Raw genomic sequence first — 1138633 nt, forward strand, 5'->3', positions numbered from 1 at the left:
GTGTGACTGTGTTGGAGCATCTGTCAGTGTGCATATTCATAAGAGTGTGTGGCCATTTCAAGTGGACTCAATCATCTAATGAAACCTTGCATTTGCCTCTTTATCCTGTCTTTACTTTGCTCGTTCTAACATCTAATCGTCCTTCCAAGCACGGAACACTGTGAAATCATTATTCTTCTCTTGTTTTTTGCAGTGTCATTGCCTTTTAAGACCCACTCGACGTCTCAAAACAACAAAGCATGTCGATGTACAGTATTTACGCAAAGAATGTGTCCAGCAGTCTAAACACTTTTCTCATCATGTTTTCATTAACACAAGCTGCTTGTCAGTGAAAATACAAATGTTTTTGGTGTTTGGTCTTATTAAAACCTTTTCAGCCCAGAAATTATATTCATCATTAATTTGTTTGCTGCCTCCACTCAGTGTAAAAGTCATATAACAGGTTTTGTGTTTGGATTAGATTGAACTTGAATGCCAATGAATGCAGAGGTGACACTGCGCATACCTGGGTCTAAACTGTGTATACAAGTGCCTCATTATTTGGTGAATTGTTTGAAGCTTATGAGAAAGTATATTTTTAAATGATATATAATCAAAGTTTTAAAAAAAAAACATTACTTTTTTTCAATCTTTGAAGTCTAAAAATTTCTCCAGGTGCATAAGGAAAACATCTGTGAAAAGCTAAAAACATTAATAACCCATTATATCTACACAATGAAGGCAAATCAGCCATGTTTGTGATTCAGGGTGTTTCCTGGTGAGGCATCGATAACATAGAGGGTCCAAACAATCAATCTGCTCATTTTTAGGGCTGTAAAGCGCACTTTCATGACTCACTTTCCTCAATGACGTGCTTTTCTTAGGAAAATTTGATTTTGGAAGCAGTCCGTGGACGGAGCGAGTCATTAAGCTCAATTGTTTCCATAAGTTCCACAACAACACCACATTATGTTGATCGGCGTCACTTTAAAACACTAACAGCACACATAATTGCGTATTTGTTGTTTTATAACAGATCTGTGACACAATGACACATTTACAAGTCCACAACACTCTGCTGCACAAGTGTTTGATTTTCTGATGAAATATTATAACTCAAACATGTTTGGGTAATACCCAAGCTTCTTTAAATACACCAATAAATAACAGTCTTAAAACAGCTCCTGCCAAACGTTGACAAAAACCAAGATGGCCTTGTAATTGTTACTTTGATGGATTACCAATTTCTTGCAAGCATTATGTCTGCAATTTGATTTTTACTGCATACTGAAATGAACCAAAACAACATTTGTTTGGGCTTTGTGAAATCAATCCAAAAATGTGGGTCTGCCTTTGGAAAATGCTCAGTTAACTAACAAGGACCAAACAATTTTAGTAAGCAAATTGCAGGGAATTGGAATGGCAGATAATGGAGGGGGTTAAATGGAGTTGAACACAAAGCGCGGGGTCAGATGAGGTTTGATGATGGCAACCCAAACAGGACTCCATCGTCCCACCTTGTGTTCGCTGTAATCATAGGAAAGGACAAAATAAAAAAAGAGAAGGGGCTTCGGTCGAGCCAAAACTAAAACAGAAGGTGAAGAGGGTCAGACACACCAAACAAGGTAAGCAATGAACTCAGAGTAAAACCCCCTGATCTTTGTTTCATTCATCAGTAATGAAAAAAGACAAGATGTACAACAACTAATGCAACAGTAGACAAAGGTTTATTTTGTAGCTTTCCATTTCAAGTTGGGTGAAATGAATAATCTAACTAACATTTTAGGATATTTTGGGTTTTAGTGTAGAATTTTGTGCTAGAAATGACTCTTGGCAACATTGACAGTGGGCTGTGATTGGAGGGAAGTTTGGAGAGGACAGGCGGTGGATGTCTTTGGACATGAAACTTTAACCTCAGCTGAAGGTCACACTCAGCATCTACTACACCTACAAGAAGATTCATTGAGGTGGTTGTGAAATTCAGTATAGATTCAGTGTTTCAGTCAAATTCTAATTGCCAAGAAGAGAATGTGCAATTAGACAATTTAATAATTCTCCGGCATTTAATAAAAATCTATTTATGAAATCACCCTGAATGTGGTAATGACCCAATTAGGCCATTATAAAAAAAATAATAATAACTGACAATTTTTTCCAAAAGAAAAAGTGTTTGCTCAGTACGTGCGTTTGTGCGTGAAGTTGTTCTGCTTTGGGACAAAATTACTCAGCCTCTGGAGTGAATGAGGTCTGTGGATTAAGGGGTTTCATGTATTTGTCCGGTAGTGGACGGGAAGAGCAAGTGGAGGGGACGAAGAGGAGGAGAAGGAGGAGGAGGAGAGTGATTCTCCAGATGAGATCTAATATGTGAGACGCTGCATCCTAAAGAGACGTTTTCTCATGGGTCCACACCATGAATACAAATTCCCCTCGCCGCCCGCCCTGCGTTGAAAGGACAGACGCACCTTGCTTCAACCGGCAGTGGAGACGTACTGTTTTTCTTTTTTTCACCTTAACATTTACTTCCATCCAATCACAGAACTCAACGGAGGTGACTTCATGGCAGCTGCTATGAGTCATCCATTCATACCTTTTTCTTGTAACTGTGTGCTCTTATCCACTGTCATGGCGCCTTGTGTCGGCCGAAACTTAAAATGGTGCCAACAAAAAGCAGCAGGTGAGTTTGTTAATGGAGGAATACTGGTAAAATAATCAGTGATCTTTTGTGTGCTGACCTTAGGGTTATATGGAAAAAAACGTTTTTTTTTGTGTGTGTAAAAGTGTGTGTGCAATATTGTTTGTCTGGGTGTGTTTGGTTTTAAGCACAATCATATGTGTGTGAAAATGTCCTATGCCTGTTTGTACTCATGCTTGCATGCTTCTCTGTGTGAGTGAATGAGCGAGCTTGGATGCATGCGTATATGCGCGCGAGTGTGTGTGTGTGTGTGTGCGTGTGTGTGTACGTGTGATAGAGACAGATATAGCGAGAAAGAGAGAGAAGGTGATAAGAGCAGTACAATAAATTGGGGCCGGTCTTAGTGACTATCTGTGAGGACCTTACTGGCTACGCAAGTCAATTACAGTTAAACTGAGCTTACCAGCTGGGTACTTAGTAAAGTATAGAAAATAAACAAGTGTATATGCGCGCAAGTGTATGTGTGTGTGTGTGTGTGTGTGTGTGTGTGTGTGTTAAAGAGAGGGAGGAGAAGGGGAGGAGATTTAAAAAAAGGGAGGGACAGAGGGGAGTCCAACAGAGAGAGGCATAGTAAGGCGGTTTAAGAACTAGAGGGAGTTGTTGCCGGTGATACAGTGCAGACAGACACAACTAACTTTCCTCCTCTTGCTTCCATATGCACAGCGCTAACACTAGTGTGTGTGTTTTAAACAACCCGTCCAGGCAACAGAGAAAGGGAGCTGCCCACTTGCAGAGGTCAGACAGGCAGAGAGGGGAGGGGGCGTGGGGAGCCGGTGGATGTTTTTAAGAGTTTGCTTATCTGACACTGACAACAGGATGAGAAGCTGAGCGAGCGAGCAGAGAGTGGGGAAAAACATGGAGAGAGCAGCATTACCCACAGCCTGTTTACGTAGAAGACATAGAAGAGACAGACACTGGTTACCTTGAAAGAGGTATAAAGGAAAGGGCCAAGAGGTATATAGCCCACCTTGTCCAATCTGTCCAAAGGAGCGGGAGCGAGAGCCGAGGGATCGTAACACTGGAGCTCAAGGATAAACCATGGACTCTGCACACATCCCACTACACCTGGACGTGAGTACGACATCCATTTCACACACGCACACCCACACAAACACACATCTGTCAAGCCACAGGCCACAGGAACTGTGCTGCTGAAACCATTAGTCACTCTGGGGATCAACACACACAGACACACACATGCACATGCATAATATATAAATATATACATACAGTGTCGCTCAATCAAAATCTTGTCTGGTGAGCAACTTGTCCAAGAATAATGTGCCCATTATGAGTTCAAAGAGCATAATTTCACTCACCACGGCTGCAACATACAAAGTATGAATTGGCCCTCAGTGTTAGTGCTTTAATGTGAAAAGCAGAGGTGTGTTTTTGTTCTGTATTTCACTGAGACGTAACTGTCAGACCCCGAGTGGAGCCCCTGAGCTCTCAGCAGTCACCGGTTGGACATGTCAGTGTTTCCATTGACGCTTATGCAGTGTATGTTGCGCCTCAGCCGGGCCTCCTGGTAACCACAATGCACCTGCGACACTGAGACCTCCGGGCATTCCCAGGTCCGGGACAAAAAAAGCGGAGATATTGAGGAAATAAAAAAGCAAGGGAATGAATGTTGTAAATACACGGCGACCGGTTGATGCTCGGTTCAAGCTCACTCATATGAGTCTCTGCAGGTGGTTCCTGGTCAGCCAGGTACGATGAAGAAGCAGGGAAACACGGGGTCTTCTCCACCACGAAATGTCCACTTAACCAAACGTGTGTGTTTTTCGTGTGTGTGTGTGTGTGTGTGTGTGTCTAATTCTATTTCCAACCGTACTCACATATTTAGAACCCAGCTTCACCACAGTTCTACATCTTGGCATGAGTTTCTGCTTACGTGTTAGTGCTCACTCTTGCCTGGTAGTTGGCATGTGTTAAACCCTGTATATACTGTGTGTTTGACGTCTGTGTCAGTGGCCAGCTAATTGGTCCAGCTGGGATGAATTAAAGAGCATTCAATAAAGTCCAATAAAACTACACAGCAGCCTATACCTGGAATATTGTTCTAATGATTTCATCGGTTTCGTCTAAGAAAGAGAGCAGAATCACAATTGTACAACTGTTTTGGACATTTTTCACCCTGCCTCCCGTTATATATTAACTAAAAGTTAAACATATGGAGTATAGTGCAGTCATAACCTCAAAGTAAATTATACAGACTATGACGTGCATGCTTAGTTCATATATATATATTGATGTGGCACAGTTCCAAGTGGAAAATAAGCAGCAGTTAATACAGATGTATCCTCAGAGGTGTGCACACTGTACACGTTACATCACATTTGGTCTCATGAGGCTGTCCAACCCAGTGTTTGAGTTTACTGGAGAGAGAGGATTAAACCTGTGGCATAAACGCTGCAAGTATTATGTTCTAAGAGAATGAGAAGACAGCAGAGAAAAATGAGAGCTATAAGAGAAAGGGGTGGGGGGGGGGGGGGTCAAGGAGAATGAGAGGAGGAATTTGGGAAAAGAAACACGGGAAGAACAACAGGAAGGGAAAGTTGAGGGACCAAGCGTAACATGAAGACAGCGGCGGTGGATAAATCAGCCGGCTGCGGTGACACTCCGGCCCCGTGGCCCGGCAACAGCCCGCCGCACTCTTCCGCAAAAACACCATTCATTTAAAACCGAGGGAAAGAAAGAGCAACATTGATAGGAGAGGAAGAAAAGGGGAGAGGGAGACGGGGAGAAATTGAATGGGAAGGTGCTGCAGAGATTAAAAAAAGAAAAAAACAAGATATTTTGAACAAGGAAGAACAAGAGAAATATGGCAGAGAGGCAAATTGATGGATGATCAATCAAAAGAGAGGAAGAGGGAGGCAGAAAAGAGAAAAACAGCGAAGCAGAGTATGACAGCATGAAGCACAAAGGACAAAGTTCAAGGAATGCAAAAAGGAAGAAGGAAGGGGAAAGGGAGCAGGGTTTGAAATGAACAGATAAAAGGAGAGGCACTGAGTTAGAAACGTGCCAAAAGCAAGAGATAGAAACGGACATCAGAGACCAGGGGTTTTAATCACAGAGTTCAGAAATCCACGGGGCGGGCTGGCAATGATCTCTCATCTGCTGTGCACCAGGGTCACGCCACCGTCTGCTCGGGAGGTCGGGTCTAATCTTCCTGAGCTGCATGTATGCACACGCGGAGGGGGGGGGGGGGGGGGGGGAGGGGGCGATGCTCAAACACCGCAGCTGAGGCCCTAAACCTTCATCTGCCCTTATCACGGACCCATTAGTCATACACCTTGCCTCCTGGATCCCCAAAGAACATTCGATTGGTCCAAACTCCTTCCAGAGAGAAGAAGAATGGGAAGTGTTTTTCGCACTACCTGGACTCACATAAAAAGGCTCAGAGAGCATGGATGTATGTCAACGTGATGTAGGGCAAGCTGGTTTCCGCTCGCAGACCTCGCTTCTGGGCCTAGCGCAAGTCACGACACACCCTGTTGTGCGACGACTGAACCTTTGAACCTCGGAGTCACCCGGGATGGTTTTGCACTTTGTGAGGAAAGTACAGGAGAGAGACTGTGTTGTTGTCCTTAATCTGCTTTACAAGCCTTCAAAGAATATGGGAGAGGCGCTCCAGCATAGTGTCTAATCTGTAATTGTCCTCTGCTTCGTTGCCTCAGGTGAAACGGCCCTGGGTGGGGCCGTGAGAGTTTATTGGATAGCCAGCAACAATCCCACGCTTGGAGGTGGCTTACTTTCCCAGGCCTGGCCTTTGAACCCCGTACCGCCTGAGCAACACGCAATGCACAAAAAACGTACACACCTTCACACCTCTGAACTCCTTTCAACCCCTTTTCATGGCAGTGTGGTAAGATTAGCAGCCATTACAGTGTCATTATCTGCTCGCTCGGCCATAAACGGCTCTGTTATCTCGCTGTTGAGGGCTTAATCAATTCTATGTCCCTCAGAGACACGAGGTATGGTGATAGAGACCAAAAATATGTGAAAGCTCGGACAAGGAAAGAAATAACTACAGGCTTAGAGTTCTTCTTTGAGTAAGTGAAAGACTGGTGTACTTTTATTTGAAAGAGGATTATTTGTAGTAGGTTCCTGGTTCACTTCTCTTCTACTTCAATTATGTCGAAATCATGTTCAGTTGTAGTTGTGTCTTTCCAGTGACTCCTTTGCTCAGCCCGACCTCTTCAGGTCAAGACGGCCGTTAACTTGCTGGTTTCTAATTACTGGCTCGGTTATTATTAACACCCTGCACTGCAGATGTGCAGGGTGTTAGCCAGGTCGTTGTGGTAATTACACGATTCCCTGTCTGTGGTCCTGTTCCCGCACTATCAAAGAGGGAGAGAAAAGTTGATCACTTCAGTTGAGTCAGCTAAACGAGGCTTTACTCTCTCAACACAGTCAAGTTTAATTTAAAGGAGATCCCTTGTGCGCTCTGTGGTGTTTCGGTTAGACATTTGCATCAGTTATCAAGAATAGCAAGTGATCGATGCACAATGTGGGAGGACGGGGGCATTCATAACACAAACACATCCGTTCTAAGCGCAAAGACCCTTCTGCATATGTGCAAATAATACTCTACTCTCCTTGAAAGAATAATCCAAACTGCTATTCTGTAGTTGACAGGGTATTATAAAGGTAAATAAAGGTTCACAAATGTTTGATATACAAAGCTTGTATATTTAAACATTTGTTGATTTCTTTTGATTACTTCAAAATTGTGACTTTCCAAAAGTTCCTTAGACTCACAACAATCTTTTCTTTCCCTTCAACAATAAACATCATTGTGCATCGCCGGCAATTACAACAGCATAAGGCAATAAGTACTTGAATGTAATGTTTTTTTTTAGCAAAAAGCCTTTTAGGCACCAACTACAACTGCATATGAATTGATACATATTTTGTGAGGGTTTGGTTAAACTTTGTTTACATGCTGTCAACATACGTACAATTTAAGGTATGTTTTAGAGATAAAGCCAGAATTAGAAAAATCAGCATCTCTTCCATTTCGTTTTTAGGCCCCTCCCACCAGACAAGCATGCAATTCAATCGATTTATTACAATATTTACAATTTATTTACAATTATTTATAATAGGTCATTATTTTAAAACTTCTTCATGATCGCTTTATACAGTAACCTGTACCTACTTTTGGTTCATTTCAAACCTCCTCTTTCATCAATAACCAACCACAAGGCATTTGTTTGTATACATCGTCCGAATTGTGATTGGGATCTCGATGTGTTTGTAGCCGCAATTGACCATGAGCTGTGCTGTCCTGTTATGGTAGTATACGTGATTCTAGCTATCTACGCCATCGACAGAGATGGAGGGAGGACGTTGCGAATAGTACAGCAGTGCTGAGGTCACTGCTCAGAAAAAAGGATAAACTATTACAGTTAAATCAGTCTCTCTTTTCTATACGTTCCTTCTCCTTTGTTGCATCGCTCTGCCGTGTCGGCAGTTATTGCCAATGGAGGAAGGGCAACCTTTCCTGCAACTTTACCCCAGAGCAGTCAGCCATTGAATGAGGCTCCCACCAAAGACACCGTGCGTGCGCATCTGTGTTTGAAGAATAGTCCGTAGGAGCCCCCTGTCCATGTGATTAGCCAAAGTCTCCAAACGCAGACTAAATGTTCTAAAGCTCCAAAGAAACAGAGTAGGAGTGCCAAAGTCTAGTTTTCTCTCGGGCTACTTGAATTAAAATGTGCTCAAAGGTTCATATGGATTTTTTCCCCCCCGGTTACACCAAAACAAACCGCATTGCCCAGCTTTAAATCTTCTTCACTCATGCAGACATCATTATAGAACGCGACAGACTGAATATTCCTTGGTTCATTGAAAATGAAAGGAGAAGAAAATATCTGTCATTACTCCTGCACTGGGATCTCTTCTACACACAGCAAGAATGAATTACAGAGGCTGTTTGATTACTCATCCTTAGGTGTTCAATGAAATATATGGCCCACAGGGGCATTAAGCACACCATAAATTAATAGAGAAAAAAAAGTGGCACTGTTTCTACAGCCAGGAGTATGAAGCAAACAACTTCATATGGATATGTGGACAGTAAAGTCCTTGAACATATGCCACATGGAGGCTTAAGACTGATGAAAAACTAGTGTGTCCAGGAAGGGGAAGACGTAAGCATGATATACAGAGACCTGGAGTATCTCAGGGGACCTCTTTTGCAAATACAAGGACCTAAATTCAAAAAGGATGAAAAACACTGCATAACCAGCCTTAATAGGTTTTCCTATTGATAGTAAGATTGCATCTCTTTTGACTTTTATTATTTACTTCTTCTCTTTTGTTCCCCATTTCTCCTCACCATCCTGCCCCCCTGCAGATCCACCATGTTCCCTGCTAACCTTCTGCTCCTCATGGTCCTGCTCCTACCTCAAGCCTCGTCTGGTCGCCAGGGTGGAGACACCAGCAAGACCGACCATGGCAGGGTGTCCTCCATGCCTTCCTCCTTGTCGCCCCCACCAGCTGGTTCCCTCCTCCTGGAGCCCAGTCTGGCACAGACCATCCAGAACCTCCTCTTGAGCCGTCTGGGCCTACAGTCGCAGCCCGACCCTCGGCCTGGGGTGCCGGTGCCCGGGTACCTCCTTAATCTTTACCACTTCCACCAGCAGCAGTACCATCTAGTGGAGGATCCCTCGTTTAGCTTCCCGAGCCAGCACATTGAGCAGGCCAACACCGTACGCAGCTTTCACCACAGTGGTAAGCTCACCGGTACATCCTGATGCTGTGGAACTATTTGACTGCAAATGAATAATCTTGTTGTTGTGACTCACCATCCTCACGCATCGGTGCACTCTTGGATAAGATGGGTTGTTTACAATCCGGAGGGTTTCTTTAAAAAAACATGTGTGTGAGTATACTTAGAAACACGGTGGGGAAGTTTGTTCTAGACCTGGCAAATATTTGCCGACCTATTGCTCTGCCACTCAACTCAAATTTTTGTTGAATAATTTGTTTCACATGGGGATAATAAACTAGATTTTGACACACTGTCCTTGCAGCAGGATACTAATCACACAGTGCAAGTAGGTGTAGGAAAGGTTGACTGAATACATAAGGGCCTCAAATAAAAGTTATTGAAAAGATTTCTATTCTGTTGTTAATTCCCATAAACTAAATTAATTTTCAAAACAATGCCTCTACTGATAGATTCCATCAATATTTTTATGATATCTTATGACATCATTTTCTCTCTCCCTCTTTCTCTTAGAGCCCCTTGGAGGCAGTCCTGTAGCAGTGGATCATAAGAGGGTGCATATCTCCTTCAATGTATCCTCCATCCCTCAGGACGAGAGGGTGCTCTCCGCTGAGCTTCGGCTTCTCCGCAGTGACAGAGCTTCACTAGGTCCCGGGGTCCACAGACTTAACCTATACCTCACTGAGCACCACGAGGACCCCGAACCCACCCTGCTGGAGACGAGGTTACTCACCACCGGCCTCCACGGCCATAAAGGAAGCGGTTTCTGGGAGGCTTTTAGCTTAAATGCAGAGTTCCTCCATAAGGCCCTTAGTGGGACTGGCAGTCTGGGCTTCCTCCTAGAGCTCGGAGTTGAAAACAGCACCACATTGATCCCTAAACAAAACCTCTTCCCTGCCACAGCTGACGAGGAGGCAGAAAAACACAAACAGGCCCACCTGAGAGTATGCAGGTCTGTGGGTCAGGACGAGCATAGCTGGGCCCAGGAGAGACCCCTCTTGGTGACTTACAGCCATGACGGCCGCGGAGAGCCCTTGGTCAAACACGGCAGGAGGAACCCCAACGGAGGCCAGAGGATGAGAGGGAGAAAGGGGACAAAAGACAGGACCAGGGGCAGCAGCAATAGCCGCAGTAGAGACCCGGCCTCGGGCAGGGCCAGAAAAACGGGGTACACGGTGCAGGGCTGGGGGAGTGTTCAACGAGGGGACAGCTGGAGCGACGCTGGAAGGGTGAAAAGAAACGGCGGCCGCGCTGCAAAACTGAAGCGCCTTTCTCGCAACAGGTGTCGCCGCCATCCTCTGTACGTAGACTTCAACGACGTGGGGTGGCACAAGTGGATCATCGCACCAAGCGGCTACGACGCCTTCTTCTGCCTGGGAGAGTGTCGCTTTCCTCTGGCCGACCACATGAACTCCTCCAGCCACGCCATGGTGCAAACCCTGGTGAACTCTGTGAACGGAGCCGTGCCCCGGGCCTGCTGCGTCCCCACCTCCCTTAGCCCCATCGCCCTGCTCTACCTGGACCCTCAAGACCGAGTGGTGCTGAAGAACTACCAGGACATGGTGGTGGAAGGCTGCGGCTGCCGGTAGTGAACTGGAGAACTCGGCCAGAGGAAGCCGGACGTGCATGGGGGGACACCGAGGGAATCGGGGAGAGACAGAAGCGATGAAAAGGCAGATGGTGGGAAGAAGAAACGACCAGCTAGACACGGGACAAATTGAACAGCGTAAGAAGGGTGAGGGGAGAGGAGGGAGATAAGGGATTGGATGTAGCAGCTAAACGTGAATTACGAGGAGCAAGAAACATAGTTAGAGATGAAAAGAGAAAGAAATTAAAGATGCAAAGATATAAACAGCCATAAAACAACCAAATCAAACGATCAGACAATAAGGCAGAGGAAGCTGAAATACAGTCAACACAGATTTACTGCCAGGAATGACTTTTCACGTTTTACCATTTTGCATTGATACAGCTGTTTGCACCATCAACCAACAGGCTACTTGTCCCCCACAAGAAGCCAGCGCTTTAATATCAGATGGTGTCCATTCCACATCCCAGTGTTTGCCACTCATCTCATGCAACCGTCTGACAGGCACGTGCACATGTGTTTAGTGGTGGACACACATTTTAAGCTCTGGAGCAGAATCTCATCACTTCCTCATTGACTTCCTGATGATCTGACGATCAACAGCATTAGCAATATGATGATGCCACTAGTAAGGCATCTAAACTTTGTGTGACAGTGATGTTTCGGCAGTATTTGAAGCAGGAAGTAGGGAGCATCTGTAATACGAAAGTTCATATAATGACAAACTGTTCCTCTACAAGTGCCCCTACATCACAAGATATTTAAAACCACAACAATAATGCTGGGGAACTATCATGCTATTGTTTGAATGTACTTCTATCACGATTATTTAAAAAAAGAAATTATGTACATTTATTTTGCAGACATGAAGAAAATCCAAGTGATGGTTGCCTTGTTGTTTTACATAGTTCCACTGAATGGTGATTCTAACTTAAAAGACACATTATGTATTTAAGTAGCAGCAATACTGGTGTATTAAATGGTGTATTTAATCATGAAAATATTTAAGATACCTGCACTCAGCAGAGCATACAGCAAACAAAATAAGAAAGCCTGCCGTCCACATTGGGTTATTTATGGTAGCTTTACATCCGTATAAAAATGTTCAGTGTATTGAATCAACAGTCTGTGTTACTATAATTTCTCACACATGATAGCAGACATAAGTGGTGTTGCCTTTAAAAGTTCAACTAACAAGTAAATTGAAAGCTCTGTGTATAAGTGTGTAACAACAGACCTCTTTGCTAGTCGTGTCTGCATTTGTCAAGAAAAGAAAGCAGGACAGCATCATTAAAACTGGGACTTTAGTGCCTTTCAAACATGGGCTTTAAAAGTGTTCTCTGCTGAGCTTAGTAAATGTTTTTTCCGTGTTGAATTTTTCTCTCTAATGTTAAGCAACAGCTTGTAAAGTGTTTGACAATATACCTCTAATAAACAAAGCAAACCGCACAACTGTTACGTGACTTTTCTTTCAACATCCGACAAGCAGGTACAGTAAGTGGGTAACTGCTTCAGACCTGATATACTCTTCTTTAATTTACTTTTCCCATGTTATTGCCGCCCAGGAAAATATTTTCCTCCTCGCCCGGGACGTACTGCAATAAATGAAAGTTTCATACTGAACACAAAACTGTATTATAAAGATGTCAAATATGGTTTATTCTAACCTTGTGATGTTATCTTCCATTTCCTATGGTTGATACGACGATGTGGCAGCAGATCAACACGTCCTCTTCAAGGCTCACCATCACGTAGGTGGTAACACCAGCACTGCAGTGTTGTGCGTCACGTTTTACTACGTGCTTTGGGCACGGAGGCCTGCATTTTTCGCTGAAATTTTGCGTTCGACTTTTACCAATTGTCGGGAGTGCACTTGTGTGTGTGTGTGTGTGTGTGTGTGTGTGTGCATGTGAGAGGGTGAGCGTGTGTCAAGGCAGGAAAGAAAGATGAAGATGTGTTATCCGATACCATGTTCACAGTGTGTGCCTCTGCTCTTGTAGATAACTCTTAGTGCCAGTATATTTCATCTCATGGGCTGTAACACATCACGGTTCACTTAATGGTTGACTGATAACCTCTGGCCTTTTCCTCCATGACCCCCAACTCATTCTACCTTCCTGACTCATCCGTCTCTCTCACCCTTCAGCTTCTCCTTTGCAAATCACAGGTTCTTTAACTGCGTTTTTATCTCAGCCTATTTGTCATTCGTCTGCCCATCTTGACACACTTTTTGCCTACAAACCTTTTACCTCTTTAACCTATGGACTCATTCTTCTCACAGCTGCTAGATCAGAAACAGGTGCTTAGCAGTCCATTTGTCCCTCGTGACGGATCTCAGTGCGTCCAGATAAGTCCTGACCTGTTAGTTCTATGTCCTCATTGCAAAATAAATAAATGATATGGGAAATGTCCCTTTAAAGCATGTTACATTACAGTATGTAGCATTTGGGGAAATCCATTGGCAGGAATTGAATATAATATTATTATGTTGTCTTTCAAGCTGAACTTTGAGGAGGTTTTAGACATCTAGACTATTTTCTATCAGATGGAATGGTGGAGTCTTAAAAACAATTATTATTAGAATTATTATATACCAGCACCAACAGCTTTACCGACTGATACAAGGGGATAGCCTTCAGACTGCTGCAGGCTGGACATATTTCCTTCATTAGAACTGGCACGACAGTCTTCTCACACTGACAGAGGCAGGCTTGTGTGTCCCTGGTGTCCCCTGTAGACTCAGCTTGCTCCACAGAAACTTCCACCTCCCTGTTCGAGTGCTGGGTCAACGGCTCAGCCCACCCAGTGACAATATATGAAATTTAAGGATACCCGCCTAAAGAATGTCTTGGATAACTGATTTTTATATTTCAATATGATGATTAAATAAACTATAAATTGGACGATTGTGAGAACACAAATGCACACAGCACTGTTTTTCTGAAAACTTTCTCGAAACTTTTTTTCTATGTAAAAAGGAGAACAGCTATTTGGGAAGAAGGTGTGGGTTCCCAAAGACGCAGAGCTGCAAACTGTTTTTTAAACAGTGATGATAAATAAAAGCCAAGATGACAGTGATATACCAGCAGCAGAAGTACCGAGGCATCACGTATACTGCCGGGTTCACAGAACCTTAATGACTGCAAAATGTTCACTTTTGGACATCAGAAACGGTTTTAAATCATGCTAACCCCTTAAGTACACTAAATTGCAGTTTGATACATATAGTGTGTCACACAATAAAATGGTAGTGTCCCAAATCACTGCAGCAGATGTGGATGTATCTACCAGTTGTATGCTACTGCTGCAGCTGCTGAGTTGGTGCTTTCAGTCTAGAAAACAGATAGCGAGGGTTTGGGGTTTAGCCTCCGTGCTTCAAAGAAAGACTCTTGCTGGACCTCCGGGTCGCGGAGTGAAGCAGGTGCAGGGCGTTGAAACGCCGGGAAGGCCCGACAGGAAGCTGTCCCGTCACGAGGCAGAACCCTGACCCCTGCAGTTTGTCTCTCCATGTGCGCATCTCTTATTTTTTTCTCCCACACATATTTGATTGTGTGCTTGATATGACAGAAATAGCTGTTGTCCTAAATTCATTGGTATACTATGTATACCAAAAGATACCAGAGTACACACCAAATGAAGTTTCATTCTCTTTCTCCTCCTTTTCCGTCTGTCCATCTCCTCCTTTTATGTTTCTATTTATTTAGTTATTTAGCAGGGACCATAAACACAAATCAACAGTTAGCCAGAGAGGCTAATGATTTAGACAGCATAGAATAACTCAACTTCTGATCAAAATGTATAGACAAACAGACAAAAAAAAGAAAAGTGTACGTCATTAGACATCTCTGTCTTCCCTTAGAGCTCATTATGCAGATGCGTTCCATGCTTGATTGGGAATTGTATATTTAATATCCCTACTTTCTCTGGCCACTTATGGTTTGCTAGTGACACTTGAGGCATACTCACACTAAATTTGTAAAGAATTTGTCACTCGGTCTTTCATGTTTTACTGATATAGACAAATGTTGCATGTTGCATAATTGATAGCCAAAACTATCAATTTGACAAAAATTGTAATTAACTTTACTAAAATGATTTATTGAAGCCAGACGATCCCCCTTGACATGTCACCATCATAATCTGTGTCCTCATTGCCTTCCTTCGCTCAAATCAAAAGGCCCAGACTAGCAGGTTAAAAGCAGTGTAGACAGGTCCATCCCCGATTGTTAGCTGCTGATGAGCCAACGTACATACAGCAAACAGAGAGAAAAGTACTGAATTACTGAAACACGGCCTATGGAGAAAAAGAGAGAAAAATATAAGGAGCAATCAAGTGATGAAAGAATAGAGAGAAGACAGGGAGAAAGACAGGAGTTGGTGGCCAGTTGTTTGTTTACTATGAGGACTTTGCTCTTCTCCAGATGTTTCGCAGCACACAGAGGAAAAGGGAGAGAGAGGAGGGTGTGGGGACGAAGGAGAGAGACAGCAACAGAAGGACGTGAGTGAGGTTGGCAGTTTGGACTCATCGCGGAGTATTTACGACTTGCACATTCAAAGTGCTACGAGGTCGCTTACCAGGAGTCATGGTAAGAATGCCGTGTCACAGGAAAACAGAGGAAACAAACACCAGGCCCAGCGATGAGTAACCACATTCTCCTAAATCACCTTGAGACGTAAAAAACACAAAGGGAAAGGTCAATACATAGAGTGAAAATCACACAATATGTTTACCTACAAGTCAATAACTCATGTGATCATGCAGAAAGAAACGTGCTATATTTCTTCCACATGTTCCTCTAATCACTGGCTATGTTTCCAGATATTGGGACTTTTTTGTAGGAATGAAGGGACTTAAAGCTCAAGATTTTAGTTTGCTGTTCAATTTTGCAAAGTGATATGAACAAGCTCATCTCTAAGTGCAAGGGGAGCTTTCAGTGTATCATGATGTAGACGCTGTCTGCTGCAGAGTCCATCTATATCTACCGGCTAATAGAGGGAGGAAGGCAGAACAATTATGCAAGAGAGTGACAAGAGACGGAAATTACTTAAAACTCAAAAACGGGGCCTTAAATGTATTCACTTTAATAATGTGAGAGGCCAATGTAATCCCCCTTCTTCCTGCATCAAAGCCACATAATACAGCGGGGACACTGGCTGAGCTTAAATAACAGTCTTTGGACCACTACGATGTTAGAGCTTAAAAAAAAGTCCATTGAGCTTCATCACCATGGGGGATTTTTCTAAAAAAAGAAAAGACCCCCCCTGTTCATCTCGTCTCATAGGTATCTTTGTACAAGGATGTTTTCACTATTCTTTTCTTTTCCAATCCAGATTCCTTTATTGAAATTGCACATGTATCTAAGTCTAAAAACAGGGCTCATAACAGGCGCAAGAATAACTACAGGGCCCATCACCGAGCAGCAGCGGTACACGGTGCTCCTGAGAAGCATCAACACAGGCCGCAGTCTTTCCAACCTTCCAAAAAAGTAACAGGAGGGAAAGAAAAAAAAAAAACTTAAGACGAGGAGAGGGGAAAGAAAGAGAGAGAGAGAGAGAGGAGAAGGCCTGGCGTAAAGATTAGATTAGCACTTTAAAACATCTGTGAACCCGTCCGGCTACGCTTCCCCACAGATTTGGGCCTGATCTCACATTTTCTTTCCTCCACTTTGCCTCCCCTGCTTTCCACCTCTACTTCCTCTTTCCTCCACCCTCATCCCCCTTTTGTGGTTTAATCTGTTCTGTTTGATCTGTCATTGGCGTTGTACTTATAAGGCTAAGGACTGGTGTAGTTATATATTTTTTTTACTGTTATTAGCAATTATTGACTGCCATGCCGGATTTGTTCATGCCACTGTGCAGATCTAACAGCTCCTGTAAAAAGAATAATTCTGACCAGAGAAAAAAACAGCCATTGGACTCCACACACACACACACACACACACACACACACACACACACAGACTTAGACAACCACAGCATCAACACTCCCTTCTTCCCAGGGTTTGTTTATGGAGGACACCACAATGTGTGTTATAAACACCCTCTTCTACCGTCCATCTTGCCACGTTGAGGTGAGAGACAACATGCCTCCTAATTCTGTTCATATCACTGTTGTGCATCCATTGGAGGAAGAAAGCACTGTCCTGGTTCAGAGGAAAAGCGTTTCCTCTGCTCCTTTCCCCTTTAGCTATGGATTTCTTTCCAGCAGCGTTGAGCTGTAACTCCAAAGGGAGGAAGGGTGGGAACAGTATTAGACAAAGCGATGGAAAGACTGATATATACTAATCTCCTCTGGTGGGCTGGTAAAGACTCAATTATTCTTTCCTAAAATCAAGAGATGAGGCAAAACTCTTGAGGGACCACAGGAATGCCAATAAAAAACAAAACGTGTACGGAAAACTGTGTATACTGAATTGAACTTCTCTTGCACCATGAAAGCTCTCTTAAATGTAAACTCTGTTCAGTGAATTCCAGCCCACTAAAAGCTTAATGTATTCATGTAAAGCTTCATTGGCTGTAACACAATAAATGCATATTAACTTATACTTACTTATACGAATATATGATCTGTAGACTCTTAATTCAAATTTAAGACACATACTGTACATTTAAAGTTTGTAAAAGTAAATAGTAATACACATTGAAGAGGTGTGTATAGGCTGGTTTTAATGATTATTACAAGGCCCTGGTTTTTGTTGCTTTTCCAAAACACAAAACACAAGTAAAATGGATGGATTCAAATGTGTATTTGTTGGAACATCTTTAATCATTAGCAGACTTTAGATAGTTTAGTTTATCAGTACTAGAAACGCGTTACTGTCGCCACCTCAGCCAACATGACCCCAGAAAGCAGTGCATGCAGCCAACAGACTGATCTCAGGATTCTTCTGATCGCCCTTGGCATACGTGCACAAAAATGTTCCTAACTGAACTACAAAAACAACGTTTCTCTCATTTTTCCATTGTAAATAAATTGATCATCAAAAAGAAGCAGCAAGAAACAGTTATACGCCAGAAGATTATACCCACAAAAGGTTATGTACAAATTTTCTTTACCTAGGACTATTATATTTCAAGATGACAGTCTAAAGTTGACTGAAAATTATGGACATATTGTTAAATGTCACAATCAAATCACAGATTGTATTGGCCCAAAGTCCATGTGAGTGGGAGTAATGGAAACATAATGCTTGTTTTATTGGCGCAAATGGTCCACATCTGTAGCTTTACACTTTTGATGCAACATAATTCCTTTATTTGGCAAATTATTTGATAGACGCCTGACAGAGTGCCACAGATCGCACTTTGAAAACAACCAATCTGCCAAAAAAATGTTAAATGTGAGAGAACTGTGCTTAAACAGGAAGCTTGATAGACATAGCGATCACAACCAAATAGGGGGCAGCTTAGTGAATAATCAGTTGTCAGCCTGTTGTGAAACTCCTCTCGTTTTTTGAGCTGATGTATTATTTCCCCTCTCTACTTTTCTCTGGCTGCACTCAAATACAACCTTACTTTAATTCAAAATCCAGACAAGTTCACCATCAACCAGATGTCCATCTGAAATCAGCTCCAACAAAACAGATCACATGGTCCTGCAGATTCAGGTCTGTGTCTGCATCCGTGTGTTACAGCGTTTGTGTGTGTGTGTGTGTGTGTGTGTGTGTGTGAGTGTGTGAGTGTTTGTTCGTTGTGTGTTTTGAGTGTGTTTGAGTGTGTCGGGATGCTATGTACCATTTGCCAGAAATTTGACAACAGCCAGTAGGAAGGAAGAGAAGTGAGGCCAGTAAGAGGCTGTGGATCATTTCCATCCTAGACCCTTACGAGACATCAACAAAGTCTGACGTAATAGCAATGAGCACCAAAGCAGGTGTTGATGTTATACTTGTTTTGAAGATGCCTCGCAGAAATTGTTGCAAACTCCCTGGTAGTCTAGTCTGAAATAGACATTCGTATTGGGGTTTGGTCACAGCATGGAAACACCAAAGAACATCACGCACACAAGATTATAATTCATTTATTCAGGAAGAAGCTCAGGAACTGAAAGCTCAGGAGGGTGTTAATGGTATTAAACCCTAAACGATGGTAATCGCAGCACGAGAGAATGTGATTAAATCTATTCGAGCACAGCATTCAAAAATAAGAAAGAATATTGAGAGGTAATGAAATGTGAGAGCATTAATTTGTCAGTGTGTACCTATAAAATGCCGATGTTTATTTCAGGATCCATAAAAATCTGTTTGTTGAGTTGATAAAATGTTAATAAAAGATGATTAGATATTTGAAGCGGTGCCTTACTGCCTCCAGGGTTGTTTTACTATTGTTACTGGTGTTTACAGGTGTCTGATCTGACTTGTGTTGTATACACTCTGATGTGCACTTCTTAAACATATACTGTTTAGTTAGACTTGATTTGTCAAATTCATGACATAATGACATGAGGTAATTCTTTGATTCTTCCTGAGCATTTCAGATTGAGTTTACACCAATAGTGAACTTCTCAGAGATAAGCTTCAACACTTTACTCAGTCCATTGGTCATTCTCTTCAACCCTCTGTCCCCTTAGTCCCCTTCCTGTCTTGTTTTGGCCAAGGCCACAGCACAATAACATAAATCACAGATCTGTTATAGCCAGTATGAGAAAAACAAGCCTGAAGCTCTGAGCATATGCTCTTGCCTCTAAAACACACAGACATACACAGACATGCATGCAAAAAAATGACAAGCCCTGAGCTGTCATCACAGGAGCCAGAATGCTGCAACAGATTATTTTTATACACATTGACATGCAGGGAGGGACAGTGCAGAGGCATTGTGTGGTCCAGATGGGAGAGGGAAGAAAGGATGAAATTTTGGAACAGTAGGAAAAGGCAGATGGAGTAATGTGAGTAAGAGAGGGAACATGCAGAAATGAGCAACCAGGCCGTTATAAAATAATACAGAGGCAATCACAAAAGCTGCTTCATGATCTCTGCGTATCGGAGTAGATGAGTAGCAGAGGTAATGCTAGACCACTCGGGAGTGATTGCTGACCTATAAACTGGTCTAAAAGGTCTTTTGAATAAACAGTGTAGACTTACTGTTCTGTTAGCAGCTGTGCTAACAGCTATAACCTTCACAGGTTCGCGCAACATTCCACTAATTGAATATTTGGGCTGAGAGCAGGAAGCAATTCCACTTCCGCCTTGTTGAAGGTTTAGGCCCTATCCTCCTCTCTTTGCCTTACCCTGATATTCTTACTCTAAACCTAACAATCGCACTACATATGCATGAACCTGACCAATGTAACCAACGAAGGCAACGAGTAAAAGCCATTTAGTGGCAACCTAGGGAGAGGCTTGCCTTTGCCATAGTAGGATTTGTTACTTAGGGTACAGTAATGTATGAGTGGGGCAATCTGAGGGTACCATTGCATCACTGCCATTAGCATAATTAGCCTTTTCCCCTTTTCAGGAAATCTCCCCGCTAGCGTGTTAGCTCGATAGTTACACCCACTAGTATAACAAGTATGTAACCAAGCTTCTAATAGAAGATAAATTACATAAAGAAACATGAAAGTATTGCCAATGTTGTTTCACTTATTGGTAAAACTGACTGAGTGGCCTAATCAGCTGCAAAAACATTCATGGTGTCGCCCCGTCCATCCTCTTGGGCCTCCCTTTGAATCAGAGCACCGGAGGGACTCTGGACATTTTCACCTGACAGTTGGTTCCCCTGAACTTTCTTCATGTCAATTTGAAGAAGAAAAAAAAAGTACATATTGTCAAGTCTGATATAAAATGCTCGGATTCAAGTTCATGTTTTTATGTTTGATTTTTTTTATAAGCCGTGGCTTACTGATTGACATCCTGGAAATGGTTTCTGTCAAAGGAATCAGAGGTATTCTGAGAAACGTCCAGCTGTGAAATAGAGTAATATGTTGAGTTTATTAGCGGGCAGGGATGTGCAGCCTGTGTCGTAAAGAAGGTGATATTGTGTGGGAAAGGACTGGCGACAACAATTTTTGTTATAGAATGGAGGAACCAGTGATAAAAATGGACAGTAAACTGAATGGCAGAAGTCCCTTGCTCTGTATTTCCCTTTTTTCCAACTCGGTCAGCAGGGGAATGGCACAACGAGGAGGAGGAGGAGGAGAAGGAGGAACAGGTTCCAGGACTGCCACTTCCTACATGGTGGTTCTCACGGAAGCAGCAGGGGTGGGAACAGGAAACTCCCCAAAACACATCACAGACAGGCGGAAATGAATATTTAGAGAAATGAAGTGTGTGAATTCCTTTGTGTGTGTGTGTGCGTCCGGGTGGCTTGGTGTGTGTGTGTGTGTGTGTGTGTGATGAAGTACCAAGGGTATAAGGAGGAGCAAGAAAGGACAGGAAGGGCATTGCATTTATTTTTTTAAAGACTTATACAGTAGAGCCAAAACAAGTTATGACTGAAAAGAACCAGAGAAAAACAGATGGAGGAATTAAAAGTGAAGAGGAAGGGGAGTTTTGCACAGGTGGGATAGACGGATGAGTGGCTGGGTGGATGATGGAAAATATCTTTGTCCTTCGTTGTTACTTCAGATGACGTGGCAACGATTTGCTTTGCCTTTCTTCTTCTGGTCTATCCCCACACACTGGAGTTCAGTTAGCAGATTAAATCCTTCGGCAATCTTATACCTCCCGAGGCCCACCCTCTGTTTTCATAATGTTTTTTTTATTGGGAAACCGGTAACATGTGGTGTGGACATATGGTAGCCATCACAGCTGGCTTAGAATCTGAGGAGGATGAAGGATGCGTAGGATGATGCAAAAGCTGAGGAAGGTGGAGAGGAGAAGAGAGGAAAGAGGATGGTGCAAAAGAGGGAGGGCCGGAAAGGATAAAGAATTCACTATTTCCAGAAATAGTAAGCACAGGAAGGAGTAGTTTTGGGAACAGACATAACCCAACGTTAGTACTCTGCCTTAGCAGGATGACCAAGCTAAGCAGAACGATTCACGGTCCCTCCCCTCTAGGTCAGCCATAGTAAACAAGACTAACTTTGAAATATCCTTGTTAGCCTCATTTGACGCAGACTCCTGAAACCTTGTATTAGCTCCAGCTGAAGACATTATTGATACCTACAACCAACAAAAAATGTCTGGGTTTGTCTGTGCCTCTTAAACCAAGTATGTAGCTTAAAGGTAGCCAAAACCAGCAAGGTCATTAGTCAACTTAACAATCTCTCCAAAAGCTTTCAGGCCCTCATGTGTATTTAACTGAAGTTTTCACTGATTTACGGTTGAGATATTATTGACATAATCCAAAATGACTTCACTTTAGCATTCACTGAACACAGACTGATGGAGTCTGGTGCCTTCCTGCTTCATCCGAAGCTCCCAAAATGTGTCAATCTGAAAGGACAAATGTTGGAGTGGCATCAATGTACTAGATACCTAAATGTTCCTTTAAATGCTGTTTAAGAGCAAAGTTCAAATCAATGTTAAAGATGCAGTGTGAGATTCTCCTCAGAATAACACTTTGAGGCATAATCTCTCAATGTCCTCCTTTATGTAATGGGACTCCATGAGTCCAGGCTGCTGCAAAATCAGTCATTGAAAAACAATCATAGGGCTTGCCGGCATTTTCTTACGGAGGCGACAGACTTTGAGCACCTAAGCATCCTGGGACCTCAAGACACCCGACTGCATTGTGGGTGTCCATAAGGGTTCATAATTAAAGTGGATGCACTCAGAGAATGACTCCCTCTCCGATTATTGTCTGAAAACCTCAAATTTATTTTGTCTTTATTGACTGCAGATTACACGAGGGGACAGACGTATTTCACACCTTTTTTTCTGCTGCCAATGAGGCGTTATGAGGCTAATGCCGCCGTCATGAAAATGTGTGAATTTGGAATAAGTGCTCTATGATGAATATGCTATTATCTGTTGAAAGAAGTGTTATTTCCAGGGTCAGGGTTTGCCCTTTGTAAATTGGCAGAAATTCAGATATGAACATCACTCTTTCCATAAGAAAGCATGTCTGTAATCATACGGAAGAAGTAATTGATCCTCTCCTTTGTTTCTTGTTTTAGATCCATCGCTTTCCCAAGATTGTGCGCAATCTCCTTTAGTCCATCGCTGACATCTCCATAAAAGTGAGTAAAGGGGAAAAACTAGAAGTAAAAGTAACAGCAATCAGCCTAAAAGCTACATGTTTAGATGTATTACTGCTCAGAGAAGAGAGAAAGCACGAGGCTGCCTTCACAGTTTACCTGTACACCTGTCTACTTGAAAGACTTTTGAAAAAGATGTACCTGTAAATTCAGAAGTCAATTTGATAAGAAATAGCATATCAGGAAGAGATAAGGTGTTACTTTTAGTGGATTTGCGGACCTGAAAGAATTTGTGTCTGGTTTTGCCTTCAATCTGTAAATTTGATCATATGTTCGGATCATTTTGTGACTTCCTCCACTCCCCTTTTCGTCTCCTCTTCTTACTCGGCAGCAGACTGCAAACTTCAGTGTTAGTAGCTACTGTTGCTAATAAATACAGACTGCCTTCAGCCTTTATCTAAACTCTCAGGAGAATGGCCCAAAAAAAGTCTGGCTTGCTTCAATGATGACAACTCACGATGATGAAAAACTACAATTCATGCACTGATCTATTCTCTACTGAATGCAAATAAATTGTGTTAGGAACCAATTCATTGTATGCACTGGCTTTATACTTTACATACTTGAAAGTCAGGCTACAGGAACATGCATCATGGGAACTGCTCGGTGACAGCTTGGGAGTCCTGTCTTGTCCTCCTTGTGTCGGGAGGATGTTGAGAGGTTGAGCCGAATCACATCTAATCTGTCCAAGGACAACCTGCAGGGAAGGTCCCGTCTTAATTTGTCTTCCTGCTGCTCTCCACTTGGCTCTTTGCCATGTTTTAAAGTAAATCTCAACAGTCAAAATGTCTCTCTGTATCTCTCCACCATATCTCACCGTTGATGCATGGGGGGGGGCAAACAAAAGCTTCAAAGTGTGAAGCTGGTTGGTTGCCTCAAAGGTTGGCAATGAGTATATTGAAAATAACAGAGCTACAGTCATTGCTGTGATGCAACAAAAAAAAGAAAGCGACAAAACATTTTGAAAAAATGCCGAGGCCTCTTCATTTTTTAAGATGGTTTTTATCTGCAGTCGGAGATTGCTCTATTACCATGGCAACGGATGTATTGAAATACAAATTTACATTCTCAAAAAAGCCATCTGCAGCAAATGGATTATGGAAATATAAACAGTATTAAACTGGCAGCAAACTAGAAGCCTATTTTGAATTGGGTTAAAAAGCCATTAAATGGACCATGGTGACAAACTTATTATTTAAAATATTGTTTACAAAGTGAGGAATTAACGCTGATGATTAGTTTAAGCTGTGTTAATGCTCAATAATTACACAAACCAATACTGGTTTTAAAACACGGGCTATCAGGTTAAGGTTACTAATCATACGTTTTTTTTTCTGATTCTGATGAAACGCCTGAATACACAGTGGAGATGAGTCATCATCACTCTGACTATAAAGCAAACTCAAACTCAATGAGACAGACCCAGTCGGGGACCCAATCATGAAGTGTGGTTTTATAAATGCTCCTTTATTAAGAATATGTAACATATAATAAATAATAAAGATGACCTTCAACAAACAAGAAGTTCAATCTGAGGTCTGTGCTGCCATCTGCTGTTGGCGTTTTTTATTAAGCACATTATGAGTTGAGATTCATTCAAATAGGGATAGATGACATGCACTGTTATCTGTTAGATGTTTAAACAACTTTTTTGAGCAGCATGAGTTTCTGAAAGGACTTTTTGGATGAATTAATACAAATTTGATTCAAGGTGTTTACACAGTGGAGCATATAGAGTTCAGGAGTCATTAAACACATGTGTGGAAAATTCACTTTTACTTTTATTTGTCTCGCACTGTGCATGCGTTGTTTTAAAAACAGAAAACGTTTAGCTGTGTTCACTTTAGGACATAAATAGAACAGAGTGAAAGGCTCTGGGGTTTTGAGACATATTTAGAATGAAATTTAATCGGTTTGTTCAATCATTGTTTTTTTAAGCTCTTTTTTGTTTCTTAATGGCAGCCATTGGCATTCAAACCGAATGAATTTGTCAATTTCCTAAGATGTTCTTTCTACTCCAACAATAAAGTTAATTCCCAATGCAAAAGCCGAACCCTTCACCTCATCTGATCCAAGTAGATTGTCCTACTTGTCTCACACCATACCTTCTTCCAGCTATTTCTTCATTCCTAAGCCTTTTCTCAGCGCTAACACTGTTCCTTTTATAACTCCTTCAATGGCCTTCAGGACGGCCTTATTCCCTTTGAAAAGAAATCTGATTCTTCCAGATTCATTAGCATTTAGCAGAGGAGTCAGGTGTCAGCAATCAACCAATTACTGACTGACTCATATAAAAGCAGCATTGCTTTCTTCCAGTGTATAGCTTCTGTCCTAACGTGAAGGAAGTGCACAATACTGGTGAGTGGTGGTTAAAGTTGAGGATTTTTTTTACAGCAAAAGGAATGAGTTTATGAGTACTTAGTGCATTTCAAGACTATGTTTGTGCTAATGTTTAAATGTTAACCCAAATTCTGTACACTGTAATTCAAATTTCAGCAGCTGTTTTGGTAGTCTTTGCTATTTTGAGTCCAAATATATATTCATTTCCACCCAATTTAGACTAAAGATGTCTGGCCGTGGAAAGAAAGCTACACCCAAACCAAAAAGTGTTGTGTCCCGGTCCGTCAGAGCAGGCATCACTTTCCCAGTGGGCCGCATCCACAGGCTACTGAAGAAAGGCAACTATGCTGAGCGGATTGGAAATGGCGCAGCAGTATACTTTGGAGCCGTACTGGAGTATCTCTGCGCAGAAATCCTGGAGCTTTCCGGAAATGCATGTCGTGACAACAAGAAGCACCGCATCTCTCCTCGCCACATCTTGTTGGCAGTGAAAAATGACGAAGAGCTCAACAGACTGCTCGCAGGGGTCACCATCTCTGACGGTGGCGTCATCCCCAACATCCAGGCAGTTCTTCTCCCAAAGAAAACCAAGTCGACCAGGGATGATAGCTCGGCAAAAGATGTTCAGTCTCAAGAGTTTTGATTGTGAAATGTAGATGTTTTTTTAAAAGTTTGTAATAAAAGTTTTCTAATTTAAAAAGGTGACTATTTTGTAGCGCTAAATTCTTTACAGAAACCATTCATTTAAACGGCAGGTTTCTCTGAATGCTTGGCAAGTGCTTTAATTCTGACTTGTAGTTCAGAAAATATCACTTTTTTTTAGATCTTTAGGGACCCATTGTCTTATAGGTAACACTTGGACTAATGTCTTAACTAGCAAATTGCACAATACAGTTGACCTTTGAGATTTTAGTTCACGTTTGGCTCCCAGGATTTGAGCTGAAATGTCAACTGTCTCATTAAATCACCATTTCAAAACCGCTCACATTAAAGAAGGGCAGGCAATTTGTTTTTATTCACTCTCAAATGGAAGCTTTTACAAAACTGACCTGTGACTCCCTTGGTTGTGTAATGTATTGCCCCCATGACCTATTTTATCTGGAACAGATTCCAAAACAGTTCTGCGGACTTGGCCCTCCTAAATATTTGCTTTTTTTAAAAACAAAATTGAACTTTATTAGACTTTGAAAAACTCTTCGCTAAAGTCAGAATTCACTTCATGGTTGTGCCCAAGAAAATGTAAAACCATGTGTCAGAAGGTTGAATAAATCGAGGGCAAAAATGCGACAAACTTGTTGCTAAACGCAACATTCATTAACATCAAACTGAAAAATACACTTAATTTGTGGAAGATTAAAAAACAGTACATAGCAATCAATATAATCTATGTTTTGGAGTAAAATAAAAAAATAAGCGAACTTTATAACTATACTTTTGACATTTGCTCTAAATCTATCGTTTTAGCAACAGTTTGTAACACTGCGTCTGTTGAACGCACCCTCGTGGCTAACGACGTGCTGACGTAAGACGTGTGAACAACAAACAGTTGGTGGACTTCAACAAGCTAGCGAATGGTAACCGCTAGACAAAACAGGTTCAACGTACTTCTCCCGGATAGAGAAACACCTACTAAACCTGTGCGGTCGGAAAATCTTTACGATCTCGCAACAAAAAGAAGCATTTGTACCGACAGGTGTAGCTCCGCCACGGTTCCCCAACGCAAACGTTAGCCATTGAAACATGCTCATTGCGAGGAGTGTGACGCCTGTTTTTTTTCTGGCCGCCGCAGGTCGACGGTTGTGATGCAAGCCGAGCAACACGACAGAGGGTGAGACTACAGCCGGAAAATAATTCTATTTACAGGGAAGAATGGACTTGGTCGGGGGGAAACAGACGGGCTCACGCAGAGAAGCTGGCACGCGACCATACACGGGCCCGAACGTCATTGTTGGGAAACAACTTTAGCAAGCTAGCTAACATTAGCTCGCTCAAAATTCATGCAAATTAATTGGTTTGGTGTCAGGGCAGCAAGTTCACTCCGATGGCGTTATGGAGGCACCCTGAGTGACTTGTTCATTCCACTCTGACTGTTTTCTTTAATCTTGCTGGCGATGTGTTGACGACAGTTAGCTTCTCTTCGGTTCCCTCTTGGAGCAAGGACACGGTTGGCAGAAATTGTTACGCGTTGTTTGCCTTCCTGGGTCATGGTAGTGTAGCAAAGTTGCCAGGTTTGGTATACAGATAATTACTGGAACAGTATCCATTTCACACAGACTTTAGTGTGAAATTGCAATTTAATTAGCAGTTGTTGTTTTTTAACAATGCCCCAAATCATTTAAATCCCCCCTAGAACAACAAGCAAGTTAAAATATAGATATAATTCTCAGATTGGACTTGAATAAAATTTCTTTCACGTTCGTATTGACAGGCTTATCCATTTCTGTTGTTTCCTAATATCTAGGCGGTCTGGCACAGTTACGATCTGTGAGTTTCACTGGAAATGAAAACATGAATTTTGAAGAGCAGTGTCTAGATTTGTGCAATGTCAAGACAAAAAGTAATGTGGCTGATGATCACAACACAACCAACAACACAGAAGGGGTCACCCCCCGCATCTCTGAACTGATGACGGACAGTAACACAGAAAAACAAAACATTGTTCCCACAGAGGCCTCCGAGACGCACTTCATGCCTCAGCTCACTGACAACCTTCAAGCAGCTGAGGAGGACAACCACCAGGCACAAGACCCACTGGAAATTGACGAGGTCAATGGAAATAGAAAGAGCACTGCTCTAGACACTGCTGCAGTAGTGAATCCCACTGACTTTACTTTTTCTAATGATGAACAGCGCAAGGCTGATATTGGGGGGTTGCAAATGAAGGAAGATAAAGACACTGATCCTGCAACATTGGTTGTGGAAGAAGGGGATGATGGTGGTGACATGGACATTGGTGTGGATCTCAGTCTCGATGAGAGCGGAGTGTTGGAGGCCGAATCGACAAATGACAGATTATTAACGGACAATGCTGCTGATTCGGAGTCCACGGCTCAGGATGTCCCTGCTGGCGGCACGGTAGAGAGCCCGTCAGATGCCATCCAGACGAGCGGCTCGGAAGCCTCTGCCACAGACCAAGCTGGACTGTACCCATCTGTGGAGGAGGGGAACGATAAACACAAACCAAGTGGCAAACGGGTGACGTTTCCCTCAGATGAGGATATTATCTCTGGAGCAGTGGAGCCCAAAGACCCCTGGAGACATGGTAATACTGTGTTTTTTATTCTACCCGCCTGTTTGTATGACTTTCTTTTTATTTTCCACTGTATAAACATGTAATTTGAACATGGTTCTCAGAGATTCATTCTCAACCTCCATATCTAATTTGAGATTTGAATATGTGTGACCTCTCCATATTCTGTGTGTAGTTGGTAGAAATGAGATGTATGTTGACACATGAGAGGTGTCTTGATGTGCAGTCTTTTTAGGAAGGTTCTTTGGTCAAACTAGAGAACTTTGTTGCAGAACCTTTTTTGACACAAGTTACTTAAACGAGTTCAATAACTGCATAGCTTAGTCAGGCTGTATTTCTCCGGCAGCCAGCGTACAGATATACAGGCCTTAGTGGATCCCAGCACTCCTTGAGGTGTGCCACTTTCTTCTGTCGGATCCTGTTTGTTCAGTGAGAACATGTTAAAGGGAAGCATATGCTGGATATGACGCTGCCTTTTTGTGTTGACGTAAGGAACTCAACCTTAAAAAGTACAGGCGTTTTTTGTCTTTTTTACAATGCTGTGTTCAAGTTCAAACTTTTTGACTCCTAACTTTAACGACATGAAGTAGATAATGGCTTTGTGTTTTATTCTATTTGTATTTTTTTCCATCTAGTCATCAGCAGAAATATACTGCTTTTATATACAGTTGTTTTGTGTTTAGTTCTTATTTTCTGCAACAGCTGGCGAGTCATGAACAATCTACCTATGACTCGCACGTCGCTTTATCTGGTTAGGAAGTGGGCATCATCATCATCATCATCGTGCTGCGTTCACACCAAAAGCGAAGCAAATTATTCCCCTGAGTAGATTGCATGCAAAGTTGATGCGAAGTTGCAGATTAAGCAAATCTTAAAGGACAGCGCAAAACATGCAAAGAAGCGAATAATTCCCATTCAGTGTTGAGATGCTCAGCCCTTCATCGTCCTGCTGCCAAAGCATGAATATACTTTATGAAACTGCCACTCACCGGAGATGAATAGACAGGCGCTCAGCAGCTTAGATTGAACGCCTGTAAGTTACTTGGTGTCCAACCGGGAGATCTTGTCACCGGTCCGAGCCAACAGGTCATCATAACTACCTACTGGTTAGCCTGAAGTACCCACAAACACAAACACAACGACGTTTGCGGTTCCAACGTTTGTGTAATTTCCACAACAAGAGCAGAACTAGTGGTTATTTACATGGTGAATAGCGGAAATAATAACAGTCTTTACGGAGACAAGCCACAGAAATATGTCACGCCGCGCCCCCCCTTGAATAAAGGCGAATTAACTACAACCAGTCGGACAAGTTGACTTGCAGCATTAAAGGCACCTGCAGTCATAGTGTGACAACTGGTGTTTGCTCACAGTGCTGTGGCAGCAATCAAGATAGTTACTCAGTTGATGGCAATCAGAGAGGAAGCCCAATCTGTTTATATTGACTAAGTAATATACTTCCAACCTTATAGTGTATTCATGAGCTGTGGGGTTTTGAGGGTAAGCCGGTGACCGTAGTGTTTGTTTTTTTCTGTTGTGCATAAAGCCAAAAATGTAGGCCGGGCCAAGACGTGGGTCAGTGATTCAAGATCACTCCCTGCCAGATGGGGGAAGGAGAGTAGGAATAAGCAAAACTGCCCCATGTTCAAATCAATGTGACTCGTTTTATTAATACCCCTGCAATTGAAAAGACGTTGCATGTTACCCTTGATTTATATTCTTCCAACTCAAAATAACGTACTTTGTTTCATCCATAAACCTCACTGCTAGTCACACAATGCGGTCGCTTTTTTGTGTGACATAACAGGGCGCCATGCCAGGTAGTCAAACAAACAGTCAAGTATGTAGATGATCGATCTCTGACTCTGATTATTTATCCTGGGACATTAGCATGTAGTTTATTTAAGTTTCAGAGTTCAAACTGATAGCGCCGTTGATATTTCAAGGCGGTAAAGTTAATTAAACACTGAGAATATGCAGTCTATGATAGCAGCATTTTACAATTATAAAAAGATATAACTATTCACCGCAACAATTTTGAGGTGAATAGTAGAAGAACGGCATCCTTGTCACCGGGAATATTCAATATTTTGAGGAAAATGAGTTGGTGCTGACTGAATTTCCTACAAGAAGCTGACGGCACATACAAGTTTAAGTCAGGTCACCTGCTTATGCAAATTTTACATCAACATTACATTTTTGCAACTGAGGAAGCCAGACAATTACTGTATTACGCAATTAATCGACTGCTGCGCCAGCAGGTCAAAGGCAAACTCCCCAAAGCTTTTAGATTCACCTGCATTCCCTTTGCTTTGTCCTACTTCAGCTATCTTTAGGACATGCTCACACGTGGGACAGGCTTTTTGAATGCAAAGTCCAGGGAATCCAATCCATTCCAACCTCCACTTCAAGGCCCCTCATTCCTCGTTGTGAGCACTGTCCCACAGTAGCTCAGTGATCCATCGTGATCTTTTTATCTGCAGATCTAGTTTGGTTCTCCGGGTCCATGTCTTCTTTCATTTGTCAGAAACATAACAAAGAAGTAAGTCTGAGCTCAGAGCCTGGAGCTCTACAACGAACACTAAAAGATGTTGATATCTGGTTAAATAGCTCTCACAAAATGGGTCTCTGAACTGAAAGCTGCTGTTCAAAATAAACACCTGAGGTTCAAGAGGGACCATTGTCAGGGCAACCAAAGGAGTCAGATGTGGTGTCATATTTCCATTTATTCCCTTAACGCTCCCTTTTTTCAGAATTAATGTTGGAGTTTCTTATCCAGCATACTATGTGCTAAGCGAGATGTTTCACTCAAAACACTATTCACATTATACAACAGTTTAACCTCAACGCCATATACACCTGAGTTAGGTAATGTCTTTTCTAGAACTCTTTTTTAAAAGTTTTTATTTCTCTCTCCCTGTTGAGACTTGAGGGACGCCTGTTCCTTCCCTCCAGGCCTGTGTAAACACGTGACCATATCCTGAGATTCCTGAACTTCCCAACATGATGCTTTCCTTCCCCTGCTCCCTTCGCTTCTTCCCAACTGTTTCTCTGGACAGGTCAATCGTACTATTCGCAGCTCAAGATGATATTTGTGACGCATGCTGTTACAACAGCACTGCATCACGCTAGAATGATGCATTTATCATGCAGAGAAAATCTGTTTGTTAAGTTCATATGTGAGGTTGTTGTAGTTTTTTTTTTTACAGTACACGGAGAGCATGGTAGAGTACTATGAAGTTGTTGTAGTACACCTTTGCGTACCAATATGTTAAAGCCTACTTCCTGCAGTGCAGACAATCCCTTCACATTAAAAGCGAATGTCCTGCAGGCCCCCCAACGAGAAGCTGCCTACGTGCAGCGCTGTCTCATGTCATCAGACCCACTTGGCACCAGGTTATTGGGGCCTCCGACCCGTGAGATGTTATGTGTTGTGGCTGTGGACCAAGTAACCTGGTGATAAGCAAAGCTTTCAGTATTCAGAATGGACAACGCCTCACAAAAGCCAGAAGTTCGATCATTTTACACCAAAGGCACATCAGAACTGGATTTACTCGGCCAAAGCTAGAAAAATATGTGATGGACTTGTCTGTAGTTTGAGATGACAGTAGTGGAGATGACACACCTTTGAGCTTTAAATCTGCCAAATTAACACTTTTAAATATTAGTTGCGAAGATGGATGGATACCTGATCTGTTGAATGTCAAATCCACATTTTCCATTAAAAAAAATTGGAAAGAAAACAATGTTTGTGGTGCAAACCATGCACAGGAACATAAAACAGTCAAGAATAACAAAGCTGATGATAGTTTATAAAATTGAATGAAAGTGGCGAAACATTTCAGACCCATATGGATGACCGGTGAGTGTATGCAACTATTGTCTTGCCTTAAAAAAATGTTGCCCTTTTTTTTACCATCACGGCCGTTGAACTTTCTGTTCTCAAACAGAAATTTGTACTCTTATCACTCCTGAGGAAGCAGGAAGGGAAAAATATTTCATACACATTCCACAAAAAGCCCCTTGATTTAATAATAGAAGAAACCACTCCAGTTTGCTCCTGTCACTCTCCATCCGGACTCTCTTTCCGTCACAGGCCCTTAAAATGGCTATTCTGTTTTTTTTAACAATCAATCTAGTTGAGAGCAAGGATGTTAAGTTTGGGGGAGCTATAGTAATTCCTTTTAGATTCTGCATCAGTCTAACCGGAGAGCTGTCTGTTAATTATTGATCTGCCTGCAGCTACTTGGAATCAATTCCAGAATTTTTGCATAATTACACTCCTGCAAAGTCTGGATGTTTTCTTGAGCCGATGCTGATGCAGTTGGTTGAACCCGTTCCACCCGAGGAGTGCCCTAAAGCAGTGGTCCCCAACCTTTTTTGCCTCCCGGGGGGGGTAAATCATGCGCTCTTTGTCCACTGGTGGGCGAAACTGCCGTTGCCAGCAAGGCGTGGACAGTTGTAAGCATGAAGGAAAAAATACAACAACAAAAACATCCCTCTTGAACTATGTCAGGAGGGACGACCACATATAATTAGGAAACTTTCAAAACATTTTTCAAAAAAATAAAGTCAAATGACAAATGCATTATTTCTGTGTTACCAAAAGGCCCACGGACCTGTACCATTAACGCTCTACCCGTTTTGGCTTCTGACTGGCCTAGGCCAGTCATTCATTTGGGGTTTGGTCGTATCCAATAGGATTATAAGATTTCAAAAAGTGGTTGGAAGGGGCATATTGGCCAACCACAGCTCACGTTAGACAAAGAATCCAGAATGTCAGTCGTGAGGCCTGTAAAAAGCCTGTCCCAGAGTAGTAATCCTCACTCAACATTAAATCTTCCAGGATGACTGTCCACACACTGGGCTATCGCCTAATTACAGAGTAATTACATTTTTTTTATCATGGTTGTGCCATTTTTGGTGCAAAGGCCAAAAAAACGCCTCAGTGCACTGAGGCAGGAAGAAGTTAAGTCTCCCGGTCGATGTGTTTTAAGCAGAAGGACGCTGGTAGAACGCAAACCTTTCTCCCACTCTGTGTTTACCCTTTGCTGACGTCTCGTCTTCATTGGTCATTCTGCCTGGGTAGAGGCACAAACGCTGCCTCTCCGCTCCACCGCTGACCGACCAGGGAGCCAACTATCATGTGCAAATGACGCCACGGCCACCGTCCGCAGCACAGTGGTGTGAAATGGCAGGCAGTGGGACTGGAGATCGGCAGGGGGGGACTATTTTAGCACTTGCATGTTAAGTAGGAGTGGGCAGTTTGGTGTTTCACCCAGAACATACTGCCATATATATTTATATTGAAGTTCACCGCCACGCTTGGTATACATTGTGGTCTGGTAACAGGTGAGGTTTTTATTTTTTATTTCCCCTCACCTACGTCAATGGCAGTTGGCTAAATAACAGTCTCAGAGTTGTGGGAGATGATCATAAACTCAAATCAACACCTCTAAAACTGTTTTCAGCTAAATATGACCATTGTTACCTTCATAAAGGTAGAATTTGTCGAAGGAGCGCTGTTAGGTTGCAAACGTTTTTAGCTCGCTATACTGTCGACTGAGGGATTTTTGTTGATTTCCTAAAATTCTGTTTTCCTCTCCAGAGCTCAAACAGGCAGTCTGTGTTTTCAGATTTCATCCACGGTACAGACCATGTTCAAAAAGCAAGCAAACATTTTTGGATGCATGAAACACACACTTTTCATCCGATCAAGTGTGAATGCAGACATAGTTGAAGGACTACGTTATTTGAATTTTCTCTTTGAGATGAAGTGAGCTGATAATGAATGTCAAACTGATGAATGAGCGACTGAGCCACATTAAAATGGTTTCAGCCAACAGGACAACCAATCATGTCCCAAGTTGCCTTTAGCTGAAACACAGTGGATTATTGGACACCTGGACTCCACTTGTTGCCGAGCGCCCTGCATCCAACCCTTTACATTTTGCAGCACTTGAATTTTTTGACTGAATGCTGGGAATAATTTCATCTCAAACCATCTAGCCTGTCCACACGGGTTCCTCTGGCATAACCTTTCACTGCAGATCTTTATTCTACTAAATCTTGTCTAAAATGATCACTTTGAGGTAACCTCCCATCGACCATCATTTCAGTATCGACCTGTGCACTCTCAGGAGGCTAATCCCTCCAGAGGATTGGCTCTCCGTTGTTGCAGACTAGTATTAGCTGCTACGTAACAATTTGTAGAAGAATGAACTGGGTCAGTCAACCGGCTGACTAGCTTTTCCGACCACAGTTTTCTCTGCTAGGTTGTTGTTATGTAACTGCCTTGTTCTGCTGTCGTCCATGCAGCTGCCACTGCGTGCACATGCACTAGTTCCACTGAGGCTGGTACAGTCTTCACCACGTTCCTGGTCAGTTTTTCTTAAGCCGTCCATACAGATTGTGCAGGATCATTCGTAACTGGTGAAACCAGACTGTGCCGACGAGGGTGAACGGAAGACATTGTGCATGTTGTACGTTTTCAATGAAAATGATTTTTGTGTCAAGTCTCATGGTCCTCGGGCAGTGTCTATGTTTTGTCTTCCTCTGCACTCATCCAAACAGTGGTTTCCTCCTTTTTGGAGTGAGGGGAGAACGGTAAATACTTGAAGACTGTGTGTGTTGCTGCTGTGTTTGTCGACTCAACAAAGAATAGGAGTGAGTGGTGAAGGTACAAAGATAGCAGGGCTAAGGAAGATAAACAGACTGTGACATTTAGATATGCGGTCAGACCACTCAAATGCCTTCTTAATTATAGGTGCTATATAGTTTACTGGGACCGTTTCACACTCAATCAAATGGGACTACAACAAATCAGAGAGGGACTGCAACTTTGTAACCATCTCCTTTCCAATACTGTTGAACATAATAATCACATGTTTTAACAAGCCCTAAAGGTTTGGCTTCTACATCAAATGCTTTAAAAGAAAACCATTAGAGCTGTGGTGTCCCAGGGCACTCTAGGATCCACCCAGGTCTCAGCAAAACATGGGACAACACAGCTCATTTTTAGTGTTGGTGTTCTTTTGACGTCAGTAATTATTAATGCAGTGTTTCCCTCACCATTACATTGTGGAGGGGGGGGGGGGGGGGGGGCACCAGCTCCTCCACTCTGCATGTGTTCTGACCTACTGTATTTCAACTGCATTTAGTAATCGCATGTCTTTTTAATGAGTTGCCAAAAGGCTTGTTTGGCAGCGTTAATTGAAAGTCTGAAATAAATGATACAGTGATGCGTTTGATTGATAGATGGTAAACATAAACAGTGATTAAGTGTCATTATTGAAAGTAAATTAAAACGACTCATGATATGTATGGCTGACCTCAATGCTTTGTGTTTTCGAATGTTGACATGCTAATTGATATTGAGTTTGTTATGGAAGTGCACTTCAGGGGCTTACCACAACACACTGAGTTATACCAAAGGGATTTCCAGATATCCTGTCATGGAATATCTACATCCGTTTGCATTGCAGTCAGAATCTCTGCTCCATTTAAGGCTAAATGTGCATCTGCAAGATGGCGATCAAAAGCTCATCACGCAGAGCTGCATTGACCTCGGTTGATCTGAGTCAGCGAGCAGGGATCCTGCTCTTTTTCTTTTGCGCTCCAGCTCAGTGATGGAAGAAGTGGGGCATGCTGCTTCTTTGGGTTATTTAGCAGATTCACTGTGTCAAAGCAGAGTTCCCTTCCATTGTTTGTTCCCCCCTCCCCTCCAGAGGAAGTTCTTTACCATAACAATTTTTAATTTCTTTATCTTATTAGTAGACTTATTTAATGGGCTGTTTTGGTTAGATGGGTGCCCATGTAAATTGTAACCGTGCAGGAAGTCAAATTACAACCCTATGCATTTTCCCATAACATGTGCAGTCCCCACTGCCCATACAACCACACTGCAGCAGTCTTAAGAACTACAAGCTATACCACATTACATTATTATAATACGAATTCTCAGTTACAATGCTTAAACAACAATGCTAGTACGTTATGAGTGTTAACAATAGACATACTGTAGTGTCAGTGCAACACCGCAACCAGACTGCGTGGACTTCATGCGTCTATGAAAATAGAACATTTTTAAGTATGCCTTGCCTGTGGTATGTGATTTTTTTTTTTCTTTCTGTTTCCTCTCTGCCTGACTGCATCGTTGTAGCCTATCGAACAAAAGTGTTAACATGCACACATGCGCCTGGCTTATTGTAGTTGTATGAATGTATTTATGCGTGTGGGAGCTTGAACCGTTTTTGACCACCATGGAAATGTTTTGTTTTTTTAATGCTGAAGTGCTGCAAGTGCGGATGAAGTAGATTATCTGAGCGGGACTGTAGGCAAGTTACTAAGAGCTGGCTGATCTGATTTATTGAACCCAGCATTCCCATTTGTAAAGTATGCACGCTTGCATTGTAGTCACCCATGGGTATTGCAACAATCTCATCTCCAGGTCATAAATATTTATGACCATCTGTTAATTTGACTAATAATACCTTTAAAAAAAAAAAATATTGTCATAAAGGGTCCTTTTAGTATTGCCCAACCCTAATCCAACTTAAACTCTCTTCTTCCTCTTAAGCTGGTTTTCAAAGATGTTGTTCTTAGCGGTCCATTCCCCTCCCATCTCCCCATTATGCAGGCCTCCTCTCTGCCACTCCCTTCTTCTTGCATGTACCAGCAGCACTAAAGGGAGGGCAATAAAACCGAGAAAAGGCAAGCAGAAATTCAGCTGTAGCTCAGCTCTTAATGCTCTTGCCGGTTAAAGCTTAAATCTTTTGTGTAACGCTGAGTATTTGACTCCTTTCTGCTGCTGTTTTTCCTATTTTGGTGTTCAACCTGAACTTCCTTACAACACTTTTTTTGTTTTTTACCACAGCAGTGAAAGATTAAGTCAATCTCCATTTTTGGTTCTCTCTTCCCTTCTGTTCTGTTTCTTAAATTAAAGAGTTATGTGTGATATTGTGTTGTAAACAGGGGAAACTTCCCTCAGGAAGTGTTTACACACACTTGCTCCATATCGACCCTGCACAATAACACTTTTCCAAGGACATAGTGTTCACTTGAACGGACACGCTGTGCAAATTTACAAGTGTGCCCTCCAACACATTGGCAGCAGAGGCATTTAGGTCATATCCGCAATTATGTGTCACTCTCTTTTTTTAAAGTTTTGATTAATTTGGTTGCACATAATTCGATTTTAATGACTAGTTTCAAGATATGATGAGAACATCAGTTTACCATGAAACCTCTCACCTGAATCCAAACCTATGAATCAATCCTCCCCACAGTCTGGTCATGTGACACAAAACTGGTTTCTCGATTTATATATTCAAATAAGCACAGAGTAACTGCACTCTGCTTTAATGTCTGGGGACATTTGTTATTTATTTCTTACAAATGCAATTCGGCAGGTTAAATCTCGATCCTTCTACTTACGGCTTCCTTCTTTGTTAGTTTCTCAAGCATTAAGCTCCGACTGCACACTCCTTAGAAAACATTGGGAATCTTCAACCCTTACAAGTAATCCAAAATGTTGACCCGAAAGGAAGGCGCTTGGTCTATATGTGAAAATATCCTCTACATCTCTGATTCATTCCCTCATTTACCTCTTCCCCATTTTGAATTTAATATGCCCCCTATAACCAATTGACCAATCAATTAATTTGACATACGGCATGGCTTGACAGAATTGCATGCTGGTTCTTTTCCCTTTTTGCCGTCTCTCTTAACGTGCTTTGATATACTCCTCAAAACTCTGTCACCAAGTATGAAACGTTTCACCTGCTAACTCTTAATGACGTTAATACGTTGTTTTGTAGTGATTGGCAGTTCTACTTTTGCTAACCAAACGCACGAGTCGATGTCAGACTGGAGATGAAAACCGTGTCGATAGTTTGCATTAATTGATCTTTGGAAACCTGCAGCATGTTATTAACATGCTTATTTAAGTGTCTACCAGCTGCTGCTCAAACGTAAAGTGGCTGTTTGGTTCTGGTTTCAAAACAAGGAAAGGAAGTGTTGTGGCTGTTCTTATCATATTCGTGTGGCACTGACTCGCCCTTTTTAATTTGCTCTCTCTCACGCACGCACGCACAGAATCGCCTTCGACTCACTGCAGCATCGTCTCTGGTAGTATTTCTGGCATTGGTCCGACGTTGGGACATTTCGTTGAGACGGTGAATAACAGGGTTGGTCAGACAGAGGGCTGCTCGTGTCGGGTTTTTTTTGAGCTGGCCTCTTCGTCCCATGAGCAGGTTATTCCTTCTGAACTGCACTTGTGTAAATATAGAGACGCACTTATTCAACCAGTCAAGTCTGTTCTGGCACCAGCTGACACAGATGATGAATGTGAGTTAAACTAATGAGGAACACTACGGGAGATAAAAAGGAAAAGGAGGTGGAGGCGGCTGAGCGGACAAATTGTCACCTTGGCGAGTGAACTCAAAATGCTGACTGCAACGCAAAGTCTGACTCACGCACATTAGCGCTGTGTACAGTACTGTTACAGTGGAAGCATAGCAACAGCTGTTTTTATCTCATAATTCATTGCTTTATCTGTCCGTATAGGGTGTGAAGTATGTAGGATGCTTCACTGTTTGTCAGTCAAACTAAATGTCCAGATCTCTCATTTGGGCGGCGCGGCAGAAAGGTCGCTGGGTTCAAAACCACCCGGCAACCTTTCTGTGTGGACTCTGCATGTTCTGCCTGGGTTCTCTCTGGGGAATAGGTTAATTGGTCAATGGATGTGAGCCTTCATGTCAGCCCTGTGATTAATCCATGGTGTCTCTCGCCAGAGGACCGGCACCATGGCAGCTCCAGCTGAAGGCTAAAAGCGTAATCATTGTGACAAGCGTGTCACGTTATTTCTTTTTTACTCAGAAAAAACTATTTTGTGTGTGTGAGCCGAACTCATTTCCTTAAAAACAAACCTCCTGACTCCCTTAATCTTCTGTTTTGCAGCCCAGAATGTGACGATGGAGGAGATCCTCTCTTCCTACAAACAAGCGTGTCAGAAACTCAACTGTAAACTCATACCCAAAGTGCTCAAACAGATACAGGTGAGGTTCTTTTACTTTCTGATGTGCCTGGTTTTGTTTTTTGTTGTTTGTGTAATGTTGAGAAAACGATAAAAATAAAAAAACAGGTGATGTCCAACACAGACAGTCATATTCTCTCTAAAGAACAAACTGGGACTTAATTAATAATAATCTTCATTTGGGTAAGAGTACTTGAACTTCTGTTGTATTTGCCTTTGCTTCAGCTAGGTGTTGCTAATGAAAAGATTATGGTTCTTTTTTGTTTTGCATCATCACCTTTAGGGCAGCACACTGCTCCCACTGAGGGGATGGGTTAAATGCAGAATAATTTCCCCATGGGGATTGTTAAAGGATACTTTCTTCTTCTTCTTCTAAACACAAATTCCATTGCAGAGTTTTAACACCTCTGTGTGCTGTAACATCAAGCAAATTGACTTACTGTAGTTTGTTGTAACAAAATTGCTGTCCTCATTCAAGAGCCATTAGAGGCCGTAACAAGCTGTTAAACTACTGGAGCTATTTACAGTATTATAGAAGCGTATCCAGTTGTGAGATTGAACCAAATTTAGTTTTAAGGATTGCATCCTTAACCATGTATTGTACAGATGAAAACACAAATGTCTATAGCATCCCTGGTTGAATAATGGTCTGGAGTCTTAAACTGATGGTCCATGAATCTTTGAGCAAAGAGGAAAATAAGACGAGCTTTATTGAACACTTTTAGCATCTTTCATTAATAACACAAAACAGAAAACCCCTAAAACAATATTTTACAAAGAATGTACTTGAACAGGTAACGTTACTAACCTTGTGCCCATATGGACCTGGTGCTAAACTGTAACTTTTTTCCGTGTTTTTATACATTTTCTCGTCTTTTTGTTTTCATCTCGGTTCAAATTGCGCACTTCTGTTTTTCTGCATTTCAAATAAAAGCACAATTAGAAATGCATCGACTGCCATACCAAAATGTATAAGATAAAAAACATTAAAAAGTAACAATCTCCACAGTCTTCGAGGTCCTTTACGATGTCTGTTCATAGGGTCATTGAAGACACGGCATGATGCACAGTGGTATGACTGGTGCTACTGTTGTAGGGTGGGACTCGTCCTATTCCAGTAAGGGTGGTTGTTACTCCCTACAGGCAGACCAGTATTTCATGTCTCTTTTTTTTTTTTTTTGCCTTGTCTTGCTGGCCAGCCAGCACGGTCATGTGTCTCCTAATCCCTCCGCATAAGCACAAATCCAGTGGGGGAAGCCTCAGGGCTGTTTGTTTTTATATAGGCTATTTCTGCCGACCTTGTGCGTTTTGTATGTGAAATGGTGCATATGCTTTTGCAATTGCTCAAATGTTTTGAATGTGGGGATCTATTTCACTGAATGTGAGACGCAGATGCATTATTTTTGCATTTGATGTCTTTGTTCTTGTGGTTGTGCAGGTGGGTTCTTTATACAAATGCTCGGTAACTCTATGAGGCACATACCTGGTAGAGTGGCAGTTAAATCCAAATGGTAGAGCGCCAGCATTTGCCCAACACTGCAGAGGGATAGGTGCTGTCTCGAGCAAAGCCCTTCTTGGGAGTATCATAACAACCCTGACCTCTTGCCCACTTCTACCAAAGCGCAGGCTGCAAAGGCTGATTGAGAGATGAGCATTCCAGGCCTGGTGAGGTCCCCCCCCCACATGTTTCTAGCAACAAAAGTGACTGAGCCCAATACGGCAGCAAGTGTGAGCTAGCATGGACATCCTGAGCCCAACTTTCCTTGACATCAGGGCAAACCCCTTCGATCCCTGAGGCTGCTGTAGGCTTTGAAAGTAGCCTGCTGCAGAAAAGCCGGGAGGGCAAGAGGAGGGAGTGATGGAGGGTGGGAGGGAGGAAGGGAGTTGTCCTCCACAGTGTTCTAAACCTTAGCAAGCAGGTCATCTGTGACCAGACATTGAGGTTGAGGGCACCTGGCTTCTGGCCTCGGAGCCTCTGCAGCAGAGGTCACTAACTGTCCGGACCCAGAAGCCGTCCCATCCGGACCTGAAGCTAAAACAGACGGTTGTTGAGGTAAAATAGACCTTAAAGCAGCACTTTTGAGCGGGCTTTCTTTGATTGAAAAGTTTCTGCCACTACCAGAGCCCTAAATGGCCTTGTCACTCTGGGAATACTATGTGATCATGGATAACTCCATGTATGCAAACAAACTACACATATGTGCCTATGGCTTTTTGGATTGCATCCAGGCACCAAACGGAGTCCTCTACTAAGACAAAAGGAGTCAGTATTAACCTTTAAAGCAGTGACACATTAGCTATTTGTTCTGTTTTCATAGTGCTGCACACACTCATAAAACCTGGAAACTGGGGCCTCTTCACTGAAGCATTGCACATTTGTATCTGCAGGTGTGTTTCCATTTGTGACTGATGACGTTGAATTAAAGGGAGCCCCAGATGGAAACACACATGTGAGTCAAGTGACTTGGCAAAGAAATCCCCACACGCTCAGTCAGCTGAGAGAAAAAACTTGGGTCAACATCTCAGCTACTTGTGGAAATGCACATCACTGTGCTAAGCCTCCGCTGTGAGCTTCATTGTGTCCTACAGTCTGGGTACATTTCCACTGGGACAGACCTGGGGGCAGCTGTAACTCAGCTCGGAGTGTAGTAGGTTCTCCTTTAGCCACAAGGTTGGTGGTCCGATCCCAGGCTTCTACCCACTTGTCAAAGTGTCCAGGCCGAGACACTAACCAAGAGTCTCCCCAGGTGCTTCAAAGCAGCCCACTGCTCTTAAATGCTACGGGTCCGTTTAACGCCAAGTTCAAACTATATTAAGTGTTTTTTTAGGGCTGATTTGGCCCACCTTCTCCTTCCCTCCATCATAGTCTGCTTTTTTTGTTGTGGTTCTTTTGCTCATGTCTGGCTTCTCTCATTTCCTCCCCACCACTGTCATTTCTCAGTCCACTACCGCCCCCTCTCATTTTTGCTTAGTCATCCTTGCAGTAACCAGCCACTCAGACCAAATGGCTGACTAGTGAGAGGGAGGCTTGCAAGAGGAGATCCACCTTTTTGCATACCCACCCCCCTTCACTCTAAATGCTTGCTTACTTTATTAAGTCCAACAGCACTTTACTCTCGGGGCTCCATGCAGGTTATGCACATTTCTGGCAAGTTGTTTGTGTGTCTTTGATTCATAAGGGTCACTATTTAGAAGCTGCCTGTTGAATGCTGGCTCTGCAGGAGCTCCCATCCGAGTCTTACGACCAGGACAACTTGTTAGCCTTGTGTCACATTTCTGCTGCAGCAATTCCTTCAGGGTGCTCTCATGGTTCAGTATATCTCTCAAAAGGCAGTCTTTTTTGTCACCATGAATCTATGTAAAGTGAATGATGTAATATTTTGTTGCAGCACCGACACCCACTTCTATAATGACATCATAGTACATACATCTCATAGGGATGCGATTCAAAGGTCACACAGACTGCATCCCATTTCAGTCATGACCAAATATGCAAACGTACTCCTAAAGCATGTCAAACGTAGACTGTACAGAGGCAGTTCAATGTGTTGCATGTAAAGCAGGGCTTCATTTTTTTGGAAGCAGGTGTATTTGTATTCTGACGTAGTTAGATAAGAGGTTCAATGCCACGCTGATGTCAGTTCAGAAAATATTAAGCTCAAGCCGGCTCTTGGCTCCGCACAAAACAAACCAAAGACCTAAAGGACCATGGCTTTTGACCAATATTATTTGACATGTTCATATGTAAGTTCTAAAGGTACCAGTCTTTGTCCTAAGATAAGCTACATAACTACCTTCATGTATAAGGAGCAGACTTGAGCATGGCATGAATCTTGTCATCACGGTCTTTGCAAGAAATGATCCTGGTCATTGGGTCCTCTAGGGGATGCTTTTTCTTTGACCAAGCGTTTTATAACATCCAGCCCAGGCATTTTGACTTGGCTAAAATTAAATATGACGGTGTTCTCATGCTTTTCTACCTGTATGCCTAAAATCCACAGAATTTAAACCTAGTGTGGTTTTGTACACTAGGTTGGTTTTGTAAATTAGGGCATTAAATCGATGTTGTCCACCCACAGCACGCACGCACACAGACGGATCCACCAACCTTCTTGTAGAGGCACGTTATGCGTCATGCACTATTTTGGGTTCTAGCCGCTCTGGCAGGGAGTTATTTACTCATATAAAGTCATTCTCGCTGACAGCTGCCCAATATAGCAGTAAAGAAAGATGTATTGCTATTAAATTGCTCATGTGTTCTTAGTTATGTTTACACAATAAACACCATATTTTTAAATGAAGAACATCATCTAGAAATGTTAATCAAACCGCATTTAATCGATTGTACTGAACATGAATAATTGACAGATTGATTATCTTTATAATTACCACACTTTTATTTATATTGCAGTGTTAATTGCCAGGTATATTATGACCATACAGCTTTCAGATGTGCCATTTGTCACATAATGTAATCTGGTGTTCAGTTATGCAGGAGGCACGAACCCCCCGTACAGCTAAATGCACATTATTATGTTCAGACTCACTGATAGGTGATTAGCTGCTGGCAGTGTGGCAAGAGGGCAGAGGGGATTGAGTTCGTGCTGAATGGGCCGGGCAGCCAACGAGGGAGAGGGATTTGCTGGTACATAGTTTAGTGTTTGTGTGGGTTGACGGGTGTTTTACCAGCGTAAGAGGATAAATATCTATCCACCTTTTGATCTTTGATTCTTTCACTCTAAGACTGTGGTTTGGGGTAAAATGTCCCTCTTGTATGCCCTTTTCATACTTATACAATTAATTGATCTACAGAATGTTGATTACGTTATCCTCCTGAATCCGGATTTCTTTTTACAAATAATAATGTAATGGTCACAGAAACTTGTTTGTTGTGAGTATCCACAATGGAACAATGCATTAGAAAAATCTGCACTAGGAATGGCAGATCTCTTCTTCTTATCGCCAGTAGTCGTGTATTGAATGTCCTCTTGTGTGATTTATGTTTCAACCTGTGAAAAGCGAAGTTTCCTGCAATGGAGTAATGCTCAACTCTTACTGACACTGTTTTTTTTGTGTCTAGGAACTGAAAGACCTGACTCAGCGAAATGAATGCTTAGATCTGAAAGGTAAGCAGCAAAACATCAGTATACCATAAATCCAGCTGGTGGGAATAAACACATACCAAAACTTGTTCATATTGGGAGATTTATTTTTTTTACAAATGCTATCGATGTATGTCTTCAGGTGAGAAGCTGGACTACAAAGCATGTGAGTCTCTGGAAGAGATTTTGAAGAGGGTCCAGTTTAAAGTGATAGACCTGGAGCAAACCAACCTGGATGAAGATGTAAGAAGATCCTGCCTTTTTTTTTTAAATCTGCCTCATTCCCATCCTGTATTCCTCTCAGTGTAGCTAAAGTTCTTCCATCCAACATCCATAATTCATGCTTGTCACTCTTTCGTTCACTGTTGCTCTCGGCCCGCGGTCACTCTCTGGTCCCGTTTTTCACTCTGACTGCACTGACAGGATGTGGCGTGTTTGCTATGGCTTTTTTGATTACTCCAGATGTCCACTTGTGTAAATACCGTTAGGAACGTTTGGGCTGTAGACACGCACAGACAGAGGCAGTGTGGATCGACCGCTTCCTTTCACACAGAGCTCCATAAACGCTGTGTGACAGAGACACAAGCTCTGCTTTTAGCCAGATTCACTTGAGATAAGATGGACTTTTATAACAGATCTGTGTTTTTAAAGAAAATACGCACAAAGCTCAGGCACACGGCACCAGCGCGTCGCGTAATTAAAAGCGATGCAGAGTGACGGACAGACTTGATTCCGGAAATGCGAACGCCGTCGTTGAATGAGTCACCAAAGAGCCGCATCTCGGTCTGAGACAAGTGCTTCGCCTTGGGCTCAGATGAAATGGAAAGGGTTGAAAGGAGAGAAAGGAAGTCGAGGACAGAACTGAAGTGCGTGGGATAGAAAACAAATGGAATGGAATGGTGAGGTGAGGTGAGAGGCATGGAGCGAGAGACGCACAGTAGTATTGGTTGATTTGGCAGAGCTCCAGTAGTGCCGTCTTGAAAGGAACGACATGGGAAGATGAAAGGAGAAGAAACCGTGTTGGAGAGATGTCTTTGGAAGCGTGGGGGAGTAGACACGGGATGCCTTTTTATTGGGCTGGATGTGACTCACCTTCCCCCACTCTGAGGATAAACACACTGGTGTGTATATACTCTATGATGTCTGAGTATTCGCTCGCTCGCTCGCTCACTCACTCACAAATGGGAAAATATCAGAAGCTATGCAGCTAATGTTATTTCCCATCAGCCTCAGTGAAGGATGAACTTTAGCGTTCACTCTTTCATTGTAATCTGCTTGTCAGATCCTGTAATAGGGTGCATAAATGAGCAAATTCATTTGGCTGTTGGTTCTAGTATCATTAGTTTACTTTTAACTGTTACTGAGTAAAAGACAAATATAAGCTCATTTTATTCTGAAAACATGGCAATAACTTTCTGTCATATACACTTTTAAATTTTCAGATGAAAGATGAACCCCGCAGCTCTACTAAAATGAGGTTAAAAAAATCTGATCACATGAGTGCACTTTGGCTGTATCACCTGACATTCCCCTTTAGTCCTTCATCTGCTTCTTTACCAAACAGGGTTTTGCTCCGTTTTACACTGTTTGGCCTTTTTCCCATTAACTCCTCAACACAGGTGAAAATGAAACGACTTGTTTGAAAAATTCCCAACTTTTGATGGTTTCATGTGTTTCAGGTGTACATACAGACATACACACACACACACACACACACATAGGGTTGTAAAGTACATCTTGAGGTTTGGAATGTTTGTGGGGAAAAATGGGCATCTTTCCGATTTGCGTGTGTTTCGGCGAACAATCCATCTGTTGATTATAAAAATAATGAACACAATAATTCATTTATAGTGAAAATCTAAAGAAAAATGGATTGAGCAGTCAATCAACAGAAAATAAATTGGCAACCATAATTAATTGACTTATTAAGTCATGCTACATGCTGCTGTTCCCAGTTTCTTAAATGTTCGTATTTGAAACTTTTCAACAGCAAACTGAATAGCTTTTGGATTTCACAATGTTGATCTGACCAAGAAGAAAATAATGATAACCTAATTTATGACATGTTAAAGATATATGATAAATGAAGAAAAGAACCTGCTTAATCCAAAGTTGTATTAATCATCTCTAAAAGATTGTTTGGTATTCTGTCTAAAAGTCAGGAGCGGTTTCCCTGCTCGTTCTCTCGTGGTCACTACTTCCATGTCCACTTTATTGCTTTACTTTATTTGGAACTGTACACCTTAACTGTGGTTGGTGTGTTTTTACCCCCACCTGAGGCCCCTTTGAACACCTCAGCAGGTTCGCCTATTCTGAGGACTTGTCACCGTGGCAACTACAGCTGCTGCAGCTGGTATCATGGAACATCTCTTTCAGCGTTTTGACCGTGTGACCGACTGAGATGATTTCAAAACTTACGGATTGAAATCTGAACTGCTGTAACTGTTATGTTTCTCCTATTCTCAGGGTGCATCAGCTCTGTTTGACATGATTGAGTACTATGAGTCAGCCACGCATCTCAACATCTCCTTCAACAAGCACATTGGCACACGGGGATGGCAAGCAGCAGCTCACATGATGAGAAAGGTGAGAGATCAATGCCCACCTACAGTGGCAAACATTGTCCGCACAGACAACGGACCGGGTGGGAACGGACTTAATTTATTCACAGATCAACAAAACACAGAGGGGTGAGATGTGTTTTTTTTTGTTTATTTGATATACTTGGATTAGTTTGACTGTTCAACAGTGCAGCAGTAGTTTATTTAACAATAGTATTAGACTATGAAGGAGAATGCAGGGAGAAGTCTGACACACTGAATGCATGATGGCGGTTTAAGGGGGAGATTTTTCGTTCCTCGGCCAATAAAAGGAGTGATTGTAAAAAACAAAGGGGGAGTCATGGACTACATTGGTCTGGTTGTTTCTTTTCTTCAGCGAGAAAGCTCTTCAGCCTTAACACCAAACTCAGTGCAACATTTTGCATTTTCTTTTCCTGAATCAAAATACTCCTTTTCTGCAATAGTAGCTTTGTGCGCAGGGGAGAATATTTTTCTTATCTGGACAAACCTGTGCGTTGTCTCTGCTCTTTCAGCCTTAAGGAGCCAGCCTTTCCTCTCTTGCCCTTCTTAATTTCTGCCCTTTACGGTGCTCTTTGACGTCAGTTATCCTTAACCGTGAAGAATACAAATGGGCCGGCCGGCAGACCTATTAATAGAGTCCTATCCTGTGTCAAGCTTTAGGTTTGAGATGATACATGCCAAACATATCCTACACAAAATGTAGTAGATGTCAGGATACTAGATTGTGTGGTATTTCCGTTTTAGTTGAAGTTCATTGTGTGGCCATTTACCCGAGTAAGCACACTAATCCCTTTGCCAAACCGCAAATTACTTTTCACTCTTTGTTATTAATCGTTTGGCCGATTTATTCATTTTCAAGATTTGGTCCATTTCTTTCCTACATAGACGGAAAATCAACAAATACGGAATGACAATTACTAATTGAAGCAATAATTGTTTCTAAAACTATTGCCGTGAGCAAAGTTTATTTATCATCCGATCATTTTTTTGTAAAAATCCTTCCCTCGTATTGAAACACCTTGTGTCTGATGGCCTATGAAGAGCAGACTAAGAACACCCGCTTGTACAGTGCTGTAAGATCTATGCAAACTATGACAAGTGTGTCCTTGAATCCCTGTGGATAAATGATAAATGAAAACCAGTATTAAAGAGCCCTTTTCTAGGAAGCATTGTGCGTACACATCATCTTTGTCATTCACATCGGCTCTTTTGAGGGTGATGTTTTATGAATGGGATCTGATAAAGCTCTCATCTGGTGTTCATCGGTTTACGACCCCACCTATTCACAGCTAACGAGAGGTTGGAGGATTAGGAATAAAGATCAAAGGAGGTGTTTATATGTCTGTTAGCCAGATGTTGCAGGTTGCAAATTTGCTTCCTTACTGACATGGCACCAAGATTGCTTTAATCACATTAATAAGGACATTATGTCATAAAAACCAAACTAATTGTGCCTGTTGGTGTGTTTCAGACGAGCTCTCTGCAGTATCTGGATGCACGTAACACTCCTCTGCTGGACCACTCGGCTCCCTTTGTAGCTCGAGCTCTCAGGATCAGCGGCAGCCTGGCGGTCCTCCACCTAGAGAACGCCAGTCTGTCCGGCAGACCGCTCATGTTACTTGGTAAGATGGGCCCACGTGGTTTCTCTTTTCAGTCTGCCTTCATTGTCTTGACAATGTGAGAATTTAATCCTCGGAACATTTTTTTTTTTCTCTCCTCTTTTCTTTGTAATGCATTTTTCTGCACAGCTACGGCTCTGAAGATGAACATGAACCTGCGGGAGTTGTACCTGGCGGACAACAAGCTCAATGGCCTGCAGGACTCGGCCCAACTTGGCAACTTGCTGAAGTTCAACTACAACATTCAGATCCTGGACCTGCGCAACAACCACATCCTGGACTCTGGTACACAGCAGGGATAGAGCACTGCAGAACAATTGTTTTATAGTCTAGGTTAAACTGTAGTGTAAAATAAATTTGTTTATTGTGCACGTCAGTTAATTGATCCCAGTGGGGAAATTAGGTCATTGTGGTGAACATAGAAAATAACACAATAAATTAATTAAATGCAATACATTTGTTTTCTACAAAATGAATATTTCTCCACATGAGCAAGTGTTTGTACTAAAATAATTGTGGCTCGCTGTGCAAAGCAGCTTCATCTCATATTTTAAAAATGTGACTTTGATTATTAAACAGCTGCTGGACAGATGTGTTGAGTTCATAGAGAGACTGCACTGATGGGTTTTATTATCTGTTCAATATGATAGTTGTTTTAAACGCAACCACAGTCATATGTATGATATTAGGTTTAATTTCAATTCCGAATAGGATTACTGTTCAGGCTGAAGAAGCAGACAAAAGTATTACATTTTGCCATCTTGATTTCTTTTGCAGTAAAGCGTAATTCATTTAGGTTTTACACCATTTAAATGTCCCCGTTTAGGGGTCTGCATAACAGACCATCAACAACTGTCTAATGAGCTAAAAATATCTTCCATTGCTATCCACTAATGCACACAGTATATTTTACTACTACGCTCAGCAAGAACATAAGATGTGATGTTGTCATCAATGTGCTCTTGTTTAGTATAGCTGAGGCCCATTAAATGTGTCTTAGGTCATCCTAATATTTTGTTTTCCTGATGTTTAAAGTAAAAGATTCCTTTTGCTTGGACAGATACGGCACAGTTATTGCTGGTAATGCATCTGGTCGCCTAAATTAGTGCTTTTTATTCAAATTGTCATGGTGTTTAGTTAAAATTGCTTCATATTAGATACAGACGTGCGAACTCAGTCTGTCTGTTTGTCATCGCAGGTCTGGCCTACGTGTGCGAAGGACTAAAAGAGCAGAGGAAAGGCCTCGTCACGTTGGTCCTGTGGAACAACCAGCTCACTCACAACGGCATGGGCTACCTTGCTGCTGCACTGGTACTGACACACACACACACACACACACATTGAGACAATAAATCTAATCACTCACAGAGCCTTGAAACCTCTGTGTTTAACAGGGTAGGCAAGGATAATTCAATTTTCTCCTCATTACTATTAAAGAAGTGATCAAATGCAGCTCTGCTTTCATACCTCCTCTCCTCATATCTGTTCATGTTCGTCAGCCCCAACTAAGCTCACTTGTACTGACAATATTTGCTCATGCAGCCTTTAAACCTCCTTAGGATCTTGTTTAAGGCATCAAATAAATAGTTATATATATTTGCTTTTCACATAAAAACTGACTTGACATTTGTGCAGTCGGGTCTCCCTTAGGATGTGAGCTCTAGACATTTCCGAGAGTCATTGGTGTTACCATTTTGTTTATCTTGTTATCTAGTTTGATTTCGCAGCAGTCATAGATAATCCACTCAAAGTCATTGGTTGAATGTCTGTTGTTGAGTGATAGCGTAATTCTCTTGTCACTCATCCTTAGAACTGCAAACTGTAAACAATATAGAACTAAGTCCTCCGCTTAGTGAGATACACAGTTTTGTTTTTACTGCTTTCTCATTTTAATACGACAATAATTGTTCCAAGCATTGAAAAAATACCATTAAGAGTTTGACTATAATACAGCATGTGCACCATGTTTCTTGTTCACATTATTCACCTATTTATTGATACTGTCCTATAAATGCAATTATTATTACGTAGTGTTTATTGAAAATTGAATGTTCCTCATGAGCGGAATGTCAAAGTGTAGCTGTTTAAGCATTTTTTCCCTTTCTGAGCAGTAAAATGTTTGTAAAAAAAAGTCTGAAAGTGCTGGAAGTAACATAACTATTGATCACATCAGGTAGAGTTATAAAGGTGCAAGTTCAAAGATTTAGAGCATTTAATTGGCTCTCATGCCATAGATAGCACTTCCAACAGGGCAAACACACTTCCTTGGCGTCCGGAAGACGGGGCAGGCGACTTATGTCCAAAAAACCGTATACAAGTGAATTTTGCTTTGGAATCACCATATGAGACCATTGCAGAGCAGCGGCTGTGAGCTAACCAGCGGGGCACGCTCACATGCACAAACATGCACTAAAAGCACACGCAACTGACCCGGCTAGATAAACAAAGCATGGCGAAGCTTGAATAACTACACGTACAGAAGGAGAGTGTTTATTCTCTGGTTAGATAGACATTACTCCACTAAAACTTTACATAGCAAATTGTTGTTTTCTGCTAATGATACTAATGTTCAGGATGATAAATAAAGCTCCCTTAAAGATCTTCTTAAACAAAACAGACAGATTTGTTTATTGAATGTCTCAGTTTTATGACACGGGAGTCCTGTTATTTTAGAAACACATGATGGGTGTGATTTTGGATTATGAGTACTGCAATTTTTTCCCAAGAAATGCGTCTGATGGTTAAGCTTGTGGGATGATGCAGGGCAGCCAAAAATGGTATAAAAGCATCATTTATACGGATAAAGAATATCACATGACAATCTAATTCATAACCCCGGAAAGAGAGACACAGGGTACTTGGTCTTCACATTGCTGCTGAAGTTGGGCATGTAACAGTAATAGCAGTATAAAGGGACGAGGCCTATACACTGACATTATTTATGTCAACATTTATAGAAAAATCAAGAGGTTTCTTACACAGTAAAAATAGGAGCAGTAAATACCACTGACTGGGAGCTTAAAGCAACCCGTTACTGGAAGGCTGAGGAAGAGCAGTCTAAAGTGATCGGTAGTCGGGCGAACCGTTCAGCGGAGGGGGGGGGGGGTAGTTTGTTTGCTGGTGCACCTGCGCACGTTTCTGGGTGGAGCTGCGTTGGGAGAAAGCAAATCATTGCTAAAGGAACTGTTGTACACATCTATGTCTCTGTCCCCTCAGCCATGCACCCAGAGCCTGGAGACTCTGAACCTCGGCCATAACTCTGTGGGGAATGAAGGGGTCCACAAGCTGAAGGACGGACTGATTACCAACCGCTCCGTGCTCCGACTGGGCCTCGCTTCCACCAAACTGTCCTGCGAAGGTGGGAATTAATGCCCGTCACTTATCCCGGCGGGATTCTTGCTGTCTTGCTTTTCTTGCTATTTAAAAACGTTTTGTTTGTTTTTTTGTTTGATTTTATCTGCTGTAGGAGCTGTGGCTGTGGCCGAATTTATTGCTGAGAGCCCCAGGCTGCTACGCCTAGACCTTCGAGAGAATGAGATCAAGACGGGTGGGCTGATGGCCCTGTCACTCGCCCTAAAAGTCAACACCTCTCTGCTGCGCCTCGACCTGGACCGGGAGCCCAAGAAGGAAACTGTGAGCATGGATCCAAGGCTTGGGAAGGGGTTAGAGGAAGCAACGGGGGGCATAATGCATGCGTTACTGTGCGCTTTACATTAGGTCTCTATTTCCCTTAATTCCACTGAATGAAGAAAGTATAGATTTTTTTTCACAGCCAGTACAAAAATAGGCAGTTGACATCTTAAAGTATGGATTCATTCACTGCCCCCACTTGACATTAGTGTCTGCAAAACAGATTAGTCGTTTAACTAGATCCACAATACACCAACCTGCTGCAAATACTAATAATAGAGCAGCAGATAGTTGGAATACATTCCTGAAATGACTTTGCTTAGAACTACCAGGCATAGCTTTAAGCTATATTTATTCACACTTTTACTTGGTTTTTTAAACTATTTATCTAAGTACTGTATTTTTCTGGAGCAACAGACTGGGTGAGACGGTCAGGAAGTATTGAGATAAGGACAAAAGCGACAATAATGTTTATGTTGGGTTTGTTCACAATTACTGTAAATGGAATAATAGTAGCCTTAATTGCCAGCTTGGAGAATGGAGAATCCAGTTTGCAGGTAGAACAGTCGCGGACGTCACTTTATGGCTTCCACTAACCCATGTAATGTAAAGTAGTCTTAATTGTGGGTGTCATAGACACCTAGGAAGTATGCACTCAAGCTCTGTGTCCGTCATGCTACTAGGTCCAACCGCTGAGCGTTGTAACAAATGCCTTCCTGAACCCAAAGGCCTGGGATTTCTTTTTATTTATTCATATGTTCTGTTGGTGTTCTGCTCCATGTTTGAGATGTATTTTCATGTTTTTTAAGGTGAAGAGTTTCATTGAGACCCAGCGTGCCTTGCTGGCTGAGATCCAGAATGGCTGCAAGAGAAACTTCATACTGGCCAAAGAAAAGGAGGAAACAGAGCAGCAGATGAGGCAGTCGGCATCCATGGCCGAAATAGCCACAGAGGATGGCACCAGAGAAGAAGAAGAAGAGGAGGAGGGGGAACCAATATCAAAAGAGGGCGGGGACAAAGAGGTGACGGAGCGAGAACAAAAAGGTGGAACAACAGGGAATGAAGAAGAGTCCAGCAGCCAGTCACGAGAGAGCACTGAGACGAGCCTTCCTCAAATGATCCTGGACTCCGACTCAGACACTGAGGATGAGGATGAGGAGGTGGTAACTAAGTCAGCTTCCTCGTCGAACCCCTCAACCCGGTTCAACCAGACTAATCCTCAAACCAACAAAGGGGTGGCCCCGCCCCTCCTCAGTGCCTCGTGTATGCCCTCACCCCTCTCGGCCTCTCCCACGGGTGGACCGTGTGCCATTTCCTGCATCACTGTCTCAGAATCTGCCGTTGCTCCGGGCACGCCGCCATCTCCTGGTCGATGTATATCTGTTTCTAGTCCTGGGAGGGGTCACAAGATCTTCATGGTAACCCGGGTCGAGAGCCCACCTGAGCAGCAGCAGCAGCAGCAACAGATCCAGGCAGGTGTACATGCTGCTCCCAGCCGTGGTGAAGAGGCCTCAAAGAAGCCTGTAGACGGGAACACGCCCCCGACCCAGCAGACACCGCCCTCGTCCAAAGCAGCTACACAAACACAACTGACTCTAGGAGACGTGAAAGCGAGCTCACCTGCTCCGCTAATAGACTGTAAACTCCCAGAGCAGAGTCCTGTAGCCCACGTAGAGTCTGCACTAAATATGACGCGAGGGCCACAGTCAGCCAGTCAACCCACAGAGGATGTGATCGCTAGCACTTTAGATCCAGAAGGGACCGATACAAGTCAACAAGCACCAGCCATGCCTTCAAAGTCCTCGTCGGTGCAGGCTGCAGCATTTCAGCTCACTGAGGAGGTAATAGAGAGCATTAAACGCCCTGAGCTTCAGCCCACCCGGGTAGAAATAAAGCAGAGAGAAGAGGAGGAGGAAGAAGATGACAGACAGGTGAGCACAGAAGGAGGGTGTAAACTATTGGATGAACCGAGTCCAACCCAGACTAGTATCCCTGTGGTACAAACCCAGCAGCAGGTTTTTCCATCTGCTCTGGAAAACCTACAGGATGAGCCAACTTTTGCATCGGAGGCTCGTTCACAGAACCAAATGGAGGAAGAGAAAGAGGAGCCACTTCTACAGAGAGACCACGAAGGACCGGTCGACTTGTCGGTAGATGAAATATCCGGTTTACCAGAGAAAGGGTCCACCCAGTCAGGCCAAGAGGAGCAGCAAGCCGAGGCAGACGAGACTGTCCTCTCTGCCCAGGCTGATGAACAGGAGCCGTCTGTCCCTCAAGGTGCAGCCCAGGAGTTAAATCCTCATGCAGAGGAAGCCTCAAAGAGTCCAGAACCCGCCACGACAGAGTCCGTGTCCCCAGGCAAAGACGAGGCTTCACCTGATGAGAGCTCTGCAGACGAGGACGAGTGCTTTGCCGATGCTCAGGAGGAGGAGGAGGAGGAGGAGGAGGAGGACAACGACGACGACGAAGAGGAGGAGATAGTTGGTTCAGCTCTACCCAACGGCCTGAAGCCCGAGTTCTCCCTTCATCTTCTGGACCCTGAGAGCCCAAAGCCCGGCAGCTGTGTGATGGAGCACGGTGAGTGGCTGTGATCACTGATCCCGGCAGCTCGTTAATCTCCAGTCCTGTTTGGTAATGTGTGCCATGTGTTTCTTTTGTGTAGTGAGTGTCCGCTGTGGACATGACCTGGAGGAGCTGCTCCTAGAAGCCAGTTTGGAGGCGGGTAGAGAGATGCCATGAGGGTGTGAGGTAAACATTTATCCATACGCATGTGCAATCCATCCCAATTAATCACTAGTTCACACGGCCTCATCACACTAATACTGTAAAGCTGTTGCTGCAAGTAGGTCTGAATAAAGAATGTAATCAAATATAACTTAACTTGAACAGCACAAATCTCCTCTTTCCTACTATAATGAGTTAGTATTTCCTTAAAGAACACCTCATTTGTGTCTGATCAGTATTGGTTTTCTGCTGACGACGATTAAACTTCAGTGATTCTCTTTTGACCTTTTCAATGGTTCTAAAAGGAAATACTACTAAGTGTCCTGCAGCCAGCAGAGACGAGGTTTATGGCCGACGGTTGTTTTGCATATATTTGTGCTGCCTGAGTAGCGTTTTAATGACAAAATGTGCTGCATAGAAAGTGCTTTAATGGCTTAATAGCTTTAGAAGTCATGGGTGATTATGACTGCCAATGTTGAGCTGGGTATTTGCGAAAAAGTGTTCTCTGCTGCATTAGGTAATTTTATTAATTAATTTATCACCTTTTCCTTCAACAGGGACGGTGAGGACAAGAGAAAACAGCACAGTCTGTCTGGCTCTACTACGTGACTGGTTGCCCTACAATGTTTATGTTTTTTCTTCGACTTTACCAGCAACACAACCTTTCCTCAAAGGACAGAAGACCTGGTGTGACGGTTTAAGCTCTCTGAAAATTTAAGCAAATTATGGAAAGACGATAGGACAGAATCAACTCCTAGAGCGTTGCTGTGACAAATAAGGAGCCCTCCACACCCACATTACATTGACCACTGAAACACATGCATACATTAATGCACATTATGAGGAAGAGAAATGAAATCCCCATGTTATCACTACATTTTGTTAATCGGACATCATTACACAGGAGCAGCCGCGAGTGAGAAAAAAGAGAGCGCAGGATGAAACACTAACCAAAGACAGAACACAGACCTTTTCCTCTTGCTCTCGTGTAGATTTCCACTGTAGTTGGGGAAATATCCTGCAATATACGTTTTTTTTTTTCTTTGTTTTTTCTTCTCTTTATAAAGTACACACACAGACCTAACAGGGATGACAAGAAACGCAGGCTTGATGACAGTCACAAGACAACGTAACTGTGATGGACCCTGCTGAGCAGGCCTGCTGGCTTTAAACATTAGTTCTGGAGGTGGAATTAGGCCAATGTCAAAGGCTTTTATATCTGAGGAAGCTGAAGATGATCACATGTCTGTTAAAATGTCAATGTGTGTTGTGTCTGTCCCCACTCCCGACCATTTCTCGCCCCAGGGGCGGTAAAACAGAAGCTCTTATGGGACCTCTGCCAAAGTGACCTCCCACTTTGTGTGTTTCCTCATCCTCTGCTCACTTTGGCCCCTCAGGAAATCAGTGTCTCCCGCCACTCGATCTCCTCAGATCAGATGTGGTAGAGCCGTCTCTACACCTGCCTTTTTAAACGCTTTTGGAAAGTGGCAATCGGTTATTTGGCTCCGAGCTGAAAAATTACAGAAGTTCTGCATATGTCGGAAAGCAAGATGTCCGCTGAGTTCATTTACATATTTCTTTCTTCTCAATTCTCTGAAACGTTCAAGCACTATTAATGCTTTGTTCGACCAGTCATTCTTGTGTTTAACTCTTCCAAGAAAAGCAGCTTAGTGTTTGCCGTCATCTCTCCACTCCCTCTTCCTGTCTTCTACTAGTACTTTATAGCATCACTGCTGCAGCTCATCATTCATGTTGCCTTCAAAACTCACCACTTTGGATTCGGTCATTTTTCTGTTGGGCTGCTTTAAGAAATTAGTTATTTTCTATTTATTTCATAGCCTCATGAGCTTCTAGTTTTCCCATTTTCTTCTTCACCTACATCCTCATTTTACTTTTCTTTTCCATTTTGGGGGTTGCTTTTTAAAGATTAACCCCACTTTGATGTATATTTCAAATTCAAACTAGAGCAAATATTATTTTTTTTTGGGGTGGGGCAGTGTAATCTTTGTTGGAAGGAAAGGTGACTATGACTGGAAGGTTGACTATGCTAGCAGTTGGGGTGCAGTAACAAAAGCAAACAGCAGTAGAAATTTGAGTTGATTAGAACCCTGCTGTGTGGCGCTTTGGCCATGAGGGGGCGCTGGGGGGGGCCGCCATGTTTTCCCACAACGACACAGAAGTCAAGGACGCCACACGGCAGGAGACGATGTCGGCACTCACATCCAACTCCTGTCTTGAATGTTCCAAAGCAAGAACTTAAACAAGCAAATTTACATGACTTGTCAACTTCATGTATGTTTGTAGAAAGATGCTTTGAATCATTCCCTGAAACAGGTGGATCGGTGGTTTGTTTTTCTTATGAGGAGCACCGTTCAACCTCCCTGCTCCGCTCCACCCGACAGATCCTCCCACTGTTTGTTATGCTTTGAATTTTAGAAAATTTTAAATGATAATTTGTTAACTTAATTGAAAACTGCTGGTAATCACAAGGATATGTATGGGCGAAATTTGTTCCTCTCAAATAAATGCATGTAATGACTAAATGATATGACTGGATGTTTTAATGTCTGTACTCTGCCAATGGGAAAATGTGAGCATTGATCAAGTTTGATCAAGATACAGCTGGTCCCCTCTGCTCGATGTTTTGTGGAGTCAATATATCACTTCACTCAAAACAGTTGTAGATATTTGATGCACTGTTCAAACCCGGTTTTATTTTTCACTTTCTATTGGTTTCTATCAGTGCCAAAAGTACAGATCATCGCATCTTTTTTGATTCAGTCCACAGACTGCTGCTGTCTGTAGTGTCATTTTAGTATATTATTATTTTCATTATTATTAGTGTCAAGTTGGATGTTTAAGTTTTGCGGTCACAATTGCGACTGTCAAATACATTTTCCCGGTTTCCTATCCGGTCCCATGTTTCATTATTCATGTACCTGTTGAATGTTATATCTGATGAAAAATCATTCCTGTAAAACACAGAAATATTTTTGATGACTCCAGTGATGCGACAGACCGGCCCATCGAATAGAACCGCACAAGTTGTTCGCATTTAAAACAACAAAACCTTAGTTCCAAAGCGAGGAACTAACACACACACACACACACACACACACGTCGCCACAGCAGTTTAAGACTTCCCGACTCACCACTGCGTTACCTTGTCAGTGGAGAATCTTTTTTACATTGTGAATCCAGCAGCCACATTTCAAGCCTCCCTTTGATTCTGCTACTAAATCAAAATCTGCTTATCCAGAAAACCCTCTAATATTTTGTGTCATGCAATAATTTGGAGTCTACATGTCTTTTAAGCCTTTTAAAAAATTATATTCCGTCAAAAACAATAAGCTCTCACTCCCTGATGTCTCCTGGAGTGAGGGTGTGTAGTGATGGCGGGACTTTGAGCTCTGCTCTGTGTGTGAAGAATTCCACACGGCACTAATCCACTCCCACCCAGCACTGCTTTGATAATGACAGAAAGTCAAGACTTCATTGCTTACCCAGAAAATAAAGGTCTCTTTATAGCTTGAATATTGGAAGTGTGTACAGAGGAAAGGCTACTTTGAGCATCTATAAGAATGTTGTGCAATCATACAGTCATTGTCCAACTCTCTCAGAACACCTTTAGTGTCCGCTTCATATCACCATGACTTGAGTCAATAAAGGTCTGGCTTCTTGAACCTCCATAGTGAGCAGTTTCATTGCGTCTGTTTGGTATACCTGTAATATTCTGGTTAAAATAAAACGGTTGGCCTCTTGTTCCTGTTGTGGACTAATGGTTTGGCCAGAGAAACTCCTCTCAGGCTCTGTGTCTGTCCACGTCGCTGTGAAGCATGTGACCGAGCACCTCCGGGAGAACGGCAGTTCAATCCAGGGCCAGGTCCATTTGCTCAGTCCGTGGGTAACAACAAGCTGAACTTGATTAGGTAATCATGTTTTCATGTTCTCAGCAGGGAGTCCAAACTGCACAACCACTTCATACGCTGATGGTTTTCCATCCTTTCGTATTCTCCCCGTACACCTGGAGAAATAATTAAATCACTGCAGCTTCAGAGAAAAAAGCAGCAGGCAGTGCTTCGTAACTAAAAGCGGGTTTTGTGGGGGCCAAAGGTTTGTTCAAGCTGCGATCTCGCTCTCCGTTAGGGGAGGGTGCAAGTGATCAAATGCTACCTCGCCGGGCCTTTTCCGTCCCTCGGGAATGTGCTGATGCAACGGTAGGGACTTATCCGGGGTGTCAGCCCCTATCTGGCCTGTTGGTTTGCACTCCACTGGACTGCAACCGACCCCTGGCCACAAGAGAAATGTCACGAAATATCAATCAACCTGAACGTTTCCATCTCTGAACACAGATGTGCATGACTTTCCACAAATCGATACAAGCTTGTGGCATATGATTCCCCTTTTAGCAGTTTTCAAGTGAGACAATAATTTACCAAGAAAACAGTTCAATGTTATTTTATGTAGGGTGAATTCAGGTATATTGGGACATCAGGTCATTTTGGACAGCCTAAGAACTGCCAACAGCTGGACTGCCTGTTCCCCCTAACCCTAAACATCAAAGTGGCCTTCTTTTTAAACATAACCTTATGATGTGGTTATATAATCCTAAGAACACAATGGGGATTAGCTCCGCTGGATCGGCTCTGAGGGTGTGTGGAGGCTGGGTGGGCTCTGGGACCGTCCACGGGAGGAATTCTCTCCCACCAAAGGTCCCAGGAGGGAATGCTAACAGGGATGACCGAGGAGAGGACGAGACCAGCCACCCATCCCCTCCTCCTCAGCCCACATGACTGGGATTAGGGCGGAGGAGAGGAGGAGTGTGGTGGGACGGGGAGCGAGAGATGGGGAGCACCGTGAATGACTTTTTGGGGATCTCGGAGAACAGATCACATCCAAGAACTTGACTTGTCTTTGATTGATGACTGAGGGTCAGCCACTTTTCTCTGGTAATTCATCGCATCGTCGTGTTACATTTTGATTTTCTAGTTATGCTTCAGCATATTGGTTGTTTTGCGTTAAATGTACATGTTTATTAATGACTTAGTAAATGGTGCATGGAATAATATGATATTTTGTTCAAGTGAAAGAAAAACCGTAGTGTGGAAGTTTTCTTTTACAAATGAAAGTCCAGTATAAGTTTTTATGATTTATAATTACAGATGCATTTGTGTGTTATCTTTTATCTGGTTGCGGTCGGATCAATTTGAACTAACCTTTACATTTCATTACCTGTAACAATAATTCATAACTTGTTTTGTTGATTACATTTTGCGTTATTCATTCATTCATTCATTATAAATTCATGTTGCTTTTTTAAATGAGGAACTATTAGACATGACGGAAGGTGAAGTGGCTGAAACTGTACATGAGTGAACATCTTAGTACCTATGTGTGATTCATTTTGAATCAATATTAAAAGCAGTGATGGAAAGTAGCAATGTTTCTAGAAATAGAAAGAAACAACACTGAAGCAAAAGTGTGTGTGTGTGATTGTGTGTGTGTGTGTGTGTGTGTGAGTAATTGAAGTATTCCAGTGTGCGCTTTATACTCTCAGTTGCAGGTATGAGGTTGCTACACTGGTGCATGCTGGGAGTGACCATCCTGCTGCTGGTTTGCGAGGTGGTCATCAGCAGGCTGTGCAACTCCCTCATCACCTTAGTAGATGGTTTCCACACGCTCTTCATCCTCCTGCACTTGGCTCTTCCTCATCCTCAAACTTCAAGCATAAAAAACACGCTGCTCCCGTCTTTGGATTCCTCCGCCTCTCCACATGCTTCGTCCTCCTCAGCAACACCACCCCCCCTCCCACCTGCTGAGTCATCCATTGAATCTCCACCTGTGGACCAGGGATTGTCCTTCAGCAGCAGCAGAATTCAGCCTGTGGGGGCTTTCATTTCTGCTCTCTTCCTGACCTCTCTGTGTCTCTCATACTTCCTGGAAATCATCAGTTTTTCCCTGGAGCCGCACCCAGTGCAGCGCCCCCTGCTGCCTGTGTTGGTCGGCGCTGTCAGTCTGCTCCATAAATTGCTGGTTCTCTTGTTGAACTGGGATTGGCTGCAGAATGACGCCAGCAGGAGGCCCAACAGCGACGCTCACCTTGAAGGGAACCACAAAGGTACCATCACCTAAAACGTTTAAGTAATGCAACAAATGACCTTAAAATGTGGAACTTGTGGCGGATCACAAAGCATGAGGCTTGTTAAAAAAAGACTCCTGCAGATCACTGCTCTCATGTCATGTGAAAGTACTTGAAATGGGATAACGTAGTAATCTTTTACTACAGAAGAATGTGCCTGTCCAGGCGATGCTACAGACACATTTCACTTGCAAGTAGCTGCCAAGTGTATTCAGCTGAAAGGACATCAAACGGTGTCCACGCTTACTTTTCATTCCTCTGTTTGACTCGCGCAGTCTCGGCTCCAGAGGAAACCAGAGGCCGGGATGAGCGTGGCCGTGTCCAATCTGCTGTGGACGACTCGCTCCAAATTGGGGCGCTTGTCCTCAGCAATCCGGGAACCTTCGGCGTCCCGGACCCGCGCGCAGCAGCTCATCAGGGCCGCAGGGACTGCGAGGCGGCCAGTGGCGCAGTCGATTTGCAGGTTGGCGAATGTGAAAATCGTTCAGAAGACCCCGTGGAGACTTCCAAAGACAACACCTGCATGGGACATCTTGGTGAGACAGTTTTCTTACTTTGGCGACATGAGAAAATAACACATGAATACAGCCGGATATTTAGGTATTTGCCTACTCTTATGTGTAAGCCGGCTTTTTGCAGGTGAACAGGCCATTTTCAAATAAAAACAATTGTCTTTGTTTCATCTATCAATGTTAAATCCAAATGGTTTCAAACTATAAAAAGTTGAAAGTTTGATTTACTGTTTCCCCCCCTCTTTCAGACAGTCAAAATGCATCTAATGCCACAGTCTTCAACTCATCCCATCACACTGTACCAAGCCGCCGGGGGACAGTCATTGTCCCGTCCTTTGTCCTCGTCGTGCAGGCACTTTGTCCCGCTCTGCTGGCTCTGGTCAACAGCCTGGTGATGCTGCTAATCAGCCCACAGGTCCTACACAGCTCGGCAGGCTGTGGCCTGCTGGTTTACCTGGATCCTCTTCTGTCGCTGCTCGCTGTGATTTTGCTGATTGCCACCGCGGCACCACAGGTCCGTGTTTATGTAACAGCTTTTGGTTTAACGATTGTTTCTAAGCATTCGGGTGAAGCTCTTATGAAAACCAGATTAAGACCCAACTCGTCTAATAAGGCTGTGTCCGAACCGGCACTGACTGTCGTAGGTCTCTCCAGGTGCACAGGTATGGACTTCTGCTGCTACAGGCCACACCGCCACACATTTGCACATCCGACCTTGGGCGAAGGATCACGAGTGTCCCCGGGGTGCAGGCCGTGCACAACCTTCACATCTGGCAGTTGACTGAATCGTTCTTTGTGGCCTCTGTCCACGTGCACTGCCATGCTGGGTTTCCAGTGCACAGGTGAAGTGGAAGAGTGTTTGGACTTTGGTACCGAGGGGGCTCTAACAAACCACGGCCAATGAGGAATCATCACTTCTGATTGGCTGTAGAGTATAGATTCGCTTTGTTTAACAGTGTAACTGGACACCTTTGTGTTTGCCATTCAATAGTAATGGGCCTGTATTAAACTGTTAGATGGCAACAGTGAGGCTTAACAATGAATAAACACTCAAAGAGAAGATTATCACGAGCAAGTATTGGTTTTAACAGGTTTGATATAGTTTTATTAAAGTTTGGAACGAGACAGTCCACATGTCCATTACAGAATCCATAACCTCGTATCCTGCCCCACTTCACAGATGTGGTTCACACTTATCGTATTCTCTTTCTTTATTTTAGATTACAGGGGTTGTTACAAGGTGGTTATCATATATATATATATTTGTTCAGATTGAAAACTCTATATTTCATTAATGCAGAATCATGTGCCACATGTCCAGGTGTGCTGACCTGATGTCAGGGGTCACCAGGGTGATGCAGAGCGTTGGAGTGAGCTGCTGCACCGTCCAACCAGAGTTTGCCTCCTGCTCGGGGACCTCTGCAGGCAGTGAGGGGGACGCCTCCCCCGTCATCCACAGAGAGGACCCCTCCCTGCCGCCTCCTCTGACCTGCAGCCTCGCCTGTGGAAAGGCCTGTGCTGGGTTTATGTGTTGTTCTACGGTGGAGGAGGAGACCAGCCTGATGGCACCACCAGCTGGGGAGACAAAGGAAGAGCCTCAGACGCTGGTCATCGAGAACACCTTCCTCTGACTGAAGTAATTGTACTGGAGGGAAATGAATTCATGTAAAGGTAGAAGTAAAGCATGAACAGATGTGATAGTGTAGTCTCTGCCATACCACTGATGTTATGCCTGTTAGTTTAATGACATCACGATGGTGCTGCGATCTCAAGTATGGCGTTTCTTTTGTGACGCTTTCATTTGTAGCTTGAATTCTGTATGTATAAACATTAACATTGAACAGTGTCTCGTTTTATTATAATAGAACTTATACCATAGAATTCATCACTGCATCACCACAAAAAAGCAAGTAGAAAATGCATTGGAATGCATGAAGCTGAAATTAGATTCAGAAAGTTGTTTGAAGCGAAAGAAGCGAAAAAAAGCTGAAATTAATTCTAAACATTGCTGAAAGAATAGAAATAGGAGAAGCTGAAATGAATTAAAAAATTGCTGAAACTACAGAAATGAGAAAAGCCGATATGAATTTGAAATGATAAAAGCTGAGAAATAAAAAATGTATTTTCGTAGTAATATAAGTAGTAGTACTAGTTATAGTTGTAATTGTGGTACTCGTGGTAGTAGCAGTAGAAGTAAGTACCAGTTGTACTAGTATTTGAAAGGGTTTGTATTTTAACAAAAGTGCTTCATTCTGTGCTTTATGGTTGAGGTACAGATAATCATTGAGGCTTTCATTTTTAAATAATGGAATTGGGTGAGGGGGGGGTTGGGAGACAGAATGTTTATCATTCAAACTAAATAGACTTGTAAAGCGCTTTCCTAGTCTTCTGACTCAAAGCGCTTTAACACTACATTACATCATTGAACCATTCATACACTAATGAAAGGACCTACCATACACAGTGACACCAGCCAATCAGTAACTAACATTTACACACTGTAGTCACAGCTAGAGGAGCAATGCTGGGGTTAAGTGTCTTTCCCAAGGACACATTGACATGCAGGTTAGCCGGGCCTGGGATCAATCCACCAACCCTGTGATTGGAGGACAGCCGCACCCCCCACTCACCCACAATAACTGACCCACAGTCAGAGGGTGAGTTGTTAAGACAACTAAGAAGTTATTAATTGATAGGCCTCATCAAAGATTACAGTTTACCTCCATGGGGGTTGTTTTGAAATGATGGAATTGGGGATAAGCAGAAAGTACAGTTGTTACAGTGGCCATTGCTCACGTCATCTATACACCTATTTCCAGAATTTGATTTCTGTATGTGTTTAATCCTCCATTTCCTACTTCCCTACCTATGATGACACCATTTGGCTCCACCTTTTTTCTTTACAGACAGCCAATCACAATGCGACTACTTTGAATTTCACAACACAGACAGAATACATGTTCCGTTTTGTGCATATTTTGATAATAATCCCGCTTCGGGACATCCATTACGTGGTGGGACTTTATTAACCATCGCTCTGCAATTACAAGTCAACTAACGATAATTCGCGTCACACCCTAAGTCAGACTACCCGCGCCGCTACCTTGTATAAATACTGTTCCTCGGCCTTGCTTAAATTGCCCGGATGAGCCTCGGTGGTCCGGGGTGCAGGCTTCAAACCTGTAGCTGCTTAGCGGCAGAGTGGTTCAATTCCACCTTTCGGGCGTCGAAAGGCGGATGATATTAGAATATCAGCGTTATGTGGACGATCGGATTCACCACAGAAGTTAGCGATGAATAAGTATCGGTTTATCCGCCATTACTCGTTGTGTTTTAGAGTATAATTTACCACTTATTGTTGAAATCAGTCAGAAATCACTATTTATTAGCAATTTAAGTATTGAATTAATATACCATTATCACATGCGTTTTCCCATATTTAACGTTACTTATATTTTATTTACAAAAATGTTGTCCCCAGCTTCATATCAGTCACGAAACTGAAACAAAAGATCAACGGTTTCCTGTTGAGAACTATGTATGTATATGAAAAGGTTAGATTTAGTATATGTGGAGACTGATGGCTGTGGAAGCAGAATCCACGCAGAATCTACATCTGCTTCTAAAAACCAAACAACGTTGATTGACAGTATGTGTAAACCAATCACCTGTGAGTAATCCTGTCCTCTGTCCAATCACGTTCCTGCCAGGGTTGGTTGACCGATCAATGCGGAAATGTGTCTGCGCAGCGGGTCGTGTGCGTGATGTCCTTGCGTGCTGGAATTTGGGCTAACCTCGACTGAAAACTCAGAATTGTCTTTGTGGTGGTCACTGTTGTATAATAAACCTGGTAAGACAGACTTTAGAAAGTCATATTAGCATTTTTATGTTTTAATGTGTGGTTGTTAGCGTCCTGCTAGCTAACATCAGAGACGTTATGGAAGTTGTGAGATCTGTCCATTGATATGTATTAATAATCAGATCGTCTAATTGCTTTAGTTTAAACCGGTCTTTACGTTTGAGGCCAGGTAATTATTTAGTAGGATTAGTTTGTCCTTAACATGACATGTAAAGCTGCAATTAGCAAGCAGGTTGATGTCAAAAACGAGTCTTAAAACAATGTGATTTGTGTCTTAAACATGTGCCATTATCAGATTATCATCGTTAAACTGTCAAGAAACACAGGTTCGTTTCTGGTAAGGGTTTATTTCTCGGTGTGATCGAGAAAATACATTTTCAGTAAATAAAACTATAAACATTAAACCTCTTAAATCTGTGGATACATATCTAAATGGTAAAATTAAATAAGTTCATTTCCAAATCTCAAATTTCTACTCAGTAACTGTTTAATCTGTCTTTCAGATTTGACTCGAAGAGACGATCCGATATGCCTTTGCATAAATACCCGTCCAAAATCTGGGACGTCCTGAAACTGAAGCAGGGCATCTACGCTCGCCTCCCCAAACACTACCTCAAATCCCTCGAACAGAAAGAGCCAACGCCCGTCCACTGGAGGCCTTTGGGAGTCCAGTATCGTGCCAACCCCAAAACCGGGCTGAGGGAACGGGTCCAGGATGTCCCGATACCCATCTTCTACCCTCCACCCGCGCAGGACGGCCTGTGGGGGGGAGAAGGCTGGATATCAGGCTTCAGATACGCCAATAACGACAAAGTAAGTGTACGATGTTGTTGACTGGACACAGTCATAGATATCCTTAAAATCACATCATCATTATAATCATTATTATGATTGTCCTTATAATACTGTATCAAGGGACTAAGTGAATATATATATATGTAGGTTAAAGAAAAAACAAAATAAACATAGCATTTTAATCGTTATTAAAATAAATAACTGAACTAACTAAACCTGAAAGGACATTCAGACGTTTCCCAACATGTTCTACACCTACATTTCTCCACTATTTCACTCCAATATTTTTGTTGACAGATGAAGTTGTAAACCTCACAGCTCTGAATCTCTCTTCAGATGTCGAATCGTCTGAGGAAGACCTGGAAACCGCAGCTGTTCAAGAGAGAGCTGTACAGCGAGATCCTCGACCACACGTTCACCATCACAGTCACGGCGCGCACTCTGAACCTCATCGATGCTGCCTTCGGGTTTGACTTCTACATTCTCCAGGTAAGCGAGCGCCTCCGGTGTGTAGCAACATTACATTTTCCCAATGTCTTTCTATGTGACCGTGATGTTCCAACTCCTGTCAGACACCAAAGGAAGACCTGAACTCCAAGTTGGGGATGGACCTCAAGAGGGCCATGTTGATCCGCCTGGCACGCAGGAACACGGAGCTTTACCCCTCTGACCCCGTGAAACAAGAGAAGGTCTACAACAAATACAAGGTAGGCGGGGCGAGTCCACCGAGTGATCCTAAATGTGTTGGGAATGGAGTGATTCAAATTGACCTTGTTGTGTTTACACTGAATTGTGATTCAAAAAGTAAATTGCCTTTTTCTTTTTCGGGTTCCCTCGGTCTGAACAGCACTTGGAGATCCCAGAGGAGGAGGCGGAGTGGTTGGGCTTGAGTCTGGAGGAGGCCGTGGAGAAACAGAGGCAGCTGGAGCACAAGGTAACAAAGTCCTCGGGCACAACTGCTGACGACAACGAGCGGCGTTGATTTGTTTCGTTGAAGCCGTGCGCGGTCTATGATTAGTGTGTCCTGACTCTTGTTCGTTCTCCCTCTTTTGTCTCAGGAGCCGCAGCCTCTGTTTGAGGCCTGCGTGGAGGAGCTGTTGGAGGGGCTGCATGTCCAGAAACTCTCTGAGCCGCACCTCGTAGAGAACAAGTGACGAAGTGAACCGTCTGAGCGGGACAGAGGCAGCTTTTCAGACTGAAATACTAAGTAGGTGGAGCTTTCAATCTTCTCCAGATGGTGGTGGGAGTCGGACACAGCTTGTGAAACCTTTGCACCCGAGCGAAGCATCCCGCAGTTTCAGCTTGCGTCTCCATCCGAAAGCGACACAAAGGTGGAAAAGACACAAATGACGAGGTCATGTTGGAGCAACGCTTATCTATTTTCCTCTACACAAGACATTTTAGGAGTGGGGAGAAAAGGCCTCCGTTAGTTTGAATACTCCTTGACCAACAGTGATATCAGGTCATTTTAACGGATATCCAAAAAATAAAAGATGACGATTTTCTTCTTAAACCTTGTTTCTGTCTATCTGTTATCTCCAATAATTATTAAACAAGTTCATTATTTCATTCACTGCATGCATTAAGGAGAGACGACTCCTGTTTTATAACTTCAGTTACAGAAATGTAAGTTTTGGGTGATATGCTTATTTTGCTTGATTGAATAATCCATAACAACGTTATTTGTTTTTAGAAGTAATAATACGGCTATGGTGATAGGATGCTAAATGCGGCCAAACATAACCCAGCCTGTTGGGAAAATAACCTGATTGTTAGATATGAGTGTTATCGATCCTCTTAATAGTGATGGAGAACAACTTTCTACATTTTTTAAAATATCACACTTTTTTTCTAGGTTATTGCATTTTTTTTAAATGGTATTTGTTCTTTACAGATAAAAAGAGAATGTACACACACAAAACCCATGCAGACCAAACTAACACATGTTTAAACTGTTTAAAAGGACCACAAATTAAGACCGTTTAAGAAGCAATAGTAAGCAAATAGTATAATATTCCTCTTAATGTAACTGAATGAAACCATTGTAGCGTATAATGAACACGTACTAACACCAATGCCAACAATATATCTGTACTTTCAATTAATATTTCAAATGCGGAACTTTAATTTTGGTATTGGTACCTTGCATTATAGCACATTTTATAGTTCATTTAGTTTTTTTAAGGACAAGTTGATTTTTATTTCCCAACCTTTTAAGTATGTATTTTAAATCCAAGACAACCGATGACTGTGTTCACCCAGTGGATGGAGCCAAAAAGCTGTAAATGAGTCAAATCTCCATTTAATAGTGATATGGTTGCCTGTTTGAATCATGGAGCTTACTTTGTTTACATTTAAATAAAGTTAAAATAAAAACTACAGAAAGAAAACGGGGCCATACATTTACTTTTCTGAAAATACTGTGTCTTCTCAGTATTCTTCTTTTTAAAGACCGTATGAAGTGCTGCAAAACCAACAAGTGTTGTAATAAACCACACGTCTGCCCATGAATAGACACTATTACAGCTAAGATCCTCATATGGTGACAGACAAGATAATCAGCCACTTCTCACCTGGTTTCACATCCCATCTTCCGGTCGGTTTGTGGCAGTTGTAGTGGAATTGTGTAGTGGTTGCCGCGTGCTATTTTGGTGACATGGGGAGTCCCTACTGGTTTGGGGACTCCCGTGGGTGTAGTAACTTGCCAACAGGTGGAAAATAATTCTACCTGTGCCATGTATAGAGAAAGTTTCTCTCCGTACTTTGACACAAGCGTAGTCTGGAATTACCCCGTTCATGTAGTGCACATGAAAACAAGCTGCATCTTAAACCAGGTGCCACTTTTGGAGATTTTGGAGAGCAAACAGATGTTCGAGGACATCAGGCAGCTTCATCTTCACTCCTTTGAGCTGAATATTACTTTAGTTACAGATGTTAAACCATTTTTAATGAATTTGAATTGTGTGTGTAAATATTTATCATTTTAGCTGCCTCCTTACCAATCCCCTTTTAGTCAAATATGGATTTTTAAATATTGTATTTGGTTCTGTACAGAGTGAACTACTCCACTTTAGTCATTCGATACGTTGTGATTTGAGTTGAATCGAAAATATAACTTCTTCAGTTGAAGAACAGCTGAATACTTAGTTATTAGTCACATTAAATCGTGATATCTATGTGATTTCTATCCGTGAGTGGGTAGACTGTTCCCCCACAGAGCAGCAACAGCTCCTCTTTGAATCTCTTCATCTGAGTGATGTAACTGAAAGTTAAGCTTCCATATTTCAGCTTAAAAAAAGACTCAAGCACCCTGATAAAATCATTGTTTCTGTGTGTGATTGTTCTCACGTCACATGAGTCATCCTGTCTACCCAGATTTCCCCCGAGTCTCCACAAACCACCAGACACCTCAGCACATCAGACAGGAAGGGCTAATCAGTTAACTGCAGTTTTACGCCGCTGATAACAGAGTTTGAGGATATTCATGGTTCTTATTTGTATTTGTAAATCATAAATGATCAATAGACTTATTGGGGATTTATGACATACCTTATCGTGTTTTCCGGCCTCTCATTTTGAAGTCAGTTCCTTCACACTCTTACCGTAAGGCCTTGTGCGTACGCACACTGTGGAATAACTGCTGGCTTATTTCAAAGAGACGGTTGGCTTGACCGCCATCTTGCTTCGAACGCCCATTTTAATCTCAAATGCACACCTATGAAGGTGTGTGACTTCCTCTTGTGTCTGTCCACTGGAAGTCTGACAGAAACACTAATATGTTGCAAGAAACTCAAAACCACCTCTGTTGTAGTTCCCACAATAGGACTCCCTCGTGCCACTCTTGAACACAATCTGAAAATAATACAAGCCACAGTAAAATTGAGAGATTTGATTAAAATAAACCTGGAAGTGAATGCTGAAGTATTCCAATACTTCCTGACGCAATTAAGGACTTTCTTTATTTATTTGAATCCTTATCAAACCATCAGTTTTTGTATGACGACGTGTCACGGCTGATAGCGTAGACATGACCAGACAGGTCACGGCAGGTTGAGGTGGTGCCACGTTACAGGAAATAATAGCTCAGAAGCCTTGGAAACCAGCCCCGTGTGGAGTTTCCCAGCAGCGGGAAGCCGTCTAATGTTGGGGTCAAAAGGGACGGAGCCAGAAAAGGTGGTGCACCTGCTGCTCCCAAATTTCCAACAATTATTGGTTTTGCTACCTTTTCTATGAATTTCAATAATATTATATACGTAAACAGAACAGGTTTTGCCTACACTGCTAATACTCCTGCTGCCTTCAAAGCCTCCTTTGAAATTACAATCAATCTAAATGGTTTGAGTAATTGAGTTTAACATTCCTTGCACCTACATATGAAAAGAAAGCCAGATCAGACTTAATAAATGTACAAAAAGTTAGTATATTAAAATGTACTATGACATGAAAAGTCAAAGCATAATGAGAAATATAAAAATAAAAGTCAAAAGAAAGCGATAATATAGCATGTAATAAAAAGTAGTGAAAGCAGTGTGTCCTGACATGTCTAATTGTATATTATGGGCATAAGAATCAGTCTATGTAGGGAGTCAGTTATGAAAAATGATAATATGGAATTTAAGAGGGAAGAAAATGAAAGTATATTATTTAAAAAAAGGTCAATACTTTACAAATTAGTAGTAACGCAATTTTCAATAATCGCAAGTCATAAGAGGTTGAAAAAGCCATTCAAAAGTAATGGTAAAGCATGTGTCTAAATATATTAAGTCAAAAGATGTGAAAGGAAATAAATTTGAAAATATGGTAGGTCAAAATGATATGGTAAAAATAAACAAATAAAAAGGCAGTATATCATGGAAAAAAAGTTAAATGTTATGTTGAAAGTAGGGCCGGGACTTTAGCGCGTTAATTACGATTAATTAATTACAATGTGAATTAAGATTAATTACACAAAAAATAACACATTAAACATTTTTTACGCATTTTTACACTTATTTTTTACGCATTTTTGCACCGCGGAACGTTTCTCACTGGATGAGTTTCGGAGGACCGATTATACTGGAGCACCAACTAGCGTCCATGACTTCAGACAACAACAAACCACAGTGAACATGAACGAAGAAGCTGACGAGACCGTGTCGGGTGGCCCCGTGAATGGGAAATCTTATTATAATAAACACACGGATGGAAGCGTCGATAAGAGCGTGGTTGTGTGCAAGCTACACAACAAGGAATTCACATCGAGCCTCAAGTATCACCTCAACGCAAAACAATTAGCAGCTAGCGTGGACGTACAAGGACCCACACCCAACCCACCCTGCACCAGATGACTGGTTTAAGGACCAGGTAACTAAGTCCACGTCTGAAAAAATAACCAATGTTCTGAATGTACTTGAAAGTATTGGTCTACTTAAAAAAACATAGTTTACAGAAGGTCTACTTACCTATAGGCTACCTGAATATCTGAAGTACTATTTTTCTAAATATGCTATTGCTACACTTGTCTGCTGGAATTGGTTGAACAAAAATAAAAATCCATGTGAAAAAAATTACTTCTCACTGTTCTCAGGTCAAATATTTATGCAATTAAAATGCAATTAATTTTGATTAATTAATTACAAAGCCTCTAATTAACTAGATTAATATTTTTAATCGAGTCCCGGCCCTAGTTGAAAGATTCAGTCAAAATAACTAATCACATTATTGCACATCCTTTCCAACAATGAGATGAAGTCAATATGATATAGGATTGTATAGCATAAATGTAACAAATATTGTATATTTTTTAAAGTCATAAAACACAATATAATATATAGTATCACTGCTTTATAAATTAAATAGGCTGTAGTCATACTATCCATCCCAAATGTCATAAAAATAAGTGACAATATCATTTATCATAGATCATATCAAAAAGATCATTTTTGCCAGATAAAAGCTGTTTAAGTAAAAGTTAGTCGTGTCAAAAACAGTCATAGTATGCCACAAAAAACATGGAGGCCAGGTTGAAAAAGGTACTATTTTATTAACATTGTATGGATTACAGTACTGGAAATAACACAAAAAACTGCACACAGACCTACACTTACATTTCAACAATTTTGAAATGAGGGCAGATAATCATGGTGTTAAATCCCTGATCTACGTCTATAATTCCAAAAGTTGTATTACGAGTTGAATGTGAGCATGAAACGTCATGGGGTGAAGTTGAGCCGCTCGGACTACAAAGCGTCCGATAGAACAATAAAACACGGACACGGTCTCTTCCATCAAACTTCTTCTTGGGCAAACCAGTCATTCAACTTTGTCTTGTGACACTGCTGATATTTACAGCAAAGACGTGAAAAGCAAATACGCATCAACCTGTTGCCAAGCTTCTTTGTTTTTAAAAATGCTCCAGCAGGTTAGAAACGTGAGTCATCAGGTCACATGCCTAAATTATTTTTATCCTATTGTCACCATTGTTGTCTTTTGCTTCAGAGGAAGTAACGACAAGACAAAAACCCCACAGATTGACATTTTATTATTTTTTCTGAATCACTGACACGGGTTGGACTTGTGACGAGCGGAAATTGGAACGTTCAGCACGTGAGTGGAACCGCACAAAAAAAGGCAGAAACAGGAAATTTAAGAGGACTGGTTCCTATTGCATTCAAGCAGATTAATTACTAAAGCAAGCCAGCTGGTGCGACTGCCGCAATGACACAGTGATTAAGTATGAACATGGAGGGCAGGTCTGAAACCACTGTAGACTTTTTGTGTTAAAATACCACTCTGAGGAAATGACGTTGTTTCCCCAAAACAACCCTGTGAACTGTGTTTTAATCTCATCAGCACATTTAAGTCTTACTTTACCAATGATTTACTACAATACAGTGCAATGAATGGGGGGGGGGGGGCTATTTAAATGTCACTGGCAGCACACGTGCAGGAATGTGAACCTGCTCCTGCTCTGCTGGAGCTGAACTAAAGCCTTGACCCGCAAGGTTTGCAGACAAACACGGATTCAGCAGGAGGGCAAACACATTTCACAGAGAAATCAGCCGTAATTTGACACAAGACAAAATGACCTCGTTTGTGTCTAAATCCAAGGGGACATCGAACTCGCTCCCAGAAAGCAGTAAGCGTTTTTTGTCACTGACTTTTTTACACGATTAGCTTCCCGGGGCTCACGGCTCGTCTTCGGTCTTCACCTGCAGGGCTCCGGAGGGGCTGTCCCGGCCCTCTGGCTGCGGATTCTGGATCTCGTTGACGAGCATGTTGAACTGCAAGTCGTTGTAATGGGAAAAGTCCTGTGTGTAGGTGCCAAAGTTCTGGTTGAAGTTCCCATCCATGTTGGCGAACACGGCGTTGGCCTCGGGCCCCTGCTCGAAGCTGGGGGGCATGGTCGAGGTCAGGCCGGGGTTGGAGATCATGTCCCATAATGCGGGCATTTCCAGCAGCTGATTCAGGATGGCCGTTGCATCGCTGTCATTGTTTGAGTCCTGGGGCTCGCTGTAACCCATTTCCCCCAAAGCGGAGGCCCCGGGCTGGGCGGCACAGAGCCTCTCGTTAGGAGACATCATGGCTGGATGAAGGTGGAAGGGCAGCTCTGCTGCAGGTGCGCTCTCTGCTGCAGGGAGAGGACACGGGTCGTGTTACAGGGAAGAGAAACGGGCGGCAAGCAATATGAGAAAAGGTCGGTTATTTGGTGAGAGACCTTTGTACTCGATTTGTGACGTTTAATTGACAGCCTCTCTTTCAGTATTCAGGCTTGGATGGTGGCGCGAGAACAAGTGTGTTCAAGTTACTACGATTTTATGTCAAATGAAAGCTCCAACAGCAAGTCATAAGTCCGACAAAACTAAGTTTCACTTATCTAGTTAATTCTTAACTACTTCATGGCAAGTCAAAATGTTTGCTGTGAAAAAGCCGATACGGCCACATTTTAGCGAACTACATCAACACACCGTTAAGAACAAAAGAATGCATTCGAACCTCACCTGTCACACACGGTTTCTCACTGAAGCTGATGTCCGACTTTATCTTTCTCTTCCGGTTCACCTCGTATGGATCTGAAAGGAGTTAAAAATCGACCCGCTGTTAACGTTTCTGGCTCTAAAGATGATCTGCTGCATTTGTTTGTGCGCTGCAGTCCATTCATCGATGACTCGACGGAGCAGACCACTCAGCCTCCACCGACCTGGATTGTGTGGCAGGTACGTGAAGGTAACGGACTCGCTCTCCATCTGGTCCGAGAGGCGACGCAGCACCACGCTGACTTCAACCTCCTCCGTGATGTCCTGGTCCTGATAGGGTGGAGTCTTAAACACAATGGCGATTTGCCGGTGCACATCTGTCTGGGCAAACTCCCCGCTCGCCTTCCATGACCCTCGCCTGAAGATGATCTCTATGTCATCTGTTGACGAGGAGGAGGAGGAGGAGAGTCAAGTTGTAAATCCAGAGCAGGAATCCCCCTCCAACCAGAATAGTGATAACTCTGGTTACATGATTACATAACATTTGTAGTTCTTGTGACAGTGAAAAGTCAAGGATTTCTCTTTTGGTTTACTTATTTTACTTGGAACGGTTACTCACACTAAACATCAGGAAATCAGGTTAGTGTCATGTGTGTTTTTTTGTCTGTATAGTAGTTCCAAATTAAATATGAAAATGATTACAGTTGATGAAGTACAGTGTGCTTGTTTAATTATTTCTATATTCTCAATTGAATATACCGTATACACTATCAAATTCTTTATTAACCATTACAATGATATCAAATTGCATGTACCCTGATAGAGGGCTTGCTATTTATATCTTCTTTTATCCTTACTCTACTAAGTGCTGTGTCCACGGTTAGAATAAAACTACTGCATGACATAAATAATGCTTCTGGCTAATGTCGGTTTGGAGATATGAAAGACGGCAATTCCAGCCACAGGCATCAACTCTTAGTTTAGTAATAGTTACAATGTGACTTATGTATCTGTTTGAAGTGTAACTTACGGATGTCCAACCCCTGCAAAATACACTGTGCTTGTAAAGATTTACAAAACTGTGCCGTGCCTCATGAATTGAAACTGAAACGGCAGAATATACTTTAGTATTTGGGTGACACTACAGAACTGTCCCTTACCTTTCTGCACTTTGTCACACAACATGTAGATCTCGGTCTTGCCGGTGCAGGAACCTCGGTACTGGTTAAAACGGCCGATCTTCAGCTGTGATGTGGTCGTGGCCTCTGTGAAAAGACAAAAAAGTCCATCAATACGTGAAAATCCGCAAAATAAATGTACATATTGTTGGTGCAGTCTAAAAAAGGGGCTGTTTCTTACTCTTGTCATAGATGGGGTTGGACACCACTGGGCTGAGACAGTCTTTTCTGCCGTCTTCCCAGTCAAACTCACACTGAAAACACAGTCGCACGGCGTTCATGTCCATGTCTTCGATGCCCTTTGAGTGACCAGCTGAGGGACGAAAAGACACAAAAGACTGTTTCCAGGAGTCACAACGAAATTAAACAGCAAGGAAAAGCGGTTTTCAAATGTAAACATGAAATGTGTATAGATGACAGCATTAACAACCTTCTGATGAGCTGTGTGTGTGTGTGTGTGTGTGTGTGTGTGTTGGAATTCATCTTACTTTGAAAGGGGTCGATATTTAGGTTTCTTCTCTTCTCAAGTGAAGCATCCAGCTCTTTCCTCCTCACACACTGGATACCAAGGTTGACAAAGCTGCAAGTCCAGAAGAAAAAAAAAATGTATTTTCTCAGGATGACATTTAAGGAGATTTTAAAAATAAAAAGGGAGAGAAAAATTGAAAGAAGGGATGAGCACCTATGACGTCGGCTGCTGTGAGGATTGAGAGTGACTACGCATATTCCTGAACCGTTTACGCAGTCTTTACCCACCAGGCAGTGGGGGTGAGGCCGATGTGGGGGGTCTTTGGTTACCAAGGAAACAGTGACTGTAACCTTCTTTAAGTGGTCAATGGGACCTTGAATCTGAAAGAGAGAAGTAGGGAGGAAAGAAAACATGAAACAAACGTTGAGTTAACAGATCCGACCACAAAAGACATTTACAGTTACACAGGAAGTGTTTCAACAGAGTGATATCATCAATTCAAATATACAGAAAAAAAAGGTGAACTTACAAATTGATAAAGATTGAGGATAAATTGTTGAATTCAACAATTACATGTTTAACAGACAGAGTCTGGGGAAGAAATAGAAGCTCCAAATAAATAAAAGGTCCCAACAAAATATGAACCAAGGATTAGTTATGACAACATGTCCCTTACTCAAAATAATTGTTAAATGATCAAATGCTCACACGCCTGCAGTCTTGTACTCGTGTGCGATGGTCTTTGTATAAAAGGGGAAGGCGAACGCGTAGAAGTGTTTGTTAGTACGCTGGCACGGGTAAAACCGCCCATTTTGGTCTACACTTGAGCTGGGATTTGCAGGTACTTTCTAATTGACTCCAACAACACACATCCTTCCAGAGCGCCTCATTTGCAAGGCGGGGGCCGGAGGGGGTTGAGGAGGTCGGTGGTGGAGGGGTGTTAAGTGTGCTCACACGAAGAAAAAAAATTGACTGTGGTCAAAAAAAGACTCTCCAACTGTCACTGAAAGCCAGTAAACCCCCTTTAAAAGAACGAAGTGCACTGCGCGTACCTCTATCGTGGGCTGACTCTTGTTGGTTTCAGAGCTGGACGCCCCCAGAATGCTGCCGGCCGAGCGTCCCTCACATTCATAGCGAAACCTCATGCCTCTCTCCTTGGGCTCCTCCAACACCACCAGCCTGGGCTTGTTCAGCAGCCGCTCCAGCATCTCCGTTTCGCCGCCGCGGCTCTGAGAGGAAACGCCACGGGAGCTCTTGGAGGCCAGCGAACACGCGGCGCCTCGACCGCGCCGCGGGAAAGCGGGGGGAGCGCCGGCTCCACGGGAAGAGTGAGCCATCTCTTTGGAAGTGCTTGACTGCGGCGGGAAGGTGCGTGTCGGCTACGGACAAACAGTAACAGAAGCTTATTAACAACATTATTTACTTTATCCCACCAGGTAACACACAATAAAGTCAGAAACCCGACCAAATAACTGAATAAACAGGTAAAGCAATATAAATGTTCAAAATGAAATGGAGCATCTTCGTCCTCACATTCGAGAAACATCTTGTGATCTGAGATATTCTGGTTAATTAGCCATAGTGGCTTTAAAACATCACCAGCTTCAAATTCAAAACGTTCCCACACATACATACGGACTCATTTGTGGAAGTAGCACCTTCTATTGTCTGGAGCCGAGCATCTAAACAGTAGTGTGACTGTGCGATCATATTTCACACCTAGTTACTTTTCAGATAAAAACATGTATGCTGAGGTTCCTGTGGCTTGTTACGCCTAAAATAATCTGCTATCTATCCCCTTGATCACCTAATGACCCTATTGGCTTCCTCTAGGCATCAAAAACCACATTAACTTGCAGTCAGAGAAACAAACAAACAGTCAAAGGAGCGTTTTCAGAGCACACAGCAGAGGACACTGTACATGACGCACTCTGCGTGACGGCTTCAGTGAAACTAAGCAGCGATGCAGGTTTTGTCCTTCGTGCATGTGCTTCTCATCAGTGCATAGCGTCAACAATGTGCTAATTTGGGTCTTTTGATCTCTTATTAGCACAAAATCAAGCTTTTCCGCTCCCAGTGAGGCCAGCTATATATCCCTCACAGTGCTGCTATTATCTCATTTTTCTTAATCTACAGTGCTCCCTATATTAGGTCTCTTGTTGGCTTAAAAGTAATGTAAACTGAAGAAAGATTACCTCAAAGAAAAGACATTCAGTTATAAGTCTGTCTGAAGCATCAATGTCAGAAAAGATGAACAACCAAACTCGCAGAGAACAAAGAAGTGTAGTTGACCTTTTTCACTTCAGAGAACGCGTTAAACCGTTGCTGCGGCGATCTGGGTGATGCCTTTGCATGAGATCATGTTTCACAATATCCTGTTGAGCCACAGATGTCCACTTAGGAGGAGCGCGTTAGCCGAGGAAAACCTGTTAGCATTCAAACACGAGAGCTAAACAAAAGCCTGGCAGACCGAACCAGCAAACAGGAAGTAGGAAGCCAGCTCAGCTTAAAGAAGAATTGACCAATTGGAGAAGCGCAGGGCGAAGAATGCGACCTTTCACTCCTTGGTGGGTTTGTCTGGTAAACAGCAGGGAAGGCAAACTGAAAGTAGGTGTCATATTACAGTTAATCCTCCTCCTCCTCCTCCTCCTTCATCTCAGCTGCCTTCCCACAGAAAAGCATGGCGACGGGGTACTTCGGCAACCATCACCATCTTTTCTTTTTTTTTTAAACTATCTGTACACACGTTGTATCTCACATGCAGGTCACTTGTGGACTCAGTGTTTCAGCTGCTTTCTTGTGATCTACATCACGACCCGTCTGTGCAGGACAGAACGTCACTGCAGTCTTATCAGATTACACCACTTTTGATCCGTAAACCACGTGCTATATTGTAAGAGCCCGACCTGCTTGCCTGACTAAGTACTGCAAGGTACAACAGCCATCACCTCTTTTTACGTCCTCACAGAGAAGCACGGCTGAAGCTTTGTGTACTTAAGTTTGTTGTGGAAAAGCTTTCAACAGCAATATGGAGGCACAATAGACAAAATATAGGTGTCACGCTGTGTGTAATCTTTTGTCTCTGACTGCATAGAACAATATTTGTCGAGGGCTATGACAAATATTATATATTTAAGTAATTCATTTTCCGATATTTGTTTTGATTAAACGTTGAATTCATAATAGGTCTGAAATGTTTAAATGGTTGTCACAAGTTCAGCTCGCAGTAACTTGTTTAACTGGATGCTTTGTCATACAACCAAACAATGACAAATAAAGCAGCAAATCCATTTCAGAGACTAAAACAGCATGGAGATACAATGATGTCATACACATAATGATAATTGTTTACAATGCAATAATTAGCAAAGTTGTTGACTTAATTTTCTGACAACTAACTAATAGAAAAAAGACCCTTGTTTTTTTGATGTTGCCTAATTTTGATAGAGAATCTGGGAAAATCCTCAAACAATTGCGTAATGAGTCTATACACATAATATGCAAAACTTTATATTTAATTATCATTAATAATTAAATAAAAGGATCATGGGTACAGTCAAACTCCGAGAGGCTTTAGCAGCCACGCTCACCTGACATGCAGTTCCTCGGGACAGCAGCACGGGCTGAGATGGGCTCTGCTGTCGCATCCTGTGGTCCTGACAGAGGAGGTCAGTGGGGGGGGCAGGAGGTCCGGGGAGGGATACACCCGACCACTCTGTGATGATTTCATCAATGAGATCTGTAAAAATACATACAGTGTGTATCAGTGAAATAATGTTAGTGCAAACAAAAGGGAGCACTGATCTATTAATTGTATGTCAGTTTAGTTGCACAGACTTCATATTTCTGTAGTTGCAGGCCTGACTCATCTTGACAGAAATTATAAAACGGTGTTATCAGGCGGTACAGGGGGCCAGAGATGGTTTGTGCCTGCTGGTATCGCACTACTGAATAAATCACTGTGACAATGCTGCCCCTTATGCTATCATATGTGTTTATAAGACATACTACATAGTAGTAGAGATAGTACTGAATATTGACAATTACGTGAGAAGTGAATTCATCATTGGATCACCAAATCGTAAATACATCTGCCAGATCAAATTAAACATGAGCTCGTAGATCCTTTAACTAACCAGAGGCTCTGTAAGAAACACAAAAAAACAAGGAAGCAGAAATACTGATACTGGTTTTATTAAACTCGACACGAGGTCATCTCAGGTTGCACTTAACAATATTGCCTCACAACCCACCCCCCCCAACCACACACACACACACACTACCTAATCTCTACTGAGCAACAATATAAAAAGCAAGGACCGAGACTCACCAAAGTCAGAAGGCCCTCGCGGCTCTGCGGGACAAACACAACAAGTGTTAATAGTTGAACAACAACATGTCCCCAGTGGAGCGGTAGCAGCGGGACCCAGAGCGGGACCCAGAGAGCTCCGATCCCGGGTAATGGGTGTTGGCTGCTCTGACAAATCACATGCCTGCCGATGACGTAATCACCGCCAAACACACACACACAATCACCCCCCCCCCCCCCCAAAAAAAACAAATAAACACAAGACATTGAAACCTACCAGGGCCCCCGTTGAAGATGTCCATGTCGTTCATCGTCGTGAATGGTCCTTAAAGACCTCAGTGTCCTTGAATCCTTTTTGAACCGGATGATGTCCTTCTGTGTTGGGACGTGTCTCTCTTCTGAACAAAGCTCCGGTGGCGGGACGGAACACCAGTCGGGCTATGAACCCGGCACACGGCTCGGTACCGACTGGTAGGTGCCGTCTGGCGGATGTGACTCCATGTGGCGGAGGACTTCTAAAACGTCGTTTGCTTCACTTTTTGGTTTCGTAGCAGCCTCGCTCTGATTGGCTGAATCGGGGTATTGGAAATCCCCCCTACGTCATCTCCTAGAGAAATCCCCCCCACTCCCCTCCTCCTCCTCCTCCATGGGGAGGACAGGCACCTCTAGCAGGTAGGACTGGGAGGAGAGAATAGTGTATTTCTTTCTTCAATAAGTGTTTGGATAAGCAAATTTAAAAATGAGCCCTTCGGCATTAAATGTAGCGAACGCCTGCTCTTCCTTTACCGAGAAAATTACATTATTTCTTCATCCTGGTTTTGCATCGTGCCACTATAACGCCCCACAATGTGAAAGCCAATTTGTCAAATGGGCCAATAAGCTCGCTACACGACGATGACGGACTGCCCTTAAAGACAGCGACCTGTTCGGTTCCTGTGAAGTTGAGCGACTCAACAGTGACACTTGCTGGAAACACTGCTTATAGGAAATGGAAAGTGACCGTTGCAGCGTTTACAGGAAGTAGGGACCAAGCAAAATTAATACAATAAAAAAATCCCAATCTAAGAGATCAGCACCATGATAAGGAGGAAAAAAAATAAACTAAAGAAGCCACCCCATAATAGTTTTAGATCATTGTGAAAGCTCTTTGTGAACGAAGAGAGATGTGAAAGATCACAAACGACTCTCATATCCCAAACTAGGAAGTGGTATGTTAGAAATAATCCTCATCCACATTAGGGCATCAGATGGTTCTTGAAAATGCCAAACCAGCCTGACAACTAAACTGCCATTAGTGTGAGACTAATCATTTTGATTGCGTTAAAGAGGTTTGATTTGTGCTAGTTGCACCATTTTTTCCACTTTGTTGTATAACACACACACATATTGCTTGTATCTAGTATTTAATCCCAGCATGCTGCACATAGCTTGCTCAGCATAAAACCCTACTCCATAATCTGCATCCTGCTTAAGCAAAGAAATTACCTGCAACATCAATTTTAAATATTTAAGTTTCAGGTACAAGTAGTGTTTCTTGTACAAACTTGAACTTGTAAAAAAAGAATTTAAATCACACTTATGTTTTACTATAAACACGAGTGAATCAAAATTTAATATGTACGAACAAGGAAACCTATTTGTTTCAGAATTTACAGCACTCAGAATTAAAACAAGAGACTGGAGTAGTTCCACCTGACTCCACTGCGCCTGCCAAGGTGATCAATTTTGGAGCTTGAACGTGAATCAATTAGAAAATTAGACATTGGATGAGGGGATGAAATTACAATTAGACTCTTGAATTAGCTAAAGCTACACGGATTTGACAACATTAACATGACAAGCTGAAATTCTGTGCAGTTTGACGACAAAAAAAATGCTTCAGTGACTGAAAAATAAAAATCAAGTCATTGACAATATTAATATATTTATATTAATACCAACAAGGCTGTTATTTTTTACGTTCAAGTTAAGAACATTAAGCATTTGTTTAAAGTTGAGGGTAGTAGTCACTGTCTGGTGGGTAGCGTCCTGTAGGGTTGTCCATCTCGTCTCCAGTGCCCACGTCTGCTCTATTTTAACCTCCTCCGTGGCTCACAACCTTTCCAGTTTTCCTCCAGCACTACTCAGCGGGTTCCAGGCAATCCGAAACACGATGCTCACATGGAATGAAAAGAAAACTTCACAGGGAATCTACACAAAGAAAATTAAAAAAAGCTACACTTAGCCTCTTTTTTTACTCTGTATATAAAAAAAAGTTGTAAAACTGAAACCAGTTGTCCTCCCAACCTCTACTCCAAGACATTGTTACCCAAGAAATCATACAGATACAGTACATCACGTTTTGTTTTACTTCACTTGAACTTCAAAACGAGAGGGCCAGGAACAAAAATAAGAATTTACCAAGTCTACACTGAATATCATTCTCTGTGGATCCAAACAGAAATCCCAGTGAACAGCTGAACTGCACTTTTTTTTTTTTTTTTAGTTGTGGCGTCCATGACAGCTTGACGACTTCCCCCCTCCCTGCCTAATTTCCACATGTCCTCTTCGCCCCACAAGTGAGGGCTGGGGAGGCAGATGAGCGTCGTCTCGCTTAATCATTCTTCTTCTCCCCCTCTGGTTTGTCTGTGATGGCGGCGGCGGTGGAGGCCAGAGCAGGGTCAGCCGTTTCCGTGACGTCCGGGACGCGCTCCACTCCGCTGGTGCCAAACTCATTGAACCTGTTGGGATCAACCCGATAGATCCAGCGCTGGTAAAGGTAGACAAAAAACACCACGTCTGTAGGAAGAGAAAAAGGTTAGCCCAGTGGAATTAAAATGCAATATTCCCTTATAACCAGTTGTCATCAAGCACAAACCTATTTAGTCAAAGTGACTAAAGCTTGATTATCATGAACAAAATCCAGTGGCGGCCTTGTATTCATTACCTGGGCCTTCTGTTCATACTAACTTTCTTAGACAAATCACGGCACACGTTATTGCTGCGCTGTAGGTTGATGCAGACGGACTTCGGAGGCTAAGTAGTTACCACTGGCACGTCAAAGAATACACCCACCATGTCAAATTAAAGACCTGGTTGGTTGAAGACTGACAATTATCCATATTGTCCCCATACACAATAAGGTCCAAAGCTACCAAAACAGTGATTCTCAAGTGGTGGGCCGTGGGTCTGGAAATACACAATTAATTTAAAGCCGAGGTTGCTAACTAGCGAACTGGACACAGAAGTTAGCTTTTTCAAATAAGCTAAATGGCTTCAAATGATTATTCAATGTCCTCTAATCCTTCAAATTAATTTCATTGAAACTGCAACATGTAGATGAGGGAAGACGTACCATCTCTGAGGCATCCTATCCTGTACATCATTGGCATCTTGATGACAAAGGCAAACAGGTCATCAATAAAGGTGTTGAGAGCCTTGTAGGTGAGCATCCTCCATGGGAGGTGAGCCACAGACTTCATTTTGTAGTTGATGAATAGCTGTGGCGTCATTGTAATGAAACCTGAAAAAGAAAAAGCACATGAGATGGAAGCCACCAGTTAGGAAATACACGCAACCGAAGCAGTAAACTGGACAAGCAATAGGACCAAGTAGTCTATTTATACACAGCACATTAGTGGAGGCAGTTGGGAATTGGATATGCAACCATGATGCAAACATGAAAACATCAGCTGAATGAAGATCAGAGACAAGGGACCATTAGAATAATCAGCTGTATCTCCAGCCTTAGAAAATAGATTAACAGAAAATAGGAACATAACCAATAGTTAATTTAATAAACATTAAGAAAATATTAAATTAGTTGGGCATAAGACTGAGTTGAATTTTAGCAGTTCACTGTGCAGATAAGTTGTAATCTTAACAAAGACATGTGAAAAAGTGTGTTGCTTCATCTAAAAAGGATTCCCCGATGACAAAAATCTATTATTTTTTATCCAACATTTATTTTCTTAGTCCTGGATGTTAGTTTAATATTTTTAAGATATATTACAGTAAATGAAAAATAATGATAGCTATCAGCAATAAAGTCTTGTCAACTGGTATTTAGGGAGTTTGAAAGGCCTAAAAGTACCCTGAATATTTTAATTGATAAAGACACTGTATACTAAAGTGTTCCTATCATCTTCTAATTTACGTTAGCTACAATGCACCTGCGTAAACCATCAAGTTTATTGGTTTCATTTTCCTTTTATAGTTAAGCTGTAATATTATTTTGTTGTACCATTAGAATACATCAAGTATGTGCAATTAACCAATCAATAACTTTTAACTCCTGTCAATCATATATATTGTTCTAAAACAGAAAATGACACCAAAGACAAATGACACCAAAGACAAAACGATAATAGTTAAGTATAGAATTGCTTCAGACATACTTACCAAAGGTTAACAAGAAGCCATAGAGCATGCTGAGGACCCATGAGTACCAGCCTTTGTGCTCTACATACAATAGACTGTAGATGGCGTAGCAGCCAAACAGAGGGTAGAGCAACCACGACAGGTACCTGAAGGCCATCTGTGTCAGGAGACAAGGGGGTTTTATGAGAAACAAAATAGTTAGAAATGTACCAATTCAGTTATTGCATTTATCCCAACTGAGACATATTTCATAAGGGCTTGCCCCTGTCAAAACACCTTGTCCACTACAGCTAAGAGCTCCAGGAAGGGTAAGAAGCTCACATAAGTGAGAACGATTTTTTTTAAATAGTCTACACGTGGCTGGTGTTAAGAGTTCTGTAGTTTGAGTATTGGTTTCACTCACATCGTCGTAGATCTTGGTTGAAGACTGCACGTATGTGGACTTGTCTTTGAACACCAATCGGGGAAACACCCCCGCAATTTTGTTCTCTCTGTCCAACTAGAGAAAGAAAAACATAGTGGTAACCGGTGTTGGAAAATATACAGGTGCAATAGGTCAGCATTCAGATTTAAAAAAATAAGGGAAAGTGCAAAAAAAAACTCCTCAAATGCAATTGTCGGGCTTCAAGGTCTTTGCAAAGTAATTCTAGTCGATTCTACTAATTTTCATTCAAACCAATTAAACATTCACATTCCCTTCTTGTGCTGCTTACCTTGACGTCCATGACCTTGGTGATTTTCCACAGGTCAATGAGAAGGCCGATGAAAACGCTGACCTGAACAACGAAGTTAGTTTCGTTGTCCAGGATGTACAGAAGCACGACCAGAGACTGAAAGACTCCAAATATGATGGAACGCACAGAGAGGCCTTCGAGAGACTGTCTGCTGTTCCAGAACTGGATATCTGAGGAGGAGATGATGGCAAGTTAAAGGTGGAGTGCAGACAAACGTTGTGCAAGCTATATTTTGTTGTTGTCATGTTACTGTGTCCGTACCATTCTTGAAGGCAAGAAACTCAAAAATGCTGTGCACAATAGAGACAACAATGGTGAGTCCCAGCAGGTACGGGTTGGTTTCCAAAAGGGCCACCTATGAAAAGAGCGTTGTTAATAGTCAATGGCAGATCAAAAAATCTCATCTCTTTGTTTTTAATCAGAAAACAGATGCATTATATTTTTCTGCATTTATAGCTACAAAGTAGTTTTAATATAGTAAAACTGTCCAGGCATTTAGCACTGGAACCAAAAATAAGTCATTTTATTCAATTGTGTAGCAGTACAATTACAAGTAAATGTTCACACCGGAGCTGAAGATTGCGGCTTTTATGCGTCCATATGGACTTGGTTATCCTAATTAGCTAGGTGTCCTCTGTGTGTGTGTGTGTGTGTTGCCTAAGCCCCGCCTTCGACAAAGAAAGCTGACAAGAGAACAGAGGCAGCGCAATGTTGGTGACAATAATTTATATTTTAAGTGAATATATCGCATTTGATCACGCTCATTTACATACATTGTGCGATAAATAAATATATTGATTATTGGCATTATCGACAGGCCTAGACGGACACAACTACCTGTTGGTTGGAACGTCAGACCCAGAAGCAAATACAAAAACCACAACATTGTTGTCATCACATGTATTGCAACTCCTTGTTTCTGCTCTCTGCCTCCACGACGTCTTACCTTGACGGAGTCTTGGTCGTCATCGGACTGCTCATACGTGTCATCGGGCAGGAAGTTCCACGGGGAGCGTGCATTCTGGGCAGCGTACAGCTGCCAACGCCACAAGGACAGCGGACAGTAGGCGAGGCGCAGCGGGAGCGTGGTCAGGGTGTCGTTGATGGGAAAGTGGTCCTTCTGAAGGTTCCAGTAGTCATTGAAGTACACGATGGGATAGTAGTCGCCACTTACCGCATCAAACTTGACATCTAGGAATAGAAGAACGGAGAGGTCCAAGACGGTGTCACGGAAAAAGAACACAACTCTTTGATTAGCTGCTGAGGTTGTGACCTGGCGGAGTGAGAGGAACTTACGCTGGTCAAGAGGAGGTGGAACAGAGCCCTTAACCCAGGCGGTGTGGTCGTCTACCATGTTGATGGTGAGGTTGGGGTGCCAATGAGAGATGATCTCCACCGGGCCATGGCTCTCTGCTCGCTGGAAGGAAACATTTGATGTGACATGTCAGTAATGAGCTACAGCACCATCTACAAAGAACAGAGCGTCTTCTATTGAGTATGGGACCAATAGAAAATATATTCCATCTAGACACGCCATTTATTCCCCTTCACAATTAGAATTCATTTAATTTTCAAAACGACATATTTGGTGGAATTTCTTGTTTACTTGATCAGCCCATATGAGAGATGCCGATAGTCATATATACATGCAAAGCTACTATCAGTCATATATTAGCGTGGTCAATTAATTATACTAGCTGCTCACTGTACAAAAGCATTCAGTAGAACAAAAATATCAACCTTGATCACTTCGGGATCTGCTTCAGTCTCGCCTGTTAGCAGATTCTTGGTCTTCATAAACTTCCGTCGCTTGAATTTATTCAGCACTGAAGAGGTAAACAAGTAAAGGTTGACACTTCAAATATGAAATGATCACATATTTTGCCATTGTTAAAACTGCTGTTAAAATTGTAAAATTGGTGTGTTCTTCATATGTGCTTACTGCGTGTTGAATGAACGGTTGCCAGTCTGCGATACTGCCCCTTGCGTTTTGGGTCTGGGTGGAATCCACTTTTAGTGAAGTACACATGCATGTAAAGGGAACCATTCTGCTTCACACTCTGCAAGTAAACGCCAAACAAGAACAATTAGAGTAGCAGAGAAAAACGTTGTCTTTAAAAATCCCTTAGGTTCATTGCAGTCTTTCCCGCGCTTCACAAATGCCACAACCTTAACGAACACCTGTTCCCTCTGTAGATTAGTCTACAGTGTGTCGTCTCTCTTCCACAGCATCACTCATCACTCACATTCCACCTTCCCTTAATTCTCACCTCTGGGATGTCTAGCTCCTTGTAGGTCTCGTAACATCCATCCCCATTCTCCCCAATTGTCCAATCTCCATAGACCAAGTCCCTGTGGAACCAGAACAGGGCTTCTGTGTTGTTGAAGTCGGCAAACACTTCGTCTTGGGACAGATACACGTACAGATCCTGCAGGCAGAGTAAGGAAGGTGTTGATGATATTAGAGCCACGGGAGAGCAAGTAAGCAAGCCTGCATGAAAGATACAGCACTGGTTTTCTTTCAATACTTTAGAGATTAGAGTAACCCTAACCCTACAATAAAGGAATAAAAATTAACAAGTTCAATAAAATAGAAAACACTACTGTCTGTGTAGCTAAAGACATTGGATGTATGTAATACCATCAGGGTGTCTTTGGGGAACAGGTTCCTGCTCGGTACTCTAGGGGCCCCGGCTGGGGTGTTGGGGTCTGGAGTTGAGGGCCCTCGACGAAACCAGCTACTGATTGCCCAGATTACGAAGATTCTGGAAAAACAAGTTAACAGAGTGGGGCCAGATACTTTTGTTTAAGATCAGAAGTGCAAAAACATATTTTTGTTCTTCACTAGCTGCTTGTTGGTCGTTAAAGTAACTGCTTGCATAAGACAGGAAACTCAACCATAGGGTCTTATTTGATCAAGATGCCAAAAAGCATAAAGACATTTCTGACAATGTTTTTTTAACAGTTTCGAAATCAACTTCAACTGGCTACTTGTGAAACAATCCTGTTGTCTCTCCAGTCCAGTCTTGAAACAAGTTGCTAAACAATGACCAGCGCATGAAAAAGGAAGTTGAGACTTAACCATCGTCAGGCAGATGGACGAGATTGGCATTGTGAAGTACTAACCTGAAGAGGACTCCTTTAATGACCTGCCATGCATTCGGTGCTGGTTGAGGCGGCGGTTGCTGCTGAGGATCCACTGCGTTTTCGGTTGTCTGCACAGTCTGGTCATCTGTTGTTGCAGCAGTCCCATTGCTGCTCACCTACAACCAGACATAAAAACGGTCAGTGTAGCCAAAGAAGACCATTTACTGAAAACCCATTGTTGGAATATGATTCGAGTAAAATCTAAAAGGTGAGTGATTAATCTTCAATATTGGTTATAAAATGGAAGAATATAGTACATTAATTATTAAGGATGTAGATAATGACAACAATACAATTCATCCACACATGACAGATTTAATAATTGGCCAGATAAAAATATCGGGCCAAACACTCCAGTTTATTAAACTGGATTTGCAGTTTTTTCTTGTTAATACCAAATTAAATTGAGGAATAATGGTTTAGGGTTCTGCTAAACTATTTGAATAAATAACCTTGGTTTGGGAAACGATTTTATAAAACAATAATCTGACATTTAAATGTTTTTCTCAACATTCAACTGAATTAAACGTATTAACTGATAACAAAAAAATGTAATAAGCACAAAAATAATTACTAAATGCAATAGGAAGATACGCGTGGGTTCCATATTTTATTTTTAAGAAACCATTAATTGCTAAAATATCAACCTTCTAGAACCCTTGCATCATCCAAATATCAGCCTACATGTTAGCAAAATGAATCTGTCAAAAGTGTCTTTAGTTTGCTTCAGCGTGTCCACGTCCGCCCCAGGCACATTCTATTCAGGAGAAACTCAAGCGTATAACAAGTCATGAGACTCAGTCACTATCTAAATATCTAATCTCCCCCATTGTTACCTATACAACGGGAACCAGAGGTTGACCTCTAGAAACAAACAACACTTGGGGGTGAAAAATGTTTTCCGCTCAGCAGGTTATTGAGGTGCCAAGAGGCCAAAGAAATTACGAAAATGAACAGCGGAAATGTGGAGGTTTGTGATAAGCCACTGGCACAGCACCATCACAAACTCAATGTCAAGGCCATGAATTAGATCACTTCATCCTAAATGCCATGTCCTGTTGTGTTGAAATAGAAGAAATGCTATTATCTTGCATGCATCTCTGTCTCCTGGAAGGATTAACGCAATAACCATAACACAGGCGGATCGAAACAAGGTTAGCGGTTTCAGCTCAAGATAATAATTTACTATTTATATACCCACTGAACCAGGATTAACAATTAACCACCTATTCAGAGTAAATGCTTCACACTGGATTGTGTGTGTCCGACAGGAAAGGGGCTAAGGGTCAAGATAAATCAGTCTTTTACAAAAGTGGAGACTGCTCCGGTAATATGTAGCACACAGGATGACAGTATCTCCCACAGAGGGTGGTAATCCATATTCAATAAAGGCCAATGAATGGTTATAATTGTCTATTGATTTGTAAATGAATAAAAAAAAGGCTTTCCAGCTGTGCTAAAATTACTTATTTTCAATCATTAAATACAAAATATATTTTAAAACTGCTGACTACTTAAGCGTTGTGCTGGGACCAGTACAGTTACACTAATAACAAAAAGAAAGATATAAATAAAAACAATAAAAAGCTGAGCTGGCCATTAGCAGCTCAGAAATTACTCTCAACAAATTAGCAGTAGTGGACCTCAAGTGATACACAACTGATTGATCTAAAACCAATTATTGATACCCTACATTCCACCTCTTGGATTTGAGTTAGAGTTTAACTTCCAATGTTCTGAGGGATAAATCCCTGGTGAGGTGCACAGAATTCCAACATTCCTTAGAAGCATGTAATCCTAGAAAATAAAAGGTTTTAAGAGAAGTATAGTTACCTTAAAAAAACATAAGGTGTGGACTGGGGTTATAAAAAAATGGAACTAAAAACAAAGTTTAACCTAAATTTGGAAATGTAGAATACAAGTAGAAATAAAAAAAAAAAGAATACTAACGTCAGTCCTTCTTGGTACCACACATTTACTACAGAGTCACGTGCTGCTTATTTGACCTTGTCGATAGTGGTTAGATGTTTTGTGTTCGTTTGTTATAGGGTAAACTAATGAGTTATCTCCGAGAATGATGAATCACGTTGACCAGAAGCAGCTTGTGGAATTTGTCACTCCGGAGATAATTGCTAGTTGTCCCGACTGCTATTAACAAATATTATGTTAACGTTATTATTTTAAGAATTCAGTAGAGAATGTAAATGGGTTAGCCAATTTTGACGTTGATAAACCCCTGACTCATCTCATTTGACAATTTTACCCAGATATCCTTCCGCATTCACCTTTAGGCGAACAAAATGTAACGTTACGTCAATCCCTCAACGTCTCCCCGTTATGGCCGTTACTAATTAAATATCGATGACATGGATTGACAGCGAGTACAAATGTGTGCGAGCTGATCGAGACCGGCCTGGTTAGCAGAGCTGCGTTGTTCAGGTGCGGGCCTTGTAAGAGCCAACTGACACACTGCAGCAGTTAGCTGGCTCCCACCGACACGCAATGAGTTCACTCGTTAGGAAGTCACTTTAATGTCATTTAGCGTCTCCAACTGAGTTTTCATCTCGAACGCCTCTCTCAGCCCGACAGATACGCTGGATTCTCGGTACACTGCTGAAAGCGGAACGGGGGCCGTTTAAAACCCAAACCGGCACTGACAACGTCACCTAGGCTCGGAAACACGTTTAAACGTTAACGGGCCCACACTCAACGAGACAACTGATACAAACGCCCCCAACTTTCCACCGGACTTGGAGCGCATATAAGACAATTAGAGTGTCATTCATTTTTACCTCGCCGTTGCCAGCGCTAGCTTTAGTAGCTTCGCTCTCCTGCTCCGCCATCTTTCCTCGTCTCTATCGCGCACACAGCCACACCGCTGCCTGGGAAAACTGTGCTGCGTCTCGCGAGACGACAGTTTGAAGCGTCATTGAAGTGACGTACATTTTCCAGGGAGCAATTGAATAAATGTAAGGCTGATGAATATTGTAAGATGTTTTTTTGAGACTCACAGCAGGGCTGATGTAACGGCATGAAGCAGCTTAGTCGTGCATCTTTCAAAAGATTCAAAATTCGTCCAAACTTAGTAAAATATAAGCTTCCTTAAAAAATAAACTGCTGCTCTATGCTGGTGTCCAGGGGAAAATACTGCATTTTAAACACCAACCAGTATTAAACCTCAGCCAACCAACTAAAACCTTAAAGGCTGCATATGTTTTTCATCAGTAAAAATGTTCGAACTCTCGATGGCCATTCTTCATGAGTTGTTTTAACTTTTGATATTCAAAGTATACGTTGAGGGTCATACTGTGAACATTGTAGTCACCATAGGACCCTGTCCTGTTGTGTTATATGCAGCATCCAATGTGATTAATTTTCCAAAATATCAAGTAATATAACAAAATAATTAGATAATGTTTTTTTGTTCAAGGTTTTTAGTTAACCTCGGTGTGAAAATCTGTAAAAGACATATATATAAGACATAACACAATAATACGCTCCAGTACTGGCAAATCATTTTATTAATATGCATTACCTTTTGGCACCTTTGAGAAGAAAAAAATGTCTTTAAAAAAAGTAATTGCATTGCATTGAAAGCCACAAGAAAAATTCATCTATTTCTCTACTGTGAACTTCAAATGATAAAAATCCATGTTGCAGGTTGCAATAGTGTCACAATATTGGATCAGTAACATGAAACAAAGCATAATCAAGATATATTCATTCAAAGGAGTGTTGTGGTGATTTTAACAGAGAGATCCTTTGTGGTGTTTGCTTGTTTAGAATATTTCTTTGACAGTCAACCTGTTATTTAATCAAAATATACAAATTATACATTGCGAAAACATTTTAGAAACAATCGTAAACAGGTGTGCTTAAGCTACATGACAATTACTCAAGCCAACCGCTGGGAACAACAAATACTATAAGATGAATGAATGATGAATGGACACAAACAGAAAGAACTATAGGACAGAAAAAATCATGAAGGAACTTAAAATAGCTCACTTGTTTCAAACAAACATCTTGTGTAATTTTAATTGATGGGTTCATTGTCTTCAAAGGACTTCTGGGAATTTGGCATTCAACTTAACAACATTTTAGAAAATGTACCAGCAGTATTTTACAGGTGATTTTCAATTTACTGCACAATGCTATAATGAGGACATTGACTGGATTTTCTCAATCACATTTAAATGTAATAATTACATGACTGAGTCCTAATTATTTCAAATAGACAAAACAATCCTGGTGGTTTAATATCAGCAGGATACATTCAACTGCAAACAATTTAATTTTTAACAAGAATTCAGCCAGAGAATTACAAATTACTTCCACTTGGAAACATAGAAATTGGGTTTCACACAGTACAAGCAAAAAGAAAATAAAAAGTAGAAATATCCATTGTTGCCTACTTTCATGTTCCAATTGCTGGCTTGAACCGATATATATAGCTCCAAACAGCTTTGTTGCACTGTGGACTAGAGGCAATTCTTGGTGGATATATTTCTTTTACTTTTTCTTCTACTGTCTGTCAAACATTAGCTAAATATGGTGGTATAAGTCTAAGCATTAAGCACTGACTTTGATCAGAAGATTTTTGTCCAGCTTCACCCAAATGTAAAATTTTAGGTGAGATCATGTTTGTCTGGAATACAAGGTATTTTGTTTTCATTTTTAAAAGGTAATTTAGGTTTTTTTTTTTTATTGACAGTTAATTCAGCAAATTAGTCTTTAAAAAATCCTTAAACTGTATCAACACTAGTTTTATTCAATAATCTTTGAACAAACTGATACAAACTAGGGAGAAATTGATTGTTAATTGTTATCTAAACTGTCGATATTGACTTTACGATTACATATACAACTGACACAGTGAGAATGTATGGAAGCAATAACTATCAAGTAAACTAAATGAAACAGAAGTATATTATAAGACAAACCACATAAAACCGTTAGTATGAAGGCTTACATGCAACTAAACACCTCCATTATCAAACCTCGTTATTGTAAATATCCTAAACTATTATTGTTGTGTTCATCACACGGAGATGTGAAACCGGACATTCACATCCACCAGGTGTCCTCAGCGTTAACGAAAGGCAACCAAAACCAAAAGAACTCTCTGATCATTAGATTATATCATTGAGAGTAGAACTAAACAATTTAAATTACAATGACAATCCCTGGTTGGTGATGAAGCTGAAATTTCTGGGGGGAAAGGAAGAAAGAAAATCCCATTTTGTCACACAACAGTGCTACATTTCATCTAAATCGTAAGTCTCCTCAGGGAAGTCTCCCACAGTCACACTCAAGGGCTTTACAAATCCACCATATTTGTTCTCGCATTCAAAGTATCTCTTCCCGGCAACACTGTGGAAACAATTAAATAAAACATGGGGTCAAATACAAAAGACTAACATTGTGCATTGTTATAAATCAACAAAAATGTTTCCGGCTTTACCTTCCATCGTGCTTTCCCAGTGGCTCATCGTACTTCACACCAACCCAGTAGCCTGGCTTAAAATCTGTGGTACCTGCAAAAGACGGGACAACAAAAACAGATGGTAGATGATTTTTTTTTCACTCAGCAAAGTGAACTAACCAATCCAATTGCTCTCAATCTAGGTTTTGGAGATTGTAAGACATGGTGGCTAATCACTCAAGCATAATTGTTTCAAAATTAAATATTGAGGATGCTTTTATTCTCATCGGAGGACACTACCATTCCTCCCCCTAGTTTTCCTCAAATCTGGGACTTTGGTGTATGAGTGGTTAAGAATAATTAGGCAGTCCCGATGGGATAGTGGTACCTTGCATGGTAGCCTCGGCCATCACTGTATGAATAGGTGTAAAGGGGTGTCTAGAGCAAAAGTGTTTTGACTCGGCATAAAACTAGGAAGGCACCATAGAAGAACAGCTCCATTTCAATTTCATGAATCACAAATAGCTACAAAGGCAGCTCTTTTCAATAGAAAATCCTCAGTCGAGCAGGACTTAAACCTAAACCAGTCTTAAAGTAAGCAAACCAGCTTAGGTTTGTCCACACTTACCAACATACATGACTGTGCCAAGCTTCGTGGGTTGCTCAGGGACCTGCACCTTACACCTGCTACCAACAGAGAGAGCATCAGCAGCAGCCTTCTCTTCATCCCTCCGGGCAGCATTCTCAGCTCTCTTCTTGGCCTTTTCTTCCTCGTTGAACTGACCAACACCATGTTTCTTCATGAATGACCTTGCTGAATCTGAAGTAAAGAAAGTTAGATTTTAGAAAAACACAGCAAATTACAGACTGGTTGCTGCAGAGTGTACATCAAATAGGATCGGAATATATATTTATTAATTAATGGTTAACATATCATTTTTATTTTTAAATTTGAAAGAAACTTATGCATTGTATAATGGAGGTATTGTCTCTTTTTGGTCCAACAATCAATTATCATTAGTGATTGCTTTGCATTATAAATTATTGTCTGGATCCATTAATCTGCAAAAACAAAAGTATGCTTTGAAAATTATGAATTGAACACAAGCTGGACTGTGTCAGGCCATACCTGTTCTCTTCTCATAGGCTTCATCTGGGAGTTCAAACTTCTCCACCTTGGAAACATCAGTGAACTCGCTAATTTGACCACTTTTGTCAATAACCTGTGATTCAGGATCAGAAAAAAACAGCTTCTTTTAAAAAAGTCCACTCCAGTAGTTCTGCATGTTTTAGCCAATAACTGCAAATCGCCTAAGCTTCAAAGAAGTAGGTAATAGTTATCTTTTTATCTCCGTCAACCCAGGATAAAACATTTAAGTATTACTAATCATAACTACTTATTTTTGAATTACTGAGTTATTCATCTGTTTGCATAATTTACTCCAACATTTGGACAATGAAAGGTTTCCAGGCACATGTCTCAGGGAAACATGAATTTCTACTAACTACATAGTATTTTAACTGAAGAGATGTTTTTCTTTGCTGCAGGAAGGCTTTGGTTTGGATCCAAAGACTGATTTGAAAACATGTTTCTTTTCATATACCTCAATTTTAAAAAGAGCCTTGAGAACCGAGGAGATACATACATGTATTTTGCAGTTATCATCCACAGGATAGGAACCCAACAAAGCTTCATTGTCGTCCATCTTCTGCAGGAATATGTCAGAGACACTGAACAACTCCAGCTCCATGCTGGAGGGAGATGCTCCCACAATCATCTCCAATTTCCCCTATTTACAATACAACCAAAATGAGTACATTAGAATAGAGCCAATGCATCTTTTGAGCAGTATACTGTTTGATCCACTGAGCCGCACCTTTAGTTCTGCTATAGTGATCCCTCTATTGAACCTGCGCATCGACTCAAAGGATGAGATGGTGTTCGTTAAGCGCACATTCACCGTGGGGTTGGAAACTATTGTTATTTCGCCTTCCATGATGCTGGCTGTATGAGCAAGTTCTGAAAACAATAGGCACAATGTGACATATTAGCCAATAGCAGTGAAACTGACAGTTTAACAGAAATGTAACGCTTGTAACTAGGTAATAGTGTCATCCTACTTCATGGTTGCGAATATGCTTTACACAGTGACTTGAGTTTGAACGGGGAATTTAATTTATTGCAATTTCATAAAAAGAGCTATGAATACCCATATAAAGACCACTAACGTTAGCTAACGTTAACTTTCAAGTAACGTTACATATTTGACGTTAGCCGTTTCCCATTTAAACACTTATTTTCACTAAGAAAAGTACTACCCGTTAATTAAGTTTAGCTAGCTAGCTGGTTGGTTTAGATAAACGTTAGCTAGCTACAGGCTGCGTCACTGTTAGTTAGCTGTATGGGTGGCTAACAACAGCTGAGTCACCTTAGTAACAGTAAACACTATCGGCTGGACGGCAACGCTGCCACACTAACTCGCAAAAGAACGTTACACGTAATTACTATTCGATCGAAGGGGATTACCGGAGAGAATACGCACCCTTCTACTCGGACGAGTCGCAGCAAGATGTTCAGAAACCTCGCTGGACAGCTACGGAAAGCACGTGACCACAACGGGGACCAACGACTCGCGCGTTGTTTTCTAATATAAGCCCCGCCCCTCTGACACACTGTCTGCGGTTATGCCCCAGCATTTGATGAACAGCATATGATCCAATGGACAATTTTCAGATAAGCGTAACATAAAAGAAAGACATTATATTTCGCATATTCTTACTATCTACATTACGGTCTGAGATACGTTCATTCACGTGAAGCAATACCGGGAGTTAACGTTTGTCCCACATTTCTGTGGGTCGTATGACAGGAAACCGTGACCCATTTTGAATTGTTTGCTTCTCCAAGCTTAGCTTCGTCATTGTAATACATTGCAGCATAACACCATTGCGTTAAAAAATAATGAGATGGTTCAAGCCCAGGTGGCATCAACTGCATGCTGCATGTTTTAATATTTGTTACGCCAAGCGCTGGAACGTTCATCCCCGCCCACATACAGGAAAAGCACCAATTACATTAGATACGGATCAAATCAACCAATAGCATTACGGATGCAGAAGTAAAGGTCTCTGTTTCCGCCTACTCATCGGTAGATGGACACGATTGAAAACCAATCATCGGACAAAAGAGAATATTACAATTGAATCGACCGCACGGGGGCGCTGTTCACTAGTTAAAAGTATGATGACCAAAGCCTGAATAAAGTTTATTTTCATGTGAACTATTGCTTCACTTGTTACATTACACCGTAATGTGTATTAGGCTGACAAGGTTGTGACCTAATAAGCAGCGTGGCTCAAATATGACTTGCACAACCACGCCATGTTGAGGTCATTACCATCCTGGCTTCGGTGTAGTCAATCTGCTCTAAGTGCTCATTTCACACATGTCATTGATGCATAGAATACAGTATATCACGTGTAATGTATATACTGAATCATATTACCACAATGTCAATGGTGATTCATCAGTTTGCATCCATTTGTGAATGCTTTGATTATATGTTCCGAATGTGTAATTTTGTCCTGGTTCAGTTTGATTTTTGATATTTAGGAAACAATGTACTTGCCTGGAAACACGCCCTTTCTTTATTCATGGTTATATTTCAGTGGACCAAAGTATTCAATGAACAGAGATAATAGACAAGGGCATGTGGGCAGAAAAGAGAAGATGAATGAAATCTGAGAGCTGCAACCAAACACTTTACTGGGATGAGCAGAGGGGAGCCCAGCCCAGCCAAGCCCACAGTCCCATGGTGAACATTTACATTCCTATTGTTACTCTTGAAGACAAACCTGTCTTGTGCATGACTTGTGCACACAGTTGGGAATTACTGTCAGGTTAAGGGTGTCTTGCATATAAAGCTTTTTGTTTGTATCATAATGATATGTAATCAAATTTAGGTAAAACATGCATTTTCTGAATTTACCTACAATCAATTTATCTGACAAAGAGAGAATCAGAGCTTCAGTTTCAAATATTCAGTGGCGTAAGGAATTTACGCATTGAGGGCAGCGAAATGGATGTTTCAGGATGCTCTTTTCTTAATAAGCATGTTTAAATGTTTATTAGTGACATTATTGAATTATGTTATCTATGTTGTTACTGTGCTGCAGAGACAGGGTTTAAACAGTCTAAACAATAAGCACATCACAAATGTGTTAGTTTAGACTTGTGTGTTTTGACAGTATTTACCTTTGGAATCCTCAAGCACTTCAAACCCTGTGATCCAGCTGGAAACTTAGGAGCACATGATCAAACGTAAATGTGGCGATTCCAACGTGCCTGCATAGCCACATTTACATTTTTCATTCAGCTGACGCGTTTATCCAAAAGGAATAACAATAAGAGCATTCAAGCTCATTCCACCATTTGAAGCCAATAAGATGTAATACACTGTCTTCATATAATGGTATGTATTCATTATACTGTTTAATGTGAAGATCCCGAACACTCTACATTATTTCAGGTACGTCAGGTTAATACTACTAGAAATGTAGTAGTAGATGCAGTAATAACTGTAGTAATGTTATTACCGTCATGGACACAACACACACGTGAGCAGCGTCAATGTGAAGTAAAAAAAAAGACGTTTGTAAGTGCTGGAGCTGGAAAATAATATTCATTGTTACAGAGATCCAGGGTGATGTAAATAACCCTCTGTCATTACGGTTGAGCCACGTACTTTTGAAACAAAGAAGCTACATTACGGGTTACAAAAGGGGCGTGGCCGCGGGTAGCCTGCAGGCACGTTCGAGGTTTGGTCGACTGGCGGAGAATGGGAGAGAGGGAGGGAGGGAGGGAGGGGGAGAGAGAAGGAACTGCGGGAGGAAAAAAAAAAAGTTAAAGTAAAAATGGCTTCCTTGTCTTTGGAGTCTACAGAACAATCCGAGAACAGTCCAGAAGAGCCATCGGCAACGGAGTCCAAAGAAGAGGAGGATCCGGTGCAAATTTCGGAACAATTACTCCAAAGTTTCCAAAAGTCGGCTTTGAGTTTTTCCACCGACCAAGTATCATGCCTCTGCGAGGCCCTTTTGCAGGCGGGCAATGTGGATCGCCTGTGGAGATTTCTATCCACCATACCTCCTCCGTCCGAGCTGCTACGTGGCAACGAGACCCTGCTGAAGGCCCAGGCACTGGTGGCCTTCCACCGGGACGAATTCAAGGAGCTGTACGCCATCCTGGAGAGCCACGACTTTCACCCGTCTAACCATGGGTTCCTGCAGGACCTGTACCTGAGAGCCCGCTACAAGGAGGCGGAGCGGTCCCGCGGCCGCAGCCTGGGCGCAGTGGACAAGTACCGGCTCAGGAAGAAGTTCCCCTTGCCCAAAACCATCTGGGACGGAGAGGAGACGGTGTACTGCTTCAAGGAGAAATCTCGGAACGCCTTGAAAGATTGCTACAAGAGCAACAGGTACCCGACTCCGGACGAGAAGAAGAACCTGGCCAAAGTCACCGGACTGTCCCTCACGCAGGTCAGCAACTGGTTCAAGAACCGCAGGCAGAGGGACAGGACCCCGTCCGGGACCAACAGCAAAAGGCAAGACCAACAACACATTTGTTGCATGCGTCTACTCGCTGCAGATCAAGTTTGGGGTGGACGGGGGGGGGGTCAAAAAGTTGCATCCAGCGGACGTCGGTTCGTGGATTATTTGAGGGCGGCTCGCGACTTTGTATCGTGTTTTATGGCGTTGTTTAAAACCGAAACCACCAGAGCGAACCTTCCCGGTAAACAAAGAGACACAGGCAATGCACAGTGCCGCGTGGAACGCGCGCGCGTGTGTATGTGTGCACGTGAAGCTCCGGAGAAAGAAACTAACGTAGCCACTAAACGTAGCATTGCATGACGGAAGAAGGTGGACAGGCGAGCTGTCCCGTTGACAGCGAAAAGCTCTGAGAGGAGCATGTTGCTTTGTTATGAAATGTGAGATCCAGGCGCCGCACCATGGCTCAAGTTTCCCTAAAAAAAAAAACCTGCACCGCTGGCGAGGAGCCTGCAGGGTGAGCAAGGTTAGAGAGCACGTTTCAACCAGGGCCGGGTCTAGGCAGGGGCAAGAGGGGGCCGGCCCCCCTCAAATAAATGTTGTGCCCCCTCAAACTAAATCTACTAAGCACAATGCCCCCTCATACATGCCTGTCTAGACCCGGCCCTGGTTTCAACCAGAGAAGTGAGGTCATTACTTCGCCATGTCGGTGGGAGGAGATGAGAGAGATACTGCAGGCTTATCTTATCAGAGGGGTTGTGGTGGTCTGGCAAGACTAACAATCGGTATGCCTTACAAAAAAAAACATCTGTCCGGGGACAGGAGATAGAAATGAGCCTCTCTGGATGACTCCGGCTCACATACTGTTGGTTGTTCCTGCAGAATAAACAAATGGTGCAGGCTGCTTCACATTGTAACACATTTTCCATGTAGACGCCTTCAAAGAGTTTCTTGGAATCTGGTCTCTGGTTTCCATCAACTGTTTGTTGTCCATCGTACTGTCTGCCGTCAAAGCACCTACCGCCAAGTCAAAATCCACGTATGTCTGACATATTAGGGCAATACACAATTCCTAATGTCTGCAAGGAGGAGTTTTACCGATCCACTTAAAATATGGCCAGGTTCGTACACAAGATGTGAACGATGATTAGGAAATAAAAGTAATTAAATGGTTGGTACCGATTTACATCAATTAACCACAGAAACATTTCTTCTATAACACACAGGCTGGCACACGTCAACACTTTATCATTAATTAGAATCTAACCGTCTGCAAATATATATTGTGTATTTTTTCGGAAGATGTTGCGTTTAAATTAGAACATGACAGAGGTCTTGCAAACGTTATTAACGTCACATCCCTCCGAATAGCCTGAAAGTATCAGAGTCATTTCATCTTTCAGGGGAAAAGTCCAAAATATTGAATTGCAAATGAGTTTGACACCCCCGACCTAACGTCATAAAATTAGCGACAGCTTGCGTAAAGGTGTTCTCGTTGAGCACACCAACGCACGCCAAACCCTCTAAAGGCTTTATTATTTATCACCCACACCCACATTTCCCTTTTGCCTAACCCTTGTTCCCCCCCCTTTTTCCAGTGAGTCCGACGGGAACCACAGCACGGAGGACGAGGCGAGCCTCATGGACGACACCCCGGATAAACCAGAGGAGGCCGCCGGCTCCACGGCTTCCATCATCTCCCTCTCTGCCCTCCCCTGCAGCGCGGGGGGCCAGCTCATCCTCAACGGCTCCGGCGGCTTCCTCACCGCGCCTCCGTCGTTACTCCTCAACGGAAATTCCCTGCTCTCCGGTACCGGCGCCGGGGTCATTATCAATGGGCTGAGCTTGGCCGACTGCCAGACAGTCACGCTGAGCCCCGTTGCGGCCAACTCTCCGTTGATACTGAACGGGGCTCAGGTAAGAACCAAGCCTGGTATCGCTGGGCAGCAGCAAGCACTTTCTATGGCACCGCAGGAGCTTCCGGGCGTGGAGGCCAAGTCGAGCGCCCTTCCGCCGGCCTCGAACCCCCCGTCCGTCATCTCGCCTCCCCAGCCGACCGGAACAGGCGGCAATGCGGCGGATTACATCAGTGTCCCCGGATCAGAGGGCCGGACGGTATCTCCGTCTTCATCTCTGTCCCCTTCCTCGCCGACTCTGTCCTCCCCAACCGCGCTCTCCTCGCTCGTCTTAACACAAAACGCCCAGTGCCAGGGGTCGCTCGCCCTCCCGGCCTCCATGTCACCTGCGGGCGTGTTACTCTCCGGTGCTTCTGCGCCGCTCTCCGGTCCATGCGGGGAGTACGTTGTATTCGCCACTGCTGGCTCTCACTTAAACCCTTCGAGCTCGGTCGTCCCCTCCAGTAACTCCACCCCTCAGGTCTTCTCCCTGCCCCAGGTTGTGCCTTCCATCCAGGGCGTGCCAGTCTCCCAGCTGGTCCAGCACTCCTCCGGGGCCCAGGTATCCCAATGTCCTCAGTTGGTCCCGCTGTCCCCCCTCGCCTCGTCTGCGCCCCAGTTCCAAAGCCAGACGGCGAACACAAGCACTAGACTGGTGCAACAGCTGCAGAATTCCTCAACAACTTTGCCTGAAGGTGCTACGACTATTTTCTCGATCTCGCAGCTCAACAACCACCAGCTCCTGCAGCGAACGGCGCACCAGCCGGGGGACCAAGGCACAAACTCCACACCCAGTAAAATCCAGGTCCCACAGGTCGTTTCCATCTCATCCCCGACACAAGTGGTCTCCGTGCCCCAGAACAAAGGCAACACACCGGCGCAGTTGGTCCCGCTGTCCATGCCTCAGCTGGTGCCCGTCTCCTCCATCCAAACTTCGTCCAGCATGTCTTTCCCGCAAGTGGTGCCAGCCAGTCCTTCGCTCTCCATGTCCTCTGCTGGAGTGCCCTTACAGGTCCTGACCTCGTCCCCCGCAGGGGTCTCACAGGCTCCTCTCCGAATTAACCAGTTGAGACCCATTCAGAGTGTGGGTCCCCAAACCATTGGGGCCCCTGGCATGCAGCTCCTCAACTCTGGGATCATTCAGCTGCCGTCTGCTCCTCCAGGTACACAGAGTTCATTTGATAATTCAGTTTGAATGTAGCAAGCAGAGCTGAAAGGATTAGTCCACCGAAATGGTTTTCGATAATTGATTCAGTATCTTGATACACTTTCACCACAATTGGCGGGGGATCATTTACAATATTAAACTTAGTATTGTTGGTACAGATGAAAACAACTAAGATGACACAAATTTGAGTTCTGGGATATTAATGTTTTTTGATTGATCCTCAGACTCCGATGCAGAATCACTGGATATAAGTCATTGCTAAATCACTTGTTAAAGAACTACTGGGACTAACAATAGTCTTTAGTAATTGGGTGATTTATCGATAAATAAACATTTGGCCAATAAAACGATTGAAGCAAACAAAAATGTGCTTGAAAGTATGTTTGGCCAATGTTACTTGTTTGCTCAAATACCTACGCATGTATTCAGCCAAACCTAAACAGTCTAATGCAATGATTACTGTCAGAATAGTCTCCAAAACTTTCTCTACCAATGGAATACTGTGTCAAGTGTACAGCAGGCATATTTATGCATAACATTATTATAACAACCGTATTCTATTGTTATAGTCTATTATCTAAACATATGTAATAATGTAGTATAATGTAAGTACTGGTCTCCAAAAGAAAGTATTGCCACCACGCTACATCTCATCTCATGTCTCACGTTACAATGGTCTTGATTTCCATCTCTGCTTTGTCATTTGTCTCCACCGTAGGTAACCTCCTCCTGGGTGGGAGCCCCTACCTGAGCGTCCAGCAAGGCAAGCTGATTCTCACCATCCCAGCAGGCATCCAGCTCGCCGGTTTGAAGCCGGTCTTCGAGGCTCCGCCCGTCTCCACCAACGGACTGAGTCACCTCCTCACCTCCTCCGCCCCGCCCGTGGTCTCGAGCCCCTCGGGGCCGAGCGCCGGCGGCCTCGCGTCCTCCCCCCTGAACTTGATCAACACGTCTCCGGCGTACTGCGCTCCGGAGACGGGGATCCCCGCCGTCCCCTCCCCTCTCTCGCTGGACCATTCGATCGCCCCTATGACCCCGAACGCGCTGACTCCAGAGAGCCTGCTCACCCTCAGCCCCGTGTACAGTGGGGGGACACCCGGCACCCAGCCGGCCTGGAGTCCCGTTCCCCTCTCCGCTTCGGCGAGTCTAACTCTGTTCGATGCCCGCGCCAAGGGGGACCTAACTGTGGACCCGGCTTTGTTAGGCCTCCCCGGAGGCGAGGCGCTGCTTCTGGGGAGCCCCTCGCCGGAGCGGGACGCGGACGCCGGCTCGGCACTCGGCAATCCGGAGGAGCTGGACGGCGACTCCAAGATTCTCACTCAGCTCCAGTCCGTCCCCGTGGACGATGCGCTCGGGTTGTAGTCCTCTAACCCTGGCCGTCGTCCCCAGAAAAAAACAGTGACGCGACGCTGTAGGTCGCAGACTGTGCCGCCTGACAGATGATAGCCCTCCATGTCCAACCTCAAGGAGGCAAGTTAGTTATTCACACTCTGCAGCTCTATTTCACGTGGACGGGTTGTATGACAGCTTCTCATGCGTTTCAGAGTTGTTGTTTTTCTTTTTTGTTTTACTAAAAATCTGTACGTGCCTTACATTATCAGATGCAGAAAGAAGAACTAACACAGATCAGATCGCCTGGCCCAGTTACAAGTCGTGGTGTTATAAAAAAGAAAGGAAAAGACTGTCCTATGCAAGGCGTCAGCGCTTCTTCAGACCAAGTTCAGCTGTACTTGGGAAAGATGACTTGTGTGGTTTTTTTTGCTGGCCTTAAAAGACGCTCTATGTGGATCGACCGGAGTAATTGAACACCAGACGGTCTGGCAAAGGCATTGGATCTAGAAATAGTTGAATGTCTGTTCAGAGCGCAGAGATTCAGGACGTCATCTACCAGGAAACACTCCAGGAATGTAATGAAGATTATGCTCTTCACAAACAGAATCGTAGCTTGGTCGTTAGGGTTTTTATGGGAAACCATAAGTACCTCATAGCGTCAGGGGCGATGCAGCAGTATTTTGTTACTACAGGTTACTAAAGTCTGGGCTGAAAAAGGATTCAATCGGTGGACTTTCTGCAGTTTAAGTGAGAATGCTGCTCTCCGTTAGTAAAAGTGTAACACAGGGAATAAAAGGGTCTATACTCTATGCAATGCATGTTTAGTTCTTTAAAGGACTCTTTGTGACACAATGGCTTAGTTGATAAGCCAGAACTCTTGGGAGATGAGAAAAAGCTTTTTAAATACTGAACTTTTAAATGAAGCATGACACCAAAGCATTTGCTGTGATCCCACTTTGTGATATTTGTTGTCAAATGCATCTAAAATCTTTAATTTGTTATTATCGATAAGTGCCTTATTTTGAAGTTTAGAGGTTTGATGTTTTTGATATGAAATGTTTTGACCTTGTACACCGTTTATCACATGTGCTATACAACCAAATTTTAGGATTCAAGTTGTGGCCTATTTTTAATTTGCTTGTCTTGTTTGATCGCCAGTGAAATATAATGTGACACTTTTGGTTGCATAGATATACCCCAATATCCTTTATTTGTATATTTTGCACCTTTCATTCAAGGAATGTTTAAGGCGCTGCTGTATTGTTATTACAGTGGTTGGATTCATATTCTCTTCCAAAAGCGCTTTTATATGTTTTTCCTAATTGGACTATTAATCATCGGGAATTAAACCCTAAAAATGCTCATCATGGTTTAGCTGTCCACTGTCATAACACACAGGTAGCGGTCAGACCGTCCAATTATGGTACACCAAAATACACTTCAGTGTCGCATCCAGTTACAATAATGGCCTTTGTGTTGTTTTCTTTTTGTTGTTTGTCTTTTTGTGCATTTAGTCTATTTAAAGCATGTATCAATCAGTAAGAAAGCGAGTCCTTGTGAGAAGATGCAGATAGGAAATGATATTCATTTTGACTTGGAAAATCACATCGTGGTGCAAACTGAGGTTCTAAAATCTTAGCAGCATGTATTCAAGTCATTTTGATGGCAATCCATTAGGTCACCCCCCCCCCCAATAATACATTTTCAGGCTATTTGCTCCTAATGGCCTTTGAGTAGATTGTTGAGTGGCTTCGACAAATCAATTTGAATATAAATTAAATTTATATGAATAGTTAATACTATAGTTAGGGGTAAAGGGAAATGTTTCCTATATGTAAAATATGGTAACCTGCATTTGTTCATGAGCCATTTCTACTATTCCAAAGTATTTTGACAATAAAGCCTCAATGGGCATATGAGCATTTGTATCTGTATATGACTCCACATTTGACCAAAGATAATGTATTTCGATTGACTTTTTGATATTTGTGAAAGGAACGTTAGTGTCCGTCAGATTCTTGTTTTTTCTCGTTTTTGTATCCAAATGCATTCTATTTTTTATATTTCATAATAATGCAATAAACTACATTTACAGAAAAGGTTTGGCTTTTGTTATGACTGTTTGGAAACGGACAATTATTGTTTGCACTAAAACTATTTGTCCGAGGGTTATGCTTCTAATTTGACAAGAAAATTCTATTCAAATGTGTTCTGCATTGCAAAACCATCATAGTCTCTCTGGGTGAATGGCAGTGCAATAGAAATCCCAAATGTTTGTGAGGGCGTGCATGCGTATGTTTGTACAAGAGAAGGAGGGGTGTACGCTGTGTTGTTGTAACCCTGATGCTCTCGGGTTACCTGTGATTCAATTCTGCTGGTGCATGATGATAAACGCACATGCACTGGTTTACCCACAGACAAGCCGCCATGCTCCACGCAGGCTTCAGCTCGCTCCTGTACAGACTTGAGAGGGGCCGTTAGAGGATATCTTCATACGGGCTTGAACTCACATCTCAGGACTTTGAGTGCGGCCATCCTGCGTCCACAAGCGATGATCTTCACCCCGGAGCAAGTGGCCTGTGTGTGCGAGGTCCTCCTGCAGAGCGGTTGCATGGATCGCCTCGCGGGCTTCCTCCGCACTCTGCCTCCTCTTCCTTCCCTCTTCTCCTCCTCCTCCTCCTCCTCTCCTTGCCCTGGGGAGCAGGAGAGTGTGCTCAAGGCTAAAGCCGCAGTGGCCTTTCACCAGGGTCACTTCACTGGCCTCTACACACTGCTGGAGGGCTTCCCCTTCTCTCCGCGCAGCCACCCGCTCCTGCAGCAGCTGTGGCTCAGGGCCCACTACGTGGAGGCCGAGGGGCAGAGGGGCCGACCGCTGGGAGCTGTGGGGAAGTATCGTGTGAGAAGGAAGTTTCCTCTGCCACACACCATCTGGGACGGAGAGGAGACCAGCTACTGTTTCAAGGTATTTACGTATCTATGTGTATATCCTTTTGATACTTGAATTATATTTTGCTGATGAAAATGCCTGTCAACAATATTTTAGAATACATATATATATAATACTATTTTAGCACCTTATCTGATCTGAAGTTGGTGAAAGTGAAGGTGGAAACGGACTAAATGGTCTTTGGCCGCCGTTTGACTTCAAAATATAAATCACAATCCATCATGAATAAAGTTGAATGGCAAAAGCTACTTCAAATAGTACATACTTAGGGGTACTGTATTTGATTTGTTTCATTATTCATTATTTATTTAATAATCCAACAGGAAAAATCACGGAATATGCTCCGCAAGTGGTACCGCCTTAATGCTTATCCCTCCACCCGGGAGAAGGGGGAGCTAGCGGGGGCCACGGGCCTGACGACCACGCAGGTCAGCAACTGGTTCAAGAACCGCAGACAGAGGGACCGAACCTCAGAGGTTAACGGGTCAGTAAAGGGGCAGCAGGTCTCTCTGGGGATTGGTCCAATTTTAGTAGTTGTCCAGTGAGAAAATCAAGATGTAGTAAACTAATGTGTGTCCTTAAATGGAGAGAAAAAGAACAAACATAGTTCAGTTTTCCTACATGCTAGAAAACCTTCTGCACACTGGTGCGCTCTTTATTTTTCTGCCGGCCGTCAGTCAGCCGAGGTCTGCCACTATCCTGTGTCTTGAAGCTTTATATTTGACTGAATTTGAATGAATTAATCAATTCAAATTCAAATAACCTAAAGAGTAACACGTGGAGAAAGATAATTTTCTCTTGTCTGGTGATCCAATTGAGATACTAATATTAAATATTTCTAAACAAAAACAAACAACTTTTAATAAACTAAACTGTTTTGAGAATGATAAATGCAAAGCACGGACATTAGTGCTCTATTAAAGATATTTTTTTTCTTTTCAATGCTGTCTTCCAGTTTGGAGAAAGTACAAATAATGTTTTTTCTTATGCAACATGAACATCAGATCCTAACCAGAGAAATCTGTAAATCATGCAACTACGTCCCAAAGTACAGCACCCTCTTGTGGTTCGATTAATACATGAAGGATTAAGCCTTGCAATTTTCGGATGCTCATCTCTTCTTCTTTCAGTTTCCGAGTACCCAGCTCTGGAGGAGCCTCGGCAGAAGTCCATCCTTTCTCTGACCACGACTTTTCACCTCCAGGAAGCCCACGTCGGCTGCACCACCGCCCTCTACCTCCACCCCTTTCTCACCCACCACCTCCTGTACTTTACATGTGTAGAGGCCTCAATTGAGCATGCCTTTTAAATGTTTCATTTGTAACTGCAATCTACTTTTTGATTAGTTTAACATTAAAAAAACGGCTTTAGTTCTTCAATGTTAAGAATGTACATTATTCTGGTTAGTAAAACACTTTGCAAGTAACATTTTGGGTTTTTTTGTCAAAATTGCATGACATTTTCAACAGAAACTCAAATCTTTATTGCAAACTTTTGAGTAAACCTTTTATATGGTGCAAATTAAGATTTGTTGGGTTTCTACTCTAATAGCATCCCTGCACTGACACAAAATATATATAGGACAGTGTTTACAGCAGAGAGACTTTCACTCATCTTCAAGAAGACATTAGTGCATTTCAAGGGTATCAATTTTTCACTGGAATGAACGATAAAATTAATAAAAATATTTTTCTCTGGTTCCATCATACAACTATTCACATTTTAATTCAGACTCTATCCATACACATCCCAACCTCAGACATTTAGACCGAAGTCTCCAACTCGTGCGTAAAAAGATACCAGTCTGGTCGGCCCAGCAGGGCGCAAGTCTTTGGTAAAGTTTTAGTTGGTATCCCAATACACTGATCACACAACAGTTTGGTTCATTTCTCCACTCGTGCATTTGGGTCAGATTTCCGCTGGTCATTTAGCAATTATTCCTAATTTACAAATCAAGTACGGGTTAAAAAGAAGTGACCACTGTTCACGCAATATTTGTCAGTGGTTCGTCTTCAGAAGCCAAGATATTCTGCCAGAAAGACTGCCATGATCTTGGTCAGGTTGACCACGGTGGGACGGTGCACGTTCTCCTCCGTGTCGTCCAGCGTGTGCCAGAACTGTGGGAAGGGAGTGGCGATGACATGTAGCACAGGGACACCTATAGGAGACGGGGGAGGCAGGAAATGGAGGAGCTAATGACAATGACTGGCAGCACATGTTAAATACTTACATCATGCAGTATGTAACAAGTGTTTATATCACACACCTTTGTGAAGGAAGGGGATATGGTCGTCCTGCACGGGGCCGAGGTACACATCCTTCCGGAAATACGTCTGCTCTGATGGGTGAGACGTCAAGAGACCCTGTCGATGAAGCCTCTTTTCTGAGAGCGAGAGGGGGGGGGGGGGGGGGGGGACAAAGGTAGAATTAGGGCACACAAACCGAGATGGGATTTTAAATATTCATGAAAACAGACAGTGCCGGCTCACGACTTACCGGCAGCGATCAGACGGTCGAACCAGCGTGCCGTGTTATCAAAGTGATTCGCAATGAGTGGATTGGGACTGCCGAGCAGGTCTAGCAGCACAAAAAGGTCCTAGAGAGAAAGTGTAAAGTCTTTCGTACAGCCGTTACATGACAGGGGAGGGGAGACGACGTTTGGGATCCCAACTGGATTTGTGCCGTTAAGTTTAAATCAGATTCAATTGTTAGATTTAGTAGGACGGTCAATTTATACATAAATGGCACACATGTTGTCTATAAGGTTTAAAATGGGATGTGCTTAGGCATTCTGCTAACTTCCTCCTGCTCACACATCATTTAGAGTTTCTCTGATTCCTGATCCGAGGACGACCATGAAGGACGAGTACGAGGGTTTCCTCACCACAGCATGAAGCATGGTGGCGTGCGTGGCGCCGGCAGGGTGAGGCGTGTTGGCCATGCGCTCAGCCAGGTGACGGGAGCCGTACAGCGAGTCTGTGTCCGTCCACTCTTCAAACGCCTCCTCCCCGTCAAAAAACACCAGCTGAAGAGACACTGGCAGCTTCTGAGGAGAGAAGGGGGAGGAAAAAAAATTGAAATGCACTTTAGAAAAAAAAGCAGCGTCGAAGGCCTGTTTCTTTCTTTCTGCAGCGATGTCGCAGTGTGTATTCCAACAGGAACGACATAAATCAAAACCTCGGCAGGCTATTTACAGATGACTGCTGCAAAGAAAACAAGGAGCTGGAGTCAGCGATTATTTTCCTATTCTGTAGCCACAGAGAACAAATGAGTCAGAAGAAGAACAAGAGCGGCCACCCTTGTGAGCATCTCCGGTTCTCTTTGTATAAGGAAAGATCACAGGAAGTAGGAGACGGATCCGTCAAACGGTCTCATAGGTGCAACCACTGCACCAACCGTCAGGACACCAGCACACACAAGTAACAAACGAGCACTGAGCACAGACCTGCTGCTTGAATGAGAGAAGCTGGGCATTCAGAGCGGTGACGAGCTCCAGCATCATCGCACACGGCACTGCCGAGTCACTGGCCCCCAGAAACACCTTCCCTGGGGCCCGGGGGTCCGGAGGCAGGGCCTTGGAGTCGTAGTGGCAGGCCAGGAGCAGCCGCCGCGGGGCCAAAGGATCCAGTGTGGCGATGATGTTGGTGAAGGTGACCTGGCCACGAGGGGTCGAGGACCGGAAGGAGTCCAAGTCCACGGCCCAGCCGGCGGACAGCGCGGACAGAGCGGACGCGATGTGCTGAAGCAGAGCAGGGACGGAGGGTTAAAGACAAGCGAGGAAAATGTTTTTAAAAGAGGAGGAGGAAACGGAGTACGCGCACACCTGCTGAACAGCCGAGCTACCCGGTGTCCCTGGGAGCCGCTCTATCAGGATGGGCCTCAGGTAGGTCTCCCACAGGCGGGTAGCGTCCACCTGAGAGGCCAGGCGGCGGACTTGTGCCGGGGAGCACTTGCTGGGTTTGTGGGACAACTGGATGGGCCCGAGATGAAAATAAATCATGAATAAGAAAACGTTAGGACGTTGCAAGCAAGAAGAAGAAATTTGATTTTAAAAAATGACACAGCAAACTAAACAAATGGCAAAGAGAAGGGATAGTAACTATCAGAGCTCTCTTTAGATTAGATTTGTGGGTCCAAGTCCTATATAATAATATTATTCAATAGCTAAATGTGATGTGGAAACTTGAAACTTCCCCTTCTATAATAATAATAATAAAACATTTTATTTTTAGTGCCCTTTCGGCGGATCTCAAAGGGCTAAAAAGGGCTACAACTTTTTTGACATGAACAATATTTCCCTATTTATAGATTTTTGCAAATGTTATGTAGGAGGACTTTTCTGGGGGGGAAGAACATCAGACACGAACACAACATGAAAATAAATGAATGAAAACATTTGGAATCATTTGTTATTTGGTAAATACTTAAACGATGAATTGATTAATGAATTAATCGTCTACTAATTTGACCAGTAGTATTAAGTATTGCATTTAAACAAAGTGGAACTGGACAGAAGTCCACACAACAGCCCACGAACAGAAGTCATTTCACTAATTTATACCAGCTGCCACGACGATAGAGTTTGGTTTAGAGCCGTTGGCGTCATCCCTCTCACCCGGTCTTTAACGAGGTCTGCGGTGGGCACGCGGCTCACGTGTCCCTCGGGGACGTCGTTTGACAGGTAGACTCCGAGCACCACCGCGAACACCAGAACCCCGACGAGGCCGAGCAGCAGCACGCGGGCCCGGGGCATCCGCAGCCGGTCACATCCGGGGGGAGAGCCGCCGCCGCCGCCGCCGCTCTGCTGCAGCGTCTTGTACTTGCGACCGGAGCGGGACATGACGGGCGCAGAGACACACGGGACCCGGAGGACCACGACGTCCTAACAGCCGCGTGTCCGAACCGAGCGGTGGAGCCCGCGGGCGGGGGAGACACACAGGAAGCGCCTTGTTACACGTGTCGATGGTGCTGTCTCGATAACGATACATCCCTTTACGTGTGGTTGTGTTCCGTGGTCCCGATGTTCAACGTGACTCCAGCTGACCAGTTATTTGAAGGCATTGTGGGTTTTGTAGCTAGTCGTTTTTAAAAAGAATTAAGCACAATTTGGAATAATTTACACGTAAAATGAATAATCTTGCCCTGACGAGCAGCAACTATTCGCGGTTATGTTTAAATCATGTTCATCCAAACGCACCTACTAGCGAGGAAAACCACATTAAAGAGATACTGCAGCGTGGGGGAGCTTGTTGGAGCTTTTCTGTTGCAGTAGTCCATTTCTAATTTAACATTACAAAACGATTGTTTTCTCATCACGGGTCACCTCGGATAGCCTGAGGTCTAACGCTTCTTCTATGTTTATCTTGTGGTTGAAGAACCGGTTTGTGGCGCGCTATCGCCCCCACGGATCACGTGAAGATACTACAGTCAAAGTCACACATTTGAGTACTGCCATTCAAATTTGATATTTCTTAATTTTGTGACTAGTATTAGTTTTATGAAAGAAAAAAACAGGTTTTCCTCACATGTCTCACAAATCTACAAAATGTTGTTTTATCATCATCTTGTAAAATATTTTTCCTTATTCTGTCAAGCTTGTTGTCATTGTCTACAGCTGTTCTTTCTCTCTTCTATTTCAGGATTCAAATTCTTTGTATGTACCATTCTGCTTTGATAATGAATCTTTCTGTTCTCTGGCTTCTTCTTCTTATTATTATTATTCTTATTATTCTTATGATTTTTGATTGGCGGTTGGCAACCAACTTTTGGAGCATTACCGCCACCATCTGGACTGGAGTGTGGTTCAGGAGGTCATCCTTCACTTTCCTAAATCCTTACAAATAACCCAGTTATCTTCAAAAAGGAAAAGAAAAAATTAAACCAAATTTCCCCAGATTCTTTTTTTCAGTATCTCATATAAATTTAATGTCATCTGTTTTTCACCAAGTTGTGAAATCAATCTTTGTCTGGCTTGATGATATTTGGGACTGCTAGGTTGCAGGACTTTTTGATTTGATGCATTGGCGTCCAAGGTGTGTCTTGAAAATGCATTCCAGTAAATAAGAGAGAACATAGTGTGAATACATTCCAGAGGAATGCTAATTGGTGAGCTCCGAATCAGGTCAGGACAACTCTGGGTATGTCTCAATTCCCTAGGCTGCACCCGTAAGGACACATTCTTCGACCACATACGTCACTTGAGCTGCAACTCGGCTACAACTTTGATGTCCCATTACGTGAGCTCCTCCGAAGGCGGTCGAGGGACGCAGCCCTCCAGGAGCCGATTTGGAGGACACATCCGATCTATCCATTGCGGCCTAGAATATCCCATCATGCAGTGCGGGCTGCCGATGTGAGAACAAACTGCTCTTAGTTGCAACTCAACTCTCTCCGGCTGCCCTGCCCCCGACATAGAGCCCCCTCATAGATGCAATATTGGCAATATTACTTTTAGCTGAAAGTACATACATGGCTTAACTGATTTAATTTGACATTAAAATAACTTGAAAATGTTCTTCTCTCAGCCTGACATATATCATAATAAATCAAAACTTCCTAATTTAAATGAAATAAGATTACCTTCTCTATCTGTATCTGTACGTTTTAGGTTTTAATGATTTTACTGTCAAGCGCAGCAGGTTGCTAGGCAACAGGAGAAGCGGAGGTAATGCTGATGTAATGCAGGTCCCCACGTTGGTCAGACCCATTTCAGAGACATTTCAGTTTAGCCCATGCGGTTGTTGGAGGACCCAGGCCAGCCCTACCACAAAGGCTGGATCGTACCAGGGTGCAGCCTCGGCAATTGAGACACACCTAAAGAACTTTTCTGTCCCGCCAGATTTGGAAAACCAGCGGAAGCTGACATCAATGTTGTGATTGGCCCGCAAACACAAAGTCCCGCCTTTTCTAACTGGCGATTGGTCAAAACACCCCGAAGCCGCCAACGACGGGGACGTCCTGCGTACAAATACGTCGTTAGCGGGAGTTGTTGTCATTATTCGCGCTCTCTCTGAGGCCTCACTGAGCTCGCGTCTATCCGCAAAGTTTAACATCCAGTTTTTAGCCCGCTGGTCATCCGCTGTTTCTTCTCCGGACACGAGGAACGTCACACAGCGCCAGGATGCATGTGCTCAAGCGAGGTGAGCAGTTTTCTCTCGTTTATCCGGCCCCAGTTAGCTTCGGTGCTATCACCGTGAATAACGCGGATGGATCCGTCACTGCCCGGCCACAGCGACTTCTCTGCTGCCAATATCCGGCTGATTATTGCATCTAACCCCAAATGTACGCACCGTCATTTGGTTTGTTAGCTAACGTCAAGTAATCGCCCTCAGTTAACTTCTCTAATGTTGGTTAGGCTAGTTAACGTTAGTTAACAAAACAGGGTGCAGCCGAGCTGTCAACATTTGTTTCAGTCACACAACGCGGAGACGTCCGGTTATCAAACATGTTGTTGAAGTGTCAGATTGATTACCAGCCGGCTACTCGGATCATTCTCTATTTCTTTAAACCATACGATGCCATTCGTCCTCGGATATTTGTTTTCCTCAAGCCTTTGTCACGGTTGGCGCCAAAATGTAAAGTTAAGAGGCCTCCGTGAATGTGGACCCGAGTCTCTGCTTGCAGGAAATGTTCGTTAAACAAAAGCAGACCAAATGTTCACCGAGAAATCCAAATGAGCTGTTTTTAGACCACAATGCTCCATATTAGAAGCTGTAATGTAACTTCTGTACGTTACTAAAGTACAGTTTCGTTCTTTTAATTTACATTTTATGTTAACTTTTGTGGCGAAGCTGTGTTGATCCCCTTAATACTTTATTTGTTAAAAGACAATTTACTGGTCACTGCTATTAAGATTAACTATTTTTTTTAAAGTTTTATTTTTTGTGAAACGAGTTGACTTTCTTTAACTGATTAAACATACAAATGTACATTAGCAGCCCAAGACCTGACTGCATTTATATCGTTAAGAAGGCAGCAAAAGCAAAGCTTTAATCTTTACAGTTAATTTGCCATAATTTCAACCTTGTGATTTGGGTTAACAGAATTATTCTTTCTTTTTTTTTTTAGATGGGCGCCAAGAGCGTGTCATGTTTGATAAAATCACGTCTCGCATCCAGAAGCTGTGCTACGGACTTAACGCTGACTTTGTGGATCCGGCCCAGATCACAATGAAGGTGATCCAGGGTTTGTACAGCGGCGTCACGACGGTGGAGCTCGACACGCTCGCTGCAGAGATCGCCGCCACCCTCACGACCAAACACCCCGACTACGCCATCCTGGCGGCGCGGATCGCCGTCTCCAACCTGCACAAGGAGACTAAGAAGGTGTTCAGCGACGTGATGGAGGACCTGTACAACTACATCAACCCCCTGAACAGACGCCACTCTCCCATGATCTCCGAGAAGACGCTCAAGATCGTTCTCGAAAACAAAGACCGCCTCAACTCGGCCATCATTTTCGACAGAGACTTCTCCTACAACTTCTTCGGCTTCAAGACCCTGGAGCGCTCCTACCTGTTGAAGATCAACGGCAAGGTGGCCGAGCGGCCGCAGCACATGCTCATGCGCGTGTCCGTCGGGATCCACGAGGAGGACATCGACGCAGCCATCGAGACGTACAACCTGCTGTCCGAGAGGTGGTTCACCCACGCCTCCCCCACCCTCTTCAACGCGGGCACCAACAGGCCACAGCTGTCCAGCTGCTTCCTGCTCGCCATGAAAGACGACAGCATCGAGGGCATCTACGACACCCTGAAGCAGTGCGCCCTCATCTCCAAATCAGCCGGGGGCATCGGCGTGGCCGTCAGCTCCATCCGGTCGACGGGCAGCTACATCGCCGGCACCAACGGCAACTCCAACGGGCTCGTCCCCATGCTGAGGGTGTACAACAACACGGCGCGTTACGTGGACCAAGGCGGCAACAAGAGGCCCGGGGCTTTCGCCATGTACCTGGAGCCCTGGCACTTTGACGTGTTCGACTTCCTGGAGCTGAAGAAGAACACGGGAAAGGAGGAGCAGCGAGCCAGGGACCTCTTCTACGCCATGTGGATCCCCGACCTGTTCATGAAGAGAGTGGAGAGCAACCAGGACTGGTCCCTCATGTGTCCCGACGAGTGCCCCGGGCTGGACGAGTGCTGGGGGGAGGAGTTTGAAAAGCTCTACACCTCCTACGAGAAGGAGGGGAGGGCCAAGCGCGTGGTGAAGGCTCAGCAGCTGTGGCACGCCATCATCGAGTCCCAGACCGAAACCGGCACGCCGTACATGCTGTACAAAGACGCCTGCAACAGGAAGAGCAACCACCAGAATCTGGGCACCATCAAGTCCAGCAACCTCTGCACGGAAATCGTCGAATACACCAGCCACGACGAGGTGGCGGTGTGTAACCTGGCCTCGGTCGCGCTCAACATGTACGTCACCTCCGAGCAGACCTTTGACTTTAAGAAACTCGCCGCCGTGACCAAAGTAGTAGTCAAAAACTTGAACAAGATCATTGAGATCAACTTCTACCCGGTGCCCGAGGCCGAGAAGTCCAACAAGCGCCACCGGCCGATAGGCATCGGCGTGCAGGGCTTGGCCGACGCCTTCATCCTCATGCGCTACCCCTTCGAAAGCCCCGAAGCTCAGCTGCTGAACACGCAGATCTTCGAGACCCTCTACTACGCCGCCCTGGAGGCGAGCTGCGAGCTGGCCGCCGAGCTCGGCCCCTACGAGACGTACGAGGGCTGCCCGGTCAGCCGCGGCATCCTGCAGTACGACATGTGGGAGAAGAAGCCCACCGACCTGTGGGACTGGAAGCTGCTGAAGGAGAAGATCGCCAAGCACGGCGTGAGGAACAGCCTGCTGCTGGCGCCGATGCCCACGGCCTCCACCGCCCAGATCCTGGGCAACAACGAGTCCATCGAGCCCTACACCAGCAACATCTACACCCGCAGGGTCCTCTCCGGGGAGTTCCAGATCGTCAACCCCCATCTGCTCAAAGACCTGACGGAGAGGGGTCTGTGGAGCGAGGAGATGAAGAACCAGCTGATCGGTCACAACGGGTCCGTCCAGGTAACCCGGAGCGCTTCGAGGCGTTGGATGTTTTTGCTCTAATGCAGATGGTCAAATTATTTTGGAGATGAGGGCGTTTTTTTTAATTTTCTCATGACGCTTTATGTTTCAACAGGAAATCGATGGGATTCCAGATGATCTGAAGCAGCTTTACAAAACAGTTTGGGAAATCTCCCAGAAGACCATTCTCAAGATGGCGGCTGACCGCGGCGCCTTCATTGACCAGAGCCAGTCGCTGAACATCCACATCGCAGAGCCCAACTACGGCAAACTAACCAGCATGCACTTCTACGGCTGGAAACAGGTGAGGTGAAACGTGGAGATGAAGGAGGTTGTTTGCTTTGAGGCCAACATTATGTGAGACTCCTCTTCCTCTCGCCACAGGGTCTGAAGACGGGGATGTACTACCTGAGGACGAAGCCCGCCGCCAACCCCATCCAGTTCACCTTGAACAAGGAGAAGCTGAAGGAGGAGTCCGGCAAGGCCGCGGAGGAGATCAAGGAGCTCAACATTGCGGCCATGGTGTGTTCTCTGGAGAACCGGGACGACTGTCTCATGTGCGGCTCGTAGGCTTCGCTCACCGTGATTAAACTGAAGCAGTGTTACGATGCAGTTAAGACAAGACGTCTCAACTAAGCTAACCACTGGTCAGGATGTTCTGCTTATTTCAAGTCTTTTTGTACATAAATAAAATAACTTTAATAAAACTTTTTATGGTTTGTGGTGGATGGTTTTATATTCTGTTATTCAAATGTAGCATTAATAGGAGAAGCTAAATGCTTCTTTTTAGACAGCATTGGATCCTGTAAGACATGTGGATCGGTGACAATCCAGGCAAAATAAATTAATTTGAGGTCAATCTCACTAAAACGTTGAAGCAATTGAAAATAAAACCAGGTTTAATGTTTTAATATATTTTATAAAATAATGAAACATAATTTACACTTAAATGTACAAGTTATTACAACCCAAACACCGCTGCCCTGTGCAGGAAGCACGACGCCAGAAAATGAATCCTACACATCAGAAATAAAACTGCATACAAATAAAAACACAGTACTCACATCTCAACAGTGGGAATGTTAAAAAATAAATTATCCAATTATTTAACATCTAAAAAAAAAAAACTAATTATACAATATTACCTTTATCCATGTTGCGATATTGATTTGTTCAACTGTGTATGCTATAAATAGCTTAATTATACAGTACAAAAAAACAACTCACCCATTTTTACACAAGCAAACTACTAAAATCACAGCCACACCTGCAAAGCTGCGTGAATGAAGGACTTCCTTCCTGGGAGGAGTGTCATAAGAATAAAAAATGCCCAAACCGGAAATAAGACTTCTTTTCTTTAGGAGCATCTGAGTGAGGGATTTGTAGAAGGAGCATTTATGAGCGTTACTGGCATTAATGTGACAGCTGGCTGAGGACATGGCAGTTTTCTGTGCAGCTCGCAGTCAAAATACAACTTGTTCCCTCTTGTGTAAAAGAAAAGGACTTCTGACAGTAGCAGTGGGCAAGAAGGAAGCACCTTTCCCCTGCATATCATTTTATATAAAGATATAGTCGACTTCAAGGAACCTCAATAATTAGAAACATCAATATTGCCATTAAAAGGTCAGATTTACCTAAAATGTCCAAATATAGCCATAAATATTAAAGGGAGACATTTGACTTACATCGTCTGAGGGCTTAGTGTCGCTTAACAGCATCCTGAGAGAGTTCTAATTTCTAATTCAACAGTTCCAGTCAGACCAGGGAAGGAGAAACCTCACGAGAGAAGCTCATCATTCAGTACGATTTTATCAGCAATAAGTCAAACTGACCCATGGAAAAATGTTCAGAACCAACGTCCGAAAGAAACGCTTGTTATTTCTGTATGAAAAATAGATATAGTAAGACAATATCATTAAGCAAGCTAGCAGTATAAATAGTGTTTGGTGTTCGGTTGTCAAAGAACACAAAATCCTCTCTCACGCACACAGACGGACCGGATCGGTTATGAAGGAGCTTCACACGATACACCTGCATTTTGATTAGTATGCAAATAGACGTTGAATAGTTTGACATTTTGAACAGCTATCAAGTATTTGATCAAATGTGATAAATAGTTTGAAATCGCCGCAGGTTACGACTCTCAGAACAATAGTGTGAAAAGCAATAAATGTGTAGAGTATGTGAGTCAAACAAGGAATAACTTGTTCATTTAGTGAGCTTAAGAGGTGCTGCTAGACGCGCGTTCCTGTGTTTCCAGTCTTCATGCTGAGCTAATAACAGTTTTTTCGTTTTACCCTATATTTAACAGAAAATCCGTCAAACTACTGGATTACCTACGTCTTTTAAATGCTCTTTTTTCTGTGATAAAGACTCAACGTTAAAAACAATGGTCCGGTACATTTAGATCTGAGATGATACGGCCCCGCAGAAAAAAGGTGAGCAATGAACCACATCTGATGAGGTGATACTAATAACATCTCTGAGCTGCATGACATCATTCACACTGGGTTTTTTCACATCTAAAGGGCCACAGGTTCATCCATGTAAACGGAGGACAGAAGAAGACGGAGCCCCGCAGGTGTTCGTTTTACAGTAAACTGGTTTGTTCATCACTCAAACACATCCCATCTCACACACTCACATCACAGCGTAGTAAAAGGCCTTTTGCCTTGAGCACAAACTGTGTTGTGCGGTAATGTTTCCGAGTACCATCAGCTATACAAACACACACGCGCACGCACACACGCGCACGCACACACACACACACACACACACACACACACCTCTTTAGTACGACAATATCAGCACAATATAGGTCAAATCGATACATGAGAATTGTACCACACAGGCATCTATCTACAGTACCATGTCTGTAGAGCTTCCATTACTTCTAGTGCATTCTGGGAGATGCAGTCTGTAATGAGTCTTTTTTTGGCTGATTCGCTTCAGGAACAGTATTAGGCCTCTCCAGGTGATGTAGCGTTCTGTCAAACAGTTTCCTCTCCTACTCGCTCCTCTGGCATAGTAGCATATGTATGTATATCTATGTATATAGATAACAAGGGATATCGTATATCTATATATAGACACAAGTATCTAAGACTTTTTGACTTCAGTCTATAAAAATAAACAGATGCAGAGATGAGAGAGGGAGGGTCTCTGTTCTGTGGGGAGACTTTCAGGGAGCAATGCATTTTTAAAATCAATCGTCTTATTTTTTTGCTCTCTCCACAGTTTAAGGCGGTCCTGCGGAAGCTGAGTGAGGTGACATCATTGTGACCTCTGCCACCGCTGCACGTGCAAGGAATCATGGGTACTCTCTTCTTCTGCAGGTGTCACTCCCTCCTGGAGTCAGCTTTGTGCGTCACTCTCCTTTTTGTCGTTTGTGATGATGCCGCTGAACTTGCGCAGCTGCTCGCTGGCTGTGAGGCTCTCCTCCTGCAGGCGCTGGTTGTTCTCTCTCAGGTTGGCCATCTCTGCCAGCAGAATGACTTTATCCTTCTTCTCCTGGTAGTAGAGAGGAGAGAGGAGAGAAATTTTTTTTCAGACACGTGTCCTCAAACAACTGTCATACACTGTTTACCGTGAGAGGAATCGTTTGGGGGGGAAATGCTTGCGTTTATCCACTAAATAAAAATGGAACAGCTAGGAGGCTGGTAGCATAGCTTAGCATAGAGACTATAAAACTGCCTGCGAGCAGCAATGGTGTCAAAATAAGGAAGTTCTTACTTTATCCAGATCGTTGTTCAGCCGTTTCAACATCACTTCCAGGTGGAGAAGCCGACCGGACAAGTCGCTGGGCACCTCGTCGCTGTTAACACACACGGCACTATTAAGGATTTATTGTATGTATATGATTTCTTCTATTTGCTCAAAGGGCATTACACAGTATGCAATATGTATATTATACATAGGAACAGACAGAAGCAGGGGACCAGCTGGGACAACAATCATCATCACTTGAAAACAAATGTCTTTGCATTGAGAATGTGAACAATGTAGAGTGCAGTAGAGTGAAGGATAGTAACAGCATACAAGTTTCATTCATTCATTTCAAATTTGGACAGTCGAGTGCATCACCACCAGATGGCAGCAGTGAGAAGGACTCCTGTTCCTAGAGTTCTCTGCACAACTTGACAAAGAGAGCGAGGTCGACCTACCCGCTGAAGGTCGGTGTGGTCCGCGGCGTCTGAGGAGTCTGAAACTGCACCGGACTGACGACTGGTCTCACGTCCGGACCTCCGGCCGGTGGCTCGGTCAGCGAGAAGAGGGAAACTGCTCGTTGTGCTGCAACAGAGACACGCAATCGCACCTTAAAACAGCTGCATGAATGAGTCCCTCAACATCAATGACACAATGGCACCGGGGCGCGGGGTCACGGATCGAGTGTTGGCTCGAGTCTAGTGTGTGGTGGCAGGGGGACACAAGAGAGACCCAGGAAAGAATGATTGTCTGGGAGGCAGAGCAGCCGGTCGCGTGCGGAATAGTGACCAACGCAGAGATCTCCTTCTCTCCGGGGACAGAAGGGAGGCGAGACCCAATGGAAGCGGTAAGCCTTGAAATATCAAACTACAGCTCTCACATCCACCAGGTATGTAAGATTGGAGCGGTCATATTTTGGGGGAAACTTATTTGGCATTAAACACGGACAAATCTGATATTTATCGGAGGCTGTTAAATAATTTTCAACTTTTCAACTTTCAATTATTTTGCAGAAATTTCTGCCACAGTGTCGTTCACATCCATGTTTGTTCATAAGTCCTCACTTCATCACATAGCTTGAACATTCTGCCTTGAGAGCACTTCAAGGAAGTGGATGTTTGTTCCATTTAAATGTGAAGAAATTCCCCCGTGGCTTTCCTAAGATGTTGTTTGTGCGATGGACTGACAGCCCACGTTCTATGCCAGGAAGGAAGCAGAACAATACAACATTTATAATCTCACACTGAGTGGAACCAACCTAATCCTGAGGTGTCTCCATCCTCACCTTCATAGGCTTTAGCGGCGCTGACCAGGCTGGACCACTCCAGGCCACTGGCTGTGTCGGGAAGAGGCATGAGCCCGGGATCGAGCCTCCTCAGCGGAGGGACTTTGTCTCTCACCTCTGTGAGGGACAGCTCTGAGGCGGACAAAGGCCCTGAGGGACAAGAGAGCAGCACAGCTGCAGTGAGCAAACAAACAATGAAAGATTAAACCCACTACAAGGTTGAAGGAGAGCGCTTTCGCCGCTGAATGGCCGGCTAATTGGACTCGGCTAACACAGCAAGCTCAGTCCCCCGGCGTCAAAGCGGGCGCTTAAACTCACCCTTCTTGCTCTGGTTTTGGTTGGAGGAGACGGCGTGTCTGCGCGTGGGCAGCGTGCAGGTGAACAGGACGTCGGTGGCCGCCGTCGGGTTCTCCGAGTTGGCGAAGCTGGCGTCCCTGCGCCCGCTGCACAGTGACTCGTCGGAGAAGGTGCGCTGCAAGGTCCGTCTGGGAGACTGCCGGGAGATAAGTGAGCGGAGGTCAGAGAACTCAGGGCGCGCGTGTGAAGGCTCATCAAAGCGAGACAGTCGACTGAGATCGCGGTGTCCGGGTCGCTCACCGGATCCCTTTGGGGAGTCTCTCCCGGGTTGTCCATGATGATCAGTTTCTTCAGGTCGTCTTCGATGGTGCTTTTGTAAGTGCGCCTCGGAGAGCGCAGGTCCCTCAGTGAAGCTCGCAGTCGAGGTTGCCCAAACACGTTCTTTGAGTTTGCATCCACCTGCCTGGAGACACCAAGCGAGAGACATGAGCATCGAAAGCACCAACTTATATTATTATATTAATTCTCAGGTAGAAATAAGATGGAGGCAATTTTAGACACACTTGTTAGGTGTGCTTGGTTAACTCATATTTAATGTTATGTTTCAGGAACAGTTGCTGCTGAGTGGTGCGGATTACAAACTAAATAGGATCATAAACACGTGAAAACGAGCCAGACTTCCGTCACCAACTCACTTCTTGCTCTTGTTGCTGTCGGAGCTGGAGCTCGTAGTGTTGGAAGGTGACGGACTGCTGTCGTCGTTCTGCCAGGCGCTTGGTCTGCTCTTCCCATAGAAGGCCTTGGGAGCCGAGCTTGACAGAGGGGCGGAGCTCAAATAGGCTGAGGTGGGCGTTGTCGTGGCCGCTCGGACGGCCCGCGCTCTCTCAGCTGTTGGTGTCTTGTAGCCCTGCGGTGTGTAGGCCCTGAGAGGACAAACACACACACAATAATTGCCATCTGCTGGGAAGGAGCTTTAGCATTTTGACCCTTTAAAGTTACAATGTCAAAGATCTCGGTTCTGTTTCTCTCTCAATAAGCGGTGAATGGAGCAGTGTTTCTCGACTTCAAGAGATCCAACTAGTGTGTACAGGTAGAGATTAAAGTCTTCGTCAGTTTGACTTTTAGGAATGGTTCAACATTTTGGGGAACAAGTAATAATAAACAGCCCATAGGTATGTCAATTAGTAAGCTTTAGCTATTTTGTTACATTTGGACTGAGCCAAGTGACCTGTTTTCTCCTGTTTCAATCCCCAAAACGCCAGACTTTTCCTTTAAGAAACAAGAGACAATAATCTTGCATTTAAATTACAGTTAAGGACATGCAAAACTATGGCAAACATGAGCAAGAAATGACCAAATATGTTGGTTTTGCTCACAGGGAGTGAATTGAGTTTGTTTTTCAGCTCCATATAAAAGTTGTCTTGCCACATTTAAATATTCATGAATATCAATGCATAATTTATTGTTCTAGAGTACGTCTTACTCTCTTCCCCCTCATTGATCAGTCATTGAAGATAAGAGTATATATCTACAGCTCAGATCACAGACACTATGCAACTGTCTGCTGATACCACTCCATTCACAGCAAAGGGTTAAACAGCAGATGAGTTATGAACTCAAAAACACCAACCCGTACTCCCCTGCCTGGAAAACAAATCATATACCTTACAACTATATGTCCATTTGTCCACAAACCCAGATGAAACATCTGTGTCCGAAAACCGTCTGATGTACTTTTAGGTTGATTTCATGTTGATGGACGAACACTCAGGCATAGTCGAAGAGGTTTAGACAAAGATCGTCTTAATCCAACACAGAGCCGTGCATGTGCATGTTTGTTTGTTTAATGATGTGGGGGAAGCAAGTGCATGAGCAGATGAGATCACATGATGATCGCTATGCTTCCCAAGGATTAGGCTTCTTTAATCTCTCATGTACCCTTTAAAGATTGATTGTCGTGTGTCAATCTGGCAGTGGTACATCATGACTACTACGCCATTCACTTAAGATTGCTTGAAAATCTGTTCAAAGTCTATACTTTGTTAAGTTATGACAAAGTACAGACATTCTCCATGAAGGCTCATGCATGCACCACCATCTCCAGATAATAATGTTAGCTTCATAAAAATGCCACAAAAGAAGCATCTCATTAGTGAGTAGGAAACTTGCCTGGGCTTGAAAGCCTCAATTTTATCTACGCTGGAGCCGGGAGGCGGGAATGTCCTGGTGCGGTACCCTTTGTTCTGATTTGCCGGAGCTGCCATGATTGGCGAAGACTCTCGTCTCCTCCCCTCTCCGCCGCTGCCCCTCCCCACCGACAGCTCCTGGACGCCGCTGTACGCTGCGAAGCAGTGCATTGGCTTGTGGGACTGGCTGTTGGACATGTTGCCCTGGCGATGGTTGTTGTAGTGGGTGGAGGCGTCGATTCCGCTGTCGTTGGACCCCCCCTTGTTGAGAAGGTCGGGGTCAGGGTCCACCGGGTCGCCGAGGCAACCGCCAACTCCTCGCTCTCCTATGGGTCCGCCGTCGAACCAGCGCTCGTCGCTGTGGCCGCTGGAGGCGTTACTGGACAGCGTGTTGCTGCTGGAGTGGCTGGAGTACTGCGCCTCGCCCTGCAGAGAATACGGCATTTAGACAGACTCGGAGGCAGAGAAGATGGATGCACTGAGACAGGGGCGATGGCGATGAGTCCGACCTTCGAGTGTCTGTTCGGAGAGTCTTTCCCGGGGACATCCTGTCTGGTTGGTCTCCTCTGTCCCCCTCCACCACCCGGCCCTCGGGACGACGGCACAGGGACGTGCCAGAGGGGTTCTAGACAGAAAACACACGCAGACACTCACAGGATTAAAGAAAATTACACTGAACCTCTATGGTTGGCAAAGAGGATTAAATACTTATAACACATATAAAAACACTGACCTCAGCCAGCGCACAAAATCACTACTGTGCGACACACACACAAACACACACACACAATTAAGCAAAACAGACCATGAATGTAGTTTAGGGTAGTCTTACTATGAAGTCCGCAAAGAACTATTTTATTGTCACATATTCAGTTGCGTGTTTGCATATATATCATATACGGGGCAATATAAGTAGAATATACAGATTACATATTATTTTGGAGATGTATTTTTTTTTGCCACCTAATACTTTCAAGTTACGTCTCTGCATTGCTCTCTACTAACTAATGAGAAAAAGATTGGCTCCCCGGTGTTCACCAGCATGTCAATATCTGTTTGCTGGCAGTTTGGAGCTGAACCGGTAGCTTACGGAGGGACTTCAGGAGTTTTTTCTAAAGAACCGTTGGATAATAATTATCTGTGAGTTCATCGCTATGAACAAAACCCTTTCACACACACATACAATGTGATCTATTGCAAATACAAAACCAATGATTATGGGAGGATTCACGACATTAGTTGCTTGCAGCTTTTAAAGGTGGCGTACCTGTTTTGCAGCGCTCCATGGTGCTCTCCTGACTGGTGAAGCCTGAGGAAGAGTCTCCACTGGAATTGATGTCCACACTGAAATGGGGCTCATAGGGCAGGAGGGGGCGCTGTCCTGCTCCATATCTACACCGATTGATCACAGGAGGAAGGGCAGCATTTGATTAATAAACGCATTCATGCCACTGTCGGTTTAAATAAGAAAAAACCAAAATCTGTGGGAAAATTACTCAAAAGCTCCAAACAAAAGCCCTAAAATTTAGCCTGGAGATTTGGAGTTCTGTTTTGCACACTGATGGCAGTTGAATAAAACACATTCATCCGGTTTGGTGAGATGTTATCAACCTCCACACAGTGGGAAAGCGCCGCCCACACACCAGATCCTTCCTCAAGGAGACAGTGTGTTCATACACGTCTAACTGCAGACCTGACACATTAGTCAGCCTCATCTTATAAACCGACATAATCCACCATGAGCAAACCAAACAATGGTTACGAGTTGCATCAGACATGTTTAATCGTGAACAAAGGAGCGATGGAGGAGCGCTGGGAAAAACAAACAGACCGCACACACCTGTCGGGGGAAGGTTTGTAGCGCATGAAGGGGCCTGGTGTGATTCCAGGTGGCCCCATTGTGGAGAGGCCTACCAGGCCCGAGGAAGGCGAGGAGAAGCTGGCAGAAGGGTTTCTGTAGGGCAGCACTACTGCGGGAGACATACTGTAGTGGTTCTCCGGGTAGCTCACAGGCCTGGAGGACACACGAGGAGGGCGACAGTTAACCATCACAAACACAATTAACCATTCATCTGTGAGTGAGGAAACCAAATGAGATAAAAGAAGTCTCACCTCTTTGAGTTGAGGTGCTGGGGCTCCCTGTAGGGAACGGGAACCATGGTCTTGTGTAAGCGAGCCAGTGGAGGAGGTGGGGGACCCATGGGGACCCAGCGCTGATGGTTGGGAACACTGTGGAGCCCCGGAGGAATGGGGGGGCTGTCCCATCGGCACGTCGGGCGAGGGGAGGGTCGATAACCTGCCGCCAGAGGCTCAGGTTCTGGCTTCTGTTCCATGGTCTTCATCTCATACTCCTCTGTGCAGCCCCTACACACAAAGAAAGATATTTGTATATGCAAAATCAGGCCACAAGCACAACTGAAATGCTGTAAAAGTAGCCCCTAGCTAGCCCAAGGTGGAGCACATATCTTTGAAACAATTCTTTAATTCACAGCGAGGCATAGACATAGAAAAAACAAAAAAACAACTACTAGGGACTATTTTTTCACCGGAACATAGTTCCAGTTAAAACTGTACACAGTGAACAGTTTAGATGATTCTGAATAACGCACCCATTATTTAAGCAAAGAGCCATGAAAAAAAAAGTGAATATAGTTTCTCAATGCTGTCATTAGAATGAATGGAATTCCATTCACCTCTATTGTATTGTGGTGGAAGAAGAACACATGTAAATAAAGACAGCCTAATCTATATGCATGGATACATACCAGCAGAGGTAAGTGCAACAAAATGTATTCAATTCATGTGAACTCATTCTAATTAAAAGAGGAACCTGCTACAACACAGAACAACATTGTCAAAGGAAAGCTGTATGGACACATTGATCAATCAAGGAATACTACCAACTCAATCAGCATAGCCATACAGTTACACAGCAGCAGTACAGACCTTAGAGAGAGGGCAGTACGGTGACATGAAGTGTTTCTTTCATCACGCCGGCAGATGTGACACAGCTGTAGCTCCCAACAACACATGTGGTCAAAAGGACTACTATATCACACCTTCGCTTGCCCGTATCCTTCCATCGCACAAGAGCACGCAACCGAGCAGAAAGGAAGAACACTTCCAACTCTGGTTTCTCTTTCTCTCCTCCACCCACCCACCCACCTCCCTCACTCTAGGTGGTGTTGAGACACGTCCTCCTCACGAGCGCTTCTCTGCATCTCCAACTGCCTTGCCTCTCCCTCCATCCCCCCTCTCTTCTGTCCTTTTCATTCGCACAGGGCATGCATATTTAATTAATCACTTCCACTCGTTTATTTATCTGATGCAGCCCTTTTTTTTTCTTTTCTTTCTCCCTGCAGAATCCAAGCCTTAATCTGATGCAATCTGCTTGCCTGGCACACAACGGCAGACGAGTCAGAGGCAGAGAGAGAGAGAGAGAGAGAGAGAGAGAGAGAGAGTGGGGGATGAGTGAAATACAAGACTCTTAATTATCAGCTTCTACTTGAGAGAGAGAGAGAGGCCTCGTTATTCTGTCTTTGTCAAGGCCGTGCGTGTAGATGAAAGGTTGAAAAAGGATGACGGGAAGGAAAAAAAAAAAAAAAACGTGGGAGGAGGGGAAACATGGCGATAGTAAGCTGAGCAAGATGAGACTACACACACACACGTGGGGAGGGAAACAAAGAAATGGACATTTTGTTTCAATGTCCATCAAACAAATCTCTTTTTTCTCTCTGCGTTTCATTCTGGCTGTTTCCTCTTCAACTACACATCGTCCTTTTCTCTTGCTTCCTCTTTTCACGCACTCCCACACAAAATCCTCCCAGAACATTGGAGTCTGGCCATTACCTCACCGAGGCTTTTGTGCACAGCCTCCTGCACTCACCCTGGCTCGCTCTTGTCCTTCCACTACTGCCTGCTAACGCTCAGCAGTGCTGTTGCCTACCTCCTCAACATCTGTATTTAACAGAGCTGTTTGAAAATGCTTTAAAGACGTTTCAACACACCTGCGAGGCCCCCCCTCTTCGTACGGAGGAATGATGATGACTTTGACCGTGACCGAGGTCCTCAGCAGGTCGATCATCTGCTCGTGGGTCAGCGTCACCGCGGCCACCTTGCAGATCTCCACCAGCCGACTGCCCTGTCTCAGTCCGGCCTGCCAGGCGAAGCCGTATTCCTCCACCTGCATAGCAAAAACCCACCAGAGAAGCCTTCAAACGAGCCAGTTATGCACAGCCAATAGCCTTGGTAGATGAGTGTCCAAGGTCTGGTGTGGCAGATGGTCGTCTGACGGTACCTCGGCCACTGTGCCGTCCAGGCGAACATGGAAGCCCAGTTGACCCAGTCCGTTCCTCCTCAGAGTCATATCCACCGTCTCACATCCCAATGTCAGGGACTAAACAAGAAGAAATAGGTCACGGGGTTAAAGTGTAATCCTTATGTATCTGAGTATCTACTAAAACATAGAAAACATCATAAAATTTTAAAAAAAGGAGTAGGAGCATTAAATAATGAAATCAGTAATTTAAACAATATTTACATAAAGTTCTATGTGAAGTAATCTGACACGATGCATATAATGGGCCTAATAGAAAGACTATTCCTGTTGTTGAGATAACCCAACGCTTACTGGAGTCCTTTTCCTGGCATTTAATTTGTTGAATTTAAATGAATTATCTCAGTATTATCTTTCTCTGAAAGATTGAGATATGATTAATAAAACTACAAAGTTTGTATTTTTTCATCAATCGAAAAGGTCTGAATTGCAGACTGGGTATTAGAGTCTGTTCTCATACATTGTGCAGGTTCTGCAGGATGCAGATGTAACAGAACTGAGAAAAACTCAAAATTGAAACAATACCCGACAAAATCAGTGAAGAAAAACCTGCCAGCTAGTAAAAAGCAATTTCCATATTAATTTTGTTCCAGTAAAGAGAGACAGGAAATGTGTGGAAGAGAGAAAGATGCAAATTACATTTTTGAAAATCAGCTGAGCAAATATTTCCAGGGGCTCACAAATTAATTCAAAACATTTGTTAGGCCTTGAGGACACTCACATTAACATGTTGATCTAACTTTATTCATTTACAGCCTATAAACACAACACGGTCACAAATACAACAAGCTATGCGCCAAGCAAAAAAGTCATTTCCTGGTCCGCTAGTCACTGTCTGTAACCTCTCACCTTTAACCTCTGCACCATCTCCTTGATGTCCTGTGCGCAGCCTTCTGGTACGCGCACGGCGATGTGGTCTCCTCGGCCGTAGAAGATCTTCAGGGTGAGCCGCTCCGGCGTCCAGCCGATCACGTCCGCACAGAAGCAGTTGAACACCACCTCTTTGGTGGAGCAGTCCGTGAGGAGGACGTATTCAGCCGACAAACCCAGGGCGCAGGGGAGCTCCGTGCCGCCTCCGCTGAAGTCCTGGGCCTGGACCCTCCAGGCGATGGCCCCCGCGGCGCCCAGCTCGGCTCCCTCCCTCGCCTTGGAGCGCTCCCGCTTCTTGGATGCGAGGGAGATGAGGTTGTTCAGCTTGCCGGCGGTGTCGAGCGGCGTGCTGCTGACGTAGTTCTCGGCCAGGTCGCGCAGGTACTCCTGCCGCGTCCGCGTCGCCATGGTGTGGAACTTCTCGGACTTGTGCGCCGCGGTTTCTGCATTGATGACTTTGGCGAGAAGGAAGTTGCGAAAGGTTTCGCGGTCACGGAAAGTGACGCCGCTGGGGATGGGCGGGCCGAAAGGAGGCACGTCTTTCATTCTGGTCACAGCGACACTGAAACAAAAGGCGGAACGGATTGAGAAAAAACACCTTTTGTATCATAGTTTATTTATTTGTGTGAGTGTGCACATTTACCTGTAACAGGTGCCTTCAGAGCAGGGGTTGTGCACACGGACAATAACAAAGACGTGCTGGAAGTGCGAGCGGATATTCTGCGGAGTGAAAGGCAGCGCTCCCGGCTCTTGAAAGATTATAGTGACAATGTCGTTCCCTATGTGCCTCTTTCTCAGGAGCTAAGGGAGAAGACACAAGAGACAGAAATAACAAATGAATTAGATGCGCTAACGTAACTGCAGTTCACACAAGTGACTCAGTCGACTGCGGAGAGTCTCACACGGGAAACCAGAGAGTTGGACGCTCGCTGCGTGACACCAAACAACAGTTCTTTGCGTAATTTACATTTCGGATTGTTTGTGGGCTATTTGTGTGTGCGCTGGATTGTCTCTCTATCTGTGTTTGTGTAGAAGACATGGCACACTGTGTAGGCTGTGTCTGTGGTTCGCTGCTTGCCAATGCTGTGAGCCAATTGATTCTACACAGATACCCCAAACATCCTCCATCACGGTACAACTGGAGCCGCCTTTACTGCCTGATGCACTGGGTTTTCAAAAGTTGACTTTTATGGGAGGAGTTGATCATTTGGGATCAGGTACCTACATCTTAACTATTTTCTATTGTAGCATCCATTCTGAACAAAACTAAATACTGCTGACATTTGAAATTCAACTGATATTTGCTTGTCATTTGATCACTGGTAACACAAGGTGTGCAGGGCTCTCTGTAAATCTCCTATTTCTCTGTCTGAATGAGAAAGCCTTCACAGAATCTATATTTCTACTTCACTCCTCCTGCCGCCTCAATCCAGTACAAGTTCTATTTAATCAGTCAGACACTGCCACCTAGAGGTTCATCTGAGCGGGCACAGCTCCTTGCTGCCACACTCTCAACCTCTGGATGGAGTTATAGACCCATTTATAATATGACACAAATTAACTGTTCAAACGGTTCAGATATTTAACCTGCAAACTGCACATTTCTTCTTTACTCACACTTAAATGATGTCAAGAAAATATTTAAAGATGATTAAGCTTACTAAACAATAGATTGCTGTGTGCATGGTCATCAGAGTACAGTAATCCAATTCTTTTTAACATGTTTGTTGCCTCTCCATCACTTAATTACAACAAACTAATCCCGAGCACCCACACGTCCTCTCAACGCAAACTATTAATAATACCCACACGCCAAATGTTATCTTACACACTATTCAATGACACACGCAGTCAACGCTGGAAACCCACAGCACCCAGGAGAACGTGTAGGAAGGGAGCTTTATTTAAAGGAGTAAAAAGAAAAAGGGAGAAAATAAAAAACTTCTCACTAGTGAACCCCACCCAGCTCTTATCCGGTAAAGTGAATGAGAGGCAGAGAGAGGGTAAAAGAAAAGGCCATTGAGTAAGAGGAGAAAAAACACATAATACGAGAGGCTGAAAAAAGAGACACAAAGGTTGACACAAGTCACAAGTTTCCACTTGAATTATTTCTTGCTGTGTTTTACGACGCAAAGCAAATGGAGGAGGCCTTCCCAAACAACCTCGAGGGGACTTTGGGAGACGAGAACGGACGCTGTGGATGTATTTTTCAGCTGCATACACCATCACGTGCCTGAGACTCAGTGTATGTCAGAGGTGCTGCTCATGAGCTCTGACCTGCTGTGGGTTGTTGGGCATGTACGGCAGCATGGTGGACACGTGGAACATGACCTCGTAGCCCTGGTAGGTGGTGTACAGGGAGTGGGTGCCCGTAGAGTCCGCTGGAGAAAGAGGTTTGGATTTGAATTGAGAAATTGGTAACCTCAAATGACAATGTTAGGTTGCATTAAAGTCCAAAAACAGATGATGAGAATGGCTGTTACTTTTCAGACATAGAATACCTAACATTATTGGCGACATGTAGGTATTAAGAGTAATTGATTTGGTACTTCAGTGCAAATGTTCCATGTGACTTTATTCCTTCAGGACTTATTTGAGAAAAATTGCTGCACTGCTGAAGTTTATGGTATCAAGTGTTTTGTGTCTCTTCAAATAAGTGAAGGACATCATGCATGACTGACTGGGGCTCTTCAGAAGACTCACTTTTTGTGTCGAGCTGCGCGGCGTATTTGTCGAATCCTTTGAGAAGGACCTGCTCCCCCAGCAGCTCCAGGAAGGCAGAGAAGGCGGGTGACGCCTCCTCGTTGTTGTACATCTCCTCCTCTGTGCTTTGGCCCGCACGGCACAGCAGAACACCCACCTTGTGCTTCTGACTCAACTGCACAACAGCAGAGAGACAACATTAACGCCGCACACGCAAAGCAGCAAAAACACTGTGGTCTGAACTTTGTGTCACGCTCCCGATGCATATATGGATGCACTTAAGCGTTGAGCTCTACTTTAATGCTTTAAACACCTGCACAAACCAAACAAAGGGAATGCAGGAAAAAAAGAAACCTCCGCCTTGCACTTCAGCCTCCATTAAATATAAAGATAACATGGATAAACATTAAAGCCTTTATGGTTACACACTCCAACACACCACACCCTGCTCCACTCTGCTTTCACTGACCAGCCCAAATTAAATCTGTTTTTCATATACTGTACTTTTAATCACACTATCTGAGGATCATTCTAAGCATCTGTGTTACTTATCAGCTCATATTGTTATGCTCTATGGACTAGCAGGGAGCCTGACTTAAAGGCCTGCTGCCACTTTATGTACACTATTTCAACGGAATCATCTGGGATCAACGGTCAGATTCAAACAAGATCATAAATGAAATGCAGATATAGACGCAGTAGCTCACCCCCTGTTCGTCCAGTTTAAGGAGCTGCTCGGTGGCTTTGGGCGTGTTGAGCGCCAGCCTCAAACAGGAGACGCTGAGCTCGGGGACAACCTGCTCCAGGACCTCCTTCAGCGGCAGACCTCGCACGGTGCCGTGCCGCCCCGTGGACATCACCGCATCCTCCAGAATGGAGCCTCGCAGGGTCACAAGCTATACGTGGGAAAGGGAACAATGATTTTAAAAATCCCAACAAAAATGTTTGTAATTATTGGTAATTATTCCATTGGTATTGCATCGTTGACCCAGACCTCTTAACAACATTGATCGCTTAATGCCGAACAGGAGCCGAAATGTTATTAATCACCTTCACTATTCATCCGTCGACTCATTACAGCATTGCTAACTACTCCTTTTTTCTTTGACTTTGGTTCACTACCCCTCTCTTTAAGTCTAAATGTGTGCTTGTTTGCAGTCTAGTTTCTAGTCTGAATCATTTTCTCTTTTCTTGGAGTGGGTTAAAAACGTTCTTGTGTTATGTGTAATTATATAGTATAATATGCTGCATATTTGGGCTTTTGGTTTTTTTTTTGGTCTCACTTATAAAACGCTCTGTATTTTACAGGTGGGGTTGACAGAGACAAACAGTAACACAAAATCCTACTATGTAATATTATTGTCATTAAGCTCAGGGGTCAGGCTCAGCTACAGTACCACAGACACAGAGTGAAAGTGCTCTGTGAGGGGGACTTTGGGTCGGCAGTACTGAATATTAATATTCTTCTCAGTATTGTGCTGCAACAAAGTGCTGCTTCCTGGTGAGAGGAAATTGACCTGCTTCAAAACAGTGAGGCTATAATACCCTCGGATGCAGTTGGGAGGAGTAGGCCGTTCCTTCTCATCGCACACACACAAACACAATTACCGCCTCACACACAAATGCGGTTTCATTAAAAATGCATGGCAGTCTTCGGGGGAGGCTCCGGCCAGAGAGACGGTCAAACTTCAGAGACTCGTGTGTCTGTGCCGGCGATCAATTAAGCCCAATTGACACGCGGCAGAAGTTATGGAGCCTTCGGCTTTCAACTCGTCAGCTTCGAGTGAGCACGAAACGGCGGGCGGTGACGTCAGAGGGCTGCGTGCAGCAGCGTGTGTGATGGAGGGAAAAAAAGGGGAAGTCCATCCACCTTGCTGCGTCAGCACTGCCGCACAGAATTAAATGACAGACTTAAGGGAGGTGGATATTTGAGAGCAGCTGCGGCTTCAGAGCAATCAATCCCCCCTTTTTTCTCCGTGTGGGAACGGTAGGCCTGGGTGTGCTGGTTGTGTCTGTTAGCTGAGCTCTATGTACTTTGATGGCAGAGAGGCTCTATTGTAATGCCAGAGCGAAGGTGATGAGGCCAGGCAGCCATGTAATCCAGCTAAAATCAACACAGTGCTAGAGGAACGCTATGAACACAGGCAAACTTACTTGAGCTACTATAAAATATTAATATTAACTATTTATACAGACCTCAGACATGCCTATGAACATTTAAAATAGTAGACTAACAAAATATTTGTAAAACACTGTCTGTGACTAAGGGATTTATACTGGGGCTGCAATTTAAGATTTTTGTAGACTTATTGGCCAATTATTTCAATTTAATATTTTTGGTATGAAATGTGGCAGAAGGCAAAAGAAATACTGATCGCATTTCCCGAAGAACACAAATCATCATTGCAACCCCCCCCCCCCCAAAAAGCTGGCATTGCAATGGTTTGTCGGTAATGGAGTCATATTCTTGTCCTAGTTTGCTGCTCTGAAGGCAAATTTCTGAAAGTAAATGAACATTAAAGATTTGTTTATAGTCCATGAGCAAATCCGAGGTGAAAATCCAAACTAGTTCGCAGTGATCACCAGCGCATCCTCTAATGCATCACCAGCATGTGAGCCATTAAAGTGGGAAAGCGGTCGGGTGGGCTCCCCGTGAGAGCAGGCCGAACACTTCAGCAGCCGGTGTTTGGTTTGGCTTTGCTGAGACTGGGCAGGTGGAATTTTCCACTGGCAAAGGGGATAGAGAACAGTTAGGGGGTGAGGAGAGAGGGGTAAGGTCAAAACCAGAGAGGGTGAAGAGAGCCATAGTTAGGACACACACACACACACACACATTCATACCTCACTGGTCCTGACGATGAGGCGGTACTGGTACTGGTCTTTCAAGTCTTTGGTGTCTTCCAACTTCTCCCTGCGGATGCTCACGGCCACGGCTCCCATCTTATCGTCCGTCCCAAAGTAGTTTGAGTGCTCTTTAGAAGGTCAGCAAGAGACAGAGATCATTAGAGAAAAAGTTGCGTTAAAGAATTAGTAAACAAGACACTGCCCAGGTATTCAATTCCAGGTTTCTCTATTATTTGATACTAACAAAAGGGTATCATGGCTTGATAAAACAAAGAGTATGTATAATAAGCCAGACTGGCAGCAAAGGGGCAATTAGTCAAGGACAGGACTAACATAATGAGATGCTATCTGGGAATCAATACTGAAGTAATCACAAACTCAGCCAACACAAGGCAATAAAACATCATTGAATTCTCTGTTTGACAATAACACTGTTCACACAATATATATATGTGCAATAAATAAAATAAAAGTGTTATAAGTCGACAATAAACATGCTGGGGCTCGTTACCGTGTTTGCACACAACGTAATTACCCATTAAGAGGCTGCGACAAAGCTTTCAAAGCACTTCACGAGCATCTAGCATGTCCTCGTCTAAAGCTGCTCAGCTAAGCCGAGCTAATGCCAACGCCACAGCGTGCGAGTCCGAAGACTCGGGGAGGAATCCAGCTCGACAAGTATTCCTTATTCATCCCCCATCTGACTGGAGTGAACCAAGAAGACGTGCACGTTCAGAGGCTCAGGCCCGCTCTGGCTTCCACGTCACGGGGGGAATGAGGCTTTCTCGCACTACACTACAAGATCAATGGGGCATTCTGGGGGACAACTTGAAAAGAGTCAGCAGAACATATTTTTGGAATGATAACCTTTATCTGTGTGGCTGCAGGCCTATGTCACACACACACGCACACACACGGTCCTAACAGCATCTGCCACTAATTAGGGTGCAGCCAGATGATGCTTGCCGAGAGGAAGTTTTATCCCCAGAGTCTGAAGAGGTGATGTTCACAACACACACACACACACACACACACACACACACACACACACACACACACACACACACACACACACACACACACACACACACACACACACACACACACACACACACACACACACCTCTCCTCTCCTCTCTCTGAAGTTGACACTTAGACTACATGTAAAACAAAGCGGCAGTGGCTGACCCTGCTAAGTGGTACTTGTGATTGTGTAAAAAGGCAGCTGGTGTATTATCAGCAGTCCTGAGGCAGGTACATGAGTAACAAAGTGAGGGAATGTTGCCCACTCGGCTCTGCTCAGAATCAGCTGGTTATTAACAGAAGCAGGAAGGGATTTGGGAGGGTGAAATCAGAGCTTTTATGATAGTAAACTGAATGTTTTGGGGTTACAGACTATTGGTTGAAGAAAACACAAAAAGTAACGTTTGCAATATACTCAAATGAACATAAATATTTATTTATATTATAAATATAACTGTTTACCAACATTTTATAGACTTTTTAAAGCAAAAATCCAAATCAGAATTGTATTCTCAGTCGCATTTTGTACTAAACCCAAACTAATTATTTGTAATTGTTTTCTCTCATCTGAAGGATAGTAGAAGTGTTTCAGTGTTACCTTTCCCGTGGAAGTAGTCTCTGTAGTACCTGGCCCCCAGGTCCACATGCTCGATGCCGTACAGCTTCAGCCTGTCCAGCCTCGTCACCTGCTGTTCGATAGGAACCTCGAGCACCGAGACGCTGGCGTTGCTCCTCCTCAGCCAACCCCTCGTTCCGTCTCCTCCGCCGTCTCGCTCCGCCGACGAGCTGAGGAAGCTGATGTTGCGCTCCCCGTGGCCTCCGGTCTCGTTGAGGAAGTGGGGGCAGCAGAGGAGCAGCGGGCTCGAGTTGTGGGCTCCGGCGGGGCCGTCCAGCGGCTCCATGCCCTGAGAGGGCGTCATGGAGCCGGGGTCCAGGCTGAGGGTCAGATCCTCTATGCTGGAGTAAACGGGTTCGTTAGCGCTCGGAGCCGAGGATTTGGAGACGGTCAGGGACACCGACGCAGCCGATGCCCCCGTGGCGGTGTTCCTCCTCTGTGCGGCGTAACCCCGCTGAGCCGCCGCCTCGTGGAGGTCAAACAGGATACTCTGAGCATCAAAGTGGACAAAGCTCTTGGGGCACACCCACAGTTTATAGTCTGCCGGAACCCGGCCTCCCCCGTCCTCGCTGTTCTCTCCTTTCCCTCCGTCCAGCTCGCCGCGACTAGAGCTCCTCAGTTTCCTGAACAGAGAGGAGGTGCCCAGCGACGACTCCGTCCCTCCACTCTTCTTCCTGACTCTCTCGGCTCCGTCCTTCCTCCCCGTCCCTCGGTCGTCCCCGACTGACGGACCGGGCGATGGGGCGGAGGGGAGGGACGCGCTCGGCGGCGAGTCCTGAACGCTCAGCAGCTCCCCGAGGCGTACAGGTGCCGAGCTGCGCTGGTCAGGCCTCTCCTGGTGGAACTGGCTGAGCATGTCGAAGAAACTCTGCTCAGGGATGCCCTGGATGTCAATAGAAGAGGTGCTGCCGTACTCTCTGAACAGGTTCCCCATCCCGCAACCTCCACGAACCTCCACCTTGAAGCAGATAGGGGAGACATTTGTGTTTTGTTTACGGTGGAATATCAGCGGATGCAAAGCAACATTGAATTTAGTGTCAGTATTTTGATCAAACAAAGCAAGCTTTTTTTCTTAGTTTGGTTAGTTTTGGCGAGAGGGAACAACAAAACAAAGCAGATCAACCAGATCTGTCAAGGCTGCCATTAACAGTCATGGGAATTCACAAATATATTCAAGCAAGGTGGAAACAATGATAACACAAGTACAAGGCACTGGAACTGAAGAAAATATGGCTCTTTTTATCATAACACATGACATAAGGCTGAGTTGCAGTCTTGAGTAGTACTCATAATCCTGTTATTCTGCACTGACACCATACACAAACATTAAATCCAGGAAAATGCATGACCGCTCAGAGTGGAGCTTGGACATTACCTTTAATCCTCTCTGTTTGTGTGCATAAAGTCTGTGTCAACAGTAAAAAGCTACAGCACTAAAAAGAAAAGGCCTCACAGGTGTGAGCGCAAAGAGACTAACGACCAACCTCGTTTTCGTCCTGTTCGCTCAGCGTCACCTCGCTGTTCGAGCGCTGTCTCAGCGGAGGGAACACTCTCAGGCTAAAAGGGAAACTTCTATCCACGCTGAACCCTCCTCCCCTGAACTCCACATCCTTGGACCGTCGTCGTGGCAACCTGGCAACACCTCCCCTCACCAAACCGACGTCAGGCGACAAAACCGAGGAGGACATTGAAGTGGAGCCGTCGTCCCCGTGGTAAATGCCGCCCATTTGCCCATTTTCGATCAGCGACTCCCTGGACTGCGCGCGGCGTGGGGGCCACTCGGCGATCCGCGCCCTAACACCCATTTTGGGCACAGAGACGCGTGGTTGGATGTAAGGGTCTGTGGGGCCAAGAGCCAGGTGGCCATTAGGGGTGTGACGAAACGGAGTGTGCTGGGGCAACCCTCCTCCAACCAGGAGGTCTGTGGAGGTGCAGGTGACCCCTCTGTCTCTGTAGCTGTTCATGGCTCCCCAGGAGAGCTCAGGGCAGCGGGGCAGGACGCTGGCATCCCATGTCTGGAGGGGTGCTGGGAAAGAGGAAGAGGAGGGGCCCCACACACACTCTGCTGACGGTGCTACGGCCTCCAGCTCCCAAAAACATTGCCTTTAACTTGCAGGGTGGAAAAAGATCTCACTGGTCCATTGAGGGCCAGTGATGGTCGGGAGCAGCCGTCCTCTTCTGTGAAAACCTCACAGTGTCATGCAGACCTGAGAACAAAAGAAACAAAACATTTGCAGCAAACCAGCGTTAGAAAACCTGCATCTTTCAAATCACAGTGTGACCCAAATTTTCTCCACAGGCACAGAGAACAACCGAGCGCTAAGTTTAGAAAAGAGCGAGTCACTCGACTGTAAAACATTGTAAGACAGAGAGAGAGAGAGAGAGAGAGAGAGAGACTAGGTGAGGGAATATGACAGAGGATTTCCGTTAAGGCTAATCTGCAGGAGGCTGACTGGGGATATTATTATCACACACTCTAGTACACGTGCGTTTCGCAGACAAACACTCACACACAAACACTCCCCCCCCCCGGAGGACATGAAGGCAGTGGCTGCTCTGATTCAGGTTAAAAAACTGAAACACTTTAGTTAATATTATTAGACTTGGAAGACAGATTGAGTACACAGACAAATTCAACAAATGATCACTGCTGCATCTTAACTCATTTACTACTGACATGGCTCCTATATGTTTGTTCTCACTACTCTTCCTACAGCGTACACAGAGTGAAGTTCAAAAAATCCAATGACTGGAACACTGAGGTGAAGAGACGAAGGCGGACTCCACGAGAGGCAGAAAAAGGGCGAAGGCTCAGAGTGAATCAACAGCCGGAGGGGTGAGTTGGGGTAAATCCAGAAATAAAGTGACCGGCCAGAGTCAAGAAAGAGCAGGGAGGAGGGCGGCACATTGCTCAGTGAGCCACAGCGGCGCGCTTTAATATGACAGTCACAGCGCATCAAGTCTGAAGAACCCACCGGTCCTGCAAAGACTTGTTTACTCAGTAGCATCTTACAAAGGACGCCTCTCTGGAGGTCTCATATGGTCATTCTTACAGGCATCGATGTCTCTGGCGCACGGTTGCAGCCGGATCAGTGTCGGAGCATTTAGTATGAATATAAAACTATTCATACTTTTTACTTAATGCTAGATTTACAGTTGGAGAGTTCACAGAGGACTGAATCATTGTTCTCTTTCACCGTCGCCTTCAGTCCAGACTTCAGATTGTTCAGGTATTTTGGGGAAGCGTTTGTTTGTTCAGTGTGAACGGTGGTGAATTGATATGAGAGTAGAGCTGCAACTAACGATTATTTTAATAATCGATTCATCTGTCGATTATTTGTTCGATTAATCGATGAATCGGATAAAAAAATAAAAAATGTAAAAACATTAATTTCCAACCCTTTATTGAAAAATAGAACTGACTGTGCACTTTCTAAATATGTTTTGCACTAACAGATTGCTCCTTGAACATCCCTAAGTAAGCAAATAAAATGGACTAACACAAAAAACATACACACATCGCATGATGTATACTTTACAGCCGCCAAATTAAATATTTTAGGCACAAAATCATGAATCATTGCCGTGGTGCTCCCGTGCCAGGCCATGTCGCTTTTGCATATCTTACAATCAGACATGTCAACCCTCCTGAATTTCAAAGCCCCTCCCGAAAATATCCCGGACCGACCTTTCTCCTGATTTCCACCCGGACATCAATATTGCTGCACCACCCGTCACTGGGCGCGCTGTTTCAGACCGAACAATAATAAAGGTTACACCTTGAAGTCGAGCGCGGCGATTAGAACGTAAAACTACTGGCGCTGCAAAGAAAACCGCAGCACCCCCCCCCCCCCCCCCGTTGCCCGCTAGGACCCGCACCCCCCATTTAAGTGTGAAATATTTAGATCGCATTGGCTTCTCTTCCTCCGCATGTTTCAGAACAGTATTACGGGTCTCTCCGATGTTCTGCTGCGCGAGCGCTCAACTTTTTTTTCCTCAATTCTGCGCGGCGCGCGCAACTTTCTTTTAATACTCAAAGATAATAGTCGCGCGACACAACGAATCGATAATGAAATTCGTTGCCAACGCTTTTAATAATCGATTTTAATCGATTTCATCGATTCGTTGTTGCAGCCCTATATGAGAGTAATGTATATAACTGATTAGGACTCAGTATGAACAAAGCGTGCAATGACAATATGCTCACTGTGCAAACATGTCAAGACAGCTGATAGAAAAAGAGTATTGTACAAAAAACCCACAGCACCTGTCCTGTTAACATTTTATATTTCACAAGACCTTTCAATACCACATTGAATGCCAATCAATATTGGTCTCAAAACGAGTTGGGAAAATATCTATAAAGAATTAAAAGCACATCATTTAGTACTTGTAAGCATAATTTGATGCCATTAACAAATCAAATGATTGCCACTGGGACCTAGATAAGTGGCAGAAAAGTGATACATTGATGGATTAACCAGTTTTCTCCCAGGTTCTGGATGACGATGCCGACTGAAGCCACAAAGAGGAGGGAAATGTGAAAAGAATCCACTGTGGAAACAATTCTCCTGGTTTTGATCACAGGCCTGTTTTTCAAAAGCATGAAAGCCAACATTTCTGCTGATAAAAAGCAGAACAAAATATTTTACTGTAAGAAACCAAATTCAAAGCTCTAATATGTTTTAGAGCTTAGCCTAAATGTCCAACATGTAAATGTGCTTAATCCATCTTCATTCAGGCTGTAGTCAAAATGATACTCTCCCTTTCTCCTGAATTACTTTTCCATTCTCAACCCTCGGTCCAATCTCATTCTCATTTCTAGATTTAAGCTTTTTTATCTACACAAGTCTCTCTTCAAACCACCGAAGCCCTTCAAATATCGACCTAAAATATTCTCAGGCGCCGAATGTGCTTCATCCGTGTATTTACCTTTTAAATGGTGCAATTGATCTGCTAATGTATCCGTCATTTGACTTTTTATCTTGTATATCAGCAATTAAAACCTTGCTTTCGTTCACGTTTATCTGCAACAAAGCATACGATTCAACCACAAATCTCACAACAAACTGCTTATTGAACTAGTATTGTACGTCGTAAAGTGTATGTTAGAAATGTTCTGTGCTCATCTCACCCCAGCTGCCTCAGTGAATTCTACAAATACCAACTTCTGGGCGGACTATCTCGCTACGAGGTCCAATCTACATAACGTCAAGCTTACATAATGTCCAGTGAAGTCCAGGGAGACTTCAGTGGTTTTAAGAACGCATTTTATGACCATTCTCCAAATTCATTTTCGGCCTCAAGACTGCATTACTCATTTTCTCACACACACACACACAGAAACACACACACGCAAAAGTATCCAATCCTTTCTTTTTGGAGAACCACAAGCAGAGAATACCATTGTGATCACGCTCTCTGACAGAGACCTCCTAAGATCCACCATAACACCCAATCTCAGATTATTATCAGTCCACAGCTGCGGGAAGCTGCAGAATGGCTTCATTATGTGTCTGCGGTGCCTGATGAGAAAGAGGGTGGCCTGATCTTTACTGGTTACTTCTGTAACTAGCCATTAGAGAGAAACGTACCTGTTCCTACCGACTCCCCATGAAGCAGGTCTATTGATACTCCGGGGGAGGAAGAGGAAGCAAGATAAATAATGACATTCGACGATCCATTCTAAAAATATTTCAAAACGTTACACCTCTGGTATGATGCAAAGAAACCCAGAAGGTACGAGGCCCCGTCGGCCCTGCACAGATTTGGCAAAGAAGCCAATGAACCAACAACATATTGGCTCTATCGATGAGATGGCTGAGAGAAAAAAGAGCTAGATGTAATCCACAGAACGATAAATGATTATCATATAAAAGGATTATATATAATCCAGAGAACAACATGTGAGACAAAATAATCAATCGCCATCATACACAGTAAGAATCGAGCCGACAGACGGAGGTTTGGCTTCACGGGATAAAGTGTGGCTATTTAATGCCTTAATTGCTCACACATAGTAATTATTTAGCTTTAGGGTGTACTTCCCCCGTTTCTCCCATTCCGTCTCTTTACACCACCCACTCCGCCTGCCTCTGCATGGTGCAGGCTTGGCTGGTGCACCACAGACACGCGCACACCGAAGCCGGTAATTACACTGGTTAGATGGTAGTAATGACAGAGTCAGCGGAGCCGTACACCTTCCAGAGGAATGAGTGTACTCTGTGTGGAGGAGGTGCCCACGGATGATGCTGCTTGCTGGAATGTCCTACCGGTAAGATCAGACCAGCTGGTTGCTAATGTGAAAGCATCAGAGGTTAGGAGCCATCGGCCTGCCATATTTTTCTGCCCCGGCCGTTGCCAAGACAGAAAGCGGCCTAATTATGCGTGGGATTAACGGAGGGATGTGCGGCGGCAAGCAAAAGTCAAACGAAGAGATGAATGGGTCAAAGACCAAAGGCTTCTGAAAATCTACTATTAACTTCAATGTTGAGAGAAAGCAAACAAACTGCCAACATTGCGTCAAGTCGGCTCAAAAGAGGTTTTTTATAAATCCTTTGGGGGAAAAACTCCCTAGACATCAAACATCAGCAGCCATTACTGTAATTGTTTAAATTAAGCAAACGATGCCAGAGAGCGAGCTACGTTATGGGCCGGTTTGAAGAGCAGATGGCCGTACATATGACTAGCAGATGGCAGATGGGAGCCGAAATGAGCAGGACTCAGTGATACGACAGCGCTGGCAGGGACAGAACCGCCAGCGCTCATGCCGCCACGGCGTTTCTGAAGGAGCGGACAGATGACCCCCACTCATTTAGACGAGGAAAGGTGAACTGCTGAAGCTAGAGATATCAAGGTAAACAATGAAAAGAACCTCAAACCACGTGAGGCACGTTTGACTGGTCTGTGCTACTGTTGGCAACACCGACGCTTCAGTTAAATCTGCCACAGAAAGAGTCGACCATTAAAAGACATCTGTGCTTTGCTTAAAAGCTATTGACAGAGGTGAAGTTGCCTCGGATCACGAGGGAAGTTCAGCGGGCCGGATGTTTCATTGCGCTGTGGAGCGGACAGCGATGATAAAAAGGCCGATGAAGAGCGCTTACAGGGTGACTGCCGGTGTCCACCTGCATTCTCCTGATGCGACTGTTGAGGCGAACTGCGCTCCCTCCTACACAACGTATTTGACAAACAAATGTTATGTGGGCGTTGGCGCACAAACCAGATGGAGCTCCGGGGCTCTGACCCGACGTCCCACTGACGCCCAGCTGAAAGAGGAGAGTTTGTTTTCCCTCATCTTTAATTTGGCCTAAAATACAAACAGCGCGAGGACAAAATGCTCGCGCGCCACATTCTTTTACGTGCAACTTTGCATGCGATCCTGGAATTCTCAAACTCCAGAGTCCGATAGAAACCAAAGGCCCCTGTCATCAACAGGACTCTACAGGAACTCTACAGGAAACGCTGAAAAACAACACTGGGATATCAGAATATTGTGTTGGAAGGAAGTGCGCTGGTCTCCATTGGGCTTGTAAGTGTGTTTGGTTTATCTGGAGGCGACATCTTTACCTCTCAGACTGAGCTCAAATAAGCTTCATCTCTTTCCCTGTCGACCGGCTTTCCTCCCCACTCACTTCTCCTTCCCCCGGTCCTCAAGTCTCTGTCGTCGTCTGCACTCATCTCCATCTACATTGTTTGGCTCAATCCTGCTGATGTCGCCACTGTCACTTCCGTCTGCCTGTGTGTCTGTCAGGCTGCAGTCCCCATGACACTGAGAGCTCAAGTGCAGGAGGAGGAATACCGCGCACACACGCGGACACACACAACAAGTCTAACAATTTGCTTCATGTTAGAGGTTCACATATCGCAACGCATGTCGCCATATTACACTGGTTCGGTTGGATGGGATGGAACGGATGAGTTGTGGTGAGAACAAGACGAGATGGAGGAGAAACACATGAGATGTGTATGTTATTATTTGAATGAGATGTTTCAATCACTCTGGATGTCGATTCTTTTACTGAATCAATTGATTTCATTTCAACAGAGGCCTTCATTTCCCCATTACAGGAGGTCAGAGGTCAGCGTGGTGGGAGCCGCAGGGGTCTTAGTGGGCTGCTCAAGGACACTTCGATTAGGCATAAGACATGAGCGTCTAAGGTCTGACTGAAGGACTTCTGGCCTAAAGCAATTCACTGTTTAACAAGCAACTCTACTGAATATAAGACCTTATGTTTCTGTGTAGTTTCATGGTTAAAATAAATATATGATTATATGTATTCTATTTTGTGGTTTTGTTTGGAAAAACTAAAAATATTAAACAAAGAAGCCTCAAAATAGTTTGTCAACAATCTCACTTATTACCCTAAAACAATCTTTGTGAAATATTTTACTAAGTCGTTTCTGTTTGCTAAAACTGCTGCAATTTTCTAAATAGTGAATCCTGTGCCTGCAGAAAATAAGATACACACCTATAAGATATTTTCAGAAATACCACAGAAATTACTAACTTAAGAGTAAAACAGGAGGAATAAGTGATGCACATATTGAGGATCATGTTGAGTTGGGTTTGTGGCAACTACTGCAGCTCACTTTCATGAAGGAAAGGATAGAACATTTGACCTGACTATCATTATCAGTACAAAATGGAGTGCTTTCTCTACTAAAAGCAGACAGCTCACCCCAATAGTGAAAAAACCTATCCAGGTCATCGAGTCAATTAGCCTTTTATCAAGTCTTCCTTCATATCATAAGCAGACATTCTGCAAGCAGAGTGAGTTATGTTCAAAGTTAAAATGAAGATTAAAATGAAGAAATTATACTGATTGATACACAAACACACAAGTATACTAATGTTACTAATATACTATAATAATATACTATATATGTTACCTTGCTCTGCCTCCTGTGTCGAATGCAGGTAGAGTTGGTGGGGTATGAAGTCACAGTGCAGAAAGGGCTCAGTATTGGCCTCTGTAGGAAAAATGACAATGACATTTTGATCTTAGTACCTTCATCAAAATGACATGTTTTTGCCTTACACGTGTGAAAAGTTTGTATGATATGGTGCATCAATGTAAATATAATGCACAATGAACTAATCTGCACTCTTTTGTTGTGTTGTACTGCCATGCTTGTTTGTCATATTATCGTGTAGTAGCTGCGCTCGCAGTTGTCATTAGTTACACGCTCATCAGTTTATCCACACGGACAGGTCTATTGTTTGCGACGACGTCTGAACAAAGATGCCGGAGGCGGTTTCTCTGTGCAGCATCTGCAAACACACAAACGCCCCGAAAGGAGTGATGTTTCAGTATTAGCTCAAATACTGTGTAATAGAGCCAGAAGTCAAAACAGCTGGCAGGTTCCTCCCTTCCCCTGCACACTGGAGCACACAAAAACTAAACTGAAGTGCTTGATATTGCCTACATCACCCTCTGCGGCCTTTCCTTACAACCCGCCTCCAGCTCCGTATTGAGCATGGGTGGAGACATAAAGGGAGGAGCGAAGGATGAGTGAAGCAGGTTGTGCCCTTTGATTAGAAGTTGAGGGGCCCTAAGAGCAGAGGAGGGAGGGCTCTTTGAATAGAAGTAGGACATAAAGAGAGGGGTGACGTAGGGCTAAAGGTGGAGGTGGGTGGGAATAAGCAGTCATAATGTCCTGAGGGGGAGGCCAATTACTGTCTGACAAATACAGTTCCAGTCAATACCGATCAATCAGAGTCCACTTACCCTGCAGGCATAATAACCCTTAACCCCCCCGTTCAGCTGACGGTGGATGGGGGTCAAGGAGAGTGAATGTCTATTTTCTAATAGCAAAGTGTCAGCCCTTTAAGTCAGCAGCGTCAGCATGGATTCGTACGCTTTCCTCAGAAATGTAATTGAACGTGAAGTGAAAACTTCCCAACCGCAGAAGACTTTGCACCACAATCCACGGCGTCAGTGATTTACTACAGCTTTAGGAATTAATGTAAGCTAATACGTGTCACTAACACACACAGACACATTAGCAAAGTTAAATTGTCACAAACACACTTACACAACAACACACAGATCATTCAAATTGAATGTGAACCAGTATCATGTGACAGCCTGAAAGTTATTAAGAACAGTTAATTGAGAACAGCATTATTAGATATTTTGTGTCATATGCTCGGTTATCCCTCAATACAACATTGTCGAGCTTTTCCTTCCAAGAAGGCACACGGCTGCCAAGACCTCAGCTCATAGCTGCAGTCTGCTCGGAAAAACATTTGAAAGCAATCATCCTTCCATTGAAAATTGTCATACACACACATACATGGCAACAAACTGTTAAAGGCAATTTGAGCAACTAAAGTAAAAGACTGTCTGCATCACCTGCAGTCACGCCAAGTGCTCGCAGAACATAATGGACCTGCGATTGAGACAGAGGGAGTAGTGTGAAACCAGCCTCATCAAGATAAAAGCAGTGTGTGGGCTTTAACTGAAATAATCAGCATGGTTGTTTTGGTGCATATTTTTTGGCATTAATAGTTTATTATTTATATTTCCTGCAATCATTTGCACGAAAGCTAGCCAGAAACACAAATAACTAGTTGACCAAAAAGTAATCTGGCAACGTGGTCAGAAGCTCAACAACAGCAGGAGTAAATGTACACATGCTACAGTACATAGCTGGTCACACACACACACACACAGACACACACACACACCCTGAACTGCCACATTGTTGAATCATCACCTCTGTGACACACAATCAGATGAAAATGTTCTGCGCCATTGCTGCTATTCCTGAAGTACCTGTCCCTTAAAACTCTTTCAACCAAAACATGTGTACGTTGGAGGATCTGAACAGCTGGTGAACTCCACCGGGTCCGATGACACAATGAGACGGAAGGAGTTTTGATGGAGGAACCATGAAAACCTGAAAACCAGAGTGAAGACAAATGACCTCTGTGGGCTCGGCAAACAGCACACATCTAAACCCCACTTGACCTTCACGTTGAGCACAGCTGACCTCAGACCAGCCGTCCAAGCCTGTCAGGTGGAAAGTCGATTTGTGTGACTGTGGGGAAGGTCTGCTGAATATTTAGTCTTGAAGTCCTGCCGGACAGAATGTTTGTCACACAGCCAAAGCAAAGTTGGCTCATTCCTCGCAGTGTCTGTGTACATTACAGCATGTTTTTACAACAGTAAGACTACAATTTCAACGTGAATAACTACATTCAGCAAATCAAGTCGTATGTTAGAGATGCTGAAACGTCCCTGGTGTCCTGAGCATCATTACAGTGGAAGTGGAGCCACCACCGATATGGATTAAAAGAGTCGGTGCATGCGCCGTCAGCACCCTGGTTGTGATTCAGATGGGATTACTGTCACAACAGTGACGCATGAATATGAAGGAGTATTCGCTGTGTCAGAAAGAACTCGTCCAGAGTTCAGCCTCCTACTGAAGTTCCTACACGGTGGAAAAGAGCATTGTAGAGTGGGTATTAGATTAATGCGAGCTATGATATCCATACAGCCAGCCTTCATCTGTTACTAGTTATCCTACAAAAACCCCCAAGGGGCTGATGTTGATCCGAGCTGACATCATGCAAGAGACCGAGTACACTTTCAACTGAAAACTGAGTTTTCCTGTTGACACACATAAGAATATTTTTAATGTTACTAATACTATTTCGTAAAACGTAAAAATAGCAGATTATAGAATGCATTTTTAAATGACCACTTCAATAAGTAGCTGATTAATTGCTTAGTTGGTAGATAAATTACCTACTATTAATTAATTAATTGTTACCAGGCAGTAATGTGAATGTTTCTATTTAATATTAATATTATTGTTAACAGTATTTTTTTATTTTGAGTTGCATTTTTTATTAACCAATATAGGAAATAGTGGTCAATTAAGGCCCTTGGTTTAGATATTCACATTTAAAAGACTGAACACACTTAACATTTGCCAACGATCCTTTTTATTTTGGGGCACTATCCTGCCCGTGGATTAAATGAAGAATTATTAAGACAAATGTCACCATTTCCAATGATACAAAAAGTTGTTTTCCCCTTTAACTTTGTTTATATGAATCTCATTATGACAAGCAGTCACCTCAGTGTTCCCTGATTATTGAGTCTATGTTTGAGCAGTCTTTGCCCATCATGCTGTAGTCCGGAGTGCACATGCTGCAGGAGAGGGAGGGACCCCCTGCAGAGAGGGGTGGGCAGCCCCATTCACACTCTAACACTGGGAGGTGGGGACCGACACACTTTGATCCCTTTCACATCTCTGCTCCTCTACACGCCTCTCTGTCATCCGCCGTGTTTCTAGCCATCGCATCTTATTCAAATTGAAACAGAACGAGAGAGAGAGAGAGAGAGACATTGGTGTGTTGAGAATAAAGGGCGCTTGCTTTGCTTCCTCACAGGGGACTCTGTCCTGCTGAAAAGCTTCCTGCTGGAGGTTTCGACCTCCTACAGGAAGCTGAATCAGGGAAATCAGGATGAGTGAGTGTTGCATGATGGAAAGCCAGCGGAACACCAAAGTGAAACCAGGCCCTGTGCTCGTATCCATGTGATCGCTAAAAATACAATCTAGCTGGGAGTTCTTCTGATCAATCAGCAGCTGATCGATATGAGCAAAGATTTATTCCAAATATTGAATGGGTGGTCTATTTCGATGTTCTAGCATTAACTTGCAAAGTAAGCTTGCGTAATTTGCAGAATCGGATACAAATAAAGCCGTACAATATCATTCTCTTGCAGCTACCACTTAAAATAGGCTTTAATAATCTACTCCTAAAACCATAAATATTTAGCCGTTGGTTTCTTCAAAAATCATTGATTAAGAACGCGAAGACTGCACCCTGCTAAAAATATTCTAATTGCCGCTTCCTTAACACAAACAAAAACTACAGTGTTCTTAGAAGGGACATTTCTACATTTTTAAAGTAAAGTCCACTGGCTGTGGGCTCTAAATCTGGGCAACAGTAAAGGAAAATACAGTGATGAAGTCATATGCAATACACAGAGCTCCTTTCACCAAAAACCACTTGGAAAAGGGAACTGTTTGATCGCCATGCTGGTACCACTGGTTGCCATAGGAACGAGAAGGTGCACCAGCGATAAAGACGTATGGTGTAGGCGTTGGGCCGCGGGGCAATCAGGACACGCAACCTGAAGAGCGCAGCGGCAAATAATAAGACCCAGTAATCCACGTCAGCTGGTCACTCGGATGTGTGTCGCTGCAGCAGACTGCAGCAAAGCTCTCCCACTACACCTGCTCTAAGCTCTCCACCTTCTCGTCTGTGGTGGGCAACCAACGGTGCGCCGATCCGCTCCTCGTCTCTCTGTGGTTTCCGACCGCTTCCCCTTCTCTCTCTGCACATCAAAGCAGGTCAAAATGAGCTCTCAACTCTTGAAAGACGAGAAAGAGCTTGGGGCTGTGAAATGTGCCCTCATCGGCAGACCTCCTGCATCTGTTACTTGTTTTTTGTTTCCATGGCATAATCTGACGGAGCAAATTCCTCGCATATATTCTATAGAGGGTGGTCTGAGACGCTCTGTGTGGCGAATGCACCGGACATGTGGCCAGCTCCAGTCAGCTGGCAGGAAAGGCTTTACGATTACATCTGCAAAGCTTGAACCTGGTGACAGAATAAGTCTGGAGGATTAGCAGAGAGAGTTTAGAGGGTAAACTTTAGTTACTTCAGGCCTGGAAGCCTTGAGACCGCTCCTCTAAATAAGAAGGACTCCCTGGCGGGGCCCAGCATTGTCTGGTTCGTTTCCACTGCAATGTTTTCTCAACACACAGCCATCCTCCGGGCTCCTCAAGCGTATCAGATGGCGTCAGGTGACTGACGATTACCATCTAGATTTTGTAAGCTACCTGATGCGACTGCAGGGGGGCGGGCTGGATTTATCTGAGCGTCTTACAAACCGCCAGACGCATTCCTGTGCAGTGAGGTGCACGTCAAACTCAGGAGCAGTCAATCTCTCTATTGAAATCAAATCACAGATTCGGCAACATTCCTATACAAGAAATACACGGCCGAGAAGGAGACATGAAATGCAGGAAAGTACTGTTGTACCTGGGTCTCAAATGTTAAAACAGCTGATAATGTGCTCTGATCAATAACCATCCTTACAATTTGAAACCATCCAGCAACAGCTAATATAAATAAATAATGATAATATACTTCACCGACTGCTCACAATGGAAAAAAAAATGCAAAAGAGATAATAAGGAAGTCACTCCTGGCTCTGGCCTATCTCCCCATTGTTGTGAGGCGATAGTGTGTGTGTGTGTGTGTGTGTACACAGCAGTAACGACAGGTCCTCGGGGTGACTTACACCGTCACAGCTGTTGAAGCTCCCAGAGACGTCTCTGGGGCAAACAGCGGGCTACTGCTGCTCCATGCCGATTAACCCGAGGACATGCACACGGAGCATCAAAGAAAGCACACTGGCATACACACACACGCACGCACTCACACACACACACACACGGCTGCTTGTTTACTACGCATTAACGATATTATGGTATAGCCCTTATCTTATATGGGTCTTGAGATTCCTTTTTGTGTGATTTTTACTCCTGAATCGTATGTTTGAGAAATGTATGTAAATAATCTTTTCTTAGATGGTTCAATTACTGTGCAGTTAAAATGTAGCTTGTAGCGGTTTCACTATTGTGGTTCAAAACAATACGCAACACAAATGAAATCCATCCAACTACAGCATGTGGTATTCTGGCCAAGTAAGCTATAGGCAAATATTTTCATAATCTAAAATTGCACCAATAGTGTTAATAATAAAAAAAGTTGCATCAATGCCAAAATATACTACTTATACTTAGCATTCAATATACTACACAAAAATAAAAGTATATTTAATTATTGTGTTTGCAGTTTCAGCATAATGTTCTAATAACAGCTAATTCATGCTAATCATGGCCGACAGAACTATATGAATAAATGATTGTGCTTTGTCAAGAGACAGCTGGGGAAGCGAGCCAGTCAGGGCTTGGTATCAATGACACATGCTTTTATAATTGGGAATTATGTTGGGTTTGTGTTTGCTCCCTCGTCAAGAAGCTGACAGCTCTGTAGGCGGATCGTGAGTGCAATCAACTACAGTAAATACATCTGTCATCTTCAATCTGTCGAGCACAGCGGTGATTAGCCGGAGCTACCCCTTCGTACTCGGCGCGGCTCGGCGGAGCAGGTGCAGTCAGATAACTGGCTGGTGGGGCAACAACAGATCGGCAATTTCTTCCTCCTGCTTCTGAAGACACGGAACTGGACCGGCTCATCAGAAATATCTACACTTTATGTCAAAGCCTCACGTTGGGATTAGATTCCACTAACAGCAGTTCAGTTACCGTCAACAGCGGTCCGATTGTGGTTCAGGGTTTAGTAATCATTGGTCTATTACCATACTCACACAAACCCCATAAATACACACACACACACACATGCACACAGACACTGGTGACCAGAGCATCAGAGGCTTAGATCATGATTATTTAGTGGACACAGTGGACTGGCAGACACACGTTGGAAGCTGTTATATTTTGCATAATTGTTCATCTTTTCTTGGACTTTAGGTCTCCCACATGGTGGTTTTCCAGCCACTTTATCAGGATTCTTCAATGTATATTTGGAGTTTGGTTCTAAACCTCAATAGAGAAATGCGGGTAGGGTGTCAATTGACTTATTTAACTCTCTGCAAAGCAAAAAAGCAACCATTAAAAATGTTGATGTATTCCTTTACGCCCTATTCATTGTAGGGCCGATTAGAATAACTCAGCTTATTTTGTTCAAACAAATTTATAAAAACTCAAAAAAGGACACAGAAAGTTTGTGTGGGGGTGTATTCTTAGGTAGTTTTCTACAATACGCCTTCACAGAGGAAGCGGGGGCAGAATTGTGTCAACATGTGTGTGTGTGTGTGTGTGTGTGTGTGTGTGAGCCGGTGCGGCTGGATATTTTCAAGGTTCTTCCTGTAACGGAATCAGAGCAGTGACAGACTAATGAGGATAAATGATGATGAGGCTTCAGGAATAGAAGGCCTCCAGTGGGGAGAAGAGACGATGTGGCAAACAGCTGGGTGGGAGTCAGCGCTTTCCTCCGGAAGCTTTACTTTGATAGAAACACTATATATGGCACAGAAGAGCTCGTCTCATCGGCTACAATATCTATTGAGAGTCTTGGTCACAGCTGGGCAATAAAAAATGTTTTGTATAATGATTATCGGGATCCCAATGAGGAAACTCCCTCCTTCAAAGGGAGGTCTGGGTTAACAGCTCGGGATCATTGAAGTTCACTCCTTCCTCTGTGGAAATACTGTGCCGCTGTGGTCTACCCATGCAAACAGATGTAGTCTCTCATTCGACGGCACCCCGGTACGCTGCAGACTTATAAGTCCATCTCACTACTTCCAGTGACCGGATCGGGGGGGGTGAAGCGTAGGGTAAGCCTCAATCAAAAAAAAAAATCCTAAAAGCGCATTCCTACACGCACCCCGGTAAAAACAGATTATTTAATCAGTACGAACACAGAAAGGAGCCAGAAGGGGTATTTAAGGCTAAGAACAGGATCTGGTAACATTCAAGAATTCCCCAGGAAACTACAGACTTACTGTAGTCAATGGCGTCATACAAAATACAGTGAAGGGTAAACCGTTTGTATTGATCTCTGAAGTTCTCTTATTAATTGAGGACTAGCGGCGCTGCGGTGGTTACGGGGCGACAAACGACTGATTAATAAGAAACGACAATGTCCTATTTTATGAAACCTACTCGGCACGAAGCACCCACAATAGCAAAAGAGGGTCAATGGGTGTGTCTGTGCGTGTTTGTGTGTGTGTGTGTGTGTGTGCGGCGGGGTTACAGAGCAGCTAAACAAAGAGGGCCTCTGACACAAACCCTCTCTTTCTTTCGTCAGGCCTGTTGCGGTTTGATTTCTCTTGCTGAATGGTGCCATTGACAGAAGAGGCGGTTAGAGGCTCATTATGTGAAGACCTCGCGAGCTCCCAGAGGAGACAAACCGGACCGCACATCATTTTGCCTCCAGCGACACGCTCTCTCTTTATAGCGAATGACGCACGCGGGCGAACTCCGGGGGTCAGAGTTTGCGCCTGGGAAGCGAATGTCGTCGCACCTGAAAATCAAGATAGTAGCAACAGCGTTATTGGGGTTGAGCCTTTTGCCCGATTTTGAGCTTTGGACCAGCGACTGCAGCTGCCTCCCTCCACCCAGCACTTGTGTAGCTTTGTGGCCTAGATAAGCTCAGCTAGCACAGAGAGAGAGAGAGAGAAAGAGAGAGAGAGAGAAAGAGAGAGAGAGAGAGATAGCGGTCAGAGATAGACATAATTGTGCTCGCCAGTTCCTCTGATGTCTGTTAAACGGTGGGCTCCGTTGGGACTTCCCCCGTCTATTATTTACTGTACGATGGTCGTTGGTTAGTGTGGGAAAGGCATTTGGTGGCTGTAATAGCGTAAAGTGAAAATAATCTCACAGCAAGGGGTAGCGTGAACTCGTGCCAAATTAGGTGATTATTCCGTCCAATTTATCCTTCATAAAATGTTAGACGATAAAGAGAGGAATCTGATTTATAGGCTCACATTTAATTAGTGAAACCTTCTAAATGAAGGGACTATTGAACTAGATACACAGTCAAAGGCTTCATATTCCTTCAAACACGCTCTGGTACAAAGTGTACACTCAACTCCACCCCCTTTTCAGGAATGTTGTAATGGGATGTGATAGCACATGTAGTCAGTCGCCTTGTCTCAGTACATACAGTAAAAGTTTTTTTTTTTTTTAAAGAAGATTCACATTGGCTCTGCATGACACGTTCACTTTCTTGCAGGACAACAAGTCTTTGGACACTGATCCCAAAACAAATCACTCCATATTTTACCTTCTAATCTTTTCCATCTTGTAGAATGACACTTAGGAGTGCTGGACATTTAATCACTTCTATATCATTGCTTCTGCATTCTGCATATAGGAGCAATGTTAGTCCTGTTATAGATATTGACTGGGATTGGGTAATTCATGTACAAAGCAGAACAGTGTGAAGTGTAAATGTTAGTGGAAAAGAAAGCAAATAACTTGATCTCACCAACAAAACTCAATTTTATGGTTTAAATAATGACCACAAAGCTGATATGAGGGGGATAGCATAGAGGAGGTATATAAAACGGCTGTAAGGCGAGGTAATACATTGTGAACATTTTGGATGTCACTCTCATGTCCTCAGCCAACCTCTCTGAGTCTACTTTCAGGCTGATGGCCCCCACCACCACCACCCAGTTCTGAGGTGATCCCGACCCAAACCCTTTCAATCCACCACAGGGAATCTAGACAAAGCAGGCTCAGAGCTGCTGGAGGAAATTAAAAACCCAGCTACTACTCCCTTTACCCCGCTCTTCTCCAGCATGAAGCCAAATACTAGAGGAGCCTAGTAAAGTCTGTGTATTAGGTTCAAAATCCACTTTTTAAACGTTTTCGCTAAAACCACAAAGACTCTCATCATGAGAAAAGCAGCTGTGTTATTGCCATGTCAGTGTATGAATGATAAGCAACAAACTCTTTACATCCAAACTATTGTATCGGCGAAGTACAAGATCAAAATAAATTACAAATCCTTCTCCAATAACCAATAATTACCAAAAACACGTGTTACCCTGAGTCACTTCACTCCTCTAGACTCTTCTGTGGTCGGGTTGCTGAGACATTTCTGGCCCTTCAGAGGTTTGGAAATGCTTAACAGGATCTACAGACCGGAAACATGGAAAATACGAGGAGGAGGAGGAGGAGGAATGCACGGGGAACCCCGAAAATATGATCCGTTATGTGTTAACACTCTGGCGACTTTTAAACCTCTCACTGAATTTCTCAGACAGATGCTTTGCGCAAGAAGAAAACTTTGAGATTTTGGGCTTTATACAAAAACAATTGATTAGGAAACACAACTGATCTAACAATAATGTTGTATAGAACATGTGTTGGCCATCTCAATCTAAAAAAACAACTTTATATCTTTAATGCTCTGAGAATAAATAAACAAATGTGCACTAAGATATAAATACACATTGAGGCACAGCTGTGGAGCACACAGAGACCACAGAAAGTGCAATTGATTCTCCTTCCATCTTACTCCTCAGTGAAGCCATGCTGAATATCTATCAAAGGTATGTCTGTGTGGCTCTTTTCTGACATGCAATGACTACATGATGACTACGAGAGAGTAACCGATCCTAACACAGACCGTAAAACACTTAACAAAGGTCTTCTCACTGCCAAAAAGAAAGCAACCAACTTATTTATATAAGTTTCAATCCATGTGTCACCATGCGTGTCGCTTTTGTGGAACAGTTTAATTCAAACACGTTGGAACAGCCCAAACCCACAACCCCCAAAACAAAGCCGCCGGTTGCAAGAGCTTCTGGCAAAACAGGAAATACGACTTCATCATGGCAGCATGCAAGGAACAGCAAGGAGGACTTGAGCATTCCAAGCCATCGAGTCAGTGCACAGCTCCACCAACAAGGACACACACATAACCTGCTGACAGAAACAGGGCTGAGTGCTGATTAAAAACTTGAATATCTTTCAAACGGCAAATTTGTGGGTAAAACAATTTCAAAAAAGATACTAGGACCAGAGCCCGACTGTTGCTCCTACAGCACTACGACTTCCTGTAGACTGTACGTCTACTTGGCTGGGAGGTCTGCTTAATGAGACAAGCCGGTCTCTTTACGTGCCACATGTGTTGCAGAAACACACACACACTTGTACCCTACAACCACACCTTTCATCTCATGAGTACCGCTGGTTGTTCTGCCAAGGCTCCTTTGCATCCTCCTTTATTTCAAATGTCTTTTCTCACATTGCTTTTTGTGTCACCTTGGCTGCACCACCTGTGCATTACTGTTCATTTTCTCCCTCTTTCCCCCCCGGTCAGATGGATGGAGCAAGGTAGCAAAGAGAGAGAGGAAGAGAGAGAGAGAGAAAGAGAGTCAGAGATAGATAAACAACACAGCGTCCAGTTCTAGCTGGGTGGCCTGCGTCCAAGCTGTTTGTTGAAGGCATGTGGCGAAAAAGCTGCTCACAATGCAAACGTAACGAGCTAACGTGACACACACACACACACTCACAAATGCAGTACACTGGAGCATCTAACGATGCCTCTGCTGCAGCCACCCACTAACAACTCAGTGCTGTGGTTTTTCGCTGATGCTTTTTATAAACACGGACCTGGAGAGCATGGGGAACAGGTGCCGCACGCACTCTGTGGCCCCCGGAGGAGGGTTAGCGCCGGAGCCGAGACCTCTGGGTAAAAACTCGGCGTCGCTGTCAAATAAGAAACGCCGCCAACTATTTTTGTTTGTTCACACAGCCTTCAAATCCGGGACCGACGACTCGGCAGATTTATGCTTTGTCGACACAAACTGACGCCGCTTAATAAAAAGTCTGTGGATCTGTACCCTGCAAAGCTGGCCATGCTGTCATTTTTGTATTCTTTGGGGAGAAGTGGACCAAATCACAGTATTCTTGACACAGGTCTTTGTCCTTCATGTGGAAACGTTGAATACTTTGGCATGCAGGGAAATATCCATTCAATTAAATTCATTTAATGTGGTATAGCCCGAAATCACAAATTTGCCTCAGAGGGGCTTTATAGTCTACTAAAACTACCACAACTTCTTACCTATATAATATGTTAAGTAAAACAGACTTTTTGTGCCGTACTAAGCTGCTGGGTTGAGCATCATCATCATCATTTTTGTATACAAGAAGGGTGGTTCTGTTTTTTAATCTAACTATGTGCAAAAAATGCATTTTCCAAATTGTTGAACTATTTATATGTTACACTGATACACGTCTTTAGGTAGCAGTAGGATCACCGGTACCTGTCCACAATCTGTGGCATATCTTTGCCATCAGGAGGCAGGAATCAGATGTCTATGTGAGCACAAAGGAGGAGCCTTTGTTTCACTTGGATCCCAGACGGTTCAGAGTTTGTTCTCCCCTTCCCAAATCATGACACTGACCTTTGGAAACAGATGCATGATGTTGTTTGACCCTACAACAGCACAGAGCACTACCGCTCACTTCAGCAGAGATAATGTTGTCTTGAGGGGACAACGATTCCTTAATGAGATGGTAATAAGTCTTCATGGCTGCCCGATTTCATCACAGCTTTTATGCAGCGTTGCACTACGTGCCAACGGACTGTCGCTGGCTTGTTAAGCGGAGTTCTGCCACGGTTAAGCCGCTTGGCCTTACAAAAACCCAAACAGAGACCCTTTTAGATCACATCCCTCATTGTGTCTTATCAGTGTGCTTCTTAAGCAACTATTTGATACACTGCATAAAAAGCCCAATTTGTTCGGCACCAGACCCTGTGCCCACTCTCCCCCCCTCCACACAGACTCTTAGACAGCTCTCTCTTTCAGTGGTAGAATCAGCCTTTGTTAATTATAAATCTCACCCTCTCCTCTTCCCCTAGCCGGGGAAGGTTAGGGAAAGCAGCCAGAGTGAAGGCATGAGATGAAAAGGGATATCACGAGAGTGAGCCTGAATGATGAGACGGAAGATCGTCAAATTACAGATATGAGAGGGGATGCAGAGGGGAGAGAGGTATAAAAATAAGGACCGGGTGCAGCTACCGAGGGAGCGTGGCCGACCCTGATTCTACCATGACTCGACTCTGGTAAGGGGGGGGGGGGGGGGAGGCTGACGTAAACCTACAGTGACAGGGCCGCCGCTGCTGCTGCTCCAACAATGCGCCCCCCCCCCCCCCCCCCAAATACTGAATCAGCCTTCGCTTGTTTCCGCTTCCCTTCCTCCTATTCCTCCTCCATCTCCGCCCTTCCACTTGGACAAAAGAGGGCGACTTGTCCGAACGTCGAGTGGAGACCCGCTGTGTTGTGCAACACGGGCAAAGAAACCGATCCACAACTCGAGAAAATTCAGCCACACTAAAAGCCTTTGGCTTCACTAATGTTGTGGTCTGCATTTCTCAGCGCAACCCGTCCGTTGCATTTGGAAATAGGGAGGGAGAGGCCGTGCACATGAAGAATGCAAGGAACGTGGCGTTATGAGCCCGTTTCATTTGGAGCGGGAGCCCACCGCAATGGGGTGGGTGGGGGTCGGGGGGGGGGGTTGAGAACAGGCATGTGATGCTGCATGTGAACTGGGAGAAAACCGACTGAAACAGGACTGTAGTCCAGAGGCCAGGCCAGCACAAACTGGTCTGAAAGAGGGGGAGAGGGGTCTGGGGAGGGGGGAGTGGGTAAACAAACCCGCCTGGCTGGCTGGCTGGCTGCGAGCGCTGGAGGACCCCACTTCAAACCACAACAGGGCTACTTCACTTTATGACCAAGGGACTGCCCGACAAAACACACACACACTTCCAGATGCACAGATCCACACCCATCTGCATCCACTTATAGGACAAAACAAATGTCATGGTGGTATAAATATATCATAAACTGTGAAAGGAGGATAGAACAAACTCTCACACACATATAGAATATTTCTAGGCCGTGGGACAAGAGAGCAGCCACAAGCAACAAACTATCAGCTCACTCTGGGAAGAGGATTAAAAGCTCTAAGCTCACCGTTTTGGCAGGAGACCCTGAGATGGTGTGCTAAGTGGGTTAAAGCACACCCCGAGTCTCGTAATCGCTGCGGCCTCCCCTCCCCTCCCGCTCCTTCAATCCGTCTGCCAACAGCAGCTGAGGGGAGCAATTTCAAGTCCCGTCGAATGGATTCGAATGGAAATACGGAGACAAAAAGAAGTGCACATGCAACTTCTTCTGGACGCAACCCTGCATTCGAATGACCCGGGAGGGATGTCTTTTTTTTTTTTTTTTTTACAAGGGTCTGCAGCTCTTCCTCTCACACCTACAGTAGTGTGTGCTCTCCTACCCCCCCCCCCCCTCCCCTCCATTCCCCAGGGTCTCCTTGTGAGGGCCGATCCTTGCTGTGTGTAGAGCAAGCTTCAACTTTTTATGGATCTGTGTTCATGCGGTGTCCTCTCACAAAAATATGCATTTTGAGTCTTGCAGGGTCCCTAGTCAACACAAGCCTGCGCACCCCCCCCCCCCCCTATTTCTCACACCACATCCCTATCCAGACAATGGGGTAACATGAGTGCATGGTGAAACTGTAGAAGTGGAGCTCCGCTGCAGCTCGCTGCCAGAGCCCAAAGAGACCAGACACTGTTTGCCTGCGGGACTTTGACTAGCGAGAGCAAACAGAGAGCAGTACAGTCGCTCCGTTGAGACCGAACTGAGACACAAGGGCCGCAACAAAGTGCTGTACAAACCCGTGAGGAAAAGATAAACAAAGAATGAGGCCGGAGAGCCGGGGGGGGGGGGGGAAGCAAATAGCACCAGGAGTAAATATCAAGTGCTGTATATTTGCTGAAATTCAGGCACACAAAACGCAGAAACCGGGCGCCACAGACGGAGGCCTTAGTCCGACGCTCTATGGTACCTTCCCTCTTCTTGTTTGACATACTTGTACATTAAAGAGGATTCTGACGTTTATGAGGGGCTCCAAGCGCTCGGCACAAAAAAATGTAAGAGAACAATTTATCCCCACCTGCCCATCTGTGAGTAACAGGCACTTTCAAAAGTAAAAGGGTTTTAATCCATCTCCACTTTGCACCAGTGGGTCGCTGAAGAAACTCGTCTTACACAGTATGAATGAAATACCACTGCTTCTGCCAAAATACTGATATGTCTAAAATAGATCACTCGAGGAATTGCTAGTTGGATATCTCACTCTATACTTATTATTTATCTCACATTGATTCCATTTGGTCCTTTTTATCCCACCATTCGAACCCAACTCGGCTGCTTTAACTCACGCAGATAAACTTCAAAGAAATGAGAGGCAGGTGGTGAACGGAGCCTATTCAGAAGATATTCTAAACCAGGGTTTGTCTCGACTGAAAGAGGATTACTGGCAAAAAGGTGTGGCTCCTTTTAACTCGCAGTACACTGTGTGTGCATGTGTGTGCGTGTGTGTGTGTGTGTGTGTCTTAACTAGCCAATATGAACGCCCCATTATGAGCGCAGGATGTGGCTGAAGCTCCTCTTCCCTCCCCTTCAGAATACAGAGGTAAACCTGGACTACCTTTAAAGCCTGCATATGATTCCAATGGCGCAATAGCGGCAATAATTCACGCGCGCTTGTGGGATTGAGGTTGAAGCATCAATCACACGGGGGAGGGTAGCCACGTCAAAAGAGATCTCAGAACTATCCCTGGCATCTGACCGGACGGCAGCATCTCTGATGTGGAATTTGGCCGGTAATAACAGCCGAGCAGGAAGGTGTGTCTGTTCCAAGCGGCCTCAACAATAAGCGTATCCCCCACAAGGTTGCCTGCATGAGCGTGAGGTCTGTGCACCGCCCCGGGCCCAAACTAGTGGCGAGTGCTGTCAAAGCAGGCTGAATCCCGCCAGAAGGCGGCACTCCTCCTCTCTGTGTTTGGTTTTTGAAGTGTGGTAGTCCAGGGTGTGGTTCTAAAGCCATGCATGTGCGCACGCACACGCACACACACAGCTACACTGGCCTTGTTGTTTTCCAAGCGCACACAGCTTGACTAATGACAAAAACGTTTTAGAGAAAAGGGTTAGAAGGTGTAAAGGGGGAAGAGGAAGGTTTGAAAAGGCAGAGTTTGGAAAATACATAAATTAACTTTCTTGTGCATGAGAAATCCAATGTCCCCTTATGTAGGTGGATTAACTTCCGAATTGCGGCACATAAACATCAGGTAAAACCACAAGTTGCTGGTTGATAGTGGAAGGATTTCCTTAACCATGGAGAAAACCAGCGGTCTCCAGTCTTTGAGTTAAGTTTATATTTAACACAAGAATGTTATCAATCTTCTCACGTAACAAATAAGCGAATAAGTGCATTTCCCAAAATGCTGATTATTTGTTCATGCGCTGTGCATTCCACAGCCCGAAGGCTCCCCACAGGGCCGCCAACGTTTCTGTCAAATTCAGACGTGGGAACCAGTAGAAAAGCAAAGCCCTCTGGGGACAACCGTGGTAAATGCACATCTAGTATGAGGAGGGATGCAGGGGGGAGGGGAGGGCGTCTGCAGTCGTTTTATGTCACAAATGTGCTTAATGGATGCAGCCATGTGTGAGCTGAGGTGTTTGGGCTGAGGGCAGAGACAGGAGTTCACAAGGTTGCCTGAGTGCATGTCTGAGGCGGAGAGAGGGGAGACGTTGTGGCTGTGTGAGCGCCTTCGGGTAAGACAAAGTGGGTCAAGCAAGTTTCATCCAGGGGTGGGAAGATAGCCGTGTGACCTTCAGTATACACACATAAACGCATAGAAAACAGACACGTGCATGATGTCACCTGGTAGCTGCAGCACAGAAACAAAATGTCCACTCTCATCTCTTTTTCTAAATCTACGTGTGTTGCATCTCAAACATTCTCATCCCAGTGAGAGGAGATCCGTTCCACTGCCTCTCCTAACACACACAACAGAGAAGGGGTTACTTACTCGGGGGTTGTATCACATTCACACACTTTTAAGAATCACTCCCTTCCACTTTGTTCTGGTCTCACTCTCACTGTCCTTTTTGGTTATCTTCTCAGGTCGAGTCTCGTTTCACCCACTTGAGCCAGACGGTGATCTAATCGGAGATCGGCAGTCCCAGTCATGGGGGAGAAGGAAGAAGGAAGCGACAGGACAAATTAAGGAGGTGAAAGAGGAGATGGAAGCACATGGGCCGGCTTTCTTGTAGCAACAGGCCTCCCTTTTAGCTTCTCCTCGTCTGCGAGCTCCTGGCCCCCCCTGGACCCCCTGCCAAATCCCGTCTCTCCCTCTGCGTTATCAGCTCGTCCGTCTCCTCCTCCTCTCCCACGATGATAACACCCCGTTGTGTGCAGAGACACTACTTTCACTTCCCTCCCTGGCCTCCTCCTGTGGGACGCTCAACAGGGCAACAAAGCACCGAGGAACAGTCCGGCTTCATTGTACGACTCAGCTGGACCCGGCTCCCTTTTTGCGTTGCCTGGTCAGGTCCTTCTCTATATTTGGATGCATATGGCATCCTCCTCTTTTCAGTGTGTGGTCACTATTGAATATTTAAAAATGGCGGGTTTGTGCAGGAAGTCCTGTGTCAGCAGTATTTCAGCGCCACCCACTCTATCCAGCAATTTTGCTAACTGAACAACAAAAAAAGGTGAGGTGAGTCGGGCAGCTGGGCCGGACCATGGTAAGGCCGGTTTATTTAAATAGCACACTTCCACAACAAGGCCAGTGAGAAATCGTTACGTAAGACAACAAATGCATCATAACAAAGAGAGCAAGGACTTTATCCTGAGAACTGGTGCTTTTGAAAGGAGTAAAATGGTATTTACCATAAACAAGAGTCCCCCACCACTTACAGCGGTGCAATTAGTGCACGTTCTGAAAGCATCTGGGCAAAGTGGAGTCAAAGAGCTGAAGAATTACAATGCAAGTGTTTCAAAGGGTTGCATCAGATGGGCTAATTAGAATTTAATCAAGCACTTAAATAAACAGCACTGGAAGGCATTCAAGTTCCCACGTACAGTAGCACAGGAGAGACTTTCGCTCAGACTCAGCATTAAAACAGAAAATAAAAATGGGAGAAGATACGTGTAAAGTACAAACACTTTTTGAAAGCACCTCAGTTTGATATCTCGCCTCAACTGCTTAGTGTGACAAATAATAATATTAGTTATTATAACATATGGTATTGGGTGCACGCAACATTGTAGGATTGGTATAAGATGGAGCAAAGATTCTGACCAGTATATGCCTTATCTGTAGTTATTGAGCCCCCAGCACACCAGAAAGAAGCTGCTGTGTACACACTGTTTCCCTGTAATCCCCTTGTGTCCCACTCATACAGCTGATTCGACATATTGCCCGGTCTCATCGACAGGACAAACACATTAGCGCATCATACCCTCGATGTGCAGAGCGGGCCAAATTCATTTGTGTGGAAATGGCCCCCATCCCAGTATTCAATCTCATTTGGAAATGAAGAGGAAAGAAATGCACATTCGGATACAGTGTCATAAAAACTGGGCCAAGAGGCATTCTTGGAATGAACAAGTTGTACTCAATTAGCATTAAAACAATGGCTCCTCAGTCAGAATCATAGCCCGAGATCAGAGCGGTGAAGAGGCAGAGGGACAGGGTGTGTATGTGTGTGTGTGTGTGTGTATGCCTCTCTGAAATGCTGCATGCATGCTTTGCTGCACCCACATACACTAAAGTGGGGATAATATTATCGAAAACTGATTTTGGATGTTGTTTCAGAAAATGTTTTACAATGAGACAAAGGATAATAAACGCAAACACATCTTTGAAAGTCACCCTCTTGGCTGTTTCCGTTTCAAACAGACGACCAGGTCGCTTAAAGCACAACATCCAAAGAGGGAAACATGCAAATGCATCCAGCAGTTTCCTAATGATGTTTGGTGTTACGCCCATTCTCCAACCGTTTTTTTTCCCTCCAACAGTTGGACGTGAGCCAATGCTCGGCTATCCCAACAATGAACAGGCAAAGACTAAAATCACGGATTTCAGCTGCATGCCAGAGACAAATTGTTTGAAACATTTTTCTGAGCTGAGAAGGAATGTTTTTACTCATGTCCTGTGAACGGGTCATTTGTCCCTGCAACTGATCTCTAAAGTGGACAGCCGCTCTCTTTCTCTCTCTCTCCCTTCTATGACTCTCCTCTGATTCATAGCAACACTCATCTCCACCACACATTTGCATCCTCCTCAGTACGTATACTCACTTCCTGCTGCACAGAGAGCCAGAAGGAGCAGAGAGGACAGCGAGCGCCTCCAAATAAAACACAGATGGAATTTCTCATGAGGTGTCAGGGGGCTACAAAGATGCTTTTATTTTTCTACAGAAGGGAACTAAAATGTGGTAACACGCGCACATGGACGAGCGCACACACACCTCCGACGATGAAGAATTGACTCATTGTTCAGATACAGTGGGCTGGGTCATTACAATCTTTGTTGATACAGTGATTCAGGCCTTTCATGTCTGAAAAGGGCTTTTAAACTTTCTTATTCACATTAACATTCTTGATCAATGATTTCAAACATTCCCTTATTCAAAGATAAAATAAATAGCCGTTGAAAAACAAGCTTATCTTTGATCAGCACATAGTAAATGAATTAAAATGGCTCTCTGATGCCTCCCTCACTTCAGTGAGTGGCTTTCCTCCTCTACAGTTCCTGCATGTGTGCAGTTATGTTCCCCGGTACGATTTAGTGCGAGAACAATAACTTACAAAAATACAAAGACTAAAATAATCATTTTAGGATGTTATCTTGGGCTCTGAAATTATCACACTTTTAGTAGAGGTACTTAGATAGACAATGTATAATCAGATTAAAGTAATTAGATGTAGACCTAGTGTGGACATGTGGTCACATGGTCAACGTAAAACATGAAAATTACGGAAGCAATTGATAATGGTTTATCACTTCATTTGGCAATATTCATTACAATATAGTGATCATTTTGTCTGTGAAAAAGTCAAAATTCCAACTATATATAGGTTACAGCCATGGATGAAAAGGAAAAAAACTCCCACACGTCAGAGGCTTTTCCTTGAGAGCAATCACTGAAGTGATGATCCACTATAAAAATATCAGTTTTTGAGTGAATAGCAATGTAGTGACAATTGTGTGATGGTCCAGTGTGCGTGGGGAACACAAGGTTAATTCAGTCCTCCCCACTCCAGTAAAAGCAGATGGAGACAGAATCAGCTGTTTCTGTATCCCGCCATGCAGGATATCCTCTTTCCAGAACATTTCTGCTATGCTAATGTGTGACAGAGCTCTGTGTGGATACACACACACACATATACAAACACACACACCCTGTGTTTGAAGCCTCAGTTAGGGACGACATAAAGCAGGCGTAACAACATGCTTTCTGCTATCAAGAAGCAGACATGCTCAACTCCCAAGAAACAAGAAGTCAAAGAAATAAAAGGCGACAAAGACATTTCATCGAGGAGGGAGTCTGCTGCCCTTCTTAGCGGCATGGAAATTCATTTCAATGGCTGCGTCTCCGATACCTTCACAAACGCTCTACAACAGAGACCTTTCCCTAGAGATCAAATGCATCATTTGTGCTGCTATCATGTACCGTCTCTCACAGCAGAGCACTGAAACTCCATTTAACATCAGCCCCCTTTGAAAGAAGAACATAGGCTGGAGAGACACACTATGACAGATAACAGCTATGTATGTTACACAGATGGCCCATTCAGTACTGCTCACAGACCAAGCTGGCCTGCAGCCAGTTATCACAGCGATTCGTACCCCTTGTGGCCTTGGACGTGGTGTGAGAACTGAGGTAGAGCCCAAACAGTCACGTCTGGTTTTCTGGGAAAATCTTTACCTTCGGCTCTATTTCAATAAACAAAGATTAAAGTGTTAACTCATAACCTGACAGTGGAAGTCTCTTTGTTAAGTGAGCAGCCATTCGTAAATCTGAATGACCTCCACTGGAGAGCCTGCATAAATCAGTCTTTATGTACAGCACTGTGTCGGGACGTCCAGTAAACCCCTGACAAAAGCTTAGTGCTACGTCCAATGACCGCGCCACGTACAGTGAGACATTCCCTCACATCCTCTCCCTCCGCTGACCAGGGAGAAGACACAAGACCGACCTGTGGCAAGAAAGGCCTCCTCAACATCTGTGTTTATCCTCTGGGTAAAGCTAGCAGGCTATATTTACTCTGGTTAAACATGCCCAGGGCAAAGAGGAACAGAAGATGTAGCCTGAGACACCTACTTAGGTCTTATATCTACCCTCTGTAAAACATAGAAAATGCACTATATGCGAATGAAGCGCATTTGAAGACATTTACTCACGGAGCTATGATTTGTCTGATTCATCCTCTTCCCTGAGAAGAAGACACAGATTGGTAAACAACACCTTGAGGCTATCTGACCTCTGCAGGAGTGAGAAAAAAAAAGAAAGAGGTTTTATAGATCAACTGCCTCCCTAGCAAATGCTTTATAGCTGCACAGGACATAAAGCACTTACTCATTTCAGGAAACATTGGTGTGCTTCTCTCTGTGTAAATCTCTGACCTGTTGACACGGTGGTGTTCGCTGACTTATGGATAAAAGCCCCGGGAGTGGCCCATGCATCAAAGGGAGGGGACGGAGGGTTTCTCTGCATTACAGCTGGTGGTCTGATGATATTTCGTCTTAAACTTTAACACCTGCGCTCTGACCAATACATGTATGGTGCAGGGCTACTGGGCTTTGTTCCAGTGACCATAGACTGCTGTTGGAGTAGTATCCCATAAATAGGAGTGTAAAAAACTCCTGCACACTGTCTCAGTTACTGCAGGTAATTTAATTTATGTTGACTTAAAACTTTAAACTTGATAGAATCATCTTTTAGAAAAGGAATTTCAGCTTTGGGGGGTTTAGTCCTTCATTTTATAGGAATCAACCCATATAATGTAACATTACTCATTATGGAACACAGGTAGGATTGTTACTATACTGGTCGTTTTAATGTCTAGCTCCATATAGGTAATTGATTGTCCCAGGGTAAATCAATGTTGGTATCGACGCCTTCTCGTTGCACGTGGGGAATGTGATGTGTGACCTGTTGCAGACTTGCAGCCACTCCCTATTAAAGATGGCTTCTCGTTTTCGCCTGATGAAGGTCTAGCACTGGAAGTGGAATACATCTATATTTTCAAGTTAGACAGTGTGCACAAGGTTGTTTGCAACTTTATAATATATATATATATGGCATAGAGATGATGGGTAAATAATATTTACACACCATCTATGTATACTATGGTATACATAGATGGGGGAGATATCCAATACCTGTTCATAGACCTGAGGAATGTTTGGACTGAAATGTCAAACAATAGCCAAGCCATTTAAAAAGAGTGCTTTAAAATCATATTCCTCTTGTTCGGTCCCTGTTGATGCACCTGTTGCACATTCAGGTTCGCAGAGACATTTTCCATGTTTTTGAGGCTGTTCCTGTTCACACAGACTCCACCTCTGCAGCACTATATTGGTAACATCTAAACCTCATAATTACACAAACCTACACTACATGACATAATTATCAAATCCAATTTCATTTTCACTCCCACACAGTGCACTCTTTTCTCTCTACTGTTTCTGAGGCGCTGTCTCTCAGTCTCTTTCCACTGGATGACATTTTGTTTGCTTTGGAAATATGGTAGTGCTATGTAACATTTCATTTTCATTTAGTCTCCTAAATACATCAAATTGAAAACATACCCCTAAGTATTGTGTGGATGGCTTAATTTTTTTAAATCTTTAAAATAAATTGTCCACACACTTTCACCACAGTCAATCGGTGTCCTGTGGCTGTGATGCCAGGTGTGATGACACGTGCTGGTGAGCCACTCAGATTAACTGCTGACATGGGATGAGCTGCCTATGTGTCACGGTGGTTTAAAAGACAGAGAGTATAAACCATTGGCAGGGTGAGAGCTGTTTGTAATAAACCTCAATGGCTGAAATCTATAAGCCTAAGTTAAAAACAATGTCATCTGATCCGCTTCAGATCAGTAACTTGAAATATTTAGCTTTAGCTGGTTCATGATTGTGATGGCTGTTGTTTCCCTCTGTATGTCTGTGTGTGTTCTTCCGCATACTGTGAAAACACACAATTTGTTCTTTTCTTTTAACCGTTATTTAACTAAGATGCCTCTGAGGATTAAATAGACACCTGGCAAAAGGCTTTTTGTTTTCAAGTCACAGACAGCGAGAGGGCGGCCAATGTGAGGAACAGTGAACTTCAACCAGAGCTGGTGGCACAACTAAAATCAACAAATCATGAGTCACCTCTCCAAAGATACGGCATAGTGATTCAACTTCATGATTACTGGCGGAATATCTCAGGTGGCCCACACTCAGCTCTGTTTGAAGACAGACTTATTTGTTTCCGCAGCTGTTTGCAATGAAACACTGATCTAAGTAGTACAAAATATGAGATATTCCTCAATATCACAGACTGTGAGAAAATGCTATTTGGTGCTCAGTGGAGCCAGCTGACTCCCATGCTATGACATTAGCGTGGATTAGCATTGATAATGGGATATTATAAATACCAAAACCAACATGCGTATACGGATGTTATGGACAAAAAACGTGTAGCATTGGTAGCAAAACATACTCTGGACACAAATTAAATATAAAGGTATGAATCATATTCATTAAAAGATTTATTGAAAAGGGGAAGTTTGACTTCATTGTCTTCCCTTCCAAAAACCCAAACTTCTTAAATATTGTGTTTTGTAAATACCTTAGATTTTATCATTCAGTCTTCCGACCACTCAACGCGCTTTAGAACTAGACTTTTCATTCACACCCATCAAAACCCTAATGGCAGGCTACCACCAATGACTAACTAAGCATCCGGGGGGCAATTTGGGGTTAAGTGCCTTGCGCAAGGACACATTGCCATGTACTGGAGGCGCTAGGGGATCCAACCGCTAACCAGTAGCTCACATGCACCAACAAGCACTGACATGCACTAAAAGCAAGCACAGTCAACCGAGCTAAGTAAACAAAGCAGGGTGAAGCTCTGCTAACAATACACAGGGAGGAAGGAGGACTTTATACTCAGCTGGTTAGTTGCTAAAGTTAAATACAAGTCCTTCCATTACAATGATCGTTTGTCATTTCAAGGGCAACGTTATTATTGGCTCTTTGCCTCGGCATTGACCACGACATGCAAAAAAAAGGTGTATTACAAAGTAATAATAGCAACATCACACCTAATTGTATTACGTGAATTTCAGGAGTTTAACATCCAAAAGAATAATTGCATTTGAAGATTATAGCTTCAATGAATCTTCCTGACACTTTCTGCAGTTTTGCCTCATTTCTTGGAAGTCAGAGGATCCTGTTTTCTATACATCCATCAACAAGCTGCTTGCAGGGACATGTTGCTGCTGCTGCTGCCACCACACTAGTGTAATAAATCACACGTAAGTACAGGTGTACTGCAGTTTCTTCTTCAACTATAAATTTATGAAATATTTCACTTTGCCAGACAGGTAGTGAGTGGGCTACAAAGTACGGTGGGAACAAAGGAGCGTATAAAGTAAGTGGGATACAACAGTGAAGGTCAGGAGGAGTAAGACATAGACCTATTCAAACTCTAAAGTCTCACAAGAGAGCACACAGTGATCCAAGGATCATTGCTGACAAAAAACCCTTATGATTGTCATCTAAAACTGATAAGTGCACAGGTGATGAAAGCAAGAGTCTGCTTAGATTTTTCTCATATATATATATATATATATATAGTTAATCATTTCAAGTAAACATTATGGAAGTTTCTTCCTGTAAACTATGAGCTTTTACCACACGTCTGCAATCTGCTGCATTGCCTTTGATCAGAGGAAATTGGATTTATAATACAGATAATCTTTTCATTATTATTCAACATTAACGTCACATTTCCGAACTGAATCCGAAGATGACGCTAAGCAATGGGATAACCAGGGTGTTAGAGCATAATTCTCAGACCCCCCCCCCCCCCACACACACACACCAAATTATTATTCCATCAGTTCCAGAAGGAAGGCAAACCAGAGTAAACCTTGCACAGAATATGTGCAGTGCAGCCATGCTCTGCTGCTCTTTCACGACAGATCCATCACGCTGATTCTCGACGTGTCATTTCCTGAGGGCTGGGGGAATACAGCAGCAACAAGGGGAAGGGTCTCCATGAAAGGGAGACGACACGCCGAGGCATCATCACCTCTCCATTCTGCATACACGCTCGACTGCACGCACACACACGCAGGCACGCACACACGTCTACTGCGCACACGTCTTTTGACATCTGAACAAAGTGTGCATGCTCAACCACGATCCGTTCTCTTTTATGACCGCGTATAAAACATTAAACCAGTGGCATTTATGACCACGGCAACACTCCTACAACCAGAAATACGAGCGTCACCCAGAGACTGTACACATGAAGGTGTAACCCCACAGATAGTACACCCCCTCGACGCTTATTTTGAAACGAATCTCCAGCCAAGACAACTTCCGATTGCAGCTCAACTACTCAAAATTCAAAGCCCGTCCAGACTAACTAGCCGAATAGCTCCGTTGCGCCCAAACAAAGCTTCCATTGTCTGGAACTTGTAGTCTTAACGTTTTCTCTTGGCCCTCAAAACTGTGATTAACTCAGGTACCGAAAAACTACAAATGCGAAGTCCGTACGGTGCTGGGGGCATGCGCACTAGCACCTACGCGACCGGGGAGGTAGTGGAATATTTAGTAGTTGGGGTTAATGAATTGTTGCGGGTGTAGCGGTGCGTCTGCGGCTCCATATCCACTCCGTTGAATGGCTGGAGGTCGAAGTGACGCGTCGGGCGGCGTGAACGGCTCGAACCGACGGCGGAGCCGTAGTAATGGGGGTTCGTCCTCGGCATTGACTGAAGTTGATCGGCTCGGCTGCTTCTCGCCAACGTTTACTTCACTCGTCACTTTTTCAGCGGTTTCAATAGCTCGCAGTGTTTGGCTTAGAAAAAAAACTCTTCTGAACCACAACAAAATAAAAATGAAAACCCCAAAGAGTACGCACCTTTCCCGACGCTGTTGCGGTGTTTCGGCTCGGCTCCTATTCCGTTTAAAACAAATCTCCAGGCGTTGTGGAAACACTCGTTGCCGCCGACGGTCGGCTGCCTGTTCACGGAGCGAGACGGTTGCCAAGAATGCTCAACCGAAACCACCCGCACTGCGCATGCGCAGCTCCGGTTGGCGCAACCCTCCTGATAGTAACGCACAGGGGGCAGCAGCAGCCCACAGCCGAGTGGGTCCGTGGACCTGTGGACGCCACTCAGAACATGCGTGAGTGTGTGTGTGGACCGTGTCAGGAAAAGATGGTGAATTAAATGCGATGGTTAGAGGGGGGCTACATGTAGGGTAGTGCGTTTAGACTTAGCCTTCTGTATATTTATCATGCCGCATGGTCACTGTTTGATTCTGTGACTGCGTCGCACACAAATTAGTCAACAGCACAGCCTTGCGGTTACTACAGACTTTTTTTTCTTCAAATTTTTATGGGCCATGTTTGAGTACATACAAGCGATGTGACTTCAGTTATTCGTTGCTCTTATTAAATTTTACAAAAATAGAAACACAGAAAGGTAAACATTATATAATATATGCATTAAATCAAACTATAATTATATATATAGTAGTTATGCCATCTGTGCAAGAGCAAACCTGATCAGTTGTCTGAAAGGCCATCCAACCAATGAGTTGTAACGCCAGACTAAAGCCTGCAACCTATACCTATCCTGGTGTCTGCCGCTGTTTTTGTAGCCAATAATTGTGTAAATAAAATGGGAACGCAGTTATGAGAGTGATATGTAAATATTCAGCACAATATTAATGAATTTGAAAAAATTGAACAATGGTAAAACATTGTTGGAACTTTAATTCTTGCTTGGATGAGTGAACTAGAGAGAACTAAGCTGGAAAAAAGCAAATTATACTGAACTACCTCTAAATTTTGTGTGTTTTATCATTAAGCACCAGGGGTCAGTATAGCTTCAGATATATATATATATATTTATTATAGGACTTCATATTGATCATCCTACTTGGCATTAAGTAAAACGAGTATTTTGCCGCAAATGTGCACAAGGCCCAGCTTATTTTAAGAATATTAGATCTACCGGTCTTCAGTTATTTCCCTTAACTGTCAATGTCCATGAGCAACACACTCAATTTCCGCAAGCTGTCGCCGTCGCTTTTTCGCTGACCTTTGCCACTATATGAAACCCTCTACCATTATATTACATTATCGCATTGTAGATAGTGACAAATAATGCTTATAGGGCGATGCACTGTAATAAAGAATAAACCGACTGCATCTTTGACGACAATCGAATTCATTCAAACTGCGCCGCAAGAATGATGTAGGTCAGCACAATATCCCTCGGCAACTACATTACCCACAATGCAATAGCACTCAGTGCTACCAGAACGGGCTAGTTAGACCATTCCTCATCCTCCTCCCCTGCCCTGTGCGCTGAGCTGCGCCCTCAATCTGCACACACGTGATGGGAGTAAATACGTGCACGGCCTGCGCGCGTGGACCATCTCTGTGTTTTGTAGATCGGTGACAGCGGGAGCGCTCGTTTCTCGCGTACGCGGACCGAGCCCCGGTGTGTGTTTCGGATGGCAGAAGTCGGCGCACGGAGTGACAGCTCGGCGGGTTTCGGGATGTCGCGTCTCTCCGGAGGAACAGTCCGCTCGAACACGACCGACCTTCCGGACAGCTGGATGAGCGGCACCGACAGGGGGTCCCAAGGGCGTTTTTAGCCTTTCTCGCACAACGTGGGTTCGTCGCTGACCTGGATGGTCCTCCTTTGCTCGAGTGTCACCGCGCGCCGGTGCGACGATGTCCATTGCTGTCAGTGTGCAGGTTAGGTTCGAGTTCACGCTGATTGTTTACGTATCCGAGCAGGACGGAAGACGTCAAATGGGACTGTATAAAACAAATGACGCCCCTTTAGAAAATATCCGTTTCTATTAATATTATCACTCTCATTATTATTGTCGCGTTATATTGTTATTAAGATGGTCGCATCTACATAGGGAATCATTGGGCCTTCCTCGTCTACTGTAGGTTGATCACTGACAGCATTTCGCACCTTGATGGTTTCTGTCTTTCCTAAAGAAGTCGTGGACATTTAAAAACCTTCGCTACGAGACAATCGATCGGTAATCCGACACCGCCATGCGTGCTCTTGGGGGCAACGGGATATATGAATGCCGGCGTCCTTTAACCCTCTCCGGGTGAAGAATAGTTTCCCCTTTTCACCCGAGGACTCTTGCCCATCTCAAATGTAGCCCGGCAGGGACGACTGAACCAGCCCGCTGCGCGGAGACGGAGGCCCGGGTTCGTTGCGCTCACACTCGGGCTGGATGCTGAACATGGTGCCACTTTGCAGCTCTGCGTTGAATACACGCCGCCGGCGTGTTTCTGTAATTCCCCAGCTGTCGTAAAAAGAAAGAATGGACGGGCTGTTTTTGGATAAAGGCTATTCGTGGACGTTGAACCGGCTCATGCTTGCGGGATTCAGCCTGGACCGGCTCCTCGGGATGTAGGGCGAGCATACACGCGGATGTTCCTCCCTGCGATCACGGAGATGGCTGGCGGGGGGAAGTGCACCTACTCCGGGCTGCTTGAGAAATAACCAGGACTCGCTTGATCAGAGGATATCACTTAGCTCGACCACACGCTGCTGTCTTTATTGGCAGCCTAAATTGTTCATATTCCAGAGTGATATTATTCAGTTGCGTCTCTGTGGCCCTCAGAGTCAAGACACCACTCCTCAATGGGCTTATATTAAGGTTTTGTCTTTAAAGGGACAGCATTGAAAACTATTAATCATAAACATGGATTTGTGTTCAGTGTGGATGAACTCTGCTTCAACAGCAATAACAGGACATTGTTATTATTGATTCATAAACGCAGCACTTCGCCCACTGATCAGGAATCCGACTGGAAGGATTTCTTCGAAACAACAAATACTCCACGTCCAACTCTCCACAAAAACCCAATAGAGGAAACAATCAATGAGTTTTGGGGATGTCACACTCATAGAGTGTCATTGTTTGACCTGATGCACATTATCCCTGAGTGAACTTGCCTTTGGGAATACATGTTACTTACCCGCTGCCTAGCAACAGCACAGCAGCGACCGGGGACAGGATTTGGCACGGTTTCAACAGTGAGACGTGGTGATGGGGGAGAGCAGTTGCAGCTCTCTGATCCTCTGATCCCCTCTCCCGCCTCCCCACTGCTGGTGGAGGACGTCTCGTCTCTGTCAATGGGACATGTAAGGATTTTGTGCTTGAGTTGAACGGGGGCAGGCCTACAGCGTCAAACAGCAGTCAGCCTGCCATGAACCCATACGGCAGAGCGAGCAGCATGGCAGCCCCTCTGTCCTGTACCAGCTGTGGGGGCTGCTGCTCACCGCCTCCCCCTCTCCTAATCCCGCCCGGCCCCCCCTCATCCACTACCTCCTCCTCCTCCTCCTCCATGCCCCCGAATATGACCCCGCCGCCGCCGATGTGCTCTGCCCCGGGAGTGCAGGCAGAGAACGGAAGCAGCTGGACCTCCTCCGCCATCTCCTCCTCGGGCTCCCCGGACTCCCACCCTGGTCACCGCTGTGCCGCCAACAACCCCAACCCCTACTGGACGGCAGTGTTCGACTACGAGGCCACGGCAGACGAGGAGTTGACCCTGCGGCGCGGGGATCTCCTTGAGGTTCTCTCCAAAGACTCCAAAGTGTCTGGGGACGAGGGTTGGTGGACAGGAAAGATCCAGGACAAGGTGGGTATCTTCCCATGTAACTACGTCACCAGGGGGGATGCCACCAACTACCGGCAGCTGACCGTAGGAGGGCTGGTGGCAGGCGGGGTCGGCGATTGCCCGTTGGAAATAGACTTCTCCGAACTGCTTCTGGATGAGGTGATCGGAGCCGGTGGGTTTGGGAAGGTGTACAAAGGAGTATGGCGGAGAGAGGAAGTAGCAGTAAAGGCCGCCAGGCAAGACCCCGATGAGGATATTAGCGCCACGGCAGAGAGCGTGCGTCAGGAGGCCAGGCTCTTCTGGATGCTCCGGCACACCAACATAATCTCTCTGCATGGAGTCTGCCTGCAAGAACCCAACCTGTGCCTGGTAATGGAGTACGCCAGAGGGGGGGCTCTGAACCGAGCGCTCGCCGGCAAGAAGGTGCCCCCGAGGGTTCTAGTGAACTGGGCGGTCCAGGTCGCCACAGGGATGGACTACCTGCACAACCAGGCCTTCGTACCTATCATCCACAGAGACCTCAAGTCCAGCAATAGTAAGTACTGCAAACAAGGGAGGCTTATCATCAGCTCAACAGAGATGTTTTAGTCAATATCATGTGACCTAAAATATTGTAACAGGTGTTATTCAGTAAACCTGCTATCATATGACTAAAGTGGGGCCAAAGGCACTCGGATATATTCACAAAGAAGACTCCCATATTCTCTGTCACAGTGTAAGTATAATGAACCGAGAGCTCCCCTGCTGCACGGTATCATCTAATACACAGAGGAGAGGATCAATACCAGGTACATGTCAGGCAGCACTTATGTAAAACATTAGCACGACAAATACACGAAACACAGCTCTACTGTGAACACACCAAAAGCAGTCTAATGCAACAGTATTTATACCTTCGTTAGGATTACACGCTTCTGTTTTAGTCGAAGCAGATTTAAAGAGTTGTTGTTAAACTACAAGGTCATATTGTAGGATGTAGTTTGAGGTGCAGAATTATAATGTGTTGAATTGAAAGCTGTAAAAAAAAAAAAGCTCATTCTTTATTGATAGAAAGGTTTTGAAAGCTAAAATAGTCCATCTCTTTACAGAACATCATAACCTCATAAAATGCATTTGTGTATTTCCCCTGTTCATCCGTTCTTAACAAATTATGGTAACAGTGTTTTGTTGGTTTGAAAGTCATATTGACAGAAGGAGGCTATTTTAGGCTAATAATATCGCAACATGTTGTCAATAGTAACAACAGAGCTGTTGGGAGGAAAGCTTGGATTAGGACTTCAGTGAGAAGAAGGTCTCCTTAAATTCCCTCTCTCCATTCTTGTGAGATTACACGACCCATGGAAGGAATAGTTTGATATTTTGAGAAATACATTTATTTTCAAGAGATAAGAAGATTAAGTCCGGTTTCATGTCTACATAGTAATTATGTTGCAATGACCAGGAGGCAGTTTGTTTAGCTTAGCACAAAGACAACAGAAACAGAGGGAAACTGCTAGCTTTGCCCTGTCCAAAGCTAATCGATATACCTGCACCTCCCGAAGGTCACTAATCAAGATGTTTCAGCTTTTCTTTTCCAAGTAACGAATGAACCGTTGAAAAAGAGGGTATTGTTATGTTTTGTATTGATTAACTCTCAAATGAGTGGACAACCGTACCAATAGTCATTCCCCCTTCTCGCAATCCTTTCATGACCTTACAGAAATGTGATTATCAAGGGTTGTCATTGAATACTAAAGTACAGATGTGTTTTTTATCTGCGACGCAATGAGAAAGTTAAATTGAACTCAGCGGGAAGGCTTAAGACCTGGAGAGCTGGTCTCTTTATGCCATCTTTTCCCTGTCATCTCTTTCTGCACCTCCTCCTACTCCCCATCATCCTCCACTTTCCTCCCCTCCTCGAGGAGAGCAGTTCTGCTCTGCAACTCACTGGGCTATTTTTGGTCCTTTGTGCTACTTGCTGTTTAAAGACGCAGTTGCAGTTGTTGGTGCATCAAAGAAATAACACACAGTGAGCATCTAGGGGCATTTTATGTGTGTGTGTGTGTGTGTGTGTGCCGAGAGTGATGGTGGGAGGGCGTGCACAAATATGGGTTGAGTCTGCGGGGTTGCTGACTAAAGGCCCTTTAAAAAAGGACATTCAGAGTAAGTGTAGCTTTAGCACTCGCTGCTTCATATTCCCAAATATTTCCTAGTCTTCAATCCTTTAGTTGGTCTTCTTGAGTCTCATTCTAAGACCTAAGTGTACCCTGCTTCCATGGCTCCCCCCTGCCCGCGGGGCCAAGATACGGTAAAATGATGGAGGATCAGATGCGTATTGGACAGCGGAGCCTTGGCAACAACGCCATAGCGCTGCCTTTCCACGGTGACATGGGCACTGCTTCTGTGTCACTGAGTCATACAGCTGCTAGCCGCTGTCAGCTGCTGCACAAAATGTCAGTCCCCCAATTTAGAGCATTGTTGCTGAAAATAGCAACCGAAAATGTGCAGGAACGTCTTATGAAGGGCTCGGCAAGCTGTTTTCCACCCTGAATGATGAGTGAAAATGTGTGGGTACTAATCATTAAGTATGTGATTAAACTGTGACTCACGGCCTGTTCCCGAGGGATGCTTGCAGTAGCCTGGTTACCAGAAGGGTGAAGCATGGGAAGAAAGTGAGAGAGAGAGAGTCCGAGTTGGAGAGTGAAAGCATCGGGAGGATAACACGGTGGAAGAGATCAGGTCGTGGAGGGGAAAATGAGCGTCAGGATCAGAGAGAGCGGAGATGTATGTTGCGAGAGAGGCGACTGATGGGAAAGAACAAGAGAAGGAGCGCGCGGGGGGTAAACAACGCTTCATCTCAGTTTTGGGTTACACCTCAGTTCATTCTTCAGGTGCGCCGGTCTCAGGTGTCCTCTTCAAACTGCCGACCACTTGGCATCACCGCGGTTACAGAGCAGCTCGGGCCCCCGAGCCTCTCCTCTGCCTTCCATCAGCCGGCTTCTTCACTCAGTAAAATCACAATCTCACACTGAGAATAATTCATTCAAGGCAAAACGTGACACTTCTCATAGACTCTGTTTGTTTGAAGCTTTACTAACATTTTACAACACAGGGATGTTTTATTCTATTTTTGACTCTCACGTGCTTTTATCTAATTTTATTACAGAAGTTGAATATTTTATGAGTTTATTGCGGTGTTGTTCGGTTGAGGCCCACAATCGTGAGGGAGCCTGTGTGACGGGTTTAATGTGATTACCGTGACCTCCTTAAAGCCATGTCACAGCATGTTTGTGGGTTGGCAGGTCATGGCCCCTGTGGTCAGGCCTTACCAGTCACTCTGATCCTGGATCAGCCTCAAGTCTCTCAAAGCATCGGGCACCCGTCCTCTCTGATTGGCTCGATTGACACAAAAGCGTTAAAGTACAATGGAGTAACAATGGAGAGATCCAGAGTCCTCTTGATCATGTTATACATTATAATGAGAGAAAGTTTCAGCCCCCAAAAATTGGGCTGTTGTTTATTGTTTATAAAACAATTAATTGTATGTTCTTTAAAATGCTAAAAATCAGTTTAATATCACAGTAAGTAACTAATAAGATGTGAGAAACATTTTGGGGATTTCTGCTTATAAAATTAAATTAAGTTAGTCAATTGACTAACAAATCAACTAATAAATTCACAACTAGATGAGATATTTAGTGGTGTAGATATTTCCAGCGACCACCTTTAAATATACTGTACATTTAATTCCACGTGTATGAGAAGTCTTGGGTGATCAGAAACATCTTCACTTCCATAGTAAACCACCAAAACATAATCTGCTGATGTGTACTCTATAATGCAGTCTTAAGCTTCAGAACAAGCCAGAAGCAGGACCTTGAGTTGATCTGGTTCCTTGTGTCGGTCGGGCCTTTGTGTGACACTTTGTCCAGAGCTCTCTGGAGGCTTTGAGTCAGCTGCAGGTAAGACAGTACAAGTGAGCTGATCACCTGTCGCAGTGTGTCACTGACATGTGTCACTGTTGACACAAATAAAGTTAATATTTGTCCTTTAGATGGCGTGAACAGTTATTGCCATGCTATGGTCCCAGGCCGAGCTTCTGGGGTGTTTTACTGTGAATGCAGAGGCTAAAGGACACACTCGATAAAGACCCAGCACGGTCTACATCCGCTGCTGTTTTGACCGCTGTAGCTTCAAATGGACGCCATGTTTACACTATCAACAATCCTCCGAATGATAGGAAACCTGTGTCTCCAAGCAGGCTTTTCAGGTAGGAGTCTCCTCGGTTTGCTCATTGAGTCGGCTATTACAAGCAAGACAATCACTGTCATACGTTTTTTTTCTTTTTATATTTGGTGTTCAACCAGCTACCATGACATAAGATACAGTGCGCGCTGTAATAGCTACTTAACCGATTAACGGGGTGAGATTTGGAAAATACTTGCCATCATAGAGAAACCTGCATCTGGCTGTGTGTGTGTGTGTGTGTGTGTGTGTGAGGATATCAGAGTGAAAGGATTACAATAGAGGCCAGTGCCGGCTGATAATCCCTCGGAGAGACACAGCGCTGGAGGCCGAGTATTTTATTGGCGTGGATTTAAGGAGCGACGTGCATGTGTACGGCTCCTATTGACCGAGGGTGTAGGGTAGTTTCAGATATGGTGGCAGGTTGAATTTGCTGCATTTCACTGCAATGATCCTACCTAAAATCACTTTTCAGTCAAATCTGTTGTTATTAAAGTTATGGCATCCTTTGAGCTATTGGCCTGTGCTGTTCCGACTTATATTGTAACCCTATGAGGAGATTTCTGGATCAAGAGATCACGGGCCAAACAAAGGAACTTCTTCTGTAGAGATTATTCTTCACTAAAGATTCACAACAAGAAAATAAAATGCCAGCTTGTTGTGAAGCTAATCTAACCAACCAACAAGCCAAATATTAGCTTGCTACAATGACCCGTTTCATGATATGGCCAAAACATCTGACCTGAAATTCTGTTGGTGCCACATTTGCCAAAAATAAAACAACATGGCCCAACTCAAGCTACAACATGTGCACCCACATGCCAGTACCTTTAGTCTCAGAATGAATCACCTAATAAATGAATCCAATGTTGCTGGATTGGACTGGTCGTCCCAATCGACTTAATCACATATTTGAGTCATTTAACTAAAGAAGTATTTGATTGAAGTATTTTGGATTGTTGTTTGAAACTTTGTTGGGCATGAAATGGTTTTCCAAAGGCTTTTGCCAACAATATCATATGAGCAGGTTGCATAAAGTCAACTGAATACAACATTGGAGGCAGGACATCTTTAATTCTTGGAAAAGTACTTAAATAAAATATGACCCCAAACAAGTTTGATGAATTCGCCCAAATGATCTACACGGCTTCAGCATCCATCGCTGCAAGCACACTAACGTTTATATATATATATATATATATATACATATACATATATACATATATATATATATATATATATATATATATATATATATATATATATATATATATATATATATATATATATATATATATATATATATATGTATATATGTATATATACTCATGCACACACTGTAACAGGGCAACAATGACCCCATTCTCACACAGCAGCCAAAGACGCAGCGAGAGAACAGGACTCACAATGACAGGAGTCACTGCAGGCGGGGGGCTGAGGGGGGGCTGAGGGATGGGAAATCAAGGCAGCGAGGGGCGACTGTAGGCCATGGATGACAGAGCGGAGAGATGGATGGAAGCAAGGGAGGATGGGTAGAAGAATGAAGTGACTGTGGAGAAACCCCTGGAGGCTGGGATAGCGGAGGGAGTAGAGAGATGGATGTGGGGGAGGGAGAAATGAAAGCAGGAATAGTGCCGGTTTCATAGGAGGTCAAACCATTCTTATTTCTCTGAGTGAGCGGACTAGAGATTAAGGCTAACATTGGTGATGGACTGTAGACTGCAGTTTGCCGCTGTCTGTCTCCATTTGGCACTCAATACACCTCAAGTCCAAGTCTAAAGTACATTTTATTTCTTCAAACATATGAACACCCCCACGTGTAGGTGATAATCTGACTACCAAAACCAATTCTTTATAATGACGAATTATGTACCGATAAAAAAGTGAATTTCTGTTCATTGCTGTTACCCCATTTTCAGTAGGTTCAGTGATACCTTTTGAGAAGTATCCAGACAGTCATGAAACTGATTGCTTGAAATTTGGTGGAGATGTATCGATGAAGATATATTGTAACGATTGTGTGGATCCCCCAACTTTTCATTTAGCCCAATTATGAGCTTGAAGTTTTTTATTTTTTATTTCATCCAAATACCTGCAACATTAATGTTTGTTTTCTTGTTTTGTGGGGGGGGATTTTTGTTGAATTTTTACTTTAGTGCACATATATTGTCATGTCTACATTCAGTATCAATACTGCGGCTCCAAATAAGTACATTCTTCAATTAATCTCAGAAAATTGTGTCAGGATATTTTAACCATGCAGTTCTTAAACCAGAATCCGACAGCAGCCGCATCAAACCACAATGCAATGCTTTAACCTTTACTCATTTGTAGTAAACCGAAGACACAGGTCGTTGGCAGATGACTTCAAACAGCGAAGAGTATGAGGACGGTTGGAAGGACTTTGGACTCTTTTCAGTTCTCTGCCACAATGTGAACTCGGCCACATCTGCTAACAGATGTTTGTTTGTCCCTGGATCTCAGACAGAAATGCTGCTGAGTTTCAGTGTGTCTCAGTGAGGAGTGAGAGACGCTGGGAGAGCTACAATGACACAACAAAACCATACAGTGACACCCAGTCTATGGCTGCAGGATGCATGCAAATGAATAGACGTGCGTGCATGCATGCGGATTTGAAACCAGTAAACAGCAAATTGGGGTCACTGTGGACCTTCCAAGACTACTTCCACAGTATGCTGTTCATTATGAAGCGCAGAATGCAGCGGAGTCACAGTTTTGATCATAATCACACCACATTGATGTATTGAAGTTGGTTTTGCGGCATGTGATCATCGTTAAATTTTTGCTTTCACACAAAAACACACACACAAACCCACTGTACACCGGTGGATTATATAAGTGCAATGTATTTGCATAAGCAGACAGAAGGCTTTTGGACATTCTAGCTGTTACGAAACTGCTGTCTGCAAAAAAATGTATGTTGTTTCACCCGGAGTCAGGAGAAAGGCAAACGGTAGTGTGTGAAACGCTGAACAGCACCTTTCCTCACCATCGCTTCTGATTCACTTCAGTCAGAATAGCAAGGACAATGTGATTTTGTGTCTTCTCAAAACTACACCCGGGTTGAAGCTGTACATTTCAGCAGACAGAGCGACAAACACAGCAATGCCACACATTGCCGTTCACATCGGCGTCTCCGGGGCTGCTGTATGTTCGAGGGCTGTTAACTCTGCTCTTAGAGGGTCATTGTTGTTTGCCAGCAGCCTGGCACGGAGAGTGGGGAGTCGGGCCAAGCAGAGAGGGCGCTGGGTGTCCCCCGCGACGAAGGTCCTTTCGCCACTTTCATGGTGGAGTCAAGTCGAGGACATGTCAGTCGGACGTGTATATTCGGAGTCTATAGAGTCAATACTGGTGTTTTTTATTCGCGTTGACCATGGAGAGACGCCGTCATGTTGAACTGAGAGCTCCGGTCCAGCCACATCCACGGATGTTAGATTGATTGAAATGTCAGCACTGCTGCTTTTACAATGTGTTATTATTATCTTCTGATTGAATTATACCTTGTGCATACAGAGTTTTGTCTCTAGTTGTACCTAATTCATCAAAGTGATTCAGACGTGATTTTCTCCTTAATTGTATTTTTTTTCTGGAAACAAAATTGTAGTAGGATTTTGGCACCCTTTACCGTCCTCTCCCCTCTTCAATGTTGAACATCGATAGATTCAGCCTTCAGTTGACAGTAGATTTATATTAATATTTTGCAATTGTTGCACACATGTGCTCTGTGCAACTCGTCAAACCAAAGAAGCCACAAAAGCCAAAAAATTGTAACAATTTAAAAAAAGAAAAGAATGCTATAAGAATCCTAACATTGTAACCACTCATTTTTCTTACGACACACACACACACACACTCACCAGGCCAAAGGAGAACCAAGAGAAAGCCGCCTCTTTTAATACCTCGTCCTCTTCTGAGAGAGAGGCTGCCTGCTCACACGAATCTGGCAGCTGGGTTTGTGTGGAGACAAAGTGAAATGGCTGCAGGGTGAAACTGTGCCACTGTGCGGCTCGGGATTAGAGCCCCGATGGCCTGTGGTGGTACAAGTGGAGCCAAACAGGGTATCAATGACATGTGAGCAGACTCACCACGGCCTCCATATCAAAGCACGGGGGAATGGGGAGAGATTTGCTGCACATCGTTTTTAGTCCTGGATGTCTGCTTTATGTGCTCTCACAGATGCTCCAGATGCTCTAAAACTTCTCTCTGCTGTGTCTGAGTGAAGCAGTTTCCGTGCTGTTATATTTTCCGACTTTTAAACAACTAAAGTCAACGTTTCTTATGGATAATAAACAGATGTGTTTTCAAGCTGTACATTTACTTACTTTCTGCGTTTTAATTTTTTCACGCTGTATTTCAAAGTTATGTCTTTTCCAACTTGAAATCTTTTGAGAAACAAGATTTGTCAAAGCCAAAGGAAAATGGAGAGACCTATTGAGACACAAAGACATTTGGTATGTACTGCCAGGAAAATGACAAAAGCTCTCCCTCCAGTCATCTCTCTGTACCTCCAGCGGCCTGCATCTTTTAATCTGCTCATTATGACCTTCTTTCTCGGCGCGCTTGTTCCCTTTTCTCCTCCATCTCGCTCCCTCTTTCTTGCCCTTTTGTACTGCCTCGGCTATTCCTCCCCTTTCAGCTGCTTCTTTGCCATATTTCATTCTCCTCTCTTGCCCTCATTTCTGCAGCTCTTCCCTCTTGTCATCCGTGTCCCTTTCTCGCCTCCTTCCTCCTCTCGTCCCCCCCGAATCCCTTCCCCCATTCATCGTCTTTAAACCGCCATGCTCTTTGCCTCCTCGTTCCTCCTGACCCTGCACCCCCCCCCCCCCCCACCCCACCACCTCCCACGTCAGTACACACAATCCACCTCTCGGTCTTAGACTCCCTCCACTCTTTGGCTTCCCCTGCGTCTCTTCTTCCACCTCTTCTCCCAGGTGTGTTGGCGGTAGCCGGGCTGGCGACAGCTAGAACAGCAGACATTGGGCACCGGCGGAGTGAGGGAGAGAAAGACAGGGGGGGGTGGGGGGGGGTGCGTGAATATGGAGCGACAGTCGTAAAAGGGTGGAAGGTTACTTTTTTGATCTGTTTGCCAAGGCAGAGACAGGGACGTCAGTGGGAAAGGGGTGGGGGGGGGGCTGCTCAGCATCCCATGGGCCTGTATCTCACCTGACGGACAGCTGTGACCAGCACTCAGGTGGTGGTGGTGGTGTTGTGCCTAAACAACTAGAGCCGCTCTGGGCACACCAAGGCGGAAGGAGAAGCCGCGATGGGTTGGATTGAGGTTTCAGAGCCTCTGTCGGGAGTCTGTTAGGACCGGAGCCGCTGACTTGGTGCCACGGCAACAGCTGATCCTCCCTGCAGGCTACACCTGTTTCTGCATGAGAGAGGAGGGGGGCAAAGGGAGGACGGGTGGGTTGGATAGAGAAAATGGGGAAATGTCTGCAAAAACCATTACTGCTCTCATTCATTTAGAGAAATCCTCTTCATGAAGGATGTGTCTTTGTGAAACTCTTTCCTGACACACACTTCATTAACCCCTGAGTGATTTGAATTAATACATGTATTCATCCCAACAGAGAATCAATGTTATTTAATGGGGAATTCCATCTATTTAAGATTGGCCTTCCCAGAAAGGTGTTAAATTTGGAGGTCAAAATGAAGCAATAGATGAAGATATACTTTTATACTGTGGAATACCCCTTTAAACAGGAAATTGAGTCAGAGGAGAAAAAAAGATAACATTGCATCCTCATAGTGTCCTCTCTTCTTTCCCAGTTTTGTAGTTTCGGTCTGTGACCTCTGCCCTTGTTACCATAACAACAAGTTAATGACACAGCAAACTGACCTGAGCCAAAATAACACACAAGAATCTAACTTCACGGTCAAACTTTGTGTTTCCTTCACGGTTCATGGTGATTCTAAAGAGTGACTTGTTGATTGTCATTAAGTTGCACTTCATGCTTCATATTTCATCATGAGTGACATCTCACAGATTTCACACACACCTCACAGATCAAGTGCAGTTGCCTACAAAAACTTCAAAAACTTCAAATAAAATTCTCCTTCCTGATCCTCTGATGGTTCTGTAGCAGGTTTCCAGTTTGAACCGCCGCATGCCAAATATTAGTTTATTGTGTTGTAAACCTTGATGGAATTGGCTCCGACATAATCAAGCCCTTCTACCGCATTGCTCTGGGTTAAGAATTCCTGAGAGGGCTAATGTGTCACTGGTGCTCGCCGCACCGACCGCTCTGGAGATCATTAGTCAGGTCGAAGGCCCGCTGGTTAATCTTCCATATGTGTTTGGACAGTGGCTCTGAGTTATATTTCAACACTTTGCTGGGGTCAATGTCCAGGGAGGGAGGGAGGAGAGAGTGGCGGCAGTGGGAAGGTTAAATCAACAGTTAATCATATGGGGCAGAAAACTGCTTCTCTCTATGTGGGCGCAAAGTTGACAATGAGCAGGTGTTTGTGACAGCGGGTCGATGATACTGTGACAGGAGGGCAGCATGCCACAAAGGTTCACCCTGTGCCCCCCAAAGCCCCCACGTAAGTATAGTTGGCTTCTGCACTCACTGACAAACTGGTGGGCGAGTGCTTAATGGGTCATCTTATGCACGGCCTTTTGTTATTTGATTATCTTGGCTGAGTAAATACGGGTCAAGTTTTAACAATAGCTTTTTCTGAATTAACTTAATGGTCAAATCAAATTTGTTGTTCTTGCCATTTATCTATTCACCTATTTGGTTTTGAGGGAATCGTCTCCACTGCCACAGGATGATTTGTGATTATTTTGATGATCCCCTGACATTTATTCTCAAAATTTGTCCAACGCTATGACTCCCCCAGCAGATAGCTGCACTTTACTGCTCATTTTACAATGTTAACATGCTAATATGCTTAATCAAAATTGTAATACACACTTTTAAATATGGGCATTACCATGACCTCGTTATTTATCCACCTTACTGTTTAATTTGCAGCATTACAATTACTTAGCTACTTTTTGTTTGTTACAAACCAAGCACATGTCACGGAAAAGTCTATTTGATATTAGCTTTGCACAGAAAGGTGTTATTATATTACCGGCTTTGTAAGTAAAATAAATCACCTACTTAAAGCTTAAACATAGTTAATAGTACAATAACACATATCATAGTGTAAATAATCAACAACCCGGTTATGGCCTATATATTTTTGCAAAATGCTTGTTGCTATGGAAGACTTTGTAGCTTGACAGCCATTTTTTTGCTTCCTTCTCACATGTCTGCATTACTCTATTTTGAGCATTTTCTGTTGAGAGCCACATTATCCTCAAGGCCTTCTTTCATTCTCCCCAGCTGTGACAGAGTGTGCTGCGATGCGGCGTTTTTTGTATTGCTGCCCTTCTGGTTCCTCTGACAAACATGTTGATCTTTTGTGTCTGGCGTATGGCCGAAGCGCCGGCGGCGGTGGAAACCTGTGGCGGGACTAATGATGGAGCATACGCAGGTGGCGCTCAGAAGCGTCAGGGAGACGTTCTCGAGGTGTGAAAGTAACAAGAAGAAGTTCCAATTAAATCATGGGGGGGGGGGGGGGGGGGGGGGAGCAGGTGGAAGTGCTGCTCTGCTCACTTTCTGTAAACGGTCTGTGCTCGTCTGCCTCTCGTTTCTCTCTGCCCCCCCCCCCCCCCGTGCACCCCTCCCTCCACCCACAGATTCATGCACACAAACACAAGGACCTCGGAAAGGTACACACCCGTCAAAGCGCGCAAACACGGTGCTCTTTCTGTTGTTTCACCGGACTCCGTCTTTTGTTCTGGGGAACGACAGAAAGAGTCGAGCCCCGAGGAGACCGCCGTCCCCCACAGACACGGCCGTGTCAGGAGAAAAGAGAAAAGGCAACTGAGACGATCTTTGAAGTGCGTCTTCACTTGAGAAGTCCACTTTATTGTATATTGTCTAGTTCACTCGAGTGTTAAGGAACACAGGCTCTTTATTCTGCTATATTTAGGAGTGTATGGTTCAATGGGAAGGTGCAATTTGACATGCCAAAAATGTGATCACCTCATAAGATATCATGTATTTTTATAAATTAACCCCATGAAGTCCAACAGAAACAAATTCTTAATTTAATTATAGATAAATCTGCTGATTATTATGTTCATAACCAAAACGAATACACTCTCACATTAGAGAAAAGTCTCAGTATCAGAATGTTTGAATTTTCTTTCTGGTGCTTGTTTTCATCTAAGAAAGAAAATCATCAAATCCTTTGTTAACATTGCTTGAAAATACAAAAAACAAAGAACTGGTTACTAGCCATTTTTTTAAAGTTAGTCAAATTAAGTAGTAAAACCTTTACACGAAAGTTTAAAAAACTGATGTTAAACCTTCACTCAAATCACTTTCACTTTCCTTCACTTAAGCATTTTACAGTTTGGTTCTGCTACTTGTACTAAAGTAAAGGATGTGAATCCTTGTCTCTATGGAAACATGTACAGACTGGTCGGAGAGCAATTCTTTATCACTGAAACTGGTGCCTATAGCGAGCTTGTGTGCAGAGTGGAGCACAGAGAGACACACCTTTATCACGTGAAAGGTTGTGTGTGAGTAAGTATGGGACTTTTTAGGAGTGTGTAAACAAAGACACCGCTATGTGTGTGTGTCTCTCTCTCTCTCTCTCTCTCACTCCACCCTTTGCATATGCCTGTAGATATGTGAGAGAGAGAGACAACATCTCGCTCCTTTCCTCCCGGTGCCTGTGATGTAGAAATATTTCCATAGCCAGCCGTCACGCGGAAATGAAGGAGGAAGTTGTACATAACAGAGAGAAAGGACACACAGAGGGACAGGGTTAAATACCCGCCTTAACATGGATGTTGTGTACATTACAGTGGGCCGTCTGTGCCGTCTCATTACAGTCGAATAACCTTAATGTCCTCACTTTGACGCCACAGCGTAATTAACAAACAATGCAACAAAGTTTTAACCCAAACTCCTACTAAATACTAACTACCTACTCCAGCTTTCTGGCCCACTGACCAATCACGGTGCACGTTACTGGCTTGGATAAGAGCTCTCTTTATATAGCAAGCTGCCCTGGAAGCAGAGCAATATTTGTTTGTGTGTATTTATAAAAGAAAAGAAAAGAATGAGATGATGACATAGGTCTAACTTTGTGATTTTGCTTAGGCCAGCGGAGAAGGCTCAGCTGGCCTAACTACCGGTACATTATACAGGAAACATCCAGTGGTCGCACATTGCTGGACACGTTGTCCTCCAGCAGCAGGAGCCACAGCGCGCCGGTCTGACCGCGCCTGCTCTGCAAACACCTTGCACTGCTTTTACATCTTGTTTTCGGATGGTACACAGTGCAACGGGACATTTAGAGGATTAAACTGAACTTGATGTTTAGGTTGCAAGTGTTTTTATGAGATCAGAAACTCACCCGTCAGACCAGCGTGAATAAACTTAAATCAACAAGACTGTGCGGTAAAAAGTTAATGATTCAGGAATCTGTCCCATTCGTTACACAAGTTTGTTTTAAGTTTCCAATAGAACTTGGCTCGTAACATTTCAGGAATAAGAGAACCAGCGTCACAGTTTCCTATGGACCAAGCCGAGGCTTGTTTGTTTCGGATAAAACAAAATAAAACTCGTTGAGCGCTCTTTGCTGTCCGTTTAAAGTGTCTTTTTTGTCTTGTTCTAACGCCGTAATCTTTTAGCACAAATCCCTGTCTGCTCCTCTTCCTCAGTCCTCATCCTGGAGCCGGTGGAGCGGGAGGACCTGGGAGGGAGAACGCTGAAGATCACGGACTTCGGTCTGGCCAGAGAGTGGCACCAGACCACCAAGATGAGCGCGGCGGGGACCTACGCCTGGATGGCCCCCGAGGTCATCAAGGTCTCGCTCTTCTCCAAGAGCAGCGACGTGTGGAGGTGCCGCCCCCGTCTCCCCGTCTCTCCTTCCTGACGCATGCAGCAGGATATGTTTTACATACATATAGAATTAAAAATCTTGGGTTAGGGTTATCTGTCCTTTTTTTTGTACATTCTTTTGTCAGAAACGTTCCATGATGACAATTTTCCCTAACTATCTGTCAAGTTCAGCTAGATGTAACATCTGTAGGCATCAGTGGTTTAGGATAAATCCTTTTCCTAAGTGCAATTAATAAAACTGAAATATACAAACACTCTAACATTTCACTTAAGTAAAATGAAGTGAGCATAATTAGCAAACACTTCTTCTGAAAGTATTCACAATTCAAAAAATGTATTACATTTGACATTTTTTCTACACAGCATATATTGGATTATTGGATTAACACACTAATAATGCATTAATGTGTAGGCAGCATTTTACTGCTGTCAATGTAACGGTCAGATGAATTTCGTTTAAAAAGTGCAATATGTATTTTTGAAAAGAAATAGAAGTATTACAGAAGTAGCATTACAATTGGAATAATACATTAAAATGCCAAACTTTTGTACTTGAATACAATACTCACGTAGATTTAGAAGTCAGTAGAATTTTTTTTTAACTGATTGAAGACTTTTTTTTGGTTGCTGAAGAAGTTCACATTCAGCCTGTTCCTGTCTCATTCAACACTGTGTCGCACTTGCGTTCTACTATTTCCATTTAACACAAAAAAGAATACATTCAATTCATGCACAGATCGTTTATCACAAACCGATGAAAGCTTTCTGTGGTCCCTGATAATAGATAAAAACACAGCGTTTCCCTCCGGTGTCTCTCGCCACAGTTTCGGGGTGTTGCTGTGGGAGCTGCTGACCGGCGAGGTTCCCTACCGGGAGATCGACGCACTGGCGGTCGCCTACGGCGTCGCCATGAACAAGCTCACGCTTCCCATCCCGTCGACGTGCCCCGAACCTTTCGCTCAGCTGCTGGGAGGTGAGCAGCCTGAGCGCCGTGACACTGATTACAATATCCTACCATGCGCAATCAATTCTGCCGAAAGTGAGGTACAGGCAGTGTACAGGGTGTTGAGTGCGTTGTTCGTTTGTGTGACTTCCTCCTTGCTGCATTCCTCACTCGTCGCATTCATGGGGGACAAGCACACTTTCAGGAGCTTTAAGTTTTGGGGTTTTTAACTGTACACCAGATGATGATTTTAGAAAAAGAATGGTTTTAAAGTGCTATGACTAAGTGGAACTTTGCAAGTAATTCAGGCAGCAACTCTGCTGAAGGTGTTGGAGTATTAACCAGCTCTTGTTTCAGAGGGTGATCTCTGTTTAACCACACCTGCTTTATGCATGACACTTTCTTTTTTATCTTTTGAATTGGTAAGCTTTTTTTAAATGAGCTGTTTTATACTGTCAGCCAACTTCTCCTCCCACTATGCTCCTAAAGCTCTTCACCTCCTCATATCACGTCCCACTCCACTTCATCTTATCCACGTCCATCTGTTAATCTCTCCGTTGTCATCCCTCGCTGCTCCCTACACTCTGTTTGCTCCTCTCACCATCTCACTTTCATCTCCTCTCCCTCCAACTTGTATCCCCATACTCTGTATGCTCACCTGCTACATAAATGCTGTAGACGATACTCAACACTTAACACTTAAATAACACTTGGTCTTGTGATGATACTTGGTTCAGTACGTGGTTGTGGGTGAGGTTTAGTGTTGGAGATGCAGGTCTGGTAGCTGTAGGTGTGCACCAGGATTCTGGCTCACGATTGGTGCCATATGCTGTCCCAGCTCGTTGTTGCCAACTCTGCTGGCAGAAGTTAAAGAAAAAAAATACAGACGTAAAATTCATGGTTGATGAAAGGAAAAGTAAGGGGATATTTAATTAATCCTGCATGAATCTGAAAACAAGACCGAAACCACCAATTAATAGATTACATTAAGAGTCATCTATTGAGCTCAAACCAGATGTGTCTCATTCTTACATTGTTGTTGAAAGCAAATCTATGAGCCTCACTTTTGCACTGAGGGACATGAGGTGTAGTTTATGTTCATTTTACATACGCCCCCCTGCTGCTGTAAATATTCATTTAAAAACCAAATGTGTGTTAATCCACAGCTGAAAATGGTATCCGACAAATTCCATATTTACTGCTTGAGTAACGTTCAATGAGGGCTGCCGTCCTCATAGGGAATGACAGTCTTTTTATTAAACCATTACTTTAACTTCCAGTACATGCTTGGTGGGGAAGCAAAAGGATTGATTTTACGGTGATGGTGTCCTTATTGGATTTATTGACAAAGAAACGTAATAAAAACACCAGCCTTATCCTTTAACCGAGAGTGTCGGCTGAAACTCAAATCAAAGCTGCAGCTAAATTGGTTGTTTCAGAAAAAAATTAATTCAACACCAAGCTTTTTTTTTGATGTGAAGGTTAAACATACTTACTAAATGAATAACATGCACAACATTATGTAACCTGTTTTACAACATTATACAACCTATTTTACTTGTTCTTTGTTACCCTTTGTCCGTTTTTGTCTCTTCATATTTTCTTGTTTATTTGTAAATAGAAACTGTATGTACAGTGTGTGATGGAAACACAGGAGTCAAGCTCCATGTACGCATAAGCCTGCATGACCGAGCTGATTCTACTTCTGGTAACCTCTGCGTGCCGTCTGAATAGTGAGATAAAGAAGACGAAACATGAATGCAACCACCGTGTAAACTTTACCTCTCGTCCCCGACCCCCTCAGAGTGCTGGAGCCCGAACCCCCGCAGCCGGCCCTCCTTCACCAACATCCTGAAACGACTGCAGGCCATCGAGCAGTCGGCCATGTTTCAGATGCCTCTGGAGTCTTTTCACTCCTTACAGGAAGACTGGAGGCTTGAGATCCAGCAGATGTTTGACGAGCTCAGGGCCAAAGAGAAGGTGAGGCATCTGAAAGCACCGACCGAGTAGGGTCAGAGGGCACAGAGTTATTGGCTGGAAACAGTTATTTAGAGCTATTTAGGTTATATCTGAGGAGGTTTTACAAGTTTATTCATTCAAACAGAAGAGTGGTTTTCTCACTACATCACTATGTGATCTTCATGCTGTGCGAGGTGTTTCTGGAAATTACAATCACCTTAGCAACAAGCCTTTTGCCAACAGAGGTGTGAGATGAGGTGCTGACAACTCATTCCTCTCATCCTCAATCTCTCCCCTTTTCGTCTCTTTCTTCCATTCCTCTTCCCATCCTCTCCTCCTCTCCTCTTCATCGCCGTCCTCTTCCCTCCCCAGGAGCTGAGGTCCTGGGAGGAGGCGTTGGCTCGAGCAGCTGAGGAGCAGAGGGAGCAGGAGGAGCAGCTCAAGAGGAGGGAGCAGGAGCTGGCAGAGAGGGAGATTGACATCGTGGAGCGAGAGCTGAACATCATCATCCACCAGATGTACCAGGAGAAGCCCAGCGTGAAGAAGCGAAAAGGACACTTCAAGAAGAGCAGATTACTGAAACTGGGCAGAGACAGCAACTGCATTAGTCTGCCCTCTGGTGGGTGGAAGCTGCAGTCAGCTTCTTCCGTTTGTTTTAATCTGATGAATGCGATGCAGGAAACCGGCCAACATAGTTGTTTCCATGTTACGGATGTTATACCAAGATGGCTCTAAGAAATAAAAACACCAAGTCAACTTCACTTCAATTCATTTTCATTGTAAAAGAGTAAGACCATACACTCAGACAGAAGGCTTTTAATACATCAACACATTTTCGAAGACTGTATGGTCACGATGCTACACTGCAATTCAATTATTAAAGTGTGGTCGTTTTGTTAAAATATCACTTAATGTATTCTCTTTTAAATCGAGGATATTTTCCCAATGGTTCTGCAAACGTTTGATAGTTTTACTTAACAAACAAATTACTAAAACATCAATTGACAAATGGAAAAATTATACAATTCCAGTCAGCTAATTTATTATTGTAGTTGTAATTGATTCAAACGAAAACCTATTAATGTGACACTTCATCTCTTCTCGCTCCCCTGTAGGGTTCGAGCATAAGATCACGGTTCAGGCGTCTCCCAGTGTGGACAAGAGGAAAACTCAGGGCAGCGAGAGCAGCACCCCGCCTGCCAGCCCGGGGGTCATCCCCCGACTCAGGGCCATAAGACGTGAGTGGAACAAATGAAAGGACGTCCAGTATCCCCCCCCCCTGGGGTGAGAGGAAGTGAACACACGGTGGGAGTGTCCTGCGAATCTGTCGTTTCAGTGACGCCCAGCGACGGCAGTAAGACGTGGGGGCGCAGCGCTGTGTGTAAGAAGGAGGAGCTGTCCACCAGCAAGAAGAAAGGACGCACCTGGGGGCCGAGCTCCACCATCCAGAAGGAGCGGGTCGGCGGGGAGGAAAAGTACGTGCACCAGTTGTATGCACAGTAATGACGAATGAGTTGAGTTTCAGCAGTGTTTGGTGGGAAAAAAACGTTACCCACTTAAAATCAGATGAACATTTCACAAATCATTCATGGAAAATGACCACAGGCGCGTTCCATTCTAGCTACTGGGGATGGATGAGTTTAGACCATGAGAGAATAAAATACTAACACTGAATGTGAAACAAATGGAAACTAGGTGTTTGGATCAACAATTTGCAGCAGGTAGGTAGCGTTTTCGAAAAGGAAGAGAAACATAATGTACATGCACAGACAAGAAGTTTTCATAGACGAGACAAAATTGTTTCTGGACAGATTATTTCTCGTAACACAGAAAAACGAAAGCCCTCTATTAATAGTTACTGTGACAAATAAACTTCATTGGCCATGATGGCTGTCCTCACCTGGAATATACCTTTTAGGGTGACATTTTTGTGACATCTGAAAAAAAATATTGCTTTTTATTTGATTTGTAACTTTTCTCCTATTTTCTGTTTGCAGATTGAAGTCGTTGGGGGAAGGATGCAAAGTCTGGTCGTCCAGTGCACCAAATCTGGGCAAGTCCCCCAAACACGCACCCATGACTGCCGGCTTCTCCAGCCTCAATGAAATGGGTGAGTTTTTGCTTTTCATTGTTAGTTAATGACAACAATCAATCATCAATTAACACCTCTTTTATTTCCTCTGTTCCACAGAGGAGTGCTCTGAGTTTGAGGAGTCACCGGGGTCCCTGCTGCCCTCAGAGACCAGCAGTAACGGGGCGGCCGAGGACTCGGGGTCCCCGTGGGGCAACCTGGGGCCAAACCCCGTGCCTAATGTTGGGAACGCGAGCAACCAGGACTCACTGCGTCGCTGCAGCCAGAGGAAGAAGAGCGATATGCTTCTGCTGGGTTGCGCCTCTCTGCTCGCGTCTGTCGCCCTCGGACAAGACCTGCTGCAGCTGGGAAAACTTCAGGTGAGAGAACAAAAGAGAGAGGCCGGACATACAAGACGTACTTTACCCTCAACAGCAAACCAACCAGGTCTCAGACCTCAGTGTCATTCTCGTAAATGATAGGATTCACATGACCAGAAGATTTTAACGATGGTGCAGTTGCCTCATCTTAAGCTAATAAAACAGCTGTGGAATGACATCAAACAGGAAGCACAAGCTGCCAAATGATCCGTGCCTTCCTGTCGAGTCAGCATGCACCAAGCCCTGCATGGACGGTTTCCAGCACCTATTCAGGTGCTGGAAACCTCGCAACATAAAATCATTCGATTTTATGTTGCGAGGCTTTCCGTCGGTTGTCAAAGCAGTCACAGATTGTACAGCGAGAGAGTGACAGAAAGTGGTGATTTGGATATAATCTTTGCTGTAGTTGCTTTGACAACGAGAGGAAGTGATTACCATTTGAGGTAAGACAGCGGCTCAGTGGTCCAACAGCTTGTTGATGATGCAGCCTGATTGTTGTCATCAGGTTCTCCAGGATGAGCAGGACCACAGAGAGGAGCAGCGTAAGAAGAAGGAAGGTCTCTTCCAGCGGACGGGACGCTTCCGTCGCAGCACCTCTCCACCCAGCCGAAACCTCTCCCTCTCCCTCTCCCTCTCCAGACACCACGACTCTACGCTCCCCTCTTTGGACCCATCTCCCTCTGTGACCCTCCTCTCTTTGTCCTCCCTGTCTGATTGCAACTCCACCAAGTCCCTCCTTCCCTCCGACCCGGACGACTACCCCCTGACCCCCGTGACGGGGCTCAAAACGCCGGCGGCGCCCCCGGCTCCCGCCCTCAACCCGCTCTTGGACCTGCGGGCGGAGAGCTTCAAGAAGGCGCCCAACCAGTCGCTTACGCCCACGCACGTGTCTGCAGCGATGGCCCTGAACAGAGGGCACAGACGGACCCCTTCGGAAGGGGCGATACGACCCAGGGCTCAAACTCTGGGTCACCACAGGACGCCGTCGGATGGGAGCATGCCCATGCCGCCTCCCCCGGGGGCCCCGCGCATGCGTGGTAACAAAGGTAAGATAAAAAGTGTCAAACTTGTCTTCTGCAAGGCCACAGGATATTACATACAGTTTAAACCAGAAGTTTACATATACTGTGCAAAAAGACACACTTTTTTTCTCACTGTCTGAAGTTAAATCAGACTTAATCTCTCCTGTTTCAGGTCCATTAGGATTACCACAATTATTTAACTTTTGCTAAATGTCACAATAATGTCTTTAAACAACGTGTGCAAGCCCATATGATGTGAGTTAATTAAAGGCACAGCTGGGGATGTATTTTAAGGCCACACATCAAATTCCTCATTTGAAATCATGGGAAAGTCAAAAGAACTCAGCCAAGAAATCAATGGGAGAATTGTAGAGCTCCACAAGTCTGCTTCATCCTTGGGTGCAATTTCCAGATGCTCGAAGGTGCCACGTTCATCTGTGCAAACAATTATACGCAAGTATGAACATGGGAATGTCACACCGCTCAGGAAGGAGAAGGGCTCTGTGTCCCAGAGATGAACGGGGAGCTTGTAGACCTGAAAACACCATCCCAACTGTGAAGCATGGAGGTGGTAGCATCATGATGTGGGGCTGTTTTGCTGCAGTAGGAACTGGAGCTCTTCATAAAATAGATGGCATCATGAAGAAAGAACATTACCTTATTACATAATATTGGAAATATTATGGCAACATATCAGGACATCAGCCAGGAAGCTAAAACTTGGGCGCAAATGGGTCTTCCAAATGGACAATGACCAATAGTTCAAAAGTGGCTTGAGGACAACAAAGTCAGTGTCTTGGAGTGGCCATCACAAAGCCCTGACCTGAATCCCATCTAAAGTGTGTGGGCAGATCTGAAAAGGCGTGTGCCAACAAACCTGACTCGGTTACACCAGTTCTATCAGGAGGAATGGGCCAGAATTCCAGCAGAGTACTGTAAGAAGCTTGCGGAAGGATACCCAAAACGTTTGACCCAAGTGATGCAGTTCAAAGGCAATGCTACTAAATACTAAGGATCTGTATGTCAACTTTTGACCTTGAAGAAAGTAATGAAAAATTCTCTAAAATATTCTCTTCCTCATTATTGTGACATTTAGCAAAAGTTAGGAGAGGTTTAGTCTGATTTAACTTCAGTGACACTCAGACAGTGAGAAAAAAAGTGTTCTGTGTCTTTTTGCACAGTGTATGTAAACTTTATTTCTTTTTTACATTGTTCTTACTCAGGGACACAGGACATCCTGGACATCCCCCGCCTGCCCGACCCCTCCATCATCTTCCCGGTCCCACAGAGGCGTAAAGGCCCCGCTCCGCCCATCCCTGACAAGGTTCCTTTCTGCCTCATCGGCCCTCTGGAGAGACCCAAGACGCTGGAGTTTGCTCCCCGGCCTCGGCCCACTCCGGCCAAGATGAGAGCCGAACCCCGGAAGCTGGGCTCCGTCTCGCGGACCCTCAGCTCGTCGCCGGGCAGCAGCTGTGACAGCCCCCTCGGCTCGGGGGACAGCGGCGCCGGCACCGCGCGACCAAACCTGATGGACATGGACGTGGAGGGCCAGAGTTCGGACCAGACCGTCCCCCTGTGTGGACAGCGGAAGCTTGCCGCTCTGTTGAGACAGCAGTACTACTAGTGGACGACTGCCATGTCTACTGATATGCATTCAACTCTCTTCCAGGACTTCAGAGCTTGATGCCGAAGAAGCTGACGTCCGAGCCAAACAAAGTGGACTCACTGAAGTTTGCAAAAACATCCCACCACACGTCACGTTTTTTGCACTAACCGGAAGCCAGTCCTCTGATGTGTCCCTTTAGCGTCCTAATAAGGTGTGAAACCCTCACAGCAAGCCTTTCCCCCGATAGTGCTCTCTAACCTGCACGGCACTGAGGGTCCTGGAGGCCTTTTAAAAGCCTTGTGGTGTGCTCATCCACCTACCGTACCCAACACTCCTTTCCCTCCTTGGAAGCCACGTCTCCCTGCTTCTCAGCGCCCCGTGACAAGGACACGCTCACGACCTTCAAAAGCCATTCAATTACTTAAAAAGCCACTTTGCTATCTTTTCATCCTCGTCTGCGTGTGCGTTTGCCTGTCTGTGTAGCTGCCCACTTTCTGCTTCTGCTCTCATTCCAAAGAAAAAATAAATCTTCATTCACATTTCACCTGAAACGTTTCAGGAAAACACTGGACTGTTTAAAATTCTTAATAGAGAGTGTCTTCGTTCTTATTTTGCGTTCTGCCGGAGCCCAAACGTTTCCCATAAACTCTGCCTTCATCCTCACATGAGACATCTCTCTGCATGGGGGTCATTGTCTTCTCCCCTCAAAGAAGAGACAGGAAAAAAGCCTTTTATCTCGCTGCACCGATGGACCGGTTTCATCCTTATCATGTACGGAAAGAAACTAACAGAGTCTATTTCCACAGTGCAGGCATCATCCCAAGCAACCTGTCCACATCATGTTTTCTATTGGTTTGGCAGACCAGGTGTGTTTCTCTCTGTGTGAATGTGTATATACAATACTGTACATGGGTTCATCTCTTTGCGTGCTGCTGCTTCTTCAATGCATGTTGCTTTTTTTTTGTTTTGTGTGTGAATGGTTCGCTGAAGGACGAGTGCAGCGCTTCTCCAAAATAACGTCTCATCCGTTTTCTCTTTTGCACGTTTTACATTCCTCACTCGCGGTCAGTAGCACCCTATGTGGATCACGCAAAACAAGTGAACGCTGAGGGATAATGCTCCCTGATTTCAACATCCACCTCATGTGGGCCCGTTGCTTTATATTCTCCTCTGACCAGTTGCCTCCACCAGTGGCACGTTGGGAGCTGTGTTGTGCAGCTGGTCAGCCTCTCTGTGGACCAGTGGACGGACAAATCGACTTTTATCTTCGCACAGCGGTCGAAAGGTTTGTCTCGGCTGCAGGTTGTATTTTACTTGAGTGTGTATGTCTGTGCGTGTGTGTGTGTGTGCGTGTACGTGTGTGTGTGTGAGAGTGAAAATGCGTGTTTGTGTTAATATTTGTATGGGACGATGACAATCCCGTCAGAGTGAGCCCAAACTCATTCTCCTCGTGTGGTTAAGACAACACTGAGTATTTATTACATTTATTGTTATTATTGGAAAAGATTCATTGACATTTCGATTCTCTTCCTGGGATATTTGTATATATTTGTTAATACAACAAGGAAAGAACCTGCTTACAGAAACGTCCATGTTGTCAACCTGTGACATTGCTGGTTTCAATGAGGAAAAACTGAAACGTGATGAATGAGAGATGAATAAAACAACTAAGAAATATGCTACAGTGTCAGTGCTGCGTTGATGTTTTTGATCTTTGCATAAAAGCACCTGTGTAGAGATACGAGAAGGACTCTGATCACGTCCTTAACTAGAAGCAGCGGTGCAAGAATGCTGAAACACTTTATTACATGTGGGAGTGCAAAAGAACATTTTGCGTAAGAATCTACAGAAAAGTGCTTGTTAAAACTCAGCGTTGCTTCAGGGTTGTACAGTGGTACAGTTGCATAATAGTTTAGTTTGCTGATGGCAAACCTAAAGGTCGGACCCCTGTGAGGGTCACAGGATGAATCAGAAGCGTTGTTAGAGGAGTTTATTATTATTTTTATATTCTTAAAAACAGAGCCTAAAAGGTTTGAAAAAACTGTTTTTCCTTTAAACAAAGTATTGTGTTTCATAAGTTTATGGTACATTATTTAGATTATTATTTATCTTTAGACATAAAGATAAAATGTTCAATGTGACAAACAAATATTGGCTTGAGAAATATTTCCCTCCCAATCGCAGTGCGGTATTCTAGAAAGTACCCAATTACAAGAACTTGGGTTGGTGTGAACTGAGTGAACTGCAGTTAAATATGATTTCTGCGTTTCTTACATGCACCAGAAGAAAAAAAGGAAACTGCAGTAACAGACAATTTCCCCTAAGTGTCCCCACTGTGGGCTATGATGTCATCATCTGTTTTTCTCCATGTAATGAATTCCTATAGCTTCTCTCTGACTCTGCACTAAGGCAGATGAAGGTACTCTCAGCGCAGTGACAGAAGATTTTAAGAATCATTTTGAGATGTAAAGAGTGGAACGAAGTCTTCTAAGTGACTGTCAAAACGTAATATTTCACACGGATGTCGCAACCTTGTTGAAGAAGGATCAACTGTAGCCCTCGGTATGTACGGACGAAGCAAACACACACACTCACACACTCCACAGTTGTGTCTGTCAGTGTGACCGCCAATCAAACAGGCTTCCAGACGCCAGCCAGTTACCTAGCAACCCCTCTTCACTTCCATGGTGATGCTATTAAAAGCCACAACAACGAACAAAAAAGCTGAGAAAAGGGACGATGGGCCTGAAAAGAGAGAGAGAGAGAGAGAGAGAGAGAGAGAGAGATGAAGTGATAAATAGCCAGCAAAAAAGGAGCCAGCAGGCTGAGTGTCGCCTGACCGGTTCACAGCTCTCACACACACACACACACACACACAACCTGCTGGTAGGAAGAAGACAGTGTGTGCTTTCTCTGTCTTTCTTAACAGCAGATACTCTCACATGGTTAGCACCGTCTCAATCTTCCTCTTCATGGTTTTCCACCATGTTTTCTGTTTTCTTTCTCTGTTCTTCCAATGACGTCACAGCTCTGAATATGCAAACAAGTCAGGGGCCGAGAGTCTCCGTGTCACGCCGAGGAGGAACAGAGGACGGGGTCAGAGGACAGAGAAGGGACAGTTCAGTGTTCATTTGTTGAAGTGAACAGCTAAACCACATTTCCTGACAGTTGGTGTGTTCTCCGATCTGCAGAAGGATCGTCTTTGTCTAGACTAAATATTTAAACCGTGAGACGAGATTCGTTTAATGATGATGTGTTTATTAAGACAGAGGATGAATAAGTGTAGTGTAGGATGTTTAGCTGCACTGAAGATAGTACTACTTAAACCAGAGTCTTGGAGTTAGAAAGACATGCGTGTTTACCAGGAAGAGTTTAATTAAGAAGATACTATTGGTTGCATTTTTGGAAATGTCAGATGTTTGACTTTGATCATCTAGTTTGTGGACATGGTATCACATCGCCAACGCACAAGAAATCCTTAAAAAAAAATGAAACGTCTACAAATCCTTGAGAGAGAAATTGTAATCTGTTTATGAAGATCTTGTGGGATGATATTACTTTAGAAAAGACCCCCAGGGCTGCACAACACATTATTCAAGGCTTTCCAGCTGCTGACAAGAGTACCTCTTTAGAATAATAAGGCACAGGTTTAGCATTGCACTAGGACTACGTCTTCTTGAGTCTGCTAGTAAGACCCCTCCCCTCCCCACACAGACTTTGTTCGGACCGCACAACAACAAGAAGAAGAACAGCTACAAAAATAGTCCTCTTTGTTTTAAACTTTATTCATAATCTTCATTTACTAGTCAATAGTGCATTACCAGGCTAGCAGACCAGTAAAACCAGTGATGGAGGCCCGCGATGTTTGAATGTTGAATGGGAAAAGGCCTCCTGGGAGCGAGGCGGAACAAAAACAAAGTCCTAGCTTTGACGTCTCCAGCTTCATGTCCTTCTGTTTCCCCTCCATCGGTCGCAGAACCAACCCGGATGGAGCTAAGGGGCTTTGAAGGAGCAGCTCAGATCCAACTGCTGCTCCGAGTTACTGTTCGTCTTGCTGTGCAGAAACAGAGGAGCCGGGTCAAAGGTAAATGGTTCTGGATCCCTCGACGAAAACATCAACAGAAATACCAACATGTACAGACTCACAAAGCAACTCGGGGGCCGAGTTATAAATTATCTTTTCTATCTCTTGCTTTTCTTTTACGCTGATAAAGTCATTCCGTAAAGTAAAGCTCTTTACAACCATAAAACTTTCCATTTTTTGTAATTTTTTTTGTACATTTGTATCATATATTCACAAAAAGTACTCTGACATTTGACAAACAGTTACCTTAAATGACATCAAAGCAAAAAAGCAAAAATAACAGCCAGTTTGACTATTCCGTCGTTGTTGTTGTGCTTTTTGTTGTTTCTTTTCCAAGCTACACTAATTGTGTGTCTAGCTCTATTTGCACAGATTACGCTCACGATAACGGCTCCACTGTGGGCTCTGCCAATAAAAACCAAAACGGATCAGTCAGAAACGAACGTTGTTGTTGTTGTTGTTGTGTGCGAAGCGAGTTGTGCCTCGACGGCTGCGTTACACCTCGAGCGAGAACGACAATAACAAGATGGCGGACTGGTGCCATGGAGAGAGGACCATGGGAGGAGACCTGTCCCTGAAGGGCCCCTGAGTAAGCAGACTTAGACCAGGCAGCCACGGAGACGCAGCCTGCAGGGGCCATTTCGTCGCTGTTGTTTGCTGCGTTATTTCCTCTGGGACACTAAAGCGTCGAACCCCCTGAAGCTGGGCCACGAAGTGTTTTTCCACTCGATACTTGTGAGCATTACAAGTAATTTCCTTTAGAATAATGCTGTGCTTTCCACCAGGAGAAATGAGGGACAATGAATTAATTTAATTCAGCAGTAAGATGATATGAAGGAGTGCTCTGACACTTGGGGAATCAATCCAATTATTTGGTGAGCTGTGTGCTAAGCTAACCTGCTGCTGTTGGTGGCTTCATATCCGCACATTTCCCAAAATGTCAAACTTTATATGTATTCTATATTTATATTTAAATATATCTCATATAATTTACACTGCACGGCTAATTAAGCTAAGAGGACACCTCAAGTCGTTCAGCTCAATCTGAAGGAACATTTTAAATCTTAATTTGGCAACAAACAAATCTGTGCTTTTCCTGCTTTGACAAGTCCACGTGTCTGCTGAGAAAAAGCCTTGCTGGGCGTTAAATCTCTGTTTACGGTATGATGCATGACCCTCTAAACGTTGTCTGCTTGTAATGCGGTTTCCCTGCTGCCGGAGTGACTTGGATCTGCAGCTGCTTCACCGAGGACGATGAGGACGATGAGGACGATGAGGATGGTGATGGCCTACTTCGCCCTCCACTGGAGCCCTTCTGTGTCATACCGGTCCCCTCAACACTTTCAACAGTCCCATTGACACACTTAAGTCCCTATTGACCTCCTAACAGGTAACTGAACACATTGGGAGGATACATCTTGTACAGGATATTTCTCTGGTTTCTTCTGCCACATCTTTTTGAACATCCTACGCGGTTTGATTGCGTCTCATCTCTCACCTTGGCTGAGGCAGAAGGTGACCCCCTATTCTACTGCGCGGGTCACAGCCTGTTGCCACCTTCTGTGTTTCTTAAAGGGCAGAATGGTTGAAATAGAGGTATGAGAGAGAGAGCAGTGTGGCCGCATGCCATGGAAGCAATCGAGCAGGTATAATCCCAGTCCCATACATTTGAAATCAACTCTCTGGAACCGCACTTTACATGCAGGAGGTGGACTTGCAAACGAGGAGGAGGAAACTGGGTTTCATGGAGAAGGGAAATTCAGGTCATGCTTTCAAGAATCTTCAATCCAAACCATATGCAGAACAGCACAGGCAGATTTAAGCCTGCGGGCAAAGCTACCGTGAGAGCAACATTTGCATGATCAGCGATTCGTCTTCACAGGTCACAGAAGAAGCAGATAAAGTATGTTTTTACAGCCAGCCATGGATATCCACAAACCATATCATTGGTCGTGTTGTCTAATGTGAAAGCTGGCAAAATGGCTCACTCTTGTTGAAGCGCACTAAAGCTGAGTGCTCCAAGAAGGCGATTTGATTTTCCCCTGCACTGACGTTGCCTCCCAGGTGACTTGTCAATGTCTGGGAAGCTTCAGGACTAGCGATGAAAGGTCGGACCTCTGTTTAGAAGAAATTGTAAAGTGTTTCTCGCTGTGAAACTTTAAAGTGGATTTCCTCATAGCCAACGACAGCTGATGGAACTCGGATCCCATTGGCTTATTTCCGTTGTGACATCGTTAACGGGAGTAAAGAGCAGGGCGGGAGGGGGGGGGGGGGGTGCGAGTGGCTTCCACATTCTAGACGGCGACACATGACAAGAGATTCAAGATACAGCAGTTTCTACGATAGTACATCTGATGACAGCGAGACCCGCGGTACACAGAGATGCTTTCGACCACTAATAACTACCGAGCATGAAGAACAACGAAAGCAAATAAAAAAAACAACAACAACCTAGTAACAGTTTACAAACACGTGAAATAGCCCTTGAATTGACAAGTTACATGGTTTATGGGAGAGAGAAAGGGAGACAGTAGAGCGATAGATTATGCACAGAGGCAGGCGTTTCCTCTACTTGATGAAAAGGTTTCTCGTGCTCGTCCGTCCCGTAGTCCGCGGCCTGAGTAAGCCCTATAGTGGGGGAGGATGTACAATCAGATGAGGCTATGGTCTTGATATGTGTCGCACACACGCACGCACACACACACACACCCACCCACCCCCTTCACTGTCCTCCACTTATGTTCAAGCACGTACACCCCCGCCCCCCCCCGCCCCCCCTCAAGGGGTCGAGCTTCGCGGCGCTAGGAATTCTCCTCAAGAGTTTGAAATAAGATGGAGAGAAGGCAGAGAGAAAAAGAGCAAGAGAGCAGAAACAAAATGCTTTTTTTTTCTTCTTAAAAACAATGACTAAATTACGGAAATGTCTCTTATTCATGTGTCAATTTTGAATGGTCCTTTTTCCACTTCCACCACAATGACTGTTTCGCACGAGTATATTACAGCGTTTCAATTTTTTTTTTTTTTTTTTCTAAGTTTGCTCAACCGTCTGCGTCTAGGGGGAGGAGCCACACGACCTGAGGGAGGGAAGAGTGGAGAAGAAGAGGGAAGGGAAAGGAGGTTGGGTCGCAGTCAGAGCTTGATATGTCTCCCGGTTTTTTAATCCATCGCCGGCTGTCTGTTTTCGGGTCCGTCTCTTCCGTCTGTGCTGCTGTCCGGAGTCGATAGCGGACGAGGGAAGGGAGGGTCGATGGGAGGGTCAAAGGTCGAGGGGTCAGGAGGCCGTAAAGGTCGGGGGTTAGCCATGCGTCTCTTTGCTGCTCTCTCGCTCCCGCTGACAACTCTTGCTCATCTTCATCTCAGTCAGCTGAATGTAGCGCAGCACGTTGGTGTCTGATGGAGAGAGGAACAACGGATGTGAGGCAGAAAGGTGGAAATAAAAAGAGCATCTTCATCTTTGAGCCAATTCATGCAATTTTATTTCTTAAAGCGGCTACATTTGGGCTTTGATGAGCAGGGTTGTGACACAGCTGTGTGGCCCAGGTGGACAGAAGAAACACTGTCATTCATTTTCTCCACTGACTTTTCAGAAAATTGTGTAAATAACACAGCTTTATTTTGTTCATCGAAACGGGTGCGCTCCTTGACCCTGACTGAAACACGAGGCCACACGGAGGACAGATGCTGAGCTCTTCCACAAGTCAAGACGTGTAGCAACAAACACAGCGGAGGAGAAGCCATGTCAGAGGAAGTGAACACAGATCATCCTCACCTGAGGGTTCGCGGTTCTTGGCGTCGCGCAGGTAGCGGAGGGCACACTCGTAGTCCCCCAGGTGATAGAAGGCGATGCCGGCTCGGTACATGGCCTTGAAGTGGTCTCTCTGGTGGCTCAGCACCTTCAGGCAGTACTCCTTCACCCTCTCATAGTTAACAAGCTCCGACTGCAACAGACACGCTGCAGGAAGGAAGACAAGTAAATAGTGATTCAATTAAAGCAGATGCCTCGAGCCTCAGTCAGTGAAGTTCAAGCGACAATTATGTATGTTAAACAAGGTCGGGGATATAAATAGCTAAACCAGGGATGGGCCACTTAAATAGCTGGAGGGGGGCCACAATATATCAGAACCAGATTTATGACAAAAATGTTGTTGCAGGATTGGATACGGCCAACTGCTTGCTAACATGTGTTGGTTCTTTGGTCATTATGGCCACGTCATAGGAAGCTATGATTCTAGTTATGTGGGTGACTAAATTTAGCCACAGTCCCCATCTATTTTCATTTTTATAAACCACAAAGATGGTCTCTACATCTTAAAAAAATCATTAAGTATCCATTAACTTTCTCTGACTGGCTCCTGCAGTACGACAAAGCGCATACCTCATTTTCTCCCATTTTTAATTATTGTGCTAGAACTCCACATAAACAATGAATTTATGAGATTTACATAATCCCCATGTATGTGTATATATGTGATGCCTGTGATGTCAAAATGTACTAAAATAGTTATTTATGCTTTCTTGACATAAAAGACATTTTGCATATTCTAAATTATTCAATGTACCGTTTTTTACAGTGTCTTTATCTGTAGGTAAAGTCTTTTATACACTTTTACAACAGATACAACAGATACAACAGATTTTTGTTAACAAAAGTTGCTTTGCTAACCCTAAGGTCCTTCCTACTGTTCGCCAATGTGAACAATTCGCTCACGGAAAGTGAATTAAAAAAAACACGTTGATTTTGGTGTCTCAAAGACTTGAAAATCACTTTGGATGCTTTGCTGACATTTACCCAGACAGAGTGACGGGGGCCCTCCTCAAACAGTTGATTTTACAGAAAAGACCTAGGAAGATTGACAAAATGCAAACTGCCAAAGAGCAAATGGATTTATGATCCATATTGCCAAAAGAAGACAGACAGAAGAGCTCTGTAGAATTGCATTTCTCAATTTTGGATGTATTAGACTGCAGGTATCGTGTAAAGTCATTATATCAATAATAATGAAGTATGCTCACATGCCCATAGTATGACAATTGCAATTGCCAGACGCTAAATTGTCCATTGAAGATCATTGGTGGCAGCCATTAGTGGATTATTCATTAAATGTTACTCAACAGGATGGAGTCCATCATAAACCTCATGCAAGGAAGTTACGCTGGTGGGATTTAATGTGTTTATGAACTGAAAAGCCTCTGAGGGTTATTGATTTTTAAATGAGCCTTTCTGTACTGCACTGCACTGCGGCTCAGTGGTCACAGCAGAAAAGTCTCTGGTTCGGACCTTGGATCTCCTTGAGTGTGCAAAGCCTACTGTATAGTCCGAAGAAATGTATGTGTGTATTTACTACATCAGCTTATACCCACCCACGTGACCCTGCAAGTACAGAGTCTTGAAAATAGATAGACGGTGGCACAGTTAACAGCCAACAGCAACAGTCCGGACCAAATCTTATTAGATACTGGTCAGATTACCAAGATAATTGGTATAGCACTTTGAGCCACTTACAGTATCATACTAACTCATAAAAGTACAGCGGAAGGTGTATTTTTATGTTATTTTAGTCTGAACATCTTTCTAAAATGAACTTACAATAGTCCCATGTCTTGTGTTTTTCAAAATTCTGGATTTACCTGGAGCTTTGCCAGCCCCATAAAATGGAAAGGCTGGTTGTAGAGAGAAAATCCAGCCACCTGATATAGAAGAGATGCCTGGTGCAGCTTGCAGATTCAACCTTGCCAGCCCCTCAAGACAACAGTGAGATCCGACTTTTTCCAGGTGGATTATCAATCCTGCATCATTCAGGTCTGATAACCCTAATATGAGCCTCCACAATGATGTCGTTTTGACATTCAAGCTATAACCTCCCAGTTATTAGAATCAAAAGTGGTCCAAACAAACCAGTCACCGGTTTCTTCATCATTCTGGCTTTCTTCGTGGTCATTTTCTGCACACACCTTTACTCCTCCAAGTGTCTCCAAGCAAACTAGGCACATGGGTTTGCCTTTAACTTCGGTGAACAGATAATCCACTTCCCATTTCACCTGAAAGACATGATTTTCTTGATCGAGTTTTCTCTTTGGGTTGCTTTTCGCCATGGCTTGACCTCTCTTCCTCGCTGATGGAGAAGAGCCGGTGGAAGCACGTAGGAAGCTGCGTCTGGATAGGAAGCGCCATCCAGCATTGATGGGGCGCTGTAGAGGGCACACTTATAATTTTCAGAAACTAATCTAGGGGCCACTCCGAATGAGAGCGAGGCCGCCAGTTGCCCATCCCAGAGCTAAACACTAAATGTCTCCTGGCAAAGAGAGGACATGAAGTTGTGTGAGCAGTTTTAACCCCCGGGGAGAGGAGTAATGCCCCTACACGCTGACGTCGAGCTCGACACGCAGAAAACACGAAAGGGAGAGAAATCTCCTCTTTATGGATTGAACACTGCAAATACCGACTTCAGGGATGTTTTGTGAGCAGCGACGGGCAGCAGGAGAGACGAGGACAAAGAGAAACAGCATGGCGAGTTAAAGCCAGCGACAGACACAGCAGAAGTCCTCTGGGAGGAGACGTGAGTGAACCCTGAACACACCACGAAGAGCCATGTGCAGTACTCCGGATGAGGCCTTGTGTTTCACTGGAGCTGAGATCAGCTTGGATCAGAATAACTACATTAGTAAAGACGTACACTCACAAATACACACGCGCACACACACACACGCACGCACACACACGCACACACACCACTTTTAGTCCACTAACGCTTTTAAATGCCTGCTGATTGCTCAGATATCGCTTTGCCCTCTGGTGACCACAAGTACTCAAGGTTTTGTTTCCACTCTACTGGTTCTTATCTTTTTGTTGGCGTCTTAATCTATCTGATGATACATTAAAAATGCATTTCCCTGATCCTTCCTCTTACAACCATTGCCATGTCTGACTCCTGACTCTCAACCTACCCTCCTCTTTCTTTCTGCGTGGACATCAGGAGTCGGGCTCTACCAGCAGGGAGGCAGGGTGAAAGAAGACGAGGTTTGAGTGTGGGAGGGTAAAGGAGAATGGGGGAGACCGATGTGAGCCCATGAGGAGAAGGGAAAGGTGTGCACATCCCCCCCCCCCCCCCCCGGAGCCTCAGAGACATACTTTAGACGTACTTGTCAACAGCGCAAGTGCAAAACACTAAATAATTCATTACGGACATCAGGGGACGGACCGATTCAACAAGCATCAATGTGTTTTAGTGGTTGAAGTTGAAGCATTTGTCTGGTAGTCTGGAAGTGTGTTGTTGTTGTTGTTGTTGTGCGTTTGTGTGCCGATCCACTGCCTCAAGCCTCACATCTGTAGACATTTGATTCAATTCAATTTGCATGGCCCAAAATCACAACAACTCACAATTACAAATTTGCCTCTGTACACAACGACATACCGTGACGTAAAAACATGAATGTATTTTAATTGATGCTTTTTGTCTTAAAGACTCTTCTTTAACAAAGATCATAAACCTAATGAGAACTTTGCTGGTCGTAGACATTTTGCCTCTGTTGTCATGTTGAGAAAAGCACAGGTGTTACCAAACACCAAATGATTGTAGATGCATCATTGCAACGTAATGTTATGATTCATAAGCATGTCTCTCGGGTTCCATATAAATGAGAAAAACACAATACTAATATGCATGTAAACACACTTGGCGTGACAGTGAGTCAGCATTCACAATGCAAGGACCCTGCAATCAAAGCAGCTCAATGGAATAATGACTTCATTCATTTTAATAATCGAATCCTCTGCTTCTATATATACAGTATGTCTCCCGTGAAAATGCTAGCATAATTTAATATATATATATATATATAATTGTTACATGTCCTCATGTTTTGTGTCTCTGCCTTTAACTGTGTGGGGGTAGTGTTTTGTTTTTTGTCATGGGTTACAGGTGTGCAGTGCTGGTTGGCTGTTGGCGAGGAGGCGTGGCTGTATAAAACCTGGGGAGCAATCAGCTAACGAGCTGGTGGCCCATATAACCAGCCTCGTTGAGGAACAGAAGGAGAGAAAGAGAAAGGAGAGGCGGTGTTTTGTCGTATGGCCTGGCTGACATTGGTTTTGTTTGAGAGCTGGTCGAGTGAGACCAAATGGTACTCTACCTCAGTCTGGAGAAGGGGTAGGTAGTTCTGCCCATGGGTGTACATTTTCCATCACGTAGGTAAACCTTTGTTACACACACTAAGTTAGCTGGGTGGGGTCACCCCTGTAGTTTTTGCACTAGAGAGGTGAGCTGGTTAGGGATAGAGTGTGTTAGGCAGGGAAAGGGGCGTAGAACAAAAGGGACCTTTTGTTTATTTCCTTACTTTGACCCCAATCCCCACAATCCCCTTCTCCTCCCTGATTTCGTTATGTGTGTACCTTTTTTGTTGTTGTTTGTTTGTGTCACCAACTAAATGTCCCACGGGGACCAAACACAAATTTTTCGTGTCAGGCCTCATTTGTTTCAGCTGCACCCCCCCCTCCCACACTACGTCACTGTCCACTGCCCATTATACAGGGGGCGCCAGCACAGGTTTTTACGTTCCCCACCTGTAAAACGAGTTCCCATAGGTGGGAACGTAACATGGGGGCTCGTCCGGGATATTTTGAATCAGCCTGTGCACACACTCTGTGTTTGTAGCTTTGGATTGTGTAAAGTGTGGTAGTGGGTTTAAGGTGTTTGTTTAGGGTGACTCATAAAATGGCCACCTTTGATGTAAAAGACTTTCTGGATAACCCTACATGGGAGGATTTTGAAAATTGTAGAAGAGTGGATTTAGAATCCTTGGCAGCCCATTTGGGTGTCTCTGTGCCAAGGGGATTTGTTAAGGCGGAGGTACGTGCTTTAGTGTTGGCCGCACTGCTTGAACAGCAGGTGCTAGTTTTGTCTCAACCTGTGTTTGAGGAAGGGGTGGATACTCCGGGGTCCCCGGATAGACCTCCTGAGGCTGAGTATAAGGCCCCGGCCACCTTGCCTCGGTTTGATCCCTTCTCTCCCATGCCTTCTGCTGTACCGCTACAGCTGGACGCCGAAGAGAGGGCTCAGATCCGAAAAGAGGAGCTCCAGCACAAGTTGGAGATGCGTAAACTGGAGTTGGAAGCGGAGAGGGATATCCGAATAAGGCAGATGGATTTTGAACTGCGAAAGTTGGAATTGGACGCAGAGAGGGCGAGGCTTGCCGCTGCTTCTGCCACGCCCACTGGGGGATCTTCCGCTCAGAGCGCTGCAAATACCTTTGACATCAGCCGGCATATTGCTTTAGTTCCTCAATTTTGTGAGTCTGAGGTGGATTCGTACTTTAGTGCATTTGAACGGATAGCAGTGGCCTTAAATTGGCCTAGGGACGTGTGGCCACTGTTACTTCAGTGTAAATTGTCTGGTAAGGCGCAGGAGGTGCTGGGTACCCTCTCCCTTGCTGATAGTCTTAACTATGACGTTGTTAAGGCTACTGTGCTACATGGATATGAGCTGGTGCCAGAGGCTTATCGCCAAAAGTTTCGACGGCACACCAAATCCACTATAAAAACCTTTGTCGAATTTGCGAGAGAAAAGGAGTCCCTATTGGACAAATGGTGTTTGGCAAGTAAAGTTAAAACTTTTGAAAGTCTTCGTGAGTTGATTTTGTTGAAGGAATTTAAAAACAGCCTTCCAGAGCGGTTGGTTGTATACATTAACGAACAAAAGGTTAATAAGTTATCGGAAGCCGCGGTGCTGGCCGATGAATTTGTGTTAACGCATAAAACTGTGTTTCCCACTCACCGTAGTGAAACTAGACCAGTTGTTTCTGCACCTGCCTATAACTCCCCTCGTTACACGGTACATGCACGACCATCTCAAAAGGAGGAGCGTGCATGCTTTTACTGTCATAAGGTTGGGCATGTCATTGCCGATTGTGTGACTTTAAAACGCAAGTCCCCACCATCAACCCCTAAGCACCCCAAAGGTGTGGGGTTAATCAAGATGGCTACACAGGGCACAGTACAAGAGAGTTCTGCCGTTCGACCGAGTGGTTGTGACCCAACGTATGACCCGTTCATATTTAAAGGCTTTGTTTCCCTGACAGGTGATTCTAAGGACCAGGAGCCCATTTTGATATTGAGAGATACTGGGGCGGCTCAGTCTATAATTCTCTCAAGTGTTCTGCCCTGGTCAGCTGAGTCTTACTGTGGTTCTAGTGTATTGTTGAGGGGGATTGAAATGGGTTGTGTCCCTGTTCCCTTACACACTGTCCATTTGGTTTCAGATTTGGTGAGTGGATGCTTCAGAGTTGGTGTACAGTCCCAACTGCCCATAAATGGGGTGGCTCTAATCATGGGTAATGATCTAGCAGGAGGTAAAGTTGTGCCAGTGTTGGAGGTAATAGACAAGCCAGATGTGCAGTCTAGTGGAGATGTTTTGGCCACTACATTTCCTGAGGCCTTCCCTGCATGCGTAATTACGCGTGCCCAGTCGCGTCGCTTGGGTAGCATGCTTGACCTATCTGACTCTGTGCTTGCACCTATGTGGACTGGAGAAGAAGTCCCGTGTTCTACTTCTGTGATCCCAAGTAGTTCAGCTAAGGTTGCTCTTGAGGTAGAAAAGAAAATGGATTCCTCGGGTGACGATTTAAGAGTACCATTGACTAGGGAAAAGCTAATAGCTTCCCAAAACGAGGATCTGAGCTTAGCTAAATGTTTTGCCTCTGTTGTGAAGTTCGAGGAAACCGCTACGACGTGTGTGACATATTACTTGAAGGACGGTCTGCTAATGAGAAAATGGACTCCCCGTACGGATCCAGGGAAGGATTGGAGTTCGGTTTTCCAGATTGTAGTTCCAGCCTTGTTTCGGACACACGTAACGTCTTTAGCTCATGATATTCCCTGGTCTGGTCATTTAGGGGTGACTAAAACATATGATCGCCTCCTCCGTCATTTCTTTTGGCCGGGAATGAAACAGGATGTGGCTCGTTTCTGCCGTACATGTAGTACGTGCCAAGTGGTAGGGAAGCCTAACCAGGTAGTTCCCCCGGCTCCTTTATGCCCGATTCCGGTCATGGGAGAGCCGTTTGAGAAGGTGTTAATTGATTGTGTTGGTCCCTTACCACGGACTAAGTCTGGAAACCAATTCATGCTCACCATAATGTGCACGGCTACTAGGTACCCTGAAGCAATTCCTATGCGTACAGTCACCAGTAAGGCAGTGGTGAAAGCCCTGATTAAGTATTTCTCTACTTTTGGGTTCCCAAAAACCATACAAACAGATCAAGGAACAAATTTTACATCTAAACTGTTTGAGGGAGTGTTGAAGACCTTGTCTGTGACCCATAAGTTGTCTAGCGCTTACCACCCGGAGAGTCAGGGTGCGCTGGAACGTTGGCATCAGACCCTAAAGGCCATGTTAAGTAAATACTGCAAGGACACCGAGAAGGATTGGGATGAAGGGATTCCATATGTGCTGTCTGCGATTCGGGAGACTGTGCAAGAGTCTCTTGGGTTTAGCCCCGCCGAGCTAGTCTTTGGTCACACGGTGAGAGGGCCTCTAAAGATACTAAAAGAACAAATTATGGCTAGCGATTCAACAGAGTCTTCTACTAACGTCCTAGACTATGTAAGTCAAGTCCGAGAAAGGCTGCATGATGCATGGGCAGCAGCTAGAGAGAAACTGTCTTCAACTCAGAAGAAAATGAAACGTCACTTTGATATAAAAGCTGTGTCTCGTTCTTTTCAACCAGGTGACCAGGTCTTGGTTTTATTGCCGGAACCTGGTTCTTCCCTTTCTTCCCGGTTCTTGGGTCCCTATGTGGTGGAGGAAAAACTCAGCGAGACAGATTATGTCATCAAGACCCCAGACCGGAGACGACCAACCCGAGTCTGCCACATTAACATGATTAAAGCATATCAGGTCAGAGATGGTTCCAAATCTGGTACCAGTACAAGTCCGGTGGTTGCCGCTGTTGCCACTGTTAAGCAGGTTACCCAACCTGGACTCTGGGTAACTGATGAGGACAGTTTAGCGATGCGAAATACTCCAGAGCAGTGTGCTCATTTGGGTAATTCTGAGATGTTAGCGTCTCTTCCCTCACATCTGGAGCATTTGAGTGATCAGCAGAGTGCTGATATACAGTTACTAATTGCTGATTTTCTGAGTCTCTTTAAGGATGTCCCGAGTCGGACAACTGTGTTGGAACACGATATAAAGGTAGGCGATGCTGCGCCAATCAAACAACATCCATATCGTGTTAATTTAAGTAAGAGATCAGTAATGAAAGCCGAGGTAAACTATTTGATAAAAAATGGAATGGCAGTCCCCAGTAGCAGTCCTTGGAGTTCTCCCTGTTTGTTGATTCCAAAGCCAGACGGGACTCAAAGGTTTTGCACGGACTACCGGAAAGTGAATAAGGTTACGATCCCTGACTCATTTCCTTTACCTCGCATGGATGACTGTATTGACACCATTGGCTCAGCTACTCATGTCACCAAACTTGATTTATTAAAAGGGTATTGGCAGGTACCTTTAACCCCGCATGCTTCTGAGGTGTCTGCTTTTGTAACTCCGGACAGTTTCTGCCAGTACACGGTGATGGCGTTTGGAATGAGGAACGCCCCGGCCACCTTTCAACGGTTGGTAAATATAGTATTGGCTGATATTCCTGATTGTACAGCGTACCTGGATGACCTAGTGATTCATTCCACTACCTGGGCTGATCACATAGACACGTTGAGGGCTGTGTTTGCACGCTTGGCCAGCGCATCGTTAACCCTCAACTTGGCCAAATGCGAATTTGGAAAAGCAACCGTAACGTACTTGGGTAAGGAGGTGGGAAGAGGTCAGGTTCGCACCCTAACTGCCAAGGTAGAAGCTATCACACGGTTTCCTGCTCCTGCTACTCGGCGTGAATTGCGCAGGTTCTTGGGCATGACTGGGTATTACCGAACCTTTTGCAAGAATTTCTCCACTGTCGTAGCCCCACTGACCCAATTACTCAGTCCTTCGGTGTCATTTAAGTGGACTGATGAGTGTCAGTCTGCTTTTGAGTCTGTGAAAGACCTATTGTGCACTTCTCCGGTTCTGTCTGCCCCAGATTTTGAAAAACCGTTTAAGTTGGAGGTGGATGCCAGTTCTGTGGGTGCGGGTGCTGTACTGTTGCAGGAACATGATGGAGTAGATCACCCAGTTTGTTACTACTCTAAAAAATTCAACAGTTGCCAGTCCCGTTACTCCACCATAGAACAGGAGACTCTGGCGCTGTTGTTTGCATTACAGTTTTTCGAAGTTTATGTTGGCTCCAGTGTGTTGCCTGTTGTGGTATATACTGACCACAATCCTTTAGTTTTTTTGGGCCGCATGTACAACCACAACCAGCGTCTCATGCGTTGGGCGTTGGTTATACAAGGTTATAATTTAGAGATACGACACATAAAGGGGTCAGAAAATGTGGTTGCTGATGCTCTGTCTCGGGTTTAAATGAATAGGTCTGTGATTTGTTTTTTTGGTGTTCGATACCTGAACTTTTGTTGTGACCACTGTAGAGTCAGGTACAGACCATGTCGTAATCCCACGGGTTTACTCTTTTTGGAGGGGGCGTGTTACATGTCCTCATGTTTTGTGTCTCTGCCTTTAACTGTGTGGGGGTAGTGTTTTGTTTTTTGTCATGGGTTACAGGTGTGCAGTGCTGGTTGGCTGTTGGCGAGGAGGCGTGGCTGTATAAAACCTGGGGAGCAATCAGCTAACGAGCTGGTGGCCCATATAACCAGCCTCGTTGAGGAACAGAAGGAGAGAAAGAGAAAGGAGAGGCGGTGTTTTGTCGTATGGCCTGGCTGACATTGGTTTTGTTTGAGAGCTGGTCGAGTGAGACCAAATGGTACTCTACCTCAGTCTGGAGAAGGGGTAGGTAGTTCTGCCCATGGGTGTACATTTTCCATCACGTAGGTAAACCTTTGTTACACACACTAAGTTAGCTGGGTGGGGTCACCCCTGTAGTTTTTGCACTAGAGAGGTGAGCTGGTTAGGGATAGAGTGTGTTAGGCAGGGAAAGGGGCGTAGAACAAAAGGGACCTTTTGTTTATTTCCTTACTTTGACCCCAATCCCCACAATCCCCTTCTCCTCCCTGATTTCGTTATGTGTGTACCTTTTTTGTTGTTGTTTGTTTGTGTCACCAACTAAATGTCCCACGGGGACCAAACACAAATTTTTCGTGTCAGGCCTCATTTGTTTCAGCTGCACCCCCCCCCCCCCCACACTACGTCACTGTCCACTGCCCATTATACAGGGGGCGCCAGCACAGGTTTTTACGTTCCCCACCTGTAAAACGAGTTCCCATAGGTGGGAACGTAACAATAATATTTCACACCCTAACCATAATCCATAACCATAATCTGCATCTTGTGTGTAGATTTCCTCCTCACCTATGAGATGTTCTAACATGTTGGATTTACGATAAAAAAGAACAACAGCCATCCTGTTATTTTCAGTTAAGCTCATGAGTCAGCGAGGTGGAAGCAGTTTTCCGTCTTCAGTAATCGTAAGTCAGCTCTGCATCTGAATCGTCCGGTAGCCCTCCTGCAATCCTCTCTCCAGACTCCACTCCTCTATTTGTTTTTACAGCTGTCCGGCTACGACATGGCTTCTCTCATCCCTCCACACACCCATCAGTCAACGCCCTGCAGCAGTGGACGGCTTTCACAGGATCCAGTTACAGTCCATAATGGCCTAATGGCTGACGCAGTTAGTGAGTTTGCTGGCACTCACGCACACGCACACCCACACACACACACACACACACCCACACACCCACACCCACTCTACTATTGAGGAAACACACCTACAGTGCAAGCGGCAGACACACAATGACATGGGCAGGGTCACAACCACACATTGTTGGCTGCAAACTATCAAGTGGGTCCTGGATATAGTACATGACAACGTAACCACACAGAGAGAAAGACAGACACACGGGAGACTTTAAATGAACGGTTTGATGCAAACAATACACACACACACACACACACACCCAAGTACACACACTAAGGCAGTGTGCCGGTGATGACTGGCCGGCTGCACCCTTGTCCATTAGGCAGATGGATGGCATGCCAGAGGAAATGTGTGTTTTTTATTTTTTTTATAGTTTAGTGAAAAGTTGTTTTTAGTACATTCGTGGAACGTTTTTTTCTGAGTTTGAACAAAAACTGATTTGTTTTTTTACGAATCAACACAACGAATAGTGAATAGCAGTAGACCTGGACTCAAGGCAAAAGGGTCGGGAACCAAAAGGTCCATCACAGCAATGCTGCTCAAGCATCCCCAGAGATGAGGGAATAGGAATGATGAGGTGTGACTGTGCAGAAAATCAGTGATGCAGACAAGATATATTTGTCTTAATGAAGGCATGCTTGTGAAAACAGGGACAGAAGAGTGAGCTGAAGCTGCCACACGGACTGTGTGAGCCCACATTTAGTGTCAGCGTCATGGGCAACAACTTATGTCCTACTGCCAGATTTGGAAAGAGGAAAATAAATAGAAAAAAAGACTGTATTCAAAAATGTATTCAAAAATGTATTCAAAACCTCTAAACCAAGAAAGAAAGACGGAAGGTGCAGAGCAGCTGTTTGTTGTTTGAATATGGAATAAGAGGTTGGGCGAGTGGGAGTGGTCAACACATGCTCTGGAACCCCATTGGTTTGCCTCAAGCATCATGATTAATGAGGGGGGGAAAAAATAGATAATGCATTTGCTTTTATTTAGCTGACAGAGCGCCAAGGCCTGGGAGGAATAAAAGAGAGAGAGATATATAGGCAGGAAGCCAGAAGCGAGACAAGAGACAAGAGACAGGGGGCGAGGGAGGACAGAGATAGAGACGTTAGCGACAAAACAAAACCCAGACGCAGATGGAGGAAAATGATGACTGGATTTTTTGTATCGGAGAGGACGAGAGGAGGGAGACAAACAAAGGGAAGGAGGTAGAGAGAAAGAGACGTTTTACCTGTACATCACCTGATCTACACTATGCACCCCACCTCTTTTTCCTCCTGTCCATCACACCAGGCGTGCCGCCACATTCTGGCTAATTTACAGCCAGTTGAGGGCCTGCTGATTAGTCTGCTGTCCATCACCGGTAATTAGCTTCGTAGGAAGGTAGTGGCAGAAGGAGAGACCCGTCACTCTCACACAGAGTGGTGCGCTTCACTCCTCCATTTCTGCCCTTATTTCTCACCTTTCACCATCTCCCCTTTACAAATGTCACAGATCTGATTCATGAGCAGGGGCCGTGCGTAGTCCTAAGCACAAAAATTGCCTCGCAGAATCAATCTGCAAGCAAAATCTGATGTAACGTGCTGACGTCACATTTCTCGGACAGTGCGGCCCGGTCTCTCCGGGTCTACTAAGAATAGCTTTGCTCCAACCACAAGCCTTTTGCAAATGCCTTCCTGCGTTATTGGGAGGGACAGGGCCGCAGTTCTTCGATAGGGCTTGTCGGCACTGACATGACACAGCATCCACCCCACTTTCAACACCCTGCATTGTCATCTCTGCAGGGCCCCAAGGAGCAGGTTTTGTTTGCACAAAAGACCCCCCCCCCCACCCATATTTTTGGAAATCGTTCCCTGTTTTGGTTGATAGATCGTCCAGTGATTATCATTGGGGGTGTGGGGTAGTTAACAGAGGAAAGTTGGGACAGGAGGGAGTCTTAACTTTAGTTTTTGAACTATGATCTCACCTCATTGTTTCTTTCACAATCATCTTCTATTAACCATCCACCACCTTCCCTGACTATGACACAAACATGTGGCTCACATTTGTATCAGACACTGTTTGCTGTACTGGTTTTTGGAGGATATTTTAGTGTATAAATCTGAATCCTTATTTCATTTCAGTAATTGGTGTCAGGATTTAGGTTTTACCCAGAGGTGATAAAAGGAAGCAGTCACTCATAATGCAGCAGTGTTTTACCCTTGAAAATCTGACATAGGGAATATAAAATAGGCTCTTTTCCTAAGAGAAAATATGCATAACAAATGCTGTGATTTTTGTAAATAAAATTCCACTTAAAACAAGTGGTGCAAATGATCTCTTTGATTACTTGTCAGTGTAGTAGGAGACTAATGCGGCTCCATATGGTGTCAAAAACCTGCTCATAATTACTCTCTTATCACTCTTGTTTGATTATGTGAGTCTCAGAGGCCTCAACAGGCCCCTCTGGTGTACAGCTGAAAAGGTAGAGTGCCGAGATCAGCTTTACAAATGAGTCATAGACATGTTTAATGAGCATAACTACACAATGAATATGTATGGGTAAACCGGCCGCTTGACAGACATCAGAGCGCTATAGTTCATCCAAAGCGAACCAATATCTTTCCTAAAAAGGTATGTTTGCATCAAAAAACCAGACTAGCAAACCCAGCTGCCACCAAGAAGCAACATTTGGTTCCAGAGTGTGGGGAGGTTTAAACCTTGAATCCCAGTAACGTGTCTCCATTGATTTCGTTTGTGCTTGAGTTGTCTTTTGTCACAGATCCTCATCACCATGCTTCACCATCTTCTGCTTTGCTCCATCAGACACCCTCCCACATTGCACCTACCTCCTAAAATAGTCGCTGACGCAAGATTCGTGGTAATCTATTTAAATATTTATACGAGTGAGGTGAGGAAGCTATCTTCTCCATTACTTCACCGTAGATGAAACCATTTAATGCTCCCCATTGCACATTTCTGCTTCCAGAACTTAGGCCGAGCACAATTGGTTGTCTGCACTGTAACCCCACGGTACTCCGGGTCGGACTTCGAGGGTTAAAATGTCATCTGTGCAAAACTTCTATAACGAGCGAAGTCCTTATGTTTGTTGTTATAATCTTCATTATGTATGTTAAAGAAGACACTGTCTTGAAGAACAAAATGGATTAATTCATCTTTATCCATGTTTCGGGGTCACGTAATGAACAGAACTATGACGTTGATGACAGAGATAATCTACGGTATTGATCGAGGCGATGAACTCGGATCGATGGTATGGATAGGACAGAGGGTGTCGTGTGGGTACAGACTGTGAAGAAGAGAAGAGAGCTCACTTCGTCTTCATTCAACTCATTGCAAAATTGTTTTTTTAAATCTATAAATGTGTGAGGGCAAAATAAAGATTTGGGACTCATCTTCTCTGTCTAATCTAATCATTTACTCTGAGTAAAACCATTAAATATAGCAGATAAGTACAGTTTAATAAGGTCCGTAGCTGAACCTCCTGACAGAGACTCATTTCGCTGTGGCCCTCAGCTCAGCTATTATCTGTCGGGCTCTGGACAGACTCTGCGGATCTTTGGCTCCTGTGTAATTCAGCTTCTAGGCACCGTGAACCCGCACTCTCAAGTCAAACACTGTGACCTAGAATCAAGGCTTTTGTTTTTAATATGGTCCATTTGTTGTATATTTGTCAGTTGTGTTTAGATGATACGCTGCAAATAAATGCTCTCTGCATTATACAATATTAGATGGATGAGGGAATTTTTGGAAAAGTCAACACAAGACTACTGCCAAATGGTTTGGCTCTGTGTCTTATGGAGTCAGCTTTAATCTGTGAGGTAGTAAGGATTTTTTTACTAAGTGCGTGAAGTAAATTAAAGGCTAAATCATGAGCTTCTAGAACATCCTAAAAAGATACAACCATGTGTTGGCAGCCTGCTTTTTTTCTATATGAATCAGAGCGTACTCCCACACTGTATTTACACACCCAGCACACACATAGCAGCATTAGCATTAATATGGAGTCACCTTTTCTGTCCACCTGATGGATGTACCAATGTTTTTCTTCAGCTGTTTTCTGTCCCTGACGACATCTGAGGGAAATATGTGGCTCTTTAGTTGCTAAATGCTTCTGGATGTTTAGCGTCCATAACTGCCTTTGTGGTGTTTGGGGCTGGAAAGGTAGTTTAGGAAGTAACTGCCTGCTACGTTCAAAGGCTACACTAAAAACAGTCAGTGTGTTTCCAAACACAGCATGTTTATTCAGAAATTACAGGAGAAAAAATGTTTAAAATAGGCTCAGAATTGTAGGCATAACAATAGATGCATCTATAAAACACAATGCATAGTTGGCCTTATCAGAACATCAGATGTGTGTTCAGCCATGAGGAGACTGTAAATCAATATATGAAATAAACAATCAAATATTAAACTAATCATAACTCTAAATTTCTGCATGACTGCAGTGGATCGAGACAAAATTATTAGTGGTTTTTTCGAGAGATTTTTGGGAAATTTGATTAAAGTTTGAGCCTCATTTGGATGGAAAGTGATGGACATTTTACAAGCTCTTTGGAGCTGCAGGTTTGTGTGGCATGTGTATGTGGGTTCACCCTACAAACCCTTTCATATTTGAACTCTATCTTTAGATTTCACATTTGACAGCACTGGAGAGTGCTGGTAAACCGTCTCCACGGAGAATTATTCTTACTGCTGTATCAGCAGAATCCTGCTCAACCCAACCGTTGCATTGCACTGACACCACAAACAGTCAGTAACAAGGACAAGTTTTCAATGTCAGCCCCCAGCAGTGCATGTCATGGAGTGGGGAAAGCTCAGATAGTGACCGACACAGGCTTTTTATCAACACAGAGCTCTTGGGATTAATACAGAGAGCCAGACTGAGGCACAGGGTGTTAGTCTTGCACAAATAGCAAACTCTAATTAGTGGCGGCTTACAGAGGATGCATATTCTGTATTTGTCTTCCTCTCTCTCCATCTCTCTCTCTCTCTCTCGCTCTGTCAGATGGTGTCAGGAAAGGGCATCTGTTTCAGTTTCCTCTCAGCTGATGCCATGACTTTCAACTAGGGTCTAAAAAAAGCTTTGATAGACACTTTGAATGTATTCCTTACTTCACACAACTGTCCGTCCGTATCAGAAAATGATTGCCGTCGAAAAATCTAAATCACACACGTGCATGTTAAACACAACCCATTGAAGAAAAAATACCCCCGCTGCCTTTAGGGTGTTAGCGTTTGGTTCACTTGATTCTCTATTGTGCGTCGCTTGTGTGTTTCCTGATCTGCTGACTGTATTTCATGGAAAATGTATAGGTATTCAACAGTACCAACTTTATGAGTGCTTGCAGAGCTTCAATTAAAAAACGCTTATCAAAACTATTTGCTTGCGGCCCTCGTGTCCTCTTTTTCTGACTCTCTCTCTCTCTCTCTCAGAGTGCTTGCTGGCCTTATTTCGCCATTTCCTCCTGACAGAAGAAGACTGAATCTTATTTACTCTTGTGACAGGAGTCATCTGGGCTTGTCACGCCTCGGATATAAATCAGTTTGGTCTGGATTGGATTTCTCACCATAAAAACAAATTATACGAAAATAGACTTAGAGGTCAGACAGGCGAGCATTTTCCTCCCTACTTGTCCATCTCCTTTACACCATCCCCCCTCCTCCTCATCTCTCCATAATGCCTTCATATTTAAGAGTTATGTCAGTTTTCTCCTGCTCTCGCTCCCTCCCCCACGTCAGCCTCTGTATCCCCCCCCCCCTCCCATCCTCCAAATGTATCTCATTGAGCTGTGATGTAATGTGTAGGGCGGGCTCAGAGAGGAGCGTACAGTGGGAGCGGTACAGTAGAGGGAGTGCCAGTCGCCCCCGAACAGCAAAGCCGTGCCATCTGCAGCGCTGGCACGCAACGGACACCGTTGGGTTCTTCTCCAATGACAGACGTGCACGCACAGAGGGACCAAAAAAACAACAACCTCAAACCAATCTTCTCCCGTCCATTTCCCCTTCTCACCCTCGCATAACATTCCCGTGAGCACGTGGCATACAGTGAGTTTCTTCTCTCCAAAGCACCAGGAAAGTCCTTTATGTCTACCGAATGCCAATTCAAATCCAGCTTTCTCCTCATCACAACCCCTCTGTCACACATTTCCTCTCATCTTATTTCATCCTCACTTTCATCTTCTGCCTTTATCTCAAAACTCCACCACGTCCCCGGTGACGGAGCTGCTGGTAGGAGATGAAAGGGAGGAGTTTTCTATTCTGTTCTTCTTTTGTAGGCAGGCCTCGAATGTTCACCAGCAGTTGGTTAAGGAACCAACCCGTCTGTGGGGTTACGCACCACTGGCTTTGAAATGAATACAACCCCCAAACCGACACAGATGTGGATGCTACTAACGGACTCATTAAAACTTGGTATGGGCCTGTAATTGCATGTCATGGTTCAGAAGTTCATTGATGGCCCCGAGGCTGTGAATAGGGCTGTAATTGTGACGGGAAACACAGTAACAGCTGGTACGAACAAGGGACTTGGAGCGCGATCAGTTACCCATTCAAACCAGAAAAGTGTCATTATTCAAGATACTTTATGAAAAAATTGATGGCAGAATAAGAGGCATATTATAAACTACAGCTGCGACGCTATGCAAACAAATGCCAGGGGAAAAAATATATTTTTTATCATAACGAGTCAGTGAATGTCTTATTCAGGTTAAATCATCCAACACGTAGCTGCATCTGCATGTTAATACAAAAAGAGTATTATTAGCTGGCTGTTTAACATTTCAGTGTTTCCCATTTCAAATATATACTTCTTTCACTGCACAAAAATAATTGTCTTTTGGTGTTTAATGGTGTAAAAAACCTTTTAAAGAAATGCGGCGCGTGGGTGAAACCTGCTGGATCATCATGAATGCGAGCAAAATGTAGCACATAAACAATTTCAGCCATTCCTTCCTGCATGTGTCTCTACTAAGGTCGTGACATATGACTCATTCACCCATCGAGCCAGTCAGGAGGAACAAAGGCGATTCCAGGCAGAGATCAGAGCGATCATGAGGTAATGAAAAGTCAGAGTGAGCACTGCTCTCACAAGAGGAACACTTGAAGCTGCTTTCTGCTTCATTCTCCTCACACTTTCTGACGCACATCTGAAGCCATCAAACGTAGCCTCCAAACCGGTTGGTACAAGTCTGTCAGTGTGCCGTCTGTGTAAAGAGATAAGCTGCAGTTGAAAGTGCTGCTTCATGATCAATACCAAGAAAAAGAGCAAACAAACTGCGGTCATAACAACCATTTTGGTTTGTGACTCCCAGTGTGTGTGGTGGGTGGGTGGATGGATGGGTGGATGGATGGGTGGATGGATGGATGGATGGGTGGATGGGTGGATGGATGGATGGGTGGATGGGTGGATGGGTGGATGGGTGGATGGGTGGATGGATGGGTGGATGGGTGGATGGGTGGATGGGGCGGACTGAGAGGCAGTCGGCCGCTGGCCAACATGTTGCTCCACTATGAAGTGCAACCGACACAGTGGTGGTGTAACCCATTTAGATACAGCCCTACAGGGACACACAGACTCTACTTAACAAGGCCAGCAAATAGGACATCCATCATCCATCATCCATCGTGTCCGTGCTTATTCCGCAGCTTTTCTTCTCTCCGCACCTTCACTCTCACATATGTTATCTTTGATGCCAGTTTATTTTCTTTCAAAATCTTCTTGTTTAAACCTTATTTAAAAGTATTTGTGACTAGTCACAATGTGACTAACACGGCTGTAAATGAACTGTTTATTTAAATGCAATGGAAAAGAGGTTTAAAGTTGCGCAAAATGGAAATACTTAGCGACAAGTACCTGCAACTCAATAAAACGAAAACAGGAAAAGCTTTCACTTGTGACAACAAAGTCAAGAGGAAAACCCACACACACATAAATAACAAATGCACAACAACACACCACCTAAACCAGATCAGCAATGTTGGCAATTAACGGAAAGTAAAGCTCCACTGAAAGCAACTTCCCCACACCCACATTTTGTATTTACATATAGAGTAGCATTTTAGGGAAGCAACTCAATGTTGGTGAGAGGTTTTCTTTAAATATGTCCATGCTCAGACACCAATGGGCTCAGTGGGAGAGAGAAAATACAGAGAAATGGACGGACTAGTTTTTACATGAGAGGTTTGGCATTTAACAATGAAGACAGCCACAGGAATAAGGCCGTAATATGACAGAAATATACGGTTTATGGGGGGGGGGGGGGGGGGGGTTGTATCATGATATGTGGCATGTGGCAAGTCATTTAAATGGACATCCAAAGAAATATGAATATAAATATTCTATAAACCACTTAAAGTAAACAACAGATAAACAACAACCAACAAAGTCAAGTTGTACACAGTAATTTATAACACAGCAACGTTGACATGAGGTGTACGTGAACACTGTTTGAAGCAGCAGTGAGGGCATGGAATCAGCAATATTAATACAACAAGAGGGAGAAGGCCCAGCGATGGTTGCCATGGTGAAAAGGGTCCCCTGTCGAGCGCTTGCGGCCCCTTCCTCCCCTTCCTCCCCCATCTCTGTTGTACATCAGTCAATCTCTCTTGTACCAATCCAACTGACTTCCTTATACTTTCCACTATATCTACAGCTTCTTGCTTACTTTTCCTCCTCCCAATTCTTCTGATTCCTTCCTTATTTAACTCTCCCTTCCTCCTCCTCCTCCTCCTCCTCCTCTCCTCTTTCCCTCCCCCGTCCTTTCCTTCACGCTACAGTGGCTTCCCTACAGGCTCCATACTGCGCCCTGGACGCGACACACAACAAGTCGACCTTCGATGCATAATGGACGGCTGACTGGACAACACCTGGACACAAGTGACGAGACACAACATCACCGACATGGTGACATGATATAAAACCATCATCATCATCACACTACTGAATGACAACATCCCCCATGATCTGCTGCCCATTATGCATGCCGAGCACATACTGCATTCATAACGACATGTTTACTGGCAATGTACTCATAAATCTGTACATTTTATTGAGTGGTTGTAACCATATACGAGTATTTCTTCATACAGTAAATCCCGATACTATTTTTGACTGTTGCAAAATAGATAAGAGGCATCTTCCTGAATGTTTTCCATTACCAAGCAGTCTGCCCTGATGAAAAGTAATGGATAGATGATTGATTGATCCTCAAACATTGACAGTAAATATAACATAAAATTTCAGTTGGGTGAATGCTGTTTAATTCTGTCTGCAAAAAATGACATACATTTCCCATTATATCAAGTTTACAATTAGAGGTCAACAATTTGTTGATTAAAAGAAAGTTGTAGTTATGCAACTATTTATTATTATTTTTCTCCACAGCTCCAGTTTCTTCCGTAGGAGGGTTTGCAGTCTTTCAATATCATTTTTAACTGAATATTTTGTTCTGTTTTCCCATTAAAACAAGATATTAAGACAATTACAGATCAAAATTTGTGATTTTTGATATTGCGTTAAAATTGAAATGATTTGATCTTTGTTCCAATTGATAATTCCCAGATGCTTTACAGATAATACTGTAATATATGAGACATGCTGCAAAGACAGCAGTTTGTTTTATTACTTCTTTTAGCATCCACACTTAGCAGGTGGACGCAGGAACCTGTGTACACACTACAGTGATACAGGCAGGCGAGGTGCTGCCTTTAGGCTATTCTCCCATTGGATGTTTTGGAAATGTTGACTTTTTAACATCAGAATAAAGTTGTCTCATATCGAAAATACGCAGATCTCCTGTGAGGCTTTTGAATGTGTGACTTTATTTATTGTCTTTCCGTTTTATGCTCACTTCATTTTCAATTGACATAAGGGGCCTGCATGAAGCACTATCATTTGGTGCGCACATCCAATCCATTCATTCGGCACCAAGTCACGTTATGATCTATTTTTGTAAGCTACGTGTTATTACTGCAAGAACATGCAGAAACCAGCGGCTTGTGTGAACCCGGTGAACCGGAACGTGCGATGCTTTGGTGAGGGGGTTTAATGGGGTGGCCGGGAAGAGGGGGGGGGGGGGGGGTGTGTCACCAGGTGCCGCTCACCTGTCAGGCTGTCGTAGCACTCGATCTCGGTTCTTTCCACGGCTCTCCGCTGGTCCTCGGTCATCTTGGTCCCGGCTTGGCTCAGCAGGTTGACCTCGGAGCCCGCCGTCCCGTCGATGACGTGCACCCCTTTGAGTTGCAGCAGCGCCCGGTGGTACTTGCCGATCGCCTCCCGAAATTTCTTCTCCTTGTAGCAGCGGTGACCCTCCACCTTGAAGTCGATGGCTTTCTGGATCTTCGCCTCCATGTCCATTTCAGCCGAGCCGGCTCGGTAGCCGCCTCCTCCTCCTCCTCCGTCTCCTCCGGGTGCCGCTGCCAGGCTCCGGCCGCCTGTTTCCGGGTAGCTTTTGAGGCTCTTTATCGGGTGTTGTTTGGCTTCCATGTTTTTCAGCGAAAGCGCCGGCAACGGGCCATGGTGCTCGGACACGAAGGTGCGTTTTGTCGGGGAGGTCCGGAGCAGCGTGCTGTGCATAAAGGACGCGGAGCGGCAAAACGCGGCGGCAGCTTTTGTTAGATTGTGTCTGAAAGAAAATCCGTAATATAAAATAAGTTCAATGTTTTTTTTTCAGTTGAGTTGGGCTAAAACAGCTGGTACCAACATCCTGACATCTCGCAGCTGGCAGTTTTTTTTGACCGTCGATGAAGAAAACGGATTCCCCGTTGTGGTCCGGATGGATGCTCGGGTGGATTTCTATGGTAGCAACCTCAGAGGCACGCGCAGCTTCAGCACCACCAACAGCGCGCACACGACAACCCGTGCCGAAGAGCATTGTGGGTAAAAAAAGAAAAAAGTAGTCGTGAGGCGTTGCTGCATTCCAGATTTAACAAGGAAAAACCGGAGGAAACGTGTAGGAATGACTGAGTTGATCGATTAGCCCTTTAATAAACCACATATGCACTTTAAACTGAAAAAGTGTAAACACAATGATACATATACTATGTGTCCATAGAACATAGGGTGCTTATTTTAATAACAATTACACCATTATCTTAGGCTGCGCCTTATTGAAAACATCTACACTGTGTTTTTGCTCTGATTAAATAATTCATTAAAAGTGGCAAAATATTGCACATTACGTCACCCCCCATTGTTTGAAAGAGGCCAGCCGTTTTTACAAAATAATAAAAAAGAGGTATATTGATCGAGATCCATTCAGCCTTACTTCAATTTACATCTTTCTTGTAAAAATCTGATTTTGGCTTAACAGGGGCACCTGATGTTTTCATCTAATAGAGGTTTAAGGAGATGGAGACGGGCAGCACGACGCTGCGAAGACCGCAGGAGGGAGAGAGCGCCCTCTAGGGGACAAAGTCTTCACTACACTTTACACCGATGTGAGGCCAACCTGCAGCATTCATGTGATCCCTGTACAAATTATACATTCACTTATGCTAAAGTGCTTGAACGTACCACGGTTATCTTATCTCTCCAAAATATACATACCTACCTCTCTCAGGCATGACTTAGGAAATCCGCAGAAGGGGTCAGCTCAAGTCAGTCTTAGTGAGTCATGTAAACATCTGTAGTTCAGCTCCTCGAGGGTCATTTCAACAAGCAAACACATAATTCATGAATGTTAATGTATAAGACTACAGCAAAAATTGAGGTGTTAACGTACAAATTCCCAGCTGCAGAGGGTAATAGAGGCATTAATGATGAACCATCATTAACACATCACTGACAGTTCGGACAAAATGATGGCAGCAACCTCAGTGGGGGAGGAAGTTTAGTGGGATTATATGTCTGAATGGCCACAGGAGAATAAAAATGTTGAGGACATGGTGTTAAGTGAATAACAAGGAAGGAAGCAGATTGGACTCTTTTTTTTAATTATTCTCCTTTTGCTCAAAATCAAATCGCTTTTCTTCAATACCCTTTAAAAAAAAAAAACAGTTCATGATGTCTTTGAAACTGGCTTGTTCTTTAAAACTATTTTCAAAATTCCATACGGTGATTTTGAACATTTAAAATATTTACAGTGTAACAAAGTTCTGGTGCAAAGAAACAGCAAAAGTACGCAGGTGACAATGAGCCATACTGGGTGCCGGTGAACTTCCTACTCTAGACCTGCAGTGGCCTTCTGACCCCAGACATGATTGAATTCGGAGTTTCTTTACAAGCATACATAGAAAAATATGCAGTCCAACAACGCTATCCATTGCATAATAAACAATGTTCCACTGGCAGGTGTTCATAGAAAACGTTCAGTACTTTGGTAGAGAGGTAGACATGAGCCCATGTAGGTCCCAGGTGAGAGGTGGTCCTCTGTAAAGGGGGGGGGGGGGGGGGGGGTGCAGGGGTCATTCCGTGCAACCATTTGAATTTCCTTTCTCACTCGCGAGTCCTTGGCAGAAGTTATGAAGCCTTTCATCAACACAGATTCTACTCTCCCGAACATGGTGAACAGGGACATTGAGCTGTTGAAGGAAACTAGAAATAAGAGTGGACCAGTCTTCCCTCTGGCTGTTGTCCTGTGTGTTCATTTGAAGAAATAACTTCACGTGTCTGATGTGGATACCATAATGACAGAGAGACAATTCATTTTCAGGCAAATATCAACACAAGTCATGTTGGGAAAAGATTTTAATCTATTCAACTCCTCCCATTCGGCGGGACTCTGAAAAAGGAAAGTTTAGGAAGCAGCACCTTTACATGAGGAGTTGACGGGTAAAATTATGGCGGCTCGGTTAATGTCAATACCATGCCTTAAGCGTGCAAACATTTACCTCAGTCTTTTAAAAAAATATAAATGGCAGATATGACTGAGAACTTTGAGTCCTCTTATTAAAAACATAAACCCTTAACAAAGTTGGTTTTGCTGTGGCAGCTTGATTGAAATGTAATTAAAAAATGGTATATTTATCTAAGAGTAACCCTAAAGCCAAAAAGCAGCATTAAAACTGATCATCCACACGACAAAACCTCCAATCTGCAGTCTCGCATGACGCCAGTGCAGAAGAGGGAGTGATACGAATTCATTTGGTAGGGCTTCACGTGTTAGGTTTTCTTGTTGCCCAGCCTCTTAAACACACTGACAGCTCCGATGTCCATCTGGGCACCCAGAGAGTCTCCTGCGCCTCCGTCTGCCCCTCCCCCAGCCCCGGTGCTGCTGCTGACCTTGGAGCTCGCTAAGGTGAGTCTCTCTTGGGCTTTGGGCCTGGTGCTGGTCACCCTGTTGTCCTGCGTGTCAGCAGGTGTGGGGGACACAGCGGCGCTGAGGTGTGTGGCAGGGAGCTTGCCAAGTCTTTTAAGCACACTCACCTTAGCACTGGGGGGTCCGTTGGGGGAAGAGGAGGAGGTGGGAGTGTCAGATGGAGGTAGTTTGAATTTGCCTCCCAGGCGCCGCAGGGTGGTTGGCGGCGGTTTGGTAGTGGGCTCCTTCTTCTGGAAGGAAGGGGTACCCTTGAGGACGCCGGCATACTGGAGGACGGAGCCTTCTCCATCGCTGTCGTCCTCGTCGTCTACGTCGATGTCTGTGGACATTTTGTCTGGCTGCGGCTTGTCTTCCTCTTCGTCCCCTCGGCCAAGACGACTGAACACACCGGTGGGCTGCCAGACGGGAGAATTATGAGTTTACCTTCGTGCTTACATCCCAATACAATGCAAAGTGAGCGATCACCTTGTACGGACAGGCCTCACCTTGTTGTTGCTTGTTGTTGTGTCCGCCTTTGATTCAGCTCCAAGTCTTGCAAACACGGATGTGCGTTTCAATCCTTTTCAAAAGGGGGTAGAGCAGAAATTATTGTGACTGCTCGACTGGGAGCAGTTTGGCACGTTTGATAATTGTTAAATCCTAACTACTGTGACTTTTGCAGTGTGCAAGTCCCATGTGATCTTTTTTCACTAAATAAGGGCATTTAGATTTTTTTAATGCTGTAAAACCAGCGTATTATAGACAGAAGACTCCATTGCCACTAGCAGTAAATCTTTGTTTTCTTTTTAAAGTCTGATGTGTGATGTTTTATTGCAAAAACACGCCAGAAAACAGGATTACTGAACAGTAGAAAGCAACATGAGTAAATGATGTGCCAAGTCTTGGAACAGTGTTGGTAACTGAATGAACATTGACTGATGCAAAAAGCACCTGGAGAAGACGACAAAGATCAGCGCGTCCGCCTGGGTACCAAAGTTCTTATCAGTCCCTCAGCCTTGGTGCGAATAGATACCCATGAATACTGCAGAATAGTACTGAGAGTTTTGTTTTACAGCTTTTGGAATCAAAAGCCATGGTTTAAAAATATACTATTCATTCCACACATGACTTTGGCAGTGTACTATGTGACTACCCCTGCTGTGGAGGCAGCAGCCTCCCAGTGAGATTCAAGTTTGTGGGCTGGGTTTAGTGATTGAAGGCACCTGGGCCTGGTGCCCTGAGATTAAGAGACCCATGGTTCATTAACTCTCTCTCTTCTCTCTCCAGCAGAAGTCCCATGGTATGGTGCGCCCGCTGTCTGGTCTTCATTTTCTTTTTAGTTGGATACACTTGACAACACACACACACACACACACACACAACACTCTACCCTCATGCACATCCTACACAACTGAAAACTGACGTTCACATCCCACCTGTAATTTTTAATGACTTTCCTGTCCTATGTTAAATAAAGAATAATTAAACCACTTTAAAACAGTGCAACTCCCATTTTGTCATGGCCCAAAGAGCCAGGTCGTGACAATTACATCTATGCATACACTGCAATTTGAAATCTCTCTTTTGCTTAGAATGCTCTGACTAGAAGAACTTTAATGCTGGATAAATAAGACATTGATGTGCATTTAAAAGAATAAACCAGCAAAACCAGGGGCATAGAGGGTTTCTTTGATGACATAAATACTCATAACATTAAGCGGTTGACAGCATCACAGCTCTTTTCACAGATGAAAAAAAAAGTACCTGAGTCACAGATTTTTGTTTGGGTGAAATGCAGGTGATGAGAGACAAAGGAGAAAAGAAGCAGCTTGAAAGGAGGAATAATCCTGGTGCAGTGGAAAGTATGAGTAAAGACAAGTGATTAATTGGGGAATGAGGAGATGAATGTAGGTCAAACGGGAAAACAGCCCAGAGTAACCTGACTCCGTTTTAGTATGAAGGAATCCCATGAAAACGTTTAGTATTGATTAGCTGTGGTGAGCAACAGCATTATTGGGGCGAGTTGTCGGCGAGGCCACTGGGTCAGGCCTACCTTTCTTGGCCTGCTGGGCCAGGATGCGGCGCGTACGAGGCGTGGAGCCTTTGGGCATGTTGATGATGTACTTGCCTTCCATCTCAGCTGTCACTCGTCGGTGCTTCGCTGCTGGCAAACTGTTCCCCTCTTCAGCTGGCTGACTTATAACTGACAGACCAAGCGGTGGGTACACGAGGACAAGCAAAGGTGAAAATAAGATAGGACCCGTGGCTACAGACGGTGGGAAAAAAAGGGGATGCATGGGGGTGAAAGACACTTGACCACATGAAAGTCTACCTGCTTTGCTGCTCTTGTTTGGTTGCACGTTGGACACTGTGACTGAGAGACGGTTGTCTGGCCGGCGGGCTGGAGTTGTCGGCGGGGAGTCGTGGCTCAAAGCGTTGGCAATCATACGAGTGGCCGCTGAGAAAAGGCAGAATATTGAGTAAGTAATTGTGAGCTTACTTGCTTTTTTAGAAGAACTTTCTATTTTGTCTCCAATATGAGATCAGGGGACGGTTTATGTCCTCAACATAAAAAACAGGAAGAAACTCTTCCATCTGGGGAATTAACAGGTTTACTTCATATAAGACTTCAAACATGTCAGCTTTATTGATTTTAAAAGTGCAAGCCCAGTGTATTAATGCTGATTCATGTCATTTCCTAAAGGCTTGGTGTATTGTCACATGGTACACATAAGTAATGGCATACACTGGTTCAAATGAGAAGAATTGTGAATAGAAACAAATGATTAAATGAGTTAAATGATTTAAAAATGCATTAATCACAATGTGTTATGAACCTAAACTCAAGTTTGACAAAAAGAAATCCAACAATTAATTAATCAGTTCTCGTCAATGCAAACAATTAAAATAGAGACATTTACGAGTATTGGCGGTTCTTCTGAGCTCAGCTTTCACACTGGTCTGTCCGGAGGAGATGGCTTCAGTGGCCATTTTGCACATGTCCTGTAGAGAGGTTACACATTATAGAGATTATGTAAACTGTCTACTGCAGTGGCTTTGACATCCATTCACCATGACTGCAGTCACAATTATACTGGATTTATTTCAGAGGTATTGTTTGGAAATGCCCGCAACAGCGAGGATAAAAGAAACACCATACTTTCAACATGTCCATCCTTTTGAATGTGAAACTGTCAAGTTTGATCTCACCTGCCTGTAGACCTGCTTAGCATGTTTAAGAATGGAAATGATGTCTCCAATGACTGTAATGCCGAGGTCCATCATGATGTCTTTGCTGAGGTCCATCAGCATGTTCTTGTGAATTCTGCAGTGACACGAATAATCAAATAATACTGTACGCACTTTGGTTCACTTGTTAAAAGAAAAAAATATACATTGTTGCTGGTTAATTCAAAGCCACCTACAGCAAACGTACCTACTTGATTATCAGCAGAAAATAGCAACAAAAAAACGACTGCTCTGAAGTATGATTTTTTGCTTTTCAGCCAAGTTACAGTCTAATGCGATCTTAAACTCATGAGCCAGCTCAGCAGTGTGGCTTAAGTTTAATATTCAAAAGCCTGTGAAGAAGGAGTATTTGGTTACCTGTTGTCCACAAAGGAGACTGCATAAGTGACTGCGAGACCAGCTGGGATCCCAGCATCTTTAAAGAACTGAATCCACTCGGAGGTGGCTTAAGAAAAGAAGGGGAAAAAAAGACCATCAGTGTTTGGACATCAGAAAGGATTTTCTGAAACACTCAGCCACCGTCATGTTAATAATTTCACTTATGATAGAAAACCAGCAACCAATGCCTTAATCTGCTCATTGCTTTTTGAATACAATGGGGAAAAAAATCCATCACAATCCCATAACCAAAGGTTACATCGTCAGTACTTCTTTACTCTGACCAAGAGTCTAAAACAACAAAACTATCTAATCATCATTATATAAAAAGAAAATGTGTGAGACGCTGAAACCAGTATAGGTCGCCATTTATAATGAAATCTAATTGTATTGTTGGGTCTCAGTCATGCTGCAGACTACAGGGGGGAAAGGGTCCGATATTAAAACGGTAGTAAACCGGAGCAGAGAGCAGCACAGTGGGGTTAGATGCGGACTAGCTGGGGGCTATTTATAACCCCAATACTGAAGGGTCCTGTATTTGGAGCTGCCGGGACAATGGCTTTAACGCGCTGTGACGTTCACCGCTGAAACTACCGACACGCTGTTTAACAGAGAAGAAACTCGCGGTGGAAACAACACGTATTTGTACTTTAGAGCCCCACAAGACAGAAACACAGCTAACCGGCAAACATTTTCTGTTAAAATGTATAAACGTTAGCTCGGAGAGGACAGGGAAACACCGTGAATCGGACCGTGTGAAAGTGCATTTTAAATCAGGTTAGCTCACATTAGCACGGGAAAATGACCAAGCTAACCAAACCCACACAGAGAACAAAGGAGCAAAAGCTTAGCGCACAACACTCCCTTTTGACACCAAAAAAAATCACCGAACGCGAGCTCACGGGTTCATTCCCACGATACCATTCCGGGAATTTGTGTTAGCATTAGCTTATTCTAGCGCTAGCTGTGAATTCAAAGGCGCTGACGCTCATCTCCGGCATCCACTGCGAACAAAAAAACGGACTGAAAAACCTCTGGACGGTTTCCTGACTTAATGCGACGGACGTGTTTGCTAAGCAGTGAAGCACCGGGAGGTTTGAAATGTTACCGAGCGGTAACGATGGCTTGCCGGGCCTTTCTGCTCTCACCTGTTGTCACGGACGCCATGTTTACACCAAATGCCGAGTGACGTCAGCTACATCCGGACAGCTCGCGCCGCTCCTGTGACACCACTTCCGCCTGAAGAAGCGCTTGTGAAGTTGTATATATACACAGTATATACAGGGGCGTGGTAGTTGGGGGGAAAGTGGACCTGACTACCCGGGGCCCCGTCTAGGCAGAGGGCCCTTTGCTAACCCGCATCGTTGAGAGTATACAGGGCCCAGAATTTGGTGCTAAGCCGCTGTATATGGACGCTAGAGAGCAACAGAGACCGCGACCTCACACACAGCACCACGACCAGATTCCGATGAGTCAAATTATGGCGTTTATCACGCAATTGTTAGATATTAGATAATATGCATTATCATGCAATTATTAGATATCGTTACCTTACCCACTATTTACAGTCGGTAACGACATGCCACTCAATAGGCCACCCATTATACCACAAAGTATCTGGAACATCTGTGTATTAATGACTAATGCAAGCATAATATAATAACATTCTAATGATGTAGGCTAACACTGTGAAAAGAGCTGATTGATGATTGCGATTTAGTTTTTTATATATTTACCTAATCTAGGACTTTTTCATGTAATGGACTAACAGCACTGTGGGATCAGTGGGAGGAAAAAGCTCTATAGGACTTTTCATACTGTGTAAAGCAATTTCAAACATTCTGAAGAACCGTGGCCTTTTCAAAATGTTAGTGATCATCATATTAATCAATGAAAATGTGAAAATAATCTTGAGTGCTGAAAATATATAAACACAATTTCTCTCCAGATCCATGCCCACTTCCTGCAGTTCCAGCTCACATAAAAACAGATGGTGGTGACTAAAAAAAACCCCTCAAAAATAGTCATGCACAAGTCCAAAGAGTTCAAAGAAGGTCAAGGATTCAAAAGTGTGAAACAGGTACCTCATAATGTGTTGTTTATTTATGTTGTTTATTTATGTAATCCCTTGACAATTTTAAAAGGAATTGCATTTGGTCAAATCATTAGAGGAGACAGCTTACCAAGCTTTTGTAGTAAAAAAACTGAAAAAAAATATTGGAATGTAAACTTTCATACAGCAAAAAGGGCCAGAAGCTGAAATATGGACACAGAATAAAAACAAATAAACAATTGTATATTAGATCACCTTCATTATTATGTGATTAGCTGTGTGCCCTAAATCATTTATGTCTTTAAGTTGGAAAATGTCACTTAGAAAAAAAGGTTTACTTGGGCTTTTAACAGAACACATTCTTTTTCCAAATGTGACAAAATAACAATGTTCCCAAACAAATAAATACACAGTAAATAAAAATAATACAATGAAGAAACATTTATCAAAAGAATAGATTACACAATATGCATTGGCATTTCAGAATAGATGAACCTTGCTAGTGTTTCAACACATAATTGATAAATGTAAACTATTTATTTGGATATATTAACACCATTTCTTCAGGAAGATCAAATCCAAATGATCAAACCCACAAATATCCAGGATATCTTTTAATATTGTAACAAATATTGATTTAGTTAAAGCAATATATCATCACACTTGACGTAAAGTAGCAGTCAGTTTGAGCACTGCGTGATTGGCTGCATCATATCCAAGAGGATAATGTATTGCATTTCATACCAGGGCAAATAGGACATTTGAGTGTATATGGGACTTTTGGGAAGATAGAAATACATACTGTATCAACATTAACCTCCATAGAGAAAATACCAAAGCTCCTGTTAAGATAACATTAGCCTTTCTACAGTACACATGACAGTATGCAGTTCATATGCTTTATTACAGCTAAATATTTCTCTTGAATTCTTTTATGTCACATGGGAGAACGAGTCTCATATGTTGTGTGGTGACCTGGGGCACAAGTGTGGCATACAGAGCAAGGGCCCTCTGAACACCATTCATCACACTTAAAGATGTAGCAGGCGATTGATATTAAAGCATAATGAAATCACAGAATCATTACTCGGCTCTCAGAGCTTCAGTTGCTGCAAATTCACTGTGTTATTGGCAGCCTTTCTGAATCAAACGTTTGTATAGAGCCTGAGCAACAGTATTGTGCAACCTGCCATACAATGTGAAACGGCCTCGCCATCATACTATAAGTAGCACCACGATAACCTATATACATGAGAACTTTTGGATATGTTTTATGCTTATTCCGACAACATAAGCTCATCACATTTGCATTTGGAGAGAAAGCAAAAGGCTCTCCGACATATATACAAACACAGTTCTTATTCAACATTCTTAAAAATGAGGTCTGCCCATTGTCTGACCACCGAGAGCCACGTTTAAACCATTAATTTAGCCACTGTTTTAAAATAAACATGTTTATTCATGCAAAATAAAGCTTCTTATTCAGCAAACATAATACAATAGTTGATAATCTCAATAAGACAAAATAGTTGTTTGAGTACTAGAACGGAGCAACATGAAAATGTTCATATCCTTTAAAATATGTTTCACTTAGGAAATAACAATTTTATCGAGTGATATTTTTATATTGGACAGAAATGAATACTTAATCAAACAGTTAGGCCATTAAGTTTTATCCTGAACACTTTTAATATTTTTATTGTCATTCAACCACACTATTTTTTACCCCTCATTTTGCATTTTCCAAGGGTCAAGTGGCATCAAGGTGTCAGTAGCTTTGGGACAGACCTCACAGACAAAAACACAAAAAGGCTTTTCCAGAACCTTCTTACATCGTAGTTATAAACATACATTTAACTTGGATAGTGCTTTATATTGTTTATAAAACATAAATACACCTTGATAGAGGCAGTGACATCATGCTTAATGGGACAGGGCGGTACTTTAAATCTATTATAGTTTTTTGTGCTCTTTTAGAAAAATATTTATTTTAAAACTAAACCTCAGTAAGAGAGTTATTTTGTTCTTCATTGACAAAAATATTCCATTTAGATCTGCAGACATTCATATTTTACAATCATGGTACGTACACTTATATATACATGTTACCTGTATACATGTGCATATAGATTTATAGTTAGATTTTTTTTTGTAGTGCACAACATGCCCCCAAAGTTGCCAAATAAAAATACAACAATATAATGAACCGATAGTCACGATGCAACTTATTGTAACAGTAATGAGAAAATCACCAGATTTAAAAAACAAACAAAAACAAAACAAGAAATGGCAACAATATAAATGAAAGCAGAGGTCAATGCAAAACAATCACGCGCACAAACAAACATAAACATTAAAATATACAACAATTCTCACTCAAACATACTGAAAACAAATTGTACAAATTCACAGGCAAAGAAAAGGACGCTCACTCCACCACACGGGTCCTCCCCTTTTGTTTACAGGTCGACACATCAACCTCAATAAAAAAAGAAATAAATGGGCCAGGGGCCTCAGAGTGGACGCACAATAAACGCACCCCCACCTGGTGTCCGCTTAGGGAACAGGGGAGGTACAGACACCACTGAGCCCACATTTTTAGAGGTTGTCTTATGTAATCTCTATGAAAAGGTCCCTGCTCTAAATAAAGGCATCGGTTCACATCTGATGTTTCAGAAAACACAGAGCTGGTGTGCTGCAACACAACGCCCATCTCCAGTTCAGAGACTTGAAAGCGATGGTGTGAATGTACGCATCTAGGCGCCCGGATGATGAGGCTCTGTGGTACTGAAGTTTTTTTTTTTAACTGAGGCCATATTTCCATGCAGTTGGCAAGAGACAACTTTTCTTTTCTACATAAAAACAACATTTTCTTCCAAAAATGGATTGTTACGATGGGGAGTCATCCATCACCTCTCTATTTGAGTCCGTCCGGCCTAGGTGGCCTTCTTACCTCCCTGCCTGCCAAACCTCTTTCATCCTCACTTTAAACCGGCCCTCACAACACAAGACGTGTCTCATTTTCATTGCGTGAACTCCTAAAAATGGCTCAGCAGAAGACGGTGGCGTCCGTCTTGCCTTTTGCATACATCAATTATTCGTATATGTGCGTATGTGTAGCCGCTGTTCACTAAGGATCCGCTTTGAGCAATGCGCTCCAAGAAAAGGGTCTTCCTTATGAGGGCTGTGTCCACGTCCTCGTATGAGAGGGTGCAAAAGGGCGTGTTAGTTGGGGCCGTCATTCACGTTCCCAAGGGCTGGAGGGGGTCTTCGGGCTCTCAGGGGTCAAAGACTTCAGAGAGAAGGAGAAACACAGGGACAGAATAGGAGAAACAGATGGGCAGAGATGGGTCGCATGGCAGTTTGGCAGATTAATACAAAAGTTTAAAAAAGTGTGAGAACAAAGCAGAAGATTCTCAGATACTCAGACGCCCCGACTTGCCAAGTCCAAGCAGCAAAATGTAGAAGCAGAGGGAAGTCGAGCAGATGAAAGGTTAGAGATGAGCGAGGAATTGGCAGACGTTATCCCAAAAGAAAAGACCGGAACAAAGTGGCCTTTCTGACTTGCACAAATACATTCAGTGAGCCAAAGATGCGAGAAAAGGATGGAAAAGGATGAGAGCCTGAGCACTGGAAAATTCAACCAACAGAGGGAACACGGTTGGGGCACTGGTGCTTGTTGGAGTGTAACGCTGGCTTGTGGTCTCTTTCTCGATGTACTGTTAAGTTGAAGATTGAGAATATTCATTTGGAATTCACCTTTTAACTCAGAGCACTCGAGATTTGCAACTTAGACATGATTTTGTAACTAATCTTGTAGTTTAGTGCAGGTATTCTGATAATACAGAACAAGGAATGGTTCATATATATCGTTGTCAAAGGCCAGAGCTAATGTAACTATTTGTATGGCTCTTAAATGGAATGCATGAATGTGCAAACGTTAACCCAATCTGAAAACACAGATTGCTTCTCTTCTCCCAAACGGATTGGTACTCTGCACGTACTCGCCCCGGGCCTCTACTTCCGATGACACTAATGCATGTGCTTGTTGATATGTGTGTGCGTGTGTCTATCGGTCAGTCAGAGCGCCAGCAGCGAAGGCGAGTTCAGGGAATCAGAGGACTGCTCGCTACTGCTGTTCCGCTGGTTGGCACTGACCCCGCAGGCTCCCTCTGGGTAGGTGAACACAAATGAAGATGTGTATGAGGCGTTGTAGCTGCCAATGGCCGCGTCGTCACGGTTAACACCACCACCACCACTGTCGCTGGTCATGTGGCACGGCCCGCCTGGCGCCGGCTCACTTGAGCCATAGAAAGAACTAGAAAACTCTACCTCCTGCATTATCCCTGGCTGAGGTTGCTGCTGGACTGGCTGCTGAACCAGAGGCTGGGAGTGTGTGGAGGCCGGATGGGCTGAGTAGGCAGGAGGCAGATAGAAAGAGTCTTCCTTCACAGACAAGCCCACAATGGAGACAGCAGGTGGCAAGGTCTGGAGGGGGAGCTGCGCCGCGCTGTGCTGAGGTTGCTCCTGGTAGGCGATCTTGCAGTTTGGCTGATGGGCCACCAGGACAAACTCCAGACGCTCCTTCTCCTTCTGCAGCTCAGATATCTCGGCCTCCAGCTCTGCCTTCTCCTCTTCCAGTACGTCCGTTTCCTGTTGGCAGATACAGGATGAGGTCAACGGGGACAGAGGAGCGGTGGGACGAGAGGCAGGTGGGAATGAAGAGGATGTGCAACAGAACAAGGGACCAACCATAATCTCTTTTATACACACATCTATTAACACCCTCGGGAATGCTATGGGAGGAAAGTCAAAGTATGTGATTATGATCATCACTCATTCTGCTATAACAAGGGGAAGCTCACCGACTGCAGCCTGTCAGTCAGTTCTCGTCGTCGGTTTCTACATTTGGCGGCAGCCAACTTGTTTCTCTCTCTCCGAACACGCCTCTTCTCCTCCTCCTCTGGCGTGAGCTGGGACGAAGAGGAACACGATGAAACGGATTAGGATAAAAGCGTTTTTTGTGTTGTTGAAAATGTCCTTGTATCGTTCAGAATGCAGTGAAGGGGGCGAACTAGATGGGCCGTCAGGGTAGCTATACCAGCTCTGGCAAATTTGCCCTTTTCTTAAAAAAAAAGAAGTAAACTCTTATCCTTGTCCCTAACAGACTGCTACATATTCCCTACTTATTTCCTTGTTAATTTGTATTGTGCGTGATTATAATTGCCTATAGAAGACTTTGAGGTGTCCATATTTAAGTACCCATGCCCCTAAAATTATTTGTGCACCCCACATATACACAGAAGTTGGATCTGATCGTTTTGGCGCCCACGTAAACAATATACCTTCACTGCATGTGTAAGAAGTCAACAAACAAACGGTGCAAGCACACACACTTACTAACACACCAACATCCCCTTCGTCACTCACAGACTCGTCTCGTGTACGGCGACTGCGGGTTCTGGAGTGGCGGATCGGGCCCGGGGCGGGGCCCGGATTTTCTGAACTTGGGGAGGTGAATGTAGACCCTGAGGAGTAACTGGGGCCTGGCATGTCGTATGGGTCGACCAACGACATTGACTGGGTCATGGTCGTTGTCCCAGTGGACCCACCCTGCCCAGAGGCCTGGGAGGCGACGAGGGTCGGCTGTACCATCCACTGCAGATCCTGACTGGTGGTGATGGCGGTGACGGTGGGCACAAAGGAACCGGGCATCTCTGCGCCGGCACTGGTCCCTGGCCCGCTACCCACAAGGCTCAACCCGGCTCCCGCTGACACACACTCCTTAACAAAAAGACATGATTTAAAGTCTCTGGTCGGTGATCAGACACACAAAGGAATGCAAATGTTTCTGTCACATTGTATTGCACGTCCCTTTGGATGAAAGCGTCAGCTAAATGACATGTAATGTAATAATGTAATATTCATTTAGACCTATTGTAGCCATCATGTCAACCTCATGGAAGAAACAATCTCCTGCATACAACCCGTACTGCCATCAAGAGGCAATTATTTTTCAAATGGACTGCATTGTTATTCTAATTAAGGTCATAATTTAAAATAATACCAATAAGCTTTGCTCGTATAGTTAATAAAAAGGCTTTTTCAGGGAACATCAATGATCAATGATCATTTTAAAAGGTGTGGAAAAAGAGTGATCCCACCCTGGCAACATGATAGCGTTCAATTCGCGTATGTCCTTACATAACTACACAAAACAGCTCACATCTGTCGCTTGTCTTTCTTGTTTTACTTTGGAGCCGAGGAGGGCAGTGTTGAGCACCATCACTGGTCTTATGAAAGTGTGAAAGACACGTGGACAGGCGGCTCTTAAAACGCTCTGTCTCGACCAATCGTCGGCATCAACGAGAAGTCCCCCCTCCCCCCCCCCCCCCTCCTGCTTCCTCCGCCCCCGTCACACCCCCGGTGTTCCCCTTGGCAACGCGACGTAGCTCTCCAAAATAGACAGGGCATGTACGTCACGGCGAGGCCAGCGAGGGGAGAGCGGAGCCCGTGGAAGGAGAGACGCGGGGAGGGGCGTGGCTTCGGCGCGTACGTAGGAGAGTTCCAGCGCCCTGTCATCCGTTCTGCGGCGCGCCGCGCGCGGAGCACGTTGTGAGGGGTTGCTGTACCGAGGTTACTGCAAGCAACAGGTAGCGGGGCATTTATATTTGATCGCAGGCCTACGTAGCGACGCTATTCATATCGGCTCCATTAGGTACATTCCCAGCCTGCGATAGGTGTAAATATTATATTATTATTATATGAAGCGTCAAGTCCAGGCAAAGAGTTCTGTTTTAAAGGCTTTCTGTGGGACTTATTTGTATATCCTAATATAATAGCATATATTGTTCTACACAGTTTTGCCGTTTATGACATAAAGTATTTAGGAAAGGTAACATGTGCTATTCATTCATTACTATGACACGTCTGAACAGGTCCATTTGTAGTCTAATACGCCGGCCCTTTTGCGTTTTACGAACGAATGAACACCATTTGTGTTTATGTTTTTTTGTTTGTTTAAGCATGGATTCCTATTCATTCTCATCGTCTTTTTAATAAACAGTCTGAAACTTACCTGCGGAGCACTTGTGGTCGGCGGGCTTCCGAAGGAGTCCACGGAGGAAAAGTACTGGGACTCTATGGATGGAGAGGAGCTTCCACGGGAACCGCTGTCTAGGTCGCCGGGGAATCCTTGGTACATCTCCCCGGAGGGACCGAGAGGGAATGTGACACCTTCAGTAAGCAGAGAGAGCGCGATGTCACCTGCGACGACAGGGCATGTGCAGTTCACAACACCAATTAGTCTACATTGATTGGTTTTAAATGTTTTAAAGAGTATATTATATGTCATAAAGTAAGTTGGATTATCCAACAAGCGAGGCTAATTCACTGCTATAATACCCAGAACAGTAGTCTTCTGTTCCGATGATGTCTTACGGTATTTTGCAGAAAGGTAAACATGTCATAAAGCAGCTCCTATAAAGCAGCCTTGCGTTTCGACCGCGTTGTTTTGACCTACCGTTGCTGATGTTTTTACAATTCCCCGATGAGATGCTCTTGGTGTCTTTCCAAAAAAGTTGCATGAAGAAGCTTAATCCAGTTCCCCTCGTCGAAGGGGGAAAGAGTCCCAAATGAATCGGTTCCGAAGTGCTCTCGGTTTACTTTGAATCCGCGGTGCGCTGTCCTTTATTCCGCCTTCAACTGTGCGATTGTTTAGGCTATAGATCCATGAAGTCCGCTCGAGCAATGCCGGGGGACGTTAGAGCGGAATACGCTGCACAGTAGCAGATCTTTTCTCTTATGAATGAATCCATCCTCCCCGTGAATAACCAAGGCAGTTTCTAGCTTTTAAATCCCGCCTCGGAGATCCGCTGACGTACATGCCCATATTTGTACTTTCGTGTTGTGTTTGGTATCCTTGGTGACGTTGAGGGAATCCCTCTCCCACTGAAACGGACCAGAAGCTTGCCTCGCCGACGGATAATAATAGATGGTTAAAAAAAAAAAAAAATCATCACAGGAACGAGATATTTTTTCACCGTCTGACAATTTCTCAGAGGAAACTTTACGAAACTTCGGATAGATAAATATGGAAAGAATCTATATGGTTAAAAGAGACCCACAGCGGGTTGCCCTATAACGCCTTCTTTTCTTCCCCTCCTTGAATAAGCGTCTATCTTTGGGTTAGGACGTCAATTGACGTTGGATACACACTGTACACGCCTCTGGAGAGTGTACTGTTGTCTTCATGTGGAACAATACGCGCATATATGAACTTTAACGCGCTCTATATATAGAGCGCGTTAAAGTTCTCTATAGAGGACATGGTTGGTCTGAGCTTGTAGTCTGCATGGCTTGAGTAAACACCAGGCAACATATATGCATATGGATTATTGCAACAGTGAAAAAGCTTCGTCACTTAGGCTACGGAATCCCTCCGGGCATGCAGGGGAAATCCTCCTCTAAAGGTTCTCAGGACACGCCTTCGGGAGTCCCGTGAGACTTTCTGAATACTCCCTAAACCTGAAGACAGGGGCGGTGCCAAGTAGACTAATGGATTTGACAACCGCTCAAATAAAGCCCAGTCTTTACACAGATTCAGATGATCGTGTATTTTAAGACTGTGAGCAACAGCAGCCTCATTCAACCCACTAAAGAAACAGCAGCGTAATTTTGTCACGGACAGTGGGCAGCATGTGACAGCAAACACCACCCGGCCGAGTAGACATGAATCATTATTCCAGCCTGTAAGAGCACCAGTGGGAATGTGGCAAATATGAATGAATGAAAAACCTAAAATACAACCTACATTTTGGATTGTGATGTCAAATAATGTCAGGGGGGGGGGGGGGGGGGGGGATTCGTGGTGTCAGGGCTATGCAGCGACAGCCGACGCGTGAAAAGTTTGGTGATAACAAGTTGTTAGTCAGCGCTTCATCAACGTCAGAGACAGGATCCACGGAGGAAGTGGCGTCCCCTCCGCGCTGCCGTTACCGGCGCTGCGCCGCTGATGAAGCGGGATGACTAACTCCGTCGGTGTGAGTCGCTACGCGATGGGGGGGGGGGGGGGGGGGGGGAACTATTCAGGTGAATGGCTGATCACGCAGGCGACCGGCCCACATTTGCGGGGAAACGCAGAACTAGCCCGCTGATTAATACCGCTTTTGCATGCGGATCATTGTGCAAGTATCCTTCACGGTGACGCAAAACGTCAGGCAAAACGCACACAAAACCCGCCAGTGGGCGATTACAACGTACAGATATTAACTATAGAACAAGTACCCGGGGGCATGTGCCTTCCGCGGCTCTGCTGCATGTGTGTAGCGTTCCGTCGCCTTGGATACGCCGTCGCCTCTGACGCAACGACGTATAAATGTGGTCTTTTTGTTATGCTGCCTAACAACCGGTTTCCGTGGAAACCGGCTCTGAGTGACAGGCGGCAGACAATATGGCTTCCGGGTTCGGCAGCGGACGTGAGGAGGCGGCGGTTGTAGTTGTTTTATCGCAGTTTTAACCTTGTTATTGTAGCTTTGTTAAGTCAGGCCATTCTGAGGAAAGTTGTGTTGAGGTTTTTGGCGTTTGCTAAACTCGCATTGTAGAGCCCTGTGTCTTCGTTGTAGTCTGTAAAATGCAAATGGTTCGCACGCTTAGCAACGCATAATACACCCGGAAATGCGTCTGGTTGGTAAGACAAATGTACAAGCAAACTACTTTCATTTAACATTTAGTGTAGCTAATACACGGATTCAGTCAAAACAAGGCGATTAAGTAGCTGAAATGTTGTGGAGGAATGGCAGGCATTGCCTTTAAATGCTTTTGGCAGATTTTTGTCAGCCATTTCAGTTTGTACTCACTTCAATCCTATTTACTTAATTTAATATAAATAATTATCTCATTACTGCTACCGATTTCTGATGAACCTCAGAACAGCATAAACATGAAGATATACTTCCAAACACATTGTCAGTTAAAGTTTGACGTTGTGTTTAAAATAGAGAAAGTGAAACACTGGTTTGGCTTGTTGTCTTAGGTTACGTGTAGCCTTCCTAAATCACTGTACTAGTCCTGAGTCTATACTAGACTCTCAACTCTTCTGTTCCTTCAGAGTTTGTTTACCCACACGAACAAGATCTAGACTCCGGCCAAGCAGGTCAAAAATAAACCCGGTGTTGTTTAATGCCCTGATGGGCTTTGTTTTGCTGCCCCTGTCTCTTAGCGGTATTTTCGGGAAGCACTAACTTGCACTGTGCTCATGAGGCCGGCCCCTGTTCCCTGCTGGAAGGCGGGCCCTGTCTTTCTGCTCAAAATATTTGTTACCACGCAACGGGTTAGGCCTGTCCCACTTCAGAACGGTGTTGTTTACACCCCTTCTGGCTCCGTATCCCAACAACATTGCATAAGTCTCACAGGCTTTCCCCACCTCACTGAGAGAAATTTGACCCGGGATTTCAATCCAGCCAATCACGAGCTATCATTCCATAGCTTTTTTCCTCATACCATGGCTTTTTCCCGGTTTTCTTTTCTCTTTGTCTGCAGTATTCCCCTCAGAGCTTTTCTCAGCCAGTCAGAGCAACAAAACCGAAACTGAGGTCGAAGAATGGTTTACGAGGAACATGCTTAACTTTACTTTGAAAAAGCCCTTAAGCTTGTTGCGACATGATCTGTCAGGTGGTAGTTCACGTCTGTCACATAACCATTTAATAACAGATGTATTCTTGTCTAAATCCAGTAATTCTTTCATGGCAATGTAGAAGGCCTTGCTGCATGGCTGTGTAAACATGGCCTGTTTACACTGCATTAACTGCTAAAGTTTAAATTAAAAACTGGAGCTTTGCTTTGATTAATACTTCAGGTTCAGGTTGAACCGTAAACTCCTGAACTTGGCATATCCTTCTTTTTATACTTCAACAAAGCTGCATGTTACCCTTCTTCTGTAAGTTTGAAATAAAAGTAGATATTATTTTAAGGAAAACAACTTTGCAATAGAAGACGAATAATATCTACATTGCCCGTAGTTAGTTTCTTGTGAGAACAAGAACTTTGTCAGTTACGTAGAACAGTTTTAAGTCACAGGTTGTGTTGTTGCGTTGGATTTTTGTTGTTCAGTTTTAATACCTGATGGCAGCATTATTTTAGTTGTTACATAAGTGCAGGGGTCCACTTGAAGGTTCTCTTGGATGTTTAAACTTCTTACCCTTTACCAAGGATGACTCATTTTATTTATCTAACTTTATTAATCTGGGACTCTTGCTGGGAATACAAAAAGACACTTTAGAACAAAAGACTTGCATAAGACAACCAGCATCAACAGCATCTTGTGAACCGTAGAGTTAAAAGAACAAGCGTCTTAAAAAAGAAAACCTCTGGAGTCAGTTTGCATGATAATAATAATAATCATGATAATGACACAGTTACCTCATATCAGTTCTCCCAAAGATAATATGCACACATTTACTGTAAGCTATTGTCTTCTATAATTACAAATTAAATAAAAGTGGCAAAGAAAACCAGGAGCTTTTCGCTCCTCTATCAATATGCTTATCATTTAGTCACCAACCTTGTGACCTAAAGTTAGAGGTGTAACACATAAATATAATTTCTTCTTTACCGTGGTGTTCAACATCGATTTTTTAACTAATTTAAATGCAGCAAGGAGCATATTTCGATAATACTTGTGAACTTGGTGAACACAACACACAGACACCTGAATATAAAATACTTGCTTGACTTTCTTCTGCAGACACAAGTTTCGCCCCACAGAGGTGCGATGTCCTGGAGCAGCACCCCCATCAGGACCCCTCAATCGACAGGTGCGACCACAAAACTCTTATGTGAAATTCACGTGGACCTTCCACTGTGTTTTCTAAGAGACGGTTACATTATTTACACATGTGACTTTCCAGTTTTTCTTGTTCCATGCTTCAGCACACAGCTCCCTAGCAGCTCCATTTAGTCTTGTTTACGTTAAGGTACTTATGTTTATACTGTGAAATCCTCGTGAGTCTCTGGTTAAATAGTGAACTTGTGTGTTTATATGAACCCACACAGCACAGGCACCCACAGCATAATTTGAACTGTGGAGAAGGTAAAACGTTTGTGCATGCGTCATAGTTTTGCTTATGGATTCTTCTGAGACAAAAATGTTCTCACGTCATCTTATTTCACCCCGCGGCGTGGTGTCGGATCCTTTTAGACAGAGGTTTTTACAATACAATGCAACTCTGTCAATTTAGATTCATTTGCATCCGTAAACTCTTCCGTTCAAGAATTTGTATAATGGCCATTTGTTTGCTATCATCCCAAACACGCCAGTGTACAAACACAAGTAGGAGACTCATTTTGGTGTCTCTGTAAATAATCATCTTTACATATTGTTCACAGCGTAGGAAGAATTGGCATCTTTTGCGTCTATCTTTTTTCTTGTTGGGAACTCAGCCAGAACGTATCGTGCACTGCATGGGAGTCGAATGCCTAAAGTTAAATGCAATCAGTGGGTTTCAGCAGTCCACAGCTCTCTGTGAGTCAGACACAAGCACAGCGTCAATCCTAGCCTACTTTCAACAGGCTCGCTGCCAGTCACTGAGGCAAATTGCCAGAGAAACGGAGGCACACGAACAAGAGGGAGAGGGAAAGTGAGTAGAGAGTGTGAGGGGGGGGGGGAGTGGGGGGGTAACTCAGTACATTTAGTCAGATGCTGTAGTTGAAACAAGTTTAAACATAATATTCCACCTTCTTGTCGTAGTGTGAAGGCCACCAGCGTAAGTAAGATTAGAAAATAGCTCAGAAGTTTTGTTTTGTGCTCTTTGCTCAGTGAGGTTAGACTGCAGACTCTTAGCTTTGAGCTGGTGAAGAACAAATCCTGGTCCTTTTACATATGATACCCAGTAAAAACATCATCTCATTTGAGGGGCTGAATAATTAAGAGACAAGTCCTGCATTGAAAATGTTAAGTTTTAAACTTTTAAATGTACTATGACATTTAAACAGTTATATTTTACTGTTTGGACATATTTCTTATGTAAAACTTTTATCTTCAAAGTAACTTGTGGCAAATATGTTAATGTAGAGATAAAGGGAACGCCCCAAATTTTATTTATTTATTATTTTTATTTAAGAGTAGTGCGCTGCATCATGTGCTTTACTACGTTTCCATATTTGGGAGGTTTTTACTCTGGCACATCATCGAGTTTAAAGTCCTGAGCCACAAAGTATTCAAGGATCAAATACACGTTTGCATCTGTTAAAATATATCACGCAACCTGCTCCTCAAAACACTTTCAACAACGATAAGTTGTGGTAATATAACGCGTCCCATTGATCATTTAACACTTTTAAGTTCAGTAGACCGGATAAGAAACACAGAAGCGTCTTCATTATTCCCCCCACTCAGTGAGTGGGTGAGGAAGAGGAACCGAGGGAGAGAAAGACATGGGGGTGGAAGAGAGGACTGTGCTCACTGCAAGCGTCACTAGGACCGCAGTGTGTCCCTGACATCCCCCTCACCTCACTGGCCTCTTCTGCCCACACAGAGCTCCTTATCCACTCTCCTTTTGCATCTATCTACCTATCCATCTTTTTTCATGTAAACAACGTAAACAATTATGAGGCGCTTGAACAACAACTTGAGCATCACACACAGTGACCACATTCGAGTAGTGAGTGGAATCTCAAACATGTTTTTGTCGTCAGGCATTTGTGTAACATACAAATGACCGACAGCAGCACTCCGATGGGTTTGCAGCCTGTTTATTCCACCTTATATGGTGCATTATTATTCATATTGTTCACTATTTTAACAGAATTGCTTTTCAAAAGCACAATCTCCCTTTATTGGTCATGTACATGCAAATAGTATGACTCAGTCTTTGTGTATTTCTCTCATGTGCGTACACAAAAATGCAATTAACAGTGAGGTTTAAGCAAAATAGAGGTAGGTACAAAACAAGGTGTCACAGTGTTTTAAGATGTAATGCGATGACATGTTCATGACACCATTCAGTTAAATCATATCGTTCAGACATAACTTGAAAAGAAGCTGAGCACACAGATATTATTATTACCTAAATAAATAAGTAAGGTCCCCTTAAAAAACATTTTAATAATGCATCATCACTCGACCAGGTTTCTAAAAAAGGAGTTAGGGGTTACCAGCTGGAGCGGAAGTTAGCAGAAGATCTTCTTAACCCGACAGTTTTTAGTTTCATGAGTAATAAGAGAAGGAGGGAGTAACATTTAGAAGAGTCAGAGTCTTTAACTGACATCAACCATTGCGCAACAGAATAATTTAATTTGGGACTTCAGCAGTGCGGCTGCGGCGTCGTGGCGGGGGGCGCAGAGCAGTGCGGCTGCGGCGTCGTGGCGTGGGGCTCCGGCCCAACCCCTGACCCCACCCCCCCTTCAAGGACCGACTTCCAGGCGGTCCCAAGAGGGTGGCAGGGAGGGGTCATGGTCAGGCGCCGCGGGGCCGGGACCGGGGGCGTGGTTCTCGGGGCAGGAACGGGCGCTGACGGGCGTCTCGGGGCAGGAACGGGCGCTGACGGGCGTCTCGGCGCAGGAACGGGCGCTGACGGGCGTCTCGGGGCAGGAACGGGCGCTGACGGGGTTCTCGGGGCAGGAACGGGCGCCGACGGGGTTCTCGGGGCAGGAACGGGCGCCGACGGGCGTCTGGGGGCCGGAACGGGCGCTGACGGGCGTCTGGGGGCCGGAACGGGCGCTGACGGGCGTCTGGGGGCCGGAACGGGCGCTGACGGGCGTCTCGGCGCAGGAACGGGCGCTGACGGGCGTCTCGGCGCAGGAACGGGCGCTGACGGGCGTCTCGGCGCCGGAACGGGCGCTGACGGGCGTCTCGGCGCAGGAACGGGCGCTGACGGGCGTCTCGGCGCAGGAACGGGCGCTGACGGGCGTCTCGGCGCAGGAACGGGCGCTGACGGGCGTCTCGGCGCCGGAACGGGCGGAGGCGAGACTCTGGGGGCCCGTGTTGCCTTGCTGTAGGCAGCCTGCAGCCTGGCAGCCAAGGTGAGCACCCGGTCGACATGAGGGTCGACCCCAGGGAAGGGCCGCCAGACTAAGGGGGGTCCTGGTGCCGGAAAATGCCCGCTGGTGACCTCCCCTGAGGTCAGCGTAGGGCGGCGAGGGCGGCGACGGCGGTGACCGGAACGCTGCCCGGCGCCTGCTGGCGAGCCGGGGTTGGCGTTGCGCCGGGCAGCCTGCTGAACGCTGCGAGGCCCACCAAAGGCCAGACGGGTTCCCAAAAACGGGTTCTTCAGCTCAAACCCTGCTGAGTCCTTAGGTGGTCGCGTCATTCTGTCACGTAGGCGTGGAGGTGCAGGCGGAAGCAGGACTCAAATGCAGGGTCTTCCACGAGAAGTGCTCTTTATTTCACAAAACAAAAACCGACGTGCTCCAACCACGGGAGACATTAGACAATGACACGACAAAGGACAACTGGCACACAGGGCTTAAATACACAAGGGAGGTGCAGGTGATTGGACACAGGTGGAAGCAATCAGGCAATCACAGGACAGGAAGTGAAGTTACCCAGAGACACGAGACACAAGAAAGCTACAAAATAAGACAAGCAGACCCAAACCGTGACAGACCTGGTTTAAAGATGATTACGTGATGTGAACACTCCACATTAAATACAATATCTTTGGCAAAGTCATTGATAAATTCAGTTTCTCTTCATTCCTGACCTCATATAAAAGTCACTTAAAAAATTATCCTGTGAATTCAACATATGCAGGTATAGAGATTCTATATTTGGGAAAAGGGAGCCCGGTATCAGGGAGGTCAGTTTAGAAGTTTGTTATCAGTAAAGAAAAGTTAAATAAGTGCGTCAGTACTTATATCATGTTGTGACAGTACTTTGGACTCCAATAAGACAAAATGAAATACTCAGGAAACAGAAAAGGCTAAAAGAAAATCAAATTAACCTCAAACATCTTTTGATGTTGTCTAATTGCCCTAATTTTATTCATAGTGTGAAGTTAGGCAAGAAGTAAAAAGGAGCTTGAGTGAACTGTCACATCACTGTAATATATCAGTGGCACAGAGGAAACACATCTGCTTGTCGACAACCATGACACATTTAGAACATAAATATAGCGGGATGAGGAACAGAGAGCAGAGTGAAGGGGAGAGCTGCGCTAATGCAAATGTCGCTCTTTGCATCACCAATTATCCATCTTCACGGCTTATAAATAAAACACGCACTATAAATAAGCCCCGTACTAACACACTCACATCTTTAAATACCCCGGCTGTGACGACTGAGATAGTACTGCTCATCATGAGTGAGCCCAGGCTAAATTTGCAGCCAGGGAGCCGACTTACGCAATCCTCCCTGGTCTAACTCCTGTGTCTACACACCGGGCTTAAAATCTCACCGTAGTCAAACCATCACAGTCCTCCACAGATCCCACTCCCACACTGCACGCTACAACTCCCGGCCCTATTCCTGTATCAGCCCCCGCCGCCGTGGCACGGAAATACCAGCACCTCCAAGAGCAGACGCCAAGCCTGTCAGAGCATCGTCACATCCCACAGGACAGCTGGGGGAGCAGGAGGAGGTAGGGGGGGGGGGGGGGGGGGGGGGCAGGTGGAAGGATGGGCATCGGCGCTGAGAAAAGAATCAACACAATGAGAAGTCTTTTGATCTGAATGAGCAGGTGCTCTTCTCCAGAGGTGTGTATTGTTATTTTTCAACATTTATAGGGACTTCATTTGTATATCCATAATACAAAATTAATAGATTTTAGGTAACATTTTGTATCTAAATAGCCAATTTAGCAGTTGTTTTGGCATGTAATTACCACTGTCATTGTAAGGAGATAATGAGAATAATCCTAAATGCTGGCGTAGGAGAAGATGTATTTGTTGACAGTATTAATCAACACTTACAAATATCCTTATATGTGTATGTACAATACGTTATAGTGTGTAATTAACAGTAACAGAGTAAATATTCAATGCGAAATTCTTTTTCATCAAATCTCATTTGAGGTCATTTATGTAGTAGTGAAACATTAAGATTAGAGAAAAGTGAAGTGTAGTTGCTAGCAGCGTGGTTTTAGATCCATAGCTTTGGTCCGTCGGTTTGTTCCAGACTGGAATATTTGTCACGGCGTTTTTCTCAAAAACGGATGGTCCTGAGAGGAAGGGATCCAGTGACTGGGGTTAGGGTTACACGTTTGTACTTTTTGGAGCCACTCGTGTCCTCCTCAGGATGACCTGTAATAACTTTGGTGATCCTCTGACTTTTTCATTTAGCACCATCCTCATGTCAACATGTGTACATAGCTGGTTTGATAGCCATGTGGAAGCCACTGGCGCTACATTGATCTCCTACACAGCCGACACAAACAAGACAAAGCAAAGGGTTTGGAAATATTAAAACAGTAAAGCGGTAGGCGTTGATGGAGAGGCCGGACACCGATGATGAATCCACTGGTCTTTTCCCTCTTTCTCTCCATTAGAAATGGACGCTGCTGAAGAAAACCTGTGTGTAGTCACCTAACGATGAACAGGAAGAAGTGTGAACATAGGCGCTATTAATAGCAGCATGAGTAGAATAGTGTGAGCGTGCAGCGAGCACCGTCAGGAGGATTTAGACTGTGAGACTCAGACAGTTACTAGAGAGAACAGGAAGGGGAGAGAGAAAAGGGTGAGGGATGGATGGCAGGAGAGAGGGAACGTGGTGGAGGAGGGGTGAGTGTATGTTGACGCTTTACGTGGCGTCAGTGCGATAAGAATAGAGATGCTGCGTGCAGCGCTGCTGAGACATACACCTCACTCCCTCGGCAGGGCGGGCAGAGCTCGCTCTGACTATTTATGTGTGTGTGTGTGTGTGTGTGTGTGTGTGCACTAATCATTCCCGGAGCACTCGTGTGTGAAGGGATGAGTTAACTTTAGGCATGTAAGGTTTTTTGGAAGTTTACGCACTAAAAGTTATGTGTAAGCTTTATCATTTTTTGACATTTCATTTTAAGAGATTGGATTCCTTTTCATCATTAAATTCATTCTGAAGATCTACAATCTAATGTAATTACTTTGAGAAAAAAGCTAATAATGTGGGCTAAGAAATAAGGACACCTTCAACATAATTATGATATTTGTTTTATTACAAGAGGAGTAATATTACAGCATTCCATGCATATATTTTTAAATGATATAATATAGTCTATGATACTTGTGTTACTGTTACCTACTTTGTTCTAAATTGATTTGTTTTAATTTATAATTCTTTTGCGTGTTTCAACCCCAATGCGCTGTGCAATCCTGCACTATAGTGGCAATAAAGCCAAACCTTTCACCTTTCGCCTGTACCAAGGCTATAGCCAGATGAACGAAAATTTAAAAAGATCAAGCAAGAACAAAACAACAGCATCACAACGCATTAACGAGACCGCCGCTGTTTGTAACAAGGCAGACGAGAAGGAACTGTTTTAAAATGCAGTCAATAGTGTGGTGGAACACACAGCATGCTGTGACTCAGCTGGGTCAGATGTGACGACCTTCTTCACACCACCAGGAACTGGAGCAGCCACTGTACAGTGAACAGGTGATCAGAGCAAAAAACAAATAAGCTCTCCGGGTTGGTATTTGAACACTAATCAAAGCATATTTGGTCAGATACTCACAGAGTTGATCCCTCTGTCTTTCACTTCCTGACTGGTCTCTGATTCGTACAGAGCTGAGGGGAAGAGACAGCGTTCAGTCTCACCGCAAAAGTTCTACATTAAGTCCATTCTGCATTGAGTTTAGTATTTATTTTCATAGCAGATCTCCTCACAGGTATTATGAATATATTTAGAGATGGTCGAAATACACATAAAAGCAAAATGGATAAGTAAACAACAGGCTGCGCGTGTAACATGTATGTTTGCCCTACATATTCACATCATGGGCTTCAGTAACAGTCTCCTGGATGTAGGGATGGAAGACGTACTCAAATCTTTTCTTGAGTAAAAATACTGTTACAAGTCCTTAATTCTAATTATAACTAAAAGCACAGAAGGTACTGCCTTGTCATTTGCAAATACATTCATCGATGCACGTTTTTGATTGTGAAAATAAATGTTTTTTCAGTAACAAAAAGTATTTTTCCGCAGTGAATTGTCCCATGTGATTGATTTCATGCTCCTCTATATGTTTTATCGCGGAAAGGCCAACAGATGTGTGTGAGTGTGTGCGTGCGTTACCAAAAAGCTTCTGCATCCTGGTGACACAAGACACGAAGCCATGGAAAGGCATGTGAAGCTCTCCAGATACAAAGCGCTCAGACAGCAGCTGCAACACCTTTCCATCACACTGCATCCCTGGGAAACGGGAGCGATGGTGGGAACACTAAGCAGCTGTAACCAGCATAGAATGCATGTGTGTGTGTGCGCGCGTGTGTGTGTGTGTGTGTGTGTGTGTATGCACACCAACAGCTTGCAGCGCTGCACTGAGCTCAAAGGGGCTCATGGTCCCAGAAGAGTCCTCATCAAACTGGAAAAAGATGGACTGAAAAGAAAGTAGCATAAGAATAAGAAATGATGACCCCACTCTTCATCTACTTTGTCTTCAACAGATTAACACACACACACACACACACACACATACACACAAACACACACACACACACATAGAGCTGCACCTGCAGATGGCGCAGAGTGGACAGCAGGGTTTCTGTTTGTTCCCGGGTGAGACTGCACTGCCCTTTAGTCTGCCAGCAGAGTTAAGGACATCTCAACAGGACAGAAGACAAGTGCAATGAAATGATGAGGAAACTGAGTTCAGCAAACAACGGGGCGGCACAATGACGCGACCGGGGTATTGTCTTTTAATATCTCTGGGCTCTTTGCAAACAACTCGTCGGGCAAAATGACTGATGTTCAGTAGATGGAACCAGCGACGTGCTGCACCTGGGCCGTGCACATCCCTGTGCCAGTTTGTGATGTGGAACTATTATAGTAGAACCACCATTATGTATCACTAGCAGAGGTCAATGAAGATTTTTACAGGTTTATAATTATTCGTGAGAAACACAGACATATGGACGGTATAAGTTAAACAGGGAACCTTAAATACGAGGAGTCAAGACATTTGAAGTATATCAAAGGATACAGCCTCTCCAAAGATGAGCTGTCTGCATGTATCCAGTGGCAGATGGTAATCTTTCTCAAGAGCTGTGATCACAGGAAGAAAGGCACAGATTGATGCAGAGAAAGAAAATACTGGTTTAATTGGATTAAGACGAGGAAAGGGGAAGGTTAGGACAAATGTCGTCACTTGTATTACTTAAGATGTAGTCTGACTGCAGCTTTGAGCCTCTGTCTAGACTGTTGACCTCAGTGACTCCACTGGACCAACTTTTGAGGGAACCTGTCACTACCTTGCTCCCATCTAGTGGCTATTGCTGGTATTTATGGTTAGACTTGTCATTTTTAGATGCACCCAAACCATAAAGAACCTGATAAACGGAAGATCTTAAACCTGTGTTGAACAGCTTCATGAGCTTCTTGGGGTTCAGTCTGTCATCCTGAGTGAGAGAAACAAGATATCAGAAAACCAATTGCTCCAAATTTACACTTTAAAAAAATAAATGAACGTGTAACAATGATGAGGATTTCTTACTCTGCCAGCCTCCTCCTCAAAAGTCTTCTTAACTCTCTCTTGATCTTTCGGGGAGAGAGGAGTAGCCATAACCTGTCGGGAAGAAACACAGCAAACAAAACACACGGTATTCTAAGCGGCTATTGGCTGCTGTTTTAACGTGTACAGACAAAAACACTGAACTTACCTGAAGGAAGCTAGAGGAGCAGGTGAAGTCCTGAGTCCTGGAACAGGACACAAGTTTATTCTTATGCTCACAAGACAGTATTTTGTGCTTGCAAGGCAGATTTTATCATATGAATAAAAAATATATATTATATATATATGATTAACGGTGACCTCACATAAAAGGCAACCTGAGTAGGTCTAATCAGCCACACATAAGGCATCATATCTCATACATTGATTGCATTTTTTATGTCAAATCAAAGTAACTATTTATTCTGTAACAAAGATGTTAAATAATTTAGAGCAGTGAAAACTGCAGAAAAGCGTAAAGTCATTTCAAGTAATTTGAGTAAACAGCAGTCTCTTGATTTTTTGTTGTCTTTTGGAATAACTTGGGCCATCAAAGTAAAATCCCCTCCATCTCACCCCAGAGTGTTTCCAGTCTTGGAGAAAATGCGGACAAAGAATTCTCCTGGCTGGTTGGGCTGAAAGGTGGACGGCATGATGATGTAGTTCCCCGGGTCGAGTTGCATCTCCCTACACAAACCCCTGTGGCACAAAACTAAGTCATTATTGGGAAAACAATATGATTCATGTGTTTGAAAGCTCGTTACTCGTTTTAAATATGGTCTCGTTTGTTTTACCTGTATGTATATTTTATTGTCTTTTAATTCCCTCCCTAGACATATTTGTTTTGGAATAATGAAATAAAATTTAATTTAAAACCATCTTACCAGATGAAGAAAATAACTGAAATGAATTATCAAGCTTTGCATTTATTTGGAAAAGTATAACTTGGTTTAGTATTGACGCATGTTGGGTGCAGTGAGGTTCAAATATAACAAATAACAATTGGGATTGCACTCGATTCAGTGCATCGATAACGCGGAATAGGAATGTTTTACAGTCCTTACAAAGTAAAAGCATCACAAGCACATTTGTGAAAATATTGTTAAAAATGTATTAATATTTTTTTTCTGATGGTCTTTTACCTCTGAGCTTCATATTTTCCAGAAGAACCCACGGGTAAATTTGTCGTGAAGAAGTTGCGCCCGAGACACACACCCTTAAGCTGTATGAGGAGATGATCACGTTCTTACTTTATCGATACATTATGTACCACCATCTACAATCTGTAACTCGTGAGATACTCACCTCAGGAGGAACCTACAAAGGAGAAAAAAAGACGGGTGTGAGCGATCACAATGTTCAATAAATCAATAAGTAATTAAACAAAGTAAATGTGACCTTGTAAATGTGGAAAGCGATTTGGAGGAAGTCGATTTGAGTCTTCTTCCTGCGGTTTTTCTGCAGCAGCTCCAAAAACACGGTGCACTGTTTGGCTTTGCCCTTCTGTTTCTTCTTCTCCTCCGGGGTTCTGGCCCCGTCATCATCCCGATTGTCCTCCTCCGCCCGGTCGTGCTGCGTGAGATCCAACTGGAATTGAGGATTCTTCCAGAACGATTCTTAGGGAAACAAATATGATCAATGATTAAATGATAACAGGTTAGCTTTTGAATGCACACATCCACAAGAACAAATTTAGTAACATACGGTTGTATTTGCAGCTACCACCAGCAGAGCTCCCCGAAACCCAACATCCCTTATATTCACTGATGCTCCAGGTATATGGGGAGATGTTTTGCTCCTCCAGGTTGTCAGGATTCACACTGCAGATCTCCACAACATTAAACAGCCTGCCGAAGTCCTCAGCGCTGATCCTGATGGAGAGGCTTATTTACATCAGAGAGCCTATCGTGTGTGAATAGCAGCTGCTATTGCATCTTTACCTGCACCACACTCGACACCGGAAATATTCGGTTACTACTTTAGTATTCTTCACTACTTATGACAGTATATAAATAATTTAGATCAGCTGATAAAGATGAAAAAAGGGCTTTTTTTTGAGCCCATGAATGCTTTACTGCTACAAACCCAATTATTTTATTACATTTGGTGCTTTGCTGTAGATTCAACTAGCCAACATTAAAGAAGGAGACAGCAGTAAAATGTAACATTCACATTAATACAACAGATATATTAATCTAGAATCATCAGTAAGAGTCAAATATGAATGGGTACTTTTACTTTAAATTTACAATTGTGTCTGATTATATTTTTATACCTTTTCAGAATTAAGATTTTAGATGCAGGACATTTACATGTAGTGGAGCACTTTCACCGTGTGATATCAGTAAATTAATACAAAGAAAGTATTTGTATACTTTATATTCTGTGAGTAGTTTAAAAAAAAAACACAAACCAGAACTCTCCATCTTCTTTCTGTTTCAGGTCAATCCTTTCCTTCTCTGCTTTGACCACGTCATCCCACTCTTTACTCCTGCAGTCACACATATACAAAGAGAAACCCAATGAGTGTGCTCCTTCTCTCCACAAAGTGCATAAACAGGAAGCTTCCTCACTCGTCACCCCAGGGTCCGCGATATTCAACAAAGCCCCAGGGGTTCCTCAGCCTCAGCAACAAAATCTCATCTGACGCTTTTGTTACCTGAAAAGTTTAGAGAGAAGAAACGACTAAATCCAGAACATCTGTTAATGGACTTAAAGATTTACTAAGATTTATTTTGTTTACTGAAGAAATATGATTAGATTAGGTCAGTGTAGAGATGGATGGTGAGATAAAATCCAATTTCATTTCAACCCAATTAGATTTTTTTTTTTAATATAGTGAAACAGAAGAGATTAAATGAAATAACATGACTTGTAATTCCATTGGACGATATGATTAGGTTACATTAGGTTAGATGATTTTAGTGCAGTTTGGATGAGATGGGATTAGATTAGATTTGAGTATTTGAATGAAATAAAATAAGATCAAACAGCGATGAGATTATATTAAAGGAGATTGGATGACATTTCAGAAAGATGGTTTGACAATGAATTACATCCGTTTCTCATGAAAATACATTATAGGGTTACACATTATGGTCTTTGGGGAGACACGGCTCATCGCAGTAACAGAAGGAACAGTAAAACCACGCAATGACAACAATAAGTGAATTAAATAACGCTGCCGTGTGGCCTGTGTGTCGTACTGACTTTGTCGCTGTCGGTGATGGCGTAAGCGTGGCCCCTAACCAGCCCGTCTGCGGTCACTTTACCGATATCTGGGCTGCTGCTGGCCTGTGAAGACAAAGAGAGCAGCTCGAGTGGTTCTGAAGTTGCATCCGTCTTTGTGCAGCGTGAACTCCCGCAGGTCGCGCACGTACCTGGATGAAGCAGCTGAGCAGGCTCCCTCGGGACAGTGCGGCTGTCAGAGACCTCCAGAGGACTTGAGGGGCACGAGATGAGACCTGCAGCGAGTGCGCGATTCCCCCGGTGAAATCTTCCATTCCCTCTGAAATGTTGCCCCCCTTCAGGCTTCCGTAGCATCCAACTAACCTTCGTGAGATGAGGTGAGAAAGAGTGTTTTTGTCCAATCCCTGTAGCTGCACGCACACGTATACAGAGAGGAAAACCAGGATCGCAGACATAGCAACCCAGAAACATATGCTTGGTAGTGGAAACTGACTTGGCATAGGCCTTCTCCACCAGGGCGCTCCAATACTCGTTGCGGGTGGGAGAGTAGCTGAAGAGCAGACGGCCTTCGCGTACTGGCAGCTTGTCGTCCACAACCACCTCCACCCACTCACCATACTGCCAGAACTGCGCAGCGACGCACAGGGAGAGGGATGGTGAGAACAGAGCAACGGAAACGGTGCAATGAATCAGAAGGAAGCGATAACGAGGAGGAAGACGAAGAGGAACAAGGCCTGGACTTTATGTCCCAAATACCTCCCTTTTTACTTCTTCTTCTTACTTGATGAAGTGCGATACTAACTCTCTTTTAGCTCTGCATTGGGTCTCCACCAACTCCTGCAAAATATATCTGACTTTCTGCTTAAACGGTAAGCAGCTGTTCTCTAATTGTGTCTGTCTGCTCTTTGGTTGAGGTCAGTTAGTTTGGAAACAGCTCAAAGCGACTTGATAAGAGCAGTGAGATTGAATCAAAACCATAAAGTTGTTTTCTAAAGATAACTGTATGTGTAAACAATCTCTGTGGGTTCTTGAGCTACCCCTTCATAGCGGACCAATGGCTGTTGTAATAATGTATATTTTAGACTCTTCTCGCTTTGATTTATTTAAATTCTATTAAATTTTTTATAGCCTCATGGCCCAATGATGGCTCAAAATCTTCCCCTCACACGAGTACCTGCGTCTGTAGATGTGTTGACCCAACGTTTGGCCCAGTTTACTGATTACCTTTATTTACATGTCGTATATATACATGTAAATCACTTTATATTGTCTTTTTGCTGAAAGCTGCTACACACATGTACGTGTCTTATCGCAGCAGGTGATACTAAATATATCACATGACATATTCAAGCTTAAAATCAGAAACATAACATTTTGAATGAAAAGCAGCTGGTGTTGATGAGTAGAGGTTTGTACTGTACTGGTTATTCGTGTCTACTGAACGGCAGCTTAGAGCAGGCCTGCACTGGCCTTTCATAGTTCTGTGAGTGTGTGTGTGTGTGTGTGTGTGTGTGTGTGTGTGTGTGTGTGTGTGTGTGCGTGCGTGCGTGCGTGTGTGTTTCCCAGGGGTAGTCACTACCTGCATGTCCGGACTGCGCTCCCATCAGCCTGAAGGGGCCGAATGAGCTCCCAGTCCTTCCGTCCTACTTGTCAAGTCATGTCACATTCTCCCTAACAGTCTCTACAGGTCAAATGCTCCGGGGCAAACGAACCACTGAGCAGAAGCTGTACAGAACATCAATATCCAGCTGTTTGCGTTGACACGATTGACACGTCTAACAGTCAGATGTTTGATTCATCTGTGTAGGTTAGAAGCCTGACCCTCATGCCCTTGAATACAGTATTTAACACACAGAACTTTTTCCAGAAACGTTTTTTGTGGTTATGCTGAGTCAATTCGATTATTATCATAAGTATGTGCTTTCTTGTAGAATATCAAGTATATCTAGACTTCTGATCGGGCGACAGATGAGATCGAGCTGCGATGATTGACACTTGAGCGTAGTAACAGTGTGTGGCTAACGGCTGTAAATTGATTGGAGGACTAATTAGCAACTTCTTTCACTATGAAAAAAGGCAGGAAGTCAGAGGTTCTGTGTTTTATATCTTACCCTAAAATGGAAGATCCCTGCATAGCTCTCAGACAGGCTTTGGTTGGGGGGCACCACCTTCTCAAAGAGTGGGGGGTGCATGGTGAGACAGGACAGGGCTGCTAGCAGCCAACAGTTACCTGAAAAACAAACAAAGAAAACACACAAAAGCTTGCACGGACACGTTTTAAAAATAGTGTTTGGTAATGATTGCTTTTTGGACAGGGGAAGCTCTCTCTCTCTCTCTCTCTCTCTCTCTCTCTCTCTCTCTCACTCTTGTACACGTGTACTGAGAGACGTTCCTCTGCGATGGGAACCATCTGGAGATGTTGCAGTAAAACAATCTTGTAAAGCACCTTTGAAAGAGTTTAATAGAGAATCTAAAACTCCAACATGGAGCAAGACAAAGAAAAAGAAGATTGGTACCAACATATCAATTAACACATTATGCTAAAGAATGTTCTTGTTCACCACAAATAAGAAACACACTGAACCACACAGATTTGATGACGTCTGGACCCCTGCAGATTTGAGGTTTAGGGAACACTCCCCTCTCCCCTTTCTCTATGTGTTTGAAGTTTTGTCCCTGGGGCCCATTGTGCTATGAAGTCACTGCCTTTTTCTGGATGAATAAAAATAAACTGAATAGAAATAAACTGAAGGGCTTTTGCAGCTTTTGGTTGTGTAAGTATTACTTTTCCAGGATGTTGCGCAATGCCAGTTTAAGACAGTTCAGCGTGAAACACATTCCTCTGGGAGCAGGAGAGTTGGAGTTTTGTCTGATACTCACCCAGTTGGCCCTGACAGATGTCAGTTGTCCCAATTGTGTCCTCCACAAATACAGCGTTCACACCAATTTCCTTCAGACAGAATGTGAATGTGGGAATATTTCAGTTTGATTTTTTTTTATACTAAAATGAACAAATATGAGGATTTCTTATTTCTGGCATATCATTGACCCACCGATTTACAAACATCCTAACCTCTATTCATCCTAAATCAAAAATATTTTCATACAGTTCATAGAATTTAATATCTTCAGGATGTAATATGTGACTATTGAATATATTCTGGCTTGGAGGAAAACAATTTTTTAAATTTGTGTTCCTATGTCTCGGGAACTGCGTCTTCAGACCTGAAACACATCTGACTGAATAAGTCAATCAGCTGACTACAACTCTGCAAACACTGTCTTGAAAGGAAACAATGGTAATACATTTCACATTACTTTCTCGTGCTCCATTTGTTTAAATATTTCCAAGTGGCCCAAACAAATACATGCGTTCAGCTTTTCGTTATCTCAAACTGAACGTGTGTCAGCAGACTACGCCTTAACAAATATGGCAGCCTATTTCATTTTCGCATGTTTTAGACATAGAGGAAGTTGTCACATGACATGATTAATAATTATTTTTGAACTTAAAATGTTTTGTCAATCGTTCAATTAAAGAAAAAAAAACACATCTGACTTGCAGCTGGCAGGTTACACGCACGCGCAACTTGGTCTACCTTGGGTCGCCGCCACTTGATCGCCTTTTTTGGATCCGGATCCTCCGGCATACCGATGGACGTCTGCTGGGGGGGGAAGCAGGGATCAGCAAACAATTTCCCAGACTTCAGACATTTCTGCAGGAGATCCTGGAAGTCCTGATCCATGAACTTGATCGGGTTCACGATGGAGCCCGGAGCTGAATCCTGCTCGGTCGCCATGCTGTCAGTGGATCCGCAGTCAAAAAAAACGGTCACCCGGGAAAGGTGCGCTGAGCAGCCGTCTCTTAAATACAGATCAAAGCGCACACCCACCACAGACCGTGAGGGACACCAGGAGCACCTCCCCGGCTCTGCCCGGACCGGAGAGGAGTGCCGAGCGCCGCGGGCCGTGGCGCGCTGGAGTCGGACTAATGACACGGTGCCGACAGCCTCTTTGATCCTTCTCTGATTTATCAGGCAGTCGGAGGCAACGGGCTTCTTCAAAAAGCTTGTTACTAGGCCCTCAAGAACCGGGACTTTAGAGTTTTTTTAGGGCTTTTAGGACTATACTGAATGCTTCTGTGCTTTTCCGTTGAATCCGGAGTGTGCACCGGAGGAGAGTGGTGTGGTGGGGACGCCAGGTGTCAGTCTACTCCACGCAAAGGCGCCACGCGTCCGTGGAGGCCTTTGGTGTACAGTGTGGTAGTGGTGGTGATAATTGTTATATGATGAATCAGCGATTGAAGAAATTTAACCACATCGCTATATTAATCATGTAGAGATGTAGAGAATAAGCACACAACAAATAACACGTTTCATTATAAGAAGGAGCATGTCAGATATATTGGCGGTTCTTTTTATTATTTGTCATCTATAGACGATACCTTCTGCTTTCCTTATAAGCTTTAACAAACTTGTCTGTGCTTATCATTTGGATTATAATTGTATATTAGACAGAACAGGAGCTCAAAAAATGTTCATACACTAGTCCACTTTTAGTAGTTGAATGTATATTTGTATGTAGTTTATTTACAAAAGTGAAGGTGAGTTAATACTGCAATGGACAGTTGATTAATAATGTTTATTTGATTTTAACACAAGGCTTTATCAATGTTAATACATCATTTACATGTCCTTCATGTATCAGTTATAGGCCACCAGAGCAAGACCTTGGTTGCCAGATCCTGAATAAATGTTTTGCTTTAACGGAACAATTTGCCTCTTTTATTCTCTTTTTGGTTCCTCAAAGATCTTGAACAAGCCTTAAAATTCTACTAATACGTTACCAAAATGATAAACATATTTACATGTATTACTGCGTATTTCACTGGCTTATTATATAGTGAGATACTAACGACTCAAAAGCCAGATCCGTTTTACAACCTGGCAACCCAAACATTGTTCTAATTAATGGTTTACATTTGATCTATTATTCATGCTTAACTATGATGTTGTACCCTGAATAAAGTAAACAAACAACAAAAGGAGAACCATTGTTTGAACATTTTCCAACACAACTTTGTTGTGTAGTTTTGTTCTTTTTGTCCTATTTACAACACTTGCAATTACCTTGAAAAAAAATCATCTCCTCTAAATGATGGATTTTTAAAACATGTTACCAGAAAAGGGATTGTCAGGGATACAACATATACTGGTGGGATTGTTTTGCTGAGAATGACAAAACAGTAGGAACTCTCATCGGGACTGAAATGATCTGAAGAGGACCTCCAATTACCGTCCCCCTCCTTTCTCTCTCTCTCTCTCCCTCCCTTCTGTCTGTCACTCATTATATTATCCATTTCCAATAAACTGTTTGCGGGCCTCTCCAGGCATCTCCAGGCGTCCCTCCATCACACGCCTGATTACACTGAAAACGTGAGACTGACCGGGACTAAACAAACAAGAAGAATAGGGACACGGATCCGTCTAATGGTCACCATTTAACTCCATTCATTGGCTCTCTATTATGTCCGTTTGCTCTTTGAGGACGGGATTACGAAGCCTCGGCGACAAAGGTCAGAGGGCTGAGCAGACACTCCCACACCTCCATGACCCGCTCTGATCCCACGACCCCGGCAGCAGCGGCCCCCGGGCCCCTCTCGCTCTCCCCGCCGGGTTAACCGGCTTTGTCCCGGCTCGTTTTCTGCCCAATCACTCAAAGAGCACCGGACTGAGGGTGCCAGAAGAGGAGAGGCCAACGGAATATGTCAGCGATAGATTGTCTGTTATCATTCTGCTGATTGTGTCTCTGATGTCTGTTAGCTTATCTTCATTAGAAATAGACTGCTTACATCTTGAGATTCTCTTTTTTCCCCCATAGTATTGTCAATACTGAGGACAATGTGCAGGCAATATTTTATGGATTTTTTAAATGCAATTTATGGTTAATGTCAAATGGAAGTATAGTCATATTATTAGTCACAGCTGGTATTTAGGTTAAGGCAGTATACATCATTTTTTTCGCTTTCATGCATAATAAGTCCAAGAAGATTTATTACCATTTTATGGTACTTTATCAACTTAACTTCACTCTTATGGAAGCTATATTGTTATTTTAACCGTAGTTACTTTGTCAACTAAGCGCTTTTAAAATCAAATTGAAAATTTAGTTTGCAAAATATATTGTTATAGAACAGTATTTAAAGTAGTTAGAATGAGCTGCCTCAAAACCAAATGCATGTAAATGCATCAGGTAAGAGTAATTTTATAATGAGACATATCCGAATATAACTCGAATGGGTTCATTCTCCAGCGTAATGAGTACCTGTCACTACCTGCATCAAGGTAACTTCCAGGATCATTTGTATAAATACAACGTCTGAAGGTAAAGACCTTAATAAGCTGTGTTTGTGCAGACGTGGTTAGAGGCTTCAGTTCACCTGGCCTCAGGCACGCGGGGGGACAGACACATGAAAGCATTTTCACCTGTCATGGGACCGAACTCTACCTCATGACCTTACTATGCATGCTAGCAGGTAACACCTCTGACCCCGGAGATGTGAGCAATGTAAAGGGAGGGGGGGGGGGGGAGGGAGGCGGCCACTGAGGGTTGTCGACCAAGTTTTTCTTGTATTTATGGACATTTCTTGGCTGGACGAGAAACAAAACTGACTGACGTGAATACATTTGTTTGCCTGTGCATGTGCAATTACCAGAGGAACTGACTAACTGTGAGGTTGACAAGGAGGGTCACCAGGTGCAGCAAGAGATGTGTGTGTGTGCGCGTGTGTGTGTGTGTGTGTGCGTGCGTGCATGCGCGCGCGTGTGTGTGTGTGGGTGTGTGTGTGTGTTTATGAAAGACAAAGAGAGCAGCAGCCGTTTGAGGAACAGTTTGTCTGAAAGTGTTTGAGCCGGCAGATGTTTGTTCTCCTCATCTCGCCATTTTCTTAAGGTTTGTGATCTGTTCTATCTCCCTCTCTCTAATATGTATATATATATATATATATATATATATATATATATATATATATATATATATATATATATATATTATATGTATGTATGAGCAATATACTGCAGGTAAAACTTGTCTGTAAACAGGATGTGGTGTAAAAAACACCCAGTATTCAGGTCAATAATCCATGTCAGAGGCCCAATTCAGACACCAAGACAACAGTGCTATGCGATTACGCTACGCAGGGTCTTTGGTTATCCCACAAACGTCAGACACAAGTGCTGTCAGTCAGCCTGTCCCTATTTGCAGGCTCGTGTTTAGAAGATTCTAGCACAATCCATCATGGTAACAAACTACTATCTGCTCTTAGGAAGACGCTTAACTGACAAAGTGGCTGTAAAACAACTCTGTCTACAGTGCAGAAACAAAAATGGAAGCAAAACTAATTGTTTTTCATAAGAAAAACTAGTTAAGACCCACAATGAATAATTGCATGCATTTGTGTCATATCTCATTGTTTTGTATACAATTGAAATGAATTGTACTGTATCACATTGTATATAATGCAACATATAAAACATCTTGTATCATATTCTGTTGTATTGTAAATTTAGAAGAAAGTGATGCTCCTCTTTAAAAGCTGCTGGGAGACTACACTTTGTTCAGTCAGGATTAGGGTTGTAAATAAAAGCTGATTTCAGATAGCGATATGGCTCTCACAGAGCCGGTTTGGTTCATATAAAGAGATATTGTATTCAATGGGGACGAGGGGCTATATTTTCCTTTATGTGTTTACCACACAAAAATAACTTCTGGGATAAAAAAAGGAGCCCGTGGCTTTCACGATGGGAAATTTGTTTTAACATGTATTTTCACCATCATTACCCGCTAACAATTTCTGCCTGTTTGATGTAACACCGCTTCACGCTGTGAAAAAAAAGAGAAATCTCTGAAGTTCCTCTATTTTGTTTTTTAAACAACCTGACTGCAATCTCATCAATGCTTCCTCGTACTCAGACCCATCCGAGACTCACCCCACGGGGCTGGGGCTTAGTGATTAGTGACGTTATTTCACCTCTTTATGTCCTTCCATCCTCTTGTCATAAGAAGGCGTTGAATGGCACTGGGTTTGCATTTCCCCTCACTCTAACTGTTAAAGGTTGGGATGGCGAGGGGAGGGTGCGGGAGAAAAGGTGAAGTGGGTGTAATTCCAGGGTTCAGATTTCACTCTGCGGTCATTGCGGGATGAGGGATGGATGAGAAAAGGTGGGGATTGTGGGAACGGTGCGACGATAAAGAGCGGAGAGGGAGTCCTGCGGTTTTTTCTCGGATCACTCCCAAATGCATCTTTCTCTTTCTTGTTATCCCCGTCTCAGCCTGCCCTGGAGATGATTTAATCCTCAGCCGCTGCCTTCTTCTCCTCAACTATTCTGGGTATAGCGAGGACAACAGGACAGGGACGGCATAGACGATTAGAGGCTGCACACAGTACGCCGTGAGAAATGTAATTAAAAAATCCCAGTTAATTGGCTTTTTCCATGATAAAGCACAATCTTCTCATACATAAGTGAGAGCCTCTTATGGCCACAGGCCTGCCCTGTAGGAAAGCAAACACACAGCTCTGACATTCCCTTTGTTGTGAGCATTTCCAGAGCTAATCACCTTACATTTAATCTGAATTTGTGATTTTGCCACTATACTGACACAAAATTGGGCTTTTTTTGTCTCTAAGCACCACAACGTAGAGCAGTCAGACGGCTCAGTCGTTCCATTTAAATGTCTAAAAATGATGCAGGAGACCGCTGGCGTATTTTCTTTGACACCATGTTATGACTGAGACTATAGCCAACTTACTTTTGGTGGAATCCTAATCTATCCTAACTGATCGTTGTGTTCCCCAACGTTCTGCTCTGGGCTTCCATGATGTTCTCCTTGTCTACGCTTCCTCTTTAACAGACAATGGATAACAGGTCTTTACATAAACTTCCTTATCTCTACACACGTCAGTATGTTAACTGATTATTTAAATAAAAAGGCGACTTCAAAACACTCACATTTGTTCCTTTTTTAAAAATTTTGGAAACACTAATTTCAGAAAACCTTAAGGAAAAAATAAAAGTAGATTCCAAAGCAACAAATTTAAAGAATGTTAAAAGAAACAAAATCCCAAATTCTCTTTACAACAAAATATCTAATTTAGTGTCAAGAGTAAGAGTTGTTTAAGTGTGTGTAGCTTATTTAAATTGGTTGCAGGTCTCTGCTGCGTCTTTCTCCTGAAGTGGCCTCTCCCAACTTCAAGACCAACAAAAGTTCTCTCTGTGGAGTCAAGACACAACTATTTGAATCTCAAAGTCCAAGTTTCTGCTGCCCCGGGGGCAGGCATTGGTCAGAAAGCACACACAGCACTCCTATTGGCCCGACATTAGGACCTCTTCGCGCTGCGATTGGCTGGTGCGGTGGCCGACATTGTCCCGTGCAGGGCCTGACGCCGCCTCTCAGAGGTGTGGACCGCAGGAAGACAAAGGGCACTCTGGGACGTGGGACAGATATCCACTTGCTCTAGGGGCTACTGGGCCGTTTCGCCCCGTCTCACCTTACCTTACATAATTGGGTCCATTCGAGCACCAAATGGCGCTTGCTTTGGCGCCCAACCGAAAGGGAGGGCAGGGTTTACCGGAGGGAGCGGGGTTGTCACCTGTACCGTCCGCCCTCCTTGTTTTTTTCTGTCTCTGCGGAGGAGAACAGACAAACCGACTCATCTGGGTCTGTGGGGCTCCGTCCTCCACTTCCTCGTTTTTCTCTGTAACACAATGGTAATTGGTAGGAGTGGGCGTGTGTGCATCTGGTGCAATAACCTCCCCCCACCCCTCCACCCCTCCACCATCCAACCCCACTCCTCTTCATTCACCCAGCCCCCCACCCTGTTGAAACCTCATTAAAAGACCTGCTGTTAATGAGCTAGAGGGATCATACAACTTCATTTTCATTAAGGAGGGGGGCGGGGTTAAGGCCCGGAGATGCTGGTGCTGAGGTTTTCATGCCCTTAAAATGGAGTCAGCAATTATCTCAACCCCTTGACACCGACCCACATCTACCTCCTAACGTGTTCACAAACAATAACCAAACCGGCCCTCCCCAATGTTTTACTCTGAGAAACCAGTGTCCCATCGCAACTCGCTGCACCCAGCTTACAAACTGCAGGAGCCAACGCAAAAATACACTCACACTGACACAATTTTTTTTTTTTTTACATTGTCTCTAGACAAAGCCAGTAACATCACAAGGATGTAAACAAGGAGTGAGGGTCCCTAATCCAAACACTCACATTAAAAATTAATAACTCAACGCTGACTGTGGTCCTCAGAGAAATGACCCACTCTGCATAAGACAACATCCCGGTGAGAAAAGAAACTCCAAAATAGTTTCAAACACTATGTTTCGGGTACAGAGGAAGGGGGAGAAAGGGGTGGGGGAGGGTTCAGAAAAGCAACCACAAGCAGAAAAGACAATACAAAATATTTCACCTCAAAATCTTTATTGAGGCTCCTCTTGAGAAGATGAATTACAAAATGGTGTCAAGTTTACAAAGACAGCAGAGCATAACAAAAGCCGGGGCTCAGCAGACAGGAGACGTTGCTAGGGAAAGTGGAGGCTGTTCGTATTAATAATAACAATAATAAGCATAGCAACAGCAAGTATGTCAACTTATGTACAACACATTATCCCTGAACAGTTACACTGCACTCGATCACAATCATTCATCACACAACACACTTTCCCTGACATAAATGCAAGTAGATCACACACAAAGTCCTCACAGTAGTCACAAAAATCTTGGCAGCACTAGACTTGACAACTTTGACCTGTAGATTTGTTAAATTCGCAGGTTTCGTATCCCTTAATTTCATTCCCCCACAATATGTAAACACAAACAAACAAAGACATTCACACTAACTCACCCAAGTGCTTCCTGCAAAACTCCACCAATACACCAGCTACTCCATCAACTCTCCACCCTGTAGTTCAGCAGTTACACAATTCCCAACATACAGCGTCCATAAATTAGGAATAATTCAAAAACAGGCAACTAAAAAAAGAAAAACAGTTTCAAATGGCTGCAAAACATGCACGAGCTTTAAGCCGTCCGGCACTGTACAAATGTAAACAACGAAAGAGAAATTACCATCACAATATGTACAAATAGAGAAAATAATACACACCCGTTTCACATGAAGGTAAAATTGCAGGAGGGGGAGCGCAGGGGGGGGTTATGCATAGAAAAAAAGCACCAAAAAAAAAGTAGCTGGGATTTTAGATTCTCCTTATTCAGATTTATAAAATTTAGAAAACAGAAAATCATCTTTACATACGGTCACAGTCAGGAGCACAACCTTGCCAGGCTCCTGGAGCCCTGTAAACATTACATAAGTGACAAGTGTTGTGACATCCAAGCGCCTTTAAAAAGAGGAGCCTGACAAACTGCAGGCGGACAGGGTTTGGATTAACTAATTTAACACCCTCGTGGCTGTTCAAACATTTCTAGTCTTTAAAAGGTATTCTCAAAAGAAAACCAGCAACAGCACGAAAACACAATACGACCTTTCTCCGTCTACTGATGCTGAATATATATTAACATCGTTCTATGGCTAGTCTTTTTATTCATTCAATAGAATCCCTTTGCTATATTATCCGAGCGTTGATATCTGTCTCCACCTGTCCAGTCGCCCGCCAGAGATATAAATCACTTGTATTTTGCATCCTGCGCTGCAACATGGTGATCAGTTTCCTGTGTCTGTGTGGACTGTGGCGGTTCACTTCCTGTTCAAGAGCTCTGGTAATCTCCCTGCTGAATGTCATGGCCTTGTTTTCTCTCTCTGTGGTCTAAAGATCTGTAGGCACTTAAGTCTCCACCAGCAGCTTCGCACACATCGGTGAACAACGTGGCGTCTGTGTACCTCAGCGCCGCCGGAGACGGAGCTGCTGCTGCTGCTGCATTTCTTTAAACTAGATTCCAGTTTTACTTGACGCTCCGTTCGATAACGGAACCACTTCTTTTTTTTTTTTTTTATTTGAATGGGCCACCTCAATCCTATACATACAAACATGTTTAATGTCAACAAGGGAATGAGATCGGCCTCTCATGGCGCAGAAGTCAAAGCTTTCACCTCGGCGTTGCTCTCAGCTGGGAGATCGGCCACCATGGCTGGCCCGTTCTCCGCGTACTCTGCATGGGCTTGCCCCTCTCCCACCTCCATGCCTTTCGCTAGATCCCTCTGGATTTTTCGCTCAATTTCCACCTGATCCAAACTGGCTTCATGCTCCTCCTCCTCCATTTTCACCACCACTACTTCTTCCTCAGCTTTTATGGCGGCCAAAGTGTCGGCGGCGCTGGCCTGTGCGTACGCTCCCACGCTGGCGTGGCTCAGCCCGTGGACCTTTTTCAGGTGCTTTTCCAGAGTCGCGTAAACCGTGAAGGGCACCGAGCACAGCTGGCACAAGAAGGACGCCTTGGCTCCGCGCGCGCCGTGCGTCTTCATGTGGCGCGTCAGCTTGGAGCTCTGAGCACAGGCGTAGTTGCAGAGGCCGCAGCGGTACGGCCGCTCACCTGTGTGGCTGCGGCGGTGCACGGTCAGGTTGCTGCTGTTTCTGAACTGCTTACCGCAGTACTCGCAGGCCTCGTCTTTTTTCTTCTTACCCGCCGAGCCAGCAGCAGTAGTAGTAGTAGTCGTACGGATGGTGTTGTTGGTGTTGCTGCTGCTGCTGCTGCTGCTTCCTCCGCCGCTGACACCTCCTCCGACACCCCCTCCGACACCCCTGCGCTCGTTCTCCCTCTGCCATTCCTGCACGACCTCGCTGACTTTGGCTGAGCTCCACTCCGTCTCCCGCTCTGTTATCTCCCCTCTTTCGCTCTCCCACTCTGCGACGCCCCGCGCTCTCTCGCCCAGCTCAGGCCGCTTGGGCGTGCAGTTGCCGCTGGCGATGCCGCTCTCCCCGCTGCCCCCGGTCTCGCCGCTCTCCAGCGAGCCTTCGGAGGGGCTGGCGCAGGGGGACGTGTGCTGGGGCTCCCCTTGTACCTCCGCATCCTCCTCCCCTCCCGCTCTCTGGCACTGGTACAGCCTCAGCAGCTCCCTGTCTGAGGGTCTAACCTGCGAGGTAAGCAGCATCAGGCCTGAAGCTATGGACGGTTGTTTGGGCAGGGTCAGGTCGAGCTCGGAGGGACCCGGGGCCCTCGTTTCCGCACCGGCCGCTCCCTTTCCCATGGTGATGCCGGCCCCCTGCATTTGGAACCTGCCTCTCATCCCATGCCTCCCTGCATCCTCCTCCATCACAACCCCATCCACCGACTCATAGCAGATTCCTCCACCTCCGGCGTCCCTGTGATGGCTCCTTATGTGCCGGGCCAGCTGGCCACTCTGGGCAAAGGCCTGCCCGCACACTCCGCAGTGATAGGGCCTGTTGCAGGAGTGAGTCCGGCGATGGGTGGACAGGGCATGCTGGGACAGGAAGTTCTGGTCACAAAGCTCGCAGGAAAAGTCAGACTTGAGGGCGCTGGCTTGAGGAAAGGGAGACGCTGCTGGTGGAGAAAAGGACGGAGAAAGCATCAGGCCTCCGGGGGAGCTGCCGGTGTTGACATTATTCCCCCCAGCGAGCTCCCTGAGCCGCACCGAAAAGTTCAGGGCCTGCATGTTGCTGGCGGAGGAGGAGGCGGAGGTGGCGTGCGTCGGACGGGAGCGCCCGAGGCGCAGCGTGGAGGGCTGGAAGGCGGAGGCGAGGGCTTGGCTCAGGTGACAAGGGTCGAGAGTGGCTGTCGCGGGCTTGTGCGCTTTAAGTCCTCCTTCTCTTCTTTTCCTTCTTCTTCTCCCTCCCATGTCGGTGTCTTCCTCCCCCTCCTCTTGGTAGATGCTGAAGGAGTGTATGTGCTGGGCGTGCTGTAAGAGCGCCCATGCAGAAGGAAACAAGCCTTCACACTGCTGGCAGGTGAAGTAAGAGGGCTCCTCGGTTCCTGGAAGAAAAAAAGACAAACGTTAGTGTTCTTTAGTTAGTCTTTTCTTTTGAAGGGTTTGGACCACAAGGGAACCAACGAGGTAGTCTCAAGAGGTGCCCATAAAGTTTTCAAAAGTGAACAGGAACATGAGTATCAACCAAAGATGCCACATATACCGGAAAATAGATGGACATTATTGAGAGATGAAGAGGAGGGTACGCGGTCAGGTCATGAAGAAGTAATGTCAAAATTAGAAAGAAAAGTGGGGGGAAAAGTATGAGCCAGGTTGGAGAAATGGGGCTTCAGAAGCAGGACGACAAAAAGAGATGGAGTCGTGTTGCAAAGTACATCTGGAGATATTTTTATATGCGGATAGCTTTGTCTCCTAACTGAGAGCCACTCTCCAATTAAGCTGCAAATTGCTAATTAGCAGAACGTAGAAAATGAACGCTTTATGCAAATCAGGCTCTGACTCAGCCTGCTTGACAAATGAGGCCTTTCTGCATAAATCAAAATTGGAGAGAAGATCCCCAAATTGAAGGGGAAAACAGTCCTTTTTTTTCTTTTTGGAGAGGTTCAAAGCAGACTCTGGTATAAGCCTCTTTCATGTTTCCTCAAGTCAAATCCTTCTGTATTTCACTGGAGGGGGGGAGGAGAGTGAAGATGAAAAAGAGAGCAACTGTTTCTTTCTCTTCTCCCCCCCCCCCCCCCCCCCCCTCCCCCCCATCTCCTGCCCTCCCTCTGTCTGGAGACAAGAGGAGCTGTGGTGTTCATGTCCTTTAACCTAGCCTGAGGAGAAACCCAGGCAAAGTTGAGATACTTCTTTTAAAAATAGGGTGAAGAGTGAGCGCAGAAAGAGAGAGAGGTAGGTAGGTCAGGACTCAGGAGATAAAAAGAAAATGAGATAAAAAGATTATAATGTAGTACGTGGGGGCCAAGAGACACCACGGAAATATGTCACCCCTCTGGATTGTACTTGAGACCCATCCTCCAACCTCAGCTCTCCTCACCCCTCTACCCCCCAAAACCCTCCAAATCTTCCCCTGGAGGGGCAGGGGGGGGGGGTGGGGGTGGGGGCTTTTGTCTTGGGGTCCTGGAGTGAAACACAATACCCAGCCGGTTTCTCTTTCCTTCCCTCTCTCTCTCTCTCTTTCTTTTTTTTTTTGTAAGGATTCCCATTTGGCCCAGGGTAGCACTTGAATATTAAGCAGAAGCAATAACTACTAATTAAAAATGCAGATTGGCTGGGAGCACTAACGAGCAGCAGGCAGAATCTCTTCTCCCTTGGGAGGCAGAGGGAGGAGAAAAGAGATGCGGAGGAAGGGAGGGGGGAGAGAAATTGAAAGAGGGCAAAGCGAAAGTGTGTTGAAGATGTGGGGGGAATGAGGAGGGGGGGGGATGTTGGAGAAGAGGGAAAAAAACAAACAAGGAGAATAAATAAAAAGGAATGAGACAGATGCACGCGGCTCTTCGGTAATCCGTCCCACTCTCTTTTCGTCTCGGTCCTCGCCGCTTCTCTGTAGAATACAGAAAATAGATGGAGGACCTTCCTGTTGGGGGATAACTGTCGTTTCACTTTCAGTCATCTCAGAAGCTTCAGATGCTCAGATCCCTCCCATGAAAAAAATAAGACTTCCTATTACTTGCAGGGATGTCCAAACGAACCTGTCCCTTTGTTACGTCAACATTAAAGAATTAAAGAACTCAAACTTCATGTCCCGAAAACATATTATCTTGGGAGACAAAACACAGAGAGCTGGGCAATTACCAACTCCATACTAGCTACATTTGCGTATAAAACTTTAATCAAAACTTATCCACTTTTTTATTATTTACAAGGTCGCCGTGCTCTTTCCCCCCCCCTCGCCTCGTGCACATGCTGTGTTGTATAATCCTGCGGGCACAAAATTACTAAACTTGTGCAGTCTCGAACTGTAAGTGAGAGACAGAGCGACGGATGAAAAACAGACTGAAATAGAAAACCGAAGAGATTGTGGACAGACGGAAATGGTGCGTGCACCAGTCCCCTGAGCGTTACACAAAGGAAGGAACTGCTAACGTGTGTGCACACGACAGAGGAGGTTTCAAAATGTGCAAAGCGGCATCGATTCTTACTTTGAGTGTGCAACAAGACGCTCCGTCAGTCTGCAATAATTTACAACATCCTGCCGCGTACTCGCCTTTTTCACCTCAGATACAGCACGGCCGTCGAACATATCGGACCTTTGCAGGACCAAACGCAATAACTCGCCTCCATCCCAAAACACTATGTTTGTCAATGGTCAGAATTTTTTACAAAAAATGACGATAGTGACAATTCATGAATTCCTGATTGACTTGCACCGTGACATATCAAATTTGGCCTGACCATCAGGGTGTCTGCGCTCTTCTTCCCTTAAAAAAAAAAAAAGAAAGACGGCTGAAGACACAAAAAAAATGTGACAACAAGAAGAAGGAAAAAGAGAAAGCGATGCACAAGATGAAGTCAAAGGACGAGGAAATTCCCAGGAGCTCAGGTGGCTTGGCCCCGAAGGCAGAACAGAGGGAGATGCCAGAGAAGCTGCACATGATGCAACGTCCTCCATAACAGTGTCATGGCAGCAAGGAGAGCTACTGGAACCGCCTCACGTTCGCTCCTCTGACCGTTTCCTACGCGGACGCTCGACTGCAACAAACCAGCGTTCCCCCAGGACCAGGTTGGCCTCCACACAACCAAAATGCACGTGGACATGCCCCCGCGCTGGCGTTAGGAGGACAGGGGTTTCGGTCTCTGTTGTCCAGGACGCAGCGGAGGACAGAGATGCAGAAACATGTTTACCTGGCCATTCCACCTCAGAGACTGACAGTCAGGGAGATGAAAAGGAGCTCAGGTGCTCACTGCGGAGCCCTCGGGGACCCTCGGTGCCCTCCGAACGCTCCTGACGCCTATCCTTTCCACGCAATTAGCCTGTGCGTCACTAACTCACGCAAGTCTGCTAATGGCAACGGCTAGCTAATGAGCTGGACTCCGGGAGGGAGGGGAGTTGGGGGTGGGGAGGTGGGGAGGTGGGGGGAGGGGGGGGGCTGAGGGAAACAGTTGTTAAATGAAGAGGATGGCGGTTGAAAAGAAAAAAAAAATTAAACAAAACAAAAAAAACAGAGTCACTAATTAGCAACCTGGCTTGCATTTATTTTTATTCTTGAAGCCCTCACCTGCTTTGCCGTGCTCCGCCTTCCCGCCAGGCTCCTCCTCCTCCTCCCAGGCTCCTCCTCCTCTCCTCAGCTCAATGAAGGCCGGTGCAAGCTCGCCGTGGTCGATGGGCTGCTGTGCCCGGTTAGCAGGTGAGGGGGGCGTGGCATTGGCGTTTGAGGCTTGGTTCTGGGAACGGCAGGCGCCCTGCTTGTGCTGGATGAAGGCCAGGATGTGGGCGAGGGGGAAGGCCCGGCTGCACTGGCCGCAGGTCAAGAGGTCACGACCCTCGCCGGGAGCAGGGACCTGCGGAGCAGGCGGAGGCCGGTCGTCGGGGCAAGTGGTGACATTCGCCACGTCAGTGGCATCTGATAAAAAGGTGACACGCAGCAGAGGGAAGAGAGAAAGATGAATTAAGCCAGAGGTTACGCTGTTAGTACAATCCTTTGACGTTTAACAGGAAGTGATTAACACAGACGGACACAGAAGCCCATCACGCCATTAAAAATAGAAATAAGTAAATCAATATGTTAAGTATTTTTCTTTTTAAACAAAGACTCAAAAAGGTACCAGATTCAAAACAGGAATAATATTTAATTCTCTTAGTCTCCTGGGACAGCAAAGAGAGTTGTCCTGATGGTCAAACAAAATACATTTGAACACATCACCTGGGACAACTAGCATTTTTTTCCTAAGACTTTCACATAACCTCAGTCAGTCAGGAAAATAATTTGTAGATCCACAGATAAAATCCCATTTCATCCTTCGTTCTGTGTGTCTATAAAACAGGTCCACGGCAGAGTGGTTCCTCTCGAGAATTTTAACTATCTGCCAGGAAGAGTTATCACTTTTACACTCAATCGCTTTTTTAAATCAGTACCTCAAAAAATACAGAGGAAAACAAAACAAAACATTTTAACATCCCACTTTCTCTCCAAAAAAAACCCCACACCAACCTATTCTGACCGATGCACCCGAACTTCTAAGGGTCTGTTTGTTTGGATTGCTTCCTTGATTTTTTCGAACAACGTTCTTACGGGTGAACAAACCAAAGTGGCAAAAGCGCTGTTAGACCTCAATGGAAAGTGCACGTTTCAGTTGTGAGCTCTAAAGACAACGAGGGCAATCTGCTCCGCCAATACTGACCACTTCCTTTAACCAACCCAAGACAGATCCGCTCTGACTGGGGGCCGCTGCAACAGGAGCCCAACTGTCCTTCTGAGCCTCGGATTACTGTGACATCCCAATGTACTTTCCCAATTGGCCAACAAGTGAAGTTATTGATAGGAAAAAAAAAAGAAATAATTAAAAAATGTAGAAGCAAAGCCTTCTTTTTTTATCCACCTAATCGAATACAAGCTGCCGGAGTTTCTCAACAGGAAGTTGATTGCAATAAAACTGAAGGTGTTTGAGATAAGAACAGCCCTCAAGGGTTTTCTGTGCTCTCAAATATGCACAGGACGGCTCTTCTCATTCCACAACCTGTCAAACTGTATGAGATTAGCGGGGAAAACACTGCAGACAGGTGCATGCAGTGGACACAACCGAACCCGGGGGCTGAGTAAACTTTGGATATCCGTTAAGAAAAGGCTTCCAGCTCAGGCCAGGCTGGAGAAGGAGGCGCAGGAGGAGGAAGAGGAGGGGTCAGTATTGCACAACGCGGTCACGGGCACACCTTGATGCCTCGACTGGATCACCTGCCCCGGCTACCATACAGGACAGGTACAGACAGTACAGTCTGGAGTTAGATCTCGCCAGTCGTTACTCAAAAATGTCACCTTTCCGGTTTCAGGGCTGCGCTGTTTGTGCAGACTTGCAAGGCGCGGTCTCTCAACGCTCTGACGCACGCGCACGCATGCACAAACTCATGCAAACACACACACACACGCACACATACACACAGTCGGAGTTGAGTCAGGACCTGTGGTCACACCAGACACGCACCACTGGTCTCTAGTAGAGAACTGTTAAAAAAAAAAAATGGTGTTCAAGTTTCTCTCTTATTTCCCTCCACACATCACAAGTTCCTTTGTGAGCTGCGCTTTTGTCCTCGTGTTTAAATAGTCTGAATGGGATCAAATGCGGAGTCTGAATGGGATCTGTTATACTTTTTTATTAAGAACATTATTTAATTGTCCAAATGAAAAACATTAATTAAAACATTAAGAGGAAAGATGAGGTTGGAGGCCGAACTTTAAACAGAGCAGCCGGAGCCAGAGCAGGAAACTTGATCATGGTCCAAAATGAAGATATTAATCATCGTGTTCGGACCTGTAGCCTCTGAAAACAGCCTGACAATAAAACCGGTCCTTCCTCCACGAGCACAATACACGCAGCCCTTCTGTCCATCTATACATTTTAAATTGACTAAAATACATCTACACTGGCACAAAAGTCTGTGTATACATAAATATAACTAGTTAGTATGATCTCGAGATGATTTCGCGTGTAGAATGAAAAAAAAAACGTCAATATAATTCGATACCTGGTGTCCGCGCGTCCCGTGAGCCACGCGCGGAAACCGAGAAACAAAACTGAATTTGTGACATAAATAAAAAACATTTTTAAACAAAAAAAGAAGAAGCCTCCAAAGAGTCCAACGTGCCGACCACGCATCGCCGCCGCTTACCTTGAATTGCACTCAGGTGCTGCGGTCTGCTTCCAAGTTTGCGCCTGGACATCGCGTCGAGCACCTTCTTCTCGGTCCCAAAAAAAACAACAACAACAAAATATCCCTCTTATTAAAACAAACAAACAAATAAAAAGAAATCCGTCTTGTGCGATAAGTTGCGCGAGACGCGAGTGGCGGACACAACGTGATAGGACCGACTGTCCGCTGCCTGGACTCGCAGCGAGCTGTGGAGGCAGCGTTCAAGTTCACGCACCCCCCTCCCCCCTGCACACACACACACACACACACACACACACACACACACCCCCTCCCGTAGCAAAGCCGAGGGCAAAAGGGGGCATGGGCGACTGCAGGCACCGCCCGCTCCTACGACCCTGACCCCGCCCACCTCGGGTAACACGCTCCACAAACAAGCTCGCCTGTCACTTTAAAGCTTTTTCCCGGTTTCCCGTGTTTTTTTTTCTTCTTCCCACCTGAATAAGCGTTTGCAATCTGTTCGTATCCACTCTGTCATCAGACACGAGTCCACGTGTTTCTCCTCTGAGCAACTGCCTGGTTGATTTCACACAGGTGTCTAGAGATCGCATCAGAAGGGCGCCGCTTTCTCCTTCTCCCGTTGACCAGCTGCGACTTCTTTAGAAGACACAGATAACACGGAAAATAAACGGCGAGAAATCCCCCAGAAGAGACGGGTCCGAGTCTCACTAGAAGCTGCAGCGAGGAACCTTCCGCTGAGAATTGTCGCCATCTGCTGATACAAATTTAACGCAAAGTGGAATAACTTCAGGGAGCATATTCTCGCATTTTTGTGACCTATATTTGGTTTGTTAAAAGGCGTGCAGACCTAATGTAATCAAAACAAACATCTGGTTTAACCATTTCTACAACCTGTGCGAGGCACAGCGGAGAAAAAAAGGGAAAGAGAGAAAATCATTTCAAATTCTGCTTTATTTCTTCATCTGTATTGGACATTCGACATTATTGAAAACAAAAAGATATTTGCTGCTGATAACCGGTTGGCAGAGCACACAGTATAAAAAAAGAGGGGTAGATGGATTGAATTCATACATTAACTTAATTTCTTTAATAAAGAAGTTTTAAATTGCAGTGTATAAATATCCTATACATCAGCTCATGAAAACTGAAACGGTCTTTGAGTGTTTAGAGAACCTTGGAGGCGAACGTGGGGCCAAAAAAACAAAATTGATATTGCTTAGTATTCAGCCGGTATTTAAAAAGCCAGTATTGGAATAAAGTCAAATATTTCTGCCCGAAAAAGAAAAAAAGCATGCAGAAGAAAAAACAGAAACTCATTTAATAAACTGGAAGTCCGAAGATGAAGCAATCAGGAAAAATGGCAGATCAAACCCTTTTTGACTGTGAAGATGATGAAACTAAAAGGCCTCGCAGTCTGAAAGTAATTCTGTCGACACATACCAGAGGACATAGTATTCAGGTAAAGACTTGTGCCACATTCACTTCATATTGTTACACGCTGCTTGTTTGACAGCATGTGTGCTAATGACCAGGTTTTGTAATGATGTTTTCCAGGGATCAGTGTCGGTAGTGTGGACTCCGGGAACGAGAACGGGACCGAGAACGAGACCGGGAACGAGACCTCCTGAAAGAAACGTACGCAGTGATCAGTACGAGGGGGAGAGCAGTAGAAAAAACAAAAAAACCCAACGAGAAGTCATAAATGTAAAAAAGTCGTCTTGTGATTTGATCAGTTCAAAATATGGGTTTAAAGTTATTGCTCAAAAAGATGCATTTAGATCAAGAGACGCTCATTGAATATAAATGTACACATTACTGATGTAAATGACCCTCCAGCAGCATTATTCTACACCAACATCTTTAGAAGTTCATGTATTTGAAGAGCTCGTTTTTGTGTGAATAAAAAAAAGTATTGCCTCTAATGACATTTAAGATTTAACGAATAACAGCAAAATTTAGTCTAAACATAAAGGGGAAGTATCATGAAAATTACTTTGGGTCCCACAAACTGAAATAAGAACCCGGTTGTTGTTTTTTTGTGTGCTGCATGGATGTGATTCAACAAGCCAGTCACCCCCCTTTTCGAATAAACCACCCACATTTCTGGATCTGCCGTTGCAGAGCTGAACCATATTTTTCTTGCAAGAAAATCAGAGGAGACTAGGAGTTTTTTTCTGTAGGGCTTAAAGACCAACGTGCTCACACAGACAACATGGGACAAACATGTTCTAGTAGGGACCCACAATACGAGTATAAACGGGAAAAATAGGAATGATATGTCCTAATATAAAAAGTTTGAGATATTGTCTTTGGTATTAACATTTTACTGGATTATTCTGTCCCTTGTTCTCATGTCTGAAGACTTGAAAGTACTGATTGCGGAGTTAAGTGAGATTGTGTGCGCGCATTGATGTGAAACGATTCCCATGATTCCTTGTCGTGTCGATTCTTGTGGCTTCTCACATACCTTCTGTGTGAGTTGTGCTCTCGGCCTGAAGGGACAGAGGACACAAACACGCCATTAACCAAAAGCAGGGAACGGCCGTCAGAGCACACACAGCAAATCGCACTCTAAATATGTTTGGGCTAAAACAAAATCATTATTATATTAGATCCATATGGCATCGTGAGGTCAGAAATCTGAAGCCTTACCATATTTGGAAGGGGAAGGAGAAGGCGAAGGCGAGTGGCTCTGTCGCCCGTACTGCCTCTCCCATTCATCCCTCTCTTTCTCTCGTCTCTCCCGCTCCCTAAACGCAGAGCCGCTGGGGTCAGACCGTTGCAACACACACACACACACACACAAATACCACACAGTAAGCACACTTACTTCATGCGTATCTTGCGTGCCATGGCTCGTAGCTCTCCTTCTCTCTCCTGTAACATAAAAATAAAAGAATCACCAATGAGGGGGGCTACAGGAGGCTTTCCGCCTGATGGTACGTACGTATGTGGAAAGAAAACGCACCTGTCGCTTGTTTTCCTGCTGCTGGATCTTCACCTGAGCGGCTCTTTTATCCGCCTTGGCTACAGGAATAGAACATTTGAAAGAAGAAAAGAAAAGTCAGCTTTAATGTGAAAATAATAAACAGATACATCAACACGTTTGTTTGAACACATTTTTTACTCACACTGCTTGTTGAGCGCCTTCTGCATTTTTAGCTTCAGCCGCTCCTGAGGGGTCATCTTGGGCTGCAGGTGATAACTGTGTTAGCACATGACTTCAGAGCCAGTGTGTGTTTAATTTAGAGAATCAAATGCTTGTTGTCATACAACTCTGATACTCATCTTAATATATAGTTACATTTGATGTTTGAGTAGTCAACAAGTACACTTACAAGCCGACTGTGTGATAAACTGTAGCTGAGTGTGATGATTCAGAAGCAGAACAGGATCTCGTCACATACACTTCAGTACATTTAAAGTATGAACTACTGTCAGAGAGCTAAAAAGGGAGGGCAGCCGAAGGAAGAGAATGTCCAAAAGTAAAACAAGTACAGGTTTGGTGAGTGCGGAAAGTTCAGAAAGAGCCAGTGGCATTTTGTTACTGACACACCCATCGCTGGGCCGTTTGCACCTGGCCAGGCAAGAAAAACTGCAGGTCAAACGTTGCAGTTTGTCGGTTGAAGAATACGCAAAACGTTTCTTCTTTTCAAGGATAGGCCGCTCGTTCACTTCTGAAAACTGTCAAGAACGTTTATAATTTATTGACAAATAAAAAGGGTTATTTAGTCTGGCTCTTTTGGAAATGCCCACATTTTCTTTCTTGTGGAGCGCTCCATGCAACTGTCTGTACACATGGCGCTACCACAAGTAGCCGCTTAGCTTTAGTAAGACTGGAAACGGAAGCTCAGTCATTTACATGTTATTTGTTATAGATAAAGTCTGGCACACAAGCGCTCCATGATTTTTTTTTCTTCATTTTTCCACTTCGGTTAGTATGGATTACACAAACAAGATAACATATTTAATAAAAAGATGGTAAGAGCCAGACTGTTTCCAGTCTGCAATAACCTACGCTAATTTACTGCCCCCAGTGGCATCATATTCACGCCACAGACACGAGACGGGAGTAAAGTGTTACAAAATGTCCAACTATTTCAGCTTTAGTATGAGCGGGCTCTGCTGCTTGTCAAAACAAGCCCCAAAACGGCTGTCCATAGCACGCCCATCTTGTTTTACATCAGAGATTAATCAAACCTCTTGGCCAATACTGAGTCACAAGTTGTAACAAGACACATGGTCAGTACTGAAAAGAAGAAATCCATCTCCCTCTTAGGGCCATCGATGTGTGACGCACCCACACGTATATGAGAAGACAAACAGATACAAGAACGCGGCGCGCTCACACCCCACACGAGGAGCGAGACAATGCTGACAGGGAGCGGAGAGGTTCACTCCATACAGAGATGGCAGCATTAATTCAGTCCGCCATACAGACTATGAAGAAGGTGAAGAATACTGTCATGGAAATGGCAAAATAGAGGAGGGGCTTTGATTGCAGTGCGTGCCCACTTTGTGGATGAGACGGGTTGGGTGGGGTCATTTTATTTTCTGTGGGCAACAATGCCTTCTACATCCCAGTGTGCCGGACAACCATGTCAGCCTGTCAGGGATGAGGGAGGCGTAGGCTTTAGCAAGAAACCCAGCTAGATCAAATTCTTACTGACTTTGGCAGCTCCCGTCTCTTTACCACCCGGAGTATCAGGCCTGGAGACAGGGACACAGAGAGGACCATTAGCTGGGGGGTGACGGCGACATTACGGTTTCCTTCATCTTACGGGTTTGAGCACATTTTGTGTGAAAAAAATTGAACATGGATGGATGAATCAAATTCTAACAATTCATGAGGATATAGATACTGTATTTCCTGAATAGCAGTGAATTTGATTTAACACAACAACATTTTGTATTATTGAACAAAGTAAGATACAGTTATAAAACAAGATGATTAGTAGAATAGTGCTTTAAATGTAACAGTTGTATTGCTGATTTCGGATGACTAACAGTCCCCCCCCCCCACGTGTCCCATCAGCGGGCGCTCGGCACACGTGGGCTGAAGCTTTTCATCCTGCGAGGTGACGCGTCAGCGAGCCTTTGAACAGCGAGCTCCAAACCAACGCCAGTGTGCCGCTGACCTTGGGCTTTTGTCGGAAAGCTCCAAAAGTTTTCAGCTCATTGTGTATTGTGAACTATAGTAGCAGTCTCAGAGGGCCTTTTCAATGTGTGTGTGTGTGTGTATGGAGGGGGTGGGGGGGGGGGGTAAGATAGAAAAGGGGAGAAGCTGTGTGCCCGTCAATTATGCGTAATCATAGTGGCAAAGTGGTTTTCCGTTCACTCTGCTTCGACGCTGTGATGTAAACGCCGACAGTGGAAGGGAAAACACAGATTTTCCTAAATTGCATCCACATTTTCCCCCAAAGAGCACAGGCCTCACAATGGATGGCTGTTTACTGCAGTGACCTTCTTACTTTCTTAGCTTGTCACGGACGGTGTTGGTCGAAGGCAGGGCTCCACTTGGAGGGGAGGGACTTTGGTTGAGGCGGCTGGGGGAGTGAGACGGACTGCGACTGCCGCTGTCTCCCCTCCGGTGGCCTCCGCTGCTCCGGCCCCCTCGCCTCAAACTGCCCCCTTGCCGCGAGCTGGAACGGGACCTGACGGGAAACAGAAGGAGAGAGAATGCGTCACTGCTGTGTGTGTGTGCAGCGAAACAACAAGCAAAGCCCCGTGACACCAGGGAGCCTCACCTCGTCCGTCTTCGCGCAGAGTATCGTCTCCTGTCTCTGTCTCGGTCCCTCTCTCGCTCTCTGTCTCGGTCCCTCTCTCGCTCTCTGTCCCGGTCCCTCTCTCGCTCCCTGTCAGCAGACCTCGACCGCGTCCGGTCTCGTCTCCTCCAGGAAGCAGCCCCTCCGTTCCCTCCTCTGCTCCGGGAGTGAGATGTGGAACGCCGCCTCGACCGGGAACGAGTTCGGGATCGTCGGCCGTCCCTCCCCCCGCGGCCGCGCCGGGTTCGCCGCGATCGGGAGGAAGAGCGAGAGGTGGACTGGGATGAGGAGCTGGAGGAGGAGGAAGGGGAGCGACTGGAGGAGGACCTTCGTCTCCTGGACAAACAGAGACACATGGTCTTAGCGACAACACAAGCCCAGAACCTAGCCTAGTTTCTTAATCTTAATGTCCATTGATGGACTTTATAGGGGGGGGGGTGTAAATATGCAAATATCAGAATCTCATATACTTGCATAGAATATGATTGGAGAATACAATCTACTTATTGATTGCATTGTCATAATCTGACATGCACAGTCAAGCACAGTCAAACTAATCCAACCTCAACTTTTTCATGCAGAATTGGTCAATTTGAAACTTTCTGTATGAATATTTTAATTCCAAAACTTATCCACCTCACCTTTTATAAAAATCAGTATTTCATCGTCAGTATTCTGTCTGCCTCAACGGCTGTGGTCAATTCAACAGACAAAAATTCAACGGTACGAGGACAATAGCTAATAGGAGGAAGACGGAAAGTTACCGACCGGGAGCCCCTGCTATGACCTGCAGGGTGTTGCGAGTTGGAGGGGACGTGTCCAGAGTGAGGAGCGCTCGTTTGTGTGGCTGCTGCTGCTGCTGCCACGGCGGCGGCGGCGGCTGTGGCGGCTGCAGCGGCAGCGGCTGCTGCTGCGGCGGCTACTGCTTCATCGTCGCTGCCTCCATAACTGGTGATGAAGGTGATCTTCTCGGGACCAGGAGAACGAGAGCGCGACCGAGACTCAGAGCTCGACTCCATCTCTGGTCTGAAAGAGAAACCAGGAAATAAATGTGTTATATAAATACAGACCACAAATAAGGAAAGTAAAAAGGACAAAAAATTAACTCACCGTTTATAGGGATCGTAAGTTGGGCTGTCTCTCCTTGCATAGCTAAAAAAAAAAGATCAGAACATGTTTCATTAATAGAATTACCCAGTTTAATATTAACAAGGAAAACCCCTGTAAAAAGAACATGACATTCACCTCGGTGGGCTGATCTGTCTTCCCTTCAGTCTCTTCTCTCTGAACTCTCTCCTTTGTCTGCGAGAACGCCGACCCTAAAATGATCAAATGAGTCACTTAGAAATTGTCATTTACGCATCACACATTATTTCTCAGTGGATGTTGTCTTACGGAGTACATGGCCTTCTCCGCCTCCAGCGCTTTGGCATGTTTGATGGCCTCCACCTCCTCCTTGTCTTTCCTCAACATCCTGATAAACCGTGTTAAAACAACAAATGATTAGGATTCACGTTTTTAACCGTTTATAGAAAATAATACACGAAAAGTGAACAACCATTTAATTGATTCGGGAAGAAATTCTCATGGAAAGATTGTCTAAGTTGTTGCTATAGTGCTACAGTTGTTGCTGAGGTTCATTCACCACTGACTCTTGTTTGGAGACGGAAAAGTATAAAAGCAAAAGAATGTCAATCATAGCACATTACAGCCTTTGCTCTGCGTTTAACCTTTGAGCCTTGACAATAAAATCACTGACATGTTACCTGACAAAGTCTCCTTCTGCCATTCCGTACGGGGTTGCCATTTTGTTCACGTCCAACACCTGTTCTTCGTTCAACTCATCAACATCCACCTCCACATCTGCATGAAAACGAAAGAGTGCTTGTACTTTACATGTCGAAGGCAGAGATAATCCCTCAGTTCACTGCATGCAACTAGATTTGTATAATAGAATCTGACATTTTACCGCCTAATGGAATAATAATTTCTAGAAAACTGATAGACTATGTTTAAATATTTTCACCAACAGTATCCAGCAGTAGTTGCTTAGGCCAAAGTTGACAATGACAACAGGCGTTGTGATTAAGTAGATGATATTTGGTCTAAACTAAACTTTTTTTATTGAACATTTCAGTCAATGTCTAATAAAACAACTTTGTTTTCCTTTTAACGAGATATAATTAACCAGACATTTACTAATTAAATAAAGCAAGATGAGGTTAATCATAGATGATAAAAGCTCATAAAAGCTCAACATTTCTGAATAAACCGATTAATCGCTGCAGAATTCACTCTCCTGATGTGCAAGTCTCATTTCCTCACCAATGTCTGGGATGCCTTCATCCTCTTCAGATTCGCTCTCTGAATTTTCTTCATCTTTGTCGGACTCGGGGTCTGGCTCAGTCACCGTGCTGTCTTCGTAGGTGTAACCGATGGAGGCCTTCTTTTCAGCCAGTCTGCACCACCAGAACAAACATTTAGAAACGCACGGAAAACCTACAGACTCTAATAAGCATTGATTTAATTGCACAGTGGGGGAAAAAACAATAACAATGACATACTTTTTCTTTTCGTCCTCATTTGGTTTCTGCAAACCACCGTAGAGCTCATCCAGGTAGATCTGGTACAAACACTGCTCCTCAGAGACTGCGGGACAGCAGGGAGTTTAAGAGCACAACAACTGAAAAATATACCCACTGAGGGCAGATTAATGGACTATTAGAGGCGCTTTAAGAACACACACGTTAACAGCAGCTTGACGGTGTTGCAACATGAAACCTAATGCCAATGTAACACTTTCAAGCTTTCAGCTATGAAGTTTGTGAAACTCACTGTTTGCAAAGTCATTCTGCACAAGCCCTCTGTATCGCTCATAATTGCACTTTCTCTCCTCCATTTCCTGCTCTGGGGTTCTGTGTGGGACAAAAAGCACATGGTTGTTTATTATTTGACCAAATTTTAGGGAGCCTTTTTGGTTTGAATTTGATCCGGAAACATTTGACTCTGCGGTTAATGTAGAAACTGCACAGATGCCCATTAAATTACTCATTAACATAGTTATTACATCCAATAACAAACTACAACAAGCAGTGTTTGTGTAATTTACCAATGTAATAGAGGGAATCCTGGGATGATGGTAGGAAATCCAGTAATTGTCATTTATGAGGCAATGAGAAATGTAAAGGAATGAAAACCCTCCTCTAGGCATTTAAACTTAACTACAAAAAAGTACAATAGTTGTGCATATTAGGCGAAAAGTTCATTTACATCCAACTATAGCGCAAGGAATTTGCGTGTGTACCTCACATTTGCTGCTGGGAAAAGCAGAGAATATACAGTGGCCAAGTGGCCAACACATTCAATACGGATAAATGTTGTATAAACAAACTGAAGCACTCTCAAATTACTGTACTTTCTTGTTATCATCCCATGTGTTCTCCTTTAATCAAGAGCCCCAAATGTTATCATGTAGAATCATCTGAAGTATGGGTAAATGTTTACACCTTACCGCCTGAATCACAAGGCAAAAAGTTAAACATCAGAAAATATTCACAGTGGACAGATTGTGGATTGAGTGTAACGTGAGGGAACTTTAGAACTTACGATGTGCTGAGCAGGGGAGGAGTGTAGGTGGGGATGTAGTCTAGATGAGCTCGTACATCAAACCTATCAATCATGTTGTTTGCATCTCCCAGCCAGGGCATCCTTATAACAAAAGAAGAGAAAGTGGGATAATGTACATCACCTCCGAGGACCGGGGGAGGGGGCGTGGGGGGGCGAACCGGCCAACTGACTGGAGGGGGCGGTGACCTACAACAGCGCTGCTGTAGGCGCAAAACGATTCGATATGAAATGAACCACGAGCCTCTTATCTGTCAGAAGGAGGAAACCATCACAAGCATCCCGCACGTTCTTGGTCATTACCTTACTGGGGTGAGCCTGGGTTGCTTTGGAATTATATTAAATGTGTCCGTTAGTGAGCAAGGATCACAAATTAGCATTTGTTTCTCCCGCAGTAGACCGCGCATGCGTGACGTCATTTTTTTTTTAATCAATGCCACGCGATCGACCTATTGGGCTCCCCTGATCTAGGACTAAGTTACAAGAAGCAAGTTCACCAGTTTTTTATTCAGTTCCCAAATAAAACTCATGATTTTCAGCTCAGGTAGGCTAAGTCAGTGGTTCTCAACTTGTCTGGCTCCGGGACCCACCTTTACCCCTTAATGACAAGCCGCGACCCAATTCGATCCAGTTGAGAAACACTGGGCTAAGTTATTGCTTAATTAACATGTGTGCCTTAACAATGATTGATTTCATCCCTGACTTTATGGGACGTAATTGACAAGAATCTACATAAATAGATAAAGACAAATGTTAACATATCCCTACAGTAGTGTGTAATTACAGTGCATCAATATAAAAACAACAACAATGTAATTATAATAGCCACATAAATTGTTAACAGCATAAAAACAAAATGATTTACTTAATCGCTTAATGTAATGGTCCACAGGTGTGTGTGTGTGTGTGTGTGTGTGTGTGTGCGCTCACATGTTGATGGGGCTCTCTGCAGCCAGCGCCACGGCTGGATCCAGATGAATCTTGTAGGCTCGGCCATGAACCTGGAGAAACTGAGCTGGATCTTTTTTCTGTTTAGACAAAATGAGAGGCTATCTGAAGACAATAAAATTACATATTGTTACTAACTAAATCAAACAGCAAACCAAATTGGGAAAGCTTTAAACTGGCAACACGCCTTAATGTTAGTCTCTGTTCAACCCATAAGGAGAATATAGGCTTGTGTATTTGGAGCTTTACAAGGGATGTAAAAAAAAAAAAAACACTAGCAGAAATAGAAGGCTTGCAATAGGTGGAGGAGTCTCAGCCAACGCATCAGCCTACTGAAAGCTTGAACCGGCGCCTCAGCACACAGAATGACTGAGACAAGATCAGGAAAGATGATATCATAGCACACAACTAGTAAGATCTTTTAATAAGTTCATCAGAACAGTTCATCAGAACAAGTAACGGTAGTTGTGGTGTTGATATTTAAAGTTCTATCATTCAGCTAGCAGATGGTTCTCATGGTTAATTCGGAGCTGGGACCGCGGTGACCTCTACTCCCTTTCTCATCTTTATAAAGACAGTTAACAACACTTGATATTTGGAGGATCAACACCGGGAAGGATCTCTTGCCACAGAGCTGCGCTGAAGCAGCGGTTATATTCAAGTGTCTCTGAATAGGTTTTTCAGATCTATCAGTGATAGATCTGAAAAGTGTTAGTCCCTTACTATTAGAGCTGTCAACAAATATTCTATATTCAAATATATATTCAATAAGTTGTTAAAAACACATTCGAATGTGACAACAGCGGCGCGATTGTACCGACTTCATATTGCATGAATAAAATAGACTAGATGGTTTGATTATTTGCCGTTTCATGCCAAGGAAAAGATCCATGTTTACAACAGCACAGCTCGCTCTGAGCATTCAATGTTGGTTCTATGCTCTATAAACTTGGGAGGGAATAGAGATGGTGAGAGAGTGTGTGTGTGTGTGTGTGTGTGTGCGAGCGAGAGGCCAAGGTCTGCGGTCTTGGCCATTAGTTAATTATTTATTTATTTTTCTGTAGGTAATGTTGAATAGGTTAAAACTTAAAAGAAATGAATTATACAAGTAGTTATGTCTCGTAATAATTTGTCCTGTTATTGAAGTGCCTAATGCGCAACCAGATAGTCGAATATATGTGTTTTTTTTTAAAGCGAATATTCGGCATTTGAGCAATTTTGACAGCCCTACTTACGATTTTCTCGTAGTACTCTCGCCGTCGCTCTCCTCGGCGTTTGTAATCTACCATCATGCCACGGAGCTTGCGCTCATGTTTGCGGGCCTCTTGCCACATGACGGCTCCGCTGGGGGTGGGGGCGCGGCGTGGCACGGCTGCTGTGGGAGTGGAAGAGCGAGCGGAAACACGAGAGAGAGAGCAGGGATAGACAGAAAGAGACAGAGAGCATACAAGGACATGAGGCAACGCAAGTTAAATATGGATGTAGAGGAGGCGTAGAGGATGAAGAGGTAAAAAGAACAGAATACTCTTAAAATACATATTTGACTGAGACAAGCTGCACAGACAGAACTCAGAATGCTGCAACGCTTCTGGTTGCCACATTTCTTACTAAAATAATAAACCCCAATCAATAAATCAAAATGAATGACACAAAACCGCAGTAATTATTTTACCAAAACACTGAGTGTGACTCAACATTCAAAAGTACAGATATCATTGGGCAGGCAATATGTCAAGACTAATTGGTTTGAGGCACTATTATTAATAATTTCTCCATTTGACTGATGTTATTAATAATGTGGGTCATTAAAGAGGTTTAATCTAAACAAATTAACACAAATCTTTGACTTGGGTATATTTTATATTTACTGATATCAAAGGCGACCTATAATGCATTTACAAATAAATCTAAACAAATAGGTAAATTGATAGCTTAAGTCATTTCTTTGCGCATTTGTCTTTGAAGTGGGAAGTGACGTTCAAGCTAACTTGTTTTAGTCTGTTTATGGTCTCCGCGTTATTAGTCATTAGTCTGTTAACGTTAGATCAATATTTTAGGAGCAGCTAAACCGCCTGCAGCCGAAGTGCTAACACAGCAAACTAACGTGGTCTAACGCATATGCTAATCGAACTTTAGATACACAACGCCACCGTCCGTGCATTATTAACCTTATTAAAATCCGATTGTTTATGCATCCTTCGTGTTGGGCTTTCAGACGTCACGCCGCAATGAGCCAAGAGTTACAAAGCGTCCACGTTCGAGCGGCCTTCGCCGTTAGCGTTGCGCTGTTAGCATAACAGCTAGCCTGGCTTTAGTTTAGCTAGTTTACGAAGACGTCAGCAGCGACGCGTGTATCGCAGACTCTTTAACGCCAACAGTACAAGAAATACAGCTGTGCCACATGTTCTGCTTAATGATAAAACGCACGTCGTACCGGTTTTAATGACCACCAACACACACACTTGGGTTGTTTTCAGTCTGCCGAGAGCGACGATAGCCGAGTGTCACACGCCTCCTACTTCTTCTTCTTTTTCTTCTTCCTCCACTTCTTCTTTTGCAGTTTATTGACAAAAGCCGGCTTAAAGTCCCATTACCGCCGCCTGTTGGACTGGAGTTATTAGTCTAGCAGGACCAAAATAAAATCCTAACTAAATTATTTGTATTATTCCTGTTATTTACATAATTTATAGGGATATTTTGTATTCCCCTCGATGGCTCTGTTAGCAGGTCTCCTTGTGTACATTTGCAGTTTTCATCATATTAACTTCTTCCGTTCCTTGTTGTATACATTGCAGTCGGGATATATGTTGGACAATTTCTATGAATTTCCACCTGATCCAGTTAAATGTTTTCATATTCTATGAAGTGTTTCATTTCAACCTTGCTGCCCTATTCTCAATAATGACAATAGGTTAATTACTTTGTCTTCTCTCGGGCTCTTGCTCTCCATGCCAGCCACGCCAACATGGTTTGGATTATTGGGATGTTTTAGTGAATGTTTTGCCACTAAGTCAATTGTTTAATTTCCTTTCAACTCTACAGAGGAGGAACTCAAAAAAGAAGACATCCAGCCAGCTACAATTTATCCTGAAACATTAAAGTATGACTATGTCAATACATCAAAGATTAATTTAATGACATAACATGGTATACCAAATGGGGCAATCTGCATGATAGGTGTTTCTACCTTTGATACATTTTTTATGGTAATAACATACTTTTACTTTTGAGTTTGAATGGAGGATTTTTCTTGTAACAGCTTTTTTGTAATGTGGTTTAGGCTTGTACTTTCACTTTAACAAAATATTCCGATATTATTTGTCCATACTGCCACATCTTCCACATTGTTAATGTACTTTTATTCAAAGTAGCCGGTTAGTTCGAGGAGTTGATACATCTTCCTTTGTGCTGTTAACCCTTGCTAGTGCTCTTTACAATTTTAGGATATATGACAACATTTTAATTCCTCATGCCAAGTGTTATGAGAAAGTAAGAACGGTAACACTTGTCACACTTGATATATCTGAAAAAGGCTTGAACTTTTGTGTACACGTTGTAGCCACAAGATGTCCCTGTAAGACTGTAGAAATGCCCATAACTGTGAAGTCATCCTCACTGTTGAGATTACTTTAGTGTGATGAATAATACAATAAGAACAAACAGTATTTATTCGAGAAAAATACTAAATATGCAATCCAGAATTGACATGAATAATGCTGCAACTACAAAGAAGAATGTGAAGCAAACAGTCTATTTGTCACGACCCGGCAGAACACTGGACACAGTCTTTTCAGGCGTTATATAGTCTTTATTGATCCGACTGAGTATCTCCAGGAACCGGTTTTTCAAAAGGTTTAATCCAGATAGAATTGATCCGGATTTAGCAATCCTTTTTTTTGTGATCCGAGATCACGTGATCCAGCTTACTTTTGAGCCAGTTTTTCAAAGCAACATCGGATTGGATCAATCTGATCCGGATAGGAACTTTTCAGGATCACCAAATCTGGATAACCAGTGCTCAAACAGGATAGGAAATCACAATGTAGAACTATAGATATGTAAAGAGCAACAAGTAGAATAGCCAGTGTGGGGTCAATATAAGTTTATTTTTATTTGAAATGAAAACACACACATATAAAAAAAAACCTACCATGGTTGATGACTCCTTCTCTAACAGCAAATACACCGGCGCAGGCACGCTTCAACACTGCTCATTGCAGAGCAAGATGTGCAATTGAGCGTTTAAATGGAGTTCTTAACAGGCGCTTTGCATGCCTTAACTACATGCAACATAACCCTTGCCTGTATTGTCCTGCACAACATCAAAACGTGGATAGCCACTCTCACGTCACTAAAGAAAAATCACTCCTTACGGAGGAAAACAAAAAGGACTATGAAACTTTAACCTTACAACCAGACCGAAATCAAAATCATTGGAGCAGAACATAAGAACCTGGTTGTCGAGACGTGGGACTGTGGCGTGGGACTATGACGAGGGACTGTGGCGTGGGACTATGACGAGGGACTGTGGCGTGGGACTATGACGAGGGACTGTGGCGTGGGACTATGACGAGGGACTGTGGCGTGGGACTATGACGAGGGACTGTGGCGTGGGACTATGACGAGGGACTGTGGCGTGGGACTATGACGAGGGACTGTGGCGTGGGACTATGACGAGGGACTGTGGCGTGGGACTATGACGAGGGACTATGACGAGGGACTAAGGCGTGGCTAGAACGAACACACTGGCACAGGGAGACGCAGACTCTCAGTACGCATGGAGACACACACCAGAAAGATTCTGTTTAAAAGAGGAGTTAACAAACTAGCCTCTGAGTGTGGCATTAACTTCAGGTCACGCCAACAAAGCAGAAGTGAACAAACTAACATGCCAGCATCAGCTGCATCAGCGGGGATATAAAATGTATTTAGATGAGACAGCCATGACTTTCCGGGAGCGTACATCAGGTGGAGGGAGCGCTCGGAGTAGTTAACATTCCCATATTTCCTGCTGTCCAGGGTGGTGACAGGAAGCATTTTTTCATTTCCAGCTTGCGGCTGTTTGCAAAGGCCAAAGGTCACATTTGTTACATCCATTTGCCCAATAACGGTTGCTGCTGTGATTCTGCAACAACAGCAGCTCAACACATATGTATGTGTTTACATACAGTATAATTTAGCTGTTTATTGTTATACTTTACCAATATCCTAAAATACCTCTGAGGTTGATGATTACAATGCATTCAGAACCACTGAGGTTAAGAGATGGTATAATGTGAGTACGATCAATTTTCCAACAACAGACAAGATACTCACAACCACATGGTCGTTCTAGAGGAGGTCAATCTGGGGTCAATCAGGCCTTTTCTCATAATGTAAACCCCACACTACTGAATTCTCTCTTTAAATGTATTCCTCAGTTGCTTTTAAGCTTACAATAAGAGTAAAACGGAAATACCCTCATCCCCTCTGCATCACTTACACATTACTCATTTTCATAAAACCCACTTAATCGTTACATTTTTGGTCATAAGGTGACTGTAGAAGTACTTGTGGTTCCACAACATACATTAGTACAAATGGAGAAAAGGTGACGATAACTGTGTCTAAACAATTTATGACTTTATAACCCACTTAAATTACAAACCAATAAATACACAGGAAATGAGAACATGTTTTCCTTATTGCCCTATTGTCAAACATCGTTGCTTTGGCGTCTGACAACATTAACAACAAAGCTTGTCACAGCAATCCAAACATGCACTTGTTTTACACATATAAAAAGGCGGTGACACATTTTACGCTTAATGACAATGGTCAATAATCTCTGTGTGGCACTTCTGACACCTCCCACTAACAGCGACTCTGACAAGTGATGTTTACAGGCAATTTAAAAATGAAATAGAGTTGGTAAATGCACTTTTATTACAATCCCCATGTGCTGGTTGATCCAAATGGAAAGTGAAATGGGGAAACCAGAGCAAAGCAATATAGTGACACTTTGAGACCGAACCACAGTACAAAAAGGGCATCAATATGTACAACACACTCATGTACAAAAAAACTACTTTACACGCAGGTATGAAACAATCACACACCTTCCACAAACTGGAGCAGTACAAAGAGAATACAGGCAACAGTGTATAGTTTTAAAACAGGTTTTAAAACGAAGGCTAGAAAGCAGGAGTATGCCCCCCCTTTGACACGCATACACACATACATATATTTATATATATGTACACATACATACAACATACAACTTTCTTTTTTAATGTAATGTGTCCTTTCCCCCCACATACACTGATAATATACTTTCTCTCTTTCTCTCTCACACACACTTAACACACCTCCAGACACAGACACGCACATTGAGTGTTAAATAAGCATCTATCCGTTGATCTCTGTCAGAGTTCAGTCAGAATCAGACAGGGAAGTCTGAACAGCATTCCAATGGCATCATGGACCAGGAAACAGTTTGAGAAGCTCCTCCAGAGGGTGATCCTCTATTTCTTGTAGATTTCTTGTATCTCAGGCACTCCAAGGCAAGTCTTTAGGCCTCAAGAATGAATCAAGAGTCTGATGAGTCTATCATGCAATCACGCATCTGCTGCCTCTCATAGTTAATAAGGTCAAAGACGACAACACAGTTGGACTTTTGACCCTGCTACTTAGCGGCCTTTGCTCATCAGGTGTTTTCAGGTGCTATCTGAGGCCCTAAAGGTCATAAGGTCACATCATTTTTATAACTGCAACAGTGAAATAGTGCAAGAAACTGGAAACATGTCTCTGTTGGTGAGAGAGTGCGAAGAACACAAAATGAAATAGAGCTAAAAAAAAAAAAAAAAAGCTCCTCGCGGCCCGAAAGTTCAAGGGTCAGGCCTCCAGTTCCTGGTTGTCTGTGTGGTGGAAGCGGTTCAACTTCTCCCTCTCCCGGTTGGAAATGTCCAGTTTTGGGCCGTGGGGAGCCTTTAGTGCTGGAGACGGGTGAGAAGGTGCCGGGGAGGGGGGCAGGGTCAGTTCAATCTCCTCGTAGCTACGTGAGATTGGGGCCGGAGGCTGTGAGAGGGCGGGGGACAGGAGGGGCGCCGGACGGTCCACGTTTCTGATGAGGTTGACAATCTCCCTCTGGTTGTTGATGCCTTCTTCCTGCGGGACGGCCTGCTGCTTTTTCCGCTTTCGATGGAGGTGTGAGAGGATGCAGACGCAGGCCACGCAGCCGCAGACCGTCACTGAAACTAAGACGCCGACCAGGATGATGTAGAAGCTGGCCCCCCCATGGGTTGTGTCCGACATGGCACCTACCGACACGGAGGCAGAGGAGTCAGACCAGACTTCATAGAGATTTTGTCCTTTTTCATACACACACCCATGGTGGTCTTACCTGGACAGTGCTGACCAATGCAGGGGTTTTTGAGGATCATGCACTCGTTACCATAGTAACCCTCGGGGCACGCACACAAGTATCTGCCCTCTGTGCTGTGACAGGGCATCCCCTTGTGGCAAGGGTTGGGGTTGCACATATCCACCGGCACTTTCTGTAATCATGGACATAAACAAAACACTTGGGATTACTTTTATTTTGTCACATCTGTGAAGTAGTAAATATTGAAAGGCATAGTTATTGTACTTCCCTTATTGGAGAATTATCTGTAGATATTGTTGGGTCACTATACCGGTTACTAGTCCCTAATAAATGTAAGACATCTGCTTAATGTTTACCAAATGTAATGTATTAATTATCTCTGTTTATCATTTACACATGTAGGTTAATGTAAGAGCATTACTATGTACCAAGTGTCTGCAGGATTTCTGTAAAAACTCATGTATTTTGGAAGGAGTGAGCATTTCTCTGTATTAATTAGAATCTGATTATTCTGCTCAAGTTGAGAGTGAGAGTTTGCAAACAGGTGTTTTAGAATAGTATATAGTTTAGTATTGTATAGCTTTTATTAAACGTGGGCCCTGTGCATTTCGGCATCATTCCCAGGTGAGAAAAGAAATTAGTTTTCTTCAAGAAGACTATTTCTCCAAATGGTTTTATGTACCTTAATGGCTCACTTGTTGTTATCAATATTCCTTTAAATCTCTTTGTAACAGCTTGACATTAAATATACAGTAATGTGAACAAATTTATATTATATATGTTTTCATGATTTAATGAATTTATCCTGTTCATTATGTATTCGACTGATATAATTTATTTGATAATTATATTCTCTGATGTTTTCCAGATTGAAAGGGACTTGGACATCTTCCTCCACTGCACACAACCATTGGGTTTCATCGTATATGTCTGATTAAGAGGATATATGTCTGCAGACTAAGCCAGCCTTAAACTAACATCTATGAAGGTTGTCCAACCTCACAGAAGACTCCTGAGTATCCCGTGGGACAGTTGCACTTGACAGTCCTTCCATCCTGCTCCACACACTGTCCCCCATGCAGGCAGGGGGCACTGTCACAGGGAGTCACACCAATCTGGCAATATTTCCCAGAGAAACCAGGTGTACACGAGCATCTGGAGATGGACATCTGGTCCTACATGAGACAGTATAGTGCGTGTCACTCATAGCATATTAGAAAAAGAGAGAGCAACAAGAAAGACAAAGATTAAACCTTTGTTTTCTGGAGATGTGGAAGAATCTTAAGGTGTGCGATTGAAGACAATCAACGATAGAAAGAAGGTGACACTGTCACCACAGTGAATACCAGAGACTGAGAGGGAGACAGTGTAGCTGTTATATATATTTATACATGCACAGAGGACAGCGGCACAGGGACTCTCACCTCACAACGTCCACCATTCAAGCATAAACCCTGACAGCTGCTGTTCCCTAGAAATCAGAGAAAGCACAGACACCATATTAAGCCGTCACACTTGATATGTCTCTGCTTACAGCAACAATAATATACAAAGTAAAGAGATAATAAAAGAACAAACGCAGATTAATGATGCCGGGCGAATAGTGTGCAACCAGGATGTCAGATTGTATTTTAACAAAGGACCAGCAGGACATAATACAAAAAAAGAAGAAACTTCACACTCCTTTTGGTTGGTGTTACGTTTTTTGTGTATTGCAGTTATTCCCTGTGACAGACGATTAATAGAACTGGCCTTTGAATAAAATGATCTACAGCCCACAGGGATCCTGGGATGCAGGAGAACTGCTGTTTAAACACAATCCTCTGGGGCTTCTCATCTTCCTCTCCGGGCTGCACACAACCCTTCCTGCCTTCTTTTATTCACTTGATAATACTTACTGATGTCACAGTTGGGCCCCGTCCATCCGGGATGGCAGTCACACAGGTATCCACCTATCAGGTTGCGACAAGAGCGGGCGTGGACGCATATACTCATTTCACACTCGTTGGTGTCTAAAGGGAGAAAAGTACAGATCTGATTAACATTTCATCTTTACTTTACTACATGACATCTGACGTCTCTGATACATCTAATCGAACTGAGCACGTGCTACATTTGCTCCTATTTATCCTACTTGGACTTTACAGTACATTGCGTTAGATTTAATTTAGCTGACACTTTAATTCAAAGCGATTTACATAAACATTTAAATCACAAATGATTTTGAACAAGCATCATTGCTGCAACAACATATTTCTTTAAAGGCGTGTATTATTATTCTGTTAATTAAGCAAAAGCAATTACCCTATACAGTAATATAGCAAAGTATACAACATGCGCTACTATATATAGTTTATTGTTAGGAGGCTATTATAAAGGCAAATCAAGTTACAGGACCCACAAAGTGCCATAATCGACCAAATATATAATAAACCAAAGTACCGCTGTAATCTTATTGCAAATTACACAAATGACTGTAAACCTTTCACTGAAATGAGATTAAACATCCCATAAAACGATGGAACCGAATCCTGGATGTCTCTTACTCGGTCCCAACGATCTTCAGCCACCTGTTAAATTAAATTTTGGAGCTGATGCTCGGTCTGAACACTGGCGTGGGAAATCGCCGGGCTGACGCCAGCAGGACGCACGCCGCCACACGGAGACAGAGCGGCTTCCCCGGCTGAATATTGTGTTTACAAATGCACAGCACATCCGACGCAATGCCTCGCAGCGTCTCCTTACATCCTCCCTGCACAGACCCCACTGCTGTGTCGCTGCTTCAGTTAAATGTATTTGTGTCTCCTTTTCCCACCCTCTGTTGTACCGGCAGTGTAAAAAGCCAGGAAGCCCCCGAGGGCTTGTCTCTGGCAGCAGGAGGAGGAAGGTTTAGAAAGACACGCTGAATGGATAAAGAGGAAGCAGTCGGTCACTTATAGGTAATCTAAACCGGTTGCAGTCAGTGAGAGGCCTATTGGGATTTAGCGGAGTATATGTGTACGTCTTTTATCTATGGAAAAGCCTGTAGAGAAAATGTGAGGACAGAAGTTGGCTAATAAAAGAGTGGAACTGATAGAAAGTGTAATTGCTTTTCCCCATTTGAGGCACTATTGATGCTCTGCCTCTAAGCTCAGTTTTATCACTTGTGTTAGAACCTTGCGTGTGTGTGTGTGTGTGTGTGTGTGTGTGTGTGTGTGTGTGTGTGTGTGTGTGTGTGTGTGTGTGTGTGTGTGTGTGTGTGTGACTGTGAGCTACTGATCTGTGATGTGGAACTGGGGGGGGGATTATCAAGTGTCAGAGTGACATATCACTGTAACACAGAGGAGCAGGAGAGGCTGTCATCCTGAAATATGTCTCACTTTTTTACTTCATAACCCGCGAGCCTCTGTATGGATTGTGTGGATAGTGTGTTTGTTTGTGTGTGTATTCGTGTGACCTGATCCTGTACACTATTTCCTCGTACACCCACAACAACCCGCGGGGAGTATATTTTTCTTTTAATATGAGTGAACACGGCCCAAAGCGCCGAGACAGCGCGTTTAGAGACTACTGATGTTCAGTCAGGGGGGAGCTTGAGTAAACACACGTCGGCCTTCTCTGCCTGTTTCATTTGTGCTTTAAACGCATACTTCAAAAGAAAAACGTAATCACAGTTTATGAAACCAGCTGTGAATTACAGCTCAGATTGATTTAAGTGGTTAAAGGATCAGTGTTAAAACTGAATAGATTCCGTTGACGATAATGAAAATCAGATTTTCTCATTAATAGATATTTGTATAAACTGCAGCCACAAACTTTAATGATGAAAAATGATCCTTCTGAATCAATGCTATCAGATTGAATTCCTTTCCACCAGCTTTGAAGTCTTTGCTCTATAGTTTAGTGATTAGTTTTACAGTACACAGTACAGCCAACACTATTTAAATGAAACCAATATCAGAACCTTTGGAAAATATATCACCATAATCCATTTTTTAATGTAAAATGAAAATATTTGAACTGCTGTCAAACCTGTGTACTATGATCCATAAGTCTGCATCAGGCTAAATCTCCTAACAAAAACAGACAAAACATTCCCATTGAAAGCTCCCAAACAGCTGCTCAATGCGCCGTGCAGTGAGAATGTTTTTTCATGAACTTTCAACTTTCAATCACAACTTTAAAACCGACATGAATCGAAATAATGTACACGGCGCAAATGTACACTGTCTGTAGAATGACATCATAACATACTGTTATCATCACGACTAAAAGACAACACTGAATCATTGATTCAGTAGGGCGATGTAGACACTAACCCAGCTGGCACGTCCTGCCGGTCCACCCGGGCGGGCAGAGGCACCGGAAACCTCCGGGAGCCTCCTGACATGTTGCTCCACGGCCACAGGGGCTCCGATCACACTGCCTCACCGCTGGGAAAAGAACATACGGCATGTGAACAACTGGACTGTGTAATGGGACTGTGTGTGTGTGTGTGTGTGTGTGTGTGTGCATATCAAAGAGACATTTTGTGTGTCGCTGAGTGGGTGCCACCGTGTCGACATGTGCGACTATGCGGGTGCTTCAGCGGCCCGTGTTTTCATTCTCCATTCTGCTGCTCTGGAGTCTGTGCAAACAGCGATAAACAAATCCTCTGCCACCTCAAACCTTACCAAGTGAGGAGGGAGGAAAGGTGGAATCTAAATAAATGGAAGCACAAAGGCAAAAGAAAGGAGACAGAGAGCAAACTAAAGAGGAAAATGGGGCTGGCATGCCTGATTCCACTTCTGTGAGGAGGAATTAAAAACAGACAAAGAAATGTGAGAAGCACAAACAGAGAGAAGCGCTCATATTAAGAGTTAACCATGCCTGACTTCCTATTACACACACTGTTACAATATTTGCGCATCATTTTTCCCATGCACGAATCTGTGCCATACATATTTTAGCCAAGAGCTCTCTGTCTCATGACCTTTTGTCATGTACCTCACCCTGCAGAGAAACCATTTTCAAACCCCATGACCCTGACTCCAATAATAACCCAGCCAAGATGGCAGCATGTCCACCAAAGCTGGATGAGGTATGCATAACCAACATAGAGGCCTTTAATTAATATTGATTATTGATATATATATGTATATAAATCTAAATCTGTGTTGTGGTTATGGTTGTCGTTGTCTGCAATCCTGACAATCCTCTCACTGTGTATCTCCCAAGAGATGCCCCCACAACACACACAGACAGAGACAGACCGCCTCGAGAAACAAACAAGGGCAAACATAATAATCTACAGCTTTATTATTCTGTTTGTGCCTTCTCTGTTCTTTCATACCAGCATTGTTTATCCTGATCGAGGTGAAAGCCAAAGACGTGGAAAACTGTTTGTTTACACACGTAGCTCTGACAGACCGTTACCTGTGTGATCCAATCGCACCTGTAGCCACATGACATGCATGACAGCTCAAACCTCCTATACACACACACACACACACACACACACACACATATACACACACACACACAATGACAGACCAAAGGACTGAGTCCATTGAGTGGGCGATGGTAGATGGTGTGAGGGCTGCTGCAGAATGTAATAAAGTGTGAATCGGGGGTCCGGATGTGGACAGATCGTACTTTGTCAAGAGTGCATGTCTTTAAACATACTATCTAATATTTCTATCTGTTGATGCTAATGAAAGTGTCTGTGGAAGCTGGCATAGTTGGGGACCTAGGGAAGAGGCTACTTAGGGATAATTTAAAGGTTTAAAGGGACACTCCGCTTTTGTTGTTTTCTACAGTGAAATGTCACTTTATTTGTAATTAAGATTACTTCTCAGCCTGTGAACAAAAACAGTTTTATGTCTAATGGGGGTGAGGAACCTCAACAATATTATAAATTTGCATCTTTGGTAATGTATGATCTGATGTTTCTTAGCTTGAATCTACTTTTAAAAGTCCATTAAAAGTCAGGATATCTCAGCCTATTCAAACTTAAATGAAATTATTTTCAATGAGAGGATGCACCCCTATTTCTAGAGATTATTTATTTAATCCTACCACACTTCTGTTCCCATGTTTTCATCCTGCACTCTGATCTTGGATCATATGACAAGGTGACCTGGTTTTTGTCAGAAATCTGGCTGTTAAAGTGCACGTAAACACTAATCAGAAATTAAACACTAAGGAATCTCTTTAAGTTCTGTGATGCAGAATCAAACTTAATTCCTCTGCGCTCCTCATGCGCTACAACACGGTTACCCCCGGACCAGATCGCATGCCACAATGCCATTTTTGTGACAGAGAATGGCTTTGTCTGTATCGGACAGTCTTTGGAATGGCCAAAGTTAGACGGTCAAGCATTGTGTATTTTTAGAAGAAGCATTAGGGAACTGTACAGCAAACTAATGTCTCCCAAAACAACAACAAATCATTCCTGTTCTGAACACCAGTGTGTATTGTCTTACTGGTTAGCGTTGGTCTCATGTTCCTCGCTGAGCAAACACAATCTGATAACATTACATTCATTTGGCACTTTGGTCCCAAACAACTTCCCCCATGAAGGCACATCATGAGAAAACCGGATGTCGCCTCACAAATTCTCACATGTGGAACTAAAGTCTGCTAATAATCACTCAGCAGTTCGTTCCGTCATCGCGATCCGCTTTGTGTTTCAATCTAGTCATTTCTCTATTGTTTTTTTTTTATTGCGTCAGGAGCTGTGTTTGTCGGTGTTGTTCTTGTTTTCCTCAACACTAATATGTGGACACGAGAACCCACTCTTTCAATAGAGCTGGAGCCACACCCGTCGGATCAGGTGCATGTGACGCACTCAGCTGACATTTGCAAACTGATCCACCTCATCTGGATCAAAGCCTGGACGTACTTTAATGCAGGACATTGTGTCTCAATAAGAAACACCAGATAATGAGCCCTTGATTCACTGCCATAAAAAGGTACATAATGCACACACAGGTTCACCTCTTTCACAGTTAATCAATATTGTTCAAAGATGCTCCACTTTACCTTTTCTTGGCAGTGTAAATACTATTCACACACACACACAAGAAGAGAAGAGGGCGAGGCGGACCACTGATTGCAGTTGGCGCTCTGGCTAATTTAGCTTCCTCTGTTTGATTGATTAGAGTAACCGTCTGGGTTTTATCCAATTAATACAAATCACAGAAAATCGTCTGTGTGTGTGTGTGTATGTGTGTGTGTGCGTGTGTGTGTGTGTGTGTGTGTGTGTGAGTGTGTGGCAATGGCAATCACCATCAGCGCAGATTTGTCCGGTCCATCCGTCGGTACACGTACAGCTGAAGCCGGTTGGGTCTTCCACACAGGTGGCTCCATTCACACAGGGCGACGACAAACACGCATGCTCCACTGACGGGAGGAGGAGATGAGGACAAAGACGGATGACACATACATACGTGTGGATGTGTACAGATGGGTGCTTGTGCGACGCAATGTGCACTTTTTCGGATGTGACTTCAGACAATTGGGTGACATCATAACGTATATATGGCATAGACCTATATCTAAGATGGTCATCTTTAGTGTGATTCAAAGCAGTTTTGAAGTGTGAAGTGTCATTTGAGAGTAATAATCAAGTGCACGTTGGAGCCTTGCGGTGTGTCAGAAGGAACCTTCAGATACAGATATTTGTATACCATTTGGATGGTATGAAGTAAACTAAAATGGATTATTCATGTACAGATTACAAATGTTTGCCTTTGGGTTTTGTCTGTATAGTTATTTCTGAATTTGACCTCCACCTTGCCTTAAAATAAAATATCATCTCTTTTGTTTTGCATGAGCTTCCCTTGAATTTTTGAAAACCAACAACCATGATTTCACATTTTCTATCTGCTGTATCTTTGTATTTGAATAATTTGGCTGAATAACGCGGATATCAAACTTACCGATGTCACAGTTGCGTCCTCTGAAACCATCCTGGCACTCACAGTGGTACGCGTTAGGCTCCGTGTTGGTGCAGGTCCCGCTATTCTTACATGGCTGGTGGGTGCCACAGTAGTTCAGATCTGGGGTCATAGAATATATAATTGAAGTATGCTATCGTTATAGTATACGTTTATATTTGAGTTCAAAGCAGATTTTTTTAAAAAAGGTAACAAAAGATACAGGAACAAGGAGGAAGAACGATCCAGGTTAACACACACACACGCTGCTCCAGGTTCGGTTTGACGGGTCAGTAGCTGCGGAGCCTGTTGCTTCCGGTGTTCAGGCTGAATCCAGCTTCCTGTGAGGATCTCCTTCATGCTTACAGTCGCTTTATCTCACAAAGGCTCTTGAGAGAAAACGTGGCTGAGAGCCCCTCCCCGCTCCCATCCCCCCTAACCCGAGGCCATCACCTTTCCTCTGCACAATACACCGTCCCCTGGGCTCCCGGATCCCAGCGCCCACACCGGTACAGAGGTGGGAGGTGTGCTGTTATATTCTGCGATAATACAGGAGTGGTGGGAAAAGTTAAAGTTTTGGGCGGGGTGGGGGTTAAGCCCTTAAAGACCTGTGTCTTCTCTCATGCAGAGGATCGGTACACTGTGCATGGGAAAGTGTGTGAAGAACCACGCCTGAAAAACGAATACTATTGTATTCAAACCTCTTTCATCTATACGCGGATGACACAACTGCATTCATTGAGATTTGCTGTGCGAGACAGTGCTTGTAATGAATGCTAACTGGGCTTTTTTTTCTTCATTTCGTACCTTTGTCACACAGCAGTCCTCCCCAGTTGACGTCGCACACACACTGCCAGGGCTCGCTGCAGCTTCCATACACACAGCCGGGGAACGTCACACACTGGTCACACAGAGGGCCCTTCCAGCCATAGTGACACCTGGTGAGTAGGAAGGACAACCAAACGTTTGCTCATACCACCTTCTGGGATTCATAGTGACTGTTCTTAAACCGGTTCCATTAGTCATTTTGTGTGCATGCTTTGGTAATCTCCACTTATATTAATTCATCAAATGGAACTTGCTCTAGTTTCTGCCCCTGCAGATGTAGACAAGAAACATTTTGTGTATTTAAACTATAGGAACATAACATAAGATATGCAGCTTTTCACATCGGTGGTTTTAAGAGTCACTCCTAGTTTTAAGAGTCAGTCAATCAGTCAGTGGAAACGGCACCGGCCTGTTGAGGCAACATGTCCGACACTTGGGATTTAAACTCTAAACCTGACAGAGTTACGCAGTTTGGTTACACACCACACAGAAAAAGGCCTTTGTGAATGGACTGGAGGAAGTGAATGTTTAGAAAAGGTTCAGTAAATATTGGTATGCTCCAAATTAATGTATTTTGTTTAAAATGTTGCTGTCAATTGTATAGTGAACAGCAGAATTTAGTTAAATTCTAGATGATCTGAAAGCGATTGCTTAGACTGTGGGTTACTTTTACATCATGGCATTAATATTGAATGTGTGACATGTCATTCAGCACCTACAGTTAAAATAACTACATTTCATTCAGCGTTCTTTGGACTCACTCGCATTCTCCAGGTGCCGTGCAGTTGCCGTGGGTCTGATGACAACCCTGCCTACACACCGCTGCAAACAAAACACACAGAAAGGAAATTATTACAGGCTACTGAGGTTCGATGGAGTGACTGGAAAAACCTGCAATCTCTACTAGGTATTTTCATAAAACCTACCTCACCTCAGCAAAATCTTATGTATAATCGTATAATCTCAATATTTGACCGTGACATTATTTCCTCAAACTGTTTGGCTACTCAAAGTTTCCAGATGTAGAGCCTGACGTACAAATCCTCCCTTGTCTTCAGTGATCTGCAGGGGGTAACAGAGGGAACTTGGCTAATTTTTCCAGACTTCCTGCACCTCTGCAGTCCAATCAGCGACCTGCTGAGGACGAGGTCAAATTTAGTGAGACAGCGGCGGGATGGGCAAGGCTGCAGGATGTCCGTAAACTCGCTGCGTGTCCTTCAGGCTTTCCTCCGTTCACTTTTACCATGGCAACGCAATGGCAGTACTTGGAGGTCACGCGGTGAGGTCATCCAGCATATGAGTCACAGACTAGAGAATAATCCCCCTACACACACTGCGAAGCCAGCTGACGCTTATTTAGTGATGTGTAGTAGTGGTAGTGCGGTCTTATGTGGCCAAACGAGTCCTCACTTGGTCAATGAGCTGTTTGAGATCTAAATGTAGATTTTAGGGTTAGTCTTGTATATATTTGTGTATGAGAGGATCCAAAACAGCACATGTAGTAATACGAGTTGATGAGCCTGGCTTATCGGTCAAGTTTATTTTCACAGCACTTAATCACAATAATAGTTTAAAAGCATTCAGAGGTCAGAAAGGAGCACAAAAACACCCTCATGGAAAAAATCTTTTAACAAACCATGGAGAGCATCATTACAAAGGAAACCCTTTGTAAGAAAATAAATGAAAAGCAAAAACATTTTCTGGGAAATATTAGCTTTATAAATTAAATTATAAATTTATAGCTATAATATTTGAGACCGTCTCACCGTGAGGCCCCCCTATTTGTATAAGTACCATTTTTTTTATTTAACTCTGTTTAGTACCTGTAAAATTTGTCATATAAATAACTGAGCAGAAAACCCAAATAGCGGTTGTTTACAAACCCCCCCATAGTTTATTGCAATGTGCTATGTTAATATATTCTTAACTTTATATGACAGAGTTTTATTAAAACTATTCTATAGTATTTTTTTGGAGTTAAAGAGAAAATATTTTGTATTTTGTGTATGTATGAAAATGTCCTCTCTCTCTCTCACCTTCTTTGCACTCTGGCCCCGTCCAGCCCTCCATGCAGACCTTGGAGCCGTTGGGGTCACAGATGAAGTGTCCGACGAAGTCATCCCGGGCCCTGCAGAGCTTGTTGCAGAAAGGGCCGTAGTAATTTGAATCACAGCGGAAGCGAAGCCGGTAATCCAGAGTGAGAGGCCGACCGTGGTGACGGTACGTCTGCCACTGTAGACCAGGGTTCAACATGGAAGAGAGGAGGACTCGCTCAATCAACTGACCTGAGGGAGCAGGGAAGGAAGAAGGATTTAGTGTAACACGGTACAAATGAGTGAACTTGCAGCACACCACGCTGAAATATAATGACCATATTGCTTTTTGAACACAGTTTCAGAGCAATTTTTCCGTAAGGTTTTTTGCCACCCGGACAATCTAAGGACTACGTCCCCTTCTCCTTTTAATTCAGCTCTGGCTTTCATACCACTGCCACATCACCTTCATCATTCTTCATCTTCATGTTGCAAACTTGTTGTTGAGCAACTATTGTACAATTAGAATTTAAAGCTTATTCAGTAAAAACAGCTCCCTAATGCGGAAAACAACACTGTCTGTGTTGTTAAAAAAGTTTCTTTCCTACATACACAACAATGTGAAGCTGGGATGCAGGAAGCAAACTGAAAAAAAAAGTTCCATTATGAATACTGATGCAGACAAGAAGCCCACTATGTAGGAACAGGGGCGTCCTGAACACCAGAGAGGACCAGAAGAGGCCCGGGGCGGCGCTGGTGCTCCTGACCCCCAGAGGGGATTTCCCAGAGGCGCTGTCATCCCGACTCGGTTATTATCTCCTCTGGGTGTTAACACACACACAAAGCTCAGAGAATACCTGTGTGCGGAAGTATGTGTGTGTCTCAATCTATACCAGTGTATCAAAGCCAGAAATGAAGTGTTGTTGAAAGTACATGTAAGTCGGCAATGGAGAGAGGGAGTGTGTACAGTGTGTGTGTGTGTGTGTGTGTGTGTGTAGGTGTGTGCGTGTGTGCGTTTGACAGAGTCAAAGAGGAAGGGAAGTAGCTAATAGCGCACACACAGAGCAAACGGCCTGATGGGGGGGGGGGGGGGGGGGGATGAGATCACTGCAGTTTGACACAAAGGAATGAAAACAGAGTCACACAGTGGCCGCTGTGAAAGCGTTTGTCTGTGTGAGTGTTTTTCGGGGCCCGTATGTGTGTGTGTGTGTGTAAGGGAGTGCGAGAGGATCCTAAACAGAGCCGACGCTGAGCAGCGCGTTGGCTCAGCCACTGTGCCGTTCCTCCATCGCCCCCCCTGCATGCAGTCAACAGAACGGGGTCACTTTTCCAAACGCTCATTGAGCTACTGCGGTGCTTGGTGGGGTTTTCATTGCTTTACGCCTCTGGCATGTCAAAAAGCTAATTTCGTCGTCACTATAATTTCTCTGCCAGAGTCGCGCAGAGAGAAGAAGGAAAAAAGAACCACATTAACAGCCGACACAGCAGGGAAGGTGTAAAACAGAATGGGATTTCCTCTCGAATGTGATTGCATTACAAGGGAGCATAAGTTAAAAGAAGAGTGGCAAAAAGCTTGACTATTAGATGGCAAAAACCAGCAGCAACAAGAAGCCCTGTTGCAATGACCGAAAAGCAGAGTCGATATAAGTAGCGGACACACAGGAACTCCCTGCAGGTAGCATAACACTTAAATCACTTTCTCTGGCCTCCTGTGATTGTTTGCCGCTGCCTGCCCTTAACATCGGCTGAGAAAACACTGCAGGGGGAGAAAGAGCTTCCTTCTGCCGGCCTTTCCTCATCACCACAAGCCACAAATCAATACAGTAGATCTATGGAAGCAAATAAATCAGCTGGATTGTGACTGAGTCCCTTTTGCATTTGTGGGTAATTTTCAGAGCGGTCCGATTTGTGTTTTTGATCCTGTTGTAAGATGTCCAGATGATAGATGATTCTAATCTGAGTAAAAACACAAAGTCAGAACACGTGTCTTGAATTTTTAGGGAATATGTTGTTTTGATTAATATTCTTGCATTGAATTTCCCTTTCTTTGCATCGAAGGGTTTTGTGGCTGTTGGTGCTGTGTCAAGGCAATTGAGGTGAACACAGCAGCAAATCCTCACTCTTAAATAACCCCATGAATAAGCAACAGTAAATAAGAACGGCGAGGCAATGAAAAGTTGCGTTTTTAAGATCCTTCTGTTTTTTTAGTGAAGTTTCAAAGTATTCTGTGCGGAGGCTTTGGATGCAGTGATATCTTCTTGTGCACGCAGCCCGTTCTCACACCCGAGTGAGTTCATTTTAGACACCCTACATGGCGCTAGAGTTTCTGCAGGGCTAAAGGAGGAAGTGAGATGACAAGAATCACAACGATAATCTACTGTATAAACACTAATATCTTCTTGCCAATTTCTCACATCTTTTAGTAACAATTCAACAGAATCCCACACAACATCAAAAAATAAATCCGTGTTCAACGCGCTGAATGCAGCTCAATTGTTGTGGCCAGATAATCTGGCAGCTTTTATTATGTTTGACAGCTTTTATTTACACAGATCTTGCAATTACATTATTTTAGTAAAATATTACCGCAACATTTAAACACCAAAATGCTGAAATATGTTTTAAAACTGGAATCATATTGAAATAAAAGAAGGCCCGCCCCTCCGCATGTTATTTTGAAAAGACTCGGCGGAGGTCACACTGTCGATGTTCAGGGGACATATTTTTCTCACCATTTCCAAGGTCTGTTTCACAACGTACAGTTGTGCTCGGTAATCCTTTCTGATTGGCCGTCGGCCGCTATAAGTCCGGTGAGACTGGTGCAGGACGCTTCTGTTTGGGAGGAGTTAAGCTGTCCGCTCCGCATACGGCTTAAGACCCGATGTAAAGGCTGTACGGAGCTCAGGTGAATATGACTGATAATGCAAACAAGATGTAGGAGGGCGAAGGACGGGGGGAGGACAGGAAAGACGAACACACAGAGGGAGGGCGATCGTTCCCACTTTCTCATTATCTCAGCCAATTTTGGGATCTTTTGGATATGAATGGCTGAGACGGAGGTAGATGATGGTGGGATGAAGGAGGGGACTGTGGTATGACAGGAATGAGAAAGGCCTAGAAACATCTGTCTCCATCTATATGTGTGTGTGTGTGTGTGTGTGTGTGTGTGTGTTTTGCTTTTTATAGCATGCAGCTCACATACCCTGTCATGGAGCTTTTCCCGATTATGAAGAGAAGCAACAGGGAGACGAGCAGGAAATTAAAGGGTCTCGTCAAAAGACCCTCTCGGAAATTTTCGCATTGCTTCACCGTGTTGAACAACGCGTATCCGCAAACAAGCTTCGCAGGATTAGTTTGCCTCGAGCGAAGGTTTTGCCCGATGACAATTAAGTTACGTTAAATAAATGTTAGTAAGCTGCCCGACAAACGTTACAGTTACAATATGTTTGGTCCAAATGTATTCTGAAAAGATTGGCATATTAAAATAATTATACCATGGAATTGAATAATAAAAAAAGTGAGAAAAAATAAACAGCCTTGATTTCACTCAGGGTGATTAAATCTACCCTCAGCCAAAGCTAATCTTTGGTTTTTGTTTCTTTCTTCTTTCCTGCACAACTGAAAGATCTGGCTGAGGTGTTATTCCACATCATTAAGGTTACATACGATCATAAAGGAGAAAAAGGTACCACCAGGTACCTATTCATGCAAAAAGCTGAATGAGATGCCCTTTTAAACGAGATTGACCAAACATCCATAAATGGCAGAATCTGACAAGTGGTCAGATTCACACACAAACACACACACACACACACACACTGCCGCCTTACCTGATTCTGACGTGTCGTTGTCATAGTCCAGAGCCTCCAACACCAAAGAAAAGGACTTCTGTGGAGTAAACACACAGAGAGCCAGTGTGTTAACATGTGCCACGAATACACACATTTGAGTTTTTATATCACATTAATTAACACAAATCTATTGTGTTGTTTATGTTTCATGTGGGCCAAAGATAAGTATTTAAGATAGAGAGAAGCCGTCCAGGGATGGATGACCTTTTCAGTCACTCCAGTACCAGTTCCTGTCCCAACGTTGATAACTGATACGCACTTGTGTTCGCCTAAAGGGCACAACTTTCTGTTTGTAGGTTCATTACTTCTCTTCTGTAACTGTGATAATCACTTGGAGTAAAGGGTGCAAATTGTAGTACCAACTTTCAACAATTCAGCGTGACATATTTATCATATTTTACTGAATCATTCACATGTGTGCACATTTTTGTCCACATGAAGTTTATTTTAACAGGTTTACATCGTACTATCATACCTACAAATGGATCTTATATTATACACTATATGATTCAGAAAACAAGTTCTCAAGTGCGTAATTCAGTAAATGTACTTAGTTTCATTTCTGTGTTTTCGTGTTTTCATTTCAAGTTTTTGTGTGTTTCGATCGCTGGCTGAGCCTTTAAAAAAAAAAGCAGAAGTGATTCACGGACTGATGAATTCAATGCTGATTGAATAAAACCTCCACCTGCAGCCTTGCAGCGAGAGACGGGCCATCGGTTCAGTGTGGACAGACAGGACGTCCATGAATTGTTCAGTGTAGTCGTTGTGGCCTGTAATTCTGAATGAAGGTCAGTCCTTGATACGGGATTGTTGCCTGTCGCATTTACAGTCCATAGTGTAAATCTTTATGTTATGCATAGCGTGTTGTAAAGATAAGGTCGGGCTATTTAAAGGAGGGGAATCGGCATAAGCTGTGCATCATCAAATGATGACTTTCAGCTTCCACAGATATCACACACTGGAGAGATTACACAGGGCAGGCATTCTTTTTTTCTTCTTCTGATTTTCTCTGTGCTGATGCTTTGGCTCATCCAATGAAACACTGAATAATTCAGACCAACACTTTCGACAAAAACTCTCGTTTTCCATCCATCCATTCCTCCTTCAGGGAAAAGCACCAACGTGATTTGCATCCCAGGCGTCAGAGGGGGCCGTGTGCACTGTGGTTGAGGTTCCTCCTAAAGGGCTGCATAGATGTTTAGTCACGTCTTTGCAGCGAGGGCGTGAATCGGGCAGCGGGGGGTTGAGTGAGAGGAGAGGAATTGGACTGAGGGAGAGAGACAGACACTTTAGGAAGCAGAGGTGGGCAGCAGCAGCTCATGACCTCTGAGAGGCAGAAAAAAGGCGACACGCCAAGAGGAGAGGAAAAGATGAAGAAAAATGTTAGGGGGGGGGGGGGGGAGAAAATTGGGGAGTAAAAAAGTCTGGGTTTTCCTCCAGTATATCTGAACTGCAGATGGAAGGAAAAGTGACGACATACAAGGAGACTGAGAAAATGTTGGGCATTTGTCAAGAAAGAGGTCAAAGAAAAGCAGAGGAGAAAAGCACCTTCTCCAGCTGTGGTGCAATAACAACTGGTGAGACTCCTTCAGATATGCAGAACAAATAGATCTAGGGGTGAAACAAATGGATGGTGTTATACAAGAGAGATCACAGAAGAAACAAGAGGCGATTAGATAAGGAGAAAGGATGAAGGCAAAGAACACACACACACACACAGACACAGAAGTCATGGAGCTAATGGGATGTGTCTGGTTGCAGAGGGCTCTCAGCCACTTTATTAATGCCGGCAGATCGCAGGTCGCTGGTAGCAGATGGACCAGCTGGAGACTTTACAACTCTCACCTAAATAGTATTTAGTATTCATAAATTATATTTATTCTGTGAATCCTGCAGTCCATTAAGAATCAGAGGTTTAAGAAGTGTTCGGATACTTAAAAGTATCACGTGCTTCATGCATCAGAGGTAAAATATTTCACTATTGTAGCTGTTTCAAACCCTTCATAAACATTCAGATAATAAAGTCTAGTGGTTCCCAGGCTGAGGGTCTTATCCCTCCACCGGGACAAAGATAGAGTAGATTCATTTGTCAGACTTAACTCTCTTTATGGACATACATAATAATTTTAATCTCTTTGGATTATTAAATAAAACAATCAGCTATATGTAGAGGCTGTCTTTTGGTAAATCTCATTAACACCCAACTGTACTTCATTTTTAAACGAGTCGGCCTATAACGCTATTTAAGCATTTAGGGTCAATCTCTAAATTGTTTCAAATTGACAGGGGAGAACAAGAGGATCCTCATCTCCCTCAGCCTCCAGTAGCCATACAAACTTGCATCTTTTTGACTCCACAACCCCCCGTGGTTGGGGGCTCTACACTCTTGCAGTCTTCAGCTGGAGTTGGATTTCTTGTTTTCTTTTTAATGAACTGTCCACTGCAACAAACCGCACACGCAGCATTACCTCACCGTTGGCCTGCTCACAGACCTTTTTAGCATCATCCTCTTTCGCAATACTCCTTCCCTCACCCTTCCTTCCACGCGCCTCTCCCTCGTTCTGCCGGCAACAACTGTTATGGCAGGTTAAGACCTGTAGGAAGTCCAGAGCCTATTGCCTCTCTTTTGTCCGCTCTCATTCAGCCCCCCCCCCCCCCCCCCCCCCCCCCCCACACCACACACACACACACACCCTCACATCCTCATCGCTGCGCACACACAAGTGCACACAGCCAGGTAAGTCATGATATGATCATTGAAACAGGAAGGGAGTATCTGTGGTTGGGGGTTCTGTACGGCGGCCCGGCGGGGTCAAGTTGTCCACGGCTACCGAGGAGCAATCACACATAGTGCGTGACGTCAGAGAGCCCCGTGGCCGTTAGGCGACGGCAGAGTGAACGTGTACGGAGACAAAACTTTAAACAGTAAACATCACAAGTGGAAGTTGATAACATCAAAGTCAACGCTAGCGAGGTATTTTTTACTTTGTTCCCACTCAAACCAAATTGCCTTGTTATCCGGGCCATTTGTGGAGATAATGGCCAAAGTGATGACAGCAGGGAAATGACATAATAGGAATGTGTGTACCGTATGCATGAGTGTGTGTAGAGATATAATTAGAAAAGACAATAGTCCTTCTTAAAACACTGCTGCATATTACATTGTTTTCTTTCACAATTCAGAGCTAAAATATGTCTTTTCTTTTCCTGCCTCAGAATGATTTAATTTCTCCAATCACTTGCCTGCTTGAAATGACAACAAAAAGCCTTTGCACATTGAGGATGAGTGACAAAGCCAGTAACAAGGGGGTCACTTATTGGAACTCTTTTATAATACCAACTTTCATCACAACAGCCTTGACAGACATTATGTAATACTGTGAGAGACATTGTGTTACCAATATGTTTGATAAATGTCCTTTTCACTCCATCCATACTGTTTCCACTCAGAGGGCTCTTGGAAACAATCACGTAAACAACCGCATTTCTAATCAGTTCTCCCTCTGATTGTTTCCAGCCATGACATGTGCAGATGGTCTGAGTTTGGCTTGGTTGGTGACAACAAGAACTTTCCTAAAAAAAACAAACATTTAAAACAAGGGGGCTAGTCCTTCCTGGCTGTCGTGACTTTAGTCACGTTATTCAAGCTCTGGATTAGATGCTAATTCCAACCACTGTGTACACGCCAGTGATGGCATGTCAAATTGTATTTAATGAAGGTTTATAATCTTCTGTCACTCCACCAGTTTCTCAGCCAGACCGCTTCCTTTCTACCCCCCTCCCTCCCCCCCTCCCCCCTCTCAGTGCCATCCCTCCATCTCTCTCCCTCGCTCCCTCAGACATGGGCAGGGTAGGATATCCCGACAAAGCCAGGCTGTACAAACACAGCTCTGCGACAGGAAGAACTCCCAGCCCTGAGAGAGGAATTTCCCCTCAGAGCTCACACACCACTGCATACACACTTAGACGCGCACGCAATCCAGACACACTCACTGGCATCCAATTTTACCCAGCTGGATCGCTAAGCTTTATTTTTTCCACACACAACGCATTCATTAACCCCCGAAAATATTAGTCAGCACACTTCAATGGACATTTAGCATGTAAACAGAAACTTTAGACACCAGGATTTTATGTTTTAATTATGTATTATTAGATAGCAGCTCTGGAGGCAGAATTTATTTGGGGGTTTTGGGGGTTTCCTGTTTCATGGAAAGACATTTATAATTGTTTTCAAGCTATTTGGAAGATAGAAACACTGTTGTGTTATTTCAGTTACTAAAGCTGTGAATTTAAGATTAGCTGTTCATTTCTGGAAGATGTTGTTGGGGCGACAAAAATAGCTTATTTAGAGTTTAATTTAGGTACTTCTTCCAAATACATTTAATAAGAATGAAACAAAACAGTTTGAGCAGACAGCTAATTCAAGTGAAGCTTGACCCCTTTCACATTAAAACGCAGATGCCGTTTTAAATTAAAGGTTTTAATTAATGTTGTCAACTGACTGATGGTTATGACATTATTTACATAAATCGTTATGTTAAGTTGAATATCTTAACATAACGATTTTAGATTCTAGCTGGCATAATTTGTTTTATTATTAAATAGTTATTATAATTCAGCGGTATTTGCTGATGATCTTGTACTTATTTTAGCCAGTTTTGTGCCCCCGTAGATAATCAAGCGGGATACATCCCAGTATGAAATCAACCGCCACAGAGTAATTAAACAAATGCACCGAAGACCTCGTGCACATATAAAACATCAGTGTCGTCGATGAGCATCATTAAAATCTTACGTGCATTCACGCATGCATGGAGACTAAATGACTATTAAATACTCAATTAACAGCTAATGTTTCACACAACATTTAATAATCAGCAGGTGAGCATTCATTGATTTTGTGCACCTGTCAACTCTCACTGTTGGCATCAAAAAGCTCCGGTAAAAAAAAAGACTCGGACGTTTACACAAACAAAAGACAACTCGCATTAACGCAAACACACACACGCACACAAACATGCAAACGGTTGTCATGGCAGCAGCTGTGCCCAATTGGATGGCTGACATCTCACCTGCACTGCAAATTAGTGGTGGAGGTAACCACAGTAACAATAGCATTACTATTCCACAGGCAAAGCTCAAACAGTAGATATAGAACCATGTTGCCCGTTTCATGTTATCTTTATTGAGGGTTTAAAAACAGCAGGAAATATCATATAATTCATACCGATTTCAACTCTACTGAAGAAAAAAATAGTATTGTTCCCGGACACTGAGGCTCCCCACAGACTTGTGATTAAATGAGTGATCAAAGCAGCCCTGTGGCAAACATGATGATCGTGTCATTGCTTGATTATTTGCGTAGAATGACAAAGGAGACACGCAATCTCTTTCTATGTCCAGACGTGAATATTGGGCGGCGAATTTGTGAATGTCCAAAGTCTCTGGTGGTATTATCTATCCCTCTGCCCTCAGGTGAAAAATACACACACACACACACACACACACACGGAGCATGAGATGTGGAATCAGACCCCCGGTGTGCAGCCGTCCACCTCGCCCTGCTCCCATGACCCCGTCGCCATAATTAAATGTCTCTGTTCTGGCATTCTTGTCGTCTCTTTTGTGTTTTTTTCATTTTGTTCTAGACATGTATAGCAGGCACTTCTATCCTATTCCGCCTTACTCACCCACAAATATGTACATCCGTATCATTATCTCCCCGTCTTCCTTTGCACAGTGTTGCACTGACAATACTGGGATTATTTAATTAGAAGGCAATCTTACAAAAATAAAAGATATCAAAGTCTCAAAAGTAAAACCGCTACTCGTTTTATAGTAAAAATTTCCACTGTGATGTAAGCAGTATGTTATTGTTGGAGCTGATAACAGTGAATCTATATTTTTATTAGTTAGGTTTTATTCAAGAGGTTCTCAACCTTAGTGTCAGGCCCACCAAAGAATCACAGGATGTATTTGAGGGGTCGTGAGATAAAGAATGTGGTTGCAAAGTATACAAATATAACTTCTGTCACACAAATATGTATATAGATTTGCTTTGTGAAATATTGGATCATTTTACATCTCTAACCATGAACTCTCCCTGAATAGTCCCTTAACAAAGTAGGGATCAGAGGGAATCAACAGATTTTTATTTTGAGGACGTGCTGTCTAAAACATTTAAAGAGGAAATCCCACTCTGATGGAACTGCAACTCATATAATTGCTTGTTTCTTTAAAAAGGTCTTGGTTAATTTTATAAAGTAGCTGATGAATGTACAAAGTAAAAAGTACAATATATCCCTGAATTATTAAGTACCCTAAAAGTGTACTAACGGAAATGACATAGTTTTTTCCACCACTGTCTGTTCCTCTCTGACTGTCACATTCATGCAGAGTTAATTGACTTGAACTAAACTATGCTGTGGAGCAGCGGAGGCCTCTCATCATGCCGCGCCTTAATCCTGCACATAGTCCTGCCCATCATCTCCTCCCTTTACCTCCTGCTGCTTATGACTCTCTCAGCGGGATGAGCAAGACGTTACGACAAACACATATCTGCACTCCCCCCCGGGCCCCAAAACACCTGGGCCCCCCACTCAGTTCATCCACTCAACCCTCCCAAAGACGCCCTTCTTCGGTACTCAGACCCTCCTCCTCCAAAGCTCACATTCCCCAAACCGAGGCCCAGACTGCTTGCCCTCCCCCCCTCCGAACCCCCCCCCCCCCCTTCCCTCCTCTTCTCCGACTTCCGCAGGAAATTGCCTTGTCTGGAAGCTTCACCTCCACGGCTGGACGTTCAGTGAGAGGAATTACAATTGAGAAAATAGTCTGGAAGCTGAGTGTGTCTTCACAGGATAGTGTGTAAACAGTCCGTGGGCTCGTATTTCTACGGTCTTGATAAACAAATAGCAGGAATCATTTAAGGGATCTCTATGAAGATCGTCATGGGGTCAATATGTGAAATCCAAACGCCACAAGTCCTTTTATTTTTTCAAAGAAAGAAACATAAAGTTCTTGGTGTCTAATTGATGTGAGAGAAACACTCAAGAACAACATAGGTAGACGATAGAAGATAAGTAGACGCATGAGAACAGCAAACGACAATTACCTTAAATTTCGATGAATCTATCTGCCTTCTCGGCGACCTCTCAGACTTAATAAAAACAAGCAACACATCCTTATGTTTGCCTCTAGCCAGCGCCAAGGAAACTATACTCCGTATACCTACTCGGCATTAAACAATGTCTGAGCCTCCTTTCAGGACATACGACACTAGAGTCTCTGTCGGCAGACGGAAAATACCCACCTCGGTGCCAAAAGAGCTAACGGACGGACAGGCGGACAGACGGATGACTGCAGAATAACTTTTCCACGACGCGTGCTACGGTGCTTTTGCGACAAGGACGATGTATCTCAGGGGACGGGAATGACAGAGCGGAGGTGGAGAGGCATCGTGGGACAGGGTTCAGATCATTACAGAGGACTCAATTGAGGTGAAATTTTGGGGGACACAAAAAAACAGAGAGAGAGAGAGAGAGAGAGAGAGAGAGAGAGAGAGAGAGAGGAGGAGGGATGCTGTGCGACAGCTATACCATATCTCTGCGTGCTCTGTGTGATCCACCGGGGACGGGATGTGGGTGGACGTCGCTGGAGGGCAGTGACACAGAGAACAAAAGGTTCGAGAGCGTTAGAGGGGTGTGCGTGGGAGATGTTGGCGGTGGAGGAAGGAGGGCGATGAGATATGACAAGAGGACAAAGATCGATGGCAAAGAGAGTCAACTATTTGCTGCGATTAGATCCGTGCAGCCATTTAAATGATTGTTCCACACCTTCAATGACACACAAAGTCATTCAAAGTGTAGATTCACTGAGATCATGTTCATCCAGGTTCCTCTTCGTTCTGCTAATAAAGAAACTCCCACCCTCAATCCAATTTGCACACAAATGAAATCATTAAAACGCGCTTCCCTGGAGACGTTTGCCCCCCCGAGTTATTAACTTATCTCTAAAAAACACAAGCTCCAGATCCCAAGAGAATTAATCTTCATTGTGTTTTGTGCGTTGTTGGTTGATGAATTCCTGATCTGTGTGTTTGGGGTAGACTTAAAGAGAGTGTGTGTGTGTGTGTGTTTGCGTGTGTGTTTGCGTGTGTGTGCGTGTGTGTGTGTGTGTACACGCAAGCCTGCAGGTTTGTGCGTACCAACGATGTGCACAACAGTATCAGCGCACATGCAGGTATGCAAAGCTGCGTAGGAGAGTCAATTAAGGGACAAAAGAGAGCAGAGCACAAACGACAGGAGGAGAAGGAGAGTGAAAGAGAGACTGTGCAGAGAAAGAAAGCTCCAACTATTCTCCCCTCCTTTCGTTTCCCTCCACTGACTCCCCCCCCGCTCGGCTCCCACACAGGAGGAATGCACAGGCTACACATGCGTGTGAGAGAGTGCGTCTCTGATGTGATCCAGTTTCTTCTGATCAGTTTCAGTGATCACGAGCAAATGCAAAACAAATTTTCCTACTTACTCGTCGGTAACTAAACACATTATACAGAATATCATTTGATTAAACTTGAACGTACATACGTACATTCATTTGGTGTTTAGATGATTCAATCTAAACAGTTTGAGGCCTAATTCAAGTGATCTCCAAAATTATGATTGAGCCTAATGACCAATGACGAGGGGTATTCCAATGGTTTTATATATCGGTAGTATTTCAAAAGCGTTTTTTCTGTGGAGAAAGTTTCTGCTAATAAGCTTCACATTAAAAGGAGTTATCTGGCAAAACATTAGTTGACATTTTCACAGGAAGTGTGTTTGTTATAATTCACAAAAACAGGAAAGACTGTTCAGATTTATCTTGATGCACTGATGCATCACTTTTAACAATTTCATAATAAAGCAATAAGGTACGAGAGGCTGTACTTTATCGTCCAATAATGTAACACTTCGAGGGTGTGTTAGGCAACCGTCAGCAACAGTTATATTATTGAAAACCTAACATGTTACTTTGAGTGCGTAGTGATATGGAACGCTCGGGTTAATGTGAACAGCAACTGTACATTATCGTTCAATAATGTAGCCCTCGTGACTCTCTCTCAACCAATCAGAGCGCTGGATTTCATCTACCCGTGTTATAAAATTCAATATCAAAAGGGGGCAGTTCTGATACCTTTAATACAATTTTACTGATAATACTCCTGTACCTTTACTTAAGTGGTATTCATATAAATATAGAAACACTGGGCAAGTAGGCTAACAGTAGAGCAGTGATGGACTGATAGAAAGACTCACAGCAGATTCACCTGAACATATTTGCATGACGGCCCGCACTTTGCATTTCGACCTAAGGGCTCTGTGAAGAGAAGCTGCCTGATAAGAATTTCGGGCCGAGTAGGAAGTGCCTTGTTTACTTAAATGCAAGCGACAGATAACTTGTTTGGTTTACATTTTATATGTCGAAGTTCTGAGTTATCTGCCTCTAACGCGTCTGCTGCCAACACAACACAGATGAAAAGAAAGAGAACCACAGTGAGGTATCCTACACTCCTACAACTTAAAAAAAACAAGAACAAAGAAGTAGTAGTAGTTTAGTAAGCTAAAGTGAATTTAATGTTATTAACTAATGTTATTGCATGGTTGACAGTGGAGATTGAGAAAGAACAGATGTTACAGGTAGACTTCTCCCCGTGTGAGTCCCTCCTAGCGACAGTCGACTATGGCCTCCGGACGTCGGCGTGATCGTGAATGAGTTTTAAAACCTGACATGAGGATTATAAACGGCGGCGACTTCACTTCCATCCATTTCCTATCACATTGTCACAGGTGCCTTCAACAAAGGGGGCAGCTTGATGAACTACTTCTGAGGGACAAAAGGTCAGGAAACATCAGATTTAGTTCCCACCGTGTCCGGCGAGCAGTTGTCTCGGGTAGAATCCAGACGCACTGAGGGATAAGCGCTGCATGGTCATTAGTTTTGGTCTTTACAGGCTCTTTTTACCTGCCAGCTTACCTTCTCTTTAACTTTAACTTGTCATTGCCCCTCCTCATAGAGCCACTGACTTGTTGAACCTTTTGTCAGAAATGAACTGAGCTCTCTCTCTCTCTCTCTTGGCAGTTCGCTCTGTTCCGCTGGTCACCCAAACAGATTGAAATGTGAAAACCGCCAGCAGACAGAGGGCTTAAATAAATGACTTTGAATTTATGATTTTTTTTTTCCCTCTCAGTGGAGCCACAGAAGCTAAAACATCCCAGATCTCTGAGTGTCCGTGATTCGATTTCATTTAGAAATCTCTGCCACAAACAATCCCGCAATGTCACCACTTTACATCTTGTGTTTATTAGAGAAGTCTTCGTCAGTTTTGTTTTGTGAAAACAAAAAGATATGTATTTGTCGAGCAGTTTGTCAACTAATCGACTGGCAGCTGCAGTGGGAACACGGATTATAAATCATCACAACCCGACCACCATGAGACTCACTTGTTACAAATGAACAGAGGAAAACAGTTGTTTACAGTGCAAAGTGAGACATCTGTAAGCAGAGCAATACCAGCACAGACTGCTGCCCAAATCTGGATGGTATTATACACAAAACAAACACAGGGAATTACAACTTTGCTCACATTCATAGACACACACACACACACACATACATACACGACCGCACACATTTCCCTGAAGTGATTAGTGGGAGAAAGAACAAGTGAGGGAGGGCAAGGGACCGAGGGAGCTCACCTTTCCTCATAATGACTACGCTCACCTGTTCATCCCCTCACCTGGGGCAGGAGGATCACTCTCCTCCCCCCCTCCCCCCTCCACCTCGAAGAGATGGCCATGCAGATAAAAGGACTCTTTCAGGGCAAAATGCACGCCGCTGCTGTGTCCCCATGTTGTCTCTGTTAAACCCCCCCCTCCTTCCCTTCCAATCGCCCTGAAACAGATCCAGGTCAACTTTCTGACGGAGGACTTTCTCACACTCCTTTACCTGCCGATCGCACACCTCCCCCCCAACGCGCAGGAGAAACCGCGTGGCGCACGCAGCACGAACACTGAAGAGCACACAGCGGCAGAGCGTGCACAGATAAGGGAAGTTAATTGGCTGTGGGACAGAGAGTCTCACAGGTAAATGTGCTGATACTAATCGAGAAGAAGAAACGCAAGCCAGTGTGTTACGTCCTGGTGTGAGTGTGTTGTACTGAAGCTTCAACTTGGTTTTGTGAGATATTAGAAATATCATTACACAATAATACGAATGACAGCGACAGGGCTGTGTTGCCGTGTCTGTAGTACTTCCATTATGAGAAAGAAGCCAATCATGCGGAGAGCGAGCGAAGGCTCAAAGAGAGAGGAGACTGCAGGAGGAAAAACTACCAAGCAAACAAAGCCTCTGCAATCCCCAGATAGATTGTAGCCCCCCCCCCCTCCTTATTCCTGCCAAGTCACTTGACTTTATGATGGAATGATGGAAGGATTTCAGAATCCAAGAGGTCTACCAAGATTTGTGTTACTGCTTCTAACTTTCCATCAAAAGATTTCAGGGATCAAAGCAGACAAAAAAGGTCAAATGATTGTATGTACGTTTAGTAGGGAACCTTATTTTTGTATTACCTCCTCATTGTTAGTGTTTGGTATGTAAAACGTCAGGAATTGTTATAGTTGACATATACAATAGTTGATGTTCTCAAAATGCTTGAAAGAGGTTAATTTTAGTATCATAAAATAAATTACTATTATTATTATTTGGGGCTTAAATGGACTGAAACGATTTAGGTAAAGCGCATAACAATGTGCGTGAATTAGTATATATAAATAATAGTAAAGAGCAAAGCAGAAATAACCATAATTATATGGGTAAAGGCCGTCACAATTTCTTCACTACATGATTATCATGGACAAAAAAAATAATAATAATAATACCCATTTAAAAAATGTTCTATCACATTATTAGTAAAATGTATGTTTAACTTTGTTAATTGGGCAAATTAATTAAACTGAGAAAACATGTATATGGAGCTGGAGTTATGGTCTTTTACTTTAACTCTACAAAAACATGGAATAAGAGGAAATGCATTATTTAAGGTGGAGGAGCAGGATATCAATGTGCAATGTTCTTTTGTATCCCGATTATTTGCCGGTTTTTTGCAACACTCCTAATACGGGCCGTCAAACACTTTTTATTGGACGCTGCCAGATTAACATCCTCGCCGACTCACACCTGTTTGTGATGTTTTTTTACCTTCTTTCTGATTTATTTGGAGAAACCCGTAAAGAAAGAAAGGGAGGGAGGGCGTTTGGAGGAGGTAAAAGTAGATTGAGTAATTGATTTTTCTATCTCGGAGACACTCGCCCGCTGTTGTGCAAATGGAGGATTCATTAATTGGTCTGCTCTTTAATGAGGAAACCTGATGAAGCCGCCAGCAGCTTGATGTTTGATCGAGACGATGGTTCATTATCCCCCGATGGGCCAGAAGGTTTTGAGTACAGAAAGATCCGGGTAAGAGAAAGAGGACAAAAACATCCAGATGTTGATGAAGACGTGACTCTGAGAAGATCAAGGGATGTGAAACCTTACTGCACTGTAAATGACATTCTGTACCATTCCTTGGTTTCATAAAATATTGGGAATCCAGAAAAATATTTATCCCATGAGTTAAAGAACCTCATTTGGTGATGAACCCATTTAGATGAAGACTAGAGGTTTTATGCCTTTAGACATTTAAAAATGAAGTTTTGATACCAAATTGTTGAGATCTGAAGAAGTGTAAATGGCTCTTCTTCAGGCACACATCATCGTGGCCGCCGTCTCAGTTTAGCGGTTAGCATGCAGTCATTCGCCAAACAACACTAAGTTCAAAGTATAGCTGAGGCTGGGGGGGAATGGGATTAGTTTTGCGGGTAAACTATTGGAACAAAGCTGCTTAATCTACATTACAAAAAAAAACAGAAAATTGCATTCATTTTTTGTGGTTGTGCCAGGTCGGTGCGCTTCTGTTATCATTTGATTACAGCACATTTTGGTGTCACAAGATGAATCAAGGCAACACAATTCCTTCATTAAGAATTTCCCAAATTTGACTTTTAATTAGCCGGCAGCCCAATGTGATATTTGAACATTCATTTTACAAGGGCCTTTTGCCATACCAAAACATAAAAGAATGGTTATCTAGTTATGATCGTTTTTTTTCTACGTACTTCCAGTACTTTCACCCGAAGCCACTGAAGGACAACCAAGGTGCAAAAGCACGCGAGTCTGAACCCTGAGTGTCATTGATATTCGACTCTAGCTTCAGTTTGAGTGTATTATACTTGAAGCATAGCCTGTTTCCTTGGTAACCATACTGATAACCAGCGCTGCCCCTGTACTTACCGGCCATGTGTATTTGAAGGGAATGACAATGTGTCCGCTAGTCCCGTCCTCTCCTCCTCCTCCTCCTCCTCCGCCGTGCCCTCTGTGGCGGAGCGACTGGGAGTTTCCACCCAGGATCCCCGTGCTGCCCAACCCGAAGGTGCAGGTCCCAGTTGGGACGACCCGGGCCTGGTACTCCTTGAGGCAGGCCTTGAAGAAAGTGTCACATTGATCCCGGGCAGAGCAGCGCTGCCCGCCGCCGTTCTGGAGGTCGCAGCAGTCTCCATTCTGCAGAAGTCCGAGGGGGTTCTCGAAATATTGGATCTGAAGCTCGAACATGCCGACTGCACACACAGCCTGGGTCCAGGGAGCAGAGAGGAGAGGAAAGGAAAGGCGAGGGTTAGATGAATATATCGTCTGTTTTTAAAACAAAGGCATTTTCAACAACAAGGCGTTTTCAAGGAATAGTGCGTCACACTTAAGGATGTAACTTTCATCAGTGAATACACAACTATCCCCCCGTCAAGTCCACAATTCAACGTCCAGTTCACACATTAAAAAAGGAGATGTAAATGAAAGCGCTTTAGTGGTGCTACTTAGCAGGTCTTTAGACAGAACCAGCAGATGATGATGGTTGATGATGGTTCAGCAACATTGGTGCAGAAACACCCTTTTTTTCCCCAGTGACACAAAAACCAGCAACATAAATGACAGACGCATGAGACCACACACTGTAAACAAAGACAAGAACCAGAATCATTTGCCATCCGATTGAAACATCATTGGGTGTAGAATAGAAAACAGGAATTTCACCTGAAAAATATATTGAAGTGTTTGAGTTGTTTTTCCTGCAATGTGCTGTCTCACTATACTGGGAATCCACAGCAGCCCTCACGTCTCTTCTGTATCATCTGTACGAGACCTTCAATCGATGAACAAAAAATATTTTCCTTCCACACAGAAAAAACAGTGCCTTACATAAAACAATATATTTCTTGACTTCCTTATCTTTCTTTTTATGTCTGTACTCCACCTTTGTCCACCTTTGTCACCAACACTCCCTTCTCTTTTGTAACTCACTCTTCCCAGGAGAGGAAGACACTGAGGAGGAGGCGCTCTTCCTCCTCCTCTTCTTCTTGCTTTCTTTCTCTGTCTGCAGGGAACCAGCCGTAACCCTCCTGTCATTTCTCTCTCTGTGCCTTATCAACTCTTTTCTGCGTTGTCTCCGTGCTCCTTTTCATCCGCCTCTCGCTCTTTTCTCTGTGCTCACACCCTGTTTAAAGATGGGTGGAGGAGACAAACACACACAAACACACACACACACACACACACACACATACACACACACTAGAGTTAACAAGACCCCCTGGGAGTCTCGGGGCATTGCGGTCATGTATATGCGAGCGTGCGTGTGTGTGTGTGTGTGTGCGCGTGTGTGTGTGTGTGTGTGTGTGTGTGTGTGTGTGTGTGTGTGTGTGTGTGTGTGTGTGTGTGTGTGTGTGTGTGTGTGTGTGTGTGTGTGTGTGTGTGTGTGTGTGTGTGTGTGTGTGTGTATATGTCACAGTAGTAGAATGAAGCTTTGGCTCCTTCTAACCACAGCGAACACACAAAAAATTGAAGCCAGTTATCTCGGTTTGCCATGAAACCTCAAGTGATGAATAAATCTAAATAATTCACAGCCCTTTACGGCATCCTTGTAAATGTAAAATCATCCAGCTTAATTATTGCTCATCAAATCCAGGAATAAGAGTCGTGTAACCCCAACGGTGATGTGCGCTTCATCGCGGACCGAAAAATCACAGCCGACACGCTCTCATGTGACCGCAGCTTAGCATCAAGCCAGAATCTCAGTCGCCCCATTGTGTTTGGTTTGTGTGTCCCTCTCATGCCCCCGTCCCTGCGCCGAGAGGGGTTGTGAGGGGGTGAGATGGGAGGGGTCAGGGGCACGGAGGGTCGGGGAGGGGACTGGTCCTGATCAAAAGGCTTGCGGAGATACAGTGGCGCTCATCACTCTACATCCTCCTTTCTTCCTCTTCTCCTCTCGCTGCCCGAGCCATTCCCTGCATACCAGCATTTCAGCGCTAACCAGAGGGGGGTGGGGTGCAGGGGGGGGAGAGGGACAAAGCCAAGTCTCAGCAGGAGATCACTACACCGAAACCTCAAGAGTGGCTCACAAACCAAATCCGCTCCATCTGAACACACTCAAGGGTCACTTAATGAAATGTGTTCAACTGTAAGCAGCAGGTGAGACTGTTCAAAAGAACAGCAGAAGTTTGAATGCAAGTCAACGGGAAAAGTTGAAAATAATGAAACTCCAGCAAGCACAAGTCTTCCTCTCTAATATAGGGCGGCTGCAGCTATTGTTCGCATTTGTACCCCAAAGTTGAACAGTGCAGAGCAAACCAACCAAATGAATTGTTAAGTTTTAATATTTCTTAAATATCCAAGAGAGGGTTACCCCATCCACAGGAACATGAGTTTCGTTGTGCCAAAACCAATTCCATTTGGAGAGTCATTTCACCTCCAAAAACATGTTTCAGCTGTGCTGTAAATGTCGATGAGCTGAAACAATGCCTTTATTGATACAATACTTGATACAATACTTGCTAAAAGACAATTCATAATCTGACTAATATTAAATTGAAAAATGTGGAAAGAAATGTCTGTATCAGCATAAAAAATGCAAGAACTGTTGTTTTTCCTCACCTGAAGAAACCTTGTCTTTGGGTTTGTTCAGCCAAAATGAGCTTTTAATAGAGGTTAACTGACATTATGTTTTCTGAGATTTTAAGAAACAAATCATCCGTGATTCCGTGATGATTGATAATAAAAATATTGGCAGATATATTCCAAAAAACTTCAGGCTGCATCTCAACACTTCAGCTCATGCCCTGCAGGCCAGTTGGAAGCACAGGTTTCCTAAATATTCAAATCACTAGCTTACAAATACGGAATCTGTTGTTCCTTATGCGTGAGAAAGCTGATGATAAAGTAGCCGAAACAACCTCAACATGTTTTACTCTGATGAGCTGAAACTCTCAGTGTCGCAACTGTTTCCCCAAGACTCGCGCTGTGCTGCGGTTTGAGCCTCGGAGATAACACAATTAGAGCACACACGTCATGCTGGACAGTCAGTCAATAAGCTTCACTCTGTCAGTGGGATCTGGGGTTGTCCTCGAGGACGTGATCTCCTGTCTCCGTGCATTGATTAATGGTCCCCGGCAGCAGCAGACCATCCACAGTGTGTGTTTCTCACTGCAGTGCAGTCGGAGCATGGAGGGAGAGGAGTGTGTTGTTCCTCAGCTGTGAGCAGGTTGCAGAGGTGCAGAGAGAGAGAGAGAGAGAGAGAGAGAGGCATGCAGAGCTGCCCAAACGTTCAACATTCACACGCCCCGAAGTGTATTGGGCTGTGGCCCCAGGCACCACACACCCAAAACGCAGAGGGATGGGAGCTTGGTGTTGGGAACACGCACATGCACACTTTGGACCACCTCTGGGCCTTTCTGCTGTTGGATCCTGACACCCATCATGGGCATCCTGATCAGGACGGCAGCGGCTGACAGCTCGCAGGGCAGGAAACAGAAAACGCCATGTGGGTTTGCACCTTTTTGCACAGAATTATGTCGGTACATCCAAATTTCCCATTTCCATTCCACCAGAAACAATGGCCATGTTGCCTGAGGCTAATGCGTGTCTGAATAACTTACTCTGGTTGCTGTCTTTTAGAAGGCACTGCAACGCTCAAAAGAAACTCAATGATGTACTGAGATCAAGGGAATAGAAAACATTAAGAAAGTGTTGTGTAAATAAATAACGATAAAGATGGAGATGCAAAGAACAGATACAGTCACTGCAAATAGTGGACACTGAACAGAGGGTGAATGCTGCATATGGAGGTGCATGATTATATTATAACATCATTATCTTTACTGAGGAGCACCAGTACCTTAAAAAAAAGGTTTTTATATAAATCGTGATTCATTGTGATTCATTGTGCTCGCTTTGGCCCCATAATACAACGCAGTAGAGTAATATACACTGACCTCTATCACGCTAAAAATACATGTGATCTTGCTCAAACATTCCTAGGCCAACACACATTTTTGCTGTGATATTTGCAGCCCATGCTCCTAAAACAGAACTACAGTAGTTCCAGCGAATAATAGACACCAGCGGGCAGAAACAACAGGTGGGCACCGCGCCATGTAGGAGCAGAATGAGGGCAGCACAAAGAGGGACGGGGAGTGTGTCCGTGTGTGTGTGTGTGTGTGTGTGTGCGCGCGCGCGCGCATGTGTGACTGTGGACCTCATAATTGACTGTTTTCACGCCGGCTGATTACAGGCTGAACCACATTAAAAGTCCGCTGCAGGGGGGGGGGGGGGGGGGGGTGTTAAGTGCGTGGCGCCCGAAATAGCACTTAATCGGCGGCTTACCTGCGGTTGTATCGTGAGCGCGACGAGAAGAATCACAGTGCGCCGCAGGTGGAGGTGGAGGTGGAGGTGTCCCCGGTGCCGGTCACTCCTCACGCCCGGCCTCGCAGTGATCTTTCCACTCGCGTTTCTGGGATCGAGCCGAGCAACCCCGTGCGCTCTAGTGCTCTCCATCCCTGCGCCGGGGGATCGGGGAACGTGTTGTGCGCTTTGGCGGCGTGTCACCCTCCTCCTCCTCTTCCTCCTCCTCCTCCTCCCTCCCAGTGTCCGTCCGTCCGCCCAGCTCTCCTCCTCTCCGGTTCTTAAACCCTGGAACTCACGCAGAGCCACTTCATTGCGTCCAGGTGGGAGAAACCCTAAAAACCCGTATTGGATGTATCCCCAGACCCAGCGACCCGTGAAACTCGCACCTGATCAACCCTCTTGCGGCCGTGTCCTTGGTTGGACTTCTACCGCGAACCTCACGCGCACACAAACACACACGCTGCGCTTTGCCGTGTTTTCCTCCCGACACCTGCGTTAAGAGGCTTTAACGGTCCAATCCGCAGGGCTCACTCGACTTGAACTCTCATTCCAAATGAGCTCGCGCTCTCTTCTTCAGTCTCTCTTCAAACCTTGAAAACACTTTAAAAAGTCATCATAAAAAAAAACCGCGTTTAATCTTCGTCGGGCGAGTGCGTGAGAGCCGGCGCCGAAGTTGCGTCTCTCTCAGGCGGAATGATTCCACTTTGCGCTTCTCTCATCTAAAAGCCGGTGGTTGGTCAGTTGTTAACCCGATACGAAGCCCGGGGGCGACAGTCGGTGTGGGAAACAATGAGAGTGGGAGAGAGGGGGAGAGAAAGAGGGGGAGCGAGAGAGAGGGCATGGAGGGTGTGTCCTGAGGCAGGGAATATCCGTCTTTCAGCTCTTGTCCGGGTGGTTCCCAGCGCGCACCAATTCCCTCGTCCCTTTCTCTTTCTCTCTCTCTCTCTCTCTCCCTCCCCCCCTCTCTCTGCACTTTGCGCAACCTTCGGATTAACCCCCAAACGTTTTGTCCCCTTCGCATTTACGCACGGGCTTGCGTTTCAGCCCTCCTCTGTTTCCTCTCTACCTTTTGTTGCACCTCGCCGGCTCGTCTCCTCCGGTTTCGGAGCCCAGCCGCCCGCCGCCCGCTTCAAAGCTGCGCCGCGCCAATTAACTGCGTCTCTCACAGGCTCGGGCGGCCTCTCGACTGGAAAGTTCTCATATGGCGTAGGATGCCCTCTGCAATTAAAATACCACGTTGCTACGGACACCGACGTTAGAAATATATTTGCAAAAAAAAAAAAAACAGGAGAAGGACACCAAAACGGCTGCTTTGTAGAGCTTAATGATGGTAGTTATTGCGCCTACACGCACCTGCATACTGATCATCATAAGAACCATTTATGATTCTACTTGTGGACTGCTTTACGAGGCCGCCGGCCGCAATAAACACTATCCTGGGTTGAGCGCATGGATATAAAAGAGAACAGTGAGGCATAGGCTTCTTTTAAATATTGGCAACGGTCACATGGCACACTTCCCACATCTGACTTCCGGAACTCGTCTTGTTTGGGGTGCAGGGACCTCCGCACACAATGTACCTTCTTCATCGGAGGAAACCTAATGAGATTCTGCCTCCCTCCTCCCCGAAACTTGTTGCTCAAGAGCTTCCCTGACAACCGCATGGTGTTTCAGCGGGCCGGCGCCCCGCAGTGACCCCTGGAGCAGAACAGAGGGCCCTTACGGAGCAGAGGGGTTGATTTGCATAGCGGAGCAGTGACCTCCGAAGCATGAGCTGCATTCTAAATGTCCGGAAACACTCGGCTAGAACTGGGTCGGCCCAGAGGCTGCTGTGACGGGTGCACCTGAGACGGACTCAAACAAAAGGGAGCAAACATTCCAACTGTGGGCCTTGTGTCAGGCGGGAGTGTATTTGGCACCATCTGATGGTCACGCGTGTTCCTTGTGGGCAGAATTTTAGGATGGAATGTGTTTTACTTCTGGTGCATGGGAACCTTTTGTGCCATTTAGCTCCATTTCTGCTCTTAATTGTCAAATTTTAAAGATAAAACCCCTTCAGATGCAGATTTAGGAGTTACACTAGTCATAAAAGGTTCAGTCTGAAAATGTATATTTTTGTTCAGGTGGTTTGTAACAGCGGCACACAGAGTGCAGTGATGCAGTAATGAAAACACAGGTGTAAGCCAGGGTTTTTAGTCACAGTTTGTACAATGACCGGCCCACTGGCCGGTCTCTGGGTTTAATTGGTTAATGACAAGAAATGTGACCACTCTCTTATAAAGCAATAAGGGCCTGTGAATGCAGGTATGCGCGGTCACCAGCTGATGGTCGAGGTCACTTCCATCCCGCCGGGATACGTAAAAGCTGCCTTTTCAGTACCCGCGACTGAGAGATCACTGTCTTTGGTGAATGGGAAGGAGACAGGCGCGTTGCCAAGTGCACGCGACACTCACTCACTCACACATGGCGCCCTTGTGGCTAAGGTCAGCGCTTTCTCAAGGCGGAATAAGGCAGTGGAGAAAGGCCTGGGAAACTACAGAAGAATGTGCACGCCTGTGTACACTGTTGAGCTGACCTGAAGACAACTACTGCGGCCGCAGTTTAGGCCCACAAACAGGAGGCCCAGTGTGCCGTAGTGAGTCTAAATTAAGCTTCTCAAACCGGATTCACGCATCACTTCGCCCAGCACTGGCATTGATGGGAGGTTGTGGACCTCATTGGCCTGTAATTACTAGTTTGTAAACACCTTTGAGGATGTGCTCCAATCCACACAGCAGGCATTCGCTAATTGGCTGAAGACAAATTGTTTGCATTTGCGTTCATTAAATATTCGTGCATTACCAATACAGAGCTTGTGAAAATGGGTCTACAACACACTCCTGATGGTTGCATGCAGAAACTCGCTTGGGTTTATTGTAGTTCAACCTAGAGTATGAAGAAAAGTACTGTTATAGCCACTTAAAAATGAAATAGCAATGCAGTTTAACAGTGAATTAACTACTCTCTGTATATAGATGAGCGTGAGAAAATCTGATAACTATGGGTGGCGTCAGACTGGCCTGTAGATAGTAAAATCAAATTTCTCTCATGGGTCAAATAAGATACAATTTCATTGATAGATTTGCATTCAGGGAATTATGTGTCCTTCAGAGCACAATTTAAATAAGAGTCCAATTAGTTTACGGTTTCAATTTACAAGCAGAAGAGTATTGCATGAAGGCACATGATGCTATGAGCGTTTTCAGAGCTGCACTACTACTAAAAATGTAGAGGATCCCATTTTCTAAAAATTCTTCAGGAGAATTTGGGTCCATCAAAATATTGAGACCAGTCAAGGTGTTTTGTTGCATGACAATAGCACTTTTCTACCGGTCAACATTTTCTTTAATGCTCCACTTCTAAAACGTTAAGAGAATTATGATAATCATCTTTTTCCTCCGGTGGACCCAAGGTTGGCTTTTTCTGTTAGAGTTACACAAGCAATTTCTGCCATAATTTTCCATATGACCTCTCCATTAACTGATTGCTAAGAATTCAGTTGCTGCAAAATCCATGACAACGGGGTCTAAGCGGAAGCAGCACACCTCAACAACAAAGCGAGAAGACAGTAGGTTTTTCAGCATCTTATTGGCCATACCCGGACTAAAACAAATAGAAAAGTAAGCCAGAACAAAATCTTAAAGAAAATGTATTTTAGTTATAAAAACAAAAAAAGCTCCAGGTACAATGTCTGGCAGACCAGACGCTGGGTGCAATGCTTCATGACATCAAAATACAGATGAAACATCAGGTTGCTCGAGGATTTGAATACTATGTATATAAACTCCTTGCATTAAACTAATCAGTAAGATGAAGAACTCATCCATACATTTACACTACCATTGTTTTAAGTCAAGAGTTCTGCAAATGTGGTGCAATATAACAGAGCAACCTTATGCAAAAGATGTATACTTACATGTAATCCTGGACGATAAAAAAAAGACAAACAGCTTGAGGGCTGATTTCTAAAATTGTTTTTAAAAGATCAGACTGGAACTGGAGTTATTTCTTTGCAAATGAGATCTTCATGGCGTTTGCCTGAGTGATCTTAAAGCCTTGCAGTGCGTCTCGTGCAGCTCCGGCCTGAACCTCGTTATCAAACTCCACAAAGGCGATGTCGTGACGACCAGGGACCAGACGCACCTCCTTGAACCCGGGGAACCTGAACACACAATACAGTCACATCAAGCATTCGACAAATTAATAACTACAAAATGTGAAGAAAAAAAACGCTGAGAGCAAGTCATTACTAACTGGTTAAAGAGCATCGAGAGCATGAGTTCGTTAGTCTCCTCTGGCAGGTTAGTGAGGAAGAGGATGTGATTGGGAGGATTTTCTGCAATCTGAGGATGGAAGAAAGGAGAGATCAGAACAAAATTACCAGGCAAATAATCAAAGATTTTGTACGTGTGCATATAAATGACAACATACCTGTTGGGGCATTTGTCCAGGCATCATCTGGCCAGGAGGCATGGAACCAGGGGGCATCTGACCAGGCGCCATCCCTGGAGGAGGCATCATGCCAGGAGGAGGCATATAAGGCGGCTGGCCCGGCATGTGCATCATACGTGGTGCCTGGCTCATGGGGGGCATTCCCTGAGGAGCAAAGTACAACAGTAACATGCGCGTCAGTCGCTGCCGTGACATTTCCCACCAACGCTCCCTACGAACAGGTTCTGTGATCGCCACTCCAGTGATGTATTCTTAAGTGTGATTAACAATGAAGACCGGACTACTTACAGGCATGGCAGTGGGTACACCACCGACCATGGACACAACCCCTCCCGGCACACCCTTCTTAGATCCCCCGCCATCAGCTCCTTTAATCTTTCTCTTCTCCTTTTTACGGTCACGCTCCACATACGTCCCCTTCATTTTAGCTATGATGTCAGAGTCAATCTTGGCATACTGGATACGCTGCAAAAGACAGATGAGTGAGTTTGCAGTTTATCTGCAGGTGTTACATTGTGTTGATCATTTGTGCTATATTTTTGTTGTATTCACTGTGAGGAAAAACGTACCATGGGTTTGTCGTAGAATGGAAATCCCTGCATGGATCTCAGAGCGTTGGAAGCACTGTTTACCTCTTTAAAAATAACAAAGGCCTGACCCTTCATCCTCATATTTCGTGCAACCAAGATGTCCAGAATCTGTCCAAACTGTGAGAAGATGGCGTACAACGACTTTTTCAACTCTGCAGGAGAAAGAACAATGAGCGAAACCACAAGTTTGATTAAGGAGACCCTGTGAGCTGCGTGCATTTACTTAGCGTTAAAATGTAGAATGTAAAGTTAAGAATAAACTTACCATCCTTCTTGATCTTCTCATTTAAATTGTTGATGTAGATTGTATGATTGAGTCGTACATCCGGAGCGGCCATCTTCCAAACCTGCAGATCATTAGTTGTATGGCAAACGCTTAAGGTGTAACATTTAACAGACGCTTTTATCAACAGTAAATTACGATAAGCGCATTAAACCAAGCGGGTACAGTCCCAGAACAAGTACAATTTCTTCAAGAATGCCAAACTAAGCATTCTCTTGCTCCGTTTACATCGGAGAAGAGCACAAATCGTTATTAGCCGCTAAGCAGCTACGGTTCCAACAATCCGCCTCGAATAACGTGTGGTTCATGTTAGCCTGAAAGCTAGCAGCTAGCTTATGTTCTTTAACGTTAGTTCACTATACCAACAAGCTTCTTTCTGTCGCTTTTCGCCCGACGATCTTTGTTACCACATACAAAAACAACAGCTAAGTATATTTTGCAAGAGGTCTAGATGAACAAGAAATTACCTATTGTTTCGCCTTTTAGTCGACGGACTGCTCACCTCGAAGTGCTGAATTCAAATCTCGGATCTTTCAAATCCCGTGCTCTGTTCTCGCGTTAATAACACAGTGGCCGTTTCCGCTAAATCCTGATCGCACAGGGGCATTCTATTTATCGCACACGTTTATTGAGCTGCTGTTGCCAAACATTACTCCAACATAACGTTTAGAAAAATTACATGGTTCAAAAAATAATTACTCAGTCGGTTACAACCGAATGCACGATTTTGATACATCGGGTCACACCTGTCCTTATGCAGCTCCCTTTTATTGTAATTTTTAGATGTATTTTCTCCCTCTTTGGCATACAATAGTTACATGAACACATGACGCAACAGTGCAGCGCAATAATTACAAAAAGTAAAACCTATGACCTGCACTCTGAAGTGGATGCAGCAGAGGGCGCTATGACCCTTTACCATTGGTGTGTGAGCCCTGCCGATACGAAGAAGAGTCACGTTGCCCAATGCGGTCAAATCCACACCACCAGCGCTGTTAGCACATCTCCGTAAGTCTCTCACGTGGCTCTAGGCTCTAATGTATCAAATGTGACGGAGACGAACGCTGATTTTCGGAGTTTAAACCATTTAACAGTTAGCATTTAACACCGAGCGAAGACAACTCCACTAACGTTTCGCCTTGCTCGCAGGCTACAGAGCTAAGAGGCTACGAGGTAGGAGGAAGTGAATGGTGGGCGGGGAGGTTGTATCCACTACTAATACCCAACGTGTACTGGACATCTTAAAGAGCCGCTGTAAGTGAGCTACACCCATGATGCACACGATTCTAACCGAAACACCACCTCTGTCCGCTCAGTAGAGATGTCAGTGGAGTGCCCCTACACGCCTCCTCCCCCTCCTCTTCCACCACCTGCTCCACCTGCTCCAGCCTCGTCCCCCAAGAAGAAGCTGTATCAGACTATAGCCATCAGCAGAAGTGCTGTGGAGGGGAACCTCACAGAGGCCTGCATGCTGCTCGCTCAGAGAGAGAGCAGGTGAGATGTACAGTGACAGACGACATTACACACTTTATAAACTGAATAATAATTTAAAAAAAAACACAAACTCTTTGTTACAAGATACACACGTATTGTCCTGCAAAACGTCCTCCCAGTGGGAAGCGTAATGACACAACAGTAGTGTCGTTAACCACAGCATCACAAATGAGTTTTCCAGCCTTTTTCTGGATTGTAATAGAATGTGTATTTATTATGTGTGTTTCAGTTTTAGAAAAGACCTTCAGTGGATACTTGTCAACACATATGTGCCTTCCCTCATCCAAGATGGTCCACAGTAAGTCCGTAAACTACCGCGTCAGACCGAGATGGTCCAGATGCGACCGGTCAACCGCCAAGCTGTTCTTATTTAACATTACGTTATTTAAAAAACAGGTTAAATAAACAAATAAAGAGTTTAAACCCAGACTGCCGGGGTAAAGATTTAGGCCTGCCAAAGGACCGTAACGTCACAGCAGCAGCCGTACAATGAAATTCTTCAATAAAAAAATGTAAGAAAATGTTAGTGTTGTCAATCATAATTCTTATGAAGGAAAAAAAAAAGACAAATCTGACTTTTAGATAATTCGTAAGCGGAGTAGGCCAAGAAAATAGCAGGTCAGTCAGTTCATCTCCAAATGATGAGGAACGCCTCGAGAAAGAACGAATGGACCTGGTGTGTTATTAGTTTGACCTGACGTGCTCCACTCTGCCAGCGCGTGACTGAGTGTGGGGGTCATTCTGTCTGTCAGGTGCGGCCTGGTGGCTTTGTGGATGTCCACTCACCTTCGAAAGCCACAGCTGTGTGTCGACATGGAAACGGTTGTTCAGACGGCGCTGAGCAGGGGATACACGGCACAGGGTGAAATGTTTTCAGGTGACAAAAGTGTTTAAATTGTTTTGAGTGATTCTGAAGGCTCTGTGTATCAAGAACAGAGGGGGGAAGAGGTTCTGCTGTAATGGATCACACCTTTCTTTGTTTTTCCAATAACACAACGAAGCGTTGACATAACTCCAGAAGTACAGATAAGACATTACACTTCAGATGTGCCATGTCATTAAAATGTGGAAGTTATCAGTGCAATTTCAACTTTTTTTTTTTAAATGTTCTCACTAAACATTTTATTGTGCCAGCTGACAACATGGCCCTGCTGGCAGAGGAGGTGTGTGGCTGTAAGGCCCAACTACTGTCGGGCGGCATTAGAGGCGATAATGCTGCAGCCGTCATCACACACCTGTGGGGGAGACAGCCCGTTCTCATCCCGTATCCCACAGCCATGAGGGCTGTTGTGACGGAAAACACCTGGTTGTTCGGTTGTTGCTGCTTCATTTAGTCATTAATGGACACAATTCCTTGATGGTGCGTTCAGATATGACGAGGATTACAACCATGAGCCGTGCCAACGGAGCGGCCACAGGGCGCACTGGGCGGTCGCCTCAGGTAACTGACCGGAGGGGTGTTTCATGGTGGCGGTTCAGAAAAGCAGGTTTTATAGTGAAAGGTCTTTAATTATTCCTCACATACAGATTTGGAGTTTTTCACTGCAGTAAAGAAACTAAATCAAACTTTTGTGTTCAGTCATTTCAGGTGTAGGTTCATGTGATGGAATACACTGTTGAACTACTGACTTATTGAACAGGATAGTTTATTCATATTAAGACCATTTGTAATTTCTTAATCAGTTAGGGTATGTTACTCCTCCACATGGGGAAAAATACTGTTGAAATACATAAAAAAAATATTCCTCTGCCATTTATCTGTAAAATGTTTACTTACTACTTTATTTACTCTACTAAAGGGTGAATAATTCAAACGAATGTTCCTAGCTATATCTTGGTGTCGGTAATCATTTATTGTTAATTTATACATTGTATTGATGGCATTATAAAATATAAGGCATATAATAAAACCAATAAAAGGCGCACACGTTGAGTGTAATGTTCTGCAGACATTTGAGAGAACCATCACACCATTGGCGTTTTCCGTTTTGTCCCAGGTGTTCTGCTCGGTGTGGACCAGGGAAGCGTGAGTGAAGAGCACACCCGGCCCCATCCCACCCTGCCCTGGCTCTCCGTTGCCGCTGACAACGGCGCTCCTTGCCCCGCCGGTGACACGGCGCTCAAAGAGGTCTACGTCCTGGCTAAGCAGGGTAAAAGCCTGCGCTACCAGCTGTGGAGTCTGGACAGCATAGCTCAGAGCAACGAGCAGCTGAGGACGATGGACCCTAAGAGAGCGACCGACGGGACCCAGTACGTGGTTCCTCAGGGGGGGGTGGAGGCCGGGCTGGCTGGACGGGTGGTGATGCTCCACACCAGGACGGAGAAACAGCAGTAAATGTGACATTCATGTTACTTGGATGTTAGGATCTTACATCTATCATCAAATTATCGTCTTGTAATTTAATCCCTGAAGTTTACATCTGAATTTTCACAAAATACCCCCACATTCTTCCAATACCACGTTTAAACGGCATATTTGAAGAATATTTTCTTTCCTTTGACAAATATATATCACAAATTATATGGAATATATTTATACAATAGTTTTAATACTTAACTGTAAATTTGTTGGGATTATTAGTCAAATAAATATTAAAACTTTGAAAATGGTGAGGGTTTATAAGAGTGTGTTCTGTTGTGTGTTTGTAGAGACTCTCGGAAAAAAGTTAAAAAAAACAGTAAAATGTGTATTTCCAGTTTATTGCATCCACATCCTGGATAAAGCAGGGAATTCAATATCAATTTTCACGGGTCTACCTATGCATTGCAACTTAAAATACACTGCCTTTAAAAAATTTAAAAATGTGGTAATGAATCCAGTTTTCTACATGATAAAGCCACACATTATCGTTTTAAAAATATAGAGGATTATTTGGGCAAGGAAATATAATTCTTGTAAACCACAGATTACTTCTCTCTCCCAGTAGCTTTACTCTGAGGGAATCGAAAAAAAACAAATTCCTGAATTTGAAATATAATTTCCTGGAGTCGTCTGTTTGCCCAAACAGTGCTGCCGGGCACTGACAAACAACGCCTTGAACACTGGAGGTTGTTATTTTGTCCAACCTGTTGCATTCCAGTCAAGCGACGACACACGTGCTCATAAGCAGCGTGACTTAAAAGATCTAAAAATAACGCCTCTTTGTTAACGCTCCATCCTGCCAGATTCATCCCCTCAAACCGAGTGTTTAGTGACTTACAGCAACCTCCTCTAGTTTAAAAGGGACACACTTGTATTTGATTACGCATCATTGTTGACTCGCAAGACACATTTCAAATTTTCCAGTAAGACTTTACATAATCCTAAAGCATCCAGCACATTTAAATCAGGTCATTCCAGTTTCATGCCCTCGTTTCCACCAAGGCGTTGCTGTAAAACTCCCTGCAGATCACTAATCACAGAATGAATTGGTGAGAAATAAATGCATGCTTTAAATGTTTAAAAGTCTGCATCTGTAAACCCAGTACTTGACTGCTGCTTCCCATATTAAGACACACTTGATTTGTTCGATGGCTTCGAGAGGATCCATAGTGCAACAAATTCCAGACAAACATGGCCGCCGGGCTGCTTAAAGTACAGTTAAATGAGAAAAAGCAAAAGACTTCACTGCATCATCATACAAAAATCCAACCTTAGAAAACACTTAAAAAGTTAAATTTTGGGATTATATTGTAAAGCAGTTAATACGTGGGTGAACTCTTTGGAAGAAGAAATATCACGAGTCCACTGCACTGGAATGATGAAACAGCTTGTTCTTTAGAAATGATAGGCACGGACAAGTTAAGGAGGTTATACCAAGGCCCCAAAAAATGTTAATAAAAATGTATTTACACACTGAGTTATTACGTGGTCTGACCAGAGTTTTAGTGTTAAACATAAAAAAATGATCCATCACAAAAATAATTATCCCCGTTACCCACTGCTCCTGGAAGGCCTCGAGAAAAAGTTTCACGACCTCTTTGAGTCCAGTTCGTAGTTGTGCGAGTGCTGTGCGCAGCTCTGGCCAACAGGGGGAGGCGGTGAGGAAGACGAGGAGTCAGGTGGGCATCTTAAAGTGACTGCAGAGGTCTTTGAACTCAGACGGTACTCTCATTCCATGACACAAGAGTTGCCATTCTGCATTCATTTCTTTCTCTTCTACTCTTTGCCTCAATTGTTAACAAGCCATCTGTCCCCAAGTTCCACGAATGGAGCATAAGGCATGAAGTTGGCCTTTGGCATAATCCACTTAGCACTAGAAATCTTGTGCTTGACTTGATTCATCATCTCCTTAAAGCCGAAGGGATAAAAGACACTTGGATACCTTTTCAGTCTCAGTCTGTGCAATCTCTCCCCGATTGAGTATCTCTGGACCTCATGGTCTCATCCGAGTCTCGCCTTTTCACGATGTCTGAGGGAGCATAGAGCTGAGGATGTCTATGAGGTTGTCCAGGCCCCACAGGTAGCCGTCCTCCCTGTTGCCCTCCATCCAGGGAGTCCTGTGGTCCAGGGTGCGAGGCTCCGGCAGGGGGACTGTCTTCCCAAAGTCGATCATCCACACTCGGGCCTTCCCCGAGGCGTCGTGCACAAACAGCAGCGAGCTGCCCACGACCTGCCGCGCACAAACCGGAGGGACGGGAATGTTAAGCTCTACTTGCGCAATGGCGCTAATGGCAACACAACATCGGATAATCGTCAACTCGGCCAGACGGACATGGCCGACGAGTCGGTTTAGAAATTGCGAAAGCTTGAGTGCGTGTCGGTGTGTCTCACCTCGTGTGACCGGAAAAAGTGTGATTGCTCAAGGACGGATCGAAGTTCTTCCAACCGCAGCAGGTAGAGTTTCTAAGGAAAAGAGAAGAAATTGAGATATGTCAGAGAAAATGATCATAAATCTCTATTATTCTACTTATTTACAACTTGAGCCTAAAATAGATACTGCCAAATGCCAGCTAACTTAGTTTAGCATAGAAACAGGGTTGAAAGCGGTTGAAACACGTTGCTAGGTAACAAGCGAATGTCGTACTATTCCTTCAAAGAAGCTTATTTTACTTAATTTATTTTAAAGGGTAGCAGCAGCAGAAGTGGTAACATAGTAATTACTAGCCACTTACCAGAATCTGAGTGTTGCCAGCTACAAAGTCCTCCAAGGCCTGCATCACCTGCTCCCTGAGCTTTGTCTTCTTAAAGTTGGTGCTGCAAGTTCCGTCGGATTTCTGTAGAGGAGAGAAAAGATGTTTATTTTTCTATTTTGCCCTCCACAAGGAAAATAATCCAATCAACTAATTCATTTAAAGCTTCCATGTTCATTTCAGCTTCACATCCTGTTTCCTGCTGAGCCCTTGTATCAGTACCATCAGTACGTGTTCTACCTTTGATGCCTTTGAGGACGCGAGGAGAAACAACAACACAGCCACAGCTGGTTCAACTAGGAAGCCAAACTGCTGCTTTTTACTACTCACAGGTTCACAAGGCGTGCTGGTTGTTAGGTTGCACCAATAACTAACCGTTTGTTGGTGCAACCTAACAACCAGCCTTTTTGGATGTTTAAACGAACAAACAGGAAACAGGACTAACAGGGTTCGTTTTCCATTTCGTCTCCGGTGTGTGTGGTCCATGCAGTGATCAGAACCTTAAATATTTACTCCTGTTCATTGGTTTGCTTCTTTTAGAAACTATGTGTCCTCTCACTGGCACTAAGTAACACAGTCAGGCATGCTAACAGTGCTGCGTGTCCCGGATGACCTCTGACCTTAATGCCTTCAATGCGGAAGCCCAGCGTGGCTGTGGAGCTGAGGGTCTCCCTCCACTGCATGTATCTGGGTTTGAGGACTCCCTGCTGGGCTCTCTCCTGCTCAGTGGGGGCCCCGGGGTCCACTGCCACCATCTTCTCGTACATGTCCTTTCGCAATCGTGGACGCTCTCTGGCTTTCATCAGCTCTTCCTCCAAGTACGTCCTGAAAGGTGAAGGCTCGTCATTTTAGCTTCCTTTTTAGTCATTTGAATGATTTACGATATTTCCCCGCCTCTTTCTTTGCTCTTTTCTAAATGTCCTTTGTCTTAAGCATTTTTCATGGCTCACAATAATTCCACTGTCAGTATCTTTGAAAATTTGCTCACAACTACGCAACCATCATCCTGTGCCGAGTCTCACCTGCTGCCCATTTTACAGTCCATGATCGATGGCGAGTCAAAGTCAGCCAGCAGGTCATCCATCAGGTTATAGTCCTGCTCATCTCTCTGTACTATCCCGTAATAGCCGGGCACATACGGGCGCAGGGTGTCCTTCATCAGCTTCTGCAGGCACTGCTGCTCGCACTCGCAGTATCGCTTCAACAGGCGACCATACTCCCCAGCCTGGAAATTACCTTCAAACAGAGACAGACAGAATTAAACACAGACGGTGACATCATGCGCAGCGAAGCAGCGGTGGTGCAAACTGCATACCTGCGTGGCCAGCTAGTTGCACCCACGGGTAACGCTTCTTGAAGGACACGACGAAGGGGGACCAGTGAACCATGGTCTTCAATTTCTGCCAGGACTTATTCTGGAAGAAGAACGACAACGAGGAGCGTCATTGTCTTGATGCAGGAAGGCGTTGGTCTTCACACTAAGCTCTGACTAATCGGTGCGAGGACTTCTTTTCTGGTCACAATGAAGCAATGGGCTAAATACAGGCAAGAGAATGATTATTCATTAAAGGAAAACACACCCTGTGGTGCGCGCACACACACACTCACACTCATCTCTGTAGACATTGGACCGATCCTCCCCTTGGGGTAAGGCCAGGTGCACAACTTACATGAAAAAGTCCATTCATGAAACATTTACCAAAGCTACTCAGGCAGCGTCGTATAACAGAGCCTCACTGTCAGAAACTGCATGTGTGCGTTTGTGTGCGTGTGTGTAGTACAGTTATCTGTGTTTGGGAAACACCGGACCAAGGACAGCGCGCACCGGGGGGCTTTGACGTAAGCAATCTGAGAGGAACATGACATCGATTGACCAGAAAGGGTGTGTGGGAAATCCCAACAAAGCGACAGGCAGCGTAGGTTGGGAATGTGTGTGTGTGTGTGTACATCACGTTACTGACGATAGTTACTCTTGTCTCACATTTAAAGTCGTTCACATCATTCCTACAACTTTTGCAAATGAATGTTCAAGGTTCAGGAACAATTGAGTAACAAAAAAGGGTTAATTTGAGTAAATAAAACACGGGGCTATAATAATAAAACTAATCTGTTTTTATAACTAAATACCCTCTGTGAATGACTGTGCTGCACTTTGTCCGGTCTATCTCTGCCATGTTTACATGTCGGCTTATCTATGCTCTCCTAACATGCATTCTTTCCACAGCTGCTCTGATGAAACTCTGTCACAATAAAACCAAAAAAAAAGTCTTCATGCAACAAAAAGTGTCCCGTTTAGCCAAGAAGAAGAAGGGAAAACGGCATCCGTTTGAATTTAAGAGTGCCGTTTAGCAACTGAAAATGTGTCTCAATCAGCTTCCTGAATGCGAGGGATGGAGTCCTTCAAGTTACAAATGAACGAGCAGGTCTTTGGTTGTGAATATTTAGTGTTTTTAGGGGCTTTAACCAATTTTATTTTGTGAGTTATCTCGTTTTCTCATGACTGTGCTCTGTTGCTCTGACAGACACGCAATCCTCTTTAATAGAACAAATAGAGCACAAAAAATATCCCGAAGTTTAAAAAAAAAAAAAAAACGGAGCTAAATCCACCTTCAGACAGAACAGTAAAACTGTCTCCGGCGCTTGGCCTCCAAAGTGCTGCTGTAAGGGATAATTATGAAGCCCTTGTGAGAGGTTGATAACACAGGAGTCTATGAACTTAGCACTCAGCTGTGCCGGGGATTTAGCAGTGCAGCATTCTTTTAAACTCAACCATTTAGGTTCAAGCGGTTTGCTGCTCTGCGTGAAATCAAATTGAAGAGGTCTTTTTTTGTGGCTGCATTAAAATAAACTAGTTATTGGGAACAATCACAAGATGAACTGCCAAAAGAACGTCATTTCTTGCTGGCTGAACCCACCGCTTAGACTCATTTTGAGAAACCTCCAACGCTGTGGTGCAAAAACAGCCAATCTCCTTAATAACATCCGACTGTTGGCTAAACACAAACCGTGTTCACCCCCCAGACCGCTGCAGCCCGGGTGTGTTTCCACGGTGTTGGTTTCCTTTGTCCTCGCCGGGGGCGGGGGGAGGTTGACAGGCGAGAAAGGTGATGCAGAAACCCATAATCTCCATCCCTCTCCTTTCACTCTGATGCCATCGGGGGCTCTCTCCGTAATTGCTTCGAGCTGACAGCTCAATGCGTCCCCTCGCTGGGATCAAATGTGTCCCGCCCAAAGTGACCAGAGTTAGTGCTGCTAATGGACGCCTTCAATGCAGGTGATGACACGTGAAAGCCGGGACTGCCGTTTCATTTCAAACGGAGTAAAGCGTGCCTCTTCGTGCCGCACATCCCCGCATTTGAAAAAACCTTCTCTTTATATAACGTATTGAACACAGAGCTCGTGTCATTGCTCTGTGTTGTATAAGCTTCCTCTGCGTTCCCCAAAACTCGAGTTGTTTGTACGTCCTGCGCTTTAAATCAAATTGAAGTCACATTGCTGTACGCCTCCCTGCCGCTTCCTCTTAATTCAAATGTAATTAGTTTCTCCCCAAAGGCATTCACTTTTTTCCTTAACTTCATCACACTGCTCCCCCCCCCCCCCTCCCCCCCCTCATGTGGTCTGGTGTCTACATGTCTGCTGTCCACAATAATGTGTCTTTGCAGTGTCCCCTGCTCAACCCGGCCAGCACACACACACACACACACACACACACACACACACACACACACACACACACACACACACACACACACACACACACACACACACACACACACACACACACCGTTAAAAACACCTCCCACACAAAGAAGACCAACTTCAGCATATGCTCTATACTACCCTGTACTGAACTATATTTTATAATGTGCTATACTATACTGTAATGAACTGTACTATACTGTAATGTATATTGGAGGAACAAAGAGTAATTTAATAATAACAAAGTTATTACTTTACTTTTACATGTCATTTAGCTGACACTTTTATCCAAAGCGACAGTAATAATACTTGCAAGTTTATAGATATATATATATAATACATTTATTATATGTTACTATACACTATTAAGATGTTTAAACACACTAAGGAGGAGGCCAATTTATACATTTGGCTAAAACCATTGTGAATATTTAGTCTCCGATCACTGATAACAGTGGGGTTGAGACTCTCAGAATGAAGCATTCACTTTAGCCAGAGTGCATTGTTCAAGTCTCAGAAATCAACTGATTGCATAAAGCATGACGTGCCCGTCGTGCTTCTCAACCCGGATGGAGGGATGCTCGGTCACACGTGTACCAAACAACGCTCCCGTACTGTGAGAGCCACAATGGACAGGGATATCGATCACACATTCCGATGCCCAAACCGCCATGTGACATAATCTCCGTGACGTAAATCAAAATACGCCCGTCAGTCTGGCTCGCTGCCGCGGAACAACATGTCCCCGCGTTTCCCCTTTTCTCACCTGGCAGACGGAGCAGTAGTGGAGGAGGAGGCAGGCGCTGACACAAGCGCACACGGCACCGGAGACGAACCGGGAACGCAGCCAGCACAAAGCACGCCGCACCATCGGGCCCCCGGGCTCTCCGCGCCACCGGGGCCCCCGCGCCTCCACGTCGGCCTCGAGCTCCTTCAACCATCAACCTGCAGGCGCGTATTAGCGGGTCCGGGCCTGGACTCAGAGCTAATGCTCTCACTTATTCCAGGGGATTCCGCTGCGGTCTGTAAAGCCTTGCTGTACACGGAGGCGCTTGTTGCCTGGGAAATAATCCTCCCCCGGTAAAAAAAAAGAAGCTCACACTCATTTCTCGCACTGACCCCCTGCTCGCTCTCTACACCCTCTTTTTGTCATTTAAATTTACAGTAACTGTTTCAACACAAGAGTCACTCCTCCCTTCCTCTCGAAAAGCCTTTGTCAATATATGTTCTCTACAGCTCAAGCATGACCACCAACTAGAATCTAACACTTTTCCCTCACTTCTTCCCCCCTGCCTGAACCCCCCCCACCCCTCTGCTGCCTGATGACCCTTGTGTGGTGGTCTTCTCTGTCCCTTCCGTCCCAGCGTTGTTCACCCGTCTCTCTCGCTCTCTCTCTCTCTCTCTCCCCTCCCCTAATCCCCAGCAGGCCTACCCTGAGCCAATCTGCTGCCAGGTTCATGGGGGTAGGGACAACATGCTCGTCTTTTGTCTGCATGACAAATTCCTCGCCACTATGTAACGAACGGGTGTGTGTGTGTGTGTGTGTAGAACCTGTCAAGTGACCGTCATCAGCTACAGGAGTGACTACGTGTGCGTACAGTAAGGGTGTTTTCAGGTGTTGTCAGAGTTTTACCTTTAAAACCACATCCCTTTCCCTTGAGTCAAGGGGGCGTGGGTCTATATCAAATAATGTGTATTTTTTATGCACGAGTCTGCTGCTCCCTGGTTTTCAGTGATGAATCAGACAATTACTCATCACCACCATATAATGGAGTATTGATTTGTTATTTATCAAGGAAACATTCTCAATTTTGTATGGTTAAATCTTCTCAAGTATGATGACTTTGGCATTTTCTCCTCTAAATCACTGTCAATTAAAACTACAGAGTTTGGGACCGTTGCCCAGACAAACAAAAAAAGCTTTTCAACTATTTTTTTGATACATTTCACTGAGTGATGCATTAACTGAGTCTGACCAAATAATAAAACGGAATAACTTATAAATTATGACAATATCTTTATATCTAAATTCCATTTGTAATTTGCAGCCCTAACTTATATCAAAGCTCAAGTATCAACACGTCAACTTTCCCTAAAGCATGGACCAAGCGTCCGTTTAGAGCAGTGGTTCTCAACTGGTCTGGCTCCTGGACCCACCATCACCCCTTAATGACAAGCCGCGACCCAAATTGAGGAACATTCTCAACTTCTCAAATTTATTCAAAATCAAGTTCATAAGGTGAATTTGATATTTTGTATTCAGGATGTTTAATTATCCTAAAAACCCAATGTCTCCCTCATATCAGAACGGTTTGACCCAACCTGGCACACGCTGCTGAAAGCATGGACAGACGAGCCAGCAAAAATAACACACTCCGCTGCATTAAAAAAGTCCCTTCAAAATAAAATCACAGGATGAATTTTTTTGTGATTTTTTTTTATTTTTATTCTAATTTTTATTTTCCCATGCAAAGGCCCGGGACCCATTAAAAACAGCCCACTAGTGGGTCGCGACCCACCAGTTGAGAATCACTGGTTTAGAGCCAAGCGAATAGGCTTTTTAAAGGGTCAAATTATCGGTAAAACAAATTTAGTACAAATGTGAAAATACTTACACATTTACAACTCAGAGGAAAATAATGTACCTTTTACTCCAATACATTAATTTAATTATTTATTTTCTATCTAACGGCCCATTTAATGGCTACATTCAGCTACATGTCAACCAAGTGCAAAAGTAAATTGCCAGGTAGCGTGACAATAACCAAATGTTCACTAAACGAAGGGATCAGAATACCTACTGATTTTTACTGTGGAGTACATTTCTTTCCTTTTTTCTTCGCAGCATGGATTATGTGTATAAGGGGTGTGGGAGGGATGTGTGGGACTCTGTACAATGGGTGCCACGGAAAACAAGTCTGCAATTGTGGCTCATGTGAATAAGCACGCATAAATAAGAAGACTCATCAGCGATCGTGGGCCACGTGAACCAAGCTTCACTCCATCGTTTGTCTATGTTCAGTCCCCTTACACTCATTTTCCTCTTGTTTTCTGTTCCACTGCATTGCCTCTTAGGGTTTCGGGGCAAAATTAAAAAAGGTCGGAGAAAGAGTCTCATGATCTGATAATATATTGTGAAATGAAATTTGCAGTCATGGGTAGGAATTAACATGTAACATTCCATTAAAATGTCAGGGACATAGTCGATACTGTGTGTGTGTTTGTGTTTGTGAGAAAGAAAGATCAAGACATGAAGAGAAAAAAAAGTACCATATATGGCAACAATGTTGCCTAGCAACCGGCTCTGCCTTCAGCCCATTTTTCCATGACACGCACTGAACTACGAATGCGACGCGGCATCGCCGTGTACGTGTGTGTGTGTCTCTCTCTCTCTCTCTCTCTGAGTATGCATGTTTGAGCAAGTATCTGCTCACTTAACCGAGTGAACAGAATGTACCTTGCGCGTCTGGGTGATGAAAGCGGGGCTGCAGCTTTTTAAAGCCAATGACGACAAAAACACACACCGCCCTCATATTAATTACTGTGTGACAGAAAAATAAATAGACGGTAAGAGAGGTTGACTGTGAACACAACACACAGACCGGCGCGTTTGTGTTCGTTACAACAGCTGAAGCGCAACTCCTCGGATTGCTCATTTCCTGGCTGTCAGTGTAATGGCTGGGAAATGACTACGTCCACTGACCACTGCTAAAAATGATCATCACTGAAACTGGAAGCCAGTTCGTTGTGCTTATCATGTGGAGAAATGTGACCGAGAAACGTGTAGACGTATAGACTGATGCACCTGCTTATTGGTGCTTTCCCTAAAATTTTTGAGGCTTTCGATGAGTATTTTTCTGTAATGTGGAGAGAATGACGATGTGGGTAACCGGGCAAACAACAGAACAGCAAGAACCGTCCTTCAGGAAAATACTAAATGTATCCAAAATAAGACACTATATTATATAATATCAACCCCAACTCAAACACCCCGGATTCAACATCTTTCCTGTTTACATTTACTTCTTTACTCTATTTTATTACATTGTAAACTAAAGCTCTTGTGTTTTTCAGGTTGGACAAAACAACAATTTGAAACTGTCCCAGAGGACTCTATAAACGTTAATGGGTTTTTACTTTTTAATAGCTGGCAGAGTAATCAATAACAGTAATAATCTTGAATTGCAGCTCTCAAGGTTTGAAATGTCAAACAACTCTATGTATCATCTCTCTCTCTATATACCTTATATATATATAGTATATATATATATAATGGATACGACAATAATGAGGTCAGAATGGTTTTCAATCAGATAAGGCTATTAACTGGGTAATCTAATAATCTAACTTTCCGCTGTGACTCATCTCCGCTTTGTATTGTCAGACTTTCCGTGTCTAGACCCTTTGTATTTCCTTGAGACTCGACCTTTACGGTTTTAGGACCCTCGTTTTAAAAGAGATGAATAAAAGTCGGGCGGGGTGGTCTCAGGTCGATTAGCATGTCTGTGTTGGTAGATCTGCTCTTCTCTGCATGAGCGAGCAGATGTTGGACCGTCTCATTGTTACTCGGATGTATGCGCGAGGACGCGGCAAACACCTCTTCAGTGCTCCATATGCTAAACAGATCCCGCAGACGCCATTGTGCTTTGTATGACAATTAAGACGGAACAGAGGGGGGAAAAAACGCCAAAGATGAACCTCTTTTCTTAAGTTTCTTCACTTCAGCATCAGACTCACTCAGTAAAGATGTACTAATGTAACATGAAGTTTAAATATTAGGATGGATGAAAGTTAAACTTGATTGTAAGCGCTTTCTGTGGGTCATGTCATCACTTTATTTTTAGATTTATGCTTTCCGCTTTCTGCTGTTATTATCTTTTTTTAATTACTAGCTATACAACCTTTGTGTTCACTGGAGCACACCCACTCTGACACACTTGTCTTCTACAACCATATATCAGTTAATAGTCATCGATAAAAGGCATTTTTCCTCCATTTATCCATCTCTAGAAAACAGCCTTGAAAGGTTGATAGCTGACGCTTGATGACTTGAAGGACTTGGAGGGTGAAACACTGCATCCTACTTTAAAGCTTTAAACAGCGTTTCATGCCTGGGGGAGAGGAACCCCCTCAGCATCTGGAGCCTTAAATGTCGGCGTCCAGGGAGCTGTGCTGGCATGCTTGTTCAAGTAACTGTAAAGTGCAAATCCCCTGTGAGCACGAGCCACAGGAGTACAGGGACGCAGAGGTGGGGGTTGGAGATAAGAGGCAGTTTCCTTGTCTAGGTTTTAAATGTGTTAGTCTCATTTCATTATCAGTGTGTGCGCTGTGCTGCAGTAATTTGCACAGCAGCACTTCAATGATCGTGAGAGTTAACCTTAAAATCGACGCCTGATGATTTGATCCAAATCAGTGGGATGCAACAACATCTGGAAGCCCATCAGAGTGCATGGTGGGGCTGTGCACACAATGAACAGTGTGTGTTCATGCTCCAAGGCGTGTTGACCTGCAAGTGTTCAGGTGTGTGTACTTGCAGTCCTCTCTACTCTATTGTTCTTGTGGCTGTGCGGTAATTGTACACCTGTTCAGTTGATGCATGACTGCCATGGGACATTGTGCAATGCTTTCATTCCTGGTAACCACGGCACTAAAACCTCTTAAAGAGTGTGCAGCTCGCATTTCATAATGTGATAGCTGGATGATTACCGACGGTTTCCAACAAAAGTCAAAGGCACTCACCCCTGTCCCGTCGTCGGGGCTGCACATGGACCGGGCCGGAGACAGGCTGGACTCGATGTCGCTCCCGGTGAAGTCGTCCTCGGACTCCTCGAAGGACGAGGCGGAGGACAGGCCGATGGAGGAGGAGTTGGACAGCTTCCTCAGGGAGCGCATCAGCGCGGGGGATCCTCCGCAGCCGCTGTCCGAGCAGGGGGATTCGTCGTCGGGGTGAAGGTCCAGACACGAGCCGCCGCCACCGAGCTCCGACCGCACGGTGGTCAGCTCCGGGGGAGGGCTTGGGTCTCGGGTTATGATGAGCTTCGGTATGGGTCTTGGGAAACTTTGGCCTTCTGGGGGACCATGCGGGGGCCAATCGGAGTCCTCTAGGGGCTCGATCTGCGTCGGACAAAGCTTGCTCTGGTCCCCGGTTCCGCCGGGTCCACGTGAAGCGTCACGTTTCGTCATTTCACCCGCGGCGCCCGTTATCAGTTCGCGATCCAAAGCGCCCGAGCTCGGAGCCCGCGGACCCTCAGACAACGCATGGCGACCCCGCTCGGAGCCCCCCCGCGGCGGCAGGTCTTTCATGGCCCTCGTCGTGGGAGCCGGGGCATTGTCTTCTCGCCGGGATGTCCGCTCCTCGCCGCTCGTGGCGCGGACTTCATCGGACGATCCCGCCGCTGCGTCCTGCGGGTTCACGGCGTGCTGAACAGCGTCAACATGATCACCTCGGGCGGGCGGGGACTCGGGAGGACCTCGGGGTGCTCGAAGCTCCTCCACCGCAGAAACCCTGTCGTCCCTCGGCAACTTTCCTGCTCTGCGATCGCTGTGCGTTGCTCGGTCTCTGGGGTCGTTTCCGCGACCTGAATCCGCTTCTGTCGGGCTGGAGTCTCGCTTTCTCCTTCCTAGACACGATAGCACTTTATTTTTCATCTGATTCCCGTTAATCTGGCCGGTCCGACGCTTCTCTCCGCTCCTAAACCTGCAGATCCGGAGTCGCTGGGTTGTTTCGTCCGCTTTCCATTTCGCTCCGTCTGGAATGTCTGCGGTGCGCAAAGCAGCGGAGCGAGTTTGTCCCATCCTGCCTGCCGTAGTAGTAACTGTGCTCCAGACACACCCTCAGTGGTTGAATTTTTTAAAAAGCGCCCTACCCTACGCACAGTAACCCATTACTAATACGAACATGTATCGAGCCTGGGGGGAAATCTAAATTGTTCCAACCCCCTTTTGTGCAGCGTTGTGCAGATCTGTGGGAACAAACAGATGATGAATGATGTGGCACACACATGCATGAGTAATAAAATGAAACACCCCCTTGCATTTCAAAACATTAACAGGATCACTAATACTATAATTAACAGATAAAAGTGCCTTTGATAGACCCAGTAAACACTAACTGTCATTAAGGCGTGTTAAGGCTAATACATCTCTGGTTGATCAGTTTTGAAAATGTCAGATATCTGTTCCAGGACTGGGGAGGGCGAGTCAGATTAACTGCACAAACACTGAGAGTATATAATATGACACGAGGAGTGATTTAAATACGACAATATAACAATTGGTTGTAAATTATGTCAGGTTTCAGGGAGTATCGGGCTGCGTTTCACGTGTAGGAGTGATACCGCCCTCCTGTGTCTAGATACGGCACTTTCATGTGGACTCCAAAGGGTATTTTTTTTAAATAACTTAAGAAAAGAAATGGTGAAGGATGAAATCCTCTATGCATCAGTCATGTATTCCACGCGACTGACTTTTCCCACACTTTCCTCGGCAATATTTTCCACAAGATTGCTGTGTTTTGGCTTATTAAAAGACACTACAGTCACCTTGTAAGGAATGAATGCTCACAGAAAGGAAACATGACAGGAAGAACAACGGAAAGAACACCTCATATTGCACCACACACACTTTTGAGTACATTCTTGTGTAATCAGAATCTGACATAAAGATACACAATGACTCAGATGGGGAGGGACGACTGAGAGTATGCTGACTCTCAGTTGAACCTTTTAAACAGACACAATCAAACAGTGATGCATACTTCATAAGAGGATAGTCACTCCTTGACAAACATTAATCTGTTAAAAAAAGTGTCATGACAGTCAAATCCAAGAATCACTCATGCACAGTCAATATTCTATATGTGTGTAATCTCCAGCCACTATGCACGGTGGAAAAGCACGTTTCTCAAACATAATGCCTGTTGGTCCGATCTATTAACATACGTGTATTCATTTATTTAAGTTCCCAAGGGCTGCTCACGAAGAGATCGTTCTCTTTTGCTTCCTCAATGCTTACATTTAGTGATTTAACAAAATGTGAGACACAAAAATGTAGCTTCATGACGTCTGAAAGCTGACTTTAAACTGGCAGAAAGTACAAATCTAGCTGTATTCTGGTAGCACATCGAAACATACGAGTAGAAACGTACCGGACTGGTCCCGAATTTCTCCTCCGGTGTGTGTGAGAAGCAGCTGTTAGAGGCTGACAGAGATGAGGAGGTTTTTAACCTCAGAGCAGGATCGTGTGCATGTGTGTGTGTGTGTGTGTGTGTGTGTGTGTGTTCGTGCGTTTGGCGTGAAAGCGGAAACGCTCGTCAAAACGGGGCCAGCGAAAGTTAAACTTTACAAACAGACACATGGTACTGCGAGCGACAAGATACAGCATAGACAAGTGCTGCCTTCACTACACCTGGGAATTAATCATAGTATCACGCATAGTCTCACGAAAAAAACATTATATCTTTATTAGGGATCCTTTATTTGTTAATACATATAATTGCTATATTGACAGTTTATTAAAGTATTACTGATATGTTTTTCATTTTTGTGCTTGAAAAGATAAATTAATAAATAAAGGAGTGATATATTTACCAATTGTCCTTGAAAGCAGCACGTGGCTATTCACCATTCCCGTCTTTCGTTGGAGTTTGTGCTTTGATGTGACTTGTATGTGACGTTTATCCTCAAACACAATAATAATTACTACATCAAACACACACACACAAAAAATAATTTCCCTCGATCGTTACTTTGCTTCTATTTTCAAAGCGACGCAAACATTTGCACTATTGTCCCATCTGAGTCTCCGTAGATGCGGAAGTCGCGTTTCACAACCATCAGGGCCCCGGCGTGACATTCACCGGGTTGTCGAAATCAGGGGTTGCATAAAGAAGGAGCAATACGACCACCCTTTGCTCGACCAAGCAGTGTTATCAAAATGAGACTATTAAAAGCGGGGTTGTGTTTTGCAAAAACGCCTCTTTTGTCTCTAGGAAGCGTCACTCTTAAAAAGGTAACGTTGGGTCACCATAGGTCTCTGCCTTTGACTCCCCGACCTGCTCTGCCATCAGCCCTTTTGCATTTCACAATCACTAAACAGACAGAGGGGGGGTTGCATATCGACCTCACTCTGTTTCGTCCTTACAGGTGCTCATCAACAGCTGTCGGACATGCTCCTCCGGTATCTTCCCCAACGAGAGGATCCGCAACATCGGGATCTCCGCTCACATCGACTCGGGGAAGACCACCCTGACCGAGCGTGTGCTCTTCTACACCGGCAAAATAGCACACATCCACGAGGTGAGCCCCGCCCGTGATGTCAGGTGATGTTCACGGGGAAATGGCGGTGTGCCTTCACGCGCTGTTTCCCCCTCCTCCGTGGTGTGCAGGTGAAGGGGAAGGACGGCGTCGGGGCCACCATGGACTCCATGGAGCTGGAGAGACAGAGAGGCATCACCATCCAGTCCGCTGCTACGTACACCGTGTGGAAGGATCACAACATAAACATCATTGACACACCAGGTATTTGATTTGGCTCTATTGGTTTAATCTGGAACCACAGATCTTAGATCTTATTATGGCTCAAGCTTAAAAAAATATATATATTATGATGCAACTTAAAGGCACTGCATGCTTTCTGATGCAAATCTAGTGTTAAATCCTTTGCCAAACCATTTATGTGCTTGTGAAAAAGGTTGTCAACAGGGTTGGCCCCGCTGAAAGGTCCAAAATCATGAAGCTTTACCAGCATTAAGACTGCACCTCAAAAGTATCTCTAAAGATTGCTCTTCCACGTTGTTGCTCCAGGTCACGTGGACTTCACCATCGAAGTGGAGCGAGCGCTGCGGGTGCTGGACGGGGCCGTGCTGGTCCTGTGTGCGGTGGGGGGGGTCCAGTGTCAGACCATGACCGTGAACAGACAGATGAAGCGCTACAACGTCCCCTTCCTCACCTTCATCAACAAGCTGGACCGCACAGGCGCCAACCCCAGCCGAGCCCTGCAGCAGATGAGGTAAGTCACACACTCACAGTAATCCCATGCGTACATACCAGAGTGCTGCTGATCAGGGACACATGAGAATCATCATTAAATAATCACTTAATGCCTCCAATCAATTCTTTTTAGTCATCAAAACAATATGGTCTAATCACGAGCTATGTGTGCCAAATCGATTCTGTATCATTCAAAGTTTTGATGATTGTGTAAATCCCTGATCAGGGATCAAGGTATATTGGCTCAATAGTGTTTAAATGTGAGTTCTACATTAATCCAGTATGCCTGTCTTGGATTTTTGCCGCATTGGTTGTTTTAAATAAACAAACATAGACGAGGGTGTTTAAAGAAAAAAAAATGAGAAGGCAGACTCGCTGCAGCTGTATTTTTTATGATACACACGGCAACAGGTTGAAGCTCAATACCTCTATTTTTTTTTTTTTTTTTTACTTCCCACAAGATCATCATTCGACCAACAATGTTGTCATCGGCTGTGGTTTCTCTTTCCACTTCAGAACCAAGCTGAACCACAACGCAGCCTTCGTGAGCATCCCCATCGGCCTGGAGGGGAACATACGAGGCATCATTGACCTGGTAGAGGAGCGGAGCATGTACTTCGATGGACCGTTTGGGTGAGGGATTGCTCCTGTAGCAGCGAGAATAGTTTACACCACACTAACGGGCCTGATTACCGACAGCGTGGCTTCAGTAGAACTATAAGATCCACAGGCTGCAGGGGTCAACGATCATCCCAGTTTCACAATGTCAGAGATTCTGTTGCTCAACCATATGATTCAAACGGCTCTCTCCTCCTTGCAGTCAAACTATCCGCTATGATGAGATCCCGGCAGATTTCCGCGCCGAGGCGGCAGGTCGGAGGCAGGAGCTGGTGGAGTGCGTGGCCAACGCCGATGAAATGTTGGGAGAGATGTTTTTGGAGGAAAAGGTTCCAACCAATGAAGACCTGAAGGTTTGTGTGTATATAAAAGAGAGCGCACACTCTGGACATCTGAGTCATAACAAGGCCTTCAGCCTTCCTATTATTCTGTAAAATCACTCAAACTATGAGTAAGTTTCTAAAATAAGTTTCATAATAATTTAATTGACGAGTAACTGACACTAAAGCAACGGGGGCCAGTTGTAAATGATCGACTAATCGTACGACATGACGTCAGCCCATTTCCTTGCATTTTTGTTGACGTGAGCGCTAAGTGTAAATGATGAGTAAAACACGGTGTCCCGTGCGGCTTTACCGTCTTCCAGGCAGCAATCCGCAGGGCCACGGTGCAGCGTCTCTTCACGCCGGTGCTGGTGGGCACGGCGCTGAAGAACAAGGGCGTCCAGCCGCTACTGGACGCTGTCCTGGATTACCTGCCTACTCCCACTGAAGTCAAAAACTACGCTATCCTCAATGACGAGTGAGTGTGGACCACACTACAATATAAAGATGTATCATTTTTTTTCTACACGCGGTGTGTTTGTGCGCTAATGTCAGTGGGTTTTTCACCTGATTAGACTTGTCAGTGAAGCATCAAAGATAGAAATGGACCCAACAAGAGACTCCACCAACCCGTATGTCGGTCTGGCCTTCAAACTAGAGGTAAAATAATACTCTGTATCTTTTTTACTTTTTTAAAAAATAACTTTGTTTAAGAGAGACGTTCTAATCCGTCACGCTTTGTTGTTTCCTGTGGTGATTGTCAGGCGGGGAGGTTCGGTCAGCTGACGTATGTGCGGGTGTACCAGGGCTGTCTAAAGAAGGGCGAGTACATCTACAACACACGCACGGGCAAGAAGGTCAGAGTCCAGAGGCTCGTGCGTCTTCACGCCGACCAGATGGAGGTGAGAAACGAAATGTCGTAGGTCACAGTTTTCCATTTGTGGTTTTTACTGCAAAGGTCATATATTTGGGTTCCTCTTTTGGCATCAGTGAAGTATGCAGATAACAACCACATCCCCTCTTACACAATCTTTCTTGCATCAAAACAAGACATGAAATGGTTTCACATTTAGCTCTAGACATCAGTAAATAATGGGGTAATGAACATCTTGTCCTCTTTGTTTCCATCCATGCTGTCTTCAGGATGTGGATGAGGTTTACGCAGGAGATATTTGTGCTCTGTTTGGGATTGACTGTGCCAGCGGAGACACCTTCACATCCAGGGCCAGCTCTAACCTCTCCATGGTGAACAACTTCTCCAGCTTTTTTCACAAGATATGAGGAGAATGTTGTGCTCATTTTTAATCCACTTGTCCCGCAGGAGTCCATTCACGTCCCGGAGCCTGTGATTTCTATGTCAATGAAGCCAGCCAACAAGGTAAAATAAAGTAGTTTGTATTTACCCATACATACTGTCTAAGTTGCATCTATGGACTCTTTAATCGCTCGTCTTGGCCTCCTGGCTCTGTACAGACGGACCTGGACAAATTCTCCAAAGGTATCAACCGTTTCACCAGAGAAGACCCCACTTTTAGAGTTCATTTTGACACCGAGAGCAAAGAAACCATCATCTCAGGAATGGGAGAGCTGCATCTTGAAATCTACTCACAGGTACCAGACGAGGTTCTGCACGTTTTACACAAGATGACCATAAGTTAGACGCGTTATACATCAATAATGATTTATTGAGATCTGGATCGTTTCATAACAAAAAGCGAATTAATAAGATACATTTTTGCAAAAACGTTTCTGTAGATGATTAAATGAGACGTTGCTGCTCAACAAACTAAATGCTCCTGAGCTTCATTGTGAGCTCTCCAGACTTAATGAAATCATCTTATGTTTGAATCAATTGTCTATTATAATGAGCGTTGTCTCTTTTTGTTTGTTGTTTCAGAGGATGGAGAGGGAATACAACTGTCCCTGTGTGATGGGAAAGCCCAAAGTAGCTTTCAGAGAGACGATCACCAGCCCTGTACAGTAAGTGCTGATCTTTTGACAAACAGAGAGAACACCAGGCACTGTATTAATGGTTTATTTGGACTAAAATATATTACCAAAACTACTGCAAATGTAGCAGAATATAAGGATATCTTCATGCTGCGATATTTGACTCCGAGATGGGAGCATCACAACGTTGTGTTGAAAGCAGTTTAGTTTGTGTTTGGAGGGACTTTACAATCATGGCAGTGTGGCAGCTTTTCCATTTGCAGGACTTTAACTCCGTCTGCAGGAGACCAGGTGAACAGCAGCTTCCAGTGAATGATTTCCTTACAAAAACAAAAGAAACGATAGTCGGAATAAAAATAGTATGAAATCACCAAATGGGGTCAGTTTACTGTCAAAAGTACTGATGTCCGCTGCTTTAACAACTTATTCTGATAAACAATTAATGCTTATGGCTATTCATAAAGGAAAAACTGCAAACATTTAGCATTGACAACCAAAAGCTTAGTTTGTTACACATTAGTCTAAATAAGACATCTAGTTTGGTTAAGAGAGATGCTTTCCTTAGTCTTTTAGAGATTAAGAAATACATTTAAAGAGCTGATCATTTTAATTGTTGATATTATCACTGTAGTATAGTTGAACATTTGGATAAGAGGTTACCTGAGACACCATCTCATGCAGCAGTACGCGACAGTCAAACTTCAGCTGTTGGTTGTCCGTGGCCTGCAGTCAAATGAGAGAAATCCCGTCAAACACAAAAGCTCCTCACCGGTTGGTTTGTGAAGCTTCATCTTCTGCCAAAGTTTGTTTGGTCTGCCTTTTAGTCTCCCAGAGAGGGGTCTATGGGAGACTATGCGTTACTATTACAGTAACTAGATTCTGCAATTTTCATCATCTCCCCCTCTACCCACTCAAAGATGCATAAGCTGACCCAACGACGGAGAGAAGGAGCCTACCAGCTGGGCGATGCTGGCTACCTGAGCCATGTTGTACAGAGTGTTTTCAGTGGATTCGTTGAGCATGACGAAGCTGGAGGCCACGATGCCGAGGTGCCAGAGGGGCTGGTTCTCGGGCTCAATGTGACCGTAGCTGTCTGTTGGTCAGAATGTCAGGAAGTTAGTTTGTAGTAGGAGTGGTGCTCGATTGTACAACATATATTCAGTACCAGTCAAATGTCTGTACACTTTCTAATGACTGGTACTGTGCATGACCTGTGTGAGCTCATAATGAACAGGATGTTACACCATCAGGGTTCATAAGGTCAGCCATTTGTGATCTCCAGAACATGCAACAAAAAAACAACAGTATATTGAAATCCCATAAATGCTGCAATTTCACCCTGCCGGTTGGGCAATATGTGACTGCGTCATTTGAGGAGATGGGTGCAGAGGTCAGAAGTATTTTCTTGTACATACCAGGTAGATTTTGTGCTGACAGCAGGCTTTGGTTCATTTGATACTTTTGGAACAAGGCTTCCTCCTGCGCTTTAGTGCTGATTTTAAGCAGCTCCTCACACGAGACCTGGACCTGAGACGACCGCTGCTCTCCTGCTCCCGGAAACAAAACCTCTGCCGAGCATTTCTCTGTAGTCTAGCAAAAAGAGAAAAGATGACAGTGGAGGTAGTGTACAGAGCATAGAGGCTAACTAGTGAGTCAGGGTTTCGCCTGGACCAGCAAAGTTAAAACTTGTCAAACCTGCCCTTTGAAAAGACAGATTATTTACTTTACTGAGAGCTGCTTAAAATATCTTTCCGTAAATATCTACCATTGAATCTTGAATTGCATTAAGTTAAACATGCCTGTATCCGACACATGTGTAACTCACTGTGCGATGAATAATCGTGGCTTACATTGTTGATGATCTCCTGCACGGAGATCTCCAGCTGGTACTTTCTCCCGGAGTCTGCCGCATCCTAACAGAAGTCAGAAATGACCACAGTTGACGGAAGTGAAAAAGTCACCGTTAACCAGACTACAACCGTTAACAGTTCAGCCGACCTCTGCGGTGCCACTGTGGACCCTGTGCAGCCCGAACAGCCTGAAGGGCGAGCCGTACTGGGTGTTGAGGTAGTGTTGGACCACTTTGGCGGCCCTCTGAGCCGGGTAGTGATCGGGATTCAGCTCGCCAGTCGCCATCACATCCTCTTCCACTGACACTTTCTGCTGTTATTTCAAAGAAAAGGGAAAGACGGTGAGAGAGTTCAAAGTGAAGCTGCAGGGATAGGCCTCTAACCCCTGAAGGACTTTGACCCTGAGGTTTCAGCAGGGTGGAGCTCTCCGTCTCGGGTCGGCTCATGTCCACACAGGGAAGCATTCAGACACCAGGGGAACATCCATTGTGTCAGAAACGGAAAGCAAAGAAGTAGAAGTCTAAAGTACAGGATGAAGCCAAAATAAACAAATAAAAGTCTGCTCTTGCCTGTGACTGAAGTTTCTGCAGCTGTTACTTCGGTAGGTGGAAACGTACCCGTCTGCTGCTCTCGTGCAAGTGGAAAGATCACTTCCTCTTACACCAGGAGTGAGGGAGGACTAGCCCCTTCTTAAAGAGACAGCGACTGATTTTAGCTGCCTTTTGAATCGACTTTACAAATGTGGATTAGTCAGATTTGAGGGCGCAGGCCGCCTCGGTTTTCCACCCCCCCCCCCCCCCGTGGCCTTTCCCGTGTGCTGATTGCATATAATGTTTGCTTGGCTATAAATATTTGCTGATTTAGACACAAAGTGCTTTCGATTAGAATCACTGACTGCACTGACCGGATATTTTAATCACAATATAAACGACATATTTATTGCATATTAGTGTTACGCCAACTTGAACACGATTTTATGACTTCTGCTAAATTGTCAGTGTAGACTGACCTGGCCAGAGATCTTCTTCACTTACACATGTCATATTTATATATATTTTTTATCCTAGTAATGGTCATGCCTCCATGCATGGTGTTTATTTTGACTCATGTACTTGGTGAAAATTGTAATTATGGGTTTTTGTTTGCAGCCACCCAAGTTCCGTGTTTTTACTGACTTCTTTCGTCAGGTTTGACTTCACGCACAAGAAGCAGAGCGGCGGCTCGGGCCAGTACGGTAAAGTCATCGGCGTCCTTGAGCCTCTTGAGCCAGAGCATCACACAAAGCTGGAGTTTGAAGACCAGACTGTTGGAACCAACGTCCCGAAGCAGTTTGTACCCGCTGTTGAAAAGGTAAGTCGCCCCTTAAATGTGATGATGTCGCAATGAGAGAAGCGCTACATGGATGTTTAGCTTAGAAATGTGATGTTTGACATGAACGCCTTGATTGCTCTGTCAACGCTCGTTTATTCCCTTCCTGCCGCAGGGCTTCAGGGAGGCCTGCGAGAAGGGTCCCCTGAGCGGGCACAAGATCTCGGGAGTCAGGTTCATCCTGGAAGACGGCGCCAATCACATGGTGGACTCCAACGAGATCTCCTTCATCCGGGCAGGAGAGGGCGCTCTAAAACAAGGTGAGGCTTTCGCTGTGAGCCTCCTGTCCTCCATTCAGATCTGACCGCACACCCGTTGTTCTCGGCACGCGTCCACAACCGCTTTCCATTCGCTCTTCTCAGCTATGGAAAAGGCCCACACGGCCATCCTGGAGCCAATCATGTCCGTGGAAATCGTGGCACCGCAGGAGTTTCAGGGGACCGTCATTGCTGGTGTGAACCGGCGGCACGGTGTCATCACAGGACAGGACGGCGCCGAGGATTTCTTCACGCTGTACGCTGATGTGAGTCCAGCTGGTGAATCATTCCCGCACAGCATGCGCCTGCAGCCTCGCGGCCTTGGGCCCAGCATCACTAGTATTCAACTCATTTCAGCCCGTTTCTTCCAACAGGTTCCCCTGAACGATATGTTTGGTTACTCCACAGAACTACGCTCTGGTACTGAAGTAAGTTAAACCTCCACATCCAGGTCTAATAAAAATTAATGCAAAGTAAACTCCTGTATTCATAAAATCAACCCTGCTGACAATCACATTTAGTTTCCTCAATAGAGACCTTATACATTTTGTATTTGCATATCTACCTTGGATTATTAATTCTAGCATCTTTTAAATTAAATTAAAGGCAATTCAAGGAATTTGGCCCTTTTTGATTGTTAGTGGTTCCATTCAAATGCAAAACAACTGCCATAATATATTATAATTTCAAAAACTAACATCCTCCATCTACTGCATGTTCAGGGAAAAGGGGAGTACACCATGGAGTTCAGCAGATACCAGCCCTGTCTGCCAGCCTCACAAGAGGAACTCATCCACAAATACTTGGAGGCGACAGGACAGCTGCCTGCAAAGAAGAACAAGTGGAAGGCCTAAAAACCGCTAGATTTACCCAAATGTATACTTCTGGACTTTGACCACGTCCCTCATCCTCCCTGCCCATCATCATCATCATCATCATCATCATCATCATCGGTGATGCAACAATAAGGCTTTTATTTGTGGAACCACGAAGAACTAGTTTTGTAGTTTGTAGTTCTCCCTTTTGTCTGACCCCTGTAGAAAAAAACTATTTATTACTTTGATTTTAGCAGCATTTGATCTTGTTACGGAGCAACAATGTGTTTTGACTGGAGCTTATAATGGCTTTTGTACTATGTACAGAATGGTCATGATGTAATAATGACAGCAACAAAGATTTATATATATATATACACACAACCATCTTTTAAAGGGTAGTTCGTGCAGACCATTTATGTCTCAACAACAAACATCTGATTCTTCTTGTTCAGCAGCATTCTGTGTAGCAATTTGTGGATATTTCACATTAACAATGCAGTTTAAGACTGAACTCCAGGAAAAAAAACAAGCTCCTCACCCATCCAGAGATCTCCGTTTCCTCCACTACGCTGTTGGGATGAGCCGTCGCGTCCGCAGCGTCGGCTGCAGGCGAGGTCGTCCCACTGGGGCTCCCAGTTACCCCAGTTAACACAGCCAGAACAATGATGATCCTCAGACTCATTGCAGGAGGCCGTAACACAACAATGCTGGAGAAAAGGGGGAAAAAACCACTTCTGTGAACGACTGCGGGAAGAGAAATGTGCCTCCTGTCAGTGGGGCGTTTATGTAACAGGAGGTGGGAGCAGAAAGTAGAGACTGTCCAGATCATTCTGTTTATTTCTTCCCCTCTTATCTAAACAAACTGCTCCACCATATCTTGTTCTGTACTTTGTTGTCTCTCGTGCAACTTACTCAAGCTGCCAGGCCCTGCGTGTTTCAACAGCCTAATGAGAAGACCTGATAAGTTTAGGAACAGTTACCCGATTAGAGGAGTTGTTTACTCTGTGAGCTTGATGGGTTGCAGCCTTGACTGGTCCGCAGTGTGCCAAAAAGTAAGTAGGAGGATGCTCAGTCAGCAAAATTAAATGTTGTGGCGATTTGGAATAGCTAAGATGCAAAATCTGCACAATTCAAGATTATAAAGGAACGTTGTGAAAAGTGGGCTTATCACAGGAAAACATGACCACCTCTGTATTTTAATCATTTCTTATTTTGTTGAGAGCTCGTGGACCACAGACTGATACATACGTAACTGAGGCTCATTGTGCTCGGCTGTATCTCAATATTAGGTTTTGTGTTTTGTTTGAAAAAAATGTTTCGATTGATGCATTTTGGTAAAGAGATTCGTTGTGTGGGATATTGTAACGTTATGTTAACCTGTCAGAAGCTGATTGTGGAACATAAACCATAATCATTGCTAAAATACTCCCATAGAATCCTGATTCTCTTAAAATAGCTTAAATAGACCATTGCTTTTGACGTCTGTCATTAAATTGCCAAAATAGTTTGAAAAGGAAACATGTCATGTAGGAATATTTTAATGACGCTTAATGTGTTCTTAAAAGTGACAAGTGATCAAAACAAATTTCATTGTTGCAGCTTCGCACTGTGCTGCAGTGAAAGTAACAGAAATCAACTGAATAACGCTACATAACTACAATAATAACAATATAGTGTGAAAATGTTCTGTCATGAATGGACATACTTAATGAAACCTCTACAATCTATAAAGTTTGAGTAAAACGGCTCCGTCATGAATTAAACATCACAGACTTTACGGCAGAACAGTTCCATTAGAATAATATGTGCATATAATTAAGTTTCCAGTGTGAATACTAAACAGATCCCGGACTATAACTCCGTATTAAAAGGGGGGAAAAACTAACTTCAAGACACCGAGCACATCTCGGTCAACTTGCTCTTCTTCCTCCTCCTCTTCCCACAAGGCGACTCGTGGGAAGCTGCCGTCCTCTGGGCGTCCTGTCCACTAGTGCGGCCTGTCTCCGAGGCGGCATCCTGCTGTCCTTCACAGTCACCGCTGTTCTGTCCCGGCTGTACGTCCCGGGGCAGATTGTCAATCAGCTCGTAGAGGGTGAAGATGCTGAAGCAGATTTCATCGTAGGCTGTTTTGGTGCCACACTCAAACAGGCAGGCGAAGGCCACGGCGGGCGGTGCACCTGGCGAGGGGGTCAGCTCTAGGTAGGCGAGGTCGGAGTAGGCGCTGGGGCCCTCGTAGATCACCCAGGGGCCACGCCAACTGTCTGGATCACGGGGAAACAGGCTGAGGAACACACCCAGATCCCTGCGTACGGTGGTCCACGTTGGGTGGGAGTACGCCACCCAGGTGGGGGTGAGGAAATGTGGATCATTGGGTGCCAAGGAGCTGTCGGGAACAGAGGGGGAGGGACCTGAGCCGGTCACGGCAGATGTCCAGTGTCTGGAGGGATGTATGGGTTGGTCTAAGTGATCATCAAGAGAATGACATAAATGCAAAGGGGCAGGAAATCCCACAATGCTACCGTGGCAACCATGTCCAGGCTCCACCAGCCGCTGCACCAGCTGCCCCTCCCGAAACACGGCTCCGTCGTCCAGGCTGAGGGCCTGCACCCTGTAACCCAGAGGGCTGCGCGCATTACAGTACAGAACATTAGTGCCGGCCTCTTCGTCCACGGACACCATCTGACACTCCACGCTCTCCGGCACGGGCACCGCCTCCCCAAAGCGCCAGGTCCGCCCGTGGGTGTCACTGTAAAAGCAGAAGGCGCGGGGAGTGGTCCGGCAGAGGCGCCCGAAGCACTCTTTGCACTCGATGTGGTACGCGTAGGCGGGAATCAACAGACGGCCAGACTTCAGCTGGATGCCGTGACCCGGGCCCAGAGCGAAGGTGGCCCACTCTGCAGGGACAGAGGAGGAGGTGACTTCCAACAGCACGTAAAGGATATGTTCTATTACATAACTTTAACTAACTGTACTAAAGTTATGTTATGGAAAAATTGATTGATGCCACAATGTTTTATATGGTTAAATATCTAAAGCTTATCTTTTCTTAACAGGGCATTTTCAGATTTATAGTATTCACTTGAATTAAACAACCAAAACTTAAAATCTGGTATCCACGTCACCCACAATGCAACGTATCTACCTTTGGTTCAGTTAGGTGTGCTGTAGTTGCAAATTAGCGTCTAGCTGCTAACCTCAAGCAGAGATGAGGAGCAGACATTGGTCCTGTAAACTCACTTCTTTTGAACTCTCATACCGACTGAAATGACATCATTCGAGGTACGTCATTAAATATCACACAGCCCGCTCAAGGGTTTCCTCCCGAAAACCTGTAAAGTCAGTGAAGCTCCCTTTTAAAAAGAATGCTCTCTTATGTTTTTTGATAATCCCGATAACACCATGGAAGTCTGTCTCCGGGCAGATTTCCCCTGACCTTTGATTGTATCTCCTATGACCCTGATGGTTAGGTCGGTGACAGGACTCCAGGTGACTCCGTCGTCGGTGCTGCAGATGTAGCAGAGACGGGTCAGGTTCTTGCCCGTCGCCAGCTGATAGGACTCTGAGGTTTGGCCGAGGACAGCGATGAAGAACAAGAAGAGAGTGTCCGTGAACTCGTCGAACACGGGGCACGGGTTCATGGACCGGTGGCCCGGCAGGAAGGCAGTGCCCAGGACACGCATGTCCTCCCACTGCAGAGAGGGAAGGAAGAAGGAAATGAGATGGGAAAGCACAAGTCTGAAAGATGTCATCATGCAAAAAAAAGTGCACATAAACGATAAGGTAGCATTGAATTTAAGGTGTCAGGTTACATATTTTCTCATTCAAATGTTCTTCTTTTACCACCTTCACTGGTGTTGTTATGGTTTTTATTCCATCTTTCTTTACTTCATCAATCTCAAGCACCAAGGTGTGACTTCATTGTTTATTGTTGTTTTATTGCATTCGTACAATCAAAAGCGCTGTTCTTTCTGAAAATCTAAAGAATATAGTTTAGTTGCCATTTACTGTTACTTGCGATAGTGTTCAGGCAACATTTGTTCCATAACAAAATATAAAGTGGCTACCTGTAATTTGTGTATTTACATACTTGCCTTTAAATCAGTGACATGAATTTGGAGCTGTGCATTTTGAAGGAACTTCTCCTTTGACTTAACTAAAATCAGCAAGGCACATAGTCCAGAACCAGTGACTCAACACTGACCTCCACATAGTTCCTGTGGAAAGCGCCTCTCCTCATGACCAGCAGGTGAGCCTGAGAGTCGGAGGGGCTGAGTCTCTCCTCACAGAAGGCCAGAAAGGACTTGGAGCGGGACAGGAAGAGCAGCGCCGGCACTCTGTACGTCACCCCGTTGGGCTCCTTCTGAAAAAGCACCGACCGCGCTGGGAAATAGGGCGACTTCATACTCTGGTGTGTGTGTGTGTGTAGTTCAAGGTATCTCCAAATCTTCTGAGAATGAGCTAAACAAGGATGAAAAACACAACCGCATGTCTATCAGGTAGAGGAAATATTAAAAGATCTATAGGTATCTTTTTTTACAGGTGAAAATGTTTAACAGCGTTACAAATGCCTGTATACATGTATGTATTGTAAATATAGCTCGGATTATATGCACGTATTATTGAGCAATTTAATATTACATTTTTGTATTTAGCAAATGTAAGCAGAGTAGATATTTCTGTATAACAGTTATTGCACATGGATTATTTGCATGTCTAGTTTGACTTTGAGTGATGCTTACAGCTTGCTGAAGCCATTTGAGTTTTTATCTGCTTCTTATTTCTGTCTCATCAACAACAGCAAAGTAAAGACTTTCCTCTGCATGTGATCGCCGCTTGTGTTCAAGGTGTTATAACATTTTGTATGATTTCCATTTCAGTGATGCTTTACACTTGTAAGACTATTCAGTACATTGTCATACAAGCAGAATTACCTGCATACGAATGAAACTTTAAGATAGGCCACTTAACTTACGTTCGTCTTATTAACTGACGTGAAATACACATAAAGTATCCTCTCACTGGCATTGTTGTACAAACTGCAGACCAATTCCTATTGATGCCTTCAGCAACTACATTATATCACCCAAATACATATCCAGAGGCTTAGTAAAACCTTCCTGTGTAATTTGGTTAAACAAACAAAAAGTGTAAGTAGCATCTAATGGACATGCAGATCAAGAGAAGAACAGGGTAAAGACCACAGAGTACTTACATTCAAAGTGCACTGTGCAAACGGCTGGTTTTCTGTGAGGAAAATGCAGAATGTGTCAGCATTTGAATGTGTGTGTGTGTGTGTGTGTGTGTGTGTGTGTGTGTGTGTGTGTGTTAGTTTGTGGGGGTTTGAAAGCCATGGCCTCTTCTCTCTGTTCCCCATTCAGGGCAGCAGTATGGCAGGTTGTTCACTGACCCAGAAATGGTCCACACTCATCAGATCTATGTGCAGCTTTAGATGAATCAGCATAAGCAGCCATTGTGGAAATGAACAATGATTTTTTGATCTACCCCCTCTGTGTCCTGTTTTTTCCTTTTCTGTAAAATGTGTATTATATATGTATATAATTTTACTGTTTACAAACCTATACTGATGCATGTTCATATCACTGTGTTCTTCTCAGAGGCTCCGTTTATATTGTACAGAAATCTGTATGCATTGACAGGGGGATAATTTGCCCTAATTGTCCTTTCATGCAGAATCTCTGCCCCTCTTCCACCACTGATTACATGTTCCAAATCAAGAGATTTAGTACAATAGTGCAAGGCCTTGGCCAAGGTGTTTATTGTCTGCATTTCCAAGTGAAAAAGATGGAAGTCAGAGGCTGTCAGAGATCTACCTGGCCCGTTGAACAAAAGCCATTCAAAAACCGGTAGCTCCGTGTGTGATGTCATCAGTGAGCGACCCGACCCCACATGGCAAACAGCTGAAGTTTTGACGGAACTCGCTAAGGTAGCGTAATGCTGCAGCCTTAACGTTATAAATAGCATTTATAACGACACTGTTGTAACCGATTTAAAACATTCAGATTGACAGCATTACATGTTTTTTACCGCAGTCTGAAGAGGGGGGGGGGGGGTCACATGTTAGCTTGTGTGCTAACATTGCCTTTAAAGCTGGAGTTTCGGGACTGAACATATTAACTTTGCATTTAAAAATAAATAGATTATTTAAGAAACTGGGACCAGTAAATGTTCGTAATGATTGCCTGAAAAAAATCGGCTCTGGATCAGTTTTTGTTAAAACTATGATCAAAATAAAGATATGTCCCCCTGTAGTTCTACATTTGGTTGAATATGTTACCATCAGTGGTGTGAAACCAACCGTGTAAACTAGTTACAAGTTAATGTATATCTCCTGCTCGGTAGGGTCAGTATGGCCAGGCGGTGGTCGGAGGGCCACTCCACGTCCATCCTGTGCGTTGGCGTGTCTTCGGGCCCCGAGGGCCTCCTGGCTTCGGGCTCTGAGAGCGGAGAGGTCACAGTGTGGAGCCAGGAGGGGAACGTCATAGGCCGCCTCACTCTGCCCGGTGAAGAGGACAGCACGAGTGTCGTGTTTTCGCCAGCAGCTCCAAGCCAGCTGTACGTGTCCCATGGAGACTTGGTGAGCGTGCTCGACCCCCGGAACCTCAAGGGCCCAGTGGAGGAGTTCCAGGGTGCCGGCGAGGAGGAGATCAACGCTTTGGCTCTGAACGACACGGGTTCAACCCTGGCAGTGGCTGATGACTCCGGAGCAGTCCGGGTACTGGAGCTTCCTGGGGGGAAAGTATGCAGGACCCTTCGTAGGCACACAAACATCTGTTCCTCCGTGGCTTTTCGACCTCACAGACCGAATAATCTGGTGTCTGCTGGACTCGACATGCAGGTAAGCGAGACGACGCATTGACGACCTGCGTCACATCCAAAGAATACATTTTTGATGGAATTTCTCATTTCTCTTCAGGTGATGCTGTGGGGTCTGCAGAAGACACGGCCTCTTTGGACCCTCAACCTGCAGGACGTGGCGGAGGAAGAAGACGACCATCAGCAGCGTCCCGGTCAGCTTTTCAACCCGCCACTGGTCCACTGTGTGTCTGTGGCGAGTTGTGGGAACGTCGTGGCTTGTGCAGCAGGGGACGGGCGGGTGCACCTGATGCGGATCGGCAGCGGCTCCAAACTGGAACAGCAGGGAGCAGTCAAGGCCCACAGTCAGGGAGCCTCACAAGCCCACTTTGTCAGTTTCCTCTCCCACCCTCACTGGCTCGTCTCTGGGGGGAACGACGGCCAGGTCGCACTGTGGGACCTCAGTAAGCACCCGTTGGTGACTCCGGAGGCAAAGGCCCAAACTAAAGTGACAGCGGCCCCACGCAGGAAGCTGAAGAGCAAGGCGAAGACTAAGGTTGAGACAGAGAAGGAGGACGTGGAGGAGGAAGTGGCTGCCAGTGCAGAGGAGGTGACGGAGGAGAAGCCCGGGCCCAAGCTGAGCATCAGCCATGGGGACAAGGTGAACTGGTTGTGCCCTGCTCTGCTGAAAGGAGAAGCCAGTGTGGTGGTGGCAGATCAGAGCTCCTGTCTGACGGTTTACCCTCTGTCTCAACTATAGATTCAGGCTTTTTCATTTTTAGTTCTCACGGTTGCAGTACAACTGGTTATTAGGTTACTATGTGTATACACTCCTGTTTGAAGTTGCAGCATCATTACGTTTTCTGGTCTTCCTGGGGATTTGGATGGTATGATCTTGTTTTCCTTTAATAAAGCTTGAACTTAAGGGCGGAAAACAAATATCTTTTGAAAAGAACTTGAAAGTTAGTTTCTAAAACAAATTCAAACTATATGTTTAATCATCTTTCAGGGACTCGTTCCATGAAAAATGTATTGATACTAACTGCTCTTTTTGGTTTATTTGTCGGTGATCCTATAAAGAAAAAGTATCCTTTTGAATATATTTTGCGATAAATCAACTTCGTGGACTGTAAAAGAACCACATAAGAAATCTGTATGTCTAACTAGTCAAATGAAAGCAGAATGTGACGTTTCAAACACATGACACGAAGCACCCAATCTGACAAGGAGCTAAACCCCAATGAAATGATTTCTTTCCTTCGTTGATTAAATATTATTTGCTGCTTAATAATCCTTATAGGCTCTTTTGCTAAAAATGTGGCGTGTAAACTTCTGCTGTTCATCACAATCGAGCCAGAAAAGCATACATTTTACAACACAAAATCTCAAATTCAGACATTCTTTGCAAATTCACTGTATTCACGCAACACTTCACCCAAGTACACCACCATTCTATTGCAAACAAGCAAAACCATTCAATAATAATGCTAGAAATAAAAAATGCACAAGTCTTGCGGTTTGAGTCAATAAATTCAAAATTATGTCCGTTACATCTGTTTTGACAAGGCAGCTCATCAGTCAGACTGGCTGAGACAAGGTAAAAGATAAAAATGGTGAAACTCTTTGACAGCCAAATTCATTTTTTTCCCTTAAATCACTGCAAATATAGTACAGAAATTATTTCAACCTCTTTAAATATTTTTTCTCTACCAAAACAAGCCAAGTACAGCTTTGTAAAGCAGATATTCACAGTAGCATGTGTACCGAATGAGCACATGATCATTTCTTAGCATTGCAGAGCGACCTGATAAAATGCTAGTTTATTTTCCTTGGTATTACTTTCAGTCTTCTATTCATCTATTCGGTCTCAAAAGTTCTTCTGCCTTTGATGCAATTAAGTTTTACGTTGACAGTCAGCCTAGAGGACCGTGTTTGACTGGTAACCTTGGTCAAATAGGTCCTCCACTGAGATGTCATCCCTCCTGTGAATACAAAGTCTGTGCCTGGGTCAAATTCTGCCCTGAGGATTGTCGAGTTGCAGACTTTACAGCTTAGCCAGACTTTTCTCCAGGCTCTCGATGTCTGCCTCCCCTTCTTCGGCCTTGCTGCCGCGGGCGCTGCACTCCAGGAACTCCACCTTCAGGGGCAGCTGGCTGAACTCAAAGTCTTTGCCTTTTTTCCCCAAAAACACACTGCCGCCCACAGAGCCGTCCTGAGAGCTCAGGGCCGCCGAGTGAGTCACTCGCAAGGTGTTCCTGAGAGAAACCAGAGGGGGAGAGGTTGTTGATCAAACCCAAAGCTCAGGACGGGTCTACTATGAATCACAGACTATGAGTGAGACTGAATTCCAATTGCTCTGAATGGCCAAAACCTGATGTATCCACAAATTTTTTTTAAACAGGGAAATTATACGAGAGAACTTTACCAAAAATAAAGATATAATGGGAATGGTCACAGTGAAAACAAACACCCAATAATTCTGCACTTACAATTCCTTTTCCAGCTGCTGCTGTATCAGTTTAGCTGATTTTGCCATGGTGATATCTGTGAAATGAAGAGAACAGTAAACAAATAAGCAACATTAGGGGTAGGCTAAATAGGAAAAACAAGGGATTAGGTGCCGATAAATGAGGTGTCACGGCAGATGGATTGATGAACCTTGTTTGTTGCATGCTACCAGGAGAGCCGGGGCATTCCTGGAGATCACCGCGTCCGTCAGTAGGATGTACAAGAACTCGGCCACGTCCCTCACCTCCTTCTGGAAAATAGCGCCGTCCACCACGAACACAATCGCTCTGAAGGGGAGGTCAGGCGGGCGAGAGAGGAACAGAGAGACGATGAGAAGGACGCGATGGACGTCATTTTAACCTGGCAGGCAGCTTTTTGTTTCTCACCTGGCCGAAGACTTGAACTTCTCCAGGTACTGAGAGCGAAGACTGTCATGTCCAGGCAGGTCGATCAGAGTCCAGGTGCTGCCCTGCGAGTACAGGAAGGCAAAGGCAAACACCTGTAAGCCATGTTCACCATGAAAACCATGACGGCTGACCAGTCGCTCCTGAACTCACCCTTTCGTTTTTGGCTTTGTATGGAGCACTGCTGTCAGTGATGGAGGTCTGTGTCCGCTTGAACTTTCCTGACAACAGCTGCCGAGACATGAAATGGGCAATCCTTTTTAGAGAGGCGATTACCCGTGCAGTCCGTGAAGGACAACGTGGCGACGATTCGTTACATCAACTCACCCGAGTGAACAGGAGGGTTTTCCCAGCGTCACACAGCCCGACCAGCAGGACGGCACTTCGGACAGTTTTGCTGGAGAGAAAGTACTTCAGGAACACTGAAGGGATCAAAGCGAGAGTGCGGTCAATAGCGTCGGTCTATTTGAACTCTCCCCTGTTATACAGTAGCTCAATTATGCTAATAGTAATATGCTAATACGATGCACAGCTGACAGATGTTTGCTTTAGCAGCTAGCGTCCTAGCTCGCCGATTCGGATTCTTAAGAGGCACGAGGTTGCTAATGAAACTCAACGTACACACCGGGTTGAGGCGGAATGTCTTGCGGACAAAGACGCTTTACAGCAAATCCACGCGCTCCGGCTAACTATAGGAAATAAACGCTGACCCCGGGCCTAGCTCGCTGAGCTAATGTTAGCACGCTAACGCTAACTTACCACAGGTGATGACAACAACGGCCAGAGCGACGACGACTGCGATGAGAAAAACGGGGTCTTGCTCCTCCAGCAGCTGTCGCAGAGATTCAATGTACGGAGCGAAGGGGTTTTCTGACATTTCCACGTTTGCTTTTTCATCCATGTCGCCACCGGTGTTGTGTGTCTCCCTCTATCCGCTGAGGCTAATGTAAAAGTGGGACACGTCTCCTTCCCCCCCTGCGGCCTGTAGTGCTGCTGGGCGGTCGGCAGGGGGCGCAGCAGACCTCCTGGCGAAGACCGCTTCAGTCCCACCACGTTAAGAAGGACCAGTCAGTGGGTCCCCAAATAAATAACTTTGATTTCACTTTTCAATATTTAGACTGATTTTCTTCACGACCAAATAGTGAGAAAAATGAAAATACTGAAGTCCAAACAGGAAAAGTAGGCCTACATCTACTCAGGTACTGGCCTTTAGTCTACCTAATATTTCAATTTAATTCTTGTTTACTTATATTTCAAAGGGAATCAATGTATCAGTTTCCCTCCAACATTATGATCAATTTATGAAATATGAGGCCTAGTTTTCGTAACAGTGACATGCCCCTCAAAGCATCAGTAGTATTCAAGTTAAAGTAGTATTCACATAATATATACATATATACAGTATATTATAGTGAAGAACGTTATATGTTAGTGATGAAAACCAACTAATATCAATCATATTCGTTATTATTTCTTAGTTCATTATTTTTCATTCTATTGTCAGGACGTTAGGATAATAGAGACAAAAGTACGGTGGCCGAGAAGGTTCAGACAAATACAAAAGCAACAACACAACCGCAAATGCCACAACGCAACACGAACGCCACAACACAAAATACAAAAGGCACATCACAACTGCAAATGCCACAACACAACACGAACGCCGCAACACGAAAATACAAAAGCCACATCACAACCGCAAATGCCACAACGCAACACGAACGCCGCAACGCAACGCGAAAGCGAAAACGGAAGTAGCTGCCCACGGGAGCGAGCGTATTTTGGAGGAACGCCCACGGGAGCGAGCGTATTTTGGAGGAACGGAGCTGGAGGATGGCAGATCGTTCAAGAAGTAAGTGAAACATGATTCCTTACTTTAACTGTAGCCGCAAGGAATCATGTTTCACTTACTTCTTAAACAATCTGGCATCCTCCAGCTCCGTTGTTACGTGCCTACTGGTTTTTGAACCTACTGGTTTGGCTACGCGTTTAGATGTTATTAAGAGAGTAATCCTACTTGGGCAATGTGCTAGAAAACCTGACAGAACTATGTATTTCACGCTACGCCACCAAAAACCAGTTGTCTTGGCTCACCCTGAACCAAAAGATGTTCTTGCCACTGACGATTTGCAATTTCATGATAAGTAGTGAAATCAGTAGCGGCATTTGACAGCTCGGTTGGCCGACGGCGTAGCGCCGCCGTCTTATAAAGTTTTGCTATTTTGCTCGACTGCGAGTTCGAATCCAGGTTGTGGCGATCTTTTAATAAACGTATGTTCTTTTATTTATTTCTTTATACGTGGCAGTGATGTAGTGCTCACTTATACAATCATAACCGCTGCATTGGATATGGGATACATTTTGAACATTTTCAGAAATATGTTTGCGACTGTGTGACGGATCAGGTGACCGAGGCAGACAACATCTGCCGCTGTCGGGGCAAAACAAACACGCACGCGTAGCCAAACCAGTAGGTTCAAAAACCCAGTCGGCACGTAACACCGGAGCTGGAGGATGCCAGATCGTTTAAGAAGTAAGTGAAACATGATTCCTTGCGGCTACAGTTAAAGTAAGGAATCATGTTTCACTTACTTCTTAAACGATCTGCCATCCTCCAGCTCCGTTCCTCCAAAATACGCTCGCTCCCGTGGGCGTTCCTCCAAAATACGCTCGCTCCCGTGGGCAGCTACTTCCGTTTTCGCTTTCGCGTTGCGTTGCGGCGTTCGTGTTGCGTTGTGGCATTTGCGGTTGTGATGTGGCTTTTGTATTTTCGTGTTGCGGCGTTCGTGTTGTGTTGTGGCGTTTGCGGTTGTGTTGTTGCTTTTGTATTTGTCTGAACCTTCTCGGCCACCGTACAAAAGACACAAGAATAAGAGTTCAATGACCATGAGTTTCCTTCTGACCATCACAGGAAGACCGATATAAACCCTGAATGGTGGTTTGCGGTCCGACAGATGCACTTTTACGCACTCCATCTCCAGCCCTCACTCTGCGCTCCTTTTACGCACACTGGATATTTGACTCCTCGGCAAGATGTCAAACGTCAGAATACCGCATTATTCTATAGTGTGAGGCTCGGTGTCATTCATTTTGGGCTCTCGCGGGGGGCAGTTTGTTTCTCCTCCGCGTGCAGGCAAAATCACAAGCTCAACAATGGTTTCGGCGGGTTTTTTTTAGGTTTCCTCTCAACATAAACTTTTGTATAGGGATTTATAACTTCAGGATTAACTTGAGCATCGTCGGTATCTCCGTCAGGGATAAATCAAAGAGAGATGGTGGTCGTATCGTTCCTCTACGTGCTATGCACGTGGATAAGTTTCGTCTTTCCTTCGCATGGAACCGGCTTTGTTTATCACTTTCCAGGAATCACTTTGCAGCGACAGCGCATCGGATCGGAGCAGAGCGGCAGCACTGGACCGCCAGGTACCGGGTCCCGTACCCAACTCAGGTGAGCGACTGTTTGTGTATAACCACGATTATGTGTCTTTAGAACAAAAAAAATGCTGCCTGTCTTTTTATATTGTCACGTTTTTTTTTCACACCACTTGAATCAATGATGTTTTTGTTATATCTCTAACCGAATTATGAATGAGCATGGATTCTATTCGTGTTTGTACGATAGGAACTGGTGTCAGTATACCGTTTCCAGAACCGTGTCCTGTCAGGTACACAACGGGACAGAAACCAGCGTGCAGAGAGTGTTTCAGGGCTGCCGATGGCCCGGACCATGCGGCAAAGTCATCAGGTACCCTCGGAGTGCAGATACTCTTTAAAAAAAAAAAGTAAAAACTAGAAATTTAGATATTTGATGGTGTCCATGCGTTACATTGCAACGCCTGTGCCGTTGTGCAGTTACAGGACCCTGATCAGGCCGTCCTTCAAGCTCACCTACAAGCAAGTGACTGCTCTGGAGTGGAGATGCTGCCCAGGGTTTGTGGGAGAAGAGTGTCGAGAGGGTGAGTGTCTGAGTGTCTGATCGCTGCCTTTTCCCCCTCTTTCGCATGACATAAGGGCGAGTGTGGTCGGAGGCTCAGTCTTTCAAGAACTTAAATGAAAGCCATGTGTTTTACACAAACCCATCTGCCTTTTTAGATCTTTACCCACACCAATGCCTTGTTTTATGTTTGGCGGTGTCATTGGGTACAGCTTGCTAATCACGCCTCTATATGGTTGGGCTTTTGATACGTTCGTAAAGTTGTTCTGAATTACGATTGAAAGCCTGATTTGGATTATTTTTGGGAGCACGTGCAGTAAAACAGTTGAAAGGGATGCTCTGCCCTATTGTTTTTGTCCTTTTACAGCCATGCAATTTGACACTTTTGTGTCTTAAAGGAGATTCAGAAACCCGGATGGTCTCATTCTGCACCTCTTCTTTCTTTGTATGTGCGTATGTTCTATCTGCTGTAGACGGCACAGAAGCCGTTTTCTGTCTCTCTGAATATCATCGTGCCAATGATATCAAAAGCTCAGAGGAATGTCCAAGCAGAGCAGCTTGTAAACTTGGAGCTGGTCTTAATGTCATGATGGGCACCTCTGGTCTTGGATGCCACAGACTGCAGATTCTCAGCCCAGCAACGACACCCCAGTCAGTCTGGAGAAACAACAAGGAGGGAGGATCTAATGTTGTTTTCTGCTATCACGACCACACGGAAAAACATGTTTCCCCATATTGTGTTTGAAACTTTGTGGAGTGCAGTAAAACGATGCATGGTGCAGTAAAACGATGCTTGGTGCAGTAAAAAGATGCATGGTGCTGCATGGGCTTTGTTCGAGATATTGAAAATGCTGGTGAGGTATTTTAGCGGTTTTGATTTAACGGTCAAGCAATGCAGCAATTTGTGTGCCGTTGAAGAACTCTGGCCTGGCCAGTTCACATTTGTCCAAGATTAACAGTTACCTCAATGAGAAAGTTTAGTTTTTTCTGTCATTATTACCACACCTTTTTCCATTTTGCCCCTTTGTTTCTCTTGGAGGGCCAATATTTACCACAAGAAAAGAATACACACATTAATACAACTGGAAAAAAAACACAGACAAAGACTTTGGAAACCATTATATGCTACATAGGCTGTGGATATTATTCCACACAAAGATAAACACGTACCCTACATCCACCAAGTATGTACTGCCAGAGATCATGGTTCAGATGAGACTAAAGTGGTTGCAGTAGTGTGAAGCAGCAATCTCGCTGTTTATTTAACGTTTGCTGAAATGGTTTTGCAAGTTCTAATGGCTATGGAGAAGGAGCGAAATTGCCTCCATATGGAGAGACCGAACAGAAGGTCGCATTCGACTCGACGAGGAGACCTGAAAGAGAGGGGCTGATGTCACAGACAGTCTGCTTCACATTGAGGAGAGGAGGCAGAGCTGGCAGTGGGTCCGGGTTCAGGAAAGAGACGACACCGAGGGGAGAAAGTTAGGACCAGTGCACGAGAAACAACAAAGTGTTAGAATTGGCAGTGCAGAAACAGCTGTGCAGCAGGAGAAGGGAATAAGACGGGAAGAGTAAAAGCAAAGTGAAATGCATTGGGCAGTGTTTCTGTCCCACAAGGCTGCAGCTGCTTCAAGCTGCCCAGACAGCGGCAAAGCAGAGGGCCGGTTCTGTGGGAAAGTGGCCCCACTGAGATAAATGAGCATGACCCTCCTCCACCAGCTCTCTGTAACGTACGTGACTGTGCCCGGATCAGACGACAGCTCCAATGGGGTAGGGGAGGGGGGCTGGTCCTCCTCACATAGATTAACCTCTGCACAACAACAAAAAAGTAATTAATGAAGGTCAGGGATACCTTGGCAGTAATGGTTGATAACACCGCCGAGTGAGCTTTTTAAAATGATGCCCCAGCTTTGTATTCAATGGTTCAAAGAGCTTCTAGGTTGGTCGTTTTCAGTACATTTCACCCTCTTGACTTTGATTACCGGACAGTTGTTACTGACGAACACAGTTTTTTATTTCAACTGTCTTCAAAAAAATCTTTGTTTCTTTCTTGTTGAGAGTTTCATGAGAAGTCCCTGCTCCTGGGGAAGAAAGAATATGGTAGTAGAAACTCTTCATACATTCAAAAGTTGTTAATAATAATAATAACACAATAACAAGATATAACATGTCAGTTAACAGGTTTTGTTGCCTTTGGACTGCTAGCGGTTCCCCCTTCATGCTAAGCTAAGCTAATCTGTGGTTGAGTCATATTAACTGCACAGACTCAAGTGGAATCAATCTTCTCGTTTAAAATATTGACTTTTTTCTTAAATAGTGGACAATTTTTCATTATACATCCATCCCTGTTGTCTTTATGTCACTCACTAAATTGTACATGCAGCTCTGCAAAAGGCTTCTGCAGTGGGGGATTTGAGCCAGCTGTTTTATCAGAGTGAGAGAGGACAGCCTTAACCAATGAAGATGACATCACCTCTGGCCTTAGTTGGATGTGGTTTTGGCTCCACTTCAGAGGCCCCCGAGGCCCCCTGAGACGTAAAGACAAGGCACGTGAAGAGGGCTGTGGAGTCAAAGTGAAGTCTGCTGAGGAGGAGCTTGTTTCTCTCACCTCTGCACACACTCCGGTTCCAAAAACTCTGAGTTATTTTCTGCCTCGCTTAGTATTTTCGTTCCTTCAATTATTCATTTTAAAAATGTCCTTTTATGATGGAGGCCATGTTTTAGTTTGCTGTGATGTAAGAAGGGCATTATTTAAAGGCCAAATCTGTACTGGTATCATTCACACCTTATCATGTTTTGTTGGGTTTAGGATTCAAGTTTCCTGTCTCTTCCCTGAAAATAACCCCAAATGGAGGCTTCCTAGTTTTAACAATGTAAAGAGTGTAAATGATTATCCAATTAAACTCAACGGAAAAATAATTGCTCCATTAACTGAGAAAATAATGATTACAATAACCCTTTAACCTTTAAGCATGCATGAATATTTTAAAGCAATGCTGGCATTTGACGTAAAAAGGCAAGTATTTTCGCTGCTGCCTTCACAGGTCCTCAAAAGTGTCCACTGCATTAGCATGTGCCTCCTGTTTTGTCCATACACCAAACACTCTGTGATATCACAGAGCTCGCGGCCGGACTGCTGAGGCCGAGCTGTGTTTGCTAATGGAAAGTGGCTGTTTTCAGAATACATTTTGTTGACATCCGGAGCCGTCAATGTTGTTGACAGTCGTGTTTGTGCTGGCTGCGCGCAGTGCATCTCAAGATTTACATTCTGCTTTCAGCAGAGTTGTGCTAACACATGACGGCATGGAACACATTTGGGAGAAATGTGCTCATAATTTCCCTGCAGTTGGCCCCTTACAATCCCCCCCCCCCCCCCCCCCTGCTCCCATCACAGCAGCACCCATCTGCACACATGTTCGTATTAACAATTGGGATTGTGGGCAACGTCTGCGCGTGAGGGAGCTTCACCCGGGACCTCCTTGGGATGAGAGCGGTACAGCTTTAGAGACAATGCAAAAGCTCTGGAAAAGAGCTTTAAAGTTCAATGCTGTGTGTGACATCGCAGAATCGTATGTGAGGGATTCGACATGCCTTTAGTTAAAGAAGTGAAAAGGTAGCTGAAGGTTGGGATGTTAAATTATACTCATTTTGAAATGCCGAAGCTTTAATGTTGCTTGAGTGACTGTTTTCCCGTCGCAGCTGAGACGAGGAGGGATTGTGTTAAACCCCACCATTGCCGGGATTATCTACAACACTAGCTTGAAACCTTGTGATTTGTTCCACTTTTCCATTTTACCGTCTACTCTCATCTCTTTTGTTCATTTGCCCTTGCTTTTTCCTGCCATTGCTGGGCTCGTTATCTCCTATAGTCCCTGCTGCTTTCCACTTATCTAACTTCCTATGTCCTTTAGATCTGCCGCTCTCCTCTCCTTTGAGTGATGTGATAAAACAGAACCGTGTCCCACATGTGCTCCTCCACACTGCAACCTCTGCAGAGTGAAGATATGACTGATGTCTCTGTTACATCCCCGACTGAGCTCAGATGAAGGTCAAACGCTGCCCTTTGACCCGCTGGGGGGGCTATGGGATAGCTCAGCTGTTCCTAGTTCTGCCCTGATATGCCTGATGGATGGCGCCTTGTTCATGCTCCTTCTGTAGTTTCTCATTTCTGTCATGGGCCTATCCTTGGTTTTCCTTCATCCATTTGTCCCCCTATCCTTCTGACTGCAACTCCACGCATCTGTTTATTTGAAGTGAAGCAGGTAAAGTTCTTGGATTCTGGAAATAGTTTTACTAAGGTTAAGCAAAACCATGTGTCCATGAAGGTTAATGTGTATATTTGCAGGTCTTTGCTGTCTCTAGACAGGCCAGGAGCCCTGCCTGTTAATGAATGAAGATGTTTAGATCTCATATTTGCTTCTTTTTTTTAAACAAGAGTGTGAGTCTAAGCGCTGTAACATGCTCTTAATGACTATGCAGGTATATGACCATGGTAAACCAATTGAACATTTCCCTACTCCCTAAACACAAAGTCCAGCTGAGACTTAAGGAAATGTCATCAGTTCTTGACCTGACAAATGCATTGGATGGAAAGTGTGCAATTTGATGACAATTCATCCATTAGATATTGGAACCATATGAAAAGTCAGGACATCTCCAAAGTCCGTGAGATTCATCAACCTCGGATCAACGATGTTTAAAACAGATTTCATGACACAAATATTTCTTCCATTTCATCAGACACCGCCGCATCTGAAGTGTGTTTCCCTTATATCAGCCGATCACCGCCTTCCTTCACCAGATTCCCACAGCATGGTCTCATCGCATGATGATGACTGTATGTCTGTGCACCGCCATGGCCGTCCATCTCCATCTGTGACTGATGTGTAGCCAGTGGTTCCATTATTTAGTGATTGACTGTATCTTGTTTGTGCACAAGACAATGGCGCCATGCGTCAAATTGAACGGGTAATTCCATTTGTTTCCAAATACTTCTTAGTCTCTGAATTCTCCGATGCTTCAGTTTTAAGAAATGCTGCGTGACCTGTCAGCTGGCCTCATGGTGAAACTGTCCTCTGCCGTCCACGGCGGTCAAAGTGAGTGAGTGATTTAGTGAGTGAGAGAATGTATGATTGTAGGAGTGTGTGGCTGTCTGTGCCATGTGTGTGTGTGTGTGTGTGTGTGTGTGTGTGTGTGTGTGTGTGTGTGTGTGTGTGTGTGTGTGTTCTGTGACAGCAATAGCTGACCATTTGTTGGCTGGGGCCGACAAACAACAGGCTTCTGGGACACAGCCAGTTCTTGGAGGCTGACTGTGGTCCACAGACACACACACACACACACACACACACACACACACAGACACAGCTCACAGACCGGGCACACATTTGTCTGTGTATATTGGGGACGTGACAGCAACTCTTCAGATGGTCCAGAAGATGTTTCAATACATTACCCTTCTGTGCTGCTCACTAATGCAGACAGAGTGTTTAGTTCCAATGAAAAAGACTGTTCACAGCTGTGTGCGTCATGGTTTATTTTGTGATTTACTGTCAGTATACGTGTGTGTGAGTGTGTGTGTGTGGGTGTGTGTGTTTCTTTGGAGAGAAAACTGTGAGAAACTTTGTGAGATTTCTTTGATCCTCATCCAGGCCTAATGTAGGAAATGTAGCTGTCTCAACAGATGATGCCCCCAGTCTGACTTACACTCCTGCCAAATGATCCTGTGCTGTCTTGTACTGTAGATCATTCATCAAACAAGTCAATGTTTTTACAGTTTGCTGAGATGAATTATGCTCTTTGTTTTAGTTTGATCTTTGTATTAAGATCAATGTTCCAAGAGATTTTAATCTATTTGACACTCTTGAGCTTTGCCTGGAGGTCTGCTATAATCTCTCTTTTTTCATTGCCATATTTAACGATTATCTCACAAGAATAATGTCAGCTTTCTTTCTGTATCATGTTATCCATTATTACTTTTACATTTTACATGGTGTAGTTACCAAAAAATCTCATCTAATCTGACTTTTGTTGAAAACATTCCATTTTATTTTGTGTCTGTGGTCACTCTAATAATTTTCACTTCTATTGTGATATAACATTAGTTATGCCTTTTATGTCAAAAACAAAATATTTAAATTGACAATTCAAGTTTTGGCATAATATTCAGTGATTTTCCAATAGCATCAGGCAAGATGTCACAAGTTCAACCTGCTCAAACTTACAAATCCTTCCTTCCAATCTCTTCAGCAGAAAAAGTTGCCAATTATCTCTGTTTATTTGGCTTCACTAAAGACAACACAATTCACAATCTTTCCCATGAGCTGAGAGCAATTCAAGAAAAATAAGCCCGTCTTATGTCGCCATGGTATAATTGTGGATCCAAACAGATTATAGCTGCAGTATCGTTATAAACAGCAGCCCAAGCTTAGCTGAAGTTTGGTTTTCGTAACCCTAATTAAACTTCAACTGCGGACTCAGGAATCCCGTCCGCTACCCAAAACCAAGACAAAAAGAAAGGAAAACACAGTTGTTTTGCTCTGTTTCATATTTTTGGTAGAGTGACTCAGTTATGGTGTTTTCTTGTTGTGTGTTTGTATGAAATATCGTGTGAAGGCTGGTTTTATTTCTGGCACTTGAGGATCAACCATGTTAGCTCATTACCAGTGAACGTAGCGTAGCCTCACAAAGCATAAACACATTGTGAAAAAGCTACCAGACAGGATGTATTGCACGTGAAAAAAAGCTACATTTTCACAATCACTCTTTCCAAATACATTTAAATGGTTCTCTGAAGTTTGCTGAAAGGTTAAGTGAGTACAAACAAAAAGAAGACTAAGAGTGCACAGCTATGCCAGTGGTCCTGTGAGGCGCAACTTAAGCATCAGTACGCTAACATTTACAATGCTAACACGCTGATATATAGTAGGCACGGAGAACCTGTGTGTCAGGGTGATTCATCTTCTGGGTACCATGAATAGCTGCTCCAATTTCCCTGAAAGAATTGTTTAGGTATTTAATGGATTAACTCACATGTCAACCAAATAAAAGCGCCAATAAAAGTATATATAGAACCAAAATCTTCAGGATTCATCCTCTGGTAACTATGACAAGTTTGTGCAAAATTCACTGAATAGTTGTTGAGATATTTCAGCCTGAATCACAATGCTGGATCTCACAGACATACATATATATATAAATATATTTGTATTTATATTCTATATCAGAGAACGCGTGTGTCAGAGGGTGGAGACTTCTTCTGGGCTGATGACGAACAACTGGAGGCCTATCAACTCATCGCTCCTCTCACGTTGTGGTGCACACGATTGCCCTCAATCATGCTCTTGTGTTGTGTGCGGCTTTTGTGCCCTTTGGTGTAGTCGCTGGAGAAACCTCAGTACAGTCAGTCACAACAAACTCATTTTGTACTCAAGGGCTTTCGCTATTTGTGTTGATACATCCTAAGGAATGTGTTTTGGGGTGAAGCTGTTGTTTCCTTTCGTTGCTGCGCTCCAGGGCAAGATTGGAGATTGTGTTTGAAACAAGGCGAGAACACACACCCTCGCAGACTGATACACCACTGGACTGGATGTACATGTAGACACACACACATCCATACAGACCCAATGTACAGACGTTCCCTCTGTCCTACTTCAGTGAAGCAGAAAGCTCCTGCCATTAGCGTGCTGTGTTTCGCGGTCAGAGACTCTGATTAAGGCAAACCGGAGCCGTTCGGGTCATTTTTGTTGCAAGTTATTTATGAGCACCAGTTGTTCCTCGTTCTGGGTTTCCCTGCTATGGCCACAATGTGGGTGGGTCCTGTCTGTGGGACTGACAGCTGACATTCCAGACGTCTTATGAGCCTTAGACCAGTGGAAGGCTCACATTTAGAGCAAATAGTGTGTTTTTCTATAAACACAAAATGTGTTTTGGATTTTAAATCACAGCTCGAGTACAGGATACAAACTTGCAGCCAAGAGAGAAATGTTTAGGTCTTTGTGGTAGCTAGAAAGGATTAATTTCGCAGTGTGAAAAAAAGTGTTTAAAACAGACTAAAGAATATACGGAAAGTGTAACTGAGAAACACCAATTTCAATCAGGCATATACAATATATATATATATATACACACAATACGTACGCACGTGTTAACCAGGTTTGATTATGACAGAGACCAAGAGACTTGCATGTGCGGCCTGATAATCTTTATTGCGTGAGTGAGTGACATGATTCAAAGAGGAAGGCATATTAGATCTCTGCGTCCAGTTTGATTGGTTCTTTTGGGTTTCTGATGCTGCCAGAATGAAGGGATGAAGGAGACAAGGCTAGAAAGAGTATCAAGGATGTAAAGGAAACTAAACTGATCCTCATCTCCTTCTTTTCACAGAGTGCTTGAACTGCACCAGTTTCACAGACATGAACAGCCGAATAAATGCCATCGAATCAAAGGTAACAAGGATCACCCCAGTCCTACGAATTATCTGAAGAGATTATAACATTTGGACACAAATGACTTTGTACACCCTCGAGTTTTAATGCACCTGAACTCTTCCCCCGTGGTTCCAGATGAAGCTTTTAGGAGAGGGACACGCGTCGCTCCCCACAGCCGGCAGTTTGTCAGAAGGCTCAACGGACAACGAGGTGGTCGCTCCCCAACCCACCCCGATTGGACCGCCATCACACCCGCCACCAGGTGACCATCAACCACGAGAGACGCGCTTTCCAAAAGACGTGGGGTGGAGATGTTGAAGAAACGTTCTCATGGCTTCAAGAAAAAACAAGAAAAAACAGCACAAAGCTGAATTGTTCTTGCGGTAATTGCAGTGTCGATGTGTTGGGATAGGATTATAGGAATAGTTTTCTGCTATTTTGGAATGAAGTGCTGCACATAAGGCGATTTACACCCATTCATCATGTTAAATGATGGAAATATGGGATCTGTGATTTATCTGGAAAGTGGTGCTACTTTGACACAACGATTATGAGACTAAATGTGTCTTTTCCGGCCCCCAGTTACACAGATTAAACGGGTTGATACGTTCATTTCTTGTGCTGCTGTGGCTTGATGGTTGTTTTCTAAAATAGATTACACATTTTATTCATTTTCCTCCTATTTATTTTAGCAACTAATATTTTGGTGAGATGTGAAAGTGGTCCCCGATTAATGAAATGAGGCTGAGATATCTTGACTCTAAAAAAAACACATTTTCAAACATTCAAGTCAATAGTGCCTTTTTTTGTCTTCTTTCGAACCCCACACCTAAAGTTTATTTTTTTATGAGCTTTCCTCTTGTTGTCTGACTGTCTCTGTTTTTTTGGTCCTCCAGGGCCGATGGGACCACCAGGACTTCCAGGTTCTGCTGGACCTCCGGGTCCGGCTGGAAGAGAAGGCCTCCCAGGACCCACCGGTAAAATACCTGTCTGATCCATTTCCCTGATTCAACATGATTGATTGATTGTGTTTTGTGTTGTGCCTTGGTGCTCAGGTCCAAAGGGGGACAGGGGTCTAGCAGGAGAAATAGGACTCCCCGGCCCACCTGGCCAACCGGGTCCTCCGGGACCGGGCTCCTCTCCTGTACAAGAGCGCGGTGACGTTTTTCACAATCAAGGTTAGCAGACTATTTTAGACTCCAATTCCCTCATTTACAGTAACTTTGGGTGGACTTTTCCCAGAAGGCCTTGAATAAGAACATAATAGAAGTTGATCCTACACACATGGTGGAATTCTGACACAAAAACAATTGTAAAACCATTCATGCATTCAGTTTTTTGGTTCGGTCCGAGTTGATGCCAAAACCACAGGTCTATTTTGATGAATCATGTGCTTTGAAACACTCACGTTTATCTCGTGCTTTCTATTCACTCTGTTGTCTTTGCAATCACTGTGTCAGGCAGAACACAAACCCAGGCCAGATGGGTTGGCATGTATGGACATCGTTTTAAAAAGGGGCACAGGTGGACGCACAGAGCACATTGTAGTTTTAACCAAGTGTTTAAGTGAGCAATACGTGTCTGTAGCTTTCAGCATAATGGAGAGAGTATTGTTCCTCTGCTGTCAACACCTGGTTTAGATTTGGTTTAATACTTTCCGTGTGTGTTGCTTCCTCTGAGCCACTGTTTACAGCACCCCCAGTTAACACCATCCCTGACAATGGAGCCAAATACCAAATGTGAGCTAAATCATTTGCACGGAACCAGCTCAGGTTTTTTTTTTTTTTTAAAGACAAAATGAATGGGAAAGTATAAATTAAGACATTTTTCATTCACTTTAATACCGCTTTGCCTCCACTGTCTACATCTCAGAAATACATACAGTGTTGAAGATGAAAATGATTGATTTCTCATTTGAAATTTTAACTTGTCATATCCATTAAACAACAAATGTTCTAACGCTCACGTTTCAAACCTCGGTCCCACCACAGGGAGGCAGCAGAAGTCCGCGCTATAATCATTACCTCATGGAGACTCCTGGCTCCGATTAGGCCTTTGGCTGCGTCTGCCTCCCCGAGCCCAGAACTGTGTTTGCGGGTCTGGAACTATGTCGATTTGGGTCTGTGGGACTGTCTAAGCCGAGGGGGGGCCAACTGGCTGTAAATCAGGCCTAATTTGTTAGCTGTCGGCACAACAGTCTGCGTTTGGGGGAACAGGCCGCGGCCCAGAGCCAAAATCTGGGCTAGCTGTGAACGGAGGAGGAGATTGTCTGCCACTCATGTGGAGTTTCTCGGGGAGGCAGCCAGGCTCGAGAAGACTGTAACATTAGAAAATTAGTTCCAGAGGGAAATCTGCTCCTTCTTAGACCCGTTCTGTGGGCTGCAGCCATAATGTAACAACGCTGTCTCAACACGGGGGGGGGAGGAGGGGGGGACTGACCCTCAGCATATGCTCAAGTGGAGAGGAAGTGTGGTGTGGTTGAAAACTAAACGTACACCTGGTAGCACACTTTAAAACGTCCTACATGCTGAGAACAAGGCACAACTTCCACAACCTAGATCATGTCCGTGGCTTTACTGCTCCTTTAGATCTACCAGCTGTTCCTGTCGATCACTGTCGCGCTGGATTTAATCCTGTTGGTGAAACTCTTTAGTTTGACCTGTGACCCTTGGGTGTCTGAAGGATCCCACCCGCGAGGTAACAGTCATGGCCAGGAAATATACATCGATACAAAATAAATCTGTAACCGCAGCTGAGGCTGATCTTATATCCATGAGTGACAACATTTGGTTTTGCACGCTTTCTATTCCTATTTCTACATCTGCCAGGAAACTGTTCACAATATTGATATTCAATCAATCTACTTCATGCTATCGGCTTTGTCTGTGGAGATAAAGACTTCAGTGTTAAACTAGTTTTAATGTGTCCTTAACCCCAAAGGACAATATTGACAAGCTAATGTATATGAGAATACAGCAGAAGACTTCTTTGGTTACAATGACAATAATTTCGATCAGGTATTAATGTGTATAGCAACAAAGAGGTAATTGTATGAATTGAACTGTGCCTTGCATCTTTAAATAAAACACTGTTACAAGCAGATAAATACGTGACTTTGTTGTGCAAAAACATTGTTACAGCCACTTAAATTAAGTAAAGAAATCACTGGGGTTCACTGTTTATTTAGCAAAACCTGACAAATTTATCTCCAAGCAGCTTACAATTAAACTAAATGAAGCTGTGTTAAATGTACTGGACTTAATGCAGACATCTCACAACAGTGACACTTTTGACACTGATCTTCTTCACGTGTTTTTGTGAATGTCGCTGCACGGCCTCCAGGACTGAGAGGACCCGCAGGATTACCAGGCCTGCCAGGGCGAGATGTGAGTATCTGAATCTGTTGAGGAATAAACAATATGAATGTATGACTGGCAATTTTTAATACACACCTATCTGTTCTGACAACATAAGGGCGAGGAGGGCGTCCGAGGCACGCCTGGAGATCCCGGGCGCAAAGGAGATCCGGGAGAGAGGGTGAGTCTTGTGTTATTAGATTTGCAGGTCGGCTGAACGTGTTTTAGTTTGACAAACCATCCAAAAAGTTTTGGTCCTATGTTTTGTAAATGGTCTCAGCTGCAATGCAATCTCCAATACATTAAAGGCGAACAAGCTTTTCTTCAAAGACTCACTCCGAGCTGTGACTAATCCTCTTCTCTCGGCCTCCCCTTCCCGTCCAAGGCCGGGCCTCGCTAATCAGGGCTGCCATGTCGGGTTCCCTCTTTTATCCGCTTCTCTAGAGGGCCCCGGGTCTTTAAACTTGATCCCCTTCCTCTCTATCGAGATTTAAGATTGGAGATCTGCTGAAGAGGTGGATTAGCACAGAGGGACATAGAATGCAGGCCGGGGAAATGTGTGAGCGAGCCGCAGTCCTAATTGTTTCTCTCTGTTCTTTTTCTACCAGGGCACACCAGGTGTAGCGGGCGAACGGGGCCTACCTGTAAGTATGAGGTCCTTGCATCCCGCAAATTTCTACACACAGATTATTCCACTCTGTTTTTTTTTTACAGGGAGCATCCGGGCCAAAAGGAGAGCCAGGAGAAGGCTTGATTGAGGTAGGAGACGTCCATCTGTTTTCTCTTTCTATACTCATCTGAAATATTGTCCGAAACTCTGGTGGTGTTATCCAGGGTGAGGCTGTGCAGCAGCTCAGGGAGGCCCTGAAGATCCTGGCCGAGAGGGTCCTGATCCTGGAACACATGATCGGCGTTCATGGTGAGCAGGAAAACATGGATTGAGGAAAATGTTTATTCAGGTCTCATCTTGGGAAAGTATGCTCAATCGTTTCGTGGCAAAGAAGTAGATGAGAACATTGATGCCACGCTCAGGTTTAAGGCTACAGCCAGCAGCTATGGCCATGGCTAGCTTAGCTTACAGAAACAGCTAGCCTGATCTACTAAGATCGGATGTGGAGTTGTTCAATCTAAGCGTATGAATGACAAACCTGGCGTTTGTTTTGTAGGTTGTGTGATGGACTATTTCTTAGCTCTGAGCAGTTGCCAGGCAACTGGGAGGTCACCACTCCCCGGCAAGATGTAGTTTGCCACATAAATGTTGCTTTTACTCGTTATTTTTTCCAACGGATCGATCACACAAGATTTATTGTGTTAAGTAGAGACATAAAGTTGCTGGTAGGAGGATTTTGTTACTTTTAGACAGAGAGCCGGGTTAACTGTTTCCTCTTATCTCCAGTTTGCTGGCTGTAGCTTCGAGGATGTGACATCTGAGTGGTATTAGTTGACTCATCTAACTCTGCGGAAAACTTTGGTGTACTTCTGCAAATGTCCAATTATTTCTATACAGCCGGATTTGAAGAAGAATGTGTTTTTTTTCTGTCTTTTCTGTCTTACACAGAGACCACTGAAGGGTCTGGATTTGGCAGCATTTCGGACCCCCTGTCTTTCTCTTCCATAAAGACCAAGCGCCTTCAACCCGTTCAAAACATTCTTCAAGCTCCAGTAATGGGGGAGAGACAAAGACAAGCTCCCCTTTAAGGGGACATTAGCCTAATGTCGTATTTATGTGTTTGATTGTGACGGATGTGGCAAATTTTGCCTGACTGGACAAACACCTTTTTGTTTATATCATGTTTCTCATCATATCTTTTATTGTATGGCCTATTATTGCCTTTTAATAGGTGTAAACAAAGAGATGTTGAGCTTTTTATCCATATGAGAGGCTTTATCGAGTCTAGCTGTGTGCTTTTAGTCTACATAACCTTGTATAATATTTTACCATAAAATGTAATATCCTAAAATGTTATGAGGGCTTTGGCATCATTCATTCCTCAGATAACAGACTGCCCAGTAACTACGTCAGTCTCCTTGGCTGACGTTGCAAAGGTCTGCAATGTGAGTTCCCAAGAGCTGGACCCCAAATATAACATTTGTGTCAAACACATTCTTGTATCGACCTCCGGGTTCATCTCGTGTTGGCCTGTCGACCGTGTTTCTTCTTTGCTCCTCTTTCGGTCTCTGCTTGATCGGCCTTGTTAAAACTGAGGTAAAACATGACCGGCTGCCAAGAATATCTGCTTAAAATAAAGTTTGGTAAAATAGCATCTGGGGAGAGCACATCTGGAAAGAGGAGAGGCTTAAGCAGTTAAGTTTTTGGCCCGGAAATGGCGAACCCTGCACAGCTCCAGTGCACCTTTATGCGCTCGGCTGATGGAGCCCCAAACAGGATTACGTTGACTTCTTCATAAACTGCCTCTGAGCTTTGTCTCCAAGCTGATGTGATTATTGTACAATATGTCTCTGAGCGAGAGATGTGTTGGTCTCTGAACAAAGCTTGGACCGTTCCCGTTATCTCCATTACAAGGTTCATCTTCGAGGAATTTGGGAGCTTAGCTCATTTGTTATCTTGATGAAAAGTTGGGTGGAAAGATTGAACCACTTTCCTGTATGTATGCAACATGAATCCAGAGCCGAGTAGCATGTGAGCACAAAGACTGGAAACAAAGGGTAAACAATAGTCAAACTACCAGCACCCTGAAGCTCACCAAGGAATATCAGATATCATCTGTATAAACACTAAACACAACACGCTTCTGAACAATAATCTGTGTTCTCGACTATTTATTTGCTGAGTGTAGTTGCCAGGTAACCAGGTGTTAAGACTGTCAACGAATTAGATGGAAAAAGTCACATCTAAATAAAATACAACATTAACACTAGTGAGCCAATTAAACAATGTTTTAAGGAAGGTTAGTGGGTGTCTGGTTCCGCTTGTTTATTAACATTTTGAACACTATTACATTATTATATATTTTGTATGTATTATTTTGAGGGGGGAAACATCTGCTCTGTTTCTGTGAATTAAAGAAATACTTCAAAATCCAATGAGACGCTTTGATTTACTTCTTGATTGGAAGCAAACGTGTCCCTTCTGTTTTATTTTAGTTTGGATTTGAGATATTGTGAGCTACGCTTGTCTTTAAGTAATATAGATTTTATTGTTTTTTGATATTTTGCACTTCAGGATCATACAGTTGTTCAGACATGAAGCCTCAGCCACAGGATCACTTGAACCAGTGTGCTTCATGGAAATAAGATGATGCATCTGAAATCCATCCAGACTGGCTCCCAGTGAAGAAGGAGACAATCAGACAATTGTGCCTGAGTTGCCATCATGTTTGAACGAGACAGACAGGACATCTCCAGCTCTCCAGTATGTGACAGCTTCCCCCTGATTTCCAGGGATCAGAATACAGAGCAGATTTTTTTCTGTTCACTCAGCACGATGAACATTTTTTTTTTTCTCTCTCAGCTGTTTCCCCGTTTCCCGTATGTGTGCAAAGTTAAACTTACCATCTGTCACTGCAACCAAAGACACATGAGAGGGTTATTGATTCGCAATCCAAGCGAGAAAGCAAACCAGAATGTGAAACTTTTACCTCAGCCATTATTACCTGAAAGTATCTGCATCTGTTGTTTTTCAGACCAATTATCAAATGTTATAGCGTCTACCTTGTTAGATGCTGTTTTGGGTGTCTTAAAGCAGATATTTATCTGTTATAATTATTGATGTGAGATTAAAGTCACAGCAACAAAGGGATTGATTTCCAAGTCACCTCCTTGCTGCACATAATTACATCTACAATGTTCACCACATCCTCACAGCGTGGGGAGACCATTTACAGGCAGGAGCTTCTGACTCTTCTTGTCCTCCTTTCCCTCTTGGTCTCTGTCCTCTCCCCTAGTTTCTGTCGTCAAGGTTACCAGTGACATCCACAGGGAAGTTTATCAACATGTGCAATTTACCTGCGAGCAAACAGGTAACGTTTTTTCTTTGCACTTCTCTTTTTTTATCTGTCTTGTGATGATGTGAGCTGTCGGGTTTGCGGAGAGAGAGGGATCCCACGTGATATTACATGTACAGACGAATACAGAGCTGGCTTTTGCCATTTCAATTAGTTCATCAGAACAGGGAGATAAGTGTGGTTATGTATCATTGTCAAATAATCCACTCCGGCCTCTTTACGCACCCTTTCATCTGTGCTTTGCCTGCCTGTTTCTGTCTTACCACCAACCCCCCCCTCCCCCTCCCCCTCCTCCTCCCCTGTCTCTCCCCTCTTGTTTTTCCTGTCTACTGAACAGAGACATGCTGATATGAGGCCCGCTCGCACGGCCACAAGGGAACAAGTCTCTGGTGCTTTTGATCAGCTGCAAGATCAGACGTGTCCACGGCTCCCCCGTGTACACTCCAGTGACTGATCATGCAGCATAATGGGTAGGCACAGGCAAACCAAAGACGTACACCCACACATGTTCGCTCTGCAGATCGCACAAGCATGAGCACACACACACAATCACACGCAAACATACATACAAACACGCACATGTGTTGGCACTGCTCACAGTGGGGTGGCTTGTTTACTGGACACAAGAGAGAGAGAGAGAGAGAAAGAGAGAGAGAGAGAGAGAGATGGTGTGTGTGATTTCCCCTTTCTTGCCCTCTTTTTTTTTGCCTTTGACAGTAAGATGGATGATTGCAATCACAGGAGCCATCAGTGAGACAGAGCGGAGGTCTATGGGGCAGTGAGACACAGCCATGGGAAACCAGCCGTCAGATTACTGCGCCCCGCTGCCATGGGAACACTGCACTGTTTATTTGTCTGTGGGTTTTTGTTGTTTCATATGCATCCCCCTCTCTGTGCGGGCCCGTTGATGTACAGAGCATGGAAGTTTCATTATAAAATATGTGTAGGCTGTGGGAGGGACGGAGACGGGGGAGTGTTCAGGTTTTATAACGTTGTAGGCCTGCTCTAAGTCAATATGTCTCTTCAAACTAGTATAAATGTCACAGATTTCATAGTGATTAGACGGGTCTCTTTGATCCCTTGAGAGAACGAGAGGAAGACTTTTCTTTCCTCGGTCTCAGTCAGCGGATGTTTTTAAGAGAAACATCTGCTGCAGTATAAATGAGATTAGTGTGTCTCTCGCCAGGGGCCATGTAGGTTATGAATGGCACTGTTTCTACGGAGGGGGTCTGGAAGAGAGCTGCGAAGGATCTTTGTAATAAGCTGTAGCTGGTAGTTAAGGGGTTTAAATCAAATTAAATTGCCTAAGATTCTGGGTATTCATCAGCTCTCACCTTCAACTTGTTCAGCGGTTTCGCCACCGCTGGTGCCTTTGAATCACTATCTCATTGATACGTCCAATATTTCACCTTGTTGCCAAGCAACAACTTACTTCATCCTCTGTAAACTTATCAGCCCGTGACACGAGGTGATATTTCATCCAGCATAAGAGCCACAGGAAAGAAAAATGACTTTTCCCATCTCTATGACTTTGAATTAACTGATCTTTATTTCACTGACCAAGATATCCGTTATCTGCATCCTAGAATTTTTGGTAGTGATTTACGTGTTTTTTGCAGACCTATTGTGCAAAGTAATTCATAGTTATCTGATTGATAAATTCCTGTGAGAGGCATCACAAGCCATGAAGTCATTTCTGTGGTGTCTGTGCAGCTTGTGAAGAGAATCACACACTCGGGTTTAGCTCAAGACAAAACACAAACACGGAGGTGGAGCTGTGAGTAAAAACTTTTCAGAGATGGTTCATGGTGCAATGACTTTTCAAACTGAGTCTCAAATTATATGCTGAGATATAGTACAGAAAATTTCTAAATTTCTCACACACACCAAGATTACAGTTTATTGTGTTTAAAATTAAACATTTAATCTATTTCATTAACAATTATACGCTCATTTAACTTAATGTTTAGCACTGTGCGTGAGAACTGCAAATATAAAACTGATAATTGACAAAGACAAAATGGAATTTCAAATATGTAAATCTAATTAACATTTAGGTGAGAAAATCTAATAGAGTTCCAAATTTCTGAAACACTAACTAGATAAAGATAAAAACGACGACGTATCAATTGATGAATGAACCAGAAGTGTTGTTAAAATACAAGCAATAGTAGCGGGTCAATGAGATGTATACACACGCTATACTGTGCAGCCTCTTACTATCATGTGGATATTCTTTGTGGTCAAATGAGCTCTTAAGCACCAATAAGAGGAGCCCTCTTTTCTTTATTTACTACTAGGTCCACTGTCCACCACCTGTTTCAGTCCAGACAATGGACAATATGCTGTGTGTGCTTCCCACGGTAAAAAAAAGGTACTTAACTTTGAAAGAGGACATGTCAAAGAAGCTTCAGGACATGTATAGTGGATCTATATTCCAGAGTATAAAGAGTGATTTCACTCTCTCAGTAACTCGATATGCTTGTAACTCCCTCGTGCACATGAATGGGATTGTGACAGAATGAGTGGTCTGGCTGTTCTGTCCGTCTGAAAGCATTATTGCTGATGGACGTCAGCGGTTCCAACAGCTGCTGAGGCATCAGCTCATCATGAGGAGCAACAGTGTTCATTGCCCTTGTGCCTGCAGGAAATGTCTTTTTTGACACTGTAAAGTGTTAATTCTGTGTCAGGCCACTAACTCGGAGGTGAAAATTGATATGATCCACATCACAGCTTCCTGAAGCGTACCTCCTCTTTCACTCCCCACCTTGTTCTCCCTGTTTGCTGTGGACTCATATGAATGTATAAGGGACAGCAAAAACACTACAAGCATGGCAGTGTAAGCAGCAGTGTTTAATAAAACATGTAAAGGATATGTGTGTTAATACGTTTTAACAGGTTGGGCCAGAGGTGTGAACTGCACTGAAAAGACAAGGTACGCGACAGAGATCCTGTGAAAATATGTTCACACACATCTCAATGCATTTATTACCTCAACCAGATGACTTTGTATTATAATCATCTATTGAAAATTATGTTAATGACTTCCTCTTTTCAAAACAATGGGTATTAGTCTACCTTTCGAGCCCTCAAATGGTCATGTTATTGGTCAACATACTGAAGTTGAACGTGAGAATTTTTAAATGTGGGTTAATTGATGAATATAAAAATAGTTTACCATGATGCAACATCTAAAGAAAGTCTTGTATTTTCAAGCTCATTTCCTAACTGTAGATCAGTGGAAACCATGACAAACGGAAGGTAAAAGTTAACTTGTGTGAACAATTAATGCAAAGATCACAGCTGAAGATGAGATTAAAGTCCACATGAGCTTTACTCAATAGAAGAAGGAAAAAAATCTGCCTATGATTCTCAAGGACCACGTAGCTATTTAAATAAAGTGATATAAAATGAATGGAATTATCAGTCTCACAAACAACCGTGTGTCTGAAGCTTAGTTGTGGCTGCTGGTTGTCAGGTGAGCACTTGAGTTAATGAGTGAGATGCTTGGGCTGTTTATTGTGAAACCACCCTGTCAAGTCTTTGACCACATCGGTCCCGCCTCTGGTCCTCCTCACCGCCCTGCAGGCCGCACAGTAGTGGTCAGACCAGAAGCTGGGCTGGTACACACTGTAGGCCTCTCTCCAGTCCAGGTGCTTCCTCAGGCGGGCCGGGTCGCGCCTCAGCATCAGCAGGTACCGAGCCAGCTCTCGCACTGTGGCGAAGTCGTCCACGTGGATGAAGGCCTCGGGGGGCAGGAAGCGCTCGTAGTTCTGCCTGGATGGACCCAGGACCACCGGGACGGCACCTGCCCGCACCGCGTTCCACAGCTTCTCCGTGATGTAGTCGGTGTGCTGCGAGTTCTCCAGCGCCAGGTAGAACTGGTACCGCCCGACCAGCCGCACCACGCTGCCCCCGACGCCGTCCTCCGGTACCGGCTGGCCCGAGCGCCCGAACACATCCACCTGTACGTACCGGCGGAGCTGGTAGTAGAAGGACACGCGCGCCTGCGACTCCGACCAGTTGCTGATGACCCAGGCCAGGAGGCGCGGCCGGATGAGGCGCGAGAGCGAGGCTGCGCGGAGCGGCTGCGCAAAGCGCTTGGTTCCGCCTTTCCCGGGTACTAGATATCCGTACGGCAGGAAGATATCGGAGTCCGTGCGGTAGCTCAGTGTGAGGTTAAACACGTCCTCAAATTGCCACAGCCTAGGCGTGTGCGTGGGGGACTCGTAGTTCATCCATATCCACTTTTGTGCAAGTGGCCGCGGCTCCGGTGGCAGCTGGGCATCGGCGCCGGTGGCGACGTCCCGGTGGTGAATGATCACGGCGTCAGCCCGCGGGTACGCGCTCCCTTCGTAGGTGAGCGTGCACCCGCCGACCCCGAAGCGCTCAAAGCAGTCCGGAAGCGTGTGGTACCGACCGAAGGGCTGCCTCCATATCAGGAGCGTCACCTCGCCGTCGTCCTCGGTGACGGACGGTTGTAGGGCGAGCGGTTCCGGTAAGTAGAGCAGGCAGACTCCCAGGAGGAGCAGGAAACCCACGGTGGCCACGCTCACGTAGGAACAGGTCCCTTTGAGAACAACTTGGCCCACGCAACCTTTGCGCCGGCGGGACGTGCCCGAGCGCCTGTCGGCCCGGGGAGCTGCGGCTGTGGAGCGGCCCGCTGCTCCCATCGACGCCCTTCACTCCTCCCTCCCTCCCAAAGTCCAAAAACCTCCACTGAATCAGTTTGGCCAGAACGTAGTCCAGCAGACTCGCACCTAACTTGTACTTTGACTCCTGTGGTGATGTAGCTGGAGGACATGAAGCCATTGTCTTAGTGTCCTGTACCCGTCATTGTATCAAGTGTCAAGTGACACTGCAGCCACTAACAGCAACTACATGGTTGCCGGAAGAGCATGTCCTCATCTTCCCCAGTGGTCCAAACTGTGTAATATACAAACTGTTGCACCAGTGGCGCAAACTCACACGTTTCGACGTGGCAGCGTTGGCCCGGGTTCTTGTTACCGGTGAATGAGGCTTTTGTATCGGCCTGATGACGGTCGGTCTGCCTCCCGGACCTTTCCAGGTTGGGTAAACAGCAGGGCGCGGCATCCGGCTGATGAAGTAAGCAGAGGTTTTTGAAGCACAAGGCACATTTTCATTGAGCTTGTAAATCACCTTTTTTTGTATAAAAGCATATAGTTTAAGGTGGAGATATAGATAGTGGAATATACACCACTGGACCCTCCTGTTAGAGGGAAAAATACATTAGAGTAATTAGTGAATAATCCCCCCATATCGCATTAATCAGTTTGTACTACTCCAGATAGTAAACCAGAGGTCCCTCCGGATTCACACGTTATGCGTATCTTCCACCACTAGGTGTCTCCCTACACAAGCACAATGCCACACTGCAGCCTGTGTTGTGTCCTGCCATCGGGATTTTTTTTTTTTTGTATGCATGTTTAATTTTTCTGAATTTTCGGATGAATAAACCTTTCAGCTAGAAATTAGGCAGGCAGCAGCAAGCCTTTGAAAATTTTTGTCTTGGATGTTTTATTTATTAGATATGACCCACCATTGCAACACCCGGCCAGCAGGAAACCAAATAAATGACTCACATTTTTAATTTGTTGATAACCTAAACAAGTACAAGAACGAAGAAATGTACACGTCCTTAGACAATATCCCGTTCCTCTCTGTGAATAGGGATCAACTGTCCAGGTTGTTGTCATGTGAATGCATTTTGATCAAAACTCATGAAAAAATGATGAGGCGGCGGGGTTGGAAATCCTGCACTGTGTGTTGTGTCTGATCTCTGGTGGGCAGGAAAGACACGGCGTGGCCGGGACAACATTATTCCTCCCCACAGACTACACAGCATGTCATGAAGTCTGAGTGTGAGTGGAAAAAAATGGCAGACAAGGAGGGGAGGAGATGAAGCAAAAAGCATGTGTGTCTCCACTGGGTCCTCCTCCTTCCTGTTCCATCCATTCACTTTTCTTCACCGTGGAGGAAAAACACTTTTTTTTTTTTGTGTGTGTGTGTGTGTGTTTGTGTTCGTGCATATGTGTGTGACTAGTTATCCCCATAAGAGGTTTTGTATTCTTCCTGCATTATTTATCCTCCCTTTCATCTGAACAGTTCTATTTTCAGCCGATCATTTAATGTCCTGCCTGGGGTTATCCTGTGTTGGGAAGAAACGCAGCAATCTCATAAGTTATACACACATGTATGCCTTTCCACAGAAATTGCAGAGGTGGCTGAGGTCAGGAAATGACACATAGGCCTGAGTTTTGTTTGTCTTCCTTTTAGTTTTGTTTATTCTAATCCGTTTTTTAGTCAGCACAAAAACAAGCAGATGTTGCTGGAAACGTGCTATAATTAAAGTTGCACTGATTGGTGATATGGAGACATTTTGTTCAGCTCAAATTATAGGCAGCGTCATGCACAACGCCTGGCTTTTATGTGCTCCATTTCTTTCCACATCTCTCCTGCTAGAAAAGACCTTATTTTGTCCTCAAGCTCTTTCATTTGCCGTTGCACCTTTATGTGGTATTATTGGCCCAAAAAACTCAACATGTTCTGGAGGCTTAAACTAGCATTGTACATTTCCAAGCTTTTGTTGACTGCCTCCTTCCTGTTTGTCAGAGGCACTAACACAGTGTATTGGTATGTGGTTGTGTAAATCATACCAGCTCAGATTGAAGCATCTTTTGATGGGACCCCCAGGTCTTTGCTCATCTTGCCTATTGATTTTCTCTTGCTTTCCTTTCTGCAGTCCCAGGGGACGGGATGTCTCAATTGGTACCGGCCGAGGAAAAGGGAGTGTGAGCGATAAGCAAACAGATAGAAGTAGAGGGAAAGAGAGAGAGGAAAGAACGGAGAGGAGCAGTCGGCAGGAGGCCTGCGAGCTCACTGATCACAGAGGCCCTTGCTGACCCCTGACCTTGATTGTGACCTCAGAGGTTACCCCAGAGGTCAGAGGTTGTGTGAAAGTGCCACTGCGGCGATTCACTCCACTGCTGGGTGATGATGATCTTATGCAGCCTCCCCAGCCTGTCTGACATGATCAGTGTTGCTCTCTGCCTGCAGCTCCCAGGGGCCACGCATCCATCTCTAACCCGGCCACACAAGGCCCGCTAAAAGCACCTTGCAGGCAGAGTCAATGAGCAGGAGGAGGAGGGACACAAACAGAGAAATGTGGAAAGCCAAAGGACAGAATGGCAATTTTATTTTCTGGCCTGTAGCCCTGTCGACAGTATAAGATCTCATTGTATAATGGCCCCGACACAAAAAATGTGTTTACATCTTTTGCATCTCTATGTTTGAACTTTAACCAAACATACATGAACTGATGAGGCTTTTCAGAGGCTAAATCTGTGGGCGTCAACATGTTTCTCGGGCTGTCCTTGTCAAGAACAATTTATGCTCTTTTTTCTTCTCCTCTCCAATTTTCACATAAAATGTAATAAAAAGACAAGCTAGGGGGGAAAAAAAACCCTCTCAAGTCATTCGTGCCAGACGAGCACGAGCCTCTGTAGCAGGAATATGATAATTTGTAGGTGGATTGATAACTCAAGACACTTAGTTGTTTCAACTAACCCCCTACTGCTTCAAAGTAATCCAGAGCCTAGTAAAGCTTCTGTCAAATCCTTGTGGAGATCCTCTGCTGAAATTCTGAGATTTTGAGAAGAGACGCCTGGAAGTACAGAATCAACCGATTTGTAGCAGTAGTCTGTACATGGCTCATTTTACAAAAAGAAATGGTGACTTAACCGGTCGTCCAGTGTGAAGCACGATTTGACCAAAAGTCAAAGATCTCAGGTCACTCTATTTGTAAAACTAATGCCTGAAGAGGAAAAGCTTCGTCCTTGAACATAGAAGTTCATTTTAGGTTTTTCAATTTTAAAAGAATTCTGAATAGCCTACAATTTCTGATCATTTATTTTGGTTGGAAGATTATGAAAACTGTTCTCAAAAGTATGGATGATTTATTTGTTTGCAGTTAAATATTAATGGAAGGAGTTATATTCTTGCCGTCTAAGGCCCTTTTGTGTGAATGACACAAAGAAAATAACACAAATAGACTTTTCACCTTCCAGTATTCAAAACATTTATCATTGTTTTATACAGTGAATGAAGTTGACATGTGTTATAAAGTCAACATTGTTAAACAGACATTTAAAACTAGGTCTCAACCCAAAGTCAATGATTTCGGAGTTAATTTTTCATTTCAAAGTACTATCAGTCCCCCAAAAAACATTTTGTTCCTCTTAGTTGTGTATTTTCTTTGTGTGACAGTAGGGTAAGTCTATACAAATAATGGACACACTGCTATGCTACTAAGCCCGTGGGGATTATCTCAGACCTGTATTTCTGGTTTGGCTTAATGATAGGTAGCATCACAAGTCGTGTTGGCAAAGCCAAGGAAGCACTGATTAACATGGCGGAAAGGAGAGGGGGGAGGATTTAATACAGGATTCATCGGTTCTTATGCACTATTTGGTCTAAAGACTATTCACGATGTATGTCATAGAGGACACCAGTTGATTATATGTTTTTAAGGGAGAATCATGAAAAAGTGATAGTACAGTAATTGACATGGACACAAATCATGCTGCTATTTTCTTTTCTTAGTCATTCTTTTAAAGCAACTCTTTCTGTGGGCTTTATGTGATAATCAGTATTTTTTTATTAAAGGCATTTGACTGTCATGGCCAGAGTCTAAATACCCTGGAGCATGTCAATAAATGAAGTATAAAATAAAGCAAAGCTACTGAGGCAATACATCAGTTGAGCACTGAGCACCATTCATACTGCTGAAGGAAGGAGACACAAGCAGCTTCAAATCAAACCAAGTAATGACCTGAAAATCCAGCTCATTTAAAGCACAAAAATGCCCACCTTTGTATTCACACAAGTGCAGTGAAAGAGCCGTTATTATCCATGGCAAATTCTTGTGTTATTTATAGTGAACGCAATTAAAGTGCAATGACTGTGAAGAAATGAAAATGATTGTTGAGAAACAATAAACGGCATAAAATATTTATTCTAAAAGGCTGTACCCTTTAAACATTAAAGAAAAAAAGACTCCAGTGTGAATGCGGGCGTTGATCTTTCCACACAGCCAAGGCCTCGCATTACATTCGACAAGTCACATTTCAGAACCCACAAAATGCTGAAAATGAAAACAACGTGCAAAACAGATGTGTCGCCCTGATAAACTTGAGCGGCTCGGCTCCAGTTTGCAGAAAAAACTGGAGGCTGCAGCTGAGGCGTGGTTTGGTTTGAAGGTGCACAAAAGGCACAGTTTGACGCAGGAATTTAGGGCACTCCATGCAGACATACAGTGTAATTAGAAATTCTTTGTATATCCACAAGCTGCGGGGGGTCAGAGGACATGGTCAGCAGTGGTGACGCCTCGGGAGCAGCCAGGGATCAGTGTGTTGCTCAAGGTCACTTCTACAACAGAGATGTATGCATACTGACAGTGTAACCACTGGGCGGCCCTGCTGTGGCAAGGACTTGCCTGGATTAACAACGCAACAATCTTATTTGATTAACTAATCTGATTAATACATGTGTAGCAAAAGAGTGCCTTCAAGGAGGATGGCAAGCTCATTTTCTTATTCCTATTATGTTGAATTGAGAAGAGCATGAACTTGGACATAAGTCCACTCCATATTTTACTCATTCTTAAATTGCCAAGTTCAGCCGGTTCTCAGCAACCCTGCTTTGTCCTAAATGCTAAGTTGTGTGCCCCGAGTTTACAAGGAATAACATGGATACAATGTGAAACTCGATGTGTGGTTAATTAGAGTAATTAGAATTGAATGTTTTGTTTTATATTACATTTAGATTTTGTTGTGTTTTTTCACGGGCATTGCCTTTTAGATACATCCTTAATAGAAGGCTTTCATTGGGACTATGCAACAGAAACAAATGCAAAACACAAACATAAATAAAATTAAAAAGTTTTTCTGTTTAAAAAAAGAGTAATTATGCAGCTGTAACACATACTTGATAGGTGTGAATGAGCCTTTTCAATGAGGAGCTTTGGATCAAGCTTATGACAGAATCCAAGTAGGGACATGGATAAAATTATTTCTAACAATGGCTGTTTTATTTGTAATGCTGATCTTTTGAGGAGCAGGGATTACATGTTGTTCTGAATTATCTCCTCGAACAACTGCACACAGCTCAGAGGACACATTGCTCCTGGATGCTCTGGTGGGATTTGTTTATCTATTTTTTAGATATGGCTTCCAAGTAGCCTCCTGGCATTATTTTTGTATGATCTCAGCTCTCCATAAAGCATGAAGATCACACAAACTGCAGCATCCTACGGGGACTCATCTCGCGCTCACAATTTCCTGTGTTTCAAGGTAATAATAGGAAGATTTCTTTAATGCCATTTCGGTCATTTACCTGTAAAATCTGGATGTTGATAAAAACGCTATTTAAGCAATTATAATGGCGTTATTAAGGCAACACTGCTGTGAGCTGACTCCGGTCCGTACACCAGCTGTTACCCGGTGGGGCAGTGGGAGCGATCCGGTCCGGGTGTTCCGGCCGCCCGGTCCTCTCCACTGAACTCCAACCCCCGCGCTCTCTATCAGCATCTCATTCCTGTTTCAATATGTCTCAAGATGGCGGCCAATGCAGGATCGATGTTTCAATATTGGAAGCGCTTTGACTTACAACAACTACAGGTCAGTTTAACCCTCGTCCAACTCGCCATTCCGCTATCCGCTTCGGCCGTCTCGTCCCCTTCGGCCGCTGTGTTTTGTATTTTTTCCCGGCGGTGGTCTCGTAGGTAATTCGGAAGAGAATTCAAGACCTCTTCCTCACATTGATGAAAGTGGCTCTCTCGCTGATCAGAAATTGATCCTCTTTGTTCAATTCAACATCGATCGGACACTGCAACTGGGCAAGCCGGGGCGACGCCGCGGGGATGCGCCGAAATAACAACAAAACGGCCGGGCTTCGGCGAAAAGCGTTCGGTTTGCTGCCTTTATTGCGTGTTGTTCAACTTTTACCGGAGCGAGTAGCCGTAGTTAGCCCGACGCTTAGCCGCTGTAAGGTTGGATAATTTGGGGGAAAAAATAAGTGCGACTCATTATACGGTGGCGCTGTGGTGACACCGACCGTTGAGACGGGCAGCTCAGACACGCGCAGCGCGGCTTTTGCTCGTGTTTTTCTGCCTTTTATTATTTGTCAAATTAGTAAGTTTTAGTTGAACGCGGATGAAAACATTGGCAACGTTTTTGGCTAACGGTTTGTGGGCAGTTTTATATCGAAGTCGTGTCCGCGATCATGGGTGATCAACTCGGCCGTTTTTTTTTCTCGGTTTCCCCTTACTGCAATTATACACTGAGGGTTTTTTTTCTTTCTTTTTTCTTTTTTTATACAGACATTGCCACGTCTGTGGAAGTGGACGGGACAGCGCGTGTTGACGCGATGCGATTAAAGAAATGATAGTAGTAATATGAAAGATCGTGACCTTGCTGATTATGATGAACTCCAGAAATGTCCCAGCCTCACGCACGCCACTAATCTCGGCGTGCACGGAGGAGATCCATTGCACAGTGAAGGGGGTGAAATGAGGAAAATATTAGGCCCATTCAGTGTGTGAATATGGCCAGTGTATATTAGAGCGTGTTTGACCTATCACAAGACACGCAGACAATGGCACTGTTGTGTTTTCCCGTGGCATTTAACGTGCATTGCTGAATTTCAAATGACAAATTATGAATATTAGTAGCCCAGTCGACGTCGTGATTAACATAAGATTGCATTATGTAGACTAGCCCGATTGTTCATACATCATTTTGTACATTGCACAGGCTTGGGATTTAAACTTTTATTTAGGTCATGGTGCCCCTATGACTGGGTAGACAAAAGGACAGTGAACAAGTCTTCCCAGCGGGCTTTGTGTTGCACTTATGCCACATCATCAAGGCTTCACTTCTCCTATTTATTTGATCCTGTTTGGTCCTCCTACTCTCGTGCCCCCCTTGTTCATGCATTATGTAAAAGTAAAAAAAAAATTGAAACTGCTCTCTTTCCTCTGCTCACAATCTATCTCACACCCCCTTCCTGCCCCCCCCCCCCATCTTCTTCCTCTCCCCCTCCAATGCCACCCCCCCCCCTTCTTTGGCCCTTCACCCGTTTCGCCCCGTCTGAACTGTTGTGCGTGCGTGTGTGTGCGTGTGTGTGTGTGTGTGTGTGTGTGTGAGAATTTGTCTGAGATCGGTCTTTTTCGTAGATTGACTGCCAGCACGGACAGTGAAGGCACTGCCAGCAGCTAGGACATGAAAAATGCAGCGCATAAGTTTGTGATAAGGCCCTGGGTAATTATGGCAAAGGCCCCTATCACAAGCGATTAGTCAGGACAGTGAATCTGAGCGTGTGCAAAAAGCCTGGCGGTTGGCAGGCCTGTCTGCAGGATAGGAATCAGTCGAGGCGTGTGTGTGTGTGTGTGCGTGTTGTGTGCACGCTCGCACAACTGCTCAGAACATTCACTGTCTATTATTGATGACATCTTATTTACTCTCCCTCCCACTGAGAGGCTCCTAGAGGAAAGCCTTCACAGAAGAACCGGTTTGCTGAGGATAATGCCGGGTTAGTATGATATGATCGCGATCCACGCATGGCCTCGTCAGCCAATTGCCTCCTCATTTGCTTTCTCTTTGTGATCGAATGGACAGTGTAGGATTCGGTCCTTTCGTTGGGGGAAGCACAAGCAAAGTAATGTTGTCTTTTTTTTTTCTTTTTTTGGAATTCCGTTTGATGATGAAAATCCAACCCAACCTAGATGTCTGTAGCTTTGAGCCATCATAGCGTCGACTCCTCAGGCTCCGACTGCTGATGTTCATTAAAATCCTATTTGATCAGTGACTCCCAATCCCTGTGTGAGAAACTAGCTAGGTGGTTGTTACAGGACAGAGAATGCTTTGAAACGGCACAGTGAGCTGTTAACTTGTCTTTTCTGCATGCTCACCCCCCCCCCCACACCCCCCACTACAAACACAAATGGGTGCAACAGTGATGCTTTTAGCAAGGTCTCGAACACTTGCAAAATGGATCAGTGATTCAGAGATGATGGCAGGGCGACAGTGAATTACAGCTGGAGGAGGTTTTAACGTCTGTAATCCCCGTCCGTCCATTACAGAGTTCAGTTTCTTTAGAGGGGATCATCACTCTTCTCTCCCGTTGTTTTTTCTTTTTTCTTTTCTTTTTTTCTCTTTTTTTTTTTTTTTTGACCCAGTCAAGCAGTTTGCTGGAACATTGTGTTTCTACTTGAGAGATTGCGCTTCATTACAGGCAGGCCTTTAAAAGATATGAGCAAATAGCTGAGCCTAAATCCTAGCCTATATTTTTATATTTTCTGTGTAAGCTCTGGGGAATTAAGAACAGACCTTTCTGCCATACAGAATTCCCAATTTAGGCCTAATAGCCTACATCTCACCTCATAACATTTCCTGGAGCAAAGCACCCGAGAGCCATTTTGAAAAATAGTTTGCAATGTTAGTACACAGCTATATGGTGACTTGGGTGGAAACGGATCTACACCTCGTTCTTGTTCACCACCTCCTAATGGGTAAATTTTACAAAAATGTTTTTTTGTAACCCGAGCCTAGGGCTGTGGTCAGTGGCAACCTGAGTGGTTCAAATCTCTCAGCGAGTGGCCCGCTGTTGTCTGCAGGAGTTTTGGTGTTAATTTATGAGCTGGTTGTCTGAACTCACTGCTGGGATATTTTTACCCCTCTGTTGCTGCACAGGCTGGGGGGGGGAGCACAGAGGAAGGGGCATCACGTCATGCTTCTACTGTAGCCAACTGCTTCTCTGCCCGGTGACAAAACCTGGCATTGGGACTGAGGTTTCACTGTGTGTTGGTGGGTGGTGAGAGACTAAGCATGAGTCAGAGTACGGGACGAGTGCATGTCAGGTCTTTGGTCTGCCCCCGGTCTACTTTGGTCAGGGCTATGTCATCCCACTTTCTAAGACCTTCTAGTGTTTCCTCACGGACGCTGCACTCCATACGACTCAGAGGAATGTGCAGCTCTGGAGAGGGGGAAAAAAAACCCCCTTTCCATCATCCACCTTATCGGTGGGTGATTCTCACTGGCGGCCCCCTGCTCCCCAACTCCTCAGCGATTTATTGGACGTCACAGTCTCCCTCTGATTTTAGGAGTGCCTAGACTTCTCAAACTTTACCCAATACAACGTAAAAAGTAAATACATGTTGCCCTTGAGTTGATACCAGAGTGTGCATTTTTTCCCCTTCATTGTAAAATACATTTTCTGACCAATGTCGTCTGATATTTGACCAAAAGATAAAAAGCACTTCACTGGAGTCTAAAAATAGGGCTATCCAACCAGAGTCACGAGATCTTAATGCAGGCAAAGGTGTGTGAAAGGGGAAATGTTTTCTTTATAAAAGCTGAAGGTGTAAGTTCTGTTAAGAATAAAAATAGTGCATCAGTTTTTGCTTTCACAATTTTTAATTTTAGATTCAGCAACACTGAAACATTAAACAGGCTGCTTTATATCTAGACCACCTGTATTTAGGACTGTTGCTATGAAAGGACGTTCCCTTTTCACATGAGTAGAAATTCATAATAATTCATGTCATAATATTTATTATCATTTAATTGCTATGCAGGCCATTTTTTTACTCCTAAGAAAAACATTTTTTGTTTTTAATTCATACATAAACTACATAAAATACTTTAATACATTCAAATATGATATGCTCAGATATGACTGAGAAACTGAACCAACTGACACCGTAAAGACTACAGAGCTACTGTTTGTTGTTGTGACTTTAATGTCTTTTGTTTACTATGAAACAAATTGTCACAACAGACAATCAGGCAGGTTTCATTTGTCAGTATTCCTTCACAGGCTGATTGCGGACATCCAACTACCTCTTTGCTAAACTTTATATAACTTTTAAACTTGTTTTGTTGATATGTTTTAATCTACAAGTTAATAAGCCACAAAAGTTCAAGTTGCCATATCTATTAATCGGCCCCAAAAATGATGGGCAAATATTGGGTAATTGATATGTATTACTCCATTAAGGGTATTATACCTGACAATACAAAGACAAATTGCATTTAATGAATCCGTTGCAGCAATCTGGACCCTCTGATACAGGAGGTAGGGCATCCAGAGGAAGAATATTCAGTCCTCTTTCTTTGCTGTCTCCATTTTATCCTCTCTTACCCTAAGGTGTGCATGAGCTACTGGAACTTCTTTTTTTTATTGTTTTTCCTATGGGTGTAAGCCATGAGGAGCACGTAATCAACGGTTATTGGTTTCTGCAGAAAGAAATCCGTAGACAACCCTCCCCCCCCCCCCCCCCCCTCTCAGAAGAACCGGTAACAAGAGCACAAGGGGCCGTTTCCACAGGCCTATTTTCAAGTGGCAGGCATTATTTACAGACCCACTCGGAGTCTCTCTCACCTACGGCATCATAGAGTTTCAACGTATCTCATGACAGAAGCATCCATTATTCTGCTGATCGGTATTCCAGTAGAGAAAAAGAGCCTGGGCCTCAATGACGGGACACTTCTCTCAAGGCTCACTCTGCTCAGGACTATACTGGCTGTTTCCACTTGTAAGTGTGAGGATAATGCCCACTTTAATTAAAAATCAAGCACACACACATGAAAGAGAGTCTCCTAGGCCAATGCAATCTCGTAGAGTCTATTGTTCATCTTGTAATATTAGGCCTACGGTTTTCAGTAAACAACAATCTTTCATTGCTCGGAGGAAAAGGAGTCCGTTCTTGTCCATAGTTGATCAGTAAAGTAAGAAGGTGCTGCAGAGCTGCAGTGGGCTTCCATCTAGTCCCATACAAAACACTGTTCTTGTTTCCTTTAATATTGTCGTTTTGCTTGTCCACCACATGTATTGAGCCATCTTCCCTTCATCAAGGGGCTCTAGTTTAAAATGCCAGCTTTTTATGAAATCGTCAATAAGTGTTGGTTTTCATAGGTATGTGGTATACAACTAACAACTTTTATTGGTCACTCTGTAATAAACTCAGGCTGCAGCTATCAATTGTTGGAGCAGCAACAGAAGATTGTTTTTCCTTTGCTACTGATTAATCTGCAGATAATCTTCTCAATAATTCATTTTTCTTTTGTTCTATAGAACATCATGAAGTAAAAAAAATCTAAAGCCAGACCAAAAGTCACAAATTCAAAGATGTTGTGTTTGCAAAGAAATAAAATGCGCAAACCAAGAAACTGGAACCGATGACCTGTTATTAAGAGAAAAACTGATGACAACTGTTGCTTATTAATCCTCCGCCATTAGAGAAATTTATTTAATTTCTTAAATAAATTACTCTACTCTTTCCGGTATTTTTTCCATACTCATAGATACATTTTACACACGCGGCACATGGCGATGGGAGTTAAGAGGAAACTGAAGAAATGTGTGGTGGGAATAACTTTGAATAATGACAAGTCTGGTGAAGAATTGACTTAAAGCAGCCGAAGAAACCTGAGCTTTTAAAACCCATTTGATTGCTTGTTACGGTGCCGATTTCTGATGACCCAGCAAGTCAACGCTGGATGAGATTTGCAGTGTTTTTGTGGAGCTAAAAAAGATGTTAACATGGAAATCTAAACCGAGGCAGTGGACCATAAAACGAAAATGAAGTCCCACTTCCACAAGGTCCCACGATGTGATCATTTAGACCAACTGCAGATGGTCACTCGCTGGGAGCCAGGGTTCGAAACCCCCTTTTGACCAGTTTGGCCGAGAGCTCTGCTGAGTCTGAAGCTAATGCAGAGCTTCATTTTGTCCGGTCAACGCGTCGCTCTGCTCACACCTGCCGAAGTGTGTTTCTGTAGCGGGCACACTGTGGCCTTCAGTGTCAGTGGCCAAGCTGCTGGTGAGCCAGTTGCCCTACCTAATTTTAGTGTTGTTTATCTCATGGTTATCAAAGAGTCTTGGCTAAATAAGGCCTGGTGTGCGAACCTCATCCCTCGTCAACCCATGCCCCCAGTATCAGTGTCCCGTTAGATCGTTGACCACAGGTATTGAATTCTAATAAGGCTATTGGTGGGTCCTAATGGCCTGAGTATTGAGTTATGATATTTGCACGGGATGATGAGATGACCCTAGGATTGAATTATGATATTGGTGTGCTGGGGGCTAATGGTTCTTGGCATTGAATTATGATATTGGTGTACTTTGATGGCGTAGGGATTGAATTATGATATGGCCTGCTATCTGCTAATAGCTCACTCTGTGTAATTTTCAATGTCAATCATGTCTTCGGGTTGCTGGATCCATCGCCGGCCTTCAGGCTCAACGCATCGGTCACGTCAGATGGTGAGCGGCCTTCACCTTTAGCCTCAGTTCTCCTTCCAAGTCCTGCTACTCTTTCTTTAATCAAGAAGTTTGGGATTTGCTACTGCAGGACCTCTAGAGTTCTGTGTGAATAATCAAGGATGAGCAGTTTATTGTTTAATCCGCTCATTTAGCCTTGATTTAAGGGGACGTCCCTCTACGTCTCAGCAGGCGATCAGATATATCCTTTTGCCTCAATGTGTTAATATAGGTCTTGTAGTTATTATAATGATAAGAGGATGAGATGTTTGGCTTTTTTTTCCTCACCTTTTTGTGTTCTCAGGCGTCACAGTGTTGGAATGGTAATGGATCTTTCTGTAATTGCCGCACCTTCGCAGTGTTTACGTTTAGATCATTCCCATTTTGGTAGTTTTAAAGCAACCCAGAGTGTGATGGTTCCGTTGCCAGCTCACAGAGTAAATGGACGGCCTGCTTCTGTGTCAGCCCTCTAAAAATAACAGCGACCGCTGGCTACGCTCAGCAGAAAACTACCACCGATTATAACGATTCAACTAGCCTGTATTCACAGGTGTGGGCAGTTGGATGGAGTTGGTTTGTGCTTAACTAATTGTTCTTTATTTACTGCTTCCGTTTTACGCCGTGAACTTGGCCAAGCTCAGTTGAGGAAGGGTTGGTGTAGTTTTTGAGGTGCAATCATTTAAGGAAATACTCGTCTTATTTAGGAGCAATTGAATCAAAACCATTGTATTGCTTGACGTAGCGTTTTAAACTGTAGCAGTGGTCAGATGAAATATTTTTTAACTATTGACACAGTCTTTGCCATGTTCAAGATGGATGAACGTAGCACTGGTCTATGTCCAAAACATTAGACGTTCTATAAAACTGAAAGTGCTGTATGTGTTAAATTCATTGGATGTCCTCAGACGATACCCCTAACCTTTGCCCGACATTTGACCTCAGCAGCTGTCAGACTGGAGCCAGGGGTCAGATGCGGTTTGACCCCACAAACCTCAGTATGACCTGGGCTGTCTGACTGGTTTAACCTTTTAGAGCCAGCAGATGATGACTTTACCATCTGTCTCGTCCTTAACGGGTCCAGGCTACTTGAACTTGAACTTGTTTGGACAAGTCCCACAGTTTTCCCAAGCGGTTTTGCCTACGTATTTATTTCATTTTAAAAGGTGAACAAATGCATGGTCAACATTTTTCAAACTTCAGTCCATGTTTACTTATTTATGGATAAATAGAGAGCTCTGGCTTGAATTGTAGATGTAACTGTAAAAGTTGTAACCGGACTCTTCACGCTGCCGTTTGGGTTTTAAAAGTGAGAGTTGTCTTCTCAAGGAAAGGCGGGGGGAAGGGAATCTGTGTTTAGTAGACACAGGCTCATCCGCTGACTGCTGTCTGACCCTGAGTTCAGCGGTATAGTTATTAATAGGCCCAGAGGCCTCAACTTCCAGGAGGCCCTCTGACCAGCTCCAGATGTGGAATGAGAGAGGACAATTGTACGTTAGCCGATCCATGTTTCACATGAAGCAGAAAGTAGGGAGATAGGCATTTGGGAAGACTGATAAAGAGGGAGGGAGGAAGGGAGGGACAGGAGACCTTTCCACTGCAGGAGCGTATTTAGTGAGTCTTTTGTTTTCGTGTGTGTGTGTGTGTTTTTTTCCGTTTATTACACTCTCTGCCCTCAGACCAAAAGACCATAAAAACGTATGGCATCACCATGGTGACCATAATAACTACCTATAAAACAGCGTGTAAACTGTGAAATAAGACAAACAGACCAGAACAGCCCTGACGGGCTGGCTGGCTAGCTGAATGGCTGCCTTCCGCCATAAAACTATTTGAGAGCCAGACTGAAGGAATGCCTTGGAGGCTGCTGTGGCTGTCACGACACATGAAAGGATTAGGCTCTGTGTTTTATCTCCTCTTTATCTGATGGTAATGGATAAGCTGAGTGTAGCCTATCATCTGACGCTTGGGCCGGGGGTTTGATGTTTTAGTAGGGTGACGGTTTGTTGAGTTGACCGCTCTGGTCTATTGATTGCTGTTTGATGGTTTTGATATGTAGGCTGTGTGGAACAGGTCAAGTCTTTTATGCAGTGGAGGCTCCAAATAGCTTTTAGCTGTCCTTCACTCCTCCCATTACTCCAGTGGTTCGTTTGATGTTTGGATCAATCAATAGAAAGAGCCTGAGCCCTTACACATGCTCCATCCTACTTCCCACTTAGCTCAATTCCTCTCCCTTCATTGTGCTGGCTTTATATCACATTCTCTCAACACAGACTAAATGATACAATTACAAGCCATTACATAGCCTAATGTAAGCTAATTATTCTGTCATTACTGTAAGGATTAGCTATGCTCATTCTCTTTCTCGCGGTGTTTCCAGGCCTTTTCCCCGTCGTGCAAGCAGAGCAGAAAACCTCTTACTCATAAAGGCTGAGTAAGACTTCGCCCCAGGACATGCTCTGTTGACGCTGATCGTATAGACCACGGGTGTCAAACTCAGTCAGGGGGGCTAGGCTGTGCTAGAAAATAGTGACAGCATGTGTTGGATACATCTAGACTCCTTTTAATGTGTCCAACCTAATGGGGCATTTTCATACATGCTTTTGATTAACACGTAGAAGTCAACATGCTGCTTTTATAGGCTGTGGCACAACGCCTGCTGATGTGTCATCATCAGGCGTCTAGAAAATGACTTGATAAAGCAGATAGACGGCTAAATTAAAATGTGGAAAAGGGCGTCCTGCAGAGCGGGGGTTTAATGTACCAGAGGCACATACGAGCGATGCAGTTCTTTTTCCACTGTCCTGTCACCGTACCAAATAGCATGAAGCTGCTTGTAGTCCTTAAATGGAAATATAAGTGAATTACAACAAATCAGATCAGCTAACGAATTGAGAGCAGATCACATCTAAACTGAATTGGAGCAACGTTGAACACAGCTCCGCTATCGAGTTCTGGACTTTTGAGGCCAAATGAGACTATAGCTGGCCCACGAATGTAGGGCGATGCATGGATGTCTGCAACATCGCTGGGCTGCACCTGTGACCCGGTCATTATCCACGGTTCCTGATCCACGGTTACCTGCGTGCGCATTTGATGTCTTCTAAACCAATGACGGTGATGTCAATTGCTTCGCTAAAGTCCTTGAGAGCCGGGCTTGTGTGCGTCTGCAGGGCCCCGGAGAGCCCCACTCTTCTTCCAGACTTGATTAATCCCTATCGGCTCTCTTTGTGATCGCAGTTCCCGTTTTTTAGTCCGTATCTGTGCACTCATTCCCTCCCCAATCTCCTCTCACTGGCACGGAATGGCGTCCTGGCAGAATGGAGGCATTAATTCCGGGATCGGAGGTGTGATACTCTCTCTCTCTCTTTTTCTCTCTGTCTGTGCTCTGTTTGTACTGCGTGGCCTTTATCGGAGCTGAAACAGCCCACTACCCTCTGATCCTATCTCAGATCTCAATATCCTAGCCGTTCCACCCTGTAAACGCAGGGATGAAAAATCTTGCCCTTTCACCAATGCATTACACCAGCATATCGCCATACCCCTCTCCTCCCATTGCACCCTCTAAACCACTCACCCTTTGTGACACAGGCCTCCAGCTAAATTCCAACTCTGCAAAATGAGACCAAGTGAGCTACACTTCCTCCTCGCCAGAAACCATCTTAGTCCCATTATATTTGTATTTAGGCTTAGGCCCGGCCTCTCAAACCCCTTGTCAGACAACAGGTCGGGGCAAAAATAATGGCTGAGCTCTCAGAAGGCTTCAGGAGAGTTGAGGCTTGGATGTTGGGGAGATAAAACAACAAGCAGTCTCTCAGCAGAGAAACACAGATCAATACAAACGAGGCTGTGGTGTAAAAAGGCTGTTTTTGATCCTGGCTTGCGTCAGCGCCGGTGAGGTGAATCTTGACAGCTCCTGTGCTGTTGGTAGATATGGATCTGTGTTCAAAAAAAGGTACAAAACGCTCAGGGACCACAAGCGCCTTGTTGGGCTGTGCAGAGTGGTAGGCTGATCCCCCCCCCCCCCCCTCCGCCCCCGACCGCTCGGCACACAGACACGCAAAGGTGTTTTTAGACCTCGGTTGTCACACTGAAACTATTGTGTTAGCTCGCGGTTAACTAAACTTTGCGGGCTTCGACTTCAGTGTGTGTGAGAGGAAAAACCGACAGCAAAAGTGGAGATTCAGGGGGATATGACTCGCGTCTCCAAACCCGCGCGGTTTGCGAGGAAAAAAACCCGCATCTGCTGGCACAAGTTCTTCCACGGCGATGTCAAAAGGTAGGACAGGCAGGCAGACAGGCAGCAGGCATCGCATCGTCTTATCTGTGCCGCCACTGTGCTGTGTTTCGAGGGGGCGTGCCTGTGATCTCTGATCATGTATCGTGTCATTGTAGCAAGCGTGGCTGTCGCTTCTGGCTGAGCCGCCAGCGCACGGCTCCACCCCCACATAGTAGGTGCGGCATACAGAGCAGTCAGCCACAGAGAAGGAGGCACGCTGCGAGGCGAGAAGAAGAAGGGAGGGGGGGGGCGTTTCAGAGGTAGGCCACGTAGATTTCAGATAAGGCATCTCTCCTGACGCCTTTTCACTGTTACCTATCATAACCACATGACAGCCTCAGACATGTCAGAGATACAAAGGAGAGATTAGCAACCGTACCGACCGGCGAGACAGAAAACTTTGTCTCTTCAACATCTGTGCTATGTTGTCAGTAAATAAGAAACAGTGTTACAGAGGAGAAGCAAATGTGTTTCTGACCATCCCTCCCTGTGCCTGGCACGAATTCAAGAGTGGCACTCCATTAGATGAATGTGTACAACATGCGGCGAATGAGGAGCAGTTAACCTACATTGTGTTTGGACTAGAGGAGTAGTGGCAGACGGCTTGGCATGTGCGACTGCCGGCTAGGTGTAAACAGAGTGTTTCTACCAGTCACAGTCCCAATTATTCCACAGAGGATGAGGTCTGAGGTCTGAAGCAAATCCTTGTGTGGTGTTCTCCCCTCCGCGTGCACTCCTCCCGGTCACCGTGGCGGGCACAGAGGCGGCAGCTGCGGATTGACTTCATACTGTGTACATAACAATAACTTTGTTGTCATTCCACCAGCCCATCCGTCTCGGCGTCGCCGGAGCGTGAGGGCAAAAGGAATTCCGTGAAGTTTTGATACCTCAATTAAAGTGCGTCTGTCTCGTGTTATCTCATTTAGCCGCTAGTCAATATGATTGGCGTAATCAGACATGCCTGATTGGTGCCTCCTATTTAATTAATCAGTCTCACTGTATCATCACCTGTGGCTCATTAGAGTAATTAGAGCAAATTAGTGAGATAGAAGTCCTCTCTCCCCCAGCAGACGAGTAGAAGGGATTTCATTAGGAGAGATGAAGACACACAAACACTCCGTGGGTCTGATGGCCGGTGGTACTAGGACGTATTTACCCGTGACTGTTATCAGTGATTAACATTATTTCCACAGTTGTGGGGCGGCAGAGATAGTTCTTTCCATTTGGCCCGGGCCTCCCCTCTCGCCGTGAACACAGCTCCCCCTGCCAAATTTCACGGGGCGAACATGTTAGCAGACTTCCTCTTTTTTTTTTTTAAAACAAGAGTTCAAAAGAATGTGGAAGGACTGGGCTCCCCGAGTCACTACAGCGGCCTGTCTGTGCATCCATGTGAGAGCACACGCGCGTGGAGCGGCGTGCGGGAGGCTTCTTGGCCAAGTCGGTGTTGAAGTCTCTCTAGGGAGTGTTGGCAATCTGTTCCAATCGTCTTTACAGCTGACCAGACGACCAAATGAACCAGGACAGGGACTGCTGCTGTGGGCCAGTCCAGTCGAGCCAAGCAGGGCTGTTAGAGCAATCACACAGACATTACAGCCCACTTAACGCTCCCCTGCTTAACTAGACGGTGTGGTCCTAACCGGCCATGGCCACGTTTTAAAAATAGCGTTTGAATTAACGTGATTTGGTCAACTGGACTAATTCACCGGTCAATCGAATCTGAAAAAGTAAAAGCCTTTCAAAGTCGGCGCCAAGGAGAGCCGAAGAGTTTGACCTCCAGAGGCCGAGCCCCGATGGCCCCGAGCACGCAGCCCGGCTCTTCATGCGTGTTGTTTGGTGCTCCGTCGTGCTCTTCGGGCGTTAGATTGAAGCATCAACCCAAGTGCTGGTATTTGCACTTTGCAATTAATTATGTCCTCTCATTACATTAGTCATGCGTTGGGAATTATAGACTCCCTTTACTCCCTTTATTAGTTTCTGGGCTTCTTGTCCAACTTGTTTATTTGTGCGGTTTATCAAACGAGCGTGATGTCAGTCATTGATGTGAAACGGGATAGAAAGAATATCCCAGTGGTATGCCAGATGGCAGAGACCCTGTAGAGCAGCCTTGCCTAAAGTTAACAGCCCCCCCCCCCACATCCCCCTCCCCCGAAATGGACAGATATTCCAACAGAATAGCTGAATTTTGACACTGGGTTTTTAAATAAAAAATAAACCCTTGAGGAAATGACACTTGTAAATGCAAATTATATGTAACTCGTATGTAGATCTCCCTTACTGTCTGGATATACATTTATAACAATGATTGTGAAACAATATGTGGTTCCTTGGTCAGCCCATACTCACAAAGTGGCAGTGCCACTACTTTAGGATGGATAGTGACAGATGTTGGCTTCCCGATTCATCGGTCTATTAATCTATTGGCTATCTTTAGTCACCACCGTAATGTAAACTGTGATGTGGGTTCTACTACGGATCAGGTGTCTGGACCAATTGGGCACTGACAGTCTTCACTCCAAAGAATTGCAATTATTCCATATTGGCATTCACCATCATATAAGGCAAACTCAAATGTGAGCGAAAGCACATTGGCTGTGCTTTTCCCAGCTCGAGTCTCTTTGTGACACGTAAACTGAGCACAGGTCAATCCGGTTTAATTCAGCTTCAAACCGATGTTCTACAAATACGGCATTCAGCGAAGCATAAATCCAAAAATATTTGTTCAGTATTTCACCCAAGGTACTTAAATATGACAATCTCTCATGCTCATGTGCTGCTTAAAATGGGAATAGAATCGGTCCCCTAATGGTCAGTAAGATTTGATGCGTGTGAACAAGGGACGGGCAGCAATGTGCTCTTTCGGATGTTACGCTCCATCAGCAAGATGAGTGTAAAGTCTGCCCGTGTCTGCTGATGTGGGCAGAGCATTTGCTGCTTAGTCAACACCTGACTGGGTCTGAGGGGTCTTTTTTTATTTATTCTGAACTGAGACCATGCCCATAATTACTTTCCCACATGGCATTGAACCAATCCTCTTTCATGTGTAATGTGTTTATTTAGCTTAGCACTGTTTTTTTCCTTTTTGGGGGGGGGTGGTGCGGATTTGGTAGCACATTGGGATGTGTGCAGGGTTTTGGAAAGGGATTGGAGATAATCAAGGGCGCCATGGACTGGCACATGACCTCCTAAAGTATAACCCTAGTGCAGGACTCTGGTTATTTCAGTCATACTTTGAAACAAAGCACATTAGTCAATTTATTTGAAGTCAAATTTATTTTATCTATTTATTTTCATTTTTATCCCATTTTATTTTAACGTTTGGAGAAATGATTAAAAAGACATGTTTGCATATCAAAAAGCAATCTCGTAAGTTAATAAAGATTGTATTGTTTTTTTCAGTTGAAATAGTATGTATTAGTTTTTAGAGTCATGTGGTGTTGAAGGTTATCTTATATACTATACAGCTGAGATAAGGGAGCCAATTGATTTTTAGATTGTACATTGTTGACTTTCTCAAGCTTTATTCTTTTAAATGAATGCACTTAATTTTAGTACACACATACTCTTATCAATAACATGTACTAATCAGTTATTTGTGTAATTTTACTACTATAGTAATTCAATTTATGTATAAAAACATCCTAGTGTGAAAGGGCAAAGCTTGAGTGATTGACGCCATTATCTCTTTGCTTTTGCGATGCACCTAAAATTATCCTGGTTACTGCTTATGCCTTGTGAAATCTGATCAGGCAGCGTTCCAGTGACTTATTAAATGATTTAGGATGATTAGTCTTCAGGCCTAACGCATCAAATTTTTGATTAATGTCTGCACAGTTGGTGTTAGTATCTTGAACCAACTGGGCCTTACATTCTTGTTCCTGTAGCTAATCTTTACCGATATAATAATTACACCTCTATTCATGAACTAGAGCATTCATTTTTTTGACAATTAATTTAACATGATTAAAATTTATAAGGTTCCTCCTCTCATCAAGCGTTGCTCAAGCTTCTGCACACGCTCGAGTTCACTAACAGATAGTGCAGCTGCTCCATGGCCACGGGCGGACAGGCTGCTACATCAACTGCTCCATCGGCAGCTAGAGCAGGATGCCATGTAAGCGAGAGAGGCTTTTTTTTTCTTTCTTTTTTTTTCTTCTTCTTCTTCATTCTCCAAACGTCCTGTGCTACTGTGTCTAAAATCCACTGCGGAGGACAGTCGACCAACATTTGTTTTGTATTTTCTTTCAGGGTTTGTGGATAAAAGGAGATCAAAGCTGGTCAGGGAGTTAATCTTAATGCTGATGGGGGGGAGGAGGATCTCCTAATTAGTACTCGATCACACTATTTCTTTGGAGGGTAGTGTTTTCTTGTGTGTGTTGGGGGCGGCGTGGGCGATGCGGGGAGGTGGGCATGTGCGTGTGTGCGTCAGTGTGTTTTGGGACCTTGTCAGCAGACTGAGCCACAAGGGCCCCTGTGGTAATGTGTGTATTAAATGATTAGTGTGTTAGTTAGCATAACGGCCCTTCAGCAGCGTTTAATCACTCTCAGGGGTGGGCGGCCTCACAGGAGGTGGATGGGAGGGGGCAGTAGAAAAGGGGGAGGCGGACTAAAGGGAGAGGAGAAGGCAGCGCTGGTTGAACGAGTGAGTGCGCGATCTGTCGAGGGTATGGAGAAGTGAGGGGGGAGGGGGAGAGGGGCGTGACAGGAGGCAAGAATCCAACAGAAACATAATCCAGCAACTCTCACACACTCAGCAGAGAGAGATGCAATCTTTACAAGGCCTGAACGTCTTGTTAATGTCAGCACTTGGCCCATCATCTGGAACAAGTCCCATAAATGGCTATTAATAACAATGCAAAATGGATGCGGATAAAGGCGGACCAGGCCTCAGCCATGACAACACTGCTGATAATTGTGCTGGTGTTATTTTGGGAGCGTGTGTGTATGATTGGAAGAGGGGGGGTCTTAGTCTGCCGCTGACAGTCAATAATGGTTTTGAGCCGTGTACAGAGTTGTAGCCGTCGTGGTCCATTGCCACGGTCCGCTGATTGACTGACGGGGGGCCGAGTGGAGGAGAACGCGCTGCCTTCGCTTTCGACTGGTTTTCATTGGCGACGCACATTGTCCTTGTGGTCTCGCTCTCTCGCCTGCGCTGCGGCAACGTACTGGCCAAGTTCAGCTGAGGCGGGACGGGTGGTCTACAGCACGCCAGACGAGACGAGGACTCTGTTGCGCAGTTAGAAACTGGTTTCTGTCTCGTTATTCTCAAGTATAACTATGATAACCGAGACAATAATACGTATGACATAACTGTGTCGCTCTTAAAAATAAACCCAAATAATAATAATACGGTTATGTGTTTTGTGTTGCAGAAAGAACTAGACGCCACCGCCACACAGCTTGCCAACAGACAGGACGAGAGTGAACAGTCCAGGAAGAAACTAATCGACCTGAGCCGTGAGTTCAAGAAGAGCACACCAGAGGTGAGAACATCAGATATTCCCAGACATGCACCAACACAAGGCCCCGCATGTATGCCGCTTTAACGATCAGGATTTGCCTCAGTGTTTTCTCGGTGTCTCTTCTCCTCTTCGTTAATGTTACCGTGGTTATTTACTGAGAATGAAGGGGAGGAGTAGACAGGGCAGAGATGTGGGCTTGGCGCCCAAAAATAGTCTCTCCATTAGTTTCCCTGAAATCCTAAAGAGACAAAACAGAAAACCCCTCAGGAGTTTGTATTATCTGACCTAGTTTTTTTATGCATGCAGAAAGTGTGGTCCGTGTGTGTGTGCGTGTGTGTGTATATGTGTGTGTGTGCAAGGGGTTGGGGGGCGGGTGGAGGGAAGAGAACGAGCGAGCAAGCGAGAGAGAGAGATACAGAGCATAAGAGAGAGCGAGAGAGTGTGACAACACTACTAAGTGGGATCAGGAGGGAATTCTGTCCTGTTCCTGTGTTCCCATCACTCCTCCTGGGAATATTTGTTTCATCTCTGTTACCAAGGCAACGCATTTTCAACCACACAGCGAAAACAAAGTATTGTTGTGTTATTATTGGTAATGTCACCACGGTGAATTATTGATGGCAGCATGAATTATTTATGAATGGAGTAGACTGTGGATAGAAAATGGCCAACTCTCGGTGGAGTTGACAGTAAGCGTATTACAGTCACCACGGCGGGAGGATTGTGACTATTGACTTCAGCTCGTAGCCCGCCCAGTGTGGAGCAATATGCTACCTGCATATAGAAGATGTTAATTCCACTTTACTCCACACATTCATCCCCAATCTCATTTTCTAGTGTGTAACCACTTGACCAGCAAACACGCAGGAGGCAAGTCGGACGGACACGCACACACAGAGGGAGGCTCACAAAGAAAACATCCAGTGGAGCGGAGTCTCACACACACACACACACACACACAGAGGCAGATAGCCTCAATCACAGAACAGGACCCACACATTCATCAGTGTAACAAGGCTGTGATTTAGAAAGGCTCCTCTGGCGTCTGTGTGGCCCCTGGCATCTCCCTGGTATGTGGAGGAGGAATCCGAGCCAGGCCAGACTAGCGACAGGATTCATTACAGGGCCGTAGCAGCTCAATAGGAATCAACACTAAAACTCCCGGCGTTTTTGAAAGGTGTGCGAGGCCGCCTACCGGCGAGGGGGGGGGGGGGGGGGGGGGGGGTTCGTTGACCAGGGGGAGGGCCGTTACGTGACGGGCCCGGCGCTTCGATTAAAAACGCTTCGCCGGGCCGCCTTGTGCGCGGAGACGCGCCTTTTCCGGTCTCTCGGGTCGCTGTGTGGCTGAGCGGCCTACGGAGCGGGCTGTCAGCTCTCTGCGGTCGGCACCAGTCAGCGGAGATCACAGTCACATCAGATCAGACTGCATTAAGCTGAGCGGGAGTCCGCCTCTGATCCATTATTCAGCAACCAGGAGACCGGCCCACGTTGACTGTGTGTGTGTCTAGTCTGCCGAGCTGTACTCGGCGTGAACTGCACTCATGGTCCGCATAATAACGCGCGCACGCGCACACACAAAAACACACACACACACACACACACACACACACACACACACACGCGCGCTGGCTTTTGTAGCATTATGAAAGTAGTGCAAAGAAATGTGGCGTGAAAACAAAGTTTCCATAATTCATTAGCACCGACACACTGCTGAATTTCTTTCCGGAGACTACATCTCACTGTGCTTCCTAAGTTGCCTGAATTATTCATCCACTTCTTAATTTCCTTTTAGTTAGTCAAGTCTCCTTCACCACTCCGTTATAAAGGCAAAGGGTGGGAATGGCTGTAAAATGTCCCAAAGATTGCTAGCCACAGGCAGTGCTAGTAAAACAACTTTTTTTTTTTGTGTGTGTGTGTGAGAGTGTGTGTGCGCACACATGCACATACTCCCGTTTGTGTTTAGCTGCAGGGCAGACAGACAGCGAATGGGAGTTCCATACTCCCCGGAGGATTCCTCGGGTTGGCCTGTCTGCTGTCTGCCGGCAGCTCACACACCAGCCAGCCATCCATCTCCTGCTGCCTGGCCCCCTCCACTCCCCTCGCTACACACACACACACACACACACACACTATGGTGTCTGTGTGCATTGTTACGTTATATGGTCATAAATCTCTGGAAGGTGAGAGGGCTGAGGAGCGGAGCAAAGGGGTTCAGGGCTTGGGTGTTATTTGAACGCTTTTTGTCTTTGTGGGTCCGGTGTGTGTGTGTGTGTGTGTGGGGGGGGGGGGGGGGGGGGGGTTGTCGAACTCCAGTCACAGCTACCCAACGGCAAGGCGAAAGGATAAGGATAAAATTCATATCTGGTTTAATCAACTTTGGCTGAAAATTCAATAAGATTAATGCAGCAATGTCAAACTGTTGTGTTGTGTAATCATTTGTACAAGGGTAGTAATGACTGCAGAAGGAGACAGCAGTACATTATACAGAGGTTTCTGTTTTTGTAAAGAAAAATAAAAAAAACACGAGTTTGATGCCATAGTGATAGCTCACTGTATGGGGAAAATATTGAAATAACGATAACGAACTTTATCGATAATTTACACAATATGGACAGAGGGAAGATGAAGCTGATGAAACTAAAATGGTTTGTGTCCATCTAAGCAGGGGTGAGTGCATGTAATCTAAAAACTAGAAAATTGAATTCACAACTGGAAAATTAGGATGTAATCATAATCTAATGCAAATGACAAAACCGACGCTACCCTGTCGTTTTGGTCGTTTGTGGTTGCATGCTAGTCGTGTGTGTGTGTGTGTGTGTGCGTGTGTGTTGTTAGAGGGGGAGAGTCAGAGGAGGAAGGGGGGACTGGGGGGGCTAGGGGGGGCGGAGCTGAGGGTGGGGTGGAGGTCATTATCCCCAGCAGGGGAATATTGAATTGGCCCAGACAAACAGCCGCAGCGACCCCTCATGAGGTAACAATAGGGCGGGGTCGCCAAGGTCATGACCTGTCCTCAGCCCCAGACAAGCCCGTCTGGACCAACCTGGGATTAGGCCAGCCCCAGACACTGGTCCCAGGTCAGTGGTGGATGCACGCTTGGTGCAGCACCGGTTGGGCCTTTAGACAGTTTTCTAAAAGGCGCAGAATCTCCCGAGTACAAATCTGTCAGTGCCCTACTTCACATCTTCATTAGTCAGTTTGGGGAGTACATGTGTGTCCACAAACCGAGCACACCAAATGTTCCTGTACAGAATGTCCTATTCTGCCACGCTTTTTACCGTCCGCTCCAGTTCAGTTTGTCAGGGTGTAGGCTCAGCCAACAGCACGGTGATTTGCATGTTCCCCTGATATATACTCGACTGGCTATCTAATCTGAAACCGCTGACTCGTACTGAAAAGTCATGCAATGGGATCAAAACCATTCGCTCTGTAGGAAAAACTTGGTGCACTGACACAATTTGCATTAACTGTAGTCGTACTCTGTCTCACGCACACGGACTAGTGGTGCCTCAGGGTGGCCCAGGTGGTGCTGCACCTGTTCTTATAAGAAACGCAAAGCACCTTGAGGTACAAACCCGGCATGTTCTGCACCCTCGTGTTCATCACCCGCTCACGCACCGCTCCATTGTTCATTGTTGATGGATAAAATGATTTGACTTGAATGATTGTGGTCTGCTAGCGGGAAACTCATAGTTTTCTGGTCAAAAAACACTTCTGAACATCACTGCCGCGTGGACCTGTTTATTAGCTGTTATTTATGATTAAAATATGCTGGCTGATTGTTTCCCTAACCAACTCGTCTCCTATTCTTTCAGGATTTCCGGAAACAGGTCGCCCCTTTGCTCAAGAGCTTCCAAGGAGAGGTGAGTAATTGGGAATTTAGACTGATATGCCGGTAGACACACATGCTCAAGCGCAGGGTTTAAACAGAGCATTTTTAAAGCCCCTTTCTTTCCCTCTCAGTGCCCATCGCGCCTTCATCTTTCCTCTCAAATCGTCATCTCGTCTCTCCTCTCTTCTCCTCCTTCCGCCATCTCCTGTTTTTTCTCTTGCCACTATCTCATTTCCCCTCTTTCCTCTCCCTCTTTTCTTCGCCGTGCTCTGCTCTTGATTTTCTGTCCTATTCATGAAGTCCTGTAGCCCGAGGGTGTGTTTAAATTGCATCCTGCAAAAAAAAAGAAAAAAGGAAAAAAAAGGCACCACAAAACCACGGCTCAAGCCAGTCACAACTCAGCGAATGCTATTTCCTCAGACTTTGTTTGTCTGCATGATTCGGTGGGGTTATATGTGGATCTGGTGAATCACAAGCCCATTTTTTTACTCATTGTGGCTCATTTATTTACTTTCAATTAAATGTTGCGCCCTAGGTTTCCATGTACCTTGACCCGTAAGAGGTGACTTTTGTGCGTGCGTGCGTGTGTGTGTGTGTGTGCGCTACATCATACTCCCACCGTTCCCCTCTATCTCCTCCTCCATCATTTTGGCCTATTTCCATTGTGACTCCTCCTTTCTGGCAGGCAAGCATTTCCAGTTCACTCCCATATGTGAAAGTCAGAGGGTAGGAGTGGAAGCGGCTGGTTTAGACTGGGGCGTTCTTTGGGGTTGGAGTGGGTGGACATTCAGCCCAGCAGTGTCTCTTTTCGAGCGCACACACATGGACACACACACACACACACACTCGCAACAACAAAATCATCTCAATAGACAGTGACAGTTCTGCTTTGCTACTGGCCATAGAATATTACAGTTTAACACTGGGTTACTTTCCATATTCTTGTGTTAGAGCAGCAACCACAGCCAGTGGTTATGTAAAAAAAAAAGCTGTAATTTATAGTGGTCCCACCATGTTCTGCTGATCATCCGCAGTCTATTTAGAGAATAGAAACGGCAGCAATATAATTGTGGCTTTGTCAGCTGTTTCCACCATCCTCATGTTGACACACCTCGACGGCGTGCACACCAGAACTCGCGTAGTGGGTGGTCGCGGAACTGAGAAAGACATTATCTTATGGTTGTTGAGATAATACTGTACACCAGCACCGGTTCTTAGAGCAGCCCATCAATCAGTCAACTATTTTGTGCGCTTGCATGCCACAACACGAGTAGCTCGGAGAATGTGTAATTTCAGCCTGGCTTTGTTTGCTTACCCCTCAGAGCTTTGATCAAGGACAAGACAGCACCAGAAAGCAGAGGGTCTTCCTGTCAAAGTCCCACAGTAACTCATCCTTAAGCATTTTCCCCCTCAGCTCCAATCTTTGCTAAGTGAATGTGGAACCCAGACAGAACAATAAAAAGTTTTATCCCAGGAACTTGGAGGTCTTGATACTCTCTTTAATCTTTGTCATTGAAAGGTGGATGCCCTCAGGTCATAATTATTACCAATAACAGTACTGTTTCCACAAAGCCTCAGTTTGCTAAACGGGTTAAGTATGTGTGTACGTGGGTTTTGTGTGTGTATGTTGCATGCTCAGTGTTCCTTGTTGGTCCATCGATCAGATAAGCTTTTCCATTATCCAAGGCTTCAGTCTCTGCTTCCCATAGCCTCCCCTTATCAGACTCAACTGGGGCCCACACACACGCGCACACACACATGCATGCACACATGCAGGTCAGCCTGATGCCCTTCACACACTGTGGGTTAGATAGGGGAGCGAGGCGGTGCTGAGTGATGGTGGTGGCACAAGGTGCTGACGTATGTACGTATGCGCTTGTGTGTGCGGATGTGTCAGGGAGACCTTTTGCAATTGCAAGCACTTCTCATCGGTAACCCACTGATACTGGTGAGGTATCATTTGTGTCACTTCATTTGTTTTGCTGTGCGTGTGTGTGTGTGTGTGTGTGTGTGGGGGGGGGGGGGGGGGGGGCAGGGAAGCATGTACTAGCAGATGTCAATGGGATTGGTTTAAAGAGCTGCAGTTTGGTGCAGCGGGTTGTATTTGCAAATCCTGGGTGGTCTTCTAATGGCTGTGGTCCTGCAGTTAACCTGCCTCTAACTGCAGGGTGTGTCCTACATTAAATGTCTATTTCCTGCCTCCCATGTTGGGCTATATAAAGCCGCTGTACCACTGACCTTGGCCCAGTCATTGTACAGTCACGCAGCCGGCTTCCTTCACGGCCATCGGCAGATCATTCCTTGGGTTGGTTTGGGAGCATTTGTGTTTCTTCTTCGTCGTAATATTGTTGCCCCGATCACAAAATATCATACACATGCATTTCAAAGCTGGTGAACAGGTTTGCCGTTGATGTGTGTGTGTGAGAGGTATTAGTACTCGGCATCAGTAATCTCCCATTAGCGGCCTTGCATTTGAGGATCCTGATCGCTCAATGTCACACAGCCCATGAAGAGAGTAGAGGACATGATGCAGCATGATGTGAGGGTGAGATATAGTATAGTACAGTATAGGCTTATATTTGCCAGATCGACATTAGTGTGTCACAGAGAAACATGTGAGAAAGACTGACACTGGAAAAAGATTGAGGGGAAAGAAAGAAATGAGTCAGAACATGGAAGTGATGGGAGGGAGAATTCAAGAGAGCGAGAGAGACCGAGGGAAAAGACAGAGAAATCAAGGGGGGGGGGGGGGGGGAGAGGGAGGGGTGCTGGCACCAGCCTACTCAGGGCCAGATGTTTTGCGGCTAAAAAACTAGAGATGAATCAAAGCCATGTGAAGAGATTTATTAGGTTCCCATAGGAGCCCAGGCAGTATTACATGTAGGCCGCTCTGTTTACAGTGGCAAGGACCCCTAAACCACCCATCAACTACACTACTGGCTTGGCTGGGAATGTGAAGACTTTATATTTGGACTTATTTAGGCTTTTGTCTTTATTCCTTTTCTCTCAGTGAATGTGCTGGAGGAGCTGGAAGAGAAACACAAGGCTGTTTAGTCTGAGTGCGTGAGCCAGAGGAGTCAGCTGTAGCTCTGCCCAGTACAGTAGCACCCTCCGAATGTCTTTATTTGGCATCTGTTTCCCTCGATTTAGACTTGATTTCAGATGCATTTGGCCTACTCTGTCTGTCTCTCCATATTGGAGTGTGACACAGACACCATAGTAGAGCCTGCTGCCGAATATGTCCGCATTGACAACATTTTTCCCAGGAATGATTTTTTTTTTTTTAGAATTAATCTCTTATGGATCCAATCTAATGCTGTCCATTTCAATAATATCGGTGATGGAATGCATGCCGTGCCCTCTTGTGTTAATGGCTGCAGCAGTAATGCATCCACACTGTATTGCCGCTAAGAGCCGACTGAATAATCTGCCCCTGCTGTGGCTGGAAAGACTGAGCCAGCTGTTTAATGATGTCAGCGTGCTTGAGGGGGAACGAACGCACACATTTGCACACGCACCGGCACACTGACTTAGGCGCACACACACACACACACTGTAGGACGGACGCGGCAAACGAAACGCATCCGTCATCGGCTGAACAGCTGAACTGACTTCACAGGAAGGGAACACCAACGTAAAGACGGCCGCAGTCGCATGCAGCATACCGACGCGGAAAGTGAGGAAATGCTGCTATGCCGCTGACTCTTGTTGTGAAATTAATGGGCCTGCGTTTAGGAGTGCACGCGTGTGACGATCAGTTGTGACGCGGTGAATCTGACATTTAACCCCCCCCCCCCCCCCCCCCCTTTCGCTCTCCTCGCAGATCGATGCCTTGAGTAAGAGAAGTAAAGAAGCAGAGGCCGCCTTCTTGAACGTGTACAAGAAAATAATTGATGTCCCAGGTAAGGCTATGTTCTGTGTGTGTGTGTGTGTGTCTGTGTCTATGGGCATGTGTTTGTCTAAACGCCTCCCGAGTCCACCAAGCGTGACGTGGAGACCCCCTTATCCATGCAGACAGCACCAACAGGGGATAAGGAAAAGCATGACGCCGTCCCTCTGGTGCTCCGCTGTGCATCCAGGCGTGTGCGACACCTTAGCGCGTCCCCACGAGCGCTCGTCCCCACCGGTGAAGCCTTTAGAGGGTCTCAACAGAAGGTGCGCCTGATATGGACGACAAGTGCCCCCCACGATTGGCTCTCGCCTAGTACGCACATGAGCAGTCACGTTTAGCACACTGAGGCCGTGGAGGGAGAAGCGGCACACACACACACACACACACTGAGCCACGGAGCTACTGGTTGGAGGTTTTCAGCTGTATGGGAGCCCTGCAGGGGCCGTGTATGTTGGGACGAGAGAGGAGTTGAGTTCATCTATAGCGTAAGGAGGTCATCAGATTCCCACATGGATAGACCTACAGTAATATCTTTGGATAGTGCTGCTCCCAATAAGTCAGCGGCAGCTCTGACGGGGCTATTCTTAACTTGCAGCGAGACAATGATGTAATGCCTGATGCACACACACGCACACAGACACGGACCAGCCTGACTAATGCTGCAGTCTTGAAAGAGGAAACAGTGTGTTTAGTTCTGTCTTCTATCAGCTGAAGGCCTGGTTAGTCAGCCCAGTGTGCTCTGCTTTAGATTAAAGGTGTCTGGCGAGAGCGCTCCGCAGCAACGGCCCACAAGTCAAACTGCTTTTAACAGGCTGCACAGTTCATTTGGAGGCAGGGAGGGCAGGCGGGGTAGTGTTATTGTGAAGGTCGAAGGATTGATAAGAGGGAAAGAAAGTTGATTTTCAAGGGCGCTGCGGTAGATACGAGTGTAAATTCTGGGAATACACTTAAGTTCCTTTGTATTTGTTTGTACTTTTCACGTGTATTTGTCTGAGACTGTGCAGTAGTGCACACGTGTGTTTAATGACGAGATGTATGTGTGTCAGAGCTTAGCCCTGCATGGTGTGTCACCTTGACAGCACAAAATCAGCATGAAATTCCCCAATCGTTCTCTGCTGATCTCTCATTAGCATAGTTAAGATATCTAACTGCGTCAGACATGAGACGTGCACGCACACACACACACACACACACACACACACACACAGCCCTTACCCCCAGCTGTAAGCTGTCAGTTCCTCTTATCTGTACAACACACACACGCAAACACACACAAACATGCAAACTGCTCTTTTAGCTGGCATGCTGATGAGCGTCGCCTGCGTCTCTTGGCTGCCTGTCACCAGTCTGCCACCCATGAGCACCAATCAGATGTGATTGGCCTGACTGACAGGGCTCTCTTCATCACACTGACAGTTAACCCTGCTGTGTGTTCACAGAGATGTTGGTAAAATGCCTGCAGAAAGTTGCCTTTCTTCCTTCTGTCTGTTTCTTTAATCTCTTATTTACCTTGCCTATTTCACGGCCCTCACTTTGTCCATCTGTCTGCTCCCATGTTTCTCTTTTTTTTGCGGCTTTCATGCTGCATCAGAGTGAACACTTTAACTGATCATAGACCGGTAATCTTTGTTGTTAATGTGTTTTGCCTTTGTCTCATGTACAATTTCATCCAGTTCTATTACTGGGTCAGCATTTGACACGTTATTCCCCCGCCCCCCGGTACACCAAAGTTTATCTCATGCAAGAACAATAGTCTCTGTTGATACAATGGCTGATAGTGTATCATTCAATAACCTTAATTGATAAATACTATGTGCAGAACTAATTATGACCTTTCCGCGTTGTTACCGTGTGCGGCGTATGGATGTATTTGCAGCGGCTCTATTCCAAATTCATTGTTAATATCAATGTTGTGATTAATTAAATTGAAATAGCAATGTATTGGTCAATATCTACACTTTGCGGTTAAAGGTTAAGGAGAAGACATACCCGGAATTCTATCAAGTCAAACAATAAACATAATTTATATGACATATATTGAATTTTAAGAAACATTCAATACGGAGATACTAAAAATGCATCATAGGAAATATATTGCTAAATGAACTGCACTGGGTATTTTTACCCACCTGTTAAATTATACACAGATCCATTTGATATTTTATTAAACTGATAATCCACTCACTTCGCACGCTGTGTCATAATATGAATCAAAATCTGCTTTATTTGCTTATGCATATGTGGAGTTTGACTCCAGTTATACGTGCTCTCTATTACAAAAAACATAGTACATACAGTAACAAGGAACATACTAAATTAAGAAAAGGAAATATGAATAAAACCAACAACAAAATAAAAGTAATTATGAACTAGTAATTATAAATATATACTCAAAAGTATATCTGGTATAAATATATGTATGAGTGTACAACGGATATGGAATGAAAGGGCATATAGTGGTAATGGTGCAATTGAAGTGCTGTCTGACTGATTAGCCGTTCATCAGAGAGGCGGCCTGAGGAGACACACTGTTCCTGTGTCTGGTTGTCTTAGTGCTCTGCAGTGTTATTTATAATATGGGGTTAGCAATTGTAATATTTTTTGGCCGTGCTGGATCCTTTAATCCTCCACAGGGAGATCAAAGGTCAGGGTCAGTTCTCCCGGAGCCGCAAGAGATTCATCGCCTTGCTCAAGGACACTTCACCCGGGCAAATGCCTGCTCTCACAAGGCCTTGACTGTAGTTATTCCTAGCCCACTACGCCACATTGCCGCCCTCGTTGGTGTAATCTGCCTCGCAGTGTGTTAATGTGGTGCGTTTTGTCTCTGCCAGATCCTGTACCTGTGCTGGAGCTGGCTCAGCAGCTGCAGCTGAAGCTCCAGAGGATGCACGACATTGAGACGGAGAACACCAAACTCCGCGAGACACTGGAGGACTACAACAAAGAGTTTGCAGAGGTCAAAAACCAAGGTTAGACACGGGATACATGCAAAACCACACAAATTGGGATTTTGACTTTGAGAGGGGGCACTGAAGTAGGCGAACAATTAATCACACGACAAACTGTAATGTACCTGTGGTCTGAAATTTTGTATTGGCTTATTGTTTAATTATTTTTGTGTACTGAATCTCCCTCGGATATACAACGCAAGATGATGATTTTGTTTTACTCTTCAGGTTGGCTTCAATAAAAGTAATAATGTGGTATCAATAGTGTAAATAGTGTTAAGCGGCTCTAACTGCTGCTAGTCTGAGAATTTCCCCAAAAATATTTTATTATAATCCTTGAAGGTAATCTCATTTTTTTTGGCGTTTTGACAAACTGTTAAGTAACAATATAAGGTCAAAGAAACACGGTATTTAGGGGCCCTTTTCAAACGAAGAGGCCACATTGAACATATTTAATGCCCTATGAATGATTCAAAAACACAAAAAAATGTACAAGTTTTTACATTTTCAAATAGGTTTTCAGGGGAAAAAAAACATGAGGCACAGTTTCATGAATAAAAAACGACAGGCTACCTCAGGGTAAAGAGAGATGGAAAAACTGACACAGGCACAGAGATGAGTGAGAAGCAGCAATAAAAGTGCTGTAATTTCAGTCAAGGAGGAGGAGCGAGCGGGCAGGCAATGTTTTGGAATCCCCCTTTCCTCAGTGAGAGTTAATTGGAACAGCTCGATAGCGGCAGGGTTCCATTCTGCCATTGATTTTCCTGTTCCCTCATCCTTTATCCCTCCTTCCCGCCTCAATAGATGGGGGATATTTAAACCCCAAAACACACTGTGGAACTCCCACTCTTGTTAAAAGCACACGCCGACTAGTCCGCGCACACACACACACACATATACAAAAGAGTGCAGGGGCCATTGATCCCCGCAACCTAAATGTTTAAAGTTCAGTTAAGCAGTTAAGGGGTAAGAGGGCTCTGAGGGGACTCTCCCCTATTGATTATGTGTCAGAGCAGTGAGACTGGAGTTTAAATCACACGCACGCGCACACAAAGTGCTAAGAGCCCTCAGTCAAAGGCAACACGCGGCTCTTTATCACTGTCTCACTCACTTATATCTTTCTCAGAGAAACGCACTCACACACACACACACACACACGGCCTATTTATTACCCCAGTTATGTGTTGGATTTATTTCAGGGTGTCCCATGCAGAGCTCAGACGTTTGCAGGTTGTAGGGTTTCAGTGCTAATGCAGTCCTAATGAATACAGCATATCTGCTGCCGTCGAACGGTGAATATTCTGTTCCAGTCATGGATGCAGAGATTAGGCAGAAGCCATAGGGGTCAAGGTTTCTCGTCTGTGCCGACAGGGGGAAGAATGTGGGGAATGAAACGAGGTTCCTTAAGCAAAGGTCAAGAAGTTTATCGTCATCACCGCTATTTATCACCCTTAGGAAACTACTGCAGTCCGTGGTCTTTAATAGTTTTTTTTTTTTTAATGCCTACATTTGAACCGTCCCTTGCTTTTCTCTCAACGCTTGACTTTCTGCTTTGACCTTTTCCAGAGGTGACCATTAAGGCCTTGAAGGAAAAGATCCGAGAGTACGAGCAGTCTCTGAAGAATCAAGCAGAGAACCTGGCCCAAGAGAAGCAGCTCCAGCTACACAACGACTATGCAGAGAAGGAGAGGTACAACTTTGTGTGTGCGCGCGTGTGTGTGTGTGCGTGTGCGCGTGCGTGCGCTACAGCAGAGGTGTTTCCAGCCATAACATTTTGCCATTCCAAGCCTTAGGGTCATTATACTCTCAGACTGAACTGCTTTGATGCTAATCTTTGAATGATAGAGTTGAGATTTCTGCCTCTATTCGGCACAGCCATTCACAACTTAATTATTTCTTCTGAGCTAATAGTCCATTTTTTTTCTCACAGCTATCTGTTTAATCAATAAATTGCTGCCTTTTGCCTCCGCGGCATTGCCTCCCTTAACAGGAGAACGAAGAAATGGAAAATATATAAAAGACAAAGCCAGCATTTTTTGTCATGTGGGTGCATGCCTTTCTTGTCTTGATGGGAATCAACACCCCAGACTCTTATTTTTTTTTTGTCCTTACCACAATATCTTTCATCGTTTTTTGTTCCAAATAATTGCTACCACAGACATCTACTGTGTCTGAAAATATAAAACTAAATAAAACTTAGAAAATGCCTATATAATGTCAAAAATTAGGCTTCAGTGTCTCCTTATTTTGGTACCAAGTATTTGTACCACTATCTGATCTAATGTCTCACTTCCTTTCCAAACACATTTTCAAGGCATTTTGAAGTGTGGTTTTCAGATAGCTCAAAATTGCTGCCAGATATTTAAGGAACAGGAGGAAAACAATGCTAGCTAGTTTTATGTGACTCCATTGAGGGTGAGCAGGCGTTAAACTGTGACAGATGTATCAGATCAGAAAAGCATGACATTTAGCGACACTTAAACCTTAAAACCAATCGAAAAGTGAGTCATAGATCGCAACAGCACAAGTACATTAATGATCAGTTTTTAGTGTTAATTCACAGTCCACCATCAGCAGAAATACTAATGATATGTTAAGAGCTCTTGTACTGATGGAGTGACAAAGGCCAATTTATGTGTTTGGAGCATGGTGGGTCATAAAAGTCTTTAAAAAGAAAGAGAAAAAAAAATCTCCCCTCACTTTGTTTACACAGGATTTGACTTCCTATTGGCGGTTAATCGTTTATCAGTAATTCGGATACAGTTTGTAATCCATTTTCATCAACTTTAGCTGCAGGTTATACAAAGAGCTTATTTCAATGTCACAGATTTTCTCAAGAAAGAAATCTCTAATATTTTTTTACATCCAGTTGCATCATATCATTCTCTAAAAATATGAAGCACTGCCAAGCAATGCAGCAGACTTTTTTTCACACTCCATGCAGACATTCAACCACTGAAAGAAGAAACTTTCTCAGTGGTTATTATGATCAAAGTCACTCGCCCACTTGTTAATAATTAATGAACTAACTAATAAGACCTCTGTTTATGAAATGTACATTTCACAGCTCGTGTTTCCCCTCGTGTCAATCATCTTGTTTGCCGTGAAGCCGCCTTGAGGCTCGTCGCCTCTTTCAGACGTGCAGCAAAAGATCAATTGTCCAACTGTATTTCCTTTACGTCAGTGTTTTATAGGCCCCTTCCTGTCTGCAGAGAGCTGACTTCCTGTGTCTGAGAGCGGCAGTAAATGGATGGCACCTCTGATGCATTTTGTCCTGCTAGGAGCGAGGGAGAGAGATGAAAGGATGAAGTAGAGGGCAGAAAAATAGAGATGACAGGAGAGACAGATTGGCGGAGAAGGGGGGCATCAAAGTGTGCCATAAAGACCCTCTTTGTGCTAGATTATTGATGTTTTTACACGCGGTGGCAATTTCTCAGAACAGCCCAACTTTTTAAATGCTAAGAACAAATGTATTTTATCCTTCTGACGCCACCTCTCCCCCTCTCTTACTGAACCCCTCCCTCCCGCTCTCCCCCCAGGGGTGCAGCGTGCCCCAGTGGCCAGACATTCCTGCCTAATAGGGCTGCTTAATGAGGAGTGGGTTGTGTTGGGAGGATTTTTAGTGGGGAAAACACTTCAGAAAGGGTGGGAAAATAGAGAATAGTGGAAGTTGCCACAAAGTGTGAGCCCAAGATTTACTGACTCAGTATCTGTATCTGTGACTTTCTGCTCCCGGCTTTCTTTTCTTTCTTTTTTTCCTTCTGTCTGCCTCTTTAGGAAACTCCAGGAGAGCCAGGACTCCATGTCCTCAAGGTTGGAAGAGGCCGAACACAAAGCCCAGTCCCTGCAGACAGGTACCAGTCAGCTCAGTTTTTACAGAACTGCATACAGTTTTAACAGGCCTAGATAAGAATGACAAACATATCACTGAATTTGAGACCGCGTTACATTTGAAAGCTTCTGAAATCCTCAAGTATTTCTTAATGGATTTTCATTCGTTGCGGAAGTTGGGAAGACAACATCCCCAGTGAAGTTTAATCAAGTTTAACATTCAATCTGCTTCATCTGGACTAGGTGGGTGTGGTTTTATCAGATTGGCCGTGGCCTAGCAACATAGGAAAACAACCACACCACTTTCCCGTTAGAGCAGTGAGAAAATAACCAAACCGTTCTCTTTGGAAGAATAGAATAGTGTGTGAAAATTGTAGCAAGAAATTTGGTTTTGGTGCATTTTAATCAAGGTGTGGTTCAAACTCCTCATTCGAAAGCTGACTTGTAAAGAGGGAATTTGTAAGTGACTTGGCTCTTTCACTCTTTTACAGCACTTGAAACGACTCAGGCCGAGCTCTTTGATTTGAAGACCAAGTATGACGAGGAGTCCACAGCAAAGTATGTGTCCTGGTGATCTTTGTGTGTGTTTGTGGGTGACTTCTCCCCTCCGGCTCCTCCGTAGTCCTCTCCTGACATAATCATCCTGTTTATTGAATCTCCTTGCCTGGAAACTTCCTCCACCCCCCCCCCCTCCCCTCGGCCCCCTCGGCCCCCTCTCTCCCAAACAGCTGGATTGTCTCCCACAACGCAAAGCGGCCCTCCAAATCCCAGCATTACCCAGGCATTGTAAATACTGACGGGGATTGTAATGCATTGTGCAACGCCAGTTTTGTGCGTGGCGTGGGCGAAGGCGCTGTCTGACTCATCAGGGTAGTGACAGAGATGAGAGGCTGCAGAGGGGTCACTTTGAGACCGCAGACTAAAAGCCACGCAGGCTTCTAAAAGGACCTGTAAGATAAGGTTGGCTTCAATTACTCTGCATCTATCATTATTGATCCTATAGTAGGGGCGAGGATGAGAACAGAAGCTTTTCCATGTCAGCCTTCCTCACTGTAAAGTGGCACTTTATGACTTTCACACTCTGTGCTCCTTCGGGGTTACGACAAGATCCCAGACCAGCATCTAGAAAGTTTCAGATTTAAGAATACAACCAAAGCCTTTCATGGTGTTTCATTGGTAATTGGTACAGCAAAAAAACATATTGCACTTTCCTTGAAACATGAGCTCCGTCTTTAAAATCCAGGACTGTTTATAAAACAGCCAAGGGCACCCTGCGTGCGACCTGCACACAGAGTACAGCAGGGTATCAACTTGGCTTTTAAGGTTTCCCCCCACCCCATTTGCCATGTCCCGAACTCTGTGTCTCTCCATTAACAGAGTTGTTACATTGATTGGCTGTTAAAAACAGATCGATCACTCTTCTTCTCTTCCTCACAATACCCCCCCCCCCCCCCCCACACACACACACACTCTCTTCCACCTTTCCTTTTTCTACCTTCCTCACTCCCACACTTTGCATCCTATCTCCTGCGTTGTGCGTTTGAATGTAAGAGGGAGATACTAAATGCAGTATTATGAGACTGATCAATAGGTTTTATTTTCTATCAGAACCTTCCCCCCCCCCACACACTCACTCCATGACCCCACTGCATCGCTCCTCTGCACTTTCTCATTTTTTTACACTTTCTTCTTCTGTCCTTGTCCGTTCCTTTTATGTCAGAAGAAAACCCATTTTGAAAAGACACGTACAGTGGGCCCCATTTGCTTACAGAAGCTAATAAACACATGCCGGCCCATATCCATACACACATCCACATACAAACACACACACTCACTCACTCACTCACTCACTCGTGAGCCTGAGGCAGTCAGGGTCCTTGACTATGTGGCGTGCTGTGATCTGAAATTTTAATGCAACGCTTTAAAGCGCACACAAACCCTCTCTAACCCTGCACCCTCCCAGTCCTTGGAGTCCTTCCCCCGTTTACTGCTTGGCTGAGCAAATCGCCAATGTTTGGCTGAACACAACTTTTAACCCTTTGACTGCATATATTTTAGCCCTGCAAAACACAAATGCCATACATATCATGCACTTTTTCCACACAAACACACACATGCACACACACACACACACACACTCTTGCTCTAAACTTTCCACTAAGGAGGACATTGCGTGACAAATCCCCCATCCTCTTGCTGCATTCGGGTAATCTGCCTTTTAAAATACACAACACACACCCACGCACGGACATACACACACTCCCTGAGAATTTGGTCGATGTGAGCGTCAGCGGGAGGCGGGCCTGCAGATGTAGCGTAGCCCCCCCGTCTGTGTTGCCGCTGTGAGGGTCTGGCTGGCTGCGTTTTACCCGTTTAGTCCCTGTTAAAGATTAATGATATATTGATCCTCAGCCCCACAGGATGCTGTGTGTGTGTGTGTGCATGCTCCTCTGTATGTCTGTGTGTGGCCTTATCTGTGCATGAAGGCCTGATACCATTTTGGGGAAAACCATTTAATTGCTGATAATTAGAAAAGAAAAGCCTGTTGACCGTTTGCCTGTGTCCATCTGAAGCACGCACACACAAACACAAAATGGCGCACCACGCACACGCAAACACACACACACACACACACACACACACACTCTCGCAGCTAGCTTCTTTTTAAGCCGCCTTGAAATCCCCAAGGTAACACGCTGTGAAAACGCAATGTGGGGAAAGCCATGGAAAGAAAAGGAATGGAGTGATGAAAGCTAGAGGGCAAAAAGCAAGCCAGGGGCTGGAGGCTACAGCAAGGAAGAGGGGATAAGGGTGTGATAGAGGAGGGAAATGAAAATCTAAATCAGGAGAATATCCTGTTGGCACCCGAGGACAGAGGCCAAGGAAGAGAGGGCGAAAGATGAGAGCGGGGAGGTGTAAAGGGTGGGGGGGGAGAGATGAAAGGAAGAAAAAGTGGAGGGCAATGGAAAGGGAACGGGATTGAGGGGAAAAGAAACGAGGCAGGCAGAGGGTGGAAAAGAAAAGGAGCGGTTGAGTGAGGAGCAAAGGAGAGAAGATGATAAGAGATGAAAAGGCCTGTCTGAGATGGAGGAAGTACAGTAGGGGCTTAGAGGCTTGTTTCACAAGTCCTACAGTCCTCACTGATGTCACTTGTGCACCCATTGGCTTTCATGGTACAAAAGAGTGTGTGTTGTTCCTGTGTGCTATTTTTCTAGCGCAGCTGTGCGTGTACTCCATAGCTCCTCCCTGTGGCTGCTATATGGAGCTTTTGTAGGTATGTTCAGCAGCCTAAAATTAGGATTTACCAATACGAAGGACCCTCCCTTTAGTACTGAGTGTTTGATGAATTAATTCCAGTGGGTGCATTGGCCGGCCACGGACAGTTGTGCCCTGCCCAGCGACTGACTGACTGTATCGGGATATGCAGAAAATCCCTTTCCTGTGATCTGCTTTGGCCCTCAGCCTCTAGCTTTGCCTTTTATAATTCCCAAATACAGCCAAATCCAAAGGTTATTTAAGAAGACTTTGTGCATCTGTACTTTGATTAAATGATCACATTTGGAGCAGGAGCGGTGATGTATTTGGGTTGCATTACTACCCATAAATGCTCTCCATTACAAGCTTTTCTGGCTTGTTGGCTCTCTGACCTTACATTTGTGTGTGCCGTAGTGCGAATGAGTGCGCACGTGGGTCCTGCACACTATAGCTTAAGACAGGATAAAAGCTATTGAGGTAGTGTACTATTATGTTGCTTAAATGCAGGCTCGATCCTTTTAACTGTTGGGGAAAGAATAAAAGCGGAGAGTGAAAAGCTCTCCCACCCACATCTGATTTCTTTCTGCTGCATTGCCTGTAGCGCACTGTTGACCTAATAGCAACTGTGTCTGTTTTGTTAAACACATTCAAATCAGTGGTGCTCAAGCCTATGGGACATAGCACTGTTTCTCATACGGTGACACACAAATACAAAAGCTGCGTGGGTTATTGGGTTCACTATCAAAAGAATTGCAGTGAAATCAAAAGGTCTTGATGGACTCCGCAGTGCACACATGCGCTCACATCTTTGCACTTAATGCCGCCCATGTTTTTTATCAGCGAGTAATGTCTTAAATAAGCATTCGTATACACTGGTGTCTTTGAGCGTTTTTTAACAAATGTTCATTCATTCGTTTACTGGAACTTCCTCATACGGCGAAATATATTTTACCCGTGCTTGTGAATACACACACAGACCACTAATTAACAGGGTGGGTAATCGTATTCGAGCAATCATCTTTGCTTAGTTTATAACCTATAATTTCTCGCAGAAATCAACAGTAATTTTGTTTAGCTGGGGTTTTGTCCTCGTCCTCAGAGTTCACTCTCCATCTTTGTTTGCAGGACAGTGACAGGTGTTTACGTCACTCACAAAAGAGCGTTGTTGAGATATTCTTTCCCAAAGTTCAGGAAGATGCGTTACTGCGGGGATATTTTCCTGCTGTCTGACCTCTAGCGAGTGAGAGGTGAACCATGGCCTCCATCCAGACCATTAGTCAGACACAATCACACAGCTTCATAGCAGATTAGGGGGCTGTATTAGGATTTAGAGCTCTATTAATGTAATCCCTCTGTTTTAGTGTGGCCTGGGTTTAGGGGCTTACATGAGCACACCCACACAAAGACACGCACACGTACACACACGCCTAAATACATGTATGCATGCACGCATACAAGCTGCTTGGGTTATGGAGTTCACAATCAATGGATTACGGTGAAATTTAGACAGTAGCTTAATGGACACAGAACCGGCATTCTCTAAATGTGTTCTCTTTGAACAGTCTTACGCACACACACACACACACACAAAAGATGTGTGCAGAGTGTACTTTTTTCCCCCGGCATTCGCTTATCCATCCGCTCATCCATTCCATGTCTTCATCTGCATGCTGTATTTCTCCGAGTCTCGCATAAGCCACATCACATCCTCTGTAGTAACAGAAAATGTCTTTCTCAGGGCCGACGAGATTGAGATGGTGATGACCGACCTGGAAAGAGCCAATCAGGTAACCCACTCAACATTATTCCTGAATGTATTTTAATACAGCACAGCAGTAAAAAATACAGAGACGGCAACAGAGTTGGTCAATTTATGAAAAATAAAAAAAATGAGTGAGTAGATTTTTATTTGTTGTATTAATTGTATTTTTCTCCCTTTCAACAAATGTCCTAAAAAGACAGAAACCAGCGATTCATTTATTTTAACTACAAAAATACAATATGGTTCGACAAAGCCATGGTCGTTTAAAAACCTGTGAAAGGAAATGAGTGGGGCCCAATGTTTCCGTGGGTGAATGTTGCATCATTTTATATAATACATAATATGGGCTCAGTCGTACATTTTGCACTTGATTCCGTGGACACCGTCCTGCTGCTGTCACCAGAGCAGCAAATGTGTATTAATCCTCATCTATAAATAATCCCCAATAAAACTACAGTGCCCAGCTGTTTTAGGAGGTATTCATCTTTTTTTCTAGAAACTACATATCCATGACCCTGTTTTTACAAAACGATTTACCTCTTAGGGAACAATCCCTCTTGTAGCTTGAGGCGGGAAAAGTTTGAAAGAATCGAGTGAAGACCAAAACCAACATTGTGTTACTTTTAGCTTTATTCTTTTGGGGATTTGTTAAGAATACCCAAAAGATAGAACATCACTTTTTTAAAAATAGAAATATTCCAATGTTCATTAACCATGAAGTGTCTGTTAACACATAATAATGTTGCTCATCACTTTTAAGGCTGTTTTTTACATTTGCTACACACCTACTAAGCCCGTCTCGCTGAAATAAGCCCCCCAGCGCCTCCTCTGCCCCTGTGTTGTAAATATTTGTTGGTATCGGTTAATGTCATTGTTGTTAACTTTCATTATTAGCCCAAGAGTATGATTTGTAGCTAAAGGGGTAGCATGGGCATGTAATGTTAATATTGGCCTAAAGGTTAGCGCTCCAGCCATAATGCCACACACACTATTCACACTTGTGAATTGAGGTTTACAGAGGATGACAGCATGGCCTCCAGCTCAGTCACAGACTTTTTATACGCTTTTATATGGAGAAAATGGAAAACAGGATTTTTCTCTCGCGACTAGCGGTCCAACTAACCACCCAGTCAATAACAGCTCTCAATATGGTTGCAATTAAGAACGCTGTGCATACGGCTCCCTGTAACTCCTAATGATGGCAAGTTGGCTAGTGTTGCAGATGATTCCCAACTGGAGCATGGCAGTTAGGCCATAAAGACCAGGCAGCCGGTATTCTCAATTCTCAGGTCTTATTTTAATTACACTCTCTTGGCCTTCCTCCACTCTGTAGTGTATGTTGTAGCCATATACTTTGGATTAAAGCGATCTAGTTCCAGAACAATGTTAACATGATGAACTGGTGCTGTCCCGTCGTGGTCATTGTCGTCAACAACAACAACAACAACAACAACCACAACGACATCCTCCTCCAAAGAACACTTAGCTGTTGCCACAAGACAGATTGTACGTTGATAAAGAGACATGATAAGTCTTCTCTTTCTTGGTCCTCCTGCTCGGTCTGTCCACATTTATTAAATGGGTTTTCAACTGCTCTGCGGGGGCAAAGTCGACGGGGGAATGTGTACACCAAGTGAATTACGCAGTCGACATTGAATTGAACATCAAATTGATCACGTTTGACAATGTTTGAAACCCCCGATTTTTTTTCTCCTTTTTCCCTTATCTCCTTCCAGCGTGCAGAAGCTGCTCAACGAGAGACGGAGTCGCTGAGGGAGCAGCTGTCCTCGACTAACCTGTCCCAGCTCGGCAGTCCGGCCGAGGCCGACACCGACACGGTGAGACACCTCCCCGCCGCGCTGATTTACCCACAAAGCTGTATTGATAAGCTAAAGATCAGCGTGCCGTTTTCACGCTCGCGCCGATCAGCAGTTCAATTTAATGGATCACTGTGGTCACGGATTTGAAAGGTCAGGTATTGCAGTCACTCACAATGCATTGATTTGTTTCAAAACAAAGGTTGTCAGAGTGGCAATAACTGATTGATGTATTGATTAACTGATTTATTTTGACCCGGTTAGCAGCCTGCAGAGGTGACACTTGGTCAGAGACAGACTGCTGCACCAAAATATATGCTTCATTGATCCCTCAGTGTTGGGTAGAAGGGATTGGTTGATTATTTACCTCTGTTTATGGATTCATGGGGGGGAGGGCTTTTGAAACATAATAATCAGTACATTGATCAGCTTCTGTCTTGTTTTTTTAATGGGATTTATTGAGTATCTAAAAGCCTTAGTTTTGGTTGTTTTTGGAATATTTGTATAGGTTTTGTTTTCTAAACCGCAGTCCTATTCGGTCTTAGGAACAGCAGGCGGAGGCGGTGTCCCACTCAAGTCTGGAGGCGGAGCTTAGGGCCAAAGAGAGGGAGACCGCCCAGCTGGTGGAGGACGTCCAGAGACTGCAGGTCAGCCTGACCAATCTCAGAGAGACTACCAGCTCCCAGATCACACAGCTGGAGCAGCAGCTCAGCAGCAAGACTGCCGTCCTCAAGGTACAAACAGAACACAAATATTCATGTTTATGTCTTTAATTAGATTTAGATTCCTACATGACCTTTAGCCTGCTTTGAAGTGAATTCTGGTCATACCCTGAACTGTATTCACAAATTTACACTCGCTGTTATCTAGACACTAAGTGACTTCCCTCTAGATTCTAAAGTGAAGTCACTGAAGCTGAAGCACACGACAAAAAAAGATCCAAAGATTATTTATACATTTGCATAAAATGTCATCTGTTTATCTCTAGGAACTAGAGGAGAAACTGCAGAAACAAACTGACTATGAGGAGGTGAAGAAGGAGTTGAGGTGAGGACCACACACAGTGTAGGGTGCGTGTGTGCGTGCGTGTGTGTGTGTGTGTGTGTCCAGCACAGATCTATTTATTGCATGCGTTTGATGTCTTTAACTATGTTAAACAAATGTGCGGCATCATTTAAAATCTGTAACTCAATTGAGGGCCCTCATGAATGGTCTGTACCTTTTTATATATTGTCTGTTGCACTTTTTCTCGATCCTTTTAAAAAGACCGAATTAGAAGAGCCAGCATACTACACAGCAGATGTGTGTGTTTCTTTGTAGAGGGTTCATATGGATTTTCATTCCTCTCGCTCTCTTTTCTCAGTATCCTGAAGTCTATGGAGTTTGGAACATCTGACTCTGTGCAGGTAGATGTGCCAGTTCCAATTAATCTTCACATTATTTTGCATTAAAGTAATTCTGTTTTAAAAAAAACAATTTTGTACATTTGAAAGAGGAGCCTTTTTTTAAATATCTGTTCCGCCTGTCCCCTCCACATCAGGACTCCTCCAAACCTCTGGAGGTGCTGTTGCTGGAGAGGAACCGCAGTCTTCAATCCGAGAGCGCCGCTCTGCGCATTGCCAACACTGAGCTCAGCGGTAAGTCTGCCCAAATGTAAGGTTGTAGTGAGGGCCGGGTCCACGGACCCTCACTCAGATCAGCAAAGAGGAGATAACAGCGACAGAAGTGGAGTCCAGCGTTGTTTGGATCTTAGATGAGGGTTCAGCAGCAGGTAAGGCTACGAAGCAATGGCATCAGGTTAGACCGACAGATTATTTTTCTCTGAGAATACTTAACCTTTTATTCATGTTTTGGGAATTATTCGTAATTCTGGGTTCACAAAATATGCAAAAAAGAAATGCAAAACTTTTGTCATGGTACAGAAAAACATTGTCTTTAGTCCCGCACACGAAAATAAATGAATGCCTTTTGTATCCACCTGAATAGTATCAAAAATGCACTACACAAAAACCAGTCGTCACACTCTTGCCCCTACATCAGGTCTCTTACCCTCTGCAACAGTGTTTGTGGGTTTGAAATGTCATGGCTTTGGGCTTGAATATTTGAATAGCTTTGAATTGATTAACATTCACAGTAAGGGGAGCTTACTGTCTTACTCGATCATGTTACCGTCTCAATGCTTATGCATTAGAATAATATTTCTCCTAGCGGTTCCATCATAATGGATTTTAGTAGTTGCAAGACTGAGAAGATATATTTTATATATTTGTTTTGGGTGAATGTATAAATGCAATCAGTATCTATTCTGGAGAAAGTGAACCTGGAGTCAGGATCAGCCGAAGTGTACGGTCTCTGTTTTTTGGTGACATTCATCTGTTTTATGTTCAGCCATAAAAAGTATTTTTCAATTCATTTTTATTGCTCCATTTTTTTTCCTGGATGTATTTTTTATGAACTAAAGACTCTGTTGCTGCATCCACCTTGGAATAATTCAGTGTTTAGGAACACACTGCAGTAGCATTGAAGAGGACTCACATGGTGTATTGGCTATCTAAGGATCGTTTTACCTTGTATAGTTCCACTTTGCCTGCGAGAGAGAGAGAGAGAGAGAGAGAGCAAGAGAGAGAGGGAGACTCAGCAGTGGGCCAAGCTAATCTGCCTAAGTGGCACAGTGTCAATTGTTTTTTTTTTGTCCTTTTTGTCTTCCAGGCTGTAGCTTACAAGAAAGGTTGAAATCACAAATGCATGGCCACTTTGTCTTGGGGGGTTGGCAAAAAAGGATACAAAGTTCACTAATTTGGAAAAGAATTGATAAAGATAACTTTTTCTCTCTCTTTTTGGAACCCCTTTTTTGTTGACTCCCCCATAATGCATGGTGTGTTTGACCTTTCTTGTAGGGTCAGCCAGGCGAAAAGGGACAGAAGTGTCCACACCGAAGGAGGAGACCATGCCCCGCGACTCCTCTTCCTCGCCCCCTCCTCCCCCTCTCTCTCTTCCTTCCTCCTCCCAGCTCCCCCTGTCTCGCACTCACACAGACCCCCTCAACACTGCCACCACCACCACCACCACCGCCACCAGCGGCGAAACGCACCCTTTCAGTCCTACGGGCATTGGACAGGACTTCTACTCGCCCGTTTTCCCTCTGGTGGGCGGTAAGATGGCTTTGAACTCCCTCATCCAGAGGCAGCTGCTTCAAACCTTCTACTCCAAAGCCTTGCAGGAGTCCTCTGGAATCCCCAGTGGGGCTCTGCTGTTCACCCCGTTCACTCCGACCCTCAGCTCCATCCCTACCTCCACCCCTGGCTCTGGGTCAGCGGCCATCCCTCTGGCAGCCAGCAGCCCCCAGCCTCCTCCAGCCAGCCCAGACATGGCTCCCGTTAATGGGAGCAGCACCGCTGGCAGTGCCCCGTCCCCTTCACCCAGCCACTCCGACGCCACCACGGGAAGTATTTTGGACGGGGAAGACATGGACACGGCAGAGATTGCCCGCCAGGTGAAAGAGCAGCTGATAAAGCACAACATTGGCCAGCGCGTGTTCGGCCACTACGTGCTGGGACTGTCCCAGGGCTCGGTCAGTGAGATCCTGGCCAGGCCGAAGCCGTGGAACAAGCTAACGATTCGGGGGAAGGAGCCTTTCCACAAGATGAGGCAGTTCCTCGCCGATGAGCAGAACATCCTCGCACTGCGAAGCATCCAGGGGCGGCAACGAGGTGAGGCTGTGTGTCTTTAATGTGTCCGTGCGTGCTTGAGTGTGTGTGCGCGTGCATTTGTCTGTGCGCGCGCGCACGTGCGTGTCTTGCATGTACACGGCCCTGCACAGAGCCAACGATTAGCTTGTCAATATAGACTAGCTTTTTATTTTTCTTTCACTTTCCTTACTCCCGTCCTGTGTCACACCTGTGTGTTCTGAATGAGTTCCTAATCACGCACTGATCCCAAGAGCCTCTCCTAGCTATTGTGGTCAATAGAGAAACCTTTCACACATCGATAGTATTGATTGGTGGGAACCAGGAGGAAGGAGAGGGTACTGTTAACTACGGGTTGATTCGATTCGCCTGGGCCGGCTTTTGTTAACGCATCAGGACATTTTTGATTGAAGTTGGTCTCAGTGGTACACCTAAATATAACATCTTTAGTCCCATGCAAAGTCTTGTATTTTTTAAGAATCTGGCTGCAGTTAGTATACGCCTTGTTAGATACTTCCTATTAAATAATTTACGGTTCGGTACCAGAAATGCTTTAATATTCCTGTTGGAGGTAGAAGTTTGATTCCTACTGGGGCCACAGATGGTGAAAATCAATGCATTTACGCTGATCTAATGTGCACTGGATGGAAGTATCCACACATTTAATGTATTTGCAGAGCATTATAGGGCACCACATAGTCTAGCTGTAAAACAGAAAGAATAAAAATAAAAAAAACGCACAAGTGCTGTAACATAGTGTGTGGTATATTGTTTTTAACAGAGGGCTCAGGCCAGCCCCAGCTTAGCCGAGTGTTTCAGGATGTTCCGAAGCGGCGAGCCCTCTCCAATACAGCTTCACACACAGGTCTGTCCCCTTCACAAACAGAGATGTTAGCACGTTCTGTCTGTGTGGCATGTTGTTGCTGGGGTGAACGGTATCTCTCGTGTGTGCGTGCGTGTGTGTGAGCTGGCGTTTATTAACTTGCGGGCAGGCTCTGAGATGTACATGGGCCTTGAAGGTAACCGCACAACTGCAGGGACTTGCGTCAAAGGAGAAGCCAGCATGTGTATTTAGGGATTTTATTGGTAGTTGTTATTCCGTGGGGAGCATTTGCTGTACAAACCCTGTAGCATGTGTGCATGTGTGAGCTCCTAAGGGACCAGAGAAATTACAACAGTCCCTCCAGTGTAGTTGCCTTGTACCTCAGTGGTGGGAATGCTGTTCTTTGTGCCGTGCTATGGTGTATTAAATAACGTCCTTATAGGCCTCTCCACTTCGTCTCTTCACTTGCTCCGCAGTTGGTTATCTCTGCTGCTTATTTCCAACAAGATTTTTCACTCGTCCCTTTCTCTCCTCTTCTCCTCGCAGGTAACATTACTGCCCGCGTCCGCACCCCAGAGGCTGGTTCAGATGAGGCGATCAAGTCCATTCTGGAGCAGGCCAAAAGAGAGCTGCAGGTGCAGAAAGCCGGTGAGTCGCGGTTTTCTTCTCCTCGAAGGATTTGAGATAATACACTGCTGCCGTGAGTGTTTGTTGGTGTGTCTAATGACCTAACCCACCCCCCTCTCTCTCAACAGACCTGTCCCACGTTCAACCCTCATATGCAGGACTGAAAGGAGGGGGCGGAGGGGGCGGCGGATCAGACGAGGCTATCCGCTCCATCCTCGAGCAAGCTCGGCGAGAGATGGAGGCCCAACAGACTGCACTGGAGCCCCTCCTCAAGGCCTCATCTTCGTCTTCCTCCTCAGCATCGCTATCTCACAGGGACTTCCTGAACTGCTCGCTCACCGCTCCCCTTCCCCCTTACAACCCCCTGGCCCTCTCCCTCAAGAAGCCTCCAAGCTCCCTCTTGTCCTCCCCCTCATCCCCGTCTCCAATCCTGGACTTCAGCTCCAGCGTGAAGAGAGAGGGCAGGGCTTCTTTGGGTATCGACATGTCCGTTGACGGAGTTCACAGGCTGGGTCGGAGCTCTGAGGGGTCAGCCCGCTCTGGAAGCTCTGGAGGAGTTGGTTATTGGAGAGAGCAGTGGTGGAGCAACATGCATACGGACCCTCGCAGGGCCATATCTAGCCAGACCGGAGAGGACAACTACAACCAGGAGGACTCCAAAGAGGTGAGGCGAGGCAAAAGAAAAAGCCTGTGTGTGCTCTCTCTGCCCATCTGTTTTGATTACTCTGCTGTTCCTGTATGGTTGTTCCATGTCCGAGTCATTCTCCGTTATTGTGTTCCAGGGAATATTGAGTGACAGTCTGTCTCGACACAAACTTGACACAAACCGGTGGAACAAGTTGAACCAGAGGAGCAGAGAGCCATACCTCCGCATGCAACCGTGGCTCAATGGAGACCAGGGGCAAAACACACACATCCAGCAAGCTCAGAACCAAGGTAAACAAGTCACAAGCGCACACACACACACACACAAGCACATATAGTATATGGATTCACACAACCAAGCTTTTGGGGCTAGAGTATTACTCTGAAAGCCTGATTAGAGCCGGTGGCTAGTTGTTACTGTCAGTCCGTCACTCACACAATCTCTTCCACCCCACCCCCTCCCTTCTCCTCCCACCATCCCCCCATCCTCCGTGCTGTGGCAGTGTCAGCCAGCAAGCTGCTGGTTTGTCATGTCATAGACAAGTTAGTGTTGCAGAGCCAGATGGCAACTCCGTGTGTGTGTGTGCGGGCATGTGCGTGTCTCTCTTTCTCTCTGGGGGTGTAAACAGCAGCTAATGTACACTGACAGCTCCTCATGACTGCTCTCTTCCAGCCTGCTGAGCTGCACAGCAGTACTACACAGACAGAGACAGGGAGATGAAGGAATAGGCGGAGGAAGCCAGAAAGGCTTCAAACTGAAAACTTAAGCACCTTTGCTGTTTGTTTAACAGGAATTAAGTTGGTTGATGTGGTGTGACTGAAGTCCCTCCCAAACCCAGCAGGGATAGGGGATGAAACTGTTTTCCTACATGGGAACATCTCTTCTAACCTGTGGGATATTTCTCACCCTGTCTGTTCTCCTCAAGCAGAGGGTACTCCCAAGACATCAGCCAGCTGCAGCCCCGCTCCAGAGTCCCCCTTCAGTTCAGCTGAGGAGTCTGTCAACGGTCTCGCAGGGGATCCTCTAGCTCCACAGTCCTCCAGTCTCAAACTGGCGTCGGAGGATCCGTCGGGTGGGGAGTCGCAGCCCGGCACCCCGCTTCCTGTTCCTGGTCATTCTGGTCTTAGCATCCAGGAAATGGTTGCAATGTCTCCTGAGCTCGATACTTATGCCATCACCAAGAAGGTTAAGGAGGTTCTGACTGATAATAACCTTGGTAAGAAGCCCAGGAGGTGCTGTCTGTGTGGTTTAGTTTGTCCCATCCCTCCTGATGATGATGATGAGTTAGTCAGCCTTTGAATCAGTTCTCCTAAATGACCGTTTTGTTTCCCCTTTCCTTCGCCTATCCAGGCCAGCGTCTGTTTGGGGAGACTATCCTGGGTCTGACTCAGGGTTCCGTCTCAGACCTGCTGGCCAGGCCCAAACCCTGGCACAAGCTCAGCCTGAAGGGCAGAGAGCCCTTTGTCCGCATGCAGCTCTGGCTCCAGGACCCACACAGTGTGGAGAAACTCATGGACATGAAACGCCTGGAGAAAAAAGGTGTGTGTGTGTGCCTGTGCGTGGGGAACTCTCAATGACAACAAATGGATGCACACTTCACTTAATAATAAACAAAAGAGATCTAGAAATGCATTCATAAAAACACACAAACAGCATCCTTTGAAATTACACATGCACATCTGCACACACAATATCCTTTGTGCAGGACAGCAGAGCATGTTGTGCAGATCACAGTCATCTTGGTGTGATGTCAGTACCAATCAGGACCGCAGACATCACATACTGTATTAGATGTGACAGCTAGGGGACTGCCGGGGGCCTGCTTACTCACAGTCATCAGCACTCCTCTTCATCATCGTCATCATCATAATAATTACCAGTGTCCATAAGTTTGTATTTTTATAATTTGTTGAGCCGCTGCTCGCTTTATCACACATTCATTCTTTATTGCCTCGTGTTGGTCTAATGCGTGTAAGCGCAGAGCCCAGAGGCCTCGGCCTCGTCGCTGCCTCACAGTCTCCCCTGACTGACCACTTGAAGATGTCTCTGTAGAGAGGGCCGAGGCCTGTTTGATCCTTTCAGGAGGCACAAGCATGCGGGTTGAGTTCACCCTCATAATATCGCAGACTAAGCACAAGGGCAAAGACATAGCAGACCATCCACCAGCGTGGCGGGTTACTCTAAATTCAGCTTTGTTTCTGATTATTGACCCTAAAGTAATGCATCCAAACAGCAACGGTGAATATTCCTGGCCGACAGCAGAGCCCAGAGGAAAGACATGGACCTACTCTAGAGTAGCCATATTTGACCTCTCACCCTCACGGTTCAAGCCTGCGAGACAGGACACAACTTTCTGAGTGGTCTAACCTTGCTCTGAGTGGTTTTTGCCTGCAACACTAATATATCTGGCAGTGTTTATTGGGGTTGAGGAAAATGTCAACCTCGTGCAAAGCTGCCATGAGCTGTTCATTTTCATCTGCTGGTGCCCCGAGTGGATGGCGCTGCCCGTGTGCTTTTAAAATGGAAGAGATGCTTTCCTTGTTGGGACTTCCTTTGAAAGACAATAGCTCCACCTAGGGGCCGACGAAGAGGACGGCCAGGTTATCTTTGTAGGACGGTGTCCCATAGTAGATGTAATTCAACTGAAAACCGGTTGACAGACATCATGCTCATCTTCAAATATAGCAGCTCTGTTACCACGGCACATTATTAGGTAATTGTGGTGGAAAATAGTGGATAATGTCCCTGTGTGAAATCAAAAGTATCTTAAGCTTGTTTGTGAGGTATTCATAACATGCTAACATATAGGACAATCATAAAGAATGTACAAATCATCAAACATGAGCCAGTATGGACGGAAGAGCGGAGTTGAGAGAAGCAACAAGCTCTGACCAAGCTTCTGGTGTAAAGAGAAGGTTTAATAGACATCAGAGAGGACGAGGTTGTCCAATCAGAAGGACAATCCTCCACAAAGGAACTGGGGCAGGAAACAGATGTTGAAGGAATACGCACTTTGACCCCCCCCCTCTCAGTGTAACCGTAGACAATCATGTTTTGACAGACAGAAAGAAAGACAACAGATGGATCGATTGAGGACCCATGGCTTCCAGCTGTAAAAACACTGTGCCACTGTCAATTAGTTTAGGTCACAGAGTTCCCAAGAGAGGTCACAGTTCCTGAGAGAACTGAGAGTGACTGAGATTAATGTTGCCTCAACAATAATTTAAAATAAGCTGGTGATTCTAGATATGTTGTTATTACTCTTCCTTTGTATTTATTCATCACTTATGTTTTATTGATGTATGTAATATTCTCATTTTTGTGTCATTGTTCAGCTTACATGAAGAGGCGGCTGAGCTCCTTGAGTGACAACCATTCGGTGGACATGGGCTTAGTGGGGCAGGATTACATCCAGGGCTCCCAGAGCCCGGGACACCAGCACCTGAAGAAGGCCAGGGTGGTGTTGGGCCCAGAGGAGAAGGAGGCCCTGAAGAGGGCCTACCAGCAGAAGCCCTATCCCTCCCCCAAAACCATCGAGGAGCTGGCCTCCCAGCTCAACCTGAAGACCAGTACTGTCATCAACTGGTTCCATAATTACAGGTCAGCATTTGCAAACGAGAAGCCCTTTGATTGTTGTGTTTGAGTCACAAGTCGTTCTTCAAAGGACATTCTGACAAAAACTCTGTTCTGACATTAATCTAGTTCTATTCCCATATAAAACCCTTTTTGTTGCTTGTAGTCTGACGTGTTATTGAATTTACAGATTTGCACTTCATAATGCTATCTTTTTAGAAGCTAATTGCATTTGACTCTATGTGCTCGTATCGTCGGTCGCGTCGTTCATTTCAGGGCGTTGGCTAAGGGGGGGGGGGGGGCCTCAACGTTTAGTGATCAGTCAGATGTGTTGCGTTCGACAAACTGAACTTCAGAATTCCAACCTCGCCACTGAACCCGTGTGTCTCCACCAGGTCACGTATCCGGCGGGAGCTCTTCATAGAGGAGATCCAGGCAGCTGGCGGGTTGGGGCCCGGCAGCGAAGGGGGCTCCCCTTCCCTCCGCGGCTCCAAATCAGGAGAGGGCGACAGCTGTGACGGGACGGAATCCGAGGGCACGGTGGAGACACGCCAGGGACTGGGCATCGGCCTGGAGGACCACAGAGGAGCATGCAAAGACGACATGGAGGTCGAGTCTGAGGCAGGGGGATCTAATAACTCCCCTGACCAGTTTGACTGCATCACCTCAGGCTTAGTCGGGCCGGGCTCCAGCTGTGGACAGGGTGGACTGGGGCTCTTCAGCCTGACAGAGGCGTCCTCCAGTGGCTCTGCCTCTAGTACTAACATCCCAGCCTCTGGCCCTGCCAGAAACCCCAGGGACAACAATCTGCGCAAGAAGAAAGCAGCCAATCTCAATAACATCATCCACAGGCTGGAGAAGGCTGCCAGCAAAGAGGATCCCTCGGAGTGGGAGTTCTAGTTCCCCCTGACCATCCTTCATCCCTCTTGTCTCATAACCTCACGACCTCTAACCTTGGACCCCTCCTGCTCTGTTCCAGTTGGAGAGTGGACACAGCCAAAGTCAAGCTCAGCAGCCATTTTTATTACATAGAAGCTTTCTGAAAAGAGGAAAGAAACAAAGAGTGGTTGGCAAAACCCTTAAAAAGAAGATTTACTGAAATCCTAGAAGAACAAAATAAGAGAAATTCCGTGTCTCTCTGTTGTGTTTTTTAAAAAACTGAGTTTTGTTTTTGTACTGAGAAAAGCACTTAGCCGTCCTGCTGGCCTCGGGCCCTGCTGTACCTCCCCCCTATCACCAGCCACTGGTGCACCAGACTGGTTAGTCCTGAGCTGGGGTCTGACCCACAGCTGGGGTTGAAACCTGGACTCAGAAACACAGGCCAGGCCTGACACAGCAGCTGTCACAGTGAGAGACACTGATGGAGTTATAGATGGAGACAGGAACTTTCTTACAAGAACTCTCACTTTCTTAAAGGAGATTTTTTTCCGCTCTTCTTCTCACCTCCCAAGTGTCCACAAACCTCCCCTCACTCAGTGAGACGCCTCATTTTTCACACTGTAGAGTGACTGTTACAAACCCTTTGCCTTTTTCACTCACTGCGTGTGTGTTTGTGTGTATGTTAGGGATTGTGTCAGTGTGCACCTGTTTGTGTGTGTGTGTATAGACACACACCTAAGAGTTGTGTGTATGTGTGTGTGTGTGTGTTCTCTTCTCAATGGCAGCATGTTTTCTTTTTAATCTCACTCCTACACTCTTAAGAGGGTAGTGGAAGGCCTGCCGGCTGAGCTGCCATGGTTACTGATGTAAGAGAGATGAACTTTGACCTGTTGTGTCCCATATCCTATCCTGCTGACAGCCATGTGATGGCCAGAAGGATTTCTAATTCCTCACAAACACACGCACTCATCTGAAGAGGAAGGATGGACGGAACCCTCCTCCCGCCTCCTTAAAAATCTTCTTTTAAGGATGAAGGATGATCTCTTCATTTTGATATTGCAATTTGGTTGCCAATAAGAGATTGCACAGTCTATTGACTCTAAAGAGTACAAAATAGGGAATTTTAGGAATAATTTTTGATTAGTACAAAATAAGGACAGAAAATAAAATCTTACTGTTTAAAAGAAAAAATCACAAAAAAAAGTTGAAATGGAATAATGTTGCATTGTTGAAATACGATACAATGAATTCACGTAGTACTGTAGCTGTCTGACATGATGATACGATACATGTCTCTTGTTGTTTTAGTTTGTGCACGTCACAGCTTTTACCCAGCACTGGACCTGCTGGGTGTGTGTGTGTGTGTCTGCACCACTGACACATTTTCTCTATTCACAAACTCACATGTTTTTATAGGCCAAATCAGGAAGAGTGTGTTTGTGTGTGTGTGTGTGTGTATGTGTGTGTCTGTGTCTTATGTCTGTTTGTATTTGCCTGCATGTAAGTCAGGGTCGAGGTCAATTCACTCAGAAAAACATTTATGAAGTAGATTGTCGATAATGAAATTCTTGACTAAGAAGAAAATGGGTCAAATGAATTGCAATGTGGAGTACTAGATCATACCTGTACTTTCTGCTAATCGCTGTCAAAGTGAATTCTCCCCAACCCTGGTATGAGTAGGTACCACTCTCCTCTGGTCTATCCTGTATCCAGGGATGTTTTGCATTGAATTCTACTGTATACACTACAAATTATAAGGCATATCACCTCCTCCCCGTCCCACACAAGCCCTCAGTGCCTGTCAGCCTACTGCCTCCCCTCTGTGTGTGCGTGTGTGTGTGTGTGTGGTGTGTGCGCGCACGTTTGCATGGATGCATGTACACACATGCCTGTCGATACATGCGTGTGCACAAGTGCGTGCGATTGAGTGTTCAGTCTTTCCAATGAGTGGGGTCATATTTCGTATCTACTTGCACACACTACTAGTGCACAACTGACACCCTTCTTTAAGCTGTTTGATGCGTTACCATTACATTAATCTTCTCACAAAGTAGTGTAATACTATGATTTACTGTAGCTTGGTTTTATTGCTATTTTGCATTTATAGTTTGGTTTTTATTCTGCTTATTTATAGGTGCTGTATTTTTCATTTAATGTCTTATCATTTGAGTTGTCTATTTTTTAAGGGATTATACTGTTCCTGAGGGCAAGTAACATTTTTATTAGACGTATAGACTGCCGGCAGTATTGGTTATTATTTACAAAGATGTACTAGTTCTCATTTGTTTGTATATTCATGAATCCTAAAGTTTAGTGTCATTTCAATAGCTTTGACAAAAATGTGTTGGCTACAGTTCATGCTCCCGTAAGCATTAAGCTTTCACCACAACAGTTATGCTCTTTACTTGCTTGCTAGAGAATCAAAGTACATATCAAGATCAGCCAACATATGATAGCATATCTCTTTTCCTGTTTTCTGTCTCCCGATGATGTTTTTCCGGCTCTTTCCTGGGCAAGCCCAACACTAACGCCGGGCGGGACATTCGGCCTTCTTTAGGTAAAGGTCGCCCCCTCGGTAATCACATTAACACAATTTACTCTTTGTCGAATAGGTCAAATGAAATTACCTAAACTTGAAAACACAGGTTAACTTGAAAGAGGTCATATCTGCCAAATTGAGATTAGAGAAGTGTACCAGCTAGCAGAGGTGCTACGTCAGATCAGAACAGATCGCCAGCCTATGATTATGCAGAATCTATATTGCAGTCCGTAACAAAGCACTTACTAGGATCCTTGGGATATGGTCAGTAAACACTACAACAGAGGACGATCCTGGGAAACGTATTAAAGTGGTTGTGAACCAAGCACAGACTCTTCTCTTCACCCCAACACTAGTTAAATCATCAGATAGTTGTACCCGTGTTTTCTGCATTATGTACTGTATTTTTATACAGTAGCCCCTTAGTTCCTCCTGTACAGCTGTAGATATTATGAGCAAACACCTGTTTTGGTTTCCATCCCAAAGTCTCCTCAGTCCACCCTTGAGCCTCCCCTCTCCCTCAATGTACTTCCAGATGTATTCACAAGCCTGTCAAAATAACTGATAACCTCGTTGCGCTGCATTAAGATGCTCTGTTTCAAATTGGATTTTCTAGTGTATCGAGTAATTGTACAACTCCTCAAACATTGGCGCTTCCTGTGGTCGACTGATGTGAAACATCCGTCTTCTGCAGATTACCGAAGGCTCATTGCTTTCTGTTGGACTGCTTGGACCGGACAACCACAGTGTGTTTAATGGTGATGAACAGCTACCGTAAAGAATATAAGCACTTAACCCATTTTCCATTTGATAGCCAGATCCATCAACTCACCTAAACAAAGTGAGCTCATCAGACGTGTGCCTGTAAACTGCCAAGCAGGGCACCAAACTAGTGATGTTCTTTTAGATGGAGACTTCTTTCACCACATTCATTCATAATATGTCCCACATCTTGACCCACATGAATCTCTCATACACTTCATATTGGTACTTTAAAGTCAACTCTCTTCCGCTTCCTGGGGAGGGTGGTGTGTAATTCCTGGAGTGCAGTGAAAGAGTGAAAGGAGAAAAGGAGCTTGTGTATTCTCGCAGACACGTTCGGTCCGGTTCCCATTTCAGACCGTTGTTTTCCCACAATGCATTTGTTACATTGTACATAACCTTAACTAGCAGCGAAGGGCCAGAGCATTGAATGAAGGAGGAAGCATGCAGAAACAGCGTACACTGTAATAACACTGAATTTATTCATAGGGCATTTTGTATTTTTCTGTTTGTGTCAGGTTTGCTGTGACATTAATAATGGCACTACAGGTATTGTTGATGACGTGTGCCAATTCGAACGGTTATTTGGAAAAGAGACTTGTAAATACAGTCGATCAAGTAGCTATTGATTCACTATTGTCACAGTATGCTTTTGTTTGAAGGCAGGAGGAGAGAAGGGACGATTCAGGACTTTTCCATGATCCACAGATATTTTTCTACAAATTTAAATCAGATGATTCTATACACTGTTGAATAACATTGTAAAGGTGTAACAGATGCTGTATATCATATCATGTTTTCTGAAGTCGTAAAGCTTTACTGTATGATCTGTTGAAGTAGTGGTTATTCATTTGACACATTAGTTGTAATGGAAGCCTGAACAGCAGCACTGGTCACCATATTCAGGAAAAAAAGAAAGAAAGAAAGGAAAACCTCAGATGTTTTTTGTAATACTTTTAGAATATATCCTATGAAGTGGGTTTTGTAAAGGAACGCTTTCCGAATCAGTGGTGCTGTATGCATAGCACACTCGGTAATACATACACACATAATACAGCACAACACACTCATCCTTTAACCCCCCCCCCCCCTCCACTGTACTTGCGTGCTTTTCGTTTTTTTTTTTTTTTTTTCTTCACGCTCCCCTCACACATTGGCTCCAGCTAAGTTAGATTAAGTCTTAAACCCTTTCCTCTTATTTCTTGCTTAGCGCCACCATGTTTCACTGGCAGAGATCACCTGTGGAGCGTTGAAACGGCTCAACGAAGGCTCACAATACTCAAAAGAGGAAGCAAAAAAGCCAAATAGTGAAGTAGTGATCCACCTCTGTTGAAAGGTTGCTGACAGTTTTCTGAATGTTGCTTCCTTGTGTCGCCGCTTCAGTTCACTTATAGCTTAAACCACAGTATAGTCTGACAACCAAATGCCCCCGGGGAGATCTTTGCCCCCCCCCCTCTCCCTTTCTCCCCCTCCTTTTGGAAAGCTTTAAGATGCTTGTTGAGGCTTTAGCGAGTTCAGAGTTGCTTTTTAAACGATTTCTCCGACCTTGGCTTCAACGATGTGGAAGTAATAATTTTCATAACTTCTCCCACTGCCGATTTTGTGAGTGTGTGTGTGCGCGTACATGTGTGTTGTAGTACAAAAGGCTGCATGACTGTAAAGGGATGGTTAAGATGTTTTTTGAGAGTTGTTTCCCCAGCACTTCAGTCACTCCTGAGATGCTTTATTCTCCTTTTGGGGTCTCCCTCCCTTTCGTTTTTCCTCATGTATCATTGTTTCTTTATCTTTCTATTTACTAAACGTATCATGTTGTCTGTTCTCAGCACTGTAAAACAGTCCCTTCTACAACATTGAAAAGCAATATCACTGTATGAAACGTTCACAATGTATTTGTTATGATTGACATTTGATTCATCATCATTATTATTCACATGCACCCTAGGTGTGATAATTGAAGTAAATCTCTTTTATACAAATACTAAGTGTGCTGTGGTAGTTTTTCTGTTTTGCTTTTTTTTTTTGTCGTTGCCAAACATTCTTGATGGAAATGTTCCTTGTTGAACACACGGATGGTAAAAAAAAGTATTCTCAGAGAAAATGGGGTCTGTTAGAAAGACGGGAAAGGTGTGTAGCAGTCACCTGAAAGGGTTTCAATCAGGGTGGGGTCCTTTGGATGCTCCTGCCATTCACAGGTGAGTTATTTCTGGGGACTACGAATACAATCTAAAGTCAAACCCTGAATACAAAATAATCCAGCAATTGTGTCTCCTCTGCGTCCCCCCCCCCTCCCTCCACAGGCCGTTATTCTGATCTGCAGGTGGAGTTCTCATCTGCCGTGCGGACCAGTGCCGAGCAGAAGGAGCTCATCCGGAAGCTGGAACACGACCTGAGCACCATCCAGGCCATGTCCTCCCTGCCGCGCCCTGACGCAGACGGGTCAGAGGTCAGCAACATGGGGACCATCCCGGATCCCATCAAAGAGGCCTCTGCGATGTTTACTGGTACGTCCCCCTGAAAAAGGTCTTTATGGGACGGTTGAGAATATGTGCTCATAGTACATTTCAAAGATATCACAGCCTACTCAACAGGATTATATACATTTCTGAGCTTTTTGTTTTCAAACGGTAAAATTTTTCATTCATACTAAAAAGAGAGTCCAAATAATTTCATCTTTATCTTTGCCTTTCCTTTCATTTTTCACTCTGCTTCAGACTCAGCCACTGCAAATACAAAGAGAAATTTGAACCACAAACTATTATTAGAATCTCCACATTTCCAAAATGTTTATGATCATAAAACTTGAGATGAGAAATATATGCATGTTAAAAGATGAAGTGGATGATGGCTTGGTAACTGTGTTTCCTCCAGGTTCAGGCTTGGGCCCCCATGCCGAGCTTCCCCAGGGTCAGATGGACTCTCTGCTCTCCATCATCTCCAGCCAGAGGGAGAGGTTCCGCTCCCGCAACCAGGAGCTGGAAGTTGTGAGTCACGATCTCTGCCGCGCACACGCACGCACACCCACCCACGCGCACGCACGGCCACACGCACATCCTGTATTCCTGGGTCATTTCATACGATAACTCCTTTCTCATCAGTTTGTTTTCTCTGTGCCTCGCAGGAGAATCGCTCCATGCAGCAGACCATGCAGGCGCTGCAGAATGAACTGGACAGCCTGAGAGCAGACAACATCAAACTCTATGAGAAAATCAAATTCCTGCAGAGCTACCCTGGCAAAGTGCGTGTGTGAGCATGGATGGATGCATGAATGGATGGATGCATGGATGGGCTGCAGTGATCTTGTTTCTTATATCTTGTCGATTTGGTAAAATCTGTATTTTTTTTTTCTTTTCTTTTGTGTTTTTTTTCTGCGCCGTAGGCTGGCGGTAGCGACGACACTGTGATGCGTTACTCCTCCCAGTACGAGGAGAGACTGGATCCATTTGCTTCCTTCGGCAGAAAGGTACAAGAAATACCTTCGGTCCATGCACACTACAAAACCACCTGAGGTCCCTTTTGCCGATTAGTTATTTACTGTAATAGTTTTTGATATTTGACAAACGACCAAGCATGGATGACACAACGTCCTATTTGTACACCTTACTCAAAATATCTCTCTTTAGCAAATACCCCAAACACCACAGTGCATCTAAAAAAATAAAGTTGATATCACCTTTGTGAGACACCAAACATTCACTACATCGATTGAGACTTTCCAAATGATGTTTTTGTTGAGGCTATTCTGTGTTTGCAGGAGCGTCAGCGCCGATACCTGAGCCTCAGCCCGTGGGACAAAGCAACTCTGAGCCTCGTAAGCCTCAATCACTCTCACACACACACACACACACACACACACACACTCTTTGTACGTATGTTGTGTTCTATATCTTGACTAATCCACTGTTGTTGTGTCTCTCAGGGCCGTGGGATTCTCTCCAACAAGATGGCCAGGACTGTTGCTTTCTTCTACACCTTGTTCCTGCATTGTTTGGTCTTCCTGGTGGGTCTCCTTCCAACCCCTCATGCAGTCAGTCTCATCGGCTGCAGTGATCTTATCTGTTGACTCATTCCTTTTTTTTTGCTTCCAGGTGCTGTACAAAACCGCCTGGAGTGAGAGTATCGGCAGAGATTGCTCCGCCTTTTGCGCAAAACAGTGAGTTTGTCCATCAGACAAACTTGAATTTTTACATCATTACATCCTGTATGAATTGCGGCAGGTACCTAATGTCATTTTTTTATTTCTTTATTTCTATCTCACTTCCAGGTATTCTGACCACCTACACCGTTTCCATGAGAACGACCAAAACCTCTAAGCTGGTTCAGCAGCATGCATGTCCTGCACGACAGTTGAGCTGATCACGCTCCTGAGGACTGAGCTTCACCTTCTGCAGTAACTTGGATCTCCACTAGGAGGCGGTGAAGGGCTGTAAACTGCAAATCAAAAGGGTGATAGATTCAAAGATGGGTTCTTCTTTTCATTTACGGATTCTCTTCTTCAACAAGTTGCTATTAATATATATACGCCTAGCAAAACAGTAACATAAGGTTCCGTCTTATACGTAGTAAACATAATAATGAAGAGCCAATTCACAATGTTATTATTAATCAATCAGTGCTGGTGTAGATCAAAAATATAATTCTTCGTATTGGGGTTCTTTGAGTTAAGTTGGAATTTAGAGTAATTTGAGAATGAAATCCATAAAGACCAGGTTGATTTATTACTTTTGGTAATATGTTTAATGTTGTTTGTTTAATTGGAGATTGTACTGGGTAAAGCGGTTCATAAAGGGTGAGGTGGTCATTTTAAGAGTTTATGGTGGTGGAACAATTTATACAGTAGTTAAGTTCACTTATCATTCCTCTGAGATTTTCCCTACTCAAGTTCAACTAATTGATGATTGATCAAGCATAACGTTTAGTAAAATGTGTCTTTGGTACAAAAAGAGAAGGGTTTTGCATCAATAAGACACCAGCGGTTAATGAGTCTATTTTCCAAGACGGAGTACTGTGCACTGTGGTCTCCGGCTTACTTTCCTTTGGCAATGCAGATATATCCAAAATAAAGGCTATGCGCTGTTTGTTTCTTGCATCATTTTGATTTAAGCTGTCTTTCTGAGATGTGGTGAAGATTGCACTCTTTCTCATGTTGGATTACTGTTTGTAACACACACAACATATTAATTGGAATAATTTTGCAACCCGGTTGTTTCAGCCTCAAGATATTCCATATTTTCTTCGTCACTCACAAAAAGGCTAAATCTAAGTAATTTACAATGACACAACTATCAACTATTTATTCTGCGTTGATGCATTTTTATTTTTGCTTCATGAAGCGCTCCAGCTTCATGAAGAGAGCTTGTCTTTTATTCCTTCTTCCATCAAGACAAGGCCCTGGACAGACAAGAAGATGAGATGAGTCATTCCTGATCATCCGGCCTGGCCCTGTTGATAGTGCAGACAGGAAGAAGAGGATGACGACAAAGATGATGACGACAATGTTTGCAGCTTTTTGTAGCTACCATCCAGTAAAAATTCCTCTGCTAGCAGCAACTGTTAAAACATTGATGAGCTACAGCGTTTCACTGAACGACATCTTCCAACTCGGGTTGAACTGATTAAAACTTGGTGGTCGAAGGTCGCTGTGACCTCACAAAACAACTCAAGAATGAACGTGTTAATCATGACACCTTCACTCAAATGTCGCATTGAATGAGATAAAGGGCTTACGTTTCGAGTCAAAAAAAGTATTTCACCATAATTCGAATTGAAACAATTTGTTACATTCCAATAGTCTCTTTCACACAAGTCATGGTGGTTGATGGACAAACGTGGGGTGGTAGTGATTCCTCAGTGAGGAAAGGTCTTGTTTAAGAGCCTCAGCAGTCCCACTGAAGGCTGCCTGCATCCCAGTGAAGCAGACTGCATTTTTCATGAGAGGCCTCCGCTCAAAGATCACCTCAGCTCAAAGGCATTAAAGAATAACGAGACACACGCACATCCTCCTCCATTTTGCCCTCTATCTTAAGCCCCCCCCCTTTGCTTATGACTCAGCAGACTTCAGCCCGATTACAGGCTCAATCTTTCACCCAGAGCAGCATTCCCATTTACCCTCAAACCTTGGATTCACACACCTTTCTTTTTTCTTTTTTTCTGCGCCTCTCCTTTCACCGGTCTCCATCTTTATTTCCCGCACATTTCTCGCCTGAGCTTCTCCGGTTGTCGTATCAACAGATCCATAAATATTAACAAGTCTTAAGCGAGCCTAAAGGCCTGGGCTTGTTTTCACTGCAGCGGACGGCTCACTTCCTTTAACAGACGCACACGTGACTGGTCAGCATTTCAGTTCTTGCAGTGTCATGTTTTATTTCGAGACGGTTTGAAGGAGCATATGTCATCCTGATTATTAACTGTTATGAAACCTGCAGAATGAAGAATACAGTGGATCACTTCCATCTTTCTTTCTTTTTTTAAAATGTCCCTTGTGGACCCAGCAGAGGGCAGTAAAGTAATGCTTTATTACTGAAATGAATTATCTTGCTTTTTTCTGGAAGGAGGACAATATACAGTATATATATATATATATATATATATATATATATTGTTTGATATAGAATTTATGTATTGTAATTGTTATATTGTTTGTCTAAATGATGATGGCTAACCCAGCCAGAAAATACAAAAAGTTATGAACATTTTACAGAGGGGGCTAACCTATGACCTGGACTCCTTCTGGTTGCTTACACGTCATTAAACATTAATACAATAATTTACTATTATATTACTACGATTTTGTGCGGAAAGGGATTTAAGTTAGAATGGTTTTCTAAACATTTTAACATTTTCTTTAAATATTTTGAAGAGTTTGGTTCATGGCAGGTGAACACGAATTATTATGTACCAAAACACTCAATTTACGACAATTACCCAAAGAGAAGCTTAAGCATTTATATCGAGAGGCTGCAACCGAAAAACATTTGCCATTTTAGCTTCATGAGTGAAATTTGTTGGTGGATTTTTCCATTTCAGCTGCAAATGTCCAAGTGAGAAAGGACTTATGTAAACACTTGATATGAACCCTGCTATTTCTCAGACATCGCTCCCATTCAGCGCCCTCCTCTTCATTCATTTCTCTGTGGCTGTGAAAATCTCATTCATTGCTTTCATAGAACCAACACACCATTCAGGACTTTTCTCCTTTGTGTTGCTAAGTAGCCAGAGATTTTGAGATGCTTCACTTGCCGGACTATAAACTGCTGATGACTGTTGCATGGATACAAAGAGTGTGCATGCGCGTGTGTGTGTCTGTGTGTGTGTGTCTGTCTGTATTTGGGAGGTGTCATTCATTTTTTATTTTGGACCAATCTTTCTGTCATAATCCCCTTTGGAAATGCCTGTGCTCCTTTTCGCCCTTCCCTCTGTCCGCATGCAGTTTCATCACCCTCCCCCCTCCCTCCATGGGCGTTGCTATGGAAACAGGCCTCCCCTGTCAGGTGGCTCCAAGCTGAATGCTCCCCTGCTCTCTGATTCGCTCCGACATCGTCTGGCTGAATCACTCGGCCACGTGATCAGCTTCTCCGGATGCTGAATATGGAGCTCGGTTGGTGTTTTAAGATGCTTCATGACTCTTAACTCAGCGTTAATACTCAATACACTTACTAACGTTAAAAAAGGTTCACACTCGTGAGTAGAAAAACCACAACTTGAATTATAGGTCAAACCCTGGAGGTCAGAGTACAGAAATATGAACATAAAATTGTGGCTCCCACCACTTTCTCATCTGTTTTCGGATACACAAATAAAGTTAATGTGAGTTTATTTCCAGCAAGTGACTAACTGACGTGCACACACAACCTCAGGTCCAGTGTGACACAGAAACAACACACGAACACAGTCACACAGCGATGTTTCACCACGTCGTCTAAGGATCAGTGTTGGTCACACACTTATACATACGCTTATACACAAATGAAAAACATGACTTTGTGTTTGTTAATCAGCGATACTCCAGCTTGTGGACTCACAGTTTGATGGAGTCTGAACTAATGCAAGACTCTGTGTCAGATCAAGTGATCAACTGCCGCAAGAGCCCCACACAACACACGGCCCCCAAAGGGCCCTAAAGGGCCCCAAAGGGCCCTGAAGGCCCTCGGTTCTGTGCCTGTTTAACGTAATCACATTAATTATATTAATTTCAATTAATTATATTTATATGTCTTATTATTTTAGAGGAGCTTCGTTTACTAGTATTCTTTAAAGAGCCAAATCACCAGTTTATATAATGTTTAATTAAATCTCCATAGTTAACATGTAAATGAAATGACTTCTTGTTTTCTGCATAAGCTGCTTTTAGGTGACTACAAAGTAGCTTCCCATAGAGCTAAACTGCATTGTTTTGGAATGGTATGTTCTGTGTGGTTAATGTTTTGAATTGATACGAAACAAAACCCAAATTCCACATTATGTAACTTAGGTTACCTACAAAACATTACACATTACACTGTAATTCAACATTGACTGCTGGGTGAAAGTCCTGAATCAGCCCCATCGCCCTCCTTCCTGCTTCCTTCCTCCTTCACCTTTCAAGAGAAACCTACTTGTGATGCATCCAAAAAATAAATGTAATCCAGAAAAGAATATTATTTTATAAAATATAAAGTGCCCCTCCATAGTGGGCCAACCACTGAAAACAGGAAAACAGACTGAAGGCGGTGACCTTTAGGGGCGGGTCGGTAGCAATCGAGATGGAACAACGTGACAAGTCGATGACTCAATGAGGTGATTAGGACGAAGGGGCGAAGGGACTAAAGCGCACAGGTGATGCGGGAGAGACAGCAGGTCTGTGGATGACCAGGAGGTTGTAGAGTGCCCCCCCCCCCACACACACACACACACACACACTCCCCCCACGGATCCTGTTGAGTCATCCTTCCGGCAGGAAATGTGTGAGGATCAATAAGAAGCGACGGCCTCTGGAGAGACACAGAGGGAGAGAGAGAGAGAGAGAGAGGGAGAGAGAGAGAGAGACACAGAGCGAGAGAGAGAGAGAGAGAGAGAGAGAGAGAGAGAGAGAGACAGAGCGAGAGAGAGGGAGAGAGAGAGAGAGAGAGAGAGAGAGAGAGAGAGAGAGAGAGAGAGAGAGAGAGAGAGAGAGAGAGAGAGAGAGGAGAGAGAGAGAGGGAGAGAGGGAGAGAGAGAGAGAGACACAGAGCGAGAGAGAGAGAGAGAGAGAGAGAGAGAGAGAGAGAGAGAGAGAGAGAGGGAGAGAGAGAGAGAGCCCTCGTCCAGGTCTCTTTTTGATCCGCTAAGCAGATCTTTTGCTCCTTGTTTAAATTGACACAAGCGATTAAGTAAAAACAACAATTGTGGCTCCTCTTTAGAATGGATTTTCTACAGTTTAAAATGGGGCCGACCGGAGAAAATGAGTTATTGTAAATTATTTATCAATGACTCTCCAAACTGTGTTCAAATCTTTGAAAAATTGTCAGCGCACATTCATCAGACATTTATGGGACCTCTGGTTTGAAGGAGATCTATTTTTACATTGAAGGGTTTTGGGAATCCCTGAGCTGCTTCCTGGGAAAACCACTGGCAACGTTTCAAACCAAATGCGTTTGCTTAATCATTTCTCCACAGCTAATCGTTACATGGATCGGTGAGAGCTGCTTACCGGCTCAGAGAGGAGGATCACGGTCCACACGCTGGGACTGAAGAGCAGACGCACAGCTGAGCAGACTCTCACTCTCAGATGCTCGGCCTCTCTTCGCCACCACCAGTGTGTGTCTGGGCCGGGTTATTGTTTTTGCCCCTTAATCACTCTGTGAGTGACTCTAGCTTAGCACAGCTTCACCATTAAATCCACTTGGAGAGGATTGACTCCTGAGTGGAGTTTAACGTCACCGAGCCACGGGAGAGAAGTCTTATTCGTGCCAACAACGTAGCCTCTAACACTTTCAGTAAATCGGGATATTAGTGAGAAAACACCCACAAGGAGGCTTCATTCATTCAGTGAATACTGTAACTGTGTGTGCGTGTGTGTGTGTTTGGCACTGAAACTGTTTTTTTTACTGTGTTATTCAAGGCACTGTGTATTTGTCTGTGCTGTGGGGAGGGGGGTCAAATGTCTTAGATCTATGTTCAGCGCACCGACACGCACACACATAAACACACACACACACACACATAAATACACGCACACACATAAACACACACTAGATCTCTCGTATTGTGATGATAGATATAGCAACAATAAAAGGGCGTGGCTCATTTGAAGGGCAGTCATTTAAATAGCATAGATCAGTGAAACGCACGCTCACACGCACACGCACTGAAGGAAGCTGCGGTCAGCAGACATACATCGTTTGACTAGTGTTTGAGTGTGCCTTCAAAATAAAAGCTTACCTCAGCAAACACGCTAATCTGGCTGAATGGCTGTCTGCGAGGTTCATTTTTAAAACGTCAACTTTTAAGGAACCAAGAATTAAAGTGCTTTTTTTGGTAAATTGTAGTTCTCTTTTTGAGTACAAATAACTATTTCATTTCATGCGTGTAACACGTGACATGCAATAAAACGTTAGAAATCTACCTTAGTTTCCCATGCAGCATGATACACAGAGCATGGAGTAATCAGGCAAAACATTGCTGTTGGGACTCCGCTTGCCACTCTTCCTTCCTTCCTTCCTTCCTTCCTGTGTTATGTATGTACTTTACTGTCCTAGTTCCAAGTGGTGCACAGTTAACTCAACTACTCTGATGCTAACAGCATTATAACAACAGCACAATGCCCTCTGACATCCTCAGAATTATCCGCTACATTTCTAATTTAAAAACCCCGAGAAAAACCCCTCAACAGTAACTTACAATTACTTTCTCTACATTGTATTTTATGAAATACATATAAATACTTATATACAATACTTAATTATACGTAAGTGTATATATAAAATTAACCACATAAGAAGATGCCTTTTTGTCCACACTGTCCTACTAACTATATCAAAAAAGGAAAGATAATGCTTCATTTGACCTGTTTAGTAAAAAAGGAACCAATATAAAACAGTAACCAAATCTCAGAAACGTTCCTGAATGTCATTTGTTACAAGAAATCAAGAGAGAGCATAAGTTAGCAAAAAAAGCGATTTAAAAAAGCCCTATTGATTACTTTATTCTGAAAGGATACACCCGGAAGTGCGATTGGTCTCTGATTCTCTGTGACTTGCTTGCGCTCCGCAGACAGGAGCAGAGGAGAGATGGAGTGCGTGTAAACGGGTGCAGAAGAAGATCACATGAAGAGCGGATAAAAAGCCATGTTCGATCCCAGAAAATAGAAAGCCACCCTCACGGAAACAACACCGGGACCCTCTCAGAGACCCACCCCCCCGCCATGAAAGCCGTCCCGCATTGAGGTGAGAGCCGCTGCGCTGCGTGGTCTTCTTTCTTATTCAGTCTCAATTGAGCGATGAGACATCTTGAGGGAGGATTTTTTGTGTGCAGGTGTTGTCAAGAGAAAGAGGCCGAGTAACAACAACAACAACAACAACAACAACAAAGCTCCAGGTGAGCAGGGGAGGAGGCTGCTGCTGCGTGCTTGTGTTTAACCGACCCCCCTCCCCCCCCCCCCCCAATCCCCCCAATCCCCCCAGCCCCCCGCGATGAATCCTGCGTAGAGAGAGTTGTCTTTTCAATGACAGAGAACAAGTGCAATAGGCTCTTTTTTAAGGTGTTGAGCATACGCGCACACCCACACGCGCGCGCGCACACACTGCGTGCACGAGTGTCGCGGTGTAAACGGGGCTTCTCCGATAATGCCTCTAATAGCCTTGAGGGAGTGCAGTGTGGTCGGTCTCAGGACGGATCAGGGGGCGGGGAGGGGTGAGGGAGGGGGGCTGATGTGATGTTCAGGGCCCGCTCGAGATGATCCAACATCGCTGTACCGACTCGTGACTCCCATTCATCCGTGGAGCTGTCAGCCATTCCCATTCATGAAGTCCATTACGCAGCCTGCACAGCGACCCACCGCCGGCTGCGAAGAGGCTCCGCGGGCCCGCGGTGGCCCGGTTTCAGGCCTGTTATTGACTTCCTCTCGAGTGTCTGTTTATTGGCTTCACCAGAGAGTCGGTAGATATGAAGCCTAATAAGGGAAAGGATTATTATTATACGGGCCTCTACTTCACAGTCACGTAGTCTGCTTCTCTGATAGGCTCCTGCTATGGGCACCAAATCAAAGAATAATAAGAATATTGTTTATTCTTTTTCTTATTCTATAACTATATTCTATATTATTTGTCATAATGGATGTTTATGTCATATTTTAGGGGTAGCCTATATATTCTAATATTGGAATGCAATGCTACTGTCAATGTGATATTCTGACTAAAAACAAAAAATCAATGAAATTAATGAAACTATTTGGGGTTAACATTAAAAACCAAATTTCCCTTTCTGACATTTTGCACAGCAAACCAATCATCAAATCGTTGACATATGGATTGTGGTCAACAAAAATCAACAACAGCCAAAAAAGTGATGTTACATTGAGTCATACCCTCAGTTTTTATTATCAGGCTGTTTTTTGCATCAGCGTCACTGAATTGATAAACATTAAAACCCATCTGTTGGATTAACCGACACACTTGATGCTCACACACAGGTTGTGCCGTATTTCTCCCCGGCGAGAGGCCTGCGGTCATCTGTGAGATCAGTTAGACCCGGTGGGTGAGAGACAGGAAATGGCAGTCGGTGACGGAATGCGCGTCTCCCACGCACTCCGTCCTTTATCACTGGCCGCCATATGGATGGCTGAGCTCTCTCAATATTTACGTTGTCGCTACTCACGGAAAAAGCCAGAAGCGAGAGAGAGAGAGACAGAGCGATGGTACAGAAGACATGATGAGGCCCTGCTAACCATATTATGAAGCAAACTGGTGAACTTCTCATCAGGTCTGTTTTATTTGCATCTGCCTGCATCTACACACACACACACACACACACACACACACACACATACTTTCACAGACTGACATCATAGACACACACACACACACACAGACACGGACACGCTTTATGCAGCCGTGTGTATCAGTGTCTGGATCAGGAGTGTCTACCTTTCATCAGGGCAGTCGATCCTGAAGTGCTCCGGGACTCATTCAGAATCTCCAGGCTACATTCAGGTTGAATCAGACAGGGACGAGGTTATCAGGGGTCGGGGTCAAAGGTCACTGACCGGCTGCTGCCAAGTGAGCCAATCAAAATGATGGAAAGGAAAAGTATCACTAATGACCCCTGCTTCTGCTCTTCCTCCGGCTGCCGCGTCTGATCCCCTTCCAGCGTTATCTGGTGTCTCCATCTCCTGCTTTATCCACCCACCTCCACCAGCCTTTCTTTTCTGTTTTCCTTTTAGCTTTGTCTCCTTTCAAAGGGAATATCTTTGGATTTGATTAAGAAAAGATATCGTCGTTGGCTCTGAGAACTTGTGATACCCTTTATTTGATTTCTGTTTAACGTCAATCAGCCCAATTTACAATTATAAGTTGCAAATAGGTCTTTAGCTGATGTTCATTTTCATTATCGATTAATGGAGTTAACACAATTTCAAATGGCGTTCAATTTTTTTTTAAACATTTTGAATTATATGAAGTAAGAAAAATAGGAAATATTTACCTGTGCAAAACAGAAGAAATATAAATATAAAGTACTTCAACTATTTACTAACTACTTTTTGAATGCATTTACAACAGGGCTGTTTTGCTGTGATTTTAAGTCCCGCGTGCATAAAAAACATCTCATATCCCCAAAAGTCATCCATCCACATCGAGCTGCCCCAACATTTCCGACTATGAAAAGAGCACACGACGGAGATAGCTGTGCTCTCACAAGGCTGTCGCACACTGAGAGCGCTGCTAGCTGTGCGCTCTGCACGACATCGCCAACCATCCTCATCAGCCAATCACTGAGGGCTCGCTGCTGGCATGAATCTGGTCCCACAGCCACGAGTGTGTTTGGATGCAGGACTCTGTTAAACTACGTATACCGTGTTTACGTGTCGGCGAGCGCGCGGAGGTATGTGTACACACAGCTTTTAAAAACACAAACCCTTGTACATCCGTTACACTTGGCTGCGGCATCGTTTCCTCAGTCGCTTCGTAGCTTGTCTCTGCTTAGCTGTGTCCTGTGAGGCCCCCCCCCCTAAAGCACACGCAGTGGACCTGGATCTGCTACGATGTGTTTTGCAGGCTGCAGCTGATTGCTTCTCCGTGCGATGCGATGTTCCTTCCCCTCTCCTCCACACTCAGTTTACTGTTACAGACAGAACTCCCCACCATCTGACAGAGACATCAGCCCGACGAGGTGCACGAGGGAGGGAGGGAGGGGGGGGGGGGGCTTGCGAAGCCTGAAGGATGGAGGTGAACATTTTTAGAGTCCCCTCGACTCTGCTCTCTCTCTTCAGGTCCATCAATGGAGCTTTTACAGACCGGGGGGAGTCGTGGAGACGTGAGAGTCCACACGGTGCCTCGGCTCCCCCTCGTCCTACAGTCTGTCTCCCCTTGTCTCCTCCACCTCCGCACACTCACTGATTGTTTTAGCAGCTGGTGTGGGGAAATATTCTTTACAAAAGACAGCAGTGTAAAAGACCTTACGTGGGTAAATGTAAACAAAGACTTTTTTTGAGTCTAATACTTGCTAAACATCATACAACAGAGAGACGCAGTTAAGGAGGAGAATCTTGCAGAAATAGGCCAAATCTCCCTCAGACCAAAAAGCCAACGAAAAAGAGAGTAAATCCCAGACTTTGATCTATCAGGAGGACAGAAGCACAACTTCAAATGCAGACTTGAAGAATAAGTCAACATTGAACTGAAAACCCTGACCTCCGCTTGTTTCCCAGCATCACTGGTACACCGTTGGGTGGTCATGGAAACAACACCCAACTGAGGAAAAGATTTCAAAGGGCTGTTGAGAAAATGATGAATGGTTATTGCAAGTTAGAGAAGGTGAAGAGTAAAAGTAAAATGCCCGCTGTGCCTGATGAGGATATTTGATTGTCATAACGACGCATACGTGTGTATGCAGCCCTTTTCTGCAGTAAATGCTCGGCTCTGCGTTGTGATTTCCGCCACCCTCTCCCTCTTTGTCCTCAACCGATCTTTTTTCACTCCTGTGTACTTTGCAGTAAGTAGTCAGCTTCAGTCTGCTGAGCCTCAAAAATACGTAATGCTGTCCACTTCCTCCCGCGTCTCATGGCTTAAGTTTCATGCTGACTCAGTGAGTGAAGGTTTGTGTGTGTGTGTGTGTGTGTGTCCGTGTGTGTTTCTGAGCACGTGCATGAGCGCAATCAGTATCCTAGAGAGACACATCCTCATCTTTGCAGGAGCATGGGAGTTTTGAGAAATGCACCTCACTGTGTGTTGTTGTTTTTCTGCTGAATAAGTGGAAAGTTGGCCCGGTGCAGGTTTTTAAATAGCTGAATGGATATTGATTTCCTCACACAGCACACACCTCAACACAGACACACAAAAACACACACTCACAATGGAAGCCAGACCATTGTTCTATTCTAAATTTGGTTCATTAGCCCTCTTGGTTTTCTGCTGCTTCAAATGTTGACCAAAAAAATTGCTATTAATGCTTAGTAAATACTTTCCATTTACATATTCATTAATATGTTATATTATAAGGTTATTAACAGCATATTTAGCTTTTGTGATGATCTGCTCAGTTCTTTTTCTCTCCGTCATTTATTAAAACATCCTGTCTCATTCTCATTTGCCTTCACAAGCCTGTCAAGATGCATCTTTGTCGCCAGGCGACAGGTTAGGAAAGCTTTCCCATCTCGGGACCTTTTGCTGCTTCAGCCCGGGTGGCAGAACATGAGAGAAAACCACAATAACAACAACAACACGGTACTGTTGGGCCTTCAATCAAAACAGCTTAGTTTCAGGACCCCGACCACCCACTGCTGCACAGTAGATGAAATAAGATGAAGCTAAGTGACTTAAGTATCGGCACTTCATAATCCTCTGGGATATCCACGCATTTCTTTTGCTGTTCTTTTCATTCTTTTTCTCTTAATCCAACCCTTTCCTTTCCTTTCTAGTGTCTATATCCGTCAGAACATTCCTCTGAAATCCTGACACCGTTATACAAGATGTTTTTTCAAAGAGCTGGGACTCCTGTGTACTTCCCCTTATCGTTATCCTCTCTCTGATCTGGCATGTTGTTTCGTCTAAACTGTGGGAGAACGAAAGAAGAGGAAATGAAAGAGCGAGATGGCTCGTTGTTAAAAAATCTCTGACAGACTTATTTCTCTTTTTTTTGTTGCACTAATCCTTTATGAAAACACGACCCACGCGGATGCCCTTTTCAAATGACAATAACGCTGTTTGCAGGAAAAAATCCCAGGGAACTTTGCCGTTTAAATGCACGAATGTATTGATGATTCGTTTATTGCAGAAAGCCAAAGAGCCTTCGCAGCTTAGGGCCTGTGTGCCACTCCCTGGTTTGCCACCCAGTCCGACAATATCCATTTATCTGCTTGATGTGTGACCGTTCGCTGCCATTCACTAGTCCCGTATAGGTCATGTGCTGAGGTGAAGAAGGAGGGTGAAATCTGGCTTTGGATGTTGCTGCTGACACAACGGTGGTAAAACCGGAGAGAAGAGTGATGTTGGGGATGTGATGTGGTTTGGCACCGATCGGACCAAAGAGAGAGAGGCAGCGCTGGCGACTGAGTCATACAAACACACACAAACACACACACACGCTCACACACACACGCATGCTAGGGAGCAAAGGAATGCAAGGATGAGTGGATAAAAGATCTTAAAAAAACCCACTCATTATGTGAAAAAACAACAGTGAGTGAGATAGATGGGCCATGGAGAGGAGTTGCTGGATCAGATAATGCTTGTCACAAACCTCAGCCTCTTAAATGATTAATACCCAAGCTTTCCCGGGAATGTCTCTCTGATATCTTGTCGCGTTGAATCTGTTGAGCTGTTTATAAATACTGTTTGACAGACAGACACATCTCCATCCTACACACTGACCCTGCGCTCCTCTTCCTCCCCCCCACAGCCTCTCCTCGTGGGTTGGCATGGCCCAGTGATGAACGGCGCGGCGGTGCCCGGTAGCCCGGAGCTCTCCTCCTCGTGCCCACTGCCAGACTGGCGAGAGTTCTGTGAGCTCCACGCTCGAGCCTCCGCTGCAGACTTCGCGGACAAGTTCCAGCGCTTCCTGTTGGAGAACCCGTGCTACGACTCGCCCGGCGCCGATGCCAGCTTCTCGCAGCACTTTGCCCACCACTTCCTGGAGTGCTTCTCGGCAGCGCTGACCCAGGCCCGGGAGATCCAGGCGTCCTCGCCGGGGGAGGACGGCTCCAGCGCAGCGACCAAGTACAGCATCGTTCCTTTCCTGGGGATCCAGGGCTGCCCGCTGTCCTACGGTCAGGACCTGTACCAGCGACGCAAGGACGCCGGGGCTTCGAGTGAATCCTTGGATAGCATGGACAGTGGGGGGGGAGGGATGGATGCCTCCCGAGGCCCCCAGCCGACCCACAAAGTGTCTGCTCTGGGACAGTCGCGCAGCTCGGAGGACGTGTCGGTCAGTCACCCAAAGGCTCGCTTCAAGAAGGGCTTCTCCCTGAGGAACATGAGCCTCTGTGTGGTGGACGGGGTGAAGGAGATGTGGCACAGGCGGGCCTCCCCCGAACCCGACGGGCCCTCTGGAGCCAGGAGGGCTAACGGTGGAGGAGTGGGAGGAGTGGGAGTAGGAGGAGGAGGAGGAGGAGGAGGAGGAGGGGAGGCTGCAGGGGGGGAGAAATGGTCCCAAAAGCTGCGGCTCCCCAGAGGCTCCCAGGGCCACAAGGCAGAGATGCTGGAGATCCAGCGGGAGGGAGCGCTGAGATACATGGTGGCTGATGACACAAACTGCGTGGGCGCTGCACAGTGGCAGAAGTGCCGCCTTCTGCTGAGGAAGACGAGGAGGGAAGAAGGGGGTGAAAGGTTCCTGCTGGAGTTCTACGTTCCACCAAAGGTACACAAACACAAGCAGGAGAATGAGGGTCTAGTGCTGAAAGAGTTAGTTGGTCGATGGAGGATTTGATCAAAAAACACGTTTTTAACATGTGACCTTGACAATACCAACAGAACCACTGTCATTGCAACAAAGAGAAAAATACAGGTGCAAGCTCCCATTTAAAAGGGACAAGAGAATTTTCAGCTCTTCAAGACGAGTCAATGTATGCATAATAATTGATTTAAAAGATTGTAAATGCGTTAATAATTCTTTAAAATGATAATCTTGTAGCCATTTGTTCATCCCGGATTTAAATGTAGCCTGAGAATCCAGCGCTTTTGACCCTGCGAGAAGTGGAAAGGGCCACGTGAATATGGTATTTCCAGATCATTGCCCCTGACCTTAAGAGGACCACGAGGCTGTGCAGCTGAGTGTGTGCAAATCTGCCACTGTCCTTTGATCATGGCTGGTGGGAATGTGGGATAAGCCTGTGGAGAGAGGGGGGGGGGTAAGGACAGGTGGGGGGCAGGTGTGGGAGGGGGACATTTGAGAGATAGAGAGAGGAAGCTGTTTCATTGATTTCAACATGAGGCAACAGATTGCAAAGATTTCCTTTCACGTGCAAAAAATAAATATTGATTTGCTCCTCGTCTTTGGCGAACTGTCTGCAGTGACAAACTAAAAATAGCAACCCAAATATTTTTTTTTCAGTCACTCAAAAACTCTGCCAAACTCAGAGAGAGCCACAGGGGCATCATGTCATTTAATGTGCTTCAGCAGTTTCATCTGTTAAATTCTATTAACTTCTACACGTGGGGAAATTATTATCAACTGAGATTAGGAGGAACTTCAGGGCAGCGGTTGCAGGCGAAGTGACACATTAATTAAACCCGCGCGCGCACACACACACACACACACACACACATCTCGACAGGTCGTCTTTTATCGTTGCCGTCTTATTTGAGTCTTACAAATCATAACAGTGCAGAGTGGTGTTGGAAAGAATAAACTGACTAATAAAATCTCAATCCAGCCCGCTCCTGGCTGACTGGCCGCGGTTCAAGCCCCGTCAGGGGCATCAATCTGCCGGCTGCTGGGTGTGTTTGCACGCTGCCGCACGCCGGCCGCCTGCATTATGACACAGCAGAAGGCCTCAGGACGACCCTCCCACCCCTCGCACGGCTTCAATGCTGTGGTTTTGTTGCTTGTTGTGTTTTCTCCAGGTTTTGGAGGTATCCATTGCTGAGATTTTTTATTTTTTATTTTGGAAGATTATGCATCAAATAGAGCCACGGCAAGGATAAAAAAGACTGACCACACTAACTGCACGTGTGTCCTGTCAGGCTATTAGATTTATGTCATGTTTATGTCTCTGGTTAAAACTGGTTTGCTCACTCTTAACATTTCATCAGACACTTCCCACTGAGATTGGGTGGTAGAGACGTACAGGAAATGGTCAAATGGTTTAATACAGGAAGTGGTTTTTGACATCTGATCCAGGCAAAGGAATTGCGGGTGTGGATGGCAGCCAACTGCACAGGCAGACAGAGATGAGAAGAGTGTTCCTCCAGACAGATCAGCTGATAAGCCTCCGCCAGACCATCAGTCAGCCTCCGTTTCGCTCTGCCCCTCCTAACACACACACACACACAGATGCTCACCAACTCAAACACACTCACGGGACATGTTAAGATTATCTTCTAGATGCAACTCTCTGTACAGGTCACTGAGGCCAGGATGTTTGCTTGTAGACGGTTTTATGTTGTTTTAAGTCAGCAGGAATAATTGCTGAGAAGTGAAATGCAGTCAGAAATAAGTCTAAAACTGATTTAGTGGGTACATTTTTTCCCCTTTCGCAATTTTATGTAATATTTAAATGAGTTATTTAAGATATTTTGGGGATGCCGTTCATTGCTTTTACATGTTGTACCATAGATTCAGACTCCATGTTGCCCCTTAATTATTGTTTGAAGTTCTGGAGAAGTTGGGTGTGTTTCTCACTAAAGACAGAGGGGGAAGTGGAACTATTTAAATCTGCACCACTAACTAAAAGCTTGATGTTTATAAATGATTGCCTCTTGCAGGATGTAAAGGAGGGTTTAATTTAACTTTGGACTGTTCATAATTACAAACTATGCATTTGGGCGATATTACACATGTGGAAGATTACAGTGCCACACAGGGAGTAATACACATTTAGTTTAGTTTAGTTATGGTAAACGTATCTGTGATATGCAGGCAGAAGCAGCACATTACAGTCATTTAACATTTTTAGCTTTGGACCCCTTTAACTCCTAAGAAATTGTACAAATCATTTAAATCAAGTGTTGCCTGATTCAATTTCAATTCTATGACTTTATAAGCGATCAAGGTTAAAAAAATAAACAATACAGATTCAAATCAAACAGTAAACATAAATGTGAGATTTTATTTTGTATATGTTTGGATTCTCACTTTAGTCCTCGAAGCCCAAAGTGAGCATCCCTCTGACGGCCATCGTGGAGGTGAGGACCACCATGCCGCTGGAGATGCCCGACAAAGACAACACTTTTGTTCTTAAGGTAGAAACTACAACCGTTTTCTGACCACATTAACACATGTGCACCTGCCTCAGATTCAGATATGATTCTGTAGAAAAACAGGTTGTTGGAAAATAAGCCCTACCCCCCCCCTCCCCTTTGACTGTATAAAGCTCAGTGTGTGACTTCAGTGTTTGGCTGCTTCCACAGGTGGAAAATGGGGGAGAGTACATCCTGGAAACCATCGACTCGCTTCAGAAAAACTCCTGGGTCGCTGACATCCAGGACTGCATAGACCCGGGGTAAACCACCAAATAAATATTTGCTGTTAGCTGCCTTGAGGGAAGAGAAGGATGGAGGGAAGGAGTGAGTGGGAATGGTGGACAGGAAACGGGGAACACACACAGTCGTTAATCATTAAATCGGTGGACTTTTTGACAGGTTGCTTTTGCAAAAACATGGGCGAGTTTGCGCCACTGACATTGCTTCTCGATTTCCTGGGGTCGGTGCAGCTCGGGACGTAGACATAGAGAACATTGGTGTCCTTGTTTGCCAGATTTGGACGTGTGTCAGATTCGTTTTGCACGTTTGTGTGCATGTGTGTACACACTCTTGCGCTCCCCCTGACTTGCCTGCTCGTGTGCAGTGACAGCGGCGACGACATCGAGCTGGCGTCGTGTCCTAATGGCCAGGCCTCCAAAGACTGCTCCATGGTGGCCTCCTGCAGCTGCGAGCTGCTGTCCGAGGGTGAGCAAAGACTATTTTCTGTGCCTCTGCAGCAACCAGCTTTCATACCATTCAAATCTTTTGATCCGCGTGCGTTTTGTTAAAAAACCGCCCAACAATATGCTCAGGTGTGTATCGTGCTCCGGAGAGGACGTGTGCTGCAGCAGCAGAGCATTACGGCGCACCCATGTTGCGTTGCAGGGAACCCCCCTTCACCCAGCACCCGTCCCACATGCCTTTGGAGCGCTTCCTGCAGTCCCCCGAGGCTCAGGCCTCCAACTCCTCTGCAGGTGGGAAACTACCAGCATTTGCTTTTCTCGGCAGACAAGGAACGTCAAAGCGTCCGCTATCCAACTCAAAAACACTAATGAAAAGCAGGAGGATACTGAGAACACTGATTGGCTTTGATCCAGGTGGCGGTGAAGGAGTGAAAGAGTCCGATGGCGACGCCAGCCTGGCGGGTTACCCGTGGTTCCACGGTACGCTGTCCCGCGTGCGCGCCGCTCAGTTGGTGCTGGCGGGCGGGGCCAGAAGTCACGGGCTCTTTGTGATTCGTCAGAGCGAGACGCGGCCCGGCGAGTACGTTCTCACCTTCAACTTTCAGGGCAAAGCTAAGGTGAGGAGATAAAAGAAAGAAGAAATCGTATTACTACGAGATGTTAAACTTGATTAATGGTGTGTTATTTATGTTTAGATTTAGGGAGGGAACTATTAGTTTTGTTATTTGTAAATGTTTCGTCAGTTGTCTTTGGTTTGTATTCAAATTAGTCCATGGAAAGTAAAAAAACATGTAAGCCATTAATTTGGCTTATTTTTTATTTAAAAAAGAAGAAATGTATTGATATGAAATTTAATTGATTCATTTGGGACAATCGAGAAGTTGCAACCGGACAAATGTTTTTAGTTTTTTACAGTTTTCAAGTAAAAACAAGAATTTTCTTAAGTTAGAAACAGTTCTCCCCCTGGATCTGAAGACGGCTCACAGCATACGTAGTAATCCAAACCCGGGAAAAGATGCAGCAATGTCAACATTTTGTGTTCTCTTACGTAACTCAATCCCTGCCCATGACATCCTGCAGTGTGAAGGAAGTGTGAGGGAAGTGTCGGCTGCAGCCTCTTCCTCCGGTTCTGTCGCTCTGCTCCCACAGCGAGACGCCTTTCAGATAAATTACCTGACCTTTGTCTTGATCTATCTGTTTAAGGCGTGCAACAGTTTTCTTCTCATTTTTTTCTACTTTTGCACCCCTTTTATTACCTGTATTGCAAACTTTGCTCACTCAAAGTTACCGTCCTATCTCCCATCCCTCCGTTCTCTCCCCCCAGCATTTACGCCTCTCAGTGAATGAAAACGGGCAGTGCCACGTCCACCACTTGTGGTTCCACACCGTGTCGGACATGTTGAGACACTTCCACGCTCACCCCATCCCCCTTGAGTCCGGAGGCTCTGCTGACATCACGTTGCGCTCCTACGTACAAGTGCAGCGAAGCTGCGGCACAGGTACGACACAAAGGAAAACTCTTCATTCAGAATTAAATGAAAGTTCCTGAACACACAATATAGGTGTTTTATTTGAATGCATATTGTCTGATGAGACCTCGCTGAATTGGAATTAGTCTCATTTCTATACAATTAGAAAATACATACCTACAGAAACTGATTTTCTTTAGCCAATATCAATTTAAGTATTTTAAAAGATGATGTGATACCATCGTTTACATAAGCACACACATTTCAAAGTAAAGATATCTGTTTCAAAGAAAAAGTAAACTTGACAAGTCTTCCTCAAATCCTAAGGAACTCCCAGATAATGAGATCTACTGCCCCTGCCCTCTGCCCTCTGGCATGGGATGAATGCTCTCCTGTACAGGAGAGTGAGGGGGCGATTATACCAGCAGGAGTTTTGTATGCAGCCCGAGACTCCGGCCCCAACTCACCCTGGTGGTCACAAAGAGGCCCTCTGTTTCCTCCAACGCCAGGCCTACACGCACTCACGCACTCGCCCCCTTACACATAGCCGCATAGAGGGAGGGTTTCATTCGGGGCGTGAAAAGCTTCACTGATGGTCAGTCTTTGGCACCAGTGTTGGCCGTGTTATTGCGTTGAAGGAGGCCCGCGCCGGCTCCGTTTACATGCTGCTCCATGAAGGAGCCTTTTTGCTCGCAGGTGTAAACAAGCAATTATTAGCAGCATAGATTCATCTTCCTCCTTATTCTGAATTGTGTGTGTTTCTTCTTCCCACAATCTGCTACAGATGTGACCGGCCCTCCGGCTCTCACCCCACCCAGGGAAGCAGGCTGCTGGACGGATTCCTCCCAGCCAGCCCTCCACCCTCCTGGGATCACAGCGCCTGCAGGGCCCCCTCCTGATGTGCCGCTCTCCTCCAGCACCTCCTCCTCGCCCACCGCTCTCCCCTCCCTGTCCCGCAGTGACCCAGGTACTGGAGGAGGAGGAGGAGGAGGGTTACAGAGCAGGAGCAACAGCTCTGAGCGCCTGCTGGAGGCCTCCAGTGGTGGATCTGACGACTACCACGACGCCGACGGGACTCGCAGGGCTCGGGCAGTAGAGAACCAGTACTCTTTCTACTGAGGGGCCCGGGCCGGGCGGTCACTATTGGAGGTGATGATTTAAAAAACGGTCCAAATCACTGCAGCGCCCCTTGTTTTGTTTGTTTGTTTTGTTTTGTTTTTCTTCTGAGGCAGTTTCCTGGTTTCTAATTTGACAATAGAGGTGAGAGCGGTCCTTCGTTTCCCAGCTCTTGAGACTGTGAGTGAGCAGCGAAACAGAAGTAAGAAACGTACAAAAAGTGGAAAATGCAGCGGCGAAGATGAGTGGGCGGCGAAAGCGAAAGGAAGTGGAAGGAAGTCCAGTTGAGTCATATGGCTTTGATTCATCACATCTGACCACTTCCTGTTCACCCTTACCCACAGGGAGCAGATTCTCTGTCACCGCCCTACTGAACGACAGTTTGAAATTACCCTGAAAAAACACTCCCTCCCCTCAGAGATCCTCCGGGCTCCCAAGAGCCTCCCGTTAATGTTTGTAAATCTGCTTTGAGTCTGTCCCGGATATCCTAAATGTCCCTGCAGGGTTTCCTTACAAAGTCCCGCTCTGGCTTTCTAACATGGTGGGTGTGTTGGTGTCAGCTCAGAGGTGTTTTTCTTAAACTGTATACAGCCAAAAGGGTCTAAGTGCCTGACAGTTACCTTGGACCTGAATAGATTGTTGCCCATGGCGACAAGGAGGATGGTGTTAACATCTGGCACAATCACAAAGGCCCAAACAAATGAATGCAGGTGATCACTTTACCGCCATTTTCCGCGTAAAAGACACTGAACATGCATTTCTTTGCGTACCAAAACAGTTTGGTTCTCACAGTTTTATTGGTGGCTGCAACACACACACACACACACACACACACACACACAAGGGGTCATATGTTGTGGTAGAAATCAGTTTAAAAGTGTTGATGTGGAGGATGAACAACACAAGTTCAGTGTGTATGAATATGTCCAGGTGGCTCCCGTTTTGTGTCATACTGGGCTACTTCTATGAGTGCGTGGTGGTGTAATAGAGTCAAAATATTTTTCAATGATCGTGTGCTGCAGTAGTGTTTTTAAACCGTGGTTTTTCGAGGTCCCTCCTTCTGGTGCTGGTTCTGTATTGAAGCTTATCATATCAATAACCTGTAGATTAGATATGCTGTTACTATAGTTCACTTTGAAGTAATGCCTTGAAGTTATTAGTAAATCCAAATCCAGCATTTAGGCTACTGGGGGGACTTGTTTTTTTGGGGTGGTGGCAGTATTGTGTGCTGTTTGTGCAGACTTCAGCGGTGAGCTAACGGGATCTAGATGGCCATTCTTGAATGAGAAGATGTGACAATGCTGCTTTACTTTTCGCTGACAGAGTAATGAGGTCAAACTTTGTAAGTTGATAAATCAAAAACTAAAATAAATTTCGCACTGCAAAATATTCACGTTACTGTAAGAATTTACGCGATTGTCCTGCACATTCATTAGAACCCAAAACAGTATCCTAAAGTAATCGTTGGACATTTTGGTAAATACACATTCTTGCCCAGAAATCCATTCAGCAAATCAATACTACTTGCGTGTTGGTAGTAAATATGAAGCTATCCTGCCAGCAGATGGTCAGCTTATCTGAGCACAACGACTAGAAACAGCAGGATACAGCTGTCACGCCTGGGTCCGTCTCGTCCACCGCGTGGGAGGCGGCTCAGGAAGGTCCCTGAGAGAAAGCTCAGGGAGGCAGAGTGCTTATTAGCCAGCTTTAGATATGCCAGTGGGCGCATTTTATTAAAACTTTCGGTCTTTGTGCCGAGCTAAACCCTCAGGCTGCAAGTTGTAGCTTCACATTTATTGTACTGGTGTCGTCCTCAGCATAAGTGTCCAAAATGTCAAACTGCATGGTAGGCACACCTGAAAACATGAACAGAAATGTTTTCAGCAACTGTATTTCAAACATATGCAACACTTTTGTTACGTCGGAAAAAAACATATCAAGATTCAACGTCTGTCTTTTCAAGCGTGGCCATTTAGCCGTGTGGGAGACATTTCCGTTCGGAGGAGCGGACGGAGCGTTTCATGTGCCAATTTGAATCCTATTTTTGAAACATATTTATTCCTAAACCATGAATAGATTGTAAATTACATTTTTCCTATCAAGTCTTATTTATGTACAATTGATTGATTCCTCTTGATGAAACAGCCTCAGTAAAACCCGTCCTTTGCAAGAGCCCATATCACAGATTGCTCATGCTTCCCTTTTATTTTCTTAACACTTCTTAAAGTTTTCTGTTGTCTGACTGAGTTTTGAAGAGTCTGTACAATTTTGTACAAAGTGATGTACTTGACATACTACTTTATATTTCTGTGAATAAAATGTGAAGAAACTATTGCGCATGTTCTGCAGTTATTCACTCAAAACACTGAGCCCTTCCGTCCTCTCAGGCTGGAAGCCAAAGATCATTTGGATCTTAAGGTACTCTGACGCCCTCTAGAGGTCAAATCTTATAACAACCACAAAAATAACAACAAAGACATGCCCGCTAATTGCCACAGCATATTTACTATGAATAAATAAAACAACTCATTTTTACAATATTCTTTTTTACATTTTCCCCTCACATCAAAGTCACGATAATGTGGCATTCTGTATGTACAGTACAAACACATCAGCGCTTGGAAGAAGGCATAGAAATGTGCATTACCTTCCTAATAATCTTGTAATTGCATACTTTAAATCATTTCATAATAAGAACTGAACTTGCAGGTATGTTTAAATCATGTTTGTTCACGTTGCTGCATCTGCAAAAGTATCAACGTTGACAAGATTGTGATTATGTAATAAATTAAATGGTAAAATTTTCATTGCCAATATACATGGGCCATTTCGGATTCTTGGACTTACAAACATTCACAGCAATAAAAAAATTCCACAACCTGCCGTGAGGTTTTTAGACCACCGTTTTGATCCCTTTCCAGGAAAGTGTGTTGGATCCCATTCCGTTGCTGTCTCAATACAATCAGCTTGTAAGTAGACACAGATTTTGATTAACAAACAAATCTGTGGCCTTTAAAAGACAAAGACAGTTATTCAACGTTTGTTTACCCCTGCAACTCACACAAAAAACTCAGATTGCACCTCCTCCCCCTCCACATGCAACCCCATCAGGTTACTGCTTCTACATCAAGAATTGCTGAGATTTACGATGAGTAGGCCGGCCATGGCCAGCAGCATCGCTGCAGTCATCTCCATCATTTTCCCCTGCCTCCACCTTTTAAGAGACTCCGCCTGCTGCTCCTGCATGCGCTGCTTCCTGGCTTTCATGTCCCTCTCCCTCTGCAGCTGCTCCCCGTAGTGAGCCCGGTAAAAGGCGTCAAAATCGAACATGGTCTTCCCCCCCGCTTGGGAGAAGCGCCTGGCTCTGTAGAGATGCTGCTGCTGCTGCGGGGGGCCTGCGGATTGGCTCGCGGCCTCCCCGGAGGACGGTCTCCCTGCACCCTGGACGTCTGACCTGCTCAGGATGCCTCGGTCGTACTTCCTCCTCAGGCTGATGCTGCCCAGCACTGTGTAGGCCTCGCTGACCTCAGAGAAGCGCTGGGTGGCCTCCTCGTCGCCCGGGTTCTTGTCGGGGTGGTAGATGAAGGACTGCTTGTAGTAGGCCGTCTTTATCTGGGACTGCGTGGCAGCGGGGGACACTTTGAGCGTGTCGTAATAGGACGTCCGGCTTCTGTGCAGCAGAGGAGGCTGCTTTGAGCTGCTGTCCCTCCGTCTGCTGTAGCCTCGAGTGGAGGCTTGCAGGGGGTCGGGGTGTCGCTTCAGACGCTTCCGGCTGTCTGACCCTCGCTCTGCCAGGATGAAGACAACGGTGCAGAAAGCTCGCAGCTGCTGGGGGCACCTGAACGCGTCAGGGTGGATGGAGACACCTCCCCTGGTCCAGGGTGTCATCCGGCCAGGCAGCAGCTTCTCCTGGAGGAGAGGATGCAGTCTTGCAGAGACGTACCAGGTCGTTGTGTGAGCTTGCAGGGTCTCCTTGATCAAACGGGATGAGTCCAGCTCCAAAGAAGTGGAACAAAGTAGAGTCCCATTTTCCCGTTTACTTTCACTTCTCCTCACTCTGGAAAGGTTCTCTGATTGTGTTGTTTTGGTTCTTGGCTGAACGTCACGTTGATCTCTGCGTGATTCGTCTTTTAATCGATTGTCACAGAAAGTGCAGTTAACCAACAGAGATCCGGGACCTTCTCCGGTGACCACCGGTCGATTCCGGCTGTTTCTGAGAGTGGAAAGCCGGTAAACCCCGGTGGACAGCCTCTGACCTACCTCGGCCATTTTGCCGACAACGAGTAGGCTAAACTCATGATGCGGCATCCGGAAGAGCTACGTCATCAATGAGGAACCAATAGGAATCCGTTTCCTACAGGAAGTAAATATCGAACCCCGGCAATTGGACCAATCATTTCAGACAGCAGTGTAAACGTGCGATAGTTATGTAGGTCTTGGACAACATAGTGTTATGAAATGTCAATCTTTTAAGGTTGAGGTTTGATGTGAATTGCAAGGTAACGTTATATCTAGTAATAATGGCCGTACAACTTAAAGACACTAGTTTAAAACACCTTATTTTATTCCGAACCTTCTGGGAAAAGACTGTATGGAAGGCCGAGCCTTGACAGATAACATTAGCCTAAATATCCTAAAAATAATAAATTGTTGAATGAATGAGTGTTTCAGGCAAATCATTTACTTAATTTACTTTTCTTTAATTTTTTTAATTACTTGTTTTAACATATGCTAAATTCCAGCATGCCGTTTTTCATTTATTTTGGTTGAAAAACTATATGTAAGAAGAAGTGTATTATGTAAGAACGATATGCATTTTAGATGTAAATAATGTGTATTAATGTGTATTAATAATTTAATGCATATGTACTTGAGTGGTCACAGTGTGGCGACATACGCGTCTGTTTTAACTGTGTTACTTTCAAGTCAACGAAGAAGTCGTTTTTACGTCGCACAAGTTTGACGTCATTGAGCTTCACGTGTGGACCGTGGGCTATCACAACATTTAGCTTGTTTACGAACGAATATTACACGTTCATTCTTCATCTTTAGATAGCGACCCACATACTAGGACAACCATGACCTCCAGCTGTCGACGACCTGAACACACAGCTCCTCCAGACGTGGTCAGTGACGTGGTTTTTTTGTGGTGTTTCGCTGCTAACGGTAGCAGCAGTAGCGCTTTCGGGCTAACCAACGTAACAGTTAATAATGTATCAATATTTCAAGGGAACTGATTTCTTGTTGACTAAACAGTAAGCCTACCATTGTTACTCAGTTCTTACTGGTTTTTACTATGTTGTCATTAACTCTAGTTTGTTTGTTTCTCGTATATTGTAGTATTTGTGATGTAATAAATAAGAGTCACAATCGGATGCTAAAGCCAGCATACAGCTGTTTCCGTTAAGTATTGATGAATTGATCTGATCTCATCCCCGCAGTACTACAATGAAGCCGAGGCAAAGAAATACTCTCAGAAGTGAGTGTTTGTTATGAACAACTAACTATGACTGTGGTCCGGTCGCTGTGTTCAAATAAGGTTGAGTCTCTAAGTCTCTAAAACCTCTGGGTGTTCTGTTGCCTCACAGCTCCCGAATGATTGAGATCCAGACCCAGATGTCAGAGAGAGCTGTAGAGCTTCTGAACCTGCCGGAGGGACAGCCGTGTTTCCTGCTAGACGTGGGGTGAGGGAGTGATACTGACTCTGTTTACACGCATTATACTGTTAAACTTGGCTAAATTAATGCTTCGACCCAGACATTATAAACTATATCCTTTAATGTTAAACGTACCGTAAGTACCGGCGTAAGATGTGCATTGTGTATCATTGATGAAAAAGTTACTTTTGCTGCATTTTGCTTTGTTAATGTAAATCTGTATTTAAGATGATGCACACACATTCTGAATGTATTCCAATGTGTAGTTGAAAAATTAACTTCTGTTTATTAGAAACATCGTTGTATATTCAGTGAATACGGGTTGTAATGGTCTTGCGTTCTTTTTTATTTTCTTTAAATAACGTGCGTAAGATCCATAAAAATATAGTCTTGTGTGTTTCTGACTCAAAGGTGACAACGATCTGTTCTGTCTCTCAGGTGCGGCTCTGGTCTAAGTGGAGACTACCTGTCAGAGGAGGGACACTTTTGGGTCGGGGTTGACATCAGCACTGCAATGCTGGGTCAGTTTGAAACTTATGTATTTAAATACATCATTCCTATACATTGCTTTACTTTAATTTGTAAAACAAATTAGAACATAAATGTATATCTACTAAATTGTTATTTATTATTAAAACAATAATTTTCACAATTCTGATAGAATTACTTGTGCATTCCCAGCACAACTTTGTCTTGATGAAATGAATCACACGTGTTAAAACATTTCTGAAACACTGATCAACTCATGGTATCTCTGACAGATGTTGCACTGGACAGAGAAGTAGAGGGAGACCTTTTAGTGGGGGACATGGGTCACGGGATGCCTTTCAGACCCGGGACCTTTGACGGTTGCATCAGGTGACCAACAGAACATGCTTATGCGAAAAATACAGACATTACGTATGACTCCGTTGTTAATTTCCTTTTGCTTTACTCCCTGTTAGCATCTCCGCTCTGCAGTGGCTCTGTAATGCCGACAAGAGGACACATAGTCCACCTAAAAGACTGTACACTTTCTTTAGTACTCTCTACTCTTCTTTGGTAAGGTTTTGTCACTCCTGTACTATTCAAGCAGAGATTTTTACAATGAAGAGCTATGCTTATTCCTCCTTACTCTTTTTGTCTTTCAGTCTAGAGGCTCACGTGCAGTTTTTCAGCTTTATCCAGAGAACTCGGAACAGGTGAAACAATGTTGTGCATTATGGATTTTAAACCAGATGTTTTCTACAGATTAATTTAATCTGGTCTTCTTTTTTTCCTCCCTTTTCCTCTCAAGCTTGAGCTGATCACAACGCAGGCCATGCGGGCAGGCTTCGGTGGAGGCATGGTGGTGGATTACCCCAACAGCAGCAAGGCTAAAAAGTAAGTAGCTATGATAAAAGCTGGGCTTTTAATTATGACGTGTTCAGCTGCAGCCATCTGCAAATAATTCCTTCTTAATGGCCTGCGAAATCAGTGTACTTGCAACCGCAGGTTAATTAGCCCTCAAGGACGTGTATAGACTATTTGTCACATTAGCTTTGTGATTAATTATCACAAATTAAAATGATCAGTCTGATGTACTCAATCAATTACACACATCTTGTTTGTCTCCAGGTTCTTCCTGTGTCTGTTTGCCGGAGTAACAGGAGTCCTTCCCAAAGTGAGAATGAGAGGAGTTCTATTTAGTGGTGATGTGTGCATGTTATTTAGCTACTAGATGACCACTGTGATCTGTTTGGTGTTTTCAGGGATTGGGAACAGAAACCTCAGACAGAGGTGTACCAAACCAGGTCCAGTATTCAGGACAAAGGTATTATTATTATTTGGATGTTTAGCTGAAGCTGCTTACGTGATTGGGGGTAGCAGAGTTTATTTTTCCCCTGACTTCCTCTGTATTTTTTTGTATATTGTATTTTATTCAGAAATATGCAGTATGCGATTTTGAAAATATTGATTTGCTTTTTTTTCTCTTGCTTACTGCTAGACCTTAGCTGTTAGCTGGAGTAATACTTAACACTCTTCATTACTTGTGTAGCACCTTGATTTGGATGATGTGAAATATCTCTTAGTTTGTATTAACAGCCATTTTAAAAACGGGTCTTGGCCCTCATTCGTGCAGTTTCAGTCATAGCTGCTTTGATGAAGCCAAAGGACCGAGAGAAATGTGAAAAGGGTCGTTGTCCTGTCAAACTTAAACCCCTGTCCGGCAGCTTTTCCTCCCTTTTACAAAGCAAAGCTCCAGTTGCTCCTCCTGGTTGCACAAATAGGCAGCATGTGTGAAGCATTCAGCATCAGAGTTTTTGGATGTGTGTTTTCACACAAGGTGCATTATAAGTATGCTAATTAGACACCCTTGTTTTTGTGAAGATGTCGGTTCAAAAACATGAAGGGGAAATCGGTGAAGAAAGGACGAGATTGGATCGTTGAGAAGAAGGAGAGGAGGAGAAGGCAGGGACGGTGCGTACAGATAACTACTGTGTTTTTAAAACCCTAACAAATATTGAATTGTGTTGTGCTGAATATTAATGCTTTAAGTTTAGCTTTAGGCTTTATACAAGAAGCTTTACACTCACCGGCCACTTTATTAGGTACCCCATGCTAGTAACAGGTTGGACCCCCTTTTGCCTTCAGAACTGCCTCAATTCTTCGTGGCATAGATTCAGCAAGGTGCTGGAAGCATTCCTCAGGGAGTTTGGTCCATATTGACATGATGGCATCACACAGTTGCCGCAGATTTGTCGGCTGCACATCCATGATGCGAATCTCCCGTTCCACCACATCCCAAAGATGCTCTATTGGATTGAGATCTGGTGATTGTGGAGGCCATTTGAGTACAGCGAACTCATTGTCATGTTCAAGAAACCAGTCTGAGATGATTCCAGCTTTATGACATGGCGCTTTATCCTGCTGAAAGTAGCCATCAGAAGTTGGGTACATTGTGGTCATAAAGGGATGGACATGGTCAGCAACAATACTCAGGTAGGCTGTGGCGTTGCAACGATGCTCAATTGGTACCAAGGGGCCCAAAGAGTGCCAAGAAAATATTCCCCACACCATGACAACACCACCACCAGCCTGAACCGTTGATACAAGGCAGGATGGATCCATGCTTTCATGTTGTAGACGCCAAATTCTGACCCTACCATCCGAATGTCGCAGCAGAAATCGAGACTCATCAGACCAGGCAACGTTTTTCCAATCTTCTATTGTCCAATTTCGATGAGCTTGTGCAAATTGTAGCCTCAGTTTCCTGTTCTTAGCTGAAAGGAGTGGCACCCGGTGTGGTCTTCTGCTGCTGTAGCCCATCTGCCTCAAAGTTCCACGTACTGTGCGTTCAGAGATGCTCTTATGCCCACCTTGGTTGTAACGGGTGGTTATTTGAGTCACTGTTGCCCTTCTATCAGCTCGAACCAGTCTGGCCATTCTCCTCTGACCTCTGGCATCAACAAGGCATTTCCGCCCACAGAACTGCCGCTCACTGGATGTTTTTTCTTTTTCGGACCATTCTCTGTAAACCCTAGAGATGGTTGTGCGTGAAAATCCCAGTAGATTAGCAGTTTCTGAAATACTCAGACCAGCCCTTCTGGCACCAACAATCATGCCACGTTCAAAGTCACTCAAATCACCTTTCTTCCCCATACTGATGCTCGGTTTGAACTGCAGGAGATTGTCTTGACAATGTCTACATGCCTAAATGCACTGAGTTGCCGCCATGTGATTGGCTGCTTAGAAATTAAGTGTTAACGAGCAGTTGGACAGGTGTACCTAATAAAGTGGCCGGTGAGTGTATATAAGGACACTTGGTGACGCCTCTTCTCTCTCTGCTGCATTATTGTTGTCCTGCAGGGAGGTTCGAGCCGACACAAAATACACCGGACGTCACAGAAGACCCCATTTCTGAGTGACTCATACAGCTGTGCCTTCATCAGCTCTGCACACAATCTTCCCTCGAGTGATTCAAACTCCTCAATCCAAGTGAAAGAGATGAAGTCGTAAAATGCTATAATGGTCAATCACTTTCTACGTTTGGTTGAGTGTGGCAGTTTGCTTCTCAAAATAGGGGGAAGATTGCACTCTCCATGTGCATTCATCTTCATGTTGGTCGGGGAGCATGGACAGAATTCAGTACTGCTTACAGTGGAGACAGAGTTGGCATGGACTGCACCAATTATGTTTCATAAATATATAAAATGCCTAATCTTTTTCTGATCAGTTTTAATTAAAAATCTACAAAAATTGAGTTGTATTATATTTACTTTGACATTTTTCTTCTGATGTCAGAAGCAGTGAATGAATGCAGCACAGTTCAAGAATTCAATGTTACAAAATGAGACAATGCCATGGAAATTCTGACGGTTCGCTACATTATCGGAGGTTTCAAAATGGCAGAGTCCATATCAAGAAAATAGACCTCGCTCATAGGGGGGAAGGGAACTAATTTAACTTCCAATTAAAATTTGATGACACGTTGCAGCGTCAGAAAATGCTTTTGGGAAAACTTATTTTACATGGTTTATGTAGATCAGTAGAGAACTTATAATACCTTCTGTTTAGCATGATAAATATATATACGCGTGGAAGAGGTAATTCCTCATTGTTTAGTAAGAAAACCCTAAAATATACTACATTAACGGATACAGTTGAAAATCACATATAAAGGTATCTCAAAAAGAGAAAACAAAATAATTATTTTTTATTTTAATTCATAAAGGCACCTCACATTTGTAAGTTATTAATATTTATTAATTAATAAATATATTATTCTTTAGCCTCTTCGTGCAGTCCGTTGTGCACCGCGTGTGGCCGGCAGAGGGCGCTGTGCGCCCCGGCGCCGTGGAGCCAGCTGGGCGTTATCTCTGAACCAGCTCAGTGGAAAATCCAATCCACCAGTATCACCAGTCAGTCGGGCTGCTTCGGCTGGAAGCTTCTCGTCACTCCAGCGCTGAAAAATCACAGACTGACTTTACCGGAGCGAAAAGAGAAAACTTACAGAGAAGGGAAAAAAAGCGGTTCAATTAGTGTAGATGGAGGAGGAAGTTGGAGGTGTGTAATGGGTTAACGGAGGAAGGCCTCGCCTCACCTTTAGTGTTTAGTGCGCGTCACCCGACTCCGTGAAGTGGTCCAACCATCCAAACTAAAGTGGTCGCATCGCCTCCTCTCGCCGTCGCCAGACGCGCACCGTCGCCTCGTGTCGGTCTCCGCCCGCCGCTCCATCACCACACACACACACACACTCACACACTCAGTGAGAATAATCTACCGGAACCATGAAGGACCGCATGCAAGAACTTAAACACGTAAGTTAAGGCTTGATTCGTGTGGCTGGTCCGCTTTCACCTGCTCTGTGAATGCTGCCGCTTTTTTTTAATTGAAAGATGTCCACAGACTGCGTGCGCTCATTGAGCAACAGTTGTGACTCCCCGCGGTGTGATCGGGGCTAGAATGTGTTTATTTCATTGCACTCGATGGCATATTTCCTCGCAAGCATTGATGTGTGGCCGTAGCCGGTTAAAGCCCAGCGGAGAAGATCTGAGTAAAAGTCATTATCTCTCCATTTTCCAAGCGAAGAATCACTTTGCGCTTCCTGTTCATGACTACTACTACAACTCGAGAGGGAGATTAGAGGCTCTGACATCCCATACTTTGGGATATTTAATCTCAAACGGGTCGTTAAATAGGCAATGACGATACTCTGTATTTCTTTTTGGATTCAGAATGTAAAGTTCCTCAGAAGTGAGATTAGATCTCCATCGTGTCTGGATGTGTGGTTTGATCGATCGGGTGTGTGATTTAAAATGGTAAATCGGTCCCAGCTCGCCCATTTCACGCCTTGGATGATCCCTCATCCTCACACAACCGTAAAGCACCGACGTCGAGCGCAATGATTTTCCTCGCCTTTCCATTGCAGGTTATAGATGCATGTGCACACTGCCATGTGGGGCGATCCGACTTGATTTACCATTTGTTTTGAATCTCCCAAATTCAACCCTTAAGACCAGGATGATGCTTAACAGATACAATAAACGTCCTCCATAGTGTGTGTGTGTGTGTGTGTGTGTGTGTGTGTGTGTGTGTGTGTGTGTGTGTGAGAGAGAGTGAGTGAGAGTGTGTGAGTGAGAGGTGAGATAAAGTGTCCACAACTTGGCACACTTGATCTTCATCAGCTTCAAATATCCAACTAAACTGTTCATGGGCAACACGTTAACTGTAATGTCCGCTTCAACATTTGGTTTTGTTGTAGTTATTCATCAGCTTTGTTACCTGAGAAAGGGCAGCAGGAAGTCCACAGCCAGACCAACGTCAGGCAATCAACCCCGAATAAAAAAGAAGTAACATGTCACTGTTATTTCCCATCAGCACTAGATTGATATTGTTAATGCAACTACCTGAGCCTCATGTCGATGTCTCAGTGGGCCTGGACAGCACATCAGAACAGCACAGTGTTGGATACACAGCGTATTTGTGTGACATCTCCAGTGTACAAGTTGTCGGGAGAGATCACATCCGTCCGACCAATTGTACAAATTGAAGGATTCTCAGATCACAAGACAAGTAGTAAATGCTCACATTTCAGAAGAGCTCATTTTGTTGTACAATTCACTAAATGCAAACAAAACCTTTTGAGCAGCAGCTCCTTATTGGATGTGACATGTGATACTGATGCTGATACCTATTGTTGCATCTGTGTACTTTGTTCATGTTTGTATGTTTTGCTGCTAGACCTCAGTAGCCCGAACAAAAATGCTCATGGAGCCCCCCCCTCACTGCGTCCCGTCACTCCCAGGCCGCAAAGCAGTGATTTGGTGACAGATGGCGCTGATAAGATCCGTTTGTCAGGCGTCTTTAAGCCCTGAAACCTGAAACGGGGGGAACATTATGATGAGGATATTGCACATTTCACACAGACAGTTAAAAAAAAACGTTTTATAGTTCTAAATGTATGGTTATTGATGAACCGTATCTTTCTCTTTTCCTATCTCCGTCCCTTTTTAATAATCCGGTTCTCTTTTCTCTCTCGGCGAGTCGACTTCCTCCCTCATTGCTCTCCGCTCTGTTCCTGTCAGGGACTGATCTCTCAGACGGCCTCCTCTCTCCCACGTTACTCTCCCATCTCACATCTTTCCAGCCTTTCAGTTCGCTGTTCGATTTGACCGTGTGACATATAGCTTATTAAAATATTAAGATAATTAAAATGTATGAGTTTTCTTTTGCTTGACAGATAAACGTTGTCCTCCATGCTGCTTCATTTGGACTGTGTGTGTGTGTGTGTGTGTGAGTGAAATATCAGCTAATGGGAGGAATGTGGCGTTTACTTTTCTTTTCATCGTGCATTCTGTTTTTTCCCTGCTCACATCCTTGACCTGATCCCGGCTGTTGACACTTTGTCAGTGACACAAGCGGCGCGTTCTGAGCCCCTGCAAGTGGCCCTCGAAGCAGCTGCTTTGTGCTACGCAGACGCTGCTTTATCCCTGTAAAGTTTAGAGGTGGAGAGAATGAAGAGGCGTCAAAGTGCGCTGTCATTATGTTTTTTCGCTACACCGTAAGAAAGGCGCGAGGGTTATTGCACATTATTCAACACGTGGAGGGGAAACTGCATTAATGAGCCATGAAATGAGTGTGAGCAATCTGGCATTTCACCAGGGATTTGTCCGTCTGGCAAATCAGGTGACGAGGCTCGTATTTTTATGAGATTTCTTCTTCCTTTTATATACCCATTAATTCAGTGTCCGCCGGTGCGTTTTGTACTGTTGCTCGTTCTTGCGTTTCTCATAAAGAAGAACAGCGGCACCTGAGGCATCGGCAAATGGAAATCTTAATAATAAATAAAAAAGATTCTGTAATCACACCTTCCCCGTCTACTGTGGGATAATTAGCTTTAGGTCATCTTTGTTGCCGCTGTTAATAATTGAATTTGTAATATGCAGAATTCCCCTTTCACGTCCTCTTATGGCAGCAGAGGGGTTGTTAAGCAGTGCTGATAACGGCTTTTATCGTGATAGGCTACTTGTTGGAGATTAAGGCTCTGAAGTGTAACTGAAATCCTCTGGCTCGGTCCATCTTTGTCAGGTGATAGTCCCACCCCCCCCCCCCCCCCCCCCCACCTCACACACACATTGTCAGTCCCCGTCAGGATAATGGTTTAGGTTAATAATCTACTTTTTTGCCCCTTGGTGAGAAGTGGAAGGCATGAACATTATAATTACATCCCATCACCTTTTTGAGTTGATATTAAGAACTTGTTAGCGAACAGTTTTTAATTAACACATCCAGCCACCTCGTTTTGTGTTTCCAGCTACGAGGTAAATTTAAGCTAAATATTCACTCTCTTGGAGCTTCACATCTTCTAGCTCCACCAATTACTGGGAGAAGTATCTGACTCTTCAGATAAAGCTCCCCTGTGTTCAGCAGCCACTCGTTAGCGGTGTCGCTCTGCTGTTCCATGCGAGCAGGTCACACTAAACCTCTGGAACCTTCCCGCTGAAAACATCCTGCTGTTGTGGGAAAAAAAGCAGAACTAGAACATTGCATTGATTAATCAACAGACTACTATTCGACTTCGACAATGTATTCTTTATTTAAGGGAGTTTTCAGGCAAATAATTCCCCAGTTGCACCTTCTGAAATGGAAGACAATGAAAACAACGTTTGGGTTTATTACATTTAGATATTTCTTTTAATTGTGTATCTCTTTCCACCTTCTGTTTTTGGATTTCTTTCTTAATTTTCCTCTGGATATTCCTTTCATGTCTCCCGCATGCTGCCATGATTCTGCCATTCCTACACATCCCTCTCTGTTACATTTCCCCCATATCTACAATATAATTGTATTGATGTTGCGCTGGTGCTGTCATAATCCTTCATGCTCAGTGAGGCTGTCTGAATATACCCCACAGGATATATTATATATATATATATATATATATATATATATATATATATATATATATATATATATATATATATTATATGAAGTCATGAGGGGAGATAAGAAGGGGTCAGAGTGCATCTCTTTTCTTTGCCTGTGATCTGTCATTAATGTTCAACTGAAGCTTTGACATCTTCTCATCCTTTCCACAGTGACCGACCACCCACAGTACCTACACACTTACCCAGCTGCTACCAGCTGAACATCCTCAACAGCACGTCATTTATCTATTCATATCCAAACCCATCCGCCAATTACGCTAGCCACGCTACGCTAAATGGTGGACGCTTACTTCCATTTTTGAAGTACGCGTCCACCATTTAGTCGAAAAGGTCAGTGATTTATTCTAACTCGCTGCAGAAATCTGGCCTAGAATTGATTATTGTTTACCTTTTGAAAAACACACTAACATCATAGTAAAAGTCATTATTTCGCCTTTTATAGCGCGGCGGTTCCTAAAGGACCTTTTAGGCCTCTTTGAATGGCATCACTTTGAACGTTTCACTGGTAAAGGTCAAAAAGATGTGAGGGAGGCCGAGGGCAGACAGCGATAAAGGAAAGAGGGAGCACAAGAGGATTAAATGCATTAAGATGAACTGATGAGGGAACGATTGCATTATACATCTTATTGGGCTGAATATACAGTATTCAGCCCAATAAGATGGTTCTCTCAGGGAAATAAGACAGACACAATAGAAATACATCGGCTTGGTTTAATACATGGCTGTTTGCCTCGTCTCATGGAGGGGTAGGGAGACTTTTTTACCAAGAAAGGTGAAGAGCAAAACAAAGGTAACTGAGTTCATGCTGTGTGGCCCAGCTGCTGCACTGATTCTGTGGTGAAGCTGAAGTCTGGAGGAAGGAGGGGGAGAGAGGAGGCGGCGAGAGAATGACGGACAGGGAGAAGGAGAAAGAAAAGGGAAGATGATTAAAGGGGGAGGACGTTGAGGAGGATTGTTAGGGAAAAGGAAATTGTTGGCCATGCTGCAGCGATGGCAGCCCTTCATCTCTTCTCCCACCCATATATTCTTCTGAATACTGAGCTGCTGTTCACTAGGATGCGAAGCAAAAAAATAGATGTGTGTTTATTGAAAAAATGAAAATATGTAAAGCAACCAACAGCAAAATGATAGGCAGTCATGTGGCTTCTGTAAGAATGGATGTTCACTATGAAAGGATTACTGTGAGCGATTCACTCTCAAATCTGAAACTTAAAACATGAAAATAACATGACTATACTTCAATTTTTGTCCTACTTACTTAGTTCATGTCTGTGTAGGACTATGTTTCGTTTTGGGGGAGGGTAGTAAAGTAGGAGCTCTGAATTTGTCATGGACGTCCACAGATGCCACTATGAAACTTTCCCAGTTTATTACTCGACAAATTGTTTTTAATATAGTCAGAGTCAAAGGTTTTTAGAGAGGGATTTTTGGATGTTCATTTTTTTTCTCACAAAATCATAACAGCGATAAACAAAACCCATTATGATACCTCTTAAAGATATGTATTTTAAAATCCTCTACATTGTGAAGACACTGCAGGTTATTGATTTAAGCTGGTCCTGCATGTTTGCAGACTGTATCCACACTAGAGATTGCTCAGCCTGTTTGCCAATGTCCCGGCAGCTTGAGCATGGGAGCAGGTGATATCATTGTACTCGTGTTAGTGTTTGTGTGTGTTTCTGCTGTGGAGTATCTATTTTGGTGAAGTGCAGATGCTGACCAGTCTTTACTTCTTATAAGAGTGGTTTGAGGTTAAGAGTTGGATGTGGAAAAAAGTAAAAGAATGAAACTTACTGGCTTGTATTGGATTCAGATATCTGACATCTAACCACAAGGATTCTGATCCCGTTTCTGCAAATGCAAACCTTGGCTAGAAAATTAATGAGTGACTTTCCCTAAACTATTTTTCTCTATAACCTGTGCAAAAATAAACTGACACATTTTAGAAAATAGATGGATCAATCTGGCGTTCAACTTTGACCGGTATCGCTGTAGTTTAGCCTGGCACCGACTTGTTACTTTTTGATAAGATTCTGTTGTACTTTCTTAAATGAAAGAATGCAATTATTATTTTTTTCCCCTACACATTCATTTGCCAATTACTCTCATGAACAATGTTGTTGCATACAGTGTAACAATAAACGTTTGCTTTGCGATTAAAGCACAAATACATTGCTCGCATGTTTTGATTTCTCTTTAGTGGGTGAATAAGAGATTAAATATTCAAGTATGTGTGTGTATTTGAGTGAACACACACATCCATAATGAATGCTACCTAGCAGTTTTATGATAATAAATCTGGTCATGCTTTCAGTACTCCTCTGTGCAGCTGACACAGATGAGTCATCTCTAATGGGACTGCACGAAACTGCTTGAATTGGGTGTAATACAAAGATACGGGAAACCAGTCTGCTTTTTGCTCAAAGGGACAATAAAGCACAGCCCACATGGATTTTCCGTCTGCACTTGAAGTGTATCTCACTGCTCTTCTCTCCTACTTTAAGGTTTACATTTTGAGAAAGGTTCTGAATACTTGCTCACATCTTACATCCAGTCACGTGTGCTGTGGCTTGCTGTCTTTCCTCTGTGTCGTCAGCTGGGATTCTGCAGCCTGCATACAAGATATATGTTACATACCACGCCTCCTCACTCGGGAACAACGTTTCCTGCTCCTCCTGTTTACGCTGGATGTCGCGGTCACTGCCTTTTGTCTTTACGGGGTGACTCCCTGCTGGCACGGTGCCCAGAGCTGCTCTCTAATCCAATAAACAGCACAATCGGGACGCTGCTTCTGGCCCGGGTGTTTCTCACGCGTGTGAGCCCCAGAGGAAGGTTGAATTGAAGGATTATGGGCTAATGGGGACCGTCTTGTACAGGCCCCGATCCCTCCGTGTGATATCCGTCTGTTGGGCTCTATGTCGTCGGTGCGTCAGCTGTTGTGTGCACGCGTGTCTGCGATGAGGCCCGGGAGCATCTGCTGCGCGCGGGCCTGCCAAGTCAGAGTCTGGGGGGTTTGAGAGTGGCGCCATTAAAGTCCCTCTCCCGGCGTCCCGTGTGGCTCAGCAGGGTGGTTTCAGATCTGGGTGGTTTGGTGGAGGTGTGGAGGGAAGGGGGGGGTGCACGTTCAGTCTTCTCCCCCTCGCGACCACTCAAGGAAGAAAATCAGACCAGAGCTCTGCCCTCTCTCTGCGGAGGCGGAGCATGTTACTTGGTGCTTTTGAAGCTATGTTCTGATTCCCCGCTTGTTGTCACCCTCCTCTGCCTCCCGCTGATGTCTGCAGCTCCTCCAATGCACTTCATCGCCATACCAACGCTAGACCGTTTTTTTTTTTATTCATACCACGGCAGGGATTTTTTTCACCACTCCAAGATTACGACACCCACCATGTTTACTGTTGTCATGACAGTTGAGCACAATAAAGATCGACGTGCAGATTAGGAGTCCTGAGGCCGTTCGTCGTTTTGAACTGAATCATTCAATCTGCTGATTTCTTTGGTAAAATATTTACTCCAACTTTGATAGAAAACTTTAGCTTCTCACTGAGACATCTTTTGGATAATCAAAAGAAAATAGATGGATCAATCTGGCGTTCAACTTTGACCGGTATCAGGACGCTGTAGTTTAGCCTGGCACCGACTTGTTACTTTTTGATAAGATTCTGTTGTACTTTCTTAAATGAAAGAATGCAATTATTATTTTTTTCCCCTACACATTCATTTGCCAATTACTCTCTCCTTTTGTAGGGATGGGAATAATACGCCATTTCAATCGGAGGAAGCAGAAAACATGGATTGACTTGAAATGGATTTCATTGACTGCTAATTGGAAAATTAATTAATTTGACAGGGTAGAGGATTGAAACGTGAGATGGCAGCTAATATAGTAAAATGGCTGATATGTGAGAAAGAAATACGCTCATATTTCAGGATAAATCTGTGTAGAATGTTTGAAACATCTGGCATTTTCCAGATGAACCAGCCGAACCAAAACTCTCTATTGGATTTAAAGGTCTAATGAGTTATTTTTCTAAATAAATCCATTTTAATTTGTTAGTTTGAGTGAGAAATTGAAAAGCTACATATTTTAACCTTTGACAAATTACAATAAGTGCCTTATTTGGTGAAACATTTAAGACCTTGCTGATGTAAATACACCATTTAGCCAGAGCAGAAAACACTTCAGACCAGCTGTTACTACTTGTAACAGACCCGAAGACATTTTAGTCACTAAAGCAGATTCCGCTTGTGTTTTTCCTTTGAAAGATATGTAACTTACTGGTTTTCTCATCTAACACTGCATGAAATGAGAGTATATCCCAAAACATTCCTTTGAGCTGTATCACTGTGTGTTACAAGGTGCAGGCTGGAGTGTGTAGAAGTAAAGGTTTTCTTTGCCCCCTGGTCCTAATCCAATAGTAAATTGATAATCACTCAACCTGTGGTTCTGATTTCACGTGTCATTAAGGGCTTCTTGTTCGAGTGCGAGTATTAATGCTGTTTTATTTCATCTTAAACTGTGCATCAAATGGTCCAATGCAGTCGTGAGTCAAGTGTTGAACAAATACATCTTACATTTTACGTTGTAATGTTCATTGATTTCTCTTCCAGCTGTTTGAAATCTTTCTCATTGTGTGTGTGTTTGTCCAGGGGAAGGAAACGACAGAGGAGGAGGATGAAGTTGCCGTGGGGATGGACAAAGGATTCATGGACGAATTCTTTGAACAGGTTTGTCTCTCTAACAGTCCTAATCTTTCCTTCTTCTTTTGGCTAATCATGTTGGTTCATCAAAGCTCTGTAATCTGTTTCTTCAGGGGAGCATTGATATGATTTTATTGCTTTTGATGTGGCTGATGTGGCCCAATTAATCATGTATTTTATTACATTTGAAAGCATCTTTATTGATACAAAAACACAATTTTGGCCATTTGTCCACCTCTGAAAAACAACAATCAGTTTGCTTATTTATTTCCAGCCCCTCCTCTCCACAGATACACAAGCTTTCATTTACACATGCATTTTAGTTAGTGTAGTGTGCATGTAGTGGATTTGTGCTGGGAACAAACAGAACATCGTCATGTGCTCTGAGGGGGGGGCGTATTTTTAATGGGCTTCTACACTACTGAACATCTCACAGTGAGTGGTTTAGAAACCAGGATAATTTATGTGTATATGTTCCTATGGATACATGACGGTATGACAAAATGTTCCCTGTTACTGTGACACTATGATGTCCTCTACATTACTGATGTTGCTCATAGGTGTGGGGGAAGTGGTTTAACCTTTCACGACATCTGTCCATAAATTCCTGAAATATTCTGGTAAATGTGGTGCATGAGGGAAACAAGAGAGGTATAGTTTCATTGTGACTAATTGAAGTAAACATATATTTGTCTTTTTTTAAAGGTAGAAAGTACAATTTAACTTTCATATTAATTAATTAATTAAGTTATATGAAATGTGCAAAAAAATAAAACTTCATTGCTATTAAAACATGTGGAAGAGCATTACTGCTGCACAGGGTTGGTCAATTTATTTTTAATGGATGTGGACAGTTAACTCTATTCCACTCACCAATTAACGGTGTACAAACACAGCTCTCTCCCTGATTGGAGTGGTTGAATAATCACAGATGGAAGATATGAGGCAGTCTTTAACTCTTCTGCCATGTCTTCTACCAGCAGGTAGGACATCTGACTTGAGCTGTTTACTGCCACACATTGTGGTGCACAGTGTGTAAGAATGAATCTGCACCATATGTTGTATGTTGATTTCACAGCTTTTTACAGAAGTGTGTGATGTGTGTGTCTGCAGTAGTAATGCTGAGCTGAGGCTCCAATCGTTATGTAGTTATAAACTAAGCTGCAGCGATGAGGTGTTCAAATATATAAGATTAAAACCTGGCATTACTCTCAAATGTATTGGGATATTTAGCGGAAATGTTTATATTTGGACATTTATGGTGAAGAATATTACACATTTTACCCATCCATGAATATAATAAATAAGGATGATTTAAAGCCGGCATCAACATTAATGTGGAAACAATTGTTCTGTTGTCACAATCAGCATTCCAGTTATACAGAATTCACACAAGACCACGAGCAACATGACCGTCGGCGTTTTCAACAGCGGCCCTCACAACCAACACACGCATGTCGACTGCTACTTGTCAACTCAATAAACTCGACACGCGGCGTGTTGCAATCAGGCGTTCTGTACGCGACCACAGACAAAGTAGTTGGAAGAACCGAATGAGGAGGAAGTGTCGTCATTTTTTTCCTGGTGAAACAGGCAGGTTTCTCCACCAAATTCCCTGTATAGGTCATCTCTGTCTAGAAGCGCTAACTAGCAGCACACAGAGGCCCTTTGGATCTTTGATGACTTCACCTCATTGCATCGCTCGACATGCGTTTGCACAACGTTGCACTTCTGTTGCCAAAATGTGAACGCCACTACTGTTTACCAACTGCCAATGTTAAGAAGTCCTTAAGAGACAACAATGAAATGGTTGTTTAATGAAATTAAACGAGCAAGGCTCAACGTGTGCCTCCACAATCCTTCACCAGATGATGCAAGAATGAGGTTGAGCCCCAGCGAGGTGGACTCTCTGTGGCTTTAAGCCTTCTTGTCATTCTTCTTACAAAAATCAAATTTTTACTTTGGTAGAAAAATAAATAAATGAAATGTTGGAACAAAGTTGAAAAAAAGAAATTCATCTTTCTGGCTATTTGTACAAGTTTCCAACAAATGACTTGCTGGATACAAGAGTTTCTGGTTCATAAAGAAACGTTATAAAATTGGTGAGTGTTTGTGCGTCGCTTTATTTGTTTCTGCATCTTTGAAATGTTTTTTTCTCCCACACCAATAAGATTTGCCTTATGAGACCTGACAAATAACTCATGGTCTCTAACCCACGACAACATGAAGTGGTTACATCTTCTGCTAACTTACCGTCTCTGTCACCTCCATCTCCCTATTTCTGTCTCACTCGTACTTTTTTATTCGCATCTCACCTCACCTCTTTGTCTCTTACAGGCATTTAACCCTGTACTCACCTCAGTGAGTATTCTGTTCTCTCGCCAGTAGTCCAATATGTGGTTATTAAAAAAAAGAAGAAGAAAATGGATTGGAGAGACAGAGCTGTGAGGAGTTACTGTCAAATAACTACAGACATATCGTAGAGGAGGAGGATGCGCGAACAAGCTTGATTGAAGTGTAGCAAGTGCTGAGATGGAGGAAGTGATAGCGGCTGGATGACAGAGAGAACGGTATTAACTGCCAGATGTGACCTGCCGATGGTCCAGCTGTTACCTGACAGTGGCAGCAGCAGCGCTGGTGATGAGTGTCAAACCTTTATCTTAGTGGCAGAGGATGTGTGATTCACTTTACTTACAATAATTACAATGCTTAAAGGAATAGTGCAACATTTTGGGACATAAGTATGTTTTACTTTCTTTATTTCCACATCATTAGTACGTCGGTTCATGTGTCGTGTTCAGGCATTAGATACCTTAGATCTGTTTAATATTTATGGACCAAGCCATGAAAATGATTCCCGCGTGCGTAATTTGTTGTCAGATGTTTTCTATTGAGCTGAGGATCAATGATAAATGATGACTTCAGCATACTTGTAGGCCAGGCTCCTGAGTTCAGCATAAGGTACCTCTCAACACTAAAGCTCGCCTAACATGGTTTCAGGAACTTAAGAAAGACCGACATGCATGACGGGTAGACAATACTTCTGACCAAACTATGTAGTGTATTCTCTCCAAACCAGTTGATAGGAAATGGCCTAATTTATAAAAAAAAGTGTACTTCAAATTTACTCGACCATTGACTGGGAATGCGATCAAAGATGTTAAGTACAATTGTACAACTGTAGACATCAGTGTGAAGAACTCTCTTTTCTCTTTCTACATGAAGATGTCTCTGGGCTTAAAGTGAAGAACATAAAGAAATTCCCCTGATTTTGGGAAGAACCTGACTGGTTCAGCACAGACCTCAGCCGTATCCAACGCATCTGAACTCAAACAGCTTATCTCTCTGCATCAGACCTCACTAATGCTCTTGTTGCTCAGTGGTAGAAAATCTCTGCAACCGGACACTTCAAAATCGTATGGGAAAATGGAAGCTGTTATAGCAGCAGATCAATGGCCACGGTTTTCAAACGAGATGTACAGCAATCTAATATGGGTGTGACGTTTGGTTACCCACATAACCAAATGCAGTGTAGATGCATCATCTTTTGGTTCTTTGTGCCGCGACATAGTTCTTTTTCCAATGTGCAGCCTCAGCTAAGCCATGATTCACACGTTCACACCCTAAACTAACAGGTTGTAAAGACTCAGCTGAGAAGCCACTTTCTGAGAATCTAAAATAAACAACTAAATAAACGAGTCATCTTCACAGCATCTCTCCTCCGGTGTTGTTGAGTAAAATGAGTATTTGTTCGTTTAAATGAAGTGGATGTGGCTTTTTTCCCATCCCGAATAGCAGCTATGATGATGACACTGTGGTTAAAACAGATACAACAAATATTACTATACTATATATAATATATTTTTCTAAAAAGTCACAGATGAATGATGATTGAGCATCCTGTTTCCTTTCACTTGAACATGCTTCCCTCTTTTGTTCTGCCAGTAATACGATAATAACATCTTCAGTTTAGTTTCTATCCACATCACTCAGGATAATCAAGTACTTTGTGCCTCAGCAATGAGGAGATCTAAAGGGTCTTTTGCTCTCTCTCTCTCTCTCTCTCTCTCTCCCTCTCCCTCTCTGTCTCCCTCTCTGTCTCTCTGTCTGTCTGCCCCCCCCCCCCTCCCCATGCAGGTGGAGGAGATCCGGGGTTTCATCGAGTCTCTGGCAGAGAAAGTGGAAGAGGTGAAACGGAAGCACAGCGCCATCCTTGCCTCCCCTAACCCAGATGAGAGTAAGGATTGTTTGTGGGGCTGAATGTCACTTAATTTACAAAAAGAGAAGGATGACTTGTGGTATCAATAGTAGAATGAAAGGATGAAAGGTACTCGTGTGGTGTAGAAACATAACATGCATATGTTTTCCTGCAAGGAACAGGAGGTTACTGAATGTTTGGATCAGCAGAAAATGAGTTTACTTGTTATGAACTTCAAATTCTCAAATTAAATTTTGCTTTAAAGATAGAGAGGTTGACACTGAGCAATGTTTTTTTTTATCGTAATGATCCAGTAACCTGTTAGCAATAAAATGTCCTGTAACTGGCAAAAACGTTCTACTTCAGTGAAATGGAGCGACACGTTTTGTTGTAATCGTTTGGTTAATTTACAGAGAATTCATGGAAAAGTAGTCCTACTTGATAGCTTTGATAGATTAATTTAGACATCTTTCTGAAGTCTGACTTATGTGTTACACAGTAAAAGTTGGATCTCGACCTCTTTGAAAACCAGTCAGAGTTTCTATAGCAACCGACTGGACGGGGTTCTGTACCACCATCATCACCAGAACATCAAATGAGTTCATTTTGTATAGAATTTATTTGTTTATTGTGCACTATTACCCAAACAAAGAAGGTCACATTGTCCAAGCTTTTTTAATGTATGCTACCCTTTTACCTCTTTGATGATTCCCCTTTGATAATGCAGTGACTCAGTAGTGCGTAAGAAAAGCTCTTAATGGAAGGCAGAAAGGAAAAAATGACTTGTCGCCATTTCAACTGCTGCAGTGATGTTACATTCCAGTGAACAAAAGGAGAAAAAAAGGACTTGATTGTCCATTTCTCTCCACTTTTCTGCTCCCCCTGCATTGCTCTTTGGTCCTTTCTTCATCTCGACACCATCTCAGTGCATATCTCGTTTCAACAGAAGCATCTTTAGATTTGTTTCCGCCTTCTCTCTCTAGTCCTGCGTCTCTGTCCTCTCTCACCTCCTCCTCCCTCATTCATGTCAAGGCATTGATCTGGATCCCCGCGCTCACAAGGGGGATGTCACACATACTAGCAACACCCCATAATCTCTTCTCCTCTCTGTGATTCCCACCTTCCCACCTGCCTGAAAAAGCATCGACCTGCTTGCAGCAGCAGGCGTCCGAGCCCTTTAACCTTGCATCGTTGTCGCTGATGACACACGGAGAACGGAGCCGCAACCGCATTTGAGATACAGATTCTTCCACAAGCTTTCACTGTGCGTGTGTGTTGGATAAACGCACATTAGATAGCAGCTGGTCGGGGTTGTTTGTTACATACACACTGTTGCATTGTGGCTAGTGCCGTAGACTAGAATTATCAGGGACGCTCCTCTATCTCCTGAGCACAGATTGATATCATAGCTGTGTGCGTTTGTTAATCTTCTCTTCCTATGAAATCAAAATTGTATTATCTTAATTGCGTTTTAAAATCTAAGACCATAACATTAAAATATTCATTTTAATGCAAGATTGCAAGAAGTTGAAGGTCAATGTTTTTTATTACTTCTCCTGCTACTGAGCATAATTAGGTTTTCAAGCGATTCAAACTAAAGGAAAGGTCAGGAGATCAGGATTCATCATCTGAGCATCCTGAATGTCTTTTTTACTCAACTCCATGACTGTCCTTCCGATAGCCCAAAAAGCCCAAAAAGCAGATTTGTGTGGATATTTTATTTTAAGCCAAAATTGGGTGTCCAACTTAGAAAATAACCACTGACTTAAGATGGGACACAAACTATCATGTCATTTACTGCGCCCAATCAAGGCCTCCATCTCCTCCGTTTTCTATTTGGTGTAATGTAAGAATGGCCATAGAAACATGTTGCAAAGGTTTTTCATCATTCTCATAAATATTCAGTTTGCTTTAAAGTCTTTGCTGGTATCATTTTGCATCCCCCCCTGTGGGGACAGTGGCCTGTTCTGTTTCTGTTCCAGCTTCATCTTCTTCCTCTTGAGTGCGAGTCTCTTCGTCTGTTCACAAGTATTCTTCTCACTGTAGTTTCTCGTGTAAGTGCTCCTCTCCTCCCTCTCGCTCTGAAAATAGGCGCAGAGAATCGGTTGTGTGATAGTAAGAGGGAGTCTTTCGCCACTCACGGTTTATCAGATTTATAATTACATCACATCTCCCCCGCCGCCACCTCCATCACCCACCTGGCCATGTACACGACCCCCACCTCGCCCTCGCCCCCCCCCCCCCCCCCCCCCCGCCCCCCTCTGCTGGGTTAGCTCAGCTTTGGTGTTCGCTGACTGAGCCGTTTCCTGTCGATCTCCAGGGGGTTGGTCCACTGGCACGGCTCGTATTAACACACGCACGCACGCACGCACAAATACGACACTAATACTGACAAACATGCAGCCGCCTCTGTGTGACCTTACCTTCGCTCCTGCTTTACACGTTACCCCATATCACGTGTACTTACCGCCCCGCTAAATGAGGCATAGCCAATTTTCACCTGGGAATGGCAAAATACATTGTGTGTATGTGTGTTTTTCTTGTTTTTACTTTACTATTTGTGTGATTGCGCGGGCTGTGCTCAGCATCTATGTGCAGTAGTAGGTTCAATAATGATGATAGATTAGGTAATAGCCATTAGGTCATAATGGGTATTGAACCTGCACTCCTTCATGAGGAAATTCCTCTAATGCAGGAAGGGAAGACACAAATGCATTTTAAATTTAGAAGCATAATTGAATTCAAAATGCCTATTAAATAATAATATTATTTGTTTTGTTTTCTAGAATTGTTTATTGGCGTGGTGCAGCGCTACTTCTCGTTCTTCTCGATCGATGAGACTGTACTTAATAGATGTCTGAAATAAAGGGCAAAAGTCCTGCAGGAGTGGCGGCTAAAAGTCAAACAGTTGAAAACAACTGGCGTTTGTACGCTTGATCTCTTTCTTTCACTCCTTTCTTTAGTTGCAGGTTAGATGTCTTATCATCGGTCCCTATTGGAATAAAGTGTAGTTTAATCTGTTTTGCAGCATGGGATGACACAGATGGTCAGATTTGGGATATGTTTGTGGTGATATTCGTCTCTGTAAAATCTGCCATCCCATGTGTGTTAGACAGGTCAGACGAATGTGGACTGTTTACATCCAAGGTGTTTGGCTGAGTATCACTGCTGCCTTTCTATCCGTATTCTTTTACTGAAAATGAATCCTTTTGTATTAAGGAAAAGCCTTTGTGTGTTATTTTTTTAACAGTGTAGCTTGTTGTGCCATTTTAGAAACTACAAGGTGTTATTCATTAGAAGAAGCTGAATAATTCACACTTACAATCACACCGAGGGACAGTTTTGGATTCTATATTCAGCCTTGTTTGACATGTTTGTCTTTGGATTGTTGGAGGAAACCAAACATGAGCAGTGACCATGAAAGATTTATCCCAGTGCAATAGCTGTGCCTCCCTGGTCCGTGCATTCAAACGTTTGACACAAGCTGCCTGGATTATCACCTCGTAATGCTGCTCTAATTACTTATAGAGGAAGCAAAGATCAACGCATTTATCTTTTCTGTCAGCACTTCTGACTGCACAGTGTTAAGAAACTAGTCTCCAAATAAGTGTAAACCAAACAACTTTATGTGAGCTTGAAGATTCATTAAAGGCTCATATGCCTTTATACTTGAAACTGATAATGATACAAGTTTATACAGCCTCCAGTCCCTAAAGACTATCTTTCCTCTGACTCTTTAACCCGTAGCTCTGCAGATGCTCGTTTTAATTGCAGCTTTTGGGTGCTTCTATTTCTAGCATCAGTTTTGGGTGGAGGGTGTTCCCACCCTGTTTGCCAAAGCTCCTCCACCCTCTACCCACATGTTAGAGGTGTGGGTTCCCTTCACTGTTCTTCTACCACCTGATTTCTCTGTGTCTACCCTTTGTCTTTCTCCATTTCTTTTTCTCTTACATTAGCATTATAATGTCGAGCATGTTTATGCACATGAAGGAGGTCAGCGCTAGTGAGATAAATCAGTCTAACGGCCCTCTGTGCTCTTGACCCCTGAGCCAGCGAGTGGAGAGTGAGGTTAATGCTCTTATCGAGATGGAAATGTCTCGTGTTGAGGGGCAGGAGGAGGTTTCAGAGGGACAGTATCACTCAAATATAATATATTATATTATAATCTTTACGTGGTAAAGTTTTGACACCCTTTTCTATTTCACAGTAAATTAAGGTGTCAAGCCTCATTGTCAGTTTCATTATGCCTATGGAAACCCCTGCTCTCTTTATCATGTATTCCATCAGTAAGGCAAAGATCAGTAATGTTTGAGGGATGAGCTCACATTCGGCCTATCTGAAACATCAAACAACTGGACTCTAGACGATCAATAACCTGCACAAACACACAAAGGACAGGTCATATATTTACAGAGCGAGCAGAGGGAAGCAGAGACACGGAGGAAACCATAAATACCTGCAAGTTTGTGGTTAGCAATTGACCCCGAGTGGAGGGAACAGAAGTGGTTTTGTGTCTCGTTTACTGTCGCGGTACCCTGACATCATACTGACACACATGCACGCGCACACATGCGCACAGACACACACACACACACACACACCGTCGATATAATAATAGGAAAACTGATTGCTGATTGTGACACCCAGAAGAAATCTGCATGGTGTTCTTCTACAAGTGGATACATGCTGCTGCTGCTGAGCAGTCAAAGGCGGAGCAGCCGGTTTGGTAAATGGCGTTCATCATGCTGGATGTGACACCGAGCTTCAGGTGCAGGGTTAGATTGATGTTAAAAGAAGTATGCTTACTGGTTTGAGATGAGAGAAACCAATCCACTCTCATGTCTCGCGGAGCTTGAGACAAAAACTGCAAAATGTGAGAAACAGTCCATCTGGCTCTGATCAAATGTCTTCTTAACGCGTCTTTGACTGATATCAGGAGCATTAAAACCGATCTGCTCAGTTTCACTCGTTATGGTTAGATTTTATCTGGGCGAATAAAGAGCCACTTTTATTTATTTTTCATACAGCTGTGGGTTTGATCACATTAAAAGTCATCCCAGTGCTCTCATGGTTGAAGATGCATGCAGTGTATTCATGTAGGACTTTTGTTGCAAAAAGGATAATTCTAGTGTTATTTATATGTTCATATAAAGACCAGACATTTCTATCTACATTTTAATAATATCCTAGAATAAAAGACTTATTTTCTGCCCTGCTTCCACATTTCTTGCATTTCTTCCGGACTTGCAGCATCTCCTCTGCCACTTTGAAACAATCTGTCGATGGCGAGAGGGCCAACATCGCCATAGCAACACAGGCTTTATGATGGTAACAAGCGTGACCTGAAGATTTCATTTGAGAGCGTTGGTGAGTGGGATAGTGTGAAGCCATAGCTCGATTGACTCCTCAGTTTTGCCCTACAATTTGCTTCTGTCTAACTTCTCCCTCTACTCACTCATCAGTGACTGCTCACTTCCTCTTTTCAGACGGCGTATGACAAGGTTCAATAGACACTTGATCAAGCAGGTTGACCGCGGGAGGAAATGCACATAGCAAACAAGCTTACGGCCTAAAGCTGAGCTCTGTTTTTATGCCATTATCTCTGTAATGCTGGTGGAGCTGACCTCATAGAGCAGGTTACGAGAAGTTGCTATGGTTACACAGAAATGAGAAACACTGTCCACAACCCTTAAACCTCTGCGTGTCTGAAGTTGTGCAAACGTGCACAAAGATGAATATATATCAGCAGCGTTAGAGAAGAATTCATACATTTAAAGCGTATTCCTTTTTGTTTACAAGGAAATAAGTAACCCTTGTTTATACTAAAAGTAAACGGATTAGTTTATTCTAAAAGTAAACATTCCAAAACAGGTAATGTGTGATCAATAAATAATTACACTCATTAGGTAACTCCTTGTCTGCATGTGGAGCCAGTCAGAAAACCAGGCGTAATACGGCAGCAGTCATCAAACACAAGAGGCCATCTGTTAAGAAACATCAATCACATCCTGCCGGGCTTCCTTGTGTCCTGGAGATTTGACATGTGTGACGTGTAAGAGGAGGTCAGGGACCTTTGATGCATTTCATCCCTCTTTTCTGTCTCTTTTATTTCCTGTAATCCCTAAATCTTTCTGTCCAAATGATTTAGGAGTACCTAGTAGTAGCAGTAGAAGAAGTGATATTCAAGGAGTATGTCTTAGAAGTCTGTTTTTTATATTTGATTTGATTGATTGATTTATCATTTTCTGTTCCCACACCTGGGTCCTAAGAGCATCTGCTGAAAACGTACACACCAGCTGGTGTGGTCTCATTAAAAGGCACATTTCAAGCTTTTTGCTTGTCAACGCCTCGTTTTCATTACCGATTCGTTTGATAGGCAGATCACACTTTTAGACAAAAGACCAAAGTTGGGTCAAAAAAAAGTTAGCCACTGACTTTCAGTCTCCTGGGTGAAAGTCTTGTGTTTGCTTTAAACAACCCATCCAGTCCGTTTCACTCTCAGAGAGTCTAATATTGTGGCCGTGTGAAATTACATCATTATTGTGAGATAACGACAACATGCAGAACTACTTGAGAACTTGCTGTGTTACCACTGGGATACCTGCTTACACTTCAGCCATCTTACGACTTTCCTGTCTTTTGCGGCCATCCAAATCCTGATGTCATTTCATCAGTTAACACGATGCATGTCCACCACTTTGTGCCACTAAGCTGTATGCACCATAGGCTGATATCTGCTGATTTTGAAATATGTTTAATTAATGTGTCATATGTTCATGATCTCGACTGAGCTTTAATTGTTTTATATTATCAAGCTTTTCATTGAATTTGTCCCTGCTAGTGTTTGCTATAAGCTGCTGATTATGATTCATAAGACATCAATTATGAATAGAATGATGGCTGATTATAATAAGGGATCCTCCACTACATAAACTCGGTGTGTTTGGGAATTTTAAGCCATGTGGGCTGTTTTTTATATTCAAAGATATCCAAGAAAATGATATCTCAAACTGCAATGAAGAGACCTCATATCATGATAATGTGTAGTTCATCCGTGAAGGAGACAATATGAGTATCACATCTTTTGGAAGCTTCTTACTTTTTATAACATTTTTTTTTTTAATTGAACATCTACCAGACATTTAAGTCATCCTGAAATGGTGTTGTGAGATTATCCATTGTGGCTCTGTCTGTATTAAGATGCAGATGTTTGCTGTTGGTTTCAGATTCAGTGGTTTGCACCGTCTCTTATTCATATTTACGATTTATGCAGCTTTGAAGGAGTTATTGTGCAGAAACAGACTCATTATAGAGAAGTGCTGCAGGCAGCTTTGATTGAGTGGTCGGACTTTTTTGTCTGCTAACTTCCAGTGCTTGTTACCATATGGAGATGTGGTTCACTTAAAGCATTAAGAAGATGAATGACTTTCTCACTGCTTTCAATGTGCTAAAAATGGCCATTAATGCTCCAGGGTTATAGTGTGAAAGAGAGAAAGTGTGTGCGAAAGCCAATTTGTTTGACTTTTTTTCATCTTTCTTGTTCTTAACTTTTTTGAGATATTTTTTCTCCCCTAGAAAAAAAAATGATAACAGCACCATATGTGTTTATTATTAATTAGTTTATTCTAAACCATTTATTAAGAGTTTATACATGCTAAATAGATTCATGTGTAACCAGATGTGCACCAAATTGAAAGCTATTTTGGAAATATGTTGTCCACATGTCTAAGATGAGTCTGGTTTTAGGGACTTGTCGCTCTGTAATCAAGTAAATTACTAAATCTATTGAATTATTATATTGACATGACCACAAGAAGGGAATAGCGCATTATATCCACACATTGTAGAGCTGTACGTTAATAGATTATTAACCAGTTTCTTCAAAAATGACAAAAGGCTTGTGTGATTAAACAGGACTCGAATATATTTCCCAACTGTTTTTATTATATGCAATTACAACAGAAGTTCTATTTATTGACGTGTGAGATAAAACTTAATTAATCTGAGGAGTTTACTGCAAATTAACCTAACCTACAACTTTGCAGTTCAATTTCACATGTAATTATACGGCGTGTGAAATATGATAATGAAACGGTTGATTTAGCTGAAATGCCCGACAGATTCAACGGAAAATTTGAAAGTTTGTAATAAGCGACAGCAGGAGTTTTTGTTAGGGTGATCTTTTGGAACATCTATATTCCCTTTTGCCTTCTGACTTGTTTGGACCCTGGACTTCATGTGAAGTTAAAAACTTTAGAGCACACTAGACAACCCAAATCATCAGTATTCCCATCAAAACGTGTTTATGCTATATATAGTGAGTCATTTTATCAAAAGGATGCTCGGGGACTCCCTTGTGCATTTGTGCATCTAGGAAAAAAACAATTGCATTTAAAAATCTGTCAGTAGGTCAGGCTGGAGGAGTTTGACGATTTGATTGGTCGTCATTGAAATCTGCCCAACTCCACCTCCTGCTGGTAACAATGCGTTCATCCTGTTGTTGTTCAGATTGGGCAGCAACCCTTCACAATTTCATTTGTTTCTCTGGTCACCAAAATAGCAGATCTTACTTGTCAGCACCCACATCTCCAACAACCCACATGAGTTCCCTCTCCATGTTTCCATAGTGCAGTGTGAACGTTTGAAGGTGTGGGCCTGGATGGAAACGAGGACAGTAGACTGTGGATGGAACGCTGTCTCAAAGAGAATACTCAAGGAAGAATAAGATGTGCTCCTGCTGATAAATAGTTTGTCTCTGTTGGGAGTTACACTTTAGAGGGATTTATTGTCTTTAAGTATTGATTCTGTCTTTGGGAAAGTGGCTGGTCTCTGTGAGCGGGTGAGTTTGTTAAGTCCACTAATCTCTTTTCTCCTCTTTACTTTTCTTCTCTTCTCTCCTGTCATCCTGTTTCCTCAGAAACTAAGGCTGACCTGGAGGATCTCATGGCAGATATCAAGAAGTTGGCCAACAAAATACGCTCCAAATTAAAGAGTGAGTACAACTAGTATAAAAGTATAGAGCTGCAGCTTGTCATTCTCTTCTTCGTCAGTGAGACCCTTTTGAGTTGCTGTGTTTAAATTATTACAAATTTAGTACCCATTTTAAATGTTGTCAAATTGTCAAAGACATTCAAGGAATGATCACCAGACAAACGTGTGAAAAAACAACAACAATCGAATCGTTGCATTTGAAGTTGCAAATAGCAAATATTTGCCAATCTTACATAATAATTCATTGTAGCACAATTACCGTATTTTCGCGACTATAAGGCGCACTTTAAATCCTTTTTTTCCTTCAAAAAACGACGCCTTATAATCCGGAGCGCCGTATACATGGATCAATTGATTGATCCATACTGGTTAACGAGGATCCATTGGAGGGAAAGTCTGGTGCCAGCAGACGTGGTGATTCCAGCTCCAACAGCGTATATTAAAGCTGGTAGTTGGATGTCGGGATCGCGCTGACGGTCCGCCGCGAGGCGCCACCGTCTGTCCCAGTGCTGCCTCTCGGTGCAAGAGGCACGAAAGCATTTGCCAAGAATGTTTTCATTAATCAAGAACAAAAGTTGGAGGTTCAGAGATATTGTTAATATCCACATTAACGTTTGAACAACGTTACCATGGGAGTGAACGCTTAATAACGTTTGATTTAGCACAGCCCGATCTAGTGGATGCATAACGCAGCCCCAGTCAAACGTTTTACTGCAGTATCTTCTATTCTATGCGCCTTATAATCCGGTGCGCCCTATATAGGAAAATAGTTCTAAAATAGGCAATTCATTGAAGGTGCGCCTTATAACCCAGTGCGCCTTATAGTCGCAAAAATACGGTAGTCTCTTTTTTCTCTTTCCAGTCAAGCTTTAACACAATATAATAGATCAGGATGTATTCCAGGTTGATATGTTGTGTTATTAATAGGAAATAGCAAAGTAAGTATTAACTAAAGGTATCGTAACAATTATTGCAGCAAGGGCCTCTTGTACAGAATTGAATCCAAATTAAGTAAAAGAAACTTCATAAGCAACTATTAACATAATCAATAAATCGTGAAGAGGTTCCCAAGTCTGAATATTTGTTTACTTATTTATATTATTGTGAACTAAATATAGTTTTGGACTGTTGGTTGCACAAATGAGAACAATTTGAAGATGCCAAATTGTAAAAATGCAGATTCATTGATTATAATAATAAGATGCATTGCTGTAATTTGTATCATAGAATTTCCACCCCATCATTAACCAGTGTGTGCAGCAAATTGTCTTTCATGTGATGTGACAGCCAGGGTGCTTCCTTGGGGGAGGAGAGGGGGTGACAAGTGAGTCACCAAGAGACAAGAGTCCTGTATGAAATTTGGCAGCTAGCAGAAGAACTGAGTTGGCGCTCGTAGGGTCTCGGCTGCAGTGGGCCGAGTCGTTAGTGTCACTCAACAGAGGTGGTGCCTGCCATTCATTTGCTCGAGGACATTCAAGTTTTATGCACATAAACTCACTAAAACTACATAATTGACATCTGCACCCCTTGACATGTACAATGAGAGTTATTGTTTGTTTGTATGTTTGTATGTATGAGTTTTGTGTATGTTTTTCTACTTTCCGCTTTGCTTTTACATATTTAACACATCACTATATTGTTTGATTATTTTTTTTACACTTTCTTGTATTTCTATGTAGCCAATCAGCCCAAAGGAGCTTTTGGATGTCTCTCTTTCTGTTTTTTCTCATGTGAATTTGAAAATGTTCTTTTTTTTGGATGGCAAACTTCTGTCAAGACATAACAGTTTTTTTACTACATAAAAAACTCCCCTGGGCCTCACTACAGGACTCAGATGATGATAATAGGAGGCAGAGATAAAAGATCTGTATGGTATCTTTCAGGAATGTAGGGAGCACTTCAGTGCAGAGAGCTAGAAGAGAAAAGCCCATCTCACGTCTACACTGTCTCATTTACACGTATGTGGACTTTGATTCACACCAGGGCTATCAGGCACAAAAGGCTCTGCATCACAGGCCTCTGGCGGTGTCTCTCCAGTTCAAGTCGGTTGTTTGACACGCGATTCCTTTTGTGTAAGTGTGTGTGCCTGTGGTGTGTTTGTTTGAGTGTGTGCGTTTGTGTGTTGGGTTGGTCACTAAGTGTCATTGTCAAACTGCATCCTGGGAAAGGTCCTGAAGAAAGACTAAAACATTGACATAATATGGTTTGCAATAATTCCTAATTAATGTAATGAAGTCTGTTAGATAAATTATTCCTACAGTGATTTTGGGAGATTTTAGAATATCTCATTTAATATCTATTATTAAGACTGAAATTTTGATCAAAACATTCTTAACTTAACCCACTGCACAAACTTACTTACCCAAGTGATTGCTGAGTTTCAGACATGTGATCAGCATCAAAATCCCAAAATAGATGTATATGGCTAGTATAAACATCCAAGATATCTGGAAAACGTTTTTTTGCCTTGCCCATTTGATATTTTTCATATATTTATATTGAAGTATGTTACAGTACAGTTATGTATATAGAGAGCTGTTTGCCTTATGCTGTGTTTAAGTATCCAATTTTTCAGACATTACATTCATTCCAAGTTACCATTTTCCTGAAACTGAAATATCTCTTTTTACTTATATAGGTGAATGCGTTTGCTCTTTTGGCTACATCTGTTGTACCAGGGAGGCCATTAGTTTCTGTCTCTCAGTGCGTCCAACACTCAGGTCAAAATGTCTTTCAATCCATTTGTTAGACGGCCGTGACGGCTTCAGAGCACATTTCTGCTCCCATGAATACAATCCTTTTTATAAACTTACAACCTTTCCTCTGGTGCAAATGTGCCATCCTCAAGAGTTTCACTTGTATCTCCACTAGTGTCAGTACGTTGTTACACCCAACGCTTTTTTATGGTGTTGCGTAAGGAACTTACTGAGGCAGTCAGAAAGTCTCTAGATTCTATTTAGTTTTTTTCTTCCTAATGATTGAAGGAGCACTTACCCTGTAATTGAATGTACATTTTCTGTATCTTTAAAGGTATCCAGCAAACCATTGAGCAAGAAGAAAGCCAGAACAAGTCAACAGCTGACCTGAGAATACGCAAGACACAGGTATAGTTCAATTAAACTTTAACAAGATAAAATGTTTGATTGACTCGCCTTTTCAACCTGCTGTTCCTCCGGTGCAAAGCATTGTGGGCCAATTGTGTCCCAATAAGTATGAATATTCTCCAAACATACCCAGAGGGAGTCTGTAGTATGAACTATAGACAATGTCAACGAATGCTTGCACCGGCTCACATGCTGTTCATTTACAATTTTAGCATCCTATTAAGTCTGTGTCTACTGCTGCTGTTCATCGCTGTGTCTCTAGCACTCCACGCTCTCCCGCAAGTTTGTCGAGGTGATGTCAGAATACAACACCACCCAGTCAGACTACAGGGAGCGCTGCAAGGGACGTATTCAGAGACAGCTGGAGATCAGTGAGTTGACCTGTGATACGAAACTCCCCCACCACCCTTCACACTGACTGCAGACATGTTGACAACTTCTTATCCTCCATTTTTATAAAAGTGCTATGTTTCTGTTATGTATGGCTTTCTGTACACCCGTCTTAGAGGAGTCCATTTCACCATCATAGACATGTCCGCTGCTGATGTCAAAATGTGTGCAACGCTTGAAAAGTCCCCCGACCGCTGCCTTTGGTAAATTCTGTAGGGAAATCTCTTCCTAAGACCAACAATCCACTCTATTGGGTAAACAGGCAGTTTTGTAAAATCACACATAATTATTTTAGAAATATTTTAAGTGTGTTATGTTCCTTCTGCATGTGTGTGAGTGTTATTCGCTGTTTATCTTTGATGAAAAAAAGGGGGCTTTAACATGAGTGGTCAAAATAATTGACCTCTCCCTCAACCTGACTTGGCTCTGTTTATGCACCACTTAAACTTTAATGGGGAAACAAAAGGGGATTTTTTTCTGGCATGCAAGTAAAAGAAGTAGAACAGACTAAACAAAAATGATTTAAAATATGTTGAAACAAATTCTAAATAGCCTCCCCATACTTACGTAGATAATCAACGTCAGTAACAGCATGGAATAAAACCTGAAGTACGTCAACCCATTATCATCCCACCCAATCATCCATGGCAACAACAAGTCCAATCATTTTGTTGGTCAAGAAGCATAGTAGTAAAAACCACTTGCATTATAAACACTATACCAAAACACATACAGTACATCACAAACACCCATGTACATGCACATGCCGGGTCGCTCTGATGAGAGAGCTTCTCACTCCGATGTCACGTACTCACACTGTTGGCTTTAGACGAATCCCTCGGTATTATCTGTACGCCCGGGCTCCTGGACCAGACACTGCCACGGCATCCTGGCAGGCTGCTCCTTGCCAGCTGCCCCAAACAGTCACCGCGATGTAGTCACCCTGCACACAAATGCCCACACGAGCATGCAGAGCAGAACACTATGACTCATTTAGTGGTAATAGCACAGGAGAGCAGGCACCGTTATGCTGCGGGACGCTCCGGCCATCTGTCAGACACATGCAGCAGGTCGGCATGTGTGAGCAACGGCTCCAATCAAATGAACAGCAGTGGCCGCACACAGGACGTTAACGGGGTTAGTTAAAGGACAGACACGTCCGTCCTCGACACACCTGGCTTCCCTTTTCATAAAGCTCCTCCAGACTCATTTTGATTTGATTTGTCCGCTGTTGGAGGTTGATGCTCGGTTCCAGGAAGGGATGAAACGTTGAGACAGACTGATGTCGATTGAACATTGAAAGAATGAGGCATAAAAAGAAATGCACTTCATGGTTTTGCAGGAAATAAAATCATGATCGAATTCCTTGAGGGTTTTGTGAAAAGAGCGCTGTTTTGCTGTTGTGCCAACACCTTTGACTTGTTTGCTTGTGAATCAATGAGAGCGTGTCACACAAAGAGGAGCAACTAGTCTGTCATCTATATTCCGTCACTATGAATATCAACGTTTCCTCTTTCCAGTTTGCTTCTGGATACAAAGATGAGGAGAACACAAAAGCAACACTTTGACATTTGGTAAACTTGTAACCCTCAAAACAAGTTTAACAGTAAGTCCAAATAAGTCTGCATCAACCCCCACCAAACTGCCTTTATGTATATTTTGGGTTTCCGTTTTCTTGAATGAAATACTTGCACTTGTTCCCAGCCGCAAAATACACTATTTTCAAGATGCCAATACTTTTCTCACATTTATCAAGGCAAGCTGTTAAACTGTTTGATTTAACAGCCCGGATCTAAATAATAAACAGTGATTTCCATTGAAGTAATGTTTACATAAGTAGCTGCTGAGCTATAGAAAGGAAACACTTATTTGCCTTTTCGTCGTGATGTCGATCAGACTATTGATCTTATTTAATGCAAATAAATGTGCCAGTGTTGTCCCAAACGATTCCTTTGAAAGGCAAATATCTTTCAGTAACACGTCTGTTTGAATGCCAATTATAACTTAAACATTTCTGTAGTCTTTTAGTTTATTATCGAATGTGAATATCATACATTTATTTGCTTCTATCTGCGACCCAGTCGGAGGACGGGACGTTGGTCAGTCATCGCAGGGCCTCTTTGACATTTAATTGTTGTTTTTAATTTCCCTGCAGACATTCCTTGAGCCAGGAGAGACACACTTACAGTGTTGAACACTAACACAATCCTCTTGTATAGCAAACTGATTGACCTATGCAGATAAGCTGTTGCAGGTGAAATTGCGGAGAACAGAATCATAAAAATCACTCGCCTCTTTTGCTGTGCACGCGTGCAGATCTGTGTAGTTTACCCTGTCCCTCATTTCCTTAGGGGATCACTTCAGTTATGTTACATTACAATGGAAATTAAATTATACTGTTTTTTCACAGCAACATAATATGAACGATTTAATAGCCCAAATATTCTACGGGTGAAAGGAGACTTCTTGGCTTCATAATAGACTTCTCCGGGTTTGGGTCTCCATGGTAACAAATAAGAGCCTCCCTCGAAGCCTGTCAGGGCTTTAAAAAAAAGAGCGACAAGTTGTGTGTGTGTGTGTGTGTGTGTGTGTGTAGGAAGGGAGATAAATAGGATAGGGTAGCACCAGAGTGCCTTTGTTTTTTTCCTTCTTCCCAATTATCTATGACTCATTGTCACTCGTCGCCATCTTTTCACTCTTTAACTGTGAACCCTCTTTAATGTTGTAGTCTTAGCCTTAATGATAGAGACATTATTTATAATCGGAGAGGCCTGGAGAATAGGGAATATATCATAGTAGCATGGTGAATGTGGTTTCTCACTCCTCTTTTCATCCTGTCATTTGTCAAACTGAAAAATGTCATTGCTGTACATGAGTAGATACTTAACTACGGTAATGAAACAGCAGGACCACTTCACCATGAGTAAGTGAAATTCATCGCTCTGATATTGATATGATGTTTTGGATCAGACATGACAGTTTGATGCAAAAGTATATTCTGAAACATACAGTAGAGGTTTGAGAGCAGCTTCATCAGTATTCTGTTCATGAATGTAATCACTGGCTCTGCCTTGCGACATCATCGCTTACCATCGACCTCCTCGCTCTGCACTGGGGCCTTCATCACCTATAAATACAATACAAACGCGTACTCAAACATACTCTGATTGGGTCGTGACTAGATATTTTGTAGTTCCCCCCCCCCAAAACCCCCTTGGAGCCACAGCTGCTTGTGTTCCAGCAAGGAGCGGAGCGAGTCAAAGCGTAGGTTAATTCATCGACATTTTAAAAACTGTTGACTGTATCTATATGAAGAGGAAGTACTCATTGCGGCGTTACCTATTGGTTTTATGGATGGACATTTTTTAGTTTGAGTTCAGCTACTAAGTAGATTGAATCAATCAATCGCAGTAAGTCAAGCAAACCCTACTTTATTGTCAATTTGACTCTAAACTGGACTATGATTTACTTAATAAACATAAATCTATATTGTAGAAGTCTTGAAAATAGTGATTGAGACCATAAACTCATGTTGACAATATTTACAGAGATATTACATTGTTGGTCCAAGTATCTGCAAGTATACAGTAGTCTAGTAATGTGGGTGGGGCTTTGCTTCCTGTATTACTGAGTGTCGAGTGCCTGGTGTACATTTCTTATGGCCTATGCTTTGTATTTTTAGTTGTACCATCTAAAATCTCCTTTGATTTTGTTACACATTTATACTATTAGTATAATATAATATCCTGCTCTCGCTCCTGTGCATACGGTTACTTGCATATCACTTTTGTTGAAGGCTTTGTTAACTGCTCAACTCGTATTGTACACTAAATACTGGTTTGTGGGGACACCAGGTGTCAGTATAAGAATACGTTAGTCCTTTACTGTGCGTACTGCTTACCTGCCCCGCAATGTGCCAAGGAAAGATCGGAGATGATGCTGACAGAGTGTGGTTGTGAGGTACGGCATCGGTGGGGCAGAAGTGGACCGCATGCAAAGTCAGGGCCCACTGTCGAGAATACTTGGAGATATAGATAAGAGGTGCATGGCCATTTTTAAGAAGTAGGTCAAGTCTCTCGCTGGATAAGGAGCAAACACATCAGTGGGAAAAAGCAATAAGATGTGCTGCTGGGGTACTAACAGGGACAGCAGATATGGAGTGATAGAAATTGTGTTGGGGGGCACCAGGGAATATCGGGGAAATATAATGAGGGATCGAATAAATTGCTTGTGTGCCTCCTTCCTTTAATCTCTGAACACTGCACACCCTTATTAAGCATAATGAGGCCGGTTCACTCTTTTTCAATTCTAACAATAGGAGGGGAAATGTCCAAAGATTACTGCAAGAATGAGATTTTATCCCAACCGATGCTGTTCTGATACCATCAAACTTGAAACAGATATTTCCGCCTCAGTATTTACATGTTTCCTGTTTTCATTTTGACTTTTTTTTTTTTAAAGGTAAGAAAATAAATCCTGCAAAGTAGAAGCCCAGATTCAAACTGATTGAAAAAAGAGAAAAACTATTGCAAAGAATGAATTAATCCTCCTTCTATCAGTTTCAGAGTTTATTGACCCTTCTGTCAGACCCAGGTTGTTATGAAGGATAAATAGTAAAATGCAAAAGGTAATAATGTGTTTTGTCTACATTGCTTTATAGCTTCAAAACAGATAAAACCGATCACGAGAAATGGATCAACAAGAGAAGCAAAAGATAATAAATATGATTCACAAGAAGCATGTCACCTTAAAGCCTTGATTATACTCTCATTAGTCATTTTAAAGCCTTGATTATGCTCTTATTAGTCTGACAAGCATCAGGATGTGGAAGACCTCATTTGTACAAGAAAACATGCTCGACTGGTTAAGTCATTGTTAGATGTCCACACCACACAGCTCCTTTTAATTAATCCTCAGATGGACATGAAGAGGATGGGGTATTACGCTGGGGGTGCTATTATCAACCAGGGTTTTTGTCTTTCCTAATGTTGTCTTCATCGACTATAGTTTGGAGAACCTTTTCTTCCGATAGTTTTGCATCTAAACTTGGGCTTAATATCCACCAACAGTAGCCTTAAACACCTTCAAATGTGACTGCTGTTATACGGGTTTATGCGTTTGTGTTTGACTTTTAGCTGGGAGAAACACAACAAACGAGGAGCTGGAGAGCATGTTGGAGAGTGACAACCCAGCCATCTTCACCTCGGGGGTAAGCGACGCTACAAGTGCAAGACATTTATTTTTTACAATCTAATTTCACTCCTCTCCTAAATCTTTCACTCCTCTCCTAAATCTTTCCATCTGTTGCGTCATCTTAGATCATAATGGACAACATCACCGAGCAAGCTATGAACGAGATTGAGACGCGGCACACTGAGATCATCAAGCTGGAAAACAGTATCCGAGAGCTTCACGACATGTTCATGGACATGGCCATGCTGGTGGAGAGCCAGGTGAAGACATCGATCCTCTCTCTGTACCTCTGCGGTTTGGGGCTCAGCCAAATGCATGTGAAGACAAGCCTGCAGCATGGACAATATAAAGAAGGGCTATAATTTCAGTTTGTAGAGTTGGAAGTTCTTAAAAGGGTTGAGCTAATGCAAAGGTTCAGTGCGAGATGTGTTCACAGTGTTAAGACCATTGACCAGTTATCCTGCTGCAGCAGCTGCTGCTTCTCCCGGTCATGGAAATATCTCCTCTTCAAGCGCATTAAAGTGACCAGTCTCTTTAAATTAAATTAAAGTTTAGTTTTAAAACGTTGAATGAGGTAATGTTTTCAACCCCATCTGGGTTTCTGTTGGCCAAATACCTCAATCAACATGGACAGAATTTAGGGCACAGACAACATTTGGCTCAGCGATGAGTTCGTTGGAATTACAATCTGTATTTGGGATTTGTGCCATTGGACCATTTCTTATATGCAATTCTCATGCTGCGTAAATGAGCTGGAGGAAAAATCTGACGTCTGGGACTTTCAAGTTGGCAACTAAACACCGGTGCCTTAACTTGCTGTTTCGTGATAGCCTTAAATTAAATAATCCTTTTTTAACTTTTGCTCTTGGCTTTGTGAGTTGAGCATTTGTCATTTCCCTGTGGTAGATTGTTGGATTCTGTTAGAGAGCAAAGATGCTGCATTGTGTTCATCATGCCGTGAGCAGTGAACAACTGACCATTTATAGTTTCCGTACTAAATATCTTCATCAAAACCACCACACAAGTTGACTTTGCTCCTCTCATGTAAGTGTTGAGCTGCAGGGTTATCTGTAGGCCTTGCCTCTATATGTTAGTGCATGAGTGGGTGGGTTGAACCCCCACGGAGATTAAATGTTCCCTTAATCGGAAATATTTAGTCTGAATTATGCAAAAGTGAATGCGAGCACATGCATAATGAAACAGGCTGAATGACAAATATGAAAGACAAAGTTTTTGCCAGCAAGGGATTTGAACTGCAATAGCCATCTTATTTTGTTTTTGGTAGGGATGATTAGATATCTAATTCAGCAGTATTGCGTGTTTGTCTGTATTCTCTTTCATTCTCTTGTCAGCCATATAAATAATCTAATTCTAAATGACTTAATTAACTAACCCTTCTTTTTTTCAAATGATGCTTAAGTCTGTTAATTTTTGCCTTTCTCAGCTTTGCATTGTATTCCCCCTCTTTTTCACACAACTCTGTCACCAGCACAATGACTCTAAGCTCTAGAGAACAGCGAGCAGCGCTCCCCATCTAATACAGAAAGGTATTTCAGCTATGATTCTATATTTTTTTCTATTCTTTAAACTTCAAATCTGGTTTTCTTAATTATCACTTTAATTGTTTTGTTTTTTTACAATCTTGGGTCAATATTAAGTGTGCAATATTAAGCTTTCGCTGTTTGATGAATGCTGACATTAATATAGTGTCTGTATGGAACATGTGGATATGAACTAAAGAAGAGAAACAAACAATCAGTATGTTTTACAAAGCCAAGTGATTATTATTACTTAAATCTAATCTTGATGTGGTTCTAGGAACCGAGTTGTCCCCACCACAGTAATGACTGGTTCTCTTGTTCTCTGTTCAGGGTGCACTGGTGAACAACATTGAGCGAAGTGTGCTGAACGCCCATGATTATGTGGAGAAGGCAAAGGATAACCTACCAAAATGCAAAAAGTTCAAAAAGACCAGCAGGCGGGTGAGATGCAAGATGCACACATTCTAATAACCAACTAATTATTTCCTCTTTCCTTTGTCCTTTTCTGCTTTCCCTTCTCTCTCCTTCTTTTTCCCACCCATTATTCATCCCCGTTCCCTCACCTTCTCTGCATCTGTATCCCGCCTCCACATCTGGCCCTATTTCTTCATGTCTTCCACACCTCCTGTGTAACTAACCTCTCCTAGGGGGAAATGATAGACCGCATAGAGTACAATGTGGAGCACTCAGTAGACTATGTGGAGAGGGCGGTATCAGACACTAAGAAGGCGGTTAAATACCAGAGTAAAGCCCGGAGGGTGAGTCGCATATAAACAAAATGATGCATGGGCATGCTCTGAAAACGTGAAACCTAAATTCAGAAGCATTGCATGTACTTATGTAGAGTGTCACTGTCGTCAATGTGTGTGCATGTGTGTACATGTGCAGCATGTGGGTCTTGACTGTGTTTGACATATTCTGCAGCAGTGATTTTGAATCAAGGGTATATGTACCTAAGGGGCTACTTTTACAGGAGTGTAAATTTAAAAAAACAACTACACAACCCACATTGAGCTGCGGGGAGGTCATGAAATCTGGTAAGTACTGTGAGTATGCAGAGATGCCCAAATATAGAGAAAAAACAGGTGAATGGTAGTGATTCAAATATGAAATTGGCCTCTTTTAATTCCAACATAAACACATACAATGTTGTTTTTACTCTTTACAGTGTCCAAGAATTGTTTTATAGTGAGGTTTAGAGGGGATCTTTTTAATCTTTAAACAGTACCAGGTTTCCCCTAGTTTCCTGTCTTCATGCTACTGTCGGCTGGCGTCTTTGTGACTGAACCTCTAAGTGGTATCCACTGTCTCATATAACAAGTCTATGTATATATGTGAGGATTATTCACGTTGTTACCTTCATTCCTCAATTTAACAATGTGTGCTACAATGGATCAACGCTGCCACCCCGTGGTTGATATTTAATAACCACGGGGTGGAAGACTTGACACCAATCTACTCCAAGGGCCATCTACATAATCAAAGCAGCAGCTTTCTCTCTCTTTATCATTTCTTTCTTTCTCGGTTTCTCTTTGGTTTTCTCATTACAACCACTGAATTATTATCTGACACTTAGTACGCCTTGTTTCTCCTCTCAATTACTCCATCCAGAAGGTGATCCTGATAGGAGGTTGTATTGCAGCATGTCTGACGGTGCTCATTATTTCCCTGGCAGTTGGACTCGGATGAGACCCTCAGAAATCTGTACAGAGCAGACGGGGCATTAGGGGAAGCCTCTCTCCCAGGGTCATATGGAAAAATGTTCTGTATAGTGCTCGTTGAGTAGAAACCAGCACTTATTGTCCTGAAGACAGTCCAATGTGTCTTTGTACGATCAAATATTTTACACTAACTCTGACCTTCCTTTTTTTATATATACTTCTTCTAAACATAATAGTTGAAGTCCGTTGTGCTCTGCGTTTGTGTCCTGATCCACATACGCTACCTTTGTTGTGTGCATGTTCTTTGCATGTTTTTCTACAAAGCTGCAAATATGTGGTTATGTTCATTGATAATCCAAATAAAAAACCTCTGAATATATGTTAAATATGTGAATGATTACGTTTCTGCCATGTGGGAAAATACTGTATGTTATTTAATGTATTACTGAATAAAAGAATTGCGGGAACAAAAGATGTATTGTTCCCTCTCAGGGAACTCGAGCTGCGTAAAAACGCTGTGGGAACGCCTCTGCGTGACCGCCTCTGCGTGACCGCGTCATGAAGCACGTGTGAAATCTAACCAATGGCGTGCTGGTACGACCAGGGCGCTATAAAGGGACCCGAAAGGCAGGACCATTCATCTCTGTGCCTTCATCTAGTGCGTGTGAAGTTTTTCCTAGTGTTATGGCTGAGCGGTTTGTCCAGTGTGTCCCCCCGCGTTTCATTACGGGCAGTGACTTGCACGCCTTGTGTGTTATCTGCCTGGGCGTGGAGCACGCTCAGCCCTTGAGGGGGCTAGCTGTGCAGACTGTGAGCACCTGTCATGGCACTCCCGTCGAGCCCTCTTCGCTGAGGACGGCTCGATGAGGCGCGCTCCCCGGGGCTCCGGTCTAGCTCGTGCTGAGGCAGCCGTGGACTGGTTTGTCACGGTAGATCTTCAGATCTTCAATATTCCCATCCTCCCACGACACAGGAAGTTCCTGAGGTTTGCTTTTGGGGACAAAGCTTGCCAAAACCGGGCTCTTCCGTTCGGCCTAGCCCTCTCACCCTGTACGTTTACCAAATGCGTGGACACTGCTCTGGCACCATTGCGTCTCCAGGGCATCCGCATTTTGAACTACATAGACGACTGGTTGATTATAGCGCCATCCGAGCGGCTGGCGGCCCAACATCGAGGTGTTGAGCTTGCCCACATCAACCGTCTGGGGCTGAGACTCAACACCAGGAAAAGCGTGCTGTCCCCAGTGCATAGGACCACCTTCCTGGCCGTTGTTTGGGATTTGACCACGACGCGGGCACATCTGTCTCCCGCTCGAGTAGTTTCGATCCTCTCTGCAGTCAAGCAGGCCAAGCTAGGCCAGCCACTCACTGTGAAACAGTTTTAGGTCTCCTGGCAGCGGCATCCTACGCGATCCTTTGCGGCCCGTTACACTTGAGACCGTTGCAGTGGTGGCTCAGGGCCACGGGGTTCTTCCCGAGGGGAAACCGGCGCCGTCTGATCAAGGTCACTCGCCGTTGCCTGCAGGCTCTGGCCATATGGGGGCAGACGCCCTGTCGAGACAGGGACCGAGGCCCGGGGACTGGAGACTCCACCCCGAGGTGGTGGAGCACCTGTGGAAAGGCGGTCTTACCGAGTTAGACCTGTTTGCCTTCAGAGAGACCACTCACTGTCCTCTGTGTTTCTCCCTCGCGTGAGATGCAGTGCAGGTGCAGGCATGGCCGAGGTCATGTCTATTTCCGTGGTTCTGGTTTCATGGCTATTTCATGGCCTACTGCTAGTCGCCCCGCTCCGGCCGGCCCTAGTATGGTTCGTATGGACCTTTTGTCGCTCCTCGCAGGTCCTCCGTTGGAGACTCCCATCAGGGTGGACCTGCTGTCTCAGGCGTCGGGGTTCATCGTTCACCCTCGCCTCGAGCTATGGAAACCATCGGCGTGGCCCTCGAGGGGACCCGCCTCTTAGGAGCCGGTCTCTCGGCCGAGGTCGTGGAGACCATCCTCCACTACAGAGCCCCCGCCACGAGGAAGGCGTATGCCGGTAGATGGAAGCTCTTGGTGTGGGCAACGACAGCTGGACCCAGTTAACTGCCCTGTCGGTTCAGTACTGGAGTTCCTGCAGGAGCGTTTTGCCACAGGTTTATCTCCGTCCACCATCAAGGTATATGTGGCGGCCCTGTCGGCATCCCATGCCCCACTAGACGGGCGCTCTCTGGGGAGACACCCACTAGTGTCCCGCTTCCTTCGTGGCCCCCTGAGGATTTCTGTCCTCCCCCGTTCCTGACGTCGGACCAGGCGAAGCTTAACCTCCTCTGCCCAGTCAGAGCCCTACACCTGTACGTCCGCAGGACCGCCCTGTGTAGGCTCTCCGAACAGCTGTTTGTGTGCTTCGGGCCCCCCAATACTGGTGGCCCGGTGACTAAGCAGCGGATGAGCAAGTGGGTGGTTGAGGCCATCACACTTGCTTATGATTCGGCCGGCCAGCCCGCACCTTCGGCTGTCCAGGCCCATTCTACCAGGGGTATGGCGGCTTCTAAAGCCCTGTTGTCGGGAAAAGTATCGCTACACGACGTTTGCATGGCGGCAGGCTGGTCCTCTCCCCACACGTTCGTGAGGTTTTACCGCCTTGACCTTAACTCTCGTCTAAGTGTGCGTCTTAACTTCACACCACGGTCACTTGCTCATATGGTGAGTGGGTATTGGGTTCCCACAGCGTTTTTACGCAGCTCGAGTTCCCTGATAGGGAACGTCTCTCGGTTACGTATGTAACTTTCGTTCCCTGAAGGGAACGAGACGCTGCGTAAACTTTGCCATACTCCCGGCTTGCCCGTGGCACTTGATTCGGCCTTTCAGAGATGAATGGTCCTGCCTTTCGGGTCCCTTTATAGCGCCCTGGTCCCGGCGTCGCCCGCCTATGACGTACCAGCTTGCCATTGGTTAGATTTCACACGTGCTTTATGACGTGGTCACGCAGAGGCGTTCCCACAGCGTTTTTACGCAGCGTCTACATACGTAACCGAGAGACGTTTTAAAGTAAAGGTCGTGCAAATGCTTCCAAACCACTCACACTGTGGCAACATAATCAGATACTTTAAAAACAAACAGTATTCATCCAAACTGCATTGCTTTCATCCAAACTGCATTGCTTACTTCTGCTTTTCGTACAAACTTCTATTTGTCCTGATCACTTTAACTTAAGTGTTAAAGCAATACCTTAAAACATGTTCTTCTCTTCTCCCAATGTGCTGCCACGGATTACTGTTGATCTGCAATTGTTGACACTTGACAGAAGAAAATAATGATTATTATATGCTGTGTGGTTTTGGGAATTGTCATCGCTTCCATAGTTGGGGGAACGCTGGCCTGAACCTGAATGCAAGGTCACAACACATGTCGAACAGCCACACAAACAACGGAGCAAAAACACAACAGATTCACATTTTCTGTTCTCGTGAGTGCGACCCATTACATGCGTGACACGCGCTTCATTACACGCAGAACGGCCAGAGGTGTTTTCGCATGAGTTGCTATTCGGTAAATGTGTGGTGCTGCAAACTGTTTATCTGAGTGTTGAGTGTTGTCAACGATATGATGTTTCAAAAAAGGTGAACTCCTGAATGAAAACAAGTTACTATATGAAATGTAATGTTATACTAATACATTCCAGCTTCCAAATATAACTCACATATTCAAATGTAATGTCTATTTTGTGTTGTATAGTTAAAGTGACAGGCCACTGGTCTGCAGTGGTTTTTAAAAGCAGAGTTTCTTATTTAAATTTGATTTATCTCATCTTTTCTTTTCACGTTCTCTCTATAAAGTCCTCGACCTCCCTTCAGAAGCCCTGCATGGTTTAGTTCCCTGTATATTGGTGTTTTGTTTTCTATCTCAATGGGGAGAACAGTTGGATTGTTTTGCTCACATTCATTGCACTGCCAAACGTTTCCTTGTGGTTTACAGTCACAGTTCTGCTGTAATTTACTTCATCTGGCCTTACCGGTTTGGCAGCATTTCTAACCGGTGCTCTGTGCGTGAGCGTATGAAAGTGAAGGAGAAAATACGTGTGCTCATCCGTAGCTTCATGTTTCAACCTGCCGTGTGCGAGTCGTATGATGACAACGTGACTGTGTTATTAGCCACCTGTGTCTTTGTTTTGTATGAAGTGTAAATTGAAAAAGCTCTCTATCACTGCCAGTATGTTCAAATAAGCTGTTAAAATAGAGTCTAGTCTGGATTGATTATTCTAGGTCTTTAAGTGACATATTCTTGTTTTATGTATTTTTACAAACAGAACATACCCTTCGGTCAAACAACTTTACTGTTTATTTTTATGAGTAAACATCATGAAGAGACTTTTTTCGGTCTTCTGGCGACACATCAGACAAGCAGAGACTGCAAACACGTTACCATGTTTCCAGCTGAACTCCTTGCCTTTGTGTTGTATTGTGATGACATTTTATTTGAGCTTGTTTTTGTTCAGTTCTCTTAGTAAAGTTTGTCTGAAAAATCCCATTTGTTTTTGTGTTGTTTTGCTTAAGGGCATTCAGGAAAACTTACTTATGTCCAGGTTTCTGTGAACGTATTGAACCTGGACATTATGTTGTATTGGATTTCAGGTCAAATGTTTCATTTTGACGGCTGATTGTCTCCCTCAGAAATTTCTAATGTCCCTTAAGCCAAGGTTTTGTGCAATGGATCTAATATCAACCTATTTTCACCTTGTAACATAAGGTTTTAGTCACAGTAACAGTGTCGTTTTACCACTTTCCTTTTTATTACTTGACTCTGAAGTTCCCCTTTACCTCATCATCAAAGTACCCAAAACATTCACGTTCTTTTAGTCTCATACCTTATCAGATTGAACATTACGTACATTTTATTGTATGATAAAACTGGATAAAACTGGATACCACTTGAACAATTGTACTTCACACTGCCCTCCGCTGAGCTTTTGTCTCTACATATAAAGCAGAGTTCCGTTCAGTCTCTCCCCACAAAGTCATCTTTCCATAAGTAAATCATAAAGCAGAGTGGCTATATTATAATAGCGTGATTTCTGGTCTTGTTGTGCCACTGCATTTAGTAATAACATGTCTGTAGGAAAATAATACACAGCAAATGTTCTATAATGTTACAGTATGATCAATAAAACAACATCTGATGAGACTGACCATGGTGCTGGAAAGAACAGAAATGAAGTATTGTCTCTTTGTATGAATTGTATAGCATCTGGAACATATTCTTACTGTTACTGTAATTCTAAACCAACCATAGAAAAAATATTGTTTTTTCCTTGTCCATGACTTCCTCACTCATCATCTCATCAACAGGAACAGATGCACTCTTTATAACATTCATGTAAACATTTAATACAGCTTAGGGGGCTCACTGGGCGCTCTGCTATGCTGTAGCTATGCTGTTGTTTAAGTTTGATGTTATTTTTTTTTAAGTTAATCTGGTAAAAGGTTTTTCCCCCATATCTTCCTCCACAAATATTGGCGATATTTAGTGGATTTAACTGACTTAAAATGTCTTTGTGTTGTTCATTTGATCCAGTTAAAATGCTGCTGGCAGAATGTGCATTTAGATATCCATGGAACTCCCTTGAGAATTTTAATTTGCTAGACCAGTCTCACACTGAGTAAAAAAGCATAATATGTCAACAAAAGCAAACATTTCTGACATATCTGGTGTCAATCAATCAAACTTTTATTTCAAATTCAAGGTCCAGATAGTATAAAACTGTAAATAGAATAAAAAACATACAAAATCAGAGTAAAGTACACAGACCTGGTACTTCTGTATGAGACTGCATCTGGAGTGTTAGGAATTTAAGATGTGCACCCCTAGCGGTGAGAAGTATGTTACATGTAGCAATGTTTAATGTAGAATTGTAGTTTGTGTGATGTTAGATAGTAGATATTACATTTGTATGTTAAACGAAGTGAATGCATTATAGACAATAACTCTTTTCTCTGTCCTCTGGTCCCAAAACGGGGAGCATTTAGTACATCACAAATAATTTGTATCCATTCACAAAGTACTATCTGAATTGAGTGGCTACAAGCCCGTCTTAGAATGAAGGAAGTGACTTCTGCCTCAGAGGCCTGGAAAGAAGTAGAAGTGCTTTGTCATAGTGCTTCTGTTTGTGGACGGCATCTGTCTTTTGTTTCCCGGGCAAAAGTCCTCAAAGCGTAGCTTGACCTGTGTGGTTGAAAGAAACGTGAAAATCATCATTGCTGCTCGCTATGTGGCGTGTTCGTGTCATTAACTATGAGTTAATAACTAATATTTCTTTCCACTTACTCTCCTGAAAAGTTCCTCGATGTGATCCTTATGTGCAAAGGTGTTAAATACCTCAACAATATACTTGATGAGAAAAGACCCATCAATTGTATCTCTGTATGAGACTGCATCTGGAAGAAAAACATACAGAAACATGCTAACTTCAATGCAGATTATTAATAACATTCTTCATTGTGTTATGAGCTATTAAATAAGATCTAATAACATTCAAATGAACTAACCAGGGGTGCACGATAGAAGAGAACTGAAGTCTTTTTCTTTGATCACAACATGCAAATTATCATCCTCAATGTATTCTTCATCAGCATCATCAGTGACCAACGCTGGACAAGCACCATCTCTAACAAGCGCTGCTCCTTTCTCCCCTGAAACACATGTGGCACACCTTTAATACAGTGCACTTAGACAACCAACGGGAACTTAGCAGCCTCCTACATTCATTCATATTGATGTTTGATGATCAGTCAGAATAGAGAGCGTCACCCCCTCTGCAGGCCTGGATGATGATGATCTTGGGTTTGTTCAGCAGCGCTGGACAATTCTCTGGGCCCAAGTGTTTGTAGATGTTGTCGATAGGGAACTCATCTGGTCTTTCAGTCGTGCAGTCCACACCGAGGACACGGCCCCGTTTCCCATGTGACATCAAAACCACAAACACGCTGTCCGTCTCTTTGAGGTAGGGGTGTTTAGAGAACTGCTTTAAAGCATCATCGATTGCCTGTGACATTACAAAAAGGAAAACTTAAGTGATCGAACATACATTTTATGTTTTTTTCCCCCTTCTATTAGCGTACCTTTGCTGTGAGGTCACGGTGTTTCACCACCTTGTATCCCAGTCCCATCATCAGATTCTCCATGTTCTGCTCATCCTTATCGGCTCCATTTCTGTTTTTTTTCTCATCAGTAAAGTTGATATTGGTGATTAGCAGGGCCACACGGTTGCTTATGGCATTTCTGTCTGACGGGTAAATCTGAAAAACCGATTTGAGGGGAGTTAAGTAAAACAAAATGTATAATTTGTCTGGAAATAAAGCAGACAGACAAGACCTTGCTGTCACGGTGATGAGAAACTAAGATACACAGGAACCTATTTGATACTCCTGATATGTTTTTTATGAAGTGACTGACATCTCTATTATTCAGTTCCTCCCTCCAGAAATCCTCGGTGGTAGGAATGAGTTTGGTTGACCACTTCTGCTCCACCTTCGGCTCCGCAGCTGGAACAGTAAAACATTTGTTTAAAACCGTGTTCTTAGTATGTAATACACCTCTATCAAATGATAGTGTCAAAGACTTGTGTTATTTGGAATCAAAATACGTGAAGGTGCTGCTATAGCTGAAATAAACAAGCTCACCCAGCTGAGCAGGTTGAGCAGAGGAAAGACCCAGTTCAGTGCAGAGAACCTTGTCTCTGACCTCAAGGTGCGTGATGAATATTTCGCTAGCTTTGTCTCCTTTTTTCTTCACCACGTCGATGAGATCGCGCGCTCTGTCTGCCGTCGTACTGTTGTCCTCCAATATGGAGTCTTTCTGGCCATCATTCACGACGCCGTCGTCTAAGAGGTCGTCCAGTAGCTGCTTAATCAGTTCTTTCCCGGCCTTTTCCACAAACTTCCTCCTCGCATTCTGAAGCTTAGCTGAGTGGTGATATGAAGCACAAGAAATCACAAAACTCAAAGGTTAATAGAAGGTACAATAAATACACTTGGGATTCTACGTTAATACAATCCACCAACACAAAATACATCTTCTCAAAATTATGATTCATGTAGATCAACAACTCCAAAAAACGGTTTTGACAAAAAACTCAAGATTATAACATTACATTACATGTAATTTAGGCAGGGTTCGAGATGAGGGGCGTCTGGGGGGGTCCCGGACCCCCTATAAGTCATTAGGGACCCCCTATAAGAATTTATTTTTAGATTTTGGGGGGTCCCCGACTAATATTTTTAACATTAAAAATGATTGTGAAAAGGTCTTTAGTGACGTTTTATATTCATAACAATAATGAATTTATTTCCTTGCGTGATTGGGCAGCAATCAGGGCAGCTAATAGCATCACAGATTGATGTCGTGGTCTATGGCGCAGACACGTAGGTTACTGTTGAACGAAGCCTCACAAAGTGAAATCCCACATGAAAAAAGTGCTTCGATTATGTTTATATCTCCATAATAATTGCATATTATAGTAATGCATTTGGAGTTGGTGTTCCTATATCAAAAGTTGCATTAACTAACTTAGATACCCAGTGTAACGCAATGATTAGAAGAGTGCGTTTGTCAACGTTTCTTGCTGTATGTGAATGAAGCCAAACTGCCAGCTAACAGCAGCACGTTCACAAACATGTTGCTGAAAATCTACAAAACGCATCACAAATCCATTACAGCGTTCACGATTGTATAAGTGAGCACTACATCACAACCACATCCCAAGACCATTATCCCACCTTCAAAATATGTCAATATGTAATTTTCCCTGCTGTATATAGTGTAGCAAGGTAGTCTTCAGTATTTTTTATAGTTACATTTTAGGGGACCCCCCAAAGAGTCCTAAGTCATTTCGAACCCTGAATATAGGTGACGCCATTATCCAAAGCGACTTACAGTTATTCTCTGAGGAAGCAGTGAGGGTTTGGTGTCATGCTTAGGGACACATTAACAACCCTTTGGTCCCTGACGTTGTATTTATTACGTTGTTGCACAGTGTAACCATAAATCTCCTTTTGTGTGTATATATATATATATATATATATATATATATATATATATATATATATATAAAGATGTGTTGAAACAGTTGGCGATAGTGTGTGTAATGAGTAACTATGTTTTGTGGACTGCCTGGTTTGTGCAGCTTCTTTTTTGTGGAGAAAAAGAAAAAACTCTCCTGACCGAACGTGATCTGCCGAAAACTTAAATATACTTTTCCACCACAAATGAATGAATAATCATTAGTAATTGTTAAGTGGACGGCAATTAGTTTAACCTCTGTTGAAGTGTCAGTTGAATGCACTTAATCAGGCGGGCAAAGTGAAACTAAAACGTGGCAAACAACAGCAGAACGAACAGTTCTTCCGACAGACATAAAATGTCTTACTTCTAAACGCTCATTACCGCTTACATTAAATACGGCTCGATTAACGAGTATTCCGCGCGCGCATCAGAGTAGCGTTCACCTGTAAACAGCGTTTAGAGCTCGACCTCTTACCTGCTGCCATCTCTCGCACTTGTTATTACAGATGTGTTTCCCCGAAGGTCTGCGAGTCTTTATCAAGCAGCAGTGGTACAAAACGTGGGGGCGCGGCCTGCTGGTTGAAGTTTCCTGTTTCCTGCTTTAGCCAACTTTCTTCTATTATGGCTACGTGCGCTTCTTTCTGTACACATACGAAACTTGCTTGTGCATTAATCCTACAACATTATCTGTGTCATGAATACAGCTCGGTGCAGGGTGGGGTTTTCAACATGCAGCATTTAATGATGTATATTTGTAAAAGGGAAATCTTGTACTTATTTTAGAACATTATACTTTTTTTTTACATAATTGATGTAGTCAACTAGCTACAACCCCAATTAACCATCTTTTTATTGTCACAGACTGGTCTGCGAGCTGGACCAATCCCATTGATCTTAATGTGCAGCTGCCTGTGTGCAGCGGCCGTCTGCAAAGCGACATCACCATGGTTACAGAGAGGTGTAGTTTGTGTTTTAAAAACGCTTCTCTGACGAGCTATTGAACTGGGATGTCCGAATACGTCCTTGGCCTTATTTGTTAAGCTGTCAATCATGGTGACACGCCCCTCCCACTTGATGCCCCGCCCCTTCACGCCACATCAGCGTCAGAAGTCTGAAGGTGAAAACATAAGTTTTGTATCTGAAAATGTAAATCTGCATCCGAAAAATATAATACAGTGAACATCAAACAATATATATTAGTGAAGCTTGAAAATAAATATTTTATTAAAAAAAGAAAGTATAGAGTTGAGTCAAAACTATATTCAACTCGAAAATAGATGGAGTCCAAAAGATCATTTTAGACTCCGCTAAAAGCAAACCACTGTACATCTTCTCCAAGCTACATGGGACCTGCCCGGCCTGGAGCGGAGCTCGCGAAGACGCCTCTGTCCCGCCCCGTGTGTTATGAAGTGTGAGTGGGTGCAAGTGTCCGGAGTGGAGTCACCTCAGCCTGACCCAGGGGCTCACCGGAGTCCGCTGCTCGTCCCCCTTGCCGGATGGTGCTTGGTCTTAATGAGGACATTTATCAAAAATCTTAAAAGGCTCAGAGCAAACTCGGTTTTATTTACTTCAGAACAAAAATTCAGATTATAACAAGTTACGGAGAAAAGGGGATAATAAAAGGTCGAGAAAAAAGTGTTGAGAATATAGAAAAAAAACTGAGATTTTAATATTTAGCCTCTCTTTCACCGTCCAGCAAAAAGCCACCGCCAAAATCAACTTATGTTTTCCAATCGAACTGTCCCTTTTATAATACCAGAAAGTCCGGGGATTCAGGAAAGCCGCCCAAAAACCACGGAGAAGAGAAAAATCCCCTTCATGGCCTCTGAGGCCATAAATCACCCACATCAAGTGTCCACCTGCACTTAGGCATCATATCCCCTCGCAAAACTGCTGTCACTTCTGCCATAAAATACCACAAACATATCTCAACACCATATATATTTTGTATTTTACAGTTTTAAATGACATGCACATATTAAATTAGAAAAACAAAGAACACCTGCACATACAGTGCAGTATACAGTATACCTCTTATAATGCCTAGGTTAAGCCTAGGTAAAACTACAGAGGATTTATTTTATATGTACTCCATAATATGGTTAATAATATTATCAAAAAGATTTTGGTCTTACCTGCAAGGTTAAAACACTTTAGCTTCATGTGTCCCCCTTTTTCTATCCTAAACCCTTAATAGTTCTTCGTCCTTAAAAGGTCAAACAACATTAGCAATTTTGCATATCGTGCTAACCTCTCAACAACGTGGGCTCTCGGCCATATAGAAAATGAATAATGGATTTCATACATTTCCAGAAAGATATTTAAAGATTTGTTGAAAGAACTTGCATCATTCAATATCCTGTTGACTATTTTCATAACAACCAGTAAGCAACCAGTTTAATACAAGTTGATGAAAATGCCCAATTGATTCAATGGCTAACATATTGTTATTTGTATATTTAAAAAAGTAATTGTTTATTATCATATTAGCTGATTGTGGATGCCCCCTGGACACAGACATAAAACAGTCTCAGAAGTTTTAAGTCTTTGTATTCAATTTGTTGCTCTTTTTTGAGTCATTTTAGATCTCTTTTAAATAGTTTTGCATCTCTTTTCTCTGTTCTTTGGTCCCAAAGCCTGTGGTCCATTCATTAAAATAACAAATAATTTCCATTCACAAGATATTATCTCAATTGCTCAAATAATTTGAAAAGTGGCTACAAGCCTCTTAAAATGAAAGAAGTGACTCCTGCCTCAGAGGCCTGGAAAGAAGTAGAAGTGCTTTGTCAGAGTGCATCTGTCTTTGGTCGGCATTTGGTGTTTGTATTTCTCTTCAAAGCATTGCATGACCTGTGTGGTTAAAAGAAACGTGTGTATCATTGCTGCTTGCTTTCTGGTGTTTTTCTGTCATTAACTAATATTTCGTTTCACTTACATTTCTGAAAAGTTCCTCAATGTGATCCTTTTGTGCGAAGGTGTTAAATACCTGCACAATATACAGGATGAGAACAGACCCATGAACTGTACTTCTGTATGAGACTGTATCTGGAGGAAAAACATACAGAAACAGTTAATACATTTTGTTTTTTTAAATAAGGTAACTATTTTTAGCTGATTTCAATAAAGATTATCGACATAATTCTTCATTGTACTATGAGCTATTAAATGAGATCTAATGACATTCAAATGAACTGACCAGGTGTGCACGACAGTAGAGAAGTGAAGTCTTTTTCTCTGTTTACGAGTTGCCAACCACCAACATCATCAGTGACCGAATCTGGACAAGCACCATCTCTAACAAGCACTTCTCTTTTCTCCCCTGAAAAACATGTGGCACACCTTTAATACAGTGCACTTAGACAACCAACGGGAACTTAGCAGCCTCCCACATTCATTCATATTGATGTTTGATGATCAGTCAGAATAGAGAGCGTCACCCCCTCTGCAGGCCTGGATGATGATGATCTTGGGTTTGTTCAGCAGCGCTGGACAATTCTCTGGGCCCAAGTGTTTGTAGATGTTGTCGATAGGGAACTCATCTGGTCTTTCAGTCGTCCAGTCCACACCGAGGACACGGCCCCGTTTCCCGTGTGACATCAAAACCACCAACACGCTGTCCGTCTCTTTGAGGTTGGGGTGTTTAGAGAACTCCTTTAAAGCATCATCGATTGCCTGTGACATTACAAAAAGGAAAATTTAAGTGATCGAACATACATTTTATGTTTTTTTTCCCCCCCTTCTATTAGCGTACCTTTGCTGTGAGGTCACGGTGTTTCACCACCTTGTATCCCAGTCCCATCATCAGATTCTCCATGTTCTGCTCATCCTTATCGGCTCCATTTCTGTTTTTTTTCTCATCAGTAAAGTTGATATTGGTGATTAGCAGGGCCACACGGTTGCTTCTGGCATTTCTGTCTGTAGGGTAAATCTGAAAAACAGATTTGAGGGGAGTTAAGTAAAACAAAATGTATAATTTGTCTGGAAATGAAGCAGACAGACAAGACCTTGCTGTCACGGTGATGAGAAACTAAGATACACAGGAACCTATTTGATACTCCTGATATGTTTTTTATGAAGTGACTGACATCTCTATTATTCAGTTCCTCCCTCCAGAAATCCTCGGTGGTAGGAATGAGTTTGGTTGACCACTTCTGCTCCACCTTCGGCTCCGCAGCTGGAACAGTAAAACATTTGTTTAAAACCGGTTTCTTAGTATGTAATACACCTCTATCAAATGATAGTGTCAAAGACTTGTGTTATTTGGAATCAAAATAGGTGAAGGTGCTGCTATAGCTGAAATAAACAAGCTCACCCAGCTGAGCAGGTTGAGCAGAGGAAAGACCCAGTTCAGTGCAGAGAACCTTGTCTCTGACCTCAAGGTGCGTGATGAATATTTCGCTAGCTTTGTCTCCTTTTTTCTTCACCACGTCGATGAGATCGCGCGCTCTGTCTGCCGTCGTACTGTTGTCCTCCAATATCGAGTCTTTCTGGCCATCATTCACGACGCCGTCGTCTAAGAGGTCGTCCAGTAGCTGCTGAATCAGTTCTTTATCTGCCTTTTCCACAAACTTCCTCCTCGCATTCTGAAGCTTAGCTGAGTGGTGATATGAAGCACAAGAAATCACAAAACTCAAAGGTTAATAGAAGGTACAATAAATACACTTGGGATTCTACGTTAATACAATCCACCAACACAAAATACATCTTCTCAAAATTATGATTAATATAGTGTCCAAAAACTCAACATTATAACATTTCATGTCATTTAGCTGACGCCATTACCCAAAGCGACCTAGTTATTCTCGGTGGAAACAGTGAGGGTTTGGTGTCATGCTTAGGGACACATTAACAACCCGTTGGTCCCTGATGCGCAACCCAGTCTCCAAAAAAAAACGTGTAATAGCTACGTTGGTCTACAAGAAAAAACGTGGTCTTATGACGTTACGAGGACACGTTTTTTCAGCCAATTCATTTACATTGCCTTGCAAATAGGTCACATGACCATCAAGTTTCCCTTTAGCAAAAAAAAAACATGGCGGACTGTCGGCATATTATCTGTAAAAAACAATATTTTACGAAAGCATCAGCATTTGGATGCATTTGGATGGCATTTCTAGCGAGAAGTATGTGTTATACTTTCATAATCTTCTATCAGAGAATGTAGAAGACCTTTTCGTTTATTCATTTCTATGAAGATTTGAGGGTCTCTTTAGGAAAGCGTGGTAACGCAACGCTTTTAACGGCGGTCATGTGGACCCCATTATAAAAAAAGCACTTCTACTGGGGGTGTTACGGTAATGGGGCTTTTAGCCTTAAAGGCACTAATCGCCAACCAAAACAAACACAAAGCACTCGAATCACATTGTTGGCGCACATTTAAGTTGTTTAATTAACCTAAGTGTTAAATAGGCTTGTGGCAGAAACAGCGCCATCCCATTGCAGTACTCAGAATGGCTCCAACACAACCGGCCCCTAATTGTTCATTGCACTTCAAGACATGACAATTATAAACATTCATGTATGGAGACATTCATACAACAAAAAACAACGTTTGCAATAAAAATCAACCCCTCTTTTGGTGTATTTGTTTTACTTTTACATTGACTGCTCTACCAATAGTCCTAGTTTTGTCACTGGTCTTTCAATTACATTTGTTTTGGTTTTGATTTGCACAGATCTGACTATGCCTGATTTGTCTGGATTTAATAATCCTTCCAATCATTCAAGAATTTCGTGGTGCTGTAGCATCTGCAATCAAAACAATATCTCCTGCCGTAAGATTACGTTGTTCCACTTTTGTCTTTACTGTAGAGTAGCAAGATACTCTTTTGTCCACCTTTTCCAGAACAAATCTGAATCTGACAAATCTGAAGATACTGAGCCTGTTTCCATCTTCGTCTTACGTACTGGTCCTTTTGATCAAACAGACATGGAGGCAAAACTGGTTTTCTTTTCAAAGTAAGAAGATGATAAGGTGTCAGTGGCTCTAAATCATTGGGATCCTCAGAAACTCTCGTAATTGGTCGGTCATTCAAGATTGCTTCAGCTTCGCATAAGACTGTGACTAAGGTTTCATCAGTTAAAGTCTGTAGATGTAAAACAGATACCAAGACCTTCCTGACCAGTCTGATCATGCTTTCCCAAGCATCGCCATGATGGGAAGCTGCAGGTGGGTTGAACGTCCACTTGATGTTGTCATGATTTAAAGCCTTCTCAATTGACCGGTTTAATTCTGCAATTGCTCTTTTTAGTTCCTTTTCTGCACCTGTGAAATTTGTGCTGTTGTCTGAGCGAAAGTGTGCCGCCGGTCCTCTTTGGCATATGAATCGACGAATAGCACTGATGCAGGAGTCTGTGTCTAACGAGTGTGCCACTTCTAAATGAATTGCCCTGCTGGCCATGCATGTAAAGATAACCCCATAACGTTTCACATAAGAACGTCCTTGTTTTACCTCAATGGGCCCAAAATAGTCCACTCCCACGTTAGTAAATGAAGGTAAGTCTGCATGCAAGAATGCATGATTCCCGGGAGGGTTAGAATGCTAAACGCTTAGCGTGTGTGTGGTGTGTCTCTTTCAAAACCTTCCGTTATGTTTTCATGGGAAGGGGGGGGCACTTTTGGGCTTCACCCTCAGAGCGGAGCATCTTTACTCTACACGTTTCCTCCTTTTACTGGCCAGGAAAGCGGGCAGTCTATCCCACGTGGGTCGATTCCATTGGCTCTGACGATTCCATAGAGAGGCGGGACTTAGAATTTTGCCGGGAAACGGCTGAGATGATGATACATACGCGTGTGCTGCATTTATTACGTTGTTGCACAGTGTAACCATAGAACTCATTACTCACACTATTGCCAACTGTTTCAACACAACTTAAAAATATATATATATTTTAAGTTGAGGAAGGGATGTTCCTCATTGAGGTGGTGCGCCACAGTTTGCCAACTCAATATAAAAACAATGTCTAAAATGACTCAACGATGTTGCCACACCGTAAAAGCACAGTAAGAGATGTTTCCTCTAACACCACAACAGCCTTCAACACCATCATCCCGTCTCTGCTGCAGGACAAACTCTCTCAGCTGCACGTGCCCGACTCCACCTGCAAGTGGATCATTGACTTCCTGTCCGACAGGAAGCAGCACGTGAAGCTGGGGAAACACGTCTCTGCCTCTTGGTCCATCAGCACCGGTTCTCCCCGAGGCGGCGTTCTTTCCCCTCTGCTCTTCTCCCTGTACACCAACAGCTGCACCTCCGGTCACCAGTCCGTCAAGCTCCTGAAGTGTGCGGATGACACCACCCTCATCTGATTGATCTCTGGTGGGGATGAGTCCGCCTACAGGTGGGAGTCTGACCACCTGGTGACGTGATGCAGCCAGAACAACCTGGAGCTCAACGCCCTGAAGACTGTGGAGATGGTTGTGGACTTCAGGAAGAACGCAGCCCCACCTGCCCCCCTCACCCTGTGTGACTCCCCCGTCACCAGTGTGGACTCTTTCCGTTTCCTGGGCTCCATCACCACCCAGGAACTTCAGCTCCATCACCAAAAAGGCTCAGCAGAGGTTGTTCTTCCTGAGGCAGCTGAAGAAATTCAACCTGCCAAAGACGATGATGGTGCACTTCTACACGGCCATCATGGAGTCTATCCTCTGCTCCTCCATCACCGCATGGTACGCTGCAGCCACAGCCAAGGACAAGGGCAGGTTGCAACGTGTCATCCGCTTTGCAGAGAAGGTAATTGGCTGCAATCTTCCGTTTCTCCAGGACTTGTTCGCTTCCAGGACATTGAAGCAGGCTAGAAAGATTGCAGCCGACCCCTCTCACCCTGGACATAAACTGTTTGTGCCCCTTCCATCCGGCAGGAGGCTGAGGTCCATCAGGACTAAGACCTCCCGCCACACGAACAGTTTCTTCCCTGCAGTCGGGCTCATCAACAGAGCCGGGGCCCCCTGACTCTCATTCTACATTCACTTTGTCACTTTCACTTGTCACTTTCTGTTTAGCTGGTGCACTTTATTTTTTATTTTATTTTTATTCTCAACTTACTAACCCATTGCTTTAGCGTACTAACCCATAGCATATATTTTATTATATTTTTATTTTATGTTTATCATATTGCTGCACTACGTTGTCCATTATTGTACTGTCTTCCGTCATGCACCAACCGCCAAGTCAAATTCCATGTATGTCTCACATATAATGGCAATAAACGTTTCTTGATTCCTGATGTTGTATTCACAATTGCAGTATGGATTTGTGGAATATTTTTCATTTGAACGAGTATTTGCAATAAGCCAACATCACCGCTAGGGGGCAACAACTGAGCTACATTTGTAACCAGCGCTACATGGGAAAACATAAAGAAGAATGCGCTCACAGACAAAATGGCTGTAGGACAAAGCTAGAAGCTCGGCTAATGTAAACATCCACCAACAGTGGACTGGAGCAGGAGCGAGGATAACGTTACTCGATGCCCTTTTGACTTTGCGAATGAGAGTGTATGTTGTCACACAATTCATGCATCTAATCTGCAACATCTTCAATGACATGGCGTTGATTCAGGTCGCTACCTAAGCTAGCACGATTAGCTGCATAATTAAGTTAGCTCGGGTAAACGACAATGGCTCATTCGGGTGTACAATTAGCTTGTTGACATCTCGTTTTTGCGTCAAATTTGCCGTTCGAACAAAGGTAGTCAAACGTTGCGGCAATAGTGTTTCGGGATGATGTGTCCGTGGGAGAGACGTTCCGCTGTCGCCTCGGTAACGACCCCCGACGTCACGAGTTGTAAACCACTACGCTAGCATTGAGCTAACGTTAGCTAAAACAACGACGTCAGCTAAGTTACGAGACAACGCTGCAGAAATCTGGTTTAGGATCTTGAATGGCAAAGCTAAGGAATTATTAATGAGCAGCCGGACCGGTGTCGGTTACGATCGATTCATTTCTGGTCGACTGATTTTGTGTTTCCTGTCTCCTGGTGGCCCGCACAGTCCTCCTAACTTTAGTTGAATGATGATGAGCCAGCGGCGTGGGATCCATCTGGACCAATCAGAGCTGCTCTGCACTAAAGGATGTGGGTTTTATGGCAACACCGGTTGGCAAGGCCTATGCTCCAAGTGCTGGCGAGAGGAAAACCAGAAAGAAAAGCAAAAACAGATTCAAGAGGATTGGGCACTTGCTGAGAGGTTTGTCTGTTTCCTCTGCGCCGTGTCTCGCTAGAAAAAAAGGGAAATGCCATGTCTCTGGTTCTTTTTGTCATTCCGTTGGTTTGCTCATGCATATGTGTGCTGTCCCTCGCCAGGCTGCAGAAAGAGGAAGAGGAGGCCTATGCAAGCAGACATAAGAAGACCCAATTGCAGCCTACCATTACACCCTTCAGCAAGTTTGAGGAAAGAAAAACAAAGGAAAAGTCCAGCAAAGTCAACACCGTCACAAAGTTTTTTATTCCTTCCAGCAAAACACCATTAAAAAAAGGTACATACTATTGCAAATAATAATGAGATGAAAGTAATTAACCGTTCTTTATTAATACATTTATAGTCTGTAATGCTGCTCTTTATTAAAAGGTAGGTATAATTTTATCCATACTGTCAGCCCCAACTGGTTTTGATCTCCTGCTTACTTGGAAAAATAGTAAGAAACAAAACCAGTGTCCAAAATGTTAGCTGATCATGGTTTCTGTCCAAACAAACTAGATCTATCTAGATTTGTAGTTTGATAACCTACATACGGTCATGGTTTAAATATCTTATTTCAGTTCAAATACCCTAAGTGATATTTAAGTGTTTGACGCCTCGATTAAAGTGACATTGAATGTCTTCCTCCAGATGCTTCTTTGGAGGCTCAGTCCAGCCCGAGCCCCAGTTCCTCCGCAAGCCGACATTCCTCTGTGGACAGTGACCACGCAACGCGAGAGTTCATTGATTTTCTCAAGCCTCTAAAGTCCGGGAGGGAGATCTTCAAACAGTGCCGGGCCTTCACTGAGAGCATGGTCTATAAGCGGGTGAGCTGAAGTGGATTTGTTTTCTGGGTAGATTGAGTTTGCAAGAACTTTTTAATTCTTCTGGACAACTAGCTGAATCTAGACAACCTGTCAATACATTTCACTCTTATATCCCTTTTTTGGTTTGTTTTAAGATTGCCCCATTACCGGACGGTTTCTGAAGTCATGGTGATTGCACCATCAATGTACTTTTCACCACTGTCCATTTGTTATAGTGGTCAATAACACCTCTGTTGTATGTATTGCTAAACACTTCTCTGTTATGACATAACAATCACTGAATAAAAGGAGATTTAATTGTTGCTCCTTCTTGAATTTTCTGTCGCACATTCTTGTCTCAAGAGGAAACTGTTTTTTGTAAATATATATAATGGGGAATATGCTCACTCGGTCATTGTAGCAGACATCGTTGTTCGATATATGAAATGGTCAAGTAGTTGCTACATTCAAACAGATAACATTTGTCAGAAGGACGCTTAATATCTCAACCCTCATATTTGGGCTTGACTTTGTATTTTTTAAAATTGAATGTCGTCTGTGTCTTTTTCTTGCTCAGGACATGGCTGCTGATGAACTGTCAGAGTGTGTGCAGGACTTCTACCAGAACCTCTCGGATCGCCTCCACACCCAGTTCAAAGGTACCGCTTGACTCCCACTCTTCAGAAAACTACGACGAAGGAAGACCCCAAAAATGATTCATTCAATGTGTCAAGTCTTTTCTCTGTGTACCTTTTTGGTCTTTGTGCTTCTGTTCCTAGGTTCCTCAGAACACGTCGAGAGCGTTATGGATCAAGTAGAAAAGTACATGATGACTCGTCTCTACAAGGAGGTTTTCTGCCCTGAGACCACAGACGATGAGAAGAAAGACCTGGCCATTCAGAAGAGAATTAGGTTAGCAAACAAAAGTAACAAAAACAATGAATATCTTTCCATGAGCCAGAGAGAACACAATTGTAGGTACAAGAACTTCAGCTGGGAATTCCTCACATTGTAATCGTTGTGATCCTTCACAGAGCCTTGCACTGGGTCACCATCGAGATGTTGTGTGTTCCCGTGGATGAGGAGATCGCTGAGGTGTCAGACAGTGTAGTCAAAGCCATCACAGGTCGGTCTCATTATCATCACCTCGTCATCTTTGCTGTGGAGATCCAGTGTAAGACTTTTGGATAAATTAACGCCTTTTTCCAATCTCTGCATGATTTCAGATGTGATTGAAATGGATTCAAAGTGCGTGCCCAAAGAGAAGCTGGCGTGCATCACTCGTTGCAGCAAGCACATCTTCAACGCCATCAAAGTGACCAAAAAGGAGGCGGCGTCCGCAGACGACTTCCTGCCGACGCTCATCTACATTGTGCTCAAAGCGAACCCCCCGCGACTTCAGTCCAACATCCAGTACATCACCCGCTACAGCAACCCCAGCAGACTCATGACCGGAGAGGACGGGTACTACTTCACTAATGTGGTGAGCAAGTGAATTGATGCTCGCCTTTCTGTGGTTTAGTGTCTGTGTCTCCAGGTGTTCATATTTCCACAATTTTGATGAAGTCGTGTTGCTGTCAAATTGTGTGGTTTTAATACTGACAGGTGTTTTTATTATTTTGGTCCCTCACAATTATATTAATATGGGTAGGTTCAATAACCGAAACACTTCTTTCAGAGTAATTCAGTAGAATTTAACAGCACCACAACCTTCATTGTCCATATTTATCATATCGGTTAACCAAAACCTCTGAAATAGTTACAACAACGGAACATTATGACCCCATATGGAAACGCATTGCTGTATGCGCATCGGCAAAAAGTTCTCTAGAATCTCTAGAAATGATTCGGAACCCTTATTGCATCTTTGTAAGTCCCCAGACTGATGACTTCCATAGGGGACATCTTTATTTAAAACCCGCCCCCGCCTTTCCTTTCCCCAGTGCTGTGCTGTGGCCTTCATCGAGAAGCTGGACGGTCAGTCTCTGAACCTGAGCTCTGAGGAGTTTGAGCTCCACATGACGGGCCAGGCGTCCCCCCAACGGCCGCAGGCCACCGGCGCTTCCTCCGCCCCCCCGGGCAGCGGCGCTCTCGCTCAGGGCCACCAACGCGTGGACCTGCTGGAGGGGCTCGGGGAAAGGCAGGAGCAGGTGATGGAGAAGGCCCGCCAGCTGGAGAGCGACCTCATCGACTGGACGGACGAGGTGGAGCAGAAGGTGCAGAGCGTTCTCGAGAGCTTTCCGCCGGAGGCGCCAAACCCCGCCGCAACCGCAGCGGCATCGGCCATCGACTCTGATAACGTTGAGAATGAGCAGCTCCCCCCTCCTCTGCAACCGCAAGTGTTCGCTGGCTGACTCCCCTCGGAAAATGCAATTTAGGCGTTACTTGCGCTACTTTCCCTTTTCCCTGATGTTAAACTTTGCTCTCCGAATGCCCACGCAGGAGCCGTCCGATAGGGATCACATTTCCACTCGCTGTCATTTCTGTTCCATCCATCCGTAGTCCAAGAGGCCCCCGGCGTTACACTGAACAGAAACCAAACTACTGAATTAAAGGAACATTTTGGCCTTTTAGAACACTTCTTCCTGCAGAGTGAGGTGCGACGATCAATAACCACTCGTGTCTGCACGGTGAATATGAAGCTCAATGCAAAAGGAGCAGGCTAACCACTCCAAGTTCTTCCCAAACACTTCTTTGGTCTCCCACAATGGCATCATCAGTACCTTTCCAGTACTTCTTTACCCTTGTTGTAGTAGTACCGCTTACGCAAACGTGGTAAATGGTTGGATGTGCTATAGAAACCTACTTCTGTATTATTCAGATAAAAAAGGAAAAAGCTGCTTTTATATGGCAAATTCAAAGTGGGTGCTCAAAAAAACACCTAAAATGTTACTGCCCAAGAAACATCGAATGACTTTACAGGAAAGGTCCAGTGAAATATGTTTTTCTTAAAGGAAATGGCGAAATCAGAGTAGTACGAAACCTCTGCTCGCTAAAATAACCCTCAAGCTCATGCTGGTTATTTGTGCTGTGTTCACTGTGCATTTCCCCGTCCAGCAGAGAACTATCCGGGAGTGAAGAGATATGCGTGTACAGTGGTTGTGCATGTGGGAAGTTGTGTGTGCGCGTGTGTGTGTGAGAATGTGGGCGAGTGTTGCATGGACTTAATGTCGGTAACTCGTTCGGCCGACCCAGTGATGTCACTGGATCCTGTGTTCTTGTTTCCGCTCACTCCAGTCATAGTCTGGATGTACAGAAGTGATTTTATTTTTCTATAGAGTTATTGATTGTTTTGGATGCAATAGGAGACATTAATCCTGTAATATTTACAGTTCTAGTCTAATGAAGAAAAAATATTGCTTGAAGACATGTTACGTGAATTCTGTAGACCAAATAGTAAGATGTCATCTCTTATTCTAAGGGTATCGTAAGCATGTGCCATCACAAGAAAGATGTTTTTAGGTGATTTATTTGGGTTTTTTGCTCTGTCAAAGCAAAAAGGAGGTAAGAGGTCAGAGAGGATGCTGCTTCCCATAAACACAAGTTATAAATAAATCACCTCTAAGGCCGGTTGCTTTACTAACATAACCTCACCAATTTTATATATTTTAAAGCACTTTTTAAAGTTTGATTTAAAGCTCTTATTTCAGAACTACACATGACAAACTAATGGCTTTATTCAGTTAAAAGGATAATGGGTGAAAGGCTCTGTAATAGGCAGTAACGAAGAAATGTTTGGGAGGTTTTTTTTGTTTTGAAGACTTGCTCGATGTTGCTAGATTAATATTAATATTTTCTTTGATTGTTATTTGCAGCACATAAAGTTAGTGTGCAGTTTCTGTCCATTTAAGAATAACTTATTGCCCTGTACGCAGAAGCCATTTATGAGGTGAAGATTTTAAAACATGATCAGTTTGCTATTATATCACATAGGAGAAAGTACCTCAATACTGTCTTTTATTTATGTCTTAAGTTATTGGGGCAGTATTTGTCTATATGCCTCCATGGGTTTGTCATGATGATGTTGATGATGAATAAAAATGTAAAATACAGCAGTTGGCAGTTTCTGTTCCTCATGCAGTTTTATGTGACTTATGATCTGGTAAAAGTACATGGTTTGTCAATTCATTAGTAAACTCACATTTGCTCTGTTGTCGAGAATAAAAGCCGAGCTGAGAATAAGGTGGGAAGGTGATTCTGAGAACAACTTAAAATTCATATAGAAATAAAAAAAGAAAAGCTATATGCAAATTCATTACATTACAAATCATTCATGACTGTCTTGAATTTACGGTTACTGTTCTTCCTGTCTGTTAAATACAAAGACAGCACTTTGCACTAAAACGAATGTATATACTTTGAACTATTAATGTTTAAAAAGAATTACCATCCATTCCATAGATGATTTAGTTTATTCAATGGTCCCACCTTATTAAAGAGCGGTTTTAATTACCAATTTATTTAACCCTTATTTGCAATATGTATCGTGTTTTGTTCCTTTCATTTTTTCAAATATGTATCTTAATAGGAGTATACGTATTTCAAATAATCCAATTCCAAAGAAGGTGTTAGTTTCAGTTCCAATAAAACTATGCTCTCGGTTTCTCAGAATGAAAAAAATAAAAGTTATTTTTATAAAAGGGGACATCCTGCGTGATGAGTCAAAGCTCCAAAATCCTTCTCACTTCCCTATTCCATCAGGAATAAAAGAATCTCTTTCAGCCTCGGTTTCTGACGGTTTCTGACAAGCTAGTAAAATGGACTCTCTAATTTCCCTCCTTGGTGAGTTTTCTTTAATTCTTTTTCAATATCTCACAATTTTTTTTTTTAAAATGTTATCACCTATCCTTTATCTTATACAAGCTTGTTTTCATTTTCAGTTCTTTCAACACTACCACAGCTCGTGGCAGCTGAAGGTAAGTAGCAAATAGTCCTAACTTCAAATAATTCTTGTATGCGTAACAAAGCATTTCTACACATACTCTAGTCAGTTTCAAATCATCTGCTATAATCAACTGATGACACCATGTGAATTTAATAAAACAAATTGAGCATAATAATAATCCCAACAATCCCACGTGTTTTTATAGTTCCCAGTGTGACCTCGTTCAGAGCTGAGGTGGAGCTCATGTCTGGGGCTTCAAGGATCTTCTCTGGAGAGGGTGTGAGGCTGAAATGCAGCATTCCTGATGTCCATAATTCCGAGTGGAAATACCTGTGGTTCAGAGGATCTGATCAGCTCCCACAGACTCAGGAGCACCTCGTTCTGTGGAAAAGCAAGGTTAAAGATAGTGGGAAATATTACTGCCAGGGTGTGAGGAATACAAATTTTGGAAACATCCACACCCTCAAAAGTCTGCCTGTGGAGGTCAATGTTGATGGTAAGATCTCATCTTTCAGTACTTTTAAACACTGACGATTAGGAATCACTGAACTCTTGATGCCGTAAACCTATTTGAAGTATTGTATTATGCCCCAATTATGTATAAAAGACCATTGCTTATTTGCATACTTATGTAAAACACGCTGCCATTGGCCTGTTTTATTACTTTGAACATCAATACAATACATTGCTACGCTATACACAGTAAATGTTCAATTTAACGTTCCTCTGTGTTCAGGAGGGTGGGCTATCCTGCAAGTTCCACCACCTCCTGGCCTCGTCGGAGACACCTTGAAGCTCACCTGTCAACTGCTCATCAAAGCCCAACTTCACGAGGTGATTCTATACAAAGATGGCGTTGAAGTTATGAGACAAATTGGCTTCAACCCACATTTCTACCTGACCAACTTGACCCTCGAGGACCAAGGGAATTACTCTTGTAGGGCGTCCTGGGACGCAGATGGGCGTACACACTCTGCCATTTCAGTTGACGCTTCAGTTCAGGTCGCAGGTGAGTTTGTGTGCTGGATTGCATGTGCTGACTATGCCTGTGGTTGCATGTGTTGAAAGAAAACATATTCAATGTCTTGCAAAGAATTAGAAAGTTAAAAAAAAAAACATACAGTCACTGCAAACTGAATACCACTAATTAACACTTTTTGTAAATTCTCTAATGACATCATTTGTGGATGTGGGGTGGGTGTTATGTGCTGGACTATTTCCCAGCCTGCGGCTGAGATGCAACCAAGCATCCATTTTGTTTATTTTTTTTAGACTGTTAAATTCTTGTTAAAATGCAATAGCTGTTTCCAGTCTTTATAATAACCTAAACTAACCAGATGTGAGCGTTTTGTTCATTCTGACAGAACATTTGAAAGGTATAAATAAATAAATCAAATGTAAATTATATGGATTAAAAAACAAAGTGAACCATGTTTTGTACAGATGCCAGAGTGATGTCAGTTTTCTCTTTTAACCCTCAAATAGAAAATGACTAATTTACCAAAATGTCGAATTCTAATAGATTTTTTTTTCCATATTTAAATGTGTCAGTAAACTTTGTTTCCTTTTGGCTCTATTTTAGAGGTCCTGTCGCAGCCACTTTTGGAGATTGTTGCAGACAATAACCTGTTTCCAATACATTTTATGAAGCTCATCTGCCACCTACAATACAACGCCCGTGCTCCCGCCCCCCCAATACACTTCTATTTCTACAAGAATAAACAGCAAGTGGCAACGGCGAGCTCTGAGAAAAGTGTCATGGTGAATCGTACTCCAGGCCAGTATAGCTGCAAGGCCAGGGTGCCTCAGTTGGGAATCTCCAGGGAGAGCAAACTCAGATCCTTTGGCCAAGTAACAGGTACTAAGAAGTAAATGTTACTATATATCTGGACCAGTGGCGGCTGGTGGAATTTTTATTTTGGTAGGACCAGCCAATCAGTTTCAGTGAACATCCCAGTATGATTCAATGCGACAAAAGAAGAGGGATCCAACACGCAGTATTGCCTTTTAGGTAAATAGTTTTTTTTATATAAAATATAATAGAACATGTATATATATTAAGATTCCCAGATTTATCAGCGGGTTAAGGAAAGACCAACTCACAAGCCCCACAAAACTTCTTACAATGAATTATTTTGGATTCATGTCCTCGTTGTGTGTCCTCACTGCAGTCCTGTGTGCGTCGCAGCTGGGTAGCGATTTTTCCGTAACACGGAGAGCGTGACTCTTGTATGAGAGGCTGTACTTTGTCGTCCAATAATAATAATTAATTTACAAATATTACTGGGTATATTTCATGTTTCCACAAATACAAAAATATTGACTATTTGTAAAATATATTTTTTATTTAATAAACCATAAAATATAATCTTTTTTTTCTTTTTTGGTGGCTCAAGGTGGGGCCACGCCCCAATGCCCTCTATGGACCAGCCGCCACTGAGTTTAAACCCAAATTTTCTTGTGACACAGCAGCATAATTTCTTAACTCAACTCGCCTCTGACCAATACAACAATAGAAAGTGATTATTCTAACTCCTCCTCGCAGAGATAGATGACCTTTAGCTCCCCCTATCTCATCCCCAGACCTGCCTCCTGCTGCTGAACCAACTGCAACCCGACCCTCCTCTCACCAATCCACTGTAACTCCTACTGTTTCTCACCCAACTGGAGTGAGCATCCAATCCTCATATCCAACCCTGCAGCCTCAGCAGTCAGCAACAAGCACTTTCCTATCTGCAGTCCCGTCTCCTTATCAAACTGTGGCTGCTATGGAATCAGGAGACACGTCTGAAGAATCAGGCGACACGTCTGAAGAATCAGGCGACACGTCTGGAGAATCAGGCAGCACGTCTGAAGAATCAGGCGACACGTCTGAAGAATCAGGCGACACGTCTGGAGAATCAGGCAGCACGTCTGAAGAATCAGGCGACACGTCTGGAGAACGTTGACAAATAATGAGAAACTGCCCAATGAATAGGTATTTGAAATGAATCATACGTATGGGGCCATTGTGCTCTGAGTACAAGTTTTTAATACGATTCTTTGTGTAATATTAATTTAACCTCTTGTATAAACTAACTGAATCAGTACTGTTGAAGATCATTAACTACTGCCATATTTTTTAAATTAAAGAAGTTTTCTGTACTACCGGATTTTATTTTGACTGAATTGTTTTTACTACTGTACAGCATTACAGTTTACCGTTTTTATGAGAAGTATTTATAAATTTAGACAGTCGATTTACATAAAAAGTCTTATTATCTAAAGGTCGCAGTGATATCTTTTATTTACTCAGCACATAAGTCATACATTTGTATGTCTGTCTTTGCAATTTGATGGATGGCCTGAGCCATCCGACAGTGTGGGTTAACAGCACGTAGATGTCAGAGTGCGGCAGCAGTAAACAAAGAGATGGAAGACGGGGGGGGAACAAAAAGTATCAAGCGGTGAAGGAACTTCTTTATGAGGGTGGGACACATCGGCAAGACTAAATAAACTAAACGATAAACTTTGCAAAAGTATATCGTTTAAGACACTCTTTGTAAGAGTTTGACTTGTGGATTGGATATTTTCAGCTTCATCTTTGTTGTAATGCTTGACAAGGCTTGTCAGATGGAAACTGGAAAATAAACAGTTAACAGTAAACAAGACTTTTGTTTTTATTCAGAAGGTAATATTATAAGATACTGGTAAGATAATAATACAATAACATGATCGCGATATTGCAGTCCAAGTTTCCTTTGTGTGCAGGACACGTTTTGAGCCGTTCATAAGTAATACGTGTCATGAAGCACCACTTAGTATTTATCGCTTTTCCAGAGAACGAGATGAAATAGTCCCAGATGTTACAGATGTTTACAGTAGAGGATCAGGCTGTGAATAGAGCAGGAACCCGGAGAAGATGCTGTCATCCTCACTGCTGGCATATGCCCCATTCCAGTCTCTGAGTGTTTCCATCCACACCTGATCACCCACCGCAAGCTGCAGCACCACGAGGGTGGACGCTTGGTCGATGTCCTGACCGTACAGCGAGTCCCGCGTTCGCACCCGCCGTGACCCGTTCACCACCAGCGTGGCGCGCAGGGGCTGGTTGCGCACCGTGATGTGGAAGGAGAAGACGTAAACACCGGCGTGGACGCACGTGAAGCTGTTGGAAGTGACGTTGAAGTGGTTCTCTTCGTTGTAGAAGACTTTGTCGAAGCGGATCGGGAAGCCGGAAGGAGGGAAGGACTTTTTCGGGGAGATGCCTACACTGAAGGCTGAGCGTTTCTGGATATACTCTGATCCCTTCGATCCTTTGATTCCACGAATGCCCCGCTCACCTCTTTTCGCAGGGAAACCTCTGTCCCCTTTTGGGCCGAGCATCCCTCGTATGCCTTGTGGTCCCTGAGGTCCTCGGAGGCCCGGCTCTCCTTGTGGTCCCGGAGGTCCCTGATCCCCACGGAGGCCCACGGGACCCGGGGAACCGTGCTTGCCGTTCATTCCTGGAATGCCCATCCCTCCAGGAATGCCGGGAGATCCCGTATCACCTCGATCGCCTTTCTGTCCTCTCTCCCCAAAAGTGCCACATTCCCCCCTATCTCCCTTGTCTCCTTTAGGACCCATCTCAATAGCCACTCCCGGAGGTCCTATTGGCCCCTCTTTTCCCGGTTCTCCTTTCTCACCAGCAGTCCCATTCTGGCCAGATTCCCCTTTCGCCCCACCATCGCCTTTGACACCTTGCAACCCTATTTCACCTTTCTCACCCACTGCGCCAGCATCCCCTGTAAGGTAAAGAAAACTGTGTTGGAACTCTTGAAGTCTGGAGACAATATAAAACGAATCAATAATCAACAGAACAGGTTTGCACCTTTTTGTCCTGGTTTCCCGGAGCCTCCAGGTGGCCCGGCAGTCCCACTGCTTCCTTTGTCCCCTTTATCTCCTGATAAATTGGTTTCATGAACAAAATCCAACATAAACAACATGATAAGATCTTTTACTAGTGCTAGTACTGAATCACTTTGTAGTATGTGGGCCCATTGTTTCATATTGTCCTTTTAAAAATAAAATTTGTATTCAAACATTATACTAGCCTCTGTCTCCTCTCAACCCCATAGGACCACTGACTCCCTGTTGGCCAGGTAAACCTGCTGCTCCTGTAAGGCCTCTATCACCTGGGGGCCCTTCGGACCAAACACAGGCAGGAGTTTAAAATGCTGAAAATGAACATACAAACAAATCAATTGATGAAATGAAAGTCTTTTACCTTCCAAGCCTCTGTTTCCCTTTGGCCCCCTGGGGCCTTTCTCCGGTGGACAGCACTCACAGACGTTGAAGTAGCACTCGTTGTAATCTAGAGTGTAATTCTCCGGACCAGCACCAGGGGGCTCGGTGGCCTCCATGTGATACTGTGGATAGACCTGATTTGGGTAGGTGGTCCTCGCTGTGGGGGGCAGCGGTTGGGGCTTTGCACTCGGGACAGTCTTGAGAGCTTTGGGCATGCTGGTGGTGACAGGGCTGTGTATGGTGACCTGAGGGAGGGGCTTCTTGGTGAACTGGTACTTCGGCCTCTGAGTAGTCTTAGCTTCAGCGCAGGACACCACAGCGAGTGTAACCACAACTACAGCCACAAGGGTTGACTGACAGGAGCTAATCCTCATGATGGACTGGTATCTGAGAACAGATGAGTTTAAAGGCTCTTTTCTTCTCTTTGTTGGTCCTCATTTAATTTTCAATCCACTTCAGGTTTAAAGATGAAAGGCTACAAAAATAGCACATGCCATTAGCAGTTTACTTTTGCAAAAAGAAAACAGCACTGTGCCAAGACATCTATCCTCTTATCTACTGTGATTCTCAGTATTGTTTCTTCTGTTGAAAGTTTTTTTCCCCCTATTTGTCTATTTCCCCTCTTGTTTCATACACTGCCAATTTCAAGTTGGAGCTACTTTCTTTGTCAATCCTGTGCTATTGTGACTTTGTGATCCTGCAGTTTGACTGTTAAACGCTGCATTAATGGTTATTTATCAGTAAATTCAGCTGTTACAAGGTTTAACTTCAATTGAAACCTGCATCTTCATTTTCAAGCTCCTCAATCTAGAAAAGCCATTCTACACATATATACATCTTCAATAGGTCACCCATCAAGCTGAAATTCAACTTTATATGCAAAATTTAAAATCTAGCAAAACTGATAGGACTCACCCAGTATTGCATAAGTGGTATTTATCCTGCCCCAGGAGCTCCAGGTCTTTCTGATATCTCTGCGAGGCTTGGGCAAAAGAACATCCCTACCAGTCAGGGTGTTAGCTGGAATCACAGGGGGAGGTCTGAAATCCGACTGCTGGGGCTGGAGCCGACCCAAGGAGAACCACTGTGCTGTGGCCCATTCTCTGTACCCCTGTTGTGTAGAAAGGTGCTTTTGTGACACGGGATACAGCACCCGCCAGGAGCACTCTCTCGCTGCTAGCTAGGCAAGGAGCAAAGGCCATGGGGCAATGGGTCATCCGATATGGGAGGCATTCCTCCAACATCCAAAACTACTACCCAGGCTTTTACATTGGAACAAAGCCAAGCAAAGGGGGGGTGGGGGGGGGGTCAGTGACAAAGGGCCAGGGAAATACAGCAGCTCTTTTTCAAGAGTAAGCTCGGACCACTATTTCTGCATGAAGGTGCAAAACCGTCCTATAGATATTTTACGTGTGGGGGTCCGCAAGTTGATGTTCGACAGCAAAGCGAGATCGCAATAGTTGGCTAAATTCATTTAAAATGTTTTACCAAAAGGTCCGCAAGCTGGCGCTCACACAGGGGGCTCAGTATTTACGATCTACTGGTACTTGGTGAACATCCAGAAGAAAGCTTTAGCATTAAGAGCACTGATAATCTCCTCACTCAACAGTTGCTAAACCTGAGCTGTTTGTCAAAGAAACCAGCTTATCTACTTCAAATCAGTGCAGTTGCAATGCTTGCCTGATCACTGTGACCGACCTTTTGCACCAGCCCCCAGGACCGCTGGCAGATATGTGTGCTAACTATGATTCAAACTGTGTTGCTGGACAATGTTTCATTCTTTGGGTGTAACAAGATAGCATCAGTTTTTGTGGAAAAGTGATTTTCTGGTAGCTGTCTACTTGAAACTCTCGACTGGACAGTGAATGAATGTGTGAGCAGTGGACATGCCTCAGTAGTCAAAGACCTCACATCCTCAGAGGGATCTATGACCAGCTATGAGTGAGCAGGAAGAAGGGAAATGAAATTTGGGAAACAGAGAGGGGTGATGGTGGGATGGGGGCTTCTAAAAAAGAGACGATTGTGTTTATTTAAAACTTTTTTTTTTTATCTTCTCACATATACTTTTCTTTACCTCCTCACCTCACTTTACAAGCGCATTTTCTTTCTCCTTCCCAGCAGCTCCGGTGAAGTATCCCTGACTTGCCCCTCCATAAAAGACAAACTGAGCGAGTGTAAGATATGGAGCCGAGTCCTGAGAGAGGGGTTCCTCAGGGGTTCTCCGTGCCCGACCTCGACCTCGTCGTCTCTCAGATCCATTCAGATCGCACACAACAGCAGCGGTCAGCTTACAGTGCCCAGCTGGTCACCTGTGTGCTCATTTAGCCCTGCTCTCACCTCCATCCACACACACACTGTAAAAGGATAAGTAAGAGTTAACTTACTCAACGGGGGCAGCCGAGCAGAGAGAGAGAGCCAAAGAGGACTAGGATTGATGGAGTTGTATTGCCTTACATTAACTTTGTTCATTTGATCTTCGAGATGCAGTGAATGTATGGAGAGGGTGAGAGTGAGGCAATGAGATAGAAACTTGTTGCCAACACAGCAACCCGTCACTTAAGATATAGGACGTTTTATTTATTTACTGTGGGAACTTCTCAAAGAAAATCTAGATCCTGCAGAATTAGGAGCTAATGACTGCTGGCAGTGAAGACAGAGATTACAAAAACACTTTCTCCTGCTACTTTTTCCCAAACGAGCCTCTTGTGTTATTAGGGATTGGATTTCGATGTGCTTTTAATTGAAAAGTTTCTGCAGCTAAAAAGACATAGTTCCTCTAGAGAGTGAGATGAAAAGATTGATGCTGCTCACATGTATGACTTCTCCTTCTGCCCTCCACCCAATCCTATCATTTCAAAATAAAAGCTCTATGGGGGGAATATGTACTGTAAATGCTTGTGATGAGGCTTATCATTTAATACCTTCATAGTTTGAAGAACAAACATTCTGTCTTCTAACTTCTTCTCTCCCTCATCCAATCCCATAATTTAAAAAAAAATCATCAATTATTATCCGTACCTTAACCACGAAGCTCAGAATGAAGCGGTTTTGTTGAAATACTTATTGCTCTTTCAAATACTATTACAACTACTACTACTACTACTACTAGTCGTACTACTACTACTACTAGTAGTAGCCGGAAACACATTTTCTAGTTTCAAATACTATTTTAAGTAAATGAATGTAACCATAAATAAATAAAAGTTGATAATAAAACAGGTCATAAAAATACATACAATATATTTGTTTCTGCTTTTCTGTTCTCCTACATTTCTTCATTTATTTCTTCATGGGTCTGTATCATATATTTATTTCTACATTTTCACATTTGTTGTATGCGTGTGTCTGTATGCTAATGAGGTGGGAGGTCCTGACCTCTGTCTAAAGCAGGATGGGTCAGAGGAATGTGATGGCTCCTGGTCTACTATTTCTGTCTTGAAGTTTGCTCCTCTGCAGAAGCTGTTAGCATTTTGGCTACATGGTATTTTCAAACCATTTCAAATCAATTGCGATCGTTAGCAAACGATTTAGAGAAGCACCTTAACAAAGACACGCTACGGTTTCTGCTGGATAAAGGGATTGAGGACTTGAGCAGAGGGAATTAAACCTCCTCTGGAAATTTTTCCAACAGAAATACGGGCATAAATAAATGAAGAAATACAGAAATAGAAATCAATTAATTAATTTATGTCCTGTATGTATGAACATATATACACACATGCATTACCCATTGAACCGTCCCGTATTACCCGGGACATCCCGAATTATGGGCAATTTTGATTTGTCCAGTCCCGATTTCCAATATCACAGCCTGCTAAGTCAATGACGCGCGAAAGCCGACCGCTAGCACCCCGTCGACCGCTAGCAAATTACGGTTCTGAACTGTGAAATTTACAGTAAAAAAAAAACATACCTTAATGTCTAATACATTGACATTGTCATTTCTACGGTGGAGTTCTGGCAACCACAGCTGCCAGTATTTCACCGTTTTTTCAACAGATTTTTTTTACAGTGTATCTTAAAAAGCCCCAATTTGGAAACCCAGAAATGGTTTCCAAAACACTAATAGTTCAAGTTCAAGTTCAGTGTGCTAAAAAGTCAAATGTAAAATGTAAAGAAACCAAAGTACAACAAGTTGTAGTTCATAGTAGTAATAGTCATCACTTCACAGTCATCACAAGTCATCGGAACTGTATTGTTTGTAGAAAACAAAAACAGAACTCTGAGATTTACCCCGGCAAAGCCTATTGATTATTTTCTAACATTAATAATGGCACACTTATACATGCGCACGTATATAACAGAATATCTATGCAGCAGATCAATTTGAATACAAGCATAATAAAAACTCTGTCTCCCTCCCTTTGAGGGTTTCACAGTAAAACTATTGGTTTCTTGTTGATCGTTCCTTCACAGGATTTTGGACACATTGTTGAAAATGTTCCTCTTGTTCATTATTATACAGCACGACACTGAATATAGAACCGCAATGTAGTCTCAACTTCAAGATACTTAATAGTGAGAGAGGGCTTACTGGACTAGATGAATTAACTTGGTAAAAGAATGAGACCTTTGATCAGAACATTATTTCTCTACCTGCCCACTTGATGGCAGACTTGGTCCTTTGCAGACTAGCCTCTTTTTGGGCCTCTGCTCCCAAAATGGCACACCTATGATAAAAAATGTAATAACTCTATAACGACTTTGTATATTTGTGCAATTTCTTTGTATGTGACAATGGGTTCATGTGTTACTGTGTTACTGTTTTACAGTACAGGTTCTGGCTTGTTTGGTCCCAATTGGGATCTGCTAGTCTTCTAAGGTCAGCAAAACACATAAAAGCCTTTACTTAAACCTTTATCATTTGTAATATCTGGATGGCGTTAAAGATGTCGATCTCACAAGTAGGTCTAAATGTAGGAGCACAACAATGCCGTCTTTTTAAAACACCTCACCGCTCTTCAACCTTTACTGGGAGTCAAACCTGGAACAACATGTTTTCATTTGGAGTTCATTGACCATGTCAGAGTTTTGCCGGGCCCAGGTATTTATCAGGCCAACCACGCCTAGTCGTATATTGACTGATTCATATCTCAGATATACAATACTGTGGAACAGGAAGCTGTGTGAATGTTTTATCCATCTTTGATCAACAAAGAGTGGCAATAACTGAACAGTCCCTCTAACACAGCACAAACCCCGTCTGATAGCACCAAGAGAATTACATCTGATGCTGACGTATTGTTTGCTCAGTGTGTTGAAATCCCCCATTTTTCTCTGCATAGGAAGTGTTTCTGGATTATGTTGTAATGGTGCAGTTGAAAATCATACTTATGTATATATGTAAACCTTTTTGCCTTTTTCTTTTTCTTAGTATATATATGTTTAGTAAGTAGGATTTGGCCAAAGCCCTGTTAAGAAGCAAGTTACTTAATGTCAACTGTTTACGTGTGCACATTAGTGACTTTATTCTTGATAAAGGACAACATTTAATGTCTACAATGCCATGAGTGCGTGTCCAAACGGGTCCATTGAGGTCTGTCAAAGATTGTGTCTTAACAGTTCTGTCACTGTAAAGTGTCCAAAAGTCTTTTCATGTGTATTCATATTAACAGTAATAATATGGAAAAGCGTTCTTGGGTTTCCTTGAAAACTGAAACCTGGTTGCGTCTGCAGCTTCATTTGGGAAAAACGGTCGCAGGCCAACAGAGACAACAGAACAATACACAGGCCATCTGGTTGAGAGCATCTGAATCCGCGGTGAGCTTTGTTTACACATGTCTTTATGGAGATAATATCTTTCTTCATAGGAAACAAAATAACAAGAAGTAGAAAGCTTGTGCTATTTAGGATGTCATGAGAAAACGCAGCATCTGGAGGTTAATATGTGACTGGAGAGGACGTGTGGTCAAGGAAAAGAAAGAAAAGGCAAAGAGTGGAGAAGAAATGAGTTGAACTGTACATGTAAAGGGAGGGAAAAGGAAGAAAAATAATGGAAGTGGGGAGAAGTTAAAGGAAAAGAAGCAAAAGAAGGAAAGCGAGAGGGATGGACGGAAACTGAGGGTTCAGCAGTATTTTGGAATGAGATTAGGTTCAGATCTCATGGTGGTGCAGCTCCACTGGAAAAAACTAGATGGAGGTGTCTGCTTACAGGCATAAACATATTACCCCACAAATCACCAAACAATAACACTGTACAGCTCCCTCGTACACCATTAATGACACAGGTGGGGTTTTTCCCCCCAGTACAAATAATTTCCCATTGTCCCACCGTGAAGTCTTTGAAGCAGACTTTGTTGAACAACCTTAACAATAACACATTCGCACACTGTGTCTGTGGCATGGCGGGCGTCACATAAGCGGAGCTTTGTGGTAGTTTGACGCAGGAGGGAAAGCAAAGCTATTCATTCCCGCACTGCATGTCTGAGGAGAACTGGTTTGGTGCCTCGGCCTCTCATTGTGTGGAATCACTTGATGTGGTAGAGTCATTTGCGTCAGGGATGTGCGACCCATGAGCGTCTGTTGGCTTTTTTTTGCATTGTAAAGTGACTGCTCTGCTGGACTGAAGGCATAAACGATTAATGCGCTGAATGAGTTCATATTTTAAACCTTTATGGCAGACGTTTATATCACAAAGCAAACTAGGATGAGAAAGACAGCAGCTCTCCAGGTATCTTCAGATGTCTTTATTTTCTTCCTCTTACAAGCTTGTCAATATTGATACAAGAACTATCTGGAAGAAATAATAAAGACTGAAAAGAAATTATACAAAATATAAAGCACAAAACAAATTATGTTATTTATGGCCATCAGAGAACACAGATATAAATATCAGTTAAAAGTTTGGTAATTGACGTTGTAACCAGCCAAGCATTTACCAGGTTATATAAAACTATACATATATAATGAAGTTAAAATGAAGACGATGACTGGACTGTAAACAGCTAGCCCTCGATACAAATTACAAATAATTGAAGAAAATCTCAAACTCACAACTAGAAGCAAAGGTCATCGCAACGGTTGTTAACAGTTATGAGTAATTTCCTCTCCTGTTCATCACTTTTAATCAAGCAAGACAGTTTTTGCTTTTGGCTAGTCAGGGAATCAGAAAACATTTCTGCTGAGTTCAGAGGCTTAGATTAAGTAAAGCGATGTCTTTAACAAAGCCAAGCCTTGAACATGAAGGTGTGCTGTGTCAATATTTGCTCATGCAACGTGCTGAGCACACCTTTCAGTTTAAACAGTTAAACAGGAGGTAAAGATTTAAAATCGGTAAACCAGTGTCACAGATCCCCCCCTCGTGACGCCTTCAGATTCATTGCATGGCTCGGTCTATTCTATTGACCCCCCCCCCCCCCCCCCCCCCCCGATGAAAGATCCTGCCAGCTAGCATTACAGTGCATACATATGGGAAGTGATTCTGATACGAGATCAGCCAGTAACATTAAATCAAATACTTCACCTTTATCGGAAAGTGACTCACAATCAGTGGTAACATGGCCAATGAACACAGACACACAAATACGTGCTGATGTTACAGTACACTAGAATGACTTCTGTGGAGCTGTAGAGATTTGCAAAGGCTGTCTCAAACAACAGCCTGGATTGATGTTAACTACTCCTTCTATAGCAAACACTCCTCAGTTGACTATGTAGTGAGCAGTACAATAACGTATGAATAATCAGCAGCATTGACACTGCACTTTTCTTTATGGTGTCGTAATAATAATATTATGGGATTTGGTGTTTAAGGGTAAATTTGTTCCATCTCCTGCTTCAATTAAAACCTCTCTTTTGCATTTGTCATTTTTTCTTTTTCTTCTTCCTTTTTCCAGAAAATTCCCCGTTACAGATTGTAGCTTTAACGAACAAAAAGGACAAACAACACTTAACCAAAAAGTTGCACAGCAATGTACAGCCGTGTGTCTGATACCATGATTGTGATGTGAAGAAGATCGTCGTGCTCCGATATCCAGATCATCTCATCAAAAGCTTCATGTTTTTCAGACTCGGTTAGCAGCGGTTGCGGCCCGCTGTGGTTCTGGATGAACGTGGTGGAAAGAGGGGCTCAAGGTGCACTTGGAGATTGAGTTGAGTTGAGTTATACGGAATCGTTTTTGCCGACCTGTGCCTGCTTCTTTTCCCTCCACTTCCTCTCCCTTCTTTCAGTTCATGAGTGCCATGGTGCTCTCGGGCTGGCCCCAAAAGATCCCAGAGAAAAATTCCAGTGCGAGTCTCACGTGAATGGGCACAAAGACATACGAGGTGTAGATCACCATGGCGATGGCGGAGAAGAGGACGGAGTTGAAGAGGGACTTTTCCCAGGGCTCCAGGACATAGATGCCGGTGATGAGCAGGTACTGGTAGTACAGCCAGGCCAGGTACTCCCGAATGTTCTTGAAGTTCATCTTGCAAGCTGGCGTTGGCGTGGCGTGTTTCAAGCCGTAAGAAAAGAGATGTTGTAAAGGAGGATGAAAACACGAAATAACACGAAAACACAAAATATACACTGTATTCAAAAGGATGGAACATCCAAGCAATGATCACGTAGATGGAAGGCCTCGTTCAGTAGATTCATCATTGCATATTATTTTATGTTACTTTATGTACAGTGTGATTTATTGCAATGTATCATGTTTCATGTGCTGATTTATATGTAACTCCTTAATCTTCAAAGTAACGTAAAGTTGTCAAACAAATGTTACAATGTAAAAACACTATTTTCTCTGCAATGTTGTGGAGCTGGAGAATAACGTATAGCATTAAATAGTAGAACTCTATTTACGTACTGTAAACTGGAGTAAATCTACTAAATTCATTTCCATTAACATTTAAACTTGGAACACACTAAAGAAAAACAAAAAAACAATACAGACCACAAAAGATTCCTAAAATACGTGGATAAAGACATGTTTTGTCATGTGTCAACCATGACAACTGAGTACACAATGGAAAAATAATCGTTCAAAGGAAAATCAAGTCATTGTGTGTTAAACAATTCGGGTGAAATAGGGCACACCTTTGGCCCCTTTAGACCAACAGCCCAGAGGGGGCAAAAAGAGGAGGCATCACGCATCGAGCAGGATTCACGTGTGGGACAGAGAAACAACATGAAAACATCACACATGAACCTGCTTTGAAAATTGGCCTATGTGTTTGTGCATGAGGACCATGAGTAAGGTTACATGAGTGATGAGCAAGGTTACATGAGGAGTGATGAGGAGCAAGGTTACATGAGTGATGAGGAGCAAGGTTACATGAGGAGTGATGAGCAAAGTTATATGAGGAGTGATGAGCAAAGTTATATGAGGAGTGAGGAGCAAGATTATATGAGGAGTGATGAGCAAAGTTATATGAGGAGTGAGGAGCAAGGTTACATGAGTGATGAGCAAAGTTACATGAGGAGTGAGGAGCAAGATTATATGAGGAGTGATGAGCAAAGTTATATGAGGAGTGAGGAGCAAGGTTACATGAGTGATGAGCAAAGTTATATGAGGAGTGATAAGCAAAGTTATATGAGGAGTGATAAGCAAAGTTATATGAGGAGTGAGGAGCAAGGTTATATGAGGAGTGATGAGCAAAGTTATATGAGGAGTGATGAGGAGCAAGGTTACATGAGGAGTGAGGAGCAAGGTTATATGAGGAGTGATGAGCAAAGTTATATGAGGAGTGATGAGGAGCAAGGTTACATGAGGAGTGAGGAGCAAAGTTATATGAGGAGTGATGAGCAAAGTGTTATGAGGAGTGATGAGGAGCAAGGTTACATGAGGAGTGAGGAGCAAGGTTATATGAGGAGTGATGAGCAAAGTTATATGAGGAGTGAGGAGCAAAGTTATATGAGGAGTGAGGAGCAAAGTTATATGAGGAGTGAGGAGCAAGGTTATATGAGGAGTGATGAGCAAAGTTATATGAGGAGTGATGAGGAGCAAGGTTACATGAGGAGTGAGGAGCAAGGTTGTATGAGGAGTGATGAGAAAAGATATATGAGGAGTGATGAGAAAAGATATATGAGGAGTGATGAGGAGCAAGGTTAGATGAGGAGTTATGAGCAAGGTTACATGAGTGATGAGCAAGGTACGGGGTAGTTATGGGAAAGCTTTCCCGCTCCATGAACTGCACACTTTCACATAAAAACAAGATAATAAAAACTATTATTGATTTTAAAAGCTCCTTTTGCACGCGTTATGGAGTTTTTAATTCTAATAGCATGATGTACTGTCTAGCCTTTTTCTTATTTCTGATTTTGACATCTCTTTATTGGAAGCTTTGTATAGCAGACATTAACAGATAATGCCACAGGTGCAGGGTGCGCTCAACAGGTGCGCTATGAGCAAGTGCTCTTAATTGAAAAAAAACAGGGCACCACCCAAATAGCTATAGTCTCCCTAATAGAATTCACACAAGTTAACTTTCCGAACATGAATAGCGCATTAAATCTGCTGTATTGAAGTACAGAATAACAACACAAGACATTGGAAGGGAGTCCAATTAGCGAAACTTGCCCAAATTAGAAAACGTTTCATAGCTAATGTTGTTACTTGAGACTGTTTATTATTAGAGGGGTTAGATCACTGTAGCCTGAGACTCACCTTTGCAGCCGGTGTGGGGTTCCCCGGATGTAGATGCTCAGTGGACGCGTCCCGCTGCTGCTCCGCTGCCTCGTGCAAATCAAAAGCCGCCTCACCACCCCGCCGCTGGCGTATATGTAGGAGGTCATACACACTAGTACTAGTGACACCACACCCACCAGCGCTACACGCGCTGTCACTCACGACTCACCTGGCTCGCAGATCATGCAGGTGGAGTGACAGGGGTTTGCGCACAGGCCGGTGTGCGTGCGTCATTACGCAGCTATAAGACAAACAGGCGAGCTGGAGTCGAGGGGGGTCGCAGTGCCATTTTGGACATAAATGTCCTCGTTTTTTGTGCTTTATCTTTCAACTTCTCTTCAGTCCGTGTCGCAGTGTTGTGCGCATCCACGATGCACCGCGCCGCAAAGCGGCAGGAGGACGACGAGGGGAAAGAGAAGAGCCGAGAAGGCGCATCTCTGGTAGACATTTTAACCGTCAGGACATATTTTCATGTATAAAAATAACAATTATATGTATTGAATTAAATACATGTAAATGTTAATGGAAGAAAAAAAATTCTGCCAGTTTTACATTCAGATGTATTTTTTGCACAGTTCAGTGCTGTATTTACTTAAATGTGTATTGGAAAACCATGAAAAGGCTGAATGCCCTCTTTAGACACCCAAACATATATGTTTAGAAAAGCATGAAGTTAAATGTGAACTTTTCCAGGTTAAACGGGAATGATTTGAACTTTAAACGAGGACAGCAGATAGATTAAAAGTGTATGCACAACCCCCCAGAGAAGCAGTTCAAGAACTGAGAGGTTTAAGGGTAATCAGTTGAGGAAATCTTATCCCTTATGCTCAGGGGTTGCTGACATTCACAAGTCTCGCACTTAACACTAGGTATTATTGATGTGTAAACACAGCCATGGAAGGATGACGGCTGGTCTAAAATGCCAGAAATGTCCCATGAATAACATTTTCCCCTTGAAGAGATTTAATAGGTTTAGTGTAAATATTTTGAACAATCCTGAAGTTAACCGCTACATGACTGTTGTAAACCATTATTCAAATCAAGGCTCCAACAACATACAAAGGGTGTTTTTGTAGAATTTAGAATTTAGGGGTGCTGGAGGTTAGAGGCAAGGCATTTAACAAGGGCCTGGTTTGTGCACCTGCGAAGCTTGTGAGAAAAGCAGGTGAACAAGAAAAGAAGCAACAGCTCTGTACTTAGTTGGTGTTGCCAAACCGACACACAGAGATCCAGAGGGGATTCAACTCGTTCACTCTCCCAAGTAGATCCGATTACTGCTAAGAGCGAGCTGCGCTTTGTGAAAATAAGACTGGGCCGCCGATGTGAAAGAGTACTACAACCTGGGATACACGCATTCCTCTGGTTTCTGAGATCATCTACAGCCTTGAAGGTTTGAACATGCCACAAAACGTGGTGACAAACTCTCAAAATGAATTACGTTTGGAATTTTATGCTGAAGAGAAGGATGTGTGTGCAAACATTGTTTTTCATGACCATACCAGGGATCATCCAAATGTATATTAAATCTTCTTAGAGTTCTTATGGCAAACTGCTTCGCACAACGTACACCCCACCCCAAGAGTTTGTATACAAACGAGATATTTGAAAAATTAATTGATTTACAAGCACTTTAATTGTAGAAAGTCAATTTAATTGTAGAATGTTTTTAATATTCATATTCTTACATAAAATTGTATTCAGTATAGATATTAAATGTATCACACGAGGCAGTGTGTGCCATTTAATCCTTTCATGAAATACTACATAGAGTATTTAAAGTAAACCCTTATTTAAATGATTAGAGTGGAATGAAGCATCGACTCCATTTAGCATCTGAAGTTGTGGCTGCAGCAGACACCACGGCATGGACAGGACTCTAGAAGAAACAGTAGTGCAGCAGAGTGAATATTTGAATGGTGGCCATGTGCCAGTTACAGACACAACACATCCAGGAAGCATTTTTTCTTGTTTGTTAGTGGCCCAAAGCTCCCTCTGGTGGGTAAGCACGGTAGACAAGTGAACTATGAAAGTCACTGGTTACAATGACCGTACTACCAGATTGTACAGAGGTTTTAAATATGTAGTGTGTCCAAGTTACAAGTAAAACATTCTTGCATTTATTTCTTAAGAGCCAATGGAAATCAGACATGGGCGTAACTGCAACTACCCCCCGAAAGAAATAATTGTGACAAGTGTGCATTAGCCAAATGTTTATTTTGATTATAGTGAACTAGAAGCACTCAATTCCAACATCAAAATGTTAAATGACAGAGTACTTTAGACACATGACGTGACTCCGTGGCACCATCATTACGTTTGTCCTGTATAACAATATTTGTCAATGGTGCAATCGGTCCTCAATCGGCAGTCAGCTAAGTTTTGTGTGTATTTGCTTCACTGCATCATTAGCAGACCTGTATTTGCCCAATGGAGGGGTCAAGTGTCACACACGAAGGAAGGACTGTAACGGCTACTCCGTCAACATTTCGGCACCCTCTCCCCCCGTTGCATCCGTTAGGCTGAGCTCCTCCAGCATCTCCACCAGGGACACAGTCGGCGCTCCATCATCGTCGGTGTCGCTCTCCACTGGGATCTTCGACGCATCTGAAATTTAAAACCCACCTCTCTTTATTTACCATCACATACATCACGTAGAGTGTATGTGCGTGCGTTCAGCGGAAAGGCTGAAGTGCAGGTCGGAGGACGCTGGTGCCCTGAACAGCATGCAGTGTCCAGCTGCTCACCTCTGTAGATGTTCACATTCTTCCTTAGTGCTTCATCCTCCTCCAGGTCCTCCAGGAAATCCTGGTATTGTCTAAATACCGAAAAGCCAGTTACAGGAAGACTCATGCGGCACAACATTAGAGAATGTTATTTTTAACAGGATACTTGGCATTCACATTTCCCAATTACAGAATAATCAACCAAAACATCGGCTGGGAGTTTGTGCCAAAATAAAGCTCATGTCCCTTAGAAACTAATACTGAACATGTATATATTTAGGGAAGTACTCGGAGGACAAGGTGCGCTAAACTGATGTTTACATGATTTGAGGCTACAAACAGGCATCACGTGTGTTGCTACATTACCGTTTAATACCTGGCGGCCATGTTGTTTTCACACAAGACATAGTACAGTCATTTGAATTTAGTCAATCCAACAGCGTTCTGCAGCTTTAAATACTCAACCACCAAGTATCCATTACTAGTCTGAAAATACTCCCCAATAAATGCCCTACTTTATCCTCTTAGAGTAACATTTGCTAAAAAAAAATCAAATAAAAAAGCAGCGTTTATTAATAATTGATTTAGGCTTGTTAATGTAGCATATCATTTAAATATGAACAATTAAAAAGGTCAACGACGCAGACCAGAAAGTGCTTTAGAAAATGTAATGTGAGGAAAAGATATTGGGGCTTTGATTAATTCACTTTGAGAAATTAGAAACTCAGAAGTTCTCTCCTACCTTTCATCATCTGTGTCCATGTCTTCACGATCCCTCGCCATCTCCTGCAGCTTCCAGTTCCTGCGCCTCACCCTCCTGCTGCGGTCATAGCTCTTCTTGATCAGAACCTACGAGGGTCCATGTTTAGTTTTTACAATTTAAGAAACACACTACAAACTTTTGTGATGTTATTTTTCCAGTCAGTATTTTAAATCGCCACGAGAGGTCAGTGTTCATCAAATCAACAACAGTAACTTGAACGCTGAGGCCCTGGTTTCTGAGGAGCATAGTCTCACCACGTCAGGAACGTGATGAGGGTTCATCTTATTCAGATGTTCGTCATTGACGTTGGAATTGGCAAAGTCAAATCTGTAGTGGGAGACGTAGACAGGCCATGAAGTGAGCATGTGATCAGTCTTTGATGCCAACGTGAGCAGCATCCTCGTACTCACCCCAGCACCAGGTCCCCAATGTTGAGCAGGTGGCCCAGGTACGTACGGCAGTGATACTGCTGACTGGTGTCCATCTCTGATGTTTTCTGGACCCACACCTCAGCCAGGGTGTGCTGTAACACACACACGGGGGGGGGGGGGTATAAATTAAGTTTCAATCCACTAGAACAAACAGGTTGTTCGTTTCCTGCAGTTTGTTCAGAGAGCTGCATTGATACTGGTGCAACATTCAGACGGGAGGGAGAGAAAACAGAGTCCCTACAAACCGTATCACCTGCACCATCTAAACAAACACTCCTGTGTGTGCGCCCGTCGGTTTGGCATCAACCCAGCATACAGACTCGGGGATAATGTAATGCTACGCTATTGATTTTGCTTCTAAAATAAAAGTAATGTCCCTCCATAATGCAATCTGTTCACACACACACACACACACACGCACACACACACAAACAGACCTTATTGGACCTCAAGCCAGCTCCAGCACCCAGCTTCTGGTTCCTGATGGCGTCAGTGTCCATAACAATGAACTCCTCCAGTTGCCGTCGGTTACAGAGACTGTAGAAGGGGTTACGCCAGTATGTGTTCCCATCCACCTCAGCAACTGGTGAGTTAGTGAAGAGATTATTCACGACTTATTTACCGAGTAGTCAGACAATAACGTAAGGACACGTTTAGTGGCACGCCACAACGACACATGAGGCAATACCAGCGGCTCGACACACTCTGCGATAAATTGTTTTCTGATCTAACCTACGTCGGATTTTGACAGTTGCTCACACGCTTTTCATTTGCCATCATATCACGGCTACGTGGTCAAGAAGTGAGCTGCTCTGGTTTTTCAAACTTCAACAGGTTTTTTGTTTCTTTGCCCAAACAAACACACAAGTCCTAAACACAACTCTGTTTGGATTGCATGTAAACTGAAGCAGACCAATCGCAACAAAAATATTTGTAATACTCCAGTTAATGGCTTACAGCAGCCCAAATCTGCCAAACAGAGCGTTGCCCCGAGGCTGTCTCGGCTATTCAGCCTGCTCAAAAACCTTCTGCTACAGAAATAGCGTGTTCTTTGAAGAGTAATTAAAAAACGTGCGTGACGATTACAGAGTGTCAGATTTCTGTGGAGCGGCGTCTCAGCCACTCGGAAAATTACTGATTTCACGGAGGAAGCACACCGTTGCTGATTGTCTGCATTCTTGAATTCATAATGGATCTCGCCTGTCGGACTCGGCTCTGACGAGGTATAATTAATCTATTTTGATTTGTGTCTCGTGCCGCGCCATGACTGGGAGCAGAGGTAAGCTATAAAGTAAAGACTGTGATCAACATGTGGTCAGCAGATGGGGTTTAGACCACAGCGGGACTGAAGCAGTGATTTCATTATATCACCATGGTAACACAGATGTGTCTTGAAGACTAAGACCCAATTTTACTGCAATTATTAATCAAGCAGGAATATATATATATGTAATTTTGGACCATTAGTTGAACAAAACAAATGTTTTGATTGATAAAGCATCATAATAAAATGGTTGTCACATCAAAGTTACAAGGAACTTTTGTTGTTTTTTAGGCTTAAAATAAGCAAACACTTCACGGGGTGTATAAATTGAAAGAGAAAAAAAAACTGAAGTCTTGGAAACTTCTGATGCTCCATAGAGCTCACATATCTGAATAAGCTGTGTAGTAATTCAAACTTAAAGTGGACTGACAACCGTATTCCCACGGCTGCAGTATTATTTAAACACAATTGAGTTGTAGATAGAATTGGACGTTGGGGGTCAATCAGACCTGTAAAAATACTCACTCTGCAGGGTGTTGGGATCGATCAGGTGGATGGTGCTGGTGACACGGACACACACACAGACTTGACCCATGTTCCCGAGGCTCTGCGCCAGCCGCGGTGAAAGGCACACTACGTTGTCCTAGCAACCAGACAAAATCAGACAAACTACGGTCAAACTCAAGTTGAAGGGAGAGGAATAAGAATTTGGACTTTATGTAGTAGTTCAAGGTTTTGCGATCAATGGGGGGAAAAAAGAAAAGCGTCTGTTTGAGCTGCATAAGAAGAGACCGCACATGAAAGTCAAGAACACACCGGCAAAGAATCTAAAAAGTCAAAAACAAATATGACATTAACATTCCCGGCTCCATCTGCATGGCAGCTGATCGTAAAGGAGCTTTCCAACAGAATGTTTTTCTCTGAACTTACTAAGTGAAGGCCTTAGATCTGACATGTTCCTAAATGACAGTTCTTGCTTGTCTGTGGTGTTGAGCAGAGATGGATGTTTCTAAGCTCTAACTTAAAAAAACAATCAACAACTTTGTTGTATACGTTGTGTTGGGGGTTTGGGGGGTAACCTCATGCACACTAAGGGTCTCTCATTAACTTAGTGACCTACATTCTGGACCAAACAGATTCACAATGGCACTGATGGGTATAAAAGTTTCTCCTTACACCAAAAGCTTGGTCACACTTTATTGCTCTCCACAGGAGGAATTTTTCTGCTGAATTGAGTCAATAAACTCATGTCTGTACTTATGGCTAGTGTATTTATTATTGTGATACTTAATCACAAATAAGCTCACGATACTTTTGATTTCCACCACACCTTGCAGACAGGTACAATCTCCAGGGAGTAGGTGCTCTTATAGTTGAAGGTGTTTGAATGGATGTCGTGAGAGATGAGGCGCTGGGACGTCTTTGACCTTAAATAAAATAGAAAGTGTTTATTATTATCATCATCATCATCATCATCAGGTATCACTCAGAGACCGCAACGTTCACACTGTCAAAGTTAGAAAAATGATGACAACAGGGCTTTAATGTAAAAATCTGATGTTCTGCACAAATGTGTCCATGTGTTGTGTAGTCTAACTCACATCAACTGTTGGACGATCAAGACAACATTTATGTGACAGGATTATGTCATGTTTGATGTTTTTTAAAACATGTTAACAAACACAGTACAGATAAAATATGGCTCAACATAAATTCCGTTCTTTAAAAAGGACTTCTTTATTAGGAAATTCATTCCCTTAGACCAACAGTTTGATAAACATCTACCAGCAAACTACTTTTCCTCTCTGACATATTCACTCAAAAATGTCTGGATTGTTGGGGGATAATGGTCTAAACTATTTTGAATCGTTTTAGTGATTTGCATTTGAATAAAGAGGGATTGCTGCTCCAATGTGGAAACTGAAAGAAACAATGTTTTCATAGACAGAAATGTGGTCATTTCTCACCTGCAGGGCACGGTGCACTGGAGGAAGTCAACCATCTTCATTGCGTGCTGCTTAGAAGCATAGTAGAAATCAATCCCATCTGAGAGGGAAGAGAAATGCCATCAAACACCTCCACCAATACATTCATCACAGGCACGCTTCACAGGTCGTCGTCTTTTCCGAACATGCACACACGCACAGCCATGCATGTGGGAGAAAAATATGGAAGCCATGTTGAAACCATTATAAAACTTAAAATTCCTAGCGAGATATAAAAAAAAAGATTTAAAGTTGAAGCAGCATCCAAAAGCCTACTTCAATCACATCCAAGAGAGGGCTGCGGCTGAGCCTTCACTGAAAGACTTCTAAATAAGAGCATGAACATTTGCATTGCAGGAATCTTCTATGGCATGCCTGCTCTCATTACAGCACGCTGATTAGATGCACAACACATGTCTTCCCCCGAGGCGCACACCAGCACAGCTGTATGGACTGATTGGCACCGGTGATAGGCGCGCATGGCTTGATGTCTGGTACGAGGTAATTAACATTCAACGCATTATAATGTTCTGCTCCACCCCACAACAGCAGTAACGAATAAGAAAAGTTTCCCACTTTTCAGTGTAATTTGTTTGAAAACCTCCTTCAAAATACAGATTCATACATGAAAGAATGATTTGTATATAATCATTTGTTGTTAACCTACCATTGACTTCTTTGATGTTGAGGGCATTCTGGTGGAGTTTGTGCTTGAGGATCAGCTGCTCTAGATAGTAGAACGTCTTTTTGTGAACAGTCTGTAATAAATAAATAAATACATTTTAAGAACCACCAATTGCATACAGATACTCATACACCTCCTTCCAGCCACATTTATATGGAACCCGTTGCCATTTTTGGCCGTTCACCATTTTTGTTTGGTGTCAATTCCAAACATCCTGCATTGCTTCACAGCAAAAACGTTACAATGATGGAACTTTGGATTTCATTGTGAAGTAACTGCTGAAATTATACCACCAGCGAGGGGTAGCAACTGAGGATCATTTAACCAATAACAAAGAAAACATGTCCATTTTTGATCAATACACTGAACCTACAGCTTAAACTTTTAACATGTTATGAAAATAATTAACTCAAAATAATAGTGCTGCAAAAAGAAAATTAGTACAATAAATTGGGGGACCTCAATAAACACATTTTTATGGGAGTGAACCACAGGGGCATCATTAAGGTGTGCAGAAGCAATTGGATGAATGTTTCCAGCCCCGAGCACGGGCAATTTTTCAAGCACTCCTGCTAACAGAGTAAATCCTTTGAACATATCAAACTGCTTTGAATGGACAAATTATTCCCGTATCGCCTAAAACCTATATCATCTGCTGGTTGAACATGTTAGGAGAGTTCGGATCCAATAAAATAGCAGATAGAAAATAGAAAATAAATAAATAATTTTAAACGCCTGTTAACTACTACACATACAGACAAAACATGGGTCAAAGGAGGGGGTGGGGTGTCAGTATAGGCTTCATCACCAGTCTTAACCAATGAGAGAATTTTGGAGGACGGGCCTAAAATTGCTGCCGCGCTTATAGAAAACAACAGGCGGGGACAGAAAAACGGAGGAAGATAGCAAACTCTTACATGAACATTTTAATTGGAAATCTCTTCCGGATGTTGATAGAACATCACTCAATGTACAGTGGTTTGTCTTTTGCTGAGATTTGCAATTTGTGTTAACAAGCAACTGAACAGGTGTACCTAATAAAGTGCCCGGTGAGTGTATATTTATGGGACATCTCATCAAACCAGACTCCTACCTTCTGCCTGACTTGAACCACAGCCTTCCAGAAGTCCTTGGCCTCCACACGGTGGCAGTCGTCACACATCTGGTACTGGATGACATACTCGACCACAAACACCTGCTGTAGGATAGCGCCATTCATCACCTGAAGATACAAAGACACAAAGTTATATCTGCTCCAAATGTTTGGGAAAAAAGCGACAAAACAGCGCAAAAGATTCAATCTGACCCACGATGCCAATAAGCTACGTAAGTGGTATCTGGAGAGAGTATAGTAGAGACCGCACAAGAGTACAAACAAAAGGGATGGCATTGAAAGGCACAGGACTCAGGTTCTCACTAAATGTCAGCGAGATGAGATAGCATCTTCTGGCAAAACACACTTGACTCCAACACACAAGTAAAAACACTGACCACTCACAGAAATTAAAGACAGGTCCGTTAGTTTAAATGTCACTCTCCCACAACGTTTTCTTACCTCCTTCTGGATGGTCACTTTCATCTTAATCCTTTTGGAGTGTGGCTCTGTCCACAAGAAGCCAGCGTCAATGAGACGCACCTGTGAGGACAGGGATGCCGTCAAATACTGTAGTGTATATCATTATAACAAGTCAGGTACATTAGGTGGACACCATATTATGATGAAGTCCATGACAAAGAAAATACAGAAAACGTGAATATTACATAGGGTTGAAAGCATCACCGTGCAACAATAACACATGGGACAGGTTACATACTTGACCATTTACCTGCAATGTTCATTGACATTTTTGTGATTGGAAATGTGCTTTTTGAAGTTTAGTCTGGATCACACTTACTTTGGTCATAGAGCTCTTAATTTTTTTCAGGCAAAGGGCCAGCAGTTCCCTGGACTCCAGGGCACATTGCATCCAGGTGGCTGGAGGCTGCAGGTACCTGCACGGAGGATGAAGGTGTGCATTCAACCATCAACTGTACCAACAAAATATCTTACACAGTAAGTTGTACCTGTAACTGTTTTCTAAAGGGATACAATGAGGTACTCTTGGTATCCAGAAAGAACTATGTTGACATCTGCTAATTCAAAAAAATGGAGGCGGCATGAAACAAACCTTTCACACTGCTTGCAGAAGTTCACTGTGACCTGCTTGGGGATCCCCTCAGAGATATCAACCTGAGTACGCAGGCAGGCCACACACATGTTGGCTGGGTTGGGGGGAATGGGGACGCCACAGGTACAGCACAGGCTGGGAGGGAGAGAGGCAACACTGGTAAAACTGCTGACTAGTTCTCTCCTCGGTTTATTTTACAGTGTTTTATTTAAATAGTTTTCTGTCAGTCATTGATTTCGGTCGCCTCTAATGCTAGTTAACGGGAAGACATTAAAAATGTATGTACGATTATGAATCATGAATGCCCATTGAGATGTCTAAAGTTTTTCAAAAGTTACATTAACATTGAAATATGGATATCATAATAAGCATCTTGCTAAATTCTCTAAGAATAGTATAACTTCACAGAACCACGGAATGACTGTTTGAAATAATAGGTTGACAATTCTTCATAATTTGGTTTAGAACTTCAAAATTGATCATTGTTGAGACACTTAAAGTGAATAGAGCAATCAATGGTAATAGTTACAGATATGCATTGATCAAAATGTGAGACTTGGGAAAGGTCTGTCAGGAATCGAGTACATAAATAGTATTTGTTCACTTACATATTCCCCTGGATGCTTTTGGCAGGAGCTTGTACGTACTCCATTCTCGTCAACTGTACAGGTGAGTGTAGGTCAGTGGATCGTTGTGAATTCTGAGGGCGAAAATATGACTGATTTAACTTCCACAGCATAAAAATATAAGAGAACATCAAACGTTAGCTATTAGCGAGCACTGGATATACACCAAATTACATTATTATAACCGCAAGTAATAACATGATAGTTAGGATTTGTTTTTCAAATTCAGAAACAAACATTTAAATAAAGACAGCTAATAGATACTTGAAAAGCGGCAGTTGGGCTAGTTTATGTTAGCCAACTGGTGGTCTAACTTACATTCAGCAGCTAGCTAGCATGGCTAAGTTGCTAGTATTTACGCCTTATACTAAAAGATATTTGTAAAAAAACAAACACACCATGTAAACTAAAAGTAATTGACAGCTACAATTGGCATCGGCGTAGTTGACAAAACTTACTGAAGTTATTTCGATGGCAAAGCCACAACACACTGTGAAGTAAAGTCATCCACGTTTTCCCCACCGAGGTGCAAGGGAGGATTGGTGACGTCATGAAAGGCAGAAGGACCCCGGGACTGTCTTAGCTTGCCTGACTAAATCTCCGTTAAAATATTTTAATACGCCAATAAAGGTCGAAATGAAACATAATTAGCATTCAATTAAATAATCCGCAGTTAGGGGAAACGGTATAACTATAGCTGTTGAACATTTTTGCCACAAGGCTTTCATAACTAAAAAACAGTAGACTATATTTCTCTGTTGCAACAATATAAGGATATGCCTTATTATGTATTAGGCCAAATGCCGGCTAGGCCAACCAATTGAATAGTATATTCATAATGAATGCTTACAATGTTAGACCACTTAACCTTAGCTTGGACAGCAAAAAAAGAGAGAAAGTAAAGCAGTATCATATTCGTTAGTTGTTTCTTTTCACATGCTGCCTGGATCTATTTGCACATCATTCCAACAGCAATGTAATAGCAAGGAGAATTGTTATTTGACTCAAATGAGTATATTTGTTTTGGGAGTTACTGTCTACAATGTGAAAGAAATATTTGACCCCTTAGAATTCAGAAAACAGATCCCATGACCTCCAAGCGTTCATAGACAAAATATGAATTGAATTTATTTACCTCTAAAACATGAAATCTTAATGAAAATCTTAAACATTCTCAATTATGCAGTGCATCTTTCTGATCTTTCATTTTTCAAAATGTTCTCAATAAATACATTTTTCCTTTATCTTGCAAGTCCATTCCAGGAGAAGCCTTTTTATAATGAGTGGCAAATTAGCTGCCTGTTGCTGTTAATCCCCCTTCCCACACTCATCATTTAAAATTAAATTGGCAAAAATCCTATGTTAGAATGAATCAATCCTCCGTCCGTGAGCGCACCTGCATAGCGGCTCACTGGACGTGTACTGTGAGAAATATTTAAACGCACATTAATTATCATTTATAGGTTATCATAGGGACAATAAAGTAGCTACATTACCCTGGTGTGAGTATTAATTGACCATCCGTATGCAAGACATGTCCAAGCTTTAATTCAAAGTCGTATGAAGTTATTGGCCAGATGCTTCGTGACGTTTCCATTCCAAAACTGATGGTGACGTCTGATCACTGACTGGTTGATGGAACATTACGAGCGGCACCTGAAGGCACCACCCTCGTTTAGTCAGCCAGCAGCAGACAGTCGCCGCCAGAGTAGCAGCTGGGAATGTGAGCGGCTGCTGCTGCTGCTGCACGGACCTCTACTCACGCGACTGGACACCACAGCAGGGTCTGACCGGGAAAGAAACTCTCTCTCTCGCTCTCTCTTTCTCTCTCTCATTTAGACAGTGCAACGTGTTTAGTCCGTGGAGAAGGCGTGTGGGGGGGGGCAGGGTCGTTTGTCTCCGCCTGCATCAAATGGTCACCAGACAGCCGGTGGGGACTCACTGCGGGGCCGCATGCTATAGAGTGGGAACCGGCCGGAGAATCGTGTGTACCACCACCACCACCACCACCACCACCACCTCCTCCACACTGGTCTGTGAACTTACGCCACCCCCCCGCACCTCCTGCTTCAAGTGTCACTCCGTGTGACCCGTGTCCCGGTGGAGTGAGGCGCTCGGTTAAATGTTTCGCCGCCACCAAACCGCTCACACCGACGACGATGGACTGAAACCCACTGCGGTGCCCACGCGACCCGCCGCGACTCCCTGCGCGTAAATAAATGCTAGAGGATACGATGACCCTGCTGTCTCTGTTAGGTCGGATCATGCGTTATTTTCTGCTCAGACCGGAGACCTTGTTCCTGCTGTGCATCAGCCTGGCCCTCTGGAGTTACTTCTTCCACACGGACGAAGTGAAGACCATCGTCAAGTCCAGCCGGGATGCGGTCAAGATGGTCAAGGGGAAAGTGGCGGAGATGATGCAGAACGAGCGGTTCGGCGGGCCGGACGTCCTGGACGCGGAGTTCTCCAAGACTTGGGAGTTCAAGAGCTACAACGTGGCCGTGTACTCCATCCAAGGCCGGCGAGACCACATGGAGGACAGGTTCGAGGTGCTCACCGACGTCGTCAACAGGAGTCACCCGTCTATATTTGGGATTTTTGACGGCCATGGGGGAGATGTGAGTACTAAGAGAATGAAAGCGAAAATGTTGTTTTAAAAAATATATATATATATATATATATATCTGTGTCTCATCCGGTTCGCTTCAGTGTGTCACTGTCTCTCCAACAAAATGCACGTGCGTGGGTACCAAAGGCCCCCGCAGGGACCCCAAAGTCCGTGCAAGTGTATTTCTCTGTGTTCTGTATCCAAGCATGTCTGGTTCACAGCCAAATTTGCATTAAATCCACAAGTTCCATAGAATGGAGTAAGGCAAATGAAAGTATGCTAAGGACAGCATTTTCTTTACTCTTTTTTTTTTACCGAAAAGTGTAAATAAAAATGGATCAGCGTTGAATTACCTGAATCACCTGCCTGTGTTGAGCAGCTGGTACAGTTTTAACTGATGAGACGTTTGTTCCAGCTGAACAATGGGTGATCTGATAACTTATTTATTACATTAGATTTACACAAGATTAAGGATAAGTTGCGATAGTTTGTGGTAGTTTCAGGGCTGGACTGTTACAGTAACTTCCAACTGTTTGTTGATTGTCAATGTTAAAATGTTTCTCCCCTGGACCTTGCCCAAGATTTACTGTATTGTTATTCAATCAAACAGGAATTCATTCAATGTGCAACATAAGCACAACATTGAAATGCTGAAGGTCTTTATTTGGGCACAAAGACCCTTTTTATAAGACCGGTTTTGGTCAACCCAAAGACTCAAAGTTCAGTATTCTTGCAGAAGCCACTTAAGTCCCTTAGTGGCTATTCTGTTTCCAGTTTATTTAAGCAATTTGCAAAGCCGCCTTGCACGTTGTCAAGTAGTTAATGATAAGTGGTGCAGGGGACAAACCACAGTTATGCGTAGGATCCCATAATTCTATCTATATCCACATGACTAAAACTCCCTTCTACAGCATTGAACACACATTCACCCACACGTAATCTGTTCTCCTCCAAAAGGCAACCATCTATTTACAGCTGAAATTCCAGCCAAAAATATCCATGTTTTTTTTCTATCCGAAAACAATATTTTAGGACACCAATAGCACAGGCCTAACACGATTATAGCTGGAAGGAGGAGGATGAACTCAAACCGGTGGGCTTCGGCGGCATTTGTGTATACAGCTGAGCTCGATATAAGTGATGCAAAATGGCGACTCCCCTTAGTCTAAAGTAATCTTGCTTCTTTTTCATCTTTATGTTGGATAAAGGGACAAAGAGCATCTGAGAGAGGATGGCACAGTTTGACTAGAACACAAACACACAAGTTAAAAATTCAAGCCATAGCTTTTCAGGACCGTATTTATCTGACAGAACTGCAACCTGCGCAAATTGTAAGTGACCCAGTAGACCATTTCCCGCTGTCTCTTATCTTCTCTTTACTTTGACTTGTACATCATACATGACGTCTGTTGACCAGGCTGCTCTGGTTTGTTGAGGAGCACCACACTGTTTTTAGGCCTGACAGCGACTCTGTTTTGACTGCTGTGGTCGGATTGAGGCTGAATGATAACATGCTTAAAAAAAGCCCGCTTGAGGCATGAAGGATTGCTGTTCTTTTGGGGGGGGGGGGGGGATTCAATTTAAGGCTGCGTTGCTGACTGCCGCAGCTTTTGACCAAAAGTGGCATTGGATTGTTTTTTCCCTGCAGCCTTTTTTCCCTGTGCTTCTTCTCTCTATGGAGTTATTCTTTAAGAGACCAGTGACCTAACCTGTGAGCGCTGCTATAGCTACCGCACAAAGAGACCCGAAGAAATGAACAGCGAAAGGGCGATCCATGTTTGAATATCTGACGGTAGAAAGGAGAAAACGAGTGGGCGAGCATCTAGGGTAAGACGAAGAAGAAGAGACTGTTGGGATTCGCCGGTTTAGACTAAGAGCTGTTTTATTACTGCATGTCCATGGGCAACGAATTGGTGGGTTTTCCATTCCCACGCCCTCTTTTGAAGTGTGTGAAATGGTTGCCAGACAGCAGCCCTCAAAAACAACTTCTTCTCTCTTACCAAATCTAGATTTATTTGTTTGTTTGTTTGTTATCCAGGGGCCATTGAGCATACGGATGTTTTGTGGCCCGAGGCAACGCCAGGAAAACCGGCTGCATCAGTTGGCTAATTACTGAGGTGTCAGCCGCATTCATTTCTCCACACACACACACACACACACACTGCTCATCCAACGCATAAACACACACTCATTAAAGCAATGTCGGCCTTGTGTCAAACTTGATCAGCAACATCAACAGCTCTTGTTACAAAGCCTGTAATGGACAGCTCAACAAGACGCCTTCAAATCACTGGCTTTGTTTTTGACCATCAGGCAAAAAGATGAATGTAAGCAGCACATTCTCTGATTGAGAAAGAGAAATGGTGTATTTTGAGTGGTTAGGCAAATGCTTTCTCTAACTTGTTTCACTAATTTATCTCACAGAAAGTTATTGTAAATGTAGGCTATAAATAAAGCTGTAAGCATCTCTGCACCTGAAGTGATGACCGTATCATTAGTACAGACTGTACGCAATTACAACCCGGTGAAAAAGATGTAGTTATGGGATATATAAAAGCACTCTAAATGCATTTTTAATGATGGACCTGATGGAGTTTTAGATTGAGTGAGTCGTGTTTTTTTTTCTCCTGAAATCGTTCAGAAGATCTGTATTAATCTCATGTCTGTGCACTCATTACGGAGCTGCATGATTAAAACAAACAAGGTAAAAATCAGCAGCTGGTAAATATTCTTTTAAATCAAAAGGCCGGATAGCTATTGCTCCTTCACAGTTAAGAAAGCCAGTCAGTTACCATATTCATCTCCAGTCAATGCTAAATATCTGGAAACATCCCTCCACATACTCTTGGACACAACAACCCAATTTGATTTCTCACATGTTTAACACAGCCATTCGAAGGTGTCCTATTTGGTGATTTCTCAGAGAGGATTTCTCAATTTAATGGAGATTTCTAGCTGACACATAACCTGCACGGGCGTGATAACCCATGTATTTTCATCCGTACAGCAGCAATATGCACCACTTCCTCCCACGCTGGCATGTAGAGAGTCAACCATACTCTGCTGCTCCCTGCCTCGCTGTCAGCTTGTGGCTTTGCAAAATAACCTCAACTGTTCCTGAGTACAGAAAAGAGATTCTGTAGATGCTGTAATGTGGGACCTGCTTCTATCTGTCTCTTTTGCCATCCTATTAGCTTTTGTTCTGTGGATTTCGTTTCCTAGCTCTGTCTTTCAAGTAGTTTGGATCGGCAGTGTTTGTTTGTGAGTGGGCTGTGATGGATGTTTCGTTTCTAGCTGTGTTGGAGGTGGTTGTAAAGTAAAGGAGAAACACCCCCCCCCCCCCCCTTGAAACCACAGGGACAGTGACCATTTTTAGATTGATCATCTCTGTACTTTTTTCACCTATTGCTTTATGTTGAGGTTTCATCTTCATTATTCATTTCCTGAAATGTAGAGCGGACGAGGCTTTTGAGTGCACCTTGAAGCTGTGGTGCAGCGTCGATTTTTAGTTTTATCCACCTCATAATTAAGGGCATTTCAGTTGGACAGGCTGTTTTAGATTAAAGATATTTAAAACGTGTTTACTCCAGGAGCATTAGGGTGGGTTCCACAGTTTCGATACTAAGCAGTTTGAATTCCTTCAGAGTTTGTTTTCACTAGAAAGATGAAAGAGCCAGCATGTGACCATATGCATTGTTGGCATTACAGGATTGGAGAGCAAACGAAGGGCGGGAGTGTGTAAAGACAGAGGACAGGTGTGTGTGCGCGCTCATGAATATTTATATATTTATGTTTGCACAGGAAGGTGCATTGCTTCTCCTTCATGGATGTTGAGGACACACGCGGAGATAAGCGGAGACGACTTCACTCTAAGAGGCTCAAACGCCAAAGACTTATCAGGACCAGGCTCCTGCTTCACACTATTTCACATCACCTTGTTAAGCATTGCGCTCAGCAAGTTCATAAAATAGACTTTTCAGGTACACATTTAGAAATAATGTTTTTTCAAATTGTTGAAGCACCTATAATCACTATTTATTTTATATGGACGATGTGACTACTCTTATTTAAAAAGGCTTTCAGGTAGTCACAAACCCACAGAATTATCACCTGAATTTGCAGTTTCCTGATCCAATGACCGGTGAACACTGAGTATTCGGCACTTACAGAGACATGTTACCTCCAGCTGGTGGAGACCAAAGCAGATCTAAAAGTATGTTAAATTTAGGATTTAAGTTCATTAGGGGGTCACAAGGATGGCTCCAAGTGAATGTGTCCTCGTATCTGCTGGATGTTTTAAATAGCCCTTAAGTGTGTCATATCACTGTAAAAGGTGAGTGTATCTCATGTACCTCAATGCCTCATTCCCTTCTATAAACCAAGACCTGAATGGATTGGCTCTACAGAATGAGGCAACACTGCTTCAGTCATGCACTTGCGTGTCCTTGAGTATGACTGAATTCATTGACTTTGACTGTACATGGCAAAACATTACATGTCATTTAGCTGATGCGTTTATCCAAAGCGACTTTCAATAAGTGCATTTCAACTATAGAGATACAAACTCGGAAGAACATATAAAAGAAAGAAAGAACAAATAAGCTAATTTACAATTTGCTATAGATAAGAGCCATTATGTACAAGTACAATGTAAGTGCTACAATTTGTTAGTGTTTGTAGTCAAAGTATAGTCTGAAGAGGTGTGTCTTTAGTTTGAAGATGTAAACTCTGATGTCATCAGAGAGCTTGTTCCACCATTTAGGAGACAGGACAGCAAAGAGTGGTGATCTTGTTGAGTGTTTTGTTCTCAGTGAGGGAGGAACGAGCCGTTTGGCAGATGCAGAGTGCGCGGGTTGGGATGTAGGGTTTGTTGACCATGTCCTGGACGTAGACCGGACCCGATCCATTCACAGCACAGTACGTGAGCACCAGTGTTTTGTACTGAATGCGAGCAGCTGCTGGTAGCCAGATATCGATCTAATTGGGGAACAGCTTAATTGCTCATTACTACTGAGATCCTCCCGTGGCCTCCTCTCTCACCTGTGGCGAAAGCTGCTGCGCAATGTTTCAGCCCTTCCTTGATGTCAAGTGAAGCAGAAAGTGGAAAGCACACAGGACGTCATGTTCTGTTGGAAAAATACTAGTGTAGCAGAGAAGGCACCGCAGAGCTGGAGGACTCTGCTGAAAAGTCTTCTGACCTTTTTTCAGTAATTTGTCCTGGGCGGGGAGGTTTGTTTTCCATATAGCGGAAGACTCAGGGGTTCAGTCACGGAGTGAACGCCTGCAAATAAATGAATGGAACTGTTGCTGTCACGCCGCCCAAATGTTTGGCCTTGGAGTTGACATCTGTAATCTCCTCTCTTCCACAGTCCAATTTTTTTAAAATAAAATACTTTCCATCATTCAGAAATCAACTTATTTATTTTGCCTCGTTTGTGTATTCAAATTAATCAGACCTGTTTTTCCCTTTCCGGTACAGAGTGCTCAATAATTTAACGGCCATCTCTGTCAAACCCATTTTTGAAACCCCCTCCGACAAATTATACACAGATCTCGAAGCAGAAGGAAGCCACAACGGGATTGTTCACACACCCATCACTTGGTTCACTGTATATGTTGAGCTTTCTGGGAGGAGGTCTTGTGTGGAAAGTTGTTTTACAAAGTCAGAGTTAGTATTTAGCGTCTTTTTTTTTCTTCCCCTGCACTTCAGTCGCCCCACGTCACCCTTATTTTGCTTTTCACTTATCCCCCCCCCCGCCGCCTCCACGTCCTCTTCTCTATTTGGGGGGGCTTGGCAGTGAATGAATAACAAAAAAGCCATCTCTAAGGCCCCCCCATCTCCCCGGACACCGCGGTGTCCACTTGCCTCGGCTTCTCGCCACACGCAGGCACCACAACCCCTTGTGAAGTGATCCCCGATTTAAGCTGCCAAACAAGCTGATTGTGTTGCAAGTGTAGGGTTAAAATCCAATTCTAGACGTTGCAAAGCTACAAGTGTGGCTCTGAATGCAGAACGCTACGGCACTGTATTACTCCAAAGCTGTGCTGTGTGTGTGTGTTTTATAGCTGATTAGCAGTCTGTAAATCTAAATCAAATCACATGCCTGAAACTGACTGGGCTGCTTTGTTTACACTTTTGTTTTTGAAAGCGTGACATTCCTGTTCGTAAAAAAAAAAAGAAAAAAAAAAAAAAGACAAACGTTACGTAAAAGGCTGAAATAAAATAATGCGCCTTTTCTGCCTTTGAGGATCATCTGTGATTTTGATCCGACTGGAGGATCTTAAGTCTGTCCGCCAGCTCAACAATTGTTTGTTTGTCTGTGTGCGCTTGAGAAAACCGACGACTCTGTTTGAGTTTGCCTGCTCGCTGTCTTGGCAGCGAAGGACGTCGGGAGAAGGATGTTGGCTGAGGAAAGGTAGTAAGTCGCAGCTGTTCAGAGATGGGGACATTAGCGGGATTGTGCGCGGAAAAAGCGACTGGGCCGTGCCTGCTGTCAGGCTCCCAGTTGTGGCTCCTCCTCGCGCCTCGCTGGCCAGATGGGCCTGTGTGTGGGGCAGGTGCATCCTGGTCAACAGAAACCGGCCCCCCTAGTTCTGTGTGCTCTTCTCTGATCAGCGTCTCTGTCCTCAAGTTGGACATAAACGTTCTGAGAGAAACTCATTTAACTACTTTGAATGGTAAATGATTCACAATATTCAGACCGGCTCACCAGGATGTAATCTAATCATCTGCCCACGCCCACACACCAATGGCAAAGCCTTCAGGAGCAATATGGGGTTCAGCGTCTTGCCAAAGGACTCTTTCAGATGTGGACTTCCGATTTAGTAGATGACGTTCTCAAAATGTTCTGGAGCTGATCTGCCGCACACATGTGCCGCACACTTCCAGACACGGATCCATTCAGACAGCAGGAATGCAGCAGAAATGAGTCTTTGATATTTGCTTATGGTTTCTATTGACTGTGAGCTACACATATGAAATACACGGTGTGTGGAACAGACCTTGAGTCAGGTTGTCTTTTACACTGTAACAAAGGCTCACGGGATAAGAGAACATCAGACTCCACAGCATGTCATTCATTTGTGCTTATTATTCAAATCTTGACATGTGTGTGATTTATAAGCTTAAGAGTTCTTTCATCCTGTGGTTCCTTCTATTTCTTCCATGGCACGTAGTGGGGTGGTGTTAATCTGCTAAACCATCTGCTTTGTAAGCGTTGGATGAAGGTCGAAACGATTTGAGGGTGAGGAGAAAATTAAAAAGACAAAAAAGGAAAGGGGGGTAAAGAGTGATTTGAAAACTGATTACAGACTAAGCCCACATCATCATCAAGGTAAACACAATGATAAAAGTAATCTTCTAAACTTGATCAAACAAATTTAAAATGCATTCCAATCTGGTTGTATCCAACTTTTTGTTCTTGATCCCGATCCATGTCAACTTAGGTTGTTCTCATCCTCTGGCCTCTGTGACATATACTCTACTCTATACTATACTATGGCACACGTTGGTGTTTGCTGAGATGAACATTATTTGTTCAGCAATTTAGTTTAGAATTCTTATTGTGCCGTTTCTCAGTGAATGTGTTCATTTAAATAAAACCTTACATATATGGCTTGCGAAATTAATCGCAATACATGGTTTTAACGTACTGTAAAAAATATGTATGATTTAATACCATTCACCTTACTGAGAAGTAAAGACGACAAAGGAAAAACGTTCTGGGCATTATAACATTTAAAATCACAAATTTTGTCAGAATATCAACCACTTTTGCAAATCCACTTCATCCCAGTAGTAGCGCCTTCACTGTAGATCTCCATTGCAATGAGCCAAATGGCATTTTATCGTACACTAAGCCAATAAAAATGGAAAACAATAGATGCAGCATAATAAATATTCATCTTAGATTCCTGGCAAGCCATTCTTTAGTGCAGTGTTTTTTTTAATATTTCATAGGTATAATTTCTTTAGTGAATTCAGTTTCTATTTAAAGTATAAAAGTAGCATAGCTGGTGATGGTTCTCGTGGATGGGAAGTTTAGAGGCAGATAAGCAGGGTCGGTAATTGATTAGCGCGGTGCAGAGGAAGCTTACGGGGATGTGTTGCTACCGCTAACGGCTCAAGGCCCTTAGGATGCCTGCTCTCTTTCTTAGCGCCTCTCTAAGCCCAGGCTAAAAGGAGTAGAAGAGACAGCGGGGCAGATTAGATTTACACTAATCCCACAGGGGAGATTGGGACTATAAACTCTCTCCATGGATTAATTTTCTTAATCTTCCCCATCCAACTCCCACTTGTCTGTATATATTTATTTCCTCAATGAAACCCTGATTTCCTGTTGAATGTGTCAATTTCTTAATATTCCCTCTCTTTGTGCATCCAAGTCTGTATGTTTCCCCTCTTCCAACGATGGTTTCATGATGCTTATCTAGCAGCAGAGCTGGCAGCTATTCTTACAACTGCTTGAAGGAGGAGAGATGCTTCATTGAGGGTGAGAAGAGAGGAAAATGATGGCATGGATGATAAGTGCCCTCATTTAGGTCAGGGAGGGAGTAGGGGGGCCGGGGGGTGTTGCAAAGAATAAATTGCTACAGGCGTACAGAAGTAATGAAGACCGTAGAATGGGCTTAAAGTTGTTGTTCGGAAATGCAGGGAAGACTGGGACAAAAACATGGATGCTGACATTTTTTAAACCCAATTTTCCACGCTTGCAGCACAACTCGTGTTAGACAGACCTAATACACTATGAGTTGTATTGTGTATGAAGTCCCAGAGGATTTTACTTTTATTTTTTTAATCTTTTGATCATAAGTCAGACGGACTAAAGGCCACGGCACCATGGGGCAGTTCCTCTCCCCAAAAAGCATGACACACCCTTCTACTCCTTTCTTCTGTTTCTCTGTCTTCTCTCTCACACTCTCTCTCTGTTGACCTTTTCCCTGCAGCAGTGTGTCTGTCTTCTGTCTCCTACCTCTTCATCCGCTCTGTTTTCTTCCGCCTTCCCTACTTGCAGCGGGTGAAATAAAAATTTAACACGTCACCATTTTTCTCAGTAAATATATTTCCAAAGGGGCTATTGACATTAAATATTCACCAGATGTTGGTAACAACCCAAGTAATCCATGCATACAAAGAAACAAAGAAGTTCAGGAATAAAGTAATGTGAAATGACACAGTGAAAAAGTATCGAACACGCTTACTGATATTTATTCCCTACTTTGTACAAAAGCCTTTGTTGGTAATGACAGCTTCAGGACGCCTCCTGTTCGGAGAAACTAGTCGCATGCACTGCTCTGGTGTGATTTTTGGCCCATTCTTTAACAGTCTTCAAATCTTGAAGGTGCTGTGGGCCTCTTCTATGAATCTTGACCTTCAGTTCTTTCCATAGATTTTCAATGGGATTTAAGTCAGGTGATTGGCAGCAAACTTTTAACGAGTTCCAACATGCCTTTTTTTCAGCAGTGGAGTCTTGCGTGCATACAGGCCATGGCGTTGGAGTGCATTACATACTGTTTTCTTTGAGACAACAGTATCTGCTAATTGTAGGTATTTTTGAAGCTCCTCACAAGTGGTCCTTGGCTCTTGGACAACTCTTCTGATTATTCTTTTCACTCCTTTGTCAGAAATCGTACGAGGAGCACCAGGTCGAAACAAATTTATGATGAAATGAGTGTCTTTCCACTTCCGTATTATGGCCCCAACAGTGCTGGAACATTCAGAAGCTTAGAAATGCGCCTATAACCAATGCCGTCATTGTGTTTTGCAACAGTTAGGTTGCGAAGGTCGTGCGACAGCTCTTTGCTTTTACCCACCATGGGATGTGTCTCATGTGACACCTTGGCAATGAGACCTTTTTGTAGGCCATCAGTTGGGACTGAACCAACTGCTATTAATTTGCACTGACAAGGGTCTGGGTTGCTTTTTAATTACTGATAGTTTTCAGCTGTTGCCTTTCTTCATGTGTTCAATACTTTCTACCTGTGTCATTTCACATTATTACACAACTTTATTTCTGAACTTTTGGTTTCTTTTCTTGGTTCCTATGAATGTATTACTTGGGTTGTTACCAACATCTGGTGAAAATTTCATGTAAATAGCTCCTTTGGAAATACATTTACTGAGAAAAATGTTGACGTGTTTAATGCTTATTTCACCCGCTGTATCTCTTCTCTCCTTCTGGTCCTCCTCTGATTCCTCTTTTTTTCCTCCGAAATCCAAATATATCATTCTGTGTCCAGCTTGATATTATCAAGGGACTGCAATTGGAGATGTGTGAGGAACAGTGGACACACACACACACACACACACATTTGACTGGGCTATTCAATTACAGTTTTTGTAGGTGTAGATCACCGTCGAATGTTAACTGTTTGATGGTAGCATTAAATACTGACAGAATTTAACTGATAAATATCTGATATATAATATATACAGATATTTGACTTTTTCTCACACTGGGTTTGATTCTGTGCCTTTTCATAGAATGAGAAGTATTTTCAGTGTTCCTCTTCTTCATGTCTTTTTTTGACCTTTTGCTCTACTACCGTACTCTCCCACCCTTGCTATATCCATTCTGCCCCACCCTTCCCTTCTCCTTTTCTACCTCGGTCTCCCCCACCCTCCTCACCCCGTATACCCGCAGAGTCACCTTATATCTCTGCAGTCTGTCTGACTAATTTATCACTCGTCTGAAATATTAAAGAGCCTGCTGCCGTCTGTCCCGATGGGAGTCCACAACAACAGACATGCACACGCAAACACACACAAATTAGTCTCTTGAAGATGGCACATGCCCTGTAGCGCTTCAACGTGCACAAACTATTTGTCTTCCCCTGGCTTCTACAGGCTGATCACAGTTTGCTCCCCTAGGACCCCGTGGAAGCCTGAAGACTGACACGTCCTCTTGCTGCAGATCTTATAATTTATTTTTAGAATGATATGGTATTGTAGATATATCCTATACTATGATTATTTCATGTTCGCTTAGTTTTTCAGTTGAGTGAACACAAAATCCTTATGCGTTGCGGATTAAGCAGCCATGCATTATTACAGTTACTGGAAGAAATCAAAGATGACATTCCATTCCTGCAGGTGTTAAGCTCCTCGTTACGGTTTTTGGCATCAGGATCATTTCAAGCAGTCACAGCATCAGCAGCGGGAACATGGCAGTCTGCACTCGTCACAGCACAAGTAACCAGTCAACACAAACATTTCCCCACCAATGATGACGAAAAAACACTTTTGTTGCTGAATTTTCGTTTTTTTACTTTTTTTACTTTGGCTGATCTATGATACAAAGGCAGAAGGAGGTCTGGTCTGTTCACTTGCGTGAGTGAATTTTCGCACTGTGCGGTAAAGTGGACAAAGAAAGGTGCCGATTACCTGGTGAGCTGCAGGTTTTAATAGCGAGTCCTATCAGTCTCCCATTAAGTTGGGAAACGCAACTTTGAAAACAAAATACTTTTAAAAAAAAAGGGCTGCAGCAAAGGCTGAGATTCTTCTATTCTTAGCAGGCAGTCCCTTTGGGGGGCAGTGGTGTCTATGGCTGGAAAGGGTGAGCAGGCCAAAGTGGACTGGGTCAGCAGCTCCATGATGGTGCCGCACCTGCTGTGGAAACTGTGCTGCCTTAAAAAGACCTGTGGCCTGACGCCCGGGTGGCTCTGCCTCAGTCACCCAACAGGCAACAACAAATGTACAAGCTGTCAAGCAAACCAAAAGTGAACAAAAATTATTAGAAGCATTTTTAATCCAAAAACACATCCCTTTGCGGGCAATCTTGGTGTCTAAGCGTCTATTCAATTCATTAGCTGGACTGTACTGAAAGCAAAGTTGTTGGACGTGTTCCACATAAAGCTTGTGAACGTGGCCAGCCCAGAGGCCCGTGGTGTACTTCTGAGCCTTTAATGGGCAGCGTTTGGGATTGTTTTGGAAAGTGGGCACTGAGTTTCGCTCTTTGGCTACGCGTCCTGTCCTCATTATGTTGAATGGGAACTTGGCTGTGCCGGAGACTTGCACCATCACGGAGGAGCATGTGTCATCATCACCGCCTCATTGTCTATCTTTATACTGTTTACCACTTTGACACTAAAGAGTGACTTATAAAACGGCAACTTAAGCATCGGTGTATCAAGGAGCCAATGAGGGTTTTTTTTTTTTTTTGCTTCCTGACTTTAACTGATTTAGTTCCAGGCGGTGCCTTGTAGGTTGAAGATTAATGCGAGAGGACACACTGATCCTAGATCAGATATTCATTTTCCAGACATCTATTACACAGGCAGCGCGGGAAGCAACAAGCCTGTCAAACAAACCGATATTATGCACGACGCACCGCTGTTGCTGTCCTTGTAGCTGGCACACTCGCATGCAAATAGCCTCTTGTTTCAGTCCTACGCTACTGTTTTGTTCCTGTATTCATAGTTTTATCATGCAAAGGATTGTCCCCACGCGCTCTCTACACTCCCTCTCCTATCCGTTGAATCTAATCAATGTTCTGATTGATGGCGACCCCACAGACACGCACTCACAAAAGCCTTCATTTTTGTCAGCAAGCTTTATGAGAACAGCGGCAGTGGAGGGAGTAGTAGATGAGTATTGATTTTTATGAATGTCTGTATATATTTATCAGTGCAGTTGGGTTTATCTCTATGACACGCCCCAAACAGACTTTAGATTGATCTTCCTCTCGCTGAGGAATTGGAAGGCATATCGGTTGAGCTGCTCGGAGGCCAGGCAAGACAAATCTTCAGCAGTGCCTATCACTAAATCCTCAGGTGGACACATGTTAGGATTAGTATTGGACAGCCGTGTGATGAAGTGTGTGTGTGTGTGTGTGTGTGTGAGAGAGACACAGACAAAGGAAGAGGCGCAGCTGACATTTACTTAGCTATTCCCCTTTAGGCTTTTTGTGCTCTGCATTCAAAAGAGTGAGAGGAACACCGTCTTGCTTTCTGAAACCTTTGGCTGCTATCCTCAACTCGGCGTGTCCCCATTTTACATCTTTCATCTTCACTAATCTAAGGAGAGGCGGGGGGGTTGTTGTAGTTACTGCAACATCTGCCTCTGGAGTCAAGACAAAGGTGGTAAAGGTTTTAGATGGTGGTAGTAACCCAGATGACACCCGCAGAGTGGGGCACTATTAAAAATGAAAAGTCATCAATCTATTTACACTTGCATCCCCTGCAAAACAAATCAGCAGAAATCCAGGCGTTGCATTGTTCCTTTTTTACGGGTGCCCCAATTATGGCCCCGCCGCCTGCTGCTCCTCAACACGCTGTGTGTGTTATATGGAAATTAGGTGCATGTGAAATGTGGTCTACTTTCCTTCGAACCATATGCCCATCGTTGGGTTACTTTTCATGTGTGAAATGTTGCTTGAGTGAAAGAGTTGTTGTGCCAATGAAGCCAGCTGCATGGAGGTGGGAGCGATGGTGAATGGAGGGACACAGGATGGGATGGATGGAGTCCAGGACGCTGTCGACTCCCCTGGCAGAGTCCGCTGCGATGTGGCGGCAAGAGTCTCCCAGAATGTCAACGACTGTGACCACGCAATGTGCATTTCAATAAGCATCAGGTGTCCGTCTTGATGATGGCGATGCACATAATGGTTACTCTTTCTGATAAACTATTTATTGTTCGTCTTTGCCTTGTTATACATAAAAGGAACCTATGACGTAACAGTGGGATTCTGTGTGTCCTCCAACATTTCCTTCTTTCCTATCTTGCTGATTGTCTTTTGCCCATAGTGAAGGTGTTGTGAAAAAACTGTCGACACTTGGTTAGCGCTCTTCTCAATTAGATAAACAATGGAAATGATCTTACTCACTTTACTTCCTTTTTAATCTCTAAATCTTCTGTACTCTAACTGGAACTGCAGGCATTGCACTCTAGAGCTAAAGACTCCATATTTATTTTACTTTCATTTTCTTGCCGTGCCTTCTGCTGCCTCTTCTGCGTTGATGCGAGCAGAAGATGTATTGAGACGGGAGGAAAAGAAGCAGTGAGAGAAAGTTCGGCATGTGCTTTATGAAGGCGCCACGCATGATTACCCCTTCAATTAAAGCTGAAGAAGGTGAGGCAGGAAAGAACAAGGTTTTCAATGAGAACGAGTGGTACATGATATAAGTATGTTGATGTGCACTCGTGTACTTGCAGTGAAGTGGATATAAATGTAAATGCTCTTTCAGATCAAAGGAGCCTTGCGAGGCGTGTGCGTGCGTGTGTGTGTGCGTGCGTGCGCGTGACGAAGCACGGGAGCAATGAGCCGTAAAGACGTAGGAGAGAGTCGGAGAGCGGAGATGAGGAATGCACAGCGACAGAGGTCTCGCCACCACAAGCACCTTAATAGCTTCCCGCCCACAGAAGATGTGGGAGATTCCTACTCCCCTTCCAATGAAGTAGTTGACATCAGTGTCCTCTGCTAAAAGTGCATTAATGGTGGATCTTTGTGGAGAAATGTAGCTTATAAATTAGTTACGGAGTTCTTTATCAGATTAAACTCAAACTAGTTTACTCTTGGAAGACGGTTCTCTGAGGACTGTCTGATACCTGCATGCACAGGTTTCAGTCTCTTTGGTGAGGCTGCTCAAACATAAAAAGGCAGTCAGACGGATGAGATTAATCAACCAGGAGATCCGCTGCACCAATTAATTGGCCAGGAAATGATTAATAGCGTCTTCAATCACAGCAGGGAAGAGACCGAGATGTGGGTGTGATGACTTGCATGGAACAACAGACCCCCACTGACAGGGTCCATTAGCTGATGGTGAAACAGTTCAGTGTTGACTTAATGTATGTGCATGTGGGAGATTGGTGTTGTTGTGGAATGCTTCTCCATAGTGTGAGGTGTGTGTACATGTGTCTGAGAAGAGAGGGGGCCGGTGAAGCTTGCCACACTGACTTGTGAATGAATATTCATGGGGTTGATCTATCCGTGTCTGCCAGAGAACGCATGCCTCCAGATCGCAGAAATACAAATAGGAACACTTGCCGTGTGTGTGTGTGTGTGTGTGTGTGTGTGTGAGAAGAGGTAGCTGACATTTACTTAGCTCTTTTCCTTTAGGCCTTTTGTGCCCCACATTCAAAAGAGGAAGACCCCCCCCCTTGCTTTCTGAAATCTTTCCTGCTAAACTCGGCGTCCGTCATCACATGTGAAAGTAAGGTGAGATGAGACTGATATATCACTGTATTTTAAAATCAATGCAGGTATTTCAGAGCAGATGCACAATGTATCTATTCAATTACCAGAAAATGTACAGTTCTCGTTCTTTGGCAAAAATGAGTTGAGCTGAAGACACCATAAGGATTCAGCAGTTTCTGTTAGACAAAGTTTAAAATACCCGCACTGCAGCTCATTACAAAAACACTGTCTAGGAAAACACAAAGGAAAGTTTTGTACAAAAAGGACTCATTTTATTTGAACAATTTGAATTGCAGGAGTCTCATGATAACTTGAGGGTACATTTTTGCACACAATGGAAGCGGGGATCATGTTCCCCACTACTTCCACTGCAAGAAAACCTGAAGAAGAAAACAGCTGAAAAACATAACTTTTAACTTTGCATGTAAAAAGTATTGCTGCTGATTAGGTAAATATAAATTAACTCCCTCAGGTTTTCCCTTAAAGGAAGACTGACAGCAAGAAAATGTCAGCCGTTTAGTCCACGCGTTGTGCAGGGATGTGTGTATAAATAGACCAGAGGTTGGTGTTTTGGGTCTGAAGGATAAGTGAAATTCTAATCGAAGCCAAAGGACAAGCCTATGGAGACACCAAGCATCTGTATTTGATTAGTGTCTTAATCCCGTTCTCCTCTCTACTTGAAGCTTTTGTTCAGCGCCTTTCACCTTTGGATTCAAAAGCTGTTTTCATGGGAATTTTATTTCCAGTTTGTTTAAATGAGAAATGAGCCACCTGGGCTCCGATTGTGGCTGCGCGGCCTCCACCAGTCGCTCAGGGACCTGTGTGCGCGTTTTACACAGACCAAGGTCCTCTATTTGTGCAACTCCTGATCTGAACAACTGTTAAATGCGCATACTTAGAGTGGCGAGGGAGTTATTTATTCCAACGGGTTCTTTTAACTTACTTTAAAATGTGGTGTTCTTTCTTTCAAAGAAGCCACTTCACTAATAATTTGTTATTTGACAGAGCAGACGTTAGGATCCCTTTTACTTGGGAAATATTAATGGTTTAGAAGAGTTGCTTGTACCGTCAAATCACATTTCAGGACATTTCAATGATTCAATTCAGTGACAAAAGAGAAGGTCTATTAATAATGCTTTATGCAAAAGTAGCCGACAAAGGTGAACCCGGCTGAGGTGACGGTGAGAAACCTTTCCCTTCTCTCATACAAAAAGACTATAATTATTATAACAGCCATTAAAAATGCATTTGGTCGACCTCTACTTAAATAGCACTGGCTCTGTCCTCAGCACAAGGACATCTGTGAGCTTTGGGAAACCTGAGAGGTGCTTCACCAAACCCTCCGGGTTTTGAACGCAAGCAGTCGTAGTTCTAGCCTTGCATCGGACCGAATCAACTTACTGTCTACTTGGAAATGTGAGTCCATGTCGATGATTTCTACAGATTGCCACTATAGTTTTTAAATCATCAGTTGATTGCTGTAGCTGACAATGATTTTCATTATGAGTACATCTGTTGATTTTCCTTCATTTAATTTCAACTAATCAGTTACTCATTCATAGGAGTGTTTTCATGTGGCTTGTTTGGTTCTGACAGCAGTTAAAAACCTGTAAGTGTCTGAAATGGACACTTACAGGATTTTCTATAAATATAATAGAAAAAGGGGTTTTAACTAGTCCACTACGGACACAAAGACCACATTTAAAGGGTTTGCTATCTTCGGGGAGTTGTCATGTCATGATACTCTTTGTAGTTGTTTGGAGCTTTTAAATTCCTATCACAATCGATTAGGTTGAATAATCCTTTCAGATTTTTTGCTGCTGAATGAACTAGTGGCGCATAATCTGATCGGCGCGATGTCCTGATTTTGTCGTTCTTGCTATTGTATGCCTCGTCTCATTGTCTGCCTTGCACTAAACAATTGATGCGTTTCACCTCCCTGAAAACTAAGGCTCATCTATGCAGGAAATGTTGACACTTCAACTTGGTGACATTGCTCCATTTGTTTGTGCAGACAACACCTCCCCCCCACTTCAGTCTGTTTCCCGAAAGAGATTTGGAGGAGGAGACTCGGGGGATATCGTCTTTGCTCCAACGCAGTAGCAATGTGTTATTTATTCTGAATCACCCCTTGTTTTCTTACAGCTGAAGAAAAGACCTGACTTTTTATGAGTTGTTGTTGGTAGTTCTTGGTAATAATGGAGTGTAGGATGACTAAGTATCCACACCGTTGCCTCTGCTGAGCTCTCGATACGAAAGCATGACTCATCACGCTTGCAGTAACTTCCTGTCGTAGCATGTGTTGCTGAACATCTACATTTATTTTATCACCTCTAATCCTGCCTCATTTCTTCTTCTTTTTTTTGTTGCTTCTGTCACCTCCTCCCTCCTCCCTCACTGTCATGTTTATGGCCTGGGCCAGTTGGTGTTATTTTAATTGCCAACCCCTACGCTCTGTATGACAGGCATGTGAGGTGTGGAGCACCCGGGCCAAATGAAAAAAACTGTTTCTGTCCATCTGCCTGTGAGACACACACACACACACACACACACACACACCATCTATCTTTCACTGGCGTGTGACTGCAACGTTATAGCGTTCGAAGTCCGTACTGGTAGCCTAAAAGAAATTAAATTTTATTTGAAAATGTTATGGGCAACTTGGTATGCATCCACTACCTTTTTGACATGTGTCTGACAGCTCTAAAAAGCTCATAAGTGAACCTTAAGTTGAGGTCTTTTCACTAGAGCGGTTGTATTTTCTTCAGTCGATGTCTGGAAATGAATGGTACTTAAATATACTCTGTGTATTTCACTCCGTGCATACATCAATTTAAGATATCATCCTCACAAATGTGACATAATGATCAGCTAGTTAGTACAAGCAGCTGAAATCATTTCATGCTGCAGCAGTAATATGAATCCTGTCCTGAGCCTCCGTAACGTTGCGTAGCCGTAGACACTGACGAAGCGCTCTTACTACGAGGCTGGGTTGCAGGAAGCCGCGGATCAAATAAATATGAGTTTTCACCTCCTCTAATGGACCTGGCTGAGACAGGAGGGCCACACGGTGAGAGGAAGAAGACGTGTGGAGGCCGACTGATGGCTTTGGGTCTGCTCACCGAGCGCCTGAATGCGAATCAGCTCTGCAATACATTCTTAATCTTAATCTCCCACGTATGAATGAAGAGGCTCAGGATGTAGATATAGCTAGGCGGTCACCATTGAGCTACAATCCACTTGACTGTCCAACAACCCGAGGTCTGTTGTCCTCGTGGAGGTCGGGTCTCTGTGTGTTAACTCATGTCTTAAAGGACTTCGGCTGACGGGTGTAAAGTCGATCAGAGGCTTTGAACGGCCGTAACCGTGGTTGCCAGATGTTTTCATCCTGTGTCATACGCCTCTCGTTTTTTCACAGTGTGAAAGAGGAAGCAATAGTTCAAGTCGAGCTTTCCTTCTCTCCCTCTCCCTCGAGATGGATGGAGGCACTGAAGCATTTCCCGGCACTTTTAATGGACCTCTATTCAATTTTACAGAGCTGATCCACTTTTATAGCTCTGCTTTTTGCTTCTGAAATCCTTGTTCACTTTACAGAAGTCATTCATGTCCTCTTCAGGCTGTAAGCCAGGCACCACAGTGTTGGCCATTACACACACCCTTTATTTTTGAATGTTTCTTAAGCTAATGTAGTGACGTGTGCTTGTTGGTGTTGGCATCTGAAGGAGATTTGAGGTTCACAGAACCACCATCGCTCCACTGCAGCCCTCCACCCTTGAGCCCTTCTGTGCTCAGGATGTTTGTTGTGGTTTGAGGAGGGTTTAAGCTGTGAAAGTGAAATAGTTTTGGGATGCCTTGGTAAAATCTGTGTTTGGGTGCAAGGGGTGTTCACAAGGCCACACAAACACTTCCAATCTGGCTCCAGGCTAACACTGCACACAAAGCAAAATATTGAGCCTTTTTTTAATATATATTTATAAAAACAAGTCTACAATGATTTTATTTCAGCTTAAAGAAACAAAATCAATACTTGTGGTTAAGATAATTTCTCAGAAGATGTCGGGATAAAAAACTGAAAGAAACATATTGACAAAACATTCTCCCCTCAGGGTCTATTGTGTAGCTGCTCTAAGGCTTTCAATTGAATGAAAAAATTGTCCTCAGCAGCTGGAGTCGCTCATTTATCACAGAATTGCAAATGCTCTCAAACATCATCTGTGGACATTTGTGTTGAAGCTGAGCTCTGAAATTGGCTATTAAATGGGCCGCGTTTCCAATGTCAAGAATTAATTTGAATTCTCAACCCTTTTCAAATAAGTGTGTTAACGTGTACTGAACCAAAAGGTTGTTAGCCTGATTCACATTCCTCTTTTAAGTAAAAAAAGAGAGGGCTTCTATGTATGTAACAGTGACAACATTGTACACACACACTCCACTTCAAACGTGTACTCGCATAGCCTTGACGCATACAAAGCTCTGGTGCGACGTGATTAAATTAGGGCTCATGCTCTCCGCGGCCCAGTGGACAGACGGAGCTCTGCAATGTCATCCTGAGGAGGGACATACCACACCTCTGCAGCTAGCCCCGGTTCAATAGCACTATGCTCTTTATGTGTCCTTGAGAATTTACCATGAAGACAAATTATATTAATCCATAGAAGTGAGTAATCATTATTGCAAATGTAGCCCCCACAGGGATCAGCCTTGTGGTTATAATCAAAACAACAATGAAACATGTTTTAACATGCTCTATTTACAGACTCCTTTATTCTATTATCTGGTATCCACTGCTGTCTCTGTATTTCACAGCTTTGATGGGTTTTTTTTGTCATTTATGACTTAGCCGCCCCGGTTTTTCGTCTCTCCTTTTTTCATTCTTCAACAGTGTGTCTGAGTGACGCTAAATCATAGTTTTTACTCTCTTCCTTGGTCTCGCTCCGCTCGGCCTGCTCTTTCTTCCACACCTGCTTGATCTGTCTGAGAGACTGCTGAAAGATTTTTCTACTTCTGGTTCTGAAACTCCCTCCGGGTGATTCTGAAGGAAAACTCTTTGCTGCTGGCCTGGCGATGTGATTGATGGAAGTGTTTAAAGGACCCGAATGTTTCTGTAGGGCTGTCCATCCGAGTGGCTCACAGTGAGCAGGGAGCTTTTCAGTTGAGGCTTGAGTGAAAATCCGTTTTTGCCAAGTTTGATATATGTTGTTTAAGTGAATTATCAAGCAAAAACATTGACATTATTTTAGTTTCATTTTCTTAAATTTAATAAAGTAAAATATGAATTGATTATTAATTGACTTAAATACCTTTTTTTTTAAACGTTCTGGAGCCCTCAGACTAAAGCTGCCAACTAACTCTGGTGGAGCTCGGAGTAGAGCCGCTGCAGCTGAGGTGGTTTGGGCGTCTGTTTGTAGATGCCTCCATAGGGAGGTGTGCCAGCTGGGAAAAGAGGCCTCTGGTAAGACCAGGTGGAGAGATTACATCTTAACTGGCCTGGGATCGGCTTCGGGACCGCCGTGGTCAGAGCTGGTAGATGCGGCGCTGAAAGGGGAGGTTTGGGGTCCCCTGCTGGAGCTGTTGCCCCCGCGGCCCGATCCCGGATAAGCGATTGAAGATGAGATAAGACGAGTATGCACAATCAGGCAATTTACTTACCAGCTGTTGGTCTCCCGCTATTTTGCTTTGCAAATGCATTCCACACATTTCTCAGACCTCGAGGATGGAAATGGTTTTTGGTGACTAACACTGAATGTAGATAAAGCAATCTTTTTTTCTTTCGTCTTTCTTTCAACCCACTTTCACTTTTTTTTTTCTTTCTCCCCTGCTGTCCATTGGAGTGCACATCATTTGAGTTCTTAACATCTGCTGCCTCCAACTCGAACTGTCTCTTTTGGCAGGAATAGCTCCATTTTATCTGGGCTCTGCTCTCATCCAGTGGCTCTTCCTGCATTCCTATGCCAACCCCTAATCTCATCACCCATTTGGTTCCCAAGCAATATTACTACGCTTGATCCTTGCCATCTTGTCTTCATCCCCATCCATCCCTTCTAACCCTCACTCATCCACCCTTCCCTCTTTTCATCCTCTAAGCCTGCATGTGGAGAGGCTGCAGTCAGGGGTTTGATGTGTGGATCGGGTTAGCCAGCAGGTCCGATAATGAAGACTTGGCCTTGACACAATGTGAAGTGGAGAATGTCTCTGCAAACTGCGACACACACGCTGTCCCAAAGTTTGATCACAGGCAAATGGTAGAGGGGAAAGGTAGCTAGAGAAAGCGGTTTTGTGACCCCAGGACTTTGTGACGGACTGACAGGCAGACAATCAAACTGCTTGGTAATTGGCGCGGCTTTAACCCAAGCAGACAAAAGCCTTCTTGTTCCATCATGACCTTCAAACCCCGTGTCTGAATGCCGCTTTTTGCATGGTAACCGCAGGATGAAGGTATGTCAACTATGGTTGTCTTGAGACAAGAAATGGTGTTATAAAAATCCATGGTGATTTTGGTCTGAACATCACCATGGAGAAGCAGAAAGAAGGGATTTTTTGGGAAATGGAAAATTGGAAGCGTTTGGATTTTTTACTGAAGGAGACGGGGGAAGTGTGACGGAGCTTGCAGATGGAAAGCTTCAATAATACTGTAAGAAAATAGGAGAAGATGAGTTGTTTTCATGCGAAGAGAGAAGAAGCAGAGGATGCAGGGTTATCTGTGTTCTTGAAAGTAATTTCCCAGAACAGAATGAGCTATGGACAGGGAGAGAGAGAGAAAAAGAGATGGTATGGATCGTAACAATGGCTAAATGGGGACAGTGTGTGAGCACTTGGGACCTCGGGTTCATCTATGGGCCTCTGTCATATGACCTCAATCATTATAATAAGCGGCAGGAAAAAAAAGGTTTCTCTTTTGCGGTCTCAAATGGCTCATTCTCTTTCCTCAATTCTCTGCACTTTCATTACTGCAAACTGGACTTTCTGCAAACCACGTATGAAATCTGAGCTATTTAAATGCTACAGATCAGTGGCATGTCGGCAGAATATTATCTGACATTTGTACTTTGAACTTTTTGCACTTTGTGACCTTCGACCGGCTTGTCTTCCCTGTTTGGCGATGAGCCAGCGGAGGGAGGCATTATTTGCTCGGAAACGCCACCGGGGATGTGTGTGAAACGATTTAGTTGGTGTTATTCGTAGAGGGAAATGGGTAGAGGTGAGGATACGGTTTCTCAGGCTCAGCTCTATCGCACAGCGGGCTGGAATTTTGAGCTTGTGTGTGTTTTGTCAGCGATGCACCTTTTTTTTTTTATCTGTGATTCAGCTTTGGCAAGAAAGAAAAAGGATGATCAAGTTACTGCCACCGTTACCTTCTGTGAATACTACTTGCAAAATACACTGTGAACGTGTTAAAATCATGCAGTTTGTTTTTTTCTGAATCAATGGACTCTATGTTACAATATAAATATTCTATATCAATAATGCCTTGATATATATTGAATGGTCCCTCTCTCAGAAGAAAATCTTGTTTTAAACCTGTTCATTGGTCGTCAGGTTTTTACCTGTCTGCTGACCTGAAATGATGAGTTGATCAACAGAACATTGACTTGTTTCAGGCTACATTTCTACATCTCATGCGTGCATTAAAATATATCATATATTAGCATAGACCAATTGTTACCATGATTTATTAATTATTAAAAATGAAGTAAAAGGCACAACAGATCAATCACCTTACAATAAAACCAAGATTAAGGCAGCAATTTCTCTGATTTTAAGAATTTGTAGCCAGATAATGTTTTGCATTTTGTTTGCAAATGCAAATTTTTCAGTCAACAAAAATTGATTTGAAATAATATACTGCTTGAAAACGAAAAAACCACACTCATCAAAGTGGAGGTCAAAATGTATTTGGAAACCCATCTGATAGTGTTTTTATCTGCAGCCCAGTAACTCTTCCTCTGTCTCCCTCGGCTCTCAGGCTGCTGCTGACTTTGCCAAAGCCCACCTGCCTGAGGCGCTCCGCCAGCAGCTACTGACCTACGAACGGGAGAGGGAACGCGACAGAGAAAAAGACAAGGAGAAAGATGAAAAAAAGGAGAGGGGCAGCTTGTCCTATCCTTCCATCCTGCAGCAGCAGATCCTCACTTTGGACAGAGAAATGCTGGACAAGCTTTCTGCCACTTACAATGAAGCAGGTGTGTGTCTCTGTGTCATTTATTTTTGTTACACACCACGAATTCCCTACAAACTGTAAAAAGCATGTACAAGTAACTACGGGAAATTTAAATGTATCAATTTATTAGTGCATGCACGACAATTTGGGAATATTGTTTTGTTTGTGTGGATACTCCACTGGTCCATCAATTAGCAGTGACCTGAATGTTTGCATGCAGTCTGTCAGCTGGAATGTGTGGCCAAAACAGAGGGCAGAGGCTACACACAGATGAAGGCCAACCACGAGGGATGCTCATTACCGTGGACACAAAAACAAAAGCGGCATTTAGTGCAACGCAATGTTCTTAAATGTGCCCTATAAAGCTGCACCCAAGCTATTACTTTCTAATCTACTGTATCACTTGACTATTGTTGAATAGTGACTCTCGGCACCCCCAGGCTGTGCTTATTCAGCTGTTTAAATACAAGCTTCACAAGGCTTGTAGTAATTATCTTGGTAGAGAGGGAGGGGTGACGCACAAGAGTTGAGAGTCATGGATGTTAAGCGGAATGAGAAGGGTCAGAAGAGAGAGGACATTTTGTTGGTAAGAGCTATAGAGTAGAGAGGGGAAGAGTCCCGTGCAAGAGGCAAAACGTGGACGACAGGAACCGGAAATGGCCGAATGGACGGAAGCGGGGCATTCAAAGGGTGAAACAGGGATACAAAAGCCTGATCTGAATTCACCAAAATAAATTTGTGTGGTAGAAAAGGAAGAGAACAAAAAGTCCCAGAGCCAAATCACACTATGCAATTTTAGGTGATTTTATAACACCCGGTTTTCACAGGCTATTATAAAAATAGACTCTGTGAGAATAGATTATGACAAAGATAAAACACCTATATATATATATATATATATCCATCCTAAAAGGAGGACATATACATATTTCTAAATTTATTTATTTATATTCCCCGGGAGAAGTATAATAACAAAATATAAGCAAGTACATGGACTTACTGTGATGACATGCTGCAACCTCGAAACAAAAGGAGGCCTAGTGAAGAGTACGACGGATGAATACTTAGCGTCGTCATTCCTGGTTTGAGCTTCACATTTTTGCACATCACACCTTCAGATGATCATAACAGCGGTCTACTCGCTAGGCTTATTACTTCCTTTGAACAAAGTGTCAAAACTAAAAGAATTTGGCTGTGTGAGCAGACAACCTGCTGAGAGCGGTTTGGTTCGGGGGTCTTTGGTATGAAGGGGCCTTACAGAAGGCCTCACTTCCTCTAGATCATGTGATAGCCTGATTTTTAAAGTGAAAAATTAGAATCCCAAGACCTGGGGAAAAGGTCATGTGGTGCAGATTTATTCCCCTTCTTACACTCCCCTGATCTCATTTTCTTCATACCCCCCCATTCCTCATCTTGATCCCTCTGCATAGTTCTGTTCTTAAGCTGCACCCAGACTCCAAAGATATGTCCATGTATTTTTCTTATCGGACAATAAATCTATCCGTGCCTGCCACCGAGTTGTTAGATACATGAAAATGGGCCATTTGACAGTAAGGGTTGAATATGCTGCAGTATTTGTGCAATCTTTCCTGTCAGCGGCTCGGGGGGGTCGTCTGCTGATCAGGTAATTGTTGTGCATTCCTCTCTGTATCGGATTCAACAATCTCATAATTTCTGGTGCACGGCTCCCTGCTATCTGTTGCAATCAGGGCCTAAATTAAGCTGGCAGGGGAGCAAGAGAGAGGGAAAAGAGACTCTCACTCTCCATTCAGATTCCTGTCCCCAGGACAACACCGTATCGGATTTATCGCCCCGTTCATTCGTCCCTCTTTTGTTTATCAGCCAACAAAAGCGACTGAAAGAAAGATAAGAGATGGGACTTGGTTGGAATGTCCAGGAGCTTATAGTCTATTGTGGAAACAGTCTCCGTAATGCGGTGTGGTATTCTGTTAGTGCTCACCTTTTTATGTAGCCTTGCGGCGTGTCTCTCTCGGCACACGTTTATATTTCGGGTAAACCAAGCGTCCTCTACAAGACACTAAATTGATGTAATGTATGCGCAGAGAGCGGGTCCTCTTCACACGTAGAGCAGACCACGCTGCACATGCACACATTGCATCACAACACGCTTCAAGCACAGAAAGCACAGGGGCTATTGTATTGCAAGAGAATGTATATTTACACAGTAGAGCCCTTTAATAACTTGTCTACGTGCCTCTGGTAGATTTTATCAGGTAGTCCTGATCTGGGACTTTCCAAATATTCTTTCTTCAGTGCAACTCAGTTTGTTGAATACCAGTCATTTACTTCTTTTTTTTTTTTTCTTTGAGTGATTTAATTTTTCTGCTCTGATTCCAATGATGTTAATCTCAGTCTTTACTGTTGTTTTTTTTTCTCTGTAGGCCGTCTTATTACAAACAATAACATTCCCAAAACTAAATGGTTCGCACGAAGTATGTGTACGTTTGCAGTGGTTTGTTCAAAACTCTCCTTTAGTCCACTTTGAACTATTGTTGCACCATGTAATGAAAGTCAAAACTGGTCCAGTCAGATCTGAAAAGATTTCTCAGAAAAATTAAGCTACACTGAGGCTTGAGTAATTTGATAAAATGTTCCTCCAGCTCCTCATGCAGCTGAAGGTTTGATGAAATATGTAGTGAGGACTTGTGATTCCACGATCTGTCTTTATTAATCAAATAGCACCAAACGGTTATGAGTCTGTTATATAACGAGAACCTTTTTCAACCCAAAGTTTACTGCTCGTTGTCTGTGGATATCATCAATTAAGACCACTTTAGCGCCGTGGTTCGCTTGCTCACAGCGCAAGAATGAGATTCACAAGAATGAGATCCATTTAGGCGTTTCAAAAGCTGCTGTGTTGAAACGGATGAAGGATGTAGTGGTGTACAAAGGATTGAAAATGGATCAAACTGTATTTGGTTGATGTCAAACAATAATAAAGTGCCTTGAGTCTTGCTGTACAGAATAAGTTGTGCAATGCTACAGCATTTGACAACACTTAACGAACTGTGGACCTACAGATGTTAACTTTTGTTGATATATTTGGCTTTTGATATACAACCATCTTGCTGGCAACTAGTTATTTAGGATAGAAAGGAAAGAATGGAAAAGGAATGACACATTATAGAAAGCATAGATTGTCCAAGCTTGGTAGATACATATTGCCTAGTATGAAAATTTAGAGTTTTTTTGCAAAATGCTAAAAATATCATTGCTATAAATATTTGCCATCGAAGCAGGTCAGGTCAGACAGGATGGCTCTTTGGGGTGTAATCTTGTTGGTCTACCAGAAGGTTTTGAGACAATGAGCCGAGGTGAGCAGGGCAGTGCTGCCCTCTCCTTTCTCACCTAAATGCTGGACATAAATCCATATTCTTGCACATATTTTTGCTAACTCTAAAAAGCGTGAATAACTGCAATGATATGATTTTGAGGATTGCTGAGAAGTTAATCTCATTGGCGTGTTTAAGGTGTGCATGTCCTTTTCATTCAGGCCGTGGTAACATTTTAATGGGGACTGCTGTACGTGTGCTTTGCATGCCTCGGCTAATTGGGGAAGTGTGTGCAGGCAAGGCACCTCAGTCCATTATCTGTATTGCCATGGGAACTAGATAGGGATAATTAGCTTGACTGCATGGCACATTGCAATGGCAGCCATGGGTACGTGCAGCAGGATTAGGGAGGCATAGAATTATGTAACTAATAGAAATGGATTTTTCCAAAACTGTGTTAAAGATTTAGTAAGTAATTTAAAATTAAGTGCCATTAATATTCACTTCCTTGATGTGTGCCTCGCTACTAGGCATCTACCTATTTTGTCCCTCCTCCTTTTTTCCCATTTATCTTTTTTTCTCACTCTGATTTATAAATCTCTAAAATAAATCTTATTTCATTTTCCTCTTTTTTTTCTCCCCTTTTAGCTCTACACAGATGCTCAAGACTTTATTTCATCTACACCCTTCCTACCCCCCCTATCTGATTTCTCACATGTGACTGCTCAAGGGTAGCACGCAGTAGCACTGTGAACTGAGCGGGAAGACCATTCATGGGAGAAATGGATTTATTTCATTGAGCTAAGCACCAACCTTAACTGTCCAACAGTCAATATCACACAGACGTGTGGGAATTACAAGGAATCGGGGAAGTCTGGAAAGTTAGTCGGTTATCCGCATTCTTGCAATGGAATTTCAACCAGCTTTGTGTGTGTCTTACCTTTTACATCCTGGTCTTTCTTTTTACCTCTCTGTCTCGGTCTGTCCGGGTGCTCTAGACCAAAAAGCCCCTCTCCCCAACCACCTAGTTTGGTCTTTTTCTCTGCGTGAGCAGATGGCCAAACAGGCGGATCAGTTCTCTCTCTAAAGGACTTTGGAGCTCACACAATAGGCCTCATATTCTTATCCAGAGTCTATTGTGCCTGATTGGGAGGCTAAACAAAGAGAGGAAGGAGGAGAAGGAATAAAAGATTTTTGGAGCGTTGCACTAGGAAGAAAAGTTACTTGAAAGTGTTTTTTGCAATGTTTTCATGCGTGTCACTGTAGTGCAAGAGGGAATGAGGCAATGTTCTCCCCAGATTACTGGTTTTCTTTTTACGGTTTCTATATTTAAAAATTGGATTATTTTGAAATATTGGTGAGTCTGTCGGTCCAGCGCTTTGGTCCAGACCGATCACAACATTTTGTACAGGCATTTATGGACCGCAGAGGATGAATCCCAATGACTTGGTGATCCCCTGAACATTCCTCTAACATTACATTTTAACCTCAATGTAATGCTATCAGTAAAATCTGGCAACGGCTATTAGACTGCTTTCAAATTATCTGCAAAAATGAGGACATCCGCAGCACTCAGTTTACTGTTAATTTAGCAGTTTTATCATGCTAACATAACACAGAATGTTAGTGTAGGCATTATTAGCACGGTAGCATTTAGCCACTGAGTAGTCTAACCATAGCTGCTGGCCAGGCTGTAAGTCAGTCTTAGATATGTTGTGTGGTTTGTAGGTATTTGATTTGCTGGATGCCAAAAATGTTATTTTCTATATTAAAGTTTCTATAAACATCTAGTATATAACGTCTAATGTTTATATAGATCAAATATCTATCTAATTCTGATCTCATCTACCTCCTGCACACACTCGATCTCCCTTTCTCCATCTTTCAGGTACCACATGTCTGGTGGCCTTGCTGTCGGATAAGGAGTTGACTGTAGCCAACGTTGGAGACTCACGTGGAGTTCTGTGTGATAAAGATGGCAACGCTATTCCTCTTTCGCATGACCACAAACCTTACCAGCTCAAAGAACGCAAGAGGATCAAGAAAGCTGGTGAGAAAACTGCTATAGTCCAGGCCAGTAGATTTGTATCATCTGATTCTGAGCAGCAGAACAAGGCTTTGGTTCAAACTCCAGGGAACATCATCACTCTGATTGTTGTCCTGAAAGCGTTAAACTAAAAAAAGTGTATTCTTATGATCAAAGCTAAGCACCATTATCCCTTTTTCCACATCTTGTGTGTTTCTGTGCTCAGGCTGACATCAAACCCTAGAGACCGATAACACAATCCGCTTCAAAAGCACCGTGTTATCAAATGCAGCCAGACACTGCACAGTATTTAAGGTGTATTTGAAGTCATAAATCTCCCTCCAACCCATTCTGCATTCTCTCAGTGCTGCTGGTTTGATGGTAGGTTGCCACATTAGTCAGTGACTGTGGTTCCCTGCAAAGCAAAGCCCACCATCTCCATCTAAAGGTCTGATTTGGTACTAAAGAAACTCAGAGGTTTAGTTTGCGTTACGTTGCTGTCTACTTCTTGTCTACTTATTGTCAATTGTGATACTGATGCTGATTTTCCCTTCCATGAGGGGACATCGAATGTTCAAATCATTGTGTTTTATACACTGGAACTACTGGTATACTAATACTAACTGCTTGTGCAGTAGTCCTCTCTTATGGTTGCAGCGTCTCCTTACAATTGCGGCCGGCCTCTCTGTGACACATTCTTGTTACCAGCGATACTCAAGAACAATTAATAATAGAATCTGAAAAGAGCAGAAAAGAAGCATCTTGATTCTGGAGCCTGCAACAACTAATCACAGAAGGCCCGAGTCTCACCTATTTTAATCGACCATAATATTACTGAGTAATAGGTTTGACTTGAGCAGTGATTTCAATCTGGGATTCTGCTATTGATTTGATGCTGTTGTTGATTAAGTTAGTTTAATTCCTCTGACAAACGGTGTACTGTCAACATACTGATAACAAACTAAATAATGGAATCCATCATTTAACAAAGATACAAGCATTGGCGACATGAAGACAAATCTTGCGATATTCTGAGGGCAGAAATGTTCACTGACCAGTAGCTGCTGAAGTAACAATTGAGGACAAATGGCTCATGTCCTCTTCTTTTTCTGGGAATTTGGGTATTTTGGTTGTCTAACGATAAAAATGGCAAATTACACATAATGTTATTTTCATACCGTGAACTCTCCACCTCCGCGTGGTTAAAGACGGGGGTAGGTTCCAGCTGAGTACAAACTAGGGAGGCATCCTGACCTAGTATGGAAGTCTTCCATCTTATCATTTCCAGTACAATTCCCTGCCTGCCAATCTGCTGAAGCCATTGAGGACGCGCAGCTGTACTTACAGGATATGGGATTAACTGAAATGTAGCCAACACAAACAATCGCGTTTCATGAGCATGAACGGTGAGCACTGAGCGAAAACACGGCAGTGCCACTGACCCGTATTCTGTTTTGCACTTTGATGTGAGCACTTCGGTCCCATTATTGATAGTAACCACTAGATATTCTGCCAGTTGGTTCTCAGGAACAAACATACTCTTTTGTCTTACGGTTTGGTGTCGGTAAAATGGTCCTGTGTCCCTCCTTTTCCTTTAATCTTCGTTCCTCTGTGCTCCTCACGTCCTTGCATTCTTTGCTTACACCTCCCAACTCCCTCTTGTAAGTCACTTCCTGCTTTTTGTTTAACAACTTTCCAACCATTTCTCATCCCCGTTCGTTCTCAGGTGGGTTCATCAGCTTCAACGGCTCGTGGCGCGTCCAGGGCATCTTGGCCATGTCCCGTTCTCTGGGCGATTACCCGCTGAAGAACCTCAACGTGGTCATTCCTGATCCTGACATCATGTCGTTTGACCTGAACAAGCTGCAGCCAGAGTTCATGATCCTGGCCTCGGACGGCCTGTGGGACACCTTCAGCAACGAGGAGGCGGTTCGCTTCATCAGGGAACGACTGGGCGAGCCTCATTTTGGCGCTAAGAGCATAGTCCTCCAGTCCTTCTATCGTGGGTGCCCTGACAACATCACCGTGATGGTGGTCAAGTTTAAAGGCAAGGCCAGCGAACAGTAGACTGACCGTCTACCACACACAGTATCTATATTATGTTTCAATATGAGTAAGAATAAAATACTTTTTGAGTTACAACTATCTCTAATACATTTTTAAAAATTTGCCGGCCTTTCATTGCACCAATCAGCCGCTCCTTTACTTTGCCTGCAGAAAAAGTGACACTTGTAAGAAATGGAGTTCCACTTCCATATTATTTCAAAGTTCTATCAGTGTATTTGACTACTAATATTGTTATTTGACATTTCCTGACTCTGTTTCCAGATCATTTAATTGCAAATTGCAGTTTACTGATTGACTGCACTGAAAAGGTTATTTCTTCCTCAATAGAACACACGATGCGTTGTACAAACAGGAATTTATTCCCTTTTATACAATATATATATATATATCTCACCGTCGATACTGTACAGCAATAGAAGCAATTGCAATGGTCCTATCCCACGCTGATCATTGGAAATATGTATGGATGTATCAAGTGTTATGTCTGCAGTTGCCCAATTTCAAAGGTTTAGATCTCAGCTGTGATGGCCTATTTTTAATGATTTCTGCAAGTCTGCAAATTTCTGTCTTGTTTTATTGTTGCTATAGTTAAAGCTTAGAGTCTTGATTCTAAACCTTATCAGAATCCATGTAACTACTTATAATAACTTTTGAATAAATGCAGCATAGCTTACAATTTTTTTTTAAAGCAAAAGTTTAATATATTATAACTGACTTAATAATGGTCACTTATTAATAGTCAGGTAATAATAGTTAATAAATATATATATATATATATATATAAATTGGCAGTAATTCTTGTAATATTATTTAGGGATTAAGATTATTATGTAAGATTTAGGAACCTTTTAATAGGCTTCTTTTTTTACACATTGACTTGCTATTCCTTCATGTGACTTTTTTGATAATATCATTGATTACAATCTACACAAGATATAAATGTACTAAAATTGACATCTTACTGTTATGTCTACTGTTAATCACATGTCATCTTCACCTTGATACATATTGCATTTCCCTGCAACTCAAAATGTAACAAAGAATGAAACATAATCTTGCCTTATTTTCTTAACTATTAATTACCTGGAATGAAGTCTGCCGCAAAAACTACATCTTGGTTTTAAATGTAATGCAGTCGATCATGCCATGCACACCGCACAACCTCTGCGTCAGACCTTATTAACTCACATGTAGAATAGCATTGTTGAAAGAAATATCTCCAAGAGACATGAAATTGTAAGATGAATGTACACACTGTCCTTGTGTTATTATCCGCCATCCACTGTTCACACTGCAGTGAATAAAGTGGTGCGCCTGTTTCTGGATTGTTTAACTTCAGAGATATATATATATATCCGATAAATGTTGCTTTTTCAGACCACAATCTCCCTTGATAATGTACTTTACAACGTGTCAATGTGGCATTTGTACTTGTTTTGTTTATTTTAATAAACTGAAGAGAAAATGTCAATCAAAAAGTTAACATTAAATGACAAATCATCATTTTTACTTCTCTGTTTTTAGTTACTGATAACTCCTGTTTTCTGTGCAGATCAATACCACAGTTGTATACTATCCAAAAAGTTCAGAAGTAAAAGAAATAGAAAGTATTGTATTGTGAGAATGTATCACTTAGATAATTTGTCCAGCCTTACTGTAGTATAATCTTGTGCACATTATAATGTGTCCTAATAATTAAAAACATGTTTAATTTACAAGCCTATTCATTTGAGATTAATAATAAATTCCCAGATTATATTTTTACTCATAGCTTTCTAGAAGCAGCACATTCAAAAACAGATATTGTCAGTATAAAGATCAAACTACGTTTACCCAGCAGTCCAGGCTAATAATCCTCCTTCAAATGCGCCTGTGATGTCGCTGCTACAGGACATCTAGCCAGGAAGAAACCACAATATTCCTGTTATACTAACATGGACTTCCTGGCTGCTGGTGTGAAGGACGATCTGCAGCAGGTGTGACGTGAGTCCTGCGACTGTGCCGCGGTAACCAGAGAACTATATTCAGTTAGTTGCACAGTCGCAGTGGATATTAATAGCTTTACTGAAAGCTACGCAGACACAGAAGGGGGAGGGATCCCACTGCTTGTCCGTACATAAAGCATCCTGATTGTAGACCGTCTCCATAAGAGAGCAGACACACTAAGCCTACAGATAGACAGCACAAAAGGAGCCACTGGGTGCGGGCAGCTGAGTTTACACAGCTGTACAAAAGGACGAAGCCTGCATTTTTTTTTATATAGACACAAGCTAGTATTTTAGAGCATGGGCATGCATGGAACCAAGCCTCAGAAACAAGCTCAGGTCCTGATGCTGGGCCTGGACGGATCAGGAAAGACCACTCTGCTCTATAAGTTAAAGTACAACGAGACCGTGGTGACGGTTCCAACTGTGGGCTTCAACGTGGACACACTGGAGACCGACAGGAGCAGCCCGGGCTTGACGGTGTGGGACGTGGGGGGCCAGAAGAAGATGAGGCCCCATTGGAGGCATTACTATGCTGATACAGCCGGACTGGTGTTTGTGGTGGACAGCTGTGATCATAAACGACTGGATGAGGCCCGCAAGGAACTTCATCGGGTAATTAAATCCAAGAACATTTGTTGTTTAGAATTGCTGAAAACGTATTAAAAACCTTTTTAAATACCCTTAACACTCTATACGAGTACATTACAGTGTGTTATTGAGCCAAATACGGTTGAACTAAATAGTTAATGTGTCAACGCAATAAACCAATGATCTAAAATGTTTTACACGGTAGTAATTAAAGCGTGCATTTTACCTTTACTATAGGTCATAAAGTTTGAGAGTCTCAGGGGAGTTCCGCTCGTGGTCCTTGCCAACAAACAGGACCTCCAGGCGGCTCAGAGCCCAGAAGCACTCTGCCTGACACTGGACCTGGGAAGAGTGTGTGAGGGCCGAGCCTGGTTCATCCAGCCCTGTTCAGCTACAACCGGCGTGGGACTAGAGGAAGGTTTCAGGAGGATCGTCTATCTGATGAAGACTCCATTTAAACAGACTCAAGAGGACTTCAAGATTAAAATGAAGTCCAAGGGCCTCAGCGTCACCGCTGTCAAACAAGCTTTGCTCTGCAGCAGATGATGGATGAAAACCAGTTTTGAAGATTTATTCAAGTGGTATGATTCCTCTTGCCTGCCTGTGTTTAAATCCTCAGGAAATCGCCTCAGCGTGGTTTTCTGAAGGATTAACTGTGAGGAGGTAAAAAAAAAAGTAGGCATGACCACAGCTCTGTGGTAAAAAGCCCTTTTAATCGTGGGGAAGACAAAGTGTCCTTGGACCATTGTGATAACCCATGAGGAGGCTGTGAGTTATCTCAGGTTAGACCAGCTGGTGTGTTACAAGCTGATATGAACTGTTGCAAACAATTCAGTCTGAGTGTTTTTATGACAGAAACTGGCTGATAAAAACCTGCATTGTTGAGTCAAGATTCTGTGGCTCAAAGAAATGTTGTTCTCGACTTATTTTTTAATGGTAATACTGTAAATTCATTTGAATAAAATGTATAAAGACTTGCTTATAATGTTTATTTTGTTCGTTGATTGCATTACAATAAACTATTGTAAAGACTTTATGTGATTATACTGTTGATTTTGGTTATTGATTGCAATAAAAATATCTAAGATAATAAGGAGCTTCTGTGTCCTGTCAACAATTGGGATTGAAAGAGTCATTGCTCGCTTTAATTGTTCTTCATGTCCACACTGACTGTAAAATATCAAATATAGTCCATAGCACCAGCAATGTTACTCAGTTAAACGACATGGGTGTCTTCCAGAATGTTTATAGCCCTACTGCAATTGCACTTCATTGAACTCTTTAAAACTTGACTTGATTTTGGATTTGGATATATGTGTATTGATGTATCTATACTTCCAACCTTATTGATATTTCATATTAAGTTATCTTATTCTGTTTCGTTGCCCAAGTGGCATTTCAGCCTTGTATATAGACAATTTTGATAAGTAAAAAAGTACATCATATTATGATTACTGTTTTTTAATTCTACGTAATTCTTAACTGGGATAATGTGTAAAATAAGAGTAAAATAGGTAGAAATGTAAAGATATCTATATAATACACGTCATTGTACTTATGGAAGGGTTGTGGTTAAGTATAAGTACCTCCTTCTAAAGTGTTTATGTAATGGTGTATAATTGTCGTTGAATACGATGTTGAGTCGTGAGCTCGTGTCTTGTTATGTGGCTGCAGAGGGATGTTACAGCAGTGAAGCCAATGAGAGTGAAGGGGATTTCCCCACCCTTCCTCTACGCCAGAGCAAGGCTGCCCTCCACCACCGGCAATCCCAGCATGCACCGCGGACCGAGCAGCAGAAAATAGTCCGCTAACGAAAGCCTGAGAAAAGGGAACCAGAAGCGGGTAGCTCACAAGCTAAATCCACGATTAAGACTGCATTTATCGTAAACACAACTGCTAACATGGCTGACAACGAGAAACTGGACAACCAGCGGCTGAAGAATTTCAAGAATAAGGGCCGTGATCTGGAGGTAAACGTGATCTTAATTTGTGTCGAGGATTCCTCTTTTCCTCGGCACCGCCGCTCTGTTAACGGCCAGCGTCGCCTCTTGGCTTCCGTGTGACGTCGTTTCTAATTTCCACCATCGGGAACTTTTTACCTAAAGCCTGCGCCGGGGCCTTCGCACACCGCCAGTTATAAGTGGCTCGCTTTAATTGTGATATTTTTCTTTAGGTTCACTGGTTTCGGTTAGCCACGAGCCCGCGTTGGTTATAAAACGTGTCATAAATGCTAGTCAGAGTTCACCGCCTCCGCTGATGTGCTTTGCTAGCTTGATGCTAGCCAGGCCCACGGTGGACGTGCTAGCGCAACTGAAGCATATCGCCACTGGTTTGGGTCGATGTGTGGCCGGGGAAAATACTGACTAACTTTCCTTTCCAACGGTAAATCTGACGGCCGTGTGCCACATGCGGAGTGTTAACCCAGCTAACACGGCGGCAGATTAACGGTATTTTGCGGTTAGCTAACCTGCGTGCTAGCCGCCGCCGCTAAGCTCGGTGGTTGGGCTTGGTGGTGCTGGTGGCTGCAGTTCCACCCATCCCCCGTCTTTATCACCAAAAACAATGGCGGAAACCAGTTAGCCTCCTAGCCGGCCAGTTACCTGGATATCTTAAATCACAGCCTACTATGACGAGTTTATCCCACGGCTCACCGACAACGTCACCCACGCTTAGAAAACAAGGTTAATGCGGCCTGGTCATTAACTCGACTGCCATGTAACGTTAGAATACATTTACACGTTAGCTTACGATGAATCCATCAGTTACATGGCGATTTACAGTCAGCCCAGCATGCCACTGCTCCATTAATGTTACCCGGGAATGCTGCTTTCAGGCGGGCTTGTGATGGTCCGGATTACATACTCGTACATCCTGTTTGAGAAGTAGTTTCTGTTACAAGCTGACGCTAGGCCTCAAGACCCCGAGTTGTGTCGTCTAGCGACCTGTTAATAACTTATCGTCCCCGTGGTGGTCTTGTCAGGGATGAGGACAAGCTCAAACGACCGTTAACTGCAACTAATAACACGTGTCTGCTTACAACACGAGTTATGTAATGAACCACATAATCCGTTGCCATTTTTTAGGTACACCCATCTAAAACGAATGCAGTCTTAATACAGCGTCACTGCAATAAATCAAGCATTCTATCATTCGCAAGGGGTATTATGCTGCATTTTAACTTCTACTGTTTTACAAGAGGAGTTCTTCATTGTCATTTTGGAGGCTGTATACATGTTGATTTGTCTGGTTTCATTATTTGAATATACAATTGGACACAAATATAGGTGTAAACTGTATAATAAAGATTGCATAATTGGCACCTGTAAAACGTATATCTCCTTGTAACTGGATGAATACAAATAACCTCTATGTAAATTAGGGGGTATTTTGTTACATGTCATATAATGTCAATGTTCTTACTTTCCCACAGACTATGAGAAGACAGAGGACTGAGGTAGTGGTGGAACTCAGAAAGGTAAATACATTTGTATTATATTGTAAGTACAACAAAGACTTTTGCACCTCCATTATTAGTTTCCACCTTTTTTATGGATATAATGTACCGGAAAGGCTTCCGTTGTATCAAGGATTTCAGCTGGAATGGGCATGAAGTGATATTTATGTTCCCTCCACCACAGAACAAAAGAGATGAGCACCTTCTGAAGAGGAGAAATGTGCCCCATGAGGACATCGGCGAGGACTCAGAAGTTGACGGAGATTACAGATCGGTATGGTCGTGCATCCAATGCTCAAGATGTTTGTCGGCGCACAAATCTAGTTTAGATTTTTTGCCGGTTTTGGAGTTGTAATGGCCGAGGATTGCATTGTTCCTGTAAGGGAGCGACAGCGTGGTGTGCATTCTTACCAAGGGGCTTTGCACATTGGGTTAATCTCCCTAGTTTAACATTAGTGAAGTTTAGGGTGAACTGCCTTTTTGTTGCTTTGATGCCGCCTCCTTGGCTTTGCTATCTCATTGTCAGTTGGGTGTGGCAGGAATGTGGGGGGAAAAAAACATTTAGTCTTTCTCTCTTTGCAGACTTAAATTACGAGACCCCTTTTCAGTAAATCTACGCCTTGCTTGGTAGACTAGGTCAAATGCACCGTGTATAACTTTCCCTCATCAGACTTCTGTTCTGTGTGGAATATTTGCTGTGCATTTGGTCCACAGTGCCAGTAATGTTTAAAATGGATTCCTATTATGCAGCGTTTTGTGTTGGCATAATGAAGGGCCTGCATATGTAATCTCTGCAATTAGCGCCCGAGTGTCTCACTCTTTGCTGAAACAATGCAGGTATAAAGTAATAATATATAATAATATCATGTTTATACTGGTTGTAATGGTTATAGTTGCAATACAAATTAAGTTTGACATATTTGAAAGCCCTTTATGTTAGTACGGTATGACTGCAAATCTCAATAACCAAATAAAAGTAGGGCTGCATTTAAATTTTTTTTTTTTTTTTTGAAAATTGCATGTTTAAATAAAGTTCTTAAATTCTGAAATCAAATAATGGGAAGAAAAGCTTAAACATCCCTTTTTATGTTTTATGTTTTGGACTCAACAGTCTATAATAAATAATTAATCTAAACCCATTTGATGGGCTGTAGGTCGTCCGGGATTCTAAACCTGGGTGGGAATTCAGTCAGGGCCAGTCTCCTCCTCACGTGGAGGTGCTCATTGCGCCTCATAATGGCGTTTCAATGGGTTATAAGCATACAAGGCACACTGGTTTATTGCTCCAGTGGGAAGTATTAACAAAAACGAGTCTGTCCATTCTGGATAAAATGCTCTACTTTGTGCCATTAATTCTTTTTTTTTTTCTTCTTTTTTTCTCACCTCTCGCTTTCTCAGTCTCGCAAATTTCTTTTTTTTTTTCTTAGTCTTTTTATTTGTAATTTGCTGTGGTCTCTCGTCTGTCTGCACTATAGAGAGGATATTATCCTGCTTGGAGTGCAAAGACTTGATTGATCAAGTGTTATCACGGGAGGTGGCTTGACTCGAATGCAATTGGTCTTTGCTTTAAGCCACTAGCGTAAAGACTACCAAACCTGTACCGGTCCAAAAGTTCACCGTCTGGTTGAATCAGTCTGTTTTAGCTTACGGTCATGTTCCGGCCCGCCAGCTAGTAACCTCTGATCTAAGGGATATATATTTAGGAAGATTGTCACTTTCCTGCTTTCCCCCCCTCTTCCCTTTGGTATAATGAACATTGTATATACTGGGTTGTGTTTGCATGTTTTTCTTGAACGACATTTGTTGAAAGTCTACCGCCTCCCTCTGCAATCCACTGCAGCTGCTGGCTTTCAGAGGCATTTGCCAGCTTTATGAAAGGGTTTACAGTCATTGTTTGCTTGAAAGTTAAAAATAAGGCTCCCCACACTAGTCTACACTTGGCCATTAACTCTGTTTAGGGGACATCCAAGTCAACTCAATGCTGATTTTAAAAGAAATCAATTTGAGGAAAAAATTAATGATTATTGAAATTATTATTGATGATTATTTGTGCCTCACCACTGGTGTAAATATTAGCCTGTTACTGGTAAACTTTTGATGTGACACCTTGTGTCAAAGCACGATTATTGACGGACTGTCCAATGTTTCTTTTTCAGCAAAACACTTCTCTTGAAGCAATAGTACAAGTAAGTATTTTTCTTCTTCTTGTAAACTGTGTTTGTGTGTGTGTATTATGCATCGGGATTAAACGCATGTCCTTTCATTCTCTAGAATGCCACCAGTGATAATCAGGGCGTCCAGCTGAGTGCTGTTCAGGCTGCCAGGTAGAACCACACCTCCTCACATTTTTGGACTCTACTTCAGTTCATACCAGGCCCTGGCAAATTCTTTTTTTATCCATTATCTTTGTGTGATAATTTTGATTCTGTTATTTACATTTGCAGTGTCTTGACTCCATTGTTTAAACGAAATGTCGCTAAATTTCTCTAAAAATAGACAATATTGAGGCTGCACAAAATTGTAGCAAAAGTAATCCAGCTTCACATTTGGTATTTGTGATTCAGAGATACTGCACCTGTCCTCCAATACTTGGCCTTAAAGGGTTCAGTGATTTAATATCAGAAAAAGATAAATTTGAGACTGAGAAAGCTCAGTAGCATGAGGTAGCTGAAACCATTAAACATATGTCTTATTTTTTTTAGTTTTCTCCTTCCCTTCCCCCAGTTTAGTTTACTCTGCATTGTGACCATTCCAGCAGCACTGAAGTTGTGTGATGTTGCAGTTGGGTTATGGGCAGGGTGAAGTTTCCTGTCGGTGCCGGAGCCGGGGCTGTTGTTGACCGAGTCTGTGAAGAAGCTACACATTCTTCAGCTGTTTGTCTCTGTGTCATTGCCTCGTTTGTGTGTCTGTAAAGCTATGTGAGTGGGAGTGATGGTCTTTTGTGTGCTCTTTTGTTTTTGTAGGAAGTTGTTGTCCAGTGACCGTAACCCTCCCATAGATGACCTGATTAAGTCTGGGATCCTTCCTATACTGGTCCACTGCCTGGACAGAGATGACAAGTAAGCGGCCCCAGATTCTGTTTTTCTGCAGGTCTTCCATTTGTGATGATTACAGTACGAGCTTTACTAGTACTAGCTTTTAATCCCCGCCCATGTTGAGTTTATGTTCAAAGTTCAGCAATTGAGCAACCATGGTTAAGGCCAGCTTCGAAAAATAAATGACTCTCCAGCATGCACTTACTGTTTGACACGACTGGCTGGTCGACTCAATTTGACCGATTTCTTCCATCTCTCTCCCTTTGACAGCCCCTCTCTCCAGTTTGAGGCAGCCTGGGCTCTCACCAACATAGCGTCTGGTACTTCAGAGCAGACTCAAGCTGTTGTCCAGTCCAGTAAGTGCCATCTCAAAACCTTTGCTGTCTCGTATATTATTAAATATTCTTTTAGGTTGATTTTGCTTTCATTCAGAGATTATTGCCATTTAGCCGAAACGTAATGGAATTGAAATACTTCAATAAATGCACAATCAACATATGTTATCAGTCTCTCCCTCTGCCTCTTTTTCTTGGCATGTTGTGGCTCAATTGCATTTATGTCAAAGTACAATCGGGGTTACATCCAGTTCAGGAGTCTAAATCTGTCAGAAGAACCAAGCTGTAAAGTTTATCCATTATATTTCTCACTAATAAACCTCACACTTTAATACAAGCAATGTACCTGCTTACAAGAAGCCCTTTTGCACGCAATTGATGCGTTTCTGTCTCCTTTGTGTAGATGCTGTGCCGCTGTTCCTGAGGCTGCTTCACTCTCCTCACCAGAATGTGTGTGAACAGGCGGTCTGGGCCCTTGGCAACATCATAGGTGTGTAGCTGTTAGTGTGAACATGATTGTGTTTGAAAGAAACTGCCAAGTAGACATGTGCTTTATCTGTATGTACGTGTCTTCTCCAGGGGACGGCCCTCAATGCAGAGACTATGTGATCAGCTTGGGGGTGGTTAAGCCCCTGCTCTCCTTCATCAGTCCCTCCATCCCCATCACCTTCCTCCGCAATGTCACCTGGGTGATGGTCAATCTGTGCCGCCACAAGGACCCTCCACCGCCTATGGAGACCATCCAGGAGGTGTGTATTTGTGTAGAGGAAGAGCGGGACGCGAGCGTTATGATGCTGCGGATGGCCGGGAGAGAGGCAGAGCTCAATTTATGGTCTGCCTGAGCTGGTTAAATGATAAAAAAATTAGTGTGTATCAGGTATTCCAGAGTATAGTCATGCAGTCACTTCAACTATTCACTGGTGTCAACCACATGGGAACCCTGTTGATATTTTTTTTTTTGTTGTCCTTTTCTCCACATAAAGATCCCACCTGTCATTTCTTTCTTTTCCCAGATCCTGCCAGCTCTCTGCGTGTTGATCCACCACACTGATGTCAGCGTGAGTAGACCAGAACAGATTATTTTTTTTCTTTTTGCCCTCCTCAGGAGAACTTGATCACATTAGTCTTAAGAAATTGTCCAGGTTGGAGAATGTATCCATTGGCTTCTTGTATGTGCGCCGGTAGATCCTTGTAGACACAGTGTGGGCTCTGTCCTACCTGACGGACGCTGGGAATGAGCAGATCCAAATGGTCATCGACTCAGCCATCGTCCCTCATCTTGTACCCCTGCTCAGCCACCAGGAGGTCAAAGTTCAGGTATGAAGAGACACCAGGCATGCCACTAATTATGTTAACACTTCAGGCAAGGTAACTCGAGATGAGACTCCTTTTTGGATCAAGTAAATGAAATGGTATTGTCTCAATTCAACACTGTCTCTCCACATCCAGACCGCTGCCCTGAGAGCTGTGGGGAACATCGTCACCGGCACAGATGAACAGACCCAGGTGGTGCTCAACTGTGATGCACTCGGCCACTTCCCTGCACTCCTCACCCACCCAAAGGAGAAAATCAACAAGGTAAAGCTTCTTTGGAGTCTTCCTCCTCCTACATGCGCACGTGCCCCGTCTCCTGCAGGGTGTGTTGACTGGAAGTGATGAAATCAGAGACTTGGTGCTAGAATGAATGCTGTGTGAATGCTTTAGACGGGACAGATAGCCAACAATAGGGATTCGCAACATGGAGGATCGCAAGAATGAAGAAGAGGAATCGGTTGGGGGGCCAGTTGTTCTTAGTGAGACAGATTGGGGGGCTTTTAGGGGTTAGGTTGTCTGTGTGCATGGGATTTTGTGTGTGATACCATGGGTTGGCGGCAAGACGGTGCTGACGGCCTTGCGGTCTCTGCTGATATCGGAGTGCATCTGAGACCAGTCACTTAAGAAAGAGGCCCACTTTGTGACCTGGACGATGATTAGAGCCTCAAAATACACCCTCGCCCCTCCCACAGCACCCTGTCTCGACCAGAGGTCAAACTTTCTGTGTTGACCTCTGGATTCTGATCCAGCTCAGACTCCAAAACTTGTGATTGTTAGTGAAAGTCTTTTTTCCCATTAGCTTCTCAAAGGCTAAAGCAAAGACTTGAATTAGCGAGTACAGCATCTGCAATTTACGAGGTTTCACAGTTGCTTCCTTGGTTGAAATAGAAACTGCATATACTTGAACTTCCTCGTCTTGTCATGATTGTACCCTGACCGTCCAGTGGCTGTGCTTGTGTTTTTGGTCCTGTAGGAGGCAGTGTGGTTCCTGTCAAACATCACAGCAGGCAACCAGCAGCAGGTGCAGGCTGTCATTGACGCCAAGCTAGTTCCCATGATCATTCACCTGCTCGACAAGGTGCGTATCCGTCTTCATAAACTGTTTATATGATTGTTTGGAGAACATATTGGTGAAAGGTGTATTGCTGACTTTGAATTCTTAATAATTTTAGGGTGACTTTGGAACTCAGAAGGAAGCAGCCTGGGCCATTAGCAACCTGACAATAAGTGGGAGGAAAGATCAGGTAAGAATCACCTAGGAAATCTGTTGATTGGTTAAACTTGAATTCAAACTAATTTTTCCTCAAAACGACTTGATTCCAACTATGTAAACAAGTTTAGGCCACTTTTTCTGAGAATAAATTACTGCCTATAAAAGCTGAATTAGAAATGCAGAACGTGTGATGAACATTGTAATCTCTCTGCTGCCTGCAGGTGGCCCACCTCATCGAGAAGCAGGTGATCCCTCCCTTCTGCAACCTGCTCACGGTGAAGGATGCCCAGGTTGTGCAGGTCGTTCTCGACGGTCTCAGCAATATCCTAAAGATGGCTGATGATGAGGCTGAAACGATCGCAAACCTTATTGAGGAATGTGGCGGTAAGTCCCAATTAGATCAGCAATGTTTTATCATATTGATGGCAGTGATGTTTGGTTGAACAGTGAAACATTTGTTCATTTCTAATTTGCAGGTTTGGAAAAAGTGGAGCAGCTGCAGAATCATGAAAATGAAGACATCTACAAATTGGCTTACGAAATTATTGATCAGTTCTTCTCATCTGACGATGTAAGTTACAAATAACCTTTTTAGAACTAGATTTGTTCATCAGTTTTAAGTATTTACACAATTGTGGTTAAAAGCTTGTAGTAAAGTAAGAGCCATCGCATTGATGACTGCTGAACGTTGAAGATGATCATTGATGTCATTGTGTACAGTCTGGATCTTTTCCAGACATTAAGAGTAATAGATTACACTGAGGGGACCCAAGGGAGTGTTTAGTAGACTGAGAACACTACAATAGATATATTTAAAAAAAAAAAATAATCAGACACTATGTTAATTCATTCAAAATTTGTCTCATTGTTTATGTGACAGCTCGATGACATCACAAGTTGGAGATTTGCTAGGCTAGTTTTTGAGGAAGAGTTCATCATGTTCACAAATATTGACAGGACTTCACAGGCCACAAAAATAACACACTCACCCTCACCTCCTTGAAAGGTGTCATTCGGTGTCATATTTTGCTCCGGCTGATGACTCATTTCGCTTGTTCCTCATTCAGATCGACGAAGACACCAGCCTGGTCCCAGAGGCCATCCAAGGTGGAACTTACGGCTTCAACTCCGCCAACGTGCCAGCCGAGGGATTCCAGTTCTAGACGGCATCTGGGGTATTCTGGAGTTTTGTTCACGATGCAGCACTCTGTTCAACATAAAAAAATTAGGAGAGAGAGAGCGAGAGAGAGCGAGAGTGTGAGAGATTTGATCCATTGTGCTTGGCTCGTGGGATCCATGGCTGCATCTTATCTGAGAGAAAAATGTGTGGATTTCATTTGGCATTCCAGGGGAACCAGCCCAAATGAAGTTTGAGATGGCGAGTGGATGCGAGTGAGAATGAGTGGCTACATGTTGCAAAAAAAGCAAAACATCTACATCGAATGCGTTGCGAGACATGCCGACATAACTGCTGTGTTATTGGAGCTGTCGCCTTTGGAAATCTACTTCAAACGTCAACAAAAAAACTCGATGTCTGCCCAGGGAGAACCAAGGACATCTAAAAAATAAGAAAACAAGAGATCTTGAAATATTACAATACAACAAAAAGGCAGAAATGAAAATAACTTAAATTATGAACTGAGATGAACCACGAAGCTCAACAATTCTACGGTCCTCCGACCAGAGAGGGCGCCACCCTGTGCCCCTCCCCCAATCGGCCACGCTATCAGACATGTGTGTGAATGGACCCATTGTGTACGAATGTCTGGACTCTGAGGAGCCAGGTTCATCTCCAACGAGGCGCCCCGACAGGGCACCATCCTCTTCCCCCTCGGTGGGCGGGGCCGGGAGTCTGGCTGTGCGTGTCGCATGTGCAAGAGAGTGGATGGATGAGTTGTTGTGTGCTTGGCAGCGTGCGTGACTGGGAGTGTGCGAGGCTGGGTGAGGAACGCATGCAGAGGCGGGATAAAAATACCAATACGACATCTGAAGAGAAACAAAATTGCAACAATGAGGTTTGCAAATGTTTCAGGAAAAGAAATTCTGCCTTTTGAAAGAAGAGGCCGATCGGAAAATACCTGAAAGGAAGAACTTTGGATATGGAAAGAAAAAAAAAATCATCATCACAAGGATAATTTTTTTTTTGTTGTTTTTGAATTATCGTTAAGTTAGTATTAATTGACACTGGACAATGCTAATGGCAGGTGTGGAGCAGCAGTGCATTGTATTAAGATGCATTTGGTGGCTTTTCGGGCTATATCTTTATGCCTCCAGTGTGTCCCTTTTTATGATAATTTTTTATTTTATTTTCAGCTTTTAGTTTTATTTGCTTCTGTAAAAGTGATTGACCATTTTTCACCCTCACACCAGAACCCTAACCTACACACGGACATGGGCTCGATGCTGTGAAATTCTGAAACCCTCACTATTATCAACCAAATTACCTGTTCTTTACCCTTCATTACTTTTTTGTTCAATTTTACAGCAGAATCCCTGCTTTGCGGTATTGTTGCCATAGCTTTGACTGATCACCAAGGGAGAAGAGAACAATGGCCCATTTCACGTAGGATTGTAAATCATAACATTTGCATGTACTAAACTATAGCACAGTTTATTTTTTAGGGTATTTTAGTTTCCTTAGGCTGTGGATACAGTGTAATTTTCATTTTAAGTAAAACTGTGCTTAAATGTTACATGTCCCCCCCCCCCCCCCCTTCTCTTACCCCTCACTAGAGTCAGATTTGCTAAATAATCTATGGTTTTGCACATATACTGCAAAGTGAGGCCTGAAGTCTTTCTGAGGGCGTGTTGGTCGGTTTCATAGGTTTTGACCTGCCAACAACCTTTAACAATATGCATCACTCAACCACAATCTTTGTTGTCTTTCTAGAGTAATCCAATGATGCTTTTTAGTGATACATGAGAAAATAATGACTTTGTTTCAGGAGCAGCAGTAATGAATCTGCTGATTTATCTCGGCTGGACAAAGGAAGGAATTAGCCTCCCTTTTCTCAAGGTCAAAGGGTGTCCCTCATGTCAGACTGGAGTTGTCCTTAGTGGGTTCTCCTGAATAATAAATAACCCATGAACATGAAGTTTGCTGTACCTTTTAGTACCTTGCAGTCCTTAGCCCCATACTTCTTTCCTATTATACCAGTTTAGGTGTACAAGCTTACCCCTTTCCATTTTTTTGTGTTAACTTCAAACACTGTAGTAAATGATTACACATTGTGCTCATAAACCTTCTGTTGAACATAGGGGTATTTTTTTTGCAGCATTCCTTGTAAGCAAACATGTGGTTTCAAATCTAAAACTATGACATGGAAGGAAAAAAAGGTGGATTATCCAAAAAACCTTTTTGGGAGATAGGCTACAAGATAGGTTGTCTTCAAGAAAATAAATAGTGAAACCCAAATCGAGAGACTGAGTGTGTGAAGTGTTGTGATTAATCTTTTTGTGTTCATTTCCATTCAAAGAAAATCATGCTTTCTCAAAAAATGTAGTTTGTATTCAAATAATAACGCCCCAACGAGATTGGCCACCAGTTTACACGCATGCGCAGTACAGGAAGTTACACTGAGGCGTTTGTGACTGTCGGAGATGTGGAGATTAAGACGAGCGGAGAACGTGATGGGCATCCGCACTCACCAAAAGGAATGAGTTTAAATAGTGAAATGTCTTTATGAAGAGCAACTGGTTCAAACACAAACTAAGTTTTTTTTTTAAGCATTTACTCAATCATTTAAATGTGCTCAACTTGTTGGCCTATTCAGTTTGTACGAATTTACTGAGGAAATGAAAGCAGCACCTTAAGGAACCGGAAATGATAGCCGCGCTGGGCCGAAACGTCCCTCCGTGCAGACGGTGAGTGTCGCAACTTAAGGATTTCTCGCCCTGAGCATAGTTCTAAATGATGTACGAGCTGTCAACGCGATGCAAACGTTAAACTCTGAAGGTAAGGAAGGAGGTGTTGACGTAGCTCACGGTGCTTGCAGTGCGGGGCAGCCACGGTAACGTCGGTTCAAATTAAAGACAACAATCATGAGCGCACTTGTGTTTCGGTAGTTTCAGGTGGTTCTGAATTTACGCCCACTGAGGCCACGAATCAAGTTTGCTCGCTTGTGACGTGTGAAAATAAAGGTTGATGTCTCTAAGTAAATAATAAATAACATGTTAATGGAGAGTAATCTGACACTTTCTAAAAGTAAATTAAACCAATTCACAGTTCGCAGCAAATTACAAATAAAGCTGGCTTGTTAATGTTACCAACTGGATTAATTTCCCAAATGAATAAATGGAACATATTCATCGGGCCACAGCTGCACACTTATTAAAAACTTTAATTCTAGAAGTTTACATAAATGTATCGTGTTTTTGGGGTCAGTTGCACAACTGTGTGTGTGTGTGTGTGTGTGTGTGTGTGTGTGTGTTGGCAGAAGGCCTCCTATTGTCACTGCGGGTTTGAGTGTAATCAGAGGAGAGCTCGTAGTGCACCACACAAACACAACTGGTCTCTAATCAGGGCTCAGCTGGCTTTATAGACTGTTCTTTTTCAGTACACGATGTTTGGGTTGGACTTGAATGAGGCAATGCGTATTAACAGGGAGGCCCTAATTATACATCTGTAAAGTGTAATACAGTCCAACAACAGTTCTACATAATCTAGTGTGATCCATTCTTTTGAAACAGACTTATAAAGTATAGTATTACCTTTTTAGTATTTGGTGATTTTGTTATGCTGGACTGCATTTGATTGGACAGATCAGAAACCTCAATGTAGTCCTCCAGGACAAAAATCACACCTTTTAACCTCAGTAATAGATGTATTTTGCACATTAAATAATGTGCAAATTATTAACTTTAAGGATAGAACTTTTGACTGAGCTGTTTCAATAGATTCAACATGTGTGCCCACATTTGTCATTGATTAATATGCTTGATACTTTTCTTTCAATTAATCACTTTGTCTATAAAAACAAGTAAAAGGGTCCCTTTCCCTATTTATAACCAACCAACAATCCAAAACATAAAGATAGGGTCTTATAGCAAGTGATGAACATTTTTACAATCAAAGACCGGAAACCATCAGCTGTTCATTGACTCTTGGAACCCAAAGACTCTGTTCCATTCAAAGTGTTCACTCGGTCGCATTCACATTTCATCCATCCTGCTGTCCTGCCAGATCTTGTTCTGCCCAATCCCCATCGGCGAAGCCCGGGCCTCTAGCCTCCGCCATGGACAACCTGGAGGAGGACCTGACGTGCTCCGTGTGCTACTCGCTGTTCTCTGACCCGCGCGTCCTGCCGTGCTCCCACACCTTCTGTAAGGCCTGCCTGGACAACCTGCTCCGCTCGTCCACCAACTACTCCATCTGGCGTCCGCTGCGCCTGCCGCTAAAGTGCCCCAACTGCCGCAGCGTGGTCGAGCTGCCCCCGCTGGGCGTAGACTCTCTGCCCACCAACGTGTCGCTGCGAGCCATCGTCGAGAAAGTAGGAGCGAGAGCCGTCCGTTTGTCGGCCGTCGGTACAAAATGCTGGTCTCGCTGTGCGTGCTTCGCTGCCTAAGTGTCTGCCCGTGTGCCGTCTCAGTACCAGAGCGACGGCGCGCCGCGGCAGCCTTCCTGCCAGGAGCACCACAGGCAGCCTCTCAACATGTACTGCATCCAGGATCGGCAGCTGATCTGCGGCCTGTGTCTGACTGTCGGGCGGCACCAGGGCCATCCCATAGATGACCTCCAGGCAGCTTTCATCAGGGAGAAACGGACGCCATCGCAACTGCTGGCCAGACTCTCCGAGCAGAGATGGGCACAGGTAGGGAACTGTCCACAAGGGCAGCGCTTCCATCGGGGTGAAGGAGGAGACGCTCTGGTGGGCCGAACTTGAAAACCCGTCCAGCTAAACGTATGAATGAATGAAATGAAAAAAAATGATCACGTCGCTTCGGCGGCTGCCGTCTGTCTGTCCCGCTGTCAGGTGTGTGAGCTCGGGGAGCAGCTGGAGCAGGAGAAGGCCCGCTGTGAGGGTCTCGTGAGCCAGGACCGACGGGAGGTCGATCAGTTCTTCCAGGCGCTGGAGGCGGTGCTGGCCAGGAAGAGACACGCCTACCTGGAGGCCCTGGACCAAGCTGGCGCAGAGGTGTGCGAGGCTTACGACCCGCTCATCCGCAGAGTGAAGGCCCTGCAGGTGTGTTCGGGGGGGGGGGCGCAAGCAGATCCACGTCACACATTTAGATCGCGGCTTAACTGGGATGCTTTAGCATGTACAGGTGATCAAAATGGGTGGTGCATTTTGGGGATGTTTCTACAAGATCCCGATTGGCGACGCCCCGTCATGTGGTGAAAACATTTAGCAATAGAGCCTATTTTTGCGGCTTTTAACGATAGACTTAACGTTTGTTTGGTTTGCAAGTATGAACAATTACAACAGAAAAAGCAACAATCATTCAGCGTTCCACCGCCGTGTGTCCTGCAGGAAGAGCAGTTGGACCTGGTGTCCTTGGGTTCGTCGGTAGAGGAGGAGGACTCCCCGCTGGTCTTCCTGGAGGAGGTTCACGTGTTCAGAGAGCGGGTGGAGGAGTTCATTAAAACCCCGCTGCCCTCGGTGTTAAACCTCTCCCTCACCCCGCGCGCAGCGGAGCACCTGCAGCAGCACTGGCCCGCCGTGACCATCGGGAGCCTGGAGGACGCGCCCGTCCCGACGGTGTGCTGCTGCTCCAGATGCGGCGCCGCGGCGGAAGCCGACGCCGGAGGAAGCGATGGGACCGACGGCTGGGCGCGGCGCGTGCTGCTGCTGGGGCTGCTGCTGCTGCTGGCGGCGGCGGCGATGTGGGTGGAGCCGGATGGACTCTCGCTGCTCTCGCACTGGAGTCAGTTGGTCCACGAGCTGAGCAGCGAGCTGATGATGTCGGTCTGTCAGACGGCGGAGTCGGCGCAGGCAGTGCTGCAGGCCGCCGTGGACGGATGGAGATCTCGCCTCTCTTCGGTGGGCGAGGAGGCCTCGCAGCAGCTGGCCGCGTTATTTAAAAGTCTGACGTCCCACTGAGACTGACAAAGCTTTACTTCTACACTCCTGCAGTTGAGGTTGCACCTGACAGAAGCTTTTTAAAACCGCCGGTATTTTCCACTTGAAAAATTTATGTTGTTTTTCGGTTAGAGTGGAAACTAAGCACATTTTAAACATTAACAATGTTGATTGGATTTTTCCTGTAAGATTTCAAATATAACATTAGAGGTGCCTCACCCTTATGACTTATAACCCATTGGAAACTTCCTACTAGCCTGAAGGTACTGCAACTCCCCGAGGACAATAATGGGGGGACTGTGCAGATTTCACAAGAGCTGCGAGGCCCTGCTGCGCCCCGCCCTAAAAATATGTAATATCAAGTATTATGCAGACTACACTTCTTATTAAAATGACATTGTATCTTTTTCTAGTGCTGGTATTTTTAGAAAAATAAAACTTGTTATTGCTTTTAGTTCTGTGTATTCATTTGCATGTGAAGTCCCTTCATGTTGCACAATGATTCATAGCGCTGCTGTGAGCTTAATTAGCTAATGCTCACTACAATTTGTGCTGTAGTGTGAAATATATGGTGTCACATGACCTCACAGCAGAAGCAACTGTGGTAACATTTGCTTTAAATACAGCCTTCTGGGACCTTTGTTTTAGACTTTTGTGTCAAAGTTAATGTACGTTCTGGGAATCTAAAGGTTCCCACCATTTAATTACATCTTAAATGGGCCTTTGATAAATTCAGTGACTGAAAAACATTTATTGGTTCAGATAGTAAAAAGTACATAATAAAGAATAGCAGCATTACATTAAGACAATACCAAGAGAGAACAAATATTTACATAATGAGGGGAAGTAAAGCAGCAAAGTGAGTCCCCTGAGGATTAGGCGGTCATGGCTTGGTGCTCTTTGAATGTGATGGTCTTGGGGTTGATTCCCACGCTCTTGGTGGTGTTGTGAGTTTTGTAGATGCCGATGAGACGATCAGCGATCTCAAACATGTTGTTCCTCAGGGAGATGATGATGAACTGAGCATTCTTTGTTTGCTCCTGTACAGAGGGAGGAAAAACAAAATGACTGATCGGGGGGGTAACAAGGGCTTAATGGAGTACAGACGGGCACAGCTGCAAAGATGCCGTCAAGATCACCCTCAACTAGCACGTAAATATTTACCCAAAAACTGCAGGCTCATTGAATGATTGATCCTGAAAACAAGTGATTTGTCTAAATCCCCCCCCCCCTCCTCTTCTCTAATCCAGTGTTACACCACAGATTACCTCAACACTCCAGAGAATTAACTATGTTATTACCTCTTGTTGACTCATACATAGCACCACCGTCCTATCAAATATGTACTTTGGCCTTAAAAGTGAGAGATACAAATTTCAGGGAGCAGCTCGCCTCATCCGCAGCTCAGTACTCACATAAATGTAACAGGCCACAATGGAGACGTTCTTGAAGTCAAGAGCGGCATCGATCTCATCCATGAAGTAGAGCGGCGTGGGCTTGTAGTGGTGCAGGGCAAACACCAACGCCAAGGAGCTCAGGGTCTTCTCCCCTCCTGACAGGTTAAAGATCTTCTTCCAGCTCTTCTTTGGAGGACGCACACTAAAGAGGGAGGGGGGACAACAACAGAACAGAGCTTTGACAAAAGGACACGATTCAAAAAGAAGTGGCAGGTAGGAATCAATTGACGTGCCTTTGGTCCTCTGGCAGTTCATTGGTCTCCTCTTTTACCTGAACATGATTCCCTCGGAGAAGGGGTCCAAACTGTCCACCAGCTCCAGCTCCGCGTCGCCACCCTGTGTGAGCATCTGGTAGTTCTCCTTCAGCTTGTTTGTGATCATGTTGAATCCGGTCATGAACTCGTTGAGGCGTTGTTTGCGCAGGTCCTCGTAGCCGCGTTTGAACTGGTCCCTCTCTGTGGTGATCTCGTCCAGCTGCGCCACGCGCTGCAGGTACAGCTCCTCCTGAAAACACGCACGGGTCGTAAGCTTAAGACGCACCGCTCCGTGTGGGACTACAGTTTAGCCAGAAGGAGGCCCGTTCATACCTTCTTCTTGTACTCTGCGATGGCCCCCAGGTTGGGCTTCATCTGGGCACTCTTGGTCTCCAGGGTCATCATCTTGTTGATGATGACGTTGGGATTGGAGATTGCTGCGAGTTCGTCGGCAGTAAAGACAGGAAGTCCCTCGGCCGGCTCTCCCTCAACAGAGTGAAGGGACAACTTGGTGGCCTGAAGAATATAAATGAGATCAGACACAACGGTAACAAGTATCACCTAAAGATCATCAATGTGGACACAACTAGGTTACTTCAAACATTTCAATGCATTTGTTTTTTACTTAAGTTTTGTTCAATACTGGCCTTTACTTCAGACTAAACAAAATGAGATCTCAAATCCTAAAGCTTGAAAATATAAAGACAAATTGACAAACTCAGCAGTAATGAAACCGCTAAATCAGAAACAAACCAAGAAATGTGTACAAGTTGATGAATTAAGAACAGTGACAAAAGCAGGGGCCCCTAAAAAACCTCATTTAAACCTCATCAGTAGTGAAATACCATAAAACAATTTACACAGTGAAGCATTTCTTGCTAGTTACCCCGTTGGACCAACTTTTAGTCACGTCTCATCACTTTGATGAGAACAACGTTGTCACTACGAAGATATCTCCACACACACACACACACACACACCCCCACCTCTTTCTGCCAGTGCTTGATCTTGTTGCTGTGCTCGGCCATGGTGGTCTCGATCTGTTCGATGCGCAGCCGGACGCTGAGGGACTCCTCCTGCATGGCGTGCTCCTGCTGCTGCAGGACCTTGATCTCCTTCAGCACCGCCTGGTACTGCTGCTGCACCTCGGGGAGCGCCGCCTAGAGGGCGATAGAAAAAAGGCCGTGGTGCTCAACCTCTTTTGGCTTTGTGCTCAGAAGGCATCGAGGGCCTACAAAGCTGTATACATTTAAAACGGTTCATCCTAAGTACCAGTGATCAATTATGAGATCATTTAGAGATAGGTCAGAGTTATCAATTATCCTGCCAAAGAAATGTAAATAGCATATTGTAGATTTATCAGGGTTTATTTTGAATGGGTTAAAATCTGTTGTTGTTTTTTCCTTTCCTTGTGAATTTTAATCAGCCGCTTCTTTCGTTTTTTATTACAATGTAACGGTGTGAGGTCAGCCAGTCAGAGCTCTGCACACTGCAAAAAGATGATAAATTGAAGTCATGAATGTCCCTTGCAGCAGAAAACTAATGCTTTTGGATGAACTCGTAGAAAATATAAAATAAATCTCTGCAAATCTGTTGAAAAACAATGAACTGCAGACATTACATAAATGACACCAACCTCCGCCTCCTGACAGGCCTTCATGACCTCCCCAGCCTCGTCTTCCAGTTTCTTCAGCTGCTCAGTGAGCTCAGTCATGGATTTGTCATTCTCCTCCATCTCCCCCTGCACACGAGTCACACTCTCCTCACACTTCTTCAGGTTGCTGCAACAGGGGAAAACAGATAAGATATTAGCCTCGGTCAGAGCGGCAGTGATTACTGTGTGTGTGTGTGTGTGTGTGTGTGAGACCAACTGTATCAAGGCATAAGGATCTCAGAACGTTTTATAAAAACTAACACTACATGAATACAGCTAAATGCAAACCCTTAACAAAAAGATAGTTATATTACTGTTGCTAAAAAGGTATTTGCACCCCGACCTCATAGATATTCTCATGGAGCAGCAATGTCCTCGCTGAGTTCAAGTGCATCAACGTTACGGCTGTTTTCCTCCATAGAGGTTTAGCAGAATTCAGCTCAAAGTGTTTGAAAACGCACAACTACAGAGCGCATAGAAGTCCCCACCGGTCGGCTGTCTTTATGGCCACTCTGGCCTTGGTTATGGTGGAGGAGCAGTCATCCAGCCCCTTGTTGACCGTGTCCAGCTTGTCATGCTGAGCCTTCAGCTTGTGGCTGTTGATGTCTACGATCAGGGTGTGGAGCCTTTTCACCTCGTTCTCCACCTTCCCAGCCGTGATGGACGCCGCGTCATAGTCTGATTGAGGAGGAGCAGGTTGTGAAGGGTGGAAGATGATATTCATGATAGATTCAGAGGGATTCAAATTGAACTTTTTGAACATATTTAACAGGGTTTTCTTGCAGGTTACAGGAGGAGCCCACCTTTCTTGAAGGCCTCCAGGCTCTTTTCCATCTGTTTCTGTTTGGCCTTGTCTGGGGCGGCAGCCAGCACGTTGGCCTCAAGTTCCTTGATCTGAAGTTTCAAGTGAGCCTCCTGATCAGCGAGACTCTGAAGGGAGGAAGGAAGGAAGGAAGGTAGGAAAAATCTTTCGTCACTAAAAAGTGGCACAACTTATGGGCGGCTGTGGAATATTCAGGGTTTCATATTTGGAAGCACGGTGAATGTGCCATACGGTCATGCTGTTGGCGTATTTCTCCTGGGTGTTCTTCATGTCTCGGAGCAGTCGTCGCAGCTGCTGGACGTTCTCCTCCAGCTGCAACTTCTTCTCCTGGCAGTCGTGCAGCTTCGACACTTTCTCATTCAGCCTGCTCTCCATACGGTTGAGCTGCAGAAAACACATGAAGATCATCACGTCTCATATCGATTAGCCTGCAGTGCCGGGTTCCATTTGACTCCGGTATCTCAGAGTTACTTCATAGAAACGTGTTTGTGGTAAAACTTTAATAAAAAAAGAGTTTGAAGGGTGAATTAAAGGAGCTTTTAAATAAAGCTTGCTTCACCCACTGGGATAGGTTTGACCGATACAAAAAACAAATACTAGTGTCACTTGTAGAAAAAGTATTTATACCAGTATAAGATGGACATAATATACATGAATGTATACCAACATATATTTCAGTACATATAATAATTAATTTAAAGTCAGCTACTGTGGATTCTTGTTTTTGGTTGTATTACTGCTATGTAGAACTGGTTTTGATCTTGCTTTTAACTATGTCTGTGTGCACTTTGCTGCTGTAATGACACGTTGTAAAACTGACCTCCTCCTGGGAGACCTCTGCACCAATAGAGGAGCCCATCCTGCCCTTCAGCGCTCTTCCTCCTCCGGTCATGGTTCCTGAGAAGCACAATCAGACCACAGAGTGGGAAAACAAATAAATAGTAAAACAGAATGCCTCCCAAAAAAAGCTACAGTTATGAAAATATGCACTTACCAGCCATCTCGATGATCTGCCCCTTCAGGGTGACCACTCTCCAGCGCCTCTCTTTCTGGAAGGCCATCCTTGTGGCCTGCTCCATGTCCTCGGCCACCAGGGTGTCCCGCAGGGCAAAGTAGAAGGCGGGCCGCACATTCTCATCTTTCACACGCACCATGTCAAAGAGACGAGGGCAGTCATCCGGAGTGCGAATGGGAGCCATGTTTTTCTCCCACACCTTCATCTGGAAAAAAGGAAGTGGGGAGGTATCTAAGGAAACCTGAATAGTGTTCAAAAAGCTTACTAAATATACACTTTTAGAAAGCCAAGTGATAAAATGCAACAATTTTTGCAAATGTCAAAAACGCCAAACTAAAACAAAACTCCCGTGGCCAGCTACTGAAGCCAATAGAGTGCAGTATGTATGTTATTTAACACAAGAGCTTCATGAAGAGACTAAATGCTCCGTGCTCTTTGTCCTGTCTACACATCCTACAGTGTAATGCCCTTTTACCTTGTCCAGTCCAATGAAGGTGGCAAACCCAATGTTTTGCTCTTTAAGGAACATGACACATTTCTGAGCTGTGTCAATGGTATCCACGACAATGTTATCTAAGGCGCCACAACTAGACGAAATGGCCACATCATACTTCTCCTCAATGGCTCCAAGGTCTCCCTACATTCACAAAAACAAAATAAAAAAAACACACATTTTGAGACAGCTGCTTGTTATTCCAGACATTAAATGCTTAAAAGTAATTAAAAAAAGGAAACATTTGTAGTTAATAACGCACACCATAACTACATGACCATAAATGTCGGTGCCGTGTAATCCTCTCTACGTTTTACCAATCTTCCAAAGATTCCAGGGATCCTGCCGCTCTTCTTCTGCTGCATGAGAGCATCCAGGACTCTTCCTCGACTGCGGTTGGAGGACAGCGAGCTCTTCGCTTCATCCACCTTCTGCCTAATTTGGCTCACCACCTCCCTGGTCTCACTATCCATCTTCATCAGCTGCTCCAGCGCTACTTCATCCTGAGGAAGAAGAAAAAAAAGAGGACCAATTAAGGGCAGCCGATGGTCATTCAACGGATGAACTAAGCAAAAAAAACAACCTTAGATTAGTACTGTAGAAATGTCCAAGGTAAAGGCCTAAACAACAAGAGTTTTCACCTTTTTGAGCTCCTGTTCTTTCTGAGGTATCTTGACCTCCAAGTCTTTGATGGCTGCACGGCGCTCACGCAGCGTGTCAGAAGTGGTCTGCAGTGTCTGCTTGGCCGTGTTGAGCTGCGTCAGAGCGGTGTTGTGGCGGCTGAGGTAGATGTCCAGCTCCGACTGAGCCAGGTCCATGCGGGACCGGGTCTCATTCACAGCCTTACTGAGCTCCATCAGCTCCTTCTCTTTGGTCTGGAGGACACAAAAAGCGGGGAGGTACAGTATGGAAGACTTCAGAGACAGGACTTTGCGGAAAGTATGCAAGAATGTATTCATCTCAGGTTCAGAAAAGCAGGCAACAAACTAACACCGGGACACATGACACGCACCTCTTTGTCCTGTTGCAAACCGCTGGTCTCCTCCTTGAGACTCTCCATCACCGCCTCAAGTTTTTTCTCTTCCTTCACCTTCTGCTTCTCCAGCTCTTCCTTGCGTGCCGTCGCCTCAGAGATGGCCTTTTCGCTGCTGGCTGGTACACCGCGCACTTCCTCCAGCTGAAAGATGAGCCAGGTGGGTGAACATTCAGAAACGGGTGAGGCGTGTTTGACCCCTCTCGAATAAAAGAGACCGTATTAGAAGACAAGAGGCATTAATACAACGGATTGAATACACGTGTTGCCAGCTCCAAAACAAACAACTGTGATCAACTACAAAACGTACATTGAGAACTGAGCAAATACTGGCACAACAGTCTGCTGCTTGGCAGGACCGAAACAAGGCGAGGAGTAGGGAGTGTGTGCATGTGTACATAGTCTATGTTTTGTAGGGTTAACAGCGGGTGAAATGTGAACATAGCTGCTAGGAGTGTTACACAAGCCAGGCCATAGTTGACTACCGCACAGCAGAACACTGCTCCCCAGAGGTCCGCCTGCTTCTGACCACTACATTTCCAGAGCACAGCTATTGTTGGTGGAGCAGATGGAGTTTTGAAGCAGAGAAGCTATACACTTAAAAGTTACGAGGGAACTCTGAACTCTCTGCTTGTGCAAAAACATGTTTCAGCAACATTAATAGAGGTTCATTAACTCCATTAATAGCGAGGCAGAGCATGAGCGGGTCATCAATGGGCGATCGACTTGTGTTACTTCACAGCCCCCTGGTGGCTTGTTTAGGGCAGATTGCCACATGAACTGTGATTTACTATTTTACACTGAATTATTATTAAATGCATGATGTTAATTCATCTGGGACACATACATTGATTTCTCCTTGCCCAAAATAATCCCAAATTAAATCTTGGTCCTATGTGCAAGTTGTTGAGACGGCATCATCACGGCAACAGTATTCACTTAAACTATAACTCTTCCAGGATTGTTGTTTAATGCTTAAAACTAGCTGCATCGTTTTTACACAAATTTATTCACTTGAAATTTTCTCTGTATTCATAAAAACATTTAAAAAATGCTTTATCTCGAGGAAGTGTATTGCGGTAGAATCTATGTTGATGATCGACAACATAAATGTAAACATGCCTAAAAACACAATACAAAGTACACACTGTTCAACTACACGACAAACCTGTGAAATGAGGCAGGCTTTGGAAAAATAAAATAAGAACATTCACAACAAAGTGAAATAAATTTGATACGTACTAAAGACGAGTTGCCGTTAGAGTCTGTAATTCATTGTAGGTTTCCGTAAAGCCTCAAAACAACAACGCGTGTGTTTTCTATAAGCAACGGAAGTTGTATTTTTAGTGCCCATGTTTCTTTCTTGGCCGCGGGACAAAGTAAACAGCCACTCTGTTGTGTCTTACCACTGCTGCTGGAGTGTCTTGATTTAGTCCGTCCCCATATTTGTTCATGGATATGTATCGTAAATTATGTCAATGATGCTCTCTCCACAGATGATGAGACTCCTGTAATACTGTCAACGTGAAATGATGTAGACTACGAGAGCATAGCAAACCGTGGGTGTAATAGTGGAACGCAATTTAAAGTCCAACACACCTTTTCTTTGTCCTTTTCCAGCTGCTTCTGCAGTTTCTTGTTCTTGCTCTTGGAGTGCTTAATCTTCTCACGCACTTCAACGTCCTGCAGGTCCAGCTGTGTGAACTTCTCCTTCTGGGTCTCAATGTACTTGTTGAGTTTATTTTGTTTCCTAGTGGAGGAACGGCGTTTTTACAGAGTACACTCGAGTCGGTCACGCAAAATCAACCGAGTCAACCAAGGGAATATAAAAAGCAGGCAAAACAAGGCACAAACAATAGAAAATCCCCATTTTTATATTAATTCACAGCAAACTATTTATAGTTAAACTACTACTAAAACTTCCCTGTACTTTACGCAACAATTTGTATAACAATCACCGTTTAGGACACTTGACCAGATTCTGTCTTTGAATGGCACCGACAAACACAAAATAATTAAATGATAAAACATGATACACTGATTAGTAAGAGAGCAAAAACTTACTTCTCCACATTTTTGAGCTCTTGGTTCATTTTCTCTGTCTCTTGCGATATCTTTGCATTTTTCTCAGTTAGTTCCTTGGTGTCCTCCAAGATCTTCTGCTTCTCCTGCTCTTTATCTACAACACGCTTGTGCAGATCATGACTGATGGCAGAGAGATAGCAGAAAAAACAGTGAGTGGAAAAATGTAATACTTTCCACTTAACAGTTAGCACAAAAAGAAATGGACACATAGATCATGCTGTTTTTTTTAATAGAAAATAAAATACAATTAATTAGACGTCTTTTTTTATAATATTGTTGGGTCATGTTTACATTGAAATCTAATGACATTATACTATTGATTGATTTGTACAGAAGTGAAAGAAGGTGGTCGTGCACTCACACATAATATTGGCAGAGCTGACTCTTGTGTTTGAAGATGTCATTTTCCAGAGTGAGAAACTCCACAGCTTTGTTCTTTTCTCCCTCCAGAGAATTCTTCTCCTTTTCCACTAGCTTCACTCGGTTTAGCTAGTGCAGAGAAACAACCACAGTACTTAATATCAGGGAACAAACCACTGATACAAATGATATACATTCATTTTATGCATTGGTGAAATCTTTATCATTCTTTTCACAGATACATATTCAGATAAAAGCAAAAATAAAATAATTGTGTTTCTAATCACTCCTGTATCATTACTTACAATGTTAAATAAAATAATAAAAGGAAATTTTAGGGTTTAAGGTTTACATGTGTAAAATGTTGTATCAATAGCATGAATCATGTCTCGGGTAGTTGGAGCTGGTTATCTTTCACAAACTATAAAAATTAAATTATTCATTTTAAATTTCACTTATGTGCATTCAAAGATTCCAAAAACACGCTAAAAAGCCTCTTCAAACTACAACGTGTCCCAGCAAATGAAGTCGGGATACAGGAAAAACAGTCGGTTAACTTAGGAGTGTGTGAGCAGATCGTGGGAGTGTGTGTGCGTGTCACCTTCTCTCCCCTCTGCTCATTGAGCAGCTCTATGCGGCGTGACAGGGTGAGGATCGGATCCTTGAGGCGACACGAGCCGATGATGTCCTCCAGGTACTCCAGCATGCCCTCGTCATGCTCCGTCTGTCCTTTAGGCTTCATCATGGCAATCTGCTCCACCTCGCCCTAAAAACCGTCCGCAGCAACAGATGGACAAAGACAGGCATGCATCATTGACTGAAAACACAGAGCAAAAGTTTATAATAAAACCCTTTAAATTAAACAAATTAAATACATCGCCCACAACAACCATTTTAAAGATATGTGGTTAATACATTTCATATCCCTAAACTTAAAAATAATGCTGATCTATTACACACACACACCTTAGTAGCTGCATACTTGAACTATGCACAAACAATATCTATTAAGCTTCCTTTTGGGAACGCAATACACGCGTCACTCTAGAATAACCACCATTCTTTAAAAAAAAAAATTATAAATAAAAATATGACATAGGATATGAACCTGATGGTTGTTTTAGGGGACATTATTAATTGCTTCAAAAACATTGAACACGTTTAAAGGAGAAGAAAGAAATTGGAATTATCAAATCTAAAGTGTTTAAACATTTTTAAAAAATTATAATGAACAGAACAAGAAGCTATTTCTAAATCTTGGTGTAAATTCCTAATACTAAACACACCTCTTCACCTGGTGTTGTTTAAAACTCTCTAATCTAATTTTAACACGTGTTCTTTTACTAATTTAGGCCAAAATATATTTAATGTTAAACACATTACCTGTAGATACAGAAAAGTCGAATTAACAAATCACGTTTTAAAAGTAATACGTGAGCTACGTATACATTATGAGTGAAAGAAAAGAGAAGCCAGTCAAGGTAGCGGAGATCAGACGTCTCTCTCTTCAGACCGGAGCACAAACTAGCCAGAGGCCTGGAAATGTGACCTTGGAGAAAAGCTAAAGCCTCTTCCCACACTCATGCAGCCATGTCATAGACAGAGAGCCAAAGACACTAAAGACCATTGAGAATGAACGGACAAACGGACACACACACACACACACACACACACACACACACACACGCAGTCAAGCATGACACATGTAATCAACCAACTAACCGCAAAACCACAGTGGAGGGTAGAGACTAAGTGCTAACCCAAAACTAACACACTTTGTAAAAATAGCAGCATTTAAAAACGGGACAGTAAAGATTAAATCCACCATTTGGTACTGCTCTGACCTGTGTCATCATCACCCCATAAGCCTCGGGTTAATCAGTAATAATGGATGCGATACACATGTGACACAACCAGACGGGTTAAGAGTGTATCTAGTCAACTCATTTAAACACAATGCAAAACTAAAACACACACACACACACACACACACACACACACACACACACACACACACACACACACACACACACACACACACACACACACACACACACACACACACACACACACACACACACACACACACACACACACACTTACTTTCAGGCATATTCAGGAATACATTACAGTATTGAACCAATATTAAAGCTGTGGTAATAGAGGTTGTTTGATCCAACCACACTGAAGCAGCACTGCTAATATTGGGGTTGGGGTCTATTCTTACACGCCAATATTTACGTGCTGCTAAAGCGTGGCAGGTACATGGTAAAGGGAACTCCAACCTGTTCCCATTGAACTCACATCCACTTCCATGTAAGGGGAAAATTGAATTATTTCCTTAAAATTCTAAAGCAGCAAATAATGGTTCGCACCTTTCCACATTGTTTCAAACCATGATGCGCTGCTATAGCAGTCTAAGGGCACATCCTCTCCTTTCCAATTCAAAAAAAGAATGAAACAGGTCCTCCCACAGACAGACACGGCTTTAAGATAGCCATAAAAAAAGATTTTAAAAAAAACTGGGGAATGGGTAGAGAACAAAGAGCAAGAAATCCGGCAGAATGGGATGGTCACATTGAGGATACAAAAAAAGTGCAGGAGGAATTTATAATTTTTAAAAAAAATTACAATTACCTGTAAGATCAGAAATCTATTGTGGTCCAGGTCAATGCCATGGCTGCGGAGTAAAGCCCCCACCTCTTTGAATGTGGCTTTTTTGCCATTGATATAGTAGGCTGAAGAATTGTCTTTGTTTGCCGTCCTGGAAACATAGAACTTGCTGTTTGGGATGACTTCGTATTCATCTCCTTCCTGGCTCAGGGGGTAGGGTGGGGGAGAGGGGGGGGGGGGAGAAGACACAGAACAGCTTAGTGCATGAAAGTTCAGGAGAAACTCTTAATGGCTCTACACATCAAATGGCACTCATAGTGCTGACAGATAAATGGGCTGCACATTAACAGCAATTTAGAAAAAGACTTGTTTAAAAAGCACAGCCAGCTACAGTAGCATTGGGAAAATACCATATAAATATTGGAGTGTTTTCTATTATGTTACATTTACAAAAATCTAAAAAACATCTTAGATTTAATAATGTAAATCGTAAATTTGTCTGGAAATGTATACATTTAAAAACAAGTCTAATAATCCAAGCTGTGTACACCACTTACTAAAACACAATTTTCAAGTTTAGGAAATGGCCGAGTGTAAAGCCTGCAGAATTAATAAAATTCTGGAATTAGTTTGATAACTTGATTTTAATTTACAGTAAACTAGTGGACCAAAAAATAGGCTTCAAAATAATTAACATTGGTTAAGTCAAAATGTACACCCCCCTGTGGCAGATCAAATACAGAAACACCAATGACTTTTAACATTTAGTTTTTAAAGTAATATGTGATCTAATGCAAATGATAAATGTGTCTCTTAATACACAAACACATTTGATGGACTATTAATAGTTTAACCAAATAAGCAGAGCCTCTATAAATGACATGTTTAAAAAATAGATTAAATCAAATGTAGCTCATAATGAATTGACTAAGCTGTGGGTGTCAATTGTAACTTTCATGACTGCTTTGAGTCTGTTAAGTTACTGTTGTGATCACTGTGTAGCAATATTATCTTATGAACATTGAGAGAAATGTATATTTAAAATTCAAGAAAAATATCTGTCCACTAGAGTCACCCTTAGTGAAAATTGACTGTGTTGATCAATTCAGGAGCAGGCAGGGTGAATTCAGTGTGTATTTGTGTGAGAGATGTAAAGATATATACCTTATCAATTATCTTCTGAAAATGCACCTCCACGGTACAGCTTTGCACATCTTTATGTTTATCGGAGCTGTGAATCATCACTGAGAGCTTTTTTGATCTGATCTTTTGAGCTCTGTAGCCAAACACAAAGAGCATTGAATCGATCACATTGGACTTCCCACTCCCATTTGGACCAATGATGCATGAAAAGCGCTGAGAGAAAGGTGAGAGAGAAGATAAAAAAAATGTAAATCAATTATAACAAAATACTGCATCGACAAATACTGTGAACTACTAGCTGTATAGGAACTTGAGCATAGCAGAATGGTGAATGTTATGTGAATTAATTGTGAAGTGGGTGTATTCAGGATTTACTTGAATAACAATTAGTGTTACAGAAAAAGGCAAAAAGACCAGGTTTAAGGACAGGCATCATTTATGGTAAATATCAGCACAACTCCGGATCAATACCTTGCTCTCTCTATACACTCACTAAATCAAAATAGAGTCGTAGGACTTCCCACCTTTAAAAAAATATATATAACTCAATACATGTATGAATAATTATTTCAATAACACCAATAATAATACTTCACTTTTTTGTCTCTACAATAACACAAGTCACCATAATAAGGCATTAAAGACGAACACAATCCACTTGAGAAAGCACTCCCATGGTGGGGACTCTGTGAGCTCCCCACCACACATCCACCAAGTAGCTCCCCACGCGACCGGCGTTCCTCGTACCTTGTGAAAAGGCCCCAGAACCTTCTCCCCTTCGTACGACTTGAAATTGCGGTTGACCAAGTGTGTTATCATCAGGCGAGGAGCGCCCGGCTCATTGGTCATCGCTGGGGGCGGGGGTGGGGGGATGCTGCCGAGAATCTCCTCCAAACTTCGGTTATCAACCGCCTCCCCTTGGGACGGATCTGTGGCACAGAATGACAAAAAATAAAATAAAACAGTACAACTTTAATTCTTCTGTGCGAGTCGTTTCAGGTGGGGTGGCAGGGAGGGGAGGGGGCGGGGTGGGCAGTGCCTCGTGGGGGAGGGGTAAAGGAGCGACAGAAGAAAAAAAAACAAAAACAAACAACGACTACCGAGAAAGTTGACAGGCATTCGTTTGTTTCTTTGTTCTGAAAAAACGAGCCGACCCCAAAGAGACCGTGGTCGCCTGTGAACACATATGATCACCCGAACGCACCACGACACGCGTTTATACTTGCGAGTAGACGCGCCACATCCCCCACCCCGATAATAATAAGTCAGTGCACATTTAGATAATCACCGTAACATTTTCCCCCCCAATCTTAGCTGTACTCCAAACGCACACAGGTAAAACTGCTGTTTTAAAGCCCGAAAAGTATTACGTTCAACCGCTTGCATTGCCATCCCACCAAGCCATAGCGACCTGTCCGGAATCTTTTGTGCTCGCATGAGCATAAAAAAAGCTGTGGGGTCGATGTTTGCACATCAAACTCTTGCAGCATTTTAACATATTCTATGAAGAATGAAAAATAAAATCCTTTGATACCAATAGCTTAAGCTTTACATACACTTTAAACCGCCCAAATCACATTTCACGAAGTTATAAGAATAACGCCAAACTCCAGTTTTGATCTAACTTCATAAAACAATTTGTTATCGAAATAAATTACCTCGGTTGCCGAGAGGATCCGGGGTAGAAAAAGTAACGTTACACTCGACGATAAGAAAATCATCAAATTTAAAAAAAATCCAAAGAAATTTATTGATGAATGACACTTTAAAAACAAAAAATCAAACATTCTAACTACGCGTTTTAAGTAAGAGAGAGAAAGGGGGGGGGGAAGCTTCAAAGCAGCGGCCACTACAACACACGCAAAGCCATTGAGTGAACACAACTTATTGCTAGTCCCAGACACCCTGTCAAGCCTTTGTTACTTGCCGGTGGTCGGCCGTGCGTCCTCCTGGCCGCTGGGGTCGGTTTCTTGAGGGGTTCCATCCAGCTCGTCTCCGGAGTCATCGCGGGGCTGCGACCCTTTCCCTCTCGGCTTGGCAGTGGAGCTCTTCGCAGTTTTGGAGGGCATGGTTTGAAATCTTAAGGGGTCATTTGGGGAGAGGGTAGAGGGGAGAGGAGGGGGAGGGTAATATCCATGAGTGGGCTTTTTTGCGTCTGTCAATCTCCCAACTCTACTTTGGGTCGGTCCCACTCAGCTACTGTTGTCAAAGCTTTAATCATTACCACTCGGAACCCGCTCACTGCCGTCCGTATAAACTGTTAGTCGCGAGACCCCCCCCCCCACCCGTGACCATATTTTTAAATAAATAAAAAGAGAGAACAATAGATAAAGTTTCACCATGAATAACGACGTTTGAAGTTATATAAAAAAATGGGCGCGTTGCGGCTGCCAATCTGCGAGGTGATTGAAGCAAAAGGAGTTGCCATTCTAACACGAGCCCCAAACCCCCGGTTAAAGAATGAATGACCTCCACCTGTGACAGAATGGTTTCCGTTAACGTTACACCCCCCACCACTGTGCACCCGAGGCGTTTGATTCGCGCCTCGGAGTCGGACGGTTAATGAACCCTCGCAATGACGAGGAGAGCGGAAAATAAAGTGAACACGCAGATGGCTTCATTCTTTGCGGTGTAACATGCGACATGTTTCTCACTAAACGGGCTTCCTGGTCGACGGCGAAGACTTCGGTATCACGAGCCTGACGCCGATCTTCACTTTAGTGCTCTAACACGTTAAACTCCTACGTTGATGACGGCGGTTTCGATTAGATGAGCCAACCTAGAAGTCAACATCGCTAGTAGGAAAGCCCATTGAAATCCCAAATGGAGACTAACTTCAATTTAAGATATAGTTTGACAAATAACGGACGTTCACTGCGTTATAACGAACGTTACGCCTGCTCAGGACAGTAGTAACGCTACCGCAGCTTGGCGTTGGCGAAAAGATGCCACGTTACTGGATTTTTTTCTCCTCCAGTTTGCTAAAGTCGTTAAGTTAGCGGCGGTTGCTAACGGTAACTAGCTGATGTAAAACAACACCTCAATGCTAACGATGAAGCTAACGCGACGGCTAACTAGTAGACGTCTGCGCCGAGGAGCTATAACGTTCACGCGACACTGTAACGTCAACTGTACTCAAAGTAAACGCGACTTGGTCTGAATTGAAACGGGCGCTTAATTTGCGCGAACAACGTAAAATCCAGGATGAAGTAGTTTAATTTATCCAGACAAAGCCATTACAACTGAACCTATATGCAACGATCTGCACCATTAACATAAAGTTAGACATTCGGATAAGTTACATGTTACTGTTAGGGGTGTGTCTACGAAAAGGCACAGTTTGCGTAAAAAAATACTAGGCAAGAAAAGATAATTCCTCATTGCATTCCAGAGTAATGATAGCGATATCAACGTTTTTCGCCGTTGTTTGTAGTCAAAACGCAGCGTGCTTCGTAATGTTAGATCTCGTCCGGAACTAACGTTATGCATTTCAGCAAATAGACGGAACCCTATCATTACTTTCCTCATAGTTAAAATGTTTTTTTTCAATGTACCTTCCAAAATATAGGCACAGTAAATCAAATTCGCTCTTGCTGACCCAATTCGAGATTTCGAAAAAGTATTCGTTAATCCAAGACCTGGAAAATATAATCCACAAAATTTAGCCCCGTCTCATTCCGAGTCCCTCTGCCAGTAGAAAACTCTAACTTGTAAATGGCGCCTAAACTGTGCTGTCGAACCAGATTCGTTACAAACTGACGCAAGGCACCATGGAACGTTCAAAGGGCAGGGGAAAAAAACACCAAATTCAAAAAAGGGGACGAAGCCAACTCCGTTTCGCTCCAAACAAACATGACCATATGACACAAACAAAAGAATTCCGAGAGCAACAATATACATTTACAATTTTAGATTATTCGAGATTATTGTTGAATTCGAAACTTTTGTGTAGATATATTTAAACTATTGCCTGGTTACAACATAACGAAGGGATAGTTTACATTTAATAAAATACATACCGAAGGATCAACGACTAATGTTCATATATCGGATTTCAATGAGTGCTGTTAAATACGTCATATTTATTTAACAGACTTCATTTTCACTTAACATTCGAAATATCCGTTTTCACGGAAGCGATACTTTTAACTCTCGCGAGAAGATTTCTCTTCAGGCTTTTCATGACCCAAATAACATGGCTACCAGAGATTAGCCTTGATAACGTTAGCGAGAAACTGTTGATTAGCGATGGATAGGGGTGCGCTGAATAATGTGACCTTTCGTGCATATTTTTTCTGGCGTAAATGACACGCATACATATGTGGTGGTTCCATATTAACTGTAAAAACAACAGAAGGACGTCTGTTTTACCCGGGAAAAAAGTTAACGTTAGCATCCACGGAGCCGTAAAGGCTCGGGGACATCTCAGGATTCACCTTAGCAACAGTGACAGGTACCGTAGCAACTGCAGACGCTTGTTTCCCCGCCACAGTTACCAGATCATGCCAACAACTGAGTTGCCTAATCTACCGGGTACTGTTAAACCTATTGATGTGTTCTGTATTGTTTTTAGTATGTGTTGTTTCGACATTGATGTGAAAACATAAGCGTTTTTAATGTGAGGTATTGCCACTAACTCTGTTTTTGTTTAGGCACTAACGGAGCAAACATACAAGATGAGGTTGAAAACATCGCTGCTACAGGAACCCAAACATATCCTTTCTACAACGTTGTTTATCGAGCCTCGTGTTTCTGTACCGTTGAAATATATGTTATGTCACACGACAAATCTGGGGTCCATTGTTAATGTTAGCACCTGTAGATTCACCCTGAGCAGCGTTGCTAAATAGGAATTGGTAGCTCCTATTGCTTGGTTCGACCCCTTTCCCACTGTTTCCAACGCTAGCACCTTAGTTGTACCAAATCTAGGTTATATTAATTATTAATTAAAGAGCCCGTTTATAGCAGATGATCAACATATTCATTAAAATTTCCCTGGGTCACTTTCCTTAACAGCAGATCACATAAGGAACTTGTGAGCTGTGTTGGCTGGACCACAGCAGATGAGTTGTACTCATGCAGCGAGGACCACCAGATCCTCAAGTGGAACCTGCTGACCAGCGAGACCAGTCTGGTTGTCAAGTTATCAGAGGACATTTACCCCATTGACCTACATTGGCTCCCCAAGACCGTTGGTGGCAAGAAACCAAACCAGACTGAGATCTTTGTCCTTACCAGCACCGATGGTAAGTTTCTTTATTCTCTGAAATAGGGCCAGTGGGACTCTGCTTTTTTTCTCATCAATATATCAGTTTTGTATTACAAGTTGTTTAATTAGTGAACAGATAAAACACGTTTCAGTACTATGCAGGGAAAATAAATGAGTGAGAGTACAAAGTAGTGATAACCTTTTCAAAAGCTTACTGAACTAACCAAACCTAATAACCGGTAACACTGTTTTCACTATAGTTCAGGTCTTTTCACCCCTTCAGCCCTGTTTTTATATTGAGATGATGACTGCCTTCTTTAATCATTAGTTTGGAGTTTATCTATTAATAGGAAATCATCTTAACCAGTTTACTGTTTCAGATAGCATATTCCTTTTCGTTGTGGGAAGAGTTGTACTATTGTAGTAAAGAGTGAGTCCGCCTCTGGTCCAGTTTAATGTTGAATCGTCCAAGGTGGGATTTTGTTTTCCATCTGTACATTTGTAATTTCAAACTGGCAACAAAGTTTGTTTGCGGGGCATCCACATGGCCTACAATGCCCCATTTTCAGACTATATTAGATATAAACACACATCATATGGATGTACCGTTATGGCAGGCAATGTGTGGTCACAACACTAATGGCAGTGTTGGGTTGCATAAACACACCCACAAACTGAAGCAGCAATTTTCTCTGGCAGACTAGAGAATGAAAACTTGTGATTCCCTTTTGCAACTTTCTCCTGCTTTTTTCCCTAAATACCAGTATTTCTATTATTAGAAGTACGTTTTCGTTTTTTCATTGAACCAAACATGACAATCACTTAATTTTATTTTACTTTGGTGTGCATTGACCAATTTTGTCCACACATTTTGGAATAAAACTGTTTCAATCTCAATCACTTTTACCCTGGGAAGCTACAATGTGGTTTTATAATAGATGGCAGACATATTTATAATCAGAAATTCCTCAACAAACAGTATAGGCCATCAATAAAAGTAGTTAAGCGAAAGGTTGAGATGTTGTCATTATAAGACAAAGAAATATATTTTCTGACAGATAACAAGAGAGCGAGCAAACAAATCAGAACAGACAAACGTAGAACAATTTGTTTTGATGTGAGTTCATATATAAATAGAACATACATGTTATATAAAAAACAAATGTTTTTTTTTCCCATTTGAAGTATATCAGTGCAGCTGTATATGCTTTATTCACTACCTGCTGAACCAGTAACTTTTAAATTTAGAAATGGGAGAGAGCAGCAGCATGCTGATTTGCAGTTTTAGGCCACCAGAAATTACATAGAACGTGCAGAATTTTTTAATACACACTGCCACAAAGTATATGTTAGGCCAGCGTCCTCAATAACTGTCTGTGTCTGATGACCATTCTTGTCTAGGAAATACATCATGTCCCTAATTCAACCAACAGAAACTCTTTAGTTTGACTCATCCACTTTGTTGAAAATTTAGCTTCAAGGAGAACATGTAGCTTTGTTGCTAAATGTGTGTCAGGGGATTACTGTTTACTTGTATTACATCTTGTCATCAGAGTTCTTGATTGGCAAAAAACATGTGGCAAAACTCATCTGCCTCAGTCAAGAACCCGATTCAGTCTGACTTATAAAAACATGGCCTGCAGACGAAACCCACACACTAGCATAGAATTACTGCAGACAGGCAGTGTTCCTCAATTAAAGACTGTAAACAACCAGATCCAGTCATGGTGTGGAATTGCCATACATTAAGCCTCTTTTTGTCTCTCTGCAGGGAAGTACCACCTGACCACCAAGATGGGGCGCGTCGAGAAGAGTGTAGAGGCACACAAGGGAGCTGTTTTGGCTGGAAGATGGAACTACGATGGAACTGCTCTTGTTACGGGTAAAATGTCAAGGACATATTTTCATTGATGTTTCAAAAAAATGTATGCATGAATTGAAACCTCCTAATGTCAAATCCATTTAATCTGTTCATCTAATGACTTAGCCGGAGAGGATGGGCAGATCAAGATCTGGTCAAAAAGCGGGATGCTACGTTCAACACTAGCCAGCCAAGGTAATGCTGAAGGCCGATGCTTTATCTACTGACTTTGAGCCTCATATGTATCTAGATTTTATGTAAAACTTCTATTTATTATTCTTTATGGTTAGTCAACCCTTTTTGTCCCCACTCACTCAAGGCAGAGCACATTCATTCTGTGCATGCACCCTGTGCATTGTGTTGTCCCAATGATGGCTGCTAATGCCTGTTTTATGTCTAACACTGAGACTGAGGTATTTAAAAGAAACAGATAAGTCTACCTCACTCCATTGACAGAAACAGTCATTCTACCTTGCTGGGTCATTGTAAAATGCTCTTTATTCAAACTTGACAAAACAACAAAACTCCATTGAGCGAAACAATCAATTTATTTTCACTGTTCCAACAATCACCAAACCTGGTTTGAGAGTTTGAATGAGAAATTGAATAGTAAGTAATAGATGTGTTCTTTAGGCCAAAAGTTCGCATCTATTGGCAATTTGAAAGTATTTATTGCCTATTTTGAATGTACAAATCTCGAAAAGTTTTGCTGGTTAAGGGTTATATAGGAGTCAATCTGAGTTTTAGTCCGGTATAGTTCAAAGACCAGGCTTTATCCATGATAGCTGCCAGCCAGCCGCAGAAGCAATGTAAAGCTGGAGTCATTTAGTAAACACAACATAACGACACCAATTATACTCCCTCTCTTTCTTTCTCTCGCTCACACACAATACTGATCGCGTTAGACGGACCATCTGGCTAAAAGAAGGCGTCTTGTGATAGAGGGGGAAAGAAGAGCTAGAAGCAGAGACCCATTCGAGAGGAGCAGGTACACAGGGCAGCCGTTTCATTCATGTGTTTGGGGGAGCCCTCTGCTTCTTCCAGGACTTTGACACATCAAATGAATCACCTCTGCAGATGAGCCTTTCAATTCCACGCCATGGTGCCAGATGGCAAATTAATAGCCGCATCACATTTCTTTTAAATTTGTTCTTAATACTTTTCTACACTCTTCACATGCAATGATATTCGTCTGTGGGATTGTGTGAACATATGTGTGGCGTATAGTGTGCGTACCTGCTAAGCCTATTATTTAATTGATTGTACTCCGCACAACCAAATGATCTTTTTTCTTTTTGAATAAGAGTAAAGTTTTATTAACTTAAAAAAAGACTGATAATGAAACATTTTCCATCCAGCATTGACATTACAAATGGCTTACTTAATTGATGCATTATGCTTTTTGACTTATTTAGTGTTTCCTCTCAGTCTTTGCACTGAATAAAAGATGGGGGTTGTGGATGAAAAGTTGGCTTCTGGCGAAATGGATGGCACCATACTGCCCGAATGACGGGCGCTCTGGAAAGCCTGGCAGAGGAAAAGCAGTCCAGCCCCAGTAGTTAGCAACATTTTTTCCCTGAACCGGCTGCTCAAAAGACCCAGAGATTACCCTGAAAAAAGTAGCATAGCCACAAATGCACATCATCACACCCGCTGCACCCAGATCACGGCAGGTGTTGCTTTTCTTGACAGCCTACAGCTCAATAAACACGCACGCACACACACACACACACACACACACACACACGTGCTACAGGAGCAGGCTGTTCATCTTGGGTTACATGACCTATTTTGAAAGAGAGAGAGACAAGAGAAAGAGAGAAAAATAGAGAGAGCTTGTCAGTGAGTGAGTGAGTTAGAGGGAGGAGAGAGGAACTTCCCTCAGTCCCACTCATTGCCTTTGTTGGGTTTAGGTCATGTGACCGGTTCGCATTTGTAAGAAACCACATGCACCTGGAGTGGGGGTTAAATGGCAAGTCCTCTCCCCTCCGCACGTGCGTAGCCGCAATCCGACACACACGTTTCCCTCACACATGTGTACGTAAGCACACACATTTGTGCTCATACTGTAAAGGTCATGTTAGGTTTTCTCAGCAGCTGTGTTTGCAAGCTAGGAGATCTCTGCAGGAATCTGATCACTGAGAAGAGGAATTAATACAAGTGTACCCTAAAACTGGTGTTTTATACTAACTCCTGATTTGTCAGTAGAGGTGGGGATTCATACACAAACACATTTCATTCTAATGAATGGATATGGTGTGATAATACTGTTTTAAATGTTACATGAGTATCTGCCTTTTGGGACTACAGAAATGTATTTTTTGTATTAATGTAATAAAATGAGATGTTTACCTCTGTTTGGGCATCTTCCAGGGTCTCCTGTGTACTCTGTGGCCTGGGGTCCAGACTCGGACAGAGTCCTCTACACGTCAGGAAGACAACTAGTCATCAAGCCGTTGCAACCCAGCGCCAAAGTCATACAGGTACACTAAGCTGATGTAATCTTTAAGAGGTAAAAATCTGTGACTTGAGTCAATAGACCAAAAGTATTCAATATGGCATAGTTTCAAAAAAATATCTGTTCGACTCGAATGTTTTAATTACAAAAAATGAAATCAACCAAAGACAATCAGATTATTAATAAATAATAAATGGGTTAGTGGACATCACAATAATACACTGAATTAACTCACAACAACCATATTGTTTAAAAAGTTAAGAAAAGTCTGGTAATAACATACAGTATCACTTAATGCTTTGAATTTCCCTTCCTTGTGAGCCCTTTTCTTAATTATCTTGAGGTTTGCTGATTTGCACAGCTAAATGAGGTTTAAATAAGGGAATACGAATATAATGGTCCTATATATCTGAGAGTGCTCACTGCACTGAGAGGGTACAGGAGGCAGGAATTTGCACACCGGTGAGTATAGTTCATGTCTACATATGTTCATGATCCTTCTTAAAACTGAATACCACCTGGGATAAGCTGTGGACCATTTAACGCAGGCCTTGTTGACGTTTTCTTCTTCCTCAGCTGTTACCACACATTCAGGCACAACACACAGATCATATGCTGGGATCCAGGTTGAACATGTGCAGACTTAATGTGAATGGATTTATGTGCGTCAGCCAGCCTGGGAAAAACATGGGTCTGAAATGAACTGACTTGGGGATCTGATTTAAAAGGGGAATGAAAAACAGTTGCCCCAGAAGATCTTTTTTTTTTGTCCCTTACACGGACGTACACAACACACATGTGCTTGTGTCTATGTGTGTTTCGCCTGGGCATACGGAGTGAGCAAGTGAGGTATAAAAAGTAGAGAGAACAGGATCACTAAAAGTGGAAGGATTTATTTGAGACCAGTGTGTTGTGTGGCTGTGTAACTCTCTTTCTCTCGCTCCCCCTCTGTCGCTCTAGTGGAAGGCTCACGATGGGATTGTCCTAAAAGTGGACTGGAATTCAGTTAATGAAGTCATACTGTCAGGTGGAGAAGACTGTAAATATAAGGTGAGTTGGGTTTGAGTATAGTATTTAGATCGATTGTTTTGTGTAGTGGGCATGATTTCTTTTTATAATTGAAACCCTCAACAGGTATGGGACAGCTTTGGTCGTCCGCTTTACTCCTCGTCCTCTCATGACTACCCGGTCACATCTTTGTCGTGGGCTCCAGACGGAGAGGTGTTCGCCATGGGCTCCTTCAACACCCTGCGGCTCTGTGACAAGACTGGAGTAAGCAAAAGCCTATCAGGCTTTTTTATACATATATTTACATGTATGCAGTATATATAGACACACTCACACACATATTGGTGAGGAGGACGTTGCTGCTTAGTAGAACAGCACATTGCAGGAAGATGTTGCAGCAATTTACTGCTGATTAACTTTCAGGTAATCTATTTTCCTTTCACTACGGGTATAAATTCAATCTGAAGAGACTGGTGCAGGATGGGGTATTTTTGAAGGCAAGCCTCAGAGGTCAGCATCGCACTGGTTCCTTCAGAAAAACGCCAATGGGATTTTTCCAATGGATTTCAGAAAAATGGGCAGAATGGCAGACATAACACAAATACACGATACTCACGCACCACGAGCATGCACAAAGAGGCTGTGAAGGCCGACTAGTCGGCCAGCAGACCTTTTGTAGTATCTGTTACCAGCAGCCTTTTATAGGACACATAAAAGCTTCAAAATTCACAATGGGGGTATTAATTGATGTATTTGAAATCGTCAAAATGTCTTCGGCTTCTTTTCACCATCAACCTTATTTTAAGCCATTTTAACCCAAAACCTGTTGACTTTGAAATGAGCGAACCGCAGTTGCAAAAAGCCAACTCCTTCCTGGGGTTTGGGAGCCGTTCCTGCAGCGCTCATGTGCATCTTGCATTAACAATGCCATTAGTAGTCCTCGGTCTAATTCCCTCTTTCCCACATGAACGAGCCCCGTTGAAATGGTGATGCCAACCGTGTGTCATTGTGTTACAAAGTAATGGATGCTATTATTCTGCCATCTGTACTTTTGGTGGATGAAATGGGTTTTTCTGGTTGATAAAATGATAGATGTGCAGCCAGTCTGGTCCGTCTGATCTGCTGGGTTGAGGGTCAGAGAGTTGTGCAAACCCCTACAAACACCTCCCCAGCATCGGTGGGCTGCATCCTGTCAACCTTTTCACATACTTCAAGCCTGTTCTGTTTACTTCATTTTCTTTCTTCCCACTTACAAATATATAACTTATGCTACGGAGTCAGTCCAGTCCCTTTTCTTTGAAACATACAGTATCTGTGGTACACCGTTAGCTTGTCCAGAGTTCATCTCTATAAACCACTTTAGGCCAAAGGCGGCATGTTCTTGTTACCTAGCGCTGATGTTAACTAGAGTTCTATTGAGAGGGGGAATGAGAGAATGATGAATGGTAATTGTTGTTTTATTATTGCTGAACGTATGGCCAGGAGCAATATGAATATTTCCCTGCTCTGCCTTGACGGGACGTTTAGGGCTTCTTTGAGTTTACTTGGTGATTTCTGTGTCTCTTGCCGTTTTGGACTTTCTGTGTGCTGATCACCAAGCATTTCATGGCCCATTTTGATTTCATTAGGATCCTTTTTTGGGGGGGGGAGCACTAAAACAAATGGGCTGCGGAGAAGTCTTGAGTCAACACATATGTCTGCTCACAAGGGGCAAGGTGTTTGTTTTGGAGCGTGTGCTTTCATGTAATGTGTAAAGCATGACCTTCCGAAGGGAGACGTTATCCTTAACCATTACATTGGGATTTTGCGAGGAATTTGCCAGACCAAAGCCTTAAGCTGATGAAATCAATGAAGCCAGCGTGCATCTCTGTGTAAACCCGAAATAGAATTATTGTACTATTGAGACCGTAACAGAGAACTGAGCACTACGTTCCCCTTCATTTCTTACAATCACCCGCTCCACCATACATCCTCCCAGTATCGGGTTTGTTTACGCGGTCGGGTTATTCCATTGTTTCGTCTGTCGCTTTGCTGTGGTGTCTCTTAGTTAGGACAGTGTGATGATGATGATGATGGTGGTGATAATTACCATGATTATGGTTCTGCCCTTCTATAAGTGGAGGAAGGGCTTGCCTTCTCCTCCCTAAGCCCCTCAGAGACTGTGTGCACTGTAGCATGGCGTGGGAGGCTTGACTAAGAAAAGGGGGAGTAAGTCTGAATTCTATGTGTGAATTCAGACTTACTCTCCCTTCACGTATCGAGTTGGAGCCCGTTTGATTTGTATATGTGTGCACACTTGGTAACTGTACTATAATTACTACAAATCTCATCGCGCACGTGAGTTTACACACTAACATCAGAGTCATTACCCAATTACAGGGGCTGTACCTGCGCGGTGGCTGCGGTCTGTTTCGCGGTGCTGTGAGGGTTAAGCAGTGCGAAGAGCCCTTTCAGTTACTAGCGTGTCTAATGGGAAGGAGTTTCATTCTGTATCTGCTACAATGAAACCTTGCACTTTAATGCATTGCTGCTGGCTCAGCAGGATCAGTCCTGCGCGTTTAACCCTTTCACCCCCAGTCCAGCTCAGTTCTCATCTCATCGTTAGCCCTCAACTTTCTCCTACCCTTTTTTCCCCGTTTCTCCTGCAAATGTTCTCCCAACACGCACCACAGGACAGATGTAGTGTGTTACCCCCCTCTCTATCACCGCAGAGTGAGGGTTAGTGCACGCGCACAGACACACACACACAAAGTTTACATCCAGGCAAAAGTACTGGGAAAGGATTTCATCTTGTTGTAGGAGACAATCGCGGACTAAACAAAAAGTTCTGTTTTGTTTCCCCATTGCGCATGAATATTTAGTTATCTTTGAATACATTTAATTATTAGTACATATTTAATTATTTTAGTTAGATTAGCATTCTTGTTTGTGCACTACGTTTTCTCCTCACAGAAGCTTTAACAGGACACAAAGAGGTTCACTGTCCCTTTTAAAAGATTTGTGAGAGACAATAAGTCAGTGTCTGTGTGTGCGCCTGCCATATTAAATGCATGTGCCCACATGCCTGTGTATCTGTGTGTGTGTGTGTGTGTGTGTGTGTGTGCAACCACTGCCGTGCAAATGTGCCTGCGAGACAGCGGTCTATTTACGAGGCGCTGCAGCTGGTGTCTAGCGTCTGGACCCTGTCACGATCCTTGACACTGTCACTGGCTAACAAGTAGGACTCATTGTGCCAGGCGAGCACCCTCTCTTGCTGCTTTCACTCCACCTCCCCCGCCATCCTTCTTCTCTTCACGGTGCTTTTCATTTTTCACCCCACTGTACACCCAGCCATTGGATACATTAATGTAATAGCTGCTTGTTTTTTGGTACAATATTTGATGTATGGTTTTTTCCCCTCTATTAAAAAAATCCTCATTGGTTTGAAGCAAAGATCTACGGGACAGATGAACAGTACATTCTCCCAGGAACTGCTCAAAGTTCAGTGTTTTGCTCAAAGTCATAAGCAGAACCAAATCGTTTAATCAGGGCCAGAATTCAACTGAAGTCTGACTAAAACATGACTGAGCTGAGTCCTAGTACGATCCAGGTTCCTGTCACAGACCTACCAATAAGCCGGCAGTATTTCCCCTACCATTATAACAGCGTAGTCCCCCCCCAAAATCCCAATTGATCGTAATCAATGATTTATTTTTGATTACAGTATATATCAGTCTATCCAGTTGTCTTGGTGCCCGTCTCGTCTAAGAGATACAAGCACGCTTTCCTTAAAGTGTAAAGTAATCCCTAATCCCTCTCTATCCTTCCTCCTCCTGCTGCACATGCCTGCCTCCTCCCTATCTCAGAGTGTGTTGGACTAGCTCGTGCTCATCAGTGCTCCCCCTCTTGGCTTCCTCTCTCTCCTGCCTTCCCTGAGGCCCTCTTTACCTCCTTTTTTTTCAGGAGGGGGTCCCCCTCGGGGTCTTTGTGAGCCTTGCTGAGCATTACCACTTTGGGAATTGGACCATGTCCAGCTGGAATCACCATTCACGCCCCCCCCCCCCCCCCCTCCTCCCTCTTTAACGTACAGCCTCATTCACTATAGTATCTTTGTCCGCCCTTCTTACGGCTGCCAACCATTGTTTTCTCTCAAACCATCCGTTAGTCTGTAAGTCTTCTTATGGTCTTGTCCTCAGTGACAAGGCAACTGCCAGATTGCAGGCATCTCTCACTTGTCAAGGACCCCCCCACCCCCCACCCACCCACACACACACACACACACACACACACACACTATCATCTGGAAGTGTATACCTGAGCCTGTGCTGGTAGTTTACTGCCAACCACTGGCCGGTCAACATCTGGAAGTTGTTGCTGCTGGAAGAGAATAAAACGGCCCAGAGCTCTGGTTCCGATCGTGAACCACTTTTAGTCAAACCATTGTAGATTTAGATTGAACGCCTTTATCTGGTGTCATCGCGTAAGGAGGAGAAGGTTTTGCACAGCGTTGTTCTTAGGAAGAAAAAAATGTTGGCAATGGAATGGCAGCAGTTGTATGACACAGACCTGATCACATGGAGGATGGGGGATGGAAACACAGGAGAGTGGGAGATACGTAAGTCCAAGTGAAGTTATCAGAGAGGGAGAGGGAGGGAGAGAGAGGGGGAGGGAGGGAGAGGGAGGGAGAAGAGGAGAGCGAGAGAGAGAGCGCTCTAACAAAGAGAGTCCTGAGTCAGCAGCAGAGCAGTTTTTTCTCTCCAGGCAACTGGGCAGGGCTCCACTTTCTTTGCCCCTCCCCCCCCCCTTACAGTGCTACTTTTGCATGCTAGTATTCCTTGCTCTCTGCACTCTTCCTTTCTCTCAGCAGCTCCGTGGACTGGTAGAAAGAGACCACAAGTTCTGGAAATGGCTATTGGGGTCCAGCTCACCCTTCAGAACGATCTTCCATCATTGTTTTCTCTGTCTTGTTTTCACAGGAATCGTTTTACTGATTTATTTTCACACATTCTGTGAGGTTTCCAGGCCTATTCAATCCTGGTAGTGTGAACAGGCTACGACTGCATATTGCAGTGCCTACATGAATACTTAATCCATCATCCCAAAGAATTTATGAGTTTCCCTCGAGTAATGTGAGGATAATGGTGCCTCCTTTGTCTTTCAGGTGCTTTGTGCTGAACAGGCTTTGGTTTTCTGTTTTGCTAGACTTATTCTGGCACCCTCTATGGAACAGTGTATACTATACTAAGGTCCAGATGATTGACCTCATTTTTTTTTTGATGTGAGAGCCGGTAAAAGGCACTTGTTGACATGGTAATACTTTTACACCTCTCTAGAGTTCGGCTAAAGGCTCGCCTTGTTGGAAAACCAAAAAGGAGGGGAGCATGAAAAGGAGCTGAGAAAAGCGAGCATTTGGAGGGGTGGGGGCGGGGTAGTGTGGAACTGTCCAATATATCCTGTAAAGTTGGCCTCTGCAGTGAGGCTTGGAGGATTGGTCTCCATAAAAGATGGCGGTTTCTCTTTCCTTTAAGCCTCTCTCTCTCTCTCTCTCTCTCTCTCTCTCTCTCTCTCTCTCTGCTCTTGTCCCTCTGGCTTTTCTTTTTTCTTTTTTTTCTTCCTTCAGCCCTCCCCGCAGCGAGAGTAAGCGTATGACAGCGAGACAGCGCCCTGCCAGCAACTCTGGCAGAGTCATCATTCTTAGAAGCACTAAATCACCACCTACACTAGCTAGACAAACATGTCACACTCACAGAGAAAAAGAGGCAGAAAGAGGCGGAAAAAAAGAAAGAAAAAACAATCTAAGGAGTGACGATGCAAATACAGGCCTTTGGGCACACAAGTAAGTGTGAGCAGCAGAGCATGCGTGTGTCACTTCGAGCTTTACGGCCAACCCGGAGTTCATTAACGGCCGTTATTGAGGAGCAGGGCTGGGCTTGAGGCAGTGGGCCGAGGTCCAGAAAAGGATTTTAAAAGGGTTTTAATTTTGGCTGCACCCTGCAGGGTTCTTCTCAGCTTCTGCTGGCTTCAACATGGGTCAGAATGGTGTTGAAATTTGAAATTGAATAATGAATTGACCCTCATTTCATATCATTTTGTTATACATGTTTTTCACCACAGAGAAGTAATCAGTTTGTCATCACATATGCGCATGTGTGCACTGAGGCTACAGCCACACTAATAGGTTTCAATTTCAAACCAGGGTTTTAGAACAGAAAATGTCTACATCCAACGTGGGCGTTTCGGCATCCGTTTTAGAGAGGATTTTCATCCACACTAGCCATCTGAAAACTGATGTCACGTGATTATTCACGCACACTGGGCAAGATGATGCCGGAGTAAACAGCAAGTATTTTAAGCATTTGTAAAGCTTAGTTACACTGCTGCAGGTCTTATTTCTCTCTCTCACACACACACACACACACACACACGCGCATCAAATTGACTTCAAAAGGAACACATACAAGTTAAAGTTTGCGAGATTAACGCGCGTCTCTCACTTGTTACACCTGTGTTTGGTTGATGTCAGTCACACTAGCGGCTCTGCTGGGTGGCTGGAATGCATTTTTTTTTTTTTTTAAGTTTTTTTTATTTAGTTAGTTGTCCGAAAGAAAAAAAAAACGTTTGATCAGGCGGAATTTTTGACTTCGTCCAAACGTCCACTCGATTGGGCAGATGACACCGCTGGACACGGTGCTTTCAGTCAAAGTAGAATTATTAAAAAGCAAAGAATTGAACTGCACAACAGCTGCTGGTATAGAAAGCAAAGTCGTCGATCCCTTTAATCTGTTGTCAAAGTTGAAGTTTGTTCCCTTCTGGCGGCGGGACTTATCAGGGAAGGAAGGCCACGTCATGTCGGATGAGACACAATCAAGTAGCCAAAAACGGTTGTCCACGTCGTCGTTTTTTAAAGGTCTTCGGTTCAGCCGGTCCACGCTAGGAGGTCACCCCGGAGTTTTAGAACTGACACAGCTTCCGTAGCCTTTCCAAACCCCTCTGTTTTGGGCTGTTTAAAACACCGGGGAGTTGTGGACGCCAGTCATAAAATGGCAGACCATATGCCTTGTAAAATGTGGATGCAGCCTGAGCTGTGTGTGTATATGTGTGTGATTGTATTGCTGTGTTGATAACTGTGTTTTTTAAGTTATATAAAGCAGCATTGAGAGAGTATAAATAGAGCGTCTAAGTTTTACAAATAGAAAATACAATTGTAAATGGTAAACAGAACTCATTGAGAACAGTTTAGAGGGGTGCCTGTCAATGTTTAAAAAACCTGTCGAAAGGTGTCTCCTCATTGGTTAAACCCTGTAACCTGTTTGTAGCCCATCAGCTGAACTAAGTGATTCAGTATAGCCTAGACCTGCCTTGTTTGGTCCATTGGATGGTATCTGCTGACCTCTTTGCAGCATGCCAAAACAGTCAAATCCCCAAGTTACCTCTATGTGTATGTGTGTTTGCGTGTGCATGTGTGCATAGTTGGTGCTAATAGAATTCTGCTGTCCAGCTCACAGCTGTGTCCTGCTGATGAGTCCCAGGAGACCGCAGCATGTGTCTATGGTTACTATGTTGAGGCTCCAGCATGAAACCATGTGTAGATCATTACTCTCTCGCTCTCTCTCTCTCCCTCTCGCTCACTATCTTCTAGTTTGTCTTGCCCCACCCCACCCCCACTCACCAACCCCTCTCTCTCTCTCTCTCTCTCTCCCCGCCTCTCCACTTCTCCCTGCACCGACAGAGCTCCAACCTGTACCACTCTATACTCGTCCCAGGCCCAGCCTCAGTATCTATTTAGACAAGCCAAGTTTGGATTTTTCAATTCAGAGATTAGCAGATCTCCTCTCGCTGGCCTATATTTAGAAACAGTCTTCTAAGAATGCTATGGTAGTTGAATGCTATTGGAGAGTTGGGGAAGGAAAATGGTTAATATGCAGCAGGTAGAGAAAACATTTATGGCTCTTAACTATAAGAAGAAATATTAATTTGAAAGACTCTTGCAATGTACAATATACATTTTTTCTAGATACACACTTGCACATAAGGACACAATTCATTTGAAAAAGATGAGATTTTTGGGGGGTTTGAAGTCACGGTTTTAGGCTTTGAGGAGGGCGACGGGAAAAAAAAGGAGGATTTTCCTATTCTCATTCATGCTTATTCTGTTCTGCACAATTATTGTGAAGGCCATAAATGAAGCGTAAAGGAACAAATGCATTAATTTCTCTTCTGCACAACAGAGAGTTAGATGCACGCCACTTCCCTCCCAAAGACCATCTTGATAATAGAACTTAGTCATCTCTTGAAAAAAGTTTTCATGCATGTGTGTGCACACATTACCAAAAAAAAGAGAATATTACATCACATGTCATTTAGCTGACGCTTTTATCCAAAGTGACTTACATTGCATTATAACCCATGCGGTATTTTTGCTCCCAGCGTATCACACTATTCCATGCGCCACCATCACCCCCATATTACTGTGGTAGCACTTTTGTTATAAGCGGTACTTTTATGCAGTATGTGGTCGGCTGTTGAGTAAAACTGTAACTCCACAACTAAACATACACTTAACATAACTTGTAGCTAGTTTGGTTCACACTCACAGCATCATCTCTCAAATAGGTGTTAGGATTTGGATTGCATAGTCCCTCTTAGATGCCAATTCTTATTGAAAGCAGTTTCAACACATACAAGTCAGACCAGTTCTGGACATAGGCCCAGATTGTTCTTATACTAATATTCAACCCCAGCCCCCATGGTGGGGGTCACTGCAAGCTGACATTTACAAGACCTCCTAATCTGCTGAGAGATTGATGAATCCTCATTCAGAACCACCTCCTCTCCTCAAAACAAATGGCTTTGTTTTTAGTTTCACACATTTCAACACATTTCCATATGCCATAATTGGTTTGGGAATGGGAGTTTGAAAAGTAGTTTTGTGTCAGCATTTTCATACGTGCACATCCTATGTCTGTTTATTGGCTAGATACATGCATGCATATCTCTAGTGTTCATTACACACCGACATGTGTGTTGTGTTTATTAGGCAGGGAGTTACACTCTGTACCTGCACTGCCAGGTCCTGTCCTGCAAACTGAAGCCAGCTGGGCTTGCAGAGAGTCTGCCATCTGTTCTGATTTATGTAAGACTGTTAACCCTGGACTAGGTTTGCTCCTATTAGCTTCACTAGCCAACTAGCACCGTGTCAATCTAATGGAGAAGATCTTCCTTTTCCCTGCTAATTAGGGGTAGTAATCATGGGATCGGTGATTCACCTTTGATCAATCATACCACACCAATGGTTAATGTTTCCATGTCATTGAAGATGAAAGACAGACACAATGGGATTTTACACTGGGGATTCAAATATCAGACATAAGAATATAGACTGCAATACTATCAGTTTGTCTTTACTGCAATGTCCTGTAACAATTATATGACAACATAATAACTTGATTGATTAGACATTGATTTATTGATGTGGTACTAAATATTGCTGCAGTATTCAGTGCACTATCATTTCTACCAACAATAGCAGTAGAATGGACATTCCTTGTCAATGTAGCAGGCTGGTGGCTATTTTTATTTGAAGCTTTGCCATGGCGACGACTTTAGCAAAGTAACCACCGTATACATTAACTGACTTACTCCAAGTTGCAGACTCACTGGGCGGATGTTTTGTAGTAACGACTAAATCGAGCGAAGGAGTATTAATGAAGGTAAAGTAATCAAATTGAACAACTGCTTGCTTCAAACACACTCTCTCGTCACAGCAGAAAAGCACATTGTATCGCCTGCTGAGTGCAAGTATGAGTTGCATGTTTGTTCTCCTCCTATTCTATTTCTTAGTCTCTGCTGAATATATACTGCTGCACTGTATATGTGCACCTATACAACACCAGCGTTCAGCTTTTGTGGTTCTGGGTACAAACTCTGTTTGATTCCCATAACACCAATGATTGTACAAGTATTTTTCATAGATGCTTTTGTGAAAAGCACTTTTGTGAAAATTCTGGCATGTCATGCCCCCTTCTGATTAGCATTTGTTGACTTGCATCAGGGGGGGTTTGGGGGGGGGGAGCAGAGAGCGGTCAGAGCAGCCATATTTAATGCTCGTGAAGTAATGGGGCTGAATCAGCAGATAGCTCCACCGGGAGCCATTAGTTCAGACATGTGTCATTAACCCTTTCCCTGGCCGAAGCTCCACCCCAGCACACCCCCCCCCCTTCTCCTTAGCCCGGACCAGAGCACTGTTTCAGGTAGTGCAGAAGGAGAGTAAAAGGGGAAAAGGGATACACACTTTGTTTCCCTACTCCCTTTTCACTCTATGTGTTCTTCCCTTTTTTTCCAGCACTTTGTTTCCAAGATAGCTTTTGCTGTGTGGGTTGTTTCAGATAGTTTCAGAAGTATTTCTCCACTGAAAATCGAATATATATGAAATACCTTAAATTTGCATACAAGAGTACCGTACGTCGGTCTGCTTGTGGTCTGTTTCCTGCCAGTTATAATGGACTAATCATTTACACGGTAGAGAAAGTTTCTAAATGTCCGGAAAAAAACATTTTTAGCAGCATATCCACATCTTTGTTATACAGTTGTGTTTTCAATATGTTTTAAAAGCACGTTATTATGTTAACTATGTCAAAAAACACAGCTTCCATTTCTAGTTGTCAAATTAAGTTTCCTTGGAAAGGTAAAAACTTTCCCTTCGTTCTTTCTGCCGTGAAAGGCTTTCAATATTGCGATACATTGTCATTTACATACATTAAGTGGAACACACCTGCTGCTCTGTGGAGATGATCTAGGGACTGGGTGATTTCATGATAAATAAATGGCATGTGCAAACTTTTTAATTGTAAGGTGATATATATATATAGGGGAAAGGCAGAATTGTGCCTTTGGAAACAAGTTTAAGTAAGAAGTTAGAAGTTGCCGTTCAGTTAACTTTTTTTTAAGTAACCTTTTTGCAGGCCTCCCCATGTTGGCTGCAGCTGCAGGGCAATAATAGAGAGAAGGGGCAGGCCCACAACACCTGCCAGTCTTAATGGTAAACATATGTCGAGAAATGAAGAGAGAGTGAGCAGAAGCAAGGGAGGAGGGAGAAGGCCGGCAAACTCCTTAAAGAGCCACTAAGGAGGCCTAGTGTTCGTAGATCGTAGATCGTGTTTTTGGGTGTGTGCATGCATCTGTGTGTTTGCTGTGTGTGCACCATGGTCTGCAGAATGGTATTTTGTCTGCCTGTATTTCTGAACTTGTTGTAAACACGGTTACCTATGTTAAGATGATGCTAATACTGTATGTTGTTCTCCTGGTTCGCCGCATTGTACAAAGGCCAAATTTGCAAACTTAACAATAGATTAAAGTATAAATGAACTATATGTTTTCTATTACTCCAAGGAAAGAAGACCATGTAGGTTTAGACTTTCCCAGAGTTGTCAGAATTGAATGGCAAAGGCTTCATGGATAACAGTTTCACGGTCCAACCCAACTTTAGAAACACAAAATAAACAAGTTGTTATTTGTTGAAGTTTTGGTCCAATATGGCATCCTTATCATAGACTTGCTTCATTTTTCATTTCCTAAAATTGCATGTCATCCGCTCACCTGTATTTCTTCTCTCCCAATATATTCCTCTTTTCATTTTTTTTCTTTTTCTGTTTGTCTGCTCCAGAGAGGTGTAAACGCTATAATTGATGAATCATTGAATCAAACCTCATTACGGCCTTTGCAAATAGTGTACAGAATTGACCGTATTTGGACTGCGGAGAAGTGATGAGCGACGCCTGCAGAATTTGTCTCCTTTACCCTGGAAAGGGGCCAAACCTCATGCTGTGTTGAAGAAAAGCTGCGTTTGAGGTCAGGAACTTGTCTACAATGCTTACCGAGGGAGTAAATCAGGTGAGAACTAGTGTCATTTTCACTGACTTTGGAACAATCAGACTTCGTTTGGCAACCGGAGGATTGGCCTCCTGCTGGTCAGTCCAGAGAATGGACGTTTGAGACACTTCAGTAGCGGCGTAACAGGCCAGGTAAAAGCGCCGCTCTATTGTAGAGCGCATGCTGCGCGCCAGGGTCTGTGGATCATGTCTTATTTTTGACCCTGAAACAACAACAACCGAGACTTGCATGCACAGCCATACATTGCGGTTGTATGTACATACGTAGTCTGCGTGTATAAGCTCATTTTACTTTGGAGAGGTCTCCGCCTGCCTCTCTCTCCCACAGACCCCTGCTGAGAACTACACGTCATGTCTGCCACCTTCTCTCTGGCCACAAAGCTGCCTATTATAGACGTCGATGGTTCAATGACCAGACCCACCTTCCACGCGCCCCCCCCCCCCCCCCCTAAATCATCATTTTTGCCTTTATGAAGTCTTTCTGCACTTCTGTGTGTTCTTTCATCTTGCTGTGTAACCCCTCCCCCCCTCTCTCTCTCTCTCTATGCACTAATCCTGAATATCTTCTCATAATTCTCCAGTATTTTTCTCAGTACCCAGTGGAGACATAAAAATATCTCCGCTGGGTACTGAACATGTCATCAGCTTACCTCTGTGTGTGTGTGTGTGTGTGTGTGTGTGTGTGTGTGTGTGTGTGTGTGTGTGTGTATGTATGTATATATATATATATATATATATATATATATATATATATATAGCCAACAGAGGTTCAGCCCGCAGAGGACAGGATGTGCCTGTTCTGCATTGACCGGATTACTCTCTCATTGTCTTTTTTTTTTTAAATTGAAGCCTCATGCAGTTTTTCTCCTGACCACTTTTTTGTCATGGTAGCCAGCTATCAGAACATCTAAATTCTTCACTTATGAAGAGACGGGATATTAATAAAAGAAATGTGGATCCAAGTGAGAAAGAGGCAAAAAACATCAAAACGTGTTATCTGAATGCTGCCCTGTAAAAGGTCTTTGTGTCCCGTGTTTCTCCTTCTCTGCTGAGTCAGTCTGTCCCACTTGGGAGAACGATAGGAAGCCTTGTGTGTCCCATCGTCAGACACTGGCTGACAACTCTGTCAAACCAGACAATATTCACCCCTTTAGACACATGCACACCCACCTTCAAAGCAGACATTTGATACTCATGAAAATGTATTTTCCCCTGTCTACACACACATTAATTCATAATAATGTAACGTGGTATTATCTTAAATTCGTTCAATTGCATTTTGATTTTTCTCATTAAACTCACACACATACACCAACAGCAGACATGTATGTGCATAATAACTGCGCACACGCAAAGACAAACCCCCACCTTACCACACACTTTCACTTGCTGGCTGCCTCCAGAAGGAGTCAAATGGCTCAATGTGTTTAAAGCATTAGGTAAGCATGGCTCCAGCAGTGCTCCACGGCCTGATATCATATGTCTTGCTACATTACAGTCTGGTGTATACATTCAGCTGCATCTCTAACCCTCCATCTATCTATCCTTCTTTCCCCCACTTCTCCCCTCTCCTTTACCCCCAGGGTGCGTTAACACAGCAGGCCATCTCGAGAGGTTAACTAAAGCATACATGAGGTTTAGAGAAAAATAATGTGTGTGGGCGGTGCAGAAATGAAAAAAAAAATGCAAGTAGGGAAAATAAGTTGAATAGCAATTAATTGAACTTTAACAAACTGCCATTTGTCCTGGCTGTACAGGTCTTATATTTTCCCACAAACTCAAACTATTTGAGGGTCCTTATGTGACATTAACTACTGGGAGGGTGCTGACCAAAACCACCTCAACAGCGTGAGCCCCGACCAGCAAGAGGGGGAGAGATCCAAGTAGCGAGCCTGTAACCTGTAGCCTGCCGACTGTTACCTCACACCTCACATCCTGCAGCTGAACGTGTATGAGGCCTCAGACACACTGGGGCTTTTACTCCAAACTTTACTGCACCACTTGGCCTGCTGCGTCCCGCTGGTCTCTCCATCGGAACACTCAGCTGACGTTAGCCCCTTTCTCCCTTTCGCAAGCTGATTACAGTGTGACCGCATGTGTTTTTTTTGTTTTTTTGTGGAAGATCACGGATGACTCAAATCAGTTGGTAGGGATGGGAGAAAAAGGGGGGGGATCATGTGACACGGTCAGCAGTGGTTGTCAACAGAAGGACTCCAGGTGTGCACAGTGCAACACAACAATTGGTAAGCGTTGGACTTTCTTAGTCTATGTGAGTCTGCTAAAAAACCTTAAGCTGCCGGTGAAGCCAGTGTGTCTCCACTTGTGTTCAATCAAAGCTCGACATTGCTTTGTTTATCTTGTGATACTCTGCGGAAGACCCCAGGGACGGGAGTGTGGAAAGGTAGTAGAGAGAGATGGAGAAAGTACTGGAAACAGAGAAAAAAAATAAAGGGATTACATAGAGAAAGGGGATACCTCAGTAAAAACCAGAAAGTAGAGAGGTTTTCTTCTTCTTTAGATACGGTGGAGGGACTCACATTTCTTAGTTGTGTCGTTCACCATCACTTATAGCAGTGAGGCGGACATGGATAAAAAGTCCTCCTTCAATTACTGTGTGTCTGTTAGTCCTATCACACAGCTTTTATTATAAAAAGAGGTGAGAGGTTAATCAGCTTTTGGCTTCAGTTTTGGGGCTCGTGTGTAAAAGTCCCCCCCCCCCGGGTCTCCCTGCCCCCCGTGTATGTAACAGACGAGTATAGCAGAGTGTATGTTTACGAGCGCGAGTGCCGGACTTGGCAGGGCCCGAGCGCTACTTCAGTGTCTCACAGTTCATCACAGCGCAATGACTGACTGACTGGGCCCCCGTCTTTCTAGCAGAGTTTACATTGCGTGCGTGCGCACTCCCCTCATACACAACCCCCGAATGTCATCGCTTCTCTTCTCTAAACTTGTCATCGTTTTGGAGTTCCTAAGCTGCCTCCCAGATAATTGTTTAAAATCGGAGATAACGCTCTGTAGCCATTAACCATGTTATGCTCTCTCTCTCTCTCTCTCTCTCTCTCTCCCATCTTGCTCGCCCCCTCTGTGCAGTGGTCCTACGCATTGGAGAAGCCCAACACGGGGAGTGTGTTCAGCTTGGCCTGGTCCGCAGACGGCACACAGCTGGCCGGGGCCTGTGGCAACGGGCAGGTCATCTTTGCCCACGTGGTGGAGCAGCATTGGGAGTGGAAGAACTTTGTGATCACCCTTACCAAGCGGAGAACCATGCAGGTAGAAAGAGAGCCACACACACACACCAACACACTTCTACGTTTACGTTTTGACCTTCAGGAAAGTCAATATAGACGTGTCCAGGGTCTCGGTCACTCATGTCGTTATGAACTGTTAGTTCTGGTGGATGAAACAAAAAGTGGTGCCATAGATGATGTAATACAAATCAATAGCAGAAATACTTTTTGACTAGACAGATGTTGTGTCACGCGGTTATACGCACACACGGGAGGAATCCAGCTTGATTCATTGATTCATTCATTGAGTCTCGGTCCGTCGTATAATTTGTCATTTTTACACGTCAAGGGTTTTCAAACAAACATCACTGAAAATCTGTGTTTCCGTGACGACAACTGATTCTCAAACATTAACATTGCCAAACTTGGTTTATGTCAGCATGACAAGACGTATTGCAATGCCATGGGCAGCCTGTAAAGAGGGGAGTGAATATGCTATGTGGTGAAGCAAATGCTATATATTGAAGTAGGACCCTCCCTGTGTGCCAGTGTGCAGCCCTGCAATGACAATGACCAGCCTGTCTCGCTGCCTCTCTCTCGCTTTGCCATTCTCTACTGTTTATACTCGTGCTGTAGAGTTTTGATGCGGTTAACACACCCAAATATACATATATATACACACACACACCTACAGTTACAAGGTCACACACATACATGTGTGCCTACACAGACATCTTTACCAAGTGGAGGTTGTGTAAACCAAACAAAGTCGGGTCATCAGCCATTTCTTTTTTAGCCTCGCAGGCACTTTTCTGTCTCCCTCCAACCCCCCCCTCCCCTTTTAGCAGTCCCCTTTTCAAAAGTGCACATCTGCCAGTGGTTTGTGAATCAGCCGGCTAAATTTACCACCTTGCGGTCAAATGTTTTTTATTCCTGGTTGTGTTTCATGTAAATGTGGCTTGCAGAAAAGGAAGATTTGTAAAGCTGTAAAAATAACCCCACCTTTCACCTGGTGCTGGAGAAAGCCTTTTCATTCATTTACAGGGAGAGCTGGAGGGAAGTATTTATCCACGCAGGTGAAAAAATGAGTACCAACCAACCCACACTCGCAAGCCTAAAACAGTAGAAACGGCTTCACCCGACCACAGTGGCTCTGCGGACACTTGGACATACTGTAGACTGTTTCCTGTGTACATTGGGAATAAATACTCCTGTGTGTACGTGACTATGTTCAGACCGCCGTTAGGAAAGCCAGCGTCCTCCCTTCATTGTTGGCATGTTGCAATGTGAAAGTGTTTGTCCTGTAGTATAGTGAGTTGATGGCAGCTCATTACTAGAGAGATTTATTCCCCTCTACCCCCCCGCTCCCTCCTGTCCGTTCCGTCTTCTTTCTCAGGTCAGGAATGTGATGAACGATGCATTGGACGTACTCGAGTTCCGAGATCGAGTTATCAAAACCTCCCTGGCATACGGTCACCTTGTGGTCGCCACTTCCCTCCAGTGCTATGTCTACAAGTCGGTAGCCCACTCTTCCTTTGCATGTCCTCTGTGGTCCTCTGTTTTTATATTCACACTGGACTGAACATTCTCATATTATGAATTAATATTTTTTGTTTTTGGATCAGGATCTTGTGCAACAGATGAACAAATCTTTTACACCTGTAGAGCTAATCTTAAGGATAATCTTCACATCCAACTGATACACTGAGATTCCATGCTGTTTAGATTAGATACATATTGTCAAATGTTGTTTTTTTACTAGGATAATGTTATTTGATGACCCTCTGTATATGTTATATGTCCTTTTTACTTTACTTCTCCTTCTCTGCTGTATTTGTGTAGTTAAGTTTGAATTAGTTCTTGATCTATCTGTAGATTTATCACACGTTGACATTGCCTTTTATCTAGTTTTCTTCATAACTTTTTCTGTTCTTGGTCCCGTCTCTCTGGTCTTCTCACCTCCGAACTCATACCAGATTTAGATTTTTGTGTTTACTGTGTGTTTTTGTGCTGTTTACTTGTGCCAGCTCAAGGAACTGGAATACTCCGCTCATCTTTGACCTGAAGGAGGGAACAGTGAGCCTCATCCTGCAAGCAGAGAAGTGAGTCCTTCCATTCCAAGAGCAGTGCAACAAAAGGGAGAAATAGCTGTTGCTTCTCTAATGCTCCAGTGCACCACACTGATCACTCATCAAGCAGCAAACCAAGCATGCACACACACACACACACATTCTGTATACACGGGGGTCTGTGCTCTAGATTAGCTGGCCTTGTCATACACTAAGGCTGAGAGTGAAACCACTGGGGAAAATTGTATTAATATGGAATAGCTCTTGTGCAACACTTAAGTGCAGAGGCCCTGCCACTCAGCATAGGGCTAAATAGGTTATTGGCCATTCTGAAATCACGTTTGAGATTGTTGAGTCCTGCTGAGTAAGTTTGCTTGTGTTAATTGAATAACTGTTAAAGAGTGTTTTTTCATTTATGTGTTATATCTCCTTACTTGTTCCCTCTCGGTGCTGTCCCACTCCACCACAGAGAATATCACAGATCTATACGGTGCTGTTATTGAACTCTCATCTACTGTACTGCCCCGTCTCCCCCCCACCCAGACATTTTCTGCTCGTGGATGGAGCAGGGTTGTATACGTTCTCCTACGAGGGAAGATTGATTTCCTCCCCCAAGTTCCCTGGTATGAGAGCCGACATCCTAAATGCCACGAGTGTTTCCCTAAGTAATGACAGCATCGCCATCCGGGACAAGAGTGATGAAAAAGGTAAGGGGCTTCCTGTCACCTGTTTAATCATGAAGATGAATTGGACTGTGCTTCTGCAGTGTTCTCTTTTTGTTTCTCCTCACCAGTCATCTTTCTCTTCGACGCCCTGACCGGGAAACCCCTTGGCGACGGCAAGCCCCTGACTCACAAGGTGCGTAATCCTTTGATCCCTTAAATCTACCTAATGTGTGTCAAAACCAATGATGTGTAGACACTCGATACTTCGGCAGGGTGACAAATATTTGTCACCCTTGCTGCCCAGCTGTCGTGTTGCTGTTTGTGTGTCCCTTAAAGACGTGTGTGAGTACACTATTTGATTATGCAAATGAGAGACTAATTTTGTTGCATACAGCCCAGTTATCTTTGACATAGGTTAGTTTTTGTGTATCACAGTAATTATTTAAAACTATATTATAGATAAAATTATTGTAGGTTACATAGTTTGGTAAAATATGTTTTAAAATTTGTTCGGACTTTCATTTTAATAGATAAAGCTTAGGGATGAGTATTTTTAATTAAGTAATACAATAGATATTAGGTATAGTGTACTCCTGTGCCAAATAAATACTTTTCAAATGAAAAGTAATTCATATGGATTGTTTTCTCACATTCCTTTTCCCCCTTTTCCTTTCCTGACCTTTCATTGACCGAACATTAACCTTGTCATTGTGTCTCATTACTATATGTAGCTGGAGGTGGTAGAGGTAGCTCTGGACAAGTGTGGCCCATCCACTGAGAGGAAGATTGCCCTGATAGACAAGAACCGTGACCTCTACTTGACCTCCGTGCGTCACCTTGGGCGGGAACCCAAAATCTGCAAAATTGGTGAGACAAGGAGGAGGGAGCTCTCTTGAGAAGATGTGTGTGACTCTCTTCGGATAAACGTGATTATTGTGTGTGTGCTCTGATGTGCAGGTAGCATGGTCCACAGTATGGCTTGGAATGACGCTGCCAACATCCTGTGTGGAATCCAAGACAACCTGTTCACAGTGTGGTACTACCCGAGTGTCGTCTTCACTGACAAGGAACTGCTGCCAAAAACGCTGCTCACAAAGGATGGCAGGTAGACGTGCAGTCATTGTCTCCCAGTTTTATACTATTTATTCATGAACAGTTAATATATTTAAAATTGGAGGCTTCCAGCTCATTCCCGAGGTGCAACACATAGCGCTTAAGGCCCTATTTTTTTGCTGTCAGATTGTACAATGCTTCCTGCCCAAAAGGCCTCAACCTCAGCTTCATTACAGAAGCTGCCATACACTTTCTATGCAGTTTTTTGGCTTGTCTCTCCCTCTGTCAGCGGTTTATGGCTTGCTGTTGTCCAGTTTTACACTTAATCATTTGATTGTGCATGGTCACACTACCTCATTTAAGTTGGTTTTACATATATTACATGTTTTACTTAGGCCCATAAAATAAAGACAGGAACACTTACTTCTTTGCTGGCTTTTCTGTGACAGCAAAACTGTGAGGATGTGGTTACTTGTTAGGGTTGTGCGTGAATGTATGTGTGTGTGCGCGCGTGAACGTATTTTCTCTCTTCAAAGTGAGTTCAGCCGTGCACCCCACGTTCTGGGCTATGTGGGCACCAAGGTGACGTTACGCCAAGGGGACGGTTCACTGGTTTACAGCAGCGTGCCTCCATACCCAGCCCTCCTGCACGAATACAGCACCACTGCACGCTGGGAGGACGCCCTGCGCCTCTGCCGCTTTGCCAAGGTCAGACACAAAACTAGCGCAACGCTATTCACGCGCGTACGTGTGCCAGTGAGAACATTGTTGGGCATTAGTACATCAGATATTTGTATTTGTATACCTATTTGAAATTTTATTCACTCGTTAGATAACCAGACAAAATCACAGTGTCAAGTACTTCTTAGCATTGACTTAAACGTCTTCTATTTTTCATTTGTATTTATATAGTTTATATTGCGATGGTGTGACATATCCTGCGGTCCACGTTCCTGTGTGTGTGTGTGTGTCAATCGCATGCATGTGTGAGAGCGAGACGGGGTCTGAAATGAGAAAGCAGTAGACAGGTTTATGGGACCAGACCAGCAGGTTTTAATTAGCCTTCAATTAGCCTGGTGACACCATTTACCGGATTTAGCCCCCAAAGACCTCACTCGTAAATACACACTCCACTATATGTAAGCGTAAACTCTTCACATGCACACAAACACGCTGCATGCAGTTTTGTTTGTTTCTTCATTTGGGCAATGAACCACAACCCTGGAGAAATGGACAGCTAGTTGAGAGGGTGGGACAAAAGGGACGGACAGAGAGCGAGAGGCACAAGAGTTTTTTCCTCGACCCTCCCCCGTCTACTTCTGGTAAGAGTTTGGTGGCAGCACTGCTTTTCCTAGAATTACAGTAATTGTCAGTAAGCCTTGACAGAATCGAAGTTGACACAGGAAATGGTTTTGAGTCATACACAAAAAAAGGAATGATCTCAGGCGGTGTTATTTGTTGTTTCCATGAACGGTTTCGGATGGTAGCTGCTTGTCTTACTGATGGACACTGATTAAATCGGGGATTCCACAGTGGTGGTTGGAGTGAAATGTTTGCTCAACTGTGATGGGTTCAGATAGCAACAAGATAGAGGAGCAGCAGCAGCTTCTGTCCTCTGTCTATGTACACAGCATTCATTCAGCACAGTTTGTAACTCGTTGAACGTTTGACTGACAAATGCATCTAAAACGCTTTAGATAATAATAATAATATTCATGTGTACATAGCAAAATGGTAAATGTGAAAACACATTCAACAGCTTGAGATACTGTCATTTACAAATCCCCACACCTATAGGACCAATCTCTGTGGGCGTGTCTTGCTGCTATGGCGATGGCCAACAGGGAGCTGACCACAGCGGAGATGGCCTACGCCGCCATTGGGGAGGTAAGAGCGTTAGTTAATCGCCAATTCAATTGATTACAATTTTTGTTTAGGCAGGACATCAACGCAAGCACACTCACATACGCCGTTGCTTTAACTGTAACAATGATTCTGATTGGACCCAGTCACAATCCTCTCCCTCTCCTCTTGTAGTTACCGAGGGTGCAGTACATCAACTTCATAAAGGAGCAGCCATCTAAGGAGTCGTCCTTGGCCCACATCCTGATGTTCAGCGGTCAGATCCAGGAGGCTGAGGCCACACTGTTACAAGCTGGTCTCATCTACCAAGCCATACGAGTCAGCATTGACCTTTTCAACTGGGAAAGGTACATCTCTAACAGAGTTAGTGTGAATGGATGTGAAAGGTTACAGCTGAAAGGAGAGGGAAGGTATTTTGGAGGATTCTGTTACACAGCCTTGCATTCAGAAGGAGGTTGTAGAGAGCGATCTCCGGTGAAGTTCCGGTTTTTGTTAACATGTTGTGTCTGCATCTTGTCATTGTGTGTCTTAGGGCATTGGAGCTGGCGGTTAAACACAAGACACATGTAGACACTGTGCTGGCCTATAGAGGGAAGTTCCTGCAGAAATTTGGCAGGAAGGAGACAAACAAGAGATTCTTGCAGTACGCTGAAGGGGTAAGTTTAGGGCAGCAGGCGGCAATCACACTGAGAGCATTATTTATCAGCTGAGGCCTTTTCTCTGGTGTCCAATCAGAAGAGGCTGCAGAACAAAATAAAATAAAATCCTTTTAAGTTGTTGTTGCCAAGTCTGCTGCCAGTTGTTTAATCTCGCAGCAGTATTGTTGGGGTGATTATTTCTGATAGGATTGCCTCGGTCGGATCAGGAGGGGAAGCGGCATTAATGCATGACACACTTCTCAAGCATCCAATGCAATACTGGCCTTAAGTAATGTGACTTATTTAGATGCTTCCTGGTTTATCAATTTCACCTCATCTAGTTTTTTTTGTCCCTCTACCAGGTCGAGGTTGACTGGGAGAAAATCCAGGCCAAGATCGATATGGAATTGGCTAAAGAGAGGGAGAAAGCTGCGAACACCTCCATGAGAAGCAGCGTGGCCTCCCGGCGTTAACGAAACATCGGCAGAAAGTGATTCCCACGTGTTCTTGACATTTGGTGAACATGAAGTGGTTTGGCTCTGCCTCAAAGTAATGAAAATGTCCATGCTTAAGCTAAAATAGCTACTATTAGTTGAAAGTGTATTAACTTTAAAGACTTTTACACATCAATCTTGTGGCATATAATGTAATAATGTTCAACATTTGTACAACATTGTACATGGCGTTTTGTTACTATGGGTGGATTATTTGGCAAGAGTATCTATCAATACTACTATTTTTCAGCAACAACACTGTTTTGGCCTTTCTGTCATATCGGGTTGTGAATGATTTGAATATGTCAAGTTTTAAGTTGATTTGAAAGGCTCAGTTGTGGATAAATGTATTGCTCTGTTTTTGTCTGTGAGGTTTTTTTGTGTTTTTGTATGGATATATATTTTTACATCTTATGTATTTAAGAATTGTGTAAACACTATAATTAATGTCCGTTAATAAAACTGAGGAAAATACTGTGTACATTCATTCACAATTTTTGCTACTACCTAACTGTTACTGTTACTTCAGACTTTTTTATTGATTTAATGTGGTGATGCTTCACTGGTTTTATACAAAGATCAGAGTATTTGACATGTTTTTTCAGCTTTGCTCTGGCACCAGAGGTATTTCTGGGTGCATGTGTGTTTCAGAGTCCAATATGTGCCTCTCTTTGAGTTATTCTTGTATTTCCTTTTCTGCTGAGGTGTGAAACCAACTGCTTGCCATGCAGCTCCACCCCCTGGCTGGCAGAGGGCCAGTACATCAGCGGACCGTTATATCCTATCCATCTCGCCAAGTGGGACCCAGGTGGGACGAATGAGGGAGAATATCTGTCTCGGGAATCAACAACTGCTCAGCTATGTCAAGATGATGTGGACAGAAAGGGTGCAAATTGATCGGCAAGATCGCTGGAACTGTGAGTGGCCTCAGATGAGACATCACGTCAAATGAGAGACTCTTTTTTTTCTTCTAGCTACTTGCCCGAGGCTCTCCCTGGCTTACCGTTCTGCTCTTATTTTACTCCCTGTATACGCCTTCTTCGGAGCCGATAATGCCTGTGTGAAAAAACACAGTGGGCTAGACCAACGCCATTATTCTATGAAAAGACTTATCAGGTGTCAGGTTTCACATGCATTACCGCTGAGAGAGGCCACACACCCTGAAGAATATAGAGAAATAATAGAAATGAGTGCTATGTTCATACTGGCTCTTTCACTTTACATTGCGTATCGTATCTTAGTAACGTGTGTAGGAAATGTATTTAGATTTCCTGTGTTGTGTTTTCTACACTTTTTAGAATCTGTTTTATCTACTGAACAAAAAACTGACTATAGCATTTCATGTTTTTTTCACGATGCACAAAAGGCCAAATGGATACTTATTAAACTATGTAGCTTAATATTCAATGACTTGCAAGTTCTCATATTGGATTTATGACCCAACAATGCAGCTCTCCTAAAAATACACTTCCAGAATATAATGTAGAATTTATGAGGAGGATAATGCCCATTGATTTGACCTTTTTAGTGGATCCATTCTTTGGTCCAGCGAGCCATAAAACAACTTGGCTCATTGACGCACAATCTGATGTGGTTTGTGAGTGTGTATTTGTGCGTCTCTGTGTATGTTTGTACACATCCATTTGGATTTGTAATGCGGATTTTAGACAAATAAATCACGGTCCTGACCCCTTGCAAGGGGACTATTATGAATGTTTCATGCCGGGAACTGTTGGAGACTGGTCCAGGCCTCTGCCCCCTAAACCCGCTGTTCCAGCTCAGATGTCCACGACGAAGCTGCAAGGGCTATGAAGGAGTGGAGCGCAGCATTTACACCTCTTAAGGTTTTAGTAGCACTCTATATATGACTTCATGCATCTTGGGGTCACACGCTCGACCTCAGTGGGTTTTGAGCATGCATTTAATGCTTTTAAGAGCAAACTCGAGCCACCCGCAAATATCCCTGTGGAAAGGACAAGCCCCAACCATCACGGTCTGGTAGTATTGGATTGCACCAGCCACCATCATACTTAGGACTTCTAGCGTCAGGAACATTAGAGGAGCTCACGCTCTAATAGTCCAATAGCTGAACCGGACGCTAACTGAGGTTGTACTTGTTGTTGTTGGGAACGACAGTCCTTTCGGCAGATGCCTGTTCGTACAGTATTCATTGGTCTTTCTGATTGCAGAGAGTTCATTTAAGGTTGAAGGTCACTGGTTGCTTTACACCTGGTGAGGAAAGAACTATTAACTAGAACTATAAAACATTTTGAAGATATAATCTTACGCTCTGGGAACGAATGGTGGACATTTTTCACATGTGATAATGATTTGCAAGCATTGCTTCAAGTGTGTGCCGGAGAGAGATGTGGCAAACGTGACTTTTTCACCATGCACACAGGTAATGCCGAAGGAAAAGTGACAACGAGGAACGGGCTTTTTTGTAACATGAGGCATTTTAATGGACTGTTCATAGTGAATACACCTTTAGCGTTAATCCAGGTAAACAGACCATTCGGCCCGGTATAATGAGGTGTGTAGTGTCAAATAAAGGGGGTGGGGGGGTTACAGACACAACATTCATAAAATACCTCTATTCTCAGACCACATCTAGCGCACGGCCTTTGTCCCACCCTTGTTTCCAGATGGCCGTCCATTGTATTTTCCCCTCCTTATTTTTATCTTTCGGTCACTTTAGCAGTTTTGATGTTGTTTGACATGCGGATGGGACTGTGTAACCTTACAGTTTAGGGCGTATAAGTATGTCAGCTGTAAAATCTGCCATTGCTTGTACCGAGTTCAGGGTCTGGGAGTCACTGATGCATGTAGCCACAGAAAGGCTCCCAGGATACCCGTATTTAATCATTCCATTTAGCTTTATCAGAAATGGCTCCGGTCACCAGACATTTGTCAGCCCCCACTGGCGTTTTTGTGACTTTGTAAAATACTGGCTTCGTACTGATAAGATATCAAATGCACTGGCTCTAAGAGGGGCTGATAAACACAAATGTGTGCTGCAGAAAGTATTACAATTGATATTCACCCCTTCCCTCCCTCTTTAAGCCCATTTCAGGTTGCTGAGGGGGAAAAAAGAAGATATTCTTCCCTTTTGGATGCAAATGCAATACGGAATAAATAAAAGAGGTCTTGCAGTTGCAGCAGAATACTTAGCATTATGAATAAGAAAAGGACGATACTTTGACAGAAGGAAAACTGTCTCACGGTGCCACTTTAAATCGAGGTGCTTAAGTGAAATTTAATGCGATTGTACCGGAGCCAAATTAGCTGTCCGTCTCACAAAGAGCGTCGATTTCAGCCGCCTTCGCTTTCTTCATAATCTCCTTTACTTAACCCAAGCGGGCATTTGCATACAAAAAGCAAATAATCCGCTATAATCTTACAAAACACGTGCGTTTTCTCAGCCTCCTCCATTATTCTTTACATTCGAGATCGTAATTGCACTTGAGTTGATACCCCTGCCAGATAATTACCCCGATTCTATCCAAATAAGAAGTGCCCATTCTGTCGTATCAGCCCCCCCCCTCCCCTCCGTATCACACCGAGTTCCGACATGTCCGCGGGCCGTGTTGCGGTCCCGACCCCTCCAGGACATCCCGTCTCTGGTCTCCGGCTCGCGCCCTGCCCTGTTCGCCCCTCTCGCCTCCCGACAGCAAGTTGTCGCCGGACCGGTCTCTGTGCATCTCCCGCATGCTCTCCTCGTACGTGGGCAAATTTTTCACCTCCTCGTAAGCGGGCAGGTTCGGAGAGGCGAAGTCCCCCAGGCTGTACTCGGGGTACCGGTCCAGCAGGGAGTCCTGGGACGCCGACGCGTGCCCGTGGAAGAGGGATGGCGCCTCGCTGCCGTCGTGGCGCGGGTTACGGCGTGGCCGCGGGCAGATGATCCGCTGGATGAAGTAGCCCATGGCGAAAAGCAGTCCCAGGATCAGGATGCCCGACAGCTTCCGCGTGAACCAGCCGACGTTGTCGAAGAATATGTGGATGGGCAGCTTGCAGCAGCGCACCGCGGAGCCGCCGCTGCCGTTCCCGGGCGCGGTGAGCGGGCAGCACTGGTCGCCGTCGCCGCACTGGACCTCCCCGCAGTTCCGGACGGCTTGACAAGCGGAGAGCAGGCAGGCCGAGAAAAAGGTGCCAGTGGTCCCGTACACTGTCCCGCCGCTGCCCGGCACACGGGACGTCATTTCTGGATCTCCCCGGGGGCGGAAAGTGCGCGTCACGTCGCTCGTTCCTGCTATGATGTAATTTGAATTCTCCGTCCAGGTGTTACAGGTCGGCCTTTGTTTGTTCCCAGCTGTGTTCCGTTATAGGCCGATCTCATCTCACAGCCGCTGCAGGGCGCAGCCGACCGCAGGTGCCTGTTCGCCGGGGATGACCCGTCTGCTGCAGTGTGGGCGATCGGACTGGAGCCACATCAGCGACGAGAAGGGAGTAGTAGAGAATCATGAATAATCTCACGTCGTTATTAGATGAAGGCATTGTGGTCATTAGCTCCTCGCATCAGTGCGTCCCACAGCTATGGTCCCCATCATTTGGTCACAAGCTTACCTCAACTGTGGGTCTCAACTCCACCTTCTCCGTGTCAACAACTGTGTCTCTTGATGATGCTAATACGATGATGGCTGTAGATACCCGGCGTTTATATTCTGTTGGGAAAGCTGTATAGAGGGGGTGACAACCAACAAATCTGAATCTTCACGTCCCTGTTGTCCCAATTGTGGAGTGAGATCCTTTACTGTATAAGCCACAATGCTGCAATAGAGAACTGCTTTATTACAACAAGTTGAAAACGTAAAAAGAAACAAAAATAGTTGATAGAATAGTAGATTCTAGCCTAATTACTCATAGTCATGTGTACAGTAGGGAGCATTCTACTGTTGCAGTTGTTTTGGGGTGGAGCTACCATAGTTCAATCTGAAACAGTACCTGATATTATTTTATAATTTTTTTGTTTCTCTGTATTCTTTTGCCACAAATAAGTCAAATGTGTGCATAGTACTCGAGTAAATCAAGGATCCCTACAAGTCCTTTGCCCTGAAATGGCACTAATAGATACATCCTTCATTAAAAAGGTGTGGGTTGTACTTTCAAAGCCTCATGTCCCTGGATTTTAAAGGGAGTGAATGGACATACAAACAGAACAATGGAGACTTTATCTTGTTATGTTAAAAATAAAATATTTTTCTCAAATCCTCATGGTGTGAAATCTGAGAGGGATCCTCAGAAACATTTAAGCTCCTCCTGTGTTCATAATACTCTTTATCACTAGTGTCAGTCTGTATTTCTTTCTTTCCTTAACACGGCCTAATGCACAATACACAAAATGTAATTACTGGAGCATCATGACGTGAATTTCAGTGGAAGGTTAACATCATGCAACCCAATTCATGCAGCATCGTATTTCTTTCTGTAATCTGCCTCGATTAGGGAAACATGATCTCAGGGCACTTTTCTAACCAAATAAACAAATACACAATCAATAGTCTGTGGACAGTGGCTCTGAAAGCAAGTCCTTTCAGTTCCTTTGTTTTTCGAGGGCTTTCCCAGCACTTCTGCCCATTCCGCTGAGCGATAGTGGAATCTTATTGACCTACTGCTATTTTTGATCACAGCTTAAGATTCCTGGAAAGTGGAAAAATACTCCACATAAACTTGAGAGCATTTGGCTTTTTAATCACATCCAAATCTAACCACATCTATACCCTTACTCTTTCTATTTCTACTCTTCAGCACTCTTTCTAACCCACCCGTTCTGGCTCCTTTTCCCTTTATTCACTGAAACCCACCACAGATCGCTGTTCTTATGTGAGTGAGTAAGATTGATGGACATTTTCATCCTTTTCCCCCCCCCTCCTTCTCTTAATCTATCAATGAGCAGCTTTTAGCGAACCCATCATATTATGAACGGATACTACTATGTTACTATTATTATTATTATTATAGGATCCTGCTGTTTGGAGAACACTTATGACTAAATTGAACAACACAAAAGGCAACTTTGCTTCTGTTTTGACAATTTAATTTAAAGAAGGCAACCCCTCGTATGGCTAACAACGCGATGATTAATGTGCTCTGCTGTATGCTTCCATTATTCCGGTACAAAGGTCTCTTGTGGTGTTCCTTATTAATTCATTTTTATGGAGTCCATTAGTCCCGCGCATTGATGAATGGCAGCGTTCATTTTCATGTTGATGTGTTGATGTGCGCACCGCCCAACTGTCAATGCCACGGTTATCACGTTGGCATTAATAATGAAACAAACAGCGCCTTGTCGAGCCTCGGGCTTTATTAATGGACACGCGGATGATTCTTGGTTTGTTTGTACCAGAGCAGAAGTCACACCCTCGGGGGTTAGTGTGCTTAAACCAACTTCAGCCTCTGCAGCTTTTTAAAAAATGTTTTTATTGTATTTTAGGAAACAATCTGGTCTTTTCGTGATCTGGAACAGTGTTTAGTACCACAGCACATATAATACCAGTCAAATGTTTGCACACATTGTCTCATTCAATTCAAAGTGTGTCCAAACTTTTGACGGGCACTGTACATCTGCTCTGTTGTGCAAGTATGTGTAAGCACAGTTGTGTCGGAATTTGCAGACTATGGGGGATTCATCTACAGCTATTGGCTCGTTCAATTTGTGTGTTTGTGTAAAACTATCCGTGCGGTTCCAAGCCCAGAATCAAAGGATACTTGTGTGGGTTTCATCGGTGCCTTCGTCTTCCCATCAGCTTGAACTGTAATAAAAAGTAGGGTCTGCAGTCGGTGTAGATTGTGTGAATTCAGAAAGTCCCACACCACAGCTATTTCACACCCACGTACTTCCTCTAATCTTATCGCTCTGCTGGCTCCGTCTGCTTCAAGTGTACACCATTGTGTGTCTGTTGAGAGTACAATACTATATTTTTTAGTTTCAGTTTGTTTGTGTCAGTGTCTTAGTGACATTTTTCTCCCCCTTTTTTCCCCCAGGACTATATGCATTCGAATGGGACGAGGCAAATGGAAGCGGGAAGAGATCACATGATGTCACAGGCAAACACTCCGCATCCTCACCTGAGCAAGCGTAGATGTGGACGCATCTAGAAAATGTGTCACAATGAAAGAGTTCACCTCTTCTACCTTTACGTCGCTTGTTCTCCCAGCATGGAGTTTTTGGCTTGGAGTGGGATCTAAATCATCCTGACTCCCTTTGAGGAGAACCCCCCCCTCCCTCTTTACTTAACAGAAGGGAGAGGGGTAAAATCCCCTTTCTGTCTCAAGGGGAATTGCTCTCCGTGCTTTTAATACATCCAATGAGTTGGGAGATTTGTGCTGAGCTGGTGTTTTAGACTTAGTGAATAACTGGAAATAGCTGCCTTACAGGCCCTAATACGCTGCAATCATTTAGACAGGTTTGATGGATGTAGCACTAAGTGATTTGACTCAGCATTGCTACTTTCTGTTTAAATGGGATCTTCATGTGGCCATGACTGCCACAGACGTCACCAACCCAAGATCTCCATCTTTTACTCTCGGTGTGAAATGACATTCGGTAAGCTGTTGATTTGGGGAACAGGATTTTACTCTTTGTGAGGCGAGGAGCTGCTTTTCCGTCGTGTTAAACTTTGCGATATGATGCAGCTGATTCACAATGTGCGTACACTATTGCAGTGACCACTTTCTATTCTCCTGCCTGTTTGCATTTCAGAAGAACCTAATGTACACACTCGAGAAACCAGAGAGAGGTGAGTGTGGAGCGTCAGAACACACACAGCGTTTCCTAGGTTGCCAAAAGCCCCCAACTAACCCCCCCAAAAGACAACCTCTTTTTCCTCTTTAAGGTAACCCTTCAACCGACACCGCGCCCCCGATGACTCAGTTACAGAGACTAACACACACACACACACACACACACACAAACCGGATAGACACCTTAAGGTTAAATATAGGATAAAGTTTTCCCATTCCCACATGTTTTGAGTGTAGGCGGAGGGCAGGGGATTTTTGACCCCCCCCCTACCACCCCCGACTCCGCACCACTGCGCTGAGTCACTCCGAATGTAGGCGGTGGGAGGGGTCGGGCCCTCAGTCGCGTCCCTCATATCAAACTCCCATGTGACATCCCAGGATTTCGCTCTTCCGTGACCATTGAACGCACAGGGTCCGCCCCCTGGGGCGGTGTGCTGGGTAATATGGAATCAACAAAGTGGAGGGGTGGGAAAAAAAAACAACGGGGTCATGACACGCCATGCAACCTACAGAAAACGATGTGTGTTATGGAGCACTGTGGTGGAGGGTTTAGATGGGCAGGCATAGGCCGGTGCCAAGCAAGACGGGGGGGGGGGGGGGGGGGGGGGGGTAGTCAGCTCGGTCCTATGAGACCATGCAGACACTGTATTCATTTTTGATTCCCTTTATTGCCTAAATGATGGTCTCCGTTCCTCTGTTTCGCTCGCCATCTAGTTATATTCATGTCGAGAGACAGGAAATCTGTGATTAAGCGAAAATGCACAACAATTACAGTCAATCCCCTCTGGTAAAAGGGAGAACAATGAAAGAGACCCGGATCTTAAGACTGTGTAGGTGTTAAAGACATACAAGGGACAGATGTTCCTAACATCTAGGGAAAGACACGATTCACACATGTTTTTTCGGCTCTAACTCTGACTTTTTTTCCACAATGAATGGATACCAAAAACAACTATATTTGAAGGCGTTAGTGAAATATCATTATGAGTAGCGTGCTCAAGTGAGCATTCAGCGCAAAGCACCCTTTTTATCATTTTTGCTAGCAGGGCTCTTGTTTGATTCCACATTATTTTCTTAATCACACGAGCTATGACACTATACCTCAAAGACTTTGAATGTATATTTTAAGGAAATGTTATCCACATCAGAAGGGTAAAATGTCAAACGCCTCAGAGGGTGTCTTGGCTTTATTTTCTCATCTAAATCATTGCGAAAATAGAGAACAAAAGAAGTGCAAACTATGTGGGTCAGGTGAAAATAAATACCCAAGAAACTCATAAAACATCTCAACCCAAGTGGGAAAAAAGACACGGATCAAGGGGACTGCTAAAAGCGGATGAAATCAAAATAAAACTCGTAACGAAAATGAGATTCAAGGGATTTGGAGACATTTCGGTCCCACGCCATTTGCGTTTGAGTTCAAGTCCTAGAGTTGTGCGCCGTAAAATCCACTTACACTTTACGAAACATTCTTCCTTTGTTGATCCAAAACCATGTTACACTGCTCTACTTTTGTTATTCCATATAGAGACTTTATCCCTATTGATTGCAGGAGAGAATTTGATCGAACTGCCAACTCGTAGGTCCATGCATTACACATCACGCTGTTCTACGGGATAGGGTTGCTTCTGACATCTCTCCCCATGGACAATCTCCAGAGCCTCTCTGCCATTTTGTCAATGCAAAGGTGTTGCTCACCTCTCTGCAGCTCTCTTCATGCAGGGCGGCAGCAGCTCTTTTGTTACACCGTATGACTGTGATAGCAATTGAAAAGACATTATGTTCCTCATCTCCAGAGTAAGAGGACACCTTTAGCCCGTGTGCCTGTGTGAATACCTGTGTGTTGTAACGGAAAGGTTTGAGCACGGAGGCTATGGGTTTTCTCCCCGCGTTGCCGAGCGTCAAAACACGTGTGTTACTTATTTTGAGTGTGTGTGTGTGAGGGATACTGAGTGTGCACAGGGCTCATATTAAGCCTCTGGGGTGTGTGAAATCATCTTTTCCAAACAGGTTGGTCGATTGGTAAAGAAGTAAAAATCCCTGTCATAACACACACACACACACACACACACACACACACACACAATGAACAACTGTTTTAACTGAGCCACACAGTATGGGAAAAATCATGTCAGTTGTTTCTTTTGATAAAGACCTTTATTTATAGCTGTTTTTTAAAATGTGTTTAAAGTATACTTAAGCTTTGATGAACATTGTTGATGTTGACTGGAAAGTCTGAACCCAAATTTAATTTTTTTTTTAGAATTAAGAAAGTGACTTTGGATATTTCCGTGACTTTTCCACTTGCGCCAACAGAAGGTCCCTGTGGTCTCCTGGTTGGATTGGCATAACATTTTACATATATTCATGGCTCCCAGTGGATGAATCCAAATGTTTAACCACATGACAATCACAGTTGGGTTTTGGGGGAAAATGTCTCCGCAGTTGTTTGTCATGGAATTTATTCCAGAAATCTCAGTTCCCCTCAATTTGAATTGTACCTTTGGTGGTTTCTTAACTTTGACTGTATCCTCACAAAAATGTTTACGTGTCCACTACTTTGGTAAATGACCAAATACCCGAAGACATTCATGGGCTCCTTATCGAAACGTAAGCACACTATATAGTAATTCCTATAGTCTGCTGCCTCACCGGCTTCACACAGCAGTTACTATGGTGGTAGTTGTAGTTGTGTTAAACATGATTGATTACTAAGGTCAAGTCTTCTAAACTCTTTGTCTCAGGTCAAGTCTAATCTAATCAGGCCGTTACGCTTCAAGGAAGAAGATCCCAAATATGTTGCAACTTAAGTCCAAATAAATTCTAAGTTTCATGTCTCAAGCCCCCATCAGCTCTTAAAATGTACTTTTTGAAAAACTCCTTCCCTTCTTTCCTGAACCAATCCTGAACCGTGTCATCTCTCCTCTCCTCCTGACCTTCCTCACATCCTTTTCTATTTTCCCTCCTCTCCTCTAATTTCCCGAGGCATTGGGGGTATCATCTCCTCAGTGTGGTGTGGTCCTGTCTCTTTTTGCACTGAGTAGTTCTCTCAATCTCTCCCTTTAGGCTCTGAGACCTGGATAATGTTCCTGTTAGTCTGTGGCACCTCTATAGCCCCCCCTCCTTCACCCCTCCCGTTCCCTGCTGCAAACCACATTTCCATTGGTGGAAGGGCGAATGGAGTGAGGGGAAAAGGAAAAGATCAATGAGTGGGAGATCAAATGAAAGCCCTTGAGCTTTCCCTCATTCCTCCCACTGGACATCTCAGATGCTCACAGAAGGCTCTCTCTAGCTTTCTGTCTCTTTCTGATGGACAGTGCGTTTATGCCACACCTCGATTCCTTTCAATTTCAACTTAATGCTGTGTCAACTTATTGATCAGTACCTGTGTCGAATAGGCCATAGGATCTGGTTTAGATTTATCCTCCAGTGCAAGAATATTTTTTGGGGAGGCATGTTTTTTTTTTTTTGCTACTGAGCTTCACTTATTTTGTTGTCTGATGTGACATCTGCTGGTGTCTCTGGGTAATACAGGTTTTGCATGTTTTCCCGCTCAAAGTGACCTAGTTTGCACCATGGACTGGCGGCTCTTTTGGAGTGGAGGGAAATCTGCAACTCACAAATATGCCTCAGTTGACAAAATGATTTGCCAGACTTATTTTCCTTCCATCTTCCTTTTTTTCTCTTTACTTTACTTAATTGAGATGTAAGTGCTTTAATTACAAACCTTTCAGTGCGTGAAGTATAGGTCTAATGCAAAAATAGAAAGAAAGATTACGAGTGGTCGCACTCTCGCTTCACTTTAAGGAGACGCAGAGGAAGCGTGTTCCCATCTCCACCGCTAGGTGGCAGATGCGTGTATTTAAATCGATGGTTTCCTTGAACTGTCTCTGCTCTGCGGTCACTGAAGCAACACATTTTGTTGTTGTTATGTGTTGTGTGAAAAACGAGAAAACGGTGTTTTCGTTTTATGTTTATTACGGTAAAGGGGACTATCGAGAGGTACAGGGACGCCCATCACCGGAGAGCACCGCGTTATCTTCCAGGTGCGTGCGAAGCGGTGCAGGAAGAAGAGAAAGCACAACGAGCGGGGGTCCGCTCACACACGGGAGGATGGTGGCAAAGATGGAGAGCTGCGGAGCGGCGTGTCTCCCGGAGGACGGGTAAGACTCGCTGCTGCTTATCGGACAAGTGTTGGCTGGCTTTTAAAAAAACAAACAAAAAAAACCAAACACGTTTTGGGCTTTTGTGTCGCGTGCAGTTTCGTCGACACAAAGCCTGCGGAGCATTAAGCGGGCACATCGCGTCGTGTCAACACAGGAAGCGGGGGCTGCCCCGCGTGTTTGTGCGTTTGGTGCAAAAAGAAACAATTGTACAACTTACCGTGTGCTCGTTACGCATGAATGAACGTGACCAGTGAAGCTTTGTTCTTCCCCCCCCCACGCTGCACGGTGTTTACGCGCTGCTACCGCGAGGCGACTTTCTGACAACAACGTAACAACAACGTAACCTGGGGGGGGGGTATTGCACAAAAGCCTGCGCAGGTGTGCATAGCTCGGCTTTCTACTTTCTACTTATTAGGAAAGTTGCACAATCTTGTTTAAATTGCTTTTAATATGATGTGTTGGTGTGCTGGTTTTACTGTAACGTGTCTTTGCGTAACCTACCATATAAAGCACTATATGAATGTATTATTGTAAAATGTATTATTATTTAGCTTATGCTTTGCCTTAAAACTGAGCGAGCAGAGGGAAATTAATGTTCCTCTGGAAATGTACCCTCAAGACTAGACTCTCAAACTCTCTAATAAGCTGTGTCTAATTCTAAAAATCTCTCAAAAATAATGTGCACAGCCTTTGTGTGACAATGACCACACCCCATGTGGTGGCCGTGGGCCAGCGGGTCGCTGGCAGGATCCACAGTGACTGTTTGGACTGAGGACAGGGATCGTAATAGTGCTTCATTTTTAAAGCAGAACAGCAGCGTGCACATCGAGGGACACGCCAGCCACGGGTGACCCCCTTGCTGTGGTATTTTGCGACCACGTCGTATGGTGCCTGCCACGGCTGGTGAGCTTCAAGAACTGAGGGATTTAGTTCAGCAGCTTCCGTCTGAGAGGGACCAGCTATTGATGGAGCAAGACGCAGCCATCTAGAACCTGTGACCCTGGTGCGCCTCCCCCCCCCCCCCCCCCCCCCCCACACACACACACTTTGTTCCAGATGATCTTCACCCTGTTGAACGTGTGCACTATATCCCTAGGGAATGGAAATGTTCTACCTTTCGAGGCACATTGAGGAATCAAGCTTATTTTATTTTTGATCACCTTGACGGGGCCTGCAGAAACTGGCCTCTTTATTTTAAATAGGGGAAAGTAACAAAGGAAGGTAATCAAGTGCCAAACACACACTTGTGACAGTATGGCAAATGGTGCATTTATTATCAGTTTTGGGCATAGAAAAAGCGCAGTGCCATACAGAGCATCAGTGGGCCAGTGAGAGCTTCGCGCTGGTCCGATCTGCCCCCAAACACCTGCTCACGTCTGAAAGCACCTCTCCGTATCAGTGCTTCTTCATCCAACACGTGGCTCAGAAATGGGCATCAAGGTGCAGGAAGAAACACCAGTGAATTGCACTTTATATATCGCCCTCATCGTCTTTACAATTATTCACTGCGCATTTTCGCCCACCAGAGGACCCCCCCCCCCTCCCCTAACCCCCGGCCCGTCGGTCGGTCTGTCCGCAACAACTACTACTACTATGGCATCATTTGTAATATGACCTAGAGACAGATTCGGGGATGACTCATTGTCCTCTGTGATGACTGTGAAATCCTAGCATTGTGGATTGTTGTTGCCATGGTGTCAGTGACCTGCTCAGGAAGTCCCAAAGTAAACAATACCATGCAGGCTTTAATGCACTTTGTAATTCAACCCTGATAGAATTGAGAAAAAAAAAGTCCACGTGAGACATAAAAGTATTTTAAAAAATACGTTTTATTTAAGAACTATTAGCAATACGGACTGACGTGTTTTTTGTTGTTGTTTAAAAACTATAAATATAATATTGAAAGCAGTGAGGCGTCAAATGAATAACTGAATTCAGTCTTTTTGTACTTTTGTGGAGTATATGCGGCCCCACTGACGGTTGTTTATCACACACGGGTTCTCTATTTTCATTGCGTTTAGGGGAAGTTGCGGGAAGCATTTACATGTGGCATTTAGCTTTCAACCAGACACAGACGCCCTTTCAGAGGATTCTGTTATCATGTTTTATGGGAGGAAGGCAGAAACAAGTGAGAGTGGAGAACGTCTCAGAAGCCTTGTAGCCATTTTTCTTTTCTTTTTTATTTGTCTCAAAACATTTGAATGAGAAAATGCAAACTTTTTTCAAAGCAAGAGAGGTTACCATGGAAACTAATGTGCCTCCCCGTTGCATTTGGCAGAGAGAAGTTGACCTTGAAGAGGAAAAAAAACGTCTTTCCTGCACAGATGTTTTAATAAACAAAGAAACCACAGTGCCGTTATCAGGAACAACAGACAACGAAGAAAAGCCCACAACCTGGTCTGTGTTAATAATCCTAATATCTGGACACCAGAGCTCTGTATTTGTACAGAAGATAAAAACCCACGGCTGGAGAGGACCTGCTTATTTTGCCTGCTGGAGGTGGACTCGTTCTTCTCGTGGTTTGACGCGTTTTTTTCCTCACCGGCAGATCTCAGGCGTGTTGCCTCTTGTTAAAACTCAGACTGCTTCAACAGGTTGCAACAGTAACCGGCGCAGGCACAACAAATATGGACCTTGCTCCCTATTTGTTAGATATACTACGTTAATGAATTGTCAAGGTCATATCAAATGATTTAGATAGCTTCATTTTCAGGAGAAACTGATATTGCTGTGTGCTATGAGCGCGATATGGTTGGGACTAGTGTTAAATCGCTTTGAGAGGTTGTCGGACTAGAAAAGATCGATGTAGGTAGAAGTCCATTTACCATTTAATGTCAAATGCCATTTAATGTCTGTTATTGATGCGGTTTTAGTAAACCGAAATGCAATGAAAACAATGCTTCACTATACATGCTTTCGCTATTGTTGTTAGTTTTGAATTACAATGAGTTTTGATTGGTTTACCACAGTTTGATAACCACGGTATGACAATTCATGGTAAATTAAGGAATGCATTAAATATAGATCATTACAAGGTGTCATTTTCCGCTATCATTCGGGGACGCTGGTGCATCTAACGCCGCTTTGTCTGGCAGTTTTTGGTTTTTCTACCTAATCTTTCCACCGTATTCACGATTTAACCTACATCTGAGTTCTTAACGATGATGTAAGTTAAGTGTAACCACCGTACATGGTTTTAATTAAAGCGCCTCGCTTTGGACTTGTTTGCCTACCTCTACTCCCTGGACAACTAGATGGCTAGCTTCCAGTCTCTCGTTAGACCTACTGGTTTTTAAACCTACTGGTTTCCCTACGCGTGCGTGCTTAGCAGCAGATGTGTCTGCCTCTGTTTTCTGATCCGTCACACATTCACAGCCATATCGCTGAAAATCTACAAAACGCCTCACAAATCCATTGCAGCGTTTACGATTGTATAAGTGAGCCTTACATCACAGCCATTTATTTAAGAAAATATATGAAAGGAAAGATCGGAACAACCTGGATTCGAACCCCGTGGGTCAAAACATCAAATCACCAATCTACCAGCTGCTCCGTGCAGTGCGCCACAGAGCTTCACAAAGTAGACCTGCCCTTCAAGGAGCAAAACGCTTACACATCCTCCTTGACTGCCTTCAACACCATCAACCTTTTTTATTATTTTATTTTTTTGTTTTCTGTCTCTTACCTGTACGTTATCCCTTACTTTGATTTAAACTATAAAGCGTCTTTGGGTACCAAGAGAAGCGCTATACAAAACAGTTAAGTATTCTGTCATTTAGCTGACGCTTGTAATGGTAAAATACATATGTTATTACACCGTCTTATGCTAAAAGAGTGATTATTGTCTCTATTGAAGTAATGTGAGAAGAAAAGGGAGGACAGTCAAACAGGCTTTCACACCAATGCTGGAGCAAAGGAACTCTGTTACCCCGTCTTAACCTTGATTCATTTCTCACTTGATTTGTAAGTTTTCATATCCGCCATCTCACAAGGGGTTTAGTGTTTAGGGTTTGCGCCTCTCATGGCTACCTGCCACTAGAAACGACCTTCATGTGTGTGTAATATGAGGTCAGCATTTTCACTTCTCCACAGAGCACCGTAATACGTGCTTGTGTATTTGACCTCCTGCTTGCATGCAATAAATGGACTTTTTGCTGGACTTTGATCATTCATCAAGACTGTTTTCTTAGATGAACTTAGACATAAATCATTCTCTTCTCCCAAACCTTTTATTGAAATATTCCACAACACGCTTTTATCCAAAGCCACTTGCAATAAGTGCATTTCAACCTTGGATCATCCAACCTTCTCGGTGTCTCCAAGTTATGAACAAAAGTGTTCAAACCAGTATAAATTGTCGCCAAACGTTCCCAGCCAGTATCTTTCCATGCTTGGATGGATTCAACCAGAAGGGTTGGTGTCCACCGGTGAAAAGGTGAAATGCAGGCAGTTCACACTTCCTGTTTTTCACATTCATTGGGCTGTTCCTGTGCTACAGAGAGCCCGCACGGCACCTTTAACTTATAAATCATCCTGTTGTCATCACACAACCAAATGTCCCCATCATAGCTGTAATGGTTTTAATGTTTTTAATGTTATCTCCTTTTGCTTACAGAGAAAGGGACATCCCTCCTACCCTTGAAAAAAAAGGTAAACATCAACCGGTTTTTATTCTCTCCCTCCCTCCCTTATTTTGCACTCTTCTCCATCTCCGGTCATGCTTCCATACAACTATGTCTGTCCTCAGGCTTCTTTTTAATATTTAAAAGGCATGTATCACCATCTATTATTCGGCACTGCTTTTCTTTCCCTTCTTCTCTTCACCACTTCCCATCTTTCTCTCGTCTGCCAGTTCGGCCTGCGTGATTTCAATATTATTTGCCTTCGAGAGCAGCAGGATTTATGCATATGGCCACTTGTTTCTCCGGTTTTGCATTTGCCGCACACTAATACACAATCATATGTTTACACATACTGTATATATGTTTTTATCTTTTGCTGGTGAGTTACCACATTTATTAAGGTTTTAAATCCAGGCTTTGAAAATCATGTTCAAATTCAATTGAAGAAAATGTTCTTTTCAGTTCACCTGGTAATTACGGATTGTCGTACAGCTGGTCATAATTGGTATTACATTGATGTGACTTTTTCACCCCTGACACTGTTTCAATATGGATTGGTAAAACTCTTTTCTAAAACATTTTCAAAATACCATCCTGTGTAAAAATCACTGGAATCATTGGAGTGCGACATGAGCATATCATACACAAATGGTTCATGCACTTATTTAGACCAGCAGATGGCAGGCAATACTCATGAAACCATCCAAACCTTTTGAGGCTGTAAACACGTCTGTGTGTGTTTGTTTGCACATGCGTGTGTATCCTGGCGGGTGTTCTATCTCCACCTTGTTTGTCAGTCTGATGAAGGCAGCGGGCCATGCCACAGTGAAGAGGGATGCCTGCCTGCTGGCTCAGATGAGGTGGCATCAGCAGCAGATACAGAGATAGGCCAGAGGAGGCATGTGAGGACACGGTGAGAGGGAGACGTGGAGAGAGGAGACGGGAGAGAGAGCCGACAGAGGTGATGCAGACAGATGGGGCGTAGCGGAGGGGAGAGATGGAAGAGGGCGATGTTGTGAGTGGACAAGGGATGGCAGCATCTGCTTGTTAGTCTAAGATAAAACTCTGTGGGCCAGAGAGGATGGGCTCCATCCATTAGCGAGCCAGGCACTCAGCCAGATGGCCGGGGCCACGGACGCTCACCGCTGCCGTGATGAGACGAGCAGCAGCTCCCCTGGACCCATCTGTATAAATGCGGCAGAATGTTAATGCATGGCACCCATCACAGGCGTCTTCATGGGGCATCTTCATGGGGCATGTGTTCAGCTGCTAAGCAGTGATGGAGCTGTAAAGGCGGGAGGTGGAAGTCAGACAGGCCCAGGGCTTTTTTGATGAGTAATGTTTACAAAAAACGTTCACTGCTCAAACGTAAGTAAACTACAAGAAGCTCAGGCTGCCCACGTCTGTTCTGTTAACCCCAGTCTGAATATTGTAAAAATATTTATGATGCTTCGAAACTTAATAAGTGTTGACATGAGGATGATGTGATTAACAACACGTTTTGTAATAACGGATCAATAGTACTAATAGGATGAAACCTACATACCAGACAGCTCAAACAATTACTATTAACATAAATATATACAATTACTAATCTGTTACAGATAACCTGATCGAAAGTGACAGCAGCAGCTCAGGTAAGCACAAATATAATATGAATCCAGAATGATCCGCTCTGTGTCATGTGCTTTACACATCGATTCATTAAACAGAAAACACTGGGACATCTACTGAGGAGAGCTCAGAGGAGGAAGATGAAGATGAAGATGAAGAGGAGGATGGGGACACTGGTGAGATACACACTTTGGACTAATTTTAGAGGAATAGTTCAATTTTATACGTCTGGCTTATTAACTTCTGTCCCTCTCATGTCTGTGTGTTCAATATGAAGCTACAGCCAGGTGGGAATTTAAGCTATTTTAGTATAAAAAAACAAAACAAGAAACACCTACCCCTGCTTAGAAGACTATTCGTTCCTTAATCTCAGCAAGAAAGTAAATAAGCATATTTTTCAAAATGTAGAATAATTTCTTTAATGCATTTACAGTTCTTTTTGTCAGGGACAATAGGAAGAAACCTTTCTTAATATTTACATGCTCAACTGCATGATCATACCGCTTTAATTTCTGTTTCTGACCCTTCTTTCCCGTTCTACCACAAGGCTGTGCTCAGGAGGGTGGAGGACACGAAGGTAAGAACAGACCTTCTGTAATCTGACTGTACACTGAAATTTAGATTTTTTTTAAATTATTTTTTTAGATCTGGGCTATACAAAATAAAATGAATTGAATTCTTGACAGTCGCCCAAACATTTTACAAGCTGCAGAGTGGGTGGGGATCAATTTGATGTCCTTTATGTTCTTTGCAGAAAATGCAGAGGAGTCTAAAAATGGTGTGACATTTAAGATCTTCCTTCAGACAAAGCAGCTGGTCTTTTTCATACAAGTGTCTGCCTGAGGTTAATCACAAGCTTTCCGTTTTGATTCACACGATTCATTTGGGCTTTGTTATTATTTCTCCCTCTAGATTTGGTCCCTGGAACCGAATCAGATCTCTCAAATGGTTCAGGTAAGTGGATCATAGCTGATGTGGTAGCACAGCGAATGTTCTGTCGATTGGGTCACATCTCCTGTAAATATCATCCTGTTTTATTTGCATATGATCTGACAGATGAGATGATCTTCAAATTGTGCTGTGAAAAATGCAAAGCCACCCAGCAGGTGAGCTCGGAAACCATTGGAAAGAATGTAATGATTTGAAATGTATAGTCTACCTTTTCATGAATAATCCTACTTTGCCCGATTGTTATAACAGAGCCACGGCAATGAGCTCGTTACCCCCCGGAGGATCTCCAAGGGCCGATTTCAGTGAGTACCACAGTGTGTCTCTGACACCGATCGTACACCATCACTGACTCTGCCTGTTTGTTAGGGTGCAGCTGGAAGGGGAGGGCACATACCGGTGTTCGGTCACCGGTCTGGTGTTTGAAGCATCGGAGCGGGTGCTGGTGCGCTACTCCGTCTTATCCTGGTCAAAGTTCAGTAACTTCCTCGGGGACTCCTGGAGATTTGCTGGACCCATCTTTAACGTGGACACGGTCAATAAGGAAGCTTCTGCCCTCGCGTCCATTCAGTTCCCTCACTCCATCTGCATTAGCGGTGAGCATGAATCCCGGCGCTGTCGGGCCTGCTGCATGTCTCCTGTTTTCAATAAATCATTCGTCTTTACGGTCTTCACCTCCTGTGGTGAATATGTGGCCCTAAACATCAATATCTCCTACAAAAACGTTGTTAATAGTTAGTCTTGAAACTAAAGGTGCAGTTCTTAATTATGACCCATGATAAGCCTTTACCCAAATGATTTTTTTATCAATGATTCAAAGCTGCTTCGGGCGGAAGATGAAATCTTCTTTTTCCTTGTTGTCGACGCACAGATCCAGAAAACAAGACGTCATTCAGCGTCCTGCACATGAAGGACAACCGTCCACTCATCGAGCCGACAGTAGACCACTCAGGAAGCCACGTTAAGTGGAATGTGACGTCCCTTTCGCCCGTGGGGCCCATCATTCCCCTCAGCCCGGCTAGAGAGCGGCACGGCGTGGTCCTGGTTTACTGGCTGTCCAGTAACGGCAGCAGCAGCAGCAACAACAACAACAACAAGTTCCACATCTTCCTGGCGCCCAACAGCTCATCTGAGATCCAGGTTAGCGTGGTTACTGAATGAGTCTCTAGAGCAGATGATTGGCACTTTTCGTACTCCTTACTGGACCAGCGCAACACCGTCAAAGCTCTTGTACGGAGATTTGTCTCTTAAAATCTGTAGATCCAGGATTCCCCTTTTTAAACAGGCACTTAACTCCATGTTGGGCAATTTTACAGTGTCAGTGTCAATTGCACATTTACTTGTGCAATTGTTTTTTAAACACTGCAGTTTCATTACTCGACACAGTGTAATGTCAATACAAACACATGCGCTTATTAAGTGCCCATTTTCATCAAATTACAATTTCTTTCCCATTTTGAAATAGACATGTTAAAGATCCAACCTTAAGACATGAGGTGAGCAAACTTAAGTTTGTCAGAAAAACAACCTTTTCATGCCTCTGCACATTTTATGTTTCAATTTCAACTTTTTTGTTCTCGATGTGTGGGAAGCACACAACGCAAAGTAATGTTCCATTCATAAAACCATTATCGGAGTCTCCCTAATCGTCACTTTCAATCATGACAACTGCTCAATAGATAAAAATCCAGCAAAATGCTGTTAATCGTGTTTGAAAATGAGAACATCGTCCGGGCAAAACCAAACTTTCACTTCCTTTTCCTTTTATTACTTTATAACACGTTAGAGGGTAGGGTTTCCAGATCTCCGAGGTTACTCAGGAAGTGGGTTTGTGGTTGGGTGTGAGCATGTGTGTTTGGGAAGGTGCAGCTGGTCAGCATACACAGTGGAATGTTGTTTGTTCGGATCGGATGCATTTTCCATAACTTTAAAGCCAAACCGTCGGTGTCTTTTTCTTCACAGCAGCTTCCGTTTTTTCCACTGTGACCACGGCCAGTTTATCTCACTGAATGTCGAGCGCCATTCAGCGTGCAACAAAGACGGGATTCATGCTCTGCCTCTTTCTTCCTTTTGTCATTATGTAAACCAGGATATTCGCAAACAGGTGCGTGGCCACCGGAATCGCTGCGAGCGGATAGTGAAGCCTCCTCAATGTTTACTGAATGAGGGGACGTATCGGCTCCTGAGCGAGCCAGAGGGAGAGATCAAACCTCAGGTGTGTGTGTGTGTGTGTGTGTGTGTGTGTGTGTGTGGCGCTGTCGTAATATCAGATCTTCACCACAACATTCTCAAGGCCAAAACATTTCATGATATCAATTTGATTGCAATATCTAAATAAAATGAAAATATTTTTCTAGTAAAATAAATGAAAAAATGAATCATGAATTATAAATTATTTTCCATAGCCCAAAATCAAAATAGATTATTTTAGATCAGTATTCTATAAAGACGTTATGATATAGTAAGTCCTATATAAAAAGGCACTGTTGTGAACTCCCAGGAAGTAAAATAAGTAAAATGAGTAAAATAATAAAAGTCATAGTTCTCTAAGTCATAATAATATTTTTAAAAAGACAGGGATCACTTTGTTTCCTGTCCTCTCTGTGGCACAGAATCCCTCACTTCGAATTGATAATAATTAGTGCTGTCAGTTAAACGCGTTATTAACGACGTTAACGCGAACCCATTTTAACAACATCATTTTTGGAATTTTTTAAAAACTTTTCTTCCTTAGTAAACTTGTTTGCTGGCTAAGACCAAGCAGCCAGAAAGACAGAAGACCGGAGGAATTTTTTAATGCGATTTATTTTATTAACCTCATGTTAAATATTATATAAATTTAACTGTGATACTTTCTACAGTGCCTTTGTGGCTGTGAACATAACTGGTGTTGCGCTATAGACGATATTTAACATGCACGTTGGAGCGGCACTCCGTCATGTGCCATAGAAGATAAAAAGCGGGCCTGTGATTTGGGCCTCCGGCAGTTTGTGTCTGATCTGGAGAACTTTCTGGTTAAGCTACATGATTCCATCTCATTTCACGCCCGATTCGGACTGGTGGCACTACTGGCCGCCATTAAGAATAACTGCATAGAAAACGTTCTGGTTGATGGTCTCATTTACATATGTGAGTCATGTAGATGCCTCCGTATTCCATTTAGACTTTCATAACCAGTTAAAAGTTCTCCCTAGGTACTGTAGTAATATGTGTTTATATATTTGCATGTTGACATGTCTCTGTGCAGGATTTGACATTCACCTTTGCGGTGACCCAGATGAAAGGCTTCTTTGAAGCTTTCTTTGAGGAGCCCCCTCCCTTCAAATTGTCTCTTGTAGAGGTCGAAACCGAGACGACTGTATGGTCCAGCACCATCAGAGAAGGTACCGGTGCTTTACCCTCACACTGAACATGTTTCTTGATTAGGTGGTAAAAAAAGCGCTGAACTGAATTTCTTTTTCTAGTTTAATTAGCTTTTTTCACACATTTTTCAGTTTCTAACACAGCTGTCAAGTCACTCCACATGGTTTTGTGTTGTAGCTTGTGTCCATGTGTAATTTGGTTTCTACTCTGATCTGTGTCTTAATACCTTAAACTTTCCAGAAGACTGTGTGATAAAAACAGAAAAGAGGGAAGAAAGGAAAAGGTCAGACAGTAAGTTTTCCGTGTTTCCTGTTCTTTGATTTGATATTTCGTCACACACGCCTTCAGTTTTCACAGGTTGGCTCACAGCATATGTCTCTCTCTCTTAGGCAGAAAGAGGAAAAGCAGCCCAGAGGAACAGAGAGACCCTAAAAGGACTCGATGGCAGGACGAGTCGGGTAACCTTTCTGGTTCCCAGTCAGAAGAAACCTGCCCCCCTCCGATCTATTTTCCAGATACAAAAATAATTCTGAAATCAAGCACCTGTATATACTGTATTGTGTGTCTTTTTCTAGATGCAGTGAAAACAAGGACTTGGCTCCAGGACATGACAGAGAAGCAGCTTCTGCAGCTGGCCAAGCAGCTCGGGAAGGAGTGGAAGCAAGTGGGCATCTTCATAGACTTGACATCCAAGGAGGTGGACGACATCAAGGAAGCGGAGCCGGATGTGACCATGCAGAAGCACAAGATGCTGGTAACGTGGAAGAACAGAAGGCAGCCGGGAAAGGCCACAGCTTACGACCTGTTTCAAAGTGTGAAGAACCTGGATGAATTGTCAAATGAGTTTCATCAAATACTTAACGGTAAATACCTGCAGACATGGAAAGAATACAAATAGTAATGATGGATAACCATAAACTCTAGGATTGTACGTTGGAAAGCACCTCGGGGATACGGTTAAGATACACGTTTCCTGATATTGCTATACATTGCCGTATTATTTGTTTTTGTAAAAATATAACTTGCGTTATACCACATGGATAGTATAATGCAAACATCATGTATTGAACACTCAGCAAATAGTTCTTGTTTCATAGATGCCTGTTGTTCTCCCCATTTGCTCTTTCATAATTGTGTGTCTTTTTGTTTTTTTTAGAGATGATTACCAATCCAGAAGCAATATGAAAGAGGTTTGCCTTAAACGGACTTTGGACTGTGAAGAAAAATCCAACCTCAGGAATACAACGAAGCTGAGGATGAGCCGACATTAGCTCCTTAAATTCTGTAGTCAATACAGAATAGAACAGCTGCACCAAAAGCTTCCCTTTCATAGCCAGGATGTGATGCATAGCATTATTGAGGATAAAAAGTGACCAGAAGAGATAGAGGTCATTGAGTTCTTTTGGTAGCTAATTGTATAGCCAGTAGCATATGTAAATGTGGGTCATGCAGTGTTTAAACTGCAAAAAAATGGGAAAACGTCTACCGGTGCATGATATTGTTTATTTTTTAAACCATATGTTTGTGGTAGTTCACACGTATGTGGTCATGTGACTGTCCAAAGGATGAAGCTATTTACTGATACCTTTTTTATATTTGACCTGTTCATATGAATCTGTTTTCAAGTCTATTTTGTGGGTTTATTTTTTTTTACCAATTCAGAAGCTGTAAAACTAAATGAGTTGCCAGAGGTCCTTAATTATGTTTATTTTAACTTGAATTTTGAATGACGATCACCTAGTGACACGAACACACATCATGTTTTACTATAAATGTTGGCTACAAACATTTTTGCAAGCATTTGGATGCAGGTTTGCAACTGTCAACTGTATTTGGAAATGACACTTTATCCAGACATCCCTGAAAGTCTTTGGGTCTTCCGTGCCGATATGAAGCGGTAATGTTTACATTTATTGAGGGCTTCTCCCTTCAAACAACTTGCCACTATCATGTGTTCTACAATAAATTGTATATTTGTAATACAGCAAATGTTGACTGAATAAAACTTTGTACGAAATTGAAGTGTCGTCAGTTCCGTTTTCATTTGCTACCTGTTCCATACAAATATCAGTAAAGGCTTTTTGAGTTGGGATAAAATAAAAGTGTGGAAATATGGTGGTTTTCGATATATAATTATATATTAGTATATAATAAGGTTGCAGCAGGTTTACTTCCTGTGGTCTCCATGAATTGGTTAATGATGATACTTAAAACCTGGACGCTCCTCATTATCTTACATTTACTACCATCCATCCATATGTCATCTCTGCAACTAAAAAACCAGGGGCTGACCGGGCAGGTAACCATTTGTGCTCAGCGGCTACACTCCGACCAAATGTCCACGTTCCTTCACTTTGAATGTTGGATGCTCTAAGTCATCATTTGCAGGGTTAAAGGGAGGCAAAGTTACACCTGCTTTGAGCAATTGCCACCAAATATCCGGTCTGCATTTCTTTGCAATTGTTTCCAGTGTCTCGCCAAAGAATTTTATAATAATTTTTATTGAGCAAATGTTAACTGTCTTAAAAAAAACAAGAGAAAGTGTATTTGTACTTAATTTATGTTCCATTTTCACTTGCACCCAGTTCCATACAAATATCACTTCCACTTCAGCACTATTAAAAAAGATGTCTAAATACCAATAAATAACTCAATTAATTAGGCAATTAAAATAAATAAATAAATAAATGTAATAAATACATCGGGATAAATATAAATAAATAATGTTCTGCAGCAATAACTTGGTCAGCAAATAGGAAGGCTCCTTCAGTTGTGATGACTGAAGCAGAGATATTGTGGTTGGAATGATGGGGATGATGGTTATCAGGTTGCAGGATGTTTACTTCCTGTGGTCTCCTGAGGCGATGTAACCCATTGCACGGTTGATGGTGATGGTTCGGACATAGAAGCCCCTCATTATCTTTTTCAGCTCCACCCTGTTATCAAAGGAGTCACTTTTCCACGGCCACTGGGCAGCATCCTCCGAAGGAAAAAAAAACCAAGAGGGCAAGAACATAAATATTCACGAGAAAACTAAACCGGTAAATACTAAACACAAAAATAAGGAATAGAAAAATACCTTTGAGAAGTAATTCTCTCCATTCTGCATTAGGGGGCAGGTCTGTATAAAACAAGGGGGATTTCATCAGGCATCAAATGTTATTTACCAGAAGATTTTCTTTCACTATCTCTGTCTTCCTCCCGCATGCACGATAAACACACCTTCCACAGCCACTGTATTATTTCCAGAGTCGGACTGAGAAGTGAAACTTCCACTGGTGTCCTGAGATTCAATGTGCAGTAGGACTGGAGGGCAGCAGCATAGAATGACAGGTCCTTCCCGATGTTGCTCAGACATTCGCTCTGTAAAGTCCAACAAGAACAATCAGTCATCCGTCTGCTTTATAATGTTAATGAGGGTTTAAGGGATAAAACGGGTGGATTTGTGGAACAAAGGGTTTGTCTGATAATTCTAGGAAAAACATTTAAAAAAGGAATTGCATACCTCACTGAAAGATGAATTTCTTTGCATCGTGCAGCTTGAGCCCTGTGTGATCCAACGCATTTTGTAAATGAGCAATTTGTTTCCCACAAAAGAATAATTGTCTTTTTAGACAACACAAAATTAAAGATTATTCAAAGTTTTGTAATTATAATATTTCAGAATTTCTATCACTCAGAAACCTTCAACTCACCCAAGTCAAAGTGGGGGCGCAGGCCAGCACTGTCTCATCTTGACTCCTAACCCGCACTGTATCTGTATCTGTGGGAGGTATGCCATGAAACAAAACACCCTGTAATAAAAAAAATAATAAAAAAAACAGGGGATTTAATTATGAATACGGCGGTGTGCGGCAGAGCATACAAAAGCCAGGAAAAAAAGCCAAATCAAATAGTATACTCACATCCCTGAGAAGCGTTGAGATATTGCGCAGGAGGTCCCGGAGGCGCAGAGAGCAGTCTCCGTACTGCTCTGCGCTGGGTGCGCTCACCGGGACTCCGCTACATGTGCGCCACGTCAAAGTCAGCAGCAGCGCACAGCTGGCCATGTCTGCAAGACGCGACAAAAATGCAAGCGTCCCCACGTGAGTCTCACAAGTTTACGCCAGTGTCATGACAACAGGAAGAAGAAAAAACAAACCGGGTGGTGCAGGACTTACAGAAATGAGATCCTGTCATCTTTCGGGTCAGATAAATATCTCTGGTCGAGTCTGGTTGTTAAGTCTCACAGTGTAGCTGACTTCTTTAATCTCACTGTATTTATATGCATTGGAGAGAGAGGGTTGGGGGGGGTGGGGGGGCATTCCCTTGGATGTCCTGAATGAGCACATGCCAAAAGGAAACTAAAACTTGTCATCTGTGATTTTCTCGTTGTTGATCATCTATTAGTCGTGGCGAAACTGGAAGTCGCTTTGTTTGTCCCAGATTTAAAGAAACCAACTACGGGAAAAACATAAGTAAATTCAAACTGAGTGGGACATCCTTGATGATTCACGGGTATAAATGCAGGCCAATGCCAATTTGAATATGAGTCGCCTTTTATGAGCAGATCACTGCCTCCACATGCCCTGCAAACTACCGAGGTCATCTTGTTTTGCAAAACAATAACAAATGAAATAAATAGATTTAGTGGGATTATGTGCAGAATGGCAGGTAGCAGCTCCGCGGTATACCGAAATCGATCAGGTCCGTCGGGATAATCATCCGGTACACTTACTTATATAACAGATGTCACACAATGAAAAAAAAAGAGGGAAAGTAATTTAATGTAAAAAGAGGGAATGCCGGCAGTCTTTCTTACTCTTGTTGTACTGGGTTAATCGCAGGGTGAAACCCCAATAATCACCAATGTATGTTGACCCCTCGCTCATTTCCGTCATTCACAGCGGTCTACGATTAGGGATTGATTCAGAACCTTGGACACAAATGCTGATCCTGTCAGACCCAACTACCTCTCACTCAATGTTTAACACATTGAGTGAGAGGAAATGGAGTTCTAAGGGTTGACAGGAGTTTCCTGTCCTTTCGCTTGTATTATCAGAGGACCACATAGGAGTGAAAATGACTATAAATGCAGATTAGGATCATACAGAAGACCCACCGGCAGAGAGGGGGGGGTACTTTCCCATAAATACATTTATCAGATTACACATTTAAAATAACATTGTATTCCTTACTAAACCTTCCGGCTATCATTTGTGTACATTTATGTTAAACACAACTGACCATTTATTATATGTATATGTATAAGTCAAGTTTTCATTCATCATGTGAAAGAAAATGTCCTAATCATTACTATATAGGGGTTGTCCAGGTTAATGAGGAATCTCTTTAAGAGCAGTTAAAAAAAAAAACTATGTTGAGAGTGAGAGACAAACATGTCAACATGAAGCCGGACCGAAACAGAGGGCGATGAGTCATGCTAGAGGTGTTATGTGGTGGCACTTTATTTCCCCCGCTGCAGTTGCGACTACTGATCGCACTATATATTTATTAGAAAGAGGATGTACTCAGTTAACTAGCAGCAAATATCTACCTTGACGAAATTAACTTACTCCACGCCAAACCAACATATATGAAACAAAGTTTATTCTTTATTTTACATATCTGTACATAAACATTTCTTCCCTCAAATAAAATTTTTGATTACAGTAGAATGAAAACGATTTTAACACACTTACTCATTTGAAATGACTCGTGTCAGAAAATCAACATTCACAAAATGTTGAAGAGCAATTAGAGTGAACGTATTACCAAAAGCTACGACTCCACTACAAGGCAGGCATGTTTCCTTTACACTCTTTTAGCACCTTCAAATAAACATTTCTCAGTTGAAAACTACCATTTGTGCAGAATAAAAACAGGTTGACTTTGAAATACTTGAAAATTACTGTCCAACTTAAAATGGTCTGAAGAAGTTAGTTTCCATCTCTTTGTTAATTTTCTTTTTTTATACAGCGTTGTTTATTTTTCGCACAACTGACTTTCTACTAAATTTTTCACTATTATTTCATTTTTTTTCCCACATTTTTTGCATTTGACAGTTATAATTTAGTGGCGAATGTAGAAATTTTAAAAAGAAACAGTAGCAAAGCGAGGCCAATCACTGCACAGGAAGCTGGGGACAGAATCCATGACAACACACAATCAATTCCCTGTTCTCCCAGGAAGCAGGAAGTGCACATCTGTCCTCAGCGCTGGGAGAAAACCACAGGAGCGAAAACGAAACAGGGTGGCCTTCTTCTGTGCTGCTACCACTGGAGTCAGCGGGGTGGACAGGAAGGTCAAAGGTCGACGCGGGGAAAATACTTGGGACAAGTGGGCGGGATTTGGGCCGACGCTGGGGCAGAGGTGGAATGGCCAGAGGGGGGGGGGGGGAGTCTGGTTGGGAGCGGGAGCTTAGCTGGGCAGAGGGGAGCAAGGTGGAGTGGGTTCGGGCTTCTTATTTGGATAGGGTCCTCTCAGCCAAATGTTTCTGCTGGCTCTCAGCGTGCCTGCAAAAAGGAGAAAAAGGTAGGAGCATAAGTGGAGGGACACTTTTCTTACAGTCCACAAGCTTTTAGAAAAGATCAAAATCAACAACGAATCAACACTTGTGCAGAGAGATAAATGGTTGTAGGATAAAAGGCACTCGGAATTATAAAAAATAGGCTCATTCGTTGAAAGAGCAAACGTGTTTTGAGTGTTGCAGGACTCAGTTGAGGAATTCCCCAAACAAGCAAAACAAGTTTTGATACACCTAAACAATCAACAGGAGGCTATCAAGACAGGTGAGATAGCACGCCGTGAACGATAGCCAGGTAACCGCCACATTTAACATGGTCCGAAAGAAAAAGAGAAAGCCAAAACAAATGGTGCAACCTTTCACTATAAAATAAAACCCGCGTTCTGTTCCTCTGATGAACAGCAAAAAGTAATGTTACTTGAGTCGGCATTGATTATGGTTTAAATATTACTAGTTTGAAGGAAGAAAATGAATAGTGTCCTCCTCAGTCCCGTTAGCGCCTCAAGGCTACGTTAGCCGGTACTAGCATAACACACCTGAATCTCAGACTTTTGGATACAGCAGGTTCATCATGTGGAGTACTCTTTAAAACAACTAACTGTTACTTATATTTGGGTGTTTACATCTAAACTAGGAACAATAGACTTAAGGCTGAGGCCAAAGAAACAGAAATCACTGGAACCGTTGGTTCCTTATTTTTCTAATGAGGCTTCTAGGCAATGAGAAACATGTAGGCTATTTCTCTCTAATCTCGTCTAATTTCAAAATAATTTGCTTCTCTCTCTGTCATACACAATATGAGTAAAAAGGAGCGTGGTAAACGAAGAAAAGAAGTCATTTAGTGCGTCATCACCTGGTGAGGTCCTCTATGTCAACCAGCATGGCATCTTGCTCCATGTGTAGTTCATCCCTAATCAGCAGCAACTGTACAAGCTCCTCATTCAGACCTGGAGTTAATTTAGATAGATGAGGAATTATTATCATTATGACAAAACATGAATATGTACATAATAAGGAACATGCTTAGACATATTCAATTGCCCCCCTTATAAATAGATGGAAATTAAATACACAATATATGCTGTGTAGTATCCAACTGTTGGAAATATCCTGTATCCCCCTAAATCCATAAAATTACCTCAGAAATTTATGAAAAACATAAGAGGCAACTGTGGTTGTGGTTGTTTGTCATACCACATGTTTTCTCTAGAAAAACAATAAGCAGGGACAGGGGCTTCGAGGGGAAAGTCAAGTTTTGTCACAGTCACTTGAAAAGTCGCTCATGATTTTGGACTCATGGGGATTTTTGGAGTTTTTAGACAAGCGCTTATTGAGTGATGAGAAGCAGGATCACCGGTGAGTACACCGTGGTGACAGTAAACGCTCAGGGGAAGCTTGGTAACTGGTACAGCTCTCTGAACTGATCATGGGTCAGTATGCGTGTGCATATTTTTCCCCATTTGCTCTCTTGCTCAATTCTGCGATTGAAAGTGCAGGTCAGGGATTCTGTGTTTGTGTGTAGTAGCTGTGCTGTGTGTGTGTGTGTGTGGGCGTTGGTGGAGAAACTCACTCTCAATCTGGGAGTGCAGGTCGTTGACTATAACTTGGAGCTGCCCCAGCGTCATATCTCTCAAGTCGGTGGGCTTCAGGCTTCTTTTCATTAGACACTCACTGATGTGAGGCATGTGTGGAAGCTGCCGCACAAACAGACACACAAATGAGACTAGATTCAGAAATGTACTGGGCTGCATCTAGTTGGAGTGATACAACAGTCAGACATGCTGTATTGGCTAAAGGACCTGTTGACAGAATACAATATTTAAGAAAAAATCAGTTTTTCAAATCAATATCAATAAAAAAAGGTTAACATGGCCTTTCTTTGAGGAGGACAGAAACAAGTGGACGGTGTTTTATACAAGTAAGAAGCCCTCAGTGACCGTGTGAAGTTTGAATGCTTTTATTATGCTTTATTTATTATGCGCCGTACAAACCTGAGCGACCGGGTTCACTTCACTTCCGGTTAATCTTTACGGAGTGATTTTTTCCTAAAATTCCCACGTCCAACCACTCACTGACAGCAGTGCCACGTCCACTATGTTATAACAAAGGATTAGAAATTCCACTTTTCTTTTCTCACAGTTAAAATGAAAGGCTTTTGTAAGATGGAAGTTTTAGGCTTTTTTTCTTTTCTTTTTTTAGGTATTTGTGCTAAATATGGCACAGTAGTACAACTGAGTAGAAATACAGCTCCAAATATTGATTCTATTTTTATTCCAAGTTTAACCTTTAGTGCTGGCTTAAATCCGTCTAAAATGCCACCACCAGTGTCTCTATGTTCTCGACATATGTAACAAAACGACAACGCACGTGCTTGTGTGGTTTCTCCGACACAAAGGACGCTCAATTAGCTCTTTGTTTATCAAACTCTTCCTCCGTCGGCAGTCGCGTCCAAATGTTCCACGCCCTTTCGTTTTCCCTACAACACCTATTTCCTCTCTGCCTCCCACTTTCTCCACAGTCATGACAAACAGCAGGTGAGGAAATACGTGCGCTCTCTCTTTGCTCGTGTCTGCATGGGGGGGGTTGGTGTCTGGCTGGCTCCTCGTACCGGTTCTTTCACTTTCACATCGGAAGCACTGATGCAATGGTAGTTGAGGGCGAAACGTGTCAGTTTCAGTAAGGAGACGTGAGGAGCGAAGTGCGGCGTCAAAGCCAGAGTGCGGGGGGGGGGGGAAAGGTGGCCGATGGGTGATAGTCTTGACTCATGACTGAGTTTCTGTGATCAGATGTGGTATTACGACTTGCCGGGTGCTCAGTCCCAGCGAACTAACCTCAAGCGATGACTCAATGGAGGAAGTACTGTTCACTTCTCTCTGAATGGAGGCGAGAGAGCGCGTTGAGGTTTAGGAACTCACTCTCTCCAGGCACAGCAGAATACCAGCAGAGGGATCGTTCCTGCTTCCCTATTCTCTTCATCAGATAAATGAGGGTTGAGTGTCACGGATCAACATCACCCGTCATGTTCCAAATGCTTTGAGAAATACGCACAAATCACACACTCACTCACTTACAGCTAATAATAACAACAACCTCTCCATCACTTTTAGTAATGTACGTGAATAGCTCATCCCCTGCTTCCAGCTTCTGATGAACTGTCCCCATTTCATATCAACACTTATTCCAACTTCTACTACACTACTTTTAGTTATCTATTTGAACTATTAAGCCATAGCTCTATGCCAACAATCTGAGCTACATATCCATTGCATTTAGCATTTTCCATTCATTTGGGGTATTTATTTCCTTGAACTATATCTCCTTTTACCATTTCAAATGTTCAGCTTCTTTTAGCAGGACGTTCAGAACATGTCACCATTACTTCCAGTTAAATAGTTGAACTGGATCCTTAAACTGACGCAGGTCGTTGCGCTGATCTTATAGCAGTTTGACAGGTTTCTGGGGTTGCGGAACATGTCCGACGGCTTTAGCCTTGATGCATCTTGATATTCACCGTGTTGGGGATGTATGTGACAGTGATGTGTTCTGACTACCGAGCACAGCCACAACGCCAATGCTTTCCCGCCGCATGAATTATAGATGGATCCGGCCGAGCTGCCCCGTCTTCTCTGAATAAGTAAAGCGGCTCTGGCTGCAATTCCGGGTGGTAACACGCCGCGTGTGTAAGTCCGACAGCGTCGGTGTCTGAGTACGTTGACATGGAAGCTCCGGAAGGGGGGTGTGAGGCAGCTTTTAATGAATGAAATAATGATGAACTCGGTCAATTGAAGATTGAGGATGAAAGGGCGCCGAGGATGGGCGGGGGAAGACTTTTGTGACATCATCCCAAAGCAAACTGTGACTAGTTTAATACTCATATAATACTCACAGGTTGACCATAACATTCATGACATTTTGACACGTAAATGTCAAGATGTTTATTGGAAGTGGCCGGCTGTTCCAATCAGCAATGTTGGTCATCTTAAAAGGTGGACATTCTGTATACGACTTCCACAAAGATCAGTGTGAGTTCCTTATAAAGTTACAACAGCGACTGATAAATGTTCCACTTTGTTTACCAGCTAGTCACTCTGTCACTCTGTCTGGTCTTTGGTTTGGTGCAGAGCAGTCAGTTTACGGCACATTTATTTATGCTGAAAACAGCTGCTTACTGAAAACTACACCAATGAGAACAAGCCCCTTCCTTTGAGGGAAGGAAAAAACCTTAAAATGAGTTGAGAAATGCCATAAAGTGGATTCTGTTGAGCCGAAGCGTTTGGTGACGATTCCCTTCCACATAGAAGGAGAAAACTCTACTCTTATTCCATTTTGTGTTGTATTCACACAGTGACCACATCTGTGTATCTTGTTCCACAAGATTACATTCAAATACATTCACATTTTGAAACTTTGACGACAGGTGTTTCCCTTGGTAACGTAAAACGTCCTGGTCAAAGGACGCGTTGCCCTGTAATTGTGTTACTAACCAGGTCGGCCACTGGGGACTTCTTGCGATTCTGTTTCTCCACCTCCACTTGCATCTTGGCCATCGGCTTGGCCATAGCCAGGGCCAGCTTGGCCTCCGCCTGCAGCTTCTTCTGTCGACTAACAAAGTCCATGTCCTCCAGAGACTCGGAGTCCTCCTCTGTGGTGTCCCTGTCGGAGTAGGACGAACTCTGCTTGGACTGCAGGGAGGACATGGCGGATATTGGAGGAAGAGAGAGAAAAGAGAAGTATGGGGAGGGGGGACACGATGGACAGAATGAGAAATGGCGGAGAAAAGAAAAAGATGAAAAAAGACCAGGTCAGAGAATTCATCTTTAGGTTTTCTAGGCCTTTTGGTTGTTTGGTTTTATTCAAGCAAAGACAGGAACGTAATTGTACATCAAATGGGATGTAAGGGGGGTGCGGCTGAACATGTAAAGAGATGATCATTTTATCTTTCTGATTCTTTTACTATTAAACGTGTCTCAGGGTGACGGGAGGTCAATGCGGCCAGTCATCCGTGGCCCCCGGCGAGCGGATTCCAATTCACCCGTCACCCGCCGCCGTGAATTGGTTAACAAGCGCGAAAACGTGAGCAAACACATCCATCGAGAAACGTAAGCGCCAGATAACTGACGGCTATCCAACCCTGTTTCACCTCTTTCATTTTTGATCTGCCTCAATCTCGCTTCACCATCGGCTCTGCACACCACAATACACCTTTTATAGTCATTTAAAGAATTTAATCATAACTTTTTCATTCCCGGGAGACATTCTATGAAATGTCTGAACATGGGTGCGTACCATGGGGGACAGAGGTGTGTCCAGACTGGTCTCTGTCTTGCTGTCGTCTGCATCGCTGTCCTTGTCGCTGCCGCTGTCGTTGACAAAGCAGATCTGTAGGTTCATCCCACTCTGCAGCCTGCGGGGCGAGACACAGGTGGATCCAAGCAGCGGACAACAGGTTAACATATTAGCATTGGGTGCTGAAACGAGTCAAGGGGCGGTTAAATGTCGACTCTTTACGCAGTAATTGACTTGGACGTTGGCCAAAAACAGACAGCAACGCCGATAATAAAATGGACCGATGATGAGTACGCACACTGGAGGAAAAATTAAATTAAAATTAAGAAAAAAAAATGAAAAAACAGATGCGAGCTGCCTTCAGAATTCGTCTGGTGTTTTTAATCATCCCTCTTGTCTTCTGCACGGATCGATCCAGGAAGCCTCTGGTGGGTCTGATCTCCGAGCCACGGAGCAGCAGAATATCACTATCTGTAGATACAGCCGACTGGGGATCAATGGTCGGCCTTTTTGATGCAGTAATTACAAACTGAGCTGATTGATTACACAACACAGATCCAATCGCTCCAAATTAAAAGGGGGCCTTGGCGGTCGAACGTTTTCCTCGGGAGACGCTCGCTGTACCTCGACTTGAGCAGATTGTGAACGTGTTTCTGACGGTGTAGTGTGACTGCTCTGCAGTGTTCAGCCCGACGAATATATCTGCCAATATAAGGCTCGTTGCTGATATATTAGCGGTATTATTGGCAACTTTGTCAGCTGATGGGTAGAGATACAGGGGAATACAGAATTGTCAAAGATATGGTTGAGGTCATTTAAGAGTGACTAAATCACATAATTGGTCCGGAGAGTTTTTTTAATCGAAGGTGTGTAAACCCCATCGGAGAAAGGCTATTATTAGAAAATACACTTTATGGCTTGCAGGGAATTAAAGAAATTAAAGAAATCTTTATGAAATGTTTCATGAAAAATTAAATAACTATTTTAGCCAATATGTTGATTATTAAATTCTCAAATATTGATTGTGGTACTCAAAAAGGGTTTATTTTATGACATATCACCCGTGACGAGGCATTGATGGTGACAATCGCTCATCCAAACTGTGAGAATATTGAAACATTCATGTAATTCGAATGAAATAAATCCAAAAGCATGGTAGAGTTTACAGAACGTCAGTTCCAGTAAGGTACCGTGTAGTATGTGGCCTTTCACTGGGTATTGGGAAGTGAGAACCACAACGTCTGACTGCGTGGCTCATTCACGGTGAAAAACTCTCTCTTTACAGTAATTGTCTTCCTTCTGGTTTGTCATATCTTTACTAGTACACATGACTGTAAATCAAGAAATTTAGATGTACCTTTTGTATTTTTAGCCATTGTTATATCTCTTGAATTTTAAAGTTAAGAAAAGAAAACCACCAGTCTTCGTGGTCTGAGGAGAAAGTATGGGACGGAGGAAGTATGGGACGGAGGTCTTACCGTGAGGACAGGCTGGGTTTGCCGCTCTTACTGCAGCTGGTGTAGATGCCCGGCCCATCGTCAAAGAAACTGCCGAGGGCCAACTTCTGCCTGATTGACTCCCTCTCATTCTTTTGGGCCTGTAACGGGAGAAATACAATCTAAGTTGACCCTTTTTCATGATCCTTTTGTTGACATCTGAGTTATTGAGGTCCGAGGTTAAGGGTCAGGCTGGTTGTCATGGAACCTCAACTCCAGGTACTTCTATTTAGCTTTCCATCATGCTACAACATCCGTCACCAACACCTGAGGGTACAAGTTAAATAATAGCAGCAGCATCCTCTTGATTTGCAGAAAGAGCTTCAGTGTCATCGTAACGAGGTTTGATTCAAATATTGTAGTCAGCTGAAGTACTGGAAAACAAAATGTGAAACTTGTCATTACCAGAAGTCACAAGCAGGTGGTGCTGTTGTCTCAGACAAAAAGTACAGCTAGAAACAAACACACACACACACATACACACGCGCACACACACACACCCACACACACACACACACACACACACACACACACACACACACACACACACACACACACACACACACACACACACACACACACACACACACACACACAGTAAGTCTTCTAAGACTCCCACAGGATCAATTTCACATAAGATAAACTACGGGGGAATAGCAGGAAGAACCGTTTTGCACATCTTAAATCTGCACCAGTCTTAACATCACAATCAGGAATCTGTGACTCGGCGCAGCACTTCACACTTTCTCACACACGCGTCTCCATAGGATGTCTCGCCTACACCGATATCAGGTAAACACATCGAACTGATAGCCAAACAGCCATCGACTGGTTCTAACGGTTACATCCTCTCAAGCACTATTTACTCCTCCTGCTGCAAACGAGTACCGGAGCACAGATCAGATGCCTCAAGGTTGATTGTGTGGATGTTAGAAATATTGTGGAGGTGTCCTATGTTTCTATGATTATTCTGAAATTCTGTCAAGGTCCAGGCCAAAGAAAACATCAGTTTATTCATCATATTTATATGTTTTTATTAAAAAAATAATTGTTAACCGTTATCCCATCTTATTTATAACATTACATTGTAACCTGACTGAATATTTTGGTGTGAAGATCTAAAAAGCTCATAGATTCCATGCAACTTCAACATCTGTCACCAGGGAACTAATTTCCCTCTCTGTCCCCCCCCCACCCTCATATTTCAGGTCAGTGGCTCTACTTTTGCTGTAAGTTAAAAACCAAATGAATAATAGAAGAAGAATCCCTTACGTGAGCAATCTTTCCTCTTTGGATCGGTCTCCCTCACATCCTCCCTCCTGCTGCACTTATCCTCACCGACACAAGCTTCCTCATCTGTCTCTCTTCCTCACTTTTCTATTCTTTAACCACCGGGTTCAGACTCTCTGGGCGTTTCTCTCTCTCTCTCTCTCTCCCTCTTTCTGCCTCATTATCCCCACTCATCTCCTTCCATCTCCATGTCTCTCAGCCTGGGGGCCTCTCATCTATGTTCATTTGGTTCTTCTGTCTCCACATGCCTTATCACAGCTTCACCTTCCGTTCGTTTTCTCATTTCTTTTGCTGCCTCCCTTTTCCTCTCCCCTGTCTGTCTCGCCTAACACTTGTGTACAGGCTTTGGTGAGAGTGGCCCCCGCCGCCCAGGACAAATAAACATAATCGCACTCAATGCAAGAGCTCGCAGACGCTACTTGCCAAGTAGTGGACCTGGCACTGCTCCTTTGTGTGTGTGTTTTAAAAAAGAGGCCCGGGGAGTCGAGACGAACACGCTTCCGGGCTTCAATCCGCTGCCACACAAGGTGCAACAGCGGCCCGCGCGGTGCCCAGCCGACACGCTGTCAGTCACGGTACTCAGAGACGAGGACCACGAGCAGCGGGTCCACTTAGCTTCTGCACACGCCGCCGTAAGAGCAATTTCATCGCGGCGCTAAGTATGAATCTCGATGTTCGCTCTTGTTCTTACCCTACGTGGAGACACGCCCAGGATTTAGCATTTTTTTCTTGAAAAATGACAAACTATTATCAAATAAGTTGAAAATGATCTTCCTGCTGATCAACAACTCGATGTAATCAACTAGCCCCGAATTAGAGCCTAACAGCCATGGTAACTGGGACGGACTGCAGGGGGGTCAGAATAGATCATCAACATTCTCAGAATGAGAGGAGCTGCAGCTGTATTTGTCACACAGCCCAGTTAGTGCTCCCCGAGTGTGTGCGTGGGCTTTGTGTAGTAAAACAGTCATCATGGAAGCCATAAAAACATTTGCAAAGGTGTGGAATGAGCCACTTGGGGTGGAGGTGAGAAATAAGAACTATGTTTAGTCTCACGCCTCTCCTTACTTTTGTATACTGTTCTAGTAGCATTGATACCAAAAGCTGAATTTATTGTGTTGCTATTGTGTTTTTGAGTACAGTTTGAAATGCACTTCCTTTAGTGGAAGTAAATCCTCTCTGGTGCAGGAAATAATCCAATCCTGTCATTTTGTTGGCTTGTTCCTACTCAGTTTGGGGTGAACGAAAGGCAAGCCTTGCACAACGCGGCCAAAACCAGCAACCTTCCAGCTCAAGTGATGGGCTCACTAACACAGATGAGTGTGAATATGAGGTTATTGTGATCCCGTGTGGGTCCTGCTGGGAAACGTTCACGCCTCCTTATGGAATCCCACAAAAGGCAGAATCTCGTTTCCCACATGATGATGACATGGAAAATTGCCGTATCCCTTGCAATACTAACACTTGAAGACGTATGTGGGGAGGGGAGCGCAGAGAGAGACACGAGGACTGAGTGACAGTTAGAACCGCCCTCCTCCTTTTCCCGGCTACAGAGCAGTCACCACCCAAATTGGACTGGGAGCAACACAATTGGGATAATTTGTGTTTTCCTGAAATTCAGCAAGCAATTTTCTCTAATGAAAAATCCCTCATTGACAAAGACATTTTCTCTACAACCATCCGTTCAGAGACTTGGGGGCCAATTAAGATCTGGCAGAGGAGGACCCAGTGTTTGTTTTGAGCCCTCATATCTTCCCTGAAAATCTTTATTAGACGGGGAAATTAATTTCATTATCTGTGCTTCCCCTAAATTAGTAGCTCTTGTGGCCAGCAAATTGTTTAGTGGTTAAGATCTGACATGGGTATAAAAGTGTGTGTGTGTGTGTGTGTGTGTGTGTCAGGCGCTTCAAGATATGTCACCTCTTCATTTGTTAATACGGCTTTTTCATTTCTTGTCTTTTCTTCTCTTCCTCCCTTTTCTACACAATAGGGGCTTTTCACTGGTCAATAGGTGGCTCCCTGGTTAGAGACAATAACCCACTGTTCAACACACACACACACACACACACACACACACACACACACACACACACACACACACACACACACACACACACACACACACACACACACACACACACACACACACACACACACACACACACACACACACACACACACGTGTTTTCCAGGTCTGACCCGGAGCTTCTGCTGAGATCACAGCTCCACAAACAGATACAAGGTCACTATTTCTTCTGTGTGCCTGTGATTGTGTTCACACACTTCTGTCGACTAGGAATAACTGCATCTTTTTGACGTATTGCTGAGGTTATGAATTCTAAACCAATAGTCGGGACGTACACGTACTTATTTTCTTTCCCTGACATGTTTATATGGCTCTCATATAGGCTGAACAGCTACATACAGCAGCAGGACAGCTTAGTTTAGCATACAACTGGAAACGGAGGCAAAATGTAGATTTAAAGTCTACTAGAAAATCTAGTGCTGTCTCTCTCTCTCTCTCTCTCTCTCTCTATGTATATATCTCATTCTAGCTCAGATAAGGGACTTGACCTGTGACCCCTCACACAGTTCAGCCTCAGGTCAGTGCGAGGCTGCTCCTGTCACTCAGAGTCCAAGAGAAGAACTCAGCAAGTGGTACATAAGGCTATACATGTGTATGGGTGTATGAGTGAGTTAGGGCTGGGGGGGTTAGACAGCACAATAGATCTCCAAGTGACATTTGAGCCTCTCTCTGCAAGAAGCCCCGGACTGTGCATTCGATTCAGTGCAGGAGTCTGTTTTTTCTCCCAAAGACTGATGCAGATTTAAGAATAAAAGCCTGGTTACTCCCAACATGATGTCATCTTTGCCACAAATAGCTAAGCAGTTAAAGTACAAGCATCATATTCGCCTCACATTGCTACAAACAATACCCAGAGCCCATGGAATGAATATTGAGAAGTATATCTTCACTAAGCCTTAGCGTAGCATCAGGACTGTGAGCAGGGTTACAACGCTGGTTCGGCTCAGCCTAAAAGAGGAGAAGCAAATAGCTCCAATGTGATAATGAGTGAGCTGCTTGTAGACACATTTTGTTATCTCTGTTCAGAGTCAAGCTGCTGGTTTCCTCCCACGTTGAGTCTTTTTAGCTCGGCTCTGCTAAGCAAGAAGACTGCTGACTGTTGCTTCATGTGTTGAAGGGACAGACGTAAGAGTGGAATCCATCTTCAAACACAATGTATATAAGTGTGCGAATGTAAACACGGACGTACTTGTCGGCATTCCTCGGAACGAGTTAGTCTTGACCATTTCACTCTTAAGCATTGAAAAAGACACAGCGTGGTCTTTTACCTCTTTGTAGTCATCATTGAGGTAGAGGCTGGACGTTTGCCCGATGAGATCATCCACTCCTCCACATTCGTCCATATTATCCAGCGCCTCCCTCACGCTTCCTTCCCTCCCTCCTGCTCTTCCTGTCTTTTCCTTTTCTACTCTTCAGTAGTCCAGACCGGCTCCTGAGGTTGAGTCCAGTCAGCGCACATCATTTCCCCAGTCAATTCCGCCTGCCGTGCCCCCCCCCCCCCCCCCCCGCCCTGCCACACACACAAAAAAAACCTCCAAAAGAAATCTCCTCCTCTTCTGGTGGCTTCTCCTCATCTCTCTCTTACATGTTGTGACCCCTTTTTCTTTCCCGTCCCTGCTCTTTCTGACTACCGCGCTCTCTCCTCGGCCTCCCCCCACAGGACTGTGAAGGCACAATGGTCAGAGGTAAGGCCCCTCTAGGACCCTCCCTACCTTCCACCCTCTGGTCCCGGGTGGCCTCTCACAGCCACACTCAGCACAGGAGAGGGAGAAACTCCCACTGGTGTATTTCTTCCGTTTTCACGCCCTGGTGTGTGGTCAGCAGCTGCTCACAACCAGTTTGAAAATAGACACCTCATCCGTGGGATGGCCACAGTGTGTGTGTGTGTGTGTGTGTGTTTAGATGAAAGCTGTTATGTCTGGAGTCTCTCTCCTGGGCACTATCTTTTCTCCCTTTGTTACACTACATTTTGGTGAATTTTCTTTTAAGCCTCCAAACGTTCTTATCTAGACTGACTTATACTTGTGCACATGTTTTGTCAGCCTACATATTCAAGGTGAAAACGAAATGTGAAAGTGTGTGTTTGTGTAACAGAGGACGTAGTGTGCTCCCTTCCTGCGAAGGTAAAAATAGGGCCCTGCCTGGACTCCAAAGCCAACAGCCCCACAGCTAAATAAACCATCTAAAAAAAAAAAAAATCACCCCTGACAGAGCGGAATGGACCATTAGTCTGGCACACAAATACATTCACACACTAAGGCCCTCACCGAGACACAGAGAGATGTCTTGTGCCCGGCATCAGGGACTTACATTTTCAATCCGAGCTCTCCGCGGTGTATAATAATCTCATTTTAGCGAGACTGTTATCGACCCATGACTCATATATTTGTCATAGCCGCCCAGACAGAAAATTGTGTCCACATGTGGCAGAATCCCACTGCAGGGAATCATGACTCGACACCCAATGGAAGCCATTAAGTGTTTATGTGGAAGTAAACTCATATTTCACTATGTCATAAATAAATGGTATACAGGTTAGTGTGGAATGTTCTGTGTGGTTTTCTTTATTAATTAAGTATTTGTATTTTATTCAGGCAATTCATACAAAACCAGTTTATGTTATAACAAAGCAGAAGGAAATCTTGTATTGAATCCTATTTCTTCCCTTGACACGTCGATCCCCGGCTTGCAGAGCGAGTTAAAGAATGAATACTCCACAGCCAGAGTTCCAATGATGAGACAGTATCAGACAATAAATAAAAAAGCCAGTTAAGGATAATAGGGTATGCAAGAGAGATGAGAGGAGAATGACAAGAGGGAAGAAAACGTCATGCCGATTCTCATTAATATGACATCACATTCTCTCATTCACTTGGTACTCTGCTGAGACAGTAGAGACAAGAATTACTTGGAGAAAACAAACCGTAGGTGATAAAACAGTTGTTTGCACAATATCATCAAAATGCTTTTGAACACAAGCACATTTAGACACACACACACACACACACAGACACACACACAGGGGTTGAAAAATAGGATGTGCGTTGGATTTAGGCTTAATCCCTGAGGATTATGGGGAGGTACATCGAACTGTCTGCATTCACACACATAGGACAGCGGCTGCTGTGGACAATGCAGAGACACACAGACACACACACACACACACGCCCACACACACACACTAATAAAACCAGTGTTAGCTGTGTGTATTTGGTGCTGAAGGGTTGGGCAGAGACTGCTCCACTGATTCTCATTACTGAGGCTGACTTCATAGTGAAGGTGAGGTCAGTGCTGACTCAAATGGGACAGGAGGGACCCGTGTTCCCGATGCACGGAAAACCAGAAATGGGAATTCACAAACATCCGCTAACACACGCACACACCCATGGGCAAAGACTGGGCATGGCGCTGGTTCCACGTTTGAGACAAAGACACACACAGGTTTATTCCTCCGATGCTCGACTGTTCGGTCAGCTGAGAGAGCGAGAAAATGTGTGAGCGAGAGACACACACACAGACACACACAGAATGGCTTATTGTGCCAAGTGAACAGAGGGTGACTGTGGGAGAAAGGGTTCCTGGCACCTCCTTTAAGCCTGTGATCCAAGGCCAGTGGCACTGTGTGTGTGCCTCCATCTTTTTGATGCGTGTGCACCTAAACTCGCTCTTCTTTTTATCAGCCCCACCATGGGTTTCTTTATCCTTAATGGCCATGTCTACGATAACGTTATATCACCACACTAGAACGCACAAAGAATGTGCTACAGAGTCTGATCTGGTCCTATTTTGGAAAAATGAGCAAAAGAACCGGGGCTGCTACCATAGCAACGGGGTGAGAATTTCTCCATGGAGATCCTCTGTGTTCCAAACAAATTGGGCTGCAAAAGGCGCACGGTGCTGCCCAATGGAAAGTTGGCGAACTCACGCACGGGCCGGTGTTTGAGGGGGCGGACGTTTAGCATAGAGGACAGAGTTTAGTGAAATAAAAAAACAGGAGATATATCTGCTGTGCTGTGACACAAGGTCAAAATCACACAACACACACAGTGGGAAATGAATATGAACTCCTACACATCTCTTAAGACGTTTTTAAACTATGTGTACACCCAATATGTCATTATGAACAAAAGTCTATGTCATGATAAGTTCTCACATTGACCTAAATAACATTATTAGCATATTTTTAGTGTATGAGTTCATGGTATTTACCTTATTTTGTTGGCTCTGTTTTGAAAAGTCTATTCTGATCATCAAGTTAACGGAATTGTCCAAAACTTTAATTTGTTTAATTTGCATCACAACAGAAATGTACACATGTAAAGAGGAAAGCTACCTCCTTGCGAACTAGACCAATGTATCATGTGAATAATTGTGTAATTAGGGTTTAGTTTCTGGCCTTATTGATCAATTCTGTCATTCTCGCATGATCCATCGCTGGTATCTACTGTACTGCTAGTTCATAATTCATGAGGCCACACCTCGTATATTGTTACACCAACACCAGAGCGTATGAGAAAAACCTCCTTACATGAATCCATATATAGATAGATAGAAAGGCACAGACCGAGGCCTTGGCAAGGTGACAGCCTTCCTAGGGGCCGAGGTGACACATTTTGGCCAAGCGGATAAATCTCATCATCACCCTTCGATCCGCTGCTACTGCTGCTGACAGCAATACGGCGATGGGAGATTTATAGATTCACGGGAAAATCTGAAAACAGGATGATGTATTGAGAGCTCAGGTTGTAGCAAACCTCCCTTGCACTCTTAATAAAAAGAAGAGCAGTAATGGCTACAGCAGGTGATTTGTTATTCCTGTGAACCAAACAATGAGCTTTCTTTTGCTCTTTTGGGCCTTGGTTTCAATCGATAGATGGGCTTGGTAAACTATGGGTCAAATGGTCCTTTTATTGGTTTTCTCAGGGTCAGCTAGGGACTTAATAGGCTAATGGTTTCTGACATTAAGTGATAGCTTGCCGCAGGGTGCGCAAACAGAGTTTTCGGTGCCCTCCTCTTTCTCTCCTCTGAGCCTTCAGTCGAAGACAAAAATAGGGTGTTCACTAAAGCAGAATAAAACAACGATGCTGCTCCCCTAAAAACAGAGATTGCCCAAAGACATGGACGGTCCCAGGAGACAAAAGAAATGCTTCCCTCTTTTTCCGCTTAATCTCTTTACTCCATGTGCATTTAATCCATTCATTAAGCCCCTGACTCGTTCAATCTCTTCTATGATTCCTCTGGTTCTTTCGCCCATCGTACTTTGATCTTTACATCCGTGTGTGTATGTTTTTTTTTCTATGTGCGTGAGGGGCGCTGTCTGCCTGCTGGTTGCCAGGTTACCGGTCTAATTGAGGGGCCTCTGGAGAGTTGCTGTTTTCAGAGCCTTACCCCTCTCATTCTTTCTATTTTACTCCGCTCCCTCTTTCATTTCTGGGGCTACCCTTGTATTGAAGCCATGTCAGCCTCCTCTTTCGAAATGTTCTTCCCTTATATGAAACTAATGTCAATCATATTTGCGTCTTCTCTATTACGTATCTACCCACCCTTCACTTCGCTTTACGCCGCCTGTGTTGTCGATTCTTCTTTGACCGTTTCATCTTTGCCTTTCATCAGCCGTCTTCACTAGCCCTGCTCTCTGCTCATTCAGCATCTTTCCATTATTCTGTCACTGCATCTAGCTTTTATCTACCACAGAACATGGCAGGAATTCCGTTCCTTGTTACACAACTGATCCCTCAACCACACAGGAAGAAATCTAATGCTGACATGTAAACACAGACAGCATTCCGAGGACGCATACAAAATGCTTTGGAGGATTTCTAAGGGAATCTTGAATCTGAATTTATTCCCAAACCTAATACAGCATTGGATCATTAACGTGACAATGATGACACAGAGTTGACAAGAGATCAGCTTTGACAAAGATCTCTCCAATTCATACACCAAAAACACTTAACCACACCTCCATTTAATGCTAGCATATGCTGGAGGATAGAAATCTGGACTTTTCGCGTTACTAAAATGTGCACCTACAAGGCCCCTCATCTCATTGAAACCATCGCATCACTTCTTCTGGAGCTTTTCGTGCATCGCTCGGTGCTTTGACAGTTGTTCTTCCCCCATCAAAGAAGCTCCATCTTTCCTCCGGGCTCCCCCCGGCATATTGCGCTCATGTGTTTTGCCTTTCATCTACCTCTCTGCTTGTTCCCACTCTCCATCTCCACTGCATTGCAGACTTTCCTCCCGCGCGGCAGAGCTGGTTATAGAACAGCTGTGATGCACTTGGTTTTCTTTAATCACGACTCCGCCATTCGTGTTAACTTAAAGTGGGGCACCGCCGTCACACGTCCCATAGGAATCACACAAAATCACGCACGCACACATTATCACCACGCTCCAAGCAGCCATTCACATTTAAATTCTCCCCCCGCACAGTTGCACGCACACAGAGTTCCGTCACGACACTATAAACTTGCATAACTCCTTGACATGGATTGATGAGGCTTCACGAGGAAGACGTGGTCCCTAAGTGCTCCCTGAGCAACCATACGCCTTCAGATTCATAACACGATAACAACAACGCTAATAACGACAAAATCAACGGCCGATTGTGTCCGTCAAAATGTGAAGTTTCATGGAGGTCTGAGAAGTACCTGGTAAGAACAGTTTTCCTGGTGCACCATCCTTCACAGCATCCTAGAGCGGAGTTGAGCTTTGAGGAGCAGGAGCGGGACTGGGAGAAGATTCCCAGCCCTGCAGCAGTATTCCAAAGGACAGGATCCCACAAAGTCCTCGATCCACAACTAAAGAGATCAATTCTCCGCTTGCCTGTCCTTGAGGGTCAGTCTTCGCACTCTGCTTTTCTGTCTATGTTTCTGATGTTTTGCTGCTCTGTCTTTATGCTAAAAGGAGAGAGAGAGAGAGTGAGAGAGTGAGAGAGAGAGAGAGAGAGACGGGGTCTGATCGATGCTTCCCCCAAAGCTAAAAGAGGGAGGAGAACGAGAGACTGGAGGAGGGGTGTGAGAACCCGAGAGTAGAAAGAGGGAGGGGAGGGAGCAGGGAAAAGCAAAGTGCCCAGCCGCCTTTTCTCCGTCGGGTTGTGACTGAAAAGAGGGAGGAGCCGTTTGGGCTGAATGTGTGGAGAAAAAGAGAGAGGGAGGGTGGGGTCGGGGTGAGTTAGGGTGGGAATGTCGTTCTGCTGTTTCGTATTGAGTTCTGCATGAAGAGACCGACAGAGGGACTTTATTGCTTAACCCTTAGTTCAGGTAATCCCTACCTGTGCTGAAAAAATGCTCAACAATGACAGGATGATGCAATATTATGCAATAAGACTCAAACTGAGACAGGAAGATCAGAGCCTTGGAAAGTGTTCAGTTCAACAAAAAGATGGTATTTAAAAAACCCTTGTATGTCGAAAAAAGATGTGTGTTACCTACTGACGTGTTTAGTAAATTTGTAAACATGGTACGTGGGTTTTGTGCGGATTGTACATTTCCCCCTCGTTCTCTGTCTCTTTGTTGGATTATAATCCCAAACAGCAGATGGCCGGTTTATAATCCACACGCAGCCCAACCTACTCAAATAATCTCTCCCTTCTCAATCTCTTGATCCATTCTTCAACCTGACCTCTTTGCATTTATAAACCTGTTTGTTTTTCGGATTTTCACTCACTGTGATGTAAACATGTGTTATACTTTTGGGAAGTATAGAGGCATGATTATATACCCTGTGAATTGTTTTGCTATCAACTGATGAATCATTTCATTAAATACATTTTAGTTGTAGAGCTCAACATTACAAATCACACATTCCCCTGAAATAATTCAGTCTAAATAATGTCAGAAACCAGCGAAACTAAATGATATTCAATCCACAATAGAAAAAAGGACAATGAGTAGGAATTCTAAATATTTTGGTCATTTTTGATACCTGGACTATTCATTTATTAATGGATAACTCACACGTCCCGTTCGCTCATCCCTGCTCTCTGGACCGATCTCTATCTGATATTGATATTTGGTGGGTGACGCTGCTTTTCCCGACAGGAGCAACCTTCGGTCTAATGACTTGGAAGTGGATCGATGAGCTCGGCGCTCTGATCTCTGCTGCACTCCGCTGGCTCTGGTCTGGCCTTCTGCGTGGTGCCATCTGGGGCAGACTGGAACCGTGCCCGTCCTGTCACGCTAACCTTGGATATAATCCTCTGCTTGCATCACCCCGACCGGTGATAAACTTGTTTCTTCTTACAGTGAAAGCTACCAACTGGGCCTCGTGAAAGCACTCACAAGCTTAAGATGAGTTCATAGGAATACAGTAAGTAGGGGAAAAAACAAAGAAGCCAAGCAAGAAATAAGTCAAGAGATCCTTATTCTTTTTGTACTATATATATATATGTATATATATTTAGAATATAGGGCTGTCAATAGATGAAAAACGAATTAATCGCACGCATTTTGAAATTCATTAATCTCGATTAATGGTGATTAATAAATGTTGTCGTTGTTGTTACAATGTTGTTTTTGAAGTTGGTTTTTCTTCTAAAGACTACTTACAAGTAATGAGTAATCACTATAGAAAACGTGTATTCTAGACACTGTTGTTTACTTACTGTAAGTAAACAAAAGGTACGGTAACGAAGTTAAAATATTTGGTTGCATTAATCTCTACATTAATCGCATAGATTAATGCGTTTATGTTGACAGCCCTAATATATATATATATATATATATATATATATATATATATATATATATATATATATATATATATATATATATGCTGTGCTGCTGTGTTTCTGCTGTGTGCTGAATGAGTTGTTTCCACTATTAGTCATTAAAAAAAGTGCTCAAGGAAATCCACCATCTAAATCTAAATTGGGATCCAAGTATAAATTCCCCCAAACTTTCCTAAACTGACCGTCTTTATGATCATTTGGGACGCATTAAAGCTTGCGGGTTCTCCCTTTTGAGTACAACTGCTACGTCTTTTTGAGGTACATGCAGACTGATGCAAGTCCACGTAACCGCCACCCCCCCATCATCTTTCCTCTCTCACCATGGCAGCAGTAACTCCATTCCCTCCCCCCCCCCAATCTGCTGACCTTCACACGGTTGTCAAGGTTACGATCTGAGTCAAAGCACAGGTGGAGACGGCCCCTCGTTATCCCCAGCAGAAGGGCAAAGGACCCCTGACATTATCCAGAATGTATGTGTGGCTGTTATTATCTAGTGATGTGACTATTAGCCAGACTAAATAACGATAGAAGCACACAGAAGATTCAGAACCAAGATTGACAGCTGAACAGACTGCCTTCAGGCCTTGCACAAGCTGACCAGAATATGACACATATGAGTTTGTTTGTCTTTCTGCTAAAATATAGCTTTATGCTGACTTTAGTGCCAAACTTTTACAGCTATATAGTCATTTACTCCAGCGCGGAGTGGGAAGATTGCCGCTATGTGTGTGTGTGTGTGTGTGTGTGTGTGTGTGTCTCTCTCGCTGTGTGTTGTTGTGCATATGGAGCATTGGAGCGGCCCGTCTCATCCTCTGATCCCTGAGCCTCATGAGCAGCTCTGTGTGTTTAACCCGCCGAGGGCATGCTTATAGATGCATACACAAATAATGATTCCTTAATTATGAATCACTGATAACAGAGAGAGCAACATGGTGATGGTGGTTCATTCGACTGTTCTCTACTAACGGGGTGGAGACATGGAAATGATGCTGTGGCCTGTGGACACAGTTGGTCAGATTACTCTAAAACGTAGTCAGTTAGTAAATACATTTCCAGGGCAATTTCTGTGGTCAGTAACATATTCCATCGGATTACAACAATTCTAATCTATATACTTTTGGGTACCTGAACATGTTGCACTTTATACAAAAAATGGATGCAAAAAATTCCCACAAACATTCATTCCTCAAATATTTTCAATGCAAACAAACAACATTTTGCTCTTTTCTTTGTATTTTTTTGTGCTGCTGCTGTTTTAAAGGCTACATGGAAGACTGATGATGTAACGAAAGAGGAGCACTAATCAAAAAGGGCTTCTCCCTTTTTAAATAAGCAATAAAAGAAAAAGAAAATCCTTAAAACATTATATTAAAAATATGTTATGTGAATATTATTAAAATTAAAAAGAACATAATCTGCATTTAGAATTAATCAAATTAAGAAAAACACATTTTTTCAACTGTAATCTTCTTTTTTGTAATGACATGGTTCTGATTATATGTCATTTGTTATTTCTCAAACACGGGGTGACCTGTGTAGCTCAAGGAAACACAAAACAACAGCTTTCACCCCCCCCCCCTCTCTTTGTCATTTTCCCCTTCGCCCTGGCCTGTCACAGGTATTGCACTTGCTTTCTTTTCACCACACTTCTCAATCATTCTCGTTTCCCCTTTCTCCCTTTGGCGCCCTCTCAGCCGGAGGAATGAGAGCACACATGCTTTTAGTGAGCTGACATTTGGTGCCAGTGTAAAAAAAAACAATGCATAGCAAAGCAGGTTGGCTCAGTGTGACGGCTGGATTCTGGCGGTAATGAGCTCCCTCTGACAGGGAGGAAGCCATGTGGAAGGCCAGGGAGTGCATCTGAGTGAGTGAGTGTGTGTGTGTGTGTGTGTGGGTGTGTGTGGGTGGGTGTGCTCAGCCACCAGAGGTTCTTCTAATGAGGACTACATGGCTGCAGTTGGGGGTGGAAAGACTGAGCATGCTGAGAACCACTAGGCTGCATGAATGTATGCATCACATTTTTAGATGCATCACAACAAATGTGTCGAGCTACTGAGTAAATGGTTACGCGGCCGCCAATTACACATGACGATTTGAAGCAGAAGTAGTGAGTCACAGTGAAAATTGAGCGGCTCAGACACAGCCTGTTGTTGTCGTGACAACAAATACAAAGTTGGTGAACGCAACAGGAAAACGTTGAAAACAACTAGGATTAGTCCGGAGAAAAAACAAGTATTTGTTTATTCTACAGTTTAGTCGGTTATCTGTAGCCTATTAATCAACAACCAATTATTATTTATTTCAATAAAAATATATGTATTTTATCACAAATATAAAGAATTTCTGCTTTTATTGGTTGTTATTTCATTATAAACTAAATATATTCAAACGTTTGTTTGGACAAAAGAAAATATTTCTAGAATTTGATAGTAAAATAGCTGCTATTTCATCCTGATGGAATGATTATTCTTGTTTTATGAGTATTTGAGGTGTCCTACAGCAACAGATGAAGCTCTCTGCATGACCTGGCACCAATTCCCCCTCTCTCTCCCTCTCTGTTATAGACACGGACACACACACATGCACACACACACACACGCTCAAAGACCAAATGCTTATATAACACAATGATGGCTAGAACACTCCTGGCTTGTGGGGAGCGTGTGGGTGTGCAGACGGGATTTAAACATGGCTTGTATTTTTAGCCAGTTATAAATACATAAAGTTCTCGACCCACATTTCCAAGTCTTTCCCCACTCGCGCACACGCGCACACACACACACACACACACACACACACACACACACACACACACACACACACACACACACACACACACACACACACACACACACACACACACACACTGTCATTAGGAGCAGAGGAGACTAGAGGTTCATGTTTCGGCTCCACTCAAACAAGCCATCCACGCACACATCCCACCCACAGGTCTGTCTGACTTAACCCTTTATTTCCCCCGAAAGAGAGGAAGGACAAGAGGTTAAACTTGAAAAACATAAACCCTCTTTTTGTTGCCTCCTCACAATGGACCTTGTTTTTTGTTTTATCTCGGCCCTGTTCTTACTTATATAGTGTGTGTGTGTGTGTATTGGGCTCTGCTCTGTAGTGACTGTGCAGAATGAAGACTGACACGAAGCTATAACATTAGAGGCCGTCTCTTCACTGCTACGTAAATCCACATTTCCTCCACAGCACGCTCTGCCACTCAAGGCCTGTGCGCCGCTTTGATAGTTTTCGTAGGGTGGAGAGGGGGACCTGGGGGGGGGGGGTATAATATTCTCCTGCTGTATCTTGGCCCTGAGAACATTAGGCCATAATGCTTCCCGACAGCTTGAGGAAGAGGACAATTAGCAGGGAACAGGAGTGGGAATGGCTGTGAACAACGGGGGGCGTCTGGAGGAGAAGGGGAAGGAATGTGAAGAAGGAGGTGGAGGTGGAGGTTGGCAACCGGGTATCAAAAATGAGCTTGAGACGGGGCATGAGCCTGAGCTGACTTCCAATGGCGAACAGGATATGAGCGGACACAAGACATGCTGACGAGGGGTTTGACTCTCGGGCTTTGGTGAGTCACGGTTTGAGTGAATCAGAGAGAGGGAGTGTTTGTGGGAGGAAGCAGACCAACAGCAGAATGCGTCGCTGTGGGCTGTGTCCTTCCACCTGAAACACAGCTTTTGTATCTCCAATCACAGCAGCATCTTTATCTGATTTACCCACAATGCTTTAGGCTTGCTCGATGACATGACTTATCACACTAGTGTAGGTCTAATCCATCTCAATAGACCACATAGTAGGTGTATGTGTCAGTTAATCCACACCTATAGCATCATGTTCACTCATCAATACATGTGTTTGTTTACGTGTGCAGACAAGGAGAGAAAATCTGGCAGCTGATGATACTGTACTTTGACACCAGATAAGAGCAGTTTCATGAGAGTCAAACTCGATGACCTATAGTATTTGGTGATTTTACAGCGAGCAGGTCTATCACATCCAGATCCAGACAAAACATGGCACAGCAGACCACCTTTTCAACAACCGTTGAAGGCCATCGACTCGTCATTGAGGAGTACCCTTCACCAACAAGCACTACTACATGTAAATCATTGCTACCGGACTCACAAAAGGGATAGTTGGCCATCTGGTGACATTTGGCGGATATATGTTAACAGTTACAGAGCCGACTCAACATAACTCTCTGCTCAGGTAAACATTAATCCAGTATGCCTTAAGATGATAGTTGCTTGTTGCTATGTCAATGCTGTATTGCACCCTTTAAAAAGGTAGTTGGTTCAAATGTTTTTCTCCTTAAGCCTAACCTGTATTCTCAATTTGTTCTCTGTGGGTACAGAACAACAAACTGTAAACAGATTTGTCTTCAAAAACAGTTTTTGGATGGGACAGCTTGCTTGTTTCCTGAATCCTTGTGTGTGCAGACTGTTGAAGCAGGTGTGAAAGAGTAGCTTCTAACAGAAGACCCGAGGCGACACGAGGCATCACAAAAAATGTTGATCCTTCATGTCTCTTTCATGTCTCTTTCATTGTGTTGCTAAATCTTTCTCTTCACCTCAAAGTAAAATGGACTTTCAACGTAGGTGTACAACAAGAAGATTTGCATATTCAAATACGTGTGGATGTCATTTTTGCAGATGTTCTTTCTTTGCCAGAATGTGGGAAAAAAATAGAAGGCTTCCAAGAAGTTGCAACCGCCATATGGTCAGAGTCCTTCCAGCACGAACCTGCTCTTTGTTAAAGGGTCAAATTGAATCTTAGCTCTGAGAAAACTGAGATGCATTGACAGATGTGCAGCTGGCTCTACTTTATCTCCCCGTTCTCAACATATTTAACTTTTCTATTTCATACGAACTCAAAAGACAACATGTCACAGCAGAGGAATGTAGCGCCCTGTTACACAATTAAATTAGCAACCTTTTTGTCAAACGATTGATCTAACATTGAACACAAACTAGTTGTGGTTTGGCTACACATCACGTGTACATTACATGCTGAAAGGGGTCTGACACACCTGACAGAAGGCAGACCTACACATTTCAGATCCTGCTTTACCTGAGTTAAGTGCCCGACTTGCTGTGAGGAATCCAAGGTTGAGCTGAGATGAAAAACCCTTTCACTCATAAAAACAAGAAAAAAATCTTTTTCCAACCGCAGCGGACTGTCAAGGTACCATGAAAAGAAAAAATATATCCTTTGATTCAGTGAGGTGAGAGTGTGCGTGTGTAGACTGAACGGGAGACAGAAAACTGACTGTAGAGCAGAGTCGGTGAAGTCTGTGTGTGTGTAAGGAGAGTGTGTGTGTCGGATGTGAGGGCCGGGCGTGTTTCAGCTGGTACCGGCACAGACATGCACTCACACACACACACACACATACACACCTACCCACACACAATGGGCAGTGGTTAAGCCTCGAGGGCTGAACCAGACACCGGAGCCTTCAGAAGTCTCTCCACACCTGGCTTAAGCCCCGCCCCCCATCTCTGAGACATCCTCCCACTTCCCGCCCACATTTACGTGGCCGGCTATCTACTCCTGCAACTTTCCGCCCTTCCACGCTCGCTGCCGTCTTCATGTAAACCGTACCTTTGACCCCACAAACCCTTTTTTCCCCTCTGTCTTCCTCCACAGGTTTGTTTTGATCCCATCAATCTGCTGCTCTTTTAACTTCCAACTCAACCTATTTTGCTTTCCCACGGAAGATCTAAGTCAAGTGTAGCTACTTTAGTCGTCTACTCCTTCTCTATTCCCAACATAGCTCCTCTCAGGACTTCTCTGACTCTCAAAGGAATTCTTTCTTCTCCTTCCCTACAGCCTACTGGCTTTACGTGGCACAGTCTAAGTACAGGGTGAAGGTAGTAGTTAGTGGAGCACAGAGTGAGACCAACATGCTCTTCCCTCTAACCGCTCTGCTTCTTTCTTATCCTCTTATTGAGTTATTTTCTCGTGCAGAACACTCCACATTTCTATAATCCTGACCGGGGTTCTGGTATTTTTCATTGTTTGTATTGTGTGCTTGAGCAGCACTTTCCAATTACATAGATTTCCATCCAAATGGGGATTTTTTTTTAAATCAAATCCGCTCTGTTCTAACAAAGATTACAAATGTAATATTTGATGTGGCTTTATTGGAAATTGTTTCTAATTAAAATAATTAAATAATATCACATCACATTTACAAAAAGAAAAAAAACAAGGTGTAAAAAAAGGTTTTGGTTAAAAATTGTAAATCATCTTTGACTTCAACCTCTTCCAGAAATAGAAAGGACACACAACAGTTTTCATAATCAACGGGTCCAGATGTGTACAATTAGTGGATAAATATAGACGCGTGTGAAGGTGATTTATATTCGTTACCCCTTTTAAGTGGAAGTGGCACTGCAGGTCTCAGAACAGGCCCAATCCTACAAAACCACAGTTTGCCCACGTGGTGTTTTTAAATTGTGTGAGACTAGGTGCGTGCCCTCTGAGATTGAAATAGAAGTAGCCGGTGGGCCTGGATTTAATTAAAAATATCAGTAAATTCTATGCGTATAGACAATAAATGTATTCTGACCACATCTCTGTCCTTTCCAACTCAAGACTGTCTCAGAAGAATAATATTATTGTTTGCCTTTCGGGGCTGCAGGGCTAAACGGAAGGTTTAAGGCTAGTGTTACGCTTAGTGTACTTGAGGTTCCTGTGGGCCCCTCTCTGCCACGCGGCTCCAGACTCCAGACCATAAAACAGGTCAGCGTTCCCCTCATCCCCGTTAATCCTCCTGATCCCAAAAGCCAGAGGAAATTACAGCAACCAGAAAGTACCACGCCCAAACTAAACACACCTGCACTGATGTGATATAACATCCAGAATAAGTGAGGGTTATTATGGCACAGAATAGCTAGTGTTAATCTACAAATAGACCAAAAGCACATACAAAGTGCAAAGTGATGTCTCTGTAATGTCAAATGCAAAGAAATAGTTTGACATTTGTCTTAATTGTGAAAGTGATATGACTGGCCCTCAGCTGAACTTGTCCTGTTCACACTTTGAATAAACAAAAATGATGTAAAGTGATAATTATGGAGCACTGCTGGCTGTAGCTTTATAATACGATACTAAGCATTCTTTTTATTTCACTCTTTGCAAATAAGAGAATGAAGGCATTTAACTAAATGTCAAACTTTTGCTGTGTATGTAGCTAAATAAACTAGTCAAACGGCCACAAACTCTCCCCATCTATAATTCAAACCTGTCGTTGACCAAACAGGCCCCAGAGTGCAATAGGTGCCGTTGACATGGAAACGGGGACAGGATGACCAGTTTGAAGGAACAGGTCGAAAGCTCATTTTCACTCCATCCATATTTTAACATTTTCCTCCATACAACAAGTGTGTATGTGGCACTGTGTGCAGCCTCTGAGTAGAGACCAGCTGAAGCGGTCTCCAGACACTGAGCCACACAACAGATTATTTAGCTTGGAGCTTCACTGCGTCTCGTCCTTCTGAAAGCACAGATGCTTTTGAAGCTCTACTGAAGCATGAACATATCCGTCCCTCCGGTCCCGAGCAACATCTGACAGACAGACAGACAGACCCCTCCACACATGAACACACGCATCATCTCGCTGCTGGCTCCCGTCTGAGAGGACGTCTAAATATTTAACAACATTTTAAAAGCACCAGCCTCCTTTTTCCTCCAGGGTGTCTGCTAAGTCCTTCAAATTTCAGAAGTATGAAGCTCAGATGCCCCCCGACGTAGACAGACACCGAGGATTTCTTGTAGGAATGCCTCAGTTCCTAAATTGACTACTTTTGAGCAATCTTCAGCAGGTTAGCAAAGGGTCAATATTATTGCATTGTCCTCTTTTACCACATGTGAAGGCTCACAGATGGGATTGAACAAACCAAAAGGTCAAATGACATGTCAGGTGTTCAGTGATGGATTGGATGATTGAGCATCCCTCTATAAAAGTAACAAGTGCCCACATGTGATTTTAAGAGTGAGATTGCCCCGGATATTAGCTTGTGCCTCCACTCTTTTCCGGTATATCTCTTCTGCTTGCAGTTTAGAAGGGATTACACGTCTAATTCGAGTTTCTTATCAACTCAGGCCATCAAAATGTGAGGCCTGGTTTTTCTCAGGATTTTTTTTTTTCACTTGTAATCGAGAGAGACAGTTGGAGCTGTGGCACTTTATCAGCATCAGGACCAGGCTATCAGCCACAGCAGGCTTAGAGTGTGTGAGACACCACATGTGGTAAAGAGAGAGTCTGTGAATGGGTGTGTATGTGTGTCAGAAGAAGATAGTGGCTGCATTTGGAGACAGAGACTCTCTTTCAAGAGATTTTTTTCAATTATATCACAGTATCAAAGCCCGCTGCCTATGGTGGTGGTGGGGTTGGGGGGGGGGGGCGGGGGCTGGTATGAGAGAGAGAGAGAGAGAAAGAGAGAGAGAGCATATTTTTTTCTCAGACAACAGCAAGCCAGGAGGTGACCTTCTCATTTAAGATGGACAGCAGGTAATGAACATTGACGCACAGACATCCACGTGACTCCGAACTGCCTGGTCCTAAAGATACCATCTTCCTGTCCTTTATTCCCTCTTTCCTTCCTCTCACCCCCCACTTCTACCACTGCATTCCTGACGTGCCTTAGGGAGACAGAGGGGGGCCTCCGGGACAGACAGACAAAGACACACAACACACTCACAATGGACACAAGCTGCAGCCATTGTCTGTGTGCACTGAGGATAAGGTCCATGTGCTCGCATACCAAAAGAGAGCCTAAATCCCCCAATTCTCAAACACACATTTGCCCTCACTTAGAGCTCAGCGTCTGCACTGAAACCGCGGCTGCTGTAAACAATTCTCTCCCGTTCCTTCCTACACATTCATAAGGCTCCACCCTTTTGGACCCACAGACAGCGGTTTCAAGTGGGAGTTTCATGAGATCGTAAGTGAATCATAGCAGCCTTTACTGCTGCCACTGCTGGGTGGCATGAAAGGCCTGCAGAAGCAATCTGCAGAATGTCAAGGCAACACTGACCTCCTGTGGCAGAGAAAACGCATCGCTGCAGCAAAGCACAGGCCGGTTTGAGATTGCATTCAACTGACAGGAGACTGAAGGGCCAGCAACACATCTTTGCTGAAGTCCAAAGTCATAAACGAATAATAATAACAATCACTGCTTGTACCATTGAATCCCGAGTCTATGTAGCCCCGAGCTGCATGGCGGTCAGGTTAATAGCTACATAGCTTAGCGCTTAGCCGACTAATCCCTTTTCCTTGCTCCAGCTAACCTCGCCCCATGTAACCTTTGACCCACACACAAGCAGAGAAACCCACATGGAACCTAAAGAAAACCAGAAATCCTTCCCCACTTACCGAGGTGTAGGCGGTCTTGCCCATGTTGTGGTTCTGGTTGTGGTTGAGGTTCTGGTTCTCCTGCTCTCTGCACTGCAGCCCAGCCAGGTGTCTCTCCAGGGCGGCCCAGTCCATGGTGGGCAGCGGCTCCTCCTCTACACCCTCCGCCTCTTTGTGTCCCCTCATCCGCCCCCTAGTCCCACCACTGCCTCCTCCGGCACTGCCGGCACCCCCGCCGCCAGTGCTGCGGCTTCCCTTGCATTGGCTGGCGCTGCGGTGGCGGGGCCTGGAGGCCCCCGTGCCCCCCTGTGGGGCACCGGGGGAAGGGAGCTGGCGGCTCCGGGGCACAATCAGATTGCCGTTCTGTTTCAGTTCCTCTGGGACGGCAGCAGCGGAGGTGGCAGTGCTCCCGCCGGAGGCAGGAAGGGGTGGGACGGGCTTCACATCCTGGAATTCTTCAGCGAGGCTGCGACTGTTCACGGCCTTCCGATAGCCTTCGCCAAGGCCGTCGACCCCCACAAGGCCTCCTCCGCCTTCCTCTTGACCAGGAGGCTGCGGAGAGGCGTAGTCCTCTCCATACTCACTCTCCCACTCCTCGATCACCTTCTTCTTATACTCTTGGTAGTCCTCATCCTCCTCATAGTCGTCTAAGGTGACCAGATCTGGAGAGGGAGAGGATTTGTAGTCCTCCAAGTTAGCCAGGTCAAGACAAGGGGAGCAAGGTGTGACCTTGTTGGAGTTGGACTCTGAGCTGGAGCGACTGGAGGCGTCACTGCCCAGGTCCATGCCATCCTCCCGGTAGTCCTGAAGGGACAAAGGAACAGAGGGAAAAAGTGAGGAAAGGCACGTGCAAAGAGCAAGAAAGAGAAGAGAGGGAAGGAGACAAGGAAAATTATAACTTCAGAACTTCAGGAAATGTGTGGATTCAGATTCCTAATTTGGTGTTTCGAGACCGGCGACTACAAAGAACTTCCTCTCTGCAAATCCCAGTCCCTCTTCGACTCGCCGTCTGCTGCACACCTGCACTGCTCCAAAGCTTCTCGGGCTTACTTGACTATGCTTACTGATCGGACATTCCTCTGGTGAATTGTTATGTGTCTGTGTGTATGTGTGTGTGTGTGTGTGTGTGTGGGCTCGTGCAACACTTGACAGACACAACGAACGCGTTGTCCGTGTGAATGCGTCAGAATGAAATCCCACCACCCACAGCTACATCTGCAACACCACAGGAACAAGACACGGGAGGGGCGGGAGTATGTGACACTGACATGTCAATACCAAACTGTGAGTCCAGAATTATTGTCTAACCTTGACTGCCTGCCCCCGCAGCCCCCCGCAGAGCCCCAATCACCGGCTCACTGATTAGTTCACAGCTAATGAAAACGTCCACGTTGTTTACAACCCTCCACAAATCTCCATCTCACCTGAGCCGTATCTTGCAGAGTTATTGGTCTTTTTTCTCCACAGGAGGGCATTAGTGCCTAGCAACATTTTTAAAAGTTAATGAAAAGCAAGGAAGCAGCAAGAGACATTAACGACATATTCCTACGTGACACACATTATGAGTAGTTCTGGGAAAGGGAATTAATTATGAGGACTGCTAATTGCTGGTTTAGAGGACTTATAGTAGTTTTGCAGCAGCCTCAAGAGGGAGAAACTGCAATGCTACGATGTCATCCTAATTATAATAAGCTTTCAGTGTGGCTACTAAACCAGACCTGGCCCGGCTGGTGATGTCAAAGCACAATTCAGAAAATATCTAAAGCACTGGGCAAAAGACTCATCAATTTGGAGACTACCAAATGGCGTTGAGACCCACTCTATGATGAAGATGGCCCCTTGCTGCACAGCCTTGTTTGGCCTTTGCAAGTCATCGTAATTTCAAACTATTTTTCAATGTTATTTGAACAGTATCGGTGACAAATGGAATTGCTTTGCTTTGACTATTAATAACTTACATATGAATTAGAACAGTGTCAAAATGAAAAAGCAATGTGCAGCATTCTATATTCTCTTACTACACATAATTCTTCAACACATTTCATGGGTTTTCACCCCGAAAAACTCCAAGAGCCCAAGTGGATCTACAACTGAAAGGGGACCAGCCTACTTATAGCATAGTGCTGCGTTCGCGATTATGTGTAAAGTATTTGGTTTAGGTTTAAATACGTTATCACGGGTCAGACAATAGAATACACCCCTTACCGATGTGCTCATCAGACGCGCGGCACACCGTCACCAGTCCCTGAGGTGCGCCACCCAGCCTGTCACCTCGTCACCTTTATCACCCTCCCAGTGCCTTAAAGCCCGGATTCAGGAACCGGGTGGAGTTTCCCCCTCTTAATAGAAGCGGAGAATCAGAGCTGCGATCGCGTTTCGGGTCCCCGGTCACCGATCCTTTTTTTAATTTTTTTTTTTTTTTAAAGTATAATCCAGATTTGTGCAGCATCAAAACAGAACTGGCGTTCCCAATAAATATGATCGCTTCAATACATGATGGTCACGTGAGCCCGATTAAACATAATGTAGGCCTAATCATTTAAAGTGCGCCTGTGGGTGTTTATGTGTGTGAAAGAGAAAGAGAGAGAGAGAGAGGAGCGGCAGAGCTGATCCGTTGTGGGATTAACCGAAGCGCACGCAGACAGTTCAGGCTGGATTTAGCCACGAAATACATGCAAATTGACAGCGGCAACGGTCCCCACCCCGCAGCCCGGGCGGGCGTCTAGGGGGGCGTTTCATTTATGTCCCGGAGTAGCCCGACAACTCTGCCCGCGCGTGTCTCTCGGAGGTGGCATCACCGCATAACACGCCCAGTATATTTTTTTTTGCGTGTTTGCCGTTGCCGAGTGGCCTTCTCTGCACGCATGACAGTCGCATGTTACAGGAGGGTTCACATCCTGACGGGACACGCGCGTTGTTTAAGCTCATTCGAATGGCACGCGTGCCTTTCTCTTCAGTTTGTCATTCATAAACCGCCCCGAAAAAAAGTCCCAGGAGGAACGGGATATCTACCCCCCTCGGCCCCCCCGTCCCACAGCCCCCCCCCCCCCTCCGGGCAACGGCGGGGACAGAAACGCCCATACCTCACCATGGCACTGAGAATGACAGCCACAACAGCTGTGACCACACTGCCACCCCCCCCCCCTTGCAGACGCAATGGTGGGCCAAAAATGAATTGTTAGATCACACCGTCCGCGAGCTAAAAGTAGCCTGATGCAACATCCGCGCCATTTAAACGAGCCGATACTCACTGTCATCATCGTTGCAGCTTCCCCCTCAACGTCGCGTCTCAAGACATCGTAAAGTGCAAATCCCAGCTGTTAAGACCACGGCGACGGTGCCGACTTGCGTTCACGGCAGCGTGTGTTTTTTTTTCTTCTTCTTTTTTTTTTTTTAAGGGCGGGTGTCGGAGCGTCTGGCTTCGGCTGAGGGATCACGGAGAGCCGGTGGATCATTGGGCACAGTCATCGCTCTGGAGTGGGTAGCCCCGTTCCACGGAGGAGACGACCGCAGCCTGTGCGTCGCTGCTCGTCCGGATTGGACGCAATAACGTAGATGTGTGTCTCGAAATCGCAGCAGGTCCACGCCGCTTCTTTCCACCCCTCCCCCGGGCACGCACGCACACGCGCACAGGCAGGCGCGAGCGCGCACACACACAGACGCGCTCGCGGGGAGGGGGATGCCCAAGCCGGTCCGGACTGCGCGCGTTCACTCGCTCCCACCGCCGTCAAGTGGGGAATAAAGACGCTCGGAAGTAAAGTGCGCCCCCCCCCTCCCCTTTATGTTGTGGACCTGCTTTCACAGGTTTTTTTTTTCTTCCTCTTCACACAACCAGGCCGCTTTAACTTCTCGGTTATTACCTAAGAAACAAGACTCGCAACTAAGCGCAAAGCCCGCATGCTGCTGCCTCGGGCTCTGTGCTTGTCTCCCGTCTCTCTGTGTCGCAGACCGCAGCTCGGAGGAGAAAGTGACGACAGAACACCACTTAAAGCCCAGCCTTCTGCACCCACTGACCCTGCAAGGAGAGGGAGTGAGAGACATAGTGTCGATGCTATGTGGTGGTTTTATTTTAAATACATATATTTGAATAAAATGAACATGAAATAAAACAAAGACAAACTTGACGTGTCCCAACCTCTGACTGGTACCTTCGAGCGTTTTGCTCCACATACTCAAAAGAAGCATCATTTTCATCAGAGTTACATTATTATACATATTATTTTGACAGCTATTACATTTGAAGCCCTGCAGGTGCAGGTTGCATTTAAAGGTGAGCACAACAGTGAAAAATTATAAAGACCACTTTTCAATGTACAAAAGATGCATTGTTCTAAAGAACAAAGGGCACACATCAAACATCACATACTGCTTGGAGACTTCCGTATTAGATCACCAGAGCGGCATAAATCCTCAACAGGTCCTGACGAGCTCACAATCTATACACCAATAAAGGTTAACTTCAACACTCCTGGCATTCTGCATCTCAGCTAGTTTTGTAATTAACCTCTCTAATTCAACTCAGTACAACCAACCACACACTACAGCTTTGGAAAACCAACTTTGGCCAAAAAAAACGGAGAATATTATTAACTGCATCAAGTATTGATTAGTCAGCATGCATTAAATTCTCCGGTTGATATATTGATAATCCACTGATCATAGACAGCATATGTGTTGGAATTATGTTGTTAATTTATTTCGTATTGCTTTCACTGGAAAAACACCCCGCAAGTGTAGTAGACATATGAGTGTACACACACATACGAACACAAGCGCACACACAGATGGCAGCTGTAGTGTCAGAACTGAAGAGGGGTTAACACCAACACGGTATGATATCTTCATGTCGCATTCTGCTCCCTTTTGCAACAGCTGGTAATTTACATATTTCGTGATAGGGGATCAAGTTAAATGTTAGTGACAAACAAATGTCGTCCACAGTAGGAGTAAAACACACTCCAAAGCTTTTGTATAATAAGCGTTATGATTAAAAATTGGATCTGCGTCTCTCGAGCACAAACATTTGGAAAACACAGCGTTGCCTTGTGCTTCAAGTGGCTTCGCCGTGGAACCTCCCCGCCCCCCCCCCCCTGCGCGCCGCCGGCCGTGGCTCAGCCTAGATTTCAGATATTGTGCGATGGTTCGATAAAAGCAGCACAAAAGGACAAACCCCGTCCATGAGACAACAGAGCCGCGCTCTTCAAAGACCCCTGGCTGAGCCTCTCCCTACACTACAGTAGGGACAGCGCTCTCCCCAAAGAGAAGTCAGCAGGAGTCCAGCCTATCGCCCCCCCCCCCCCCCCCCCCCCTGCTGCCACTGCTTTCAACTGTCTTATCAGCCCTTCCACTCCTACCCTCTGCGTTTTCTTCACAATTCCCGAGGACATTAATCGGTCATTGTGAAGTACAGCGACTCGTACTGAATCCCTCTGAGGAGGATAAGCTACTTTTTCAGGTTTTTTTTTTTATCTTGGAGACAGTGGGAGGATTTTAAAGTTCATATGCTCACCAGGCAATTAATTATTGCCATAACATGTCAGACAGACATGGACTGATCATTAACTTGTCAACAGGAGGGCGATGTTGTTTATGCCACTGTTCCACACATACATGCACGGACACAGTGTGCGTCCTTTGAAGTTTGCATTTCCCTTCGGTGTCGAAGCTCAATGAAAATAGTTTTTGACGCAGCATCCTTCCCCGCAGTGAATTGCTCCTGTGAAATAATAAAAACAGCAACAGGCTTTAAAGTCAGGCGCGCCGTATGAAGATGTCCATGATGCGCTACTTCAAAGCTGGTAAAACCCACGTCTTATTCACACCTGGAAGAGATGACTTTACTTTTGATTGAAAGGGTGGTCAAAGCGAGTTCACCGTGCCCTACGAAGGCATCCCCCCCCCCCCCCTCCCCCTCCCCCTCCAACACCCAATCTGTCGAGAGGCAGAGGTGAAGCGTCTGTCAAGCTGCCATTCAATGGGATTTACCAATCGCCGAGGGGCAGGAACAAGTGGAAAAACTGCCAGGTGAAGATCCACAGTATTGGGAAAAGCGTTGCTCTATCTGTGTGCCTAACAGTCCATCCACAGCCGCTATCTGGGAAGGAATCACTGAAGGCCCATTACTGACAGAGAGATAAGGCTCGGGGAAAAGAATGGCCCTTCGATAACACCAAAAAGCCGGTGGAGCATCTTCCTCTGCTTATATCTGTCTCACATGCGTTTAAAAAAAAAACACGCAGCTCTTTGACAGTTGGTGAGAAATTGAAACTGTCTCTGCCTCGTCAGGAACTCAGCAACTCTAACGGAGAGACACCGAATTTGACCTTGGAGGATTCAACTCCCGACATTTCCCTCTCTCCCTCTCTGTTCAGGGGTCGAGGGGAAGAGCTCATCCTGAAATACGACGTGGGTCGAACAAAAACCACAGACAATGAGGCGTCCGAAACAGGACTGTGGCACAAGACTCGGCCTGCAGATGGGAAAACGTCCGGCCCGGTGATGAGACACACTGTAGACCCAATGCCCAGGTCTTTGGATGAAAAAAAAACTGGCAGTCAAGAAAAAGGTATTTATACGTCACGCATATCTTTAAACTTATCCCCTAAAAACACTCTTTTGCGTCTACACAATATCCTTACTATTTATTCCCTAAAGCCAGGAAAGAGTCCTATTTGTACTAAAGGCTCAAAGAAAGTGATGCCTACTGTTTTATTACATTTACCAACCTATTACTGTCTGGGAAACACACAGGGGGTTTGTTTGGGTTTTATCCTGGTCATTCCTGTCCATTGCAAATTTAACAGACTAAAAAAAAAACGATATTTTCCTGTCAATGTTGTCTTTTAATATAAATAAATCCTCTATGGTATTGCAGGGCTTAACTTAACCAGTCACTCTCGCTCTCTCACTCTACCTTTTCTATATGTATATATATTTAAATACTCCATAACCTCTGTCAGTTATAGTTAAGTCAGTCTGTGCCTCCAGACCGCAGCAGCAGGAGACAGGCTGTTTGGTGATGAATAGAGATGTCAGATGGACACAATGGAAGACGGCTCTTTAACTGGCCGGCCGACTCGTCTTTCTAAGTAGAAACGGTGGTCAACCCACTTAGAACGGCCATCAATCTTCTCTCTGGATAAAATGAAAGTTTACTCCGTTCAAACCAATGACTGAGTGAAAAGGAGCGAAACAAAGGGCAGCCGCATTTGTGCGATGACCACCGACACGCACCTTCGTATCATGTTTTTTTTAATGGTTTTTACACAGTCTGTCAAACCGAAGCGCTTGAGTTGGATTGCACCAGCAGTACCTGGCTGTAATGTATTGATCTTTCCTGCAGTACGGCATGTCAGCCAACAATTTTGCTTGCTAACAAAGTGTAAAATGAATTGCGAGAGCAACAACTTGTCCAATGTATACATAAGCACAGCTATTAGTTTAAAGTAAATTGGAACCAGGTCTGCAGTATAATGTCTGGACTGTGCATCCTATTGCCCAATGGGCAAAGACTTAAGACTTTCCAAATTCACTTAATCTGGCTTGGTTTATAGAGACTAAATGGATTGTTTCCGTGGAAGACAACATTTCACACAGCCAAGCATTCACCAAAAATCCTTGAAACCAAACAATAATTACAGAAAAGATCTGAATATGTACTGTACATATGGCCATGAGAATAAAGAAAGTGGGAGCTGGAAACAAACAACGATAAATGCAATAAAGGGGGGAGGCAATAGTAATAACAGCAGGAGAGGAGGAGGAGAAGCACAGCGATGAAGATGCAAATGTTGCTAATGATAATGTTGACTGAATCACTACATAAATCGGAGTGATTACGGCCATGCTTGTGCCGATGAAAATGATCATGATGACATGCCTAATTAGCCAAAACAAATACAGTGTGGATACATATGAATACATATAGCAGAGCGAATGAAAAATCTATAAGAAATATGTTAAATTCAATCAAAGACCATGCTGTTTTTGGGGAAGCCAAATTCAGGCCTAATGCATTTTTTAAAGATATTATGACCAGCGACTGGAAGGAGATCTTAATCATGTGGAAGGGTGCAGGGCCCAGAGTCCATTTGCTCCACAGCCAGTTCTGCCAATTAGAGGGAGAGAAGGGTGGGTTTGTAATCTGTGCAATGAGCCCTTCCAGGAGACACGTCGTCACTTCGAGGCTTCAGGCCCCGGGACCTCGTGATGTTGCTGCTGTGTATGAGCCACACTCTTCATGGCTCCAGTTGCTGCTTTACTCACAGCAGTTTGAAGCAGCGCGCGATGAAGGATGCTGTTGTTGTGTTACAACTAGACAGGCACAAGACGGGTCACACGTGAAGACCGTGAAGGGACAGACCTGAAGGTTTTTCTGTGACAGGTTTTGTAACGGTTTGGTGTTTGTTTCCAAATGACCTCGTCGGGTCACGGACTGGATGGATTGTGGGTCTGACTTATTTTCTCCTTCTTTCACTACTGAAGTTTCCCTGCAGCCCTGTTACTTCTGCACAGAAAAAACCTCCACTTTGGATAGAATAATCACTTCCAGAGATGGAGCGCGTCAGGTCCCAATCAAAAGTCTCTCTCTGTGCTGCCTGGCCCCCTCCATGGCTGTTTCTGTGCTCTGTCAGCACTACAGGCAGGCAGAGGTATGCATCCACCCTGCCCTGGGCTCAGCTCCGCCTCATGCAGTGCGCAGATGTCCAAACGATTTACTGCCCACACCAAATTGGATCACTTCTCCGGTGTTTTGAGTGGGCCTCGCACCTGCTGTTTTTCCACCTTCTCTCATAAACGACTAAACATGCAGTTGATTTAAGGAGCAAATTAAACCAGGAAAGCCGGAATAAGACGGACACATTGGTTAAGAGTTGCTATGAAAGGAGGAGTCAGTGCTCTAGTTTTGCAGCAAATTCATTTCCTACGGGCACATCTGTGCGAAGATTCCCCCTCTCGGGTCGTTTTGGAAAAAAGGCATGAGAGGCGTTGCCAGGTTTCAGTACCAGCTCAGCATCAACAAACCGATGATCTGAAGCTGGCACAGTTCGACCTCAGTAGCAGCCGTGTAGTCATTCAGGTCAAGTGCTATTGAGGTGAACCGCAATCTGACATCTGATCAGCTGTGAAGCGACTCAGTGACCCCTCCGTTTTCTGATGTTGGTTGTGTATGCATCGTTACAGTAATTGGAGAAAAAGACGTTGCTGTGTGTGTGTTTGTGCCACTGGTCTTTCTGGTAATGCACGTTACTGCACCCTGAGGGATCCTGGCAGGTGGTGGCACACGCCAAGATCAATTATTGATCTCTACACACCCTGCCAGGTGTGAGAAAGCTCTGCATCACACGCGGTGGCTTCATAACTCATCATTGCAAAGATGGCAGGAAAATCGCCCTGCAAGGACAACTAAACAAAAGATCATTGTCGCTGGCTTCAAAGTCGGAAATGCCAAAAGCCCAACCACCAGCCCGACCTCTTCGCCCTTAGTTTCTAGCTGGCTACATAAAGGCCAATCTGTGGAGCACAATTGTGCCTTTTAGAATCATCCAATGTGGACATCATTGCCAAGGTTGGCCTACAGTACACTCTCCTAAACATACATGGACTATTACACACATTTAAAAATCTGTGCACACAGTTGCAGTGAACATGTGAACACCGGCCCCCTGGTGGTGAGTCCTGTGTCTGCAGTGTATCATATCGGTATGTAATGTATTTAATGCCGAGGGTATTACACCGCACAGTTAAAGTAGCTAATGTTTTAACATATAATTGCACATATTAAAGACTATCAAGACCTTTCTCCGCATTTCCTGATAAATATGTCTGTTTTTGAGATTGAATCTTCAGTATAGTCTAACCAACCAAAGGGGTCTTTTCATCTGGTATATATTTATTTGGTTTGAGGAGGTTATGTCTGGTTTAATTATGAGAAGACTAGATGTGACCAATCTTTGTATTCAATCAATAGGCTGTCCAATGCGAAACCTGTGATCTTTGCTGTCTTTGTTTGTCACAGTAACTATGTATTTTCCACTAACAGGTGATGGTTCATTCAACAACTGGTAGTAACTTTAGAGAGTAAAGTGTTATTTAATGTGTCTCCTGAAGTGATTCTTGAGTAATATCCCAGACTTTGGACACATCCTGTCTTTGGTTCAATTTGCATTAATTGCACCTTCTCTAATATAGTATTTTTGTTTGGTGAGTATCGATTTGTTCTCCATCCTTTCAGCTAATAGCCTAACTAATTGTTTTCTCAGTTCCTAAAAAGCATGGTAATCTAATTAGCCCGAGCCCAATGGAGAGCGCACAAACACATTCACTGTGCTCCTTTCTCTTTCTGCAGAATTAAATATACAGTAATATAAACTATAACTACTGTTTTTGCCGCCTTACAGGTAAATATTCTTGTAATATTTAAATCAGAAAATCCTGCTGTTCTACAGGTAGTTGTTAAACACACAGTATGTAATCTGTGCCGCTAAATCTCTCTCAGTCAAAACAATGATTCCCAGGATCTCACAGTGTTTTTCACTGTGGGATCCTGGGAATCATTGTTTTCATCTACCTAAAGCCATTTCAATACCAGGTATTGTTTTTCAGTTTTATACAAGTCGTGTCGTGTTATGTTAATTCAGCTGCAACTAACATCTCTCTCCATCTTGGGATTGCCACACCAATATCATGTATAATCCACTTCCAAAAGTGCAGCCATTTTCATTTTCCTGCGTATCATTTTCTATTATCATTAGGTGCATTTTTACACACTTGACACTGCTGACCCTGTTATATATCCTTGACTTCAGAGTCAAGTTTAATATACAACCCTTCTCACTACTACTTTTCATGTCCGTGTCTATTTGCTCCCTTTCTGTAACTGGATAATTTATGATCTATTCAACCATGTTTTTCACCAAGCTTTCGTAACTGAACAACCTTTCTCCTTCAGGGGGTCATAGATATTCAAAAAGAAACCATTGTGAGCTCAATGGGCCCTATCACTGTCAAACTCACAGCATTTATCAGTTTCTCTTTTTTCTACAGATTTGATAAATGCTTTTTTTCTTTCAAATTCTTGTCTCTCTTAGATACGATAAGGTAACGTTATTATGCACATTTAGTGCCAGAAATACGTAATTAATGCAAAGCTAACCGAGTCCAAATCAATTATGCAGCATATTCACACTCCCCCTTTAGAAGTAGAAATAAAATAAGACACATTCGGAGATTAGCTAAATTATAAAGTAATTGGGGAGACAGTGGAGGAAATGAGATCAGATTATAGCAGTTTAAATCATAATAGCCTTCCTTTTGAAGTGGATTATATAATACGATGATTAGAGCTAATCCATGACCACAGAGCATGGATAACGGGAGAATCAATGAATAGATTTCGCTGAAAGAACGGTTTTGTTTCTGTAATTACATCTGCCATTTGTTAATAAAACCATTCCGCAGACACCCAAGTTGCTCTGGCTTTGTACTTGTACCTCTGCTGTGTTAACCGATGGCCAGGTGGATTCGCAGGGCGGATGATCAGAGAAAGGCTTTGAATGTGATGCAGCAGAATTCAAATATTTGAGACTAAGACGATGCTGAGCCAGAGCGGTGGGCAAGTTTCGATTGGTTCTTCTAAAATAAGACTAATTCGCCCCATGGCTCCTGCTTTGAACATTTTCTTGACTGAAAAGCAATAATATACAAAAGGCAATCCAGGCTGAGCCGTTGAGGGAGCCATAATGGTGAGCACCCACTCCAGCAGCGATGAACTCTCTGTCAGAGGCCGTGCCAAAAGCCCAAGAACTCGAGTGCGAGGGTGTAACCTTGGCCATTTTAACAGTGTTAACCTGGTGGGGACCGTTTCACCTCCATCACGACGAGCACACCTTCCCACATTCAAAGCTATTCGTGGGCTCCCTTTCATTTGTCACATTTCACCTTCATCAGAGCTTGTGAATTAAACACTTTCATGTCTTTTTTCATAGTTACTGGCCCTATTCTTCTCGCTCTCTGTATTCTTTTGTATTCTACATTTTCCACCTCTCTTCATCTCTCTCCTTCAGGCTCTATGTGCTATCTCTGGTGCTCTATGCAGGCTGGGGGGGGGGGGGGGGGGGGGTGTGCTGGGAGTAAATAGGCATGAGGGCATCAAGCCTACAGCTCCCTGGCAGAGGCAGGGCAGAAGGACCATCAGCCCAATATTGAGATAACCACCCCGACAAAAGGAATGAGACTGCAAATGGACCTTGCAGTCGAGTGTGTTGAATCATTTAAAGGCTAAACAATAGGGTGCACATCAATACAGTATTAATGGTGAAAATGTGCATCCACGTGTGTTTGTCTGTGTGCGTGACTTTGCTTCACTTAGCATAATGTTAGCCAGCTCGTGAGTCGTTTGAATGAGTTTTTCCCTTTGCACCACTTAAATGGATCATAATTTTTCTTATTTATGGACAAAGCAGCTCACTGGGAGATTATGATTGAAACTACTACAACTATCACATGGAGTGAACATTATTTTACATCTGAAATCATTGCTTACTTTTTAGGTAAATGAACTGAATTATGGTTTGCTGCTAATTGTGTTGGTAGGAAGGTGAAAAAAGGTAGAAGGGAAAGACAGCACTGACTGTGTTAGTTTTGTGTGAACATGCTGCAATTTTAATGACAACTAACATCCTCAGCAGGCCCCCCTGTGAGGAACAGAGGTGGAGGATGGGGGGGGGGGTGTGGGGTGTGGGGTGTGGGAGGCTTTCAGACCACTTTGCTCCCTTTCAATCTGTCAATTTTGTCCTGCTTTTCCCATCCTCCCTCGCTCCTTTTCTTCCCGTCCTCTTTCACCTAAGGTCTGCTCATGCATGTTATCACTAAGCTGGCAGCGGTGGGGGGGGCTACAGAGGAATTCTCAAGGCGCAAAATGCTGCCCCATTGCAATCCACCCCTCCAGCACTGCGTCTGTATTTTTTTTTTACTGCCATCGCTCCACAGTTGTCCTCCACGCTCACTGCATTTACCATTATACTATTATCCCTGCCTGGAATCCAATGTACTAACTAATGAGCTCCCACTCTTGTCTGCTCTCCTCTGCGTAGTGAAAGGCTGCCGATGTTCTGTTAGCTGGAAGAAGAAAAACGCTCTGATACGCAGGGCGTACATCAAACAGGTGTGAAAAGGTTTGCATGTCTCCCAGCGGAACCAAAGCGCTGCGACTTAATCCACAAACCTGCACCCTCAACTGCTGCTGGCACTCCATTACACAGCCCCGCAGCCACTGTGCCACTGTGCGGCATATGCCTGATGTGTGTGCCAGTCACCTGGCAGTTTCGGCATTGACCCTGCGCTGACATTCAACCGCTATAGGCCCCTAAGACAAGAATCGCGGGCTTGGAATGAGTCGACATGACATCACGACAGGTGAAATCGAATTGAATGCGCGTAAACAAACAAGCCGCTGTGCCTGCACAAATACACAGAGAGACTGATACACGGGTGCATGAGAAGGATGGGCGACTCTGGCTTTCCATTCTGGAAACACAATAAGTGCAAAAGGTTCTTCCAAAGTGGATTATAAATCTGAGCATGTGGTAATCAATGATTATCCTCTGAACGAGCGTGATTACATGATTCAAACCTTTCCAATATTCACGCATGTCCTTCTCTTCTTGTTATACACTCAAACTGAAATGTAAATAAAAAACACGCAAAATTTGAGATGAAGAAGTTAATGTATTATTTAAAGCAAAACTTGATAAGAAGTGGAAAAAGGTTAATCAAGACAAAAAAAAGTATTTGGATTTAACTTTATAATGTATTAGCATTGGGATCCACACAATAAGCACATGCTCAGTTACTGTATCTGTATCAGAAGTCCATGACATGATTTGCAGTTTTTAGTTTTTAGTTTCTGTGAAGCAGCCGGGTGTTGCTTGTGCATGCTTTGTTCATGGTAGCAACAATAGATCACTGCGTCTCATGGTCCTCTGATGACCTGCAGGATTTCTAAAAATGACACATTGCTATTAATCTCAGTTCAGAAGATGCAGTCTTCCAAAAGTATTACAAAAGCATGTTCTCACACTTACCTAGAGTATACTACAGATATATAGCCCTGCATATGGTTTCAGTTTTACGTGTCAACCTTTTCAGTAGAATCTCTGCTGCTCCCCAATACAATAAAGGTGATTGGAATTTGGTTGGTGCTATAGGCATAAACACATTTGAAAAAAAAAAAACAGCAATAAGTCTTTCCAGAAACAAACTCTCAGTTTGCTCAAAAATCAACATATATTCATACGGTATATTGCTTTTCAGGCCAGTTGATGAGAAACCCCCCTATGCAATCATCTCTGCTCAGCTGTGATGCTCCCTTTTTACTTTGTCTTCCAGTCTCTACCTGCCTGTGCCAGACAACACAGTCTAAATGGCATGTGTAATAACTTCTCATTGAGAAAGATGGAGCAACCAGGAATAAGAGCAGAGTTAATGGAGGACAACTTCCCTCTCTCCTTTTCCTCTCACAGTTCCTTGCAGCTTGTGTGCAACACTGAAAAACGGAGGAGGGGTATGATGCTTGATACTTGTGTATGTGACTGTCTGCGTGTGATTTGGAGATTACTTGAGAACACATCAGAGTTAACCAGTTAAAGTGCACTGGCTTGTTGAAAAAAGGAAGTCACAGATGTTGCTTCGTGCAAACACCCGCACGCACTTACACACGTAAAGGAAAGGGAAAGCTGGGAAAGAAGCTACAAATTGTGTGACATAATGTTGAGGTAACAATATAGCGAGAGTTCAGTAAACATGTAAGCATAGATGTGGCAATAAGTCAAAGGCAAAATGCAGCCATGCTTGTGGAAAAAAAGAAAGAGGTTGAGAAATTAAAGAAGGAATAAATAGGAGCGTAAATATTCCACTGGTGAGAAGCAGAGGTAATGAAGAGAGAGAGAAAGAGAAGAACGAGTTTTAAATAACCTCGGGCCTCCCGGCATGCACAGTGGGAACAAGGTGAGGCCATCTCTTGGGGAGCCGGGGCTGAATTCCAATCACAACAATAAGGTCAACGGAGTAATCCCTGTCTGCGGAAATGTCACCGTTCCCCTGCTCTGACACGGCTCGCCGAGCACAGCATCACAACAACCAGCTATCGATCACGCACTAATTAGGAAAAGATGAGGCCCGCTGCAGAGGATACACGCGACACAAAAATGATGAAGATGCACATGCACAAGAGAACTAAACGTTCTGTGTAAACACGCATACACATATGTGACTAAGCTGTTGGGTTTGCACACAGTCCGCTGGATGGAAAGTCAGATGAGTAATCTCAACCTGTGACGAGCTCAGGCCGAGAGGAAAAGGAAATGGGGCTGATTCGTTAGGGAACACACGCACGCAAATAAAAAAGACGAATAAGGAGGTATGTCTTGGCACATTATTGGGATCAGTGGTGCTCCTGGGAAATTCTAACGAATTTAAAGCAGTGAGAAATGTGGATTATGGATTTGCATCATTGTGATTAGATTAGAGAACACGACGAGCATGAGCTGCTGACCTCAGCTTTGCATCCTTAATGGAAACTATAGTCAGTCAATAATAATGTTCATCTGTGTTTGTGTTTGTATACATATATATGTCGTGTTTTCATGCATGCACCTACGCATGCAGATGCACGGATATACAGACAGTTTTATATAAGTAAAAACAAATGAATCAAATCTTCCACAGCAGTATAAACGTGAGGTTGGTTGACCGGAACAGCGTTTTCATAGTAACAACACCACTGCTAGAGTGTTTGTGTGTGCAGGTGTGAGCTTGTGGAACAACACCTGTCTCCTCGTCAGGAAGACAAAACTGAAGAAATAAAAAAAAAAAAATTGCAGGGAGAAAAGAGATGCCGTCACAAGGAGTTAAAAAGACGGAAATAACATTTTTAGTATAAAAGTAAGTTGATAAAAGTAGAAAGGCGGAGAAGAATGTTATACACTACATTTTACACTACAAGTCAGTAACATAATGGCTTTTAATTTGCATTGAGTCTGTATTCAGATCAGCATTATGGTATTCCATACGAAACCGTGATTGATGAGGCTCACTCCGGTGACATCATTACACTGATGAAACTCATTAACATTTAAACTACCTGGGTGATTTGGTCAAAAGGACAACGGAAAGGAGAGAGATGCGTAAGCAAAGCAAAGATATTAAACAGTTTTGTTCCCCTGGGCGACAGGCCTCCATAATACTGGAGGTGTTCAAGTACAAAACAGGTTCATATTAGATGGAAACATAATGTTCTGGGTTCTAATGGATAAATAAATGTATATGTTATTCCCAATAGTTTACCTTTCACCTGTATTCCTCTGTCTCACTTCCTTTCAGTCAATTACCCTGAGTGGTTTGATAATACACATGCATCATCTATGCATCCACTGAAGATCACAAACAACAGCTTATTGCTCATAAAAGGTGGCCTCGGATCTCTAACTGTCATTGCCTTCCTGCCTCACAGTAAACAGTGAACACATAGATGGATCGATGAGGGAAACATGGATGGCATAAAGACGCCTTGAAGATATAAGGCGTTAGTGGAGGGTTATTTGTAAGGATGGATGCAGTGATGGATGAAAAAGAAGAATGTAAGGATGAGGGAGAGGCAGATTTACCTGAGTGGATGGATGATGGAGGTAAAATGTTTGGTCAATAGTCCATGCAATCTTTAACAACAACAAAGACACATTGAGAGATAGTGACAACAAACTTATTGTGACATTGTCTAACACTTGTCTATCGGCCGTCACTGCACGCGTTTTAGCAAACAGTGTGAATTTGTGATGACTCAACAAGATGATTCACTGGCCTTTTTAACCAGAGCTTTAACACTGAAATAAGAGGCCACACATTTGGACTGAGCATGCACAAAACTACCGCCCTGAAATGCAGCCATCAATAATGTTAGCAAGTGCACCGGTGCCTTTTAGCTAGTGAGAAAAAAGTGCAGGAGAACAGAAGAGTAGAAAGAGGCCAACAAAAAGAATCACAATGAACCGCACGGCCGAAAAGTTATTTAGCTCATGAGCAAAATCATACATCAGGGCTCTGTCCCTCTCTTTGTCTGCATGTCTGCTTCTGTGCCAGCGCAGACAGGTGTAGCATCAGCCCAATAAACTGGATGACCTCAGCAGGATTTTACTGCCATTCCGCTGTGCAAACAGCATTTCTACCCAGATACATGTGTTTGCTTGCAGGTCACATGCTCCCTCTCGGACTCTATTCCAGCTTTTCACAGACGGATCTCTTCCCATCTCCCATTCCACTCGTCAGGCCTATATGTATCTCTCCTCTTGCTCTCGCAGCACCCTTAGGCCCCTCGGGGGACAACGGGCTGCTGGGTTGTCACGCTGCAGAGCCCTCAGAGATGGTAGGGGGGGGGGGATCGGCCGGGGACAGGAGGCGAGATAGGAAAGCAGAGTGGAGGGATAGAGAAGAGAAAGAGACAAGCGAGGGCGGAAGTGCTGTGATTTAACCACACGAGGTAAAGGAAAAGGAAAGTCCTAAACCATCTCCCCCCCCCCCACCGCCCTAATTCCCATCCACAAAGCAATATATTCTCTGTATGTCTGGGCGGATATGGAGCCCATACAAGCGCTGCCGTTCACTTTAATGCTCTCTTTTAGAATTCAGTGATGAAAAAAGAGAATTCTGTCTGCCGTAGGCCATATTCTATAGAGCCTGAAGGATGAGTCAAATACACAGAGACACGAGATTGGTAGTGGAACAGAGAAAACGCTAAAGTGTGAATGAAAGCTGAATTACATCACTGAATCATTCATGGTTTTCATGGTACAATGCAAGATTTGAAAATAATAAAAAAAAGACAATAACAGCAAAATTAGGGAGAATTTATCGTGAATTATCAAAGAATGCCACCACGTAAACTCTCATTCACAAATTCTGACAATCGAGCGGGAGACGCTGTCCAGTAAACGTGACAATCTACAGTGTGTCTCTGTGTGAGTGTGTCGTTTGCCTCCAGCCTTGGTGCTGGCCAGCCTGTCTCTGGGGCCCCATCTGGGTAACCATAGTGATTGAGCAGTCCCTATTTCTGTGTGTTAGTGTAGTCCTCCCAGTGGGCTGCGCTGTGTGTGTGTCTATGAGTGCATGTGTGTTTCTGTAGCCTTCCCATCGGCAACAACACTACAGGTTGGTATTACATTCATTACAAGAGCTCATTAATTCCCTCTAACGGCTGCTGGCTAACACCCACTTTAAGACAAGGTGGTGGGTGTGTGTGGGAGCACAGGTTAGAATGCATTAGTCCCTCTTTAGATGTATGTATTTCCACACATGTGTGTGTGTGTGTGTGCTGGACAGCATCATAATAGATTCCGATTGGTTGTGCACACACGTATCTGTGTGCACAACCAAAAATCCTTCCCTCCCGCATCAGTCTCGTGTTATTAGTGACTGACTCTCCCCCACAGCACCAACAGCAGGCCTGTGAGAATCCAACACACAAGCATTTCCTTGTTGTTATAGTGCGAGCAGGACGAGGCAGCAGCGTGACAACTGATGTTGTCAATCTCTGGCCGTAGTTTAAAGGTTAGAGTGTTTGTCACGTCTAATGAGCAGCTCCGTCGTTGTGTCCACTTTCTTTGTGTCTGTCTTTAACTCTGAATAAGAGAGACAGCGTTATTCCCTTGAACTCACCTCCAAGTACTCCACATGCAGAGCATCTTCAGAGCCCTCAACTCAAGAATCTGTGCGATGGGTTTCTACAAGGAATGCAGTAAGCATTGACTCTCAGCCCTTTGTCTCTTTGTCTTTCAAACAGGTACGATGCCATCAGATTGGTACGCCACTGATACCAAGGCTGTCAGAGCAACGCTTCCTTATTTACATGCAGGACATATTGAAACATGCAGCTCAGTACAAGCACGAACATGATCCACCTCTCTCTCTCTCACACAGAAACACACACACAGTGTTAAAAATGCCACCCTTTTGTAAATGTGTTTCCATGACAGGTAGAAATGTTAGCAACTATTTAAATCACGACTCTGCGTGCCAGTCCCTTACATCAAAAAACTAATAAGAGAATTAGAGACCGAGATGGCAAGGGTGAGCTGGGAATCACGACAATAGAAAAGAATACATAACATTTATCATCCACATTGTGGGATGAGGGCACTGCAGAAAGTCTGCTCAACAGGTCACAAGAGGCCCCGCAGGGAGCCAAAACAAAGACGTTTGAAGGAGAAAATCGACAAATCAGCCATCCTTGGAACAAAAGGGACGAGAACCGTGTAGCGGGGGCCGGCCAGCAAACGGCCCGACGTATCAATCATCCCGGTCCTACGGGACACAACCTGTACAGGAAGACGCACAGGTTGGCAGACAGAGACGGGCTGGCAGGTACACTGTAGCACACGCGAATGTAAAGATGAACCTTTACACGCAAACTGACAGGAAAGACACACACATGACGGCGGCAGCTTGCCAAATATCCATCCGAAGTGCATTAGAACACGCACTCAAACACCCATTTAAAAATGAACAATGTGAGACTACTGTACATAAGCACATGTTGTGCAATAGGCAGGCGGCCCTATGTTTCTGGGCTCGTCTTACACAGTCCACCCGAGGGAAATTAAACAATATCAGTAATCTCTCTTCCTGTGCCAATCATACTCCCATGAGGCGACCTAAGAGTTTTAATGTGGTTGTGCACTTAGGGGCGTAAAGGAAAGAAAGAGGTGAGAAAGGGATTTCAGAGAGTTAAATTGACTCTGTGAGATTCAATTTTAACTCTAAGAATGTTGCTGTGTATATGTTAATAGGTATTGTAATAGCAAATGAGTGGGCTGCAGTGTCAGCGGGTGCACAACATGATTTTACGATGAGAAGCACACACTAAAATGGATGTGAATTTGTACACTACTGACACTTCCAGACCAATGTAGTTAGTTTGTCTGTCCCGAGCTGACAAGCAGAGCTTGTTTAAAAAGCTGAAGAGATAAAAACAATCTCAATCGCTTCAGGTGCTCTGCTGTCAGTTTCTCTTTATTTCTGTCGTGGGTGGTAAACTTAAACTACTAAAACAGTGAAGAGTTGATGGATTTTGCCCATAGTCGCAGGTTCCTGGCTTTAAGGAAATAAAACATATGAATAAAAATGACAGACATCAATGCAGCCTTTGATGATTCAGGAGCGCCTGTAAAGATGATCTTGTTCATACAGGCTAATTATTTGTTTCTTCTTCTCGTTCTAAAGTGGAAAATGGAGGCAGGGATAGAGTATGGGATTACAGCTCATAGCAATATCAGATCGGCATTATGGCTCCGTATCCTCCACCCACACAGGGATTAGCTAGGCGGAGAGAAACCAAGCGTTAGCATTGTAGCCTAATAAAATGGCCATCACATCAAGGAGTGACTACAGAACACATTCAGCAAACTGGAAAATGAAGGCCATGCATCACAGTGACGGAGGAGAACCCATCTGTCGGCTGACTGGAGCTCAACATGTTTGGCTTCCTCACCGGGAGACGCGTCTCGCTGACTGGCTCGGAGAGGAGGACCGTTTTTTTTATGTTCACGGCGAAAGATTGTGGTGTAGAAGCTGAGCGGCTTTGTACTGCAAGTGTAAACTGACAGGAAATTATTCATTTCTTATGAATCTGTCCTTTTTTTTTTTACAAGGTCATTCAAATTATTTTGTAATAAATCAAATTTCCGTTTTCAAACCGCTTCACCAACTAGACCAACATGAGGGATCGCCGTGGTAACGTGATACGTCCATAAGCCTTTTTTGCCAAACAGCCTGCCTGATCTCGTTTGATTACATTTGAGAAGCCGAGACAAACTAATATTTCACATTTTTCCCTGACAAATTCTCTGCAGATAAGTTAAGTTAGACCCAAAAAATACATTTTTGTTATCATTGTGTACGCTCAACACACAAAGGCAAGTCTTCTCATCTGCCGGGAAGCAGAATTGCTGCTGATATGAGACAGAGAAGGAGGGAAGATAGGCGTGAGTCAGTGTGAGCGAGTGAGGGACAGTGGACAATGATGAGTGTGGTTCAGCTGTGTTAATAGTTCTGCCCTCGTTGGCTCTCTCTCCCCACCATGTCAGGCCTAAATGATTTATTGGCTATTTAGAGATAGCTGGGCTAGTGAATGTACGCAGTCGCTCACATACTAGAGGGAGAGGGAGAGAGAGAGAGAGAGAGAGAGGGGGGGGGGGGTGGGGGGGTGGGGTTGGGGCACCAGGCAGAGACGACTCGGGTGTGGATCATTCCTCAAACAACCCACGAGGGCAAAGAGAGAAAACAGAGGGAATTCAGGGGTGGGGAAGGAGGGCAGGCGGAATGGAGAAGTGACCGGAAGAAGAAGCAGAATCGAGCAGGAGAGGAGGGAGTGGTGATGAATGTGGGGAGGTGAAAAGTGTCCGAGCAGACACAGATGAAACAGAGGGCTGGGTAACAGAAGAAAAAAAAGAAAGTAAAAGGGGAGGACAGAGTGAGTGAGGGAAGGAATGTGGAAGGGCGAGGAAAGGGAGATGAAAAGGAGGATAAGAGGAGAGCAGCACTTTGATCTGGACCACAGAGCATTGGTATTCACTTTTAGTCCCTCCTTCCCCCACATTCCTAAGCTTCCCTTTTGATAGCGCACAACACCTTTTCCTTATTTCTCATCTGCTATTGATGACAATAACCGGTTCTGATTATTGATTTGCAGTGACAAACCTGTACGTAAAGGAGCTTCTGAATACATTTTGTATATGTGTGAATTTATAGATGAAGCAAAGGTGCAACCGGACACAGTGGTTTGATGACAATGAGTTGTTATACATTTCGTTAAACTGATGTGAAATTTGAATTGACGTTTGTTTGTATAACAGCCATCATAAGAATGGATTTAAGTTGAAAAACCTAAAATGGGATTTTATATTTTTAATGAGTGTATCTCTCATGATCACTTTGACTATTATGCATCAGCTGATAAGATAATAGAGAGAGATGAAAACAGGATATATTTTATAATTGTAATACTTTATTATTATTAATGCATTGTTCAAATTGCATTATTGAGTTACCTCTTCAGTTCTTTATCTTATTTTGCATCACCTAAACATCACTGTTTTATTATAATAAATACAGTAGTATTTATCGTAGATTATACAGTACACTGTTAAATACATTAAATACAGCATCTCTATTTACAGAATGCCAAGAAATAATGGTAATAAAATCGTGTAATTCATTTTCAGTATGCTAAGCACTGTATTTAGTTTTATTGTTGTTATTTTACCATAGTAAGCAATTAAGCAACTACTCTGTAATTGTGGCCACTGGTGCTGTTGATGTGACACAGAACATCTTCCAATCGAAGGTCCACGTGACACCCTCCTTAGAACAGAATCTATCAGCAATGCAGCATTTTTCACCTGATTTGTTTCTCTTTCTCTGTCTGTGTGTCATCCCGCTCCAAAAGGTTCAGGTGAGCAATTACATGAACAATTTACGACGTCAAGGTTTTTGCCACAGTTCTTTTTCATCCTCCATTTCCCTTTTGAGTAACACTTTCATCCTCTATCTATAAGTCACCTTCAACTTATCTACAAGTCAACCTCTTGAAACATTAACAGTGCATCGGCTGCCTGCCTATTGCATAACATGTGCTTATGTACAGTAGACCATCTTACATTGTTCATTTTTAAATGTGTGTTTCAGTGCATCACTTCTCTTTGTTCACTTGCCAAAAACATATGACATATGATTGATTTATTCCCTCAATTGTGCTTTCATTTCTCTTTTTTGTCTATTTAATAGTTTTTAGAGCATTGCACAAACAGTTGAAGGTTCTGTTATTTAAAGAGTCATTAAATTAGTCATTTAAATATCCTGATAACCAGAATTATGGAAATACATTCAGGATGCAATTGTTAAAAAGGTACGTTTTATGTACTTATGTACGGCAGGATTCGACAGTCTCATTTAAACAATCAGTGTCTCTTCCTCCGCTCTATCGTCCTGCCCAGCTGCTCACGGTCAGCTGATCAAAAGGCGCTGCATGAAGAGGTGCACTGACTGTTCTACAGCCAAGAGTAGGAGAAAAACAACATCAGCAACAAAGAGCACCGGCCCCAACAATGGGCAGAAACAGCTTCGCCGCCACATATTCTCCACTAAACGAAGCAGGATTTCCTTTTCATGGTCTTTTGTCTTCACTTCCGACGGCTGCCACCTCTTTGCTTTTCCTCTGCGGTGCTTCAGTGCCAAAATCACCTCCAAACAGCCAGACAGTAATGGCACCTAATGAGGGAGCCGCTAACCTGTTTCTAACCCTACATGGGGAGCCAGGGTGGGACACCTGTCATTTTTGTGTGTGTGCAATGTGGCATAGGTACCAGAAACATCAGCGATGTTTATGTACAGAACATTTATAATGTGGCTCACATCTGAGGTGAAATGCCCATTTAATGCGAATGACCTGACCAAACAATCATATAAACAAACAAACAAACTGGTGAGAGCTTCAATAGTCCTGGATGTCACATTATCTGTTAGTAAGGCATCTATTTAATTTTTCGCTGCGTATTCAAATTCAAGCTGCTACAAAGCGAAAGGGTTAAGCTTTTTTCATTTAATCCTCCAACAAGGTTGAAAGGATAAACCACATTAAGTATTGAATCCTTGCAAACCCATTTTGTCAAATACCGGATGGAACAAATTATGATTTAAACCTTTTTTAAACCACTATGGAAAACACCCAAAACCTCATTCTCCCAAAGAAATGCATTCAATGCACATCTTAAAGATGTTATTTCAGTTTTCAGCTCACAGTTTTCATTTCATGGGCTATAACGCTCTGGGCCTCTGTAAAGGGGCCTGAATTGTTTTTCTCTTACAATTGTTCAATAGAAGTTGAGATATTGTTGGGGATTTAGACATCTGGAAGCAACCCAGAGATCTGTCAGACCTGAAATTAATGAAATCCAGCTCATCTATTTAAAAGCTAGTGAATGAGACTTGTTCCAAAGAGTTTGCAGAAGACCGATAACCGTGTGTCATTTTATGTAATCTGCACGTCATCATAATGTCTATGAATCCATACCACGATGCTTCATTTGCTCTCTCCTCTCCACGCATGCTGTATACCAGTGGCCTTGTGTTTGTGCTCATGTTTTATGTTGCAGGGATTGATGGACTTGGAGGCCAGTGGGTTGCACAGTTGTGCGGGTGTAGAGGCAGCAGCCCTCTGTCATCCTGTCAGAAAAACTGAGGCATGCCAGCAGCTGTGTGTGCGTGTCACCTACTCCATGTGTGTATGCGTGAGTTTATACTCGTGTGCAAGCAGTGCGTGAGCACTGGCGTGAGTCCGTGTGTGTGTGTGTGTGTGTGTGTGTGTGACATGGGGACAGCCTGGTCTGCTACAAACAGCTCAGCATGAGTCAAGTTTCCTCTCAACGTGACACCTGCTGGCCGCGGGGTAGAACAGGACACACAGGGGAACGGCCCGGATGGACGCCGGCAACAAAGTGTGTGAGTGTGTGTGTGTGTGTCTATGGTTGTTCGTGTTTATGCCATTTGTGTACAGACAAAAATCCATCCACACATGTACAGCTTCACAGTGTGAATTTATGAATGTCTAAGCAGTCATGTGTGTGTGTGTGTGTGTGTGTGTGTGCGTGTATGCATGACAGCAATGAGCATATTGGATCCCAAAGAATTAACAGGGTCCTTGGTATTAGTTTGCAAAAAGAGAAGGGAAGCCCCGGGCGCGCGCGCGCGCGCGCGCACGCGCACGCACGCACGCACGCACGCACACACGCACACACACACACACACACACGGTCTCTAAACCGTCTGAAGCTCAGCCCGCATTACTCATATGCATTTTGCCTCTTGAGTTCCTTCAATCAATTTTCAAGTCTTATCAAACCTTTCCATACGTTATTTTCTCAGTGTTAAGATATTGTAAGCCTAGTTCTATAAGCACGGGCGGAGTACTCTTTGCCAATAGCATGAAAGCGTTCAGCCGCTGGGAAGATAGCATTCGGGTAGTCGGCTGATTATCGCCTATTCAAGTACGTTTTTACACCATGAGGCTGCAACACCAAAAAGCTATTTTAAACCCTCCTCAGCGTGTGGTTTGGGGCTCCCTTGGTGGAGGGATCTGCCTCTACATTTAGAACTAGGGTAACATTACAACCTGCTTTCTAACTCTAAAACTGGGTGGAGCCATGTCCCCAAACCTGCAGGGGTTAAAAAAACAAGCGGTAGGCCCTCTCATTAACAACACCACACTAGCAGGGTCATCGTGGAGCTCAAGGGACATGCAGAGAGAACGTATGAACAGACGTGTCTTTTATCCTCATCCCACCAAAAGACTTGGCATCTAGCCTCCATTTCTCACACCGTGGTTAGAACTCCAAATACTTTGCCGTGTACCAGTCAGTGGTCGATCCCGCTCTTGCCGCCTGGGTGGTCTGCACCACCTGTACAGAGATTCCAGCCCTTTTGTGCTGTGCCAGGGGTGAACTATAGCAAGCAGTGGGACTTTAATCTCAACAAACTCAAACACCTGCTTGCCGCCATTGGAGCCAAGCACCACATTGACGGGTTCAGGAGTAATCCCACTGCGGCCAATACTGAATCTTGGACGGTGCTCGGCAGGCCGTGCAGGCTGGTGGATGCTTTCTGGTCCAGAAGCTCTAGAAGGAGGAATCATGAAGGTCCGTTGTGGCCACAGGGCCCTGGACATGAAGGCACTGACGGGGTCGGCCCATTGAGATGCGATGACACCTTGTTAAGTACTGTGGGGTTATTCGAGAGAAGTAGTCTTATCCATAGAGTCCAGTAGACAATCCTGTGATCATTCATCTAGTCCTTTCTCGATATGTGTTACGATTTTGCTCTTCTCTTTCTCCTCTCTTCAGTCTCTAATGTCTCTTTTTGCTTCTCTTGTCTCATAGCTTGGCCACTGTTTTCATTCTCTATGTTAATCTGCTAGTAGCAGACATTGCTGCACGCACACACCAGAGTGCGAGCGCACATATGCATGTCATCACACAGGCGTCCAGGCACATTCACACATTCGCACAGAAGCCTCAGACACAAGGGCTTAAACAGCGGTTAATCCTCTAGCAGTGTTTTTGTCTTCCGCAGGGCATTGGGCCCAATGCCATCCGTCCAGATCAGCGTGCATTCACATCCCATTGACTCCCTCTCTGTGCGAGCACATACAGCCAGACACTTTTAACACAACAACACTCCAAATGCGGGGCAATTCAAGGGGTCTGAGCAGGGCAACATAAAAGACAAATAGCAGTATACAGTACAACAGCTAGAAGGGGAAGTTAAATATTAGTTCAACATACGAATAAGGCAGATAATATGACACGGGCTCTGTGTTTAGAAGGAGTTTTGATGTGGTTACAAATAGGGAAATAAGTTACAACAATGTGACACAATGGGATTGATTGGATGGTAAGAAACCAGCTGAAAACCTTGTGCCTACATTGAGCATGACGGGCTTAGAGCAGCTTTCAACAAGCCTCTGACTCACAGAGCGAGAGGAGAACAGAGAAAATGAGAGAAAAAGAGAGACAGAAGGGAGCAGAGAGGGAACAGAGTAAATATGGGTCTTTTGAGTTTTGGCCAAGCAGACAGATTGGCTCCGCATCAGAAACACGGCACATAAAAAAAACAAAAAAATCTGGGCGATTTCTCCATTCGCCACAGAGGAGGTATGCCCGAATGAAAGTACCATCCATGTGGACCCCCACCAGCCCCTCTCTTCATCGCCTTCCAGGAATCTTCTATCCCTCCCTCTGTCTGCCCCCCCCCCTTCAAACTAACATTTGTATCCTGGGTGCTTCTCTCGGCAGCAGAACCTCCGTCACACCTTTTTCTCCTCTCCTTATGTTAATCTGTTTCTCGGTTTCCTTCGATTTCATTACCACTATCTCAGTTATTCTCCCTCCCTCCAGCAGTCATTCCTTCACTCGGCTCTATTGTCCGGAGAATGAGGTGGTTTAATGGGTCTGTTCTTTCGTCCTCATTAGGGGGTGGACATTGATTGATGCAGGGAGGAGGTGAGAGGCTGCAGACTGAGAGCCTGCGCGCACATGCAATCACACAAATGGACACAAACAACCCCTACGCCCGCATTTACCCTGCGTGTGGGAGAGCCTGTGAACTTATGAATGAGAATGCCCGCCTCACTACTTCTCAGAGAGATGGCCACTTGGTCAAGGCCTGGTGGAAAACATGTGAATGTGTATGTATGTGTGAGTTTATAAGTGAAACAGCAGTGCCTGTGGAGGCACAATAGCTTTGTCTGGCCCCCTTTGGTTTCCACAGAGGTTTTGGGGTATTACCATTCAAGGAGGAAGTGCGTTCCTAAGTGACACAGAATACACAAAACTGTGCTGAAAGGGGGAGTGAAAGGTCTGCCACCAGGGAGGAAAGAATGTGTGAGGAGATTCCAAATCAGTGGGAGATTTCCCATTCGCACAACAACACCCCTGCACATTTTCTGTCGTGCCAATCAACATCAGGCCTCTCTAGGCGGTGAGGTAATTACAAAGTGCTAATTAGATGTCATTATTATTAGCCCCGACCAAGGGGAGAAGGAAGAAGGAGGGAAGGCAGATGGACCCCGGAGAACACAGCCACTATGACACAATACCAAAATACAATATATGATGTATATTTGATGAAGATTGATGAACAATCCATCACCTTGGAAGCAGTGTTCTGAAGAAAAAAAGGTAAAATAAAATATTATAGTAGTAGTATTTTGGAGTTACTACTAGAATCATTGTAAAACATTAAATATATTACATGAAACCAAATCGAAAAAAATACATCTGAAAAACCAATTTAAGAGTATTTTAAGAGTATTTTTGAGAATGTACATTGGTGGATTAACGGACAAGGGGCATAACATTGACACAATATTAAATCAGAACAGAACGAAAGAAAAACACTGATTGCCAATAGGAACCTGAACACATCTGAATTAAATAAATTGTCCTGCAATTGACCGTGAAGTTCAAAAATTTACGTTTAATCTGTGTAAGAATTTGTTAAAAAAGGAAGCCCTAAAAAACTAAACTTGACCTCGGTGGTGCCAAACTGAGGCGTGCGGATGACACAACAGAAAACAGAAAAATAATATTTTGCTGTTATCTTTTAGGAAGACGATAAGCACTTGATCGGAGGGAGAGAGGAAGTAAGGTAGAGTGGTCGTGCAAAAAAAGAAAGTCATAGAGAGAACTGCAACATCAATTCTGGAGATGAGAGGATAGAGGAGGCACGAAAAGGGTCGCAGGGACAGAAAGGCAAAGTGAAGGGGAGTTCATTGATGAGTTCATACGAGTCAGGTCCTGGGTGGCCTGGAGACAGGGAGTAACTGTTGTGGAAAAGGCTGGAAGGTCAATAGTGATTGACGCCGAGATCGTAGTTTTGCATGTCCATGATGCAGCACTCTTTTTCCTCAAATCTATGCTTTGAATTGGATCGTTTTTTTAACCTTCTTAAAAAAAATATCAAATCAAATAATAAAAAAAGAAAATTATATAAATGATGAACCAAAGACCTTAAAACAAACTTTCTTTTTTCTCACACAGCTGATATTATCCACACAGTAGGCAGTTGTATAACATTGTGAAAACCATTCAACCATCAACATTCGCCCTCCAAATGCTTTCTGTTTTCCCATAAACAGGAACAAATGTCTTCTATCTTTCTGTGGTTGGAGTGTTGTATAAACCTATCCTACTGAGGTCATGTGCTCTGCCCTACAGCACTCATCAGCACAGCACAGCAACTAGAAGACGTTTTCTGTGTGTACACTCATGCCAAAACGCATAACAATGTGCAAATTAGTGCTCATTTGAAGGTGTAAAAAAAGTGACAGAAACCCTACAGCAGCTGCAATCAATCACTGGAACAGATAAATGGCGTGCGGTTCAGCCCAGCCAACACTGCAGAAATGAGAGGTGTGGCAGGTGCATGCATGTGGGGTGCAGGTTGACTTAAGATGGAGATATAAAGTGGCTGAAAGTGAGTGGAAAGAGAAGGTTAAATGAAATGAATTGGATTACAGTGATATGACCTCCGGGTGCAGTGACGCGTTTTGCCTCAGCAGCTCCACGGCGCGGAAGCATGTGACACACGGATGACTGTTTTAAAAAAAGGGTTCTTGGATTTTAATCTGCTGATAAATAGTCACATGACACAGGGTCATGGGGCAAATAATGGTAGGGGGAAAACCTCAGAAACAGGCAAGGGTGGATTCCGAGATCCAGTGTCCTTTTCAAACATTAGTTGACGTATGAATGATTCTTTTTCTTTTTTTTGATCCAAATAGAAAGTAAAAATGGGTCAGGATCGGTTTGGAAAACAACTGGTTATACAGCCTACAATAGTAGAAAATGTTAAGGGCATTACGATAATGACAAAAAATGGTACGGACCTCACATTTCCGTCAAGGCTTTCTGTAATTATTCAAACATATTATAATGAAAGATGAATTGAACAGATATTTTTTGCATAACCAGCAGCTCACTGTTTTTACAGTAGAAGCTGGTGAGCAGCAGGGTTTGGAGGCATTCAGATTACAATTAAATTAGCACTGTGATGTTGCTAGTTGAATAGTAACACAACTCTTGATAGGATATTATATTCATTTAAAGAATTTTTTTGGTATTTATGTAAGAGATGAATTCCACTGCTCAATTGAAATGGACCTGAAAAGCAGCAACATAGAATATAATAGAAAAGAATCAGATCAGAAAACAGCCCATCTATTCAGGATATTGAATTAGTACATAAAATCATCCTCAGACATGATTTCAAGGGAGGGCGTGTTACTACACATCCGCCCACAGAGTGGATTAAAAGAATAAACAATATTAAGATAAGGAGATACATGTGAGTGGAAAATCAGGCCTGCTGTTAAACGGTATCCATGTTTTCACCTGTGGCTCTTGTTTGTGATTTAGAGTATCCTTCCCCGGATAAACATCCAAGACAGAACCACAACCAAACTCTCTCCTCCTTTCCAAGAGACACCCAATATCAGTCTGTCTCTGACCCCCCTCCGCCCCCCCCCCCCCCCCCCCAATGACTCACAGAAGGGGCAGAGAGTGAGAAGGATGGAATAGGTGTGGGTCTTCACAATGACCCCTGCTTTTCTGTGATTCAGCCGCAAGAGGATTCAGTGAGTGTGGGTTTCCACGGTGCCTTTCTTTCTTTTATGTGCTAAATGCACAGTGTGCATGGCTTTGTGTTCTTTAGAATAAATTCTGTGGCAACATCTTCTTTTTCTGCAGGTTTAGGTCTCCGTGTCTCTGTTTGAACGTCTCTCAATGACCCTGTTTTTCTTTACTCTTGAGTAACGGATCTCTCTTCACTTCTTCAACTGGCGCTCTCACTGTCTCCTTCTGTAGCGCCTTTGTTTCCTGGTTGGAAGGAGATTACTGGCTGCGGTGTACAGATTAGGTCTGGGGTTGCTCACTTTGTGAGGCCAGCGAGGCCAGTGGCACGTGGTTGAAAGCTGGACTTCAACAGATTAGATGAGTCATTTCACCTGGGAGAGCAAGGGAGCAAGGGAGCAAGGAGAGGAAGGAGGCTGAACAAAAAGAAGTAAAAAGTTGGATGAAAGACACAGACTACTTTTTGATGAACGACTCTTTGCTCAATGTACAAGGATGTTTTAGAATAACACATATTTGTTTTAGGCATTACTGAATCATTTCTTTAACACATTTTTTAAATATCATTTTTTATATCAGTTACTGTTAAAGAAAAGCTTTCAGCAAGACAAGGGAAGCAGCAAGGAAGGTGGGATTAGATGGAGAATGAGTGGAGCAATGAAATTGAAAATGAGAAAAAAAGAAGTGATGAAAAGAGAAGGGAGGGAAAAATGTTCTTTGGATAGAGAAGAGAGAGCGAGTGAGAAACAAAGGAGAGCAAATGACTGTGGGTAGTGTTCCAGAGAAAATCACAGACAGCTTGTGCATACTAATATATTAATACTTCCGGACATTACTGCTGCACAATGGTAAATATTTCCATAATTACACATCACAGATAACACTACAGCTTTATGTTGTTTATGTGTGCCTTTGTGATTCAATCAGAAAAAAAAGAATTACATTAGCTGGTAACTAGTTTCTGAAATGGGAGACTTTGATTTCAACTGTTATATATATATGATGGTAATATAAACATTGCATTCTTTTTGGATGAGAGGAAAATTGGGTACTCTAAACATGGACAAATTTCAGTTTGCTGATGACATTTTCCCAGAGTAAGCAGGCGGTTCTGATGCTAAAATGCTCATGTTGTTAAATGTTAACAAATTAGGATAATGATTTGTATGTTTTGAGTGTTACCATTTGATAACTGTCATTACACTCAAAGCACAGCTCAGACTGATTTCTTTAGTTTTCCAAAAATCTGCAAAAACTAAAGCAAAAGATATCGAAAATATCGGAAACTTATTGGGTCCCACCCGACAGATCAAAAGTGAAGTGGTAGAAAATTCATCCTCAGGGGGACATGAAGGCCTGAGCCGAAAAATGTTTGGACTGTGGGAGGAAGTCGGAGACTCGCAGACTCCACACAGAGAGGTCGCCGGGCGGAGTGAACCCAGGATCCTCTTTGCTGTGAGGCGAGCGCTAGCCACCACACCAAGAGGGGGCCGCGCTCTGAATCTGAATAAATGTGACAATCAAACCCCTCGCCAAACACTTTACTCAACCATCCAGCCGTGTTTTGATTCATGAATATTACATGGACGGGATTGGCTGCCAGATCGTTACACTGATTGGTGAGAGCAGGCCACCTGGTGGCAGGGGGAAGGTTATCGCCACTCACGAGCACCAAGCGTCGCTCACTCGAGAGCAGGCATGTGCCAGGGCTGCAATGTGTGTCTGTGTCTGCAGCTGTGCAGTAGTAGTAGTAGTAGTACTTCAGTAGAGAAGATAAGGAAGTCCCAAGCTTCCTTAATGAACACAACCTCCCGAGTAGCAGTGGCTCTGCAGGGGAGAGGCAGGCCGGCCGTGAGGTTTCTACCCAGCGGGAGAGAACTCGTGACACACTGCTTGCAGCCTCACCCCCTTTCCCTGGAACTCACTGCTCACGCAGGTGTTGGGCTCATGTGGCCGAGAGAAAAGAGGGAATTAGGCAGGCAGGTAGAGCCAAAGACGTGAGGGAAGGATGGAATTGAAAGAATCGGGTGCGGTGGCAGTGATCGCATGTAGTCAGCATGTAGAGACGGAACACTTTTTTCTGCTTACACTGAATGGTTAAAAAAAAAAAAAAGCGATGCTTTTTTTCAGCAGCCTGACTTGCTCTCGCTTCTTTTTCTGCACTCTAAAATGGGCCTGTATGCGTCTCCGGGGAACACATGCGAGTGAGCGGAGCTGAGAGGTACTCAGCGTCTGTCCTGTTTTTACAACCTGCAAACACACATACACACACACACACACACACACACACACACATACACACACACACACACACACACACACACACACACACACACACACACACACACACACACACACACACACACACACACACACACACACACACACACACACACACACACACACACACACAAAGGGAAAAAAGGAGACCAAGCCCTTTAGCTATGTACTTGTCAGGCTGCAATCTTATGTATTATCAGTTTGAGCCCCTCCCTATAGGCCATATTAGCCAACGGACACTTGACCACAGCCCCGCCATTGTGTTCCTGGTGAAAAAAAAGGAGATTGTTGACATGTCTATACCTTCTCCCGCCGGGTAACATCAATACTGGAAATCCCCTTTGGTGAAAGCCATATCACTAAGTGGGAAACACAGTAATCATATTACCTCTCATGATAATTTACCCCATGGGCAGTTTTAGCACTATTAAATGAAGAGTAATCAGACCGACTTGTCAAATGATCAGTATTTATTAGCATTTACACAAAAACCACTGGAGACATTAGTCAGTTAGCTAAATCACACCACTGCACAACAGAGCTGAGCCTTGAAGCGGCGCTAAGCATCTTATACATGCGGATCAGTGGCTGCTAATTGAAAACAGGGCGGACTGGTTACAAAAGAACCACCTTCCAATGTTTTAAAAGCTCTATTACTCCGGTTCATGACAGTGAGATTACATCCCCCTCTCAAAGCAGAGAGCGCTTAAGACGGTCTGATGTGTTTCCTGCTGCTTTCTACAGAGCCCTCGGGCAGGCCACCTAATCTACAAAGCCTCAACACTCATCCGCGTGGATCAATGGATAACCGGGCAAATATCTCCCCCTTTAGTCCGCCTGCCTGTCAAAGGTTCACTGGTTCCGTACTGGGAGAGTTAATCTGCTCGGGAATCATGTCCATAGCCACCATCGCCCAACCAGTTCCCCGGGATAACCTCTCGAATCGGGAATTCAGAAATACATCATTTTAATTTGTTCTTTGATTCTTGATGGACCATTTTGGTAGAATGTATAAAATACAATAATACTGTTGCACTATTGCTGATATTGCTATTGCTATTGATCTACTGATCTAGTACTTATACTGATACTGTTGCTACAACCCTGTTGTACATGTTCTAGATTTGCACTTACCAGGTTGCACTCACAGAAAAATTACAAATATGAATGCTACGACATGGTCTTGAATCTGTGTAACTCCTTCCACTTTCCGGCCCTGATGGTTTGGTTATTGGAGCACAGTTTGGGAAGAACGGCGGTTTCTAGAAATCCGAGCTATTCGGCCTCTGAGGGATGCATAGTGTGGACATGGAAGATATAATGTTGCTTTGTTAGTGTGCGTGGGTATGTTTGTGTGTGGCATGTTTTATAGGCTGTAGGGGGTGTTGCGCATATGAGAAGAGGAAGACAAATGGGCTTACTCTGCGCCGATAGTTCAGTGGTCCCTCCCTCTCTCTCCCCCTCTCATGTTTGGAGTTGTTTTCTCGGTTGTAAGGCCCTGGGGTGTGATATTGAACATGTTGTAAAAGACTCACACCCCGCACATTAGCGCTGCTAACGCACACAGACACACACACACACAGGGCAAAAGATAATGGCATAACGATGGGGCGAGTGTCAAAAGTTGCGTTCTATTACTGCAGGGCGGTCTGGGGCAGCAGTGCAGAGAGAACCAAGCAGAGGAACAGGTAGAAACGGGAGAAATAAGCGTTTCTATGGTGCTTTAATTTTCCCGTGGGAAATGAGGGGAAGGGCAGCGTTCAGCAGATCGATAGCAAAGTTTGTCTCTGTCATTGCAGGGTTTGGCTCGGAGCAGAAGAGGAACAAGCAAAGTGAAAACATGCGGCTGTTCACTGCCCCTCAGGAGGATCATAAAGAAAGTTCGTTTTTAACGCAAACAAATGGAAATCATACTTTGGCGCTGATGAAATGTAAATAGTAAATATAATTCTGCCACCAATCGTGAATTAAAGTATGAATTCTAATTTTACTATTCACAAGAGAGCTCATGCAATGGCGCTCGTTTCGGATATACGTCTCCCACTTGGCACCAAACGATGCAACGCCTCAGCAGCATGCATGTGAAAGCAAAACTGTTTTCTTTTTGCAGGCAATCACATGTGCTACCATCAAGGGAGAATACAAAGGCTTTCTGGGTACATCTGTGTACTTGTGGCTGATTAGCTTTGGCAGGCCATGTCTATTTTGGCTCAGAATTAAGCAGTTTATCCAGCTGGTGTTCACATGAGGGGTGGGCGAGTTAGATGGAACTAAAAATACGGTATGCCTGAAAACCGAAGGTAATCACAAGGACAATACTCATATGAGGCGTCTCAGCCTTCGTATTGACCAGCCAACAGAAAACATACGCTAACAGTCCCATATGGTAGATTTGATTATTGGAAACTATAATGCCTGACAGCGCAGGACAAGCATCCTGTCAGATGGGATTTATGAATATCTGGTTAGGGTTTTACAGAACACAGACAGGGCGCATTGTAATAGAAGACAGAGATGTAACTGCATGCAATAGATTCAATAGTGTGGACGAGGCGTGGTTTCCCAGGAAACTGTATTGAAGCTTTTAGCCACTGCAGCTGATCTGTGAGCAATTTCCTAGTAATTCACCACGCACAATTGGTGCAGACAGAATTCAACCTGCTCAACTGGTGTAGACACATTATACTAAACACACACTATGGCACTGGCACAAAATTCTTATTTTTCTTGCTGCAGCACGGTGACTTTTCATCAGAAACAAGAGTCCCACACGTTGAAACGCGAGTATCAATATGGGTTCAAAAGACTTTGCTCTGTCCAGCTATTTGGAAAGTTCTCAAAAAATAAAGATTTCTGTTCGCAAGTGTCCTCTGGTTGTGTATTTAAGCTGCTCATGTCCTGTTGCAATGTCACAGCGACTGGGGAAGAATCAAATGATGATACCAGATGAAATCCCTCCTTCTGGTTTCCTCACAACCTCACCCTCTTTCCCTTTTGGTTTCCTCCCCCCTACTTCTCTCCGGCCTCTGATACACAGGAAATCAATAAACCCAGCATCAACATTACAACATAATATCAATTTTGTCAGCGCAAAGGCGGGCCGATCGTTACTGCAGAGATGAGCGGCTGCTGGATCAGTTTGGGCAGCAGCCGCATTGTGAGTGACAGAGTGCCGCATGGATTTATCTACTACTGATTGCCGATAGCATTAGTGTTTATCACACAGACTGGTGCCCTGCCAGGAGGAACTTAGGGAGACAATCAGTGTGCAGTGTATGTACATTAGGTGTTTGAGTTTTGCACATCATGAATATTTAATTTAGCATTGTGATGTCGGTGTGAATGTAGGTCTGCGTCTGTGCGTGGGTACATTCTGGAGATGGCAATGTCTCTATTAAAATGCATCTTAAATAGGTTTAAAGATCAGGCTACAATGTACGTGATATTGTGTTACTGTGATAATGGAACTGCATAGACGTATGAGGAAATTACCTAAAACTAGCTGGAAAATCCTGAAATACACATTCTATGACATTACGAAATAAAAGAAAGAAGCTGAATTTGATCATAGAATGTAAATGTAAATTAGAGCCAAAAAGCTGCTGTATGTGTTACTTGAGACGGAGAAACTACCAAATGATGTGGCATACGAACACTTTCCTTACAGATCTTTCCAAATATATTGTACAGTTGTATTTATGAGAAATAAAAATAAACAAGTGTAAACAAGACAAGATAAAGCATGGCTTCAGTTGCCAGGAAACGGTTTTTCTATGTGGTTTGGTTTTCCCTTTCCCCAACCCCTTATGGATAAAATGCTGTAACCCTTCCCCTCGAATCAAAGTGCTGCTGTCACATTGATTCACTGCTTTTCACATGAGACAATAACTGTGTTCTGCAACGAGAGTTAAACAATTACCTTTGAACATCATAGACTAAGATTATACCACGACTCGTATCAATATATAAACCCTCATTTGCATCTCCATTTCAAAAACAGCTATTTGAGCGACAAAAAACGGACGGACATGGCATGTATTATTTTCTTTCAATTATCTTTGATATATATTTTTTATATTACAATAGGAGGTAGGTAGGTGCTACTATTGTCATTCCAACCACAAACAATAAAATAATACAAACCGTGCCAAAAGCTTATGCCTGCTGAGCAATAGTTCAGAAACTTGAAACCCTGAAAGGTGTAGTCCAGCTCTTCCAATAGTTTACTCAGTGGAAGCCACTTGCTCGTAGCATTATTTGAACTAAGTGCCCATCCAATCCATGAGCAGATGAGAGGATAAATCCAATCTGTTAAAAAGCTGCGACTCAACTCCACATATGGCCAGCATCCAGCTTTTGACCCAAATTTGTGCAGAACTGCAGTTGTGCTGCGCCACACATCGCTCTCGGTCATATTTGTTCTTAGATCAAATGAAACAAGGTGTAGTGTTACTGTTAGTTAATTTCCATGCATGTTGTATGTTTGCATTTACTCTGAGCTTATGCTGGATTATTGAGGCATAGTTATGGTTTCATTCTCTGCAACATATTTAGACTAATGGACAACTTTGTCTCATATTCACAGAGCACAGCCCACATATTTATGCTGCACTGCCGTTCATGAAAAGTGGAATAGTGTGAAAGGAATAGTTTTATTTTAGTTTTGGCCACCAATACTCTTTGTATATATTTTTGTTGTTGGATTAACAAATAACCATGCACCCGTGGTAAATGATATCCCTGCTGCAAAGCACAGGCATTCAACACATTTGGGAGGAGTCAACAGAGAAAGGGAACATAAAAGAGAAGGTGACCTTGCGCTAACTTAACCTCTCAGAAATCCCTCTCATCTTTATAAAAAGTCACAGCTATAAACCTTTTTAGAGACGAGAGTTTGAAATGAAGCAAACACCTGTCTTGATGCAGGTGATTGAGTCCTTTTTACACCATTAAAATCGAGATGAAGTTAACAGAGAGTGTGTGCAGAGGGACAGAAACAACACTTTCTACTGTCAATATTTAACCCAATAATTGACTCTCACGGGGCTTTTAAAAGCCTCTGCTTTCTTTCTTCTGCGCTCTACTATTTGCATTACCTCAAGACCTGGTCTCTCTAATGATTAATCTTTCTCTCTTTAGCGATCCCCCAGTTGATGCATAAACACATTTGGCTTTACATTCCACCTTTCTTCCTTGTCCCTACTCTTTTTCCTATCTTTGTAAGAGTCGAGATGAAAGTCTCTTTGACAGGAGACACTTGGTTACTTCCTCCACTGATAGGGACAGAAAGTTAGTAAGAGGGCGACGCAATAGGAGATGGCAAATGTATTCAGGTATGAAAGTTCCACGTGTTTACGGAGCCTTTGATCAGCCGAGCACCCGTATGCAGCCACAGTTCACAAGTTCAAACATGCAACCATCTGCCAATCATTTCTCATACTTCCAAAATCGTAAAGCTGTCGGGTTTCAACTGTGTCAAAAGCAAAGCTTTCATCCTGAATGCGGAGGATAACCTTTTGCCCCTCATTTCAACGACACACAAAAACATCTGAACAACTGCTACATGTCAATGTAAAACAGCGCCATATGATCTTCAGAAGGCCTTTTAATGATTATGTTTCCTGAAGGCTGACACCACCTCAAAAGAGGAAATATACAGCGTGGTTTAATTCGGTGATTGCTAGATGGGTATCCAAGGGACCCGGTCCCAGGAAACGGCTGCCAGATTCAATAGACATCTTCTTTTAAAAGGTGAAACACAAGCGCTGCAGAGACAGAGAGACACAGCGTAACAGAGGGGACGCCTCCATGTGTCTGACTGCATGATGGATGTGGGTGGTGGTGGTGGATGGGGGCAGCTGGTAGGAGCGGACGCAGCGGCATCCCTGGCAGTCTGTTTGGATTACATCACATGCATCTTTCAGACCCATTGATGGTCTGACTGGGAAAACGAGAGACGGTATTGGAGCCGAGACGGCGAATTTGAGGGAGAGACTGTGGCGGCTCAGAGTAGAGAGGCAGGGACAGGGAGACACACGCAGAGGAGGAAGGGAGGAAGAGAGGACGGCAGCGGGAAGTAGGGCGACACAGCGCCATTTATTAGTGTTCGGAGAAGGACCGGGGACGTCTCTCGGTGACGTAACGCAGCTGCAACGCTGGAGCAGCGCCCACAGAACTCTGCTCCACTCACAGACTGGTTTGTGCGGCCGGCTTTGATATTCATTTGCTAAGCTATGGAACAATGAGATAAATTTAGACCTACATAGAAAGTTTCGTGGTGAAACTAACTCCAGAAATATCTCATCTCGAGACTGTTTGATGCATTTGTGATGTAAATTATGCATCTCGATTTAATGACTGTTTCAAACGAGTCTACATGAATATGCATAGGCATGTGAACCTTAAAAATAGGTTTGTTCTCTCAGAAGTAGCACAATCTCTTCCTCCCGTCCATCCCCATCCTCTCTCCTCCCCCCCGCTGACCCTAAATTGTCTGCCCCCCCACCCCCTGCACCTTCCAACCTTTAAACAAACTCCATCTCACTGTCTGTAACCGCTCCAAGGTCACTCATTCAATCATTTGCTCTTTCAACAAGTCAAATTTACTATTCCACACCTTCGTCTCAATGGACTCTGCTTCCAACCTTCCTGAGGCAAACGTGTGTGTGCATGTCTGAGGGTATCTGTGTGTGTGCTGAAGGATTGTGGCATGTAGATGACTTCATTTAGGGGGGGGCTATTAACCCAGCATTTCCCTGGGCTGTAGACCCATCATACGATTCCTCCCTGGAGAGACAGCACAACAGAGGAAATATAATGTGTGTTTGTATGCAATTTAAAAGTCAGATTCAATAGCTGATTTTTTTTATACTCATCCAAATAAAATGTGCTGAAAGAACTCCCAGGACTCTTGCTCGTGATTGGCTACGGGATCAGATGCAGGGATAATGTATGTAAATGGTACTCTTGTATATAACCTTGAAGGGGCCAACGCATAGACATCTGCACAAGCACAAACACACCTCCTACACACAGTTCTGTGTGTGGCAAGAATATTGATGTTATTGCTCTAATTCTGTGTGGACAAGACCCCCAGCAGCCCCATTTCAGTTTACCTGCAAAAACCTCATACCTACCTCATAATATCAGACTGATGCTGTGTGACCATCAATCACATGATCAAGAGAGGAAAGTTAATCATCTTTCTTGGGCATTTGAAAGAGTTTATGCTGAGGTTATTGATGTTGTATAATTATCTTTTGGGACAAATGACAAATTAGAATTGCTGAAGGGGAAGCCACATTTACAATAATATACACAAGAATCTTTGAAACTGCACTGTGTGTAGATGCTTTGTGGGTTCGATATCTTTGTGCTGATGGGAGATGGAGGCTCTGTTGAACCAGACAAGATATGTCACATATAAAATGCCAGGAGAGAATGTAAAGACGCAGGCCACTGCCCACTCCCTTAATCACTGCACCTCACAATATGGGAGTTCCCAATGACATCAGGACAGCAGAAACTCGCTTCAGCGCCAAAAAAATCCTCAAAACAATCTCCACCAACTTTACCTGGACTAGTTAGCACTTATAATGGCACTTAGTTATATCGATTTCTTGAAGAAATTGTACCTCCTTGATTCGAATTGTTCTGGTTCTGTCCCCCATTTGATTGAATGCACTTATTGATGCACTTGTCCTGAAAGCGTCAGCTAAATGTCTAAACATCTACAAAATAGCCAAAGAGAGTTCAAGAAAAGGGGAATGGGGGTAGTAAAATGTGTGTCATTTCCGAGATTTAATAAATGAAAAGAGCCCTCGGCCTCTTTGACCACAAAGACGAGTGCAGAAATACTGAAGAGATACAAATGCAGCTTGGTAGAGGCGATGGTAGGAGGAAGAGTGAACACGGAGCGCAGGATAGATCAAGAGAAAGGCTCGAGGCGGAACACGGCACGTACTTTCGCATTCCCGCTTCCTCCCTTCCCGCTGTGTGACAGAGAAAGAGAGAGAGAGGGAGAGAGAGAGAGAGAGACCGGGTTCAATGTGAGGGAACGGCAGCCGGTGACGTGTTTTACGAACAATTAGGAGACGAACCAAGAAACAGAAATGTAAGGATTCAATTAGATGAAAACCACATTCACCCACAGTGAGTTCCGTGGCTTGGTGTGTGCTTCGTCCTCGTCGGGCTGGCAGTGACAGTCAGAGGGTGGCTGAACGGGGTGGAGGTAAATGAGAATCGATAGAGTTAAGGGAAAAGAAGGATGCCCCTCTCCCACTGCATTGATTCTGGGCTCCTTTGGGTAATGGTCCAAACGCTGTAGGCTGCGACCTCACACACAGGACAACTTGAATTAAGGGAAATGCTCCTGCAGCCCACCAAGTCAAAATAATCATTTATCCTTTGTATTTTGTATTTAAATACAGAAAGAAATGAAAATGCAATGCCGCTAGGAGAGGAAGTGCACTGTTCCTCCCTAATCTGATGGGAAGAATCCCTAATCTGATGGTAATGAAGAAATTAAGAACAACCTGGTGTGTAGAAAGCTTGTGACTTCTTTGACTGGCAATCAAAGACAAAAAGGTCTTGCACACACACACACACACACACACACACACACACACACACACACACACACACACACACACACACACACACACACACACACACACCTACAAATCTCATTGGTCAGCGCATCTCATAACTGTTTCTCTTTAGGTCAAAGGGAGGAAATGTCAAGCCAATTAAAAACAAGACAGAAAGAAGCGTCTGGGAAGGTAGACAGAAAAAAAAAGCAGGAAAACATATGCTCAACATTTTTGGGTGTTTTGCAATTTACTTATTTCTATTTTCACCATATGTCCATATGTTAAAAGATGTCTCCCAGGGCTCAGCTGTAGAGAGAGGAAAGGAATAAAGCCAAACTGAATCATGGAGACAAACCAATGCTGACACTAGGGTGTAATGATTCACCCTTTTTTTCCACACACAATAAACGGACGGAAATGAGAGGCAATAAAAATGATATGCCGAAATCATTTTCAAACGCACTAAATTTATTTTCCTCCCATCTCCCTCATCAAATGCTGCGCTCCGTTGATGGTACCAACACCGAGACACACTAACACGCGCTGGTGCTCAGACAAGACGCTCAAGGACTCATGGAAATAGATGGACAGAAAAGAAAACCAAGCAACAGGTGAAAGACGATGTTTACTGTGATGATTGCAGGACGGGGGAGCCTTGACATCTCGACTCGTGGTAAGGACTGTTGGTTATGTTAAGCAGCTAGAGCCCCCTCTGACCTTTCCCTTTGCTGCAAATAGACTCATTAACATACAAACCTTTCCCTCCAGCCTTCACCTTGACTCCCAAGGCCATTCCAGGCCCAGAGCGTCTCTGCCTATTAGCCGAGGAGCGTTGCGTGTGCTTGTTTTTGCCCATGCATGTGTGACTGGCCCTCGTGAGCTGCCCTGCGTGGACGCTAGCCATTTTACCTCGCGCCATTTCAACATCAAGCTGCCTCAGCGGAGGAGGACAGTTGATAAAATGAACCCCCTTTTCCCGTGCTTCTCAGCTTCTTTACATACACTTCTTTAAAATAATGCTGTTTTCCCCGTGCATAGTTTAAAAAAACTGCTAACATCGAGTTAAGTTGTCAACAAGCAAACATTTGTTGCCCCCCGCTGAACCCCCCCCCCCCCCGTATCCCGACTCCTTCACGAAGGAATTGATAGTTGGATGTTTTTCTGTCAGGGACAAAAAAACAAACTCTGACCAAAAGAGACACTCCTCTAACAGATGACAGCTTTGCCACTGCCATTGGTGGCGTGCGTATTTGTGTGCGTGTGCGTGTTTGTGCGTAGACGGCAGGCTGGATGTGCGAGGGTGTGTTAACACTAGTGTGAAAATGAAAGGTATGTATGTGTTCGTTGTGCAGTAGAGTTCAGTATTTGCTAGTTTCATCCCCTCTGGCGATGCTTAACAAAACAAAACCCTCATTCCTTCAGTCAAAGTCATTATTTTGAGTTAATTTGCTTTTACATAAAAGGGGGAACAAGGCCTGGTATCTGCTGAGCATAAATGAACCCCTTGTGATCCATGGTGAAATATTCCAGGTTCATCAATCTAATAAAATACATAATGTAAGGTTTACAATAACGTTTAAATGAAAAATCGGATCGTAATCAGAGATTACAGGACACATGAAATGATTATTCACAAAGATAATACGCAAACACCAATACCAAACAGACACACACTCATACATCCATTATGGCAACTACTTTATTAGTTGGACACTAAAAACAGCCCCAGAGTTTGCCTTTCATTTGAGTCTAAATGTCAGCAGCACCACCTGTGTCATCACCTGTGTGATCAGAGCACGCATCCTCTCACACACGCTCATGAAGAGGAAAGTCATGGTGATTGATGACACTCATAATCCCACACCTTATTTACTTGTTTGATAGGAAGGTATTTAATAATGAAAGCAATACATGTGATAATCATTTTGTTCTTGACATAATGTCCGATGTGGTAAATTGACAAGGAGCATCGGCTGGAGGCTTCAATGGGAACCACCGATCTCAATAATTATAGGTTTATTCAGGCTTCAATATCTTTATTTTCTGTCAGCTCAGCTATCTTCTCAAAGTCAGACTTTTTCTCTCATTGTTTTTGTCCTTTCTAGAGCATCTTACCTTAATGTGGAAACCACTGCTTAATTGTGGCAAAGATGTGCTGTTATGTTTCACCTCCCCTCGTTTTACCCCTATAAATAAGGTCATGTGTGCTATGTAGGGGACTTGTCCTTGCTCTTTCTAATGCTTTCAATGCCTCACATAGTTTTATCTATGAGGGTCTTTATACACACGTACACACTTAACGAGTCCATACTCAAATGGTAGATGACATATTACTTTGTCCTGTGGGTAATACTATAATAAATCGACTGGATATAAGTGTGATGAATTTGCCATGAATCAATGTGACAACAACCACGAAGAAGGAAGGCAAAGCACTCTGGACTTTCTGGAAGTTTGCACTCACCTTCCACACCTCTGTTCACCTGAACTTTGTCCCTGTTTGACTTAGTGGCTGTGAGTTTATAGGCCATTAGTCATTCAGCTCTATTGATATTTATAATGACTCCCACCTCTCTTTCTGTCATCTTGGCTGTCATCTGTCTGCACTGACAGCGATGTTAAAGCAGAACACTATGGCGTTGTTCTTCAGCCAGTGGCTGCTGCTGCTGCTGCATTCTGGTGTGATTTTGAGGTGTTTGCTCCAAGAGAAAATCAGGTAAGATGAAACTAGGCCATGACAAAAGCAAAGTATGTAAAACAAATAGGATTCAGTTCAATAGAAGAAATTGGTGCACGGTTTAAATAACTATCACTTTGTTTACTTCTCTCAGGATATTTGATTAATACTTATTCTAAAGAGCTAGAGAACACATATCAAGACATGATTTCCGATGAAATTCCTCTATTCCAGATGCATGAAAATACAAATACCAGACAAACAACCGACATTAATTCAATAATGATAAATGGATGGCTCAGCAAGGGCAACGGATGCAAGTCAACAAACATTGACACTATTTATTACATGAGCAAGAATGTTTAAATAATTGGACCAATAGCAAAAAAAACGACACTTGCTGACATCATCAAATGCAATTCCACTCCCCAAAGTTGTCAGTGTTGTCTTCAATAACTACTGGTGAAAATCCTGAAATGTGACATCACGTTTGTAAGGATTTAGCCCAGGGGAGCTGAACAGAGACGTACTGTAGGCATTCTTTGAGAGTGGACGACAAGGCAATCGGACGTAGGGTCGTGGATACGTGGGATTGTTACGGCAGATGACAGATGACACTGATGGGGTAAGACAGTAGTCATGTGTTAAATCACTGCAGCCAGTGTTAAGAAACATGAAAACAAGACTGGCAGGTATGGACGGACAATTCCCTTCCTCTCTTCAGCAAAAAGGAGAATCAACCCCCCCCCCCCTCCCCTATGTCCCCCTAAGGGAAACTATCTGACACATGGGATGGTTTGCTGAAATCACTGTTAAAAATAGAAATGTGAGTTTCTTACATCTCTCTCTGCGTCTACATGTCTTCATCCAATATCTACCAACGTGAACCAAGTCAAGTCTTTGTGTTTTAACTACCACATTTCTTCCTCATTTATTTCCATTTGTCAGCGTGTGAGTGTGCGTGTGCTCGTGCACACAGGCGGGTGTCGTGGGACTATGACTTGGTGTCAAACTGAAAACTGAACTGGAGAAAAAGAACTGGATATTCAGAGTAAGATCACGTAAAAGGGAGAGGGAGGATAAAACAAGAGCGAAATAGGCCATGTGCAGATACCAACGTTGTACATGTCTACATGCCCATTTGTGTGTGTGTGTGTGTTATCTGTGTGTATCTGCAGCTTTTTTGCATGTGTGAGCTTTCTGTATTTGTGGGGCTCTTTAAGAGTAAAATAAAAGGACTGAACACATTTAAAAGACAGGCTCATACCGCACACCTGCTTCACTCTGTTCTTATTTCTTTACTCATCCACCAGTAAATTCTTTTATAACCTTGCTTCCAGCTCTTCATCGTTGTAATGACCTGTGAAAGGAAATGGGCTTCATGGGCCACTCATAAGTGGGTCCGGCATTGACTAATTGATTACATTATCAATTATGGGCGTTTGTGGGCAACTGTAATTGAGACTTGCCATATGCGGCGGGCTGATGACCGAGACCCTTTAAAGACATGGCCTGTCTCTGAAAAACGGGTATTTGTTTCAACCTGAAAAATATTGTGTTTGTGTGTGTGTGTGCGAGCTCTGTTGAGACAAACATCAATTTGTGTTTATCATTACTGTTTTTCAGCACCATCGCTGTTACTATTTATTCATCTAAATTGGAAGCCAGACAGATCTGTATTGCATTTTTTGTATAATGTGAGGATGTGTGTTTGTGTCGTCCCCTGGGAGACGGGTTGGGTGGGGGGGCTGATAAAGACTTAAAGGTCAGGTGTTCCCTCTCGTTTCTCTGCTGCTCCAGGTAATTACTCCAAAGCACAGTTCAAGGCACACAGAGAGACAGGAGGCAGATATACACTCACCACTGGAGATAAACTCGCTTCCGCTCTCGCTGTCTAACCGGAAAATGAAAGATGGTAAAAGATAAGGGCCGGGTCCGAAGGGAAGAGGAATAAAAACAGAAACACCAGTTTTAATCAAAGGTGGCTTGTGCAAGCTTATTTGCACAGGTAAAACGCACTCATCTCATCTGCAGCGTGTGTACTATCTACTCAAGGTCGGGACAAACTATTCAACTCAGCCCACACGTCTGCGCTCTCTGGGCTCCAGGGAACTATACAACGCAGAGAGCGCTAGGTTCTCCTGATCAATACGTCGGACAGCGGGGCGAGGCAGGGCACTGCGGTAAGTTAACAATGGATATTCAAGTGGACACACATAGGAAGAAATTGGCTTCAGCATTTAGAGGGTAACTGGGATGGAACTGCAAGAAAGAAAAGGAAAAGAGATGGAGAAGATGCTGATTCCAATATTTTGTATGTACTTTTTTGTTGTTGCCGATTCATAATTTCTGCAGCAACGTATGCAAAGAGGCTCCCTTAAATAGTTTCTTGTGATCCGCAATAATAATCCTCTTCCCTGAATCGCAGCAATGATACTAACAGTACTGATTCCAGTCTCACTCAAAATGCATGTGGAGAAATCCTCTTAAGGACATAAACATGCTGATCTAATTCAATCAAGGATCTAATACGGCGCATGAGGACTCAAACATGATTTGCTATTCTCTGAAAGCAAATGCGTGCCTCAGCGTGTGGGTGGGTCTAATGTTCACCAATGTCAGGATAGCTCGACACACACACACACACACACACACACATAAGCATAGACGTACAAAGGCCGTAGTATCATGATGATGAGCTTAGTGTCGCTGTCAGTGTGCACAAGTGAGGGAATCTCTGAGAGAGGAAAATCTCATTCCCACCACTCCCCTCCCATCGGTTATCCCATTTCTTACAGCGTCCTTGATCCGATCACCAGGCTTCTCCCGAGCTTCAAAGCATACAGCGAAGAAAAAGGAATCCCTAATTCAAATAGGTCTCGCACTCTCTCCTTTCTCTTTACCCTTGTGTTTACCATTCGTTGCCTACAAAGGGCTTTGGTTGCGTCTGAGTAACAGTCAAGACATCACAGAGATCCGATTACAAAGGCAAAGGACACGGGGCCCGCTGACACCCAGGAGCAGGCACACCAAGGATCATTCGAAGAAAGACGTGCTTATAATGGGTTTGCCTTCTGAGAGGGCTGTCCCTGTGCTTTTGTAGGGGAGCAAACCGAATAACCTCAGAGTTTTGCATGAGTTCCACATGCACCACATCAGTTCTTTGAAATATCAGACTGTGTGTGTTGGACTAAAGGATTTGCTTTTTTTCAGGAAAGGCTAGTGAGAGCCTTGAGCCTTCCCCCCGAGCTTCACACTGCATGAAGATGACAAAGAAGGTTGCTGTGTTTGTACTTCATGCCCCTGGCAGGTCCAACTCTTTTGCGCTGTTTCTAATGGGCAGATGGCCTCTCAAACAAAACTGCGGGCAAATATACTGCGAGATGCTGCGCACACACAAAAACCCCAGCCGTAGAGATCTGACACTCAGTAGACGAGGTGATACCAACCATTGTCAAACCAAAGTCACACAGAAACAATCTTCGTTGGAAGAGCTGAGCCTGACTTGATCTGCTGGGATTTGCACTGACAGAAGTTTAAGTAGAGTGCGGCACTCCGGCACCACTCTGACAGCCTTCCAGCGGCTCCCTGACATCCAGCCGCGTGATCAGAGACCCACCGTGCCAAAGTAACCCCGTTAATCATTGTTATGAATGCAAATATTGCATAGCCTCGGGACACCAGCTGTCACTGTTATCACCCGAGTGGAGAAGGGTGTCCATGCATGAAAGGACACTGTCACGTAGACACCCATGTGGGCCTGTGGAGTAACTGATCATGCGACTACAGGTGTCATAACCTGGCAGGAAATGACAATTATTGACCACTGAGGCAGAGTGACAATATGAATTTGAGTGCTCCAGTTTCATTGCTGAGCTGGAGCAAAAGCCTCACCGTCCTGAGAAGCTCCGGCGGGACCGAGGCTGATGAACAGGGACCGTAATCCATCACTTTACTGTTCATGCATTAGAGTTGTGTCCACAGCAGTGCACAGCAATAGGCCATTAGCTCTGTAATTAGCCCGGAGAAGTCGGCAGCATACAGAAACACTATCTCAGCCACAATTAGCCAGTAAACTTTAATTAGCGTCATGATTAAAGACAGAGAGGCAGTAAATCCTTTAGCAAATTCCTCAGCCTCCCACTGCCCACAAACTCTGACAAGTGTTCAAGTGGAGCTGTGTCTGCGTTTTTCTAAACAAATATGTGTGCAGGCCTGTGGTCTGTTCTTAAACTAATGCAACTCAAGTATGTAGGACACAGCAGAGGACCACACAGCAAATGGGTATGGTCTAAAAGCACGCCATGTTTAAACTCATATTTGGCTGATAGGACCAAAACATATTGTCCATAAACACAAATGCGTGCACCGCTCCATCCGTGCATACACAGAGTAAATAGATTCTTATGGTCCTTATCTTGATTCTATAGTACCTATAGTAAAGGTAAAGTACCTATACATTACCATGCATATGGATATACTTACATTGGGTACCTAGACACATGGGTGTGTACACAGATGTTTGAACTAACGTGGTCATGCAAAAAAGAGGAGATTTTACACAAATTGACACTTGTGGCAATGCAGATGTGTAAAGTATAAAATGGACCCAACAGACGGAGAGTGATGCGAGAGAGGAGAGGAGAGGGATGAGTCATCCTTGAAGTATTCATGACCAACTTCTTCTGTTGTTTTTATGCTGTTATCTGCGTTGGGTGAGTATAAAAATAATGTGTTGAAATAAAAATCAAATCATATATTTACTTATGGATATTGCCCCACTGCATACACTCAAAAACAATGTCCTCCCTCTTATGAACCAACAAGCTTGCTCACACATAGACACGGAGTGATGCAAATAATGTGTTTTTCACAGCACTATTGACAGACGTGTTTTTGAAGATGTGTAGAACAATTGTCGGTGGAGGACATCTACAGAGCCTCTCTTTCTTTATTCACTCCGCATCTTCATCATCCAGCAGCCTGCCGTGGGTCAGCTACATGACATGAAAATGTACCTTTTGTAATTGTAAGAGAAAAGCAGAGTGGGGGAAAAAAAACCAAAAACCTAAACAAAGTCACATAGGTCCAAACAAAAGGAGCAGGCGGTGACACATCCCTGTCTGCCGTTTCCACTGCAGGTGCAATGATTCATGGGAGGATTCATCTCGGGATGAGCTGGCGGGCTATAAATCACCTCTACTGCAAGACATCAGCACACGTCCAAACCCAGCCAGCTTTTTCCCTTTTTTGTTACTGAAGTCTATGAATGCCTCCGTGCACATGGAGGGCGCGGCTGTGCAGGCAGCTGTGTGTGTGTGTGTGTGTGTGTGTGTTTGTGTGCGCGTGCGCATGGAAATGTTGAAGATCATCATTTAAATCCGTACCACAGGATCTGATTTCACCATGGCTTAGCCCATTGATTTGTGACTGAGCAGTGAGCCATATTTAAAACATGAAGTGACAGGACGCCATTCCCTCTCTCTGCCAGTCACCCTCCCTCTACTTGTCTGTCTCGCGCCACAGCCGTGTATGCGCCATTAGAGCGGAGTGTGGTTAAAACTTTGTTGCTCTGTCCGTCTGTCTATCTCTACACTGTTTCATTCTGCTAAGCCTCCCTCCAGTGTGCCTCATCTGCCTCATCTGCACTGCGGACTGTCCCTCAGCAGTAAGCCGGTCTTTAAAGCCACATATTTATCCCTGCATCAATGACATCACCATTGGACAGAGAGGCACACTGAGAAAGGGGGGAGGGAAGGGAAAAGGAGAAGAAACAAAAACAGAGGAAGAAAATATATATAACTGTTTGTCAATATGGGTTCAACCCCTTTTCATTATGCACCCTGCTACATTCTCCTTCTAATGTCTCCATTGCTCCCCTCAAGCTTGTCCCGAGGACAGGACAGGTGTATCCATCCTAAACCAATTTCCCCTCGCTTCATGGAAAGGACGTGATACAGAGGATGGTTAGAAACAGAGGAATGTGTCTCTCAAGCCGACGAGCTGACCTTTTGGCTTTTTATGGTCCTCAAGAGTGGCTTTGATATGACTAGTACACCCCTCCTTTAATCTATGTCTGTCTCGCAGTGCCTTTTCTTTGGTTGGCTATACACTCACCGGCCACTTTATTAGGTACACCTGTCCAACTGCTCGTTAACACTTAATTTCTAAGCAGCCAATCACATGGCGGCAACTCAGTGCATTTAGGCATGTAGACATTGTCAAGACAATCTCCTGCAGTTCAAACCGAGCATCAGTATGGGGAAGAAAGGTGATTTGAGTGACTTTGAACGTGGCATGATTGTTGGTGCCAGAAGGGCTGGTCTGAGTATTTCAGAAACTGCTAATCTACTGGGATTTTCACGCACAACCATCTCTAGGGTTTACAGAGAATGGTCCGAAAAAGAAAAAACATCCAGTGAGCGGCAGTTCTGTGGGCGGAAATGCCTTGTTGATGCCAGAGGTCAGAGGAGAATGGCCAGACTGGTTCGAGCTGATAGAAGGGCAACAGTGACTCAAATAACCACCCGTTACAACCAAGGTGGGCATAAGAGCATCTCTGAACGCACAGTACGTCCAACTTTGAGGCAGATGGGCTACAGCAGCAGAAGACCACACCGGGTGCCACTCCTTTCAGCTAAGAACAGGAAACTGAGGCTACAATTTGCACAAGCTCATCGAAATTGGACAATAGAAGATTGGAAAAACGTTGCCTGGTCTGATGAGTCTCGATTTCTGCTGCGACATTCGGATGGTAGGGTCAGAATTTGGCGTCTACAACATGAAAGCATGGATCCATCCTGCCTTGTATCAACCGTTCAGGCTGGTGGTGGTGGTGTCATGGTGTGGGGAATATTTTCTTGGCACTCTTTGGGCCCCTTGGTACCAATTGAGCATCGTTGCAACGCCACAGCCTACCTGAGTATTGTTGCTGACCATGTCCATCCCTTTATGACCACAATGTACCCAACTTCTGATGGCTACTTTCAGCAGGATAAAGCGCCATGTCATAAAGCTGGAATCATCTCAGACTGGTTTCTTGAACATGACAATGAGTTCGCTGTACTCAAATGGCCTCCACAATCACCAGATCTCAATCCAAAAGAGCATCTTTGGGATGTGGTGGAACGGGAGATTCGCATCATGGATGTGCAGCCGACAAATCTGCGGCAACTGTGTGATGCCATCATGTCAATATGGACCAAACTCCCTGAGGAATGCTTCCAGCACCTTGTTGAATCTATGCCACGAAGAATTGAGGCAGTTCTGAAGGCAAAAGGGGGTCCAACCCGTTACTAGCATGGGGTACCTAATAAAGTGGCCGGTGAGTGTATGTCTCTTATCTATTTCTATTCTTCTTCGTATTCCAGGCTCTCCCTCTTACCCATTTAGTGTCCCATAGTGAAGGTGCATTGAAGACATTGGCCACCCTTTGCATATAGGACTCATCTCTTCTGTGTTGCCGCACTCTTGACACCTACGTGTTGGACAGAACGAGATAATCTCTGAACTTCAAACCATGATGCCGCTCTTTCACGTCCGTTAAAACAAATAAGCTGGTACAACATCACCTTGTGTATCAGAGGGGACCTGAGGCGTTTTCACATCCTTCACTGTAGTACATGGGAGCCCAACTCCAAAATATGAAGGATAAAGAGAGGATAAAGGTCAGCACAAAGAGGGTGAAAAGTGCAGGAAAAAACTTTCATTCTTAATCAAAGCTACCATGTAGGGGAGAGATGCCAAAAGCACAACCTATTTGCTGTTTTATTATAAAATAAAAAATGTATTAGCTCACCCTGTGTGGCATATTAGGTTTTTTTAACATACCGGTTTGACATGGGAATTTACTGACATCATTTATCAGGGTACAAGTCGCTCTAATACTTTTGGGACTAATTTCTGCAGCAATGTTTTATAAAATAAGAGTACCTCCTAGGGCTTTAGCTGAAAGAAGGACTGAAGTATCAGGGAGCAGAACTAGACAAAGACCTGTGCAAAAGGGTGGAATACCATAAAAAAGGATCACTCCCTGGTTGTTATGGTTACAGTACATGGGAGGGTGCCCAGGAGAATATGGCCATGTTCCTTAATAAAACACGGCTTGTCTGACGAAGACGCCTAAGTGGCGAGAGCGGACTCGGAAGCGAGGTGTGAAATGAACTGATACAGTGCGACTTTATACAAGCTGGAGCAGCTATGACCCCTTGTTCTCCACCGTTGCTCGGCCTTTCTAATGCATTGGCTACTTTTATCTTTCACCCGTCTTTCATTCCCACACCATTTCGGCTCTAACTCCACTCTTCACCTCCTTCCACTTGTCCGTTGACTGAGAGACAGTTATTCCGAGGTGGATGCATTAGGTCTTATCATACGCACTGTTTATTTCTTGGCATTCTGCTGTTTTTTTTTGTTTGAGTTGTCCATCCTGAATTAAAACCTGTATTCACCCATGAGAAGCTGGCTGAGCACTTATCTTCTCTCCAGCATTGCACATCACAAGCGTACAATCACATATATTCACAACCAAAACAACTGCACTGTTAGCCAGCAGCTCCACTGGGAGTTCAAGGTGCTGGTGTGGGTTATGAAGAAGCTATATGATGAACTGCATGCTTCATTCAGCTTATGAAGACGCATGCATGAAAAAGCAAATGGGTCACTCGATACACACTTCTGCTGAATGCAGAGGAACTTAGTAGAAGTAGCCACTGTGCACAGGAGAAATGGGAGACAAAATTGCAGAAAGACAATAAATGAAACAAGCATTTAGATTGGAAGCTTGTCTGTGTATATGAAATACTTTGCACTGGCAGTAACATCATAAAATGAAAAGAGCACAATTACACACACAAGAACACACATTAGTCTCTGTCAATAGTTTCCGATTTCCCCTGCCTGTCTGTGGCACTCCGCCAGAAATGTCCAAGAATGGTATAATGGAACATGTTGTTCAAGAAAACTAGACAGGCAACCTTTAAGTGCCTTGAAAAAGGGGCAACTGTGGAGAGTTTCCTCGCCCAGTTTGGTCCACTAGGAATTAGAATAGCTACGACCACTTCACTCTTTAATCCTCTTCACTGCCGCCATGTTAACGAAAGGTTTATGTTCATTTATCTGTCTACAGAGTTGCTCTCTGTCAATCCTGTCCAGATTTATACTGACTCTGCAGTTTCGTGCAGCCAATTGTGGCTGCCATGTTTAAGTTTAATCATGGAGAGTGGACACCACCATGTACTCAGCACCTCTCTAATAGGCAACTAAAGTCTAGAAGTGAGGGGCTTATGTGGGCTAAATAGAAAAAACAAGCCATCTGCAGGGCACCATTCATTCAGTCTCCATTATCCCACAGATAGGCTTCCTCTGTCCCCCACCAGCCATCATCATCAGTCAGTAGGAATCCTTATAGACCCAGTGTTCTGTCTTCTAGCCAATTAGGCAGCGGTTATGAGTCTAGCTCTGATGGGACAAATCACAAATAATCAGACCAGCTCAGTCCAAAATGAGCCAGGGACCTAATTGGTGGACATTAGGCACAGTGAGAGTGACTTGGACCAGCCGGAACGGTTAAGAGCAGGAGAACAGTGGGAGAATGTGACAAAAAGATTGGATGGGGGTGTGATAGCAAGCATTTGGAATCAATCAGGCTAGCAAATTGCTCTGTATTTTACTCATAGTTTTTACTCATTGTTCCTTTTATCTGTTCTGTTTTCGCCATCCTCGTCCTGTACATGCGCATTAGGTGAGATCTTGAACCGTGAAGAAGCAGTTAAAAGAAGAAACACTGAGAGGAGGAGCTGAGGAATTCAGAGCATGTGGGGAGTGAACAGACTGCAGCATTTCATCATCAAAACTCCAACAAGTAGCTATCGAGAAGAAGAAGAAGAAGAAAAAAAGCACTAAATCACGTCGATTCTGTTTCGGAGGGTGAAAAGCCGGCAGTGAGATCAAACAGGTCTTTGATATTTCTGTCATGAATAATGTGAATCCTTCTCTTGGGAAGATACGCTGTTGAACAGGCTCTTCTTATATCCACTGTTTATCTTATGGTCTATTCCAATGTATACATACACCCCAATGGAATCAGTCCCAATGTGCACTACAAAGGATTCTTTTCCCCAATGCATGTGGGTATGAAGCCTTTTGCTCCAGTTGTATTGTGTCTATCTGGGATTGTCAGACAAAGTAAAGCATTGTATCTCTTTGACAATCCTTTGCTGGCTTTCGCAAAGCCCCGAAAATTGCAACTTCTGGTTCCACGGAATGTCACTTAAAGTACATCTGTGACCATCCACCTCCCTTTTCTGTCTCTGCCTGGCCAGACTGATGCGTGATGTGGGTAAAAGGCATCAATAGTCGACCCAATGATGAAGAAGAATGGCTGCAGAGATAATGTGATACTCTGTCAGCAAGGTTTAAAATGGGATGAAGCTAAGAGGGACGGAAAAGAACAGGACCCAAAGCACTGTGCTATCACATCTGATGTCATGGTCCCTCATCTTCTCTCTCTCCTTCAATACATCCCACTTACACAGTGGTTAATAAAGAAAAAGGAGTTCAAACAAACCCCCAGTACGATCATTGTGCTGTCTCTCAACCTTGGAAATCAATTCACCAATGAAGAAAAAGTAGACTCTAGCTAAAAGTATGCAAAGATAAATCCCATTACCTCGCTGAGAAGTCATTACTCATAAGCCACTACAGCCGCCTGGTTTTTAGATCCATTCTGTTTTGTGGTTCAATAAGGCCTATAACTTACTGCATAAACTTTGCACTAATTGTGTTACAACGTGGGCGTTCACTCCTGCAGTCCAACGTTTGATATTATCAGTTTCTGCTGCTGGATGTTTCTCCCGAACATGGATGAACACACACACACACACACACACACACACACACACACACACACACACACACACACAGACTGCACACATACACCACCAGAAGCTTTCATTAATAAAGGTCAGGTAGAAATAGAAACTGTTAGATGCCTTTTCCTGGACTCTTCTATCGCAATCTTCTTCTCCTTCCTCTTCTTCTTCTGCAATATCACTGCTATATACTGTATATATATATATATATATATATATATATATATATATATATATATATATATATATATATATATATAACCTTTAATATATATAACCTTTAATCAAAACCAAAAATCAATAATTTTTTTTTAGGTTTCGGGAAAAGAAGGAAAGTTTTAAATATCCTGTGGTGAGCCAGTGATTAGGACACAACGGATGAGCAGACACAATAATTCATGGGAACCTCTTGGAGAAATGGTTGGGTAGTGGGGTTGATTACATCAACAAAGAGCAAGTCGTGGTCACAGTTCCCACACACCTTGAGAAGATGTATTACGATGCAAGACAAGAAAATGGTCGACGGTTAAATTAAGAAACTGGTGAAGTTTGTATTGCATACTTAAACATTACGCAGACACTACTAATGTTGGTAAAGAGGAAGTGCATATGCTTGATTTCAATCAGTGTTTCTATGTGCACCTAAGGCTAATAGGTGTGTGCTTCATGTATGTGCATGTGTTTGTGTTTGGGTGACGGGTAAAGTGCAGCCATGTTTCATGTGATGTGAGGCCTGATTACATCACAGAACAATTTGGCTTGTGCCGAAAGTGCCACAAACTCTTGTTCTCTCCAGGCGAGCTCATTTTATTCCGGTAAAGGATGCGTCCTCGCTTCCGTAACAGAACAGCTGGAGCTTTCTCAACTTGACAAAGCAGGTCCAGTCTCTCAGACGCAGCAGTGCTACAGCTGCACTGATCCACTGCTTATCCAGAGAAACTGGACCAGTGGGAGACATTCTGGGTCTTAGTTGAGTGCCTCCCTCCCATCTGCAGAGATCTGCTTTTGGAGGGTTTAATTGGAAGAAGGAAAAGGATGTCCGATGAAGGTACTGTGGTGGAGCATAATGATCTGGCCCCCCCCTCACTTCTGCACAAGCTTTCCTCTCTTACATTGTTCTATTGTCTCCCTGTTTCTTTATCAGTTCTTTTTAAAGTTTCTGGTTTTGTTTCAGCTCACAGCGTTAATTTCTCTGTATTTATTGAGAAGGTCCCATCACCTCCGACTGGCTGGTAGTGATAGAGAGGACCAACACAGCTAGAAAAAACTCCTCTCAACATAGATCCGGGCAGGCAGAGGCATCAAAAGGCAAGAGGAAAAAAAGAAGCATAAAATACATGAAGGAGCTTATTTTTTGGCTGAATCTAGTATGTGATTGAGGCAAAGAGCCAGCAATCTCACGGCTGGATATAAAATATATTGGAGCCTGAAGTTTTGCCAAATTACCATATTATCATCATCATTCTAATGGCTCTTCTTCATGCAATGGGAATACGCCAGGTTTGAAATGATTTCTCCCTTCAATCATAATGCCCCTCACCGTAGCCCCTCAGCAGCTGTGACAGTGGACAGTAAAACAGTGGATATGGATACATTCAAAATGGAAATGAATAAAGAGTAATGACCTGTGGATTAGTTCTGTCTAGTAATTAAACAGCATTGGCATACGCTTGACACTGATATGCCTGCGGAGCATTATGAATTATGCAGACGTGGGATCAGCCTGCCATTTTTGTGTGTTATCTTTGATGTGTGTTGGATCATACACTGAAGTGACCGGGATTTGAATGAGGGGGATTTGACTGTTGACCCATGACACAGGAAATTCAGCATTCAGCAATGTTCTTACATGGGCGACTGGGCAACTGTGGGTGAGAGGGGAGGACCGTCGTCCTCCCCGTCAGACTGATTGGCGGTTCGATCCGAGGCCGCCCCGCATGTCCATGTGTCATTGGGCAAGACACTCGACCCAAACATTGTTCCTGTAGCTGTGACGACTCTTTACCTGAATGGGTGAATGAGTGTATTGTTAAAGCACTTGAGTGGTCAGAAGACTGGAAAAGCGCTAAGTACAGTCCATTTAAAATTATTCTCATGACTGGACTTAATGGTAATAAACTGTACCCTATTTCCCCAAAGTATTTTAAAAGAAACGGTTTCGGGAAATCAAGAGTTTGATCAGGAGGTCATTTACACCCTCATGTCCGCTTGTGAAGTATGGAGCTGCTTTCATGACAGTTTGCATTGCTTAGTATTGATTCTGGAGAGTCATAAATACACCTCGAATGTCTCCTCCAAAAGGAGATCTGACCAACAGCACCTCAATTTATCTTAGTTTGTTTATTCCTACCATGGGTAAAACGTTTTTTTTAGTTTTTTTTTTTTTACCAAAGGCTGTGTGGGATAATGTCTTGTGCAGGTCAGATGTTTTCCCCTATTCCCAGTCTTTCTGCAAAGCTAAACGTTCTTCATATATGAACAGACACATGGGAGTTGTCTCCAGCTATTCCTTTAAAGCCGATCCTTATGTACAAGAAAACCAATGACAATTCCCCCTGATCTACCAGACGAAAAAAAAGAAGTATGAAAAGAAGATTCACACTCAACTGTGAAAACCAATTTTGAGCTGGAAATTAAAATGACCCCTTTTTATTATACCTTTACTTAATATGTGATATGTCAAGCATAAAACCAGGTACATTTTGAATGAAGTTCCATTGTGTTGGTTACCTAAGCTGCTTTACTACCGCTGGCATTCCAGAAAACGTACAGTTGACCTATTCTCTCTCTTCTAATCCGTGTGTAATTACGCCCACAGCTCATTAAATATTGTGCCGTACAGTCATGGAGCGAGAATTGAGTGGCGTAGGGAAACTGCGCATTGATAACACTGGATGGTACCAATCAGGCTTAACTGGAATAACTTATTATCCGCTCAATTTTGAAACCCATGGCCAATATTGCCACAATAGACTCAGAGTAGTACCGAAATATGTTCTACATTTTAATATAAAGAAATGCCTACAGTCGGTGCCCTTCAGCTGTGGGAACAGGCACGTAGAGTCATGCACCTTCAAACGAACAGAGGGAGTGAGTGAGAAGCACAGACAGAGAGGGACGTGTCTCCCCCTCAGTGCCTCCCCGAGCGGATGTCCATCAGCCTAAATGGGAGATGAGAGGTCCGGCTCGGTGGGATTTGGATCCGATCCTAATGACTGACACCGGGGCTGACCGACAGACCGACTGCATGCGAGCATATGGTTGAGCACAGGCAGAGACGCATGCAAGTACGCAAACACACATGAGGAAAACAGAAGGGAAAAATCCATTACTGTCGGCAGCTCGCACCCTCAATCAAAGTATTTTTCATCAGGTCGGAGGGAGTGTTCATCAGAGAGATGAGGCAGGGACACTTAGGGTAAAAGCTTCAATGACAGCCGCCCTTTCTTCCCTACAACAAAGGAAGGAAAAAGAAGTAGGAGAGAAGACTAAAGAGCTACTTCTCTTGCTTGAATACAGCCGCGCACACTCGCACCGGAGAAATCGCCTTAGGGGGTATTTATAGGCCTTGCTCAATGATTGATGGCTGCATTTCAGGTGTGTATTAAGGCAACATAGCGTGACCTTAGCTGTCCCTGTAATCCCACCAAATGGGCCTCAAACAACACCTAAACACGCACCCCTGCCAACAAACAAATATCTGCCACCCTCCACGTGACGATGGGAGTCAGGCTGATCCACCTGTACTTTAGCTGATGGCACGGAAAGGACGCTGCTGGGAGCGGTTCAGTCTGTCCAAGACGTCATGTCACTCTGCATGAGTGACACTACGAGAATATAGCAATATTCATGTCTACTTTAGGAAAGCTCTTCAGTGTCCTGGTGCTCTGGTCTTATAACGCAAACGCTTGTAGCATCCTATAATCACGTATTATTTTAAATGTCACCGTATAGTTTGCAAATGTGTATACATGGTGTATATATAAAAACACGTATCCATACTTACATGCAATTAAAATAAAGAATTTAGATAGGAACATAAACATAATTTGTTAGCTTCACATTCAATGTGAAAAGGATTTTTGTGATTTTTTTCACATTAAACTTTTGTTTGAAAATACCAGCATGTTAACTAAGAGGCTGAACATGGACAAACTTGAAAAAAAGAGATGTTGAAGACAAACTTGTGGCACAAAAAGCGTGTGTGAAGAAATATATGACCTTGAATATAATCAGTTTGGATTCATAGTGGCTTGTAGAGATCGGTGAGGATAGGAAGATTATTATTTAATATTATTATTATAGTTCATTTGTTTCCCTTTAGTTGTTATAAGACATATTTTAACAAGCATACCTTGGTCTGGTGAAAAAAGGATGAGAAACCCTGGCTGTGTACTCAGTGATTTCAACGCTTTATGATTTTAGTTTAGCTATTTCCTGACATTTCAGACCCTAACTGATTAATCAAAATCAATAGGTACATAAATAAATGTTTTGGTGAACATCCTGAATATGTTAGTGTTCAGTTATGTGTTTGTGCTGTTGTTCACACTTAGGGTTTAAAGCTAAATGTTTATGTGTTTGCCTTCATCTTCTGTGTGTGTGTGTGTGTGTGTGTGTGTTGACCTCTCCCTGACGCAATTATTTGTCAGTCTGTAGCAATAAGGATTAGAATTCTTTCCCCGCTAGAAGAAAACTTCATTCATTTGTTTGAAATATGACAATGCAAATGAAATGGGTTTTCTTTGGATGCGGAGAAGACGTTTTTCAGTGTATAAAAGCGTTTTAGTTTTTGTTATACAGGGAGCATCGCTTGACATAAAGGGCCAGAAGATTAAACTAAGGGCGTGTCTAAAGTATCGGCCTGTCAACAAGACCAACACACCGTGGGCAGAGGACCTGGTTAACTAGAGGCACTCACGTAATGCTCCGTGAAGGCTAAGAACAGCTGTGACGTAATTCAAAGAGCACCGTCCACATCAGTGCACTTTGCATGGCAGCTGTTAGAATCGGACACTTAGACAGGACACTGTGGAGTTGAAGGGCACAGAGGACAGGGGTGATTTTCCTGTTTGATGGACTTCACAGGCCTGCTCTGAATCCCTTACATCTTGTACAAATTACAAAGAAATACTTCAAGGGAACGGTGATTGGAGCCACAAATGCCACCAGAATAGGAAATGAATACCTTTGCCTCCCTGCTGGGCAAAAAAATGGCTTGTGGGGATCTGACTGAGTGCGTACGAGAGGTTAGAAATTACTTCTTTTTTTTGCATTATATTCATGTTTGAGTCCGTTTGTGTGTAGGGCTGGCAGTAGTGTGCAGCCTATGTAAAACATGTTGATTGAAGGAAAGTAATGATTTTGTGTATGCAAAGAACATTACAGACAGGACAACACAATGGTTTGATTTGCAAACCTTTCCTTAAAGATGCATGTTGTGTGTGTGTGTGTGTGCAGAATGAAATGGTTTGTTGTGGGATATGTGTATATATACAAACATATCTCTCTCTCTCATATATATATATGCTTTACATTAATAAATATTTGACAGATTGGAGCAAACATTCGGTCACATTGACCCCTTTTACTCTGTTTGCTGAATATCTAACACATGACATGAGCCACCCCGCTTTATATAAAGTAGATTTTAATGAACAAAGGAATTATTTACTACTAAGAATTTCAGTTATGAAGTATAATTTTTTTTAATTTCATGTCGCTTTTGTGTTCTTTAATATGTAAAACAGACATTTAATCGGATATTTGGTTGTTGAATGCTACAAATTTAATTCAACCCCCAACCACCAAAACATGAAGTCTATTAGCCTTCTGCACTGTCTCATGTTTTTAATGGAGCATTCGCGCAAAAGGTCATGTTTCTAAATCTGTAATCAAATATTTCAAGTGTAACTGCGATTAAAATAAAACGCACTAAAGGAATTATTTGAAAGTGCTTCTATAGGTAAAAAAAAAGTGACAAAAAGCAAAATGCAAGCAAGGCACTAAAGTGTCCTTGCTCCCTGGAGGCAAATCCTCATGCTGCTTTCTCTGTGCCTTTACGACCAACCGCAGTTAAAAGTCAGCCTGCAACTGAGAACAGAGAGGAGCAGCCTCCGGTTCATCGCACATTACATCGCATATGGTAAAGAGACACACAACTAAAGTGAAATCGTTTCTTTGAATATTACAACATGACCCATCCAGGCTGTATGACTGATGCTCCAGAAGGAGGACAAGGTTGTGACTGTGCCTCTGTGTCGTTCCCCGAATTATCTTATCTTTTATTATTCTCTTGGGGGTATAAATGTGTGGTGTGTGTGTGTGTGTGTGGGGGGGGGGATCGCCCTTTCAAATGTGCAGCAATTAAGACTCTTTTTTTTTTACAGCACTCAGCCATTCCATGCACATTAAGGCAGGAGACCTGAACATATATTTTCTTGGCTTGAAATCGACGGCAGTAAAAAGAGGAGCCTCCATAAACACACACAGACACACACAGAGGCATCTGCAGTTTTACCACCAACCAAATAGTAGTTTAGAAAAGTTTATGATGAATGCGAGCTGCGATATTATTCCCACGCCGATGCACTGGTGAGTTACCGTCAACGATGAAGATTAAGGAAGCAGCGGAATAACACAAGATGAAGATGGTACCAAGCTGAACAGAAAAAGTGTGAAAACAGAGCCAAGACATTCGATTTCCCAATCAAGCAGAATTGGGAGGACGCCAAGTCACAGAGGCAAAAAGAGGAGCTGAGGACCGTCTCCCTCAGCTGCTAATCGGACGGTTTATGGGCGCCGACACTAAACGTCCTGTTCAGTCGCCCTCAGTCCCCGTAATCCTCTTATCCGAGTTTGTTTCAGCACTGTGGAGTCAAAAGCCAGTGTTTACCGTGAAACTGTCTTTGGCAGAGCCGTGATGGTCTTCTGCGTCTTCGGCTCAGGGAACAAAGCTCGAGTTTGACTCTCATCCTCAACCTGGAAGTCAGGCCTCGGTCATGTGACGTGTGTATAAACTGGGTACAAACTGCAGGTCACATTTGATCGCTCAAGCCTTTTTACAGTATTTTACCTTGGATGGGAGCATGTGTAGGGTAGCGAGTTGTATTGGATGAGCCATACAAAGGAGGAATGAGGCTTCACTGATATCAATTAAAAGAGGAAATCGTAGTAAAGGTGCATTCCAAAGGCTTCCGGCACTTTTCTCAACCCAAATCCCTTCTGTCCACATGTTTCCTCTAAAGGATACCTGCAGCTCTCACATTGGATTTGGGAGAAAAGCAACGTAATAAATAAAGTAAAGTCTTTAAAGTAATAAAGCGATAATACTCGCTACGCCTCATAGCAGCAGCCACCTACATTTACAATAAGCACCGGATGACGCCTGATGAAGAAAAACGGATTTGTTCGGGGGATTACAGCTGGTCAGGGGCTCTGCAACATGCCAGGGATGATAGATATTTAGTGTTTTAGGGCCATGAGTGAGCAGCATCCAAGCATTTACACACAATACACAGTCAGTGGTGTTTGATTTTTATCACTTTAATTTAGTTGTATAATATGTGTATTAGTGTAGTGTTTGGAGAGGGGATGTGCAGAAATCATCTGAGCTAGAGACAAGTTATAACACAGCAAGGTACAATAAGTCAAATGTTTTCTGCTTGCATTCATATATGATATAGCAGCATCATTATTAACATATTTAAATCATGATGCACATTTAGCTTAAGCTATATTTGGCGCAAATGACCACATTATCATTCCGCTGTTGTTGAATACTTACAGTCAGTCAAAAGTGCTGTGGAGGGAATTTTCCAATACAGTTTACACCTATTTCTGTTAACAAGTGCTATAGCTACCCATTGGGCTACAAAATAATTGGTGATATACTTCAGTGAAACTAATACTTGTTGAAAAAAAGTATAGTGTATTTGGTCATTTAAAAATAACTAATGATCACATTTTCTGCAAAACTGCAGTTAGAACCTAATTACTAACACAACTTTGCAAGTGTGTTTTAGCCGATGTCTCTAATGAGGTTGGTTTCATATCGCCTGCCAGTCATCTAATATAATTGAGCTGGGACTCCACATTTAAGCTGGTCATAAACCCTGTGACAGCCGAATATAGACATTCTGCCCAGGTCCTATTGCCAACACTGGTATTGTAATCTCCTTTCGTCTCACTCTCCTGTTTAATTAGAACGGGCTCATCTCACTCATCTTCTACTGGATGATGACCCAGCTCAGGCGGGAGGGCAGATAGAACACGAGATACCGTGTAATTAAGCAGCTGCTTGTGCATCGATGGCTTCAGTATTAAAATGGGACAGAGGGTGTGATTTTCTCATTTCAGGTGCGGGGGGAAAAGTCGAAAGTCTTGCTTTAGTGCTGGAGTTTTGGAGTTAAATGATGTGATATGGCAGCCAGTGGTGTCTTTTAGACCATTCACTACATATCCCATCACTCACTTGCACTGTGGCCACTACACAGAGTTGTCATGGGTTCGGCGGAGAACCCAGCAGAATGTGATTGGAGCCGTCTTTTGGCCCCATTCATTTTTCATCTCAGTCAACAGCTTGGCTTCATACTTTAAATCTCAAGACAGCGTTCTACTGTGTGAGAAGCCATAGCGGACCCTTTGTCTTTGCTTGTCAGATGAACATCGGAGTTAACAAAGCGCCCAGTGATGCTGCTACCTCACATCACACGGTCTCCGTAGATGGACAGCATTGAACCGAGGAAGAGGACTGCAGCTGTCCGAGCGTGTACATCAGCGTCTACGAAGGAGCGCTCGATGAGCACAAACAGCAATGATGGACACCGAGTCACGGAATTAGACCCTTTGCAATTGCAGTTTTAAACTGCAGGGGCCTTTGTTTTCTCGGTATCTGTTGGATCTTTATGGCAAAAGTCACTCGCTTTAAAACAGTAAGGAAAGGTATGTGGTTCTGTTCCATTTCTCAATGCACAGTAATACACACGGCAGGCAGGGCACATGCATGGTTACATGCTAGATGTCTCATACAGTCACACCCCACCAAGTTTGAATCTTCTCCTCATCCGGGATCTCCAGAGATCTGAACCACAGCGTTGCAGCCAGGCCTTCCATCGCTACGCAGAGAGGGAACAGAGTGCCGGGCAGAACAAAAGGGGCTTTTGGGCAGCGGAATCTGCCTTAACGAAAAGTGAATTAGCTAATCTTAGCGTGTAACTGGCATGACACTGGCTGCATTGAGGCCAGTCATTTGGAAGCACGGTCCAGTGAGTTCTATTTGAGAGCAAGTGCGGCAAGTACGGCATTCACACAAGCTTCCACCAGTCTGGCCCCACACTCACAAAGACAACAACGATGAAAGATGTGTCCGCTTACCTTGAAATTAGATTTTTTTTTTTTTTTTAAATCCCCCTCAGCCTGTATATTTTTTTCAAATATCTCAAGTCTTGGGTAGACACTCAGTTTATTGGATAAACCTAGCTGAAGCAAAAGCAGTGTTACTTTACCATTCTGCAAAATATTGTACCTTTATGAAGGGTTTAATGTTGGCTAAATAACAGGAATGAAAATGCACTACAAATCAACAGCACCATAAAATGTCCTCATTTCAACAACTCTCCAATCAGTTTAAACAATTATGAACATTAGAAAAATATGTTTTATATAGTCACACCCTGTATCAAAATAATGATGATCTATTAGGAGCAGAATTTAGCTTACACAATATCTGGCCGACACCCACTGCACACACTTATTATACTGTATATTGCCTTGACGGCAGAAATATATCAAATCAACTCTGTTCAATCAAGGAATCTGCTTTTCCGTTGGTCATTTAATCGCAGCTGTTGAATAAAATATGGTAGCTGCCTTCATTTCCTGTACAAGTAACATGTGACCACAGTCAAATAGAGACGATTCTGATTCTGAGGATAGATTTGTGTTGGAAACCCATTATAGCTGTGTGGAATAAGGATTTCTGTGCAGCATGACGCATGCAGGTACTGCTTCTCAATTCAGAATAGTACTTATATAAATATATATATATATATATTGTGATCAATGTTTTGTGATTTCAATACATTTACTGTGCATGAGTGACTTGTCTTTTCCATATGCCAGTCTTTACGGCAGGGGAACAGCTGCCTAATGAAATATTTATCCACGTTCAAGAGCAAAAGAGCTGGTGTGCAAAGAGTTAAAAACAATGAATAAATAAATAACTCAAATGTAGGACAAAAAAGAACTAATGGTGGTGATATTTTGCAAGATATTCATATCCAGAACTGCAACTAATAAAACTACTGAAACCTAAAGTACAGTAGTTACCTTCTCCTGGCTAGTGCCTGCTGAACTTTCTATCTTTCTATCAAAGCTGTTAAAATGCTTAAATGCGTGAACCCGTTTCCAAGCAAATCCGCAGTCCTCCCGACAGGAGAAGGGAGCGACTGAAGAGTGCTGTAGGGTTTCTCCCTCACGTTTTCCCAGAGTTTGTGAACTCCCTGACTGATTGATTTTGAGACTGCGGCGCCCTATGCGAGCGGGGGAGTGATGTCGTATCAGAGCTGTCAGGCGTTCTCCGTTTGCTCGCTGGAGCCCGCGTGCGTTCTTCCCTTTTGACACTAGATGGGAACGCGAAGGCGTTTCAGTCCAGGACGGTACTTTTGCTGTCACTCAGTACACAGCGAGGGGCACACACTCACCTGTGTTTCAGGCAACATGTGCTCTAATACTGAATAAACAGACAAACAAAGAACTGACTACTTGATACGTTTTCAAAAGGCTCAACTCAACTCTATTATTACTATTAACGCTTCGCGCCAGTTGGTCAGGCACCCTTTTTTTCTTTTGCTACTTGCATCGTACCGAAAGGGTGTTTCTTTGTTGATCACAGTGGAGAAAATATACAAAGAGGCAGCAGTTTGCCCTGGTGGTGCTGTGGTGCTGAGGAGGAAGGGTGCTTGGTTGTGAATCAGCAGTGAGGTGAGCAGATATAGAAGAGGAGGCTCCAACACAAAGACAAAAGCCTGTACTGTCTAACAGGGACAAAATGAAAGGGTAAATGAGGTTTTATACACAACATTTGATCCTTTTGAGGCGCTCTGAGCCGCGGCTAAGGGTGGTCTGAAGGAGCACACCCTAGGATGTATTTTGGGCCAACACATTCACACACAAATGTGTCAAATACCACAACTTTGTTAGAGCGTAAAAGACCGCAGTTCACATTAACTTCATAGACTAGAAACTTAGGTGACACGTTACATGCCAGTCACCCTGTGCACATATCTTTCAAAATCCTGCATTCCATGAAAAAAAGGCTGTTTATTTTTTATTTTTATTTTTTTACCAATAACCATATATTCCTTTTAAAGATCCATTTTGTTTTCCCCACATTTGACATGCTAACAAAAGCTTGGCCGCCCCGAGGGGTTTCCCGTGAATGCCGGGTGTTTTGAAGTCTCCCCTTGTGACAGTCTTCCAGGTGGCTTTCATGATGATACTTTTGCTCACCCCGTCTACTTCTCTGCACACTTCACAACTCATCTGTTTCCCTTTTTGCCTGCCACCCCCCCCCAGTTTATCCCTGGCGGGGACCGTTTGAAAGGCAAAGCTGCCTCATCCACAATCTGCAGTTCCCTTTTTGCCCTCATCCTTTGTCATCGGGCCAAACAACGAGGCCAAAGTGTAATGTTGGAGCACAGGCATGTGCACTGTGGCTGATTTGTTTCATAAGGGCTGCACAGCGTTGGGCTACACTTCCACACAGCTCGCGATCCCCCTCATTTGCCCCCCTTGCGTGGGAAGCAATCGTGGAAAGCCGACTCGATTCCCTTCGCGCCTATTTTACCGACCTGTTAAATTGGCACCAACTATTATGTAAAGTTGGGTAAAAGTGGATGAAAAGTTACACAGGAGTTACTCGTCGTTACTATCTTGACTTGCCTGCAGAGTGGCTGTGTGATGATAATACCTTGGAATGCTTCTGTGTTCCTTTTAATGGTTGATTTCTCCCTCTATCTGCTGCATATTCATTCCCTACACACAGACATCAATACCCAGATGGACTTTGTGCATGAGAGTTAGGTCAGTGAGAGGAAGGGAAGTGGGAGAAAAAAAAGAGAAGGAAAGAGGAAAGCTTTTTAAACCTTCTTTTTATTTATCACAAATCAGTATATTTCTCTCTGGAGACTAGACCACTAAGTGGGGAGGAGAATAGGCTCTTTCTTCCCTTGTTTTATCTCCCTCCTATTCAATGCATTTAAGTCCTTCTCTGGATTATTCCAGTCTCTAAATGCCAAACCAGTGAAAGGAGAAACGAAACCTCCATCCTCTCTACATGTGAAACAGATTGCTTGTTCATCGCACTGCTATGGCAGATGAAAATTACAACTACTTGTAAACATTTAAAAAAATTGTGAAACTGCAAGGGCGGGGTAAACTTCATCACCAACACCAACACGCCAAAATTATAACAAATATAATTGCAAATAAGACAAGACACAGAGACAGAGTGAAAGATAAGAGATTAACAAGGTCACGATGTGCCAAGCTGGACAGATTTGTGACTCATGTGAAGTGTAAATCTAGAGCCGTAGTGAATCATTTTCACTCCCTTCCCTGATCTTTTCCAAGCGGGGAATGTTTAATGCTCCATTTCCCCACTAGTGTACACAGACAATCGTGTCTTTTCATGAGCACATATATGTGACGCTGATTCCATCGTGCTCAGTGCGACATATATATATATATATGTGCATGAGTGAGTGGTCTTTCAACTCGTTGCCTTGTCAAAACCTTAATCTCCTTTGTGTCTAATCTCCATACCAAGTGACACTGGTATGCAGCATCAACTGTGGCCTGCGAGTCTCTGGTGTCAGGAGGTAAGACACAGCCGCACTACCTAAGCTGGGTTTTATTAGTTTCCTTCATCTGTACAGGAAAAAATAACCAAACTTTTACATTTCATTACATTTAGCTGACGCTTTTATCCAAAGCGGCTTACAATAAGTGCATTTCAACCATAAGGATGCAAACTCAGAATAACAAGAAACAAGAAAGTGCCATTCGATTTACAACTTAGATAAGAGCCATTATAAGAACAATTGTAAGTGCTTGTTGCTGAAGATGTAAAGGCTCTCTGTGGTCCTGATGTCATCAGAGAGCTCGTTCCACCATTTAGGAGCCAGAACATCAGATATTCGTGATCTTGTCGAGTGTTAACCTGTCTCCTTCCCGTTCCCAGGCACACGCAACCATTGTCTTTTTTTTTTGTTCACACGTGAAAAGAGGGTGCAAAATAATAAGCATTCTGGCCGAGTGTGAGTGAGTGATATGTGTGTGTGTGTGTATGTGTGTGTGTGTGGATATTTTGGTGTTCCACATCGAGTTCCAGAAGAAGCGAGGCATCGAGGGCAGGGACGTGAGAGGATAATGATCCTGCTGATAAAGGAGGAGTGGAATCTGGGAAATGAGGCTGGATATGCACAGTGCTGCAGGCTGTTCCCTCACACCCAGTGTCACACACGCCCACACACCTCACGGCTCTTGAGGTATGCAGTATGTGCAAAATCTTGTCACATAACAATAAATGAGATGCGATACACTTTCCCTTACCACTTCACTTCCTATGTGCCCTACACGCATGCTTGCATGCGTATGTGAATACCAAAGTAAAAGTGTGAGGCGCAGAGCATGAGCTCTATTAATAAAACATTGGCCCACTAGCACTGCTTGTAAGGAGGCAGTGCTTTCTTTGCAGGAGCTAGAAGAAGTTTTTAACATCACCTTTATCCAGTTGAGATGCTTAGAAACTTTCTCACACATGGAGCAGGGTTTTGGATGTATTCAGTTTTAGCAACATGCGGTGCGCAATGTGATAAACAACGTAGCATATTCCCTGTTTGTGAAAGACCAACTGCTTTTATATACAAAATAGCTAATGACATATTTAAATAAATCCAATAGCGCTCAGTCAATTTAATGAACCGACACTATTGAAGCAAGCATGCAAGTTTCATTAAAGGTTCTTACCTAAAATGTATATTTTTTATGATTTAATGTGTATTGGAGCCATTATTTCACAAATGTACTGATCAAGCTGAAACGCTAAATATAGTAAAGGGAAAAATGATTGCTTTGATGGGATTGAGTGGATTTTATCTCATGGCTTGAAGCCTATAATCCCTCACTTTCTTCCCAACCCATTGTGTTTTCTGAAGAAACGTGATTCATGCTTGTCAGCTCTGATCAACAAAACGTGTCTTAAATCAATCAACTGAATGACCCGCGTGTCAATAGAATTGTCTTCACAGTTTCGACTGGCACTTTGCAGCATGCGGCTATGGTTGTTGATTACCTCCGCAAAGCCCTGATCAATAGATTCCAGAGTTAAGATGATTCAGAATTGTATCAATCTATTGCTCTTCAGATCGCCGCCGTCCCCAATCGGACATCAATCATCACTTATTTCCATGTTGCTTGGCAAGAAGAAACCAAAGAGATAATGTGGCGGTCGTGGGATCAAAGAAGACAGAATGACACTCTTGGTTTTAGAAAACGGGAGTGAGAGCGAGAGAGAGAGAGAGAGCGAGAGAGAGAGAGAGAGAGACAGAGAGAGAGAGAATTAAAAAAGGAACCACAGTAACAACATGCATTTTGATGCTTCACCGCTACATACAGCCCTTTTAAATGTAATACAAATATGCTTAGGATTTCATATCATTATAAATGAACCTGAATTGTTCAAAGTCAAATCTAACCCAGCAAATCATGGTGGGCCATGTAAATTAGCAAAATACGATGTAAAGTCTTTAATATTTACAGCTACCAGGAGAAAGAAAATGTCCAGATTATTCATGTAGGACAATCACCAGGTCCATTGGCGCTCATTATTTCAGTGATTTATAATATAATATAATATTATTTGATATTGTTTGTGTGGATGTTGTGAACGACATAAACTTTAAGCTGTTACCAAGAAAAATTGTTTGCAAGATTAATCACTGTTATCTGTGTACAGTCTTCATTCCTGCATGTTTTGGGAGTACAAATGTATTTACACATGATTCTAGTGATTTATAGCTGAAAATTAAAAAAAAAGAAAAGAAAAAAGTAATATATTCGAGACGTGTACGAGCCAGCAACTTGTTCACAAGTCTGACGTAATCCTGCAACACTTAAATATTTAATTGAAGAGTCGTGAAATTAAAAGGGCTATCCAAACAACGCAGAACAGTGACCCCCTGTGGATTCTCCTTGATGATGCAAATGGAACATGACCTCACTACGAAGCAAGGTATCATCTGATTAACGCTACCGATTCCAAAGCAAAATCCAGTTACACAGCATTGGCTTTTCTAGGAACTTCATTCATGAATGAATAAGCTCCGGGGTTCGATTCATTAAGATTCATTGTGCATTTAGTTCCATCTCCATCTAATTTGCACACACACACACACACACACACAGACGTAATGTGTATGACGTGACATGTCCCAGGTGTGAAAGGGCCCATGTCGGAGTCGACATGCCGCTGGCAGGTGATTAGCAAAGCGTCAAACCTCGCTGCCTCTCCATCAGACATTTCTCGTCTCCATTGTACATGGTTATAAGAGTCATCCAAACGTCCTTCACATGTCTGCAGGCTTTTTTACCGAGTAACACAGAGCTGGAGTGCACGCAATACGTTGCTAATATTGTTTTAAGTCCATGTTGGTTCAAGTCACAAGAGAAGGTAAAGTCTGGGGCTTCTAAATCGAGACTCGCTCGGCATAACGTGGTGACGGAGCGGTGAGGGGTCACTAATGATTCTGTCAATCAGTACCTTAGCTGGTTCGGTCACAGCCTGCCACGGCTGTTACTCCACACAGCCTGTGTGAGACAGGGTGGAGATCCAGCACCACCACACGTGCACCGCTACCTCCACTGCATCTATTCTAGGAGATTATGACAAGAGGGATTACGCCAATTAAATCTCAGCATCGCTACCCAGGAATAAGAAAAGGGTCTGAACCCATGTTTAGGCTGCCTCTTCCATCAATTTGCACCGAATGAGTGAAGACAAGTGATTAAACATGTGAATCACCTCCATGAGGCTTCAATAAACCTAAAGTAATTCAAGGGAATTGCCTGACGTAGGCTTTTTTTTTGCCTTGTCCCTGGTATTACACTAACAGGATTGTAAAACGATTGGCTGCAACTACACCCACCCTCCAGCGACAAAGTGGAGGGGGTTAGCATTAATTTCCAAAGCCTTATGTTGCATTTGCATAATTACCATAAATCATCACAGGGATGTTCCGGTCCGTGGTGGAAGAGAAGTGGGAAAGGCTTTTGGGAAATGCCATTACTTGGAAGGTTGTCAGTGTGCAGCAGACCACCGGCGTTGATAGCTGGAAATAATGTCATGATTAGGAATAATTGTGTAGTTCATCACGCGATGTCAAGAAGGCGGCTGGGCACGGCCTTGTGTTCAGAAAACTGAAGGTTCATGTGGAATCTATGCTCAAAATGATCTGAAGTTATTGTGGAAGTGATTTCTTACATTTATTTCAATATAATACTGAATCTCATGAAAGTGGTGCTCCGACTTCTTGTACATTTGTTGTATTAATAATAATCTGCAGGCTCCTACTGATTTTTTTCTTGTGTTTAAGAATATCTGATTCATACTGTGGTCTGTTTATTCCCTTTTTCCATAACAGGGATAGAGCGCCGCATGCTGTACATATTTAAAAGCCTTTTAAGTGCAACATTTGGCTTCACATCGATTCAATAACGATGGAATATATATGAAAGGAAATGGAAAGCTTCAAGGAATGTGATTTGTGGTGTAGTATTAAACCTGTTTTACTGGCATTGCAACCCACTGAATAAACGTCAGCTCAGCCCTCCCTTTAGGATTTTAACACAACTGTTACATTATCAAAACTCATGTTTTAAGGGATCGAGGACTTTTGGAAAAAAGGTTTCTCGAGCAGCAACTGTTATGTTTTACAATGTCACAATATACAGTCATTAATATCTCACTGGAAACAAATGTAAAATGGCTATATCAGCACTTCTGATTGGAGTCCTCACAGAATGAAGAACACAGCAATTTGTCGCTATCATTGTTCCTGTCCCGTGTCCCCCTGGCTGCTTCCGCTCTCCCGGCAGAGGGGTTTGCTATAGAAGAAGATTGCATATTCATGTCATGTTGTGTTTCTGCTGACAGCTCCCCACCCTAAAGATTGCACACAGTCTCTTTAATATAAATGGTGTATACATCTATCTAAAATAATCCCAACAATGTTGAACAAAGACTATAAACAAACAAAAAGTGCCACGAAAGTGGTTTAGTGATTCAACCTTACTGAGCTGTTGTTTGTCTACTTATCAGTGACCGGTGAACCATGGGGTTAATGTACGGAAAAGACGACATAATGGGGACAGGGTGAGCCTGAGGGGGAGTCATTAATACAATAACAGTGCTGAGGCCTCCGTGTAATAACACTTTGACCAGGTTGGTACCATATGTGACCTTCCCTTCTTTTTTCCATCCAGCAATCTGAGTTTATACAGTGGGGGAAAAAAAATCCTGAAGGGCAACGATGTGGACCCTGCATTGGATTAGATGGGTAGAAATGAATGTGCAAGGTTAAATGCTTTGACACAGGGTGAAGTCTGTGCAGGCTGCTGTATCAGTAATCTGCTGAAAGCTTTGTGTAATAACAAATTCAAGTCCGTGGGTTATTTCAGTATAACTCAAATAAGACCGAGAAAAAAACAGAGCTGAACGTCTCTAGATATATTTAGAATATACTGCTGCTCTATCTCCCTGCTCTGTACACAACAAGCAGTAATACAGTCCCTGTACGGAAATCCCCCGGACTTCGCCTAACCTCTTTTATCTTCCCTACGCTTCCATGGCTGGTAATGCAGCTGCATGACCCGATAAAGCCAAGAGAACAGTAGGGGGGGGGGGGGGGGGGTTGCAAGTGATAAAGGGAGAAAGACTGAAACAGAGTGAGAGCCACAACCAGCAAAGAAGCAGAGCGGTTCTGAGGGCAGCTTAAAGAAAGGGACAAGAAAAAGAGAATACATTAAATATGAAAGGCGGTGGCAAAAATAAACTACGGCATGAAAAAATAAAAAAAGGGAGAAAGTGAACATTAAGAGAGCATTGATGGAGAGGGCGGAGAAGGAGAAACATGACAGCTGGCAGACGGGGAAGGCGGTGCTGCCCGACTCGACCCCGACTCGCTGCACCTTAGCGGGCCAGATGGGCTAAGCTGCACCACACACACACACACACACACACATAGCCCTCTCTAGGATTCTAAATACGGTTTAACCATAAAGATTAAATGCTGATAAGGTGGTAAAAAACACACATATATGTATGTACGTAAAAAGCCTTAAACCCCAAATAACTCAGTCCCGATCCTTTTGTTACATTTACACAGGGCTAGGGCTATAATACTCTTGCAAATTTGCAGTTGTTTGTTCACTATGTCATATGGTTTGCTTTCTACAATTGGTCCAATCACTCCCACGAAACGAGAGAAAAAAGTGATGGAGGAACTCCCTCTAGTGGCAGCAGTGGGCTGCTGCATCCTAGAACACAGGTCAGCACCAAGGCAACGGACAGCTCTCATTCTCAAAATGCAAGCCTCCAAAAGACAGGACACTTTAAATTCAGGGTTGAAAAACCTTTAAAGTTTAAAGAAATAGTAAAACAACAAATACATTTTGAGTGATCAGGTCTTTCTCCAACACTTTAGTGCCAATCCCGCTAGAAACGCATTCAGCTGGCCCCCAAACCCTATTGATTAATGTCTGGTTATAAAAAGACATCTATCACTTAGACAGTCTGAAATTAAAGCTGTAGTGGTCTGTGTTTCCATGCGCCTGCGTCTGTGTGTGTGTTCCCTCTCTTTTGTGTGTGTGTGTGTGTGTGCGCGCGCGCATGTGTGTCGACTTGCAGGTGGCCGGCAGGCTGTGTGTTGATGCGGTGAAACAATAAAATATAGACAGCTGATTCATATCTTGGCATAAAAGCCAGAGTTTTGTTAGGTTCCCCTTTAATGAAACCTATAATTTCTGCCTCCCTCCGTGGTGTTGCTATGGAGCAGAGGGATCGATCATGAAGAGAGATATCCATTGCTGCTCCATTTTGCAGGATTGCCATGGCAATGAGTGAGCTGAGATGCAACGTGAAAGATAAGTCACACAGTAACGAGCCGCATGTCAACAATATTTCAGTCATGCACTGCTGAGAGCATAACAGCCCTGACACGCACAAAGAGGAAAAAATAGCTCACTTATAGAAACACAACAAGGACTGGTTGCTCACACAAACGCACACTGCACACACGCAAGCGGAGTCAAGCACACTCACACACACACACACACAGATATATTGTATGTGGCATGGTTTTGTCAAAGACTGATGTCACCAGCACAAAGGTTACAAATTCAATCACTGTAGGGATGGCTGGCACATCGCCCTGTCTTCTTTCGTGTGTGTGTGTGTGTGTGTTTGTGTGCACCCATGTCAAAACCCCACCCTGCCCGGCGTGGATTCAGAACGTATCGCTGGGTCGACAGAAACTAAACTGTTCAAACAGGGTGGAGCTTCCAAATCCACCCAAACGGATCGCTCTACAGAAAGGACAATAGAGAGAGAGAGAAGAGAGTGTGTGGAGCGAGAGAACAGGTGAGATAATGCAGCAGATACCTTGTAGGCCGCCACAATCGATCAGGTAAAATATGTCATACATTAATGAACGTGGCTGAGAGGGGATGCTGAGCCTCGTGGTCCCGCGGCGAGCGGATCCACGGCGTCAGCACATTCAACCCGAGAGCCAACGTCTGTTTTTCATCTTCCCTCCCTCTCTAGCGCCCTCCTCTATCTCCTTTGACCCTAAGGCGCATGCACACACACACACACACACACACACACACACACACACACACACACACACATCTCAGGGAAGATCTAAGCATTTCCCGGCCATCCCAAAGGGTCTCAAACACAAGCGCTGTTTACTCTGTGTGTGTGTGTGTAGAAAAGGGAGCGGTTGCCTTTGGACTTCATTCATAACCTTCTTGACCTGAATGCTGACCAGTCAGCTGCTCACGTCTCAAGCCGCCGCTTGCACACCACTCTGAATGCTCCTCACTCGTAACCCATCTGACCCTCTCATTTGTCCACGAGAATTCGAAATCAAACAGTCTGCGTGAAAGCTTTTTTCGAGCAGCGATTGTGTGGACAAGTATACCACCGAGGTGCGCCCAGACACAGAACTCTCCCAGCTGATTCAACCAGCCTGTTGACTGCCTGGCGCAGGGATTAGTCGAGAAGCGTACGCGCACTCCCTATTCAGCTAGAAGACGGCGGGCGACGTCCGTGCAGAATAATAATGACCAAAACAGACAAAAAAGAAGAAAATCCAGGAGGATTTATTGCGGGGGCCGGTTTAAATGAAGGGGAGAAGTGCTCAATGAGATAAGCTGTTCCATGGATTTCAATTCTCAGCGTGATGCTGCTGTGCGCGAAAGTGTGTGAATGTGAGACCAAATCCTTGTATATTTACTCTCCGCTTCCAGAGAAGAGGCTGCATGCTGAAGAAATGATCTGAGAGATTTTGCCCCCTTCTGGACAGGAACTGAACTGTATGCATATTCTCCACAAGCAGCACACTGCTCTTAACACCCCACTAGCATCTCATATATGACACACGCAAATATATGTATACATGTATGCATGTAATTAGACGGTGCATAGAAAAGCTTTACTGAGACAGTTAGAAAACCCTGAAACCGCAACATTTGCAAAGCTTTCGGTTCAACAGTTCAAAGACACACACACACTCACTCGCACACACACACACACACACACACACACACACACACACACACGGCCTCCAGAGACACCGTCAGTCACAGCGTCTGAATGCCTTTGGATTTGTAATTATAATGGGGGATATCTCTGACATAAGCGTTACTTACCGGGGTGCTCCCGTCTGACAGGGTCGTCATGCTGATGGACATGCTCATCTTGTCAGAGGAGGAGAGGGACGGCGGTGAGGGGCTCCTCTTCTCCACTTCCTGTCTCTGGAGGAAATGGCGCCAAGCCCGCTGGATACTACATGTGGTTATAGAAAGACAACGTGGAATAGGATGCATGGATGATCGCTCAAGCTGTGACACAGTTCTGAGTAGTTACCAAGTTTACATTGATTGCGGTCTGTTATCTTCAGAATTAGTTGATTCACAAGGTGTATTTTCTTTTCTTGGGCATTACACGTCCTCACCTACCTCGATCCCAAACAGTTTCTACTGTAATATCAAAGGGACCTGCAGTATGAGGTTTTAGTTGAATTGAGTTGTGTGATTACTTCAAAGAGCAACGTGATTACTGGAACCATCAACCAGTCATATTGGTTCCATCAAAGGTTTACTTCAAGGAAATTTACCATCCAGGACTTCATGGCGACAAAAACTATACTTCAAGATGTTCTCCTTTTTTAGCTGTAGAGAAAAAGAAATACTCACATTAACACCTTGGTCTCAATGGGCGCCATGTTGTCTAGGTCCGTGGTCAGGTGATCACTGAGAAGGGGAAGGGTTGCACGTAGCAGTCAGAGAACAGACACAAGTCCAATGTCAGTGTGGGTTATCAGTAATTAAGCAGCAATAGATTGGTCCCAACTGCAGGTAGATGGACTTTTACAGCAGGCTGCTCATCCTCTCCCTGGGTATTTATTCTCTCTCTGTGTGTGTGTGTGTGTGTGTGTGTGTGTGTGTGAGATCCCACCTCTGCAGCCCACTCTGGAGGCTCTTCCGCTGCTCCTGTTTGAGTTGGAGACAGAACGAGGGACAAAAAGGGAGACAAAGAAAGAAATAAGAAAGCAGTTGGAATCTCAGATGTCTCGCTCAGATTCTGGCTCACTTGGACCTTTCTTGTGAAGTTAGTGCAGCAATTTGCTGGTTGGGCATATTTCAAAGTATTTGGGCCCACAAGCACATGCAGTCGCTGCACAGATGTGGCGGACGCGTCGGAGATTAAGAGCGATCAAACTTTACACTTTCACTTAAATGACTTTTTAGCTGCATTCCACCCGGCTCGTCTGCCGCTCCGCATCCCTCGGCTCCATCCTGGAGCTTTAATAGTGCCGTGTAATGAGGACAGGCCTGCCTCTACATAATTGAGCAGACTAATTCAATTACAAGGGAGCAACAAAGTTTAAGTGGAGCAGTTCTTGCTGATGAGCCAAGAGGGTCACATCAGGGCACTGCAGCTACATCAAAGTGCGCCAGTGTGTGTTTACAAAACCTGTAAAATATCCCACTTATGTCAGATTTCCTTTTTTCATTGCACCGCTACTGCATGGTGAAGCGTGCATGGAATAATTTATTGCGTCTATTAGATGGCAGATTGGCCTGCAGAGGGACTCGCACTAAAAGATATTGAGAAGCGCCAGCACTAGCTTACAATGGTTACTTGGTGTTTCATATTCATGGTGTAGAATATATGGATAAGCTGCCACCTGGGGTCGCAGAAAAAGTACCTTTTTGAAGTGTAGATGAGCACTTACACATATTTGAATCGAATTGTCTTAATGGATTTTCAGCTGAGTACAAAGTTACTTTCAAAACAGACAAACATCTTATTAAAGATATAACTAAAAGGTCTGTGTTGTTTGGCTGTTTTCCCAAATTTCACTGTGACAGGCCGTGTTGTTTTTCTCATTACTCTAATGAACACGCAGCTCATTAGACAGAATCAAGGACTTTGACTAATGATCAATGATGGTATCAAGAAGCTGTTTTTCATCTCTTTCTGTTTGTCTTCTCTCTCTTTCTTTTCTCCCTCTCGCTCTCTCTCGATTTCGCTCTGATGAAAAGGGGATCCATGAAAGTGTAACTATAGCCCCAGTGTGGATTCCCCAAAATGTCTTTTGCTTTGAGAGTCGGGCTTTTTCCAGGTCCGCACACAATGCATCCCTCTTGCAAATACACATCCAGTCAAATCCCACATAACAGTCCGTAGTGTTATAGTAAAAGTGTCTTTTACCTCCTCCTATAACAAGTTATTTTGTTATTATCTGGATTCAAGACTCGGCCCGAAACCGCATGAACCACACTGTGAGGATGGAATCTGTCCTGGATCCATGTTTCCTTTACCTTTGCATCACTCATCTATCATAGAGTATGTGTGTGAGTGCTAAACAGAAATTGTATCACTGACACCCGGAGTGCATTATTCACCACTCAAATAAACCCTGACTTCAGCAGGACGTTTACTACATTCTTAAGTTAATACCCGGTATTGATTTCACAATCTGTAGCAGTATAGATTAGGAAATGATTGTGTGAAAAACTGACGGCTGCATGCGACTCTCTACACCTCTATCACTCCATCCCTGCCTCAGTGTAAAGCACCTCCCTATCAGGTGTAGGAATGCCAAAAAAGTATCAGAACATAAACTAAAGGTTTGCATAATTTAGTGGCAGAGTTGTCATAAAATCTATAGTCATTTTGGGCTTTGGCAGTGCCAAGCAGGCTTGTATTGATTGGTGTGTGCGTGTGTGTAAATATGTGTGTTGGGGGATTTATGGTAGAGTCAGGCAGAGCTAGAGATAGGGAGGCAGGGAGAGAGAGAGAGAGAGAGAGAGAGAGATACTGCTGCTAAGACCTTAGACCCACAGTAAAACAGAGGAAATAGAGGTACTGACTTCCAAATTCAAACCGCGACCCCTCTCGTTTTATCCAACCCACCTATGCCTCCACCTCTTTCATCAATCCATTCTCCTTCACCCGTTTCCTCAAACGAATGTGAGAGTAAGAAAGAGAGGCGCGAAGAAGCCGCGAGAAAGCACTGAATCAACGGAGATGACGTAGGGGAAAAAAGAAGAAGTGATGATTCAATTACACTGTGAGACATGCTGCTGCCTCCTTCATGGAGAGGAGGGCAGGAATAGAGACGGACCTTTATGGAGCACCGTGGACTCCGGGTTGTTTGGGAGGTCTCAGGGGTTAGCAAGCCTGCAGGGTGGGGATGAGATACCAGCAGGGTCCCCCGGCTGCTGCCTTGGCCCTGTCACGGCTCCAAATGGCAGGAATATACGGGGCCCAACAGAGGTCCAGAGTAAGCGTCTGAATATCCTCGTATCCTAGAAAATCCCTCACACACACCTGACATGTTCCTCACACGTGCGGTAGAAATTGTTTGACTCTTTTGCAGTTATGGCCGTACACGTGGCCATAAAAGGCTCAACGGGCTCGTAGAGCGTTGTCAAGCAGGACAAATGGGGTTGGGTCAAGCTCGGAGGGATATTTACAACAGGCTGGTCTTTGGGAAGGACAAAACCATTACAGACTGTCCTGACCTCTGTCTGTACGAAGAATCCGAGCTCTTGTCTTCCGTCCACACATAACAATGTATATTTGTTGAGCGTGCTGAACATGGACCAGCTACAGCACAATAACTGTCGCCCTCCCTGCATTTTACTTGCCTTTCGTCACTTGTGATATGATCTCAGTGCCTTTAAACTGCTTGTGAACTGTTATTATATTGTTTTGTTACATAGTTGTTGTTTTTTAAATTATTTTCCCCCCCAACATTTGGTGTCACTGCTGTCTTATTGTCTTGTTGCTATAATGATTTAAAACCTGGGTGTACAACACATTTTCGGTAATGAGTATTACAACAAGGACAATCAATAATCTATTTTTGAATACAGGCAAAAGTTTTGAGAACTGTTGCTGCTCAAATGAGCAGTTTGATTCGTTAAAGAATCAAAGTGTGTTAAAGTTTTTTTTTTCCCCATGCAGGTTAATAACTATGGTCACATGCTCTATCTGCTGTCTGATGATTACATTTGGATCAGGATTCGTGTACATGATGTTTCAGATCATTTATCGCATCTCAGTCGATATCATGCAACTCACTTTGAGCTGAGTGAGTCGAGTTTCTCACCCGATCATCAACTTGGGAGGCTCATCGAGCGTGTGAGAGAAGGTACAAAGCTCACAAAACACAATACAAATAATAATAATAATTCTTCGAAACATAATAGGGCTTTGCCCGACTTTCAGTCGGCTCAGGCCCTAAATACAGGGTTATTGTATGGAGGAGTGACGACGCGGGAGACGGGGGAGGGAGGGGCTGTGGGAGGGAGGTTGGGGGACAAAGGGCAGGGGAAAGATACAGACACAGCACTTTGCCGAAGGGACACAAAGTGATTCGATTCAGAGTCGGCAAGGGAGTAAAGGAGGAAGAGATTACAAAAGGAGGGTTCTTCGTTGGCGGCGAGATGAAAGGATATGTAGGTAAAGAAAACGGGCCTGTGGGCTCAGAAGAAATCACACCGGACCAACGGCGGCGGGGCAGGGAGGAGAGAAACGACCTGCCCGGGAAACGACCTTCATCCCCTCCTGCACGTGGGCCGTAAACCTGTCCCTTGCACCTCGGACCGATCCAGACACACGTTCTAAAACTCACACGCATGATTTAAATAGCACTCCCGCTCCTCTAAATGTCCCCTTAACTCACCTCAGGGGACGGAGCGACAGGCAAAGAGAGCGGACAAATCTGCACATCTAAAGAGCCAATAAAACACAGTCGGGAATTTTTTCCCCCCCTCATCGATGGCTCTATGTTTTTAACTCAGCTTCTCTCTGTATGGCCACTATCTTCTCCGTCTCACCCAAACAACAAACATAATATATTCTCATGTTTGTTTCGCTGTGTCTTGTTCTCGTCTCTCCTCGTTTGTCTCGTGTTCCTTCAACAGTCTCTCATTCCAAGTTCCTCTTGAATACTTGATGAGTCTCGCGATGTGAAGTGCTGGCAACAGATTCTGGGTCTCTATCCATCGTCTTCCAACACTGCAGAACATTGGCCAGCTGTGTTTGTTTTCCAAGTGAACTCAATTAACTCTGGTACACAATCTCCAGAAGGCATAGACATTCGTGTGGAACGCAAAACCACACATGTAGTATGCATTTTCTAACCTGCAATCATCCAAATAATTCCAGTAAATGGCCTTATGGTTTGCGTAGAAACAACATGCGACTGCGTAAAAAGTCACACGTTAAAATTAAATAAGGAAAAAGGACTAAATAAAAACACTGTAGAAGTCGATACAGTGGGAATTAAATGTAATTTATCTTGTGTCTGAAATCCAAAAGACGGATGACAAGCCAACATTTGTAAAAGTGCCTGTAACTAAAAACAATTTATTAATAATAATAATAAAATAATAATAATTTAAATAGTGCACTTGACTTTTAACCTTTTATTTTTTATTACATTTTTATTTTAGCTTCTATTTTTCCCGTAGCCCATACCCTTCTATTGTATACTTTAGAGTTAAATTGTAAATTTGTAAATTGCCACTTTTCTTATACAATATTATTTGTCTTGTGGTCCACTGTCTCACTGTCTTACTGTCTAATGTTATGCAACAACCGCTGTAGTCAAATTCCTTGTATGTCTAACATATTTTGGCAATAAATGTTCCTGATTCCTGAATATAACACCGACAAACAAAGTCAATCGGCAAAAAAAAGACACATTTTGCCAACAGGCATAGATGATTTCTGTGTAGCTTTGTTTAGAAAACGACCAGGAACTCCTAATCCAATAACAGTACAACCTTGGAGCTCAAAGTTATTCCAGTCACCACTTGGCCCGAAAACTGTCATGACCTGGCGGATGGTAACCTAACTGGTTTAAACACCATCGCACCATCTGCCATACTACTTAGAACACACACACACACACACACACACACACACACACACACACACACACACACACACACACACACACACACACACACACACACACACACACACACACACACACACACACACACACACACACACACACACACACACACACACACACACACACACCATCTATCTAGAGGGGCTGGGAGGCAGCCTCACTCACTCAAGCATCCCTGGGGTCCTCTGGCCCCGCCGGCCAGCCGGCGCCATCTCTGCCATCACACCCACATCCTCACCGCCTCTCTTCTGCCACACGGACACAGAACCCAGCAGTACACCTGGTGTGTTGTGTGTGTGTGTGTGTAATAGCAACCGAGGACAAGTGCTGTTATCTGTAGCCATTCCTGACCAGACATTGAGTCTTTTGGCACCTATATGTGTGTGTGTGTGTGTTGATCCACCAATCTCCCTTGGGATTCTGTGTCCAGACACTGGCAATGTTGGCCCTCAGTGACCCTGCAATCGAAGCTGGCACTCTCTCCTTTCTATTCCACACACACATAGAATCCTCCTTTTTGCTGCGAGGGTTAGGCTAATGACTGACACCGTCAGAGACAGAGACGAGCCGAGCTGTATATACGGAGATAGAGCAAATGGAGCAGGGCGAAACCTAAAGATCGTCTTATAAGCCAAAACAGAGCCATGGAGGAAAGGCATCATTACACTGTACAATAGAAAAATGAATAATTGACAAGCGAACGTGCGTTTCTGTGAGTTTCCTGTGCTCAACATAAAGACAATAGCTGAATGAATTCAGGGGGAGAAGCTTAATGGACAAAGCGCTGCATGTGGGCAATGCCAGCCGTGTGGGACCGGAGGAGTTACCAGGGGTTACACATATGCACGCACTCATGCATATTTCAGACGTCCCTGGTTGTCCAGGCAACAGAGTGAACCTCTGTATGGTGTCAGGCCAGAGCAGAAACTGGTCCACCATGGAAAAATATAACTGTGTGTGTGTGTGTGTGTGTGTGTGCATGCGTTTTTTATTCATATGTGAATAAAAAAACGTAATTTGTCTGTCAACCATGCTCTTTTTGATAAAGTACAACTACATAAAAGGAATTAATGTCGGTCAAGCAGGAGCAAAGCCATAGACTTTTAAGGACAATAACCCGAAAACCAAAATGATAACCCGAAAACCAAATAATAATGCAGCTGATTCACGTTTGAAAGTTCTGTCCTTTTCAATATTGCATTTATATATATGACTGTCAGTATAACTGTGAATGTTAGACCCAAACTTAAGCAGAGCGATAGGGAGACAACAATGTAACCCATAAGAGGCCTTTTTTATTGATTGATTGAAATCACGCACATACATCCCTTTTTAACCGAGGCATCTTCTCTGAGTAGTTAGCATTCCCAGCTCCCCTGGTGGGCCATAATCAGATCTGTCAAGCTCGCCGTTAACATGCCCGAACAAACACACAGTAAAGCAGCTGATTTTTACAACACCACTCCATACTACCTGTCCTCCACAGGCAGCCGAGCAGAACATCACCGTACAAACGACTGCGCTGCTGGGGGGGCAGGGGGAGGGGGGGGCAATATACTAAAAGAGCCGAGGGTAAATGTATGCAACTATAAAGTCTCCTTTATTAGGCATTCTGGTCAAAAGAGGGGTATCGACATTCTTGCCTAATAGGATTGTAAAGGCAGCTGTGGAAGACGCAAGAAAGCGCAGTAAAAGAAATGCAGACTAAGGGAGACAAATTCCGGGGGGGGGGGGGCTTGTAGTGGAAGCGATATAATCTCACTCACCAAGTGTAGGGCCGTAGGAGACCACAGAACGTGTCCCTTGCAAAACTAAAAGTTAAGTCGTTCGCCACATGACGCGTTCATCACTGGCTTGTCCCCCGAGTCGTAAGTCACTTGGTAGTGGTGCAAGTCGTTGGTCAATGAAATTAAAGTCAACCGCACTCTTTTCCTTAACTTAACAAACTAGTTCTGTTGCCTAAACCGGACTTCCTGTTGAGACACTGTGCAAGTAGGGAGCAACGTCAATTACATTTACTCACTTTATGAAATATGCTACTTCCAAATGTCTACTCGACTGACACTGAAGCGTATACGGGGGTCATAGTTTGAGGTCTAGGAGCAACTGTTTTTTTTGATGAACTGGGGTGCCCTGACAGATTAAAAAAAAAGCTCAAATACTTCAGGTTAATAACGCAAGGCTTTAGTCCCCAAGCCCAGGCCAAGACATCCGAGCGAGACCTTTACCCAGCTGTGACTCAGCTCAGTGCAAAAAGGCACAAAACATTTCTTACATTTGTTTTTCACTGGCTGCGTTGTGCCCTGTGTGATCATTGAATGGATCCATAAATGTAAAATGGTTGGCGTGCGCCGATAAAGGTGTGATAAAGCTCATCATAACCCGATGGCTGCGTCTGTAAACACATGCTGCAACTTCAGGACCACAAAAAGTCGACCAATCAAACAGGCGCACGCGCACACACGATTATAGCCTGGCTTCGGTTGCGAGTGAGAGCTGAGATTGTGCATTAGCAGTGCTCCGTCGCTGTTTCAGGTTTAATGAAGTAGAAAGCAGGAAGAAAGTCAGAGCCTGCAGACCTGATTAATGAGTGAGTGAGTGAGAGGGAGGAAGAGGAAGAATGAGAAAGGGAGAGAGAACCAGGGATGACTGCTAAAGGAAAACAAGGGGCTTGAAAAAGGGAGACAAGTAATGCGCAATCAGAGGCAATGAAGTGAGAAGGGAAGGGCACAGACCCAGCGAGGGGGGGGGGGGGGGGAGGATGGGCTGGATTCTTAATTGATCCAAAGCTACAATGCGAAGAGCTAATTCCTTCAAACTCTTCACTAAATTGTCCCTCACCCCGTTTCTCAAAGCTAAGCGCCATCTCCTTCCCCGAAAGTCTTTTGAAGAATCTCTGTGTCTCTGGCTGCGGCTCAACGCGGTACGAGCCTGGCTTACCTCTCCTCGGCTCAGCAGGAAATGATTAAAGTCACGGTCCAGCTAACTGCTGGTCGCCTCCCGGCCCTGTGAGCCTCGAGTGGAACCATCCACCTGTGCTGGGCCCCCTTTACGAGGGCTAAGTGCCCAGGCACACACACACCTACGCGCACACACACACACACACAAATCAACCTGTGCAGGGCCATGCAGCGATGTTGGACTCTAGCTGAAGATAGGCTACGCTCTAAAAAGCAGCGGCAGCGGGAACGGCGGGCAGCGTGGGTGTATATTAAACACCCAGCGCGATTCACAGGGAGCAACAAGGCCATAAAAGCAATTAATCCGCCCATGAACAAGTCATTCCCCCTGTCCAACACACCCACAACACACACAGGCATGACAGCAGGAGAGGGGAGGGCGGCCTCTCGTTCCTCCTGGTCGTCTTTCTCATTATCTTTGTCTGGAACTTAGTACTTCAAAGAAACACAATCCAAAATTTCCTTTTTTTGAGCTTGCTTTGATGATTCTCATCCTTGTAGACGTATTTGCACCAATTGCATAAAGCAATATTAATAATAGAATTAGTTTTAGTAGTAGTAAGAGTATTTCTCTATTTTGAGAATGGAATTAAGAGGTGCGATTCATCACGTTGTATTGAAGGTATGTAGTCCGTTTGTCTAAGCATCAATGGAAAATCTTTAGTGTAATTATGTGTTGAGTTTTTTTCAACTTTCATTTCCTACAATTGAATATAAAACCAAATTCCATTAAAATGCAATATATGTTGACATTAGACTCTATGTTGAAAGCATTTCACTAACAGGTCTACCAGGGGGATCGCTTTCATCTTTTATTCAGTGCAAAAGTCAAAAAACGTCACTGAAAATAGGAGAAAAAAATACAATACTTTACTTCTTTTTTTTCCTTTTTTTCTGGCATCTACAGCTGGCTAAAGGCTGCTAATCAGCTACTTACTCGGTTTTTAATCGCAGCCTTTCAGAACAAATCTGTATAACAATTATTTTTCAATAATCCCACAATAATTATCCTCACAGCTGAAGATTATTAACCCAGCAGACGATATAACTATCCGTCAGGGTGTCTGAAACACAAACACATTTCCGGCTGCACGGTATGAGACCTAAGGAGCTTCATCAGCATCGATACCGCTGTGAAATTCGCTTCTGAAAAACCTCTCCTCTCCCCTCCCCATTCATTCCACAACTGTAAGAACCCGAAACATATCCGATAAAATATGTGGAAAGCAACCGGGCAGTCGTGCGTCTGGTGTGCCTTTATTGCCCGAGGCTGCGCAGATGATGAGAGATGATGAGTCGCATGCCTCCACCCTACCGGGTAATAATGAGGGTGCAGTGATTGCTTGAGCTAAGAATAGTAGGCCGCTGGTAGCATTAACAGTGGGATTGTGTCTCCGCCACCCGACCCCTACGGCGACACTGTGGCTACATCTATCACTACAGCAGAGGGCGGGACATTGCTGGAGAAGGCATGCACAAACTGAAGAGAGTGCGCCGACAGGTTACCAGGAGACATATTCACAACATGCTTTCAGCTGTTTTCCAGGCGTTCAGCGAAGGGAGAAAGTCATGGAGGACATATGGAAAACAGAGAGGGAGACGCACAAAGACATCCGAGCAAAGAGAGCTCAAAACTGGAGGAAATATTTCTCCTGCAACACGGGTCGACCCTAGAGTTCAGAGAGGGAGACAAAGATCCTGATCATTTATTTCCCAAACATCCAATTATCTAGTCATACCGCAGCTTTCCCCTCAGATATACCTTGTTCACTTTCTTTCTTTACCGTGTCCTCCTCTCCCCATTATTTTAGAAAACTGTGAAATCCTTTTCTGTTTTTTTTAACCCTGACTCCATACAGGTCCTTCAAGCATGTGTCATGCGGTGTTATTCAGCCCTTCGGGGTAGAGGCAGACCTCTGAAAAATACACCATGATGGGACTGTACATTGGGATACAAATGAGAAAAATTGTCAATTTCTTTTGAACCATTTTCTTACTCTCAGCCTCAATGTGGGACTGAGGAATTTGAATGTTAACCACAGACACATATTTCCTCCCCAGCAAGGGTCCCCTCATTTTTTATTTTCCCGTCTCTTCTTCTAGCGAGTGGCCATCACCCAGAGCCAATCCGGGGGAAAATGAACTGTATCTGTGAATATTCGGGCGGCGCTCGGGGAGACTTGTGTGCTCTCACAGCCCCATTTCACCTGCCGGGTTTACGACTCCACGCTGAGCTATTGCAAGACTTGCCTGAGCTCTCCGGATCGCAGAGGGAGAATAAAGTTTAAATTAGTTCTGGGGATATATGTGTGCGTCCGTGTGGTGCGAGTGCATTGACACAGTCACACAGGAGTACACACACACACACACACACACACACACACACACACACACACACACACACACACACATATACACACAGGTTCAATTAGTGTATTCGTTGGGGACTTGAGGGATAAGTCAAGTTTAGCGCACCTGTCTTTCCTGCGGGACGAGAATTAAAGCAGACGTTGGAAGCTCCGCCACGAAAGCATCAACTTCAGGTCATAAACACACTTTGGCGACAAGCTGGAGTCTATTCTGCTTACATAATGACTCTTAGGGACAGATGCAATACATAAATCAGTAGTTCCCCCACCCTCAAGCAAACACGGCGCATTAATATGTAACAAACTTGAGTGAACCAGGTAGAACGGGAGAAAGGAAAACCCAATTAAGGATGTGTGTGCGAGTAGTACTCACCAAACCCCCACCCTGAGACCCTGAGTGACAGTTACATGGGTAACTGTCACTGGTAAACAGCTAATGAATATTCGCACTGTTATTCTCATTGCCAGGAGCTCAACAGACACACACACACACACACACACACACACACACACACACACACACACACACACACACACACACACACACACACACACACACACACACAAGCTTGCAATTCAACTCGCTTGAACCGTCACATTTGGATGCACAAACGAATAGACAGACAGGCACGAAGACAGAGAGAAGAATGTGTGCGTTATGTGCGAAGCTGTCAGCAGGTGAGCTGACAAAAAGGGAGAGAAACACGGCCCACCGGGGTCACCTTGACTTTGAAAACACGCTCACACACAACTCCAGTTGCTACAGAAGTTGTCATCATTCCTCCTTCTGTGTTTTGCCAGTTGCATGCAGTTGCAAAAATGCCCATCATTCTATCCGTCGACTCCTGTTTCTGGATGTAAGAGGGTAAATCCTTTGTTATCCTCTCATGCGCATGTGTGTATGTGTGCTTTCGTCATGTGTTTTAATGAAAGGTTGTGGAGATGCGGTATAAGGGAGTGACTTCCTGCCACCGCTGAATAAAACATCCCATTTAGAGCTCACTACCCATACACCATAAATCCCCTTCCCACTACGAGAAAGAGAGAGAGAGAGAGAGAGACAGAGAGAGAGAGAGAGGGGTTTGAACCCTTTCATAAGGATCTGATGCAGAGAGACGGGGGTGCACCCTGCCAGCCAATCACAGGGCTGACACAGAGACAAACAACCATTCACGCTCACATCCACATATTTGATTTCATTATTTTAAGAAAGCGGAAATATGCTGATGTCAGAGCTACATCAAAACTAAAACATGTTTTGAGAACGTTTTGTGGAATAATCCATTGAGAATAGAGTAGCATTCAAAGGAGATCTAATTTCTTAATTATTTGGTCCTGGGAGGCAGATTACAGAGCCAGGCTAGCGGTTATCCCTGTTTCCAGTCCTTCTCTTGAGTCAAGTTATAGGAGGAAAACACTGTTATGTAATGTCATGTGTGACGACAAACTACACTCCACAAACTACCATTTTAACATTAATACAAACACAACTTCCCTCCTTCAGATGGAAATGATATTGATTTTGCAGGGTTCTTATAAACAGCCTAAAGCAAAATGAAAATAGAAGAATGTTGCAATAATTTGCAAGACAACACAAGATTTTTAAGGACATTTCTTTTTTTCTTCCATGTAGCTTGAATGTGTTTGAATGATTTTCTAGACCATGTTGTAATCTTGAACTAACAAAAGCGGCAAAGCCAATACTCAAAAGTTGTTGCACTGAGTCTATTTTTGTGCGAGTAAAATAAAAGGAAAATTGTAAAACCCTGAAAACTCTGAATAAAAGAAAGTGCTTGAAGGTTGGAAGTTATAACAAAAGTAACACTCATTGTATCCTTTGTGCACATGCCAACATCAATGTGTGGTTTTGTCCATCTGAAGGTCATCTAAGATTTTGCTGCTCATCAAGAAAGCTGTAATGAACGTGACAGCAGAGCTAAGCGCCGCCTTTCCCCCTCAACATTGTTATTTCTTTTTTCTTATTTTTTATAGCGCAAGAGGGACAGGTAATTGCATCAGAGTACCAACCATTTCTGCATTAGCAAGCAAAAGTGGGTTTCCGCATAACCGTGACTGTTACGGGAGGGTGTAACTCCAAATGGCTCTGAAACCACATCCACTCTCCTCCTGGCTGAGGGAAAACAGAGGGGGGGGGGGGGGGGGGGGGGAGAGTCTGTCCTTCTGTTCCATCTGTCTATGTACCTGTGAGCCTGACCGAGGTAGTTCTTGTGCGCCTGAGCCCGCAGTGCTTTTTTCGAAGCTACAGTTGTCCCACCTCCTCTAATAGCTTGCCGGGTTATTTACAGCCAACACACGCTGCAGCATTTAGCCGCTCATATATCAGGCTGGATGCGTCAAGAATGGGCGCACGCGCGAGCACACAATGGAGTAACGCTGTGGAATTGGATGCAAGCACGTGAAAATAAATCTCACTCGGTTAAGTCTCTTGCTCTGACAAAAACACGTGGAACACTCTTTAAACATTATAGAAAGTACATTTTAAGATCCCACTGTGGACAAATGAAAGGCCTAGAAGGATACATCATATCGCAGGCAGCAGACATAGCATTGAGGAACAGATTAAGATGAACTTGGACATTAGTGGCATTGATGCACATTTAGTTACTGCCAGAAAATTGCTCCCACCTCTCGTGTGCGTGTTCAAAAAATCTGATTTTAACTATAATCAACTAAATCATGGGTATTTTCACACTTCATATCTACTGTATTTGACCCCCCGTCCAATCCACTGTGTGAATATTGAGTTTTTCTATTATAGATACACATTATGGCCATGTTGCAGGGGTAATGGACTTGGTAATTACTTAGCAACAGGTAGTGGCACCACCACCTGTCTACCAACGTATCCACTGAAGGTCAGTGTGTGTTTGTGTGTGTGTGTGTGTGCGTGTGTTAATGTGAAGGAGTACATGTGTGGGAGGTGGGCACTTTTTCTGCAGAACACAATGAATATATTACTGTCTCATTGTTTTTTTTTCTTCCCCATTTCAGTCTCTTTAACTGCACACTGAGTTTAGCTCACCTGTGGTTACCTAGAACCAATCAGCAGTCAAAAACACGACTGTCTGGAATCACACACACACACACACACACTCTAAGTCACACCAGGTCCTAGCCCTCCCTGTGTAGGGTGCAGTCTGTGTGTGTGTGTGTGCGTGCGTCGGTGTGCGTGTGTAAGAAAAAAAGAGACCTTGAGTGCCTGCTTGCTTTTGAGAGTTCAAAGACGGACAGCTGGAGGATTGCTGACTGCTGCGTGCACTCTGAGTGCATATGTGTGTGTGTGTGTGTGTGTGTGTGTGTGTGTGTAGCATGCATTAGTATAATGTACACCTGCCCACAAGCAAAGCAGTGGGGGAAAAAAAAGAGTTAGGACCCTGGTCCAGCAGCACAGAGACTATATTTCTCCAGCAAATGAAAAAGGAGTGGGCCCGCCAGCGGTGCTTTACTGTAGAGAGACAGGCATGAGGTTCCAATCACATGCTGGACTAGATCACAGTCACTGTAAATAATACATGCATTTTATATTCATGGCTCCCTGTGCATGCCATGAATACCTTGAGATGACGGGACTGTTCAAGGACTATAACTGCCAGCTGTTGTTTAGCTAACAGCAGTGAAGAAAGGGAACAGGGAATGAAACAGCAACCATTAGAGCACCTGCTCCTTCCCCACATCAGTGCTGTGGTAATGAGAAAATTGGGTTTGACAATGCACTGGCATATATTACAGCAATTAGTATGGACAAGCTGAGGGGATGCACACATTTCATAATTAACATGTTCAGTATACTGTGTTGCGACTTTTGGGTGCAATTAATGATTTATTAATTATTTTATTTTTTATCTTAGGTTGCAGCTTCTTAATAATAAATCATTGTTTATATTCCATTTCAATTTGGATTACATACCAAGAATCTCAATAAGCAAAGATTATAGTACAATATTTCCTTGTGAAATGTACCGGAGTAGAACCAAACAATAGAATGGAAAATTCAGTAGGAGCACCTCCTAATTTAAAATAATACTTTGGCCTAAATATACTTTGTTACATTTTACCACTGCTAGAGCACAAAATGGTTTAAAGAAGCACAATGTCCTTCATAGACCTACCACCTAATTGATGTATTTAACTTGTATTTCTGATATCGAAAGCAACATTACCCTTACGTGCATGTGTCAGCGGGGAGCGCAGGAAATGAGCAGTTATTCACCCTACACCTGTCCCTCCGATTAACTACATACATATTGATGTCCTAACTTGTCTATGCGCCTCCAATACAAACAGTCACTTTGTCTGGCCCAGTCTCTTTTTCACCCTCATCTTCTTCCTCTCCTTATTGCTCCTTCACGTCCCCTCTCACATGCGGCGGCACGGTCAGGTTTCTCCAGGCATTTCGTTTTTTTCATTGTCTGCCATTCGGCGAGGTGACACATGACACACTGTGGAGCCGAGCCACCCGGGAGCAATGCGAATCGAAGAAAACCATGAGTCAGGGAGTGAGGGGGAGAGAGTTTGAGCCAGTGCAGAAAGACAAGAGTCAGGGGTGAGACAAAGAAAGGAAAAGTGGAAGGGAATAAATGAAATGGAGTTAACAGAGCAAAGAATGCTGAAAATACAAAGTAAAGAAAGGGAGAGAAAACAATTACAGGGAACAGTGGGTACAGAGAAAATTATTTTAAAAAAAAGGTGACTGAAAGGGTGAGATAGGGGACGTGGGGGGGGGGGGGGGGGGGGGGAAGTGACAGAGAGAGAGAGAAGACGATAGAGAGGAAAGGATACGGACACACTGAGGAGGGGTCGAAATGAAATAGGGTTGTGTTTAGTCAAACTGAAAGAGCCGGGGAGACCGAGGAGGAGGAGTCGGGCGGAAAAAAAGAGATGGAAGAGTTTTGCTCCGAATGAATAATTCAATCACAGAAAAAAAGGAAATCAGCAGAATAAAGCTTTCCCTTTCTTCCCCCGCCTCTACATGCAGTCATACAGAACATGTAAGGACACACACGATGCACATAGTGTTCAAACTGCTGATGTGCTTTTTTTTACTACTTATCAGCAGAGAACTTGTTTCACGTGAACATTACTCTTTTCTTTTTTTAAAATCTTGCACAGGTTAATGTTGTCTGTATTTGTTTGCAAAATGAATGTGAATGTCTCAATGGTTGATCCCGGGTGCCACATGGGGCCCTCCAGCAGGTCCTAACCTGACTCCCATTTAAACCTCTCGGTCGAACTGCCCCCTGCTGATTCACACCAGTCGGCCTTTTCTCTCAGATCAGTAACTATAGCAACAACCTAATGAAGACCCAGACACCCTGACGTGGAGTTGCAGTGTTCAAGATGAAGCTAAAAACAAAGCTGAAGAAGTCCAAGACAAAAACAGCATTCCCTCTGTCTGTCAGGTTTTGTTTAAGGACCCTCATTTTAACCAATGGCAACATTTCAAATGAATGCACCCTCTCACCGGGCTCATAAATGTGTATTACACTTTTCTCCCTTCTCAGGAAAAGCTAAAACATTCCTGACGGCAATGAGCTGTGGGAGAAGAAGTAATAGCTGATACATTTATTATACTCAAAATCAAAAGCTGCAACCCGACTGGATCCTGCATTGGCTTATCCTGTCAGGCCACTACAGCGAGTAAATATGTTTAAAAGCCCCCCGCTGCGTGACTACTGACCCTCTCTTTCTACAGCTTCATATCTCCATCCACCTTGCCTGCACCCACGTGGCTCTCATTTATTCTGGCTTTTAATGCTCTCCTGTGCTGTGGTGCCCCATTAACAGGTCAAGTTTCTCCCAACTACAAGCTACTACAGCATTACCCCAGACGCACATACACCACAAATTAATCTGATAAATAAGGACACAGATACAGAAGAAAGCCCATTCTGTTCTAATTAGTACTATACCTTTGTTTTTGTCGAGGTCATGTGTGCGAGCGGGGAGTGAGGGGTCACTAATAACCCGGGCAGTGGTTTTATGGAGCATGCCACGTGTTTTCTCCAAGGGTCACATTAAATTGATCAGTGCTTCCAACATCCTGCACTCTGGACATTGCAGTCAGCAAACAGCCTTGTCAATCAAACAGGGGCTGCAACAAACCCTGTGGGCATTCAAGGTTTCTTCAAACACTCACATTCCCCCTCTCCCCCCCACACACCTTAAAGCGGTGACTTCCCCGCGCCATCACTCGCCCTCTCTTGCTCTCCGTCTCATCTGCTCCATCTGAAATCTAATCTCCTTAAAACTAATCTACGCCCCATTACTCCCCCCCTCTCCCTTTGTCTCTCTGGCCTCTCGGTTTCTTCCCAGACCACCCTCTGCCCATCAGCAGACCTCTCTGTCTTCCCACCTGTCCGCCTGTCCTGCCCTCATTTCTTTTTCTTCACATTTTCACCCATCACTCTTCCCCCCCCCCCCCCCCAAACAACTCTGCTCCAGTTTCCCTCCATCACCCCTGACGGATAGCTTTTTTTTGCACCTTTCTCATACTTCACATCTCATTAACCTCATTTCAAGAGGAAGTTTGTATAAAAAATTCACAATTTCCCAATCCTATTAATCGTGCAAAATCCTGCATTTGTTCTTAGCGTTTATCTTTTAACAAAGTGGGAAGGGCAAAGCTTCCGCCTCCCCCAAATGTTTGCCTTTCTCGTCCACTTGAGGTGAGTGTGAGTGAGAGATGCAGCATTGCTAAATAAGACAGGGGAGTTTGTACAGACTGGGAGGAAGGGGCCAGAGATGGGAGGAAAGATGAAGGACCTGCTGAGGGGAAAACCGTGAGGACAGGTGGCAGGTCGGGTTGCTGGTGACGGACGGATGTTCAGGGCAGAAGAAGATGAAAGCAGAGCCGCAAGGCCACCACACACGGACTGGGAGGGGTGGGCGGTAAAACAAAGAGAGGCAATTTAGTCTGGGAGAGGTGCCCGTAGGTCTTTCTCTCAGGCCGCTTGCTCATAAGATTCCAATTTTTCGGGCCATTATTTGCTTCCACACATACGGCCCCAACGACCTTCTACAACAAGGAAGGTGGGCCTGTATTTAGGGGTATTAAGCTATAATTGTACTGTTTTAAATTTGATAGAGGCCATATAACTGGGTACATATCAAGGAGAAGTTTGGATCCGCGAAAAGGCACAAAACCACATACAAAACAGTGATGGAAAGGAGAAAGAATGGGGACAAAAGGCTGTATTCACCAAAGGAATGAGGAGTAGAGGGAACTGTATACAGAAAAACATGTAAAGAAAGGAGAGAAGTGAAGCTACAAAGAGAGGTGAGGAGAGAATATAAAGTGCAGACGATGCAAAGAGGGGGCAAAATGACACAAAAAGCTACTGTTAGGAGACAATGCAATGGATTGCAGAAAGATCATGCTTGAAAATAAAAGTTAAAGATGGACATCGAGTTGGCTCTAAGGAACAGAGGGGTTCAGAGAGAACAGAGGCAGAGTGGTGGAGGGGGAGAGGAGGGACGAAAAGGAAACCAAATAGAACAGAGAGAGAGAGACGGCATGAGGTGGTCGCGGGAAAGAGGATGTTCAACAGGCCTCAACGCAAACATCTCGCTCCCAGTACGCTATCTTTCCATCCCACAGCTCACAGGTGGAGCGGAATAATTACACATGCTCACATACATGCAGTAACAGCTCCAGCAGAAACCATGCCATGTTTTAGACCCAGTCTTCAAAGTGTGTTTCTGACATTTTTGGATGACAACCCTCTGTGAGACCATTGAGCCAAAGGAGCTCAATGTGAGATAAAGTGAATGTGTGTTCACACTTCATACCCAATCACTGCGAATTTACCATGACTGAATAATACATGTCAAATGTGTTGATTTGTCTGACACAGGGGTCATCACTTCTGTGTGGCTCTCGAATCTTTTCGTTTCAAGGCTGATCTGCACAATACATCAGCCTGTGTCGGTTAATATCTAATACGAAATATGTTAAAACGCGACATGTTGGGAGAGAATAAAAACACGTTGAAGTGGTACATCATCTTTAGAGTGCCCGCTCCAAGGGAGTCAGTAGGAATTTATATGCTACGATGTACTACATCTGTTTTTATGATCTCACATCCGCTTCATAAGCTACCGCCATGTTGGCACGAGGTCATGATGTATGGTTGATTTGTGCAGCACAACTTGAGAAGACCTGCTTCTTCAAATAGGAGCCATAAGCATGATTCCCTTCAGTTTTTAGCCTTGGAGCTGACAGAAGGATGTAAGGTGCTACAGGTTCAATACAGACGTCTCTGAATTATCCCTTTAATAATTAGAAGTGCTGACTGGGCCATTAAGATTTATGCTGGTTTATGGGCAGAAGTACCGCACACACAGAATCCCTGCGATTTATTGCTCAGGGCTGAAACAGTGCTGTGACTTTCAGAGAAGGAGATTCATTGCTAAAGCTTGAAATGGCCCCGTAATTCTGAACTCAGCTCAACTCATTTCACCTTCTCAACCTCTCTTCGTTGTGATTACTAAACACTTTACCAATGCCTCCTGCTATGTGGAAGTGGCTCAGTAGCACGTACAATACAGTCTTTATGTGCTGGTGTAAGTGCTGGCAAATGTCAGCGATGCAATATTTCGTTACGCAAAAGGGCCAAAGCCAATAAGCCAATAAAGGCAATTCTTGGAATCCTTCCTGCCCTAATTTGGCTAAATCCTTAACAGGAATATGAATTTGGAATGGAGATTTATTATTTGTGTTGGTGCGTCATTATTTATAATATATGTGTGACTACATTGTATGTTGGCTTCATTGTTTCCACGGTGAAGGGCATGCAACTCTGTATGTTGCATGTGTGCTCTTTGAATGTCATTATCTCCTCTTAGGCACCAGGCAGGTTACTTGGCTGCCATGTATGAGCCCGTGCTCCTCACTGATAAGCTCTGCTTATCTTAATGAAGGATTGGGCAGCATGTGTGTGTGTGTGTGTGTGTTTGTTTGTGTGTGACAGAGAGACAGTGAGAGAGGGATTTACAGCCGCTCTTGGCTGTTGTAAATACACAATAGCCACAATTTGATTTTAATGCTTACCGTTCAAGTGGTCACATGTCTCCATCCTATGGGCGATAACCTTTGTACGTGTGTAACAGAAGATACCACAATGCTTGATAGAATACTCATATATATATATATATATATATATATATATGAGTATTCTATCAAGCATTATATATATATATATATATATATATATGTATACTTTCGGCCTTCAATGGCCTCCAAACGAGAACTCTGTCAAAATCAGAGAGAAAATGAAACCAGCGAGCAATTAAAAGGATAGTGATGTCCAGCCAGACCAAAGGTTGCACAAAAGGTGGTAAAACGTCTGATCCCTCCATCCTGACCTCAGCAAGCTATCAATTCCAGAGAGACGGGTACTCAAACTTTGAAGGTGCTGTAATGCACAAACAATGGGTAATCAATGAAGTTGGAGGACTATTTATCCACCAATAAGTGGTTGGCAAAGAGTTTAAATTCCCATTCTTCCAAAAACTGACAATGGAATATATCTGACCCATTGTGCCAGCTGCCCAACACATCACATCTACACCAAACATATTTCTGCAATCCCCTCGCAGCGTCGTGTCACGTCGAGTCACATTCATTCAGTCCACTGCCACAGATCTGCTTCAGAGGGGTTCGACAATCTGCGCAGGATACAGCAGCCTCTGCCCTTCACAACCCCTGCTTCAGAGCAGGAAAAAGCCCCCCCCCCACACCCCCAAAAAAAACTTTTAAATGAGAATAAATGGAAGAAACTTGAGGGAAAGCCACTGAGATTCCTTCAGGAGGACGGACCGACACGCAATAAAGTAGAGGCCCAACCATGAGATGTGATATTTGTTGATCTAATAACTAATTCTAGGCCAGTCACTGCCAAATATTTTCCTGCTTCTTATCAGTTCTGGACAGATGAGCTAATATGGATGAAAATTGGTTCACACAATTAACACCACAAACAGGATTGTTATCGGTGTGATATTAGTCTATTAGTCATGCAGCTTGATGCTGGAGTTAATGAGGTGGGGGCTGAGAGAGTGCAATGAGGTTTTATAGGAAAGCCAGGAAGCATAAATTGCATACTCCGTAATCTAGAGATGGACTAAGGTGGTCCAAGTATAACTTTTGCTGCCATCACCTTAATAAAAAAAAAAATCTGCACTGAAAGTAATCATAGATATTGCTCTGGCTTTCTTTGCCCAATCACTCTGTCATTCTCACTGCGAAGCAGACAGCCACACAAACACAGGGGAGAGGCCATGGTGGCATCTCTAATCCTGTTAAAGCAGCAACAGGGGGAAAGGGGAGCATGGGGTGTGTGTGTGGGGGGGGTAACTTGTGACGGGAGTGTTGGTCAGCGACGTCTCGGCTTGTGAATACACGCTGCTGGTAAAAAATCATGCTGCTACACGTAGGGTGTGCCTAAAAAAAAGGAAACACACACACACACACATACACACACACACACACACACACGTTCACCACAGGGTTGAGGTTTAAATATGTTCCCGCTGCCCCTCCTGGATGCTCCTGCAGCCTGAGGAGCACGGAAAGGAAAAGCAGCGGGCAGTGAAAAGCCTTTTGACTCGCTGTGGGAAGAGGTGACAGGCCTCAGCTGGCACACACTGCGGCCCTGCCAGGTATGCAGACAAACACACACACACACAAACACACACTCTGGGCGGCATGCAGGGAGACAGAAATGACAAACACGCCACAGTCGATCAGAATTTTTCCGTGAAAAATACTATGGCCACAAGAGTTACATTTTGCATTGACTCCAGATTCCAAATTGTTCTCAATCTACCACCAGCAATGGAAGGAAGGTAACTGAAGGACAAGGAGAGAGGAGAAAGGGATATGAAGAGTCACGAGCATGAGCAGAAAAGAAGAAAAGGAAGACGGATGGGATGAAAAAGCAATATCCGAAACGAGGAAGTGAATGGGGGACGTTCAACAATTTCGAAAAGGACAAACAGACGTGGTTTAAGTTAATTCTAAAAGGCAACCTCTGCAGAAAGTCGTTCTAACCTTGTGTCTCTTGTATGAAGCTGGGACATTCTCATTCCTCCCGTATATAATCATATTCAACAGAACAATTACAAAAATCTGTTCCTTCCATCAGCTGGATGATGAAAACCATGTTCGGTCTGGAGCCTTGAGGTGTTGGGCTTTCTTCCACCCATCCTTTCACACTCTTAGTAATGCTGTCTTTCACTGTCTCCCTCAATCGTAACTAAAGGAACTACTAAAGGAAAAGTAGGACGGGGGTTGGGGAGTTAAAAGAGACGGCATAGTGCTCTTTCCTTTTTGCAATTCCATCTGATTCTTTATATTCTTAATATATACTACACAAGTCGGGGAAACCCCCCTTTCACGGTTATTCGCCAAAGGACACCCTTACGAGTTCTTATTTATGATACGAGACAGAAGTAAGAGGATGTGTTCAGGTGTTCCACGAAATTCACCACAACTTAAATGCAACTATGATGACTATAACGTCAGATCAGTAAAGATATGAACATCTAAATTCAAACCCTTTGTGACACTCCCATCTCCTGTTGTCCCCTTTAATCCCCCCCCCCCTCTTCTCTCCTAGCACACTCATCTTATCTCCCTTTTACCAGGCCCATTCCTTGCACCATAACCACTAATAAAAAGTGTCACAATGTCTGTTAAAATACAAGAATGATGTTGTTCAGGAGCTGATGGGACTTTAATGGGCTCATAAATGTTGAAGTAAATACTTGTCGAGAACAAAGTGGATTTTTATAAAGAAATAGGATAAAAATAGGATTTGTTTCCCACATTCTTGCTTGGACAACCTTAAAACTGTATCATTAAAAGAGAATAATGGCCATTTTCTTAATGAAAAGGCTATATAACATAAAAAACTAGATTTTCTACTGTGCGGTCACATGTCTCCGCCAATCAGTGCAGTTACATCGACGTCTGCACAAAATGTCATCACTTCATCACGTTAAAGCTAAATTTGTGGGAGATTTGCATAATCAGCTTATGGCTACTTGTGAAGTCACAGTAAACTTAAACATGGGCCACCAAAATCAAATCAGTCAAACCTTGGTGCCACATGCACATGCAAAATGCACTCCAGATGTTTCCCCGGTATCACAATAGGATGGAGTTAAAGGTCACAGTGACCCTCACCTTTGACCCGTCAAGGACAACGTTTTTTGGGGTGGTAAACTACCTTTGGCTCATTCTTCTTATAGCTATGACATCGGCTATTTTCTTTATGTGACATAAGTTGAAGGCAGCCCAAGGCAGGATGACCAGGTTTAGATGGCTCCCTACAGAAGTGCCACTCATTTAATGGGTTAAGAAGTCCTCCTTTCATGGATTACATTGATCTGAATTTGGTAAAACGGTTAAGCTATTCCGACCGCTATTTGTGCAGTCATGAATGTATTAGGGTAGTAAAGATGCAAGTGATGTAATACTCTATCACAGAAAGCTGTCATTGAGTATTACAGATGTTCCATGTACAGCTGTATTTCATAACCCCATGTGGGATGTGCGGAATATTGCATGACACAGAAAATGAAATAAATTCAATTATTCCATAAATTTAAAGTTTTACTCCAAAGTTGTCTTTGTCTCATATGGAAAAAGGATCGTTTGAGGTGGGTTTTACTTACGCAGACACATCTCAAACAAATAAAACGTGCTGAATAACTCATCTTGGCAATAAACCTGCCATTTGTTTTATCACCCGTAGTTTCTACTTTCGGAATGCCGTGCACTCGATTATGCGGCGCGTTCCTTCATTAGTGCGCTGCCTTATCTTCGGAGGGCCGATGCTTTTGTAGCACAATGTGGTGCAGCTTTTCAGAGGCCCTTTAAGGAAAGAGCAGAGTTCATAGCAACACCTGGAGCGTGTTTGGCTCTTTAATAGCCCAAGAACATCTACATAAAACCACCAATTACACACACTCATAAAATCTCACACAGGCTCCAATTTTTCACAAACTCTAAACTAGATTGATGATGAATGGGCAAGTGGGCATATTTCAAAGGAGCCAGAAGCAAACTGAAACTAAATGCATCAAACGGTGCCCCTTAGCAAATCTTGGCTTTGTGTAATTAGAAGGCAACATTAATGCTCTAATTATGAACACGCATACCCACACACATAAATAGAAAGCGTGAGAGTAAAGAGACTTAGAGAGAGAGAGAGAGAGAGAGAGAGAGAGAGAGGAATTAAATCATGAAGATACATTTATGGCATGGTCATATTTACTGCTTTAATAAGAGTTGGGTAAGCAAAGAGAACTGCTGGAGGGCACACAGCCTATGTCAGCAGATATTCAAACACACACACGCGCACACACACACGCACACACATGTCCACGCAGGCACACGTCCTTGTGGATGTGACCTGATTTACATGTCAGTCTTTTTAACCGAGTGGCAGCCTTTAAATTGGCCACCCTTATGCAGCTGACATATTTACAGGTTACGGGCGTTGGAATGTGTGTGCACATACTCACACTAACCACACACCTAACGCGCCATAGGGGTCATCCCTAACAGGCAACCGCTGCAAATGGTGTGCGTGTGTGTGTGTGTGTGCGTGTGCGCGCAACATATTGCGATCGAGTGTGAGCGAGATAAGAGATGAAGAAATGCAAAGGGAGGGATAAGGAAGGCAAGTGAGGAAATGGCCGGATCTAATTAAAGGCCCCAAAGGCATGAGCTGCCTGCAGAACTACCCACTGATAAACCCGTCCCACCGCTATCTCTAGTGGAAACAAAGCGTTCACAGCATCCTTCGCCCTTTCAACTCTCTTGTATGTTCACACCTGCCTGCACACGAGGACAGGAATGATTGTCACAATAATACTACAGGTTGTGTCCCATAACCCTGTCCATTCAACTCATCTCCAAAAAGGAAATGACCGATTTGATGACTGAGGTGGAGGTAGCAGCGGTCTATGGGGGGGGGGGGGGGGGGGGGGGCAGAGAGGGCAGCTGGCCACCGAGGCAGCTTGCGGCGCTCAGGGGCAAGTTGTGATATCTGACTGCTGGGTGGAGGTGGGATGATGGAGGTTGTGAGGAGTGGAGATAAAGGTCCACTGATAAAAGCAATGCGAGCAGAGCAGGAACAGAATCTCAATCAGTCCAGAATAAAAGCCCAGAGAAAAAGGGTGGAGACGGTGTGCTGCAACAGTTTAAAGTGATGTCTACAGTATAAGTGAAACTTACCATCACAGCATGGACAAACCCTGCCACACTCATATAAGTACAGTGCATATAGAAACAGTGTCCTCTGTATTCAATGCTTTTAAGATGCATTCGCTGTGATAGAAGTTGAGAAGTAGGCCTAAAGGAAAACCTTGCAAGGTCTCGAGTGGTGCTGAGGAGTACATCCAATTAAAATACTTAACAATAAAATAAAGAAGACAGTTCAGTGCCCATTTGGGAAATATACATGAAAAGAAAAAATAGTCAAACACCCCTAAAAGTATTTTGATGAATCCTCCTCCTCAACCTACTATTGTCAGATGCACCCAAAGGAAATAAACTGTTTCGCTCTATCCTTTTTAAGGTGAAGAACGTGTGAAATCGAACATTTGCATTTGTGAAATGTGAGTTTTTGGCCCCACATCGGTTCCAAACAATAAAACCAGTAGCCGGACCATAACGATGTATAATTAAATTCATATTATATATATATAATATTATATTTTTCTTACCCGCAAAAGTGACTGTAAAGCGGTTGCTTCGTCCGTGTAAAAAAAACAAGACAAAAACGGATTTAAATTCATTGAGACATAAAAAAAGACAACCTCACAGCACACGTAGCGTTTCCGAGCTCACAAAGAAATATCACGGTCATCATGAGAAAGGTTTATATCCAGCTGCAACGTCTTTCTGACTCACCTCTAGTGCTTTCTGGAAATACAGGTTTTTAGTAGCAGGTCAGTGTATACAATCTGGACATTTTCGTTGACCATTAGTGGAAGAGCGGCAAATATTATTCTGTGCAGCGCTGAAGTGCATCTTTGTCCACACACACGCGCACACGCACACACACACACAAAGCCGATTTCCAGTCTGACAGCATCCTCTATTTCCGTGGAGATAAATGTCAGTCCGTGACCCCTCTGTCCCACTGGACAGGGTGGAGAGGATGTTGGAGAGGGAACAGAGAAGGAGAGGAGAGTGTCTGACCCTGGCTCGCACCCCACCTTATCCCCCCCCCCGGGTGCCATGCTGGCAGCAGACATGAACGAGGGAATGAGAGTGAAGGGAGGGAGATGGATGGGAGACCCATTGGCCATTTCTCCCTGACATTCAGTATAGGCCGCGTGCCTGGCCTGGGAACAGGCTGTCCAGCATAGGCGACAGTCTTCCAAAAGAGAGACATCACACAACCTAATAATGTTTTGTTGATCCCATTGACCATGTTAGGCCTCTGAGTGTGTGGTTGTGTGTGTGAATGGGGGCGATCAGGTGAGCCTTCAAGGCCAGAGATCAACATCAGCACAAGAAAGAGACGAGCCCAGAGGCCTTGTGTTGCCAAACAAGAGACGCACTGCTCTCATGTGTGTTTGTTTGTGTGTGTCAGGCATGCATTCTCTGTAGCAGGAGGGTTTCTTAGAAAGGCAAAGTAGATATGTGTGTGTGTGTGTGTGAGCGTGACTAGCACCAGCAAAAAGGGAAGCAACCCTGTCGTCTCCCGTGCACTTCCTCTTTGTCTCTCGGTGAATCAATGGCCTCCGAACGAGAACTCTGTCAAAATCAGAGAGAAAATGAAACCAGCGAGCAATTGAAAGGATAGTGATGTCCAGCCAGACCAAAGGTTGCACAAAAGGTGGTAAAACGTCTGATCCCTCCATCCTGACCTCGGCGAGGGTCGGATAGAGTTTCACAGAAAGGACAAAGACGACAGTCAATAAGACAGAACGGCTGATAGCTGAAAGCGCCAAAACCAATCTACCGACACTAATTCCCCTTTTAGTAGAACACCAGAGACTGTTCAAAGAGTACACTGTTTATACTCCATATGCAACGGTCCATACAAGAGATAAGACGGTTCAATCAATATTTCATTATTCACAGTGGCTTCTTGCGTGTTGCACAGTAGAGGTGGAAGGTGTGTCACATCACGTCATGGTGCTGGACCAATCAAATAAATGTTATTTTAGCAGCCCTTATTTTACTTAAAACAAGAAAAGAACAGTTGAACAGCAACTGTATATTATTGCACAATAATGCACCCCCCCCGTGACTCGCTCTCAACCAATCGGAGCGCTGAATTTCATCTACCTGTGTTATAATCTGAAATAAACCAAATCAGAAGTACAAAAAGAAAATTACACAATGTCATTGATCATTATTTTTGACAAGACGCAAACACTCTTCTTTTAACCAGTCCCATACCTCTGTTTGGTTTATATTTGGTTGAGGTCATGTGATCTGTGGAAATAGAGCCTGAGAAACAATAACGGTGGGAGAATCCTGGCAATGGACATAATGTCACATCTCGGTTTCTGAAGGAATTTTTCGGCGTCCTGTACTTGGACTTTTTCAAAGGATTGACCCATGATGGACCTTGGGTTTGTTGTTGAGGTAGCGTGAGACAAGCGTGACTCGGCATAAATCGTATCCTGAAATGGCGCTTAAGCGGTAGTTCAGAAAAGAAGACTCCCTTCACACCATCTATGTATACCTCAGTCATTTGCGGCGTCCACGTTTAAACAACCGACCAACCAGATCACCGCGTCTCTAGACCGATCATATTGTTGCTGTCAAACTGCAGCCGGCTATCAGTCACACTTAGTCATCATGGGTTTTCAGCAACTCCCTTCTTCACCACCACCAGTGTCTGGACTTCAGGGGGATTCTGCCAGAGCAGAATTCGGCATCATGGCCCCTTGATTATCCTGGTTTAGGATGGAGTCCTTTCGCCAAAGATTTTGCACAATTCCTAGGTGTAATGAATGTATTGTCAATTTGGAACGTATTTATCCTATTTTCGGGGGCCTCAAAGTCCAAGAGATCCAAAGTGTAACAGGTTTGCAGTGTAGTTTCCTCTAGAGGAGCCGTGTGCAAACGTGTGTGAGTGTGTGCATAGCTGCATAGATGGAAGACAACCAGCAAGAAAAGCATCTAGCTTAGAGTGTTGTTTCCACACACACACACACACAGGGCAGCATGCATTAAAGATGAGAGCTGCTCACACCAAATACCACTGGAAAGCCACTTATGGACCCAGGTGTGCAAAAAATAAGGAAATTAAAATAAAAAGGCAAACGCACACAAACATGCACAATCTTTGGCTCATCTTGAGGTCTAAAAAGCCTAAATGCAATAGCTCTCAGAGAGTGCCAGGGAGGGAGGAAGCGGGGGAGAGAGAGAGAGAGAGAGAGAGGTAGAAAGGGAAAAAAGGGGAGGGATAAACTTAATTTAGAAAGCAAACAAGCTGTTCACAGCTTCCTTATCTATAATGCAGAAGAGAAAGTCCCAGTGTGTCAGCAGCACAATATACTGATGTCATCTCCACACGTACTGTGTAAAGGTGTGCATCGCACACGCTTACATGCTTGGATTTTCTCACATGGATTGCCAGAGTGCAATCCTTTTGAGTATACACAAGTACGACTTCCTTTGTGCATTTCTCCTGTTTATACAGGATGCATGCGAAAATCAGCGCCTCAGCCCATCCTGCTCACACACACACACACACACACACACACACACTATACACAATGACAGCAGGGCTTCCGAGACAGTGTAGAGAATCTGATGTAATGCAGCTTCAAACACTCCGAGGGATCAGAAAGGAACATCAACACACACAAAAAAAAACGCAGACACACACACACACGCCGTTTTCCGACTCTCATTCTGCCAGACGGATTACTGAAGGAAACAGCTCTGGGAGAGAATGACAGAAAGTAAAGAGACAACACAGGTGAGGGGAAAAGCTCATAAGAATTGAAAAAATCTATATCTCTGCGAGGCTCAAGGAAAATAAAACTGACAACTGCGGCAAAAAGGAGACCATTATTGTACACTCATGGCCAAGAAACACAGCACAAAAAAGGTTCGTCCAAACAAAAGCTTATTATTAAGGACCGGGTTCTGTCTTGGCCAGAGTGGCATTAGCTGTTCCCACTTTCTACCCTTCTCTCCAGAATAGGCTGCTGTGCCTGGGCGACCGTGTGCCGAGAGAGTCGTCTGGGAGATAAGGAGCTAAATATAACCACTACGGATCCACATAGTACTACAGCCACCACCAGTCACTGGTGCAGCAGAGCACCTTCAAACAAGCTGGTGAGTTATCTCCATCTAGCTCGAGTGTGCTCGCCTGGACGTGAACGCTGAGAATAATAAAATGACAGACCTGTGTTGTGTTATTCTACATTTTGATTCTGCTCTCCGCTGGCGGCGATGGTGACTACTTTCTTACATGTTATTTATCGGCTGTCTCTTGTCAAGAGTTCAAGCAGGGAATAGTTAGATGAATGTAATGCTACTACTTTAGCTTAGCACGTACAATTACCGATACGTAAAATGATAACTTTTTCTTTGTACGGATTAAAAACAACATTGTGTGACGTGATAATTAGTGAGCATCAGAGGTGCTGTTGTACAGATTGTGTTAGAATGTTCTCATCTAACTCTCAAGCAAGAAAGTTAATAATCGTTTTGTCAAAACTGTTCCAACTGATGCAATGAAACAGCTCTGCAGCACCGATAATTAGCTCACATTTCCATTGCCTCTTTCTACCTTAGGTCTTACTTCTGTGTATCGGTCTTATTTTTGGAGGTGAGACCTTGTGAGGCATCTGCTTTGGTGTACGCGAGTTTGTTCTCTTTGTGTCAGACAAATCGTCAATAACAGAGGTGATGAAAGTGTGACATTGAATATTTTAGGAGACTACCCACACACACACATTTCAACACGTGGAATCACAGATCTGCTACTTGTACTCCCTGAGCGGTAGCTGTCTGTGTAAATGTCTGCGCTCCATATTCACACGATCTGACCCTGTCCAGCAGCGCCACTGTGAAATGTGCACCAGGCCCCTGAAATGCTTTAATAATGTCTCCTACTTAATGTAGAGGTGAAAAAGAGAAAGAAAAAAATAAAGGAGGAAAGAGTGAGAGATAGATAAAGAAAATAATGTAGGGCATGAAAAAAAGAGTATTAAATAGGAACAAGGATGACTTCACATATTGAGAAAATATCTGATTTTTATCAAACCTGAGGATATGCTAGGTTACCGTTTCTTAAAAAATACCTTAAATTCTTCATGAGCAGTTTTGTCCCAAATATCTCTTTTGGCACATACATTTTTTTTTTACTGGCAGGGAACCAGGAACATGTAAATATATATATTTAAATGTGAAGCATATTGATATGCCTCACACAGAGAGAAAATAATTATTTTGGGGCGACAGACAAGCCAATTAACAGTCAACACACGGTGTGAGAGAAAGAGGACGAGATGTACAAATATAGAGAGAGTGTAAGATTGGATGTAAACAAGACTGAGCACATAAACCAATGCATTAATTCTCCCTCTGCCGTTGTGACATTTAAACGGCATTCCTACACTTTGATTAACCACCGCATCGATTAAAGGAGATCAATTTATGAGGAGACATTTTTAGCTTCTAGATATGTCTTCAATGCGGAGTAAATAAAACTCGAACCACAGGAAAAATGTGATCCCCAGAATGCCCACAGGGGTTAGTAATTAGCTGCTGTGCTGTAGCGGTGGTCCCCTACAGTATTTATGAATAAAGGGCTTCATTCCCTCAATGTCGCCTCTTTTAAAAAGGACCCAGACATTGGACAAATGATTCTATGGTTCATTTTTCTACCTGAAAGCCTGCATATTACTATTTTAAAGATTCAAACCCCCGATTCTTCACATAAGCTTTTCATCCCCTCATTATCACTCCAACTTGACTCTGAGCTTACTTCTCATTAAATGCATAAAACCAGTTTTTGTGCTTAAACAACAAAAGAAGTGGTAAGCCGATGTCGGTCTCCGTCTCTCTCTGTATGCGTCCTGAATACATTTGCCTACTTACCGCTGCTCACTTTAGCATCCAACTTTGAATCTCAACGTATCAGAGCTCGCACTCAGGGTGTGAGATGAGGTGCAGTGAGCGTGTCACTGGAGCGCCTAGAACACGACGCCGTTTTAAAAAGATGTTTACTTTATATTCTGCAAAGGAGAAAATCAATCAAACTGTTGATTTACAGAAAATGAATAGACAAACTTTTGGATTGATTTAGGAATAGTACCAGGTCATAGGGCCAAACAATAGCTGGATGTAAATTCTCAGATGTGACAATTAACTTCTATTTTTTTTTCTTTTATATTTCTTGATATCTGAATTGTTGATCAGACAGAAAAAGGAATTTGGATTGTAGGTATTCTAGAGACAAAAAAATCAGCCTATTTACACTTGCTAACATGGAAGTGCTTTCATGGGAAAAGTCCAGGACTGAAGGTTATTTTTTTTTATTTGAAGGTCATTTTGACATAACATGTATGTTTACACATATAGTTAAATATTGAACACAATATTCCCAATTAAAGGTAATTTGAAGACATTCATTTTGAATTCATATTTAGATATTGTTGGATTGATAGTCTAGTGACACATGTCCAATATAAGTGGTTTCCTTTTGAAACGTAAAAGAAAGATAAGCAGTGTTCCACCCAAAAAAGCACCTTCACACTGTCTTGCTATTTTTCCTTTGGTTCAAATTCAGCCTTTTCATTCACTCTGTGGCAGGAAATAGCATCTTCCAAAGAACTTAAGGGGGGCGGAACATTGGGTGCTGATGCATGATATAATTCTCTAAAGTAAATGTTTTACTGTAAACAGCATCGTAAACCTCCCTCACATAACATTATGTTCACAGAGAGAGAGCAGTAACTCAGGGTAGTCATTAACCGCCCACAGTGGCTACAGACCCACAGTGTTTGCCGTTACCGATGGGTCCTTTTGAAATTGCTTCATGAACACAATATTTGCTCCAAGATCCGTGTAATCTATCCTAAGACATGCGGTGAACGTCACCACACCCGATGTGGTGTGAAATGTGAGGGACGTCAGCAATCCCAAGTTGTCAGGATAAGGTGACACTGCTTCCTCTCTCTCCATCCATTTTCTGCTGCTTATGTGGGTCACGGAGGGGAGTTTAGGCTACGCAAAGTATCACAGATGCCCCTCCACGTAGCCGCTTCCCCTCGGCTCACCTTGAGGTTTACCAGAACCTCCCCAAAGCCAGGTGGAAGACACACTATATGATACTGCCAGCATATTCCTGGTTTGCCTCAGGGTCCCCTCCCTGTCAGAGGCACCCGAGGGGCATACTGATGAGATACCTGAACAACTTCAACCGGCTCTTCTAAATGTGAAGGTGCACTCTTAGTTACATTCAAATATCTGAGCTCTTCACACTGACCCAAAGCAAACGCTATGCAAGCTTCTTTTATTCACAGCCTCATGCTATCGGTCACTGAGCTCATTACCGACTGAGAGGGTTGGCGTGCATTCAGATGGTGCACTGGTCCGCTTGTCAAGCTCACACCCCATTTTATTCATTATTATACAGAGGAGAGAGATGATGAAGCTGGTGGGAGAATTTATTTGAATCTCAAAAGAAGAAAAAATGACAAATATAAGAGGTGGGGCTTTGGGGATGACTCAGGTCCGGCTGAATAATAATCAATAGTGGTTGAAAGGTATAATCCTACTGGCTGTTTTGCTCATAAAGCACCCGTGTAATTCTTACCTCTTAATTTCCCGAGGCATTTTTACTATTTGTAATGTGTAAATAAAATGAACAAGCAAACAAATGGGAATGCAATGCTGCTGGGTCTGCTTGAAGCTTGCACAGGCATTTAACAATGTCATTTTTAAAAAACGGTCACAAAACAGTAACATAGAGCATGGATTATAGGATAATAAATGGATTATCAAGAATTAAAGTTTTAATTTAAATTCACAACCATAGCCATTATGCAAAGTGAGATAAGCCATAGCTTTAAAGCAGGGATTTATTTATATAGAAAACATTTGGCACAAAATACATAGTGTGCTTTGGACCAACTAGTGCTGAGTTGAGGTTGCGTAACTCGGAGCGGAGAGTGACAGTTCTCACCTGTTCGGCTGATTTATTTTACAATTTGCTTAGGATTATGATTGACAGGTTAAAGAGCTCTAGGATGGCATTTGAATTAAGACCTTCTTGCCACAGAGGCAACTAGACATGGATACACACATGCTTGTACAGTACTTTCATAGTTAATGGAAGTGCATATGCAAATACAGGTTTTCCCATTAACTTCAAAAATTTGATAATCTATTATGGGGAAAGACTTCAAAGCAAAAGGATCTTGGCAGGGAAGACTCCCCGACACACTAGAGCACCCTAAAATGTTCACTGGACCGCACTACAGGAGTTTTGTGCATTTAGGGCCAAAGCAATCTTCATTGCATCTTTTCACTCCTTTATTGTGTTATGATCGAATCTTTGTGGTGAAGAACTCCTGCTCTTCATGTGCATCAAACCAGAGGACAACACCTCCTCCTTTCAACCCTGACCCGTAGATCAAAAAGACACGATAAAGGTTGGGCAGAGATCAAATGTGCCTTTGAGAAATCCACCCACCTGACATCAAGAGCCTCCACTGGCATGCTTAACACACATATCCAATATAACAACACAAACACACACATGCACATTCAACATGGCTGAGTGGTTAAAGGTTAGATTTGCAGAAGCGGGCATAATGTCAATGGGTCAGTTTGGCATATGAGCTCTCAGGCTGGAAAATATTGAGAATCAACTGAGCCAAAAAACAATACTTGTGTCACGCTATTTAACCAAACTATTATCAAAAGCGCTGACGGAATCCAATATTTCTGAGACTGCTCCAACCACTGCTGTGTCTTTATCTGGAAATAAAGCCAAAAGAAGGACAGCCCATTGAGCAGCTCCTTACCAAGAGAAAAGACACATGGCTCGTTACAGCAGGGGACCCAGAAGCACACTGGCCCCCAAAATACTCATTTGAATGCCTATTTGGCATCATTTCTTTCAAGGCCTTAGGTGGGTCTCAGGCACAGGCAAAAAGAGAGCGAAACAGAGGAAAAGTCGGGACGACATCGGCGTGGAAGACAGACGGAAAAGCTAGATAAACAATCACCGTCACATTGGCAAAAACAACTACTACTTAAATGGCCAGAAAACATTTCATTAATCAAAGTGCTCCAGCTTAAGCTGTTACTGCGCTGTTAGAGCGGTGATGAGAAGCTCGGCTCTCCGCTAGGCCACAGACTAATGAGACAATCAGCAGCTAGCTGTCACAGCCCGGGCTTTATGATATCAGGGAGGTGCCTCTAGTTAAACAGCCATTGACCGGCTCTTCACTCCTTTCTACTTAGCCTCCTTGTGGTCGATGGAAATAAGTAATCTGTGGATGAGTGAAACAGCGGAAGAGAGATTATTGTTCAAAAAATAGGAGGGCGTATGAACTTAAAATGAGCTCTGTCGCTGGAAATCCTTTAAGCAACGGTGGTAGAAGAGACAGTCCAGGGACTCTGCGGGTAGCGAGCCGGGTGTCGTCGTTGTAGATGAAGATGAAGATGAAGAAGAAGAAGAAGCAGAAGAAGAAGAAGAAGAAGAACCACCTTATGGACCCTCTGCACCACCAAGGTAAGACATCACGTAACTCACAGCCTGGACTTCACTCTCTCTCCCTCTTTTGCTTTCCCTACCCTCCTTCTACATAATGCACACCCTGCGGGGTTCCATCCTACAACACAGCTTCCTTCTCTTCCTTCTCCTCCTCCTCGACGGATTGCTACTAATTTATGTCTCTGGATCTCCCCGTCAGATCCTGCTCTTCCTCAGCACCAAGTGTACCGTACTGTGCACACAGCTGGGGATAGTGTCAGAATGAGGATTACAATGGCTCTGATCTGATTGACAGTGATGGTGGACGGCTGCAGAGGGGGCGAAGGGGCAGTGTGGACTATTCCAGAGGTTTCATCTGAGCGGGTCAGAGAGGAGATCTCCCCTCAACTCTTGTCCTCCCCCGCTGCCGCCCTCCTCTGCTCCTCCATGCTCCTCTCTCCTCCAGGGATCTCATTATGGAAGACTCACCGGCCATGAGGACCGAGCCCAATGTGCATGGGCTAAAGAGGGGGACGAGCCCTATGCGGGAGGCGGGAGACTGAAAAGAGACGGTGAAGAAAAAATTCTGCAGAAAGAGAAGTGGGGGGAGGGGGGAGGGGGGGGGGGGGAAGGTGTGTGTGCAGAGAGAAGTGTGCTGTAATAGAACAGCGGAGCATATTGCCTCAGGTACCAGATTGTTATTACTGCTGCAGATGGCTCAGAGACACTCCACGCAGATTTATGTTTCGTTATAGTCTGTGTGCTGGCATATAAGTCAAATCCATGTCTGTGCGCCCATGTGTGAGCGTGTTGTACTCCGGTTCAGTTCAAGTAATGTCAGCTGAATGGCCCGATTTCCGGATAAATGAGCAGTTAGCAGCTAAGAGGGAGACTGCGGCGAACAACGGCATCCAATCAAATCCCAACACCACGTCTGTAAACAATGGCTTTCATTGTACAGGCTGCTGTAAATATTAAATCACGTCATTCAGGGTCCTGTAAATCCAGTGAATGCCCTGAACTGAGAAGACTAAGTTGAGCTCAAATGCGCATTCCCTTTTCTCTTCATCTTCCCCCCAGAACCTCGACAAGCATCCACCTCGCCCTCCTCCCTTTTCAACATGTCAACTCTTCTCTATTTGTGCAGCAGCGTTCATTGATTTCTGTGTGAAGGGGTCATAAGATGCTCTTCATGTGACACTGAGGACCGTTGGTGCGTTTTATATTTGTGTGCACGGCATGTGGGCGTGTGTGTGTGTTTCTCTGCAGGCCCACAGATGCAACGGTCAACACTAACCTAATCTGGTGTAGACGCCGATGGAGGAAGAACGACACACTTTGACACACTCCACATCACAATCGCACAAATGAAGCCTCACGGAGGCTCTAATTTAGAGATGTTATCCTCAAAGTCGTTCTAAAATCCACTACATCTTCCTCATATTCTCTCACCTCCTCATTTCAGCTTTTCTGAGCATCCATCGCTCCCTCTCCACCTTCACCACACACCGTCTCTCTCCTCTTTTCCCTCTCTACCACATGGACATGATACATCTCTAAGATATCTTCCCAACGGGCTTTCACTAAATCAATGGCAGTTTTGAGGCACACTTTCAGCGTGTCGGATTGCGTGCATGCTGAGGTACGTGCATTACGTCTGTGTTCATTCTCACGCGTTGATAATTACCGAAAAATGTTTCATCAAAATAATGTCCGTTCCGCTAACGGGACACATACCGTAAATATCACTGAAGCTGTCGATGACTCACACGTACAACGCAGTCAATACGCTCATTCAGCATTTTTTTTTTCGGATTTAAAGCAAAACTTAAGTTCAGCTAAGACCTCCATATGAAAGAATGCACAAGAGGGTCAACGTGTGGGTGTCTGTGTGGCGTGTTTGTCTGTGTAAGCAAAAAAGTCAAGCTGTTAAGTCTCGGGTTAACGTTACCGTTCGCGGGGGCCTAAAAATCTTGCAATTGACGGGCCCGTGTGTTTCGTTTATCGCATCTTGTTCCTGTTTGACGGATTCTGTCCGCCGGGGAGATTCATGGTGCCGCAGTCGGAGTTACAACATTCATACAAACATGACGCAGGGTCACTGAACAACGCGAACCACCGAGTCTCGCCAACTTTTTCCTGGATGCATACAAGCAAATTATTAGGAGAATTGGATATTTTTTTTCTATTTCACGCCTCTAGGTTGTATGCCTCCGCCAGAAAAAAATCCCATCAAAATGATTATCATTTCATCTTTTTATCCGATCAGAACGTTTGTGTGAAATTACCATATGAGCATTTTTCTGCCGTACAAGGTGCCACCTACCCGTTCCAATTAACTACCAGCCATAGGAAATTCACAAGCCGCAGTCACATCTAAGGGAGGAACTTTGTGTTAGATCGACCAAGGACACAGGCATAGACTACCAGAGACTACCGGGGATCAAACCGTCCGTCCCGGGATTGAAGGACGACCTGCTCTCTGCCACGAGGCCGCTGCTTTTTTATGCCTTTTCTATTCATGATCATTCTCATCACATTACTTTAGCTTTGATCCCTGGTTTATGTCTCAGAATATGCCCCTGCATGACAAATAAGACTCAAAGACGAACTGGCATGAAAATTCAGTTTTTAAACAAAATGAGTGTTTGGTTATATGCAAATAATAATCTGTGAGTAAGTGAATGATGCAAAAAAAAAAAGCTTTAGTTGGGAAATTTTTCTTTAATAGACAAAAAAGGCTTTCGATGATTTGCTCAGCCCTGCCCCACACGATCGCTGTTGCTATTCATAGTGTGTAATTGTATTCATTGCATTATATCACATTAACACAATATCAAATAGTTGAGTTGGCATTAATGAAAAACAGAAGCAAACTTACACTGGATCCCATTATAAAACAGGGTGTCATCTTCCCCAAATATAATAGATAAATCAATAAAAACAAGAGCAATTTGGCTTTTTCTAATTTAATCTTGTACAGCTGATTTAAGACCACGTCTCTGTGTGTACTGGAGTTTAAATGTTGCCTCCCTACGTGTACAAATGCAAGAGTTACTGTCTCCTAAGGAGCCGCCCGAGCCCGAGCCCGAGCCTGCCTTGACAGTAAATAAGCTAATAGGCAAATGTCATTGCTGTTAAATGAGTTAAGCCCAATCGATTTCAACTGCAGGGCAGCCAGAGGTATATAAATTAATTTCAAACCAGACACCAACTGACAGCAATAAAACCAGTAATCTGTTAGCATCGGTCTGCTGAAGCAGGGGGTCTGGTGTGTGTGTGTGTGTGTGTGTGTGGATGTGTAAACGTGAGACATCAAGGAGGTAGTGGGAGGGAAGGCGGGGGACGACGTGGAACGAGGATAGGAAAAAGGGATTACGTGGGGTAGATGTGGAGGCGCGGATGAAGCCGTCACTGCGCTTTGTGGGATTCTTGGCGGTGAGAGATGAGAGAACGATCTCCCACGCAGGCGGCAGGAATGCTTACACTGACACTTTCCCTCTGCCCGGCCCACAGAAGAGGAGGAGGAAAACTTGCAAACATGTCACACCGATGGGAACAGATCAATGTCAACACACACTGTTAGCAAACCACGGACACACACACACACACACACACACTTGCACAAGCGCCGACCAAGCATAGACGATCTAATGTGTTTATGTCCATATTTCACACCATTTTTTAAAATCTCTTCTACCGACAGCCCTTCTGGTCTCCTAACTATTCATCACTGACATTATTGAATTAATGATCATGCAGACCGGCAGCAGCATCAGCATCAGACACGGCACTGAAGTATCTCATTTTCATTCTCATCGCAGTACATTCGGCTGTGATCCCTGGTTTGTGTCTCAGAATAAAACTCAGCGAGCCGTCCCAAAGGGATCCCACACTGTGAATCACAGGGATCCACTCAAACCACAGAGTCAGCACGTAACGCAAGTCAATGTGCAGAATGTTAAGTTCAGACTTCAGGTAAGTTTGAAACATGGCTTACCTTACCGTGAGTAGTGCCCTCAGCGTATGGCATTAAACAAGCTAACTTAAAGTGGTGTGAAATCTGCTCATCAAATTTTCGGCAGGAAAGCCAATTTGCACAGCAGGTTAACAATTTCACAGCCACATATCACGTAATCACCTTTCAGTGGGGATCATATGACATGCTCAAACAGAGTATCGTATTGTTTTTCTGCATATCAAAACAACCCAACACACGTCTACACAGCAGCCCCACAGGTCAGCCAGCAATGTGCTCAGACCAGTCAGATCTATTGATTTACCATCAGCGGGCCGTGCATTGACCAGAGCAGGAGTTCCAGGACATGGCCCCTCAGTGTATTAATAATTCATTTGGGTCTAGGGTTACAGCAGGCATTGCTGGACGAATGCAATAAATGGTTAATACATGTAGAAAGATGTAAAAGACACCATGACATTGATATAATCAGTGGAATTCCATATGGTGTTATGTGAGACGGAGTGTGAATTGAGGATGTTTTCTGAATGTGAGCATATGGAGAGGAAAACACACACACACACACACAAAACTGTTCAATATAACTTCCATGTAATATGCATGAAGCAAGTTTGATCCCTACCTCTACTATGGGCCAGTACCAAGGTCCTCCCATGAGCCCACATGTATACACACACACACACACACAAAACACGGCGCCCAGGCCTCACACTGCTGAATGTCTGTCCTTCAGAGAGCAACACAGCCACAGGAGAGTGAGACAGTGTGAATGAGAACAGAGCGCAGAGGGAAAGAACAAAAAACTGAGAGGATTGTTGCTGTAGGGCTGTTGAGATGCTTTCTAGGGACTATGATTGACCAAATACTGTACACAAGAATATTTGTTATGAAAGATCTTAATAAATTGTATGCTGAATATATGCTGATATATATATATATATATTATATATATATATATACATACACATTGACTTTAATTAGATCTCTGCACAAGGTTAGCAACTCTACAACCGACCCACTCTTACAAACAAGTCTCACTATATACGTAAGAATGAATTGCAGTACATCACACGGTATCTAACATTTTACTTTTTTTTTTTTTTTACAAAGAAAGGGAAGACAAATCTGGAATGCTGGTTGAACCATGTGTTTTCTGATTGAGACAGCCCATAAAATAATGACTGGGTTGTCTAGGACAATAACTCCAAATTTTTCATAATAGATCCCTTAAAACTATTTTTTTTTTTTTAAGTTTTAGTCTATGACTGTGCATCGTATTTGATATGTTTATTATAGGTTTTTTTTGCATGTCAAATTTGATTAGGGATGTAAAGTTTCCATAGCAATGAATGAAGTGTAAAAAGAGTAAAACGTCTTCGGCTGGGAGAAACAAAGCAATTTTTTTTTTAATATGATATTCTGTTTTGGGGAATAAATCCCCTTTAATCCTACAAAGGTGTGGTGGGAGGGGACTATAGAGGCCACACTATATTCCACCAAGGGATCGGATGTGTGGCAGATTTATTATTTTTCCAATAAAGACCACGTTGAAACAAAGGGAAGTGGAGAGGGGAGAAATGGAGGAGAGGCGGAGGGGTTCATTGTCATCTCGTCTTTTAAGTTACAGTAACTTTCTAATTAGTGAGACATTTACTGCTGTTATTCTGTGCTAATGAACAACAAAAGTCTTTCAAGCAGAACAAACAAGCTGAAAACAAAGCGTGCGCGCGCGCTGCTCGCACGTACACGAGCGGCGTCTCACCAGGACGCCAGCCCATCTGTTTGCAAAGGGAATCTCGCTTTCCTCTGGCCGCTGGGAGTGCGAGAAAGTGCACCTCCTACACACACACACACACACACACACACACTACTGAGTGTGCAGACATGACATCATAGTTTTCCGTGCCGAGTCTCTGCAGAGAGCGTGGGCAGGAGAGCGCTTTGTGAGAATACTACGCCGCGCGAGCCAACACAGACGGAGAAACCAGCGGAGAGGGACCGTGCCTGTTGGTTTGTGTCTGTGTGTCCTTGTCTGCCACTTAGAACTCGAGGCGATTCGGAAATCGCCTTCCTCGCATCTCCGCATTCATCTCCTCATCGCTGCCCCCCCCCCCTCCCCTCCTCCCATTTTTTCCGTTTCTGTCTCTCCCCTTCTCTTCTCAATGCTCATATAGTTATTTTTTCTCTTTTCTTCTTCTCTGGCATTTGTTTGACTGTCATGCTCTGTGAGCACTGTTTAATCCCCCCCCCCCTCCTCACCAAACCCCGTGGTCCCTCTGGAGAAGAAAGAGGTGAGGAGGTGGTTTGGGAAGCCGGTGGGGGGGGGGCAAGGGCAGAGGCACTTCATTAATCAATCACCAAGCTTTGAAAATGTACCTAATTAACGACTAATTAGAGATCTGGGCAGAGTGCCAGCTGGCATCCAATCCACCTCCACCAATACGACCCCTGCGGTCCCCAGATGACACTGGAGGTAAACACCACTCCCCCCCCCTCAGTCCCTTCTTAGCGCTCTCCTTTGTTGCATCCACTCAGCCATTCGTTTTGGGTTCTCTGCACGAACAGCAGATCACAGCTGATGACTCACAAGAGGTCTAGATGTGTCGCCACCTGCCTCATTCACGCTGTGGGACGTCCTTACCGGAGACATGTTGGTGGTCATCCCGGGGGGGTCCCGCTGGCTGTCAGGGGGCGCCGTCTCACCGGGGCGATGGCCGTCCCGGTTCTGGCCTTGTCCCTGGCGGCTCCCTGTGCGGGACGTGCTCGCGCGCCAGGCCCGCTGGATGCTGGGAACATTTATGAAACGATATGAATCAGCGACATCTACATATGACATCATTATTGGCGCCCATGTGGGAGGAGGCCTTTTGGGAGGCCAGGAAGTTATGTTCCTTCTGGCTGTGGCTGTTAATATTGTTAAAAAAACACTTCTCAAAATTGGATGAAAAAAAATAAAATGGTGTCAGTATGCACCATTTCAGATTTCTCTCTCTTTTTAGTTATTTCCTTCAAAACCTTCTTTTCTTACATTCATTTCCCGGCCATTGGCAACATATTTTCATTCATTTATTTCCCTTTCCCCAATGTTTCTTTTTTTTCCCTTCAAGCCTCACACACTTTTCTGACCTCTCCCCGGCATTTGTACCGTCCGTGAGATCACTCTCTCCATCTCTCTCCCCTTCTCTTTCCACTTGCTTTTATCCCTGCAGTCACCCCACACATCCCGGCCCAGGATGGAGTGTGGGATCAATTACCCGATGGAGAAACACATTCACCTCCAGTGGAGCAGAGAGACAGCTGAGCCAAATGGAACAAATTGAATTAAGCCATAACTCCCAGCTCTAAAACCAATACCTTTGCCCCCTTCTTATTCAATCCCACTTTTCTGAACTTTTATTCTCCCTTTGCTGTTTTTGCAGCTCCTGTGGCCTCTGTGTTAAGTTGATCCTGGGAGTCCTTTGCTATCAGCCTCACCTTTCTACACCCCAATCATGTTGATTCTTCACAGAAACTTTCTCTTCTCTATTCTCGACTTTCGAGGACGTGAAAGCCTGAGGCGTAAAAAATGGCGGGCCCGTGTTTAAATAAAAATGTGCAGGGTGGCATTCTATATGGGGTTCGGTGCACTCTGACCCCTTCCACACATTAATTTATCTCTGCCACGTGATTAAGACAATTCACCCACAGGTAATATGGGTGATACTAAAAAAAAAAAAGAAACAGATATATATAAAGATAAATATATTCTGAGGCACAGATTGGTCACAGGCGATACTCACACAATAGCCTTCATTTCCAGTTGTTGCTCACGACGACGGGGGCTATTGTCATCTGCTTCCTCACTCTTACGAGGGTGGCTTCTATGGTGATCAGACGGATGAACAGACATGCGACAACAAAAACAGCAAAGGTGGATTTACGCAAGCGCCATTTCTATTTGTTGATATTTCATATTGTTCTGGAGGTCGCAACCTAATTAGTAACTTCTTCTGGTGGCTTGATGGTAGGGTTGAGTGGGGCTTTGTCATTAAGGAATCAGTGCATTGCATGATATGCATGATATGCATAATTAGCACAGTAGTTCAACCACGTCAAGTTTCCTCCAACAATGCTCATTAAGTGTGTATTTTTGAAAAAGGGAAAAAAATTAAATAATATTTAAATTCTGAAATATAGGGCTAAACATAAATGAAATAAAATAGCCCTTTGAATGAATACACTAAATGTAAACTGGGATGTAGTAAATGTATTTGCTTTGGCCAAGTACATTAGAACAAGAGGTTTGCAACACAAGGCACCACGCTCATTGTAGATTGAATGCAGAGGGAAAAGTAGGGACACTATTGTGTAACGTCTTACCTCTCCACCTTGGGAACTGCTGCCCCGTGACTGTGATTACAGTAGCGGTGATATCTCTTCACTTCTTCCTGTAGTGAAAAACACCAATATTTCAACAGTGTTTTTCATTTCCGCGACACAGATGCAACATGTGCTTCCATAACAGACAATAAATAACCCGGAGCATTTTGTTTGGGAAACAGACGTAACTGTACCTAAGCAGAGGAATCTGCTTCTATATATGATTCCTTTCTGTTAGGTAACCTTGAAAGTGGCAGCTTGTCTGTACACGTAGGCACTAATAATCAGCATAGACAAGTATGTGTGTGTGTGTGTGTTCATTCTATTGCTGATGCCTGTGTGTGTCTTGCAGGTGCCATCGGCTGCATGCCAGGACGGAGGTGGTGGGGAGACGGAGGGGGGGGGTGGGGGGGGTGGCTGAGGTCGATGTCATGCGGCTCTGGGGCCACTGCCATACAGTTCAATGGCACGAGATGGATGGATGCACTCCCTAAGCAACCAGGCAGCTCTCCTGGGAATCAATATATCTGTATGTTAGCAGCAGGGTGCATGGATGGGTCATTTTTACTGCGTTTTGATGCAAGTCTCTAATTCATTAACCATTGCGCAGACGTTGTTATAATACATTTATAAATCGACTATCAATCTCAGAGTTAAAGGCAGAACCCTTATTTCCTATACGTGTCAAAGGGGAATACTACTTTAACTCTTTACACGAGTTCTATCCTTGTAAACTTGACAGCGCAAACCACAACCAACCGGCATTTCTCTCGGGTTTCAACCGGGTCTCTGGACCGGATGACAAAGACTAAAGTTGGATTTGAGCAATACAGACACGAAGGGAAGAATGCAGGTGCAGCTGGTGACTGTAGAAAAGCAGTCATTGCACATATACGGTGCATGACAATCCGCATTAGGCAATTGCACAAAAAACAAGGATATTAACAGAATAATTTTCTGCTGGATATGTTAACAGCTTAATCACATTATGTCCAATAGCAAAATAGATCAATAGACTGAAAGGCTGGGAAAGATGAGGGTAGAGCGTAATGCGCAGAAGGTCTCGGAGAAATGATAAATGGAAAGAAAACAGAAAGGGGAAGAAAAACACATAGCAGAAAGTATGCTGCTCCATAATTGGTGAGTTATTAAAATCATAATTTATCAGAGTCCTAGTTCTATCATGGGGATCGATGGCAGGCATAGTTGGATGTCCACACTTACACCGCCTCTGTACACACACACACACACACACGAGTGTGTGAGAGATGGTTGGCTCTTTGTGCCCTTCAGATATTGTGGTCACTCCCACGAACATCCCACACACATGAACACAACACACACACACACACACCTCAGTGCACTGAGAGAACACACAAAAACACACAGACAAACATCAATCCGATCTCAGAGGGTTGGATTGCAGTGTGCTGAGGCGCTTAAACATCTGCATCAGACGTTTGGCCGTGTGGCCGTATCTGGACTGGCCGACCGTCCCGGTGAAAGTGCAATCAGGAGAAGAGCCGCTGGAGCGGAGATGCTTGGTAATCGTAACAACGGAAATTAATTTATATGCGCCGTAAGTGCAAGGATATAATATGGAAGTCAACATTTACTCCTTCCACTCAGTACAAAAAGAACCTGCTGAGAGATGGAGGTGATAAACATCATTTTAAATGATATTTTCTCTTAGTGTTATGGCAACCGGGTAACGAAAAGGGAGAAATGGATGCATTTATGTCATTTAGCTCAAATCTCTCAATCATATTTTAAGTAGAGATCGAGACAGAAAAACAGACAAAAAAATAGACAAAGATTCCAAATGATAGCATTTTAGAGAAAAGAAAGCAGTTTTATGTTTAAAGAACTAGACGTTGCACAGTGCTCAGAGTTTAATGTAACATCTTTAAAGTGCTTGTTTAGTCGAACCAACAGCATAGAACGGTAAAGTATTCGATGATATGGAAATGGGGAACGGAATCAAATCTTTGGTTTTCCTGCTTTAAGAATGAGGATTTCTGCAGGTTTTGGAATACTGATTGATCAATAAGGCTCATAGATTATTCTATATGAGTCTTGAACCGGACATGTGTTGAGCCAAGTGTTGATTGCAGGGAAAAATGTCAGGCATTTAGAGTTTGGCAAGAGGATATCTGGGATGTAAAATGAGGCGAGCGAGGGGTCATCAATAACAAGAAAGAGGAGGCCATATGTTTTTTTCTAAATTGGGGCCATGAAGAGAAAGAGAAAGACATCCCGAGAAGCGTAGAACATCGCTGGGGTGTGACGAGAAGAGATGAAGGAGGCGCCAGAGGGAGAAAATGACTCTATAGTCTATCAAAATGTAAAATGGAGCGCTTTCCCCCGGTAGGATTAACCAAAGAAGAGCTCTGCTCGCTGACCTATGGTGAGAAAGTGAGAGCGTAAACACACGCCCGCGTGCACACCTTAGTGGAGGAAGCTTCTTTCTGTGATCAACTACGCTCCCTCATTTGGACCGAACCCGCCTCCCAAGATGTGGTGATGGGATGTAGTAGCGTGTGTAGGTGACACGTGTGTAGGTGACACGTGTGTGTATCCACGCAGGCATCTTTGTCAATGAAAGGAAGAGTTATAGTGCATTTTAAAAAAAAAGGGCATTTAATCTTTCTTCTAAAGCATTGAAACACACACACACAAACAAAGGATGTATGTTTCTCCATCACATGACCGCGGAGAGACGAGATACATCTGACAGTGTGCGGCCGGGCCTCGTCTTGCTCCGGCACGGGTTATTACAGCTCAATCGCGGAGCATTTGAGTGAGCTGGCCCAAACAGCACTCAGCAGAGCTGTGTCCCACCGGGGGGGGGGGGGGGGGGGGGAGACAATAATGCACTTCTGAAATATGACACCCTTCCCTTGCACCGTACTCCCACTATGTACATCTCTCTCTCTAGAACGCTGCATGTGACTCCCACGGTTAGTGGCTGGGGGGGGGGGGACTGTAGTCCTGCCCGGTCGAATGACACATGGACTGGATGGCACCTGCGTGCACTGGATTTCTGCTCCTGTTGGATACGAACACAAGTTCATGATACATTGTTTACCGCATGTTGACTGAATTAGGAAGAACAACAGGCTTCATGCGTGGCGCTGATTAATGATTTCAAAATTCCAGGAGTCAACAACCTCACCTGGACTGTATATTTCATGTCTAATCCCATTAAACGTGACCTTCCATGGCATGCTGTTTGAATAAATGGTTAACAACACGGCCTTGTGGCCGTAAATTCGGCTCCCCCATTGATTATGGAGCAATAGCTGGATGGATTAATGTTTTTCCTCGAGGATTCACGCCTCCGCAATGAATCTGATTCACTCACAGCAACACAGCGCGTGGAGCAGCCTCCACATCCCATAACCGTTATTTCTCTCCTCATTCATGTTTCACACGCCAATTACTGGTTAGCTCATCATCAAGCTTCTTCTCATATCAACCGACATGGCGTCTCATGGACTTAATGCTGAATCAATTTGGCAAGGAGCAATAATGAGATTCAACAGTCAAGTGATGCAGAGGGAATGGACTGGAACAAATCTGGAGTCAAAATGAGAAAGTTCCAGTGGCGATGTCAATGGACGAGAGACAGAGAGAGAGAGAGAGAGACAGTGTGTTGAGAGGTGGCACCGTCAGAATATATTGCAGAGTAAGTCGAAAGCCGTGATGGAACAGTGCTTTCAGAGCTCATGCGCTCAATATCCTCAGCCGCCGATAATGCGCAACACTACATCACTGGCATCAAGTATTCAGGCTCAATACAACCAGGTGAACTTGTGCACCTATGCACTCGCCCCAAATGCATAGAGATAGTGTACAGGGATTCTGTTCACTTCTATGCGCAAAAACGGAAGAAGAAAAAAACTGAAGCTAATTTGTAGCAAACTGTTTAAAGTTCTAAATTATTCCCTTACATGAGCTGCGGTCTCGTCTCGAGGAGCAACGGATGCATTCTCAGTCATTTGCCCCCTGAATATTCCCTGCTTGTGGAATCTGGGAGGTATGTAGCTGTAATGCCACCTTTTCAGCTGCTGCCATGCAAAAGAGGCCATGAGCCAACATGAAAAAGCAAATTCCCCAAACTAAATTGAATTTGGTCAATCGTGCCATGTGAATGGTTCAATAAGCGGAGCGGGATTCAAAGCAATAATGAATAACACATGACAGCGAGGGGGGATTTGGGTTCCCTTGTGTGTGGCGCTGATCTGTATCCGTTATTGATTCATGTGGAATAGTTTCCTAAGTGATGCCGTCTCGCAATGCATCAGGGTTCTCACTGGATGTAATGTTTGTACAGTGAATTGCCTCATTTTCACCCCCCCCCTGGAGACCTGGCTTCTGAAGCAGTAAGCATACGCTGCTCCTAGGAAAAAAATATCAGAAAAGTGAAATGGCATCTTTGCCCGAAAAGCTCCTTCGCCCGGAGAGAAGACACCGTCGTCCATGAGCGGATGCCCTTCACGCCATCAATAGCACGAACAAGGTAAAGTAAGAAAGAGCGAGAGTTACCTGGTTATTAATGCAAAGAGCAAGGTGTTTCCTCTCCCGAGCCACAGCCAGACCCCCGCTGCGCAGCCTCGCCTCCTCTCCCTGGTACATGCTCCTGGAAGGACACCGCTCAAGTTAAGAGACAACACAAACTCCCAGCGGACACGAGGCAGCCCTTCGAGCGCGTGAGCAACCTGTGCTCATCTGCAGAGAAGTACCGTTGTTGAGGATTTGATCCCCCCCCCTCCCCCCTCCCGCCCGGTGCATCTTGAAGCAGCGCGTACCGGAGATTGTCGTTCGTTCTAATAATAAACACCGTGGCCATGCACGTGAAAATGACACGGATCAGAGGATGGACGTGACCACTGACCTGTATGCGCCGTTCCTCAGCATGACGAGCTCTCTATCTGTGCCCCTCGCTCTCGCGTGTCGCGGTGAGACAGAGATGAAGTGAACACTTTGAGCCAGGAGCAGCCGGGGAGAGGGAGAGAGAGAGAGAGAGAGAGAGAGACCACACTTGGAAAATTCTCGCAGCCAACGGGACGCGCAGTGTGTTGCACGCGGTTTTATACAGCGCCGATGTGCACGCGTGCCCCATGCGGGTGTGCGTGTATGGTGTCCTTTAAACTTGGCTATCGGGTCCGATCACAACATTAAGTGTTGTGCACGCCTCGTCTCCGGGGAAGGGCACGCGCGCACTACAGTGTATCTACAGCCTATTATTGCAGGCTCGTGAGATGCCTCGCGGTGGGCCGTATCTATTTGCTCATGCCGTAGATAGGGCGCTATAATGGGTTACATCACACATGCTGGGGCTGGGAACAGGAGGGACGCAGGAATTGAACAAACACCCGAGTTTAGTATTTGAGAAATGAGCACACGTCCTCTTTACACTGAGCCCCGGGTTGTGGAACGGGTACGTGGCGTCGGTTAATCCTCGAGTGAATAATCAAACTTTTGAATGGAGGACGGAGTCTGTCCAGTGACCAACTACTACCAGCGGATCCTCCTGCCGGTGTCCTACAGCCTCGTGTTTCTGCTGGGCCTGACTTTAAACGGCGCCCTGCTGCGGTGCGTGTGCGCTCCGACGCGTCACCGGAGCGGCACGCTCATCTACACGACCAACCTCGCCGTGGCGGATCTCCTCTACGTGCTCACGTTGCCCCCGCTCGTCGTCAGCGACGCCATGGGCGAGCTGTGGCCCTTCGGCGACATCCTCTGCAGAGGCGTGAGGTTTTTGTTCTTCGTCAACCTGCACTGTAGCATGGGGTTCCTCGCGTGCGTCAGCGTGCACCGGTTCCTCGGGGTGTGCTTCCCCGTAGCCGCTGTGCGTCTCAGGTGCGGGACGCTGGCCCGGTTGGCGTCGGGCTCGGTTTGGGTGCTGGCCACGGCGGAGCTTTTACCAACTCTGGCGTTTGCGCACACGGGCGTGATTAACAACAGGACGGTGTGCTTTGAAATGACCAACCCGGGGCAATTTAAAGTATACTTCCCCTATGGGCTGTTTTTAGCCCTCGTTGGTTTTCTGATCCCATTCCTGGTTGTCATCACCTGTTACTGCTCCATGGTGACGGTGCTCTACTGGAGGTGCTCTTCGCACGCGAGGACGGCCCGAATGCGCAGCAAGTCCATTCACAAGGTGCTGGCCGTGTTCCTCGTGTTCGTTGCGTGTTTCGTGCCTTATCACATCGCGCGGACCGTCTACTTGTTTGTCAGGGTCTACCTGCCCGGAAACTGTCATCTTCTCAACGTGTCCATGATAGCCTTCAAGGTGTGGAAGCCGCTGGTCAGTTTTAACTGCTGCGCCAATCCTCTCTTCTACCTTCTGGGCAGTGACCGGCAACGTCAAAAGCTTCGGACGTGGGTGTGGAAGACGACACGGGTGCAGCCCATCGTGTGTGTGGTGCATGAGGGGGACAAACACCGGCCAGGAGGGTAGAGTTCTTGCATCAAAGATGTTATCATGGGTCAGAAGGTGGCAATAACAATGTGCTGTATGCCGTGTTTGATAATCATTTGTATCATTTTATTTCTAAGAATATGTGAATAAAAACATTCAACAGCCAAGTCACTAACTTTTTCTTCTTCTTGCAAGCAATTAAACCTGATGTTTTGGCTAATAAAATAAATACCCTCAATTGTATATTATATTTTTGACGTCCGCACACGTGACTGTCCCATTCATATGTACACATATTTACACCACCAGCCAGCAGACTCAACCACTTACCAGGTGACGTCAGTAATGTCCTTGAGGGTTCAGGGTTAAGGGGGGAGATTGCGATTGGGCCATCGACAGGTAGATCAAGAGCAAGGATGTTATTGCAGAGACGATTGACAAATATACAATATATATCATACGGATTATTTTCTGATATTATACTGAATTTATATACATATATAAAAACCTAAGTACATATGTGGTGTGGTTTCTAGAAAAAGACCTGGCAGAAAAATAATGGGTCCAAATCTAACAGCCATGGCGGTAACAATACAGAAAAGTGGACAGCTGAATAAAGGGCATCATTTCAGTCAGACACGCCTGTGGGAAAGTGAGGACAGATGGGTCGAGCAGTTGTCTGGAAGCTGAGAGGACAAGACAGATGGGGGAATAAGACTTCTGTTGAAGTGGAATGTTTATACTTGTTTTTAGTCAAGTGTAGCTTTAACCAACCCTGATGGCTTTCTTTAAAAACAAAAAATGTGTTGCCAGTGTGAAGATCAGAGGCTGAAAGAATGGATTCCTGCTTGAATCGTGGTCAATAAGAAGCAGCGTGTCTATCCGAGTGCATACCTGTGGATCCAGCCTTGACAGGTCCCGGTTGCGTAAGCCAAAAGCAGACGTGTGTGTTAGTCGATCAAGGTCACCTTCACTCACTTTGCTGTATTGCCTTTCAATCTTGCAGGAATAACAAGGTCTCCATTTTTATCATCTCTACAGGCGACAGAGATACAATATTACAAATAACCAGAGGATGAATCAGTCAGCCTGTTGTAAAGTGTTGGAAGGAAAAACATACTGCAGAATAAGGTAGTAAGAGATTCCACAAGCTTTCAGACATGAATGTTTAATTAAACGTCAGAGTTCCATTAATAATCTGCCATCAAAAGTCAATTGGTTTTACAAAGAAACAGTGCAACAGTTCTGCTGTAATTTCTCAACCATGTCATGTATTGTAGACAGCTCAATAACAGTTGGTAGTTTAACATAAACATTGTCAGTTAAGGAAATACTGTCCTGCCGTCACATCGCTGCAGTGCAAAAGAGTGATCAGGGAGGAGTGCAGCATGATATCTGGCTGTATGACAGTGTGGTCGTTCAATGTGCATTCCCACACATCTTCATAGACGTGCTGGCCCTTCAAAGAGTAACTCAACACTTCAATGAAAAGCAGAGTTCTACTCCCTCAGACTTTTAAAATCCATTCTGTCTCGGAATAAATGCACCGCATCACTTTCGGGTATTCACAGAAAGTTTGCTCTTTTGCACCTGTAACCGACCAACAAACGGTGGTGTCACATACCCGCAAAAAAGTGGGAAGTCAAACTTTAGAAAGTCAGAAATATTGATTTTCAGGAGGTGTTGAGCAAAAGACAGTCGAAAACACCACATATATGTGGAACTGATAAAAAAGGCCACATTTATACAAATACCAATATCATTAAAAAATCCATTACAAAGTCTTTTGATTTTTTTTGTGGTAATGTACCACTGATGATGCAAAAAAATACATACATCTTTATGCGCCCATTCAAGAGCAGATAAAGGAATTGGAAAATAAAGAGCTACGCTCTTTAAGATTCAAATTGAATAAGAAATAACTAAGAAAAGCCCAGTAAGGTGGTTTTTGCTGTGCAATTGTGACTGCTGACAACCGCTATGTACACTAACTGCAGAGTTCCCTGCAATAAGGCAAGTGACTGAGCTCTTCTGGAAACAATTTGCAAAACCAAACTAATAAAAACATCAAAAAAATTAACCTATTTACATTTGAAACAATTGAATTGATATGGTGGGTTGAATTAGCAGGTCATAAAATCAAGCTCTATTTTTTCATAACTAGGCACCTTTCTACAGGACATGAGCTGCATCTTTTTTTGATCCAAACACTTTGGAAGTAAAACTCTTCAGTAACTGACGGGACTCGGACCGACACGGCCGAAGTGGAATAGAAATTGTGGAGGTTGAATATTGGATGAAATGAAGCAAATATAAAAAGGTCAGTAAAGAACTTCCATGCTTCCAAGGGTCCATGCTGATATGTGTCATTTGTCAGCGTCCCGATAAGGACAGAACAAGCTATTAGGACATGGGTAGTTATGTAATAGTCAGGGCCAGACAGTCCGATCTGATGGGAAGAGCCACAGGTGAGAGTACTGAGTCAGTAGTGCAGTCCCACCAAGTGGAAGTTGATTGACAGCTCCTGGATGGCCTTTTTGTTTTCCTTTATAATCCTCATCTGGAAAATATCAGTGACAGAATGGACAAGAAAGTGTCAGTCTGTGTTTTCACAACACATAATATACAACATACGAACTGTACAGACACCGGTAAATGGATCGAGGGACAGAGAAAGAGGTGACACCACTTCCTGCTCTCATGCTGCCTGCTCTCACACAAATAAGGAGAACAGAAAGTAGTCATATCCCCCGAGCATGTGTTTTGGTTTGCCGGTCACTAAATAAAGTCAACCGCAGGTGGTGTTATTGACATGCGATCTACATGAATGCACCCACTTGCTCTTTCGGGTATAGCCTGGGTTTCCTCCATCATGTGAAAGAACTCCTTTCAAAGCAGCTCAAAAAATAACTTCAGTTTTACACCACATTACCGTCGTTTGTAATATGTTAGGAAGAAACAGGATTCTGCAACTGTGCGTTTGTGTCACGCGATTGAAGTGTAACACCTGGAATGTAACCAGACCTATGTCGTTCAATCTGTTGAATAATTGCTGGAAATACAGATTAGAATAGAAAGTCTACCATTTTCACTAAATTGACTGCAGCAGGACACATTTAGAGTCAATTAGTGCTCAAGTGTTCTTCCAAAAAATGCCCGTACCACTTGCTCATACAAGTGGGTTGTTCATTACGCTTCTGAGATGCAGGTCTAATTGTTGAGTGAGTGGATGGAAATGCAGCGATGGAAGTTGCGGGGGGGGGGGGGGGGGTCAATGCTACTCACTCGGCGTCTGAAGTGGCTTCTTTGTGGAGCTTGGCTCTGGCTGCGGCTGACAGGTTCAAATCTCCTCCTGGAGCGAGAGAGAGGGAGAGATTAAGAAGCGAGTAGGAGGGTCGGTACGGACAGGACTTTGCTGGAGAGTGACAAAGTAAAATGAAGAAAAAAAAAAAAAGCAGGGAAACAGAAAATCAGAGAGAAGTGAGGCCGAGTTCAGTCTTCTCACCTCTGAGGTAATCCACAAAGTAGAGCATCACCACTGCAATCAATGCAACTGCAAAAAAATAAGGGGAGGCAATGTGGAAAAGCACAGACATTATCACTCAAAGGTGCTTAAGAGGAGCTGGAAATGGCTTTTATCTCAAACACAAAAGAAAATACTGACGGCAGATGCAGACACAGAAAAAGACTTCCAAAACCAGGTATCCCTTGTTGTCTAGGATGGTTCCTGCTGCCATGGCAATGAGTGCCAGTCCCAGGTTCTGGATCGACTGCATGCTGGCGGACGAAGGCAGGAGATCAAGTGCAGCGTCAATAACAACTATTAATCAGTGATAAACGTTTCCGACTGAATGCAGGAGAGTCGGGGATGCAATGGTCATGGCGGTTACATACAAGCCGTAGGCAGTCCCCAGCTGATGCTCAGGTACCACAAAGGCCACCATGGGCCAAAGGGCACAGGCCAGAAGGGAGTAGGAGACACCCAGCAGGGACTGGAAAATAAGGAAAAACACATAAGACGGCATTGTCACAAAACAGTTCACAGTTCTGTCGGAATTCCTTAAATAAAGCGAAATAATGTTTTCACTTACATTTTCTAATTCCCACTGCTATCAAGCCAGATTTTAATGTATTTTTTTTTTGTTTGATTTACATAAAATAGAAAATGCTGTTTTAATTTCTACCTACAAATGCTACAAGTACACTTTGAAGAAAAAAACAACCAGGTGTCAACAATGAACCAAAATCCACTACGATCCTGTTATTTTATTTTTCATGAACTTCTAACCACTCTATTAACCATCAACGGCGCCAGTGAGATGATCAACATTACCATTCCCTCATCCCACAACTGTCTCTAAATGTACTAAACAATGTCATTGAAATATTGTGAAAAGGGGCATTACCATGGCGATCCATGGGTTCCAGAAGGTGAAGGCCAGCATCAAGTGAGCGGCAAGTGTGGTGATCACGGCAATCATCACCCAAATCACATTCCTCCCCGTCTTATCAACCATGAAGCCCAGGAGTGGAGACGCCGGGGCGGAGATGATGTAAACAATACTGGAAAAGAAAGAAGAGTGGTCATTTCCTAAAGGCCCAGAATAGACTAATCTAAATGTCACACAGGTGGTTAATGACTTTCAGCCTACATTGAAAAAGTAATCCGACACGTCATCTATTAGAATTAGAAAAATGCCGCCCACAAAAAAGGAAACACGAGATACAATCAGCAACAGCAGACTACGACGGGGCTCGTGCCTTGAGGTAGATCGTTCTTAATGGACTCCAAGTTACCTGTTGACAGCTCTGGCTTCAGCTGGGGCGAAGTTGAATTTTTCAATGAAGAACACCCTGTAAGAAAACACAAGGTCACAATACTGAGTGCAGCTCAGGCTTTATGTTGAGGAATCAGGGCGACTCCTGAAGCAGGTAACTCTTGGTCTTCGGTTCGTGGTTTTCTGCCCAATTTGCATAACGAGGCCCTGTAAGCACGGCCCCTCAGTGGGAAAACATCGACAGTTGCCAAGTGATTTGAGAGTGGCGCTCGGAGAAAGGAAACGCAGGTTGTGATCGCTTCAATTGGTTTCTTTTCACTGCAGACCCATTTGTCAGACCTCGGTCCACTTCTGACTCCCTCTCCCTCCCTCTGTGGTACTATGACAACGCAGCACTGTAAGGTAGCAAGACAAGTGTTTTTTCGCCGCGCGCAGGCGTCGTGCGGATTTAACGAAGGTTCTCTGTAACTCTGAGCAGCGCTGACAAATAAAAACCAGAGTTGATCCCCAGTACGCTGTCCTGCTACCGTATACTCACTAGAGCACTAGAAGCGTGGTAATCCACAGCTAAAACAGTCTCTATCCTGCTGGAGGTGTGTGGTGCAGGTAAAAACTGAAAAAACATTGGATCAATTTATAATAAAATATTTTACATAAACTAATTTGAAATGCCAATCTTTCATCAACAACACTGTACTGACACATCATCCTGCATTAAAAGTATATAGTATTAATGTGTGCAGAAAAACTGGAGGCACTGACAGAAGGAACGATATTCTGGGTGGGTTATTTTAGTGGTGTAACGATGTGTGACGACCACAAGGTGTGTGTGTGTGTGTGTCTCAATACTCACTGTCCAAGTCCAATAAAGGGGAAAACAGCCACATAGTAGCACACGCATATGATGAAGATGAGCCACAGGTGGAAGGGGAAGTCTTTTACGTCCGTCAACTTGATCACCTCACCTAATGTGCAAGATTAACACAGGCGCAGGTCAGCTTAGGAACAATGTTTACATTTATACAAAAGAAGAAGAGCGGCTCATCTGAAAAAACACAAGCCATCATTGAGGCAAAATGATACATAACAACCTCACGCTACGACCCGCTTTACTCAATCATTTAGATAATGTTCCCTGGCATTGATATATTTTAGGCTTTTGACTACTTGCAAGACTTCCTCTGATCCTTGAAACGGCCACTTACGAAACAAGAACATTTTACGGATAGGAACAAACAAAGAGGAAATCGGTTGTTGTATCGATTCCCGCGTCAGCGCGACAGAATCGAGCTTCCTCAGTCTCTAGATACGCGACAACAAAAACAAAACCTGGCCTTAGAGTATGTCGTGGTCCACGCTGATTGAAGCATTCTTTAGTTATTGACCGACGTAGCCAAAAGAGGAAAAACAAGAGATAAGAAGGACACAATCTTGGAATAGATTACCCGTTTTGTCTTTTTCCGTGTGGAGGATTCTCTCCGCTCTCCGGTCGAGGAATCCCAACACCAAGGCACACACGAGTGAAAACAGGCAGGTGACCGCAGCTAAGGGAGAGAAACAACGAAATTAGAAAGATATGAATACATTTTGGAGGAGAAAAAGTCGGGACACTAATTATACTTGGTGATTAGATTATCTAAAGAGTTGACAGAAGCCTGTCTGACGACTGCTGATTGGATTCTATTGATCGTTCTAATCTCAGACGTCGCATTCCCGGTGAGACACAAAGGAAAGCACATGTCTGGCTGCAAAAAGGCAGCACTTCTAGCTTTAGAAAGGAGGTCACCCGAGAGAAAACTATACTTCTCCAAACTCATGTGACTCATCTGCTGCAGCCGGCAGCACTTTTTCGTTCTCCATACCACTTCTCTCTCTCGTCTCTGCCGACCGTGTTATCTGAGATCATTAGTTACAAAGACAGGATATCGTATCCCTAGCAGAGCCGGAGATGAAGCCCATGTAACAGTAACCAGAGTAACTACACTCACCCAGCATGAGCGACCCTCCGAGCGCCGTGTACCCAGGCGAGCCCACGAGGTCGGCAATTTTGCTGTACACCCAACCCATGATGTTCATGTTTACTGTGCTGCCCTTGAGACGAGAGAGAGAGGCGGGTGAGTGAACTCAGGGCGACAGTGACGTGGACTTGCAGGGCTCACTTACCACAGCTACAGTAAATGAAAAAAAAGAAAGAAGAAGAAAAAGGCAGTAATGCACAATTGTTAGTGTCCTTACCAGGCGAGCCATGCTCAGCTGAAGGCCAAACACCAGATTGAGCTCTTTTCCTTTGAACCAGTTGACCGCGTAGGTGTTTTGAGCCACGGCCAAGGATTCTCCTCCAATACTGACCAGAACGAGAGAACATTTTCTTTGTGAGGGGTTTCATTTAGGCGTCTATTGCAGGTTCAGATCTGATAGCGGAGAGATTTTCTTATACTGGAAAACTAGTCCCTGGTACGTGAAGGTGAATACGTTTCTACACAAATGCAAAGGGGATTTGCTCACCCAAATATGAACCGTCCAGCTTCCATCAGCCAGAAACGATTCACCAAAGCGCCTGTAGCAAATATTATCTGCGCAGAGAAGACAAGTTTAAACACAAATAAAGAAAATGATCCAGTTGTTATTGCTTTTTAACAATTAAATGAAAAAGTATCTACCTGTCCCAGACACACAAAGAGGGAAAAGATGATGGTCCCCAGCCTACAAAAAACAAAAAGTAAATAAATGATGAAAAGAACAAAAGCCAATACTCTCACTTTCCCTGATGGTGAAAAGAATAGATTTTAAAATAAATGGGCCTCATTAGTTTTCGTACCTGATGCCGAAAACCCTGTCAAGGAGGAATCCTCCAAAGAAGCAGAGCACCACATTGGGCCAAGAGTACCAGGCATACAGCTGCATGAACTTTGACGTGTTCAGGTTCAGGTCCTAGGGAACACAAAGTCTTCATTTCCACGCTGTGTCCGGATGCATTAAAACCAGCAGGTTCACTGGACTGTTCTGGTTGAGTCCTTCAGCAGATTCACCTCTGAAGTCGTGCGAAGTTATGTCGCATTTAGGGAGAGACGCTGTGGTGTACAACCTTACAGAGGAATAACTTACCTGAAGGACTTCAGATTGAAGAGCAGCCGGGTTGTCGTAGCAGAAGTAGCTCCCTGAAACAAGTTAAATACAATGAGTGGCGACACAAACAACGTTGCTTTAAGCCGAATGCATTTTACCAAACGTAAGTCACACAGAGAACATTAGCGCTCACCGAAACCCAGGAAGCACATAAACACCAGGACAACCACCCGGTGACAGAAGTGCTTCGGGTCGCAGATGGCCCGCATCGGACCGCCGGGTCCTCCGGCCGTTCGTCCGCCCGCGGACGAGCCCGAGTCGTCGTCCCCCAGCAGGCTCTGCCTCTCTTCGTAATCCGCCATGTTCGTTTGTTTGGGATATGCTGGGTGAAAAGTTGACGACGGTTTTGTGCAGGATGTGTGTCGATCACATGACCCGGCGGAGGGGGGGTCACGTGCTGTTAGCTTTGTAGCTCGTGTCCCCGGACAGAGCGCTGTCTGTCTGCGCGAGTGTCTCAAAGTCGCTAGGCTGCATCCTTAAGGACGCATTCGTCGAGCGCATACGTCACTTCCGCTGCGACTCGCCAGTCCCATTACGTCGGCTCCTCCGAACGCAATCGAGGGACGCAGCCCTCCAGGAACCGATTTGGAGGACACATTCATCGGATCTATCCTTTGCCGGACAGCATATCCCAGCATGCAGTGCGGGCCGACATTTATCCAGGACGCAGGCAGGTGATCGGGGGAGTGTCCACTTTTAAATGTAACGTTGAGTAATATAACTCACTCGAATATCTACCGATATCAATGTTATTATATAATATATATAACATCTTAATTTATGAAATTGCTTAAGTTACGCGACGTTGGTAACCGATGTCGTGTTTATAAATTCACAAAAGACTAGAACAAACTGCTCTTGCTTATAACGTGAATTACGTCATGCTGCTACCCCCCGCAACCAGAGGGAATTACCCACTTTACCCAATTTATTGCAAGGTGACGTAAAGAACGGGGTAACCAGTGAAAGCACGCAGACGTAAAAAAAGGTAAACAAGGAGGACGGCCAATGTGTGGGGTTCATGTAATGTTAGACATTTTAAACTTTAAAGATGAAAAAACACATGAGGTCACACGATATTTACAGATTTATTCATAAAAATATAAACTGTAAAAACATCATTTGAAATGACTTGATGAAAGAGGTTGTAAGACATCCACATCGGAGAGTAAAAACTATGAAACAAATACATTACATTACATGTCATTTGGCTGACTTACAATAAGTGCATTTCAACCATAGGGATACAATCTCAGAAGTGCAAGAAACAAGAATTCATTAAATACACTTCATCTAAAGCATAATTTTTGACGGTCTCATGGTGATGTGATATGCTGCAGCAAAGTGCTGTTCCATTGACATGTTCACCATTTAAAGCCAGGTGACTTCAGTTAAAGTGGTGCCAAACTCATTTTGCCTCACGGACCGGTTTTATGTTAGACAATGGCTGTGTGTCGAAGTCCTGCATCCTTAAGGACACATTCGTCTGCTTTTTTCCCCCTCCGCCAGCAATACTGTACTGTACTGTACTATAGTAGACAAATACATATAGACAAAGTAGAAGTCATATGGGTATGTAGGCCAGAATCATAAAGCGTTTAAGATGCAACATATTTACACATGAAATAAGTGGAAGCCAAGCCTATCCGGAACACAGATGTATTAATCAAACATTTTTAATCTTGTCATTGTTTTGAGAAACAAATGGTAATTTATCAATATTTAAATGATATAAAATGACCTGCCATCTTGCAAGGAAAAAGCCTGGAAACGTTCAAATCGGACAGTTTGACAAAGTTAAGTTTGCTTTAACCAAGTGCAAAGGAACACATCATTCTTTCATCAATTTTAGTTTTGTGTGATTTGATTAAAATCAATTGTTAAATATTTTAAGGACATGGCTGTTTATCAATTCCTCTTCGCCTAAATGTGAAAGTCTTGCATGTTCTTGAATCCTATCTCTGTTTTTGAATTTGAGATAAATATGTCTGCAATTATCCAAAATACACACTCCACACATTAAAGTGTTTTAGTAAAGTAAGTCAAGCCTCTTAAATTTTATTATTATCCATCACTGGAAGTTTAGAATAGTAGACCTTTTTTGTTCAACAAGTCTAAACTTTAATGATCCACCTACTTGCCTCCTATTTGTCTTGGTCTTTTCTCTTCCAAACTTGCTTTGTGCACACTGGAAGGCAACATTATCAGGGTTTACTTAATTTCCATGAATGTCATTTAGACATTTCCATAATTCACTATTGGGGGGGGGGTCATCTGTCGGAGGATTTAATCTGAGGGAGACAAACGGTCTTTACTCGCCTCTGCGACCGCTCTGTAGCTCGTTAATTTCCTGCCAAAGTATCAGCTTTGGTCGTAGCGGACAGCGGTTTGAGTGGGTGAAGATCATATTTCATTATTACATTAATCAGACCTGCATGGAGACACAATTGTAAATCAGGTGGGGAGTGACATTTATCCCGCGGAGCCAGTTCATGTCGTCTGGGCGTATTGGCAAAAGTTAATTTATTCCGGTTCTATATATTCTTCCATCGCCTTGTTCAATTTTTGAAAATAATACTGCAGTAATGCTATCATGACCTTTGGAAAGATTCTGCTCTATCTGTGGTTTGATCAACCACATCTGCAGCAATGTGTGTCTGCATGCAGTTCCTGTCAGTCAGCCACTAAATAAAGGTACTCTCCGAAAAACATAATCATCTGTATTCAGTGCTTACAATAAGCAGGGTAAGCACAAACTGCCTCCATTTAAAAATGTAATTTAAAATATATTTTTATTTCTTCTGCTGCATTATCTGTATCATCTACTAGTTCTTTTCTTAATTTGCTGCCTTTAATAATAAATTATCTTAGCAAAGATGTTTTCTTTGTTTTTGATAATCATGAAAGCTATTGCACCACATGTTTTAGACTAATTTATTTTTCAAAACCCTCCAGCATGAAAGTTAAATACGATAACATTTAAAAACATTAATCGTATTGGTATTGGTCAGACACTGTAGCTTTCAGCAGTCTGCTGGCCTCATTTTGTTATCACTCAGTCCCTGGTCACATTTTGTGTGTAATCATTGAACAACATGCACTGTGAACATGTTTTCCTTTTTGCCAAAGTTCTGGGAAGGGAAAGTGCAGTTTGAATGAGATTAGAAAAGCGAAGGAAGTAGAAAATATCAGTCTGTACAATTAAGAAAACATGTTGGATGACTTAGCAAACATGGGTCAGACGGTCATGGTTAGTCGGCCCCTGTATCAAATGGTCTGACTCTTTTCTCTCGCATTATCTATTAAACATCCTTGTATTATTTATGAATTTCTACAACTACTGTCATTGCGATACATGCTATTTACAAGCAAAATAAGCCTTCCAGGCGCTGTCTCGTCATGCCTTGACTGAAAGAGATTGATTCCCCATTGGACATTGTCCCGTGTGTTACTGCGCCAACCCATCACATGACATCCTGTTACTTAGACGGATCTGTGACATCTCCTTTAGAGTCAGTGTCGCCGCGGTGGACTCCATTGTACTGACGGGGAGTTGCTTACGGCAGATTGCAGCTGTCAGTCTTTTCCTAAACACCTTACACAGGAACACGTAGATAAGGGGGTCGAGACACACGTTAGTGGACAACAGCCACTGGGTGGTTTCTTTAGCGATGTAGAGAGCGTTCTGCGTCTGGCAGGGACCCGCCGTGCTGCGAGTCTGAGTGAGTGTGTAGGGGACGCGAACAAAGTGAAACGGGGCGAAGCAGATGAAAAACACCCCCACTACCACATATACCTTTGCTTTGGTTCTGCGACTGACCGCTTGAGATCGGCTCTTCGAGGCCTTGTATGACTCATAAACCTTCTTGCTGATGAACGTGTAGCAAACCACCATCAAGGCCAGCGTGCCCCAGAAAACCACCTGTAAGCACAAGTCAACAAAACAGCTACAAGGTCAACGTATGTCATGCATTTTCTTTTACAGAGCAGATATGCCACAATGTCAAACAAGTCCTCTATCGGATAGGTACCTGACAGAAATAGTTGAAACCTTCATGCCAAAGCATGCCGGCTTCGCCCTTCATGGAGGTGCACTTCAGTCTCTCGCCAGAGACCCGTGGCGGCTGGTTACTCAGAATAACGTTCGGTAAGGCCAAAGCTAACATGACTGCCCAGACAGCTGCACTCAACACCTGGCCAACACGAACCTGCTGGAGGAAACACTTCCCAAAGGGCTTTACTATCTTCAGGTAGCGGTCCAGGCTGATGAGCCCCAGCAGGAGGATGCTGATGTACATGGTGATGTAGAATAAAACAGCAGTGTATTTGCAGTAAAAGGCACGTAATTGCCAGGAGCCCACGTCTGCATCACTTAAGACCCTCACAGGTAGGGTCAGGGTCATTAGAAGGTCAGCCACCACCTGTTAATGAAGGACATTTTTTTTTTGCTGTGCACTGACAACTTAATGTAAAAATCAGCACCCCCCCCCATGTCTTACCACATTCTTTAGAAAGACCACAAATGTCGAGGAGCTGGGGATGCTGAAGAAGATCCAGGCAGCAAGGGAATTCAGTATCAGGGCGACTATAAAGAGGAGGCTGTATAAACAGGGGAAAACCAGAGCGGTCACACTGGTGTCCCGAACACACTTGAGAGAAGTGTTTGAGTGGCTGTGGTTCATCTTCGGATCTTCCATGGACCTGTTTTGGGCGGGAGTAGAGGGGGCGGGGGTTGTTAGGAAGAGAGGGTTACAATTGAATTTAGTTTGACTCATTAGAAACACAGTGATATATATACAGGACTGTCTCAGAAAATTAGAATATTGTGATAAAGTTCTTTATTTTCTGTGATGCAATTAAAAGAACTCCATCAGGAGGGTAAGACACAAAAAGAAATTTCTCAAAGAGCAAGCTGTTCACAGAGTGCAGTTTCAAAGCACATCCACAAAAAGTCTGTTGGAAGGGGGACATGTGGCAGGAAACGCTGCACAACCAAGAGAGATGACCGCAGCCTTAAGAGCATTGTGAAGAAGAGTCGCTTCCAGAATTTGGGGGAGCTTCAAAGACAGTGGACTGAAGCTGGAGTCCAGGTATCAAAAGCCACTGTTCACAGACGTGTCCGGGAAATGGGCTACAATAGCCGTATTCCCATGGTCAAGCCACTTCTGAACTCAAGACAACGGAAGAAGCGTCTGACTTGGGCTATGGAAAGGAAGCACCCGACAGTTGCAGAGTGGTCCAAAGTCCTCTTTTCAGACGAAAGCAAGTGTTGTATTTCATTTGGAAGTCAAGGCGCCAGAGTCTGGAGAGGAGCAAAAGCCAAGTTGCTTGAAATCCAGTGTGAAGTTCCCACAGTCAGTGATGGTTTGGGGAGCCATGTCAGCTGCTGGTGTTGGTCCACTGTGTTTCATCAAGTCCAGAGTAAATGCAGCTGTGTACCAGCTGTGTATTTTAGAGCACTACATGCTTCCGTCTGCTGAAAAGCTCTATGGAGATGAGGATTTCATTTTCCAGCATGATATGGCACCTGCCCACAGTGCCAAAACCACCAGTAACTGGTGTACTGACCATGGCATTACTGTCCGCGATTGGCCTGCCAATTCCCCTGACCTGAACCCCATAGAGAATTTGTGGGGTATTGTGAAGAAGAAGCTGAAAGACACCAGACCCAACGATGCAAATGAGCTAAAGGCCGCTATTGAAGCATCCTGGGCATCCATAAAACCTCAACCATGCCACGCCGCATTGATGCAGTAATCCGTGCAAAAGGATTCCTAACCAAGTACTGAGTGCATTAATGGACATTTTCAAATGTTTGATTTTGTTTTCCTGTTATAAATCTTTTTTTTTACTTGGTCTGAGGAAATATTCTAATATTTAGAGATGGGATATTTGAGTTTTCTTAAGCTGTAAGCCATAATCAGCAATAGTAAAAGAATAAAAGGCTTGCAATATTTCAGTTGATTTGTAATGAATCCAGAATGCATGACATTTTTGTTTTTTTAATTGCATTACAGAAAATAAAGAACTTTATCACAATATTCTAATTTTCTGAGACAGTCCTGTATATAGACATGAAGAATAGATCGAACAGGTACAGCGTAATATGTGGGGAGAATGTGCTTTTCTGACATTATTCATAATGATCTTTATGTGGGTCCGTTAATTGAGACACTCTCCGAACTCACTACTGAGACATGACACGTACTAATGAAACTTTATTGATGTGCTTTTACACACACTCTTGAGACACTTACACATACATACTCTGTAAATGCACGCACATATATATAACATTATACATACTGGTCTGAAACACTTAGGAGTACGTATGAGAAACACACATGATTACATATATATACTTTTTCTGAAGAGAAGTTTCTGCGGTCGGTTTGTCGACACTCAGCCTTCGCTGAACCCACAGCAGAACTGTTGCTTAAACAACTAACTTCTTGTGTGAAAAGTCCTAAAATTACATTTTGTTACATTGACCGGCACAGCTGGAAGGCTTTTCATTTATCAAGCTCCAGGCTTTATACTCAGTACCCACCAGATCATCAGTTTACAAACCTGGAACTAATGCAACGACTAAAACGCGCCCTGTAACAATCTCCTGTCTCCCTCAGGTTCTCTGTCACTCTGGATTCCCTGCAACCTGCCTTCTGCATTCAGCCTGCTGACCATTCCGCCAGCTTATTTACAACATTGCAACCCCTGGTTCTCTATAAATACAGACTGTTGAACCTTTTCTGCTGTGTTCTGCTCTTGGGTCGAGCACCACAACAGACATGACCAATGTACAAAAGCATATTACGGAAGGACGTAAGATTGGCGCTTTTCCATTTAAACCTTCCCTCATTAGGGTCCTCGCTACGACTAGTCGTAGAGGAACCTATTGTTTATAAGGAATTAATATTATTATTCTCACAAAGACCACACTAGGCCAGTTTCCGCCCCCGATGTCCGATCAACTTTGAAAGTTGGCACACAGGTCCTCTTCGACATGCTCTACAAAAAAGTCAATCATGGTATGCAAATACAGCTAACTAGATTTACCGCCATTTTGATTATAGTGAAAAACACATTATTGGCAATTTCTCCTAAACGCTTAGTTTGATTGTCACTTAACCGTTGGTGGATCATTATTGGGTCAATGTGCCCTTGATATAAAAAAATGGTGCTGATAACTCATTGTTTGGATGAGATATGGGATAATTAACTTCACAAGGGGTGTGGCTTAATCTGGCAGATTTTTAACTTCCAAATAACTTGGCCTGCCCTCACCAAAATTATAGCATGTGTGAACAGTGAACACACCCTAATATTTTCATAATTTTTGAAGAATAGGGGGCGCTGTAATTAATGGTTGAAAATCTGCCCTTTTGGCCTGTTTTTGGCCTTTTTTTATAATTTCTTACAGTTGTAAAATACGGGATGTCATTTTTTCATACGAGAAGTTATTTCACAACGTTTCTGTGGCCATCGAAGGTCGTATGTACGTATGTATGTATACTATTTTATTTTTGCATGTGCATAGGTCCACAGAGTATGTACTGTATGTGTAACTCAATACTTAAGTCCTAAACCGCCCCTCAGTTTTTTAATTCAGTTTTACGTTGATGAAGGCATCCACTAACTCTTGCATTTGTTCATTCTGCATTTGCTTCCTGTCCGACGGTATATCTGTCACGGTTTGGCCTCGCTTCCTGTTTTAGTTTGAAGTTTCATGTCTCTTGTGGTCCTGGGTTAACTTCACTTCCTGCCTTGTCTTGTGATTGCGTGATTGTCTCCACCTGTGTCCAATCACCTGCACCTCCCTTGTGTATTTAAGCCCTGTGTGCCTGTTGTCCTTTGTCGCGTCATTGTCTATATGTCCCTCGTCGTTGGAGCACGTCTTAAGTTTGAGAATAAAGAGCACTTTGGATCGAGAAACTCTGCGCCTGAGTCCTCACTGCAACCAGCTCCAGCTGCGATCGTGACAATTTCTGCCTAGTGTGTTGTCTTTGCATTGAAAACTTTAACGGCTTAGAATAACACTGAGACCTGGACCAGGTGCTATGGCAACTGAGATATATACAATAGACTGTTTGAATGTTTGAAAGCACAGGCTAATGTTCATTAATGCTAACAAATTATATAATTGTGCCCAGCTTAGAGTGGCTATCTATTGAAAATATATATATGTAAATGTAAATGAATCAGTCTTACCTTCTTATTGTGTCCTTATCGTCTGTGACTGTTACTGCCTTTGAAGAAAAATTGAATTAGACAAAGACAAAAGAAAGAAGTGAAATATTCTCCTTCCCTTCTTATCGACAGGAACTAAATCTATCCACCCCCCCCACCCCCCCCCCCCAAAAAAGTCTTTAAGAAGTACTTCTTACTCAAAGAGGTTTCCGTCTGTCCGTCCTTCTCTCTCCGTGCCTTTAAGTGTGTATGTGTGATACTCTTACAATGGGTGGTCCCTGGAGCTACTGTGTGGCTGTCCTGTCACAGTCCCAATGAGTTTGCCAGTCTTCCTTCCTTGCTGAAAGACCCTTTCCTTCCTGGCTTCCTGTTCCAATTGTCTGCTGAGAGGCTTGATGTGCTCCGTGCCAGTCCCCCTGCCGCCGCTACCCTGCGTCAGTCCCAGAAGCAGCTGACAGACGAACACCAAAGCTGTGGCTTTATTTCTCGACAAACATCAAGAGACCCTCCTCTCCACCCACCATCCGGCCACCCGTTAACTCCACCAACCTGTTTTTTGTCACTGTCACAGAGCCAGCTGCAACTCCACAAACCCCACAAAAAATGAATAAAGATATGTATCTATTCATATTTTTCTCACGTCATATGCAATGTGGTTTCCTGGCTCACAAGAACTCATTTACCACAAATGCACGCACAAGATAAACGTCATTAGCCCTAGACCCACAGAGAGCTCGCTAAGTTTGCTCAACAAAAAATGTGTTAATCTTACAATAAGAGACAATACTTTTATTTAGTGTTTATTTTTATATTGTTTATAACAATTGTATTAAACAGACTTGTTTTAATATGTATCAACAACAGATTTCCATATTTTCCTTGGATTAGAATTCTGCAAATGGAAGGCTGGCCGATGGACCCATTGGACTTGAGTAGAATATTAGAATAAAAACATGACCAACAAACATTATATTAATTCAGCGTGAGAGGCATAACATAATGTGTCCTGCATAGGAGGTGCATAGACTTATTTACTGTCTCCCCCCAAGAACTCTATTCATTGTGAACTAGCAGAAAGACTATTTTTGTAGACAAATAACAACAAAAGACCAGCACCCTCTTGTCTTATGTTGTTCATCTCCTCCATCCTTGTTGTATTTCCTGTTCATGGTTTTCAAGCTAGTTACAGCAACACAACGTCATGTTGGGACAGATTCTATGATGGAGCACAAACAAAAAACATTACAACAATAATCTGACATTAGTCTACAAAATCTTCTTGAACATGTCGTTGAGTTTCTCCTTGAACTCCCGACACAGAAAGACGTAGAGAAGCGGGTCCAAGCAGATGTTTGAGCTGGCGAGCCAGTGGCTGAGGTCCTTTGCTAACTTGCTGCTTAAAAAAGAGCAGCTAGAATAGGAAAAAGAGTTGACTTGTTGAAACGTGTATGGGATCCTTACAATGTGGTAGGGTCCGAAAGACCCAAAAAACACCATGACAACTAGGAAAACGCGTAGCTTGATCTTCTGCTTTCCCTGGTTGTTGTTGCTGCCAGATTTCCGAAAAGACTGGATGACCTTGTTTGCAATGCAAACGTAGCAGACCACAATGACCAGGCTGACCAACCAAAAGAAAAAATTCATGCAAATCACAATGTTCTCATGGACTGTACGTCCAGCTGATCCTTTCAGCAACATACAGGTATTGATCTCTGTTATATTGCCTAGTGAGTTGTTACTCAAAATCATATTTGGTAAAGCGAAGCCTACGAGCATTATCACCCAGACCAAGCCGGATATCAGTTTGCTCAAAGTCAGATTCTGACCAAACAACTTGCTCTGGGGCTTCACGATCTTGAAGAAGCGGTCCAGACTGATTAAGCCCAGCAGAGCAATGCATGTGTACCGTATACTGTAGAAAATGGGACTGAGATAACATGACAGTATGTATATTCTGTTGGATGCACCTGGCAAGTATTTCACAGCCATGAACGGGATGATAATGGTCATTATAACGTCAGCGGCCACTAGATTTTTTAGGTACACCACAAAGTTGGAAGAGGCTTTGATGTGCAGGGAAACCCAGCCGGAAACCCCGTTCAGAAGGAAAGCCACGGGGAGCATTAAAAAGTAGAGAGCAGGTAAAACAACCCTGTCAATGTCCAAGTCTTTGGGAGACGTTTGATTGGCTGGCGTCCCTGCACCTGAGGAGAGATGGTTCATTTGGTTAAGATTCAACATCCCCATGAGACTTTTATACTTTATTATCATGCTGTGACTAACTGTCACGCTGAATGTGCGTGGTATCATTTGGCCGCTAAGTATGTTAACAATGTCAATGAAACAATGAAATAATTCAACAGTGAATCTGTGGGATTACTAGTTTTTTTCACTTTCTCCACTTACCCTGCTGGTTACTGTCAACCAGAGGATCCATACATCCGTCATCCATTATATGTGCTTATACCAGGAGGCTAAACAAAGCAATGGAAGGAGTTGTTTTCTACCGTAAAAAGAAGATCAATATAAATACATTTGAAGCATGTTTTTTTTCTGCATTACTTTACATAACACATGTACATATCCATCCGTGTCCTTTATTTTCCAACCAAAGAAGCAAATGAATTACTTAGTGTGAATAGACATGCATTTTTAAGCATGCATGATTTTAATTATATGATGATACATTAGTTATTTTTTTTGTTCTGAAAGACAATACTATCTTTGACATTAGAGATTAATCTATCATTGACAAATGCCAGATTATGAACTAGTAAGGTCAATACATGCTTAGGATTACTTACAGTTGACGGCTTGACTCTTCTCGAACACAAAGCTGAGACGTGGACTTGTGTGACAATATACGCCGATGGGAGGTGTTTAAGAAACACTGTTGAATTTTCCTAGAAAACCAATCATCTCTTTGGTTGTGATAGAACCGATAATCTTTCAGGAGTTATGCAAAAATATTAAAACCTTCAGATCTGTATACAAAAGCAACTACACCCCTGCAGTGTAAACAGGACAGAGCAGATTGGATATGGAGAAGGTTTTGGATTCAGGGACCCCCATCCTTCTTTTAGCCCACTTATAAACCTCAGACGTTCATCATCTCTGTATCAACTTCAAGATGGAGCTGCAAGCATGTATGTTTGTTTCTTATTTCTTTTTACGATCTCTATATGACTCTACGTGTTTATCATTATTCCCCATCCTCTGGCTCATTAGCTCAGCAAATTTCCCTGGCATTGACATGCCTTTGAACCTGAGCATCGTTTGGAAGATTAAGTACACATCATTGTACTTGTCTTATTTGTTTGTTTGTAATACACATGAGTGCAGATGATTTGTCTTTGATTTAAAAAAAATACGCAAGCAAGTGATTTTCTCAGTTTTGTGCGCTCTCATTTCTTAATTCTTTTGTTTTTTGATTGCTTGGTTAACTAGTCACTTGCTTGATGGTTTGCTGCTTTCTGCAACAATTACAGTGGTGATTCTGTAGAAAAAGGTGCAGTGGCATCATTGGAACAAAGGGTGGCCTCAGCTGCTGTGGCGTAAAAAAAAGATTCCCACAGGCAGCGCTTCTCCTCCATTTAAACAATAAGATGCATTCAATGGGGGATGTAATTCAATTCCTTTTCAGTCAAACTAATTCAAACATGTTCAATCCCATATTATTGTATCATCTAAATGTACAGTTAAAAACACACAGGAATGAGAAAATATGCTTCTATATATGTTGTGAAAACTTGACAGAAAGAATGTACTTGTCAATATACTTTGCATAAAAGACACACAGCTCTTTCCAGTTTAATTCAACATTTAATTTGTGTGTTCAAATAGCCCCTGTTCATAGAATATAATAATTTATTTGTTTGTTGTATCTTTGTACATCATAAATGGTTCTACCCTGTTTTAAAGATGCTAATCCTCATTAGGCCACTAAAGGGCAGTACAACACAGAACCTAAAGATAAAAATCTTTCTGTTGTGCTAAAAACGTTCTCTTGCAATCATTGGATTGAAAAACAGCTTAATTTGTCACAAACATCCTCATTTTTGCCAGAAAATACACAGACTAATTTGGCTTTCATCACATCAACCAGTTTGTCTGTGTACTCGCTGCACAGGTAGATGTAAAGAAAAGGGCCAGGACAGGTATTAGTACTGGAGATCCTCAGGGCACGTTTAAGGATCATCTTGGCCCACAATTGATTTTAGACATCAATGTCTAACATTTCATTTCGTAATTATGGGACATGCATTATGTGGATGGCGGAAAGACTCGCAGCTTGGTCTTCTTCTGTCCGTCGCTGCTGTTGCTCCCTGAGTTCTGAGGGACCGCAGGACTTTAATGGTAATGCAGATGTAGCAAAAACCCAGCCACTATGCTGCCACTGGATTTTTGAAATAAACTATGAAGGTCGAGGTGGACCTGAGAAGCAAAGACACTCATGCGGACCATTTAATCCCATTTAGCAGTAACGCAATGGGGAACAAAAAGAGGTAAAGGCACATGATGGCACCATCTTTGTCCACGCGGCTAGAACAAGCGAAATCAAAAGAGAAAGAGAAATTGAACATGTTTTGTCCTTCTAATCTTGAACTTGTTTACACATAGGAATAGAAAGCAGTTCTGTAGGCCCAGAGCAGGCCCACGTCCAATGCTTTGCGTTCTCTCTCAATAAATTTGAAAGTAAAAGGTCAATATTTTAGACCAGAAGATGGAGTTTTGTGGCATGCAACTTGTCACTGGAGACTATTAGTGCTCTAAAAACATCCTTCTTGCCCAGTTGGATCTGATTTGCATTTGTCATTATAGTTTAAAAGTTACATCTATACTATGACTGCATGATTTGAATGGCCAACCGGAGGATTTAAATGCATTCTGGATGCAAAACCTGTCACTTCCACTTTTGACACTGACTAAAGGAAGTTAGGACAATAGGATTTTTTCACAATGCAAAAAACAATAGTAGAAACTTGATTAAAAGTTAAGTCCTACATAGTGTAACTGTGGCAAAATAATAAAACGTGAATACATAGATCCTTTCCTATTACGTTAATATTAGGAAATGATGAATTTAAGCTTTTCAATTGTAAAAATGTATTACAGGAGATCGGCATTTCATGTGATGTTCATTTTATTTCTTTAATTATTTAAAAAATCCAACAAAACCGCTTCATTTTAAGGTTTTTGCCAAAAACAATACAGTTCATCAAACCATATCAAAGTTACTATAAAGTTGTGAAACAAAACATAATATCAATGAACTCACCAGTGATGTTAATGTGTCACAGGGAAGTGAGCAAGATTAACACTTTCACAAGATATTTCAACAAATTGTGTAAGCTACTCTGGCCAAAGGATTCAAATAGCAATGGGTTTTCAGGATAAACATAGGTTTTTTTGTCTTTATGATATTTGTCTTTGTAAAAAGTACCAACCACACATGGGACAAATCACCCACACAACAGATAATAAATGCATGACTTCCTCTTTATTTTCTTAAATATGCATACTCATGCATTTCTGTAAAAGGGGTAAGTGAGAACTGAGCGGTTGCAACAAAAGGTACAAAAACAAAATCCCTCCAGATTCCTCAGAAATACTCACTTACTTAAATGGGTCAAGCTCATTGTACGCACAAGAACTAGAATAAATCACACATGTTTTGCAGATGTGAGTAGGATGTCTTTTCAAGATGTTGAAAACAGGAGAGGAACTTGATGTTGTTATGAAGAGAAACAGAGAACAGAAAGAACTGCTGTAGTCAGTGCTTCGGCTTTGACAAAGTACATTATTTTCCCCTTGGGTTAGTATTATTGCCATCATCACAGAGTGTGTACACAAAAGTCGTCATCATGTGCAGCAGTGGTTTCACGCACGGACAGAGTCTCTCAGAGCGGTGCTGCCCGTATCCGTGTCCGACCCTCCCCCTGTCAGCCTGCTGCAGGAACCAGGAGGCAGCTGCAGGGTCTTGAACAGAGTGGTCCTGAAGGACTTACACAGGAAGAAGTAGATGAGAGGGTCCAGAAGAGAGTTTAAGGATGAGAGGAAAAGTGTACTTTCCTTCAGCTGAAAAAAGAAGAGTTTGAGCCTGCAGTCAAAGAGACCTCGTTGGGTCTGGCTCAAGGTGTACGGCACACGGGCAAAGTGAAACGGCACGAAGCACACGAAGAACACAGCCAGAACCAGGAACACGTTTGCACTCATCTTTCTATTGGCTTGCTGGGGTCTTCGAGTTGATGCGCCACATTCGGCCCCTCCGCTGCTGTGGGCCTTGGCGCGGGAGTAGGACCTGTACAGCGCTTTGGTGATTAGAGTGTAGCATGTTATCACAGTCACCAGGTTGCCCCAGAAAATAACTTGACAGACGTGATTCATTATCTCGTGCCAGTACAGCCCGGCCTCTGTCTTCAGGTCGCTGCACTTGAAATACGATGACTTCGGGGTCTTACGTGTCAGGATCAGATGGGGCAGACAAAGAACCAGCAGAAGGGTCCATATGGCTCCCGAAAGGAGTTTGCGACGGGCTAAGCGGGCCGCATTGGTCCCCCTGAAGGGTTTGAGGGTCTTTCTGCAGCGATCTATGCTGATGAGGCCAAAGAAGATGATGCTGATGTACATAGTGAGGTAGAAGAGAACCGAGGAGACCCGACAGACGAATATGCGCAGCCCAGTGGAAGTAAGGTTGGAGCCGGATAAAACCTGCCAAAACACAAAAAGAACTGAACTGAAACAAAAAGACGGCTTTAATTTAACAAACTAAAGACGTCAAAGTATATTTAACTAGTTATTTGTCTGGTAATACTTTATTGCTCAGTGAAAAGCCAATAATTATGATGCCAAGGAAAGATAAATCTCTCCTACTGTTGTATATCATCACAAGACACTTAATTATTGATTGTCAACATTTGCAAACCCACAATTGATAGATAAAAAAAAAAAAACCTACTTCAAATACATTACTTAGAATAGTTCTACTAATGGCTGATAGAGTTGAGTAACAGGTTAAATAAGATTAATACTGAGTTATTAAAATCCATAGACTTCCTGGACATGATGTGTAATGATGCCTTTTCATGAAGGACTTAACACTTTTCACAATGAAGCAACCAAAATTATGTATATTACATCTGTCAAGTTTCTTTCAGCTGTTAATTTATTAGAATTATTAAATACACATTGATAAAGCCATTAGTTATGACTTACATACAATTTAAAGTTAAAATGTACCTTATAAGATAATTCTACTAGTGAAATCCTACCTTGAAAGGAAACGTGAAGGTCATGATGACATCTGCAACCACGATATTCTTCAGGTATATTATGAAGTGAGACTTCGATGGGATGCGAAAAAACACCCACGCAGCCACGGCGTTGAGTAAAAGCCCCACCAGGAAGAGACAGGAGTAGAGTACGGGAAAAACCACCGTCTTCACAACGTTGTCGCGGGAACATGTGTTGTTGGTGTGGCTGTGATTACCAGGGAACACGGGATATGATGCATTTCCCTCCATGTTGTCTAAAAATTACAAAATAAAGTTAGATGTCAGAATTATTGAAAGCAGCCCGTTTGAGCCCTGAAGTTAAGTCTGTGATGCTCATGAAAAAGAGAGTCATTCATTAGAATTATGTTTAATTAGTGTTGAGGCGTGACACAACACTCAACAATACAACGTTACAAAGCAGTATTTATGCTGATTGATTACATTTACACTACATCTGTATTTCATGTATTTATGTAAAGAGTTCATGTCAACATGTGCTGAATACATAAGTCATCCCACATTAACATAACAAAGTCAAATTAAGTATGGCTGACCTGTTAATTGTGCTGGTATGCCAGTGAAGTCCGATCAAAATCCCAGTGCGGTTTTTTTCAGTCCCTCTTTCTTTTATATGTGATACACAAGCCCTGACCCAAACAGACAGTTATTTCAAACAAGTGTGTGTGTGTGTGTGTGTAGGTCACTGATACATTAGTAAGAGGAAGACTTTCTCTTTTCCTTCTCCTTTTTACTTTCTGTCACCTTAAAAGGCGAAACTCAACTTTCAAGATGCATTTTAATATGCACAAAACTTTACTATGTTATTTGGCTTCAAGGGTTTTTCCCCTTGAAGCCAAATAACATAGTAAAGTGTAGAATCATGAACAGATTTACACATGGACATTTGAAGGCCTCTTCTTGGTTAATATTGCTTCCAAGATAGTGACAATTATTTTCTTGAGAGCATTAAAATGTCATGGAGCATTGTTCTTCCAAAATGTGAACCGAGCAAATGTGTTTCCTCTCATTCACTTCTTCTATTTTTACACTCATTCTTTTGTAATCCCCACTTCTGCAATTTGCCTTTATTTTTGGTGTCTAAATAATGTCCATTTGTTTTGTTGGCCTTGTGTTAGATTGTACTCAAAAGGATCTAAATGCAAAACCCGACTTTTCTTATTATTTATAATGTGACAAGTTGAGTTTAAACCAAAGGACTGGGTTATGATGATACAAAATGGATTAGTCGCAAAGTGAGTCATTAAAACATTTTCATTGCTTTAGAGGAAGCAAACCCTGTTATAGCAGCATCAAGTGACAGACACAGGAAAGCAGGAGACTTTTGATACACTACATAAATATACACCTCAAAAAATGGATAACAATAAAAAGCTTGTTTTTCCAGGTGGAAGATTTAGGCAAATGCTGCATTGCATCTAAATCTTTGTTCACTCTGGGGACTAGAGAGCAGTACTCAAGAGACTAGTGTACGTTAAGAGAAAATGCAACGTATGCTCAATTATTCCCCAAAAATATCACAGTAAGCTGTATTCAACATGAAACTGACTCATCTGGAAACTAAAAACTACTCCCTTAGTTAGTTGGAATGCTTCAAGCATTCCAAGTATTGTTCTTCTAATTAGTTGGAATGCTTGAAGCATTCCAAGTATTGTTCTTCTTTACTTTAATCAACTTATAAGTTGGAATGCTTCATGCATTCCAAGTATTGTTCTTCTAATTAGTTGGAATGCTTGAAGCATTCCAAGTATTGTTCTTCTTTTCTTTAATCAACTTATTCTTCTACTATTTCTTCAACCGCACGTTTCAACTCCTTCACACTTTCAGCTATTAAGACCATTCAAATAATAAAATGTTCAGCTCCTTCAGGAGAGGTGTGCTATGACTTTTCAGCTTTTTAGCTCTTATAATTGAATTAATATAAATTAAAAACATCAACCTTTTTAACATGGTTTCCAATGGATTAAATTTTCAAATCCTCTCAAAACTTCTTCAACTTTCAACTTTTTCAGCTTTTCCAATCTTTCAGCTAGAGACACCATTTAAACTTTAAAATGTTGACACAAGTCTTAACAATTTCATAAAAAACAGCTTGTTGATATCTATTATACTTTTTTCATAATCACTAATTATGTTTCATTAGTTTTGGGGTCCTTTTCGAATTTAGAGTGGGCGCTAGAGTGAGGACAAAGTCGGAAGACAAGAGAGGGTCCATGTTTTGTAAACTTCTAGTAGAGCAGTTTTAAAACACATAAAGACATAAAAACTAGACTCAAACGTTCGGTAGAGTCTTGTGTCTCTCAAAATGTCATTATTTTTTGGCTACTCCAAATAGTTTTGCTCCAGGAAGCATTTGTTTGAGGTGTGCGTTCTCAGTAGCTGTCTGTGAGCTAAGTGCAGCTGCTCCGTTGCCGCGCCAACGAGCTGGGGCTCTTTCTGTGACTCACAGCTGATCCTAATTAGCTGATTAGTGCAGCCTGACATGACCTCCTTCTCTCCTCCTTCTCTCTTCATTTCAAACCCCCATGGAGGGAGTTCTTACTGTAATGTTTGATGAGGCCTTCTAATATATTCTGTCTCTCAACCCCCCCACCCACTCACCCAATACCATCATTTCAAAATAAAAGCTGCAATGATTATCTGTAATTTAGCCATGAGGCTTAGGATTCAGCTGTTTCGTTGAATACTTATTGCGCTTTCAATTAGTACTACAACCACTACTAATATTTCTAGTACTTCTAGTAGTACTTCTAGTATTTCAACTGGTATTATTACTAAATGACTTTTACTACTACTAATATTACTAGTACTACTAGTATTTCAACCCAATGGAGGGAATTCTTACTGTAATGTTTGATGAGGCCTATTAAATAATATATACTGTCTCTCAACCCCCCCACCCCCCCACCCACTCACCCAATACCATCATTTCAAAATAAAAGCTGCAATGATTATGTTATTTAAACATGAAGTTTAGGATTCAGCTGTTTTGTTGAATACGTATTGCTCTTTCAAATAGTACTACAACCACTACTAATATTTCAAGTACTTCTAGTATTTCAACTGGTATTATTACTTAAATGACTTTTACTACTACTAATATTACTAGTACTACTAGTATTTCAACCACAATGGAGGGAATTCTTACTGTAATCTTTGATGAGGCCCATCAATGAATAACTTTAGTTTTATCAGCTTAGGGCGACTGTGGGTGAGTGGGGAGCGCGGACGTCCTCCAATCAGAGGGTTGGCGGTCTGATCCCAGGCCCGGCTAACCTGCATGTCAATGTGTCCTTGGGCAAGACACTTATTCCCAGCATTGTTCCTCTAGCTGTGACTACAGTGTGTGTGAATGTTAGTTACTGGTTGGGCAGCTGCCACTGTGTATGGTAGGTCCTGTCATTGGTGTGTGAATGGGTGAATGATGTTATGTAGTGTTAAGGCGCTTTGAGTGGTCAGAAGACTAGAAGAGCGCTGTACAAATCTATTTTACCAAGTCCATTTGCTTTGAATAACAAACATTCTGTCTCCCAAACCACCCCCACCCAATTCCATTATTTCAAAATAAAAGCCTCAATGATTATCTGTACCTCAACAATAGGTACACCACAATTGCTTTCAAATACTAGTAAAACTAGAACTTACTTCTTCTACTGCTGCTAGTACCACTAGTACCATTATTTCAAAATAAAAGCCTCAATGATTATCTGTACCTCAACAATGGGTACACCACAATTGCTTTCAAATACTAGTGAAACTAGTACATACTTCTTCTACTGCTGCTAGTACCACAATTAAAACTATAGTACTAAACCGTATGTTACTAAAAAAATGTATTTTTTAATTCTCAGCTTTTCCTATTTCGATTATTTCAGCTTTTATTATTTCTGTGTTTTCAAATTCATAGAAGCTTCTCTCATTTCTGTATTTTCAGCCATTTTTAAATGTATTTCAGCTGTTTCTAGTCTTTCCGCAATGTTTAGAATAGCAACTTTTTGAAATTATTTTCAGCTTGCATTCCAACGCATTTTCAGCAGGAAATGCATTTTCTAGTTGTGATTGTGATTGTGTAAATAATATTTTAATATATCTTATTAAACTCAGATATATCTATTATACTGTCATTATACTGCTTTACAAATATATTATAATGTATTACAGCTGTGAATATTATAACACAAGATCCTTAAACAAATGGGGACCAGCAGTTATGAAATATTTTTCATGATTTTAAAATGCGTCTGTATGTGCTGATCATAAGGCATTATGATGCAATGCATGTGGTTCTATGACATTTAACATTAAACACTCCTTTAGTTGCACTTTCTTCTGGATTCAGTCATTTCGTAGTGTTCATTGTTTAAATGGATAGATTTCCGCTGTTCTCTACATCACTGCTCATCACATGACCCTGAGGCCTTCTGCCTTTCGTTCTTGTGAGCGACAGCAACTATCATGGCATTGGTGCAACTTCCTGTGTCTGGAGCAAGAGTGTTGAAGTCATCAGCATTCACTTCCTATAGACCTGACTAGTCTCTACACTTGCATGCTCTTGTTGTCAAACTTATAGATCAGATCGTGTACACTGTAGGTGAGGTTGATTTCCCAATACTTCATACTTACATGCAGTCATGTGTTCTGCAGCTGTTTTCTGCACATCATTTGTGCATTGTTCTAAAGACAACTGATTCAAATTTGAATCAGTTAAAAAATTAACTGATTCAAATTTGGTAGTCACAAAACAGCACGTTTTTGTTCGTAGCTCAATAATTCATATGCAAATTAATACATAAACAATGATGACATCTTGGACTGATGTAAACCGGAACATGACTGGTAAGCGGGGACATTTGACTGAGAGGTGTTATGTCTAAAGTTATCCTTTCTTTTAATTTTAATTTTCATGAATGGTTTACGAATAATAAAATACTGTGTGAATGCAAAAGTGCAAACACACATGCAGAAAGAACAAAAGATGTCCACACACACACACACACGGTTATTCTTGTCAGCCCCCTTAGACAAGGAGAAGGGAATAAGGTAAAGGAACAATAGGAACATAACACAAGACTTTCTATTGAATATATCTAAACCTATTTAAGCCTCCCTGACACCCACTCTGTTGCTTTTTCTTCTTTGTAGATGTTCTCTATACTTCCGTCACCATTCAAGTCATTAACTCTTACTTTCTATCAATTTGAGAAGGCAAATCTGCTTTGAGACAGCTACTGACTTCTAATCCATTGGTGATGAACTTAACATCCTCTCTGTGCTTGAGGTATTGCTTTAAGTAGCGAAAATGCCCTGCCGTCAACTGGCTTTCGGAGGGCCTCTTCTCACAGCAATGAGGTTTAAGAACACGTAATGGACATGGACAAGTTGGTGTTTGAGGCCAAATAACAGCGGTTGCCTCAAAAGCCCTGTTGATACGGCGGAAATGTGACCCCTGACTTTCAATAGGGTTGATGCTTGATCGTGTTGTCAATCTGAGAGCAAGACGGAAGGCAGATAGTTAAATACAAGTATTTATATTTAGGCTGGTCCTTGTGATTTCGTTCATCACTTCACTTGTCTCTTTGTCTTCATGCATGAATGTGCACATGTACACATTTCCATTGGTAGACTCTCAAATTAGCTTTGAGGTTCGTAGGTGAAATGCGCGGGTCACACTTTGTTTTGACAGTGTTGGGTTTCTTCGGCTTCTGCAGCTGGTGTGCTGTTCTGGGTTAGGCAACTAAAAATATTATGCAGATACAGTAAACCCTTTCTAGGCTAGGTGCACCACTCCAAATGTCAGACGGACAGCAATTCATTGGTGAACATGGTGCAGCATGTAGCAGGTAAGTGATTTGGAGGAGACCAAAATATAGCATTCTATCAGCATTAGACAAACATTGGATTTAAATTCGATAAAAACACAATTTTAGATTTTTGCAAATCTGTATCTGTTGGATGAATAACGATGCCACTGTTGTAAACAAATTCACAGTCCGAACTTCATAACATGAGGATATTTCTATTAGAAATTCTTTTCTTTCAAAGTGACAGAAAAATCTGTTACGTTGCAAGTAAATCTTTAACAGTTTGATAACCATCATTGTAATTTCTGTGCATGAAATGTTAGTCACAGACAAACTTGAGAACTACTACACAGTGGATGCAATAAGATAATAATTAATTAATAAAGAAATAATCCATCTGCAACTGCAGTAAATCTAGAGTGAGAAGTCTTGCACAGGTCAGCATTACCTTTTAAATCCCTTTCCAGTGTGTTGATATTTTTCTCACACTCCCTTGGCTTGCTGTGTGATGCAGAACTGTTGCATTGAAATTAGAAAAAAGAAGGATAACAGACACCTTTGAGAGGCTGGCCGGTCTGGGATACCAGGCATATTTGACAGGACGACTCTGTGTGCTCAGCAGAGACCTGTGTGAACATAGAAGGCAGCAGAAAGGCCAAGGGGCAGCGCAGAAAGCAGTAGCTCCACTCAACAATTATTTTGTAAAAATTCAGATGGTCGGAAAAAAACAAGTTTAAACTGGCAAGTTAATACGTGAAAGGGCTGGCTGAACTTGCAGGCAGCAGGTATTGCCAGAAAACATATTGGATGTGATCCCAACAAAATGAAAGAGACATTTTCCCATAAAATTGACTGATTTGACCAATTTTGACCAATCAGCATACCTCGGGCTCCAGACCTCCTACAACCCTGCTTGCCAGATGAAGGTGTGCAAGAGTCTAGAGGCTTTTTTTTTACTATTTTGTGTGCAGTTGGGTCCACAGCCTTAGAGCCAAAGAAGCTTTGACGGCCGTCTTAGCAGCTAGCAGCTAGCTAGCATCACTAGCAAGTCTAGCAAGTCTCGTGGATAGCTAACTTGCTTCCTCCCCAAAACAACATTGACAAATACACTGACAAAAAAAACGACCTGGTGATTATATCACAGAGGCAATAATCCCACCATGGTCTGTGTTTTGATTCTCAACTATTCTTGCACTCAATAGTTGTAATAGTAGTTTCCCCCAATTTGATCGGTTGGGACAGCTGTAAACAGTGCAAACCATAGGCATTGTTGCTGTAGTATTGGCCCTGCCTACAGTTTTCTGTACATCAAACTGGAAAATTAAAATAAAACTTGCAACTGAGGGAAATACCCTGAAAACTGAATTTGTTACATGCTGGGAAGCACCCGTGTTGCTTGAAACAAATATATTCTAAACTCACCCGAAAGAAATATGCAAAATTCAAAGAATAGAAACTCTAGAGGAACAATCCAGATCCAAGTAAAAACTATGAGATCATTAGCAACGAGTACATTTAAAGCAATGGTGAGGGTTTGTTTTTCCAATGATATCATCGTGGTATGATATGATAGGAGGTTGCTAGGTGGCACACATTTATGTAGAGCATACAACCTTCAGCAGGTGGTCTAAATGATGTCATGTAAGTTGACTTTATGTGGTGTGAGACCAAAGACCAAACCTGTAAATCTGTTTTCAAGTTTAACAGAGTGACTGACGCAAGTACGTTTGTTTTTGGTGTATATTAATCTTAGATATGAATCTAAATATTATTTAATATTTTTCATTTTACATGGTATCTATTTATTGCACAATAGTTACCATGATAAGAGCTGCTGATGCCATCTATTGGTTGCCTGTCAGGATAACACAACAGAGTTTATAGTTAGTAATTTAAGTGGGTAATTTTATCTCCAGTCGCAATCTTAAGTCTAGATATTTGAAAAATCAAGTGTAAATGTATGAACATATGGTAAGTATAATGTAATTTAAAGCAAACAAATACATATAATAAATACAAGTTACGGATGAGAAAGCTTTTGTTGACAGGCTCCTGCTCTCTCCTTTTTTATTTGTAGGTGTTTAGTGTTTCTTCAGAGATGTTACAGCTTCTCCAGATTTCATCTAAATTATGCTTTGGTTTGACTTCTGTGATGAAATTATTTTTTCAGAAGCACAGCAGAAGTGCTGACAGTAGAATTGGCTGAGTAAAGAAAAGCTTTTTGTGAACTCTTGACTGTCTTTCATAACAGCTCTTCAACTCAGTCTTTGTCTCCATGAAACAACAGTATTAAAAAAAAATAAAACCAGTACAAGAGAAAAAAACCTCTTTAGGGCAAAAGGGGGCACAGAAAAGTAAATGTTCTATAGATAATGTGATTCCCAGCAAGGTAATGCCCATAAATGTTTGTTTAGCCATAAAGGCCTTTTTCTCAAGGACCCTTCTGATGGGAAATACATCTTCATTAATCCATTTCAATTAATCACTGAATCTGAAAGGTTTTCTGAAAAAGCTTTCCTGTCAGACAGGAACATTCACCCCTGCTGTAAAGTAACAGAGCCACATTGTTAATGCATCCAATTGGGTGAGCTGGCTTGTTAAAAAGCTTTACCCCCCTTTGGGACCCAATCATTAGCGCTTTGATGTTTTTAGTTTGGTGTTTGTGTAAGTGAGGTGAGTAAGGTTGGGTAAATGCCATTGGGCTCCACCAGTCCACCTGGTTATTCTTTGGAGACCCAAAGATCACATCTGCAGCCGATCAGATCGGAGCACCCCCGCTGACACACTTCCACTGCCCCCCAGGATGGAGAGAAGCCTTCTAATGCGCACGTGGGCCATGTTAGATCTGATTTCTTATTTTATTCATAAGAGCCCTTTACATTTGGTAGATGCAGCATCAACTTATACTAAATGGTTTGGATTGTTATTGGAAAAACGTGACTCTAATACCTGGGTTGAGAGCTTAGAGGCTCCCTTTTAACACTTTTTGGCACTATCTGAGGAAAAGAAAGGCATTGAGACATTTCATACATAAAGCCAATACACTATTGCTCTCAATCGCGGGAAAAAGACGACAACTGATACCTGCTTAATTTCTATTCCTAACTAATGGCCAACTTATATGCTCCCACCAGCAATATAGAGTCCTTTCCAGAGAAGGACTGGTCTGAGGAACCTGGACCCACAATCACAGCTTGACAAATCTTATGCAGAGAGAGAGGTGCAAATAGGAATCTGTCCTTCTTGTGGCTCAAGGGTGGATGTGTGCATTCTGCAATATGGGTGTGAAATTCCAGGATCGCTGCAGGTACTGTGAGATTTGCTGATCAACTTCATGAGTGTGTGTGCACATGTGTGCATCCACACGGCCAAGTGGATGATTTAAAATACTTGCACCTTTAGGTTTGCACAGCAGCGAAAAAAAATATACAGAGTTATCCATTTTATTCTCTTAAGGACTTTCCTTGTTGCAGCATCAAAGAAATACGACAGACTCTCTGGGCTAACAGAGAAGCACTGTCTCAGACCGCTGTTGGTTGGGTCCCAGCAGGCCTCCCGTGAGATCTCAGGTTCCATGTTCAGGCTGCTCGCATTCTAGTTTAAGTATGGAATTCATACCAGGGACAAAAATATGTCTCACCCTTACTTGGTAGCCTCTGTCTACGGACTCTGCAGACTTTATGCTTCGTTAACAGTTTTTTTTTAACCGTTTGTCATTACTCATATATGACACACAGATTTAGCTTTATAGGTATGAATTATTAAAACAATATACACTTTTCTCTTTTACTGACCTTTTTTGTGTACCCATGTACTCATCAATTTTGTCCATAAATTTGCAATAACTGGTGGAACACTGATATATTTTTCATTTTTAAAACTAATATGGCAAATGTTAAACAATTCAAGAGACGTTTCTGAACATAATGATTATTTCCCAATATTTTATATTTTACCTTTCTAAATATCAACATGAGTCTTGTCTTGAACAATCCAGAATCATACTGGCAGCTAAAACTTTCTGAAATATAAGAGGCATTGTTGAACAAAGTATATGCATGAGATTAAAAAAGTAAAAATAACATGAAAACCTATAAAGGGAAATATTCAGGAGACTTGTGTTTCAGCAGCTGAGAGTAGAAATACTGACCTATTGATTGACTAAACAGATTTGGTTTCCCATTGGTCCCCAGAGTTCGGATAGGGAGCCTTGCGGCTGAGTGGAAACATGCCTGGAATAACTAGCTGCACAAAGCATTTGTTGTTAAATATTCCCTGTAGTTTGGACATTATTCAGAGACAATCTTGAAGTAAAGACTCTGTTGGCAGTCGATTATTAGGTAGCCTACTAAGTCACTAGCTCAATCTAGACAATAAAGTAAGGGACATAAATGGAAAAAAACAGGGTTTGTTTATTAATCTAGTGAAATGGTTATGGTTGTGCAGGTCTCCATGTTAAGATGTATTTTTTCTGAGGTACAGACTATTTGACCTGATAGAGATAAAATTGACATAAATCCTCATAAATTTCCAAGTTAGCTGACGGTTTAAATAAAAACCATAACTGACAAATACACTTGATCCACAGAAGGCACATGGTGCAAACGATATCCCGTGTTTCACATTGAAGGGCCACAAATAAAAAGAAACGGTATTTTCAAGGACAACACTAAGTTAGTTTCAACTGTGTAATTTGTTGCCCATCTCACATATGAATGGAGTTTCCCCTTAAGTCCTTTAGCAAGTAACATGCCTTCCAAAGTTTATGGAGGACAATTCCCTCTTTTGCCTTAACTGTCTGGGTCATAACACATGGCTGTTGACTGGCTTGATTTATTGGAACTTAAACACTCTTTAATGTGTCTCCAGCTAATAGTTAGTAGTAGTTATTAACTTAACGGAAGCCACTTTAAAGACTTTGATGTGAGAAACTTCTTATACTTTAGCCCCTTGCCAAATATACAACAAATGTTCAGAAAATTAATTTCAATCCCATACAGTGTAATTCATTATAAACATACAATTCATTTCATGGGACAAAAAAATTGATGTGCATTATAATGGGGGTGATTCACAATTGTTGCTTGTAGAGTTGTTATTTGTCTCAATAAGTGAGACATTGTTGCACCTGTATAAAACCACCTTAGATTTTCTGAATTTCATTGAACATCAATAGTTAAAGTTGTTTTGTTGAATGAAAAATATTTGTATCTTTTATAAAAATATGACTTTGGAAACCAAATTGCATCTCAACATATACAATTGTTGCACAATCTACCCCTCTGTTTAATTGCAGGTTAGTAAGGTCAGCACTCAATCACAAACAAAATTCAAAGGCTCCCCTGTGGGTCACAAATAGATATTTTAGCAGCGGGAGAGTTAAAACTTTGTCTGGAAGATATCACCTGCAGTCAGACCTCCTGTAGAAGGAGGTACAACGGGATAACCCCAGTGGGCTTTATTTCAACAGCAATATAAAAGCCAGTTGTGGTGGGTTTTAACAGTGATGCTTTTATATGTGTGTGATGCTTTTCTAATTTAGAATATTTTGTTGTATCAAATAGTAACAGAACAAAACTAAAAAGTCATGAACAATGTCTTTTTATTTTTCCTCCCATACTTTGATCAAGTAGATACTACAAATAGATATACATTTTCTGTATTAATAAAGATTAACATAATGTATAACATTACTCTATATTCTGGGGTATAACACAATGCATTTATAGTGTGATTCTGACCAATGAACTGCACTGCAAATAGCTTTAAACTGTAATTTAAAGAAAGTTTAACAAATGCAGCAGTTGTGGTCAAAAGTACTGTCCATTTAGATATCTATCCAGTGTGAAACAAGTCTTGTATAATTTTTGTCAAATACATTTTCTTCTACTGTGAAATTGACTGAACTGCTATCTATTTTGCCTCATGTCTTTGTAACAACCTCTGGCTAATGAAACAGAATTGGAAGCATCTTGGGAGCCTTTTCTTTCTGTGTTTTAATCCATTACACACTTGATTATCTTCCTCTGTACCTACTGCAATAGTATACTGTGGCAAGCAACACCTGGTCAGAGAAATTACATTAGGTTTCCTGCTATGCAATGGCGCTTTTGCTCCTATGAGAACAACCCCAAATGAGAACCACTTGTACATTTTCCAGACTCCCAGTTGAAAAGTTACAATAACAACTTTCAGCCGCAGACTGAGTTCTCCCTCAAGAAAGGTTTCTCTTTTCATTTTCTTCTTGTACTCTGTTTTTATCAAATCCACATGTTGTCATGTTTGTCACTTTGGAAAAAAATATTCCACAAGCTGGGATCCTCACAAACCCATACGTGAAAAAACATGTACAGTACCTCATAAACATAAGTAACTGAGTGTCTGTTAATGTTTATATATCAGGATATGACACCTTCTTTTCTCAGTCTTTGCTTTTCCTCACAATACATATACATAGGTAATTTTTGAGTCCGTACCCAGGTTGTTCTTGGCCTGGCACTTGTATGTGCCAGAGTCTGATGCTTTGGGCCTCTGGATGATAAGAGTGCCTTGAGGGTGGAGCAGTTCACTACCCATAGGCCGGCCCGGTTCTGCTGCAGACAGAACTGAATGATCGGGCAACTCCCAGGTGATCTGAGGCTTGGGTATCCCAATGGCGGCACAGTTGAGCCGGATAGGTGTCCCTGTCAGTACCCTTACACTGGGAGGTGGTCCTAATGTGATCCGTGGAGGGTAAGCAATAATAACAACAGGGACAGTGAGCAAGGCCTCTCCGGCATCGCTCAGAGCCCTGCAAACGTAGTTCCCTCGGTCGTGGAGAGTTGTTTCTTGAACAACCAAAGTACCATTCTCCAGTAACTGGTAGCGTCCAAGGACTTGAGGCCGAGTCAGAGTGTGGCCACCTGGCAAAGTCCAGTGGATTTTGGGTGTAGGACTCCCATCAGATAAACAGTGAAGGAAAAGAGGTTCTCCAGAAACACTGCGAATAATGCCCCTAGGCCTTGTCAGGATGTAAGGCATCTGACCAATATCTAAAATGATTAGCTTCTCTATATAACCCATGAAATTCTTGGCACCACAGCGGTACTTCCCAGCATCCTCCTTACCGGAGTTATATATGACTAAAGATCCATTTATAACTAGGTGGTGGCCACCAGTAATCCGTGTTCTATTAGGCAAGGTCCAAGTGACCTCTGGCATTGGGTATCCATCAGCAGAGCAGTTCAGAACGGTGGTTTTTCCTATGCGAGAAACAATACGTTCGTTGAAGGGGTTTTTAAAGATCGGCCTCCTGAGCATACTGCTTACCTCCAGCTGCACAACCATTACTGCCTCTCCTCCATCGTTCCTTGCCATGCAGATGAACTCAGCTGTATCGGTCGGCCGTACGTTACGAATCTCAAGCGTCCCGTTATGGTGGACATTAATCCTGCTGCCAAAGTACGGTGCCGTCAGAAATATGTTATCAGGCATAATCCAAGTGATACTGGGTGTTGGATTGCCCTCAGCCTTACAGTCTATAACTTTCCTGGAATATTTAGCAGCTACATCTTTGATTACAGTCCTGTTTTGCCGGTATCCATTGATCACTGGTGGATTCCCTTCTATATCAAGCTTATAGACTTTTCTGTTTTCTCCAGCAGGGTTTCGAGCCATACAAACATACTCCCCAGCATCTATAAGCTTCACGTCCCTAATATCCAGGGAGCCATTGACGTGCATCAGGTACCGTTCATTTGATGCTGCAATGACATCATTTGTGGGCAGCATCCACAGGACCTTTGGTTTGGGCTCCCCAAGTGCTTCACAGTCAAAGCGGACATTCCCTCCAGGCTTGACCCTCGCATATGTCTGGCTGGTTGGACGGATCCTAGCGGCAGCTGTCACCACAGTGATGTGAAAATGCATCTCATCCTTGCCAACCTGGTTCTCAGCATAGCAGGTGTAGTCTCCTTCCTCTGATATACCAACCTAGAGAAACATAACACAGTCACGTAAAACATTTGAAAATATTTATGGTCCATTATCACATTCCATTACATACTTGGTTTATGTGGAGAGTTCCATTGTCAAAAAGTGTATAGCTCCGTGCTCGTCCTCCCCCACTGCTGCCATCAGACTGAAGAGCACTGTTGACCACTGTTCCGTCTGGTAATCCCCAGGAAATCTCTGGCTTTGGTGCTCCTGATGCTTTACAGTCCACTTTAAAGTCTTTGCCGTAGGGTATCTGCTTCTTTCCATAGAGCTTCGGCTCTATCTTGGCTGGCTTCATTGACACACTGACCTTCATGAGTTGGAAATCATCACCAATTTTGTTTCGTGCCACACAGAGATAGTCGCCAGCATCTTTATCACTCATAATGCTAACAATAAGAGTGCCGTTATCCAGCACCTGAATTCTGCTGCCCATCCTGCAAAGATACAAGACAGAATATTGGAGAGGACAGAACAAATAAAACAAGAAAGCACCAATTGATTTAGTGCACAACATGGACAAATATAATTTCCTGATGGCAAGAGTTTTTGCTGTCAAAGATAACATACATATCCATATTAAAAGAAAATGTTCATATTTCTGCATAAAAATAAATCTTGTTTATCAAAATAATTCATCTAGTCGTATTCTCCCAGACAGAAGAATAAGCCGATAATATATTACATAAGATTTTACTGCTCATCTGACATTACATCCATGTCTTATGTTTACATTGGGCAAGCTCACACTTATCAAATGCCCGTCTGGAGATTTATTTCTGTCGCCAGGTCTGCATTTCTGCATTATTTTGAGGCATTTTTACCTGTGTGACTGGTCCACGACAGCTTTAGAGGGCAGCCTCCATATGATCGTGGGCTTAGGGTCTCCTGTAGCTGAACAGTTTAGTCTTAGCTGGTCCTCAAAGTACAACGATGTTATGCGATGAGACATTTCCGTTATTTGAGGTGCCGACTCTTGCCTCTCGACTGACAGAGTCACAACCATTCTCTCTGAGCCAGTCGAACTGGTGGCAATACATTCATATTTGCCACTGTCTTCTGGAGTCACATCCTTAATGTGGAGGGTTCCGTTCCCATATACTGCGATCCTTGTGTTGCTGGCAGGTCTTTTAAATTGTATCATTGATCCATCAAGGAGGACCCAATGAATAGTAGGCTGAGGACTACCTTGCCCAGTGCAGGGTAGCCACAGGTTTTGGCTGACACCTACTTTGACCTGCTGTCGTTTTTCCTCCACAATACCTGGGGGAGCTGCAACCACCTGCAGTCGGACTGTAGCAGTATCGGATCCAGCAGTATTACTGGCAATGCATTTGTAATGACCTCTGTCATGAACAGACACCCGTTCAATGACCAGAGTCCCATCAGCAGATACTGAAACCCTTCCAGTATCTGTGTTTTGACCCCTGACCTGGGTTCGATTGGCCAGGATCCAGGATACCATGGGTGTTGGCCGACCCTCTGCTTTACATGTCATCTCCACTTTGTTTCCTGCATGAAACTTTACTTCACGCATTTTGGGCTCCAGGATGCGTGTGGGGTAGGCCACCACAGAGAGGGTGACAATAAGTTTATCTGATCCATGATCATTCTCAGCCAGACAGAGGTACTGCCCACGGTCCTTAATGTTGGCATTGTGGATAAACAGGGTACCATTGGTCATCACCTCAAACTTCCCCAACCTTCCCTTAACGGTAACAGCAGTACCTAAGGGACACAGAAAAAAACAGTTAATATAAAGCAACAAATACAACTTAAATGACCCAAAAAACTTTCTTTCTAATATCCACTATGCTATTTAGATATGTATTTTACATTATGTTGTTTCTTTTATTAATTTTGCTATTTTTGTTGGTATCTGCCAGGAGGATTATGACATGCATATGTGTGCGTATCTGTGTGAGCCAATGAATGAGTGTGCACCTCTGTCTCTGTTTACAGCTAACCTTACATTCCGCTGTAGTAAACTGCATAGCAGTTATGGCTGCACACTTAATGACCTCTCAAGGTTGTGGTGACTCGCACTTTCTCAAAATATCTTTTATTGCCTGTATTATCCAGTCATTGACTACCCGCTGACCCCTGACTCACCATCCTTAATTTTCCCCGACCAGTACTTATAACACATTTTCCATGTGTCCATGCTGTGCACAAACATTTTTGAGTTTCTTCTCAGCCATTACCAGAGACAGTGGAGTAAAAAACCTGGCAGACATGTTATTTTGTTGGAGGGTGTTTTGGCTAACAGATAACAGTTACAAAATACAAACACTGCTTAGTACAGCGCACCCACGTTGCAGACACTGTAAGGGCAGGCACCGTGGTCAGTTTCATTTTGGCCAGATTGTATCAACTTGCATTGTCCTAAATTTTGAGCCTGATATTAAAGCCAAGATATATTAGTCCCGGGTCAGGGGTTTGGCCAATGTTTGCATTAATTTAATCAGACAATACAGCAGCGGTCGATGTGGGACACCCTGCGGACAGACCTGAAGAAGAGCACCATTTATGCTGTTAAATATATCAAATAAAAACCTAATGAACAAAACAAGTTGCAAGAAAACAACAATGCTAACACAATGTGACAACATATAACAGTTGCCTCCCTGGAATTTAATTTAATCCCTTCATTTTTTAAATTAAATATTTTTTGCCTGACTATGGCTTTGTTTCTGTTTTCTTTCTCTAAATGATGAAAATGAATGACATTTGTATTGTACCTGTGGTTGAGGGGAAACGCTTCCAGGTTATGGCTGGCTGGGGGTTTCCAACAGCTTCACACGGCAGGAAAGCATCTGAATTGGATAACACGGTGAAGCTGGCGGCATTGCCCCCAAGTATCTTTGGTCTACTTGTCTCGACCTTTGTAGTGGGTTCGAAGCTAGCAATATTGTCACTTGTAACTTCATTGCCAGCCACATGAATATAGACACTTGAGATAGCATTGTGTGTGCCTATGTTGTTGTATGGGACAGGGGTGTCGGTGTATCCCTGCACCGCTGTGACAATGTTCACAGTATCAATTGGCCCACCAGTGGTTTGATCACTGTTCCTCTGTTTTAGCGGTTTGACGTTGCTGTGGACTTTGGTCCGAGTTGTTGTGTAAAGCCTTTTTGTCGTGATTGGTATGAATGTGGTGGTGGGGTTGTATGTGGTTGATGAGATCAAAGGTATCTTGGTTGTGGTATAGGCTTGTAAGTCACTAGATGTACTCCACTCAAATTCGTCATATAGGTGACTGTCCTCCTTTGACGTTTGATCAGTGGAAACAACAAAAGGATTTCTGCGTTCTTGCCTGGATGGTGTGTAAAGGGGCTGGTAGAGTGAAACAGTCCTTTGTGATAGTGTGGTTGACACCATTGTAGATTCCATAGCTGTGGTAGAAGCCTCAGTTGTGGTAGAAGGACGTGATTTAGTAATTCCAGGTTTTTTGAAGGGTCTCCTGCCCCTAAAGGGCCTCCTTCTAAGTCCTTGACGTCCTCTCCTCCCCTCAGGCCTCTGTCTGGTTACAAACAAATTGTCAGGTAGTCCTCCAGACCCAGATGGCAATATTGCATCTGGATTTTCAGCTGAGGGTGGTTTGACAGTAGTTGGGGAAGGTAGAGTTTGTGATTTTGGTTGTGTTATAGCAGACTTGGAGTAGAAGGATGGGCTACTTGTACTTAAATGGTGAAAGCTAGGTGGCAATGTTGTGAACTCAAAATCTTCAGAGAAAAATTCATCATCTAATGAACCCTCTTTGTTTCCTCTGTGTCTGGATGGAGACAGAGTCTCAGGCTCAGGAAGTGAGCTTTCAGTGGTGGGAGGCATAGCTGCTGGGGTGGAGGTTGGGGTCAGTGTTGTTGTCTCAGCTGTAGTTGAGATTTTTTGGGTGATTGAGGGCTCCCTCAGCCTGCCAAGTATTTTTTTTTTCTCTCTGCCACCAACCGGCCTGTTCCATGGAATTCTCCCATTAACCATAGAGACAGTTGTAGTCGTGGGTGTGGTGATCGATGGTTCTTCATTTGTTGTCAAAAGTGGATCAATTGGAGGATACAACTCAGATTCAGCATAGGTTATGTAGCCACTGGAAACCTCTTGCCATGACTCTGTATGGATGAAGGGGTCATTTGAATTGATATGTGTTGTGGTAGAAGCTGCAGTATTTTGCGTGGGGGCTGTTCTGCCTGTTATGTGTAAAGGTGAACTTGAGGAAACTGTTGGTGTTGTCGGAAGCAGACCATTGGTAGCTTTCTTCTTTTTGGCTTCATCCCATTCACAGTCTAGTTGAAGAAAACAGAACAAAATGAAGAGTAAGAACAGATGAAGAAAAAGCACACACTGAAGAAGTACACACTAATGAAGCATTCAACCAAAATGACAATATCTCTATTTTTGAAAAAACAAACTGGCTTACCTGTGGTCAGTTCAATTCTATAAGGCATCGTGGCATTCCCTTCCTTCTTCGATGAGGGATTTTTAAGTTTAGCGATGATAGACTGTATGTCAGTGATCCTGTTGGGTTTAATGATTCTCCTGCGGCCATGGAAGGTTTTCCTGCGCCCCCCTCCTCTTCCGTTTTTTCGTGGTATAATATGGATCTGCTGCTGGGAGATGATGGTCGATCCTGCAGGTAGACGTGGGGATTTGATTGTTTGGGTAGTGTGGAAGGTTATCTCATTGTGTTGTCTCTCTGTGGTGGTGAAGGCGGTGAATGTCGTCTGGCTTTCTGGGTCTGTGGATGTGTGAACAACCAGTGCCCCTGGGCTTGGGCTATCACTCATTGGAGTGACGAAGGGGTCCGTGTGAAATGATAGTGCCACCCCAGTGGACGTCTCTGGCTCTCCAGGTTGTTCCCCTGAGAATTGGAGCTGCGTTTCTTGTAATGTAAGTTGGAGAGTGACTGGGCGTCTGTTTGAGCCCGGCTTGGTGGTTCTTTCCAGGGCATACGAATCAATTGTCTCATCAAAACTAGAGAGGCCTGTATTGGGTGAAATTGTATGGTATGCTGTTACTGCATCACTTTGATTGTCCTTCCTTTCTGTTGGATGATGTGTGAATGTGGGCATGATGGGTGTAGAATCTGACTTCATATATGACTCTGTGGTAGGTCTATTTGTGTTTTCTGTGACTTTATTTAATTTTATATTATTACTGAATTTGGTTTCCAAGCCAACAGTTTGATGTACCCCCATCGATGCAGTGTTAGTACCACGATCTATCTGTGTGGTTGTTATTGTTTCAGACTGCCTGTTATTGTTATCCTGTCCCCGTAGTCTACCTTTTTGTGGATTGTCTATTGTTGGTCTGACTATTATAGGCAAAATGTTTTGATGATCTTCTTGATGATCTTCACCGGAGCCAATTTCACCATCACCAGAATGACCGGTGTTTGAGTCTTCATATTTTAGCCCCTCTTCCACTTTGTTAGTCTTTATTCTTGATCCATCTTGAACTTTTTTAATGAATTCAGAAAAGTGCACTGGGTCTACTTTTCTGGATGCTTTATCAAACACCCTTCTATTCCACATGCGTCTTTTGGTGATTAGCCCCCGACTTCTCTGTCCAAGTCTACCTCCAACACCTTCTCTACCCCTTGACCTGACTTTAGGGTATGGTCGATCTGAGGCAATGGTCTTAGATTCCTGACTCGTTCTGTCAGAGGGACTGGAAGAGTGGATCTCATTGAGGGTCATTGTGCTTTCACTCAAGCCAGGGTCAAACTTATCCTCCATTTCTATCCCTGATCCCTCACTGTCCAAAACGGTCCCCTTTGATGTTTCTCCAGTCACTGTCACCTTAGACACAAGCAGGTCAACTCCCAGGTAATTGGAAACCAAACACATATAAAATCCCCTGTCCCTTGCTGTGAGGCCCTGAATCAGCAAGGTCCCATTCTCAAAAACTTTCCTGTTCCCTTGAGACTTTTCCAGTACTGAGTGGTCGGGGAATACCCACTGGGTTGAGGCCCCAGGGCTTCCAGTGGAGCTACAGTCAAAAAACAGATTTCCCCCCAGCGGCTGAGAGAGTTGGACGCCGTTGACCCCAGCTTCTTCCACATCAGGTGACAGGACTGTCACCCGAAAGGCAAGGATATCAGCGTCCAGGTAGTTTGTGGCGATGCACCGGTAGAGACCAGTTTCTGAAACATCTGCACCCCGTAAGGTGAGCTTCCCTTCAGTTGTGATTATTAGCCTCCTGTCCTCACTTGAGTAAGGGGCTCTAACCTTACTTCCATCTGGTAAAATCCACTCCAACAAAGGCTTTGGCTCACCCAGGATTTGACAGTCCAATTGCAGCACACCACCTATTTGGAAAGTTAAATAAGTGATTAATTACAATAATTATTGTCAGTAGATTTGTATGCATCGGGTAAGGGTTTAATCATTGGTACATGTAGACTGACATAAATGTAAAATCAGCAATGAATCATAACTCTCTTATCCCCACCTGTAAGTACAGTGTGCTCAGTCTTCGTTTGATTATCTCGCTTGATCATGGTCCAGGAATAGCGGCCCCTCTTAGGTGATGTATTTTCAACGCGTAGGTTGACTGCAGACTGGTACTTAATGTGCAAAGTAGAGAAAGTGGTAGTGGTGCGGTCAAGCTGGAAGCTGACTTCTTCCTGCATCAACCATTCAGGGGAGGATTTCATCTCAGCCTGAATGTTTGTGTGAATTCCTTCCTCTCCTTCTTTCCGTTTCTTCTGTCTATACCTGTACACCATTTCTGGGCTTCTAGCCAGCATTAAGCCTCTCTCAAGTGTCATGGGAGAGTCACTGTAAGTGGCCAGTATCTGCCACAGCTGCTGTATGTGCTCATATTCAATGTTACACACCAGGTATGTCTTTATGTCAGCGGTAAGCACTGTGACATTGTTTCCCGCCTCCTCCTCCAGTGTTTGTGATTGGTTTTCAAAAGTAGTGGGCCTGTGGACAGTGCAGGATAGGCTAGCTTCATTGTGAAAATGGTCAGTCAGGTTAATTTGTATGGATCCCAATGGAGCCATGAAGTCCTTGGGTGAAACTGGAGTAAAGTCCCCCTCATCCAAGGTGATGTTTCTCTGCTTTAGATGAGGATGGATCTGGGGTTTGATACAAGTGAAGGCATCCGCGGTGAGAAGAAATAGAGGTTTCTTGTGGTAAGGGGTAGGACTTTCACAAAAAGGACACAGCTGGCCTCTCGGATATCTCCGGTCTCGCTTGCATTTCAGCACACCTGGAAACATTTAAATCAAGTGGTGTCGCATTTAGTTGGTTGCATGTAAGAAAAGAGCATTTACAGTTTCCACATTATGGGCAAGCCAAACCAAAACTTATCATTGATGGAGAAAGAATTACCGTCATCCAGAACTGTACTTTTGTTTACTTTTACATAAGTCATGAATGGCGGATATAACTGATGTCCCTCTGTGTCATTATTGTAGCCTGCAGGATGGTAAGACCCCTGCTTCTAGTGATGTGAATAGTTTATCGTTTTGCTCCTTGAATGTGCCTTTGTGGCTTTGGATACAAGTCCAAGCACTATTACCTCACAGGACAAGACGTTTTTTTACTTTAAGCACAATCGTGTACTATTTCAGCTACAAACCACTTACCAGATGTGTCTTTTTAAAGCTGCTAAAATATGCAGCTTCACCTAGTGTATTTGCATGTGGGTAGACACAACTTTTTGGAATAAGAAAGTCCTCACCTGCGTTCCTCTGTGCCCACACGGAGAACCACTTCATACGACAATCACATGTCCATGGGTTGCCATGCAGGAAGAGGTTCTCCAACTGGCTGCAGCCTGAGAAGATATCTTCGGGCAGAGCGGTGAGAAGGTTTTCCGACAGGTGGATGCTTCTCACGGAGGACCCCTTGAATACCTGACTGTGTCTCAGTGTGATGAATGTGTCAGGGTGGAGCTGCTGGAGGTGGTTACCCTCTAGGTGGACCAGCTGTAGTTGGGTTAGGCCGTAGAAAGCCTCCGGGCTGATGAACTCGATCTGGTTATGGTCTATGTGCAGTCTAAGCAGACTGTCCAGGCCTTTGAATGTCTCTTTCTTGATTTCCTTTACTTTATTAAAGGACAACTTCAGGACCTATGAGAAAATTATGAGAAGTTGTAGATGGTTTTGAAAAGCCGTGGTGTTTGGATATGTGGATTCTTACACCTAGCAAATTATTTATACAAGGAAATGTTGACCAAGAAAATAACCTCAAAATGTTTATTAGTTTGGAAAAGTTTAAGCAAACAGTTATTGGACAGAACTCTTTATATAAAAGACGTTATATAACAGAACTTCATGTTGCTCCAAATTTGAATATTAGTTATATTAGTTTTCAGCTTTTGATGCTCATGCTGTTATACGGTCTCATTTGTGTCCATCGGTTGAAGTTATATGAAGAATATGTTGATATTGTTGTGTTATGCGTGTAAAAGTATTGAGCTGAACTATTGTGTACTTTTGATATTCCAGCACAGCAAACTTCTATATTCCAACATTACAAGCAAGGCTGACGTATATAAAAGAAGGATAAACACATGGTATTACCTGTAATGACTTGAGGTCTTGGAAGGCGTTGTCGTAAATAGTGTGGATGGTGTTGCTATGCAGCATCAACAACTCTAAGTTATCCAGTCCTGAAAGATCATTTTCTCTCAAGACATTTATACTGTTGTACCTAAAAGCAGAGAAACAAAAAATAGATATCAACTACAAAAATGTACCACATACTAATTAAAAAATGATTTGATTTAAAGCATTACCTGTATACCCACACAGGTATTTTCAGTTACTCTCCCAGATTACACATGTGCTCTCATTATCAATGAGAGATGCTGTGCTGCCACACAATCAATTATGTCAACCACATTCTAGAAATGCTACCTATTGTTGCTGCAATTATAAATGTTATGTCAATTTGGACAGCCGACTAATTCACCAGTGATGGAAGACAGCTTTGTTACTTTGAACTGAGTATGTGACAAGAGCTTACTCTCAATGTTGTCTCTGCTTTTACAGTCACTGTTTTAAATCAATGGTAAATTACATTTTACAATTTATCCAAAGTAGATGGGTGTGGGGGAGGGTAGGGGGGGGGGGGGGGGGGGCGAAAGCTCACCCGAGGTTAATTCGTTCCACCGCTGGCTGGATGTGGTCGGGGACGGCGGTCAGGTATCTGAAGGTGCAATGCACTTCGGTGGGACCGTTACAGACGCAGGATTTGGGGCAGTCGCCGCTCGTCCGCAGCACGGCGGCCAAGAACAACAGAGCCTTCAGCAGCCCACTCCGCTGGCCGCACGCGCTCATCGTGCACGCGGATGGGGCTTCGGCTGCACGGACACGGGGGTTTAAGTTTCGATTTGGTTCTGAACCCTTAATGAAAACCCCCCTGGGAGAGAGACGCGCAGCATTAACTTATTAACTTATTAATAATAGAAAGATAGATGGAAGGAAAATTTAATGAAGGCGACAAACGTGCAAAGTCTTCATTCAAAGCGTAATGTTTGTAAAGAAATAACCATTCAGATTCAATCAATCGGTTTCTACAGAGCACACGTTTAAGTTTAGCCTTAATTAAACAATGCTTTATAAATGTAATACAAAGATGTGAAATGCTCTCTATATAGTAAGCAATAAGTAGCGTATGGTGCTCATAATGCAAGGGAGAAAAAACATATACCTACAGGTTGCGTCATTGCTCTTGAACATCTGTAGACAACCACCGCACTTGTAAGGGTGCCAAAATTTGTAGAGAATTGTAGAAAGTCCACATTCAGTGTCAAGAGCGGTTCACTTGGATTCCTTTAGAACAGTCCAGTGTGTCTGATGCGCAGAGGTGCGGGAGTCAACTGTGTGAGCGTCTGCAGTTGAGCGCACACTTGGGTCTCCTCCGCCCCCCTGTGATCTGCTCTAATGTACTCATAGAGTAACTGCAACCATGAGGTGGTCTGATAGAAATACCACTCATCTATTTGAACGTCTTTTAAAAAGGTTATTTTTTTTATTACATTTGATTCCTATATGGTAAAGTTTTAGTTTTAAAAGGTCACCAAATAGTTTTGCACAGAAGCAGATCTTAGAAGAAAATAATATATTCTTGATGCTATCTCTTCGTCATAATAATAGATGATGATATAAGTGCTACAAGGTGGTGTTTGCCGTCAACTATTTGTGTAGGATGAAAGCAACATTCAGTCATGGTCAAAGACACATGTAACAGATTTTACCTTTCCCCCAAAATGGACCATTTGAATCCCTTTTTTGTGTGTTGATAAAAGGCAAAAAAGCAAAAGCTCAACTTAACCACCATTGCCTTGTGTCCAATCCTTCCAGTCCCTCTGAGTCCCTGAATCCACATTTCCGAAGCCGAACCCTTTTCATTTTCATGCTGCTGGTATGTGGAGTTATGATAGTTACTTCATGGAAACGCTCAAACTGTCTATAAATCACACAATGTGTGTTTTAGCTTCAAAATACTACATTCGTTCTCACAAAGCTGCTGGTTCACCACATCCTGCATCCAAACCAAAACTCGACAAACATTTGGACACATTTGGACACCTATGCATACATCCACAGACGCAGACACACACACACACACACACACACACACACACACACACACACACACACATGCTGGTGGACTAATAACCTGTTTAGAATTTGGTTTACAGGTTCCCCTTTCATCCTTTTTTTTGGGGGGTTACAGGCTTGTTCAACATCTGGATGACACACCAACACATTTGGACAAAAATGTTGTCAGATTTCACACACTCGATGCAGGTAGCAGCTTTCATGAACACTGGTGTTCTATATTCTCCTCGACAAGATCACCTTAATGCAAGCAACACGTATTTAAATGATGCAGGATGTAATGCTTCATTCTAAATACCAATCAAAATGGATTTGTTCTGCGAATTGAGCAGAATATTTTCTAAGGACGGCCTATGGTAGAGTTCATTGGTGTCTGGATACAAGTCTTCATTAAAACTGAGGAGATAAACCTCTTCTTAGCGATGTCAAGTTGGCAAGAATTGGTGTGTGTGTGTGTGTGTTTGCATGTGCATATGTGGCTTGTACAAAATAAATTGTTTGTTTGTCATTCTGCTCACAATGTTGATCACAATGTTGAATCTGGTCCATCGTTTTTTCTTGCCATGGCTTTAATTTACTCCAGATGATGGACTACAGTACAAAGGCAGCTGTGGTATTCTTGAAGCTATACCTTAAAGTTTCTGGTGGTAAAATGTGGGTGTGTTTTTTTTAATTTTCTTTGATATGGCAGCATGCTGTTTGATAGTTTGACATGATGAACTGACTCTCAGTGTTGTCCAAAGGGAGCCTGGAGGAACAGGGCGGCTGTTAAAAGTCACAGCTAGCTGGTAGGCTCAGAGGAATCTGTAGACACATACAGCATTGGCCTCAGCTCCTCACACTCGGTTATGACTGGGGGCCCACCTCTGTGGGAGGTGAATCACAGGAATAGTGTGGTTTGGGAAAAATATCGCTTTACATGAGACCTTCTTCCAACATCCTTGACGTGTTCATCCTCACATGTGGAATTCTCTCCTAATAAATCAGGATATCAAATGTTCTTTTGTTTCTTTCCTTCACATGTATCAATACTTTTGTTTTGACACATGTACCTATCACACTTTTTCTTTATGGAAAAGCATGGCTAAAGATAAAAATACTTTTTGGACTTTAAACTAACATGTCATTAGTTTAATTTAAATATCAGTTTCAGGGCAGGAGCATATTTCACAGTGTGGTAAACAAACCGAGATTTCATATCTAACGGTTTCAATTGAGAAGTCAAATCAAAGAAGAAGGCATCAAAGTCACAATGCATATACATAACATGAGGCGATGGTGGTGCATGGAGTAAAGAGGGTGTGCTGGGAACAGCAAGGTCGAAGGCTTGAAGCCCTGGCTGCTCCATGTGCCGTGTGGAAGTGTCTCTGACCAACCCCCAATTGCTCCCTGGGCAAAAATGTAAAAACCATGGGTTAAAAATGCAATGTAAGCCGTTTACATTACAACATACCGTCATACCCCTTACAATACCATGTAGGGGGTATGAAGATTTGTTTCGTAAACCCATGTGTGGTAGTTTGCAAAGGGATTGGGATATAAAGCAGCTTTTTTTCTTTACTGTTAATATCCTTGTTTGAACAATGCAGGAGAAAATCAAAAAATGAGTTTCTAAACTGTTCGACCATTCCAGGTTTCACTATCGATCCACCATTTCATCTGGAATTAGAGTTTATTTGGCCAATTCCTAACAAATTTACAGCATGTCTTTGCAAGGTAACTATTTCATCGATGATGTCATTTCTGATTTCATGAAAAAATCCACACCAGCATGGACAATTTGTTTATTGCTTACCGTTGTAGCCATATGCCAAATTGGCAGTAGGAAGTCCTATGCAGTGCCTTTTGATGACGCTGCATCATCCAAAAAGGAGCCTGATGTGTATACGTTTGGAATAAAAGCAGATATAGTCTTTGTGTGAGTCTCTTTGTGTTTTCTGTGTGAGTGTTAATGCTATCTACTTCCTGGAATTCAGTTCTGTTACTTCACTACACTTCCCACACTCTGACTCAGGTTCCACAGACCGAACAGTACTTATAAAAAGTGTGACATTAGTCAAACACGTTAACAGCTGTTTGCTATGAGTCTGTTGACCCGTTGCCATTTAAGGTCATGCCAAGGCTATTGTGAGACACGCAGGATCCAGAAGCTCGCAATACTTCTGACCCTGTCAGAGATGTTGAGGTAATTTTCGGTTGTCACCCTCAGAGATTTAAAAAAACAAACATACCAGTAGTTGAAATAATCTTTACTACATTGACCTCATGTTGGAGAGCTTTCCCTGCCTGCCTTTCGATGCTTTGATCAAAACATGTGTGATTATCTGTGGGAAGGCTTTCCGTTGGCGTGTGAATGGATCTATTTAATGCCCCACTAGTTTGCTTAAATTGGTTCCACAACTACAATTAGATATGCATCAGTTCTTCCTTACGGAACAACCGCAAACCAGGTTTTCAAATGTTCTCGTAGACCTTCCTGCAGTTGTGCTTCCTGCCGTAGATTGAAAAACATGTCCTAGTTGCTAAATCATGCATGATTTATTGCCTTTTGTTTGCAATTTCCATGCATATTAATGTTTGCATGGAAGTACTATTATGCAGTTACATGTTGCAAGACGATTGAATTATTTACCTGAAAATATATTTTTTGTCAAATCTGGCAGGAAGTTATTCCAACGTTCCAATTCTGTGGTTTGGATTGCAATGGTGAGGACTACTGTTTTTTTCTAGCTAGACGTTTTAGCTTAACTGTTTGAGGGGCCGGTTATATTTGAGGGTACAAAAGAACAGAGGTTACCAAAGATTGCAATGAAAACTACAAAAGTAATTTATTTGCCCTATGGCCTTGAAACTTATTTTACTCTGGCTTCAGTTATCATCACCTTTAGTTTTCTGTTTTGCAGAATTAAACTGGGTTTTGCTACTCAGTGTGGATGGAAAAAGGGAATTAACATTCTTGCAGCGTCAAAATAGTGCTTCGCCTAACTGTGCGGAACTTTATCACGTTTTCAAATGTTCCTCACCCAACCCTTCCTTAATCTGGCTCTGAGTCTGCAGCTTAGATCCGCAGTATAGCATTCATAGCGCTAATCACAGTTTGCATGTATATGTGTGTGTATTTATCAGTCAGGATGGACAATAATTCTGCATGCTGTTGTTAACAACACAGAAAGTTGTAAACAATACTTTTCCCCTGTATGCCTTGTTAAACTATCAATTTGCCTTCCACTCAAAAGTCTGCCTATAGACCTGCAAAGTGTAACACCTGTGTTTGTTGTTCGAGCCGAATGCATAAATGTCGACAGCTCACTGGCTAAACAAATTATTTCTAAAGAGGACCTGAATCTTGAAATTTGAACTGTGACCTCACTATGAGAAATCCTTTCGCTACTCCAATACACTGTTAGTAGTAATACTTAATGAATATGGTTGGACATATGAAGTCACGGCCATGCACCCACTGCTTTGTATGTATTTTTGGTGCATGCACGCTGATCTGTGTTCGCCTCTTTTAGACCAAGCTCATAAATAATGCGCCGGCTTAACATGCTCAACCAACACATTACGGTTCACATTTAGCAAAACCCAGCAGGCCACAGTGACGCAGCGCTAGGCTCATTCTTTAGGCTCATACTTCTGTAGTAACCATTTGTTTCTCCCTTGTCCTTTTCCCCCCACCGTCTTTATTCACGCATCCTTTCTTTACTGCCTGGAACTTGTGAGTCGGTTTCTGATCAACTGACTCACCAGTTATTTTTTTTTACAGCAGAAGAAAAAATACCTCTTTCAAATTTTACATTGAACTGGCTTTACTAGTTTTACCCTGGTCTGTCACACCTTTATTCATTTTTGGTGCTGTTGTTCTGGACCTGTGAAAGTGGATATAGATGTTTGTGTCTGACCTCACTCTTGGAATGTATAAACATGCCAGGAAAACAGTCATTCAAGAGAGTTGTTAACTCATTTGTTTACTGCTTTGTTTATCCATTTGATTGCAGCGTTTGGGTTACCACGGAAACAACAACACCACATATTTTGGCCAAGACAACCCAAACACACACTCTGAAATGACAGTGATACAACTTTGCAAAACTATTATTACACATTTCACAAAGATGTTTCCAAGGTCAAATTTGCATTCTATTTTCTAACATTGTCTAATAATATAATTTTAATAAACTTGAGGCAATAAGCCAGAAATTGCGCTAAAATCGATAAAATAATTCGAAGATGTTTTCCAGTGCAATTATCTGGTTGTGTATCAGCACTTCTTTTTTATAGAGCTGAATAATTCTGACGCACAGAAGCACAGTGCTTCTGTGCGTCAGAATCACTGAGCCCACCGCTGTGCTCCAGCTTCCTTTCATGCTTAGTAGTTCCAGAGGTTGCAGCCATAGGCCTCAGTGAATGAACACGAAGAAAACATGACAACATATGCTTCTGATCTGGGTGACCCAGTGAAAATAAAAAAGACTCCTGCTGCCTTTCTTTATACGAATTGATTTCCTTGCCTAGTGGTCCTTTGGGCCCTAATGGCTCCAATGAAAACAGTACATTCCATTAGAGCCATTAGAGCATATCATGCTCCTGCAGGAAGTGCTGCATATCCATTCTCTTTCATCTGCACATACATAAAATCTCCACATTGAACACATGTGTAGTTCATTTTTTGGAGGAGGATGACAAACGGATCTCTCTTGGTTGCATGAAATACAGATCATGATTATGTCAGAATGACAAAAACGGGAATAAGACCGACAAAGACCTTGTTATAAGTATATAAATAAAGTAACAAGATGCACATTCAGTTGATAAAGTATTTTGGAACAATCACATTACGATAATCATTTCCTTGAGAAAGGAATAACAAGATTGCTATTGGTAAGATACGGGCTGGATTACAACGGTCAAGTTTGCTTAGGAAGGTTCCGTACTGAGTGAAATGACCCATCAGTGAAAGTGGCCACTGCAATAACAGCTGATTGAATTCTCTAATGCAAAGCAAAGGAGCTTCAATGCTTCCTTACTGAGCTCCTTCAACGTACAGGAACCAGTGCACCGTCCTTCACGAAAGGAAAGGAGGAAATTCAGTCACACGATTCCTTGTGGTGGCAATATTTAAATAGTGATGTTTCATTCGACCCTACGAGAAATAACGATGACGACCGCTGATCATGTAAGTAAGTACTTGTTGGCATAACTCATTCATATTGAAACCTGGTTAATAAAGTAATACTTATCTGTTGGTTTTATGCCGTCCGCATGACTCAGCACTGTAACAACATGGATCTCTTGTAGCACTAAACACTGAATGGGTTGCAGGAAATGGAACTCTGCAGTGCAGATACAGACAGGTCTGTAATAATGATGCAGTTACATGTGCAAGAAAAATAGATGCATACTGTATATTTTAGTAGACTCCTTGCAAAAGTGCCTGTGTATACTGCTTAAATGTGTTCTCTGTATGAGCCACCTGGTAATCAAATCATTCTCCCACAGTCTTTGATGCTGTAAAGATCTCAGTGTCTCAAATGATGCCAAAAGGCTCTCAGAATGAAACCTGGGGCTCATTCATCTCATCCATAGCCGATGGGTCTTCCAGTTTGTCTCCGTCCTCAGAGCAGGCCAAGATTTCAGTGAGTCAGTGGAACAAATCTGAGTTCTTTACAAGTCCCTCTGTCATCCATCTGAAAAAAACTTCAGAAGTCACAGAAGTCTAAGACGAGGAGAAGAAAAGTCAGTCTGTGATTCTCAATGATCTTACTGTATTTCTCTCTTTGCTCATGTTGTTCTATTTGTTTTTGATTACACATTTTGACCCTTGCATGAGGGAGGCAAAGAAAACAACTCAGGTATTTTGGATCATGGAAACTGACCTTTTATACGGTACTTGACCTAGTGCAAGACATGATTAGACGGCACACAGAAAACAAAAGAAGGAAAAGAAAAACCGTATGAGTGCAGCCAGCAAACAGAGGTCTCATCAGGAGAGTCTCAACGGTGTCTATAAAACCTTTTTGCACGTTGCCTCATGTTTTGTCTCGAGTCATTGGAGATCCCTCCTACGTCTTACCTTAAGTGACCCAGCTCTATGGAAATAAAGATTTAAAAACCAATTCAAACATGTTGTGGATACTGTTTCTATTTACGCTCTTTTTGTTAAAGTGTATGATGGTGATGGTGAGGGCTACACTAAACATTCTTAATTTGGCCTGTACGGCAATTCAGAACCTGTTAAGCAAAGACGAGGGATTAGGAAACCTCAGAGAACCAGACTGCACAAGTCCAGGGAGTAGTGAGCAACATTAAAGTGAATATTCAAAGAGGGGCAAATACAGGCCTTTTGGCACAGTGTAGTCATTAATGTTAACCTTTGTGTCCCTTGCCTAGCTGTTTTTCATTTGGGGCCAATCCCCCATATTTTATATATTGTATGTGTGCGTGATTTAAATGGAGATGCCTGTACTCTTTCCCGTCCATCAAACCACTACTAGTAGGTTCTTTTAACAAAGGAAAGCTACAAACGTTGAAGTCTGATGCTCAAGTCTGAATTCGATTGTGAAAGAAGAATCTTATTGAGCCTGACATTTTATTATTTTTTAATATTATATTTATAATTTTATTTTTTATTTTTTTAAGCTCCCAGTGGATAATTTTGAAAACTGAATAATCACTTAGAAAATGCATGGTTATTGTTGTAAAACTCAATTTTGAAGTTAATAATTTTGAATTGACAACTGCAATACAGTATTTTATCAAGTAAATGTATTGAGGTCTTGTATCATGTGATTTAGGTCATAGCGCCATCTGCTGGAATGTTGAGTTCAACAGCGCCACGTGGAGCGATTTAATCGTATCTGAAGTCATTGTTCTTTACTTCACATGACTTTCACTTTAAAGTATGCAGCATTGCAGTTGCAGTTTGCAGCAGGTTGTAGCCTAATATATGTTTTAATAATATTTCTCTCTGTGAATTGTGACAATGTGTTGAAGTTCTTTCCCAAAAATATTTTATGGAATTGAAATCAATTTTTCAATGTCTGTATCTATTTATGTAAAACCAAACACATTCAAGCAAACAATTAGAAAAGTTTTTTTTTTAATTTCTATTGAGAATTTTGAACAGATTATTATAGTCTTAAATTGTTTGGTCCTTATATAACATTTTAAAAATGCACTACTAACACATGATGGAGGTAAATGTAACCCATTCAGGCAAAATCAATGGTGGAGTGTAATTTAGAACATTTAGTAAGTACCGTTAAGTACAGTCTTGCAGTACTTGTGTTTGAGTATCACCATTTTATGGTTCTTATACCTCTACAATATTTTAAAAGTTTTTTACATACACGTTTTTTACTATACAACGGGTTCCACTTTGAGGAAAGACAACACTTGTGTTGGTTGTCAGCATTTTGTACTCTGAGTACAAATGAAGAAAGCTGTGTGTGGGACTCCTGTTGCACAATGTCAGGGTGAGCCTACATGAGACTGAAATATGTGATATTTAGTTACTACTGAGTCATTTGGTTCACATATCCACCATTAACATTGTTAGCTTCTTGAGGTAAGTCTTAAATGTGAATGCCTTCTGCCATCCTTGTGTCAGGTGATAACCGAACAAATTCATGTGGAATGAGGTGAGGGGCCAACATTCCTTATGACTAAAGTAATTCATAGGCAACTTCTGATAAAGAGCTTATCCACTGCGTTCTCCTCCACCCAGTCCCATGATCATGACTGTGTGAACATAATAAACCTGAATGTATGGGTTCGTGGTCACGCTGAGAAATTCTGGTGAAGAACATGATGACAACTAAAGTTTGCTGACACGTGAAAGAAAGTCCAAACATGGTCAGGCTCTTACACACAATATTTTTCCTTAATGGAGAAAGTTAAATTAAAGGTCAAATATGTCCTTCATTAATATCATTATTGCTTAATTCACTTTTATCCCTTCAAGCTCTAATGCCAAACCAATCTTCATGTATTTTGTCTGTTATCTGCATTGAATCAATGGGTTGATGTAGTTCTTAGGAAGTGTTGAAGTACAGCTTGTTATAGTATTTCATACAGTCATTTCCATTACTAATACACTACTTGAACTGATTCATTTGAATAGAATGTCAAATAAAAGTCATTTTGGTTTGGTGATCTGTTGATATTTTTAAAGATACAGCTGGCGTCTATATTTATTTTAGTTCTATAGTGTATTTGTTTGTGTTTTTTGTAAGAAAGAGAGACAAAGTATACCAAACTCACACAGTGCAATGCTGCTTTTAGTTTTTGGACAGATATTGAGGCTTTTTGTAGAGTAAATATATTGCTGGTTTCATTCTTTCCACTATATTTGTTTACAATAAAATAGAATGAAGAATGTTTCTTGTTTGCATCCTGAATACATTTGAGCTCATATGCTACTTCCATAGTGTTTCGAAAAAAAAATGTCAGTGATTTGGCAGTGAGGCTTCAACATCTGAATCTTTTATATTAAATAAAATGTCACTGTTGGCGATGGAGCTTAGTCTCCAAGAAAAGAAACAATTTAATGAGGCCATAATAGTTACTGATTGAGATGAAATGGAGAAAAAAAACAGTTTAGTGGTAATTCACTAAACTCCCCAATTACTTTATGTAATCTCCAGCAATCATAAACCTTCTGTTAACAATCACATTAACTATAAACCTTCCAGATTCTAGCTGTGACCTTTCGTTTATTGCATTTTAAATTTTACTACTTCATTCATTATGTATCTAAATATGGTAAATAGATATCTGTGTTAATTCAGTAGTCAATCACGTTCTCTCATATTAACACACACAAAGTTACCATGACAGAATAACTAAAGTAATTAAAAACAAGCAATAAACTGAGATGCAGCATGCGCACTATTTCCGTTGGACCGGTGACAAAGGGACAGACAAACAACAGAAGGCCACCTGCCAGGCTCATAATTACAAAGAGACAGGTTGTGGCTCTGCTTCTGGCCTGCAGTACAAAACCAAAGCCAGTTGGTTTATCCAGTTTAGCCACACAGGATTAAACAGAAACATTAATGGATCGACCATGACATGGAAAGGAAAACGTTTTCCATTCCATCTTCTCACTGTAGTTGAAATGATTTGGCACAAGTCAGAGGACGAGATATTCAGAGAATTTGGCCCGACTTGGTGTAATAGACTCCTCTGCATTTCTTGTTCAACACAGATAATAATTTGGTATCCTCCCTGGAACAACTGGTAATAGTTTAATGAAACAAACATGAGAGTATTTTATCTGTCATAACAGTATTTTTATTAAGTACGGTCTACTTTGTATCTCACTCATACAGCTGCGTGTTTTCAACATGTAAAATAAAAGAGTGGCTTCTCTATATTCAAAACAGGATTTGGAAATGCTTTCTTTAGTTTTGGCAATCAATGTGTGTGTGTTGCCGCACTTTAATGTCTACTTGATGCAACGTTTATATAAAGTGTTACTTTGAGTTGGAAAAACGTTTTGCCTTGCATCCGTATGTTGTCAATTTTTCTCCTATATTCGAGAATAATATTAATTAATATTCTGTTTAATTTTCTCCTATGCAATGACATGGAAAAATAACACACGGTTTCGATTTCTAGTGGGATTATCATTGATAGAAATTGTATGAAAAGTGGCATTAACAATTTAACACAAAAATGTCTTTGTTTGCCATTGCAGTATTTGACGTTTTTGAAGATGTGAAGGGGTTCACTCTCAGTCTTTGCTGAATCTCACAAAAATGATGGCGTAGTCGTAGGGATTGTAAGTTGGTGCATTTTTATTCCACTTCGTGGAAAGTGCCAACCAGTGAACACAATATTACAGGCTAAGGAAACTCGGTCAAAATACAAACAAACAAAAGAAATAAATCAAAGTCACCATCTCGCTCTCTCAATGGCCTTTTCACATAACCCACCACAGCCACCTTCCAACACAAAAAACCCCCACTGAACTTCCTGCCATGAGGAAGTCCCCTTAAAAACCCTAAGCCCCTCCCATCAGGCTAATTGACAACCTCTGGCAGTGATTGCAGGCAATCACTATACCTGCTTGTCATGTGTGTGTGTGTGTGTGTGTGTGCACATGCAGCCAGTGACGGCCGCTCCGTCACACCATCCCTCTCCTCCCTGAGGTTGGCGATGTACGGCAACCGTGATAGGTAGTCTGCCGCCAAGTTGTTTCTACCCGATCGGTGTCGGATGACAAACTTGAAGGGTTGCAGAGATAGATACCACCGGGTGAGACGGCTGTTGTGGTCCTTCATGGAGTTTATCCAGGTTAGAGCCCGGTGGTCTGTTTCAAGGTCAAACTCTCTGCCCAATAGGTAGTACCGCAGACTCTCCAGAGCCCATTTGATGGCCAGACCTTCCTTCTCTACTACTGAGTACCTGGTCTCCCGGCCGAGCAACTTGCGGCTTATGTACAGAACCGGTTGCTCCTCCCCTTGGTCTCCCTGCGTGAGGACTGCACCAAGGCCTACTGCTGATGCATCCACCTGCACCAGGAAACGTTTGCTGAAGTCCGGACTCTTAAGCACTGGTGGGGAACATAGCACAGCCTTTAACCTTCTGAAGGCCTCCTCACATTCTTCCGTCCAGACGATAGGATTTCTCTGCTCCTTCTTTGTCAGTGCCGTAAGTGGGGCAGCGATGGTGGCAAACTGTGGCACAAACCGCCGGTACCACCCAGCCAATCCAAGGAATGCTCGTACCTCCTTCTTGGTTCGAGGTTTAGGGCAGCTAAGGATAGCCTCTACCTTGTCTACCTGTGGCCTCACCTCTCCTCTTCCTAGCTGGTAGCCTAGGTACCGTGTCTCCTGTCTGGCCCACTCACACTTGGCAACATTTAGCGTTAGTCCTGCATCCTTGATCTTTCCCAAGACTTCCCTAAGGTGTTTGATGTGTTCCTCCCAGGTGCTGCTGAAAATTACCACGTCGTCCAGGTAAGATGCACTACAGTCTTCGCAGCCTAGGAGGACCTTATCCATAAGTCTTTGGAAGGTGGCTGGAGCACCATGCAGTCCAAATGGCATCACGGTAAAGTGAAACAGTCCAGCCGGTGTGCGGAATGCTGTGTAGGGTCTGCTTGCGGGCTCCAGAGGCACTTGCCAGTATCCCTTGCACAGATCCAGAGTCGTTATATACGCGGCCGACCCAATTTTCTCCAGTAGCTCGTCAATCCTGGGCATTGGATATGCATCAAACTCTGAGATGGAGTTAAGCTTCCGGAAGTCGATGCAGATGCGTAGGGAACCGTCTTTCTTGCACACGATAACCACTGGACTACACCACTCTGAAGTTGATGGCTCCACCACTCCCAACTTCAACATAGCCTCGACCTCTTCTCGCAGTTTTCCTACCAGTTGCTGTGGGATGCGGTAGGGCCGTTGGCGCATTGGTCGCCCATCCTTCAGCCGAATGACATGCTCCATAATGGTCGTTTTGCCCGGACGTGCAGTGAACAGTGCGGGCACCTCCTGGAAGACGCGGAGAACTCTCGCCATTTGTTCAGGGGTAAGGTGGCCAAGTCCTGGTGTAGCAGCCCCGCTTAAAGCCTCCACTCCAAGATCTTCCTCCTCTTCCATGTCCACCTCCTTCACAAAGAGCGAGGTTTTTGCGGGCTGGATGGATGGCTCCCTCCATTCCTTTAAAAGGTTCACATGGTAAGTCTGTTTTTTCTTCTTTTTGTCTGGCTGAAGAACTTCGTAGGTGACGGGCCCCATCTTGCGGATGACTGTGTATGGGCCTTGCCATTTGGTCAGCAACTTACTACTGGATGATGGCAGTAGTAAGAGCACCTTCTGACCAGGTTGGACATCCCGCCGCCGTGCTTGCTGGTCGTACCACGTCTTCTGTTCTTTCTGGGCCATTTGCAGATTAATTTCCGCCTCTTCTTTGTATCTGGCCAGCCGGTCCCTCATTTCCAGCACGAAGTGCACCACTCCTCTATCTCCAGAGGTAGTGGTAGGTTCCCAACTTTTTCGAAGTAAATCCAAGGGGCCCTGCACATCCCAGCCGTACAGCAACTCAAAAGGGGAGAACCCTGTAGAGGCCTGCGGAACCTCTCTGTAGGCAAAAAGCAGGAAGGGTAACCAACGGTGCCAGTCTTTACCAGTGTCATCCACAAACTTCTGAAGCATTCTCTTCAGAGTCTGGTTGAACCTCTCGACGAGCCCATCTGTCTGAGGATGATATGGGGTGGTCTTGAGTGTGGTGATGCCTAGCTGCTGGTGGAAAAGCTGCATCAGCCTGGAGGTAAAGTTGGTTCCCTGGTCGGTGAGAATCTCATCCGGGATCCCCACTCTGGAAAAAAGCTGCGTTAAGGCATGCAAAACTGCTGGGGCCGTGATGGTGCGAAGTGGGAAAGCCTCAGGGAAGCGGGTAGCGTAGTCGCACACGACCAATATGTACTGGTGGCCCTGGCTACTCTTCACCAAAGGACCAACAATATCCATGGCAATCCTCCGGAACGGTGTGGAGATGATGGGTAGTGGCATCAAGAGGGCTCGGTCAGCCTTACGAGGAGCACAGGTTTTCTGACATGTGGGGCATGTAGCGCAATATGTTTGGATGTCTGTGTACATGCGCGGCCAATAAAACCGTGAACTAACCCGCATGTAAGTTTTGTGTCGGCCAAGGTGGCCAGCCCAGGGGACTGTATGGGCTAAGTACATGATCAACTGTCTACCACTAGCTGGAACCACCAGACGTTTATGACCATCATGCATTGTATACAACACCCCATCTTCAACAACAAAACATTCCTTCCACACATCATTCAAGTTTTCTTTATCTACCACTTTAGTAAACAGAGATTTCAGGGTTTCATCTTGTTTTTGTAAATCAGCAATATTTCCAGGCACTTCCCACTCTTTAGCTGTAGTCAAACCCTTGTTATCATGTCCAGTTAGCATTAGCTGCTTTTCAAAGCGACGCTGGCGCCTTGATTTTCTAGGCCCACTGGTGCCACCCTCACACAAACTATCATCGAAGTCAGGGAGTGGTTGAGTACCAGTTTTGGCCTGGGCTCGAGTAATCACAGGACAGGAAATACATTCATTAGCAGTATCCCCCCCTTTAGACCATTCTCTGTTCAGTAAGTCCATGAGTGCAGGGAAATCTGTTCCCAGCAGAACATCTACAGGCAGATGTTCTACTACCCCAACAGTCAACAGGTACGATTGATCATCGATCACCACAGTCACTTCTGCTTTAGGGTAGGCATGGTTATCGCCATGTACACAGATGATGTCAGTTTTGTTTCTAAAGTCCAGGTTACCAACGGGTATGAGACATTTCTTTGCCAGGGAAGTGAAGCTGCCAGTATCTAATAGTGCTGTCACCTGCTGGCCATTTACCGTTAAGGTTTTGTACATTTTTATCCTCATTTCCTTGTTCTCAGCAGTGTCTGCCTCATTCCTGGGTGCATAACAGGAGCCTGTGACCTTTGCTTTACGTAGTGGACATACAGAAGCTTTGTGCCCCGGCTGCTGGCAATAGAAACAAATCAAGTTCTTACCAGTAGCGTATTGCCCCGTAGCAGGATTGGTTGCACCTGGAGTTTCCTGGCTGCCTCTTCCTGCTGTCATTCTGGGGTGTGGAGGCTGGAAACCAGGTTGACGTCCACTGCTTGTCGGACGAAAACCGGGTCCACCCCTGCGCGCATTCTGGTACTGGAGGGCCAACCTGGCAGCTGTCAATCCTTCCGTAGGCTCATGTTCCCTAACCCAGGTTCTGACCTCTGGAGGAAGGACGCGAAGAAGCTGCTCCAGGATAAGACTCTCACCGATCTCCTCCTTGGAGCGTTGTTCTGGTCGAATCCACCGGCGGTAGAGTCCCTTGAGGCGATGATAGGTTTCTGTGGGAGTTTCTCCCATTGGCACTGAGCCAGAACGAAACTGCTGCCGGTATGTTTCAGGGGAAATGTCAAATTTGATAAGCAATGCTGCTTTCAGAGCTGTGTAGGAGTGAGCTTGTTCCTCGTCCATTGCTGTATAGGCTTCCAATGCCCTCCCAGAAAGCAGTGGAATAAGTCTGCATGCCCACTCAGCCGCTGGCCATCTCCATGTCTTGGCTATGCGTTCAAAGCGTAACAAATAGTTCTCAATATCCTCGCCCATTTGATATGGGGGAATTTTAGGCTCTGAATAGGGCCTCCAGTCCTGTCTTGGTGGATTAGGCCTGCCCTCTGAGCCTGAATTAGGTGGCGATGGCAATGCTGACCGGTCCCTGCCATGGCGATGAGTGGCCGGCGTAGGCAGGTACATTCTGGGACTGCTTGCTGTCATCGTGCTTGGGGATGTAGCTGGAAGTTGCGGGTTTAGCAGGGGTTGAGCTGCTGGCTGCAGAGACACCCGGAGGCTACGTAGTTCCTCCAAGAGGCCCTCTTCTCTTACCTGCTGTGCCGTCAGAAAGTCCTTCATTATGGACACCAGGTCTCCCCCTGAGCCGCTGGATGAGCCAGGTGTGGGCCGCTGTCGTTCCTCTTCCTCCGCTGAGGAAGACGTTGAATTTGCGGTCTCCCATGCAGCCTGTTTGTCTGCCTCTGACGCCAACTCTTCCTCTTCCCGAAATGCCACTGGCTGAGAGCGCAGACCAGCTCTGCGTGGTCTGGGAAGTCGACCTGCCCTTTTCCGACTATCCATCCCACTTCTGACACCATATGTGAAGGGGTTCACTCTCAGTCTTTGCTGAATCTCACAAAAATGATGGCGTAGTCGTAGGGATTGTAAGTTGGTGCATTTTTATTCCACTTCGTGGAAAGTGCCAACCAGTGAACACAATATTACAGGCTAAGGAAACTCGGTCAAAATACAAACAAACAAAAGAAATAAATCAAAGTCACCATCTCGCTCTCTCAATGGCCTTTTCACATAACCCACCACAGCCACCTTCCAACACAAAAAACCCCCACTGAACTTCCTGCCATGAGGAAGTCCCCTTAAAAACCCTAAGCCCCTCCCATCAGGCTAATTGACAACCTCTGGCAGTGATTGCAGGCAATCACTATACCTGCTTGTCATGTGTGTGTGTGTGTGTGTGTGTGCACATGCAGCCAGTGACGGCCGCTCCGTCACAGAAGACATAACTGAAAAGGTTTTTGTAGTTCTCATGGATAGTTTGTCCTTATCATAAGTGATGGTGAAGGACACAGGGTGTTGTTGACCATAGTGTTTGGTCCTCAAGGGTAAACTGACTTGAATTTATATGCTTTTGGTATTTTTTTTCTAGATGTGATACTCGTAAAAAATCTCGTAAAAAGCTGTTTACAAATGGACATGAATACAAATGTTCAATATCTATCTTTGCCTGTTGAGGAGAGGAAGAAAGTCAGCCTCTGTAGGTTTTGGATGGAAATCTGTGGTTTAGTTTTTCATGAAAAGTGAGCCAGAGAAGGAATAATCCTAATCTATTTGGAAACGTTGAACTCATGAGATTGTTTGCACAACTGCTCAAGATTGTTAACCTTTGGCTGAAGTTGGCAATTTACCCAAACCTATTTCTTAATTATGGAATAAAAAAACCAAATTCCTGCTCTAACATCAGCCTGAACTCAGAATAAAGGCGGCGAATTTGAGGGGCCTCTGTGGATCCGTCGAGTGAAACAAGGCCAAGTGCTCGCTCTATAACACATTCAGACGGTGCTCAAAACTCCTTGTTTGAGTCATCAGACATTTTTTTTTTACATCTGCCTGAGCTACCCACACACGCAGCAGGGCGCCAGGCGGGCCTCCTGGCACAGCACGGCTCTACCGAGATGAAGACAACCTCCTCACCCACGCACCCTCTGACACGGCGCTCCCCACCGAGAGGACCCAAGTAGCTCCATGAAAGATTTACCAAGCGACCGAGGTGGTCTCCCCTCAGAAGCCGAGCAGAGGCCGGCGGTTGGAGGCAAAATAAGAACGGAGGGAAATCCAGTGAGAGTCACCGAGTGTCTGAAGTGTAATTTCGTATTCAGGGAGGAGATTTACTATTCTACTGCTCAGCAGTGATCCGTCTCTCCCGGGCTCCTGCAGATTGAATCTCAATGGAGTTTGATGGCTGATGGAAGGAGACGCTTGCCTGCTCCCGAAACACGATTACTAATTCCAGTTTGACTGAGAGAAAGTTTGAAATGATCGGAGGTCAAAGCAAAGTCACGTTGTGGCATGTGGTTCGGGTGTCTTAGAAGATGCAACTAATGTAAAAAAAAAACCTCTATTCAAAACGAGAGAATGTGAAGTGGCACTTAGCCACGACGACCAAGGCTTTTTTTGATCTATGCCTTAATTCTCAATAAACCTTAATTAACCTTAGAGTTGAGTTTTAGATCTCCCTACTCCTGGAGTTGTTCCTTTTTGACAGTGTGAAAAGACTAAAGAGTGATGGTTTCGTATTTTGCGTCAGAGTTAATCTCAGCTGTAATAAACACATAAAATACTAGTTTTTTCAAAGAAGCTTTCTTCATGCTAACTGTGGAAACGGATGTGGGCCGGGTCTAGGCAGGGGCAAGAGGGGGCCTGGCCCCCTCAAACTAAATCCCACTCAGGGACATGGTAAAAGGTGTAAAAGGAGCACAATGCCCCCTCATACATGCCTGTCTAGACCCGGCCCTGTTTGTAAATACTGGTGTAATCCACCCAAGTCATTCTGCTGGCCTGGACCTGTCAAGAAATGTCACGTCATCATGAATGTCATGAATAAAGGTGTAGCAAAACCTCATAAATAGTGTGGTTTCTGTCAAAACACCGTGAGCACTAAGTCAGTTCCTCTTGCCGAGTCCTCCACGCGGGGTGCGTGCACGAGAGTGTCACATTGCTCGGGCACCGAGTCCTGGCAGGGAACGAGACATCTCATCTGACTGTGCCACCGGTAATATAATTAGCTCGGGGCTGCCTGTCCGCCGCATATCTGTTTCGCTGCCTGCACCACGGACACTTTGTTGCTCCCGCGGCCCCACCCACCGACGAATGCGTTTCTCTCGTAACAAGGAGAAGTCGTGGATGTAGCCATTTTCCCACTGTATACATTTTACCCCCCGCTTACGACGGATATCCCATGGAGCGCACAGCCAACACCTGCAGTAAATCAGCAGTGCCGCCCCCCCCTTAAGTTTACCGATAAAAGCGTATGTTATGACGAAACGTAAAGGAGTGAAATAAAGTTTTCAAACGGTGACAATGAAGTTGCACCTTTTACTACACGGTAAGAGGGCACCTGAGGAATCTGCGGCGCGCGGTCAAGGCGGGACGGTTTTGCCTCGTGAGTGCAACCGGGCGCGCGCTCCACCCCCCCCTGTGTCTCAAAAAAAAAAAAAAGAAACAGTTAATTTTAATTTTACTGGCTCCACAAGGACGGACCTGAATGACGGAGCAGCAAATTTAAAAAAAAAAGAATTAAAAAAAAAGAAAGCTCCGAGCATGCACGTCGATATCCATCCAATGACACCGAACACGTGCTGTCACATCTAGCTGCTCCGGATCCCTACAAATGAAATTCCGAGCGTAAGCTGGCACCGCGCAACACAGCGACGGACGAGCGCGCTCACCACCAGCCTCCTGCTCGTGTTTTTTGCACCCTGCCGTCACGCGCGTTGTAAAATGAGGTTGGGAAGCATCGTTTTAATCGTCGCTCTCTGCTCTTTCACCGCTTATTATATCTATGAGCCTGTTCCCGAGGAGATAGAGGAGCGATGGAAACTCATGCTGACCAACTCTTTCTTCAGAAGTCTCAGCCACCTGGTAAGGAAACAATACAAAACTGTTCTGGCTATTTTATAAAACAAGGTTTATTTTTGCATTAGGTCGACTGGTAGTCTACTGCTAATTACTACGGACATACATCCCAAATGGAAAGAAATATAAACGCATTTCTTATTTCATGATTCGGTCATTTAGTCATGTCAAACCACAAACAAGGTTGTCTTTTGTGTTAAGTAAGGTGACAGGTTAAACGTGTATTGTATTTAGCTGACGTGTATATAAATGCTTGTTACAGCAGATTATGTCAGATGCTAATCCATGTGTTGTATAGTCCTGCTCACCTGCTCTAATAATAGACCCTAATAAGCAAACTCCCCCCTGTGTATGACCGGTAGACACCTGTGGTTTACTGTGCTATCATGAGCTAGTGGCTTTGTTGTGACACACATTCCGCTCTCTCCAAAGCATCACATTCCGGGCCATTCAAGAGATGTTGTGGTAGTTTGATTATGTGCGGAGAAATACTTCACACTGAGAGAAGCTGGGGGCTGCCTCTGTTGAAACTGGTATTTCATTTAGTAAGTTCTATTTGATCCTATCCTATATCCTCTGTCCTAAAAAAAAGTTTCACCAATCTATAGAAACTCCGACTGGTAAGGACAAGAATGTTCCCCGTTGACGCCCCCTAATCACAACGTTTAGATCCCACGGCCACAAAAGCATCACGCATTATCTTATAATAGCAGCTTTATATCCAGAGCACTGCCTTCCAAATAGTGCAGAGTCATTTTCTCATGTTTGGCACACAGAGCATCCACAAACTATATTCCTGATTCCCACAAGGGTTATCGCTGCTGTATTATGGAGCACTGCAATGCATCAAAATCAGTATTGTTGTGAATCATTGGGAATCTTCCCCAATTTTTCTGCTGTTTTTTTTCCTGATAACAGAAACTTGCATTTAAGGTCCAAACATCTTTGTATTTTAATGCTGGAATAGACAATAATGAGTCGGTTAAAAGATTTAACTCAGCGAAAGTGGAAATTGATAGTTTTTTGAGATGACATTACAGCAACAGAGGTCAAATCATTGATTAGATATTCAATATCATGTTGTAATCAGATTAAGCATAGTACGTTGTCGACAAATGCTATTTTAGGTTTTCACCAGAAATAAAACTCTTTTATTTTCACAGAAACAAAAAAAGAGAGAGCACAGATGTTTGCGCCTCACAAGCTTTCAGCGGAGGTCTTTGTGGGTGTGTTGTGTTGACAAAAGCAGAGAATCAGCTGATTAGCCTTATGCCTGCCCCATCAGACGTATTGGAGTATGAATCAAGCTGTTTTATAACTATCATGGAGTTTCCACTTTTCACTTTTCATCTTTAGGAATCTTAACATTTTACCACGCAACATTCACATGCCTATACTCTCCCTCTCTTCCTCTTAAATACGGCCATATAGTTTAGCATCTCTACCCTTTGTGCTTTAAATATTATGAGCCCGGATTATGAGGCGAGTGTTTACTTAGTTCAAACTGCAGAGTATCAGACGTAGCGCTAACGGACACGGATCCGCTCTGTAATGCGTCGGTCTTTGCATGTAATGCTGTCTCTGTGCTTCACTTTCCAGGCGGACCTCTGTGAATTGCTGGGACTGAAAGACTACATGGATGTCATGTACTTCATCACCCTGGCTGAAAGGGTAGTGCCTGTGTCTGATGAACATGTCAAGGTGACAGAGGAGACGTTTGATGGAGTGGAGGTGGTGCTGTACCAGCCGAAGCAGAAAGGTGGTGACGCTGAGCTCATGAGAGCTGTCATATACCTGCACGGTGGAGGCTGGTGTCTGGGTAGTGCCCGTAAGTCCATAGGAAGGCCCGTCTGCTCCTCCATCACGCAGAATGAATGACAGGAGGGAAGATGGATGGATGCGTGGATGGGTGAATGAGTAATATATGATCCCGTGTTCATCACGTGGTAATCCTACTATTTCATGGAAGACGTCGTCTGATGTTGATATGACACATGGCTGTACCGCTTTAAACTCACTATACTCACTCACAGCTAGGTTTCTGGTTTGATATTTTCAACAAAGTACAAAAGGCACAATGCTTTCCAACTTTCCTGAGGAAATAACGCGCCGTCTGTTGGAGCGGTGGGAACCTCGGAGGGAGGTTCTCCTCTCTAATCCATAACGTAAAGACACCAACGTTTGACACATCTCATGCTGTTGTTGCAAGCTGTTAACTATTACAGTGACGCACATCTTGCCAGGAGGCAGGTTCGTCACTGTTAATGCAGTGAAATATATATCAATGACTATGATGGTTTTGTGTTGCTTCACAACTCTGTGTCGTCACGCAGGGATGAGTCCATACGATCTCCTGGCCCGAAAAATCGTCACCGAGCTTGACGCAGTGGTTCTGTCCGTGGAGTAAGTGATTCATATTTGATGGCAAGCTATATGCAGCTACTGTAAAATAGTGCTGTTTCATTTGTATAATTCATATTTCATACTGTTCCCCAAACTCTTTCTCTAAGAAGCCCATTTCTCTGTAGGCGTATGAGCCTGTCCTCCCTCATTAGTCACAGGCGAGATGGAAGGGAGGACGCAGCAGAGTGAAGCTAACAGGATTTCATTTGGGTCTCGCCCGGGCCTCTCTCTGTCTCAGCTACACAAATTGTTTCCGTCCGACTCGAAGTCTGCCTGCCTACTACTGTAACTCTCTCTATCCTCTGATTCGATATTCATTTTTAGCTTTAAAAGTCAACAGGTTGAGAGTCCTGCACGCAGTCATCGAGTGATATTTTTTTTTGTCGATGGGCGTGTGAGGGTTGTGACTTTTCTGCCTCAACCAAACTCCCATCGGTGAATTTTTATTAGTCGAGTTTGCAGTTATTGCAACACTTAAAGTTGGTGGGTACTTTTAGCGGTGCATATGACCGTGTTTAATGATATTTAATTTTGCACCTGTGCTAGAAGTACCATTCGAATGAATAAAGAAATCTGCTTTATTTCAATGGACTTCTCCAAAACATGGACTAACTGCTTGGGAATATGCCAACATACAGCACTGGTAATACAAAAACAATTTGCCTGTAATCAGATGATCTGGTTATCGCCCCACAATGTGACTCAGAGTTTGTATTCCATGGCTCTACATGTTGTCAGTGCACATTCAAAGCTCATGTTTGTTTATGCTTCTGCTCTAATCTGCACGCTTCTGCTTCTCCAGGTACAGACTGGCCCCAGCTCACCACTTCCCTGTCCCATATGAGGACGTGTACCGTGTGGTCAAACACTTCCTCCAGAAGGGGGTGCTGGCCAAGTACTCTGTGGACCCGGGGCGCGTTGCTGTGTCCGGGGACAGTGCTGGAGGGAACCTGGCAGCCGCTGTCTCGCAGCAGGTACTGAATTTTTTTTTTTTTTTTTGTGGCAGCTCTATATTTCTGGATCCAGAAAGAATTGTATAAAGAGGTGGCATGAGGAAATGTTAATTAGGCAGTTCATAAAAACAGTGTTGTGATTTGGGGTTTTTGCTGGGACTCATATGATCGAGTATAACTTTGTTTAGACTATTCAGAAGGTACTTCATGTTGAGCTGATTTCTATGATTTATCTTCACTAATAAGAAAATGCATTAGTTTTAGTCGTGTTTAGTCATTTTCATCCTTCTTAGTTTTAGTCTAGAACATTTTAGTCACATTTAATAGCCATATGAAAGTCTTTTCTTCATCCCTTCTCAGGCCCAGGGTTTTAGCATTTTATCATTGCCATGCCTCTGAATTTCGCCATGTTCCTATAATATGATAGGAAGGTGCCTTGAGATTTAGCGACCTGCCGGTGCCGACAGATCATTGGGCCTGCCATTCATAGGGTAGAAAGGTGGCTACAACAATAGAGGGACATATGTTAGACCGTGCATGCTAAATTACTGAAGCAAATAAAACAAGAACCCATTTTCCAGTGACGGCTAGTGGTCGGGCGACACTTTGGCCGGACGGGGGGGTTGGTAGTAGTCCGTCGGTTATCCAAACATTGGTCAAATGACCCGTTTCAGACCACCGACCATCCAACCTGCCACCGACCACTTTTCGCTCGCCGCTACGGAAAAAAGTATTGTGACTTTGTCAACCACCAACATTTTCGTCTCGTCTCGTTAACGACATTTAGAATAGATTTAGTCTTAGTCTCGTGTTAGTCATGAGAAAAAGAGAAAACAAACATTTTACGTCATAGTTTTTGTTGACGAAATGAACCCTGGTACACAACATTATTTGTATTGTATGAATGTCACAACATAGTGTTCAGTCCACTCTTCATCACTTCAACTAGTTCAGGGAACTAGTGACAAATAAAAACCAAGTAAATTATTATCAAGAAACTTATTTACACGGGCTGGAGTTTCATTACAAGAACCGTGGTGGCACATGAAAGAAAGAAAAGCGGTCTGAAACTCTTTGGAATTTGCTTTCAGAAAAGTGATTTAAGTCATTGTGAATTATCTTAAACTGTCCTCCAGCTGTAGTACAGTTTCACACACAGTGGAAAAAGACCAGGCTTTGTTTATGAACCAGTACAACTCAGTTCAGCTTAAAGCATTACTTGTATTGCAGACACTATAAAATAGAATACATAGGGCACATAAAAGTTCACTTGGTAGAACTACGCTGAATTGTACCCATGAGTTCTGAAAGAAAACAAAAACTTCTCGACGAAAGGTCTGATCAACAAGCTTGCGTAGGTCTGTATAGACGTTTATTTCCCCAGAAGCATTGGGGTAATGCAATTGTTCCTGTAAACCACCCTGACTTGTAGATAGCAATATTTTACTGTCTCTCTTCCCAGTTACAAAAAGAGCCTGGAGAGCAGGTCAGGTTGAAGGCCCAAGCCCTCATCTACCCGGTACTGCAGGCCCTGGATCTTAACACGCCTTCCTATCAGCAAAATCAGGATATGCCCATTCTGCCCCGCACCCTCATGGTGCGTTTCTGGAGCGAGTACTTCACCAGCGACAAGGCTCTTTTCAGAGCCATGATGGCCAACACTCACAACAACGCCGAGTCATCCAGCCTGCTGAAGTTCGTCGACTGGAGCGCCTTCCTGCCAGAGACCTATCACAAAAAATACAACTACACGGCTCCTGCTGTCGCTGGGGGAGCCGAAGGAGCGGGAGTTTGGACGGACGGACCATCTCGATCCCTCGCGGACCCGAGGGCTTCGCCCCTGCTGGTGCCGGACTCTGCGTTGCGCTCGCTGCCAAAGGCCTACGTCCTGACATGTGAGTATGATGTTCTCCGAGACGACGGGATCATGTACGTGACACGGCTCCGGTCCGCCGGCGTCGAAGTGACGCATGAACACTATGACACAGGATTCCACGGAGGGTTGATGTTCACCGTGTGGCCGACTGACTTCCTGATCGCCCGTCGCATGACAAACAACTATATAAATTGGCTGGAGAAAAACTTGTAAAAAAAAAACTTTGACTATCAATATTCATTCCAACTTCTCCACACATTGCACCAGTGTTTAGTGAAAGTGACTTTTGTTTCTCATCTGGTGTACAACTTCGTTTTTTCTCTGGTCATGCCAATTTACTGTAAATATATTGAGAAATAATCAACTACATCTGTTTTTCCACTCATGGACCACATTCAATACCAGTAGGACACATGAATTTGTAGAGATGAGGTGATGTGAATAGAACATAACCCACCATTACTCAAGTATTGTGCTTTATAGTAGTAGAGTATTTTATTAGTTGTCCAGCACACATTATACTACCCAGAAAGAGCGGACGGGGGAATATCGTAGTTATATATTTCTTTTTTATCAAACTGGCCTTTTGTGGTGTTACTTCTACTTGTTTTCCATCACAGGAGCTTCTCACAGATCTAATATAACTATTGTGTGATTATTAATACCATCAATTAGCAACATGTGCCACAATAGAAATTAGAGCTATTTGGGGCTTTATGAATCCCCGAGTCTTGGAAAAAGAGGAAAGGATTTTCACACAAGCAAAACACGATAAAGCCAAAGTTAACATTGAGTGCAACTGAGATTGTTTTGTTATGTTTCCAAAAATGTAATGGTTTCTAACATTGCATCAAGGATTGGCAACAAGTTTTATGTTTGAATTTAGCAACACTGTTTTCTGAGAAGAAAATAACAAGCCCTTAAAATGTCAATGTACAAATGTGGTACACAAGGAGGTGCTTGTTGGTTTGATAAAATATTTAGATTAAAGAGTTATGTCATCGGCATCGGTTTTGTTTATACAATGCAGATATTTATAAAACCACAAAATTAAAGAGAAAATGACATTTTGGATACCAACCAATTTTGTAAAAAATATGGAACACTTCAAAATATTATATTAATCAATTAAATCCTCATTCTCTGGATTACTGCTGAACTATTGTAAAAGTATTCAGGGACCTACACTGTTTAATTAAAAAATATGATGTACAACAGTATGGAATACGATGAACTGCACATAATTCAAAAAGATGAAGAAACATTAGTGCAGAATAAGTGACTCATATCAGTGATCAATTAAATCCGTCATTCAATGCTCTTCAGTTAAAAGTTCATAAAGCACCAGGGAAGATTGTAATCTTTCATTTTGAACCTCATATAGTTTTCATTTTATTTCAATTTAGATGTAAACACCACTGTTTGTTTTTGGTTAAATATGTATAGAATGTCTCAATTTGCAAGTGAGCTCCCAATTTTAGTAAAATAACGTGTATAGGATTGTAGGTGTGTGTTTATTGTTTTCGTATGATTTCATTTCAGAGCAAATAAACAGCTTTGCATGTAGTAAGGTTGACCTTCTGCATCAGGGGGTATTCGATTCAAATTGAAAGAGATCATTGAAAGATCTGAACATTCTGAAATATTATTTCTGCTCGGACACCTCTATCACACAGACACACTGAATTTGTAGTGCAGTTATATTGAAAACAAGACAGAATCTTCTAAACTAAGCAAAACATGCATTTTGTGATTAAATGTAACATTTGTATATAATCTCAGACAGGTAATGCCATTGTCACAAGCGTAGGTGTGTGAAAATGAGGCAGTTGTTAACCAGAAAGTTGTGGGTTTGCTCGATGCTCCCGATAACATTGCTCACATCTCGCTTATGTCGTTTTTCTCTCTTGCAAACTGCCTATGCAAAGCAAAAAGTTGACTTCATTGAGTGAAGCTATTGCTGTATTTATTGGATCATCTGCGGCTGCCGTCTATAGCTTCAAGCTTGGGGGAAAAACAACACTCTGAGTAGATTGTTGTTTGCTCGTCGTATTTTATCAGAAAGCCAAACCCTAACCACTGGTCCAGATAGAATAGTCATTCAGCTCCGTAGTGATGCTTGTTCTTTAAATAAATCATAAATATGCTGCTATAGCTCCTAATATATGAATGCCTTTGTTTAATTAGTATAGACAATCCCAAAAAGGCTGCTTTGTTACAGTAAGTTGCCAGACTAAGACCAAGTGCCAGCTGCATGAATAAATGTGTAACATTTAACTGGTACTAAGATCTTATGCCTGTTTCTGTTTGTGTAGTTTTAACTTCAGTTGATTTAGTTTTTGGTAATCACTGAATCTCTGCTCCAACAACATTGAGAGGATATGTGGTTGCCAACAGTCATATGAGGTGGCTCGTAAGCATTCACTTGTCCCCACGCTTTTATCTCATTTATCTTTCCGCCTGCGGGTGAAATCAACCTGTGACTTCTCAGCCCATGTGATAGCTATTTAAAGAAAGACACTGAGGCAAAGGTTACCAAAAAAAGAATCCTTTGACTGAATGTTGTTTCAATTATCACTTTCAACTTCACTGCTCAAATAGAGTCACAGCTGATACGCACCACCTGAAATTCGCTGTAATCATTGTTCAGCCAAGAGTACACAGGATCTATGAAGTATGTAACTCTAGAATGAGGTCGGTTATCAGAAGGGCTTTGCTTTATTTGCAGAATCACTGCTACACTCTCAACTGAAAATACGTGTTTTTGTTTTTGACTTCCTCTTAATAAATAATTTTGTCTGTCAATAAATTGATTTAACCTTCTACTGATTGCTTGTGCTTGTGTGTGTGTGTGTGTGTGTTTGTGGGGGGGGGGGGGATCACATGTAGTCTGTAGAAAAGAGCACATGCTGTACAAGAATAGAGGAAAAAGAGATGAAGAAAGGTCTTGTCCTCCTACATGACGTTGACCGATACTGTCACACTACACATAGTACGTGAGTAAAGAGGATAATATGCTCATATATATGTTCAGTTTGGACTGACTCAGATAAACTTAGGGAAAGCAGGTTGCATCAGTTGGCTATTCACGTAACTGAGGTGGGAGTATAGAGTTGATTTGCAAACATACGGATAAATCCCAGAATCCACCACTAAAGACACCTACCCGTGTTTCATCCAAGAGGGTTGGAAAAAGAACTTTAGCAAAAAGCATGATGCATGACTGCGAGAAAACAAAAAATCATTTGTTTGCAAAAGGATGATTCAAAAAGGTCAACCTCATTCAGCGGGACAGTTCTAACAGCCCACGCCTCCGAGGGTTAGAGTGGACTCTTTGTGTGCTACACTATGCTGGTCATATCCCTCTGTACTGGGACACGAGGGCTAATAGCAGTAACGTGAAATGGATTATGGCAGATGATTCCTTGAAACTCTTTAGAATGCATAGTGGTTTTGCTTGGATTATAGCAACATACATTGTAGAAAGTACTCAAATAGTACTCGGTTCACATGCAGGAATGTGAGTAAGCATGCACTGTGCTGCTAACTACGTTCATTGTGTGCACGATTTTCTCTTCTTTATGTGCAACAATGTTCTAGCATGAGATTTAAAAAGTCAGGTCGTTTTCAAAGGTCAAACCAAGTAAGATTAGACGCTAAAGCCAGTCAAGGCTGATTTATTTTCCTCATTAATGCTGACATATAGCTTTCCTTGTTAACATACATTTCTAACCATAACAATATTGCTGCTTAGATTAAATGCTCTGAAACTGAAAGCTGACAACCTACCTAAAGACATGCATGAGGACCTTTAAATCATTGGCCTTCATTGGGTCACCCTCAACCCTCAAATGCATCTTCCAAAATATAATACAGAGCTTTAGGTCATGTAATATCCTCAGATTAACTTTTCTGCTGATTTTTCTCGTCAACTTATTTTTTAGTACAAATCCTGCGGCTTATATTCTGAAACAATATTTCACTGTTGCTTTTGCTCATTCCAGGAGAGATGCTGATGTAAATAAAATGAGGGATCAATTGTTGTGTGATTAGACATGAAAGCCCTACCAAGTTTGATGGGGATTCAGGGCCTTGATAAGTTCCAGAGGTCACTGACTGTTCAAAGGAGCCTTTCATAAGAGCTCAGACGTCAGCATGAATCATGCTTAAGACAAAGATATAAGAACACTAATGGAATTCATTAGAACAATCTTTCTGCGAAATAAATGACAAAAAGGCTGGTCTCATTTTAACATTTGACACACAAAACGTTTTAACAGTAGTGGGAGTTCTTCTTAGATTTATTTATTTATAGAGTTATTGATGAGGGAATAAAATAAAAACAGTTCTACATAAAGTGCTCATCATTCCTCTGATTCTAATGAGACTTGTATTTCAGTTAGTGTTTCAAAACTGAATTTAAAAGACGAGGGCAGTTGTAATGATGGTGGTGGATTTTAGGGTTTGTGGTTGTATAAGAACTGAAAAGTAAGCATCTATGCAGCTAACACATTGATTCTTATACAAATATAAACAAACAATACACAAGATCCATAGTAATAGGATACTGAATTCAGAACATCCAAACCCTTCCTTTTCAATGTTTCCGTTGTACAATGTCACATCTGAAATATGCAAGAAGGTATATAGAGTGCCAAAAGTCTGGAGTTCACCGATATACTCACGATTAATCCACCAAAAAATGTAATTATCATATATAAATATTTCTACCATAAAAATAATAATAATAACAACAGCTTCCAATTATTGTTAATTGAGTAATGTTTTATTGCATTTAAAAAGAAAAGAAAGAATGCGGATTTAATTGCACAAACATTCCAAAATGTAAGTAGAAATGACCAAAAATGTCTGAATACAAACATAACTGTTGGGAAAAAATAAAACAGGGTTCAGTGTGAGTGGCCAGAAGGTCTGTGACCTCTTGAACCGCTACATGGTTTTCCGTTGATAAACAGATGTTTAGGGTAATTTGTGAAGCCGGATATGGATATTTTCCCAAGGAAAAGTGAAGTTTTTATGAATCATGAAGGACAATGCCGTCTCTCTCTCTGTTGTGGAGGTGACCAGTGGGAGCTGATCCAGCCCCCCACCGAGGAGGAAGCATGACATGTACGTATGTATTTCAACTCTGCTTCATGCTTGCAAGCATTTAATAAATGTCCTCTGCCACCAATTTCTTGGGGGCGACAATGGCGCATGGAGTAGAGAGGATGCTCCATGTCTCCAAGTGTCTCTGAGTGAGAAACCCAACCCCTAACTGCTCCCCGGGCGCCTCTTCCGGCAGCACACTGCTCCCACTGGGTGCGATCGGTTAATTGCAGAGAATCATTTCCCCAACGGTTCGATAAAGGATACTTTGTTTCTGTTCAATGATTTTACACCGGTGTCGAGTATTTTTCTAACAATAACCAGTAATGCTTCTTTTAAAAAAAAATACAAACCCAATCTGCACATACAGCACACACTGTACTGTCGTACTTGCTTAAAATAGCAATTGTTTCTGGGCAGGTCATGTATTTATTTAATTGAAAAATTGGATCCATTGGAGCATGGACATACGATATTGACAAGCGTCTCATATGTAGGAAGCTTGCGTTAAATTCATTCAGGCCGGCTCCCTCTGCTGCTTCCTCTTCCTGACCAGCGTTCTCATCTTAGTGAGAAGAAGCTCTCTGAACTTGTCTCCCATCAGGAAGTAGAACACAGGGTTGATGACGCTGTGCAAGAAGGCCATCGGTCGGGTCACGATGTACATGGCCTCGATATACTTCCTTGTGCACGGCTGAAACCCTGCCCAGGCCTGTTGAGATGCTATTCTGACATTCCTCAGCACATGGTAGGGAGTGTAGATAACCAGGAACATGACGGCGGCCCATAAAACAACCCTGAGGGGCCGCTTGAACGACTGCGTCCTGCGCTGCATTGCTCGTTCCTGGTTGCGTAGCAGATGTGCAATTTTGTAGGAAAAAACGCAAAGTCCAAGCAGGGGGAGAAGGTAACCGGTGAAGGTTAGCGCCAGGCTGTAGCCCAACGCATCGACATCTCCTTTAAGGCTGGCAAAGTCCATGCAGCGGCTCCAGTTTCGGCCCTGAAGGTCGTGGATCATCAGGGATATCATTGGAGCAACCTCCACGTTGACTGCTAGCCAGCTCAGCCCAGTGACCATCAGGGCTGTCCGTGGCCTCAGCAGCCAGTGGTTCTGTGCTGGGTGTCTTATGAGCAGGAAGCGGTCCATGCTGAGCCAAACCATGAACAGGATGGACGAGTAAAGGTTGACGTGCAGGATATAGCGGTTGATCACACAAGCGTAGGCACTGGTCTCTGATTGGTCATTTGCATAGAGGTACGAGAGGCGGGGCAGCGTGCAGAGGAAAAAGAGGTCGGAGACGGCCAGGCTGAAGAGGTAAATATTGCAGCTCTGCCACTTCGGCAAACAAAATATGTAGCCAAGTATAACCAAAAGGTTTCCAGGGAAACCGATGGAAAACTGGATGCCATAAGACGGCGACAGGTAGTACCTCTTCAGCACGTCAACAATGCCTGTGCAATTCAGCACCTGGAGAGAAGACGGGAGGGGGTGGCAGGAAAGAACAGAAGAAGGAGAAATTAGAGACAATGTCACAAAAGGACGGGGGGAGGGAAGTGTGAGGGAAGGGAGGGAAGATCAGACAAACAACTGGTGAGCAAGGATAGGAACTAACTCCTATGAACAATCAATCCATGTAAGTACACGTTTTGACAACAGATTCAATATGAACACATTCTAAATGCAGAGCTGAATGCAACATTACGGTTGGTGTTGGTATAAGACTCACCATGCTGTAGTTCTAGGAGCTGCTGCTAACGTGCGTAGAGAGGAAAAAGCAGGTTGAGCCACTGTCTGTACACTGGAAACAGTCAACACTGGCTTCTCAGGGTACTTGTGCCTTTTATGTGACAGACTGACAAAACACACGGGCAATGTAAGTTGTATTTGCATGTTAAATTTGGAAAGATGATGCTTACCAAACAATACCTCGTAGAAGACTTGATAAGTTACTATTTAACTGGCCAGCCTTGTTCTGTCTGTGTTACCTGGCACGCCAGATGGAGTATTTATTGAAGTGGATATGATTGGCTTGAATATGTGCTCTTCGAAATACCAAATAAACAATGCATGCGTGCATGCTCGTGTATTAGTTTAACATTTTATCTTTTGAAATTAATCCTGTTATCAACTGCTTCAACAGTAATGTCAGACTAAATTTAATTTTTAGTTGCTAACCAAGATCGGAAACGAAAAGCAGTCGCACAGCAACGTCTAGTAACGTAGGATTTCTCCTCCAAAGTCCTTGACAATATCCATACTAAGCCGCCTTCATCTATCAGATGATTCAATTGCCGATCAGCCAACCATCCATGTGTCAGTTAAACAGCAGTTAGATCAGCTGCACCACAGTAATGGAAGCACTGCAACTGAGTACAACAATACCTAAATCACATATTGTTAAATGCACTGAGGAAATACACTGATGCCTATTCTGAATGCGCATGTGTTATTTATCTTCAAATGTCATCTTTAGACATGTGGATGGAACAATCATTTAGAAAATGATCAAGTTATACTTACAATTTTCCAAGAGTGAAGAATACGTCCAAACATAAAATAGAAAATGGCAAGAAAGTTTTGGCAAGGAGAGGTGAGACTATTTCCTCTCTATGTTAGCTGTCCAGTTGGTTTTCAGATATGGAATGCCCCTTGCAGAGTCTCCTTTAAATATACAAAGTAGATACTCTGTAATGACTGGATATGTCGCAAATTCACAAACCATTTCCGGGATTGAGCCCTTGCAAGTTCTCTTATTTATTTCAGTCGATGCAAACACATTAGTTTCCTATTTCGTTTTTGCACTTAATGACTAACGTCTAATGTTAGATTAGTTTCAGATCAGTGCATTTTTTCATAGGAATTCACTCTATATATGGATTTGTTCAATTCAGGGCTGACAGACCTTTTGAGCCAAGACACACCAACTTTTACAACGGTTACTGTATTTCTGTGTGTTCTGAGTGCTTTAATTGCATCATGGTTCTTTTCCAATGGTTTAAAAAGAAATCTTCAAATGTACCGCTTCTTTGAAAACAAGGGCACTTTTTCTTTTCTAGTTCAATGCAATACGATTGCTTTAAAAAAAACAATTTGCCATTCAAAGCATTTATTATAAAGTACGTTATGACCATCAGTTTTCATAAACATGTACTTTAAAGGTCTAAGTAAAGAGAAGCGAAGAAAAGGGTTGGGGGATATTCAAGTTCAGAGAAACAGAGCCAGGCCAGAGTCTAAAAACAACAATGTGAAAAACACATTTCAGTAACTAGTTCCAGTATATCAACTTCCCAGAAGGCCTTGAACTCACATCAGATATACTACTTCCCATTACTAACGAGCCATCTGCGTAAATGGTGATTCAGCATGTGGCTATCTAACTACTTTCATTCAACTCTCAACATTGTAGCAGTGCATCTCCTGGAGATGTCAATCAAACCTGGTCCCCCCTCCTGACTGAGACGTTTTCAAAAGTTTGTCTTCTGTTATGCACACGGTAAGACCAAGATTTGGTTGTTATCAAAACTGGTCGGAAACCTAAATGATTGACTTCAATCGAATTATTAACATCAACAAAACAAATCAGGAATCAGGACCATTTATTGCCAAAATATCTTAGACATACAAGCAATTCTACATGGCGGTCTGTGCATGACATTGGACAGTAAGACAATGAAAAACAAGACAATTAAACACACATTTAATGCTACAGTGTAAAATAGAAGGCTGTGGGCTCGAGGGATATAGAATAAAAAGAAATAAGGGATAAAAGGAAAAAAGAAGTTCAAAATTGCACAGACAGAACAGCCATACTCTACACGACTGTGTTGCAAGTGTATGAGATCTTATGTAGCCTTATGTTTCTTAAAAAAAGCAGTAACGTTGTTACTTTCGCTTTCATGCGAACCGAATCGTCTCAGATGACACTGCGCCCCTCAACACCAAAGTGACTCAGACGGAAAGGTGCGAAATAGACGTGAAGCTGGTTTTTAATACCTCGGGTGAGTATAACCCTTAAGGAGAGGTTTTCAGTGCCCCACCGCGTGGTACAGATCCCAGCACAGCAAAAAAAACATGCAGCACTACGCTCCTCTCTGTAAAATGATACATGTTAATAATGCACAACAACATCTGCTTCATTCACTTTGCATTAGAAGACAATCAGTTCACCAAAACCATGACTTATTCGATTTGTAATGTCGGGCGCCTTTCCCCTGGTTGGGTGATACATCTTGATGATGTTTCTTTTGATAGGGAGCAGACGGTATATTTTGGCAACAAAGCTTAGAGTGTTGGCCAGCCACAGCAAAGCACATGATCTACTGCTGCAAGGCATGTGAGACAGAGTCACTGAAGATTTGTATTGTTTTCATCTTGCCCTGCAGAGGCGGTAAGCTGGGTATGAAAGAATCGACGCACAAACCACCGCCTGGAATGACAGTGGTCTGCTAGGTTGTGGTATGCTGGGATCAAGGGTAATCTTTCAGCATTCCTGTGCTTTTTTAGTGCTGGGATTTGTTCTGGTGGAGGCCCAGTCTATCTTTTAATACTGACCCGGGTTGGCCTATCCTTTGGTTTGTCTGATTTCTGAAGGATGTGTGATCATCCGCGAATCATTAAGTGCGATATGATCAAATTCTTCTGGCCACGGAACGTTCTCTGACCACCAGGCCGTCCTCTCCTGGCTCCGTCCTCAGGCACCACAGGACAGCAGGGTTTATTGGCTCAGACTGGCGGGTTTACCTGGGACGTGGGTCAAGGTTGAGTTGAGATCTGTAATTTTACACTTTATTGTTTGATATACCTTTTCTGGCCTAATGTTGGACACGTAATGTCTTTGTTTTCTGTAGTGACTTTGCCATATGTGAATGAAATTTGCCTCTTCTTGTCTCACGTTGTTCCCGGCAAAGTGCAGCACATTTTTTCCTGTCTTGTAAAGGGAAGGAAACACGCCTTTGCTTGAGTGAGACAAATAATCTCATCTCATGTACAATAATGAAGTGTTTTTAATTACAATCTTGCCCTCTGGTGGCACCCCACACAATTACATCAGACACACCTGACCACTTCTCATCGCTGGCTGTTTTCTTTATGGCCAGTTGGTGCACGTTAACGGGAGGTTTATGAAGGTTTCCCAGGTTTGAACGTATCAGTGTGCCTATAGTCTGTGGACTTCAGCCTTAACGGTCAGAGTGCTCCTTTTTTTTAATAATACTGTGTTAAATACATCTTATAACTGTGCACACACTTATAGGCAGTTGAAAATAGAAAAGAGAGACTAAAAAAACATACAGAGCCTCGCGGCTGAACAGGCACTGAGGATTTGATCCTGCCAGTAACCAAAGAATGTTTCTCTCATAGATTTAATTGGATTCATATAACCTTCAATAATATCTGGCCCTGCAGAGGAGGTCGGGATTCTGGCTAATACATCAACCCTATTACACCCACTTGTGACCACAGCAGGTGGACTGACTTAAAACTAAAGGGTCATACGGCGTGCATGTGTGTGTGTGTACATGTATGTATGCGTTTGAAGAATTCTTAAGAATTAAGCTATAATGTAGTACTGAGTACAGTAAACTAGTGTAACTTCATCACCAGCTTCAACTGCGTATGACCAGTTCAACCAAAGGGATCTCTTTCTATGTTTAAGTCATACCATTTAAATAAAAAAATATAGCAAAAAACAAAGACTGTAAGCTATGAATTTTTGTCCAACAGGAAGTTGGGAGCCACTGCACTAAACGAGCTCCCACGCGCACCGGTGAATTTAAATTTGAACGGCATTATGAAATAAACACAACAGCCGCCTGCCATCTGTTTGTGTGTGTGGAGTCGTGAGAGTGGTCTAAAGGGAGCCCATAGAAATATAGCAATTACAATCCTCATAAAAGTCAGATCCATCAGAAAGGGAATGAAATGCTAACCGTAAATCAATTATAAAACGGATGAATTGTTTTTTGGGGCAGAGGACGAGCGACTGAAAGTTAATGCTCAGCTTCAATCACTGATGTTAAAAACTACGGAAATCCAAGTGTAGTTAATGGTTCAGCTGCTTCACAACGCTGCAGCTCGAGTCCAAACTACTCACTACTAAAGAAGTGGATCACATCACTCGGGTCCTGAGGTCTCTACCCCGGCTTCCTGTCCACATATCTGGAACAAACTTCCAAAAATCTACAGGTCTGCTGAGACTCTCATCTGCCTCCAATAAACACTGAAGATCTTTCTGTTCTCTGCTGCTTTTAATTCAACCAGATTCAAGGATGAGGCAGACTCTTTTTATTTCATAACCTGTATTCTATTTTAAGGTTGTGTATTATTTTAATGTATGTTTTGTAATGTTTCAATCATGCCCGTAATTGTGTTTTGAATTTCATTTTTTTTTTTTAATTTTTACTATTTTGGTTTTATAGGAAGCACTTTGAATTGCCTTGTTCTTGAAATGTACTTTACAAATAACCTTGCCTGCCTATTAAAACCAAACGTATTTCAAAGAGCACTTGTACCATACCGTCATTATGTGATGCAAATATAATCCAGCAGAGAGCAGTATTAGCCTGAAACGTAGATTTGGGACCCAACTCTGCAGTGTCCTACCTTCAGTGAGACGGAAAATTAAAGGGGAAGTTCTGCAGCTAAACACCTTAAAAGTTAGATTAACTGAACTAATGTGTGAGCCTTATAAATGGGAAATAATGAAAAAAGTCTCTAATAGTAAAAGGAAACAGAATTTAAACTGGGATAAACTAGTTAGTAGAGGGTGGAGCTGTGTCAAACACTGTGTCACAGTTTACTCATCCCTTTATAGGTGTGTGTGTGTGTGTGTGTGACATAAAAAAATGAAAAAGCAGTAAAAAAACCCATCTACAACAGTAATTGGGTATTTTTATCAGACAACTAGACCGTTGACTTAACACATGTGAGTGGACGTGTCCCCTGCTGTGAGGGAATGTTCCCTGTAGCTCAAAGTGTCCCAGTTCCACAAGGTGACACACTTACAGCTTCAACACCAGTACGAGCACTAATTATCAACATGGTTCACTTTGACAGTGAGTTAATTGGATCTAGGCTGGTAGAGAGAGGGGGGGGGGGCACATGGTCTCCCCTTTCCCTTCATGATTGCTGATGATGTTTCGACCTTGTCTTACAATCTGTCTTCCAAACGTCGAATTTCTTAGAGCTCAAGTCAATTTCCTTTTTTTCTATTATTTAACCACATTTGTTTGAGTGGCAGATTGAGGGCCTTTACCCACATCTTTTTTTGGGGGGGTCACATCTTTTTCCGGTTTTGCAAAACTGGTTTAAATATATCTTAAAAAGTCACAAGACAATCCTTGCCAGTGAAACACGGTGATAAAAACACACAGCTAGATATCACTTTATCGCATTTTGGGATCTTTTGGCTTTTTTGGCCAATTGAGACTTTTACTCCAGTGGGAGATCTAGTTAGGTTCATGCTGTTTTATTGTTGTCAGACAAACTATTAAAACCAAGCCGCATGGTCCCGTGAGTGCAGGAAACACAAAATCAAACCCAACTCTCACGAAGGAAGCAAGTGTCAGACTACATTTCATGGCATACTTCTTAAATCGATATTGACAGCTATTAATTGTATCAAATGTTTGCTTGTCAAACTGACAAGGTGATGACAAATTTTGACGGGAATGTATGTAATAGCCAGTCCTCTGTTTTGGGGACATTCAATCCCTCCTCGGTGTGTGAACCCGGTGCCTCTTACACGTCTTTTTGCGTTTCTGTGGATCTTTCTCATTTCCATCATCACGGCAGCTCCAGAGGCTTGTTTCCCACTCGCTGCTGGTGCACGCTGGGTCAGGTTTTCTCAGCGTTACTGATATGATTGCTTTCGCTGTCCACTGGGGCACATCAATTCAAAACCAGCGGCAGGTCAGCTAACCGTCAGCTAATCTCTTCGCTGGTCACTGGACACGTTGCAGAGTAACGACTTCCTAACCTCAGCAAGGTCTAATATGCAACCCTGCCATGTTTTCACTTCAGCGTGTGATAGCCAGCTCTCAGGGTCAGTCAAGCGACTAATGGCGTGCCGTGACTACATCCAGACGCTTAACATTCGCGTGCTCGTACAAAATATCTGTCCAAGCCGTCGCTCTGCATACAAAGCATGGCTAGTGTCCGTTTACTTTTCCACGCAGGGAAGGAAGCCAAAACACTCTTTTCCTTTTTCCAAACGGTAGCCGGATAGATTTTTTTGTGTAGTTGTTTTCCTGCATTAAACCTGCAGTAGTGCGACGCACTGGGGTGCTCTCTGAACGGCAACATCTGTGTGTGATTGGCCCCTTTTTTTTTCTCCAGAGAAAATGCAAACACACACACACACACACACAGACACACTTGAGGGCCTGTATAAAGTGTTCTTTTGTTTTATTGTCGGCATCCCCGGGTTTCACATATGAGAACATTGCCGCAACCGCAAAGAATATAATAGGCTTCCTGTTCCATGTCTTGGACTTGGTGACATCATAGCCCTGCTGTGGGGCGCTAGGAGCCGTAAAACAGGTCATATGATGTAAAACACATTTGGTGAGGTTCGTAGAGACAGTGAGCGTCTTGTTAACCTCCGTGGTGATTTGAAAACGCTGTTTCTTAGAGCAGCAAGGGGGCAAAACGCTTCCTCAGATACCTCAGATGTCCAAGCACTCTTCGCAGCACATCAGCTCTCTTGTCACTCCTTTTCTGTTCGGCCTGAATCGGCAGCTCTGTCAGTTGTCAGTAAAGCGTGGGCTGACGACAGAAAACCTCCCGTTGCACCGCTGACGTTACCTACTCGTTCCGCGTCGTTCACTTCTTTTCATTTACTCCCTTCTACCATCAAGGGTTTTTCCTCTCTCCTCATCTTTATCGTTTTATCTTCTGGGCTTGCCTCCGTTTTGTTCCCTGCCATCCCTCTGTTTTAGCAGACCTATTTGTTTTTGTCAGTTACAGCATTTGGACCAATGGCTTGTCATATCCACAACCTCCTAATTGGTGTCACAAGGTGTCAGGGGGGCTGGGAGATCCCTGAAACCTGTCTCCTAACCCCGGAGAAGAGAGTTTGGAACAACAAATTCATCATTCTACGGTTTTTCACTGTAAATTAAGCAGGATAATAACTAGTATGATAACCAAAGATTTGTCAGAAAGTAGAGTTATCAGGGGTGACATAATGAGACGTAAATAACCGTATTTCAAAGATAGTTCTAGACCATATCACTGTGTCGGATGTGGGGGATGAGGAATTTTCCCTGTGGGGTGTTCTTTCTGGTTTGTATGTATTGGCACCAAAGGACAGGATAGACTTTGCCAGCTATGTGGTCATCAGTTCCCCTAAACCCACAGGAGTTTGTTTGAGTCTGCTCCATTTATAGAAAAATAAAGAGAGGAATTAGAGGGTGATGGTGTTTTGAGGTGCTCACAGCAATAGAACCACTGAGAGTTGAACTGTTGTTTTCGCATATGGAGAGAGTGCATTGCTATTAATGCTGATAAAAGTCAAATCAAAGGTATAATGCATCCATCTTTATGAGTTTTTGTTGCTAGAGGGCTGCCCGCACCTGTTTCAATGGTACCTCACCCTCATTTCTTTACATTTGCTTCTTCTTTCTTCCCCCTTGCCATCTTCTCCTCACTCACTTCTCCTGCGTGGCATGATACTAATGTCTCAACTTCGTGCTCTGCTGCACGCACACACACACACACACACACACACACACACACACACACACACACACACAAAGAAAACAACAAACAAGGAAAACCCAGAGTGTAGAAACGAGCAAAGCTGTTTCTCCCATCTTTTGTTTCCAGTCCTCTGGCGTCGCCTCTCGCAGCAGGTAGATGGGCTGGAGGTCTCCCCTGTGACATCACAGCTCTCTGCTCTCCTCATGGCGACTCAGGTTTCAGCAGTACGCATACTGGAAGGCTGACTCACTGTCCTTGAATTATATTTCGCTGTGAGGCCGCATGAGTTTGTGGTCAACAAGGGATGGATGTGAATTGGATTTAATATGGAGATCTGATATGAACCTGCATACATTCTCTGCTCTCTCCTCTCTTGCTGCAGCTTCTCATTTGCTTTGTAATCATAAACACTGGTCATTCATACAAAAAGAGTCCCACCCCCTTATTGCCTTTGCTTTAAATGATTTGTCCACACAGCGGCATGGCTCTATGGATGAAAATGTGGATACACCTCTCTATATCTCAACAACTAAAGGATTGCCAAAAACTATATTGTTCCTCTCACTTTTCTCCTAATTAAAACCTACATTTTTGGCCTTAAATAATATATAACAAAAGCTAGTAGACTGATTGCCTGGAAATATAGTATGCCCCAAAATGCCCCCAAAAATATTATTAAAACATGAATAATTAACTTGTTATCTAGTGCCCCGTGAAGTTAAAATATGAATGATCATCCATCACTTTTGAAGTATGTTCCCCCCAAAATGCCCACAAAAATATTATTAAAACCTGAATAATTCACTTTTTATCCAGTGCCCCGTGAATGATTGTCCATCACTTTTATTTTCATGTGTAGAACTGATCTCTGATCTACAGCTCATTGGGCCTCTGCTGTACTCTGATCACTGCTAATTGGCATAAACCAAGATGGTTGACAAGGTAAGTTGTATCAATTGTGGCAGTGATGGCATTTAGCTCAACGTTGAGCCTAGATATAGGATTGCATATGCTGTCGCCACTATGATGATTTTATTTAACCTCCTTTCTGACTTAATTTATTCAACAGATACTTGTGTAGCCCACAGCCCCCATTTCACCAAACCTAAAACTTTAAAAAAAACTATTTTTGATCAATGACATAACGGTTGAGACCCATTGGTTTAATGTTTGGATATGATAAAGTCCCATTAACAGAGTTTTGTAGGCTTCATTAATTCACTCACAGGCATGGGGACATGTATTTAATGTATAAGTTCATATGGGGAAACACACACATTCACAACTAAAGCTGAATCGTGCTCAGGAACCAGAGTGACGTGTTGCTCCTGAAACAAAGAGGATGAAGGGTATGATGATGATGATGATGATGAATGCACTCGGGAGATGGAAATATTAGAAATGCTGCAGTAGGGCGAGGAGGGCTGTGATTCAATTCTAAAGAGAGCTTCCCAGATTTCATTAAACCTGAGACTGCATTTTATGGAGAGTGTAAAATTCTCCTCAATAAACACAGGGACTGAGATTTCTCTTTATGGATCCCATTCTTCTCATTCCCCCAATTTCTTTCTTTTCTTCAATTTTCTTTTCGATCACTGCTTTGGCGGAGCTCCAACACCTAATCTTTTTCCTCGGCCTGCTGACTCTACACACAGCTTTACTACATTCCTGAGCCTCCTCACCTCTGTGTGCACACTACACCTTGCCGCCCAAAGGCTGTAATAGCCTTTACAAAGACCTCCCTGGAACATCCTCGCCCTCATGTTGCTTCAAGCCCTTCCAGTATTTAACCTCGCCCTCAAAGACCGCAGCCCTCCTGCTCTGGGTTATATTCTTTTATCTGTTCTTTGTAAACGCTGCACACACATACACGTGTGCAGCCACATTCTTTGTTTATTCGAGAGGGGATGGAGGCATGCCGGTGGTTTGAGCACTGTAAACAAGTCTTAAACTGATGTCTGCTGCAGTCTGGGTGATGTCATCCCGCGCGGCGGCCTGAGCCAAGCTCAACATTCTACGCATGCAAGCGGTAAAGAGGGTCGTCGCACGCGGCAAAGCGCATGACCAAAAAAAGGCAGTCCAGCGTTGGTCGTGGCATCAACAGTCTGGAGCAAACATCATTAGGCCAAGAGCTGTGAGTTGAGTTCGCTCAGACGGTCTTCGTTTAGACTCGTGAGGTCAGAGCTCATTCTTAGGCCTGGCTTAAGACCACTGCGCTGCCGTTCTCCGTCTTTTACCCTTCATTCCGATGCAGCTTCTTCTTGCCTTCCTTGTGGCTACCATTTACTTTTCATCCCTTTTTTTCCACACAAAGGAGCAGAGAAAAAAGAAATGTACCCTGCATAGCAGAATGATTAATTTCAGATAATGCTGTGGCAGACCGCAGCCGTTTTTTTTAAATCGATGACTAACTGTGAGCAAAGGTTAACGGTTGAGAGACGTCAATGGAGTTAAGAAGCGATTTGGACGACAGGGTGGCGGGGGGGGGAGAAGGACCTCTGTTGGTTGGCTTGGTTTTGCTCACCATTACAAGGCTGCTGTTAAAGCTAATGCAGTTAATGGACTTTTAGCAGATGACCTCACTATCTACCTAGCTATCCATCTATTTTAATTCTCTTCAGTTTTGGAGAAACATTCAACGTGCACAAGCAAATATATTTACATGCAAATGATGTGTGCAAATGAATAGTTCAGGCACAATGCAGCAAAACGCCAAACACACATGGATGCTGTTGGGAATACCAATCTGAAATAAATCTGTTTAATTACTCGTTCATGTTATTTATCCATCCAAAACAGATGCATGTGTTTATTATTGGTCTGGTCCTGCATATACAACCATGGAGAAAGAAGGAAATGATGTGTGTCAGAAATTCATCAATCCACAGATGTTTGGCAAAGCACTAGGGTAAGGAAATAAAGGTTATTTAAGTTACTGGATTATACTGTATACCGACAGTATATACCAACATAATATACACATATCATGCAGCACAAATGTTGTATTAATAAGAAATTAATGCGGGGATCACGTTATTATCAGCACTGAGGAGGAATAATTTACTGGTTGATATTGAATATTCAAATCCCACTGCCTCCACCAAGCAGCTTTAGCTCATGATTTCAGCATTTCTCATTTTCTCTTCAAGTCACACGATGAATCACAGCTTTCCTCACAGTACCCCTGTGCAAAACAGGCAAAAAAGAAGGCTTTGTTTTCATTTACTTTAATCAATAATGAGCTGAGCAACTTGCAGAGATTTCCCAAGGCAGTATGGGTAGCGTAGTCCCCGAGAGTCTCTGTCTCAGCGTAGGTCTGAGCTCCGTGCTCCCTGTCGGGGAACTAAGGGGATTGGATATGCCCCGCTAATGCTATTAGAGCTGCAGCTTTGGATTACTGTCTTTAAAGGAAAGGGGAAAAGGGTGTGAAACGTGAAAAGGGACTGCGCTGAGGGGTATATGTGTGTGTCAGAGAGATTTGGATGTTTATACATTAAACATACAGGAGAGATCAAAAAAAGGGGATGTTCCGACAGAGCATTGCACACTTCCAAATCACTAGTACTAATGCAAAGAGTTTTGGCCCTTAAGATACATCTGGGATTTGAGTTAATTAGTGTACTAATATGGCCACCGCATACTTATTTTTGGTCAAAGGAGAGATAGTTTTCTTGATAGGTGTTTTTTCACGAAGACCAAAGGATAAAGGACATTTTTTAGGCAGCAGCTGATGAATTTAGAGGGAACTGCTAAGAACAGTATTGTTGAAGCGCATACGGCTTGCTACATTTTGCTTTTGTATTTCCACGTGTGCGACAGCTTGGTCCTCCCTTAGTCAGTGTTGATATTAGAGAGCTTAGAGGAGGTCTTGGTATTGGGTAGCAAAGAAAGACTGTACAGCGGGTACGTTTGCTGGAGATCAATGGGAAAATGAGGAGCGTCGTCATGTAGGATAAGAAAAGCGATGCAGCACAGCCTGACAGCACAACCGAGTTTCAGAAGGTCAGCACCTTGTATTTTCTGAGCTTAAGGATTCTTTTTACATCCCTCCTGTAAAATATCCCATGGTAAGACAGGCACAGTAATGCAGTGTGTGTGGTGGAAAGACTCTGCTCTGCCCAATGGGATTCATCCCGTCTGCCTTCTGGGTTGATCTGCTGTGTAGATTGTGCATCTATGTATATGTACACATACAACGAGCTGCTGAAAAAGTGTGTGTGTGTGTGTGTGTGTGCCTTTAGGGGAGGACGCTCAGACTTTGAATTATAAGATGAAAATAAAAAAGTGTTCTAAATCATTAAACAACATCATCTGGCAAGAAATATGGCCATTTGAATACGTAGAGTGTGAGTCGTGGGCTGACATTCACCACAAGCACTATTAATTCATGAGGCATTTGTTTGTTCAATCAAACAGAAGGTCTCAATTTCATATTGCCCCGGGGCTGCTGCAGGTGGTGTTTTGGGGGTTTTTCTCACCGCAACAAAAGTAACAGTTTGATTTTACGAGTCAAACTTTTGGTACAAGAGCAAGCAGCAGACATGGGTCAGGTGTACAAGGAATCTACTCCTCTGTTAGTGATTGCTGTGTTACGGAATCTTCTCTAAGTTTGTTTATGCAGCTGGATTTGGCCATTCGTCTCCATATAAAAGGAAACGTTCAGGAATCAGGAAACGTTTATTGCCATAGTATGTTGTACATACATGGAAATTGTCTTGGCGGAAGGTGCATGAAGACAGTACAATAAAGACAACATAGTGCAAATGAGATAAAAATAGAATAAAATAAAAGTATAATAAAATATAAAATATAGTGTTTAGTTGTTTTTTGATGCGTTAGTAGGATACCGTTCTTGGCAATTAAAAAGTGTGTGCATCTCTTCCATCAAAGCAGTTTTGTTCTGTAAATGTTTAAACTACTAGAAACAATATAAAAAAACAATTTTTCTCTTTCTTTGTCATAACTTTGCTTTCCCCAGGCCTCTCTGATAATCCTTATCGAGCCTTAACACACAATTACACGTTTTTCAGCGGCATTCCTGTTATGAATATTTACCAACTATAAGTCACCGAGGGCAATCTGCTGAGAACTGTTAACTCCCACCCTGTTTCATGTCTATGCATGATTTTGTCTGTAGGCTTCTCTCTGCATGTGCATGTGCGTGTGTATTATTTATCGGTATACTCTCCTTTAGGCTGGGTCAGGCATTTCAGCGAAACCCAAGAGTAATGTCATCAGAGATGTCAACATCTCTCCCACGTACACAGCCTGACCTGTAGATTAATATGCAAAGTGATTTGGCTTTCTCATATCACTATTTATCTTTGTGGGGTTTTGAGGTTTTCAAAGAGAATTAGGTCTTCCTCATTCCTCACAATCGATAGGCAGCACAAGCTCTTTTTGCAATGTTGGGTTCGTGGCTGCACTCAAAAAACACATGTTTAGTCTATACATCGCACTGTGGCTTTGCAGAAAGCATACAGTATACACACAAAAGTAACCACAACAACGTTGCAGCCAAATTGTATGGCTTTCTTTGAGTGGGGTCAACAAGGAATTTTCTTCTATCCAACACACAATTTGGGGGAGTCGGGAGCAGCGGTGCTAAACGGGTTGTCAAACTGACAGTCAGAGGACGGTGAGTTTATTCGGCTGCACATATTTAACCGAAGCAAATAGAGGTTTTGGGATGGCTTTCTGATTTGCCGACACCTTTCATCCCACAGACTCCCATTACGTAGAGCAGGAGGGGTTTTTTTATGCCTCAGGATTTCCCCTCATGTAATATAGAGTGTACTATGTATATATTTCATGTAGGACAGGACCACAATTAATGAACCGTATCAGAACAAGGCAGGAGCCTACAGTACCGGTGTAAAATCCAAACCCAAACCAATGTAAGAGAAGTCTTAGGGTAGTAATAATTACCACAGCAGCTGGACCACCACCATCATGCGAAACCCAAATCAATGGTCATTGCGCTTTAGGGGAGCTGCCATGTTCTTGACAAATAGTTCCAATGAGTGGTGAGCTGTGTGTGTGTGTAGTGGTTGGTTTTAATGTCTTTAATGTCTCTAATGAACAGTGGCACACTTGTGGACACCTGCTGTTGCCATTAGTCCCAAAGCACACACTAATCAAGGTGGCTTTCAAATCGATGCAGGTTATTCACTGTCCCTAAACTCAAGCACCCTCACACGGAGCACATGATAGCCTCTCGAGATATATGCTTCTTCCAGAGGCCAAAGAAACGCCACAAAAAAAAGACCTTTTTGTTCATTCAACGCAGGTTTCTTTCAAGCAGAGCATTGGGTGCCTGGAGGAGCAGTTGAACTTAATGGCTCATTCTCTGCAGATTTAGGAGAACAGCAAGTCTGAAATTAAAAAACCCCGCAAAGGACAAACAAGGCTCATATCACAAAATGTCGCCTGCCACCTTGTCCACATCTTACTCTGCTCTCTTTCCCTTTTGGTGCCGAGCTCCCTGCTTAAATCATCCCCATAAGAATTTCAACAATCAATGTTCAGTGAATCCCAGTTCCTACCTGTTCCCATGGCTACTGGGAGGAGAGAGGACTGAAAAGTGGGAGATTTTAAACTGCATTTTTTAACTCCACGGGTTCTTCCTGGCTCCAGTGGCATTGTAGTACCACGCATCTTGCTGTCAGTATCAAAAGGCCTTAAGGTCAGTTATTGTATAGCAGCATGGGGGGAGTGGAAGACACAGGGGAAGAAACAGCGATGATAGCTGCAAGAAAAAGAAAAAGAATACTTGGTGGTTAAAGATGAAGTGTTGGGGGTCACGAGTGCAAGAGTTGCTACAAGACTCAGCTATGAGTCGCTGATTTACAGGGCCAGAAAAAAAACGTCCTAAAAGGCCTTACACCCACTACGTCGCCATGGGAGACGGTTGAGAGGAGATCCCATCTCCTTTTCTCCCTCATCTCTCTCTCTCTCTTTCCCTCTCCCTTTCTCTGTCACTTTTTCTGCCAATCAACTACCCCTCATCCCACTGAGCTCTTATCATCATTCTGAATCAGGCTCTAAATAACAGTTCAAACCAACCTCCAGGAAGGTGAATAATGATGAAAAATGAAATAATTACACTAGTGGGCAGAGTGAGTCTCGCTTTCTTTCTGCATGCATACATGCACACACATTTCCCGTTCATTGTACGGCTTAGTCCAGCTTCCTTGTTGCTAATGTCACTCAAATGTGTGTTATCGAAAGGACGCAGGTCTTCGTGCACTAGCACAAAGGGTAGTAGGGAAGACCCCAAGCGGAGGAACCAAAGCCATCAGAGACATAGACAAGTATGAGGATGCATGTGCGTACACACACTCCGTTCTAGTGTCGACCTCTATTCCCACTGACAATACACCATAGCATCTTTTTATCTCAGAGGGCAGGGGCAACAGGTAGTGATAGTATCTCTACATTTTGTTTTGTATTAGTCCAGTCACAAAATGCTAAAAAGACACAGGAGTGGAAAGCATTTGATAATCAAAAGCTCTTTCATAGTGTTCATTTAGGGAGTCACTGTCTTGTCCTGGTTGAGGAGTGCAAGGTCAGAGGGCAAAGCAGAAAGTGCCACCCAGTCAGACACTGATCCTACACCACTCACGCTTTGTTCGTTATCTTTACATTAATGTTAGGAGACCACACATTGGATGTGATTGGATCTTGTGTTGCAGCGAGAGGACCTGCTCCTCCTCGACGCCAGTTTCCGGCTAATAGAAATCTTTCCTTTTGTATCTAACAAGAATGATAAAACGTAATGTTCTTCCTGATGTTTGTCAGTTGTTCTTCCGGCCTGTGGGCCGACAGAACTGCACCTGCCTTTGAAAACGCAGCGCTGTTACTTGACCTGTGATCTGACAAATAAACGAGAAAAGTCGTTTGGCTGAATTCTTCCAGACGTCCACAACCGGGCTTCCAGTGTGTTTGATGCATTCGTTCCTTCTCTCTTTTCACATTATATGTATATCATAGTTAACTTTTTCAGAATACATTGGGCTACAGGCTATGGAGCTACACGAGCGAGAGGGTTTCGGGGAGAGAGAGTCTGTTGCTAGGGCAACCAGAGCCGCGGTGCTCGTCATCATGAGGCTTCATCTGTATAGTGTGTGTGTGTGTGTGTGTGAGCTCACCCTCCTCTCTCCAGACAGGAGGCGAGGACATCCCTCTCCACCACTGTGCCAACACAGAGAGAGGGAGAGAGAGAGAGAGCGAGAGAGAGAGAGAGAGAGAGAGACGGAGAGAGAGAGAGAGAGAGAGAGAAGCCCCATAATGCACTGCACGCTGCAGGGCTGAAGTCGTGCAGATTCATCAGTTCCTGTTGGGGAGGATTGTGTGTGAGCGTACACACACACACTCGTACACCCGGATCGAGCGCAGCTGAAACACACAGACAACCAGGCAGGTAAGGCAGCTTTTCTCTGACCGTGGGGACAGCGACGGACTTTACAAGACGATCTGTGTCTGTGTGTGTCGGTCCGCTGCTGCCTCTTGATAGGAGCAGAGGGGATAGTTGCTCCGAAGAGATGACAGGGCATCATTAATATATCTGACATGTTGTGATTCCGACAACTTCTCTGCCTGTTGCTGGTGGTTTTTCTCACTCAGAAGTTTGGGATGGTTGAAAAGTAAAGATAGATTTTAAATATCTTGTATAAATGTTGAATGTGTGGCTTTGTTTGGTTTGGTTTTGTGCTAGTTTTGTCCCCCCTGCAGCTCGCAGACTGTGTTTATCTGTAGGTGATTTGAATAGGCTGGAAAGGTCTTTGCATGGATTTCCATTTTGGGATCACACTTACTCATTCGGATGACTGTTTGTACCTTTCCATGAACATTGGGGACAGTACAGCCTGTTCGGGTTAGTTGAAAATGCCGTTTTTCCTAAAATATTCAAATGAGAGCATAAGGAATTCAGAAGTGATATGGAAAGTTTGCATGTTTAATCTCTAAATGTTTAGTTATTGTTGCATTACTTGGTAGGACATGTTTCATGCATAATCGTTTAAATATATGTATATTATCCCAATGTAGCTGTAAAAGCAGTTAAACCGGTTCATTATACATTCCCATTTAATTATGACCATCACTGATATGCTTTGGATTTAGTTAGCAAAGATCTTTGTTATTCAAACTTAACACACAGTAGTTGGTCAAATTTCTACAGACACCAATAAACCAGTCCTGTTTATTGAATTACATACTACATGTTGTGCCCAGCGACACACAAGTGCCAGCTGATGGGTGCTTCAAAGCGTGGCAACTCCTTAACGGGTCAGATTGTGGTTTAACGGCCACTGAGGCCAGTGACCATATCTGCTGCGTCAGAGACACAGACAGGCTGGGATATGCGATTGCGAGAGCTTGAAGCAGCGACTCTTAGACTTAGATTACCCCAGTACTGCAATAGGAAGTTTCCATCCACCACCCATGGGACCCTATCATGACATCATGTTTTCAACTGTCACAGTGGTAGATTGTAGTGAGGGCCAAGAGTGAGCAATTGGTTGCAAGTAAAACTCAATGCTTTCTTAATTAAACCTTACTTTCAGAAGGTCATCCGTAGAAATCACGCAGGAAAACGTTTTAACACACCTTGCATTATGATTTAAATAAAAATACAGCTCAGGTCAATTTTATTTATATTACCTTTAATCAAAGTCTCACAGGAGCTTTGAGAGGGTTTTACTTGTGTGTCTTAATCCTTTTGAATATGTGTATATATTGTGGATTTGGGAAGCTGAACACTAACAAACTGTGCAAAGTGCTTTTGCACTTCAGAAGATGAAATGCCAAAAAGCCTTAATGCAGATCAGACAAAAGCATCTTTTGAATATTCAGTTTGTCTCCATCCAGCTCTGAGAGAGCACAGCTTCTCTGCACATCTGCACTTCCCTGCACAAAGCCACATGTCAGAATGGAGAGGATCCTCTTTTTCATTATGGTTACTTTCGTTAACAGCTACCCTTCATCTGTGTTGTTGCATGATGGAATTATCCAGCAGACACCTAGCCGACAGAAGCATCTATATCTCTGCCTCAGCTTAGTAATAATTCAGTGTCTGAGTTCAAGAGACTCAAAGCTATGTCTTTATACTTTGGTCATCTGGGTATATACGGTAGAGTCTTTAAAGGGAGTATTTTGGTTCAGGTTGCAGCTGGAAAAGAAATAGAAGAGTAGAAGGATTTATGTTAATCCAAAAAATAAAAGTTACCATTGCTCTTTTATTAGTGTGTTTAGGAGCTTTTTGACCAATGGCCATTCACACATTGCACTATTGGTCTGTTATAAAGCTCTGTGCTGACAGATTTTCCGCTGAGGTCACATCTCGGGGCCCCTAGAATTGGTACCAGAACACAAAGCTGTTCAGACCAAGAAGAACAGATTCAGAAACTGGGCAAATCATCAGTTCTAGCTTAACTAAGGTACCAGTACCACAAACGCATGAGTGGTTTAAAGATCATCTGTTTCATCATTGTACTTTGGGTTCTCAACAATGGAGCAGAGGTCTGATACGAACGGTGGAAACCTCTCAGACTCACACTGGGTTGCTCTGCTGGATTTTCCATTCTGTAAGATCCTTCTTCAGGTTCTTTCCCCTCTTGCGCCCGGGCTCCGGCTTTGCCTGGCAACTGTATCAAAGGTGATATATGGATCCACATCTTCTTATTAAACTCTAACTCGTCTTGGCTTTGTACTTTTCCCTCGAACGTTTTTCCTCATCAATGTGATTAATTATCTGGAACAGAAGGGACACGTGTTAGGTCTCGTTTTGAAACGTCAAGAATGAGTGAGAGACACTGCATTGGGTGGAAAGTCCTTTTTTGCTCTCTCCTTTCCTTGTGCACAGGCATCAGCAGAGCAGAAAGCAGGAACCTTAGTGTGCATTAAATTATCTGCAATGGCAGCAATTATCCGCAGGTCCAACACCCCTCACTGTGCCTGCTGGTGGAAAGTAAAATTTACTCAAGTACCTAGATATGATTCTAAAGTAGGCCTACTTGTTATTTACTTAAATATTCCCATTTAATACCACTCTGCTCTTCCACCTCACTTCGTCTCAGGGAGAACAAGTACTCTGCGGTTTCATTTTTAAAAAGCGTACTTATTTAATTTACAGCATAATGCAAACAAAATTGGACTACAGAAGTACTTTAAATTGGTCATGGCTACACTTACATATTGCGATGCTGCTTATAAATATATATACAAATTAAATATATAACAAATAATCCAATTACATGAAATGATATGTGCTTAAAACACTCCAGAGTGAGGACTAAGTGTATTTCATATTCAGCACTTATTTTTTACATAAAGCACCACTAAAATATCTCGTTATGAATGGCTGTGTGTATTGTCAAACATTTTTATCATGAGTACCAACCCACGGAAATGATCACGTGACCCAGCCTTTACCCCCCAGCTTTGCAAAGCATTTAAGGACTGTTTTTGTGTTTGTGTACACAACAGTACTTTTTTGTTTCCCTCAAACTTTTAGCAGGCCTGCCAAATATATTGCTAATACAGCTTGTTTCTGGTATCCAGAAGAAGCCAACGCATCTGTAAATGCAAGTTTAACTTTATTTTGCTTAGTATTTACTTAATTCAATGAAAATCACATTTGTTCTGCAGTTACCAATTGGACTGGAAGAAGACATCATTTAGAGTGAGTCTAAATTCAGCTGAGAAATCAAAGACTTCTTCAAGCAAGACACCAAATCCGTAGTGTTTCCTTTAAATACTTAAACAATGCTGTTGGAGAAGATCAAGGAGGAGCGTCTCATTCCCAATTCACCAGAATCCTGGACGACAACTGCAGGTCCTTTTTTGGGCACATGCTGTTGACTTGTAAGTCAGAAATTCCATATTACAGGAGTCTGTAGTGCGTTGCTTTCACTCTATGAACGAATTGATAAATATTTATAGAAGCTGGAGTTAAACATTAACACTTAGAGCAGCACAGAGATCCATCATGGGTGCATTTGAGGGCAGGCTGCAGGCTGCCGTTCAATCAACACCGTCCCCCTTTACACAACCACACCGATCCAGTGAAAGCACCGTGATGTATAGCAGCCACAAGTCAGTGCTGTGAGTCACATGGTAACACCCACATGACACACACACACACACACACACACAGACACTCACACCTGCTCACGTAGATACACATGCACCTGACGCAGTTTTTGATTGAGTTAGACGCCATGGCAACAGAGCTGTGACTCTCGCTTGTCCTGTGAGTGGACTGAAGCTGTGGAGGAGGGAGGAGAAAGAGCTACCAGCTAGCTCGGCCGCACAAGTGCAGCTATTATTACACCCAATCTCTCCTTCACTGTCCTCTGCTTTTCACTGGTATCTACAAGCATCTGTTTATTTAAGTTAAAATGAATAATAATAACTCAGCGAAGCAGAAGGTGCAGAGAAAAGGTGAGAGAGTGCATGTATTTTCTCATTTGAAAACAAACCAAAAACACAGACAGACATAGAAACAGGCCGTGCAAGGTAAGACGACCTAGTGACACGGACCAAATGCACAAGGAGAGCAGGCTGATGACACACAGGTGGAATAAACCAGGGCGGAGCGGAAAGCCACAGCAGAAAGGTGGGAGAAGACACAAAGCCACACTTAAAACAAGGGGAGATTGATCTGGACACCGGACACTAAACCAGCAACACAAGACCGATATTAATATATTTTTCTTCTGACATCATTGCACTCTCACCCGCTGCGTCGCTTTGTTTCAATCACACAGCAAAAACTATTTAACTTCTGTCTTTGCCCCCCCCGCACCCCCCCACTCCCCCACCCCTTTAAGACTTTGTCTACTGTTCTATTTCATTTTTTTTTGCCTCACAGTTAGTTCTCCTCCTCCCTGTTCCTGTCAGTTGTGTTTTATGACGGCAGTGGTACTGATAAGCCGAGCGGGGGCTGGGGGGCTGCAGGTGGACGGGTCTCACAAGCAGCATCTGTAGGAGATTTACTGCCTGCAGATACAGATGGTGGAGCCGCTGCAAGGAGGAAAACGGGGGGAGACGGAGTTGTTGGATTGGTGCAGGTGAATTGCTTTTGAATCTTGGGTAGCATTTTCACGGTCTGGTTGTCAGCATTTGTTAACATACCCGCATGCACGCAGTGTGGAATTGTGGGAATGTGGTTGTTGACGGTGGAAGTTTGTCTGAGTTAAGTTCCCTCCTTTAGCACGCCATCCATGCGTGAACTGCGAAAGGTGAACTTGCAGCCCGCTGTGCACAAATGACGTGTGACATATTAGGCTGCGCTGCCTTAAATGGAGACCAGTGCATCTGAATACGGTAGGCCTCTGACAAGAGGGAAGGAGAGAGGGAGAGGGAAGTAGCAAGGAAGTGAAGGGAGGGGAGGGGAGGATAAGAGCCAAGGGAGGTGGAGAGCAGAGGAAGGAGGGGGGGGGGGGGGGAAGGGGAGAGGAGGGGGTAGTGACAGAGGGCGTGAAAGGTAGGCGAGCCGCAAAGCAAGCATGTGGTTTCCACTTTTCACTCTCCCCTCAGCAGCAGTCCGATGAGTCCTTGCAGAGACACAGTAAGTCTTTGCTGTTTACTCTGTGCATGCGCGGCACTTTTGTGCTTGTTAAGACGCAAGACTGATCTGTCCCGTCTTGAATTTCGCTTTTCCGTTTTTTCGGTCTTGGAATTTCTTTATTCACCATCTGGATGTTGACTGGGATGTGTTTGAGTGAGTGAGTTACACGTCTGCTTGAGCGTGTGTGCCCATATGCAGAAGGCGGCTAACGTGGGGGTAGCTTGAGGCGGGACAGTTTTAATGTGGAAAAGGGAGCTGAGCGGACAAAAGAATAGGTAGTGTAAGTTTAATGTCCCGTTTCTTGGAGACCACTCTGCCTCTCTCTCTCTCTCTCTCTCTCTCTCTCTCTCTCTGTCTCTCTCTCAGACCACGCTGAAATCAATGCTGTGTGACTACAGTTAACGCTAAAGATATGCAGTCACGTTCATGGACTAATGAATCAGTACGCACAGCGGCTCTCTCAGGCGTGAGCAGCCCTGCACTCCCCCCGTGTGATGACTGCACTACTGGTGTTTACACTACAGCTGCCTTCAGGAAAACATTAAACTCCCGCTTTACCCGGGCCGTCAGGCAAAAACATGACCAAATGTGCCACTCACAAAATGATCAATGATATTTGTATATTGTAGAAAGGTTTAGTGAAGTGGTAAAAGTGGTTTGCCTAAAATGTCCCATTTTTCTATAATAAAGTCTCCATTGGGAAAGTAAACAAGTAATGTTTAATAATTCAGTTCTATTTCTGTCAGTGTTTCCCCCCCAAAAAGCTCTGAATGGGAATAAATATTGACAGAATGTGGACTGAATACATTATGGATCGGAGAGAGATGCTTTCGTGAATGCTGCTTTCATGGAGAAAATAACAGTCAAACAACTAAAGAGGTCCCTGTATTGTAAAATTGGAGCATTAGCGGGGATTGTTTGTTTTTCAAAAAAAGCTTCATAAGTATAACAAATGATTTCTCTTTACATTCTGAACACCTGCACTGTGCTTGACTGAGCATTAGTGTCATGATGCCATTACTGCATTTACTTCCTAGGCAGGAAGTTGTGGTGATATTTGTCACCTGTCACTGATTACATTTTTATCAGTTGTGAAAGAGGAATGCCTCTATTTTTCACCTAAAAAGCTTAAATTAGTTATTTTACTTCTTTTTTTAAATGAATTATGCTCATCAAAAACATTCTTTTTTTATTAAATGTCTCTGCACCCTTTGCTGACCTTCATCACATCAAGGCTACGCTTTCTATGGCTACAAACATGACGCCCTGCGGTGGTTTGATGCTGAAAGACATTTTCTCATATATGTACATATATATATATTATGGAAGCCCATTTCCGCCACAAAAAAAAAAAAAAGAAGGGTTAGAAAGTCGAAATTATGACTTAAAAAGTCGAAATTATGACTTAAAAAGTCGAAATTATGACTTAAGAAAGTCGAAATTATGACTTAAAAAGTCGAAATTATGACTTAAAAAGTCGAAATTATGACTTAAGAAAGTCGAAATTATGACTTAAGAAAGTCGAAATTATGACTTAAAAAGTCGAAATTATGACTTAAGAAAGTCGAAATTATGACTTAAAAAGTCGAAATTATGACTTAAGAAAGTCGAAATTATGACTTAAGAAAGTCGAAATTATGACTTAAAAAGTCGAAATTATGACTTAAGAAAGTCGAAATTATGACTTAAGAAAGTCGAAATTATGACTTAAAAAGTCGAAATTATGACTTAAAAAGTCGAAATTATGAGATAAGATATGCGCATGCGCAGCTTCCGTGACGCGGTCACAACGTCGCTGGTTTTGCAATGTATACGCTATCCTTTGTGATGTTGATTCATACACGGAAATTAATACTGTTAGTAATCAGCGATGTGTTTTCTGTATTCCTCAAAGGGGGATGACGTTACAGCAACATCAACATAGCTACTGGTTTTTGAACCTACTGGTTTGACTACGCGTGCGTGTTTGTTTTGCCCCGACAGCGGCAGATGTTGTCTGCCTCGGTCACCTGATCTGTCACACATTCGCAAACATATTGCTGAAAATGTTCAAAATGCATCCCATATCCAATGCAGCGATTACGATTGTATAAGTGAGCACTACATCACTGCCACGTATAAAGAAATACAGAACATACAAGAACATACATTTATTAAAAGATCGCCGCAACCTGGATTCGACCCATGCAGTCGAGCAAAGCAGAAACACTTTATAAGACAGCGGCGCTACGCCGTCGGCCAACCGAGCTGTCCGGTGCGGCTGCTGATTTCAATACGTCTTATTAAGTTGCACATCGTCAGTGGCAAGAAAACCTTTTGGTTCAGGGTGAGCCAAGACAACTGGTTTGGTGGCGTATCATGGAACACTTCCAAACATGTGTATCGATACTTTTTTCGCGAGGCTGCAGCCTGGAACCACCGAAACATTTGGACATAAGAGGATTTTATGTTCAGACGGTCATACAGTGACGTGCATCACAGACATTTAAGAAAGTAATTCAAGAAAATATATATTAATGAAAGATCGCCACAACCTGGATTCGAACCATGTCGAGCAAAATAACAACATATCCAGGACGGATGCCTTACGCCATCGGCTACTGGAGCTTAGAGGCTTTACGACTGTTTTTTGTACTTGTCAAATAATTGCACATAGTCAGTGGCTAGAAAAACGTTTGACCTTTGGAAGCTGCGCATGCGCATATCTTAAGTCATAATTTCGACTTTTTATCTCATAATTTCGACTTTTTAAGTCATAATTTCGACTTTTTAAGTCATAATTTCGACTTTCTTAAGTCATAATTTCGACTTTTTAAGTCATAATTTCGACTTTCTTAAGTCATAATTTCGACTTTTTAAGTCATAATTTCGACTTTTTAAGTCATAATTTTGACTTTCTCACCCTTCTTTTTTTTTTTTTTTGTGGCGGAAATGGGCTTCCATAATATATACATATACATATATATGTGTATATAAAAATATGTATATATCTATATATGGATTAGACCAAGCAGTGAAAATAAAGTGATTCAATCCGACAATCACAATCCCTGAATGTTGACAGAAGTTTTTTGGGGACCCAAATTATGAATATGTATGGTGGATGATCAAAACGATAACCTTAGTTTTAGCTTTTCTGTTTTTCTATATGCTGGTGCTACAATACACAGTGCGTCTATCTTCATAGTCCCCGTGGTTTTGATTACACAGCCCCTTCTGATCTCAACACCCTTGTCTCTCTTTCACAGTTTCACATCCTCAACCCTCTCCGCCTCATTCGCTGTAATTCTGCTTTTATTTTATACTTCACTCACATTCTCTGCCCGCGTCTGACTCTCGGTGGGTTTGAAAAAGCTTCTCTGCAGATCAGAGCAGGCAGATCTACAAGGTCATTAGAGTATAGCACAGCGAGAGCACAGAGGCCCTCCGATGCATTTCACAGCAGAGGAATCCGACTGCGTGCGCGAGAAGGAGGAGATTATGAGGGAGATAAAGCTGTGAGGAGAGAGGAGACCTGGTTACCTGCAATTCACTGTGTCGATTCTCGAAAAATTCCCTTTTCTACGCATTTGTCCTCATTTCCCCCCCCCCCACCTTTTCGTTTCGTCGGCCAACTAATCTGTCCTTTAGAAGTGACGTCATCTCCCTGTCGGGGCCTCAGCCCGGCACGCGGCAATCTGTGGAATGCAGATGAGTCGTGCCTTTGTGTGTGTGTGTGTGTGTGTGTGTCTGCATAATGACAAGAGCACCCAAATACCCCGGATTCACATTATTCAATTATCGAGCAAAAAAAGAAGATGGGCCGGATGCTCTGATCAAGGTGACAGCAGGAGGACCTGAGTGGAGATGACTTTGAGTCTCAAGCCTTTAGAGATTCTGCACCGAGCTCATGACTGCCCACAAACAGTCCGTCACTCAGAGCAATTGTTGGGGGAGTCCCAACAATTTGTGGCGAAATCGCAGGGCTCCAGTCCAGTGACGTATGATTGCTGCTTCCTCTGTCCCCTGCAGACCTGTCACCTGACTAATGCCCACTAGTGGAAGATGTAATCCAGAGTAAATACAGTTGGCTCCCCGGGCGGAGCGCTCTGTGATTTCAGCTGACTGAGGTGTCAAACTGAATCACCGGCCGTACGCGGCTGAAAGGTACAGATTACCCCCCCCGCGCGCGCTGATGACAAGTCAGGAGTCCCGCACTTGATGCGTCTCCGGCTGCGATGTGAAAAATTGCGATTGCGGATTCTTTCGAACGAGCAGCCGCTCCATTTGGTATTTCCTGATTTGATCAAAAGGTCCAGACTGCGGAATTGGGAAAGATTCACACGAGGCCAAACCATGAGCATCAATTGAGCTTCATAATCTTTGCAGCGATTCGGCTATTAGAAGCTCTCCAGCTTCTAATCAGAGACCTGCTGTTAATGAACCGTCTCCTGTCAAGGATCTTCCATTGTCTCAAATGATTCTTATCTTGCTGCACTTACTGTGTCTCTCCATGTCTGAATCGTCTCTCTCTCTCACTCGGCTGCCATCGTTTTACATGCTAAATACCTCCACCCTGTCTTTCTCAGACGACGCCACCTGGTCGTACCCCCGTCGACACATTTGTTTGGCTATCTTCCCCCGTTTTTTTTGTTTTTTTTGTCATTCTCTTATTCTCTCTATTCTGCCTGCGTGTCTACATTTCTGTTGTGTTAGGCATGAGTGTGAGAGGAAGAGACACAAAAGGGGATTCAAATGAATGTGTGGATATCTATGTGTGTTTGCCTTCTTTCAAGCCCCTTTTCACTTGGCAGATTCTACTTTTGGGGTGTCATCTGTCTCCCTTTCACCTTTTACATCCATATCCTTTGAACGTCTTCTTTCTATCACTCACTGTCTGTCCTTCACCCCGTCCGTCTATCTTGTCTTCCTTTCTTTTTTTTAATCTTTCTTGATCTGCCCTGACCCTCCCCCCACACACACATTTACTCACACACACACACACCTGCTCCATTGTTATTCCCGAGAGGAGTCGACTGGTCTGGCACTCGTCTGGTTTATGTCCATGGACTCAGTGACACGCTGCGTCTGCGTTACATCACGCCGGAGCTACTACAGCCAGGTAGCAACACCACGGTGAAGATAAAAGTATACGTTGAACAAAATGTATGCACATGCACAATCCAGGAATTTGCCCCTGCCTTCGCATACCGCACACAAACGACCAGGCAGCCATGTATCCAAACATATAAATGCTATCTTGCTTGCTCTATTTGCGTGGGTGTGTGCGCTCAAACGGCCTCCCACCCCGTCTCTATGTGCACGTCAGGCTGTTTAAACACTACCACTGATATCACAGTGCAGACGACAGCTTGCACACGTGCCACTTGACCGCCCCCCCCCCCCCCCCCTCTCGTTGTGTCCCCTCCCCTCTGTTTGTCTTACAGCTGAAGGAGGGAGTTGTAGATCGTGCATTTTTTGCGTGCGTGCGTGCGTGTGTGTGTGTGTGTGTGTGTGAGATAAAGTGCCCGCACAAGGGAGATAGTTGTGCGTACGTATTACTCGTATAGTTGTGTGGTGAACATCAATGGCTGACCTTCCGTCCAACTCTGTAGCTGTGCATCCTTTGTGGACGATGGAAATCTGCTGTCTCACAGTTTGCGGTAAATACTAATGTGTGTGTGTGTGTGCGACAAGCTGGAGAATGCAATCAAGTCTAAGATTACCCTGATACGATCCGTAGAAACAGCATGGTAATGGGCAGCAGCACTTTGAGATTGAGATCCGAGAGCGTTGGATTAGGTCTCAAGCTTTCACAGGTTGCATTGAGCATTTGTTGGTCGGGGCCTCTATGTGAGCATTGTTAATACCCTTGTCGCCCCTCGACAAGGTGTTTGAGCTCGTTAACTTCACAGAGAGGTCCGTCACTCAGTGTTCAACAGGCAGTTGAAGCAGGAAGCAACAAATAAAATAAAAAAACGGGAAGAAAACTGAAACTGAGACGTGCAGTAGATTTAATGTGACAAACTGCAGTATCATCGGCAAAAGTGTAAATGTATCTGGCATCCATTATTCCCTGTCATGTATTTTCTAATGAGCCCTTTCATTATCATTAATGGGGTTATCATGAATCTTGAATATTACTTGTATTTAAAAAGAGACCAGCAGGACATTGCAATAGCTGAGACCATGAATCACACATTCATGCCAGCATTAATTCATTCATGCATTAATTCACACACAAAACCTGACAAACACTTTGTCCTGCAAACAGATTTCGTCCTCATGTATAGACAACGAACCTTCCCTTCTCCCCTCCCACACAGCGGACGTTCATGCCAATTTTTAGCATCCTAGGGAGAAAGTTGTGGATGCCAAAGAATGGAAAGTGTTTTGTAGAACAACTGACTGACAGAGTAAGCTCTAGATTTAAACCCCAAATTCTTACCAAACAATGACAACTTTAAAAAGTCCTTAAAGGAGCATAGTAGTCTAATTAGCCACATTTCTCCCAGTTTCTACAACAAAGTGTCTATCCGTATTCTAAGCTACTGCAGATGGGTACGTAAACTCTCATGCATGGAAAACATCAGCAGCGGGTCATTTAAAAAAGGTATGACTCAAGGAATAACATTTGATAATAATAACAGCCGTCTTGACTATTCGGGGTCAGACTGAGCTTTGGGGAACTGATGTTGTTATTTCTGTCACATATGTTGTGTGCAATGCATGACTTTGCTATTTTCATTTACATAGGTTCATCTCTATGGTGATTATTTCCTTTTAACAATTATAATGTACTAAAGAAATTTTAAAGTGACAGTAGAACTTCCCCCGCTGCTGTCTTTGCAATGGGAGAGTAAAAGATTTTTTTTTTTTGACGTTGTCACCTTCTTTCTTTCCCTAAACCAGTGACAAAGCTAAAGGAGAAAACAAGACTTTGATGAATCTTCTGTGTTTTTTTTAAAGATCATCTTTCTTTACAGGTGGATTAAACCAAAAGAATTTGGCAAAACAAGCATTGCCTATTGCTATTTCACCCTCTAGACTAGATGCTCTAACCCCGTTTAACGGACAGGAAAGGCGTTCGGTTGGTAATAATGTTCAAAATTCAAAGGGCTCATATGAGAAGTTGCTGTCTATCAAACTGCTTTGACACAACTAACATCTTTGTCTGTGCCTTATGAAACTTGGTTTCCCTCGTTGCTGTCGCAATGAGGACCTTGAAGCATATTTCAGTGGTACTGCAGCATGAGGTGACGCAGAGGTGGGGGCTCAGACAGTGGGCGAGACTAATAAGGACAGCTACTATTAAAAGATGAGCCACGTTCACAAAGTTGTTTATGTCACATGATACTCTGCGGGAGGCGAGCAGATTTCTAAGACGTGGAAAAAAATGAGGGAGTGAAAAAGTAGAAAACTCTGAGGCATATGCATGAAGAGAAATGGAAGAGGAGAACAGGTGGGGATCAGAGAACGATGAATGGATGAGAAATATGTCAAGCTGGTATCAGAGCTGAGAGCCAGCAGTGCTTTGAAAGGGAGCGAAATTCTGCCATATCCCAACTCCCTTCGTATTCAAATTCAAATACACCTGCCAGTAATTAACTCATCTACCCCCCCCCCCCCTCCCCACCCCCCCAGTACCAGACACCAACCTCTGTCACTCACACGCTTGTACTAATCAAACTCATGTTTGCGTCCCACCGCCCTTCATCCCACCGCCCTTCACTGTATTTGTCCGTCACAGATTCTGCCCCTCTCCTCTTCCCGATGCTCCTATCAGGAGAAAGGGCAGCTCGGGTCAGATATATAGAGGATATCCCGGTCAGTCTGTGATGCGGTGTAATACGATGCTTGTTAATGCTGCAGTCAGCGCCCTTTTTACCTCTCTCATTACTGAAATCCCGCCTCCCACCCTCCCCACAGCTTTCCTTGTCCTTTACTCTCTTTTCAGAAAGCTACACCACTGAGGAGATATATTTCCTAACATCCAATGGCAGTAGGCATAAAAATCTGATTCTTAACCATCAAATTGACGTCTAAACAAACGGGACCTTTTGGTGGCTGAACAGCAAATCACAGCAAGGGTCCTTTTAACAGATCATATTTTATACTGGGACGGACTTGAGGAATTTGTTTTTAACCAAATTGTTAATCTTGTTTTCGCTGTCTATTGTGTTAAAAGTTCAGCCATAATAATTTAAACAAAGAGGGACCTGTTTTCTTTGCTTCCTCGTGTTTTCCATGTCATTGAAGGAGAATAAATCTCCGGCCTCTGTTCGCTCTCCTTTTCCTTTAGACAATTGTTTTCTCTCCCTCTGCATTGCTCTCAGATGCAGGGCTCAATGGATTGTGTTACCCATGCGAGGGGCCCGGCCATTAAAGAAAGTGCACTTCCATGTGTCTAGCAGCGGCAGCGGCGGTGTCACTGGAGGCCGACTGTGTGTGTGTGTGTGTGTGTGTGTTTTCTTTTCTGGAGAGCTGTCATAGCCATTCAATAATCCAGAGTTTGGCCAAACGAGCGGCACCGCTGTCGCAGACGGATTAGCATGTAATGGTGAGCCGGAGACGTAAACCCCCCCCCGGTGACACTCGTGGCTTTGCACTATGCTGTGTACGGGACACTTGTCAACAGCCGAAGTGAGTCCCGAGTGTGAAGAAATGTTTAGAAATGTTTGCAGATTTTTTTTCATTGTCAACTCTCTCAATGAAGTGTGTGTTTGTTTAGCTTGAGTTGAGGCATTAAAAGGTTGGGGATTGCGTACTGTAATATCCCCAGCCTTCTCCCCCCCCCGCCCCCCCCCCTTCTCTAATTTATTACCTTGGCCAGTTGATCTGATGGTGTAATAATACCTTCTGCCTCTGGCTACGGGAAATGGCCACATGCATTATTCACACATGCTAAGATGCTTATTGATGGCTCCTATATTTATATATTCCGTCAATGCCGTATTCATTTCTCACATTTTTTTACTCCTTAGTTTTAATCCTCTGTTGTGACGGGAGCTTCGTCTAATGAGCCTCACCTACTCTGGGTTTGCCGTATGGCTCCTGCTTGTTTGATGGGAATTTAGTTGAAGCTTTTGGCATGAGATGTAACCGTGTGTAAGTGAGTCTAACAATGCATGTAGGTGGAGCGCCACTCATTAAGTCTGCTTTATTTGATGTCAAAGCTCACAGCGGCTCATTTTGTCAGCAGTGTTTCCACTGTGGTGCCACTCAAGTGCCGTGTGGAAAATCCACAGACGCATAGCTCCTTTGAGAAAACGAGCATGACATTTCCCTCTTACTGTAGGGCAAGTTTCACTTATCTAATTTGTGTACATTCTCCAGCTATTTGCTTTCTCCTCATTAATGCAGTCATCTCAAATGGGTCATATTCTCTTTTATGCCTGTGCATGGGGTGCAGTGCTACTTGATGTTTATCATATTTCCTGTTTGAGGCGTAGCTTCCCTAGAGCAGCAGAACTGCGATGTGCCGTGTTACTGGTCCGACACTTGAGGCGTGTAAGTGTGTGTATGTTTCTTTTCTGAGAACTTACACACACTAGTGATGAAGGCCCAAGATCAAGATGTTCATTGGTGGCTTTGTGTCTTCTTAAATAATTGTCATTTTGTTCTCTTGTTTGCACGCAGGAAACTGTGACTTCAACTCATCTACTTTGACTGATAAACTGGATTTAATTGAGGATAGGTCATGTTTTAACATCCCTGATCGGGCATTTGATGGGTGGATCTTTGATTGAAACAGATGCATGTCTTTTTTTCTAATTCAAATGAGACCGACAAATGAAGCGCGTAGCTGCAAAAAAGGCCACCTAACATCTGGCATTGATCGGTACATTGCAGAAAGTAGGAGAGCTCAGGAAGTGAATAAGAACATGCAAAGTAGAAGACACTATTTTGCCTCTCCATATTTCATGTGGCAGTAATTGTAGCTCTCTTTGCACTCTCTGTCCTTACCACAGTTTTCCTTTTCTGAAACTGTGGGCTGCCTTTGCCTCTTTTTTTGCCAAAAGCGCACTGGCCAAGATACCAGCTGTGGGCTGAAAAAGTGGCTCACCACAGATCTGACCGGTACCTGTATTGTTCTCAATATTTCCATTCACCTCTTTCTACAACATCACCACTTTTTTGCAGCTGCCGATTGAAACCCCAGATCAAGGATTGAAAACTATCTGTTAAATATCATATGTTGAATATTAGTGTTTCTGTTATTTAGTTACAGTTAATTTTGAATTAATAGCTGTAAAACCCTTTTTTTTTACTATGGTTTACTGAAAAAACAAAAATCTCCTTTGTTTCATTTTAGTTTTTTTTATCACTTCTAAAAATGTGTTGCAAGAATTCTGAGGGGAATATTTCATGTTTTTGTTTCACTATATCAAAAACATGTACGTTACAGGCTTTTGACCATGAGACAAATGATTAAGTGTCGTTTTGGGAACCCCTGGCCTCCAAAGCAACAATACAGTGTAACCGCTGAATGCCTGCAATATATTCAACATCATTCATCAGGGTTGGTATTTGTTTAATGAAAGCGTTAAGCAGCCGATGGTGCTTTATTCAGCACATGAATAAACAAAAATCCAGTAGTCAGCCCAGTAAGCACAAAGCAGGACGTTTTAACCACAACAAAAGGTTTTCTGACAATGGCAAATCTTACCATAATTACAGATTGGGAGTGACATATTCAATAGCCTGCATGTTTATGATAGGGCTAGTGTATGGAGAATACATACTTATGGGATACTTGATTGACAGGGGGGGGTTACCCTACATTTTGTCTGGAACTCATGAAAGCCTTTCATCTGAGTGTGGGCAACTTTGGGAGTGATGTGACCCCCATGTGGGATGTTGGGTTACTGTTAGCGTAGCAGCTGTAGGAGTTTTGCTGTTCTTTCAACATACAGATGTGAACAGGAAGTGTTGGGATTTTTGGATTTAGGGAGCAGGCAGGAATGTGGGCGGAAAGTAAAAAAAAAAAAAAGAAAAAAACCTCCCATATGTCACATTATTTTTTGTCTCACACAAGCGACTTCATCTATTCTTTGTCTCTCGTCTTACCTCGCCACCTGCCAGCAGTGATGCTACAAACCATCTAGGCATCTGCTTAGCCATTTCCAAACGTACCATAGATTGGTCAGACTGCTATCTCAGGAATTATTACTTTTATAGTCACACTCTTGCTCGTATTTTTAATGATGCCTATGGAAAATGGTACAGTGCGATCAGGAAAGGTTTAATTGCAATTGTTCTGAAATGATGGCTGTTTCAACATGCATTATAGAAATGAACAAATCCTTATGAATGTGTATGTAAGTCTGTAATAGTGTAATTTATTTTTTTGACCCCTATCTATAGGCTGAAAATGACCTTTATCAATGAATATGCATTACTATTGTGTTGTTAAACTGTCAAAATTGCATTATGATATCAGCATTAACCCTCAATATCTTTGCATGGAAACCCTTGTGCATAAAGATGTCTCACCGCACACCATATAAATCTTTTGACTTTCTCTCATCTTTTATTTTTTGTCTGTTGACCTCTCTCTTCTTCACTGTTATCCTTTGAAATAAAACGCCTTTGCCTTGACGCGTGAGCTTCACTCTAGCTAAATGGGGTTGGATTTTATTTTCAAGCTGAGGATCTCTGACCAAAAGAGAGAATCTGCAAGAGAATAACTTGGAAACACGTTTGACTAAAGCCGCGTGTACGGATCCAAATGTCAGTCAGTGTGTGTGTGTGTGTGTGTGTGTGTCTGTAGGTTAAGCCATGCTCCACTGACACTCTGCCCTTCTTCTCCACAGAGTAAAGTGCCTTCTTTCGGTGACCCCGTGGGCTGCGCCTCTGACTCTGTGCCTGTCCATGTCTACCAGAGTGGTCAACCTCACCAGAAGCCCAGGACAGTCAAACCCAACGGCTTGGCCAGTCTCCGCACCACTGACACCTTCCTCCTTCCCTCCGTCTCCTGATCTGTCTACCGGCCAGACCTCCCTCCATCCATGCCTGTCAGCCCTCCTCAGTGGAAGCCAACGCCTCCCCACTTATCTGCAGAAAGAGCCCCATATTGAAAGCGGCTTTTATTGGCTCCTGTGAGTGGAGGGGTTCCCACAGCAGCGGTCTCCCCCGTCCTCCTTCTCCTTCTGTCCATCGTTCTGATCTTTCCACCTCTTCTGCAGCCCTGCATCTTTTTTTTTTTGTTGATTTTTTTTTTTGTATCATGGACCTGCTCAATCAATAACGTGTTTTGCCATTCGTCTTATCTGACAGTTCAGCCGAGGAGGGAGGTGATAGCCAGAGCTGTGTGTGTGTGTGTGTGTGTGTTTGGCTGTTTGAGAGAACGACAGGGAGATTACAAAGCAAGCCGCTGTGGCTGTCACCAGTCAGGCCCTTGGTGACAGGCGCTGAAGGATTCCTGTTACAGCCACAAACAGACTCTTAGGATGGGCCGCAGGTGGTAGGCCAATCCCACCCTCACAGGCTTCCCCTCAGGATCGAATCCCGGGGACTCAAACCTCTCAGAACTAGCTTCCCCCCCCCCCCCCCCATGTGCTTTAACTGTTTTTTCACATCATTTGCCCCAGCGTCCTCAGAGACATTCAGTGCAGGCACAAAAAATTGCATTCGCCGGATATCTGTCCCTCTGAATCGCCCCCTCTCGACTGGTTCAAAATGGCGGTGAATATGTCACAGATCCGGGACACGAAGTGGCTCACGTTGGAGGTCTGTCGGGAGTTCCAGAGAGGAACGTGTTCGCGACCGGACGGCGAGTGCAAGTTCGCCCACCCTGCCAAGAGCTGTCAGGTGGAAAACGGCAGAGTCATCGCTTGTTTTGACTCACTCAAGGTGAGTAGAAAAAAAAACCCCACCTGTGATATTTATTCAACTATGACTTGCCTTTTTTAATGTCTTTTTGTTGACCATCATCATTGTGGATGTTTGAAACTCCATTTTGGATTCTTTCTACACAGAGAAGGTTTAGTTGGTGATTCAGAGCTTGATGGAGAAGGGTTTTTGGTAAGTTTCTAAGGAAAAGCGCTTCTTTAGTAACAAGGTTAAGCCGTGGCAGGGGGGGGGTAAATACATACGTGTATGAATGCTATTTTCGACTCAGTAAGCTGAGATGAGGCAGTAACGTCTGTGAATCAGCGTTTCCTTCCTTTGCACATGAGATTAGCAGAGGACTTTCAGTCGGCACATTGCTAAAGTCGGTGTGAGAACAGGCTGGAGAGCAAATATAGAAGTGGGGCAGCACACTGTATTTCATTTTGTATATGTGTCCGTGTTATTTTGAGGTCATGCTGCACAGTGGGGCTCAGAAGGCTCCCTTATATACTTTCTAATTTTGCCCTGGCAACAAACTCCCACTACCCCCCCCAGCCACCCAGCCCCCCTCCCTCTCAGTTGGGTGCAATCCAACAGGGGAGAAGATGGAAAAAGTGGGTCGGTGCATGTTCATTGTGGCAAGAAAAGATTTACTGATGTTCAAAGGTACAGTTGATTAGAAGGTCTACAGTGTCAATAGACTGTGACGAAATGGCTTTAACATCACCGAGTCAGGGAGAGGGACTTTAGATCAAAACTAACTTTCTCCAGCCGTAGTTACATGAAGCTGTTGTTTATGTCAACGGGGGTGATGGTGGCGCATGGCGCTGCAAGGTTGGCGGTTCGAATCCCGGCTGCTCCGTGTGCCATGTCGAGGTGTCCCTGAGCAAGACACCCAACCCCTAATTGCTCCCCAGGCAAAATGTAAGCCATCGGTATTCAATGGAAGTCGCTTTGGATAAAAGCGTCAGCTAAATGACATGTAATGTCAGGTATTTCGCAATCACACGGTCACAGTTTTTTTCAAAACATTTCATTTCATTCAAAACCCAAACCTAACCTATGTAAGCGAAAAAATGTGACGGTGGTGCATTATGATGACTTAACTGATAACGACTCCACCCACCTGGGTAGACGTCTTTCAGTCAGCTTTTTTTTTGTATACTGTAATTGAGACCCTTTTCCCCCGAAACAAAACCACAACTAATTAATCATGTTTTATCGCTAACGTGAGTAAAACCAAAAAAATATGGTGTGGATCTGTTTGGTATCAAACATTTAATAACGAGTTAATGAAGAATCCTCAGTTCAGAGGCAACGTGTCAACTCGCTTCAACTTACAAAAATCAGGAAACGTTCATTGTCATAATATGTCAGACATACATGGAATTTGACTTGGCGATAAATAAGTTTAAAAAAATGATCTCACATAAACAAACTCATTTAAATGAATATACATCTGGACCTGGTGTTAATTGTACAAAACAGTAGGAGAAGGTGTGGCGGGTCATGGCTGAGAGCTGAGAAACACTGGCCTTTTGTAAGAGCCAATATTATTCATGCAGATGAGCTTACATGTCACAAACACAACGTGTGCACACGCACATTAGCAGCGAGTGGTGTTTCAGCGTGAAGCCTCATTAATCTAGATGTTAATCAATGTGTCCGATACAGCTATATCCGTCAAGTCGATCTGGGTATTTTGGCTTAAGTTAGTACAACGGTTCTGCACCCCACCGTTCTGGCTACTGCGAAGATCCCAAGGCCTGTCATTTCTATTCTATTTGACTGGTAAGCAGGGTGTTATTCGGGGGAAACTGGAGACCAGAGCTGGAAGTCAGTTAAGCCAGTCCGGGGGGTTTCTTGTTAAGTCCACTGTGTTATTATAGTCGTGGGCTGTTTAGTTGGAGCTCCGAACGGCTCGGGGCGGGCTCGGTTGGTCCAGGTGAGACAGGCGTGGAAAAAAAAAAGGGGGGGGCGTCTGCGCGCGGATCATGAAAACAGACACACAGGCTGAGCCCGAGAGAGAGAGCGAGAGCTGGCGTAGCAGGGAATGTGTGAGGAGGCAACGCACTGTGCTCAGTAGCCCTCCCTGCTTGTGCGTGCCAGGGCGTTCCACAGTCCACCTCCCCTCCCTGCCTCCATGACAGAATGATAGATCCGCCCTGTCTGCAGATGAATTCATAATACATGGCTGGGCATGGAGGGGCGGGCGAGGGGATAGGGAAGGGCAAACGCAAGAGGATGTGGAGAGAATAAAGGGACGGGCGGTGGTACGCGCGCCTTCGCACTCCTGGACAATTTTGGCAAACCAGCCGCCCTTCTTTGCTATTGAAATGCAGGCGGTCGAGGGAACAGAAGGTCTGTAGCTGGAGGAACAGCAATGCATATAGAGGGCATTACCTTTTGTCATTAACTGTCATTCTCTCTCAGATTTAATAAATGATCCTTGTTCTATGTGTTTGTATTATTAAAATAATGTTTTGTAGATGTCTTTGGTAGATACACTTCATTCACACCTGCAGACACAAAACAGAGTGAGCTGTGTACATTGTGGAAAGTTCCATGTTAAGGGAGAGGTTAACCGAGGACAGGGTGAAGGAGGTGAACGGTAAATAAAAGAGAGATTTGCTGATATCACAGAGAGATTGAGTCTGTAATCACAATAGTAATAAATAAAACTAACTGGACAATGACTTGTAGAAAGTTTATGGATACAGTGCACAACTTTATTTCAAATGAATGCATATTTACACATTTATTATTGGAAAAAAGGTAGAAAAAGCAATGGGGTTAATCTGATTAATGGAGGTGAATGGGTTCAATTTGAATCATGACTTCCATATATTATTACAATTAATTCAGTCTTATGGCATCAGAAAATTGATGTATTGTCATCATCTAATGGGCAAAGCACTCGTATCTAAAAGCTGTCGTCAAAACTGACAGTAGTAATAGTAGGGCGGGTAAAATGGCGGACCTGTCAATCATCCTATCAATCATTTTTTGACATTTTGACACATTTTTATAATTTATGACCCTGATGATTTATGACTCTGCGCGTGCGTGCGTGGGGGCGTGTGTGTGTGTGTGGGGGTGTGTGTGTGGTTCAAGGAGCCTGTTAATGGTGGTTTTAGGTTTCAGCGTAAGCATAAACAAGTTTTTACGACTGGTCACTACACTGATCCAGATATAATCACTGTGTGTGTGTGTGTGTGTGTGTGTGTGGGTGCGTGTGTGCGTGTGTGTGTGTGTGTTGTTCAAGGAGCCTTGTGTGGATGTGTGTGTGTGTGTGTGTGTGTGTGTGTGCGTGTGTGTTGTTCAAGGAGTCTGTTAAGGATGTTATTGGCAATAAAACAATAAAAGTGGTTTTAGCGTAAGCATACAGTTTACGACTGGTCACCACGCTGATCCAGACTCCAGATGGATGCTAAACCTCCAGGTGACCCTGTTTGAGCAGGCAGAGGTGTGTATCAGAAGATGGTTCACAGTCAGTATGAGCAGACCGGAAAATACGTCATTGAGGTGTTATAGACCACTCCCACCCACAATACAAGGTTTTGGGAAGTTTTCAAGTAATTTGTGCAGTACCCAATCCTACACTTTGTCAACCCGGAGCGACGATGGAACACTATGGCGGTGAGTGTCGTGTTTTACTTCTTATTACAGATTGTAGTACAAGTGCATTATACTTAAAAGTATATGTGAGTGTTGTGTTTACGTCTTATTGCATATTGTAGTACACATGCATTATACTTAAAAGTATATATTCATTAAGGTTTTCTCCACAAAATGGCTTCCCTGAGGTTAACCGTCTAAAGAACCAATGAGGTCTAGTGATCTATATTTGTTTCATTTTCATCATCTTAACGTATTTAACTTGTATTTACATGTATGTATACTATATCTTTTAGAAAGCAGCTACAGGAGGAATTTTGTTTCATTTTCATCATCTTAACGTATTTAACTTGTATGTATATTTCTTTTAGAAAGCAGCCACAGGAGGAATCCTAAAGCCTCTACAAAAAGAGGGGAAACAGACAGCCAGATCGTGCTAACAAGTCTTCAGGAAATACAAAAACAGGTTGAAGCACTGAGTGGTTTACCAGTAGCCGAGCATAGTGAGGAGCCTGTGAATGGTAAGGTGATATCCTAACATTTTGTCTTCTTTTATTTACCTTATATAACCCTGGGAAAATATTATTTTTGCATAGGGTGTTCTCCAAGAGGCCCAAACTGGGTTAAACCAACATTAAAAACGTGGGCTAAGGCTTCTACATCCAGGGAGACCTCGGGAGGTAATAATATTATTATTAAAGGACAACATTACAACATTTCAGGTTTTCCCGCACTAGATAACATTCAAAATGCTTTCTTCACAGGTCGTCGGGGTCCATCAGGGGCGACCCCATTGTATGACCCCCCAATAAAAAGGCAGGCTTTGGGCTCCAGCAGGCAGGACATCACTGCAAAAGGCCCAAACTGGGTTAAACCGACATTAAAAACGTGGGCGAAAGCATCTACATCCAGGGAGCCGTGGGGAGGTAATTAATAATAATATAATAATTAATATCTCAATCTACATTATTTAACTTGCAAAAATGTTTTTACACAGGTCCACCCCAAAAGTGCAGACAACCTTCGGAGACGCTGGCTGCACCGGGTGATGTGACGGACCTATTTACCCCGAGATACAACGAGTGGATAACCGACGAGGAAATAATACGCTGTGTTGAGGCTCTCGAAGCGGATGTTGACGAACGGCAAGATCAGGAGGCTGTAGGTGAGCAGAGAGATGCTGATGGGGCAGCACTGTTTGTACCGAATGCCGAAGAAAATAAGAGACATGAAGATTTGTTAAAGGAGATCCGTGATTTGCGCCATGCTAACCAGAATTTAACAACATTAGTGACAAATCTCTGTAAAGAGCAGGATGAGGTGAAGCAAACCCTAAAACGTCATATGAATGTACAAGAGAAAATAGGTGCGGCTATCATAGACCTCCTCAGAGCTAGGTCTAACCGGGGCGTCCTATAAGGTTTTTTTTTTGTGTCATAAAGGGTCTGCAAAGTGTGTAATATGTCACCTCCCAGAAAAGTTTTGAAGCGTAGTACGGAGGACTGTGTGCAAAATCATGTGGTTATTGATGACAATCGGAGCCCCGATCCGGAGTTTCGGATCCTTCTCCAGGGTGTAGAGAATAACTTGGAGCTATTATGTGCTTTGGCTAGGAGTGAGAGTGAAGCTGTCGATGTGATTGATGTTGCTACTGCTAACGACGTATCTGGACAGGGGGGCATAAACACGCTGAGCGGCATCGCCCCCGAAATAACAACCCGACCCGATCCGGAGTTTCGGATCCTTCTGCAGGATGCAGAGAATAACTTTGAGCTATTATGTGCTTTAGCTAGGAGGGAGAGTGAAGCTAACGCCGTAACGGATGTTGCTATGTATAATGGTATTGATCCCGAAATAACATCCCGTACTGCTGAACACGTACCGATAACCCCACCCCCTGACGGGGCCAATTCCCGCTGTGTAAACCAGAGGGGGGAGGGGCCACCTCCTTCTCAGGAAGGTAGAGCAGAGACACACGCACCGCAAATGCCTGAGGGGGCTGGGGAAAGTTTTAATGTTACCAGGAGAGATATACCCTCATTCAACGCTTTTGAACTGCGGCAACGTGTTGATTTCAGAAACATCGATCTCACAGACATTGAGCGAGTGCCAGACCTGGTGAGAGACAGCGTGTCTGCTGTTATTGACCAAGCCATCGCCGAAGCGCCTGAAGGCAGCGTTCTCAATGTTGTTTTACGTGGTCCTTCGCTGGCTAGCGATGTGCAAGCAGTTCTCCGAGCAGACGACTCCTACAATGTAGATCTGTTTATGGAACAAATAGCCCAAGTGGTGCAAAGTAATGATGACACTATATCGGATGACGAATTGGAAATTGTGGTCTCAGTGGCCGGAAATAGAAGTGGCGGCTCAGGGGGGCGTTTAAAGCTAGGGAATGTCCCTTATGATCAGATATTATCAAAAAAAGGGGGCAATCTGTACACACCAAACAACAGGGATAATAATCTCTGTTTCTCTATTTGTCTAGCACATTTTAACCATCCAGACGAGGACACAAGTTATAAATTAAGATATGCATTACAACTACACAACTCTTTGAATTTTGACCCCAATCATAAGGTCTCATTCGCCGATGTAGGTGTTTTTGAAAGGCATCTGGGATTGAAAATCATAATCTTCCACCATACTGAAGGACGTAAACGTCTGCAATGTTTCAAAACACATGACACACCCCACCCTCAGACAGTTTGGTTATATTTACACAATGACCATTACCACATGATTCTAAACAAGACAGCCTTTTTTGGGGCTTCATATGTGTGTCAGTATTGCTACGAGACATATGAGGTACGCATGCACCACAACTGTAAACAACTGTGCAACGTCTGTTATACAACAGAGTGTCGAACACACGCAACCAAAACACAGAAATGCAACGACTGTAAACGTATATGTAAATCAAAATATTGTTTCGATCAACACAAGCATCCAGAAGCAGTACACTCCGTCGTGCCATGCACAACTATGAAATATTGCGAGGCCTGTGGAAAAACACACTATGCCGGTAAAAAACCCCACACGTGCAAATCGAGCGTCTGCTTACACTGCAAGGCGCCCCGGTTGGAGGGTGAGGACGAGCACAAATGCTTCATACAACCCGTTGAAAAGAAGGAGCCCCAAACAGCATACATTTTGTATGACTTTGAGACACGATTTCACGGTGGTAAACACGAGGCGAATTATGTATGTGCGATGGATCTCGAGGGGGACAAATGTTGTTTCAGCACTTTAAAATGCGTGGACAACTTTGTGAGACGCTATAGGAGGTCCAAATACCGGGGTTATACATTCATAGCCCACAATGCATCTGGTTTCGACAACTATATTGTGTTGGAGTATTTTGTAAAACAGAAGATAACGCCCGAGGTGGTCATGAGAGGGAGCCGCGTCATCCTGATGTATGACAAGGCATACCAACAGAGATGGGTAGACTCATTTAGTTTTCTGCCTATGCGTTTGTCGAAAACACCAGCGGCTTTGGGGTTTGAGGATCTGGAAAAAGGTTATTTTCCACACAAGTTCAACACAAGGGCAAACGAACGCTATGTTGGCAAATACCCAGACCCGTCATACTACGGATATGAGGCCATGTGCGACGCTGAAAAAACTTCCTTCATGCGCTGGTACACCACTGTTTGTGGCGAAAAATTTGATCTCCAGGCAGAGCTTCGCCGCTACTGTGTAAACGACGTAGAGGTGTTGCGGAGAGCATGCACCATTTACCGCGAAACATTCTTAGAATGTACACAGCTTGACCCTTTTTCTTTCACCACGTTGGCATTGAGTTGTATGGGTGTGTTCAAAACATTGTTTCTCCCCAGGGACACTGTGGCTCTGACACACGAGGGGGCCTACACAAGACAGAATAAGACATATTCTGATGTTTCCATGCAGTGGCTTGAATACGTGTCCCACACGGAGAATATAGAGATCAGACACGCACTCTGCCACGGGGAGCAAAAGTTTTCTCCGTTCTATGTGGACGGCTACAATACGGAAACAAACACTTGTTATGAGTTTGCCGGTTGTTTTTTCCACGGTTGTGTCAAATGTCATGTACAGAGCGACATGAACCCTGTCACCAAAGTCCCGTATGGTAGGCAATACAAGGCATTTATGGATAAAATAGATGCCCTGCAAAAACAACATGGTTTGAACGTTGTAGTGATGTGGGAGTGTGAGTGGGCCTCATTAAAGCTCTCCAGCGCTTCTGTTCAGGCTTTTATGGCCACATACAAAAAGCGTGAGCGTCTGGACCCCAGAGAGGCCCTCTTTGGAGGACGTACAAATGCTATGAAGCTATACCACACAGTCTGCGATGATGATGAAAAAATCAGATACTACGACTTTACAAGTCTGTACCCAACTGTGCAGGCAAAAAAGCAGTATCCCGTTGGACACCCGCAGATTATCGTCAGAGATTTTGAATCTATCGATAACTACTTTGGTTTCATAAAGTGTACGATGCTTCCACCCCGAGGTCTGTTTCACCCCGTCTTACCTTACAGGTGTCACGGTAAGCTCATGTTCCCCCTGTGTGGGTTGTGTGCTGAAACTTTGAACCAAACTAGCGCGTGTACTCACAGGGATAGAGAGAGACAACTGTCGGGGGTTTGGGTCTCCCTGGAGTTGCAGAAGGCTGTGGAAAAGGGTTATCGAGTTGTGTCTATCGATGAAGTCTGGCATTTCCCCGACAAGACGGACACTTTGTTTAGTGGGTATGTGAAGACGTTCATGAAATGCAAACAAGAGGCGTCAGGCTATCCAGGTCACGTCAAAACACAGGCCGATCGCGAGAAATACGTCTCTGACTATTTTGAAAAGGAGGGCATACAACTAAACCCTGACAAAATCTGTGTCAACAAAGCCATGAGGAGTTGTAACAAACTCCTCTTGAATTCTCTGTGGGGTCGGTTTAGCATGAGGGGCAACATGGCTTCCTGTGAGTTGATCACTGACCCAGCCCGGTTTACACAGTTGATGTTTAGCGATCAATTCGATGTGAGACAATTCTGTTTTATCTCAGACGAGGTGGCTTTGGTGCAGTGGCGTCATGCAGACAGTGGCAACTCTCGCGTAAAAGATGTCAATGTTTTCATAGGAGCCCTGACAACGGCCCATGCGAGATTATTGCTTTACGACCTGCTAGATAAGCTGCAGGAGAGGGTGTTGTATTGTGACACAGACAGCATAGTCTTCACATCAAGGGGCGACGACTGGGTCCCTCCCCTGGGCTCTTATCTAGGGGACTTGACTGACGAGTTAAACAGTGGTGATGTGTGTGGTCAGCCCGAAGAAGACTATATTACAGAGTTTGTATCGGGGGGCCCCAAATGTTATGCATACAACACACTCCAGGGTAAAACAATCGTCAAATGCAAAGGCATCACACTAAATGCCCGAAATGCAACTGTTGTCACGCCTCGCGCTCTGATCGGTCTTGTTCAATCTTTTGTGGCCAATCAGAACACCCCTACACTGACGACTGTGTCTGAAACCATCAGACGGGACAAAAAGAGGTTCCATCTTAAAAACGAGACACTTTTCAAGAAAGTCCAGGTGGTGTACAATAAACGTCGGGTGTTGTCCGATTACACAACGCTCCCTTATGGCTACTAATGGTGATCAAGGATTTGATGCACGGTTACAACATCCATTTAGTCTGGTATTGAGCGGACCATCAAATTGCGGAAAGACTTTTTTTGTCAGGAATATTATCGAGAACGCCGAGAGGGTTATTTCCCACCGTTTTGACAATGTTGTTTACATTTACTCGTGCTGGCAACCTTTATATGATCAACTACTTAAAATAAGAGACATCAGGTTTGTAGAGGGTTTACCAGAGTCTCTATGTGATGATGCTTTGTTACCACAAGATAAAAACAATCTACTCATCATAGATGATTTAATGAATGACGCCAGTAATAATATAGAAGTTCAAAATGTTTTTACCAAATACGTACACCACAGAAACCTCAGCTGTATATATTTAGTGCAGAATCTGTTTATTCAGGGCAAAGCTAGCCGCACTATTAGTTTAAACACAAACTATCTCATATTGTTTAAAAACCCTAGGGATAAATATCAAATCACACTAATGGCCAGACAGATGTTTCCCGGTAATACTAAATTTTTTCTAGAAGCATTTAATGATGCAACGTACCCCGCCTATGGTTATCTCCTCATAGATTATAAAGCCATGACGCCTGAACACATGAGGCTCAGAACGGGTTTGCTAGCAGAACAACAGGTGGTGTATATGCCTAAAAAACCAAAGAGGTGATACAAAATGTCGTCACGCATGCGTAGGAATCTGACTCTGTTAGAGTTGATATATAAATCCCCACCCCGTGTGAGGAGAGTCATTGTGGCTAATGCAAACGGAGATTTTATCAAAGCGCTGTGTGAGATCGCCCTCAATGTGTTACGGGGCAACATTCCCTTAACCGCCAAACAGTTTGTACTTTTAAAGAAGAAGAAGAATCTCATCAGACTGGTAACCGATAAAAAGATCAGACTTGACAAGAAGAAAAAGACGCTCAATCAGACGGGAGGCTTTTTATTACCGTTATTAGGAGCCGCTATTCCTTTTATTATTAGTCTCGTCAATCGTGGGAAATAAGATGGAGCATGCGCAAAAAATGTTTCTGGTCCCCATGCACCAGATTGAATCGATAAAGCAGCAGCAACAACACGATCAGCGAAGCTCCATAAGACAATCCGTACAAAATGAGCTGGATAAAGCCATGACCGATGTATTGAACCAACCTGACACGGACATGTATGAAAAGGCCAAAAAATATGCCGGTATTTTACAAAGATACTTGTCTGTGGTGCGACAGGGCGAGCGTGAGAAAGGCGTGTTGTCACTATCAATACCTACCGATGAAAGCGGCTCTGTCTCAACACCGGTCGCCTCAACAGACGGGCACAGAAAAGATGTGATTTTGAACAATGTCATCCGACACATGCCTAAAAAAAGTAGGAAACATGCTGAATGCATTTTAGATGCTTTAAACCACTCGAAAAATGTCATATCCTGGACAGACTCGGGCGAGATTATCATCAATAATCAAACGATTAAAGGCACACACTTGTATGATTTGGTGAAAGGGGTGACGGCACCCTATAATGTTTTAGACACTTCTAGACCCCTGGGGTGGAGGTTTTTTTTAAAAACACTTGCTGATTTAAACATACCGCTATCGGCTATCCCCAATACCCAGGTACGCAGGTCTATAGCTGAATATAAAGTGGGGGGTAATTATGACACACCATTGCAGGCCTCATTCAGCCCGCGGTCTACGAGCAGCCGCTCTTTAGACAGCACACCCTTTAAGACCAAAAAGTCTAAATCTCATGGCCTTATGGGCGATTCCTGGTTAAACTTTTAAGATTGCATTATTCTTGTTGTTTTTTTTCATACTGATTGCATGTTATTTTTTTGTCAACTTTGAATATACTTATTGTCTGTTATTTTTTATGTCACCTATGAATATAACCGATGCTTGTTTTATGTCACTTTGAATGTACTGAATTATTATTTGTGTTGTGCCAGGACTGGTAAAATGAATAAAATGATTGCTATTGATTCGAAAAAATGTCTTCTCTACTTTTTTATTTTCAATCGTTGTTACAGGATATATTAGATCGCACATTGTACACATGAAAAAGTATCCCCGCAGCACACAGAGGGGTGTATCTTGTTAACAAATCGACAGACCATGGCATCATTATTAACTAAATTGTCACCGTACAAACTCATCACACGTGGATAAGAAAAACCTTTTTGTATATAACACAGAAAAAAGACGCAGTGCTGTCCACAGGTTGTAGCAAGATTATTCTGGACCTGTTTTCTAGAATAAGACACTTTGTTACAGTTAAAATTGAGAAAGTTAACTATTTCATGAGGGAATGCTTCATAATTTGGAGGGTTTCCAAAACTATCAAAGAAAAAGCCATGCTTGTGTTTTGTGATATAAATAGCCAGCCAGTGCTCTCCGGGTTTATCAGAGGGGTGCGTGTTTACAATCGTCATAGCCGGATACTTGCGCAACGCCCTCTTAGGAAGGTGGTCACAAGCTAGAACTCCCATAAAATCTGTGCCGTTATAAACACGTTTTCGAACAACGCTTGTCAACTCTACGGTATTCATTGTAGGTTTTAGAAGTTATCTACCAACACTTGTCGTTGGTTTGATATCTCGATGACAGAGTCAAAAACAGAATAACAAATGAGGTTTATCGTCCGGGGCAGAGCTGTTCTGAAACGGACCTCCAGTCGAACATTTCCCGTCTTAATTAGTGACACGTTCCCCGAGTGCCCGTCGTCGGGTTCCAGATTAAAACAGAACAGGGAGTATCCTTGGCCAAAGTCATTTCGTGTTACCGCCAACGATCTATCTTTTAAATGCCTACCGGTTGTTTGAATCATGTGGTAATATTCTCTTACGTACTGCCCTCGTTGAAAGAGGGGTTGGAATGGTCGGGACGGGTACGCGTTGCCGTCAGCATAGACGCACAAAAACTCAGGGTCATAGTGCTGGAAATTAAACGGATTCAGTCTATAAGCACCGGTGTATGCTTCGTTGTCTACGAATCCCAAAACAATAAATTTAGGGATCTGACCCATGTAAAGATTCTCCTGGTTGCATACTCGGGTCCCGGCCGGGATGGAGAAGGTTTTCAGGGTTACTCTGTCAATGGCATATTTGGCATTTGTCTGTTGTAGGGCTCTGCTGTGCGCCATCCGGACTGTTGGTGCTACAGCAACTTTCTTCACAAATACGCTAGCTGAAACAATGTTAACCTTGTAATGTGCAGCCGTCGGTGTCATCAGAGAGAATTCATCTTTTGAGCGTGTAAACTTGAGAGAAATATCAACACCGTTAAGCATTAGCTTCTCTTGAAAAAACAAATCGGCGTGGATAGGACAAATTAATTCCACTATTCGGCTTTCCCCGGTGTAGTCTCCTCGTGACGTTAATCCCTCGTTGTCTCCTTTTATAGACGTCTCGTCCATGTGTCCAGCGGTGTCTTTACTAAACAGAGCGGTACTGAACTGAGTATCCAGGGTGTCTTTTCCATAGTTAATCAGACATTCGATTATGCCCCGGTACGGGTATGTGTTTGAAGATTGAGAGATCAGTCTATCCCCCAGCATTATATCGACCTGTGAGAACAGGGTGCATCCTGGGTAATTTATGAAGCCTACGTCCGCATCAGCGGCTAGATTGGTGCCGTCGGCGTTAGTTATCTTTACGCGCATAAACAAAAATGTATCGTTCAAATCATAGTAATCTTCTCCGCTGGCCGAGATATGAAACTCCAGAGGCCCGGTGGTTGTAATCGCAGATACGGGGGGGATTTCGATAAATGCATATCTCTCGATGGACGTTTGGGTGAATGGAACGGTAAAGAGATCCAATTCTGACTTGACGCATTCGGCCGATTGATTGTGAATGAGAGCCATGGCTTATCCTAAAATATGTCTTTTGTCAGAATCCTAGAGCGTTTTAGTTGGGAACCTCCTCGATCTGTGCCGGTCTTCTTTTTGACTCTTCTCTTTGCGGTTTTACCATTTTTAGCACCCTCCTTGGTCCGCCCATAACCGGGGGGAGGTCTTTTCAAAGCCCGGCGCGTGTGGACCAACATACCATTTCCCTCTTGCTTATTGGATAATGTGCCTTTCGTTATATTTGATACCACATCGCCGATGATATTAGCAGCGGCTGTTTTCAAATGCGGTTTGGCCATACTGAATCCTCGTTTTAGAAGAGGCATGGCCATTCTGAACAGACTGCGAAATATTCCTCCTAATCCGTTACCGTACTGGGTCCTAGCTCCTATAAATCCGGGTAGTTCTCCGCCGGCTTGGTTCATATAATACGCCATATATCTCCCGTCATCGCGGATGTAGGTGGATCGCCTCATCTTTAGAAAATCTGTTTTATAGGCCTGAAATGTAGCTTAACAATCACCTTACCGTATATAAATGGTATATACTGGTTCTGATCGTTTTTTATCGAGATCTCTATATCGTCAATGACGTTTTTCGAGAGAGCTGTGTAGTGTGGCCTGTCGTAACTCAAAGTGGGGATGCGCCTCTGTTCATCCGCCACATTTATACACCGCAGGAGCGGAACATAGCTGTCGCCGACTAACTGATAGTCGACAATATCGCTATATACGTATAAAGTGTAAGAGCCAGCGTGGATGTCTGCCGGGTATGGGGTATTGAGGGCTTTAATAGTAGATGGTAATGGAAAAGGTTCCCCGTGTTTAAAGCCCAGTATAGCCGCCAGCTGTCCTTCAAATGTTATAGTCGTCTCCTCGGCCACTCCCAGAATGTAGACGCGGTTTTTAACGCTGCTATAATGCAATGATAGGCCGTCCAACGGAGGGTACCTACTAAATCGTAAATTTATCGCTTTAGTTATTGCCTGTATAGAGTCATAAACTCCTACGTCCAGTGCAAAGACAACCTTAGTGTCTGTCTTAGAATTGTACACTGTTATATTCGCGTCACTCTTCGGGAAGGTGTTCCAGACGCGCGGATACTGGAATTCTATCAATCCCACCTCATGCGGTTCACTCAGAACGATGGGCTTGGCTAATTTTGTCCTATAATTCCATATCTCATTTTTAGGATATACCTGAAATGAGGCGTTACTCGGTAGTGTGACATAAAATCCATTCGCAGCCATCGTGTTGATTCCGACGCTGGCTTGTTTAAGAGTGACCTCTAACGGTGTACGGCTCGGACTTTTAAATCACACGTCCACAATGTCTTTTTCTGAGACCCAAGCATTAAACTTATCCGGCCATCCTAGCCATTTTACCAGCGCCTCTTTTCTGCCCCTGGAGATTTTTCTGTCCAGGATTTTTTCTATTTTAAAGACTTTGTTTTTACCTATTATCACTTTTTGCAACTCCCTCTCGTAAAATGCTCCTTTCACCGCTTCGCCCGCACAGTCTGTAAGTTTGTAAACTGGCGGATCTCTGGCTATACACTTTGATATTATAAAATGTTCATCTGTGAACGTTTGTTTATAACCCTTCCTAAACACACCTCGGAGTTTTGATATTCTCACGGTGTCCCCCTTGTGAAATTTAAAGCTCACAGTCTTTGGGGACTTTGACTTGTATAGATGATTGAAGACAATCTTTTCATTGTCTTTATTTACAGATGATGGAGCCATTTTTATAGATCTATGATGCGAGTTGTTGTACGCGTCTACAAGATCTTGAACCACGTCCACATATCTGCGTGAATTAACGGATGTTAAATATCTCCACATTCGAGTCTTGTACGTCCTGTTAAAACGTTCCACAACACTTGCTTTGGTCTCGTTTGAGGTTGAAAAATGAGTGATTTTGTGTTGATCTATAAGCTTCCTAAATTGCTTATTGTAAAACTCTGTTCCTTCATCAGTTTGGAGTTTCGCTGGTACACGCCCCTCCCTCAGAATATCCTTAAAGGCTTTGGCGACGGTGGAGCCTGATTTGTTAGAAAGACATCTAACCCAGGCGTACTTGGAAAATACATCGATACACGTCAACAAATACCGTACTGAGTCATTTTCCTCCGCATATTCTCCCATATCAACAAGATCCATCTGAAACTGCCTGTCTATACCGCTAACTAAAACCCTGTTCCTCGGAAAATGTAGCGCAGCCTTGGCGTGTAACGTGTACACATCTTGTTCCAATAAAAAGGCATTCACCACGGTCATGGGAGGGGTCACGCCGGTACATTCTCTAACGGCATTGCGCAGTTTAGTCGCGCTGGCCAAACCCCCTGGATGCGAGGGATCATAATAAATCTTTTGCAGCGTCCTCTCCATGATGGTGTCAAAGTACGAGTGACCACAGGGGCGTTCATTCCAACAAGTTTTATTTCTGTCATACAAGACATGGTAGCCGGAAGGATAACATTTGTTTAAGAATTACGTTATTAAGACACTCAAGATTTTCACATTGTTTTCGATTTCATTTTCTCTCTGTCAACATGTATTTTACACATCATCATCATCCGTTTCAGTTTCGTCATCATCATCAACATCGATTTCATCGGGTGACTCACACTCTCCATCATACCATTTGAGAAGCTTTTGCAGTTGTTTAATTTTGTGTTTGTCTTCCCCCCAGGTCTCAGACATTTTATCCATGGTGTGCGCCACATTATCTGCATATTTCAGCTCGTTTAAAAGTACTTCCGCAGCCCCCATGATGCGGTCTCTCCCCACATCGACATTATTCATGAACATAAACATGGAGATGGAGGGTATGAAGTTGTCAGTCCAAAGCCTTTTCATCAGAGGTTCAAAGTGTAGCTGGTAGAAACAGTCGTCTGGATCCAAACACGGATGGTTTTTCTGACTGGGATTATTCGTCTGACATCCGTAACAGATCTCTCTGACGTATCGACGCCAGACGTTGGCCAGCAAGTGTATCACGCTCATTCTAATACCTTCCACAAACTTTTCGGAATACTCAAACACCTCATGAGTTTCACAATTCTTCTCTTCCTGTGTGGCCATAGGCTCTGGGGATGGAGGAGGTGTCGGCTGCTGGGTGTGAATCATCAGAGATGGAGAAGAGGGGGGAGTCCAGGTCGTGGGGAGGCTGGCGTTTTCAGAGCCTGAAAATAAAAACATTTTTAGGATTCTGCATAATTAACCTCAGTTGCATATATATATATATATAAGTACATAACCCACCTGTCATTCTTTTAGATGCTTAAGGGGTGGATGATTTTCGGTCTACGCAAGGTAGCATGCACACCAGATTGCATACCACTCGGTGTATTTTCGTAAACAAGACGTTTTCTAACAGACCCGTAAGCCTGATTAACCCGGTCTCTCTTGATTGCTTCGTCAATTTGTTTAAACACTTTTTGCAGAGCAGGCCAGTCACACCACTGAATAAAGAAAATGAGTGGGAACCACTTGTTATACTCTTCGTCTGTAAGCGGATATGGCTGTTCCCTCCAGCCATTACGACCCCTATTTGCCACAATTTGCTCGCGGTCCTCGCACGCCGTCAGAAAAATGAAATCATCATGTCGTCTGCTATACCGGTCTGCTGTAAGATGGTATATTTTCGGTCCTGATGCACTATACCACTGAACAGCGTAAAGCGATTCCAGGAAACCTACTTGCTCAAGGTCTGTACAAACAACTGTCCGAAACTGTTGCCAGTCTTGCACGGACATGTGACCGCCATGGACAACATTGGCAGCTTTTTCATCCACAGGGTTGATGTGTGATGCCAGAGTCACTTTTCCATCATAGTATTCAACTATATACACATACCCGTTAACTCCCTCATACTGTAACTCTACCGATGGGTCTTTCTCTGCAGTAAAGCTTGTAGCAGGCCTTCTCATACGGCGGGGGTAATCAATATCTGAATGGTCGGCGTTGTCTGTAGACATACCTATAATGGAGCTTGTCGGAGCGTGATCCATTTTTGCAAAGCGAGCAGCAACAAAAAACAGCTTCAGAATCAGGAGCAGTGGTCCCAGCGATGTTCGAGGGCAGAGTAAAGTATTTTGGAGGTAATTCTGTGGACCTATATACACACCCCTCGATGACGTATTTTCCGGTCTGGGGACCCCCCTGTGAACCTTCTGCTGCCAAAAAACAATTTATCACCATTAACACACACACACACACACACCCCCACACACACACACACCCCCACGCCCGCACGCGCAGGGTCATAAATCATCAGGGTCATAAATTATAAAAATGTGTCAAAATGTCAAAAAATGATTGATAGGATGATTGACAGGTCCGCCATTTTACCCGCCCTACTATTACTACTACTGACTCATTTGTTTTTTAGTGTGTGTTTTCACAAAACAAAAATGTTTCATTTGCATGAAAACCTTGGTTAGAGAGGTGGCTGATCAGCACACACTCACATAAACTGTCATTCTAAAGCACGGATAAGCGACCAAACTGTCTGTGGTTATAGAAACATTTTTAAAATGAATATTAGCTTTTTCTTTTTGTCTCCTGCCACAGGAATTTAGCCGTATTTAGCTCTTTCTGCTGTTTTCACTGTAAGTGAATAAATTTGGGGTTATTTTGGTCTGGCAGAATTAGATAAACTCCCCATTAGGCAGCGATGGGGGAACAGGTGAGAGTGTGCCAAAGAGCTGCATGATGGACTACTAAGAACATGCGGAACTGGTCTCAGTGGGTTGGATTTGCGCTTAATTTCTTGTCATTAACATTTGCAACCTTTTAATTACAATACATTCCCACTCCAATGGAACAAAATGTAAAATGGATAAATATACACCAACTTTATTCCTGATGGGAGTTATGATGCTGTTGACAAATTTCCGGTTAAATTTAAGCTCTAAATAGAAATCTTTACTTGTGTTAACATGAAGCATAACAAGTCCACTAAGGAATTAACAGTTTTCTTTTTTATATGCTTCAAAGAAAATAACAATGTATGTAAAACTTCAAAGTGGCCCTGGATATGAGTTGGTTTTGTACTTGATTTCTTCACATGGAACCATATTTTTTTCTCAGATTTTGATGTTGCGATAACTTGAACTCTAGGTAAATACTGCAACTGTGTGGCTTTATTCACAACGCAGGAATTTAATATTATCACTATTGTACTCCCACTGTGTATTTTCTATTGATTTTATGAGTTTGTTTTTTCTGGTCGTCAGTGGCTGATTTTACAAATAAAGACATATGTGTGATGAAAGACTTGAGGACAAGATGAAAAGCTAAAACATTCTGTAAAATATAGCTCTTTGTATATAGCCATGTAATCTGGGTGGCTAACTGTCAGAGAAAGCGAATGGTTTTCATAACAAAAAGGTTCCTCAACGACAAAGTAAAAGTTCAGACAAAGGTGAGAATAGCAAAGTTTTCTGGCCAGTGTGGTCCCGGACTTTTTAACAGAAGACAAACTTGCTTCATATTTGGGTCCCCAGCAGTGTTCATTTCACACTCAGTCCAGCTGCAGTGGCTTAAAGGTGTCGTGTGAACATCAGTGAATTGGGCCGAAAGCAGCTGACCAGACGTTTGCTCTTTCACGCTCCTCGGCCATATAGCAAAATGCGTGATTACTTAGACGTCAAATATGGTGTCCAGCTCCGGTTTATTGGGTTTATTGGGCCCAACAGCCATGTTCCTTACTGAAAGGCCCATAAAGGTGCTGTAATTGCATTGGGCCTTAAGCTTAGCAAAAGGTTTTGGGTGTCACTATGCATGACATCATCCTGAAGGGGATGTTCCTACTAGTGATTGTTGATGTTATCATTACAGTACCAGAGGGCACTGCTTTGTGTCATCTCGCCTTGTGTATGTAACCATAACGCCGTTAAACAGCCCGTTCACAGGAATAATGGCTGTCATAAAGTGAAGCCACTATTTTTTAATAGTGCATACGTAAGAAGCAATATTTCCTGCCAAAAGAAAGGTTAGGTAAGGGTTAAAGCGTAATCAAAACCTGCAAAATCGAGTTATCAGTGTGGTTTTGGTTTCCATTGCGTCTCTTTTATGTTATGACTCATCAACACCAATAACAAAACAAAAAGGAATATGCAATATCCTTTTATATACAAAAAGGAATATAAATATTAAAATGAATGTTAAATAATTTTAAAAAAAAATGAAAATAAAACCCTGTACTTAACAATTTAAATTCCATAATGTAGCTTCTTTCTGAGTAACAACATTGAAGTTTTTAAATATACAGTATATGTCGTGAACCCTAGCGCTTCAATCAATGACGTATGTATAGAAATACGTAACTCCTGGTCACGGTTGATGGGTTGGGAGCAGCATTCTAGTAGTCAGTAATTATAGGCTTGATTCTACTCACATGCACAACGGAACAAAGACTTTCACATGGCACAGACTCAAACTGCAGCTAAGCAACGCTGGGTGACCTACACATACTGGAAGATTCAGAGTCCTTGAACACCAAATGGGTTTAGAGGGTGAGTGCAATAGATACAGGAAGAGCAATATGTATTGCGTAGTGGAAAACACGGTGTGTGTGTGGACAGAGGGATGCAGTACGTTGGATAAGAACTCTTTGAAAGGGGAATGTATTCCAACAGTATTAATCTGTATTCCACTGTCATGCTCTCTGCTATCACCCTACCCTCTTATTACCTCTGATGATCTGGCTCTACTCACGGCCCCCCCCGATACCCCCTTACCCCCTACTCCTCTACTCCTCTTTCTTTCCATCCCTCTCAAGACCATGTGAGGCCGATGTTTTGGGGCCTGTTTTCAATGAGGGGGGGGGGGGGGGGGGGGGGGCTTTTCTTGCTCAGGATCAGCGGAGGGCTGAAACTGAGATATTTTTTTTCAAATCATGTCCATTAATTGTGAATGTGATCCACATGTTCTCTCCTAAAATGAGATTCTAACACCTCAACTTGAGATATCTCCCGCAATTCCTAAACTTATATAGTTCTGCTCTCGTTTCACAAAATCTTGTATATGAATTGTATTGTGGTGAAAACACTGAATTTTATAACAAAGTTAGCTTAACGAATATCGTGTCCCTTAATTAGGTCTGTTGGTAGTTTGACTAAATTAATTGCAGCTATATACAAAGTGAGCTGAAACATTTGAGGTAAAAGAGGCCAACCAGGATATTTTGAAGCATTTACAAATGTATAATGTTGCCCTGTTTACAAAAGATAACTTGAAAATGTTGTATTCACATATATCAGTAGATCAAAATCAGTATATATGTGAACACAAAATAAACTACCAAATGAAAGACCACATATATAGTTTTCCTATATCAACTCCTGTACTCCTTCCAGTTTTTATCATCTAGCACTTTTCAGATCTTTCAGATACGTATTTTATGCCTGACTAAATAGGATACACCATACCTTCTGCACAGCATAGCTCCTTCAACACAGTACTTTATGACAGAAGGCTTTTCACATCGCCATAAAGTGAGCAGTGAACACAGAGCCAGCAGCTATTAACTTTGTCTGCCTCTATTCATGAGCAAGTGCTCCCTTGAAAAGTCTCCTCTAAATGTTTCTCTGTCCTCAAGAGAGGCCACCATTTCTTGATCCATCTGTGTTTACGCTGCCTCAGCGTAGAGACACACACACACACACACACACACACACAGATCCATCTTCAAACATGCTGCATCAGCATGGAGACATGACACAATAACATCAGAGCCAAAATGACTCACAAGGCCATGCAGGAATAGCCTTTCCCTACATGCAAGAGTCTCTATTATATTATGTTATGTGACGGTTTTACGTTGTGTTCTTTGTAAAAGTTTTTAGGACCCTGGACATTTAGGCGTAATATTAGCACTTGTGCGTGCTGAGTCGTGATGTCCCACTGCTATTGCTGCTACTGCTGCTGCCGCTGATGTGAACAGAATGTGTAATCAACTATCCATCCAGTCTGTCTCTGCCTCCTTTCCACCACAATCTAACTCCCAGAGTAAACTGATCACCTTCTCAATCCCCCCCCCCCCCCCCCCCCCCCAGTCCCCCTCCTTCAGTCCCTGAGCCTCTGGTCTTCTTCTGATCTCATGTGTAATCCTCTCTACTTTCAACCCAGAACAAAGCACACAAAACTCTGCACAGCAGTGACACACACAGTGACACACAGTGACTGGTCTCTTTGAAGCAGTGGGAGTCTGGTGAAATCTTGAGCATTCACCTCATGTAGGTGTAATCCCTTAGAGTGGTTTTTACCTGGTTCATGGTGACTCAGTCTGCAACATGTTGAAATGTGGAGGCTTACTCACTGCTGTGGTTTTGGGCTTTTTCAATTGATTTTTTTTTTCATGCCATTGCATGATATGTCTAAAATAATGATGGAATGGAATAAGGATAACAATCCCAATACGATTGGAGAGAGTTTTTTGTCGATCAATGTTACACAAAGGGAAGAGTAAAGTCAAAAGTGTGAGACACAAAATGTCTACTTTATAATAATGCAAACTTAAATATATTATAGAATAGGTCTACATAAAATGTCCCTGAATCTCCGAACCCTCCTACTGCTTAACTTCATTGAAAACATACATATATATATAGATTGTAGATATATCATTTGTTACCAGGAAGTCCAGTGTGATTGTTGCAACGAATACAGACACATTCATATTTTTTATTATATTATATATATTATAAACAATATTATATTTCACGTTCGTGATTTGTTTAAGTTTTCCAAATGTTTTGTTCTGCCAAATGACCTACATTCCCAAGGGAGTGCACAAACAAGCCTCAACTGAAAACATCATTACAATGTTTGTGGTTTTTTTACCCCTCCTGCTCCAACAGTTATTAACACGCATTTATGAATTTACTCATTGCTCCCATCACTCACTCCTTTAATTAGAAAATAATCAGAGTTGGATGAGAGGTTCATTAAATCTCATCCTCGAGAGCCATCAGCCTCAAACACAGGAGTGGGATATTTATCAGGCTTATGAATAGAAGTCAGATGCCTCCTCTCGCTTTGTTTTCACTGCAGAGACTAAACATTGGTTTGGAGAACCGAATCAACAGAATTAGACCAATGGACAAGTGATGAAGTCTACGAAAATTAAAGGGTTGTAATGGAGGGGAGTGATAAAGTGCACGGTTCAAATTGAAGTATAAAAGGTGAGGCAGTGGGGGAAGGAAGAGGTGGAAAGAGAGAGGGACATCATTAAATAAGTGCTAATTAACAGGAACCACATTGTTTAGCAGCACTTTGTCTCAGTGCAATATTGATCTTTTATGGGAGAGGAGTTTTTTTGCTCCTTTCAGCGTGCTCTTAGCCTCTTTCTTTACAAAAGTGAATACATCAACTCACAGCCACCTTACACCGCAAGTCATGCCACTCTGCAGGAAAAATATAAAAAAGTAAAATAAAAAAAACTGAATGACTCAAGTAGTCAATTTGGTTGGCGGAAATACCTGCTTCAGTAATTGCATCATCACGACATTAAATATGAGGCATAGAATGTGTCTGCAGGGATAGGCAGACAGGAGGGAGGCGTCAACATGCAGATGAAAGCCATAAAAGGCAAAGAGACTCTGCAGTAACAAAATGGACTGAGAGGCGGATGGTTGCAAAGACATTGAGTGGAGTAACATGGGCAGTGATGGACGAATGGAGAGGAAAGAAAAGCAGAAATATGGTGTATGGTTGGGGAGAAAGTAATAACAGCGGAGGAGAGCGTGCAGGAGAACGGGAGTCGTGTCACTTGAAGAATGTCTGTAATATCCCTTTATTGTTGTAGTGCATGTTGCAGGGCTTGCTTTCGGACGTCGTGATTCCTCAAAAAGGCTATAACCGGATTACAGCGGTATCAGGCTCTGCCATCAGAGAGGGCATCAGCAGCTGTGTTGTGTTGGGTCTGCACACAGCACTCTGTCTGTCACCGCGCTGGCTCTCACGGCTGATATTTAAAGTCTAGACTGCTCGCAAGACATGTGATGTAAATAATACGGGGATTACCATCAAAGCCGTCGTGTTGATTCAAAACAAATCAAGCTTCAATTCAAAATCAGGCCTCTTTTTAAAAAATCTGTTAGCTCTTTTTCTTTCAATTTTTTATCGGTGGCGCCGGCATTTTGGACAACGTGTAAATCCATTTGGAGAGAGGCTGAAGGAAGGTGATCACCTCGCTCTTCGCTTAAGTGGTACAAGCCGACTTTGATGAATGCGGATCGATGAGGATGAGGGTGCAGGCGGATGTTACCACGTGGTGGCGGCCCTCTGCTCTGTCGCGCTGTGTGCAGGAGGGGATCAAGACGCACTGTGTTTTCTACAGGATGTACAGCGCCAACAGAACATATTCTTTAACCTTTAAACGACTTTCATGTCTCCTTAAGCCTCACTTTAGGGGGTAAATGTGTTCCTGTAGCATGAGAACATGAATGAATTGGTGCGTTACATTCTGAAAATATTTTTCGTCCACTTGTTCTGTTGTTGGTTTTGTTTTTGTTCCAGTTTTGGGGTCGGGATTCAGTTTTGGGGGATTTTCTGTCACTGCAGTTGTTGGTGGTACAAAGGATTACAAGCTGTAGCTCTGTGTTATTGTCATTTCCTTGTGTGCGTTAAGCTTTGAAGGTGTGTCTTTTAAAAAGACAAGCCTTAAGCATTTCCATGCATTGCTCTGTGTGTGTGTGTGTATGTGTGTATGTGTGTGTGTGTGTGTGTGTGTATGTGTGTATGTGTGTGTGTGTGTGTGTGTGTGTGTGTGTGTGCGCGCTTGCGGGAGGTATCATCACTTTATGGAGTAATGAATGCTAATCCTCTCTTATCTGCTTTAACCTCGAGGCAATGACACTAGTAGCTGATGCCAGGACGCTGACACCCTTCGTTGGATTAGAATAGGAGTGTAGGCGTGTGTGTGTGTGTGTCTGAGTGCAGAAAAAAAGCATGTTTCTATGCAAGATGTCTCTATTTGAGTCTGACAACCCTCTCCCGCTCTGTAAGTTGAGAGTTTGAGGATGAGGTCTAGGGAGGATCTGCCATGTCCTACGTGACTCATCAGAAGTAGAATAGAACATTCCAGGCCTTTCACTGTGTTGCATCCTGACTTTTTTCATCTGGAGGAAAAAGACAACAATGTCATAATACTTTGATACTTAATCCCTCCTACGATCACCACACACAAAAAGCTGCCACATTCAACATGTCTGCACTCATTCCACTGCGCCTTGCTGTTTGTGTCAACTCGTGCCGACACGGAGGGCGGCGCTTTATGGCCGTGGCCAAAAGCTTTTCTGTTTTCTTTTAATGTTGAAATTATTTAGAATAGCTGTAAAAAATCTAACAAAAAGCACATGCTAGTCTTAAATAGCAAACAACTTTTTTTCCTCATTTTTATCTTCCCTTTTCCTGTAATTTCTTTTGAAATGGCGCCCATGTTCATAAACACTTTATGAAAACCTGAACGAAAGAGGACTATTTCAATGAGTCAGTGAGGCCAATACATCTCCAGAATGACCCTTACAAACACGGGCATTAAATAATTAGACCTAAAAGCTGGTCGATCCTGATCACCAGTCTTCCATTAAGACGGTTTGAATGTTTCTGCTCTCTGCCTGCCTCCTAGGCACAGTGAAGGGGAGATAAAAAGTGAATTCAACTAAATTTGAGTGATACGAACGCTTAGGCCGAGAGTGAAGGGAAGATGAAGACGGAAAAAAGATGAACGGATGCATGATGGAGGAAGAGGGCTAATTGAAAGAGAAATCGAGAAGATGGGCCAGGTCCCAGGAGCTGTGGCTCTCTCGACATCACTATCTGTGTGTCTGAGTGTGTGCGTGAGTGTGTTTGAGGACAGATGTTGTAGACCTAATAAGAACAAAGCTAATTAGAGACTTTGCCTTGCCCAATTCCACGCTGTTCCCACAGGACCGAGGACAACATTTGCCACGTATACTGCAGACTCCAGAGAGAGAGAGAGAGAGAAAGAGAGAGACCCTCTCGACAAACCTTTTTCATTTTCCCTATTTTTTACAAGCAAGTCTTGGCTATAGGCTGCTGATTAGCTGATATTGCCCCACAATATTTAATCCATTTATCAGCTTGGCTGGCCCCCGATGTGCCTAACCCTAACGATGTAGTAAGACAATTAAGTTCTTTTTAATTTAATTACAGTTTAGTTACGCTCTGAGTTGAGTCTACCTTTTGTTGCAAATATTTACTAGATTTAAGATGCATCTTTTAGGTATTTTATGTACTTCCCCCCCAATATATCTGTTATTTCTAAATCTACGTTACCAATAAAATCCAATAAAGCACATGATGTCCATCTGGTTTTACGGTCCATTGCTCCCCCCTAGACAACGGCCGAAACATTCCAGCTGACTTTTTCGGACCAACTTTAACTTTCAAAGCAGTCAGCTACAGTGCTCAAGGTTTCACTCTGAGATATGGAACTGGATTTCGGCTCGTTTCAGCACACATTGGACATCTGCAATTCTGTAAAGAGAACAACCCATAACTCATAGTTTCGGGACATTAAAACAGAATGGACGAAACACAACAAGTTCATAAAAAGACCCCGGAGAGAGTTGCGTGAAAGAGTCACCTTGTCCACTTGTTTGTCTTTTGATAGCGAGGCAACTCTCGAACATGTTGACTTGGTTAAAAACAGCACGGTTTTGCGTAGGGAACAGCAAACATTCCAGTTCTTCAAACCACTTTTGGCCGCGGGCTCTTCAACTTTTTTGGGGTCCAGGAATCAGTTGCGGGGGAAATTACTATTGTAACACCAATCAACAGATTCACACTATTCTGGCTATTGGAGCAAATGTTTTATAAAACCTAATTATTTAAAAACGTGTTTTATAGTGATGAAGACATTTTTCATGACCGCCAACAAAAAGTACATTTGTAATCTGATGAGAAACTTTATTCTTGTAAACATACAATCCCAAAGTTTGTGTTGATTGATGGGATGGTTGACATTCCCTTACTTTTGAGCTTCATAAGGGTTCCTTAGCCTGCAGTCTCCCTCGTACATTTTCTCAATTATGCATCGTAGTGTCCATTTCCTACTTTCCACAGTTTTTTACACTGTAGGCTCTAACTCTGCAGAAAGAATGTCTGATGGTTGTAGTGCCAGGTCTGCGCTCACAGTCAAGCTCAGAGGCAACATCTTTGTTTCCAGTAATCGTGATGGGTTTTTTTCCAAATGGGATCCACTACACTTGTTGTTTTTCAAGCACCCGTCCTGAAAGTATTCAGTGGAGTTCAGAGGTCTTTGAATCTACTCGCTGTGCAGACAGCTTATCCCTCCAAAAAGAAATCATAGAAAACAGAACAGTTTTTGTTAATGCTAGAAGTTAACCAAGTTTTCCTTGTGGTTGCATTCTTTTTTGGGGTATGTGTACCCACTTGAAATATGATTAAGTTATCCAGTCATGTGGTCACAAACCTTTTTATTTCCATTTTTTGCTACAGAGGCAGAGTGCTGAGTCATAAATGAAGTTATATAACAACACACAAATCGTCATCACTACCTGAGTAAAATGTGAGTCTCGGTCCAGATCTTCAGTAGGGCCAGTTCTGCTGTGCCCCACTAAACAGAAACTTGTATAAAGTATTCAAATTTTAGTTGACATTATTGCGTCATAGAGAAAAGCCAATAACTCCTCTGCACAACATCGCCCTCTGGTGTGGTCGGGAATAAAGATCCTGGTTATTGTCCATCTCATCACTGGTCATGAAAGGCGGATAACAACTAGAAATCACAAATTAAAACAATGAATTCATAGTTTAGCATTGGCTCTAAACTAGGCATCATGGTGCATAACCAGCATAGACCATTCCAGCTGACAGCGTCAGTGTGTTAATGATTTTGCCCCATCATTAGCTTCCTGTGCTAACGATTTTGTAGCATCACCCATCCAAAACATGCTAAAACCCTGCCAGGCGAAGGAGGGCTTTTTCATGCTATAATTGGTGTTTCTAGCTAATTGGGCACTGCTGCTAAAAGCTTTCCACATAATGGACGTCATTTGTGACGTGCAGGAGCTTCACTTTCCAAGCAATGTTTTTCTATGAACTGAATGATTTTTCATTTCAGTTATAGTTTGATCGAGCTGCGTTGTATAGCCACCCTCTCTTGGTTCTTCTGTGCACATCTCCATCTTTGTCCTCTGTTAAATTAGGTTTCAAGTTAATTAACTGATCAATGCTATTGCACTTAGGCACATGTATTCCAGATTTGACATATGATTGGAAAGGGATAACGAGACTTAAATAGACATCCGGTATTAGCAGTGGTTCGGGTTGAGAGAAGACAAACAACATCGGTTGTCTTTCTCCTTCAACTTCAGGGAAAAAACCTATTTGTCATCAAGTTGATTTACCAACATTTGGCATAAAGCTCCAGTGGTTACCAGCTGGTGTGTATTGCTTAATAAATGTGCTGTGTTCATGTTTGTGTGTGTGTGTGTGTGTGTGTGTGTGTGTGTGTGTGTGTGTGTGTGTGTGTGTGTGTGTGTGTGTTGGCCAGTGTGGCAGCACTCTCTGTCCTCAGACAGGTCGTTCTCTCTGCTCCATCATAATTTGTCTGACGTAGGCTTGCCAACAGGAACCATTGGTCAAAAAAGCGGACGCTTATGTGTGTGTGTGTGTGTGTGTGTGTGTGTGTGAGTGTTAGTGTATTCTCATCACGGTGCTGATCCAGACAGCGTTGATTGATTGTTGTCTTTGGGAGCAAGAGGGAGACAATGTACGTGTTTGGCCCTGGTAGCGTAGGGACTTGAGCTCCATTGCAGTGGTCACGCTAGTCGGAAGCAGAGTGGAGTTCAGAAACAGCGTGTGCACAGAGAGAGAATGCTGAAAAGATCAGAAGCTTTCGGATAATGTGTGGCTAATCAGATTGGGTCATTTCGGGTGGGTAGAATAAAAGCTCATTGAGGATCATTGGATGATTACTGGAGGAAGCGTGGAGAAGAATCCGGTGGAAAGTGCGCCAATGAACCCCCGGAGGATGTAGATATGCTTTGCATGCCTTGCTATCCCTCTCCTCCCGTCTCTCTTATTCTCTTCTTGTTTTTGTCTGTGTTGCTGGTCCGTGAGTGGAATTCTGCCACGAGTTTGTTCCCAGGGATTCCACAGACACATCTTTAGGAGAGCTGCCAAACTACCGCAGCAACAAATAAGAATTATGGTTTTAAGTTTTTATTGTATTGCCCTACCACGCAGAAACACACACACACACACACACACACACAAACTAAAATAGTAAGTCAGAAACTGCGTAAACATGGGTCTTAAGTGCTTTTCCCCATATTGCTATTAACAGGACGTCCTAAACTTTGATCACAGAGATGAAAATGAACCTTCTGAAACAAGAAAGACACAATGAAGAATAGAACATTTGCAAAGTAATACTGACATCTGGATCATGAATGTACAAAACCAGAAATGCAAATTGAATTAGTGAAGATTAGAAACAAGTTCATGCTTTTACTATGACTGCCGTAGGAGTAGGAAGAAACATAGAAACAATAGATGAATAAAGTAATGACAAAACTAACAATGACCTTTAACACGAGAAGTTTGTAAAGATTTGTCTTTTGTATTTTTAGCATTAAATCTTCTGTAGTTTACAGTGTCTGCTCATCCATCCCAGAACAATGTAATCGTATCTCAGCCAAAACAGTGGTTTGTTTCTTGCAAGACATTATGTACAAATGCAGACACTTCATTCTTTTCATCATTTTTTACAACACACTGCTCTGCTTGCACACTGACTCTGTTTAGATCCTTTCACAGACGTCACATGTATTAAAAAACAGCAAAAATGTATTGATGTGTTTGATTTATGTCACTTTGATGAAATGCATGGTGCATATCTTTGTGTCAGCATAGAGAAACACAGCAGTGACCTACAAAGGCTTTATCTTTTTTGCTGTTATCAAGCAGCTCCTTAGTTATACATCTAATAGAATTTTTCTTCGGCAGGGGGCAACCTCTGGTTTGTAAGAGTGAAGCCAAGTGTCTAAAGCTGCCATTCTCTCTAATGTCCAATCTCTAATGTGCATCTCCTATGGTTGTATACATTTCTCTGAGAAAATGACCCTCCGTCTCAATGTATTTATTACTTCATTACCCATTGTAAACATAAGTTTACGATCTAAATCGTTTCAAGTCTTGTTCAATACATAAAGCTTTTATTTAGTAAATTGTGGTCCCACTTAGAGGAAATCAATTATGAAGCGGGGAGCGCTTTGGGGCGGGCTTACTGGGATTGACATGTCACTGCCGCTAGCTATTAAAAGCTGCTGACAATGAAATGTGTTTGTTAAGCTGATGATTCTCTGTGTGTGTATATCACGTTGATTGACGTACTGATTTTAACAGTTTAAGATGATAGCTTGTCCAGCTGGTTAAGGATGAATAAAGTCCAGTTCCCACTGTGCTGCCGTACTGTTGTTTTTATGGACGGCCTGGTTGATGTAACCTCATCATAGAGGATTATGTGATCCTGATTAAAAGCCATGTTGTTACAAAATTCAGGTACGGTACCTGAAACTGTGGGGAAAATTTAGCAGAGGTAATTGTAACCCAAGGTCTGGACACATATGTCTTTGTGTCCATGTAATGTATATGTAGGCACCTGGGAATTAAGTCAGCTGTGTTGTTCCCATTGTACGAAATAATTCATAAGCATCAAAAACATTCTTCCACCCCAAACTTTGTGTTATATCGTCTAAAAAAAAGAAATGAATGTAAATGTGTGCATGAGTGTCCGGGAGCTGATTTATGTCTGAAAGCTATCTGGTGTAATGAGGCCGAGGTTGATTTATAAGCGCGGAAAATGCCCCGTTCCCCAGCGTGTACATGCAAACACATACACTCCAGATTGGGTCTGTGACAGCTGCTTCACTTCATTTAATGGCTCCCAAACAAAGGGATTTACGTTTTTGAATCTGTATTTGATGAGACTTGCATATGTGGAAGCGTTCAAACAAGTATTCACCCTGACGGGTCAAATTATGTTTTGTCGCTTTGAATGAGGAACCAATGGTTATTATTGTGTGTCCTGTGAAAAGGCTTCGAGGGCAGCCTCGTCCAGTCCAGACAATTCCCTGAAAGGTCGGATGAAAGAGTAACAGACCTATACAAGACAAGGAGGAAGGCGGAGTGATGGAGAGAACGCGTGCATATTAGCGTCCAAGCGCAGGACAGGCAGACAGGGTGAAGGAGGAACAGAGTCGACATGAGTGGAGTCTGGTAGCCATACGCTCTGAGCCAGAGGGAGCGCTGCTTTGGATCAGACTGAATCTCAGGTAACATGCACTGACACTGTGTAGACAGCGGGGCGAAACGGCAGAGAAAACGGGGGGGGGAGAAACGACCTTAGCATCACAGCCGGTGATCGGTGGGGACTTCACTGGGGATTGGATTGTTCAGCAAACAAACAGCACAACAGGTAAAGGGCCTACTCCCCGAAAACAGAGAGAGGGGTAGGATGGTTGGTGTCTTGGCGCTGATCGTTCTAAATGCAGAGAGGTAAATCCTCATCGCCGCAAGCGCAACAATTAGGATTTTGCATTCATCATGAGATAATGGGCTTCACACGTGTCTCACATCTTCAAGACAAAAAACGTATTAACGATGATGCACATGAGAGGTTACCTGCATCAGATGTATATTATAAGTGATTACACCCCTCGGTGTTATTGCTATAGCTACAACTGATTGAGAAGAGAACCCCACCGACCTTCAAATTTAGGAAATGAAAGAAAGACACTCAGTTATTTTTATTCTCACGGACACATTGACATGAAATAGACGAACCTTCAAATTACACAAACACATTATATCTATTAATCATACAAAGAAAACATGGAGTTAACCGTCCCTAGTTGTCCGTTGTTAAGCAGTGAACAGATGGCCTTCATAGAGTGCTCTGAGTATGAGCCATAAGATCTGCATCGTCACAGCTAATCACACACACACACACGCAAACAAACAACACGCAGACACACTCTCAGCTGGAGTTGACATGCTTGAGTCAGGTTTCCCAGGGGGGGGACCGGCCTTGAAAATCCAAAGACATTAACCAATTAGAACTGATCAATAGTCACAGCCACACAGGGATGAGCCGGACATGGAGCATCGTTAGCGTGTGCCCTGAGGCCAATCGGCATGCTGGGAATAGTACTGCCCTCTGTTCTCGGCCAATGAAAACGCTGGAGAAGTCGTGACATTCTGCTGCTCTCTAATGCAAAGTGCCTTTCCCGCTGTAGCTCGGTAGAACAGGCTGCGAATGGAAATGTAAAAAAAAGTGAGATGAGCGATGGAGCGACAGAAGGCGAGCAAAAGAGGGGAGGTGAGAGGAATGGAAGAAGAATGTGACGACGCATGTGTTAGGTTGGGAAAGCAGGTGTCATAGTGGGCGGCAATGGGCAGCAGGTATTCTCGTGGAGACAAGCAACCGTTCGTGCCCCACGGGAGGTGGTGCTGCAGTGGTCGCAGGGTCGCTCGCCCTGTCTCCCATGAAAATATTATCAGGATGAATGGGAAGGTATGGATATCGAGGCAAGAGAGGACCAAAGAGTAAAAGTGACAAAGTCGTAATTCTACCTCGCACATTCTGCACACGGACGTGAATATGTTCGGCTGGTCCCAGCAGCACCTCTGCACTGCAATGTTGATGATGAGGAGAACTAATATCGGCATGGGGCTTGGGATTTACAGGGGATTTAGGAAGGAGAAAGGGGAAGTAAAAAAAAAAAAAAGAGGAGGGGAGGGGATATCTAAAATATTACACCTATCAGGGGGAGTGTTCAGTCGAGCAGGCATTATGAGATTGTAAATTACATTCCCTCCTTCTCCCCTTGGGCTGCTGGCTGCGGGATGAACACACTCGCCCACGGCTCCAAGCACCCGGACACACACTGCACTGCCTGTAGGCACGAGCAGAAAATCAGATCAGGCCCATTCTGTCTTTATCTTATTGTTACAGAAATCTCTCCTTGATGTTGACTCATAAGTGGTTTGTCTCAATTGAGAGGAGATCTATAGTGATTCCCTGGGCCATGTAAAACATCCAGCGTCAATGAGACAGCTTCCAAAGTACCACAGATGAGCCTGTGGGTTTGGGATTTTTTAAATTTACAGAAGTTACGTTATTTACAGAAATTCAGTTATGAAGCACTTTTACTTCCCTTTAATTGTAATTTTAATTTTCCTTCCCGGCAACATCTATAAAAAGTATTTTCTCAACCTTTTTGAACCTTTTGCCTCCGTTCCTCTTAATATCATTTGAAAGAAAATCCTCTTTGAAAGAAATAGATCACTGCACCAACGAAACATTATTTGACAATTTTTTGAACTATTTTATTAATAATTTCAGGTGAATTAAACATCTTTGGAGTGGTTAAGATATTAAATTGAGATTTGGGAAATGTAATTTACCTCATAGACAGACAAGAATTCTGTAACTACAAAATAATCAAATGATTCTGTTCATTAAATGTTCTGACATTTTCTAAACATAATCGTTTTTTGTTCATTTATTTCCGGTAATGTAATTGAAAAAAAGGGTAACAAGCGCACAGCTTAGGTCACGAAGGGGGAAACGAAAGCAGAACGGATCATTCTTTACGGCAAAGCCATCGGCGGCCCCGGATGTCAGGGATGTTAGTTCTAAATCGGAGGGCAGGGACTTGAGCCCGAGGGCTCGTCACTTCTTTGCATTGGGGAACCGGTAAAGGAAACAATATCCCGAGTCGCCTCTTTCCACGTCTCCATCCTCCCTTTCGCGTCCTGGTCTCCTACGCCCTCCGCCTCTCCACCTACCAACTACTCCTTTCTTACCCAATCAGGGTCGCTGTTCCAGGGAGAACTGCAAGTACCTGCATCCTCCCCCCCACCTAAAGACTCAGCTGGAGATCAATGGAAGGAACAACCTCATCCAGCAGAAAAACATGGCCATGCTGGCCCAGCAGATGCAGCTCGCCAACGCCATGATGCCCGGCACGCAGCTTCAGCCAGTCGTACGTATGCATACACAGCTCACGTGAATACCGCCAAAAAAGGCTTTTCTTCATTTCCACTGGATACAAGGGCTCTAATTAACATAATGCAGACACCTAATGCACATCACATACACTTCAGAGTGGGTCTGTGACAGCTGCTTCACTTAATTTAATGGCTGCCAAACAAAAGGATTTAAGTTTTCATAGTTTAGAGCAGTATCTTTTGTAACAATTGCGTTTTAGGAAAAGTCTTCTATTCGAAAAGCTCAGAGGCTTTTTGAATAGTCCCATTCGCGGAACATTGGTTTCAAACAATGTTTTCTTTATTATTCAAAACCTGTGTAATAAATTAGGCTAGAGAAAGAAAGGAAATTATTGCACAAAAAAAGATAACACAGAGGAATTTAGTTAAGGATTCATAGAGCTAAAGAGACAAATTCAACTAAAACTAAAAACAAGATTCAACATTTCAATCAATAATTACATTTTAATTGGAACTTTTAATTAAAGTCAAATTGGCAAGTGAACAGATTGCAGAAAATGTTGTGTGTTTTACTCTGTGGGGCCTGTATAAGGCTTTCTATGCTTTTAGGTTTCATTTGATTTAATACGTTAATGGTAAATAAGTTATTAATGCCGGGAATCAACATGCAATTAAAAATGCCAAAAATGGATTTGACTCGTCGTTGCCTTCATTCATACCGGCCAAAATAACTTTATCTATCCTCCAACTGTATTTGATGAATACAGAAAATGGCTGTTCAAGAGAATCCTAAACATTTAGTCTTGAACAAAATCCGGTAATGTGAAAAATCTGCCTTCTAGTAACTTCCTCGGCTACATGGCTTTCCAGAAATCCTGAAGATAATTCACACAACGGGTCGTTAACACTTTCTCCACCATGAAAGTTTTGGGCCTAACTTCCCTTCAAACGATTAATCAGTCACGGGCAAAATTGTTTGCCGATTCATTTCCTGCCAACGACTAAATGTTTTCATTACTTCCCCAATAGCCCACAGTGATCAAGCAATGCAGGGACGGCGTGCCCCGGGGCATCGGACACTGAAGTCAATTACAACTTAAGTGTCTTCTTGGCTCACGTGGGCTCCACACAACTTCAGGGTGATGGTCACAGCTGCAGTCAGCAGGCTCAGATGAATCCTTTCCTACCTGGTCCGTGACAACTTTACAGAGGCAATGAGGTCTGTCAGTCAGGCTTGAAGTGATTCCTCTGCCTCCTCGTCCGTGCCTCCATGCTGAAGTCAGAGCAGCGGAGTCTCAGACTGTTCAAAAGAGCTTCAGATGGTGCATGCATGGACACACACGCACATGGACACTTAGCCGATAGCGTATCACCCTCATCCGGGGATGAGTGGGCTCAGGCGAGAGGCCCATTGAGAGGAACAGAGGAAACCATGAAAGGATTTAAAGAAGCAATAGATCTCCCTGAGACGGCAAGGCCTTTCTTATCTGTTTCTATCATGGGCAGAGAGAAAGAAAGGAGAAGGGGAGGATGAGGAAGACAGGCTGACAGAGAAGGACACAGGAGGAGAAGGAGCAGATAGGGAGGACTGAGGGAGGCAGGCAGAGATAAATGAACAGAGTAACAGAGGCATGTCGTGTGCAAAGGCAATGAAAGGGTGAGACCGGCTTCCAGCTTTATCAACGAATCAGACGTTATTCTGTCATACCTCCCTTCTGTTTCTGGCTTACTTCCATGCCCTAATCGCTGGTATATGCCCAATGATATCTGCTGCCCTCCCTATTCTTTTGTCCATAGCTCCCTCTGCGTGCGTAGGACGGGGGTTTCATTTCACGCGTGGAACTGTGCACAGGGTGAAGTAATTAAGGCCTTACAGCTGTCTGTGAGGGATGCTGCTCGTGACGCTTTTCTATTAGAGAGCCGACGTCAGCCGACAGCCCACATTTCAATTACAGGGCCGTTTCACTCACTCAGGCGCACATTCGCTGTGGTGTACATGGTTATCAGCAAAAAATTAAGAAAATGCATCACTTATGGAAAGTAGGATTATTCTACAAATTTAACAATAGTGCCATTTGTGGACTGTTCAATTAATTCATTAAGCTAAAATATGTAAATATGGACTGCTTGTTATTTTAACATTAGGCAGTAGAAGGCCAAAGCGTATCGTTCTTGGTAGAGTACAAAATGAATAACTTGTCTGGCTGATCCCATGCTTTTATTTTTTCTATTTAACTCTTGCTCCCACTGCTCTATTACTTACTATGTCCTGTTTGCAGGGCCTCAAGAGAGGAATCCTCACACTGGGCCAGAGGTCAGGAACGTGCAGGGAAAACTTGCACTGCGCAATGTCAGCTACTCCTTAGCCTCCCTCTAAGAGTCTTTCAAACTCCAGTAAAAGACACACAGGCACAACATGCTTTTACAATACAGTTCCCCTCCCTATTCCGTTCTCAGTCAGATTTATTTTACAAGCCAGAGAGACAAGTAAAACAAAAGATCATTGTTAATGATCATATAACAGATTAGGTGCAAGGATCAAATCGTGACTGAGTCTTTGGCATTGTGCAGGGAGATTTGTAGCGGCGGGACGTCTGCCCCGAGCAGCTGCAAGATAAATCCCCCAGTCCAGACATTGGACTCCACGGATGGTGGCGGATCATTCTGCTGAGACTAGACGCTGATGAAAAATTCATTTTGAGAAGAACAGCAGCTTTTGAAAAGGGACTGCGGCTAATTATTCAGGTGCGTCACAGCGCTATGCAGCCATCCTGAGTTAGGCTTAGACTTGTAAGACAAAACAAGTAACTTAAGTGTCAAATCTTTTTTGTATAGCAGGTCTAGACTGTACCCTTTTCTGCATTAGGCCGACATGCAGATTGACATAGTAACCTGAGAAATGACAATAAAAAAGAATCACTGCATTTAGTCTCAGACGACTGCACTTTTAGGAACATACGTGATGACGTATGATTAATAACTTAAATGGAACAGGAATTTCATTTGTATTGTGCGGTTTCAGTCCTTCTATGAAAAGGTTTTTCGACTTAACGTCACCACACATAACTGTGCATGACATTTAGGCTCAGAGTTACTCTCTGCAGCACCCTGACTCACACGTACAGTGCCTTCCCGTTGATCCCAGAGAGGTTGATGGCAGACTGACAGCTGCCCGAGATCGCTACAGTATGCCTAGACAGATGATGACTTGGTATTGAAATCTCACAAAGCAAACGATTTTCCGATACCCTTATTAAAAAATGACTCAGCCTGACCCAGGCTTCAGGAACATCAACTGAAATCCAATTTGCTCCCACTGCAACCCTCTCCCTCAACACTGCTCCAACCTCTCCGTGCTCAAGACACAAATCTTTTCTGCTATTAAACTGAGGTGTTTTTCAATTTTGGGTATATAATTTTGCTGTTTTAAGTACTATGAAAAGCGCTATATAAATAAAATGTGTTGTTACAGGAGTATTTACATTAATAGTTTCTTGTAAGTTGGACAGCGCCTCAAAACATTGTGAAAGGATGGTACAACCGGATTCATGTCTTCAACTTGATTGTTGAGCGGCGTGATTTGGAATCAGGGGCTCATGCACTGGCTGCAACGAGGTCCTGAGGCGTACTTATTGGACAACCTGCTGGTTTTAGCAGTAACCGATGGTACTAAAGGGGTAAAGACACAGGGGATAGGCTAACTACCTGCACTACAATTGAGCATGCATGAGGTGTATGAACGGCTGCATGTATGAGGGAACAAACTACAGGTAAAGTATCTCAGGCTGAGCTTTTGTTAGAGCTCCATTCCCCCCGTGTGGCTGTGAACTCTGGCGTGTGAAGCATGCAATTCCATCTGGTGCGTTTAGGGAGTAGTTGACACAGAAAAGGTCTCCTATATGTGTCATCTGGAATGAATGATAAGCAGCCATTAAAGCGGGCATATTGGTTTTCCACCATTAATTGTCTCTTTTTGACATGATCACATTCCCAGACCAGTTCCAGTCTTCTGCTTGGCTGTTGATAATTATATACTAGTTTTCATAAATCTTTTATCATACGTCATCCTGAGTAGGATAAAGGAACGATGGCAATATTCCTTCTGATGGATGTAATCAAATATTCAGCAGTTTTCTATTTAAATGTGTCAAAGTTTTTCTCAATTTGGGCCAACTCTCTCTCTGCTTCCGCCCCCCCCCCCCACAGCCCATGTTTTCAGTCACACCCGGCCTCGCAAGCAGCGTCAATGCTGCTGCGTTTAACCCTTACCTGGGCCCTATGTCGCCCGGCCTGATGCACGCTGACATCTTGCCCAGTGGCCCCGTCATGGTCGCCAGCAACCCCGGTGTCTCCGTACCCACTGCAGCTGCTGCTGCTGCACAGAAACTCATGAGGACGGACAGACTGGAGGTGAGCGAATCGTGCATTCCCACACACAGACGCAGGCATTGAGGAGGATGGATGTGGCTGCACGAGCACACTCATATACAACAGAGAGGAGTGAATTTGCATAATTATTAATATTTTTTTCTTCTTTTCGTTTTCATATCAATCAGAGATTAAAAGATAGATTAACAAAGCTCTAGTAAACGCTGCGCCCGACGAGGCTCATTTTTCCCAGCTATGCAAACAGATTGGACTTTGAAACGTGGGCTTTGCATGTTTGAATATTAAATACATGGGTTTGGAAAGTCTTGCCTCCACAGTTTCTATTTGTAGACTTTAATTATGTATCTGGTACACAGTTTCTGTTACAATGACTACATCCCATTATCATTGTCATTAGACAGACTTATGCAAAGAGCGAGATACGTTAATGAGAGAAAACAAACAATACGGTTGTCGGTGCTGCATCCCATCAACAGGGGGGAGGCGGCATTGTTTGGCACACGCATCTTATACCCTATCAATTTCCTGATTTTTTTTTTTTCTTTTTCTGTCATTTGAAATCCGACGAGGGCCGTTCCTCTAGCTGTGTTCAGATAATCATTAATTGGAATGTAAGTCGATCTCATCCATTACGCAGCCCCGCCGGGGTAACACTTGCCCCGGAACAATGGAGAAATCATTACAGGCAGGCAGGAGGCATGCCGTAGTGTTAGGAAGGTTACATTTAAAATGTAATATTAGGTAATTAACGGGGGGTGAGTCGGAGGAAGGGTCTCGGTCCAGATGAATGGGTGAATGACATGCACAGCGATGTGTATGTGGTCAATGGAAGGTAATAGGTCAAAATTTGAATCCATTTTTAGAGCTGTTGTGGTCATCAGGGGAGTGAATGGGGCAGGAGTAGTCACGACTGGTCATAGAGGTCAAGGATGGAGAAGGAGGGAGAACACAAAGCATCGATTCAGGGTTGAAAGAACTACCCTGCAAAAGATTGATAGAATTCCACACCAAAGTCTGGTAAAAATGTATTTGAAATTTAACAGCCCACCAGAGGGAAAATCTGCTCAAGACATCTGCCCAGTGGTCATCACTCCCTGCAAAGGTCAGCCTGTGTGCTGGTGATTTGGAGAAGTCATACCCTAGCCCAATTTTAAACTAGGTTTGCTAAAAATATCTTAGCAAAGAGGGCCAGACATATTCTCGGTTCTAGCGTGTGTTTTTCAAAAGGAACATGGCTGGGATTGTGTAGACCAACACACACACACACACAGAAATGAGAATAATTGCTATTTCCTTAAACGTTGAGAGAAATTCCTTTTTTTAGAAAATAATATTTTTGGCAGTCAAGGAGCTATATTGCAACCATTATGTTGTATCATAATGTTGCTTACCTGAATCCAGAGTGATGTGAATGGTCCAGATATAGGGGAAGTTACCATAGAGACATAAATACGTTTAACAGGCCCTTATTTGTTTATGCAACTAAGCATCTTTCCCTAATGCATGATTGACCACAGTAAAGAGAAACACACTGCTCCACACCTGATGCAGAGAACATCAAATTGCATCTGATTAGTCCTCCTTTCGTCACAATTGTTTTCTTCTCCATGTCAGCCACACTCACTCATCTCGAATACTCTCAGTCTGTCTTGATCTCCATCTGTCTGTCCTTTTTTCCATTATTCCATCCATTTTCCACTTCCCCCTGTTGTTCCCTCCTCCCCGCGCCCCTCCCTCACCTGCCTCTCCAACATCTGCCTGACAACAGGAAAGTCTCTCTTTCTCTCTCTTTCTCTCTCTCTCTCTCTTTTCTTCTCCTATTTAAATAATAAGATCAGTAAAGCAGCAGTGGTGATTGTGGCAGCGGTGGGGAATTATGCGTGTGGGTGTTCAGGAGCGACTTCATGTGTGACCGCGTGAGTGCGTGAGCGAGGTGCACACTACAAAGAAGAGACGGACAGACGGACAGAGAAAGAATCCTGTCCCATCGCTCACACATATCGGTGATTGCCGATGATGAGCTGTCATGGCGGAAGACGGAGCGGGGTTAGCCGCTCCACAGCTAATCAAATCCTTTATGCATGCAGACAGTGAGACGGGTAAACAGGCATTTGGCAAATGGCTTGTTCTGTTACAATAACTGATTGGTCGATACCACGTACCATGAAATTACATCTCATTTTGAGAAGGATAGTATTTGAGAGCAATTTAGACTCAGCGGAGGCTGCCAGTGCTCAAACAGAGATCTTTAGTTACTACACAGTTATTTACATGTACAATTCTTATTCTGGCAAAATGCTCCCTCATAATTTATATGTGCCGTCACCTTGTGTGACACGTGTGTTGCTTATTGTGCGTCGGTAGGTAATTACGTCAGCCGCGGGCTCCCTTGGCGGTAACTCGGCCTCATATTTCCCATGAGCCACGTAGAGCGCCTCCGCTCAGGCTGAGGCAATCGGCTTCCTGACTTTTCTTGCAGATGCTGCCCCCTTCTGTCTCCATGAGGAGCAACAATAACACAGCTCATTTGAATAATGGATAAATGGTGTGTGATTGATGAGTCTGTAAACGCTGGTTACGATCTGTTCTTCTTATCAATCAACAGTAATGGCCGTACCTGTCACCGCGATTGGTTAGCTCTGTCTAGTGAACAGATTGAATAACTCATCAAATGTGAAGTAAAGTGAACCGTAAGTCCATAATGTGTGTGGGGGGTCCGCTGTTTGTTACAGTTAAGTGTGTGTGTGTGTGTGTGTGTGTTTGAGGCTTGTGGTCTCGTTGTCAAATAAACTAAATAAAAGTAAAACTCATGTTAGTTGACGTGTTATTTGTGCGGCAGGTTTGTCGGGAGTACCAGCGGGGTAACTGCACACGCGGGGAAGGCGACTGCCGCTTTGCCCACCCTTCAGATAGCACTATGATTGACACCAACGACAACACGGTCACTGTGTGCATGGACTACATCAAGGGCCGCTGCACGAGGGAGAAGTGCAAGTACTTTCACCCTCCGGCTCACCTGCAGGCCAAGATCAAGGCCGCCCAGCACCAAGTCAACCAGGCGGCAGCTGCTGCAGCCATGGTGGGTATCTGTCCAGGGTCCGCGATACCAAGAGGGATCTATAATACAGAACATGTGCTGTATCATAGATCAAATAAAACAACAACAATATTACCTGGTTAATGAGATTACCCAACACGAACCATCAAGTTGTTCTAATGTCAATGTGGGCTCATCCAATATGAGCACATGAGCACATGAGCACATGCACATCAAGGAAACCATTGGAGCCAATGGAGTCTTGTTCTGATGGATTTAGGAACCCCATGGCCCGTGGTGTTTGTTTGGTATTGGTTGCAGTCTATCATTAGACTTTTTTGCTGCTGTTGGCTGCTGTTTATTTCAAACTCGTCTCTGAAATGCAGTAACAACTTTCTGTAGAGGGACACAGTGAGGTTTAGCTCAGCCAAATTGTGTAGAGAACATTCTGCAGCAGGTATTCCGGAGAGGAGGGGGAGCTGGATTTCAATTGACCTTTTGAGTTAAAGCCAAATTAGGCATTATGATCACCCGTAACGCCACATTAAAACAATTGAGTCGGTAATAGCTGCCCTTTTTAGCCTCTTCACTTTTAAACGTTAAACCTCGGGAGCAGATTAAATCATTCAGTTCACCTTTCATGGCATTTGAAATTACAGCAAATGGAGGAAATTCAAATTTGACAATGTTGATCAGACATGGACTACATTATTGAATTATATGTTCTTTCAACCAAGGTTGCTTTATATTTGGATTTAATTGGCTGAACAAAAACAGCATTACGTTCAACTGTTGATGAAACAGAATCTACTTCTGACAGCAGACTGTAGTTCTCTCAAGTAACCCTGAAGCTGTTCATGTGCATGTCTACATTACATTTCAATGATTTGTTTTTATTTGTTTTTTTGTTTTGTTTTTCTCACAAACCCACAATGCACTGCTGCCCCCATGATGCACCTCTGCTTATTGGCTTATGTTAATGCACTTGAACCCCATTGGCCCATTGCCGTCATGTGCTTCTCTGCCTGCTAATTAAGACTCAATCGGCTGTCAAATCAATGAAGCGACCCCTCGATGCAACTTTTGACCTGGTACTTTGACCTTTCACCTTTTAGCTTAGCATGTAGCCTTGATGTAGTAGATATATATATATATATTTACAGTTTTCAAACAAAATATTGCATGATGCAATATTAAGGGATGATGAACTGATTCAAGCTATGTTTTGTACATTTTTTAATAAACTGCCTATTTGAACTTAAAAAATGAAAGACTTAATAGGAAGTCCCCCTATATTTTTAACAGAAAATGGTCAGTTCATAACCTTAAGTGTTTCTCAAAATAGAAATAATGGCATGAAACTGTAAAATTTCAGTCTCTAATAATGTGTGGTAGTCTCTGCATGATTCTGTCACTTCCCACTTTGCATGTGTAATTGTTGAAGACGTGTCTTAACATCCCTAACTACATCCGTCCTGTTGTTGATGGTCCACAGACCAATCACCAGTATCATAGCTGCCGTTACAGTTATCATTACAGAAAGTCCTAATTCCTCAGCTTGCAAAATATGTATTGAAAGTACTTTTGTATTCACCTTCATCAAGTCGTGCTGAGAAAGTTTTTGTTGTTGTCATTACCAAGTTAAGTTTGTCAGCTACCAACACTGTCTTTCTCTGACAGAGTGAGCGCAGTTCACCGCTTGCTTGCCACAGCTTCTTACTTGCCTACAGATTTTTTTTAATGGGCAACTTTATTTTCCAATGAAAGTCTTTCTTCTCTCTGTCCTGAATATCACTGCTCCCATTGTTTGGGTTCCCCTCACTCCCATCCCTTTATTTTGGTGTTTTCCCCTCTTCAGGGGCTCCCTCCCTTGCCTCCGTTACCAAAGAGACCGGCACTTGAAAAAGCCAACGGTGCCACCACCATGTTCAATCCTGGCGTATTCCAGTACCAACAGGCCCTGGCCAACATGCAGTTTCAGCAGCAGGCTGCCTTCATACCGTCAGGTAAGGTCAACTCATGTTTGTTACAGTGATCTCATCACTGTTGACTGTCAGGTCACATATATGTGTGTTTTTTACAACTCATTATGTATTGAATTTGGCACTGTTTTCATTTTTGGTGACAAGATGGGACACATGTACAGGGACTTAATCGTGCATGCACTGTAGGTGTTGGTTGAGAAGCAAAAAGTGTGTATATGTGTTTAATGCATCAACGTAACAAATGTGCATTATGTTAAACATTACTGCATCACTACATCATGTTAATATGTTTATATTTCCAGTTGATGCAACATATTTCATGCATATATATGTGGAGTTGCAGTAACACTAATGCAAGGAATGATTATTAACGTGTAATGTTATAATTAATGAAGAGCACAGTTAAATACAATATGTCAGACTTTAGAACATGTGTAATATTTTTTCTTGATTTCTTCTCCTCCCTGTCCACTCCACCTCCCGTTGAAATGCATGATGGGCAGGTTCGATATTGTGCATGACACCTGCAACAAGTGTTGGTAGGTGCCAGCTTTCCTTATTTATTATCTTTGAGCTAATTTATGTCACTCACGTGTCTCCACACATTCTCCATTTTGTGATTTTAGACTTTGACATAAGTAAAAAATGTCAGGGACAATCTCTTTTCAACTCGGCGTGGTTGACCAAAATGTGATTTGTACGTTTTGAATTTAGTCGTGTCATTTAAATTGGTGTCATTTGAGTGATGTGTTTTATGATGCTCTGCAACACATTTATGTGGCGTTGAATGAACCCTCTTTTGGACTACTACAAATCTGTCTCACATCAAAATCTTGTTGCAGTTAACCCCCCCCCCCTCCCCAAATCCTAAACACACCCTCGGATTATTTGTTCTTCTTCCTACCCAACATGTCTGTTTCTAAGAATTAACAATCACAAGACAACATAATGTTTCAAACTACCAACAGATAGACAGAAGTGCAAAAACAGTAATAGCAAAAGAGAACTTTTAATCAACTTCCTGTGTGATCATTCCCTCCAAGTACCCATGATGCACGGTGCTAATCCAGTCACTGTGTCTGCAGCCACAACATCTGCCACAAGTGTTCCCTTTGCAACGGCAACAGCTAATCAGGTTTGTTCCACTTCTACCTTCTGCCTCTCGTCCTACACATCTGGTTATGAGCGGTATCAGATAAAGTATTTCAGTATCTCTCCCTTTTCCTTTTGAAGGTTATGCTTCCCATTTACTTCTTTGTGTTTAATGCATTCATGGTGCACATGGCTCATCTGCTCTAGCTTTTCAGAGTGTTTGGTATTGTGATTATATATATATATATATATATATATATATATATATATACAGTATATATACAATGCTTTTCTTTATTATTACTTCAGGTTCAAGGGCTGTTTCTCCTTGTTTATTTCTTTTATTGTTTATTTCTATTCCTTTCCTCTTCTCCTTGTTATTTTTCTCTTTCTCTCTTCTTTCAATCAGATTCCAATAATATCTGCTGACCATCTGAATAGTCACAAATATGTGACCCAGATGTAGGAGTCTCGATCAGACCGGTATGTACTGCACCTCCCTCTAACTTTGGAACATTCACTGTCTGCTACTTTCGATCCAAATATCCTTGTGAAATATTTGCCACGACCGCATTTTCTTTTTTTGCAACAGACAAAGATGTTTTTTCAGTTATTGTTGTTGTTATTATTATTATTGTTGTTATAATGCTCGCTCCTTTTGCTTGACGCACGCTCCTGATCTTGAATCTAGAATCGATTGCTCTACCTTAGTGTCACGGCTGAATTATTTGGGTTGAATATTGTAACCGTCATTTCTTTAGCGGCTGAATATTTTAACAGTGATTTTTTTTAGGTTGAATTTTTTTGCGGTGTTTTAATGTTGAAAAACATTCAGGTACATAATTTCAATGCATAAATATTCAGTGCTAGAAATTCAATCATCTTTTTATTTCAACCCCCGATGGCACAGATTTACTTCCATACGCGTTGAACTGACAGCACTTCTTTATACAGATAAAATGAATATTTTGCCTGAAATTGGTGCCATCTTGTCCTCTTGCTTCTCATCTCTTTTAACTTCTTTCCAGATGCAACTGGAGCGCACTGATGTTGAGTCCAAGATCAACCGTCAGTCTCTAACATCAAGAACAAAACTGCTGAGCAAATCTAAATTGTTCTGGGATAAATCTGCATGTCGATATAGGAGGCCCAGTTTGTGAGGATTGTTTTGTTTTATTACACAAGAACAGAAAAGATCTTCATCTTCATTAAAGACTGCCTTTCGCTCTGTAGAGGCACCTAACCTTTATTCACCGGACACACTTTGAATGTTAAACACGGAGCAAAAGAGTGGAGAAGTGGTCAAAAACACCGACTGGATGGGTACGTCCATTGACCAAGTATCATGACTTGTGTTTTTTTGTCTGTTTATGGGTTGGTGGTCTTTGAGCTAAATGTGTTCATTTGTTTACACAAAAGTGCACCTTGTATTTAAATTGAGGTAAAAGAAACAAATGATCCGATTGAATCACACATGCATGCACAACTACTTTGTTTGAGATCTAATTCAGTAAATCCAGGGATGAGGGAAATCACATGAGTGCACTCGGAGGCAACGTAGCAACTGAATGTCTGTAAGGAGTCTATCAATCCCTTCTAGCCTACCTTTCAATATCTTAAGCACATGTCTTAAACCTTGCAAGCATCCCTGTAAAGTGCCATACATCTCAAAAACACGTGAATGGTATTAAAACAGATTTAAGAAGTGTAAAACCCAAAAATTCCCTTTAACACGTCTGTTTTTGTCTTTTGCACAGCATGCAGTGTACATTATTGTGACCTGTCATTACCTGTGATTCCCGGCAGCACCGCTGCTGACGAGACAACCTGACTTGTCTACTTTACTCAAATCTTCTACTGAATGATTATTTTCTTCTTTTTTCTTTTTGTGTCTCAGACTTTGTTGTTGATGTGAGTTGTTTGGAGAAATGACTGTCTCTCTCTGTGGGGTCTTGGCTTGTGCGGCAGACCAAAAGCTCACATTAATGAAGACTTGCTCTGAAACAACTCGGCCATCGGTTGGTCCCCCAAACTGCTGTGAGACCGAAGTCAAAATCTACAGTGCAACTAGTGATGGATTCGTATGTCCTGACTTGTTTGTCATTTGTATGGTTATGCATATTTTAAGGCAGATAGCAGATAAAGTAGATTTAGTTTAGTGTATATACCGTCTGACATGTTTAAAGATACTTGTGAAGTACATCTACCTGAGAGCAGTTCTCACATAGTCAGCCAAAGTCTTTTTGTGTCACTATTGTAGGTAGATTTAAAAAAGGTTTGGGCCCGAGGTAGGATCAGGTGTATAGAGTAGATCTCTAGAAGTCTTTGTTTTTAATGTGCTCTGGGTGTTCTTCAGGCATATTTCATCGGTGGATAGAACAGGGAATGTGGCAAGATTATTTAAACGATTGTATTACTCATCCAAAGCCTTAGAATGTACCATCGGGTCAGCACAATGCAACATGCCATTATGAACCATCCAGTTGCCTAATCCACGCCATATTAACTTACACGCACACACACACACACACACACACACACACAGAGCACTATGTTATTGTCACTTTCTTGTTTTGTTATTCCTTTAGATGAGGAGTGTTTTACTTTATTGTTGTTGTGTGAGAATATTTGATGTTTAATTCATATTTCCAGTTGTACTCGTTATATTTATCGTTTCTATAACGAAGATGAGGTTTTAAAATTAAGTGTGTGTTTGTGTGTTCCTCATGCACAGTTTCCTGAAATTCCATTCAATGTTAATTTTACTATGATTATCATTGTGAACTGAATATTTTCTATGTTATGCATATTGTTGAACCGTATGTATATTGTTAATTTCTTCAGTCTATTTGTGTTCTTTGAACAAAAATGTTTTATATGAGTATCTAACAGTGACAAAATAATAGAACAGAGAGGCTAAGTTGTCACTGTGGCAACCATCGCCGATAACCGAGTGATATTTTAACGATTGTAAGGTTTGTAACTAGTCGTATATGAAAAAAAGACTATTGTAAAAATATAATTCTTAGATGTTTAGAGTAAAGATGTTATTTTCTACTGTATCCATTTCAATTAGTAAATATTGTTTTAATATTTCTACTCCCTGGAAATTGGGCCATGTTGGAAAACAAGCTGCATATTTGATGACTTTTTGGGTGCGTCGCTGGCGGGATCAGGTAAAAGGCGTGAGTAGGGAGTCTGCACACCGATCTCTTACTCATCCAACTGCAAACATCAAGGGAGGGGATGGGCAATCTTGAGGCGACAAAGGATTATAAAGGATGATTTTTTGCACTTCTGTACATAGTCAAAAAAGAGAGATTCATGTATATTGAGATCTTATTTTGAATAAAAAAGTATGTCTATAACGACAGTGAATTTTGCTAGGATAACAACAAAAAAAATCGTACAAAAGGCCGAACAAAATTGCTTGCATCAAAAGGTTTCTCACGCTCCGAACCGTTTGAGAAAAGGCCAAGTGTTGCTCTTCTTTTTTGTCAGCAGCTTGTAGTTCGCCAGGTAACCTTCCCGGGGGAGGCATCCACTAGCCTCCAGTGAAAGGGCCTGAGTGGGTTTGTATGGTCCCCTAACCCGCCTGTACTGAAAGGTGTGTGTGTCATGGCCACGCCCTACTAGGCCCAACCAATCACAACACGTCCTGTCTCCTCCTCAGAGAGGAATGCATGTTAAAGGAAATACATTTACCGTTTAAAAAGAATCACTGCAGTAATATTGAATAAGAATATGTTACACAGAAATATGTATTTACAGTATTCAATATTATATCATTGTAATTGAATAAAAAAATATATATATAAAGAATACACAAATAGAATAGTGGTTTATTTAAAAATATTAGAAAAAAGATACCTGAGAACATACTCACCAAAGTGCACCACTTGGAGAGTAACACAACACAAACACCATAGCTAATAGTATGTTCCTTATGTTTATGTAAGCTGTGCTTCTAGTAGATGAAACTGACCAAACAGGAAGCAGGTATGGATCAACATCAGGTGGAGTTGGGAATCATTGCAGATTGACAGACTGTTTGGTCATCAAGTCGTCCGTTTCAGATAGTGTCCTGATCATCTTTGTCATCTCTCATCTCCTACAAGCACGCATGCTTACATTTATGATATAATGTAAACAAAACGTTTCTTTTTATTTCATGTTGGTTTTTTCTGCTCGTTAGTGCTAATATAATGTATCCTGTCCTCTGCAGCTATTTGTTTTGCTTATATTTTTTTGCTCAAACGCTCCTTGAAAAGATGTGTCCACCTCCTCTGAAAAGCACCTGTAGAGACAACCTCTGATTGTCAGTCTAAAGCCATAAAATATAATGACATCAGAGCAAAATGTGTGTGAGAAAATCAGAAATGATAATGAAACCGTCTGAAGCTGAGGGAATGTTGGGGTTAAATGAACTACAACATCCTATAATAATCAAAGTGGTGACTGCAGGTATTATAACCTATAGTGTGCTGTACTAAGTTTGATGGATGTCTGTGGTTCATTGAGAAAACATACTTGACACATTTTTTCACGGGGCCTGGATTGCTATATTTAATTATTGCTGTTATGAATTTTAAAAAGTAATAAAAATTTACCAATGAATGAGGAATTGGGTTGAGACATTATTTCATGCATATGGGATGTGTAAATGTTGTTCTTTCCAATTAAAGTAAAAGTTCCGCATTTTGTTCCTATCCAGATTGGATGATGAAAAATGTAATCAAGATGTGGCCAGAAACTATTTAGCTCAGCCGAGCAGAGAAACTTAAAACCGACATGATCGCAGTTTCTCATTCAAGCAAAAAAGCTAATACGCATATTATAATGGACAATCAATTTACAAATAAGCTGGTCAACAGGATTTCATGTAGAATTGTTAATTCTCTAATTAAGCCAATTTGTTAAAATCAATGTATTTACTTGTTTTGCCTTAGATGCACCACTGTTACTGAAACATTATCGCAAAGGGCTATAACTCTACTAAGGAGGCAGATTACAATACTTCGCAGTGCCTGCAAGCTCAATACATCATTGATTAATTATCCTGATGAAATTACTTATCAAGTCTTCAAGGCCACACTTTATTTTTTGTGATTTATTCACCAGGAAGATACCTATCTATTGTCCAGTATATTATCATCTGTTTTTCTTTCATGTAATTATTGTATATTTGCAGTAACTTGAAATCACAGTAAAATCCAGTGAGTTAACATTGATTCAACACGTTATAGACATATTTTTAAATGTTTTATTTTTCCTGTAGTGACTCCAAATAAATACTGTTTTTCATTTAAACCCTAGAATAGATCCAATGAATCAATTTGTCCTTCCCACTGAAGCTTGTAATTAGAAACAAAGATTTTAATTTAGATTGATATATCAGCTTAATTTCTATGCAAATCATGCACAGATACAATCTGAATGTGATTTCATTTAGATGCATTCTCTTAAAGAAGCAAATTCAGTCAGTGGCGTTGAGGCAAACCTTGATATGGTTATTCCACTCACATTGCGTGTTCACACATTGTGGATGAAGCAAGTTTCCAATGTGCTGTCCCACCCCTCGTTCACTTACACAGTGGGGGTGAGCTTAAGTGTTCAAATTAGAGCCGTCTGTGCAAAGTTGTCCAATGAGGCGAAGTAATTGATAACAGCTGCTTGCACATTGCAGAGGCTTCGTAGTTTGATTTCTTTTTCCCAGAAACTAGTCACAAATGTGTTGTTTCCTGTAAGCCTATAAAGCTGTGATGCACAGAACAGCCACCAGATGACACCATCTCCTTGTTGGTTGGGGCTCACAGGGCCTTAAAGCAAAACGTAGGACCAAATGTAAAAAAAGGCTGAGATTATTGTTCCTGGCGCTTAGTCTTCCTCTGATCCTTTCACCATCCAATCCATAAACATAATAGCGACAGCTGTCAGGAAAAATGAGGCAGCCAGATATTTTGATGGAACTGTTCCCCTGAAGCTCGGGTGCAGTGAGCTGTTGGAGGGGTTGGGGGGAGGGGTTAGGGCGGGAGGGGGGGTTGCCAACTCACTGCTAAGTTATTGAGGAAATGTTGACCATACCAACATTAGCAGGAAGCTACAGGCCATTATCACTTACGCATTGTTCCCTTACTTGCCCAACTAAATACGTCCCATTATCTGCCTGAAACAAATTCATCAAATTACCATGAGTCAAATCCATTTTTTTCCTACTGTTTTCTTTTTTTTTTTTTTAACCACATTCAATCTAAATCTTCTCATTTCTCATTTTCTTCTCGCACAACTATCTGGTCTTTCTCCTGTCCACTCCAGTTCCCTCTCCCCTGTCTCCTTCCTTCCGTTTCTTTCCCTCCCAGCTTTTGTTCTAGCTCTCCTCCTCTTCTCTCCCACCATCCACCATCCACCATCCACCATCTCTCCGTCCACAGGCGTCAGTGGCAGACGATGTCGTGTGGAGACTAAATGAAGCAATGCTGATCCAATAATGGCAGCTTCTGTCGCCCGCCTCACAAAGTATGATGTACGACCTCATGTTGGCGACGCATCACAAATCTCCCCCTCAACCTGCTCAGTTTTTAAATTAGGCTTTTTTTTATATAAAAGAGGGCTGAATAGTGCGTGATTTTGAGTTTGATTCTGCTTGTGTGAGGATAAAAAGATTGCATCCCACAGCCAAAAAGGAAGTTACAGTCTGAACCCTCCGCTGTATCCTTCCATTAATACGCAATTAATCTCATTTAAGAAATTCCCTCTAACGTGAGGAAAAATACTGACTAATACCATTAAAAATGTAAACACTTTCATTTGTGAATTAATTAGGTTTTCCGGATGTCTGTCCAATTAAGAAGCGTAATCTTTTTTTTTCTTTCTAAAATGACCCCATGATAATCCAATGCTCTGACTGCATTATGGAGGAAATAATGACAAACTAAGGAGAGTAACACAGCTGGAAAACAAGTGAACCCTGAAGAGGAGCGGATGGCAGAAGGAAATCTTTAAATCCTGTGATTATTGGATGAGGCCGAAGGCAGAGTGAAATATAACTGCATGAAGAAATAATGATGATGCAATTCCCTTTAAAGTCAGAGATAAAGAACAGCACATTATGTACTAACTAAAAGAGACAGACAGGTCATTTCAGCATTGAGGCGTGATTATTAGAAACAACTTCTTATTCATCGTCCCTGTTTGACGAGCACCTTTATTTCAAAATAATTGTGTCAATAATTGAATGCACCATCCTCCCCACCTTCACTTAAACCCTGTTGCTGTCTGTGTGCTGAGTCACCACTTGACTCTCACTGAGTGCTGCTTGGAGCGCCCAATTTCCTCCGGGGTGTACGTGGGAGTGTGTGTGTGTGTGTGTGTGTGCATGCATCCAGGTGTATTTGCTTACAGTAAGTGTGTTTGTGTGGGGTATGTGTTTATAGTAATTGTGAGTGCATTCCCTGCTGATGGAAAAGGAGAGTGGAAGAAGCCGGTCAGTCCAGTAGCATGGGCTCCTGGACGAGGCGCGCTATTGATTTGGTCGGTTGCACTTCTTCGCAGAACTTCGACGCCAACCGCCGCCGCCGCTGCCAATAACAGGGCTGTGAGTTTATTGTGTTTTGGTTGGAGGCCTGCGACTGAATCCAAACTTGTTTTTAGGCATCCGCTTTCATTTATTTAGCTTCCTCTAACCATATATCAACACATGTGCCAGCCATTTAAACGTTGGAAGCAACCATCTACTCCCATGTTTCCTGAACTGTGCCAGAGTTCAATGGGCCAAATATTTTGAGGAAGTTTTCAGGGCAACTCCCCGGTACAGATACATTGTTAACTTCGTAGCATCGTAAGAGTACCGACGTAGTTTTCCTCTGTGTAAGTCCATAAACAAGAAATCAAGCAGTTAATGTAAATATCCGCCCGTCCGAAGAGCTTCAGAGGAGGGAGCCTCTCGCGTGGGAACATGTTGTTGCAAGCATGATGTCAGTGCAAGCCTGTGTGTTGCATACCACATTGACCTAATATTGTCACTCTACTACGGGGAATAGCAGGTTTGTGCTGTGTCTCTCTGGACCACGGCGGTGTTTTCGAGCACCGGAATCCCTTTAGAAATATTCTAGACAGGAGTACTTAAAGTGCCAGGAGTGTTTCCTATTCCCCACATATTTAGTAGTGGCAGAAGAAGCAGTTGTGCGGAATATTTCTGGTCTTAGATGGCGGAAAGTAGAACAAGTCGAAGAGTGCAAAACAGCTGGCGGGGCGTGTAGCTGAGAGAATATGGGTCATACGGAGAGGGCACCGAGGGCACAGCTGTACCCAGACATGAACGGCCACTATTCACGTGGTGACAGGATGTCCCTCGGCTTATACGTGTGTTCACACAAAGACAGTAGTAAAGGATGAGAGAGGAGGTCAGGGAAGGCGGTTGGTCCTATGGATATGCTGTGTGATATCCTTTATCGCGAGATAATTAGCCAGTGATCTGTCTTTCCTGCCCTGTGGTGCTATTTGAGGGCGGCGGGGAGGGAGGGAGGGAACGCTGAGGAAATTTGACAGAAAATGGGAGCCAGAGAGACAAAGCCTGAAGAAAGATTGCTTTGTGACCCCAGAGCTCACAGGAAGAAAGAAGAAGAAGAAAAAAAGAGAATGTGTTGTAACAGCTGTGGTGCAGGCTCAGCCTCGTCTTTGTGACAGGACTCTGTGGACAGCTCGGAGGATGAAGTGAGCAGTCACATGAGTGAGAAGCCAACAGGGGGTTGGAGTGGGGAGGGGTGGAGTGAGGAGATGTGTATCACGATTTGAGTTTATTTGAAGCTCTAATATAAATCAGCACCTCGGGGTAGAAAGGGTTTGAATCAGTATGCAGCTCGTGTGAATGTTTGTATGCCAGACAGCCTTAATCCATCCCTCTCATTAATGAGATTCCTCAAAAGCTCCTCTGCTCTTTTCCTCCTTCGGTCCTACCTGTCCCATCTCTGCCTGTGTTTAGCTCATAAAGCAGTCTGTTCACTGAGACCATCAATATGCTAAAGCGGCTTGCACCTAAATCTCCATCGGTGTAATTAAGTCACAATTTCTGCCATTTTTTAATATGGAGCTGGTTACCCGCCAACTAGCCTTGGAGGCTTCTTTCTCCATACGGATTAAACTAATATTGGAATATTGTTATTAACTGAAATGTTGGTTCCAGTTGGCGGATTTACCTTTGGACACAGCTTTTTCTCCCTTTTAATTGCATCCCTTAACGAAATACATGTTTAGTCAACTAACAGTCACACCATGTCTGATCCATAAAAAGCTCCTTAATATGATAACAGAAATATGATCCTCAAAATTGGGTGTAATCAGGTGGAAGCTATCATCACGCTCCTGAATTACATATAGGAAATCCGCCTGTTGTGGTAATGAGAAATGGTAACTTGGTGTTTCGTTAAGGGCCACTCACTCTAAGCTATACGTTATTTCCCACTGCAGTGCCCAACCCTCCGCCGCGTTTCCTTTGTGTGAACTTCAGCTTGAGTGTATTTACACAGGCACCGTGTGTGAATAATTCTTAACGGCACCCGTGACTCAGAGAGACACTTTTTCACACAAGAACAAACAGTTGCTCAAGGTTCACTAAAATGTCTAAGGTGTGGTTGGATGAGTGCAGCAGCAGCAGGTCCTATTTTAAGATGTATCACATTATACCTAATCTATATTTGGCCATTTTAAATGAATTAGCCCATAATGACAAGCCAGTGGGAAAAAAAACACGTACTGACTTCCTCTTGTAATCTTTTCATTCACCTTATTAGGCTTGGAACATGGTGCCATGGCGCTCACCAGACCATCCCGCAATCTAATGGGCAGATGAAAATAGTTCTTTGGTTTAATTCGTCTGAGAAAGAAGGAGGGAGGAAGATGGGGGAAAGTTCTAGTTCAGTATGCAGTAAATAGCAGTGACGGCATACAGTTGAGAATGTGATTTAAAAGAAAATCTTTTGTGTAAAAAGAGGAAAGAAAAGGAGATTCATCATTTGATTTTTTGACAATAACTTTTCAGATTATTTCTCAATTATTGACATTTGCAAAACTTTACTCTCTGCTAAGTTGCTGTTCTATAGCCTCTGTAAATTTTAGTAAATGATATAAAAGAATATGGATTTCTCTTGTCAATTCAACTTGAAATGGTCTTGAGCTTATTATGATAAATGGTACTCAAATGTAATTAATAAATGCCCGTTGAAGCCTTAAAGAATTACACCAAATGACACTTTCCAATACAAGCGTAATAGTCTACAGCCAGCTCTATCCGCTCTGTAGGGCTGTTCTTGGCACAATGGTGCTTCGAGCTAAATGTCATCATGCTAACATGCTTACCATGGCAACGCTAACATACTGATGTTTAGCAGCAGATTGTACGGAGGTCTATGAGGAGTGACTCAGCTCTTCACTTGATTTCATACCTCAGTAAACGTCTTGAACGTGAGTTTATGGTCTTGCTTAAACTCAGCTTTTCAAGTCTTCCAAAACAGCTCTAATTTATAGTAAAGCAGATAATAATGCATTGTACATGTTGTTGTACATGCATAATAATATGTCCATTTCCAATACACAGTCAATGGATCTGCCACAAGCTCAGCCAACATTACAATCCTTTTGTAACTCAATTTTGACTCAATTGAGTTGTTCCTGTGAGTTTTCCTTTTTCTCTCCGAAAACGGAACTCAAAAGTTCCTGCCTTCGAGTTACAAGTTAGAAGTGAGATATGGTTGCCAGTTTGTCCTCGACATCAAATTATTTTCTTCTTTTCTGCTTCTCAGTTTGAGCCTGGCTCTGAGCTTTCTTCTCTTGATCGTCCAATTAAATGCCTCAGAACTCCCGTGGCGTACTGGAGCCTTCTTGTCCCTTTCTTTGCCTCCTACAACAAGAAAGGATGGATTGTTTCGGTCTTGGCGCTCCCTTCTCTTCCAGATGTAACACTCTGTTCTCCCTCTGTCTGTTTTTTAGCTTCTCGTATTCAGCCTTCTTCTCTTGTCCCCCTCGCTCTGCTTCTCTTTAATTTATTCAGCCTTTGGTCACCCTCTCTGTCTGTAACGGTTCACGATATTCATAAGCAGCCGTCTGACAAAGAGGGACCCTCAGCAGCTCCTTAAAAACCACCACATGGCCTTGAAGACACGGCATTTTGAACATTCGTTGTTTGGTCACAGACGTGTCCACTTCCACCAATCATTTATCATCATTCATTTATTTTTCCTCGATTTTACGGTGGCTGGGTCGCAGAATGGCCAGAGGTTTCACAAAGTCATTTTCTCCTCACCTTTTTTTTTTCTACTTCCATTTGTCAGCACTTTCTTCATTCCAACTGGAGCACTTCTCATTACAGTTAACAGACAGAACAATCATTTAAATGTGGTAAGGTATTATGGTATTATGCACAAAGATTACCCCTTTATCTTCTTCCACATGAAATTGGATATTTCTACAAAGCCTCTATGTGCTTAAAAGAATATACACTTCAAACTCGTACTGCATTTGAGGTGGGGAAGTGTGATTGATGTGTGGCTCTCCAGGGTACATCCTGTACATCTCACCAACCTCCTGTGAGCGTCAGCCTCGGCGAATATTACCCCCGCTACACAGCGAAAGAGCTTCACGCTAATGTTGCCATTAGCCTTTTCCTTTTTCACTCCACTTTGTCGTGAGCGTCTCAACATTTCAGCATCCTTGTTTCCTGCCGGGGCAACAAATGATTAGATAACGAGAAGACCGCTCCATTAAACAACCTCTGGTTCCTGAATCCTCTCCATCCCGCCCACCAGAATGCTCAAGTTTGACACTTCCCATAAATCAGTTATTATAGTGAGTAGTTTTAGCCTGTTTTATGTCTTCTCTGTTCCAACTTCCGTTAAATATGTTTCTTCTGTAATTCTGGTGGTCCTCAAGTTACAGAGGGAATAGTTTATTGTATTGTAAGAATCTACTTGGGTATTTAAAAAAAAACGTGTTCAAGTCATTAAGATCTGTGTGGCCTTGTACCTCATTGAATTTTGATTTCTATTATTTTAGACTATTACTTGAATAAGAAAAATAATTTATGAGCAAGCATTTATTTGATTGAAATCACATTGACTTAAAATTAATTGATTGATTGATTGATTGTGTGTTTTCAGTCAGAGGCTGCTATATATATTTTTAATTGATTTATTAAAATGTAAATGAAGAGGTGGATAAATATGGAAGTAAATCTGTGTCACCGGGTATTGAAAGAAAAAGGTGATTGAATTTCTAGCACTGAATATTTATGCATTGAAATTATGTATCTGAATGTTTTTCAACGTTAAAATACTGCAAAAAATTCAACCGCAAAAAAAATCACCGTTAAAATATTCAGCCGCAAAAAAAATGGAAGGTTAAAATATTCAGCCCAAAAAATTCAGCCGCAAAAACATCAACATTCGGGACACTAAGGAAGAGCAATCGATTCTAGATTCAAGATCAGGAGCGTGCGTCAAGCAAAAGTAGCGAGCACCCAATACAACTTCGGCTTGTCGGCAGCATGGTGACCGGATTGTTGCCATGTCCAATAATAACGGGGCTTCAACTCTTCTTTTTTCAGGTTTACTTCCATAGATAAAGACCTACGATTTTGTTTGAATAAGTACTGCTAGATAAAATAAATACACGGGCAAGTCGAATCATACAGCTGATTATGATTCATAATCAGACAACTGTACCCAGTTAAGCCTCCAAAGACGTAACCACTAAAAAGAGGCAAAATAGACAAAAATCATGTCACTTTATAAAACAAGCTATGAACACCATGTTATCAAAACTAAAGCAGTCAAACACAAGACTAAAGAAGTGTAGGACAATCATTAGAACAGCTGTGAAAAATGGCTAGAGATGGAAATACCCAAGTGAAGTAGCCTACCTGTAAATTTACAGCAAAGTATTTGGTGATTGGATGAATCAAAAGAATAAGATCTACAATTGGACTACAATTGTTTACAAATGTAAACAAAGTGTGATAATTCGGTGACATAAACAGTTACCTGTTTTTTCTGTGTTCCAGGAGAGTCTTATTTTTTTGGTGGATGGTGTGATTTAAAAAAACACCAGATTGCAATGGGTAAAATCCCATTAAACTGTGAAGGCTTGCAAATGATCTCATTAACCTTGGCAAACACATTCACTCTACCCCATCTGATAAACAAAGTCTCTCTTCTTCTGGGAACATTTTTGGGATCCCTTGGGAACATGAGAAGAATCTGATATGGGAACGTGATGGAAAATCGCTGAAGTGGGATTATTACGGCAACGGTTTGAAATGTACAATAATTGCCGACGGCCTGCTTCGTCTCACTCCTCTGTAAACGGTCAGAATGACGGCAGAATGACCGCCCAGGAGTTACATTACTGTGGTGTCCACACAGAGCAGACCCACTGACCTTCTCGCTGCTTGATAGAAAACCTCTGTGACATTCAGCTGCATTGATCAGATTATAGAAAAGTCAGCCGGCCAATGTGGGCCAGCGGAAGTCAATGATTCCTCACCGTTTGGTTAAGACGGACTGATGTTGGATTTGAGAGATCGAGAGAGAGTAACAGGAAGGAAAAAAAGAAGGAAGATTAAAGAAAGAGGAAAAGATGCAGCATATGGCTTTATGTGGGGCCGGCCATGACGTTTAGCCTATTGATCACAGTCGCAGCCAGAGGAACCCCACGGCGCATCTGACCTTTGTGTGTGTGTGTGTGTGTGTGTGTGTGTGTGTGTCTGTGTGTGTCTGTGTGTGTGTGTGGAAACACACACACACAGACACACACACAAGCACACAAGCTGTTTACTGAAAACTGACCACCTTACTTAACTGACCTTTCTTTAAAGGTCAGCTAATGGAGATTTTAGTTCTCTGGCAATCATATCTGGACAGCAGGAGAGCATGGTACTTTAGATGAGTTATAAATGTCATCACCAACTTTTCAAGGTTACTGTGATGATGATGTCTGCAAGGAATATTATCTGTAGTTAATAGATTGTTTCGGCCCTTGGGGCAGTAGGCCTACTTGCACATTAGGCGTGAAGCAACATTAGCATTCATTTGGAGTTAAAGTCCAATCTACATTCTTCCTTTCATGAGCAACACAACGCTCAACCCGCTAATGAAAAGCATGATTGTTTTCACAAATTTTTAGTGTGTTCTTTGACCTGATTATAGAGTACTTCTAGATTTCCTTCATAAACATGTCAGTATTGACTGCACAGTATGTTTATTGAAGGGTACATGGTGTCATTTGAATTATTGCATTCCCTGTAATCCGATAATGTGATATTTACAAAGTGTGCAAGCTGAAAGATTGTCAACACCTGGGTCCTGTTTGAATTTCGCCAAGTTTGTTACCAAGTGAGCCGTGCAGTGTCACCACGGCACGTATGCTGCAAGGACAGACTCAGCCAAGATATCGGACGTGCTATTACTGGAATGTGGCTAAATATTTCACTTTCGCTTTCCCAGGCCCTTGGTGGTAATTGATGTTTAGGCTGGAAACAAAGCACGGAAAATACAGGCTGCAGAGAGTTTGCGTGTGGGTAAAGCTATAAATACTAAATTCAAGTCTCCTCACCTGTGTTCATTCAGGGGAGAGAGCAGGGTGGGTTGGATGTTCATCTGAAACTAAGGATGAGCAGAAGTGAGATGAAGAGAAACATTAAAGAGGGACCACAAAAGGAAAAAGAATGGTGGTGTTTTGGAGTGACAGACAAAGGGAAGCAAAAGAGTAATTCACTATTTTCCAGCCTAGTCTGTCTGACAGCTGATAAGAGAGTTCAAAGCCAGCCGAGACTCTCATCACAATCACACGTGGGTTATATGTGATGGTCTTCCTCTGGGCACTCAATGAGCCGAGAATTGGATGAAACAGATTAAGCAAACCAACCAATTAGAAGAGAAAACCATAGATAGACTGGCCACAAAGGGAGAGAAAGTGAACAGAAAGATGAGTGACGGGACAGAGAAAGGCAGATGAATGGAGTAAAAGAGCATAAATAAAATAGGCCGCTGGATTTGAAAAGCAGTGAAGAAAATGACATTCTCACAAATCTACTCATTTGTAAAGACTGATCTTGACAGAGACATACTGGACTAAATTATACTGATGCAGCTTCGGACCTGATTCTCATTGCTCAGTGATGCTGCAGAGACCTGGTAACGCCACAATAAATGACAATGACACACTATTAGCCTCTGACGGTCATCGGGTTGTCAGAAGAGCCAGCGAAGCAGGACGCAAAGAAATACGGGTCAGAGTCTGAGACGAATAGAATTTCACTCCTGTGGCTTGAATCCAATCATGTTAGAGACTTGTGAAAAATGGATGAAATCGTCACGGTGCAGCTAAGAAACAACAGGCACGTTCGAGTTGAGAATGGGTTGTAACGGCCTGTAACGTCTGCAGCAGCTTCTCTGTCCGTTCTTTTTGCTTTTTACACACTTGTGTAGCCCGTGGTCAGTGTGTTTCGGACTAGAAGGCAGTGATCCGTAAGTCCCGGTGAGTGAGGGGAAGAGAGCGGCAAAGAGCAATTTCAACTTTATCCTTATCTGACTTCACACCCGGAAGCCTGTCGAAGGCAAAACCTGCTCCCTCTGACATGGATTGGTTCTGACTGGGAAGACTTGACTCACCAAAATGTGCGCCGGTGTGAGAACAGCAATGACGTCATTGTCTTTCGATATATCAGTAGCTCATGGAAATGTTACATTTCAGAGACAAACAACCATTCACACTCGCATCCACACACCTACGGGAAATTTAGGATAACCAATCAACCCCGATGTGGTCCCCATGCGCCCCACGCTAGCGCCCATCCATCCCACCGTCACCAGGCTCCCCTGACTCACACCCGCTCCCTCACACAACCCCTGCAGTATGTTACTGCTCACTTCCTCCCATTCCCTGTCAGGGTGTATTGCTGTGCTTCCCTGCTTGTTTACCCCCTTTTTTGACTTTCAGCCCGGTGCCAAGCCAGAGGTCTGTTTTGTTAGCCAGAGAATCTGTTTATTTGCTCCTTGCTGACCCCAGACTGCCCCTTGGACTCTGCCTCTCCTTTAATAGCCTGATGCAAGACTTTTATTTACTCGCTGAGAGCTGATATAGGCGACACTTAGGGCACAGTTTAAAAGTTTAAGTTTAACCCTTTACTATGGCCGCTTGCCTGTGATGTATAACATTGGCCGACATTGTGCCACAGTCAGGTGAACAAAGGTTACTAAACAAACGTTACCAGAGTGAGTTTTTATGTTTCTCACTTTAGAGTTTTCATATGAGTCAGAATCAACATTTCTGCATCATTATGTTGCCAAATTGTGGCAACAAACTTCTTTTTGGTTTACCTAACCAATATTGGATTTGTGTCCTCACCTTGTTTGAGAGGTGTATACGTATATACACCTTAAGCTTGATGTGTATTCCATATTAACTGGAAATATCTCCTTAGTTCTAAAAAACATGTGCTGAAAAGAAAAATCTAGACAGCAGCTCCTTTGAAAGGTTGAGGTACGCTGACCTTGCCAATATGTGTGCTTCACAAATTCTAAACTAAACGTCTCTGTTCCTGCCTCTCGGGTAGAAAATGGAGGTCAAACAAAATAGATCACGTTCTTTGGCAGAAAAAGAAACGATGCGGAGAGTATTTAACCTAGCTCACCCTGCCTGGAGACTTTGAATATTACAACCTTCCATTGAATTTCTCCTTCTGTTTTATATTACAGCCCAGCGAGCAGCTGGAATAAGAGAGGACACGGTACGCATTTTAAATCACACATATCAAGCTTCAGCTAAAGTTTAGGCTTGGCTCCAACTAAATGCTTCCAGAAATCTGATTGGATTGAAGTATCCTTTTTCAAGATGTCAATTTGCTTTGTTCTCACTTCACAGGAACGATCAAGCACTTGGAGCCTATTTCATCCCTCTGTGTTTTGTGTCGCCAGATGAACACCGTTATCTGATTATGGAAAAGAGTGAGTCGTCGCTCTGCAAGTTTCCAAAACAGGAACTCTCAAACAAGCCTTTACAAACATTCAAATGTATGCAAATATAGTGGACGATGATGGAAAAGTATCCGGTTTGGTTGGGTGTAAATTTAGTCCCACGTCCTACCATGTCTTAACCCCACTGTTAGCTTTAAATGTACTAACACATTTTACCATTGGGATCCATTTGACCCCAGCACTTTCAAACTCCAGACAATGATCGTAATTCAAATTTCCCCCCAAGTTTATGTATTAGGAACTTTGTGGTTGTTTGTTGACTCCTTAAACAGCACATGGAATTTAAAAAAAAACACCCACACCCCTAAAGGATAACACAGGACAGTTCCTAGAAAGCTTGATGCTGCTCAGATAACAAATACCCACTTATTTTTATAATGATTTCCAATATCCGGTGGAACATCTGCTGACTCTCTCTAAAATGCATCAATCAATTGAAAGTGTTTGAAAGTCAACTTTTACGTATTGCACATCTTTTCCGGCAACATTTTAAAGAAATGACACATTTTCTCATTCAATGTGAAATTGTGTCCAGACTTTTGACTGGCTATGTAAATCTCACCTAATGGACAATAACCTATTTTATCTACCAAGTCTGAGGTGGACATTCATTCTGTGCCCACTAATAACGGCCATTATTCCAGAGCCTCGGCTAACTGCTCGTTCTAAAATGTTTAAACGTTTGGCAACAGAGCATAATCACGTTAACCTTTGGCCAATCCCTTCATCCTTCATCATCACCATCCTCTCTGAGAGACTACTTCCAGAGTCTGGGTTTGCCCTTGGCTGTATGGCACAGACACATCTAGTTGTCTGTCTCAGCCTTTTTCGGGTACACAAATGACCACCTCGATGCCGACCGCAGTAGTTTATCGTTTTTATGCGTCTGCTCTGTCTAACCTGGGGACCCTTTTTGTTTTAATCAATGTCTCCCTCCGAGTCGCCGTTGTTGGAGGCAGATAGTTCATGCAGACCGTGAGTTGCAATGACGACACGCTGATCATACAGCCCTTTCCATGGAAATGATCGCGTGTATGTGTGTGTTTTTTTTACACATCATACAGCAGCGTCACTCACACGGTATTTTCAAAGCATTATTTGATTTGGGCAAATGTTTGTCATCCCTTTTGTAGTGTTCAATTGACACTTAAACCTGTACATTAAAGAGCTAATATCACTATTGTGTTGCACAAAATCTCAAAAGCCTAACTTCAAATGTTCTTGTCCGACAGGGAAAATAAAGACTTTACTCTGATTCTATGCGCCAAAAAAAAAAAAATCCCGCTGGTGCTGGCGCATCTGATCCGAAGGTGGCCCAATGAAAGGAGGGAGGAACAGAAAGCGCGCGCTTGGAGACGGGAAGCTGCTCGCTGGTTTGCGCAGCGCGCACCTCCCCTCTCCGGAGCGCAAAGGAAAGCTTCCCCTTTTCTTTTTTTTCTCCCTTTTTGTTTTACGGATCCCGAGCTGTCTCCGTTGCTTCCCTTCACCGCTGCTGCTGCTGTAGCTGTAGCTGTAGTTGTAGTTGTAGTTGTGGGGGAAATCGTCGCCCTGAGTGACGCACCGACGGCAGACCGCGAAGCGCCGGCGCCAACCTGAAGGACATCGCAACTTTAAAACAAGTCCCAACACAGTTGGGAGCGGTGGTGGTGGCGGTGGATGGGTGGACAGGGTGGGTGGTGGTAGTGGGAGAGGGGGGGTGGGCGGGGGGGTGTTGAATAGAAAACACCTGACAGCTCGTAACGCCCCAGCTGCGCGTTGACTACAGATCGCTGCAGCTGTGACGGCTGCAGGAATGTGGAACACAAGTCTGTCCGAGCGGTGAGTGTTGTTGTGCGTTTTTGAGCCGCCTCTTCTGCTCCTCGGCAGCGTTTTGTTGGACTGCGCTCCGCAACTATTTATTTTTCTTGTTTGCAGCTGAAGCTTCGGAAACCGGTCTGGAATGCACGCTTCACCGGAACCAGAACATGTATCAACAACAGCTCAGTACTCCATTAAACTCGTTATGTTGAACTTTTATACCAATTATAAGCTTGGTATAAGCTTGACGGATTTCCTCACCCGTCCATCCCCCCTCACTCAGTAAGAGGACCTGCCCCCCCTCCCCCCCACACCCACCCACCCACCCAACACCATGACCGCGGACCTGAACTTGACCTCCTTGCTGAATGTCAGCGAGCTTCACAATGACACGAGAGGATGTTCCCTCACCAGGACGGGATTCCAGTTCTACTACCTGCCCACTGTTTACATCATGGTCTTCATCACGGGGCTGGTGGGCAACAGCCTGGCCATTTGGATGTTCGTGTGCCACATGAGACCCTGGAGCAGCATCTCCGTCTACATGTTCAACCTGGCGCTGGCTGACTTCTGCTACGTGCTCTCCCTGCCCTTCCTCATCTTCTACTATTTCAACAAAACCGACTGGATATTCGGGGACGTTCTGTGCCGACTGCAGCGCTTCATATTCCACGTGAATCTCTACGGGAGTATTCTGTTTCTGACCTGCATCAGTGTTCACAGGTACACCGGTGTTGTGCACCCGCTCAAGTCCCTGGGCAGACTAAAGAAGAAGAATGCGGTCATTACCAGCATATTGGTGTGGGCGGTGGTTATTGTAGCAATGTCCCCCATCCTGTATTATTCCAGGACTGGCTTGAAGCGTAACGCGACCACTTGTTATGACACCACCACTGAGGATGAGTTACCTGGTTATTTTATCTACAGCATGACTTTGACTGTGTTCGGGTTCTGCGTTCCCTTCATTATCATATTTTGCTGCTACGGCATGATTGTCAAAGCACTGATCTGCAACGACATGAACAACGCGCCCCTGCGGCGTAAATCCATCCACCTGGTCATCATCGTGCTGGCGGTCTTTGCCGTCTCATACCTGCCGTTCCACGTGATGAAGAACCTCAACATGAGGGCCAGGCTGTACTTTCAGGGCCCCGACATGTGTGATTTTAACAACCGCGTCTACGCCACCTACCAGGTGACCCGGGGGCTCGCCAGCCTCAATAGCTGCGTGGACCCTGTTCTTTACTTCCTGGCTGGAGATACCTTCAGGAGGAAGCTGTCCCGGGCCACCAAAAAGCCCTCCAGGAAGGGAGACAATGTCCTGCAGTCCAAGAGCGAGGAGACGGCTCTCAACAGCCTGGCAGAGTATGTGGAAAACGGCGACCGGAGGCTGTGACAGGGCACCTCGGTGTGCCGGTACTAGTCACGAGTTTCGGGTCTTTCTGTTGGCTTAGGAACGCGCCATGGACTGTGCATTGATCAAATAGACGCGCCGTGTGTGATGATGGCTGTGTGTGAAACTTAATTGTTGATGGGTCATGGTTTATACAACCGAAGGATAAATACGTACGTCTCACGCCGCGAGGACCATTGCAGCCTGCCGTTGGTAATAAGCCACCGTTCTGTGTCGTCGTGCACACGTGATGTAAACGTTACAGCCGTCGCTTTTCACTCTCATCGAGTAGCCAGGACATTTGTTCTGTAAAAAAAAAAGGGGGGGGATGGAATGCAGCTCCTCCAGTTACTGAGCTGATGCTTGATCAATAGTTATTAAGCAGGGGAGGTGGGGGTTGGGGAGGTGCAGCCGCGATGGCTTCTAGAGGAGAAAGTAAACGCACTGAACTTGAGATTGCGGCATGGAATTGCCGTGCAGACTTTGTAATGCACTATGACTCTCTGCTCAGAGGGCCACCTATCACTCCTCATTTTCGTTCACCATCTAGCATTGACCTTGAGAACAATGTGGTCGATGAGTTTTTTATTTTATTTTGAGAGCTCTGAAGTTATGGTCTGCAACGGTTCTGTTAGCAAAACATTTTCCCCCTTTTTGTTTATTTGTTCGTCCCAGAAAAAAAAAGAGAAGACAATACGTACAGTATTTTTGTGTATGTGATACTACGATGTTGTTTTTCGGGGGGGGGGGGGTGGGGGGGGGGTGGGTGCTGTAAAGGATGTTGTGACGTCCCAAATCTATTTGTGTTGTTTAAGTGTCAAATCGGTGTCACTCAGTGTCATTCAGACCTTCATTGCATGAGCCCAACCAAATGCAATCAGCGACACACTAACCGCAGTCGGTTTAAACTCATCTAGTGTCATCTCTTAGATGAGCATAACGCGCATCCAATCACCTGCTTTGTGACTCCAGCGTATTGAAGACTTGTTTTGTGTGAGATACATCAGAGTAAATACTGCACATGTCCGTGTTCTGACAGATACTCATTTCTCTTTTGTATCTGTTGTAATCACTGTGGAGAAATGGTTGTGGAGTGTATACATTTTTCTCTGGACTACATAGGTGTTTGATGTCAGTACTAATACCTTTGTTAATCTGTAATGTGGTCAGCTATTGTCAAGAAAGGAAGCGACTCACCTGTGCAGGATGTTTCAGGCCACATATCTTTGTCAATAAATTTTTATATTTAAAACACGACAATGTAATCAGCCTCCCCTACTTCTTTCACCATCATTTTAAGTATGAATTTAAGCATTTATTTCTCCTTCTTTGTGCCAGGTGCACCCGTCCTAGGTCAAATATGTACGGTTTTGGTTGTGGAGACGCTCCTGCAGAGTTCCGTCCTGTCGCTGCCCCCCTCCTCCTCCTCCCCCTCCTCCTCAACGCTCCTGTTGAATTAATTTTTTCAACACGGCCAGGAGGAAGCGAGGGGACAAGGGAGGAATAAAGAGTGGCACCCTGTTCTCCTGGCTTATCCTGAGACAGCCTTTGTGGCCGTCACAATGGTGTGGAGCTATTGATGCAGACAGCGGTGCGCGGCCGTCGCCGGGAGCCCGGGGCTGCGTGTCGTTGTGGGCACAGGAAGCCCACCAACCCTGTTCCTACAAACGGGGGGGCCTATGAATACAAACAGCTTCTGATTTCACAGCTCTGAGGTGCACACGGCATAGCTGGACTTGGCAAACAAGTATTTGTGTGTTTGTATCGCTGTGCATTGGAGCCCGAAGGCAGCAAATGACTTATTTGAGTAGGTGGCTGTTATTGCCATTGCTGCTTGTTAATTGGTAGATGTTTAATCATCAAAAGGCCCAGTTGCATGCAGTGTTTATTTGTAGAATATTTATCCTCTCTTGTCTGTGTTATCAAGTGAAAGCAAGTTGAGACTCAGCCAGTACCGGACCTCGAGCCAACGCCAGTGCTTTTGAGTGTCAAATCTTGACTTGGAAAGAGTTGGGACTCTTGCCAGTATCTCCTCCCTCCCGTCTGTGCTACATTTAACCTCTTTTCTCTCACATCCTCCTTTTCTTACTTTTGAATCTAGCCTTTTCTTCCCCGTATTTCACTACCTTCGGGGCAACACTGTTTGAATAGATGCCGGGGAGAACCAGAGGAAAGAGTTGAGGTTGAGTAATGGCGGTGGTGAAGAACAAAGATTGTGCATGCTTTTCCCAGGGCAGGGGGCCCACAGGGTGATCACAGTCAGTACAGCTAAACTGAAATACTTAGCTTTGTTCCTGGAGATTTATAACGTAAACTGGCACACCCACTTCCCCCAGAGGGGCGACGGCTGCTTGAGCCAAAAACAAACCACACAAAACATGATCCACATTGCAGTCTTTGGTCTTTTATGAGCAACCCGCTTACACAAACAATCACGGGACAGCGTGAACGCTGCGTTTTGCTGCACAAGGAAAGTCTGCACAAGTTGGCACGAGGAAATATAAAGTCACATGTCTTGTTGCATCATATTGACTCATGCACTAATCTGTTATAAAGCTTTAGTTTCTTTTTCAACATTTAACACAACACAGTTTATAACAATTTAGTTTTTTATCGCACAGAAGGTATGTAAACAGGGAATATATTATTTAGACTGTGCAGAGCATCGACATTCAAGAGGGAGATACAGTGCTTGTACACAACATAATCCAGGTTGTAGCAATTGAGTAAACACTTCAGCAAAATATTTGGTTTATAAGCTCTTGTTTATAACGCTGATGTTAACGTGTTTACTTACGATTTAGCAGATTACATAATGTGTTGAGTGGATTATGCTGGACCTGGTTGTCCATGTGTGAAAGTAGGATGAAATGTACAGATATGTATCCATGACCAAGAATGTGTTCAAACTCAAATCTGTCTTCCATATGTGTGTGTTTCCTAATAGAGGTTTTCAACCATTGGTGGAAAGCAACTAAATACATTTACACAAACACCACTTGAAAACACTATACTACACTATTCGTTCCATTACATGTATTTGTAAGCTAAAGCATATTTACTTTGCAAAATAACCTTTTCAAACCTATGAGCATGGGAAATGTAATATTGTTTTACAGGAAGACCTTGTAATATCCCTGCCAACATACTAAGAGACTGTTGTGGATCAGTCTTAAGCTACTGTAGGTACCCGTATTAATTGAAGCTGGTCGACCAAATGAAGTCAACCATGTCATGTACACTTTGGCGAAGGAAAAACCGGAGTGGTGATTTTCAAAGCAGCCCCTTAACCTTTCACCTTAACACACACATATAAAAATGGGCCGGGTAGCTTTGAGTGTACTGTACAGACATGGCCACATCACGATGAATCCTTTTTGCTTATATGTAGTTTTTGCACGCAGCATAAAAAGTATATGTATATAGTTAAGTATATTATTGTTGCCTATTTAAAAATGTGTTTTTCTCCAGCTTTTGGATGATACACTGCACAGTATTTTGTTGTTTTTTTGTAACAGTGTCATAATCTACCTGTTTTTGTTTCTTCTTCTTCTTTTTCTTCTTTGTTTGTTTCATCTAATGTATTTATTTATGCAGGTTCTATTTTTTATTTGGTTACTCACCCCTGTTACTGTCACGGTTTGGCTTCGCTTCCGGTTTTAGTTTGAAGTTTCATGTCTCTTGTGGTCCTGGGTTAACTTCACTTCCTGCCTTGTCTTGTGATTGCGTGATTGATTCCACCTGTGTCCAATCACCTGCACCTCCCTTGTGTATTTAAGCCCTGGGTGCCAGTTGTCCTTTGTCGCGTCATTGTCCATGTCAGTCCTCGTTGGTGCACGTTCTGCTTGAGTTTTTGTTGAATAAATAGCACTTTGTCGGAAGACCCTGCGTCTGAGTCCTGCCTGCCTGCCTGCCTTCAACCTGCACCAGCCGATCGTGACAGAATGACGCGACCAAGGAAGGACTCAGCAGGGTTTTACCCTAATGATAAATATTTGGGAACTCGCCTTGCGTTTGGGGGACCACGGAGCATGCAGCAGGCTGCCCGGCGAAACACCGGCATGCCAGCGGACTCCTGGAGCGACCTGGGGCCTGACTACCTCGACGTAAGAAGCCCATTTTTTCAATGGAAGACTGATGTCGTTGTTGGCCCCAGGAGCTACCAGGAGGAATGCTTCAGGCTCCGGGACCTCCTCAATCCGAGGAGAAGGAGCCGACGAACCCCCGCAGTCCCGGCTCCCGACTCGGCCCCCAGATATCCGTTCCAGCCTGAGCGGGCCCCAAGACGCCCGTTTCAGCCTGAGCGGGCCCCAAGACGCCCGTTTCAGCCTGAGCGGGCCCCAAGACGCCCGTTTCAGCCTGAGCGGGCCCCAAGACGCCCGTTTCAGCCTGAGCGGGCCCCAAGACGCCCGTTTCAGCCTGAGCGGGCCCCAAGACGCCCGTTCCAGCCTGAGCGGGCCCCAAGACGCCCGTTCCAGCCTGAGCGGGCCCCAAGAGTCCAGTCTCCGCCCGTTCCGGCCCCCAGAGTCCAGTCTCCGCCCGTTCCGGCCCCCAGAGTCCAGTCTCCGCCCGTTCCGGCCCCCAGAGTCCAGTCTCCGCCCGTTCCGGCCCCCAGAGTCCAGTCTCCGCCCGTTCCGGCCCCCAGAGTCCAGTCTCCGCCCGTTCCGGCCCCCAGAGTCCAGTCTCCGCCCGTTCCGGCCCCCAGAGTCCAGTCTCCGCCCGTTCCGGCCCCCAGAGTCCAGTCTCCGCCCGTTCCGGCCCCCAGAGTCCAGTCTCCGCCCGTTCCGGCCCCCAGAGTCCAGTCTCCGCCCGTTCCGGCCCCCAGAGTCCAGTCTCCGCCCGTTCCGGCCCCCAGAGTCCAGTCTCCGCCCGTTCCGGCCCCCAGAGTCCAGTCTCCGCCCGTTCCGGCCCCCAGAGTCCAGTCTCCGCCCGTTCCGGCCCCCAGAGTCCAGTCTCCGCCCGTTCCGGCCCCCAGAGTCCAGTCTCCGCCCGTTCCGGCCCCCAGAGTCCAGTCTCCGGGCCCGTCCCCACGGCCCCTGATCGTGCCCCCTCCCTCCCATCCCTTGGTCCTCTCCCCCCCACCCCTGGGGGCCGTCTGGGATCCGGCCCTTGAGGGGGGGGTGGGGTCAGGGGTTGGGCCGCCGCACTGCTCGGCGCCCCCCGCCACGACGACGCCGGAGCCGCACTGCTCGGCGCCCCCCTCCACGACGACGCCGCAGCCGCACTGCTCGGCGCCCCCCGCCACGACGACGCCGGAGCCGCACTGCTCGGCGCCCCCCGCCACGACGACGCCGGAGCCGCACTGCTCGGCGCCCCCCGCCACGACGACGCCGGAGCCGCACAGCTCGGCGCCCCACGCCACGACGACGCCGGAGCCGCACAGCTCGGCGCCCCACGCCACGACGACGCCAGAGCCGCACAGCTCGGCGCCCCACGCCACGACGACGCCGGAGCCGCACAGCTCGGCGCCCCAAGCCACGACGACGCCGGAGCCGCACTGCTCGGCGCCCCCCGCCACGACGCACGGCCGCCGACCCGGCAGACCCCCCGAGACCCCGAGGCCCGGCCGCCGGCCCGGCAGACCCCCCGAGACCCCGAGGCCCGGTCGCCGACCCGGCAGACCCCCTGAGCACCCCACGCCTGGCCGCCGCCCCGGCAGGCCGCCGGACCTTAGCTGTCGGGTCCCCACCCTCCCTCCCCTTGTCTGATTTTTTCCGGTTCTGCTCCCCTTTAGGACCGTCTGGAATTCGGTCCTTGAGGGGGGGGTTCTGTCACGGTTTGGCTTCGCTTCCGGTTTTAGTTTGAAGTTTCATGTCTCTTGTGGTCCTGGGTTAACTTCACTTCCTGCCTTGTCTTGTGATTGCGTGATTGATTCCACCTGTGTCCAATCACCTGCACCTCCCTTGTGTATTTAAGCCCTGGGTGCCAGTTGTCCTTTGTCGCGTCATTGTCCATGTCAGTCCTCGTTGGTGCACGTTCTGCTTGAGTTTTTGTTGAATAAATAGCACTTTGTCGGAAGACCCTGCGTCTGAGTCCTGCCTGCCTGCCTGCCTTCAACCTGCACCAGCCGATCGTGACAGTTACTGTTTCGGATAACATGACTTTTCCGCTCTTTTTTATTGTGTGCCCCGCCCCAAGGAGTTTCACCTGTCCCCTAGTTAGCCGTGCAGTCGCCCTCTTGCTCACCTGCTCCTACTTTCTCATTAGTCATTCAATATTTTACACCATGGCCCATTTCGAGACAATGACCTCATAACGTCTATTCCTAACCACCTTTACTTGACCGTCACAGGGTGAAGGAAAGATGCTTAAGCGAATTCATGAGGAGTTTGGAAATGAAATGAAAAGTGTTTAGGGAATACGACCCCGTTTTCACTGAGCTACGTAGTTATGATGCAACATGAGACGCAGTCAGACTGCAGTGGCCAAACTACATGATGAAGAAGCAGCTCTGATGCCTTCACAGCTGCTTCCTGTGTTGTTACAGTGCTGAGTCATGCAGACAACATAAAACCACCAGATTGAAAGGATTACTTTATTAACAAGGTTGGAATATGAACGAGTTATGCTAACAGTTACTGACACGATCTGCTTTTCTTGGTCATCGCTATTTCTCTCAAACTTCCGAATCATATGTCACTATCTAAATATTGCTGCCGCAAGGAATTGTGGGACAGAACTATCTCCTTTCGTAAAAGGACCGACGGTCCAGTGGTTCCTCTGCTAAAGGAGCTAAGTAGGGAAGCATTAAAGCTCCTTTCCTTAGCATTAAATAATTCAAACAGCTCTTATCATGGCGGCCACTTACACTCCTTCCAGGTCAATTCACTCAGTTAGGAACCTTCCTAAGCAAATTGGACAATTCGAATCCACCACAGTTTGTTATTGTCGCTGCATTGACTGTTGATTCCCCTGTTTTCTTTTAGTTGTACCTTCCGGCCTTTTGTATCTGTTTTTATTAAACTATGTATTCATCATTTTTAACAACACTGCCAAGATGTAAACAAATATACCTAGGCATGCGGCATAGAAGATAAACTGCGTGTGGCCGATCTTGACATAAAAAGCCTTTTGAAATGAGATGGATTGTCTTCAGGGGAGAGTGTTCACCTCCCGTTGTGCCTGGGTTAAATAATTGACTTTGTGTTCATCATGTTGGCAGACACACTCCACGTGCAGGGCCGGCGCTAGCCATTTGGGTGCCCTAAGCACAAATGCTTGGTGGTGCCCCCCCCCCCCCAACCAACGAACCAACCAACCACCACCACCACCAAAGGAATAACAACCATTCAGAATGTCTTAGGTTCTCTTTATTCCCCAAATAACTTCTAAACATAAATAATTTACATAAACAAACATGAAAAGAAATAAATTATATAAAAGATAAAATGATAAATTATAAATACCAAATACCACCACAATTACCAAAAACACAGATTTGGAACTGAACATTGTAAACGCAGAAAGTATTCAAGTATATAACCGTGTAAGTAATAATGTGCACATTTCTTCAGTAAGTACAAATAATAATAATAAAGTGCAAACTGCACAGTAGAATTTTACTTTACCATCTCTATAAAAGAGACCATTCTGCTATCCGATAGAACAATATTACAAACATTTTCACTACCATCAGTTGTCAAAGGCCCTACAGAGGCACACGCCTGCATTTCCTAGCTGCAAAATCAGCTCTCAGGTCATATGACAGTTTCTGAGCCACGTCCCATTGATCTTGATGACAGCCAGACCACTTAAACGTTCCTGTCCCATTGATGAGCGCAGGTACGTTTTGATTAGTTTGAGCTTTGAAAAGCTTCGCTCAGCAGAGGTAACTGTGACAGGGAGAGTCAGTGCAATACGAAGAGCAATCCATAGATTGGGATATGCCTCTTGAAGCCGATTGTTATGCAAAAACGTTAATGATAACATAAAAAACAAATGATAACAGAAACGGTAACGGTAACAGAAACTTCAGGCGGCCCGCGGAGGAGTACCGAATACGACCCACCGGCGGTCCGTGCGGACATTATGAGCGCGAGTACATGTGGGCAGCCGGCCGCCCGGTGGCCGCTAGCAACGGTCCTCACGAGACAAAGTTTGGGGACCCCTGATTTAAATAATTGTCTTAGCTGAGAGCGACGCGCGAGCATCATCCCGCTGTCTCTTCTTTTTTCTTTTTTCCGCCCCCGACTCTTGATGCCTTTTCGAAGCCGTTTCAAAGCTGTCTGCCACATTTGAGATTTGAGGCATAATGGAACAAACCACTGGGAGGTGGGGGGAGGGGGGGCCGCACAGGAGGTTCCCCTTTTTCTCCACTAATTTGGTCTAGGGCTATTACTTTTTTACTTTGTATTGAATTTGCATATTAGCATGCTTTAGACATATTTTATTTGTTATTTATACTAGTAGCCTACTGTGATGATTTTTCACGTCCCAGATTTTTTGGTGCCCCCCCAGTCACTTGGTGCCCTACGCGCAGCGCGTGATGTGCGTGTGCGGAGCGCCGGCACTGTCCACGTGTTTGATACTATGGACAAATAAAAACAAAATGCAAAACACACACCTTGCTGGTTCGCCCACAGATGGTGTAAGCATAACATTGAACGGAAACCATCATCATTATAAGCACTGCTGTAAAGTTGTGTTTATGTTTTGTGCTGCAGGCAGGAACAATATTAGACTGACATTGTATATAAGATGAGCAAAGATTAGATGGGACTGGAGGCCCAAGTGGGAGAGGGTGTGTGTGTGTGTGTGTGTGCGTGTGTGAGAGAGAGCCGAGGCTGTCATATTCCGGCTGTGGTTTGTGATCAATATCTCTGCGGCCACTCCTGTCTGGATTTTTGTTGATTTTCTGCCGCTTTTTGGCATCATCGTCTATCAACTTGACTCATGGCTCACTGGCTGACATCCGCAAACCAATGTCTCTGATATCAAGTGGTTACAATAATCAAACCTGGACCTCAAGGGTATATGTGTTTAATTTCTAAAAGTGGTTTGGCTAGCTTTGTGTTGGACTTATAAATGTTGATGCAAGAAGTAGAGTCGATGCTGATTGCAGTATAACAGATATCAAATGGCAGTTTGGTGAAAAAAAAAGCGACGAGAGTATAGTCAGACAGGGCGAGATGAGCTGGCCTGTCTTAGTAAGTTATGGGCTAGGTGTGAGCATAAGAATCTGAGGGCAACACCAAATGTGCTGTAGGCATTAAAAAAAATAAACTGCGAGACAAAGAATTTGCTAAATATAAACATGTTCTGTGCAGTGCACAGACAGAATGTACAGGTTTAACTGAAGGATGCGGGAGGAAGAAAAATGGATCAAGGTCACAATAGTAAATAGAGGGAATGTTATGGTACAAACAAAACTTAATGTCAACAGAGCAGGTTAGGCCAATTACTGCAACGGCTTCTGCACAAAAAGTGAAAGAACATTGTGAGTAATAGTTTCTAAAAGTAGTTTTAATACATTCTAGAATAAGACAAATTTGAGTTAGAAAATAACAACAACCCGTAGACGTTCATTTTACTCTAAGTGTGAAGCAACATCCTTAGTCTGGCGCATCTTTCTGCTTTCAGCTCATCTGCAAGTTATGTAAAGGCTGAAGATCAAGCTCTGCACTTCTCTGAGTCCAATGCTTTTATTAGCTGGCAACCTGTCAGCCTGCCAGCGATCCTGCTGCAGGGTGGATGAGATCTCTATGTTCACATAGTATCAGTGTTTGTTCCAGAGAGTGGGATAAGGTTGTGTGTTTGAAAGTGAAGGTGAGCAAGAGCTTTGCAGAGCAGGCGGTGTGTGTAGGCATATCTATATACAGCAGGTGAAAAATGGAAACATTGAAGAAACCTAACCATATAGGACATCTAAGGAAGGAGCATTGCTGACTTTCGCCTTCGCGGCTTCACTCCCCCTCACCAATTTTGGTTTGCTGTGGTGGAAAAAACTTCAACAACCGTCAACTGGAAATGAAAAACTTGATTGGTACACCGAGCAAAATGTTAACATCTCTCTCAGTTTGAGCATCGCACCAATGAGTAGAGACCAAGAGTTCAAAAAGAACCCAGGAAATTGCATTGGCAAATAACCCACCAAAAAATCTTAAACTTGTCTGCTCTGATTAAGGGAATATATTTCAATTCCCTTTAAAATAGGGATTTAGTCAGGATTTAATGTATGTAATATAGGCCCAGAGGGCAAAAATAATCACTTCCCGTGCTGCTTAGCACGTTTGTGTGTATTGAAACAGAAGTGTGATTTTGAAGGGACTCACATAGACCTAATTGCTTTGTTTCATCCCTGAGGAGCCAACCTCTGTTGAAGAAGTCAAGTGAATCTCTTTTAAAGATGACACATGATTATAATTGGTGTTCAACTTCGATACGTTCGCTGAGCTACTTTAAAGTTAATTAATTCAAAGTTTCTGTTTCAGCTTTTCTCCCTCTCCGCCTCACTTCACTGAATGTGCGTGTGTGATGTGGCTGCCAAATCAGGCCCATTGATCCGGCATTCGTGTACACTCTAACCCGGTCTGTTGTACGCCCTGTTGTGTCATGTGAGTGTTAATGATCCACCGCAGGTAAAGCCACGTTACCAAGAACCCGGGCACACGTCACATGCTTAGCAGATGACTCTCTGGTGTTTGGCTGTTTAATTGCTTGCATTGTTGGTTTGGGTGTGTGTTTGCAGTGTGAAATGTACCAAAGGAAGATGTGATCATAACCCATTTAATCCAAATCAAGGTACAATTGTTGCCGACCTGCTGGTGAAGAAATCATTTTCATTGAACATCACAATTTGTTAGAATGTATTTTCTCCATGTGAAATGTTAGCTACTTTAATTCTACCGAAACACACACATTCACAAATACTGACCGGGCCACGCACATATGCATACACACACGTTGCACATGCACACACTCCTCTATCATCCATTAGCAGAAAGCCAAGATCAGCACAGGAGTGCATTATCCTCTCAGGAAAATAGCTGACAAAACATTTTGTCTTCCAAAACTGCTGCACCAACACCTTTGCACGTTTAGAACGTGAGAGCCATTCAAAGAAAAAAAAAGATAGCAGGAAAAAAAGGAAATTAGCATTTTTCCATTTTCAAAACGTACTTTGCGTTACCAATATCGTTTCCCCATAGATTCACCTGTCCTTCCCCGACCTCCTCCTGTGATAACTGGGCTCCCTCTGCAGACGCCTCGTCTTCCCATTTCTCCTTTTCTCTTCCTCTTCAGCCTTGCTGTTTGGATTCCATTATCCAGCCCCGCATGGTCGCCTCACCCTATTAATCCTATCAGTTCAGTCAGTGTGTGTGTGTGTGTGTGTGTGTTTGTGTGTTTATAGATGTCTGCGTAGACTATAAGTGGGTTCTTTGTCAGAGTGTAGAAGCTACCCAATGGCTGTGCATGATTAATGGTCCGTGTTAGGCCAGGTAAAAAAAATGGCAACACGCACAAACACACACACACACACACTCTCACCTTGTGCAGGGTGTCCTGGTAATATCTTGCCTGGACGGGCTGCGTCTCCCTCGATGAACTGTGTCACACAGAGAAGTGAAATGGGGATGTTGTTAAAATGAAGTGAAAGCGATGCTGTGGATCATTGGAGGGGAATGTACTCGCTTCTTGCCATAACAGCTCAACCCTCCTGAACACACAGAGGTCGATGGCTAGGAGAAAACTGCTTCAGACAAAGTTAGCGTCTCAAAGGTTTTGGTCTGTGCCCCTTTGTTTTTGTATCCAACTTTTGATGCCTCTGTTTGGAATTGTGTGTGTGTGTGTGTGTGTTTTAGCACTGAGGGTGTCTGTAAGCTGATCCACGTGTCCTGGATTCCCTGCTAAACTTAGCCGACTGACAGAGCTCCTGATTGAGGGGTCATGGGCAGGGTTCACTGAGCGGGTCTGCCGCGAGCCCAGCCCCGTTATTCTGGGTCCAGGAGGCCTGAGTACCTCTTAGCCTGCTGGTCTCACACGACATGAACTTACGGAGCAAATTAGTATTGATCCAGCTGGAGACCGTCTGGGGTTCAACCAAGGTTTTATGGGCTGAAAGCGGGTTTAAGGTCATGTCCCCTCTAACGCCTGAATGGAGTCACATTTTTTCCTTAAATGTTTTCCTCAATGAGTTAAATTGAATTGAATGGAACAAAGTTTAGTTAAACACCTTACTTTTCCGAGGACAAAATGGCTGCTGGGAAAAAAGGTTATTGTAAGAAAACAGTAACTCACCATAGACAGAGCTGCGTAACGCAATTAAAGTCCTACTCAATTTGTTTGATTATTTAATTGCAACAAAAAGCAGTAATGTACTTTCTTCAAACAATATCCACCGATAAAGACTAGGTATCCCCACATATAATTGTATTTTTGGGGTTTACTCACAAACCATCGAAGGAGCTTAGAAGAAGTTAAACAGGATGTGACCATTCAGTATGAAGCTGGAGCCGGGAAAATACTATTTGAGGTTAGCATTTAAAACTCAAAGACACTGCAGGGGGATATTGCACCCAGCCATTAAGCAGCCTGTTACAAAAAGCCCTGTAACACTGCATTGTCACGTTCACACTTCACCATTCATATGCATGAAAAAAATTGGGTATATTGGGGTCATTAATGAGCTCCAGATGTGCTGGAAGGTGGATTTCTTTTCCTTTTGAGGGCTATTTGCCTCTCCCTGCTTTCAGTCTTATTGCAAATATCGTTGTTTTCTCTCTGTAAATTTTTTAGTGCATAGACACGAATGTGGTGTTCACGACCTTTTTGCCCTGCACTTTGATTAATAAAATAAGCATACATGTTAAACCTATTATTTTGCAAAAAGAAATATTACTTGTGAACTAAAATATATTGTCATGGGGACAAAATGACCCCCACGCTCTTCCTGTAAGGGCAATGGGCAATGCGATTTAAGGTGACAAGTTACATTGTGTCAACTTTCTGTAATAAAAGGTGGATCTCTGAGACCAAATGACACAGAGTCCAATTCCTGTTAAGCACAGAACATCTAAAGGGAGTGCATGAAGTGGTTAACCGATGAGTGAACAGACAAACGCACACACACACGCACACACACACACGCACACACTTCCTATTTTAATGGATGAATTGCGCCTATTGTGTTAGCAGCAGCCGTAAATGCCTTGCTGCTGGGATTCTGCCATTTCTGTTTCGACACAACACTGAACCGTGGAAATCAAACTCCCCAGAATGTCCTTTGGGTATGATAAGAATATTCACATCTGCAAGAAGACTCCAAAACCGCTGCAGCAGCCTTCAATCTCCCGACCACGAGAACAACACACACGCTTACAGCGTTTCTCATTATTATGAAGTACCCTCAATCAGTTTTAGGGAGGAAGTGAAAATGTCAGGCTCTTCTCGGTGGGTTGATGATGGTTACTGTGACTCTCAACTTTAACCCCGAGCAGTCAACTGTACCGCACTGTGTGCAGCTGTATGTATTATTAATGATGGCCAAATTCCACGCATGAAAGGCTGGCATTGTGGGCTCGATGAAAGGCTGTGTGTCTCACTCGTTATCTCTGTCACCCAGTTTCTTTTTATTTTCTGCTTCTTATTTCTCGTTTTTTCCCCACCATGTCTGGTTCTCTTGCTCAGGTTTTTTTGTAATGGATTTTCTAATCAATTTGGTTTAAAAGGTCTGGGACACACACAGTTTCTCCCCACGCTGTTCCTGCCTCCTTGATGAATATGAAGGAATTTGACCAGAGACAACAGCCTTTTGTCATCTAGCAAGAATTCAACAGAAAAATTCCCTCCTCGCTGTGTTCGTCTTTGGAGTCGTGACGCCATTTTTAAATATTTATGCAATAAAAACATGTTCTGAGACAAAGCAAAATACAGTCACACGCGTTCCTTCACGTGTTTACTTATTATGCACACTCCTGTAAATTTACCAGAGGTAATTCAATATTTTTTCTATGTAAACATGACACATACCCTGCACATTTCCCAGCACTCTCACTTCGGTGTGGAGTCTGGAGCTCACCTGAACTATGAAAACCACATCTGAGGAGCGGCCAGCGCGCCGCGGAGGTTGGATGTGAGTCTGCTGCTCTCCACTGGACAAAGCGTCGCACTGCAGACGCAGACCACCTTCTCCCCAACCTCTTTTTTTCAATGAAATGTCAGATCGAACTAACCCCCAAATCAATGCCGCTGTTTTTTTGTCTAATCCTCCATCTTTTGGCCGCCGCTCTGATTGATTCGGCGTCCTCCTGATGTCGCAGCTGTGATAGAGACTTGGTTTTTTATCTGATCCAGGAGGGCTGGCACTCAGCTCACCCTTTCCACTGGGGATGGAGTGCTATAAATGAAGCCCATGAAACATCAAAAATAATTGCAAAAAGTGATTCAACAGTGTCACAGTGTGATGATAAATGTGGAAGTTATTATTATGTTTCTGGTCAATGAAATTACAGAGAGTACTAAATCTTTTTAAGCTTTTGCAATCAAATATCTTTGAAATATTGACAGTGATTGTTTTACAGTTTGCTTCTGAGCCCCCAAACAGAAATAACTAATTCCTCTAACAAAAGGTATTATTAAACTTTTTCCTATAGAGTACGAAAGTTGAAAGAGCAAATTAAGACAAAGGTGTGGCCAAACAGATCATTAGGCTTCTTCACATTTTGTCAAAGTATTTGCATGATGAAAATGGATGGGACATCTGCGTCCACTAAAGGAGTCTCATCGCTGTCATTAATTAGCTTCGTGGTCTCAGACATTTTAATTAGTCTACCGCCACTCTCATAGGACAAGGAGTGAGAATTCTAGACCTGTCGCAGTACATCTCAGTGTGTTGTTGTATTCCTTCACCTCTGACTGAAAAGAGCACACAGAGGCAGTCGTCTGGCTATTTCAGGCTGTTTCAATTAGAGCATGCTGGGGATGATATGAGATGGAAGTGGTATTAGGTCAGGGGCAAGAAGTCCAGGCCCCTTGGTAGATATTATAAGAGCTGTAACAAGGAAAGCTGAAACATTAGAAAAAGGAGAATGCAAATATACCTCGAAGCTGCCATTATCAACGTTTCACATTTTAACCTTGGATCAAATGGATGGACGGTAGATCCCTAATAAGACAAATGTCCACTCGCTTTGCAGGTCTGCGTCTCACTGCTCTCATCGGGGGTTGGCTGCGGATGCGGAAGGCTATTTTCAGTGAAAAACCTCCCGCTAAATACATCACACTAAACTTGCTCTGTGTAAAATGTCAGAAAGACATAGTTTGCCAACTCACTGAGTTGCAGTGACGGCACAAAAAGTTACTTATAACTTTAAATCTGCATTGAACTCTTCTTTGAAGATGCGGATGTACTATATACCTATATGTTAAAAAAAATAAAACAACTTGAACCAGGGACATATTCTGTAACATCAGCACCAAATATCTCTGAGTAAATGATGATTCGAGCCAGAAGCCCAAAACACGTTGACAAACCACCTCTTTGTTGAGATACATTAACCGCATTTGGGGTACCATTAATTGATTAAGTGACATGTCTATCTAATTAGCAGTGGTGTGTGAAAATAAACTGTGACATGAAGGCATGGCCTTACATTCAGGGTGATCACTCTCACAGAAGTGACAATCCACATCACAAGGCTCTGTGTCACATCACCCTCTCTCCCCATGGGGCAGAGTGCCGACCGTCTTCAGGCTTTGACTTGTCGTTTGTTAACAGGATTTTGGGGGAGGGGGCCCCCGCCGGCTAAGGGCCCCTTGCTGAGCACACGTGACTGGCTAATCCACATGTTTCGTTTAGTGTCAATACTATGGCAAAACCCTCCAACGGCAACATCTTACCGTGTCTCACGAGGCTCAGAAAAGAAATGTACGCGGTGGCATGTGAGCATTGTGACGCATTGACGAGCAGCAGTGATGCGCCGACTCACAGATTTACTTCCCCATTAATGGGTCTAACCGCACCGCTTGGGTGTGTGTGATGTATCACTGTTGGTGATTTGTGGATGAATTAAAATTCTATTGATCCGGCAGAGTTTTCCCAGCTATCCCTCGGGGTGATGAGGTCATGACTATGGTTTAATCATCACTCTGCTGCATTGATCGGAAACCGTGGTTGTTTCACAAAGATATAACAAAGGGTTTATACACTCCTCACATACACACATCAACTGAGAAACGGGGTGACTTTAATTTTTCATATTATTACAAATCTCTCACATGATTTCTGGATTAAAGATCCATGAGTCATGGATAAATTTCAAGATGGGGAAAAAAAAACATTCCTTCCGGGTCAACCTGCATGAGGATCAGATATTGATTTACAGCAACCGAGCACAGTAAAAAAAAGAGGCTTGATAGCACAAGATTGTGAACAATAAATTAAGATCAATCGGGTGACCTACGTGGTTGAAACAAGAAAAACAGATAAGCACTTTGTGGGCATGTAAGACAACAAATATAATGTGTAATATTTGGGGTAATGGATAGGACAAAGTGAGTCACTTTCGACATTTTGGAAAAACTCCACATCTTAACTCTTCGGGTAACCTTGTACTTATTGTTCTTTTGTCAATTTCCGGTTGACTCAGTTGGTATCTTTGTGATGGAATAAAAAAGGTTGAAGAGCTGTGAAGTAAACCAAAGACTCACATGGTGTTTGGTGGGTTACGCAATCAGCTGACTGTACAGATTGCTCTAGATAGGCCTTTCCAGTACATTGTGTGATGCATGAGTCAAGCTGTGCACTCAGGAATCAGTGATGTCGAAACTAAGGTGTGGTAGGTCTGCGTGGGTAGCTACACAGCAGTAGCAGCAGCAGTAAGAGCAGCAGCACTGACTTCGAGATCGCAGCTGCACTGCACCTTTAACCAAACAGCGGAGCGTGTTCGTGGAGTGACGTGGGACGCAGATAGCGTGTTGAGTGTGGGCAGGAAGCGCTGCAGAGCTCACGTCGTCAAGTTAGCTTGAGTGAGGACAGCACAAAACCGGAAAATAAGTGGGTTTTCGTTGGGGAGAGCAAACTACAGTCATTACGCGACGTAATAGGTGGCAGGGAGAATTCGCAAATAATCTAAAATCCGAGCTAAAATAATTTAGGAATTGTTGTTTTTAACACATCGCGAAGCCGTATCTGGGTTGATTTAGCAGGGTAACGCTCGCGAAGCGTGAGGGACCTTTAGTTTGAAAGCGTCTACCGGAAGTGGGCGGCTCTAGCTACGTGCGACTTGACTTCATCGCAGACAGAAACGGGCGCACGGTGGCCACTTGAACGAAAACGGGGGAAGCTTGTTTTCAAGAACCGGCTCTGCATTCGTCGGGAGCCCGACATGCCGCAATACAGATGCTAAGCGTGGGTCCGAAACAAGCGCATCTACCCCCCACCAGCGGCGACAGTTACCGGCCACGCCCCGTAACCACCGGCCAGACCCCGTACAAAAAAAACGGCCGGGCGGAGACGCGACGGCGAGCGGTTTTGAAACCCAGCAGGGCGGCTATCGGGCTCACGGCGTAGTGTCGTGCTGTTTTTCGTCGGGGGAACCATGAGAGAGTACAAAGTAGTGGTTCTCGGGTCCGGAGGCGTCGGTAAATCCGCGTTAACCGTCCAGTTCGTGACGGGATCCTTCATAGAGAAATACGACCCCACGATAGAGGATTTCTACAGGAAGGAGATCGAGGTGGACTCCTCTCCGTCCGTCCTGGAGATCCTGGACACGGCGGGCACCGAGCAGTTCGCCTCCATGCGAGACCTGTACATCAAAAACGGCCAGGGCTTCATCCTGGTCTACAGCCTGGTGAACCAACAGAGCTTCCAGGACATCAAACCGATGAGGGATCAGATCATTCGGGTGAAAAGGTACGAACGAGTGCCGATGATCCTGGTCGGAAACAAAGTGGACCTGGAGGGCGAACGGGAGGTCTCGTCCGGGGAAGGGAAGGCTCTGGCGGACGAGTGGAACTGCCCCTTCATGGAAACCTCAGCCAAAAACAAAACGTCCGTGGACGAACTGTTCGCGGAGATAGTCCGACAGATGAACTATGCCTCGACCCCGAACAGCAACGACCAGTGCTGCTCGTCCTGTGTCATCCTCTAAGAGCCACCACGAACCCTGTGCGTTTTTTTAATCCTTTGCTCGTCTTTTTACGTTTGCAATGGTAAGTTTGGAACATTGTGCCCTTGGTGAACCGTAAAAACCTGTAACCGTGCTGTCCACGCCGGGACATTCCTCTGTGCTCTATATTAAGTATCGTAAGACAGTAATTACCGAACAGCAGCGTCGCGGAAGTAGGCTCCACCTGGACGTTTAGTTTAGTTCAGTTTATTGTCATGTTCTTGATCATAAAAAGCGCACAGTTGGTTGGTAACATACAGGAAGACAAGTGCACTCCATTGTTTTGCTTTTGGGGATTTTTTTTTGGGGGGGGGGGGGGGGGGTTGTGAGTCGTTTGCAGAACTCCACTATGTGACAAACTCCAAAAAAGGTCTACAAAGTTAGCCATTGGATCTGTGCACCTACAGTTTGGAGATGCTAAACATCTGCTCAAGGGCTTTTTTTTGTTATTTCTTCCCCCAGAACGAGGTTATCAGGAGTCAGGAGATTGCCATGTTCTTGTATGGCCTACATTCAGGGCTCGGCCACTTAGTTTTTCATGAGCCGAGCCCTGGATTAGCCTTGTTTCAGTGTTTTTTTTTCTTTTCTTTTTAGAGGTGTTGTAGTTCATTCATGACTCTTCTTATCTCCTGTTTGTGGCAGTGTGTTGCAGCAAGTGTGTACTGTTGAGCTCTTCTTCGTGTCTCACCCTGGCCTTGGAGGAAATACAGGGAGGAATGCTGCAGGGCGACGAGAGGAAGAGGAGGAGGAGGAGGAGGGAAGCAACTGAGACTCAGAGGGAGGGGTCCACTCTTCAGGAATTCTGCTGGGTTGAAGTATCTTTGCTGCACGATCCGTGTCCACCATTGATGTCAACGCAGTGTCACATCCAGAGTTTCAGCAACCAACACCACCCCCCCCCCCCTTCCCCCACCTCCAAGGCCCCTACTCCTAACCAGTTCCAACTGTACTCACAACTGGGACTAAAACCGCCAATGGAAAATAAGACACTCGTAAATGGATATTTCTGTATAAGGAGACACAGAGAGAGTATATTTTGTTAAATGAACTGCACATTGTGGGGCTGGTAGAGCTTCGAGGGGAGATCCCCGCCCGATCTGTTTTGAGGCAAATACTCCCCAAATCCTTTTTTTTCTTTTTCTTTGAAAAAGTAAAAATCAGAAGACACCACTTATCTGCTGGTGAAAAGAACACGAAGAGTGCCACTTTTTTTTTTTTTTTTTTGCTCCACTTCTTTTCAGCGTTAGAGAGGACCTTAACTTAAGTGACACGGGGACGGCGACCCGTTCGCCAATGTGTCGAGTGCCTTTCCAAAACAAGTCAGCTGTTCAGCTTTAGTGCCAACCAACATGTATCACCAAAAGAACCCTTCTACATGGCAATCCACAATTTAGTGAACTGTTCTTCTGGATAATCTTGTCGGGTGGAGGCTGAAAAGAAACTACAATGGGCTTTTTGTTAATGGAATGGCGGTTGTGTCTGTGTTTTACGTCGGCCTTTTGGAAAGTCTATGATCTCTTGAAATGCACAGGTACTGGAATCTCCCTAGACTTGAGAACAAGACCAACTGCTTACCTTCCAGACTACTTAAATCCAATTCTGTTCATGTTTATTTTCGTTGTTTTTAACAGGAAATGTGATAATGTACCATTGACAAATCTAACCTGATTGTAAGTTTAGTTTCAGACATGCCCTTTAACAGCGGGCTGTCTGTTTGAGAAACAAGACTTTTAATACAAATTGCATTTTTTTAAAAAGAAACCAGGCTGTGTTTTCTCTTTTGTCGACTTGATCCACTTGTTTCAATGTGTTACCACAATGGCTAATTGCCACTTTCGCTGATCCCAAACAAAGAGGTCGCGAGCAGCTTGGTCGAGAGTTTATCATTGCTTAACCACCTGCTTAGCATGTTTTGAATACTCACAAGTAACTGGATTACTACAAATTACCGCAGTACTACAGTAGATCAAAATGTATATGTTTGGTTGCATGCGTATCATTTACAGGGATAGGACTTAACCCAAACCTCTGTGTAGTAGGACTAGAGCAGGAAAATGCAAAAGGGTTTGAGTTAAATGGTGACAATTAAATTGACTAAATGCGAGTGTTGACACACGAAAAGCCATTTTGCCCCAAAGATTATTAGTTTTTATTTGTTCTACCTTGGCTTAGCCACTTCGCTGTGGTTAACGCGGAAACCGCTGCGATGAATGTACAGAATCGAAAGCTTCAAGAAACCAGACCACGGTGTTCATGTGGTATGTGTTGTGTTTAGACGACACTGCTAATCTCAGGAGAGCCTACTGTCAGGCTATCGGAGCCCATGCTATGCACCCGATCAGCAGGAATCTGTGTGAAGATAATTGTTAAGTACCGAAGTAGATTTGTCGTTCCTGCCGCGTTGATGTGCCTCAAAATGTAATCGAGATGAAAAGGCCTCTATCCGCTCGCCAATCTTAACAGATGGAAAAGATGAGGCCGGGCTGTGCAGCACCCGAGAAGCTGCGTGGGTGTAGTAGTTTTAGGCAGCGTGACCCCCCTCCACACACACACACACACACACACACGCTCCGATTTTCTGTCTGGTCGGTGGATATGTGCCGGTCTTGGAGCTGCAGCACTGTCGTATACGTGTTGTGTTGTGGTATGCAATTCATAAGTCTGAGCATGTGGGTCCGCCCGACACTGTCCTGCACAGGCTCAGACCACACAGCGTCTGAGGAGGCCTGGCTGTTTGGGCCTGTCAGACAGAGTAAGCAATCATATGCGTTCTTTGGCTGTGCCATGTGACTGTGGGGCGCGAGGAGGTCAGGGAACGCGCTTCCACGATGGGGCAATCCAACCGGTGGGATTGAACAGTCGTGTTCATTATAGCTGGGTCATCAGTATTTCTACATTGAAAATACTTTTTATGACTAAATACATGCCAAAACCTCTGTAAATATAAAGACATATCAGCATATAGCAGTGAACTAGACAGTCCTCGTGTTATTACACATATTTCCTCAAATGACTTACTTAGACTTTGGTCAATGATTATTCACTATGTCCATGTCATCATAAGGTTGTTAAATTGAATGATGATAAACACTGATACAGCCCAGCCCTACTTTGTAAACAACTATCTTTTTCTTTTAGTAGATTTTTCCTGTGTGAGTAGCCATGTGTATACACACACACACACACAGAATATGTATTTTTCTCACTAAAGCTGATCTACGGCTTAATATTTAGTCTCAGCGCTGCAGAAGTGTTTGCATAGCAGCTCACAGTTCTTCCTTACAGCCACCACGAGCCTCGGTGACTTTAAAGCTGTGTTATCTATGCGCTGCCAAAACCGATAGCAGCTTTCCTCCAAGGCTTTGATAGGATTGTGTGATCAGACATGAGCAGAGCTGAAGTTTAACTCTGCATTTATACAAAGTATGTTATTACAGCCCAGATATAGTTCATGCACACGCCCCATGTTGGACTGGAGGTTCTGTCTCTTGGTGTGATCGTAGAACCTCTCTGACCTTCGGGCGGCTTCTGTCTTGTTGCTGTTTCTTTTGATCTCTTTCTCAAGAGGGAGAAGGTGAAGGTTGAACTTCCTTCTCTGTTTCTTTTCAGCTCCAATGTTGTTCTTTCATTGAGGTTTTTCATATGTTTCGGCTTTTTACTTATTACGTTTTTACGGCACGTTCTTGCATACTTTCCAGCCACTTTAAAAAAAACAAAAACAAATAAATAAAGCTATTTTTAAATATGAAGGGTTTCAGTTGCAGCCAACAGCAAAACACTTGTGCTCAGTCGAACTGATGATGCGGCTTGTCACTCGTTGCTGGTCATGGGAGATGGTCATGTGAGGTGGTTGCCATGGTTAAGGGGGGTTGGGATGCGGCATGGCAGCTCGGGGTGGCCTCGTGACCTGTGGGAGTTCACCCACTGCTGCAATGGTGCCTGTAAGAGAGGAGAGCGTCGGCCTGTTTGACCGTCCTCCTCCTCTGAGTTTCCACAAACAGGTCTTCTTTGCTCATGACAGGACGTGGGATTTTACAATCAAAGCTTACCTGATAAGGAAAGACATTTATAGAAGTTCACCATCAGATCCATTTTCCTTTAATATATATAGACATATATATATGTCTATATATATTGTAATTATTAAGGAAAGGGTTACGTGTGTTGTTTGCTGGGCAGATCTGTGGTGTCCCCGCTCTTGTTCTGCTGTTGGTAGCAGTTGCTCTGAGAGGAAGTGTTGCCACAGACGCAGAGAGAGTGGGTGGCGTGTTTGCATTTTTTGACATGGGACTTAATCACCATATAGGCTTCTTGTTGAATTACAGACTTCTCTTTCTCTCCCGGCGTCATCATGCTATTTCTGAGGCTGTGTTGTGCTCAGGAGTGTGGTTGCTGCTTGGTTTTCTTGGCAGATGTGCCTGTTATGTACTGTTTCTGAGGCTGTGTGCTCTCTGAAATCTATTTTGCTCTACTGAGCTCTCTTTTTCTACATGTTGTTCATTATATTGAATGGAATTCAATGACAAAGGCATTTGACACTGCTTGCATTTAAGAGCAGCGTTGTTACACTCGTTTTTATTTTTGCATTAAGAATTATCATAAAACAAGTGGTTATTTACCACTTGCTTATTATTTGTCTTGCTCTGCAAGGTTGAATGAGCTTTGTTTTTTCTATCTCTCAGTCACAGATAATAAACACACACACACACTGTCGTTAGCAGCAGAAGCATCGCTCTCCTCCTCTATGGTAACAGGTACCCTCATAACATGGCGTAAACTAGTTTTCCTACTGGACCGAGGAAACAACCAGGAAGGGTCCGAGTGATTATTCGTTCAGTTGTCTGCCCCTCTGACCTGTATATCAGGGAGCGGCCTTCTCTTTCAGGGCTGTCTGTATTGAGACGGAAAATGCACCCGGAATTCTTCTCATTCTTGTCATGCCTCCATCTGTAATGTCTGGACACGTCTTTAGCCTGAGCTCTAAGAGCAATGGACCCGGAGCGAATGTTATGATGTGACACAGAGTTTGGTCATGTGTACCGTATGGTTCATTTCACAGCGGTTGCTCCTTAACTTTGATTGGAAATAACTTGCCAACTTTCCATGTTTTTTTTTTTTTTCTTTCCTAATCCCAATTCTTGATTGAGGCCAAGAACAACAAACATCAAGGTAGAGAAAGGGAGAGCAGCTGTAGATAAACAGAGGGTGCAAGGTCGGTGATGGCCCACTGTGTCACAAGATGCCTGCAGTCAGACTGCTCTTTCTACCCGTCTGTAGGTAATCACAGCATAGTTGTCTTATGTGTTCACATCAGAGATCGATCCGAAAAAGAAACCTGGCCAAATGAGCCAGCTAGACGGTACTAGTTACTCGCTACGTCTCCTGTGTGGATAAATAGCTTTTGTTCACTGGTGTCATGATGACAAAGAATGCTTAAAGAGTGACTCAATTCGGTTGCAGTTTGATTTGAACTTTCCACATGTCAAATTAAATATATAATTCTTAAAAATGTATGGTGGATCAACAGATCTAGTTGCATGTTGTTACTTTTGGCCTCACTGAGTCAGGACTGTGTCGCTCACTCCAGTAGGCCTCAGATCTAGCAGATCCTGAGGTTTGGGTGTGGTTTCTCACATGAACGACAGGCTGGCTTCTCTGCCAGGAACCTTGAATGCTTCCTTGTAGCTGGTTTCGCTGCTATTGTTTTATTATATGTCTACTCCAGATGTTTAGAAGTGGTGCATTCGGTCACATTTACACAAGGTAAAAAGCCACATTGTGGACCTGACGTGATGTGGACCTGAATGTTCGGGTGGGAAGTTAGGAGTTTGTAAGCATTGGTTGGGATTTTGCCCTGGAGGATATTTTATGTGATACAATGAAACTGCAACAGTCAGCATCTCTGGATTTGGATTGGGTTGAACTGGCTATTTGTGAAAGTTTTTTTGAAGGTCCAAAATACTTTGGTATGATTTCAATTTAGTTTTTTCAAAATCATGAGGCAGTTTGATTGACATCTTCAATAGATGTCAATCAAAAGAGTAACTAAGAGTAGCTAATCTGTATATATATAAAGTCCGTGTAGCCACACACCCAGTTCTAAATAGCTTCTAACAATGAGTACAACTAAACAGCAGATATGAAAATGTGGGTGTTACTTGGTTTTTATCTTATGTTCATACATAAATCCTTTCCCATTTTTTTTTTATGCCGAAATCTCCACCCAGCCTCCACAGATACTGCTCGGCTCAGTTTGGCTCCCGTTAAGAGTTAACGTTGTGCTACAGACACTTTAGCAACACAGGATGCCTGATGTCAATGGGGTCTGAACCCTGGCCTTCTGGTGTAAGAAATCTGTCTTCACTCACGACATTGTTCCGCTTCCTGCTTTGTTCACAGTTGAACTTTCGGATCCGGTAGATCTGTGGTCGGAAGAGGCTTTACGGCATCCTCCTCCGCCTGATACAGGGTCATATGACTGCTTCCTACCACTCTGGCGTGGCTCCGTGTCACCGCAGCAACATGATCATTCCGACTAACGTGCTGTGACATCTGTGACCTTCTTCTTTCATTTATTTTACTCATTCCATCATCTTTCTCCCCGCACCTCTTCTCCAGAGCTTCCGACTGTTGCCGTCAATACTCTGTATTCTTTCATTTCGGACACCTTTTTCATTCCATTCCATTTCACAGTGACATTCCATGTCACTTTGTGACAAATGAAGAGGATTTTTAGATAGAGGCCGTGTTACTTATAAAGTTATTTACTCCTCTTCAGTCTCTCCGTTTGCCTCGTTCCGTCTCCCAGTTATCAGTTCAGATTCGTCATCAAACTTTTCTCTGGAGGCAGGGTTATGCAATATCTATTTTATAACCTGAGCAACCAGGGGGCAGAAAAAGAACCTTGTGGGAGAGGGATGCTAACAAAGAGAGAGCTGTAAGTGTCATGTATAGAGAGAAGTTAATGTAAGATGCTTTGCCACTTTGTTTAGATCAATTCTGAGGAGAAGTGTCATTCTTCTTATCCAGAGGACGTTTAGTATGGATATCTACGACATTTTTTAAACAGTTTATGCTAATATTGGTCAAAATGTTAAATTAGTAACTTTCCTTAAAACCCCCTTATAACCAACCATTATGGTCATGGACATCATGCTACATCACATGCTCTTACCGTCATTTAATGCCACTGGCGGCATTTCCTTTGAGCCATTCAAGAAGCTTCATTTAAAGTACATTTTCTACGTGCAGACTCCAGAGGAAAGATGATTTCTAATGCTAAAGAGCAATTAATAATGGGCCAGCCTACATCCGTGCTGCTGTTGTTTGCACCACTAGCTGCGAGCTGCTGGCTCAGCTGTGTTCATGTTGAGGGCTGGGAAGTAGTGGCCTATTCTTTTTTTTTTAATTCTGGTTCCATTTCCAGGTTACACATCACAAGCATTGAAAACACATTCAAAACATTTTTTTCATTCGAGATTATTATTTCCTAAAATTATACAACCCCCCAAGGTATCGGAGCTTAATTATTTACCTTTCGCAAAACATTTTCCAAATATGGTTCCTTACAGGAAACGTGCTCTGACAAATGAGTGTAAGACAATGCTGGCTGATCCCTTTGTTTATCTTGTAAAATTACACTGGAGCCTCACCCAGAACGCCAAAGTCTTGTCTCATACACCAACGCAGTGCAGCAGGAAGCGAGCATGACGGTGCAGTTGTCAGAACTAAACATTCCTACCTCTATGGCCAAAACACCTAATACATTGTCACTGAGTCATGAGTCACAAATTGGTCTCTTTCAATTATTTACAAAACCACTGTGATATTTTTGCGCCGACAAGGCGCAGTGTATGTTTGATCAATCCCAACTCTCATTGTTCACTCAAGCAAGATGATAATTACCATGCATGAAACTATTATCACATGTTGTAGAAAGCGGATGACCCAAAAATGAACCTTTACATTGAATTCAGTACTGGGAATTTTAGAGAAGCTAGGCCCGGAGGAAATTGCACATTTCCTGCTTGGCGCTGGCAGAGGAAGTCTCCCGTGACACTGGGAATCTCCATTCTACTGACCCAGATCACTGCGCTCTGGATCCTGGCTGCACTTTGGCTACCACCGCTACTGCTTTTGCAGTTTTAAAGTATTTATGCATTACGGCCTATGGTGCAGTTACACTTAAAGGTGCTCTGTGGAGATGCATGTAAACAAACAACCGTTCATTCAGTATTTCTCAACAGATCCCATTTTTACTTGAGAAAACATACATTTTGTTCCTCGTAAAAAATGTAATAGAATTGGGGGGAAAATAGGGCAGCAGACTTATTCTTTCTTGCGTTTGCTCATGCGTATGTTTTTTTTGGCATTGCCATTGTTTTTATGTATCACTGGAACAGCATGAAGCTATCACTTGCATGTTTGTGCACAAGCACGGCTCCTTGTGTGCATCATAGTAGAGCACAAGGCACAAACAACTCACTAAAACATGGCACTATAACGGCAACACTGTCTGCCGAGTTCTGTTCATGGTGCTTAATGGTCAATGCAACATTGCCACTGTTGGCGCACATTTAAGTTGTTTTGTACTCGTGGTTTCCGGCGTGCTGTTTGTGTCTTAAACTAAAAATAACTTACTTTCAAACTTCTTAACTTAACGTCGGATATGTCAATCCATTTATTTATATAACGAAAAGAAAAACAAACAATTCGGTTCACAATCCGCCGTGCCTCACGGTCAAAAGTTATCTGCCTCGCTGTGCGCCACACCTGCACTAATTAGCCCTGGTGTTAAATAGGCTGGTGGCAAAAACAGCGCCATCCCATTGCAGTATTCAGAATGGCTCCAACACAACCGGCCCCTAATTGTTCATGACACTTCAAGACATGACAATTATAAACAATTCATGTATGGAGACATTCATACAACGAAACTTACGTTTGCAAACAAAAATAATAAACAAACAAACAAATTGACCCTCTTTTGGTGCGTTTGTTTTACTTTTACATTGACTGCTCTACCAATAGTCCTAATTTTGTCACTGGCCTTTCAATTACATTTGTTTTGGTTTTGATTTGCACAGATCTAACTATGCCTGATTTGTCTGGAAAGGCTTTAATAATCCTTCCAATCATCCAAGAATTTCGTGGTGCTGTAGCATCTGCAATCAAAACAATATCTCCTTCCAAAAGATTACGTTGTGTTTTGTTCCACTTTTGTCTTTCCTGTAGCGTTGCAAGATACTCTTTCGTCCACCTTTTCCAGAACAAATCTGAAAGATATTGAGCCTGTTTCCATCTTCGTCTTACGTACTGGTCCTTTTGATCAAACAGACCTGGAGGCAAAACTGGTTTTCTTTTCAAAGTAAGAAGATGATTAGGTGTTAGTGGCTCTAAATCATTAGGATCCTCTGAAACTCTCGTAATTGGTCGGTCATTCAAGATTGCTTCGGCTTCGCATAAGACTGTGACTAACGTTTCATCAGTTAGAGTCTGTAGATGTAAAACAGATACCAAGACCTTCCTGACCAGTCTGATCATGCTTTCCCAAGCACCGCCATGATGGGAAGCTGCAGGTGGGTTGAACGTCCACTTGATATTGTCATGAATTAAAGCCTTCTCAATTGATCTATGGGTTAATTCTGCAATTGCTCTTTTTAGTTCCTTTTCTGCACCGGTGAAATTTGTGCCATTGTCTGAGCGAAAGTGTGCCACGGGTCCTCTCCGGCATATGAATCGACGAATAGCACTGATGCAGGAGTCTGTGTCTAACGAGTGTGCCACTTCTAAATGAATTGCCCTGCTGGCCATGCATGTAAAGATAACCCCATAACGTTTCACATAAGAACGTCCTTGTTTTACTTCAATAGGCCCAAAATTAGTAAATGGAGGCAAGTCTGGAGTAATCCTCTCGTTGGGGAGATCCGACATTTTTTGGTCACACAATTTTCCTTGGTGACGTCTGCAAAAAGTACAACTTGACAAGATTTTCCTTGCCGCTGCATTGGCATGAGTTACCCAGAACCTCTCTCTCAATTTGGAAAGGATGTAATTTCTCCCACCGTGTCTTGTCTGTTCATGAATATGTTTAAGAATTAACATGGAGATGTGCTGATCTTTACACAGGATGACTGGATGTTTGCTCTCTTCGGGCATTGCAGTCCTGGACAATCTTCCACCAACTCTTACCAGTCCTTCCTCTAAGACAGGATTCAGCTTGTAGATAGGGCTACACCCTTTAACAGGTTTTCCTGTCTTTAGTGCACAAATCTCAGTGTCAAATCTTTCCCTCTGACAGAACTGAAGGATAGCATTTTCTGCTGCTAATAGATCCTCCGTTGATACACCTTCTCGTTTCAATGACTTTCTGGCTTCCAACATTTTTCTGTCAACATCAAGATTAGCCATTCCATCTTTCACCAGTTGCTTCCTTCTTTGACTCAACTCCAATAGAGTCCCTTTGACCAACAGCAACCATGCAACTGCGACTTTCAACCTTTTCCAGTCAGAGAAATAGGTGATGAGTTGGCTGGTTGCATTATCCTCTTGAATGGTTATTGCGTTTGTGGAGATTTCCACTTTGACCTCTGGATCCTCCTCCTCCAATGTGGACTCCACTTCGTACTGTAACCATGTTTCTCTTGCTCTCCACAGGAATTCCGGACCCGATAGCCATGTTTTGCTGTTCAAAAGCTTATGGACTGTCAGTCCTCTAGATGCGTCATCTGCAGGATTTTGTTTTGTGTGAACATAGCGCCACTGCGCTGGCTCTGAAGATTCCCTAATGATGGCTACTCTGTTGGCCACAAATGTTCGAAACCTTTTGTTTTCATTGCTGATGTACTTTAAGACTGTAGTACTATCAGTCCAGAAACAGGATTCTGACAAAGAAAGCTGTAACTCTGATTTTACCATCCTGTCCACTCGAACAGCCAAAACGGCAGCAGTGAGTTCCAAACGAGGAATGGTTACGGGTTTAAGAGGTGTTACTCTGGACTTTCCAAGAAGAAAGGAAATATGAACATGACCTGCTTTGTTCTGCAACCTTAGGTAAGTTACCGTACCATATCCCCTTTCGCTGGCATCGGCAAAGTGATGCAACTGGGCGTGGACTGGTGTTCCAAAGTCATGTGGTTTCAAGCACCTACTCACTCGGAACTCTGAGATCTCTTTCAGGTCAGTTAACCACTTTATCCACTGCTGTTTTAAGGTTTGTGGAACTTCTTCATCCCAGCCATAGTTCCTTTTGCACAACTCTTGTAATATGTGCTTGGCTGGAAGAAGGACTGGCGCAACGTACCCTAAGGGATCGTACACTGCACTAGTGACTGATAAGATCCCTCGCCGTGTTTGCATCCGTTCCTTGCAGTTTACATGGAAGTTAAACTTGTCATTTTCCAGACACCAATGTAGCCCCAGTGCTCTTTCCACCGGAAGTTCGTCTATGTCCAAATTTAGTTCACTCACACTTTGAGAATGTTCTTTCTCAGGAATTGTTTCAAGGACTTTGCGACTGCTACTTATCCACTGTGTAAGATGAAACCCTCCTTTCTGGCAAAGTTCAGTCAGGTCCTGGACAATCTGTACTGCTTTCTGCGCAGACGGTGAGCTTTTCAGACAATCGTCCACATAGAAATTTTTATATACCGTGTCAATCACTTCATCCGAAAATCCATTCCGACTGTCGTCTGCTGTCTTCCTTAGAGCATAACATGCACAACTAGGCGACGACACTGCTCCAAAGAGATGTACAGTCATTCTATATTCTTCAACTTGCTTGTGCAGATCTCCATTAGGCCACCACAGGAACCTTAGAAAGTCTTTGTCTTCATCGGCCACTCTAACTTGATAGAACATAGACTTCACATCAGACATAAAAGCAACTGGTTCTTGTCTGAATCGTAGAAACACTCCTATTAAGGAACTTGTAAGGTTCGGACCCTGCAGAAGTTGTTCGTTCAAAGAAGTTCCTTTAAACTTAGCTCCACAGTCGAAGACAACTCGCAACTTGCCCTTCCTTGGGTGATATACGCCATGATGAGGTATATAGAACAGGTTATCTTCTCCACAACGCAACTCATCCTGTGGTACCATTTCTGCATAGCCACTGCTGATGACATTTTCAAGAAAGCTTGTGTATTCTTGGTGGAATTTCTCATTTCTTTCCATTTTCCTTCTTAGTCCAATGAGGCGCTGTTGAGCAATACAACGGTTGTTTGGCAGAGTTACCTCTTGGGCTTTAAATGGCAGCTTTAAACTGTAATGTCCGTCCTTTAACTTTACAGATTGATCCATTATTTTAATGAATCTTGCCTCTTGCCTTGACATTTCTTCATTGTCGTCGGCGATTTTCTCATTGAAGTCACTTTGGTACTGCTTCTCCAATAACAGCTGAAGTGATTCTACAGATAATCTGTTTACAGAAACAGAAGGATAGCCAATGCCGTTCCTATTGTCTTTAGAATCCTTTCCTAAGCCATTGATCACCCACCCTAATAGGGTTTTAACAGCAAAAGGACCCTCACCTTGGCTATTCACAATTTCCCATGGTTCTAGCAACTTTGAAGCATTAGTACCTATTAATAACTCCACGGTAGCATCAATTTCAGGGATTTCAATGTGATCAAGGTAAGGCCACTGTGATATGTCCTCTGGTTTCATGATGTTTGCTGTGTCAACTGGCATCTTTTTCTGTGTGTAAACATTTGGAAGACTGTAGTACCTTGTTCCATTAAGGCTAGCTACTTCAAGTCCATTCACAATGTATGTTGACACTGATGTCTTTGGGCTCATCGTTAACAAACCTATTTTGGACTTTGTTCCAGTAAGATTAAGTCTACGCATAAGAGCTTCAGAGCAGAATGTGGATGTCGAGCCATTGTCCAGAAAAGCATAAGTCTGAATGACCTTGTTGCCCTTTTGTGCTTTTACCTGAACTGGCAGGATGGAGAGCATTCCACTACCACCGGCCCCGGTCTGGCTCCCAAATGTCTGAGCTGACACAAGCGTATGGTTTACAGCTGGTTTAGGTTCCTTGGGATAGATGCCACTGCTGTTCATCGATTTGTCCACTTGTTTGACGTGAATGTGTAAAGCTGTTGGATGGCTCTGTTTGCATTTTGCACAGGTTTTCCGCTTATCGCAATTTTTGCTCAAATGCCCAATGTTGAGACACCCAAAACATACTCCTTTTTCCTTTAAGAAGTTGATCTTTTCACGATGTTTATTTTTTGCAAGTCGTTGACATTCATCCAGACTGTGATCTTGCAAACAGAATAAACAATTGATGCCGATGTTGCTCTCCCTGTGTTTACCTTCCTGTGTGTCCCTGCGTTGCACGTTGCTAACAGCACAGACGTTTGTAGCAAAGTTACCTTGCTTCGACCTAGACTTGGCTGTATACACATCCCTTTTAACCTGCCTCTCTCTTTCAGTAGTTTGAATATCACCAAAAATAGGATCAGACAAGATTTTTACTTCATATTCCACAAAGTGTACAACGTCTTTAAAGTTAGGTTTGCGGAGTTGTCGCTCCCGAATACCGCAAGCAGAACTTCTAAATTTTTCCCTTAATTTAAAAGGAAGTTTTGAAACAATAATTTTGAGGTTAGCCGGCAAGTCCAGCTCTTTCATGTCCTCCAAATCTGACATTGCATTATAGCATCCACGTAGAAATAATGCATAGTCCTGTAGAAACAAAACACCTTCAGGCTTCACCACAGGCCAGTTGAGAACCTTTTCCATATATGCTGCTGTAATCTTTGTTTCATTGCCGAAGTGTTCCCGTAGGAGAGCTTTAGCTGTTTCAAAACCTCTCTCCGCACTCATATGTAAACAGCTTTGCACAAGGTCGTGAGGACGCCCCCTGGTGTACCTTTCCAAAAAGTACATGCAATCCCCTTTAGATGCAGCTTTCTCCTCCACACAATGCTTGAAAGCTTGCATGAACATTTTGAACTTCAATGGGTCACCTTCGAAAACAGGTAGTTGTCTAGGCGGCAGTTGGCTTGCTTTGTGTTGTTGTAAGAGCAGCTCGGATATTTCATTTTGCCTTTGCAGAATCTGTTGTGTAGAATTGTCATCAACTGCATGTGCAACATTAGCAGTAGATAAACCTTTAATACTCATCAATCTTGTAGATTTTTCAAACTTCGCCTCAGAAATGTTAGGGCTTTCTTTTGATTTTTGCTTCTCAAAGTACGACTCCATACCATCCTGATCTGAAAATGTTTGCAGTACTGCCAATTCTGCATCTGAGGCTTCAATCTCAGCATCCATTTCCACCTGTTCCAGTTTTTTCCTTATTGATTCCACCTCCCGTTCCAATTCATGTTTCTTTTTTAACGCTGCTGCACGTGCTATGAGTGCAGCTTTCCTGGCTTTTGCTTGCGCAACTTCCAATGCAGCTTTGCTTGATCGACTTGATCTTTCACTGGTACGGCTTTTAGTGCATGATGATGTACCAACATTTGATACACTATCCGTTGGCTCTATATCATCCTCAAGGGCAACGGTTTCAGTAGTACCATTATTTGCACTCTTAAAACGATTTTCTACGCAATGGCAAAATTCGTTCACACTTAACAGCTTTGCTTTGAACCAGGTTTCATGCCTTTCCTTTTCATCTACGGGTAGCAACTCAAGCAGTTGGTTATGTGCAACTTTTGCGTCTTTAATCAAAGCTTGATATTTGCTGAAGCTACCTTTTATTTCAGCTTCATAACCAGACTGACACATTAACCCTTGAATAGTTTGTTTTATATTGGCAGCTTTACTTAACTTGGATTTTCTTAGTGTCTCTAAGCCACCTAGTTTGGAAAGCAGTACTTTTTGTGTCAATTTTACAGACCTTTTTTTCACGGAGGCTTCATCCTCATTAACCTTTTGTAAGTCAGCTGACACATTTGTTACCTCAGTACCTTGATGATCTTCATCCATTTTACCTTGTTTTCCAGTCAACCACCCAGAAAACAGCAATATTTCACAATATCATGAAAAACGAGCATCAGAATAAAAAACAAACCATTAACATTTTCATTTCTTGCAAACCCAAATGTCTCTTATTTCAAGTCCTTGTTGGAAAATGTCAATGTCGATAAACCAAATGTCCATCCATTGTGTTCTCGTCAGTCTTGCCGTTTACACTTTAATAACTGCAGGCAGCTCTGCTTCATTCCTTCCTACTCGTGTGTGTTTAACTGCTCATACCTCGCGGCTCGTTCCAGGTCCAACCAACTTTTCTTCACTTGGTGACGTAGTGTCCAATCCTCACTGACCAATGTGAGAACGGTCACCAACCTCCGTCGTGACAGAGTTCGGACTGCCTCACTATCCACTGTGAGGCTCCAGCGTACTTTCACCGACATCCGCTACCAATCACCGCTGTCCGTCAACGACCTCCGCCGCCGATCCCCGCTACCGGTCGCCGATCTCCGCCCGTGGCTGCGTGATTTGCTCCACTGTCCAATGTGAGACGCGTTGCGCCCGTAGTATACGACTAACGCTATATCCAAAGCACGCGCCAGCGTTTCCATTCAGCGGATCGCCGTCGAAGACAAGGTGCTCAAACAGCACAAGGATCGTGCTGTCTAAACTTGATCGGTCTTTTTCTCATACTGAGCCAAACTTTTGACTAATTGTTGGCGCACATTTAAGTTGTTTTGTACTCGTGGTTTCCGGCGTGCTGTTTGTGTCTTAAACTAAAAATAACTTACTTTCAAACTTCTTAACTTAACGTCGGATATGTCAATCCATTTATTTATATAACGAAAAGAAAAACAAACAATTCGGTTCACAATCCGCCGTGCCTCACGGTCAAAAGTTATCTGCCTCGCTGTGCGCCACACCTGCACTAATTAGCCCTGGTGTTAAATAGGCTGGTGGCAAAAACAGCGCCATCCCATTGCAGTATTCAGAATGGCTCCAACAGCCACAATGTAAAGAATAGGAATGCCTCACGTATTTGGGAGCGACCTTAGTAGTAGCTGTAATAGTGGCAGTGTAGGATTCGTTTAGGTGACGGTGACTTTTCAGTCTTGTTTCCAGCAGTTTAATGAAACATTTTTCTCGTCGTAATTTGACCTGAATGGATTTTATCCTCGGTTTGCATGTCATAATGGTCTGAGCTATATGACGTCAATGTGGTCATTTCTAAATGTTAATTCTTGTAATTTAGTGCCAAAATCCCCAGCCATATTTAAGTAACGGCCAGCGTGTTTGGTATCTAAATGGAGAACCTTTATTTTACAGATCACAGTTGAATTTCTGGGAACTAACTTAAGTCTCCCATTTCATCCAGTCCTCCTGCTCACATTCTTTGAAGGGTGTCAAAATGATAATTGTTTGTCTGTTTGTGCTCATATGCAAATATCTTGCAGGGCTACAGGCACAATAAGATAACTGAAAGCATGTTAACAGATGGGAGCTGCACATAAATCTGGAGCTCTCTGCTCCTTTCTGCCTTTGGCATGTTGTGCTTGGTTTCAAAGTAATTTGCTGATCAATGGGTGCATGTGCTCAAATTCCCTGTCTGGCCGCTGAGATTTCACTGTGTCCTTATCCTGCTGCCTGTGGGCTTTTACCAAAAGAAAACACCACGACGGATGAAATGTACAACTACAGTAGATCATTTATTTATCATCAGAGGCACTGCATTTAAAAGCATTTCTGATTCCCTCAGAAGTTTTTACACAGCGACTGTCTACAATGTGGAGCCAGAGTCTCCACTTGATGCTTCGCCTTTACTGGAACAAGTTACCCGGGGCAACACAGCTTTGAGTAATGCTCAGAATAAACTGCACAAATAACAACACACGATGCCGTCCACCATGATACTCTTCACACCTGTCATATGATGTGGGACTGAATGGTGTTGGTGATGAGTGTGGTGACAGGAAGGAAGGGTGTCTCCATCCAAGACTTCCTGTCCCTCTGTGTGACAGTGTCGGTCCTCGTGCATGCTCTTTTCCTTTTCCCTTCACTCGTCTTCTCCTCCATGCCTCGGCCTATCCTCACTTACTTATCTCGCTCAGATTTTTCTCCATTTACTTTACTGGTTGCTTGGGCAAAAACATGGTATTGACTTGCAATAGGTAGCTTTAATGTTGCTGGTGAACAACTGCTGTTGCCTTTAGACGGAGCCAGGCTAGCTTTTTATGCTATGCATCAGTTTCAAATTTACCGTGTGGTATCATTTATTTTCAATCCTAACTATTCCAGCAAAATGAAACCATTCCTTTGATGTGTGTTCAGTATTAGTTTGAGCTAATTCATTATGTCTTCAAATCCATTTTCCACATTTAGCAAAATATCTGACTGACACATTAAAAAACAACAAACCCATCTGTATTCTTAGGATAATTATTCAAAGAGGCACTTCACATATTCAGCATCCTGATTGATCCTCTTTCAATTTGGAACATTAAGTTGATCGCTATAATACTGATTGATATCGGGTTGGTGTATCTCTGAGTCTGAATCTGTAATGAGATTCCATCCTATTAAAAAGGTGGGCAGTCCTAATAGTTGCAGCGGCAGTGTGTCTAAAACAATCTAAAACAAATCAATATGCAGGATTGAACGGATGAGTGCAGGAGAGGAAGACGTGTTGGACAGAGGAGAAGGAAACTGAGAGGAAGAAACGCAGTGACAAGAAGGACGGGAGAAGGCCTGCAGGTCTCTCAGTGGGGTTAATGCCATTAGTGTGACCGTGCAGCCGGATCATGTGACAGAGAGTCATTATTGCTCTTCATTTATTTACCCTGACAGACACACACACACACACACACACATTCCACCATGCCACACACCCCGTAGAGTTAGTTTTCCCCGCTCTCGCCTTGAAGCCAGACAAGTGGTTATCCAAACATGCGCGTGGGCTCACACAAATGAGGCCTTTCCTAGAGTGTGTCACACATGAGCGCACATCTCTGAATGTCTCTGCGCCATGTTCCCAGCCTCTGGGCTTGCCTTCTCATGTCATGGCGGGGTGCGTAAGCCTCCTGAACATATGGACTCTGAGGGGCTTAGTGGACCTTCAGCCGGACCCCCCCCTGCTGTGTGAAGGGAGACTCAGGGGGCAAGCTGTCATCTTCTCAGGTGCTTGAAACTTCCTGTCTGGAGAATGAAGATAAGTCAGAGGGGTCATTCGTTCATCATTTTGTTATCTTTCTTTCATGCCCCCACCCCTTTTGACCATCTGTGTGATTTTATTCTAGTCCTAACAACGTAGCAAATATAGTATTATTGCTTAAATCGAGCAGCAATAGTCTGTTGTGTAATCATCATTTTTTTTTGTGATCTGTGGATCTCAGCAATTCAAGGTGGGCAGATGGCTTCATCTTGCTCACCAATGACTATCTTTCTCCCTCTTCCTCTTCTTCTCTCCATCACTTTTTTTTTCTTCATTTGCACATGCCTGTGTTCATGTGTAAGCCCTGCGCATCTTTGTGTCTGAGTGCGTGCGTGTGTTGTTGTCGTAGGAATATCTTCTCTCTGGACCATATGGTACAACACTGCCTGCTGGGCAGAGATAAGTCCCGAATGCAAAGATAGCAGAGCCACACACACACACAGACACACACCCGCCTACACATTCCAGCATCACGTACTTGTATTGTACATTGTAATTAGTCTACATCTTCATGTTTGTTGTTGTAGATGAGTAATACCTTACCATCCTTTCTTGTGTTCATTTGTCAGTCTCTCTTCCCCCTCCTCTGTCGGTTTGCTTTCAACACGCCTGCCTAAATCTCTAGATCTCTTTTTCCAAGCAACTTGCCCCCAGCTTACCTGAGTCACCAGGCATTTCCTGAAGTCATCTCATACCTTCTTGCCACACGGCCAACCAGCCATACGGAAGTTTGTTTTTTTCATTCTGCTATACTCTCGCATTTTTCTCTCTTTCCTAAAACAACACACACACACACATCATCGCGCACATCATCTAGCTTGTGTTCAAAGATTTGGGGTATAATTTCAATATCATCTGATTGTGGCAATGAACACAAGTATTTCGACAATCATACCAAATTAAGGAAGCCTTTGGGTGAGAGACGAAACTGCTTCAAGAATTGTTTTTTGTTTCCCACTCAGCTGTAGACATTTGGAGAGGTAATATGATATGTATTCCGTTTTGGCAGAGAGAGAAACTTTCTCACTCAAACTTTACTTGGCAGGGTGGTGGTGGTTAGCACTGCCGCCTCACAGAATGAAGGTCTTCAGTTCAAATCTGCATAGCACTGTACTGGAGGGAGTCTGCGTGTTCTCCCTGTGCCTCTGTGGGTTTTCTTTGGGTGCTACGACTTCCTCCCACAGTCCAAAAACATAAAAGTTAGGTCATAATTTGCCGGTGGGTGTATAAATGCGACAGGGACATCAGCCCTGCGATTGACTGGCGACCAGTGCAGGATGCGCAGGACGTTAGCTGAGCCCCCTGCGACTGTCTGAGCGGTTTAGACAGTGACTGGACCTCGCAAACCAACTTCCTGGTTCCAACTACGATATTGAATGCAGCAACTTGATTTTGTTGAACCTCAGGATAAAGTGGTTGAGGTCTGGCTAAACTATTTAAGCCCCGTCTGACCTTCATGTGGCAGACCTTGTTGTCTTTCCTGTGTTGCCAGAGCTTGAAAATTAGAAATATAAGAATAGATGTATAAGATGAATATATATATATATATATATATATATATATATATATAATAAATTAGAAATATGCCATACAAGTATTTACCTCACAGTCTAAGAACATTGAGATACATGATAAACATGGTGCTTTCTTTTGGAATATTGACAGACAGAATACAAACCCCCCATGGCACAAATCCTCCACCCCCCACTGCCTCCTGTGCTGCTAGCTGTCCAACGTGGTAACATGGATGAGGGCACAGCTGGAGGAGAAATGGAGAGAGACGTACAAAGAGAGGGGCGGAGAGGGAGACAAGGCAGTTGGAAGCCAGTTAGCTGAGACTGTCTTTGACCGTTTCTGATGTGATTCAGCCAGTCAGACGGATGCAGGCGGCGATGAAGTGAGAGACAGCCGCGTGCAGAGGAAGGTGAAGGATAAAGACACAGGCCCGGGAACAAAAGCAGCCGCAGTTAATATGAACCAGAAAGGTAGCGACTAGCTTAGTCACCATGACAACAACACATTTAAACCAGCATTTAATTGGTGGTGTCTGCACTTGTCTGTTGTATCTCCATCCAGCTCCCTCTGTGTGCAGTAATTACACTGTGATTTGTTGGTTTCTTGTACCAGCACAGACCTGCCTGCGATATGGTATATGTTATGATGGTTTAGTCAGTATAGATTAGTCATTATAGAGGAAATAAATTAAGCACAGGCATCTTGAAGAGTCAGATTAGGCAGGGCTGATCGTGAGAGAGATACTCAAGTTCTGTGTAACGAGAGCAAGGATTTCTACTAGTTTGTACTTGTTTGTGAGAGAATGGGTGTCTCGTGTTTATCTAACATCCTGAGCGTTACCTTTCTGCTCATTGTCCGTAAAAATTGAATTAAAGGTAGATTCTTTGTTTGAGTGTTGGATCAAAAAGGCAACCTTTGTGCAGATTTTTACAGTTGCTTCTACACTGGTGTAATAAATAATTAGTTTCAGTTTTTCAGGTTGGGATTAGTGTGAAAAGTAGGTGTGGTACACAGGCTCGACTCCAGGCTTTTGCACAAAACCAAGTCTGCGAACCTTAAAAGAGTTTTGACATTTTGCTTCAAACAAGTCTTGTCTTAAGCCTCTTTCTAATCATCACTCCTTCAGTACACAAAACGTTTTGGAAAAGTGAATGCCCCGACTGGCAAACATCTATTTGCCGCTTCTCAAGGTGCAGAGCTCCGAATGTGTCTTTCAGGCCCCCCACAGGTTATTTGTCTATTTTCAGAGAACTGTGGGCGGTGAAAAGCTTGTAGTCAAGCCAGGACGAGATGAAATGTTCTTTTAAGAGTGTGACAGCAGCACTGACGTAGACATATATGCATATGCAGGAAGAGAGGACAATAAACAGAATCACCGTTTTAACGGAAATATAGGATGGACAAAGAGAAATACAAACAATAAAGATCAGGGCTATTCTTTTATAGCTCATTAAGGACAAAAGGGTTTTTGTTTTCATCACTTCTGATTCTGATTTCATTGGAAATTGCTTATAGATACGATTTAAAGTGTTGCCTTCAATTTGCCGGTGAGTAAAGCTCTAGCGCAAATTGTACCCTAAATTGAAAACATTTTTAACACACTAACTTACATTAGTCAAACTCCCACATTTACAACCAGTCGGCCTAACTGGGCTTCAACTGACCTCAAATACAATAGACAGAAACAGACAAAGTCACAGGTAAATAATTTAGCGATTTTTTTTCATGCAACACCCCAAAACCGCTTATAACGTGATGCATTTTTATTATTTGGTCACGGTTAACTTTTAGGATTATGGTAACATTAATACTTGAAAATATTTATTTTATTATTTATACAAATCCAAAACCAAAACAACATGGTACTGAAGTCAACAAGACAAAGGCGTTAATAGAGCAAAGAGGAGAAAGTAACAACTCTTCATCACAAACACACAGTAGGTGTTTTGATGTAAAAACACCCAGACTCAGCTGTGCATTCCTGTGAAGTGAATTCATTCCCCACGCCTGTCACGGGGTTCGGGCTGGAGCAGGTTGCAGAAAGCAGGCAGGCAGGCAGGACTCAAACGCAGAGTTTTCAGAAGGTGATCTTTATTCACCACAGAACCAAACAGAAGCCAAAAACGTGCACCAACGAGGACTGACATGGACAATGACGCGACAAAGGACAACTGGCACACAGGGCTTAAATACACAAGGGAGGTGCAGGTGATTGGACACAGGTGGAATCAATCACGCAATCACAAGACAAGGCAGGAAGTGAAGTTATCCCAGGACCACAAGAGACATGAAACTTCAAACTAAAACAGGAAGCGAAGCCAAACCGTGACAGAACCCCCCCCTCAAGGACCGAATTCCAGACGGTCCTAAAGGGGAGCAGAACCGGAAAAAATCAGACAAGGGGAGGGAGGGTGGGGACCCGACGATCCTGGACCGCGCGGGGAACTCCGGGTGATGGCGGCCATGTGTCGGGTCCTTCGGGGGGCCGGCCGGGCCTCAGGGTCTCGGGGGTTCTGGCGGGGCGGCGGCCGGGCCTCAGGGTCTCGGGGGGTCTGCCGGGTCGGCGGCCGGGCCTCAGGGTCTCGGGGGGTCTGCCGGGTCGGCGGCCGGGCCTCCGGGTCTCGAGGGGTCTGCCGGGTCGGCGGCCGGGCCTCCGGGTCTTGGGGGGTCTGCCGGGTCGGCGGCCGGGCCTCTGGGTCTCGGGGGGTCTGCCGGGTCGGCGGCCGTGCGTCGTGGCGGGGGGCGCCGAGCAGTGCGGCTCCGGCGTCGTCGTGGCGGTGGGCGCCGAGCAGTGCGGCTCCGGCGTCGTCGTGGCGGGGGGCGCCGAGCAGTGCGGCTGCGGCGTCGTCGTGGCGGGGGGCGCCGAGCTGTGCGGCTGCGGCGTCGTCGTGGCGGGGGGCGCCGAGCAGTGCGGCTGCGGCGTCGTCGTGGCGGGGGGCGCCGAGCAGTGCGGCTGCGGCGTCGTCGTGGAGGGGGGCGCCGAGCAGTGCGGCTCCGGCGTCGTCGTGGCGGGGGGCGCCGAGCAGTGCGGCTGCGGCGGCCCAACCCCTGACCCCACCCCCCCCTCAAGGGCCGGATCCCAGACGGCCCCCAGGGGTGGGGGGGAGAGGACCAAGGGATGGGAGGGAGGGGGCACGATCAGGGGCCGTGGGGACGGGCCAGGAGACTGGACTCTGGGGGCCGGAACGGGCGGAGGCTGGACTCTGGGGGCCGGAACGGGCGGAGGCTGGACTCTGGGGGCCGGAACGGGCGGAGGCTGGACTCTGGGGGCCGGAACGGGCGGAGGCTGGACTCTGGGGGCCGGAACGGGCGGAGGCTGGACTCTGGGGGCCGGAACGGGCGGAGGCTGGACTCTGGGGGCCGGAACGGGCGGAGGCTGGACTCTGGGGGCCGGAACGGGCGGAGGCTGGACTCTGGGGGCCGGAACGGGCGGAGGCTGGACTCTGGGGGCCGGAACGGGCGGAGGCTGGACTCTGGGGGCCGGAACGGGCGGAGGCTGGACTCTGGGGGCCGGAACGGGCGGAGGCTGGACTCTGGGGGCCGGAACGGGCGGAGGCTGGACTCTGGGGGCCGGTACGGGCGCTGACGGGCGTCTCGGCGCAGGAACGGGCGCTGACGGGCGTCTCGGCGCAGGAACGGGCGCTGACGGGCGTCTCGGCGCAGGAACGGGCGCTGACGGGCGTCTCGGCGCAGGAACGGGCGCAGGAACGGGCGCTGACGGGCGTCTCGGCGCAGGAACGGGCGCTGACGGGCGTCTCGGCGCAGGAACGGGCGCTGACGGGCGTCTCGGCGCAGGAACGGGCTGGGGCGAGCGTCTTTGGGCCGGCTCAGGAGCCGGGGCTGGAGGGGTTCGTCTCCTCCTCCTCCTCGGGCTCTTCCTCGGGTTGAGGATGTCCCGTAGCTCGAGGCACGCCTTTTGATAGCTTCTGGGCCCGAAAACAAAGTTTGTCTTCCGCTGCCAAAATGGACTTCTCACGTCCAAGTAGTCGGGGCCCAGATCGCTCCAAGACTCTGCTGAGTCCTTCTTTGGTCGCGTCATTCTGTCACGGGGTTCGGGCTGGAGCAGGTTGCAGAAAGCAGGCAGGCAGGCAGGACTCAAACGCAGAGTTTTCAGAAGGTGATCTTTATTCACCACAGAACCAAACAGAAGCCAAAAACGTGCACCAACGAGGACTGACATGGACAATGACGCGACAAAGGACAACTGGCACACAGGGCTTAAATACACAAGGGAGGTGCAGGTGATTGGACACAGGTGGAATCAATCACGCAATCACAAGACAAGGCAGGAAGTGAAGTTATCCCAGGACCACAAGAGACATGAAACTTCAAACTAAAACAGGAAGCGAAGCCAAACCGTGACAACGCCTCCTGGGAAACACACACAAACACACTTACTTACACTCACACACCTTCTCTCTCTCTCACACACACACACACACACAGTGTAGAGTATTGTGGCTGTGTCTGAGCCTGCAGTTGATAAGATAGGGTTGGGTTGCACAGCTTGCGGGCATACATTGTAGCCGTTGACAGGAAACTGAAACAGGGTGCGATGGTGCAGCCTGAAATCTACATGCCCGTTTGTGTTTGCATTGGTGTGTGTGTGTGTGTGTGTGTGTGTGTGTGTGTGTGTGTGTGTGTGTGTGTGTGTGTGTGTGTGTGTGTGTGTGTGTGTGTGTGTGTGTGTGTGTGTGTGTAGTTCCTGTGCGAAGGTCTGCTCTCTAACTTCCCGTCAAACGCTGGCCAAACTTTCCCAAATATACACTTTTCCCATATGAATGGTCCATTTTACCCGTGGGCTGAGTGGGTTCTTGTGCTCTGCTTGAATTAATATGTCTGCCCCAAAAAGATTAGAGAGAGAGAGAGAGAGAGAGAGAGAGGAGCCAAACTCAAGGTCTGTCTGCATTCTTCCGTTTGGCCACCAGGCGGGATCGTGGGGCGACTGTACTAGCTGGCACTATTGTATTCTTGTGAATGGAGGCCCTGTCAGAGACCCACAAACACACTGACCTCGCTCTGTTATCTACGCAAGTCACTGGGTTCAAGTGCTGCAGGGAGTTATTCATCATTTAGGCACATGTGATTCTTATATATTTCACTTACTAATGTATCGCGTGTGAAAACACGAACTTCCCATCCAGTATTTGCAATGAACTTAGAAATAATTGTATTTTTGGACATTTCACAAGTGAAGGGTATTTTTTCACAAATTTATTTTTTATGTCCCTCTAGATCAATGTTTCCCAAACATTTTTTTGGTGGACTAATCTTGTGAAAATGACAAACAATCATGACCCAGTTACTCCCTCTATAAAATATGAAGAGCAAATTGGTGCCTCCCTATTTTACTCAAAATGTCGACGTCTTGATTAAAGTAGCCATTTAGATGAGATATATGTTACATTAAAAAAAATTGGTTTTATGCATGTGTAATATGAGAAGACATAAATGCAGTTAGTTGAGTGTGCATCTCCTTCTATTCATTTTCTCTCATCGGTAAGTGCAACTAAAGAGACTAAAATAATCTGCCCTGTCATGTGGCCTAAAGGTGTACTGCAGATTTAAGTGTTAATAGAATTTAAATAACAAATTCCATGACATTGTTTTCCATCCCCAGTCTTGGGGAACAACTGCTCAAAAGTGTATCCGCAGGTATCAGAGCAAACCACTTTAGCATATAGAGAATGAAATTCTTTCAAGCACTAAGGGTAAGATGTGGCAATATTTATTGGGTACAAGGTCAGGTATTGCTTTGCATATCCAATGGGTTCATTGAAAAACATCAGACCATAATTTTTTTGACTCAAAGTTACACAAATCAGCACCACTTGTGACTCACCGGCAAATCCAGACAAATTAAATTACATTTATTTTGTTGACACTATAAACGGCGTTCCCTCTGGTTTATTCTTCTCTTCACCACATGCGGGAGAGCTATAGCACAAATTACTTTTATTATTAAATCCATTAGAACCTGCATTTCAGGGGCAACGGCAAGCTGCGGCCTGTTTTACATAGTGTTTTTTACAGAGATGTGAAAGGATATTCCATTAGTTTGTGGGGGTCACAGTCAAACAGCTCGTCTGGGAGTGGAGCCTCTCTTCCAATGTGCCGTCCTCAGAGAGAGGGAGATAAAGGAGAGGTTAGCCGAGTGTGGATAGATGACTCACACTGTGTAGGTGCAGGAAAAATAGATTAGAGTCCTGTGGACCCTGAGGGTTTTACTTTACCTCAAATTTATCTTTTAAGAGTGAAAGAAATGTGCAAAAATAAAGGCTGCAACGTGACAGATAACAGCCTTTTATCAATCCATCTATATCTATTCATATATATAGATATATATCTATCTATATATACATATATAGAAACATCTATCTTATCAACAACATCTAAATATTTGTTTTAAATATATAAATGTGTCTCGTCCCTCTCTTGCTGTGTGGGGGCGTAAAGTGTCCGTCGGCAGAGCTATTACATTGTTCTGAGATGAAGAACGATGATGATGCTCTGCATTATGGCACAACTCATTACGTGACTGACAAGATGAGCCATATGCAAGAGCTGGAACGAAGATGGTAACAAGTGTGATAATCTGTGAATTCGATTTTTTTGCTGTCAAATATATCAAAAAGTGGTTTTATCAAGAGGCAACTCCATCTATTTCACATGTCAAAGTCAATTTACCATCTAAGAGTAATACAGACTACGATAACTGCTGTAAATTACCCTCTGTGACTCTGAAGAAGCTTTGTTGAGGCCAGACAAATTGTAAACATAGCTTAAAGACTTTAAAGGGGTGGCTACGCTGCCTCCGTTTAGTTATATTGGAAGCTATGAAGGACGTATGATGTTCATCTTAACATGTCGATACAATTTCCTTAACAGACCCCCCTTCCCTTTTTACACATTTTGATCAGTTTATTTTTCAGTGGATGATGAAAACCATTCATTTTTGCATTGGTTTTCAAATAGTAAATCATGTAATATTATCATTATTAATAATTTCGTATTCCATTTAAACAAAATTGGGTTACTTGTCCGTGACGGATTTAATATGTAAATATGTAGAGAAGTGATGTTCATCTGAGCAGAGGAGGAAGTCACTCTCCCTGTGTGTGTGTGTGTGTGTGTGTGTGTGTGTGTGTGTGTGTGTGACACCAGATAAACTGTGCTTAGTTTACGTGGCCGGATGTGTTTGCCTTCCTCGCATCGAGTCCTCGGGTGTGTGTGTCCCACTTGATGGCTAACCACCGTCACTCTGCACAGCGCTGATATGGTGGTTGCCGTCGATAAAAGCTATTCCAACCTTACAGTTAGGTTAGGTTGGGCAGCATGTTAATGTGACAGCCCTTTTGGCTAAACAGACTGAGAGGAAAAACGACCCCAAGGGAATATTGCATATACTGCTAATGCAATGTAAAAACACTATAACAGGGTCTACAAATCTACCTCTATATTGATGTAATTTACCCTATAAATTGTATGCTCTATACAGTTCATTCTAAACAGCCCTTGGATGCAAAAGGAAAAGTACTGTGTACTCATTTCTAGAGACTTGCAACACTGTTGAAAGCTCCCTTTAAAATGTGCAACATTTGGATCCCAAATTGGCCTTTTTTCAGCTACTGAGCAGGAATAATGATAAAAACAAAACAAAGACAAAGGGAACGGGTGAGTCTGTTGAGTCCTTGAAGGTCATAATAATACTGTGGTTGAAGCCATGCTAACTGTTCAAAAAATGAATGTGTCAACGAGAGAGTGATTTCGGGCAAAGCTCCATTTTTGACCAAGAAGTTGAAAAAGCCGAAATCTGAACTCAGGCGTATCGCTTTAACAGTTAAGACATGAGCTCACTTCTTTCCCTGGTGAGCTCATGCTGCAGTGTCTTTGTTCACTCATGGCAAGGATTGCTTCTTTGAAAAAAATAGAAGAAAAAAAACAAATTTCTACCTGTCTCCCCCCGTCCCCCCACGGTGAATCAAAATGTTCACCATTCACCCCTCAGAGTTGCTTTAGTTACACTGCAGTGGAGGGTGTTAATCGTCAGTGATGTCAGCCTGCGCGCACTGATGATATCATTGTGTTGTTTTTTGCAAGCCATCTTAAATCATTTATTGTAGATGTGTAGCCTGCAGACTGTGATTATGTGACAGTGACTCGATAACACTGTGGCAGTCTCAGAGTGCAAACCGTGTCAATACATTCCGCAGGGTGTTTCCACAAAAACACATTTGGAGGAGAACATTCTTTTTTCATTGGGGAGCTTTCATAATGTGCCACGAGTGCTGGGAAGCACTGACACGGTCCTGAGCTCCACGTCTGCCCTCCAGCTGCCTGTCTTTTGTCACGAGGTTCACGGGACAAAACTTTGCAATTTGCAATGCCAACAACTCACAAAAAGAAAAATAGCCCTGCGAAAATTCACAAATTGGGCGATAGTGTCAGACGGGGGAGTGTGAAATGAATTCCGGCTGAAAAGCAAAGGGACTGAAATTTAGCGTGCGACATGAAGAGAGAGAAAGGGACGCTGCCAAATTTGTCAGCTGCGGCAGACGTGGCATGTCGGACCGAACTGTCATGCAGCGGTATTGTGGGCCGCTCAGAAGCATCTAACGGCGAAGAAGAGGTGAGCGAGGGAAGACTGACAGGAGACAGCAGAGGGATCCGTTCAGAGAGCCTCTTTGTCTTATGACTGAGTGACAGGGAGGCGTGTGAGAGGGCTGAGGATCCCAGTGATTTAGAGGGAGCGTGTTGTGCGCCACGTCAAGCAGAAAAGATGGATGGATGACAATTATTTTTTTATGTATGTACATATTCTTGTATATGTGTATCTGTGGGGGCGGGGGGGGGGGACAAGTATCGTTTCCTGTCCTCAAAATACACATCATGCTCGACTACAACAAATTTATAAGTTCTGATTGACCTTTTAGCGTCGATAACGAGCTGCATCAATAGACTTTGACTCACAACCTTGTCACCAAGCAAAAGTGAAAGCAGGATGGAAAAAAAAAAAAAAAAACATGCTATGAAGATGCTTGAGGAAACTGGGCTGGGAGAAGACTGAAATAGCCTTTGGTGCAGTATGACTAAGACTTTAATTGCAGAGGGACAGAGATGTGGCCCTCTATTGTGCGTGTATGAGTGCGTTCGCTTGTGTGCGATGTGTCGCTGTTTCTTTGTTTATCTCCACTACAAAGATATCGCTTATGATGCAGTTTGGCAAACACTTTAATCACTGTTTCTTCTCTGATTTACCTCTCAGCTGGTTTATGGGGTGGCGGTGTGTGTGTGTGAATTGTGTTTATTTGTATTGTCTGAGAGTAAATTGCAGGGTGCTGTGTTTGGGGACCTCATGTTCAAACACGCTCAATCGCTTAACAATATCCCAACATTCCTGCCCCCTGTGTCTATTATCACAATTGCTCTTGCACAAATAAAAAGTTCTGATGTGATTTGCACCACAAGAGATTCTTCTTCTCCTTCCTTCCACGTCACAATGTGTCCTTTCCTGCTTCGCTTTAGTTCCTGTATGAGACTTTCTGCCACAAGCTGCAGGGGAAATGGCAAGTCTGTTGCCGCATGCGTTTTTTGTAAGTGGAAAGAAGGAGAGGTGGGAACCATAGGATTTCTTGTCGGAAATCCCAAAGGTAAGCAATTATGCCTAATTACAGCTAACATATTGCTAATGTGTCTAAGTTGTTATAGCTATTTACCTAAATTGCAGGAATGAATCATTGGCTGAGGGGGGGAAATGACTCAAGGAGATGAATCAGGCTCCATCAGTTGATCTGTTTTTTACACATTTGTAAAAGAATTTTCACTTTTCAGTTCTGGTGAATCTCTTTATTACAGCGAGTCCCTCCAGTGGTGTGAAGAAACTGCAGAGCCAAGACACACCCTGACAATTCATTTCCAATCGGTCAACTGCAGCTGTTACGTCCCCTGACGTAATAGTGATGGTGCATTTGCTGGTGATGTTTTCTCCCCTCCTCCTGCCTTTCTCTCTCTCTCTCTCTCTGCCATGCAGCCCTCAAATGATCCCCAGCTGATGTCCATTAGCTGGAGCCTGGCAGTGGGTATAAGGCAGCAAGGAAACCAGGTGGAGGGAGGATTCTTCCCCCGCGAGCTATCACAGCGTGTGTACATGGTAGAGACCTGTCTGTGGAGTTGGTCTCACCACAAACAGTGTAAACGGTGTAAATGGTGTAGGGAGTTGGGTGCCATTTTGTTTGGAGGTTCACCTCACTAACTTTTTCTCTTGTTTTTCTATTAGTCAGGGAGAGAGGTAAGATGACTGTCTTTTGTTTTATCCCTTTTGTTTGTTAGGGAAGGTAGCTCATCATAATCTTTAGGAAGCCTTGTTTTGTTTGTTATTTTGGCCTGGCCCTCTCCTGACGATTTGGTTACCATTTGTTTGTTTGCCGTTTTGTTATAAGCTGATCTGCCCTACCCTAAGGTTTTATTAAACCTATTAATAAAACTATAAATACTTACATTCGTTCTGTTTCCCTTTTGTGACCGCGTTAGAATCTAAGGGTGTTGTGTCATGCTTCTGGAAGTTCAGTGTAAAGTGCGGTCAGAGCTGGGAGTAGAGAAGGTGATTTCTCCATGTTTAACATTTTTGTTTTGTTTTGTTACGTCCCTCATGGACCCCTAGACAAAAAAATAGTGAGAGACGTAACAGCAGCTCTCAAGTGCAGAGTCCATAGTTACCGTGGAGGAAGTGATCAACTTTTCCTGTTGCAGTCAGATTTGTTGGTCCTCCTGGTGTGTGTATGTGTAGTGTGTGTGTGTGCTAATGTGCTCAGATGTGTATAATTCATTGACCTCTTCCTCTTCATCTGGATTGATGAAAAACAGATGGAGGGGTGGTTGCTTATCTCCTTAGTTTTCTATCCTCTTTAGATGTAAGCTCTATTCTTCATGAAGTAAGAATTAATATAGAATCTGTACTTCCAAAAACATTCCAAATGTTATTTTCATTCCATCTAGACGTAGCGTACCCCTGCATTTGATGATACTTTTTTCCCATTTTGCTGTACATTTGATTATTTGTACTGTTCTTCATGGGCACTGACCTTAGTGGATGCCTTTTGTATCATTGAGATCTGAAGATTCCCATCAGTCCCATTAAAACATTTACTGTTCACAGTACTTCAAATGCAAAATTCATGGCAGCATAATAAGCTCCACAGGGGCGTACAGCAATATCCCCTCAGATGCAAATAGTTGTAAATCAAAGAACAGATGGGTGGAAAAATTTGCTTGTGATTTCATCCAACAATACGATGTGACAGAAATGTTTGTGCCTGGGGGAAATGAAACACCTGTGAAACATAAAGTGATTTACACACATTTCTCTCAAAACTTCCTCTTGTGTTGTTTATTTTCCTTTATTTTCTTCTTCTTTGAGAGCAATGCACTGTGGGTCTTTTTCATACACTCTCGGGAGGCCAAACCATCACCTCCAGCTTTGATCTAATTCTGTTTTCCACGCTCATTAGAGCACGTCCCAATGCCACATCTACTACAACATGGCACACATGATGACATCATCATCCCGGGGCAAATAGCCAATGAGAGCCCACAGGGGGAGTCGATCTCGGGTCACCACAAAAAACGCTGGCCAATCAACACAAGCCGATAGGCCCGTAACCATGGTGATTAGCCTGGGTTCAAATACATGTCTGTGCAGCAGATGCCCCCTGTGTTGGTTCCTTATGCACTTGTGGACATTAGACGGGAGCCCGCTGCAGTAATCCTGCACTGTGGGTGGGCATATGCATGAAGGGCCACAGAGTCATTATCGCTGGACACTGAGGTTAACTCACATACAATAACGAGCTGCTGCCCTAGTTTAGAAACATATGGCTTGTGCATTCATAATGTGATCGGTACATGTATTAGACGTGCTTCTTCTCCGGCTTTTCTTCCCGAGCCCTTGATACTTAGCGATGGTAATTGCAGTGGTTTGCTCTCCTCTGCATTGTTCTTGGAGAGGACGGATGAGGCGACGTGTGGGTGGCTGTGGAGGGTGAGGGGAGGCAAGGACAGCGAGCAAACAGCACTGCTGAGTACATGTGAAGCACAATGGGCGGTGAGTCAGAAGGAAAAAGAGGAGAGGGGAAAGAGAGGAAGAGACAGGTGCGCGAAAAGGTCAATGTGGAGGATTGAACAAAAATAAATAACAAATGCCAGAAGACGAGAAAAGCTCAGGAATGGTGTGCACATCTCTATTTCATGGCTTCGATATTAATATCTGGCAAAACTCTGGCAGGTGACTCATGATGAACAGAGGAGAGAGAGTGGGGGTGCTCAACCAAGGCTCAACATGAAAACGTGTTATATTATGTAAGGAAATTCTCCTGCTATTCATTTGTATGCTCTAATGTCAATTCTAATTCCTTTTTTAATGTTTTTTCTTGTGCCACACCATTATCTTGACGAGAAATGATCTGATCCCTACACTCATGACTACCAATTATTTTATTCACAATTGTGACTGAATTATATGCTACACTGCTTTGCACACCCAGCAGGACAACAGTCATCCAAGCTGTTCATCAGCTCAGACTTCAAAATCTTTCCAACATCTTCTGGGTGTCAGCTCACAGCCTACGTTATCTAATACTGATTTAATTATGTTTATCAGATGAGCAAATTCTGGCTTTCCAATGTCAGAGCTGACCACAAGTCCATCAGATGGTGTCACACTTTGGGCTTTTAGCTAGAGGTGTATTCACGTATTCACATTAATGCTTTGATTACAATCCTTTTAACAAATTCTGCAGGGAGGGATGAGTCTTGAGGAACGTAAATATAGAAATGTCTTGATATCAAACTTTGAGATGTCTGCCCCCAAAACAATAAAAAGGGATTAATTGGATTTCCTTTGGGAAGATCACAGCACTGGAAAATTAGGCTTAAACGTCAACAGAAAAAGAGACCATTTCAGAGACAGTGTCCATTTTACTCAGTGGCTTTTGTTGTGGATCATTTTCACTGCGACATCTTATTACTCAAAGAAATGGCTCGTATGAAAATGTTTTTAATGTATTTGTACTTCTTTAATGATAAGATTCTGACTGTTAGAGAGAAAATGGATGGTGTCCTGCCTTCAACCCGTGCCGACCAGTCCTTGGGTGTAAGAACCTTGGATACAGCTGTGGGCCCTCATACATACATGGATGGCTTCTCTTCCATCAACCTTGATCAACTGAATTATAGAATTCCAAGTCATCTACTTGTCTCTTGGATTTGATTCAGACTAAGCTGCTTAAAAAGCTTTTCCTTTAGTTAGCAAGTCTTTACTAGATATTATGAATCTGTCTTTGTTGACAGAACATGTAGTCCTTCAAGGTAACTGTAATTATGTTGGTCACGGAGTCCCACGAGGTTCTGAGCTTGGACCGATTTTAATTACCCTCTATATGCTTCCTTTAGGCAATGTTATTAGAAAACCCTGCAGAAACGTCTATTGTTATGCAGACGACACTTGATTGTATTTGTCGATCAAGCCAGATGAGACCAACCAGCTTTAGACTTTAGGAATGCCTCGGGAACATCAAAACTTGGATGCAAGCAATTTTCTGATGTTAAACTCAGAGGTTATCTTGATAGGCCCACAGCGCCTTTGAAATCAGATGTCTTGTGATCCCTCGTCATCTGGTATCCCTTTTTTCTTTTTTTCCCCCTTTTTCCCCATCAAAGGTTTTTTAAGTGTTTGGGGGGAACATTTCCTCTGCCGATGTGAGGGTTTCAGGAAAGAGAATCTCTGTAAAGCTCATTTGAGACAAGTTTGTAATTTGCGATTCATGGCTATATAAAATGAATTGAATTGTTTTGTGTGTTACTGGTCTTGCCTTTAAGCATATTTTGCATATTGCACTCACAAGCAGAGAATGCTCAAACTAAAACTGGTTAAACTGCCCTGACTGGTTTAACTTTCGCTTTCCTACCAGCTCCTAAAATAAACAGTTGCTGTAAATAAAAATGAATCCACAACTGTGAAAATTATGCAATTAAAGTAATAAATACATCTCACCACGATAATCCACAAACACCACTAAAGCATTCAACAAGAAATTTGCTATTTTGAGTCAAAACTTTTTTTTTCATTCCTTAAAACTGGGTCAGGAATTTCTTCCACTTCAGTCAGAAAGAAAATTGGAGAATCCTCTCTGTTCATTTGCTTGTGCAGACTGACCCGATTTCACTACTTTTATTATAGTTTAACTTTTGTTCAGTTTAACTTTATTGCTCCAAATTTTCCCAAACTGTTCGGAAAAGTACAATCCTATAAAGACAGACACACACAGGCAGACAAGCTCTGGCCTTAACAGTCTTGTTATGTGTGAAGGAATAAAGACAGATATGTGGAGAGGCACAAGGTGTAATGTCAGTGCGTAAGAACTAAGTGAGCCTCTTTTAGCTCTTTAGCTTCTTTAAATGGTACATTGGTAAAGATATCAATGCTTACTTCTTATATTCTTACTTTTTTACCCTATTGTACCACTTTACTGATCCGCAGAGAGCAAGTTTATGTTTTGGCCTCCTAACAGAGTCCCGGTCAAAAGATTGTGGAAATTCACTCGATATATACCACTCGATAACCTTTTTCATCTGGGAGGATGTTTTCTAGCTCGGGGGACTTGCTTTTGGGCCTTCCATTCCGAGGTGTCATGTCTGATGGCAAAAGAAGCAAAACAACATAAGGAAACATATACCTCTGTAAAAGAATAAAAACTATGAGTCACACCACACAGGGTCTGTGTGACGAATGCTAGCATTGAAATATATTTGTGATTAATGATAACAGTTATGGTCTATAGTATAGTTTAAATTGATCCTGATTAAGGCAGCGAGGATAATGTTTCTGGTGATGATATTAATATTGTTGTGGCTTGATGGGGAAAAAATTCAGCAATTTTTCAAGTATTACAGTAAACACCAAGAAGAAGGAAGAAGAAGGCCATGCTGTAATAATTTTGTTTAAAAGTTGTTCTTTTTTTAAGGACAAAATGATGATACACATGAATCAGTTTGTTCTTGACCTGTGTGGACTCTTGATTAATATTTAGCTTTAACTGCCGTAATTAAACATTATCTCTTCATTTTATCACCCAATGTTTGTCTAAAACTTAACACTGATTCACAAATGTTTGTGGAAATTAAGGATATACGTCATGGTCTGTCACCTAAATGCAATCAGAGAGCAACACTTGCGACCATTTATAAATGATTTGCACTTAACTAAACATGTAACCCGATTTGTAAAACTGACATTCGACCCCCTCATCGTGGTAAACATGACGGTGGTGCCCCCTAGCGGTCAAATGGGTGATATACTGGTTCACAAGAGCCGCGCGGTGGGGCACCTTCCGTGGACCAGAGCCTACAATATGTCAACCTAATCAGGTATCTACAGTAAGCAACTCGATACAAAAAAGTCTAAATCTACTTGTAAATGTCTTCAATTAATCTTTGTTTTGTTTGTTGGTTAATTTGTTGGCCATGCATGTATTAGGATTTGTTTTTTTGTTGGAGTGGGAATGAAGAATTCTTCCAGATCATCGTTATTTACTTTTTTTAAGCATCTGCCATTTAAATAATAAAGATAAATGAATGAATGAAAACTAACCCACGAGAGGAGCTTTACGATGTGTTGTGTTGGGTTATCACTAAGACACGACAAGGCAAACCATACATCTGGATTGGAATATTTTGGGGGAAAAGTAGGGTAGTTCGTCTTAAAGGTCTGAAAATGAGGAAATACTATGATTTCCTGACTCTGCCCTCACTCAACCCTACTTTTTATTACGTCATAATTTGTGACCACCGGTCCGTTGCAAATACGCCAATAAACACACGATGGCGTAAAACCGCAACAGTTGAATTAAACATCGTGCGGCTGCAATCTGACGGCATTTGTTAATAAATTTACACGATGATTGTTTAGTTTAAATAGGAGTATAGGAACTAAACATAAAAACCTGTATGAAATGAAATGAATATACAAATTTAGAATTATATATGATTATTCATAATAACCACTGGCTTCAGGAAAACCAATTCAAATGAATAGCAATAACATTGAAAACAAACACAATTAATTTAAAATTAAATAAAATATCAACCGGAGGAAAGTTTCCGTGAATTTGGGAGTTCCATTCTTGTGTCGCTTTTAGTTTGGCTCCCCCCTCTACCTCCTCCTCCTCCTCCTCCTCCTCCCACACACACACACACACACACACACACACACACACACACACAGACACACACACACACACAGACACTCCTCTCCCTCCTCCCCCGGCGCAGCTCAGTGAGCGCAGCGCTTCACACGCGCCCACCAGTTGCCAGTCGTCCTAAAACTTCACTGGGACTTTTGCGTCTTCAACTTGGGTTTGACAAGCGTCATTTAGTCGCGACATCATGCTGGATTAATCCCGCGGAAGGTTGTTACTCGGCCGGAGGAGGTGTGATGTGCGCCCGCTCAGGTGCAACGATCTCATCATGCAGCAGAATCACTGACTGGAGGTAAGAGGCGCAGTAAACGCAACGAGACATAAGCAGGGATGTTTTACACAGCAACAGAAGCATGTGTTTGAAGTGCTTGGAGTTTAAGTGATGAAGGAGATCAAAAAACAAACAAACAATAGAAACAATATTCTCTTTACTCACAATTGTTTGTCCCTTTTTTCGGGAATATTACAGTGATTGCTCACAGCTAACAATATCCTGCCGGCTTTGTGCTCGTAATAAGGCCATTCCACCACAGTGAACATCTACAAAAGGATTTGCAGCTGTCCTCAATGGCCCGGCTTCTGTTTTTCACTTTTTTTTTGTTGGAAGTTTGGCTTCCAGGATCTGCAGTGCTTTCCTGTTAATGAGTAAACTGTCTGAAATTAGACACTGACTCTCAGCTCCTCTTCTTTTTGTTTGCACTTTAGGGGGTGAGATCCGTTTTCTACAGGACTGCAGTGTTTGCACTGTGACCTGTCGGTCCGGACACCGACAGTGAAGAGGTCACAGATGATCCGGCACCATGGATATCGGCAACGATGTGGATCTCTCCAATAAAAACATCACCCCGTTGTGGAGACGCCGCACGGACCCTTGTCAAAACCACCACGACTCGGGCAAACCGAAACCTCGGCCGGTCAGCTACCACACCAACGGGGTCGTGACGACCGACTTCCGCGTGGAGGAAAGCAAGTGTTCCTTCACCCTGAGCCAACCTCCCGAGAGGCTGCTGGTCGCCCCCCCGAGGCGGGGCGAGAACACCGCGGTGCTGAAGCACGTGCTGCACAAACCCCCGAGGAAATCCCGCGTTGTCCGGAGCATTAGCATCGGGCCCCTCTCCCACGGACTCTTCTCACTGGCCAAATTTCGGTCTGAGGATAGGTCCGCTACACTGGACAATAGAGTGTGTAATGGAGATGGACAGGAAACCAGTAACAGACGGCCAGTATGGCAGGAAAAGGACCCCCAGAAACGCTTATCCAACAGGTTCAGCATGGGCTCACGGAAAGAGAAGAAAGCATTGGCCCCAAGTTCCCCCTCATCTGAAAATGTTGTGGATTCCTCTCCTGTCCTCTCTCAAATCACCCCTAACAACAACAACAACAACTACAACTCCCTTTCCTACGCCTCCAGCCCCCTTCCTCCCGCCCGCCGCACCCCAACGCCCTCCCACAGCTCCACCTCCAGCATCCCCTCCCTCTCATCCCTCACCTCCTCGGACCCCCCTACCCCACGCTCCCCGTCGCCGGCCGACAGAGGACAGGAGGACAGAGGGCGGGCGCCCCTCTCGCCGGCCTCCTTGCAGGACGCCAGGCACGCGTCTTCCTCTTCTTCCGTCTCCTTCGCCTCGCTTTCTCCTTCGCTCTCGCCGCCGCTCTCGCCCTCGCACTCCGTCGTCCTCAGCACCCACAGCCCCGCTGCCCTGAAGATGGGCACCCAGCAGCTCATTCCCAAGGGTTTAGCGTCTGACATTCGGCAAAGCAAGGCGCCTCCCACTGAGCCGCAAGCCCAAGGTGTAACGGGCTCGCTGGGGTCGGATCCTTCAAAGCGGGCGTTAAAAGCCCTCAGCATGGTAGAAACGGGGACCTACTTTTCCACTGGCGGGGGTCACTCAGAGCGGGCAAATGGGGAAAGTGAGAGCCCGGGGACGCTGAAGAGGGGGCTGAGGAGTACTTCCTACAGGAAGGCAGTTGTGAGTGGAGTAGACTTGGAGGTCCCATCGGTAGATCCCAACGGCCAACGGTTGTCCCAGTCGGTCATCAGATGGTTGGATGAGGATAGGATGGATTCACCATTCAGCCCAGCAAGTCCTGGCACTGCAGGCCACGAAAGCACGGGTACTGCTAAGCCCGCCAGCCCCGGGACACCCAAACCAGCCATCCACAAGATTTCAAAGCCTGCCAGCACGGGGAAGAGCAAGGTGGGTGGCCTCGAGAAATGAAAAAGGGTTTGAGATCTTTCAAGATATGGGTTTCCTACTCCAGCGTATGCTAACAAAACAATCCATCTCAATCATCACCCATTACCACTAGAAGTGTAGGTGGTGTCTGTATCGATGACAATGACCCTGCCATCTGGCTGTTTTGGGGTTTTTGCTGTGTCCTCTCTGGGTATCGATATTTATTAAAATGGCACCTGCAGTTGCTCATATATATTTTAAATGTAGAGGGAACAAAGCGTGTTCCAAAACCAGCGTGAATTTTTTTATTATTTTGTACTGTCTGGATGATTTTCTGATGCCCATATAGATATGTTCCTAACATACCCGACCAGCTCTATACAACATTGTAACGAAATCATTTGAAATTTGCAAAGTAAATGGCGGTTGCTGAACAGTCAATGCACAGATGCAGCCATGAGGAGAGTTGTTTTTTCCTCCTTTTTGTTAAAACAAGAGAACTCTTGACTCTGTAAATCATACTCCTTTGGATGGTTTTATGTTTGATCGTGCACAAAGGTGGCATTGATTTGGACTCTAGTATTGTGGGGTAAAGTCCAAATTGTAAAATGACAGCACAGACTGAGTATTGTGGGACAAACTCAGCAGCAGGTCAGAGAAGGCCTTACAAGGAAACAATTAATTGGATTGTTGGGAGACATGACATACTGTGACACCATGCACACACTCACAAATGCGCACAATGGCTCTGTAATAAGACAGGAGTCAATGAAGGGGGTCAGCAGAAAGGGCACCTCGCAGGCCACGGACAGGTGACCGAGATACAGAGGCCTCATTTGTCCAAACAATTATGTTTCTTTTTTCTTTCAGAGTGCAGAAAAGAAAAAGGTTTTAACCACTCAGAGGACGTTTGACAGTGAGGGTGAGCGAATCTGTCTCCCCTTCCTTTTACCTCTTTGATGTATGCTCTTTTTTTCTGTTTCTCTTAACTGAAACCTTTTTGATGATTTTTTATTTTGTCACTTGCAGAGGAAGTGCTGTACCAGAACTACCAAGAGAAGGCCTTACATAATGACTCGGATGAGGATGCCGACTCCAGAAAAGCCAAACCTGACAACGGCATCGTGGTGCAGTACAGACCTATACGCACCTCCTGGAGCCAGCTCAGTGTGGTCAGACATAACACACACTCACTCACACACACACACACACACACACACACACACACTGTGGTAGCTTCCATTCTGCTCGTATCAGTGTCGCTCGTTCTCTACATCCAGCAGACAACCCTACAGCGTACACTCGTGGCTCTGGAGCCTTGGAATGTCAGTGCTCTGAAGAATGCTGTCATATCCAATTTGGCCACAGTCCATACTCGTCCTCCCACGGCCGCGGCCTTCCTCTGCCCCTCACTCTGTTTATCAGGGAGTGCAGGAACCTTTTGAGCACTTGGGGCTGGCAGGGAGGCAGACAGACAATCAGCCAGACCCAGGGGAAGTCTTACGAGCACTAGTGGGCCAAATGCCACTTTGTTGGCAAACTACACACATTTGTCACGCTGCAAATATGCTGAAAATGTTTCACCAACAGAGAGGTGCGGCGGTACTACGTTACGCAATATAATTAGGGATCGGAATGGACAGATAGAGGAATACAGAGGGGATGGATAAGGATATTTAGTTTAGCTACTTCGGCATTCCCATCTGTTTGTTGACTTGATGTGGAGGGAAGGAGCGGGAATATAAAGACGGTTAGGGCGTAGAAAGAAGCCATTAGGATTATTTCTGAAATTGCTGAGCAAAGAATCGAATGAACTCCGAATAGATGGGAGATTCCCCAAATGTTTGCCGTTACTGTTCTTGTGTATATCAGTACTGAACAGGAGATGGTCGGTGTTACAATGCACATGTGGCTCTACAGCTGTGGGTCTGTTGCTATGAATTTGTCTCGACAGAGAGTACCACATTCTCTATGAAATGCTGACACATCACTTTTATCCGCCCTTGCGTGTGTGTGAGGAAATGCATTTCGTTACAGTGCAGCCGAGAACCAGATCTAAACGTCATTGTGTGAGTCAAAACTTTCCAACAGGTCTCATCACATTTGACTCCTCCGCTTCCCGCCAACCTGTCACCCGTCTTCATTTAGGGTTTGATGAAATGTCCCATACCTGTTCATACATTTCCAGGAATCCCCTACTCTTGTTTCAGAAGGTGGAGTTTCATTGGAGCTACCACATAAGGGTGTTTTTAAACAACTCCTACTCGCTAATAAAAATAATGAAACCTAATTGATAGTGTTTCAGTCACAGCCCCGAAATTGCAAAACAGTGCAAATGTCAGTTGGCAAGGCAGCATGCAGGGTTCAGGAAAACCATCCCCCCTTATATTGATATCAGATTTCTGATATGGTGTGGAAGGTTTGACAGAAGTGTAACTGATGCGATATATGTGAAAGGAGAACAAAGGTGGAACCGCAGAAGATATTTGTTCTGCTGTGGGTTTGTTTGTCCTAAACCAAATGGGAAGCTAGTGGAAAGCCTCTTATCTGCATATGTGTGTGATCAGGGATGGTAAAATTTGAACGTGCCTCAGGTCATAGTGGCTGCATTTGGTGGGATGTGAGGGCATGATTTTTACTCAGCCTTCCCTCAGCCACAAGCGTAATAATTCCCTCCACACCCAGTTCATTCCAAAGGATTGCTTTGTTTCAATCTTATACAAATATTCCTCACCGGCCACATCGAACCGATTTCTACTCTTGCTTCTTTATGCCGTGAAGATTTCCTACAACAACTTCATCTCCTCCTTACCAAGTGTGGTATGCAAAGTGCTTCTGTCTTTGTCTGTGAGGACAACGGTGGCACGCAAACACACACACGACACGCACTCCTGGCACACACCCCTGCTACAAATGCAAAATGCCGCTGACCCGAGAACAAAAACAAGTCCAACAAGGTGACTCTGTATTCAAAATCTTTCAATGTTTTTTCTTTTTTTTTTCAGGTGAAGAAAAGTGGTCTTTGTGAACGGATGACTCAGGACGAACGCAAGAGACAAGAGGTGGGATTCATGTTTCACACTTTGACGCATGAGAGAAACATTTTGCTACTTGCATGATAAGTTGCGCAACATCTGAGAAGGAGGACAGATGTTCCAATGAGTATTTACCTGCATGTCCGTCATATTTACAAAGACAAGACCAATGAGCATATAAACATTACATTCAGTGACTGATTGGCGCTCGCATCGCTATGGAATTGTTCATGCGCACACCAACGGGGTTTATGGAGCACAGGTATGTCAAGCATGACTCAGCTCATCTCATAAAGCAGAGTTTGGGTCCGAACCGTGTGGGGCAATTGAGCAAAGTCACTAGTTCCTGTACATAACGGACTGTTACCTAAATAAAACACTTTTACAAACAAAAAGTCTTCTCTGTTTCCAACAGTCCATTTTTGAGGTGATCTCGTCAGAGCACTCGTACCTCCACAGTCTGGAGATCCTGATCCGCATGTTCAAGAATTCTGTGGAGCTCAGCGAGGCCATGACCAAGACCGAACACCACCACCTCTTCTCCAACATCACCGACATCTGTGAGGTTAGCAAAAAGTAAGTAGCACAGAAATATCATCTGATGGATTATTGCTGTGTGTTTGCTTTACTTAGAGGTCACATCTAGGTTTGTCTGGTGTTCAGGACTTATAATTGTTAGTTCTTTTATAATGGTTGGTTCTTTTAGGATGCTTTTACATGATCCAAAACATCAGTATTTATAGTTGCTGTTTTTTTTTGTTAATGAGTTGGATTATTTTCTTCCGTTTCAAATGTTAAATGTTTTCACTTGTGTCTAAGGGTTTGCAGGTTGGCAGCGCTGATCCGGTTTCTTTTTGACGTGTGGTCATGTGATGTGGGCCAAATGGATTGAATTCCTTGTTGTTATAGAGAGTTGACAAGTAGACGGCATGTGCCAGTTTTTGACAATTTCTATAAGGATATGAAAAAAAATACACTGGCCCAAATTAGCTACTATAATGTTTCAGAGTTTACCAGTCCATCGTGATTTGATATTAAGGCCAATGTAACCATGAACTTCTAATGGTCCAATAAACTGAAACTCTAATGCACGAGAGGCCATGAAAGTTGAGACCAATGAAAACTGTGCTGCCTCAGCTGTACTTATAATACCGTTATTTATACAAATGATTGACAGAAGACTTTCTGATCCCACATGTTCTTTGTTAGGCTCATGTCTAACAGTGCTTTTAACTGTAGTATCATTTCTTATTACGTATTTTATGGGATTACTATTCAGTATGATAATTGCCTTAAGTGCAACTATTATGTAACTGTTTATTGCGAAATTGTCGTGTCACTCAGCCTAAAATGCCAGATGTCACCGGTCGCCGTGGCAGCAGTCTCTTATCATCCAGCAAGCAATGTGGACTCGCATTCCATGATCAATCAAAGGTTTACAATCGTTTCACATTCCCGTTGCCACACGTCTACTCCAACTACTCAGTGTTTACCAAACTTTCGGGGTTATTCTTAAAAAAAAAAAAAAAACCTGTGTCAACAATGTGGGTTAATAATTCTTAGCGTAGAATGAGGTTAAGTCGGCCTTAGTTTCCCCGCAGTATTCCCTGCCTCCCCTTGGCAACTGTTCATGGCATTTGCTCAGGGATTCCATGTGAGGTTGGCAGCCCCCTCCTCATGGCGTACAATATACCATGAAGGCAAAACAGCTCTTTAGCAGCAAAACAGCAAAACAGCCTATTTAGCATGTGTGGATTGACATGAACATTAGTACATCTATTACGCCTGATCGCCACTTTGCATGAACAGCGGTGACTGTGAATTCCTAAGCAATGTGTGTTCAGACGCGCTGCTGTCCGTCTAACTCCCTTTTCTCGTTCCCCCAACCCTCTCCCACACACATTAATGTGATACTTAACCCCTCCCCCACACCTAAATAAGGAGACCTACATGGCAAGTTTGCCAGAAGCACCATTAAAAAAACAACGTATTTTTCTTGAACCAGATAGTTGTGCTTTCATTTTAGCCTTTGAAAGATGGCAGAGACACTGATGTGCGTTACTGATTGTATTTCACCTGATTCATTAACGTGACATTGTGGCTGATACATTGGTTTTCTGTGTGCTGGGAAAAACGCTTTCATTTTCGTCCATACTTATTGGCAAGGAGCCTAAACATGTATTGTACTTGACCCTGATTTAACTTCTCTCCCTTGACCTCTACCCTCGTGACTACATTCTACTATGGGGTTGAATTTGAATAGCTTTGACCTACTAAAGTCACCTTTTAGGACACGGGTCAGAGGACATGGTAACTTGGGTTTGGTTTGTGTTATCCTTTGCTCTCTTGCCCTAGTTAGAAAGGTCAAAGTTGAAAGAGTAAGAGGTCAGACAAGAAAACTGCACGGTTGTTTCCCATAGCAAATCCAAGTAGCACAGTGGGTGGAGAAGGTAGGGGGGGGGGGGGTCACAAGAGGAGCTCAAACTCGGTCGAACCGGTCAAGTTCAGCGTCCTGTGTTGTGCGACACCTTCCTGTTTGTCACCTTGGATCGCACATGTAAAAACACTTATTCTCTTGAAGTTGGTCACGTGATGTGCCGTAAAATGGGCCATCTGGCGGAGCTCAGGAAGAGGAAAAACCTCTGTTATGGCTAACGGTCGGCTATGTCTATTTTAAGAGGCGGGGAGTTCCTCTTTTGTGATCTTCCAGCTTGTGCAGAGGAGAGTTATCTCTGCTTCCTGCCTTCCTGACTTTATATCTGTCATTGTGTCCTATACCCCCCCACCCCCCATGTGGCATGACTCTCAATCTGATGGTTGTGACTCAAGCTGTTGCCATTAAACTTCGACTAAATAACTTGTATTCGTCCCGCACTCAGGTTCTTCAAAGAGTTGGAGGAGAGACACCAGGAGAACGTTGTGATCAGGGACATCAGCGACATCGTTGACAAGCATGCTCAGTCCAACTTCGATCCCTTCGTCACATATTGCTCCAACGAGGTCTACCAGCAAAGAACCCTGCAGAGGCTGGTGTGAGTGGCCACAAACAATGTTCTTATCATATATGTAATGGATTTGATTCAACATTTTGTACCAGAGGGATTTGGTCTCCCTCGCCGCTCATTTCTTTCCTCATTCTTTCTCTGTATCAGTTCCTAGAAACACTTCTGTATCACTTCCTACAACACCCAAACTTCCTCCGTCCTCTCTTGCAGGTCCAAGAATCCAGTTTTTAAGGGGGTGCTGACCAGGATAGAGGGCCACCCAGACTGCAGGAACCTCCCAATGATCTCCTTCCTCATCCTGCCCATGCAAAGGATCACTCGTCTCCCCCTACTCATGGATGTGAGTGCATTAGAGACATACAGTAGCGTGAGCTTTGGAAAAACAAAGTCTTTGTCTCTTATGCAAGAGTTTATTTATTATTCATACTATGACTAATGACTAATTCTACATTGGGTGTGTTGTAACCTCAAATATGTTTTTGTGACCACATCATTCCACGATGATCTTAAAGAATTTACCCTTAATCTCTTTCGTTTAATGTTTCTTCTTCTTCTTCTTTATGCTTCCTTTGGTACCAACTCATTCTGTCCATGCTGTGCCTCTTTTTATCCCTCCTTTGCTCCATAGCCCTCCCTCCCTTCCTCCTTCAGTGTCTCCCTGGGGACTATGGGGTTTATGCTTGTACACTTAGAGGCTTTTGGATCCTGAGAAAGTTTGGTTTTAATGAATTGCTTCCCACAGTCTCCTTTCTTTGTTCATCAGTATTATTTCAGGGTTTTGATTGTGGTGTGCATGGTTGCAAAGAAATGTTCTGTCTATTTTTGTGCATGAATATTACAAGGTTACAAGGGGTTTTATTTGTCATTGTACGACAGGGTTACACAACGGAATTTAGATTGAAGTCCAAATTTGTTTAAAAAAAAAAAAGATTGACGATGAATTAAAGGGTCTCAGAGTCAGAGGAAAAAAGCTGTTTTGAAATCTGTTGGTTCGGCAGCTGACACTTTTGTATCTTTTGGGAGGGGAAGGAGGTTGTGGCTGGGGTAGCTCTTCACAGGCTCCTCTTCCCACCAGTATCACTGATTCTCAGTAGATGGGTTCCAGTAATGTTCTGGGCGGTTTTAATCCCCTGCAGTAAAACCCGCTTGTCCCGTGACTTGCAAACCCCATGCCACTTTGTAATGTTTTCAATCAGGATACTTTTCATTGCTCTTCTGTAAAAGTTGACAACAATTTGGCATTGGAATTACAGTCATATATGAGCTTTGTTTTGTCTTAAATTTCCAATCAATACCAGGTTTTGCTTTGAGAAGGTGGAGCACGCACCCCAGGCGTACTCCGGCTTTCTTTTCCCTATGCCGATGAGTTTATTTTTGGCATGAATACAGCAAAATCTGTGGCAGCTGCCGCCTGCACCGCCTGTGCCACCATCACCAGATATTTATTCTACTATAAAGGAGTATAACTAATTTGAACATTTACTATTTGTTTTGCAGACAATTTGTCAGAAGACACCAAAGGACTCTGCTCAATACGAAGAGTGTAAGAAGGCTTTACAAGCAGTCAGCAAGGTGCGTGGGTTTAAAGGTTCAACCACAAATATCAATCTAGACTTCTTGTTTGAATCCACACTTCTATACATCTATACATAATATCTATCGTAAGTTGCTATGGGGATGCTATGCCTTAGGGTGCTTGCCCTAAACAAAAGAGGCCTCACTTCATATTTAATGCAGTTTGGTGATGAATTTTAAGCATCCATCATGCAGCATTCAGTTAATGGATCATTCAATGTAAAAAGTGAAAGGAATCTGGGAATTGTGATTGATTGTGTGTGTGTGTGTGTGTAGGTGGTAAGAAAGTGCAATGAGGGAGCTCGCACAATGGAAAGAACAGAGATGATGTACACCATCAACTCTCAGCTGGAGTTCAAGATCAAGGTATGTACACAAATTGTAACACTAAAATGTGTTACAAGCAAGGGGGCATGCTAAAGTGTCCTTGACCTTAGAGCACACATCTGCAATGAAGCCTTGCTGAGTTCGTTTGATGAAGCACCGTAAGTATCCTGCTGCAGGGAATCTGAGATGACGAGCATGACGTGAGAGAGAGAAAGAGGGAGAGTTGGTGATACGGCCCATGCGCAGTGCTGCACCATAGGCCTTGGAAAGCAGTGGATCTGTAAACTGACATTGGGGTTAAAGCACTTGGCATCAAATGACAATATCCTCCTCCTGGAATCAACTCCAGTCGAGTGGATTGGACTCATAAGTAGCAGCGACTTCCTCTGGGCTCTCTTAGGAGAAGGCTTATCAGCATTCTTGGAGGGAGCACCCTTCGCTTCTGAGACCTGATGTCTGGAATGGTCCGGTTTGAGTTAACTGCCCCAACAACGGGAGGCCAGCACCATCCATCAGCAGCTCCAGGTCAGCGAGCTGAGCCGCCCTAATCAGGGCATGGCGCCGCAGTTCATGCACAGGGACCTCCCTTAGATGTTCTAGGCCAAGGCAAGGTGGGCAGAGTTTATGGCAAAAGGAACCAAACAGGCGCCAGCAGAGTTGCTGGAGAAACGATAACATACTAGTTTCTGCGGCTCGCTGAGGTCAGTCTGTGTGAGATCATTCCCCTGACCTTGAAAACAAGACCAAGGAAACGGTCTATACAGGGCAGCACACTAGCTGTCATTATTAGCGCCCTACCATGTTGGATTGAACAGCAGCACTCTCCCTACTTTGCGGACAGTATGTTGCAGGAAAAAGAAAGTACCCAGTATCCATATCAGTTGACTACTAACCAGTCCTCCAATCTGACTGATTGATGGTCCCAGGGAGTCTAAGTAGATTCATAGATGTCTTGCGAACATGTTCTCAGTCTGCATAGTCAGCTGTTTGACACATGCAAACACAGAGTCAGAGATTCCTGACGCCACCAACATTCCAGACATTTTTAAATACTCCATATGGAAAGATCTATTGCTTTTTCCGGGTTCCTCACGTCCCCTTCTTCATTTCTCCCGCAGCCTTTCCCCCTGGTCTCATCCTCGAGGTGGATGGTAAAGAGAGGAGAACTGACTGCATTTGTGGAAGACAACGGCATCTTCCTCAAACGGACATTGCGGCAGCAGGTCTATTTCTTCCTCTTCAATGACGTTCTCATCGTCACGAGGAAGAAGAGGTGAGTCCGGTCCTGGTGTGAATAGTAGGCTTAAAAGTGTGCAGGCTGTTCTCTTAACTAACCTGTTCTGACATGTGATATGACAAATTCTAGCCATAAGCCCCCTATGGCCAAGACAAGGTTCAACACCCTTTGTACAATCAGACTGATCTTCCAAACTGCCTTCCTCCTTTATGGGTGTGTCTTTTTTTTTTTATTAAGCGGGAACAGGTGCAGTCACCTGAAACTGCTGCGCTTCACCATCATGAAACTGAGCCTGTTTTTCTGAGTGTTGTGTTGGTCTCTATGTCTCCTGGTGCCATGCATCATCTGGAACTAACCTGCTTAGTGCCGGCCTCTCCTTTAGTGAGTCTCCTCCGTCTCCTCTAGTTTTAGGCAACACCATAAAAACAAGCCACCAAGATGACGTCCTTGAAACAGTGTGGTTTTCATTTGTCTTCTGCGTGTGTGTTCCCACACGCAAGTTTGTCTATTTTTGCCAGAAAAAAAAATAATCTGGAAATCATTGTCAAAAAAAAAAAAAAAAAAGAATTAGGATTTTTTTTTTTTTTTACAATCATAAAAAATGGAAAGGAAACATTCCATGTGCTGTTTTTCTGGGAATCGGATCTTTGCCGGCATACTCCAGCAGTGCACGGTGTCGGGCCTGTGTTTGGAAGAGAGATTTGGGAGAAGGGAGTGCTGCAGGATGGCAGCGCGTATCAGTGCGTGTGCACAGACGCTGTTATAATATTGGTTTGTGCTGCAGGTGAGTGCCGCAGCCCTGCCGTGTCACGCTACCCTATTGCACTCCGTCTGGAGGAATCTAAACCCAAACCCACCCTCCTTCCATTTTAGGGAGTAGGGAGTACCATGAACACCAGAAGGGTGTGTGCAAAGGTCAAAGCAACGGCACCTACACAGTAGAGAAGAAAAACATACCTATGACCTCAGAGCGTCTTCAGTTTATTTTTTGATTTGGAATCCTGATGGTTGGTGCGCTGTAAGGTTCAATAGTTTGATGGTCAATGGAGAATATAATGGTAAAATTAATCTACAATAATTTTCAAATATAAAGATCTAAACCTTAGGGTTTGTTATCTTACTTATTTTGGTATTATCTACAAGATAAACGATTCAATAAGAGATTATCTGATTAAAATCGTATTTTATTTTATCAACCTCGTACTGGATCCAAAATGAAACCGCCTCTTGGAAAACCAGGCCCATGTCAGACAGGGCTCTTGTCACGCAGTGGGGAAAGTTTTGATCTGCTGCTCTCTGGCTCACAGGAACACTTACATAACACTGAGTCCACACCAGCTGGCTCCCCTCTCATCTTCACTTCCCCCCTTTTTCCTGTGTGATGCTGGGCATCATCTAAACATTCAGTTGCGTACTTCATCTCTATCTATTCATTTTTCTCCTTCTGCTATGTTTTTTTTTTGTAAATCCTTTCTTTATGCGCTTTGTGTGTGTGCGTGCAAGCCTATAATCCCAACACTTTCTGTTCTTTGCTTTTTTCTTCTTTGTGTTTGTTTGACTTACCGTAGTCTAAACACACCTACTGTACTTTGCACCAGAACAGACTGCTCTTACAATGTGTGTACGTGGCTGTGTGCGTGCACGCGTGCACGTGTGCGTGCACGCGTGCATGCGTGCAAACAGTCATGCTTGAATATCTGCCTGCATACTTTACTCAGAATTGTAAATCTTCATCTCTCTGAAGCCACGTGTTAATTCAGTTGGTGTGTTGAAGAACTGGTTGTACATTGGGAAGACCGCAGCTGGCACAGTTGTGATGGTGTGTGTGTGTGGGTGTGTGTGTGCGAGTTGGTGCCTGTGCTATCTCTAGCACAGAGTGATTTTTATTCCAAGTTTGTCTGTTTGTTCTTTTTCTCTGTGCAAGTATCTTATGAGGAGGTCACACGGTAGATGGATTATTTTGCCAGTTTTTTTCACTCCTTCAACATAGGACATATATTTATTTTATATATATATATACATGTATATACCCCCACCCACCCCACAAACCTGAAGATTCCTCTCATCCCATTCCCCAGCATCATGCTGAAGGCATTCTAGGCATTTCAAATATGGACCTATCAGGCGCCAGAATGGTGACGACCCTCACAACGCTCGGTTCATATGTTCCCCCTGAGCACTATTTGGGTATATTGTTGTTTTTAATTTTTAATTTAGGTGCAAATACATTACACCAAACTTAGAGGATGTATTGGTTAATACTTTTGTTTTTGCATGATGGGGTAAAAAAATGAATAAACGCCGTACAAACTGATCCCAAAGACTTACACACCAGACTTTTTAATTCAATTAAAAAAGTAAAGACATTGTTAAGGCTCAAACGGGTCAATATGTAAATGCACAGTTTTTATTCTTTAGAAATAACTTGCATCATTGTTATTAATGCTATTATAGGATTTGAAGAATTCTGCCTCATAGAGCAAGGTGGTCCAGTCACTCATGTAAGCAAGATATACTGTGATAATGTTATCATAATGTGATAATAAAATGTGTTAGTAAAGATGATGGAAATAACAGCTTGAGTGCTGCTCAGGATCAGCGTGGTTGACCCGATGCACGGAGCTGCTTTTGGTTACAGTTGGTTACAGATCAGTTTAATTACATTGTGCTTTCCTTCCCGTCCACTCCTTCTGTTTTCATTTGACCCGTCTCTCTCTGAACTCTCTGCTTACTCCGCTTCCAAGAAGTCTTATTGGTTGTGGGGAAATACAGGCTGCTATTGATTGGTTTAGAAACCGGGCTGATGGGTACCATTTGAACCTTCTTGAGAAGCTCCCAACCGTGACCGGATTCTCCAAACAGTTCCGACCTCAGAGTGTGAGCAGATGTTCGTATGTGTGTGTGTGTGTGTGTGTGTCTTTAGTGAAAGAGGAAGACAGTAAGATGAGGACAGATACTCGCTGCCTTCGTCCATTCTTGAGTTTGTCTCCGCTCGGCTGCTTTTTTGTGTTTCTGTTTCTGTTCTTCAGAGCAGTATGAAAAAAAACACACCTTTTCTCCGGCTGTAGTGCCATATAAGAGGTACCGTGTTTCACAATCAGCTCCAGATGTTTCTTACTCACACTCTCTACTGCTAGACACCGGTTCGTGGTAAAGGTACCCGTGGGAAATGTAGGCGTGTACTCAAGAACCCAGAGGGCAGCTGATTTAGTGTAAGGACATGTGGACAGGTGAATGTTTTCACTTTTCACTTGCACAGAATCTGAGACCTACTGTGACAGCTGATTTATTAATCCAGGTGAATTTGATTAATCTCACAGTTTGAAACCTCTCAGGGGTTAAATTGCTGTGGTGCCATGAAACTAAATCTCTACTGAAAACAATAAGCTTCACTGTGATGTTGAACAGGAAGTGGACGGCTGGTGCGGTGGCTTGGGTACACAATAATGAGCTAATAGTATTTTTTGTATATACAATTATTTTTTCAAATTATTATTGCAGCACAACTATTTGCTTTGGTTAATTTGTCTACTATAGCAATATTTATTTGCTCCAAGTCAATTAGAAAATAGGGGAAACATGTTGATATGACAAATATTCACCCTTTAACCACTTTAATCTGTTCACTGTTCAACATTTTGACTGAATACAGAAAAGTATACAGCATAGTATATTTTCATTAAAGCTCCAGTGACCAGTGTATCATTTCAATGTCGCGGCTTCAACAGGAGGGCAGGCTGTAATGGGGCTGAAGGTTTTTTTTTGGCATGCTACTATAGAAAAGAAAGTCATAAAAAAAAAAAAGAGAAGTTGGGAGAAAAACCGATGAATCCACATCTACGTTGGAATACCAACCTGCTGAATATCTGCTATCATCACACAAACAAACTGATCTTGAAATAAATTAAATGAAAGGTTTCCTTCTCTGACTATCTGCCTCTAATTAAAGCCATGACCCGCATGTTGTTTCAGTGACGAGAGCTACACCGTGATCGACTATGCTCTGAGGGACCAGATCTCGGTGGGTTCCTGCCAGCCGCAGGATCTCAACCTGTCACCGGTCAGAAGCACCGCCAGCATGCTGAGCCCACGGCAGGCTGGCGCCAACCATCTTTTCCGTCTGTGTTTCCGTAGCAACCACTCCGACGAAAAGGTGGCCATGGTGCTGGGGACGGAGTTGCTGTGAGTGGTTTTATTTTGTTACCTTTGTCCCCTCTTTGGTGTGCCCCACCCCACCCCACCCTTTCCTTTCAAGAGAGCCGAGTCTCTAGCTCAGGTCCTCCTCTTCTCCCTTAAACACACATTTTACTTATTATGTGCTCTAATATGCTTCTTTTTTTTTTAGGCATTATCCCTTCTCCTTAGCTCTTATTTCTAAGTCTCTCTTTGGAGCATGACGGGTCACAGGGATATTTAGTTACATCTATTTTCAAGCCGCAGCCCGGGCCGGACTGCTTGTTGTTTATGCGATCGAGGGAAAGAGAAGTTTATTAGCCGCACTGTCTGCACGAGTCCTGTAAGAATTGTTTTTGTTGACTTCCCCAACCATCTCGCCTGGCTCTCCGTTTGAAGGCGGCTGGCCGTAGCCGACGTGTTTTGCATGAGCCGCGTAAATGATTAAGTCAGAGAAGTCTGATTTAGAAATAGAGTCTGTAGCGCTGCTGTCTCTCTTTGTACAGCAAATAGATAAGCAGAGGTTGTTTAGATAGATTATATAACCCGCACAAACAAAGAGGGTCTGTCATATATTGGGCTTCATACAGGGTGCGCGCACACAGACACACACACACGTACACAAATGTGCAAAGCAGGCGTAAACACATATTTCACTGTAATTATTTTCCGTGGTTGAAGGCTTTGTTAGTGTTTTATGCACAGGACCGGTTCCTCCTCATTCCTTTGTACTTTGAGAACTGTCTCATTACAGAAGGAGTGTTTTTCAGCTGTACAAAACTGTCCATGTCTCTTAACCCCTTTTTTTACTTTTTGCTATCTTCTGACTTAGTACAGCTTTAAAATGTATATTGTTTAGGGTAATATGAAAGAATTGAAATCATATGGTGAGCAAGGATCCCCCTAACAGCTCAGAGTACCGAGCTCGACGGTGGCTCTGGCCAGATGTGCTGCATTGCTCAGCGAGGTGCAGCAGAAGGCCTCTGGCCTGGGGGCTGCAGGTCCTTCTGCCTTGGATGTGGTCGTGTTGTTTGAATGCCTTTTCATGTGGATAAACCCAGTGTTTTTAAGGTGTCTCCTGTGTTTGATTTGGGATAGTGGTGCAGGGCTATCCAGCCCAGAAGGCTGCCCGAGTGACATTATTCCCATTTGTAATGGGCAAAAAGGAGCAGATTGGTGCACTGATGTAAGTGTCCCTGCTGTATTTGTGAAACCTGAACAAAGCGACTGCAGTAATGGTGTGTGTGACCATCCCGGGCCTGTGTAGGAGGGAATGTTTGGGAGGCGACTTCTAAGTGCTGCCCCCTGGGCCTTATGTACGGCCCGTGTGCACATGATGAGGTCCCCACATCTAACACCGCATTGTCCTGCTGGAAAACCCCTTCATTACCCCCCCTGTACAGGTGAAGTTTGGGATCCTGGTTCAGTGAGGTTCGTGAGTGCAGCTCTGCGTTCCCTGTAGTGCTGAAGAAGTCGAGGAGAGGAGACCCTGGCAGCTAGCCATTGTTGCGGGTAGTTGCTAGGCATTGTTTAAGCGGTTGCTTAGCAGCGGCCCATTGTTAAGAGGGCTGTTTCCCACGGCTAGCCCCTCCCCCCCCAATCCCACCACCCTCCTCCTCAGGTTTCCTCACTTCTCCCTCCCTCCTCTTCTTCACAGCCCTGTGTCTCATCTCTGAGACGGCAGCCAGTTTCTGGCCTTTGTTTTCGATGACCAGGATATCTTCGTCGTCTTTGGGCCATTCATCCCAATTTAGTAATAATAACCCAACATGACACAAGGAAGTGGCGTTACAATAGGCGACCTTTTTTAGGCAGAGTTAAATGAGGCAGTGAAGGCAACATGTAGTATTGAGGCTACAGCATTGCTATAAGAGAAAAGGACTGCAACCAATGAATATTTTAGCAGTTTACACTTTAAACCCAGAATGTCAACAGTCAGGCACACCGTCAGATACCTATTTATATCATCATCTCTAAAAAGAAAAGATTCTGGGCTGTCAAATTTAGAGGATTTGTCTCATCTTTGTTCCTCGATTTCCAAAGCTGATTAAATAATCACAAGTGGGGGAAAAAAACTATTCTGAATAGCCTGCTGATTCCTTTCGTCTCACCTCAAGGACTAGATTGTGCAGGAATAATAATAATAATTTTGCCTGGAAAGCAGTGGTGGCTGTATTGCATGTGCTTCACTATCCAGTTTTACCTGACAGATGAAAACAACATGAAATTTTTTTTTGTGTAAATGAAAGCGTAGGAATGGACTCGTGTGTGGGTGTGCATCTACTTCCAGTTGACTTAAGCCTGAACCATACCTGTGCCCGAGCATCACACAGTGAGGTCCAAGAAGCTGCATCCATTCCACTTCTCTTTGAGCGCAGCGGTGACGCGTCGCACCAGGAATCCAGACAGCTGGATCAGAAATGGTACAAGGACGCCTGTGTAGCGTCAGCGGCTCTCTTCTTTTCCGTCTGTGTCCTTTTCTCTGTACCCTTCTGTCTGGTGTGCACATGGCAGTGCCTCTCTTCCCCGTGACCCCCGGGTGACTTGAGCTTCTCTATTAGTGGAACAGAGCAGCCACGGAAGTCTGCAGCAAAACAGTTCTGTTGGCCAGACAGGCGCCTAGAACACAAAGCGCCAACGGTTACATAAATACGGCGTCCTTCTGTTGCACACTTTGCCATTACACTTTTTATACATTCGCCTTCACTCGATCTGCGTTCGCTTAAGTCGTTGTTTTTGATTTGATCTCACAAAGTCTGCTTTTGCTTTTGCGATAACGAGAAACTTGCTGATGGGAACTCTCTCTGCCGGGGAGTTTCCCCCCCCGGCTGCAAGGCTCTGGTCGGAGGGAGATTTTGGTGTTTTTGTCAGAGAAGGAATTGTGACCGAATATCCTTCTGACCTATGGTTAGCGAGGAGACTACGTTGGGGGGGGGGCAGTGGTCTGGTGGTGATTTTATGTTGGCAGAGGTTAGAAAGAAGCCGTCATTTCCCTTTATCTGCTTGTGGGAAAGAGGTTTTATAGCGTAACAGCGAGGCCTCTCTTCCTTTCAGGGGTTAAGGGAGAACCTTTGACAATGGATTTATGGTTCTTGGCGTTACCTCGCATGTTGGGATTACTGGTTAATGGCAGAGGGAGCGTAACCACTCTCTACTACTTGAAAAGGCTTCGAGTCGCTATTCACACGTCTGCATGTAAACACACAAACACTCCGTTGAACGGCTTTTTGTTGTGTCTCACATTCCAGAGACAACCCTTCACTGTTTCTCAAGCCCCGTGTGGCTCCCTGTGCTCCGTATATGTTTTGAATACATTTGCATACTTCGGATGAAGCATTTCGGGTGTCGATGCGTGAGCAGGCGTCCTGTCACGGTGACGTGTTGCCCACGAGCGCATGGATCTGTCGGCATGCGCGTCCAGCTGTCAAATGCCACAAACTAACAGATGCCTTTCCCACAGAGCAGCTCGGAGGTTTTGAAGTCCTCGCTCAATCAATACGAGGAAGTTAGCTGGCAGCTTTTCTTCTGATGCCACGAGCAATGTTCGCATTATTGGTAAAATGTATCCTCAACTATTGGAAGGATCGCCATGGAACTTCCACACCGTCGTGTTACTGTCAGAAGAATTTTGCACTTTTTGCTTATTTCAAAATTAGCGCACAAACTTTGGTTGACCAAATACGTGCTAAATTAACAACATTCCCAACCGACTCCGCTGTAGTTAGTGTTCAATGCTAATTAGCATTGATTAAACTTAGCAAAATAAAAAGACGCACATCACACCTGCCAAACATTAGTGTGTTAGCATTGTCATTGTTGGTAGTAGTAGTAAGTGAATAAGTAAATAATACACAAATCTCTACCACATTACTACCTGGACTATAGACTTCACCATGGCATTTTTTAAATGTAAATGATTAAACATAGTAGAAGGCAACGGAGAATGTTGATTTGTATAATTTGACCTCAAGGTCACACTTTTAGCAGTCACGCTATTGCATTGTGAGTCTAATCATTTTATTTAAAAGTGTGAAAACAGTCCAATTAGTTGTAGAATGCTGACGTGACTTTGTTTGTTCCGACTTGTGTGTCGAGTAAAGGATCAAAACCGCATGTGCACAAAGGGAACCCAATAATGAGGTCTGACTCACAGGGCTGGCCTGTCCGAGGTGGGAAGAGTGTCCCGCTCTCAGTCCCAGATCACGTGACCGCGTCTTGCCCATCTCCGGTGCTGAGTCAGCATGGGGGGGGGCCCACTCGGGTTCTGTTCCTGAACCCCCTTTATCTCTGCCACTCATACTAGATCACCCCCCCCCCGCTCCCCCTTCAGTAGTCCATGAGAACAGGTGAAATGGAGTTTTGTGGAACCCGACCTGTGCGACTCCTCCCACTGTGTCTTTCCCACGAAACACACAGAGACGTGTGTGAGGTCCCTGCCCTTCGGGGAATCGGCTTTGTGCTCCTTCTCCTCAGTTCTCCGCGACTTAAAAACACACCTCTGTTCTGTCATTGACGGGGGGGGGGGGGGGGGAGGGGAAAGGCAGAACTCTGCAACTAAGTCATCTATTTGGCCCAATAGGCTGTCATCTTGTGACTTTCCCTTTTCTGGAGCTGCGTTCACTTTGAAAAGCGCTGTGACGCAGCATGTGCCGCGGTGTAACAGGGGCTTTACAATTCACCTCAAACACAACCAAGGAGGTGTGTAAAGTTCCAGGACTTATTAACCCTCCCCGTAGCGATCAGAACTATTTCAATGGCAGAACTTCTTCATGTGCTGGCATTTGTGCTTTTAGGAATGAGCGAGCGCGATGGATCAGTGCCCTGGGCCAGAATGTCAACAACAGCAAGAGTCAGGACAGAACCAGTAAGTAAAAAAAACTGTCAAAATGTGTGGCAATATTCAGGTCTTCTGGCTCCCTTCACTCTGCTTTTGGCCTGTGGCGCCACCTTGTGGTCATTTGACAAGATGACGAGACGTATCAGAGGTGATTTGTAGATCTGTGTTTGTGCCGTAGATGTCATGCAGGTGGAGGTGATCAGAACTTACACAGCCAAGCAGCCGGATGAGTTGTCCCTGCAGGTGGCGGATGTGGTGCTGGTTTCGCAGACCGTAGAGGACGGTAGGTCATCTCTCTCTCTCTCTCTCTCCCGCCTTTATCGCTCGCCCGTTACGTAGTTCTCTCCTTTACCTCTTTAGTATTCCCCACACTCACCTTCTCCTTTCAACCGCGTCCTTTCATCATGCACATTTTTATATACCGCCTTTCTCCATAGCCATCCGTCTCATATAATGGACCTCATGTGTTTGAAGACGTGCTTCACACCTAAACAAAAAACACAGGCCAAAAGGTGCTTTCCATTTTGGTGACCATAGCAACCGTCTTTGGTGTTGAAGAACAGTTGGCACGGAGCATCAGAAGCACATGCATTTTTCATGTCTGTCCCTTTTCTCCCCTCAGGGTGGTATGAAGGTGAGCGACTGCGTGACGGAGAAAGGGGGTGGTTCCTCACGGAGTGTGCCGAACCAATCACGTGCCAGGCCACCATCGAGCGCAACATGCAGAGGATGGACCGCCTGCAGGGGTTGGAGACCAATGTATGAGCCGGATGAGCTTAAAAAAAGTTTTATTTTTTAAAACACAGCAGGCTTTTCTCAGCTGGTGGCGATGCTTTGATTCACCAGTGACCTTTGTTTTATTAAAAAAAGAGAACCCTAACAAATAAGTTCAGTAGCAACATCGGCGACCTGCCATTAGAGGGCCAAGTGGAGCAGGCGGCTCACAGTGGGATGAAGAAGAGGCCGTCAGCTCAGCGCTCACCGCAAACACGGACGAAGAAGAGATTTCCTTTCATTTAATTGCCACCCGTGTGGGTGGAAACGGCTCGGCAAGAAGGCCTCACACGCAACGCCAGAGTCACCTCATTCCCCCCCCCCCCATCCCCACCCGTGCTACTTGACAACTTTTGGTGTGAAATTTGTAAATGTTTTTACCCCAATGTACTTTTTGACGAGCGCTATGCGATAATTGGAACTGGAGTATCCCCAGAGGAGGTGAAGCAGACCAAGCAGTGTGGAGATGTGTGCTCTGCTAATGGGGGCCGTCAGGCTGTGTAATTGGGAGCTCGGACGGAGATGATTAGGCAAGGCGGTGGGATCGGTAGCTTCTTCACAGCGTGTTAGTGCAGAACTCAAGTTTAGGTAGCATCTGATGGTAAGGGAAAATATTACAACATCAAAGAGGAAGGTTGGAAAAAATGAAGGCTATTTATCTAAAGCCCATGAAACTTTGCATCTGAATGTCATAATGAATTGAAAGAGGATTACAGTTCTATGTCTAATCCCAGGACATCAGTGGGTTAAGCAGAAAGGCCGCGTATCCGTCCTCTAGCGCGCCGTCTGTCCCCAGTTAATGTCCCCGCCGTGAATCAGGCTCTACATTTGTGTCACAGATCCCATTCTTCTCTCCATTGACTCAATGAGTTGGACAGCATGAAATATCATGTGCCCTGGAGGCCAGCCAAGGGGTGTAAATATAAATCCCCCCCCCCCTTCCCTCCCCATCCCTTAGGATTTATAACTGTGATGTTACAGAGGCAAGCTGAATTAATTTGTGTGTGTGTGTGTGTGTGTGTGTGGGCGCTGATGGGGCGACCGGAAAAGAAGCGCACCCCTGCTTTTAATGTGATTGTCCAACATGAGTCATCCTCTCTTTTTTTTGTATTGTTGCCATGGCCGGCCAAAGGAAAAGAACGGCTTGGTCAGAGCGCGGCGATAACGCCATCCGTTAAGCCCACTGCTCTGGCCCAAGCCGAAATGACAACCTCAACTGTTGAGCTACATGAAGCGAGGTCTGACGGTAGGGGGCAGAGCACCCGGCTGGAGGGACACGGGTATCCAGGCAAAACTTTTGCATTTGCACTCAGGGAAAATTAGCTCTGCGATACCACGCGTAAGCATGAAATGGATCTTTATTTCAATGACATCCTGTACTGCTAACTTTTGTAAATCATCTGTGTATATGTAAAGCCTCCCTCAGTTGTAATGCGTTTGCCAAAATACAAATTTATATTGCAGAATGTGTTTATTAACATGTTTAGTCAACCGTACAAATATCAGCCACTATAAATAAATGCTTAATTGCCTTATTTACTATGTGATCAATATGACATGCACTCACCGTTTAGGACAATACATGTGCCATTTGTTCTGTGTGCACATGTAACATGTAAATAAAGCCTTTGCCCATGGGCACTTTTTAAGATATTTGAGACCTCATCTATCCGGATGTTACCGAGGAGATTTTAGTGAATAATCCCTCAAAATTCCAAAGGACTGCTGACCTCCCGTCATAGTTTTTTTTACCCATAATAAAACCTCCAATGTTTATTAATTTTCTTTGTTAAATTCCATCTCACTACAACAGAGCGCGGCATTGTTTTTCATTGACCTTTTTATTGTGCAGTCCATTATGTGACGTAACAAGAAAGAAGGTTTATCCAAACTAAAAATGGCTACTGACTGGATTGAAGATTGGACAGATTTGTCCTTGCAAATGCCAAAAAACAACATTATAGTGAGATTTAAGTGCGTTATATTTTACGGTAGTATTTCGTTCTGGGTTTTTACAAGCACCAGCTGGTAGTCATAAATATCCCAACTGACCATGGGTGCCGCAAATTTATTTTCAAGGCTCTTCCCCCTGAAAGCCAGCCTGAAACCGGGCCGCACCTAATCGTCCTCGTCGTCCTCGTCATTGAAGCGTGTGTGCTGTCCTCTCGGGGCTGACGACCACGTCTTGCCGTAGCCCTTGGCGCCGCCTGAGGGCTTCTCCTGGGTGGTGAGGAGGTCTATGATGGCTGTGATGACGGCGCAGTCTTTGGACTGACGGTTTTGCCAGTCCACGGGAGCAGGGTTGCGGATCTTCTCCTCGAGCAGAGAATCCAGCTCCTTCTTTAAACTCTGTTGGAAAAGGCAGGTCAGTGACATGTCTCCAAACATCTGTTCTCGTGTCCCGAGTGTGTCCCGTGCTCACTTTGACGAGGTGAGCAATGCGAGCCGGGGACCTGAAGACGATCCACTGGTCCACGGCGATGGTCTCCTGGTCCTCGTCCTTCTGGATCGTGATGTCTCCGCCGAAGAACAGCAGCGAGAACGGGGACACCTCGGTGCAATCGTAGAGGAAGATCTGGAGGACACGCAGAGAGATGTCGCTAACGCACGGCGACAGGAGCTTGACAACAAACGCGCTAACCCAGTCAGCGTCAGCGAGCGGGATCGTTATGACACACCGTGCCCGACAGGTACCCTGCGGTGTGGGCTGAGAGTGTCCCATTAGTGCACAGAGGCGCCGCCAGTTCCAAATGTGTTTCAGTGCCTCCGGTGTCAAGAGAAATGTCAGCTTGCCCAGTCTGTGAATTTCACTTCCTAAGATGAGTGTAGAAAAAAAAAGTGTCTATTCTTTATAAAAGATAAAGTGTAAAATCATTTATCACACAAAATTCAGTGATACTGTATGTCATGCACTGTTTGCACTCTCACAAAAAACAGCTCAGCTCTTTGGAACTAAAGCCATAGAGGTTCTCTCAATGGCTGCAAGGAGAGGTAAGAGAGGTAAAAAAATAAATAAAAACAAACTAAACGCAAAAAAGGTAACGCATTGAAGAGTTCAAAATTTGTATTAGCGAAAGGTAAAAGAATTTATGGGGAGGGGGAGAGCAAGGAGAACTGCCTTTGGCCCATGAATGTGTAATGGACCGCTAGTCAAAGTGCGTCAAATTCAACATCACAACTCGCTTTCCTTTCTTGTTTCTTCCCCGGGCATTTAGCTTTTTCCTCTTTCACTTAGTAAAACAAATGACCTCGACAAGCTGGCAATCTCCGAATAACCTCCTTTCATATTGAACCCATTGAGCACAAAATCACTTAAAAACTAAACAACATTCAATGATGGGATTAATAATGCACCAGCAAAAACATCTCTTTTCATAAGCCCAAGGTGAACCGAACTGAGACACAAAGACAGAGGCAGGAGCCATAGAGGACATGAAAGGTGTTTTTCCGCCGAGAGGTAACATTCACAAAGTGATGTGGCACAAAAAAAAACAAAGACAAATGGATTGAAGGGAGGCAAAAAGGGGAACACGAAGAGGTGCAAAACATTTTTTTTTTAAATGTAAAGGGGAAAAAAAGCAAAAGATGAGGAGAGGCCAATCGGGAGGGAGCCACATTGACCGTTTTACCCAACCACCTCTCACATTGTGTGTGGAAGCTTTGAAGCACAAGAGCCTTTGAGGGAGAGTTAAAAGGGCAGCATTTTAATCAAATATTCATTCAGAGTGAAGCTGGAATAAACCGCTGCTCCATTCCACTCACACGCTTCAGTGGGGAAACACAAAATCAACAAGATGTAGCAATACGCACTTGAAAGTAAAAACAACGTTCATGCAGCACTGTTGCAACAGTGCGGATTGCACGGCCCGTCGCCTACTCACACTGCTCGTTCTCATCTTGAGGTGGTAGACCAGCCACGTATAGTTGAACTCGGTCTCTTCGGCGTTGACCGATTTCGGGTGGATGACCACCTTTCCATCCGCTTGGGTGTACGCCTTAACCCTGACAGAGGCGAGATGAGAGAGTGCGCGTGTTTGTCTGCGTTACATACATGGGTTCAAACTACCAATGAACCGCTTACCATAACGGTTATAAGAGACAAGAAAACCAGGGGAAACAGGTGTCATTACGGTAGGGCAAAATTGTAGAAAGAAATTCTCGTCATTAAAAGCACAGATTTCAGCAAAAATAAATAAGTCCTTCTAGAAACTACCTATCAGGGGCTTTTGGCTTGTGAATAAACGGCTGAAAGAAAGCCTCTGGCCATTTCAGCAAGGGGAGTGAGGGGGGGGGGGGGGGGGGGGGGTCTTGCTGCCAAGTGAAAGCTTTGAAATGGCTAAAGCTGTCACTGAGACAGACAAACACAAGTGCCAGGCCTACTGCGAGTGTGTCTCCCAGTTGCGTGTGTGTGTTTTTTGTTTTTTTGCACAGCCATAACAGCCGTTGCCCGCGGCCGTATTTTATGATGACTGCATTGATCTGACCTGAGAGGTGTAATGAGATATTGTAGTGTAGGGGACAACTTTCGATCAAAAGTTCAACATGAATTGTGAAAATGGTTTAGTTTGCAGCCCTTTTCCTGCCCCTCTTTGTTCCTCTCATAGAACTGGCCGACTCACCCAGCCTTCTTGCTGCGAGTAGGTCTGATCGTTGCCACCTTCGGGTACAGACCAGCTACAATCACCGCCTTGATCAACTTCTCATTGTCTGTTAAAAGAAGTGAGAGTTAGAGGGATTGAAAAAGGAGCCTGTTGCACACAATGTATTATTACTGCTCCAAGGTCTTGTTTTCATAAGAAAATTGTGTTTTTGGACAGTTGCATCGCAACCAGTCGGTTTTTAGTTACCTGAATTAACATTGGATTTGGGGTCTTTTGGATCTCTGCTGCTGACAAAGCCCGTATGCATTAGATGCTCAGCAAACTGACCCTTCATGTTGTGCAGCATCTGAAGGACAAGAGACAAATTGCTTCTAAAAAGGCTGCAGGTCCTTATCTGGCCAGACAGGAGCCAACTTAAACATGTAACAGGGTTTTTGTATCCAAAGCACGTCAGTGCAGAGCTCACACAAAACAACGCTAATCGGACTGGCTCACCTGGAGTGTGTTGGCAGACAGGAAGTTGTCCCAGCAGTACTCTTTCTCATACCTGGCTCCACTGCGTTTGGCTTCTTCCCAGCCCTGGCCAAAGGTTGAATTAAAACAAATCCCCAAATCATACACTAGGCGGAGACGAAAGACTTAGTTGACCGATGTGAGGTGTCTTACCTGGAAGGCATTGACAATGGTGAGGTGGTCACTCTTGGAGTTTCTGGACAGGGTCCTTCTCCTCATGTCTGCCATCTTCTCTTTACCCTGAGAAAGACAAACGCATTTAATGTTCCGTTTGAGTCTTTGCGATGACAGAAGAGGAAGAAAGAGGTAGAGTGCAGCGATTGGCCCGTGTGCCGCTGCAGACACAAGCTTTCAAGTGTGTGATTTCAGTGCCCTACCAGAGGTATGAAGAAAGGGTCTTTGAAGCTGAGTGAAGCAGCGATGGTCAGGACGGGGTCCAGGCAGCCCAGCAGGGCTCCAAACAGAATGAGTTTGCCAATGTGAGGCTCCACAGGCAGGCGAGCCAGGTGGAAACCCAGCGCCGTCAGATTCTCTGAGCGGTCCAGGGCGTTCTAGCACGCAAAATAGTGAGGGGAAAAAAATCACACATCTTTAGTTATTAAAAAAAAAACATAATCACGAGACAGGGAATTAATATCCTAAAATATAAAGCAGAAAAAGATGTATTGATTAAGGCTTTTGAAAGCTTTCCAATGCATGTTAAGTTTTGTTACTGTCAGGATGGTTTAACCTTGCCAGCATGAAATCATTATCATGCTTTATATTCTTAAATCCATTCGTTTTCCCTTCAAAACTACCTCACTAGAGGATGAGAAACCTTGGAACTAGCAAGTTTGTTATTAATACTTTCAGTTCAGACACCTTGAAACCACATGATCAAGTAAGAATTTGTTTATATAAAATGTAACTTATCCTCCCAAATGTCGTCAGTACATTACTTTGCCAGCAAGATTTGTTCTCGTTAATTAAAAAAAAGAATGATCTTCACTCACTTACCAGGCCTACAAGGTTCTTGATGGCTAGGTTGATGGCTTTTGTAGTGGGGGGGTCCAGGGATTTCTCCAGGAATTGCGCTATGGAGCCGAGCTTCAAAATCTAGGCAGCACACACCACATTACACATTTATCTACAAAAGCATGTAATTACTTCGTAACTTGGTTTAACCGCTTGTCATTTGTAGCAATGCAGTATATAGCTTTAGTGAGGTCGACTGCCGTCCGCACGCTGTGTCGTCTGATGCTTTGGTAAAATCCTGTCAACCACATTACCATTAGTTTCATTAGCGCCCGGCTGAGCACAGAATTCATGCTGCAAAAGATGATCCTCGAAATATGTATTCACCTCCACATCAAATAACACATCCACCTGGGAGAAAGGGAGTGATGTCTGGATAATAGGCTGGTGTTGCTGGAGTGCTTGTGCATTAGAGAGTCTGCTCAGGGTTAGAATGCAGTCAGTAATACTGTTACCTTAAGGACAGTCTGATGCATTAGTCCTCCTCTCACCCACTAGCTTCAAAAACAACCAACTGAAGTAGCAGGAGACTCCCACCCAAATGTGTAACCAATAAAAATAGTGGAGAGAACAATCATTGCAAAAGCTACAGCTGAGTGAACTTTGGCTTTAATGCTCCATTAGCATGGGCTGAAATATGTCTGAGTGGAGTATCAGGATTGGAATAAAGAGCGGGGAAAATAATGATGAGCCACCAAAGAAAAAAGCGTCTGTTCACGTAAGAGGAGTCATTACGTTTTATGACAGAAGAATCCAGCAAATAAGCTCGAGAGCAAAGGAGCCCGAGTCAGTCCTGAATGTTCATTGCTTGTTCCTTTTAGGCGGGAGGGGCTGTAATTCATCACGAGACCCCTCCTGCACTCACTAAACACCTGGTCGTCCCTCTCCGTCAGTCCATCAGTCTGTCTTTACTCTCTACATAGATCACCTTGATCTGCAGGCAGAGCTCCTCCAGTGGTGTCCTCATGATTTCGGGTAATTGATAAGCGTCCAGCAGGCTGGCCCTGAGACCGTTGTACAGATGATAGCACTTCCCTGGACACACTCTGGATAGATGAAAAGGAGAAGAAGAGAGTGGGACAGAGAGGGAAGGAAAAAAAAAAAAAAACGGGTTGCACGCTACATCAGTCCTGTGACGAGAGCTTAATCTAAAATCAATTTGGTGAAACTTGGTAAGCAGCGGCTGCTAATTGAGCCTCGCTCCCCTTTGATGTCGGCGCTAGCTAACAGAACAGACGTCTCGAGTCAAAGACTGGAAACGAGTGACTACGCTTTGCCTTTCCACGGCGTTTGCAGATGGGAAGGCAGGAAGAAGCGGGCCAACGGGAAAGACTTGACAGGAAGCTTAGGTGACGAATAGAGGTGAAAATAATGCTTTCGGATGAGGCGGAGGCACTAATATACAGAATGCCCTCGTTTAATCCATGCACATACCTGCCAGCACGTCCCTTTCTCTGTTTGGCGTTGGCCAGGCTAACCCACTCCGCCGTCATGGTGCTGATGTTGTTGTTGGTGTCAAAGTTGGTCTCCTTAATCTTGCCTCCATCAATCACGTAAACCACGTCGTCGATGGTGATGCTGTGAGGAAGCAGAGAGAGAGAGAGATGAGAAGAGGGAGGGAGAGAAAATCAAATCTTCAAAGAAGTCTGTGAAGAAGGCTCAGCTAAGACTCACATGCAATCATTCAGTGTCAAAACATAATATAGCCCTTTGGTAGATTTAGAGTCTATATTTAGTGGGGTGATGTGAGGGGAGTGAAGGCAACTTCATAAATTGCTTCGTTTGTGTGTGCACGATACTCCGAATGCACTTACAAATTGCCGGACAGAGACTCCGTGGTCTCCATCTATGCAAAGATTACAGTGTCCAAAAATCTTTCCACAGTGTGCTAATAGGCCCCAAATCTTTATATTTGATATTAATGATTTGGAGCAATTGCATTGCAGTGGTTACACACAGCACTGACTGACTCGGGCTCATCACTGGTATTATTCTAGTAAACAATTTAGTAAGAATCCAAAAACTGCATTCTTGAAGGAAGTTAGTAAAAAAGTTGCACAAAAGAAATGCACACACACACAAACTCAATCCACATACCTGGTCTCAGCTATGTTGGTAGCAATCACAATCTTTCTAACTCCCGGAGGAGGTCTTTTGAACACCTGAGGAGAGGAGAGAGGAAACACAAGATTGAACTTTTCTGATATTGAAACGGAAGCGAAGCAGGACAATTTGCAGACAGAGAGAGGGACAGAGGTAGAGAAAGACAGAAGGATGCCGACCTGCGTCTGGTTAACCGTCGGCATGAGGGAGTGCAAAGGGATGATCACGAACCGGTCTGAAATACAACGGGACACAAAAGGGAAATTAAAACAAAGATCCATTGGCCAACACAAGATACTAGCTTGATACAAGATGCTTAACAATAATGTATAGTAACAAAAATAATGCAGAATTTCCTGGGTAATATCAAGAATGCAAACCATCTAGCCCCATTTTCTCAACAAAATGTATTTTGTTATTTAATATGAACAGAAAAAAACAGTATACATATTAAAATATATAAAAAAATCAGTTTTAATAAATATACTAATTTAATAATAATAATAATTTTAATTTATAAAATATATACAAACTCATTCTCACTTAGAGAAAGATTTGATGTCATTTTATGTCTACACATCTTCACATTACACAGGTGACAACGATATCCAATATCAATGGAACCAAAGAAGATGTTCCTGATTAATTCATTTTTCAAAAAACATAAAATACAAGTAAAAAAGCTCTTTCAGAGGAGATGGATTATAATTAGTATTATTTTTAAATCAAAAACAAGTTCCTCGACGGTAGTTTCAATGTCACATATATGCGAATCCACTCGTGTACCTGATCGGAACATCTGCTGAGCCACGAGTAGGTCATTGAGACCGCTGATGTTGTCCCAGCCAGGAAGGAAGACCAAGATGGCTCCGTCCTGTCGGACAAACACATGGCACGACACTTAGCAGCTGAACGCCGCAAAATAGAACAACGGGGTTTCAGATTAGAAAAATACAACATGGAACAAACTGCCAACAGACACAAATCGGCCAGGGAGCCTCAGCCAGAATTTGGCAAAGTGAGCGAGGTGCCCGTGTCCTCGGAGGAGGCGAGTCCAGGAAGACGGAGGTGACTCGTCCTGACCTCAAATCTCCCACATCACATGAGAGGCCCCGCCTTCGCCCGTCAACATCGTAATGAAAACAACATCTTCCTCCTGGGACAACGGACTGGATGAGCCCCTCAAACAGAAAAACTCATTCACAAAATGATAAAATGGATGAAACTACCTCGAGTGATGCATATGGGGCAGGGAAAATAAGAAGTTTATTAATTATATTAAAACTACTCTCATAATACAAAGGCTATATGTGCCATACTAAAGAGGTTAGACATAAATGTTTATTAGATAATTAGAAAAAATAATAATGTCAGAAGCTCTACATTTTAAAAATCAGAGCAAAATCCAAATTTTGCATAACACCAAAAAGCGGAACGTTTCTGGAAGGGCTACTTCGCAAAGTAAAAAACCTAAAAATAGGCAAACATTATAGTCAGGATACTATTAAGCTGATCCAAGATAACTCTTTCAAAAAGGATTTCATTTCCTTAGAGGAAGGCGAGATGAAGAACAGACATAAAAAATAGCTTCTGGGACGTGAGAACCTCTTAATTAAAGCTAATTATTATTACCGATGCTCACTGGCACCCACTTGGGACTAGATAAGTGTCTGTTAATTCCCATGCACGCGTGTGTGTGTGTGTGTGTGTGTGTGTGTGTGTGTGTGTGTGTAAGAAAGGGGGAGGAAAGGCATTGTTCCCAGTTCCAACCTGGCAAAAGCACATGTTCACACACACATGCAGTGCAGAAAGCAGCTCGGTTTACCTCCAACTAAAAATCAAGCGACGCACAGAAAGCTCTGTAGCGTTGGGCTACTATTTAGCACTCCATCAACCGCACACGCGCTTCTAGCCAGCAGGCATTCATTAGTGCATTCATGTCACCCAGCTAGGTGTCTAACCATGAACTCGTGCAACATAATTAGCCAATCATCGCAGTGAAGTCCTGTCCGACGGCCCGTATCCCCGTTTCGTAACACCGTCTCTGAGAATCAAGCGTCTCCCTTTTGATGGTTGGGCGATCTCCTCTGAATCAGCTGGTCCACGGGCTCAGGGTGGCCGTGACTGATAGAGAGAGGGCTTCATAAGGGAAGGGATAATCATCCTGTCTGACTGTGTTAGTCACATCTACTTCTGGGGCCTGTCTCTTTTGCCGGGTTTTTTTTCCCATTAACCACAAACTAACTAATAAAAGGTGGCAGAATCCAAACAAAACAAAAAAACTTAATTGTAAAACGTAATTGTTTTCGTTCTATTCAGGCACTTTATTTTCAAAGTTGTCCTCACCCTTTCCCCCCCCGCTTTTAAAAGTGACAAAAGCCCACGCAGACTGCTATTGGTTGTGAGAATCGGTTTCCTTGAGCAGCTTTGTTTTCACACTTGTTGGCACTGACCTTTAACTAGAAACGGTTGGAAAAAAACATGAGAAAAATGTGGCATTGAAATAAGGGGGGCGGGGGATTCACTGCAATAGCCACGATTTCATTTTGCTTTGTATAACTGCAGCTAGGTCCAAAACACTCGCACAAAGAAAGAAAGAGACGTCTGATCTGACTAACCTTGACATTAAGCTCCATATTACCAAAGTATGAAATCAAAATGTATGAAATTAAATAAAAGCAAGGGCATATAACAGGAAAGAAAAAAAGGGAATGGATGTGCATTGGAAGAGCATCTGCTCGGTCGCTTATTAGCACCGATCTGCTGCCAGATTCACTGTTATTTCCTTTGATCTAATGTCGCTCTGTATTTGGAAGATAGCCCTCCTGTTCCTTCCATCTGCTCCACCTGGCAATGTGCTGTGCCTCCCTGCTTTTCAGAGTTTCCTTAGGTCCCTTTCACCTGATCTGGAGCCGTCTTCCCAGCGGAGCGCTGCTCTGTCAACCCGTCTGCCATCAAAGTGTTTGGAACTTGTCATGTCCATGAATAAAATAAACCTTAAAATGTCTGTGATGCAAGCACTGAGTGCTGTCAGGCTGTTCCGAACCATATATAAAAAACTCCCTGGAATTCTATTGCCTTTAATGAAGTCAAATCTCCAATGTAATTGTAATGGAAGAAATCAAATTAAAGACATCCTGAATCTGGCACACGTCACTCACCTCCTCTTTGAGCACAATATGGCGAATCAGAGCCAGGATCAGCTCCAGGTCGATCTTGTCATCATCGTCCAACATCTCCAGTGTCTCAATAGTGTGGTCAGAGTATCTGTAAAACATGGGGCATAAACAATGAATGAGTGAACATGAACACATTGTACTGCACCTCATTAAGTAAGAGTCAAAAACACATTACTTTTGGAGCCTAATAAAGCTTAAACCGTAGATGGAACTGTGGAATAATTTCAACTCTGGACTTCTGTATATCGACTGTACATCCTTTTACGCTTGATATTTTTATATAGGTTTATGCAGAGAGTATTTATTTGTGTATTGTTTACGTATATATGATGCTAATATAATGCTTTTCTTACAAACATCTCTCATCCTTTTGCCTTGATCTTGTTTTCCTTGTAAAACTGACTCAATGAGCTTGCTCAAATATTTAGATATGTACTTTTTAAGGTGCTAATGGCATAAATTGCTGAAACCTGAGTAGGTATTTTACATTTCATTTTTTAAAATCACAACCATGTTCTGATTGGGCACTTACTTTGGACTTAGTGTACCTGCTGTAGTCGGTGACATACAAGTTATGCCCTTTTAATCGTGTCTATACTTTCTCGCATCGACTCAGTGACAAAGGGCAACAGTAATGGTGGCGGAGAAAAAGGACTGCTCTTCAAATAGCTGTAATAAATGAGGAAGAGTGTTGAGTTTTACTGAGCAGTGGAGCTTGTCTCCTCTAAAGTGTTGCGACAAACCACTATGCAGTAATGCATTACAGTTGTTGTTGTTGTTTTATGGCCCATTTTCCAAGGTACCTTTTTCTACTTGAGCCACTTAAATTGAGATGTATAGGATTTTGTGTTTACTTCACAAATCTATCAAATGGTCAAATGTTCCAAAGCTCTCCCCAACTCACCTGCCCTGCAGCGTGCGTGCATAGGTGGGCCAGCTCTCCTTGTACTCCGCCTCTTTCTCCTCCTTCTCAGGCCTGGAGTTGCGCCCCTGCCAAAAGCCTCTCTTCGGGCGGCGGTCCTGATTCTGAGGAGAATACCTGGCAGACGGACCAACCGGTTTATGTCAGACCCCATTAGAACAACTGAGGGCGTGGTTCCGCTTGTATTTTTGTGTGCTGTCGTTCTACCTGGTCATCTCCACGATGTCCTCGAGCAGGAACTCCTCGACCGGGAACGTCAGACCAGGGATGTGGATCATTGCGCAGTTGCCTTGAGGTTTGACGCAGGGAAAGTAGAGGAGAAGCAGGAACAACCCAAAATAATTATTTCGCGAGACCGGTGCTGAACAAACTCTGGTTTGTCATTCGGTGGGCTACATACCGAAATATTTGGAAAACTTCTCAGCGTTGAGCGTGGCACTCATGAGTATGATCTTGAGGTCATCTCGTAGGGTGAGTATGTTCTTCACAATGACGAGCAAAACGTCAGATTGCAGGTTCCTCTCGTGGATCTCGTCCAACACCAGGTGGCTGATGGTGGACAATAACCTGACAGATAAGGGAAAATGTTTTAGGCAGTGATTGATTTTAGTTTGGGTCGCTCCGTGCATTCAAATACCCAGACGACGATCCTATTCGGTATGTACCAATACATGCGAAGAGAACTGTAATGTGTCCATGTGCATCCTACATCTTTGTGCGGGATTCAAGCCAGCATGCTTTCCTGCTATTCTGACCCACGATCCTCTGCACAGCGTATATATGAGCCAGAGGTTCATGGTACAAGGTGCATTGTTATGACAAAGTAGTACGTCCTAATTTAAGGCATGCGGAATGCAACTAAACATACTTTGTAAGGGCATTTCCATGTATGTACTAAAAGAAAAGGGTATGGCAAGAATATCCTTCTCACTGTTATATTGTATTGCATATTTTTTTCCCCTTTGCATTGCATGAGGGAATTAATTGTATATTTTTATATTTATCTTTTAGTCTGTAGCTATAATTAGATTTCACTCACTTTTCGAATGCCGCATCTAATCTTTTGCGTCACATATTTAGAGATGTGCTCTGCAACTAGAATTGATTTCTGTTCTTTCTGTACAGCACATTTTTAATGATGGGGTTAAAAAGGCTCTGTGGAATTGAAAATATAAATGAATCATTTAATGGCTGAATACGCAAAATGACAAGTGTAAACATAGCTGCAGACCATACAGCTGTCACCTTGTAAGCAAGCTGCTGCGTGAATGCATCTTAATGTTGCAGCATTTCGCCAGACGACTGTAATCCTAAAAGTGACTCAGGAGTGTAGTGCCAATTCTGAAGTGACCATGAAGCACTTTCACTTTGTCTTTGTGGTTAGATAATCAGAATGCATTGAGGATGCAGGGATGAGTCAACAGAAGCTGTGTATGTGTGTGTGTGTGTGTGTGTGTGTGTCTTCTTTCATTTCTCTGCCTATGAGAATGGGGACCAAAGCTAATGCACCATCCACAGACGGTAGACAGTTAACCACAAATCAATGATGATAAAACAGAGTGACGCCCATGGAATTACAATCTGGAGGAGGGACAGTCGCAACAAAAAAGACGAAGGGGGAAAAGCAGAGAACAAGATGTGATTAGGATGAGGAGGCTGGGGGGAGACTTACGGGTCTGTGCGAAGCCACTGAAGAATAATGCCTGTTGTACAGTACAGGACTGAACCTTGTTTCCGTGGTAACCGGCTGAGAAAAAAAAGCGGGAAAAAAAAGAGAAAAAAAAGAGTTATTTCCTTTAGGACACAAAATAAGACAAAAATAGAATGAGTCTCAAATGTCTCTGTTAATTATCCCACTTTATGTATGTAACTGTAAAAGACATCCTTGTATTTCCAATATTTACATCTTCCTTTTGAATTTCAGGATTCAACACTTTTTTTCTTAAATCAGCTGATGAAAGAATTTTTCAAAGCAGCATAATATTGATGCTCAGTCTGTACACAGACGAAAGAACACTATTTTGAATACAGTACCAGTCGAATGTTTGTACATACACTCACTGAATTGAGTGAGAAAATATGTCCAAACCTTTGAATGGTCCTGCAAGTGATGTAACAGGTTGTAACAGACATTAGTGTCCAAACCATCTTCTTATTATACTTTGTTTCTCCATTGAAAAGACTTCTGACTTATTTTGATATATACATACACATACACATTTATTACACAAGCAAATACACAGTGGACCTAAGATAAGTCATCAAGAGCAATGATCCAGCAGTATAGATAACACAAACAAGATAACAGATGATACATAACAGTCAAACTGATTTTAACAGCAATTGAGAATGTTTATTATAAAATTGAAGCAAACTGAAGCAGTTGCTTAAGTGTTTAAGTTTAACTGCACTTTTGAATTGTAACATCTGTGTGTGTTTTGCTTAGGGGTTCCTCTACCCCCTTTAAGGTTATTTGTCCAATCACTGGCCCTTAAATGGTTTCCCTTCCCTTAATCTTTGCATGGCATTTTATGAGACTAAAGCCTTCATATATTTTACAGTTATAACCCTAGAAAGAGAATACCGGGTCATGGGTCCAGTTTGACAACTGGCAAGAATGTTTTTACATTCATTTGTGTGGACTGGGAGAAGAAGCTGCACGCTGATGACCGTTATCAGTCTCCTGATGTTTTATCTTTGTTTATCTATTTGGGCTTTTCTTTTGTCGCTGAATAAATCTTCTGCTTTAGTCATTCATCTTTTAATGACTTAAATTGTTCATTGTTAGTTTAATAGGCTTCTTTAAATCTTGTTTCAAGTCTCATTTACATCACTGAATGATGTAAATCAATGGTGATTAAGCTCACTCAGGCCCACTGATGAAAGCCTTTTCCGTCTCCCCACTGTGGTGAAGTGCATTTTCAAGTCTCTGGCTAGTATTGCAATTAAACGGGAGTGTGCGAGACACCACAAAGAGGCAACAATGGGGGCTCCTTTAGAGGTTCTCCTGGCTGCTGCTATGGCATCATGTCAATAAACTTTATAGAAATGTTCAAAAAAGAATTGCTTACCTCTGCAGTCGGATTTGATAACCACAAGAATTTCCATTTCCTACACTTTCTGCTCTTTCTGCCGCAACGCGCTCTGCCACCTGAGAGGGAGGACGCACAAATCATTGAACACAATCGTCATTGGAAACGGGAATCCATCAAAATCACAGGAGTGAGGCAGGAAAGGACAAATGCAGCCCTCAAACATAACACCACTCGACATAGCAACCACCTGTGGTGTGCACAAAGCAACAGAGAATCCAACACAGTCAGGGCTGACAACGAGGGCACATACCGAGATGGCACTGATGCGACGAGGCTGCGTGCAGACCACACGACACACGGAGCCAACGCCTCTATTGATGTAGTCATCTAGGATGAACTGGGTAACCTGAGTGGTCTTTCCACATCCTGTTTCCCCGCTCACCACCAGCACACGGTTCGAGTTGATAAGCTCAACCAGCTCCTGGGTACAGAGGGATGGAAGCAGACGAGAGGAAAGACCATGAGGAGGAGGACAACCGGGGTAAAAAAAGAAGGAAGGGTGTTTTTCTTAAGTGTTAGTGGAATTAAACACAGACCTCTTTTTTGCCATAAGATGGTAGTTTCTCCCTGAATTTCTGGGGAAACAATGGGGGAAAAAAAATTTAGATTGCAGAAAAACAATAAAAGAGCAATGGCCTTTCTTTTAAAAACTCAGTGATGGGTACAGTTTCTACTTACTAAAACATCTCTTATTTAAATCTCACGAACTACATTCTTTGCAGTGGGTTGACAATAATTCAGTATCAATCTGAAACTACACTATTGTGGTAATGTGACTTATCTGCTATGTAAATTGATTTTAAAACCAAATATTAAAAAAATAAGACATATATAATATTCCTATGAGAAATATTCCGTCCCATTTCCAAACCACTAAATTATTCTCTTCTACTAAACAATTCAGATCCATTAACATCTGTTGACCTGTAAATCTCAGAATACCAACAAGCCAAAGAACCAACAGAACCCATCTCCAATTATCCTGTTGTTGCCGAGTCATCATTTGTATCCACTACTCATTGCTTTAGAACCGAAATCTTCCACGAGTAATTCCAAGTCATTTTTGTAATTGGATGTTATGCCTTCTATTTAAAATATATACATAAATTAGGTTGGGCATCAAACCAACAAAGGTCTGGTGCAGTGGACAGGTTGATATTTACAGACACCGATAAATACATAATACATTTGATACTAGTGTGAATGCTCACCAGCATTTCTTTGTACTTTGTATCTGATTTCTTGCTCTCAAGATCTCTCTTTAAGCGTTCATCGAGTGAGTTGTCTCTGGCTACTTCCTGGAATAAGAACTCTAGGTCCTTGTCGTTCCTTCTCAGCATCTCTTTCTCCTCCTTTTCCTGCTGCTCTTCTTCATCCCACGCGTCTGGAGGCTCATCTTTAACAGCTGCCCGGGAGAAGTGACTGAATGGAAAAACATAAATATCCACATTACGGTGGATCACGACATCAAACATTTTTGAGGCGATGCATCTTTTTTGCCTGCAAAGTTACCGTTGTGATTTGTGAGTTGCTTTCTTCTGGCCTGCAAAAACGTCCTCCTCTTCCTCAGATTTGAACTCAAGCTTCCGTTTTTCCTCTTCAGACATTTCCCCATCAAAGTAACTGCTCAAAGAAGTTTGAGTGACATTTTAATGGGCAACCCGAAAATACAGGGTCAAACACAATTAGCTATACAAACAGTTCTTACCAATGACCACTGCTACTTGCAGCTGTTTGCCGGCTGTTAGAAGTAGAGGCTTTTATATCATTGTAATCTCTCCACGGACCAGGGCGATCGCTTTGGACAGAGCTAAGCAGCTTGGTAATATGCTGTTCTCTGGCCTCATCCATCTGGACCACCGCCCGCTGCGCATGACATAGAAAGAGGAAAGCTTAATCGTAACCTTGCAGTTAACCAGTACAAATGTTAGTCAAAGCAAAAACTTGTTTTATTTACCCAGAGGTCTTCGTACAAGTAACTTGCGTGTATTTAACACGTAAACAAATAACAGTCAAGTTAGGCACACACATCTGATTAGTTGAACGTGTAAATTTAACAAATATTGTACTACAAATTTGGCTCCTACACAACTTGTTTAGTTATTTTTGTGTTTGTGCACAATGCAACTTCTATTGTAACTTCTAAGCCTTTCACCGCAAATACTGTTGGACTGCTGTAATGATGGAAACCAGTTCTGTCCCCCTCAGACTTTAGATGCCCATTCAAACCCAGTAGATGAAATCAACAAATGTCTCTTCTTCTCTGGTCAAACAACTTAATGCAATTTGACCACGCAAAGTTGAAAAACATTGAAGGACGATGTCTGTATTGTTTAGGTATTGTATATGTATTCTAGTTCATGAGGCTATTAACAATGGGTCACGATATAACGTTAGGTGGCATCCCACCATTCTGCAGGATTCTACCCAAAGATTTGGGTGGATATTTCTGCACATACATCGTGAGCTTTAAGTCATTTTTTTTCCAATTAAACTAGTTTATGCCCCACGTTAAAAAGCATATGCCCCACGTTAATGGCCTCAGACGTGTATCTGTGCGAAGGGTCCTGATCTCTCTTTCTAACCGAGGCCCAACCTGGCGTTCTAATCAAAGCAATGTGCACTTGAATGAAAACAAACCCAATCCATACCGATCTCCGGTCCCCCTGCTTCCTCCTCACGGCACCGAATTTCGCGTACCACAGACCAATCTCACGTCCCTTCAGGTGTGGAGGAGGGCGGTCCAGTCGTTCACCTCCACCTCGATCCTTGTCAAAGTCGTTATTGTATCCACTCGAGCCTCCTCCGCCTCTTCGGTCCGATCTTTCTCTGCTTCCATCTCTGTATCCTCGACCTCCTCCTCCTCCTCTGCCTCTTCTACCTCCTCGACCACCATATCCAGAACTCATTCTGCTGTCAGAAACAAGCGACTGTGTCACCGAATGCTAAAAAACGTGAAATAATACCCGTTAACCAGTCAAAGCAGCTAACTTTGAGATGTCTTGCAACGTCAGCTACTTGGTAATGCTAATGTTGCTACACCTTCGTATGCTGCTTGTTCGATTCGGTGGGCATGTCGCACAGAAATGACGTCAGCAACAATTTCCAGCTGCCTCATACGGTCGTGGCAGTGCTCTGTGATTGGTTGTTCAAGTGATGTTTTTTTGATGCGTTGGTAGCCAATTTCTTTACCAGGTTTTTTAATTGTTATGTTGTAGGCTATTTTACTCTTAGGCTCTTGTTTATCCCTATATATAGATATGTAACTAAAACAGTGATGGCAGTGTAAAGACAACATGCTGCTGTTTTTGTTAAGCTTTACATTCAAAAGATTGTTGGTAACATTATCACAAGAAGGACCAAACAATTGTTATTGAATTGTCTTCCCCAAAACCAAGGTTCTCTTTTTAAGAGTTGATACTATTGCTGATCTACTGACTCCATTAATCGGAGGTCGGCCATAGATCATATCTTTTGTTCATAGTGCCCCTTTTGGAAATAGGTGTGCTATGATCTTCGATTTGTTTGTTTTTCTCGCTACATTGTATATATAGCAAACAATGGCATTATGTATTCTTTATGCAAGACAGAACGGTTGATTATCTTGTGAACAAAAGGGATTTGCTCTCAAAATATCTTTAACACTTTGTCAAGTTCCCAATCTACTCGATCCATTTTTTTCATATCCATATAAGTTCTTTGTCTGTGTAGCATGGGTTTTCTATCATGCATGTTTTTCTGGTGTCTTTTATCATACTGTTGTATTGTGCTGGCTGTTTGACTTCTGTATCATACAACAACATTAAGATATATTTTTCTATTTACTCCCCGGGCCCAATCCCCTAAAATGGAACCTAATCCTTCTCATGTCTTCAATAGTTTGGCATGAGTACGTTTTGAGTCACTGAAGAGGCACAATTGTGGGAAAAGAAATTCAGTGTGACTTTATGAACAATGTCCTCAGGCAACATAAATCCACACTGGGGAATATACGCTGCCAATGTAAGTGCTGTAATGGGGTCATCCCGCTGCCTCGCTCAACGGAACATCAGGGAATGATGTATTGTTCGGGCCTTAAAGGTTAGAGCCCAAAAAAAGGATCTGATATGACTGCTAGACTGCTGGAAACATTAAGCTCGTGTTTGTAAAAAGAATAATTCATTAAAAAAAGTCTGATTTTCTTTATTTTGTTTCAATCTGTGTCTTGATCCATTTTACATTAATTCCACATCTGCCTCTGTTTTTAAGCTTTGACAGAAATAGATCAGTCTTTGAGGAGGGCGCAGTTTGAAACTTAAAAATAAATCAAATGTGACCAGCTAATCTTTGCCTAAATTAGCAGTTGCTCACAGGGTTTCGACTCAACTGCCAACACGTTCATCTGTGTCATTATTCTGAGATGTATGGGCACAATCAATGGCTGGTGAAACGGAATTGAACAAATGACAGATTAAAAATGGGTCAGAGTCACAGAATAAGCAAGGCTTGAAAATAGTGAGAAACAAAGGAAGGAAGGTGCAGAGCAACATTTTGAGAGTAAAGCTGAGATATGTTGCTAGAGGGAGAAATAACAGACAGTCTTTATGTTGGGAGGTGTTGTAAAAACCAAATGATATGCTGTAACAATGAACATGTGCTCTGGGCCCCTTACTTCTCTTAATGATGTTGCGTATTTTTCTGCACACCCTGTTTTCATTCCCTGAGGGATACCTACGATGCATTCAAATGATCTCTGACCCTAAATCTTTAACCAAGATTGATAACTTCAGATCAAAAGCATCATGTATAAATATGTTGCATGTTTTTTTCTCCTCCTCTGGCTCAGACTTACAGTGCATTCTCAACAATGCATGCCCTTCATCGATGGCGCATGTGTGGAGGTCTCAGGCACGGCCATCGATGCAACATTCACACAACACAGCATAGTCCCAGGTTGTGAGTGGGAGGGGAAAGTCCTTGGATCAGAGATAAATGACAAAACATTAGCAATGTAGCTGCTGGCGTATGCCTTAGATAAATGTGTTTTTGATTACATTTGACTTCTACTTTAAAAAAAATGTCTTTTGTCTGACTATTTGCTTTGGTGGATCTCTCCCGTTACTCTCCTCTTCCACAAAGAAATATATTTAAATGTACATACAACCACAAGAATGATTAGATTATTTGTGGAACCTCCCCACAGAAATATAGTCTTTGGTGCAGATTTTCTGCCAGTCGAAACACAGATAAGGACATTTATGCAATATCATAGAGCTGTTGAGAACTAGTCATATTACTGTAATCCCAGGGGCACAACAACCAATGATGTAGGCTGATTATCTCAGTCTGTCTCTTTAAGTAGTTAATAACAGTAGTTTATTTGCTTTTATTTTGAAATAAAGAATATCTTATGAGTACTTTGTGTTACCAAATCAGATGGTTGACATGACTGGGTAAAGCTAATTTGCAAGTCCCAATCTCTCACAAAAAAAAGCAAATTGCAAGTTTATTGATCACAAAGATGAGACCAGTTGCTGAGCTGTTATCCTGTCTGAAAGTAAGAATAAGCAGATGATTAAATTACTTCCATTCTGTGAGGCAGGAGAAATTAAGCTTGGCTCAGACGAAAAGCTTTTGGAACCATTAACAGCTAAAAAGGTTCGACATTGAATATAACTTTACATTCAGCACGATTCATACGCCTGTACATTATTTTTGTGTTGCCTGGGATTACTTGACATTGTAATCCAGTTGGAGGCAATTTTCTGGTATGAATCTTTAATGACATTTCTTCAAGGAGATGGGAAATGCTGCAGTTGATGAAGGAAACTCGCTGAAGGACCATTCGAATGTCTGAAAATAAAAGGGCCAATGCTGTGCTGAAGATCACAAAACCAAATGGCTAAAACATGAAAGACGCCATAGTAAAACAAACCTAAATAAATATATATATTTCTTAGTCTAAAATACCTATAATTACCATGTTACTGCAATTATATACACACACACACACACCAATGTACATGTAAATGTGCATATATATCAACGTCATTCAGGAAAGAGAATAAAGATTTATATGCTTTTGACAGTCAAAGTAATCGTTCTAAAACAGTGCTGAAATAGGCCCTATTCTAATACTATAAATGAAAATTGTATTCCAGTCTTGAGTTTATGCAGGTATTCAATAGGGCCCAGTGGCTTACTGCTTGTATGGGCAGATGAGTACCCAAAGTGGCTGTGAAATGTACATTCATATGCTGCCAGTAAAATATGCACACTGCCACTCATACTGTATATGTTGCTCTAAATGTGCATGAGGTGGAAAACTGAATAAGTATCCCATCGACCCCCTCTTCTATAATTACTCTCACTCTCCCTCATATCTTCGGCCTCTCATTTACTTGACAGATTTTCAGCATTGATTGTGGTCTCTATCTCTCATTTGATAGTGGCAGCGTTAACTCTGGAAATACGCGAGAGTCAAAGCAACTGGACACTCAAAGAAACATTACATCAAAAGAAATATACGTATGTAGAATAAGCCAATTCATATAAAACATGTGAATGCATCATGTGAATGCTGACATTTTAAACCATTATCTTCATACGTCTTCCACGACACAAAAATACACAACCGCAGACACAGGGATGAGTCAGACACATGGGTCAGGTGACCCCCCTCCCCTCAGCGCTGAGTCACTGGTGACCTAGTGCACAGCAGCCGCTTCATGTTAGGCGTGTGACTAGATTTTCGCGCCTCCTTTTCCACGTCTATGTGGATTTCTCTCTTGCTGTATCTTGGTTAGCTACGTGACAGGCTGCATACGGCGAAACTCTCTCAAGGAATACAGATGCTGTGCTGCAATACTGTTTTTGCCTCCAACCACTCCCCCGCTCTCTCTCTCTCTCTCTCCTCCTCGTCCTTTTCAGGCTAATCTATCTCTATGTATTCTACAGATGTGTGTGCTCTCATGATGCTACCTGAAGAGGCAGTTCAAGAGGAGGCAAACAGACTTTTGGATATTTCTATCTGGGTCACCTCCCAGTTCAAGGGGTGGTGATCTGGGAAAGTGGCGATGTGGAATGATTAGGACATTAGTGTTTCGCCCTCAGAGACAGCCTCATGGCGTCCTGTGTGTATCTCAATCGTCCCTCTCCCCAGCTTGCTTCCGGTAGGCCTCATTTAGCAGCTGTATCTCCTCCCGATACCCCGAGCTCTCCTGCGTCTGGCGCCGGCTGTTCCGCCGGTGGGCCTCCACAGTGTCAGGTATGTTGATGTTGATGGTCTCTGCCTCTGGGTTGCCACTGCTGGGGATGAGCAGAGAGTAGGACGCCGTCTCACCCAGGTCACAGGAGACAAAACGGTTCTCCCTTCTGGAGTAGCGAAGCGACGGCGAGCGGGTGTGAGCGGAGGACTGACTGATGTTGGAGATGATGGAGACGCTGTCCATGGCCTCTTCGTTGTCACAGATCTCCAGAACCTCAAGGTGGATCTTGACGTTGGTGTCCCCCACGCCGGCTCCCATTCCCATCCCCATTCCGATCTCCGTGCACATCCCTACGCTGCTGACATTCTCGTCTCCAGCCTGGCCTTTGGATGCCTGGTCGTCTGCTCGGGGTTCGTGGCCAACTGACTTTGATCGATACACTTCAATCTTTGAAGCAGAGGAAAATTTAAAATTCAAGTTAATCAAAAATCAGTATGGGGTTACAATGCAATTCATCATTAATTCAACTTCTTTCTCGAACAGAAGTATTTTCCAAACTCATTTAAACCATTTTCCAACATCTTGGATTGCTTGGAAGTGTTATTTCACTTAATGTCTAATTTCAAATCCTCCCACAGATTTGCTGTATGGCTGTTGAATTTATCTCCAAACAACAAACCATTGCCCTCATATGGCATTGAGAGAATGACAAGAAAATGTGAACTAATTCCTTTTTGACAGTAATTGGTCAAAATTGAAAAGAATTTGGGCAACTGCACTTTTTTAGTTGAGAGTAATCCATGACACATGGAGAATTTTCATAGTCAAAAGATGCAACAGAAATCTAACCCTAAACATGTTATAATAAACTGCACCGAGAGCCATTACCTTCTTTGCGTTTTTGGGTGAGATTTTGAGTCCGTCGCTGCTGACCTCATAGGTGGAGAGAGAGAGGGTTTTCCCTGTGGGTGCTTGCAGAGATACGGTGCCCTGAAATGCGCACAGGGGGATTGACAGACCACCTGATGACCGCTGCGTGGGAAGATCAAAGTGAAGAGCAATGTAAAATTGAGTCAACACCCAGCATAAGATTTCTATTTACAGCAAGCAGTCTCTTTTCTTTAAAATGCAGATCACAAAATGTCATTTGGCTGCTCATCGTGTTATTAAGGGAAACGTATAATGATCCTTTTACATCTTGTTCCCTTTGTTTAAACTAATTGCAGTTAAACCTTACATAACGTACATGATGTCAGCTTTTCATGGACAAGGAGATAAATGTGTTGACCAACCATTTCTATCCCGAGAGTTAATGAGGCTTACACAGAGCAGCCCTGTCAACAGCACACCGGTTACATGAGAATTACGGCTCAATGACATAAGCATCCAGAGGCTGTGTAGATTTACAGCAAAAAGTTCAGTATGATTTAAAAGGATCCTGTGGTTTGATAGTGAGAGGATGTGGCATCTTTCATTAAGCAGCCTCAATTATTCAGATTAGTTCAATATAATGATATGATTCTGACTATGACGCACAATCAAAAACAAAAACAGTTTCATTTTGTCCTCCCTGACTCTGTCTGTTTCCCGGTCATTGTTTTTGCGTCATTGTGAATGAGAAAGACAGATGTTGAGATAGAGAGAGAGAGAGAGAGAGAGAGAGAGAAAGAGAGAGAGAGAGAGAGAGAGAGAGAAAGAGAGAGAGAGACCATTGCGTTGAGCTGAACAAATATCAAATACGTAAATTAATGCTTACAGAAAGAGAAGTGCATGTATGACTTGTGTGTGTGTGTGTGTGTGTGTGTGTGTGATCTGGGTATATTAACATGATCCCGCAATGAAACAATATGAAGGACACTTTTATGGTGAAGATTGAAATGTTGTACAGTCCTGTTCCTCTTTTGGTGAAGTTGGTGATACGACATTCATCCAGCCCCATAATCCTCTCCAATTCTAAATTTGTGATAAAAAACTAAAGACATTCCCATCAGTCCCCGGTGTTTTTAATGTAATCATGCCAAAACACTAAAGACGATGAACATGGTAAATACCGAAACCGAAAATCAGGACACATCATTGTGAGCAAGCTAAATTTAGCATTCATTTCAAAGCACTATCTGCCTAAATGTATTCTAGTAGAGCTGCTGTCATGGCTCTGGAGCCCTGGTACGTTTTGACACATAAAGTATGAACACACTGGCTTTTTACATATGCAACGTTGTCAAATATCAGATCCTGGCATCGTATTGATTCCTGTCTGATCCCTTCTATTTTGTACTGTCCATTCCAAAGCAAATGGCATTTTTCTTCCATCTCTCCCTTGTAGCTTATTGGTGGGAACCTTATTAATTTACAGTTTTGGATGTTCTTTCAGAAGGGTAAACAGGTTTCAGTTCCCCACATTTCAATGTATATTAGATCTCTGTATCCCCTCTGGGAGAGGGCACCCCCCAGTATGTGCTTGCTACAGAGACAATAAAGTCACAGAGAGGGTAAATAGGCCTAATTCTACCTCCCCCTATGGATGCTTAAGGCCAGAAGGGCTGGCAGTAAGCAGGATGGACACTGGGTAATGACTTGTTGTAAATCCCAATCTATTCTTCCTGGCTTTCATCTGTTTTTCGGCATTGTGTGCCTATGCTATCTATTTTTTGTGAGCTGATTTCAAACTGTTGGTCTTTTAGGACTGTGTTTCAAAGGGGAGAGGTTTATGGATCTATGTGGCTTGTTTTAGCTTCTTTGTTGTATATAGTGTATGGGTAGGCATACACAATATATGTCAGCATACTGACCCAAATTAATGAATAATTCCAAAGAGAGCATAACACAGAGTTTACTAAATAAGCAATGGCGATGTAAGCTATACACAGACACAAGCAAGCAGTAAGCCTCTCACTCATACATGATGCAAAAAGAGTGCCAAAGCTGTGGATTTTCTACCCTTGGTGATTTTCCAGCCAACATATTTTAGGCATACAAATAGGGCAGAGACGAAGAGGAAAAGAGACAGAGAGAGTGAACGCGCATGTTCATATTAACATGATATTCACATAAAAACGATAACAGTTGTTGAAGTCCCCATTAGGATGCTTTAATGCTTTTTAAAAAGGTCATGGATGTGACCATCTGTGTCTGCATTCTCCAATCAAAGACCCATTTCATTTGGGCCAACAAAGTGCGAGAGTATTAAGCTTCTCCCATTAAAAGAGCACATGATGTAAACTACAAAGAAAGAGATATATTTGTAATAGATTAGTAATTATGGATAGGGGATCATCTGCTGGTAAGGAAAGACTCTCTTGAGGGAATGATACCTGTAGACATTATGAGGACTTTGAGAAACAGGCAAGCTATACAGCTTGTGATTAATTCAACTAAACCATTTAATTCTCATATCAAATCACAGCTAAACACAAATATATTAAATAATACTTTAAACTGTAAACACTGTCTAACTCCCTCAAGAAACCGCAAGACTAAATCAATGAACTGAATGGCTGGAGAGGTGACCTGATTTTAGAATGGCACAGCAGCCATATATTCCAATATTAATAAATGATCTATATTCAAACAGATCAACAGATAAACAACACCAAACAGAAAGTCACACATACATTCAGACTGCCAAAGAAACGTTAAATGTGCAAGCACTTCAAAACCTGGTTATGTAAAGACTGCATCTTTGTCCAACAGCTTTGTGTCTCTTTATCTCTGTATATTTGCACGGCAATAACACAAAGCGTAATATCCCGTTTCAATAAAATGTAAACATGGATATAGATATTGAACAAATCCATCCATGCTAATCCCTCCTAAACGATCCCTAGAGCACATCACCATATGTTGCATGCTAGTTGTTCGACTATTTTAGGAAAGCAATATAGTGTGAGTGTGGGAAATCAATAAATGCCAGTCTTGAACCACAGAATGGTTAATTATTGGTTCAACGCAATACTAATTGACTGACGGTTTACCTGTCTCGGTGTCCTCTCTGATTTACTCCTGCACCACTCCCAGTCTGTCAGCTCGATTTTCCGGCACTCCTCATGTGACAGCCTCCTCTCCGTGCCCTCGAACACAGATGACGCATCAGTGAGATTGTGATCCTGCTCCCGGTGTTGGGAAGGAAGCGAAGAGACACCCCGGAAGTCGTCATCGTCTTCTTGGTTCCCGTTCAGCACGTCTCCTCCACCGGCCACCCCTTCCAACGATAGGTCTGCGTGAGAGGAGCTGTCCATAAGGCAGGTGGTTCTGAAATCAAAACCAGGCCCCAGGCTGGAGAGTCTGCCACTTTCTAGTGCATCAAGGCCGGTAGTAGGAAAATCATAGTTAAAGAGGCTGTGATATGCTGGCTTCTCAAGGGGCGGACTGTGATGAGACACAGTGGCATGTGACAACTTGTACACTCCATAGCCTTGTTGGAGGGAAAGGCTGAACTCAAATCGTCTCTTCATTGCTGTGAAAAAAAAAGGTATTAAGAATATTTCCTTTACGCCTTTAACCTTTTCCTTCATATTACAATGGAAAACTTGATTAAAACAGGATTGACGAGGATTCATTAGTTCATTTATATAAAAAAAATGTTTTACCTGAGGGTTGCTGCGTTGGATTCTGTTTGCAGTTAATGAAGCAGCCACATGGCATGTGGATCCAGCGCTCAGACAGCACAAATAATGGAGTGACCATAGGGGCGAGCAGAGTGAGAAAGAAACTCAGCGTCTGCAGGGCGTCGCTACGTGAGTCCACTGTGTGGCTTAACAGCACCAAAGTCTGTGAATGAAGAGGAAAGGGCAGATTAATTCACTGAGGGATCCGTGATTCAATATGCATGAGGAATGGTGCAGACACAGACACAAGAATAAATATTGAATGCTGCCCTTCAGATGTTGACTAAAACCAGCCAAATACTGTTCTCAAGGCCATCAATGATTTCATTTAATGGGACATTTGCTGAACCAAAATCATTGCAGACTGTTTTTTTAAATGTCAACTTTAATGAGACCGCCAACCATGACGGAAAGATCTAACTGCTTTCAAAGCTTAATACATAGATAATACAACAAATAATGTGTTCTTTCCTCTTCAAGGGACATGGAGGGTGTTTTAATGGGTCTGCAATAAAACAACTGACAATAGTATTTATTTGATTTCCATTAGGTTGATTAAAAGTCCAATAGCTTGGTACTTTTGCATACACAAAACTCTACCGGCCCATAGTCAATATGCACAAATGAAAAAATAAATATTGGATATGTGTGGCGTCTTTGGCCGTCTTGTCACGTGGCAGCTTGAGAGCCAGGTGATGAGACTGTTGGCTTCTGAGCACAATCATAATGATTTTGTGGTAAAATTGAATTTATTGGCAATATAAGGAGACAGTTTCACTTGTGTGGTTAGTAGTTATTACTTTAGTGCAAAATAAGGCCTACCATTTCGATTTGTAAGTATAGATATAAGATATCACCAGAAACATGAGTAATTTGAAGAGAATTGGATGACCTGATCTTACAGAGCATGTGATGGAAGTTCTTATTCTAATTTTACAAAAACAAAACGCTGCTCACCATCATTGGCATCCATAAAACAACTCGGACGACCGCCATGATCATGGAGAAGCGCTTTTGTGCAAACACAACTGGCGTGTCCCCGACAGCTCCTGTCCTCTGTCCACACACAGACACCGGGGACACACCGCTGGCCTCCTTCTCCCTGAGCTCCGTCCCACACGAACTTGGGCTCAGCTCGTTGTACGCCCCGAAACTGTTGTTCGGGCTATCCCGGGAAAAGGAAGGGAGATCACAGAGGGGAGCGGAGCCACTCAGCCCCCTCGCCATATCCAAGTAGCTGGGGTACAGCAAAGTCCTCTGGGGCTCCCTGGAGCACAGCAGCGGGTAGGTGAGGGAGATAAAGAAGAACAGCAAGCCGCAGAAACAGAGTGAATATAAAGAGAAAAGCAGCAGGGTGTAAAAACTATCGCTCGCGGGGAAACACCCGAGTGAGACCGGCTGAAAGCGGCCCCATCCGCACAGAGGTAACGCGCTGACGGCAAGGCTGACCGCCCACACCGCGGCGATGGCCCACATCGCTTCCAGGGGCCGGCGGACAGACTGAAGAACTCCAAATCTCTTGGTGACATAAAAAGTGTAGGCTGCTATCAGGCAAGCCTTCATATTGCTAGAAACCCCCTGGAACACGTACAGAAGTCCGGAAAAAGTGCAAAGACTGCCCGACCCTCGGTCTCCAGCTGTCTCCCACTGTAGGAGCATGAACAGGGTGAGGGGGACAACACTCAGCAGGTCGTCCACCGACATGGAAGCGACGATAAGACACAGGGAGGTTTTTCTCCTCATTCGGAGGAGAGAGAGCAGCGAATATCCACCACCGACAAAGGTGGCAGCGGCGAAGATTACGCACAAGCCGAAAATCACTAGTCGGATTTGCCTCTTCGCCTCCGAGGGGACGTCCGTCTTCTCGTAAGTGGCCGTGGAAAGGTCGCTCTGGTTGGGCGACAGAGAGCTAATCTGCGTCGTAGACATTTTTTTAATGAATTAACTTCTCTGTTCCCTTTGGCACATTTAGTTTGTCGAATCGGACTCGTAATCCGGTGGAGTTTAACACGCTGCAAAGATGTCGGGATGGCCCAACCTGCACCGCATCTTTTTTCAAAAAACCACACCGTTGAGATGGGGAGAGATGCATTAGGCTCACGTCCTACTCCGATCCAACAACGGGGAACGCGTGCGTAACCGCTCTCCGATGCCTCGCCGTTCAAACCGCGTAACGAGGGCACCTCTCGTTTCCAGCTGCCGATTTACGCGCTGTCGTCATCAGATTTTCCTCCCACGACATTCATTTGGGGTTGGGCCAAACGCTGCCTACTACTACTACATCTACTGTTGAGAATTTCTCTCATGCACCAGGCTGCGTTTTGCATTTGTGCTGTAAACCAGACTGAAAACAAAGTGAGGCCAGTTTGCCGTGAGTGCATGCTTGTGTCTTGTGTGTTACCATCGTCAAGTAGAACAGCCCCCGTGCAGCCAGAATGTCCAAGGCCATGAAGCACTTTAGAGTTACCATCAAAATGGACACTGTCCAAAATAAAATGTAATTAATAATAACATTGTAATCTCCATGTATGTACAACATACTATGGCAATAAACGTTTCCTGATTCCTGATTCCTGATCAAAACAACAAGACAGTTGTATTAGTTACAACATTAAAAGCACGATCAAGGGACACTAAAGTTCTGTTGCTGTGCAAAGGCAGATTTGTTTGTAGAAAAGTAGAAAACGTGTTGGCCCTGTCATCATTCCCGCTGGTGTTCAAGGATTTTCAGGACGAAGGACTTTGTTTGGAAGGTTCATGGGTGTCCTTGCAGTGATTCATAGATAGAGATTTATAGTGCTCTATTCAGGAGGATACAGTTTTTTTTTACACGTTTTGGCTCTTTGTGTAAATAAAAACATGGATCTGCATGACGGCAGCCTATGCTTATGTATTTACAACCCTACATCACATGCTCATTCTGAGTGTGTCAAGAATTTCTATGAATTTACAGTGGATTTCAAAAATATATCTTACATTTTTTAATAAGAACTGTAACACACCGTTAAATGTTTATCCTTGCATGTAAATGGACAGTTAATGCCGTCATGTATAAAAAAGCACTACTGTAAATTAGCAGCATGATACATACAGTATTTTCTGTAAAGTAGTGAATATATACTTTTCGAGTTCTATAAGTCACAATCAATCTACATCGTACTGTCTTAGGTGAATGTCTCTGTAATGAGATTTTTTTTTTATTTTTCAAACTGCTCATTGCATAATGAGCGAAAATAGTGACTCACAGTTCATCAGTTTGACTTTGGAGCTCACAGCTTCAGTTCACTTTGATGAGGAGATCGACCGGGTTAAATTTATGCTCATCACCCCAAAATCTAATTCTCAAGTACCAGTCAAAAGGCACATTTTCTCATTCAATTCAATGAGAAAATATGTCCAGACTTATGACTGGTACTGTATTGTTTCATCTTCATGATCATTGAACTGTTCCCATGTTCTCCCATGATGTTTCATTTGGTTTGTATATCACATTATGTTTTTAATATTGGAGGAGCAACCTCTGAAATGTAAGCTAGCTAACGCTCAATTAGCCTTAGCACGGCTAGCTAGCAGAAAGAATAGCCACTAAAGCTTACAGGTACATCAGCTAATCGCCAATAACAAATGTAATATGACGAGTTAGATAACATAACTTGTGTTTACTTGTGCTATTACAGAACTCACTGCAGAACAACAAATTGGACAATTATTGAAAGGGAGAGGGGACCAGGAATCATCTATGTGTTAAAAACAATGAACGGTTGATGTAAGGCCAACAGTGACATTAAGTTTTAGCCCCATGCACTGAAATGCTTCGTGAGGCACAGGAACTTACAGTTGCACATCTTTTTGAAATGTGTCAAAGTTTATTATTGTGTAATTTTTGCAGTCACTCATGATCCGAGATTGAGGTCACCAGCCAGATGATGCAGTCAAGTCCCCTTTTGACTATTACTTGGTATGACACATGAGATATAAGATTAAATGTGATGCAGTTTTAGTGTTTCACTGTCGATATTCGTTCTATTCAGTGTTGAATGTCATGGAAGATACATTGTGCGTTTTGTGATGTAATACAAATAGCACTTTATTTTATTTGTCTTGAAGACAAACAATATTGTGGTCAATTTTTATTTTTGTCTTTATTTGGGTAATTAAAAGTTGTGCAGGTTACCCTTTGCAAATTCTGGCATATACTTTAAAATTACAGCAAACTACCATAATCCTGTTATCCACATACAGTAAGCCTGTTCCAACACAGACTGTTATGGATGCAAACATGTAATGTAATTGCATCTGACTTCAGGTTTTGTAATTGATTTAAAGCTGGGGCTAAGGGACTTGCAGCCAATCTAATGACTACACTCTAGGGCCATGGGGATACAGAGTGGAACATAAGAGGACAAAACACAATCAACAAGGCTTAAAACACACACATAGATACACAAGCTGAGCTCAGCAACACGGCCGCAAGGTGACCTACTTTGTGTGTTTATGCATACTGCATGCAACGTGTGCACGAAAAGACACAAGATGAGGGTGCAACTCCGAAGGTTTTATCTGAATCCATGTCCTATTTAAATCATATAGTTTTAAATCACATGTTAACTGCAGAATGACGAACAGAAACAGTTCAGTGTGATTGTTTCTAGCTTTTTTATCCAGAATTAGATCCCAGAACTAAATTTATTCAAACGCAGTTTGAAACACATACAGATGTTACCTCCTGCTGATACATGATTCTTCAATGAGAGGAGAAAAGTGTGCCGAGTCCTTTGTAGACACTGACAACTGTTAAATTAGGCTTACTCAAACCAATATTGGTCCTGTTTTAACACAGAAAAAGGTTGTTGGTAAAACCTGAGATTTTCATCAAATACATATTTAATTGAATTATAAAATAAAACAAAATCACGTTAAAACAGACATTATAGAACGTCTAATGAAACATAAAATAAAAATGAAACCATGTGAACGTTATGAAGTGAAAACTTGTTGCGTTTCTGCCTCAACCTGTCTGAACCATGAAATGGAAACGGCTAATCAATAGTATCAATCAAGGATATATGTCCATTATATGTCTGCAATATGTTGTGTATATAAATACCCTTTAAATGAATGAATAATATACTCAGTTGTACATATGCTCATATATATCTGCACACACTTTTACAAATCAAATTGCCAGCATCTGGTGGTTCATTCTCACCTCAGCATTCAGTTTGAATCGTAGAACTGCTGCAGTGTCTCCTCCCTCTCTCTCTGCCAAGATGAAACCACCCACACACCAAAACGCACAGACACACACAGCGTGCACACAATCCGCATGTGCATGCAGCGTCTAAGTGCATCATTATCCCAAGACACATCAAATATTAATGAAGTAGCACTTGACACAAAGATACATTCAGAAAAGAAAGGAAAATTGTATTTACATAAAAGAGAAAGAGAAACCTGAATGAGGACAGGAAGAGGATCGGTACTGTGAATTCATGTGTCAACCATGAACTCTTTTTGCGTTACAGCATGAAAAATACAGAGAGTGCATGTTGAGTTAATTAAGTGCTTTACCATCAATTTTGAGAACTAAGTTATGAGAAAAGGGGAGCTTGGTACTAGGAAGTAGCACTGAATCTGTGCCATTAGAAAGGGAAGTCTTGTACCAAAACCACAGAAAATCATCACTTAACTCTGAAGTTCAGAATCTAATCTAGCTGGAGCAAGTCATATTTTGTGTGAGCTGAGAGAGACCAAAACATACCTAAAAAGAGAGAGAATATTGGACTTAAATTCATTAAGAGAATATAAAAATCACAATGAACATTTGTCTGTATCTGATGTGAACATTGATGCACATGGCATAAGAAATCGAATCTAAAGTTAATGGATATGGTGGTGTCTGATGTTTTATTATGATGTCTTCTGCCTCCTAGTGGCAGATTCAGTTTACTATATTTTCAAAATAAAACAAACTGCATACGGTATTACATACATTTTCTTTCTTATTCTTAATCTCTTGAAGAACTCAAATGAATTTTGTTGATTTTTGTTGTGCCCAGCTAAATGACCTGTTATGAATTTGCTTCGCAAATGCAGTCCCCGCCTTTTTCCACGTGTTTGTGTGTGTGATGACTGTGTTTTTTTTATTTATTATATACTTTTTTCCAAAAAGTGTCACGAGGGACTAACAATGCTCTATGAGAGGGTTAAGAGAAGGTGAAAGCCCCATCAGTGAACAAAACTGCATCACAAACCTGTCTTGGTAACAATGTATTTTATGTGAGATGAGTGAGGGAATATCCAACAGATGAAAGGGGAAATGGTCACTGTATGGTTGATGAGTATAAAAAGGAAGATCACAGACAATTTAATCATCTACACCAAGTGTAGTTCATATATCCGAACAACTCTTGATTTGTCAATGTCAGGTTTGTTCTTTCAGACCTATGAAGTTTTTTTTTGCATTGAATGAGGAATTTGAATTTTGTGCCCCATCACTCACGCTGTTGATTTGTCCACCAGATGGACCTATTGCGCTGAGGAAAATCTGGCCTGTGTGACGGACCTGAGTCAAACACAGGAAGCAGGTAACAAGGTATTTCCTAAAGCCAGGACAGCTAATTGAAAACCAGAACCAGACAACAATATATATCCGTCTTAAAGACTCATATTTGCTTTCCTGCAGGTTTGTAACCTTTCCGCCATTACGTGACTGCAAAGGATCCGATGTGGTTTCAGGTGGATCACAGCTACACGCCTTCAGGGCCAGAAATGATCAAGGCATCTGACTGCGGAGAAATGAGCCAATCTTTTTTTTTTTGACCACCTCACTGCAATATCTCCAAACCTCCATCACAACAATCTGGGGTGCACTAATCAGCATAACAAATTCATCCAGCATGTTTGGCTTAATGGAATCAATTACTTGCTTGCAGGGGAAGAAAACATCTGGCAAGAAAATAAACCAGTACTTTACATTGATGGTTACAGACAGACCATTAATGCAGTTTGTCTGATATTTAGGCGTAGAAACAAATGACGATGTCATCTATAATTTGCTTTCTTTGTTACTGGAGTGAAGGACAGCATTAACTGAACATCAAACCCATCTGTTCATCTGCAAGAGTGTTTGTTGTTGTGTGTTCGTGCAAGCTTTTATTCTTCCTTCCCCTCCCTCAAAATGTTTCTACATTAATAAGCAGACTGAAGATTTTCATTAAAGTCCCATCAGTTCCCTTTTTTTCCCCGTGGGCCCCATCACAATGGCACTGTCATTCATTCCTCTCAGGCAATAGTCATAAAGAGGCAGGCAGAGAGTGGCACACACTGTCACAGGAATTCAGTAAACTGCAATATATCCTGCATTACTCTTAAAATAACTTTTAAAGTCAAACACCAAAATGGGTTTTCAGCTTGAAATGAGGCAGAATCAGGCTTCTATCAAACGTAGGGCTCTTCAAAACAGTGTGGAAACGTTGCAACTCCCCAGCAAGACAACTTGAAGCATATTTTATTTTGGGGAACTATGTTTTTTTTGTATCTTTATCTTTCAAATCCAGTGGGCTATTAAAGCGGAGATGAGTTCTTTTGAACATCACTAAAAATAACAAGCGTGCTTCACCACAGGGGTTTACAGCGGAGAGTGGATGTTGCTGTGACTTCATTATAGGACATTAGAGGGCAGTGGCTTTACATGAAGCGCCAAAGCAGCCTCATGATCAACCGGAACTCTTTGAAACGATTTGGAGCGATGAAGAGCCCTCAGTAGTTAGCGTTAACAACTCTCACTGTGCTTTGCCGCCATTCCGCCTTGACCTTGTTTGCTACATGATTTTCCCGACATATTTCCTTTATACCGCCAAAACGTTGGGGAAGAAAGGAAATACAAATAGCAATAATCCTCTGGTGCATTCAGTGTATGAGAGAAAAGGAGGGATGGACAAATTGTCTGTGTCTCTGCTGACTTTCCAAAGCCAAGTTGAGTAGAAACTTTCTCTCAGGGGATTTTAGGGCAGCGTGGACGAAAGAGAGTGGGAGCAAACGGTGTGAAACCCAAATAGAGGAGTAGGAATGTCAGCGGTGGACGACAGATCACGTCCGAGTGTTAAGACAAATATTGCTTGAAACGTTGCAATATCCGCTGTGCGAAAAACAGAACACCACACAAAAGTGACCACAGCCGATGTCGTTTTTTTCAAGAATGTTTGTCACATGGTAGTTACTATAGAATGTACATGTGAGGAGGACAAAGTCACGTGACGTCACCCATTCCTTGTTGGGTTACACTTTTGAACTCTTTGAGTTTTTCAGTCTCAACATTGGCATCTTGGTTTTTGGAACTCGCCCTTTTCTGATGTGCGGGAGGAGCTAACTACAACATAATGCTGTAATAGATATTTGTAGAAAAGAAAAAAAACGTATTAATAGACTGTGATTAACTGAAAACACACTATGAAAGGGTCACAGTTGTAAAAGGAACACACACAACTCTGTGAATGGAAAACGCAGTTGCAGCAACTTGTTAATGATGTTACCCTGCCCTAAAACATATATAATATTTTAGTGTAAAAGGAACCATAATTTAATATTTTGCTGTATTAAAGAATGCTTGAAACAATCTGTTGCATACATAAACTCATGTTTACAATGTTTAGTTAGACATTTTGTG

General features: G+C 43.6%; 68 protein-coding genes and 1 non-coding gene across 128 annotated transcripts; 32 read left to right on the forward strand and 37 right to left on the reverse strand.

Annotated features, from left to right (window-relative positions):
* Positions 1 to 2434: 2434 nt before the first annotated feature.
* Positions 2435 to 12445, forward strand: bmp16 (bone morphogenetic protein 16). Its single transcript, XM_037471364.2, has 4 exons — positions 2435 to 2653; positions 3659 to 3742; positions 9036 to 9412; positions 9924 to 12445. The coding sequence occupies exons 1-4, from the start codon at positions 2631 to 2633 to the stop codon at positions 10997 to 10999; spliced, it is 1560 nt and encodes a 519-aa protein (XP_037327261.2). The 5' UTR covers positions 2435 to 2630; the 3' UTR covers positions 11000 to 12445.
* Positions 12446 to 25456: 13011 nt separating this feature from the next.
* Positions 25457 to 26220, forward strand: LOC119217600 (histone H2A-like). Its single transcript, XM_037471387.2, has 2 exons — positions 25457 to 25492; positions 25694 to 26220. Exon 2 carries the CDS (start codon positions 25701 to 25703, stop codon positions 26115 to 26117), a length of 417 nt encoding a protein of 138 aa, XP_037327284.2. The 5' UTR covers positions 25457 to 25492; positions 25694 to 25700; the 3' UTR covers positions 26118 to 26220.
* A 770-nt stretch (positions 26221 to 26990) lies between these two features.
* ppp1r37 (protein phosphatase 1, regulatory subunit 37) lies at positions 26991 to 59103 on the forward strand. 2 transcript variants are annotated; one of them, XM_037455879.2, is made up of 14 exons: positions 26991 to 27302; positions 28143 to 28736; positions 39684 to 39781; positions 44840 to 44885; positions 45004 to 45104; positions 47328 to 47447; positions 48915 to 49065; positions 49192 to 49347; positions 50261 to 50373; positions 52279 to 52420; positions 52529 to 52695; positions 53502 to 55269; positions 55355 to 55440; positions 55974 to 59103. In XM_037455879.2, the coding sequence occupies exons 2-13, from the start codon at positions 28163 to 28165 to the stop codon at positions 55429 to 55431; spliced, it is 3513 nt and encodes a 1170-aa protein (XP_037311776.2). In that variant the 5' UTR covers positions 26991 to 27302; positions 28143 to 28162; the 3' UTR covers positions 55432 to 55440; positions 55974 to 59103. The 2 variants fall into 2 exon arrangements, with proteins under 2 accessions (XP_037311776.2, XP_037311688.2); XM_037455791.2 differs by having other exon boundaries at positions 26991 to 28736.
* A 1133-nt stretch (positions 59104 to 60236) lies between these two features.
* LOC119214657 (proton-coupled zinc antiporter SLC30A1) lies at positions 60237 to 63952 on the forward strand. Its single transcript, XM_037466558.2, has 6 exons — positions 60237 to 60365; positions 60974 to 61534; positions 61831 to 62091; positions 62316 to 62581; positions 62722 to 62909; positions 63389 to 63952. Exons 1-6 carry the CDS (start codon positions 60338 to 60340, stop codon positions 63696 to 63698), a joined length of 1614 nt encoding a protein of 537 aa, XP_037322455.2. The 5' UTR covers positions 60237 to 60337; the 3' UTR covers positions 63699 to 63952.
* Positions 63953 to 65206: 1254 nt separating this feature from the next.
* Positions 65207 to 65293, forward strand: trnastop-uca (transfer RNA opal suppressor (anticodon UCA)). The gene has a single exon. It is a non-coding gene; the product is annotated as a tRNA-Sec (tRNA).
* A 476-nt stretch (positions 65294 to 65769) lies between these two features.
* Positions 65770 to 68234, forward strand: mrpl28 (mitochondrial ribosomal protein L28). The gene is made up of 6 exons (XM_037473118.2): positions 65770 to 65917; positions 66430 to 66739; positions 67058 to 67210; positions 67294 to 67428; positions 67569 to 67655; positions 67780 to 68234. The coding sequence occupies exons 2-6, from the start codon at positions 66455 to 66457 to the stop codon at positions 67873 to 67875; spliced, it is 756 nt and encodes a 251-aa protein (XP_037329015.1). The 5' UTR covers positions 65770 to 65917; positions 66430 to 66454; the 3' UTR covers positions 67876 to 68234.
* Positions 68235 to 73225: 4991 nt separating this feature from the next.
* On the reverse strand, positions 73226 to 81548 carry relb (v-rel avian reticuloendotheliosis viral oncogene homolog B). 3 transcript variants are annotated; one of them, XM_037459105.2, is made up of 11 exons: positions 80910 to 81548; positions 80654 to 80677; positions 79914 to 80062; positions 77376 to 77702; positions 76537 to 76703; positions 76343 to 76434; positions 76036 to 76167; positions 75837 to 75941; positions 74901 to 75116; positions 74701 to 74772; positions 73226 to 74327 (listed from the first exon to the last, which is right to left on the reverse strand). In XM_037459105.2, exons 1-11 carry the CDS (start codon positions 80941 to 80943, stop codon positions 73888 to 73890), a joined length of 1758 nt encoding a protein of 585 aa, XP_037315002.1. In that variant the 5' UTR covers positions 80944 to 81548; the 3' UTR covers positions 73226 to 73887. The 3 variants fall into 3 exon arrangements, with proteins under 3 accessions (XP_037315002.1, XP_037314994.1, XP_037315020.1); XM_037459097.2 differs by having other exon boundaries at positions 73226 to 74330; positions 80910 to 81544; XM_037459123.2 differs by lacking the exons at positions 79914 to 80062; positions 80654 to 80677; positions 80910 to 81548 and adding an exon at positions 78616 to 79615 and having other exon boundaries at positions 73226 to 74330.
* A 660-nt stretch (positions 81549 to 82208) lies between these two features.
* On the reverse strand, positions 82209 to 91811 carry clptm1 (CLPTM1 regulator of GABA type A receptor forward trafficking). The gene is made up of 14 exons (XM_037459087.2): positions 91665 to 91811; positions 88852 to 88988; positions 88367 to 88490; positions 87996 to 88154; positions 87668 to 87785; positions 87466 to 87551; positions 87022 to 87142; positions 86672 to 86916; positions 85987 to 86080; positions 85705 to 85895; positions 85395 to 85490; positions 85013 to 85148; positions 83967 to 84134; positions 82209 to 83410 (listed from the first exon to the last, which is right to left on the reverse strand). Exons 1-14 carry the CDS (start codon positions 91713 to 91715, stop codon positions 83226 to 83228), a joined length of 1911 nt encoding a protein of 636 aa, XP_037314984.1. The 5' UTR covers positions 91716 to 91811; the 3' UTR covers positions 82209 to 83225.
* Positions 91812 to 92375: 564 nt separating this feature from the next.
* On the reverse strand, positions 92376 to 96985 carry tbcb (tubulin folding cofactor B). Of its 2 annotated transcripts, none has more exons than XM_037469815.2 (7): positions 96841 to 96985; positions 96175 to 96317; positions 95944 to 96087; positions 95427 to 95520; positions 94926 to 95117; positions 94337 to 94409; positions 92376 to 94245 (listed from the first exon to the last, which is right to left on the reverse strand). In XM_037469815.2, exons 2-7 carry the CDS (start codon positions 96292 to 96294, stop codon positions 94131 to 94133), a joined length of 738 nt encoding a protein of 245 aa, XP_037325712.1. In that variant the 5' UTR covers positions 96295 to 96317; positions 96841 to 96985; the 3' UTR covers positions 92376 to 94130. The 2 variants fall into 2 exon arrangements, with proteins under 2 accessions (XP_037325712.1, XP_037325721.1); XM_037469824.2 differs by having other exon boundaries at positions 96825 to 96947.
* Positions 96986 to 99180: 2195 nt separating this feature from the next.
* On the forward strand, positions 99181 to 106321 carry six5 (SIX homeobox 5). Its single transcript, XM_037460778.2, has 3 exons — positions 99181 to 99897; positions 101440 to 102899; positions 103623 to 106321. Exons 1-3 carry the CDS (start codon positions 99212 to 99214, stop codon positions 104264 to 104266), a joined length of 2790 nt encoding a protein of 929 aa, XP_037316675.2. The 5' UTR covers positions 99181 to 99211; the 3' UTR covers positions 104267 to 106321.
* six9 (SIX homeobox 9) lies at positions 106058 to 108506 on the forward strand. The gene is made up of 4 exons (XM_037460821.2): positions 106058 to 106070; positions 106786 to 107198; positions 107507 to 107667; positions 108314 to 108506. The coding sequence occupies exons 1-4, from the start codon at positions 106058 to 106060 to the stop codon at positions 108477 to 108479; spliced, it is 753 nt and encodes a 250-aa protein (XP_037316718.2). The 3' UTR covers positions 108480 to 108506.
* A 110-nt stretch (positions 108507 to 108616) lies between these two features.
* qpctla (glutaminyl-peptide cyclotransferase-like a) lies at positions 108617 to 112556 on the reverse strand. Of its 3 annotated transcripts, XM_037460801.2 has the most exons (8): positions 112381 to 112556; positions 111745 to 112258; positions 111007 to 111153; positions 110629 to 110922; positions 110068 to 110229; positions 109680 to 109779; positions 109450 to 109566; positions 108617 to 109341 (listed from the first exon to the last, which is right to left on the reverse strand). In XM_037460801.2, the coding sequence occupies exons 2-8, from the start codon at positions 112021 to 112023 to the stop codon at positions 109196 to 109198; spliced, it is 1245 nt and encodes a 414-aa protein (XP_037316698.2). In that variant the 5' UTR covers positions 112024 to 112258; positions 112381 to 112556; the 3' UTR covers positions 108617 to 109195. The 3 variants fall into 3 exon arrangements, with proteins under 3 accessions (XP_037316698.2, XP_037316706.2, XP_037316688.2); XM_037460809.2 differs by having other exon boundaries at positions 111799 to 112556; XM_037460791.2 differs by having other exon boundaries at positions 111745 to 112556.
* Positions 112557 to 114146: 1590 nt separating this feature from the next.
* Positions 114147 to 117955, forward strand: LOC119221091 (ribonucleoside-diphosphate reductase large subunit). The gene is made up of 4 exons (XM_037477567.2): positions 114147 to 114322; positions 115251 to 117232; positions 117348 to 117536; positions 117617 to 117955. The coding sequence occupies exons 1-4, from the start codon at positions 114304 to 114306 to the stop codon at positions 117800 to 117802; spliced, it is 2376 nt and encodes a 791-aa protein (XP_037333464.2). The 5' UTR covers positions 114147 to 114303; the 3' UTR covers positions 117803 to 117955.
* Positions 117956 to 118126: 171 nt separating this feature from the next.
* On the reverse strand, positions 118127 to 171915 carry sipa1l3 (signal-induced proliferation-associated 1 like 3). Of its 4 annotated transcripts, none has more exons than XM_037477203.2 (24): positions 171744 to 171915; positions 145990 to 146070; positions 138582 to 139304; positions 137080 to 138055; positions 135456 to 135586; positions 133322 to 133510; positions 132615 to 132789; positions 132189 to 132292; positions 130555 to 130712; positions 129891 to 130473; positions 129003 to 129101; positions 128713 to 128888; positions 126818 to 127069; positions 126546 to 126719; positions 125973 to 126097; positions 125215 to 125330; positions 124689 to 125131; positions 123215 to 123442; positions 122820 to 122982; positions 122541 to 122715; positions 122196 to 122396; positions 121396 to 121522; positions 120965 to 121046; positions 118127 to 120742 (listed from the first exon to the last, which is right to left on the reverse strand). In XM_037477203.2, the coding sequence occupies exons 3-24, from the start codon at positions 139059 to 139061 to the stop codon at positions 120587 to 120589; spliced, it is 5313 nt and encodes a 1770-aa protein (XP_037333100.2). In that variant the 5' UTR covers positions 139062 to 139304; positions 145990 to 146070; positions 171744 to 171915; the 3' UTR covers positions 118127 to 120586. The 4 variants fall into 4 exon arrangements, with proteins under 4 accessions (XP_037333100.2, XP_037333183.2, XP_037333261.2 ...); XM_037477286.2 differs by having other exon boundaries at positions 122196 to 122372; positions 171744 to 171914; XM_037477364.2 differs by having other exon boundaries at positions 122223 to 122396; positions 171744 to 171914.
* Positions 171916 to 173319: 1404 nt separating this feature from the next.
* Positions 173320 to 199322, forward strand: map3k10 (mitogen-activated protein kinase kinase kinase 10). The gene is made up of 11 exons (XM_037460541.2): positions 173320 to 176025; positions 189469 to 189649; positions 190474 to 190622; positions 192397 to 192572; positions 192924 to 193170; positions 193667 to 193789; positions 193888 to 194026; positions 194549 to 194661; positions 194743 to 195002; positions 195508 to 196048; positions 197248 to 199322. The coding sequence occupies exons 1-11, from the start codon at positions 175080 to 175082 to the stop codon at positions 197646 to 197648; spliced, it is 3276 nt and encodes a 1091-aa protein (XP_037316438.2). The 5' UTR covers positions 173320 to 175079; the 3' UTR covers positions 197649 to 199322.
* Positions 199323 to 201394: 2072 nt separating this feature from the next.
* On the reverse strand, positions 201395 to 227327 carry ttc9b (tetratricopeptide repeat domain 9B). Its single transcript, XM_037459267.2, has 3 exons — positions 226555 to 227327; positions 205484 to 205666; positions 201395 to 205104 (listed from the first exon to the last, which is right to left on the reverse strand). The coding sequence occupies exons 1-3, from the start codon at positions 227024 to 227026 to the stop codon at positions 205010 to 205012; spliced, it is 750 nt and encodes a 249-aa protein (XP_037315164.2). The 5' UTR covers positions 227027 to 227327; the 3' UTR covers positions 201395 to 205009.
* A 1798-nt stretch (positions 227328 to 229125) lies between these two features.
* c3h19orf47 (chromosome 3 C19orf47 homolog) lies at positions 229126 to 234555 on the reverse strand. Of its 5 annotated transcripts, none has more exons than XM_037459232.2 (8): positions 234464 to 234555; positions 233295 to 233382; positions 232899 to 233013; positions 232610 to 232691; positions 232021 to 232146; positions 231742 to 231891; positions 230195 to 230268; positions 229126 to 230104 (listed from the first exon to the last, which is right to left on the reverse strand). In XM_037459232.2, exons 1-8 carry the CDS (start codon positions 234480 to 234482, stop codon positions 229553 to 229555), a joined length of 1206 nt encoding a protein of 401 aa, XP_037315129.2. In that variant the 5' UTR covers positions 234483 to 234555; the 3' UTR covers positions 229126 to 229552. The 5 variants fall into 5 exon arrangements, with proteins under 5 accessions (XP_037315129.2, XP_037315137.2, XP_037315120.2 ...); XM_037459240.2 differs by having other exon boundaries at positions 231817 to 231891; positions 232604 to 232691; XM_037459223.2 differs by having other exon boundaries at positions 232604 to 232691.
* An 843-nt stretch (positions 234556 to 235398) lies between these two features.
* Positions 235399 to 243188, reverse strand: fosb (FBJ murine osteosarcoma viral oncogene homolog B). Of its 4 annotated transcripts, XM_062561175.1 has the most exons (6): positions 242891 to 243188; positions 242447 to 242634; positions 240769 to 241152; positions 240234 to 240341; positions 239701 to 240021; positions 235399 to 239540 (listed from the first exon to the last, which is right to left on the reverse strand). In XM_062561175.1, the coding sequence occupies exons 1-6, from the start codon at positions 242952 to 242954 to the stop codon at positions 239475 to 239477; spliced, it is 1131 nt and encodes a 376-aa protein (XP_062417159.1). In that variant the 5' UTR covers positions 242955 to 243188; the 3' UTR covers positions 235399 to 239474. The 4 variants fall into 4 exon arrangements, with proteins under 4 accessions (XP_062417159.1, XP_037324895.2, XP_037324904.2 ...); XM_037468998.2 differs by having other exon boundaries at positions 235399 to 240021; positions 242447 to 242604; XM_037469007.2 differs by having other exon boundaries at positions 235399 to 240021; positions 240799 to 241152.
* A 10290-nt stretch (positions 243189 to 253478) lies between these two features.
* Positions 253479 to 263307, reverse strand: capn12 (calpain 12). Its single transcript, XM_037468976.2, has 22 exons — positions 262776 to 263307; positions 262057 to 262126; positions 261288 to 261406; positions 259670 to 259803; positions 259368 to 259539; positions 259198 to 259281; positions 258561 to 258646; positions 258401 to 258478; positions 257692 to 257858; positions 257386 to 257603; positions 257293 to 257304; positions 257130 to 257209; positions 256564 to 256686; positions 256157 to 256193; positions 255991 to 256062; positions 255850 to 255895; positions 255481 to 255542; positions 255011 to 255079; positions 254799 to 254877; positions 254574 to 254690; positions 254013 to 254065; positions 253479 to 253918 (listed from the first exon to the last, which is right to left on the reverse strand). The coding sequence occupies exons 1-22, from the start codon at positions 262974 to 262976 to the stop codon at positions 253892 to 253894; spliced, it is 2106 nt and encodes a 701-aa protein (XP_037324873.2). The 5' UTR covers positions 262977 to 263307; the 3' UTR covers positions 253479 to 253891.
* Positions 263308 to 271167: 7860 nt separating this feature from the next.
* On the reverse strand, positions 271168 to 279175 carry znf296 (zinc finger protein 296). Its single transcript, XM_037458000.2, has 3 exons — positions 278914 to 279175; positions 276308 to 276652; positions 271168 to 273133 (listed from the first exon to the last, which is right to left on the reverse strand). The coding sequence occupies exons 1-3, from the start codon at positions 278963 to 278965 to the stop codon at positions 271269 to 271271; spliced, it is 2262 nt and encodes a 753-aa protein (XP_037313897.2). The 5' UTR covers positions 278966 to 279175; the 3' UTR covers positions 271168 to 271268.
* A 671-nt stretch (positions 279176 to 279846) lies between these two features.
* On the reverse strand, positions 279847 to 291798 carry clasrp (CLK4-associating serine/arginine rich protein). 3 transcript variants are annotated; one of them, XM_037458012.2, is made up of 21 exons: positions 291685 to 291798; positions 290486 to 290625; positions 289233 to 289330; positions 288285 to 288386; positions 287514 to 287593; positions 287243 to 287327; positions 287004 to 287137; positions 286445 to 286541; positions 286074 to 286152; positions 285924 to 285997; positions 285789 to 285830; positions 285447 to 285704; positions 284661 to 285014; positions 284385 to 284567; positions 283584 to 283623; positions 282045 to 282105; positions 281882 to 281940; positions 281744 to 281790; positions 281566 to 281663; positions 281381 to 281405; positions 279847 to 280537 (listed from the first exon to the last, which is right to left on the reverse strand). In XM_037458012.2, exons 2-21 carry the CDS (start codon positions 290582 to 290584, stop codon positions 280471 to 280473), a joined length of 2082 nt encoding a protein of 693 aa, XP_037313909.2. In that variant the 5' UTR covers positions 290585 to 290625; positions 291685 to 291798; the 3' UTR covers positions 279847 to 280470. The 3 variants fall into 3 exon arrangements, 1 of the variants encoding a protein (XP_037313909.2); XR_005119529.2 differs by lacking the exons at positions 279847 to 280537; positions 281381 to 281405 and having other exon boundaries at positions 281572 to 281663; positions 283580 to 283623; XR_009955914.1 differs by lacking the exons at positions 279847 to 280537; positions 281381 to 281405; positions 281566 to 281663; positions 281744 to 281790; positions 283584 to 283623 and having other exon boundaries at positions 281881 to 281940.
* Positions 291799 to 293341: 1543 nt separating this feature from the next.
* LOC119217125 (protein jagged-1b) lies at positions 293342 to 329959 on the reverse strand. Of its 2 annotated transcripts, XM_037470519.2 has the most exons (14): positions 329005 to 329959; positions 324592 to 324927; positions 311203 to 311260; positions 307376 to 307624; positions 306101 to 306161; positions 305319 to 305449; positions 304515 to 304634; positions 303862 to 303975; positions 300912 to 301025; positions 298512 to 298625; positions 298038 to 298084; positions 297612 to 297788; positions 296632 to 296785; positions 293342 to 296548 (listed from the first exon to the last, which is right to left on the reverse strand). In XM_037470519.2, the coding sequence occupies exons 1-14, from the start codon at positions 329173 to 329175 to the stop codon at positions 296124 to 296126; spliced, it is 2271 nt and encodes a 756-aa protein (XP_037326416.2). In that variant the 5' UTR covers positions 329176 to 329959; the 3' UTR covers positions 293342 to 296123. The 2 variants fall into 2 exon arrangements, with proteins under 2 accessions (XP_037326416.2, XP_037326424.2); XM_037470527.2 differs by lacking the exon at positions 303862 to 303975.
* Positions 329960 to 332702: 2743 nt separating this feature from the next.
* Positions 332703 to 334990, reverse strand: snrpa (small nuclear ribonucleoprotein polypeptide A). 2 transcript variants are annotated; one of them, XM_037470653.2, is made up of 7 exons: positions 334857 to 334990; positions 334372 to 334453; positions 334086 to 334258; positions 333805 to 333981; positions 333496 to 333660; positions 333319 to 333407; positions 332703 to 333226 (listed from the first exon to the last, which is right to left on the reverse strand). In XM_037470653.2, exons 2-7 carry the CDS (start codon positions 334442 to 334444, stop codon positions 333067 to 333069), a joined length of 837 nt encoding a protein of 278 aa, XP_037326550.1. In that variant the 5' UTR covers positions 334445 to 334453; positions 334857 to 334990; the 3' UTR covers positions 332703 to 333066. The 2 variants fall into 2 exon arrangements, with proteins under 2 accessions (XP_037326550.1, XP_062417161.1); XM_062561177.1 differs by having other exon boundaries at positions 334892 to 334974.
* A 150-nt stretch (positions 334991 to 335140) lies between these two features.
* Positions 335141 to 338440, forward strand: actmap (actin maturation protease). 5 transcript variants are annotated; one of them, XM_037470636.2, is made up of 7 exons: positions 335141 to 335397; positions 335706 to 335883; positions 336113 to 336181; positions 336636 to 336760; positions 337018 to 337147; positions 337254 to 337324; positions 337881 to 338440. In XM_037470636.2, exons 2-7 carry the CDS (start codon positions 335711 to 335713, stop codon positions 338216 to 338218), a joined length of 906 nt encoding a protein of 301 aa, XP_037326533.1. In that variant the 5' UTR covers positions 335141 to 335397; positions 335706 to 335710; the 3' UTR covers positions 338219 to 338440. The 5 variants fall into 5 exon arrangements, with proteins under 5 accessions (XP_037326533.1, XP_037326542.1, XP_037326523.1 ...); XM_037470645.2 differs by having other exon boundaries at positions 335709 to 335883; positions 337881 to 338439; XM_037470626.2 differs by having other exon boundaries at positions 335539 to 335883; positions 337881 to 338436.
* Positions 338441 to 338725: 285 nt separating this feature from the next.
* itpkcb (inositol-trisphosphate 3-kinase Cb) lies at positions 338726 to 352974 on the reverse strand. The gene is made up of 8 exons (XM_037470556.2): positions 352841 to 352974; positions 350434 to 351656; positions 342311 to 342410; positions 342018 to 342231; positions 341616 to 341820; positions 340978 to 341079; positions 340637 to 340708; positions 338726 to 340475 (listed from the first exon to the last, which is right to left on the reverse strand). The coding sequence occupies exons 2-8, from the start codon at positions 351487 to 351489 to the stop codon at positions 340266 to 340268; spliced, it is 1959 nt and encodes a 652-aa protein (XP_037326453.2). The 5' UTR covers positions 351490 to 351656; positions 352841 to 352974; the 3' UTR covers positions 338726 to 340265.
* A 506-nt stretch (positions 352975 to 353480) lies between these two features.
* gfm1 (G elongation factor, mitochondrial 1) lies at positions 353481 to 362740 on the forward strand. Its single transcript, XM_037470540.2, has 18 exons — positions 353481 to 353703; positions 353838 to 353990; positions 354080 to 354212; positions 354498 to 354702; positions 355200 to 355316; positions 355504 to 355654; positions 355948 to 356102; positions 356200 to 356284; positions 356389 to 356526; positions 356768 to 356869; positions 356946 to 357002; positions 357098 to 357235; positions 357522 to 357604; positions 360612 to 360774; positions 360908 to 361052; positions 361155 to 361315; positions 361424 to 361477; positions 361772 to 362740. The coding sequence occupies exons 1-18, from the start codon at positions 353629 to 353631 to the stop codon at positions 361901 to 361903; spliced, it is 2247 nt and encodes a 748-aa protein (XP_037326437.1). The 5' UTR covers positions 353481 to 353628; the 3' UTR covers positions 361904 to 362740.
* On the reverse strand, positions 357646 to 362549 carry lxn (latexin). 4 transcript variants are annotated; one of them, XM_037470581.2, is made up of 7 exons: positions 362406 to 362549; positions 359573 to 359734; positions 359425 to 359487; positions 358990 to 359164; positions 358531 to 358667; positions 358235 to 358297; positions 357646 to 357894 (listed from the first exon to the last, which is right to left on the reverse strand). In XM_037470581.2, the coding sequence occupies exons 1-7, from the start codon at positions 362547 to 362549 to the stop codon at positions 357778 to 357780; spliced, it is 861 nt and encodes a 286-aa protein (XP_037326478.2). In that variant the 3' UTR covers positions 357646 to 357777. The 4 variants fall into 4 exon arrangements, with proteins under 4 accessions (XP_037326478.2, XP_037326468.2, XP_037326486.1 ...); XM_037470571.2 differs by having other exon boundaries at positions 359573 to 359737; XM_037470589.2 differs by lacking the exon at positions 362406 to 362549 and adding an exon at positions 359994 to 360111 and having other exon boundaries at positions 359573 to 359737.
* Positions 362741 to 363754: 1014 nt separating the features above from the next.
* On the reverse strand, positions 363755 to 366269 carry neu4 (sialidase 4). Its single transcript, XM_037466589.2, has 3 exons — positions 366069 to 366269; positions 365301 to 365556; positions 363755 to 364761 (listed from the first exon to the last, which is right to left on the reverse strand). The coding sequence occupies exons 1-3, from the start codon at positions 366267 to 366269 to the stop codon at positions 363755 to 363757; spliced, it is 1464 nt and encodes a 487-aa protein (XP_037322486.2).
* Positions 366270 to 367748: 1479 nt separating this feature from the next.
* Positions 367749 to 369605, forward strand: wdr53 (WD repeat domain 53). Its single transcript, XM_037470206.2, has 3 exons — positions 367749 to 367811; positions 368228 to 368723; positions 368802 to 369605. The coding sequence occupies exons 2-3, from the start codon at positions 368235 to 368237 to the stop codon at positions 369438 to 369440; spliced, it is 1128 nt and encodes a 375-aa protein (XP_037326103.2). The 5' UTR covers positions 367749 to 367811; positions 368228 to 368234; the 3' UTR covers positions 369441 to 369605.
* A 586-nt stretch (positions 369606 to 370191) lies between these two features.
* On the reverse strand, positions 370192 to 372586 carry srprb (SRP receptor subunit beta). Its single transcript, XM_037470218.2, has 7 exons — positions 372352 to 372586; positions 371920 to 372014; positions 371746 to 371823; positions 371575 to 371657; positions 371339 to 371475; positions 371170 to 371224; positions 370192 to 370935 (listed from the first exon to the last, which is right to left on the reverse strand). The coding sequence occupies exons 1-7, from the start codon at positions 372491 to 372493 to the stop codon at positions 370725 to 370727; spliced, it is 801 nt and encodes a 266-aa protein (XP_037326115.1). The 5' UTR covers positions 372494 to 372586; the 3' UTR covers positions 370192 to 370724.
* Positions 372587 to 373244: 658 nt separating this feature from the next.
* On the forward strand, positions 373245 to 390332 carry LOC119215495 (collagen alpha-1(XXVI) chain). The gene is made up of 13 exons (XM_037471782.2): positions 373245 to 375040; positions 375215 to 375337; positions 375445 to 375548; positions 383909 to 383970; positions 384088 to 384214; positions 384849 to 384929; positions 385008 to 385130; positions 387295 to 387338; positions 387427 to 387489; positions 387917 to 387952; positions 388023 to 388067; positions 388143 to 388227; positions 388867 to 390332. The coding sequence occupies exons 1-13, from the start codon at positions 374865 to 374867 to the stop codon at positions 389004 to 389006; spliced, it is 1209 nt and encodes a 402-aa protein (XP_037327679.2). The 5' UTR covers positions 373245 to 374864; the 3' UTR covers positions 389007 to 390332.
* Positions 390333 to 394111: 3779 nt separating this feature from the next.
* Positions 394112 to 395946, reverse strand: LOC119228881 (alpha-(1,3)-fucosyltransferase 4-like). Its single transcript, XM_037488903.2, has one exon. It carries the CDS (start codon positions 395944 to 395946, stop codon positions 394765 to 394767), a length of 1182 nt encoding a protein of 393 aa, XP_037344800.1. The 3' UTR covers positions 394112 to 394764.
* A 5909-nt stretch (positions 395947 to 401855) lies between these two features.
* cux1b (cut-like homeobox 1b) lies at positions 401856 to 458292 on the forward strand. 4 transcript variants are annotated; one of them, XM_037466795.2, is made up of 23 exons: positions 401856 to 401970; positions 418259 to 418369; positions 422161 to 422208; positions 426001 to 426079; positions 428901 to 429038; positions 430584 to 430707; positions 432795 to 432871; positions 433340 to 433406; positions 437842 to 437890; positions 439602 to 439703; positions 440228 to 440416; positions 440671 to 440729; positions 441046 to 441088; positions 441223 to 441319; positions 442580 to 443392; positions 444150 to 444233; positions 444738 to 444839; positions 444947 to 445482; positions 445601 to 445754; positions 446393 to 446680; positions 446815 to 447003; positions 448800 to 449064; positions 449433 to 454896. In XM_037466795.2, exons 1-23 carry the CDS (start codon positions 401908 to 401910, stop codon positions 449935 to 449937), a joined length of 4182 nt encoding a protein of 1393 aa, XP_037322692.2. In that variant the 5' UTR covers positions 401856 to 401907; the 3' UTR covers positions 449938 to 454896. The 4 variants fall into 4 exon arrangements, with proteins under 4 accessions (XP_037322692.2, XP_037322869.2, XP_037322783.2 ...); XM_037466712.2 differs by having other exon boundaries at positions 401857 to 401970; positions 446390 to 446680; XM_037466972.2 differs by lacking the exons at positions 442580 to 443392; positions 444150 to 444233; positions 444738 to 444839; ... (4 more) ...; positions 448800 to 449064; positions 449433 to 454896 and adding exons at positions 455515 to 455718; positions 456086 to 456198; positions 456336 to 456452; ... (3 more) ...; positions 457303 to 457367; positions 457479 to 458292.
* A 6124-nt stretch (positions 458293 to 464416) lies between these two features.
* On the forward strand, positions 464417 to 479384 carry LOC119210841 (SH2B adapter protein 2). Of its 3 annotated transcripts, XM_037461301.2 has the most exons (10): positions 464417 to 464616; positions 464705 to 464767; positions 470285 to 471241; positions 473683 to 473784; positions 473953 to 474044; positions 474389 to 474489; positions 474597 to 474758; positions 474882 to 475084; positions 475792 to 475966; positions 476721 to 479384. In XM_037461301.2, the coding sequence occupies exons 3-10, from the start codon at positions 470315 to 470317 to the stop codon at positions 477053 to 477055; spliced, it is 2097 nt and encodes a 698-aa protein (XP_037317198.2). In that variant the 5' UTR covers positions 464417 to 464616; positions 464705 to 464767; positions 470285 to 470314; the 3' UTR covers positions 477056 to 479384. The 3 variants fall into 3 exon arrangements, with proteins under 3 accessions (XP_037317198.2, XP_037317187.2, XP_037317209.2); XM_037461290.2 differs by lacking the exon at positions 464705 to 464767; XM_037461312.2 differs by lacking the exon at positions 464417 to 464616 and having other exon boundaries at positions 464625 to 464767.
* Positions 479385 to 479473: 89 nt separating this feature from the next.
* dnajc30b (DnaJ (Hsp40) homolog, subfamily C, member 30b) lies at positions 479474 to 481663 on the reverse strand. The gene has a single exon (XM_037461334.2). It carries the CDS (start codon positions 481358 to 481360, stop codon positions 480179 to 480181), a length of 1182 nt encoding a protein of 393 aa, XP_037317231.2. The 5' UTR covers positions 481361 to 481663; the 3' UTR covers positions 479474 to 480178.
* A 290-nt stretch (positions 481664 to 481953) lies between these two features.
* On the forward strand, positions 481954 to 486908 carry bud23 (BUD23 rRNA methyltransferase and ribosome maturation factor). Its single transcript, XM_037461347.2, has 12 exons — positions 481954 to 482178; positions 482494 to 482531; positions 482641 to 482736; positions 483148 to 483230; positions 483471 to 483567; positions 483654 to 483750; positions 483840 to 483890; positions 483986 to 484071; positions 484306 to 484351; positions 484440 to 484501; positions 485059 to 485148; positions 486538 to 486908. Exons 1-12 carry the CDS (start codon positions 482131 to 482133, stop codon positions 486590 to 486592), a joined length of 849 nt encoding a protein of 282 aa, XP_037317244.1. The 5' UTR covers positions 481954 to 482130; the 3' UTR covers positions 486593 to 486908.
* A 720-nt stretch (positions 486909 to 487628) lies between these two features.
* Positions 487629 to 525898, forward strand: stx1a (syntaxin 1A (brain)). Of its 5 annotated transcripts, none has more exons than XM_037471274.2 (10): positions 487629 to 487988; positions 496266 to 496343; positions 500454 to 500553; positions 509432 to 509506; positions 512536 to 512609; positions 512872 to 512980; positions 518135 to 518208; positions 518318 to 518452; positions 520064 to 520174; positions 521345 to 525898. In XM_037471274.2, exons 1-10 carry the CDS (start codon positions 487959 to 487961, stop codon positions 521420 to 521422), a joined length of 864 nt encoding a protein of 287 aa, XP_037327171.1. In that variant the 5' UTR covers positions 487629 to 487958; the 3' UTR covers positions 521423 to 525898. The 5 variants fall into 5 exon arrangements, with proteins under 5 accessions (XP_037327171.1, XP_037327197.1, XP_037327163.1 ...); XM_037471300.2 differs by lacking the exon at positions 520064 to 520174 and adding an exon at positions 520381 to 520491; XM_037471266.2 differs by lacking the exon at positions 520064 to 520174 and adding an exon at positions 520381 to 520491 and having other exon boundaries at positions 524678 to 525898.
* A 1145-nt stretch (positions 525899 to 527043) lies between these two features.
* Positions 527044 to 531045, reverse strand: LOC119217533 (caspase a-like). The gene is made up of 8 exons (XM_037471253.2): positions 530906 to 531045; positions 529050 to 529331; positions 528823 to 528911; positions 528489 to 528665; positions 528178 to 528412; positions 527916 to 528059; positions 527695 to 527804; positions 527044 to 527592 (listed from the first exon to the last, which is right to left on the reverse strand). Exons 1-8 carry the CDS (start codon positions 530913 to 530915, stop codon positions 527488 to 527490), a joined length of 1152 nt encoding a protein of 383 aa, XP_037327150.2. The 5' UTR covers positions 530916 to 531045; the 3' UTR covers positions 527044 to 527487.
* A 2713-nt stretch (positions 531046 to 533758) lies between these two features.
* LOC119217527 (caspase-1-like) lies at positions 533759 to 537970 on the reverse strand. Its single transcript, XM_062561645.1, has 5 exons — positions 537892 to 537970; positions 534743 to 535024; positions 534516 to 534604; positions 534182 to 534358; positions 533759 to 534102 (listed from the first exon to the last, which is right to left on the reverse strand). The coding sequence occupies exons 1-5, from the start codon at positions 537968 to 537970 to the stop codon at positions 533845 to 533847; spliced, it is 885 nt and encodes a 294-aa protein (XP_062417629.1). The 3' UTR covers positions 533759 to 533844.
* Positions 537971 to 538786: 816 nt separating this feature from the next.
* On the forward strand, positions 538787 to 544466 carry LOC119217520 (rab5 GDP/GTP exchange factor-like). Its single transcript, XM_037471228.2, has 9 exons — positions 538787 to 538927; positions 539423 to 539617; positions 539734 to 539906; positions 540260 to 540435; positions 540992 to 541073; positions 541194 to 541326; positions 541449 to 541540; positions 541641 to 541897; positions 542358 to 544466. Exons 2-9 carry the CDS (start codon positions 539442 to 539444, stop codon positions 542766 to 542768), a joined length of 1500 nt encoding a protein of 499 aa, XP_037327125.1. The 5' UTR covers positions 538787 to 538927; positions 539423 to 539441; the 3' UTR covers positions 542769 to 544466.
* A 644-nt stretch (positions 544467 to 545110) lies between these two features.
* Positions 545111 to 548795, forward strand: LOC119221987 (low affinity immunoglobulin gamma Fc region receptor III-A-like). Of its 2 annotated transcripts, none has more exons than XM_037478289.2 (6): positions 545111 to 545196; positions 545295 to 545330; positions 545505 to 545795; positions 546036 to 546308; positions 546882 to 547157; positions 547883 to 548795. In XM_037478289.2, the coding sequence occupies exons 1-6, from the start codon at positions 545172 to 545174 to the stop codon at positions 548245 to 548247; spliced, it is 1266 nt and encodes a 421-aa protein (XP_037334186.2). In that variant the 5' UTR covers positions 545111 to 545171; the 3' UTR covers positions 548248 to 548795. The 2 variants fall into 2 exon arrangements, with proteins under 2 accessions (XP_037334186.2, XP_037334196.1); XM_037478299.2 differs by having other exon boundaries at positions 545134 to 545196; positions 547696 to 548005.
* Positions 548796 to 549093: 298 nt separating this feature from the next.
* On the reverse strand, positions 549094 to 550445 carry LOC119221998 (otolin-1-like). The gene is made up of 2 exons (XM_037478311.2): positions 550149 to 550445; positions 549094 to 550062 (listed from the first exon to the last, which is right to left on the reverse strand). Exons 1-2 carry the CDS (start codon positions 550324 to 550326, stop codon positions 549155 to 549157), a joined length of 1086 nt encoding a protein of 361 aa, XP_037334208.2. The 5' UTR covers positions 550327 to 550445; the 3' UTR covers positions 549094 to 549154.
* Positions 550367 to 551675, reverse strand: LOC119222004 (otolin-1-A-like). The gene is made up of 2 exons (XM_062561646.1): positions 550545 to 551675; positions 550367 to 550461 (listed from the first exon to the last, which is right to left on the reverse strand). Exons 1-2 carry the CDS (start codon positions 550936 to 550938, stop codon positions 550367 to 550369), a joined length of 489 nt encoding a protein of 162 aa, XP_062417630.1. The 5' UTR covers positions 550939 to 551675.
* Positions 551676 to 557935: 6260 nt separating this feature from the next.
* sptssb (serine palmitoyltransferase, small subunit B) lies at positions 557936 to 561233 on the reverse strand. The gene is made up of 2 exons (XM_037466783.2): positions 561154 to 561233; positions 557936 to 558980 (listed from the first exon to the last, which is right to left on the reverse strand). The coding sequence occupies exon 2, from the start codon at positions 558970 to 558972 to the stop codon at positions 558730 to 558732; it is 243 nt and encodes an 80-aa protein (XP_037322680.1). The 5' UTR covers positions 558973 to 558980; positions 561154 to 561233; the 3' UTR covers positions 557936 to 558729.
* Positions 561234 to 563371: 2138 nt separating this feature from the next.
* On the reverse strand, positions 563372 to 572418 carry nmd3 (NMD3 ribosome export adaptor). 2 transcript variants are annotated; one of them, XM_037473393.2, is made up of 16 exons: positions 572278 to 572418; positions 571802 to 571893; positions 571194 to 571328; positions 570921 to 571017; positions 570581 to 570661; positions 570119 to 570247; positions 569008 to 569098; positions 568323 to 568401; positions 567686 to 567782; positions 566881 to 566998; positions 565529 to 565674; positions 565071 to 565183; positions 564915 to 564987; positions 564640 to 564746; positions 563919 to 563989; positions 563372 to 563778 (listed from the first exon to the last, which is right to left on the reverse strand). In XM_037473393.2, the coding sequence occupies exons 2-16, from the start codon at positions 571843 to 571845 to the stop codon at positions 563645 to 563647; spliced, it is 1515 nt and encodes a 504-aa protein (XP_037329290.1). In that variant the 5' UTR covers positions 571846 to 571893; positions 572278 to 572418; the 3' UTR covers positions 563372 to 563644. The 2 variants fall into 2 exon arrangements, with proteins under 2 accessions (XP_037329290.1, XP_037329284.1); XM_037473387.2 differs by having other exon boundaries at positions 572218 to 572374.
* Positions 572419 to 573427: 1009 nt separating this feature from the next.
* On the forward strand, positions 573428 to 606811 carry ppm1lb (protein phosphatase, Mg2+/Mn2+ dependent, 1Lb). Its single transcript, XM_037466580.2, has 4 exons — positions 573428 to 574437; positions 597528 to 597744; positions 602904 to 603065; positions 604768 to 606811. The coding sequence occupies exons 1-4, from the start codon at positions 574039 to 574041 to the stop codon at positions 605106 to 605108; spliced, it is 1119 nt and encodes a 372-aa protein (XP_037322477.1). The 5' UTR covers positions 573428 to 574038; the 3' UTR covers positions 605109 to 606811.
* Positions 606812 to 607017: 206 nt separating this feature from the next.
* Positions 607018 to 608774, forward strand: LOC119214687 (ADP-ribosylation factor 6-like). Its single transcript, XM_037466583.2, has 2 exons — positions 607018 to 607708; positions 607922 to 608774. Exons 1-2 carry the CDS (start codon positions 607394 to 607396, stop codon positions 608228 to 608230), a joined length of 624 nt encoding a protein of 207 aa, XP_037322480.2. The 5' UTR covers positions 607018 to 607393; the 3' UTR covers positions 608231 to 608774.
* Positions 608775 to 609350: 576 nt separating this feature from the next.
* On the forward strand, positions 609351 to 620456 carry kpna4 (karyopherin alpha 4 (importin alpha 3)). Of its 2 annotated transcripts, none has more exons than XM_037467861.2 (17): positions 609351 to 609654; positions 611115 to 611159; positions 611323 to 611412; positions 613295 to 613324; positions 613410 to 613462; positions 614102 to 614197; positions 614444 to 614529; positions 614912 to 614998; positions 615088 to 615257; positions 615492 to 615566; positions 615694 to 615825; positions 615958 to 616086; positions 616796 to 616900; positions 616995 to 617066; positions 617257 to 617419; positions 617512 to 617606; positions 618103 to 620456. In XM_037467861.2, the coding sequence occupies exons 1-17, from the start codon at positions 609586 to 609588 to the stop codon at positions 618196 to 618198; spliced, it is 1593 nt and encodes a 530-aa protein (XP_037323758.1). In that variant the 5' UTR covers positions 609351 to 609585; the 3' UTR covers positions 618199 to 620456. The 2 variants fall into 2 exon arrangements, with proteins under 2 accessions (XP_037323758.1, XP_037323767.1); XM_037467870.2 differs by having other exon boundaries at positions 609353 to 609654; positions 615522 to 615566.
* A 114-nt stretch (positions 620457 to 620570) lies between these two features.
* On the forward strand, positions 620571 to 624508 carry trim59 (tripartite motif containing 59). Of its 3 annotated transcripts, none has more exons than XM_037467898.2 (5): positions 620571 to 620990; positions 622218 to 622524; positions 622624 to 622845; positions 623008 to 623217; positions 623506 to 624508. In XM_037467898.2, the coding sequence occupies exons 2-5, from the start codon at positions 622270 to 622272 to the stop codon at positions 624073 to 624075; spliced, it is 1257 nt and encodes a 418-aa protein (XP_037323795.2). In that variant the 5' UTR covers positions 620571 to 620990; positions 622218 to 622269; the 3' UTR covers positions 624076 to 624508. The 3 variants fall into 3 exon arrangements, with proteins under 3 accessions (XP_037323795.2, XP_037323779.2, XP_037323788.2); XM_037467882.2 differs by having other exon boundaries at positions 620571 to 620899; XM_037467891.2 differs by having other exon boundaries at positions 620571 to 620899; positions 623008 to 623169.
* Positions 624509 to 624781: 273 nt separating this feature from the next.
* Positions 624782 to 640677, reverse strand: smc4 (structural maintenance of chromosomes 4). Of its 4 annotated transcripts, none has more exons than XM_037467792.2 (24): positions 640539 to 640677; positions 638912 to 639063; positions 637732 to 637913; positions 637006 to 637197; positions 635866 to 636042; positions 633830 to 633994; positions 633230 to 633357; positions 632848 to 632988; positions 632383 to 632533; positions 630763 to 630927; positions 630392 to 630625; positions 630068 to 630253; positions 629733 to 629894; positions 629237 to 629462; positions 629063 to 629139; positions 628474 to 628626; positions 628223 to 628349; positions 627908 to 628097; positions 627402 to 627546; positions 626752 to 626925; positions 626099 to 626281; positions 625783 to 626015; positions 625470 to 625653; positions 624782 to 625094 (listed from the first exon to the last, which is right to left on the reverse strand). In XM_037467792.2, exons 2-24 carry the CDS (start codon positions 639051 to 639053, stop codon positions 624930 to 624932), a joined length of 3882 nt encoding a protein of 1293 aa, XP_037323689.2. In that variant the 5' UTR covers positions 639054 to 639063; positions 640539 to 640677; the 3' UTR covers positions 624782 to 624929. The 4 variants fall into 4 exon arrangements, with proteins under 4 accessions (XP_037323689.2, XP_037323698.2, XP_062417162.1 ...); XM_037467801.2 differs by having other exon boundaries at positions 640583 to 640642; XM_062561178.1 differs by lacking the exon at positions 640539 to 640677 and adding an exon at positions 639460 to 640185.
* Positions 640678 to 642094: 1417 nt separating this feature from the next.
* ift80 (intraflagellar transport 80 homolog (Chlamydomonas)) lies at positions 642095 to 671094 on the forward strand. The gene is made up of 19 exons (XM_037467839.2): positions 642095 to 642230; positions 643965 to 644075; positions 644181 to 644249; positions 646428 to 646537; positions 647473 to 647562; positions 647647 to 647784; positions 662478 to 662657; positions 664011 to 664129; positions 664642 to 664716; positions 665227 to 665390; positions 665477 to 665541; positions 666080 to 666215; positions 666306 to 666453; positions 666938 to 667109; positions 668199 to 668288; positions 668439 to 668611; positions 668797 to 668920; positions 669265 to 669392; positions 670101 to 671094. Exons 2-18 carry the CDS (start codon positions 643988 to 643990, stop codon positions 669373 to 669375), a joined length of 2052 nt encoding a protein of 683 aa, XP_037323736.2. The 5' UTR covers positions 642095 to 642230; positions 643965 to 643987; the 3' UTR covers positions 669376 to 669392; positions 670101 to 671094.
* A 9541-nt stretch (positions 671095 to 680635) lies between these two features.
* Positions 680636 to 693871, forward strand: si:dkeyp-97b10.3 (uncharacterized). 4 transcript variants are annotated; one of them, XM_062561179.1, is made up of 17 exons: positions 680636 to 681299; positions 685918 to 685952; positions 687529 to 687561; positions 687637 to 687713; positions 688073 to 688115; positions 688293 to 688316; positions 688451 to 688492; positions 688595 to 688644; positions 688739 to 688791; positions 688856 to 689082; positions 689358 to 689626; positions 690576 to 690701; positions 691734 to 691869; positions 692090 to 692140; positions 692239 to 692307; positions 692425 to 692712; positions 693006 to 693871. In XM_062561179.1, the coding sequence occupies exons 1-17, from the start codon at positions 680989 to 680991 to the stop codon at positions 693032 to 693034; spliced, it is 1863 nt and encodes a 620-aa protein (XP_062417163.1). In that variant the 5' UTR covers positions 680636 to 680988; the 3' UTR covers positions 693035 to 693871. The 4 variants fall into 4 exon arrangements, with proteins under 4 accessions (XP_062417163.1, XP_062417164.1, XP_062417165.1 ...); XM_062561180.1 differs by having other exon boundaries at positions 680638 to 681299; positions 687637 to 687714; positions 688086 to 688115; XM_062561181.1 differs by lacking the exon at positions 688293 to 688316 and having other exon boundaries at positions 680638 to 681299.
* Positions 693872 to 694457: 586 nt separating this feature from the next.
* il12a (interleukin 12a) lies at positions 694458 to 696045 on the reverse strand. Its single transcript, XM_062561630.1, has 6 exons — positions 695755 to 696045; positions 695545 to 695643; positions 695355 to 695396; positions 695072 to 695212; positions 694929 to 694970; positions 694458 to 694829 (listed from the first exon to the last, which is right to left on the reverse strand). The coding sequence occupies exons 1-6, from the start codon at positions 695896 to 695898 to the stop codon at positions 694689 to 694691; spliced, it is 609 nt and encodes a 202-aa protein (XP_062417614.1). The 5' UTR covers positions 695899 to 696045; the 3' UTR covers positions 694458 to 694688.
* A 1376-nt stretch (positions 696046 to 697421) lies between these two features.
* LOC119226383 (schwannomin-interacting protein 1) lies at positions 697422 to 850470 on the reverse strand. Of its 5 annotated transcripts, XM_037484359.2 has the most exons (15): positions 850336 to 850470; positions 849987 to 850080; positions 845439 to 845506; positions 844859 to 844939; positions 843721 to 843865; positions 803071 to 803105; positions 802809 to 802865; positions 802263 to 802398; positions 726641 to 727423; positions 705119 to 705237; positions 703641 to 703758; positions 702839 to 703036; positions 699925 to 700048; positions 699208 to 699301; positions 697422 to 698343 (listed from the first exon to the last, which is right to left on the reverse strand). In XM_037484359.2, exons 1-15 carry the CDS (start codon positions 850356 to 850358, stop codon positions 698292 to 698294), a joined length of 2127 nt encoding a protein of 708 aa, XP_037340256.2. In that variant the 5' UTR covers positions 850359 to 850470; the 3' UTR covers positions 697422 to 698291. The 5 variants fall into 5 exon arrangements, with proteins under 5 accessions (XP_037340256.2, XP_037340343.2, XP_037340430.2 ...); XM_037484446.2 differs by lacking the exons at positions 802263 to 802398; positions 802809 to 802865; positions 803071 to 803105; ... (3 more) ...; positions 849987 to 850080; positions 850336 to 850470 and adding an exon at positions 729871 to 730286; XM_037484533.2 differs by lacking the exons at positions 726641 to 727423; positions 802263 to 802398; positions 802809 to 802865; ... (4 more) ...; positions 849987 to 850080; positions 850336 to 850470 and adding an exon at positions 722332 to 722530.
* LOC119214647 (P2Y purinoceptor 6-like) lies at positions 850465 to 852032 on the forward strand. Its single transcript, XM_037466530.2, has one exon. It carries the CDS (start codon positions 850927 to 850929, stop codon positions 851902 to 851904), a length of 978 nt encoding a protein of 325 aa, XP_037322427.2. The 5' UTR covers positions 850465 to 850926; the 3' UTR covers positions 851905 to 852032.
* Positions 852033 to 853008: 976 nt separating this feature from the next.
* Positions 853009 to 860417, reverse strand: mfsd1 (major facilitator superfamily domain containing 1). The gene is made up of 16 exons (XM_037467180.2): positions 859903 to 860417; positions 859749 to 859801; positions 859462 to 859574; positions 859304 to 859346; positions 859149 to 859216; positions 858879 to 858987; positions 858632 to 858734; positions 858089 to 858187; positions 857497 to 857608; positions 856663 to 856719; positions 856272 to 856428; positions 855760 to 855857; positions 855530 to 855642; positions 855371 to 855418; positions 855151 to 855217; positions 853009 to 854425 (listed from the first exon to the last, which is right to left on the reverse strand). Exons 1-16 carry the CDS (start codon positions 860069 to 860071, stop codon positions 854422 to 854424), a joined length of 1413 nt encoding a protein of 470 aa, XP_037323077.2. The 5' UTR covers positions 860072 to 860417; the 3' UTR covers positions 853009 to 854421.
* Positions 860418 to 860879: 462 nt separating this feature from the next.
* On the reverse strand, positions 860880 to 868484 carry LOC119215221 (P2Y purinoceptor 13-like). The gene is made up of 5 exons (XM_037467193.2): positions 868154 to 868484; positions 867978 to 868015; positions 864269 to 864470; positions 863801 to 864190; positions 860880 to 863691 (listed from the first exon to the last, which is right to left on the reverse strand). The coding sequence occupies exons 3-5, from the start codon at positions 864464 to 864466 to the stop codon at positions 863218 to 863220; spliced, it is 1062 nt and encodes a 353-aa protein (XP_037323090.2). The 5' UTR covers positions 864467 to 864470; positions 867978 to 868015; positions 868154 to 868484; the 3' UTR covers positions 860880 to 863217.
* A 738-nt stretch (positions 868485 to 869222) lies between these two features.
* Positions 869223 to 870408, reverse strand: LOC119228811 (P2Y purinoceptor 13-like). The gene is made up of 2 exons (XM_037488783.2): positions 870363 to 870408; positions 869223 to 870160 (listed from the first exon to the last, which is right to left on the reverse strand). Exons 1-2 carry the CDS (start codon positions 870406 to 870408, stop codon positions 869223 to 869225), a joined length of 984 nt encoding a protein of 327 aa, XP_037344680.2.
* Positions 870409 to 873437: 3029 nt separating this feature from the next.
* On the reverse strand, positions 873438 to 875908 carry LOC119222742 (P2Y purinoceptor 12-like). 2 transcript variants are annotated; one of them, XM_037479606.2, is made up of 3 exons: positions 875785 to 875908; positions 875228 to 875484; positions 873438 to 874667 (listed from the first exon to the last, which is right to left on the reverse strand). In XM_037479606.2, exons 2-3 carry the CDS (start codon positions 875477 to 875479, stop codon positions 873837 to 873839), a joined length of 1083 nt encoding a protein of 360 aa, XP_037335503.2. In that variant the 5' UTR covers positions 875480 to 875484; positions 875785 to 875908; the 3' UTR covers positions 873438 to 873836. The 2 variants fall into 2 exon arrangements, with proteins under 2 accessions (XP_037335503.2, XP_037335512.2); XM_037479615.2 differs by having other exon boundaries at positions 875196 to 875484.
* A 9586-nt stretch (positions 875909 to 885494) lies between these two features.
* On the reverse strand, positions 885495 to 898363 carry igsf10 (immunoglobulin superfamily, member 10). The gene is made up of 9 exons (XM_037486519.2): positions 898131 to 898363; positions 897560 to 897689; positions 896716 to 897106; positions 895474 to 896241; positions 893441 to 895330; positions 891765 to 893306; positions 889848 to 890751; positions 889094 to 889460; positions 885495 to 889020 (listed from the first exon to the last, which is right to left on the reverse strand). Exons 1-9 carry the CDS (start codon positions 898316 to 898318, stop codon positions 887488 to 887490), a joined length of 7713 nt encoding a protein of 2570 aa, XP_037342416.2. The 5' UTR covers positions 898319 to 898363; the 3' UTR covers positions 885495 to 887487.
* An 18603-nt stretch (positions 898364 to 916966) lies between these two features.
* Positions 916967 to 925400, forward strand: aadac (arylacetamide deacetylase). The gene is made up of 5 exons (XM_037469979.2): positions 916967 to 917349; positions 918943 to 919171; positions 919677 to 919746; positions 920549 to 920720; positions 922162 to 925400. The coding sequence occupies exons 1-5, from the start codon at positions 917209 to 917211 to the stop codon at positions 922786 to 922788; spliced, it is 1239 nt and encodes a 412-aa protein (XP_037325876.2). The 5' UTR covers positions 916967 to 917208; the 3' UTR covers positions 922789 to 925400.
* A 2296-nt stretch (positions 925401 to 927696) lies between these two features.
* On the reverse strand, positions 927697 to 929414 carry LOC119215534 (succinate receptor 1-like). Its single transcript, XM_062561647.1, has 2 exons — positions 929388 to 929414; positions 927697 to 929152 (listed from the first exon to the last, which is right to left on the reverse strand). Exons 1-2 carry the CDS (start codon positions 929412 to 929414, stop codon positions 928202 to 928204), a joined length of 978 nt encoding a protein of 325 aa, XP_062417631.1. The 3' UTR covers positions 927697 to 928201.
* Positions 929415 to 945667: 16253 nt separating this feature from the next.
* Positions 945668 to 1012002, forward strand: LOC119209393 (muscleblind-like protein 1). 8 transcript variants are annotated; one of them, XR_009955916.1, is made up of 11 exons: positions 945668 to 945806; positions 962753 to 963791; positions 996747 to 996917; positions 1001089 to 1001292; positions 1004111 to 1004350; positions 1006167 to 1006314; positions 1006797 to 1006832; positions 1007337 to 1007428; positions 1007795 to 1007868; positions 1008414 to 1008708; positions 1009283 to 1012002. XR_009955916.1 is itself a non-coding variant. In XM_062561186.1 (11 exons), the coding sequence occupies exons 3-10, from the start codon at positions 963618 to 963620 to the stop codon at positions 1007849 to 1007851; spliced, it is 1122 nt and encodes a 373-aa protein (XP_062417170.1). In that variant the 5' UTR covers positions 945668 to 945806; positions 949034 to 949249; positions 962753 to 963617; the 3' UTR covers positions 1007852 to 1007868; positions 1008414 to 1012002. The 8 variants fall into 8 exon arrangements, 7 of the variants coding, with proteins under 7 accessions (XP_062417170.1, XP_062417169.1, XP_062417173.1 ...); XM_062561186.1 differs by adding an exon at positions 949034 to 949249 and having other exon boundaries at positions 1008414 to 1012002; XM_062561185.1 differs by having other exon boundaries at positions 1008414 to 1012002.
* Positions 979426 to 981219, reverse strand: LOC134126984 (uncharacterized). Its single transcript, XM_062561184.1, has 2 exons — positions 980849 to 981219; positions 979426 to 980051 (listed from the first exon to the last, which is right to left on the reverse strand). The coding sequence occupies exons 1-2, from the start codon at positions 980877 to 980879 to the stop codon at positions 979426 to 979428; spliced, it is 657 nt and encodes a 218-aa protein (XP_062417168.1). The 5' UTR covers positions 980880 to 981219.
* Positions 1012003 to 1026095: 14093 nt separating the features above from the next.
* On the forward strand, positions 1026096 to 1028853 carry p2ry1 (purinergic receptor P2Y1). The gene is made up of 2 exons (XM_037477625.2): positions 1026096 to 1026227; positions 1026324 to 1028853. The coding sequence occupies exon 2, from the start codon at positions 1026541 to 1026543 to the stop codon at positions 1027600 to 1027602; it is 1062 nt and encodes a 353-aa protein (XP_037333522.1). The 5' UTR covers positions 1026096 to 1026227; positions 1026324 to 1026540; the 3' UTR covers positions 1027603 to 1028853.
* A 15489-nt stretch (positions 1028854 to 1044342) lies between these two features.
* On the forward strand, positions 1044343 to 1046931 carry LOC119217505 (ras-related protein Rap-2b). The gene is made up of 2 exons (XM_037471190.2): positions 1044343 to 1045749; positions 1046349 to 1046931. Exon 1 carries the CDS (start codon positions 1045137 to 1045139, stop codon positions 1045686 to 1045688), a length of 552 nt encoding a protein of 183 aa, XP_037327087.1. The 5' UTR covers positions 1044343 to 1045136; the 3' UTR covers positions 1045689 to 1045749; positions 1046349 to 1046931.
* A 34711-nt stretch (positions 1046932 to 1081642) lies between these two features.
* Positions 1081643 to 1104279, forward strand: LOC119229027 (rho guanine nucleotide exchange factor 26-like). Its single transcript, XM_037489151.2, has 15 exons — positions 1081643 to 1081896; positions 1082310 to 1083802; positions 1084652 to 1084703; positions 1084811 to 1084953; positions 1086787 to 1086843; positions 1087232 to 1087392; positions 1089696 to 1089848; positions 1090032 to 1090161; positions 1091319 to 1091393; positions 1091673 to 1091762; positions 1092842 to 1092996; positions 1096933 to 1097142; positions 1101927 to 1101997; positions 1102149 to 1102253; positions 1102593 to 1104279. The coding sequence occupies exons 2-15, from the start codon at positions 1082405 to 1082407 to the stop codon at positions 1102733 to 1102735; spliced, it is 2943 nt and encodes a 980-aa protein (XP_037345048.2). The 5' UTR covers positions 1081643 to 1081896; positions 1082310 to 1082404; the 3' UTR covers positions 1102736 to 1104279.
* On the reverse strand, positions 1104168 to 1121248 carry dhx36 (DEAH (Asp-Glu-Ala-His) box polypeptide 36). The gene is made up of 26 exons (XM_037489030.2): positions 1120823 to 1121248; positions 1119880 to 1120037; positions 1119684 to 1119794; positions 1119383 to 1119593; positions 1118708 to 1118746; positions 1118422 to 1118592; positions 1118148 to 1118227; positions 1116749 to 1116823; positions 1115477 to 1115643; positions 1115284 to 1115365; positions 1115059 to 1115193; positions 1114137 to 1114242; positions 1111762 to 1111849; positions 1111155 to 1111210; positions 1110970 to 1111034; positions 1110307 to 1110450; positions 1109801 to 1109918; positions 1108855 to 1108953; positions 1108236 to 1108409; positions 1108012 to 1108098; positions 1107841 to 1107924; positions 1107592 to 1107691; positions 1107364 to 1107451; positions 1106626 to 1106746; positions 1105167 to 1105319; positions 1104168 to 1105093 (listed from the first exon to the last, which is right to left on the reverse strand). The coding sequence occupies exons 1-26, from the start codon at positions 1121078 to 1121080 to the stop codon at positions 1104863 to 1104865; spliced, it is 3201 nt and encodes a 1066-aa protein (XP_037344927.1). The 5' UTR covers positions 1121081 to 1121248; the 3' UTR covers positions 1104168 to 1104862.
* An 849-nt stretch (positions 1121249 to 1122097) lies between these two features.
* Positions 1122098 to 1132587, reverse strand: LOC119221972 (probable G-protein coupled receptor 149). Its single transcript, XM_037478252.2, has 5 exons — positions 1130923 to 1132587; positions 1129948 to 1130128; positions 1129333 to 1129814; positions 1126247 to 1126390; positions 1122098 to 1125805 (listed from the first exon to the last, which is right to left on the reverse strand). Exons 1-5 carry the CDS (start codon positions 1131892 to 1131894, stop codon positions 1125293 to 1125295), a joined length of 2292 nt encoding a protein of 763 aa, XP_037334149.2. The 5' UTR covers positions 1131895 to 1132587; the 3' UTR covers positions 1122098 to 1125292.
* Positions 1132588 to 1138633: the final 6046 nt, after the last annotated feature.

This window comes from Pungitius pungitius, chromosome 3, assembly GCF_949316345.1.
Source record: "Pungitius pungitius chromosome 3, fPunPun2.1, whole genome shotgun sequence".
In the NCBI taxonomy this organism is placed as follows: domain Eukaryota; kingdom Metazoa; phylum Chordata; class Actinopteri; order Perciformes; family Gasterosteidae; genus Pungitius; species Pungitius pungitius.

Excerpts from the sequence above, each read along its gene's own strand:
- bmp16 (XM_037471364.2), top strand. The coding sequence starts at position 2,631 with ATGGTGCCAACAAAAAGCAGCAG. Across the intron at positions 2,654-3,658 it reads GTGCCAACAAAAAGCAGCAG|GAGCGGGAGCGAGAGCCGAG; the intron begins GTGAGTTTGTTA and ends ATCTGTCCAAAG. Across the intron at positions 9,413-9,923 it reads ACGCAGCTTTCACCACAGTG|AGCCCCTTGGAGGCAGTCCT; the intron begins GTAAGCTCACCG and ends TCTTTCTCTTAG.
- LOC119217600 (XM_037471387.2), top strand. The coding sequence starts at position 25,701 with ATGTCTGGCCGTGGAAAGAAAGCTACACCCAAACCAAAAAGTGTTGTG.
- ppp1r37 (XM_037455791.2), top strand. The coding sequence starts at position 27,983 with ATGAATTTTGAAGAGCAGTGTCTAGATTTGTGCAATGTCAAGACAAAA. Across the intron at positions 49,066-49,191 it reads CAGACCGCTCATGTTACTTG|CTACGGCTCTGAAGATGAAC; the intron begins GTAAGATGGGCC and ends TTTTCTGCACAG. Across the intron at positions 55,270-55,354 it reads CAGCTGTGTGATGGAGCACG|TGAGTGTCCGCTGTGGACAT; the intron begins GTGAGTGGCTGT and ends TCTTTTGTGTAG.
- LOC119214657 (XM_037466558.2), top strand. The coding sequence starts at position 60,338 with ATGACTGAGGGTCAGCCACTTTTCTCTG. Across the intron at positions 62,092-62,315 it reads CACCTGCATGGGACATCTTG|ACAGTCAAAATGCATCTAAT; the intron begins GTGAGACAGTTT and ends CCCCTCTTTCAG. Across the intron at positions 62,910-63,388 it reads GCTGGGTTTCCAGTGCACAG|GTGTGCTGACCTGATGTCAG; the intron begins GTGAAGTGGAAG and ends CCACATGTCCAG.
- mrpl28 (XM_037473118.2), top strand. The coding sequence starts at position 66,455 with ATGCCTTTGCATAAATACCCGTCCAAAATCTGGGACGTCCTGAAACTG. Across the intron at positions 67,211-67,293 it reads TTGACTTCTACATTCTCCAG|ACACCAAAGGAAGACCTGAA; the intron begins GTAAGCGAGCGC and ends AACTCCTGTCAG. Across the intron at positions 67,656-67,779 it reads AGAGGCAGCTGGAGCACAAG|GAGCCGCAGCCTCTGTTTGA; the intron begins GTAACAAAGTCC and ends CTTTTGTCTCAG.
- relb (XM_037459097.2), bottom strand. The coding sequence starts at position 80,943 with ATGAACGACATGGACATCTTCAACGGGGGCCCTG. Across the intron at positions 75,117-75,836 it reads GTGTGACAAAGTGCAGAAAG|ATGACATAGAGATCATCTTC; the intron begins GTAAGGGACAGT and ends CCTCGTCAACAG. Across the intron at positions 74,331-74,700 it reads TGAGAAACCGTGTGTGACAG|CAGAGAGCGCACCTGCAGCA; the intron begins GTGAGGTTCGAA and ends CTCTCCCTGCAG.
- clptm1 (XM_037459087.2), bottom strand. The coding sequence starts at position 91,715 with ATGGCGGAGCAGGAGAGCGAAGCTACTAAAGCTAGCGCTGGCAACGGC. Across the intron at positions 88,989-91,664 it reads CTAGCGCTGGCAACGGCGAG|GTGAGCAGCAATGGGACTGC; the intron begins GTAAAAATGAAT and ends GTCTGGTTGTAG. Across the intron at positions 85,149-85,394 it reads CAACCAAGATCTACGACGAT|ATGGCCTTCAGGTACCTGTC; the intron begins GTGAGTGAAACC and ends CTCCTGACACAG.
- tbcb (XM_037469815.2), bottom strand. The coding sequence starts at position 96,294 with ATGGAAGGCGAAATAACAATAGTTTCCAACCCCACGGTGAATGTGCGC. Across the intron at positions 96,088-96,174 it reads TCACTATAGCAGAACTAAAG|GGGAAATTGGAGATGATTGT; the intron begins GTGCGGCTCAGT and ends TATTGTAAATAG. Across the intron at positions 95,118-95,426 it reads AGCCTATGAGAAGAGAACAG|ATTCAGCAAGGTCATTCATG; the intron begins GTATGGCCTGAC and ends TCTTTACTTCAG.
- six5 (XM_037460778.2), top strand. The coding sequence starts at position 99,212 with ATGGCTTCCTTGTCTTTGGAGTCTACAGAACAATCCGAGAACAGTCCA. Across the intron at positions 99,898-101,439 it reads TCCGGGACCAACAGCAAAAG|TGAGTCCGACGGGAACCACA; the intron begins GCAAGACCAACA and ends CCCTTTTTCCAG. Across the intron at positions 102,900-103,622 it reads GCTGCCGTCTGCTCCTCCAG|GTAACCTCCTCCTGGGTGGG; the intron begins GTACACAGAGTT and ends TCTCCACCGTAG.
- six9 (XM_037460821.2), top strand. Across the intron at positions 107,199-107,506 it reads AGACCAGCTACTGTTTCAAG|GAAAAATCACGGAATATGCT; the intron begins GTATTTACGTAT and ends ATAATCCAACAG. Across the intron at positions 107,668-108,313 it reads CGAACCTCAGAGGTTAACGG|TTTCCGAGTACCCAGCTCTG; the intron begins GTCAGTAAAGGG and ends TTCTTCTTTCAG.
- qpctla (XM_037460801.2), bottom strand. The coding sequence starts at position 112,023 with ATGTCCCGCTCCGGTCGCAAGTACAAGACGCTGCAGCAGAGCGGCGGC. Across the intron at positions 110,923-111,006 it reads GTAGCTCGGCTGTTCAGCAG|CACATCGCGTCCGCTCTGTC; the intron begins GTGTGCGCGTAC and ends GCTCTGCTTCAG. Across the intron at positions 109,780-110,067 it reads CCACCATGCTTCATGCTGTG|GACCTTTTTGTGCTGCTAGA; the intron begins GTGAGGAAACCC and ends CTTTCTCTCTAG.
- LOC119221091 (XM_037477567.2), top strand. Across the intron at positions 117,233-117,347 it reads GTCACAACGGGTCCGTCCAG|GAAATCGATGGGATTCCAGA; the intron begins GTAACCCGGAGC and ends ATGTTTCAACAG. Across the intron at positions 117,537-117,616 it reads ACTTCTACGGCTGGAAACAG|GGTCTGAAGACGGGGATGTA; the intron begins GTGAGGTGAAAC and ends CTCTCGCCACAG.
- sipa1l3 (XM_037477203.2), bottom strand. The coding sequence starts at position 139,061 with ATGAACAGCTACAGAGACAGAGGGGTCACCTGCACCTCCACAGACCTC. Across the intron at positions 125,331-125,972 it reads CATGGAGCGCTGCAAAACAG|AACCCCTCTGGCACGTCCCT; the intron begins GTACGCCACCTT and ends TTTTCTGTCTAG. Across the intron at positions 125,132-125,214 it reads CTCCGAACAGACACTCGAAG|GGCGAGGCGCAGTACTCCAG; the intron begins GTCGGACTCATC and ends TATTCTCTGCAG.
- map3k10 (XM_037460541.2), top strand. The coding sequence starts at position 175,080 with ATGAACCCATACGGCAGAGCGAGCAGCATGGCAGCCCCTCTGTCCTGT. Across the intron at positions 194,027-194,548 it reads CGGGTCGGCGGGGAGGAAAA|ATTGAAGTCGTTGGGGGAAG; the intron begins GTACGTGCACCA and ends TTCTGTTTGCAG. Across the intron at positions 194,662-194,742 it reads CTCCAGCCTCAATGAAATGG|AGGAGTGCTCTGAGTTTGAG; the intron begins GTGAGTTTTTGC and ends TCTGTTCCACAG.
- ttc9b (XM_037459267.2), bottom strand. The coding sequence starts at position 227,026 with ATGCACAGCACGCTGCTCCGGACCTCCCCGACAAAACGCACCTTCGTG. Across the intron at positions 205,667-226,554 it reads GTGCTACGACAGCCTGACAG|CGTGTCTGTTGCAGTCGGAG; the intron begins GTGAGCGGCACC and ends TCCTTCCTGCAG. Across the intron at positions 205,105-205,483 it reads CAAGAACCGCGAACCCTCAG|ACACCAACGTGCTGCGCTAC; the intron begins GTGAGGATGATC and ends TCTCTCCATCAG.
- c3h19orf47 (XM_037459223.2), bottom strand. Across the intron at positions 231,892-232,020 it reads AAACAAGAGCAGCAAAGCAG|TTATAAGTCAGCCAGCTGAA; the intron begins GTAGACTTTCAT and ends TTGGTCTGTCAG. Across the intron at positions 230,269-231,741 it reads GGCCCAGCAGGCCAAGAAAG|GATTGAAACGCACATCCGTG; the intron begins GTAGGCCTGACC and ends CCTTTTGAAAAG.
- fosb (XM_037468989.2), bottom strand. The coding sequence starts at position 242,954 with ATGCAACTTTTTTGGAAAGACACCAAGAGCATCTCATCGGGGAATTGT. Across the intron at positions 242,635-242,890 it reads TTGTAAAAACATCAGCAACG|GTGACATCGCGCTCTCTCTG; the intron begins GTAGGTCAAAAC and ends CTGTCGTCGCAG. Across the intron at positions 240,022-240,233 it reads TGACTGACAGGCTGCAGTCG|GAAACGGACGTACTGGAAGA; the intron begins GTGAGCTTCCCC and ends ATCTGCCAACAG.
- capn12 (XM_037468976.2), bottom strand. The coding sequence starts at position 262,976 with ATGGCGACCGAGCAGGATTCAGCTCCGGGCTCCATCGTGAACCCGATC. Across the intron at positions 256,063-256,156 it reads GCTCCTCTAGCTTCCTTCAG|GTTATGGCTACTCCTCTCTC; the intron begins GTAAGTTCAGTG and ends TCTTCCCGACAG. Across the intron at positions 254,878-255,010 it reads CCACTCTGCGCCATCTGCAG|TCCATCTTTTTCCAGTTTGA; the intron begins GTGCAGCTCTAT and ends CTTTCTTTTCAG.
- znf296 (XM_037458000.2), bottom strand. The coding sequence starts at position 278,965 with ATGTCCAGGCGCAAACTTGGAAGCAGACCGCAGCACCTGAGTGCAATT. Across the intron at positions 276,653-278,913 it reads GCACCTGAGTGCAATTCAAG|ATGCCACTGACGTGGCGAAT; the intron begins GTAAGCGGCGGC and ends CCTTTTTATCAG. Across the intron at positions 273,134-276,307 it reads GGCGGAGCACGGCAAAGCAG|GAACCGAGGAGCCCTCTTAC; the intron begins GTGAGGGCTTCA and ends TTTTTCTTCCAG.
- clasrp (XM_037458012.2), bottom strand. The coding sequence starts at position 290,584 with ATGTGGCAAGAGGCCCGCAAACATGAGCGCAAGCTCCGTGGCATGATG. Across the intron at positions 286,542-287,003 it reads TGAAGGCATCCCAGACATTG|ATGTGGAGGTGGATGTTGAT; the intron begins GTGAGGAAATGA and ends GTTTTCATGCAG. Across the intron at positions 281,664-281,743 it reads GCACGCAAGATACGCATGAA|GGAGCGGGAGAGACGAGAGA; the intron begins GTAAGTGTGCTT and ends CTCTGCGTTTAG.
- LOC119217125 (XM_037470519.2), bottom strand. The coding sequence starts at position 329,175 with ATGGAGAGCACTAGAGCGCACGGGGTTGCTCGGCTCGATCCCAGAAAC. Across the intron at positions 303,976-304,514 it reads AGGACGCAACTGTGACATCG|TGGAGCATGCGTGTTTGTCG; the intron begins GTAAGTTTGATA and ends TCCTCCCGTCAG. Across the intron at positions 301,026-303,861 it reads CGGACAAATCTGCGCTGATG|CGGTGAGGCAGTGTGATCGG; the intron begins GTGATTGCCATT and ends TTCTTTTCCCAG.
- snrpa (XM_037470653.2), bottom strand. The coding sequence starts at position 334,444 with ATGGCCGCTCCGGATGTACGACTCAATCATACAATCTACATCAACAAT. Across the intron at positions 333,661-333,804 it reads GTGTACCCACTGCCATGCCT|GGAATGCCCCCCATGAGCCA; the intron begins GTAAGTAGTCCG and ends TTTGCTCCTCAG. Across the intron at positions 333,227-333,318 it reads CTCTCGATGCTCTTTAACCA|GTTCCCCGGGTTCAAGGAGG; the intron begins GTTAGTAATGAC and ends TTGTGTGTTCAG.
- actmap (XM_037470636.2), top strand. The coding sequence starts at position 335,711 with ATGTCAGTGGAGTGCCCCTACACGCCTCCTCCCCCTCCTCTTCCACCA. Across the intron at positions 335,884-336,112 it reads CTCGCTCAGAGAGAGAGCAG|TTTTAGAAAAGACCTTCAGT; the intron begins GTGAGATGTACA and ends TGTGTGTTTCAG. Across the intron at positions 336,761-337,017 it reads ACAGGGTGAAATGTTTTCAG|CTGACAACATGGCCCTGCTG; the intron begins GTGACAAAAGTG and ends TTATTGTGCCAG.
- itpkcb (XM_037470556.2), bottom strand. The coding sequence starts at position 351,489 with ATGGGACAAACTCGCTCCGCTGCTTTGCGCACCGCAGACATTCCAGAC. Across the intron at positions 342,232-342,310 it reads GCAACTAGCTGGCCACGCAG|GTAATTTCCAGGCTGGGGAG; the intron begins GTATGCAGTTTG and ends CTCTGTTTGAAG. Across the intron at positions 340,709-340,977 it reads CTGGCAACACTCAGATTCTG|AAACTCTACCTGCTGCGGTT; the intron begins GTAAGTGGCTAG and ends TCTTTTCCTTAG.
- gfm1 (XM_037470540.2), top strand. The coding sequence starts at position 353,629 with ATGAGACTATTAAAAGCGGGGTTGTGTTTTGCAAAAACGCCTCTTTTG. Across the intron at positions 353,991-354,079 it reads AAATAGCACACATCCACGAG|GTGAAGGGGAAGGACGGCGT; the intron begins GTGAGCCCCGCC and ends CGTGGTGTGCAG. Across the intron at positions 356,285-356,388 it reads GTCTGGCCTTCAAACTAGAG|GCGGGGAGGTTCGGTCAGCT; the intron begins GTAAAATAATAC and ends GGTGATTGTCAG.
- lxn (XM_037470571.2), bottom strand. The coding sequence starts at position 362,549 with ATGAGTCTGAGGATCATCATTGTTCTGGCTGTGTTAACTGGGGTAACT. Across the intron at positions 359,165-359,424 it reads TGCAGGAGATCATCAACAAT|ACTACAGAGAAATGCTCGGC; the intron begins GTAAGCCACGAT and ends TCTTTTTGCTAG. Across the intron at positions 358,298-358,530 it reads TAGCCAGCATCGCCCAGCTG|GCCACGGACAACCAACAGCT; the intron begins GTAGGCTCCTTC and ends ATTTGACTGCAG.
- neu4 (XM_037466589.2), bottom strand. The coding sequence starts at position 366,269 with ATGAAGTCGCCCTATTTCCCAGCGCGGTCGGTGCTTTTTCAGAAGGAG. Across the intron at positions 365,557-366,068 it reads TCCACAGGAACTATGTGGAG|TGGGAGGACATGCGTGTCCT; the intron begins GTCAGTGTTGAG and ends CCCTCTCTGCAG. Across the intron at positions 364,762-365,300 it reads CATAGGAGATACAATCAAAG|AGTGGGCCACCTTCGCTCTG; the intron begins GTCAGGGGAAAT and ends CTGTCCCTGCAG.
- wdr53 (XM_037470206.2), top strand. The coding sequence starts at position 368,235 with ATGGCCAGGCGGTGGTCGGAGGGCCACTCCACGTCCATCCTGTGCGTT. Across the intron at positions 368,724-368,801 it reads CTGCTGGACTCGACATGCAG|GTGATGCTGTGGGGTCTGCA; the intron begins GTAAGCGAGACG and ends ATTTCTCTTCAG.
- srprb (XM_037470218.2), bottom strand. The coding sequence starts at position 372,493 with ATGGATGAAAAAGCAAACGTGGAAATGTCAGAAAACCCCTTCGCTCCG. Across the intron at positions 371,658-371,745 it reads ACAAAGCCAAAAACGAAAGG|GGCAGCACCTGGACTCTGAT; the intron begins GTGAGTTCAGGA and ends CTGTACTCGCAG. Across the intron at positions 371,225-371,338 it reads GGTAGCATGCAACAAACAAG|ATATCACCATGGCAAAATCA; the intron begins GTTCATCAATCC and ends TTCATTTCACAG.
- LOC119215495 (XM_037471782.2), top strand. The coding sequence starts at position 374,865 with ATGGTGGTCGTATCGTTCCTCTACGTGCTATGCACGTGGATAAGTTTC. Across the intron at positions 384,215-384,848 it reads GCCATCACACCCGCCACCAG|GGCCGATGGGACCACCAGGA; the intron begins GTGACCATCAAC and ends TTGGTCCTCCAG. Across the intron at positions 387,339-387,426 it reads CAGGCCTGCCAGGGCGAGAT|GGCGAGGAGGGCGTCCGAGG; the intron begins GTGAGTATCTGA and ends TGACAACATAAG.
- LOC119228881 (XM_037488903.2), bottom strand. The coding sequence starts at position 395,946 with ATGGGAGCAGCGGGCCGCTCCACAGCCGCAGCTCCCCGGGCCGACAGG.
- cux1b (XM_037466712.2), top strand. The coding sequence starts at position 401,908 with ATGGCGGCCAATGCAGGATCGATGTTTCAATATTGGAAGCGCTTTGAC. Across the intron at positions 437,891-439,601 it reads ACCTGGAAAGAGCCAATCAG|CGTGCAGAAGCTGCTCAACG; the intron begins GTAACCCACTCA and ends ATCTCCTTCCAG. Across the intron at positions 440,417-440,670 it reads GCAAGACTGCCGTCCTCAAG|GAACTAGAGGAGAAACTGCA; the intron begins GTACAAACAGAA and ends GTTTATCTCTAG.
- LOC119210841 (XM_037461301.2), top strand. The coding sequence starts at position 470,315 with ATGAACGGCGCGGCGGTGCCCGGTAGCCCGGAGCTCTCCTCCTCGTGC. Across the intron at positions 471,242-473,682 it reads AGTTCTACGTTCCACCAAAG|TCCTCGAAGCCCAAAGTGAG; the intron begins GTACACAAACAC and ends TTCTCACTTTAG. Across the intron at positions 475,967-476,720 it reads GCAGCGAAGCTGCGGCACAG|ATGTGACCGGCCCTCCGGCT; the intron begins GTACGACACAAA and ends AATCTGCTACAG.
- dnajc30b (XM_037461334.2), bottom strand. The coding sequence starts at position 481,360 with ATGCCGCATCATGAGTTTAGCCTACTCGTTGTCGGCAAAATGGCCGAG.
- bud23 (XM_037461347.2), top strand. The coding sequence starts at position 482,131 with ATGACCTCCAGCTGTCGACGACCTGAACACACAGCTCCTCCAGACGTG. Across the intron at positions 482,532-482,640 it reads GCAAAGAAATACTCTCAGAA|CTCCCGAATGATTGAGATCC; the intron begins GTGAGTGTTTGT and ends GTTGCCTCACAG. Across the intron at positions 483,231-483,470 it reads CATCAGCACTGCAATGCTGG|ATGTTGCACTGGACAGAGAA; the intron begins GTCAGTTTGAAA and ends TATCTCTGACAG.
- stx1a (XM_037471274.2), top strand. The coding sequence starts at position 487,959 with ATGAAGGACCGCATGCAAGAACTTAAACAC. Across the intron at positions 512,610-512,871 it reads TGAGAATACGCAAGACACAG|CACTCCACGCTCTCCCGCAA; the intron begins GTATAGTTCAAT and ends CTGTGTCTCTAG. Across the intron at positions 512,981-518,134 it reads TCAGAGACAGCTGGAGATCA|CTGGGAGAAACACAACAAAC; the intron begins GTGAGTTGACCT and ends TTTGACTTTTAG.
- LOC119217533 (XM_037471253.2), bottom strand. Across the intron at positions 528,413-528,488 it reads ACCGTGACCTCACAGCAAAG|GCAATCGATGATGCTTTAAA; the intron begins GTACGCTAATAG and ends GTAATGTCACAG. Across the intron at positions 527,805-527,915 it reads TCTTCTATCGTGCACCCCTG|ATGCAGTCTCATACAGAGAT; the intron begins GTTAGTTCATTT and ends TTTTTCTTCCAG.
- LOC119217527 (XM_062561645.1), bottom strand. The coding sequence starts at position 537,970 with ATGGAGCTGAAGTTCCTGGGTGGTGATGGAGCCCAGGAAACGGAAAGA. Across the intron at positions 535,025-537,891 it reads TGACGGGGGAGTCACACAGG|CTAAGCTTCAGAATGCGAGG; the intron begins GTGAGGGGGGCA and ends ATCACCACTCAG. Across the intron at positions 534,605-534,742 it reads TGCTCAACCTGCTCAGCTGG|CTGCGGAGCCGAAGGTGGAG; the intron begins GTGAGCTTGTTT and ends TTACTGTTCCAG.
- LOC119217520 (XM_037471228.2), top strand. The coding sequence starts at position 539,442 with ATGATGATGAGCCAGCGGCGTGGGATCCATCTGGACCAATCAGAGCTG. Across the intron at positions 541,541-541,640 it reads TGTAGTCAAAGCCATCACAG|ATGTGATTGAAATGGATTCA; the intron begins GTCGGTCTCATT and ends GCATGATTTCAG. Across the intron at positions 541,898-542,357 it reads GGTACTACTTCACTAATGTG|TGCTGTGCTGTGGCCTTCAT; the intron begins GTGAGCAAGTGA and ends TCCTTTCCCCAG.
- LOC119221987 (XM_037478289.2), top strand. The coding sequence starts at position 545,172 with ATGGACTCTCTAATTTCCCTCCTTG. Across the intron at positions 545,796-546,035 it reads TGTGGAGGTCAATGTTGATG|GAGGGTGGGCTATCCTGCAA; the intron begins GTAAGATCTCAT and ends CTCTGTGTTCAG. Across the intron at positions 547,158-547,882 it reads ATCCTTTGGCCAAGTAACAG|ACCTGCCTCCTGCTGCTGAA; the intron begins GTACTAAGAAGT and ends TCTCATCCCCAG.
- LOC119221998 (XM_037478311.2), bottom strand. The coding sequence starts at position 550,326 with ATGAAACAATGGGCCCACATACTACAAAGTGATTCAGTACTAGCACTA. Across the intron at positions 550,063-550,148 it reads CGGGAAACCAGGACAAAAAG|GGGATGCTGGCGCAGTGGGT; the intron begins GTGCAAACCTGT and ends TTTACCTTACAG.
- LOC119222004 (XM_062561646.1), bottom strand. The coding sequence starts at position 550,938 with ATGAGGATTAGCTCCTGTCAGTCAACCCTTGTGGCTGTAGTTGTGGTT. Across the intron at positions 550,462-550,544 it reads GGGAAACAGAGGCTTGGAAG|GGCCCCCAGGTGATAGAGGC; the intron begins GTAAAAGACTTT and ends TTTGGTCCGAAG.
- sptssb (XM_037466783.2), bottom strand. The coding sequence starts at position 558,972 with ATGAACTTCAAGAACATTCGGGAGTACCTGGCCTGGCTGTACTACCAG.
- nmd3 (XM_037473387.2), bottom strand. Across the intron at positions 567,783-568,322 it reads CAGTGCACCGTGCCCTGCAG|GTCAAAGACGTCCCAGCGCC; the intron begins GTGAGAAATGAC and ends ATTTTATTTAAG. Across the intron at positions 563,779-563,918 it reads GAATGTGAACATCTACAGAG|ATGCGTCGAAGATCCCAGTG; the intron begins GTGAGCAGCTGG and ends TTTAAATTTCAG.
- ppm1lb (XM_037466580.2), top strand. The coding sequence starts at position 574,039 with ATGCTAGAGGATACGATGACCCTGCTGTCTCTGTTAGGTCGGATCATG. Across the intron at positions 574,438-597,527 it reads TTGACGGCCATGGGGGAGAT|GCTGCTGCTGACTTTGCCAA; the intron begins GTGAGTACTAAG and ends CTCGGCTCTCAG. Across the intron at positions 603,066-604,767 it reads CAAGAGGATCAAGAAAGCTG|GTGGGTTCATCAGCTTCAAC; the intron begins GTGAGAAAACTG and ends GTTCGTTCTCAG.
- LOC119214687 (XM_037466583.2), top strand. The coding sequence starts at position 607,394 with ATGGGCATGCATGGAACCAAGCCTCAGAAACAAGCTCAGGTCCTGATG. Across the intron at positions 607,709-607,921 it reads CCCGCAAGGAACTTCATCGG|GTCATAAAGTTTGAGAGTCT; the intron begins GTAATTAAATCC and ends CCTTTACTATAG.
- kpna4 (XM_037467861.2), top strand. The coding sequence starts at position 609,586 with ATGGCTGACAACGAGAAACTGGACAACCAGCGGCTGAAGAATTTCAAG. Across the intron at positions 613,325-613,409 it reads CTCTTGAAGCAATAGTACAA|AATGCCACCAGTGATAATCA; the intron begins GTAAGTATTTTT and ends TTCATTCTCTAG. Across the intron at positions 616,087-616,795 it reads CAAAGGAGAAAATCAACAAG|GAGGCAGTGTGGTTCCTGTC; the intron begins GTAAAGCTTCTT and ends TTGGTCCTGTAG.
- trim59 (XM_037467882.2), top strand. The coding sequence starts at position 620,859 with ATGATAGCCGCGCTGGGCCGAAACGTCCCTCCGTGCAGACG. Across the intron at positions 622,525-622,623 it reads TGCGAGCCATCGTCGAGAAA|TACCAGAGCGACGGCGCGCC; the intron begins GTAGGAGCGAGA and ends GTGCCGTCTCAG. Across the intron at positions 623,218-623,505 it reads GCAGAGTGAAGGCCCTGCAG|GAAGAGCAGTTGGACCTGGT; the intron begins GTGTGTTCGGGG and ends TGTGTCCTGCAG.
- smc4 (XM_037467792.2), bottom strand. The coding sequence starts at position 639,053 with ATGCCCTCCAAAACTGCGAAGAGCTCCACTGCCAAGCCGAGAGGGAAA. Across the intron at positions 632,534-632,847 it reads GAGCTCAAAAATGTGGAGAA|GAAACAAAATAAACTCAACA; the intron begins GTAAGTTTTTGC and ends TTCCTCCACTAG. Across the intron at positions 626,926-627,401 it reads AGGCCTGTCAGGAGGCGGAG|GCGGCGCTCCCCGAGGTGCA; the intron begins GTTGGTGTCATT and ends ATCGCCCTCTAG.
- ift80 (XM_037467839.2), top strand. The coding sequence starts at position 643,988 with ATGGGGCGCGTCGAGAAGAGTGTAGAGGCACACAAGGGAGCTGTTTTG. Across the intron at positions 664,130-664,641 it reads CTCCAGTGCTATGTCTACAA|CTCAAGGAACTGGAATACTC; the intron begins GTCGGTAGCCCA and ends TACTTGTGCCAG. Across the intron at positions 667,110-668,198 it reads GCCTCTGCCGCTTTGCCAAG|GACCAATCTCTGTGGGCGTG; the intron begins GTCAGACACAAA and ends CCACACCTATAG.
- si:dkeyp-97b10.3 (XM_062561179.1), top strand. The coding sequence starts at position 680,989 with ATGCGTGTATTTAAATCGATGGTTTCCTTGAACTGTCTCTGCTCTGCG. Across the intron at positions 685,953-687,528 it reads TCCTACCCTTGAAAAAAAAG|ATAACCTGATCGAAAGTGAC; the intron begins GTAAACATCAAC and ends AATCTGTTACAG. Across the intron at positions 690,702-691,733 it reads AGGGAGAGATCAAACCTCAG|GATTTGACATTCACCTTTGC; the intron begins GTGTGTGTGTGT and ends GTCTCTGTGCAG.
- il12a (XM_062561630.1), bottom strand. The coding sequence starts at position 695,898 with ATGGCCAGCTGTGCGCTGCTGCTGACTTTGACGTGGCGCACATGTAGC. Across the intron at positions 695,213-695,354 it reads GAAATTCATCTTTCAGTGAG|AGCGAATGTCTGAGCAACAT; the intron begins GTATGCAATTCC and ends TGGACTTTACAG. Across the intron at positions 694,830-694,928 it reads GAGAGAATTACTTCTCAAAG|GATGCTGCCCAGTGGCCGTG; the intron begins GTATTTTTCTAT and ends TTTCCTTCGGAG.
- LOC119226383 (XM_037484359.2), bottom strand. The coding sequence starts at position 850,358 with ATGCTGAGGAACGGCGCATACAG. Across the intron at positions 802,399-802,808 it reads ATTGAGACCAAGGTGTTAAT|TATCCAGCGGGCTTGGCGCC; the intron begins GTGAGTATTTCT and ends AACCACATGTAG. Across the intron at positions 703,037-703,640 it reads ACACACCTCTGTCCCCCATG|TCCAAGCAGAGTTCGTCCTA; the intron begins GTACGCACCCAT and ends TCCTCCCTGCAG.
- LOC119214647 (XM_037466530.2), top strand. The coding sequence starts at position 850,927 with ATGGAGGACGGAGTCTGTCCAGTGACCAACTACTACCAGCGGATCCTC.
- mfsd1 (XM_037467180.2), bottom strand. The coding sequence starts at position 860,071 with ATGGCGGATTACGAAGAGAGGCAGAGCCTGCTGGGGGACGACGACTCG. Across the intron at positions 859,347-859,461 it reads GACAGGGTTTTCGGCATCAG|GCTGGGGACCATCATCTTTT; the intron begins GTACGAAAACTA and ends TGTTTTTTGTAG. Across the intron at positions 856,720-857,496 it reads CCCTTTATTGGACTTGGACA|GGTGTTCTTCATTGAAAAAT; the intron begins GTGAGTATTGAG and ends GTTTTCTTACAG.
- LOC119215221 (XM_037467193.2), bottom strand. The coding sequence starts at position 864,466 with ATGGAAGATCCGAAGATGAACCACAGCCACTCAAACACTTCTCTCAAG. Across the intron at positions 864,191-864,268 it reads TGGTCTTTCTAAAGAATGTG|GTGGTGGCTGACCTTCTAAT; the intron begins GTAAGACATGGG and ends CTTCATTAACAG. Across the intron at positions 863,692-863,800 it reads GTTTCAACTATTTCTGTCAG|GTGGTTTTCTGGGGCACGCT; the intron begins GTACCTATCCGA and ends TTGTGCTTACAG.
- LOC119228811 (XM_037488783.2), bottom strand. The coding sequence starts at position 870,408 with ATGGATGACGGATGTATGGATCCTCTGGTTGACAGTAACCAGCAGG. Across the intron at positions 870,161-870,362 it reads GGTTGACAGTAACCAGCAGG|GTGCAGGGACGCCAGCCAAT; the intron begins GTAAGTGGAGAA and ends ATCTCTCCTCAG.
- LOC119222742 (XM_037479606.2), bottom strand. The coding sequence starts at position 875,479 with ATGGAGGGAAATGCATCATATCCCGTGTTCCCTGGTAATCACAGCCAC. Across the intron at positions 874,668-875,227 it reads CCTTCACGTTTCCTTTCAAG|GTTTTATCCGGCTCCAACCT; the intron begins GTAGGATTTCAC and ends GTGTTTTGGCAG.
- igsf10 (XM_037486519.2), bottom strand. The coding sequence starts at position 898,318 with ATGAGCGCGTGCGGCCAGCGGAGTGGGCTGCTGAAGGCTCTGTTGTTC. Across the intron at positions 896,242-896,715 it reads GTGGGCACAGAGGAACGCAG|GTGTGCTGAAATGCAAGCGA; the intron begins GTGAGGACTTTC and ends AAATGTTTCCAG. Across the intron at positions 895,331-895,473 it reads TGAGCACACTGTACTTACAG|GTGGTGTGCTGCAATTGGAC; the intron begins GTGGGGATAAGA and ends CTTTCCAAATAG.
- aadac (XM_037469979.2), top strand. The coding sequence starts at position 917,209 with ATGAGGTTGGGAAGCATCGTTTTAATCGTCGCTCTCTGCTCTTTCACC. Across the intron at positions 919,172-919,676 it reads CTGGTGTCTGGGTAGTGCCC|GGATGAGTCCATACGATCTC; the intron begins GTAAGTCCATAG and ends GTCGTCACGCAG. Across the intron at positions 919,747-920,548 it reads GCAGTGGTTCTGTCCGTGGA|GTACAGACTGGCCCCAGCTC; the intron begins GTAAGTGATTCA and ends CTGCTTCTCCAG.
- LOC119215534 (XM_062561647.1), bottom strand. The coding sequence starts at position 929,414 with ATGGTGAGTCTTATACCAACACCAACC. Across the intron at positions 929,153-929,387 it reads GTCTTATACCAACACCAACC|GTGCTGAATTGCACAGGCAT; the intron begins GTAATGTTGCAT and ends TCTTCTCTCCAG.
- LOC119209393 (XM_062561186.1), top strand. The coding sequence starts at position 963,618 with ATGGCGGTGAATATGTCACAGATCCGGGACACGAAGTGGCTCACGTTG. Across the intron at positions 1,006,833-1,007,336 it reads GACACCTGCAACAAGTGTTG|TACCCATGATGCACGGTGCT; the intron begins GTAGGTGCCAGC and ends ATTCCCTCCAAG. Across the intron at positions 1,007,429-1,007,794 it reads CAACGGCAACAGCTAATCAG|ATTCCAATAATATCTGCTGA; the intron begins GTTTGTTCCACT and ends TCTTTCAATCAG.
- LOC134126984 (XM_062561184.1), bottom strand. The coding sequence starts at position 980,879 with ATGGATCACGCTCCGACAAGCTCCATTATAG. Across the intron at positions 980,052-980,848 it reads TCCGACAAGCTCCATTATAG|GCTCTGAAAACGCCAGCCTC; the intron begins GTATGTCTACAG and ends TTTTATTTTCAG.
- p2ry1 (XM_037477625.2), top strand. The coding sequence starts at position 1,026,541 with ATGACCGCGGACCTGAACTTGACCTCCTTGCTGAATGTCAGCGAGCTT.
- LOC119217505 (XM_037471190.2), top strand. The coding sequence starts at position 1,045,137 with ATGAGAGAGTACAAAGTAGTGGTTCTCGGGTCCGGAGGCGTCGGTAAA.
- LOC119229027 (XM_037489151.2), top strand. The coding sequence starts at position 1,082,405 with ATGGATATCGGCAACGATGTGGATCTCTCCAATAAAAACATCACCCCG. Across the intron at positions 1,086,844-1,087,231 it reads ACGAACGCAAGAGACAAGAG|TCCATTTTTGAGGTGATCTC; the intron begins GTGGGATTCATG and ends TGTTTCCAACAG. Across the intron at positions 1,089,849-1,090,031 it reads AGAACCCTGCAGAGGCTGGT|GTCCAAGAATCCAGTTTTTA; the intron begins GTGAGTGGCCAC and ends CCTCTCTTGCAG.
- dhx36 (XM_037489030.2), bottom strand. The coding sequence starts at position 1,121,080 with ATGAGTTCTGGATATGGTGGTCGAGGAGGTAGAAGAGGCAGAGGAGGA. Across the intron at positions 1,108,099-1,108,235 it reads ACCCTTTCTTCATACCTCTG|GGTAAAGAGAAGATGGCAGA; the intron begins GTAGGGCACTGA and ends TGTCTTTCTCAG. Across the intron at positions 1,105,320-1,106,625 it reads TCAAGATGAGAACGAGCAGT|ATCTTCCTCTACGATTGCAC; the intron begins GTGAGTAGGCGA and ends CGTGTCCTCCAG.
- LOC119221972 (XM_037478252.2), bottom strand. The coding sequence starts at position 1,131,894 with ATGTCTACGACGCAGATTAGCTCTCTGTCGCCCAACCAGAGCGACCTT. Across the intron at positions 1,129,815-1,129,947 it reads TCCAACGCAGCAACCCTCAG|CAATGAAGAGACGATTTGAG; the intron begins GTAAAACATTTT and ends TTTTTTTCACAG. Across the intron at positions 1,125,806-1,126,246 it reads CACCCAAAAACGCAAAGAAG|ATTGAAGTGTATCGATCAAA; the intron begins GTAATGGCTCTC and ends TCTGCTTCAAAG.